The 1,122,156-nt window shown below is 43.2% G+C and overlaps 4 protein-coding genes across 4 annotated transcripts; 3 read left to right on the top strand and 1 right to left on the bottom strand.

Moving 5' to 3' along the window:
• Positions 1-152,842: 152,842 nt before the first annotated feature.
• LOC121002428 (mRNA decay activator protein ZFP36L2-like) lies at positions 152,843-161,312 on the bottom strand. The gene is made up of 2 exons (XM_040433884.1): positions 161,278-161,312; positions 152,843-153,616 (listed from the first exon to the last, which is right to left on the bottom strand). Exons 1-2 carry the CDS (start codon positions 161,302-161,304, stop codon positions 152,843-152,845), a joined length of 801 nt encoding a protein of 266 aa, XP_040289818.1. The 5' UTR covers positions 161,305-161,312.
• A 90,061-nt stretch (positions 161,313-251,373) lies between these two features.
• On the top strand, positions 251,374-253,634 carry LOC121001990 (transcription factor Sox-17-alpha-like). Its single transcript, XM_040433279.1, has 2 exons — positions 251,374-251,731; positions 252,410-253,634. Exons 1-2 carry the CDS (start codon positions 251,446-251,448, stop codon positions 253,273-253,275), a joined length of 1,152 nt encoding a protein of 383 aa, XP_040289213.1. The 5' UTR covers positions 251,374-251,445; the 3' UTR covers positions 253,276-253,634.
• A 21,244-nt stretch (positions 253,635-274,878) lies between these two features.
• On the top strand, positions 274,879-276,800 carry LOC121001304 (transcription factor Sox-17-alpha-like). The gene is given in 3 exon segments (XM_040432306.1): positions 274,879-275,001; positions 275,003-275,165; positions 275,927-276,800. Coding segments are annotated over 3 exon segments (1,107 nt in total). The 3' UTR covers positions 276,748-276,800.
• A 145,060-nt stretch (positions 276,801-421,860) lies between these two features.
• On the top strand, positions 421,861-1,017,329 carry RP1 (RP1 axonemal microtubule associated). The gene is made up of 59 exons (XM_040433131.1): positions 421,861-421,956; positions 475,568-476,225; positions 480,081-480,252; positions 514,096-514,259; positions 515,928-516,014; positions 521,183-521,315; positions 531,986-532,137; positions 532,922-533,000; positions 535,628-535,703; positions 546,571-546,647; positions 547,431-547,462; positions 547,552-547,681; positions 558,296-558,399; positions 567,710-567,886; positions 581,052-581,264; positions 582,041-582,218; positions 588,717-588,854; positions 599,854-600,053; positions 610,036-610,122; positions 658,903-659,035; positions 679,519-679,670; positions 684,325-684,479; positions 693,229-693,287; positions 714,459-714,503; positions 715,462-715,625; positions 725,472-725,691; positions 735,955-736,109; positions 736,413-736,491; positions 737,503-737,584; positions 752,906-752,961; positions 755,505-755,534; positions 795,630-795,796; positions 800,903-801,122; positions 804,097-804,251; positions 807,437-807,650; positions 812,329-812,510; positions 816,513-816,720; positions 816,809-816,963; positions 860,322-860,400; positions 864,839-864,967; positions 868,945-869,126; positions 873,819-873,905; positions 875,783-875,915; positions 878,711-878,862; positions 880,358-880,616; positions 903,589-903,827; positions 909,383-909,509; positions 910,755-910,897; positions 920,718-920,916; positions 922,861-922,920; positions 923,741-923,919; positions 939,176-939,398; positions 982,803-982,951; positions 987,639-987,714; positions 987,850-987,925; positions 991,140-991,434; positions 1,007,391-1,007,469; positions 1,015,073-1,015,148; positions 1,017,020-1,017,329. Exons 2-59 carry the CDS (start codon positions 475,581-475,583, stop codon positions 1,017,072-1,017,074), a joined length of 8,472 nt encoding a protein of 2,823 aa, XP_040289065.1. The 5' UTR covers positions 421,861-421,956; positions 475,568-475,580; the 3' UTR covers positions 1,017,075-1,017,329.
• The last annotated feature ends 104,827 nt before the right edge of the window (positions 1,017,330-1,122,156 follow it).

Genomic DNA, 1,122,156 nt, shown 5'->3' with positions numbered 1-1,122,156 from the left:
TCAGAATATTCCATTTGTAATCCATTACCTGGGATCAAGGGGGTAACATGAATGAGATCCAAAATGTCCAAGCAGCAATAGCAGGTGTTGGATCTGAGGAGCAGGTAGATCCATGTAGAAGCAACTGTGAAATATATAGAAAATGTTGAGGACTGGGGAAAACTGGCATTTTATGCTCTGATCTTTGTATTCTTCACAATGAGGTATTGTTAGGTATAAGATCTGTAAAACAATGAAGCTTTGATAGAACATAATACCTATTCAGGAGCTCAACTTTGCACATTTACTCTGAACACACACAAAACACAAACTAAATTTGCCTTTGCATGGCACACAATGAGCATCTGACATAATACTTTACTTAATGGCATTAAATCAACAAATGCAGGAAGGTGTGCTCACCTTTGGGCATTCCTTATGGATACTGTCCATATATAACTACAAATGATATATAGCCTTACCTAAACATCATGATAACTGGTTAATGCTCATTGCACACTTGTTCCTTAAGCTCTAAGGCTATATAATGTACATCATAAGCATTAAGGCCAGGGCCCCACAGGACGGAATATGCAGCTGAAAAACCCGCAGAGGCTTTTACTGTGTTTCCGCAGCAAAAAACGCACAAAACACCACAGCAAAATCGCACCTATGACGTGTGGTTTCTGCCGGCGGAAAAGCCAGCAGATTTCACCCTCTCAATTGAGAAGGGTGAACTCCGCAATTAAAATGTATAGCGTATAAAATATAACTGTTAATTGATATGCTGTGGATTTGAAAACCACAATACAGCAACTGTATAATGCTGCGGATTTGCCTCACAAAAATGTGCGTCGGCAAATTTACAGCTAATCAGTCACGCGTGACCCTGAGCCAAGGGATTTGTGGACCAGGCGCTGAGCTCGCTTCATACATGGTGGGTGCCGGCTGTATAATACAGCTGAAACCTGCTGGCAGTGACCGGGATTGACTTCATCGCCAGATCACCCACGTGGCGATTAGGGTAGCCATTCGTTCATTGTGAGATGCCTTTTGGGGACTATCAGGTCATTCACAGGTGTATTCCAATGTAGACCTGCATGTGGCTGCACTACATTTGTATATTCTAAATCTTCTATTTAGCAATCGACCGAATTACACTGGTAAATAGAAATGGCAATTTGATGGTCGCATGTTGTTAGGCCCTTGGGGGCCAAAAAAAAGTAAAGAAAAAGTAAAAAAAAAAGGTTTTAAAATATAAAATTTAAAGTATAACATATTGTCCTGCCTAAAATGAGCTCCCCACACAGCTCAATAGACATAACTATAAAAAATTATTGGAACACAAAAAAATATATATATAAATTTGATATTGTTGTAATTGTACTGACCCAGAGAATGAAGATAATTCATCATCTGTACCACATAGGGAAGGCCATAAAAACAAAATCCATAAAACTGTGGCAGAATTTTTATTTTTTTCCTTCAATACCGCCCCATATGGAATTTTCTTCAAGCTTACCATTACATTATATGTAATAGTAAATGGGATCATTAGAAAGTACAATTGTCTCGCAAAAAACAAGCCCTCATATGGTTTTGTTGAATGCTAAAATCAAAAAGTGTTATGACTCCGGGAAAGCAGGGAGTAAAAACGAAACCGCAAAAACGAAAAATCACAAGGTCCTGAAGGGGTTCAATACACATACACCTTAGGCCGAGCCAATGGGAGGGAGCTGGGAGGGAGATAGGAGAGATAGCCCAAAGCTGGCTGAACCACCACCAGTTTAGGGCTTTATGAAGACCGGGGTCTTAATAAATATGCCCCATACTGTTTGTTACACGTAGCAAGCAATCAATCACATTACAGCTTTAATTTTTGTGCATATCAACCAATCACAGCATAGCTTTCATTTTACTACAGCAAATCTCCCCACTGTCCTCCCAGCTGTTGCAAAACTACAACTCCCATCATGCCGACATCCTGCAGCTATCAGGGCATGATGGGAGTTGTGGTTTTGCAACAGCTTGAGAGCCAAAGGTCGGTAAGAATAGCTCGACAGTATTGTAAGAAGCGATGTAGCAAAATAAAGCTGTGCTATAATTGGTTGGTATGGGCAAAAATGAAAGCTGTGCTGTGACTGCTGGCTATAACATGAGAGGCAGAGTGTGAAGCAGTTACATTTATTATTATTATAATTACTAGTATATACATTTTAATCCATGCTGCATAAAAAAACCATTACTTTATTAGAACCTTCAGCTGGACTTGACAACACCCCAATATCTTAAGTTGGATCATGAAGAGCACCAAGTTTGGTTGAGGTCCATCAAGGTACAGAGGAGCCTACAGGGAGTGCAGAATTATTAGGCAAGTTGTATTTTTGAGGATTAATTTTATTATTGAACAACAACCATGTTCTCAATGAACCCAAAAAACTCATTAATATCAAAGCTGAATATTTTTGGAAGTAGTTTTTAGTTTGTTTTTAGTTTTAGCTATTTTAGGGGGATATCTGTGTGTGCAGGTGACTATTACTGTGCATAATTATTAGGCAACTTAACAAAAAACAAATATATACCCATTTCAATTATTTATTTTTACCAGTGAAACCAATATAACATCTCAACATTCACAAATATACATTTCTGACATTCAAAAACAAAACAAAAACAAATCAGTGACCAATATAGCCACCTTTCTTTGCAAGGACACTCAAAAGCCTGCCATCCATGGATTCTGTCAGTGTTTTGATCTGTTCACCATCAACATTGCGTGCAGCAGCAACCACAGCCTCCCAGACACTGTTCAGAGAGGTGTACTGTTTTCCCTCCTTGTAAATCTCACATTTGATGATGGACCACAGGTTCTCAATGGGGTTCAGATCAGGTGAACAAGGAGGCCATGTCATTAGATTTTCTTCTTTTATACCCTTTCTTGCCAGCCACGCTGTGGAGTACTTGGACGCGTGTGATGGAGCATTGTCCTGCATGAAAATCATGTTTTTCTTGAAGGATGCAGACTTCTTCCTGTACCACTGCTTGAAGAAGGTGTCTTCCAGAAACTGGCAGTAGGACTGGGAGTTGAGCTTGACTCCATCCTCAACCCGAAAAGGCCCCACAAGCTCATCTTTGATGATACCAGCCCAAACCAGTACTCCACCTCCACCTTGCTGGCGTCTGAGTCGGACTGGAGCTCTCTGCCCTTTACCAATCCAGCCACGGGCCCATCCATCTGGCCCATCAAGACTCACTCTCATTTCATCAGTCCATAAAACCTTAGAAAAATCAGTCTTGAGATATTTCTTGGCCCAGTTTTGACGTTTCAGCTTGTGTGTCTTGTTCAGTGGTGGTCGTCTTTCAGCCTTTCTTACCTTGGCCATGTCTCTGAGTATTGCACACCTTGTGCTTTTGGGCACTCCAGTGATGTTGCAGCTCTGAAATATGGCCAAACTGGTGGCAAGTGGCATCTTGGCAGTTGCACACTTGACTTTTCTCAGTTCATGGGCAGTTATTTTGAGCCTTGGTTTTTCCACACGCTTCTTGCGACTCTGTTGACTATTTTGAATGAAACGCTTGATTGTTCGATGATCACGCTTCAGAAGCTTTGCAATTTTAAGAGTGCTGCATCCCTCTGCAAGATATCTCACTATTTTTGACTTTTCTGAGCCTGTCAAGTCCTTCTTTTGACCCATTTTGCCAAAGGAAAGGAAGTTGCCTAATAATTATGCACACCTAATATAGGGTGTTGATGTCATTAGACCACACCCCTTCTCATTACAGAGATGCACATCACCTAATATGCTTAATTGGTAGTAGGCTTTCGAGCCTATACAGCTTGGAGTAAGACAACATGCATAAAGAGGATGATGTGGTCAAAATACTCATTTGCCTAATAATTCTGCACGCAGTGTATAAAGAACAAACATACAAACTTTCACCACCACTGGGACACCCACATATCCTGAGAATATGGCCCCCTTTTCTCCATTCTAATGGAGCAGTAAATTGTGCGTGCACCCTGCTGCCTCATTGATTCTCTATTGGACTGCCAGAAACCAGTGCTGGAAAGTGCTGTGCTATTTCAAGTCCCATAGAGAATGAATGGAGTCCATCTGTTGCTCCATCAGGGTGTGAGAATGAGACCCCAGTGATTAGTTACAGTGCTTTTAGAAAGTCTACAGACCCTTTTATGTGTCTTGTGCTAAAATTAAAAAAATAATCAAATTTTTCCCCATCATTCTGCACTGAATATCCCATAATGAGAAAGTGAAAACAGAATGTTCGAAATCTTTGCTAATTTATTGAACAGGAAGGACTAAAATCCTGCGCTGACATAAGTATTCAAACCCTTTACTCAGTACTTACTGGAAGCACCTTTGGCAGTGATTACAGCCTCCAGTCTTCTTGAGTATGATGCTACAAGGTTTGCACATTTGGATTTCGGGATTTTCTGTCATTCTTCTCTACAGAATCCCTCAAGCTCTTTCAGGCTGGATGGGGAGTGTCGAAGGTCAGTCCTTTTCAGGTTTCTCCTGAGTTGCTCGATTGGGTTCAAGTCAGGGCTCTGGCAGGGCCACTTAAGGACATTCGCAGAATTGTCCCTGAACCACTCATGTGTTGTCTTGGCTGTATACTTAGGGTCATGGTCTATTGGGACCTCAGCTCACCCAGTCTGAGGTCCAGAGCACTCTGGATCAGGTTTTCAATAAGAATATCTCTGTACTTTGCTCCATTCAACTTTCCCTCAATTGAGACCAGTCTCCCTGTCCCAGCTGCTAAAAAACACCCTCACAGCATGATGTTGCCACCACCATGCTTTACTGTTAGAATGGTATTGGGCAGTGCCTGGTTTTCTCAAAACATGACTCTTAGATTTAAGGCCAAAAAGTTTAATACCGCTTTTATGGTGATACCTCACAAAATAGTTTTAGTAATTTACATTTTCCATATGTCTACTTTATGTTGGCATCATTTTGTAAATGTCTTTTAATTTTTAGGACGTTAGAAGGCTTAGAATTTTAGAAGCAATTTTTTAAATTTTCAAGAAAATTTCCAAAACCATTTTTTTAAGCACCAATTCAGTTACAAAGTGATTTTGAGGGCTTACATAATGGAAACCATCATAAATGACCTCATTTTAGAAACTACACCCCTCAAATTTTTTCAAACTGATGTTACAAACTTTGTTAACCCTTGAGGTGTTCCACAAAAATTAAAGGAAAATGGAGGTGAAATTTCAAATATTCATTTTTTTTGTAGATTTTTCATGTTAATCAATTTTTTCTTGCAACACAGCAAGGGTTAACAGTAAAATGAACCTCAATAAACATTAATCTGATTCTGCAGTTTACAGAAATGCCTCATATGTGGTGGTAAACTGCTGTAGGGGCACATGGCAATAGTCAGAAGGAAAGGAGAGCCATATGGTTTTTGGAGGCAGATTTTGCTAGAATGGTTGTTGGGCACCATTTTGTATTTGAAGAGACCCTGACATACCCCTACAGTGGAAACCCTCAAAAAGTGATCCCATTTTGGAAACTACACCCCTTAAAGAATATACTAAGGGGTGTACTGAGCACTATGACCCCATAAGCATTTAACTGAATTTGGAAACCCTTTCTTCCAAGTTTCATTTCTTCCAATAAAATGTTACTTTAGCCCCAAATTTTTCATTTTGACAAGGGGTAACAGGAGAAAAAGCACCCCATAATTTGTTACCCATTTTCTCCTGAATACGGTAACACCCCATATGTAGTGGTAAACTGCTGTGGGGGCACTTGGCAGGATGGGGTGCCATATGGCTTTTGATGGATTGGTTTATGGGTGCCATTGTTTTTTTTTTTTTAGTGATTGTCTTATGTAGGGGATCATTTTTTGTGGGATGAGGTGATGTTTTCATTTGGTACCATTTTGGGGTATATATGACTTTTTGATCACTTAGTATTACACTTTAAGTGAGACAAGGTGACAAAAAATGGCTGTTTTTGCACAGTTTTTATTATTTATTTTTTTACAGCATTCAGCTGAGAGGGCATATCATGTGATATTTTTAGAAAGCAGGTTGCTACGGACGTGGTGATACCCAATGTGTCTATTATTTTAATACATTTTTACATAGTAAAAGCATTTTTGATTAGCATAAAATCTTGTTTTGCTATGTTCTGAGGGCCATATTTTTTTATTTTTCTGGCAATTGTCTTAGGTAGGATCTAATTTTTTTTTTGCAGGACAAAATGACTGTTTCATTGGTACCAAGTACGTAAGACTTTTTTGGCACAGTTTTTATTGTTATTTTTTTAACTCCTTAAGGACACAGCCATATTTCACCTTAAGGACCTGGCCATTTTTTGCAAATCTGACCAGTGTCACTTTAAGTGGTGATAACTTTAAAACGCTTTTACTTATCCAGGCCATTCTGAGGTTGTTTTTTCATCACATATTGTACTTCATGACACTGGTAAAATAAAGTTAAAAAAAATTCATTTTTATTTATAAAAAAAATACCAAATTTACTAAAAATTTAGAAAAAATAGCAAATTTTCAAGTTTCAATTTCTCTACTTCTATAATACATAGTAATACCTCCAAAAATAGTTATTACTTTACATTCCCCATATGTCTACTTCATGTTTGGATCATTTTGGGAATAACATTTTAGTTTTTGGGGACGTTACAAGGCATAGAAGTTTAGAAGCAAATCTTGAAATTTTTCAGACATTTTCAAAAACCGAATTTTTAGGGACCAGTTCAGGTCTGAAGTCACTTTGTGAGGCTTACATAATAGAAACCACCCAAAAATGACCCCATTCTAGAAACTACACCCCTCAAGGTATTCAAAACTGATTTTACAAACGTCGTTAACCCTTTAGGTGTTCCACAAGAGTTAATGGCAAATGGAGATAAAAAAATGTGTCAAATTTTACATTTTAATAAATTTTTTCCAGTAACAAAGCAAGGGTTAACAGCTAAACAAAATGCTATATTTATTGCCCCGATTCTGTAGTTTGCAGAAACACCCCATATGTGGTCATAAACTACTGTACGGGCACACGGTAGGGCGTAGAGGGAAAGGAATGCCGTATGGTTTTTGGAAGGCAGATTTTGCTGGACTGGTTTATTTACACCATGTCCCATTTGAAGCCCCCCTGATGCACCCCTAGAGTAGAAACTCCATAAAAGTGACCCCATCTAAGAAACTAAACCCCTCAAGGTATCTAAAACTGATTTTACAAACTTTGTTAACCCTTTAGGTATTGCATAAGAGTTATTGGCAAATGGAGATGAAATTTGAGAATTTCAATTTTTTGCAAATTTTCCATTTTAATCAATTTTTTCCAGTAAGAAATCAAGGGTTAACAGCCAAACAAAATGCTATATTTATTGCCCCGATTCTGTAGTTTGCAGAAACACCCCATATGTGGCCGTAAACTACTGTACGGGCACACAGTAGGGCATAGAGGGAAAGGTGCGCCGTGTGGTTTTTGGAAGGCAGATTTTGCTGGACTGGTTTATTTACACTATGTCCCATTTGAAGCCCCCCTGATGCACCCCTAGAGTAGAAACGCCAAGTGACCCCATTTTGGAAACTAGGGGATAAGGTGGCAGTTTTGTTGGGACTATTTTTAGGGTACATATGATTTTTGGTTTATCTATATTACATTTTTGTGAGGCAAGGGGACCAAAAATAGAAATTCTGAAATTTCATCTCCATTTGCCATAAACTGTTGAGGAACACCTAAAGGGTTAATAAAGTTTGCAAAATCAGTTTTGAATACCTTGAGGGGTGTAGTTTCTTAGATGATCGGGGCTTGTGTCACACTGAGTAGTGGTGTCCTTCCGTATCCCCCTCCTGTGACACACTCTGCACTTTTTTTTGGGTCCGTCCCTTCTTTCCAGTATGGGGGAACCACACCTGGAAAGTGTTGGCCAGGGACAATCCGGGCGCCTCCAGTTCCTGAGGTACTCCGGCCTGCTCCTTTCCGGTCAGAAAAGATCAGGACCTTGAGGACTGCGTCATAGAATTGAAGGAATGTCCCTGTGTTGCCAGTGCTCCGGAACAGCACAAAAGAGTTGTACAAGGCTACCTGTACCAAGTAGACCGCAACTTTTTTGTACCATGCCCGGGTTTTGCGCATGGCGTTATATGACTTGAGGACTTGATCAGAGAGATCAACTTCTCCCATATAACGATTGTAGTCGACAATACAATCGGGCTTGAGGAACGTTGCCGCGGTACCTCGCCCAGGGACAGGGGTGATGCCGTTACCATAAATTGTGGACAGTACAAGGACATCCCTCTTGTCCTTATATCTGACCAGCAACAGGTTTCCAGTGGTAAGGGCACGGGTCTCACCCCTGGGGATAGGTACCTGAAGGGGGTAGGTAGGGAGGCCGCGTTGATTTTTCCGCATGGTCCCACAAGCGGACGTGGATCTGGCGGCGAGGGACTGGAACAAGGGGATACTAGTATAAATGTTATCTACGTACAGGTGGTAACCCTTATCTAGCAGTGGGTGCATAAGGTTCCACAAAAGTTTACCACCCAGAGTGTCACACGCCTGGGGATAGGTACCTGGAGGGGGTAGGTAGGGAGGCCGCGTTGATTTTTCCGCACGGTCCCACAAGCGGACGCGTTGATTTTTCTGCACGGTCCCACAAGCGGACGTGGATCTGGCGGCGAGGGACTGGAACAAGAGGATACTAGTATAAATGTTATCCACGTACAGGTGGTAACCCTTATCTAGCAGTGGGTACACAAGGTCCCACACAAGTTTCCCGTTAACACCCAGAGGGTCGCACCCCTGGGGATAGGTACCTGGAGGGGGTAGGTAGGGAGGCCGCGATGATTTTTCCACATGGTCCCACAAGCGGACGTGGATCTGGCGGCGAGGGACTGGAACAAGGGGATACTAGTATAAATGTTATCCACGTACAGGTGGTAACCCATATCTAGCAGTGGGTGCATAAGGTCCCACACAAGTTTCCCGCTAACACCCAGAGTGGGGAGACATTCTGGGGGTTGAATACGGGAATCTCGCCCCTCGTACGCAAAAAACTTGTAAGTGTACCCTGAGGTACTCTCACAAAGTTTGTACAGCTTCACGCCATACCTCGCCCGCTTAGAGGGAACATACTGGCGGAAAAGAAATTTCCCCTTGAAAGCAATGAGAGACTCATCAACCGCGACCTCCCTTCTAGGTACATAGGCCTGTACAAATTTGGCCCCAAAGTGATCGATGACCAGCCTGATTTTGTACAGGCGGTCATAGGCAGGATCACCTTGGGGCGGACATGCTGCATTATCTGAATAATGCAGGCATTTCCGGGTGGCCTCAAACCGGGAGAGTGTCATGGCTGTACTGTAAAGTGGGGTCTGGTACAGGACGTCCCTAGTCCAGTAATGCCTGACACTAGGTTTCTTGACTAGGCCCATGTGCAGCACGAGGCCCCAAAATGTCCTCATCTCGGCTGCACTGACCGGAGTCCAGCCACCGGGCCTAGCCAAAAAGGAGCCCGGGTGTTGAGCAACAAACTGTTGGGCGTACAAGTTTGTTTGCTCCACCATTAGATTTACAAAGTGGTCACTGAAAAAAAGACTAAAGTAGTCATATTCAGTGAAGCCCACTGTGGAAATCTGGATTCCTGGTTGGCCTACAAAATCAGGAATCACAGGCTCATAACACTCTGGGGTATATCAGACAAGTTCACCGGCAGGGGGCTTCAGTGGACTTAACTGGTGGTCCGGAAAACTAGTACGAGCCCCAGAGCAGCTCGTACTAGGGTGGGCCACAGGGTCCCTAGCATGGCGATCCCCTTGCTCCACCTGGCGACGTCTCCGCCGCCTTGGGGGCTCATCATCATCACTAGATGATGAGGAGGATGTGGATGACAAAAGGAAAGTGGGGTCATCCTCATCCTCACTGGGACTCTCGGAGTCGGAGGCAAGCTGGGCGTATGCCTCCTCGTCCGAGAACATCCGGCGGGCCATAGGGGAATGTGTGTGTGCGTGTGTGTGTGCGTGATAAACTTTATTTGGTGTGCATGTGTGTGGGGGCACCGGTGTTCACAAACTTACCCTAAACCTAACAGATAAAAAAAAATATACTTTTCAAAATTGCTGATCAACCGTCCGAAGTTGATCAGCGGTGGGGTGTGCGATGAGTGCCGGCCACAGTCAGCGTACGCACACACAAAAAAAAAAAAAAACTGCTTGCACCCCAAAAAAGTTGTGGGGGGGGGGGGGGGGGGAGAGGGGCAGGGGGGCAAGCTGTGCTGTGGACCCCAGACACCCGATTTAGGGTGATGCAATCAGAAACAGGCTTTTTTTTTCTTCCACTAACTTTCCCTGAATATCCCTGCCTAACCTAATCTGACCCTAACCTTTCCCTAAATTCCTGGGTGGTGCTAGGGGTGCTGGGGCACAGATGGGGTGCTGGCTGACGATCCTGAGCTCTGAACAGATGGGGGTGCTGGCTGGAGATCCGATGCAGCGCTTCTCTCTCCTCAGCTCTCGGACTGGAAAGGAGGAGGAGAGGAGCGCTGATGTAATTTGAAATGCCCGCCCGCCCGGCCGACCAATGAGAGGCAATCCTGAGAGGTGATGTCACATCACCTCTCAGGATCGCAGGATGGTGATTGGTGGTGTATTATCAGTACCGGGACATCAGGGCATACCGGTACGCCCTATGTCCGGAACAAGTTAAAGCGTTCACCTGACAAGGTATATCATGTGATATTTTTATAAAGCAGGTTGTTACAGACGCGGCAATACCTAATATGTCAATATGTCTATTATTTTTATTTCTGTTAAGTTTCACACAGTAAAAGCATTTTTGACAAGAAAAGTACCTTGTTTTTGTGTTTCCATTTTCTGAGAGCCATTTTTTTAAATTTTTTGGGTGGGTAGGGTGTCATTTTTTGCGGCAGTTTGATTGGTACCATTTTGGGGTAGATATGCCTTTTTGATTGCTTAGTATTACACTTTTTGTGAGGCAAGGTGACCAGAAAATGGCATTTTTGGCACTGTTTTTATAAAAAAAAAATTACGGCATTCACCTGACGGGGTGGATCATGTGATATTTTTATAGAGCCGGTCGATACCTGTCTAGTTTTCTTTTTTTACCTATGTTTTACATTTTTTAATATCTTAATTTTGGGAAAAGGACGCTTTTTTTTTTGCTCGAAACTTTTAATTTTTTATTATGTAAAACAATTTTTTAAAACTTTTTTTACTTTCTTTTTTTGTCCCACTATGGGACTTCAACTTTTGGGGGTCTGATCCTTTCTACAATGCATTACAATACATCTGTATTGTAATGCATTGGCTGTAATTGTATTACACAGTGTAATACACTTACAGCCTGCTTAACTGTGAAACCCAGGGGGCTGGATCTCACAGGCTTACATGGAAGGAAGCGCAATGTCTATGGAAGGCATCGGGCTGCCTTCCCAGCCATCAGGTCCCCATCACCGCAGCGCAGGGACCCGATGGGGACGGGGACCCGACAAGGATATCCACGAGCTGCGGTCAGCGTTGACCATGGCACAGCTAGGGTTAATGCGCCGGCATCTGTGTTTTCACCGATGCCGGCACATACAGTAGGGGCCCGGCTATCAGCGTCTGCCAGACCCCTGCCACTGATCGGGAGACCATAGCTCCTGCACCCACCCGATCAGCCCGCCGTAGTTTTAGGGTGCTGGGATTTAAGGCACAGTCCGAGGCGGCGTACATCTACGGCGCTGGTATTTTACGGGTTAAAGGGGTTATTGCATGAGTAATGTAAAAATAAAAATCAGACATCATATAGTACATGACAGTCTAAAATCTTAGAACCAGCCTGTATCTCATGTGGATCCAGAGGTCTCCCCATTTATGGCTGCAATTGCTCTGCTTGATTTATTTCAAGCTGGCAGTTGGGGGGTACCCATTTTCTCAGGGGACGTCCTTTACTGCTGAATTTCACACAGGCGTTGCAGGAAAATGTGCGGGTGCGTTGCGGGAACACCCGCGATTTTTCCGCGCGAGTGCAAAACATTGTAATGCGTTTTGCACTCGCGTGAGAAAAATCGCACATGTTTGGTACCCAAACCCGAACTTCTTCACAGAAGTTCGGGCTTGGGATCGGTGTTCTGTAAATTGTATTATTTTCCCTTATAACATGGTTATAAGGGAAAATAATAGCATTCTGAATACAGAATGCATAGTAAAACAGCGCTTTAGTCCACTTGATCGCAGCCTGGCATCTCCTTCTGTCTCCTTTACTGAACAGGACCTGTGGTGAGCATTCATTATAGGTCAAGGACCTTTGATGACGTCACTCCGGTCATCACATGGTACGTCACATGATCTTTTACCATGGTGAATCACCATGGTAAAAGATCATGTGACGTACCATGTGATGACCGGAGTGACGTCATCAAAGGTCCTTGACCTATATAGGGAGTGCAGAATTATTAGGCAAATGAGTATTTTGACCACATCATCCTCTTTATGCATGTTGTCTTACTCCAAGCTGTATAGGCTCGAAAGCCTACTACCAATTAAGCATATTAGGTGATGTGCATCTCTGTAATGAGAAGGGATGTGGTCTAATGACATCAACACCCTATATCAGGTGTGCATAATTATTAGGCAACTTCCTTTCCTTTGGCAAAATGGGTCAAAAGAAGGACTTGACAGGCTCAGAAAAGTCAAAAATAGTGAGATATCTTGCAGAGGGATGCAGCACTCTTAAAATTGCAAAGCTTCTGAAGCGTGATCATCGAACAATCAAGCGTTTCATTCAAAATAGTCAACAGGGTCGCAAGAAGCGTGTGGAAAAACCAAGGCTCAAAATAACTGCCCATGAACTGAGAAAAGTCAAGCGTGCAGCTGCCAAGATGCCACTTGCCACCAGTTTGGCCATATTTTAGACATTTGCAACATCACTGGAGTGCCCAAAAGCACAAGGTGTGCAATACTCAGAGACATGGCCAAGGTAAGAAAGGCTGAAAGACGACCACCACTGAACAAGACACACAAGCTGAAACGTCAAGACTGGGCCAAGAAATATCTCAAGACTGATTTTTCTAAGGTTTTATGGACTGATGAAATGAGAGTGAGTCTTGATGGGCCAGATGGATGGGCCCGTGGCTGGATTGGTAAAGGGCAGAGAGCTCCAGTCCGACTCAGACGCCAGCAAGGTGGAGGTGGAGTACTGGTTTGGGCTGGTATCATCAAAGATGAGCTTGTGGGGCCTTTTTGGGTTGAGGATGGAGTCAAGCTCAACTCCCAGTCCTACTGCCAGTTTCTGGAAGACACCTTCTTCAAGCAGTGGTACAGGAAGAAGTCTGCATCCTTCAAGAAAAACATGATTTTCATGCAGGACAATGCTCCATCACACGCGTCCAAGTACTCCACAGCGTGGCTGGCAAGAAAGGGTGTAAAAGAAGAAAATCACCTTGTTCACCTGATCTGAACCCCATTGAGAACCTGTGGTCCATCATCAAATGTGAGATTTACAAGGAGGGAAAACAGTACACCTCTCTGAACAGTGTCTGGGAGGCTGTGGTTGCTGCTGCACGCAATGTTGATGGTGAACAAATCAAAACACTGACAGAATCCATGGATGGCAGGCTTTTGAGTGTCCTTGCAAAGAAAGGTGGCTATATTGGTCACTGATTTGTTTTTGGTTTTGTTTTTGAATGTCAGAAATGTATATTTGTGAATGTTGAGATGTTATATTGGTTTCACTGGTAAAAATAAATAATTGAAATGGGTATATATTTGTTTTTTGTTAAGTTGCCTAATAATTATGCACAGTAATAGTCACCTGCACACACAGATATCCCCCTAAAATAGCTAAAACTAAAAACAAACTAAAAACTACTTCCAAAAATATTCAGCTTTGATATTAATGAGTTTTTTGGGTTCATTGAGAACATAGTTGTTGTTCAATAATAAAATTAATCCTCAAAAAAACAACTTGCCTAATAATTCTGCACTCCCTGTAATGAATGCTCACCACAGGTCCTGTTCAGTAAAGGAGACAGACGAGAAGCCAGGCTACGCGATCAAGTGGACTAAGGTGAGTTAAATTATTATTATTATTATTTTTTTAACCCCTCCAGCACTGTTTTACTATGCATTCTGTATTCAGAATGCTATTATTTTCCCTTATAACCATGTTATAAGGGAAAATAATAATGATCGGGTCTCCATCCCGATCGTCTCCTAGCAACCGTGCGTGAAAATCGCACCGCATCTGCACTTGCTTGCGGATGCTTGCGATTTTCACGCAACCACATTCACTTTTATGGGGCCTGCGTTGCGTGAAAAATGCAGAATATAGAGCATGCTACGATTTTCACGCAACGCAAGAAGTGATGATTGAAAATCACCGCTCATGTGAACAGCCCCATAGAAATGAATGGGTCAGTATTCAGTGCGGGTGCAATGCGTTCACCTCACGCATCGCATCCGCGCGGAATACTCGCCCGTGTGTAAGGGGCCTAAGGGTGCATCAGGGGGTCTTCAAATGTGACATGGCAGCCTAAAATTATCCCAGTGAAATCTGCTTTGCAAAAACCATATGGCGTTTCTTTCCTTCTGTGCAATGCCGTGTGCCCTTACAGCAGTTTATGAGCACATATAGGGTGTTTCTGTAAACTACAGAATCAGGGCAATAAATATTGAGTTTTTTTGGCTGTTAACCCTTGCTTTGTTAGTGGAAATAAAATTATTAAAATGGAAAATTTGTCAAAAAAAGTGAAATTCTGAAATTTCATCTCCATTTTCCATTAATTCTTGTGGAACACCTAATGGGTTAACAAAGTTTGTAAAACCAGTTTTGAATACCTTGAGGGGTGTAGTTTCTAAAATGGGGTCATTTTTGGGTGGTTTCTATTATGTAAGCCTCACAAAGTGACTTCAGACCTGAACTGGTCCTTAAAAAGTGGGTTTTGAAAATTTTCAGAAAAATTTCAAGATTTGCATTCAAAATGGCATTCACAAAATTATCCAAAATTATCCAAACATGTAGTAGACATATGGGAAATGTAAAGTAATGACTATTTTTGGAGGTATTACTATCTATTATAAAAGTAGAGAAATAGAAATTTAGAAATTTGCTAATTTTTCAAAATTTTTTGTAAATTTGGTATTTTTTTTATAAATAAAATAAAAATTTTGACTCAATTTTACCACTGTAATGAAGTACAATATGTGACGAGAAAACAATCTCAGAATGGCCTGGATAAGTAAAAGCATTTTAAAGTTATAACCACATAAAGTGACACATGTCAGATTTGTAAAAAATTGCCTGGTCCTTAAAGGGAACCTGTCACCTAAGAAACGCCTCCCAAACCACCAGCATTACCTTAAAGTAGCCAGCAGTATGTTCCTAAAGATCCTTTTCTTCCTCCGGCTAGATACACCAAAATCTTGAAAAACGAACTTTAACCACCTCAGCCCCTATGGCTTAAACACCCTTAATGACCAGGCCACTTTTTACACTTCTGACCTACCCTACTTTCACCGTTTATTGCTCGGTCATGCAACTTACCACCCAAATGAATTTTACCTCCTTTTCTTCTCACTAATAGAGCTTTCATTTGGTGGTATTTCATTGCTGCTGACATTTTTACATTTTTTGTTATTAATCGAAATTTAACGATTTTTTTGCAAAAAAATGACATTTTTCACTTTCAGTTGTAAAATTTTGCAAAAAAAACGACATCCATATATAAATTTTGCTCTAAATTTATTGTTCTACATGTCTTTGATAAAAAAAAAAATGTTTGGGTAAAAAAAAAAATGGTTTGGGTAAAAGTTATAGCGTTTACAAACTATGGTACAAAAATGTGAATTTCCGCTTTTTGAAGCAGCTCTGACTTTCTGAGCACCTGTCATGTTTCCTGAGGTTCTACAATGCCCATACAGTACAAACACCCCACAAATGACCCCATTTCGGAAAGTAGACACCCTAAGGTATTCACTGATGGGCATAGTGAGTTCATAGAACTTTTAATTTTTTGTCACAAGTTAGCGGAAAATGATGATTTTTTTTATTTATTTTTTTCTTACAAAGTCTCATATTCCACTAACTTGTGACATAGTGAACTCACTATGCCCATCAGCGAATACCTTTGGGTGTCTTCTTTCCAAAATGGGGTCACTTGTGGGGTAGTTATACTGCCCTGGCATTCTAGGGGCCCAAATGTGTGGTAAGGAGTTTGAAATCAAATTCTGTAAAAAATGGCCGGTGAAATCCGAAAGGTGCTCTTTGGAATGTGGGTCCCTTTGCCCACCTAGGCTGTAAAAAAGTGTCACACATTTGTTATCGCCGTACTCAGGAGAAGTTGGGGAATGTGTTTTGGGGTGTCATTTTACATATACCCATGCTGGGTGAGAGAAATATCTTGGCAAAAGACAACTTTTCCCATTTTTTTATACAAAATTGCATGTAAAATGACACCCCAAAACACATTCCCCAACTTCTCCTGAATACGGAGATACCACATGTGTGACACTTTTTTGCAGCCTAGGTGGGCAAAGGGGCCCACATTCCAAAGAGCACCTTTCGGATTTCACAGGGCATTTTTTACAGAATTTGATTTCAAACTCCTTACCACACATTTGGGCCCCTAGAATGCCAGGGCAGTATAACTACCCCACAAGTGACCCCATTTTGGAAAGAAGACACCCCAAGGTATTTCGTGATGGGCATAGTGAGTTCATGGAAGTTTTTATTTTTTGTCACAAGTTAGTGGAATATGAGACTTTGTAAGAAAAAAAAAAAAAATAATCATAATTTTCCACTAACTTGTGACAAAAAATAAAAAATTCTAGGAACTCGCCATGCCCCTCACGGAATACCTTGGGGTGTCTTCTTTCCAAAATGGGGTCACTTGTGGGGTAGTTATACTGCCCTGGCATTTTCCAGGGGCCCTAATGTGTGGTAAGTAGGTAAATGACCTGTGAAATCCTAAAGGTGCTCTTGGGAATGTGGGCCCCTTTGCCCACCTAGGCTGCAAAAAAGTGTCACATATGTGGTATTGCCGTATTCAGGAGAAGTTGGGCAATGTGTTTTGGGGTGTCTTTTTACATATACTCATGCTGGGTGAGAGAAATATCTCGGCAAAAGACAACGTTTCCCATTTTTTTATACAAAGTTGGCATTTGACCAAGATATTTATCTCACCCAGCATGGGTATATGTAAAATGACACCCCAAAACACATTCCCCAACTACTCCTGAGTACGGCGATACCAGATGTGTGACACTTTTTTGCAGCCTAGATGCGCAAAGGGGCCCACATTCCTTTTATGAGGGCATTTTTAGACATTTGGATCCCAGACTTCTTCTTACGCTTTAGGGCCCCTAGAATGCCAGGGCAGTATAAATACCCCACATGTGACCCCATTTTGGAAAGAAGACACCCCAAGGTATTCAATGAGGGGCATGGCGAGTTCATAGAAATTTTTTTTTTTTGGCACAAGTTAGCGGAAATTGATTTTATTTATTTTTTTCTCACAAAGTCTCCCTTTCCGCTAACTTGGGACAAAAATTTCAATCTTTCATGGACTCAATATGCCCCTCACGGAATACCTGGGGGTGTCTTCTTTCCGAAATGGGGTCACATGTGGGGTATTTATACTGCCCTGGCATTCTAGGGGCCCTAAAGCGTGAGAAGAAGTCTGGAATATAAATGTCAAAAATTTTTTACGCATTTGGATTCCGTGAGGGGTATGGTGAGTTCATGTGAGATTTTATTTTTTGACACAAGTTAGTGGAATATGAGACTTTGTAAGAAAAAAAATAATAATTTCCGCTAACTTGGGCCAAAAAAATGTCTTAATGGAGCCTTACAGGGGGGTGATCAATGACAGGGGGGTGATCAGGGAGTCTATATGGGGTGATCACCCCCCTGTCATTGATCACCCCCCTATAAGGCTCCATTCAGATGTCCGTATGTGTTTTGCGGATCCGATCCATGTATCCGTGGATCCGTAAAAATCATACGGACATCTGAATGCAGCCTTACAGGGGGGTGATCAATGACAGGGGGGTGATCAATGACAGGGGGGTGATCAGGGAGTCTATATGGGGTGATCACCCCCCTGTAAGGCTCCATTCAGACATCCGTATGCGTTTTGCGGATCCGATCCATCTATCAGTGGATCCGTAAAAATCATGCGGCCGTCTGAATGGAGCTTTACAGGGGGGTGATCAATGACAGGGGGGTAATCAATGACAGGGGGGTGATCAGGGAGTCTATATGGGGTGATCACCACAGTCATTGATCACGCCCCTGTAAGGCTCCATTCAGACGTCCGTATGCGTTTTGCGGATCCGATCCATCTATCAGTGGATCCGTAAAAATCATGCGGACGTCTGAATGGAGCTTTACAGGGGGGTGATCAATGACAGGGGGGTAATCAATGACAGGGGGGTGATCAGGGAGTCTATATGGGGTGATCAGGCGTGATCAAGGGTGAATAAGGGGTTAATAAGTGACGGGGGGGTGTAGTGTAGTGGTGCTTGGTGCAACATATTACTGAGCTACCTGTGTCCTCTGGTGGTCGATCCAAACAAAGGGGACCACCAGATGACCAGGTAGCAGGTATATTAGACGCTGTTATCAAAACAGCGTCTAATATACCTGTTAGGGGTTAAAAAAATCACATCTCCAGCCTGCCAGCGAACGATCGCCGCTGGCAGGCTGGAGATCCACTCGCTTACCTTCCGTTCCTGTGAACGCGCGCGCCTGTGTGCGCGCGTTCACAGGAAATCTCGCATCTCGCGAGAGGACGCGCCGGCGCGTCCACTCGGAATGAATCAACCACCTCCAGGACGCGTCGCTGCGTTCGGCGGTCCGGAGGTGGTTAATCCCCTGCACGCTCTATGTAACAGAATAGTTTGAATTCAATGGGGCAGTGGCCTCCTCGCTTCAAGTCAAGATAACCACGCCCCTTTCCCTGCCCCTTCGCTTTTGATTGAAAGCCGATAGCTTTCGGCTGTTCAACGAAGCCGGCCAACTGTGAGTGTGCGTCAAATGTTCACGTGCGCGGCTGTCAATCAGAGGTGAAAGGGCAGGGAAAGGGGGCATGGTTATCTTGACTTGAAGCGAGTAGGCCGCTGCCCCTTGACCTCAAACTCTGCTGTTACATAGCGCGTGCAGGGGATTAAAGTTCGTTTTTCAAGATTTTGGTGCATCTGGCCGGAGGAAGAAAAGGATCTTTAGGAACATACTGCTGGCTACCTTAAGGTAATGCTGGTGGTTTGGGAGGCGTTTTTTAGGTGACAGGTTCCCTTTAAGGTGAAATATGGCAGGGTCCTTAAGGGGTTAAAGGAAATGTGTAGCAAAAAAATGTTAACTGCTAGTTAAAAGTAGTTAGCAACATATCTCCTTTTTTTCTCTTTTTATTTTCTGATTGCAGATTTTTTTTATTCTATTTCCTGAACATGATTATTGGAGCTACCATCTTGCCTGAGCTTTTCTTAACAACGTTTAGAAATCATTAAGAAAATTTCCTTACGAAAGCCACATGGGTCATAGACACAATGGTCAGGAGGGGACCTCATTGACTTCTATGGGAGAATTTTCTAGGCATGCTCTGTGACCTGTGCCGAGGTCATTGTATAAGAAAAGAATGCAGGGGTGTAGCTAAAGGCTCATGGGCCCTGGGCTTGCCCCCCCCCCCCCACCACTTCCCTTAGTGCTTTGTGGCCAGGAGCAGGGGTGTCAGACCAGACCTCCCTCCTTTAGACCTCCATGTCAGACCTTCTTAATATAAGACCAGACCCCCATTAGACCTCCAGACCCCCATATCAGACCTCAGACCATCCCCTCATTAGACCTCCAGACCCCCATATCAGACCGCAAACTAGACCCCCATTAGACCTCCAGATCCCCAATTAGACCCCCATTAGACTTCCAGACCCCATTAAACCTCCAACCTCCATATGAAACCCTCATTAGACCTCCAGACCGCCATTAGACCTCCAGACCCCCATATCAGACCTCAGACCAGACCCTCATTAGACCTCCAGACCCCCATATCAGACCGCAAACTAGACCCCCATTAGACCTCCAGATCCCCAATTAGACCCCCATTAGACTTCCAGACCCCATTAAACCTCCAACCTCCATATGAAACCCCCATTAGACTTCCAGACCCCCATTAGACCTCCAGACCCCTCTCCTGCTCTGCCGCCACTCTCCTGGTCCGGCAGTCTCCCCGCTCTCTTGTCTTCTCGGGGCCCGCGCTGCAGAGTCAACGGACTTTCTGCAGCGTCAGGTCACAGTGCGCTATGTACCTTCTGACGCTGTAGGCAGCCAGGACACACAGCCCCAAGAAGAGCAGGCAGGGAGGAGGGGTAAGTAGAATGCTTCTATTATGGAAGCGCTCACTAGGGAAAAATACAGCACCACTGGAAACTGCTATCGCTGTGACCCCTATAGCTGTAAAGTGATCTGTATTAGGCTTAGAGGCCTGTGTGATAACTGCAGATTTAATGTTTTTTTTGTTTACATAAAAATAATCACCAAAAATTATTTAAAAATACGGTAACCATAAAACATGATTTAAACAACAGGTCATTTTCTAATGACACATTTCCTTTAAAATTTGGTTAGCTGTATGCAGACCCTGTATGTTGAATAATGGTATATAATGATGACATACAGCCAAGTCATATACTGTAATTCACAAATCAATGTATTCTTTCTATTTTCATAACTCGTATAAGTAGAGTACCTTGAAAAGTTTTCAGTAACGAGGTCACATTCTGTTACTTTCCCCCAGATTCCTGGATGAGTAAAGCCTGAAATGGAATGTTAAAATAATTAAGCCGGATTCCCCAATTTAATCATCAGACATCTACACTGAACCGACCCAGCCTCTCAGGTCAGACAGGAAGAGAATTGACGTAGTTGGCACAGAGCACTGCGTAAGCGCTGCCGAAAAATGGCAGCCAAGTACACACAGTTGGGTAATCAGAGGCTAGGAAAAACAGACTGATGAACAGGTGAACTGAGATATTTTGGCACTTTTCTTAGAAATCTCCTATAGGCGTTCTTTAGATTGCTGTGACATGACATCTAAGCCATGACATCTATTTCTGAGTGTTAGCAAGATGTTTCCTTCATGGAGAAAATCAAGCAAACCACCAGGAATGAAAACTTGGCAGCTACAATCCACAAGAGACTAATCCTAGAAGGGATGTGTCGTACAAAGGAGAAACAGTCTACTAAAAAAGGGAAAACAAGCTCGCTGACCTGGGTGTAAAGGACACCCAAACTAACAGATCAAGGAAGAAATATGACATGTGTGCAGCTTTATAATGTTGTTCCAAGTAAACAATCAGAACAAGCACTTTACTGACACACGTCAGTCAGCAATATGATGTTCTTAGTTTGGACCCTCCGATTTTCCAATACAGATTCACAATGATGTCATCATAGGTGCATTTCCAAAGTCCCAAGCTGCACTGCATTGATCAGTGCTCATCAGAGGCCATGAGCAATGAGGATCAAGGGCCCCTTAATCCCCACAAGAAGTTTCTGTTTATTTAAAAAATGTTATGACTTATTTTTCCCCATACTCCGTTTTTATTTAAGGGGCTTTCACATATTTGTACAAATCTCCCCCACCTGTTATATACTTACCATCAAAATCCTTCGCTTATATCTTGCCCCCCCCCATCTTCCTATACAAAGACTGGGCTAAAATGATGATGAACCAGACGGCCACATTAACCAGTGGGTGCAGAAAATAAAATAGGAATGTTACTGTGGTGAATGTCATTGGACAATGCAGCAACATGAAATGATATCACTATGGACCCTAATTATTGGAAAGTAAGCAGACTAGTGCTAAAAAAAAAGTTTTTTCCCCCATCATTCTGTGCTCAACACCCCATAATGACGAAGTGTAAATAAAATGTAAAAAAAGTTAGCAAATTTATTAAAAATGAAAAACTACAGTTTTGCATGGACATAAGTGTTCAGACCCTTTGCTATGACACTTGAAATATAGCCTATTTTATTTGATCATCTTGTGATATTTCTACATCCGAATTCGAGTCCACCTGTGGTAAATACAGTTGATTAGACATGATTTGGAAAGACACACTCCTATCTATATAAGATCTCACAGCTGGCAATGCATATCAGAGCCAAAACCAAGCCATTAGGAGGAAAGAACTGCCTGTAGAACTCAGAGACAGGAGTGTGTGGAGGCACAAATCTGGAGAAGGATAGAGAAAAGCTTCTGCTGAACTGAAAGCTCCCAAGAGCACATTAGCCTCATCATTCTTAAGTGAAAGGTGTGTGGAACAACCAGGACTCTTACCAATCACCCTACCAATCTAAGTAACTTAGTTTAAAGGGTCTTGAGAAGAGAGGTGACCAAGAATCCAACAGTCATTCTGACTTGCTCCTGTATGCAGATAGGAGAATCTTCCAGAGGGTCAGCCATCACTGCAGCAATACACCAATCTGGGCTTTATGGCAGAATGGCCAAAAGCACCTAAAGGATTCTCAGACTATGAAAAACAAGATTCTCTTGCCTGATGAAACCAGGATTGAACTTTTTGGGCTCAATTCTAAGCATAATGTCTGGAGGAAACCAGGCACTACTCATCACCTGCCCAATACTATCCTTACAATGAAGCGTAGTGGTGGCAGCATCATGATGTGGGGGGGGGGGGTTCAGCAGCTGGGACAGGGAGACTGGTCAGGATTCATGGAAAGCTGAAGGAGCAGAGAACAGAGCTATTCTTATTGAAAACCTGATCCAGAGTGCTCTGGACCTCAGACTGGGCCTATGCCACCACTTCCTGGTGCAGTGACACATTAGTCTACAAAGGCACAGGCGCGGGATACAGGGGGATGTGATTAAAAGCAGAGGTGTGTCATAGTCAAGCACCAAGGGCATTGCTGGAGCGGTGATTGAACCACATAAGCCTACCTTCTGGTGCTCAAATGGCTCATTAAACAGTTAGCTAATCCCACTAAAATTGGTCAGTTCGACTTACTTATAAAGTGTGTGGCACATTAAAAGAAGAGGTCCAAGCAATATCTAGCAGCAGATTACCTTGCCCAGGTCCATAGAGATTAATACAGAAGATCTTCTGAATATGTATGTTTTGTCTAATGCAGGGATGGCCAACCTGAGGCTCTCCAGCTGTTGCTAAACTACAACTCCCAGTATGCCCACACTGCCTACAGCTAACAGCCTACAGCAGGGAATGGTGGGAGTTGTAGTTTTGCAACAGCTGGAGAGCCGCAGGTTGGCCATCCCTGGTCTAATGCTACAAAGCCTGACTTACATTAGGAGATGTATCAACTGAAATTACGGCAGGCAAGTTCTCACCCATTCTCAGACTATTGTTGTGCCATGATACCACAAGGGACTACTATACTATAACATAATTCCAACATTTTGGAGGGAAGATACTAAGATCAAGTTAATTTGCCCTCAAATTATTAGCAAATGCCTTTGACTAGCCTTCCTTTTTATAATTACATTCTAACTATTATTTTGTCATATATTGTATATATACCTTAAATAAAGGGTCAAAATTTTTACGTTATGATATCCTTCCTCAGTATGATTTTTGCTTTGGAGGAAGATAAAAATGGACATAACTCAAAGATATAAAAAGAAAGCATATGCCTCTATATCCAATAAAAGCTCATGCTAATGGAAGGTCTAGATTTACCCTTGATTGATATAATTTCTCTGTAGACTATAGTGGCATCTATGTCCAGCCTAGTAATTGCAATTCTATTTGTAGAGAATATTGATTATGTAATATCTGTGTAAAGTTTTGTCTTTGCTTTGCTATTAACCTAGTAATGTAGTGTGTACAATTTCTGATATCTTTGGATGGGTCAAGATATTTTGGCACCAGTGGCAATAGTTTCAAATTGCAGATTCTTAATATAATTGCTTGGTCTTATAGTTTATGTGTGCTCTGATGACTTTACAATGAATTAAAAGAATAACAAATTAACAGAATAGAAATTTATTCTTCTGATGTCTGTATGGATGTATATATGGAGTTCCACAGAAGTGAAGTCTCTCCAGGTCAAGCTTTTCCAAGAATACTCGGGTAGGCAAACATGGAGGCAGTGTCACAAATTCAGGGGAGGGACACAGAACGAGGCCTCAAGGCTAGGGAGAGGGAAAATGTCACCTCTTAGGAAGCCCCTAAACCTGGCCCTGACTCCTGTCAGTATGTATAGACCCTGAACGTGGGAAAATACATATGCCGGAATCTAGACCCTAGGAGCCCTGAAATGCCCTAGGTAGTGGCAGGGAATGAGACTACTAGTTCCTTCCCAGGTGAACGAACCAGCGTCTCCCTGAGGCCTAGTAACAACAAGCACAGGGAAACAACCAAATACAAAGAGCAGAACTACTCATCTTATAGAAAATGGATGACCAGGAACACAGGTAAGGTCCACACACCAACTCACTTCCAAATCCAAGCAGAGAATATCAACCGCATGGTATGAAGTGTGAGACTAAACTAAGTAGGGAATGCAGTAATGACCACGGGCTGCACCTGACAAGAAGTGTGGTCATTACCAAACCACAGCACTGAGAATCAAGAGACTGTCAGTTAACCTCACGCGCAGTCAGTCTCTCCGATCTTCTAACCTCTGTCACAGAAGGTACCGTGACAGGCAGATTAGTACACAGGATATATTGATACTTCAGAGTATAAAAGTTAATAGAAGAAAGTGAAATACTTTAGTAAAACACATAAAATAACCAATATGGTGAAACATAGACACTGAACTGCTGTGATTGTTGAAGTAGTAAGAGCAGAACATGGAGCTGAGGAGAGGAAGAACACAGACGGAAATTGCAGGTCTAGTTGGTTTACTAGAATGTGAGGTTTTTGAAAGATTGGCAGTTTGCATGGCTACTATATAGGTTCTCTTGGCCCATCAAAGAAGAAAGGGAAGTAGGTTAGGAGGTGACAGTAAGAAATGCACTGATGCAAAGTTTGTCCACTGGCTCCAGGTTTGTTGGACCCAAGAGTGCTCTTTCTGGAGCCATTGTAGTGCTACTTTAACATCTGCGCTTTCCCTTTCCGCTATTGAGATCTGTCATAGGATCTCAATAGCGGAGGAAAACACTACAGTTCTGTTTCATTGTATTTCCATGATGCACACAAAAGCGCTGCAAGCACTCTTGACTCACAATGTAAGTCAATGGAGACAGATTATTTTCTCTGACACAAAAGAAAACAGATCTGTCCCCCATTGACTTACAATGGTTTTAGAGACGGATCCGTCATGGCTTTTTTTAGAGATAATAACCAGATCCGTTCATAACAGATGCAAGTGGTTGTATTATCATGCAGGAAGCGTTTTTGCTGATCCTTGCCGGATCCAGCAAAAATGCAGATGTGAAAGTAGCCTAATATTGCTGATTCAAACAGTTTGTGATAGTTATGTTGTTTTTACCCTAAATGGGAATTAGCTCAATGAACAATAATGATGCTGTATTGGAAGCTTTAATTGATGACCATATGACTGTGTCCAATAATTTCTAGAGAGTTTTCACTATTTGACTTTAGTGCTAAACCACTGGCTGATTTTTATTGTGATGACTATACCAATCATCTGTAGCATTGGCAACTCAGAACATTGAATGAAGACTAGTTATGGAGACATTTTACCATTGTCCATCCACCTTTTACATCCTTATCTTGATCTATGTCATCCTTGAGCCAAAATGAATTGTGCACCTTAAAATACTCTCCGCTAACTCTTCCAACACATAGAGAGCTGGTCAGTGATGCCAACACCTATGATCAGCAATAAGTATGTGGAGAAAACTGAAACAGGGCTACAAAGTTTCTTGCCTATTGACTGGGCAGCAATCAATGCTACCATTTATGTCTAGCACTGACCTGTAACGTTGAAAGCATAAAACCTAAAATCATCTTCTCAACATTCATAAAATGTGTAATCAGAATATGGTATTCATGAGGGTATGACATCTTCTGATGTCACCATATGGGTGCTCTTTAGCATTTGCAGATTTTTACCCTTGAAATCTCAGGCCCATGGTTCGATGCAAAGTACCCATATTAGAGTATCCTGCCAGACAAGGAAACCGTTGACACAACACCCTTCACAACTAAAGGTGCCCATACACATAAGAGCAAAGTTAACTGAACCTGCAGATTTAAGCTCCTCTCGCCATTGAGAACACAAGCCGAGTGACCATGTGTCTGTATAGAGGAATAACTAAATGGGCATTTGGCGCAAAGCTATTGAAGGTGTATGGTCACCTTTAAGCTGGTCATACACATTATACTTTAGTCGGCCGAACCTGCCGAGAACAGCGGGTTTGGTTTACACGCTAATTTGTGCGGGAGGCTTTCGAATTTCCCTTGACAGATGATGTCGGGGAAAACAAGTATTGGGCGAAATTAATATTTTCACCCAATCCTTTTGTTCTCCGGGGAAATAAGCCACCACCAGAACAGTTTGACAGTGCCTTTCTCCACTCTGCCCATAGCACACACACATGTTCGGCCAAGTCTAATGTGTATAGGGAAGCCAGGAGGGAGACGGGAGAGATAGCTGCTGGACGAATGGTCAATCGGATGACAGCTATCAGATGTGCATGGTTAGCTAAACAGTGCATTCCCTATCATTGTAAGTACAATAGTTACTGCTTTTTCTGCATACTGTATAGATGTATCGCCATGAATAATCTGTATATAAAGAAGTCACAGATATTCATAGATTATCCAGTTAAGACACCAAGTAAATTATCACAAGTGTGATTTGTAGGCCTTCCTTTATTCAGCTGTTTGTGTAAAATGACGCTAGTGAAAGTAAAGAGGTAATCTTAGTTCTGGGTTTACAGCTCATCTTGTAAGGTTCCCCGATTCACTGCCATTGTACCCTTATCTGATTATCAGGGCTATCTGATGTGAGCAGCTTATTCCATTGTTGAAATATTACAGGAGTCTGTGAGACCTCAGGCTGACACAATGGCCTCGCTGTGTAATGTTAGCATTTCATTTCCATTCAATCTGGCTCTGTTTGGACATGCACAGCTTTGATTGTGATGTGCCAGATACCAAGAATGATGTAAATCAAATTACAGCAATTATTGCAAAATCTTCAGCTATGGGAAACTTCCTGATACGCAGATGCTCTTATTAATGTTTGGTAATATTGGGTCTCGTTCATAAATATTAAAGATTTCATACCAGCAGATTGCATTGGAACAACTTCTCAATTTGCGTCTATGGGCAAATGGTTCTGATACAACTGCAATAGTTTATGCATGAAGAGATGAGTATTGTATTAACAGAGATAAATGCTATTTATGGGCTTTAATGAACTATACAAAAAATTATTTGGCCAAGAAATTGGTCTTATGTGTAACAGACATGTAAACAAATGCTTTTTTTATTTTTTAAATTACATTTTTTTTTTTTTTACATTTTTATTGCTTATAAATCAATTTAAGCAAACACATACAAGAATACAATTTTGGTTGCAGATTCTGCATCAATTGAATGCGGCTCTTGGGACTACAGTGGATATGAGTCTACTGCTGTGTCTGTTTGGTTGTGTGATATTAAACACCCTGGTAAAGTATTAAAAGCAGTAAATAAACAGAGTTTATGGGTTTTTGCTAGAAATTTTGATTTGGGAATTTGGTTGCAGAAAATGAGGTTAACTGTGTTTTTGGAGAGATTATATTTTGGATATAAGAATAGAACAAATGTTATAATGATACATGGAAACAACTACAGATGATGCTAACAGGGGTGCAGCTAAAGGCTCATGGGCCCTGGTGCAACAGTTCAGCTTGGGCCCCCCTTCCCTCAGTACTTTGTGGCAAGAGGCAGGGGTGCACTTAGCCTTTCTGCTGCCTGAGGTGAAAATTGAAATGCCCCCCCCCCCCCCCACTCCCTGCCAAATTCTCAACCTAACTACTTCCCTCCAGCCCTACTGTTAAAGACATACTTGGAAAACATTACATACAGAGCTACAAACATACAGGAGAATACAGCGCCCATACCTCTTACATCCAGTGATGTCTTCTCTAATGTAGATATTCTCTTTCCTCATATTCTCCATTCAGACCAGACCACCATGATGATTTCTTTCAGCCATCTCATCCTCCCACCTCCTGAACACTCCATCCTGCCACCCCCAATACTGTGCCCGCTGTGCTCCCCAATACTATACTGCAGAAACAGCCCCCCTGAAAATACTAGTACCATACAGATAGTGCCTCCTTCAATATCTATTGGATCACATGTGCCCTAAAAATAATAAGTGCGCCCAGCAAATAGTGTAAACATAATGTTCCCCCAAAGTAATTGTGCTAAACTGATCCTGTGCCAGGGTGCCCACTACAGTAATAGTGCTCCCCAAAGTCCCTCCAATATAATTAATTATGTAAAAGAGTGCCTAGTGTTAACAGTGCCACCAATAGTAATAATGCCCCCATAATGCCCATATTAGTAAGTATGTTACCCATAGCCCCCAGTAGTAATAATTCTCCTTATAATGTGTGCCAGTAGAATAATACCCCTGTAATATACACAGTACAAAAACTACCCCTTATCATGTGTGTCAGTGCCAATACCCCCTTACCCTTCAGATTAGACCCCTATATCAGATCCTCAGACCCCAATATAAGATCCTCAGACCCCCATATCAGATCCTCAGATGAGACCCCCATCAGACCTTCATGTCAGACACCCATATCAGAACTCAGATCAGACCCCAGTTTCAGACATCAGATCACACCACCATTAGACCTCCATGTCAGACCCCCCAATATTAGACCTCAGATCAGACCCCCTTTAGGCCTCAATGTGAGACCCCATATCAGACCTCAGATTAGGACTCCATTTCCAACCCAATCCCCCATATCAGACCTCCATGTAAGATCCCCCATATCAGACCTCAGCTCAGACCCCCTTTAGACATCTATGTTAGACCACCCAAGTATCAGACCTCAGATCAGACTTTAAAATAAATAAGTTAACTTACCTCTCCTGCTCTGATTTTCTATGGGCCTGTCACCTGACTGACTGTGGCCACTATGTCCTGATGCTTTACCAGTCAGGATACAGCAACGCGGCCTGTAGGAGACCAGGGATGAGGGGTGAGTACAGCGCTAGCAGTGCTTCACTCCCCCCACCTTCTGCAGACTAGTGAGCGCTTCCCTGTGGTCCCACCTGGCTTAGGGGCCTGCTCGCAACTATGACCTCTGCGACCCCTATAGCTACGCCACTGGATGCTAAACATTATGTAGGGATTTTTATTTCTTTTCATCTTGCCTGTGGAGTTAGGGTTAGGATTAATAATGATCAAATTCTGCCTTTTACAGAAATAAATTATTCATACCTTCTATTTAACAAGGACAGTTTATTTTCTTTGTAATCTAATTTTCTGTACAAGCAATGTATGGATTATAATATACACCTGTCCTAAAAATACTGCCATTTAATCAAAATGCCATTTAGTCAAAATACGTTGGTATCTTGTGAACAGAATTAGCTTGGGTATGTAGTGCCCTGGAGCAGGGAGTACTTTGATATTTGGACATTTTTGGACGTTTGCCTATGCAAACTTAAAACTTCTTACTTTATTTCACCTAAAAGGGTTAACTTGCAATGTTTAATACTGTGCAACTGCATTTTATGTGTTGTGATATATATCCTGTTCATTATTACTGTATTTACATGGCTCTTTGGAAAGGGTTAATGAATACTGAGAGACTGTTAGGGCTTTGATTGAGAAACTGAAAATTTTCCACAGCTGCCATAGGGTTTAAAGAAGACCATGTTTTGTTGTTATGTCTGGAAACGTGTTTTTGTCTGGGAAACCTGTTGTGTCATTGCCATTGAGTATCATTGAAGCTCCTATGTAAGTCTATACCAGACGGGAGGTGAAACAATGTATCTGTTTTTGCTGAGTTTCTCCACTCCACCCCTCCCACTAGAAGGTTCTAGACTAGCAAAAACTGTATATAAGGAGAGCAGTCAGAGCCCCTAGTGTGCTGCAGTTAGGGACCAGTGATTGGAGAGGAGACTCATGCCAGCCTGCATGAGTGACCAGAAGAAGACGCTGAGACGGGAATACGCTGCAACAGACCCTGGATCACCAGCTTTGGACCAGGGTACCAGCCTTCTGAAGAAAAAGAGGGACAGCTAGCTCAGGCCTTTTCTCAGCATTAAACCCTTCTTCTACCAGGGAGGAGACTGGAGAAGCCAGTCCAATGCCTAGCCTGTATTGTTTTTTACCTGAATTTCTCCAATAAAGAAGCACCCTGGTTTACTGCAGACCATGACTCTCTGGACTTATTTCCCATTGGGGTGCACCACGCCTTACCATCCCTTCCGGAGAGCAGCAACATGTGGTGATACCTCAACGGTATCCAGCGTAGCGTTGGGGCCACCCCAAACCCGGTCACTGCAGGTATTACCCTTAACTATCCTGTTGCATTGTCTCTAGATGCATCCATATGCAAACCTGGGACATAAATTGCTCCCATGAGAGATTTATAGCATATTTGGAAAACAGTCCCATACATCTTTGTTCTAGAGGGGGCCCCAATGCCCTCTGTCCACCATTCTAGGTATTCATGAGGTCTAGAGTACAGCAATGAATAGTAAACCCCTGTATTGTATGTGGGGGTGCTATCAGCAGTGACTCAAAATGGTACTTATGTCATAAAGTTGGAGCCGTTTTCCCCTGCCGATCAGCGGTTTGAGAAGGCAGCAGCACTCCTGTGAGCACCGCGGCATTCTCTCCTTTACTAGGCTGAATGACGACATGTTCATCGTTCACGTGGCCTAGAAGCAGCTCACCCTCAAGTGATACCAGGCACAGCCACTATACAATGTACGGCGCTGTGCTTGGTAAGCTGCAAGAAGGCAGCAGCACTCACAGGAGCGTCACTTCCTTCTCAAAACAGCTAATCAGTGGGGTCCTGGGTGTCGGACCACCCACAGATCAGATACTGATGACCTATCCAGAGGTCCAAATCTCAGAAAACCCTTTTGCCACTAATAATTTATTACGGACATCTTTTTTAGTTGCCTAAAAGTATGGTACTGCTACAACAAATATGCCTCCATATGTCCCTTTACTAGCAAATGAGTAGCATTCAAAAAACTTTAATAAAGATGTTTATAAAAACAAAAACAAAAGAATAGCTTTTTATATTTTAAGGTAAGTGCACCCTTTACTCTTCTACGGCAAAGCACTTTAAAAATATGATCCCTTATGCCTGTAACATGTGCCCTTATGTCTGGAAGCAATGATATATTGAATTCCCTTCATAGAAGCATGAGACCTCATGCACATGGGGACAATATAGGCTCCATAATCTGTTGTCCAATGGAACATAATACTGTTTTTCTCTCTAGGATGTAAAAAACATACAACTCGGACTTTGTACACTGCCACAGTATGGATGTACGCCTGGGCAATACTCCCATAATTTTTATCCAGTTCAATTAATTAGTGCAATAGAAATAATATAGACATTACGCAGGCTTCATACTAATTGTAGTTGTACCTGCAAATTGCATCATTTAGTAGAAAAAAAAGAAGCTAATATTCAACGTCTAAGGCCAGTTTCACACTGGAGTTTATCTTTTCCGCAGGGGTTTATGTCCGGCCGCCTCTCGACAGCAGCCGGATCTCTAGCCGGTCCCCATTATAGTGAATGGGCGCAGGGTGGACTTCCAGCAGCACACATCTGTACACTGTAGTACAGATCCAGCATGCTGTTCCTCTGCCGGAACAGCCTCCTGGAAAAGATAAATGCCAGTGTGAAACTGGCCTAATCCCCTGCCGATTCAGCTCAGTCAGTCAACGGTTCTCCATTGGCTTGAGCTGTGACATTCTGTAAAGGCCCATGACTGCTCCAGCCAAATCCTTGCCACATTGATGACTTCAGTGAGTGTGGCATGTGGTCGTGGTGACCAGTGATTAGCTGGCTGGCATGGAATGTCATCGGTCCAGCCAATGTAAACAAGGAGCGACTGTAGACCATAGACCGGCAGTGCTAGGAATTAGAAGACGAGTAGTTGCTTTTTTTTTCACTAAATGATGCCATTTGCACAACAAATGTAAATTTTTATAAAGTCCAGAAAACACCTTTAATTAATAGAATTTGATTAGAAATGCAGCCTTCTCCAGCTTATCCCTTGTTAGTAATGGAGCAAGGCATATATTATTGTATGGTAAAATACTACTGCTTTTTGATAAGCACATGAAAGTCATTTGGAGTCTAGTGCCTTGTCTCAGGATGGTACAGTCTGTAACATCTTTTTAATTTACAAGAAAGGACGGCACAAGCATTGTCTCCAAGCAAGTGTAAATACAACATGTCTCTTTGATGGGGACATCAGAGGCTTCATTTATATACTGAATCTTCTGTTTATCTCACAGGACTTATTATCTTCATTTAATCATTACAGGGGAAGTTTGCCCCCACACCTTCATGGAATGCATTTGCTTGACTGGAAAAAAAAAACTTTCCCTTTCCTGGCATCTTATAAAAATTTAATTTCCCATAATAACAACCTGTAGCTACATATTTCTTGAGTCACTACAAGTCCCACGTGGCACCGAATGATGGAACACATTGCTCAGTTTCACTGCCGTAGCAGATGCAAACCTTGATTTTGGTCCAAATCAATGTGTGCAATTGTTGATCAAAAGCCTGTGGAAGATGGCAGGAAGTCTACTGTGTGTTTAGAAATATGCAGATATGTTAGCGGTGGTTCAAGGTATTTTGGCACCATAGACAAAAATTCCAACCATCAAGCTGCAGACATAAATGAAATTGCTTGTGGCTATGGCTTATGTTTGTTCTGGTGACCTTCTTATGACTTATACATGACCTAGTGTAGAACATGACTTGGGTATGACGCTATAAAAATTAATGTAGATCCCATTCCTTTGCCTGGATTAATTCACTGTATTTTAAATTGGATATATAGACAAAGAATATGACTTAAAAATGATATTGTTTTTGTTCTAGGTATAAAGACAAACACATTACTGTATTGTTGGCTGAACATGCCATTTTTGGAGGGACAGGCCAGCAATCTAATGTGTATAGTTTCCTCCTGACTAGTGTTGAGAGAAGAAAGCATTCGAAGTGGAATTTGCAATTAATATACATTTTCTCATGCTTTGTGGTAACGAATAAGGTTTTTCTAAAATGGCGGCTGCACGTGTTACAAAGCAAAACTAAGTGTAGAGGAGACAAGCCTGGGAACACAAGATCAGCCATAATTCCATGCAGCCAGCCAATCCACAGATAGCCATCCCCTGTGATCTCCGGAGTGGTCTCTGCCACTGTCCTGCAAGCTGAGCTCATGTGCTAGGTACAGTGTTGCTGAAAATGATTACTAGAAGAATATTGGAGAGGGAGACTGCAGGGAGAGTGCAGGGAGAGTGCAAGGAGACTTATTCTGTGTCAGTTTTATTTATTTATTCCTACATTTACTTATTCCTACATTAGAAATTAAAGCCTGTATTACACCGGCCGATTGAGCAAGCAATTGTCAAGAGGGAAGCGTTCCCTCACGGCAATCGCCTGCTCGCTAGTGGAGGAGACAGCTGCTATTCCATGCAGCAATTTCCTCCGCAGCAAGGGGAGGAGTGATTGCTATGCCATTGCTCCTCCCCATGCTGCCTAGTGGTTTGCCAGTGACAGATCGTAATTAGACAGCACAATCTGCCACCGGCAAACAATAATTTTTAAAAGTCATAAAAAATCACAATTGCCTGATAAATGAGCATTTACTCATTCATCAGCCAATCAGTATTACAGTGCAAGATGATCGCTAACGAGCGTTCATATAAACGCTTGTTAGCGATCATCTGCCGAAAAAATCCCCATGTGTAATACAGCCTTAAGAAATGTAATTCAGTACCAATAAGATGGAATCCTTTATTATTCCACTGCCAGTGTGCCAACTAATAACATCCAGTCTGCACCCCTTAGGGGGGCCAGGTCTTAATGATGACCATCCTCATCTTTTGCTGGCTTCACTTTTTCCAAATCATCCTTCAAAGTCTCCATGTCCTTGAAAAGTCAGCAAGATGCAGAGAGAGGAGGAGCTGGATGTTACTGATGACATATTCTCATCGATATTAGATGATGTGGAAAGGGAGGAAAAGCAGATGGCAGAAGAAGGGCTCCCACCTGTAGGGCAGGAGAGCGCTGAGGCTGGAGAAGTGGATAAAGCCCTGCTTAAAGATGCATTAAAGGTGCCGCACAGCCATTAACAATGAAGACTGACTATACAGTGCAGTCTTCATTATTAAATGAAAGGCAGCTGCAGGATAATTGGCCACGTGGTTCTTCACCACAGCATGGCCCCAACCCACGCGCAGCTTGGCCGCTCCATGTGGCCATATCCTAAGGTACAGTGGCCTGGGAATACCTGAGTTATAGCGATTTGTGACAAATTAATTCGTAACAAATCTAATTTCTTGCCAAACTTCCGTGAAGCTGCCGAATCGAATATTTCAAAACTTCAATCTCTACTCCTGACTCTCCTCCAAAAGATGATGTTAGTAGAGTGAAGGATCAGGTGAATCTGGAGCAATAACTCCAGACTGGCTATACTGAAACTTTTATTATGTCCTGATACCACTTACAGCCTTATCTTGATGTATATCAACCTTGAAACAAAAAAAAGGAAGGTGTTCCATAGAAAACTCTTGACCAGCTCTTCCAATTAAGCTAGTCAGGGATCCAAAGAGATAACCATGTCTTAATGTGCCCAAAGTCAGCTGAACATTTTGATTTTGGTGAGACTAGCCGATGATCTTATGTGGCGTTCCTGACTCTCACTGACAGATGATATCGGGGAGTGAGAGTTTAAGAATCAAGCATGTTGAATTTCAATGCTCAATCCTTTTGCTATTAGAGAAGATAAGCCGCTAGATTTTGTCAGCTGCTTACTTCTCTCTGCCCATTGAAAATACATGCATACTCTGCTGAGCCGAACATACATTTGTATGAACGTGTTGGGAGGAATAGCTGTCAGTTGACTGAGCATTCGTATGAAATATTAAAGGTATATAGGCACCATTATTGTCTATGACTTATGATTCCAACCTGGTCACCAATTCTGTATACAAAAAAAAAAAAAACTGAGAACCTATTTGGTATTGTCAGAGGTAGGGAGCCATCTGACTTCTGGTCAGCCATCTCATTTGGGCAATACGTTTCTACGGTGAGCTGTGTGGTCATCACCAGCCTACAAAAATGCACAGACTTTATATTTATAAGGGTTTATGAAATGTACATATATTCAGAAATACGAGGGGCACACAAATTAGCACTTTTATGTATGCAAAAAAAGTTTCTTCTAAAAACTATTTCATCAGAAAGTAGGAAGACACAAAGTTTCCTTTATCCATTTTAAATTGTAAGATTGGTTTGGTCCAACCCCTCTCCTTCGGTGAGTACCACGTCTAGAAGCCCACTACAAGGAATCTTTTGGTGCCCACTGTTCTCAGTAGATATTCTTAACGTCTTAGGCTGGGTTTAGACCTGAGCGTTTTACAGCGCGTTCCTACGCACTGTAAAACGCTCAACAGGCAAAAACCAATGTTTCCCTATGGGCATGGTTCTCACCTGAGCGTTTTTCAGCGCGTACGAACGCGCTGTAAAACGCCCTACGCCTCAAGAAGTAAAGGAGCTTAGTTGGGGCGTATTGTCGCGCGTTCCCACCCATAGACTTCAGCGGTAACTCTCCTAAATGGGCGTTTGCTTGTTTCTGCCCATTAAAAACGCCCGATACAAACGCCTGATAAAAACACCTGTAAAAAGCGCATATCGAATATGCTCAAGTCTGAACCCAGCCTTACGTTGAGAGTGGGCAGCATTATAGTCCTTTTGGATATGGCTCTCAGCTCTAGGTAATAGAGGGGGGACACAAATGGAAGATCCCATTCGATTATGTTAACATGTCCAAAATGGGCACTTGAAAAGGGCTTGTCCAAAAGTAGACAACTCCATTAAGCACAACACGATACTGTAGCAGTACTGGAAGTGATACTAAGTAATTGCATTACAAACATGCTAAATTGTATGTAGCTCAGTGGACCCTGATGTGATTAACTTCTGCATAGATATCAAGATCACATGAGGTCATTGTTAAATCAAATACCTATTAGTAACCGGATCACTTAATTGATGAAGTTAAGTTACAAATGTTATTTTAATTGTACCAAAATAACAGCACTTGAATTGCTGGCATCTTAAATTTAGCAAGTTGTGCCAAATGAAAACTTTGTGGTGCCCATTCATTGTTCAGGCTAATCTGACTGACAAACAGGTAGCCGGTTTAAAGACGTACAATTCATGCGGCAGAGCAGCAGCCAGTAGACCACATGGGTAGACCTAGCCTTACATTGCAGCTTATCACTGCAGGGGGTATTTGGCTTGTCTAATTGAAGTTCCTCAGCTTGCTCTTGTATCAGGCTGTCGATCTTAATTGGAGCAGGTGAGGAATGTCACTGCACCTCTCTAAATTGTATTCTGCACCTGCTACAATGGCTAGTATGGCAAGTGCACTTTGCCTCTGTCACCAATATAAAGCTGTCAATGCTGTATAATTCGCACCAGGAAATGAGGGCTTTTTTGCTCAGTTCCATAAGGGCAAAGCTATATTCTATGACTGCAGTTTTCCTACAATGCCTACAGGTAGTCTATGGTAGCCCGAGACACACCTCCTGTCTTATAACTGGTTCAGACTGCAGCAGACTGAACCAATGATGAAGCAGGAGGGGTGTCCCAGGCTACTCTAGACTTCTTGTAGAATTTGTAAGTACATTGGGATTCTGAATGATATCATAGTCTTTCCCTTTCCTATCTAGAGGCTGAACTGAGCCCTAAAAACTAAGTATTGGACCTTATGTCACATTACCATATTGCTAGCAGTTCATATAAAATAGCATAATGTACACAAATGACATACCTAACCCATGAAGACCCATTGGGTCTCAGATATTTGCATTCAATGTAGACGAGCCCAACCTGTCAATCATCAACATAAGAAGGTGACTTTGTGACAATGAGTAAAATGTTTCAAGGGCAAGAGCAATATTTCAAATGGTGTTATTAGCTATTTACTCTATATGACATCATTGATCATGGATATTGTACATCACTCTATTAAATTGTCTTCTGGACAGAGATTTTCCAATGTGTAACTTTTTATCACCCGTGTATTTTCCCAGTGCTCAAAGGTTTCTCCAGACATGTAAGGTGTCTGGAGCAGTGACACTTCTCAATAGGGTTTATGGTTTATAATTTTCTGCATAGTTACACAGCCTGGCTTCAGCTGTCCTCAGGTCTGTTCCATGTGATCCAGACTCTATTACATGATTAAGTTACAGGACTTCTGTAGCCACATCACATGGGATTATAGAACAGTATCACTTGTTTTTCATCCCAAGCATTATACAGTGCAAATAGGAAATAGAATATTATTATTGGCACTGAAGACCGTCAGGCCCTGTTTTCTACATGTACACAAATTGTTTCCATGTTTAATTAGCCTTCGAGAGTATTCTGTTTCTTTCCTCTCCATAGGGACAATAGAATAACCGTAGCATTGCTCTTTGCAACCATAAATACACCAAGGTAATCCAATCTGTTTGCACTGGGTTACTGGAGATTTTGTTGTGCTTTTTTGTAGTTATATTTTGAAAAATATATTTTACTATATATATACAGAGAAAAAGTATTACCTACTTTCAAATGTCCCTAAAATCACCCCGAAAAGGTTCTGATCTTCTGAATCTAGATCTTACCATGATGATGAAATAGCCACCTGGACATTTCTTGAAGAACAATATGCCAAAATCAAATTGAATTCCAAAAGCAATGTTGTTAAACTATCTGTCTGGAAAAGGTTGAAGCAATGTTTCTAAAGCTTTGAGATTCCCTCAAAACACAGTGAAAATTCCACTATGATAACTGTAGTCTCTCTTTCTAGGTGTACATCTAATATGTGCATGCCTGTCTAGCTCTATCTAGATTACTATTTTCCAAGAGTAACATCAATACTCATTCAATATTTCCACTAGTGAGCTGCAAAGTTGATGAATCTCTATATAAGCAATTTACTATTACTTTAGCCAAGGTAGCTCTAACACTGGAGGAACGCTTTAAGTTAAGTCAATTATAATGTGTCAAGCCTCTTTTTCTGTAAACTCCAACATGTATGTAAAACCACAATTTTATCTTACTATAACCTTTAAACCCGCCCCCCTTTGCCTCTCCATCTGAGAACTTTATGGTATTGTTTTTTTCCCGTGGGTATTACTCTAGGTGCAGAATAAATCAAAAATAAAACTGCAGCACTCGCCGGACTTCATGCGTGAACGCTGCCTATAGATCTGGGTCTCAGCAGCAAATTCTCTTTATACTATTACTTTGATCCCCCTCGATCTAAAACGGATCTTAATTACTGTATTGTACAATATCCTGAATGGTGTCCTCCTTTTGATAATGGTTAATACTATCTATTCGTCTGGGAGCCTATGAAAATTCTAAAGAGGGTTACTGCAGCGTTTAATATTGTTATATCTGCCACACTACGTTGGAGAATTCAGCACTGATGCGTTAATGTATTGCGCTGATCGTACATGCGCACTAGCGCTTCTTTGATATCACACTGGGGAGACGCAGTGACGAGCCGGACACGCAGAGTCTGCAGTATTCCAATACATGTGCACTCTGTTATCTTGAGCGCACTGTCTGCCATTTAGTGAAGCGATTGCTTGAGAGAATATGTCCACAGGAGCATCATGTCTGTAAGTTTATATTATGTACATTTATAATTATGTCCAGAGGAGCATCATATACGTTTAGATCCTGTATATTAAATTACCACTGATTGGGATATGGAATCACACTGAGGGTTAATATCATGTGCATTGTGTATCACCTGATGTATAGGTTAAAGGGTAATGATTGATCATGTGGCCATTGATCATGTGGTCACATTGATCATGTGACCATTTGCATGGTGATCATGTGACCAGTTTGCATAGTGGTCATGTGGCCGATTTGCATAATGATCATGTGACCATTGGTCATGTGATCACATTGAACATGTGACCATTTGCATGGGGATCATGTGGCCAATTTGCATAATGATCATGTGACCATTTAGGATGGTATATGTATTGATGTGTACACACACATTTGTACATATTGAGAAAGACCGAGAGGTCGAAACGTCGCAATTTTTGGTGAATAAACCAGCATGAATTGAAGACTGGCGAGTGCTGCAGTTTTATTTTTGATTTATACTGGATGATTTGGAGATGCTACAGATTAGTATCCAACACTGCGGGCACCACCACCATAGAGACTTTTTGCTATAGATTCGTAAGAGCTGCTACTTCTTTTTCTATTACTCTAGTTGGGTACAAGTTCTCTAAAAGTGATCCTGTAGGCATAAAGTGCTGTCTGCAATTTTTATAAACTATCTTGCTTGAGTTGTCTCTTCTCTCTTCATCCTTTAGAGTTTAAAATAGCAAGACTATGAGTCAAGCTACTCTGTAATTTATAGGACATGCAAAAGTTAGTAGTAATAAACTAAGACTAGGTTCAGACCGGCGTTTGAATTCCAGTATCTGCTCCGGCATAGAAACAGAATGCTGGAATTGTCAGTTCTGGCATATTCCAGACATCACCGGTACCCAACAGATCCCATTCACTATAATGATATTTGCCATGTTTCCGGCATGAATATTGGCATTCTGCTGGACAAAATACAGCTCTATAAAGCTGTATATTGTCCTATTTTGCCAAAATCTGCAATGGAGGCTTTTGCCAGAAACTCTGCTGCAAATGTGATCCTAGCCTTACCCACCAAGGCATTTATGAATAGGAATTGCATCTGTCTTTTTTTTCATGCCAATACAACCAGTGATATATCGCTACATTTCCTTTGTCACATTCACTCTAAAGAATATACGTATATATATATATATATATATATATATATATATATATACATATATATATATAAAAAGAATAATCAAAAATATATATATATATATACACTGCTCAAAAAAATAAAGGGAACACTTAAACAACACAATGTAACTCCAAGTCAATCACACTTCTGTGAAATCAAACTGTCCACTTAGGAAGCAACACTGAGTGACAATCAATTTCACATGCTGTTGTGCAAATGGGATAGACAACAGGTGGAAATTATAGGGAATTAGCAAGACACCCCCAATAAAGGAGTGGTTCTGCAGGTGGTGACCACAGACTACTTCTCAGTTCCTATGCTTCCTGGCTGATGTTTTGGTCACTTTTGAATGCTGGCGGTGCTTTCACTCTAGTGGTAGCATGAGACGGAGTCTACAACCCACACAAGTGGCTCAGGTAGTGCAGCTTATCCAGGATGGCACATCAATGCGAGCTGTGGCAAGAAGGTTTGCTGTGTCTGTAGTGTCCAGAGCATGGAGGCGCTACCAGGAGACAGGCCAGTACATCAGGAGACGTGGAGGAGGCCGTAGGAGGGCAACAACCCAGCAGCAGGACCGCTACCTCCGCCTTTGTGCAAGGAGGAACAGGAGGAGCACTGCCAGAGCCCTGCAAAATGACCTCCAGCAGGCCACAAATGTGCATGTGTCTGCTCAAACGGTCAGAAACAGACTCCATGAGGGTGATATGAGGGCCCGACGTCCACAGGTGGGGGTTGTGCTTACAGCCCAACACCGTGCAGGACGTTTGGCATTTGCCAGAGAACACCAAGATAGGCAAATTCGCCACTGGCGCCCTGTGCTCTTCACAGATGAAACCAGGTTCACACTGAGCAGATGTGACAGACGTGACAGTCTGTAGACGCCGTGGAGAACGTTCTGCTGCCTGCAACATCCTCCAGCATGACCGGTATGGCATTGGGTCAGTAATGGTGTGGGGTGGCATTTCTTTGGAGGTCCGCACAGCCCTCCATGTGCTCGCCAGAGGTAGCCTGACTGCCATTAGGTACCGAGATGAGATCCTCAGACCATATGAGACCATATGCTGGTGCGGTTGGCCCTGGGTTCCTCCTAATGCAAGACAATGCTAGACCTCATGTGGCTGGAGTGTGTCAGCAGTTCCTGCAAGACGAAGGCATTGATGCTATGGACTGGCCCGCCCGTTCCCCAGACCTGAATCCAATTGAGCACATCTTGGACATCATGTCTCTCTCTATCCACCAACGTCACGTTGCACCACAGACTGTCCAGGAGTTGGCAGATGCTTTAGTCCAGGTCTGGGAGGAGATCCCTCAGGAGACCGTCCGCCACCTCATCAGGAGCATGCACAGGCGTTGTAGGGAGGTCATACAGGCACGTGGAGGCCACACACACTACTGAGCCTCATTTTGACTTGTTTTAAGGACATTGCATCAAAGTTGGATCAGCCTGTAGTGTGTTTTTCCACTTTAATTTTGAGTGTGACTCCAAATCCAGACCTCCATGGTTGAACAATTTGATTTCCATTTTTTTTATTTTTGTGTGATTTTGTTGTCAGCACATTCAACTATGTAAAGAACAAAGTATTTCAGGAGAATATTTCATAAATTCAGATCTAGGATGTGTTATTTTTGTGTTCCCTTTATTTTTTTGAGCAGTGTATTTCTATAGAATCTCTATGGAAATAGCTCACCTCCTCACAACCACGGTCAGGTGCTCAGATCTAAATTGATTCACCCTTCAAATTAAGTAGATTGCGATGGAAGACTGGCACACTTGACACATGGAACAATGTCTGAATCACAGTGACGTTTAATATCAAACAAAATATGTTTAAATATATATATAAAAAAAGGTATGGCTGAAAACAAATAGCGCACAAATACAATATAAAATAGGCAAGTATAGTAGCTCAGAATAAGGTAACTATCATAATTCTTAAATCAGTTTGTTATGCATCCCGAAGCATGGAAAAAATGTCTGGAATGTCGATCAGATGTTCTTTATTGCAACAATATAGTCCAAAATGTCTCATTAGAGTGGTAAAAAAATTAATCTTTAGTGGCAAGCTATCTGAAGGTTGCCACTAAAGAAAGGGAAAGCTATCCCCAAAACGCGTCTGGATAAAGACTACGATTTAAACATATGTTCCACCCCGAAAGAATGAACTTTGTTGTGATTTAAAAAAGTGCACTGTAATTTTCGCAAGTAAACGATCATAGTCTATCATAACCGAGGACTTGATCTAGACACACCGGAAGATCCCTTCCTGCCTGCTTGAACGCCAGCTCCGTGAGTACCACCCACGTGGTGAACTGACTTCTGACCAAACGCGGGACGCCGACGGAGAAACAGCCGGGACGCCGGTCTGTAGTCGGCCTTAGGAGGTGCCACAGGAACCTACGAGCAGTCCGGGATAAATAAAGGTAAGCCCACATACGTGGGTTATCAGTATCAGCTTAGAAGGACTTCGCTAACCTGGCGTCTAGACTTGCGATCATATCTATCATAGATACAATATATCCAATTTGATTCAAACAGATTTGCCATATTTGCAACATACCGGTTTAATTTTTTTACCACTCTATATTGTTGCAATAAAGGACATCTGATCGACATTCCAGACTCACACTGCAATCAAAGCAGTAGACATATTTTGCCATGCTTCGGGATGCATAACAAAATGACTTAAGAATTTTGATAGTTACCTTATTCTGAGCTACTATACTTGCCTATTTTATATTGTATTTGTGCACTATTTGATTTCAGTCAATATTTTAGCCATACCCTTTTTTATATATATATTTAAACATATTTTGTTTGATATTAAACGTCACTGTGATTCAGACTTCGCCCACATTGTTCCATGTGTCAAGTGTGCCAGTCTTCCATCGCAATATATATATATATATATATGTATATATAATGAATATACTCCAGCAATACTAGTGAGTTGTGCCACTCACTATTGAGTTCCAAACTGACTCTGAAAGCAACATTAGCACAAGAACTGTGCATCCGGAGGGTAATGAAATGGGTTTTAATAGTCAGGCAGCTGCACACAAGCCTAAGATGACCATGTGTAATGCCAGATGTTGGCAGCAGCTTGATGGACATATTTGGGTTTCAGCTATTCAGATATTATCTTGAGAAATAAGACTGATTTTGCTGCCCATCTACGGTGTTCCTGAACTCATGATGCTGGCTTCCCCACAACTCCTTTCGGATCTGCACCTTTCTACCTGAGGAACCCCTCTTCAAAATTAGTCTAATTTCTAAAGCTTAAATCTGCTATGATCCTGTACACCACAGATATCCAGATATGACACATTTCTTCAAAAATGTGTTGTGGGACCAAGTTATAATTGGCATCCTATCAACCAACATAAAGTTCATAGCATCAAGGTAAATATACCATAACTTCATCAATGTCAATTCTTGTCACATTTACTAAAGGCACACTATTTGAATAAATATTTACATAAATATAGAGCTAACAAGCGAGATATCTTAGATCTTGTTTAGATTTGAAACTGAAGAGAACATTTCCAGGATGTAGCACCATCTTGTACTATCACAGCTGTGTTCAATAAACATTCAGAGACTTGAGTCACTGTCTCATATCACATTTATCTTTGTAATTATTAATTTCTACTTAGCTTTGTATTGATTGTGCAGTTCCAACTTGTGACCAAAGGTGGTATTGCACTGTCCGATCTTTGAGCAATGCGAGCACCAATGGATAATAACACATCCATCAGTGCTCGTTTGCACAGTCCTGACTACACAAGCCGATGCAAACTGAATGTGGGAGGAACTATTGCTACTGCAGTTGTTCTGTTCTATTCATTATTGGTGACACAACCCTGATTACACAGGTAGATGCGCTGCTGATAATCGAGCCTTTCATTCTGATGACAGATGCCCATCAGCCGATGAATGAGCGTTTGCACATTCATTGGCTGATCGACTGCTCGATTATAGGAGCCAATATGGGCTTGAGACTTTATCTATGACATGACACAAGTACAGGCAACTTGGGTATTCTCTGCTTGATGGTAAATCACTATTTGCCATGCATAGGACAATGCCAGTAGACAATGAACCCCAATTATAGAGGAACATTGGGACAAAGTTGGCTTGGCCAGCCAAAGCTCCTCAACCTCAACTCTCAGGCTCCTGATATTGATGACCTTATCCTCAGGATAGGTCATTAATATCTGATAGGTGAGGGTCTGACATCAGCTGTTCCCTGCAGCCTGTGGTGTTGGAAATTGGACTGTGAATGGAACCCTGCTTGGCCACTAGACTTTGAACAGAGCTGTGCTTCCAGTTCCATTGACAGGGCTAGTTCCAGTGCCAGAGGCTGCAGGGATCAGCTGATCGGTAGAGGTGTGGTGGGTTGGATCCTCACCTATCATATGCTAATGACCTATCATGAGGATAGGTCATCAACATCAAGAGCCTGGGAAACCACTCTAAGTTGCACACAATGTAATTTAATTGTTCCAGTTTCAAAATCATAATGATTTTGCTGGAATTATTTGCAATCTTTGTGTTGTTTTGGTGCTAAATATACAATGATTTTCTTAAGAGTCACATTTAGCTCTGGTAAGACAGTGTCAGAGCATCTAGGAACATGGCGTATTGACATAGGATTGGGAGTGGTAGCATTATTCCTATAGGTAATGGTAACGTCAATTTGTAAATTTATTCATAATCCAAGAAAAATGAAAAAGCTCTTAAAAAGAGTTTTTTAAGACAGTTCTTAAAAAAAAGTGTTTAAAATTATTATTTCATGTGGCATATAAAGACTTTACTAAAACACACATATTAGGGGAAGTGACAGATCCTTTTTCTGACCATCTAGCCCTAACATAAATGACACTGATTCTACTACATCATGATACTTTCTCTGTACCTTTTCTTGGTCGTGCTCTCCAATTTCTCAATGTTGGTGGGGAAGAACAGGTTGCAACAGTCTAAAGTGAATATACTTTAGGCCATCATACTAGTGGTCCCATTATTCTGTGTTAAGACATCCTGTTCAATTCCACCAATGTAGACTAGACACATTTTTTATGAGACTGCTTTCATACTTGAGGCTCACAATCTGATACCTGTATATCAAAGGTGCAAGCAAATTTCATATAAATTTACTATGGTTGCAGAACATTCAAGGAAACTGCAGTACACAGTGGAAGGGGGAGAACATATACACTTTATTCAGATGTTGAACCCAACACTAACCACGATTGTCTAGTTCAAAGCAATAAATTCCAATCCGCAAACCACTATGTCAACATTAAAGGGAATGTTTCATCAGAAAATGACCCATTGTTTAAATCACATTTTTAGGTTTACCATATTTTTAAAGAATTTTTGGTGGTTATTTTTTAATTATATTTAAACAAAAAACATAAATTCCTGCAGTTTATGTAGTGCTCACTTTCCTGCAGTTATATAACTGCCTGTAATACCACCTCTGTGTATAGATAAGACAGGAACCACCATTCACAATAGGTTATTGCCAAATCTTATCTTATCTTCGCTTGTACAATGACCTCTGCACAGGTCACAGAGCATGCCTAGAAAACTCTCCCATACAAGTCAATGAGGTCCCCTCCAGACAATTGTATAGCTTCGGACCGCTGATCAGCGAGTTTTAATATTTTTTTTTTTTTCCCACATTTTTGGGGCATTCATTTTTTTTAATTTTGTTTTATATTTTTTTCTGTTAGGTTTAGGGTGGGTTAGGGTAGGGTATAAGTGAACGTGAACACCCGTCCCACCCCACACACGCACACTAAATAAAGTTTTACACACAGGCACACAAACACGCACACACACACTCTCCTATGGCCCGCCGGACGTTCTCGGCCGAGGAGGTATACGCCCTGATTGTCTCAGAATCTGAGAGCACCAGTGAGGACGAGAATGACCCCACTTTCCTCTTGTCATCCGCGTCCTCCTCATCATATAGTGATGATAAGCCCCGAAGGCGGCGGAGACGCTGCCAGGCGGAGCCAGGGGTCCACCATGCCAGGGACCCTGTGGCCCACACTAGTATGAGCAGCCCTGGGGCTCGTACTAGTTTTCCGGCCCACCAGATAAGTCCACCTGAGCCCCCTACCGGTGAACTTGTCTGGTGTACCCCAGAAGTTTTTTGAGCCTGTGATTCCTGACTTTGTTGGCCAACCAGGAATTCAGATTCCCACAGTGGGTTTCACTGAATATGACTTTTCTTTTTTTTTTTTCAGTGACCACTTTGTGAATCTGATGGTGGAGCAAACTAACCTGTACGCCCAACAGTTCATTTCTCAACACCCGGGCTACTTTTTGGCTAGGTCCGGTGGCTGGACTCCGGTCAGTGCAGCCGAGATGAGAACGTTTTGCGGGCATGCTGGGAGTTGTAGTTTTGCAACAGCTGGAGGCACACTGGTTGGGAAACACTGGTTTAAAAAAGGATATTATAGTGTAAAACCTAAATAAATTTAAAAAAGTAGACATATTAGGTATTGCCACGTCCATAAGAATCTGATCTATAAAAATAACACATGACCTAACCCCTCAAATGAACACAGCTATTTTTTGCCATATTTTCCATTTTAATAATTGTTTCCGTTAACAAAGCAAGGGTTAACAGTCAAACAAAACTCTATATTTATTACCCTGATTCTGTAGTTTACAGAAACACCCCATATGTTATCGTAAAATGCTGTATGGCCAAATGGCAGGGCGGATAAGGAAATGAGCGCCATATGGTTTTTGGAAGGCAGATTTTGCTGCACAGTTTTTTTGACACCATGTCCCATTTAAAGCCCCCCTGATGCACCCCTAGAGTAGAAACTCCATAAAAGTGACCCCATCTAAGAAACTACACCCCTCAAGGTATTCAAAACTGATTTTACAAACTTTGTTAACCCTTTAGCTGTTCCACAAGAGTTATTGGCAAATAGAGATGAAATTTCAGAATTTCAATTTTTTTAACCTTGCCTCACAAAAATGTAATATAGAGCAACCAAAAATCATATGTACCCTAAAGATAGTCCCAACAAAATTGCCTCCTTATCCGGTAGTTTCCAAAATAGGGTCACTTTTTTGGAGTTTCTACTGTAGGGGTGCATCAGGGGGGCTTCAAATGGGAAATGGTGTAAATAAACCAGTCCAGCAAAATCTGCCTTCCAGAAACCATATGGTGTTCCTTTCCTTATCCGCCCTGCCATTTGGCCATACAGCATTTTTCGATAACATATGGGGTGTTTCTGTAAACTACATAATCAGGGTAATAAATATAGAGTTTTGTTTGACTGTTAACCCTTGCTTTGTTACTGGAAGAAATTGATTAAAATGGAAAATTTGCCCAAAAATTGAAATTCTGAAATTTCATCTCCATTTGCCAATAACTCTTGTAGAACACCTAAAGGGTTAACAAAGTTTGTAAAATCAGTTTTGAATACCTTGAGGGGTGTAGTTTCTAAAATGGGGTAATTTTTGGGTGGTTTCTATTATGTAAGCCTCACAAAGTGACTTTAGACCTGAACTGGTCCTTAAAAAGTGGGTTTTGGAAAATTTCTGAAAAATTTCAAGATTTGCTTCTAAACTTCTAAGCCTTGCAACGTCCCCAAAAAATAAAATGGCATTCCCAAAATGATCCAAACATGAAGTAGACATATGGGGAATGCAAATTAATAACTATTTTTGTAGGTATTACTATATATTATAGAAGTAGAGAAATTTAAACTTGGAAATTTGCTAATTTTTCCAAATTTTTGGGTAAATTGGGTATTTTTTTATAAATAAAAATGTTTTTTTTTTTTACTCCATTTTACCAGTGTCATGAAGTGCAATATGTGACGAAACTGTCTCAGAATGGCCTGGATACGTAAAAGCGTTTTAAAGTTATTCACACATAAAGTGACACTGGTCAGATTTGAAAAAAATGGCCTGGTCCTTAAGGTGAAAATGAGCCTGGTCCTTAAGGGGTTAAAGAGATAATACAGGAAAGAAACTGTCCATTTTGACTATTCATCTTGCCATTGCCTTAAATGAATATCACAGTGTCTTAAGCTGGCCACACATATTAGATGAATGTTGACTGAACCTGCAATTTGCAAATGTTGGTCTCTCTCCCTTGACTGAAGATGTTGGGGTGATCAGGAACAAGCAGTTTGAAGAGACAAGCCACTGCCTTAGATATCTAGCAGGTCTTCCTCCCCTCTCCCAGTTCAGGACACATGCACGCTCAACCAAGCTGGCCATGCATGTGTACGGCAATGTCGGGAGAGATAACTGCCCGAAGACCAAGTTTTTGGCAAACAGCTATCTAATCTATGTGGCCAGCTCAAAAGGGTTGTCCTCAGGCCAGTGATTGGCTGCATCTATCTACTGTATACTAGCATGTCCCCGTTGCAGTTTGTAAACCAGCAGTGACAGGAGGACCAGCCGGCACCAACTTAAACAGTGCTGGAGAAAATGGTGAATATAGGATGATTTTTTATTTTATTTTAGACTATTGCAAGGCTTGTCCAAGATTTGTAATTATGTTTGTCCAAGATTTGTAATTATCTTGGACAACCCCTTTAATTTAAACCAATAACTTCTGATGACAGCAGTACATTAAAGTTTTGTACTTTAAGTCCATTTCACTAATGGATGGTGAAAGAACTAGCCGTTTCTTTATCAGCAGCACTAAATTAAGGACCAACCATATTTAACTTCTGTGCTTTCTTTGCAAATTGTTGTGTCTTGAGTCTTTTCACAGCGAGATCGTAGTGGTAACTTATTGTGGCTAACAATATGATGCTGACCTTTTAAATAAGTCTCTGTGCCCAATCTATCTTTAATCTCTCCCTTCAGAGCTGTCTGGGGGGTTTTCTTCGGTGCGAGGCAGGGAACCAGCGTAGTTCCAATATCAGTCCTGCACAAGTGTTGTTATTTTTCCTGTCATGTTTGTTGCGGCGCTGATCTAGTTTATTTTTCTTACAAAAAGGCAGGAAGGCGAATTTGGAAAAAAAATTCTGCTTGCATGTCATCAGCACTTACTTGGCCGTGGTGCCCAGTATTGGCCTGCTGACAGTTTATAGGTAGGGAGTGGGTGAGGCGTTGCTACAGCCAGCAGCTAAAGAGCAGGGAAAATGAAAAAAAAAAGGGAGATCTTAATCTACTACAGTCTTCAGCTCACTTCCCACCTCCCCTTGTTCTCTTGTATTCCTCCCCAGGGAATACTGGATAATGCGTGCACAATTAGTTGTATATCACCCTCTATTCTCTAAATGCCATTCTATTCTATGGGCCCTGCTGCATTCTGTCCACCTTCTTCCTCCTACAGTGTATGTTGAGGAAACCACCCACCCTTAACAGCCTCAATCTCCCAGTTGAATACAATTCCCTTCCCGTCTTGTAGAATAGGTACAGTGTGCCCACACCATGTTCTGCACACGGCAAAGATTGTTTTGCAGATTATCGTACACATCTTAAAGTCTAATGGTGTTATTTATTACCCAGTACTTAGGATTTCTCCTTCCATCAACGTATTACAGTTGTAGGGTCATTACGCTTCTTAGACTTATTGTGTCTTTTTCTGTTCCTTAGTATTACTATAAGAAAATCAAAAGCACATTATGCTGAATGAAATACATAAGAAGGTCTGGCATCAGTTGACCTTGGAGCAACCACATGGTCAAGTGTTTAACCTATAGTAGCACATATAGATGAGCGAATCAATTTTAAACTAATTGAATTCAACCCAAATTTTTTTAACATTTTGGTCAAATCTGAATTTGGGGTGATTTGATTTGGATGAGTTTCTCAAATTGATGAAAGCCGTTTTTTCAGATCAGAAGACAGAAAAGATGAAGAAAAAAGATCACATAACCCCAGGAAGTATGTGGGCCAAAAAGCAAACGTTTTTCTGACAATTGAATTGTTTTTAAAGAGGTTGTTTGTCACCACCGGCTGCCATCCATCTACCCATAGCCATAGATGTAACTGTCACTTTAAGATTACTAATGGTGTCCTGGGATTAGGTCAAGGATGAAGAATCAGTAATGCAATTGTTCGTCCCCATACAGTTTTCATTTGTCCACGGCACGTCCCCATTTTACTCGGGATGATACACTGCTGACAAACAATGATGAAGGGTAGCATTGGGAACAAGCATTGTTTGTTCTAGATGATCTGCTCATGCAAGTGGGCTCTAATATGCTTGAGACCCCAGAGTGTCATCCAGACCACAGAGTGTCATCCACAACTTTTCAGGGCAATCGGAGCACTTTCGATTGAGGTAAAATTTATATGGATTCGGACAAATTGAATCGGAATCAAATTTCAAGAAATCCGCTCATCTACTAGTAGCGCAGCAGCAATATCAGTACAGATGCATTAGAGGTGAGTTTGTCATTCTGGGCAACTCCACAAGTCCTTTGTGTTATTAGTGCTTTTAGGTGGAATTTGTTTCTTTATGGAGTTAACATTGTGCGCAGTTCAGCAACAAATTCTGCACTGCTACATCTGTACATACTACGAAAGCCATTATTCACATACTTCAACATGATGCTGAGGTGTCAACTTTGCACACATTGGTTGCTCAATCTTTAAGGGAAATTACCTGACTGTCCACTAAAGAAGAATGACTGACTGTTTTCTAAACGTCAGCGTCATCTATTAAAATACTATGGTTCTAAAATGTAATTTTTCCTAATAATCTCATTTTCAGATTTAGGTTCATGACCATCGACATGACAAGTAATGGGAAGGTAAATTGCATGATTACTTATACTCATCCATATATGCAGAATACACCTACAGGTCTCAATGACCATGTTCCATCCATATCGATAAGGTTATGTTAACAAATTCCAAAACCAAGAGGCGCAATATAGAGTGTAAATGAATGAAGACTAATCATAACTAATTTGTATCGCATCATTCCTATTACATAAAATTATAGAAATTGCTCTTTTTGTGTTAAGCTGGCCAGAGGCAACAATCAGCCTCATCCATGGAATCATTTGTAGGAACAATTCCACCATCAACACGCCAGATTAAACTGGCCAACAAGGGAGTCCATTTTTTTAAAGATCTCCTTGTAAGGGTACTTTCACACTAGCATTAGAGGAATCCGGCAGTCCAGATGCGGATTCGTCTGACAAATGCTTTGAAATACCGGATCCGTCTCTCTGGTGCCATCTGGAAAAACTGATCCGGTATAAATCTTTCTCACATGCGCAGATCGGAAAACCGGATCCGTTTTTCCAGAACACTTGGTACCGGATCCAGCATTAATACATTTCAATGGAAATTAATGCTGGATCCGGCATTCCGGCAAGTGTTCCGGAACTTTGGCCTGAGAAAATCCTGCAGCGTGCTGCGCTATTTTATCCGGCCAAATACCGTAAGAGTGACTGAACTGAAGACATCCTGATGCATACCGAACGGAATGCTTTCCATTCAGAATGCATTAGGACAAAATTGAAGCATTTTTTTCCTGGTATTGAACCTCTAGGACGGAACTCAATACCGGAAAACTTTAACGCTAGTGTGAAAGTACCCAAAGTTGAGCACAATAGTAAAGATTGCATGGATTTGGCCAATCATGACATACACATATTGTTTTGGCTGAAGTTTTCCAACCTGGCTGATTATATATTATAGTTAGTAAAATGTCTGCCATCAGCCACTGTGAACAATTTTTAATGCCAATTTTTCAAACAATGACATGTAGATATCGGCCATTTAGGCCAACTTTAATGTGTTCGCCCAGCTTTCTGCATTGCAAAAAATCCATAGATACTGATACTAAACATAGTGACCAGCCAGTACCCTCAAAATGATAGCACTTGTTACAACAGATAACACAATGTGGTTTTATAAGTATTAAACATTTGAACTTGATGCTCTGTTTTTTTACATCAACCATGTAACTATGTAAGAAACTGGACATGGTTCACTTTGCTATAATCTAAGCAAGGATTGTGTGCCCATTAGGTACTATATGGGATACCAAGCTTGAGAGGACCATGGAAGGATAGAAAGAAATATATCAGATCTAAACTTATATCATATTGACCTTAATGGATCGGTAACATTGCGATCTTTGTTAAAAATACATGAAGACTAAAAACTTCTTGCTTTAGCAATTAGCAACAAATTGGTGAAAAACCTAACTTGCCACAAAGCTATAATTTAGATTATGCTCAAATTAAGGCACAAGCTTGAAGACCAAACCCAGTTTGAATAACCAGTATCTATAGTTCAAGGTTTCCATGAAAGATAGGGGCATACATGCGATATGATATGGTGTAGCTATAAGGTGTGCAGAGGCAGCAGTCACACATGGGTTTTGGTGCCCAAGGGGAAGCAATGGCACCTAGCTTAGGCTACTTTCACATCTGCGCTTTTGCTGGATCCATCATGGATCAGCAAAAATGATTCTGTCATGACAATACAACCATCTGTATACGTTATGAACGGATCTGGTCTTATTATCTCTAAAATAGCCATGATTGATCCGTCTCTAAAACCATTGTAAGTCGGTGGGGGACGGATCTGTTTTTTTTTTGTGTCAGTCAAAACGGATCCGTCTCCATTGACTTACATTGTGAGTCATGTCGGATCCGTTTTCCTCCCAGGACGCACTCAAAAATGCTGCTTGCAGGGCTTCTATGTGCAGCATGGAAATGCAACGAAACGAAACAGAATGCATTTTGGACCATTCCGTTGCCTTCAGTTCAGTTTTGTCCCTATTGACAATGAATGGGGACAAAACGGAAGAGTCAAACCCCCCCCCCCCCCCTATGACGGATCTCCTATGGGGTTTTCCTGGATCCTGATATGGATGACCTATCCTCACGATAGGTCATCAATTTCCAATCTGTGGGGGTCCAGCAACTGGCACCCCCACTGATCAGCTGTTCCCTGAAGCCTTCGGTGCTGGAAACACAACTATTTTCAAAGTGTACTGGCAGTGCCAGGGTACTGCAGCCCATCTGCCATTAAAGAGCTGAACCACATTAACCCAACAAGGCCACTACAATTTGAACGGAGATGTGCTTCTGGTTCCATTCAAGGTGCTAGTTTTGGTGCTAGGAGATGCAGGGAACAGCTGATCAGTGGGGGTTGAACCTTCACCAATTGGATATTGATCACCTATACTGAGGATAATCATCAATGTCAGAAGCCTGGAGAACCTCTTCAAGAAGATACGAATATTATAAAAGGTGAGGGGCCAATTACAGATTTTGCATTGTGGTCTAGAAGCTTCAGGTTACACCTCTGGTCATACATACTCATAATAAGATATGGAAATATATGCAGTGTTCACGTACTAGGAGCAAATGTTCATAACTTGTCATATTTGGATTGTAGTGATTATCCCCGTTAGAATTGGACATGTAAATACAACTATTAGACTAATGTGATATTATATAGCTTTTATGTGGACCAAAAACCTTTACAAGAAGTGGTAAATTGGGGAATGCATTGTGTGCCCTGTCAGAATGGTCTATAACAGGGGTCCGACATAAAGAAAACATAGATAACTCCTAAAATGAAACGGCTCAGTGGCAAGACTTCCAGAAAAAGTGAACTTGCGTTATCACACGGTTAGAATAATATGCATATCCTGCGTGATAATGAACATGTGCGCTGTGTATTTACAACTGTCCTGAAACAATTCGTTTTTGACATGTTAAATGGCTATCTAGGCAAGTGAATGTCTATTAATCCCTACAAAATATGTGACAACCTGTGTTTCCTGCTACTTTTATTGCACTGACTATACGGCCCAATATTTTGTGATGATTTCAGAGTTCATTTTTTCTAATAGAGATGTTCAAAATCCTACACATAAACAGGGTAGGTTATCCGATTTGGAAAAGAATTGTAAAAAAACAGGTGCAAATCTTATAAAATAAAAAAGAACCAGTACTCACCCTTGTTTTCCCCTGTGACCCAACACTGCCACACTGGTGGTACTCCCATTTTACATATGCCAGGCGGAAGGCAATCACTGGCCATAGCAGTCACATGCCATACTTTAATGGTTGCAATTTGATGCCAAGTAGAATGGCACCTGACTTTTTAATTTAAAAAAATGAATGTTAAAAAAATTTGATTAAAATATCAAAATTGGATGATATAATGATTTATGCCTGCAGCCACCACTAGGGGGAGCCAAGGAGTTTAGTGCATACTGATGTACAGCATTAAAACAAAGTTTAGGAACAAATCGACCTTGGATCTTGGATCCAAAGCTCGATTTGTTAACCCCTATTTATAATGTATAAATGTATGCAGCAAGCATCTAGGCTCATTCCAGAAGAGGCTGCAGGTGGACAAAATTTTACATCCATATTTTCTTCTCTATGCAGGTGATTTGAAGCATTTTATCATAAAAAAGATTTATGGCCCCTGTCTTTACTGACTTCCTGAATGGAGGTTAAATGTTTGATAAATCTAAAAATCAGTTTGACACACATGAATTGTGATTGCCACTGGGATTAAGTACACATAGTGATGTCCAGTAAAAGACTGGCTATAAATCTAGAAAAGTCTTACCAAAACTGATAGACAATAAGTCAAAATGAGCTCATGCAACTTAAACTGCCCATATACTTTTGCCAGGAGCTATTCTTCTCAATTCCCCCATATACATGCATGCTTGGCTAGGCCAAAAGTGCATGTGTTTTCAATGGGTAGCGGAGAATAAGCCATTGGTGGACTCCTCTGCAAGTAGCTTATTTTCCATGGGAAGAATGGATCTGGTCCTTCCTTGGCCATAATGTACTTTCTACGTTCCATCTCACCCCATCATTGGATTGGCACTTCTAATGACGTCAGTCTTAACCAACCACATAGCAGGGGCAGCATAAAGGGCAGAAATACTGTTGAACAAGAATTTTTTTAAATTAGTCTACACCCCAGTTCTCTTCTATAGGGGCAATTCCATTATACTGTCCTTTGGCCTTCCCAAAGGTTTCTAGAACATCATGGTTATCCTCCAAGAATATTCATTGTAAGGGTATGCAATGGTGACATTTTTGGGAATTTTGTGTTACGACCATTTTCTAACTTTAGTAAATTCTTTCGCATTCACCCCTTCTACTTTGCACTTTTCCAAATCAATTAAAAAAAGTAAAGAAAGACTTGTTTATCCTACATAGAGGAGAGGACAGGATGTTTCATTGCCTTTACATGCTATTGAATGTAAAATGCCTAAAGAGAAAAACTGTGAATTAGCAAATTAGGAACTTGCAGTATTGTGTCCTATCACAACCTTAGCAGCAGGGTTGCGCCAATGATTTCTAGCTCTTTCCAACCATACAATGAGGCGTTGTTTGTATTGTGCTAAATGCTTGACAGAGTTCCTCTCCAAACACCTCATAGGCCAGTTTAAGATTGCAGCATGATGGGAATGGCACCTAAGACAATACAAATCTGCATGATTTCCAATGGGAGGTCGTGTCGGGGACTTTCTACTGATCAAGGATAATACACAATAATTAAACACAGACCGCTTATATTAAATGACTTCTCCTTTCATCTTCTCAAGATGTTTATTTAGAGGGAGCCTAATGAGGAAATACAAGGAAATATTTATAGAACCATTGAAGATTTGATTGTCATCGAGGTTTCCCATGGATGAAGTTTCACTCTTGTTTTCTTCTGACAAAACACTCTCATCAGAGGAAAGATAATCATATTATAAGGAGCTGCCTTTCTGATATAGATTTCTTTTGTAGTTGACCTCATATCGTCCTGTGCAAACATGTAAATATGCCGCCGATCAGCCAATAAACATGCAAACACTCATTTGTCTGGTCATCGCATCTTTCACGATCATTTGTCAGCAGCACATTGTTCTGTGTATACAGGGAATGTGCTGGTGAAATATGAAAACTGAATGGAGAACGAATGATCGTACTAGCGATTGTTGTCCCCACATTCAGGGTACACCGGGTCATGTAAAACTGAACACAAATCGACTTATATAGGTGGATTGCTGCTTATCCAGGGCTGAAATTGCCCTGTGTAAAAGGACACTTAGGCTCTTCATATAGCTCTTGCAGTGCAGGTTTGGCATAAATGCTATTTGAAAATGTTACCCAGCATATGCAAAACATTTTTTTGATCTCTTGGTGGTAAAAGCCAAGATACATTTTTTAAAAATCCCCAAAAAAGTCAATTTTAAAAAGGTAGAAGTTAATGAGTAGTGTATGCAACGATATTGCAGTCTTCTATATTTTACAATTTATTTCAATACAACTAAGTGCCCCAATAAAAATTAGGCTGAAACATAACCCAGCTCTCCACCGACAGATGATGTTGAAGGAAATAAGGATCAGGCGTTTCTGGCAGCAGCTTTCTCCTCTCCCCATTGAAAATATATAGGGGGAACTCTACGAATCAAAATGCACCAGAATTCTGTAGCAGTTTGCACCAAAAAAAGTGGTATTTGTGCACTGCAACTACATTTTATGTTTTAGGCACTTTAAGACTCTTCTCGTGACTCACCAGACAAAGGGTATTGCTTAGCAGAAAAGGACTGGCTGCATTAAAAAATGTGCTGCAATTTTGGCATATTTTTTTGGAGTAAACTAAATAAACAAATAGGTGCTACAAAAGTTAGGCCTGTATTACACCAACAGATTATCTGACTAATATCTGTCCAATCAGACCAAAAGTTGGTGTGTATAACAAAAGATCTGTGTGTGTAATAAGCCATCTGACAATGATTGGTCAGATAATCTGTTGGTGTAATACAGGCTTTAGACTAGACAGTCTGTAGGTGTGCCAAAATTTATCATCCAGCTTCAGCCACTGTGATAAATCTGTTTAGGACAGTGTAGACTAAAGGTCCTATGATACCTGCAGAGAATCGTTAAGATCATTGCTAACAAGCGTTCAAACAATGATTCAGTATGGGGACCAGAGATGGCATTAGCAATCGCTCGCCCCCATACTAAGGAGGAGATCGTGCATTTAATAGCTACTGAGCAGGTGATTGCTGGGAAGGAACGCTTCCCTCCCGAGAATCGCCAGCAGAATCTGGAGGGGTATTAGGGCCCTGAAGCTGCCCATGCACATTCAAAACTGTTGGCCGAATGATCTTTCAGCTGACGGCTGTCTCTCCCGATTCTCTCCCGGCTTCCTCATACACATTTGGCTCAGCTGAATGTGTACGTTTATTCTATGGGGAGAGCAAAGAAAGCCACTGCCAAGGGTGGCTTATCTCCTGAAAGAACAAAATGATTGGGCAAAAATATTTGCTCGATCCTTGTCTTCCCTAATATCGTCTGTCGAGGGAAGAGTTCAGAGCTCCCCTCACACATTGTGTTGGCCAACATGGAAGGTTCGACCGACAAAACACTTTTAGACAGTATTAGTAAATGTGGGCCAAAATGCGGACCCATTTGCGGACGTGTGAATGGAGCCTTAGTCAGATTGGTTTGTTTGGTGGCAAATTCTGTGATATCTGTAATATGAAAGCTATAACCTACTATGGGCCCAAATTGCACCTCTGTGTACTTCTAAATCCATTATGGAAGGGGCTTTCCCATACAAGTGTTGCTTCTTGGAGTGAATATGGATGAGCACATGAGTGATACGGGTGGGTTTACTTTATGTACAATATATCTGAATTTCATTTAATGATCACTGCTCTTTGTAAATGACCTGTAGATGATGTATCAAGGTCTTAGGTCACACACATAGGACTGAATGTCCAACTTCGATCAGCCTAAAGAAGAACCAAACCCAACATTGCACACATCTACAGTATACAGCATGTCATAGCAGCCAGTAGTACTTTTTTCCATTGTGACTCAAGTAAAATTCAAAGAGAAACTTTCACAGAGGCACAAGTCACAGTAATCATACAGCATGGACCTCTGTGAATCAGGACCTGCTGCGCTTGCTAAGAATACAAGCTTGAGTCCAGGCCTGATGGTCCATTTGATCAGTTAATACTAAAGGTGGATTTACATGATCCAAGGAGAAGGCGATTATTGGAAAAGAAGCGTTCCTTCCCGACAACTGGCTGCTCGTTCAGTGTAGGAGACCACTGCATTTACATGCAGCGATCACCTCCACAGTATGAGTACAAGTCCTCCTACAAGTGCATTGTTTCTGGGCAGACGATCGCTGTTTAGACAGCACAATCTGCTGCCTAGAAACCATAATTTACTTGCCTGCACAAACAACTGTTTCACCCAATGAACAAGCATTTCGCTCATTCATCGGGTGATCATCTGCACCTTTAGACGGGCAGATTATCAGGAAAGAGCATTCGTAAGAATGTTGATCCCCGATAATCTGCCCGACAATCGGGCCGTGTAAACCTGCCATAAGCTATTATTGCCTGCACCACTGTGCTTGTCCAGGCAAAAACATTATGCATTGAACAGCAGTGAGCATGAGCAGTGAAAGTGGGCAGCATTTGCATAAATCCTTCAAAACTTTCAGTAGTGTATAGTTTGAACCTTAATGACAAATTTATTTTAGACCTCATGCATGCAGCCTTTATGACCTACAGTTTTGTATTATGGAACCATGAGATCTCCATGTTATACAGTGTGGTGCCTTCAGAGGGCACTGCATTCTCTTCTACAAGCAATGCTTTTAAAAAGGTTTTCTAGGGTCCTGATATTGATGACCTGTCTTTAGGATAGGTCATTAATATCTGATCTGTAAGGGTTTAACACACAGCACCCCACTAATCAGCTGTTCCCTCCATCCATGGTGGAGTTCTAGGCAGCAGGGAATAGCTGCCGGGTGGGGTACAGCGTGTCAGACCCTTACCGATCAGACATATCTTGAGGATAAGTCATCAATATCAGAAGCTTGAAAAACCCCTTTAAAGCAGAATAACTCCACAATACCACATATGATCCTTCATCTGGTGTCTCGTGTTAAGTGTTGTAGTATTCTATGTGTTTCTGGGAAAGGTTGTTCAGCATCAGCATGGCCTCTAGAAGTTGTCTTCTAGCTATCTATATAACTATAGTTATTAAGCAATATTGAAAGGAAGAAGTAAACCTGATTAAAGGGGTTGTATAGGCTTTTACTATTGATGACCTATCCTCAGGATAGGTCATCAATATCAGATTGGCGGGGGTCCGACACCCGACACCCCTGCCGATCAGCTGTATGAGGAGACAGCACGCGCAGTGTCTCTTCTTGTCCACTGCTGTTGTCTATGACAAAGACCATAGACAGCAGCAGCGGACAGGAAGAGAGAAGGTATTATGTCCAATAGGTCGGCACTGCAGGTAAGTTTTCGTGGTGTTCGCGTCCTAGGATTGGCATCCCATGAAATATCAGCGAAGAAGAGCCGGCACTCATTAGCAGTTATCTTCAATGATTCTGTTTATTGTCACATAGTCCTGTGACGCGTTTCGACACTCGCAGGAGTCTTTGTCAAACAGTAATGAACACATTAGAAACCACCCTTACATAACCAAATCCCTTATCAAGGTGTGCATATTACATGATCGTGATGTCATAAGACACCCCCCCAAACATATAGACACACAATTCAAACAATTGTTGCAAACATTAGTTCTCATCATGGACAAAATCTTCTCCTGTTTCATTCTTAGTATACAGTGTAATTTTGCATCATTTCACCTATAGAGAAACATATGAATATATCTCGAAAACCCGTCCATATTACCTACTCAAAAATGTGAATGAAATCTGAAAAAAATCGGTAAATTAAATCGAAAAAAACAAAACGGTTTAATTCGTAGTCACGGTTTAGACCCACAGGCTCCAAAGTTTGGAGTCTATGGATCCAATATGCCTCTCTTTTCCTCAATAGTAAATTCCTATCCCCTCCTCTCCTTAGTTGTGCTACACCCTCGATGATCTGAAATTGCAGCTGCAATATATTGTGTCTCTCTTGGTGGAAGTGGTGAGGTATCGGTAATAGCAGGTTCTCCTTCCTGATCGTAGATTTATGTTTACTGAACCTGTCTTTCATGCGTGTGGACGTTTCCCCTACATATAAAAGACCACATGGACACTTTAAAATATATATGACATAATTACTGTCACAAGTGAAGAAATCTCTTATAGGGATATGTTCCCCCGATCGTGGGTGAGTGATGTAGGGACCTTTAATGACACTGGAACAATGTACGCACCCGAGGCAGGGAAAAGTTCGGAAGAGAGAAGGGAGATGGCACATGTGCACTGCACGCGCCCTTTCCTCATATAGCTGATCGGCGGGGGTGCCGGTTGTCGGACCCGCGCCGATCTGATATTGATGACCTATCTTGAGGATAAGTCATTAATATTAAACGCCCGGACAACCCCTTTAACAAGATGGATGTTCCATTTGAGAAGCTATGAAAGCTGAGTGATAACTGCTGTGGTTGTCATAACAGTGACCATTACTGTTGTCACTCTGGTGTCCCAGAAACACATACAGCCAAATCTCCATACACGTTACATTAATGGCAGCCAGGTCCATCGACTTCAGTGGGATGGGCTGACCATTTAATATATATACAGTACAGACCAAAAGTTTGGACACACCTTCTCATTCAAAGAGTTTTCTTTATTTTCATGACTATAAAAAAATGTAGATTCACACTGAAGGCATCAAAACTATGAATTAACACATGTGGAATTATATACATAACAAACAAGTGTGAAACAACTGAAAATATGTCATATTCTAGGTTCTTCAAAGTAGCCACCTTTTGCTTTGATTACTGCTTTGCACACTCTTGGCATTCTCTTGATGAGCTTCAAGAGGTAGTCCCCTGAAATGGTTTTCACTTCACAGGTGTGCCCTGTCAGGTTTAATAAGTGCGATTTCTTGCCTTATAAATGGGGTTGGGACCATCAGTTGCGTTGAGGAGAAGTCAGGTGGATACACAGCTGATAGTCCTACTGAATAGACTGTTAGAATTTATATTATGGCAAGAAAAAAGCAGCTAAGTAAAGAAAAACGAGTGGCCATCATTACTTTAAGACATGAAGGTCAGTCAGTCAGCCGAAAAATTGGGAAAACTTTGAAAGTAAGGGCTATTTGACCATGAAGGAGAGTGATGGGGTGCTGCGCCAGATGACCTGGCCTCCACAGTCACCGGACCTGAACCCAATTGAGATGGTTTGGGGTGAGCTGGACCGCAGAGTGAAGGCAAAAGGGCCAACAAGTGCTAAGCATCTCTGGGAACTCCTTCAAGACTGTTGGAAGACCATTTCAGGGGACTACCTCTTGAAGCTCATCAAGAGAATGCCAAGAGTGTGCAAAGCAGTAATCAAAGCAAAAGGTGGCTACTTTGAAGAACCTAGAATATGACATATTTTCAGTTGTTTCACACTTGTTTGTTATGTGTATAATTCCACATGTGTTAATTCATAGTTTTGATGCCTTCATAGTCATGAAAATAAAGAAAACTCTTTGAATGAGAAGGTGTGTCCAAACTTTTGGTCTGTACTGTATATATATATATGGACCTTCCTATTTTCCACTGATCGCAGATGTCGGAGGAAGAGAAGGATTGGGCCATTGGATATTGACATGTCTTAGCTTATCTTCCTAAGAATAAAAGGATGTCACCAGAGGGGTTTGGCAGCGGCCCTCAATCCTCTCCTAGGTCAGAACACAAACATGTATGCTCAACTGATCCAAGCGTGGTTGGGGGTGTGGGGAGGCGTAGCTGTTTGCTGAACAAACTACCTAATATTTATGGCAGGCTTAAAGGGAACCTGTCACCAGTCTTATGGTGTCCTAACTAAGGGCAACATAAATAAGTGACTAATTCTCTTAGCAAAATGCTGGGTCACTTTCTTTAATTGACCCAGTCAATCTGCCAACATCTTGTATTGAAAATCTCCAGCTGATAATGATGAGTCATGTCTCTCCCCGCCCACCTGCTGCTGATTGACAGTTTTTTTCCATATGAATTAGCAGCAGGTAGGCAGGGGAGTGGCTATAGGTCTGAATTAAATATACGCTGGACTCACTGACATCACGCTGGACTCAAATCAGCTCATTAGCATGCGGCATCTTTGTGTGTATATTATGAGGCAACCATCTGTCACACCAGTAAGTGAATACATCTAAGGTACTTTTTAGTAGTTAATGATTGTATATAATTAGTTAGATTATAATCAAATATCCACATGACAGGTTCCCTTTAAGAAACTGCCAAATAGAATTTAATTTATATTTTGTCATAATTACTCTGGGAAATGTTTTGTAAGATAAGACATAGTTGAGTCTCACCCATAAATATATAATAATGAACTGATGGTCCGGTGTGATAACTGAAGAGAAGACGTAATGTCACGTACCCACTTGTGTGTGTTCTCCTCCCGTTCTCAGGTTAGTTTGGCATCTTCTCTTCCGTCTTTAGCTTCTCATGTAACAAAGTCAGTTTTATTGTATTATTCCAGACCACATTACTTTTTAATACAAGGAAGAAACAGTATATTGTTTCAGCTCCCCCTCTTTAATGAGCCTAATAGCTACTAGTTCCTCACACACACACAAATCCCCCATCAGACTCGCACTTGGCAACTTGGCACAGACATTGATTTGCTTACTATATCAAATAGCAGCAAAGATTCACTGTGTTTCCATTTCTTCTTTGTTTCGGAGGTGTAACCCATTGAGTGACCTACAAGTATACAAGTAAAACATCTGCTTCAAGGGTGAACCCTATTGTATAGGGCAATAAACTAGACATTGATAAATAGAGGAACCATATTTTTCACTTTAACAAAACTGCTCCTTAGAGTTATGACATGGGTAAAACTCTGATCTCCTTGTCTGCTAATTTTCCTTAAAGGGGTTGTTCAGAATTAGGAAAAAAAAAACATTCAAGTGGATAAAGCTGAGTTTCAATAACAGGCACAGCCCCATGGGCAAAGGTAGCACCATTTGTAGAAAAATGGAGACCCTATTTTCTAACCCTGGACAACCTCTTTAAAGGTAATGTGCCACCTTAATTTTTTCCTGCCAGTTAAAACCAAATAAGGACACATTTCCTTTTTTCGAATAATTTTTTTGATTATAGATGTAGTTATTCTATTTCTTTAACCTCTTAGGGACATAGGGCGTACAGGTACGCCCTGATGTCACGGTACTTATAGACACCTGTTCGCCTGGTGTATTTCCGATCACCGCCGCGCGGCGGGCGGTGATCGGAACAGAGTGCCTGCTGAAATCATTCAGCAGGCACTCTGTGACAATGCCGAGGGGGTCCTGTGACCCCCCGTATTGGCGATCGCAGCAAACCGCAGGTCAATTCAGACCTGTGGTTTGCTGCGTTTCTGGGTAATTCGGATCTCCGGTAACCCGATAACCCGGAATAGGATGGTGATCGGTGGTGTGATAATACACCACCAATCACCATCCTTAGATCCTGGGAGATGGCGGTGACATCACCTTCCAGGATCGCTTCCTATTGGCTGCACAGGCGGGGGTTAAACTTCCCCCAGCTCTGCTCTCCTCATCCTCTGTGGATCTGTGCCCAGCACCCCTCATCTGTGCCCAGCACCCTCCATCTGAGCCACCACAGTGCCATCTGGCACTAAACAGGTACTTAGGGACAGCTTAGATTAGGCAGGGAGAGTTTAGGGGAAAAAAAGTATTTTTTTTCAGCATCACCCTGATCGGGTGTCTAGGGTCCACAGCACACTCAGCTGTGTGACCCTAGAACCCCCAGGGGTGCTGCAGCTTGCCCCCCGCCCACCCACATTTTTTGGGGCGCAAGCATTATTATTATTTTTTTTTGTGTGCGTACGCTGACTGTGGCCAGCACTCTTAGCGTCCGGCCACTGTTAGCGTATCGCCCACCCCACCGCTGATCAGCTTCGGACCGCTGATTAGCGAGTTAAATCTTTTTTTTTTTTTGGGCTTTCATTTTTTTACGTTTTTTTCTGTTAGGTTTAGGGGTAAGTGTACGCAAGCACCCGTCTCCCCACACACACGCACACTAAATATAGTTTTCCACGCACACACACACTCCCTTATGGCCCGCCAGACATTCTTGGCCGAGGAGGCATACGCCCTGCTTGCCTCCGACTCCGAGAGCCCCAGTGAGGACGAGGATGACCCCACTTTGCTATTGTCATCCACGTCATCTACTGATGATGATGAGCCCCCAAGGCGGCGGAGCAAGGGGAACCCCATGCCAGGGACCCTGTGGCCCACACTAGTACGAGCAGCTCTGGGGCTCGTGCTAGTTTTCCGGCCCACCAGATAAGTCCACCTGAGCCCCCTACCGGTGAACTTGCATTGTGTACCCCAGAGGATTTTGAGCCTGTGATTCCTGATTTTGTTGGCCAACCAGGAATCCAGATTCCCACAGTGGGCTTCACAGAATATGACTATTTTAGGGTTTTTTTCAGTGACCACTTTGTGAATCTGATGGTGGAGCAAATGAACTTGTACGCCCAACAGGTCATTGCTCAATGGGCTCCTTTTTGGCTAGGTCTGGTGGCTGGACTCCGGTCAGTGCAGCCGAGATGAGTATGTTTGGGGCCTCGTGCTGCACATGGGCCTAGTCAAAAAAAACAGTGTCAGGCAGTACTGGAGTGGGGACGTCCTCTACCAGACCCCACTCTATAGTATGGCCATGACATGTTCCCGTTTTGAGTCCATTCGGAAAAGCCTGCATTATGCAGATAATGCAGCATGTCGTCGTCCCCAGGGCCAAATTTTTGGAGGCCTATGTACCTGGAAGGGAGGTCGCTGTTGATGAGTATCTCATTGCTTTCAAGGGGAGACTCATTTTCCGCCAGTATGTTCCCTCTAAGCGGGCGAGGTATGGCGTGAAGCTGTACAAACTTTGTGAGAGTACCTCAGGGTACACTTAGAAGTTTCGTGTGTACGAGGGGCGAGATTCCCGTATTGAACCCCCAGAATGTTCCCCCACTCTGGGAGTTAGCGGGAAACTTGTGTGGGACCTTATACACCCACTGCTAGATAAGGGTTACCACCTGTACGTGGATAACTTTTATACTAGTATCCCCTTGTTCCAGTCCCTCGCCGCCAGATCCACGTCTGCTTGTGGGACCGTGTGGAAAAATTAATGCGGACTCTCTACCCACCCCCTCCAGGTACCTATCCCCAGGGATGAGACCCTTGCCCTTACCAGTGGAAACCTGTTGCTGGTCAGATATAAGGACAAGAGGGATGTCCTTGTACTGTCCACAATTCACGATAACAGCATCACCCCTGTCCCTGTGCGAGGTGCCGCGGCAACAGTCCTCAAGTCCGATTGTATCGTTGACTACAATCGGTATATGGGAGGAGTTGATCTCTCTGATCAAGTCCTCAAGCCATATAACGCCATGTGCAAAACCCGAGTATGGTACAGAAAAGTTGCGGTCTACTTGGTACAGGTTGCCTTGTACAACTCTTTTGTGCTGTCCCAGAGCGCTGGCAACACAAATTCCTCAAGTTCTATGAGGCAGTCCTCAAGGCCCTGATCTTTCTGACCGGGAAAGAGCAAGCCGGAGTACCTCGGGAACTGGAGGCGCCCGGATCGTCCCTTGCCAACACTTTCCAGGTGTGGTCCCCCATACTGGAAAGAAGGGACGGTCCCCCAAAAAATGCAGAGTGTGTCACAGGAGGGGGATACGGAAGGACTCAGTGTGACACGTGCCCCGATCATCCGGACCTCTGCATTGACGGGAGTACCACACTTCCATGGAGTACTAAATTTATAATCCCCTTCCCCAATTTTAATTCTATTTAGCCACAGACAATCGCCCAGAAAGAAAAAAAATTATAAAAAACTATAGCTCTCCGACTTTGGAGACACTAAAACAAAATTTATTTATTTTTTAAAATGATATTATTTTGTAAAACTAAAATAAATAAAAAAGTAGACATATTAGGTATCACCGCGTCCATAAGAACCTGAACTATAAAAATACCCCATGACCTAACCCCTCAGATGAATACAGTCAAAAAAGCCTTTTTTTTTGTCACCTTACATCACAAAAAGTGTAATAGCAAGCAATCAAAAAGTCATATGCACCGAAAAAATAGTGGCAATAAAACTGTCCTCTCATTTCGCAAAAAATAAGTCCATACCGAAGACAATCGGCCAAAAAAATAAATAAAAACTTACTCAGACTATGGAGATAGTAAAATGTAAAACCTAAATAAATTTGAAAAAGTAGATATATTAGGTATTGACGCGTCCGTAAGAATCTGCTCTATAAAAATACCCCATGACCTAACCCCTCAAATGAACATAGTCCGAAAAATAAAATAAAAACGGTGCCATTTTTTTTGCAAATTTTCCATTTTAATCCATTTTTTCCAGTAACAAAGCAAGGGTTTACAGCCAAACAAAACTTAATATTTATTTACCTGATTCTGCAGTTTACAGAAACACCCCATATGTGGTCGTACACTGCTGTATGACCAAACGGCAGGGCGCAGAAGGAAAGGAACGCCATACGGTTTTTGGAAGGCAGATTTTGCTGGACTGGTTTATTTACACCATGTCCCATTTGAAGCCCCCCTGATGCACCCCTAGAGTAGAAACTCCATAAAAGTGACCCTATCTAAGAAACTAAGGTATTCAAAACTGATTTTACAAACTGTTTTAACCCTTTTGGTGTTCCACAAGAGTTATTGGCAAATGGAGATGAAATTTCAGAATTTCTATTTTTTGCAACCTTGCCTCACAAAAATGTAATATAGAGCAACCAAAAATCATATGTACCCTAAAGTACCCTAAAAATAGTCCCAACAAAACTGCGACTTTATCCCGTAGTTTCCAAAATGGGGTCACTTTTATGGAGTTTCTACTCTAGGGGTGCATCAGGGAGGCTTCAAATGGGACATGGTGTAAATAGACCAGTCTAGCAAAATCTGCCTTCCAAAAACCACATGGCGCTCCTTTCCTTCTACGCCCTGCCGTAGGCCCGTACAGTAGTTTACGACCACATATGGGGTGTTTCTATAAACTACAGAATCAGGGCAATAAATATTGAGTTTTGTTTGGCTGTTAACCCTTGCTTTGTTACTTGAAAAAATGGATAAAAATGGAGCATTTGCCAAAAAAATTGAAATTCTGAAATTTCATCTCCATTTGCCAATAACTCTTGTGGAAAAGTTTGTAAAATCAGTTTTGAATACCTTGAGGGGTGTAGTTTCTAGAATGGGGTCATTTTAGGATGGTTTCTATTATGTAAGCCTCACAAAGTAACTTCAGACCTGAACTGGTCCTTAAAAAGTGGGTTTTGGAAAATTTCTGACAAATTTCAAGATTTGCTTCTAAACTTCTAAGCCTTGTAATGTCCCCAAAAAATAAAATGGCATTCCCAAAATGATCCAAACATGAAGTAGACATATGGGGAATGTAAATTAATAACTATTTTTGGAGGTATTACTATGTATTATAGAAGTAGAGAAATTGAAACTTGGAAATTTGCTAATTTTTCCAAATTTTTGGTAAATTTGGTCTTTTTTTATAAATAAAAATGAAAATTTTTTACTCCATTTTACCAGTGTCATGAAATACAATATCTGAAGAAAAAACTATCTCAGAATGGCCTGGATAAGTAAAAGCGTTTTAAAGTTATTCACACGTAAAGTGACACTGGTCAGATTTGCAAAAAAATGGCCTGGTCCTTAAGGTGAAAATGAGCCCGGTCCTTAAGGTGAAAATGAGTCCGGTCCTTAAGGGGTTAAGATGATTATGGGGGCGGCCCTCTTGCCTGAGCTGTTCTTAACAGCATTTAGAAAGCATTAAGAAAATTGCTTTACGGCAGTCCCATGGTCCATAGACACAATGGTCAGGAGGGAATCTCATTGACGTCTATGGGAGAGTTTTCTGGGCATGCTCTCATTGTACAAGGAGGAGTAGATAAGATGTGACATTACCTATTGTGAATGGTGGATCCTGTCTTATCTATATAGGTGATAACTGGCATTGTAATCTTGCCTGTAATAATTTTGAGATGACTACTGAAAAGTGATCTGTACAGACCAAGAAGTGGCGCTTATTATTAGGCCTAGAAGCCAGTATTAAAACTGAAGGATTTTAGAGTTTTTTGAAAACATATAAAAAATTATAAAAATAAATATAAAATAATGCCACCAAGAATCTATAAAAATGTGTTTAACATAAAAACTTGAGGTCATTTTCTGATTTGCCCTTCACAGGAATTCATGGTCCACATTAGTGGCTAATATGTTATGAGTAGTAGGACAGTTTATGCAAAGTAGTTATCATGCAGGTGTTTTTGATGTCATATTTTATCTTAAAGAGCACGAACATGGTGTCTGAGCTGAAGGCAGCATGTTATAGAGCAGGAGGAGCTGACCAGGATTGATATATAGTTTTGTGGGAAAAGATTGAGTAAAACTTTATACCCATGCTCATTCTGGGCTTGAAGTCAAGGAGGTGGTCCTATCAGTGATTGACAGCCCTCCATCTGTGACTGTGTATACAGAGGTAGCTGTCAATCACTGATAGGATGGCCTCATTGACTTCAAAGCCCAGAAACAGCAGGAATTTAAATGATACAAGTTTTACTGAATCTTTTCCCATAAAACTATCTATCAATCTGTTCAGCTCCTCCTGCTCTATAACATGCGGCCTGCAGATTACTTCGTATTTTCATGGTGACAGGTTCCCTTTAAGGTGCCCAAACACCTTAAATAGCCGTCGGTTAAATGCTCATCCTGCTGAAAGCTATCTCTCCGGCCAAGAATATATGTGTTGTCAATGAAGAGGGTGAGGAAGCCACTGCCAGACATCTCTGGAGGCCATTTATCTCGTGGGAGAACATAAGTGTATGGGGTAAAAATCTAATTTGAACCATCATCTGTTGGGAATTGTCGGGAGCTCCCTAAACACATTATATTGTAACCCATTTGTGCCAAAAACAGGATCCTTTATTATGAAACATGATGAGTAAGCAATGTGACCTCATAAATGTTACTATTCAGCTACATATATAATAATAAAGCATATATAAATGATATATTACCTTCTAAGGAATATATTCCTACATTATCTGTTCAGTGTCCTGAAACCAACTCACGTGCACTTGGTAGGGTTCTCCACAGCTAAAATTAGAACCCTTGATTATGTAATAGATTATAAAGGAGTTGTCAAAAACCCATCCTCTCCCAGCGTCAGGGAATGGCTGTGGTGCCACTCGCTCTCCGGAGGTGCTGGCTGCCACCCTACTTTTCAGCCACTAAAACAAAACAAGGATAAACATATTACCCTCTCTATTTTGGATCCTTCCCTGCAAAGTGGTTTCACTAGTTTTCCTCACGTAGCAAACATTAAAACTTCTTTGATCTCTTCCTGCCATGTACGTGGTCACAGTTATGGGCGCTACTTAATCTCTTTTGTTCTCTTGTGCTATATATTTTCAGAAGTGATAGATTATTATGTTTATAATCTACATAAATGTCTCTTTTGCTGCCAACAATCAACTACTGCTTTTTCCTGTTAACGTTCACAGAAGGAAAAAAAATGCATCACATGGCGTATAATGAGTAAATAGTTCTGTGTGGTGTTCCATGCCACTCTTAAAGGGAATGTGCTGGAAGAAAATCAAGGTTTTATGTTAAACATATTTTTCTAGAATTTTTGTGGTGTTATTTAAAATTTTACATTACCTATTTATATTTTAAAATATCTTAAAATCCTATAGTTTTTGCATGGTAATGCTAATAATAGGATGACCATTCCTGTTCTGTAGAGATCATTTTTCAGCAGTCATCACATTTTCAACAGTCTGGACTACAATGACAGAAAACACCTGAATATATAGATAACACCGACCGATGAACGACCATTCACAATAGGTAATGGTCACAGCTTCCCTGCACAACGACCTCTGCACAGGTCACACAGCATATCTAGAAACCTCTATTATAGATATTAGTGGACATCTTATGTTCATTGTTGCCTATGTCCCATGTGGCTGTTGTAAAGCATATCTCTAAATGATATTAGCAGAAGCTCAGGCAAGATGGCCGACCCCATAATCTTGTTCATAAAATAAAATAAATCTACAATAAAAAAAAAATGCATCTCCTAAAAATCTCCCATTTATATAATATTTTTTTTCCAATTGCCTAGTAATGCAGTGATACATCTTTGGGTCCTAAATTCTATATTGCTTAAATACAATGCTGACATGAAAGGGGTAATCAACTATATATATATATATATATATATATATATATATATATATATAAAATCAGCTTATTTACCCCTTATAGATCAGCATTGTATTGAAGCAATTTAGAATATATATATATATTATTTTTTTATTATTATTTTTTTTATTTCTTTTTATGAAGGCTCAGAACAGTGTAAAGTAATATGTCATATTCACCTTACCAGTCTCCCACCACTCCCGTTCCAATGCTTTCTGGCCCCTCTCAACACACAGGAAATGAGGCAGGTCACCACTGTGGCTAGTGATTGAGCTGTGACTTCCTTTGTGTCAAGGGGAACCAGGAAATAGAAAAGGCGGGCAACTGGGAAGCAAAGAAACAGAAGAAGCAGAGGATCAGTAGGGTCAGTATGGCTTATTTACACCATTTTGTGTCTTTTTTAATTTCATCAGCCAGACAACCCATTGAACCCTGTATTGACCAGGCCTGAAAAGGTCTTGAAGGGTTTGTCTCACTTCAGCAAATGGCATTTACCATGTAGTTAATACAATTTACTTCCTAATGTATTGTGATTGTCCATATTGCCTCCTTTGTTGGCTTGATTCATTTTCCCACTGCCTTATACATTTCTCATTTCCATGGTTATGACCACCCTGCATTCCAGTAGCAGTGTCCATGCTTGCACACTATAGGAAAAAGTGTCGGCCTTTCCGGTAGCCACGACCACGGAAATGCGTGTAGGATAGCCCTTTTTCCTATTGTGTGCAAGCACGGCCACCGCTGCTGGATTGCAGGATGGTCGTAACCATGGAAACAAAAGGTATATACAGTGGGATGCGAAAGTTTGAGCAACCTTGTTAATCATCATGATTTTCCTGTATAAATCGTTGGTTGTTACGATAAAAAATGTCAGTTAAATATATCATATAGGAGACACACACAGTGATATTTGAGAAGTGAAATGAAGTTTATTGGATTTACAGAAAGTGTGCTATAATTGTTTAAACAAAATTAGGCAGGTGCATAAATTTGGGCACCACAAAAAAGAAATGAAATCAATATTTAGTAGATCCTCCTTTTGCAGAAATTACAGCCTCTAAACGCTTCCTGTAGGTTCCAATGAGAGTCTGGATTCTGGTTGAAGATATTTTGGACCATTCCTCTTTAAAAAACATCTTTAGTTCATTCAGGTTTGATGGCTTCCGAGCATGGACAGCTCTCTTTAAGTCACACCACAGATTTTCAATTATATTCAGGTCTGGGGACTGAGATGGCCATTCCAGAACGTTGTACTTGTTCCTCTATGGCAAAGGTTTTGGTTAGCATGGGTATTTTTCTTTTTTTTTCTTTCTGTTTTCTTAAAATTGCCTCCGCCGGAACTCCGCCCCCGCCCCCATTATAGTTAATGGGTACGGAGCGGCAGTGTGGAGGCACGCGGTCACTAGCGGCAGGACGGATCCGACAGGCTGTTCACCCAATGGAACAGCCTGCCGGAGGTCCGTGCCGCTAGTGTGAAAGTAGCCTAAAACTCACTTGTGATGTCACAGTAGCTTACCTACCCCTGTGCATCTGCATGTATAATTTGTGTGGAGGTGACCGTGGGCCCGACTGGCTATTAACAGGGAAGAAGACTATTAAAGATATGACTGGGTAACATGGCTATTACCCTAGTTGTTTTAACTACCAGTGATATGGAATTAAGCCTAGTGTCAAGTATTGGTAAGACTATAACTTACCTGGTTGCACAAGTGCTCAACAGAGTTAACATTTTCAACCAGTAGGGAGCCCAAAAGGCACATGTGGCTCCTTTGCTACTGGCTGGAGATTGCTGCTAAGGATACATAAGGTACTGGTTACAAGGACATTGCCGTTACACCTAGAGGCTCTGCTCTCTCTGCATCTGCCTTGTCCCCTGCACTTTGATTGACAGGATCAGGCAGTGCAATCGCCATCATGCCTAGCACTGTCAAAGTGCAGAGGGCACAGCAGTTGTAGAGAGTGTAACGGCAATGCCCTCGTTGCTCCTAGAGGCTCATTTGCATGTATTAAACATAATTTTTCTCAGCAATGCGGGCACATATTAACATGGGACAAACATAGATGCCTTCAGCGGCCAAGTGCACATCCAACAGGCCAACCAGTTTCACAGGTACAAATCTCATGAAAGACACACTTTAATGAGTTCAAAATCATTGCAATGCTTAGAACTTAAAGGGGTTGTCTCACTTCAGTAAGTGGCATTTATCATGTAGAGAAAGTTAATACAAGGCACTTACTAATATATTGTTATTATCCATATTGCTTCCTTTGCTGGCTGGATTAATTTTTCCATCACACTATACGCTGCTCGTTTCCATGGTTACAGACCACCCTGCAATCTATCAGTGCTGGTCGTGCTTGCACACTATAGGAGAAAGAGTCAGCCTCTCTGGTGGCTGGGACCATGGTAGTGCACATAGGCCGGTGCTTTTTCCTATATTGTGCAAGCACGACCACCACTGCTGGATTGCAGGGTGATCTGTAACCATGGAAACGAGCAGTGTATAATGTGATGGAAAAATTAATCTAGCCAGCAAAGGAAGCAATATGGATAATAATAATACATTAGTAAGTGGCTTGTATTAACTTTCTCTACATGATAAATGCCATTTACTGAAGTGAGACAACCCCTTTAAGGTGCCCATACACCTGCAATAATTATTGGCTGAACGCTTGTTCGACCGACCGCTGTCTCTCCCGACTCCCCCATACACACTCGATTTAGCTCTGGCGGCACTCTATCTTCCAGAAAAACAAAAGTATCAAGCATTTAAATTCAACATGCTTTACCTGCTCTTCCCCAAAATCATCTGTTGGGGAGAGTCTGGAGCTCCCCATGCATATTAGATTGTTAGCAGGTCCCACTGAAAACTGTGGGTTTAGCTGACACTGGTCTAATGTATACTGTATGGGGGGCTTGAGTGTGCAAATATGAAGATTGTAATATGGAGTCAAGCATGTGATAAGAGTGAGAATGCCAACTACAATGGACAGTTCCGTCCTTAGACCTCTGTCTTGAGATCTGAAGAAGCAGATTAATGATGAACCTGTCCTTTGGTATATCACAGAAGCAGCAGAGAACATTGCCAACATGAAAGACAGTTTCAGAGAGACTAAAGAAGAGTGTGATGACTTTTAGATTAACATCTATTGATCAGAAGCTGAATACATTCCAAACACATTCATGGTTTGCGCCATCACTAGTGTAAATAACATCTAACACACTCGAGCTGCTCTTGTGGGTAGGAGAATTCAGTCCACGTTAGGAGATCAATGGGAAAGGAAGAGCAGGGTCACGTCTCCTGCTACTGTTCTACCAGAATTTTTAATGTTCTGGGGTGAAGTTTTCTACCTTTTCCATTATGGTGCAATTTTTTGCTACTTGGTATTAGATTATTATTTTTTTATCTCCCTCACTCTAGCACATGTTTTTGGATATGTAACCAAAACATGACCTTCCCCCTCTTTGCCACCTGATTTTAAAATCCATGTACCCAAAGCTCTGATTTCAGAGTTTTAAATTAATCCTCAATCCTTATAACAGTAGTTTACTATGCTTATATAGAACATACAGCCAGGTCCATAAATATTGGGACATCTACACAATTCTAACATTTTTGGCTCTATATACCACCACAATAAATTTGAAATGAAACGAACAAGATGTGCTTTAACTGCAGACTGTCAGCTTTAATTTGAGGGTATTTACATCCAAATCAGATGAACGGTGTAGGAATTACAACAGTTTGCATATGTGCCTCCCACTTGTTAAAGGGCCGAAAGTAATGGGACAGAATAATAATCATAAATCAAACTTTAACTTTTTAATACTTGGTTGCAAATCCTTTGCAGTCAATTACAGCCTGAAATATGGAATGCATTGACATCACCAGACGCTGGGTTTCATCCCTAGTGATGTTCTGCCAGGCCTCTACTGCAACTGTCTTCAGTTCCTGCTTGTTCTTGGGGCATTTTCCCTTCAGTTTTGTCTTCAGCAAGTGAAATGCATGCTCAATCGGATTCAGGCCAGGTGATTGACTTGGCCATTGCATAACATTCCACTTCTTTCCCTTAAAAAATTCTTTGGTTGCTTTTGCAGTATGCTTTGGGTCACTGTCTATCTGCACTGTGAACCGCCGTCCAATGAGTTCTGAAGCATTTGGCTGAATATGAGCAGATAATTTTGCTCGAAACACTTCAGAATTCATCCTGTTGCTTTTGTCAGCAGTCACATCATCAATAAATACAAGAGAACCAGTTCCATTGGCAGCCATACATGCCCACGCCATGACACTACCACCACCATGCTTCACTGATGAGGTGGTATGCTTAGGATCATGTGCAGTTCCTTTGCTTCACCATACTCTTCTCTTCCCATCACTCTGGTACAAGTTGATCTTGGTCTCATCTGTCCATAGTATGTTGTTCCAGAACTGTTAGGATGTTGATCCAGAACTATGGAGGCTTTTTTAGATGTCGTTTGGCAAACTTTAATCTGGCCTTCCTGTTTTTGAGGCTCACCAATGGTTTACATCTTGTGGTGAACCCTCTGTATTCACTCTGGTGAAGTCTTCTCTTGATTGTGGACTTTGACACACACATACACCTACCTCCTGGAGAGTGTTCTTGATCTGACAAACGGTTGTGAAGGGTGTTTTCTTCACCAGGGAAAGAATTCTTCGGTCATCCACCACAGTTGTTTTCCATAGCCTTCCGTGTCTTTTGGTGTTGCTGAGCTCACCAGTGCGTTCCTTCTTTTTAAGAATGTTCCAAACAGTTGTTTTGGCCACGCCTAATGCTTTTGCTATCTCTCTAATGGGTTTGTTGTGTTTTTTCAGCCTAATGATGGCTTGCTTCACTGATAGTGACAGCTCTTTGGATCTCATCTTGAGAGTTGACAGCAACAGATTCCAAATGCAAATAGCACACGTGAAATGAACTCTGGACCTTTTATCTGCTCATTGAAATTGGGATAATGAAGGAATAACCCACACCTGGCCATAGAACAGCTGAGAAGCCAATTGTCCCATTACTTTTGGTCCCTTAACAAGTGGGAGGCACATATGCAAACTGTTGTAATTCCTACACCGTTCACCTGATTTGGATGTAAATACCCTCAAATTAAAGCTGACAGTCTGCAGTTAAAGCACATCTTGTTCGTTTTATTTCAAATCCATTGTGGTGGTGTATAGAGCCAAAAAAATTTGAATTGTGTCGATGTCCCAATATTTATGGACCTGACTGTATGTTAGTCATTCTAGAATTTTATATTATATATTGCATGTGTTTATTATTAGATTTACTACATGTTTTAGACCCTTGCTCTATTTAGGGTACTTTGGAAAATGTATGTAGCTTAAAGGGGTTATCTGCTTTTTACTATTGATTGACTATCTGATTGATAGGTCATTCATATCAGATCGGCAGAGGTCCGACACCCAGCACCCTGCTGATCAGCTGTTTGAAGGGAAGGCAGTGCTTGTACGACCCTATTCACTTATATGAGACGGCTTCGTCTTTTCAAGTGAAAAGCCATCCCATAGGAATGTTTGGCGACGCCATACTTGTAATTACACTGCTCACAGATGCCGTTGCTGTGTCAAAGCAGGTAAACAGAGCATAGAACGCAGCGCTTGTACAAGCGCTGCCTTCTCTTCAAACAGCTGATCAGCGGGGGTACCGGTTGTGTCGGACCCCCACCTATCTTATATTTATGACCTATCCAGAGGATAGATCAACAATAGTAAAAAGAGGACAACACCTTTAAAACAATATCTATAGTGTATTATGGTTGTCAGTATGAGCCCAGCAACGTATTGCAATGATAATTGTGAATTTAATGTCTGAATTGCAACTTCTAAAACTGTAACCTCTTCCTTTATTCAATGTGCTAATGGATGCTCAACAGTCAAATTTTTCTCTTTTTGGTGCCATCTTTCACTTAACAATGCATAGTATTGGTTTTATTTGCACTTTAATTCCTGTTAAAGGAGTTATATGAAGTTAGAAAAACATGGCTACTTTCATTCAGAAATGGCTCCACTCTTGCCATCAGCGTGTTTCTGGTATTGCAGCACAGTCCTACCAACTTGTTCTGAGCCTACCCAGTAGTGCTGAGCCACAATACCAAACACAACCCATTTAACATAGTAACGTCGTTTTATAACATGGTAAATAATGGATCATGGGGGTCCCTTTTGTCCCCACTCTGAATGCATGTTGGTCCACCACTCCAGTCACGTCTATGGGGCTGATGGAAAGCTATGTCAGTCCTATAGAAGTGAATTGTGTGGTATACCAACATTCTTACTACCACTATGTTCAGAGAGGGGACTCTGGGACCTCTCGTTTTCATGTTTGTAGGGTTATCAGCAGTTGGATCCTATCCCTATGTGATATGTTATTTATTACCTATCCTATGGATAGACGATAACACATTTCATTGGATAATCACTTTAAAGTGGTATTCTCATCTCAACATTTATGGTATACATTGACAGGATATACCATAAAGTTCTATATGTGTGGATTCCTCTTCTATGACCCACACCTATCTTAAGAATAAGAATCCCCCAAATCTCATCTAGTGGCGGCTCTGAATGCAAACGTGGATGTACATGTATGACTTCCTCCATTCACCTCAATCAGAGCTATGGAAATAGCCAAGTAAGCATGCTCAGCTTTCAGAACTCCCATAGAAGTGAATAGCGAGGACGGCGAGATATGTGTGGGTCCCACCACTCCTATGGATATGGCATAAATATCTGAGATGAGAATACCCTTTAAATAATTGGAGCTCTACCTATGTTATGTATCATCAAGAACTTTACTAAGGCTTTGTTTTTTTTTTGCTTTTTTAACAGCTAGACTAAAAAAATTAAGATTTCAGTCTTCCTTGATAAATATCTCCATCTAGTTCTCTTTTACTTCTTCGGAAACAGGTGACATTTGGAGATGGGCCATTATTAGCGAAGTCAACTCCATGTCAGATGTAACATAATGGATCACATTTAGTATTTCAAGCTATTTCCTCTGAACTGTGCAGGGTCAATTTGAATTGCTGCATACAATCTCCTTTTCATTGTGAGTGTCCACGCTCTGAGAAACGTTGTAAAAGAATACGGAAATTGCACAAATCAACTCCTATTTTGATAAAGTCATTGCGAGCACGGAGTTTAAAGCGCAAATGTTGAAGTTTGTTTGGTTTTAAAACTGTAAGAGCTTTTTTTTTTGGACGGAGAGTGAACACACGGGACCTGACCGCTCTTACGACTCTGCCCCCATAGTACTTCCTTCCTGACCTCTCTCAGCTTCCTGCTCATAGTCTTATCACTACAGAAAATGTGACACTGGACCGGCTGAAACATGCCAAACGCATTAAAATCCCATACATGGAAATTACCTCTCTTACTGGCAGATAATCCAGGACTCCCTAACAAGTCTTCAATCTGAAATCCAAATAGCACTCAGGAAAATGATCACATTTACTATAAATATAGCCTGTGTCTTGTACACTTTAAAGCAATTAGACTAATTTATATTAAATTTGTCAAGAAATGTATGTTTTACATTAATAACAGGGAAAGAGGTTGTCTGGTTTTGACTATATTTCAGATTGTAGATTCCCTTTTGATAAACTGATTTTCTCAGTATTTCATGGATAAGCCTATACACCTTATTAAGAAATTTTGACTTAATATCCTCCATTGAAGGCTCTTATCCCTTGGCCATATTGGAGACTGGTTACAAAGAGTGTCAGTCACTGTAGAGGACCTTCCTTCATTATATAAAAAGTTCACAGATTTGAATGGGCTCTGTGTAATGCTTCATATTCCTGTGGAGGCGCTGCAGAAAAATTGAACACATATTTGCTGAATGTATCTGATCAGCTAATTTTATCAAGGGACCCTTATAATTAGTAGGGAATGTCCAAAAATCAGAAAGTGACCTATTGTTTAAATCAAGTTTTTATATTAAACATATTTAAAAAGTTTGAGTAATGTTATTTTAAATTTTTCATGTCAATATCTATATTTAAAAAAAATGCTAAAATCCTGCAGTTTTGCACTTGCTACTCAGCCTAATAATGAGCACCTCTACTTGGTCTGTTTCACGTTTTAGCAGTCATCTTATTATCATCACAGGCAGGATTAGAGTGACAGATATAGCCTCTATGTAGATAAATAACACAGGATCCACCCTTCACAAAAGGTGATTGTCAAAGCTTATCTATTCTTTTCTTGTAGAATGACCCCTGCACAGGTCACAGAGCATGCCTAAAAGACTCTCCCATAGAAGTCAATGAGGTCCCCTGCCATGGCCATTGAAAGCTGCTGTAAAGCATATGTCTAAATGCTGTTAAAGAAGACCTTTCACCAGAATAAAGTATCTAAACTGACTATACAGAGGTGTAGAGCGGCGCCCAGGGATCCCCCTGCACTTACTGTTATCCCCGGGTGCCCTGCTCCGTTCTCCGGTTATAGCCTCCGGTATGTTCTATGCTGCGGTCTCCTTCTCCTATGCTGTAGCGCTGGCCAATCGCAGCGCTCAGCTCATAGCCTGGCTATGAGCTGAGCGCTGCGATTGGCCAGCGCTACAGCATAGGAGAAAGAGACGCCGGCAGGTTCCCCTGGGTGGAGCCTAACTATGAAGATACCGGAGGCTATAACCAGAGAACGGAGCGGCACCTGGGGATAACAGTAAGTGCAGGGGGATCCCTGGGCGCCGCTCTACACTTCTGTATAGTCAGTTTAGATACTTTACTCTGGTGAAAGGTCCTCTTTAACAGTAGCTCAGGCAAGATGGCTGCCTCCATAATTACATTCAGGAAATGATAAAAAAAATAAAAATCTACCATTAGAAAATAAAAACACATTCGAAAACAATATTTGACAATATCTGCTTTTAACTGGCAGAAAAAAAATTAAGTGACACACTCCCTTTAACTAAATATAAATGTAATGGTCATAACAATATTACCAAACGGATATTTCCCTACACCAAGTGATAACGAACTGGTACCAACATATTATATACAACCAAACATAGCATTTGCAATTTAGACCAAAAAGTTCAATATTGGTCTTATCTGACCAGAGCACCTTTTTCCACATGTTTGCGGTGTCCCCTAAATGGCTTGTGGCAAACTGCAAACAGGACTTCTCATGGCTTGTTTTCAAACACATAAAGGTCAGATTTGTGGAGTACATGACTAATAGTTGCCCTGTGGATAGATTCTCCCACCTGAGCTATGGATCTCTGCAGCTCCTCAAGAGTGACCATGGGCCTCTTGGCTACTTCTCTAATTAGTGTTCTCCTTGCCTGGTCTTTCAGTTTAGGTGAATGGTCATGTCTTGGTAGGTTTGCAGTTGTGCCATACTCCTAACATTTTCAGATGATGGATTAAACTGTGCTCCGTGAGATGTTCAGAGCTTGGGATATTTTCTTTGAGGCCTTCACACAACAGCTGTAGTTATACTGAGAAAAAGTTACACATAGGTGGACTCTATTTACTAATTAGGTGATTTCTAAAGGCATTTGGTCATCAGAGTATAGGGGGCTGAATACAAATGCAATCCACACTTTTCAGTTTTTTTTTTATTATATAAAATTTTGAAAACTATGTAACATTTTCTTTCACTTCACACATAATTGCTAATTTTTGTTGGTCCACCAATAAAATACATTTATTTTGTGGGTGTAATGTGAAAAAATTTGGAAAAGTTCAAGGGTTATGAATACTTTTACAAGACACTGTAAATGTATTTGTATATTTAATGAAAATAATACATAGAATTAATAAATGCAAAATGATAAAGAAAATATTCAAAAGTCATGAAGAAGCAGCAAAAAACTAAATTGCGTATAATAATCAGGAAGAATTTTTGGTTTATTATTGAACTTTCCCATTACTATAATATGGGCAGATATAATTTATAAAAATTTTATAAAAAAATAAAGCAAGCTTACTGCAAGCTACACCAGCAGCCTCGCTAGTAATACTGTGTCCAACAAGTTAACCATGTTTATGAAGCTGACATGCACTATTTCCATAGCCAAGCCTGGTAATAGGCTTCTACCTCCACTTTCTATATACAGATGACTTTATATTGATTTCCACATTTGCATGAATGGTTTTCACAGCAATGATGGATCTCACGATGACAATATACCACAGAACTTTCTAGACATTAGCATCATGGTTTGTGTCTCTCATTTCTTGATCCAATAGGTTTTGAGTACAATGTGTACATGAAATCACTGGAGGAGGTTTTCTGTCTCCTTGTTTGTAGACAGAAGTATTATATATATAAATATAAGGTAAGTACAAAGGACTGAATAAAAGCACATGTTTTTCTTCCAGGAATCTATATGATGTGAAATATGCAGAGTCAAAGGACAACTGAAGCGTGGCTCCAGCACAAGAATGTTCAAAATATAAATAAGGAAAGACTAATCCAAACACCATGACAGCTTGATAGGAGTTGAAGACATCTCATACACCACTCTGTAGAACTTCTTACTGTACCTATGGAGAGAGGATCCCATGAAGAAATATCTCAGGTGGGACTAGTTCTGGTATGTAGCAGCAAGCAGGTTAATAGTTTTAATTAGGAAAGAAAAAAACATGTTACTTGAGCGAAGGTCTTGAGAGAAATGTAGTCCGAACTTATGGAATAACCAACGCATTGTATGGGCGTACAGTCGTGGCCAAAAGTTTTGAGAATTACATAAATATTGGAAATTGGAAGAGTTGCTGCTTAAGTTTTTATAATAGCAATTTGCATATTCTCCAGAATGTTATGAAGAGTGATCGGATGAATTGCATAGTCCTTCTTTGCCATGAAAATTAACTTAATCCCAAAAAAAACTTTCCACTGCATTTTATTGCTGTCATTAAAGGAACTGCTGAGATAATTTCAGTAATCGTCTTGTTAACTCAGGTGAGAATGTTGACGAGCACAAGGATGGAGATCATTATGTCAGGCTGATTGGGTTAAAATGGCAGACTTGACATGTTAAAAGGAGGGTGATGCTTGAAATCATTGTTCTTCCATTGTTAACCATGGTGACCTGCAAAGAAACGCGTGCAGCCATCATTGCGTTGCATAAAAATGGCTTCACAGGCAAGGATATTGTGGCTACTAAGATTGCACCTCAATCAACAATTTATAGGATCATCAAGAACTTCAAGGAAAGAGGTTCAATTCTTGTTAAGAAGGCTTCAGGGCGTCCAAGAAAGTCCAGCAAGCGCCAGGATCGTCTCCTAAAGAGGATTCAGCTGCGGGATCGGAGTGCCACCAGTGCAGAGCTTGCTCAGGAATGGCAGCAGGCAGGTGTGTGCGCATCTGCACACACAGTGAGGCGAAGACTTTTGGAAGATGGCCTGGTGTCAAGAAGGGCAGCAAAGAAGCCACTTCTCTCCAAAAAAAACATCAGGGACAGATTGATCTTCTGCAGAAAGTATGGTGAATGGACTGCTGAGGACTGGGGCAAAGTCATATTCTCCGATGAAGCCTCTTTCCGATTGTTTGGGGCATCTGGAAAAAGGCTTGTCCGGAGATGAAAAGGTGAGCGCTATCATCAGTCCTGTGTCATGCCAACAGTAAAGCATCCTGAGACCATTCATGTGTGGGGTTGCTTCTCATCCAAGGGAGTGGGCTCACTCACAATTTTGCCCAAAAACACAGCCATGAATAAAGAATGGTACCAAAACACCCTCCAACAGCAACTTCTTCCAACAATCCAACAACAGTTTGGTGAAGAACAATGCATTTTCCAGCACGATGGAGCACCGTGCCATAAGGCAAAAGTGATAACTAAGTGGCTCGGGGACTAAAACGTTGACATTTTGGGTCCATGGCCTGGAAACTCCCCAGATCTTAATCCCATTGAGAACTTGTGGTCAATCCTCAAGAGGCGGGTGGACAAACAAAAACCCACTAATTCTGACAAACTCCAAGAAGTGATTATGAAAGAATGGGTTGCTATCAGTCAGGAATTGGCCCAGAAGTTGATTGAGAGCATGCCCAGTCGAATTGCAGAGGTCCTGAAAAAGAAGGGCCAACACTGCAAATACCGACTCTTTGCATAAATGTCATGTAATTGTCGATAAAAGCCTTTGAAACGTATGAAGTGCGTGTAATTATATTTCACTACATCACAGAAACAACTGAAACAAAGATCTAAAACCAGTTTAGCAGCAAACTTTGTGAAAACTAATATTTGTGTCATTCTCAAAACTTTTGGCCACGACTGTATATCTAGAGTTTGATATAAATAATGCACTTTAAATTTGGTCCACAAAATTGGTCATGCTTTGCTGCTGAAGTACTTAGGTTGGGGGCTATATCTCAAAGGCTTGTGGACATTATTATTGTATCCCATTCATAAAGCTGTTACATGATCCAAATGAATCACTGAAATTTTTTTAACAACTTTGCTGCCATTTTCTTAAATATGAGGCCTCCTCACATCAGACATGCCAGACATCAATGGTGCCCAACAGAGCCCACTAACTATAAAAATGGGTGTCTGCGGTGTCCGGCATATGCCAATTTCAGTATGCGAACCAAACCTAAAGGCTGCATTACACTGGCCGATATTTCGGCCAATAATCGCTAATGAGTGTTTGTATGAACACTCGTTAGCGATCATCTTGCAGTGTAATACTGCCGCCAAACGCTCGTTCATCTGGCAATTTTGATTTTTAAGCATGCTTAAAAATCAGTGCTTCCTGGCCGTAGATCGTGCTGTCTTAGGCTCCATTCACACGTCCGTGGTGTGTTGCGGACCCGCAAATTGCGAATCCGCAACACACCCGCCCGGCACCCCTATAGAAATGCCTATTCTTGTCCGCAAGCTGCGGACAAGAATAGGACATGTTCTATCTTTTGCGGAGCTGCGGACCTGAAGATCGGGGCCGCGCTCCGCAAATGCGGATGCTGACAGCACTCTAGAAAATGAATGGGTCTGCACACCCGTTCCGCAAAATTGCGGAACGAATGCGGACCCATTTGTGGACGTGTGAATGGAGCCTTATAGCGATCTGCCACCTGCAAACCAATAGACAGTATGGGGACGAGTGATGGCATGTAACAGCAGCGGCCTCCTCTGCTAGCTAGCAAGCGATTGCCAGGAGGGAAGGCATCTCTCCCGACAATTGCTTGCTGATCTGCCTGTCTAATATAAGCTTAACAGTGTTATATAACGTGTGTAACACATAAGTGTTGGCTGGGACCTGATGAAATCAACAAGATCTGTCCAAAGCTCCGTTGTCCTGCAGCATCTAATACCGTCAGTTTTAAATGTCAATACAATCTGCATAGCAAATATGTTTTATTGTTGAAGCCACACATGAAATAAAGAGTATCTGGAAAGGGTTGGAAAACTGATTAGTGGAGGCCCCTAAACAATTGTCCCATCTACCTTTTTTGTAACCTGTCACTGTCCAGAACTATTTTTGTTTTACCTATAAAAACAACTGGGATATACTAAACATAAAAGCATTCTACATGACATAGTTCTTGTGAAGTATGTCCTATACAATACGACTAATAATAGTAATAGTAATGACTTTCTCAAGCACATCGGTCTTTGACTGTCGTGAGATGCTTAGGAATTGGTAGAATGTCATTTGTAAACTTGTGAAAGGGAAGACAAGATATGTTAAGAGAAAGGCATTTGGTGCATATCCTGACACTGTGTCCCCTCTAGACAAGACATAAATAAGTCGAAGAGGCCGTCTGCAGTCCCCCTGTGACGTATAGTGCAGGCTAACAAAGCAGGGAAGTAGAGAACTACTTTATTTACAGTGACTACGTGACAGCCCTGACAGTGATAAAAGATTATTGCTTCTTTGTGTTAAGAACTGCGAATATCACTTTTTGGCTTTGGGGAGAATGGAATTTGCCAACTTGTGGATCAAATTTCAGGAACTTAATACATAAAAACCTACAAATGAAAGTACACTAAGAACTTTCTTGACTTCAAATATCAAATTAGTGACATAGTGAAATGTCGACCTGACCTGAACCAAATTAAGCTTACTAACCCCTTTAGTTTATTTTTAGGCTATTTTATCTTTATCGCTGGCACTTCAAGAATATCATGTGAATGTTTTGAACACCTTATGTGAATACTATACAGATGAACGTGCATTGGCCACAATGTATTGAGACAGAATGGAAGCTAAATAATAATCATCTAGTAAAATAAGAGGGGTGGATAAGTCTTTGGTGTATTTATTACTTGTCTGAATTTAGTGCAGAATTTAAAGGGCATCTATCAGCAGGCATCAGGCCCTGATAATTAAAGTGCAGAGGGCACAGCAGTTGCAGAGAGAACAGAGCCTCTAGGTGTAATGACAACGCCCCCATTGCTCCTACTGCTTATTACCATAAATTAAAACTTCATTTTTCTTAGCCACGCGGGCACATATGAACATGGGACCAACACAGATGCCGTCAGCTGCCAAGTGCACATGTAACAGGTCGGCCAGTTTTATAGGTACAAACCTGGTGACAGATGCCCTTTAAGATACAGTGACCAAATAACAGTTCCTCACATAATGCTATCTAATAATACAATTAAATTAATATGTGTGGTGGCCAGAAGCTTTGGATGCCAAGTTATCCGTTTGGTATCTGTGCGGTATGATCGCTATCTAATGTGTATCGTCAGCTTGAAAGGGTTTTTTGAGATCTTTTTACTGATGACCTATCCTCTGGATAGGTCATCAGTATCTGATCGGTGGGGCTCAGACACCCGGGACCCCAACTGATCATCAGTTTGAGAAGGCACTAGCGCAGACAGTAGTGTTGCGCATCAAGCACAGCGCTGTCCATGGCCTAGGGAAAGCTGTGAGAAGGCCGCTGCGATACTGCAAGCACTGGTGCCTTCTCAAACAGCTGATCGGTGGGGGTTATCAGTAAAAGGATAACAGAAAACCCCTTTAAGGCCAGTCTTGATGGTAATATAAGTTGATGTATCCTAATTAGTACTGTACTTGACATATGGGTCAAGTATGATTATTATAATTAGTAGTAGTCCTATTGATTTTATACTAGACAACACATCATTCAAGCTCAACATTTTCTGGCTGTTGGTGTTAAATGATACAATTGATATACAAATAGTAAATATATACATAAAGAAAAATATATGTGGGACCAGGGGCGTTGCTAGGGCCTCAAAAGATCTGGGGCCCAAGCCCCAATGAATATGGCCCAGTTATCTAAGTCCCCCCCCCCCACACACACACCACATTTTGCTGTACTTGCTATACAGCAGCACATACCTCTAACATCCAGGGCCTCCCAGGTGACGTCTCCACCGATGTAGATCTTCTCTGTCATCATCTTCTCCATTTGGTCTGGACAACTTCTTTTAGCTGCACCTCATCTCTGCAGAGTGTGACACACAGACATCTTAGCTTCCTCACATTTCTATTATCATCCCCCAACCTTGAGTCCCAACAGTGTTATCCTGCTGCTCGCTGTGCTCCCCAATACCCCCAAAAAACTATCCTGAACAAAACTGCGTGACCTCCATAGTAATAGCCCCACCAATAGTAATTCCCTTCTAGAATGCCCTCATTAGTAATACTGCCCCTGTGATAATGCTCCCCAAGAGTGTTCCCATTAGTAGAAGAGCCCTTCAGTATTAATAATACCCTCACAGAGCCCCTAGTAGAAATAATGCCCCCTATTGTTCCCCCAGTGGTAATAAAGCTCTCTACAAACCCCTTAGTAGTAATAAGGCCCCCCATAGTGCTCTTAGTAGAAATAAGGCAGATTTATAAGTCCCTTCTATGGAGCCCCCAGTCGGAATAAGAACACCTATAATGGCCTACTGGATTTATAATACCCCTACAGTGCCCCAGTATTTATTCTGCCCCTTAATGCTCACTCTAAAGTTCCCACAGTATTTATAATGCACCCTGCAGTGCCGCCTGTAGTTGTATTCCTCCCTCCACCATACAGTCCATTGTAAATAACATCACTCCATCTCTCCTGCCCCCTCCAAAATATAGTCCCATGTAAATAACATCATTCCCCTCCATTCAGCTCCTCCAATATATAGTCCCATGTAAATAACACTATTTCCCTCCCTCCGCCACAGAGTCCCATGTAAATAACATCACACCATCTCTCCAGCCCCCTCCAATATACAGTCCCATGTAAATAACATCCCTCTCTATCTACTGCCCCCTCCAAAATATAGTCCCATGTAAATAATATCACCTCCTCCTCAGTCGCCTTCAACATGCAATCCCATGTAAACATCACCCCTTTAACATTCAGTCCCATGTAAATAACATAATTCCCCCCCACCAGCCACCTTCAACATACAGTCCAATGTAAATAACATCGCCCCCCTCAGCATTCAGTCCCATGTAAATAATATCACTCCCTCCCTCAGACCCCTGTAACATTCAGTCCCATGTAAATAACATCACTTCCTCCCACAGCCGCCATCAACATACAGTCCCATGTAAATAACATCACTCCCTCCCTCAGCTGCCTCCAACATACAGTCAGATGTAAATAACATAATCCCCTCCCACAGCTGCCTTTAACATACAGTCCTATGTAAACAAAATCACCCTGCCCCAGCCCCCTCCAACATTCAGCCCCATGTAAACAACATCACTCCCTCTCACAGCCGCCATCAACATACAGTCCCATGTAAATAACATCACTCCCTCCCCCAGTCCCCTCCAACATACAGTCCCATGTAAATAACATCACTCCCTCCTACAGCCACCATCAGCATACAGTCCCATGTAAATAACATCATCCCCTCCCCAGCCACCTCCAACACACATTTCTATGTAAATAACATCCCTCCCTTCAGCCCTAACATACAGTCCCAGTTAAATAACCACAACTCCCAGCATTGCTATGCCTCTCCCTTCACTTACCTCTCCTCCTGTAGCAGACCTCACCACAGCTTTCCCCCCCAGGTCTTTTCCTATTCACTGCCATCCTCTCCTGCACTGGTCACATGATTGTGACATCATCACAGGTCCTTCTAAACCACTGCCTTTTATACTGATCACATGGATCACATGGACTGTGATGTCACCACAGGTCCTTCAGCTCTTCCAGTGCATTAGATTCAATTGTATTGCCATCCTGAGGACAGCAATACAGTTGTATCTAGCAGGCAGGCAGGACATTCGGGGCCTGGGACAAAACATCAGGGGCCCAGGGGGAATTTATCATGAGGGGAATATTTGAAGTCAGTTTTGCTTGAGTCTGGCGGTGTTGGCGTACTTTATGCCATATTTCACATGTCTGATAAATTTGTCTTATCCTCAAGCCTAATACTTTTGTCTACAAAAGCTACTCCACTTTCCTACTTCACCCTCCTCCTGGAGTGACATTGCGACTTTTAAAAAAAGTCTCAATGATAAATCTGGAATGAAAGTCATTAACATAGCTAACCACATCCACTTTCCCACCCACATTTAAAAACTGGAGTGAGTGGGGTAAAAATCCAAAAAGTTGCTAAATTATTGCATGAGTGCAAAAAGTCGCAAAAGACTCATTTTGTCACTTTTTCAAGGCAGAGAGAAGGCATGAAAAATCAGGGCCTTTGACTATGTTTTCACACATCAGTGGTATTCCACTGACCATGAGTCCGTGGTGCCACCATGGAAGCATACACCATTTTAGTTCATGATCACAGATCACTTATGCACATTATACTCTATGGGTCTGTGAAAACTAGTGACAAAACACAGACTCACAAACCATTGGTAGTAGGTGCTCTGGAAACTCATTTTCAGCCTAGCAGTGTCCATGGAATACGGATGATATAGATGACACACGGAAGGCAAAAAACGGACACAAGGATCAAAGTCAGATATTTCACTGACATCTTCAGGAATGAACCACTGACTATCTTGTTATGGATGTCATCACGGACACGGATGTGTGAAAGAGACTTTAAGAACCAATTTTTGTAATAGTAGCAAAGAAGGAAAGGGGGTTAAGTATCATAATGTAAGCAGGATGTAAGTATGTTTTGAACACAGTTGATAGTTTAGGGCAGTGATGGCTAACCTTGGCACTCCAGCTGTGGTAAAACTACAACTCCCAAGATGCCCCCCTTGCTTGGCTGCTCTCAGAACTGTATAGAAATAAATAGAGCATGTTGGGAGTCGTAGTTTCACCACAGCTGGAGTGCCAAGGTTAGCCATCACTGGTTTAGGGTATAATTACTGTATATAAGGCTCCTAGGTTGACATCATGTTAAAATTCAGCCCTGTCATTTTGTTGAAATCTAGTAGCCCATGTGATTGCTTGCAATGGTTTATCATATAAGAAGGATCCAGAGTCACAGTGGTGACTGTGTTTATGTAGTTGAGTAGAAAGCTTTGGCTAAAACGAACACACCAGAAATATCTTCCATCTCCACCGGCAAACAACGTAGAACCCAACCCTTCTCTGTCCATGCAAATTGTGCATGTGATGAATGAAGGTCTTGATGACCTGGCAAAGTAGCGAGTCTGTAGCTCGGTGATTGATTCATCCTTTGTTGAAAAGCCTGTAATTCAATTAATTTCACTGACGGTAATTACAGCAGGCAATATTTATGAAGGCCACAAAGTGAATTCAATGAACCGCATGTGAATGTCAGCATACCTACCATGGAATAAACTGTCCTAACCTTTTTATACTTACCTTCCTTGGCAGCTCTTCTGTAAAAGAAAAAAAAAACGGCCTTGTCATTTCAGAACAGAACACGCTAAAATATGTCAGCGCAAGTTATAGGACTGGATGCAGGTGCTTTGCCATCTCCATCATATCAGTTTTAGTTATACAATCTCAGGTAGGAGCCAGATCTTGCTGCTTGAATTTAAATCGCCAAGCCATCTACAGACCATAAGGCTCCTTTATGAAAGCTAGTGCAAAAACATGCTAGCGCACCCCATGGTAACCAATGAGTTCTCAGATTTCATTTCCTAACCTGTGAAATTAAAGTGGCAGCGGAATTGGATTGGTTACTATGAACATGAACTTCAAAAAAATTTCATAACTACAGTAAGACCCAATAGACCTCATGTAGAAAAACTGATACTGCTAAACATTAGAAGTTATACATAGTAAATAATCAGATCTAGCACTTGACACTAAAAACTGGAGAGCTATATAGAAATATACAGTACTGTGCAAAAGTTTTAGGCAGACGTGGAAAAATGCTGGAAGTAAGAATGCTTTCAAAATTAGTTTAAACTTAAATTTATTCTGCAGAAGGTCAAGGACCCCAAACGTACACCCAGGGTCATTAAGAACTATCTTCAGTGTAAAGGACAAGGAGTCATGAAAATGGTGATATGGCCCCACGGAGCCCTGATCTCAATATCATCGAGTCTGTATGGAATTACATGGAGAGAGAATAATTTAGCAAGCCTGTATCCACAAAGGATCTGTGGAAAGAAGTTGAGAACAACTTCCCTGCCGAGTTCCTTCAAAAACAATGTGCATGTGTACTTAGAAGAACTGATGATGTTTTGAAGGCAAAGGATAGTCACACCAAATATTGATGAGATTTAGATTTCTGTTTTGTTCATTCAATTTTTATTTTGTAAATTAATAAACAATTAACTCTTCTATTTTTGAAAGTGTTCTTACTTTTGCGCAATACTGCATATAGTGTCAATTATCTAGGATGATTTCCCAAGTGTTGATAGTGCACATTAGTATCAGATTCACGGTGGCCATAATGATTGTATTAATGTTGGCCGAACCTGCTGACCTCGGTGAGAGGTTGACCATCTAATCTCTATGGGGTGTCCTGACTGAAAGAAGGATCGGGCAGTTGGGTTTCCACACGCTAATTCCAATTGTTCCAAAAAATTATAAGTCACCACCAGAGGTGTCTTGCAGCACCTTTCTCCTCTCTCCCTATTCAGGACACATGCATGTTTAGAATCTGAGAAATAGTTGTCAAGCGAGCATGTGGCTGACAGCTATCTAAAGGGTATGGCCACCTTAAGTCTTAATAAGTGGTTTTGTTCATTATTTAAATTCTTTCTTTCTTATTTTACAGCATTAATGTGCCTATTAAAAGATCAGGAGTCACTATGGACCTCATAAGAGTCATGAGGGCTGTTTGGTGCATTCATTCTAATAGGTCAGAAGAGTGACTCAGTCAGGGGTGGATTGGGATCCTAAAGTGGCCCTGGAAAAAATACTTAAAAAGTGGCCCCATGTTGTAGGAGGGTCTAAATTGACAGGAGGCAGGGCAACAAAAGTAGAGGGGTCAGCAATTCCATAACGCAAAATACCATGTACTACAGTGCCGCTAAATATACTGCCCCAAAAGCTGTCCCTCTGAGTTGGCCATGAATAGAGGGTATATTTTCTCCTCCTCCTGTTGTCTCTGATTAAGATATGGAGAAGGGGGCTTAGGAGGTGAGATGTGGGACATAGTTGAATTCAGGAGGGTTTGTCGCTGGCCGGGTACAAGAGTACCTGATTCTCAAAGTGTTAATTACCACTTAGAGCTTATGGTGTATCCAGCCAATGGCAGTGATAGGGTTTGGGTGGCCCCCTGGGCATCGGCCTACCGGGAAATTTCCCAGTAAGGTCTATGGCCAATCTTTTCCTGGACTCAGTAAATGTAGAATATTAAAAATATACCAGTAGATGTGCAGTTAGATACTTCATGGAAAAGCTTATAAAAGACTGTAAGATTAATTAATACTGGGTAAATATACATATTACATAGAATCTATACATATTTGCCGGCAGAGCATGGGCAGATCTATAGATGTAATACTATACTACACAGAGGGCATTTTGATGATTGATGTAGACATTCTTATGTTAGTAAAATAATACAGAAGTTTATAGACTTCCCTAATCTTTTCTTCAATGGTGGGTTATCATTCTGTACTTTAAAACTATTTTGCCACGGACGTCTTGATTAGCCTGAGATAGACTTGTGTTTATACACTGCAGCCAATCAGAAGAGGCAGAACTACAGCGGGAGGGATGGACCAGCAGCAAAACGTGGATTTCAGACTACCCTTGTCTCCTGTAGCTAAGCTAAAGTCAGATATCACAGCTCTGCCCTAATGAATATTACCTAAAAGCAGCCAAGCAGCAAGCACTTAAATAATTAGCAATTCCATCTCATCTATAGGTACTGACTTACATATAATCAAGCTCATGTTGGTCACTAACTCTAAAGCTTTAATTGAAATTTAAATTCATGTTATTGAGGACTGGTCTAAGATGTGAAGATCCTCCAACAGTTAAAATAAGAAATGCCTAAAAATGATCTTGGTTATAACCAGAAGAATGATGCTGTTGGATTATACACATTCTTGGAAAGAAAGTGGGTTAGTGAAATTCTGTGCATGGGTATAAATTCAACATCTTTGAATGAATTCATTCAAAGTTTAGGCTAAACGGTTTGGTAAAAGTGAGCCTTTCTTTAGGTTGTGTACAGCAAGTTACCATTGATCAGAATTCATCGATGATGTCAAGACTTTGCTAGTTGATCGGAAAGGTCATAGATGAAAGGATTAAGAAAATGATCATTTGTAATCTAACTTGCACGGGGCAAGGGGCTTATGTTTGCACTCGTCCTTGAAGTTTGAAACAAAAGAAGTCTTTCATTGACGTCTACCCCGTCTTTTAAGTCAGTGAGGAAGGTTTACTCTTTTTCACCTCTGTAGATATTTACTTTAGAATTAGTCATATTAATCGATATTCATTTTCCAATTAACTGGAAAAACTTTCTACTTCTAGAACATATCTGCAAATATGGTGAGTGGATATAATTAAGAATGGGCAAATTGAAATTCTATACAAATACTTATAAACATTCATTTTTCATATTTAACTTCCAGTGCTGAACAGTAATGCCGTTTTATACACAGGTACACTGATTCATGCACTGGCAGTACTTTCAAAGGAAAGTACAACAATTAAGACCTGAATTCCCTGTGATTATAAGATCAACAATCTCTACCTGTGAAAGCTGGGTGACCACCAATCCAACTTTCTCAGATTTTCAGCAGATCTCAGATTAGACCCCCAATCTTCACCAGACCCTAAAAATATGCAAAGAATTGGCCAGAGGAAAACCGCTACGCGTCCATCCGATTCTCAGGATCTTTGCTGGGTTGCGGACAGATCTCAGCCGTTCCCCATTATAATGAATGGGGCTGGCGGGTGTCAGCTAGCATCCGGCATCACTGGATCCAGACATCTCCAGCAGGCTGCTCCCTGCCAGAACAGCCCACCTGAGATGCCTAACGCTAGTGTGAAATTAGCCTTAATTATTGTCCAATTCATGTCTCAAGGCTTCTTAAAGCGGTTGTCCGGGTTCAGAGCTGACATACCCATATTTTTTACCCAGGCAGCCCCTTTGATGTTTGCATCGGAGCAGTTCATGCTCCGATGCTCTCCTTTTCCTTGCACTGAATTGCACAAGGCAAAGGCTAGAGATGAGCGAATTTCAGGTTATGAAATTAGTTCACACTTCGATTACTGGTAAAGGTGAATTGCGTTATGGATTCCGTTACCACGGACCATAACGCAATTCTATAAAGGAATGCCTTTAGAGGCATTCCGTTATTCATTCCAGTCATAATAGAAGTCCATGGGCTGCAAAACAGATCCGTCCCGTTTCCGTTAGGCATCTTGCACACAAACGTTTTTTTCCCCATTTACGTTCCGTTTTTTGCGTTCCATATACGGAACCATTCATTTCAATAGATCCGCAAAAAAAAGGAAGGTACTCCGCATGCTTTCCGTTTCCGTATTTCCATTCAAAGATAGAACATGTATATAGAAATAGACCGGCATTCGAACATATGGGTTCACGTGAGAGACCAAGCAGATAAAGTGCAATTTATTACAATTAACACATAAAAACATACGTAGACATAAAAATGGCATAAACAAATTCCTAGATAGGATAATAAATACGCTATCTGATCAATAGAGTCCGCAATAACGCAGGTGATTGAATGATATCAAAAGTCCCGCTATATAGATAAGTCCCGCTAAGTGGGTAAGTCCCAGTATACTGGTAAATCCTCTTTGATATAGTTTGTGGCAATCAATCTTATAATACAACTTGTTGAGTACTCACTGTTTAGTAGTGCGCTTGCTTGTGGCGTCCCACGTATCAAGGCGCTTGCCTCAGGTATAGATGGCAAGATGTAGTTGCTTGCTGATAGCATAGATCGGAGCTCCGATGAATCGCTCCTATTCTCGCGAGACGAGCTGTTGCCTTTTATTTAGTATAATATGTAATACAGGCTCAAGAAATCGCAAGTTGAAAAATCTTCGATCTTTTTTCTGATACCCCCCTCAATTTTCATTAGATTTTTATTCGATATTCCATCTGATATTCCATCTGATAGCTCATCTGGGAATTCATCTGGAATTTCAGCTTATATTTAAAATCTAAAGCAAAGCGAATATTGTGCACTTAGCAATTTATTTTATATACTTATTTTATATATTTTACATATTTTATACATTTTATTATGTGTATTAGGTACGATTCGTATTTTATCAGTATATATATGATTGTATTTTTTAATTTAAAAGAGGAAAATGTTTTTTAACACATAGGCTGTTATTGTTACTATATTTAGCAATTATTTACCAAAAAACGCATATGTACTAGAAAAAACGCAGCAAAGACGCATTACTACCGCAATACTGCATTATAGAGAAAAAAGCTATGTAAGATTTACCATTTCACTCTTTACCCATGTTTTATGCATTTCCCTAATTTGATTGGATCCGCCCTAGCAATCAACAGACAGGTATATAAGAACTTGGACTCTCTAACATGAATAAACCCACTGAGGAAGAAATAGGGATCTATTTCGAAACGCGTCTGGAATCTACAGTTTATTCATAAAGAGTCCGAAACTTCAAGCATGGCCATGCACTGTTGAAAGACACCGATGAAAATATCATCTTGAAAGTATGAATGAAGATTTACAGGTGATCGAATTTGATATCGGCAATATCTGAAAGGAAGGCAAACTTCGAGTTCAGTGAAAAAAAGATCGAAGATTTATTGCAACTTCCAGCTTGCGATTTTTCAACTTGCGATTTCTTGAGCCTGTATTACATATTATACAAAATAAAAGGTAACAGCCCGTCTCGCGAGAATAGGAGCGATTCATCGGAGCTCCGATCTATTTTATCAGCAAGCAACTACATCTTGCCATCTATACCTGAGGTAAGCGCCTTGATACGTGGGACGCCACAAGCAAGCGCACAACTACTAAACAGTGAGTACTCAACAAGTTGTATTATAAGATTGATTGCCACGAACTACAGTCAGGTCCATAAATATTGGGACATCGACACAATTCTAACATTTTTGGCTCTATACACCACCACAATGGATTTGAAATGAAACGAACAAGATGTGCTTTAACTGCAGACTGTCAGCTTTAATTTTAGGGTACAGTCCTGATCAAAAGTTTAAGACCACTTGAAAAATTGCAAAAAATCATATTTTACATTGTTGGATCTTAACAAGGTTCCAAGTAGAGCTTCAACATGCAACAAGAAGAAATAAGAGTGAGACAAAACATTTTTTGAGCATTCAATTAATTGAAAATAACGATTAAACTGAAACAGGCTGTTTTTCAGCTGATCCAAATTTTAGGACCACATGCCTTTAAAAGGCCAAATCTGTGCAAAGATGTGGATTCATTGTCATTTTCTGTCAGGTAGTCACACGTTGTGGTGGCAAAGGCAAAAAAAACTCTCCCTTTTTGAACGTGGTCGGGTTGTTGAACTGCATAAGCAGGGTCTCTCACAGCGCGCCATCGCTGCTGAGGTGGGAAGCAGTAAGACAGTCATTTGGAATTTCTTAAATGATCCTGAGGGTTATGGAACAAAAAAGTCAAGTGGAAGACCCAAAAAAATTTCATCAGCACTGAGCCGGAGGATCCAATTGGCTGTCCGTCAAGACACTGGACGATCCTTGACCCAAATTAAGGACCTTACTCGTGTTGACTGCAGCCCCATAACCATCAGACGGCATCTGAGACTGAAGTGCTTCAAAAACAAAAAACGTCTTCAAAGACCTCGTCTCCTTGAACACCACAGAACTGCTCGTTTGGACTTTGCAAGAGAGCACCAAACATGGGACATTCAAAGGTGGAAGAAAGTTTTATTCTCTGATGAGAAAAAATTTAACCTTGATGGTCCTGATGGTTTCCAACGTTACTGGCATGACAAGCAGATCCCACCTGAGATGTTTTCTACGAGCCACAGTGGAGGGGGCGCCATAATGGTCTGGGGTGCTTTTTCCTTCAGTGGAACAATGGAGCTTCAGGAAGTGCAGGGGCGTCAAACGGCCACTGGCTATTTCCAGATGTTGCAGAGAGCATTCCTCATGACTGAGGGCCCTCGTCTGTGTGGTAACGACTGGGATTTTCAACAGGACAACGCTATAGTACACAATGCCCGCAGGACAAGGGACTTCTTCCAGGAGAATAACATCACTCTTTTGGCCCATCCTGCGTGTTCTCCTGATCTAAATTGAGAACCTTTGGGGATGGATGGCAAGGGAAGTTTACAAAAATGGACAACAGTTCCAGACAGTAGATGGCCTTCATGCGGGCGTCTTCACCACTTGGAGAAATGTTCCCACTCACCTCATGAAAAACGCTTGCATCAAGCATGCCAAAACTAATTTTGGAAGTGATAAACAATAACGGCGGAGCTACTCATTACGGAGTTCATGTTTGGAAGTTGGATTTCTATTTTGGGGGGGTTTAGTTTTTTTTTGGAGGTGTGGTCCTAAACTTTTGAACAGCTGAAAAACAGCCTATTTCAGTTTATTCGTTGTTTTCATTAAATTGAATGCTCAAAAAATGTTTTGTCTCACTCCCATTTCTTCTTGTTGCATGTTGAAGCTCTACCTGGAACCTTGTTAAGATCCAGCCATGCTAAATATGATTTTTTGCCATTTTTCAAGTGGTCTTAAACTTTTGATCACGACTGTATTTACATCCAAATCAGGTGAACGGTGTAGGAATTACAACAGTTTGCATATGTGCCTCCCACTTGTTAAGGGGCTAAAAGTAATGGGACATAATAATAATCTTAAATCAAACTGTCACTTTTTAATACTTGGTTGCAAATCCTTTGCAGTCAATTACAGCCTGAAGTCTGGAACGCATAGACATCACCAGACGCTGGGTTTCATCCCTGGTGATGCTCTACTGCAACTGTCTTCAGTTCCTGCTTGTTCTTGGGACATTTTCCCCTCAGTTTTGTCTTCAGCAAGTGAAATGCATGCTCAATCGGATTCAGGTCAGGTGATTGACTTGGCCATTGCATAACATTCCACTTCTTTCCCTTAAAAAACTCTTTGGTTGCTTTTGCAGTATGCTTTGGGTCATTGTCCATCTGCACTGTGAAGCGCTGTCCAATGAGTTCTGAAGCATTTGGCTAAATATGAGCAGATAATATTGCCCGAAACACTTCAGAATTCATCATGCTGCTTTTGTCAGCAGTCACATCATCAATAAATACAAGAGAACCAGTTCCATTGGCAGCCATACATGCCCACGCCATTACACTAGGATCATGAGCACTTCCTTTCCTTCTACATACTCTTCTCTTCCCATGACTCTGGTACAAGTTGATCTTGGTCTCATCTGTCCATAGGATGTTGTTCCAGAACTGTGAAGGCTTTATTAGATGTCGTTGAGCAAACTCTAATCTGGCCTTCCTGTTTTGGAGGCTCACCAATGGTTTACATCTTGTGGTGAACCCTCTGTATTCACTCTGGTGAAGTCTTCTCTTGATTGTTGACTTTGACATACATACACCTACCTCCTGGAGAGTGTTCTTGATTTGGCCAACTGTTTTCTTCACCAGGGAAAGAATTCTTCGGTCATCCACCACAGTTGTTTTCCGTGGTCTTCCGGGTCTTTTGGTGTTGCTGAGCTCACTGGTGCGTTCCTTCTTTTTAAGAATGTTCCAAACAGTTGTTTTGGCCACGCCTAATGTTTTTGCTATCTCTCTGATGGGTTTGTTTTGTTTTTTCAGCCTAATGATGGCTTGCTACACTGATAGTGACAGCTTTTTGGATCTCATCTTGAGAGTTGACAACAACAGATTCCAAATGCAAATAGCACACTTGAAATGAACTCTGGACCTTTTATCTGCTCATTGTAATTGGGATAATGAGGGAATAACACACACCTGGCCATGGAACAGCTGAGAAGCCAATTGTCCCATTACTTTTGGTCCCTTAACAAGTGGGAGGCACATATGCAAACTGTTGTAATTCCTACACCGTTCACCTGATTTGGATGTAAATACCCTCAAATTAAAGTTGACAGCCTGCAGTTAAAGCACATCTTGTTCATTTCATTTCAAATCCATTGTGGTGGTGTATAGAGCCAAAAATGTTAGAATTGTGTCGATGTCTCAATATTTATGGACCTGACTGTATATCAAAGAGGATTTACCAGTATACTGGGACTTACCCACTTAGCGGGACTTATCTGTAACGGGGTGCCGAAGGCGCACTCGATCTCCCATCAGCCGCAGACCTGCTGCTTAGCTTCGGAAGCGAGGATCTGTGTTTGACCTCGTTCCCAGGGCGGCTTTGCTAGCTGGGAGGCTCCCTGCTCCTAGGTATGCCTTGAGCGCCGAGCTGATCACTCGGTGCTCGACTGTCCGGTCTGTCGTCATGTGACGCTGGCCACGTCACATGACCCTCACTCCCCACTATAAATACAGGCAGCCTGCTGGCCACAGGTTGCCTGTTAATTAAGGTTCCTGCCGTTTGTTGGATACCTGTATACTTACCTGATCCTGTTCCCTGACGATCCTTTGCCTGCTCCTCCTGTACTGCGCATCCCTCTTGGTATTTTGAACTCGGCTTCCACCTGACTATTCTTTGCGGACTCCTTTGGTACTTCTCGACTCTCCTGGTATTTATGACCCCGGCTTCTCCTGACCATTCTTTGCTTATCCCTCTGTACTGCGTTGTCCTCTTGGTTTTGACCCGGTCCGTTCATTATCCGTTATTTGTCTTGTATGTCCTTCCCGCACGTATCCTAAGTTAGGGACTGCCGTCCAGTTGTTCCCTGTCATCAGGACTTGTGAGGCAAGTAGGCAGGGCCAGGGGTGAGGGTGGAGCGCAGTGGTCACTATCCTCCCCCCTGTGAGTGTGTGTACGTGACCGTTACAGATTAACAGGCCTAATAATCACTGTATAATGAATCCTCTGGTGACCCTGACTGACCATGTCTCTAATCTGACGCAGATGGTGCAGGAGCTTCGGGAAAAACTCTGTTCTTTTGAGTTAGGGCAAGGTTCTTCCACTCCTCAGGCCTTCAGTCCGCATTTTGAGCCCCAGATTAAGGTCCCAGAACCCTTTTCTGGAGACCGGAAGAAGTTTCTCTCTTTTAAGGAGAGTTGCAGATTTTTACTTCCGTTTGCGCCCCGTGTCCTCTGGCCCCGAGAGTCAACGCGTGGGCATTATCATTTCCCGACTACAGGGTGATCCCCAGGACTGGGCATTCTCTTTACTTGCTGGCGCCAGTTGTTTAACTTCTGTGGAGGGGTTCTTTCAGGCCCTGGGTACCCTCTATGATGAACCAGACAGGGTTCTGGTAGCCGAGACTGCTCTAAAGGCACTGGTTCAGGGCAATCTACCTGCGGAGGATTATTGCACCCAATTCAGAAGGTGGTGTGTCCCCTCAGGATGGAACGAACCAGCCCTGAAGAGTCAGTTCAGGTCAGGTCTGTCTGATAATTTAAAGGATCTTCTGGTCAGTTATCAACTTCCAGAGACCTTAGAGGAGATGATGACCCTTGTTGTCCGACTTGACCGACGGGTTAGAGAGAGACGACAGGAACGACAGTTCTCTTCCAAGATGGTGGTCCTGCCAGAGGCCTATCCCAGAAACAACGCTGAGGTCTCCACCGAGGAACCTATGCAGGTTGGCATGACCCGAGGGAATCTTCGCCGCAGACGTGGAGAATGCTTTTACTGTGGAGATCCTGACCATTGGATCAACCAGTGTCCTAAGAAGGTCCTCTCTGTCAAGTCTCCTAAGGCAAGGCAACCTAAAGACCAGGTACCCCCTGATTTTTCTAAATGTAAGCTGTTGGTACCCATTACGATTTCTCTGGGGGTAGATAAATGGCCGGGTAAGGCCTTTATTGATTCTGGCTCAGCGGCCAGCTTTATTGACTCTGAGTATGCTGTAAGATTGGGTAATCCAATGTTTGCTTTACCAACTCCTATCCATGTCATGGCTATTGATGCTACTCCTCTTATTGGTGGTACGGTGAGCTCATGTACCTCAGAGATTTCTCTAACCGTGGGTGTGTGCCACTCAGAGAGATGTTCCCTTTTAGTCCTGGAGAACCTACCTGTTGAGGTGGTACTAGGGTTGCCTTGGCTCCGACTACATAACCCCACTATAGATTGGTCCAAGGGGGAGTTGGTGAGATGGGGGCCTAAGTGTGACTCGTGCTTGTCCGTGGTACAGGCTGGGGTCTCAGTAAAGTCTGATACTTTACCCACTGTTGTCAGGGAATATTCTGATATATTCTCATCACCAACCCCGGAGGTTCTACCCCCCCCCCCCCCCCATAGACCTTATGATTGCACTATAGAGCTAGTAGAGGGGGCCAAGTTTCCTAAGGGGCGAATTTATAATCTTTCTAAGCCCGAACGCAAGGCCATGGAAGATTATATTAAGGAGAGCCTTGGTAACGGGCATATTAGACCTTCTGTCTCTCCTATGGGGGCGGGTTTTTTCTTTGTTAAGAAAAAAGATTGTGGTCTTAGGCCATGTATCGATTACCGGAGATTAAATAAAATCACTGTCCAGAATAGATACTCCCTCCCATTGATTCCGGATTTATTTAACCAGGTTCTGGGGGCAACCTGGTTTTCCAAGATTGACCTGAAAGGGGCATACAATCTAATCCGAATCAAGGAGGGAGACGAATGGAACACGGCGTTCAATACTCCGGCAGGACACTTTAAATATCAGGTGATGCCTTTTGGACTCAGCAATGCCCCAGCTGGGTTCCAAAACTTTATGAATGACATTCTTAGGGAGTTCTTAGGTAAATTTGTTATTGTCTATCTTGATGACATTTTGATATTCTCTCCTGACTTCGAATCCCATGTGTCTCATGTTAAACAAGTATTAGAGGTGTTGAGGGAGAATCAGCTATCCGCTAAGCAAGAGAAATGTGTCTTTGGTGTACAGGAGATTCTGTTTCTAGGACATGTTCTGACTCCTCACGCCTTCAAGATGGATCCTGGTAAGGTACTAGCAATTAAGGAATAGGTAAGACCTTCATCCTTAAAGGCCTTACAACGGTTCTTAGGTTTTGGCAATTACTATCGCAAATTTATTATGAATTTTTCTGTAATTGCTAAACCATTGACCAACCTTACTAAGAAAGGGGCGGATTTGGAGAATTGGTCTACTGAGGCCATTTCTTCATTTGAAAAATTAAAAAAGGCATTCAGTAGCGCTCCCATTCTGATCCAGCCTGATCAGGAGAGACCTTTTATTGTGTAGGTGGATGCGTCTGAGGACGGCGCAGAGCAGTCCTTTCACAAGGTCCTGCTAGCCTCACTAACCTAAGACCGTGTGCCTTCTTCTCCAGGAAATTCTCTCCTATGGAGAGAAACTACGACATAGGGAATAGGGAGCTGCTGGCCATTAAATGGGCATTTGAGGAGTGGAGGCATTTTCTGGAGGGGGCAAGCCATTGTGTAACTGTTGTCACTGACCATAAAAACTCGAGTCTGCTAAGAGGTTTAATCCCTGTCAAGCCAGATGGGCTCCGTTTTTTACTCGTTTTGATTTTCCCATTGCATTCAGGCCGGGAAGCAAAAATTTGAAGGCGGACGCATTATCTCGGAGCTTCCATGCTTTTCAACCTACTGAGGTACCACCTGAATCCATCCTACCAGCAAAAATCTGTATAGCAGCTCTAACCCAGGATATCTCGGCTCGCATTAGGTCTGAACAACATCTGGCACCGGTATCCACCCCAACAGATAAGTTGTTTGTTCCCGTACAATTTCGTCTCCAGCTGTTGGTTGAGTGTCACGATTCTGCCTTTTGTGGAACTCCAGGTGTTGAGGGCACTAAGGATCTGGTTTCTAGATCTTATTGGTGGCCCACTCTAACTAGGGATGTCAAGTCCTACGTGTCAGCCTGTGAGGTTTGTGCCAGGTCCAAGACACCTAGGACTCGCCCTGCTGGTAACCTACGACCCCTACCCATTCCCAGTAGACCCTGGTCCCATATCTCGATGGACTTTATAACTGACCTACCGCTGGCGGAGGGTAAGACTGTGGTTTGGGTAGTGGTCGATAGGTTTAGCAAGATGGTCCATTTCATTCCCCTGTCTAAACTCCCGAATGCCAAAACCCTGGCGTCTATTTTTGTGAAAGAAATTGTTCGATTGCATGGTATCCCAGAAAATATTGTTTCTGACAGGGGTGTGCAGTTTGTGTCCAAATTCTGGAGGGCCTTCTGTCAAAAATGTCAAATTTCATTGTCTTTTTCCTCTGCCTACCACCCTGAGACTAATGGGCAGACTGAACGCCTTAATTAGTCTGTGGAACAATTCTTGAGGTTGTATGTTGCTGATGAACAGCAATTATGGGTTTAATTTCTTCCATTGGCTGAATTTGCTTCGAATAACCGTGTCAATTCTTCTGCTGGGGTTTCACCTTTCTTTTGTAACCATGGTTTACATCCCCGTTTTCATTCTGGGTCATCCGTCTCCTCCTCTAACCCTGAGGCGGATAGGCTCTCCTCTGAACTGTGCACAGTTTGGGCCCGGGTTCAATCAAACTTAGAAAAGGCTGAAAGTTCTCAGAAACTCAAGGCCGATAGGAGACGTTCAAGGGGGGTGAATTTTCAGGTTAGGGATAAGGTATGGTTGTCCTCTAAGAATCTCTCTCAAGGTAGATTCTAAAAAGTTTGCTCCTCGTTTTATTGGACCATATAAGATCACGGAGGTGATTAACCCGGTATCATTTAGGTTGGAGCTGCCCGAGTTATTCCACATTCATAATGTGTTCCATAAATCTCTAATTAAAAAGTATTTTTAACCGGTAGTACCATGGAAAGCCTCGCCTCTGCCGGTTCTTGTTAATGATGGTGTCGAGTATGTGGTGTCTAAAATAGTGGATGTCAGGAAGGTGCGTAATTCCTTGCAGTACCTGATTCACTGGAAGGGGTATGGACCTGAAAAGAGATCTTGGGTACCTGCCAGGGAGGTTCATGCTCCTAGACTTGTTCGAAAATTTAATTTAGAACACCCTGAAAGGCCATCGGTGCGGTGGCCCCTCGTAAAAGGGGGGGTATTGTAACGGGGTGCCGTAGTCGCACTCGGTCTCCCATCAGCCGCAGACCTGCTGCTTAGCTTCGGGAGCGAGGATCTGTGTTTGACCTCGTTCCCAGGGAGACTTTGCTAGCTGGGAGGCTCCCTGCTCCTAGGTCTGCCTTGAGCGCCGAGCTGATCACTCGGTGCTCGACTGGTCGGTCTGTCGGTCATGTGACGCTGGCCACGTCACATGACCCTCACTAGCTATCATTATCTATATAGCGGGACTTTTGATATCATTTAATCACCTGCGTTATTGCGGACTCTATCAGATAGCGTATTTATTATCCTATCTAGGAATTTGTTTATCCCATTTTTTCGTTTACGTATGTTTTTATGTGTTAATTGTAATAAATTGCACTTTATCTGCTTGGTCTCTCATGTGAACCCATATGTTCGAGTGCCGGTCTATTTCTATATACATTATTCATTTACTTTGAAGGGGTGATTCAATATAGACCTCGGCACCTACCTGTGATTATAGAGGGTGAGCCGTCCTACCACTAAACTTCAAAGATAGAACATGTCCTATTATTGTCCGCATAACGGACAAGGATAGGACTGTTCTATCAGGGGCCAGCTGTTCAGTTCCGCAAAAAACGGAATGCACACGGACGTCATCCGTATTTTTTGCGGACCGCAAAATACTGAAAAAGCCATACGGTCGTGTGCAAGAGGCCTTATGCAGGAGAGGACTCTCCTGCATAACGGAAACGGGACAGATCCATTATGCAGCCCATAGACTTCTATTATGACGGAATGAATAACGGAATGCCTCTAAAGGCATTCCGTTATGTATTCCATCATAGAATTGTGTTATGGTTCGTGGTAATGGAATTCATAACGCAATCTGCTTTTACCAGTAAACGAAGCGTGAACTAATTTCAAAATATGAAATTTGCTCATTTCTAGCAAAGGCATTTTCAGGAGATCTGGTGACGTAACGGGCTCTCCATAGGGCTGTAAAACGGCTAGGGCAGTGCTAAAGCCCGCCTATCAGGTCGGTGACATCACCAAACACACTGCTGGGTGGAAGCCTCTGCCTAGCAGTGTGTTATTGTAAATAAAAAAGCCATTGCCAGGGCAAGGGAGAGCATGGGTGAAATTCTGGGTATGTCCGGGTTCAGCTCTGAACCCGGACAACCCCTTTAAAAGAATGAACATTGACTTATAGGATAGCTGCCTTACATTTGGTGTCATTAGAGGCAGAACATGTGAAGAGCTCATTTGCATACCTTCTTCCGAATTATGATATGTATGTGTGTGTATATATATATATATATATATATATATATATCTAAAAAAAAGAAAATAATGGCGGCACCGGAAGAATAACACAAGGAGGGTGCTATGTCCAGGGATGTAGCAGCTTACCCCGTCAATAGAAGATGAAAAAACGGACAGCACTCCAAGTAAAAGCTGGTGGTGTTTATTCACCCATGTGGATGGCAACGTTTCAGCTCATACAAGAGCCTTTGTCAAGCCTATATATATATATATACAGTACAGACCAAAAGTTTGGACACACCTTCTCATTCAAAGAGTTTTCTTTATTTTCATGACTATGACTATGAAAATTGTAGATTCACACTGAAGGCATCAAAACTATGAATTAACACATGTGGAATTATATACATAACAAAAAAGTATGAAACAACTGAAAATATGTCCTATTCTAGGTTCTTCAAAGTAGCCACCTTTTGCTTTGATTACTGCTTTGCACACTCTTGGCATTCTCTTGATGAGCTTCAAGAGGTAGTCACCTGAAATGGTTTTCACTTCACAGGTGTGCCCTGTCAGGTTTAATAAGTGGGATTTGTTGCCTTATAAATGGGGTTGGGACCATCAGTTGCGTTGAGGAGAAGTCAGGTGGATACACATCTGATAGTGCTACTGAATAGACTGTTAGAATTTGTATTATGGCAAGAAAAAAGCAGCTAAGTAAAGAAAAATGAGTGGCCATCATTACTTTAAGAAATGAAGGTCAGTCAGTCAGCCGAAAAATTAGGAAAACTTTGAAAGTAAGGGCTATTTGACCATGAAGGAGAGTGATGTGGTGCTGAGCCAGATGACCTGGCCTCCACAGTCTCCGGACCTGAACCCAATCGAGATGGTTTGGGGTGAGCTGGACCGCAGAGTGAAGGCAAAAGGGCCAACAAGTGCTAAGCATCTCTGGGAACTCCTTCAAGACTTTTGGAAGACCATTTCAGGTGACTACCTCTTGAAGCTCATCAAGAGAATGCCAAGAGTGTGCAAAGCAGTAATCAAAGCAAAAGGTGGCTACTTTGAAGAACCTAGAATAGGACATATTTTCAGTTGTTTCACACTTGTTTGTTATGTATATAATTCCACATGTGTTAATTCATAGTTTTGATGCCTTCATAGTCATGAAAATAAAGAAAACTCTTTGAATGAGAAGGTGTGTCCAAACTTTTGGTCTGTACTGTATATATATATATATATATATATATATATATATATACACAGTGCTGCCCATAATTATTCATACCCCTGGCAAATTTTTACTTAAAGTTACTTTTATTCAACCAGCAAGTCATTTTTTGACGGGAAATGACATAGGTGTCTCCCAAAAGATAATAAGACGATGTACAAGAGGCATTATTGTGGGGAAAAAAAACATTTCTCAGTTATTATTTACATTTGAGCAAAAAGTGTCCATTCCAAAACTATTCATACCCTTCTCAATAATCAATAGAAAAGCCCTTATTGGCTATTATAGCAATCAAATGCTTCCTCTAATTGCAGACCAGCTTTTTGAATGTCTCCACAGGTATTTTTGCCAATTCATCTTTAGCAATTAGCTCCAAATCTTTCAGGTTGGAGGGTCTTCTTGCCATCACCCTGATCTTTAGCTCCCTCCACAAATTCTCAATTGGATTCAAGTCTGGACTCTGGCTGGGCCACTCCAAAACGTTAATGTTGTCTGCTAACCATTTCTTCACAACTTTTGCTGTGTGTTTTAGGTCATTGTCATGCTGAAATGTCCACTGGTGCCCAAGGTCAAGTTTCTCTGCAGACTGCCGGATGTTGTCATTGAGAATACTCATGTATTGCTCTTTTTTTATGGTGCCGTTTACTGTGATTAGGTTCCCTGGTCCATTGGCTGAAAAACACCCCCAAAGCATTTGGTTCCCACCACCATGTTTGACAGTGAGGATGGTGTTCTTTGGGTTAAAGGCTTCTCCTTTTTTACGCCAAATGAAGGAAACATCATTGTGACCAAACAATTCAATTTTTGTTTCATCTGACCATAACACAGAAGACCAGAAGTCTTCTTCTTTGTCCAGATGAGCTTTTGCGAAGGCCAAGCGAGCTTTTGTGTGCAGCGTGCAGTGTCCGTTGGATTGTCCGCCTTGAGACATTGCCACCGGCAGACCCCAGATTCACCAGGATGGCCTTGGTGGTGATCCTTAGATTATTTTTCACCTCTCTAACTATCCTTCTGGCCAGCACAGGTGTCACTTTTGGCTTCCGACCACGTCCTCTGAGATTTTCCACAGTGCGGAACATCTTGTATTTTTTGCTCAAATGTAAATAAAATGTAAGAAATGTTTTTTTTCCCCCCACAATAATGCCTCTTGTACAGCGTCTTATCTTTTGGGAGACACCTATGTCATTTCCCGTCAAAAAATTACTTGCTGGTTGAATAAAAGTAACTTTAAGTCAAAATTTGCCAGGGGTATGAATAATTATGGACAGCACTGTACATATATATATATATATATATATATACACTCACCTAAAGAATTATTAGACACCTGTTCTATTTCTCATTAATGCAACTATCTAGTCAAACAATCACATGGCAGTTGCTTCAATGCATTTAGGGGTGTGGTCCTGGTCAAGACAATCTCCTGAACTCCAAACTGAATGTCAGAATCGGAAAGAAAGGTGATTTAAGCAATTTTGAGCGTGGCATGGTTGTTGGTGCCAGACGGGCCGGTCTGAGTATTTCACAATCTGCTCAGTTACTGGGATTTTCACGCACAACTATTTCTAGGGTTTACAAAGAATGGTGTGAAAAGGGAAAAACATCCAGTATGCGGCAGTCCTGTGGGCAAAAATGCCTTGTGGATGCTAGAGGTCAGAGGAGAATGGGACGACTGATTCAAGCTGATAGAAGAGCAACGTTGACTGAAATAACCACTCGTTACAACCGAGGTATGCAGCAAAGCATTTGTGAAGCCACAACACGCACAACCTTGAGGCGGATGGGCTACAACAGCAGAAGACCCCACCGGGTACCACTCATCTCCACTACAAATAGGAAAAAGAGGCTACAATTTGCATGAGCTAACCAAAATTGGACTGTTGAAGACTGGAAAAATGTTGCCTGGTCTGATGAGTCTCGTTTTCTGTTCAGACATTCAAATGGTAGAGTCCGAATTTGGCGTAAACAGAATGAGAACATGTATCCATCCTCTGATGGCTACTTCCAGTAGGATAATGCACCATGTCACAAAGCTCGAATCATTTCAAATTGGTTTCTTGAACATGACAATGAGTTCACTGTACTAAAATGGCCCCCACAGTCACCAGATCTCAACCCAATAGAGCATCTTTGGGATGTGGTGGAACGGGAGCTTCGTGCTCTGGATGTGCATCCCTCAAATCTCCATCAACTTCAAAGATGCTATCCTATCAATATGGGCCAACATTTCTAAAGAATGCTATCAGCACCTTGTTGAATCAATGCCACGTAGAATTAAGGCAGTTCGGAAGGCAAAGGGGGTCCAACACTGTATTAGTATGGTGTTCCTAATAATTCTTTAGGTGAGTGTATATATACACTGCTCAAAAAAATAAAGGGAACACTTAAACAACACAATGTAACTCCAAGTCAATCACACTTCTGTGAAATCAAACTGTCCAATTAGGAAGCAACACTGAGTGACAATCAATTTCACATGCTGTTGTGCAAATGGGATAGACAACAGGTGGAAATTATAGGCAATTAGCAAGACACCCCCAATAAAGGAGTGGTTCTGCAGGTGGTGACCACAGATCACTTCTCAGTTCCTATGCTTCCTGGCTGATGTTTTGGTCACTTTTGAATGCTGGCGGTGCTTTCACTCACTAGTGGTAGCATGAGACGGAGTCTACAACCCACACAAGTGGCTCAGGTAGTGCAGCTTATCCAGGATGGCACATCAATGCGAGCTGTGGCAAGAAGGTTTGCTGTGTCTGTCAGCGTAGTGTCCAGAGCATGGAGATGCTACCAGGAGACAGACCAGTACATCAGGAGACGTGGAGGAGGCCGTAGGAGGGCAACAACCCAGCAGCAGGACCGCTACCTCCGCCTTTGTGCAAGGAGGAACAGGAGGAGCACTGCCAGAGCCCTGCAAAATGACCTCCAGCAGGCCACAAATGTGCATGTGTCTGCTCAAATGGTCAGAAACAGACTCCATGAGGGTGATATACTGGCCAGACGTCCACAGGTGGGGGTTGTGCTTACAGCCCAACACCGTGCAGGACGTTTGTCATTTTCCAGAGAACACCAATATTGGCAAATTCGCCACTGGCGCCCTGTGCTCTTCACAGATGAAAGCAGGTTCACACTGAGCACATGTGACAGACGTGACAGAGTCTTGAGACGCCGTGGAGAACGTTCTGCTGCCTGCAACATCCTCCAGCATGACCGGTTTGGCATTGGGTCAGTAATGGTGTGGGGTGGAATTTCTTTGGAGGGCCGCACAGCCCTCCATGTGCTCGCCAGAGGTAGCCTGACTGCCATTAGGTACCGAGATAAGATCCTCAGACCCCTTGTGAGACCATATGCTGGTGCGGTTGGCCCTGGGTTCCTCCTAATGCAAGACAATGCTAGACCTCATGTGGCTGGAGTGTGTCAGCAGTTCCTGCAAGACGAAGGCATTGATGCTATGGACTGGCCCGCCCGTTCCCCAGACCTGAATCCAATTGAGCACATCTGGGACATCATGTCTCGCTCTATCCACCAACGTCACGTTGCACCACAGACTGTCCAGAAGTTGGCAGATGCTTTAGTCCAGGTCTGGGAAGAGATCCGTCAGGAGACCGTCCGCCACCTCATCAGGAGCATGCACAGGCGTTGTAGGGAGGTCATACAGGCACGTGGAGGCCACACACACTACTGAGCCTCATTTTGACTTGTTTTAAGGACATTACATCAAAGTTGGATGAGCCTGTAGTGTGTTTTTCCACTTTAATTTTGAGGGTGACTCCTAATCCAGACCTCCATGCAGGGCCGTCTTTAATATTGATTGGACCCTGGGCAAAAATTTACTTGGGCCCCCTGGATCCCGCCTTCCCACACCTTAGGCAATCACGCCCTACACCACAACACACACAAAAAAAATCCACACATCTGGTAGAGTACAGTGAATGACTGTAAATACTTCCAGTTCTGAAGACTCCAGCGGCTCAGGATCAGTGCTCTGGGCAGCTGGGCTCAGGCTGGAAGTGGGCACCGCTCTGCAGGAAGGAGACCGGGTCTCGGTTCACCCTAGTGTTACAGTGCACCCCAGCACCCCACAGTATGCAGTATAGCACCCCACACTATACAGTACCCCACAGTATTTAGTAGAGCAGTATAGCACCCCACACTATACAGTACCCCACAGTATATAGTAGAGCAGTAGAGCAGCCCACAGTATACCGCACCTCACAGTATACAACACCTCACTGTATACAGCACCCCAAACTATACACGATACAGCCCCCCACACTATACAGTACAGCAGTATAGCACTCCACACTATACCGCACCCACAGTATACAGTCTACAGACCCCCACAGTGTACAGTACAGCAGTATAGCCGCCCACACTATACAGCCCCCCCACACACTATACAGGCCCCCACACACTATACAGCCCCCACACACTATACAGCCCCCCACACTATACAGGCCCCCACACACTATACAGCCCCCACAGTATACAGCCCCCCACACTATACAGGCCCCCCACACTATACAGGCCCCCCACAGTATACAGCCCCCCACACTATACAGGCCCCCCACACTATACAGGCCCCCCACAGTATACAGCCCCCCCACACTATACAGGCCCCCCCACAGTATACAGCCCCCCACACAGTATACATCCCCCACACAGTATACAACCCCCACACAGTATACAGCCCACCACACAGTATACAGCCCCCCCACAGTATACAGCCCCCCCACAGTATACAGGCCCCCACAATATACAGTCCCACACAGTATACAGCCCACCACACAGTATACAGCCCCCCCCACAGTATACAGGCCCCCACACAGTATACAGACCACCACACAGTATACAGCCCACCACACAGTATACAGCCCCCCCCCCACAGTATACAGGCCCGCACACAGTATACAGGCCCGCACACAGTATACAGGCCCCCACACAGTATACAGCCCACCACACAGTATACAGGCCCCCACACAGTATACAGGTACAGGCCCCCACACAGTATACAGTCACACATAGTATACAGAGCCCACACAGTATACAGCCCCCCCACAGTATACAGGCCCCCACACAGTATACAGCCCACCACACAGTATACAGCCCACCACACAGTATACAGCCCCCCCCCCACAGTATACAGGCCCCCACACAGTATACAGCCCACCACACAGTATACAGCCCACCACACAGTATACAGCCCCCACACAGTATACAGGCCCCCCACAGTATACAGGCCCCCATACAGTATACAGCCCACCACACAGTATACAGCCCCCACACAGTATACAGGCCCCCCACAGTATACAGGCCCCCCACAGTATACAGGCCCCCACACAATATACAGGCCCCCCACAGTATACAGGCCCCCACTATACAGTAGTTTACAGTATATTAACATAACAGCCCCTGTCACCTTTTTCTGATGTAATGTTCACACAAAAAAGCTCCACAGATAAGGTAAACTTCTCCTGCAGCAACACTCCTGCTAGGACCTGTGATGACCTCATAGCCATGTGACCAGTAATTGCTAGGTTACTGGTCACATGGTGATGATGTCATTAAGGTCCTGATCAAAACTTTAACACAGTACGATCATGATGCCTGGACTTAGTGCCGGCAGGCATGGCAGCACCCCTGTGTAGCTGACAGCTTGACACCCGGGGCAGTGGCTAGCAGGGCTCAAGAGGCAGCTGCCTTGGGCCCCCCAGGAGCAACTGGGCCCGGGGCAGCTGCCCCTTTTGCCCCTTGGTAAAGACGGCCCTGCCTCCATGGGTTGAAAAATTTGATTTACATTTCTTTATTTTTGTGTGATTTTGTTGTCAGCACATTCAACTATGTAAAGAACAAAGTATTTCAGAAGAATATTTAATTAATTCAGATCTAGGATGTGTTATTTTTGTGTTCCCTTTATTTTTTTGAGCAGTGTATATACACACACATACATATATAATTTAGGAAATTCAAGCAGCACAAAGCCAAAACAACAAATTGAAGAAGTGTGCCAGCGTTATCAGACCCCGATGTGTGATCCATTGCATATAAAAAGAAGAAATCCGCAGCACTCCTGGATAATGAAGAAAGTATACTTTAATATATATATTTAGAGAGATACAGAGCATGGATTATATGTGGACACTCTCTATAAGGTCATATTGGCTGAAATTCATATTTGGGTATATGGACATTAAAGACAGACCTCATCAGTACTCCACCTTTAGGCCAGAGCAGACATTGACTAGGTTAGAGCAGTTTCTAATCCTATTCTGGGAGATTTGTCCTGTCACAGTTGGCCTGTCAATGAAATGTATGGCCAAATGAAGCGATAACAGTTGTTGGGACCCGTGGTGATCAGCAGTGTTGGACAGGGGTTCCTTGAGTCCACTAGAGGAAATTATTCTCGGGTCCAACCCCATACCATCAATAAAATCAAAGTCAAAGAAATAGACCCTAGTAGCAAATTATTGGCTCCAAATAGAGATGAGCGAATCGAATCCCACGAAGTGGAATTCGATCCGAATTTCAGGATAAATTTGTTTCGCCTAGAAGCCAAATTTCTTCGTGTAAGCGAATCGATTTAACCTGAAATAGTATAAAAAACAAAAAAATTCATTCTTGCCTTCTCCATTTGCTGGCGATGGGCCGCCAGCCGCCATCTTGATTGAAGATCTCAGTCGAAATCCCGTGTGTGGTGATATAAGACGTCACCACCTCGGCCGGCGTGATGACGTGATTTTGCACCAGATCTTCAAGCCAGATGTCAGTGGCCGGCCCGTCGCGAGCAAATGGAGGCAGTAAGTTTGATAACATTTTTTTTAATGTTAAAAACTGTGTAAAATTACACTCAGATGCTGCAATCATGTATGAACGCGGCATCTGAGAGGTACAATGATGGGGGGCGGCGCTATCGCAGTTTCTGGTCATTGCACCCACTACTTACAAAAAAATGCGCTTTGTGACAAAGTAATTCGTCACAAAGCAAATTTTTTTGTAAAGTTCGGCGAATCAGCCGAATCGAACTTTCGCCCATCCCTAGCTCCAAAGGCAACTCCAAATGTTTTTTTTTTGTTTGTCTGGACCCCTGGGACCAGTTGCGTAACTAGCGTGGAAGCGGCTGCTTCGGGGCCCAGGTTGACAAGGGGCCCGGTAACGTGTCAGTCAGTCTCAGATTATTTAATACAGCGGCGGCCCCTTCACATACAAGTTCTGACCTGAGGAGGAGGAGGGAGCGGCAGGTCGGAGAAACAGCGCGGCAGGCAAGAGGAGCGGCACGACAGCGGCACAGCAGCGCAGATCAGTCACTGGGCTTTTCAGGTATGTCTGTGCCCGCTGCCTATGTACCCCACTTGCCACTCCTTGGTTCTTTCTGCACATCCCTGGCCTGACCCTTATCTGCGCCCTTCTGGGCCTTGTCTGTGCCTGCCCTGGCCCTTATCTGTGCTTCTCTGGCCTTTGTCTGTGCCCCTGGCCGTGCCTCCCTGGCCCTGCCTCCCTGGCCCTAGTCTCTGCCCCCTCGGCCCGTGTGCGCCACCCTGGCCCTTTGTGTGCCCCCCCTGGCCTGTGCCCCCCCCCCCGGCCTCTGTCTGCGCCTCTGGCCCTTATCTGTGCCCTCCTGGCCCTTTTCTGCACTCCTAGCTCTTGTCTGTGCCCCCCTGGCCTTTGTCTGCACCCCTGTGTGCGCCACCCTGGCCCTTTCAGTGCAGCCCCTGGCCCTTATCTGAACCCCCACCCCACCAGGCCCTTGTCTGAGCCCCCATGTCTGCGCCTCCCTGCTTGCTGTTCTGCCATCTACTACTGCTTATTTTGTTACTCATATATGCAGAGGGTGTGTGCTTATATGTGCCATAATAAGCACTAGTACATGGCGGAACAGCGGGCAGAAAGGGGAGGCTGCCATGTACTGCAAGCTATAGACAGTATCACCCCCCCTTTCCAATGTTTTATATAAAGATAAATAAACAAAAAAAAAAAGTCTTCACTATTAAAATATAAAAATACTAAAAAACACGGTTTTGGTGACCAACTATCTCCCCCCAACACACACACACCAAACAAAAAATAATAATTGAATAAGGGCCCATGCACACGACCATATGCCCTCTGAGACATTCGGTCCTTGAGCGGGCCATATGTCCTGGAGCGGCATTGATTGTGGGGGTTGCATGGGAGGAGGGTTAAGACTTTTACAGGGCCCCCCACAACAGTATTATACAATGACACTACATGACAGACAGTGTGTGTGTGTATATATAGATATATTATATAGGAAAAGGATGGCGTGGCAGAATGGTTTGGTCTAAATCGTGACTAGCCAAAGGAGTGGTGTTTACACAGGAGAAGGGAGTTGCGAAGTGCGGGGGGGGGGGGGGGGGGGTGGCATACAAAAATTTGCTGTGGGGCCCAGTCACTTCTAGCTATGCCCCTGCCTGGGACCCACTATGGTATCAGAGCCTTCGCGACTGGAGGATCCTTTGGTACTCTGGTAGGCCTATCCAACAGTTGTCTTTACAGAAAGTCTCCATGAGGCCAGCACTGTACAATGAAAAACATTTATTTATTTATTTTATACACTTATATAGCGCTACTATATTCCGCAGCACTTTACAGACAATAGCATCACACTGTCCCCAATAAGGCTCACAATCTAAGGCTACTTTCACACTTGCGGCAGACTGATCCGTCAAACAGTTCCGGCGCCGGAATTGGCCACCGGATCCGACAAAACGCATACCGCCGCACAGTTTTACTGCAACGGATCCGTCCTTCCGTCGACTGTTAGAAAAGCCGGATCCGTCGTTCAGTTTCCTTCAGTCGTCAATTTTCGACGGATCCGTCCGTCGGATCCGTCTAAAAAGCTGATCCGTCTATTCCGTTTGCTTCCGTTTTTAGACGGAAAGACGGATCCGGCGTTTAAATTTAGAGATTAAGGATGCTATCTTTTTAAGCAAATATTAAAACTGTCTATAAAAGATAAGAGAAGGTCACAAAAAGATGCAATCTGTTAAAGCAAATACTACAACTGGCTATAAAAGACCAGCAAAGTTCACTTACCACTCAGAAGTTCCTTCAGCAGAGTGCAAAGATGATGCCGGACCATATTCGTTTTGGATTTCAGGCTTTAATTCTGGTTTCACGATGGAGAAGACGTCTTCAAGCCAGGCGACGTAAAACGCGTCGCTATTGGGTGCATCCAATAACCTCTGCAAGAGTAAGAAGGGGAGTTTTTGAAACTCTATTTCCTGAATTGAGGGATTATCCAGAAAAATTCTTTACCTATTTACGGATGACGGTAGAAAGTTTCGATGATCTTCTACAACGTGTGTCACCTCACATTCAAAGGCAAGACACCACTTTCCGTCGCTGTGTTTCCCCAGCAGAACGCCTATTGTTGACGATAAGGTAAAGTTTATACTTTATTACATATTATACCAATATTTGGTCTAAATTTTCAAAAGCTGCTGTTTGGTAGTGTGAAGCCATACATTTTTTAATCCAAATCTACTTTTTCTGGGATCACTGTACTTTCTGGGATCACTGTACAAAGTGTTTTGGGCCCAATTGATGCTCATCTATTTTTTTTGTAATTATACATCTTGTTTTGGAAAAGTTTGAATCAATATACTCGTCATTGAAGATTTATGAACTGTGATGAATATTGTTCGCCATGGAGAACAAACATTTATTGTTGAATTTTTTTAAAAATTACATTGGCCACAAAAAAAATCTTGACCAAACTAATATATGTAGGGGTGCACTAAAATTGCGTCCAATTGATATACTGTACCTTGTATATTATCTTGTTTATTAATAATTTTTATACACTTATTTTTTTCTTTTATATTTTAGGTTTTTGGCAAGTGGAGAAAGTTTCAGCTCACTCCATTTTCAATTTCGCCTTGGGATATCAACTGTTTCAATAATTGTAAAGGAGACATGCCGTGTTTTGTGGGAACAACTGCATGATGAATTCATCCCACATCCAACTCGACAGCATTGGAAAGAAATATCTGAAAGATTTTGGGATGTTTGTCAGTTTCCCAACTGCATAGGGGCTGTAGACGGTAAACATATTCGTATCATCAAGCCTCACGGAACCGGATCCGAGTTTTTCAATTATAAGAAATATTTTTCTATAATACTGATGGCCATCGCAGATGCTCAATATCGTTTTGTTGCAGTGGACGTAGGGGCCTATGGACGCGCAAACGATTCAATGGTGTTTAAAAATTCAAATATGGGCCGTAGTCTATATAATGGACAATTCGATTTTCCTCTCCCTCAACCACTGCCAGGTACTGATGGCCCACCCATGCCGTTTGTATTGGTTGGTGATGAGGCATTTCAAATGTGTGGAAATCTAATTAAACCATATTCCAGCCGCGGATTAGATTTAAAAAAACGCACATACAACTACCGCTTGACCAGGGCTCGAAGAATGGTAGAATGCACTTTTGGAATTTTGGTCGCAAAATGGAGGATTTTCACTAAACCTATTCACCTGAAGGTTGAATCAGTAGACGAGGTTGTCAAGTGTGCTGTGGTGTTACATAACTACCTCCTTCATAAAGAACCACTCAATTTGGAACAGGTGCCCGAGGACAGCGAGATCGCGAGCATTCAAAGTTGTCGACATCGGTCAACTGTAGCGGTTGCACGGATGAGAGACTCGTTTGCAGATTATTTTTGTACAGAAGCTGGAAGGGTGGACTGGCAGGACCAATTTTTATAAACTATTTTGGATTAATTTTCAAATAACCGTTAATTTATGTTTGTTGTCCCGTTGGTTGATGGTTACAGTGTGTTGTATTTGATTTCAATAGCATTTTAGGTTAAATAAATATTTTTTATACGTAATTGTGATTTTATTTTAATATATTAATTGTGATTTTATTTTAATATATTGATGTGCTCACGCTGGAGTAGCGACACATACTTGTGTCGCTCCAATCAGTCCTGTTAGGAGACTGTCTGCCTACGCTGGAGGATCGACAATCTGTTTTGTCGCTACGCCAGTGCTGGGAGATTTTAATTGTCTGGCCTATAAGACACCTAGCTTTACAATCTACCAACGCTGGAGGAGCGACAATCTGTTATGTCGCTCAGCCAGTGCTGGGAGATAATGTCTGGCCTATAAGACACCTAGCTTTCTTACCAATCTACCAACGCTGGAGGAGCGACAATCTGTTATGTCGCTCAGCCAGTGCTGGGAGATTATGTCTGGCCTATAAGACACCTAGCTTACCAATCTACCAACGCTGGAGGAGCGACAATCTGTTGTGTCGCTCCACCAGTGCTGGGAGATTATGTCTGGCCTATAAGACACCTAGCTTTCTTACAATCTACCAACGCTGGAGGAGCGACAATCTGTTGTGTCGCTCCGCCAGTGCTGGGAGATTATGTCTGGCCTATAAGACACCTAGCTTACCAATCTACCAACGCTGGAGGAGCGACAATCTGTTGTGTCGCTCCGCCAGTGCTGGGAGATTATGTCTGGCCTATAAGACACCTAGCTTTCTTACCAATCTACCAACGCTGGAGGAGCGACAATCTGTTGTGTCGCTCCACCAGTGCTGGGAGATTATGTCTGGCCTATAAGACACCTAGCTTTCTTACAATCTACCAACGCTGGAGGAGCGACAATCTGTTGTGTCGCTCCGCCAGTGCTGGGAGATTATGTCTGGCCTATAAGACACCTAGCTTTCTTACAATCTACCAACGCTGGAGGAGCGACAATCTGTTGTGTCGCTCCACCAGTGCTGGGAGATTATGTCTGGCCTATAAGACACCTAGCTTTCTTACAATCTACCAACGCTGGAGGAGCGACAATCTGTTGTGTCGCTCCGCCAGTGCTGGGAGATTATGTCTGGCCTATAAGACACCTAGCTTTCTTACCAATCTACCAACGCTGGAGGAGCGACAATCTGTTGTGTCGCTCCGCCAGTGCTGGGAGATAATGTCTGGCCTATAAGACACCTAGCTTTCAATCTACCAACGCTGGTGGAGCGACAATCTGTTGTGTCGCTACACCAGCGCTGGGAGATTTTAATTGTCAAAAAATTTAAAATATCTATCTTAATTTAAAAAAAAAACAAAAACAGTTCTTGGATTTTTTAAACCAAAAAATAACATTTATTATAAATAACAATAAAATAAATAAAACACAAAGTTACAAATTGAGGAAATGGTGGGGGGTGGAGGAAAGTGATTGGTTTGGGTCCACTCTCTCCTGTTGTTCTTCTGCCACTGTGGACAACAAAGTGCGTGTTGATGCAAGTGGCACAGAGGGAGTGTGAAGACTGGATTGGGCAGGAGAAGGAGTTTCCCGAGCAAGAGTAGAGGGAGTGGTGAAAGAGGAAGGAGCATAGTAAGAAGGAGGAGAAGAAAAGCTTTGAGAAAAGAGCTCGGGGGTTTGGGATGGGGGTGGGTTGTGGGGAGGGGGAGGGGGAGGGGGAGGGTGGGAATGCTGAGCCTGGTGGGGCTGTAAAGTTGGATAGGTGTGGGATGGGGGATAGGTGAAGGATGGGGGATAGGAGTAGGATGGGGGATAGGGCTGGGGTGGGGGAATGGTTGTGGGGCGGTGTGCCAGTTGCCACAAAACGCTGTCCATCTGTCTTCTGGCCTCATACTGCTGGTCGGGTGATAAGCGTTCCAGCGCAGGTAACAACGACACAAGATAGTGATGCATCGGACTCATTTGTGTCGTCAACACCGCCCCCTCCTGAAGACGACGCGAATGATCCTCCACAGATGCAACCCTATTTGTGATCCCCGCCAAGGACTCATACATGAGCCTTGTGAGGTCTTCGTAGTTAGCCTGGCGGCTCCTACCTGACCTCTGGCGACGCATGAGGGCCTCAAAAAGTGGTGCCATGGTTGCCATCGTTACGTCGCCAGAGGGCACAAGTAGGGGAACATGGTGTTCCTGACAAGCAGTAGGAGCAGGGCGAGAGGGACCCGCGGCGGCTTGCTCTTCAGGGACCGCCTCCTGAGGAACTTCGGGCGCAAGAGTGCTGCTTGATGTTCTGTGAAGCAAAGAAAAAAATAAATTTAGAATTTTTAATGGATGGGAGAAACAGTCGGATAGAGGTTTAGCAAAGAGACTTCTGAAACGACATAGGAGGTTACATTCCAAAAAATAGAGAAACATACTGTACATAAATAGAGGCCATGAATTAAATGATTTTTCAAGGAAGTGTCTATGTACAGTATAGCCTTTTTTTTGGAAAACAACTTCTAATGAAAAAATCGGAAGCACACATTGCTACTCTCTACTACACTAAATACAATGTGGATGTCGAAGACAAAGTGCCTAATGACAGTCTGTCTGGGCCATACACCTAGTTTGATATTTTTTTTTTTTTAGAGACACCAAATACCTTACCTTCGCATCTCCAGGGTCCTTCGTAGGAACCCCAAGGCGGCAGAATAGCGGTATACGTGTCTTGAGGCTCCTCCTGACCCACTCGGGCGCCGAAGTTCCTCATTAAAGGCCTTCTTGTAGCGGTCCCTGATTGAGCGCCACCGAACCATGATCGTGTCTCCTAGAAAGAAATAAATCAAATTAGGATCTATAAAATAAGTGATTTAATCAAAGTTGGTTTACAATTGTACTTTAAACAGCCACAATAAGAAAAAAAAATTTTTTAAAAAAAATTAAGTGGCGCTTATAATAAAATTATACTGTAAACCACTTTTGAAAAAAAATTTTTTTAACATGTATGTCTGCTATCTACAAATATATTTATACTTACGGCATTGGCCCTGTTGCCTTTCTCGGAGGTCATCCCAGTTGGGGACAATGGCCGCACAGATCTCGTTCCAGAGGAGCCGTGTAAGATGATGGTCTGCATGGCGGCGGTCGGTGTGGTCCCACAACGGTGTACGTTCCTCCACCATATGGATGAGGAGGTCATTGTCAATATAAAATCTTTCAACGTCCTCCTCATGCCTTCTGGTGGAGGTTTGGGATCCCTAAAAGAAGAAAAAAAAATAGAATAACATTTTTTTGCAATATTTAAAAAAAAAAAAATATAAAAATTAAAATAATTTACAATACTCACACGACCACGACCGCCACGTGCTCCACGGCGTCCTCTGGAAGATCTTTGATGACCTCTCTCACTGGCAACAGGACGAGATGGCTAAAAAAAAATAATAATAAATAAATGAATAAATATATATATATATATATATATATATATATATATACTCAACAAATGACGAGGCACAAAATTCCATCTTTTGTTGCCAGGGTAACGAGCCCAAAACTTTTTGCCCAGCAACGTATCGGCCAACTCAATGAGGCCTTTGTCAAGCTTGACAAAGGCCTCATTGAGTAGGCCGAAACATTGCTGCAAAAAATTTGTTGGGGTCATCAACCTGTCAACAAAAGCGGGAAGTGCTGCCTCGTCATTTGTTGAGTACGTATCGTGGGGAGAAGCCTACCTCTGTGAGGAATTTCAGCCAGTGCACGTGGTCTGATTGTGCTGCTGCGTTATTTGTGATTTTATATATATATATATATATTTTAAAAAAATACAGGCATAAAAAATTTTGAAAAATATAAACCAAAAATTAACAAACCGTTTCTCCTCCACCCCCAACTTCCTCCTCCCCTCTTCCTCTGGTTCTGGCTTGAGCAGGAGAACTCTCCTCCATAGAGTCTGACTGATAAACAAAGAAAAAAATAATTAATTTAATAATAAAATAAATATACAGTTTGGAATGCTAATGAACTTTACATACCACATCCTGGAGGTGTCGTGATCGTGGAGGAGAGCTCCCGGCCTCGCTCGCAGAAGAAGATGTGCCTTTAAAAAAAAAAAAAAAAAGGTGAATATTTGAACTTTAATAAACAGACATACCGACGAAAAAAATACTTACTGGTCATATTTTTTTTCTGCCTGGGTGGCTGGCTGGCTGGCTGGCTGGCTGGCAGGCTGCTAGCTGGCTGGCTATCTGGCTGGCTGGCTGGCTAGATAGCTGTCTGGCTGTCTGGCTGGCTGGCTGGCTGGCTGGATGGCTGGCTTGTTGGGTAGCTGGCTGATTTTTTTTTTTGATCAGTCAAAAAAAAAAATTGGACAGGTTGTCATATTGTCGAACGTAAAAATACTACTCCTATTATATTACCTGCAACCCCTATGCTACAGTACACTTAGGGGCATGCAGTTAATATAAGTACACAGTGTATGCTAGGAGTAGCAGCAGACAGGACTACTACTCCTAACATGCACTGGGTAGTTATATTACCTGCAACCCCTATGCTACAGTACATAGGGGTATGCAGTTAATATAAGTACACAGTGGATGCTAGGAGTAGCAGTAGGAAGGACTACTACTCCTAACATGCACTGGGTAGTTATATTACCTGCGACCCCTATGCTACAGTACATAGGGGTATGCAGTTAATATAAGTACACAGTGGATGCTAGGAGTAGCAGCAGACAGGACTACTACTCCTAACATGCACTGGGTAGTTATATTACCTGCAACCCCTATGCTACAGTACATAGGGGTATGCAGTTAATATAAGTACACAGTGGATGCTAGGAGTAGCAGCAGACAGGACTACTACTCCTAACATGCACTTGGTAGTTATATTACCTGCAACCCCTATGCTACAGTACATAGGGGTATGCAGTTAATATAAGTACACAGTGGATGCTAGGAGTAGCAGCAGACAGGACTACTACTCCTAACATGCACTTGGTAGTTATATTACCTGCAACCCCTATGCCACAGTACATAGGGGTATGCAGTTAATATAAGTACACAGTGGATGCTAGGAGTAGCAGCAGACAGGACTACTACTCCTAACATGCACTGGGTAGTTATATTACCTGCAACCCCTATGCTACAGTACATAGGGGTATGCAGTTAATATAAGTACACAGTGGATGCTAGGAGTAGCAGTAGGAAGGACTACTACTCCTAACATGCACTGGGTAGTTATATTACCTGCGACCCCTATGCCACAGTACATAGGGGTATGCAGTTAATATAAGTACACAGTGGATGCTAGGAGTAGCAGCAGACAGGACTACTACTCCTAACATGCACTGGGTAGTTATATTACCTGCAACCCCTATGCTACAGTACATAGGGGTATGCAGTTAATATAAGTACACAGTGGATGCTAGGAGTAGCAGCAGACAGGACTACTACTCCTAACATGCACTTGGTAGTTATATTACCTGCAACCCCTATGCTACAGTACATAGGGGTATGCAGTTAATATAAGTACACAGTGGATGCTAGGAGTAGCAGCAGACAGGACTACTACTCCTAACATGCACTTGGTAGTTATATTACCTGCAACCCCTATGCCACAGTACATAGGGGTATGCAGTTAATATAAGTACACAGTGGATGCTAGGAGTAGCAGCAGACAGGACTACTACTCCTAACATGCACTGGGTAGTTATATTACCTGCAACCCCTATGCTACAGTACATAGGGGTATGCAGTTAATATAAGTACACAGTGGATGCTAGGAGTAGCAGTAGGAAGGACTACTACTCCTAACATGCACTGGGTAGTTATATTACCTGCGACCCCTATGCTACAGTACATAGGGGTATGCAGTTAATATAAGTACACAGTGGATGCTAGGAGTAGCAGCAGACAGGACTACTACTCCTAACATGCACTGGGTAGTTATATTACCTGCAACCCCTATGCTACAGTACATAGGGGTATGCAGTTAATATAAGTACACAGTGGATGCTAGGAGTAGCAGTAGGAAGGACTACTACTCCTAACATGCACTGGGTAGTTATATTACCTGCGACCCCTATGCTACAGTACATAGGGGTATGCAGTTAATATAAGTACACAGTGGATGCTAGGAGTAGCAGTAGGAAGGACTACTACTCCTAACATGCACTGGGTAGTTATATTACCTGCGACCCCTATGCCACAGTACATAGGGGTATGCAGTTAATATAAGTACACAGTGGATGCTAGGAGTAGCAGCAGACAGGACTACTACTCCTAACATGCACTGGGTAGTTATATTACCTGCAACCCCTATGCTACAGTACATAGGGGTATGCAGTTAATATAAGTACACAGTGGATGCTAGGAGTAGCAGCAGACAGGACTACTACTCCTAACATGCACTTGGTAGTTATATTACCTGCAACCCCTATGCTACAGTACATAGGGGTATGCAGTTAATATAAGTACACAGTGGATGCTAGGAGTAGCAGCAGACAGGACTACTACTCCTAACATGCACTTGGTAGTTATATTACCTGCAACCCCTATGCCACAGTACATAGGGGTATGCAGTTAATATAAGTACACAGTGGATGCTAGGAGTAGCAGCAGACAGGACTACTACTCCTAACATGCACTTGGTAGTTATATTACCTGCAACCCCTATGCTACAGTACATAGGGGTATGCAGTTAATATAAGTACACAGTGGATGCTAGGAGTAGCAGTAGGAAGGACTACTACTCCTAACATGCACTGGGTAGTTATATTACCTGCAACCCCTATGCTACAGTACATAGGGGTATGCAGTTAATATAAGTACACAGTGGATGCTAGGAGTAGCAGTAGACAGGACTACTACTCCTAACATGCACTCAGTACTGACAGCTCCTATGTACTTATAGCTCCTATGAATAAGTACATAGGAGCTGTTTATATGAGTTATTTCTGTCATAATACAAGATATACTCACCTTCTATGGCTTGCACCCGACTCCCTCGCAGGCTGGATCCAGACAGGATGGCGCGAAACTTGCTCCTCCTCTATCCGACGCAGGCGCAGACAGGATATCCGGATCAGTCGATGCGTCATTCTCCGGAAGATTTAAAGTCGGATCCGTCCTTAATACAAATCAATGGGACTTAAGGACGGATCCGGCGTTACGGCTAATGATACGGCTTTTGAGACGGAGAAGAAAATTATGCATGCTACGGTTTTTCATTTCGACGGAAACGTCGAAAAGACTGAAGCGGAGCCATCCTGATGCATCCTGAAGGACGGACTCTCCATTCAGAATGCATGGGGATAAAACTGATCAGTTCTTTTCCGGATTTGAGCCCCTAGGACGGAACTCAACGCCGGAAAAGAAAAACGCAAGTGTGAAAGTACCCTTAGTTCCCCATCAGTATGTCTTTAGAGTATGGGAAGAAACCGGAGAACCCAGAGGAAACCCACGCAAACACCAGCAGAACATACAAACTCCATGGTGCCATGCAATCATCGTTTAGACCAGACCTTCCGCATGTCTAATTTTGTCCAGATTAGGCTACATGCACACGACTGTATGACATCCATATACCATCCGTTTTTTTTGCAGATCCATTGTAACAAGGCCTAAAACAGACAATAGGACATGTTCTATTTTTTTTGCGGGGCTACGGAACGGACATACGGATGTGGATAGCAGTCCGCAAAAAAACAACAGAACGGACACGAAAACAAAATACGTTCGTGTGCATTAGGCCTTAACTGTATGTCTCCTCAGGGCCCAGTCACCCCATAATGAGAAATTAACCTGTTACGGACACAGGGCGCACAGGTACACCCTGATGTCCTGGTACTTAACGACACAGGGCGTACCTGTATGCCCTGTGTATTTCCGATCACCGCCGCGCGGTGATCGGAACAAGGTGCCTGCTCAAATCATTGAGCAGGCACCTTGGGTCAATGCCCAGGGGGGTCGTCGGCGATCGCAGCAAACCACAGGTCAATTCAGACCTGCGGTTTGCTGCATTTCCGGGTTATTCGAGTCTCTGGTGACCCGATAACCCAGAATAGGACGGTGATCGGTGGTGTTATAATACACCACCAATCACAGTCCTGCGATCCTGAGAGGTGGCGGTCACGCCACCTCTCAGGATCGCTGCTGATTGGTCGGCTGGGCACGTGGGCAGGCGGAGCGGCAGTTTTGAATTGCCGGAGCTCCTCTCCCCGCTCATACCGATCTGTGGAGTGGCAGAGAGAGGAACCTGGCTGTTGTGTGAGGTTTTTTTTGTGCCATCAGGCACAAATCTGTGATTTTTGGTGAGGTAGATTAGGCAGGGATAGTGAGGGAAAGTTAGGGAAAGAAAAAAAATTAAGTTTTTTTACTGTGGTGTAGCACCAGATCGGGTGTCTGGGGTCCACAGCACTCAGCTGTGTGACCCTAGACCCCCCAGGGGTGCTGCAGCTTGCCTCCCCAAGTTTGCGCAAGGTTTTTTTTGCACTCTTAGCGTCCGGCCACTGTTAGCGCATCGCCCACCCCACCGGTGATCAGCACATTTGAATCTTTTATTATATATTTTTTTTTACACTTTTGGGGATTTTCATTTTTTTTTCTGTTTTTTCTCACCCACACATACTGAATAAAGTTTTCCACGTACACAGACACACTCCCCTATGGCCCGCCAGACGTTCTCGGCCGAGGAGGCATACGCCCTGCTTGCCTCCGACTCAGAGCCCCAGTGAGGACTAGGATGACTCCACTTTCTTTTTGTCATGCGCGTCCCTTCTGTCCAGTATGGGGGACCACACCTGGAAAGTGTTGTCCCAAAAAAAAGTGCAAAGTGTGTCACAGGAGAGGGATATGGAAGGACACCACCACTGTGACACGTGCCCCGATCATCCGGGCCTCTGCATTATTGGTTGATTCAGGGAGTACTAAACTTCCATGGAGTACTAAATTTATATTCCCCTTCCCCAATTTTAATTCCATTTAGCCACTGACAATCGGGAAAAAAAATATGGTTCTCAGACTTGAGACACTAAAACTTTAAAAAAAATATATATATTTTTATATTTTGTAAAATATATATTTTTTTAAAAGTAGACATATTAGGTATCACTGTGTCCGTAAGGATCTGCTCTATAAAAATACCCCATGACCTAACCCCTCAGATGAACACGGTCAAAAAAATTAAATAAAAACTGTGCCAAAATATTCAATTTTAATCCGTTTTTTCCAGTAACAAAGCAAGGGTTAACAGCCAAACAAAACTTTATATTTATTACCCTGATTCTGCAGTTTACAGAAACACCCCATATGTGGTAGTAAATTGCTGTATGACCAAACGGCAGGGCGCAGAAGGAAAGGAATGCCGTATGGTTTCTGGAAGGCAGATTTTGATGGTTTTTTTTTGGCACCATGTCCCATTTGAAGAACCCCTGATGCACCCCTAGAGTAGAAACTATAAAAGTGACCCCATATTAGAAACTACACCCCTGAAGGTATTCAAAACTGATTTTACAAACTTTATTAAGCCTTTAGGTGTTCAACAGTTTATGGCAAATGGAGATTAAATTTCAGAATTTCTATTTTTGGTAACCTTGCCTCACAAAAATGTAATATAGAGCAACCAAAAATCTTATGTACCCTAAAAATAGTCCCAACAAAACTGCCACCTGGGTAGATTCCAAAATGGGGTCACTTTTATGGAGTTTCTACTCTAGGGGTGCATCGGGAGGCTTCAATTGGGACATTGTGTAAATAAACTAGTCCAGCAAAATTTGCCTTCCACACGGCGCACCTTTCCCTCTATGCCCTTTCCTCTCCATTTGCCAATAACTCTTGTGGAACACCTAAAGGGTTAACAAAGTTTATAAAACCAGTTTTGAATACCTTGAGGGGTTTAGTTTCTTAGAAGGGGTCACTTTTATGGAGTTTCTACTCTAGGGGTGCATTATGGGGGCTTCAAATGGGACATGGTGCCAAAAAAAAAAAAATGGCCATCAAAATTTGCCTTCCAAAAACCACACAGCGCTCCTTTCCCTCTACGCCCTACCGTGTGCCTGTACAGTAGTTTACAGCCACATATGGGGTGTTTCTGCAAAGTATAGAATCAGGGCAATAAATATTGAGTTTTGTTTGGCTGTTAACCCTTGAGTTGTTACTGGAAAAAAAATGGATAAAAATGGAAAAATTTACAAAAAATAAATAAATAAAAATAAATCGATAGTCTGAAATTTTATCTCCATTTGCCATTAACTCTTGTGGAACACCTAAAGGGTTAACGACTTTTGTAAAATCAGTTTTGAATACCTCGAGGGGTGTAGTTTCTAGAATGGGGCCATTTTTGGGTGTTTTCTATTATGTAAGCCTCACAAAGTGACTTCATACCTGATCTGGTCCTTAAAAAGTGGGTTTTTGAAAATTTCTGAAAAATTTCAAGATTTGCTTCTAAACGTCTAAGCCTTCTAACGTCCCCAAAAAATAAAATGTCATTCCCAAAATGATCCAAACATGAAGTAGACATATGGGAAATGTAAAGTAATAACTATTTTTGTAGGTATTACTATGTATTATTGAAGTAGAGAAATTGAAACTTGGAAATTAGCAAATTTTTGGTAAATTTGGTATTTTTTTTATAAATAGAAATGAATTTTTTGACTCAATTTTACCAGTGTCATAAAGTACAATATGTGACAAAAAAAAAATAAAAAATCTCAGAATGGCTTGGATAAGTCAAAGAGTTTTAAAGTTATCACCACATAAAGTGACACTGGTCAGATTTGCAAAAAATGGCCTGGTCCTTAAGGTGAAAATGAGCCCGATCCTTAAGGAGTTAAAGACAAAAACTTTGCTGTTCTTGAACATGAAAAACTTGCCTGACCTTTGTTTCAATGCTTTGCATTTGACGCTGAAGAAAACCAGGTCGGGCAAGTCTACAAATACATTTTTAAATACTGTTGTGAAAGTTTGCATCTTGTAAGTAGAATAAAAAGTGTGATAACCTTGTAGCAATATTTCACTATTCATGTAATTTTTCTTTTGACTGGGCAAGTCACAGGTTCTGCAGTTTTCAAACCAGCTCCTGAATACTTTTGTAATTGCATAAAGTTTTGTGTAGCCACCGAGTTATCTAATAAAATGTATCTGTATAGCGCCACCTGCTGTTTATTCTTTGTATTTCTTGGTCCTGCTCACTGAGAAGGCCGCACGTGCTCAGATTCATCCTTCAGCTGCCTCCTAAACTGTGATAGGGAGAACATGGACACGCCTCCTGAGCTGTGATAGGGAGAGCATGGACATGCCCCCTGAGCTGTGATAGGGAGAGCATGGACACGCCCCTCCTGAGCTACAGCAGAAAAGACACTTGCCTTGAGCTGCCAGCTTGATATAAATCTATGGGGAGATCCCTGGATCCATGAAAAGTACAGGGTTTTGTTAGAAAGCTTGTCATGTACTCCGATTTTCATTTTTTTTGCATCATAGGATAACTCCTTTAAGTGCTGCTGACTCTGAGAAATAACACCAGGTATGACTGCTTGGAAAATGTAGTAGAAAAGGTAGCAGGCACAAGGAGAGCAGTGAAGATCGATGTCCCGGACGGAAACTGACAGCTTCCTCCAAGGAAAGAAAAAGATCTTATCCTGGGTAATTTTCTAGAAACTGGCGGTGCAGATCTGGTAATGCAAGTTATATGCCCATTAAATATTACATTATTTAACTCAAAGTGAAAAAGCTTATCCGGTATTAATATCAGGCCAGCTGGGGCTTCTTCCTAGGCCATGTGACATCACTATACAGTCAGGCACATGGCCTAGTTGCTTCTGCAATACCAACCACAGCCACTGTTCCATGTATCTCCATGTGCTTGGAGCGCGGCAGCTCATTGAAACAGCTGATTGGCAGGAGAGCTGCAACTACTGAGGATAAATTAACCTTTCCTGGATAACCCCTTTCATTTTTATAAATCAGTAAAATCAAAACTGATAAATTCAGCATCTCCATAATAGTTATGACCCACAGTGAACAGTACATGGTGAAAACAGCTCCAAGAGCCCAGATGAGACTACACAGCAGGCGATTTTCAGTAAGGAAGCATTCCTTCCTGGCAATCACCAGCAGAGGAGACGGCTGTATTTACATGCCGCGTTTCGCTTGTTCATCGGGTAATCGGCAGCACCTTTACACCGCCCGATAATTGCTAACAAGCATTCCTACGTAAACACTTATTAGCTATTATCTGGTGGATTCTCAGCCTGTGTAAAGGGCCCTTAACCCCTTCCCGCAAAATCACGTACATGTACAGTACGTGGGGGAAAATGTGGTGCCTTACCGTATTCCCACGTACATGTACGTGATGGGATCGGGCGTGTGCAGGAGCTGCACGCGCCCGATCCGCAGCACAGGCCCGGCTGTTACTGATTGCCGGGCCCCACCGGCATCTCTGTCTGCGGTGATGGCGGCAGATTAACCCTTACACATGCTGACCGCGGCACGTGCGGGGTTTACAGAGGGAGGGGGCTCTGCGCTGGCAGAGGGTTGATGGATGCCCTGATGCCTTACACAGGCATCGGAGCCTGCCAGCTACGGAAGCCCAGGAGATCCAGCCTGAGTGATGAGTCTCCTAGGCAACTGTCAGCTTCTTACTGTGCAAGACTGACAGTTCAATTCAATACATAATATAATTGTACTGAATTGAAACAGGGATCAAACCCTGAAAACGTGAAGTCCCACAGTGGGACAAAAAATTAAATTCAAAATAAAAAAATAAAAAGGAAAATAAGTAGACATTAGGTATCGCCACGTCCCTATCGACCGGCTCTATAAAAATGACACATGACCTAACCCCTCAGGTGAACAGTCAAAAAAATTACATTGTTATAAGGGCAAATAATAGCATTCTTAATAGAGAATGCTAAGTAAATTAGGGATGGAGGGGTTAAAAAAATAATAATTTAACTCCACTTGTTCGTGCAGTCCGGCTCATCTTCGAGGACCTGGGAGTAAAAATGGACCTTTGGTGATGTCACTGGGCTCATCACATGGTCCATGGTGATGGACCAAGTGATGAGCCCAGTGAAATCACTAAAGGTCCTTTTCCTCCCAGGTCCTCAAAGAAGAAGAAAGACGAGCCGGACTGCACGAACAAGTGGATGAGATGATTTTTATTTCCTTTTTTGTTATTATTTTTTTAACCCCTCCATTAAGAATGCTATTATTTTCCCTTATAACCATGTTATAAAGGGAAAATAATAAAATCTACACAACACCGATCCCAGACCTGAACTTCTGTGAAGTCCGGTTTCGGGTACCAAACATGCGGATTTTTCTCACGCGCGTGCAAAACGCATTAAAACACTTTGCAATCACGCATTTTCCCGCAATGCCCATGTGAAAGAGGCCTAAGACGATCACCCAAAAAATAAAAAAAACTATGGTTCAGACTATAGACACTAAAACCATAATTAGACTTACCGGTAATTTTGTTTCCTTGAATCCACCATGACGGCTACCATAGAGATATTGACCCTTGTCCTCTATAGGGGCAGGAACACAGAGAGTTTAAAAGACCACCACCCACTGTCACCCTCAGTGTTTATAAATTACCAAAGTGGGTGCAACCTAAGTGTCTATAAAATAAAGCTTATGTCAATAAGTATAGACCGATAGATAAATATATATGTACAATATATATATTTATTTAATTTTTTTGAGCGAGCAAAAACCTGAGTATTCCGTCATACTCAGATCTTAAATATATACAGGGTGGGAATATCCGAGCCGTCATGGTGGATTAAAGGAAACAAAATTACCAGTAAGTCTAATTACGGTTTTCCTTATCACCCACCATGACGGCTACCATAGAGAACTACCAGATTACTTGGTGGGGGGGGGGGGACAGAGCTACCATGGAGTAACAGCATGAGATAGTAGATTTAATCCAGCGCCCGATAGAGGCCTTGGAAACCTTTTTCCCTTTGTTCCTGGTCTCTGTGGAAGTTTGACACCACCTTGGGAAGGAAACCCGGATCTAATTTAAGTACTATTCTGTCTGGAAATACTGAAAGGTAGGGTTCTCGGCAGAATAGGGCCTGGATTTTCCCTAAGCGTCTGGCCAATGTAATGGCGATTAAAAATGCTGTCTTGTACGACAGGTGTTTGATAGAGATGCCTGACAAAGGCGTGAATGGGGGCTTCGTCAGACCTCTCAACACTACATTTAAGTCCCATTGTGGTACCCTCGGGGTAAGGGACGGTCTGATTCTGGATGCCGCTCGTATGAACCTCCTAATCCATCGGTGGCTGGATAGGTCAGAGTCATAGAAAGCTCCTGTAACGAACCCCGTAGTAGTAGCGTCTGGTTCGTCTGGTTTACCCGAACGGAAAAGCATGCAGTGAGTATAGCCCTCCGTTCGGTTGCTTGTTCGGTAGATTCCCAAGGTATAACATCCAGCAATCTCAGCGGTATCACTCCCACACACATCACAGGTCTCTCCCTTGGTTTGCCTGGAGACAATTAGTCCAGACACTGTATAACTTAACTGTCTCCAGACACTAAACCCACGGAAATTCCCCAATAGACAAATTACATGGTACCATTGCAGGCCACACAATACGCATATCTTCACACGGCTCCCCCTAAGTCCATGGGTCGGCATATCCGCCTAGACCCTGTCGGGTTGGCTCAGAGATGTCCGAAGAACGGAAGTTTTTATGTGTCTAAGTCCGGTTGACGGGACAATCCATCCGCATTCCCATGATGTTTGCCTGGCCTGTACTGCATAGTAAAATTGTACGGTTGTAAGGCCAGACTCCAGCGTAATAGTCTTGGATTGTCCCCTGAGACGCGGTTCAACCATACAAGCGGATTGTGGTCCGTCATCAACGTAAAGGGGCGACCATACAAATAGGGTTGGAGCCTCTTTAAGGCCCACACCAGAGCTAAGCATTCTTTTTCCACAGTGGCGTAGCTGACCTCCCGGGGTAAAAGTTTCCTGCTGAGATACGCTGGGTGCTCCAACCCATCTTCCCCCACCTGGCTCAGCACGGCTCCCAGCCCATACATGGAGGCATCTGTGTGCACAAGAAAGGTTTTGTTATAGTCTGGTGCTGCCAACACAGGTGCCTTGCTGAGGGCTAACTTTAGTTGCTGGAACGCTTCTGCGCATTCCGGAGACCAGGTTACGAGCTTGGGAAGGGCTTTTTTGGTTAGGTCAGTCAGGGGTTTGGCCAGGGCGCTATATTCTGGGACAAATTTCCGGTAATACCCCACTGTTCCTAAGAACGCTAATACTTGAGTCTTGGTAGTAGGACGGGGCCAATTAGCAATGGCCTCTACTTTGGCCGGTTCGGGACGCTGCTTACCTGACCCCACTCTATGCCCTAAATATTGAACCTCCGCCATTCCTAGATGGCATTTGTCCGGTTTCAACGTTAGTCCGGCGGTCTGGAGGCGCTCTAAGACCCTGGCTACGTGTTCTAGATGGGATTCCCATGTGCGACTACAAATGGCAATGTCATCCAAGTACGCACATGAGAAGTCCTGAAACCCCTCCAGAAGTCTGTCAGCCATTCTCTGAAAGGTAGCCGGCGCATTCTTCATTCCAAAGGGCATAACCTTGAATTGGTATAGCCCGAATGGAGTGACGAATGCCGACTTGGGAATGGCTGCTGGCTCCAGAGAGATTTGCCAGTAGCCTTTGCATAAATCTAGAGTGGTTAGGTAATGACCCCCAGCCATCTTATCCAGTAACTCGTCAATTCTAGGCATGGGGTATGCGTCGGTTATAGTGCGGTCGTTGAGCTTCCGGTAGTCTACGCAAAACCGAGTCGTACCGTCTCGCTTTGGCACCAGTACTACCGGAGAGGCCCAAGGACTTTGGGATGGCTCTATCACCCCTAGCTGCAGCATCTCTTGTATCTCCGCTAACATAGTATCTCGAACAGCTACAGGGATACGGTAAGGCTGCTGTCGCAGGGGGGTGTCTCCCTGAGTCTCTACTCGGTGGACTGCAGCAGAGGTATACCCCGGGACAGCAGAAAACATCTCCTTCTATCCCTGTAGTAATTGAGAGGCTGACTGTTTCTCCTCGGGGTTTAACCCCTCGCCTATTTGCACTTGGTCTATAGAGATAGGGTCAGTGGTGAGTAAATCTGGCAGGGGTAAGTTTTCACTATCTTCCCCTGCCGGCGCGCACACTACCGATATATCCTCTGCCCGTTTGTAATATGGTTTTAACATGTTCACATGAAAGGCACGTCTGAATCTCTCATCTGAACTCTTGCATACTATGTACGTAGTGTCGCTTAGCTTCTCTACTACTTTAAAAGGGCCTTGCCAAGAGGCCTGTAATTTGTCCTGCTTAACCGGCTTCAGAGCCCAGACTTGCTGACCTATGTCAAAGACCCTATCTCTGGCACCCCTATCGTACCATGTCTTTTGGCGTGTCTGAGCCGTCTGCAGGCGTTCCCGCACAGATTCGGTGAGCGCCTGCAACCGGTCCCGAAACTCCAGCACATAGTGGACGATAGGTACCCCCTCCTCTCCTGTATTGCCCTCCCAGTGCTCCCGTATGAGATCCAGGGGTCCTCGGACTCTTCTTCCGTAAAGAAGTTCGAAGGGGGAGAACCCTGTGGATGCCTGGGGCACATCCCGGTAAGCAAACATGAGTTGAGGTAGGAATCTTTCCCAGTGAGGACTGGACGCTGTGAAGGTTCGGAGCATCTGTTTCAGAGTGCCATTGAACCGTTCACAGAGTCCATTCGTCTGCGGGTGATAGGGTGTACTGAACAGGAGTTTCACGCCACAACTTTTCCATAATTGTTGGGTCAGATGGGACGTGAATTGAGTCCCTCTGTCCGATAGAATTTCTCTCGGGAATCCTACTCGGGTGAAGATCTTTACTAGGGCTTCTGCCACGGTTTCGGCCTCTATATTGGACAGAGCCACAGCCTCCGGATACCGAGTAGCAAAATCTACCACTGTGAGGATGTAGCTCTTTCCAGATGTGGCCGATTTGCGGAGCGGCCCTACTAAATCAATGGCTACCCTGCTAAAGGGTTCTTCAATAATAGGGAGGGGGTGAAGTTTAGCCCTCTGGCGATCCCCCCTCCTACCTGTCCGCTGACATATCTCACATGTCCTACAGTATAGTTTAATGTCTTGAGAAATTTTTGGCCAAAAGAAGGTCTGCGTTAACCTATTCTTCGTTTTGGTCACTCCTAAATGCCCAGCCAACGGAATATCGTGGCTAAGCTTTAGCAGTTCTGCCCTAAACTTCCGGGGTACTACTAGTTGCCATTTAACTACTTGGGTATCTCCCTTCCCGACTCCCCCCGTTATCCTATACAACAGCCCCTTTTCCCAACTAAACCGTTCTCCTCCCTGCTCTTCCATGGGTTTCTCTGCCTCCCTCCTGTAACCTGCTAAGGTGGAATCCCCCCTCTGAGCCTGCTCAAACCCTGCTGGGGTATCCCAAAAGGGAGTAGGGGTCAAGGGGGGCAATAGGGACGAATGTCCTACCTGAGGTTCCTCCGGGTGCGCAGGTTCTCCCCTCCGTGCTTGAGCCCTGGTAGTAACGGGTAACCCTTCCATTGGAGATTGGCCAGCCAAATGGGATGTAAGGCAACATCATTCCCCAACAATACTTCGGCCGGCAAAGTTTGCATAATGCCCACATCCATCTGTTTACTGCCGGTGCCCCAATTCAGAGACACCCTCGCTGTAGGAAGCTTGTGGATAGCTCCCCCTGCTACTCGAACTGCCACAGTGCAGTTGGTGCAGGCAGACGGACGAATTTTGTGCGGCTGAACGAGTGTAATTGTGGCCCCAGTGTCGCGTAGAGCTTCGGCCTTCTCCCCATCTACGGTAACCCACTGTCGGTGATGATTCCGGTTGTCAGTTTCCGCCTGTGCCGTATTGGACTCGTACAAAATGTTCCACTGTTCTTCACTGGACGCAGGGTTGACATTAGGCTCCTGCTGGTAACAGTGAGCGGTGGCCTTGTAAGGATGTGCAGCTGGTGAGCCCCCTCTGTTTCTGAGTGGACAATGGGGCTTAATGTGCCCAGGTTGGTTGCACAGAAAACACACTTTTGGTTGATGCCTGGGGTTTGTAGTTGCTTGGTAGGGTACAGGCTTTTGTATTGGGGAAAAAGGGAAAAACGGTTTGGAGCTGGCTCGTACCTCTTTGACTTCCGACCGTCTGGTGTCCTGATACTCATCCGCCAATTTTGCTGCTTCTTCTACTGTTTTGGGTTTTTTATCTCTCACCCAATGCCTGAGATCCTTCTCCAGATCTTCATAGAATTGTTCCAACGTGAGAAGCTGCAAAGCATCCTCCAACGTTGAAGCTTGGGATCCCTGCAGCCAGTTGTGTGCTGCCCTCTTTAACCTGCAGGACCATTCGGTGAAGGAGTCTTTCCCAGTCTTTTTTAATTCTCTGAATTTCAGGCGATACGCCTCTGGGGTGACGGAAAATCGGGACAACAGTACCTCCTTTATCTTTTGATAATTCCGAATGTCCTCGTCTGGTACTGCTCTATAAGCCTCTGCCGCCCGCCCAGTTAACTTGCTGCTGAGTACTGAGACCCAGCTTTCCTCCTCCATTCCCTCTAACATGCATTGGCGTTCAAAGTCTTTTAAAAAGCCGTCAATATCTGCTCCGTTGTCATCAAAATTTTTAAAAGCAGCATGATTTACCTTTTTAGGATGTCCATTTGTAAATCCAGGGGAATGTAGCTAGCCCCCTTGCATTGACCCGATTCTGGATTGCTGCGCTACATGTGCTTTGTAGGTGTCCACAATCAACTGTACCACAGCCCCTTCCGAGGGATTTGGTCCTAGCAGCCGAATAAACATCTGCAGTTTCTTTTCCAGCTCATCTGGTTCTGTATTTGCTCTCTCCATATTGCTGGCTCCGTCACTCTGCATTAGTTCGGCAATTAGTGTAGCTTTCGACTTGTTACTTGCCGCAATGCCTCGAGCTTCCAGCAGGTCTTTTAATGTGGTTCTCTTTAGTAGCTCGTACTGCTGAGCCATTCACTTATTCTCCTGTCCGGGACGTCCCTTCGGGATACGACATCCCTCCGCTTGCCACCAATTGTAACGAACCCCGTAGTAGTAGCGTCTGGTTCGTCTGGTTTACCCGAACGGAAAAGCATGCAGTGAGTATAGCCCTCCGTTCGGTTGCTTGTTCGGTAGATTCCCAAGGTATAACATCCAGCAATCTCAGCGGTATCACTCCCACACACATCACAGGTCTCTCCCTTGGTTTGCCTGGAGACAATTAGTCCAGACACTGTATAACTTAACTGTCTCCAGACACTAAACCCACGGAAATTCCCCAATAGACAAATTACATGGTACCATTGCAGGCCACACAATACGCATATCTTCACAGCTCCCAATGCGAAAATTTGTACTGTTAACATACTCGGTTTAAGTCCCATGTCCAGGCCCCTTTGGAGAAAATCTAAAATTTTCGGAATGCAAGGGGGAGATTTATTAGGAAGAGGCATGCCCTAGCCAGAAGCAGTATTTCTTCCATATTTTAAAATAAATAGCCGTGGTGACTTTTTTACGGCTAGATTTCAGAGTATTGATAACATTTCCTGAAAGGCCTTTGCTTTTTAACATTTCGCCCTCGGGATCCATGCTGATAGTCTGAACAGGCTGGGGTTCTGATGTATGATTGGACCTTGAGATAAAAGGTTCACTTGGGATGGAATTTCCCATGGATCCTCCATGGCCAGCTCCTTTAGGATGGAGAACCAGCTTCTCTTGGGCCAATATGGCACTACCAGTATTACTGTTACGGGATCCCTCGATATTTTTTGCAAGACTCTGGGAATTAGAGCCCAGGGAGGAAAAGCGTACGCTAGATCCCACGTCCACTTGACGGAGAAAGCGTCCATTGCCCAAGGATAGTTTCTGGGATTTAGAGAGCAGAAATGATCTACTTTTGCATTTTGTTTTGACGCGAACAGGTCTATTTGGGGGGGTTCCCCATTTCTTGCAGATCTTCAGAAAAGTTTCCTGGCACAGAGACCACTCCCCGGGGTCTAGAGTATTCCTGCTGAGGTAGTCGGCTTCTATATTTTCTGAACCTTTCAAATGGATGGCTGTAATGGAAAGAACATTTTCTTCTGCCCACCGGAAGATTTGTTCTGCAAGCTTCTTTAGACCTGGAGATTTCATGCCCCCCTGGTGTTTAAGGTAGGATACCGTTGTTGTGTTGTCTGAAAATACTTTCAGATGTTTTTTGGAGCAGTAAGTTGTAAGATACTTTTATGGTTTCCCACATGGCTCTCAACTCTTTGTAATTTGACGATCTGGTTTTTACTTAGTCTGACCATTTGCCTTGCCAGTTTGAGGAGTCCACTTTCGCACCCCATCCCTGGCCGCATGCGTCCGTTATGATTTGGACCTCTGGGACTGTCTCCGAGGTTACGCAATTTAATAGGTTCTTTCTTTCCTTCCACCAATTTAGGGCTAGTTTTACATGGTGAGGAATTGAAAGTTTTCTGTCTAAGGAGGATTTCTCTCCGTCCCAATTACGCAATATTCAGGTTTGTCGTTCTGGAGTGTGCTTGGGCCCAAGCTACGGTCGTAATGCATGAGGTCATTGACCCCAGTATGCTCATGGCTTCTCTTATCGAGCAATTTTTCTGAGCCTGGAATTTTTGTATCCTTTCCCTGAAAGCATCTAGCTTTTCTAGTGGGAGGGATGATGACTGGGAACCTGAGTCTAGCAATACTCCCAGAAATTTTATTTTCGTATCTGGTATTAAACAAGACTTTTTCGTGTTTATTAGCCAGCCCAGTTTTGACATTTCTTGTAGGACATAGTCGGTCAGTCTGGATGTTATCAACGAAGACTCTCCTACAATGAGGAAGTCGTCTAAATAAGGAAAAATGTTTAGACCCTTTAGTCTGAAATATGCTATAATTTCTATTATAATTTTCGTAAAAACCCTTGGTGCAGAAGAAATGCTGAAGGGCAACGCTGTGAATTGAAAATGATTTATGATGCCTTTCTGATCTTTTAGCGCGAATCTAAGGTAGGTTTGCGATTTTTGATGTATGGTGACATGATAGTAAGCATCCTTGAGGTCGATGGAAGTCATGTATGCTCCTTTTTTGATTAGGGGAATTATGGACGCAATCGTCTCCATCTTGAATTTTCGTTAGGTTATGTGCTTGTTTAATTCTTTGAGATTTATGATGGTATGAGAGGATCAGTCGGGTTTTTGGGACCAGGAATAGTCTTGAGTAAAACCCCCTCCCCCTTTCTGGCTTGGGGACCTCTGTTATGACGCCTGAAATTTTTAAGTCTGAGACTCCATGCCAGATCTTTTGTAACACGGTTGGGCTGTGGGATGTCACCTGAAATATTTTTGGGGGTTTTGAGGAAAATTATATGCAGCATCAGCTTTGGATTATATTTAGGGCCCAGGGATTTGGTGTCACCTTCTGCCATGGCGATAGAAAATTCCTCAATCTTCTCCCGACGCTGGCGTCATTGTTTATCGGACTGTTTATTTTGGGGATTGAGGAGGAAATCCCTGCCTTTGCCTCCTTTTGGATAACTCCATCGTCCCATCTTCACTTTACCTTTATAGGATTTTGACTGGGAAGAGTAGGGACGAAAAGATTTTCTCTTTTTCTCTTCTGGGAACCCCTTTTTTGTGTCCGCTGCCTTTTTTAAGATTGTGTCAAGAACAGGCCCGAACACATACTCTCCAGAGAAGGCAATAGAGCACAGTTTGGCTTTTGATGCTCTGTCGCCCCCCAGGACTTAACCCATAGCGCCCTTCTTGCAGCGTTTGATAGAGCTGCGTCCTTCGCAGTGAATCTGACGGATTCCGCAGAGGCGTCAGCTAAAAAGGCCGTGGCGGAACTAAGAAGGGGGATGGAACCTAGGATTTTTTCTCTGGGAGTCTTTTTAAGTGATTCTCAAGCTCATTAAGCCAGATATACATAGTTCTTGCAACAGATGTCGCAGCTATGTTGGTCTTAATACCCAGCATGGAAGTCTCCCACCATATTTGTACCAGAGAATCAGCTTCCCTCTCCATAGGGTCAGATAATTGTGAAAAGTCTTCAAATGGGAGGGAAGTCTTTTTTTACCACCTTTGCGACCTGAACGTCGATTTTTGGTGTCTCATTAAAGATTTTTGTTTCGGCCGGGTCAAACAACAATCTTTGTTTAAATTCTCTAGAGACCCCTAGTCTCTTTTCAGGATCACTCCATTCGTCTAGGACAGTGATGGCTAACCTTGGCACTCCAGCTGTGGTAAAACTACAACTCCCAAGATGCCCCGCTTGCTTGGCTGCTCTCAGAACTCTATAGAAATAAATGGAGCATGCTGGGAGTCGTAGTTTCACCACAGCTGGAGTGCCAAGGTTAGCCATCACTGGTCTAGGATCATGTCCCTTATGTTTTCATTTACAGGAAAGACTTTAGATTTCTTTGTTCTAAGTCCCCCAAACACTTTGTCCTGAACCGATTTGGGCTTTTGGAGATCCTCGATGCCCATAGTAGTCCGTACGGCTCCCAATAGATCGTCAATGTTTTCAGAAGAAAAGAGACTATTACTCTTACCGGTAATTGGATTTTCCAATAGCCTCCACAACGGCACTCCAGGAGGGTGTCCCCGCCTCCTCAGGACAGGAAACAACGTAGAAGCTCAGTTTTAAAAGGCCCCTTACCTGCTTCAGTTAATGATATAGGACTCGGTTAGTTAGTTCAAGAACTGTATTGATATAATAACATAACATAACACTCCCACAATAATTACACAACTTGGATAGGGAATCCAGTGCCGTTGTGGAGGCTATTGGAAAATCCAATTACCGGTAAGAGTAATAGTCTCTTTTCCCCAGCGCCTCTACAACGGCACTCCAGGAGGATTAATAGAGAAATAAACTCTAGGGTGGGACTACTGCAGATAAGACTTTTCTACCATACAATAAATCATGATTTTGGAGTACATCCAATTTATAATGTTTAAAGAAAGTACTTGGATTCTTCCACGTAGCTGTTCTGCATATTTGTTCTACTGAGGCAGAGGCATTTTCTGCCCATGAAGCCGACACGGCTCTGGTAGAGTGTGCTTTGATCCCTTTAGGGGGGGGGGTCAAGCCTCTCTGTAGGTAACAGAACTCGATGGTGTTTCGGATCCATCTGGAAATGGTGTTCTTGCTTGCCGCGGATCCCTTATGCTGGCCTTGATACTGAAGGAGGAGATGGTCCGATTTTCTGAACACTCCTGAGACTTCCAGGTAGGTTAACAGACATCTCCTGACATCCAGATTATGGTATTTTCTCTCCAACCTCCTGTTGGCGATGGAATTTCGAGGCCACCTTGGGTAGAAACATCGGGGTGTGTCTAAGGAGAATGCGGTCCTCTAATACTGTGAGATAGGGTGCTTTACAGGAAAAAGCCTGAATCTCACCTACCCTTCTGGCCGATGTTATTGCCAGTAGAAAGGCAGTCTTTAGGGTCAGAAGCTTAAGTGAGATCTCCTTTAAGGGTTCAAAGGGTGCCTCCTTTAAAACCTCTAATACTAAATTCAGGTCCCAAGGAGGAATAGTAGAATGAATAAATGGGCATTTTCTGAATGCTCCTTTAATGAATCGCTTTATTAATGGTAAATCTGCCAGTTTTACATCAAGGAAGCTACTTAATGCTGAGACCTGCACCTTTATGGTGTTAGGTTTGATACCTTTGTCAAGGCCTGCCTGCAAGAAATCCAGTATGAGTGGAATATTAGCTTCTTGATTGAGGTATAGTCTGTCTCCTGAAAACTCCAGGAATGTTTTCCATGTTCTTCTGTAGATCCGTGAGGTAGAGACCTTTTTACTACAAAGTAGGGTGGATATTACGGATTCAGATAGGCCTCTTTGTTGTAAGTGGACCCGTTCACTATCCATGCTGTTAAAAGAAGCCTTGCTACATCTGGATGGAGCACTGGGCCCTGGCGTAGTAGTCCCGGATACGACGGGAGAGACCAGAATTGACCTGCCGACAGATTGTAGAGGAGGGGAAACCAGACCTTTTTGGCCAGAATGGAGCAATCAATATCAATTGTGCTTCTTCCTCTATGATTTTTACTAGTACCTTCGGAATTATACTGTCAGGGGGGGGGGAGGCGTAAAGGAGATCTTTCGGCCATGGGCAGGATAGAGCATCCACCATTAGTGGGTGATCCCTGCTGGCGAGGGAACCGAATAACTCGAGTTGTTTGTTCTTTTGATTTGCAAAGAGATCCACTTTTGGTAACCCCCATTTCAGAGATATTTGCTTGAACATGTTGGGATCTAATGACCATTCTCCCACTCTTAGCACCTCTCTGCTGAGATAATCCGCTATTCTGTTTTCCTCGCCTTTCAGATGGACCGCTACCAGGAACTTTATATTCCTTTCTGCCCAACTGGAGATTTTCCATGACAACTGTTGTAATTCTTTGCTTCTGGTACCCCCTTGTCGATTTAAGTAGGCTACTCTGGTAGCGTTGTCGGACAGTATCTTTACGTGATGGGATTTTACATACGGAAGAAGATACGCAAGAACTTCCAGCACTGCCAACAGTTCCCTTATGTTTGAAGAGGTTGCTGACATCTCTGGGCTCCAGGTGCCCTGAACCACCCGATTCCCTGTATGGCCTCCCCATCCTTGGCTGCTGGCGTTGGGTGTGTTATAATGATCTGATTTGCCGGTCGCCAGAAAACTCCTCTTTGGAGATTTTTCTTTATCTTCCACCAGAAGAGAGACATTCTCACTCTTAATGGAACTTCTATTCTTTTGTTTAAGGAACTTTGATCTCCGTCCCAGGATTCCAGGAGAAATTTTTGTAATGTCCTTGTATGATGCTGGGCCCATCGCACTGCGGGGATGGTGGATGTTAGATGTCCTAACAGTATTTACCACATGTGGACTGGGTATATTTTAAAATATAACTTTTACTCTGATATCACTAAAAACATTGGTGGTTATAGTGGGACATAGACGTAATACATACACACATATATACACATATATTTCCACTATCCCGATTCGTCTATAAGATGTAAGATAATGGGTGGATCTTACCCCGTCCTGTAGGCGTATGACTCACTCGGTAGTGGATGGGGTGGTACTCTTGTGTGGTACGGGCACAGGTGGCCAAGATGCTTCAGATGATACAGTAATCTGGCCAAATTGCTTCAGATGATATGGCAATTATATTCTCCTATAATGCCCTGGTCTAGAGCCCTCCCTATATGGATGGTTAGGGGCTATACTCATAGACCTGCCTCAGCGACACGGAGTACCCGCCCCGACAGGGGCGACCCCATACGGAACCTGTCCCTAAATGGGGCCTATTCCCTTTAAATTCCCTCAGTATATTACCCTACATGCCATGTTTCGTTTCAATGATGATGAAACTCATCAGGGGCTTACTGAAGTCAGAGGGTTTCTAAAAAATAAAGTAAACGTGCAAAAAATCACAGTCACTGAATGTGCTTCAATTCCATACGTATCCGTATAGCATTCATAAAGTATATGTTTCTAACTTACTGCTTCAGCAGAGAGTTCCTTTCTTTGTAGATACAAAGTGGTGTAGACGGTCAGTGGTACACGTCCTCCGGGGTATAGGGAAGTGTCCCCAATAGTACCCTCGCCTTGCCTCACCACAAGATGCCAGTAGTGTGGAGACGCAGCATACACTGCTGTGTCTCCTTTTGAATTCAGCGCCTCCAGCTGTTTCCACCCTATTGTTCCGCCCACTCCCGGTGGAACGCATGTGGAACGCACGCCGTCAGCATGCGCTCCACTCCACCGGAAGTTGCGTCACACAGGCTGCCGGAAGTTGTGTCAGAGCGTCATCCGTCACCAGGTAACCGGACGACGCGCAGACACTTCACACTGATAGACGTCTCAGATGCCGGACGGTAACTTCACAGAATATAATAATTCGAATATGGATTTATTTGGCAGATTCTCCACCGCATCAGTATCAACACTTAGTTGGTTATACAGAATATGGGACAGTAAGGCACCTATAATCCTGCGCCAATGATATAACATCTGTTCTCTCATTAATATGTATTTCAATATGTAAGGTACACCGTACCTACAACACAATGATATAGGTACTGGTGCCCCCACCCTCCACATTGGAGTACACCCCACAGCTCAGCCATGGTACAACAGGCACCACAGCGCCCACGCTCCACGCCGGAGCGCAATAGAACAGCCACCATAGGAAATTACACACAAATGAATTGGCATCCATTAATGCACGCTGGGTGCCATAGTACCCTCATCATCAAATGAAACATGTGTAGCTCAATTGCTCATTAAGGCCATTGGGATGTACCGTCTTGAGATAGAATATCCATCTTGCCTCACACTGCAAGATTCGTTTATCCCAATCGCCGCCCCTTAGGGGTCGTTTCACTTTTTCTATGCCCATGAAGGTAAGGCACCCTGGGTCCCCGTCATGCTCAGAGCGTACATGGCGCGAGACTGTGGTGTCCCGGCAGTTGTGAATGTCGTTTATGTGTTCGCCAATTCTCCTTCTCAGCTCCCTTTTTGTTTTACCAATATACTCCTTCATGCAGGTGCATGTGATCTTATAAATAACCCCTATGGTTTTACAGTTTATCAGATCCCTGACAACATATGTTTTCTTTGTATTACTGCTCCTAAAGGTTTTTCCACACTGCATATATTTACAGGCTATGCAACCTCCACATCGGTAATTTCCATGTACCCCCCTATCCAGCCATGTTTTTTGTGCCGGCTCAGGGGAAAAATGACTATTCACCGTCCAATCACGTACGCTCTTCCCCCTTCTGTATGTAATATTGGGGTACTCTTTTATAGTGGTACACAGGTCAGGGTCCATTCTGAGTACATGCCAGTGTTTGGTGATAATTTCTCTTACACCTGCGGAGGCTTCATTAAATGTACTGATCAGACGTGTCTCATGTGTCTCTGTTGCAGACACATTGTCAATACTTTTTTCTTTTGGAGTGAGAAGGGAACTGCGAGTACGGGCTTTTGCGGCCTTATAGGCCGGTGTTAATGTGCCACTAGGGTAACCCCGGTCCATGAAGCGTTTTTTTAGATCTGTTGCCTGTTTTTGAAATTCTACCTCCTTGGAGCAATTTCTCCTTACTCGCAAGTACTGGCCCCGAGGAATTCCCCTCCTGAGGGGGAAAGGATGGCAACTATCCCACCTCAGGAGTGAATTCGTCGAGGTCGGCTTTCGGAATATTGTAGTCTCAAGACAACCGTCTTGATTTTTAATGATGAGGATATCTAAAAATGGTAGCTGTTTCGAATCGCACTCCGACGTGAAGCGCAGTCCTATCTGGTTCTTATTTAGGCCTGATGCCCATCCAGTAAACGACTTGGGACAGCCCTTCCAGACTACCAGCACGTCGTCAATGTAACGTGCCCATATCTGGACATTCTGGACCTCACAGATGGACTCATCACGGAAAACAATGGTATCCTCCCACCAGCCCAGGAGCAGATTTGCATACGACGGGGCACAGGAACACCCCATCGCAGTGCCCCTGAGCTGGTGGTAGAATTTACCATTGAACAGGAAATAATTTTTGCACAGGACAACCTGGAACACAATATTGTACCAAGGGGGCTAAGGATTACACTACTGCCAGCTAATAGATGCAGAAATGCATCATTAATGACGAAGTGGGAACAGGAAGCAACTGCAAGCTCCCTACGTTTCATGAAAATTTTGGTTGAACAGGAACGTATCACACTAGAAAACGCAGGTAAGAAGCTGAGGGAACAAATTGAGATTACCCAAACATTTGCACAGGAGACGGATTTTGGAACTAAAGAAAAACAGCTCCAGGTAGCGTTGGAGAAATTCCAATACCATTTAAAAGAAAGGAAGCATAAACAGTTTACACGAGATTTATCAGATTTTAAAGAAAATAAAGCCTATATACTTTTGAGCGAAAAAGGGAGAATAGAAAGGGACACCGATCTGTCCTCGACAGAAACGGATCAATCCGAATCTGATAGAGAACAACCTGGGAATAGAAGAAACGTGGCCAGAGGAAAGGGGCGTGGGAAGAAAAATTATAGAGGTAACCCCTATAATAAAAGCACACAAGGTTTTTTAGACCAAAATCTGTCCTACCCCTTAAGGAATCGCTCTCAGCAACAACCGATTGCATCACAGACCCAAAAATAATTAATCTGTCCTCCCACTGTCTAACGCAATCTGGAAACAGTATCCTGGAAAAGGGACTTTCATTTGTACCTACACCGAGGTTTAACCTCTTCAGGACAATAGTGGACATTAATTTGTTCATCAGAAAATTAAGGTGGTTTAAGCATTATCGTAACGTAGAGAGAAAACAGGGTCAGGAGTTAGGGGTCCCTCCAAGTATGGTGGCAGATGTAAGACTCCTTCAGAGTCTAGCGGCCCCCTCAGATACACTATCTGGGGAAGGACCCTTTACCCCATTAAAAAATAAGAGCACTAGAATGGCACCAACAACTGACACGAATTGCATTGATGTATTTTTAAATCTAGTGAGTAATGACCTGGAATCAACACACCTACATGTGGCCCCCCAAAATTGCACACAGGAAGAATCACAGTCACTTGAGAGTCTGGCGAAAAATAAGAATATAATTATAAAGCCCTCGGATAAGGGAGGGAATACTGTTATTATGAACACAGACAATTATAAACTAATGTGTGAGAAACTGCTGGCCTCACGTGACTGTTATGAGATCCTGAAGGGGGACCCCACGATCAAATATAGGCAGGAACTAAAAAGTATATTGGACACAGCAAAAAATAATAAACTAATTAGCCAGACTGAATATGACTTTCTTTTCCCACAGCACCCACAGATAGCAACATTCTATTGCTTGCCCAAGGTGCACAAAGGGTATGACCCACTTAAAGGCCGGCCGATAGTTTCGGGTATAAATAGCCTGAGTCAAAATGTGGGAATCTATATAGACAAAATACTATCACCCTTTGTGCAATCACTACCCTCATATGTTAGGGACACGGGAGATCTCCTAAAACAACTAGAGCGGATACACCTAGAGGAGGGGTGTATATTGGGGAGCATTGACGTGGAGGCCCTTTATTCATCTATCCCGCATGAATGGGGCCTACAAGCTGTAGCACATTTTTTGGGCACACGTGGATGCCAATTTGGGGCACACAATAATTTGATTCTCCAGCTCCTGGAATTTGTCCTGTGCAAAAATTATTTCCTGTTCAATGGTAAATTCTACCACCAGCTCAGGGGCACTGCGATGGGGTGTTCCTGTGCCCCGTCGTATGCAAATCTGCTCCTGGGCTGGTGGGAGGATACCATTGTTTTCCGTGATGAGTCCATCTGTGAGGTCCAGAATGTCCAGATATGGGCACGTTACATTGACGACGTGCTGGTAGTCTGGAAGGGCTGTCCCAAGTCGTTTACTGGATGGGCATCAGGCCTAAATAAGAACCAGATAGGACTGCGCTTCACGTCGGAGTGCGATTCGAAACAGCTACCATTTTTAGATATCCTCATCATTAAAAATCAAGACGGTTGTCTTGAGACTACAATATTCCGAAAGCCGACCTCGACGAATTCACTCCTGAGGTGGGATAGTTGCCATCCTTTCCCCCTCAGGAGGGGAATTCCTCGGGGCCAGTACTTGCGAGTAAGGAGAAATTGCTCCAAGGAGGTAGAATTTCAAAAACAGGCAACAGATCTAAAAAAACGCTTCATGGACCGGGGTTACCCTAGTGGCACATTAACACCGGCCTATAAGGCCGCAAAAGCCCGTACTCGCAGTTCCCTTCTCACTCCAAAAGAAAAAAGTATTGACAATGTGTCTGCAACAGAGACACATGAGACACGTCTGATCAGTACATTTAATGAAGCCTCCGCAGGTGTAAGAGAAATTATCACCAAACACTGGCATGTACTCAGAATGGACCCTGACCTGTGTACCACTATAAAAGAGTACCCCAATATTACATACAGAAGGGGGAAGAGCGTACGTGATTGGACGGTGAATAGTCATTTTTCCCCTGAGCCGGCACAAAAAACATGGCTGGATAGGGGGGTACATGGAAATTACCGATGTGGAGGTTGCATAGCCTGTAAATATATGCAGTGTGGAAAAACCTTTAGGAGCAGTAATACAAAGAAAACATATGTTGTCAGGGATCTGATAAACTGTAAAACCATAGGGGTTATTTATAAGATCACATGCACCTGCATGAAGGAGTATATTGGTAAAACAAAAAGGGAGCTGAGAAGGAGAATTGGCGAACACATAAACGACATTCACAACTGCCGGGACACCACAGTCTCGCGCCATGTACGCTCTGAGCATGACGGGGACCCAGGGTGCCTTACCTTCATGGGCATAGAAAAAGTGAAACGACCCCTAAGGGGCGGCGATTGGGATAAACGAATCTTGCAGTGTGAGGCAAGATGGATATTCTATCTCAAGACGGTACATCCCAATGGCCTTAATGAGCAATTGAGCTACACATGTTTCATTTGATGATGAGGGTACTATGGCACCCAGCGTGCATTAATGGATGCCAATTCATTTGTGTGTAATTTCCTATGGTGGCTGTTCTATTGCGCTCCGGCGTGGAGCGTGGGCGCTGTGGTGCCTGTTGTACCATGGCTGAGCTGTGGGGTGTACTCCAATGTGGAGGGAGGGGGCACCAGTACCTATATCATTGTGTTGTAGGTACGGTGTACCTTACATATTGAAATACATATTAATGAGAGAACAGATGTTATATCATTGGCGCAGGATTATAGGTGCCTTACTGTCCCATATTCTGTATAACCAACTAAGTGTTGATACTGATGCGGTGGAGAATCTGCCAAATAAATCCATATTCGAATTATTATATTCTGTGAAGTTACCGTCCGGCATCTGAGACGTCTATCAGTGTGAAGTGTCTGCGCGTCGTCCGGTTACCTGGTGACGGATGACGCTCTGACACAACTTCCGGCAGCCTGTGTGACTGTGTGACGCAACTTCCGGTGGAGTGGAGCGCATGCTGACGGCGTGCGTTCCACCGGGAGTGGGCGGAACAATAGGGTGGAAATAGCGGGAGGCGCTGAATTCAAAAGGAGACACAGCAGTGTATGCTGCGTCTCCACACTACTGGCATCTTGTGGTGAGGCAAGGCGAGGGTACTATTGGGGACACTTCCCTATACCCCGGAGGACGTGTACCACTGACCGTCTACACCACTTTGTATCTACAAAGAAAGGAACTCTCTGCTGAAGCAGTAAGTTAGAAACATATACTTTATGAATGCTATACGGATACGTATGGAATTGAAGCACATTCAGTGACTGTGATTTTTTGCACGTTTACTTTATTTTTTAGAAACCCTCTGACTTTAGTAAGCCCCTGATGAGTTTCATCATCATTGAAACGAAACATGGCATGTAGGGTAATATACTGAGGGAATTTAAAGGGAATAGGCCCCATTTAGGGACAGGTTCCGTATGGGGTCGCCCCTGTCGGGGCGGGTACTCCGTGTCGCTGAGGCAGGTCTATGAGTATAGCCCCTAACCATCCATATAGGGAGGGCTCTAGACCAGGGCATTATAGGAGAATATAATTGCCATATCATCTGAAGCAATTTGGCCAGATTACTGTATCATCTGAAGCATCTTGGCCACCTGTGCCCGTACCACACAAGAGTACCACCCCATCCACTACCGAGTGAGTCATACGCCTACAGGACGGGGTAAGATCCACCCATTATCTTACATCTTATAGACGAATCGGGATAGTGGAAATATATGTGTATATATGTGTGTATGTATTACGTCTATGTCCCACTATAACCGCCAATGTTTTTAGTGATATCAGAGTAAAAGTTATATTTTAAAATATACCCAGTCCACATGTGGTAAATACAATTATTGGAGGTGTGACCTATCTCTGCATATATATACCTGTTGCATAGAGATATATTTTGGTACATAAATGTCCTAACAGTATTATGATGTCCCTTATGGCCACTCTTTTGGCTTCGCAGAATTGGGAGATCTTTTGACTTATGATCATCTGTTTTTCTGGAGGTAAAAAGGACATGAGATTGTATGAATCTAACAAGATGACTGGGAACCAGGTCGGATTTCTGGGTATTTATTAGCCAGCCTAAGTCGGTCAGCTTTTCCTGCACAGTCTGCAGATGCCCCTGGAGAACCTGAAGAGATGAACCTGCTATCAAGAGGTCATCTAGGTATGGGACCACTATTATACCTTGAAGGTGTAGATATCTCGTCACCTCAGCCATGATTTTGGAGAATATTCTTGGGGCTGATGATATCCCGAAGGGAAGTGCCTGAAATTGGAAGTGGTACTCCTGACCTCCTAGGAGTAGAGCTATTCTGAAATATTTTTGGTATGCTCTGTGTATGAGAACATGGTAATATGCGTTCGAGAGATCTATAGTTACCATGTAACAATTGCGAGATAGGAGATTCACTGTGGATCTGATAGACTCCATTTTGAATCTCTTGTAGGTCATGTATTTTAGTTTTTTTTTAATTGATTATTAGTCTGAAGGATTTGTTTGGTTTTTGAACCAGGAATATTGGAGAATAAAATCCCCTCATTCCTGATCTTGCAGAACTGGAGCTATTATTCCCTTCTTTAAGAGAGATGATATCTCTAACTCTAAAGCCTGCTGTCTTTCTAGTTTTTTAACGGTCTGTTGATTGTGAAGTGTTCTGGAGGAGCCATATTGAACTCTAGTTTGTACCCCATGGATATGGTATTTATAATCCATGGGGCGGAAGAGATCTTTTCCCAGGCCCTGGAGAACATTCTTAACCTGCCCCCTACTTGATGCCTGGCGTCATAGACTGGGTTTAGAAGTGGATTCGGGGTTGAATAGGAACCCCTTCCCTCTCGAGGATTGCCATCTTCCGGTATTGTCTTTCCTCTTCGTCTGGTCTACTTCTCCTTTGTTTCTGACACTGCTGATAAAATTTTGATTCTGAAGGAAACCCTTTCTTTTTGTCTGATACTTTCTCTAGAATGTCCTCAAGGACTGACCTGAACAGCTTATCCCCTTCACACGGAATGGCACATAGCCGACTCTTTGAGCTGGTGTCACCGGACCAGGATCTAAGCCATATAGATCTGGGGATGCATCTGACAAGAAATTACAGGCCTGTTTTAGGGTAGGTATTGAGGCCAGGATCTCTTCCCTTGGGGTCCCTACCGCCAGGTGCTCTTCAAGCTGTGTTAGCCATACTGACTGGGATCTTGATGTGCAAGTAGCGGCTATACTGGGCCTAAGCATGGCTGTGTTGGTCTCCCATGCACGTTTTAATAGCCCCTCGCATTTCTTATCCATGGGATCTTTTAGCAGGCCCATGTCTTCAAAGGGAAGAGACGTCTTTTTAGATATTCTGGCGATGGGCGCATCAATCTTAGGCGTCTTGTCCCACAGAACTGAATCCTCCTCAGTAATGGATATTTCCTTTTAAAGGAGGCCGAGATTAAATTTCTCAGGATTTTTCCATTCCTTTTTAATCAATGTTTTAATGTTACTATGGACAGGAAAGACCTTCCTCCTCTTTTCTCCTAGCCCCTGGAACATTGTCCTGTACGGACTGAGGCTTTTTAGTCTCTTCTATTTTCATTGTGGCCCTAATGGTCCTTAATAGCCTTTCAGTATCTTCTGGGCTACAAAGGGGTCTCCCTGATTCCTCATCAGAGGAGTCAGTTTCCTCAAGGGATAATACTTCACCCTCCTCAGAGTCAGGCTCCGGTTGATGGTCCGACACCTGAGATCTTTGCGAGGTGGAGGGCTGAGGAGAACACGGAGGAAGTCTTGTATCAATTGCTGATTTAGGCTACGTCTACACTGCAACATTTGTAGCGCAACATTTTGTTGTGCTAATGTCACACGACAATTTTTATAATGGCAGTCTATGGTGTCACACTGCAACATGCTGCGATGCAACAGTCGCAGAGAAATCCATCTCGAATGGATTTTCTGCGACTTGCATCGCAGCATGTTGCAGTGCGACACCATAGACTGCCATTATAAAAATTGTCACGAGACATTAGCGCAACAAAATGTCACGTGACAAATGTCGTTGTGGAGATGTAGCCTTAACCTCTTCAATCATATCTCTGATTTTTTCGGGGAAAAGTAAAATTTCCTTGCATCCTCCACAATTTCACCCTCAGACAAGTTGTTGTTGTGATCAAACTGTCTGGAGTCAGAGGCACCCAAGTCCATGTCCTCATCGTCAGAAAAGGATGGAATAGATACTGTTTTTTGGGCGGAGGTAAGGAAACAGACGTAAGTGAGGCCAAGGAGGACTTAATTTCGCTCTGTATCATGGACTTAACCTCCATGAGGATAGACTGCTGTTCCTCTTACCAGATTAATACAAGGCTGACAGTTTTTTTTAGTATAGCCTTTTAGCACAAGTAGCACATCTTTCATTTCTGGCCTTGATCTTTTGCCCCCTATAAAAGAGGAGAGACTATGCATTAGACAATCAGAGGGCACACAGAAAGAAACAGTTTCTTATCCCCCACAGGGTAACTCACTGTTGGAGGGGCTGAGGGAGGGTCCACCGATTCCATGTGGCTTGCCTGGGTATCTGGAGCAAACATCTCCTGGAGCTGAATAGGACTCAGTGGAGGCAGGAATCATTCGAATATGCCGCTCTTACATGTGCCGAGCGGCATCTGACGTCATTTGTATTCACGTGCTCTCCACTGCTGCCTAGCTCTGCCCCCACCTGGAAATGGCATAGCACTGGACCTGCGGTAGGCAAGGATGCCAGCGTGCCGTGCTTATGGCGGTCTGCTTCCTCACCGGAGGGAAGCGAGACCCCAGGTCATGGAGGGAAAGCAGGCCCCCGATAACAGGGACAAAGTTCCCAGAAGTGCTACACCTCTGCCCAGTGTTGGAATGTACCGCAGGAGGGCAGAGGGAGATAGGAACGATACCTCACAATACATGTACCGAACATTTTCTTAAAGCAATACCTCCCACTGGAGGTGCTCCATAGGGACAACAAACACTGAAAGTGAGTGGGTGGTGGCCTTTTAAACTCTGTTCCTGCCCCTATAGAGGACAAGGGTCAATCTCTCTATGGTAGCAGTCAGGGTGGAAAAGGAAAACATGATTTTGTTCTGCCTTCCAAAAACCAGATGGCATTCCTTTCCTTCTGCGCCCTGCAGTGTGCCTGTACAGCAGTTTTACGACCACATATGGGGCGTTTCTGTAAACAACAGAATCAGGGTAATATTGAGTTTTGTTTGGCTGTTAACCTTTTTTTCCCGTAACAAAACCTGCCAAAAAAAGTGGAATTCTGAAACTTAATCTACATTTTCCTTTAATTCTTGTGGAACACCTAAAAGGGTTAAAGTTTGTAAAAATCAGTTTTGAATACCTTGAGGGGGTGTAGTTTCTAAAATAGGGTGGATTTTTGGGTGCTTTCTAATATACAAGCCCCAGAAAAAGACTTCAAAAACTGGTCAAAAAAAATAATATTTTGAAATTCTTACATTTTATGATTTACTTCTAAGTCTAACGTCCCAAAAAAATTAAGTCATTCAAAATTATCCAAACATGAAGTAGACATAAGGGAATGTAAAGTAATACCTCCAAAAATGGCTATTACTATCCATTATAAAAAGTAGAGAAATTGAAACTTGTAAATTTCCTAATCTTTAGTAAATTTTATAAATAAAAATAATTTGACTCAATTTTGCCACTGTCATAAAGTACAATATGGGACGAGAAAACAATCTCAGAATGGCCTGGATAAGTAAAAGCGTTCTAGAGTTATTACCACATAAAAGGACATGTCAGATTTGCAAAATTTGGATGCGTTCTGAAAGGTGAAAAATGGCTGTGTCCTGAAGGGGTTAAGAGCCATAGATATTCCAGGAAACCCCTTCCAGGTATACTCTGGGAGCTCCCACCAGGGGCGGGCTGGGATGGGGCAGGGAGGATTCAGAGGTGGGCGAGGACAGCAGGCCAGAGACCTGGGGAGGGAGGAAAGCGGAGGAGCTTCCTGGCTGTAGCCTGCTGTTTATTGTAGAATGTGAAGCATGCAGTGCAATCAGGACAGGCCTTCTCCTCCCCTCTCCGTATGATAGAGGCCTCAATAGAATTTCAGCTGTACAGTGTTTGTTGGGCGTGGCCTAGTATATGTAGGAGGGGCTTTTAATAATGGGCAGGGCTAAAAATGGGCCACTTGACTGGATTTGCCCCCCCAGGACTAAGGCTGCCAGCCCTTCCCTGGCTCCCACTATTATATGTCAGGCTAAGAGCACAGAATTAGTGCGCACTTAAGGGGTTCTTAAAAGGCTGCAAGCAGCCTGCCCTAGAACATAACCAGGACTGGTTGCCTCCACTTGCAGAGCTGCCTAGGAGGAGCAAGGGCCTCACTACACAGTATGCACTGGCACTGAAATATACTACATAGTGCTCCTGTCAGGCTGCTCAGCCATGAAGTCACATCATAGGCAGAATCATATTACCATCTATTATAGATCTGCGTAGTGATCTCTAGGTTGCTGAACCCTAGCCTTCAGCGCTCCAGCTGTTGTGAAACTACAATTCCCAGCATGCTCCAGAGTTCTAAGAGTAGAGGAAGTATGCATGCTGGGAGTTGTAGTTTTACAGCTGGAGGTTGCCTACCCCTGCAAGTGGAAGCAACCAGTCCTGCTTATATTCTAGGACAGATTAAATCCAGGAGAACCCCCTTCAACTTTAAACACTGTAGAAACACCGGGGAAAGGGGGGGGGGGGGTACATATACAAGTAATGTTCCACAGATTGCATATAAATAAAAAAAATTAAAAAAAACACACACAAGTGATGTAAAAGAAAAGCCTTAGTTTTAATTAGTGACATAAACACATCTTGTCGAATAAAAAAAAAAATCATTCAATAAAAAAGGTCCATTAGGAATATTAAAACTTACATAGCGTTAAACATTTATGTACATAAGAGCCATGGGGCTGTGGATAGAAGCAAGTCAGATCTTCCTCTCAATAAGATTGCAAGGAATACCAGACACCTCATACACAGTCCACTAGTCAAAAACTTTGCATTTCCTGGGAATTCTCATTGTCTGTTACATTCCGACCATTTACAGAGATGTCGTCTTCTCCCAGGATCTCTAGCTTCAGTGCGAGTGGCAAGAGCAGACTTGAAAAGTTAAAAGCATTGTTGGCGGAGGCCGCAGTGAAAAGGTCATTCCCAGTTTCAGCATCGGATTCTGATGGGGAAAGCGACCCACTTCCAGCATTACTTCCCGTTCCCCAACGGTCTGGAGGTGGGGTGTGCTTAAACAGACAGTGGACACCATATGGGCAAACGCCAAGTGCTGCATAGTGACGGCAGATGTCGCGAACAGCATGTGGGTGCTGAAAGAGGCAATTCGATCCGTAAGGACAGCCTGCAGGTGAGCGCCAAAGGCGGCATTGCTTTTTGCTGTAGAAAGGTAGTGGGCGCCGCTGTCTGAGACTGATTGTATCTGGTACTTCCCTCTTCTCGCTATGGCCATGTATGAATAGGCAGCGAGGACCATAAGTGCATGTGCCAAGGATGTGAAAAGAACGGCAGAGTTCAGTCTTGTACTTTGGGTGCTGGAATGGCGGGCGGAGATCGCTCAAGCCATGGGCAAATTGGCAGCGGTTTCTGTAAGCACAAAAGCCAGTCTCAGCATATCGGTTGCAAAGCTCAGTCTTGTATCGCAAGGAGGGTCCTGTGCCTTTAGGTGCAGGGAAGGGTGAATCAAGTTGTGTTTCACCTAGAGGTGGACTGATGGAAGAGAAGATGTCCATGCTGTTTGAGAGTTCCAGTAACATCTGCAAGACAAATAGAGTTCTTAGAAAATTTAACAAGTGTGCATCAAGATTGGGTTGTAGGAAACTCTACATTAACCCACTTTCATGCTGTGGAGTGGGCTACTTATTGGCGGCAGTGGTCACATTTATGCCAGAAGTGGAGCAGCTCTATTGCATCCAACACCCAAGTGTAATTATGCATCTTTTCCACCCCACAGAAATCTGGCCCATCAGTTCTAATACATGTAGAACTATTTAAAAGGGCATCTGTCAGCAGATTTGTACCTGGAAACTGGCTGACCTGTTACATGTGCTCTTGGCAGCCGAGTTGGTCCCATGTTCTTATGTGCCTGCATTGCTGAGAAATGACTTCAATATATGCAAGTGTAACGACCCGGAGTTCCATTACCACTTTTTTGGCTCCTTGCTACCATTTCCATGTGATAGTCTGTGTCACCCAATGTATTTCCTATAATGCGCATTTTTATTCTTGAAATGATTGTGTTAAAGTGTAATAACCTGGTCCACCAACAGATGGCAGCAGTAACATTAGCAGTATTCGCTTCCCTGTAGGTAGAGCAACCTTCAGGTTCCTCCCAACCCTCTGTAGCTAGAGGGGAGGAGTTTTAGTTAGTGAGAGGGAGTCTAGCTTAGCCCCTGCAAGGGGAAGGCAGAAGGCCTGGTCCTGTCTGGACAGGTTCTGTTAGGCCTACACCAACCTTATCACTGGAGGTTGTGCACTTCCAAGCTAAGCCGAAGTTTGGAGGTACTCTAAAGCCAGGGCAAGAAGTTCCTAGGACTTTAAAGAGGACCTTTCACCGATGACAATGTGAACTAAGTATACAGACATGGAGAGCGGCGCCGGGGGATCTCACTGCACTTATTATCCCTGGGCGCCGCTCCGTTCTCCCGTTATGCCCTCTGGTATCTTTGCTCAGTAAGTTATGGTAGGCGGAGTCTGCCCTTGTTCTGCTGTAGCGCTGGCCAATCACAGCGCAGAGCTCACAGCCTGGGAGGTTATTTTCTCCCAGGCTGTGAGCTCTGCAATGCGATTGGCCAGCGCTACAGCAGAAGGGCAGACTCCGCCTACCATAACTTACTGAGCGAAGATACCGGAGGGCATAACAGGAGAATGGAGCGGCGCCCAGGGATAATAGTAAGTGCAGCGAGATCCCTGGGCGCCACTCTACATGTCTGTATACTTAGTTCACATTGTCATCGGTGAAAGGTCCTCTTTAAGCAAGACTACAGCCAACTTAAATTCCAGCAGAAGAGGAAGAGTTCCTATTTGGTCAAACATAGCTGAGATAGCTGCAGAAAAGTATTTGCCTGCCAAAGTTAATGCCAATACCTGCTGATGACCAAGATACTGTTTGGATTACCCATTTATGCCAAGAGCAACTGGTCAACGTTACTACAAAGTCTTGACTTTACGCATCCACCCTCCAAGTTAAACTACCCCTTTTGCACTGCTTCAGACGACATCACGTCTGGGATCCATGGATATCCAGGTAGGAACACCGTGACGTGTACATAACATCCACAGAGCCTGTAGGCCACCATGCACCACTTTGGCATTCCTACCTCTGGGTACCAACATTACAATCTACAAAGGGACATATTTTGTAGAAACCTCCTAAGGGGCAAGGGATACCCCAGCAGTCAAAGGATCTCAATAGCGGAGGAAAACCAGAATGCATCCCGTTCCATTTCATTGCATTCCCATGATGCACACAAAAGAGCTGCAAGCAGCATTTCTGAGTGCGTCCTGGGATGTGGAGCAAGACAGATCTGTCATGATTCACAATGTAAGTCAATGGTGACTGATCCATTTTTTGACACAAGAAAACAGATCCGTCCCCCATTCACTTACAATGGTTTTAGTGCTGGATCCATCATGGCCATTTTTTAGATATAACACAACCAGATCTGTTCATAACGGATGCAGATGGTTGTATTATGACAAATGTTTTTGCTGATCCATGACGGATCCAGCAAAAACGCAGATGTGAAAAGTAGTCTAAGACATACTTGTGTTAATGTTCAGTGCTGTAATAAAGTTGCCACCTCTCACAACCTGTCTGCTTTAATAACTACTTTCATTCCCCATGTGTGTAAGCTCTAGAGGAGCAGAGAATGGGAGTGGGTCTGGCTGCAATGGATTATTCACTGTGGCAATCCTCACACCAATGCTCCCTATGGCCAGGACAATGAAAGGAGGGAGCACCCCCATCTCCCTTTAGGGCACACCCTGATGTTGGGGCTACTGCCTAGTGGGTTTGGTGTGGATGTAAGGCAGGAGATGTAGGTGCAGTGGTGAATGGTGTTGAAGTTCCTAACAAGGCTAGTTGTAGAAAATAAACATCTTTAGTGAAGGCAGGTTTACACTGGCAAAGGAGCGACCGATTGTCGGAAAGGAAGCATTCCGACAGTCAGCTGCTCGCTCAGTTTACATGTAGTGATCTCCTTCACAGTATTAAGCCGAGTGGTTGCTATAGCAGATTGCCATTTAGACAGCATGATAGTTACCAGCTAGTTAAGACTGGTGACAGCCTCTTAAGGGTATGTTCACATGGCTAACATCCACAGCAAAAAAGTCTGTAGCAACATTTTTGGTTGTGGTTTTAGATACGTTTTTAGAAGAATTAGTATAGTTTTATAACCCACAATTAAATCTGCTTCCAAGTAGTGACATGTCACTTGTCAAGCATAAAAATAAAAATAGTTTCTTCCAGAACCCATGACAGCACCATAGAGAGATGGATCCACCCCCACAACTGGACAGGAAGCCCCAGAACAATCAAGGGAACACCCACTTCCTCCCTCAGTGTTGATTCCAGAGTAGATCAGTAGGAGCCATACAAAATAGAATTCCTATAACCTCATTCTTCGTTTTACTTGAAAGACAAACAATTCTCAACCATAAGCACCAGGGAGGGAATTAGGGGTGCAGTCATGGGTTCTGTAAAATCCAATTACCTATAAGTAATTATCCCCCCCCCCCCCCCCCCCCCCCCCCCATTCACCCATGACCGCACCATAGAGATCGAATACCAGAGATAAAATAAAAACACCCCTTGGGAGGGATGTGCTTGAAAAGTAATCTTAAGCTATGAAGACCCCAAAAGCTAACAAGAGGTCTAAACTAAAGAAGTGGGAATAAACATCCTAACCTCCTAACCTAGAAATTGCAACATTATACCTTAAACCCACTATAATCTTATAAAATAAATCTTATATGGGTTTATCATCAAGTGTTAAATCATAACAGATTTAAGAAAACATCTTGAAGTACTTGACGCAGAATGATCAAACTGAAGATTATTGCTGAACACCAATTCCTTTGGTGCAGATTATATTCAGAGACTGATGTTTCTTCCTGCCTCACTAAAGGTTCACCAGGAGATGCCCTTCAAAGGCACACCACCTGCACTGTTGAATCTTCAGGGAGCGCGTAGCAGGGAACTCACCCGGCACGCTCCCCACCCAGTGATCCAAGATCCACTGGAGGAACAGAAGAACTTCAGATGCCAAAAGTTTTCTTGCAATCTGGCATCCATGATGGAGCTCATGGATCTGCTGCAAGAGGTCCAAAGAGCCCCCTGGACCCTTCAGATCTCCTAGGGTCCCCACCGCCAGAAACTATTGCACGAAGGAGCCCAGAAGACAACTGATGACCCTCCAGGGATTCCCTGGGAAGTTCTAGATCAGCAGAATTTATAGGGTTTTGCTGGCGAGCCATACCTCCTGTAGGCCATCCAGACTAAATGGACAAGCCCATCTTCTTACTCCCAACCAGGAGCCACATAGGGCTTTGTTGGTACACCATATGTCCTGTAAGCCTTCCAAACATGGTCCAGCCCATATCTTCACTCCCAACTAGGAGACTTATATGGCTCTAAACCATCTGATCCAGCCCATCTTTTCATTCTCCACTAGGAACATTATAAGGCTTTGTTGGTGTACTATGCCTATTGTAGATAATTAAACTACAAACTTTCAAATCCGGCATAGCCACAGAACCAGTTCACCATGCAGGCATAGCCATCAAGGTAGACCGCCACCAAGACATGGTTGCATCTCAGGCACAGCTGGTCACAGACACCCGCTCAGAGCCAGGTACAATCATCCAGATACTGTTGCAAGAACCGTCAGTTTTCAAAACATGGCAGAAAAAGCTGCCAGCCACAGAGACCAGAGCCGCCAACCATGCAGACACAGCCCATGCAAAGTAAGCAGCTGAACTAGATAAGCCCAGCAACAGAAGCAGCCAGCTACAATGCAAAACAATGCATAATGTTCAGCCAGACAGGCATAGCCACAAAGGCATACAGCCAAGCATGCACAGGGCATCAGAAGTCAATAAAAACCTACATAAGATCAAAGGCATTCAGCCTGAAGCCAATAGGCAACCAACCAGGCCCTAAAGCCATCAGGCCTACCCCCCTGAAGCCATTAGGCAGTCAGCCAGGCCCTGAAGCCTGACAAATATTCAAACCTATCAATCATGCTAAAGGCACCAAACAGATTAATACCAACCACACAAGACAAATATTTGCTTTATAACAAGTTCATAAGGTGTTCCTTGTGTCACAGCCCTGGAGGCTGCATGCTCCAGGCTCCTCTGTCCGGAGGACAGGAAGTGGGTGTTCCCTTTTTGATTGCTCTGGGGCTTCCTGTCCAGTTGTGGGGGCAGATCCATCCCTCTATGGTGCCGTCATGGGTGAAGGGAAAAACCAGTGGCAGATTTTAGCTTTGTGAACATACCCTAAAGGATTTTACCGTTGATGGCCTATCCCAGGGATAGGCCATCAGTATCTGATCAGCAGGGTCCGACCCCATGCACTCCACTGTGCAGAGGATGCCGCTGTTACTGCAACACTGCTCCCAGTGACGTGAATGAGAGTAGTATTGCAGTAACCAGCTGCATCCACTGTACAATAGACTAAAGCTGGCTATGCACACATATTGTGGCCACTTTTGTACGATCTGCGCTGCTCCATTTCCACACTAGTTCTGTCAATAAGGCCTCTTACACACAAATGTTTTTTTCTTCCGTTTACTTTCCAATTATTTCAATGGCTCAAAAAAAAAAAAAAAGGATAGCACGGAATGCACACGACGTCACCTGTATTTTTTGCAAGAGGCCTAAGGAGGAAAACCTGTGTGCGCAATTACCAACATCTCGCAGAAACCACCACTACATCACCGGCAAGAGGTTTCTGTGAGATGTACACAGATCACATCCGTGAATGTCAGTGTTACTTTTTTGCGGATCCATTGTAACAATGCCTGTCCTTGTCTGCAAGATGAACATTCTTTTTTGCGGAACAGACTTGCAGACATACACAGTTACAGAATGCACCCCGACCAATTTTTTTTTGCAGCCCCATTGAGTTTAATGGTTCATACAGGCTGAAAAAAAAAAAAAAAAAAAAAAACACACGACAACATGGATAAAAGATGCATTTGTGTGCATGAGCCCTTAGGCCCCTTTCACACGAGTGAGTTTAACATGGGAGCAATGCCTGATGCGAACGCATAGCAACCGCACTGAATCCTGACCCATTCATTTCAATGGGTCCGTGCACATGAGCGGTTTTTTCCCCCCCCATGCATCAGTTGTGCGTTGCGTAAAAAAAATAAAAAATTGCAGCATGTTCTTGTATTCCGCGTTTTTCATGCAGCCCTTGCCCCATAGAAGTGAATGGGGCTTCAGTGAAACACATTGCGTTCAGTTTTTCCTTGCGGGTGCAATCGCAGACAAAACTGAACTTGATTGCAAAATGGTGCGAGTTTCACTGAATGCATCCGGAGCCAATCCGTCACGCTCGTGTGAAAGAGGCCTAAGGAGGAGAATCTTTGTTCGCAGTGTGGAAATAGAGAGGGTCAGCACAGATCATACAAAGAAGCTTTCCATTTTGGGGAACGGACTGACCCTTTGATACAGCAGCACACAGGAACGAAAACCAATCATATTTTGGCCAGCTGACCCCGCCATTCTCTGCGTGAGGGGAGCTCCCAACAGATGACAGATTTGGCCGAGCTGAACGTGTATGGGGAAGCTATGCTAAAAAAAAAGCAGATCAGCGGAGGTTCAAGGATGTTAGACCCGTGTCAGATATCGATGGCCTATCCTGAGGCTAAGCCATCAATACTAAATTCCTGCATTTTTCTAGAGCGCCGTACAGTATTAGAATGTATTGGCTCTGATGAGCCAAAGTTATTACTTTGCAAAGTATCGCAAGACTTTGCGTAATAACTTCCTAAAGTTAATTTCTACTGTTAGACCTTTTACCAAACTCCGTTTTGGTTCCAAGTGGTATTGAGGGAGCAGTGCTCACACCAGCATCACAACCCTTCTAAACAGTTAGGCCTCATGCACACAACCGTTGTGTTCCGTTCCGCAAAATGGGGTTGCGTTATCCGTTTCCGTGTGTCTTCCTTTATTTCTGGAGGATCACCAGACAAAGGAATGTAAAAAAAAAAAAAAAAAAAAAAGTCAAATTTGCCATGCAAATGATAGGAAAAACCAACGGACGACAATCGTGTGCCTCCGCGTTTTTTCATGGTCCCATTGACTTGAATGGGTCCGCGAACCGTTATCCGTGAAAAAAAAAAAATAGGACAGGTTATATTTTTTGACGGACTAGAACCACAGATGGCAAACGGTGCATTAGCCGAGTTTTCAACGGACTCATTGAAAGTCAATGGGTCCGCAGAAAATCATGAGAAACGGAACAGACACGGAATAAAACAAACGGTCGTGTGCATGAGGCCTTAATCTGATATTGATGACCTATCCCAAGGAGGAGTCATCGTCAGGAAAGGAAATAAGTCATCAAAAAATTAACTGTTTAATCTACTTTTAAAGAATTTGAAATATTTTTCATTTTCTTGCAGTTTTCACACTGGCCACTAGGGTTAATAGGCAACACTATCTGTTTAGATCACCATTGCAGTTACCTGCTTATCTATACACAGATTATATCATTACAGGCAGGATTAGAATGGTAGATAAGACAGGATCCACCATTCACAATAGGTGATTGTCAAAGCTTATAGATCCTTTCCTTGTACAATCACCTCTGCACAGAAAACGCTCTCATAGAAGTCAATGAAGTCTCCTCCAGACCATTGTGTCTACGGACCCTGGAGCTGCCGTAAAACAGTTTTAACAGCTCAGGCAAGATGGCCACCCCATAATCATGTACAGGAGATAGAGGTAATGCAATCCAAAAATGACAGGTTAGCAAGAAAGGATGTGTTAATATCTGGCAGAAAAAAAAACGACATTTCCTTTAAAGCAGACAACCCCTAGAGTTGCGTTAAGCAGCAGCCCATGCGATCCAGTCTGTATGGCCGGGAAGCTCCACACCACTATGGCGGTGACTCGCTTAGAGGCTTTGTACATGAAGCACAGAGAGTGGATGCTTTGCTAGGACATACACAAAGGGGGAGATTTATCAAGACTGCTGTAAAGGCTCAGTTGTCCATAGGAACCAATAAGATTCACCCTTTCATTTTACAAAGGAGCTGTGGAAAATGAAAGGTGGAATCTGATTGGTTGCTATGGGCAACTAAGCCAGTTCTACTTCACACCAGTTTTGACAAATCTCCCCCAAAGCCTACACCACAGATGTGCCATTGTATACAAGTAGTACATAGGCCGCACAGCTCACCTTCACCATCTCCTCCTGCAGGTCCATGACTGAGCTTCTCATGTAACTTCACTCTTCCCATCCAGGTCCCACCAGCTATTTCATAGAAACGATCGGCCAATCAATGGAAAGGGTAGGGGTGTGATAGTGAAACTAACGAGTCGCTGATTGCCTGGAGTCAGGGCAGCAAATTTCATTTTCAACACCTGTGTGTGTGGCTGACACTGCAGGTACCTACTGTGGTCCTGATACTGTGCTGTATGGGGAGGTCAGTGGGCACTTACTGTATCATTGTGCTGCTCCAAAGAATAAAACGCAACCTATCTGTGGCACCATCAAATAGGTGGAAGCTGACACACATCCAAGCAGGACATAAACAATGGGGGAGATTTATCAAAACTGGAGTAAGGAAAAAGTGGCTTAGTTGGCCATAGCAGCCAATCAGATTCCACCTTTCATTTTTCAGAGCTCCTTTGGAAAATGAAAGGAGGAATCTGATTGGTTGCTATGGGCAACTAAGCTGTTTTTTCCTTTACACTGAAGCAGTAGCCATACACGTAGCCATTGAATGGGGCTAGCGTTGCCTTCACATGTGGCAGTCTGTGTTGCAGAAATTTTCTGCAACTACGGCTAGGGCTACACTGCAACATGTGTCGTGCGACATTTTATATAATGATAGTCTATGGTGTCGCACTGCGACAGGTGGCATGCTGCGACTGCCACACGACAGTAGCAAAAAATCCATCCAAGATGGATTTTTCTGCGACTGTCGTGTCTCAGTCACAGCATGTTGCATGTCGCAGTGCGACACCATAGACTATCATTATATAAAATTGTCCCGCGACATTGGTGCCCTATGTGTCGTGCAGCTTATTGTTGCGCGACACATGTCGTCATGTAGCCCTAGCCTAAGGCCTCTTGCACATAGCCGTTGCTCGGACGTTCCGTGCATTGGGGACCGCAATTTGCGGTCCCCAATGCACAGGCACCTTCCCTTCGGCTGCCGCGACGGATCCAAACCCATTCAGTCCATGATGCGGTGAGCACACGGCCGGTGCCCGCATGTTGCAGACCTGCTGTTTGCAGGCCGCAATATGAGCCACGGTGCACTTACCCGAATGGGACTTGGAGAAATCCACGTGCTTTGCCACTAAAACAACCCCATTGAGATGAATGAAACTGATTTTCAGTCGCAGAAATTTCTGCAACAAAATCTGCCATATTTGAAGGTGACCTAATCTGTAGGTGGAATCTACGGCAGTGTGAACTGCAGCAGAAATCTGCAATATGCGGGCACCAGCCATGTGCTCCCTGCATCACGGATGCGGACCCATTCACTTAAATGGGTCCACAATCCAGAGCTGCGGTGAGGAACGGAGGCACGGAAACACTACGGAGTGCTTCCGTGGTGTTTCTGTCCTTGACTCCGCACTGCAAAAAAATAGAACATGTTCTATTTATTTACGGTGCAAACGGATCACGGATCCATTCAAGTTCAATGGGTCTCGATCCGTCCAGGCCGCCGCACGGATGTTTTACCACCTCCCTTATCGACAGTGATTAAGGAGCTTGCTTGTGGGTCCAGAGGGAGGTGATTTGTGTTGTACAGGACAGCACCGATCACCTTCATGTTTATAGAAAGGCGTTGGTGGTGGTGCCACCCTCTGTGTGCTGCAATTGGTCGGTAAGTCGGTTAGGGGCTTCTAGAACAGTGACACTCTCACTGCACGTAATATTTTAGTTAGGAACACCAGGCAGTGAGGGTGTCAGCTCCTCATATACTCTGATCCGGGCATGCTGGTACATGTAGTGTACCAACAGTGTTGTCCCTGGCAACTGCTGAAGTGCGATCATTGTCACATTGCTGTGAACTTCACTTGCAGCAGTTCCAGGATCCACCTCTTAATTCCCAATCCCTGTCCCTATCCCTTTTATTTCTCTCTAGGTCATGATGGAAACAAGGTTGAAAGAAATCACAGGATACTGCCGGCATTCTGAGCTGTATATGCAATATCCTAGAATAGTGTCACTGGTTGATTGTTCCAATGTTGAATTGTTAAGTGAAATGTTGAGATTTATTGTATTTGTGTACTTAATAGTATTGTATGGATAGGTCAGGGTTAACAACCATGACTCAGTCCCTTTAAGGGTCCATTCACACGTCCGTTGTTTCTTTCCTGATCTGTTCCGTTTTTTGCGGAACAGATCTGGACCAGATCTGGACCCATTCATTTTCAATGGGTCCTGAAAAAAATCGGACAGCTCAATGTCAGATTTTTTTTCAGGACCCATTGAAAATGAATGGGTACAGAACTGGTCCAGATCTGTTCCGCAAAAAACGGAACAGATCAGGAAAGAAACAACGGACGTGTGAATGGACCCTTAGGTTGCTAGAAGATGTACCTGGGTTCACCCTTAGGGCCAGGGGCGTACATAGAAAGCACTGGGCCCCATAGCAAGAATCTAAATTGGGCCCCCATTCCCCTTTTATAGCCCCTCCCACTACCCATTCCAGGCCTCTCTTTGTTCCATGAACTATTCTTGCTGCTGCGTTTTTATATTTATGCCATCAGGGCCGGATTGGGATTACAAAACAGCCCTGGCACACAAAAGAGGTATAATAGATGTAGTGTGTACAGATGTATAGTGTATACAGCAGTGTACTGATATGTGAGGAACGTGGTATAATATATGCAGTGTGTACAGGTATATAGTATATACAGCAGTGTATTGATATGTGCAGTACAGGGTATATTATATGCAGTCTGTACAGATATATAGTATATACAGTAGTGTAATATGTGAGGTACGAGGTATAATAGATGCAGTGTGTACAGATATATTGTGTATATATAGCAGCTACTGACATGTAAGGTATGAGGTATAAATTACAGCTCGTACCTCACATATCAATCCACTGCTGTATATACAATATACCTGTACACACTTCATCTATTATACCTCGTACCTAACATATAAGTACACTGCTGTATATACTATATAGCTATACACACTGCATATATTATACCTCGTATCTCACATATCAGTACACTGCTGTATATACTATATATCTGTGCACACTGCATCTATTATACCTCGTACCTCACATATCAGTACACTGCTGTATATACTATATACAGTATCTGTACATATTGCATCTCTAATACTGTGTAATATATGCAGTGTGTATATATATATATATATATATATATATATTACACACAGAGCAGTGTATTGATGTGAGACATACAAGGTATAATACTGTAGATGCATTGTTTACAGAAATATGTGGTCAGTTATGCATTATAGTCACTGTGTGTGAGGTACATGAGGTAGTGGTCACTGTAACTGTCTGAAGTATTATACATGAGTGAGCAATGAGTAAAACAGGGCATGGGGGGGGGGGGGGTAAATGATGAAAAGTGGAGGACCTCCTCTTACCACTCCATTCCAGTCTGTATGGATCAATGCAGAGCTGATTGTGAACTTCTAATACTTGCTGTTAGGGGTTGAAGGACATGTGATGATGTCATCACAGGTCCTGGCAGATGTACCTTTCAAACCTAGGAACTACACCATCATTGGTGCAGTTCCTTTGCTAGATCCTGCAGGACCTGTGATGTTGAAGATGATGTAATCACAGGTCCTGGCAGATGCACTGTTCTAACCTGGGAACTACACTTTACACTGTGCATTTCCCTTACAGGACCTGTGATGACATCAAAGGTCCTTTAGCTTTAGAACGATAGACAGGAGAAATGAGGGGGCGGGGCCTTTCCTCCACTGCGGGCCCCTCTTCCTCACGGGCCCCATAGCAGCTGCGTGGTCTGCCTATATGGTAGGTACGCCACTGCTTAGGGCTCATGCGCACGAATGCACAGTGTTTTGCGGTCTGCAAATTGAAGATCTGCAAAACACGGATGCCGTCTGTGTGCTTTCCTCTATTTGCGGAACAGAACAGGCCGCCCATAATAGAAATGCCTATTCTTGTCCGCAAAACGGACAAGAATAGGACATGTTCTATTTTTTTTGCGGCCCCATGACACAGAGCAACAGATGCGGACAGTGCACCTCGGATGCGGAACCAAACCACGTTCGTGTGTATGAGCCCTTAGTCAGTAGAGTGAGTCTTGTCTAGCTGTGCTTCTGAGAGGGCAAGTCTGCTCAGTAGTAGACCTGAGTGCTAGAGAACCATCATCTCTGAGACAGTTAAAGTTATTTAGTGCTCCAGAGAGAAAGAGAAGTAAGATTAGAAGGTCCAGAATCTGCAAGGCCATACACTGGAGTCAGCAAGGTACTGTGCACGTTTATGGCACAGAGTCTATACCGCTGTGAGAGGGAATATTGTAAGCACACCTTTCCACATTTTGAGATGGTTTGGCCAGCCATATCTTAAAGGGGTTGTCCGGGTTCAGAGCTGGACCCAAACATATCCCCTTTATCACCCAGGCAGCCCCTCTGAGATAAGCCCCGGAGCATTTCATGCTCCGTTGCCCTCCCTTGGCCTGAGCTGAATCGCGCAGGGAAAGGCTTTTTCAGCAGGTCAGGTGATGTACTAGGTCTCTGTAAGACCGGCACTAATGGGCGGGTGCTGCCCTAGCCTCCGTCTAGCATAGTAAGTTTGTAAACAAAAAAAACTTGTGCCCTGTGCTATACAGCTCAGGACAATGGATAGCATCAAAGCATGAAATGCTCCTATGCACCACTCAGAGGGACTGCCTAGGTGTAGAAGGGTGCTCTGCTTGTCAGGGATTGTGATCCTGAATACACTATAATATGATCTTCAGCTGGAATGGAGTTCTTGAGGAGACATGAAGTACAAAGAGGACGGGCAGAGCAGCCTGTGGTAATGTGGGGCTGTGGTAATGGAAACTACAAGTGTTGCTGCTCATCAGCCTCATCCCTCTTCTCTGTACTTCATGTCTCCTCATGAACTCCATTCCTACAGAGATTCTGCTGAAGGTCTTATCAGCTGTATTCAGGATGTTTATCGCTGACAAGTAGGAGAGAAGAGGATGATGCAGCTCTTGAGTTCAGTGTTCTGAAGTAACTTGTCTTCTTGTGTGATTAGGACAGGTTTTGTGTGTACTAATAGGACAGCGGCCATTTTATTGCACCTGATGATTACTCCCCAGACAAAACGAGCCATTATAACTAATGAAAGGTATTTGGGAATATATTTATAACAAAGTAATATTTAAGTATTTACAGTAATATCATTTTCTTAATTCCCAGAGAACCCCTTTAAAGGTTGCTGCTATTGTATGTATTTTGTATTTCAGGTTCTATTTTGCACTTAGTAAAGAAGACTTTGTTGCATTTAAGGGCTCATTCACACGACCGTGTTTTGGTTCCGCATCCGAGACGCATTTTGTGCGGCTCGGCTGCGGACCCATTCACTTCAATGGGACCACAAAAGATGCTCTGTTGCTTCGTTCCGTGGCCCCGCAAAAATTATGAGTCCGTTTTGCGGACAAGAATAGGCATTTATATAAAGGGCCGTCCGTTCCACAAATAGCAGAAGGCACACGGGCGGCATCCGTGTTTTGCAGATCCGCAATTTGCGGACCGCAAAATACGGCACGTTCGTGTGAAAAAGCCCTAACTCTATCCTTATTCTTCAGTGCTATAATTCCACTGCACTGATCCTCAGGGAGCATTGGCCTATGGGAGTTTTCAGTAGTCAGTGGTGGATTATAACATGGGAAGTTTGAGTGGCTGTCTGGGACTCAAGGCCCATAACACATATGCAACTTTAAATCACCACAATTAATGTAGCATGTTTTGTGCAGTGATCCATGGCTTCAAGACTTAAAGTGGTTATCCTGGAAAAGATTATGATGACATCCTCAGGATAGGTAATCATTATCACAGCTGCGGGGCTCCCGACAGCATTCCAAGGACAGCGTTTAACATCTTATAGTGGTAGTGCTTGGTATTGCAGCTCAGCCCCATTGACTTCAATAAGGCTGAGCTCCAACTAGGCCATTTGACCGATGTACAGTGATGTCACTGGCCTAACAAGAGGCTTCAGCACGCAAGGCTTCTTCTAACTGCTGATCGACGTGGATCCCGGGTGTCGCACCCCCGCAGATCTGATACTGATGACCTATCCAGATGATAAGTCATAAATATCTCTTCCTGGATAACCCCTTTAAGGCTTATTGCACACGAACGTGTGCGCTCCGTGGCCGTATTGCGGACCGCATTTGCGGATCCGCAATACACGGGCACCGTTCAGTGTGCATTCCGCATCACGGATGCGGACCCATTCACTTCAATGGGTCTGCAAATCCGGAGATGCGGAACGGAAGCACGGAACGGAACCCTACGGAAGCACTACGGAGTGCTTCTGTGGGGTTTCATCCCATACTTCCGTTATGCAAAAAGATAGAACATGTCCTATCTTTTTGCGGAACGGCCGGATCGCGGACCCATTAAAGTGAATGGGTCCGCGATCCGCTGCGGGTGCCCCACGGTGGGTGTTTGTGCATTGCAAAGCACAGAGGCTTTTGCTGTGAATCATGGCAAACATGGAATCAAAACTTAATTGTGCAACTTTTTGCAAGACATGCTGAAGGGCCTTCAGATGATCATATGACCTCTGATGGTCTTGAAGCTACAGGAGAGACCAACAGTGAGGCAGAGGAGGAACTGCTGGGTATGTTTATGGGGTTTGGTGTCTGCTATTAGGGGTCTGCCCCAGGTCAATATTTTGTGGGTCTGAATACATTAAGGGGAAAGGGGGGTTCTGGTTTGGAAGTCTGTATTTATTTGGTTTGGGTCTGAGTTTAGAGGATCTATTTGGGGTTCTGTATTCACATCCACATTGGATATACAAGGCAACGTGGATAAGAATTAAACAACTCTCATCTACACGCGGCAGAAAAAAACCTGACCTATGTAATGCATCAGGTGAAATCCATGATAAATCCACAGCAAAATTAATGTGTGGATTTTGCAGTGGATTCATCATGGATCTTCTTGTAGATCCGTGTCATAATCCTAAAAGCACAGAAATGCAGTCTTTACTATAGTCACAACATAAAAAGGCAGTGGTGGGAAAGGAGGGCAAAGGTTTTGGAGATAGCCCAGGGCCTTTGGTCTACTTAATCTGCCAGTGAAAGTGGTCATAATCCTTGGATAACACCCTTTTCTGCAGAGGTGGCTAATGCCCCGTCATCCATTGCTGAAACTTAAATGTTTTTTTTTTGCTAAATACATTCTATACACTGCGTGCAGAATTATTAGGCAAATGAGTATTTTGACCACATCATCCTCTTTATGCATGTTGTCTTACTCCAAGCTGTATAGGCTCGAAAGCCTACTACCAATTAAGCATATTAGGTGATGTGCATCTCTGTAATGAGAAGGGGTGTGGTCTAATGACATCAACACCCTATATTAGGTGTGCATAATTATTAGGCAACTTCCTTTCCTTTGGCAAAATGGGTCAAAAGAAGGACTTGACAGGCTCAGAAAAGTCAAAAATAGTGAGATATCTTGCAGAGGGATGCAGCACTCTTAAAATTGCAAAGCTTCTGAAGCGTGATCATCGAACAATCAAGCGTTTCATTCAAAATAGTCAACAGGGTCGCAAGAAGCGTGTGGAAAAACCAAGGCGCAAAATAACTGCCCATGAACTGAGAAAAGTCAAGCGTGCAGCTGCCAAGATGCCACTTGCCACCAGTTTGGCCATATTTCAGAGCTGCAACATCACTGGAGTGCCCAAAAGCACAAGGTGTGCAATACTCAGAGACATGGCCAAGGTAAGAAAGGCTGAAAGACGACCACCACTGAACAAGACACACAAGCTGAAACGTCAAGACTGGGCCAAGAAATATCTCAAGACTGATTTTTCTAAGGTTTTATGGACTGATGCAATGAGAGTGAGTCTTGATGGGCCAGATGGATGGGCCCGTGGCTGGATTGGTAAAGGGCAGAGAGCTCCAGTCCGACTCAGACGCCAGCAAGGTGGAGGTTGAGTACTGGTTTGGGCTGGTATCATCAAAGATGAGCTTGTGGGGCCTTTTCGGGTTGAGGATGGAGTCAAGCTCAACTCCCAGTCCTACTGCCAGTTTCTGGAAGACACCTTCTTCAAGCAGTGGTACAGGAAGAAGTCTGCATCCTTCAAGAAAAACATGATTTTCATGCAGGACAATGCTCCATCACACGCGTCCAAGTACTCCACAGCGTGGCTGGCAAGAAAGGGTATAAAAGAAGAAAATCTAATGACATGGCCTCCTTGTTCACCTGATCTGAACCCCATTGAGAACATGTGGTCCATCATCAAATGTGAGATTTACAAGGAGGGAAAACAGTACACCTCTCTGAACAGTGTCTGGGAGGCTGTGGTTGCTGCTGCACGCAATGTTGATGGTGAACAGATCAAAACACTGACAGAATCCATGGATGGCAGGCTTTTGAGTGTCCTTGCAAAGAAAGGTGGCTATATTGGTCACTGATTGTTTTTGTTTTGTTTTTGAATGTCAGAAATGTATATTTGTGAATGTTGAGATGTTATATTGGTTTCACTGGTAAAAATAAATAATTGAAATGGGTATATATTTGTTTTTTGTTAATTTGCCTAATAATTATGCACAGTAATAGTCACCTGCACACACAGATATCCCCCTAAAATAGCTAAAACTAAAAACAAACTAAAAACTACTTACAAAAATATTCAGCTTTGATATTAATGAGTTTTTTGGGGTTCATTGAGAACATGGTTGTTGTTCAATAATAAAATTAATCCTCAAAAATACAACTTGCCTAATAATTCTGCACTCCCTGTATATTTCTCTTCTGAGGGTAGAGGTCTCCTTTAAGATGCATCAAAAGATTTTTTTTAACAGCATCTGTGCATGCTGATTCAGCAGATAAAGTTCCTGCCAGAGTAGGGAGCAATTCTCGGATGTCCTAAGGGCTGAGACCGGGTTAAATGCCCGCTGTGTGAGTCCTGATGAGTTCATAGCTCAATGTCATTGTTCGAAAGTTTATGGCTCACCAGTTAATAGCACAGGGCAGTGCATCAGGATCTTTTTTAGTGTTTCTCCCATCACTTATTATATGTCATTTTTCAATAGGTCCCAGTGAGACCTGTGAGAATGTCATCAGATGAAAGTGGGGGGAAAATAAACTGGACTTGTAAAGAAGAAGTCATAAAGTCTGGAGCCTTAGCCAGATTTCCTCTGCAAGGTGAGGTGTGGCTGTGCTGTGTGGAACTGCTTTGGAGGGGACACACGCCCTCCCCCCGGACTGGAGAACCTAAGACTGGCAAGGTTCCAAGAAGCCAGACGCCAGGCTCTGGGCTCTCAGCACTGGGAGAGGCGGCTCAGCCTGGTTATACAATGGTATTATCTCAGGCCAACCACTGCTGCAGAAACTCTCAGAGCTTCCTGTCCTCATGGTAGCTGTACAAACTGTCCAGTTTTCAGTCAGCATCTGAGACACTTACCAGCACTTGGTCGCCAGACTCCCTGTACAAACGTCTTAAACTCCCCTCTTGGGAGTCAGAGACATCATGTGCAACAAGCCATTGTGCTTCATCCCCAAGGTCACAAGCGTAATAGAGTCTCGGAGGAGAAAAATAATCGGGCTTCTTTTACTTTTTTTTTTAAAGCAAGAATTATTCTCCTGCCCTTAAATCTAGGGAATAAGAGGTAAAGAGTTATGGCATTACAGAGTTACCGTACATATTCTGGGAAGAGGGATTGTTCTGCAAACTAGAATCAAAAATGTTACAAAAAATAACCTGAAACAGCAGCAAAGAAGTTCAAGCCTGAGAGGTGAGCTAAACAAAGTAGCACAGGGGATTTCAGCGTTCTCGAAGTTACAGTCCAGACCTTTCTCACTGTCTCTGATTCTTACTGTCACGGAATTCTCTTAGTGAATAATTTCTGATCTTTAACCCGTTAAGAATCTAGCCAATTTTGGCTACAACTGGACAACTGATTCCACCATGGCAATCAGCTGATTACCTGACCTACAGCCATCCTGTGAATTCCTCTGCAGCAGTCACATATCAGTTGTTCTGCTTTTGAGAATATCAAATATCTATATATCAATTGCTGTCGTGTGTCATACATGTGTCTAAATGCTGGTATGTTTCTCTGTGTATTATTAACCCTTTTTAATCTATGATCTTTAAGTTGTCAATTTGATGGTTGATTACTTTTACTATGTAACACCCCTTTGGGCAGCCCTCGGTAGGCGGAGTGTTTGGTGGTTCCTTCTCACCTTACTATGACGCAGTGCCTCCAACCAAATCTTGCTTGGAGCTCTATAGGATAGCAGGAGGGTCTTCCTTCCTCTGCCAGGGACCCACTTGGGGGCTGCAGTATTCAGAAGCTTGGATGGCAATAGAGTCGGGGGCAAGGTCCTCCTGGGATGAAGGCTTGGCTGTAGGGGTAATGCAGCAGCTGAGCTTTCTCTTCTCACACTGGAAAAACTGGAGCTGTCTGGGCTGTGCTTAGGGTTGCCACCCTGCCAGTATCTCACTACACCATTATCATCTTCTATTTTAGTGCCCCTGATGGTGCTGGTCATTTTTTTCTACCTCTACCAGCAATATTAATTGCCGGTATTTTCCTGTACCAACTCTTAATAATGAGCACTTCCATTGTGGAGCACTCAGTATTACAGCCTTTACCTCCCCAGTTATGTTAAGAAAAAAAGAACTCACCTCATCCATTTGCTTGCGCCATGGTGAACACTCGCTGTTAACTGGAAGGTCAGAACAGGACCTGCGAGATGTTATCACGCTGGAGCGGAAGTCCTATCCTGGGCTTCCAGGCAGCAGTGAGTGTTCACAGCGGCGTGAGCAAATAGATGAGGTGAGAGAAGAGAAAGGGGCACTAATGGGGTCATTACTCTTACTGGGGGGCATTATAAATTTTTGGGTGCACTAATGGGAGCATTACTCTTACTGAGGGGTACTAATGGGGGCATTATTAATTCTGGGTGCACTAATAGGGGTATTACTATTACTGGGGGCACTAATGGGGGGTATTATTAATTCTAGGGCACACTAATGGAGGCATTACTATTTCTAGGGGCACTAATGGTGTTTATTATTAATTCTGAGGCGCACTGATGGAGGCATTACTATTACTGGGGGGCACTAATGTGGGGCATTGCTATTACTGGGGTGCACTAATGGGGGCATTACTATTACTGGGGGGCAATAATGGGGGCATTACTATTACTGGAGGCACTAATGAGGGCACTATTAATTCTGGAGGGGTTAATGTGGGCATTACTATTAATGAGGGTCATTAATGGGGGATTACTATTACTGGGGGACAGTAATGGGGGCAGTACTAATTTGGGGGTGCTAATGGGGGCATTAATATAATTAGGGGCAGTAATTGGTTTATTATTAATTCTGCAGGACACTAATGGAGGCATTACTATTACTGTGGGCACTAATGGGGGCACTATTAATTATGGGGGGCACTAATGGGGGCATACCTATTACTGTGGGCACTAATGGGGGCATTATTAATTCTGGGGGGCACTAATGGAGGCATTACTATTACTGGGGGCACTAATGGGTGCACTATTAATTCTGGGGGGCACTAATGGGGGCATACCTATTACTGTGGGTACTAATGGGGGCATTATTAATTCTGGGGGGCACTAATGGAGGCATTACTATTACTGGGGGCACTAATGGGGGCACTATTAATTCTGGGGGGCACTAATGGAGGCATTACTATTACTGGGGACACTAATGGGGGCACTATTAATTCTTGGGGCGCTAATGGGGCATTATTAATACTAGGGGCACTAATGGGGACATTATTAATTTTGGATGGCACTAATGGAGGCATTAATATTACTGGGAGCCACAGCATGACACCCTGTGTTAAGACATGCCCCCACAACCACACACCCTTTGGGGTGTGGCTTAACTTGGCTGGCAACCCTTGCTGTGCTGTAGGGTTAATGTAGCAGCTGTGCTTTCTTTTCTTATACAGGAGCTATCAGGACTGTGCTGTAATGTCTGCACAGAAGCAGGGAACACTTCTGTCTGTGGAGATCTCTGTCTCTCCATCTCCTGTCCGTGCTGCTGTCTCTAACATAGCTGCTCTTCCTCTTCCTTCCTTAGCTTTTCCCCTGATCCCCCTGCTTTTGGCTTAGGGAGGAGCAAGTGCTCATGGGATTTGTAGTCCACTCCAGCTGTTCTGAAACTACAACTCCCAGAAACCTCCTTTTACATCTATGGTAGTTACAAAAAAAGCCAAGTAAGTATGCATGCTGGGACTTGTAGTTTTACAACAGCTGGAGTGCCAAAGGTTCCTGACCCCTGCACTAGAGCAACTGCTTTCTCTGCAGGGGTTACAACTAGAACACTGCAGTTCTCCAGGATAGGTTCTCCTGCTGGCAGCTTGATCTTTCTAATGTGTCAATGAATGGAAATGATGATGTCTTTGTTATTAAAACGACAAAAGAGGACCACATTTCAGCACCCTGTTCCCAAAATCAAATGTAGATACAGTACTTATAAAAAAAACACCATAAACTAAAAAATAACCACAAAAATAACCATACCTCCTCACCTTCCAGTCCTATCTTGGCTCTATCTCCTCTTAAACATAAGCAGAGATATGTTGCACCATCCGGTTTTGTACGGTACCCATCACCCTTCTCCAATGTACAGATGCCATACAGGTGCCAGTGGTAAGAAAACCGTTTTTAAAGGGACACTGACAGGCCAAAACAGCATATATAGTTAGATATATCACATTACAGGTCTTATACAGTCTTTTAAAAGCATATAAATATCCCCCCTGTCCACCTTATAAAGAGCGAAATATAAAGTTTTATAACCTGCTTCTCCTGTCAGCAATCTGCCCAAGGGGCGGCGTTTCATGTGAAAATGCGCCCAGCCAGCCTTCCCAACTGCCGTTTGAAGCCCCGCCCAGCTCATCAATATTCACTTCGCTGGGCGGCGGCTAGAACTCTCCCCAGTCCCGATCCTGCGCCTGCGCAATTCAATCCTCCGGGCATCGTTCATGCCCAATCTTCTGCGCCTGCGCCCCGCCGTGCCCTTAGATCGCGCCTGCGTACACACACCAGCCTGCGTCTTCGAGGCAGCTGCAGCCTCAGCCATGCACTGTTCAGAGCAGCCCGGAGGATTGAATTGCGCAGGCGCAGGATCGGGACTGGGGAGAGTTCTAGCCGCCGCCCAGCGAAGTGAATATTGATGAGCTGGGCGGGGCTTCAAACGGCAGTTGGGAAGGCTGGCTGGGCGCATTTTCACATGAAACGCCGCCCCTTGGGCAGATTGCTGACAGGAGAAGCAGGTTATAAAACTTTATATTTCGCTCTTTATAAGGTGGACAGGGGGGATACTTATATGCTTTTAAAAGACTGTATAAGACCTGTAATGTCATATATCTAACTATATATGCTGTTTTGGCCTGTCAGTGTCCCTTTAAGAGGGAGGTTTGGCATTGTTATACTAAAGGATGAATAAAGGGATTATATTCTGTGGTAAATTGTATTAACTAAATATTGTATGAAGTCAAAGGACAGCTTAATTTTTAATTTTCCCTTTGTAATGCAAACAAATAGAAAATATAGTGATTCCTTTTTTATGATAAAAGAAAGGCTATTACATAAAAAAGACAAGAAATGTTGGCCAAACTTGCCGTTCTCTGTGGGTTCAGTTAACAATATACTAATGATTTCAGATTTTTTTTATTGACATGGAAAATTTTAAAAAAATATAAAAAATTCTAAAAATACATTTTACATAAAAACTTGATTTAAACAGTAGGTCATTTTCTGATGACACTTTCGCTTTAACAATGATAAGAGAGCCCCAGTGAGCTTCCAAAGGACCCAGGGCAGCCACCACATCCACATCCATTCCTGTGGATCTTGGCACTGGGCTGTCCAGTGAGAATTACAAACAAGGATGCCATACTTTGTTTTCCAGGGTTGTATATGGGCATGCACTCAATCTGACCACATGCAGAGCTTGGTGTGTGGTGCTGGGATTTAATTTGAAGTGTTGTTGTACGTGTATAGCATGGCTTTTAGACTCTGCAATCTAGCAGGAGCAGATCAGTTCTCTGACAGCCAAGGACTTTGAGGAAACAACAGAAGCCTTCACCTTTCCTGTGTACATAACGCTCAATGAGTACTATGTACTGAAAAGAGGAAGCAGCAATGCCGCTCCCTCTACTGGACCCAGCAATCACTTGATTGCCAGGTTTTCCCAGGTATAGCAGAACTGCTAGGTCTTAGGGCTCATGCACACGACTGTGTGCTGGCCGTTCCGTGCATTGGGGACCGCAATTTGCGGTCCCCAATGCACGGCAACATCAGTGCGGCTGCCGCAGACAGATCCAGATCTATTCAACTTGAATGGGTCCGTGATCTGTCCACACTGCAAAAAAGTAGTGCATGCACTACTTTTTTGTGATGCGGAGGCATGGACAGAAAATCTATGAAAGCACTCCGTAGTGCTTCCGTGGGCTTCCGTTCCATGCCTCCGTTTCGCAGCTCCCAGATTGCGGACCCATTGAAGTAAATGGGTCTGCGATCCGTGATGCTGGATGCACACGGCCGGTGTCCGTGTATTGCGGACCCGCCGTATGCGGGCTGCAATACGTCCACGGGCAGCACACGGTCGTGTGCATGAGCCCTTAGTTGAGCCTAGTGCTGTGGTTGGGTTTGAGGTTGCCCCCAAAGCTACACTGGGTTCCCCGGACACTGTCGAGATGTCCACATGTTTCTGCTATCTGAAGGGGATGGCGAGGCATGGTGCAACCCAATGGTAAATAAGCCCATAGATTTAGGGTTTGCAATAAACTAGTGTGCTTCTTTACTGGAGGAAGTCAAGTGCAAAACAATACAGTCAGTGCACTGAGCTGGCTTCTCCAGTCTCCCCTCTGATAACAGAAGGTTCTATGCAGAGGAAAGGCCTGAGCTAACTGTCTCTCTCTCCCTGGTCAACGGACCCAGTGTCTATGGCAGAGTATTCCCTTCTTAGCATCTTCTCCTTTTCACTGGTGTAGTCTGGCAGAGTCTCTCCTACTAAACACTTATCCCTTTCTGCAAACAACTAGGGGATCTGACTGCTCTGCTTTTATGCAGTTTTTAACTGATCTACAACCTCCTAGTGGGAGGGGTGAAGGTGGAGAAGCACAGCCTAACATAAACAATGTTGCAGTTCAAGGCTGCCATAGATGTGTATTGGACCTCAATACAAGTCAATGAGAATGACCAAGCAGTTTTCAGCCCTAAACAGCAGTCTGACCATAGGCTACTTTCACACCTGCATTTAGGTCGGATCCGTCTGGTATGTGCCCAGACGGATCCGCACCTATAATGCAAACGCTTAGATCCGTTCAGAACGGATCCGTTTGCATTACCATGACCAAAAGAAAAAAAACAAATTTTTTTTTTTTTTTTGTTTGTTCATGATAATGCAAACGGATCCGTTTTGACTTTACATTGAAAGTCAATGTGAGACGGATCAGTTTGAAAATTGAGCCATACTGTGTCAACTTCAAACGGATCCGTCCCCATTGACTTACATTGTTAGGCTACTTTCACACTAGCGTTCGGAGCGGATCCGTCTGATGTTTCATCAGACGGATCCGCTCCGATAATGCAGACGTTCGCATCCGTTCAGAACGGATGCGTCTGCATTAAAACTTAGAAAATTTTCTAAGTGTGAAAGTTGTCTGAGCGGATCCGTTCAGACTTTACATTGAAAGTCAATGGGGAACGGATCCGCTTGAAGATTGAGCCATATGGTGTCATCTTCAAGCGGATCCGTCCCCATTGACTTCCATTATAAGTCTGGACGGATCGGCTCGCCTCCGCACGGCCAGGCGGACACCCGAACGCTGCAAGCAGCGTTCAGGTGTCCGCTCACTGAGCGGAGCGGAGGCTGAACGCTGGCAGGCGGATGCATTCTCAGTGGATCCGCCTCCACTGAGAATGCATTGGGGCCAGACGGATGCGTTCGGGGTCGCTCGTGAGCCCCTTCAAACGGAGCGCACGAGCGGACACCCGAACGCTAGTGTGAAAGTAGCCTACGTCTGGATGGATTTGTTTGCCTCCGCACGGCCAGGCGGACACCTGAACGCTGCAAGCTGCGTTCAGGTGTCCGCCTGCTGAGCGGAGCGGAGGACAAACGGAGCCAGACTGATGCATTCTGAGCGGATCCGCATCCATTCAGAATGCATTAGGGCTGGACGGATCCGTTCAAACGGAACTCACAAGCGGAGCCCCGAATGCTAGTGTGAAAGTAGCCTAACCCAGTCAGAAGTTTACTATGTCTGGCTTTTCCCTCCAGAACTCAGCTCTGCACTGTCCTTTATGACAGCAGTAGAAAATTACTGGTTTCTAACTGCACAGGCTGGAAATTCTCAACGTCTCCTAGTATGAACCGGCTGTGCATTAACATAAAAAAAAATCACAAAAAGCCTTTTGGTAGCCCTACAAATAAAATAGGGCAGATAAACCACCATGAGCGCTAAATCACAAAACTGTGTCTAGTCAAAAAGGCCTTTTCTGCCTGGTTATTAAGAGGTTAATTCATAAAAGTGAATAAGGGAGCATAAAAAAAATAGGTTAATGTGCACATTTTGAGTTTTCAGTTACCAGCCTCTAGTTCACACCAAAACAGAGGAGCTTTCAATCAAAAACTGGTGGACAGGGGTGCTTACCAGATCATAAATAAGTTATACTCCCAGATTTGACCTGTTCTTCTTTTTAATTGTAAGATACATATTCCTATCCGGTGACCTTTCAACTATGACATAATGTCCACAATTAGGGAAACACATATGAGCTGATGAGTCTGGTTATGTAACTATTGTTAATAACATTTTTACATATATCAGTAGTACATGTGAATGCACGAAACTCTGTAATATAACATATTAAGATAAAGTGCCATCTTTCTCATCCTCTCGCTGCCTGTAGATACAGTTTCACTGCCTGCAGACTCTCTGTAAATGTTTAGAAATGTCCTATTCACCAAAAAATACATAAAGTAAAACAGTAATTGAAGAGAGAGAGGAGGAAGGGGATGCAGCTGCAGATTCTCATTCAGTGTTACACTGAGACAATGTGAGGGGGAGAGAAGACTGGAGCTGCAAGAGCGAGAAATCTAATTCACTCAGAGGCAGAACATACTGTACAATCTAGCATTTACATTCCAGCAGGGACAGCCTGCCACTCTGTAATTAGGTTCAGAGACCACATTATTAGTAGTGCTCCTTTTGAAGTGTTAAGTCAAGTGGCATTGTTGATCTGACAGTGGTGGCTCTGTCCCCTTAAGTGCCAGCTCAGAGAAGATTGAGAATGCTAGCCCAGCCTACCAATGACCAAGTGGTGATGCATCTAGGCAAAAGATCCAGTACATCAGTAGATAACAAGGCTGGTCCAGTGATGATGAGCAGGCATGCTTACAGAGGAGTGGAGGGGCCTAACCTGTAACCTAATGGCTCAACATTATTCCAAACTCTTATTGTACCCCTGGACTATAGATGTGTAATCATCAAATGTATATGCCCACTGCAAACACTACAAGAAAATTTAGACTAGCTGTCACGAGGGTGTCGAGGACCACGCCTGACTCCGTTATACCCGGGGTCAGGAAGTCGCAGCGGTTGGCTGCACGCTCTATACCCAAAAGTTGAAGGTTAGATTTCATGTCTAACTGCACTTCGTGTAATACACCCATCTATATCATGGAGAGGTAATCAGATATCTTTTACCCAATATAATAATATGGCACTGAGTAGCATTTTACTCTCTCCTTGTAGCTGGCCAGCTATGACCTGTCCTAGGTTGCTAATATAGCTTGTGTGTTTATACAGCTAGACCTGCCAATAACCATAATACAGTTCCTATGTTTGTGTGTTAAAGACAAAAGCAGAGTTATTTACAGTGACTTCATGTTTGGATGTCATATAACTGTTATATATTGTGTTCACAGAAGCAGAAAAGATAATATGCCTTTAAGTTTCATTATATGGATGTAAGGTAAGCTCAATGACACAGCAGAAACAACAGAAAGCATAGTTAAACTGCTGTTGCTGGGCAGGAGTCTTGACCAGTCACAGCCAGCCTCACACACAGCAGAAGTTTTGACCAATCACAGCCAGCCTCACACACAGTCTGTGTGGGAAATCCGCCTAGCAGGAGCTGCTAGAATCATTACACCAGAGGAGAGAAGCTGAACAGACATTCACTCAACTAAGAACTTTTTTTTATAGAAACAGAGAGGCCAAAATAGAACGGCGCTAGAGGAATTACAGAGTAATAGACAGTCTGGTTAGACTAAAAGTCAGAGATATCAAAATTCTTCTAATGCCACAGCGCAAAAGGCACTTCATAGTGCTGCGCCTGCCACACTCCTGCATCTACTGAACGTCTATTCAGATGGATCTTGTGTAAAGGAATTAGAAAACCAGGCAGTATGCAATCATACATACTCACAGGTCAGCAAATGACTATTAAATGAAGATGGAAGTGGAAGTGCTCACTCATGTAAATAAGAGTAGTCAAACTAAGCATAAAATAATATACTATAGTGCCCCCAATAGTTATAAAGCCCACATATTGTGTGCCAGTAGAAAAAATGCCCCTTTACAATGTGTGCCAGTAGACAAAAATCCTTCCTTCTAGTGTCCCCAATAGTACTACTGTGTGCCAGTAGAAGAAAATGCCCCTTTATAATGCCCCAGTATCTAATGCCCCTTTATAGTGCCCCAGTAGAAAAAAATGCCCCCTTAGAGTGCCCCCAGTAGTACCAATGTCCCATAGTGACCCCCAGTTATAATGACTCCCCTACAGTCGCCCAACAGTATGCTGCACCTGCCTAAACCATTATGTAGATAAAAAGAAGTACCGGTTTCCCTGCTAGCAATGGCATGTAGATGGCATACACAGGATAAGACAGCTTGGTGCTAGAAGAATGCTGGTGACAGATGAGTCTTTTAATTTTTTTAATCCCTACCTTAAGCCATATTAAAAACAGTTCCCAGTCTCAGAAAACCACATACAGTAAGTAATACAGTAAGTAATTAAGGTACAATATATACCGGTAAGTAATATTTACTGTTCCCAAAGACAAAACAAACTCATCTATCATCAGGACTAGTGATGAGCGAATAGAAGTCTACGAAGAGGATTTCAATCCGAATTCCAGGATAAATTCAATGCTCCACTAAGCCGAATTTCCTTGTGCTTTGAGGCAGCAATCGATTTAACCTGAAATAGTGTAAAAAAATAATAATAATCAGATCCATTTGCTTGCGAAAGGCCGGCCACCGCCATCTTGCTGGAAGTTCTTGGCCAAAACCCTGTGCGCGGTCCGGACCCTCAAGCAAGATGGCGGCACCCAGCCCATCGTGAGCGAATGGATCAGGTAAATAGTTTTATTTTATTTTATTTTTTATTTAACACCGGATTATTGCTATCAGATGCTGCGCTCATGTATGACACCCACTATTGGTGACAAAGTAATTTGTCATAAAGCAGATTTTTGGGGGAAAATCTCTAATCAGGACCTGAAGCTTTAGAATCAAAACATTAGGGCACATGCACAGGGATGTATTATGGCATATTAGTGCGTTGTACAACCTCTGTATACCATTCTTCTGTATGCCTTTAATTTCAGGATGGATTTCTTTCTCTTGGATTTGCTATGAATGTCCCTTGCTAGACATTGTCAGGGAACAGCTCCATTCTTTGGATGACACCAAGCATCTAGTCGATACTGTCGGGAGCAAAATGCCTATCCCTATCATCTACCTTTGTTAATAAAATGTTACTTGGACAGAAATCTAACAAATTTCTCTCTGTTTGGAGCTGTACTCACATACTAAGGCAGGGGTGCACAACGTTTTCTGGGTGGGGGCCACATTATCAGTCTGAACCAACGTTAAGGGCCAAAAATAACATTTAAAGGGGTATTAACAACTGAAATACTGTATTTATGGAATCTTGAACATACAGTATATACCATTAATGTCTAGTTACACTTCCAGGACTCCCATATAATGAGGGAATACATGAAAAATACATTTGAGCAGCCAAAAAACATAGACATACATGTCTGTTATCAGACGGTTGGGAGGCCCCACAGAATGGTATCAAAGGCCGCATGTGGCCCCGGGCTGCAGATTCTCTGCAGATTAATTGCATTTGGAAATTCTGCCATGTTTACAGTAGTAGCAAGGTGCATTAAATAAAAAAAAATCTCTTCCAAGTGCTTTGGAAAGTATCCGCAATAAAATCTGCCTCTAAATTGAAAATTGATAAAAAAAATATACTGTACAAAAATGTGAGTGCAGTTGACCATGTGTTCATTTTTCATATACATGCTAAATGATGTTATTTAATCGATGGGAACCAGTGACAAAGTCAGCATTTGCTTAGGTCATGTGAAAGGTTGCCCTGGGTTATATTCTGTGATTGAAACACTCCTGTCTGAAAAAGCGGAAGGGCAGATCTAGTTTAACATGAACTTGTCTAGTATTCAAAAATTGCCAAAAAAAAAATCTAACTTTACATGACCTTTTCTGTGACCATTATATCTACACTTCTCGAAAATGTTAGTCATCTGCATCAAAAATGAATTTTCTCAGACAATTGTTAGGACAAGAGCATGGTTGACAACAGATGGGAAATACAGGAAGAGGAAACAGATACCACTATGTCAGATGCTGGATACCAGTACAAGTAAATGTGCAATAAATTGCCAATTGCCAAGACAAATTGACTAAATTGTCTATATCATTTTAATGGACACATCTTGAAGGAGTTTTCCAGTTTTATTTTTTAATTTTCACTCCAAAAAATCCATACTCACTTGCTCTCTGACACTCCGTTCCAGCCCCCTGGCTCTCTTCACTGGTTTTCCGTTCCTAATCTGTAAACTTCCAGATAAACAGGGTGACATGTGCTGGTGTCTACCTCAGGCACCCGCACCTACAGTCAGGTCCATAAATATTGGGACATCGACACAATTCCAACATTTTTTACTCTTTACACCACCACAATGGATTTGAAATGAAACAAACAAAATGTGCTTTAACTGCAGACTGTCAGCTTTAATTTGAGGGTATTTACATTAAAATCAGGTGAACGGTGTAGGAATTACAACAGTTTGAAAATGTGCCTCCCACTTGTTAAGGGACCAAAAGTAATGGGTCAATTGGCTTCTCAGCTCTTCCATGGCCAGGTGTGTGTTATTCCCTCATTATCCCAATTACAATGAGCAGATACAAGGTTCAGAGTTCATTTCAAGTGTGCTATTTGCATTTGGAATCTGTTGCTGTCAGCTATCAAGATGAGATCCAAAGAGTTGTCACTATCAGTGAAGCAAGCCATCATTAGGCTGAAAAAACAAAACAAACCCATCAGAGAGATAGCAAAAACATTAGGCATGGCCAAAACAACTGTTTAGAACATTCTTAAAAAGAAGGAACGCATCGGTGAGCTCAGCAACACCAAAAGACCCGGAAGACCACGGAAAACAACTGTGGTGGATGACCGAAGAATTCTTTCCCTGGTGAAGAAAACACCCTTCACAACAGTTGGCCAGATCAAGAACACTCTCCAGGAGGTAGGTGTATGTTTGTCAAAGTCAACAATCAAGAGAAGACTTCACCAGAGTGAATACAGAGGGTTCACCACAAAATATAAACCATTGGTGAGCCTCAAAAACAGGAAGGCCAGATTAAAGTTTGCCAAACGACATCTAAAAAAGCCTTCAAAGCTCTGGAACAACATCCTATGGACAGATGAGACCAAGATCAACTTGAACCAGAGTGATGGGAAGAGAAGAGTATGGAGAAGGAAAGGAACTGCTCATGATCCTAAACATACCACCTCATCAGTGAAGCATGCTGGTGGTAGTGTCATGGCGTGGGCATGTATGGCTGCCAATGGAACTGGTTCTCTTGTATTTTATGATGATGTAACTGCTGACAAAATCAGCAGGATGAATTCTGAAGTGTTTCGGGCAATATTTTCTGCTCATATTCAGCCAAATGTTTCAGAACTCATTGGATGGCACTTCACAGTGCAGATGGGCAATGACCCAAAGCATACTGCAAAAGCAACCAAAGAGTTTTTTAAGGGAAAGAAGTGGAATGTTATGCAATGGCCAAGTCAATCACCTGACCTGAATCCGATTGAGCATGCATTTCACTTGCTGAAGACAAAACTAAAGGGAAAATGCCCCAAGAACAAGCAGGAACTGAAGACAGTTGCAGTAGAGGCCTGGCAGAGCATCACCAGGGATGAAACACAGCATCTGGTGATGTCTATGCGTTCCAGACTTCAGGCTATAATTGACTGCAAAGGATTTGCAACCAAGTATTAAAAAGTGAAAGTTTGATTTATGATTATTATTCTGTCCCATTACTTTTGGTCCCTTAACAAGTGGGAGGCACATATGCAAACTGTTGTAATTCCTACATCGCTCACCTGATTTGGATGTAAATACCCTCAAATTAAAGCTGACAGTCTGCAGTTAAAGCACATCTTGTTCGATTCATTTCAAATCCATTGTGGTGGTGTATAGAGTCAAAAATATTAGAATTGTGTAGATGTCCCAATATTTATGGACCTGACTGTATCTATAGAACGAGGCCTCAAAAGTAAATGAGGGCACACCACACAAGTGCGCCCACCCTCAATTGACTTCTATGGGATTGCCAAAAATAGATGAGTGCCATCTCTTTTAGATTTGATATTTACATCACTGGAGCTGTGTGAGGGCTCATTTTTTCCAGGGTGATGTGTATGTTTCATTGATACTATTTTGGGGTTTTATTACTTTTTGATCACTTTTTATTCAATTTTTGGGGGGAGTTGAAGCAACCAAAAACAGTAAACACCATATGGGATAAATACTTTTATATTTTAATGGTTTTGACATTTTGGGTTGTGGTGATAGAAATCATCTTCATTTTTTATTGTTTATTTTTATTTGTAAAATAGGGAAAGGGGGTTATTTGAATTTTTATTTGTTTTTGGGGTTTTTTATACTTTATTTTTTTATATTTTGGAACTTTAATATGTAACCATCTTATTGCTTAACCAATAGACAGTCTATGGCAGAATCACTAAATCCCAATCAAGCCCTGCCTTTGGCAGGACCTGATAGGAACCTCAATACGGCAGGCCTCAGAGCCTTCAAAAGGTCTGAGATTGCCACAGCAACTAAACAGCTCCTTCCATGTTGCCTCAGTGGGACTGTTAAGTCAGCGGGAACACAGCACCCCTGGTAATTGACCGCACAGATGCCTTGGACACAATTGACCACGGCATCTGACTGGTTAAATGTCTGTGATCAGACAGCAGTCACTCCTTGACCACCTTTAAAGATCTGATTTATGGAAGATGTCGAGAAGGGGTTCCATATAACTTTGACAGATAATTGAAGACCACATAAAAAGTGTGGGTAAAATGTTAACACTGTAAGAATTGTGTGCAAAATAATATCCTTTAGATGAAGAAAAACAGGGAAGCTCTTTTTATCTCATTGCTTTAAATTCTGTGTTTGCTGTGGAGCATAACTGATTTAGAAAATGATGGAAGGTATCTGACTGGATTTCCTTAGCAAACTTTCACTTTTTATTATGCTCTAGCCTCATTTGCGAATTTCATTCTGTCTGGAAATCACATGCACCCCTAATGTAAGGTCCAGTAGCATACACAAAACAAAAATAGTAAAAATGTGTGGATATGAGCATGAAACACAACCATGCAGTCAGTGATAAGTATTCTATATAAACAGGTCTTCAATATTACCCACATGCTCTTGAGTATGATAGATGTCTCATTCTTACAGCTATTTGCACAAAATTCTTATGTTAGGTACTACTCAGTCCTCAAAACAATGAATATGACAATTAGAGATGAGCAAATTGAAGTTGATTAAGTGGAATTTGATCCGAATTTCAGGAAAAATTCTATTTGCACCGAATCTGAATTTCCTCTTGCTTCATTAGAAGTGTAGGGAAAGGATAGGGACGAATTATTCCACACTATAAAAGGAGAACAGGGTCCAATAGTGGAGTGTACAGCCTGGGTAATAGATACAATCCTATTACACCTTGCTGCACTGACTGGGAATCCAAATTGCCATTATACTGCTGCTTTTAGGTTTGCAATAGATGATACCTCTAATTCCAGCAAATCGTTCTTTTTATTAGGGTGCAAGTGCTGTGTGATACAGCCAATAACAGGGTATAATAGGAAATATTTCTATGTCTTATTAGCCCTTGTGTGGTACAGTTATATGTTCTAAAGCCTTTTTTGGCGTGTATTAGTGTGAAAAACAAAAAGGGCTTATTAGCCGTTGTGTGGTGAAGTGAGAAAATTACAGCCCTTTTTGGGGTGTATTAGTGGCAAAAAAAAAGTATTATTTGCCGTTCAGTAGTGCAGTTATATGTTCTAAAGCTTTTTTGGCCGATCAGCGGTGCAGTTATATGTTCTAAAGCCTTTTTTGGCGTGTATTAGTGGGAAAAACAAAAAGGGCTTATTAGCCGTTGTGTGGTGAAGTGAGAAAATGACAGCCATTTGTGGTGTGTATTAGTGGCAAAAAAAAAGTATTATTTGCCGTTCAGCAGTGCAGTTATATGTTCTAAAGCTTTTTTGGCCGTTCAGCGGTTCAGTTATATGTTCTAAAGCTTTTCTGGCGTGTATTAGTGGCAAAAAAAGTATTATTTGCCGTTGTGTGGTGAAGTGAGAAAATTACAGCCCTTTTTGGTGTGTATTAGTGGCAAAAAAATTATTATTTGCTGTTGTGTGGTGAAGTGAGAAAATTACAGCCCTTTTTGGGGTGTATTAGTGGCAAAAAAAAGTATTATTTGCCGTTCAGCAGTGCAGTTATATATTCTAAAGGCTTTTCTTGGCGTGTATTAGTGGGAGAAAAAGGGCTTTTTAGCCGTTGTGGGGTGAAGTGACAAAATTACAGCCCTTTTTAGCATGTATTAGTGGCAAAAAAAGTATTATTTGCCGTTGTGTGGTGAAGTGACAAAAGTACAGCCTTTTTTGGGGTGTATTAATTTCCTTTTTATTTACTTATTTGATCTAACAGTATGTCAGAAAGAGAAGTGACATGCCGTGCACAGGGGAGGGGCACAGGACCAAATGTTTCTGGTGCAGGCACAGGTGGCAGAAAAGTAAGGGAGCGTGGCAGCGGGGGTCACTTCCAGAGGCCTAAGCTCCCAGTGTCAGCTAGCTGTCGCAACCCAGCGGTTCTTGAATGGTTGACTCGGTCATCCACTTCGTCCCAAGCCTTAGTTAGCATTGCCTGGGAGCAGGCCCTGTGCCCTCACCTGTCCTCAACCTACCTCTGTCCTTTTCTGTTCCTTCAGCCAGAGAAGTATTATATGCTGTGGGCTTAGCTCCACTATACAGCGAGGACGAGCTATTAGAGGACAGTCAGCAGCTACTGCCCAGCCAAGATCTGGAGGAGACATCCGCCGCTTCCTCCGGTAGGCGGGCAAGTAGTGATGAGGAGAGTGGCATGGGAGCTGGTGTTGCGAGCGGTCAGGCTCCTGGCTCAAAGACCGTTGAGGAGGACATCAGTGACATGCAGACAGTACTTGATGATGATGTAGTCGATCGCAATTTGGAGCCGGGTGACGAAGGGGCTTCATCATCATCGGGAGAAGAGGGTGGCAGCTTGTGTGTGAGGCAGTGGCGGAGCCAGCAAGTCGGTAGCATGGCCGGGAGTCAGCAGGGTGGCAGCATTGGGAGGTCGGAAGCCAAACATGCCCGAGGTAGACCACCCGCTTCGCAGGAGCCTACCTGCCCAGAAAGTAGTGGTGCAGGGGTTTACCGAGGCAGCGCGGGTAGCAGTCAGTCAGTGCGGAGTGTGGCAGTTTTACTTGGCGGTGTGGCAGTTTTTAGTTAAGCCATGGCCATTTGCCGAATCTGTGGACAGAAGGTGAAGCATTGCCATGGTGTCAACATATGCAGCGTCACCATAAAGTGGCCTGGGAGAACCGTGGCTCCAATGTGGTGGTCTAGCCTTCCGCAGCAACCTCTGCATAACCCAGTGGCATGCACCCGATTTAAGGCAGTCAAGGCTCCACTACCTCAGCCGAAGGGAGCTGTCTGTCCTTCCCATCATCTACTGGTCCTGATGCTCCTGCTCCTCGCCCTCCTACTCCTCGTCAGTCATTCCTTTAGCAATCGATCACAGAAGCGATTGCCAAGAGACAACAGCATGCATGTACTCATCCAACGGTGCAGAAGCTGAATGTGCTCCTGGCCAAGTTACTGGTGCTGCAGTCCCTTCCTTTCCAAGTGGTGGACTCTGCACCTTTCAGAGAACTGATGGCTTGTGCCAAGCCGAGGTGGAGAGTCCCAAGCCGTCGTTTCTTTGCCAAAAAGGCAGTACCAGCCCTGCACAAATATGTAGAACAGAAAGTGGGCCAGTCCTTGAGCCTGTCGATGTCTGCCAAAGTGTAGCGCCGACGTGTGGAGCTGTAACAACAGTCATGGACAATATATGTCCTTTACGGCCCACTGGGTAAATGTGGTTCCTGCCCAGCCAAACCAGCAACTTGGTCAGGTGATGCTGCTTCCGCCTCCACGTTCTAATGCTGTTGGTCCTGCAGCAATGTCCGCCTCTGCCTCCTCATCCTCCACCGTGTCCTAAGCCTACACTGCAGGGACAATTCACAGTGATCCTCCAGCATACCACATGTGAAGGGCACAGTGGTGTCACGCTGTTCTACACCTCGTTTTCCTGAGCGAACTGAGTTACACAGGGTTGGAACTGTTCTGTGTCCTTCATCAAAAAATCGAATTCTGGCTTTCTCCTCGACAACTCAAATTTGGAACCATGGTGACCGACAATGGGAAGAACATGGTGTCTGCGCTGCGTCAAGGAGGGCTGAGCCATGCGCCCTGCATGGCGCACGTGTTCAATCTGGTTGTCAAGCTGTTCCTAAAGTCTTCCACCCATCTGCAAGACATCCTAAAAATGGCCAGGAAACTTTGCATGCACTTCAGCCATTGGACACCGCCAAGCACACCCTCCTTGAGCTGCAGCAGCAGAACGGCATCCGCCAACATAGGCTGATATGCAATGTTTCTAACCGTTGGAATTCCACCCTCCATATGTTGGACCGACTATACGAACAGAGAAAGGCCATAAACTATTTCTTGATGATCCATTCGGACAGGAGTACTCCCCTGTGTAACTTCGATGTCAGCCAGTGGCAGCTCATGCGTGACACCGTCCTTTTGCTCAGGCCCTTTGAGGAAGCCATGTTATTTGTCAGTCACCAGGACTACGAGATGAACAACGTCATTCCACTGCTTCATATCCTGGAACCGATGCTACTAAATCTGGCTGTCAGGGGACTGGAGACATGGCGCATATATCTTATGGCCACATGAGCCCTGTGGGGGCTGAACTGGAGGAGGAGGAGGACATTGGAGCACAAGCAATGTGTAGTAAAATGGGTGGTTTTTCTACACAGGTGACAGGAGAGGAGGAGAAGGAGCAGATGGAGGAGCAAGAGGAAGATGAGGAAGACTGGCAGATGACCCAGGCACACCATGGCAGTATGCAGTGGAGATGGAGGCAGGGAGTCCCTCCAAGTCACTTGCGCAAATGGCCCGCTGCATGCTCACTTGCTTGGGTAGTGACAGCCGAATTGTCACCATTCGGCAGAAGGATGACTTCTGACTCTCCACCTTGTTAGACCCTCGCTACCGGTCCAACATGAGGGCCTTTTTTTTACACCCGCTGAGAGGGAGGACAAACTGAACTACTATAGAGAGATCCTATGTAGTCAGTTGGCCACTGCCTATCTGCGCCATCGTCCATCCACTCGCAGGTCTGACTGGGGGGCCCTCTGCACTCTTGTTCCACTGCCATGGCTGCTGTGGTGGGGTGGGGAGTAGTAGCAGTACCAGCTCCATCAGCAGCAGCTTGAGTCTAGAGAGGCTCGATTATGAGCAGCTTTCTTAAATGATAACTGTCATATTATTATTTTTTTTGCTAGTTTATTAGAGCTAGGCATGTATACCTGAGTTAGTATGTCAATGATTGCCAAAAGATCTGTAATTACCTTATAATAACAGCTTTCATTAATGTCTCCTGTCCCTTTCCACTGCTCCCTTAAAAGACCGTTGCTATGGCTAATCTGTCTCCAGCTAGCAAGAGTGAGGAGGCGTGTATATCAGTAATCCAATCCAATTGGCTGGCAGGAAGCTGCTGGCTACAGCAAGTTTGTATGTGACCTGAGGGAATGCAGTTTTGGCCTCAGAGAACTGGCAGAGGAGCCATCTTGAGAAGATCCTCATAATGTAGGATTCAAAACAGCCGTAACTAAGGGGAAAACTCAAGAAAAACAGTGGTAAGTGAAGAAACTAAAGATTGCTTTATGCATAATGCTGCTGCAGCAGTAACATATGCTAAAATTGATTTTTGATGAAAATATGACAGTTATCCTTTAACCCGCCTAGTGAAGAAACCACTCACCAGCAGCAGCAGCTAGACCTGGAGCAGAACCTGAACCAACAGGTGGTGGCATACTTGGACAGCACCCTGCTACCCCACATTGAAGATCCGCTGGACTACTGGGCAGCCAAACTGGATTTGTGGACGCAACTGGCCCTGGAAAAGCTGTCCTGCTCAGCCAGCAGTGTGACATCAGAGTATTTAGTGCGGCGGGGGCCACAGTTACCCCACTCGCCTGTCCAAAAATGTGGAGATACTGACCTTTGTCAAGATGAATCAGGCGTGGATCAGCCACGATTTCCACCCACCAATGCCTAATGCATCAGATTAGATCATCCATGCTGCCTCACCGAAACCTTGACAAAAGAGATCGGTTTCTTCTGGCTACCTGCCTCAGCTACTATTCTGATGCTGCCACCCACCTGATGCAACACATCTGATGCCAAGTGCTCCTTCTTACACCCACCATCGTCAGCAGTTACTGTTATTGCCACCCACCTCCCCACTCTGTCACTGGGTCACTCTGTGGTCTCCTGATTCTGCTGCCACCTCACCACTCAGGTCTCCTCATGCTGCTGCTGCCACCTCCACACTCTGTCATTGTGCCACTCTGTGGCCTCCTCATGCTGCTGCTAAATCAACACTATGTCACTGGGCCACTCTGTGGCCTGCTGATGCTGCCACCTCCACACTATGTCACCTTGCCAGTCTGTGACCTCCTCATGCTGCTGCTGCCACCTCCACACTATGTCACCTTGCCACTCTGTGGTCTCCTCATGCTGCTGCTAACTCAAAACTATGTTACTGGGCCACTCTGTAGCCTCCTCATGCTGCTGCCACCTCTCCACTATGTCACCTTGCCACTCTATGGGCTCCTCATGCTGCTGCTAACTCAACAATATGTCACTGGGTCACTCTGTGGCCTCCTCATGCTGGAGCTACTTCCACACTATGTCTCCTTGCCACTCTGTGGCCTGCTCATGCTGCTACTAAATCAACACTAAGTCACTGGGCCACTCTGTGGCCTCCTCATTCTGCTGATGCTGCCACATCCACACTATGTCACCTTTACAGTCTGTGGCCTCCTCATGCTGCTGCTGCCACCTCCACACTATGTCACCTTGCTACTCTGTGGGCTCCTCGTGCTGCTGCTAACTCAACAATATGTCACTGGGTCACTCTGTGGCCTCCTCATGCTGCTGCCACCTCCACACTCTGTCATTGTACCTGTGGCCTCCTCATGCTGCTGCTGCCACCTCAACACTATGTCACCTTGCCACTCTGTGGCCTCCTCATGCTGCTGCTAAATCAACACGATGTCACTGGGCCACTCTGTGGCTTCCTCATGCTGCTGCCACCTCAACACTATGTAAATGGGCCACTCTGTGGTCTCCTGATGCTGTTTCTGCCACCTCCCCACTATGTCACTGGGCCACTCTGTGGACTTCTCAAGATGTTCTCCCACCCTCCCCACTTCATGACTTTTCCTCCAAAATGTTTTCATACACCTTAGAATCCAGGCCCTGAGGAAGCAAAGCCTAACCAAACCATGATTCTCCCTCCACTTTGCATCACAGCTGGGACAAGGTTTTTGTTTCGGTGTGCATTTTTTCCCCTCCAAACATATCATTCTGCATTCACTTTTGTCTTATCGTTCATAGACTATTTTCCCAGAAGCATTGCAGAACATCCAAACGGTCTTGAGTAACTCTGAGATGTGCTGCATTGTTTTTGACAGCAGTGTCTTCCTTTGTGATGTCCTTCCATGAACACCATTCTTGGTCAGTGTTTTTGCAGTGAGCACATTCGTTTTTGCATTTTGTAGAGTCTTATGTAGGCTTTTGCAATAACTCTTGTTTTTTTCTCACCTCTTTCAGGATTGCCTGTTGTGCTCTTGGTGTGATATTAACAGTATTTCCACCCCTAGAAAGAGTAGCAAAAGACCTCCATTTGTAGATAGATTGTCTAACTGTGGATTGTATTACGCTCTTTCTTTACCTTTTTTTTTTTAGCATTTTCCTGTTCCCTGCATCTCTATTACGCATTTCTGTTGTCTTCTGAAAGTTGTTTGCAGTGGAGCATGGTTCACTCTAACCAGTCTTTCATGAGAAGAAAAGATTTGTCAGTAACCAGACTTTGTGTGCCTTTATTTATAGGGTAAGGCATTTGTGAAACCCACACTTCCAATCTTATCTCCTTAAGTGAATACCTATTTCCAATGACCTTTTGTAGAAAATTCTCCCTGCACTTTGGATGTTTAATCAATCTGCTCAATAAAAGGATGAACTGCATAACGATATATGTGTTATTTGTTTAGTTTGATTATGTTTGTCCATAATTGTGACTTTGATAACAATCACAAATACATTGTGTTACTAATCAATGCAGAAATGCAGGTAATTCCAAAAGGTTCAATTACCTTTTTCTTGCAGCTGTATATAATATAAATTTAAATTAACACTTTCACTGGCAATGAAAGTGTTAACAGACGTATACTAAGAGACATTAGGATACATGCAGTTTCCTTTCCTTTCCAGAACTGCAGGAGCCTACAAGACCATAGGGAAAAGTTCATAGGAACTATACTCTGTATGTGACTTGGGCTTCAGGAACCAAGAGAAAATGGACTGTAGGAAACATGTTTTAATTGGCCTTTTGTGCTACATTGAGTCTCAAAAGCGATGCTGGGAAAGTAAAACGCTATCCGTGTACAGCAATGAAGAGGACAACGAGCTGTAGCACACACATTATCTCTCAGTGATCTAGTCTAAGTCAGGTCTCCTGACTCTTTTTACTCTGTTGAATTTGGTAATTGTTTAGGGTGTAACCTCATGTCATGAGAGATAGGAAATCACTAATCTTGTGAATTCCAAGAGACCATCCAAATAGATATTTATAATGTTCCCCTTCAAACATAGATACTAAATTACTTTACTTTCCATGCCTTAAAGTATGTACATACCTTCTAACTTTTGGGAAGGACATATAGGGACATTTAAAGATAACCTGTTACCATGAAAAGCCAATCTAATCTGCAGTCAGCATGGCATAAATCAGGAAGAGCTGAGCAGATTGATATATACAGGGTGGGCCATTTATATACACCTTAATAAAATGGGAATGGTTGGTGATATTTGGTCCTGTTTGTGGCACATTAGTATATGTGAGGGGGAAACTTTTCAAGATGGGTGGTGACCATGGCGGCCATTTTGAAGTTGGCCATTTTGAATCCAACTTTTATTTTTTCAATAGGAAGAGGGTCATGTGACACATCAAACTTATTGGGAATTTCACACGAATAACAATGGTGTGCTTGGTTTTAACGTAACTTTATTCTTTCATGAGTTATTTACAAGTTTCTCTTTGTTTACAGCCATTGACATGTCGCCGAGGTTAACACGTGAGGAGCAGATAGAAATTGTGTTGATGTTTGGTGAACGCAGTAACCGGGTCATTGCAGCAGATTTCAATGCAAGACACCCTACGAGACCACCCATCTCCCATGCTACAGTTAGCAAACTGCTTGCTAAGTTTCATGAAACTGGTTCAGTGTTGGATTTGCCAAAATGTGGACGCATGAAATCTGTCTCTAATAAAGAAACATCAGTGGCTGTCCTAGCTTCATTCAGCAAGAGCCCACAGCGTAGCACTCGCCACATGTCACTGGAGAGTGGCATTAGTTGAACATCCCTTTGGCGGATATTAGCTACTCACAAATGGCACCCTTACAAACTCCAGCTACTGCAGCATCTCAACGAGAATGACCCAGATCGGCGCACTGAATTTGCAGAATGGGCAAAACAAAAATTGGAACAGGACCCTCAGTTTACGCAGAAGATTTTGTTCAGTGATGAGGCAAACTTTTATGTGAATGGTGAAGTTAACAAACAAAACCACCGCTATTGGTCTGACACTAACCCACATTGGATAGATCCCTCCAAGACTGTTGGAACAAAAAAATTGATGGTATGGTGTGGTATATGGGGTGTGAAGAGAGGGAGAAGAGGGTGAAGAGAGGGAGAAGAGGGTTGCATTGACAATCCAACACAATGGGCAGCACATTGAGCACATTTTATAAGTGGTCAGAAACCTGTAAATAACTCATGAAAGAATAAAGTTACCTTAAAACCAATCACACCATTGTTTTTCTTGTGAAATTCCTAATAAGTTTTATGTGTCACATGACCCTCTTCCTATTAAAAAAACTAAAGTTGGATTCAAAATGGCCGACTTCAAAATGGCCGCCATGGTCACCACCCATCTTGAAAAGTTTCCCCCCTCACATATACTAATGTGCCACAAACAGGAAGTTAATATCACCAACCATTCCCATTTTATTAAGGTGTATCCATATAAATGGCCCACCCTGTAGTTTATGGAAAAAGATTCAGCAAAACAAATCTCTGCTTGTTTTGAGCTCAGTGGCCATGTGGGCTACCCCACCAATGCTAAATCTTTACCCATAAAAGTAGATATCAGTCTGCTCAGTATCTCCTTTTCTATAATATGTTGCCTGCAGATTACACTTCATTTTCATTGTAACAGGTTCCCTTTAACCACTTATCACATAATCACATACATGTACAGTATCTCAAAAAAGTGAGTCCACCCCTCACTTTTTAGTAAATATTTTATTATATCTTTTAATGGGACAACACTGAAGATATGCCACTTTGATACAATGTAAAGTAGTCAGTGTACAGCTCAGTTTCAGGGTGTTGGCAGGCTTCTTATAGCCTAGGGCCATCTTTATGTAGAATAACAGTTCTTTTCTTCAGATCCTCAGAGAGTTCTTTGCCATGAGGAGCCATGTTGAACTTCCAGTGAACAATATGAGAGAGTGTGGGAGCAATAACACCAAATTTAACACACCTGATCTCTATTCACACCTAAGATCTTGTAACATTAATGAGTCACACGACACTAGGCAGGAAAAATTGCAAATTTTTTGCACAATTTGGCCATTTTCACTTAGGGGTGTACTCACTTTTGTTGCCGGTGGTTTAGACATTAATGGCTGTGTGTTGAGTTATTTTGAGGGTACACGAAATTTACACTATTATACAAGATGTACACTGACTACTTTACATTGTATCAAAGTGTCAGGTCTGCAGTGTTGTCCCATAAAAAGATATAATAAAATATTTACAAAAATACGAGGGATGTACTCACTTTTGTGAGACACTGTACTTGATCAGTGTTAAGGTTTGTATGGAGCAAGCTCACATACTGAGCTCATTCCATATATGGTGGGTGTCAGTTGTATAATAAAGCCAGCACCTAGCTTCAATGACGCTGAATCTGTTCATTCAACCCCTCAGATGCCACTGTCAATAGTGACCATGGCATTTGTGGGGTTAGGCAGCTGGAACTGGAACCCCTCTGACCATGACAGCCTGGGGCCTTGTGGAGGTTCCTAAGCCTGTCATGGCTAACTTCCTGAAAAGCCATGCCTGAAGGACTGGTGGTGTCTCAGAAGCGATCAGAAGATTGCATGCTCAAGTCCCCTAAGGTGACTAAAATTACTGTGTAAAAAGTTTTTAAAAAGTAAAAAAAAAAACATAAAAATATTACAAATTCAAACCACCCTTCCTTTATATATATATATATATATATATATATATATATATACTGTATATATATATATATATACATACAGTAAAGCAGTAATCAAAGCAAAAGGTGGCTACTTTGAAGAACCTAGAATATGACATATATACAGTAAAGCAGTAATCAAAGCAAAAGGTGGCTACTTTGAAGAACCTAGAATATGACATATTTTCAGTTGTTTCACACTTGTTTGTTATGTATATAATTCCACATGTGTTAATTCATAGTTTTGATGCCTTCAGTGTGAATCTACAATTTTCATAGTCATGAAAATAAAGAAAACTCTTTGAATGAGAAGGTGTGTCCAAACTTTTGGTCTGTACTATATATATATATATATATATATATATACAGTACAGACCAAAAGTTTGGACACACCTTCTCATTCAAAGAGTTCTTTATTTTCATGACTATGAAGGCATCAAAACTATGAATTAACACATGTGGAATTATATACATAACAAACAAGTGTGAAACAACTGAAAATATGTCATATTCTAGGTTCTTCAAAGTAGCCACCTTTTGCTTTGATTACTGCTTTGCACACTCTTGGCATTCTCTTGATGAGCTTCAAGAGGTAGTCCCCTGAAATGGTCTTCCAACAGTCTTGAAGGAGTTCCCAGAGATGCTTAGCACTTGTTGGCCCTTTTGCCTTCACTCTGCGGTCCAGCTCACCCCAAACCATCTCGATTGGGTTCAGGTCCGGTGACTGTGGAGGCCAGGTCATCTGGCGCAGCAGCCAATCACTCTCCTTCATGGTCAAATAGCCCTTACTTTCAAAGTTTTTCCCAATTTTTCGGCTGACTGACTGACCTTCATTTCTTAAAGTAATGATGGCCACTCGTTTTTCTTTACTTAGCTGCTTTTTTCTTGCCATAATACAAATTCTAACAGTCTATTCAGTAGGACTATCAGCTGTGTATCCACCTGACTTCTCCTCAACACAACTGATGGTCCCAACCCCATTTATAAGGCAAGAAATCCCACTTATTAAACCTGACAGGGCACACCTGTGAAGTGAAAACCATTTCAGGGGACTACCTCTTGAAGCTCATCAAGAGAATGCCAAGAGTGTGCAAAGCAGTAATCAAAGCAAAAGGTGGCTACTTTGAAGAACCTAGAATATGACATATTTTCAGTTGTTTCACACTTGTTTGTTATGTATATAATTCCACATGTGTTAATTCATAGTTTTGATGCCTTCAGTGTGAATCTACAATTTTCATAGTCATGAAAATAAAGAAAACTCTTTGAATGAGAAGGTGTGTCCAAACTTTTGGTCTGTACTGTATATATATGCAAAAAGAAGTTGAAAGAAATTCATGAAGAAGGGCTGGAATTGTCTCTGGTAGCCCGAAATGCGTAGACAAGACTGCTAATTTTTGTAATTCATGGATGAGTTTTTAACCGCAAGCACATTCCTTTATCCAAGTGGAGCTGGATTTCTTTCAACTTCTTTTTGCATTGCTGCCCGTACCTGACACGGGTTATCCGTGCTCACATCAAAGGAAGGGCAGGTGAGAGCTGCTAAACTTCTCTTTTCTTCATATATATATATATATATATATATATATAAAAAGAAGTGGCAACACCGTCTCTAGTGCAAACAAGGGGGTGCAGCTGGCCCAATATGGATATTAGCAAGTCCAATGCATAAAAGTAAAAAAGTGGGCAGCACTCCATAAGATAAAAAAGTACAAAAATCTTTATTTACCCAAACAGGACATGCAACATTTTGGCTCTATGCTGGAGCCTTTCTCAAGCAGTATATACAGACAAAGTGCTCAGTATATATAGCTGTGCGCTGCGATTGGCCAGTGCTACAGCCTAGGAGAAGGAGACGCCCACAGGACAAGGGAAGACCCGCCTACCATAACTTAAGGAGCAAAGGTACCGGAGGGCATAACGGGAGAACGGAGCGGCGCCCGGGGATAATAGTAAGTGCAGTGAGATCCCCGGGCGCCGCTCTACATGGCAGCATACTTAGTTCACATAGTTTTTACAAGTGAAAGGTCCTCTTTAAGGTGGATTTAGACGTGCCGATGAGCAGCAGTCAGTTGTCTCGTTAAGTGGAGCTGAAGAGCTGCATTTGTATTGATCAACTCCACAGTATGAGTGGGGGAGATGATATTGAGATGATATTATTTTGACTATTACATACTTGGTGCCACTAATGCATAATAATTCTAATGCAATATTTAGGGATGCCACCAAGTGGGGAGCCACAAGCAGTTGGGCCGTAGAGTTACATGTGGCTTTTGAGCCACTGGTTGAAGAACATTGCTTTGTATAATCACCCTTTTAAGCCCAATCTAAAATTCCCCACAGTTGACCTGTAGAGTTCTGCTGCTAATTGTAGAGGTAGTGACACTATGGTGATATGGTGATAAATGTTTTTTTTTTTAATGTGGCTCCAAAGGCATAATTATTTTAAATGTGATTTTTCATAAATCATGTCGATTTCCATGGATATCCATTCACTTTCCTTAATGCCTGGGAACAGAAGTGACCTTCCTATCCGTCTGATCAAACAAAAGGAGAAAGAATCAGGCTAACCTATATCTAAACATACATCCCATTACCTTACTTTTCCCCAAGAAAATATTTAAGATTTATTAGACAGTTTGTCTGCTAAATCTAGGGTGTGTTCTTTGTGGGGGCCCAGCTAAATCAACAAAGCTATAGATAGCACAACATGATTTACTTAGCAGCTGATACTAATGCCTCCATAGCTGTTCCACAGATGAGAAGCAAAGGAAACATTTAACTTCCTCATTCAACCGTTGTGAATCTTTGGATAAGCCATAATGATCTATCATGGAATGGAGAACTATTAATAAACACCTCAAGAAACTTTTCACTCGTTCTTGTGATAAGAGATTATTTTAGAGTGTGATCATTAATTTCATATTTTATCAGTGGCCTCAAAATCCTGCACACCGACAAGATTAAGAAAAACATTGCATCTGCACATCCTGGGAACACCCTCCTTGGTGTTTAAGATTAAACCCTTGTCATTGAGTAAAACTGACAAGAATATACATAAAGATACCGCTGTATATCACAATTGGAAGAGATATGATGGATAAATGAGCTAAGGTTAAATATATTTGGGTTATGACTGGAAGACATAATTACACTGGTTTGTATTTAACAGGGAATTAAAAAATAATAATATTGGGGATACCGCATACAAAGATTTTTGGGGGAATTTATCATCTTTGCATACATTCAAAAAGTAACAAGTAGGGGTCAATTTTGTAGACTTTTTGGCATCAATTTTGTAACTTTTTAAGCACTGTGCTTTCCAGTGCCACGTACAGATTTACAGTGAAAATGTGGACAGAATTTCAGAGTAGATCACTTTTGTGTGATATTCAAGAAATGAGACTTTTTATTTTAAAGTCACAAAGAAGTCACAACTCCACACCAGGCATCCCCCAGGCATACTTATACTGAAATAGGGGCAACCACATGGCACTTGTGCCAAATTTATTATTACTGTGTGCCATTTTAATAAATTTTGGCGTGAACGAGTATAGCAACACCCTTCTAAAAGCTAACCTCAGATACACCTACAATTATAAATTCCCCTGTGTTTTTTTTATCTTTTGGTAGAATATTGTTATATTTTAGGAACACAGTAACAAAATATTTAGGAACTATTCTCTTTTTTCCCTTACAACTAAAAATGTGAGAATGGATTCCACATGAATCATATTTATTGTGAATTTCCCCCAAACTTTTGTTTTTTGCGAATCTAAAGTTTTTATGATTTTTCCTACACAAATCACTCAAAATGTAGCCACCGGCATCGCTGTAAAAGCCGATGGTGGTGAATTAACCCCTTCTATGCCGCAGTCAGCACTGACCGTGACATAGAAGATATTTGCTGTGGGTAAGGGTTTCAACGGTTCCCCGTGCTGTGGTGACAGGGACCCAGTGGGTGAGAAGGCAGCCTGATGCCTTCCACAGGCATCGAGGCTTCCCTTATATGGAAGCCTAGGAGATCCAGCCCCTTAGGAAAAAAATGAGCCCCTATATAAGACAGTCGCCCCAAAAAAGTAAAAAATAAATATGGCTTTCAAAAAATGCTTTTATTGTGTAAAACTAAAATAAGTTTAAAAAAAGTAGACATATTAGGAATCACCACGTCCATAACAACCTGCTCTATAAAAATATAAGGTGAATGCCCTAAAAAGAAAATAAAAACTTTGCCAAAACAACCAATTTTCTGTCACCTTGCCACATAAAGTGTAATATTGAGTCATCAAAAAATAATATTTACCCAAAAATAGTACTAATAAAAATGTTAACCCTTCCTGCAAAAAACAAACCCCTACACAAGACGATTGGCAGAAAAAAAAAAAAAATATGGCTTTCAGAAAATGGGGACACAAAAACATGATTTAAAAAAATGCTTTAATATGTAAAACTGAAACAAAAAAAATAGACATATTTGATATTGTCACGTCCGTAACAACTTGCTCTATAATAATAGCATGTGATCTAACCTATCAGGTAAACATTGTAAAAAACAAAGTATAAAACTATGCCAAAGCAGCCATTTTTTGGTTACTTTGCCTCACAAAAACAGTAATATACACTCACCTAAAGAATTATTAGGAACACCTGTTCTATTTCTCATTAATGCAATTATCTAGTCAACCAATCACATGGCAGTTGCTTCAATGCATTTAGGGGTATGGTCCTGGTCAAGACAATCTCCTGAACTCCAAACTGAATGTCAGAATGGGAAAGAAAGGTGATTTAAGCAATTTTGAGCGTGGCATGGTTGTTGGTGCCAGAGGGGCCGGTCTGAGTATTTCACAATCTGCTCAGTTACTGGGATTTTCACACACAACCATTTCTAGGGTTTACAAAGAATGTTGTGAAAAGGGAAAACATCCAGTATGCGGCAGTCCTGTGGGCAAAAATGCCTTGTGGATACTAGAGGTCAGAGGAGAATGGGCCGACTGATTCAAGCTGATAGAAGAGCAACGTTGACTGAAATAACCACTCGTTACAACCGAGGTATGCAGCAAAGCATTTGTGAAGCCACAACATGCACAACCTTGAGGCGGATGGGCTACAACAGCAGAAGACCCCACCGGGTACCACTCATCTCCACTACAAATAGGAAATAGAGGCTACAATTTGCACGAGCTCACCAAAATTGGACTGTTGAAGACTGGAAAAATGTTGCTTGGTCTGATGAGTCTCGATTTCTGTTGAGACATTCAAATGTAGAGTCCGAATTTGGCGTAAACAGAATGAGAACATGTATCCATCCTCTGATGGCTACTTCCAGCAGGATAATGCACCATGTCACAAAGCTCGAATCATTTCAAATTGGTTTCTTGAACATGACAATGAGTTCACTGTACTAAAATGGCCCCCACAGTCACCAGATCTCAACCCAATAGAGCATCTTTGGGATGTGGTGGAACGGGAGCTTCGTGCCCTGGATGTGCATCCCTCAAATCTCCATCAACTGCAAGATGCTATCCTATCAATATAGGCCAACATTTCTAAAGAATGCTATCAGCACCTTGTTGAATCAATGCCACGTAGAATTAAGGCAGTTCTGAAGGCAAAAGGGGGTCCAACACCGTATTAGTATGGTGTTCCTAATAATTCTTTAGGTGAGTGTAGAGCGATCAAAAATCATATGTACCCAAAAATAGTACCAACAAAACTGTTACCTTATCCCATAGTTTCCAAAATGGGGTCACTTTTTGAGAATTAATACTGTAGGGGTGCATCAGGGGGTCATCAAATGTGACATGGTGCCTAAAAACCAGTACGGCTAAGGCTACTTTCACACTAGCGTTCGGAGCGGATCCGTCTGATGTTTCATCAGACGGATCCGCTCCGATAATGCAGACGTTTGCATCCGTTCAGAACGGATCCGTCTGCATTATTACTTAGAAAATTTTCTAAGTCTGAAAGTAGCCTGAGCGGATCCGTTCAGACTTTACATTGAAAGTCAATGGGGAACGGATCCGCTTGAAGATTGAGCCATATAGTGTTATCTTCAAGCGGATCCGTCCCCATTGACTTACATTGTAAGTGTGGACGGATCCGCTCGCCTCCGCACAGCCAGGCGGACACCCGAACGCTGCAAGCAGCGTTCAGGTGTCCGCTCACTGAGCGGAGCGGAGGCTGAACGCTGGCAGGCGGATGCATTCTCAGTGGATCCGCCTCCACTGAGAATGCATTGGGGCCAGACGGATGCGTTCGGGGTCGCTCGTGAGCCCCTTCAAACGGTGCGCACGAGCGGACACCCGAACGCTAGTGTGAAAGTAGCCTAAATCTGCCCTCCAAAAACCATATGGCACTCCTTTCCTTCTGCACCCTGCCGTGTGCCCATACAGCAGTTTACAACCACGTATGGTGAGTTTCTGTAAACTGCAGAATAAGGGTAATAGATTTAGAGTTTTGTTTGTCTGTTAACCTTGCTGTGTTATTGAAAAAAATGGATTAAAATCGAAAATCTGCCAAAAAAGTGAAATTTTTAAATTTCATCTCCATTTTCCTTTTTTTCTTGAGGACCACCTAAAAGGTCAACAAAGTTTATAAAATCTGTTTTGAATAACTTCAGGTTGTAGTTTCTAAAATTGGGTCATTTATGGGTGACTTCATAACTGAACTGATCCTTAAAGGGATTCTGTCATCAGAATTTAGGCCTATAACCTAAACATATGGCGAAGTCCCTACTAATACACAGAATCCTAAAGTGACCTTATCAAATGCGCCTGTGGCTCTATAATCATATAAAACAGGTTTATATAACCTGTCACTCACGTCAAAATGTGTCCAAGGGGACGTCTCACGATGCAGGGTGCCCGGCTGCAGCCATCTCCTTTCGGTGCCCAGCGCTGCCTTCTGAATTGAAATCTCCGCCCTCCCTTCCATTAGAGCCGCCTACCTCAGTTCATCGTTCACTCCTGGCAGCGGCCTCGTTATGCGAAGTGCGCATGCGCCGGCCGGCACACTTCGCTAGAACCTGCCTTGGCCCCCCGATTACAGCCTTCTAATGTCCTAAAAAAAAAAAAATTACATTTTCAAAATGATGCCAACATAAAGTAGATTACAAGTAATAACTATTTTATAAGGTATTACTATCTGTTTTAAAAGCAGAAACATTTAAATTTAGAAAATGTAGAACTTTTCCAGATTTTTGGTAAATGTTGGATTTTTTTTATAAATAAAGGTGAAATATATCGACTCAAATTTGCCACTGTCATGGAGTATGATGTATAACAAGAAAACAGTCTCAGAGTGACTTACATAAGTAAAAGTGAAAGTTATTACCACATAAAGGGACACATGTCAGAAAATGGCCTGGGCAGGAAGGCGAAAACTGGCCCGGGGTAGAAGGGGTTAAAGCTATACTACTCAATTTATTATCATTTGGAATTAGCCCAATCTTCATCACATAACTCACAGTAACAGATAGTCAGTCTGGCTCAGGGACTCCTGCAACCATGACATTAGTTAGAGTTGTAGCATTTAAAGCTATACAACTTAATTTATTATTATTGTGAATCACCAAAATCTTCATCACATGATTCACAATCACAACAAACCTTTTACAATATTATAATGTGAAATTATAAATAGTGTGCCGCCTGACGTATTGGTGTGTGTCACAGTTACTGAGCATATGTTGCCGTGGACTCTATCCAACTGACCTCAATATTTCAGAGTTTAGTGTCCCTGCGCATTTCCTGCCTTGTTAATTGTGTTCCACACTGTGCTGCTACTGCCGATAATACTGCCCCTACACAGCCGCACATCTCCTGCCTTGTCCATTATGTTCCATATGGTGTTGCTGCTGCCACTAATACTAGCCCTACACAGCCGCACATTTCCTGCCTTGTTCATTATGTTCCATAATGGGCTGCTGCCGCTAGGGCTACCTCTACGCACACACACATCTCCTGCCTTGTCCATTATGTTCCATAATGTGCTGCTGCCGATAATACTGCCCCTACACAGCCGCACATTTCCTGCCTTGTCCATCATGTTCCATAATGGGCTGCTGCTGCTAGGGCTACCTCTACGCACACACACATCTCCTGCCTTGTCCATCATTTCCATAATGGGCTGCTGCCGCTAGGGCTACCCCTACGCACACACACATCTCCTGCCTTGTCCATTATGTTCCATACTGTACTGCTGTTGTTTGGAACCCTATCCTGAACATCTGAATCCTGGTCAACTTTAAAATGGTTTATAAAGTCACATAACACCTTTAATAGGTGGATATGATAGAAACTTTTAAATACATAAAGGGAATCAACAAGGTAAAAGAGGAGAGAATATTTAAAAGAAGAAAAACTGCTACAAGAGGACATAGTTTTAAATTAGAGGGGCAAAGGTTTAAAAGTAATATCAGGAAGTATTACTTTACTGAGAGAGTAGTGGATGCATGGAATAGCCTTCCTGCAGAAGTGGTAGCTGCAAATACAGTGAAGGAGTTTAAGCATGCATGGGATAGGCATAAGGCCATCCTTCATATAAGATAGGGCCGGGGCTATTCATAGTATTCAGTATATTGGGCAGACTAGATGGGCCAAATGGGTCTCATCTGCCGACACATTCTATGTTTCTATAATAGTGTCTCTCCTTTTACGATTTATTCATGATTTTTGCTTATCAAAAACCTACAAGTGTACCCCTACCCTAATTAAGGAGAAAAAGATTTAACACACTTAGTACAGTTTTGGATGCTTAGGCAGTTGAATGGGTACTCCCATCATAGATTTTTATGGTGTAACCACTGTATTTGCCATAAATACGTGATTGGTGCAGGTCCCACCCATGTCCCAAACCCCACTGGGTTGATGAGGAGGCCCCCACACCAAGGCAAGGTATGAATGGAGATGTGGCTGCACATACAGCAACCTGCCAGGGTGTGCTGTTAGGAGCATGTAAGTGGTAGTTGTGGCACTGATAGAAGTAGTAGTGGTTCACGGGTGCTGTCCTTACTCTGGAACTCCCTGGGGCTGTGCAATGAATGGAGGGTCTCTTGGAGTCTCCCTCCTGGTGGTAGTTGGGATGCCCCTGGTGAATGGTTGGCAGTATGCAAGGCAGTAGGGTCAGTGAAGGGCCAGATAATGGCAGTAAGATGGATGACTCTGAGTCTCTCTTTTTATGGGATCCAAACTAATTTCCAAGTTGACCAAACAGGTGCACATTCATAATATTGTACTACAGTTCCCACAGAGGGTTGTAGATCTTCCAACAGGTAGCTAATCCATTGTAAAAAAAAAGTAGTGGGCATCTGAGGTGATGCCATTAGCAGTAAGGCCTAATGGCAAAAAAGAGCGCTTGCACTTACTGTGTGTCTTTTACAAGAAAATTTAGACTAGCACATCCAAAGTCACAGGTGCACAACCATAAAGCTAAAGCTTGTATTACACCTGCCGATTTTTCGCCAGATGATCAATATTGAGCGTTCGTATGAACGCTCCATAGCGATAATCTGGCAGTGTAATACTGCCGCCAATTGCCAAATGCTTGTTCATCAGGGAATCCAAATATTTTGACAGGTTAAAAAATCATAGTTTGCAGGAGGCAGATCGTGGTGTCTAATCACGATCTGCTGCCGGCAAACAATGATTCAGTATAGGGAAGAGCAATGGCATGATGATCGCTCCTCCCTATACTGAGGAGGAGATCCCTGCATGTAATAGCAGCTGTCTCCTCCACTGACGAGCAGACGATTGCCGGGAAGGAACGCATAACTCCCAACAATCGCCTGTTAAATGGGGCTGTGTAATACAACCTTAACATGCAGACAGCAAACAAAATATGTATACAACACAGTTATACATGCAAACAATAGAACTAGGGATTAGAGAGTTTTATGGATTACACTGGTACTATACCTACTATATATGAAAATTGGAAGCTCTTCACGCACATTTTTTATCAAGTGCGTGTTGGGCCCATCTACCAATGTCAAGGTGGTTTCTGCAGATGGGTTACTAATACTAAAAAGAACTGCTACTCCTGGGCCTAAGTTAAGCCTACAATGTTTAAGGCGGTGTAGGAACCAGCTATATTTATACTTTGTTTAGAAGCCCTGGGCAGATGGGCTGGGAGTGCTTAATCTAAAGGAGGCAGCTACCCTCCAAACATACTGCAAGAAAATTTAAACTAGCACATCCAACGTCACAGGTGCACATCCATAAAGCTAGCAATGCAGACAGAAAACAAAATATGTATGGCAGCACACTGTTATTCATACAAAAAAAGAACTAGGGGTTGGAGATTATTTTGGATTACAATGCTACTATACCAACTATACATGAAAAATAGAAGCTCTTTGCGAACATTTATGATCAAATGTGTATCTGGCCCATCTACCAACTTCAATGTGTCTTCTGCAGATGGGTATCTAATACTAACAGAACTGCTTCTCCTGGGCCTAACTACATTGCTACAGTGCAAGGAATCCATACTCCGTACACCACTCTTAGTAAAAAGGAAAAATCTGTTAATAAAATATTTTAGAAAAAGGATTTTTAGGGCAATTGGGACATTTTAGTTTTTTTTTTAAGTTAAATAAAAATATAGTTACTCTTTTAACATTTCACCAAGCTCAACTTTTTAAGGAGCTATTGCCCCTTTAACACATAATACTATATGAGTGTGGTATTGTGGTTGGTGATAGCCACTTATTTTCTGCACTATTATATTGTACTAGATGAATTATTCATACCAGAGACGATTATAAAATATATTACCAAAGTGTCTGGATAGCCTAAGACTACTTCCAACAATTGTAGCTATTTTCCGTAGGCTGCTTTGTGTTTTCTGACAAATAAAGTGCTTGTAATTGATTGTGGCTGACATTTATATGGTTCTTTTTGCATATTTTTTTCTGTGTTTAGTTAAATGAATTTTTCCCTAGATGACTGCTATATGCTAATACACTAAATTAAAAGCAGTGAGGTCAACTCTTACCTACCTTGCTTAGTTACTATTGGAATAGGAAATATAAAAAATCTCAAATAGACACAGAGAGAAAGTCAATGAGAAATGTGCCCTACTATGAACAACTCATGAAATGGCATCAAGAACTTTAAATTGGGCAATGTAGAGCCTGCATTAGAAACCATTCATGTGCTCCCTAAATTATGTTTTGTCTACATGAACATCAAAGTAGATTACAGGTATTTATAATAGATGGTTAGTGGTCATCTACCCATGGTCATCTCCAGTCTCATCTTTGAAGATCTGGATGCATTTGGCATCTATGGCTGAGCAGATAGCATGGGGTTGGAGGAATGACAGGAGTGAAGGATCATTTACATCTATGATCTGCATGTTGTAAATCATTTTCAAAGAATTATAGGTCCTTCTGATCATCAGGGCTTACATGGCCTAAAAATTACCAAACAGAATAATCCAGTTATGTGCTAAAGAAATGAGCATAATATTCCAATTCAATATTTAAAAACTTGATGAAAGAAAATACTTGAAGATCTTCATTCTTATTTTAAAGGGAATTTGTCATCAGAAAATGTAATAAACAGCGTTTTAGAATTCTTAGTGATTTTTTTTTTAAACATTTTACATGTACCCGTAGCTATATTTAAAAAAAAAATCCTAAAATTATAGTTTTAACACTGGCCACTATGCCTATAATATGTGAAGACTTCCTGTTCTTTGAGAGCAGCCACATGGCCCACAAACACAATAGACAGGAGGGGACAATACAGACTACTATGGGAGATTTCTCTAGACATGTTCTGTGACCTGTGAACAGGTCACGAGGGAGTAGATAAGTTGTGATATCGCCTATTGCAAATGGTGGACCATGTGTTATCTATACAGTGCTGCCCATAATTATACATACCCCTGGCAAATTTTGACTTAAAGTTACTTTTATTCAACCAGCAAGTAATTTTTTGACGGGAAATGACATAGGTGTCTCCCAAAAGATAAGACGATGTACAAGAGGCATTATTGTGGGGGGAAAAAAAACCTTTCTCAGCTTTTATTTACATTTGAAAAAAAAAGAGTCCAAAATTATTCATACCCTTCTCAATATTACAGCAATCAAACGCTTCTTATAATTGCAGACCAGCTTTTTGCATGTCTCCACAGGTATTATTGCCCATTCATCTTTAGCAATGAGCTCCAAATCTTTCAGGTTGGAGGGTCTTCTTGCCATCACCCTGATATTTAGCTCCCTCCCTGATCTCAATTGGATTCAAGTCTGGACTCTGGCTGGGCCACTCCAAAACGTTAATGTTGTTGTCTGCTAACCATTTCTTCACCACTTTTGCTGTGTGTTTTGGGTCATTGTCATGCTGAAATGTCCACTGGTGCTCAAGGCCAAGTTTCTCTGCAGACTGCCTTATGCTGTCATTGAGAATCCTCATGTATTGCTCTTTTTTCATGGTGCCGTTTACTGTGATTAGGTTCCCTGGTCCATTGGCCTAAATTCCCCCCCCCCAAGCATTAGGTTTGACAGTGGGGATGGTGTTCTTTGGGTTGAAGGCTTCTCCTTTTTTACGCTAAATGAAGGAAACATCATTATGACCAAACAATTACATTTTTGTTTCATCTGACCATAACACAGAAGACCAGAAGTCTTCTTCTTTGTCCAGATGAGCTTTTGCAAAGGCCAAGTGAGCTTTTGTGTGCCTTATCTGGAGAAGTGGCGTCCTCCTTGGTTTGCATTGTGCAGTGTCCGTTGGATTGTCTGCCTTGAGACATTGCCACCAGCAGAGCCCAGATTCACCATGATGGCCTTGGTGGTGATCATTGGATTCTTTTTCACCTCTCTAACTATCCTCCTGGCCAGCACAGGTGTCACTTTTGGCCTCCGACCACGTCCTCTGAGATTTTCCACAGTGCGGAACATCTTGTATTTTTTGCTCAAATGTAAATAAAAGCTGAGAAATGTTTTTTTCCCACAATAATGTCTCTTGTACATCGTCTTATTATCTTTTGGGAGACACCTATGTCATTTCCCGTCAAAAAATTACTTGCTGGTTGAATAAAAGTAACTTTAAGTCAAAATTTGCCAGGGGTATGAATAATTATGGGCAGCACTGTATATATCTATATATCTATGATATATGTAATTGTAATCCTGTCTATGATGATAATAAAATGGATACTCAAAAATAATCTGTACTGAACAGGAAGTTCTGTACAGGAAGCATATTATGTTTGCGCTATATAAATAAAGATTATTATTAGATCTAGTAGCCTGTGGAAAATATAGATGACATTTAAAAAAATCATCAAAAATTCTTTAAAAATGCCATTTAAATCATAGGTCAGTGTCTGAGGACACATTCCCATTAAAGTAAAATAATCTAAGTATTTTTGTGTATTTTGTGTATGTTGTGTTACTGTGTACATAGTTGCATGTATGTATTATTTCTTCATGGTTATGTGTATAGTATTGCTAGTGTGTAATAACTAGGGTATATTCATACACAGCAGACAAAAAAAATGTTACATATGTGCCATTCATTGAATTGAGGCTGACAGATTGGACTAGAACTGATTTTTCAGTCACATAAATTTCTGTAACAAACCTGCTGTATGAAAATACTGTTTGTAACAGATAAGTATATGGATAAATCTAGTTTACTGAATGTCTTGACTTGCATGTTATATCAATAATTTGTAAATTATATTTTGATTTCCTTTTATTTTTCCTTTGTGTTTGTTTTCCACAATTACATTGAATACTGAAGCCCTGAAGGGAAGTTTCATACAAAAACAAAACTTCCCTTCATTGTGTCCATCTAAGTGTATAGAGAGTTGCGATGGGCACAAGAGTTTCACAATATACTCTTTTATATACTTGTTTACACTTTTTATTACTTTCAGCTAAATGGCCTGCGGGAACCTCCATGTTTATGAATACTGGTAACATCTCAGCAATTACTCTGCAGTACAACAGAAGCATAAATATATCTCTATGTATATATACCTTTTTTTCCACTTTATAAGACGCACCTGATGATAAGACGCACCTAGATTTTTGAGGAGGAAAATAAGAAAATATATATTTTGCACCAAAAGGTGTGCTTTTGGTGGGTTTTGAACTAATGGTGGTCTGTGGATGACACTGTTTTGGGGGATCTGTGGATGACGCACTGTTATGGGGGGATCTGTGGATGACACTGTTATGGGGGATCTGTGGATGATGCACTGTTATGGGGATCTGTGGATGACACTGTTATGGGGTACAGGGCCGGCTCCAGGTTCATGTGGGCCCTTGTTCGATAAAGCCTCAGTGGGCTCCCTTGTGGCATTTTGCACAACATATGTGTAATGACCGGCTTCACGCACAGGGAGGGAAAAGGGAAAGCCCTGCCCAAGGGAGAGGGTAAGGTGGTGACCCCTGACTCATCTTGCGGCTGGCACCTGACTGCCCTGACGTCCCTAGACGGGTTCCTCACCCGTGCGGCGATCACGTGCCTAAACCCTGGCTTTCCCTAGAATGAGCCCTAGATAGTGAACGGGCCGGTGGGATCGCTAGTCCGCACCACTGACACTAAGAGGGAAACACCAGGGAGAGGACAGACAATACAGACAAACACATACACCCAGGTGGGCGACCACAGCAGACCACAAAGGTCCAACAGGGATCCGGAGGGTAACGTTCTGGACCAACTACCAGAGAACGCAGCAACACAGCTCCAGAGGGTCAGTATAGAAGTCCAGGCAGGAAGCTCTATATCTGGCAACCAGAGAAGTGTGAGAGGGGAATATAAGGAGGTTGGGAGTGCTGGACAAGGAACAGCTGAGGAGAAGGAGCTACGGATCCCTGAGTGAGCCAAAAGGGTTGCAAAGCAAACCCAGAAAGCTACCATAAGGAAACAGCCCTATCTTACATAGAGCGCGCAGCCAACCGCTGCGACTTCCTGACCCCGGGTATAACAGAGTCAGGCGTGGTTCTTGAAACCCTCGTGACAATATGAGGCAATAAAACTGCATGTATTATATATGGTACCAAATACAATAGACAGAACACGCCACAGCGTGGATATATGTGAATCAATCCTTATGTCCCTACTTTTTTTTTTATCTACCTAGTGTTTTAATCCCTCAGGTCTACTCATAGTATTCCGTATTTACTGTAAACCCTCTAAAGAAACATTTTATTGGGTACATATTTTTGGGTACATATGATTTTTTTTTATCATTCATTATTACACTTTATGGGGCAAGGTGACCAAAAAGTTTTTATTAGTTTTTTTTACAGCGTTCACCTGAGGGGTTAGGTCATGTGACATTTTTATAGAGAAGTTCGTTATCGCGAACCCATTATGTAAACTTTTTCTTATTTATTTAAGTTTTACACAATAATAGCATTTTTGAAACAAAAAAATGATGTTTTAGTGTCTCCATAGTCTGAGAGCCATAGCTTTTTTATTTTGTGACCGATTGTCTTAGTTAGGATCTCATTTTATGAGGGATGAGGTGACGGTTTGATTAGTACTATTTATGGGGGCATACGCCTTTTTGATCGATTGGTGTTGCAATTTTTGTGATGTAAGGTGACAAAAATGGCTTTTTTTGACACAGTTTTTAAAAAAAATTTATGGTGTTTATCGGACAGGGTGGATCATGTGATATATTTATAGAGCCAGTCGTTACGGACGCAGCGATACCTAATGTGTGTTTTTTTTATTGTATTTATTATAAAATCTGGGGAAAGGGGCTTTTTTTTCTTTTTTCACTTGAAACTTTCTTTTTTTTAAATTAAAAACACTTTTTTTTTTTTAACTTTATTTCTGCCCCACTCTGGGACTTTAACTTTTGGGGGTCTGATCCCCTCTGCAATGCATTACAATACAGATGTTAGTGTAATACATTTACAGTGATGCCGGCGGATATAGCAGGAACCCGGCTATCAGGGACTGCCGGATTCCTGCAATGATCGGGCGCGCACTGCTCTGGTGCCTGCCCGGTCACCATAACGTACTATTACGTCAAGATGCGGGAAGTCACTGACTTCCATGACGTAATAGTACGCCAGCATTTAAAAATTACTGTCCTTTGAAATGCTGTCATTCCGTCTGGTGGAGACAGAGAGTTTTAAAACCCTGATGCGGTGGCTGTCCCTCAGTACGTCGTTCCCAGCCGCCACTACTTTTCCAGGCGTGCCATCCCTTCCCTGGGGGACAAAATCAGTTGTGCATCTGGCAAGGTCCACCTAACTACGGATACGTGGACCAATAAGCACGGTGAGGGACGTCATATCGTCCTTACAGCACACTAGGTAAATGCAGTGGTGGCTGGGCCTGAGGCGGATAGCAGTTTGGCGCATGTCCTTCTACCACCGAAGATTGCAGGGCTCTTCCGTTTGCCTCCTGTTGCTTCCTCCTCCTACGCCGCTTCCTCATCCTCTACCGACTCCTCATCCGGTCAGCGTAACACCTTCACCACCAACTTCAGCACAGCCAGGGGTAAACGACAGCAGGCAGTTTTAAAACTTATCTGTTTGGGGGACAAACCCCACACCGTGCAGGAGCTGTGGATGGGCCTTGAAAAACAGACCGATGACTGGTTGGTGCCAGTGAGCCTCAAGCCCGGCCTGGTGGTGTGTGCGATAATGGGCAAAATCTTGTAGCAGCTCTGGGACTAGCCGGTTTGACGCACATCCCTTTCCTGGCGCATGTGCTGAACTTGGTGGTGCAGAGGTTCCTTAAAAATTACCCCGATATGTCAGAGCTGCTGCAGAAAGTGCGGGCAGTCTGTGAGCGCTTTCAGCGTTCTCACCCTGCTGCTGTTCCCCTTCAGTGCTGCAGCGTAACTTCGGCCTTCCAGCTCACCGCCTCATATGCAACGTGCCCACAAGGTGGAACTCCACCTTGCACATGCTGGCCAGACTGTGCGAGCAGCAGCAGGCGATAGTGGAGTTTCAGCTGCAGCACGCACGGGTGAGTCGCTCTGCGGAACAGCACCACTTCACCACCAATGACTAGGCCTCCATGCGAGACCTGTGTTCCTTGTTGTACTGTTTCGAGTACTCCACCAACATGGCCAGTGCCGATAACGCCGTTCTCAGCGTTACTATCCCACTTCTATGCCTCCTTGAAAAAACGCTTCTGGCAATGATGGAAGAGGATGTGGAAGAGGATGGAAGAACAGAAGGAGGAGGAGGAAGAGGGATCATTTCATAGGGTTTCCGGCCAGTCATTCACATGTGGCTCCGAAGGTGAGTTCCTACACCCACAAACACCAGGTACACAATTGTCCAGCCAGGGCACAGTTCTGGAGGATGACGAGGTGGAGGATGAGGAGGAGGAGATGGAGGAGAAGGAACCGTGTTCACAGCAGGATGGCGCCCAAACCAGCTCATGGCCATCACTGGTGCGTGGCTGGGGGGAATACAGAGGACACAGACGATACACCTCCCACAGAGAACAGCTTGTCGATGCCTCTGGGCAGCCTGGCACACATGAGCGATTACATGCTGCAAGTGTCTCCGCAACGACCACCGAGTTGCCCACATTCTAACTTGTGCTGATTACTGGGTGGCCACGCTACTGGATCCCCGTTACAAGGACAACGTACCGTCCTTAATTCCGTCACTGGAGCGTGATCATAAGATGTGCGAGTACAAGCGCACGCTGGTAGACCTGCTGCTGGTGGCATTCCCACCTGACAGCGGGGGCACAGTGGAAGCACAAGGCGAAGGCAGAGGAGAAGGTCTCCAATGCAGGGTTAGCACAAGGCGAAGGCAGAGGAGGAGGAAGAGGTCTGCAAGGCAGGGTTAGCATGGCCTAGTAGACAGGTAAAAAAAAATCACTAATTTGTCTCTTACTTTTTCGGGTGAAATTCACCAATTTTTGGCTGTGATATACCACTGCTATACCTAGTAGACAGGTAAAAAAAAAACACTAATTTGCCTGTTACATATTCGGGTGAAATTCACCAATTTTTGGGTGTGATATACCCCTGCACTACCTAGTAGACAGGTGAAAACATTTCACTAATTTGTCTGTTACTTATTTGGGTGAAATTCACCAATTTTTGGGTGTGATATACCCCTGCTCTACCTAGTAGACAGGTAAAAACATTTCATTAATTTGTATGTTACATTTTCGGGTGAAATTCACAAATTTTTGGGTGTGATATACCACTGCTATACCTATTAGACAGGTAAAAAAAATTCACTAATTTGTCTGTTACATTTTTGGGTGAAATTCACCAATTTTTGTGTGTGATATACCCCTGCTGTACCTAGTAGACAGGTAAAAAAAAAATCACTAATTTGTCTCTTACTTTTTCAGGTGAAATTCACAAATTTTTGGCTGTGATATACCACTGCTATACCTAGTAGACAGGTAAAAAAAAACACTAATTTGTCTGTTACATATTCGGGAGAAATTCACCAATTTTTGGCTGTGATATACCCCTGCTATACCTATTAGACAGTTAAAAAAATGTCACTAATTTGTCTGTTACATTTTCGGGTGAAATTCACCAATTTTTGGCTGTGATATACCCCTGCTATACCTAGTAGACAGGTAAACAAATTTCACTAATTTGTCTGTTACATTCTTGGGTGACATTTGACCATTTTTGCCGTGATTAAACCCCTGCTCTGCATAGTTGACAGGGACATAAATTTAAAAAAATCATCTGTTACATTTGAAGGTGACATTTTACCAATTTTGCCGTATACAAACCTCTGCTCTGCATAGGTGACAGGGAATAAAATTTCAAAAATTCTTCTTTAATTGACGCGCGCCACCTCCTTTCATTCAATGCTTAAACTTTAACAACTTGTCCCACATTTGCGCTTCAATAATTTGTCCCACTTTTCCGCTCGATCACATTTCATTTCAAACAATTAACCTCCCTTGGATGAGGTCTCCCTTTCTCACGCTCCCTCTCCGGCGTGGAACCCTGATTTCGCAGCTAACCGTGATCAACATGGTAGGCGCAGAAAAGAATATTGAAAGTTGATAGAGAAGATATCCAATTGGATCGTGAACATCATGGGGACGTGTGACATGGTGGAGCAGTAAGTGTGCACACGCCTACAAGTACTGACTGATGGGTCTGCCCCCTTCAACTTCTGGGTCTCCAAATTGGGCACATGGCCTGAGCTTGCCCTTTACGCCTTGGAGGTGCTGATCTGCCCTGCAGCCAGTGTATTGTCTGAACGTTTGTTTAGCACGACTGGAGGGTATCACAGGTTATATTTCCCAATGTTTTGGGGTGTACCCTAATTTTGAAATAAATATAAAAAATTAAAACCAAAAACCAGTGTAGGCTACCTCCTCCCCCTCCACCGCCGCTTCCACCTACACCACCACATCCACTTGCCATGCTCTTAACCACATTTTGCTGGCATTTGCAGCCCTCTAGCCCTTTCCATTAAATTTTTAGAGCCATTTTAGTGCTCAAAAGTTCGGGTCCCCATTGACCTCAATAGGGTTCGGGGTCAAGTTCGGGTTCCGAACTCAAACTTTTCTGTGAAGTTCGGCCGAACCCGTCAAACCTGAACATCCAGGTGTCCGCTCAACTCTAATAAGCAGCTAAAGCAGCCGCCCCCCCACTCCCCTTCAGTTTGGAGGAGGAGGGGGGGAGCAGTTGCAGAGAAAAATAATAAAAATATATAAAAATGTGGTATTATCATCATTGTACTGACCCACATAATAAAATTATGTTATTTTTACCACACAGTGAAAGCCGTAAATAAATTCCACAAAATAATGTAAAGATTGTAGGGTTTTTTCTTTCCCCAAAAAATAAAATAATAAAAGTTATTTACTATACTATATAAGCCCAAAAATGGTTCCTAAAAAAACTATAAATAATCCCACAAACTAAAGAAAAAATTTTGAAGAAAAAAATAAAAAGTTATGACTGCTAGAACACAAAGGGGGAAAATATTATTGGTCCTTAAGGCTAAAATTAATTCTGTCACTAAGAGGTTAAAAATGAAATAGTGTCCCCTGAGTTGTGCGCCAACAAGATTTACTGCAGACACATATTAAAAATCTACAGTAAAAAAAAGTGACATTTTTGGGAGGGTTTTTCCAATTTGAATGTGACTGTTAGGAGGTTAAAGTAGATAAAGATAACTAAATCAAACGAGCAAAGAATATTAGACCTGGTCATTTATTTGTTGAGGAAAATGATCCAATATGACATCTGTTAGTGGCGAATAATATGACCCTTTGCTTTCAGTATCTGGTGTGACCCCCTTTGTGCAGCAATAACTGCAACTAAATGTTTCTGGTAATTGATGATTAGTCCTGCACATCGGCTTGGAGGATTTTTAGCCACAAAACAGCTTCAATTCTGTTTAAGGGTCCATTCACACGACCATAAGTGTTTTGTGGATCTGCGTATCCTCAAAACACAGATACCGGCCATGTGCATTCTGCTTTTTGCGGACAGATGATAGAAATGCCTATTCTTTTTTTTGTATATTCTTTCTTTATTTTTTCCGCATTAACAAAGTAATAAGCAATACAATGCGTCATACAAAGATAATGCAAGTCACATGAAATAAACTATGCAGGTAGCTTATTTTAATCAAAGATATACCTTCTCAAGTTCCAGTGACTTGATGTAAAAAGCCTTGAGAGCAGTAGACTAAGCCCCTCTACAAAACATATTAAAAGAACTCGGAAAAGGACATGAAAAAAGGACATAGGAATGGGACATGTGACATGAGAACGGTCGGGGAACCACTACTGAAGTAGATAAGATGTTTATCGCCGAGATTCATATCATCAGGATTTTATGTAAGTCAGTGCTTCCGGTAAATTTCATCCATGGATCCCATATCCTGGAGTATTTGCCAACTGAAACAGCTGTGTGAGATCCCAACTCCTTCAATTTGGCTATCTAGCCCATCGTCCTTATCCAGTGTGATATGGGGGGAGTTTGTGTTTGTTTCCAGTATAATGGGATAATGCTTTTGGCCGCTAGTAACGTGTTTTCATAATATGCTGTTGAAGATGAGTGAAGAGACTGGCCTTAAGTTTAGGAATAGTAAAGGTGGTGTAATGACAGGGGATCCCGGGCACACTGTGTCCAGTACCACTTGCACTCTATTTCAGAAGGGTTTTATCAAAGGGCAGTCCCACCACAAGTGTAAATAGGTTCCAGTTTCCGAAAGCCATCTCCAACAGGATGAGGGAAAAAGGGGGTTCATAGCATGTAATACTGTTGGGGCTTTATACCACCTACTTACAACCTTGTAAGAAGTCTCCTGCATAGTGATGCACCTAGGCGGACCACAAGAATTCTTATATATATTCAAAGTGCCATCTTTGGATAGCTTGATGTTTAGTTCGCTTTCCCAAGTGGCGATGTATGAAGGTGCGGGACTATCTGGGGGGCCCATTAACATTTTATATGTTGTGGAGACCAATTTTGGGATGGGAGCTCTTTGGGCGGACAGTTTTTAAAACCAAAGGTGGTCTCTGTGTAACATGTCTGTGACCCCTTTGCCTTTATAATTGAATATAAGTTGGGAATAGATTAGGTGATCTATCTTAACCTGTGTGATCATAGATTGCAAGGTAGTTAGGTCTGGGAAGGTGCCTTCCACCAATATGTCCCCACTTTATATCTATTTAATATTCTCTGACTGCTAGTCCAAAGGGTAGAGAAAGGTCTATTTAGGCCCAGGAGATCACCCAGACCTAGAAGGGGCGATGGGCTACTCTACACATTCCACTAGCCCATATATATTTCAGAAAGATCTTGCGAAGCTGAGCAAAAAAGGAGTGTGGCAGAAATATAGGAAGAGTCTGGAATAAGTACAGTATTTTTGGTATTATCATCATTTTCAGGTTGATAGCCATGATATACACTCACCTAAAGAATTATTAGGAACACCATACTAATACGGTGTTGGACCCCCTTTTGCCTTCAGAACTGCCTTAATTCTACGTGGCATTGATTCAACAGGGTGCTGATAGCATTCTTTAGAAATGTTGGCCCATATTGATAGGATAGCATCTTGCAGTTGATGGAGATTTGAGGGATGCACATCCAGGGCACGAAACTCCCGTTCCACCACATCCCAAAGATGCTCTATTGGGTTGAGATCTGGTGACTGTGGGGGCCATTTTAGTACAGTGAACTCATTGTCATGTTCAAGAAACCAATTTGAAATGACTCGAACTTTGTGACATGGTGCATAATCCTGCTGGAAGTAGCCATCAGAGGATGGATACATGTTCTCATTCTGTTTACGCCAAATTCGGACTCGACCATTTGAATGTCTCAACAGAAATCGAGACTCATCAGACCAGGCAACATTTTTCCAGTCTTCAACAGTCCAATTTTGGTGAGCTCGTGCAAATTGTAGCCTCTTTTTCCTATTTGTAGTGGAGATGAGTGGTACCCGGTGGGGTCTTCTGCTGTTGTAGCCCATCCGCCTCAAGGTTGTGCGTGTTGTGGCTTCACAAATGCTTTGCTGCATAACGAGTGGTTATTTCAGTCAACGTTGCTCTTCTATCAGCTTGAATCAGTCGCCCATTCTCCTCTGACCACTAGCATCCACAAGGCATTTTTATCCACAGGACTGCCGCATACTGGATGGTTTTCCCTTTTCACACCATTCTTTGTAAACCCTAGAAATGGTTGTGCGTGAAAATCCCAGTAACTGAGCAGATTGTGAAATACTCAGACCGGCCCGTCTGGCACCAACAACCATGCCACGCTCAAAATTGCTTAAATGACCTTTCTTTCCCATTCTGACATTCAGTTTGGAGTTCAGGAGATTGTCTTGACCAGGACCACACACCTAAATGCATTGAAGCAACTGCCATGTGATTGGTTGACTAGATAATTGCATTAATGAGAAATAGAACAGGTGTTCCTAATAATTCTTTAGGTGAGTGTATATGGGATCTTCCAAGTTTCTATTATATTCTCTATTTGTCTAATCAGTGGGGCATAGTTTAGAGAGAACCAATTGTCAGGGTTAGGTGATAGCTGTAGACCTAATTATTTTATGTAGTTGCGTGACCATGGGAAACCAGCTTCACATTTTGCTCTATTAATCATGTTTGAAGGACAGGTAACATGCATAGCTGTCTACTTAGTTGGGTTAATCTTAAAGTTCGATAAATAGTGGAAATATTCAAACATCTTTGATAACAAGGGTAAAGATGTATCTGGGTTAGAGGTTATTATGAGTAAATCTGCATACGCTGCTGACTTGTGACACTGGTCTCTGACCGTCACTCCATTAATTTCTGTATGTTGTCTAATGCAGTGTTTCCCAACCAGTGTGCCTCCAGCTTTTGCAAAACTACAACTCCCAGCATACCCGGACAGCCTTTGGCTGTCGGAGCATGCTGGGAGGTGTAGTTTTGCAACAGCTGGAGGCACACTGGTTGGGAAACACTGGTCTAATGCGTTGTATAAGTGTCTTCATGGTGAGGACAAATAAGAGGGGCGAGAGTGGGCAGCCCTGTCTTGTTCCATTAGAGATCAGAAACCTAGGGGATAAGGTACCATTGATTTTAATTGAGGCGGTAGGGCAAGTGTAGAGTGCAAATATTGCAGTTATAAAGGTGTCAGGAAGTCCAAACCTTTTCAATGCCATCCACATATATAGCCAATCTATTCTATCAAACGCCTTTTCGGCATCAGTAGATAGAAACGCAATGGGTACCTGTTTGGCCTTAGCGTATAGTATTAACTGCTGAAACCTTACTGTATTATCTTTCCCCTCTCTGCCCTTAATGAATACAACTTGTTCCTGGTTGATCAAGGAGAGAAGTAGATGTTTAAGCTTGTTGGCGAGCATCTTAGCATACAGCTTGACCTCTACATTGAGTAGAGAGATTGGTCTATAGCTGCTGCATAATTTGGTGTCCTTTCCCTCCTTGGGCAAAACAGTAATGTGGGCCTCTAAAGAGAGAATGTTTTGTAGTAATTCACCGGGAGTCCATCTGGACCAGGGCTTTTCCCTACCGGTGTTTCTCTTAAAGCTAAATGAAGCTCCTGCATAGAGAAAGGGGTCAGCAGGTGTTTCTTCTGTGAGTCAAAGAGAAATGCCTGTTCTTGTCCGTGATTGCGGACAAGAATAGGACATGCTCTATCTTTTTTGCGGTACGGAAGTGCGGATGCGGACAGCACACGGTGTGCTGTCCGCATCTTTTGCGACCCCATTGAAATTAATAGGCTGCACCCATTACGTAAAATTGCAGAAAGGATGTGGACCCAGAACTATGGACGTGTGAATGGACCGATATTAGTGGGTTTACTCCCATAAACTATTCACTTCAGGTCATTTCACAACATTTCTACTGGATTAAGGTCAGGACTCTGACTTGGCCATTCCGAAATGTTAACTTTATTCTTCTTTAACCATTCTTTGGTTGAACGTTTTGTGTGCTTAGGATCGTTGTCTTGCTGAATGACCCACATTCTCTTGAGTTTCAGCTCACGGACAGATGTGCTGATATTTTACTTTAGAATATGCTGGTATCATTCAGAATTCATTGTTCCATCAATGGTGACAAGCCGTCCTGGCCCAGATGCAGGAAAACATGCCCAAATCATGATACAGCCACCCCCCTGTTTCACAGATAGGATGAGGTTTTTATGCTGGAATGCAGTTTTCCTTTCTCCAAACATAACTCTTCACATTAACGCTCATCAACCAATAACCTTCTGACTTGTCCAGGTAATGTGTAGCGAACTGAAGATGGACAGCAATGTTTTTTTTAGTTTTTTTTTAGAGCAGTGGCTTTTTCCTTGCAACCCTGCAATGCACACTATTGTTGTTCAGTGTTTTCCTGATGGTGGACTAATGAACATTAAAGGAGTGGGCCACTTTCTGGCTACTTGAGACCAATGTGTATGTAGGATGACTATATGGCACCCGCATTACTGAGAAAAGTGATTTTTAACATATGCAAATAAGCCTATAGGAGCAACAGGGGTGTTGCCGTTACACCTAGTGGCTCTGCTCTCTCTGCAAATGCCGCACCCTCTCTATTCTTATTGACATGGCCAGGCAGTGAAAACATAATCACGCCTGGTCCTGTCAATCAAAGTGGAGATTGTACGGCAGTTGCAGAGAGAGCAGAGCCTCCAGCTGTAACAGCAACGCCCCCGTTGCTCCTAGAGGCTCATTTGTATATAACAAAACATAATTTTTCTCAGCAATGCGGGCACATATGAACATGGGATCAACACAGATGTACTGAATTGAATTGAGATTACCAACACAGATGCCTTCAGCTGCCAAGCACACATGTAACAGGTCAGCCAGTTTCATAGGGACAAAACTGTTGCCCTTTAAAGAGAAATCATCAGTTTGTTAATTATCTAGGTTATCTGTGATGTATTTGAGTTTCAGCACCATATCAGAATCTCTGTGAGAGATGCCATCACTTTCCCAAATATTAGACTTTCCTCTTGCTTCTTGCAGTATCCTTTTTATGATTTTATTGGTAGTCTACCTCAATGTACTTTGCAAAGATCAATAAAACAATAGTGCTTGATTTAGCAATTTATCATTTCAACAATTTTACTACATTAATAGTAATTACATTAGTAACTACATTATTAGTAATTACTTTATTACAAAATAATATACAAATCTTAAATATGAGACTCATTAGCAGTAGTGGGGTTATGTCATAAGCAGATCTGGTGCATGCATCTCCGTAAGTGCTTTTATTTACATGGTGACAGTTTATTTGTTGACTGTGTGGGAATTACGCTGATAAATGTTCCCTATGGTAGCCTTGCTGTGACATTTTAACCCAGGTTCACAGCCTTGATTACACTTCAGAGCTTTGTAAAGAAACTTTGATGTTCGGGTCTTCATTCATCTTGTTATTTGTTGTTGTCCAAGGTGTTTGCCTTTTTCTATCTATAGGTATCTCTTAGACGGGCAATTGGAAAACTGCTTATTTGCTCCAGCATAGCTAGGTTGGACAAGAAGGGAGAACTCTAAGGAAGAACCTTATTTGGGAGTCAATACTCAGCATCTATGCAATGTATGCCAACAATCTAGTGGTGGTTCTTTATACAGGGTCAAAATAATTGCACAAACAATGCTCAGGTAGCACACAGGAGTTAGCATTTTTAATATGTATCATTATATTTACTTTTTGCATTCTTCTATCATTCTCCTCTTCCAACAAACATTTGATTTTGTCGGGGGAGATGCTCTCAGACGTTCATTCCCTAGAAAATCCATCTATATAATGCATGTCTTAACCTGTTCAGCCAGAGTAGAGCGACAGCTTGTTTGTGGCTCTTTTCTGACTTATAGAAAGGGGTACTGAGTGGGAAACCTCCTTAGTAAATTTAGTGTATCCTTTTATATTTGGGTGCCTAACGATCTGCCCTTTGATTGTAGATGTCGATAAAGATGGGGATTGCTCATGTTGGATTCTAAAATACTGATCCTTGGAAAATAAGCTGCTGCCAGAAGTGTCTGTGCCCCTCCATCCATTTAAATAAACACGCTAAGGGTACTTTCACACTAGCGTTTTTCTTTTCTGGCGCTGAGTTCCGTCCTAGGGGCTCAAATCCGGAAAAGAACTGATCAGTTTTATCCTAATGCATTCTGAATGGAGAGTAATCCGTTCAGGATGCATCAGGATGTCTTCAGTTCAGTCTTTTTGACTGATCAGGCTTTTCAGAAAACCGTAGCATGTTGTATGAACTTTGACTGAATGCCGGATCCGGTCTTTTTCCCATTGATTTGCATTAACGCCGGATCCGGCGCCGTGTGTTCAGTCAAACCGGATCCGGCTTTTGCATGTTAAACCTGAAAAATGTGAAAAAAAAGTTAAAGTCCATAAATGGCAGATCCGTTTTTTCCAATGCATTTTTTCATTGTTATCAAAATCCTGATCAGGATTCTAATGTAATCCGTTTTCACACGTTTTTCCGGATCCGGTGGGCAGTTCCGGTGTCGGAAATTGAACGCCGGATTTAAACAACGCTAGTGTGAAAGTAGCCTTAGTAGTGCTAATCATCTAATGTCTATGGACATCTAGTTCCTGATTTCTAGCTAAAATAAGCTATAAGAAAAAGGCATTACAGTTCTTTTTCATTTATCATAATTTTTTTCATAATTGGCTGTTTATGGCTTTATTAAAAATCACATCACATGTTCATGAACAGCTTAAAGGGATTTTCCAAGACCCCCAATAATTTGTGTGAGGGCAGGGAGTTCTATAAATAACAGAAGAAGCCTTACTCACCTGTCTTTCCAGTGTGGCCACTATAGTGCTCCCCACCCATCTGGTACTACAATGATGTCCCTGATTACCCCAAGTGACTGCTGCAGCCAACGACTGGTCACATGGGGCAGCGCCAGAAACAAATACTGCTGAGGAGGACTAGTGCTGGACAGGTGAGGGCGGTATCTTTGGTTTTTTAGCACTTTCTCTGCCTTTACATTTTTCTTGGACTCAGAAAACCCCTATAATGCTAAGTTGACACATCGTCGAAATCTACATAAAATTTGCTTTCAATTCTGCTTTTATGCAAGTGAATGAGGATTCCACAATGTCTTTCCCATACTGTGGAAAATATCTTCACAAATGTTTGTCCTCGCCTCTGTCTACGAGAATAATAAGGATATTCATTATTTTCACAGATTCTGCACTGAAAAGCCATGGATTCTCTTTTGAATACCAGTGAGTCTAGTCATCCTGCTGATCCATGGCAAAAATTCAACTCAGCCTTGGATTTTGGCCACGGATCCCCTAGTAAAAACAAAGGTTGGATTTGCTGTAGGCAAATCCTCTACGTGAACTAAGCCCAATCTTGATCATCTATTGAAGATCACCTCTGAATATATTCCAAGAGCCTCTCATGGATTTACTATAGGAATTCATAGTGCGCAAAACACTGATGCATTGAATTATGTGGTTTCATAATTTTTGGGATCGTTAAAGGGGTTGAGCCACTAATATAAATGTATCCCACCCAGCAGATATCTCTGTTATATCACTTTTCCCAAATACCAGCACTGATCAAAACCGCCTTTTTCAAAAGTTATTAGCCTACTGTTGCTCCCGGTGGCAAATCAATTTTGATTTTCAGTTGCTGTTGGTTACATCCTGCATTGGAGCCTTATAATATAGGACATGGGAAGCCTCAGTGGTAAGAACAAGAGCTGTGTTTGGCATCACATGATCTGATGATGTCAGGACATATCTCACTGTCACAGCAGTCACATGACAAACAAGGAAGTAGGATTCAAACATGGGGGATAAGAGAAAACTGCAAAAGAAAAAAATATTACATTAAATAAATAATCAAGGAGGAATGGGATCCGGAGTGATTTATAAAAATACATTTTAGAGTGAAAAGTAGTTTATGGCGCAACCTCTTTAAGTGTTACCTCTTTAGCCTGATTAACACCAAAAACTGACTAAAGTTTTTTCCACTTAAATTTCCTTCTTTACCAAATTACTTCAAGGTGGACAAAGACCTTCACTTTACTGCCCATGCCAATAGCTAATACAAGATAGCAAACAAGCTGAGATGCTGTTTATTTCCCCCCTCCATTAGTTTTCTTATCTCTGAATTTTAGGTTATTTGCAATTGTAAAGAATGTATATGTTTAATCGCCACGTCAAGGCGGCATCTATCTCTCCTCAAAGTCACTAGGACAATAAAATGTTTACTGCGTTGGTCATCAAACATAACCCCCTTATCATCATGCTTTCCCAGCATCCTGGCCACAGGTGAAGTTACACTTTTACTAGGCCAAGTTATATCTTGATTATGTTACTTTGTGGCAAATGTGATTTTTTCCCTCGCCTCTTGTGTTTGCGTAAGGCCTCATACACATGGCGGAGCCATGGGCAGGAGGATGTACAGTACACAGCAATATCTAGTATAGAGCTGTAGACTCTGTTCAGGCCACTGTGTGGTATTCCATATAGTGCCGTAGCATGAGGAGACTTTCCTCTTATAATACTTGTAGAAGAGAATACTTTCAGGATATGTCATTCAGTTGATGATGCCATGATATTTTTTTTGTTGAATTCACACACTACCAAAAAAACACATTCTATATGCGTCTGTATGAAATTTTGAAGGTATACAAAAGTGCAATAGGTTCCAATAAAGTGCAGTTGTATGGCTTCATACAATTGAATGTACATTATTTTAGAATTCTCAATCATTGTGTCAACTTAGTGTCACCGCCACTGTTTCAGATATGGACTGTCTAATACAAGTGGTCCATCAAGTTACAATGGCCTCAGGGTACAACATTTCCCCCCCACAAAAAAATGGACACTGCAAATTGGTGATATGCATAATTGACTGTAATAATACTGGAAAAGCACCTAAGGCACCTGTATTACTGAAGTGCATGTACTGAGTGGCTAGTGGTGCCACTCTACAGTGTGGTACTACATGGTCTTTGAACACCAGGTGATGGCGGCTACATGTTATTTTCTACTATATTTACTGTACAGGACCCTAAAAAGCTCTTGTTCTCTACATAGAAAAACATTTAAATCTTCCAGCTACTCTTTCTGACTGTTGTATGTAAGGACTTCCTTTATCTTCCTTAGTTGTCTGCTTATTTTTCATACATATTTATTTTGCATTATTTTAGGATAATGTTTTGTGCCTTCAGGACCAATTACTAGTTAGTTATGGCCTAAAGTTACAATAGTTTCAACTTTTACTGGTGATCCTGGAACCAGTTTAATACTGTAAGTTGAGAGACCATGTGTATGTGAAAATGGATTATAGAATCTGTCAAAAGTACTTCCAAATGAAAAAGGTAAAACTGTCTATATACTGGCGACAATACTACAATATTGACTGGTGGAAAACTGTTAGCCACTGATGGTCGCTTGGACGACAGCGATGTCTTCCCACTCCCTCCCAACTTCTCCATACACTCAGACATTCTGTTTGGCCAAGCGTGTATGGGTTGTAAGTAGGAAGAAAGGAGATATCTACTGCCAGACACTTCTGGCAGCAGCCTACATTTATACTTGTAGTCAATACCCCCTGCCTCATTCCTCATGGTGGGTACTGCTGCCAGAGCCCTCCTTTGATCTCTTGAGTGGTCCTGGGTTGCAGGCGTCTTGCTGCTTCCTCCTGTTGGTCCTGGATTCCTGGACAGTGCTGCACAGTTCTCTAAACTCAGGCTAAGGCCTGCCTTTTGCCTGCTTTGCCTTTCACTACCCATAGAGCACCCCCCCCCTGCTCTTAAAGGGCCAGTGCACACACCTAAATCTCCCCTAGCCTATGTTTGACCATCTCAGAGTATTTAAAGAGGACTTGTAACTTCTACTCACATGTCTATTTTATTTACTACTTGCATTCCCCATGTAATAAAAATTCTGGAGCATCTATTCTTATATGTTGTGCCATTCTTCTATTATTACTACTAGAAGTTTATGAATGAATTGCGAGCAGTCTGCAGTAAAGGTACAGCTGGATAATACCAGTTGGGCGTGTGTCCCTGTACAGTCTGTCATTGTCCAATCAGTGCTACCAGTTTCAGACTGTGCACACCCCTAATCAGAAACACCCAGCTGTACCTTTACTGCACACTGTTAGAAATTCATTCATATAAAATTCTGGTAGAAATAATAAAGAAACAGCACAGAGTCAAAAAAGATGTTCCAGAATTATTACATGGAGAATGTACATAGTTATTAAAACAGACATGTCAGGAGAAGTGGCATGTCTTCTTTAAGGCTCCCTCCCCTGTGGGAGGGTGCCTGAGCAATAGGTTCTAGCTGTTTAGTTTATTGCACAGGTGTGCTATTTGTCTTGTTCATTCTCCTGTGTACTGACTTCTGCCTGTCTCTGGATTTTACTCATCGCTGCCTGACCTAACTTTTGTCTGATCTCTATACTGACCCTAAGCTACCCACCATGACTCTCGGAGTGACTTTGGTTTGCATAAACTCTCCCTGTCCTGACCTCGACTTTTCTTTGACTACGGCTATGCCTGACCCCTTGGTCTTTAACACCTGTCTCTTGACCCCCGTTAGTCAGCAGTCTACAGAACAAAGACTACTCCAAGAGGTAGTGGTCTGGTGGTTCCCCTGCAATGGAGTACAGATCCCTGTATAGGGGATAAAGGGTGAAGACCTAGGGGAGCCACTTATATAATTCCCTTAGGAGTGGCCCCCAAGTCAGATCTGTTCAGTAGACACAGCAGATCCACAGGTGCTTTGTAAGACATCTCCAGGGATAACAAAAGTATTGGGCAAAAATGTTCACCTTACCTGAACCTTTACTCACCATAATCTGTTGGGGGAGAATTGGGAGCTCCCTATACACATTAGATTGTTGGATGAACTATACACTAAAGGCAGAATTACACGGCCCAATTTCCAGGCCGATTATCGGGGACGACTGGTCATATGAACTCTCGTTCCTGATAACTGCCCAGTGTAAAGGTGCCTCAGATCACCCGATGAACAAGCAAAACACTCATTCATTGTGTGAAATGATCTATGGAGTGGAACTTGCAGACACTTCAATCATTATTTCTGGGTGGTAGATTGTGTTGTTTGAATAGAACTCTGTTGCCCAGAAATGAGTCAAGGAAGGACAAGTGATGGCAGTAGCCATTGCTTGTACCCATAGAGATGAGCAGGCAGTTATAGGAAAGTAACGCTTCCATTCGGATAACTGTTTGCTGGTCAGCGCAGTGTAAATGTGCCTCAAGGTCCCTTTACACGGGACTATATTACAGCAGATAGTCGGGAAGGAAGCGTTCCTTCCTAACAATCTGCTGATCACTGGTGGAGGAGACCGCTGCATGTAAATTTCTCCAGAGTATGTAGAGGAGCGATCGCTAATGTCATCACTTCCCCATAAGGACTTGATGTTTGCCTGCAGAAGATCATGTTTACACGGCACAATCTGCTGCCGGTAAACAATCATTTTTGCATGCGCACAAATGACTAGATTACCAGCTGAAAGAGCGTTTCAATATAACAAAATAATAGCAAAGACAGGTGCACGCTGCGGTCTTACTAAACCCTCAAACTGATTTTAAAATTGAGAGATTAGCCTACATGTCCTACGGTGTAGGACATGTCTGAGCCCGAGCACCGCGCCAAGGTTTCTCAAGTAGCTCGGGACCTAACACTCACCTACCTGTGCCATGCTGGAGGTAACTGGTGAGTTGTTTGTGAGTCGGCCTCATGCTCCTGTAATTTGCCCACTGGCTCCTGGTATTGCCCACATAGGCACAGGTAGGTGAGTGTTAGGTCCCGAGCTACTTGAGAAACCTTGGCGCGGTGCTCGGGCTCAGACATGTCCTACACCGTAGGACATGTTGGCTAATCTCTCAATTTTAAAATCAGTTTAAGGGTTTAGTAAGACCGCAGAGTGCACCTGTCTTTGCTATTATTTTGTTATATTGTTACATTGATTATCACATCCACATAATTGCTATCTTATGTAGGATGTCTATTGTGGTACTTGTGGTTCGCTGTGGTCATCCTCCACTGTATGTATTTTTACTGGGGATCGTCATTAGCAATGGGCCACAAGTGCAGGATTTGCTCCCCTATATATATATATGCACGACTGCATGTGGGTTTGAGCACTTCCTGCTTGTTTAATACCACGCCATTCTTTTCAGTTTGTATATATGAAAGAGCGTTTCGCAGTACATTTACACTGCACGAACATCACTAACAAGCATTACTATGAATGCTCGTTAGCGATAATCTGTGTAATTCTCGGCCCCTGTAAAGGGCCCTCTAATGTGTATGGGGGCTTTAACAGTCTCTACTATTGATTAGAATACAGCCAGCACATGCGGTAAAATTTGTTGTTTGAGATTCAATAGCAAACAAAAGTTCAGTTTTCCTCTCTCGCTTTATATGCTATTGTCTAAATAAATGATATGGGAACTAATACAAGATCCTGTAATTCTAATACTATTTTCGGAAATTCATAACGCTGCAGACGAGAGACAAATGAGTTATTAAGGAAAAGTGTGGGAGGCACGAGTCGTCAAGGAAAGGTAGTGTGAATACAGTAAGGAAATGAAATCATTGCTTCTGGGACAGAGAGGCAGCCTTGAGTGCTGTGTATAGTGCAAATAGAGGCCACCCTATTCTATGACCTTCTTCAAAGTCCTTCGAGAAACTATCTGAACAAAGAAATGAGGTATTCCTTACCGTTGTAAAGCGGACCATAAACCTGACCATACACATTACAGCCATGTTGGGGGATTGTGACAACTCTAACAGGATATTTGACAAATCTAATGTGTATTGGGCTGTTCCCCAAAATCTGCTAGTGGTAGACACAACGAATAGACATTTAAGAAATTTTTTCAATTTTTTATTGTAACTTTTAGTCATCCTAGGGGACTTGTACATGCAACCTCCTGATTGCTTGTACCATAGACTATTCACAGAATACCACCCTAATTTAAAACGTAGCCTTTATTATAAGCACTAAAATTACCCAAAAGAATAATAATATCAAAATGAAAAAAAGAAATAATATATCAAGACAAATATGAAAAAATAGATATAGTGATAAATATTCCACAATACGGGATACGATAGTACTGTAGGCAAGGTTGCAGTGATAGAGATAGGGGCATTTTCCTGATTCTCACCCTATGCTGTGTAGCCCTGCCTACAGAACGGAATAGCCGCCCGATAGGTGCGATCCCGTGAACCTCACAGTTTCATCCATTGTGTAGTGGACCCCCCCACTGAAGTGAATGGGAGCAGCTTTGTAGTTACCAGCTCTATCCACTACACAATGGATGGAGCTGTATAGTTCCAATGCCAACTTCCAGTGCCAGAGCTAGTTTTAAATGGCTGATCGGCAGGGGTGCAGGGTGTTGGACCCACTGTCGATCAGATATTTATAGCATGTCCTATCCTGAGATTACACCATCAATACTAAAATCCTGGAAAGCCCTTTAAGACCTGTATGAATATTAAATATGATGATACCGTATAAGGAAGCTTTATTCCTATAAGAGGTAGCTCCAGATTGAAACTTTTACATAATATGTTGCCACATTAGAAACAGGAGCTTATTTCAGGGTTTTATTTAACGATCAATGTTACTGACCATTTAAAAGTAGGCATAGGAGCACCTCTGTCCAGTGACGTAACTAGAATTGATTGGGCCTCACAGTAAACTTTTGAAGGAGGCCCCGACCACCACAGGAACATTTTTGCAACCCTTTCCTTCCATGCAACCCCCACTTCTGTGACTAGTCAAGATTGCTCTTTCAGCCCAGTCAGGCAGATGCTCTGTCCGTTTTCTAGATGTATATACTGTATGTCATGTCCCTGTATATACTGTCACGGTATATAATGTCATTGTATAATACTATTGAGAGGGCCCTGACAATAAAATCTTTTAGTCCTCCTCCCAGAAGATCCCCTTCTGAGTGCCGGCCCCAAAGCAGCCGCTTCACCTATCGCTACACCCCTGCCTCGGTCTGTACTGTCTCTTGCAATCTGTTTTACATGGGCTGAGGATCAGGTCGATAATCGAGAATGAACATTCCTATGAACACTCATTATGAGAAGTGGCTGATAACTTGACAAGCAAGCAAAATGATCGTTTGTCGGATGACCTGACCATTCATGTAGCATGTAACATCCTTTTTTTGCTGCCAACACATTGTCCTGTGTAAGTAAGGATGTGCTGCCGACAAATAATGAATCTGTATGAAGATGAATGATCACAGTAACGATCGACTGAGGATCAGTAAAAATGAAGATAGTCACGGCACTCCAAAAGCTTCCTTAGTCAGTGTTCTTTATTCCACCAAAAGTACAGCAGCAACGTTTCGACAATAGTCTTTATCAAGCTACATAATTATTGTCGAAACGTTGCTGCTGTACTTTTGGTGGAATAAAGAACACTGACTAAGGAAGCTTTTGGAGTGCCGTGACTATCTTCATTTTTACTGGTAAACTCTGGGGGTCTCTGAGGCCGAGACCTGACGCCACGAGCACCGCCGCTAAGTATTTTTGAGCTTATAACAAGTAAGTGGTGCTGTCCTACTACGCATTTTTTTCTGTTCCGACTGAGGATCAGCCACTTGTCTTCAATTATGCAGGATTTATTCACCAACACAATGCGACGTTTCGACCGACATGGTCTTTCTCAAGCTTGAGAAAGACCATGTCGGTTGAAACGTCGCATTGTGTTGGTGAATAAATCCTGCATAATTGAAGACAAGTGAGTGCTGCGTTTTTTTTTATATATACGACGCATTGAAGGGGGATCTTCAGACTGGCTCCCAACACTGCCGGCACCACCACCAGGAAGGTTCAATTTTTTCGTTGTGCTACTATAAATTTTTCTTTTTTCTCTAAAGATCAGCCAGTTATCGGAAACAAATGTTCCTATAAACACTGATTCCCCCAGAATTGGCATGTGTAAATATAGCACCAATCGCCCAACAAAAGAGTAAAGAACATGTTTACTGGTGATCCAACCTGATGTACAGCACATTCAATCATCATTTGTCACCAGCACAAACAGTGAATCTGTATGGGATCAAGAATCACAGTGGTGATCATTCGTCCCCATACAGAGGGGATGATTGCTGCCCTTGGGTACTCTGTACTGATGAGGGTCAAGAACCAAAACATTGCTGCCAAACACGGTGATTATGAACTAAGTCTTGTATCTTGACTCCTGTGGCATCAAAGGTGGTGCCTCGGAAGCCTGAGTTGGATGATGGTGACCAAGTTTGATTGTTGCTTTCAGATATTTTGAGGTAAATCCCTTTACAGAGCTTATTAAGCAGTTAGAAGTTGATTTACTATGTCCGCTTGCTTGTCTTTCTCCAAAAGAGAATAAGATGGTCCTCATGGATCAGAAGGAAGAGGTTGCTCCTGGTTGATTTGTTATCCTGCTTTTGTTCCAGATCTATTCTGCTTGGAGCCGCATAAAATACAATAATTCATTTATGAGATGGTTTGGAGATACAGAAGGAAGCATGTTAAATATGGTCTGTCACCAGAAAGACTTCTTTATATAAGAACATATACACAAGACATCCTGACATCTTGTTAAGGCTGGAACAATGTAGAAACATACACCTGCTTCTTTTATTCAAAGTGACTCCATGTGGGGTAGACCAATGTGACTCTTGGGAACAAATAAAAGACACACCTGCACAGGAAGCTTATCCCAAGCACAGTCTTATCAGATCAATCTTGCTGATTGGAGTGATACATAGATGAACAGTACGTACAGTGTGCAGGCATACTGGCACAATGAGCTAGTCCCATGGGAACGTCCTCTTCTGTGAAAAGGAAGCCATGGTTCCTGCAGATTTCACTCATTTATTATGAATGTCTTGTAGGCCTGGAGAAAGACATGGCTAAAGCATCAACAATTGAAATGTGTATAAAGATATGATATAACGATAAATGTTAAGCATACTGATCCCTTCTTTGGTTTTACTAGTGAGAAACTCAACTTTGGTTCACCCTCTCCCATTCTTTGTCACTTGATCACTGTAGGAACCTAAACGGAACCTGTTGTTCATGAAGTCCCATCTGTAGACAGTATGTTATAGAGCAGAATGAGCTGTGCAAACTGATATATGGTTTATGGTAAAAGAATCAGTATAACATAATCTATTTATATTCTTTCTATGCTTAGGAGTCTAATGGGTGGGCGTATACAGTGACTGATAGCTACCTCTGTTGGAGCACGCGTACAGAAACCACTGTCAGTCACACAATAGGACTGCCCACTAGACTCCTAAGAATAGACAGAGCTGGTTATATTGACAAGTTTTGCTGAATCATTTCCCACAAAATTGACAAAAAAAATCAATGTACCCAGATAGAAATATCAACTGGTATTTTTAAATAGTATTGTTGGGTTGCACTCAATGTCCAATGTTGGTGAGGTGCAAAGTGGAGTGGCTTTTCCCCGCAGTGCCTCCATGCTGAGCCACGGGGCCTCCTCCATTTTTTCACCTCCTCCTATGTGACTCTGTGACCAAGGTCTTGGAATTGACCGAGACGTCAGACGCATTTGTCACATATACATTAAGGCATCTTGCTGGCAATTTATTTGGAGGATATTGGAAATAAAAAATATTTTACTTGCATCTAATTTTGAGTGTGCAGTGGTATTTCATTAACAACTGGTATTTTTAAGCAGGATAATGTTCACCCACACACAGCAAGGGTTTAACAGTTCCATGTGCCCTGGAGCAAGGGTACTTTGGAGTATGGACATTTGTCCCTACTGCTGCTATTCAATGCCATCAACTCCCTACTTTATTGCACTTTGAAGGGTTAACTTGCACTATGATGTATGTGGTTATTTACACTTACACTGAACTATATTGTTTAACTGCATGGATCTACAGGCCCAGCTGCAACATCTGTAGGCAAATGTACTGCAGGATACCATACGGAACCTGCATGCCTCCATGCCCAAATGTATCTCATCTTCTATCCAGGGTAGACGTGGCCCCACAGGGTAACTAGAGCCTCCTTTCAATTGTACAATTTTCTCCAATAAACTTATCCTTTTGCTAGAGATGAGCGAATTTCATTTTTTGAAATTCGTTCACGCTTCGGTTGGTGGTAAAAGCAGAATTGCGTTATGGATTCCGTTACCACGGACTATAACGCAATCCTATGATGGACTGGCCTTTAAAAGCATTCCGTTATTCATTCCATCATAATAGAAGTCTATGGGCTGCAAAACTGATCCGTCCCGTTTACGTTATGCAGGGGAGTCGCTCATCTCTACCTTTTGCTCTAATACTGTAATCACTTACATATATCATTATTACATTCACATATGGAAAGTTTCATTTCATTCCAACAACTACGTCTCTTTTTGTCAATCTTGCTATAATATGATGCATCAAGTGCAACATGGCAGGTTCCCTAAATATCCAAATTTCTAGAAATGTTCGTTTTTTTAGATTATAAAGTAACTTCTTGGATCCGAACTTGGCTTCAGTTCTGATTGGTGCCTCGGAACCAAAGCCGAGTTCGGATCCAAGTTTTAAAATGGTTTACAGTTCAAAAATCAAATACCGAAGTTATTCAACGAAGTCTCGCGAGACTTTGGGAATAACTCACTTCGCCTCGTCGGAGGCCGCACATTTTAATGCTGTACGGAGAAGGATCTCCATACAGCATTAAAGCAAAGTTTTGAGCGAAGTAACTTCGATCTAGCATCCGAAGCTCGCTTAGCTCATCACTATTTGAATCACATTAAATATATGCTGATCATGTCATGCTTATTACATACAGGAGGACATTTACTAAGCATGTTGTGTCAAAATTAAGGCGTAAAATGCACCAAAAAGAATAGTGTTTTCATTTGCGCCAAATATATTAACAGTTTTCTCCTGAATTTTAACCATAAGGCTAGTTTCACACTAGCGGCACGGACTTCCGGCAGGCTGTTCCGGTGGGTGAACAGCCTGTCGGATCGTGAATGCGTCGTACTTTTATTCCAGCGGCCTCTCGGCATGCACTACCGTGCTGCCGCCGGAACTCCGCCCCGCCCCAATTATAGTCAATGGGGCCGGAGCGGTAGTCCAGGGGCACGCGCTCACTAGCGGCAGGAACAGCCTGCCAGAGGTCCGTGCCGCTAGTGTGAAGGTACCCTAAAGAATGCATCACACCAGAAATTAGTTCTAAATGTTAAAGTGGGTGGGGCTTTCAAATTGGCGCATATTACACCTCATTTATCATCCTCTTATCAGCAGAAATGGCTCAAATTGTTGTGGACAATTAAGCCAGCTTATGTGGTGGTGTTTTGTGTAAAAAGTCGCATTTATGGCATAAAGATGCCACTTTTTGTCAAAAAGTCGCATTTATGAAAAGAAAACCGACTCGTCGTGGGAGCAATTGATAGGTAAGTATTAAAACAGAATGCATTTATTTTTATCTAATAGAAATGAGCTGAACAACAGGGTTTTGCCATCCAACAAAACAAAAATGTCCCGAGTCTGAGACAAAAGTCGCAATTTACCACTAGAAATGTCGCAAATATGCTTTAAAAGTTGCAGGTTTGGTCTGGCAGGGGGTGGCTGAAATGGCGCATTTTTATGATATTGGCCTTAAAATGTTGCAAATCAAGAGAAATAGGCGAAAAATCAAGTTCATATTTAAAACAGTCACATTTTAAAAAAGCCATGCAGCTTTTGATACATGATTTGAAACAAATCACTTTTGATTTGTAATGTTAGTATTTTTTTGGGCACAAATTACGCCATTATTGATAAATGTCCCCACAGTCTTTCCCTCTTTGACCAGCTATACTCTATTATTACCATTTAACATGAACAATATTACTATATTCAGTGGACAATGCACCTCGAGTAAATATGAATAATAGCAATGGCTTGGTAACCTTCTGCATTCCTTCATGCATAGTAGACAGCTGCAGACAGGAAAGTCCTCTTATCTTCAGAGTAAAAGGATGATTTGCCAATAATATCCTGTCCCCATTACCATTAAACCCAGTTTGGTGTACCTGTGTTCATTTCCAGTATACAATCTAAGTACAGGAAATTAGGAAAAAACTGTTTATTTTTAAAGTTCATTTTTACAGTAATATCATGTACTCACCCCATTCTCATAGACTACAATTGATACATCTATTGCAAACTCATTTAACCACTTCACATCCAGGCAGTTTGCCCCCTTCCTGACCAGGCCTAATTTTGCAACTCTGACATATGTCACTTTATGTGGTAATAGCTTTGGAACGCTTTTACGTATCCAAGCCATTCAGAGAATGTTTTCTCGTGACACATTGTACTTCATGATAGTCATAAATTTGAGTCAATATATTTCACCTTTATTTATGAAAAAATCCCAAATTTACCAAGGATTTAGAAAAATTCACAATTTTCTAAATTTCAATTTCTCTGCTTTTCTCTGCTTTTAAAACAGAAAGTCAAATATTTTTTTTACTTAACATTTCCCATATGTCTACTTTATGTTGGCATGATTTTGTAAATGTCATTTAATTTTTTTAGGACGTTAGAAGGCTTAGAAGTTTAGAAGCAATCCTTAAAATTTTTAAGAAAATTGCCAAAACCCACTTTTTAAGGACCAGTTCAGGTCTGAATTTACTTTGTGGGGCCTACATAGTGGATACCCCCATAAATGACCCCATTGTAGAAACTACACCCCTCAATTTACTTAAAACTGATTTTAAAAACGTTGTTAACCCTTTAGGTGTTCCACAAGAATTGAAGGAAAATGGAGATAACATTTTTAAATTTCACTTTTTGGGCAGATTTTCCATTTTAATCCATATTTTTCTTTAACACATCGAGGGTTAACAGCCAAACAAAACTCAATATTTATTACCCTGATTCTGCGTTTTACAGAAACACACCACATGTGGTGGTAAACTGATGTAAGGGCACACGGCAGGAAGCAGAAGAAAAGGAACGCCATATGATTTTTGGAAGGCAGATTTTGCTGAACTGGTTTTTAGATGCCATGTCTCATTTGAAGCCCCCCTGATGCACCCTTACAGTAGAAACTCCCAAAAAGTGATCCTATTTTGGAAACTAGGGGATAAGGTGCCAGTTTTATTGGTACTATTTTGGGGTACATATGATTTTTAATTGCTCTATATTACGTTTTTTGTGAGGCAAGGTAACCAAAAAATGGCTGTTTTGGCACTGTTTTTATTTTTTACAAAATTCATCTAACAGGGTAGATCATATGCTATTTTTATAGAGCAGGTTGTTACGGACGCAATGATATCAAATATGTCTACTTTCTATGTTTGTTTGTTTCAGTCATAATAAAGCATTTTTTTTATTTTATTATGTTTTTGTGTCTCCATTTTCAAAACGCCATATCTTATATTTTTTTCTGCCGATCGTCTTCTGCATGGGCTCGTTTTTTGCAGGAAGAGTTGACGTTTTTATTGGTACCATTTTTGGGTACATATGATTTTTTGATCATTCATTATAACACTTTATGGGGCAAGGTGACCAAAAAATTTGTTGTTTTAGCACAGTTTTTATTTATTTATTTTTACAGCGTTCACCTGAGGGGTTAGGTCATGTGACAGTTTTATAGAACAGATCGTTATGGATGTGACGATACCTAATATGTATGCTTTTTTTATTTATTTAAGTTTTACACAATAATAGCATTTTTTAAACCAAAAAAATTATGTTTTAGTGTCTCCATAGTCTGAGAGCCATAGTTTTTTATTTTTTGACCGATTATCTTGGTTAGGATCAAATTTTTTGCGGGATGAGGTGAAAGTTTGATTAGTACTATTTTCGGGGCCATACGCCTTTTTGATCGCTTGGTGTTGCACTTTATGTGATGTTAGGTGACAAAAATGGCTTTTTGGGCTTTTTTAAAAAATTTTTTATGGTGTTCACCCGAGGGGTTAGGTCATGTGATAATTTTATAGAGCTGGTTGTTACGAACGCGGCAATACCTAAAATTTATACTTTTTTAAATTTATTTCACTTTAACGCAATAATAGCATTTTTGAAACAAGAAAATGATGTTTTAATGTGTCCATATTCTGAGAGCTATCGTTTTTTTTATTTTTGGAGCGATTTTCTTATGTAGGGGCTCATTTTTTGCGGGATGAGATGACGGTTTTATTGGTATAATTTTGTGGGACATACGCCTTCGCCTTTTTGATCACTTGGGCCCCTTTCACACGGAAAATGTGCAGGTGCGTTGCGGGAACACCCGCGATTTTTCCGCGCGAGTGCAAAACATTGTAATGCGTTTTGCACTCACGTGAGAAAAATCGCACATGCTTGGTACCCAAACCCGAACTTCTTCACAGAAGTTCGGGCTTGGGATCGGTGTTCTGTAGATTGTATTATTTTCCCTTATATGTTATAAGGGAAAATAATAATGATCGGGTCTCCATCCCGATCGTCTCCTAGCAACCATGCGTGAAAATCGCACTGCATCCGCACTTGCTTGCGGATACTTGCGATTTTCACGCAACCCCATTCATTTCTATGGGGCTTGCGTTACGTGAAAAACGCACAAAGAGGAGCATGCTGCGATTTTCACGCAACGCACAAGTGATGCGTGAAAATCACCGCTCATGTGAACAGCCCCATAGAAATGAATGGGTCAGGATTCCATGCGGATGCAATGCGTTCACCTCCCGCAACGCATCCGCGCGGAAAACTCGCTCGTGTGAAAGGGGCCTTGGTGTTGCACTTTTTGTGATGTAAGGTGACAAAAATGGCCTTTTTTTACACCGTTTTTTTTTTATGGTGTTTATCGGACTGAGTGGATCATGTGATTTATTTATAGAGCCGACTGTCACGGACACGGCAATACCAAATATGTCTATTTTATTTTATTTATTCAATTTTTTACTTTTTTTTTTATTCCTTACTTGGGGAATTTTTTTTTTTTACATGTGAAACCTTTTTTTTCTTTTTTTCTTTTAACACTTTTTTTATGCTACACTTTGTGTCCCCCATAAGGTTATACAATACCTCTGGGGGACATTTAACTTCACTTCTTTTTTTTTCCCCCGCTATTGATTTCTCCTGTAACTGGGGCTGACATAGTAGCCCCAGTTACAGGGGAAATACACCGCTGTACAGCCTCAGTGCAGGGCTGATTGAGGTCTGTAGAAGACCCGACAGCTCCTGCACTCTCCCGGCCCCGGCGGTCACATGACAGCGGGCAACCCGCTCTGCAGCTGCACGATTAGCGTGCAGCTGACATCGTTAAATGGACGTTCAGAAACGTCCATTCAGAGATAGAGATCCACCTCCCGGGCGTTTATAGTCAACAGGCAGACAGGAGGTGGTTAAAGGGAATCTGTCGCCTATATTTTTTTTCTGCCAGCTAAAACCATATACAGACACATATTCTTTTATTCAAATCTGTTTTATTTTCTGATTGAGATTTTTTTATATTTTGTTTTCTGAACATGATTATGGGGTGGCAGCCATCTTGCCTCAGCTGTTATTAACAGCATAGCTATGCTTTACAACAGGCACCATGGGCCATAGACACAATGGACAGGGGCTCACTCACTAACTTCTCCGGGAGAGTTTTCTAGACATGATCTGTGACCTGTGCAGATGTCAGGAGGAAGTAGATAAGCTGTGATATCTCTCATTCTGATCCTGCCTGTAACAATAAGTTTAGAAAATTTTGATTTTGCAGCTTCGCCAAATTTTGTCAAGAAACTTGATTCATTATGAATCACTTTGTCATGAATAACTTTTTATTGTATAGAGCGGCGCAATGATGAGCTGCCCCTCCCCCCGTCATTTAACCCCTCAGATGCCGCGTTCAACACTAATCTCGGCATCTGAGATATACATTCAGGTACTCCAGGTTTAAAAAAAAAAATCGAACTCACCTCATACACTTGATCACAGAGAGGCTGTCCAGTCCTGTTTTGATTGAAGAAAATCCACCAAAGGACCTACAGTGAGCTTGAAGTCGTCAACACGTGATCAAGCTGATTTGTTGCCACGAAGAGTGAGGGAATTCTGATGCATAGTGAATTAAATTTTTCCTAAACTTCTAATCGAATTCGCTTTGATTCGCTCAACACTAGTCTCCATTAATCTTATCTTCACTTACCACACAGAAACTAGCCAAGAAGCTAGAAAGTATTCAAAATAAGCTTTAGATTGCTCAGTTAAACTCTTTATCTGGACTTTTTGTATTATATATGCGGTAATACCAACTAGTCATATTGACACCGGGCAGAGCAAACAATAGGAAAGGTGTGAAGATGTGAGTGTGAGTGAAACCATATGTGTGAAATCCAGAGAGAAGAAAGAAAGGTCCTTTTATTAAACTACTGGTGTGGACATGAATGTGAAAACAAAGTGGGGAGTGGACAGAGCTAAATGTAACACTTGTCCTTCAGGTTTCTAAGTTATCATTTTTATTCAAAATCAATTACTCATGTCTTCTGTCTCCCCAGTATACCGACTCATCTCCATAGACATTTAAATTACTTCTGCGGGTATGAGGGAGAAGGGGATGCCAGATTGATGCTTCCCCTGGCATGGGTCTAGCAAAGCCCATAGATATTGGATCATTAGAACACCTTTCCAAAGCAGGGAGCATTTACAAAAATTTTGCATCTATAGGCAGCTTGCAAATACAGTATATTAGCCCAAAAAATTATGTTTTCTTGTCTGTGTCTGATCTTTGCCATTTAACCTTTCAGACAATGCGATCAATACTGATTTATGATCATTTAACAGCATAAAAAAGTACTGCTTGATGCCTTGATAAAGTGATAGAAATGAATCCCTTCCCACCTCCAATTTGTAGATTTACATCTTAAATCTGACTATGTCCTGTGCAGCCAAGGTATAAGTCTAGGCCTCATGCACACGACAGTTGTTTTTTGCGTCCGCAAAAAAAAACTGATGCGGCTTCCGGTTTTTTTTTTGGGAGGATCCGTTTTTTTCCACAGATCCCTTGTAATAAATGCCTATCCTTGTCCGCAAATGTGAAAAATGTAGGACATGCACTATTTTTTTTGCTGAAGGGAAACACGGACAACGGACGCGGAACACAAACGGATGAACTATCAGCATTTTTTGACTGACCCATTGAAATGAATGGGTTCCCATCCTATCCGCAAAAAAAAATGAACGGAGGCCAAGAAAAACAACTGTCGTGTGCATGAGGCCTAAGTCTATACTTTAATGGCAGCTTGTGGTGCACATTAGGCCTACATCAGGGTTGCCCAACCTGCGGCCCTCCAGCTGTTGTAAAACTACAATTCCCACCATGCCCTGCTGTAGGCTTATAGTTGTAGGCTGTCTGGGCATGCTGGGAGTTGTAGTTTTGCAACAGCTGGAGAGCCGCGGGTTGGCCTGCCCTGGCCTACATAATATCAGCCACTTCTTCTGAGATGACAGAAGAAGCTGAAATATCCGTCTCCCTGCTACAAAAAAAATGTTAAAGGCTCATTTATACCGCGCTGATGACCTGACAATTATAAGGATGGAAGCATTCCTTCACGATAATTGGCTGCTCATCAGTTGGCGATCATATCTACGGCAAGCAGGCAATTATGGGGAATGTATTGTTTCTGGGCAGCAAAGTGCTTTCCAGAAACAATGATTGAGGTGTCCGCACCATAGATCATTTGTCCTGAGGAACAAGCGTTTTGCTCATTCATCGAGTGATATGTGGCACCTCGCAAATTAATATTAAAAAGAATGTTTGTTCTCCATAATTGGCCCAACATTTGGACAGTCTAAATGCAGTGGAAATGTATATATACTACTGGGATCCAAGTGCAGGAGCTTCCTTTGTTCTCGGCCATCCTAGCAGTTGTGTATGCTAAGCAAAGTACACGTAGTATCACTATATTTGGAAAAGTGAGATTATACTTTGCTATAAAATATTTCGGTTGTAGTAATTATATTAAAGTTTAAAAGGAAAAAAAATTGCAATTTTTTTCTAAATCAAACTAGAAAAATGAAAAACATGCGAGTTTAGTTTTTAGTACCATGTTAAAGCCCCACTTGTGCAACAAAAAAAAAACTATTTTACTAAATTATAAAACAAAAAATATTCAACCTTAGAATATGCCATTCCTAAAAGTAAAATTTTGCTGTGGGCATTCAGGTATCTGAGGACCTGGGTCCTGAAAAGTTTAAAAATTTACATATATGTACCCTGAAATGATGCCAAATGGAAGTTCAGCTTGTCCTGCCAAAACAAGGCCTCATACAGTTATCTAGACAGTATCACTATGATGACAATTCCTTCAGTATGATAATTTTCCAAAAAACAATCTGACACTGATTTATTACGCCTTAACTCCAGAATTCTGTCTCTTCGGTTTTGCAGCATGGATGGGAAAGTGGGTGTGGTTAGCTGTGTTAACAAGTTTCACTCCAGATTTATCACAGACTTTTTTTTAAAAAGTCACAAAAGAAGTCGCAATTCACTCCAGTAAACTGAAGTAGCGTTTCTAGACAAAAATTGTTAAGTTTAGGGCTCATGCACACTAGTTTATTTTTTTTTCTGTCTATTCCATAAATACATATGGTTGTGTGCATGAGCCCTTAAGGATGAGACAAATTTATCAAACAACATGAGACATTTGATAAATCTGGCATAAAGTATGCAGATTCAAGCAAAAGTGATTTAAAATATTAGCCTTATGAGAAAGTCTCCCCAATGTGTTTTTATCATAATAGCTTTTGTATGAGTAATATTTACATCAGTGGTTATTCTATGTTTGCGTGGGCGGCTCTATCCAAAAATATTTTACTTTATTTTATTACTTTAACCAAAATATAGCTGTGACCTAGGAAAGATGACCATCCACATGAAATAATTGTTCACTGGGATTTATCAGCTATCGTCTGTAAATCTCTTAACTCTCTCCCAATGGTAGTTGATGAGGGAAGAAGGATCACACAACATATCTGATCCTTTCTTCCCTCTCCCTATGTAAAAATACATGTAGTCTTGGCCAAAAGAGACAAGAGGAACAGCTGACGGGCAAACATGCATTCTGCCAACAGCTTCATGTTTTTTTTAAAGAGTATGGCCACTTTTAGTCCATGAAAAAATAATAAAGCTGTGCCACATATCACACTGACTGTGAACATGGCCATGTAGCATTGTGCTGATACAAGCATTTTTAAGTCAAACCAAGTATGATCTACTGCCTCAACCCCCTTCTGGAGGAGTCTGGCTGAAAATTATGATGACATTTTGGGGGTAAGGTTAACAAGCCAGACCACAATTTTTAGAAAAATGAAACTGTTCTTCTAAGGGAAAAACTAAGGCCCGAAAATTGGAGAATCCAGGAGTTATAGATTTCAAGTCTCAGCTGGAACCAAGGCACATTGTTGTCTGGATGTTTTTCTGGTGTTCATCTAGACTTAAGGAGGATTTTTTTACTTTTTTATTACCAATAGGACAAATTATTTTCCCTGTCAGCAGTAGCATGAAAGGATATCTATCACAAAATAATTTTGGTCAGTTTCACTTTGTGGGACACCATCTTGAAATATTGTCTAAACTCTATGCAGACATTGGTTGACTGTATTGAATTCATTGTAAATACAGACTGAAATTTAAAGCCTATGGACTGCATCTTTTTATTTAATCTATGCCTGGAGCCAGACAATGTGTCAGACAGCATGTGATACATAAAGAGATAAGAATAGGTTTAAAAACTAGGAGTGATAGTGAATTAACATAGTGGACCTCATTTGTGACCGTAGACATGAGATATATTGTCAGATCCTGACTAGTGATGGAGGAACATCGGCCGGGACAATTCACAAACGCGATCGCGTGAACGCGAGCAAATGTTCGCGAACCGCATTCACTTTAATGACAGGCGAACCTGAAAAATCTTCAGGTCATTATTGCAGCCACCAAATACTTACAAGAAGTGCACAAATCGTCCCACAACATGGACAGTGACATACCAGAGGGGGGTCAATGGCAAAAATTCCCACAAAAAATATGTATTTTAATCAGGGGCCGATTTTATGCATCTTAAAGGAAAACTGTCAAAAATGTGGCCTGCAGGAGCCTAGAAATTTTTTATTTTAGGCCACGGGAGTACAGGCCCCAAACATTAAGCATTCATTGGACAGAATACATCAAGTGATTATGTGGCTGGAGGTATATTAGATGGTCATTGGATATCAATTTTACTGCAGGCCAGTACAAATAAAAATCCAATACATATGTTTAAAAGAACTAAAAATATAAAAATGTATTAAAAAACATTGCTAACAAAATCCCCCCTCTTGAATAAACTCCAAATGATAATAGGTAAAGTTCGATAACACGTGGTCGCCACAGGTGTTGAATTCTTCCAAGGCCCCAACAATTAGGCATTCACGTACAGAAAAGATCAAGTGATTATGTGGCTGGAGGTATATTAGACGGTCAATGGATATCAATCTTATTGCAGGCCAGTGAACTACAGGCCCCAAAAATTATTCATTCAACGTACAGAATAGAACAATTGATAATGTGGCTGGAGGTACATTAGGAGGTCACCGTATAATAATTTTACTGTTGGCCAGTTAGAGTACAGGCCCCAAAATTATGCATTCACCGTACATAAAAGATAAAGTGATTATGTGGCTGGAGGTGTATTAGATGGTCAATGGATATCAATTTTACTGCAGGCCAGTGGACTACAGGCCCCAAAAATTATTCATTCAACGTACAGAAAAGAACAATTGATAATGTGGCTGGAGGTACATTAGGAGGTCACCGTATAATAATTTTACTGTTGGCCAGTTAGAGTACAGGCCCCAAAATTATGCATTCACCGTACATAAAAGATAAAGTGATTATGTGGCTGGAGGTGTATTAGATGGTCAATGGATATCAATTTTACTGCAGGCCAGTGGACTACAGGCCCCAAAAATTATTCATTCAACGTACAGAAAAGAACAATTGATAATGTGGCTGGAGGTACATTAGGCGGTTACCGTATAACAATTTTACTGTTGGCTAGTTAGATTACAGGCCCCAAAAATTATTCATTCACCGTACATAAAAGATCAAGTGATTATGTGGCTGGAGGTATATTAGACGGTCAATGGATATCAATTTTACTGCAGACCAGTGTATTACAGGCCCCAAAAATTATTCATTTACTGTACAGAAAAGAACAATTGATAATGTGGCTGGAGGTATATTAGACGGTCAATGGATATTAATTTTACTGCAGGCCAGTAAACTACAGGCCCCAAAAATTATTCATTCACCGGACAGAAAACATCAAGTGATTATGTGGCTGGAGGTATATTAGACAATCATTGGATATCAATTTTACTACAGGCCAGTAGAAATACATGTCAAATACATATGTTTAAAAGAACAAAAAATATAAAATTGGATTAAAAACATGGCTAACGAAATCCCCCCTCTTGAAAAAACCCAATTGATAGTTGAAATTTGATAACACGTGGTCGTCACAGGTGTTGAATTCCTTCGAGGTCCCAAATATTAGGCATTCACTGGACAGAAAAGTCCTTTGAAGCTGCTGTATTTACATAAGACAGGGACCATTATTTGTTCTGTGTGGTGGAGGATATGTGTGGGCTTAGTTGTTCCAATAGCGTTTGTCTCTCTGTATAGCTGCGGTATCTCAGCAGAACCACACACAAATGCTGCACAATACAAATGCACTATATAGAAAGTATATTTTAGGTATATAACACCCCTGCCTCAATCAGTTTTTTTTTTGGGGGGGGGCAACTGGTATATCACACCAGTTGCAATTAGCTGTTCCAATAGTGTTTGCCCCTCTGTATAGCTGCGGTATCGCAGCAGAACCGCACACAACTGCTGCACAATACAAATGCACTATAATATACTTTCTATGTTAGAAAGTATATAAGTATATCACACCCCTCAGTAAGTCACACCTATTGATAGCACACCTATACCAGTCCTTAAAAAAAAAATTGTGGCCCTATTAGCTAGCGTTTGGTGTCTCTAACAGTCTGTCCCTGCTCCACACAGCAACCTCTCCCTACACTGGCAAAAGACTGAATGTAAAATGGCGACCAGATCGGGTTTATTTATAGGGTAGGAGTTGTGTCCATGTGCTGAAACGTCTCAATTGGCTGTCCTGTCCCACCTGATGGATGTGTCATGGATCAAAGTTCGGCACAATGCAAAAGAATATGGCGCCGGCGGATATCGCCATATGTTCGCATGTTCAGCAAACCGCGAACGAGCAAAGTTCGCCGCAAAACGATCGTCGGGCGAACCGCAAGGCCATCTCTAATCCTGACGATTTTGATAAGTTATGTGACAATGTCAAGTCTGTGACGACAGTTCTATTGTCCCTGACTTCTCCACAAATTCCCTAAGGGTAAGGCCTCTTTCACACTACCGTATTGCTATTTCAGTGTTTTGCGGTACGTTTTTCACGGATCCGTTGTTCCGTTTTTCTGTTTCCGTTGTGCTTACGTTTCGGTTCCGTTTTTTCCGTTTCGTTTTTTCCGTATGGCATATACAGTATACAGTAATTACATAGAAAAAATTTGGCTGGGCATAACATTTTCAATAGATGGTTTCGCAAAAAACGGAGCAGATACGGAAGACTTACGGATGCATTTCCGTATGCATTCCGGGTTTTTTGCTGACCCATTGATAAGCGACACCAGAAGTGTCTGAGTTCTCCGCTCTCCCTAATGAATACACATAAACATTCAGCTGAGCCAAACGTGTATGTGACTGGGGGTCAGGTGTGATACCTGTCGGCCGAACAATCGACAGCTATTGAATGTTTATGCACAGCTTTAGAAACCAGTGTCTGCCCCTGCACCAGGTGTATCATCCAGCCTGAGCCCTGAGACACATCTGGGGCAGGACTAGACAGTCTGTCTGCATTCCCGCCATCTAGAGGGTTAGTAGAGTCAGGCCTCTGGGTACAGTTTTAGGGTTGTCATATTCTTTTAAAAATATACAACAAATGTATCGGAAGCCATTTCCTACTATACAGCTAATAAAAATATGTATTTCGGCTGAGAGCACCAGGAGAAGCGCTTGAGAACATGAAGGAAGGCTCTGCTTACCTCTGCGTTAGGGGCTCCATCATCATGTTCAAACGGTACTATATTCTTTCCATCAAAATGATGGACACCTTGGTGGAACCCGACAGACTCCATTAGTATATACAGAGGTTTGGCAGCACTACTGAACCCAAAAATAGGGACGACCATGAATAAATACCTTATAGGTAATGGTGGTGCAAGCAGATGGGGATCTTGGCAATTGGTCCCGACGTCAAATGAATGTGAAGAAATCTGCAGCACTCGCCAGTGTGAAAAAATCCAATTGTGGTTTTATTCCAAAAACATCAGGTAAATGCAAGACTCCATTAGTAGTGACTGAAGGCCACGGGTCACCGCTAGTGTGCGTCATACATGGACCTGGTACTGCAATCCAAACCACCCCATTACACCAGGCGTCTGATGTCACAGACTGCTTGTATTGGGTTATTACAGGAGGGCAGATTATTATTCTATAGAGTAGGGAGAACGTCATGATAGAGAGGGGGAAGGGCGAGAGGGTTATTAAACTGGGTGAGAGGAGAAGAGATTATTTACTGATAGAGGTAGAAAGGAACCAATTTATATGATATACGGGGAGAATGAGGGGATAGAAGGGGAGATATCATACAGGGGGAGGGGAACACGAGGATATAAGAGGGGGGATTATTATAGTATACAGAGAGAAGGGAAATATCACAGAGGATAAAGGGGAAAATATACAGGGAGAAGGGGGGATTATTATGTCATAGAGGGAGAAGGGGGGATTATTGGGGGAGGGGGGATTATTATGTCATAGAGGGAGAAGGGGAGAATATTGGGGGAGGGGGATTATTATGTCATAGAGGGAGAAGGGGGGATTATTGGGGGAGGGGGGATTATTATGTCATAGAGGGAGAAGGGGAGAATATTGGGGGAGGGGGATTATTATGTCATAGAGGGAGAAGGGGGGATTATTGGGGGAGGGGGGATTATTATGTCATAGAGGGAGAAGGGGAGAATATTGGGGAGAGGGGATTATTATGTCATAGAGGAAGAAGGGGGATTATTGGGGGAGGGGGAGATTATTATTTCATAGGGGAGAAGGGGAGATTATTATGTCATGGAGGGAGAAGGGGAGATTATTGGGGAGGGGGATTATTATGTCATAGAGGGAGAAGGGGAGATTATTGGGGAGGGGGATTATTATGTCATAGAGGGAGAAGGGGAGATTATTGGGGGAGGGGGATTATTATGTCATAGAGGGAGAAGGGGGATTTTTGGGGAGGGGGATTATTATGTCATAGACGGAGAAGGGGGGATTATTGGGGGGGGGGGTTATTATGTCATAGAGGGAGAAGGGGGATTATTGGGGAGGGGGAGATTATTATGTCATAGAGGGAGAAGGGGGAATTATTGGGGGAGGGGGAGAATATTATGTCATAGAGGGAGAAGGGGGGATTATTGGGGGAGGGGGAGATTATTATGTCATAGAGGGAGAAGGGGGGATTTTTGGGGGAGGGGGGATTATTATGTCATAGACAGAGAAGGGGGGATTATTGGGGGGGGGGGGGGGGGATTATTATGTCATAGAGGGAGAAGGGGGATTATTGGGGAGGGGGAGATTATTATGTCATAGAGGGAGAAGGGGAGATTATTGGGGGGATTATTATGTCATAGAGGGAGAAGGTCAGATTATTATGTCATAGACGGAGAAGGGGGGATTATTGGGGAGGGGGGATTATTATGTCATAGAGGGAGAAGGGGAGATTATTGGGGGGAGGGATTATTATGACACTGGGGTCAGGTGGATTGTTGCCATACAGGGAGGACGGGGGAGAATATAATGTTATATAGGGAGAAGGGGAAATAATATAATATCTACAGAAGGAGATTATTGCACCTAATGCACAGATACAGGACCCTGCTCTGGCTGCAGCGGTTACTTTCTCCGTTCACACCTAAAGTCCTGCCGCTGACACCTACCTCTGAGATCCACTTACCGCCCTGCACCGCAGCTAGCTGTGCGTCTACTCTCGGTCACTGTTCACACCCAGTGATGACAGCGGCCCCTGCAGCGTCGGCATTAACCCCATGTTTCATTGATGTAATACACATCCCTGTAATGATGTGTCACCTCCCGGTGCGAGCCTCTGCTCTGCCGACCCAGTCGCTGTGCAACAAGCGCCCCCTTAAGGCCAAACCCGTAATTACGGCTCTATCCTTATCCTATACACTGCATAGGAATTCCCTGGTGAGGAGCTGTAATCCAGAGCCAGGGCTTTCTGGAGACATGCTCCTTGTGTGAACGAGCTCTGATAGCAAGAATGACTATAAACCACTGCATAACATGCCCGGAAAAGAGTCATAGGCTTCTTGTATTATTACTAGATGAATTATCTAGTTAGCTAGCATCTATTATTATTTATTGTTTATTACAATTTATTATAACAGTAATATAATATTTTTATTATAATAATGTTATAATATTTATTAGATCAATTAATATTTATGTATAATTATTTGTATTTTTTTATTATTATGATTTTATATATTTTATTTTATATATATACATACACTAAGCAAAAAAAAAAAGCGGCAACAAAACACCTGTGTTCAGTAACTACAGTCATATCCATTGAAAGTTCTGAAATATAAGGGTAACCCTATCTAACTGTATGTACAGATATAAAACAATAATGAGTAGCTTTGTGCCCGAGCTGTAGGGGTTAAACCTAAGGTCCAGAAAGCAGTGAGCGGCGCAGGAAGCGGTGCGGATGCTGCGGCCTCTGCTGCGGTATTTGTGGCTGGCCCTGATAACAGGAGCTCAGTCTCCACTCAGGACTGAAATAGAAGCCGTCCAGTCCAGGACTTACTGTGCAGGTGGCAGTGCCAGGGGGCAGTGATACCATCTCACAGCTGGTACAGGAGCAGCATTAGTCTATACCATATTAGTCATCATGTATGAGACTACTACTAGTGAATGGGATCACTGGAGTAATGTGCCGACCAGTATGGCGCGGTCCGCCCAGTCCAGAGACGGCGGCTGCACTGGGATTGTATTTAAATTCTGTGCACTTAGCCAGGCTCCATAGGAAAACAAGATAAGGGAGCAGAGCCTTGTGATGTCTCATCCTACAAAAAATGTCTCATCCTCTATATAATGTTTTATCCTCTATATAATGTCTCATTTTTTTTATAAAATGTCTCATCCTCTATATAATGTCTCATCCTACATATAATGTTTTATCCTCTATATAATGTCTCATCTTTTATATAATGTCTCATTCTACATAAAATGTCTCATCCTACATATAATGTCTCATCCTACATATAATGTCTCATCCTACATATAATGTCTCATCTTTTATATAATGTCTCATCCTCTATATAATGTCTCATCCTACATATAATGTCTCATCCTCTATATAATGTCTCATCTTTTATATAATGTCTCATCTTTTATATAATGTCTCATCCTCTATATAATGTCTCATCCTACATATAATGTCTCATCCTCTATATAATGTCTCATCTTTTATATAATGTCTCATCTTTTATATAATGTCTCATCCTCTATATAATGTTTTATCCTACATATAATGTCTCATCCTCTATATAATGTCTCATTCTACATATAATGTCTCATCCTACATATAATGTCTCATCCTCTATATAATGTCTCATCTTTTATATAATGTCTCATCCTCTATATAATGTCTCATCTTTTATATAATGTCTCATCCTCTATATAATGTCTCATTCTACATATAATGTCTCATCCTCTATATAATGTCTCATCCTACATATAATGTCTCATCTTTTATATAATGTCTCATCTTTTATATAATGTCTCATCCTCTATATAATGTTTTATCCTCTATATAATGTCTCATCCTCTATATAATGTCTCATCTTTTATATAATGTCTCATCCTCTATATGTTTTATCCTCTATATAATGTCTCATCCTCTATATAATGTTTTATCCTCTATATAATGTCTCATCCTACATATAATGTCTCATCCTCTATATAATGTCTCATCTTTTATATAATGTCTCATCCTCTATATGTTTTATCCTCTATATAATGTCTCATCATATAAACTGTTCTCAATGAGAACAGGCAACACGGCACAGGAGAACTGCAGACACCAGATGCCACATTATACTACTACTATATTATTATTATTAATATTACACTTCTTCTATTACTACTACAATTAGTAATCATAGGTCTCCTGACATATATGAATAGTTCATACTAGGAAGACTGGGCAGAACCTTCTTCTGTACTGAATGTAAGAAATGAAGAAGAAATAATAACATTAGTAAAAATCATCATCATGAAATATGCCTGTAATTAAAATGATTCTCGGTTTAATGTATTCCTATGTGTGCGGGTAAATAGGGCAATAAGTGATATCGTGTGATACAATAAGGGACAGATCAGACCAGCGCTGTATCTGCATCTGATGGTTATTCTTTCTTATGTATCGTTTAATTATGGCTGAAGAAGAAGCATTGATTTATACAGACAGCAATATGTATGAGCACCATTACCGAAATAATAACTGCAATAATAATCATTTGTATTCTTATTTAAACACTATACATGAAGGTTGTCACATATCACATTCTACATTATTTGAATTCTGAATGTTACATATAATACATTACATATAATATACAATGTTACATATAATACACACATATATTACATATAATACATTACATATTAATACAATGTTCCATATAATACACACATACATTACATATAATACATTACATATAATACATTACATATTAATACAATGTTACATATAATACACACATACATTACATATAATACATTACATATAATACATTACATATAATACAATGTTACATATAATACATATGTGTGTATTTTATATTACTTGTGTGTACATGTCGTATATATACTGTAGATATAATTTCTCACTATCACGTTACATATGTATCAGTATCACATGACAGTATTTCGTCTGATTATTAATCCCTCGCACACATCTATCACACCTATATGCCAATGTCCTCCCGTCCACGTCAATCTGATCCTCTACATATCTGGATATCTAATCCTTCAGTTGATCTTTTACGATCTGTGCCAGTTTACAATAGGATAAAAAGCGACAGTGCAATATGAGGTGTGATGAACGACCACCCACATCGCAGAATGTATCTAAACAGCTTTGCTATTTACTAAAAGGAGGAGACAAGGCTGATCTGGGGAGTCTGAATACAATGCACTTGGGGGTAGCCGCTGTGTGGGGCTGTACTGTGCAGGAATAGCAGAGCTGTAGCTGGTAGGATTACTGCAGGTTCCGCACTGTTCCCCCTTCATCACACGGCACAGGTGCCGGGGCCGGGCGCAGAGTGGGCGTGGTCACCCCCCTCCTAGTAGCGGATAACTTCGCTCAGGCCCTGCCCCTAACACCTTTCTGCAGTATAACCCCGCCCCCGGGCTCTGATTGGCCGGCTCTGTGGTTATAGACGCCCGGTTATGTCCTCGGGGCAGACACAAGCCGCCACTAGTCCCAGTGTGACCAGAGCCCTGGACGTCACCGCGGACCCTGAGCTCTACTTCTCCTCTCCAGACATGAGCAGTCCTGATGGTGGATACTCCAGTGACGACCAGCTCCAGGGAAAGTGCTCCGTGCCAGTCATGATGCCCGGCCTGGGCCAGTGCCAGTGGGCGCCTGACACCATCACCTCTTCCATGGGGGAGACCAAGGGCAAGGGCGACGCTTCCAACCCCAGGAGTAAAGCCGAAGCGCGGATCCGCCGCCCTATGAACGCGTTTATGGTGTGGGCGAAAGATGAGCGCAAGAGACTGGCCCAGCAGAACCCGGACCTGCACAACGCCGAGCTCAGCAAGATGCTAGGTAAGAGGGCACCGGGGGCACTGCCAGGGCTGGGAAGACACCTGGGCAACCTTCACGCTGGAAGTGAAGTCGCTTCTATGTATTATTCTATATTTCTGATGTATTATTTGTAATATCGATTCTTCTTCTTCTTCTATATTTCTGATCTAATATTTGTATTATTCTATATTATTACATATTTCTGATCTAATATTTGTATTATTCTATATGATTACATATTTCTGATCTAATATTTGTATTATTCTATATGATTACATATTTCTGATCTAATATTTGTATTATTCTATATGATTACATATTTCTGATATTTGTAATAATTATTTCAGTGCCTGGCACGGTGTAATTTATAATACTGTGCCCGTGATTTCTGTGGGCAGCTGGCATTCTCTTTAGTATTTTCTGTATTTCTTTATGATTGCTGCCAATGCTGATAGAACTTGTAGCCGACAATTAGTAATGAGCTCTCTAACATATAGAAACATACGGATCATTAGTGTTTGTGCTGATGTGTATTTACGGTCTACACACGGACACTGCTGTGTATCTATGGACTTAGTCTATATGAGATTATTCTAGCATTGTCCATCAGGCTATTTTATTGATCTCAGAATATTCATTTACATTGATGATACGGTTCCGAACTTCAGATGATAATGCTATGTCTCTGGCCGTTCACAGGGAAGTCCTGGAAATCTCTGACATTGACTGAGAAGAGACCATTTGTGGAGGAAGCTGAGAGATTGAGGGTGCAGCACATGCAGGATCATCCCAACTACAAGTACAGACCCAGGAGGAGGAAGCAGGTGAAGAGGATGAAGAGGGCAGACAGTGGCTTCATGCACATGTCTGAGCAGCCTGACCACTCCATACTGGCCAGTGATGGCAGGATGTGTGTGGACAACTTCAGCCTTGGGTATCCAGAGCAGTCCTATCACCACAGCCAGCTGCCCCAGAGTGGTCATCATCATTACAGAGAAGCTCAAGTCCTAGGTGGCCACTATGAGAGCTACAGCTTGCCTACACCTGAAACATCACCTCTGGATATACCGGAGTCTGATCATGCCTTCTTCACACCTCCTGTCCAAGAAGAGTGTTCAGTGATGCCTTATGGTTACAACACACCATATGCTTCCCACCAGCAAAATTCTGGCACTACCATGCTTGGTAGGCACCTTCCACAGACTGAACAGATGGGGCAAGGAAGCCCTGTACAGGGTATGATGGGATGCCAGACCCCTCCACAGATGTTCTACAGCCAGATGTACATGTCCAGTGCTGGTAGACATCACCAAGTGCCACAAGTCAGTCAACCTTCTCCTCCACCTGAGTCCCAGCAGATGCCTAGAGCCGAACAAGTGCAGCCGAATGACATGTTGAGTGAGGTGGACAGGACTGAATTTGAGCAATATCTTAGTTACATGACCAAGTCAGATGTAGGAATGCATTACCATGGCCAGGAGCAAGCTGCAGAGAATGGCCTGATCTCCTCAGTACTGTCAGATGCCAGCACTACTGTCTACTACTGTGGTTACTCCAGTGTATGAGAGACTGCTCCTCTACTCCACCTCACCTATAGTGTTCTCCAGTGATTTCCAACTTTTGGGAATCAGATGTATTACTTTGAGTCGTTTCAGACTTAGATATGTGGGAAGAGCCTTCAACGTGTATGTACTGACTAATTTATGTAAATTATTACATATGAACTGGTAGGACTTCCCTCCTTGGACCATGCGACTTCCAAGATCAAGTCACATTTGCTCTCTAGTCTTCATTGGATGCAATGCAACTCCTTATGTGTACATGTACACGGCCTCTTTGTATAGTTATGAATTTTTTTAGAAAGCAAAGAAACTTTTTATAGTGATTTTATTTTGCACTTTTTTTTTTTAAATAAAGAGTCAATTTGAACCTGAATGTGATGGTGTCCTTCATTGCTTCTACATCAGTACACGATGAAACACAATCTATAGTAAGAGGACTGATATTATATTCTTCTGGGACAATGTGAGCACTTTATGACTTTTAATGGTAGGTGTTTATGCCCAATATACGGTATAATAGTGACCAGCAGTGGTAGGATGAAGCTGGGTATAGTGCTAGAGCTGTAACATGTCATTTCCAGGATCAGACCATACATGAAATGGTTCTTCAGGGTGGACTGCATCATATGCATGCACAGAAAGGACATTTTATCAAGGATCCCATGATCTTCTATACATTCATCCCATAGAAAGCTTAGGGTTCCTCAAAGCAAAGAAATGAGTCCTCCACATTGGGGTGGAACATACATGACCTCCATATGTATATAATACTTACGTATTATTTTCTTTTCTAATGCATCTTTGGGGTGAAATCAGATGGTCAAACCATATTTTACTCTAGAATCTGCTCTAGCTGAGAGCCGAAAATTAATTGTCATGGGAAATGCTGTTGAACTCTGTAAATGTCTGCAAGGTAAAAGGCTTCCTGTAGGGCCTACAACGTGATGGTGGTTTTTACCACTAAAATAATGCCAAAGACACCCCTTGTGTTTCTGCCATAATGCATCCTTTTGTGTGGCTTTTTAGCAGTGTTTATTTTTTTCTAGTTTTTTTTTACTGCCAGTTTTTCCCTATAAAGGAGATGAAATGCTGGAATAAAACAGCAAAGTCTTCAGCATTGCTATGTTTTTCAAAAAATGTGGGAGACCAAAAAGAGCCTCCAAATGTCAGTAACAAAAAACGCAGTGTGTCCTGCATTTTATACCTCCCATAGATTACCCACATCTGGAGCTGGAGTCTTTATGGCAAACAAACACACAAAAATCAGGTGTAAAAGATGCCAATAAAACAGCAAAACTGCACAAACACTCCAGTAAAAATCTATGTGTGAACCCACCTTAACAAACAATTTTTTTGTGTTTTTTTTTTTTTGCACATATTTAACACATCTGTTTTTTTTAGGGTGGGATTTCTTTTATTTGGAGACCTTTTAACATGTTAATTTTCAGAGAAGTCTATGGGAAACTGCCTAAAAACACCACTCCTAAAGCATGCTGTATAAAAAAAAATGCCATGGACCCCCTCCCAAAAAACAGAAATGCACCAATATTTCAATTTTCAGCAAACTAGAAGAAAATACAGGACACAAAAGACGCACCATTTTTAATAAAAAGCTATGCGCAAAACCAAAACTCTGTATATCATTTTTGCCCTCTGTAATATTACTTAATCTGTAGAGCTGTATGGGGGAAAAAAATAATTGGTACATTATCGTCTATGGGAGGAAATACCAGCCAATGAGGGAAAAACGTCAGACCAAGAGCATGCTGCGGTCAAAAAAAAACAAAAACCCAGGGACCCAAATAAAGCACGGCGAGAGTGAAAAACATCATTACAAAAAATGTATGTTTGTTTACTACTTTCCATAATCTTCCATTCAACATCCGAAGCTGGAGTGCAAAAACACCTCCAGAAAATGTATTCAAAACCCCATAAAATGTGTTCCATACATCTAAATAGAGTAGTTTCAGGAACAAGTGCATGGTTGCTTACCACCCTGCTTAGGTTTAGGGGGGTTGTGTCACCTCCAACATTGGTGGCATATCGTTAGGATATGGCACCAATGTCAGATAGGTGCGGGCCCCACCTTGGTCCCATAGAAATGAATGGAGGGCGATTGTGCATGTGAGGTGTGCTCTTGTTCATTTTGGGTGGGACCTGCACCTATCTGACATTGGTGGCATATCCCTGTGATATGCCACCAGTGTTGGAGGTGTGAAAACATCGGAGTAAGGGTCCATTCACACGTCTGCAACTAAGCTCCACATTTTGCGGAACGGAATTGCGGACCCATTCATTCACGTTACAGACGTCTGAATGGAGCCTAATATACAGATAATCAGACAGACTATTTTATGGGCAATAAATCTAATCTTTAAAAGGGTAAAAAGAGGGCTGCAGCCTTCTCGCAGCTTATCAAGCGCAGCTCTGTACATTGTATAGCGGCTGTGCTTGGTATCGCACCGCATGGGGCTGAAAGGCTCCTAGACCATGTGACCAAGGAACGTGTCCTCGCTGGCCTAGGAGAAGCTGAGAGAACGTTGTGGCGCTCCTGCTAGCTCTGCTGCCTTCTCAAACAGCTGATCGGTGGGGGTCCTGAGGATAGGTCATCAGTAAATAAATCTCAGAAAGAGTTAAGGCTACATGGTGATTTTGGGCGCAACACGTGTTGCGTGCCCTAAGTATTGCAGTGTAGCAGGGCTGCCATAGGAATGAATGGGGTTGCAACGTGACTCACATGTTTGCTGCGACCGCAACACACTAACCACATAAAATACAGCAGCATTCATGTGTCGCAGTTGCAGCAAACTTGCCACACTGCGACCCCATTCATTCCTATGGCAGCCCTGTTAGGGCTCATGCACACGACCATATGTATTCTGTAATCCACAAAACACGGATCCACAAAAAATGCGGATGATGTCTGTGTGCATTCCGTATTTTGCGGAATGGAACAGCTGGCCCCTAATAGAACAGTCCTATCCTTGTGTGGAGTAACTTCCGTTTTTTTTTTTGCGGACCCATTAAAATGAATGGTTCCGCATTAGGCTAACTTTCACACTGGCGTTTTGGCTTTCCTTTTGTGAGATCCATTCAGGGCTCTCACAAGCGGTCCAAAAACAGATCAGTTTTGCCCTAATGCATTCTGAATGGAAAAGGATCCGCTCAGAACGCATCAGTTTGCCTCCGTTCCGTCTCCATATTTCTTCTGGCACAATAGAAAACGGATCCGTCCTCCATTGACTTTCAAAGGTGTTCAAGACGGATCCGTCTTGGCTATGTTAAAGATAATACAAACTGATCCGTTCTGAACGGATGAAGACGGTTGTATTATCTGAACGGATCCGTCTGTGCAGATCCATGACGGATCCGCACCAAACGCGAGTGTGAAAGTAGCCTTGTAGGTCCACAAAAATAATGGTAGGACACAGAAAGAAAATACATTCGTGTGCGTGAGCCCTTACACTGCGATACGTGGTCGTGTGAGATGTGTCCTGCCCGAAATCGCTGTGTAGCCCTACCCTAAATCTGTGGATTTTTATAGGTCTGAACTGACTTAAACTCCTAAACCCTCATGATTTGTGGCATGAAAAATAGACGTCTATCTTATCAACCAAGAACTGCGTGGTCTGTGCCCAGCGTCAGAGTGGGGAATGTTGCTTCAAAATTGTGGAACCAGTTATGTGGAAGAATTCTGAAATCACTAAGGAAGATTGTTGTCAAACACAAACGGCAGGCACATTGTAATATCTCCGGAGTACGGGGAGCCTGCGGGCCTGCTTTATGTATACTCATCGCCTAGAAACATACAACGGACCAGTTAGTAAATCTAGGCCTCTCCTGACCAGTCAGACAGGTCCGTGGCGGGGGCATACACAAAGCAGGTGACACTACTGTCTTCCGTACTATCTGTCTACACCACATCACTCATTCTGTAGGGTCAGTATAAATCCACCTCTTGGACTCTGTTCACACTGGTGTTTTTAGATCAGCTGATTGCCCAGAAATAGGGATCACTTGACAGATCTCATTCATTTCCCTGGGACTAAGGTCTAATGTAGCATGGCTCCATATAAACTCTGCATTGTAAGGGCTCGTTCACACAAACGTGTAAAGCCCGTGCTGTGGACCGCAGATTGCGGTCCGCAATGCACGGGCACCGTCCGTGGGGCAGGCGCATTGGGGATCGCAGGCCCATTCACTTGAATGGGTCCGCGATCCTTCCTTTCCGCAAAAAAAGAAAGAGCGAGTTCTATCTTTTTGCGGTGCGGAAGCACGGAACGGAACCCCAGAAAGCACTCCGTAGTGTTCCGTTCTTCCGTTCCGCATCTCCGGATTTGCGGACCCATTGAAATGAATGGGTCCTGATTCGTGATGCGGAATGGCCACGGAACGGTGCCCGTGTATTGCGGATCTGCAAATGCGGTCCGCAATATGGCAATGGGCAGCACACATTCGTGTGAACGAGCCCTAAAACTCCTATGGGACCCTACTGTACCGCAGTATGCCTCCAGGCAGAGGTTTTTTTTATGCCATAATTCAAAAAGAAATGTGACATGGTCCATTGGATGCCCTAGAAGAATTGTCAATAAGCCTGTAATGCCACCATATTGGGGTATGACATTTGTATACGGCTGCTCTGTTTTAACCTCTAAATGGCTGGTTTTGATGTTAAAAGGGTTTTATCTTCAGCTCCCTGTATTTACGGCAGCTTAAGAAAAAAGCCCTGTACCGCGTATAGGTGTCTTGTGCTGCCGTGTAGACGGGAAAGGGGCTTGGCTGTCTATTGAATCTCTGATCTTGGTCTATAACTCTTTGATAAAAGGGAACGCCCCCCAATTAGGTCGCTGGGCTTCACGGCGACATGATTGAGGACGGCGGAAACCCTGTGCAATCAGCCTTGGGGGCCTAGGAAGGACCTCCAGGTTTTTGTTAGGAAAAAAGTGCTGCCTTAACAACAGCCTGTGTCACAGAGATGAATGAGCCTACTGGAAAATACTAATATATTACTGGGCAAATTCATCAAGACTGGTCTACAGGAAAACTGGCTTAGTTGCCCATAGCAACCTATCAAATTGATCTTTCCTTTCCCAAATGAGCTCTGAAATATGAAAGTTGGAATCTGATTGGTTGCTAGGGGCAACTAAGCCAGTTCTACTTTACACCAGTCTTGAGAAAACTGCCTCTGTATGTTTGAAACTTTGTAAAATAGTAACACCTTAATTTTCAATAACAAGGAGTAATAAACAATGTATGAAAAATTGGCAAAAATAAAAAAGATCGCTTAGTATAAAATACATTTTCTTACGCATCCTGTACATTACATAAGAAGAGAAAACCTGTCTGGTATCCACTGTCCACGTGACGATAATCACTGGTAGAATTGACTAAACATGTCATTCAGTTTGAAACATGATCAGTATAAAAAACTATTAAAAATCGTGCTGAAAATACTTTTTTCTGTATTCTAACCCCAAAAAAGTTCTACCATTTATATGTCCCCCGCAAACAGGGCCAAAAGATAATACAATTTCTCCCCCATAAAACAAGACCTCATGAAGCCACAAAAAACATGACTGCTGAAAGCCAGGAGGCAAAAGCTAAAATATTTCACTGGTCATTGAGGCCCAAGCAGATACCAAGATTCTAGTCTTGATTTATCCATCCACCAAACAAACGAAATCTCAGCCAATGTTTTGGTCCACTCCCTAAACCCTGTTCCCGGCCTGGAGGACAGGAGACTCGAGTGCATGAAGATCCCACCACTGGAGGAAGCGTACTCCCTAAGGCCTAGTTCACATGAACGTGTGTGATCCGTGGCCATATTGCGGCCCGCACATTGCGGGCCGCAATACACGGCCACAGTTCCGTGTGCATTCCGCATCACGGATGCGGACCCATTCACTTCAATGGATCCGCAAATCCGGAATTGCGGAACGGCCGCACGGAACGGGACCCCTCGGAAGCACTACGGAGTGCTTCCGTGGGGCTGCGTCCCGTACTTCCGTTCCGCAAAAAGATAGAACATGTCCTATCTTTTTGTGGAACGGGCGGATCGTGGACCCATTAAAGTGAATGGGTCCGCGATTCGATGCGGCTGACCTACGGCCGGCGATCGTGCATTCTAAACCCTGTTCACGGCCTGGAGGACAGGAGAGTCGAGTGCATGAAGATCCCACCACTGGAGGAAGCGTACTGCCTTACAGGCCTGGTCATTAAGTTGTTAAACAGATCACAATGTGCATCCGCCACGAAGAAAAAAAAAGGCACTAGTGTCATAATGATACATTTTTGAATTTTGAAAGTATATCTAGATCCACCACGGTGTGAGAAAAATCTCCACAAACACAGCGCTGTGCTGCGGAAGAAGTTGCGTACATTTGTTTGACAGACAATCGTGTCTGGATTCACAGTTGTAGGGGTTTTAGCTCTAACCATAACTATTATATAATTATATAATATAATTATAGATAATTATTAAAATGATGCTATGGTTGAAAGGCATCCGTGACCAAAGATGATGAGAGCAGTCCCCCCAAAAAAAAACGGAAGTTACTCCGTGTGCATTCCGTTTCCGTATGTCGGTTCCGCAAGAAAACAAACATGTCCTACTATTGTCTGCATTACGGACAAGGATAGGACTGTTCTATTAGGGGCCAGCTGTTCCGTTCCTCAAAATATGGAATGCACTCGGACGTCATCCGTTTCTTTGCGGATCTGTTTTTTGTGGGCTGCAAAATACATAAGGTCATGTGCATGAGCCCTTACTGCAAGGAAATTTTTCAAGTTTTTTTTGTAATCTCCATGGGGAGGCCAGCCATACACAGTACTCAGATGTCAGCCAAATGCTTTGTCAGCAAGAAGTTCTCTGATCCTCCCGTACACATGCGTACTTGGCTCAGCTGAGCGTGCTTATGTAGTGAATCGTGGAGAGAAAGCTACTGCCAAAAAAGAAAAAGGATTGGGCAGTTGAAATCCAATATGTCCAATCATTGTCTTCCCTGATATCAGCCATCAATGGAAAGTTAGAAGGAGTCCATACATATGGTTTACTGCTGAGGACAGTGGTTGGCTGCAGTGGTCACGTGTGCACCGACATGTCACCATTGCACCTTGTAAGCCTAGATTGACCCTAGCGCTGCTCCATGCCGGAGATCTCTAACGCTAGTGTGAAACTAGCCTATACAAGCAGCGGCAGGAGAACCGGACCAATATCACAGAGAAAGAGGTGTGTGTACCCTCATTTTTTATTTTAGTCAATTGCAGGGCTTTCTAAGATTTTTAATTACCTTTGACTTCCCCCATTTTGCATATTCACAGCTTCACCCTAATGAACTATGGTCCATAAATTCAGTCTTGTTTGACCAGATGTAAAGGGGTTGTCTCACTTCAGCAAATATCATGTAGAGACAGTTAATACAAGGCACTTACTAATGTAGTGTGATTATCCATATTGCTTCTTTTGCTGGCTAGATTCATTTTTCCATCACATTATACACTTCTCGTTTCCATGGTTACGACCACCCTGTAATCCAGCAGCGGACAAAGTGCAGACCTCTCTGGTGCCCAGGACCATGGGAGCTCACATACCCCAGTGCTGTTTTCTATAGTGTGTAAGCACGACCACCACTGATGGGTTGCAAGGTGGTCGTAACCATAGAAACGAGCAGGGTATCATGTAATGGAAAAATGAATCCAACCAGCAAAGGAAGCAATATGGACAATTACAATACATTAGTAAGTGCCTTGTATTCATTTTCTCTACATGCTAGATGCCATTTGCTGAAGTGACACAACCCCTAGAAGCTGTGGTTTAGCTCAGGTGGCAAGGACACCTTGAAGATCCGGTTTTTCTTATGGTCTGACATGGCTTGTCACAAGCTCAGCAGTTCTCCATGGAGGTGAATGGCAGCTATTTTGATTTTGCTTCATTCACATAGATGTAATGTCCTTTCCTGTGACATTTTTTCTTTTCATTCGGGAAGTATTTACCATCGTCTGATAGGAACTGGAAACAGGAAGGACCAGGATGGGGAATTCTGGTAAAACACAGAAATTGGAAGCAAAAAAAAAAACAGCTGCTGATATGAAAAATGTTCACACTTCAGAGAGATGAATAATTCAAAGACGGGAGGGAGGAGTGATGTCACTTCACACCCCTAATCCCTAAAGTACATAGTAATACGATACCGCCTATTTAAGAATGAAACATCATGTTTTTCTATAGGTAAGAGCCCTCCAAGGATCCAATCCACTCTGACCACATTGGGGCACCACACCCTACCCTCCTATTGTGGAACTTGGCTATAAAGGTGTTTTATTTCGCTGTCAATCTGACTGGACGTTGCAGCCCTCGTGTTGGAAAAGCTGCCGAAGAAAGTCGGGGAGATTTATGAAACTGTCTAAAAGGAAAACTAGCCGTTGCCCATAGCGACCAATCACAGCCCAGCTGTCATTCCAAATTCTGCTCATAGAAATTGAAAGCTGTGATGTGATTGGTTGCTATGGGCAGAGGCATGTGTCCCTCAGTCTTTTCTCATGTGCAATAAATCAGTTTTTGCAGTGAGGCCGGTGTCACATAGGTGTTCATGGGGTTTTTGCAGTTATTGGTGGATTTTTGGCTGCCATTTTTGCAGTGTTTTTAGTAAAAAAAAGAAAAAGAAGCCAACTCCAGACGTTACAGGGCAGTCTATGGGAAACATTAGACGCAGTACACACAAGCTTTTTGTGGTAGTGGTGTTTTTTTTTAAAACCTTTTTGGGCCAGTAAGGCTACTTTCACACTAGTGTTTTTGCTGGATCCGGCAGGGTTCAGAAAAAACGCTTCCGTTACTGTTAATACAACCATCGGCATCCGTTATGAACAGATCCGGTTGTATCTTTAACATAACCAAGACGGATCCGTCATTAACGCCATTAAAAGTCAATGGGGGACGGATCCATTTTCTATTGTGGCAGATTGTGGCAGAGAAAACAGATCCGTCCACAATGACTTGCATTGGGGGGTAACGCCGGATCCGTCTTGCTCCGCATCCCAGGACGGAAAGCAAACTACAACATGCTGCGGTTTGCTCTCCGGTATGGGAACACAACTAAACAGAACGGAATGCATTTTGGCGCACTCCGTTCTGTTCAGTTTTGACCCCATTGACAATGAATAGGGACAAAACTGAAGCGTTTTTTTCCAGTATTGAGCCCCTATGACGGATCTCAATACCGGAAAACTAAAACGCTAGTGTGAAAGTAGCCTAACATGTTATTGAAATAGCAGTAGGCTCTGGGTGTGGTGTTTTTTCCCTCATTTTCTGGTGTTTTTCTGCCATCGACATCCACTGTTTCGTTTTTTTTCCCTGCAGTATGTGTTGCATTTTTTTTAGTGGCTTTGTTTAGTGGCAATGTATCTTCTTCATATTGCTTTACGGAGAAAGCAACATTACAGACGTTACATACTTTCCTATAAAAAAAATTCCAAGGCATACAAAACACTATTAAAAACAGCAAGTGGTGAAACACACTATGATCAAAAAACGCCTAAAAGAACGCTATAAAAATTCTGAGCAAATCAGATGTTTTTTTTAAGGCTTTCTTTTTCCCCCTTGCAACACTAAACTTTTGTGACAGAACCCCTAGGACTCATGCACACGACCGTAGTTTTGGTCTGCATGTGATCCACATTTTTTTGCAGATGGGATGCAGACTGATTCAGCTCAATGGGTACGCAAAAGATGTGTCAGCATCCGTAAGTCTGTTCCGCATTTTTTAAAAATTATTTTTAATGCCTTTTTTGTAATATTTTATTTTGAAGTTCTTTCTGCCATTTTTTCAAGCTGTAATTCCATAAAATTATTATTATTTTTTTCAAAATGCAGCATGCTCTAGGTGGCGAATTCTTCTATAGGAACTGGAAAACCACATGCAAGTAAAATATGAATGAATAAAAAATGCTACGCAAAAATCGCTTGTAAAAAATGCAGAAGTTTTTCATAAGCCAAGAAACCAAAGACACAACAGTCATTTTTGGGATGTCCATGAAATATTAAAACGGATAACAACCATGAGGAAATATGTAAATCTAATGGGATCGCTGATTGAGATGCAAAAAAATCCAACTGTCTCACTCAGTGATCCCATTAATTTCTATGGGATTACCACTACTCTGCTATCCTGGCCGCCACACATAACATGGCGACCACTGTCACCATGTAACTTATCCTTAGGGCTCATGCACATGACCATTGAATGCTTTTGCGGTCCGCAAATTGTGGAACAGAACAGCCGGACCCTAATAGAACAGTCCTATCCTTGTCCATAATGTGGACAATAATAGGACATGTTCTAATTTTTGCAGAAAAGCCATGCTAACGTACAGACATGAAATACACACGGAGTCATTTCCGTTTTTTGCGGTCACATTGAAGTGAATGGTTCCGCATACGGACTGCAAAAAAAAATAAAATGAACGGACACGGAATAAAAATTAGTTTGTATGCATGAACTCTAAGGGCTTGTTCGCACGAACGTAAGGACTCCGTGCCCGTGCTGCGGGCCGCATACGGCATTTCCGCAATACACGGGTCACCAGCCGTGTGCATTCTGCATCACGAATGCGGACCCATTCACTTGAATGGGTCTGAAAATCCGGAGATGCGGTGCGGAACGGAAGCACGGAACGAAACCTCACGGAAGCACTACAGAGTGCTTCAGTGGTGTTCAACGGGCCACGGAAGGTGTGCTCTCCGCATCCGCAAGTCCGTTCCGCGGCCCCACAAAAAAAATAGAACATGTCGTATTCTTGTCCGTTTTGCAGACTAGAAAAAAAAGAAAGCAGTATGCACTCTGCCAGGATCTGTGTTTTGCGGATCCGTGATTTGCGGCAGGTAAAACACTTCCAGCTGTGTGCATGAGCCCTTAAACGCAGTTTCATCCTTTGTATTGGAAAGAGAGAAATCCGGGACGAAATCCACAGTATTGACATGCTGCACATTTAAAATCCGCACCACAGCTCCGTTTCTTCTGCAGATTTTTCTGCCATGTGTGACCGAGAATTGCTGAAAACTTGTACTGTATAAGGGCTCATTCACACGAACGTTTTTTTTTTGCGTTCCATATCCGTTCCGTTTTTGCGGAACCATCTATTGAAAATGTTATGCCCAGCCCAATTTTTTCTATGTAATTACTGTATACTGTATATGCCATACGGAAAAATGAAACGGAAAAACGGAATGGAACCGGAAACACTACTGAAACAGAAAACGGAAAAACTGATCCGTTAAAAAACGGCCCGCAAAACACTGAAAAAGCCATACAGTTGTGTGAACAAGCCCTAATGCTGCAAATTCTTTGCAGGAAAATCTATGACAGCAAATCTGCAAGTCATCGGTCACTTGTGAACCCAGCCTTACAAGGGGCAATTATCAGGAGCAATAGGAATTGGTAGGCAGGTTCATTTAGCTACGGTGGTTGCATGTGTAGATTTTTAGTTAAAAAAACGTTTATTTTTTAATTTTAGGAAGATGAAATCTATAGGACATATTATTGGCTTTGATTTCTCAGCTATTTCACTTTCTTGGAATAAACAATATAACAATTTATGTAGGAATGCTCAGTCCAGGAGAAAAGGGGTTAATTACGTTCTGTAATCCAGGGAATAAGGCAGGAGAGACGAGGTCATGTATGAGATGTAATATTGCTGTGAGGGGTGGTCAGATAATGAGAAGATGGGCGATGCTTCAATACCAGTCTCCAGGTAGTAATCTAGTGCTGAGTGCTCCTCTGGGAGAAATGACGCTGTAGGCTGTACAATACGGTAAGCTTATGGAAATGCGGGAGTGGACCGCTGGTTTCGGATGAATACGGCTCCGCGGACGGGACACGGCTCGGGCAGTTTCGGGTCTTGTGCCGGGTAATTGATCAATTAGCGCCGCTCATTACCGATCATTTCCATAAATGGATTAGCAGAGGATCCCAGACAATGGACTCAGGGCTGCCCGGTGTAATTCACTTATCCTGCCCAAGAGTTCACCAGTGATCACTGCTGCTAGCAATGCCATATTACTGCCACTATATACTACCACTATACCACCACTACACCTAGATTACTGCCATATTACTGCCACTATATACCACCACTAAACCTAGATTACTGCCATATTACTGCCACTATATACCACCACTACACCTAGATTACTGCCATATTACTGCCACTATATACCACCACTACACCTAGATTACTGCCATATTACTGCCACTATATACCACCACTACACCTAGTCTACTGCCATATTACTGCCACTATATACTACCACTACACCTAGATTACTGCCATATTACTGCCACTATATACCACCACTACACCTAGATTACTGCCATATTACTGCCACTATATACCACCACTACACCTAGTCTACTGCCATATTACTGCCACTATATACCACCACTACACCTAGTCTACTGCTATATTACTGCCACTATATACCACCACTACACCTAGTCTACTGCCATATTACTGCCACTATATACCACCACTACACCTAGTCTACTGCCATATTACTGCCACTATATACCACCACTACACCTAGATTACTGCCATATTACTGCCACAATATACTACCACTACACCTAGTCTACTGCCATATTACTGCCACTATATACCACCACTACACCTAGTCTACTGCCATATTACTGCCACTATATACCACCACTACACCTAGTCTACTGCCATATTACTGCCACTATATACCACCACTACACCTAGTCTACTGCTATATTACTGCCACTATATACCACCACTACACCTAGTCTACTGCCATATTACTGCCACTATATACCACCACTACACCTAGTCTACTGCCATATTACTGCCACTATATACTACCACTACACCTAGATTACTGCCATATTACTGCCACAATATACTACCACTACACCTAGTCTACTGCCATATTACTGCCACAATATACTACCACTACTCCTAGTCTACTGCCATATTACTGCCACTATATACCACCACTACACGTAGTCTACTGCCATATTACTGCCACTATATACCACCACTACACCTAGTCTACTGCTATATTACTGCCACTATATACCACCACTACACTTAGTCTACTGCCATATTACTGCCACTATATACCACCACTACACCTAGTCTACTGCCATATTACTGCCACTATATACCACCACTACACCTAGTCTACTGCCATATTACTGCCACTATATACCACCACTACACCTAGTCTACTGCCATATTACTGCCACTATATACCACCACTACACCTAGTCTACTGCCATATTACTGTCACAATATACCACCACTACACCTAGTCTACTGCCATATTACTGCCACTATATACCACCACTACACCTAGTCTACTGCTATATTACTGCCACTATATACCACCACTACACCTAGTCTACTGCCATATTACTGCCACTATATACCACCACTACACCTAGTCTACTGCCATATTACTGCCACTATATACCACCACTACACCTAGATTACTGCCATATTACTGCCACAATATACTACCACTACACCTAGTCTACTGCCATATTACTGCCACTATATACCACCACTACACCTAGTCTACTGCCATATTACTGCCACTATATACCACCACTACACCTAGTCTACTGCCATATTACTGCCACTATATACCACCACTACACCTAGTCTACTGCTATATTACTGCCACTATATACCACCACTACACCTAGTCTACTGCCATATTACTGCCACTATATACCACCACTACACCTAGTCTACTGCCCTATTACTGCCACTATATACTACCACTACACCTAGATTACTGCCATATTACTGCCACAATATACTACCACTACACCTAGTCTACTGCCATATTACTGCCACAATATACTACCACTACTCCTAGTCTACTGCCATATTACTGCCACTATATACCACCACTACACGTAGTCTACTGCCATATTACTGCCACTATATACCACCACTACACCTAGTCTACTGCTATATTACTGCCACTATATACCACCACTACACTTAGTCTACTGCCATATTACTGCCACTATATACCACCACTACACCTAGTCTACTGCCATATTACTGCCACTATATACCACCACTACACCTAGTCTACTGCCATATTACTGCCACTATATACCACCACTACACCTAGTCTACTGCCATATTACTGCCACTATATACCACCACTACACCTAGTCTACTGCCATATTACTGTCACAATATACCACCACTACACCTAGTCTACTGCCATATTACTGCCACTATATACTACCACTACACCTAGTCTACTGACATATTACAGCCACTATATACTACCACTACACCTAGTCTACTGACATATTACTGCCACTATATACCACCACTACACCTAGTCTACTGACATATTACTGCCACAATATACTACCACTACACCTAGTCTACTGCCATATTACTGCCACTATATACCACCACTACACCTAGATTACTGCCATATTACTGCCACAATATACTACCACTACACCTAGTCTACTGCCATATTACTGCCACTATATACCACCACTACACCTAGTCTACTGCCATATTACTGCCACTATATACCACCACTACACCTAGATTACTGCCATATTACTGCCACAATATACTACCACTACACCTAGTCCTACTGCCATATTACTGCCACTTATATACCACCACTACACCTAGTCTACTGCCATATTACTGCCACTATATACCACCACTACACCTAGTCTACTGCCATATTACTGCCACTATATACCACCACTACACCTAGTCTACTGCCATATTACTGCCACTATATACCACCACTACACCTAGTCTACTGCCATATTACTGCCACTATATACCACCACTACACCTAGTCTACTGCCATATTACTGCCACTATATACTACCACTACACCTAGATTACTGCCATATTACTGCCACAATATACTACCACTACACCTAGTCTACTGCCATATTACTGCCACAATATACTACCACTACTCCTAGTCTACTGCCATATTACTGCCACTATATACCACCACTACACCTAGTCTACTGCCATATTACTGCCACTATATACCACCACTACACCTAGTCTACTGCTATATTACTGCCACTATATACACCACTACACTTAGTCCTACTGCCATATTACTGCCACTATATACCACCACTACACCCTAGTCTACTGCCATATTACTGCCACTATATACCACCACTACACCTAGTCTACTGCCATATTACTGCCACTATATACCACCACTACACCTAGTCTACTGCCATATTACTGCCACTATATACCACCACTACACCTAGTCTACTGCCATATTACTGCCACTATATACCACCACTACACCTAGTCTACTGCCATATTACTGTCACAATATACTACCACTACACCTAGTCTACTGCCATATTACAGCCACTATATACTACCACTACACCTAGTCTACTGACATATTACTGCCACTATATACCACCACTACACCTAGTCTACTGACATATTACTGCCACTATATACTACCACTACACCTAGTCTACTGCCATATTACTGCCACTATATACCACCACTACACCTAGTCTACTGCCATATTACTGCCACTATATACTACCACTATAATACCACTACAACTAGACTACTGCCATATTACTGCCACTATATACTACCACTATAATACCACTACACCTAGATTACTGCCATATTACTGCCACTATATACTACCACTATAATACCACTACAACTAGACTACTGCCATATTACTGCCACTATTTACTACCACTGTACAATCACTACACCTAGACTACTGCCATATTACTGCCACTATATACTACCACTATAACACCACTACACCTAGACTACTTCCACTAAATACTACCACTACACCTAGACTACTGCCACTATATGCTACCACTATACCACCACTACACCTAGACTACTGCCACTATATACTACCACTATATCTAGACTACTGCCATATTACTGCCACTATATACTACCACTATAATACCACTACACCTAGACTACTGCCATATTACTGCCACTATATACTACCACTATAATACCACTACAACTAGACTACTGCCATATTACTGCCACTATATATTACCACTATAATACCACTACACCTAGACTACTGCCATATTACTGCCACTATATACTACCACTATACCACCACTACACCTAGACTACTTCCACTATATACTACCACTACACCTAGACTACTGCAACTATATGCTACCACTATACCACCACTATACCTAGACTACTGCCATACTACTGCCACTATATACTACCACTATACTACCACTACACCTAGACTACTGCCACTATATACTACCACTACACCTAGACTACTGCCACTATATACTACCACTATACCTAGACTACTGCCATATTCCTGCCATTATATACTACTACTATACCCCCACTACACCTAGACTACTGCCATATTACTGCCACTATACCACCACTCCACCTAGACTACTGTCACTATATACTACCACTATATCAGTATACTACATCTAGACTATGCTACTGCCATATTACTGACATTATAAACCCCCACTATATCTCCACTAGAGCATCAGTATATTACACTAAGACTACAGTACTGCCATATTACTACAGTACAGTTAAATACACCAGTGTGGTTTCTGAAAATAGTGGTTGTCTAGTACCTAGTATCAGTATACAGTACCATGCATCAATCAGTAGACAATACATAAACCAGTATATTATACATCATTTAGTAAACTGTAAACAAATCCCTATATATCACTATACTATACATTAATCACTGTACTATGCATACATCAGTACAGTATATCGCTCAGCAGACGCTGATGGCATCCACTGTAGTAATGGCAGACACACCTGATGGCAGTGTGACAACCAGTCGCCTGTAATCCCTTTATCACACAAAGTCCAAAGCCATAGAGAGATATAGGAGTAAATCTAATTCCTGGAGATGTCTGCCGGCTAATAATCCGCCTCTCCTCACGTATTGTCTGGATAATAACATTGTCCTATCTGGAGCAGCAGATCTCTTCTGGAGAGGAGATCCCGGGGTCTGCATTGAATGCGATCAGCAGTGATGTCCTACAGGGAACTAAAGCTGATCATCCAGGAGACCAGCAGGGCCCTCTGTTAGATGATGGACATACCTGGCCCAGGAGCAGATAATACAGAGATAGAGAGATACTGATAGATACAAGGTTACAAAACCCACCATTTCAGGCTTGCAGTTGGCTCTGGGGTCACTGTCAGACAGGATGATATACTGGTAATAGACGCTGTGGTATAGTAGACAGGGGTATATAGTGGTACAGTAGACAGGGGTATATAGTGGTACAGTAGACAGGGATACACTGTGGTTGTGTAGATGCTGTACCACAATGTATCCCTGTGTACTGTACCACAATGTATCCCTGTCTACTATACCACTATATATCCCTGACATGGTGTCATATCAGATAGGGATACATTATGTATCAGTTGGTAGGGAAACAAATATATTAAATCATCGAATTAAAAAGTGACATAGTGGACTGTGATCCAGTGACTGATAATACTATAGTGCACTGTGATCCAGTGACTGATAATACTATAGTGGACTGTGATCCAGTGACTGATAATACTATAGTGGACTGTGATCCAGTGACTGATAATACTATAGAGGACTGTGATCCAGTGACTGATAATCCTATAGAGGACTGTGATCCAGTGACTGATAATACTACAGTGCAGTGATCCAGTGACTGATAACCCTATAGAGGACTGTGATCCAGTGACTGATAATACTATAGTGCACTGTGATCCAGTGACTGATAATACTATAGTGGACTGTGATCCAGTGACTGATAATACTATAGAGGACTGTGATCCAGTGACTGATAATCCTATAGAGGACTGTGATCCAGTGACTGATAATACTACAGTGCAGTGATCCAGTGACTGATAAACCCTATAGAGGACTGTGATCCAGTGACTGATAATACTATAGTGCACTGTGATCCAGTGACTGATAATACTATAGTGGACTGTGATCCAGTGACTGATAATACTATAGTGGACTGTGATCCAGTGACTGATAATACTATAGTGGACTTTGATCCAGTGACTGATAATACTATAGTGCACTGTGATCCAGTGACTGATAATACTATAGTGGACTGTGATCCAGTGACTGATAATACTATAGTGGACTGTGATCCAGTGACTGATAATACTACAGTGCAGTGATCCAGTGACTGATAATACTATAGTGCACTGTGATCCAGTGACTGATAATACCATAGTGCACTGTGATCCAGTGACTGATAATACCATAGTGCACTGTGATCCAGTGACTGATAATACCATAGTGCACTGTGATCCAGTGACTGATAATACTACAGTGCAGTGATCCAGTGACTGATAACCCTATAGAGGACTGTGATCCTGTGACTGATAATACTACAGTGCAGTGATCCAGTGACTGATAATTCTATAGAGGACTGTGATCCAGTGACTGATAATCCTATAGAGGTCTGTGATCCAGTGACTGATAATACTATAGAGGACTGTGATCCAGTGACTGATAATACTATAGAGGACTGTGATCCAGTGACTGATAATACTATAGTGCACTGTGATCCAGTGACTGATAATACTATAGTGGACTGTGATCCAGTGACTGATAATACTATAGTGCACTGTGATCCAGTGACTGATAATACCATAGTGCACTGTGATCCAGTGACTGATAATACTATAGTGCACTGTGATCCAGTGACTGATAATACCATAGTGCACTGTGATCCAGTGACTGATAATACTACAGTGCAGTGATCCAGTGACTGATAATACTATAGTGCACTGTGATCCAGTGACTGATAATACCATAGTGCACTGTGATCCAGTGACTGATAATACTATAGTGGACTGTGATCCAGTGACTGATAATACTATAGAGGACTGTGATCCAGTGACTGATAATACTACAGTGCAGTGATCCAGTGACTGGTAATACTACAGTGCAGTGATCCAGTGACTGATAATCCTATAGAGGACTGTGATCCAGTGACTGATAATCCTATAGAGGTCTGTGATCCAGTGACTGATAATACTATAGAGGTCTGTGATCCAGTGACTGATACTACTATAGAGGACTGTGATCCAGTGACTGATAATACTACAGTGCAGTGATCCAGTGACTGATAATACTATAGAGGACTGTGATCCAGTGACTGATAATACTATAGAGGACTGTGATCCTGTGACTGATAATACTATAGTGGACTGCGATCCAGTGACTGATAATACTATAGTGGACTGCGATCCAGTGACGGATAATACCATAGTGCACTGTGATCCAGTGACTGATAATACTACAGTGCAGTGATCCAGTGACTGATAACCCTATAGAGGACTGTGATCCAGTGACTGATAATACTACAGTGCAGTGATCCAGTGACTGATAATACTACAGTGCAGTGATCCAGTGACTGATAATCCTATAGAGGACTGTGATCCAGTGACTGATAATCCTATAGAGGTCTGTGATCCAGTGACTGATAAAACTATAGAGGACTGTGATCCAGTGACTGATAATACTATAGAGGTCTGTGATCCAGTGACTGATAATACCATAGTGCACTGTGATCCAGTGACTGATAATACTACAGTGCAGTGATCCAGTGACTGATAACCCTATAGAGGACTGTGATCCAGTGACTGATAATACTACAGTGCAGTGATCCAGTGACTGATAATCCTATAGAGGACTGTGATCCAGTGACTGATAATCCTATAGAGGTCTGTGATCCAGTGACTGATAAAACTATAGAGGACTGTGATCCAGTGACTGATAATACTACAGTGCAGTGATCCAGTGACTGATAATCCTATAGAGGACTGTGATCCGTCAGCATTCAGTTGCATGCCACTGACCTGTCACCCATACAGTACATGATGATATACACCTCGCTGTACAGGGGGTGGCAGTGTCACTGCAGGGTCTGTGTCCTGAAAGCTAACACGGAGGCAGTGCCATGGGATGAGGGGCAGTGTCTAGTCACAGCACACAGGGGTATTATGGCAGGAGTGGATTGACGTGTCCGGGGCAGTTTCGGTTGACACTTGGCAGTTTGTGGATTGGAGCAGCGCCCCTCACAGGCCGGGGATGTGAGCGGCCAGAGAAAAGCCGGGCAGTGGGATTAGAGCTGCTAATGAGAATAATTATGCAGAGCGCCTCACCTCTGGAGGAAACAAGCCCTCCTCTGTTATTGTACGCTGTTCACACCTGACCGAGAGCAGACAGGCCCGGTATCGGTCTGCTCATTTACATCTCCCCGAGGTGATAGGAGAGGTGTCAGGGCCGCAGCCAGCAGAGCGCGTACAGGCGGCACCGCGGCCAGAAGGAGGGGAAGAAGGGTAGAGAATAATGACCCCCCTTCATGTATTTATTAATACTCAGCATCCAGAGTAACCCCACAAGTCTGCCCTCTACAGTACTCCCATCCCAGGGGGATATAATTATTATTAATACAAAAATGATAAAAAGCAATCTGTCTATCTCTGCTGTGTATCTCATATCTATCTGTCTATCATCTACCTATCTATCTATTATTTATCTGTCTATTATCTGTCTATATCTATCTATCTATCTATCTATCTATCTATCTATCTATCTATCTATCTATCTATATCTATCTATTTATCTATCTATCTATTATCTATCTATCTATCTATCTATCTATCTATCTATCTAATGTATCTATCTATCTATCTAATGTATCTATCTATCTATATCTATCTATCTATCTATCTATCTATCTATCTATCTAATGTATCTATCTATCACATATCTATCACAGATCTATCTATCTGTCTATCTCTGCTGTGTATCTCATATCTATCTGTCTATCATCTATCTATCTATTATTTATCTGTCTATTATCTGTCTATATCTATCTATCTATCTATCTATCTATCTATCTATCTATCTATCTATCTATTATCTATCTATCTATTATCTGTCTATATCTATCTATTATCTACCTATTTATCTATTATTTATCTGTCTATTATCTATCTATCTATTATCTATCTATCTATCTATCTATCTATCTATCTATCTATCTATCTATCTATCTATCTATCTATCTATCTATCTTACAGAGGTATAATGATGTCTTTGGAGATAATTAGGATACCAAGGAAGATGACACCAATGTCAACATTTAACAAGAGGAAATTGAATCTGCATGGAAACAATGATCAGTATATATTCTCCCATGTCATATCTGCCGCCTGTCATCTATGGAGCCGTTCACACACAGCGATGATTACTGCTATTACAGTACAGGATCGTCCACTCTACCTAGCCCAACCACGTGACCACCTGGATTCAGCCACGCCCTCATTTTACAGTGTAACCCTCTACCTGCTGCATGACCACACCCATCACACCTTTCTGCGGTATAACCCCGCCCCCGGGCTCTGATTGGCCGGCGCTGTGGTTATAGACGCCCGGTTATGTCCTCGGGGCAGACACAAGCCGCCACTAGTCCCAGTGTGACCAGAGCCCTGGACGTCACCGCGGACCCTGAGCTCTACTTCTCCTCTCCAGACATGAGCAGTCCTGATGGTGGATACTCCAGTGACGACCAGCTCCAGGGAAAGTGCTCCGTGCCAGTCATGATGCCCGGCCTGGGCCAGTGCCAGTGGGCGCCTGACACCATCACCTCTTCCATGGGGGGAGACCAAGGGCAAGGGCGACGCTTCCAACCCCAGGAGTAAAGCCGAAGCCCGGATCCGCCGCCCTATGAACGCGTTTATGGTGTGGGCGAAAGATGAGCGCAAGAGACTGGCCCAGCAGAACCCGGACCTGCACAACGCCGAGCTCAGCAAGATGCTAGGTAAGAGGGCACCGCGGGCACTGCCAGGGCAGAGGTGGCATAGTATAGGAGAAACTGGTACAATGGGAGTATTAGAATACTAGTAGTACACCAGTAATAATCATATTACTAATCTAGTGATATATCCGCAGTAATCATTAATATCATTATTTATTAATATGATTGAGTGGTTTACTGTATTAATGAAGGGTAGTAATAACAGTATAGTAGTACTAATACAGCGGTTATTACAGTAACATGGTATCAGACTGACTTTATTACTCCATCTTCATTGTAGTTCACCAGGTAGAAATGATGATAATAATAATTTGACATTTCCTAATATTTTTAAGGCTGTTATTCACATGAATAGTACTTGGTCACTGACGTAGCAATATTACTGGGATCCGATGTTATCTACAGTTTATGGATATCTGAATTGATATTGATATTTTCAGTAGTATTTGTATTTGATTATTTTCTACCCAAACGAATAATCACTGGACAGACAGGACATGGAGCTGTCAATATCAGGCCCTGGTCTATTATAACCTTCATGTGTGTACAGTACTATTATTATTATTATTATATCGGTATATTGGGTTAGATGTTGATGGTCATAAGGAGACCTTTCAGTGTGGTATGTGTGGATGTTTTTTTACTTAACATCTCAAATGTCTCTTAATGACCATCAACCTCCAACCTAATACTACCGATATAAATTATTATTAGTATCATTATCATCATTATTATTGACACTGACTTTATCTTGTGGTTTCCAGGGCAATCATGGAAGTCCCTGACTCTGGTTGAGAAGAGACCATTTGTGGAGGAAGCTGAGAGATTGAGGGTGCAGCACATGCAGGATCATCCCAACTACAAGTACAGACCACGGAGGAGGAAGCAGGTGAAGAGGATGAAGAGGGCAGATGGATGTCTCTACCCAGACACAGATCTCCCCACCTCTGCAGTGCTCAGCACCGGTGATGGACTCATGGCAATGGACAATTTCACCAGAGGTTACACTGAGCACAACCAAGTCTCCCAGAACAGCCATTACAAGGAGCATCAATCTGTGGGACACTATTACAAGCCCTACAACATGCCAACATCTCAGATGACCCCACTGCACTACTCCTCCTCCTCATCATCATCACCCACCCAAGAGGAGAACCATATGATGTCCTATACTTATGACACTTCCTATTCCATCCACTTTCAGCAGAGCAATCCAAGTTCAATGTATGGAAGACTAGTCCCTCAGGCAGAACAAAGTCCATTGGGGCATCATGAGGAGGTCTCTCCACATTTTTACTATTCCCAACCCTATGTGCCTTCCAGCAGAGCTCTGCAAGTGGCACAACTAGAACACCCATCACCTCCTCATGAGCCTGAACCCATCAGTAGAGAAGACCCCATTCACCAAAATCAACTTGTGGGAGACATTGATAAGAACGAGTTTGACCAATATCTTCTGTTTGATGTGAAGTTTGATACAGAGCTGAATTCTCATCCAGGTGGAGTTGATACCACCACCAGTTTGCTGCCATCTTTGATCTCAGAATCAAGTAATATTTGTTACTCCAATTACTGTAGTGTATGAAGCACTTTTCATTCCTTGATATACTGTGATGGCCAATGGGACATTGAAAGCAAATGTGCCTACTGTGCAATGCTAGAGATTTTTATGGAGTATTATTAATTATAGAGTAAATGAATTTGTACTTATTTTGTATTTTTATACTGTTGGAATACTGCAATAAATGAGCTATTTTTTTGGTACTGGTGTGTCAGCCCATTCCTTCTCTAATCTATGATTGTGCTAATTATTTACTAGTATGTGCGCGCTTATTACATTTCCTTAATAATTTTGGGAAAAATTGTAGCATATTAAGTACAGCTCTCTGGCATAAATATTATTAAGGATTGTTCCAAAACTGTTGTGGAAATGTATTAATTACATCAAGTGCAAAGGAAAGGTGAATAAAATAACTCATTATAATTAATTTACTCAATCATTTAAATTTTAACCATTTAAAAATTAATATCCCCTGTACACATTTTTCTTTGCTAGTACATACAATTAGAACATCCCAATAGATGCCATCTCCCTCGTTCACGATTCTGGTAATAGGTAACATCAATGAACAGTGCCACCAAGTGGCTATATTTGAAATTGAACATAATGTTTTATCAACTTGTCTAGGTAGTTTTGTCAGAGCAATGGAAGTAGTTTGAGCACATTGCGAATGATGCACTGAGGGCAAGCCGTGGAATATCTGATTTACTATTGGTGCCCTGCACTATTTTAGGGAATACTACTTCTGGGAAAGGAATCAAATCAGAATGTAGATATCTATACAGCATTAGTTTCTCTCAATCATATTTGAGTACATTCTCCCTGGGCTGTACTATGGACATATCAGACAGCCAGACACAAGGCAGATTATATAACGTCATATACTTCTTGAGATTCTCTGCCACCTTCTTTTTTGGCCCTTCTAACTGCATAATGTGTTATTGGACGGATTTATTTTATGATAAAAACACAATTTTGATTTGTTTCTTGGGGCTATCAACCTTTACCAACTGTGTTCATGTACTTTTAATACATTTTAATGCAAATCTGATTCAGCACACATCCTGTCTGCTATAAATGGTATTAGCTGCTTCGCAAAGATAAGAAATATATATATATTTTTTCTGACTAGCTTGACTTAAAGGGGTCCTAAAGATAGGTCATCAATATAGGTAACTGGCCAACCCCTTTAAAATGGAAGCTCAGCATGAGCATTAAGGCTAGGTCTACATGAAGACATTTGTCGCACCAATGTTGTGCGACAATTTTTATAATGTTGGTCTATGGTGTTGCACTGCGACATGCTGCGACTGCAACACGACAGTCGCAAAAAAAAACATTCAAGATGGATTGTTCTGCGACTGTCGCATCGCAGTCGCAGCATGTCACAGTTCGACACCATAGACTATCATTCTAAAAATCATTAATGTCGCGCAACACATGTTGCAGTGTAGTTGTGCCCTATGTGTTGCGCAACACATGTTGCGGTGTACTTGTGCCCTATGTGTTGCACGACACATGTTGCGGTGTACTTGTGCCCTAGTGTTGCGCGACACATGTTGCAGTGTACTTGTGCCCTATGTGCCACATGTCGTCGGTAGACCTAGCCTAACTATTGCGAGAGCGGTACCTTATTAAGGTGCCCTCACACATGGCAGATTTTTCTGCCAGAAACTCTGCAGGTGCAGATTCTTACAAAGTTATCGATTTTTTGGTGTGAATTATGGTGCAGATTTTGTTGCGGATTTCCTGTATTACAATCTCTCTGTTCAATTCAATGAGAAATTGATTCTGCAGTGGAAAACGCTGCAGAAAATTGTGCAACAAAATGCTCACGGTTTTCCACTGCAGTTTCAATTTCCCATTTAACTAAATGGAGAGATTCTCATAAAGAAATTCGCAACACGACATTATTTTGTCTGCGGAATGTAAATTCTGCAACGAAACACAAGGCAGACCATTTTCAGCATCATAGGATTAACATGGGGGATGTCTTGATGGTGTATGATTTTCTGGTGGAAAATTCCACCACATGTGAGAGCTAGTTCCATTCCTAGAGGCTGCAGGAAACAGCTGATTTCTGGGGGTGAGCGGTGTCGGACCCTCACTAATCACATATTAATGACCTAACCTTAAAGGGACACTGACAGGCCCAAAAAGCATATTTAGGTATATATATATATAATGACAGTACAGGTCTTATAAAGTGTATGAGAATCATCTAAGTATCCCCCCCTGTCCACCTTATAAATACAGTAAAATGAAGTTATATAACCTGCTTGAATCGTGTTCAATCTGCCCAAGGGGCGGTGTTTCATCTCAACTTGCGCCCAGCCAGCCTCGCCACAACTGCCGTTTGAAGCGCCGCCCAGCTCATCAATATTCACTTCGCTGGGGCGCTTCTAGTGTCCCCCGGCCATCTTCAGCGCATGCTCCCGGCACCCTCACGTGGCCGGGATTGCATCGCGCCTGCGCACAGTCTGATTCTCAGAGGCCGATGCAGCCTCTGCTTTATGCGCATGCGCCGTGCACAGTTCAGAGCAGCGCTTCAGAGTAGCCGCCCAGCGAAGTGAATATTGATGAGTCTGGGGCGGCGCTTCAAACGGCAGTTGTGGCGAGGCTGGCTGGGCGCAAGTTGAGATGAAACACCGCCCCTTGGCAGATTGAACACGATTCAAGCAGGTTATAAAACTTCATTTTACTGTATTTATAAGGTGGACAGGGGGGATACTTAGATGATTCTAATACACTTTATAAGACCTGTACTGTCATATATATATACCTAAATATGCTTTTTGGGCCTGTCAGTGTCCCTTTAAGGGTAGGTCAATGATATCAGGAGCCTGGAAATCTTTAGGATCTGGAGAGCTGTAGGCCACTGTACATTAACATGATGCATTCATTTTGTTGGTGAAAACTGATTCACATATAGGCTGTGGTCACATCACTCATTTGACTATGATATATTCCATGTGTGTTTGCCAAAAATCTGCATCAGAAATTCATAGAACTTGGATTTCAGATGTGCAGTGGATGTGCTAACAGATACATAAGGATTTTCTCCTTTCAATTGCAGTTGGTTGCTGAGTCCCATTCTAAAACTGTGGAGGTTGTCCCATGAAAACATATCCTTGTAGTAGGTCATGTAGACTTCATAGACGTGGGGGGAAGGAGGTACAAAGAGGAGGGCTGCTAATTAGCACTGGCTCTCATTCTGCCAGACTTTAGTGGTCTTGTTATATGGCAGCCATAAACCTGAATACCATCTATAAAACCTGCCTTTCCACTGCAGCAATTATAAGGGGAAGGTCTGGTCTTGCCTTGGTGTTCTCCCAGCAGAATTCCGTCTGTTGAAAACATGGCTACTCAGTTTGCTGCACTGGAAGGGAAGACATGGTTACTCAGCCTGGTACACTAGAAGGGTTGATATGGCTACTTAATTTGGTGCACTGGAAGGGAAGACATGGCTACTCAGTTTGTGCACTGGAAGGGAAGACATGGCTACTCAGCCTGGTACACTAGAAGGGAAGACATGGTTACTCAGCCTGGTACACTAGAAGGGTTGATATGGCTACTTAGTTTGGTGCACTGGAAGGGAAGACATGGCTACTCAGTTTGTTGCACTGGAAGGGAAGACATGGCTACTCAGCCTGGTACACTAGAAGGGAAGACATGGTTACTCAGCCTGGTACACTAGAAGGGTTGATATGGCTACTTAGTTTGGTGCACTGGAAGGGAAGACATGGCTACTCAGTTTGTTGCACTGGAAGGGAAGACATGGCTACTCAGCCTCGTGCACTGGAAGGGAAGACATGGTTACTCAGCCTGGTACACTAGAAGGGTTGATATGGCTACTCAGTTTGTTGCACTGGAAGGGAAGACATGGCTACTCAGCTTGTTGGACTGTAAGGAAAGACATGGCTACTCAGTTTGTTGCACTGGAAGGGAAGGACATGGCTACTCAGCCTCGTGCACTGGAAGGGAAGACATGGCTACTCAGCCTCGTGCACTGGAAGGGAAGACATGGCTACTCAGCCTCGTGCACTGGAAGGGAAGACATGGCTACTCAGCCTCGTGCACTGGAAGGGAAGACATGGCTACTCAGTCTGGCGCACTGGAAGACCTGGTGTACGCCTCTCCCACATAGCAAGTCCAGGATTATGCATCACTGCAAGAAGCCACTAGGGCCAGTTGTGGACTAAAAATTCCCAGCTTTTATGTGGCCCCAAGCTTCCCCGAGAATGTACAATGGCATCTGTACTGAATAAAATCATTGTTATACGCTTATAAGTCACCGTAATAACGTTCAACATGTCACACAATTTACATACAATGTAAAGGCAAACTACACCTACAATTTGACTGAATTGTGGCTACTTGTCAGTGAGATGATCTGAGCATAGAGAAGAGAGAATCCCTCAAAATTCGATTCTGGTTCGATTCGGCTGTTTTCAAGGCGTGAATCGATTCTTCCTAATCAAAAGACCTTCAATGGGGCCTAAAAATTGTGTATGACACTCTGAAGGCCTCCATGGATTTTTCTCTTGTCTCTCATTTTATTTTATTTTTTATATTATTTTTCTCTCTCTCTCTCCCAAAATTTGCCTGAATCGAATAACTAAATATGTGGATATGGATGTAAATCAAATTTTTATAAAATTCTATCTCCTTTAGAACCACTTTGCTCATCTCAGATTGTAAAGCATATATAACTATGATGTGCTAGACTTCGTGGAAAGGTGTGTAATATTTTAAGATCAGGTTCCAACCTTTTTGGATTTTGGTTGGTCAAATAGGACGTATAGATTGGTGAACATTTTTTGGTAGGGGTGTATCATTCAGGAGGGGAGGAGAGACATTCACTTCAAGGGTAATCCTCCTTTGTCTGCAGGGTCGGCTGTAGCAGTCAGTCCCCCTGCTCTTTCATTTTGCAGATCTGTCCATGCACTTGGCCCCCGTCCTGTGGTGTACATCAGTGTCAAACGAGGAGTGCATTAAAGGGACAGTTTATATTACTGGTTGCATCATGTGCTGAGAAAAGCCCATGTATGCATATAGAAAAGCGTATTATTAAAACTGATTGTGTAAATTTATATTTATATGCAGGTCCGCTCACCTGCTTCACTTCAAACGCAGCAACTGATGGAGGGTTCCGCCTATCAGTGGCCTCAATTCACTTACACTGAGCACAGACAGAGCAATGCACAGTCCATCCCCAGTGTAAGTGATTGGAACCCTCCATCAGCGGCCATGTTCGGAGAAGAAGCAACCCGGATAGCGGAGCAGCATGTATACAGTGCTGCCCATAATTATTCATACCCCTGCAAATTTTGACTAAAGTTACTTTTATTCAACACAGCAGTATTTTTTGACGGGAAATGACATAGATGCTCCCAAAAGATAATAATACGATGTACAAGAGGCATTATTGTGGAAAAAAAAACATTTCTCAGCTTTTATTTACATTTGAGGCAAAAAGGTCCAGTCCAAAATAATTCATACCCTTCTCAATAATCAAAAGAAAAGCCTTTATTGCTATTACAGCAATCAAACGCTTCCTAATAATTGCAGACCAGCTTTTAGCATGTCTCCACAGGTATTTTTGCCCATTTATCTTTAGCATGAGCTCCAAATCTTTCAGGTTGGAGGGTCTTCTTGCCATCACCCTGATCTTAGCTCCCTCCACAGATTCTCAATTGGATTCCAAGTCTGAACTCTGGCTGGGGGCCACTCCAAAACGTTAATGTTGTTGTCTGCTAACCATTTCTTCACCACTTTTGCTGTGAGTTTTAGGTCATTGTCATGCTGAAATGTCCACTGGTGCCCAAGGCCAAGTTCTTCCTGCAGACTGCCTGATGTTTGTCGTTGAGGATACTCATGTATTGCTCTTTTTCATGGTGCCGTTTTAGTGTGATTAGGTTCCCTGGTCCATTGGCTGAAAAACACCCCCCAAAGCATTAGGTTCCCACCAACCATGTTTGACAGTGGGGATGGAGTTCTTTGGGTTGAAGGCTTCTCCTTTTTTACGCCAAATGAAGAAACCATCATTGTGACCAAACAATTACAATTTTTGTTTCCTCTGACTCATAACACAGAAGACCAAAGTCTTCTTCTTTGTCCAGATGATCTTTTGCAAAGGCCAAGCGAGCTTTTGTGTGCCTTATTAACTTCTGGTTGAATAAAAGTAACTTAAGTCAAAATTTGCCAGGGGTATGAATAATTATGGGCAGCACTGTAATGTTTGAATGTGTTATTAAACAACCGGGCATCAGTGGCGATAGTTTTATAATGCCTTTTGATATCCTCATACAAGGGCTGTTCTCAACACATGTGGCAGCTAGTAATATAAACTGTGCCTACCCCTTTATTCTGTCTATATAGATGTTCATGTTCATAGCAGCATGATTGATGAACTCGAGGGACCTATTAAAATGATCTTGGAACAAATCAGAACAGACCCAAAAAAATCTGATTACTCATGATCACCAAATACAAATTTTATTTTATAAAAAAGAATTTTCAGCAAGGAGACAAAAATCATTGTTACGGAAATATACTTCCCAACAGCACATGAGCAGTAGTATTTTTTTTATACTAAGCTAACGTCTCTAAGGGCCCTTTACACTGACCACTGATCTGACAGCAGACGTTCCCGATCATTGTCAATCGTCAGAAGAGATGAGAACGGCATTTACATTCAGGCAAATCACCTCCGCTTATGGGGGACAAGCGAACAATATAGCAGTATTTTGTCCCATAGTAAATCCTTATTGTTATGCAGCAGATCAGTTTTTTACACCAGAATCTGCTGCGCCAGGAATGATTGTATTCGTGCTGCCTGAACAACATGAACACCTAAAGAATAAGTCTTGCTCTATGCGTTGGGTGATCGCCGACCACCTTTACAGTGCCAATTATCAGGAATGAGTCTTATACCAGTGCTCATCTCCAATAACCTGTCAGATCATTGGGTCTGTACACCTATATAAAGGGGGGGCTCAATACTCAAAACATAATGGCCAACTCCAATGGTTCCTGAAACCCCCAAATGCCATTTTGCAGCTGCTTCTTCTGATCCCCCGAAGATTGGGTTCAGGAGTCAGTGTGGTTGGTAATATCTTTGTATGTTTTCTTGGTTTATGTGCACATGTGCCCTTTTATTTGCCATGTTGTGGCATTTATAACCGGTGATGTGTGTGCTCATTGCTTCTTACTTTTGATATATCAAAGACCCTGATATGTCTCCATGTACTTGTGTGGTATGGATCTCTTTAACTTTAGTCTGTGCTTTTAATACGATATAATAAAGGATGATTAGTTTTACATTCCATATTACTGTGTGATGTTGTCATTTTTGGAGGGTTTAGATCATTGCTTTGTGTAAAACGACCCTAAATCTGACCAATGTCTGTCTATACATGCCCAATTATGCCAAGTCCCCCTCATAGTAGATATTCCTACTCAGTGGTCCCAAAGTATCCCTACACTGTAAACAGTGTTAACAGGGTTAATGGAAAAAGTAATAGTCACTTAGCCCTGTTCCTGTGTTCGAGAACATCATGTTCTCCCCAGGCGTGAGTCAGTGAGGTCATTGCGCCTGCCTGAGGCTGGGCATGAATCACACAGGCCGAGTACCCAGCTGAAAAATGAACCTCAGCCTATGCACTCTCTAGTCTCTCCTGCCTCCCGGCTTAGCTCAGCAGGCGCGACGATGTCACTGCATTGTGCCTGGTCGGGAGAGCTAATGGTTCCCCACTTCACCCTTGTAGTCAACTGTATCAGTGACCTTAGGGTGCACATACAGTTTAAATTGGGACCTATCTCAGCCGTCCCGGGACCACCGGATAGCTGGGACTGATCTGAGACAGTTGAGATGCATGATAGACATAATAAATTACAGTTTACATCCCAGTTCCCTGTTGTGCTGTTGACAGACACGATTAGATATCAGTAGCCAGATTAGGTTAGATTAGTTTACAATAATTAGTTAATAGTTTACCGGTAATTGACTTAGTTTAGGACTAATGAGGGTTATGTAATTCATTTACATTTATTTTTTTTTTGTTTATTTGTGATTTGTTATCACAAGTAGAAATAAACTCCAATTAAAAAAAGAGAAAAAAGTTACTTCAGACAGACCTGAACAACACACGAATACTTACAGGAGTGTTCAGACTGGATCACAAGTTAAAAATGTTAAATCACTGACCAAATCAAGACAATGGGCCGCAGATTTGCTAATGCCGTCTAATAGATAGACATTGTGAATTTAGGCCCCTTTTAAACTGATGTAGGAATGGGAAAATGATTAGGCCCATGTAAACATGTCGCCGATCACCCAACAAACAAGCATTCACAACGTGGCATCCAAAATCGTAAGGTGGCAGCACATTACCCTGTATAAATCTGGTGCACCTATAGAATGTCTAGTTTAAGAGGGTTGTCCCATCTAGGACATTGGGGGCTTATCACTCCCAATGCCTGATGGGTGCGGGTGTCTATTATCAACAGAGATGTCAACCACATATTACAAAGTCTTTTGCTATGGACATTTTTAAACAAACCAGTCTAGTCTACATTCTCACTACAGCCCTTGTCTTTTTAACAATTCAATGATAACAACCAGTGTCTGCCCCCACGTTCTAAGTGGATTCTGTTATCTGTCAATTATTTTACCGGAAAAAAAAATCTGAGTCCTATATCTGCAGTCAAAGTAAATCCATCACATACTCCCTTGAAAAATTGAACAAAAATAGACTGCAAGTAATTCCCGCTGTTACGCTGAGCGCTCCGGGTCTCCTGCTGGCCTCGGAGCGCTCACAGCGTATGCCCCCAGGCAGCACTCCAGCGTCTCGGCGTGGGCGTCCTCGCTCTCTAGGGCGCGCGCGCGCCGGGACTCTTAGATTCAAAGGACCAGTGCACCAGTGATTGGTGCCTGGTCCAAAGGGGTTATTAAGGGTTAAGGTTGTGAGAGGAAGTGCTGACTTAATTAGGCTGCACCTGTGCACTGCCCATTTATACCTTCTCCTCCCACAGCTTTCTGCCGGATCTTTGTGCCTTGTGCCTCAGAGAAAGCGTTCCCTACGATGTTAGTTTGCCTTACCTGTTGCCGTACCCGTTGCTACCGTCCACTCGCCTTTGAACCTTTGCCGCCTGCCCTGACCGCTGCTACGTCCGACTTTGCTCTTACCTTCTCCCTGTGTACCACGCCTTATCAGCTGCCAGAGAGGTTGAGTTGTTACTAGGGGACACGACCTGGTAGTTACCGCCGCGGCAAATCCACCCCGCCTTGCGGCGGGCTCTGGTGAAGACCAGTAACTGCTTAGAACCGGTCCTCTAGTACTAGATGTAGTTGGCAGCTGACCCATAGAGGTCAGAGACACTGGTGTGACGCACCAAAGGGTCAGGCAATACTTGTAGTCGGTAATCAGGCAGAGGTCAGGGCAGATAGAGATAAACAAATCTTAGGTCAGGACAGGCAGCAAAGGGTAAGTATGGTAGACAGGCTAAGGTCAGGGCATGAGGCGGACTAATGCTGTTGGTCAACTGGCAGATGTTCAGTAGACAGGCAGATAATCAGAATAGCACACTTTCACTGGTCAACTGGACAACTAGGAACCTAACTCTCAGGCAACCTCTTCCAGAGGAAGGTGCCCTAAATAGCTACAGGTGTCCAGCCATTGGCTTGCAGAGATTTGAAAAATTGGACACTGGCCCTTCTTAAAGTCGATAGGAAGAGGCCATTGTGGGACTCAGGAGTACAGCAGAGAAGGTCTAGTAAGATGGGCGATGCAGCACCTATGCCCAACTGGAGAGCAGGACAGCGGCAGGCAATGGAGCACCCCGTTACAATATGTAGTAATAACCAACAGTGTTTGAAGTAATGATAGGCTAATCTACAGCATTCAGTGCTTACCAAGGACATTTATTTTGCTGATTCTCTATCTATCTATCTATCTATCTATCTATCTATCTATCTATCTATCTATCTATCTATCTATCTATCTATCTATCCATCCCCTGGGCTGTGGCATGTCCAGGCATGCACACAACTGGGTTATTCTTTTACTCTCCGAATTTGCTCAATACATTTTCCATCTTGTTTAACTGGTTGTACAAGTTACAAACCAACATCGTACAAACACCATTATTATCATGCTGATTTTTCATCCTTTTTACTCTTTATTTTTCATTTTGAATGGGCAAATTTAGATTTAGTCATTGAAAAGGATAGAAAAGTAATTCAGTGATAGTATTGATATTACGTGTGTTACATTTTTAAATTGAATGTGCATTTTTCTCAAGGGCTCCTAAACTGTAGACCATAATATTCCTGTCTTCGTATCACCAGGACTCCCATTGTTCTGCACTATCTTTCATCTGCATGTAACTATAAAAAAACACCCATCTATAGGGCAGCCACTCCGTAAGAATATGTGTCTTTTGTTTTATAATTGGAGGTAAAGTCACTTTTTCCAAAACTGTTCTAAGATTAGAAAACATGGACTTATATTTATAGACCTGGACTATTAATTATAGATTTATATCTATAAGTAATATATCTAGGCTTTAGCCTCAGTAATGTACTGTATCTTTAGGACTCTTTATAAATTTGGCCCAAGCTATATGATCAAAGATGGCTGTTAAATTTGCCTCCATGCAGAACTGAATCCGAGTCCATGAGCAGAATTCCAATAACCTGCATCTGTTAGGGAATCACTATTTATGCTATTTCCTAATAAATCGGTCTACATGCATTAAATGTATACTAGTACCTCTACTTAAAGGGAACCTGCCATCTGAATATGCTACCCTATTAGCCAAAACCACAAAAAGGTGCCATATGGCTACAAAGAGCGATAAAAGAAGATAACAGACTCATAGTAATTGGGTGACTGCCCCCTCCGCAATGACTGACAGGCTGCTGGGTATGCATGGTACACACAGTGGGGAGCGCCCTCTTCATGAATACATCGGACTCAGGACTATGAGTCTGCTGTATTCATTTATTGCTCTTATTAGACAAACGGCACAACATTTTTTTCTGTTGGTTTGGCTAATAGGAGAAATTTGTTGCACTTACATAGGACAGCACATTCAGCTGACAGACCTCTCTCAGTGGCTCCAGCCAGGCACGGGATTCAGCCAGTTCCCTCAGGTTCTCCAGATCCAGTTGTTAAAATTACAGCGGCAGCTGGAGATGAGAGCTTCCATTCCATAGTTTAGCTCCTTAGGCATTTTAAAAGTTGGGTGGTATGTGTGTGTAGTGTATATATGGTGTATTTATGTATATGTACCACGTATATGGTGTATTTATGTATGTGTACCACGTATATGGTGTATTTATGTATATGTACCATGTATATGGTGTATTTATGTATGTGTACCATGTATATGGTGTATTTATGTATATGTACCACGTATATGGTGTATTTATGTATGTGTACCACGTATATGGTGTATTTATGTATATGTACCACGTATATGGTGTATTTATGTATGTGTACCATGTATATGGTGATTTATGTATATGTACCACGTATATGGTGGTATTTATGTATGTGTACCATGTATATGGTGTATTTATGTATATGTACCACGTATATGGTGTATTTATGTATGTGTACCACGTATATGGTGTATTTATGTATATGTACCACGTATATGGTGTATTTATGTATGGTGTACCATGTATATTGTGTATTTATGTATATGTACCACGTATATGGTGTATTTATGTATATGTAGCCTCGTAACTATGGTTGGTATTTATGTGTACCATGTATATGGTGTATTTATGTGTGTGTACCATGGTAGTATGGTGTTTTTATGTATGTTGTACCACGTATATGGTGTATTTATGTATGTGTACCACTTATATGGTGTATTTATTGTATGTTTACCATGTACAGTACAGACCAAAAGTTTGGACCACACCTTCTCATTCAAAGAGTTTTCTTTATTTTCATGACTATGAAGGCATCAAAACTATGAATTAACACATTTTGAATTATATACATAACAAACAAGTGTGAAAACAACTGAAAATATGTCAGATTCTAGTTCTACAAAGTAGCCACCTTTTGCTTTGATTACTGCTTTGCACACTCTTGGCATTCTCTTGATGAGCTTCAAGAGGTAGTCCCCTGAAATGGTTTTCCAACAGTCTTGAAGGAGTTCCCAGAGATGCTTAGCACTTGTTGGCCCTTTTGCCTTCACTCTGCGGTCCCAGCTCACCCTAACCACCTCGATTGGGTTCAGGTCCGGTGACTGTGGAGGCCAGGTCATCTGGCGCAGCACCCCATCACTCTCCCTTCATGGTCAAATAGCCCTTACTTTCAAAGTTTTACCCCAATTTTTCGGCTGACTGACTGACCTTCATTTCTTAAAGTAATGATGGCCAACTCGTCTTTCTTTACTTAGCTGCTTTTTTCTTGCCATAATAAAACAAATTCTAACAGTCTATTCAGTAGGACTATCAGCTGTGTATCCACCTGACTTCTCCTCAACGCAACTAATGGTCCCAACCCCATTTATAAGGCAAGAAATCCCACTTATTAAACCTGACAGGGCACACCTGTGAAGTGAAAACCATTTCAGGGGACTACCTCTTGAAGCTCATCAAGAGAATGCCAAGAGTGTGCAAAGCAGTAATCAAAGCAAAAGGTGGCTACTTTGAAGAACCTAGAATATGACATATTTTCAGTTGTTTCACACTCTGTTTGTTATGTATATAATTCCACATGTGTTAAGTTCATAGTTTTGATGCCTCAGTGTTAAATCTACAATTTTTCATAGTCATGAAAATAAAGGAAAACTCTTTGAATGAGAAGGTGTGTCCAAACTTTTGGTCTGTACTGTATATGGTGTATTTATGTATGTGTACCACGTATATGGTGTATATATGTATGTGTACCACGTATATGGTGTATTTATGTATGTGTACCACGTATATGGTGTATTTATGTATGTTGCATATATATATATGGTGTTTGTATATGTAAACAAGTGTCGTGACGCCGCGTGTCCGCCGTTGAATAGGGAACTTGTTGTTAAGAATTTGAATCCCACCTCTGACTCCCAGCTTTGCAGCCACGTTATGGAACCTTTGCTTGCAATACAATCCAGGTGCAACATATTGAATTTAATTCAACCTGTATGCTTACAGTAAACATTGGGTGCAGGGCTTGAATAATTTGGGGACTGCATATGGTGGCTTAGGACCCTTTCACACAGGCTGAGCATCATGACAATTATTGGGGACAAGCATTCGTACAAATGCTCGTTCCCAATCATTGCCTTGTAGAAAGGAGCAGCTGACCACCCGGCGAACGAACAACAGCTTGTTCATCGGATGATCAAATGTTTCATGTGACACCAAAAATCCTTGTTTGTCAGCAGCACATCACCTTGTGTAAACAGGAAAGTGCTGCTGACCAACGATGAATCTGTATGGGGATGAACAATCGTAGTAGCAGTTTTCGGGGCAGTGGTCTCTATCAATGCCCGCTCTTATGAGTTACTTTTACATGCAGTAATCATGCTTGCCAGATGATCAGCGGCACACATACATGGGGAAATGATCCAGCCTGAAGGTCCATTTATTGGGCCAATTATGAGGAACTAACATTCGTATGAATGCTCATTTCCAATAACTGCCCTGTGTAAATATGCCACTGATCACCTACAAACAAGCAAAACACTAATTGTTTGCAATGATGCAACAAACAATGAAACTGTATGAGGACAAATGATTGTAGTAACGATCATTCATCCGCATACATAAACAATGATCTGCTATATATAAATGTAGATCGGGGATTCAGTGTGTAAATGGGTCCATGAATAGATTTGGGTTTATGGCCCTATATATTCCTTATAAAAAAAGAAAACCGATACATTGTATATACAGTTTAAGTCATACACCTTAGCCACATTCATAATAACTCAGTTTTTCCAAATTTCTGACATTAATCCTAGGCCTGAAAATACTGATACAGGTACACCTCCAATTAACTCAAACGATGCTATGACATTGTTTTCTGGAATTTACAGGGGTTGTACACCTTTTAAACACTTTTGTACGGCCCCCCCCCGCCCCCCCCCGCCCACAAAAACAATTTGCCAGATCTTTGAAGGGAAGCAAAATTACCTGCTCCTCACTGCTCAGTTCTGTCTTTTTTGGTCTGTCATGCTCTGGTTCCCTGCTTGTCAACTTCTGGAGGGGATGGGGGTCATTTGTGCCACTGGAGCCAATAATTGGCCCCAGTGGTGACATGTCCCTCAAGTGACATATCACTGGGTCACAGCAGTTAACCGATAGGGAAGTGCAGGGTGATGGACCGAAGGAGCCAAGCGGTAGGGAGCAGGTAACTATGCTTCCCTCCATAGGTCCAGTGAGGAGGGAGGGGGCTGCCCAAAAGTCTTTCAGAGGTGGATAACTCCTTTAAATAGCTTGGAAATTTATAGAAAATGCTGTCATAACTTAGAAGCTTCCGATTGGCTAATTGGCATATTCTGAGTTAAGTGGAGGTATACATGTGCCGGTATTTTAAGGCTTGTCTTCATGGCCTAATTTCAGGGGCAGATTGGGGACTTAAAGTGGCCCTGGTAAAAAAAAAAACTAAAAGTGGCCACATATTGTAGGAGGGTCTAAATTGACAGGAGACAGGGCAACACAAGTAGGGGGGTCAGCAATACCATAGCGCAAAATACCATATACCATAGTGCAGCACAATCTATTTCCCCAAAAGCTGTCCCTTTGGGTTGGCCATCGATAGCTGCCAGTTTCTGTTCTCCTCCTTCTCCAGTTGTCTCTGATTAAGATATGGAGCAAGGAGGCTAAGGAGGTGAGATGCGGGCCATAGTTAAATTCAGGAGGGCATGTGCAGTCACTGGCTGGGTACATGAGTACCTGATTCTCACAGCATTAATTACCACTGAGAGCTCATAATGTACCTGGCCAGCGGCAGAGAAGGGGGCTTTGGCGGCCTCTTGGGCATCGGCCATCTGGAAATTTCCCTGTGAGTAGGGATGAGCAAACTTGTGTTTCAAGTTTGGCGTGCAAGGTTCTGGTTATCTAAGAATTCTGTTATGGATTCTGCTACCACGGAACATAACTTTTGGTTCATAGTAGCGGAATCCATAACGGAATTCGTAGATAACCCGAACCCAACCCTTGCACGCCGAACTTGAAACACAAGTTCGCTCATCCCTACCTGTAAGGTCTATGGCCAATACACCCCTGCCTACTTGTTTCTTTGCTTGACATCATCGGAAAATCAAAAGAAATCAAAACCTCAGTCAAAACATGTGGGCCTCCATAAGTCTGGTACATCAGTGGTAGAAATTTCAAGATACCTGAAGGTACCATGTTCATCTGTTCAAAAGATAATATACAATTTTAAACATCATGGAGCCATGCAGCATTATGTTGCTCAGGACAGAGACGCTTTCCGAGTCCTAGAGATGAATGTGTGAAAATACAAATCAATACAAGAACAACAGCAAACAACCCTGTGAAGATGCTAGAGGACACAGGTACAAAAGTGATTTGTATAGTATGGTGTGGCTCACACTGTGTGTATTGGAAAAAGGGGTGCACCATCAATTTGGGAACCCAACCCAAGAAAAGTAAAATACTGGTTGCAATTAATTGATGATAGGCACACCACTTTCTGGATTAAATGGAATAACTTTTTGGAGATGAATACAACAGATTTATTTAAATCAAATATACAAATATTTAAAAACTCAATAAATTCAATAAAAATCCATTGGAAAAAATATATTTACAGTCCATTCCTCCTGTCTTCCAGATTAGTCGCCAGAATTCATGGCTACTTTAAGAAGCTCATAAATTTTGACTAGTATCCGGATACTTTTAGATAGCTGTGTATACTAGAGATAAATACAAAAGAAGCATACTAGAGATAAATAGATGTTATTTCTTCCAGCACATACGGTACGTATCTTCTAATTATTGCAACAATATTTTTGAGACAGTATGGTATAGTCCCATTGTTAGTTGATATGATGAGCCAATCATGAAACATGGAGTCGCAGCATCAAGTCGTAGAGTGCATATCACAAAATAGTTGGCATTTTGAGGAAGGAAAATTATGTGGAGATTTTGAAGCAACATCTCAAGGCACCAACTAGGAAGTTAAAGAATATGCACACCTGGGTCTTCCAAATGGACAATGACCGCAGGATCATCCCTATTAAACCAGACATGCTGCCTGGAAGGGCTCATCATGCTGATTAAAACTATACCTTTCTTTTGTCTGTATGCTAAACAGCTGAGGAGAAATCAGTGTTTTATTAATATGCAAATGAGAATGTTCAAGCACCAGGGGGCGGGGCTGAATAATTTGAGCACTGCTTTGTAACATCCCCCTGTGCTCTGCACACTCCCCCTCCCCTTGATTGACAGGGCTAGACATGTTGAGGGCAGAGCTGTGATCTAGCATCTACATATCATATACACTATGTACTATAGCTTCACCATATTGAGATCTGCTCAGAAAGCTAATATATGGTACATATTAATGCTTTATCCACAGACAGAATATATGATTATAATATAAGACACCAGTAATATGTGTTAGCTTATAAACATAGAAAAAAACATGGTTCTTTATGTGGCAATGTTGTAGTTTTGTGGTAACCATTTGGTTTTACCTGTAGAGATCCCAGGTTTGAATCCTGGAAAAGACTTTAAGGTTTTTTCTTCAGATATTTTTTTTCTTCCACATTTAAGGCTGAGTTCATACAACAACATGTGTGAGCAAGAAGGCCTACAAACCTCACTCAGATACACCAGTTCTATGAGGAGGAATTGGCAACTTATTGTGGGAAGCTTGTGGAAGGCTACCCAAGTTGCACAATGCTACCAAATACTAAGCACCTGATGTAAGCTTCTGGATCATTGGGAATGTAATAAAAAAATAAAACTAAATCAATGTCTCTTGACAATTCACACTCTTAAAATACACTAGTGATCCTAACCGAAGAACTGAGTTTTAGAAACATAGTAACATATGGGGGTCATTTATTAAACTGGTGTAAAGTAGAACTGGCTTGGTTGCCCATAGCATCCAATCAGATGCCACCTTTCATTTTTCCAAAGGAGCTGTCAAAAATAAAAGGTGGAATCTGATTGGTTGCTATGGACAACTAAACCAGTTCTACTTTACACCAGTTTGATAAATGACCCGAATAATTTGTAAGGCCACATGTCCATCCAGTTCAACCCATTATCCTGCAAAGTTGATTAAAAGGAAGAAAAAAAAATCCCATGAGGTAGAAGAAAACTTCCCACATTTTAGAGGGGAAAGAAATTCCTTCCCGACTCCAATCAGGCAATCATAATAACTCCATGGATCAAGAGGGGTCCTCTCTAGTAGCTTGTAATATTATTATACTCCAGAAATACATCCAGGCCCCTCTTGAGCTATTTTAGTGAATTCACCATCAGCACCTCCTCAGGCAGAGAGTTCCATAGTCTCACTGCTCTTACCGTAAAGAATCCTCTTCTATGTTTGTGTACAAACCTTCTTTCCTCCAAACGCAGAGGATGTCCCCTCGTCACAGTTACAGTCCTGGGATAAATAGATGATGGGAGAGATGTCTGTACTGACCCCTGAAATATTTATACATGGTTATTAGATCTAAACACAGTTATTAGTTTAATAAATGTGGCTAAAATACATGTAGACTTATGACTTTAACTGTACATCTTCAGAGCAGGAATCTTTTCTGCTCCAAGTGTTTGGTCCGATGATGATTAGACCCCTGAGGTTGCTGTGACCAGTGTTATTTCAGCTGTTATACCCAGATAGCATTAAAAGTGTATGAAGTATGAGTGTGTACCAGGGTGCAGTTTGTGGTGACAGATTTAATCTGGTAACAAGGAAGTTCAGGAGGCCTCCTTCTTTCAGATTGCTGACCTTGAGCTTAAACAGATAAAAAAAAATCCTGTTTGTTCAAGTGGCAAAAAGGAAACATGCAGCGACTATGATTTCAGACCTTTCATGTGGAATATTCTGTAATAGCTTTGACCAAATGCAGTAAATATAGAGAAATCTAAACCACAATTCACAATCAAAGTCATAGTAAACATAAAATCAGAACATATTGATATTGATAAACAGAACGTACAGAAAAGTGCATAATAGTCTATATAAGTCACTCTATTCTATTTTTCACTTGCTTATACATTTAGTAGATGTAGAGGAGCCAATGTAGAGGACAGGAGTGGTAGTTGCCCTGATAAAGTGTTTTGTCACAGTGTAGAAGAACTTGAAATACAGACAGTAGCAGTAGGCTTTAAAGGGGTTGGCATACCCTTATTTCCACCCAGGCAGCCCCCCTGAGGCTAGCATCGGAGCATCTCCTGCTCTAATTCGCTCCCTTGCCCTGCGCTAAATTGCGTGGGGCACGGGCTCTTTTGTTTACAATAACACACTGCCGGGCGGAAACTTTCGTCCGGCAGTGTGTTTGGTGACGTCACCGGCTCGGATGGGCGGGCTTTAGCGCTGCCCTAGCCGTTTTACTCTTCCCAATAATTTGTAAGGCTACATGTCCATCCAGTTCAACCCATTATCCTGCAAAGTTGATTAAGAGGAAGAAAAAAAATCCCATGAGGTAGAAGAAAACTTCCCACATTTTAGGGGGAAAAAAAAATTCCTTCCCGACTCCAATCAGGCAATTATAATTACTCCCTGGTGCCCCATGGAGAGCCCCGGTACGTCACCAGATCTCCAAAAAATGCCTTTGCCCTGCGCGATTTAGCGCAGGGCAAAGGAGAGCATCGGAGCATGAACTGCTCCGATGCTCAAGTCAGGGGGGCTGCCTGGGTGAAAATGGAGGTATGTCCGGGTTCAGCTCTGAACCTGGACAACTCTTTTAAGTGCTAATCTTCTCCAGCATCAGCAAGGATGTGGTCAGGTTGGTGGCTATTTAGAAACAAGAAACAACTTGACCATCGTATCATGCAAAGGTACCTTTAGGTGATACTGGCCTAGTAGTTGTTTGGTGATGGGTGGTTGGCTGTATTCCCTCACCTTATAACAGTGTCTGTAGATACAGATGTAGCAGGTTACTCTGCCGTCTGGATCTCAAGGCTTTACTTGAGGACAATGTGGAGTAGTTCTCCCTGGAGAAATCTGTATCAGGAGCAGGAGCTCTGCAAGTTGCTTCCTCTCCTCCCTGTAGCTTCTCAGCAACAACCCCTCTTAGCAGGGAGCAGCACCGGCCCACTCCTACTGTAATACCCCAGAGTGGCATTACCATCTCTTTTGTGCCCCCACTATATTGGTTGGTGCAGCAAGTGTCATCTCCTATATTTATTATCATATCCTGCAATATGTGTGTATGTATTTCCTTGCAAATCTTATGTTAACATGTAATGTGCCTGGTTCACCAGCAGGTGGTAGCAACATTGGCAATGTTAGTTTCTCTGGAGAGAAACCTTCTAGTTCCCTTCAAGCCCTCTCTAGAGAGGAAGGAGTTAGTTAGTGGTCAGTCTAGTCTACCCCTTCCTAAGGGAAGGTTGTGTGTCGGCCAGCAGAGCACTGCCTACTCTGCTGGGCCTGCAGGTCCTACCTGCAAGTTCTACATGATTGCTTGTCCCTTCCTGGGCTCACACTGCCTTAACCCCAAGCTAAGTATGCTTGAAGCCAGGAAGAAGTTCTTAGGAATAAAGATAAAGATAAAGTAAGAGACAGACTACAGCTAAACTAAGTTCCAGCAGAAGAGGAAGAGTTCCCGTTTAACCCAGCTGACATAGCAGAGCTGAGAGAGCTATAGATATAGCAGAGCTGAGAAAGATACAGCATAGCAGAGCTGACATTGTTGCAGATGTGTTTGCCTGCCAAAGTTAAGCCAATACCTGCTGATGACCAAGATACTGTTTGGAAACTCTTTGGATTACCGTTTTATACCAAGTAAAGCTGTGTTCTGTATTACTACAAGTCTGAAATTAATTACTCCATCATCCAAGTTTTTCATCCCTTTTGCACTTGCTTCGGACTACACCACATCTGGGATCCAAGGATATCCAGGCAGGAGCACCATGACACATCCATACAACATCTACAGAGACATTGTAGGCCCCTCTACACCACTCTGGCAATCCTATCCTGGGTAGCAACACTACCATCTACAAAGGGGACTCCATGTTCTCATTGCTTAACCGTAACTGATGTCACGACTACTTGCTCTATAAGAGGGACATATTTCGTAGAAACCTCCTAAGGGGCAATAGGCCACTGCACTACCAAGAGGGGCGGCACAGGGTAGTTAACCCTGTTTTTGCTGACCCTTGCCATTCTTTCCTTGCTGGTAGTAACGACCAGGAAACAAACATTAAAACACCTGATACATAACTGTCACGGTCTGAGTCTGGTTCACAGTGTGATTCGCATAAAACTTCGTTCTAATACTATATGGAGCAGGAGCTCCGTACAGTATTAGAATGTATTGGCTCTGATGAGCCGAAGTTATTGCTTCGCCAAGTTTTGCGAGACTTTGCACTATAACTTCATAAATTAATTTGTAATACAAATACATTCTAATATTAGAACAAAGTTTTATCGGAATCAACGTCGAATGTTTTATCCCAAGTCGATTTGCTCATCCCTAGTTAGTTGTTCTCCAGCCCTTGTTTGATGCTGGAGCTATGCACCTTACCTGGGTTTCCTTCCACCCAGTCTGTGCGGCCACCTCGTAAGACATCAAGGTCTTTTTGTGTGCTGGTTCCTGTGTGTATTCTGTACTGTGTCCTGTGCGGTGTTCGGGTTCCACTACATGTGCCTGGGTCCCAGTCGTTGTTGGTGTGGACTGCTGGTGCCTTCTCCAACAGTCTCTGCAGGTAAGCGGCCAAGTGCATCAGGACCATCCTGGAGGTGCAACCAGTGAGCTTCGGCTAAGTTCATCTCTACAATCTGGGGCTCTGTGAAGAATGGAGCTCACTGGGTTTTTGTTCTCTGGGTTCGGCCCCAAGTAAAACCCAGTGCACTTGGTCCAGTGGTATTTCTTGCCACTGGTTCCTTAGTTGCTCATCCAGTTTCCAACTCTGTGTTATTTCTCTGTGTATGCTTACTTTGGTGTATTCTTTGTGGTGAGATGTTCTAGGGGTCAGTTGGACCCTCGCTAGAACATGACAATAACAATGTAAACTGTATATAATTTGTAGTATCCCAGGTCTGAGGTACTACAGAAGTACTGTATTTACATGCCGCAATCTCCTCAACTACTGCAATCAATTGTCCTCACACAGATTCATTGTTTCTGGGCAGCAGATCGCCGTTCACACAACACAATCTGTTGCCCAGAAATGATGACTGAGGTGTCCGCATGAAAGATCATCTCACCCAATGAACGAACGTTTTGATCATTCATTGGATAAGCGGCAGCACATTTACAAGGGCAGATTATTACCATTAGTGATGACATTCACTCCATATAATCTGCCCAACAAATCAGTGTAAATCTATGTTTAAGGGAACCTGTCACCTGGATTTTGGGTATAGAGCTGAGGACATGGGCTGCTAGATCGCCGCTAGCACATCCCTAATACCCAGTCCCCATAGCTCTGTGTGCTTTTATTGTGTAAAAAAAAAGAAGAATTTTATATATATGTAAATGAGGCAAGTAGGAAGCCCAAGGGGCTGTTACTAACATTTCAGGAGCCCAGCCACGCCCACTGTGAAGGAGCCCAGCACCGCCCCGCATACTCCGAATCTCCTCCTTGCTCCCCGACGTTACAAAGCTAGAGCACCGTAATCTCGCGATGCGCGAGCTAGCAGAGAACGCTGGACTCATCTCTCAAGCATGGAGGACACAGGACTCATCTAAGGTTCATTTACATATCTATAAAATCGTTTTTTGGACACAATAAAAGCACACAGAGCTATGGGGACTGGGTATTGCGGATGTGCTAGCGGCGATCTAGCAGCCCATGTCCTCAGCTCTATACACAAAATCCAGGTGACAGGTTCCCTTTAACTATCCAATATATTATCCACATATCTGCTGTGTTCCACATACAAAAGAATCAATGGGAAAAAACTGTTGGAGATTATTAGAAGCTTATGAATTTACAATATGGTGCCCTATATTTCTGTTGATGCTGGTCATGTGCACGTGGTCTTAAATTATTATATTTGATAAAGTGAAGATGTTTATCTGCAGACCATTAGCAGATTCAGATAAATTTGGCGATACACATTAGATCTATGTTCGCTGAACCCACCGATTTTGGCAGGATTTGCTGACCATCTGATGTGCACAGGGGCCTCCAATCTCACCAAATTCAAGTTGGCCATACGCATTAAATAGCTGTCGGGCCAATCATCCCATACATATGCATGCTCAGGTCTGCAGAGAGGAGAAAGCTGCCGCCAATACCTCTGGCACTGGCGTATCTGTAACACCCTAAAGTGTTACCACTATTGCACCCTGCTACTATCTCTAATGGGCTAACACAGTGTCATCTTATGTATTTTTGTCCAGGTCCTCCACATTGTGCATTCCTAATATTGTTATGTAACTGTTATAAATGTAATGTGCCTGGTTCACCAGCAGGTGGCAGCAAACATGGCAGAGCTATCTTAGAATGGAACTTACCAGTACATTCTAACCCCCCTCTGGAGAGAAGTGGGCTAGCCCTATTTCCTGAGGAAAGGGTGGGGACCAGTTAGAGTTAGGAGCAGTTTTACCCCTGCAAGGGGAAGGGTGTGCAGGGGCACGTCTCTGCTGGACGTGCCCACGCCAGCCAAAGCACCTTAAGCTCTGCTGGCCATGGAGGTAAAAGCTTAAAGCCTCAGGAGCCAGGAGGAAAGTTCCCTGGCATAACCTAGAGTCAGACTACAGAAAAGAAGTGCAGCATACAGAAGCGGAGTTATACAGCCAGCCAGTCAGTACAGCAGAGTCAAAGAGAAACAGAGATATAGCAGAGTTGAGTTTGCCTGCCAGTTTAATGCTAAAGCCTGCTGGAACCAAGACAAAGCCTGAAACTGTTTGGAGAAACATTTATTCAAGTAAAGCTGCCTTTGAACTTTATCTTAAGGTTTGGACTCAAGTTATTTCTTCAAATCCCTCTTCAAATTATTCCCCCTATTTATTGCTTCGGAGCCAAAGCCTGGGGTCCAGCAGTATCCAGGTAGGAGCACCGTGACACACATAGAGACATTTTAGGCCGCAACATACTACTCGGCATTCCTACACCTGGGACGCATTATAGGAGGGCCCTGGGGGGAAGCGCCCCTTGCATATCCCTCCGAGAAGAAAAGGATCTGGAACGCTGGATTTTAACTGAACGATTGGTGAGATCTTCTGATGTCTGTGGTAGATATTCCTGTCAGTACCTGCAGATAAATGTCTCATGTTTATGGCCAGTTTTTTTCTTTGACCTTAAAGGGGTTGTCTCACTTCAGTAAGTGGCATTTATCATGTAGAGAAAGTTAATACAAGGCACTTACTAATGTATTGCTATTACCCATATTGCTTCCTTTGCTGGCTGGATTCATTTTATTTATCACATTATACACTGCTCGTTTCCATGGTTACATACCACCCTACAATCCAGCATCGGTGGCCGTGCTTACACAATACAGGAAAAAGCACCGGCCTATGTGCGCTCCCATGGTTCGAGCCACCAGAGAGGCTGACGCTTTTTTCCTATAGTGTACAAGCATGACTACCACTGATGGATTTGATGGTGGTCTGTAACCATGGAAACGAGCAGTGTATAGTCTGACGGAAAAATGAATCCAGACAGCAAAGGAAGCAATATGGATAATAACAATACATTAGTAAGTGCCTTGTATTAACTTTCTCTACATGAGAAATGCCACTTGCTGAAGTGAGACAACCCCTTTAAAGGCGTTGTCCGCCCTCTCAACAGACTTCATAATTGGCCAGAATGTGTGCTCTATAAAATACATTTCTCACTTCTTCACAGTCAAACCAAGAAAGGTCTAGCATGCTGAATTTTAAGATGCTCAGTTCTTTGCTCACAAAGGAAATGAGCCGCCAACAGAGCTGTCTGGACTGGGCTTGGGGCAGAGGATCAGTCCAATTATCGGGAGCAAACGTGAGAATGATCATTCCTAATTCCTGGCCCGTGTAAAGGTGCCACTTATCACCCAACAGAAGATCCACAAGATTGTTTGTTGGATAATGGCATCTTTCCTGCACCTAAAGTCGTTGTTTGTAGGCAGCACATTGCACTGTAGTAAAGGGGGATTTGCCGCCAACAGTATGCAAAGTAAATGGGGTCAAATGATCATAGTAACAGACATTTATCCCCATTTAACTTTCCATAGGACCATCTGAAAGGCACTTCAAACGAGGACTGGTTGACTTTTATTTCATCAGTCAACACTCATTATTGGCCCAGTATCAGCCAGTGTAAGGCTATTTTCACACTTGTGTTGTTGTTTTCCGGTATTGAGATCCGTTCAGGATGCATCAGGTTGTCTTCTGTTCTGTCAGCATTCCGTTTTTTTGTGACCGGACACAAAACCACTGCAAGCTGCGGTTTTGTGTCCGGTCATAAAAACATAAAAAAACAAGATCCGGCACTGAAAACAATGTAAGTCAATGGTGACAGATCCATTTTTTATGGAGCCTAAAAAAACGAATCCGTCACCCATTGACTTTCAATGTATTTCTTGATGGATCCAGTTTTTTTTGTTTTGATTTCACACAACCACACCCTAACGGAACGGATGTATTCTGATGTGCAAAATCAAAACGGATCCGTTTAATTTCAGTATTGAGATCCTCTGCTGGATTTAAATACCAGAATTAACAACGCAAGTGTGAAAGTAGCCCAAGATGTGACTTATTTGTTCTTCCGATTGAGAACAAGTGCATGCTTGGATGAGCATTGCATATATGTGGGGGCATCAGGGGAATATCTGTCAGCTGAAAGAGCACGTTACCACAGAGGTTTAAGAAAAATTATGATTGCTTTATTAGAGGAGAACCTGAGGAAAAGTGGTCTTGATAGAATGAGGTTACACAGATTCCGAAAGATTTTAGGTGCATATTTTGCTTATTGTCTGTAGAAATACATAAGACAAAATTAGTTAGCACTTCCTGTACAATTAAAGGACCTTTCACCTCTCCTGACAGCTCTGTTTTAATAGCTTCATGCATTCCCCATGTAATAACAATTCTGGAACATCTATTCTTATGGCTCTATGTTGTGCCATTCCTTTATTATTTGCACTATACTGTAAGTTATGAATGAATTGCTAGCAGACTGCAGTAAGGGTACAGAGGGGAAGTAACCAGTTAGGGGGGGGGGGGGGGGGGACCTGCACAGAATGACTCTATCCAATCAGTGCTGCCATTTTCAGACTGTGCAGGTACACCCCCCCAACTAGTTACCTCCCCTCTGTACCCTTACTGCAGACTGCTAGCAATTCATTCATAACTTTTAGTAGAAATAATAAAGGAAAGGCACAACATAGAGACATAAGAATAGATTAGCATAAATAAAATTGCGAGGTGTGGATGTCTTCATATGGCAGCCAAGGGTCCAAAAAAGCCCCCAGGCCTGCCCTTAGTTTATTCCTATTAGGCGTGATTCACATGACTGCTCCTGGTCCGTGAAACAAGGCCCATGTATAGACCATATCTCCTGGACTGACTGGCACAAACTTACCGGATCATAGAGAGTTATAATGCAGTCAGTTCCTATTTGATCCGATCGCGGGATCAAATAGGGATCTATTGTACTGTACTCACATCATGGTGGAGTAGTTTATCCAGTAATAATAAGGCACAATTCCAAAGCATATGCAATTCTTCCCCAGTGGTAATGTATGGACATCAGCAATAAAAAGAGCTGTAATACTCTGTCTCTTTGTCTCTAAAGTCTCTCTGCAGAAATTTAGGCATGCAATGAAGTTCTTGGTAAGCCTCTGCAGTTACTGGACTGAGGGGTGCAGATATAAGATACGGTGGGCCAAACCGTCTTGAAGTATGGAAGGGTGTGTTAGCAATGTTCCCTCTCACAGCAGAAAAGTGTCTTAGCCAAAAACATGCACAATACCTTTCTTGTGGGTTCTAGACCTTCTATGTTCTTTCTCTTAGGAGCACTTTGGTGGTAAAGGTGCTTTCTTGTCTGTAGAAGTCTTATATATGAAGGTTCTCTGAGCTTGGTCCTAGCTTTGAGGAGCTTGCACATGTAGATCTTTACTGTAGCATAGTTAGAACTCAACAGCCCTAACTCCAACTAACCCGGGGACAGACCTAAGTCCATCTCATGGCAAACCAACACAATCAGCCAAGAAGAAAGTGTCCATACAGTGCATTAAGCATACAAATCACAAAATTTAACCTAACAATGGAACATCATAGCAATTAACCATTTGCAGTGACCACATTCTGGGGTACTGCACATCCACCTGGCTACACGAATTTAAAGGTAATACCTCCGCTAACCTGCATATTCGTGTGGCCATTGACTGTGGGTGGGAAGGTGCATCACAACAACAACCCTTGTCTAAACTAAATCTCCTAGTGTAAATTCACATATCATTGAAACAGCAACACGATGTATGAACATGTCACCTACATCCCAAATGTTCACGTGTTACTAGTATGAGTATAGTCTCTTCAATGGCCTGCCAACATTCATCATTTTCGCAGGATCCCAATATAACAATATCACAATCAATCAAATAAACCCCATAATCTAAATTTGTAAAAAGAGAACAGATAAGTGTTAAATATAAACGCTGTAGATATCTGGTACTTCCTTTCAGGAACAAGAAGCTGAGCAGCATTTTTAGGTTTAGCCAGGATGTGTTCAGACAGTAAAAAGTGACCTCTCCAGTAGACTAAACAAAGGCAGAAAGTTTTTTGTGAGTTTGTTTAGTCTACAGGAGAGGTTATGTTGTGCAGTAAACTCTTCCTGGTGCAGGGAGTGGCCTTGAAAACGTCAAGTTATTAGTATCCTGACATCAAATCTTAAGAGGGCTGAAACTATTTTACCATCATTAACTTGATTGGTAAATGTTACATGATGTATGTTGTAATCTCAAAAACATTCAGTATCAGACAGAGCTTTGGTTTAATTTAGTGTTTTTTTTTTATGTTTTAGATGTGACTTAGATTGCACTAGCAAATATTTAAAGTGGTTGATCCATCTGGGACATTGATGGTATATTGTTAGGTTATGCCAATACCTCTGGGCGGGATCCACACCTATCTGACATTGATTGCATATCCTAGCAATATACCGTCAATGTCCCAGACAGGCCAACCTCTTGAAGGTTGAAGTAAACCAAGATCCCCTTATCAATGAGTTTTCTATTTCAGAGCTGTATTGCCCATCTTCACAACGCAATTTTCAAATTGTTATAAAGTATCTAAAATGAAAATGGAAGCTGCTTTGCAAAAAGTCTATTAAAAATATCCTAGCACTTTATGTATACAAAATGTTTTGGGGTGTACTAGTTCAGATGAAGTACTGGCCTAGTCATGATCCAAGTTATGCTTCATGGCCTGTTTAAAAGGTTGAGCAATGACTTAGAAGATAGCTACCTTATATTTGGAGGTGTCAGAGGCTCCGCTTTCTTTCATTCTTTCGGTTTTCTTTTATGCTAGACCCTGCATCATGCTAGGCTTTAGCAGTGTGGAATGAGTGGTTGCAGGGCAGGAGCTCAGCACAGCACATTGCTCCTCTGCCTGTGCCCACTCTGCTAAAACTTGGCAAAGCATATCTACCAGCGCTGGTACAGACAGGAGCAGCAATGTGCTCTGGAGCTCCTGCCTGTACTGCACTCAGTGCGGCTGCAGGGGAATTTGCAATCCCACACACAGCAATGTATGGACTCCAAAGCACTATAGGCACCTGAACTTTAGGTGTCTATACCGCATGATAAACAGAAAATAAATAATTTATATTAGAAAAAATCATTTTAGGGCATTTACAGAAGGTATTAATAAACTTTATTTAGAAGTTTAGGTACACTTTAACTTTGTGCAGCATTTTCACTTATCATTGGGTTTTGTTTAGCTATTTAAGGGACACTATACTGTATCATCATTTTCTATTGTTGTATTTTTGCCTATTGGAGCCCCTGGAGAACTCGTTTGGGAGAAACACCTTGGAACAGTGTAGAGTAATTTATAGTGATTCTGAGTAGGTTTCTGGAGTAGAGTATATCCACCATCAGAGTACAACTCATCTACCTTATGCATTTGGGACCCTACCTCTGGTCACATTTTATTCATGTTTTTTTTGTCCTTTATTCTGAGCCCCATTTCCCTTTGTTTTTGGTAATTTTGTATTTGTCAATTTAAAATGTTATTGTATATGTTATTAAAAGTTAAGTTTTAGTTTCCATGCCTGCCTCAAGATATACCCTGCTGCAGAACACTAAATAAAGGGGGCTCCACCTTGGTTGTGTAATCATTGACCCAGGACCACTCTGATTTTTATACTTTGTCAATCTTAGCTCCATCAAATTAAATTGTGGTGTTTTTTTCCCCATTGTCTGCTAGTGTGTTTGTATTGTGGTTTCTGATGCTCCCCTGATGCCTTAAGGCCACAGAAAGGAGGTTGGGGCATGTTGGATTTGAACATGCCTAACTCTCAGTGGCGTCGCCGGGGGGGGGGGGCAGAGGGGGCCCCCCTACATCAAGCTGTGCCCCCCCATGTACCCCTCCCCAACTAAATTGTCCCCCATTCATTTTGGTGTGCAGTGTGGGCGGGGCTAAGCTCCATTCAAGTGAACAGAGCTTAGCCGCGCCCAGGCTAGTTGATACTAGTCGTGACGTCAGTGGGCCGGCGGTAAACAGTGAGAAGGCCGCGGTGCTGCTGGAGCGCCGCTGCCTTTTCAAACAGCTGATCGGTGGGGGTGCCAGGTGTCGGACCCCCACTGATGATTTATCCAGAGTATAGATCATCAGTTAAATGAAAGTGCAGAACCCCTTTAAAGTTACTGTCAGTGCAGCCTGGATGATTACAGTGTTTACTTTACCGATTAGAGAAATCATGTTCAAATGTGAGCGGTGGGGAGGGCGATCTGTGGATGTCATGAGTCATTACACTGTTATAGGGGGGGGAGGGATCTGTGGATGACACTGTTATAGTGTTATAGGGAGGAGGATCGGGGGTCTGTGGATGTAATGGCACTGTTACGGGGGGGGGGGGGGAATCTGTAGATGACACTGTTATAGGGAGGGGAATCTGTAGGTATTGGGTAAAGTATCGCAGCATTTCTAAGCATACTTGCGTAAATGTATCGTAGTTATAGCTGCCCCCCCCTACTTTTGTCCTGGCCCCCAGTGTGCCCCCCCAAAATTTGAAAGCTAGAGACGCCACTGCTAACTCTAGGAAAGGTAAGCCACTGCGAGAGCTTTTAAAGGGGTTATCCCATGACTAATGTAAAAAATGAAAATCAGGCATCATATAATACATGACAACCTCTTTCTAACAAAGCTAGATCCAGCCCTGTACCTCACATGGATCCAGAGATCTCCCCATTCATTGCTCTGCTAGATTTATATCAAGCTGACAGCTTAAGGGGAGTGTCTTTTTTGCTGTAGCTCAGGGGGCGTGTCCATGCTCTCCTTATCACAGCTCAGGGGGTGTGTCCATGCTCTCCCTATCACAGCTCAGAAGGCAGTTGGATGTAACTGAGCATGTGCGGCCATCTCAGTGAGCAGGACAAGGAAATAAGTAAAAGAACAAACAGCAGGTGGCGCGATACAGATACATTTTATTGAATAATTCAGTGGCTATGCTAAATTTTCAATTACATGATATTCAGATACAGGTGCTGGTTTGAGAACTGTAGAATATTTTTTGTGGGACAATCCCTTTAACTGAAATCTTTCTCAGAGATATGACCTGGGGCTGGGACAATGGGTAGGCGAGGGCAGCCACTCAGCCTAATAGGCCTAAAGCCTATGAGGCAGTAGAATGGTGCAAGTGGTTGCAATGACATCACCGTGACCTCCTCTGCCGGGTCCTGTGTGATCATGCCATCGCATGAGACCCAGTGCAGGAGGTTGCACTGATCATTGGGATCACCTGTGCTGGGATGCGCCAACATAGGCCACACATCGCAGACGGAAGAGGAACAGTAGTGAGGTAAGTGTTTTTCTTTTCTTTTTCTTTTTTACACTAAAGGTCACTGCTACTGGGGGCACCAAGAGAGAGAAGCATTACATATAGCTGGCACTGATGGGGTCATCATCTACTGGGGGAAGCATTCTATATAACTGGCAATACATTGCAGGGCACCAAGGGGGAGAGCATTATATATAACTGGCAGTGAGGGGATCATCTTCTACTGGGGGCACCAAGAGTGGGAAGCATTATATATAACTGGCACTGAGGGGGTCATCATCTACTGGGGGCATCAAGTAGGGAAGCATTATATATAACTGGTACTGAGGGGGTCATCATCTACTGGGGCACCAAGGAGGGGGAAAGCATTAGATATAACTGGCATTGAAGGGGTCATCATCTACTGGGGGAACTAAGGGGAGTGGGGCACCAAGGGGGGAGACCGTTATATATAACTGGCACTAAAGAGGGGCGGCATCCTCTACTGGGGGCATGAAGGTGGGATCATTATATATGTGGTATTAAAGAGGGGGGCACCATCTACTGGGGGCACCAAGGGGGCAGAAGCATTATATATAACTGGCACTGAGGGGATCATCATCTACAGGGGGCAACAAAGGGGGAGGAGGAAGCATATATAACTGGCAATACAGAGCGGGGCACCAAGGGGGGAGAGCATTATATATAACTAGCACTAAAGAGGGGGTCATCATCTGGGCATTATATACTGCCACTACGGAGGGGATCATTATGTTATTACAGGGGGAGCTATATATATATATATATATATAGCAGGCACTACGGGGGGGCATATATATACTGGCACTATGGACGAGGGAAGGTGGAGGAGCATTTTATACTGGAACTATGGGGGGGCATTATAGATATAAACATAAATTGGAACTACAAGGAGGCATTATAATACAGAGAGCACTACAGGGGAGTTATAATGGCAGGGGGACATTAGAACTACACAAGGGGCTTTATAAATACCGGGCCACCATGGTTATATTATTACTACTGGGGGTACTGTAGGTGCATTATTATTGGGTACATTATGGAGGGAATTGCTACTAATGGGGGCACTCTTGTGGAGTATTTTCACTATTTGGGCACTATTACTAATAAGGGTAGTCTGGGAGTACTATTACTATGGGTACACTGGGTGTATGGCATTGTTATTTTTGTCAGCTGGGGGAGCTCAGCTGGCACAGTATTGGGAGTAGCAACAGGATGACAGTGGCCTGTATACATTTGGGGGCTGATCTGGGGTCTGTATGAATTTGGGGGCTGATTTTAAAAATCTGTAACTGTCCTCCATGTACCATATGCCGTATAGTAATTCTGGTGTCTTCTTTTGTGGCAGGGGAGGCTGCACAGCCCTGACCAAAGACGTCTGCCTGTGATGGGTTCGTGTCTGGACCAAATGGAGAAGAAGTGAAGAACTGAAATCCGTGGAGAGGCATCACCTCTAAGTCACTGGATCTGTTCTTGACTGCTTCTTTTCAAATGTGTTTTAATATCTTTATTAGTAAGTAAGGTCACTTTAAATAGATTTTTTTGTTTAGGGGAGGGGGGGGGCACAATTTGCCTGCTCCGCCTAGGGTACCAGGATACATTGTCCCGTGCCTGTCTTTTACTTTATACCGATTTTATATAATGCTCAGGAGTTGGATGACATGACCCAAACTCCTCCTCAGTATAGCTGCATTGCATTGCTGGTAAGCATTGTCATCAATCCCATGAAATGTCTTCCAGCCAAAGCCTTGGAAATATGTTTAGAAATTAAAATTTTTTAAATAGACAATTAATGACCATGTGCATTTAATTCAATGTATAAATCGATCAAATGGAACCTACAACCTTCTGGCCGGCCCAGCTTTCAGTAAGCCTTTATTTACACCATTTACAGGTAATTAGATCCAACATATCTTTTAGATGAAGGTGCTAATGTGGTGTTTTCCAGACGGTGATAAGAAAATTATCAATATTTTTCGAACACATGGTAACATTTTCGTTGACATGCCTAACTAATGAGTGTACTTGCATTTAGCTTGAGGGGTTTACATCATTACGGAACGCGTTGTGCTAAGTGCCAGCCTGGGTGTACATGTAGTGAGGCCACTTAAATGCACAGATTTCAGGAACATTCCTAATCCCAAAATCGCACAGGTATCTGATAAAGCTCTGTCACCTCAGGCCACTAATTGGTGCGACCTAACAAATTTGTTGTTTTGTTTTGACAACTAATAGGTTTATTTTTGTTTTGTGGATTTCGCTTCATCTGTAACCAAATCTTAATTCTCAAGTGCTCTTCAGTGATTAGGAAATTCTTCATGTAAGTAAGTGTGCTGATTACTCCGGGAAAAGGCTCATGCATTCCGAGCCAAGCACTTCATACTTTAGGGATGAGTCTAGCTGAGAGCTACTTTTAGCCATGGGAAGCTCCAGTAATGGAGGGACAGTTCACCCCCTCCTGAGGCTTTTCCTTTGGCTGCAGCCTCTCTACAGGGAGTGCAGAATTATTAGGCAAGTTGTATTTTTGAGGATTAATTTTATTATTGAACAACAACCATGTTCTCAATGAACCCAAAAAACTCATTAATATCAAAGCTGAATATTTTTGGAAGTAGTTTTTAGTTTGTTTTTAGTTTTAGCTATTTTAGGGGGGTATCTGTGTGTGCAGGTGACTATTACTGTGCATAATTATTAGGCAACTTAACAAAAAACAAATATATACCCATTTCAATTATTTATTGTTACCAGTGAAACCAATATAACATCTCAACATTCACAAATATACATTTCTGACATTCAAAAACAAAACAAAAACAAATCAGTGACCAATATAGCCACCTTTCTTTGCAAGGATACTCAAAAGCCTGCCATCCATGGATTCTGTCAGTGTTTTGATCTGTTCACCATCAACATTGCGTGCAGCAGCAACCACAGTCTCCCAGACACTGTTCAGAGAGGTGTACTGTTTTCCCTCCTTGTAAATCTCACATTTGATGATGGACCACAGGTTCTCAATGGGGTTCAGATCAGGTGAACAAGGAGGCCATGTCATTAGATTTTCTTCTTTTATATCCTTTCTTGCCAGCCACGCTGTGGAGTACTTGGACGCGTGTGATGGAGCATTGTCCTGCATGAAAATCATGTTTTTCTTGAAGGATGCAGACTTCTTCCTGTACCACTGCTTGAAGAAGGTGTCTTCCAGAAACTGGCAGTAGGACTGGGAGTTGAGCTTGACTCCATCCTCAACCCGAAAAGGCCCCACAAGCTCATCTTTGATGATACCAGCCCAAACCAGTTCTCCACCTTCACCTTGCTGGCGTCTGAGTCGGACTGGAGCTCTCTGCCCTTTACCAATCCAGCCACGGGCCCATCCATCTGGCCCATCAAGACTCACTCTCATTTCATCAGTCCATAAAACCTTAGAAAAATCAGTCTTGAGATATTTCTTGGCCCAGTCTTGACGTTTCAGCTTGTGTGTCTTGTTCAGTGGTGGTCGTCTTTCAGCCTTTCTTACCTTGGCCATGTCTCTGAGTATTGCACACCTTGTGCTTTTGGGCACTCCAGTGATGTTGCAGCTCTGAAATATGGCCAAACTGGTGGCAAGTGGCATCTTGGCAGCTGCACGCTTGACTTTTCTCAGTTCATGGGCAGTTATTTTGCGCCTTGGTTTTTCCACACGCTTCTTGCGACCCTGTTGACTATTTTGAATGAAACGCTTGATTGTTCGATGATCACGCTTCAGAAGCTTTGCAATTTTAAGAGTGCTGCATCCCTCTGCAAGATATCTCACTATTTTTGACTTTTCTGAGCCTGTCAAGTCCTTCTTTTGACCCATTTTGCCAAAGGAAAGGAAGTTGCCTAATAATTATGCACACCTGATATAGGGTGTTGATGTCATTAGACCACACCCCTTCTCATTACAGAGATGCACATCACCTAATATGCTTAATTGGTAGTAGGCTTTCGAGCCTATACAGCTTGGAGTAAGACAACATGCATAAAGAGGATGATGTGGTCAAAATACTCATTTGCCTAATAATTCTGCACTCCCTGTAGTGTGGTCAGTGATACTGTATGTATATAGTAGATAGAAGGAAAATATACACTTCCGTGTTTCATTGGATGAAATATCTCTGCAATTCTCTGCAAAAAAGTAAATGTTTAAAGGGGTTTTCTAAGGTAAAAAAAAACTCCAGCAGCAGCAATAATTGTCATAAAATAACAGAAAATAGTCACCCAGGGATGTAACCATTGGCGCCCATAACAAAACTTGGAATGGGGCCCCATTCCACCATGAACACTTTCAGCAACATTTTAGAAAAGCTTGTGATTGGTCCCCATCATCCACAGGAATAAAGGATACATTGATGTTGTAGTACAGGGATAATGCACATAGTGATGTCACAGTCCTGGTGTACACAGTGATGGAATAATGGGCACAGCGGGCCAATCCCTGGCCCTGATTTACAGCATTACGTCTTCACTTCAGAATTCTGCAAAATTAGGCTTTTGTGACTTTTCGGCTTCACTTGCGAAATCAGTTTTGAAATCTAGGTGGGAAAGTGGATGTGGCTAGCTATGTTAACGAGTTTCACTCCACATTTATCATTGAGACATTTTTTAAAAAAAGTTGCAATCTCACTCCAGTAGAAGGGTGGAGTAGGAAAACTGGAGTAGCTTTTCTAGACAAAAGTGTTAGGTTTAAAGCAACACAGACTCAACAACCCCCCCCCCCCCCCCCCCCCTCATTGTATAGGGATATAGCACACATTAATATCTCAATATTGGAATTATACAATGACGTCACGTGAAAATATAATGCACATATGATGTCACAGTAGAGTTTTCCATGGACTGTGGTGACACCATGGTAGCACACCCTATTTTTGTTTGTTATTACGGATCCCTCACTTATAATAGTCTATGGGTCCATGATGCCATCCCTGTTTTGTCAGTGATTTTCACTGGACCATTGGCAGGAGATGTGTCAGAAACTAATTTCCAGCCTAGCAGTGCCCGTAGAATAAAGATGACACATGGAGGGCACACAGACCAAACACTGATCCTTCATGGACTTCTTCACGGATGAACCACTGACCATCTTAGCATCACGGACACAGATGTGTGAATGAGTCCTCACTTTTTTTGGTCATTTGTGAATAGTGGGGGAGATTTATTAAGACCGGCGTTTTGTACTAGAGCTATCCGCTAACCTGGTTAGATAATACACTTTCAGCAGTACTTCCCCTTCCAGCTGGGATGACACGACTGTCCGACTGGCTGTGAGTTCTTCCTCAGATGTTGCGACCAGAAATGCTTCTCAAAATGTAGATGCAACTGAACAGGAAGAGAGAGGACCACATCCAGTATATTCTCTCCACAGGTTAGCTGAAACCCATTAGGTACAGGCCCGATTCCCAAGAACCGCTTTAGTATATGCAAGGGATGTGCACCAGAAAAAAATACTACAAGCGCAGATGAATTCTAGGTGCAAGTACTGTCATATATGCGTCACTTTGTAACCTATACACAACTGTAGCAATCTGATAACCGAAAATAGAGTGGGTTATTAGATGCAATTTGTCACAGATCTCAGCTACATGTGTGAGCGTGATTTCCCGTTATAGAACATGTCCTTTTGGCCTCATGCACACGACCGTATGTATTTTACGGATGGCGTCCGTCTGCATTCTGTATTTTGCAGAACGGAACAGCCGGCTCCTAATAGAACAGTACTATCCTTGTCCGTAATGCGGACAATAATAGGACATGTTCTATTTCTTTGCGGAACGCAAATACGGACATACGGAAACGGAATGCACACGGAGTACCTTCCGTTTTTTTTGCGGACCCATTGAAATGAACGGTTCTGTATAAGGTCTGCAAAAAAAAACGGAAACTGACACGGAAAGAAAATACGTTCATGTGCATGAGCCCTTTCTTGTCCATTTTGCAGGCAAGGATAGGACATTTTTACAGAAGTTAAAAAAAATCGTGCCTTGCGCTTGGCTGGGATCCGTGTTTTGCAGATCCGTGATTTGTGGTCTGTGTACATGAGCCCTTATTCTGTCGAAGTAAAAGATCATGTAGAGACACACAGCATTATAAATCATTAGAATGCAAAATGAGCAATGTCCATAACGGGAAATCACACTTAGGCCTCTCTCACACGAACGTGTGTCGCCCGTGGGCGTGCTGCAAATTGTGGTCTGCAATGCACGGGCACCGACCGTGGGAAAGCCGCATGCGGATCGCAGACCTATTCACTTCAATGAGGTCCGCGATCCGTCCGTTCCGCAAAAAGATAGAACAAATTCTATCTCTTTGCGGAAAAAGAAGAACGGAACGAAACTCCACAGTAGCACTCCGTAGTGCTTACGTTCCGTGGTTCCATTCCGCACCGCATCTGCGGATTTGCGGACCCATTCAAGCGAATAGGTCCGCATCCGTGATGCAGAATGCACGCGGCCAGTGCCCCATGTATTGCGGACCAGCCATATGCGGGCCACAATACGGCCACGGAGGACACACGGCTGTGTGCAAAAGGCCTTAGGCCTCTTTTACATTTCCGTTTTTTAACTGACGTGTGCTGTCCACCTTTTCTGCGGACAGAACACGTACCCATTGATTTAAATGTGTCTGTTCACATTTCAGTATTTTTTTACTGACCGTGGGACAGTAAAAAAATCAACGGGACATGCACTACTTTGATCCGTAATGCAGACCAAGCACGCCCATTGAAGTCTAAGGCCCCTTTCACACGAGTTTTCCGTGCGGGTCCAATGCGTGACGTGAACGCATAGCACCCATACTGAATCCTGACCCATTTCTGCGTTGCATGAAAAACGCAGCATGTTCTATATTCTGCATTTTTCACGCAGCCCCGGCCCCATAGAGGTGAATGGGTCTTCAGTGAAAAAGGCATTGTATCCGCAAGCAAGTGATGTTGTTTGTAAACCTTCAGTTTTTTATCACGTGTGTGAAAAAGGCATCAAAACGCATTGCACCCGGAAAAACTGAACAACTGAACGCAATCGCAGACAAAACTGAATGAACTTGCTTGCAAAATGGTGCGAGTTTCACTGAGCGCACCCTGAACGTATCCGAAGCCAATCCGCCACGATCGTGTAAAAGAGGCCTAAGGGTCAGTGAAAATCACTGAAACACATTCGTGTTGTGTCCGTTTTTCACTGAAGACTGATAGGAGATTCTTTGGAAATTAATTTTCAGCTGAGCAACGTCAGTGAATTACGGATGACACACGGATGGTTAAAACGGACACACGGACCAACCACGGATCTTTCACGGACAGCTTTTTTCCACGGACGTGACACTGACACGGAAATGTGAATGAGGCCTTACATACGGAGTGTGATTTCCTAACTGCACATGCTTGTCTGAAAGAGGCCTTAAAGGGGCTGTCTCACTTCAGCAAATGGCGTTTATCATGTAGAGAAAGTTAATACAAGGCACTTACTAATGTATTGTGATTCTCCATATTGTTTTTTTTTTTGCTGGCTAGATTCATTTTTTCATCACTCCAGCCTTTGCGTGCTATCAGAGAGGCCAGTGCTTTTTTCCTATAGTGTGCAAGCACGGCCACCGCTGCTGGATTGCAGAGTGGTCGTAACCATGGAAACAAGCAGTGTAAAATGTGATGGAAAAATGAATCAAACCAGCAAAGGAGGCAATATGGACAATCACAATACATTAGGAAGTGCCTTGTATTAACTTTCTCTACATAATAAATGCCACTTACTGAAGTGACACAACCCACTTACTTGCCCAGAGTTCACAATGTTTCCTAACCATGTGCAATATGTTACTGCTAATAATAATTTTGATCTATATAATAAGAAATAATATAGATATATTAGTAAACAGAGGCAACATATTTGAACTGACTTGACCTGTAGCGTCTGTCAAATCAATGTCATTAGTTAACTACTTTCTGCTAATTCCAGGACCACCCGCTGTGCTTATTTGTCCTGCTGCTTGCACCTCCTTCCAGGTACATTTTTACCTAATCCTACCATAATACTTTACTTATCTATGCACGAAAACCAGCTCACCCTATCCCAGCAGGTGTAAATTGAGGGCCTGGTGACTGGGAATGATATAGCTCAAGGGCTGCAAGACTTTGGAGATGAAGACGATGTCACAGATGATAAGCAACAGGTTTGATGTGCATTTATTTTCACATTATTCGAGTTTCCACACTTACATCTGGAAAAGTCGTTTTTTCTCTCTCTTCGCATTTATTTTTTTGTCTTGTAAAAAGCATCATAAATGTTTTTGTTTTTTTGTAACCAGTTTTTGTGGCATTTTTATTCATACATTTTAAACACAGATTTTTTTCCTCTGGTGCATCAAATGGCGGGCGAGATTTCTGGGCGGGTGCAATGCGTGAGGTGAACGCATTGCACCCGCACTGAATACCGACCCATTCATTTCTATGGGGCTGTGCACATGAGCGGTGATTTTCACGCATCACTTGTGCGTTGCGTGAAAATCGCAGCATGTTCTATATTGTGCGTTTTTCACACAACGCAGGCCCCATAGAAGTGAATGGGGCTGCGTGAAAATCGCAAGCATCTGCAAGCAAGTGCGAATGCGGTGCAATTTTCACGCACGGTTGCTAGGAGACGATCGGGATGGGGACCCGATCTTTATTATTTTCCCTTATAACATGGTTATAAGGGAAAATAATAGCATTCTTAATACAGAATGCATAGTAAAATAGGGCTGGAGGGGGTTAGAAAAAATAAATAATAATTTAACTCACCTTAATCCACTTGTTCGCGCAGCCGGCATCTCTTCTTTCTTCTTCTTTGCTGTGCAGGAGGAAAAGGACCTGTGGTGATGCCACTGTGCTCATCACATGGTCGGTCACACGATCCATCATCATGGTGATGGATCATGTGATGGACCATGTGATGAGTGCAGTGATGTCATCAAAGGTCCTTTACCCAGGTCCTGAAGAAAGAAGACAGAAGAGAAGCCGGCTGCGCGAACAAGTGGATTAAGGTGAGTTAAATTATAATTATTTTTTTTTAACCCCTCCAGCCCTATTGTACTATGCATTCTGTATTAAGAATGCTATTATTTTCCCTTATAACCATGTTATAAGGGAAAATAATACAATCTACACAACACCGAACCCAAACCCGAACTTCTGTGAAGAAGTTCGGGTTTGGGTATCAAACATGCCGATTTTTCTCACGCGCATGCAAAACACATTAAAATGTTTTGCACTCGTGCGGAAAAAGCTCGCATTTTCCCGCGACGCACCCGCATCTTATCCGGCCCAAATCCATGACGCCCGTGTGAAAGAGGCTTAAGGCTACATGCACATGACCGTTGTGTGCTTTGCGGTCCGCAAATTGCGGATCTGCAAAACACGGATGGCGTCCGTGTGCGTTCCGCAATTTGTGGAAAGGCACGGACAGCCATTGATATAACTGCCTATTCTTGTCCGCAAAATGGACAAGAATAGGACAGGTTATATTTTTTTGCGGACCACGGAACAGAGCAATGGATGCTATGGACTGAGTGCTGTCTGCATCTTTTGCGGCTCATTGAAGTGAATGGGCCCACATCCAAGCCGCATAAACATCGGCTCGGATGTGGACCAAAACAACATTCGTGTGCATGAGGCCTAAAATGCTTTGTTTGTCGTGTGTTTTTTATATTTCCACATTTACTTTCAGCTAACATCTGATGACAGCAAAAAAAAAAAAAGAAAAAAAAAGGAAAATATCAGAAAAAAATAAAATAAAAAAAATTCCTTAAAACTTTAAGTGTGAAATTACCTTTAAAGGGGTTGTCTCACTTCAGCAAATGGCATTTATCATGTAGAGAAAGATAATATAAGGCACTTACTAATGTATTGTTATTGTCCATATTGCCTCCTTTGCTCGTTTGATGAATTTTTCCATCACATTATACACTGCTCGTTTCAAGGGGTTACGACTAGTGATGAGCGGCAGGGGCAATATTTGAATTTGAGATATTTTGCGAATATTTTGTAGAATATTAATCATACATTCGGGAATTCACTATTATTTTCTTGATTCCGAAAATCGGCAATGTAATATTCGCGTAATGCCCTGCAGCGGTGGCCGTGACCCCTGGAATTGAACAGTGTATAATGTGATGGAAAAATGAATCAAGCCAGCAAAGGAAGCAATATGGGTAATAACAATACATTAGTAAGTGCCTTGTATTAACGTTATCTGTCTCTAAGTGACGTTGTCATGTTTTTAATAAAGTTCAGCGTAAAAAAAAAAAACAGCACGCAGAGAGCTGCTTCTATAATAAAGGACTGTGAGAGTTCACAACGCAGATGTGAACCCGGCCTTACTACACTGCTCAAAAAAATAAAGGGAACACAAAAATAACACATCCTAGATCTGAATTAATTAAATATTCTTCTGAAATACTTTGTTCTTTACATAGTTGAATGTGCTGACAACAAAATCACACAAAAATAAAAAAAATGGAAATCAATTTTTTTAACCCATGGAGGTCTGGATTTGGAGTCACACTCAAAATTAAAGTGGAAAAACACACTACAGGCTGATCCAACTTTGATGTAATGTCCTTAAAACAAGTCAAAATGAGGCTCAGTAGTGTGTGTGGCCTCCACGTGCCTGTATGACCTCCCTACAACGCCTGTGCATGCTCCTGATGAGGTGGCGGACGGTCTCCTGAGGGATCTCCTCCCAGACCTGGACTAAAGCATCTGCCAACTCCTGGACAGTCTGTGGTGGATAGAGCGAGACATGATGTCCCAGATGTGCTCAATTGGATTCAGGTCTGGGGAACGGGCGGGCCAGTCCATAGCATCAATGCCTTCGTCTTGCAGGAACTGCTGACACACTTCAGCCACATGAGGTCTAGCATTGTCTTGCATTAGGAGGAACCCAGGGCCAACCGCACCAGCATATGGTCTCACAAGGGGTCTGAGGATCTCATCTCGGTACCTAATGGCAGTCAGGCTACCTCTGGCGAGCACATGGAGGGCTGTGCGGCCCTCCAAAGAAATGCCACCCCACACCATTACCGACCCAATGCCAAACCGGTCATGCTGGAGGATGTTGCAGGCAGCAGAACGTTCTCCACGGCGTCTCCAGACTCTGTCACGTCTGTCACATGTGCTCATTGTTAACCTGCTTTCATCTGTGAAGAGCACAGGGCGCCAGTGGCGAATTTGCCAATCTTGGTGTTCTCTGGCAAATGCCAAACGTCCTGCACGGTGTTGGGCTGTAAGCACAACCCAGAGGCGTACATAGAAATCACTGGGCCCCATAGCAAAAATCTGAATTGGGCCCCTTAACCCCACCCACTACCCACCATGGCCCCTCCCACTTCCTGACCTGGCTCCTCCCGTGCCACACCCCCATTAAATAAATTTATACATGACCTACAGAAACTGTTAGTGTCCATTCACACGTCGTCAAAATGGATCCGCATCCGTTCCGCAATTTTGCGGAACGGGTGCAGACCTATTCATTTTCAATGGGGCCGGAATGTGCTGTCCGCATCCACATTTGCGGATCCGCACTTCCGCATCCGTGCTTCCGTTTCCGTCAAAAAATAGAACATGTCCTATTCTTGTCCGCAATTGCGGACAAGAACAGGCATATTCTATTAGTGCCGGCAATGTACGGTCCGCAAAATGCGGAACGCACATTGTCGTTTTCAGTGTTTTGCGGATCCGTGGCTCTGTGTATCCGCAAAACACATTGCGGACGTGTGAATGGAGCCTAGGGGTTTCCTGGGGGTGACCTGTCACATGGGATATCTGCTGCAGCCTGCAGGTCTCCTTATTTGGGGTGCCCTGTTAAAGGGAATCTGTCACTAGCAATTTACCCCAAAATTTTTTTCTCATGCATCCATGTTTAACAGAGTACCTTTTTTCCATCTGTCTTGTTCTTTTGATTGTGAGTCTTGTCATTTCTTCAAAAAATCGATTTTTATGATATGTAAATGACGCTGTAAGGAGCCCAGAGGGGCGTTATTCTTTCTCCACGGTGCCCAGGAACGCCCCTCTGAAGTGCCGTGCCCGGCTAAATTTGAAAACTAATAACGCCTCCAAGACAAGTTCATCTAAATCGCCTCCCAGAGGCGCGGCTAAGTGCTCAACACCCCCCCTCCTCAGCGCCGCGCTCTGCGGCAAACACCCCGATCCTCCTTTCGCCGGCATCCCAAATCCCGCGCAAAATGTCTTGGAGGCGTTATTAGTTTTCAAATTTAGCCGGGCATGGCACTTTAGAGGGGCGTTCCTGGGCACCGTGGAGAAAGAAGAACGCCCCTCTGGGCTCCTTACAGCGTCATTTACATATCATAAGAATCGATTTTTTGAAGAAATGACAAGACTGACAATCAAAAGAACAAGACAGATGGAAAAAAGGTACTCTGTTAAACATAGATTCATGAAAAAAAAAAAAAATGGGTAAATTGCTAGTGACAGATTCCCTTTAATCGGGACATCTGCTAGATTTTTGGGACCTGTCACATGGGACATCAGCCATGATGGTTGGGGGCCGGGGCACTATTTCTGGGGTTCCATGAGTCAGTAGTGGTAAATATCTCTGTGTACATTGTGCTATAATATATTTGGAATTCGGACTAGTCGGCCGGGCCAGGCACTGCTGCAGGGAGTGGGACGAACGAACGGTACTTCACTTGACTGAGTCTGAGACGAGTGACTTACTTCAAGACTCAAGTTCAGGCCAGCCAGGGACACAACCGGTGCACTGCTCAGTGCTCACTCACAGTACTACTCACCACTGCTTCAGAGTTCAGAATCTTCCTCCGGACTCCCTCTCTCTCCTCAGCTCAGGGCAGGCACTGACTCGTCTCTGTTGAAGGGCCGGCCCGACGGCGAAGTTCGAGCCGATTCTCCCGCCCGCCCCCTTGCGCCACTGGCCAATCAGCAGCTGCCTCAACAGAGTTGCCTTGTGCTGATTGGCCAGCGGCACGAGCGCCACATGCAGGCTGGTGTTTGATCCTGATTCCGGCAGACGGTCAGGAGGAGGTCAGGTCAGGGGGGGGGTGCGGCGAGGCAAAGATGAGTTGATGTTGGGGCTGGGCCCTGGGGAGAAAAAAGCAATTAGCCGGCTGCAGCAGGTCATGAGTGGGCGGGGCCAAATAGTGTGGGCGGGGCCTTCTCTGCGCTACGGGCCCCCCAGTGCCGCGGGCCCCATAGCAGTGGCGTGGTCTGCCTCTATGGGCGGTACGCCACTGGCACAACCCCCACCTGTGGACGTTGGGCCCTGATATCACCCTCATGGAGTCTGTTTCTGACCGTTTCAGCAGACACATGCACATTTGTGGCCTGCTGGAGGTCATTTTGCAGGGCTCTGGCAGTGCTCTTCCTGTTCCTCCTTGCACAAAGGCGGAGGTAGCGGTCCTGCTGCTGGGTTGTTGCCCTCCTATGGCCTCCTCCACGTCTCCTGATGTACTGGCCTCTCTGAGTGAAAGCACCGCCAGCATTCAAAAGTGACCAAAACATCACCCAGGAAGCATAGGAACTGAGAAGTGGTCTGTGGTCACCACCTGCAGAACCACTTCTTTATTGGGGGTGTCTTGCTAATTGCCTATAATTTCCACCTGTTGTCTATCCCATTTGCACAACAGCATGTGAAATTGATTGTCACTCAGTGTTGCTTCCTGATTTCACAGAAGTGTGATTGACTTGGAGTTACATTGTGTTGTTTAAGTGTTCCCTTTATTTTTTTGAGCAGTGTATGTTATTAATGTGTGATCGGCAAGAGTCCAACCAGTTGCATCTATGGAGTTTAACCAGACACAGGGCGTGCACCGTGTTGTTTAGTTAAATGTTGGAGGCTCTCTGATCATATTGTGGGTCAGGGGCACATTCTTTGTTGCATTTTTGGATTTTTGATTGTTTTTAACTTATTGCTCGTGTAAGTCTGTTCTGACGGTGGATCGCTGGCGCCTCTACATAACTTTGACGTATCCACCACAAATTCTAAATATAAGACAGCTTCCTTGCTGTGCAGGGGTAGACAGTCTTGTCTAACTTTTTGCCAAATATTGGTTGGCTTATTTTGCAACAGAACAGTACTCCAGAATATTGCCACAAAACGACACCCCTTTCCCCTTAAGCCATGCCCCTTCTCTAGTAATCCACGCCCCCTTGATGAGTTAGGGTACTTTCACACTTGCCAGCAACCGATATCCATAGCAGTAATTGAACTAAACAGTTCACGCCCCCTGAAGAAGCGAGGCGAAACGCGCATCGGGTTGGAGCCATTATTCCCCCTCCACTCCGGGTCAGTATCTGCTTTTCTCATGCCTATCATTAACTATTGGCTATTCCTCCACTTAGGATTTTGCACACAATTTTAAAACATTGTGTTTTTTGTATGCATTTGGAGTATGCCTTTTGGAGACTCTATGTTTAGCTAATATTTAATGGTACTAAATGGGTATGGCAATATGATGTGGCATGAGGTCAGGATATGAGCTATACGAGCTATTTATATATTGTTATATGTGTTTTTTTAACAATATAACAAAATAATAGCAAAGACATGTGCACTCTGCGGTCTTACTAAACCCTCAAACTGATTTTAAAATTGAGAGTTTAGCCAACATGTCCTACGGTGTAGGACATGTCTGAGCCCGAGCACCGCGCCAAGGTTTCTCAAGTAGCTTGGGTATTGCCCACATGGCACAGGTAGGTGAGTGTTAGGTCCCGAGCTACTTGAGAAACCTTGGCGCGGTGCTCGGGCTCAGACATGTCCTACACCGTAGGCTAATCTCTCAATTTTAAAATCAGTTTGAGGGTTTAGTAAGACCGCAGAGTGCACCTGTCTTTGCTATTATTTTGTTATATTGTTACATTGATTATCACATCCACATAATTGCTTTCTTGTGTAGGATGTCTATTGTGGTACTTGTGGTTCGCTGCGGGCATCCTCCACTGTATGCATTTTTGCTGGGGATCGTCATTAGCAACGGGCCACAAGTGCAGGATTTGCTCCCCTGTATATATATGCACAACTGCATGTGGGTTTGAGCACTTCCTGCCTGTTTAATACCACGCCATTCTTTTCAGTTTGTATATATGTGTTTTTCACACAATAGCTGTATCAAGATTGTGGCTTATAATCTCCTATTTGACTGTGCAAAACTAATCATAGGAGTTATTGTTGTTGGGGGGATGGTGGACTTAGGCCCCTTTCACACGAGCGAGTATTCCGCGCGGATGCGATGCGGGAGGTGAACGCATTGCACCCGCACTGAATACTGACCATTAATTCATTTCTATAGGGCTGTGCACACGAGCGGTGATTTTCACGCATCACTTTTGCGTTGCGTGAAAATCGCAGCATGCTCCTCTTTGTGCGTTTTTCACGTAACGCAGGCCCCATAGAAATGAATGGGGTTGCGTGAAAATCGCAAGCATCCGCAAGCAAGTGCGGATGCGGTGCGATTTTCACGCACGGTTGCTAGGAGACGATCGGGATGGAGACCCGAACCTTATTATTTTCCCTTATAACATGGTTATAAGGGAAAATAATAGCATTCTGAATACAGAATGCTAAGTAAAACAGGGCTGGAGGGGTTAAAAAAAAATAAAAAATAATTTAACTCACCTTAATAAAGTTGCTTGCGATGCCCGGCATCTCTGTCTGACTCTTTTACTGTATAGGACCTGTGGAGAGCATTAACTATAGTTTAAGGACCTGGGATGACGTCACTCCGGTCATCACATGGTATGTCACATGATCTTTTACCATGGTGATTCACCATGGTAAAAGATTATGTGACGTACCATGTGATGACCAGAGTGACGTCATCCCAGGTCCTTAAACTATAGTTAATGCTCTCCACAGGTCCTATACAGTAAAAGAGTCAGACGGAGATACCGGGCATCGCGAGCAACTGGATTAAGGTGAGTTAAATGATTTTTTATTTTTTTTAACCCCTCCAGCGCTGTTTTACTATGCATTCTGTATTCAGAATGCTATTATTTTCCCTTATAACCATGTTATAAGGGAAAATAATACTATTTACAGAACACCGATCCCAAGCCCGAACTTCTGTGAAGAAGTTCGGGTTTGGGTATCAAACACGCGCGATTTTTCTCACGCGAGTGCAAAACGCATTACAATGTTTTGCACTCGCGCGGAAAAATCGCGGGTGTTCCCGCAACGCACCCGCACATTTTCGCGCAACGCCCGTGTGAAAGAGGCCTTATACTTGTCGCAGTACTGTCCTGCACTGCTACCACTGTATGTACTTTTGCTTTAATATTTATTGAATTTTTATTTTTAAACAATAAAGATTGAACTTATATTATACGTGTGTATCATTTTTGCTGATCTACTTTCACACTTGCGTTAAAGTTTTCCGGTATTGAGTTCCGTCCTAGGGGCTCAATACCGTAAAAAAACTGATCAGTTTTATCCTAATGCATTCTGAATGGAGAGCAATCCGTTCAGGATGCATCAGGATGTCTTCAGTTCAGTCACTGTTACGGTATTTGGCCAGAGAAAATACTGCAGCATGCTTGACGGAACTGCCGCAGCAACACTTGACGGAATGCCAGATCCGGCATTTAATTCCATTGAAATGCATTAATGCCGGATCCAGCACCAAGTTTGCCGGCAAATCAGATCCGGTTTCCCGGTCCGCGCATGCACAGACCTTTAAAAATGTGAAAAAAATAAATACCGGATCCGTTTTTCCGGATGACACCAGAGAGACGGATCCGGTATTGCAATGCATTTGTGAGATGGATCCGCATCCATCTACAAATACTATCGGTTTGCGCACGGATTTCCGATCCGGCAGGCTGTTCCGGCAACAGAATTGTCTGCCGGATCCTCACAAAGCAAGTGTGAAAGTACCCTTAGTAGTAGTGAATGAAAGACTGAATGAGCCAAATTAAAGGGTTATTCCGCTAGATACAAGTTATCCCCTATCCACAGGATCCCCTGCAGGCCCTTTGCTGCTCCCCTAAAATGACTGGAGCGGCCGGTCGCATATTAATTTCTATGGGAGTTCTGGAGATAGCCGAGCATTCTACTCAGGAATCTCCAGAATTCCCATAGAAATGAACGGAGCGTCAGCGCACATGTGCGACTGGCCGCTTCAGTCATTATAGGAGAGCACAAGGGGCCTGGAGAGGGTACGGTCACCCATTCTTGATCTAATAGTTATCCCCTATCCTGTGGATAGGGGATAACTTGTTTCTACCGGAATAACCCTTTAAAGGGCTTCTGTCACCCCACTAAACAGTTTTATTTTATTTTTTTGTACTTATAATCCCTATACTGTGATTTATCCATACATAATGTGATTAATCATTTTGGTTCAGTAGATTCTGCTAAAAACGTACTTTATAATATGTAAATTACCTGTCTACCAGCAAGTAGGGCGGCTACTTGCTGGTAGCAGTCGCATCCTCCTCTCATAATGACGCCCCCTCCGCATGTTGATTGACAGGGCCAGCGAACGGGATCTTTCTCTGGCTGGCCCTGTCTGCTATCAAGATCTCGCGCCTGCACCATAACGGTATTCAATCGGTGCAGGCGCACTGAGAGGCGGACGCTCGCTCGGCCGCCCCATCCTCAATGCGCCTGCGCCGATGACGTCACATCTACACCCGGCGCAGGCGCATTGAGGATGGAGCGGCCGAGCGAGCGTCCTCCTCTCAGTGCGCCTGCGCCGACTGAAGACAGGTACGGGGCAGGCGCCAGATTTTGATAGCAGACAGGGCCGCCCCCCAGGGCCAATCGTGTCCCAAGTTCTGTGTGTGACACAATAATCCTACTTGGATACCGTCGATCCCCAGGTCTAGGCTCCGAATTAATAAAGGGAAGAGTAATGGTGGAGGTGGAGAATAAGTCGAGTCCAGACTTCATAAAGTACAACAACTTTACTTGACTCACTTGCATCAGTACTAGGAGTGGTGTTTCTCTTGGTTCCATCCAGGGCCGGTGCAAGGATTTTTGCCAACACAAGCGAAGCTACATTTTGGCGCCCCCCCCCTCGCAGCTCACCTGGCCCTGGTCCCGTCTGCAGCAGCTGGCTTCTCCTCTGTGTGGTCCTGGTATCTTCTCTCTGCTTCAGACAATCACTAGTTTGAGGACCGTATTTTTCGCCCTCTAAGACACACCTAGGTTTTAGAGGAGGATAATAAGAAAAAAATATTTTCCATTACACCTCAGGTCAGACCAGCAATCAGACCCCCAATGCTAATCAGACCTCAGCTAACAGCCCCAATCAGACCCCCAATGTTAATCAGACCTCAGATCAGACCCCCATGTCAGACATCAGCCCCCATCAATCAGCCCCCCATGTCAGCCATCATGCTGCCATGTCAGCCATTAGCCCCCATGTCAGCCATCAGCCCCATCCATCAGCCCCCCATGTAAGACATCATGCCCCCATGTAAGCCATCATGCCTCCATGTCAGCCATCATGCCCCCATGTCACATTTCTCCCCCTCCATGTCAAATCACCCCCCTATGTCACATCAGCCCTCCATGTCACATCAGCCCTCCATGTCACATTTCTCCCCCTCCATGTCACATTTTTCCTCCCTCCCCCAGGGTGCGCCCTAAGGCAGCCGCTTGGTCTGCCTTATGGTAGCACCGGCCCTGGTTCCAGCAGGTTTTGGCATAAACTTGCAGGCAAACTTGAATATTCTGCTTTCTTTCCCTGCTGTGCTAAACTCGGCTTTAGTCTGGTCACAGAAACCTGACATTTTAACAGGGGTATGTAGACTTTTTATATCCACTGTATATATATTGTGAAACAGTGACAGGTCTCACACAGGTTAGAGGCAAGGAAGGATAGTGCGGTCCACACCCCTATTCTACCACAGGTGAGACCAGCTGAAGGTACTCAGGCTGGCATAAGGGTGTCAGTAAGGGGAGAGTGTGTTACCCGTGGACAGATATATATATATATACATATATACAGACAGACCTGGAGGCTCTGTGAACGTGGGACTACGAAGCTGGGAGACAGCCTGGACTGACTTTGTTACAGCCTGGAAGTGAGCTGGACTACTGGCTAAGAAAGCCGCATGTGATGAGCGTGTGTGAACGGTGCTTTAGGTGAGTCAGGGATATGACTGTGTTTAGGTTAAGCCTAGACGGGCAAGGTGTTTATTTATTATTGTTTTGTTGTTCTATTTTTTGCTGGGGCTATATATATATATATATATATATATATATATATATTAGGAAGGCGCAAGGATCCGTTGTTGACGGAAGGTATGTGTCACCGAGGTTCCTGGCTTCGGTGAAGTAAGAGCCAGTATTTTCAGGTGTTAGCGGCAGCTAATGCTGATTGACACTTTACTATTTTAGTATGGCTGTATAGCTGATCCGGGACGGCTCTTACTGGGAGTAGTCAAAGTGCTGGGTGGGTGACTACTCCCCATGTTTCAGGCCGGGTCTTGAGTGGCCTAAAAAAAAAAAAAAAAGCTGGCAATGTCAGCTGGGTTTTTTATAGGCCAGTCAAGAGCCGGCCTGGAACGTGGGGAGTAGTCACCCACCCAGCACTTTGACTACTCCCAGTAAGAGCCGTCCCGGATCAGCTATACAGCCATACTAAAATAGTAAAGTGTCAATCAGCATTAGCTGCCACTGACACCTGAAAATACTGGCTCTTACTTAACCAAAGCCAGGAACCTCGGCAACACATATCTTCCGTCAACGTCTGACCCTTGTGCCTTCCTACAATATATATATATATATAGTTTTCAGTTAGTGTGAATTTAGAATTTTGCACGAATGCACCATCTGTATGTGTGCATTTTGCAGAGCACTGTAGTGAATTTTTATCGATCAGTAGTGTGCTCATTTACATCTGCACATTGAGTTATATTTTTTAATTTTGTGTGAAAAAAGACCTGCAGTTAGTGGTAGTTATATATATTGTGGACTTTCGCTCTGTTAGATAGGGTAAGCGGACGCAGAACAGAGGCAAAATACAAGTTCTTAACTTAAAACGTCAGTGTTTATTCACACTTGAGGCAATTGTACAAAACAGCACGTAACTTTGCAGTCTTGGTGTTAATTCACACACAATGGAAAGTTCATATAACACAAGTCACCTTGCTGGCAGTTCTGCCTCCAGTAGTCCACAGCAGGCTTTAGGGGGCCTGTTTCCCCAGCATGTGGCTCTCAGCCCTCTAGCACGGCACAAAGCCTCAGATCCCAAAAACAGAGACATCTCTACTGAACCCAGCTGCCTATTTAAGGACAGCCAGGTGCTGCCAAGATCCGGATCGGCACTTAAACTCTGGTCCGGTATTTGACCTCACCTGGCTGGAAACCAGCCCAGCCGCACATGCTGGGAGGAAAATACCTGCCTTGCCAGACACAACCCCTCACTGTGTCACAATATATATATATAAATTTCAGTTAGTGTCAGTTTCGAATTTTATACCAAACCACCATCTACGTAGGTGCATTTTGCAACCACTGAGCACCGATCAGTAGTGTCCATTACTGATTTTGTCTGCTCAGTTTGCACTGCAAGTTTTTCTTTTGTGCAGTTATTTATTTTTTGCAGAAAATACTTTTTTTTACAATTTTTTTTCTCCTTTTGTTTCTTCTAAATTTAATTTCAAATTTATAACTAGCCCCTTCACGTGTGAAAACACAACATACACACCCTTCACACGAAATAAAGATTTACACATTTCACACATCACACCCCAATAAAATAAAAATGGCCCGTCCATCCCAACGAGTATACTCAGCTGAAGAGGCATACGCCATGCTTGCCTCCGATACTGAGTCTGCCAGTGAAGAAGAGAGAATTCCACTTTCCTCAAATCCTTTACTCCATCATCTTCATCATCATCCACTGATGAGGGACCCTCTAGAAGGCGCCCCAGGGTAGCAGCGGAGGAAGCCCCCCAGAGTAAACCCTTATGGAACCCAACCCCTGACGATTATCAGCCCCAAATTCTGGATTTTGCTTTCAGGTCCGTAATACAGATAGATAATGCGGGTTTCACTGAACTAGATTTTTTCAAAATCTTCTCTGAAGATTTTGTAAATTTAATGGTGGCCCAAACCAATTTATACGCCCAACAATTTATTGATCAGTACCCTACATCGGCATACGCTAGACCCCTAGGTTGGACCCCAGTTGATGCAGCAGAGATGATGAAGTTTTGGGGACTCGTGCTGTATATGGGCGTTGTAAAAAAAACAAAAACGTTAGACAATATTGGAGTTTGGACATTTTCTACCAGACTCCAATTTACAGTAAGACCATGACCCGGAAGCGATTTGAGTCAATTAGGAAATTCCTACACTACAACGACAATACACAGTGCCCACCCCAAACGACCCAACATTTGACCGTCTGTTCAAGGTTAGGTCTGTCATTGACCACTTTTTTTTTTTAATCAAATCTTTATTTTGATATTTTCAAATAATAGAAAAGTGTACAACAAGGGCAACCAGCCCCCGGGTCATAGCAGCATAAACATATATACTAAGGTACATAGTAGGCAAGCATTGTAACAATATTTAGATACTGAATATCACAATGTAGAAGTGATCATAGAAGCTAAAATTATTAAAATAAGAGTGGGGTGAACACATTATTAGATCATAGTGGGAGGAATTGCTATTATGATAAGGTGTGAGAATGGTGATCTCTACACCACTTAAACCAAGGTGGCCAAGTATTTGTCATGGGAAAGGCTCTCCCAACTGGACGATTCCTCCAATCTACTAATGTCTTGAGTTTTTTGGATCCACTCCGACAACGTGGGAGCACGCTCTGACAGCCAATTTAAGGGAATCAAAAGCTTTGCTGCTGCTATCAGATGGGAGACCAGAGAATGTTTATGTAGAGGATAGTGGCTATTTGAAAGATTAATGAGCACCAAGGAAGGGGTAATGGGAGCTCCTATAGAACAAATTTGCTGTATAGCTTTGGACACTGAACCCCAAAAAAGGCTTATATTCATACAAGTCCACCATATGTGGTAGGCCGTGTGTCATTGACCACTTTAACACCAGGTTTGCTGAGGTGCACAACCCAGATAAAAATGTCAGTGTAGATGAGTCCCCATTACTTTTCAAAGGGAGGATTAGATTCCGCCAGTACCTGCCTAGCAAACGGGCAAGGTATGGCATAAAAATATACAAACTTTGTGAGAGTAGCTCTGGGTACACCCACAATTTCCGTATTTACGAAGGGAAATATTCCCGGATAGAACCCCCAGAATGCCCCCCCATTATAGGAGTTAGTGGGAAGATTGTGTGGGACTTACTGCACCCACTGCTGGATAAGGATTACCACTAGTGTTGAGCGAGCATGCTTGGCCGAATACTAGTTCGGCTTGAGCATTTCGATGCTTGGTACATCGCGGTGTTCGGCCGAATACCGCGTGTGCTCGAGCGCGATGCTCGAGTCTCCTACCCGCACGTTTATTTTCTGCTACGCAGCCAATAAAAGTGCAGGTAAGTACTGCCACTCACTAATGCTGTAGCCATGTTGGTTACTGGCATTACAGTGATTGGCTGGGGGAAACACGTTATCGGGTGCTATAAAGCACCCGATGAAACGTGGTTCAGCTCAGTCTTAGGGCTCATGCACGACTGTTGTTTTGCGGTCCGTTTTTCACGGATCCGTTGTTCTATATCTGAGTTTTTTTTCCCTCTGATTTAAGTCCTCTTCCGTTCCGTTATTTCACAAAACATATCCGTATGGTTTCAGTATGCGATCCGTTTTTTTGCGGATCGGAAACGGAAATTAACTTATTAATCACCAAACACATGAGCAATATTGGCTGGGCATATCATTTCTACAGTATGGATCCACAAAATACGGATGAAATACGGATGACATACGGATGTGTTCCGTGTGCGTTCCGTATTTTTTGCGGACCCATTGACTTGAATGGGGCCTTGGACCGTGATTTGTGGACAATAATAGAACATGCACTACTTTTTTGCAGAATGGAAATACGGAAATGGAATGCACACGGAGTACCTTCCGTTGTTTTTGCAGACTCATTGAAGTGAATGGTTCCGCATATGGTCCGCAAAAAAAAACAGGAACGGAAGTGGAAAGAAAATACGTTCATGTGCATGAGCCCTTAGTCAGGGAGAGCTGTGCTGTAGAAGGGACAGATATGGAGTGTAGGGAATTGAATTAAAAATTTTTGGTAGGCAGGGTTGGTGTTAGAGACCCAAAAGTCCTTTTAAGGACTATTGTTGTGTCTGGCAGCAATATATATTTTTAGCGCAACCTGTGCTAAATAGCTTGCAATTGTTTGGCCGCTGCAGACAGCGACATTATCTGCGCTACATCTCCTGTGTAACGTGTGCGCAGCCTAAAAATATCTGTGACATCCAGTGTACTTTTTCCATAGACGGTGTCTGCTGCGGACAGCGACATTATTTGCGTTACATATCCTGTTTAACGTGTGCGCATACTAGAAGTATCTGTGACATCCAGTGTACTTTTTCCGTAGACGCTGCGGACAGTGACATTATCTGCGCTACATCTCCTGTTTAACGTGTGCGCATGCTAAAAAGAACTGTGACATCCAGTGTACTTTTTCCCTCAATGCTGCAGACAGTGACATTTTCTGCACTACATCTCCTGTATAACGTTTGCGCATACTAAAAATATCTGTGACATTCAGTGTACTTTTTCCGTAGACGGTGTCTGCTGCGGACAGCGACATTATTTGCGTTACATCTCCTGTTTAACGTGTGCGCATACTAGAAATATCTGTGACATCCAGTGTACTTTTTCCGTAGACGCTGCGGACAGTGACATTATCTGCGCTACATCTCCTGTTTAACGTGTGTGCATGCTAAAAAGAACTGTGACATCCAGTGTACTTTTTCCCTCGATGCTGCAGACAGTGACATTTTCTGCACTACATCTCCTGTATAACGTTTGCGCATACTAAAAATATCTGTGACATCCAGTGTACTTTTTACATAGACGCTGCGGACAGTGACATTACCTGCGCTACATCTCCTGTATAACGTTTCGGCATCCCAAATATCAGTGACATTGACTGTAATTTTTTCTTAGCTGCTGGTGACAGCGACATTATCTACGCTACATCTGCTGTTTAACGTGTGAACAGCTTAAAAATATCTGTGACATCCAGTGTACTTTTTCCGTAGATGCTGTGGACATTGACATTATCTGCGCTACATCTCCTGTTTAACATGTGCGCATGCTAAAAATATCTGTGACATCCAGTGTAATTTTTCCGTAGATGCTGTGGACAGTGACATTATCTGCCCTACATCTCCTGTTTAATGTGTGCGCATACTAAAAATATCTGTGACATCCAGTGTACTTTTTTCCGTAGACGGTGTCTGTTGCGGACAGCTACATTACCTGCACTACATCTCCTGTATAACTGTCACGGAGTAGAGTCGCGGGTATAAAGATAAAGCGGAGGTGCACCCCCTGAGCTGCCACCCGGTCCCCTGTCCCTGCCTACTTGCACCACCCGCCCTAGGTGATGGGGCGCAACTGGGCGACAGTCCCTCACCTGAGTAGGTGCAAGCAGAGAGATAGAGACAGCAGGGAAGCGGACAGCCAATGAGAGGTAGCACTAGAGTGGACAGAGAGGTGGAACAAGCAAGGTACCACCAAAAACTGAAGGGCGAGGCGGGTCAACTAGCCGGGGTCAGTCCAGGAGGTCACGTCAGTACAAGAGAAGAGGCAAAGACAAAATCCAAAAGCAAGCCGAGGTCAAAATCCGAGAGGTAGCGTCAAGGTTCAGGGAGCAGGCAGAAGAGGTATCAGGAAGCAGATCAAGGGTCAAATCCAAAGGTAAGCTAAATAACAATAATAATACACAGCCTAAGGGACCAAAATCACAGGCAACCTGTAGCCAGCAGGTTGCCTGTATTTATAGTGGGGAGTGAGGGTCATGTGACGTGGCCAGCGTCACATGACCGACAGACAAACAAGTTGAGCACCGAGTGATCAGCACGGCGCTCAAGGCAGACCTAGGAGCAGGGAGCCTCCCAGCTAGCAAAAGCCGCCCTGGGAACGAGGCTGAACACAGATCCTCGCTCCCAAAGCTAAGCAGCAGGTCTGCGGCTGATGGGAAACCGAGTGCGCCTTCGGCGCCCCGTTACAGTACCCCCCCTTTTACGAGGGACCACCGGACCCAAGCCTTTGGGTTCAAATCTCCCAGGATGCTCATCATGAAACTTCTTGATGAGCCTCGGGGCGTGGATCTTAGTAGTTGGGACCCAAAACCTCTCCTCGGGTCCATAGCCTTTCCAGTGGACCAGGTATTGAAAGGAGTTCCTAACCTTTCTAACATCAATAATTCTAGAGATGATGAATTCCTCCTGACCTTCAACCTCCACAGGTGGAGGATTTTTTTTTTTTACCGGAACCCCTGGTGACACATATCTCTTAAGCAACGACTTATGAAACATATCATTAATACGAAAGGAGTCGGGTAGCTTAAGTCTAAAGGACACTGGGTTAACAACTTCAATAATATTGTATGGTCCAATGAAACGTGGTGAGAATTTCCTAGAACACTGTTTCAAAGCAAGATTCTTAGTCGACAACCACACCTTATCGCCGAGTACAAAATTTACCCCCTTGGAACATCTCTTATTGGCATGTTTACACTGGGTTTCCTGGGCCTTTTCCAGGTTCGTTTGAACCTGTGCCCAGACTGTGCACAGTCTAGAGGTAAAAGAATCTGCCTGCGGAAGGAGTGAGGATACAGAGGGACTAGAACAAAAGTGAGGATGAAAACCACTGTTACAAAAAAAGAGAGACACCCCTGTGGAAGAATTAACTCGATTATTAATAGCGAATTCTGCCAACGGGAGGTATCTCACCCATAAGAGTTGGTTATGTGATACATAGCACCTTAGAAAAAGCTCCACTGCCTGATTTAACCGTTCCGTCTGCCCATTGGTCTGTGGATGGAAAGCAGACGAAAAGGATAAAGAGATGTCGCATCTTCGACAAAAAGCTCTCCAGAAACCAGAAACAAACTGAACGCCTCTATCAGAGACAATATTCTCAGGGACACCATGCAGACGTACAACATGTTCAATGAACAAGGATGCTAAGGTCTTCGCATCAGGGAGCTTACTTAAAGGAACAAAGTGCACCATCTTGCTAAAACGGTCAACCACTACCCACACCACTGATTTCCCCTCAGAAGGGGGCAAATCAGAAATAAAATCCATGGAAATGTGAGACCATGGCTTGCAGGGAATGGGTAGTGGTTGTAGTTCACCAGCGGGAAGTGTTCTCGGGGTCTTAGACCTGGCACAAACATTGCAAGCCAAAACATAAGACCGTACATCCTTAGACAAAGTGGGCCACCCGAAAGATCTCAGCAGCAATTCCTTAGTGGCAGCAATACCTGGATGACCAGAGAGCACGGAGTCATGACATTCACCCAATAATTGAAAACAAAAGCACTCAGGAACAAATAACTTATCTGCCTGTGTTTGTGGAGGAGCAAGTTGCTGAGCCCGTTGAATCTCAGAGGAAAGATCCGCAGAAATTGCTGCCACAAAGATGCTTGCCGGCAAGATGGGTTCCGGGGGGGTGTCAGGAGGTTGGACGGCATTAAAACTCTGGGATAAGGCATCTGCCTTAATATTTTTACTACCTGGTCTGAAAGTAACAGAAAAATTAAAACAAGTAAAAAACAGGGCCCATCTGGCTTGTCTAGGATAAAGGCGTTTGGCCGTCTCAAGAAACACTAAGTTATGATCTGTGAGGACCGTAATACGGTGTCTAGCCCCTTCTAAAAAATGCCTCCATTCCTCAAATGCCCATTTTATGGCCAGTAATTCGCAGTTTGAAATATCGTAATTTCTCTCCGAAGGAGAGAACTTACGAGAGAAGAAGGCGCATGGCCTTAAATTAGTGAGGTTAGAAGACCCCTGAGAAAGGATGGCCCCCACACCATCCTCTGAGGCATCAACCTCCACCACAAAAGGTTCCTCGGTATCGGGCTGAACCAAGACTGGAGCCATCTGAATTTTTTTTTAAGGGTATCAAATGCTCGACAGGCCTCCAATGACCAGTTAACCAGATCAGAACCTTTTTTAGTTAAGTCAGTAAGGGGCTTGGCAATAACAGAAAAATTCTTTACGAATTTACGGTAAAAATTGGCGAATCCTAAAAAGCGTTGGAGTGCCTTTAAGGAGGATGGTCTTACCCAGTCTTGGATAGCCTGAACCTTACAGGGATCCATTTTAAATGAATGAGGAGTAAGAATATAGCCGAGATAAGGAGTCTCTTGAACTCCAAACAAACATTTCTCTAATTTAACGGACAGATGATTTTCCCTGAGGATTTTAAGAACCAATCTGATGTGAGACACATGGGAATCCCAGTCAGGTGAAAAGACAAGAATATCATCGAGATAAACAATCATAACTTTGCTGATGAGTTCTCTAAAAATGTCGTTCATGAAATTCTGAAACACAGCTGGGGCATTGCAAAGACCGAATGGCATAACAAGATACTCAAAGTGTCCCTCTGGAGTATTAAAAGCAGTTTTCCACTCATCTCCCTCCTTAATACGAATTAGGTTATACGCTCCCCTCAAATCAAATTTAGAAAACCACGAAGCACCCAAAATCTGGTTAAACAAATCAGGAATCAACGGGATGGAATACTGATTCCTAATAGTGATTTTATTCAAATTTCTATAGTCAATGCAGGGCCTGAGACCACCGTCCTTTTTAACTAAAAAGAATCCTGCTCCCAGTGGAGAGGTGGAGGGCCTAATATGTCCCTTCTTGAGACTCTCCTGGATATAGTCTTTCATGGCCCTGCGCTCAGGACCGGAAAGATTATAAATCCGTCCTTTAGGAAATTTGGACTCGGGTACCAAGTCGATAACACAGTCATAAGACCTATGGGGAGGGAGAGTATCTGTCTCAGTGGTGGAAAAAACATCTGAATAATCAGAAATAAAATGAGGAATAATATCTGATGAAACCCCAGCTTGAACTACGGTTAAGCAAGAACTACAGTTAGGCCCCCATCTCTCTAACTCGCCCGAACTCCAGTTAATGACCGGATTGTGTTGCTGAAGCCAGGGCATACCAAGGACTACCTGAACAGGAAAATTCTCTAAAACAAAGAAAGAGCATTTCTCTGAGTGGCAGACCCCCACAGACAGGATAACCTCCGGAGTACTGAGTTTTACCGAATCGATGGCGACAACCTGGATCGGGGTGGACAATTCTAGTATAGGAATTCCCATTTGTTCAACAAATTTTTAATCAATAAAACTAAAAGCTGACCCTGAATCCACAAAGGCATTTCCTGACCCCTTTAAGACTCCAAAGGCAATAGAAACCGGCAACAATAATTTACTTCTTAGCACCTCCGGGAGTACCTTGTCCTTGGATCCTTCAGACTTGGATGACTTTGCAGAAGGCAGAGCTTTAGGACACAGACGGATCCAGTGGTCGGGATCCCCACAATAAAAACAAGAGCCCCGACGACGGCGTAGCTCTCTTCGCGTCATCCCGAGTTGCATGGGCTCGTCCGAGTGGGCCTAAATCTTGGGTTCAATGGGGGAAACCTCAGGTTGAAGAAGGGTATGAGGAGAAAGCAAATGCTCTCGCTGTCTCTCTCTGATCCGTCTATCTAGTCTGATGGCTAGCGTCATGGTCTCCTCTAAAGAGTCAGGACAGGGATAACAAACCAGCATGTCTTTTAACTTCTCAGTCAAGCCTGCCCTAAATTGACATTTGAGCACTGGTTCGTTCCAACCCGAGGGAACGCACCACTTGCGGAACTGCATACAATAATCCTCCATGGGACGATTCTCCTGAGTGAGGGCTTTAAGATTGGATTCTGCCACAGAGGCTCGGTCTGGTTCATCATAAAGAACCCCTAACACCTGGAAAAAGAGATCCACAGAATTAAGACAAGGGGAATCCGGAGGCAAAGAAAAGGCCCATTCCTGGGGGTCCCCTTGAAGCAGGGAGATTATAATACCAACCCTCTGTGGATCAGGACCAGAGGTGTGAGGACGTAGTCGAAAATAAAGTTTACAGCTTTCGTTGAAAGCTAAAAAAAACTTTGGCGGTCACCCGAAAACCGATTGGGTAATTTAATGTGAGGTTCTACCTGAACGGTGGCGGGAGCAAGAATGGGGGGAGTTCGGACGGTCTCCTGAACCTGTAGTCTCTCCCCAAGTTCCTGTACTATTTGAGCAAGACCCTGCACATGTTCGGTGAGGCTCTGTAGAGGGTCCATGCTAAATTAAGGCCTGTGATTCTGTCATGGGGTAGAGTCGCGGGTATAAAGATAGAGCGGAGGTGCACCCCCTGAGCTGCCACCCGGTGCCCTGTCCCTGCCTACTTGCACCACCCGCCCTAGGTGACGGTCCCTGACCTGAGTAAGTGCAAGCAGAGAGATAGAGACAGCAGGGAAGCGGACAGCCAATGAGAGGTAGCACTAGAGCGGACAGAGAGGTGAAACAAGCAAGGTACCACCAAAAACGGAAGGGCGAGGTGGGTCAACTAGCCAGGGTCAGTCCAGGAGGTCACGTCAGTACAAGAGAAGAGGCAAAGACAAAATCCAAAAGCAAGCCGAGGTCAAAATCAGAGACGTAGCGTCAAGGTTCAGGGAGCAGGCAGAAGAGGTGTCAGGAAGCAGATAAATAACAATAATAATACACAGCCTAAGGGACCAAAATCACAGGCAACCTGTAGCCAGCAGGTTCCCTGTATTTATAGTGGGGAGTGAGGGTCATGTGTTGTGGCCAGCGTCACATGACCGACAGACAAACAAGTCGAGCATCGAGTGATCAGCTCGGCGCTCAAGGCAGACCTAGGAGCAGGGAGCCTCCCAGCTAGAAAAATCCGCCCTGGGAACGAGGCTGAACACAGAACCTCGCTCCCGAAGCTAAGCAGCAGGTCTGCGGCTGATGGGAGACCGAGTGCGCCTTCGGCTCCCCGTTACAGTACCCCCCCTTTTATGAGGGGCCACCGGACCCAAGCCTTTGGGTACAAATATCCCAGGATGCTCATCATGAAACTTCTTGATGAGCCTCGGGGCGTGGATCTTAGTAGCTGGGACCCAAGACCTCTCCTCGGGTCCATAGCCTTTCCAGTGGACCAGGTATTGAAAGGAGTTCCTAACCTTTCTAACATCAATAATTCTAGAGATGATGAATTCCTAAAAATATCTGTGACATCCAGTGAACTTTTTCCGTAGACGCTGCGGACAGTGACATTACCTGCGCTACATCTCCTGTATAATATTTCCGCATCCCAAATATCAGTGACATTGACTGTAATTTTTTCTTAGCTGCTGGTGACAGCAGCGCCATTACCTGTGGTACCTCTCCTGTATAACGTTTCCGCATCCCAAATATCAGTGACATTGACTGTAATTTTTTCTTAGCCGCTGGTGACAGCAGCGCCATTACCTGTGGTATCTCTCCGGTATAACATTTCCGCATCCAAAATATCTATGACATTGACTGTCATTTTTTCTTAGCTGCTGTTGACAGCAGTGCCATTACATGTGGTACCTCTCCTGTATAACGTTTCCGCATCCCAAATATCTGTGACATTGACTGTAATTTATTTGCGCATAAACTTAAAAAAACTGCGCTACTATACATGTGACATACTTGCAAGCATACTGTATATACCATTTAATATGATGAAGGCGAGCAGTTAGGGACGGAGAAGTGGCCGTGCTGCTGATGGAGCATGCAGAGACCGTGGCCCTGGGCGCAGTGAAACTGTGCCTGCTGGCAGAGCAGAAGAAGCACACTCATATACGATACCTAGCTTCATGTCCCAGTTTGCAGGGCGGTGCAGGACACCACTCTCAAAGTCAGACCAGTGCGAGCAGTTGGTCGGTTGAATTGCTGCAGATAATGTTTCCAGTCGGTTAAGCACCACCCTGTCTTCCACAAAGTCCAGTCTCAGTAGCCAAAAGTCTGATCAACAGAATCCTCACCCTGATCCTCCTTCCTCCCACCATGGAGAGTCTTTGCAAACAAGTGATCCCACACTCGGATATTCCGAGGAGCTCTTTTCATTGCCATTTCTTAATTTGGGCCTGTCGCCAAGCCCGCTTGAAGAGGAACATGAGGAGATCTTGTGCCCGGATTCCCAAACTCTTGAGCATCCACAGTCTGAAGAAGATGGTGGTGGGGAATGGCAATTAGTGTTTCACGAGGTGGATTATGATGATGAGAAACAGTTGCCAATAAGTCAATGGCAATTAGTGTCTCAAGAGGTTGATGATGAGGATGAGACACAGTTGTCTATAAGTGAGGTTGTTGTTAGGTCAACAAGTCAGGAGGATGACAAGAGTGAGGAAGTGGAAGAGGAGGTGGTGGACGATGAAATCACTGACCCAACCTGGGAAGGTGGCAAGCCGAGCGAGGACAGCAGTACAGGCGGGGAGGGATCCGCAACACCGCAACAGGCTGGAAGAGGCAGTGGGGTGGCAAATGGGAGAAGGCGGGCCACACCAAACAGGCCCGCAACTGTTCCCCGGAGCACCCCCTTGTGGCAATCTGCCTTGCCAAGGGGTAGGTGTTCCGCAGTCTGGCGCTTTTTTGCTGAAAGTGCGGATGATAAAACTATTGTCATTTGCAACCTGTGTCGTACCAAAATTAGCAGGGGCGTGAACCTCACACCTCACCCCCACCAGCATGATCTCCCACATGACATCAAAGCCCCCTAATAGGTAGGCCGAACGACTGGGTCCACAATCAGTGTCTGCGGGTCACACCACTGCCTTCTCTTCCCCTGTGTTACGTGCTGGCCAATCCACTGTCCAAGACGCAGGCCCGGATGCCTCCTGCACCTGGACTTTCGCAAACGCCATCAGCTAGCACATCTACTTCTGTGTCCCAGCGCAGCGTACAGATGTCCATACCCCAGGTCTTTGAACGAAAGCGCAAATACCCAGGCACCCACCCACAGGCCATAGCACTGAATGCGCACCTTTCTAAATTGCTGGCCCTGGAAATGTGGCCATTTAGGCTTGTGGGCACTCAGATATGCTTTCTTGACCTCCTGATTCAGAAGAACACGGATGGGCAGATCCTAACAGAAATATTTCGAAAACCTACCTCGACCAATAGTCTTCTCCACTGGACGAGTTGGCATCCAGTGGCATTGAAAAGTGGAATACCAGTGGGGCAGTACTTAATGGCCAGAAGGAACTGCACCACGGAAGAGACTTTTAAGAAAGAGGCTGATGAGCTCTATAATCGATTTAGGAGCAGGGGTTACCCAAGCAAATGCCTTAAAAAGGCCTACAACCGTGTCAAGGGGAAAAATAGGGATGAATTAATATCTCCAAATTATGAAGCTAATTTGAGTCAAAAAGGAAAAGACAAAGGGACTAGGTGCATAGGGACTTTCGACTGTGGAAATCAACAGGTGATGAAGATATTAAAGAAACACTGGAAGGTACTTACCAGTGATGACCAACTGAGAGCTGTTCTGCCATCGTATCCCAGTGTCACTTACAGGAGAGGACCAAACCTTAGGGACAAGCTTGTCCACAGTTTCCTGCCTGAAAGAGAAATGATAAATACGAACTGGTTAAAATCCAGCATCACTGGCTCATTTCCCTGTGGAGGGTGCACCTTCTGCAAATACTTACCCAAGGTAAAAAAAATTAGAAACCCTATGGACGGACGTGACTATGTGATCAGAGAGTTCTTTAACTGTCGGAGCAGTGGTATTATTTACATCGCCTCATGTAATTGTCCCAAGTTATATGTGGGCAAAACCACACAGGAATTGAGGCGTAGAATCTCTGGTCACATCAGTGCCATAAATACGGGCAAAGACACGTCACTGTACAGACATATAACTTATGCACATGGTGGAAATCTTGAGGTCCTCAAATTTTGGGGACTTGTGAAAAAAACTTTGGGACCAAGGAGGGGCAATTTAGATACTAAACTCCTGCAGGAAGAGGCCAGATGGATACACCGACTACAGACCTTGAGTCCAGGTGGCCTAAATGAGGGATTCTCATATACGGCCTTTATTTAAATGCCATATAGCGCAACAGTGACAAGTATGAGAAATAATAAAGATAATTTAGCATATTAAAATAATATAACTATAGGAAACAACAATAATAGACCTTAGTTGGACTACAGAGAATTACCGCCGTATAACTATAGGATAGTCAAATCAATCCTCCTCCCTCCTACCCGCAATACCATAGGATGATGAAGACCACCCTATGTATACCCCCCCCACCCCTTCACTTCATTCCACCTCCCTCTATAGATAAAGTCGATTGTTATTTTGTTTAACATATGGTGAAGAAACCGAGTTTAGTGGTGTCATCAGTAAAATATAGAGCATGGTGGATGGTATATAACTTGATACTCTTGAGAAATAATAATTACAAATACTAATTAATAAATAAATAATAGAAATAAAAAATAGTAAGTAAATAATAACAACATAAAAGCTGTGTGACTGATTTCCAACTGTGCGATATATACCATTTCATGTTATAAAGCATGGTGGTATTAAGTATGGTGGACGTATCGCACACTGCCAACTTCCACATCAGTATAAAGCATGGTGGTATAAAGTATGGTGGACGTATCGCACACTGCCAATTCTCACATTAGGATAATAAATCCCTACCATGGGATAGTATTGAGCAGTGATATATACCACACATTAACAAAACTGATACCAAAGATAACATCAAGTAATTTCGACATATAAGACAGTAAACCAACTGAACAATGTTTGTCATTTCTTCCATATTGGGACTGACCTTAAATCCTCCCTTATGTATAGATAAATAACATATAATAACATCAAACCAGGATGGACGTATACAGCTAGGGAGAATAAAGTGGACCTAAATCCAATGGAGAATGAAGAATGATTGTTTATCAACAATGGGGGTGGAGACATCTTGCGGTTGAACCCACCCAGGTTAATCGCAAATGTCCTCCCATATGCCGTACGTACCAGAGAGTATAGATGACGAGGCGGCAGAGGAAGGCGCACAGGATGTGCGTCGGTGGAGTGACGTGGTCGGCATGCGGAGGATTGGATGGAGGAAGTGATTGTGATTGGCCATCGGTGATGGCTGTGACAGATGGGCGGGCACCCGTGGAGTATAAAGGAAGGTCTTATGAAGCGCGCCCGCTCATATACCCCGCATCCCCTGACGAAGCCACAACCAGTGGCGAAACATGTCGGGAGGGGTGGTATAGAGCGGCACATCTTTTAGCTCAGTGTACAGCGTTAGGGAGATTGTTATCAGCATGCGACGGCTATCAGCCGAGTAGATAAGGAGAGTGTGACAGCATAGGAATTTGACCACAGTGAAATTGATGCCTCTATGACACAGCAATAGAGGAAGGAGCGCAGTTTATAATCAGTGCAAGATAGGAGTCTGACAGTGACTAGGGAGACTGGTGACATTGTGTTAGTCCTGCGGCTGAGAGAAACAGCCACCCAATATAGGGGAATAGCAATTATGCTAGCTGATTGGTAACCCTAATTTAGGGACCAGATAGCAGTGAACATTGGCAGGAGAGACATACTCACCAGTGCCCCTGTAGTTGATCCACTGTCAGTATCTTTAACTAGTAACTGCCAGTGGTAATACCATCCCATACCTTTAGGGGGGAGGAGATATACCCTATCAAGGGATCCCATCAAATATACTGTGTATGTTATCACACCTTGCAACAGCAATCACACCACTCCGGTAAACCCCCACATATACGCTGCTACACTGATAATTTTAAAGTGAATTGTTTTTTTCTTTATAGTGTGTTTTGTCCATTAAACAATAAAGACAAAAATTTTAACATTTGTTAGGGACCCCTACAGGGATTTCAGGTCTTAATAGACCATTGCTACAATTATATAAATATCCCGAGGGTCTCTAAAAGGGACTTTGATTGAACACTGAGGCACACGCTACATTTCCCTGACGGCACACTGGGTGAACATTGTGGAGGCCGGGAGCGAGTTGTACCCTGGGATGGCACAGGTGCTACCGATGTCAAGTATTGTAGGCCCTACTTCCATCTGATTTCCGCCACCACCTACATTAGCGGCTGCAACCCCCCCTTCTCCTCCTCCACCTCCTTCTCCACTTCCACCTCTGAATTGTCATCTTGCAGCACCAGTCATCCATCAGTCAGTAGCTGGAAGCAGTGTAGCACTGCAGTGGGGAAGCGGCAACAGGCTGTACTGAAACTTATTTGCTTAGGTGACAAACAGCACACTGCCGCAGAGCTGTGGCAGGGTATAAGGGACCAGACTGAGCTGTGGCTCTCGCCACTCAACCTACAACTAGGCATGGTTGTGTCTGATAATGGCCGTAACATGGTGGCGGCTTTGGAGCTCAGCAAGCTCACACACATACCATGCCTAGCCCACGTGTTAAACTTAGTGGTTCAGCGGTTTCTCAAAACCTACCCCAATTTGCCTGAGCTACTGGTGAAGGTGCGCCGTGTGTGTGCCCATTTCCGAAAGTCATCTACAGCTGCCGCTGGTCTGGCAGCTCTGCAGCAGCGCTTTCAATTGCCAGCTCACCGACTGTTATGCGACATGAGCATGCGCTGGAACTCCACATTCCACATGTTAGCCAGGCTTTGTGAGCAGCAGAGGGCAGTAGTGGAATACCAGCTGCAACATGGTCGTTGCCTTTCCAGTAAGCTTCCGCTCTTCACAAGCGATGAGTGGGAACGGATGTCTGACCTCTGTGAGGTTTTACGCAACTTTGAGGAATCAACACAAATGGTGAGCGGTGATGCCGCTATTATCAGCGTAACCATCCCACTTCTGTGTCTACTGAAACGCTCGCTGCTCACAATGAAGTTGGACGCTTTGCATGTGGAAGAGGTGGAAATGGGGGAAGACAGTACACAGGGTGATAGCCAGACTACCCTCATTTTGTCTTCTCAGCACGAATTGGATGATGATGAGGAGGAGGAGGAGGAGCAGGAGATGGTTGCCTCCGCTACCCATAGCAGGTTTATTCCATCTGTTCAGTGTGGATGGGCAGAAGAGGAGTAAGAGGATGAGGAGATTGAGAGTCATTCTCCTGATGAGGACAGCGAAATCTTGTCTGTTGGGACTCTGGCACACATGGCTGACTTTATGTTATGCTGCATTTCCTGTGACCCTCGCGTTGTACGCATTTTGGCCTTCACCGATTACAGGTTGTTCACCCTTCTCGACCACCGCTACAAAGAGAACTTCTCATCTCTCATTCCTGTGGTGGAGAGGACTATCAAAATGGTGCAATGCCAGAATGTCCTTGTGGAAAAATTGCTCCAAAAATTTCCAGCTGACAATGCTGGCGGCAGAGTACGTACTGCCTTGGGCAACTGAAGAGGGGAGACGAGGGGAACACATAGCAGTTCCAACAGAGACAGGGCAACACTCTCCAAGGCCTGGGACAGTTTCACGACACCCCGCCAGCACCCTCACCCTGATGCGCGGCCTACTGTCACAAGGAGGGAACATTTTTGGAAGTTGGTGAAGGAGTACGTAGCAGACCGTGTCTGCGTCCTCAATGATCCCTCTGTGCCTTACAACTATTGGGTGTCCAAGCTGGACACGTCGCACGAACTGGCGCTCTACGCCTTGGAGGTGCTGACCTGCCCTGCCGCCAGCGTTTTGTCAGAGCGGGTATTTAGTGCTGCTGGGGACATAACTGATAAGTACAATCGCCTTTCAACTGAAAATGCTGACTGGTTAAATCTTATCAAAATGAAGGCCTGGATTTCCCCTGACTTCTCTACTCCACCAGAGGAAAGCGACTGAACATAAAGGCACTTTATATGTGGCTTTTATTGTCTATTGAATACACTGTATTCCCATGCACCCCTTCCACGACAAAAAAAGGGTATATGGTTCAATCTTCCTTTTCTTGTCCTCCTCCTCCTCCTCCATCATATCAATATGCTTATTAGGTTGCCCTCGCTCCTAATATTTTAGACGGTCAGCTCAGCAGCAGGCCCTCAACCATAATTTTTTCGATGGTCAGCTCAGCAGCAGGCACTCGCCCTAATATTTTAGAGAGTCAGCTCAGCAGCAGACCCTCACCCCTAATGTTTTAGATGGTCAGATCATCAGCAGGCCCTCGCCCCTAATGTTTTAGATGGTCAGCTCAGCAGCAGACCCTTACCCCTAATGTTTTAGAAGGTCAGATCAGCAGCAGACCCTCACCCCTAATGTTTTAGAAGGTCAGATCAGCAGCAGAACCTCACCCCTAATTTTTTAGATGGTCAGCTCAGCAGCAAACCCTCACCCCTAATTTTTCAGAAGGTCAGATCAGCAGCAGACCCTCACCCCTAATGTTTTAGAAGATCAGCTCAGCAGCAGACCCTCGCACCTAATGTTTTAGATGGTCAGCTCAGCAGCAGACCCTCACCCCTAATGTTTTTGAAGATCAGCTCAGCAGCAGACCCTCGCACCTAATGTTTTAGATGGTCAGATCAGCAGCAGACCCTCACCCCTAATGCTTTAGAAGGTCAGATCAGCAGCAGACCCTCACCCCTAATGTTTTAGAAGGTCAGATCAGCAGCAGAACCTCACCCCTAATTTTTTTAGATGGTCTGCTCAGCAGTAGTGATGAGCGGGAGGTGCCATATTCGATTTCGCGATATTTCGCGAATATTCGCATGAATATTCGTGTTATATTCGTCGAAATCGAATATTCGCAATTATTCCAATTATCGCGAAATTATTTTTTCGCATATTGCGAAAATTTATCTTGATAGTATAAGGCAACGTTCCTATGCTAATGACTATGGCTAGGCTAATATGTGTATTTTACGAAATTTCGTAATATTGCTCTAACTTCGTCTCTTAGAATATTACGAATATTCTAAAAGACGAAGTTAGAGCAATATTAAGAACATTTGCAAAAGTCGAAATTGCGATGCGAGTAATATAACACGAAATAGTCGCATGAAGATTTAAACTTAGCACTGCTATATTCCATATTCTAGCCTAATATGGAATATAGCTGTGCTAAGTTGAAATCTTCATGCGACTATTTCGTGTTATATTACTCGCATCGCAATTTTGACTTTTGCAAATGTTCTTAATATTGCTCTAACTTCGTCTTTTAGAATATTCGTAATATTCTAAAAGACGAAGTTAGAGCAATATTACAAAATTTCGTAAAATACACATAGATTGTATTTAAGCTAATATACTGCTATAGTAATAATTTTTAATAGTGTACATATTTTACAAAACTTAAGTTCAGAAGAGGCAAAAAAAAATTACAGGAAAAAAAAGGGATTATAGCACTATATTAGCTAAATTACAATCTATATGTGTATTTTACGAAATTTCGTAATATTGCTCTAACTTCGTCTTTTAGAATATTCGTAATATTCTAAGAGACGAAGTTAGAGCAATATTACGAAATTTCTAAAAGACGAAGTTAGAGCAATATTAAGAACATTTGAAAAAGTCGAAATTGCGATGCGACTAATATAACACGAAATATTCGCATGAAGATTTCAACTTAGCACTGCTATACTCCATATTCTAGCCTAATATGGAATATAGCAGTGCTAACTTAGCACAGCTATATTCCATATTAGGCTAGAATATGGAGTATAGCAGTGCTAAGTTGAAATCTTCATGCGAATATTTCGTGTTATATTACTCCCATCGCAATTGCGACTATTGCGAAATTTCGTAAAATACACATATAGATTAGATTGTAATTTAGCTAATATGGAATATAGCAGTAAGTTGAAAACGCCACTGACTGGAGCAGCCAGGAAGCCAGGAATCCAAAGGACAGGTAAGAACAACTTTAGGGAAGTGGGAAAGAAAAAAATATAATAAAAAAAAAATGAAAAAAAAACGAATATTCGATTTCGCGAATATATAGAACGATATTCTAAATATTTGCGAAATCTCGAAATTGCGATATTCGAGAAAAAAATTCGCAATTCGAATATTCGCGCTCAACACTACTCAGCAGCAGACTCTCACCCCTAATGTTTTAGATGGTCAGCTCAGCAGCAGACCCTCACCACTAATGTTTTAAAAGGTCAGCTCAGCAGCAGACCCTCACCCCTAATGTTTTAGAAGGTCAGATCAGCAGCAGACCCTCACCACTAATGTTTTACAGGGTCAGATCAGCAGCAGACCCTCACTCCTAATGTTTGAAATGGTCAGATCAGCAGCAGACCCTCACCACTAATGTTTAAAATGGTCAGCTCAGCAGCAGAGCCTCACCCCTAATGTTTTAGATGGTCAGATCAACAGCAGGCCCTTACCCCTAATGTTTTAGAAGGTCAGATCAGCAGCAGACCCTCACCCCTAATGTTTTAGAAGGTCAGATCAGCAGCAGAACCTCACCCCTAATTTTTTAGATGGTCAGCTCAGCAGCAGACCCTCACCCCTAATGTTTTAGATGGTCAGATCAGCAGCAGACCCTCACCCCTAATGTTTTAGATGGTCACCAGCAGGCCATCAATCATCATTTTTCAAGGGTGTGTATGATGCCCTCCTTTATGTGTAATAAAGGGTGTATTGGAGTGCCGGTTCCTTGTAATTTTTGGCAGCCCTTTCACTTAGTACATAGGCTTTATGAGTGTAGGAGTCCCACTACCTGAACAATTGTACCACAATGTGAATGAGGCCCTCCTTTATGTGATATACAGGTTATATTGGAGTACCTCTTCCTTGTAATTTTTGGCAGCACTTGCACTTTATATACAAGTAAATATGCAGGAAAGAATATTTACTAACAATTTTTCGTCTAAAATCGATTTTATCTTCAGGTTTGTGCGTATTATTGTCAGTCTGTAAAATTGGAGTACTTCTCGGACAACATCATTCCCAGCAGCGACCTAGCAGTCCAAGATGCATCCAGACATCCTCCCTATGCTGTTCCAGAACCATTTCAGTGGTGTTTCCATCAATTTCTGACCTTTTCATGTGAACCAGACACCCTCCCCTCTTCAGAGCAGGGAGTGCCTGGTTTAATGCTCGGGTTCTCCCATTGACTTCCATTGTGCTCGGGTGCTCGGTAGAGCACCCAAGCATCCCGAGGTGTTCTACACGAGCACCCAAGAACCCGAGCACTTTGGTGCTCGATTAACACTAGCTACCACCTCTATGTGGATAACTATTATACCTCCCTAGATCCCTGGTAGGGCAACCACTGAGAATGAGTGAAAGTAGGGCTCTCCTCCATGAGAACATGCTGGTGGTTAAGTACAAGGACAAGAGGGACGTCCTTGTACTGACCACCATTCACACTAACACCAGCTCCCCTGCTCCTGTACGAGGTACCACAGCCACTACCCCCAAACCAGTTTGTATCCTGGACTACAACAGGCACAAACAATTTCCATAGAGGGGGTTGTACAGCCATTATTAAACCACATGGCTGAAAAGCAACCTTTCATCATGGGAGAAGTCACACACGATGCAAGGCTACTTGTCGTCGATGTGCTGTGATAATGACTGTACACCCCCCTCTCTGGAAGTGGTTTTAGCCACAACAGGGAGATACAATGCCCTTCATCGCCGGATTAGGAGTGACAGGGGTGCTTGTGATAACAGAAGTATCTTCTATAGAAGGGCCAAGGACAGAATTGACTAAACCATTTGTTTAGCTCTAAATCTGAAAATGATTTGATTTTGCATTATAATAATTTGCAGACACACTTTGGGCTGTTAAATATCATTACAAATTTTATCTTAATTTTTTTTTAATTTTTTTATTGAATTTTGTACGGTATTATTTCTGTTGTATTTTCACAGTCCGCAAAAGCAACACATGGCCAGAGTGGGGATGGTGGGTCTAAGAAACGGCCATACCTATATACACGTCAGCTCCAATTTCTAAAGCCAATTCTGGATTTGAGGCCGTAAGAACATACTGTACTTTCTGTGTGTAGAATAGGAGTGCATCTTTTATGTTTGCAAAGGATGGGTTCAAGTACTAAAGGCGACTAGTCCCCCAAACTAGCAATGTATTCGCACAGCACAAATTTTTTACCTCTAGGATTACCTGGTGCATCTCTCTGTCTCTCTGTCTCTCTCTCTCTCTCTATATATATAAAAAAATAAAAATAAATAGCAGCACACTGCCTGTCCAAAACAAAAAGTCGCCACAAAAAAATAAGGTCACACACTCTAATATTACGTTGGACCACCTTTAGCTTTGATTACGGCATGCATTGGCTGTGGCATTGTTTAGATTAGCTTCTGCAATGTCACAAGATTTATTTCCATCCAGTGTTGCATTCATTTTTCACCAAGATCTTGCATTGATGATGGTAGAGTCTGACCGCTGCGCAAAGCCTTTTCCAGCACATCCCGAGGATTCTCAATGGGGTTACGGTCTGGACTCTGTGTTGGCCAATCCATGTGTGAAAATGATGTCTCATGGTCCCTGAACCACTCTTTCACAATTTGAGCCCTGGCATTGTCATCTTGGAATATGCCCGTGCCATCAGGGAAGAAAAAATCCATTGATGGAATAACCTGGTCATTCAGTATGTTCAGGTAGTCAGCTGACCTCATTCTTGGAGCACATACTGTTGCTGAACCTACAGTCGTGGACAAAAGTTTTGAGAATTACATAAATATTGGAAATTGGAAAAGTTGCTGCTTAAGTTTTTATAATAGCAATTTGCATATACTCCAGAATGTTATGAAGAGTGATCAGATGAATTGCATAGTCCTTCTTTGCCATGAAAATTAACTTAATCCCAAAAAAACCTTTCCACTGCATTTCATTGCTGTCATTAAAGGACCTGCTGAGATAATTTCAGTAATCGTCTTGTTAACTCAGGTGAGAATGTTGACGAGCACAAGGCTGGAGATCATTATGTCAGGCTGATTGGGTTAAAATGGCAGACTTGACATGTTAAAAGCAGGGTGATGCTTGAAATCATTGTTCTTCCATTGTTAACCATGGTGACCTGCAAAGAAACGCGTGCAGCCATCATTGCGTTGCATAAAAATGGCTTCACAGGCAAGGATATTGTGGCTACTAAGATTGCACCTCAATCAACAATTTATAGGATCATCAAGAACGTCAAGGAAAGAGGTTCAATTCTTGTTAAGAAGGCTTCAGGGCGTCCAAGAAAGTCCAGCAAGCGCCAGGATCGTCTCCTAAAGAGGATTCAGCTGCGGGATCGGAGTGCCACCAGTGCAGAGCTTGATCAGGAAGCGCATCTGAGCGCATCTGCATGCACAGTGAGGCGAAGACTTTTGGAAGATGGCCTGGTGTCAAGAAGGGCAGCAAAGAAGCCACTTCTCTCCAAAAAAAACATCAGGGACAGATTTATCTTCTGCAGAAAGTATGGTGAATGGACTGCTGAGGACTGGGGCAAAGTCATATTCTCCGATGAAGCCTCTTTCCGATTGTTTGAGGCATCTGGAAAAAGGCTTGTCCGGAGAAGAAAAGGTGAGCGCTACCATCAGTCCTGTGTCATGCCAACAGTAAAGCATCCTGAGACCATTCATGTGTGGGGTTGCTTTTCATCCAAGGGAGTGGGCTCACTCGCAATTTGGCCCAAAAACACAGCCATGAATAAAGAATGGTACCAAAACACCCTCCAACAGCAACTTCTTCCAACAATCCAACAACAGTTTGGTGAAGAACAATGCATTTTCCAGCACGATGGAGCATTTTCCAGCACAATAACTAAGTGGCTCGGGGACCAAAACGTTGACATTTTGGGTCCATGGCCTGGAAACTCCCCAGATCTTAATCCCATTGAGAACTTGTGGTCAATCCTCAAGAGGCGGGTGGACAAACAAAAACCCACTAATTCTGACAAACTCCAAGAAGTGATTATGAAAGAATAGGTTTCTATCAGTCAGGAATTGGCCCAGAAGTTGATTGAGAGCATGCCCAGTCGAATTTGCAAAGGTCCAGAAAAAGAAGGGCCAACACTGCAAATACTGACTCTTTGCATAAATGTCATGTAATTGTCGATAAAAGCCTTTGAAATGTATGAAGTGCGTGTAATTATATTTCACTACATCACAGAAACAACTGAAACAAAGATCTAAAAGCAGTTTAGCAGCAAACTTTGTGAAAACTAATATTTGTGTCATTCTCAAAACTTTTGGCCTCGACTGTAGACCTGACCAACGGCAGCACCCCCAGATCATAGCACTGCCCCCACAGGCTTGTACAGTAGGCACTAGGCATGATGGGTGCATCACTTCATCTGCATCTCTTCTTACCCTGATGCGCCCATCACTCTGGAACAGGGTACATCTGAACTCATCAGACCACTGTCACAAGCAGACAGCTGAGAAGCTCTGACAGGAGCCGTTCAGATCCTCCCCCTTGAGTTTCTTTGTTTTGGTTTCTGTTCCTCACCTCGTTAGGCTATCTCAGCTGTCATGCAGTCAGACTCATTACCTCCCTTTATATTCTCCCCCATAAGGTAGTTGGGTGTGGCTGATACAACTTCCTGGAATGAGTGTGCATGCTGTCTTCAGCTCCCAACTACCAGTTCTCAGTTCGTGTGCAGATAAGTGTTGTTTTAGTATTTATGATTTTCTGTTGTCTGGATCCAGGTGACCCTGACTCCCTCCGTGTCTGTGTAGGGAGCCGGTGGTCGTGTCCCCTCACTATTGTAGGGCCTTCAGGTTCAGATAGCCGAGGTACGTGGATATGCGCCCATTCACCTTTAGAGTGGTCGCATAGGCTGAGCAATAAGGGAGAGCGGCAGGTCGATTGCAGGGGTCTCCCTTTTTGTTCCTTAGTTGTGGATCCAGTGAGTCATCGTATGTTATTTGTATCATCTTGTTTCCTGTACACCATCCGTGACATTATCAGCCACCAAAACCGTCTAGCATGGATCCGGTTTCACTTTTGGCTGAACGCTTTCAGGGTCTTGCTTTGGAGGTAGCTGATCTCCGTAAGACTTTTTCTCAGTTTCAAGTGACCGGTTCAGCTTGCGTTCATGGAGTTTGTGCTGAGCCTAAGATTTCGCTCCCGGATACGTTTTCCGGGGGTAGTGAGAATTTTGTACGTTTTAGAGAGGCCTGCAAACTCCATTTTCGCCTTCTTCCCCATTCTTCCGGTGATGAAGAACGAAGGGTGGGCATCATTATATCGCTGCTCAGGGGTAATGCTCAGTCCTGGGCCTTTTCGCTGCCGGAGAGGGCACAACCCCTCCGTTCAGTGGATGAATTCTTTTTAGCCCTGGGTCAGATATATGATGATCCGGATCGTATTGCTCTGGCTGAGTCTAGACTACGTCTGTTATGCCAGGGTAAACAATCCGCAGAGATATACTGCTCAGAATTTCGGAGATGGGCAGCAGATACGGGTTGGAATGATGCTGCACTCCGAAGTCAATTTTGTTATGGTCTTTCTGAGGGATTGAAAGATGCATTTGCCTTTCATGAAAGACCTACCTCCTTGAATTCTGCTATGTCTCAGGCTGTTCGTATTGACAGGCGTCTTAGAGAAAGAGGAGAGATCTCTCCTTCTTATCATGCTCAGTCCCGGGACAGTGCAGCGGTGTCATTCTGTGCACAGGGGTCTCAGTCGCTGTCAGCCCCTTCTGAGCAGGAGCCCATGCAGCTGGGGTTGATTGCCTCTGACAATAGAGGATTCAGCCCGCAGGGGAGGGTTTGCTTTTGTTGTGGAGGTATAAATCATCTGGCAAATGTTTGTCCCTCTAGGAGATTCAGGCAGTTTTCTGGGAGTAATAAAGAGACAAAAAGGAAGAAATCTTTTAAGAATATTCCGTCTGTTACTATTGGCAGGGTTGAGGCGGAAATTGAAGAATTGTCTTTTGCTTGTAGTTCCCGTTTTGTCCTGCCTGCTAGGGTGGCGCTAGAGAGCAAGAACATTTTTTGTGAGATTTTTGTGGATAGTGGAGCAGCTGTCAACCTCATTGATAACCAATTTGCAATAACTCATGGTTTCCAGGTTTGCACTTTGCGAAAAAATATTCCTGTTTTTTCTATTGATTCAGCTCCACTTTCTCAGAAATCATTAAAGGGCATAGTTCACAATATCCGTTTAATGGTGAATGATACTCATGTTGAGGATGTGTCATGTTTCGTCCTTAGCGGTTTGCCTACTCCTCTAGTGTTGGGGCTACCCTGGCTCTCTAAACATAACCCCACCATTGATTGGCCAGCGAGGCAAATAAATGGTTGGAGTGACTTTTGCAGAGAGAATTGCCTCATAACATCTATTTCTGAGGTTTCTACTAAGACTGTACCACCTTTCCTCTCTGAATTTTTGGATGTTTTCTCTGAGAGTGGAGTTCAGGATTTGCCTCCGCACAGGGAGTATGATTGCCCTATTGATCTCATCCCAGGTGCCAAGCTGCCTAAATCTCGTTTATACAATCTTTCCCAACCTGAGAGGGTCGCGATGCGTGCTTATATCTCTGAGAGTCTGAGAAAAGGACACATACGACCCTCAAAGTCACCTGTTGCCGCTGGTTTTTTCTTTGTTAAGAAAAAAGATGGTTCTTTAAGACCTTGTCTGGATTTCAGGGAGCTGAACAGTATCACTATTCGTGATCCGTATCCGCTTCCTTTAATCCCAGATTTGTTTAACCAGGTTGTTGGGGCGAAAATCTTTTCCAAATTAGACCTAAGAGGGGCATACAACCTGGTTAGGGTCAGAGAAGGAGACGAATGGAAGACGGCTTTCAATACCCCTGAGGGCCATTTTGAGAATTTAGTTATGCCTTTTGGTTTGATGAATGCCCCAGCCGTTTTTCAGCATTTCGTCAACAGCATTTTTTATCATTTAATGGGAAAATTTGTATTAGTGTATTTGGATGACATTTTGATTTTTTCTCCTGATTTCAAAACTCATAAGGAACACTTATGTCAGGTCTTACTCATCCTGCGGGAGAATAAATTATACGCGAAACTGGAAAAATGTGTGTTTGCGGTTCCAGAGATCCAATTTCTGGGGTTTCTTGTCTCCGCTTCTGGTTTTCGCATGGACCCCGAGAAGGTCCGCGCTGTGCTTGAGTGGGAGCTTCCTGAGAATCAGAAGGCGCTGATGCGTTTTTTGGGCTTTGCTAATTATTACAGGAAATTTATTTTGAATTATTCCTCTGTTGTTAAACCACTCACGGATATGACCAGAAAGGGGGTAGATTTTTCTTCCTGGTCGGTAGAGGCGCGTAAGGCCTTTTCTGATATCAAGGAGAGTTTTGCTTCCGCTCCCATCCTAGTACAACCTGATGTTTCCTTACCCTTCATAGTTGAGGTTGATGCTTCTGAGGTAGGGGTGGGGGCGGTCTTGTCTCAGGGTTCCTCTCCTGCCAAATGGCAACCGTGTGCCTTTTTCTCAAAGAAGCTCTCCTCCGCAGAGAGAAATTATGATGTGGGAGATAGGGAATTGTTGGCCATCAAGTTGGCTTTTGAGGAATGGCGCCATTGGCTAGAGGGAGCCAGACACCCTATTACCGTGTTTACTGACCATAAAAATCTGGCCTACTTGGAGTCAGCCAAGCGTCTGAACCCGAGACAGGCCAGATGGTCTTTGTTCTTTTCAAGGTTTAATTTTGTTGTTACGTTCCGCCCTGGGGTTAAGAATGTGAAGGCAGATGCCCTGTCACGTTGTTTCCCGGGAGGTGGGAATTTTGAAGACCCGGGTCCCATTTTAGCTGAAGGTGTGGTGGTCTCTGCTCTTTTTCCTGAATTGGAGGCAGAGGTGCAGGCAGCCCAGTCAGAAGCTCCTGATCTTTGTCCTCCTGGGAGGTTGTTTGTGCCTCTCGCTTTGAGACACAAGATTTTTAAAGAACACCATGATACGGTCCTTGCTGGGCACCCGGGGACAAGAGCCACACTGGATCTCATTGCTCGGAGATTCTGGTGGCCTGCGCTTCGTAAGTCGGTTGAGGGTTTTGTGGCAGCTTGCGAGACTTGCGCTCGTGCCAAGGTCCCTCACTCACGGCCATCAGGTCCTCTCCTTCCTTTGCCCATTCCTTCCCGTCCTTGGACACATCTGTCCATGGACTTCATAACGGACTTGCCTCGTTCCTCGGGGAAGTCTGTGATTCTGGTGGTGGTGGACCGTTTTAGCAAAATGGTGCACTTTATCCCTTTTCCCGGTTTGCCCAATGCTAAGACGCTGGCGCAGGCATTTGTTGACCACATTGTCAAATTGCATGGAATTCCTTCTGACATAGTCTCTGATAGGGGCACGCAGTTTGTTTCCAGATTCTGGAAGGCTTTCTGTTCTCGCTTGGGGGTTCGCTTGTCATTCTCTTCTGCTTTCCATCCGCAGTCGAATGGCCAGACAGAGCGTGTCAATCAGAATCTGGAGACATATCTGCGCTGTTTTGTGGCGGAGAATCAGGAGGATTGGTGTTCGTTTTTGTCCCTTGCTGAGTTTGCTTTAAATAACCGTCGTCAGGAGTCCTCTGATAAGTCACCATTTTTTGGTGCATATGGGTTTCATCCGCAGTTTGGGACTTTCTCTGGAGAGGGCTCTTCTGGTTTGCCTGATGAGGACAGATTCTCCTCGTCTTTGTCATCTATTTGGCAAAATATTCAGGATAATCTAAAGAATATGAGTGAGAGATATAAGCGTGTGGCGGATAAGAGACGTATGCCTGGTCCGGACCTGAATGTTGGTGATTTGGTGTGGCTGTCTACCAAGGATATCAAATTGAAGGTTCCCTCCTGGAAGTTGGGTCCTAGGTTTATTGGGCCTTACAAGATCCTGTCTGTCATCAATCCTGTTGCCTACCGTCTTGATCTTCCTCAGACTTGGAAGATCCATAATGTTTTCCATAAGTCCTTATTGAAACCTTATGTTCAACCTATTGTACCCTCACCTTTGCCTCCTCCTCCGATTATGGTTGATGGGAATCTTGAATTTCAGGTTTCTAGGATTGTGGATTCTCGTCTTGTCCGCGGTTCCCTCCAGTACCTCGTTCATTGGGAGGGTTATGGTCCTGAGGAGAGGATGTGGCTCCCAGTGACGGACATTAAGGCCTCTCGCCTCATCAGGGCTTTCCATAGGTCCCATCCTGAGAAGGTGGGCCCTGAGTGTCCGGAGTCCACTCCTAGAGGGAGGGGTACTGTCACAAGCAGACAGCTGAGAAGCTCTGACAGGAGCCGTTCAGATCCTCCCCCTTGAGTTTCTTTGTTTTGGTTTCTGTTCCTCACCTCGTTAGGCTATCTCAGCTGTCATGCAGTCAGACTCATTACCTCCCTTTATATTCTCCCCCATAAGGTAGTTGGGTGTGGCTGATACAACTTCCTGGAATGAGTGTGCATGCTGTCTTCAGCTCCCAGCTCCCAACTACCAGTTCTCAGTTCGTGTGCAGATAAGTGTTGTTTTAGTATTTATGATTTTCTGTTGTCTGGATCCAGGTGACCCTGACTCCCTCCGTGTCTGTGTAGGGAGCCGGTGGTCGTGTCCCCTCACTATTGTAGGGCCTTCAGGTTCAGATAGCCGAGGTACGTGGATATGCGCCCATTCACCTTTAGAGTGGTCGCATAGGCTGAGCAATAAGGGAGAGCGGCAGGTCGATTGCAGGGGTCTCCCTTTTTGTTCCTTAGTTGTGGATCCAGTGAGTCATCGTATGTTATTTGTATCATCTTGTTTCCTGTACACCATCCGTGACAACCACATGACCTACTTCCATTGCTTCAGAGTCCAATCTTTATGCTTCCTAGCAAATTGAAGCCTTTTTTTCTGGTTTGCCTCACTGATTAGTGGTTTTCTTACGGCTACACAGCTGTTCAGTCCCAATCCCTTGAGTTCCCTTTGCATTGTGCGTGTGGAAATGCTCTTACTTTCACTATAAGGCCTCATGCACACGACCGTTGTTGTGTTCCGTGTCCGTTGTTCCGTTTTCCGTGATTTTCTGCGGACCCATTGACTTTCAATGGGTCTGTTGAAAACTCGGATAATGCACCGTTTGTCATCCGCGTCCGTGATCCGTGTTTCCAGTCCGTCAAAAAAATATGACCTGTCCTATTTTTTTCACGGACAACGGTTTGCGGACCCATTCAAGTCAATGGGTCCGTGAAAAAACACGGAGGCACACAAGATTGTCATCCGCGTCCGTGATCCGTGTCCGTTTTTTTCCTATCATTTGCAAGGCAAACTTGACTTAGATTTTTTTCTCACTTTTCATGTCTGGTGATCCTCCAAAAATCAAGGAAGACACACGGAAACAAAAACGGAAACGGGTCACGGAACAACGGAACCCCGTTTTGCGGACCGTGAAAAAATACTGTCGTGTGCATGAGGCCTTAAACATAGCCCTGAGTTCTACTGTTGTTTTTCTTCGATTTGATTTCACCAAACGTTTAAGTGATCGTCGATCACGATCATTCAGGATTTTTTTCCCGACACATTTCTTCCTCAAATACGATGGGTCCCCACTATCCTTCCAGTTTTTAATAATACGTTGGACAGTTCTTAACCCAATTTTAGTATTTTCTGCAATCTCCTTAGATGTTTTCTCTGCTTGATGCATGCCAATGATTTGACCCTTCTCAAACAGACAAACATCTTTTCCACGACCACAAGATGTGTCTTTCGACATGGTTGTTTAAGAAATGAGAAGCAACTCATTGCACCAGTTGGGGTTAAATAACTTATTGCCAGCTGAAAGATAATCGCTCATGCAGTAATTATCCAATAGGAGGCTTATTGCTATTTGCTTAGGTAAATACAGGTGGCGACTTTTTTTTTGGATAGGCAGTATATATATATATATATATACACAGTCAGGTCCATAAATATTGGGACATCGACACAATTCTAACATTTTTGGCTCTATACAACACCACAATAGATTTGAAATAAAACGAACAAGATGTGCTTTAACTGCAGACTGTCAGCTTTAATTTGAGGGTATTTAAATTCAAATTAGGTGAACGGTGCAGGAATTACAACAGTTTGCATATGTGCCTCCCACTTGTTACGGGACCAAAAGTAATGGGACAATTGGCTTCTCGGCGGTTCCACGGCCAGGTGTGTGTTATTCCCTCATTATCCCAATTACAATGAGCAGATAAAAGGTCCAGAGTTCATTTCAAGTGTGCTATTTGCATTTGGAATCTGTTGCTGTCAACTCTCAAGATGAGATCCAAAGAGCTGTCACTATCAGTGAAGCAAGTCATCATTAGGCTGAAAAAACAAAACAAACCCATCAGAGAGATAGCAAAAACATTAGGCCTGGCCAAAACAACTGTTTGGAACATTCTTAAAAAGAAGGAATTCACTGGTGAGCTCAGCAACAGCAAAAGATCCGGAAGACCACGGAAAACAACTGTGGTAGATGACCGAAGAATTCTTTCCCTGGTGAAGAAAACACCCTTCACAACAGTTGGCCAGATCAAGAACACTCTCCAGGAGGTAGGTGTATGTGTGTCAAAGTCAACAATCAAGAGAAGACTTGACCAGAGCGAATATTCGTAGCGTGGCCACGCTAATAATAACGGAGGTACTTCTTGCAGGTGTCCAGCCCAAGAAGTACCTTCGTTATTATTAGCGTGGCCACGCTACGAATATTGCAGCTGTAAGACAGAGCGAAGTCCATTGGAACAGATTAACACGGACCAAAGAGTTAGTTTCTGTATTCCAGCCGGAACGGTAACAGGCACGTACCAACTAAGTCCCGCTCCAACTCCCGCGATAGTTCGGGAGAGCCGGCGAGAGAAGCCGGAAGCGAGACGCTGAAACCAACCTGCACCGCTCGACTGTCGTTCGGATAAGAAGGAAGGTAAGAGCTAATCCTTCCCAAAAGCATTGACCCACCAACGAAGTGATAAATATCTACGGCTATTAAGCCTGATATCACGTTGGATACTCACTCCTTTGAATGGTCTTTTGAAAACTTTGTGGAAGAGACACATTTATTACCCCAATTATACTTTGGAGATTTACATGCTTGTGATACAGGATTTATATATGGGATAAAGCTATATCCATACTACACTTTTTCCAGTAGATCTGCGTTCAATCACCACCACCTTGGTGGTTTGCACTGCTGAGATATTGAAAGGACTATATATGCAAAGTGTTAAATCCTAATATAATTCATTGGCAACAGTATTTTTGATGTTTTATTTATCTTAATTGTTTCACAATCATACATGTATTAATTGATTTAATAAAATTTTAAAATAAGTCCAAGTGCTAGAGTGCTCACCCATATTTTACTATCCATTTACTACTGAAAAGTATTGCTTATAATTGTAGAACCTGGGACCCAGAGTGAGGCGGCTTCTTAACACGTATGTGTTTGCCATCCATTACCCCTAAGCAGTTAGGAAACTGTGCATCTAGATGAAATCCCACAGCAATTCAGATCCAATCCTCAGCCTTGGGCTCTGGTATCACTGTGTCCCGGAGTTGCTGCCAAATCACTTGACATGTTTGATGAACAATTCCAGAAATTGTTGATATGCCCAGCAGGAACTCAAAATGCAGCAATGCAAATGAATTCCCAGTTGCCAGAAATCTAAAAAACAGAAAAAGAACAAAAAACAATATTGTTAAAAAGCCTAGCACTGCTACATGTCATACATTTTAACTATACACACTAATATATCTATAATAAAATCAGGGCAGCAGTTCAGATGTACAGAAACATCAACCATTGCTAAAAAGACAAAAGAGACCACGGCCCTTTCATAAGGTGTAAAAATGTGTAGTCCTATTAGTCACCCGTGCGACGTTTCAGTTCACTTACTGGGACCGTTTTCAAGCTAGCAAACATTCCCAGTAAGTGGACTGATTTGTCACATGTGTGAATACAAGGACTACACATTTTGACACCTTATGAAACGGTCTCTTTTGTCTTTTTACATATACATGTATGTACAGGTGAAACTCGAAAAATTTGAATATCGTGCAAAAGTCCATTTATTTCAGTAATGCAAATTAAAAGTAATTGCATTAATGCAGCTTAAAATTAGAATTTTGTGAAAAGGTTCAATATTCTAGGCTCAAAGTGTCACACTCTAGTCAGCTAATTAATCCATACCCCTGAGCAAAGGGTACCTCAAAATTGTGACTTTGGGGTTTCATAAGCTGTAAGCCATAATCATCCAAATTATAACAAATAAGGGCTTGAAATATCTCGCTTTGCATGTAATGAGTCTATCTCATATGTTAGTTTCACCTTGCATTGCTGAAATAAATGAACTTTGCACAATATTCTAATTTTTCGAGTTTCACCTGTATATAACATTAACAATACTACATATATTTTACCACACAAAACATGAACAACAAAGACAACATTCAACTTACCTCAACGTCACAATGAGCCGTTCCTCTGGTGAAATGCTACGCCTCATATTTGTGTCCTGTTGTGTGAGGCCAGGACGCTGAGCCGCTAACAAAATGTCAAAGCTACTCACAGACATACGACAAAACCGATGAAATTTATCATGATGCTGTGACAGATCTATGTACAGCGTGTGGAAGTGGCCCTTCCTGCGGCGCTGAGATACAATTGGATGAATCCAATGCCTCCATCTCGGTTGCTCATCCAGCATAGTTGGCTGCTGTCATTGTCACCGAGAATGCAGCCAGCACAGGAGGTCCTCTTCCTCAGAGTCATCAGAGTGAGAAACCAATGCAAGAAAAACACCAGCTTTAAACCAAACTATCAAAGCTGCAAAAAGCTGTAGAAAATAGAGTGTGAAGTATCACATGACCATCATAACAGAAACACAACAGAACGCAAAAATGGACCAATGGATCCATGGAAAACGGACCGCAAAGCACATACGGCCGTGTGAACAAGCCCTTAGGGTCAATTTACACGTCCGTAATTTGGGTCCACATTCGTTCCGCAATTTGCAGACCCATTCACTTTCAATGGGGCTGGAACGGATGCAAATCCTCATTTTCGGGATTCGCATCCGCATTTTCGGGATCCATTTTTTCGGGATCCGCAATTCCGTTCCTGAAAAAAATAGAACATGTCCTATTCTTGTCCGCAATTGCGGACCAGAAAAGGCATTTTCTATTATAGTGTCTGTGATGTGCAGTCCGCAAATTGCGGATCGCACATTGCAGGTGTCCGTGTCCGGATCCGCAAAACACTTACGGACGTGTGAATGGACCCTTAGTCCGCATAGCTTACAGATCCACTTTTCGCCAACCACTACATATTCATTTCTGTGAAACACCTGTTAGGTCAAAAGTGCCCTTTTCACCCCTTAAAATGTTTGTACAGGGGTGCTCTTTCCAAAATGGGGTCACCTCTTGGGGGTTTTAATTTCTGGGGACCTCAGGAATTTTTTAAATGCGACATAGCACCTAAAATCCATGTCTGCCAATTCAGGCCTGTCAGCAAAATCCATATTTTGCTTTTTGCCTGCTGTGCGCCCATACAGCAGGCTACAAGCACATATGGGGTGTTTCCTGAATGGGGAGAAAATGGGGTGCCTTTTCTCCTTTAGCCCCTTGTGAAAGTGAAAAATTGGGGTCTGCTAGTAATTTTTCATTTTCACAAATGTGTGCTATGAAATCCAAGTGTTTTTGCCTTCTGTGAGACACCTGTTTGCTCAAAAGTACAATTTCTACCACTTAAAATGTTTGTATGGGGGTGCTCTTTTCACAATGGGGTCACTTTGGGGTTTTTAATTTCTGGGGACCTCAGGAATCTTTTAAATGCGGCATGGCATCTAAAATCAATGTCTGCCAATTCAGGTCAGCAAAATCTATATTTTGCTGTTTGACTCTAGAGCCCTGCTGTGCACCAATACATCAGTTTTCGAGCACACATGGGGTGTTGCTGTATTCAGGGGGGGGGAATGGGGAACAAAGTGTGGGGTGCATTTTGTCCTGCTACCCTTTGGGAAAGTGAAAAATGTGGGTGCAAAGCAACTTTTTTGTGAAAAAAATGCAATTTTTAATTTTGACTGCCAAGTGTTTTCTAATTCTAGGATCACCTTTGAGGTCAAAGTGCACACTACACACCTAGAAAGATTCCTTGAGGGGTGTAGTTTCCAAAATGGGGTAAATTTTTTGGGGTTTCCACTGTATGACCACTTCAGGGTGTCTTCATGTGCGACATAGCTCCCAATTACCATTCCAGCTAAATCCGCTCTCCAAAAGCCATATGGTGCTCCTTTCACTCTGAACCCTGCTATGCGCCCATACATCAGTTTTTGAGCACACATGGGGTGTTTCTGTAAAACTCCAGATTCAGGCTAATAGATTTTGAGTTTTGTTTGGCTGTTAACCCTTGATGCGTTGCAGAAAAAATTGATTAAAATTTAAAATCTCCCAAAAAAAAGTGAAATGTTGAAATTTTATTCCCATTTTCCTTTAATTCTCGTGGGGCAACTAAAGGGTCAACAAAGTTTGTAAAATCAGTTTTTTACAGCTTGAGGGGTGTAGTTTCTAAAATGGGGTGATTTGTGGGTGGTTTCTAATATGTAAGCCCCAGAAAGTGACTTCATAACTGAACTGGTCCTGAAAAAATTGGAGTTTGGAAATTTTCTTAAAAATGTTAAGATTTGCTTCTAAACTTCTAACGTCCCAGAAATATAAAAAGTCATTTTCAAAATAATCCAAACATGAAGTAGACATATGGGGAATGTAAGGTAATTACTATTTTTGGAGGTATTACTATCTATTATAAAAGTAGAGAAATAGAAATTTGAAGATTTGCTAAATTTGGGCTAAATTTGGCTTTTTTTTTTATAAATAAAAATGAAATATTTTGACTCAAATTTCCCACTGATATGTAGTACAATATGTGATGAGAAAACATTCTCAGAGTGGCCTGGATAAGTAAAAGCGGCCTGGTCCTTAAGGTGAAAAATGGCAGGGTCCTGAAGGGGTTAATGCACAGTGTAAGATGACATGGAATAAATACACAGATGACATTAGTGGTTAGCCCATTAGAGACAGCAGCAGGGTGTAGAAATGGTAGGGCCTCTCTGGAGTCCTAAATATGTCTTGGGTGAAATGTGAAAACCATAAGGCCTCATGCACAAGGCCATTGTTTGGGTTCGCATCCGAGCCGCAGTTTTGCCGGCTCGGATGCGGACCCATTCACTTCATCCTATTTAATAACTGTCTACTGCTCATCAGGTCTCTCCTAATACTGTAGAGATTATTGGCTTTTATGTTGAAGTACTAAATTCCAATGTAGGAAGGAAACTATTGAGAAGTGAAGCATTTTGTTAAAATAAGTTTGAAAGTAAATATATAACATTTAAAGATTTTATGCCCCATGATCGCTAAGGAGTGTTTGTAGGAACGCTCATTAGCGATCATCTTGAAGTGTAATACTGCCACCGATTGCCCAATAAACAAGAAACGCTCGTTCATTGGGTAATCCACATCTATCAGCATGCTGAAAGATCAGGATTTGCCGGCAGCAGATTGCACTGTCTAATTCCGATCTACCGCTGGCAAACCACTGTGCAGCATGGGGACGAGTGATGGCATACCATGCTGAAGAGATCACTGCATGTAATAGCAGCGGTCTCCTCTGCTAGCGAGTGGGCGATTGCCGGGAAGGAATGCTTCCCTCACGACAATCGTCTGCCTGATCGGGGTTTTTAATACACTCTTTATACTTTGGCAAGATAGACAGGTAGCAGTGTTTTTACATAATTTCCATAAATAACAATGTGATCACATCCATCTATTTTCCAGTGAAAGCATGTACATATTAAAACTAATATTTTATACCACTCTCTAATATTATTAAACATATTTCATTGATAACTATCATAATTGTAAAATGGGGTCTAGGAATAGATACCCAGTGGCACCTGTGTGTTTCCAATCTGTTGTCTTGTGAGATTATCGCACGACACATTTGGAGTCTCCATAAGATTGATGGAGTTCACAATGGGGGATTACTTTGTACTGAAAGCTCATGGTGCATCTAGAAATGCTTGCACGTGATCGTCTGCATACCCCTAACTCATGTTTAAATTGTCCTACATACATTGGGGATTCAATTCCTACGGATAGTACGCTTGGTGTCAAGATTGGATACACAGTGTGATCAGTGGGTGATTGTCCCGTTTTAGATGCCAATCTTCGTATAATATACAGACTGGTTTGATCCCTGGGTAAACTGTCCCTTTTACATAGCGAATACTTATGTTATTACATTCGAACATAATTTTACATCTAAACACAATATATTTTTTTGATTCAATGTGTGTGTGAACTGGACCGGCCCCATGTCTTTCTGTTATCATGGTGAGGCTTGCGGTCCACGACTCTTTTTCTTGTGGAACGCAGTTTGTAGCCCGCGGGGAGGGTTCACGTGTTCGGGAGTGCGATCACGTGGTCGGAGTTACGATCACGTGAGTCGACTCGCGATCACGTGACCTGAGTACCCGGAAGTACGATGTATCTCTTTGAATTACTTGAGATGTGCGCTTTGAGAAATACAACACGCCAGTATTCATGCGGTCCGGATCTCCGCCGGGTCTATGGCTGTCCTCTCCAATGATTTTATTATCTGCACCTGCACTAAGGTATTTTACTTATTTAATCACAGGTTCTTTTGTAGATTACAATTATGATAGTCATCAATGAAATATGATTAATAATATTAGAGAGTGGTATAAAATATTAGTTTTATTATGTACATGCTTTCACTGGAATATAGATGGATGTGATCACATTGTTATTTATAGAAATTATGTAAAAACACAAGTTGTACAGATATTTTTAGACAGTTTTAGATTTGATTCGATTAATTACATTGATTGATTATTAATTATGTATACCTCTATAAATATGCACATGGCACCACTGCACTTTGTTAATGCTTGAGTAAGGTTCCAGCAAGTGGACCGAAATGTCGCTGTCTGGTGAATAAAAGAAAACGACTTTGATTTTGCATAATGGTTTTATCACATTAATGTACTTATACACGATATTACAGATATGTATATGGTCGACAATGTATATTATACATAGTAGATAAGAGTATGAGTATGATCATCAATTACTATATATGCACTAGATATATTTACTCCCTCATTGCTTGAGAAAGGCCCAAGATAGCAGGCTGAAACTCTGCACCGGATACATGGGTGAAGACATTAACATATCTCACTCGATTTTTAAATAGATAGAATAGAAAGATAGATAGATGACAGATAGATACAGTGCATTCGGAAAGTATTCAGACTCAATCACATTTTTCACGTTTTGTTATGTTGTAGCCTTATGCTAAAATAAAGAAATGTAATTTTTTTTCCCTATTTAGCAAATGATTAGTTATGCAGATTCTTGTCATGTAACTGCATTGTTACTGTTTTGCTCCTAGTGGTGGAACAATCTTTTTCTTCTTGTATACTACAAATTACAACCTGTTCTCACATTTAAAGATGAGCGAATTTCTAAAAAATTTCATTCGGTCGGTTCGCCGAATTTTCCGAAAAGATTCAATCCGCATTAATTTGTGGCGAATCTCGTTAAAAAACAGCTATTTCCTGGCTGCAGAGAGTCTGTTTAGTGGTGTAGAACACTGTGCCTTGCAACAACACACATAGTGAGTCTGCTGTGGTAGTGAAACAATACTGTGAGCCAGTATGACACGCAGATGACAGGCGTCTGTCACGGACACTCCCGTGACAGGTGCCAGAAGATCAGCGAGACTGGCAACAAGTGGGTTAATCTAAATGGTTGCTTGTGGATCATTTGTGTCTGTGTTGTTTTGGCAATGACCATACCTCTGGCAGGTGTTGTTGGTTTGGTCATTTAACTTCCCCTATTTATTACTGCTTACCCCTTTTGTGGTTTATAGCTTCAGTTTCTGGACTCTGGGCTAGCTAGTTGTTGGATCTTGGTTGAGCTCCTGGCGCTACCTTTTCTCCACATGAAGTAAAGTGTCGTCTTCCCTATTTGTATTTTGTTTGTTGTATTTTCCTGTCTTTTGTTTCTAGGCCTGTGGGAGACTCCTATTCATCCTTCTGGTGGAAGAATAGGTTGTCTCAACTCCTATCACTATACCAGGTCCCTACAGGGTGTGTTAGGGCTCTAGGTTGCTGTGTATGAACTTTCCTACCATCGAGGTCAGTTCATACTGTCAGTTAGTCAGGACTTAGATTAGGGTTGTTCTAGGAAGTGACCTTCTCCTTTACCCTAGTTTCCCGGCCTAGTTCCTATCCCCTTTCCTCCTGTGCTCGGTGTGGAGTTTTCCACCCACACCGTATCCATGACAGCGTCGTTCTTAGAATCACTGCAAACTTCACTTCTTTGGGCAGTTACGGGGCCAAAACCGACCAAATAATTAAAGTGTGAACTCAGCCTTACAGGTCGATGTTAGCATCAGGTATAAAAAACTGTCCAGAGGCCCAAGATCCTACTATAGCATGAAAGAACGCACTTCTTTTACATCGTCGTCAGCTGATTCCACATAGATGTCTACAGAACCTGTTCTATTAAACACTTATACAAGTAGAGCCCCCCTGACAGAGTGGAGAGGGTATCAGCAGTAAGTTTGTGTTGACGTCACTGATTATTTTGCCCTCCCTTTGATCCGGCAAAACAATAACCCCCCAAAAAACGGATCCCTGCCTCCATCTCCACTGCATACTGCCACGGTGTGTCTGGGTTATCTGCCTCGTATTCCTCATCTCCCTCTTGCTCCTCCGGCTGCTCCTTCTCCTCCTCTCCTGTCACCTGTGTAGAAAAACCACCCATTTCGCTACACATTGCTTGTGCTCCAATGTCCTCCTTCTCCTCCTCCTCTTCTAGTTCAGCCCCCACAGGGCTCATGTGGCCGTGAAATGTAGGCGCCACGTCTCCAGTGCCCTGACCAGCCAGATTTACCAGCATCTTTTCCAGGATATGAATCAGTGGAATGACGTTGTTTATTCCGTAGTCCTGGCAACTGACAAATAAAGTGGCCTCCTCAAAGGGCACAAGCAAACGGAAGGTGTCACGCATGAGCTGCCACTGGCTAACATTGAAGTTACACAGGGGAGTACCACCTGTATTATCAAGAAATCGTTTATGGCCTTTCTCTGTTCGTACAGTCGGTCCAACATATGGAGGGTGGAAACGTCGCATATCAGCCTATGTTGGGGACGCTGTTCTGCCGCTGTAGCTCAATGAGGGTGTGTTTGGCGGTGTACGAGTGGCTGAAGTGCATGCAAAGTTTCCTGCCCATTTTTAGGATGTCTTGCAGATGGGTGGAAGACTTCAGGAAATGCTTGACAACCAGATTGAACACGTGCGCCTTGCAGGGCGCATGGCTAAGCCCTCCTTGACGCAGCACCGACACCATGTTCTTCCTGTTATCAGTCACCATGGTTCCGATTTTGAGTTGTTGCGGAGAAAGCCAGGATTCAATTTCTTGATGAAGGATGCGGAGCAGTTCCTCCCCTGTGTGACTCCATTCACCTAGGCAAACTAGGTGCAGAACAGCGTGACACCGCCGTGCCCTGCACATGTGGTATGCTGGTGGGGCACTGTGAATTGTCCCTGCAATGGAGGCTGAGAACACGGTGAAGGATGAGGAGGCAGAGGTGGACATTGTCTTAGGACCAACGGCGTGAGAACATGGAGGCAGAAGAGGCGTCACCTGGCCAAGTTGCTGGTTTGGCTGAGCAGAAACCACGTTTACCTAGTGGGCCATAAAGGGCATATATTGTCCTTGACCGTAGTTACAGCTCCACACATCAGTGCTGCCGTGCACTTTGGCAGACACAGACAGGCTCAAGGACTGGCCCACCTTCTGTTCTACATATGTGTGCAGGGCTGGCACTGCCTTTTTGGCAAAGGAATGAAGGCTTGGACTCTCCACCTTGGCTCGGCACAAGCCATCAGTTCTCTGAAAGGTGCAGAGTCCACCACTTGGAAAGGGAGGAACTTCAGGTTCTGCGCCGTTGGATGAGTGCGTGCAAACTGTTGTCACTTGGCAATCGCTTTGGTGAGCGATTGCTGATGGAATGAGGAGGAGTAGCAGCAGCAGCAGGACCAGCAGATGATGGGAAGGACAGACAACTTCCTTCTGCTGAGGTGGTGGAACCTTGACTGCCTGAAATCGGATGTGTGAGGTTGCTGCGGCAGGCTGGACCACCACATTGGAGCCACGGTTCTCCTAGGCCACTTTATGGTGACACTGCATATGTTGATGCAGGGCCGTGGTTCCAACATTGGCACCCTGGCCACGCTTTACCTTCTGCCCACAGATTCGAGAAATGGCCATGTTCACCTCCCCGGCGGCTTAACTAAAAACTAACTGCCACACTGCCAAGTAGGTGATTTTACCCCCAACACTCTGCACTGACTGACTGCTACCGCCACTGCCTCCATGAACCTTTTGCACCACTACTTTCCGGGCTGGTAGGCTCCTGCGAAGCAGCTGGTCTACCCCGGGCACGTTTGGCTCCCGACCTCCCACTGCTGCCACCCTGGTGACTCCTGGCCACGCTACCGACTTGCTGGCTCCACTGTTGCCACCCTCTTCTCCTGATGATGATGAAGCCCCTTAGTCACCCGGCTCCCAATTGCGATCGGCTACATCATCATCGAGTACTGTCTGCATGTCACTGATGTCCTCCTCAACAGTCTCTGAGCCAGGAGCATGACCGCTCGCAACACTAGCTCCCATGCCACTCACCTCATCACTGATTACTTGCCTACCGGAGGAAGCAGTGAATGTCTCCTCCGGATCTTGGCTGGGCAGTAACTGCTGACTGTCCTCTAGTAGCTGGTCCTCGCTGTATAGTGGAGCTGAGCCAACAGCATATAGTAATTCTCTGGCTGAGGGTACAGAAAAGGACAGAGACAGGTTGAGGACAGGTGAGGGCACAGGGCCTGCTCCTGGGCCATGCCAACTAAGGGTTGTGTCTGACGACCCCACCGACTCTTGTCTGGGGTGTCTGATGTCACCTGTGACAAAGTCAAAGATCGAGTTAACCATTCAAGAACCGCTGGGTTTCTGGTGAATATATTCAATATATTCGAAGACCATAGCACTCAATAGATAAGTTGCATAAACTTCTTGTATTTTATTTTGTTTAATCAGTGCTTTATACCATCATAGCCTCAATCCTCCTGTATGGCAGTGAAGTCTGTGGCCCAGACATATACCCACTGCTCAAAGTGGAACTCTGGGCCAACAGAAATATTCCACCTAGAATTCTGTAAGCACCTTCTCCATGTCCACAGGAGCACTTCTAACAGTGCCTGTCTAGCAGAGCTGGGCAGATTCCCACTTTACCTTGCTGTCCAGAAAACGGTCCTATCATTCATAGACCATCTGCATAGCAGCAGTCCCAAAAGCTGACAGTATACCATACCCTGCAGAAGGAGTACAAACTGGCCTCATATCTGGAGAAACTCCCCAACCCCAAAGACAGACATATCCTGAGACGACACAGATTGAGTGCCGACAGTCTGCTCATTGAATTCAGGCGGCACCGACAGAGGTACATGCCCAAAGAGAGCATTGCAACCAGGAGGCTATGGAGGATGAGGCTCACTTTCTGCTGCGGTGACCCAAATACTCAGCAGTGAAGAATGCTCACTTCAGGAGACTGTCTGATCTCTGCCCAGACCACCTCCATGGAGGAGGAGGCCTCCACTAACACGTGCGACTGAGATGCCACACGCACTCTCTCCCTTGGGTCTAAATACTGGGCAACAGTTAGAGCCACTAGATTGTTATATTATGGAGCCATATGCTCCTATCTAGGTTATAGCCCATTCACTATATACCTCTGACTATTTAAACCTTTGTACTTCGTGATAATTGGGAGAAGACATAAAGCACCTGATTGTTGGTGTATAAACTGAACAACCAGCCACTTATATGCCCTTATTCCCTGATGAGTCTTGGGCATTCAAAACTACAAGACGAAACACGGTATAATCTCCCTTCCTAGGGGTCCTTCACCTTAGAGCCTTCTAGGTAGGGACATCCAAGGCCTCCTATCTTTAGGGTAAGGTTCCGGATGGAGCCTCCCTTGTCAGGGCGATGACTCCATATTAGGAGGACATCAGGGTAAGCCAGATCAGACAGGGCGGTCTAGGGACAGCGTTCAACATCAGGACCCTGCCCGTCATATTCTACTAGAAGTGATATCTGATACGCTCTACGTTTGACTCCAGACGACTCCTACCCACTGGTAAGACTGTTCCTTTTTTCAATAGGAAAGCTTTACGTTTGAAGTTGGTAGGTGTTTTGTGGCTATGCCCTCATGATTTGATCATATAGAGGGTGGCACTTGTTTTGTGGGGCTTGTGGCACGTTTGTTGGCATGCACACACTTTGTCATATTTGGGTATGAATGTCCATCTTTTATGTATCTATTTTCAATAAATGTTAAGTTTTAATAAGTGACACTCCCCCCCCCCCCCCCTCCATTCTTCTTTTTTTCTGATTTAGTTGTGGTAGTCTTAGGAGGGATAATCAATTAGCTATCCCCCGTGGGCACCTCCCCCTTTTTTCTTATCCCCCAAATCTACCCTATACCCCCATCCTGGATGTGTCCCCATCCCTCAACCCTACCTAATTATTCCACACTCGCTTTGGCAATTCTAAAATGTACAGTTGCAAGAAAAATTATGTGAACCCTTTGGAATGATATGGATTTCTGCACAAATTGGTCATAAAATGTGATCTGATCTTTATCTAAGTCACAACAACAGACAATCACAATCTGCTTAAACTAATAACACACAAAGAATTAAATGTTACCATGTTTTTATTGAACACACCATGTAAACATTCACAGTGCAGGATGAAAAAGTATGTGAACCCTTGGATTTAATAACTGGTTGAACCTCCTTTGGCAGCAATAACTTCAACCAAACGTTTCCTGTAGTTGCAGATCAGACGTGCACAATGGTCAGGAGTAATTCTTGACCATTCCTCTTTACAGAACTGTTTCAGTTCAGCAATATTCTTGGGATGTTTGGTGTGAATCGCTTTCTTGAGGTCATGCCACAGCATCTCAATCGGGTTGAGGTCAGTACTCTGACTGGGCCACTCCAGAAGGCATATTTTCTTCTGTTTAAGCCATTCTGTTGTTGATTTACTTCTATGCTTTGGGTCGTTGTCCTGTTGCAACCCCCATCTTCTGTTGAGCTTCAGCTGGTGGACAGATGGCCTTAAGTTCTCCTGCAAAATGTCTTGATAAACTTGGGAATTCATTTTTTCTTCGATGATAGCAATTTGTCCAGGCCCTGACGCAGCAAAGCAGCCCCAAACCATGATGCCCCCACCACCATACTTTATAGTTGGGATGAGGTTTTGATGTTGGTGTGCTGTGCCTCTTTTTCTCCACACATAGTGTTATGTGTTTCTTCCAAACAACTCAACTTTGGTTTCATCTGTCCACAGAATATTTTGCCAGTACTGCTGTGGAACATCCATGTGCTCTTGTGCAAACTGTAAACGTGCAGCAATGTTTTTTTTGGACAGCAGTGGCTTCCTCTGTGGTATCCTCCCATGAAATCTATTCTTGTTTAGTGTTTTACGCATCATAGATTCGCTAACAGGGATGTTAGCATATGCCAGAGACTTTTGTAAGTCTTTAGCTGACACTCTAGGATTCTTCTTCACCTCATTGAGAAGTCTGCGTTGTGCTCTTGCAGTCATATTTTTAGGAAGGCCACTCCTAGGGAGAGTAGCAGCAGTGCTGAACTTTCTCTATTTATAGACAATTTATCTTACCGTGGACTGATGAACAGCAAGGCTTTTGGAGATACTTTCATAACCCTTTCCAGCTTTATGTAAGCCAACAATTATTAATCGTAGGTCTTCTGAGAGCTCTTTTGTGCGAGACATCATTCACATCAGGCAATGCTTCTTGTGAAAAGCAAACCCAGAACTGGTGTGTGTTTTTTATAGGGTAGGGCAGCTGTAACCAACACCTCCAATCTCATCTCATTGATTGGACTCCAGTTGGCTGACACCTCACTCCAATTAGCTCTATGGGTTCACATACTTTTTCATCCTGCACTGTGAATGTTTACATGGTGTGTTCAATAAAAACATGGTAACATTTAATTCTTTGTGTGTTATTAGTTTAAGCAGACTGTGATTGTCTGTTGTTGTGACTTAGATGAAGATCAGATCACATTTTATGACCAATTTGTGCAGAAATCCATATCATTCCAAAGGGTTCACATACTTTTTCTTGCAACTGTATTTATTCCTGCCAATAAAGCTGATTTGAATTTTACAAAGATAAATAGATTGGTAGGGATAGGTAGATAGATAGATAGATAATAAGATGATAGATAGATAGATAGATAGATAGATAATAGATAGATAGATACATAATAGATTGATAAGATGATAGAGATAGATAGATAGATAGACAAATAGAGAAAAATAGATGAATAGATAGAGGTAAATAAAAACACAAAAAAATACATTGGTAAGCATAGATATAATTTTAAAAAATATATTTTCTTTATCAAGAATGAATGGATCATTATCTGTAAGGCTCAGTCATCTGATATCATTATTAGGTTAAGAACTGTTCCCAGATGCCAGATTTTCAGGAACATTTAAGTCTTTCCTTAGTTGTAATATGTTTTTATGCAGCACGCTCTTTCCTTCCTCAGGGTGAGGAAACATCTTCAATGGCCCTTAACTGTAACATCTAAAAACATTCATTAGCCATATAAAGGTATCATACTCAAAACAAACGTGTTGTTTTTCTCCGCTGACTTGGCAAGTGATGACTTAGAACATTTTCAGTGTAATAGTTGCAGAATCATTACCGGGGAAAAAAGAAAAAGATACATAGTCTGACGTCCATTCTATTGTATCCTGAGGAAAAATAACTCATTACAGTATTTGATATTTGGTATGTTGCATTCACAGATCAATATTGTACTCTGTACTTTACATGTATCATTGGTATTAATCAATTCTTCTTCACCATCATTTTGTAATTCACTATTGTTTCAGCATATTTGTGTATGACATTAGTAAATTATTATTATTATTATTATTATATTATTATATTTAATTGTCTTTACTAGTTTTACTAGTTGGGGGTGTCTCAGGCCTGGTGGGCTGCACCGTTTAACACTTAATGTGTCATCAGAAAATGACCTATTGTTTAAATCCTGTTTTTATGTTTAACATATTTTTAAATAATTTTGAATGAGGTTATTTTTAATTTTCCATATCACTGTTTATATTTAAACCAAAAAACATAAAATCCTGCAGTTTTCACACTGGCCACTAAGCCTAATAATAGACACCACTTCTTTGTAAAGATCACTTTACTGCAGTTATCTGCTTATCTGTCACTGCAACATAATAAAAATGAATGCGGTCGTGCTGTGATCAGCAAGTTGCTGTGACCATGATGCACAGGTCGCCCAGAAATCCAGCCGGTTTGTCTTCCTGGCAACTTGCATGTTATGGGAAGGAAGCAGCAACTTGCAGGTTATAACTAGTGATGAATACCGTGTTAATAGCTGATTGCGGCATCTGACAGCAATAATATAGTGTAAAATAAAATAAAAATTATTAAATCATACTTACCTCATCCATTTGATCGTGAAGAGTTGGCCGCAGCCATCTTGATTAAAGATCCAGTGCGAAATCTCGCATGGCCGACGTTGGCTGGTGTGGTGACATCATATGTCACCGCGGATAGAATTTTGTGCGAGATCTTCAATCAAGATAGCGACTGGCTCTTTGCGCCCAAACGGATGAGGTAAGTATGATTTTTTAAAGTTTTTTACCGCCATTTAGCGAAAATCGATTCGCTACCACAAACCATGAGGAAATTTGGTTTTGCAGCTAATAGAATTTTCCCTTAAATTTGGATTGAATTACACTTAATCCGGATTTATTCACTCAAAACTAGTTATAATGCAACCACATTCATTTTCATATTGTTTCAATGTAGCATCACATTGCCGCCATTTTTGGCTGCATGGCCAAAATCCTCAACTAGCTGTAGTCTTAAAGAGAACATAACATCATTGGGCTTGTAAATACTTGCATATAGATCTTAGGCAGTCTGACATATTATGCACTGTATAAATGTATGACAAATATATAATACATACAGGTCCCTCCTCTGGTACTGTTCAACTGCTCAACTGTTTCTATAGAAACTCTCATAGAAGTGAATGGAGAAAGACATGGAGAACAACAACAGCCACTTCTCATTCATCCTCAGCATGAATGTGGTGGTGAGCGACCACCTCACCAGGAAGGTCAGGGGACCTTGTTCCACAAACATAATTATACTGTGGTGAAAGAGCGTAATTCACCCAAGTACTGAAAATATAAATTTAAAGCAAATTCGTCCTTTTACCGCCCAGTGGTTTTTATGCCCAATTTTCTGTGCTGATTCATTTCATAATTTATCTTCACAGTAGTTGGAGCTCCATTCCTTTGATACAGACCTCCAAATTCCCAGTATGGCAATATAGGTTAATGATTATATTTTCCACCACTAGGGGGTGATAAGGAGCTGGCAGTTTTATTATTGAAGTTCCTTAGCTCCCCTAGTGGTTGCAGCTATCAGTTACCTCTATGTATAGTATATTTGTAGAACAGAAAAATTAATCTCTATTTTTTATTCAGCGCAGAATATTAGACCTCTAAAAAAACTTCTTAAAAAAAAGACTTATTTGCACCCATTAAAACATCATTTTTCTCAGCAATGTGTGGACATAGGACCAAGACAGATGTCTTCAGCTGCCAAGTGCACATGTAACAGGATAGCCAGTGTCATAGGGACAAATCTGCTGACAGATGCGCTTTAAACCTAACACTTTTGTCTAGAAATGCTACTCCGGTTCTTTTCTTTTTTTTTTTATATCCCCCTCTACTGGGTGAGTTTGCAACGTTTTTGCAACTTGATAACTATGGCATGAAACTAATTGCCATAGCTAACCACAGTCACTTTCTCCATCCACTTTTCAAAATGGGTGTGAAATCCCTCCCCCCCCCAAAAAAATGCAAAAAAAGCCCCAAAAGTTGCATAAATCCTATTTTTGACTTTTTAAGGCCAGTTTATTAGTTAATTTGCATTCAATACACAGGCAGGACAGTAAATATAATAATTTGATATTAATATATATTTTAAAAACAAAAAAGGAGAGAAATGAGTGTAATGAAATTATTTAATCCAATATTTTTACTATATCGACAATTTCTTGTGAAAATTGAGTTCTTATCAAATGCTGATCATCATTCTATATTGGCAGTTGTTTCGGGCAAAAAATTTGCCATGTAAAAAGACTCTAATGAATTATAAGTGAGCGAATGTAAATGTATCATGAAGCCCACTGGGTAAGTGTATGACGCTATCAGGGTGGGCACCACTGGCCAAGATAACAGAGGTAATTCTTATTGTATTGCAATTTGTAATAAGCACATAATACACATTTCAATGACTGATTTAATGATTTCATGCTAAATCCTATTTACAGTGATGAACACGATTTAGAAAAACAGCCAACCCCTTGAGGTCTGAAAGTGCTTTCTAAGACCACCTGCTTGGTTTCCTTGCCTTCTGGCCTCTGTCTGCCCTGGAGTTGACAGATAAGCTGTGAACATCCTTTATGAAAGGAAACATGGATCTATGAAATTTGCCCAGGATTTTAGGTGTAGCTTTACAGCCAGGACATCCTAAAATAAAAAAATATATTCAAAAATAGCTCTTAAGGCGGAAACCATCACAAGAGAACATAAACAATCCGCTGGTCAATGAATTTTGTGAGACAGTGTTATCCTCAGATGCACAGGTGCAAACTAGCGCATCTGGGTAAAGATTCATATGTGAATCTCCTTAGTTAAACTTGGGGGAAAAAACAGGAAGACTAATTTTGCTATTTTTTTTTCTCTGTAACCATGAGATGCCATATTTTGCCGTAACAATTATATTTGTGTTTTCCGTTGTGTAAAAATATTTGTCACATTTTCCTTGATAACCCATTATTCCTATTGTAAGTTGCTTTGAAAATGTGACTTTTAACCTACTGCGATTAGGTCAGAGCAGGACACCTTCCATTTTATTTCCTCCAGACTACCGTTGTTTGGGAGGCCGGCCAAGTAAGGCATTACGATATTAAAGTAAAGGAACAGGTGGGGCATTTCTAGGTTAGGATTTTATATCGTATAATGTTTTCTTTGGCATTGATTCATTTTATTTTTAAATAACATACCTTTATAATTCCAAAGGACATCCTGTGACGTGCAGTATATAGGTTTCCCATAAGACCTATAGAGATGCTTTGCATGCAACATCAGGGTGGTTATTTACAGATACAACTTGGGAATGGAATCTGCTGTTTAAGTGCTAAATGCAAGTGGACTTGACCTCTCTGAACACTGCCCATGAGACATAACAATCAGGAAAAGATGTTTTCTATTGCTCAAAGGCTTACAAACTACTATAAAAAACAATAACTATACTTTTTGCTTTAAAGCGGTTTTCGGCGAGCTAAATATTGTGACCTAGCCTCAAGATAGCTCATCAATATCAGATAGGTGGAGGTCCAACTCCTGGCACCCCCAACAATTAGTTGTATGAAGAGGCCATGGTGCTTTGATGAGTGTTGTGGCCTCTTCTTAGGTCAGTGACGTCAAGACTATTGGTCACATGGCCTATGTGACCCAGTAAGAATAGGTCTGAGCTGCAATACCATGCACAGCTACTGCACAATGTACGGCGCTCTGCTTAGTATTCTGTTAGAAGGCCGCAGCCCTCGTCTAAGCGCTGTGTTCCTTTCAAACAGCTGGTCACTGTAGATTCTGGGAGTCTGAACCTTATCAATCACATACTGATGACCTATCCTCAGGATAGGTCATCAATATTGTACTCTCTGAAAACTCCTTTAAAGATAAGACAAACTTGCCACATGTACTGGTTGTTCCGAATTCAGGTTGCAGTAAGTAGAAGCATATGCAGAAGATTTTCTTACAGTGCTATAAATCCATGAAAATATCTATGCGGATTAGCCCCTGTGAATGACAAGCTAGAGATCCATGGCAGAAGTTCTGCTTCAGATTTCCTTCGCAGATACCATTGCACATACACATTAGATTTTTCTGACTTGTATTTTAAGTCATGTGAAATACACTTAGATGCTGCAGTCACTATTGACTGCGGCAGGCATTAATTGCCCTGTGCCATCCCATGGGCGTAAGTGTACATCCATTTGCAGGAACACATCTGAAAAGGGGACATACAGTTTCATCCATTTGCGCAAAGAACAAAACTGGGCTAAAATGGTCCACTCTGCTTTATCTAGGGCTTAAAGGGCAGTATATGACACAGGAATTCTTGTATTGTTTTTTTTAAATGTGCCCCTCTTTCAGGCTGCCCCCCACATGGTGACATGTCCCTCATGCCTCATGTCATGGGATGCATGGGGGACTGGACTTGTCACCACTGTACCCAGTCACTGGCTGCAGCAGACACATGACCCATGTCAAACTGGATGATGGCACGGGGAACCAGAACTGTGCAGCGGTAGAGTGAAGGAGCCAGAATGCAGCAGCAGGGAGAAAGTAAGTATGCTTCTCTTTGCAGTGATCTGGCATTGGTACTATCTGCCATTTTTACCAGCTTTCCTTTTTGCATGCTGTGTCTCTAGTTTTCAGTTCTCTCAGACCTGGTGAATGGAGACTAGCTTCTATACACTGCACAAAGAAAATAGAGAAAAATCTCTCTCACTCAGAAGCAGCACCAGAATCATGAAGGACATTACAGAGAAGTATTGACCTGCATGGATGTGAATACAGCACTTAGGCAGAGATAGAAACTGACCGTTTAGTTATGTAGTCTGTCTTGCTGTGCCTGTCTATTGTGTCTTCCTTAGTTCCTGCTCACTTCTCCCCCCTCCTCCACAGACTTGTATGGTATGATGTAATCTGGTCCTTCAGTGAGCAGCCATCCAAGATGGATTTCTCAAAATGATTTTAGAAAGGAGAGGGGGAAAAAACATTTGATAATTCAGAATATTTAATTCCCAGTAAACCTCTTTAAGGAATGTTTTATTTATTTATTATGAAGAGCATGTGGAGAAGGGATTCATGCGAAGAGCGCACAAGACCGCAGACCTAGACTTCACCTACAGCAATTGTCTTTCCGTTGTCCTAACTGTAGCTACTGTTACTAACATAACCCCAGGACTTACAGTATGGCTGAATTGCACAACCGGACAGTTGCAAAAACCACATAAATGAAGCACACACAATACTGGCAGAATACAAGACACTTAAAGAAAGTCATTGACGGGTGACAGGAACCGAATGGTCACAGAAGAAGATGATCCATCAATGAAGTGGATGGCAGATGTATGATATACAGTGAGGAACAGAAGTATCTGAACACCCTGCGAAGTTCTCCCATTTAGAAATCATGGAGGGGTCTGAAATTCACATTGTAGGTGCATTCCCACTCTGAGAGACAGAATAAAATAAAAAAAATTCAGGAGGAGGATGAGAGTGGCAGTGGCCCTGATGAGATTTTATGTCATGGTATACTCCTTTAGGCCATTCCTCCCTAGGGACCAGTGCAGTGGAAAAGGTAGTTTTGAAGAATGAGGCCAAAAAAGTATAAAATATAACTTCAGGTACATTCAATAGCAACTATTTCAAAGTGCAGTTTTGTGGCATCAGTAAGGAAGTATGGAGGCAGGTTGGTTGGCTGGAATTTAGCGCTTGTGTTGTAGTGGCCTAGTAGTATTCTGGGTGAGCCATAGCCCTCACCTCACACAGTGTATTTAATGCTGGTCTCAGCTGGTAGTGGTCACTCTGCTGTCTGATTCCTCTCAAGTATGTTCTTGAGAACATGATCTGCTATTCTCTCAGTAGAATCCTTCACAGGAGCAGTAGCTCAGATGTATGCCTCCTCTTCACTCTGTCTCCAGACAACATCTTTCCCTCCTGACAGGAACCAAGACCAGTGCAGTTTCTGGGTAAAATTTCTCTCAGGGCGAGTGCCAAAAAAACCCCCCCCCCCACATCAAAACTGCTGGATGAAATCATATCAGAAGAGTACTTTCAACCGTCTCACCATATATATATATTTTTTTATGCTTAACACAAGATTTATTAAGAGCAAAAGAAAATCATAAATTACTGCTTAAAGGGCTTCTGTCACCCCCAAAACCCTTTTTTTTTTTTTTTTTTAGCTTGTTAAAATCCTTTTATAACGACTATTCCCTACATAGGGCTCTTACCTTTGGCTGTGGCTTATTTTCCTTAAAAAACAATCTTTTAAAATATGCAAATCACTTCACTACAAGCAAGTAGGGCGTCTACTTGCTGGTAGCCGTCGCAAAAAACCGTCCCCTCGTCCTGTTGATTGACAGGGCCAGCGAGCGCTCTCCTTGTCCGGCTGGCCCTGTCAGCATTTCAAATCCCGCGCCTGTCTTCATTCGGCGCAGGCGCTCTGAGAGAAGGAGGCTCGCCTCCTCAGCACTCCCTCAGTGCGCCTGCGCCGATGACGTCTTCTCTTTCGGTGACGTCATCGGCGCAGGCGCACTGAGGGAGTGCTGAGGAGGCGAATGCAGGGAATGCTCCCAAACCGACTGAATTTTGAGAAACCAATGATGCACACCTCTTGCCTGATAAAGTGCTTTGTGATACAGGAGAATGGCATTAACCAACCAGATCCAGTGTTTCTCAGTCAGGACCAACAGCTGATTCCAGAATTCGGTATAGAGCTTTCATGCAATGTTTAGGGATACAAGGAGAAACACCCTAGTACTTTTGCTAGTGATAGTTTCAGGGATAATGTTTACAAGACAAATCTTGGGATTTTCATATCCCCCACAGTGGCCCCCATTTTCATGTCCCCCACAGTGGCACCCATTTTCATGTCCCCCACAGTGGCCCCTATTTTTATGTCCCCCGCATCGGCCCCCCCCATTGTAATTAATGCCCCCCCACAGTGTCTCCCCATTGTAAAAAATGTGTAACCACATTGCACAGTCACGGTGACGCACCCTCTGTCCAGGCCTGTCCCACAGACTCAGGCTCTCACAGCAGACTTCTTTCTCAGCACTGCTCCGGGCGGGCGGTAACAGGCAGGCAGTGCGGGGGGCGGTGCTCACTCACTTTACCTCACCAGTCACTCAGCTCCGGTACGTGCGAGGAGCAGGCGCGTGACGTCAGTGAGATACGGACACGGTAATTAAGAGAGGAGCGCAGGTTGCAGGGCAGGAGAGATCCGAAGGAGGGAGCCAGGGTGCAGGAGAGTCACAGAGGCAGCGATGGACTGGCCATCGGGAGTACCGGGAGAATCCCGGTGGGCCGATCGAATTATGGGCCGGCCAGGGCCGCCATCAGGGGGGTAAAGCCGATACCCCAGTAAGGGGCCCGGACCCCGGGGGGGCCCGGCCGGTCCCGAGCCATTTTAATTTTTCAGCTCCAGTAACAGCAGGCAGTGTGGGGGCGGCGCTCACTCACTGACGTCACACGCCTGCTCCTCCCACTAGGCGGCGCAGGCGCGTGACGTCAGTGAGTGAGCGCTGCCGTCCGCACTTGTTACTGGAGGCTGGAGGGAGCTGAATGTAAGGTAGTAAAGAGATGAGCGCTGTGTTAAAATTAAAGTTACTGTCTGCAGCCTGCAGGATACCGATTTATTAATGTATACTACTGTGAGTGGCGGGGAGGGGGATCTATGGATGACGGCACTGTTATAGGGAGGGGGATCCGTGGATGGCACTGTTATGGGGGGGGGGTCTGTCATGTGGATGACACTTATGGGGGGGGGGTCTGTGGATGACACTTATGGGGGGGATCTGTGGATGGCACCATTATGGAGGGGGATCTGTGGATGACACTGTTATGGAGGGGGATCTGTGGATGACACTTATGGAGGGGGATCTGTGGATGACACTGTTATGGAGGGGGATCTGTGGATGGCACCGTTATGGAAGGGGATCTGTGGATGGCACCGTTATGGAGGGGGATCTGTGGATGGCACCGTTATGGGGAATCTGTGGATGATACATACCGTATATAACATCTTATGCTATATGTGTCATCCACAGATCCACCCCATGACAATGTCATCCACAGATCCCCCTCCATAACAGTGTTCTGTGGATGACACTATTATGGGGGGGATCTGTGGATGACACTATTATGGGGGGGGATCTGTGGATGACACTGTTATGGGGGGGATCTGTGGATGACACTGTTATGGGGGGATCTGTGGATGACACTGTTATGGAGGGGATCTGTGGATGACACTGTTATGGAGGGGATCTGTGGATGACACTGTTATGGGGGGATCTGTGGATGACACTATTATGGGGGGATCTGTGGATGACTGTTATGGGGGGGATCTGTGGATGGCACTGTTATGGAGGGTATCTGTGAATGGCACTGTTATGGAGGGGTATCTGTGGATGACACATAGCATAAGATGCTATATACGGTATGTGTCATCCACAGATCCCCCTCTATAACAGTGCCATCCACAGATCCCCCCATAACAGTGCCATCCACAGATCCCCTCCATAACAGTGCCATCCACAGATCCTCTCCATAACAGTGCCATCCACAGATCCCCTCCATAACAGTGCCATCCACAGATCCCCTCCATAACAGTGCCATCCACAGATCCCCTCCATAACAGTGCCATCCACAGATCCCCTCCATAAAAGTGCCATTCACAGATCCCCTCCATAACAGTGCCATTCACAGATCCCCTCCATAACAGCGCCATTCACATGTTTTTTTTTGAGTGTGTTTGGGAAAAATAAAGTGGGCCGGTCTGGCTGAAGTCAAGGGCCACTTTATTGTCCCAGTCCATCCCTGCACAGAGGAACGGTGCCCCCAGCAACAAGAGGGCGCCCGGTCCAAGAAACGGCCCTGACCAAGACAAGTCCAGTCCTACCAAGAGGGGAGGAACAGGGTGGTTAGCCCTGTTCCTGCCAACCTTTGCCAACCATATCCTTAGTGGTAGTAATGGCCAACCATGAAAAATATATAACTATACAAAACTATTTACAATAAAATAAGAATTGCAGATATACCCAGGTCTTGGGTACTGCAAAGTATGGCTTGCAGATAGACTCACACTCAGCACTCCACCTTAATCGACCAGGCAAGGCTAGATGATAATCAAACCCTGGTTTAGATGCAAGCAGTTCCATGGCAACTGCCCAAATAAAGTAAATCGCTAGAAAAACCTGAAGCAACCCGAGACCATTGTTGCTTGTAACCTGAAATGTTTCTAGAATGCAATTCTGATTGCTTTGGTGCAGCAGTCTGCATGACATGATTCCTAAACCCATTGAACTTACCCAGAGGAGAAAAAAGGCCATTGATCGCGACTTACCATTCACCATGCTGATGACATAGATTGAGAGTTTTGTGGACTGGAAGCGGTTGCTGAATGTTGTCCAGTTGCCGGTGAAAATATGCCCGAAAGGAAACCAAGCCAAGTGCAAGTATGAATGCATGAAAACGCTGGGGGATCAACATTGGATTTATCCTAACATATCTTATTTAAAAACTCAGGTTTTATCACTCTTTGCATACAAAATAATGCAACTATTTTTATAAGTTTGTTATATTGAATAAAAGAAAGAAGATGGATTATATATTGTCATCCTGGGTATACACTGTGTTGGTGTGGAGAAGTGGAGCTCTTTGTGTATAAGGACTTTATTGGCAACATATTTTCTTATGAAGGACTTTTGTGGACTCAGCATTACCATTCTTGAGAATAAATCCCTTAAATGAGCATAGTCAAACTCATCTCTGAGGTCAGGGCAGCAAGCAGAAGATTAAATTTAGGGATACTTGAAATAGTCAGTCCAGACAGGTCACCTTGTTAACAGGGGTCAGGGGGGAAGACGCAGTCCTTCCCAAAATAGTCTCTTGACAGTCATTGTATATATAATATTATCACAATTCATTTGGACTTCCTGGTGATCAAAAAGGAAACTCTTTTAGTGCCTTATTTTTCAGAGATGAGTAATTTAGCAGATAGTATACGTGCTTCAAGGAACAGTAGGCGCTGTAACAAGCATGGATAAAACTAATCCTAAGGAAGTGTTAAAAAGAACAGGCTATAGCCGTAATCTAATAAGGACACTACTTGAAACTAAGCTTTACAATATTGCTAATCTTAATCTTTCTTGAATTTTTTAAAATCTTTGCCTATGAAATGAATCATAAATATCTGTCACTAACAAAGTGTCACTAACTTTTCCAAAAAGAGACATGTCAAAAGTTTTGATCGCTACGGGTTTGAGTGCTGAGCCCCACATGACCGTGGACACCTGGAGCAGCTCTTACAGGCAGGGACAGTACATGTCTTTCAAGGTCCACTGGGTTTTTTCCGGCAGCAGCGAAGAAGCAACCCGGCAATAAGGCCAGGTCCTTTTCACCCCCTCATGATTGTGTCGGTGTGGCTCGCACATCAGCCATTTATCTGCCTCCTCCTCTTTCATGGACACATTCCCGTCCCCAACAACAGAAGGTCACAGGGTCACTCGCACTACCCCTCCTTTCTATAACATGTGTCAAGTCAAGCATTGACATGCCGTGTTGCAGCGGATCGGTCTGGGCAAGAATAGCCACACCAGAGAGCAGTTGCTCAAGTATATAAAGCAGCAAACATCCTGCCAACTCCAACTGGGCAAGGTGGTCAGCGACAATAGGCGCAACATTCTGGCCGCCCTGAACATGGGTGAAATAACACATGCACCCTGCATAGTGAACATCATCAACCTAAGTAGAGCAAAGCTTTCTAAATACATAAAAGGAGAAAAAAAGGAAGAGAGGAGGCAGCGCCTTGTGTGTAGAACCTTACAGTACTTGGTTTTAGAGAATACACTGATTATGCTTACCGAATGGGGTTGTGATGGGTCACAACACCTCTGAATCGTTTTGCTGGATAATTACCCGTCCAGTTCACGGGAGGAAAGACTGCATCTGCTGCCCCTGGTCTGTGTCCCTTGCCGTAACAACGATTATCGGGACAGAGTACATATAATAAAACGGAAAAATTCAAACCATTCTAAGTGGCGCTGATGCAGAAGAGGCTCATTACTCCAATGGTACCAATAAAAGGTAATCTTTTATTCAAAAAGGTCTACGCATTTCAGGGGCAAGACATCCCCCTTCCTCAGGACAATAAAAATGATTACATTTAAACATGATTCTTCCAGTTGTTTTATGCACTCAGTTTGAGCGCAATGTGTGCGGGTCACATGGGTGGGAAGGGGGGGAGAGGTTGGGGGGTGAAGGTTTGAGAGGTCGCTAGGATACAGTCATTCCTCTCAAATTCAAGCAACCAATTGCTGTGCATTGTGGGCGGTGTTGCTGCCCTATGTCACTCCTCTCAGTGACGTGTCGTGGGCGGTAGTTTCTCTTATTGGTCCGGCCTCCAAATGACGTCAGTGGGGCGGTCTTAAGGTGACGTAATTTGGGTAGTGTTCTCTTTCATTCGACTAGCCTCCGGATGACGTTTATAGGGCGGGTACAGACTCTCTCTTCTAATTGGTCTTATATTTATCAGGGCGTGTGTTGAGTAGTGATGCCGTGTGGTCACATGATGTTTTCTTTTTTGGTCAGGTGACCGTCGCCACCTCATCTGTGTCCGGCTGTCATTAAAGGTAAACAGAAAAGGTATGTATATTGTATGTTCTCTATATGCTGGCCATATGGTACTTCTATCATGTAGTAGATAGTAAGTGGGGGTGTCAAGCAGATTTTTGAATTGTTTGTGTATCCTTAGACACAACATAACATATATCGGGTCGGGACAGGAGGGGGCAGCTTTGGATGAGAGGATCGCATTGGTGCGATATGTCGTGTCCAAAAAGTGCCGCATTTTAGTGTGGTAGGTGGTGCCTGATATTGATAGAATCAGTAAAAGTTCCTAAACTATCCTAAGCTTTCTAAATAAGTACACTGGTTTGCGAAAGGTTCTGGCAGAGTCCAGGAGACTGTCCAAGCATTTCAGCCATTTTTACGTGGTGAGGAATGCTCTCCTGGACTTTCAGTGACAGAATGGCCTGCTGCTACATTGCTTAATCCGTGATGTGCCACCTCACTGGAATTCAACATTGCACATGCTCGAGCATCTGTACGAGTAACAGAAAGAACTATTTTGTCATGCACCAGACAGCCTCAGCATCAGGGTGCATGTGTTGCTTCGAGTTCAGGCAGTGGCAGCCCATCCAAGACACCTATCAGGCAGGGGGCGGATTAGGTGCATGATAGGCCCGCGGCTGTCTACCCAACTTGGGCCCCTCCCTCCATTTTAGTTTTTTTTTTTTTATATGAAGAGGCTGCGGTGCTTTGTGAGCGCCACAGTCTCTTCCTAGGCTATACGACATCTTCAGACTAAAAAATATACCCCAAATTACCCCAAATTGGCTCCTAAACTGAAAAATTTAGAATACATATAATTAGAATAAAATAGACTTGCAGCACCACATACCTCTTACATCCAGGGACATCTCCTGTCATGTAGACCTTCTCTTTCCTCTTCTCCTTCGTTTGACCCAGACCGCCATGGCAAATTCTTTCAGCCACATCTCGTCTCTACAGAGTTTATAACACAGACACGTTAGATTTCTCAATTTTTCCATCAACCTCCCCAACCTGGTGTCCCAACAGTGTCCTCCTGCTGCCACTCCCAATACTGTGCCCGTTGTGCCCCACTTACTATACTGCTGAAAAAATAGTGACCCTGATAGACATAATTGGGCTCAAACTGGTGTAAAGTAGAACTGGATTTCCAAAAGAGCTGTCAAATATGAAAGGTGGAATCTGATTGGCTGCTATGGGCAACTAAGCCAGTTCTACTTTACACCAGTTTGATAAATTACCCCAAATGTTCCTATAGTGTCTACAGCAGTTATAATGTCCCATAGAGTGCCCCCAGTAATAATAACACCCTATATTGTGCTCCAGGCAATAATCCCTGTATAGTGTCCCCAAAAATAATAGAATTGCCCCTACAGTGCCTCCCCAATAGCAATGACCCCATATAGTAGTTTCCACCACACTACCCCACATAGTAATTTTCACCACACTGCCCCATATAGTAATTTTCACCACACTGCCCCATATAGTAATTTTTTCCACACTGCCTCATATAGTAATTTGCCCCCACATAGTAATTCCCCCACACTGCCCCACATAGTAATTTCCCCCCACATAGTAATCCCTCCCATAATAATTTTCCCCCACACAGCCCCCACATAGTAATCCTTCCATAATAATTTTCCCCTACATACCGGTAGTAATTTGCCCCCATACAGAAGCCCCAATATAGTAATTTCTCCCCGATGTACTCAATGTCTTTTCACTAATATGTCCTCCTGTGTGTCCCCACCCCCATGTCCCCCAAAGTAGGCACATAAAATAAAAATAAAAAAATATAAAAATAAATTAAAAGCTAATTACTCACCATATTTTCAGGACCTGGTGCTTGCTCGCAGAGGAAGGCGGGATGAGGCAGGCGCACACACAGTACAATGCTGCATCCCGGCACAGGCGCCTGAAGCCTAATTCGGTGATCGGCAGGCAGGGAAGGGAACTTTGCGCTCCCGAGCCCCGCCGCAGTATGTGGGCGTTCGGGTCAGCATTGGGCCCCCGAGCGGTGCTGGGCCCAGGGCTACTGACCCGACCGCCCCTTTTGTAATCCGCCATTGCTGTCAGCTAAAGCCCTTTGAAGAGGTCACAAAGTTTGTCAGCAGGGACAACTGCAGCATGAACAATGCCATCCCTCTCATGTTTAACTTAGAAGAGACACTGATGCTCATACAGCACGGGACGGCGGTGGAAGAAGAACAGCTAACGCGTCTTGCTGTCTGCCCGATAGCTGTTGGGGACACACAAAGGGAATCTGCCATGAAGGAGGAGGATAAGGAGATGGCACTGCAAGAGAAGGAGGAGGAGTCGGAGCAAGAGGATGATGATGAGGATAGCACCGTCCAACACACCCAATCGTCTGAATGGGGGCACAGCTGGAAAGAACTGGCTCCTCGGGCACGCTGGCCAAAAAGGTGAACTGTATGCTCGCTTGTTTACACAGTGACAGGCGTGTTGTTGACATCAAGCAGTCTGATGATTACTGGATAGCCATGCTTTTAGATCGTCGCTATCAAGGCAAAATGGTGGAATGTTTTCCTCTTGCAGAATAGGAAAACATTCTGTACGGCTGCTGCTGCCTCCTCCATCATGCCACCGTCACCATCATGCCACTGCAGTGCCCTGACTACCATCATGTTCTGTAAAGCTGCTGCTGCCTCCATCATGCCAATGCCACCGTCATGCCACTGCTGCTACCTACCAACCATCATCTTCTGTAAGGCTGCTGCCAGCTTGTCAACATTTACCATATGGCTTAAAGGCTATTTCCGTCTGCCCCATAGAAATGAATGGGAGCAGGGGCAATGCGTGCATGGTGCGCTCCCATTCACTTCTATGGGAGCAGCGGGGAGCAGCGATTTGTGGTGGACGGACCCCGGGAAATCCGGATTTCTCCATCCACAGCTCTCCCTGCTCCGTTTTCGTTGTAGGTGCGGGTCCCAGAGGTGGGACCCGCACCTATCAGACAATGGGGGCATATCCTAGCGATATTCCCCCATTGTTTGTGATGGGAAAACCCCTTTAACACAAAGCATCTGCTACTACTACCACTACTACTATTACTATTACTACTACTACCCATAGACAGCTGTTCTACTGCCTTGTATGTTCCATGCTATGCTGCTGCTGCCGCTACTATTGCGCCCACATGTCACTATCTGTACCCTTACCACATCCACACTGCAATGCTGCTGCTCCCAATTAAAATGGAGAAATGTTTTTCAGGCTTTTTGGTTTTTACTTCTGACAATCAACACTTGTCACACAGTGCATGTCATACAGGCAAGGCATTCTGACCCTGTCGAGGCATAATTTTTAGATGCTTGTTCCCCCAAGCCACATATATATATATTTTTTAATCTCATAACTCTTTGTGTGTTTAAACATCATCGGCCCCTGATAAGGGACAATTTTTGGAAGCTTTGGAAAATAAAAAAGCGTAACGCATGTGCCAGCGCAGTATGTTTTTAAAAATGCTGTTCGTTAACGCCGTCAAACGTTTGTTTACCCATAGCTATGTATGTCAGTGTCACTCAGACATCATTTACTATTACTGTCATTGTGTTCTGGAGCTTGGGGTGGGGAGGGGAAAAGAAATCATTAAAAATAAACGAAACAACATAACAAGTTCTCCTAAAAAATGTTAGGAGTCTAGAGGTAGTTATGTACCAATTTTCAGGCCAATTGGAGCAACTTCGAGTGGTTCGCTCATTTCTACTCCTTACTTCCAAAATGAACATTGTACTGTATTTTATACAAACAGCAATGGCAGTTTAGTAGAAGCCTGTTATGTCGAAATTCTTCCAGTAGGTGGCACAATTTGACTATGAAGATAGATCTAATAGTGATTATGAGTGTACAATAGAAATGTTCCTCATTATTGTTTATAGTCTACTTATATAAAACCATTATAGTGTACTTATACAATACCATTATATTGTAAATACCCTATTAGAGCAGAAACAGTGCTCATAGGCAGGGCAGGGCAAGGTATTTTGGTGCCCTAGGCAGACTAGACAAATTGTGCCCCACCTTGATCCTACTTTCTAATGGAGAGATTTAAACACATTTTAAAAGAAACAGTCATGGGCATAACACATGTAAATCCAGTGACTCACTGGTGACGTCTCCACTGATTTGAGTTGTTCACTTTCCTTTTCTTCTGGCGATGATCTCTCCTGCAGGCTGCAGACTGTGTTGGACCCCCACTGATCTGAGGATAAGCCCGGAGAACCCCTTTAAAATCCATGAGAAAGTTACAAAACAGATATATGGAGTACAGTAAAGCACTAGTCTTTTTTAGTATATATTATATGGACCATGATTCAAAGACATTACAAATAGAATATATATATATATATATATATATATATATATATATATTAGTCCATATAAAATACTAAGACTGGTGCTTTACTGCAGTCCATATATCTGTTTTGTAACTTTTTTAATGGTTTTTATATATGGGGAATTTGGTATTAGTTGCTCTGTTCAAGTTATAAAACTGCTCATTAATCTCCATCCCTACTCCCACCCCTATCCCTAAATGTAGACCTCAGACCAGACAAGAATAAAAAAAATAATTAATTACACAATTGGTTAAGCTTACCGGAGCCTCAAAAATGGAGCACAGTCCGCTCCCTACCACCAGAGCTTCTGACAAAGTCTACAGCATTAAATAACATATGACTGGCTCACATAAAATTATATATTTATTAGCTAGACATACTACACCTAATTCAACATGTCATATATACTCCAATGGTCTGTATAAGAATATAGCTATATTCCCCACATATCAACTAATAGACCTTCACTATAAATGCAATTATAACACACAAAAATGGTGCCCAAAAATATATAAAATATTAAAAATATATATAGATAGGTCTTGGTCCCACTTCCTCTATATCATGCGGAGCTCTCGCATGTATATGAATAAAATAAAATTGAGGATAAATACTGCTTTAAAATGGCAATGTAATTGTTCAGTGGCTCACCAATTTTGTATTATGGATAGAGGTGCTCTATCACCGGTTCACCCACAGACCGTTTTGTAAGAAGAATTTGGTATGTAAAAAATGTGATGGCACACTCACATTTGGTATAAAATGGAATTAAAAAGGAGTAGTTTTGGTTATAAAAAATATGTTTATTAATGACACAAAAACAAAAAGGATCTTCTATACTAATAGGAGTTAAAATAGCTTAAAAATGGTTTTTAAGGTATGCTATATGGTCACAGATGGAGGATTATCCTTTCTTTGTGTATACACAAAGAAAGGATAATCCTCCATCTGTGACCATATAGCATACCTTCAAAACCTTCCATTTTATACCAAATGTGAGCAGGGCCGGTGCAAGGATTTTTGCTAACACAAGCGAAGCTACATTTTGGCGTTCTCCTCTGTGTGGTCCTGGTATCTTCTCTCTGCTTCAGACAATCGCTGGTTTGAGGACCGTATTTTTCGCCCTCTAAGACGCACCTGCCCATAAGACGCACCTAGGTTTTAGAAGAGGATAATAAGAAAAAAATATTTTCCATTACACCTCAGGTCAGACCAGCAATCAGACCCCCAATGTTAATCAGACCTCAGCTCACAGCCCCAATCAGACCCCCAATGTTAATCAGACCTTTAGATTAAACCCCCATGTCAGACATCAGCCCCCATTCATCAGCCCCCCATGTCAGCCATCATGCCGCCATGTCAGCCATTAGCCCCCCATGCCAGCCATCAGCCCCCATCCATCATGCCCCCCATGTAAGCCATCATGCCCCCCATGTAAGCCATCATGCCCTCATGTAAGCCATCATACCCCCCATGTAAGCCATCATGCCCCCCATGTCACATTTCTCCCCCTCCATGTCAAATCACCCCCCTATGTCACATTTCTCCCCCTCCATGTCACATTTTTCCGCCCTCCCCCAGGGTGCGCCCTAAGGCAGCCGCTTGGTCTGCCTTATGGTAGCACCGGCCCTGAATGTGAGTGTACCATCACACTGCTTTAAAATGGTTGTTTCAGTTGTCTGTTAGTTTTTCTGTCATTATTTTTCGTATATCCGAGTTCTCACTTCCGGACTTTTTACAGAAGTCTTGTTGTGCTATATAGGGTGTCTATATTGTGTCCGTACACCTTATTTGTTAATGAGCATACAATCGCTTCCTTATACTATTGCGCTCATATGCATTCAGCGCTATAGCCACGGTATATCTTCAATGTCAGCACCCCTGAAGCCACCATAACGGGTCTATGGTGGCGATAGACAGGATGCTTCAGACACTCAATGTCCCCAGTTGTTAGTTAGTATCCGGGTTAGTAATAGATATGATGTATCTTACCGGTTCTTGATATGAAAAAGGACTTAGTACCTCTAAGAGGGAAAACGATGCCAAGACACCCTACTCAGCAAAATGGGTCACAGGATATCTCACTCTCATAAGAAACAGTAACTGAAGCTGATAGGAACCAGACAGAAGCCAGTGATTATCACAGCAGCAGAGAGATAAAGCAAAGTATTCAAGTTTACCTGCTAGTTTACCCTTAGCCTTCTGGAGCCAAGAGAAAGATCAAGTATTGTTTGGATGAAACAAGTTTATTACAAGTTTATTCAAGTAAAAACTTTTAAACACCATCTGGACTATACTTACTCCACCATCTACAACTCCTTTGTTGCTGTGGAGCCTAACCCTGGGGAGTGGCAGTATCCAGATAGGAGCACCAGTGGCGTAACTAGAGTGTTATAGGCCCCAATGCAAACTTTTGATTGGGTCCCCCCCCCCCCCAATTTATACAAAGGGGCGTACATTTTTTTTTACACTAAGCCCAATGCATGGCTACACTCACAAAGTCCTAACTAAAAAAATCTGGTCCTATCTCATCCAGGGTGTCGCTGGCGTTGGCGTGACGTCCACTGGATCCAGAACAAGGTGGTGATAGAGAAAAAAAGAATAATCACATAAGGAAGGGATGGTGACTTCCCCTGTGAAATTACCAGCAGGGGGCGCTGTGCTGGCCTGTAAGACTGAGCCATGCCAATGTATAGCAGATTAATCTAGAACATTTCCCCTAAGTGCTACCACACAGTACTAATACCCACATTGTGGCCCCTCACAGTAATGAAGTCCACCTTGTGGCCCCACAGCAGTTATGCCCACCTTTGTTACTGTCACAGTAGTTATGCCCACTTTTGTGCCTCCTCACTGTAGTTATGCCCAGATATGTGTCCCCTCACAGTAGTTATACAAGATATGTTCCCCCCTCACAGTAGTTATGGCCAGATATGTGCCCCTCGCACAGTAGATATGACCAGATATGTGCCCCCTCACAATAGTAATGCCCAGATATGTGCCCCCTCACAGTAGTTATGGCCAGATATGTGTCCCCTCACAGTGGTTATGGCCAGATATGTGCCCCCTCACAGTATTAATGCCCAGATATGTGCCCCCTAACAGTAGTTATGGCCAGATATGTGCCCCCCTCACAGTAGATATGCCAGATATGTGCCCCTCACAGTGGTTATGGCCAGATATGTGCCCCCTCACAGTATTAATGCCCAGATATGTGCCCCCTAACAGTAGTTATGGCCAGATATGTGCCCCCCTCACAGTAGATATGCCAGATATGTGCCCCTCACAGTGGTTATGGCCAGATATGTGCCCCCTCACAGTAGTTATGTCAGATTATGTGCCCCCTCACAGTAGTTATGCCAGATTATATTCTCCCTCATAGTAGTTATGCCCAGATATGTGTCCCCTTACAGTAGTTATGCCCAGTTATGTGCCCCCTCATAGTAGTTATGCCCACATATGTGCCTCCTCACAATAGTTATGCCCACATATGTGCCTCCTCACAATAGTTATGCCCACATATGTGCCCCCTCACAGTAGTTATGCCAGATTAGGTGCCCCCTCAAAGTAGTTATGGCAGATTAGGTGCCCCCTCAGTAAAAATACCCACTTTTGTGCCCCCTCACTCTTGTTATGGTCTCCAGTTTGCAGCTTTATGAAAAAAAAAAAATACATACTTACCTTCTTCCCTGATGACGCGCTCCCACACTCACATCGCATTGCTGGCTGTGCTTGAGGCCGATTCCCGGGCTTTCAGCGACCCTCCTACAGCCAGCAGCGCAATATGCGGCCTGCAGGGGGAGCGCCGGAGCTCAGAAGAAAAGTGAAGCAGGAAGCGTAGAGAGCTCCCTGCTTCACTCTGGAGACGACAGCCCGGCAGTGACAAGAACTGCCGGGTGAGTATGCGCCCCCCCGTCCCCCACTTGCCTCTGTGCCCCCTCTTGTCTGTTCACTCGGGGCGCGTAATATACATGTTTAAAGAGTGTTCTGACCGGGCCCAGCATTGTCACTGTACTTCATGCCAGGCCCCGTCAGAGCCCCGTCAGAGCCCCGTCAGAGCGCTCGCATTACATGTGAGCTCAGTGGGCCCCCTCCCCCTGCTGGGACCACGATCGTTACACCCCTGAGGAGCACCGTGGTACAAACTATTAAGGCCGCATCACCACTCAGCATTCCTAATACTGGGATGGACCTGATTGCCTCTGGGGGGGCTGCAATTGCAGGTCTCCTTGAATATTGAGGGCAGTACAACCAGTAATGTTGTAAGGGGCCCTGTATGCCCAATAATCATGCAGCTTTACATGACACATGTGTGCCTCTGTACATGGCCAGTATCCTGCATGCAGCACAGGTGGGCTTCTCTGTCACAGAGTACAGGCTGCTCACTGGAGGAGTCAGACTGACTGCACACAGAGGAGGAAGACCGTAGTATCCTGGTAAGCAGGATCCGTCATATAAATGTAGTCACAGTATTTTCTAAACCCAGAGATGGACTGGGAACTTCAACGGGTATTCCCATCTCAGACACTGATAGCATATCGCTAGGATCAGTGATGTACCTTCAATGGTGGCAGACCATGCAACTGATGTGGGGCACAGGGGGAGGAGGGCTGACTTTCTTTCTCTTCAGGATGTAAAAACATTGCATTTTCATGCTGCCACCACTAGAGGGACTTTAATGCACAGAGATTATTTCAGTTTCCAGTAAATTGTAGCTGCATAAATTTCTATGCACTGAACTCCCCCTAGTGGTGGATGCTGGCAGCCAGACAGCTTTATAATAGAAGGGGCAGGAGATTTGTCAATGTATTTTTGCCAGTTGTCTTGTGTAAATACACTGGAAAATATGGTGATCACAATAAGTGCAATATTTTTTAAGAATCTGTTCCACATTTTCCAACTTAGAAGTCAGGTAAAATGGGTGAAGTCAAGGCAGACTTCTTTTTAATAACGAGCAGTGGGTGTAGACCCACTGTACCCATGGCAGCAAAATGTGTCCCTGGGCAAAATCAAAAGTGGGGCCCCAAATCTCATAATAATGAACAACACAGTTACATTCTGTCGATTCTGGACCTCCATCACAGATTTACCCCCCTATAAAGCTCCTCACATAGTTCTTCACCCTCATGGCCCCAGAATATGCCACATGCCCCCTCCCGTCACAGCAATGAGTTCCCCTCATTCACGGCATCTGAGAGTGTTAGAAACCGGAAGCGTGGGCTTCCTCTTCAGGTGCGCTTTTCCCCAGCAGAGATCGGGGAAAGGATCCTGTTCTAAAATGAGCCACAGCCTGTACTAAGCTTCCAGGCTCATTGTTAGCATATCCCAGTTCAGGCCACTAAATGGCAGCACTGAACTGTGATATAGTAATTTCTATACAAAATAATGGAGCAATTTACATTATTCTGTACAAGTTGCAATCTGATGAGGGACCTAACAAAAAGGAAAAAAGTTTTGAAAATATAAAATAAAAACTTCTAAATTCTAATCCCCCCTGTTTCCCCCCCCCCCCCCAAAAAAAAAAAAAAAAAAGAACATTATGGGTATCGTTGCAAGCAAAAACGCCCGTACTATTAAAATATTTTTAAAAAAGTTAGCCCATATGGTGAATGGCGTAACAGAAAAAAATAAAAAAAAGGCTGATTCGACGTTTTTCCTCAATTTATCAATAAGTGATCAAGTCATACACACCCCAAAATGGTATTATCAAAAACTACAGATCGTCCTGCAAAAAATTAGCCCCCACACATCTCAGTAGACATAACTATAAAGAAAAGTTATGGGGGTCAGAATATAGTGATGAAAAGAAAAAAATAATTTTTTACTAAGTGTGTCCTGATGATGCTTACTGAGGCTGGGCTTGCTGCAGTGAGTGGGCCTATAGAGGACCTGAGCGGGGGTGCTGTTAGGGTTGCCACCTTTCCCAACAAAAAATACTGGTTACACAAGTTAAAAAGGTAGGCGTGGATTAACACAGGTGTTATTTGATCATATTTAAAGTTTTGCTCCAAATTTTTTCAATAAAATCAAACTTTTTACTGTTGGGGACACCCTGTGTATTTAAGTTTTAGTTAGCCTCTATTTTTTAAATGATTGTGGGGATTCAAACTCCCAACCATCTACATTAAAGGCAAGAACCTTAAAGGGAACCTGTCACCTGGATTTTGGGTATAGAGCTAAGGACATGGGTTGCTAGATGGCCGCTAGCACATCTGTAATACCCAGTCCCCATAGCTCTGTGTGCTTTTATTGTGTTAAAAAAATGATTTTATACATACGCAAATTGACCTTGAAAATATGACTCTTCTCTGGTCACACAAGTAATGCAGCACGCCAGACCTGCAGGGTATTGCGAAGTGAGGTCACGGTTATGGGCAATCGAGGGTTACTCACTGTATTGGAGAACCCTGGGCAGACATGCGGCAGTGAAAGAGAGGTAGACACAGTTCCTCTGGGGCACACTCGGTATGTAGGGACCAGGCCTGATGGTGGATGAGGTGCCCTGGATGTTACTGGTATTTTGAGTGCCTGGGGCAAGGTCCCTTTTGGATTCGTGACGCCAGTGCCTGTAACGGTGGCACACCGATTTATAGTTGGAATAAGTGAGGTACACAGGTGGTATAGTGAACCAAACGTTGCTTTACTTAAACAGTCCAACTTTGTACATCAAGATAGTTATACAGTCCTTTAGATCACAAGCTTCACAAGCAGGCTTATTCCACAAGATGGCAGGTATTGATCATGCAAGATACTCAGAGGGTAAATCCACAACACACTCAGAATCAGGTTGTACCTTTCCTCAGAAATAGCGTACACTGTTCTTTTAGAACTCCTGTCTGGTTTCAATCCCAAGGCCCGGATGCCTAAATGGTGGCTTAAATCCTTGGTAAAGTATATATCTTCCTCCCGTATAAATCCTTGCTTTGCCTTATAGTTCCTCTGCCTATTAATGTTACTTATCTTGGCTGGAAATATCCTCACTTGACTGGTGAAGGACTGCAAGTTTCTCCCAGGAGGTCCTGTCCTTCTACTCGGGTGTCTCAACTGAGCTAATCCTAGCCTCAGGAGCTTCAGGCAGACGAAGTAACTCCTCTAGTCCCCTGGAATGAACTAACTTCCCCTGTCTGGGCCTACCTATATATAACCAGGGCTCTCTGGCTCCCTCTAACGCCCGGGAGGCTAAACTGCACCCTGACAGGCCTGACACCAGTTAACACAGGGAAAATGCATACATATGACATTAAATGCAATTAAGACACATTAACCCCCTTTGTGCAGTGCCCACCTTTACCCAGTGGGACACTACAGTAAGATATGACTCTTTTATGTTAATTTGCATATGTATCAAATCGTTTTTTTTTACACAATAAAAGCACACAGAGCTATGGGAACTGGGTATTGCGGATGTGCTAGTGGTCATCTAGCAACCCATGTCCTCAGCTCTATACTCAAAATCAAAATCACCACTGAGCTATAGAGCTCCATGTTAGGCCTCATGCACACGACCGTTGTGTGCATTCGTGGCCGTTGTGCCGTTTTCTGTTTTTTTTCGCGGACCCATTGACTTTCAATGGGTCCGTGGATAAATCGGAAAATGCACCGTTTTGCAGCCGAGACCGTCATCCGTGTATCCTGTCCGTCAAAAAAATATGACCTGTCCTATTTTTTTGACGAACAACGGTTCACGGACCCATTCAAGTCAATGGGTCCGTGAAAGAACACGGATGCACACAAGATTGGCATCCGTGTCCATGATCCGTGGCTGTAGGTTACTTTCATGCAGACGGATCCGTCTGCATAAAAGCTTTTTCAGAGCTGAGTTTTCACTTCGTGAAAACTCAGATCCGACAGTATATTCTAACACAGAGGCGTTCCCATAGTGATGGGGACGCTTCTAGTTAGAATATACTAAAAGAACTGTGTACATGACAGCCCTCTGCTGCCTGGCAGCATCCGATCTCTTACAGGGGGCTGTGATCCGTACAATTAACCCCTCAGGTGCTGCACCTGAAGGGGTTAATTGTGCGTATCATAGCCCCCTGTAAGAGATCCGGGGCAGACCCCCCCTCCCCAGTTTGAATATCATTGGTGGCCAGTGTGCGGCCTCCCCCGGCCCCCCCTCCCTCTATTGCATTAATAACATTGGTGGCAGTGTGCGGCCTCCCCCCCCCCCCGATCATTGGTGGCAGCAGAGTTCCGATCGGAGCCTCAGCGATTAAACTGGGACTCCGATCGGAAGTCTATGCCAGCCTCAGTGCCTCATCACATCTCCTGCCACAGTGCGCCGTGATTTGCCAGCCACACTGCCTCAACACATTAGAAAACCATAATGCCCCCTGACTATACCAGCCATGATTCCTCATCAAATTTACAGCCACAGTGCCCCCTGACTTTGCTAGCCAGATTGCCTCATCACATTAGCAGCCATAATTCCCTCTCACTATGCCAGTCTCAATGCCACCTGGCAACCACAGTGTCTCATCACATTGCAAGCCACAGTGTTTAATCACAGTGCACGCTGACTACGCTAGCCACAGAGCACTATCATAAGTAGGGCCAGTTCACACCACTTATTCTCTCCCCCCCCCATCATTGGTGGCAGCGGAGTTCCGATCGGAGTCCCAGTTTAACCGCTGGGGCTCCGATCGGTAACCATGGCAACCGGGACGCTACTGCAGTTCTGGTTGCCATGGTTACTTAGCAATAGTAGAAGCATCATACTTACCTGCTGGCTGCTGCGATGTCTGTGTCCGGCCGGGAGCTCCTCCTACTGGTAAGTGACAGGTCTGTGCGGCGCATTGCTGTCACTTACCAGTAGGAGGAGCTCCACCAATGTTATTAATGCAATAGAGGGAGGGCGGGGGGCGCACACTGTGCCACCAATGTTATTAATGCAATAGAGGGAGGGTGGGGGGGGGGGCGCACACTGTGCCACCAATGTTATTAATGCAATAGAGGGAGGGTCGGGGGATCTCTTACTGGGGGCTATGATACGCACAATTAACCCCTTCAGGTGCGGCACCTGAGGGGTTAATTGTGCTGATCACGGCCCCCTGTAAGAGATCGGGTGCTGCCAGGCAGCAGGGGGCAGTCATGTACACAGTTTGTAGTATATTCTAACTAGAATCGTCCCCATCACCATGGGAACGCCTCTGTGTTAAAATATACTGTCGGATATGAGTTAGATCTAACTCATATCCGACAGTATATCCTAACATAGAGGCGTTCCCATGGTGATGGGGACGTTTCAAGTTAAAATATACCATCGGATTGGAGAAAACTCCGATCCGATGGTATAAAAGGGACTCCTGACTTTACATTGAAAGTCAATGGGGGACGGATCCGTTTGCAATTGCACCATATTGTGTCAACGTCAAACGGATCCGTCCCCATTGACTTGCATTGTAATTCAGGACGGATCCGTTTGGCTCCGCACGGCCAGGCGGACACCAAAACGACTTTTTTTTCATGTCCGTGGATCCTCCAAAAATCAAGGAAGGCCCACGGACGAAAAAACGGTCACGGATCACGGACCTACGGACCCCGTTTTTTGCGGACCGTAAAAAAAACGGTCGTGTGCATGAGGCCTTAAACTGCTAAAAATATATTATGGCTAAAAACCTCAGTAGTAGTATCCCATGTATTATGCATTCATAAATATATATCACAAATATCATTTTATATATTTTTTAACCTGTTCAGGACATAGGGCCTGATTTCCCGATCCTTAACACCTTAAGGACTCAGCCCTATTTCACCTTAAGGACCAGGCTATTTTTTGCAAATATGGCCAGTGTCACTTTAAGTGCTGATAACTTTAAAACACTTTGACTTACCCAGGCCGTTCTGAGATTGTTTTTTCGTCACATATTGTACTTCATGACACTGCTAAATTGGGTCAAAAAAGAAAATTTTTTTTGCATAAAAAAAACCATATTTGCCAAAAATTTGGAAAAATTTGCAAATTTCAAAGTTTCAGTTTCTCTACTTCTGTAATACATAGTAATACCCCCAAAAATTGTAATGACTTTACATTCCCCATATGTCTACTTCATGTTTTTAGCATTTTGGGAATGATATTTTATTTTTTGGGGATGTTACATAGCTTAGAAGTTTAGAAGCAAATTTTGAAATTTTTCAGAAATCTTCAAAATCCCACTTTTTATGGACCAGTTCAGGTTTGAAGTCACTTTGTGAGGCTTATATAATAGAAACCACCCCATTCTAGAAACTACACCCCTCAAGGTATTCAAAACTGTTTTTACAAACTTTGTTAACCCTTTAGGTCTTCCACAAGACTTCATGGCAAATGGACATAAATTTTAAGAATTTAGATTTTTTGGAAAATTTTCCAATATAATCAATTTTTTCCTGGAAAAAAACAAGGGTTAACTGCCAAACAAAACTCAAAATGGGTTGCCCTGATTCTGTAGTTTGCAGAAACACCCCATATGTGGTCGTAAACTACTGTTTGGCCAAACGGGAGGACATAGAAGGAGGGGAACACCATATGGGTTTTGCAAGGCAGATTTTGCAGGACTGGTTTTGTTTATACCATGTCCCATTTCAAGCCCCCCTTGCACCCCTAGAATAGAAATTCAAAAAAGTGACTCCATCTAAGAAAGTACAACCCCTCAAGGTATCTGGGTTTACAAACTTTGTTAACCCTTTAGGTGTTCCACAAGAGTTAATGGCAGATGGAGAAACAATTTAGAAATTTCTATTTTTTTTTAAATTTTCCATTTTAACCCATTTTTTCCAGCAATAAAGTAAGGGTTAACAGCCAAACAAAACTCAATATGGGTTGCCCTGATTCTGTAGTTTGCAAAAACACCCCATATGTGGTCGTAATCTACTGTTTGGCTAAACGGGAGCACATAGAAAGAGGGGAACGCCATATGGGTTTTGGAAGGCAGATTTTGCAGGACTGGTTTTGTTTATACCATGTCCCATTTGAAGCCCCCCGTTGCACCCCTAGAATAGAAATTTAAAAAAAGAGACTCCATCTAAGAAAGTACACCACTCAAGGTATTCAAAACTGGGTTTACAAACTTTGTTAACTCTTTAGGTGTTCCACAAGAGTTAATGGCAGATGGAGAAGCAATTTAGAAATTTCTAATTTTTGGGAAATTTTCCATTTTAACCCTTTTTTTCAGCAATAAAAGTAAGGGTTAACAGCCAAACAAAACTCAATATGGGTTGCCCTGATTCTGTAGTTTGCAAAAACACCCCATATGTGGTCGTAAACTACTGTTTGGCCAAACGGGAGCACATAGAAAGAGGGGAACGCCATATGGGTTTTGGAAGGCAGATTTTGTTTATACCATGTCCCATTTGAAGCCCCCCATTGCACCCCTAGAATAGAAATTTCAAAAAAGTTACTCCATCTAAGAAAGTACACCCCTCAAGGTATTCAAAAATGGGTTTACAAACTTTGTTAACCCTTTAGGTGTTCTACAAGAGTTAATGGCAGATGGAGAAACAATTTTGGAGTTTCTATTTTTTGGAAAATTTTCCATTTTAACCCTTACTTTATTACTGAAAAAAATGTGTTAACAGCCAAACAAAACTCAATATGGGTTGCCCTGATTCTGTAGTTTGCAGAAACACCCCATATGTGGTCGTAAACTACTATTTGGCTAAACGGCAGGACATAGAAGAAGGGGAACGCCATATGGTTTTTGGAACGCAGATTTTGCTAGACTGGTTTATTTACACCATGTACCCTTTCAAGCCCCCTGATGCACCCCTAGAGTAGAAACTCCATAAAAGTGACCCCATCTAGGAAACTACGGGATCAGGTGGTTGTTGTTTTGGGACTATTTTAGGGGTAAATATGATTTTTGGTTGCTCTATATTACACTTTTTTGAGGCAAGGTAACAAAAAATGTAAATTCTAAAATTGTTTCTACATTCGCTATTTAGTTTTGTGGAACACCTAAAGGGTTAACAAAGTTAGTAAAGTAACTTTGAATACCTTGAAGGGTTGTAGTTTCTTAGATGGGTCACTTTTTTGGAGTTTCTAGTCTAGGCTACATCAGGGGGGGGCTTCTAATGGGACAGGGTGTCAAAAAAAACTGTCCATCAAAATCTGCCTTCCAGAAACCATATAGAGTTCCCTTCGTTCTATGCCCTGCCGTGTGGCTATATAGCCATTTACGACCACATATTGGGTGTTTCTGCAAACTACAGAATCAGGGCCATAAATATTGAGTTTTGTTTGGCTGTTAACCCTTGATTTATTACCGGAAAAAAAGGATTCAAATGGAAATTTTGCCCAAAAATTGGTGTTTTGGCACCGTTTTAATTTTATATTTTTAACGCTGTTCATTCGAGGGGTTTGTTCAAATGTTATTTTTATAGGGCAGATTCTTACGAATGCGGCGATACCTAATATGTCTACATTTTAGAAGTTATTTAGATTTTACACTACATTATCATTATCATTTTAGGAACCAAAAAAAATTATTTTAGTATCTCCATACCCTGGGAGCAAAAAAATTTTTTTTGTTGGGCGACTATCTAATGTAGGGGCTCATTTTTTGCGGGATGAGATGGTGGTTTTATTGGCACTAATTGGGGGTGCATATGACATTTTGTTCGCTCGCTATTACACTTTTTTGTGATGTTAGGTGTCCAAAAATGGCATTTCTTTACACTTTTTTTCTTTTTTTTTAACGCTGTACATCCGGGGGGGGTTGGGTTACATGTTACTTTTATAGAGAAGATTTTTACGGACGCGATGCCCAATATGTATGGCTCTCAGACTTTGGAAACAATAAGCAGGCATCCTAAAACTGCGGCCCTCCAGATGTTGTAAAACTACAATTCCCACCATGCCCTGCTGATGGCTGTAGGTTGTCTGGGCATGCTGGGAGTTATAGTTTTACAACATTTGGAGGGCCGCAGTTTGAGGATGCCTGCACTAAAACTAATATTTTTTTGGGGAAATAAAATTGTTTCTGTGTCTCCAAAGTCTGAGAGACATAGTTTTTTATGTTCTCTAGGGGACTGTTGGGGATTATAAAAATGTAGTACTCCATGGAAGTGTGATACTCCCTGAAGCAATCGATAACGCAGAGGTCCGGATGATTGGGGCAAGTGTCACATTGAGTAGTGGTGTCCTTCCGTATCCCCCTCTTGTGACACACTCTGCATCTTTTTTGGGTTCGTCCCTTCTTTCCAGTATGGGGGACCACACCTGGAAAATGTTGGCCAGGGACGATCCGGGTGCCTCCAATTCCCGAGGTACTCCGGCCTGCTCTTTCCCGGTCCGAAAAGATCAGGTCTTTGAGGACTGCCTCATAGAATTGGAGGAATGTCCCTGTGCTGTCAGAGAGATCAACTCCTCCCATATACCGATTGTAGTCGACGATACAATCGAGCTTGAGGACCGTTGCCGCGGTACCTCGCACAGAGACGGGGTGGTGCTGTTACCGTGGATTGTGGATAGCATAAGGACATCCCTCTTGTCCTTATACCTGACCAGCAACAGGTTTCCACTGGTAAGGGCACGGGTCTCACCCCTGGGGATAGGTACCTGGAGGGGGTGGGCAGGGAGGCCGCGTTGATTTTTCCGCACGGTCCCACAAGCGAACGTGGATCTGGCGGCAAGGGACCTGAACAAGGGAATGCTGGTATAAAAGTTATCCAGATACAAGTGGTAACCCTTATCCAGCAGTGGGTACATAAGGTCCCACACGAGTTTCCCGGTAACACCCAGAGTGGGGGGACATTCTGGGGCTTGAATACGGGAATCTCGCCCCTCGTACACACAAAATTTGTAAGTGTACCCTGAGGTACTCTCACAAATTTTGTATAGCTTGGGGGGGGGGGGATTGCGGGGGGGGGCAAGTGGCAGGGGGGGTCTGGGGTCTGAAGCTTGAACAAAAAAGTTTAGAATAAATGTGCTTTTTTTCCCCCTAACTTTCCGTTCTATCCCTGCCTAACGGTGCCTCTCCCTCACTGACCCTAACCTACCTGGAGGGTGATTGGTGCAGGAGGGTGATGGATGGCGATTATGGGGACTCAGGAGCTGGTGCTGGACGGTGCTGCAGGGTGCTCGTGCAGAACAGGAAGAGGAGGGGAGAGAGGAACGCAGAGGAAGTTTGAATCTCGCGCCTCTCTCCCCTGCACACTCAGCACCCTGGACAGCTGCGTTCAGCACCAGGGCCAGCACCGCCTCTTCAAATCTTCGGACTGCGATAAGTAGTGTCTAATCACGCCACCGATCGCAGTCTTTTTACGGTTCATCGGGTCACCAGAAACCCGAATGGACCGGAAACGCAGCAAACCGCAGGTCTGAATTGACATGCGGTTTTCTGCGATCGCCGTACGGGGGGGGGGGGGTCAAATGACCCCCCCTGGCGTTGTTACAGGATGCTGGCCTGAATGATTTCAGCCGGCTAAATGATCTCAGCCGGCATCCCGTTCAGATTACCCCCGCAGCGCCGGCATCGCGATTTAAAGCCATGACGTACGGTACGTCATGTGGTGTCCTTAAGGACTCGGGAAACATGCCGTACCGGTACGTCATGTGTCCTTAAGGGGTTAAGGACACAGGGCGTACCGGTACGTCCTATGTATTTCCGATCACCGCCGCTCGGCGGGCGGTGATCGGAACCCGATGCCTGCTCAAATCATTGAGCAGGCACCTTGGCTAAATGCTAGGGGGGTCCTGTGATCCCCCCCGTGAAGGCGATCGCAGCAAACCGCAGGTCAATTCAGACCTGCGGTTTGATGCGTTTCTGGGTTATTCGGGTCTCTGGAGACCCGATAACCCGGAACAGGATGGTGATCGGTGGTGTGATAATACACCACCAATCACCATCCTGCGATCCTGAGAGGTGATGGTGACATCACCTCTCAGGATCGCTCTCATTGGTCGGCTGCAGGGGCGGGAGGTTCAAATCATCGCAGCGCGTCGTGTCTCAGACTAGCACCCCCCATCTGTGCAGAGATCAGATCCAGCCCCCCATCTGTGCCCCAGCACCCCAGGTATTAAGGGAAAGGCTAGGGACAAGTTAGATTAGGCAGGGATATTTAGAGAAAGTTAGTTAAAAAAAAAAAAAAAAAAAAAAAACTGTTACTAAATTGGATGTCTGGGGTCCACAGCACAGCTGTGTGACCCTAGACCCCCCAGGGGTGCTGCAGCGTGTCCCCCTCCCCCCCAAAACCTTTTTGGGGCGCAGGCAGTTTTTATATTTTTTCACTCTTAGCGTCCGGCCACTGTTAGCGCATCGCCACACACCACCGCTGATCAACTTCGGACGGTTGATCAGCGATTTAAAATGTTTTATTTTTTTCACATTTTTTCCCCTTGTTTTAGTTAGACTTTTCTTTTTGTCTGTTAGGTTTATGGCAGTGGCTTCTCAATTATTTTCTGTCATGCCCCCCCTAGGAAGAAGAAAACATTTTGCGCCCCCCGCGCGACTGTAAATAGTATCATTTGTCTATAAAATTGTTATAAGTACACCTCTGCATAACACTGTATCCTTATTAACGTATAAGAGATAAAAAAAGAAGAGAATGTGGATCGGACACACACTTATAAGGGGATCTGTGGATGACGGACACTTATGGGGGGTTCTGTGGATGACGGACACTTATGGGGGGATCTGTGGCTGATGGACACTTATGGTGGGATCTGTGGATGACGGACACTTATGGGGGGATCTGTGGCTGGCACTGTTACAGGGGGATCTGTGGCTGGCACTGTTATATATGTGCCGTCCACAGACCCCCCACCCCATAACAGTGCCATCCACAGTGCCCCCCCCAGCCGATAACAGTGCCATCCACAGACCCCCACCCCTTAACTGTGCCATCCACAGATTCCGTGTGCCTGCCGCCGCCGTTTAAAGTTATTAAACATGCCCCCCTCACTCCTAATAGTACCGTATATCCGAATTTCTTCTGTATAATGCCGGCAGGCGGGCCGGGCGGCCGGCGCGTCCCTCAGTGACGTCACTTGTCTGCGCCGCCTGCTTCATTCATAAAGCAGGCGGCGAAGGCACGTGAATCAACTGAGGGACGCGCCGGCCGGCCGCCCGGCCTGCCTGCCGCCGGCCTGCCTGCCGGCATATACAGAAGAAATTCGGATATACGGTACTATTAGGTAGTGAGGGGGGCATGTTTAATAACTTTTAATTCAATAATACATTTTATATTAGTATACCGGAGGGAGCGGTGGGGCGGGGCTATAGTGCAGTGACCGCACCGCCCCACTGCTATTGCCGGGCCCCCACCTCCTCCTCCCAGTCCCTCCCCCGACCCCGCTCCGTACATCGCGTCCAGCGCCTGCGCCGGCCTCTGATCAGACGGGAGATGACGCGCTTCCACAATGGAAGCGCTTCATCTTCCTGCCGCATATTACACTGCGAGCTGTCGGCCGCCCTAGCGCCCCTGTTGCTATGGCGCCCTGTGCGGCCGCACAGCCCGCACACCCCAAAGGCCGGCCCTGACGAGCCACTTTACGGAGCCTGGCGCCCCCCCTGGGGGGCGCGCCCACCCACTATTTGAGAAGCACTTGTTTAGGGTGAGTTCGCGAAACACCTGTGCCCCCACACACACGCACACCAAATAAAGTTTAGCACGCACACACACACGCAGACACACACTCCCTATGGCCCGCCGAAACTTTCTCGGCGAGGAGGCATACGCCCAGCTTGGCCCCGAGTCCGAGAGTCCCAGTGAGGACGAGGATGACCCCACTTTTCTTTTGTTCATCCGCGCCCCCTCCTCATCATCTAGCGATGATGATGAGCCCCCAAAGGCGGCGGAAACACCGCAAGGCGGAAGCAAGGGGTCCACCATGCTAGGGATCCCTGTGGCCCACCCTAGTACGAGCAGCTCTGGGGCTCGTACTAGTTTTCCGGCCCACCAGTTAAATCCACCGGAGCCCCCTGCCGGTGTGAACTTGTCTGGTGTACCCCAGAGCGTATATGAGCCCGTGATTCCTGATTTTGTAGGCCAATCAGGAATCCAGATTTCTACAGTGGGCTTCACTGAATACAACTTTTTTAGTCTTTATTTCAGTGACCACTTTGTAAATCTAATGGATGAGCAAACAACCTGTACGCCCAAACAGTTTGTTGCTCAACACCCAGGCTCCTTTTCTGGCTAGGCCCGGTGGCTGGACTTCGGTCAGTGCAGCCGAGATTAGGACATTTTGGGCCTCGTGCTGCATATGGGCCTAATCAAGAAACCTAGTGTCAGGCAGTACTGGAGTGGGGACGTCTTCTCTACCAGGTCCCACTTTACAGTATGTGCCATGACACGCTCCCGGTTTTGAGGCCATCCGGAAATGCCTGCATTATTCAGATTATGCAGCATGTCCCCCCAAGGTGATCCAGCCTATGATCGCCTGTACAAAATCAGGCTGGTCATCGATCACTTTGGGGCCAAGTTTGTACAGGCCTATGTACCTGGAAGGGAGGTCGCGGTTGATGAGTCTCTCATTGCGTTCAAGGGGAGACTCCTTTTCCGCCAGTATGTTCCCTCTAAGTGGGCGAGGTTATGGGCGGTGAAGCTGTACAAACTTTGTGAGAGTACCTCAGGGTACACTTACAAGTTTCGTGTGTCAAGGGGCGAGATTCCCGTATTCCCCCACTCTGGGTGTTAGCGGAAAACTTGTGTGGGACCTTATGCACCCCATGCTATATAAGGGTTACCACCTGTACGTGGATAACTTTTATACTAGTATCCCCTGTTCCAGTCCCTCGCCGCCAGATCCACATCCGCTTGTGGGACCGTGCGGAAAACCAACGCGGGCCTCCCTACCTACCGCCTCCAGGTACCTATCCCCCAGGGGTGAGACCCGTGCCCTTACCACTGGAAACCTGTTGCTGGTCAGATATAAGACAAGAGGGATGTCCTTGTACTGTCCACAATTCATGGTAACGGCATCACCCCTGTCCCTGGCGAGGTACCGCGGCAACGGTCTCAAGCACGATCGTATGGTCGACTACAATCGGTATATGGGAGGAGTTGATCTCTCTGATCAAAGCCTCAGCCATATAAGTCATGCGCAAAACCTGGGCATGGTACAAAAAAGTGCGGTCTACTTGGTAAAGGTTGCCTTGTACAACTCTTTTGTGCTGTCCCGGAGCGCTGGCAACACAGGGACATTCCTTCAGTTCTATGAGTCAGTCCTCAAGGCCCCGATCTTTTCTGACCGGGGAAAGAGGCAGGCCGGAGTACCTCGGGAACTGTAGGCGCCCGGATCGTCCCTGGCCAACACTTTCCAGGTGTGGTCCTCCATACTGGAAAGAAGGGACGGACCCCAAAAAAGTGCAGAGTGAGTCACAGGGGGGGATATGGAAGGACACCACTTCTCATTGTGACACGTGCCCTGATCATCTGGGCCTCTGCATTATTGGTTGCTTCAGGGAGTACCACACTTCCATGGAATACTAAATTTATATACCAATTTAGCCACTGACAATTGGATAAAGAACTGGTTCTCAGACTTGAGACACTAAAACAAAATATATTTTTTTAAAAATATTATTTAGTAAGACTAAAATAAATTAAAAAAGCTGACATATTAGGTATCACCGCGTCCGTAATAATCTGCTCTTTATAAATACCCCCCCAACCCATCAGATGAATACGGTCAAAAAAATAAAATAAAAACAGTCACCTTACATCACAAAAATTGTAATAGCAAGCGATCAAAAAGTCATATGACCCCCAAAATAGTGCCAATAAAACCGTCCTCTCATCCCGCAAAAAATGAGCCCCTACCTAAGATAAGCGGCTAAAAACAAAAAAAAAATTACTCTTAGACTATGGAGATACTAAAATGTTTTTTTTTTTGTTTATAAAAAGATAATATAGTGTAAAATATAAATAAATTTTAAAAAAAGTAGACATATTAGGTATCGCTGCGTCCGTAAGAATCTTCTCTATAAAAATACCCCCCCAACCCCTCAGATGAACACGGTAAAAAATAAAAACGGAGCCAAAAAAGCTATTTTTTGGCAAATTTTCCATTTTAATCAGTTTTTTTCCAATAACAAAGTAAGGGTTAACAGCCAAACAAAACTTAAAGAGGACCTTTGACTAGAATAGAAAATCTAAACTAAGTATACAGACATGGAGAGCGGCGTTCAGGGATCTCCCTGCACTTACTATTATCCCCGGGCGCCGCTCCGTTCTCCCGGTATAGCCTCCGGTATCTTCATATGTTCGGCTCCACCCAGTTGAGCCTGCCGGCGTCTCCTTCTCCCATGCTGTAGCGCTGGCCAATCGCAGCACTCAGCTCATAGCCTGAGAGTTTTTTTTTCTCTCAGGCTATGAGCTGAGCGCTGTGATTGGCCAGCGCTACAGCCTGGGAGAAAGAGACGCCGGCAGGCTCAACTGGGTGGAGCCGAACATATGAAGATACCGAGGTTATACCGGGAGAACGGAGCGGCGCCCAGGTATAACAGTAAGTGCAGGGAGATCCCTGGGCGCCGCTCTCCATGTCTGAATACTTAGTTTAGATTTTCTATTCTAGTGAAAGGTCCTCTTTAATATTTATTACCCTTATACTGCAGTTTACAGAAACACCCCATATGTGGTCGTAAACTGCTGTATGACCAAACGGCAGGGCACAGAAGGAAAGGAACGCCGTATGGTTTCTGGTAAGCAGATTTTGATGGCCTTTTTTTTTTGGCATCATGTCCCATTTGAAGCCCCCCTGATGCACCCCTAGAGTAAAAACTCTATAAAAGCGACCCCATCTAAGAAACTACACCCCTCAAGGTATCCAAAACTGATTTTACATACGGCGCACCTTTCCCTCTACGCCCTACTGTGTGCCCGTTCAGTAGTTTACGGACACATATGGGGTGTTTCTGCAAACTACAGAATCGGGGCAATAAATATAGCAATTTGTTTGGCTGTTAACCCTTGCTTTGTTGCTGGAAAAAATTTATTAAAATGGAAAATTTTGCCCCAAAAATTTAAATTCTCAAATTTTTTCTCCATTTTGCCATTAACTTTGTGGAACACCTAAAGGGTTTAACGACATTTGTAAAATCAGTTTTTGAATACTTGAGGGGTGTAGTTTTTAGAATGGAGTCATTTTTGTGTGGTTTCTATTATGTAAGCCTCACAAAGTGACTTCAGACCTGAACTGGACCTAAAATTGGGTTTTTTGAAAATTTCTGAAAAATTTCAAGATTTGCTTCTAAACTTCTAACCCTTGTAACCCTTGTAAAGTCCCCAAAAACTAAAATGTCATTCCCAAAATGATCCAAACATGAAGTAGACCATATGGTGAATGTAAAGTAATAACTATTTTTGGAGGTATTACCTATGTATTATAGAAGTAGAGAATTGAAACTTGGAAATTTGCAATTTTTTCCCAATTTTTGGTAAATTTGGTATTTTTTTTATAAATAAAAAGAATTTTTTTTTTACTTCATTTTACACTGTCATGAAGTACAATATGTGATGAAAAAACAATCTCAGAAAGGCCTGGATAAGTAAAAGCATTTTAAAGTTATCACACTTAAAGTGACACTGGTCGGATTTGCAAAAAATGGCCTGGTCCTTAAGGTGAAATAAGGCTGTGTCCTTAAGGGTTAGGTAACTAATTACATATTTTTTTTTGTGGCATACATTTTTTTACAATTACTAAAAAAATATAAAATTATACTTCTGCTGTATATGAATACGTAATGCATGACAATACAGTAGTACAACAATTAGCTCTATAGCTCAGTGGTTTATGGTTCTGTGATCAGAGAGCAGAAGCATTTCAGAAATAGAGGCTAAATAAGACTTAAATACACAGGGTGTCTGCAAGCACACTGACAATGCTTGGGGAGAACCCCTTCATGTTCATAGCACTGATTCCATATAGGGACACAGCCATATATGGAGTCAGAGCAGGGACTCCTAAGCCAGGAACCTCCTTTCTGGGACTAAAGCAGAGGGCCCCTTAGAGGATCAGGGCCCTGGATAATTGCTCAGTTTGCCCCATACTGGCGATCTCCTAGTTTACACCCTTTTGGGATTTTTTTTTCAGTTCTGGCGGATCCGTGCTGCCGCTAGTGCACACGTCCCCCCAGACTACAGCTCTGGCCCTATTGACTATAATGGGGGCGGGCCGGAGTTCCGGCAGCAGCAAGGCAAACTAAGACATTAAAGTCAATGGGGCCAGAGCGGTGGTCCGGGGGCACGCGTGCACTAGCGACAGCACGGATCCGACAGGCTGTTCACCCGCCGGAACAGCTTGCCGGAGTTCCTTGCCGCTAGTGTGAAACTAGCCTAAAGTGAGACTTTTAAACATTTACCTCTGGCCTGATTTTTCAAACCACAATATAAAAGAAATTAGTCACCAGTCCGCAACAATGCTGTGCTGCAGGTCCGAAAAGTGTTGTGGGATCAATCACGTTTAAACAGGTAAAAATATAGAGTTCGGACCGCGCATGTCATCAAGGTCAGTATGCAAACAATTTTTCTTTCTTCCTTCTCCCTTTTGACAGAGAACCAAGGGCTGAAAATACCTTTTTGTATGGATATCCTGCAACTAATAAAAGTTTAAAATAGTGTAAGTCCGTATGATTAGGTGACCTGCACTGCACAGATTATACTTACACAGCACTATGTCAACCAAGGCGTGTATATAATCCCTCCGTAGCTTGCTGTTCTTATTTTGGCGGAGATCCACGTTCTCATGCAATACCGCAGGATCTGCACACGGACTTAATTCAGATATACCCCAGGTGAATCTGCTGTTTTTTCTTTCGATTTCTTTTCCTAGAGGTTTCTGTGAATAAAAGTGGCTTCTGCAATAGTGAAGCTCCATTGGTGTTTGATTAAAAAAAAATTATTTGCCCATACTCACAAACACGCTCTTTAAAATTGCCATTTAAAAATCCCAGCGTCTTAAACTTTTGCCCGACCCGGGTTTCACTCCTTGAGCTTCGTCAGGGGCACACTTCATCTATCCCTCCCCCTTCTTTTTATTTGATAGGCTGGAGTTAATCAAGCATCAGATGTGCTACTCCAGACTACTTGCCTAGTGCTACTTTAAGCCTATACTTATATCACCTAATCCTCAGGAGAAAAAACGGATGCTATTAGGTCCCAATTCACATGGACATAATTATTCTATCAGTTTTCTATTCTAATTTAGCACAGCTTGCAGGTCAAAGTCTACATTCAGACCTCCTGGTTGTAATGTACCTAAGTTATATATCCACTTACTCTCTTTTTTGTTAATTTTTTCCAAAAAGCTTCCTCCCCTCCAGTGGTTTTGTACAGATTCTACCCCCATAAATTTTAGACCTTCTGGATTTTTTGGGTGATATTTTTTATAATGAGCCGATACACCATGACTTTCAAGTCCTTTTTTGATGTTTCTTATGTGCTCCTGCACACGGACTTTGAGAGGTCTAATTGTCCGTCCTACATACTGGAGGCCACAAGGACACTCCAGTACATATACAACCCCTTTACTGTGGCATGTCATCTCACCCACTAGTTCTAACTGTTTCTTTTTGCTGGTGCTCATGATTATAGTGCTCTTTTGTAACCTATCTATTCTTTTCCTGTTTTTGCAAGCAATACAAAAACCGCACCAGTTAAAACTGTTTTTTGTATTTTTATTTTTATTTTTATCTTCCAATCGGTTGGCACTGTGTACTAATTTATTTTGTAAATTGGGTGCTTTTTTATAGATGACTAATGGTTGTTCAGGAATCACCGGTCCCAGTATTGGGTCATTTTTTAAAATCGATCAGTTTTTTTTAATTGCGTTTTTCAATTCCCCAGGAGCACTGTGTGAACTGGGTTATAAATGAAAAAACGAAAATCCATGGTTCTTTTAGATGTTTTGTTATTAGGGGTTCCTCTTGTTGTTTGATTACATCTTTTATACATCTGTCTAAATTGTTTGTTCTCATAACCTTTTTCCAAAAACCGTTCTTTATTACATTACTCAGTTTTTGAAAATAGCTAGATCAGTGCAGTTTCAGTGGATTCTCTGGACCTGTCCTTTCGGTATATTATGCAACAAAGGGGCATAGTGACAGCTCGATAGATCTAATATACCCCGTTAACGTCTGTGGGTTTGAAAAAGGTCTTAGTTTTGAGCTGTCCCTCTTCGACATATATAGTAAGGTCCAAAAAAATCCACAGAGACCGCACTGACCGCACTAGTGAAACTCAGGTTCCATTCTTCATTATTCAATCCTGCAATAAAGGCCCTCAGCGGATTTTTTTCACCTCCCCTATCACCAAGCAATAGTCTATATTACCTTTTCCAGGTTTTTTAGAGTCCCCAGGGTTGAAATTTGCGCCAACTAAAAGTATAAATAAATTTGATGCCTTTGTGGACATCCATAAAATACATTTAGAAAGCTAATATAGCAAAAATGTTTGCAGGAAGGAACCAACTAATAACCAAAATAATGCAGAGCAGAAACAAGAGTAACGCATACGAAATTAAAAGATAAATCAAATTTTACCTAATAAACAAAAATAATGAGTGCATAGATGCGTTTAAAAGAAGTATCCTGAATGAATTGGAAAAAATAGAATTTAAAAGAAAGGTGGTAACTTAACCAAAAAGAAAGAGATGCATTAAAAATGTTACAGGATATTCAGGGTATAATAATAAAGCCTGCAGATAAAGGGGGGGGGGTAGGGGTAGTAGTTATGAATTAGAGGATTATGAAGCGGAGGTCCTGAGACAGCTGAGTGGACATCAAGATCTATGCTGTGTTAAAAAAAGACCCCCTCCCAGAATATAAAACAAACTACAAGCTTTGGTTTAGATATGGATGTGACAAAGGCATACTTACTTACCTGACATGACCAAGACGCAAGCTGACTTTATAGTACGCTGTGTTGAATTCCTGCTTAGAACAAAACTATTTTTGGTTTAAGGACCAATATTACCTACAGAAGGTTGGAACGGGCGATGGGGGCGAAATTCGCCACACCACCCAGTTTTGCGAATATTTTTATGACCAGTGGGGGAGAAGAACAGTATATTGACCCCGAGATTAAAAAATCCAAAAAAGTGGGACTCTAAAAACCTGGAAAAGGTATATAGACGATTGCTTGGTGATATGGGAAGGTGAAAAAAAAATCCGCTGGAGGCCTTTATTGCCGGATTGAATAATGAAGAATGGAACCGAGTTTCACTAGTACGGTCAGTGCGGTCTCTGTGGATTTTTTGGACCTCACTATATATGTCGAAGAGGGACAGCTCAAAACTAAGACCTTTTTCAAACCCACAGACGTTAACGGTTATATAGATCTAACGAGCTGCCACTATGCCCCTTGGTTGCATAATATACCGAAGGGACAGGTCCAGAGAATCCACCGAAACTGCACTGATCTAGCTATTTTCACTGAGTAATGTAATAAAAGAACGGTTTTTGGAAAAAGGTTATGAGAACGACAATTTAGACAGATGTATAAAAGATGTAATCAAACAACGAGAGGGAGCCCCTAATAAACCAAAAACATCTAAAAGAACCATGGATTTTCGTTTTTCATTTATAACCCAGTTCACACAGTGCTCTGGGGAATTGAAAAACGCAATTAAAAAAAACTGGTCGATTTTAAAAAATTACCCAATACTGGGACCGGTGATTCCTGAACAACCATTAGTCATCTATAAAAAAGCACCCAATTTACAAAATAAATTAGTACACAGTGCCAACCGATTGGAAGATAAAAATAAAAATAAAAATACAAAAAACAGTTTTAACTGGTGCGGTTTTTGTATTGCTTGCAAAAACAGGAAAAGAATAGATAGGTTACAAAAGAGCACTATAATCATGAGCACCAGCAAAAAGAAACAGTTAGAACTAGTGGGTGAGATGACATGCCACAGTAAAGGGGTTGTATATGTACTGGAGTGTCCTTGTGGCCTCCAGTATGTAGGACGGACAATTAGACCTCTCAAAGTCCGTGTGCAGGAGCACATAAGAAACATCAAAAAAGGACTTGAAAGTCATGGTGTATCGGCTCATTATAAAAAATATCACCAAAAAAATCCAGAAGGTCTAAAATTTATGGGGGTAGAATCTGTACAAAACCACTGGAGGGGAGGAAGCTTTTTGGAAAAAATTAACAAAAAAGAGAGTAAGTGGATATATAACTTAGGTACATTACAACCAGGAGGTCTGAATGTAGACTTTGACCTGCAAGCTGTGCTAAATTAGAATAGAAAACTGATAGAATAATTATGTCCATGTGAATTGGGACCTAATAGCATCCGTTTTTTCTCCTGAGGATTAGGTGATATAAGTATAGGCTTAAAGTAGCACTAGGCAAGTAGTCTGGAGTAGCACATCTGATGCTTGATTAACTCCAGCCTATCAAATAAAAAGATGGGGGAGGGATAGATGAAGTGTGCCCCTGACGAAGCTCAAGGAGTGAAACCCGGGTCGGGCAAAAGTTTAAGACGCTGGGATTTTTAAATGCCAATTTTAAAGAGCGTGTTTGTGAGTATGTGCAAATAATTTTTTTTTAATCAAACACCAACGGAGCTTCACTATTGCAGAAGCCACTTTTATTCACAGAAACCTCTAGGAAAAGAAATCGAAAGAAAAAACAGCAGATTCACCTGGGGTATATCTGAATTAAGTCCGTGTGCAGATCCTGCGGTATTGCATGAGAACGTGGATCTCCGCCAAAATAAGAACAGCAAGCTACGGAGGGATTATATACACGCCTTGGTTGACATAGTGCTGTGTAAGTATAATCTGTGCAGTGCAGGTCACCTAATCATACGGACTTACACTATTTTAAACTTTTATTAGTTGCAGGATATCCATACAAAAGGGTATTTTCAGCCCTTGGTTCTCTGTCAAAAGGGAGAAGGAAGAAAGAAAAATTGTTTGCATACTGACCTTGATGACATGCGCGGTCCGAACTCTATATTTTTACCTGATTTTTCAAACCACCTTCCCACTGCACTGATCCCCAGGGAGCAACGGCCTGAGAGAGTACACCGTGACACAACCTGTAATCAGGGCCACTACCACTCTAATCCTCTGCAACGCTGTACTGGCAAAAAAACATGATCATTCAATGAACAAGTGTTTCCTTGTTAACACATTTCTGTAAAATGACCTTGAAGGGGTATTCTGGTTGGTACAAGTTATACCCTATAAGATCATGGAGGTCCCAGCGGTAGGGGATAACGTTTAACAACCGGAATTCCATTTAATAAAGGTAATGAGGTGGAAAACATTAAAAGAAGCATACTTCAGCACATTTGGCTTAGGGTTACTTTTTGAGCAAGATCCTCACTTTCATCTGATCTCATGTGATCTGTCTGCTGCAGCAAAATACTGCACAAAAATACCGGAGTTTTACAGAGTGAACTCAATTTTAAAAAGGTTGCTTGGATATACCATCAATTTCTGGTTAGTGTTTCCTGAGGCGATGTGAGGTAATTCAACCAACTTTATTCCGACACAAACAATATAACAAAGGTTATAAACTGTCATATCTATATAGCCTACAGGTGGCAGTAAACAGGTTAACATGTATAACTCCTAACATCCTCCCTTTCTTGTGAAATCAAGTAATATATAACATAAGATGATTGGATACCACAATACATTCCAAAGGTGACAATGTTTTTTATAATGTATCTAGCATACAAACTCCTTATATCTTGTTGGTGTTCTAATAACCCTAGTTCTAGTACGTCTTGGTGTGGCAGGAGCTTCACATTGTTGCATATGATCATCCATCCCTGTTTCTTTGGGAGTTGTCTCATCTGGAGATGTACCTGGTGTAATCACTTCACTTATTTCCACGTCAGATTTGTCATCTGCAGTCCTCAGAAACGTCCTATTCCTTCTGTACAACTGTCCATCTGCTTCCACTTTATAAGATCGTGGAGCAACTTTCTCCAAACAAATACCTTGTCGCCAAATTTCATCTGTTGACGACGGCGATGGTTGTATTCGCACTGGCTGACCAATGCTTAGTTCGGGAAGTTCCTTGTCTCCTTTATCATAATATGCCTTTGCTTTTTTGCATCTTTCAGTTAGGTCCTGGTCCTTCTTGACATTAGCCGTTGTACAGGACTACTGCTGGTGCCTTCTGATGGGGTATTTCTCCAGTCAAGAACCGCTTTCCAGATATCCTTGTCATCTCGTTTAGCTTTCTCTATGAGTGTTTTTGCTATTTTTACAGTAGCTTCAGCTTTACCGTTGGACTGACTGTGATATGGGGATGATGTAAGATGTTCAAATTCCCACTCTCTACAAAATCGTGCAAACTCTGAGCTGACAAACTGTGGTCCGTTATCTGTAATTACAGAATCAGGGATTCCATGTCTGCTAAGGCTACTTTCACACTTGTGTTCGGGGTTCCGCTTGTGAGCTCCGTTTGAAGGCTCTCACAAGCGGCCCCGAACGGATCCGTACAGCCCCAATGCATTCTGAGTGGATGCGGATCCGCGCAGAATGCATCAGTTTGGCACCGTTTGGCCTCCGTTCCGCTCAGCAGGCGGACACCCGAACGCAGCTTGCAGCGTTTTTGTGTCCACCTGGCCGCGCAGAGGCAAACGGATCCGTCCAGACTTACAATGGAAGTCAATGGGGACGGATCCGTTTGACGTTGACACAATATGGTGCAATTTCAAATGGATCCGTCCCCCATTGTCTTTCAATGTAAAGTCAGGAGTCCCCTATTAATATACCATCAGATCGGAGTTTTCTCCAATCCGATGGTATATTTTAACTTGAAGCGTCCCCATCACCATGGGAACGCCTCTATGTTAGAATATACAATCGGATTTGAGTTAGATCGTGAAACTCAGATCCGACAGTATATTCTAACACAGAGGCGTTCCCATGGTGATGGGGACGCTTCAAGTTAGAATATACTGAGAACTGTGTACATGACTGCCCCCTGCTGCCTGGCAGATGTTGCCAGGCAGCAGGGGGCAGACCCCCCTCCCCCCCTGTATTTAACTCACTGGTGGCCAGTGCGGTCCCCCTCCCTCCCTCCCCAGTATTAAATGTGACCAGTGCGGCCCCCCTCCCTCTATATTTATTGGTGGCCAGTGCGGCCCCCCTCCCTCCCTCCCCAGTATTAAATGTGACCAGTGCGGCCCCCCCTCCCTCTATATTCATTGGTGGCCAGTGCGGCCCCCCCTCCCTCCCTCCCCAGTATTAAATGTGACCAGTGCGGCCCCCCTCCCTCTATATTCATTGGTGGCCAGTGCGGATTCCCAGTATTAAATGTGACCAGTGCGGCCTCCCCTCTCCCCCCCTAATTAAAATCACCCCCCCCATCATTGGTGGCAGCGGAGAGTTCCGATCGGAGTCCCAGTTTAATCGCTGGGGCTCCGATCGGTTACCATGGCAGCCAAGACGCTATTGCAGTCTTGGCTGCCATGGTTGCTTAGCAATAAATAGAAGCATTATACTTACCTGCGATCTGCGATGTCTGTGACCGGCCGGGCGCTCCTCCTACTGGTAAGTGACAGGTCTGTGCTATAGGCAATGCGCCGCACAGACCTTTCACTTACCAGTAGGAGGAGCTCCCGGCCGGTCACAGACATCGCAGCTCGCAGGTAAGTATAATGCTTCTATTTATTGCTAAGTAACCATGGCAGCCAAGACTGCAATAGCGTCTTGGCTGCCATGGTAACCGATCGGAGCCCCAGCGATTAAACTGGGACACTGATCGGAACTCTCCGCTGCCACCAATGATGGGGGGGGGGTGATTTTAATTAGGGGGGGGAAGGGGGGAGGCCGCACTGGTCACATTTAATACTGGGAATCCGCACTGGCCACCAATGAATATAGAGGGAGGGGGGCCGCACTGGTCACATTTAATACTGGGGAGGGAGGGAGGGGGCGCCGCACTGGCCACCAATGAATATAGAGGGAGGGGGGCCGCACTGGTCACAATTAATACTGGGGAGGGAGGTAGGGGGGGCCGCACTGGCCACCAATGAATATAGAGGGAGGGGGGCGGCACTGGTCACATTTAATACTGGGGAGGGAGGGAGGACGGCCGCACTGGCCACCAATGAATATAGAGGGAGGGGGCCGCACTGGTCACATTTAATACAGGGGAGGGAGGGAGTCTGCCCCCTCCTGCCTGGCAGCACCTGATCTCTTACAGGGGGCTATGATTCGCACAATAATTGTGCGGATCACAGCCCCCTGTAAGAGATCGGGTGCTGCCAGGCAGCAGGGGGCAGTCATGTACACAGTTCTTTTAGTATATTCTAACTTGAAGCGTCCCCATCACCATGGGAACGCCTCTGTGTTAGAATATACTGTCGGATCTGAGTTTTCACAAAGTGAAAAATCAGATCTGTAAAAACCAGTTATGCAGACGGATCCGTTCTGAACGGATGCAAGCGTTTGCATTATAGGAGCAGATCCGTCTGTGCAGACACCAGACGGATCCGCTCCAAACGCAAGTGTGAAAGTAGCCTAAAATGTGCTTTGCAACAATCTATAATTGTTTTAGAGGTGGTATCAGAAACTAAATCAATTTCCCAGAAATCTGAATAATAATCAACAATTATTAAGTAATCTTGTCCTGTTAAGGAAAATAAGTCCATGCCTAGTTTGCTCCAGGGTAGAGTGGGCAATTTGTGAGAGGTTCTTTTGTTTGTTTACGCATATACTCATTGCAAGTATTACAGTTCTTTATTGCCTCTATAATCTCTGGGCCCATGTGTGGCCAAAAGATGACATCCTTTGCGCAAATCAGACACTCTTAGATATTCTGCAAAGTTTATCTCTTCCAGTTCCATAGAAGAGGCATCCTCTGATTGCATCAAGAAAATCTCATAATCTGGGGTGTCCTTGTCCATTGTTTTGTGAGGTAATGCTGCTCTTGATAAGAAGTCTGCAATATACATTTCTGATCCTTTTTTGTAAACCACATTAAGGTTGTATTTTTGCAACTTTAGCATCATGCGCTGTAGATGTTTTGGTGCTACTAGGAGAGGTTTTTTTAAAAAGCTCTCTAGTGGCTTATGATCAGTCTCAATGTTAATAATATTTTTTCCATGTAAGTACTGATTAAACTTCTGGCATGCATATACAATGGCAAGACATTCCTTTTCAATCTGGGCATAGCTTTGTTCTGTTGAAGACAGTGTACGTGATGCAAACGTCACTGGCTGACCTCCTTGCAAAAGTGTTGCTCCAAGACCTTTTTCACTGGCATCACATTGGACTGTTACTTCTTCATTGACATTGTAGTATCTCAAAACTGGATGTTTAGTAACAATATCTTTTATTTGCTTGAGGGCTTCATCATGGCTGGATTGCCAGGCCCACAAGCTGTCTTTGTCTGTCAGTCTGCGTAGTGGTTCACATACATCCGAAAGATGTGGTAAGAATTTTGAAAGGTAGTTTACAAACCCTAGCAGTCTCTGAACTGCTTGTACATTGTCAGGCTTTGGTACCTCTAAAATGGCTCTGACTTTTTCTGGATCAGGACGCAGGCCTTCTGCTGTGAGTAAATGTCCCATGTATGGTACCGAAGATAGCCTCAATCTCAGCTTCTTTTTATTGAATTTTAGGTTCAGCTTTCGTGCTCTCTCTAAGAGTCCAATCAAATTCTTGTCATGATCCTTTGTGGCCTCCTCTGTAGTGTCACCACAGCCATACACCAATATATCATCTGCAATAACTTCCACTCCGGGCAGGTCTTCTACTGCTTCATGTTGTCAACGTTGATATTCTTCTGGGGCAGTAGCAATCCCAAAAGGCATGCGTAGCCATCGGTAACGCCCAAAGGGAGTCCAGAATGTAGTGAGATAACTGCTTTTAGTGGTTGTTTCCACAGTATCTACATCTGATGTCAGCACACTGTGTTTTTGTTTTTACTTTGCTTTCTTTCATGGGCTTTTTATATGTTTTAGCAGTATAATGTACAGCTTCAGTTTCACTTTTGCTTTCTTGCATTTGCATTTCTGTAAGTTCATAGCTTCTACACATATCAATGGCTCTCTGTAGGTTCAGGTCTGGTACTCTGAGCATTCTCTTTCTAGCATTAATGTCTTTTGATCCCAGAACTATTCTGTCTCTGATAAGTTCATCATGTAATACTACAAACTCACATGTAGCGGCAAGCTGCCTCAGTCTAGTCACATACTGATCTATAGTTTCCAATGGGCCTTGGTTTGTGGTATTTAATATGTACAGTACAGACCAAAAGTTTGGACACACCTTCTCATTCAAAGAGTTTTCTTTATTTTCATGACTATGAAAATTGTAGATTCACACTGAAGGCATCAAAACTATGAATTAACACATGTGGAATTATATACATAATAAACAAGTGTGAAACAACTGAAAATATGTCATATTCTAGGTTCTTCAAAGTAGCCACCTTTTGCTTTGATTACTGCTTTGCACACTCTTGGCATTCTCTTGATGAGCTTCAAGAGGTAGTCCCCTGAAATGGTTTTCACTTCACAGGTGTGCCCTGTCAGGTTTAATAAGTGGGATTTCTTGCCTTATAAATGGGGTTGGGACCATCAGTTGCGTTGAGGAGAAGTCAGGTGGATACACAGCTGATAGTCCTACTGAATAGACTGTTAGAATTTGTATTATGGCAAGAAAAAAGCAGCTAAGTAAAGAAAAACGAGTGGCCATCATTACTTTAAGAAATGAAGGTCAGTCAGTCAGCCGAAAAATTGGGAAAACTTTGAAAGTAAGGGCTATTTGACCATGAAGGAGAGTGATGGGGTGCTGTGCCAGATGACCTGGCCTCCACAGTCACCGGACCTGAACCCAATCGAGATGGTTTGGGGTGAGCTGGACTGCAGAGTGAAGGCAAAAGGGCCAACAAGTGCTAAGCATCTCTGGGAACTCCTTCAAGACTGTTGGAAGACCATTTCAGGGGACTACCTCTTGAAGCTCATCAAGAGAATGCCAAGAGTATGCAAAGCAGTAATCAAAGCAAAAGGTGGCTACTTTGAAGAACCTAGAATTTGACATATTTTAAATTGTTTCACACTTGTTTGTTATGTATATAATTCCACATGTGTTAATTCATAGTTTTGATGCCTTCATAGTCATAAAAATAAAGAAAACTCTTTGAATGAGAAGGTGTGTCCAAACTTTTGGTCTGTACTGTACCTCTCATAAATGATGTTACGTGAAGGCATAAAATGTAATGCATCCAGAGTTTTCTCTATGTCCTGCTTGTCGGCATCAGAGAGTGAGAGGTGCTGATAAATACGCAGACCGTCTCTCCCCATCACTGAGCGCAGTGTCGCTATCCTTACCTTGGAGTCTTTCTTATCAAGTTCAGTTGCCACCTCATAATCTTCCCACTGGGATTTGAAATATGTCCAGTTAACTGCCAGGTCCCCTTTACAGTCCATGGGAGACGGCTCATTTTCTGTAACACTGTGTGTCTCTTATTAATAAATTACCAGAGAAACAATTCTTGTTGATCTTTTGTTCTGATATTAGGACTTTAGTGGTTTCTAAAACACCAAAGCCCTCTCCACTTCTGACACCATGTTTCCTGAGGCGATGTGAGGTAATTCAACCAACTTTATTCCGACACAAACAATATAACAAAGGTTATAACCTGTCATATCTATATAGCCTACAGGTGGCAGTAAACATGTTAGGCTCCATTCACACTTCCGCAATGTGTTTTGCGGATACACGGAGACACGGATCCGCAAAACACGGAAAGCGGCAATGTGTGTTCCGCATTTTGCGGACCGCACATTGCCGACCTAATAGAATATGCCTGTTCTTGTCCACAATTGCGGACAAGAATAGGACATGTTCTATTTTTTTGCGGAAACGGAAGCACGGATGCGGAAGTGCGGATCCGCAAATGTGGATGCGGACAGCACATTCCGTCCCCATAGAGAATGAATGGGTCCGCACCCTTTCCGCAAAATTGCGGAAAGGATGCGGACACATTTTGCGGACGTGTGAATGGAGCCTTCACATGTATAACTCCTAACAGTTAGCAGGCAACCGACTTCTGGGACCGGGACCTGTGAGAATGGGATGTAGCACTAGTTCAGTGCTGTGGACCCGAATTTGCTGTGCACTAGATGCTGTTTGCAGATGAAAAGCTGTAGTGACCACGTTCCATTCATTCCCAGGATGGTAGGGTGAAGTCTGACCTCCATCAATGTTCTGGCGTACCCAGCCATTCATTACATGATGGGGATATCCAGAGCTGTGTTAAGCCTGGCCCAGGGATTCTCTCATTGGTGCTCCTCAAATCTTCACATCATCAACCTCCCCCCCTAAAACCCTTCAGTAAGCATAGCACATATGCATAAACTTATGGGACAATGGATCCAGTTACCATGGAAGGCTATGCCACGGACTAAGTGCAGAAACTTTATAGACCAATAAACTACAACTCCATGCATGCACACTTGCTCAGCTGTTCTTGTAACTCCCTTAGAAGTGAAAGGAGGATTCTGGGAGTTGTAGTTTCAGAACAGCTGGACTGCTGGACCTAGATGCTTTAAATTGTGCCAAACTCATATTGATAATAATACACTCATTAATGCACTCATATTATTACCTGTCACCTCTCCTAACTGTTTTAGTAACAGGGGCATCTGTCTGTAGTAGTTGTAGCAGTTGTTACCAGTTGGGGGAGTGCCCCTGCACAGTCTGACACTGGCTACACTGACTGTGCGGGGACACCCCCTCCAAGCTGTAAGAACCAGATGGACATTTACTGCAGACTGCTGGCCACTCATTTATAAACTTCTAGCAGTAATAATAGAGGAATGGCACAACATAGAGTCATAAGTATAGATGCTCCAAAACTGTTACTACATGGGAAATGCAAGTCGTTACTAAAACAGACAAAGCACTGCTTGTGCAGTCATGTCAGCAGTAATAAGACAGTGCACCCTTCATACTGTAAGTCGTTAATAATCATCTCGTTCTATCCACTATAAATATTGATAAGAGCTTATTCTGGACTTGAAGGTGGACAGTGATTAAATAGCTGCAGTGTCTGTATGTGAGTAACCAGTACACAGAGCGTCCCTGCAGTAAGCCATGGCTTAAGTGCGGCGGATTGCCTAGGTGCGGCCGGCCTTTATTTACTGTTGCTACAGTACAGTTCAATGGAGAACAAACAGACAGTTCTTTAATCAGATATGTTTTTCTGTATCAGCCGAGTGACGGGCGACACAGCAGCTACTGGCTTCTTGCTGCTAGCACATCTTTCCTTCTCTTGGGTGAATGAAGCCTGTGGATCCGTCTCAGTGAACGCAGGTACAGTCCAGCTCGCCGTAATCCTCATCATTGTCCCTGTCACTGATTATATTACCTGCCATTTCTGCTGCTCCCGTCTGTGGATCAGAAGCATCACCCCGGAAGATTAGTAAAGTTGCATGTAAGTGTAGTATGAAAGGGAGTCCATATCTGCTGAGAGTCATATTGTCATTCAGTGAAGATGATGACTACGCACCTGTCAGCTTCTAGTTATAGACATATTGTGGAGGGCTAGGATTTGGAGACTTGTATATAGGTTTCCCTCAGGAGTTGTACGGTTATTTACTGGATTCACGCTTTGGATGAAAACTAACTTTTTTATTTAGTGTCTGCTATAGAATTTCTGTTTAACCACCTCAGCCCCTATGGCTTAAACCCCCTTAATGACCAGACCACTTTTTACAATTCTGCACTACACTACATTCACAGTTTATTGCTCGGTCATACGACTTACCACCCAAATGAATTTTACCTCCTTTTCTTCTCACAAATACAGCTTTCTTTTGGTGGTATTTGATTGCTGCTAAGATTTTTCGTTTTTCCGATATTAATCAAAATAGGCCGCAATTTTCTCAAAAAAAGTGTATTTTTAACTTTCTCTGGTTAAATTGTTCAAATATAATTACATTTCTAAACAAGTTTGTGTCAGAATTTATTGTGCTACATGTCTTTGATGAAAAAAATCCAATAAGTGTATATTTATTGTTTTGCACAAAAGTTATAGCATTTACAAACTATAGTACAAAAATGTGAATTTCCGCATTTTGAAGCAGCTCTGACTTTCTGAGCACCTGTCCTGTTTCTTTAGGTGCTAGAATACCAGGATAGTATAAATACCCCCCAAATGACCCCATTTTAGAAAGAAGACACCCCAAAGTATTCGCGGAGGGGCATGGTGAGTTCATGTATGATTAAATTTTTTAAAGTTAGTGGAAAATGACACTTTCTGATAAAAAAAAAATATATATAAAGTTTCCATTTCTGCTAACTTCTGGCAAAAAAATAAAAAAAATCTCCCACGGACTCACTATCCCCCTCAGTGAATACCTTGGGGTGTCTACTTTCCGAAATAGGGTCATTTGTGGGGTGTATTTACTGTTCTGGCATTTTGGGCGGGGCTAAATTGTGAGCAACCCTGTAAAGCCTAAAGGTACTCGTTGGACTTTCAGCCCCTTTACGCACCTAGACTGCAAAAAAGTGTCACACATGTGGTATCGCCGTACTCAGGAGAAGTAGGGCAATGTGTTTTGGGGTGTATTTTTACATATACCCATGCTGGGTGAGAGAAATATCTGTGTAAATTGACAACTTTGTATAAAGTTTTTTTTTAAAAGTTGGCATTTACAGAGATATTTCTCACACACAGTATGGGTATATGTAAAAATACACCCCAAAACACATTGCCCTACTTCTCCTGAGTACGGCGATACCACATGTGTGACACTTTTTTGCAGCCTAGGTGCACAAAGAGGCCCAAATTCCAATGAGTACCTTTAGGATTTCACAGGGCATTTTTTATGCATTTGGATTCCAAACTACTTCTCACGCTTTAGGGCCCCTAAAATACATGGGCAGTATAAATACCCCACAAGTGACCCCATTTTGGAAAGAAGACACCCCAAGGTATTCCGTGAGTGGCATGGCGAGTTCCTAGAATATTATTAAGTTAGCGGAAAATGATTATTATTTTTTTTTTCTCTTACAAAGTCTCATATTCCACTAACTTGTGACAAAAAATAAAATTTTACATGAACTCGCCATACCCCTCACGAAATACCTTGGGGTGTCTTCTTTCCAAAATGGGGTCACTTGTGGGGTATTTATACTGCCCTGGTATTTTAGGGGCCCTAAAGCGTGAGAAGTAGTTTGGAATCCAAATGCGTAAAAAATACCCTGTGAAATCCTAAAAGTACTCATTGGAATTTGGGCCCCTTTGCGCACCTAGGCTGCAAAAAAGTGTCACACATGTGGTATCGCCGTACTCAGGAGAAGTAGGACAATGTGTTTTGGGGTGTATTTTTACATATACTCATGCTGGGTGAGAGAAATATCTCTTAAATGACAACTTTTCCCATTTTTTTATACAAAGTTGTCAATTTACAGAGATATTTCTCTCACCCAGCATGGGTATATGTAAAAAGACACCCCAAAACACATTGCCCTACTTCTCCTGAGTACGGCAATACCACATATGTGACACTTTTTTGCAGCCAAGATGCGCAAAGGGGCCAAAAGTCCAACGAGTACCTTTTAGGAGGGCATTTTTAGGCATTTGGATTCCAGACTACTTCTCACGCTTTAGGGCCCCTAAAATGTCAGGGCAGTATAAATACCTCACAAGTGACCCCATTTTGGAAAGAAGACACCCCAAGGTATTCCGTGAGGGGCATGGCGAGTTCATAGAAGATTTTTTTTTTTGGCACAAGTTAGTGGAAATAGATTTTTTTTTGTTTTTTCTTTTGTTTCTCCCTTTCTGCTAACTTGTGACAAAAAGTTCAATCTTTCATTGACTCAATATGCCCCTCAGCAAATACCTTGGGGTGTCAAAATGGGGTCATTTGTGGGGTGGTTGTACTGCCCTGGCACTTGAGGGTCTCCGCAATCATTACATGTATGGCCAGTATTAGGAGTTTCTGCTATTCTCCTTAGGCCTCATGCACACGACCGTTTGGGTCCGCATCCGAGCCGCCGTTTTGGCGGCTCGGCTGTGGACCCATTCATTTCAATGGGGCCGCAAAAGATGCAGACAGCACTCCTTGTGCTGTCCGCATCTGTGGCTCCGTTCCGCGGCCCCGCTAAAAAAATATAACATGTCCTATTCTTGTCCGCGCTTTGCGGACAAGAATAGGCATTTATATTGCCGGCGCCCGTTCCGTTCCGCAAATTGCGGAAGTCAACACGGGCGCCTTCTGTTTTTTGCGCATCCGCGGTTTGCGGACCGCAAAAAACGGCACGGTCGTGTGCATAAGGCCTTATATTGAGCATACAGGTAATGAGATTTTTTTTTTTCTTTCAGCCTCTGGGCTGAAAGAAAAAATGAACGGCACAGATTTCTTCATTTGCATCGATCAATGTGGATGAAAAAATCTCTGCCAGAAAATGTGCAAAAAAAAAAAGCTGCGATCGCTAATAAAGATCAAAAAAGCTCAAAAGTGATCTTTATAGCGCCGCAGCGATTTTACAGTGTTTTTGCAGTGATCATAAAAAAAACATTTCTGTCACTGCGGTGGGGCGGACTGAACGCAAGTGTGCGCACAAGATCAGGCCTGATCGGGCGAACACTGCGTTTTTTGTAGAGCCTAAGGTGACCCTAATGTACTGATATAGATCTGATTGCGATCAGTCTTGATCACTTACAGATACTATATAGTACTAGTGCTGATTAGCGACAGCGATGCCGACTAATGGCGACTAATCAGTGACTGCGGTGCGGTGGGCGCTAACTACCTAATAAGTGGCTAACTAACTGGCGGTGATAAGGGACCCTTAGGCCCCATTCACACGTCCGCAATTCTGTTCCGCATTTTGCGGAACGGAATTGCGGACCCATTAATTTCTATGGGGACAGACTTTGTCCCGCTCGGATCTGGAATTGCGGGTCCGCACTTCCGTTCCGCAAAAATATAGAACATGTCCTATTCTTGTCCGCAATTGCGGACAAGAAAAGGCATTTTCTATATAGTTCTGGCAATGTGCGGATCCGCAAAACACATACGGACGTCTGAATGGAGCCTTACAGGGGGGTGATCAATGACAGGGGGGTGATCAGGGAGTCTATATGGGGTGATTAGGGGGTTAATAAGGGGTTAATAAGTGACAGGGCGGGGGTGTAGTGTAGTGTGGTGATTGGTGCTACTTACAGAGCTGCCTGTGTCCTCTGGTGGTCGATCCAAGCAAAAGGGACCACCAGAGGACCAGGTAGTAGGTATATCAGACGCTGTTAACAAAACAGCGTCTAATATACCTTTCTGATGTTAAAAAAATCGCATCTACAGCCTGTCAGCGAATGATCGCCGCTGGCAGGCTGTAGATCAACTCGTTTACCTTGCGATCCTGTGAACGTGCGCTCCTGTGAGCGTGCGTTCACAGGAAATCTCGGCTCATGCGAGATGACGCGCTGATGCGTCAACGAAGAATAACCCGGCCGCCCGCAGGACGCATCCCTGCGTTAGGTGTTCGGGAGGTGGTTAAGGGGGTGTAGATGGTGTCTCCTTCAATACAGCAGCCGAGCAACAAATCTGCATCGGGGCTTGGTGTGACTGCTACATCTGTACACCCTATAGCTACGCTCCTAAAATTTTTATTTCATTAGATAGGTCATCAGTGTCTGATCGGTGGGGGTCTGAGACTCAGGACTCCGGCCGATCAGCTGATTGAGAAGGCATCGGTGCTCCTGTAAGAGCTGCAACCTTCTCTCAGGTCACTGAGCACAACACCGTACGTTGTATAGCGGCTGTGCTTGGTATAGCAGCTCAGCCCGATGCACTGGGATGGGGCTGAGCTGCGCCTAGACCACGTGACTGATGAGCGTGATGTCATTGGCCTTGGGAAAGCTGGCCCACTCAAGCAGCTGATAGGTGAGAGTCCCAGGATCAGATACTGATGACCTATCCAGAAAATAGGTAATCAATTAAAAAGTCTCGGAAAACCCCTTTAAGCCATGTTCATAGAAGAATGAATTAAATCTATGATTGTGAAACAGATTTAAAGAGCATTTGTCAGCATGATCAACCCTATTAAAACAGATATCCCTATTAAAACAGACATGGCAGAGTTGATCATGCTGAATAAAGTGATTCCTGCCTTTTGTCTCTACAGTAAACTACTGCTGAGATATATTGCTTTTTACATTTATGCAAATTACCTATTTCGAGCACAAAGGGGCTGGCCATAGCACTTGGAGCACCGCTAACTCTACAGCCCTGTGCTCTGTGAACTCCTCCCTCCACTCTGATTGACAGGGCATGACATCTCATCTAGCCCTCGCAGAGCCGAGTTGGCTTAGTGACTCGGTGCTTGCTCATTAGATCCACAAGCGCCGAGTCACTGAGCCGGCTCTGCACTGGCGTGAGAACACAAGACTAAGGAATAATTCAGATGACGGATCTGCAAAACATGGATACAGGCCACGTGCGTTCTGCATTTTGCGTAAAGCACAGGGCCAGCGCTATATAGAAACGCTTATTCTTAACCAGGATTGCGGACAAGAATATTATTTGCGGGGCCGCGGAACGGAACTACGGATGCGGACACCACACGATGTTTTGTGCGCATATTTTGTGGCCTGATTGAAATAAATGGGCCTGCACCTATTCCGCTAAATTGGGGAACAGATACAGACCCATACATAGGGCCATTTGAATGGACACTAAATGAGAGCTCTGGCCCTATCAATCAAAGTGGAGTAAACCGAGCACAGGGTCATTGCGTTAGCTACGGCCAGCCCCTTGGTAAGTAATATATCTCAGCAGCAGTTCACTGTAGAGACAAAAGACAGGTATCACTTTACTCAGCATGATCGACCCTACCGGGCATTATGCCTGGTTTAATAGGGATGATCATGCTGAAAGATGCTCTTAAATTATGAGGTAAGGTGTGCTAACAAACTTGTTCTCATCTTAGATCAGATCAGATAAAAGGAAATCTCAGTTTTGTATGAATATGGCCAGGTTCACATCATCGTTTAGGGTGGGTTCACATCTGCGTTTGGGATTCCGTTATGGCTTATAACGGAAAGTAACGGAATCCATAAGACGGAAGGACGGATCCGTTCTTCTGCCCATAGACTTGTATTATGACGGAATGCAAAACGGAAGTCTTTAAAAGGCATTCCGTTTGCTTTCCGTCCTAATAGAAGTCTATGGGAATCAAAACGGATCCGTCTGGGTCCCGTTATGCAAGGCGGAAAACAAAGTCCTGTCGACGGAATGCCTTTTAAAGACTCCCGTTTTGCATTCTTTCTGGGCATTCCGATATTTTCCGTTATAGCCATGTTATAATGGAAAGCCATAACAGAATCCCTAACGCTAGTGTGAACCCACCCTTAGTTTATCGTTCTTCTGATCCATCAGATGAACCGATAAAAACAGATCCCAGGAAGGTATGGCAGTGATCTAGTCATCTCATTTTAACCTCTTCCTCCCCTGCATTAAAATACTGCCACAAACAGCCCTAGTGAGCCAGTATTGCAATATTGTCCTCGTCTTAATTTCCCTTTCCACTGTCTACAGGGAGATATACAGAGGCGTAGCTAAAGGCTCATGGGCCCTGGTGCAAGAGTTCAGCTTGGACCCCCCCCCCCCACCTTCCCTCATTGCTTTATGACATGGGGCCGGGGTGCACCTAGCCTTTTATGCTGTCTGAGGCAAAAATAAAAACGTTTCCCCTCTATGCCAAATTATCAACCTAACCCATTCCCCTCCAGTCCTACTGTTAAAGGGGTCGTCCTCTTTTTACTACTGATGACCTAGCCTCATGACAGGTCATCAATATCAGAGTGGCAGGGGTCTCCGGCACCCCCGGCTGATCAGCTGGTTTGAGGAGAGGGCCCAGCGCTCATATGAGAGCTGCTTTCTCTGCTCTGTTTACCTGCTCGCTGAATCAATTGCAATGATGAGCAGGTAAACAGAGCAGAGAAGGCAGCGCTCGTACGAAAAAAAAAAGCGGACAACCCTTAAAGACATACTTGGAAAACTTTACATTACAGCGCAACAGAACCATACAGGGTAATACAGCGCCACATATGTACCTCTTACATCCAGTGGTGTCTCCTCTCTGATGTAGATATTCTCTTTCGCATCTTCTTCTCCTTTCAGACCAGACCGCCCATGGTGACTTCTTTCAGCCGCGTCTCGTCCTGCAGAGAGTTCAATAAACAGACATCTTACTTCTCCTACTTTTGCTTCATCCTCCTCCCTTCTCAACACCCCATCTGCCCCCCCCCCCCCCAATACTATACTGCATGCAGAAACAGTCCCCCTGAAAATACTGGTACCATACAGATAGTGTGCCAGTACTAAAAAATACCCCCCTTACCTTTCAGATCAGACCCCCATATCAAACAGCAGATGAGACCCACCCTCTCAAACCAGACCCCCTTTAGACCTCTAAACCCCCATTAGACCTCAGACCAAACCTCTAGACCCCCCATTAGACCTCCAAACCAAAATTTTCTGACCCCCATTAGACCTCCAGAACCCCCAATCATCTGATTAGACCTCCAGACCTCCAATCAGACCCCCTATTAGACCTCTCTAGACCCCCAGTCAGACCCCTAATCAGACCTTTCAAGACCCTGAATAAGACCTTCAGTACCCCAACCACACCTTTCAAGGCCCCCATATCATACCTCCAGTCCCCCCCATTAGACCCTTCAGACCCCATATCAGACCTCCATTCCCCCCATTAGACCCTTCAGACCCCCATATCATACCTCCAGTCCCCCCATTAGGACCCTTCAGACCCCCATATCAGACCTCTAGTCCCCCCATTAGACCCTCCAGACCCCCAGTCGTCCCCCCATTAGACCCTTCAGACCCCCATATCAGAACCTCAGATCAGACTAAAATAATAAAATAACTTACCTCTCCTGCCGCCAACTCTCTCTGTCCTGGTTCTCTTCTTAGGGCCCGCACTGCATCCACTGACTGCCTGCAGCGTTGGGTCAGAGTGCGCTCTGTACGTCCTGACGCTGCAAGGCAGCCAGGACAGAGCAGCATGGGACCTGAGAAGAGTGAGCAGGAGGAGGGGGTAAGTACGGCGCTCACAGCGCTTCTCTCCCTGCCTCCTGCATACTAGTGAGCACTTCCATAATGGAAGCGCTCACTAGGATTCTCTTTATAAGATGCAGTGTATCTTATAAAGGGAAAATACAGTGCACTGGCAAGGGGGGCCCTCTGGACCCCCCTGGCGTGGGGGCCCGGTCGCAACTGCGACCGCTGCGACCACTATAGCTACGCCACTGGAGATATAGCTATTCACTTCTATGATTTAGAATTATGAATGGTGTCGGACTGCTTCACCTGCTTCTCTATGAGATCACTATGTCAGCAGTAAGAGGAGGGGAAGGCATTCAGGGAAGCTACTGAGTATGTTTCATCCACCACTGAATGTGCAGCGGACCAGACCGCTCAGGTGTGAGTGTTGGTGGCCGGTTGGTTGTAGTAGTAGTTGAATTCATGGTTCTGATGCTCCCTTGGCCGGCGAAGCAGCGCTGGAAAGGGCACACCGTTTTCTTCCCTTCCCCTCTACTGGACTTTCACTACACCTCTCTCTCTTATATCTGGTCTGCTTTTGTACATGATCCAGCCCTGTCCTGGGTGGTACCAAGTCCAGGACGAGCTTGATTGTCAGCGCCAAACATTAGCTCCCTCTTAGTCTAGACTAGCTTATAAGACTCTACTAGAATGTTCCAACTCCTCTATTCATATATAGAGGGTGACACCAGCCCCATCTAGTGGTGGCTATGAATATGGCCTGTTATTAGCATGTGCACATTACAGGGCGTACAGTAAATGCCTACATTAGGACAGAAAGATATTTCCTTTGCAGTAGCCTGCCCTCTTGGAGCAAGATGCTGCAAATGCAGGAGGTCAAACAGAATTTTTGACACAGGAGAAACTACAGGGAGCGCTACCAGAGCAGAAAATGTAATGTACATTAAAAAAATCTTTTTTTGCATGTCTATTGCGATAATACTTCATTTAAGATGCTCTGTTCATTGCATAATGATACTTTTCAAGGGATAACCCCTTTAACTGTAGACGTGTTTTCTTGTGAGAGAGGTTATGGTCATCTTCAACCCTCTTACATGTTTACAAAACTTTTCTAAAACTGCTGTGAAAAACAGGTAGGTAAATTCCATAAACTTGCTTTCATGAACATTGCACAGATGACTGCAAGGGTTGGGTTCCTGCAAGTCCAGTCTGGCTCTGGAGTAAGCTGGAGCTGTCAGCCCCGGCCACAGTTCACCACTTTGTCTATAGGCATGTTCTGACCTGTAGGGTACAAGTACTCTACTCCCCCCCCCCCCCAATACCCATACTGACCACCCTGATCAGTGGCCCCAAGAGGACTGTAGCCTGTACCATTCCATTTCATGTGGGAACAACAAAGTGGCATGGTATAGCATCAAGTGGTTAAATGTATAGCAGCATTTTAGGTGCCATTTCTAGGGGCCCCCATTGAGCACTATTTGTATAGGCACTACTGTATAGGACTCTGATGGCTATGTATAGATATATCCCATGGGTTACTGTATGTACTGTACCTGGAGACTGGGGGCAATGTTGTATGCCAATATTTCTGCAGTCAATGTATAGGACTATTTCTAGACAAATGCCAATGACTGGTACTGTTTTGCAGTAATTGTGTGACTGTATTTCAGGGATACTGATTGAAATTATTTTGGGGGGCACTGTATGGCCCTAATTCTTGATGTATTTTAATGCTATATCTGAAGATACTACATGCACTATTTTTGGGACATTGGACATTTTATGGCACTAGTTTGGTGGCAATTAAGTATGACATTATTTCTGGAGCACTGCTTGGTGCAAAATTTGGGGCACTATAGGGCCCTAAGGCCTTATGCACACAACTGTATCCGTGCCGTGTGCATGCTACAATCTTTTTCAAACTTTTCCGCAAAAAGATTCTAAAAGATCAGAATATACTCTATCTTTTTTTGCGGGGCTGTGGAAAAAAAACATACGGATGCCTATAGCACACGGTGGTGCTGTTCGCATGATTTGCAGCCCCATTAAAATAAATGGGTCCGCATCCGATCTGCAAAAAATATGGACCAAAACTACATTCATGTACATGAGCCCTGCTTTGAAACAGTTTCTATTGTGCCATTTTTGGGACATTTTATGGCTCTATCTAGATCAGGGCTGGATTGGCCATAGACCTTACAGGGAAATTTCCCGGTGGGCTAATGCCCAGGGGGCCGATTGGGCTCTCCTCACGGCCGGCCAGTGGAAGTTTTTTGGGCAGGGCCGTCTTTAATATTGATTGGACCCTGGGCAAGAATTTACTTGGGCCCCCTGGATCCCGCTTTCCCACACCTTAGCATGCACTCACGCCCTCCACCACAACACACACACAATTTCAGTCAGTTTTGTCTGCGATTGCATTGCGTTGTTCAGTTTTTTTTTCCGCGTGTTTGCAAAGTGTTTTGCACGCGCGTGATAAAAAACTGAATGTTGGTACCCAGACCCGAACCCGGGACTTCTTCACTGAAGTTCGGGTTTGGATTCGGTTGTTCTGTAGATTTTGTTATTTTCCCTTATAACATGGTTATAATGGAAAATAATAGCATACTTTAATTCAGAATGCTCAGTAAAATGTCCATTGAGGGTTAAAAAAAATTAAGGATTAACTTATATTTGATGACTAGTTTTGCCTTATATGAAATTCTATAACAATGATTAGCTGCCTGAATAAATAGAACGCTTAAAATTTTATTAAATACTACTTGTGGCTCTCCACTAGATTTACAAAACCAGGCTCAATGTGAGAGGGCGGTGTTTGTCCACAAATTAGAAGACACAGCAACCATTTCACTGTTATCTCTCACACATTAGTATATAGTTGTCCACTGTGGGAGATGTGTGCCAATATTGTGGATTTACAGTGTCAGTGTATATCAACACACAATGTATCACAAAGTGGTGTCTATAAGATACAATGGGATGTAGGATGTGACCAGGGATCTAATAATGTATGGTGCTGGTGGCCAGATGTGGCACATAATACAATAGCGCTTGCATATGAATGAGTGATCCTGGGACAACATCCCATTGTATCTTATAGACACCACTTTGTGATGATACATTGTGTGTTGATATACACTGACACTGTAAATCCACAATATTGGCACACATCTCCCACAGTGGACAACTATATACTAATGTGTGAGAGATAACAGTGAAATGGTTGCTGTGTCTTATAATTTGTGGACAAACACCGCCCTCTCACATTGAGCCTGGTTGTGTAAATCTAGTGGAGAGCCACAAGTTTTTAATAAGTAGTATTTAATAAAATGGTATTTTAAGTGTTCTATTTATTCAGGCAGTTAATAAATGGTATTAAAAAATATTAAAATAATTACTCACCTCATCCGATTGATCGAGCCGCCGTTATCGTCTTCTTTCTTCTTCTTGCAGGACCTGCAAAATTACCTTCGATGACGTCATCGCAGGTCCTTTTGCAGGTCCTGCAAGAAGAAGAAAGAAGACGATAACGGCTGCGCAATCAAGCGGATGAGGTGAGTAATTATTTTATTATTTTTCAAACCCATAATGGACATTTTACTTAGCATTCTGTATTAAAGATTGCTATTAAACGATGTCATTGAATTTGTGGGCAGTGGCCAGCGGGGCTCAAGAGGCAGCTGCCTTGGGCCCCCCAGGAGCAAATGGGCCCGGGGCAGCTGCCCCTTTTGCCCCGCATTAAATACGGCCCTGTTTTTGGGGATGTATTTTGTGCTGCTGGGGCAGTATTTTGTGATGGACTGTGGTATTTGGCTCTGTTGGGGTGGTATAATGTGTCAGTATATGGTATGGCTGGTATTGCATTAATTTGGACTCGACTCCAAAACGGGGCAACTTTTAGTATTTTTTCCAGGGCCACTTTAAGTTCCCAATCCACCTCTGATTTAGATGAAACTATTTCTAGAGGCAGTGCATAGCAATTTTTTACTCAATTTTAGCAGAAATTTGATAAGAAGCCAAGCCTTATATACTGCATTCTAGCTGTTTCCAAAATATAACGGTACAAGGAGGATCATTTTGTTCTTATGTTTTAAATATGAGAGAATTATCTCACTTTACTAAGATCCTTGTACTGGTAAAACAGTCACAGAACCGCAGTAAACATGACGCCAGACGTTTGCCAGCAGGGTTTACACAGCAAGCCGCACATCCAGGCTTCAGTGTGAATTATTTATCCCTCGCACCATGGCAATCCCTGCCTCTGTTTGTATTTGCTTTACTCACCGATGACATTAACAAATCACAGCTAATATTACGCGTCCTTAGAAACGTCTTCTAGCAAAGTTCAGAAGTAAACACTACATTTGGCCGTACGTGCTTTAAGACTAAAGCTTGTCTTTCTGCATGCCGCTGATAACGCCCACACAGTCCTGGACACTTTAATCCCTGGTCCCAAGAGCTACCAGGAAATGTTCTCAAGTAAGACATAAAGGGAATCTGCAGTCCAGAAAAGACAAGTGTAAAGCAATGTATAAAAGTGTAAAATGCAGGTTTATATATGTTGGCGTAAAGCATCATTTAAGAAAAATGTATATTCTGCATGGACAATAAGGCTGTTTTAATTTTCTTCTCAACAGCGCTACGCCATTGAAAATTAAATACAAAGGGGGAAATTTATCTTTCCCTTTACGCCTGAAAAGTGGCGTTAGGCTAGTTTCACACTAGCGGCAATGGACTCCGGCAGGCTGTTCCGGTGGGTGAACAGCCTGTCGGATATCGTACTTTTATTCCAGCCGCCTCTCGGCATGCGCTGCCGTGCTGCCGCCAGAACTCCGCCCTGCCCCCATTATAGTCAATGGGGCCGGAGCGGTAGTCCAGGGGCACGTGTGCACTAACGGCAGCACGGATCCGACAGGCTGTTCACCCGCCGGAACAGCCTGCCGGAGTCCCTTGCCGCTAGTGTGAAACTAGCCTTAACCTCCTCAGGACCGCCGTATGCAGGATTGCGTCTTTGCGGCGGTCCTGTTACTCTGGGTGGATGCATATACGCGTCCTCTCGCGATAGCCGAGATTTCCTGTGAACGCGCGCACACAGGCGCGCGCGTTCACAGGAACGGAAGGTAAGCGAGTGGATCTCCAGCCTGCCAGCGGCGATCGTTCGCTGGCAGGCTGGAGATGTGATTTTTTTTAACCCCTAACAGGTATATTAGACACTGTTATGATAACAGCGTCTAATATACCTGCTACCTGGTCCTCTGGTGGTCCCTTTTGTTTGGATCGACCACCAGAGGACACAGGTAGCTCAGTAATATGTAGCACCAAGCACCACACTACACTACACCCCCCCCCCCGTCACTTATTAACCCCTTATTCACCCCTGATCACCCCTGATCACCCCAGATCACCCATATAGACTCCCTGATCACCCCCCTGTCATTGATCACCCCCCTGTCATTGATCACCCCCTGTAAGGCTCCATTCAGATGTCCGTATGATTTTTACGGATCCACTGATAGATGGATCGGATCCGCAAAACACATACGGACGTCTGAATGGAGCCTTACAGGGGAGTGATCAATGATGGAGGTGATCACCCCATATAGACTCCCTGATCACCCCCCCTGTCATTGATCACCCCCCTGTCATTGATCACCCCCCTGTCATTGATCACCCCCCTGTAAGGCTGCATTCAGATGTCCGTATGATTTTTACGGATCCACTGATACATGGATCGGATCCGCAAAACACATACGGACATCTGAATGGAGCCTTACAGGGGGTGATCACCCCATATAGACTCCCTGATCACCCCCCTGTCATTGATCCCCCATCTGTAAGGCTGCATTCAGATGTCCGTATGATTTTTACGGATCCACTGATACATGGATCGGATACGCAAAAACACATACGGACATCTGAATGGAGCCTTATAGGGGGGTGATCAATGACAGGGGGGTGATCACCCCATATAGACTCCCTGATCACCCCCCTGTCATTGATCACCCCCCCTGTCATTGATCACCCCCCCTGTAAGGCTCCATTCAGACATTTTTTTTGGCCCAAGTTAGCGGAAATTATTATTTTTTTCTTACAAAGTCTCATATTCCACTAACTTGTGTCAAAAAATAAAATCTCACATGATCTCACCATACCCCTCACGGAATCCAAATGCGTAAAATTTTTTAGACATTTATGTTCCAGACTTCTTCTCACGCTTTAGGGCCCCTAGAATGCCAGGGCAGTATAAATACCCCACATGTGACCCCATTTCGGAAAGAAGACACCCCAAGGTATTCCGTGAAGGGCATATTGAGTCCATGAAAGATTAAAATTTTTGTCCTAAGTTAGCGGAAAGGGAGACTTTGTGAGAAAAAAAATATATCAATTTCCGCTAACTTGTGCCAAAAAAAAAAAATTTCTATGAACTCGCCATGCCCCTCATTGAATACCTTGGGGTGTCCTCTTTCCAAAATGGGGTCACATGTGGGGTATTTATACTGCCCTGGCATTCTAGGGGCCCTAAAGCGTGAGAAGAAGTCTGGGATCCAAATGTCTAAAAATGCCCTCATAAAATGAATGTGGGCCCCTTTGCGCATCTAGGCTGCAAAAAAGTGTCACACATGTGGTATCGCCGTACTCAGGAGAAGTTGGGCAATGTGTTTTGGGGTGTCATTTTACATATACCCATGCTGGGTGAGATAAATATCTTGGTCAAATGCCAACTTTGTATAAAAAATGGGAAAAGTTGTCTTTTGCCGAGATATTTCTCTCACCCAGCATGAGTATATGTAAAAAGACACCCCAAAACACATTGCCCAACTTCTCCTGAATACGGCGATACCACATGTGTGACACTTTTTTTGCAGCTTAGGTGGGCAAAGGGGCCCACATTACAAAGAGCACCTTTAGGATTTCACAGGTCATTTACCTACTTACCACACATTAGGGCCCCTGGAAAATGCCAGGGCAGTATAACTACCCCACAAGTGACCCCATTTTGGAAAGAAGACACCCCAAGGTATTCCGTGAGGGGCATGGCGAGTTCATAGAATTTTTTATTTTTTGTCACAAAAAAGCTCACTATGCCCATCACGAAATACCTTGGGGTGTCTTCTTTCCAAAATGGGGTCACTTGTGGGGTAGTTATACTGCCCTGGCATTTTAGGGGCCGAATGCGTGAGAAGTGGTCTGAAATCAAAATCTGTAAAAAATGGCCGGTGAAATCTGAAAGGTGCTCTTTGGAATGTGGGCCCCTTTGCCCACCTAGGCTGCAAAAAAGTGTCACACATCTGGTATCCCCGTACTCAGGAGAAGTTGGGCAATGTGTTTTGGGGTGTCTTTTGTACATATACCCATGCTGGGTGAGAGAAATATCTTGGCAAAAGACAACTTTTCCCATTTTTGTATACAAAGTTGGCATTTGACCGAGATATTTATCTCACCCAGCATGGGTATATGTAAATGACACCCCAAAACACATTGCCCAACTTCTCCTGAGTACGGGGATACCAGATGTGTGACACTTTTTTGCAGCCTAGGTGGGCAAAGGGGCCCACATTCCAAAGAGCACCTTTCGGATTTCACCGGCCATTTTTTACAGATTTTGATTTCAACTACTTACCACACATTTGGGCCCCTAGAATGCCAGGGCAGTATAACTACCCCACAAGTGACCCCATTTTGGAAAGAAGACACCCCCAGGTATTTCGTGATGGGCATAATGAGTTCATGGAAGTTTTTATTTTTTGTCACAAGTTAGTGGAATATGAGACTTTGTAAGAAAAAAAAAAAAACATCTTTTTCCGCTAACTTGTGACAAAAAATAAAAAATTCTAGGAACTCGCCATGCCCCTCACGGAATACCTTGGGGTGTCTTCTTTCCAAAATGGGGTCACTTGTGGGGTAGTTATACTGCCCTGGCATTCTAGGGGCCCAAATGTGTGGTAAGTAGTTTGAAATCAAAATCTGTAAAAAATGGCCGGTGAAATCCGAAAGATGCTCTTTGGAATGTGGGCCCCTTTGCCCACCTAGGCTGCAAAAAAGTGTCACACATGTGGTATCGCTGTACTCAGGAGAAGTTGGGCAATGTGTTTTGGGGTGTCATTTTACATATACCCATGCTGGGTGAGAGAAATATCTTGGCAAAAGACAACTTTTCCCATTTTTTTTATACAAAGTTGGCATTTGACAAAGATATTTATCTCACCCAGCATGGGTATATGTAAAATGACACCCCAAAACACATTGCCCAACTTCTCCTGAGTACGGAGATACCACATGTGTGACACTTTTTTGCAGCCTAGGTGGGCAAAGGGGCCCACATTCCAAAGAGCACCTTTCGGATTTCACAGGTCATTTACCTACTTACCACACATTAGGGCCCCTGGAAAATGCCAGGGCAGTATAACTACACCACAAGTGACCCCATTTTGGAAAGAAGACACCCCAAGGTATTCGCTGATGGGCATAGTGAGTTCATAGAAGTTTTTATATTTTGTCACAAGTTAGTGGAATATGGGACTTTGTAAGAAAAAAAAAAAAAAAAAAAATCATCATTTTCCGCTGACTTGTGACAAAAAATAAAAAGTTCTATGAACTCACTATGCCCATCAGCGAATACCTTAGGGTGTCTACTTTCCGAAATGGGGTCATTTGTGGGGTGTTTGTACTGTCTGGCCATTGTAGAACCTCAGGAAACATGACAGGTGCTCAGAAAGTCAGAGCTGCTTCAAAAAGCGGAAATTCAAATTTTTGTACCATAGTTTGTAAACGCTATAACTGTTACCCAAACCATTTTTTTTTTTTACCCAAACATTTTTTTTTTATCAAAGACATGTAGAACAATGAATTTAGAGAAAAATTTATATGTGGATGTCGTTTTTTTTGCAAAATTTTACAACTGAAAGTGAAAAATGTCATTTTTTTGCAAAAAAATTGTTAACCCCTTAAGGACCGGGCTCATTTTCACCTTAAGGACCAGGCTCATTTTCACCTTAAGGACCAGGCCATTTTTTGCAAATCTGACCAGTGTCACTTTAAGTGCTCATAACTTTAAAACGCTTTGACTTACCCAGGCCGTTCTGAGATTGTTTTTTCGTCACATATTGTACTTCATGACACTGCTAAAATTGGGTCAAAAAAGTTAATTTTTTTGCATAAAAAAATACAATTTTTACCGTAAATTTTGAAAAATTAGCAAATTTCAAATTTTCAGTTTCTCTACCTCTGTAATACATAGTAATACCCCCAAAAATTGTGATGACTTTACATTCCCCATATGTCTACTTCATGCTTGAATTGTTTTGGGAATGATATTTTATTTTTTGGGGATGTTACAAGGCTTAGAAGTTTAGAAGCAAATTTTGAAATTTTCAGAAATCTTCAAAATCCCACTTTTTATGGACCAGTTCAGGTTTGAAGTCATATTGTGAGGCTTAGATAATAGAAACCTCCCAAAAATGACCCCATTCTAGAAACTACACCCCTCAAGGTATTCAAAACTGTTTTTTCAAACTTTGTTAACCCTTTAGGTGTTCCACAAGAGTTAATGGCAGATGGAGAAACAATTTTGAAATTTATATTTTTTGGAAAATTTTCCAATATAATCAATTTTTTCCAGGAGTAAAACAAGGGTTAACTGCCAAACAACACTCAAAATGGGTTGCCCTGATTCTGTAGTTTGCAAAAACACCCCATATGTGGTCGTAAACTACTGTTTGGCCGAACGGTAGCACATAGAAGGAGGGGAACACCATATGGGTTTTGGAAGGCAGATTTGGCAGGACTGGTTTTGTTTATACCATGTCCCATTTGAAGCCCCCTGTTGCACCCCTAGAATAGAAATTTCAAAAAAGTGACTCCATCTAAGAAAGTACACCCCTCAAGGTATTCAAAACTGGGTTTACAAACTTTGTTAACCCTTTAGGTGTTCCACAAGAGTTAATGGCAGATGGAGAAACAATTTTGAAATTTCTATTTTTTGGAAAATTTTCCAATATAATCAATTTTTTCCAGGAGTAAAACAAGGGTTAACTGCCAAACAACACTCAAAATGGGTTGCCCTGATTCTGTAGTTTGCAAAAAACACCCCATATGTGGTCGTAAACTACTGTTTGGCCGAACGGTAGCACATAGAAGGAGGGGAACACCATATGGGTTTTGGAAGGCAGATTTGGCAGGACTGGTTTTGTTTATACCATGTCCCATTTGAAGCCCCCTGTTGCACCCCTAGAATAGAAATTTCAAAAAAGTGACTCCATCTAAGAAAGTACACCCCTCAAGGTATTCAAAACTGGGTTTACAAACTTTGTTAACCCTTTAGGTGTTCCACAAGAGTTAATGGCAGATGGAGAAACAATTTTGAAATTTCTATTTTTTGGAAAATTTTCCAATATAATCAATTTTTTCCAGGAGTAAAACAAGGGTTAACTGCCAAACAACACTCAAAATGGGTTGCCCTGATTCTGTAGTTTGCAAAAACACCCCATATGTGGTCGTAAACTACTGTTTGGCCGAACGGTAGCACATAGAAGGAGGGGAACACCATATGGGTTTTGGAAGGCAGATTTGGCAGGACTGGTTTTGTTTATACCATGTCCCATTTGAAGCCCCCTGTTGCACCCCTAGAATAGAAATTTCAAAAAAGTGACTCCATCTAAGAAAGTACACCCCTCAAGGTATTCAAAACTGGGTTTACAAACTTTGTTAACCCTTTAGGTGTTCCACAAGAGTTAATGGCAGATGGAGAAACAATTTTGAAATTTCTATTTTTTGGAAAATTTTCCAATATAATCAATTTTTTCCAGGAGTAAAACAAGGGTTAACTGCCAAACAACACTCAAAATGGGTTGCCCTGATTCTGTAGTTTGCAAAAACACCCCATATGTGGTCGTAAACTACTGTTTGGCCGAACGGTAGCACATAGAAGGAGGGGAACACCATATGGGTTTTGGAAGGCAGATTTGGCAGGACTGGTTTTGTTTATACCATGTCCCATTTGAAGCCCCCTGTTGCACCCCTAGAATAGAAATTTCAAAAAAGTGACTCCATCTAAGAAAGTACACCCCTCAAGGTATTCAAAACTGGGTTTACAAACTTTGTTAACCCTTTAGGTGTTCCACAAGAGTTAATGGCAGATGGAGAAACAATTTTGAAATTTCTATTTTTTGGAAAATTTTCCAATATAATCAATTTTTTCCAGGAGTAAAACAAGGGTTAACTGCCAAACAACACTCAAAATGGGTTGCCCTGATTCTGTAGTTTGCAAAAACACCCCATATGTGGTCGTAAACTACTATTTGGCTAAACGGCAGGACATAGAAGAAGGGGAACGTCATTTTTGGAAGGCAGATTTTGCTGGACTGGTTTATTGACACCATGTACCCTTTCAAGCCCCCTGATGCACCCCTAGAGTAGAAACTCCATAAAAGTGACCCCATCTAGGAAACTACGGGATAAGGTGGTTGTTGTTTTGGGACTATTTTTGGGGTAAATTTGATTTTTGGTTGCTCTATATTAGTCTTTTTTGAGGCAATGTAACAAAAAAATGTAATTCTAAAATTGTTTCTACATTCACTATTTGGTTTTGTGGAACACCTAAAGGGTTAACATAGTTTGTAAAGTAACTTTTGAATACCTTGAGGGGTGTAGTTTCTTAGATGGGGTCACTTTTTTGGAGTTTCTAGTCTAGGCTACATCAGGGGGGGCTTCTAATGGGACATGGTGTCAAAAAAAAAACTGTCCATCAAAATCTGCCTTCCAGAAACCATATGGAGTTCCCTTCGTTCTATGCCCTGCCGTGCGGCTATATAGCCATTTACGACCACATATGGGGTGTTTCTGCAAACTACAGAATCGGGGCAATAAATATTTAGTTTTGTTTGGCTGTTAACCCTTGCTTTATTACCGGCAAAATGGATTCAAATTGAAATTTTGCCCAAAAATTGGTGTTTTGGCACAGTTTTTATTTTATATTTTTAACACCGTTCATCCGAGGCGTTTGGTCAAAAGTTATTTTTATAGCGACGACTTTTACGCACGCGACGATGCCCAATATGTATGGCTCTCAGACTTTGGAGACACTAAGCAGGCATCCTAAAACTGCGGCCCTCCAGATATTGTAAAACTACAATTCCCACCATGCCCTGCTGATGGCTGTAGGTTGTCTGGGCATGCTGGGAGTTATAGTTTTACAACATCTGGAGGGCCGCAGTTTGAGGATGCCTGCTCTAAAACTAATATTTTTTGGGGAAAGAAAAATTGTTTCCGTGTCTCCAAAGTCTGAGAGCCATAGTGTTTTATGTTCTCTAGTGGACTGTTGAGGATTATAAAAATTTAGTACTCCATGGAAGTGTGATACTCCCTGAAGCAATTGATAATGCAGAGGCCCGGATGATCGGGGCAAGTGTCACATTGAGTAGTGGTGTCCTTCCGTATCCCCCTCTTGTGACACACTCTGCACTTTTTTTGGGTTCGTCCCTTCTTTCCAGTATGGGGGACCACACCTGGAAAGTGTTGGCCAGGGACGATCCGGGCGACTCCAATTCCCGAGGTACTCCGGCCTGCTCTTTCCCGGTCCGAAAAGATCAGGTCTTTGAGGACTGCCTCATAGAACTGGAGGAATGTCCCTGTGCTGCCAGCGCTTCGGGATAGTACAAAAGAGTTGTACATGGCAACCTGTACCAAGTAGACCGCAACTTTTTTGTACCATGCCCGGGTTTTGCGCATGGCGTTATATGGCGTGAGGACTTGATCAGAGAGATCAACTCCTCCCATATACCGATTGTAGTCGACGATACAATCGGGCTTGAGGACCGTTGCCGCGGTACCTCGCACAGGGACAGGGGTGGTGCCGTTACCGTGGATTGTGGACAGCATAAGGACATCCCTCTTGTCCTTATACCTGACCAGCAACAGGTTTCCACTGGTAAGGGCACGGGTCTCACCCCTGGGGATAGGTACCTGGAGGGGGTAGGCAGGGAGGCCGCGTTGATTTTTCCGCACGGTCCCACAAGCGAACGTGGATCTGGCGGCAAGGGACCTGAACAAGGGAATGCTGGTATAAAAGTTATCCACGTACAAGTGGTAACCATTATCCAGCAGTGGGTACATAAGGTCCCACACGAGTTTCCCGCTAACACCCAGAGTGGGGGGACATTCTGGGGGTTCAATACGGGAATCTCGCCCCTCGTACACACGAAATTTGTAAGTGTACCCTGAGGCACTCTCACAAATTTTGTATAGCTTCACGCCATACCTCGCCCGCTTTGTGGGAATGTATTGGCGGAAACTGAGTCTCCCCTTGAACGCAACGAGAGACTCATCAACCGCGACCTCCCTTCCAGGTACGTAGGCCTGCTGAAATGTGGCCCCAAAGTGATCGATGACCGGCCGTATCTTATACAGCCGGTCATAGGCAGGATCACTTCGGGGGGGGACATGCTGCATTATCGGAATAATGCAGACATTTCCGGATGGCCTCAAACCGGTGACGTGTCATGACCATACTGTACAGTGGGGTCTGGTAGAGTATGTCCCCACTCCAGTATTGCAGGTGGGGGGGGGGGGGGGGAAGTGGCTGGTGGGGGGTGGGTGGGGGGGCAAGTGGCAGGAGGGGTCTGGGTTAGGGTTAGATGGAAGTTTGGAAGTTTGGAATAAAAGTACTTTTTTTTTTTTTTTTCTAACTTACTTTTCCCTTCTTTCCCTGCCTAACGGTGCCTCTCCCTCACTGACCCTAACCTACCTGGGTGGCGATGGGTGCAGGAGGGTGATGGATGCCGATTAGGGGGACACAGGAGCTCGTTCTGGACGGTGCTGCACGGTCAGGGTGCTGGACAGGAAGAGGAGGGGAGAGAGGAGCGCAGGAAGTTTGAATCTCGCGCCTCTCTCCCCTGCACCAATCAGCACCCTGGACAGCGGCATTCAGCACCAGGGCCAGCACCGCCTCTCCAAATCCTCGGACTGCGATAGGTGGTGTATAATTACGCCACCGATCGCAGTCTTTTTCCGGTTCATCGGGTCACAGGACACCCGAATGGACCGGAAACGCAGAAAACCGCAGGTCTGAATTGACCTGCGGTTTTCTGCGATCGCCGATACGGGGGGGTCAAATGACCCCCCCCTGCATTGTTACGGGATGCCGGCTGAATGATTTCAGCCGAAATCCCGTTCCGATTAACCCCTGCGGCGCCGGAGTTCCGATTTTAAGTCAGGACGTACCGGTACGTCCTCGGTCCTTAAGGACTCGGGAAATAGGGCGTACCGGTACGTCCTAGGTCCTTAAGGACTCGGGAAATAGGGCGTACCGGTACGTCCTAGGTCCTTAAGGGGTTAAATTTCGATTAATAACAAAAAAAGTAAAAATGTCAGCAGCAATGAAATACCAACAAATGAAAGCTCTATTAGTGAGAAGAAAAGGAGGTAAAATTCATTTGGGTGGTAAGTTGCATGACCGAGCAATAAACGGTGAAAGTAGGGTAGGTCAGAAGTGTAAAAAGTGGCCTGGTCATTAAAGGGGTTATCCGAGTTATGGGAAAAAAAATAAAACCTAACAAAATTAATCAGGATATACATATACATTAGTCAAGCTTGATTTTTTGAAAAAAGAACGATCCTTACACCTTTTCCAGGTTCTGTTATTGCTGTGTTTACATGCAGCAGTAACAACAATGACTCATCTCTCCCTCATGAATATTTGTGGGAGGGGTTGATCTGACCTTCTCCTTATTATAATAATTATACATTATTTACTTTTTTCTTCAAGTGGGCGGTCTTCACTGGAATGGAGCAGCCAGCCATACAAGTGCCGAATGAAGAGCTGCGGCAGTGGTGAGGATCGCGCATGCGCGATCAACTCACAGCCGCACGGACTGTAATGCAGAGAGGTGGGGGCGTGGCCAAGGCTGATGACGTTCCGTTTGCATGGCTTAGTCACTCCGACAAGCAGAGAGCTCCATGTCAACGGAACGTCACAGCTGATGACGTGGGCAGTCACATGACTGTTTAGTGTAGCAGAGAAACGGCACAAGATAGGTACAGTAATTGATTTTGGAAAGCTTAGGGATAGGAGAAATAAAGCCATAGAGATAAGGTTAAGTTAACTCGGATAACCCCTTTAAGGGTGTTTAAGCTATAGGGGCTGAGGTGGTTAAAAAGTCACTGGTGCAACTTTAATTTTTTTTTCCCGCATATCCCCTTTTTCGCTGTCCTCACCACTTTTATAAAGGGAAATTGGCAAGGGGGGGAAGGGGGCGTGGACAGCTGCAGTGACAAATTTATCTTCATTTACTGGCATAAATGAAGCATGAAATCTACGGCTTCTCTGAGCTGTCGTACATTTCTGGTTACGGACACGGACTGCAGGAAAATGCACCTAATTTATGAGGAGGTGTGTGCCCCATCATAAAGTAGACGCATCCGCAGCACAGGGGATATCAAGACAGGCACAGAAAGCTGTGTTATCTGCTGATAAAATAGTAGATGAGTAGAATTAGGATAACAGTATGGCAGCTCCATTGTTCTCTTGATAAAGATGCCTGCAGAAGAGCACTGCACTTATCATGCTGTAATTGAGTTACTCACCCCTCTTCCCTCTCTGGTCACTGTGAATGGTCTGAGAATGTCAAGTGAGGCTGTTTGCAAAGTATAACCCCTTTTTTAATGGAAAAATGTTTTTATTTTTTATGTGAAACATTTTTAATTAACTTTATTATACTTTATTTAAAGGGAATCTGCCGCTAGCTATATGTGGCTCTACCTGAGGGCAGTATAACGTAGTTACAGAAACCTTGATTCTGGTGCTGGATCACTTACTTTTTTCTTACCATTCTTTTCATAAACTCAATGTCTATCTACTGCAGCAGGAAGAGAGTCCTCTCGATCCCACAAATCCTATAGCTGGATCCCCACGATTTATTATTGAAGATTTATCCTGAGGACAACCCCTTTAAAGGACTACAATTTTATTCCATTCTTTTGACTGTGCTCTTCTTTTTCCGTGGCTTTTTTTTTCTGATTTCTCAGAAATGTTTGCAATGTACAGGAATGTACAGCTCCAATTCTTCTACTACCTTGGTAATATATTAAACCAAATACATGTAATTTCACTTTCTATGGTATTACTTGCTCTATTGTCAGCTTCAGTGCCCTTAGTGTTCAAGGAGGGTGTTCTTCCCATCCTGCTATTTCCTGGTGGTAACTGGTGTAAATATATGAGTGTGCAGAATTGCCATTTCTGTTGCTGCTTCAAGTGATTTGTTGTAGTCTCAGTAATGTCTTATCAGCTGAGATTGAGAGGTGTACATGTAATTCCTACCTAGTTCCTGTGAGCAGAGGTTTTATTGTCCTGTCATACTCCGCTTGAAGGATTGTTCGAGGTTGACCTTGGCTGTCGAATGCATTTTTGACAATCCTATCGAGTTCATTGTTCTTCTGTGTATAACGTGAATTCCTCCAGCAGGTTTGTATTCCTTAAGTCCATTTGTCTGCTTCTTTCATTACTCCAGAACGCAGCAGTTGAGAGGAGTTACTGCTGTTCTACATTATATCCAAGCCTGTAAACAAAACCCCATCAAATATGTATTGTGCCGCGAGGCTGCACTGAAGGCTATGACGAGATGGATCAGTAGCGTAATGAACAAAAACTCATTTACATGAATGCTTCCTCCAACCAAGAGCTTGGGTTTAACATTTTTCGTAATTGCAAACAGTATATGATTTATGAGCGAGCCTCCTGGACGATAATGAATGCACAAAGACAATCTCTTTTATGCGAATAAATCAGGTAAATATTGGGGAAAAAGCACTAAAATGAAGAAGAACTGCTCTATGTCACTGCTGAATACGCAGATTCAAAAACGAAATGTTTGTCGGATTTTGTAAAGTGGAACTATTTAGATAAAAGTAAATTATAGAGGGAATAAGGTGTGTAAACTCAGTGTAAAGCAGATGTAAGATTGCTAGAGGGCACCTTAACTTAACACTTCCTGCATCTTGAGTTAGGGATGCCAACCTGACAAGGACTCCCCAGAGTTGACCTCATTTGGCACAGTTCATGAACTAGCAATCATTGTCTGTGTGAATGTGATGGTAATCTGTGCATATGGCTAGAACTACAAGCTCCTATAACGAGCCACAAAGAAGGGGGACGTGAGCCACATGTGGCTCCAGAGCTACTGGATGTGAACATAGAAATTTCAAAAAACGTTAAAGTTTAAAGTTCTGTGTTCAGCACCAGGGACAACACAATGAACATTAGAGATGGCCTTGCGGTTCATCCGGGGGTCGTTTCGCGGCAAACTTTGCTAGTTCGCGATTCGTCGAACATATGGCGACATTCACACTCGCCCTTTTTTTTTTTTTTTGCATAGTGCCGAACTTTGACCCATGACACATCCATCAGGTGGGACAGAACAGCCAATTGAGACATTTCAGCACATGGACACATCCCCTACCCTATAAATAAACCTGATCTGGCAGCCATTTTACATTCAGTTTTTTGCTAGTGTAGGGAGAGGTTGCTGTGTGGATCAGGGACAGACTGTTAGCGACACCAAACGCTAGCTAATAGGGCCACAAAAGTCCTTTTAAGGACTGGTATAGGTATGCTATCGATAGGTGTGACATACTGATGGGTGTGATATACTTATAATATACTTTCTAACATAGAAAGTATATTATAGTGCATTTGTATTGTGCAGCAGTTGTGTGCGGTTCTGCTGAGATACCGCAGCTAGATAGAGGGACAAATGGTATTGGAATAACTAATTGCAACTGGTGTGATATACCTGTTGCCCCCCAAAAAAAACAGATTGAGGGTTGTGATATACCTATAATATACGTTCTAACATAGAACATATATTATAGTGCATTTGTGTTGTGCAGAAGTTGTGTGCGGTTCTGCTGACATACCGCAGCTAGATAGAGGGACAAACACTATTGGAATAACTAATTGCAACTGGTGTGATATACCTGTTGCCCCCAAAAAAACTGATAAAGGGGTGCGATATACCTGCTTCCACAAAATACTGATTAAGGGGTTTGATATACCTGCTTCCACAAAATACTGATTGAGGGGTGTGATACACCGGCTTCTACAAAATATTGATTGAGGGGTGTAATACACCGGCTTTTACAAAATATTGATTAAGGTGTTTGATATACCAGCTTCCAGCAAATACTAATTAAGCGGTTCTATATACCTGTTTCCACAAAATACTGATAGAGGGGATTGATATACTGGCTTCCACCAAATTTTGATTGAGGCCTGCGATTGTAATGACCGGCGTCACGCAGAGGGAGGGAAATGGGAAGGCCCTGTCCAAGGGAGAGGGAAAGGTGGTGACCCCTGACTCACCTTGTGGCTGGCACCTGACTGCCCTGACGTCCCTAGACGGGTTCCTCACCCGTACACCGATCACGTGCCTAAACCCTGGCTTTCCCTAAGATGAGCCCTGTGTAGTGAACGGGGCGGTGGGATCACTAGTCCGCACCACTGACACTAAAGGAAAACACCAAGGAGAGGACAAACAATACAGACAAAACATATAATCCCAGGTGGGCGACAACAGCAGACCACCAACTCCCACAGGGATCCGGAGGGTAACACTCTGGAACAACACCCAGGGAACACAGTTATACAGCTCCAGTGGGTCAGTATAGAAGTCCAGGCAGGAAGCTCTATATTTGGCAACCAGAGAAGTGTGAGAGGGGAATATAAGGAGGTTGGGAGTGCTGGACAAGAAACAGCTGAGGAGAAGGAGCTACGGATCCCTGAGTGAGCCAAAAAGGGTTGCAAGGCAAACCCAGAAAGCTACCATAAAGAAACAGCACTATGTTTCTACATAGAGCGCGCAGCCACCCGCTGCGACTTCCTGACCCCGGGTATAACGGAGTCAGACGTGGCTCTTGACACCCTCGTGACAGCGATACTCCGGCTTCCACCAAATATTGATTATGGGGTTTGATATACCAGCTTCCAGAAAATACTCATCAAGGGGTTCTATATACCTGTTTCCACAAAATACTGATAGAGGGGATTGATATACCGGCTTCCACCAAATATTGATTGAGGCCTGCAATATACCTGCTTCCACAAATACTGCTCTTCTATAGGGACTTTGTCACAGGGTCATTTTGAATATGACAGGCAGAGGAAGAGGCAGGCCATTCCGCAGGGGTGTAGGGGTTGGGCAGGTGCACCAGGCCGGAGCCTAAGTGGGAAGTTGGAGAAGGTGCGTGCAATTACGTCAAAGGACGCACCAGAGATGGTTGAGTGGCTCACTCAGCCTTCCGCTTCTGCACCCTCCTCATCCTCTGTATCTGCACCCTTCTCACTCACTGCTGTGTGCACCCCCAAAGACACCACCACCACCACCATAGCCCCTCCACTCGAGTCAGAGGAATTATTTTCCCATCCATTCCCAGACCATACCGATGCACAGCCATTTTTGGCATCGGATGAGGAAGAGGAGGTAGCAAAGACCGCCACCCAGCGGTCTGACGACAGTACCCAGATCAGCCCAAGGACGGAGGTCCCCACTGTTGCTGCCTACTCCGAGATCTCAAATGTCACTGGTGGTGAAGGTGACGATGATGACGTGTCGATGGATGTCACGTGGGTGCCCACAAGAGAGGAAGAGGAGGGGAGTTCAGAGGGAGAGACAGAGCAACAGATAGGGATTAGAAGGAGGAGAAGCAGGCAGAACTCGCAGTGCACAGGAATAAAAAAGCAGACTGCAAATGTATCTGGAGCGAGCCATCCACCATGCACGGTCACATCTAGCGCTCCCAAGACGCCGGCACATGGCTCCGCAGTGTGGGCTTTTTTTAACGTATCAGCTGCTGACAATAGTGTTGCCATCTGCAGCCTGTGCTGTAAAGCTCCTAGAACCTATTCGACGTGCCAGGTGAAACGATGCCATGCTGTGCTGCGGATGTTGTGCCTGGAAGCCAAGAGCCACATCAGTCCTGCACTGCTTTTAGCTCTGCGGTCACAGGCCGATCAGTGGCTAACCCTGCTCAATTTGACAGTTGGTAAAGTGGTGTGCGAAAACGGTGCCAATCTGCTGACCACGCTGAAACAGGGCAAAATGACACGTGCCGTGCAGGGCACACATCCTGAACTTAGTCGCTCAGCGATTCGTTGTCAAATACCCCGGGGTCCAGGACGTCTTGCAGCAGGCCAGTAAAATCTCTGGCCATTTTACAAGATCTTACATGGTCATGGCTCTCCTTGCTGACGTTCAGCGGTGACACCACCTGCCCGTCAGACTTGTTTTGTGACACTTGTTTTCTATCAGTATTTTGTGACAGCCCGACACACTGGAACTCTACCTTGTATATGCTTGATAGGCTGCTCCAGCAGCAACGTGCCATTAACAACTACCTGTACGAACTCTGCAGCAGGACAGGTTCTGGGGAGCTTGGTTTCTTTTCACCGTGCCAGTGGCTGCTCATGTGCGACACATGCAGACTTCTGCGGCCATTTGATGAGATCACCAAACTGGTCAGTCGCAGCCAGGGCAGCATCAGTGACATTGTGCCTTACGCCTTCTTTCTGGAGCGTGCATTGTGTCATGTCATTGATCAAGCCGTCGAGGAGCAGGAGCTGGAAGATGAGGAAGTCGCAATGCTGAATGAATTCCCAGGGGGGGCTACTCCATATGAGACAAGTCAGCAGGAGTCTGAAGAGGAGTCAGAGGAGGATGGTGCCTGGGGGGAGGAGAAGGAGGAGCAAGAAGAGCAGGCTGTAAACTTTTCGGGGATCCCTGCTGCTGTCCGTGGATTGGGAAGGGGGGGAGACAGAGGACGATATTCTCCTGGGCGATGAGCAGGAGCCAGGGCGCTCCACCGCTTCCAATTTAGTGCAAATGGAGGCCTTAATGCTCCAGTGTATGAAGAGGGACCCGTATAAAAAGCATAAAGGGCAAGGACCAGTACTGGGTGGCAACGTACTTAGACCCCCGGTACAAACACAAAATGGCGGACATGTTACCAGCATCACAGAGGGCTGTCAGAATGCAGCATTCCAGGCCTTGCTGCGAGAGATGCTGCATTCTGCTGTTGCGGGTACCAATCCTACCGCGCATGCAAGAAGAGGGCGGTTTGAAGATGTGTTGGTCACTTCGGATATGAGATCATTCTTGCAGCCAATTCATCGACAGCTGTCCTCCGGATCCAGCCTCAGGGAACGCCTAGACAGACAGGTGTCCGACTACATCAGGTTAACGGCCGATGTGGACGCTCTGAGAAGCGAGGAACACTGGACTACTGGGTGGGCAGGCTTGACCTGTGGCCAGAGCTGGCACAATTTGCCATGGAACTCTTGGCTTGCCCTCATCGAGTGTCCTGTCCGAAAGGACGTTCAGCGCAGCAGGGGGGATCATGACTGATAAGCGCACTTGCCTAGCTCACGACATTGTGGACTACCTCACATTTCTAAAAATGAATGAGGCATGGATCTTGGAGGAATTCAATATCTGTAAAGACCACGTTTAATTGAATTTCCTCATGCCAGCCCACACATATCCACCAACACCCAGAACAAACAATGGTCCCTGTCTTATGTAAATACAGTGGCATAAAAGGCCTTTCCTGTCCGGTGAATGCCTAATGTTTGGGGCCTGTACTCCACTGACCTGCAGTAAAATTGGTATCCAATGACCGTCTAATATACCTCCAGCCACATAATCACTTGATCTTTTCTGTACGGTGAATGCCTAATTGTTGGGGCCTCGGAGGAATTCAACACCTTTGATGACCACGTGTTATGGAATTTCACCTATTATCATTTGGGGTTTATTCAAGAGGGTGGATTTCGTTAGCCATGTTTTTAATCCAATTTTATATTTTTAGTTCTTTTAAACATATGTATTTGACATGTATTTGTACTGGCCTACTGTAAAATTGTTATCCAATGACCGTCTAATATACCTCCAGCCACATAATCACTTGATCTTTTCTGTACGGTGAATGACTAATGTCTGGGGCCTGTACGCCACTGGCCTACAGTAAAATTGATATCCAATGACCATCTAATATACCTCCAGCCATATAATCACTTGATGTTTTCTGTCCAGTGAATGCCTAATGTTTGGGGCCTGTACTCCACTGGCCTGCAGTAAAATTGGTATCCAATGACCGTCTAATATACCTCCAGCCACATAATCACTTGATCTTTTCTGAACGGTGAATGTCTAATTGTTGGGGCCTCTGAGAAATTCAACACCTGTCACGACCACGTGTTATGGAATTTCACCTATTATCATTTGGGGTTTATTCAAGAGGGGGGATTTTTAGCCATGTTTTTAATCCAAATTTATATTTTTATTTATTTTAAACATATGTATTTGACATGTATTTGTACTGGCCTGCAGTAAAATTGATATCCAATGACCGTCTAATATACCTCCAGCCACATAATCACTTGATCTTTTCTGTACGCTGAATGCCTAATGTTTGGGGCCTGTACTCTAGTGGGCTACAGTAAAATTGTTATTCAGTGACCGCATAATGTACCTCGAGCCACATAATCACAATTTCTTTTATGTCAGGTGAATGCCTAATTTTTAGGGTCCGTACTCCCGTGGCCTGAAATAAAAATTTTCTAGGCTCCAGCAGGGCACATTTTTTAGAGTTTCCCTTTAAGACGCATAAAAATGGCCCCTGATTAAAATACATATTTTTTGTGGGAATATTTGTCATTGATCCCTCTCTGGTATGTCACTGTCCATGTTGTGGGACTATTTGTGCACTTCTAGTAAGTATTTGGTGGCTGCAAATATGACCTGACGGTTTTTCAGGTTCGCCTGCCATTAAAGTGAATGGGACCTGCTGCGATCTTGCGGTTCGTGAACATTTGATCGCGTTTGAGAAACGTCCAGGCCGATGTTCGTCCATCACTAATGAACATGTCAATTAGCTGTGCATCACAGGGAACGCTCCTGGTTGTTGTTACAACTTTCTGTGTTGATAACTTTTGAAGTACAAGAGACATTGCAAATCTGATTATGACAATTAAAGATGAGCGAATCGAAGCTGACGAAGTCGAATTAATTTATAATTTCAGGAAAAATTGGATACGCAATGAATGCGAAATTCCTCACGCTTTGTGGTAACGAAGCGCATTTTTCAAAAAATGGTGGCTACACGTGTGAGGACTGAGGACATGGGGCAAGGAACTCTGGAAAGGCGGGATCACTCAGATTGACATGCCTGCATGCAACCAATCAGCAGCCAGCCAGCCCTGTGATGTCACAGCCCTATAAATATGTCGACCATCTTACAGTCAAACATTTTCCAGCGTTCAGAGTGCAGGGACAGACGTGTGAAAGCGCTAGGGACAGCTATTGGAAAAACGATTGTGGAAAAAAAATACAGAAAAAAACGATTTATAAGTGCAGGGAAAGGATAGGGAGGAATTGTTTCACAGCATCTTAGTGCAGGGAGAGGCGTCAGAAGGCGCTAGGGACATTGATAGGAAAGTGATTTACAAGTGCAGGGAACGATTATTTGGGGATCCAAATAGTCATTAGACAGCTCTGTCATTCAAGCTTTTTGTTATTGGGCTGCAAGTCTGATGCTAAAAAGCCTTTAGAGGCTTAAATCTTAGTATCTTATTCAGTACTACAAGAAAAATATATACGCATTTCATTTCTGTAGTTATTTCTGTTGAAAGCGTATAGGGGCGTATTTCAGTAACAAAGAAAAATATATACACACTGCACTGTTGCAGTTATTTCTGGTGAAAGCATATAGGGGCGTATTTCAGTAAAAAAAGACAAATATATACGCACTGCACTGTTGTAGTTATTGCTGGTGAAAGCGTATAGGGGCGTATTTCAGTACTACCAGAAAAATATATACGCATTTAACTATTTAATTGTTTTCTGGTTAAAGCGTATAGTGGCCTATTTAATTCCAACAAGAAATATATATTCTCAGGTCACTTCTGCAGTTATTTCTGGTGAAATCGTATAGGGGCGTATTACAGTAAAAAAAGAAAAATCTATTCTCAGTGCATTTCTGCAGTTAATTCTGGTGAAAGCGTGTAGGGGCCTAATACAGTAAAAAAAGAAAAATATATAAGCATTTCACTGGTGCACTTATTTGTGGCAAAAGTGTTCAGCGGCCTTCTTTAGTACAGAAAGTGCTCCGTTATATGTGGTAAAATCTTTATTGAAGTATTTTGGTGGAAAAATACATTTTATTCAGCTTTCAGAGCTGCACTTATATGAGTTAAAATCTTTTGTGAATTATTTCGGTGGAAAAACAAATTTCATTCAGCGTTCAGCACTACAGTTATATGTGGTAAAATCTTTTGTGACTTATTTCAGTGGGAAAAAAAATGTATTCAGCGTTAAGCGCTGCACTTATATGCGGTAAAATCTTTAGTGACTTATTTTGGTGGAAAAACAAATGTCATGCAGCGTTCAGCGCTGCAGTTATATGTGGTCAAATCTTTTGTGACTTATTTTGGTGGAAAAACAAATTTTCACCTCCTCCATTAACTTCCTTCTCTCTTCATTCTTATCCTCAACACACACACTGACTTGACACCCCCCTAGCTATATATATATGAGTGCTGCCAGCACCACCTAGGGGCGAATAAATGTAAATGACACTGCCAGCCTGTTAAAGGGAATTACAGCATGATACCATAATACATTTGAAATGACATTTAGCAACAGTTTAAATTGCCCACATATAGCACATGGTGGGACACTGCATCAAGATGAATCAGGCGTGGATCAGCCTGGATTTCCACAAACCAATGCCTGATGCATCAGACTAGATCATCCATAGTGCCACACCAACAATTTGACAAAAGAGACCGGTTTCTTCTGGCTACCTGCCTCAGCTACTATTCTGATGCTGTTACCTGCCTGATGCCACACATCTGATGCCAAGTGCTTCTTCTTTCACCCACCATCTTCAGGGGGTACTGGTATTGCCACTAACCTCCACAGTATGTCACCTTGCCACTCTGTTGTCTCCTGATGCTGCCGCCACCTCCAGGCTCTGTCATTGTGCTGCTCTGTGGCCTCCTCATACTGCTGCTGCCACCTCCAGACTCTGTCATTGTGCCACTCTGTGGCCTACTCATGCTGCTGCCACATCCACATTCTGTCGTTGTGCCACTCTGTGGCCTACTCCTGGTGCTGCTGCTGCCGCCACTCATGCTGCCGCTGTGAGATTGTGGAACAGCTCTTCCTGTATAATGCTCTGCACAGCTAAGTTACTGCTGGATTTAAATATGCAAAGTAGAGGATGACTCATGCTTCTGTTGCTGAAAGAAGAACCAGGAAGTAAGAGCTGACATAGTGGAAGGTCTGGATGTGTGAGACAGAATCAGGTTCCATCCTGGTGTCTGAGTATCCTGGAGTGATCGGGGACGCAGTGGAGGGGGACTAGTTGTTATCCCTCACCTAGATTCTGCCCTTTGGAGGAGGGATTGTTTTAGGAGGACTGCTACAGTGTTTAGACAGAAGTCTATCTACCAAGCAAGGCCGTGTGTGCGATTAGGGACTTGTGGCCATCTCGGTTAAGAGGCATTCTCTGACACAGAACGGACGCAGGTCAGTAAATCTGTTTACTCATCGCAGTATATTAGTGGCGCCATCAGAGAATAAGTCTAGGCCTGCAAATAGTTAGTTAGTTAGTTAAGACTTGTATGTTTGACAGGCTTTACAGAATTGTTCTGTGGCACAGTATTGACTTGCAGGCTCTGCTGTGTGCGCAATCGGCTAGGTTTGTTCTCTTTTGCGGCACAGCATCGACTTGCAGGCTCTGCTGTGCACGCCATCACGATAGGTCTGTCCAACCGTACAGGGACAGTGACTGTGGGCCTGGGGTATAAGATCTTTGGTGCACCTCCACATTGTTGTGTTTATATTACTGTTTTAGTAAAGTTTCTGTTTTGCACAAAGCTGTGTGTTGTCGCTTTCCTCGTCTGTGACTTCACTGTATCCTGGGGGTCCCTCCCTGGTTCACGGTCTGTCATTGTGCAGCTCTGTGGTCTCCTCATGCTGCTGCCATCTTCACACTATGTCACCTTGCCACTTTGTCATCTCCTCCTGCTGCTGCCATATCCACACTATGTCACCTTGCCACTCTGTGGTATCTTGCTGCTGCTATATCCACACAATGTCACCTTGCCACTCTGTGGTCTCCTCATGCTGCTGCCATCTCCACACTATGTCACCTTGCCACTCTGTGGTATCTGGATGCTGCAGCCACCTCCAAACTACCCCTTGAAAAAGCAGCACGTGAAACGCGCGCCAGGGAGTGGACTGGTGGTGCTTGTATTTTGTTGTGGACTATCTTGCCGTCAGTATTATTGTGTAGCACTGTTTGGCTTTTCAGTAAGTTCCACCAATTTTTGGTGATGCGCATTTACTTATATGGGCTTTTACTCGTTGATACTGTATAAGATGGTTGTATACTTATACACACAGGGGGGAGGATAGTGACCACTGCGCTCCACCCTCACCCCTGGCCCTGCCTACTTATCTCGCAAGTCCTAATGACAGGGGACAACTAGACGGCAGTCCCTAACTTAGGATACCTGCTGGGAAGACAGACAAGACAAATAACGGAACGCGAACGGACCGGGTCAATACCTAGAGAGCTACGCAGTACTAAGGAATGAGCAGAGAATACAGTAGTCAGGAAAAGCCGAGGTCAAATACCAGGAGAGAAACGAAGTACAACAGGAGTCCGCAAAGAATCGTCAGGTGGAAGCCGGGGTCAGGAGAGATGCGCAGTAAAGGAGGAGCAGGCAGAGAATCGTCAGGGAACACAGGATCAGGTAAATATGCAGGAACAAAACAATCACCAGATACCTAAAATTAACAGGCAACCTGTGCCCAGCAGGCTGCCTGTATTTATAGTGGGGAGTGAGGGTCATGTGACGTGGCCAGCATCACATGACCGACAGACCGACCAGTCGAGCACCGAGTGATCAGCTCGGCGCTCAAGGCAGACCTAGGAGCAGGGAGCCTCCCAACTAGCAAAGCTGCCCTGGGAACAAGGTCAAACACAGATCCTCGCTCCCAAGGCTAAGCAGCAGGTCTGCGGCTGATGGGAGACCGAGTGCGCCTTCGGCACCCCGTTACACTTATATTTTGATGTTTCCAGCGTGCCATAATAACGGTGCCAGATACATCCCTTGTTTTGCACACATTTATATTTACCTTTTATTCTGTGCAGCCTATCAATTTTGTTGCTGACTGCTACTGGTTACAGTGCTTATTTCTATCACTGACCGCATGTTTGCCCTTGCACTTTATCCAATAGTCCACCAATCATGCACCACCAGAGCCCTATTTTTTTAAATCTTTATTTTAATATTGCGTTTTGCCAATCATGTGAATCATAGTGATTACAATAAAATTATGTATTGATTGATTATACCTTGTTTTGATATATTATTTTATGTGACATAGTGAGGATCCATATATTTATTTTGGTGTTGGTATGTCACCTTGCCACTCAGTAGCCTCATCATGCTGCTGCCATCTACAGACTCTGTCATTGTGCCACTCTTTCAAAGTGGTTTTTTTTTCGGTAAAAATGATGGGTGACTGAAAAACTCCTTTTACTGTATGGACCGAATGACGTCGTGGGAGATCGTGTGACGTCTGAAAGTGTGAGGAAAATATATATTATGAAACAACAAATATACAAAAAGTACATGAAAACAATGACAACCTCCTGATGCTGCCGCCACCTCCAGACTCTGTCATTTGTGCCACTCGGTGGCCTCATCATACTGCTGCCATCTACAGAGTCTGTCATTGTGCCACTCTGTGGCTTTCTCCTGATGCCGCCACCTCCAGACTCAGTCATTGTGCCACTCAGTGGCCTCCTCATACTGCTGCCAACTCCAGACCCTGTCATTTGGCCACTCTGTGGTCTCCTCATGCTGCTTCCACCTCACTACTATGTCATAGGTCCACCCTGTGGACTACTCATGCTGTTTCCACCCTCCCCACTTCATGACTGGTCCACTACTTTGCCTTTTGGCCTGGCTGACATCATCATTTACTTGACCTTTCTTCTGATCTGTCAGAAGGAAGGAAAAATGAGACGCACAACGGAACCTGTCTGTGTAGAAGCTGTAGGCCTGTATGGTCCCATCAGAATTGGCTTATGATTTGGTAGCCAGAAGCAGCAGTGGGTACAAAACACAGAAGACATGCAAATATTCCATTCACGAGTCATCTCTGTTTTACATCCACTCCTGTTTTTTTTGGCTTTAGCAATACTGATGGATTACTGACCAAATGCTGACCGAGTGAAGGCGTATGCTCCACAGACATGATCCATTTTTTGTGGGTTATTGTTCTGACGGATCAGAGGAAGGGCAATTAATCAGTGACGTCAACACAAACTTACTGCTGACACCCTCTACACTCTGTCCGGGGGGCTCTACTTGTATAAGTGTATAATAGAACAGGTTCTGTAGACATCTATGTGGAATCAGCTGACGACGGTGTAAAAGGAGTGCGCTTCTTCTTGAAGCTAACATCTACCTGTAAGGCTGAGTTCATACTTGAGCTATTTGGTCAGTTTTGGCCCCGTGACTGCCCTAATAAGTGAAGTGTGCAGTGATTCTAAGTGCGACGCTTGTCATCTGCATGTCATATGGACTCACAGTATTATTTCACTACCAAAGCAGACTCCCTATGCGTGTTACTGCAAGGCACAGTGTTCTACACCACTATAAAGGCTCTCTGCAGCCAGGAAATAGCCGTTTTTTAACGCGATTCGCCGTGAATAAATTCGGATTGAAGCACATTTTTCTGAAAAATCTGTCGAACCGGCCGAATCAAATTTTTTAAAATTCGCTCATCTCTAATGACAATTGATTTCTGAGAAAATTCTGGTCTTCTTTGATATGCTACATGACCCCTTTCCAATTGGAAAATTTGCCCATGATCTGGACATAGCCTAAAAGTTAAGCTCCCTCACTAATTACTTGCTGGGGTATTCAGATATTTACTCTTTCGTTTCTGAAATAAAATTGTGTCCTGAGACTTTTGATTAACCCTGTAAATATATATATTATAAAACTGTGGAAGGCTGGGTTCACATCCATGCTTTTAAACTTAGGCAGTCTGTCCCAGTGGAGGAACAGCCTGCCGGAGTTCACCATATGTGGCACAGCTGGATACCACCACACAACGCCGGATCCCCATTCACTGTAATGGGATCCAGTGGAGATCCAGCTTTCCGGCATATATGCCCGCTTTCGGGTGGAGTATAGTATTTTTGTATAGTGTATAGTATTTTTTGTTCAGCCGAACACACTGCCTGAATGAAAAGCGCAGATGTGAACCCAGCCTTAGAAACACACAGACTACTATCTACTACGGCAAGGTAATAAGATCTCTACCAGCAGTTTGATTGTGCTACACTGCAATTAAATCTTCTGTAATCTGGCTTAAATACAAGCTTCTAATCTCATTATAGGTCTGGCTACAAGAAAGGGCAGCCATATGTGGACTTCATTGTAGAGATTAAGATGCACGAACAGCATCTGACAAGAGATATATGTAACCAATATGTCAGAGGAATCTTTCCAGCAGGCAAATTGTTTTAAATTGCAGAATAATGATGGTAATTTCCTCCAAACAGTCATCAATTTGGTTGGTTAAATATATAATTTCTACTGTGAGCATCTAGAAACTGACTCCATCTACTGAAGTTAAATTTAAATTCCTAATGACAATAGCATCGTCTACCACATTCCCATTCTCAGTTTGTAGTCAGTTAAAGAATTGATGCTCAGCTTTTTTTTACCTTATTTAAAGAGGCGCCTGCCTCTTAATAATTTTGTTGCTTCTGTGCCGATTACATAGTTAATACGGCTGAAAAAAGACAAACGTCCATCAAGTTCAACCAAGAGATAGGTGGGGATGCAAATCCCAAAAGGAATTGAGAGTCAGATTTCTACATGTTTTCATAAGGATTAATGTTTTTCACTTTTAAGAATTTGTCTAAACCCTTTTTGAAACTGTCCACTGTTCCTGCTGTGACCACGTCCTGAGGAAGTCTATTCCACAGCTTCACAGTTCTTACAGTAAAGAAGCTTTGACGCTTCCAGAGACTGAACTTTTTCCTCTCCAATCGGAGGCAGTGCCCCCTTGTCTTTTGAGCACATTTTACATGGAACAGCTTTTCACCGTATTTTTTGTATGGCCCATTTATATATTTGTATAGGTTAATCATGTCCCCCCTTAGACGTCTCTTCTCAAGACTAAATAAATTCAATTCTTTTAATCTTTCTTCATAACTAAGACCCTCCATGCCCCTTATCAGTTTAGTCGCTCTCCTCTGTCCTTTTTTCAGCTGCAGTGCATCCTTTCTATGTACTGGTGCCCAGAACTGAACTGCATATTCCGATAAGGCCGCACCAACGCTTTGTAAAGTGGTAATATTACATCCCTGCCCCGCGAGTCCATGCCTCATTTAATGCATGACAATATCCTGGTGGCCTTAGAAGCAGCTGATTGACATTGTATGCAGTAATTTCATCTACCATCCACAAGGAACCCCAAATCCTTCTCTATAAGTGACTCTCCCAGTGCTACATCACCTAGGACATATAAAGCACAGAGATTATTACTACAAAGATGCATAACTTTACATTTGTCCACATTGAACCTTATTTGCCAAGTTGATGCCCAATCACTCAGAGTGTTCAAGTCAGCTTGTAGTTTGTGGACATCTTCCATAGACTGTACAGTTCTACACAGCTTAGTGTCATCTGCAAAAATAGATTTTGTGCTATTAATCCCGTCCTCAATATCAATTATAAATAAATTAAATAACAAAGGGCCCAGCACTGAACCTTGGGGTACACCACTTATAACCTGGGACCATTCTGAATAGGAATCATTGACCACAACTCTCTGGACACGGTCCTTCAGCCAGTTTTCAATCCAATTACAAACTATACTTTCCAAGCCTATAGACCTTACTTTACCTATTAAGCGTCTATGAGGGACAGTATCAAAAGCCTTTGCAAAATCCAGAAACACTACATCCACAGACGCCCCTCTGTCCAAACTTCTACTCACATCCTCATAAAAACAAATCAGGTTAGTCTGCCAACTTCTGTCCTTGGTAAACCTATGCTGGTCACAGCGAGGGGACAGGGAAGAGGGCGTGAATACCGTGACTTGAAGCAAGGAGGCCGCTGCCTCCTTGACTTCAAGCATGTGTGGAGAAGCGCGCCGGGCAGGGGATAAAACAACGTTTTCAGTACTTTTGCTGCATTTGCCTTCAGGCAGAAAGGCATCATCAGAAACACGCTGCTGGCTACACGCAGGTATTGCTGGCGTCTTGGGATGGTTTTGGGTTTGGGGTGACAGATTCCCTTTAATATGCGATAAAAATGTTTTTGATAGAAGTGTCCCTTTAAGGTAAAGATTCAGTTTTTTTTAATACAGTTTTTAAGCCAAAACCAAGAGTGAGTTCAAAAAGTATTATCTTAGTATCTCTGCTTAATACTTTATCTGCTTTTATGATCCATCCTTGATTTTGGTCTAAAATAAAGTGCATCACAAATGTGCATGTGTGGCTATACCCTGAAGTCAGTTACTTTACTGATGAGTTGCACATTTTGTAAAGAATGGAGCACCCTGGACCATAGCAGCAACTTTGTTTGAGGACAGGTTATAAGGATAGGTCATCAATATCTGATTGATGGGTGTACAACTCCCGGTGCCCCCAACTGTTTGAAGAGGCTACTGGACTCCTCTTCCTAGGCCGTTGACTCCGCTTTCATCGGTCTCATGGCCTATTTGCATCAAGTGAATCGGCCTGGGCTAACCCACCAAGTACAGCCGCTATACAATGTACGACATTGTGCTTGGTATGCTTTGCAGAGACCGTGCCGCTCACAGGAGCGCAGTGGTCTCCTCAAGAAAAGCTCATGGGTGAGAGTTGGACCCCCACCAATCAGATACTGATGACCTATCCATCGATAATTTCTGCTATAACTGCTACAATACAGATTTTATACTGCTAAATACAAGTTCATAATAGGAATCTGTAGTTTTCTCTGATTCCACTTTAATGACTCCCCCAAAATAACTATAACACATGTGCTAATATGACAGTCACTGACCCTATGGATGGGAGATATAATTATAATAACTCTAGGAAACTAATACCATACCAATGTGTAGTAGATATTATCCAGCTCAGAATGCTGCTTGTGAAAGTATAACCAGAACTTTCTTCAGATATCAGATATCTTATGTGCAAGAGATTTCTTGACACACAATATAATCTACGAATGGCAGCTATAAGCCTAAGTTTCCTTAATTTGCCTCTAGTGATTAACTGTGAAATGGTATTAGGCAAATTGATAGTGACGTTCTGGGAGGGAGGTCTGCTCACTGGCTTCACGGATTGAAGCTTTTTACAACAGGAATGTACTGCTTTGACAGTCCCAGCTTTTAAATAAGAAAATTTTGTATTCACGACAAGCTATATGGCAGGTAAGTGCAGACAACGTTGAATGGTGTCTTTAAAATGCAGTGGAGAAATATTTTTGTATTAGGTCTTCAATTATCAAAAAATATATGGACATTTTTATTGAGTGTGACAATAGTTATAGGATGATGTGAAAAAAATATTCTCTCAAAACCAACTGCTTATGTTATTATATGCAGATTCATGTATATCGTCCATCTACCTACCTATCTGTCGTACTATCTATCTAGCTGTGTTCAAGGAGGGTGTGTATATAAAAATATAGGAATATATACATAGTTAGGACCCATCATATTCAACTGTGTATAGAGAGTACCTCTAAGACTTGGTTTACATTATTTTTGCACAGTATATGCTGGGAAGTTCTCCCAATGCATAAAGCTGACCATACACATGAAATACAATTTGTCTAAACCTGCAAATTACAGTAGCAATAGCTTACAATCAAATATATATGGAGGCCTCGTGACTGTCTGCCAATGGAGGATGTCAAGATCAGAACATGAGTAACATTTTAGGCTAGGTTCAAATGTGTGGCAGAGGTGCAGTGGCCAGGTTTGGGTTGGCTCCAACGCTACGCTGGTTCCCCCAGACACCGTCGAGGTGTCACCATGTATTGCTGCTCTCTAGAAGGGATAGTAAGGCGTGGTGCACCCCAATGGGAAATAAGTCCAGAGAGCCAGTAGACCAGTGTGCTTCCTTACTGGAGGAATTCAGGTGCAAAACAATACAGGTGAGGCATATGGCTGGCTTCTCCAGTATCCTCCCTGGCAGAAGAAGGGTTTGATGCTGAGGAAAGGCCTGATCTAGCTGTCCCTCTCTCTCTCAGAAGCCTGGTACCCTGGTCAAAGGCCCATGGTCTGTAGTTCAGTAGTCCAGTTGGCTCCTTGGTCACTGGGCTGGCGACCCATAGTCTAGGGCTCAGTGTCCCCATCTCAGCATTTTCTTCCAGTCACTCATGCAGTCTGGCATGAGTCTCCCCCTCCAAGCACTGGTCCCTAACTGCAGAACACTAGGGGCTTTTACTTCTCTACTTATATACCATTTCTAGCTAGACTGGAACCTTTTAGTGGGAGGGGTGGAGTGGAGAAGCTCAGTACACTTTTCATCTCTCATTGACTTATATTAGAGCTTCAATAACAGTCAATGGCAATGACACAGTAGTTTTTCCAGACAAAAACAAGCTTCCAGACATAACAACATAGCAAAAAACAGACATTCAAATGGTCAGTCTGTCTGCTTTTAGTGTTAAACAAGTCTGGCCTTTTCCCTCCAAAACATGCTCTTCTTTAAACTCTATGGCAGCTGTGGAAAATTACCAGCTTCTCATTCAAAGTCCTAACAGTCTCTCAGTATTCATTAACCCTTTCCACAGAGCCTTGCAAATACAGTGGTAATGAAGAGGATATATATCACAACATATAAAATGCAATTACATGGTATTAAACAGTGCAAGTTTGCATAGGGGAAATAGGCAAATGTCCTGCTCCCTGCTCCAGGGCACTAGAGAGGTTCCATCAATAGTGTCCATTATATATTCAAGTAAAAATACTAGATTTTTTTTTGGTGGTATGTTGGAATCCATAATGGAAACCGGCTGAATCCCACTATTGTCAACAGGATCTGGAGGGTGTTGTTGGTGTCCTGTGTATGTCAGAAAAACTGAACAGCGCTGCAGATGTGAACCCAGCCTTATGAAACGTGTTATAACGTGCCAGGCTGTAAGAGGGTCAGATAATTATGTAGCCAGGGGCGGATTGAGTGTATCATAGGCCCAGGGCTGTTTACCCATCTTGTGCCACCTTCCTCCATTTGTGCCGACCATCCCCCCTTTCGCGTTCCACTCCATTATTTTTTTCTGGCAAAATTTAAGAAAACTATACCCCACAGTCTACAGTATAAAGTATACGGCAGTATACAGTACCCTTATCACGGACATTCACCTCTGGCCTCTGCTGTTTGAAACAACAGAAACCCAGCGGCAATGGTGCCTGCTGCGCTCGCATGTGGACGCAATATTTAAAAAGATGACCAGTGCTGTACATTTACAGTGCTGGTAATGTAGGGGTTAAATAGAAGGTTAGTTAGGGTGGGTTCACATCACATTTTTGCCATCCGTTTAATGTATAAGTAGCACACTGTGCTTTTTTATCCTGCAGAGTTCTGTAAAAAAAACATATACAGTACAGACCAAAAGTTTGGACACACCTTCTCATTCAAAGAGTTTTCTTTATTTTCATGTCTATGAAAATTGTAGATTCACACTGAAGGCATCAAAACTATGAATTAACACATGTGGAATTATATACATAACAAACAAGTGTGAAACAACTGAAAATATGTCATATTCTAGGTTCTTCAAAGTAGCCACCTTTTGCTTTGATTACTGCTTTGAACACTCTTGGCATTCTCTTGATGAGCTTCAAGAGGTAGTCCCCTGAAATGGTTTTCACTTCACAGGTGTGCCCTGTCAGGTTTAATAAGTAGGATTTCTTGCCTTATAAATGGGGTTGGGACCATCAGTTGCATTGAGGAGAAGTCAGGTGGATACACAGCTGATAGTCCTACTGAATAGACTGTTAGAATTTGTATTATGGCAAGAAAAAAGCAGCTAAGTAAAGAAAAATGAGTGCCCATCATTATTTTAAGAAATGAAGGTCAGTCAGTCAGCCGAAAAATTGGGAAAACTTTGAAAGTAAGGGCTATTTGACCATGAAGGAGAGTGATAGGGTGCTGCGCCAGATGACCTGGCCTCCACAGTCACCGGACCTGAACCCAATCGAGATGGTTTGGGGTGAGCTGGACCGCAGAGTGAGGGCAAAAGGGCCAACAAGTGCTAAGGATCTCTGGGAACTCCTTCAAGACTGTAGGAAGACCATTTCAGGGGACTACCTCTTGAAGCTCATCAAGAGAATGCCAAGAGTGTGCAAAGCAGTAATCAAAGCAAAAGGTGGCTACTTTGAAGAACCTAGAATATGACATATTTTCAGTTGCTTCACACTTGTTTGTTCTGTACACTCACCTAAAGAATTATTAGGAACACCATACTAATACGGTGTTGGACCCCCTTTTGCCTTCAGAACTGCCTTAATTCTACGTGGCATTGATTCAACAAGGTGCTGATAGCAGAAATGTTGGCCCATATTGATAGGATAGCATCTTGCAGTTGATGGAGATTTGAGGGATGCACATCCAGGGCATGAAGCTCCCGTTCCACCACATCCCAAAGATGCTCTATTGGGTTGAGATCTGGTGACTGTGGGGCCATTTTAGTACAGTGAACTCATTGTCATGTTCAAGAAACCAATTTGAAATGATTCGAGCTTTGTGACATGGTGCATTATCCTGCTGGAAGTAGCCATTAGAGGATGGATACATGTTCTCATTCTGTTTACGCCAAATTCGGACTCTATCATTTGAATGTCTCAACAGAAATCGAGACTCATCAGACCAGGCAACATTTTTCCAGTCTTCAACAGTCCAATTTTGGTGAGCTCGTGCAAATTGTAGCCTCTTTTTCCTATTTGTAGTGGAGATGAGTGGTACCCGGTGGGGTCTTCTGCTGTTGTAGCCCATTCGCCTCAAGGTTGTGCGTGTTGTGGCTTCACAAATGCTTTGCTGCATACCTCGGTTGTAACGAGTGGTTATTTCAGTCAACGTTGCTCTGAATCAGTCGGCCCATTCTCCTCTGACCTCTAGCATCCACAAGGCATTTTCGCCCACAGGACTGCCGCATACTGGATGTTTTTCCCTTTTCACACCATTCTTTGTAAACCCTAGAAATGGTTGTGCGTGAAAATCCCAGTAACTGAGCAGATTGTGAAATACTCAGACCGGCCCGTCTGGCACCAACAACCATGCCACGCTCAAAATTGCTTAAATCACCTTTCTTTCCCATTCTGACATTCAGTTTGGAGTTCAGGAGATTGTCTTGACCAGGAACACCCCCCTAAATGCATTAAAGCAACTGCCATGTGATTGGTTGTCTAGATAATTGCATTAATGAGAAATAGAACAGGTGTTCCTAATAATTCTTTAGGTGAGTGTATATAATTCCACATGTGTTAATTCATAGTTTTGATGCCTTCATAGTCATGAAAATAAAGAAAACTCTTTGAATGAGAAGGTGTGTCCAAACTTTTGGTCTGTACTGTACGTTAGCAGGTCCACAGCAGTAGATCTCTATCTCACAGCTCAACTTCCCCCTTTGTTATTAAAAGGGTTCTCTGCTTTATTCATATTGATGACCTATCCTCAGAATAGGTCATCTATATCAGACTGGTGGGGGTTCAACACCCCTCGATCAGCTGGTTGAAGAGAAGGCAGAGCTCATGTAAGATCTGCCCTCCCTTCATTGTTTGTCTGCTCACTGTCGATATTGCAGCTGTGAGCAGGTGTAAGTACAAGAAGCCGTTCCATTCACATCAATGGGATGGCTCCTTCCTATACACTTAAATACTACAGAGCTGTCCCATTGAAGTGAATGGGATGGCTTGTAATTACACCTGCTCACTAGTGATGAGCAGCAGGGGTCATATTCGAATTCGCGATATTTCGCGAATATTTTGTAGAATATTCGTCGAATATTCGCGAATTTGAATATTCGTTAGGAGTAGTGTTAATTGCGAATTTTCGCAATGCGAATTTTCGTAATGAGAATTTTCACAATGCGAATTTTCGTAATGAGAATTTTTGCAAAGAGAATTTTCGTAATGAGAATTAATGAGATTGTGAAAACTCAGATCCGACGGTATATTATAACCCCCAGGCATTCCCATGGTGACGGGGACGCTTTTCGGGGAGGAGTGTGCCTAAGTGGAACAACTGTACAGATTTAAAAAAAAAGACGAATATTCTAAAAAACAAATATATTAGTTTTTTTTTATATTCGGAATATTCTAAAGCAAGAATATATAGCACTATAGCGAATATTAGAAAAAAAAAACGAATGTAGAACAATTTTGATAATATACCGTATATGCCTGCGTATAAGACGACTGGGCGTATAAGACGACCCCCAACTTTTACACTGAAAATATAGAGTTTGGGATATACTCGCCGTATAAGACTACCCCTTTTTCAACACACACCAAAGAAAAATTTAAAAAGCATTAGATCTGATTTCAATATGGTAATTTTAATTCAAATAAGTATGACATGCTGTTTGCATGCCATCCCTGCATCCCACCACCATCCCTACGTACCACCGCCATCCCATGGTATCACCACCATCCCTGCATCCCACCACCTTCCTTGTCCTCCCTCCCTGCCTCCCAGACCCTAAACATGTGCCACCTATACCCTAAACATGTTTTTGTTATGTTATTCTTCATATTCACATTCACATATGCACATCTGCGCCGCACTTAGATACGCCGCACGGAGATCTCGCACATGCGCAGGAGTGAGATGCGAGCGGCCGTGCGGATCCCGTGTATCCACGCTCGCAGCATGAAATCTTGCACATGCGTAGGAGCGAGATGCGAGCGGCCGGGAGTATGGCGGTACAAGGAGCATACAAGGTACAGAGCAGGGGGGAGGCATACAAGGTACAGAGCAGGGGGCGGTATACAAGGTACAGCGCAGGGGGGGCATATGCCGTGGGTTACATCGCAGCTCTCAGCTGCTGGGGATACAAGGCAATAGCCCGGGCTCTCTCTGTTGATAATTCGGGCGTCCCGGCACTGCAGCGCCCGCCATACCCGGCGTATAAGAGGACCCCCCACTCTAGAAAATATTTTCTAGGGCTCAAAAGTCGTCTTATACGCCGGTATATACGGTAGTGCTATAACCTTTTTTTTTATAGTTGTCATTTTTTTCCAATCTGAACTTCAGATGAGAAAAAAATTACAACTATTAGACAAAGAAGATTATAGCACTGTATTAGCTAAATTGCTCTATATCCGTTTTTTTTTTGCGAATATTCGCTATATTGCTATATATTCATTTTTTAGAATATTTGTAATATTCTAAAACAAGAATATATAGTGAATTATTATATTACGAAAACTCGCATTGCGAAAATTCGCAATCAACACTACTCCTAAAGTCAAAGATATTGCAGCCTTCTCTTTCGCCCACAAGCTAGAAGCAGGGAGGGATCATGTGTACTGATTTAAAAAAAATCTCGAATATTCGCTATAGTCTTGTTTTAGAATATTACGAATATTCTAAAAAACTAATATATAGCACTATATCGAATATATTTGTTTTTTAGAATATTCGTCTTTTTTTCCATCTGAAGTCATGATTCCTCCCTGCTTAACTTAAGCAGGGACGAATCATAACTTCAGATGGAAAAAAAGACAAATATTCTAAAAAAACTAATTTCTAAATTTCTAAATATTTGCGAATTCTCGAAGTGCCGATATTCGCAATAAAAATTCGCACTATAAAAGCATAACAGCATTTCAAAAATTCTCTGCCTTGTCAACAGATAGAAGGTACAAATTTCAATGTATTCATTTTGCTAACTTTGAAAATATGCAGGTGAAGTGACAATGATTTTATCACTATGAAGCATAATTCACTATGTAGCAAATGTACAGTGTTCATTTTAGGGCGAGGCAAGTGTCTAAACCACTGGGCTATAGCTACAGAGAGCAATGGAAGGATTCTCCTCATCCATGTGATTGAGCATATTAAAAGTACAATGAAGCTAAAATGCAATGCGATGCTGACTAGTGAGAAGAGAAAAGTCAGACATCAGGGTCACACATCACTTGAATTTGTCTCTTTTCTAGGGCTCAAAAAAAGTCTGCAACTTTTAAAGGCTGTTAGGTGTTTTCAATGAAGCTAAAAGTCAATGCGACGCTGACTAGTGAGAAGAGAAAAGTCACTAGGGCTCAATAAAATGTCAATTCTTTTTAAAGACTGATAGGGCTTTGAACCTAAGAACACTGCATGTGAGGCAAACATCTAAACCACTGAGCTATAGCTTCAGTGATGCATGATATATGATATATGATATATGATACTTTCTTTGGTTGTGTGATTTAGCATACAAGAACACAGTATATCTATAACTCATTCTCACTTTGACCCTGACCTATGAAGATGATAAGTCAAACTCAAATGTCAGAGTCAAATATCAAAGTCAGGGTCGGGGGTCAGGGTCAGGAGTCAGGTGTCAGTGTCAGGGTCAAGTGTCAGGGTCAGGTGTCACACTGGCATTATTCTGATACTTGACAAGGATATCTGACCATGTCCTAAAATGAACACTGTATTTGAGTTTGACTTATCATCTTCATAGGTCAGGGTCAAAGTGAGAATGAGTTATAGATATACTGTGTTCTTGTATGCTAAATCACACAACCAAAGAAAGTATACAGCTGAGCTTATAGCTCTGTGCCTGAACTGCTATAAGCTGACATATCATACATTACTCAAGCTATAGCTCAGTGGTTTAGACGCTTGCCTCGCATGAAGTCTGATTGGGTTCAAAACCCCTACTAGTCTTTAAATTTATTTTTTATTTTATTGAGCCCTAGAATAGAGAAAAATTCAAGTCATGTGTGACCCTGATGCTTTTCTCTTCTCACTAGTCAGCGTTGCATTGACTTTTAGCTTCAAAGTCAAAGTCAATGCGACACTGACTGGTGAGAAGAGAAAAGCATCAGGGTCACACATCACTTGAATTTGTCTCTTTTCTAGGGCTCAATAAAATGTCAATTTTTTTTAAAAGACTCATAGGGGGTTTGAACCCAAGAACACTGCATGTGAGACAAGCATTTAAACCACTGAGCTATAGCTTTAGCGATGTATGATATGTCAGCTTATAGCAGTTCATAATAATTATTTACAGTTGGTCACTGGGACCAGAAGTTGTCTTTAGGTTTACATGTGTTACTTTGTGCCTATATATAAAATGTAACGTTTATTTTTTGATAAAACTTCTCTACCTATGACTGACATTTAAAAATTATCAGCTGTGTCTGCAATTTCCGCTTGTTATTGCCTTGTTTTTTTGCAGTGGGGCTGCCTATGGGGCTCTTATTCCTTTCTGCCTAACAGATTCTTCTATTTTCCCATGGTATCTGCCGTGCTGTTATGGGCTCACACTGTTTTCTCACAGTGCATTGCTCCTCTAAGTCTGTGGGTTCCCTCTTATCGCTCCCTATTTGCTCATTCAGGCTGCATGTCTATTGCTTTTGCAGTCACTCACTGTTTAAAACACATGTAGCATTCACACTCTGCCCCCCGACATGTTTCGCCAAACACTTGGCGTCCTCAGGGGTTTTGGGCAGTCTAATCGTGAAGGGGGCGGAAGCAAGCTTTTGAAACCTCCCTGCCAGCGATGTCACAGTATCGCTGGCTACTGTGTGTCTCTTTTGTTACTATGTTAACTTCTCGACCTATCAGTGATGACTTCTTAGGGTTACTGCCTTTTAATCACTCCCATGTACACTGTTGTCCAATCCGTGCGCACCTTTACCTTGCGCATGCGTCAGGACTTATATTCCGTCAGATTATGTGACTTCCAATGCGCCTGTCAAAAGTCACATAATCTGATGGAATATAAATCCTGACGCATGCGCAAGTTAAAGGTGCGCACGGATTGGACAACAGTGTACATGGAAGTGATTAAAAGGCAGTAACCCTAAGAAGTCATCACTGATAGGTCGAGAAGTTAACATAGTAACAAAAGAGACACACAGTAGCCAGCGATACTGTGACATCGCTGGCAGGGAGGTTTCAAAAGCTTGGTTCCGCCCCCTTCACGATTAGACTGCCCAAAACCCCTGAGGACGCCAAGTGTTTGGCGAAACATGTCGGGGGTCAGAGTGTGAATGCTACATGTGTTTTAAACAGCGAGTGACTGCAAAGGCAATAGACATGCAGCCTGAATGAGCAAATAGGGAGTGATAAGAGGGAACCCACAGACTTAGAGGAGCAGTGCACTGTGAGAAAACAGTGTGAGCCCATAACAGCACGGCAGATACCATGGGAAAATAGAAGAATCTGTTAGGCAGAAAGGAATGAGAGCCTCATAGGCAGCCCCACTGCAAAAAAACAAGGCAATAACAAGCGGAAATTGCAGACACAGCTGATAATTTTTAAATGTCAGTCATAGGTAGGGAAGTTTTATCAAAAAATAAACGTTACATTTTATATATAGGCACAAAGTAACACATGTAAACCTAAAGACAACTTCTGGTCCCAGTGACCAACTTTAAATAATTATTATCGCCGTGTCTCAACATGTGGTAACGGGTCAAGTTTGAAAAATTAAGACTTATAGCAGTTCAGACACAGAGCTATAAGCTCAGCTGTAGACTTTCTTTGGTTGTGTGATTTAGCATACAAATACACAATTTATCTATAACTCATTCTCACTTTGACCCTGACCTATGAAAACAATAAGTCAAACTCAGATGTCAGAGTCAAATATCAGGGTCAGGTGTCAGAGTCAGGTGTCAGGATCAGGTGTCAGGTGTCGGTGTCATGTGTCAAACTGGCATTATTCTGATATTTGACAATGATATCTGACCATGTCCTAAAATGAACACTATCTGTAAAGAATAAATCAAGGCAACTGGACTTACTGTAGATTTCTTGAAAACGTTTCACTCATTCTTCCAACGAGCTTTCTCAATTTTGAGTGACTGTACAAGAATTCTCTGGGAATAAATATGTAACTGAATCAACATCTGGTAATTATACCCAGCATGGGGTCAGAGGTCATTATACCCAGCATGGGGTCAAAGGTGTAGATGCCATTATCCTAATTGGAGCCAGTAGGTGATAATAACCTCCCAGAAAAAGGTGTCAAGACAGCATTGTATGTGGCAGACAATAGATGTCTAACCCCCCCCCCCCCCCCCGCCTCTATTCAAGCTTGGCTTCTCCATTTTTACGTAGATGGCCTCCTTCACACCTCGTTTGTACTAATCGGCCTCCTTATCCAAAACACGTACTTGACTGTCTTCAAAGGTGTGACCTGTTTCTTTTAGATGTAAGTACACGGCTGAATCTTGACCAGAGGTTTTGGCTCTTCTATGCTGAGCCATACGCTGATGTAGTTGTTGTTTTGTTTCGCAGATATACAGTTCTGAGCATTCCTCATTGCACTGGACTGCGTACACAATGTTGTCCATCTTGTGTTTAGGCGTTGGGTCTTTTGGGTGAACCAGTTGTTGCCTCAGTGTGTTGCTGGGTTTAAAGCAGACAGGGATGTGATGTTTATTAAAAATCCTTTTGAGTTTCTCAGACACCCCAGCTACATATGGGATAACCATATTCTTGCGTCTGTCATGCTTCTCGCCCTCACTGGTAGTCTTGGTGCTCTTTCTTCTCCTTCCTTCTGTTTTGACAAGGGCCCAATCTGGATACCCACAAGTTTTAAGTGCCCCTCTGAGGTGTTTGAATTCCTTCGCCTTGGCCTCTGTGCTGGTGGGGATTTTCTCTGCCCGGTGGTGTAGAGTCTGGATGACTCCCAGTTTGTGGTCTAGAGGATGGTGGGAATCAAATAGCAGGTACTGGTCTGTGTGTGTTGGTTTTCGATAGACCTCTATTCCCAGCTTCCTTCCCTCTTCCACTGTTATAAGACAGTCCAGAAACGCCAGTTTGTTGTTCTGCATATCTTCCCGCGTGAAATTGATGTTATGATCCACTGAGTTGATGTGGTCGGTGAAAGCCTGTAACTCTTGTTTATGAATTTTAACCCAAGTGTCATCCATATATCTGAACCAATGACTCGGTGTAATTCCCATGAAAGTGGTCAGGGCTTTCCTTTCTACTTCCTCCATATACAGGTTCGCTACAATAGGTGAGAATGGCGATCCCATAGCACAGCCATGTTTTTGCTTGTAGAACTTGTCATTATACTTGAAGTAGGTGGTACTCAGACAAAGGTCCAGTAAGGCACACACTTGGTCTGGGCTAAGTTCTGTTCTGCAGCCTAAGGTGTTGTCTAGTAGCAACTTTTTCCTGACTGTTTCAATTGCCTCTGTAGTGGGTATGCAGGATCATAGGAGACCATTGTTTCTTCTGTCTTCTGTGCCCAATACCAAGTTCTGGATTTTGGTGGTGAAATCCTGAGAGTTCTGTATGTGATGTTGTGTGTTTCCAACCAAGGGCGCTAGGATTCTGGCTAAGTATTTTGACACATTGTAGGTCACAGAGTTGATGCTGCTGACAATTGGCCTGAGAGGAGTCCCATCCTTATGTATCTTAGGAAGTCAATAAATACATGGAGGGGCTTGCCCAGGGTAGAGGCGATGATACATGGCCCGATCAATGAGTTTGTCCTTCTCTAGTTGTTGTAGTAGTTATATAACCTTCTTTTTGTAGCCACTGGTTGGGTCTCGTCTTAGGGCCTCATATGTGTTGTTATCATCCAGGAGTGTGCTAACCCTGGCATCGTAGTCAGATGTATTAAGTACAACCGTGCATCTACCTTTATCCGCAGGCAGGATGGTGATGTTTGTGTCTTTCTTCAGAGATGTAACCGCCTTCCTTTCTTCTCTAGTCAAGTTTGAAGGAGGTGGTTTGGCACTGGCCAGAGCTGCAGACACTTTAAAGCGAAGTTGTTCAGCCTCACCCTGTGGTACTTTGTTGCTGTGGCTGAAATAATATCAACTATTGGTATGGTTCTTGGTGTGATTGCGAAATTCAACCCTTTAGCAAGGACATCCATCTCAGGCTGGGTGAGAACCCGGTCTGAAATATTCTGCACCCATTTCTCTTTGTTTTGCACTGTCCTTGTTTCCTCCTTTCGCCTCCATGTCAGTTCCTCACTGGTATGGCTGTTTGCAGTTCGGGATAACAAAATGCAGGGGGGTTAGACATCAATTGTCTGCCATATACAATGCTGTCTTGACACCTTTTTCTAGGAGGTCATTATCACCTACTGACTCCAATTAGGATAATGGAATCAACACCTTTGACCCATGCTGGGTATAATGACCTCTGACCCCATGCTGGGTATAATTACCAGATGTTGATTCAGTTACATATTTATTCCCAGAGAATTCTTGTACAGTCACTCAGAATTGAGAAAGCTCGTTGGAAGAACGAGTGAAACATTTTCAAGAAATCTACAGTAAGTCCAGTTGCCTTGATTTATTCTTTACAGATATACCAGGACCTGGATAAATGAGAACCTTCACAGACATAAAATGAACACTGTACTCAAATATCAGAGTCAAATATCAAAGTCAGGGTCAGGTGTCAGAGTCAGGTGTCAGGGTCAGGAGTCTGGTGTCAGGGTCGGGAGTCAGGTGTCACACTGGCATTATTCTGGTACTTAACAATGATATCTGACCATGTCCTAAAATTAACACTGTACAAATGAAATAGAGTCAACACCAAATGACAAGTCAGCTTTAACACCTAGTAGTAGTAGGTGGTGGAAATGCTGGACATCCTGTAAAAGTAGCTTCTTCTATATTTATATGCAGACTGATGTAATCGTTCCCTGGAGATGGCCTTTGTCACACTCATATGTTCTATCTGTTTAAACATGTATATATTGTAATTAGAAGCTGCACTGGTAATTGCTGGTATGTATTTAAATTAAATAAGCTCTACAGCTCAATGCATAGTAATGCAGGGGATTACAGATGACTTTAATATGCGTGACATGTTTACTGGCCGAACGCCTCTGCGGTTTATCATGAAGGCAGAGTGGGTAGGAGGGTTCAATTGCCTCTGATTTATCAAGGATCATTAAAATTTTAATATGAGGTTGTGTGAGCAGAAGCTGTCAATACTACCTAAGAATTCTACTTATTTATAACCTTTGGTTATACAGACACTACAACTCCAATCACACCAAGGATTGAAATATTCTTTGGCTAGGATACCTTTTTCTCTGCTCTAGACAAACGCATAGCTTTTCAGTCTAACTTAGTATACCTTGTGTAGTATGCAATTTTTTAAAAAATTAGATTCAGTGGCAGACATGTGTGCATAAGGCCTTATTTAAAAATCCATTACTTAAATGGGTTATCCCATAATTAATGTAAAAAATGAAATCTGATATCATATAGTACATGACAGTCTCTAACAAAGCTAGAACCAGCCCTGTACCTCACATGGACTCAGAGATCTCCCCACAACGGCACCTGAAGGGTTAAAAGTGCAAGGTATCTGCTCTTTAAAACAGCAGACACCCGACCGCCATGGTGCGTTTTTAAATGCCCATCGGAAAAAGGGTTAACTTCCAAGCCTTCACACTGAGATTGGGCTACCAAGTGAGAAGAATATGATTGGGCTGAGAAGCCTGGGTATACCTGGTTTATAGCGATTCGTTACAAATTAATTCGGAACTAATCGAACTCCTTTGCAAACTTCGGCTAGTCGGCCAAATCAAATTTTTCAAAACTTCGCTCATCTCTATTTATTATATATTACTGATATGTTATTCTATTATCATTCATTTATTTTAGAGTGCTGCCAAGGATGAGTGAAACTACATCGACCAACATCTCTGTTGCTCAAGCTAATTCAACAGACAGCATACAGGTTTCTTCCACACGATATTCACGAATGACAGATCCTAGTTTCACCAAGAGGATTTGTTTCTACAAAAGTGGAGACCCAAGGTTCAATGGAATCAAAATGGTTGTCTCCAACCGATCCTTTAAGACATTTGATGCTTTGCTAGACAGCCTCTCCAAGAAAGTTCCTCTACCTTTTGGAGTTAGAAATATAACAACGCCACGTGGAATACACCACATAACCACTCTAGAAGAACTAGCGGATGGTAAATCCTATATTTGCTCCCATCAAAGAAAGATAAAGCCTATTAACCTTGAGCGAGCCAGTAAGAAGCCATTGCTGTGGCAAAGTACCAGGCCAATCAGTGCTCGACGCCGGGTTAGACAGCTTACTCGACATAATGAAGTTGCACCATTTCAAAAAGAAAATACTGTTGTGCTTGGAAGCTCAAAGAACTTTGTGATTTTCAAAAATGGAGATAAAGAGTGCAAACACAGCTTAGTGCTGAACAAGAAGTATATACAAAACTTTGATGTCTTTCTGGATCAAATTTCTGATGTTATGCAATTTCCAGTATACAAACTCTACAGCACTGATGGAAGGAGAGTAAGTAACCTGCCAAGTATTACTTTGTCCCATCAAAGATAACAGCTTTAGATTACTTTCACATAGGATGTAATTTGTAGTAAAAATATCTTAGTTCATAGGGATTTGCTGCAGATTTCAAACTATGCATTGAAAAGGGTCAAATCTACAACATAAGTTGACAAGCTGTGGATTTAAATCTATGAGACAGGTCAATTTACACTGATGATTTTTTCCACAGTGTGTGGATGAGATTTTCTGGTACCACTTTGGTGGTACAAAATACTCTGAATTTACCAAACACAAATCCGTGACAGAAAAATCGACAGCAGAGCTGTCAGGTTCCCAAGTTCCCAGACAAAAAGTTTATTTTGTCAAGCCACGGCCAGCTACTTATGCAGCAAGCCCCTGAGGAGCTGGTGCATTGGATGGGAGTGGTAGTGGCCCTGATGAGGTATTGTGTCAGAGTGTACTCCCTTAGGCCATTGCTCCCTGGGGATTGGTGGTGTGGAAAGGTGGTTTAAAGAGTGAGGCCAGAAGTGAATGTATAAAAGTCTCTCTTTATTTAGTGGAAAATACAACATGTGACACACCCAGCAATGTTAAGCACAAAGTGCAGTTTTGGCACCAGATGAGGTATGGTGGCTGTTTGGATGTCAATTTAATGGCACTTGAAAGCACTTGTGGATATAGGTGTTCACTGTGAGATACAGGCTTGAAGTTATTATGGCCTGGTGGTTGTTCTAAGTGATCAGTGTCTGAGCCATAGTCCCTCAACTGCAGCAGGATCTGTAAAGCAGTTATTTTGCTAATCATTTTGCTGTCTAGGCACACTGAAGCTTCCAGGAAGCAGTGTTCTTGATTCTGATGATCTCTCTAGAGTGATGGTCTCATATAAGTCCCTAGAAGGAGGAGATCTGGCATTTGCTTCCTTCCTCTTTGCTGTCTGGACTCCAACTCCCCCTCATGGGAGAAAGTAGAGCCAGCCCACTTCAACTAAGAGGTAAGGAACAGGGTAGTTAGCTCTGTTCCTGCCAACCATTGCCGACCATTATCTCCTCTTGCTGGAGTGAATATTACAAAACATATAAAATATAATAAAACATTTGCAGATACCCCCGGCTCTGGGGCACTACACTTATTTACCCTTCTATAGATGTTACAGGGGAAATATAGTATCACATTAAATCATTAAAAGTAAAGGCCATTCATGATATACTGTATATTGATGGACTGGGGCTAGTTCTAAAGCTGCTGCTTGTAGAGCTAGGTTCATATTGGAATGTGCCCCACATCTTACACTTGTCATGATTTGCTTGTTTCTGAGTAGCATTATTGATATTTGATCAGTGTTAACAAAGATGATGATCAAAAAGAAAACAAATACACCACCATACTGTCACTGGATTACACTACTATACCATAACTAAATAACACCACCATAAGGTGACTAAATATCTCCATTATACAGTGAATAAATAACTTCACCATACAGTGACTATACCTTTGCAAAATAAAAAAAGACTACAGGAATATACCAACATTACTTCTATGCTGTAAATGAATACTGAGAATGTATACAGTGACCATATAGTAATCTCATAGCAGAGAATAAAAGCCAAGAGAGTAGCAAAGCAACCTCTGTCTCCGTAACTCAGGAGCTACAGAAAAAAACGGTCTGTTTCTGTAACTTCGCCCATCCATTTCGGAGGGTTATTCCAATAACATAAATAAATGCATCCACGCCATTCCAATAAAATGTTCTATTTGTATGTTTTGTCTCTCTTCTTGTTACATTGCAAATAACTGCAGGCATTGTGTTATATATCATGGATCAGCAGCCTCCGGCACTCCAGCTGTTCTGAAACTACAACTCCCAGAATCCTCCTTTCACTTCTATGGGAGTTACAAGAACACACAAGTACTGGTGCATGTTGGGAGTTATAATTTCACAGCAGCTGGAGTGACGATGGTTACTGATCCCTGTTATGTGGGCAAAGTGATAAAAAAAATCCCACATAACTTGTGATTTACCGATTGAAATCCCTACTCACCCTGGGATTAAGATTCCAGAGGGCAGACTGATTCATTCATTGACTGACAGCCTTCCCTGTATAAGCATATCTGGATGAGCTGTCAATCATTCAGTGCCTTGAATTCATAAGCATAGAATTGGTAGGTATTTAAAGGGGTTTCCCAGGACTTACATATAGATGGCCTGTTCTTGGGTTAGGTGATGGTCATCCATATTAAATAAGTGGGGTCGGCACTCCCGTCAATCTTCTGTTTGAAGGGGCTTCTGTGCTCAGATGAGCTCTGAAATAATTGCTTTGTATGCCAAGCACAGTGCCGTGCTTTGTATAGTGGTTGTGCTTTGTGAACTATAGCTTAGTCTTATTCATTTGTATGGTACTGAGTTGCACAAAGACTAAAGTTTGTGACCAATGTACATGACGTGACTGGCCAAGGAAGAGGCTGCAGCACTCTCCAGAGCACCATGGTCCCTTCCAACAGCTGATTGGTAGAGGTGCTGGGAGTCAGACACCCGCTAATCAGGTATTGATTACCTATCCAGAGCATAGACCATTGATATTTAAGTCCTGGAAACCCCCATTAGCAACCCTCAGGTTCAAGAAAAAACTCACACAAAGTGGAGAACGAACAGAACACTTACATGCAATGTCATAGCTAAAGGCTCATGGGCCCTGCTGCAAGAGTTCAGCACAGCCCCCTTGCCAAATTCTTGACCTAACCCCTTCCCTCAAACCAGAGGTGTAACTTGACCAGCATGCACTTTCTATCATACCGGTGTCTTCTAATGTGGCACAAGGGTCTTTTGGCCCCCTGAGACTCCGGGGCCCGCTGCACCCCCTATAGCTGGTGCTCTGCTTATATGGTGACCTCCTTTTCATCCTTTGAGCTGCAGATCTACTAATTCTCTGGATCCTCATCTCAAATCCAAGATGGACGCATAGGTTCTCAGGCTGTGATACACAGTCAGGAACATTTACTAAAGTGTTTACGCCCCTATTGTGGTGAAAATAAAAAAAATGCTAATTATGGCTCCTGGTATAATTGCACAATCATTTGAGACTTTTCATTTTTTCACTTTTTAAAAGTGGCGATAAAAGTGGGTGGGCTTAACGGGAGGGGACATGAACTCCTGCGGCCCACCTTATTTACTATTATTTATTCCAGAGACTGGTGTAAATAATAGATCAAACCTACGCCAGCTATGAGCTATAGATTTCAAATTTTGGAGCATAGACTACCTGGAAATGTGAGGCTTGTGCCCCTTAATAAATTTGGTGCATTCTGCGTTGACAGACTTTACACTAAGACTGAATTTTGTAATGCCAGTCTTAGTATATGTTCCCACCAATGGCCCAAGACACTTCCTACTTGTCCAGCCCGCCTCATGGGTTTGCCAGTCCTGTTCATGTGAGCAGTGCTGGCCAATACTAGGGCAGCAAAAAGTGTCCTAGGCTACCAAACACACCTTGTTTATCAGGCAGTCTGAGACGGGGTGAAGCCATCTTGGATGACAGAAGAGGGTCTTGGGAATCGAGTGATCTGCAGCTGGAGGAGGGCACCAGGTAAGTGTTCTGTTCGTTCCCCAGTTAATGTGAATTTTTTTTTCTTGAAGTTGAGGGTCAATTTAAATCAATAAATGACAAGTAATAATAACTAATTTCTCACTACACTGTATATATCAATCTGCCCAGCTCCTCCAGCTCTATGACATGTCTGCAGATATGGTAGAAGGTTCAGCATAAGAGATTCTTGTTAGTCATCCATCATGGTTTATAAGCTGTAATGATTCTAGACTTCTGCTCACTTTTCTAACAAGACTACTTTTTGGGCTTTAATCTTCAGATTCTTAGCACCCATGCTCTCCTGCTGAGTTCTGGTACAATAGTTGCAGCTGGACGGGAACCTTTTAAGCCAGGAAATTATGAATCTGAGAGGGAATTTCTACCTGCTAAATTACCTGGGATATCCCATCGCGTATTTCCTAAATCAAGATCAAAGCAAGAAATGAAAAGCCGTGAGTAAAATAAATCTAGCAAACCTCCCTAACCATTCACTATCAATTCTCATTTACTGTTTGACATCACTCACCTAATCAGATCAGATGAACTGGCTCTTTGGCAATTATACATAGCCGAGTACGTCTCTGTTATCAGATTGAAAGCGTACCAAGAAACTGTCAGGTAAACTGCTACAACAATGTAGAGGTACTGTAGCATAGCTGAGTTTGTCACTGCAGAAGAGTCCACTTGTTACTTAAAGGATTTTCCAGGCTCCTGACATTGATATCTGGTCGGTGAGGGTCCAACACCACCACCAATCAGCTGTTCCATTCAACCTCTGGTGGTGGAACTAGAACTTCGAATGGAGAAGGAAGCAGACAGCGCCATTCAAAATGTAGTGGCCATGTTGGGATACTGCAGCACAGCTCCCATTTAAGTGAATCGGAGCTCAGCTACAGTTATCTGACACGACAACTAAACTTCTACAATATCACAATATTTTTATGTTGTAAGGCATGTAAAGCCTACTAGGATGTGTCCAAAAGAAATATGTAACTCTAAAACACGTATGTTGCATCTATCATTTCTTTATGGATATGCTGAATGCTCAAACCACAGGCACCAATGAAAGCCTTGTTCTGTGCAAAATCACTTTATACACTCATATAGAAAGATATATTATTTTTAGGTTTAGTGGAATTCGATCAGCATTCCAGGATAAATTTGATTCGCCGCGAAGCCGAATTTCCTTGTGCTTTGTGGTAGCAAATCGATTTAATCTGAAATAGTGTAAAAAAAATAAAAATAAATCATACTTACCTGCTCCATTTGCTCGCGATGGATCGGGAGCCGCCATATTGATTGAAGATCTCGTCCGAAATCCCATGCATGACGACGTCATCTCAGGCCATGCGAGATTTTGCGCAAGAACTTCAAGCAAGATAATGGCGAGCAAATGGAGGTGGTAAGTATGATAAAAAAAAATTCTGTTAATTTTACACTGTACTGTTACTCTCAGATGCCGCAATCATGGATGAAAGAGTCATCTGAGCGGTACAATTATGGGGAGTGGCACTATTGCAGCTTCCTGTCATTGCATCCGCTACATACAAGTAATTCGGCACAAAGCGATTTTTTTGTAAAATTCAGCGAAGCAGCCGAATCTAATTCTCCAAAACTTTCTCTACTAAATATAAACACAAGGCTCGAACTCAGTAGGACACATGTAGTAATGCTCTAATCACAATTCTTTGCATAATTAATATTTTTTGCAAAGAAAAAAAACTAAAAAACTGCACATTCTGTAAAAGTGGCTGAGGCTTAGCGGAAGTCTTCATCAGCCAGACACATTTACATTAAGTAAATTGGCATAAATGGCATAACTAAATCTAGGCCAGCTCATAGCTTGTGTAGATTTCAGTTTGTGGTGTATGGACAGCACAAGATGCAACAAATTATTTAAAGGGCCACTAAACCCAAAATCCAAACAAAGAAAAAAGAACAACTGACAAAACTTTCTTTTATTTTCTTTTGTTTCCTAAGATATCACAGATGCAGACTATGAAAAATACTGTAGACATGCAGTGCGTTGTTGCATCCACTCTCCTTCCCTTTCCCCTTCTGATGCTAGTGCATGTGAGCCTAGAAGTTTAGAAGGAGGTGGCTGGGTTTAATCTGGATAACTTTTGTGTACACAGTGAGCATGGCCACTGTGCAGCACCACCATCTAGTGGTGCTGCAGGTTAATTACAGCTGGTGAATGGGATGGATCAGGTTTAATTACACTGCTCCACCACTGCAATGACTGCTAGCAGGTGAACAGTGAAGTGAATGTAGCACTCATATGAGCACCATGGTCTCTTCAAACAGCTGATCAGCGAGTATGCAGACCACTGCCTATCTGATATAGAAGACCTTCCTAGAGAATAGGTCATCAGTATGGGAAAACTGTACAATCCATTTAAGCCCTGCCTCTCTCCAGAACTTCCTGTTGGATGCATATGTATGTGCGTAACGTCATACACACGTATCTAGATGTTCTGTAGATGAATACTAAAGAGGACTGGGGGAAGGAAAAAGTTCTTTGTTTGCTTAAGGCATCAGTTTGGAGAGTACTTTGTAGACATAACTGTGCGCGCACTATGAATTAACTGTATTTGTTATTATTTATATTTTTTCAGGGTTTAGTATCCCTCTAACCCCTTAAGGACCCTGCCATATTTCACCTTAAAGACCCGGCCATTTTTTGCAAATCTGACATGTGTCACTTTGCGTGGTGATAACTTTTTGCGTGGTGATAACGCTTTTACTTATCCAGGCCATTCTGAAACTGTTTTCTCGTCACGTATTGTACTTCATGACAGTGGTAAAATTGAGTAAAAAAAATGTATTTTTATTTATAAAAAAATTCCAAATTTACCAAAAATGTGGAAAAATTTGCAAATTTCCAAATTTCAATTTCATACTTTTATAATAGATAGTAATACCTCTAAAAATAGTTATTACTTAACATTCCCCATATGTCTACTTCATGTTTGGATCATTTTGTGAATGCCATTTTATTTTTTGGGGACGTTAGAAGGCTTAGAAGTTTAGAAGCAAATCTTACAATTTTTCAGAAAATTTCTAAAACCCACTTTTCCAGGACCAGTTCCGGTCTGAAGTCACATTGTGAGGCTTACATAATCGAAACCACCCAAAAAATTACCCAATTTTACAAACTACACCTCTCAAAGTATTCAAAACTGATTTTAGAAACTTTGTTAACCCTTTAGGTGTTCCACAAGAATTAATGGAAAATAGAGATACATTTTAAAAATTTCACATTTGTGGCAGATTTCCCACCTGAATCAATTTTTTCCAGTTACAAAGCAAGGGTTAATAGCCAAACAAAACTCCATATTTATGGCCCTGATTCTGTAGTTTACAGAAACACCCCATATGTGGTCATAAACTGCTGTACGGGCACACGGCAGGGCGCAGAAGGAAAGGAATGCCATACGGTTTTTGGAAGGCAGATTTTGCTGGACTGTTTTTTTGACACCATATCCCATTTGAAGCCCCCCTGATGCGCCCCTAGAGTAGAAACTCCAAAAAAGTGACCCCATTTTAAAAACTACACCCCTCAAGGTATACAAAACAAATTTTACAAACTTTGTTAACCCTTTAGGTGTTCCACAAGAATTAATGGAAAATAGAGATGAAATTTCAGAATTTCACTTTTTTGGCAGATATTCCATTTTAATCCATTTTTTCAAGTTACAAAGCAAGGGTTAACAGCCAAACAAAACTCAAGATTTATGGCCCTGATTCTGTACTTTACAGAAAAACCCCATATGTGGTTGTAAACTGCTGTACGGGCACACGGCATTGCGCAGAAGGAAAGGAACGCCATATGGTTTTTTGGAAAGCAGATTTCACTGGGATAATTTTAAGCTGCCATGTCAAATTTGAAGACCCCCTGATGCACCCCTAGAGTAGAAACTCCAAAAAAGTTATGCCATTTTAGAAACTAGACCCCTCAAGGTATAAAACACTGATTTTACAAACTTTGTTAACCATTTAGGTGTTCCACAAGAATAATAGAAAATAGAGATGAAATTTCAGAATTTCACTTTTTTGGCAGATTTTCCATTTTAATAAATTTTTTTCAGTTACAAAGCAAGGGTTAACAGCAAAACAAAACTCAATATTTATGGCCCTTATTCTGTAGTTTACAGAAACACCCCATATGTGGTCATAAACTGCTGTACGGGCACACGGCATTGCGCAGAGGCAAAGGAACGCCATACGGTTTTTGGAAGGCAGATTTTGCTGGACTGGTTTTTTGACACCATGTCCCATTTGAAGCCCCCCTGATGCACCCCTAGAGTAGAAACTCCAAAAACTTTACCCCATTTTGGACACTACTGGATAAGGTGGCAGTTTTACTGGTACTATTTTAGGGTACATATGATTTTTGGCTGCTCTATATTACACTTTTTGTGAGGCAAGGTAACAAGAAATAGCTGTTTTGGCACCGTTTTTATTTTTAGTTATTTACAACATTCATCTGACAGGTTAGATCATGTGGTATTTTTATAGAGCAGGTTGTCACGGACGTGATAATACCAAATATGACTACTTTTTTGGTTGTTTGTTTTAGTTTTACATAACCAAGCATTATTGAAAAAACTGATTTTTTTGTGTCTCCACATTCTGAAAGCCGTAGTTTTATTTATTTATTGGGCGACTGTCTTGTGTAGGGGCTCATTTTTTTCGGGATGAGATGACGGTTTGATTGGTACTATTATAGGGTGCATATGGCTTTTTGATTGCTTGCCATTACACTTTTTGTGATGTAAGGTGACAAAAAATATGGCTTTTTTACAACGTTTTTATTTTTTATGGTATTTAGCTGAGGGGTTGGGTCATGTGATATTTTTAAAGGGCAGGTTATTACGGACGTGGTGATACCTAATATGTCTACTTTTTTTATTTACGTAAGTTTGACACAATGATTTCATTTTTGAAACAAAAAAAATCATGTTTTAGTGTCTCCATAGTCTGAGAGCCATAGTTTTTTCAGTTTTTGGGCGATTATCTTAGGTAGGGTAAGATTTTTGCGGGATGAGATGACTGTTTGATTGGCACTATTTTGGGGTGCGGATGACTTTTTGATCGCTTGCTATTACACTTCTTGTGATGTAAGATGACAAAAAATTGCTTTTTTTACACCATTCTTATTTTTATCTTTTTACGGTATTTACCTGACGGGTTAGGTCATGTAATATTCTTATAGAGCAGGCTATTATGGATGCGGCGATACCTAATATATCTACTTTTTTTTATTTATTTAAGTTTTACACAATAATATCATTTTTGAAACAAAAAAAAAATCATATTTTAGTGTCTCCATATTCTGAGAGCCATAGTCTTTTCAGTTTTTGGGCGATTATCTTAAGTAGGGTATGATTTTTGCGGGATGAGATGACGGTTTGATTGGCACTATTTTGGGGTGCATATGACTTTTTGATCACTTGCTATTACACTTTTTGTGATGTAAGGTGACAAAAAATTGCTTTTTTTTTACACAGTTTTCATATTATTTTTTTTACGGTGTTCATCTGAGGGGTTAGGTAATGTGATATTTTTTTAGAGCAGGTTCTTACAGACGCGGTGATACCTAATATGTATACTTTTTTTTACACAATAACAGCATTTTTAAAACCCAAAAAAATGATGTTTTAGTGTCTCCATATTCTGAGCCATAGATTTTTTCTTTTTTGGGCGATTGGCTTAGGTAGGAGCTCATTTTTGCGGGATAAGGTGACGGTTAGATTGGTACTATTTTGGCGGGCATACGCCTTTTTGATCGCTTGGTGTTGTACTTTTAGTGATGTAAGGTGACAAAAAAATTGTTTATTTGTGTGTTCATCTGAGCGGTTAGGTCATGTGATATGTTTATAGAGCCAGTCGATATGGATGCGGCGATACCTAATATGTCTACTTTTCTTTTTTTCCCTATTTTTTTACACTTTTTTTTTAACTTTATTTGCGGAAAAATTACTTTTTTTTTTTTTTACTTGAAACTTAAAAATTTTTTTGGGGGGGGGACTTTCTTTTTTTCACTTTTTTTTTTGTCCCACTTTGGGACTTCAACTTAATAATAAATCTACCCCAATGTACCTAACTAATCCTAGAACCTTATCCATAAAAAAAACTCTCCTAATACCTGGTTCAGCTACACTCCCTTTCAGCAGGCTTAATTTCTCACAATACTGCATCCTACTGAATTCCCCCCAGACTATCCAGTGCCACCAGCCATGAACATTTTCTATTTTATCCTACATACACCGCTTTCACTTTAAGTGTAACTGTTGTTTCAGTTTATTTTAATATAGTTTAGGGACAGGGATGTTAAACATTTTTGTAATATACTTCAATAAGGAAAGTTATTTATTTGTACTAGAAAACAGGGTGCAAAGATTCTTCTAAGCAAAGTTGTAATGGAGCATTGTTAAGGAGAGTCTGTCTTCAGTGTCCTACTATGCATTGAAAATGCCTGTGGTTAACAAGTCAAAATGGATGGGTGATGGGTAGTGATAGAGCACATGTACTGGGGTAGCGGCAAGAGGGAGGATGTAAGCCTCTGTATGTTACATACAGGTGTCTTCAGCACTTAGTAGAACTGGTAGGGAGTTCAAAGGTCACCTTCTGGACCACAGCTAGTGAACGCCCAAACTGCTACCCGTCTTCCAAAACCACTCAGGATAGTAAGAAACTAAGGGTGCCAGAGTCCCCCCGTGAGGCTGGACGGAGTTTGCTTCTAGGGGCCCTTACTAGTGGGCAATTACTGTAGGCACACTAATGGCAGACCTACAAAATGACCAGGGAGATACAAAGGTAAGTCAGAAAACAGGATGACAGCAGCCAAAGGTGCAGTAAACATTAAATCACACATATCCTTGAGGAAGTTCTCATGGCAATTATTCTCATAACATTACTCTGCAGTGAATGAGTCTAAAGGGTTAACTTGTGTCTGAATGAGTCTAAAGGCTGGAGTTGGACTCTAGTCTATCAGATGCAATGTAGCTGAAAATAGTGATGTCATGTGATTTACCAATCAGCTGCTAAATCCTGTCTTTTAAAAGGGCTGGACAAGGGCAGAATGTCTAATGAAAATCCATCAGCAGCTGCTCAATAAGATATATAGACAAATCCAGGACAACTGCAGGAGGGATGCAATTATAGCTAGTGTAGAAGTTGCAGTCACCCCCAGGTACCGGTGCCTGAGGAGCTCCAAAGGTCCCTTGGACACATAGGACAACAACAGATTATAAATGGCACATGGTAAGTGGGGTCCAGGAGCTTCAAGTTATGCTTCTGAGCTGCAGCTTAAGTTACTGCAAGAAAATATTAGCCATGTGGTACAGTCTATATAGTATATATCATAATCATATGATTTTATGATTGCTCCATTTTTTTATATATTAACATATCTTTAACATTTCTGATACCATAAATTTATATAGTATGAAATATCTTTTTGCTTGTTATCATTATTATGTCTTCAATTTCTCAGTAATGACAGTAGAATCTTTAGCATGAGCATATTTTCTCCATGCAGTTCTCTTTTAATTAGACTTATTTATACTTTGTTTCACTTAACCTGATTCTCATTTTTTTTCTTTTTTCTTTTCCTTTCCTGCCTGCTTCTACACACTGTCTTCACCTGGAAATACATACTCTACTCCTCATTTAACTACTCATCTATTCTTGCCTTCATGGATTTTATTTAAACATTACAAGTGAAAGCTAATGAATCTCTTTTCACAAGTCCTAATCATCAAGAGCATATTCATGAATCATCCAATGTTTGTACTACTGATGATAATTTTGTAGATTTTTCCCATATTCCTGACAATGAAATACATCTGACACAACAGTGGCCACAATCTGGAGAAGAACTTCCAGTAATTTCTCCCGGGGACAACATTGAAAAAACTGTTCATCTTAATTCTGATGGCACTATGACCGTAGAGATGAAGGTTTGCTTCAAAATAACAGAGGATGAAACAATTAATTGGTCGACTACAGTAAGTCGAGCTGAACTTTCTCATAACATGAAAACATTAAATCCAGAAGTTAAAGCAATAAGTGCTACAACTTCTCCTATAAGGGCAAGTAGCATAAACTGCAAATCCAGTGATGAAGGCATAAAGAGAATGGAAATTAAACAGCATAGTCATATTGAAAAACTCACCAATCAGCTACAAGATAATGATATTAATACTAACAAATGTAGAACATCTTCCACAAGAACGGAGAAGTCTACTTTCTACCGGCCTCCAACACCAGGGATTAGAAAAGGTCAAGAGAGAAAGTTATCAGTCAGAAGGGCATCGGAGGATACCCTCCAGGAAACTATGACACAAATATCCGTTTTCCATGAAATTGAAAATAGAACTAATGCACATGGAAATGAGTCAGAGGATAAGTGTAGTAAACAGGAACTGGCATTGACTGTAAATGCTGATTCCAAGTCAAGAGAAGCTAGCCTGAAACAAAATGAAATAGATCAATCAAATGAAGAAAACTTTGGGGTATTAGAGACAAATCACATGGAGCTGTTACACAAGAATACAATGTATGAAAAAGGGCTGAGGAAATGTGAAAAAAGTAATTATATGGCCTTTACAGGAACATCTAAGATAGACAGACCACATTCGGCAGGAAAACAAAAGTTCTATCAAGAGCAATTTAAATTTAAAGAAATCAAGAGGTCTATGAGTACCTCAATTGCTGTCTCTGAGCAATCTAAATTACAAGAGGAAATAAAACACACAAATATTAAATTTAGTCATGGACAATGTTTGGATATGATAACTCGAGAAAATGAAGTAGAACAAATTGTGGATGTTCCCAATGGAAGGTTTTCAAAGGATGTTCTTAGCACAATAGACTACACATCAACCATTTCCTCAGAGAAATCTGAAAAGAGTTCTGAAAATGACACTGGTATTAGCAATAATAACCATTCTACCACATCATTTTTGGGACCAAAGAAAAAAAATAGGAAGAATCTGAATAATCCAAGAAAACATTTACAGACCAATATTCAAAAATATGATACAGCCTGTGTGGATTCTCCTCAAGTAGAACAGGGAATATCCTGTGGAGAAGCAAGCGTTACAGCAAAAAATATTATGTTTGAAAATATATTTTCTTCTCACATTCATCCATGTCCAAATGAATCTGAATTAAGTACACCTCGAAAATTAAAGGGCAATAAGCAAATGGCAAAAGTGAAACCAAGATCTCTGAAAACAAATAATGAAGTTATACATAATAGTAATCAAAACACTGAAGATGGAGAAGACAAGAAATGTAATGTTGTTGAGCTTATTTCCAGAAAAAACACAGCAGACTACTATAGCAACACCATGACCTCAAATGAAACAGTAATTTATGACAATCCTGAAAAACAGTGTTCTTTAGCAGAAAGCAAACCTGTGCCAGAAGAAATAATGCCTAAAAATAATACAAGATCTAAAAGATCAAACAAAACATCAAAGAAGCAAAAAAGCCCAAAGAAGAAAAAAAGTAGTATAGCAAATGAAAGTAAAACCACAAATGGTTCAGATAGCGTAGTTTCGGAAACAAGTAACTCTCCTATTCTCCAGAATGCACTTGAAAGCTATGTTCAAAGCTGGTTAATGAATATATTTCCAAATCTTACCTTTCCTGTTCTTCAACCCCTTTTGTCTACCAAGTTAGAAGATGACATTACAAATTCTGTCAGTTTTAATAATGGCTCATGTACTCCGCCATATGTAGAAATCAAGAATACAGTAAAGGGTGAAATATGTGGAAATGCTAATGGTTTCCAGTGCCACAACAAACCTGGATGTGAAGGAGATCACATTGAGTATACAGGTTTAAGTAGCGAAAAAGAGATACCTGTCCAACAAGTCCAGCCTTTTGATGAAGATGTCTCATCATTAATGGAAAAAAGTAAACATTTGGCAGAATTATTTGCACAACAGTTTAATGATTTTGGATGCCATGCCTTTCCTGAAGTTAGTAAAAGTGAGGCGGTAACTATGGGTATGACAGGCTATGAGCCCCTAAAAAAAGCAAGTATTGATGCTGCAGTTCAGGTGGAAAATAATAACTCACAGTATATAAAATGTGGTTTCATGGAGGAAATATTAGCAGAACAATTTGGAATGTCCCCCAAAAACATTTCAATGCCTAAAACTAGAAGATTGGAAAAGTCTTTTAGTCTTCCAAATTCTCCATCCAGACCAGAGTCTTCATCATCTCTGATTCTGCTAGCTTGGTTGATAGTGTTACATATAAAGCAGAACATGTCCCATAGTGTAGAAAATGTACCCAATGAGTCTAACAACAGTTCAGCAATACTTACACTGCTTCAGTCTTTGAAAAAAATAGCTGTAACAGAAAAAGCAGATGACTTGAAGACTATTGTTCTACATTTACAAGAGTCAGCAATGAGATCACTGACAAGTGTACCATGTGTAAGAGAACCAACACCTATCCACAAATTCCCATTAATTCAACCAAATAGTACAGAAAGTACTACTGAATATATTAGTGAATATAATCATAACCTTTTAAGTATTAAGGAAACATGGGAAACATCTGATGCATTGAAAAGTGAAGTTCTGATTGATGACATAGATGACTTTCGGTTTTTTGCAACTCAACCTTACAGAGAGCTCTCTGGTGAATACAGTCAAAATGAAAATGATAAAAGGTTGGAAGAACATAGCCTCTCAGGATATCAACACACATTGCAAAATGCAGCTGCTTTTCTAGAAAGAGTAGAACAAATACCAAATAATAACCATAAGTTTGAGGAACATCCATTCGATCTGTCACCAAGCTATTTACCTTCATTGATGTCCAATTATAATGTTCATCACACTGTGCCAACAAACCCTGTTTCTTCCCCCAACATTTCAAGAGTAAAAATGATGGTGCAAGAAATGGAGCAAAAAAGATATTCTTCTCAAAATTGTGAACAAAAGTGTTTGCAAAGTCCAATTTCTTCTGATTGGTCAGATTACAGACAAGAGAGTGAAGAAAGTTTTGGTGATAACGTTAGAGCATCTAGTGAACTTATGACAGAGAGTGGGGAGGATCAGATACATGAGAAGCCTTTCAAAACAGGACGTGTAAAGCGAGCAATTGAGAGACTTTATGGCAAAGCAGATTCTAAAGTTCATCCTTCTAAAATTCCAACCAAGATATCCTCTTGCAACAATTCACAATGCAACACGTGCCCAAATAATGAAAACAATGAGTATTTGACATTCAGCAGTCAAGAACAACAATGTGCATCTAAGGAAACCATATCAAGGTCAATATCTAGTCCAAGTAATAAAAGCACAAAAGAGAGTAAATCAAGAAGCTTAAAGAGTGTCTTTCTACCACTGCTGGATGCCGCTGATGAAGATGATGGTTTAATTTGCAAGAAACCAGGGTCTTCCCAGAGTAATAAATCACGCAAGCATAAGGATAGTCATATGGAGTCATGTTCTCACAGACACATGAGTACAAACAATGGAGTACTCATAGATAAAGGGCGGTGGTTGCTAAAGGAGAACCATTTGCTAAGGAGGTCACCACCTGAAGCAACTGGAATGTATGGCAATCTTGATACAACATCTGGTGACACTTTACTTGACAATACTAGTGATGAAGTTCCATATATGCATTCTGCTTGCAAAGTAAGTCAACCAATGGCTGAAATGTCTTCTTCAGAAATTGAAGATATGGCTAAACCTCTGCATTACACCTGTAATTATTTCAACATGCCCCATGGCAGTGATTCAGAACCCTTTTGTGATAGCTTAAGTACGAGGTCAAAAGTCAGGCCCAAATCATCTGGTGCTTTAGTTAAAAGCAAAACACATGACTCTGTTTCATTAGAATCGTTAGAGAAATGCAGTGGAATAAGTGCAAGTTTGCCATCCTTTGCCACAGTAGATTTCCATGTGTCTAATAATAAAGTCCATCCCTTACCTTATTCTGATGTTGAGAAGACTAGAAAGAATCAATCTCCTGATACTGCTAGTGTGTCCCGAGGACAAATTAAAGAACAGGATTCACTGGACAAGCTTCATGTCATCTGTGGTCAGCACTGTCCAATCCTAAGTGCAATAATTATTCCTGTGGATGAAGGGAATAGAGGGTTTGCCTACTGCAGTCGGAATGATATAGAGAATCTTTTGTGGTCCACAAACACCTTAGACACTGCCTTGTTAAACAATTGTGCAATTAGAGATGAGAATAACAATATACAATACAAGATGAAAGGTCCTGTTAATAACTGCTGTGCCACTGAGAATATTTTCTTTGATGATGATGATCACAATGAGGATTTCAAGAGGTTAAACGCCTTCATCAACTTAAAGAAAAGAACTGACTGTTTATCAGAACTATATCCAAATATAGCAAATTCAATTGCCAGAATAATTAATTTGTACAAAGATATTCACACCAGCAAGTTGTTTCAAGACCTTACATGCATGAGAAATGATGAGAATAATAATATCCTGCATTTTTATACATAAAACATCCAAAAGCAAATTTAAACTGATCCTAAAAGCAAACAGAACATGCTAGTAATGTAAATAATTCAGATGCCCTTTAGATTGGAACCAAGTCACCATTTATAGACTGTTTTTTTGTAATTTTCTGTCTATCTATCCATCTACTAAAACTAAAAACACAGCACAGTCAATGAGAGTGTGGGTGCAGTTCCTCTGGGGCCCTGTTCCACTAGGATATCCAATAAACAAAAAATGAGGCAGCACTCCAAAAAACAGTGATCTCCTGCAAAGTTTCAACCCACCACAATGGGGCCTTTGTCAAGGCTTAACAAAGGCCCCATTGTGTTGGGCTGAAACGTTGCAAGGGAATAAATAGGTTCTGACACCCTCCTTCACTGTTTTTTGGTGTGCTGCCCCATTTTTTGTCTGTCTATCTATCTATCTATCTATCTATCTATCTAACTATCTATCATCTATGTATTTCTAATATTAGCTATCTATCCAGTGGAATACTACAATTTAAGCCAAATAATACTTCCACACACTGTCCATACATCAATGCCTAGTGTAGTAATATTAATACTGCCACTAAATGACTAAGTAATACCTTTTTAAGGTGTCTAAATTATACTACCATTCAGTGTCCACATATCACTGCCATGTATTACTCACAATCCTGCTATTTATGCCCAAATAAAACTACCATTTAGTGTCCGAATAATACATCTAAACAATGTCAAAATAGTGAAGAGGTAATAGTAAAGTTCCTGGTGGTGCAGGGCAATGAATGTTTACATGGCCCACTCTTAGGTTGCCCCTATGGGCCCTTGAAAATAGAGGCACTGGGAATTCGCCCAGTTTTCAAAAACCATCTCTGTTTCTAGACAGAATGAACTCTATAGAGTAGTGCTCAGATCATAGATGAGTACTACATATACTAGAATTGTCAAATGTTCCTCTATTCCATGAAAGATGAATTATATTAGTTATATTTTTCTTTTTCTATCCTGTGGTTTGGAAAAGTAAAATTCCTAGATAATTATGAAGTACTGTAGTAGTAAGCAGAGGTAAAGAAATCTCTTATTAGAGCATCTCTGCTAGATTATTAGTTACTGGTAAGGCTAAAAAAACAGAAAACCAGAAAATATTTTTCTTGCAATGGAGTTTGTATTTTCTTACAATGTAACTTTATTGATTGCACCCAGGTGTGATATGCATACATAACAATGTCTTATTCTTTTTTATGTTACAACCCTATGAACAGTTTTAAATCATTTTTGTATGATAATGTATTTGTATTATGCTGGGTACACACTCTGGTGCTATTTCTGAATATGATTTAAAGGCTATGAACACCGTTGCAACCTTTTTTTAGCACTCAATTGCATTAAAAAATAATTAGCAACTGTTTTTGTCTACAGTTCCATAGTTAAAGACTGCAACCCTGAAGTCAAACTGTCTTTCCATACTTCCATCCTAAAAAGACCAAATTTTTGTTAAAAGAGGTAGCTAAAATACTGGAGAGATGGACAGGATTATCACTACATATTTAGACTACACAGAGTTTGTTTGTAGTCTGTAATCATGGAGACATACAGTGGTGCTTGAAAGTTTGTGAACCCTTCAAAATGTATATTTCTGCATAAATTTTTCACACAAGAACTATAAGTAGATAAAGATAACCAAATCAAAAAAATGGGTCAAACATATTAGACTTGGTCACTTATTCAGAAAAATTATCCACAATCACATGTCTGTGAGTGTAAAACATATGTGAACCTTTAGGTTTAGCAGGTAATGTGAAGGTAAAATTAGAGTCAGGTGTTTTTAGTCAATGGGACAGTAAGGTGCAGCACTATTGATGGGGTCTGCATGGTAATGCATGTGTATTAATGTATTGTATTAGAGGTACCAAGTAAACTTCTTACACTTCAGTTGGAAATGCACCTTTAGCTCTTCTCAGAGCTAGCTACCTAAAGCTGTCCATAAGATTAGATTAAAAATGGTCACTTTAATCACAAATCACGTTAAGTGGAACTGGCCAATGACCTAAAGTACAGTAAATGAAAAAATAAGATACATTAGTTTGGATCAACCGTTTGGGCGAATAATCATAAGGAAGTACATCAAAATCGTGAAAATCTTCCTTTTTTATTTCTCCAGAAATTGAATCAGCCCAATTCTCTAAACATCTTATATTATTACAAATTACATTATATATTATTACATTATTACCTTAACATCTTATTTGGAGAAGGTTGATACAAGATCCTTCCAGTACATATTACAGTAGGGGAAGCATTGTACTATCTATGTTATCCACAACTAATACTGGATTTTATACCAAATCATTCTGATGCTAAGTAAATCTAAATTCAACAGAATTTGCTTTCTGTATATTGACTACAATGTTCTTACCGTTTGGTAGTTTTTATTGGGTTCTCCTTTTTGGTATACAGGAGGTAATTTTTGCTAATAAATATGAATTGAAATCTACATTGTCGTCCATGCTCTTTAAATATATTTTTGTTGTTTTCATACTACCAGTCAAGATTTAGGGTCATCTTATACAGTCTGATGCTTAGCCAATAAACAAGAGGTGATTGATGACATAGAAATGGATTAGTCCAGATGACTCTTAACTAGTTGTTTACTTACATAATACATCATGTTATAAATTCAGTTTACATTTCCAGCATCTGGGAGATTATACTGAGCACTTTTAGAATACCATTATTGTCCAATATTGCATAAATAAATTGACAGCTCTCGGCTCCTCAACCACCCGTGTTTGTCCATTGGGCCTGATGAACGGCTACATATAGCCCGAAACATTGCCTAAAGTTATGTCCAGCTGAATAAATCACATAATATTTCACCTGCAATTTTGGAGTGCTGTCAATTTGTTTATGCAACAAGAAGAAGGGCCCAGGTAGATTTAGGGACCTAGACAGACGAGCACCCTACGAAAAACCAGTAATTAGATGAGTGCTGTTATCAACCGCATTTGAAATATTACATTATAATTACATGGTAGTGGTTTAGGAGCCTAAATACTCTTGACAGGTTCCCTTTAAGCTGTGCTTCAGGCAGTTAACATTCCAGCAGCTGCTCAGTCTGTTCTTCTTGAGCATCTCTGTCTTCTTGTGCAACAGCAGCATTCACAATACAATGCTACAATCTCAATTTCCTCCCAATATTCACTGCCTACTGACTACCGATTTGTGCCTGGAAAGGTAGGATGTTGAGGCAATTCATATTATTGTTTTCATAGTCTGATTTTTTTTAGTAACCAAGAATGGAAGAGACAACACCATCCATCCTCCATTAAACTCCTTTCTTGATGCAATGTTTTGACCCTTTAAAATAGCTGGGTTTCATGCATGAGAAGGAACCATCTTTTTAATGGGTTAAATCACTGCATTTTCCCCTATGTTTTTGGATCAGAAAGAAATTTAGGGGATGATGGATGGTGTTGCCTCTTCTCCTTAAATTAACCACTTTGGTGTACATGTACAGTGATTTGTCCTATGCACTTATGTTACTTGTGTTTGCTCCTCTGAGATTAAGGTATGATAGCTTTTACAAAACAAAACACCCGACAAACATTTGTACATTTTCCTTGGTGTCTGGTATGTAGAGAGGCACTGCTGCCTAAAATAAACTTCCTTCCTACTATTAGATCACTGGGCAAATGAATTTCAAGGCTCACAATTATGATACATTATTAGATAGACATCACGTAGATACACTAAGAGACAAGCTGTGTCAAATCTAAGTCTACTGCATACATAAAATACCAAAGCTAATCTTAGAGGCTATGTATACCTTTGGGGGGGGATTATTTCATTATTGCTTTTTACAAATTTTGGGCTAAAAATCATTTTTTCAATTGATCTTTATTAAAAATGTTCAGTCGTTTCTGAGAAACAAAGGTTAAAAATCAGCCTGTTTGCAGTCTGTCACAGTCTGTTTTCTTTGAATCCTTTCCTCCGACGGCTTGTGTGTAGCTCTTATCTCTGATCTCCTTACTTCATAAACCATTATTTAACCCAAATTCTTATCAGTTTGATTTGAGCTACAATGAGTGTTTATGAGGTCAGGAGATCACAGATAACGCTTCACATGAGCCATCAGTGATTCAAAGGAAACAGATTGTGGCAGCTTGCAAACAGATTGATTTTTAACCCTTGTATCTCAGAAATGGCTGAACACTTTTAACAAGACAAACAAAAAAAATCTTTTAGCCCAAAATGAGTAAAATGCAAACATAGAAAATGCCCCCAAGGGTGTTCATAGCCTGCATGTTTAGTACATACAGTAGACTGGATACCATATCAAAGCTAAGAACTTACATACAGTGTCAAAATGGATGGATACAGTAACAAGACCAAGCTAGGGTGCATAGATCTGGCAACATAACAAAGTACAAGGCATGAATATGGTTACAGAGGACCTGCGACATCTTCTAGTAGTTTTGGTAACTACTTGCATTTCTCATGTAATAATTCTGGAGGATCTCTTCTTATGACTGTATATTATGCCATTATTCCTACTAGAGGTTTATGAATGAATTGCCAGCAGTCTGCAATAAAGGTCCATCTGAGTGCTTCCTCTAGGTGGAATGTATACTTCAGACAGAAAACGTATTGGGCCTGCCACTCACTGTTCCTTCTATATTTTGCTCATGTGCTGAAGATTTGCTGACATATTGGAAAATACCCCTTGTGACAACCCAACCGTTTGTTTCCAGAGAATAGGAAAACGAGCTTACTGTAGCGATGGCTCCATATAGGTAGTCCAAGTAAGGACAGATGTTTCCTGTGAGACATCTGCCTACTGATTTTGGAGCTTGTAGTAGTACAATATTTTTTTTAAAGTCCAGTCTTATTGATATACTTCTTGTAGTTCAGTGGCTGTGATGGAGATTCTCAGACAACAGTTACAATCTATAGAAACACACAATTGAGCTGTGAGCTACAAATATAGAAGACGCCTTAGTCAACTATTGTATCACAAAATATCAAGAAAGAAGACGCATTTCTGAAACAAAGTTGTACAGAAGTCGGATAAAAGTTGTATGCATGTTGTGTTACAGTTATTCAATGTTGAAATAGCATTACGGTTATGATGAAATACCATTGATGGCCTATCCTTCAATATCTGATCAACGTGGGTCTGATACCCTGCACCCTTCTGATGAGTTGTTCTGCAGTGGATCCAGTATTTGAAATCTGTGCCAGAACGAAACAGCTGCATCAAATGTATAGTGGACAATGCTGGTTACTGCAGCACTGCTCGCTTTGAAGTGAATGGGAGCAGCACTGCAGTTGCCAGCTCCATCCACTACACAGTAGATGGAGGTTTATAGCGCCAGCATCCTCTTCTGGCACCAGAGCCAATGGCCTGTCCTGAGGATAGAATGTCAATGGTAAAATCCAGGGAAAGCCACAGGGCCTCAGGTGACGTATCTAAGGTTTATAAACTGGGTTCTATAGAATTTCCAAAAACTATATCCACTATTGAAAAAGGGGATTTTGTGAGCCAACAATGAATGGTTCAGTTATGTTAAGTTTCCTTACAATTGGCAACAATTTTCTTGGACCAAATATCCAGTCCTTAAATGTGAATTGGCTGCTGGTGTAATAAAAAGCAGCAGAACATGGTTTATCTATGTCTGTACACCCAGCAAAAAGTCCTAAACCTTTATTATGTACCAATAAAAGAACTGTCATTTCATCCAGCTCACTAAACTCAGATTCATTTTCCAAAAACTCTCCATAGTGCAGGCAGTTCCCATAGATAATGTGAATTCTTTCTTTTATTATGATTTGTAAGTAATCGGGTGCAACCTATTCATTTTATATATGTACAGGGTGGGCCATTTATATGGATACACCTTAATAAAATGGGAATGGTTGGTGATCTTAACTTCCTGTTTGTGGCACATTAGTATATGTGAGGGGGGAAACTTTTCAAGATGGGTGGTGACCATGGCGGCCATTTTGAAGTCGGCCATTTTGAATCCAACTTTTGTTTTTTCAATAGGAAGAGGGTCATTTGACACATCAAACTTATTGGGAATTTCACAAGAAAAACAATGGTGTGCTTGGTTTTAACGTAACTTTATTCTTTCATGAGTTATTTACAAGTTTCTGACCACTTACAAAATGTGTTCAATGTGCTGCCCATTGTGTTGGATTGTCAATGCAACCCTTTTCTCCGACTCTTCACACACTGATAGCAACACCGCAGGAGAAATGCTAGCACAGGCTTCCAGTATCCCTAGTTTCAGGTGCTGCACATCTCGCATCATCTGAAGGCAATCGTCTATGCTGTGAAGATATGAGATGTGCAGCACCTGAAACTACGGATACTGGAAGCCTGTGCTAGCATTTCTCCTGCGGTGTTGCTATCAGTGTGTGAAGAGTGGGAGAAGAGGGTTGCATTGACAATCCAACACAATGGGCAGCACATTGAACACATTTTATAAGTGGTCAGAAACTTGTAAATAACTCATGAAAGAATAAAGTTACGTTAAAACCAAGCACACCATTGTTTTTCATGTGAAATTCCCAATAAGTTTGATGTGTCAAATGACCCTCTTCCTATTGAGAAAACAAAAGTTGGATTCAAAATGGCCGACTTCAAAATGGCCGCCATGGTCACCACCCATCTTGAAAAGTTTCCCCCCTCGCATATACTAATGTGCCACAAACAGGAAGTTAATATCACCAACCATTCCCATTTTATTAAGGTGTATCCATATAAATGGCCCACCCTGTACTATGAATGTTTTTGTGCCAGCAAATAAATGCTGTACAACACCAACTCATTTACCAACATTATTGCCACATTTTAGAATTGAGTCAATAATTTTTTTAAAAGTTTCGTTTCGAACCGAATTGGTTCAGGCCAAACCAAAGTTGCTCTAATTGCCCTAAAAGTTGGTATATAACCCCCTCTAGCCCCCTAGGAATCATAATTTTTAGGAAAACTTGTTATCTCTTTTCATTTATTTTTTTATGAATGTTTACTCTCCCCCCTCTCCAAGCTCTGGAACGCAATGACAGCAATAGTAAATGATGTCTAAGTGACTGACATGCACAGCTATTTGTTTTATACCGCATGTTTAAAAACACACCACACCAGCACATGTGTTACGCTTTTTCATATTCCAAAGCTCCAAAAATTGTCCTTCATCAGAGGCAGATGATGTTTAACCCTTTCAGGACCCTGCCATTTTTCACCTTAAGGATCAGGCCATTTTTTGCAAATCTGACGTGTCACTTTATGTGGTAAAAACTTTAAAACACTTTTACTTATCCAAGCCATTCTGAAATTATTTTCTTGTCACATTTTGTACTTCATGACAGTGGTAAATTTGAGTAAAAATGTTTTATTTTTATTTATAAAAAAAATACCAAATTTACCAAGAATTTGTAAAAATTTGCAATTTTCAAAATTTCAATTTCTCTGCTTTTAAAACAGATAGTGATACCTCATAAATAGTTATTACTTTACATTTACAATATGTCTACTTCATGTTTGGATCATTCTGTTACATTTTGTTACATTTTCTTTTTTTGGGACGTTAGAAGGCTTAGAAGTTTAGAAGCAAATCTTAAAATTTTTAAGAAAATTTCCAAAACCCAATTTTTAAGGACCAGTTCAGGTCTGAAGTCACTTTGTGGGGCTTACATAGTGGAAACCACCCATAAATGGCCCCATTTTAGAAACTACACCCTCAAGGTATTCAAAACTGATTTTGCAAACTTTATTAATTCCACAAGAATTAAAGGAAAATGTACATGAGATTTCAGAATTTCCCTTTTTTTCCACTAACAAAGCAAGGGTTAACAGCCAAACAAAACTCAATATTTATTATCCTGATTCTGTAGTTTACAGAAACACCCCATTTGTGATCGTAAACTGCTGAAAGGGCACACGGAAGGGCGCAGAAGGAAAGGAGTGCCATGTCGTTTTTGGAGGGCAGATTTCACTGGGATAATTTTAAGTTGCCATGTCACATTTGAAGACCCCCTGATGCACCCCTAGAGTAGAAACTCCAAAAAAGTGACCCCATTTTGGAAACTAGGGGATAAGGTGGCTGTCCTTTTGGTACTATTTTAGGGTACATATGATCTTTGGTTGCTCTATAGTACACATTTTGTGAGGTAAGGTAACAAAAAATAGCAGTTTTGGCACCGTTTTTATTTTTTGTTTTTTACAGTGTTCATCTGACAGGTTAGATCATTCGTGTGATATTTTTATAGAGTAGGTTGTTGCGGACGCGACAATATCGAATATGACTTTTTAGTGTCTCCATATTCTGAAAGCCATAGTTTACTTTTATTTTTTGGGTGACTGTCTTATGTAGGGGCTCATTTTTCTCAGTATGAGATGATGGTTTGATTGGTACTATTTTAGGGTGCGTATGACTTTTTGATCGCTTGGTATTACACTTTTTGTGATGTAAGGTGACAAAAATGGGTTTTTTTCGACAATTTTTTTTTTCCGGTGTTCACCTGAGGGGTTAGATCATGTGATATTTTTATACAGCTGGTTGTTACGGACAAGGCAGACAGACAGCAACAGTGGCAAGATGGGGCACCACCAGCAAGGCAATGTGTATTCATTGGAATGAAACTGAGCTGCGAGAAAATGTCAGTATTGGGGCAGTAATCACATACATATGCTGCTTAATGAAATTTAATACCACCCCCCCCCCCCCCCCAAAAAAAAGAGTTAAATTTCAACTAATGGAAACTGAATACACGTAAACTGATGATTGAGAGGCATTAGTAGCATGATGCAGGCCACAGCAGCAGCAGCCGTACAGAATGCGATGGTAGGCAGGTCGCAGCATTGCCATGATCCATGATGGTATTCAGACAGACAGCAACAGTGGCAAGATGGGACATCGTCAGGAAGGCGAGGGTTATTCATCGGAGTCAGCAGGAGGAGTGTGACAATCCTCCTGAATCCAGGCTTGGTTATATGCCTAATTAATTTCTGACTGTCCCTGAATGTTTTTTCACTCTCCCTAACTCCCTAAGATCGTTTTCCTGGAAGACACTGTAAAACCCATTCACCCTCATTCACAACGCAGCACAGAATGACATTCTGCTCATTCTGCTAGGGCACCTCCCTGCCTGCTGCAGCACTGATTGCTCATACAGGCTGTCTATCATCCTGGTAGCCAATCAGGACAAGACCCCCCCACACACACACTTCCTCTCAGGGTCATGTGAGAACCCTTCTTCTTCCTCCCAAGTGCTTTTTTCCTGCCATGGTGTAACGTAAAGTGAATTAAAAAGATTTGAGGATGAATTAGCTTATGCAGGCTACGGCTATGTAAATAAATATATTTACTAAGTGATTAAATATACGATAACACAAAGAAATCACACACAGAATAAAAAAAGTAAATAAATATCACTAGCCTAAATGGGGTGGAGACTCCATCGATCATGCTATATAACCCATGACTGTCTACCATGTTATAACACGTGACATACACGATGGATACTATCTCTAGCCCACTTCATTACAAGGGAAACTTATAAACTATTACAAAGTATTAAACAGAATTAAAGGGGAGAACAAATCAGTACTTAAAAATACCCTTACAATACACATGTGCTACTCGCCGATTTAGTAGGTTCCTCTGAAACAATCCTGAAAATATTCAGGATTGTCTGTTGTCTGAAAAATAGCAAAGTTCGGACTGACCGAACTGGTTTGCTCATCCTTACCACATATATTTTTTTCTTGTAATTTGGATATCATATACTTTTGTAATTTAATGTCAGCCCAGGCTGTTGCACAGAGAACAATGGAAGACAACGAAACATACTAAATATTTTAATAACCACAACTGGTGGTTAAATATTCATGTAATAAGCCATATCATACTGTGCTACAATACAGAGGAATGATACCAGAGGATTACAACTAGACATCAGCTATTTACCTGCTTCTCACAGCTGATGTTTAGAGCTGAGCGAACCCGAACTGTAAAGTTCGGGTTCGTACCAAACTTTAGGTTTTTCGGCACCCGGACCCGAACATTTACGTAAAAGTTCGGGTTCGGTGTTCGGCGCTTTCTTGTCGCTTTTTAAAAGGCAGCCAATCAACAAGCGTCATACTAATTGCCCCAAAAGGCCATCACAGCCATGGTATGGCATTGGCAAGGCTGTGATTGGCCAACTGCAGCATGTGACCCAGCCTCTATTTAAGCTGGAGTCACGTAGTGCCGCCCGTCACTGTGCTCGGATTAGTGTAGGGAGAGGCTGCAGCTGCTGTGAGGGAGAGATCAGGGAGAAATCTTATCAAGAACTGCTTTTTTTACTCAGCAATCTACCGCAAATGTGTTTTGTGGCTGCAGTGCACAATTTTTTTAAGCCTGCCCTGAGCCAACTACTTCTGAAAACGAACTTTTTTTACAATTTGTCAATATCAATACATAATCGGCAGCCATTTTATGCAACGATAGTGCACCAGCACAGGCTATCTGCATGTCTGCAAGTCCAGAAATACATCTTTTTGCTTACTGGGGTGAAAAAACCCTCTAATATACTGCACATCTGGGATAAGACATGCATAAGTGACTGTCACATTTAGGCCAGAAATACATCTTTTTGGTTACTGGGGTGAAAAAACCCTCTAAAACATACTGCACATCTGGGATTCGACGTGCATAAGTGACTGTCACATGTAGGCCAGAAATACGGCTTTTTGGATACTGGGGTGAAAAAATCCTCTAATATACTGCACATCTGGGATAAAACGTGCATAAGTGACTGTCACATTTAGGCCCGAAATACATCTTTTTCCTTACTGGGGTGAAAAAAACCCTCTAATATACTGCAAAATCTGGGATAAGACGTACATAAGTGACTGTCACATTTAGGCCAGAAATACATCTTTTTGGTTACTGGGGTGAAAAAACACTATAAAATATACTGCACATCTGGGATTAGACGTGCATAAGTGACTGCCACATGTAGGCCAGAAATACGGCTTTTTGGTTACTGGGGTGAAAAAACCCTCTGATATACTGCACATCTGGGATAAGACTTGCATAAGTGACTGTCACATTTAGGCCAGAAATACATCTTTTTGCTTACTGGGGTGAAAAAACCCTCTAATATACTGCACATCTGCGATTAGACGTACATAAGTGACTGTCACATTTAGGCCAGAAATACGTCTTTTTGGTTACTGGGGTGAAAAAACCCTCTGATATACTGCACATCTGGGATAAGACGTGCATAAGTGACTGTCACATTTAGGCCAGAAATACATCTTTTTGGTTACTGTAGTGAAAAAACCATCTAATATATACTGCACATCTGGGATAAGACGTGCATAAGTGACTGTCACATTTAGGCCAGAAATACGGGTTTTTGGTTACTGGGGTGAAAAAAAACTCTGATATACTGCACATCTGGGATAAGACGTGCATAAGTGACTGTCACATTTAGGCTAAAAATACATTTTTTTGCTTAGTGGGGTGAAAAACCCCTCTTATATATACTGCACATCTGGGATTAGACGTGCATAAGTGACTGTCACCTTTAGGCCAGAAATACGGCTTTTTGGTTAATGGGGTGAAAAAACCCTATAATATACTGCACATCTGGGATTAGACGTGCATAAGTGACTGTCACATTTAGGCCAGAAATACGGGTTTTTGGTTACTGGGGTGAAAAAACCCTCAGATATACTGCACATCTGAAATAAGACGTGCATAAGGGACTGTCACATTTAGGCCAGAAATACGGCTTTTTGGTTACTGGGGTGAAAAAACCCTCTGATATACTGCACATCTGGGATAAGACGTGCATAAGTGACTGTCACATTTAGGCCAGAAATACGGCTTTTTGACTACTGGGGTGAAAAAACCCTCTAATATACTGCACATCTGGGATTAGACGTGCATAAGTGACCATCACATTTAGGACAGAAATACGGCTTTTTGGTTAGTGGGGTGAAAAAACCCTCTGATATACTGCACATCTGGGATAAGACGTGCATAAGTGACTGTCACATTTAGGCCAGAAATACATCTTTTTGCTTACTGGGGTGAAAAAACCCTCTAATATATACTGCACATCTGGGATAAGACGTGCATAAGTGACTGTCACATTTACGCCAGAAATACGGCTTTTTGGTTAATGGGGTGAAAAAACCCTCTGATATACTGCACATCTGGGATAAGACGTGCATAAGTGACTGTCTTTTTTAGGCCAGAAATACGGCTTTTTGGTTACTGGGGTTAAAAAACCCTCTGATATACTGCACATCTGGGATTAGACGTGCATAAGTTACTGTGAAATTTAGGCCACAAATACCGCTGTCATATAGAGTTTTTTTTAAAAAATAATTGTGCAATACCCTACATCAGGCTTTTTATTGGCGGTTAATTATTTTTAACAGACTTAACCACTTTTTACTTTGCTTTGTGAACGCTAACTATGAGGCAAACATCTAATAAGGGACGCGGTCATGGTCGTGGTGGTGGTGTTGGTGGAGCCTCTGGTGCAAGGAGAGGACGTGGCCGTTCTGCCACAGCTACACGTCCTACTGAACCTACTGCCTCAGGTCCCAGTAGCCGCCAGAATTTACAGCGATATTTGGTCGTGCCTAATGCCGTTCTAAGGATGGTAAGGCCTGAGCAAGTACAGGTGCTAGTCAATTGGGTGGCCGACAGTGGATCCAGCACGTTCACATTAACTCCCACCCAGTCTTCTGCAGAAAGCGCACAGGTGGCGCCTGAAACCCATGCCCATCAGTCTGTCACATCACCCCCGTGCATATCGGGGAACCTGTCTGAGCCTCAAGTCATGCAGCAGTCTCTTATGCTGTTTGAAGACTCTGCTGGCAGGATTTCCCAAGGGCATCCACCTAGCCCTTCCCCAGGGGTGGAAGACATAGAATGCACTGATGCACAACCACTTATGTTTCCTGATGATGACATGGGAATACCACCTCAGCACGTCTCTGATGATGACGAAACACAGGTGCCAACTGCTGCGTCTTTCTGCAGTGTGCAGACCGAAAAGGAGGTCAGGGAGGAAGACTGGTTGGAAGACGATGCAGGGGTCGATGAGGTCCTAGACCCCACATGGAATGAAGGTCGTGACACTGACTTTCAGAGTTCGGAGGAAGAGGCAGTGGTGAGACCGAGCCAACAGCGTAGCAAAAGCGGGAGCAGGGTGCAAAAGCAGAGCAGCCATCGCCAAAACAGTTCGCCTGCTACTGGCCACCGTCACCAGGGACCGAGCACACCAAAGGAAGCTTCAAGGAATTCCTTGGCATGGCACTTCTTCACACAATGTGCTGACGACAAGACCCGAGTGGTTTGCACGCTGTGCCATCAGAGCCTGATGGAAGGCATTAACGTTCTGAACCTTAGCACAACCTTCATGGCCAGGCATCTACATGCGAGACACGGGCTGCAGTGGAGTAAGCACCTTCAAAACCAAGAAAGGGCTCAGGCCCGTCCTGCTCCCTCTTCTGCTGCTGCCTCGGCCTCTTCCTCCGCCTCTGGAGGAATGTTGGCACCTGCCGCCCAGCAAACAGAGGATGTGCCACCAACAACACCACCTCCGTCACCAAGCATCTCCACCATGTCACACGGAAGGGTTCAGCTCTCCATCTCACAAACCTTTGAGAAAAAGCGTAAATTCCCACCTAGCCACCCTCGATCCCTGGCCCTGAATGCCAGCATTTCTAAACTACTGGCCTTTGAAATGCTGTCATTCAGGCTGGTGGAGACTGACAGCTTCAAACATTTCATGTCGCTTGCTGTCCCACAGTACATCGTTCCCAGCCGCCACTACTTCTCCAGGAGAGCCGTGCCCTCCCTGCACAACCAAGTATCGGATAAAATCAAGTGTGCTCTGTGCAACGCCATCTGTGGCAAGGTCCACCTAACCACAGATACGTGGACCAGTAAGCACGGCCAGGGACACTATATCTCTCTAACTGCACACTCGGTAAATGTAGTGGCGGCTGGGCCCCAGGCGGAGAGCTGTTTGGCGCGTGTCCTTCTGCCGCCAAGGATCGTAGGGCATCATTCTTTGCCTCCTGTTGCCTCCTCTTCCTACTCGGCTTCCTCCTCCTCTTCTACCACCTCCTCATCCGGTCAGCGACAGACCTTCACCACCAACTTCAGCACAGCCAGGGGTAAACGTCAGCAGGCCGTTCTGAAACTGATGTGTTTGGGGGAAAGGCCCCACACCGCGCAGGAGTTGTGGCGGAGTATAGAACAACAGACAGACGAGTGGTTGCTGCCAGTGAGCCTCAAGCCCGGCCTGGGGGTGTGCGATAATGGGCGAAATCTCGTTGCAGCTCTGGGACTAGTCGGTTTTGATGCACATCCCTTGCCTGGCGCATGTGCTGAATTCGGTGGTGCAGAAATTCATTCACAACTACCCCGACATGTCAGAGCTGCTGCTTAAAGTGCGGGCCGTCTGTGCGCACTTCCGGCGTTCTCATCCTGCCGCCGCTCGGCTGTCTACTCTACAGCATAACTTCGGCCTTCCCGCTCACCCCCTCATATGCGACGTGCCCACCAGGTGGAACTCCACCTTGCATATGCTGGAGAGACTGTGCGAGCAGCAGCAGGCCATGGTGTAGTTTCAGCTGCAGCACGCACGGGTGAGTCGCACTGCGGAACAGCACCACTTCACCACCAATGACTGGGCCTCCATGCGAGACCTGTGTGCCCTGTTGCGCTGTTTCGAGTACTCCACCAACATGGCCAGTGGCGATGACGCCGTTATAAGCGTTACAATACCACTTCTATGTCTCCTTGAGAAAACACTTAGGGCGATGATGGAAGAGGATGTGGCCCAGGACGAGGAGGAGGAAGAGGGGTCATCTCTAACACTTTCAGGCCAGTCTTTTAGAAGTGGCTCAGAAAGAGGATTTTTGCAACAGCAGAGGCCAGGTACAAATTTGGCCAGCCAGTGCCCACTACTGGAGGACGAGGAGGATGAGGAGGAGGATGGGGATGAAGCATGTTCACAGCGGGGTGGCATCCAACGCAGCTTGGGCCCATCACTGGTGCGTGGCTGGGGGGATACGGAGGATGCAGATGATACACCTCCCACAGAGGACAGCTTGCCCTTACCTCTGGGCAGTCTGGCACACATGAGCGACTACATGCTGCAGTGCCTGCGCAACGACAGCAGAGTTGCCCACATTTTAACGTGTGCGGACTACTGGGTGGCCACCCTGCTGGATCCCCGTTACAAAGACAATGTGCCGTCCTTAATTCCCTCACTGGAGCGTGATCGGAAGATGCGTGACTACAGGCGCACGCTGGTAGACGCGCTCATGAGAGCATTCCCGACTGACGCCGGGGAACAAGTGGAAGCACAAGGCGAAGGCAGGGGAGGAGGAAGAGGTCGCCAATGCAGCTGTGTCAGCGCCAGCACCTCATAAGGCCGGGTTAGCATGGCCGACATGTGGAAAAGCTTTGTCACCTCGCCGCAACAACCGGCCCCAACTGCTGATATGGAGCGTGTTAGGAGGAGGCAGTATTTGAACAACATGGTGGAACAGTACCTGTGCACACGACTACATGTACTGACTGATGGTTCTGCCCCATTCAACTTCTGGGTCTCCAAATTGTCCACATGGCCAGAGCTTGCCCTGTATGCCTTGGAGGTGCTGGCCTGCCCTGCAGCCAGTGTACTCTCTGAACGTGTGTTTAGCACGGCAGGGGGTGTCATTACAGACAGACGCAGCCGCCTGTCCACAGCCAACATGGACAAGCTCACAATAATTAAAATGAACCAGGCTAGGATCTCTCAGGACTTGTCTGTACCTTGTGCAGAATAGACAGTTCTAACAGCCTCAACCATCCATCCTTGTACTGAAGTGCACTTATTTTTTTTTTTTTTTTATATGTCCCAATATTTTTGGGGATACCCCTATGTAAAAATGCTAATAACACACATCTGTGTTGGCTACCTATTCCTCCTTCACCGCCGCTTCCACCTAGACCGCCACGTGAGCCTACACGGCCACTTCTACCCATTCACCGCCTCCTCAACTTCTTCCTCCTACATCATTCCTAATTTTTATTTTTTTAAGGTTTGTTATGTTTTTTTATTCATTTCCCTATCCACATTTGTTTGCAGAGCATTTGCCATGCTCTTAAGCACATTTTGCTGCCCTCTAGCTCTTTCCAAGACATTTTTACAGCCATTTTAGTGCTCAAAAGTTCGGGTCCCCATTGACTTCAATGGGGTTCGGTTTCGGGGTCAAGTTCGGGTCAAGTTCGGATCCCGAACCCGAATTTTTTTTTCAAGTTCGGCCGAACCTGCCGAAACCGAACATCCAGGTGTCCGCTCAACTCTACTGATGTTCCATTTTCCTCTCCACTGCTGCACATGTATATACAAATTTCTGCCTTTTAAAAGGCGAGTGTACACCAAATTCAAATAGCACTCATGTGGACTGGGGGTTTAAAGGGGTTGTACGTAACGTAAAGTGTAATTTCTTTATCCAGGAACGGTGCTATTCTTGTCTTTGTGCTTTTTCTGGTATTGCATTTCATCCTGATTCAAATAAGCGGGGCTGAGTTGCTATTCTAGACATGAATTGTGGGTTTCTGGAAGAAAACAAACCTTTTTTCTAGTCCTTAAAGGCTCCCTCGAAGAAGAGAAAAGTTATTCCCTTAGACTCCACTCACTAGTCTATATAATTCCAAACCCACTGGCAGCTCAGTTGGTTCACTGCAAATCTACCTCTTCATCAATATTAATAATAAACGTAGGTTCATCTTTTGGTGTATATATATATATATATATATATATATATATATATATATATATAATTTTAAGCACTCCAGCAAAAATCCAGTAAATAACATGATGGTTTATTAGCCCATATCAGAGCACTTCATTGAAGCTCTAACTTGCTTACATGGGCCAACTGGAAGGAAGTGTTCCTTCCTGAAAGCCTGCTGCTCGTTCAGTGAAGAAGAAAGCCACATTTACATGCAGTGATCTCCTTCACTGTATGAGGATGGAGGATTGCTATAGTGATTCCTCGTCCTCATACAGAATCATGGTTTCTGAGGAGCAGATCGCTCTTTAGACCACACGATCTGCAGTTCAGAAGCCATGATGGGTGGTGCCTGCATGAACGACAGGGTCACCCAAAGAACAATGTATGGGCAATCTTCTTATCGCCAACAGTAACGCAAGGCTTGTTTAGTCTAATGCCTATGCTGTTACGGTTAGTTTCTGCACATAATTAATTGTTTCAAAATCAGAATCCAAACTTGGGTTAATTAATGACCATGGCACAAGCCTGGATTCTTATTTTGAAACATTAATGTATGTGCAGAAACTAACTGTAACGGCACAGGCACAAGACTACAAATGTTTTGCAAGTGAGCTGAAAAAGTCACAAAAGCCCTATTTTGTGACTTGAAGCCATACTTCTGGAGTGAAGGCATAATAAAGCAGGACCAATGTTTCCAATACAGATAGAATGTTGCTGATTCATGCCTTTTCCCCTTCTTTTGTTGAAATTTATGTGTAGCGATCTCCTTCACTGTATGAGGATAGAGGATTTGTATAGCGATCTCTCCTCCTTATACATAAACATGGCTTCTGATCAGCAGATCGCTGTTTAGACCACACGATCTGCTGCTCAGAAGCTATGATGGGTGGTGCCTGCATGAATGACAGGATCACCCAATGAACAAGTGTTTCGCTCGTTCATCTGGTGATCGGCTGCACATTTAGACGGCCAGATGATTGGAAACAACCTGTCACGGTCCCTCAGGTGACTGATGTCAGGAGATCAAGGAGACTGGCTGAGCGTGGAGGAATCTATCAGCCTCCTTGATTTCTCTTGATTCAGTATTGATAGGGTTAATGACCACTTCCCTTTTCTCAGCTGTTGCTCAGTGGTCATCAATTCTACCCTTTATAGTCTGACCCCACCCTTCTGACTATGCGGTAGATAGCTTTCATTTGGGTTTGGCTGAGGTTGTGTGAGGTCGTCTCTGGTGTTCCTGCTCATACATCTCTACATAAGTTAAGTGTCGCGTTTGTTTGTGTTTGTTATATTCCCTGTTGTTTGTATCTGGGCCTGAGACAGAGACTTCCTTTTGTCCATCTGTGGAGGAATGGGTTGTCTCTGGTCCTAACCTTATTCTAGAGCCTTATAGGGAATAAAGGGCCTAGGTATCCTGCATATGAATAGTCCTACCTTCAAGGTCTATTCATATGGATAGGTAGTTAGGATTAGGGTTGTTTAGGAGGTGTCCTGTTCCTTCCTTAGTTTCCAGGCCCAGTTACTGTTCCCCTTCCCTCCTGTGTTCAGTGTGAAAGTTGTCCCCCACACTGATCGAGACACAACCAATTCGCAGGAATGGTCTTTTCCAATAATCTGGACTATTATTGGTATATCTAAATCCACCTTAAACTCTAGCTGCCCAGCAGAAGCAATGTACAAACCCATTTAAGCATGGAGGCAGAACAGTGTGTCCCCTGAAAGTCTTCTAGATTAAATTAGAGTAAACTGCTCTAAAATGTACAGTAATTCCTAATATCCCTCTAAAATCTATTAGGTAGTAGCTTCAGTAGTAGAACATGGTTCTGTTTGTTGAAGTCTGGGACAAAATCAAAATCATTTGCAGAGCATTATAGACATTAGGGCGAACTTATCATGGGGGGAATATTTGAAATCAGTTTTGCTTGAGTTTGCATTGGCGCACTTTATGCCACATTTATCAAATGTCTCATGTTGCTTGTCACTAGTCTTAAACTAAGCCAGTTTGGACTATTCTGTCCAAACCCAATATGTTCCTAAATTTTGTTCATAATATGTGCTCTGTACAGCATTACAATGTATGAGCTCCGCTAAGGCAATCTTCTTATCGCCACCAGTAACACAAGACTTGTTTAGTCTCATGCCTGTGCCGTTAGTTTCTGCACATACATTAATGTTTCAAAATCGGAATCCGAACTTGGGTTTGTTAATTACCATGTGTGACACAAGCCACAAACCCAAGTTCGGATTCGGATTTTGAAACATTAATGTATGCGCAGAAACTAACTGTAACGGCACAGGCATGAGACTATTTTTATTTTTTTGCAAGTGAGCTGATAAAGTTGCAAAAGCCCTGATAAAGTGAAGGCATGATAAAGCAGGGCCAATGTTTCCAGTACAGTTTAAATGTTGCTGCTTCATGTCTTTTCCATTTGTCTTGTTGTAATTGTAACTAAATGATTAAGAACACTTTTGTGTCTCTTCACAATCTGCTGCATTGTCTTTTAAGACCTGGCATAAATTTTCCCTTGACGACATCCAGTAGTGGTCAGAGGAGCCTTGAGTTCAAATGAATAGAACATTTTATTACCAAACATAACATTATAAAGACACTGAGCTGTGTAATAAAATAGAATTACCACATATTGCCAAGTAGTAAAACTGGATAAGAATCCTTGTAGTTGATCAGAATTTACCTTCACCTGGAAATTTAAGCCCATGTAATGAACTAAAAAATCCAACGCATATTGAGGCATATTTCTAATGCTTACCTGGATACAGATGTCTATATTGTCCAGGAAGAATTAGAAGGGTTGTCTAAAAAGTAGTAATAGCTAGTTATAACATAGCAGGTGTGGACCCACTGTCACTGAACAGATTTGGTTTAGAGCTACTTTTATAGGTGTTATATAAGTGCCCTCCTGGTCGTCACCCAATGACTCCTATATATTGATCAGGTCTCTGCTACTACATCTTCATGTAGTCTCCATTCAGTGACAGTAACCCAGATGGGTCAAGAGACACTGGTGCATTGCACCAGTGGGGGGCCAGGCAGAATCTTAGTCATTGGACAAGCTGAGGTTAGGTCAGACAGAGCTCATTCAATCCAGTAAACAGGCCAAATTTGGGGTAAGTAGCACAGGGTCAACGGTGGAACAAGTACAATATGGTCAATGGGCAGAAGTCAGCCACAGAAGATCAGATGGTAGCAAACACCTTCTCAGTTCCTAGCAAGCTAGGGAATATCATTGCACAGGCACTCTACTACAAGGTAATGTGCCTAGTATACCCTGGCAAGTCTAGCCATTGGCTGGGGCACATTAGGACACACACACTATCCCTTTAAGAGACAGAGGGAGTTCATGTCCTACAGGCAGAGAGGAACAATGGTCAGGGAGAAAGATGCCACAGGTCCAGAATGGAGTGGGAAGGCCACTACTACAAAGGCCATGCCTGTCTGGAAGAAGTAGAGAGATCCCTGTGGACACGGGCCACTGGAGACCCTGAACACAGATTCTACTAGTGTACTTTCTTGCAGAAGGCCTTTGTTGTTTTATTAAGGTGTATTAATTCCAGAAAAGTATTGGGGCAAGTTTTATAGTAACATAACTATGGTTTATGTGAGAGAAGCTGATGATTTCTTATTTAAATGACCCATAAATTCCCAATGAAATGGTTGTCTCAAGAACTCATCCCTGATATCCCCTGATTTGGTCTCTCTTTAGCCATAACCTGCTGATCAGCTCTTATTGCTGGGAGGAGGCATGTGTACCCAGACATTTCCAGTCATTAAAGGGGTTTTCCACGCTTTTAATATTGATGACCTATCCTCAGGATAGGTTGGACACCCGCTGATCTGATATTGATGACCTGTTCTGAGGATAGGTCATCAATATTAAAGGCCTGGAAAACCCCTTTAATGGCTGTTCATGTAATACACAAAGCATTTTTTTCACCAGAGTGAGAGTTATGTAGTACCCTGGAGCAGGGGTACTTTGAAGTCTGGCTATCTGTGGACATTTGCCTGCGTCTCCTATGGAAAGTCATCAACTCCATACTTTATTTCACTTCAAATGGTAACTGCATTTTATATGTGTGCTATGATATATATATCCTGTTAATTTTCACTGTGTTTGCACAGCACTCTGGAAAGGGTTAATGAACACTGAGAGACTTTTAGGACTTTCTAGCTAACTATGAGAAGCTAGTAATTTTCCACAGCTACCATAAGGTTGAAAGAAGAGCATGTTCTGGAGGGAAAAAGCTAGACTTGTTTACCACCAAAACTAGACAGACTGACCTTTTGGATGTCTGGTTTAGCTATGTTGTTATGTCTGGAAACCTGTCTGTTTTTTGTCTGGAACAGGTGTACAGTCCAGTATTTTCTGAAACATGTTTGTCTGAAAGAAAAAAAAACACACCATCCAAAAACATATCCAAATTGTTTACTTTACAGGCCAAACTCGAAAAATTTGAATATCGTGCAAAGTTTATTTATTTCAGTAATGCAACTTAAAAGGTGAAACTAATATATGAGATAGACTCATTACATGCAAAGTGAGATATTTCAAGCCTTTATTTGTTATAATTTGGATGATTATGGCTTACCGCTTATGAAACCCCAAAGTCACAATCTCAGGTACCCTTTGCTCACGGGGTATGGATTAATTAGCTGACTAGAGTGTGATACTTTGAGCCTAGAATATTGAACCTTTTCACAATATTCAAATTTTAAGTTGCATTACTGAAATAAATTAACTTTTGCACGATATTCTAATTTTTTGAGTTTCACCTGTATATTCTATGATCACAAAACAGCTGAAATTTATAAATGAAAAGACAAATTGTTATCAATACTTGTAGCAATCCATTATATCAGACGTTCATGTTCATCTAGTTTTTAAAGGATAACACCACCTATAGTAGATGATTGTCTATCTCTTTCTATCAGACTATTCCCTTATATTTTATCTTTTGTCTATTCAGCTGGAAAATGGAAGGTGTCTGTTTTCACTAGTGAAATGCCATTAGCCGGGACCACATCTCAAGTTTACATCATATTCTATGGACATCTAAGAGCATCGGCGCCAGTCTTTCTTTACAGTAATGAAGAAGATATATTCCAGAGTGGCCATGAAGACACATTTGATGTATGTATAAAAGCATACCCATAGTCAGTTTTGCCATGGCCAACTGAGAACTTGATGTGAAGTTACATGTCTGTAGGTATCACTAGTGTATCATTTTGAAGTGAAAATATTAGCTGGACATAAGATGTAACTGAGGTAGTGTACTGTCTATTTTTCATATTTTACATTCATTTAGCTGCATTATTATGAATCCCAGACTTTTCTACTATGATTTTTACTGCTTTCATGGTAACGTCCCCATCCCCAAATTTAAAACAAGACCACTGTATGTGTTTCTTGCATACAGTGTAATTTTTTTTAAATACAATATATCTCTTCAGAGTTCTCCCGATATTTCTATATTTTTAGCCTTGCATATAGGTTATTATAGTCACAGGCCCAGATAAGTAAATTTCATATTAAAATATGGCATTTGAGAAAACTAGCATATAGCTGTACAGCCTCCATTGGGTGTTGTGTAGTGTTGAGCATGACTATTCGAAAAAGCAAATTTTTATCGCGAATATCGCCACTTCGAGAATTCGCGAATATTTAGAATATAGTGCTATATATTCGTTATATCGAATATCTGTCTTTTTTTGCCATCTGAACACATGATTCCTCTCTGCTTCTTGCTTGTGGGCTAATGAGAAGGAAGCAATGTCAAGTTCACAACAATACTTAGTGCACCAATCATTAATCTGTAGTCAGATCTGCTAAAATGTGAAGTTGCACGTAGTGCGAAAAAATATTCTAATCATTGCCGATTAGCGCACTTTCTACATTTTTCGCATTTAATAAAATAATCTCGAATTCTCGAAATTTGCGAATATATGACGAATATTCTACAAAATATTCGTGAAATATTGCGAATTTGAATATAGCCCCTGCCGCTCATCACTAGTGTTGTGTGGACATTACTTAGATATTCTTCTCTAGGTGCAATGCTTTTAGGGGTCAGATAGAACATGCTGGAATTGGTGTATGGAACATGGAACATGCTGAAACTGGTGAAAAGTAGAACTGGCTTAGTTGTCCATAGCAACCGATCTGATTCCACCTTTCATTTTCCAAAGGAGCTGTGAAAAATGAAAGGTGGAATCTAATTGGTTGCTATGGACTAAGTCAGTTCTACTTTACAATAGGTTGATAAATCTCCCCCAATGTCTTGTAAGGTTGCTTAGCTGAATGTAATGATACCTTTAGCGATCTGTAGCTTCATTTTGGAGAAAATGTCATTTTAATCCATATGCAAGGGAGGAGTTTATTGCACCGAGGGCTGGCCCAAGCCACTCTGTGCACCCATGCTCCTCCTGCTTCTTCTGCCAGCCACTCTCTCACCCTCTTGATTCACAGGGTCAGGTTCCTGCATAGTTATTCTGCATGACCTTGTCAATCAAGACAGAGTGGGAGCTGCTGGCAGAGGAAGCAGGAGCAGCAAAGTGGCATTGGCTCGCCCTTGATGCACTTATCTGCTCATTTTCATGGATCAAAAGTGTTTTTTTCTTCAGAATAAAGCAGATACCTATGTGAACGGCATCATTGCATTCAACTGTGTAAGTCCTGCAAGGCATTGTGCCTGGTCTAGCAGTGATTTTCCCGGTGCTAGGTGCCCTTTAAATCGGTTAATGGAATGGAACCCTTGATGTCTTTACTTCTTCATTTTCTTTTATATTTTCTTTTTCTCAGATTAGCATAGGAGACATTGGAGAAGTATATAAAATAAGAATTGGGCACACAAATTCTGGAGCTTCCCCAGGATGGCACTGTCAAGAGGTAATTTTTTACATTAAATGTGGTTGTCCAAATGAGCAACATTTTTGAAAAGGGCTGAGACTAGTGTTGAGCGAACACAAACTGCAAAGTTCGGGTCTGTACCGAACTTTGCAAGTTCAGGTACCCGGACCCGAACCCGAACTTTGCAGCAAAAGTTCGGGTTTGAGTTCGGTGTTCGGGCATTTAATAAAGCTTGTTGAAAGGCTGCAGGGCAGCCAATTAACAAGCTTTTAAGCTGTAGGCACTTAGAAGCCATCACAGCCATGCCTAGTAATGGCATGGCTGTGATTGGCTGGTGCATCATGTGACCCAGCCTCTATACAAGCTGTATCACGTGTAGCTCCGCCCATCAGCTTTGAGTAGTGCAAGGACAAGAAGCAGGCAGCTGAAGTGAGGGAGAGTGTTAGGAATCTCATCAAGTTATTTATTCTGTGGGTGACCTATAGTGATTTTTTTGTGGGTGCAATACACCAGCTTTGCACCCCTGACACAAAAATATAATAGTTAATTTGTCTGTTAGTTCGGTAGGTGACATATACCCATTTTTTGTGTGAGGTACACCTGCACTGCATCCGTGACAGGGAAATTAATATAGTTAATCCGTCTGATAGATCGGTGGGTGACATATACCCATTTTTGTGTGAGGTACACCTGTACTGAATCTGTGACAGGGAAGTTAATATAGTTAATCAGTCTGTTAGATCGGTGTGTGACATATACCCATTTTTGGTGTAAGGTACACCGGCACTGCATACGTGACAATAAGATTAATATAGTTAATCTGTCTGTTAGTTAAGTGGGGGACCTCAAAGAATAAGGAGAGCGTCAAATAAGGGACGTGGCCCTGGTCGTGGTGCTGCTGGTGTTGGTGGAGCTCCTGTTGCAGGGAGAGGATCTGTGCCAGCTACATGCCCAAATGAAACACCTTCCTCAGGTACACTTAGGCGACAGAACGTTCAGCATTATTTTGTAGGCCCGAATACTGGTGTGCAAATGGTGAGGCCAGAACAAGTAGAGGCGATAGTAGATTGGGTGGCTAATAGTGCCTCCAGTTCCTTCACATTGTCTCCCACCGGGTCCCCTGCTGAAAGCGCAGAGTTGGCACCTGCAGCCAATGGGCATCTGTCTTTCACCTCACCCCCTTGCAAATCAGCCAAGCAGTCTGAGCCTTAAGTCATGCAGCAGTCCCTTATGCTTTTTGATGACTCTGCTGGCGGGGTTTCCGTAGACAATCCACCTAGCCCTGCCCCAGAAGTGGAAAAGATGAGTGCACTGATGCCCAACCACTTATGTTTTAGAATGTGGACATGGGAGGACCACCACAGCAGATCTAACATACACACAATGTGTCTTTCTAAATCTTTCCCAGACTAGCTTCCTCCCTAAAACAGGGTGACAACAGACTAGTAGGGTTAAGATTCCCATACTTCATCCCTGCAACTTCTTCAACACTGTGTCCCATGGATTTATTCACTTACAACCAAGACAGAAGCAGGCCCCTCCTCCTTCACACTCCCAAGCAGAGCTCACCCCTATGCAGTATATATACTCTGGCTCCCACGTCTGGTCTGCCAGTCGGGACTAATCCACCTGCCGCCTCCAAAGGGGAGATCACTTAAGATGCTCCAGTCCAGGTCCTGCAGGTCTGCCGCCTCCTAACGGGAGATCTCGTAAGATGCCCAAGTCCAGGTCCTGCAGAAATTTACCGTAGTTCCCCTGGGCTACTCCCTCTGCCACCTCCTAAGGGGAGATCTGTAAAGATGCTCCAGTCCAGGTCCAGCAGAAATCAACTTGTTGTTGCCTCTGGGCAGCCTGGCACACATGAGCGACTACATGCTGCAGTGTCCGAGTTACCCACATTCTAACCAGTGCTGATAACTCGGTTGCCACCCTACTGGATCCCCGCTACAAGGAAAACATGGCGTCCTTAATTCCGTCACTGGAGCATGATCGAAAGATGCGTGAGTTCAAGTGCACGCTGGTAGACGCACTGCTGATGGCATTCCCACTTGACAGCGGGGGCTCAGTGGAAGCACAAGGCGAAGGCAGAGGAGGAGGCGGAAGTAGCCAACACAGCTGGGGCATTGCCAGCACCTCAGAAGGGAGGGTTAGCATGGCCGAAATGTGGAAAAGCTTTGTCAGCACGCCACAACAACATGTACCACCAGCTGATACAGAACAAGCATAAGGCAGCATTTCAGCAATATAGTGGAACAGTACATGTGCACGCCTACACATACTGACTGATGGGTCTGCCCCATTAAACTTCTAGGTCTCCAAATTGGGCATATGGCCTGAGCTTGCCATTTTCGCATTGGAGGTGCTGGCCTGCCCTGCGGCCAGTGTATTGTCCGAACGTGTGCTTAGCACAGTGGGAAGGGGGGGGGGGGTGATCACATACAAGCGCAGCCGCCTGTCCACAGCTAACCTGGACAAGCTCACGTTCATTAAAATGAACCAGGCATGGATCCCACAGGACTTGTCCGTACCTTGGCCAGAGCAGAGAGGCATACCAGCCGCACCCAGCCATTGTTATACTCCAGCGCACTTGCTCTTTGCGTTCTCTTTTCCATTTCCCAAAGTTTTGGAGACTTCCCAAATTTATAAAAAATAAAGAAAGAAAAAAAAAAAACTGTCTTGGCTATCTCCTCCTTCTCCACCGCCGCTTTCACCTACACCGCCACATCTACCGCTTCCTTAACCTCCTACTCCACTTTGACCTCCGCCTCCTAGTTCAAGATTATTATTTTTATATTTTTTTATATTCTATGTTATTTTAAGTCATTTCCCTATCCACATTTGCTTGCAGGGCAATTGTCCTACTCTTAGCCCCATTTTGCTTCCTTTTGCAGCCCTCTAGCCCTTACTATGACTATTTTACAGCCATTTTACGGCCGAACATTCACGGGTCCGCTCATCCCTAGCTTAGAGTAGGTTAAAATAGTGGTCTCTTCTTCAATGTCCCAGCTAGACAAAGGGAAACTGCCATCAAATACCTGCTCAGCCAATCACTGAGGAGGATCACCGCTGTGGCTAGTAATTGGTTAAGTAAGCATTTCCTTTAGGCATTTCCTGTGTTTGGAGATGGGGATCGGAAAGCCCAACAGGGTGTCACCAGCCGGCCCTGGGAGAGATCTTAGAAGTTCAAATAGACGGAAGACTCAGGAGTCTATCTGACAGATCTCTCTTGTTTTCATTGTTGCTGACAGGTTTTCACCCCTTCACAGATGCTGCTCATTATCAGTCAGGTGGCTCTTTATATGTTCCGCCTCTCACTTGCTTCCTTGCGGCTGATAGCTCTTCTGTGGAGTGCTCTGCTTGTGTGGTGGTTCTCCTGTTCCAGTTACATCTCAAGCTAAGTCCTTTCCCTTTTCTTGGTGTGTCTGTCCTGATTAGGTCTCAGGGAGACACTGGCTCCTTCAGTTTGGAAGGAACCGGTTGCCTCTTTCCCTGTTTCCTAAGCTGAGGGTTTGGTGCAGTGTTTCAGCAGTCTCAGGTTCCTGTGCATGTGCATTTCTACCATTGAGATTTGCACATGTTGTTAGCAGCTTAGGATGTGTTTCAGGGAATGCTAGGAGGTGACCTCTTTACTCCCTAGGTTTAGGGCCTAGTTTGTTGTTTTGTTGTGGTTCCCTTTGGTTGTCTTTCCTTCCCTGTACTTCCCGTGACAAAGGGATCTAGTAAGCATTGGAATGGAAGCAGCAGGAGTTGTATGAAGTGAGTATGTTTTCTATTTTTAAACTTACACTGGGCTTTTTTCAAAATAAATTTGCCCCTGTCTGAGGGTATAAACCTGTTATATAAATTATAACAAATATGTTTTCTCACATTTACCACTACTAGTATAGACATAGAGATACCAACCCAATACATACAGCATGTAGCGAAGAAGGATCGGCACTCACTTTCTTGATGATATGAAGAGACGTTTATTCAAGACATAATAGCATCATCAGTGACTAGTTTCGGCTCAAGCCTGAGCCGAAACTAGTCACTAATGATGCTATTATGTCTTGAATAAACGTCTCTTCCTATCATCAAGAAAGTGAGTGCCGGTCCTTCTTCGCTATATGCTAGTGAGACGCCTTCCCTGGACGCGTGAACCACGTGCAAACTGCAGTGAAGACCCATCTTCTTCAAATCCTTTATATAGCATGATCAGTGCATGTGACATTAAATTCTATAAAGTAAGGCATACTAGTTAAAGGGATTGTCTCTTGAAAAATATTTTACATTATAATAATTAAATCCAACCCATTATTATAAATATTTTTTTGTATTTACACTTATTGTAAAAAAGGCTTATATTCCAGGAATGATGTTAGAATAGCACCACCTGCTGTTTCTAATGAACAGCCTTTCTGTGTCCGTCTATGTGCCAAGGTGGACGCACATGATCAGTCTTTCTCCTTTGGGTATGTGGTGTAATGAGCAGGCCGCTCCTGGAGCTGCCGTATCGTCTCTGCTAAGAGGAAATACTGAGCAAGTTTTAAGTAACTGCGACAGTATTGTTTAATTGCTGAGGTGGATATAGAATAGCTGTTCAATGGAATCATCAGGAGGCGCTATTCTAATATTATTCCAGGAATATCTGGTGGTATAGGCATTTTGTAACTATTACCAATCTGTTTTTTGTGGGGCAAGAAATATGCTGTTTGACATTGGTTGTTGAAGCACTGTATTGTCCTCTAGTTGCAATGTTTCTAGGTAAGAATATCTGAGTATTGTGGGACAAAGCAGTATAGACGCCTAACAGACTAAGGCCTCATGCACACGGCCATTGCCCGGCTGTGCCTGTATTGTGCCCCATAAACAGCCCACCGCATCACAGATGCCGACTCATTCACTTGACTCTGGAAGGTGCAGTTCGGAAGGGAGGCACGGAACTCAATGGAAGCACTACGGAGTGCTTCCGTGGGATTTCTCTCCGTACATCTGCACTGCAAAAAAGTCGAACATGTTCTATTTTTTTGCGGTGCGGATGGATCATTAACCCATTCAAATTGAATGGGTCAGGATCCGTTACGGCAGCCCCACAGATGTTGCCTGTGCATTGGGTGCATTGGGGACCGCAAATTGCACAGAAGTGTGCATGAGGCCTAAGGGTGTCGTATTGGAATTCTGTAATTCACAAGCAATGACCCTAACAAATACAATTGACACGACAGGTGCAGCTGTTGAATATTTTTTCAAATGAACAATTCTGCATCAAAGTAAATCGCTGGCTTGCACGTGACAAGGAGGATGGGGAAATCTGCAGGGAGATTCCTCTGCTTAGACACAATCATTCCAAACTCCCAGGTAAAAATATTTTACTTACATTCTCTTATTCAGTAAGTGTTATGTGCACCACAGTAAGGCTACTTTTACACTTGTATTGTTTTCCGGTATTGAGATCCGGCAGAGGCTCTCAATACCGGAAGAACGTTTCCATTTAGTCCTCATGCATTCTGAATAAAAACAGATATGATGTCTTCCGTCCTGGCAGCATTCCGTTTTATGACCGGACACAAAACCTCTGCAATGCACTCGGCACTGAAAACAATGTAAGTCAATGATGACTGATCCGTTTCTTGTGGAGCTTAAAAAACGGAATTAAAAGGATCTGATTTTGATTTTGCACATCAGGATGCATCCATTCCGTTAAGAAAATAATTAATCCGTCACTAAATACATTGAAAGTCAATGGGTGACGAATCACTTTTTTCAGTTTTGATTTCACACAACCGCATAAACAAAACGGATCAGTTTAATTCCGGATCTAAATACAGGAATTAGCAATGCAAGTGTGAGAGTAGCCTAAGGGATGAGGGTAACAGGGACAACATCTAAAGGGGTACTTTGTTGGTATCTGTATAAAGTATCAAATCGTCTCTAGAGTAGGGGATACAGGTGACAGGGGATATCATCAATTTAAAGTATTTCCAGAATTAAATTCAGTTTTTCCACTAGGAAGAAGCCTTGACCGTTTACCTATTACATGGCCTACAAAATGACATTGAACAAGAGCCAATAGTTTTATTTACCATCTGTTATGCTTCTATAATAATAATAGCAGATAGTTAAGAAAACAAAGCATTATAGATGAGCAAATCAATTCTAAATTAATCAAATTAGTTACAAACTTCATAAAAAATCTCCTGTCACACAAATCTGAAATGTTTTGATTTATTTCGGACAAACTGTGTGAAAACAGCTGTACACTACTGTAAAAACTGGTGAAGTAAACAGGAGGAAGGACCACATGACACCGGAGGAAGTGGGGGAAGGACTTGCCCTCATTGGCTCAGAGGCTCACACCCTGATCAGCGAATCAGGTGGCAGTATGCAGGCATGTCTTTCTTCTCAGAAGGAAGAAAAACCATTTTGTTGCCAGCTAGACTTGTGAAAGGATGTCTTATGGCAGTTCCTGCCAAAAAACGATTGCAGACAAAGGCCAGTTACTAGGGGCACTATATGGAAAGAATATGTAGATATAATTGGGTAGCTCTTAGAGTTTTATCAGGGAAAGCTTAGCATAGAGAGTGAGTGACTGGTCGCTGTCCCAATTGTTTCATGCAGATTGCTGGCAAGTTCTACATTACAGAATCCTGCAAAGAAACTCATATTTTTCTGTATGAACAACCAGAAACCTTTTATTGTAAAAATGTTTTAACAGTTCTTAGGCTTAGCACACATTCTACTGAATATAATTATTGTTAACAGTTTCTATTTACTGTTTGCAATTGGGCATTTCAGTGCATCATACCCATGCAGGGGCGGACACAGACAGCAGAGGGCCCCTGTGCAAAGAATGTGCCTGGGCCCCCTCCCCTCCTCTCAAGCCAAATTCTCAACATAACCTATTCCGTCCGAACATTACTTATAGCAATACAAAACATTCAGGGTAAGGCTACTTTAACACCTGCAGCACTACGCTTCGGTCACCTGATCCGGCAGAGAATGCATGTAATTGGCCGGACACAAACTCAGGCATGCAGCGGTTTGTGTCCTGCTGATTCTCTGCATTTTTGCCAGATCGTGGCCGGATCTCTGCCAGACCCCATTATAGTTAATGTGGCCGGTGGACATTCTGTCTGCATTCAGCAGTGCTGGAGCATTCCAAGAGGCTGTTCTCTGCTGGAAGAGCCTGCCAGAATCACTAACACAGATGTGAAGGTAGCCTAATACAGGTCCACATACCTCTTACATCCAGGGACGTCTTCGTTGATGTAGATGTTCTCTGTCCTCATCTTGTTTCAGACCACATCGCCATGATGATTTCTTTCAGTCATCTCTTCTTTCTGCAGGGTTTGACAGACATACATCTTAGTTTCCTAGTTTTCCATCATCCTCCCACCTAATCAACACCACTCTAATACGGTGCCTGCTGTGCTCCCTATACTAGTTACACACAGATAGTTCCCCTTAAATAATTACTGGCACACAGTGTCCTAAAAAATAACTGCGCCCAGGAAACAGTGTCCCTGACACTAATAGTGTAAACATAATGTTCCCCAAAAATAAGTGTGCTAAGCTGATACCATGCCAGGGTGTCCACCAAAGTAATACTGCTCCCCAAAATCCCACCAATAGAAATAATTATCTACCAGACAACACGTAGTAGTAATAGTGCCCCTACAGTAATAATGACCCCACTGTGTCCCAGAAGTAATAATGCTCCCATACTGCTCATACTAGTATTCAAGTTCCTCATAGTCCCTTAACTGTAATAAAGCCCACCATAATGTCCCCAGTGGTAATAATTCTCTTTATAATGTGTAACAGTAGAAAAATGCCCCCTTATAATGTGCGCCAGTACATAAAAGTGCCCTGTTGTGTGGCAGTATAAAAAAATACCTCCTCTTAGTGCCCCCTGTAGAGTCACTAAGGACAGCGATACAGATGAATAGAGATGAGCGCTTCCACAATAAAAGCACTCATCTCCCCCTGCTCCCGGTAGGAAGGGGCCCCCTCCTACTCTGGGCCCCTGTGCAGCCGCACCGGCTGCACATGCGGTATGTCCGCCCCTGTACCCGTGTTACTGAACATCTTGTATATTACTGCAGGATACCATTCAGTCTTATAACAAAAAGCATTATACAGCGATAATGCCATTATAACACCCATGGTACTGAAAGCATGGTATATTACTGCAAGATACAATCCACTGTTCCAAAAAACACATTTTACCGCAATAACACCATTATTATACCTGTTTTAGTGGATGTGTTGTAATACTACAAGATACCGTTTAGTTACAGCAAATGCATTTTCCTGCAAAAACTGCATTACCATTGTAAATTGTCAATACCAGTGTGCAGTGTGTGTTTGTAAAATAGGAGGGACATTTAATTGTTCATCTGTTAATTACTGAAAAAACACTTGCAATTTTGCTAGTACCATTTTTTAATTATCTGTGTACCAAACCCATGACTTTACATTCATAAGCCTTATAATAAAGATTCTAGTAAATGGAAGAGAGGCAAAGGAAAGACCTATGTCTCATCGTCTGAGATACAGAATGTGGGTAGTAGTGCAAACAGCAGTAGCACCACCAGCCATCTGGCCAGTAGAAATATTAGTAGGCCACAGTTCTCCCTCGCCTCCAATATCGTGCCACATATTGTTGAGGACAAAGAGGATGAGATTATGGACTGGATTGCCCACTCCTCCACTAATAGGGTCATGTGGATGTTGCTTCTAAGTCTGACACCACGCCTTGGAGCCAAGGGTCAAAGTATTCCTTCTGCTCCTACCTTCTTGAAACTCCAGAGAAGCTTTTAATTTGCATCGTCTCTGTCTTCACTGCCTCCTTCTGGCGAGGTGCCTTCTTTTTTTATTAAGAAGAAGCAACAGAACACACCATGTGCTATGGAAGATATGCAAGATAGTCTACCAGTTGATAAGTTGTGTGAGAACAGTCAGTTTTTGGTCTGCCATGAGAAGGAAGTTCAGGCAGAGGTAGGAGACCCCATGCATAGCATTATTGGTGGTGGTGGTAGTAGTAGTAGTGCCACTTGTAGCCACAGTGGTGAAGGTGAGGAAGCGGTAGCGATAGTGGCACTTGGTCAAAATACAGAGTAATCAGGGGAAGAGAGCCCACAATGATATATCACAGTTTGATGAAAGTTACAGGAAGAATGAGGACTATGATCATGATTGTGTGTTGGACAGGACCTAGGAACTAGATAAGGGTGCTAAGGAGGAGGAGGAGATATCAGAGGAGGAGGGTGGTGGCCACAATGGCAATGTACCAAAACCTCCAAAAGAGCTTTCAGGGCCAGATCTGCTTCTATTGTGTTCAGCTCAGGAACTGGTGATGACACTGATACTGGGAGTGCAGGGTCAAAACATGCCAGAACTAGGCAAAGCTTGCCTGCCGCTAGCTCTGTACAAATATCTCTCGAATGGTGGTGATTCTCCACAAAGCTGGCACACAAAACCATAGCCACATGCAAGATCTGCAGGATTAAAATAAGATTTCAAACACAAACATAGGTACCAGGGCTCTATTGCACCACTTGAGGCGGCATCACCAGATCCTGTGGAAAAACATAACTGAATTAGAACAGGCCTGTCCTTCTTTTACCTGTCTTCTTTGTGGCAGCCAGGCTGCATCCCCAAGTAGTACTTGTCATCATCAGCTACTTTTTCTCCTGCTCAGACTCCTCCTACTCATTGTCCTCCCCTCCATCGTGAGACATCCATAATGAAATGTGTGGCCATAAGAAAACTATTCGATGTTCTCTGTGTCTCCTTGACTTGAATAGACTCATTCAGTATCGGACTGGGGTGCCTAGGGATCCCATCATACGGATACATTCAAATATTACCTGCTCACACAGCAGCAAGATGCTACCAGATGACTAAATATGGGGGTCCCTGCAGCAAGTTTGAGAATGTAGGTAGAATGTGGCTAGCTTTCCTCTATACCTAGAAGTCATCTCAGCTATCTGATTGTCTCTATAATAATAAACTGGGGAGTTTCTTTAATAATCTATCAAGTTTTTTCTATGAACATAGGCTGGTTGACGTGCTGTACATTGAATATATGTATATAATGCAGTAAGTCTACTGTGTTATGTGCCACTTGTGCAGGGGGTGGGAGACTAGTAGCCCACCTTGCTCAGAGGCCCTCCGGGGAATTCATCTGTAACCCTGTGGGCCAGTCTGAGCCTGGACTCCTTTCCATACAGCAGAAAGATGATTAAAAATGCATTTTTAGCACATTTATCATTTAAAATACCACAACCAAAACCCCATAAGCACATGAATAAGGTAATTTGGGCAGCTAAAATGTCATATCAGAGATGTCACGTTCCCTTTAAAGAGAAGGGAAAGGAGAGAAATAGCAAAACTTTGTTAAAAGAAAAAAAAATAAAGAAAATATATTTAAGTCCTAGGAGACCCCAGAGTGTTAGGCTAGGTCTACACGATGACATAGGGCACAACTACACTGTAACATGTGTCGCGCGACATTAATGTCGCGTGACAATTTTTATAATGGTAGTCTATGGTGTCGCACTGCGACATAAGACATGCTGTGACTGCGACGAGACAGTCGCATACAAATCTATCTTGAATAAGTATTTTGCGACTGTCGTGTCGCAGTCGCAGCATGTCTCATGTCACATTGCGACACCATAAACTACCATTATAAAAATTTTCGCGTGACATTGGTGCGACAAAATGTCATTGTGTAGACCTAGCCTAATATAGCAATTTGTAAGCCAATTAGGCCATATGTGATTTGCGTAGAATGGATTCAGAAACAAAAGAAATAGTTATTTTGGACCTGATGAAGCTGGTGTATTTACTTTAAAAATCCATGTCAACATGACTGCGTAATTATTTTTGAAAGCTTCTTGAGCATTTTAAGAGCCCAGCTACAGGGTGAGAGTGTTCATGAGTTCACTGTGTTCAGACAGTGTCGGGTAAGGACATCACCTTTATCAAGGGTAATTGTTATGCCCAGTTGTCAATTAATATATTTCCGCTAGAAATACATCTATTACAAATGACCACTGTAACGCCCCAGAGTGGCATTACCACTTCTTTTTGGACCCCCACTATCTGTAATGGTGTATCCTGTGTCATATCATGCAAATAATACCATGTCCTGCACAATGTGTAAATGTATTCATGATTTTACTTATGTTCAAATGTAATGTGCCTGCTTCAACAGCAGATGGCGGCATTTCTGGCAGAGATGAGTTAACTAGGATGGAACCCTCCTTCCATACTATTCCCTTCTCTAGAGAGGGAGGAGTTCAGTGCTAGTGAGGGCAATCTAGCCTTCCCCTCCTTGGGGAGAGGTTGTGAGTTGAGAGCAGCTCCTGTAAAGGGAAGGCTGTGTATCAGCCAGCAAGCACTGTCTGCTCAGCTGGGCCCAGAAGCCCCAGCTACAAGCCTCTGAAGCCAGGAGGAAAGCTTCCCTGGACAAGACAAAGACAAAGAGAAAGATAGAATCAGACAGAAAGAAAGAAGTTGCAGCAGAAAGCAGAAGGAAAAGTTCCTATCTAAGTCAACCAACATAGCAGAGCCAAAAGAGTTCAGATAAAGCAGAGCTGAGAGTGTTTGCTTGCCAGAACTTAAGCCAAATCCTGCTGGTAACCAAGATAAGGTTGGAAGATTGTTCTTTAAAGAAAGTTTATGCAAAGTAAAGCTGCGTTTAATTACTTCAATACAAGTCTGGACTTAATTCCTTTCTTCACCCACTTCATCCACAACCCTATTTCCACTGCTTCGGACTACAATGCTTGGGGTTCCGGATATCCAGGTAGGAGCACCGTGGCAAGTGCTAAAGCCACACCTAAGGGACACCATAGGCAGCCCTCATACCACTCTGGCATTCCTACATCTGGGTATCAACACCACTATACTTAAAGGGGACTGCATGTCCTTGTTGCTTCAATGCAACTGGCATCACGACAACTTGCTCTATCAGAGGGACATACAGTGAGGAACAAAAGTATTTGAACACCCAGCGATTTGCAAGTTCTCCCACTCAGAAATCATGGAGGGGTTTGAAATTCACATTGTAGGTGCATTCCCACTCTGAGAGACAGAATAAAAAAATAAAAAATTCAGGAAATCACATTGTATGATTTTTTAAGAATTTATTTGTCTTGCACTGCTGAACATCAGTATTTGAACACCTGAGAAACAGCAAGAATTCTGGCTCTCAAAGACCTGTTACTGTGCCCTTAAAAAGTCCACCTCTACTCCACTCATTAATCTAACTTAGTAGCATCTGTCTTAGCTCTTTAAAGACACCTGTCCGCCCACAGTCAGTCAGACACCAACCACTACCATGGGCAAGACCAAAGAGCTGTCAAAAGACACCAGAGACAAAATTGTGGACCTCCACAAGGCTGGAAAGGGCTATGGGGCAATTGCCAAGCAGCTTGGTGAAAATAGATCAACTGTTGGAGCAATTGTTAGAAAATGGAAGAGGCTAAAGACAACTGTCAGTCTCCCTCAGACTGGGGCTCCATGCAAGATCTCACCTCGTGGGGTATCACTGATGATAAGAAAGGTGAGGAATCAGCCCAGAACTACAAGAGATGAGCTGGTCAATGACATGAAAAGAGCTGGGACCACAGTTTCGAAGGTCCCCTGCTCAAGAAGGTTCCCCTGCTCAAGTCATCACATGTCCAGGCCCGTCTGAAGTTAGCCAATGACCATCTGGATGATCCATCTGGATGATCCAGAGGAGGCATGGGAGAAAGTCATGTTGTCAGATGAGACCAAAGTAGAACTTTTTGGTCTAAACTTCACTCGTCGTGTTTGGAGGAAAAAGAAGGATGAGTTGCATCCCAAGAACACCATCCCTACTGTGAAGCATGGGGGTGGTAACATCATGCTTTGGGGTGCTTTTTTGTGAAGGGGACAGGACGACTGCACTGTATTAAGGAGAGGATGAATGGGGCCATTTATTGTGAGATTTTGAGCAACAACCTTCTTCCCTCACTCAGAGCATTGAAGATGGGTTGTGGCTGGGTCTTCCAACATGACAACAACCCGAAGCACACAACCAGGATAACCAAGGAGTGGCTCTATAAGAAGCATATCAAGGTTCTGGAGTGGCTTAGCCAGTCTCCAGACCTAAATCCAATAGAACATCTTTGGAGGGAGCTGAAACTCTGTGTTGCTCAGCGACAGCCCCGAAACCTGACAGATCTAGAGGAGATCTGTGTGGAGGAGTGGGCCAAAATCCCTGTTGCAGTGTGTGCAAACCTGGTCAAGAACTACAGGAAACGTTTGACCTCTGTAATTGCAAACAAAGGCTTCTGTACCAAATATTAACACAGATTTTCTCAGGTGTTCAAATACATATGTTCAGCAGTGCAAGACAAATAAATTCTTTAAAAATCATACAATGTGATTTGCTGATTTTTTTTTTAATTCTGTCTCTCAGAGTGGGAATGGACCTACAATGTGAATTTCAGACCCCTCCATAATTTCTAAGTGGGAGAACTTGCAAAATCGCAGGGTGTTCAAATACCGTACTTCTGTTCCTCACGGTATATCGCAAAAACCTCTAAAGGGGCAAGGGATACCCCAAACCTTCCAGTAGTCTGTTGCACCACCAGATGACTTAAAACGTTCTGCAGGTCTGCATGAGTCGGCAAGAATGAATCTGAATGTCCTTGTGGAGTCTGCAGCTGCAAAGAAATCATTGAGATGCAGGTGCAGGGAGACTTTTGTTAGTGACAGCCAGCTCCATAAAGAGGGCACAGATGTTATTTACAGTGTCTCTTTTCCTAATTGATGTGTAAATCGTGCTCAATAAGTGTCATGTACACAGTTCCAAACGTGGCCCTAATGCTTCCTACTTCCGTCCCACTGATCAGGCGATTGCATAGTGGCAGGTAACTGTAGGAGCTATTGTTTCTTATCAGAACGAGATAAGCTTTTGCGACGTCCGACAGTGGCAAGGGGTCCCTTTAAGAAGAAATAAGTGTTCTGTGACGCCAGTTACAATGAAGCAACAACAGAACAGAGTTACTTTAAGAAATGGTGTTAGTGGTACCCAAGTGTAGGAATGCCAGAGTAATATAGGGTGTCCTACAATGTCCCTTAATGTTTTGTGCATGTGTCACGGTGCTCCTACATGGATACACTGGACCCTAGACGTTGTCGTCTGAAGCAGAATAAGGAGAAAAGTTAACTCGGGGATGATGAATAAATTGAGTTCAGACCTTGTGATGAAGTTCAATAACAGCTTTACTTGGCGTAAGCGTTTCTCCAAACAGTTTACAGACTTTATCTTGGTCCCAGCAGGCTTAAGCATGAACAAAACTGTAGCAGGCAAACTCTTCTTTGCTACATCTGTTGCTCTCTGACTCTGCTGTACTGACAGCCTGACTAAATAACTTTGCTTTAGCTGTCTGCTGCAACTTCTCTCTTTGTAGTCTGACTCTAGATTTGTCCAGGGAAAACTCCTCCTGGCATCAGAGGCTCCAAGCTGCGGCCTCCATATCCAGCAGAGCTGAAGGTCCTCTAGCTGGCTTAGGCAGGGCTTGGTGTGGGCACATCAAATGGTGATATCCCCACCCCTTGCTTCCTTCCCCTAGCAGGGGGTAAGATAGACTGACTTCTAACTAAGACCCTCCCCTCCTTAGAGGGAGAATTAGAATGGAAAGAAGGGTTCCATTCTCTCTAACTGTAGCTATGCAATGCTTGCTGACACCTTCTGGTGAACCAGGTAAATTACATGAACAATAACAGTTGCAAGGAATAGATATGCACAGTGTAGTGGACCTGAAATAAATACATAGGATGACATGAGGTTAACCAATAAAGACCGTAGCAGGGTGCAAAGGTAGTAATGCCACTCTGGGGCGTTACACTTTGCAGTGAGAATCCAGAGACTGTTCCCCCTGTATCTGTGTCTAATATGTCAACCCCAGTTGCAGGAAAAGGTCTTCTATGACCTTTACAAAAAATGTGAAAAAGGGACTTTTTCCCTTTTTTTAACATTTTCATAGGTATAAAAATTAAAAACAAAAAACTAAACTAAAATCCACATGAAAATAATGTCCCATGTATCACTGAAAAAAAGCATGCAAAGTTAACTGAACAGCATAAAACGTTATTTCTAGTGTTGGGTGAGCATGTTCGGCCGAACACTAGTTTGGCTCGAGCATCGCTATGCTCGGCACATCGCGGTGTTTGGCCAAATTTCCTGTGTGCTCGAGCGCGATGTAAATCTAATTTAGCCTCTATTTCTGAAAAGTTTCTGCTTGAATTTGAACTCGCAACCTCCGACATTACAGCCAAGAATGCTAACCACTACACTAAAAAAAAAAATAAAAAAATATGAGACTTCTGCTGTATAGTAATACTTACTATACAGCAGAAGTCTTATTTTTTTAGAAACTGGCCATGCAGCTCTATAGTGTAGCCATGTAGTGGATAAGATTATTGGCTGTAATGTAGAAGGTTGTGAGTTTCAATCCCACCAGAAACTTTTCAGAAATAGAGGCTAAATTAGATTTAAATACACTGGGTGTCCCAAAGCACTGACTCCATATATGGACATAGCTATATATGTAGTCAGAGCAGGGACTCCTAAGCCGAACTAGAGTCACCCTCCCCTCTTCAGAGCAGGGGGTGTCTGGTTTAATGCTCGGTTTCTCCCATTGACTTCCATTGTGCTCGGGTGCTCTGTCGAGCACACGAGCACTTTGGTGCTCGACCAACACTAGTTATTTCCTTTAAAACCATTAGTACTAAAAATATAAGAATAAATAAATAAAATATGAAAATATGTCATTATCTGTCCAAGGTTGTTGAATCTAAGTTGAACAGAAGCCTCTCAATAGTAGATCAGAACTGGTTTGGGGCTCTTTATATACTGTGCAAACACATTCTCAACGTCATTCTTGATATGGATGTCACTTCCTTTTTATTTTAAGTGAAGTTTATATTATGCACTATTTTAGGTGGAATATTAACAGATGTTGATATGTTTTTCATTTTAGTCACAAATTACAAAATTGAGGTGGAAACAGGTGATCTGTGGAATGCTGGAACGGAAGCCAATGTGTATATTGTACTGCAGGGGCAATATGGAGACACAGGCTCCAGGCATCTGCATAAATCAAATAAGCCAACTTCATTTGCTAAAGGACAGGTATGCTTCTTGCGACCCTCACAGTGATCAAATGTCAGGATTTTAACAATTCAAAAATTTAGATTGTATATTATTGTTTCATATCTCTCAGATCTTAGTTTGAGGCCTCATGCAAACAACCGCATTTTTGGTTCGCATCTGATCCGCATTTTTTGCGGATCAGATGCAGACCTATTCAGGGGCGTAGCTAAAAGCTCATGGGCCCTGGTCCAAGAGTTCAGCTTAGGCCCCCTTTCCCTCAGGGCTTGTTGGCAAGGGGCAGGGAAGCACATATCCTTCCTGCTGCCTGAGGCGAACATTGAAAGGGTACCCCCTCATGCCAAATTCTTAACCTAACCCCTTCCCTCCAGCCAGAGGTGTAAATTGACCAGTATGCACTTTCTATAATGCCAGTGTCTTATGTGGCACAAGGGTCTTTGGGCCCGCTCAGGCTCCTGGGCCTGGTAGCGACTGCTACCTCTACACCCCCTATAGCTACGCCCCTGGACCTATTCATTTCAATGGGGCAGCAGACGATCCGGACAGGACACCGTTTGCTGTCCGCATCCGTATATATATTCTGCTGCTTCTGTCTGTTTTGTGGACAAGAATAGAACATTTCTACAAGAGTTTGAAAAAAATGGCGGCATGCACTCAGCCAGAGTCCGTGTATTTCGGACAGCAGAATACATATGCTTTGTGTGCATGAGACCTAATGGAAATATAGATGGACAATGTTTGTAGTTGCTGCATTACCTAAAATAATGTCTTTTTAAAATTTGATTTTTTTATTTCATTTTTGTAGACAGATACCTTCTATCTGGAAGCTGTTCATCTTGGTGATTTGCGTACAGTCATCGTAGGCCATGATGGACTTGAATCAGGCAAGAAATATGAAATTCTTAGTCTTAGTCTCATAAAAGAGGATCTACTATTCATGAGTTCCTGCTGCTGCCGAGATAATTAAGATGTTTTTTTTTTGTGTCTTCTAATATTGTAGCCACTAATTTTGGTGCCCGATATAAGGCAGCGGTTTGCCAAGGGAGTGGCCTCCTACAGTGTCAGTGTTCTTCACTGCCATGGCACTGTCCAGTCAGTGCAGACATCCGAGTAGCCGTATACAAACGGATAGCTTTTTTTTCCGGATCCGTTAGACGGATCTAGTGATATACCGGATCCGTCTCATCTGGAATATCGGATCCGGTATTTAAATTTTTTCAAAGATCGAAAGCAGCTCCTCCTATATCCCGGCGCATACTCAGACCAGGTTTTTTTTAAATTTATGGGGACCTTAGGAAATTTATTTAATGAGACATGGCAGCTAAAATCCATGTCTGTATATTCAGGCCTGCAAAAACCATATTTTGCACTTTGCCTCTAGAGACCTGCTGTGCACCAATACAGCAGGCTTTAAGCACATATGGGGTGTTTGCAAAAAGGGGAGAAAATGGGGAACATATACTGGGGTGCACTGTTTGCTGAAAAGTACCCTTTCCACCACTTAAAATGTTCGTACGGGGGTTCTCTTTCCGAAATGGGGTCAATTGTTGGGGTTTTTCATTTCTGGTGACCTCAGGAAATATTTGAATGCGACATGACAGCTAAAATTCATGTTTGTTTATTCAGGCCTGAAAAAAACTGTTTTTGTACTTCGCCTCTAGAGCCCTGCTGTGTGCGTATACAGCAGGCTACAAGCACATATGGGTTGTTTCCTGAAAGGGGAGAAAATGAGGAACACATACTGGGGTGCATTTTCTCCTTTAACTCCTTGTGAAAATGAAAAATTGGGGTCTGCTAGTAATTTTTCATTTTTACAAATGTGTGTTTTGAAATTCTTTCACCAGTATTTCTGTCTTCTGTGAGACACCTGTTTGCTGAAAAGTACCCTTTCCACCACTTAAAATGTTTGCAAGGGGGTGCTCTTTCTGAAATGGGGTCACTTGTTGGGGTTTTTCATTTCTTGGGATCTCAGAAATGTATTTAATGCAATATGGCACCTAAAATACATGTCTGCCAATTCAGGTCAGCAAAATCCATATTTAGCTGTTTGAATCTAGAGCCCTGCCATGAGCCCATACATCATTTTTTGAGCACATATGGGGTGTTGGCATATTCAGGCGGAAATAGGGAACAAAATGTGGGGTGCATTTTGTCCTGTTTCCCCTTGTGAAAGTGAAAAATGTGGGTGTAAAGCAACTTTTTCTGGAAAACATTTAAATTTTTCATTTTCACAGCCAATCGTTTCCTAATTCTGTGAAACGCCTGATGGGTCAAAGTGCTCACTACATGTTTTGAAATATTCCTTGAGGGGTGTAGTTTCCGGAATGGGGTCACTTTTTGGGGGTTTCCACTGTAGGGCCACCTCAGGGTGTATTTATATGGTACATAGCTCCCATTTACCATTCCAGCTAAATCGGCTCTCCAAAAGCCATATGTTGCTCCTTCCACTCTGAAGCCTGCTGTGCCCCCATACATCAGTTTTTGAGCACACATGGCGTGTTTCTGTAAACTCCAGATTCAGGGTAATAGATTTTGATTTTTTTTTTGGCTGTTAACCCTTGATGTGTTGCAGAAAAAATTTATTCAAATTTAAAATCTGCAAAAAAAAAGTGAAATTTTGAAATTTCATTCCCATTTTCATTTAATTCTCGTGGGGCACCTAAAGGGTTAACAACGTTTGTAAAATCTGTTTTGAATAGCTTGAGGGGTGTCGTTTTTAAAATGGGGTGATTTATGGGTGGTTTCTAATATGTAAGCCCCAGAAAGTGACTTCATAACTGAACTGGTCCTGAAAAAATTGGGGTTTGGAAATGTTCTTAAAAATTTTAAGATTTGCTTCTAAACTTCTAAGCCTTCTAACGTCCCAAAAAATAAAATGTCAATTTCAAAATGATCCAAACATGAAGTACACATATGGGGAATGTAAGGTAATAGCTATTTTTTGGAGGTATTACTATCTATTATAAAAGTAGAAAAATGTAAATTTGTAAATGTGCTAATTTTTTCACATTTTTGGTAAATTGGGTATTTCTTATAAATAAAAATGAAATTTTTTGACTCAATTTTACCAGTGTCATGAAGTACAATATGAGGAGGATTGTGAGGTCCGCACACCCTTAGACAGTTAGGTGCTCGTGGAGGACTTCAGTCAGGTAATTCTATTAGATAATCCACGGCACACCAATATTGTTTTGCTTGCAAATTTATTTTGAACACAAAAATTTATAATGTCAATTGACATTATTAATTTGTGTTCAAAATAAATTTGCAAGCAAAACAATATTGGTGTGCCGTGGATTATCTAAATGAAGTACAATATGTGACGAGAAAACAATCTCAGACTGGTCTGGATAAGTAAAAGCGTTTTAAAGTTATTACCACATAAAGTGACATGTCAGATATGCTAAAAATGACCTGGGCAAAAAGGTGAAAAATGGCCCAGTCCTGAAAGGGTTAAATCCGATATTCTTTATTATGTTGTCTTGTAACAATGTATCACTCTTTTACTTAGGGAATGGCTGGTACCTGGAGAAAGTGATAGTCCATGATGAAGTAAAAGACAAAGAATATAAATTCCTCTGTCACAGGTACAAGTGTGATTTATGACTTCATTTTGTTGTAAAGGGTTAATGTCCATATTAAGTTGTACTAGAGCCTTACACCAAGAGCAATTTCCATGAGTTATAAAGCTAAATGACATAGTAGTGCCTTTTTGCCATATTACATCTACATCTAAAGGTGAGCCCTATGCCTTTAGCAAAATCTGGCAAAATTATCATCAGGATACTAATTTATCCACCAGTTCACTAGTGAGCTGGGCCACCAGGTTTTTAACAGGCTACAAACTAATAAATTATATCACTCTTGGAAGTAATAGAATAAACTTGAGTTACGCACATTAACCAGATTTTAGGGCTCTTTCACACGAGTGTGTCCCTTGCGGGAATCACGCTCCGCGTGAGAGAGGGGTCCTGCATTCTGGATTTACACAAGCGCAGGGCATTATCATGATTTAAAATGCTGTGTGACTCTGTAACAGTGGCTGCTGTGTGCCGCTGTTCCCCTGCTTACCGCTGCGGTCCCAGGCGCCGTGTTCAGCGGTGATCTGCTGCCAGTGTTTCCTTTCAGCCCTGGCCACAGCCTGCTTGCTTCTTTTTTCCTGCAGCATTTACTTAAAGGCCAGCGCGCGTCAATTCCTGTGTTTTATGGGTTGGATCATGTGAACTCGTCAACCAATCCTAGCCCTCCTGCACATATATAAGTGGCTCAGCCTCCTTCCCAGATGTCTCAGTGTCAAGGTCCTTCTTTCCTGCTAAGGTTTCTGATATCCGTTGTGTTCCTGACTTTTACTTGTGTTCCTGGACTCTGCTACCTGTTTGATCCCTGCCTGCTTGCCTTGACTCTCCTGCCTGTCTGACTTCGCCTTTGCCTCATCATTTGGTCCTGCACTGTTGCTCCTGGTATAAACTTAGCCTGCTGACAATGCCTGTACCTCTGGTGCCTTTCTCAGGTACCTCCTGGTCCACCTGGACCAGCTGCCTCATGTGCCTATCCTCCTCAAGAGGGAGCGACCCGGTGTTCCACTCGGGAAAGTCTATCCCCACCATGGGGGTACTGTGAAGTTCGAGGGGTTCACTTAGACAATGCTCTTAGAGGAGGACACGTGGTACAGTTGGTTTACACCTGCTGGTTCGTGACAGACTCTGCGTGACCTTTCTGTAACAGAATCATACTGACATAAAGCTGTTAGTATGATTCTGTAAAATAAAGGTCACGCAGAGGCACATGATAATGCCCTGCGCTTGTGTAAGGCCACAACGCAGGATCCCTCTCTCACACAGAATGTGATTCCTGCAAGGGACACACTAGTGTGAAAGAGCCCTTAGACCCAACTACTATTATTACACTGCTCAAAAAAATAAAGGGAATACAAAAATAACACATCCTAGATCTGAATTAATTAAATATTCTTCTGAAATACTTTGTTCTTTACATAGTTCAATGTGCTGACAACAAAATCACACAAAAATAAAAAAATGGATATCAAATTTTTCAACCCATGGAGGTCTGGATTTGGAGTCACACTCAAATTTAAAGTGGAAAAACACACTACAGGCTGATCCAACTTTGATGTAATGTCCTTAAAACAAGTGAAAATGAGGCTCAGTAGTGTGTGTGGCCTCCACGTGCCTGTATGACCTCCCTACAACGCCTGTGCATGCTCCTGATGAGGTGGCAGACGGTCTCCTGAGGGATCTCCTCCCAGACCTGGACTAAAGCATCTGCCAACTCCTGGACAGTCTGTTGGTGGATAGAGCGAGACATGATGTCCCAGATGTGCTCAATTGGATTCAGGTCTGGGGAACGGGCGGGCCAGTCCATAGCATCAATGCCTTCGTCTTGCAGGAACTGCTGACACACTCCAGCCACATGAGGTCTAGCATTGTCTTGTATTAGGAGGAACCCAGGGCCAACCGCACCAGCATATGGTCTCACAAGGGGTCTGAGGATCTCATCTTGGTACCCAATGGCAGTCAGGCTACCTCTGGCGAGCACATGGAGGGCTGTGCGGCCCTCCAAAGAAATTCCACCCCACACCATTACTGACCCAATGCCAAACCGGTCATGCTGGAGGATGTTGCAGAAGCAGAACGTTCTCCACAGCATCTCCAGACTGTCACATGTGCTCAGTGTGAACCTGCTTTCATCTGTGAAGAGCACAGGGCGCCAGTGGCGAATTTGCCAATCTTGGTGTTCTCTGGCAAATGCCAAACGTCCTGCACGGTGTTGGGCTGTAAGCACAACCCCCACCTGTGGACGTCGGGCCCTCATATCACCCTCATGGAGTCTGTTTCTGACCGTTTGAGCAGACACATGCACATTTGTGGCCTGCTGGAGGTCATTTTGCAGGGCTCTGGCAGTGCTCCTCCTGTTCCTCCTTGCACAAAGGCGGAGGAAGCAGTCCTGCTGCTGGGTTGTTGCCCTCCTACGGCCTCCTCCACGTCTCCTGATGTACTGGCCTGTCTCCTGGTAGCGCTTCCATGCTCTGGACACTACGCTGACAGACACAGCAAACCTTCTTGCCACAGCTCGCATTGATGTGCCATCCTGGATAAGCTGCACTACCTGAGCCACTTGTGTGGGTTGTAGACTCAGTCTCATGCTACGACTAGAGTGAAAGCACCGCCAGCATTCAAAAGTGACCAAAACATCAGCCAGGATGCATAGGAACTGAGAAGTGGCCTGTGGTCACCACCTGCAGAACCACTCCTTTATTGGGGGTGTCTTGCTAATTGCCTATAATTTCCACCTGTTGTCTATCCCATTTGCACAACAGCATGTGAAATTGATTGTCACTCAGTGTTGCTTCCTAAGTGGACCGTTTGATTTCACAGAAGTGTGATTGACTTGGAGTTACATTGTGTTGTTTAAGTGTTCCCTTTATTTTTTTGAGCAGTGTATTTTAAGCTCATATATAGGGATGAGCGAATCAACTTCGGATGAAACATTTGAAGTCGAATCGCATAAAACTTTGTTCTAATACTGTACGAAGCAAGATCTCCATACAATATTAGAATGTATTGGCTCCGATAAGCTGAAGTTATTGCTTTGCGAAGTCTTGAGAGACTTCGTGCAATAACTTCATATATTAATTTGTACTGTAAAAGAACATTTACTAAACTTGGGTTCGGTTCCAAGGTCATGCAACAGGACAATGATCCAAAGCACACCAGTAAATCTACAACAGAATGGCTGAAAAATAAAATAATCAAGTTGAAATGGCCCGGTCAAAGTCCAGACTTTAACACAATTGAAATGCTGTGGTTGACCCTTAACCCCTTAGTGACCAGCCATACGTGTTTTTACGGCGGTCACTAAGGGGCCTTAGGCTGGGCCGTGCAGTGGAGACCTGACTCTTACATGAGAGCTGCGGCCCTGCTCCAACAGCCAGGATCGGCAGGAGTGCCGATCCGGGCTGTTTAACACTTTACATGCCGCTGGCAATGGCGCCTGCCGCATGTAAAGCGATGACAGAGGGAGCGGACACCCTCTGTCTCCCATCGGCACCCCACAAATGTGCGATCGAGGGGGGCTGTTGTGTGTGAAGGCTGCCTGGGGTCTGATGTAGGCCCCAGACCAGCCTTCAGTAATTTCCAGCAGGCTGCACCTCTCTGTCGCAGCCTGCTGGTCAATGTTAGAATAGCATTGCCAATTAAATAAAATGCACTATAGAGATAGTGTATTGCATTTTAAAAGCAATCAAAAGCTGTCTGTTATAGTACCCTTATGGGACTATAAAGTGGAAAAAATTCCAATAAAAAATCCCAAAAAAACATAATAACAAGCGATCAAAAAGCGCCATTTACTCCAAAATGATACCAAAGAAAAATAAAAGTCGTCCCACAAAAATCAAGCCCTCACACAACTCCATAGAAAGAAAAATAAAAAAGTTATAGTTCTTGGGAAGCAGCAATGCAAAAAAAAGGGGTTTATTGCAAAAAAGTTGTAAAATGTAAAATAAATATGTATTTATTTATTATGTATATATAATATTATGTTATTTATACCGAAAAATGAACGCCGTAAAATTTATAATGTAAAAACACAGTGGAAGTATTACAGCTTAATCAGAAAGTGTACCCCAAAATGGCTCCATTAAAAACTACAACTTGTCCCGCAAAAAACAAGCCCTCATAAAGCTATATAGACGGAAAAATAAAAAAGGTAAAGCTCTTGAAACGCGACTATGAAAAAAGGAAAATAAACACTTGGTCAGTAAGACCCAAAACAGTCTGGTCACTGGGGTTAAGAGAGCTCTGCATAAACAAATGTCTACAAACCTCAATGAACTGAAGCAATGTTGTAAAAAAGAGCGAGCCAAACTTCCTCCAGAACAATGTGAGAGACTGATATAGTCATACAGAAAATCAAAGTATTGCTGCTAAAGGTGATTATACAAGCTTTTATCTACAATTTTTAGATTTTTTTTTATCTACAATATTCTACAATTCATGGGGTGCACCTAGTTTTTCACCCATGGCTTTTCCATGTTGGCTTAACTTTTCTTGAATAAATAATGAAATAGTAGAATCTGTTGTGTGCCATTCATCATAGGTTGGATTTATTTTTAAGACCTTCTATGAACCAGATGTTTTCTTTGTATGTCCTGATACATAAAACCATAAAATTGAAAGTGGCTGTAGAGCACTTTGTTTTTCTCATGACTGTATGGTCTACATTCCACTTTACATTGGTGACATCCTTCTACTTTATGGATCACCAGCAATAATGTTTGTAATAAAGTCTTGTTTTGAAGTATAGTGCTTGAAAACAGTTTTTTATTTCCCATAATCTCGCACATACATATTTCCTAATGTCAACAGACAATGATGAACAACATAAATGCAGTATGCTTGTAAACTTTTCATTAAGAGAACATTTGAAATGCAAAAATCTTTCACATGCCGGCACGACTGAGAGAACAGCTAATGAAATCTTGCTAAGGATTGTTGTTCCGCAGTTTAATATTATGAAATTATCTTTAAATCAGCGCGGCTTTATATCCTGGCATGCAACATAATTTGCTCAAATTGTTGACATGAAAAATAGCGTAATTATTTTGTATTCCCTGTATTTTTCTTTTCTCTGTTTCTCAACAATTTGTGAGAAATGTGTTTTATTTGAAACTGTTATATTGGCACAACTAAAAATCTATCTCCACTTAAATTCTACTTAAGCAGGGACACAGCCAGCATCTACATATAAATACAGCCATTGTGGAAATAGAAAAAATACCTGTAATTTATACTTTGTTGTTGAATCCACACATGTGTTAAGGAAAAGTGACTTAGTTGCCCAAAGCAACCTATGAGATTGATCCTTTCATTGTCCAAAGCAGCTATGATATATAAAATGTGGAAGGTTACTGTATGCAACTTAAAGGGGGTATCTCACTATAGCAAATGGCATTTATCATATAGATAAAGTTAATACAAATAAATTAGAATTATTATTTAGCTGGGGATTGTCACGACAGGTAGGTAAGCTAACCAAACACGGGAAAACAAACAGAACAAACGACTAAGCCCAAAAGCTCGGGAGAAAAGGGTCACCTCCTAGCGATCCCTAAAAGCTTTCCCTAAACTGCTGTGCCCATGTGCATACCCTAAGGGTGGATATGCACATGTCCTCGTGCCTAAGACCTAAACACCCTGGGCAAACCCTAAGCAGCAGGGAAAAGGGAAGAGGCTACCTGCTTCTTCAAACCAGGAGGAAACAAGCATCTCCCTAGAGGCCTAGATAAAACACACAAAGAGAAATGAAGGAGAGGACTTATCTTGAGCAGAGCTGGAGCAGACGATCCACCACAAACCAAGAGCTCTCAGGAAAGAACTATAACCCGCCCAGGCCACTGGGGGAAGTAGGGATAAATAGCCTCACTAACAATGAAACCCAGTACACCTGAGGGAAGGTGGATCCAGCTCAAACCCAAATCAAAACAAACAAAGAAGTCAGACATGTGCAGCCAGTCTGACAAATCTCCGCACATTCACAAGGCAAGGCGTGACAGGAATATAATCTTGTCAGCCAATATAGAAGCTTTGGGGGAGATTTACAAAAACTGATGCTAAGGAAAAGTAATTAAGGGTCCATTCACACGTCCGCAAATGGGTTCGCATCCGTTCCGCAATATCGGGAACTGGTGCGGACCCATTAATTCTCTATGGGACCAGAAGAGATGCAGAGAGCACACTATGTGCTCCGCAAAAAAATAGAACATGTCCTATCCTTGTCCACAATTTCTATTTCAGTTCTATGGGGGGGGTGTCGGCCGGGTGTATTGCAGATCCGCAATACACTACGGACGTGTGAATGGACCCTAAAGGGGTTGTTTCACTTCAGCAAATGGCATTTATCATGTAGAGAAAGTTAATGCAAGGCACTTACTAATGTATTGTGATTGTCCATATTGACTTTTTCCTATATTGTGCAAGCACGGCCACCACTGCTGGATTGCAGGGTGGCCGTAACCATGGAAATGAGCAGTGTATACTGTGATGGAAAAATGAATCAAGCCAGCAAAGAAGGCAATATGGACAATTGCAATACATTAATGAGTTGCTTGTATTAACTTTTTCTACATAAATGTCATTTGCTGAAGTGAGACAACCCCTTTAACCACTTTTCCTTAGCATCAGTTTTTGTAAATCTCTCCCACAGTTTCTATATTGGCTGATAAGATTGCATCTCCATCCAAATAATAATTCTAAAATAATTTACATGACTGAAACAGTATACAATTATTAGGATTATTCTTTACAGAATAATGATTAGTCTGAACAGCATGTCACTTTATTAGTAGTGTTTGGCGCGAATATTCGAATCACGAATATTAATCGCGAATATCGGCACTTCGAGAATTCACGAATATTTAGAATATAGTGATATATATTTGTATTTTCAATATTCTACAGGGTGGGCCATTTATATGGATACACCTTAATAAAATGGGAATGGTTGGTGATATTAACTTCCTGTTTGTGGCACATTAGTATATGTGAGGGGGGAAACTTTGCAAGATGGGTGGTGACCATGGCAGCCATTTTGAAGTCGGCCATTTTGAATCCAACTTTTGTTTTTTCAATAGGAAGAGGGTCATGTGACACATCAAACTTATTGGGAATTTCACAAGAAAATGGTGTGCTTGGTTTTAACGTAACTTTATTCTTTCATGAGTTATTTACAAGTTTCTGACCACTTATAAAATGTGTTCAATGTGCTGCCCATTGTGTTGGATTGTCAATGCAACCCTCTTCTCCCACTCTTCACACACTGATAGCAACACCGCAGGAGAAATGCTAGCACAGGCTTCCAGTATCCGTATTTTCAGGTGCTGCACATCTCGTATCTTCACAGCATAGACAATTGCCTTCAGATGACCCCAAAGATAAAAGTCTAAGGGGATCACTGGATATGCGAAATTGCTACATGATGATGTGTTTCCCTCTTTATGCACTGAAGCTGGCACGTTTCCTGAGTTTTTCCAACAAGATGGTGCACCCACCACCACATTATGGGTGTCAGGTCCGAGCATTCCTAGATGAACAGTTTCCTGGAAAGTGGATTGGTCGTCGTGGGCCAGTTGAATGGCCCCCAAGGTCTCCCGATCTGACCCCCTTAGACTTTTATCTTTGGGGTCATCCCATGAAATTCCCAATAAGTTTGATGTGTCACATGACCCTCTTCCTATTGAAAAAACTAAAGTTGGATTCAAAATGTCCAACTTCAAAATGGCCGCCACGGTCACCACCCATCTTGAAAAGTTTTCCCCCTCACATATACTAATGTGCCACAAACAGGAAGTTAATATCACCAACCATTCCCATTTTATTAAGGTGTATCCATATAAATGGCCCACCCTGTAGATTTTTTTTTTATCTGAACCCATGATCCCTCCTTGCTTCTTGCTTGTGGGCCAATGAGAAGACTGGAATGTCTTTGTCAGAGCTTAGCAACATCCCTAGCAACCAATAGGAAAGTTGCCTACCCCTTACTATATAAGAACCTCCCCAGCAGTCATTTCTACAATATTTTAAAGTTCTGAGACAGACAGCAGTGTCATTGCTGTGCTCTGTGCTTTCCACACTACATTAGATAGTTAGTTAGCTTATATATATATAATACAGATAGTTAGTGGGAGATAGTCAGTGTAGGTTATATCCTGATATAGTGTAGCTGTTGCAGTGCAGTGTGTTAGGTAGTGTGATAGGTTCTGCTGTCCATACATACATGCTACTGACATAGTGCTGTGATGTCACAACAATACTTAGTGCACCAATCAGTAATATGTAGTCAGACCTGCTAAAAAGTGAAGTTTAACGTATTGTGCCAAAATATTTGCATCATTAGTGCCGATTAGCACAATCGCAAATATATTGGAGCAATCTATCTGCATATAAAGCTATTGTAATGTTCTGCCGTGCCAACCATTTTCTCCAGTATCAGGAAACTTCTAGTAGCTTGGAAAATGTAGCAAAAGTGACCCACGCCTGTATTGCGCACGCATTACGCAAATATTACAATGCCGATTTTCACAATCAAGAAAATAATCTACAATTTCTACAAAATATTTGCGAAATATTGCAAATTCGAATATTGCCCCTGCCGCTCATCACTATTTGTTAGGGCACCAGTTTCATCTCCAGAGCTGCTATTCATAAAATCAATGGAAACAGACCATTTTAGACTGATTGAATTGGGGGGGGGGGGGCACATTTATTGTGAAATTTACACCATTATTGTGGTGTAAAAAAAAAAAATTGCAAGTTTTGGCACACGCCATATTTGGGTCAAAATTTTTAACTTTTCCCCCTTCTAGCTACTTTTCAGAAGTGTTGGAAAAACGAGATGTGGTGAAGGCGGTTGTGGATAGGAACCAGCAGGCCAAGCACATTTGTCTGCTTTCAAGCCAGTTTTCTGGTGTGAACTAAGACAGGAATCTACAGTAGGTTAGGAGGCACAGCCATCGGGAGGATACACCAAATCTATAAGTGGCCTGCACCTCTGCATAAATTTGGTGCGTCCTCGGGCTTTGCAGGGGGAATCAAGACCAGCGATGAAAAGCCCAGTCTTGATTAATGTTCCCCTGTGTCCTTATCAGTGTCTCACCTCACTGGAGCCTACTCCGCTCTCTCTCATCTCATCTTTATTCTTCCTCTCTCTCTAACTCTCTTCACATCATAGAAACATAGAAACATAGAATGTGTCGGCAGATAAGAACCACTTGGCCCATCTAGTCTGCCCAATATATCTGAATCCTATGAATAGCCCCCGGCCCTATCTTATATGAAGGATGGCCTTATGCCTATCCCATGCATGCTTAAACCCCTTCACTGTATTTGCAGCTACCACTTCTGCAGGAAGGCTATTCCATGCATCCACTACTCTCTCAGTAAAGTAATACTTCCTTATATTACTTTTAAACCTTTGCCCCTCTAATTTAAAACTGTGTCCTCTTGTGGTAGTTTTTCTTCTTTTAAATATGCTCTCCTCCTTTACCGAGTTGATTCCCTTTATGTATTTGAAAGTTTCTATCATATCCCCTCTGTCTCTTCTTTCTTCCAAGCTATACAGTACATATTAAGGTCCTTTAACCTTTCCTGGTAAGTTTTATCCTGCAATCCATGTCTGTCAATCTTATAGGTACACCTACACTTTAGATTAGAATGCCCACATGATACCCCCATTCATCCTGGTAGTTCTACAAAAACTCATCACCCAGAAGTTTATTTGCAGAAATCTATGCAAACAGTCCGATTCATCTGAAATCCATGCAAATGCTCCAGTGACAATCAATAGTTGAGTGAATGGAATGGTGCAGAAAGTTCTGAAAGTGCAGAAAATGCAGAAGGTGCATACATTTCTACAATGAATCTGCTGCATGTAAACATATACCCTTAGGCATCTTTCACACGGGCGTCATGGATTTGGGCCGGATAAGATGCGGGTGCGATTTTTCAGCGCAAGTGAAAAACATTTGAATGCGTTTTGTGCGCGCGTGAGAAAAATCGGCATGTTTGGTACCCAAACCCGAACTTCTTCACAGAAGTTCAGGTTTGGGTTAGGTGTTGTGTAGATTGTATTATTTTCCCTTAGAACATGGTTATAAGGGAAAATAATAGCATTCTTAATACAGAATGATTAGTAAAATAGGGCTGGACGGGTTAGAAAAAAAAATAATAATAATTTAACTCACCTTAATCCACTTGTTCGTGTGGTGATGGATCATGTGATGGACCATGTGATGAGTGCAGTGATCTCATCAAAGGTCCTTTACCTGGGTCCTGAAGAAAGAAGAAAGAAGAGAAACCATATTCTGTATTCAGAATGCTATTATTTTCCCTTATAACCATGTTATAAGGGGAAATTATAATGATCGGGTCCCCATCCCGATCATCTCCTAGCAACCATGTGTGAAAATCGCAGCGCCTCCGCACTTGCTTGCGGACGCTTGTGATTTTCACGCAGCCCCATTCACTTCTATGGGGCCTGCGTTGCGTGAAAAACGCACAAAATAGAGCATGCTGTGATTTTCACGCAACGCACAAGTGATGCGTGAAAATCACCGCTCATGTGCACAGCCCCATAGAAATGAATGGGTCCGGATTCAGTGCGGGTGCAATGTGTTCACCTCACGCATTGCACCCGCGCGGAAATCTCGCCCTTGTGCAAGAGGCCTTAAAGTTTTCATACCTTTCAATGTAAGTGACAGCCTAGGAGGAAATAATATGAACAGGAGACATTTCTATGTAAGAAATTCTGGAGAAATAACTGGAAATTCAATTCATATTACTCTAGTCAGTCTCACACCTCCGTAGTGGGTCATAGGTCTGACTTACGGACATTAGGAAGCTATTTTAAGATCAGTGACATTGACTTAAATTTTCTATCTAGGTGGCTAGATGAAGGAGAGGATGATGGAAAAATTGTGGGGAAGCTATCTGTCACAGATGAAGCTGATTTCCCAGCCAGTAAGTATATAAATCTGAAGCCAGCACCCCATCTTATCTTAAAGAGGATCTGTCATCTCTCCTAACATGTCTATATCAGGGCTCATGCACATGGCCGTTGCCAGGCCATGCCCGTATTGCGGCCAGCAAACAATATGCAGCCACCGGCCATGTACACCCCGCATCACAGATGCGGACCCATTCACTTGAATGGGTCGGCAATCCGGAAGGTCAGTGCGGAACGGAGACAAGGAACCCCACGGAGGCAATACAGAGTGCTTTCATGTGGTTTCTCCCGCACCGTAAAAAAGTAGTACATGCACTACTTTTTTTTGCGGTGTGGACAGTCCACGGACCCATTCAAGTTGCGGTCCCCAATGCACGGAATGGCCGTGTGCATGAGCCCTTAGTGACTACTTGTATTCTGTATATTAAACAGTTCTTATTTACTCTTTGATGTGCCATTCTGTTATTATTCCTGCTTGAAGTTATGGACGAATTGCTAGCAAGTTGCAGTGAAGGTCCAGATGGGGGATGTCCCAGCACAGTCTGACACTATCCAATCAGTGCTGCCAGTGTCAGACTGTGCAGGGACACCCCCTTACTAATAACACCCATCTGGACCTAGCGATTCATTCATAACTTCCAGCAGGAATAATAAAGGAATGGCACAACAATAGGTGCTCCAAAATGCTTATTACATGGGGGATGCAAGTAGTTACTAAAACAGACATGTCAGGAGAGGTGACAGGTCATCTTTAAGGTGAGTTTTATTTACGGTTACAATATTCTTACTTCAAACAGGGTACGAACTTGAAGCCAAGAAGAAGGAAATGGTAACTCACTCATGTTAATGTTAAGTATGTTAGTTCTGGAAGGCAATGGAAATGAAGATAACGTATTCTTTATAAACCTTTCTCATCAGTGGGCTGCTGAGAAGTGGAAGTATCAGAACAAGAACTGTCTGCAGCTGTACTGTAGAGCAACAGGGAAATTTATCCGACTTACCCCAGATGGCAAAGTGGATGCACTCGGAGACAAAAAGGATAAACATGGTACTTTTAGCCTTAAATGTACAAATATTCCTGTAATTCCTGTATTCCATGTAATATGAATAAAATGATGGGAGAGCATAACAAAATACAACAAGATAGGCCTTACCAAAATGAATATTCCCTCAATATACTTACCTTCTGCTCTGTCGAGTACCTTATAAATACTGCAGCCAGAGTTGTCAGGGTACATGTTTCCTGCTGTGCATAAAATGGTGTGATATTCACAGAGTTGCATCCCACAAAAAGCATTACTATGCAACAAATAGGGGATTTTAAGTAGAGCAATATTGCAATTAGAGTTGAGCAAAGTTTAGTAAAATTCGATTCGGCTGCTTCACAGAATTTTACAAAAAAATTTGCTTTGTGATGAATTACTTCGTCACGAAGTGCATTTCTTTGTAAGTAGTGGGTGCAATCACAGGGAGCGGCGATTGTGCCCTCCCCCCTGTCATTGTACCCTTTAGATGCCTCACTCATACATGATCGCAGCATCTGATATACATAAAAGAGTGTACATTTAAAAAATATATACTTACATAATCCAAGGGCCGGCCACCACATCTTGCTTGAAGGTCTGGTGTGAAATCTCGCACGGCCCAAGGTGACGTCATCATGCCGGCTGGCCCATCAAGCACGATGGCGGCCAGCGGCCCATTGCGAGCATATGGAGCAGGTATTTATTTTATTTTTTCTACCCTATTTCAGGTTAAATCGATTCCCTACCGCAAAGTACGAGAAAATTCGGCTTTGCAGTGAATTAAATTTATACATAAATTTGGATCAAAAACTTTGATTCGCTTATCCCTAATTGCAGTATACATTTTAAGGGATCGCTCTTTCTCTCAGGGGGTCGCAATTACAGACTTCTCCTCTGACAATGGGGTTCAAGTCCAAAAGGTGCTCTATTTTGGCACTTCAGAACCATCACACACATAAACATCAAAAATAAACACCTGCCCGTCTGGGCTCTACCTAATACATGTGTTGTCTCTACCTCACCTATAGAGCCCCATTCACACATGGAATTAGATCCAGCTTCCTCAGCCATATACGGTCCAGCAGCCTCCAGGCTGTGACCACACCAGCACCCTTGAGGAGGGGGGGGAGATGGTCCAGAAGTCCTCCCGACTTTTCCTCACTCTTTCCATAGGCGTCGCTGGGCCCCCCAAACTTCAGGCTTTACAAAGCCTTGTGGCCCCTCAGCCCTCCTGGCTGAGACCACACAGAGCCTCTCAGGCTTCCTCAGCCTTTTCCCCCCCAAGTCATACACAGAGGGTTGTTTTATCCCTCCTTTATTACAGCAGCAGGCCTCACCTGCAATCACCTCCGGTAAAAGACAATACATGTAGTGGAAGGGTGTGGACTGGCAGATCCCACTGCCAAACCTATTCCCCATTCCCCATTCCACATGAAATACAGCCCAGAAGAACATCTAGACAAAACTACACTTTGCTAAAACCACTGCAGCTTTCTGGATTTCAGTTATCTCACTCAGCTGAGGTATCTGGGTGGGATATACACGCCTCTCAGCACTTATACTGTACACATCCACATATCCCCCCTTCTTCTTCAGACCGGAGGTCTGAGCATTTTTCCACCGTGTCCTCCGGAAGATGTGACCAGTGTCACACTTTTCCCTTTATTCTGCCACACCCAAGCCAGCAGAGCTCAGTTTGTCACAAAAATCAGAGCTCAGTTTGTCAGTTTCGTACCCCACAACCAGTATTTTATGGGAGTCAGCCTTCGGTTCAGGTGCCTGACTGGCTGTTCACCCAGAGCAGACTTCGGGCCGTGAACCGACTCTTCTGCTTTCTCAGTGGGAATTGGTTGCGACACATTCTCAATCTTGCTATGTGTGGCCACAAATATTTCCGGTCTTTCCGGTACTCAATCCGGTTCACGTTATGATCCCACCCAGGCACTCCTTCATCAGCCTGGTTCACCTCGTGAACACTGCACATGAGTTCATAATCCATAGAACACTGTGGAAACTACTTATCTGCATCTGGTTCGTGTGGTACACCTTCTAGCACTACCACACTTTCCTGCACATTTACCACAGTGGGTTAGCTCAGCTGTGTGCTACCAACATTATCAATCAGCATTGTCAAATCACATAAATTTTTACCAGCAGAAGGAGCTTCTTCTCCGATCACAGCCTGCAAAGGAAAAGGGGTGTCATCATCATCATCATCATCATATATTTCACATAACTCCACATTTTAATTATGCATTTCAATTAACTTCACATTTTTATTCTGCACTTCATCTGAACCATTGTTTTCAATGGTCATTTCCCTTACACCATCATTTAAAGGGACAGGTACAGGTTCTACAAGAGTTTCATCACTTGCTGCAGAAGTGTCTCCTCTTCCCCACAACTCCCAAAACCAGGGGAAATCACAGCCCAACATTACATCATGCATGGGCTTTTTTGCAACACCAAGGTCATAAGTCCCAGTTCCCACTGGAGTCTCACACTCAGTAAGAGCCACAGGATAGTTCTTGCTATCCCCATGTATGTCCAGCACACTTTTGTCCAACACATAGTCCCCATCTAGCAAGCTGGCATGTACCAGGCTCACCTGGCTCCCTGCCTCCAATAATGCTTGGACTGCCATTTACCACAATGTCACACACTTTTGTCGCAGTCTCTAGTCCCGGTGTCTTAACACCTACCGACTCGGCACATAGCGACTGCCGCCGATTCACATCACGGTTCATGGCTTCTGAGGTAGTAGGGAACTGGTCAGTAACATGCCCAACCTCCAGAGCCTTGCTCACGATTTCATTTTCCGTCACACACACCATAACAGGAACGCTCTTACCCACAGATGTCACGGGTTCGGCTCTCCCAAGTGCTATACGCACATCTCCATAGCGGCCATCATCCTTCTCCTGGATGTTAGGAACCTCCAGCCCTTGGTTCCTGGTCACATGATCACATACAGGCACCTTAGTGCAGCCGTTGCCATGGGAAACACCTTGGCCTTGAATCCAGTCTTCCTTCTCAAGCCGACGAGTCACACACTCTGCTCAGATTCTCCAACCGTACAATTTGAAGCACTTTCTTCGCTCCAAAGCTGCCAAAACAACGGAACGTCTCTGACCACTATGAATTCTACTTCCAGGGTCTCACATTTCAAGAGCGCCCACTTTACAGAGCCATAGTCTGTTACAAAGGTCAGAGACACAGTGGTATCTGTCTCTGGCTCCCTCTTCAGAAAGTCCAGTACGTCGGGCATGACCCGAGCCACTTGTTGGCGGGAATCTAGAATGACCCCCAGCGGGACTCCCCCAATCACCAACCCGCAGGATCTCTCAAATGTGTTGTCAGATCTCCTGATTAAACAATCCTCCATTGCACATTCCTCCAGCTGGCAACACTCCCAGTAATACTTTGTTGCACCTTATGGGCTCCACCAAGCCGCAGAAACTTCCACATAGGATTTCATAGTGACCCCAAAAAAAAAAATTATCCACAGGTCAGTCTTTTTCACTTGGGCTTTCGGCCCTTTAAAATCACCACAAGATTTCCTTGCAACACAGCAAAAGTGTCCAGATTTGCAACAGCATCTTTATCCAGACATTGGCTTCCGGCCCTTTAAATTTCTCCAATACAATCTTCAGCAGCACATGTTCTTTTCTCATACCATCGCCCCTAGCGACACTTTGCCTTTTAACTTTCTGTTGCCCCTAACAACAACATTGTGCCATTTTAGCATGGACACATGCCCTTAGCAACCTGCTGTTGCCCTTTTAGCTTAGACATTGCCCGCATTCTCCACTAATTGTAAGGGATCGCTCTCTCTCAGGGGGTCGCAATCACAGACTTCTCCTCTGACAACAGGGTTCAAGTCCAAAAGGTGCTTTATTTCGGCACTTCAGAACCATCACATACATAAACATCGAAAATAAACACCTGCCCGTCTGGGCTCTACCTAATACACGTGTTGTCTCTACCTCACCTATAAAGCGCTGTTCACACACAGGATTAGATCCAGCTTCCTCAGCCATATACGGTCCAGCAGCCTCCAGGCTGTTACCACATCAGCACCTTTTGGGGGGAGATGGTCCAGAAGTCCTCCCGACTCTGACCGTGCGACCCTCTTTCCGTAGGCGTCGCTGCGCCCCCCAAACTTCAGGCTTTACAAAGTCTTGTGGCCCCTCAGCCCTCCTGGCTGAGACCACACAGAGCCTCTCAGGCTTCCTCAACCTTTCTCCCTCCAAATCATACACAGAGGGTTGTTTTATCCCTCCTTGATTACAGCAGCAGGCCTCACCTGCGATCACCTCCGGCAAAAGACAATACATGTAGTGGAAGGGTGTGGACTGGTAGATCCTACTACCAAACCTATCCCCCAGTCCACATGAAATACAGCCCAGAACAACATCTAGGCAAAACCGTCTCAGCAAACTACACTTTGCTGAAACCACAGCAGCTTTCTGGATTTCAGTTATCTCACCCATCTTAGGTATCTGGGTGGAATATACACACCTCCCAGCACTTATAATGTACATATCACCACAACATGCAATAAAAATATTGTCTGTTTTTATGTACATCACATTTTTCTCTCTGGTAGCGCCCTCTGCTCTTTATCCTTCGTGTCCATCTGCTCCTGTATTCAGAGGTGACCTACCATGCTCAGTAGCTTCCCTGCCACCTTCTCCTCATTGATAGTGGAGTGATCTCACAGTGACGTAGCCTGGACGCCTTTCATTCATTCATTCATTCATTCATTCATTCATTCATACCTACTAAATTAACAGAAATGTATAGCTATCTCTCTCAGCAACCTTCAGCACTCCAGGTGTTGTGAAACTGCAACTCCCAGCATGCTCTATTTACTTCTATGGGAATCCCAAGAACAGCCTGGCAAGTTAAAATGTTAGGAGTTGTAGTTTCACAACAGCTGGAGTGCTGAAGTTTGCTGACCCCTGCTCTAAAAAGTGAAGAAAGAAATTGTGGGGGCATTACATAATGTATATGTCTCTCTGGGACTATGGGTGAAGGACTATTTTATATGCAGGGGGGAAGGGGTTAACAAGAGCTAATTGCAATGATTCCTGGGAGATGCAGGTGCTTGATATACTGCTACCCACCTACAGAAAGTGAAGAAAGTCCTCCAGAAAATGTTATTAAAAACAGTTTTCACTTCATGGGCTAACCACTTTAAAGAGGACCTGTCCCCTCTCCGGACATGCCTATTTTAATAGCTACATGGATTCCCCACGTACTAACAATTCTGGAGCATCTATTCTTATGCCTCTATGTCGTGCCATTCCTTTATTATTTCTACTAGAAGTTATGAATGAATTGCTAGCAGTCTGCAGTAAGGGTACAGAGGGGAGGTGTAACGGATCTCCTGGCACCCCGACAGGGTACCTCCGTTGATAGATGCTCCTAGTGCTTCCTGAGGGCTCCAAGTACTCCACTCAACACTGTAACCACCACAGGAACAGGAACAGCTCTTACAACAGCTAAGAGTTATAGCCAGGGGAGTATACAGCGTATAGCAATCCCCACACACATGAGACAAGGCTCTATGTTGAATGTAAAACAGGAACTCACTTTATTGAAGATCAACTCAGTATATATATACAATTCAAGAAGTCTAACAACATAAATCAATGAACCATGAACAACATGCAAACAGACATCTTCACCCCCTCCATAATGAATGAATAGGGAGAGAGGAGACACATGTGATTGGATTATCTCCTGAGTGTATCATAGGGTGATCTACTCATCTAGGAGTCGGCTGCTCCTAGAGTCAGCTATTGTAATCCCATCACTAACACAATCAGTGGGAGTCTCAGTGCAGAGTTTACCCTTTGTGTGCTGCTGAATTCACACCCTGCACCTTTAATGGGCAATAGGAAATATGTGGCATATAAATTCCATACATAAATCAGGGTTCATAGTTCCTTGTAACCCCAAAAGGTCTAAGGGGGTCTCCATAGTTCTGGGTCCATAGTCCGTAGGAAGGAGGCTGGCCCTCAGGCTTCTCCAGCAGCCCCAGTGACGGTTCAGTCCGTCACAGGAGGTAACCAGTTGGTGCACAGACTGAAAATGGCAGCACTGATTGAATAGAGTGAGTCTGTGCAGGTACACACACCCAACTGGGTACCTCCCCTCTGTACCCTTACTGCAGACTGCTAGCAATTCATTCATAACTTATAGTAGAAAAAATAACGGAACAGCACAACATAGAGCAATAAGAATAGATGTTCCAGAATTGTTATTACATGGGGAACGCATGAAGCTATTAAAACAGGCATGTCAGGAGAGGCGACAGGTCCTCTTTAAGCTCCCTTATTCAGTACTGGAGCATTTATATAGGGTTCGCATCGCATTACAATTAATAATTCAATTACAATCACTGCTGATTGCAGGATTCTGAGTGCTGCCACAACATGCAATATGGAGCCTCGATGAGATAGAAAATGTCCTTCCAAGTATATTAAGGGAATGGATACATGCATTTTACTCCTGAACTGTTTTTCATGTTTGGATAATTTTGTTTTTGAAATATATCCAGTTAGAACAATAGAGGTTTATTACAATTAACCTTAAAGGGAAAGGGGTTGTCCACCATTTTCCAGACCTCTCAGAGTGGCCTGACCCGCAGTAGTAGTCATACTTACCTGCTCCCCGATGCTGGGTTCTGGCTCCATTGCTCCATTGCCAAATCTGCAGCTCCCGATGTGCTCGTGTCAACATCTTGTATGACATGACCGCTGCAGCCAATTGCTGGGAAATGATCACTTGAGGCAAGTGGAGCAAGTCACCAGCAATTAACTGCAGAGGCGTCAAACAGGATGCTTACAGGGAGCCAAGAGAAGCAGCCAAAGCCGAGAAGTGAAAGAGCTTGGACCCTGCCCCGGGAAGCAGGTAAGTATGCTTCCCTTTACAGATCTGCTCAAGGTGGGGAATTGCCGAAACCACCCAAAGGTTCACATCCCCATTAAAGTAAATGCCTACTGAATTCCATACATATTGATTTTATAGATAGGACTGCGGATAAGTATCTGATCAATCGGGGTCCAACCATTTGGGCCCTTACCGATCACGAGAATGGGAGACCTGTATTCCCCTGTTTGAATGGGCGGAGGTTACGTATTCACACTGCCGCTCTATTCAGCTCTGTAGGACTGCCAGACGTAGTCATCCGCTTGTACTCAGCTATCTCCAGCAGTCCCACAGGCATATTAAGAAATTAGTACAGACTTTTGAACAAAATAGGGTTTGGAGATATTCACTTTAGGCATTCTCTATTATTTTTCCTCTTCTGTAGTAAATAGAAAAATGAAAAATTTGGTGGGCAGAAGGTAGAAAATGGAATCTGTGCATGTAAATCTTGCTTTTCTGGGTTCTCCAGAAATTTCTTCTAATCTGCAGTTGTTACTTATCTGTGGAAGGAAGATATTTTACTTACTACTTAGGTACTATGTAAAACATCCTCCTTCCACAGCTTAGTAACAACTGCAGATTAGAAGAAATGACAGGAGAACAGTGGTGGATTATAATTGGGGCATTTGGGTCGGCAGCCCCCGGGCCCGGCATCGCTGAGGGGCCCAACCCAGACCCAAATGCCCACAAACTACAGCGGGGCACGGGAGCGCATAGTACCCTGCCCCGCCGCCTATCACCTCCATAGGCTTCAAGCCTAGTAGGCCTGAGGCCTATGTGGTGGTAGAAGCCCGGCGTGCGTGGTGACATCATCGCGCTTTGACGTACGCGCGCCTGCCTCACCATTCCGGACACAGGTAAGTATTAGCCTTTTTTTTTGCTTGTTTTTTGTGTGTGTGCCAACTTTGGGAGGCAAAGGAGGACATATTACTACAGGGACAGTGGGGGCAAATGTTTCCATGGGGGCAAATTACTTAATTGGGGGCAGTGTGGGGGCAAATAACTTAATGAAGGGCAGTGTGGGGGCAAATTACTTAATGAAGGGCAGTGTGGGGGCAAATTACTTAATTGGAGGCAGTGTGGGGGCACATTACTTAATAAAGGGCAGTGTGGGGGCAAATTACTTAATTGGGGGCAGTGTGGGGTCAAATTACTTAATTGTGGGCAGTGGGGGTCAAATTACTTAATTGGGGGCATTGTGGGGGCAAATTACTTAATGAAGGGAAGTGTGGGGTAAATTTCTTAATTGGGGGCATTTTGGGGGCAAATTACTTAATGAAGGGGAGTGTAGGGGGCAAATTACTTAATGAAGGGCAGTGTCGGGGCAAATTACTTAATGAGGGGCAGTGTGGGGGGTTATTACTTGATGGGGCAGTGTGGGGGCAAATTACTTTGTGGGGCAAACTACTACACGGGGAACAGTGTGGGGGGAATTACAAAATGGCAGGCAGTGTGGAAGAAATTACTATATGGAGCAGTGTGGGCGAAATTACTATATGGAGCAGTGTGGGGGAAATTACTGTATGGGACAGTGTAGGGGAAATTACTGTATGGGGCAGTGTGGGGGAAATTACTGTATGGGGCAGTGTGGGGGAAATTACTATATGGAGCAGTGTGGGGGAAATTACTGTATGGGACAGTGTAGGGGAAATTACTATATGGGGCAGTGTGGGGGAAATTACTAAATGGGGGCAGTGTGGGGGAAATTACTATATGGGGCAGAGTGGGGGAAATTACTATATGGAGCAGTGTGGGGGAAATTACTAAATGGGGGCAGTGTGGGGGAAATTACTAAAAGGGGGCAGTGTGGGGGAAATTACTATATGGGGCAGAGTGGGGGAAATTACGAAATGGGGGCAGTGTGGGGGCATTGCTATTAGGGGACATTATTTTTGGGGACACTATACAAGCATTATTACCTGGAGCACAGTATAGGGTGTGTTTATTACTGGGGGCACTCTAGGGGACATTATAATTGCTGTAGGCACTATAGGGACCTTTGGGGTAATTTATCAAACTGGTGTAAAGTAGAACTGGCATAGTTGCCCATAGCAACAGATTCCACATTTCATTTTTCACAGCTCCTTTGGAAAATGAAAGGTGTAATCTGATTGTTTACTATGGGCACCTAAGCCAGTTCTACTTTACACCAGTTTGATAAATGACCCCAATTATGAGAAATCTAACGTGTCTGTGTAACAAACTCTGTAGAGACGAAATGCGGCTGAAAGAATTTGTCATGGCGTTCTGTGTCAAATGGAGGAGAAGAGGAAAGAGAAGGTCTACATGACAGGAGATGTCACTGGATTTAATAGGTATGTGGTGCTGTATTCTGCTATATGTAGAGCTGGCTCACTACTGTGACCTGTGTCTCATCTTCTCCTCCAAGTCTTTTTTTATCATAATCATATGTACAGTATTTTAAATTTGGCAACTTATTTTAATAGTTCACTGTGTTATGTGGGGTGTTACATAGGACTGCAGGTAACATCTATGAAATCTGTACTCAGAGAGTTATGAGATGGTGGGGGTCATACTCCTGGCACCCCCACCAATCAGCTGTTTGAGGAGACCGACCGTGATGTCCCAGTGAGCGCCGCAGCCTCTTTGCTCCTTATCCTGTCCATTTGATAGCACTGCGCTTGGTATTGCAGCTCAGCCACAATCACTCAGATGGGACAGAGCTGCACCGAGACCATGTGAACCATGTCATATGGCCTAGGAAGAGACTGTGGCGCTTACGAAGCACCGCAGCCTCTTCATACAGAAAAAAAACTAAAACTAAAACTAAAATGGAGGGGGGGGGGGGCAAGTTGGGTAGACAGCCCCGGGCCTATCATGCACTTAATCCGCCCCTGCAGGAGAACCCCTTGAAGACATCTGGATACATGCATATGAATTTTTAGAGGAATGGACAATGGGATCTCTCAAATGGTGGAATGTGAAAAACAGATTACAGAGGTAGAGAAGAAAGGTTCACACACAGTGTAAAGGTTGTGTGAGTGAAGGCATTCTGAAGATTAGTGAGGGAATAGTCTGGAAAGAGCTTTTTTAGGTTAGTATTAGGAGTTTAAATTAAAGGATAGGTTAGGGAGGCGCTAAGCTGCCATTACTCATCAATCTTAGTCAGACGAAAGCTCCCAGCATGCCTTGTCAATCTTAAAGGGGTTCTGCAGTTTGTTTAAACTGATGATCTATCCTCTGGATAGATAATCAGCATCAGATCGGTGGGGTCCGACACCCAGGACTCCTGCTGATCAGCTGTTTGAGAAGGCAGTGCCGGAGTGGCACTCCAGGAGCGCCGCGGCCTTCTCGCTGTTTACCGCAGGCCCAGTGACATCACAACTAGTATCACTGGCCTGGGCGGGGCTAAGCTCCATTCAAGTGAACTGAGCTTATCCCCGCCCAGGCCATTATACTAGTCGTGACGTCACTGGGCCTGCGGTAAACAGTGAGAAGGCTGCGGCGCTCCTGGAGCGCCGCTGCCTTCTCAAACAACTGATCGGCGAGGGTCCCTGGTGTCGGACCCCCGCTGATCAGATGCTGATGACCTATCCAGAGGATAGATCATCAGTTTAAACAAACTGCAGAACCCATTTAAGATGTCTGTACCTTGATGCATCATTATATAATTGTAGGACAGAATGCCCATACACTTATTTATAATCCAGTTTGAACTTTTCTTTTTTTATATGTAGCTTTGTTTGACGTTCTGGTAAAGAGAGGAAAGGTGCGTGTCTTCAGAAGTCATCACCTCCGACATCTTGCATTGGCAATCGACAAGGGAGTAGTTGCTGCAATGGTATGAAGGACATATTTTCAATATAAATGTGTTTCTGATTTCCTTTAAGAATATTTTGCATTATAAATGTTCTGTACAGTCCCCATTGGGGGAAAAAAAATCTATATTCCACGGCATGGCATATTCATTAGTATTCATAATAAAGCTGACAGTACATGATGTCTCATGTATAAAATGTCTGTAAGCCTTTTTGCTGAGATGCCTTTTCACCTCTATATTAATAAATTATTTCAAGTACATTTTATTTAAACAAACTATACTTGGAAAATATGAAATATATACAGCATACATAACATACAATATATCAATCTGTAAAAAAAAAACTTACCCTAGATGAATTTAATATGGGCTTTATTAGCAGTGTGCATAAACTGTCCATACAGGCTCGACAGAAACCCTACTTAAGGCTATGTTTACATTTGCAAATAGCTGAATGCAATGATATTAGTCCCAAGAAAATGAACACCACTATGGGACCTCGATGGAGCCATTGCAAATCTATTAGGTACATTGGGTGACAAGCATCTTAACTCCCAGTATAAACAGAAACCAAGACACAGTTGTTAAGAGATCTTACATTCAGATTTGCACATCTGACCGAAACTTATGAAAGGATATTGCCATATTGGATATTTATGGTGTATCGCCAGGATACATGGGGCTTACTCCTGTTTCCAGAATGGAGCTCCAAAGTTAACAAAGAACAAGCCTCACACGTGTGACCACCCTCCATTCACCACTATGGGACTTCCAAAAATTGCTTAGCGCTGGCTCGGCTATTTTCAGAAGCCCCATAATGATGAATAGAAGGGTGGTCACACTTGCACTGCTTGCTCTCCATTCACTGCCATGTGACTTCCAAGGTTCCATAGTGGGGAATGCAGAGGATGCGGCACGTGCACAGTGTGCTCTCCTTTTTAACTTCTGGATCCTGTTCTAGATATAGGAGTAGGTCCCAGAGGTGGAACCTACACCTATCTGACACTTATAGCATAACCTATCGATATGCCACAAATGTCTAAGATGGGACTACCCCTAGTCCTCAATGCAAAATGTGAGCCCACTACTTCACATAATATATAGTTCTGGTCTCCTTTATTTTAGCCCAATTAAGATTTAAAGTCAGGGTTACACCCCCTGACTAAACCTGTGTTCTGCTAACAACACTTGGAGGGCAGGCAAGAGAATTTGAGTTTACACTTATTACCCTGTATGGTTACACATATAGCTTAGACCAGGGATGCCCAACCTGCTGCCCTCCAGCTGTTGCAAAACTACAACTCCCAGAATGCCATGATAGCTGTAGGCTGTCCAGGCATGATGGAACTTGTAGTTTTGCAACAGCTGGAGGGCCGCAGGGTGGGCATCCTGTCTTAGACTCATAAAAGGGTTAATTCAAGCAGTAGAGGTCTGTCGAGGAATGGTCAATAATGTATTAACATATAGATTCACCTGGTTACACAGTGGAGCTTGGAATTTTCTGATTATTAAAAAATTATTTAAAGTATGATGAAAAGTTATGCATCTAAAATTCACTTCTCATATTGCAACACCAAGAAGGAAAAGTCGTGGAATTATATCAATTACGGGATCAATAGACATGTTAATGATATGCAAATGATTAAAAAAAGGAAACTAAATATTCAAAACATCTCTATTTATTCAATATAGAATATGGACACTATGTGCAGAAATGCGTGCACTTACACACCTCGGCTTTTTAATGGTTGTCTGAGGAATATTCTGCTATGCTGAATGCACTTGCATATGCAAATCATCAAGGTCAGCTGCTGGCCCTTTGCAATGACATCCCAGATGTGCTCGATGGGAAACAAGTCTAGGGCATGGTAGCACGTTTAAGCCATGCAGGCTGCTAACAGTAGTACAACAGAATGATCACTTAACTGGAGTTGTAACCAGTCAAACCAAAGTAATGTATATGGCACCCATAAATATTGAAAGTGTAATTGAAAAGTGGGATTGCCTTAAAAGATAACTTTTAATAGTCAATGGTTAAAATAGTAGGCCCAATAGTTTAATTAGAGACTACATACATTAGTAGTCATACACCACCAAATGAAAAAGGTATAGAAGAGAAGCAGGTGTGAAATGTAAACACTTGCTAGGAGGGTGAGTTTACAAAACATAGGAATACAGATAAAGAGGAATACAGATGCTGGGTCTCTTCCCCTAGTATATCCCTAGGTTCTAACTCAAGATGATGCCCTCACTATATGTCCCTTAGTGTCCCTTGCAGGCAATAACAGTGACTGCCCAGCTTCGTCAGAATTGCAAAGGTATCACACATCCAAGGACATACAAATCATATAGTACCAAACAAAAACATAGGCCCGACGCGTTTCACTGGCAGTCAGCCAGGTCATCAGGGGACCTATATGCAAAACAAAACAGAATACACACATATACACAATTAGAGAAGTATCCAATCCACGGTGCTTCCAAGTGTGTTGGGGCCAGCCAGGGAAGGAACAGTATTGTGAAAAAAAATGGTACTTAGCTTCTCTATGTGCAGCGATTCAGGGTCCACTCCTCCTGCGTGATGGCAGTGAGTGCCCGTGCTGGCGTTCTTTTAAACCAGCGCGGGCCTAGAGGGGTTGCGTTGCCTGCCCCTTCATCATGAGGGGTAGGGATTTCTGCAGTAATGTAACAGGCAAAATGTATTCCATCAAGTGCTTTCTCAATTGTAGATCAAGGGGAGTCATCTACAAGGTAACATGTCACTGCGGCCTAGAATATATAGGCAAAACCACCCGGGAATTTCGAAGACGAGTGGGAGAACACCTAGGGGACATTAGAAACGGTAGGGACACCACACTGGCTAAACATGTAGAAGCTAGCCATAATGGCAAAAATGAGGGCATGACATTCATGGCCATTGAACTCGTTCCTCTGTTGAAAAGAGGAGGCAACTGGGACAGGAAAATACTGCAAAGGGAGACCTGGTGGATATTTGAATTGAAGACCTCACAACCAAATGGTTTAAATGAGCAACTTTCCTTTGGGTGCTACATTGGGGAGACCAGGTCATCCCGTTGACTAGTGGCAGCTGTCCAGTTGCCTCCTCTAAGAGGGTCAAAAAAGATTAGTTCATTAGATGAGTGATCATCAATTGGGGTATCTTTGATACCCAGAATGACCCTCACCGAGAGCCCCTATATGGAGTGGGGCAATCCACCCCGACCCCCTATGTGCTGAGGTCGGATGCCCGATCTGCACGATATGTTCATACTTCATATTACATATAGGGACCCATCTACTTGTCTAGCTTCTTTTAATGGGGCTTTATTAGGTCCCCCCAGTTTAATTTTCTGCCAATATGCTTATCCCGCTGAACCAGATACCATTGGGTAATTTATTCATCTATTTCTTTAAATCTAACCTGTCCAATGAACCTGCTACTTAAATACCTTGGTAGCGTTTTCTATGATTCTATAGGAATGACGCACCTTACATGGCTATTTATGCCACTATGTATGTATGGTTGATTGGGGGTGGCTGAGTTAGCCCATCTCTCATACCCCTCATCTCCATATCTCCGCCCCTTAACCATCTCCCGACCGCCTAACGCAGGGATGCGTCCTGCGGGCGGTCGGTTTGTTCCTCGTAGACGCATATACGCGTCATCTCGCGAGACGCGAGATTTCCTGTGAACGCGCGCACACAGGAGCGCGCGTTCACAGGAACGGAAGGTAAACGAGCTGATTTACAGCCTGCCAGCGGCGATTTTTTTTAACCCCTGAAAGGTATATCAGACGCTGTTTTGTTAACAGCGTCTGATATACCTGCTACCTGGTCCTCTGGTGGTCCCTTTTGCTTGGATCGACCACCAGAGGACACAGGCAGCTCTGTAAAGTAGCACCAATTACCACGCTACACTACACCCCCCCTGTCACTTATTAACCCCTTATTAACCCCTGATCACCCCATATAGACTCCCTGATCACCCCCCTGTCATTGATCACCCCCCCTGTAAGGCTCCATTCAGATGTCCGTATGTGTTTTGCGGATCCGCAAAACACGGACACCGCGGACCCGCAAAACACGGACACCGGCAATGTGCTTTCCGCATTTTGCGGATCTGCACATTGCCAGAACTATATAGAAAATGCCTTTTCTTGTTCGCAATTGCTCTACAAAAAACGCAGTTTTCAACCAGGCCTGATCTTGTGCGCACACTCGCGTTCAGTCTGCCCCACCGCAGTGACAGAATATATATTTTTCTGATCACTGCAGAAACACCGTAAAATCGCTTCGGCGCTATACACTGCGTGCAGAATTATTAGGCAAATGAGTATTTTGACCACATCATCCTCTTTATGCATGTTGTCTTACTCCAAGCTGTATAGGCTCGAAAGCCTACTACCAATTAAGCATATTAGGTGATGTGCATCTCTGTAATGAGAAGGGGTATGACATCAACACCCTATATCAGGTGTGCATAATTATTAGGCAACTTTTTTTCCTTTGGCAAAATGGGTCAAAAGAAGGTCTTGACAGGCTCAGAAAAGTCAAAAATAGTGAGATATCTTGCAGAGGGATGCAGCACTCTTAAAATTGCAAAGCTTCTGAAGCGTGATCATCGAACAATCAAGCGTTTCATTCAAAATAGTCAACAGGGTCGCAAGAAGCGTGTGGAAAAACCAAGGCGCAAAATAACTGCCCATGAACTGAGAAAAGTCAAGCGTGCAGCTGCCAAGATGCCACTTGCCACCAGTTTGGCCATATTTCAGAGCTGCAACATCACTGGAGTGCCCAAAAGCACAAGGTGTGCAATACTCAGAGACATGGCCAAGGTAAGAAAGGCTGAAAGACGACCACCACTGAACAAGACACACAAGCTGAAACGTCAAGACTGGGCCAAGAAATATCTCAAGACTGATTTTTCTAAGGTTTTATGGACTGATGAAATGAGAGTGAGTCTTGATGGGCCAGATGGATGGGCCCGTGGCTGGATTGGTAAAGGGCAGAGAGCTCCAGTCCGACTCAGACGCCAGCAAGGTGGAGGTGGAGTACTGGTTTGGGCTGGTATCATCAAAGATGAGCTTGTGGGGCCTTTTCTGGTTGAGGATGGAGTCAAGCTCAACTCCCAGTCCTACTGCCAGTTTCTGGAAGACACCTTCTTCAAGCAGTGGTACAGGAAGAAGTCTGCATCCTTCAAGAAAAACATGATTTTCATGCAGGACAATGCTCCATCACACGCGTCCAAGTACTCCACAGCGTGGCTGGCAAGAAAGGGTATAAAAGAAGAAAATCTAATGACATGGCCTCCTTGTTCACCTGATCTGAACCCCATTGAGAACCTGTGGTCCATCATCAAATGTGAGATTTACAAGGAGGGAAAACAGTACACCTCTCTGAACAGTGTCTGGGAGGCTGTGGTTGCTGCTGCACGCAATGTTGATGGTGAACAGATCAAAACACTGACAGAATCCATGGATGGCAGGCTTTTGAGTGTCCTTGCAAAGAAAGGTGGCTATATTGGTCACTGATTTGTTTTTGTTTTGTTTTTGAATGTCAGAAATGTATATTTGTGAATGTTGAGATGTTATATTGTTTTCACTGGTAAAAATAAATAATTGAAATGGGTATATATTTGTTTTTTGTTAAGTTGCCTAATAATTATGCACAGTAATAGTCACCTGCACACACAGATATCCCCCTAAAATAGCTAAAACTAAAAACAAACTAAAAACTACTTCCAAAAATATTCAGCTTTGATATTAATGAGATTTTTTGGTTCATTGAGAACATGTTGTTGTTCAATAATAAAATTAATCCTCAAAAATACAACTTGCCTAATAATTCTGCACTCCCTGTAAAGATCACTTTTGAGGGGCATGGCGAGTTCATAGAAGATTTTTTTTTTTTTGGCACAAGTTAGCGGAAATTGATATATATTTTTTTTTTCTTACAAAGTCTCATATTCTACTAAATTGTGACAAAAAATAAAATCTCACATAAACTCACCATACCCCTCACGGAATCCAAATGCTTAAATTTTTTAGACATTTATATTCCAGACTTCTTTTCACGATTTAGGGCCCCTAAAATGCCAGGGCAGTATAAAAACCCCACAAGTGACCCCATTTTGGAAATAAGACACCGCAAGGTATTTCGTGAGGAGCATGGTGAGTTCATGTAAAATAAAATTTTTTGTCACAAGTTAGTGGAATATGAGACTTTGTAAGAAAAAAATAAGAAAAAAAATCATTTTCCGCTAACTTGTGCCAAAAAAAAAATATTCTAGGAACTTTCCATGCCCCTCACGGAATACCTTGGGGTGTCTTCTTTCCAAAATGGGGTCACTTGTGGGGTATTTATACTGCCCTGGCATTTTAGGGGCCCTAAAGCGTGAGAAGTAGTTTGGAATCCAAATGCGCAAAAAATGCCCTGTGAAATTCTAAAGATTCTCATTGGAATTTGGGCCCCTTTACGCACCTAGGCTGCAAAAAAGTGTCACACATGTGGTATCGCCGTACTCAGGAGAAGTAGGGCAATGTGTTTTGGGGTGTATTTTTACATATACCAATACTGTGTGTGAGAAATATCTCTGTAAAATGAGAACTTTGTATAGAAAAATGGGAAAAGTTGTCTTTTACAGAGATATTTATCTCACCCAGCATGGGTATATGTAAAAAGACACCTCAAAACACATTGCCCTACTTCTTCTGAGTACGGCAATACCACATGTGTGACACTTTTTTGCAGCCTAGGTGCTCAAAGGGGCCCAAATTCCAATGAGAATCTTAACGATTTCACAGGGCATTTTTTACGCATTTGGATTCCAAACTACTTCTCACGCTTTAGGGCCCCTAAAATGCAATGGCAGTATAAATACCCCACAAGTGACCCCATTTTAGAAAGAAGACACCCCAAGGTATTCCGTGAGGGGTATGGTGAGTTCATGTAAAATTTTATTTTTTGTCACAAGTTAGTGGAATATGAGACTTTGTAAGAAAAAAATAAAAAAATCATTTTCCGCTAACTTGTGACAAAAAATAAAAACTTCCATGAAGTCACTATGCCCATCAGCGAATACCTTAGGGTGTCTACTTTCCGAAATGGGGTCATTTGTGGGGTCTTTCTACTGTCTGGGCATTGTAGAACCTCAGGAAACATGACAGGTGCTCAGAAAGTCAAAGTGCGTAAATTCACATTTTTGCACCATAGTTTCTAAACGCTATAACTTTTACCCAAACCAATAAATATACACTTATTGCATTTTTTTTTTTATCAAAGACATGTAGAACAATAAATTTAGAGAAAAATGTATATAGAAATGTAGTTATATTTGAAAAAATTTTACACCAGAAAGTGAAAAATGAAATTTTTTTGCAAAAATTTCGGTCAATTTCGATTAATATTAAAAAAAAGTTAAAATGTCAGCAGCAATAAAATACCACCGAATGAAAGCTCTATTAGTGAGAAGAAAAGGAGGTAAAATTCATTTGGGTGGTAAGTTGTATGACCGAGCAATAAACCGTGAAAGGAGTGTAGTGCAGAATTGTAAAAAGTGGTCTGGTCATTAAGGGGGTTTAAGCTAGGGGAGCTGAGGTGGTTAATGCTGTCCGAATCACCGCCACCTAATTGTAGGGGACGGACATGAGGCTACACGGACACACCTCTAGTCTGAGTCCCGATCATGTGACTCCTCTTCGTAACGCGGCGCACTCGTGACCAGTGACGTCACGACCCGCGTGATCGGAGCATGTGATTTTTTGGGGGGCGGATCTATCTAGGCCCGCGCTGGTTTAAAAGAACACCAGCACGGGCACTCACTGCCATCACTGCCATACGCAGGAGGAGTGGACCCTGAATCGCTGCACATAGAGAAGCTAAGTACCAGTTTTTTTCACAATACTGTTCCTTCCATGGCTGACCCCAACACACTTGGAAGCGCCGTGGATTGGATACTTCTCTAATTGTGTATATGTGTGTATTCTGTTTTGTTTTGCATATAGGTCCCCTGATGACCTGGCTGACTACCAGTGAAACGCATCGGGCCTATGTTTTTGTTTGGTACTATATGATTTGTATGTCCTTGGATGTGTGATACCTTTGCATTTCTGACGAAGCTGGGCAGTCACTGTTATTGCCTGGAAGGGACACTAAGGGACATATAGTGAGGGCATCATCCTGAGTTAGAACTTAGGGATATACTAGGGGAAGAGACCCAGCATCTGTCTACCTCTTTATCTGTATCCCTATGTTTCGTAAACTCACCCTCCTAGCAAGTGTTTACATTTCACACCTGCTTCTCTTCTCTACCTTTTTCATTTGGTGGTGTATGACTACTAATGTATGTAGTCTCTAATTAAACTATTAGGCCTACTATTTTAACCATTGACTATTAAAAGTTATCTTTTAAGGCAATCACACTTTTCAATTACACTAACAGTAGTACAACCAACATGCGGCCTGGCGTTGTCCTATTGAAAAACACCTACTGGACACTCTGGAGAAATAGCAGTACCACTAGTTTCATGACCAAATCAATGTAACGCCGAGCTCTTAGTGTAACTGAAATTAAGACTAGATGTCGGGCTACATTATGCCACCCCAAACCATAAACCCTGGAGTAGGACTGGTGTGACTCTACCTTGCGAAGGCCTCTTCATGGCATTGCCCATGTGGTCTCCAGACCAATCTCCGGCTATCATTGTGTCCGAGACTAAAACAGGACTTATCGCTGAAGAGGATAGGCCTCCATTCCAGCCTCCATTGCTATGTTTCTGGGAATCCATTGGACATCCAATTTCACTTGCAGTACAGAATGGATCACTACGCGCCAATCCGTCCGTGCATAGGTTCGCCTCTGTGCACCTCTTGCTGTCATTCCAGTTTGTTGTTGTTCTCCCAACAAGCAGGACACACAACCTTGAACAGCTTGAATTGCTGAGATCTTGATCCAATTTATTAGGTTTCATGTAGTTAAAAAAAACTTTGCTTTTAATCTGGCTTTTATACCCTTCCCACATGCCACAGATTGGAGCTAGGTGCTTGAAAATGTGATCATTTGCAGATCTTACACATGCTGCTTCCTTGATTTGCATAAACTTTATGGCTTGATCTTCTTGCTGTTTCCATTTCAATGTTGTTCCTTAATGTTTTCAGGATCTCTACTTGCTGTCAGTTAATAGGAAGTCTTCATTACATTCAAAGACTGAATATGTTTATTTATACAAAACAGTAGACTATAGTAAAAAACTATTACTGTGTATCTATCAATTTGTTATCACACAGTTGTGAAAGGTTTTCTTTTACTTCCTATGCTGTTTTTTTTCCCTAGGACAATAGCGGCATTCTGTGCGAGCTTCAGCTTCATATTCAGCCGAACCGGTGTGTTACTCTAGAATCTACCAGAATACCAGGGATGACTATTTCCTTTAACAGTGATGGTGAACCAGCTAGGGATGACACCAGAGGCTATGCAGACATTGCTAAAGAATTCTCCGTACATGTTAAGGTGCGTTATGCCCCCTCCCCTCTTCTCTAATGCTGTGTTAGTTTAGTTGGTCTTCAGTGGTGTTAATTCATATTAATTAATTTTAAGCTTCAGATCTAAATAAATGTGGCTACACAGGTTAAGACTTTTGTCATGACCCTAAGGTCTGAAAAAGGCTGGGTTCACATTCCACAGGGTTTTCTGTCCGGAATATGCATCAGAATACCCGAAAACCGTATTCAGACATATACCCCAATGGTTTCATTCACCTTTGGACTACATTTGACATGCGTTCCGTTTGCTTCCAGCTTTTTCTCTGGGTAGAATTGCTTGGTAGACTACTCTATTCTGTCTGGCAAAAAAGCCAGAAAGGTACGAAAATAGGTCAAATGGAGTCCAAAGATAAATTATTTGGACTCTGAAAAAACTATTAAACTGAATGTAACCAATGCGGTATATGTCTGAATACCGCTTTCATCTATTCTGATATACCCCATACAGAAAGCCTTGTGAAGGGCTAAAATGCAATGTGAACTCAGCCTTACAAATAGGTGTAATCAATGTTCCAGGGACTGACACAGACAACAGATGACCCACACGTGGGTCCCCTTAGTTTTCAATAGCTCATCACAGAGCGCCCCCTCATGTGTCTCTAACAATCCACCGGTAAGTGTGACCTATAGAATGCATTAGCCCATTTGCTGTGTTTTGGAGGGGCAGTGGGACCACATACCTATTGCAGCTGCCAGGGCAGACCGGTTATAAACCCTATGGGGAAATTTCCCGATGGGCTGATGCCCAGGGGGCCGCCTGAGCCCTCTTCATTGCTGCTGGCTGAGTACATAACAATCTGATGCTCTCAGCATTAATTAATGCTCAGAGCATTAGGTATTTTTGCCCCTGGCTGGCATTCACACTTGCCCTCCAAAATTCAACTATACCACCATCCTTAGAACAGCCATACAGTTGAATATGGTGACACGGGCATCAGTATTTTATGCTGGCATGGGGCCACTATTAAAGGCTATGTACACTTTTGGAGGCAATTTTTTTTAATGATTGTATGTTGCTCATTTTTGGCAAAAATTTATTTTTTCAATTGGCCTTTATTAAAAATATTAAGCAGTTCTGTCACACAGGGTTAACTGTTTTTTTTAACTGTGTGACTGGTACTTTCACTTTCACTTTGTGCCGGTCAGCTAATAAGCCTTATTTCTAAACTACTAAGAGGTCATAAACACTTACTTAAGCCACATTCTTTTCAGTAAGATAAGAACTGAGCTATAATGAGTGTTTAGGAGGTCAAAGAGCAGAGATAAGGAGCCCGTCTGCTCCTGGTCTGACGGAAAAGATAGAAAATCCAAAGGGTGCTACTAGAGCATGTCAGCTCTGTACAGAAAAAAGGAAGCCATATTTTTAATAAAGACCAAATTAAAAAATATATTTTTAGCCCCAAAGGTGAAGATGGCCACTTTAAGTTACCAGACCTCTTCTGGCAGCTGCACAGGTCACGCATATGGTATATGAACCTTTGCTTTAATCAGAAAGCATTAGTGCTGTGTGAAGTGAACTGGACCTTTAGTCCAATAGTGAATAGAAAAGAAAGAAACGTAGAAAGCCATGATTATAGTGAATTCAGATTATTTCTAGTTACTCTAAAACTAGACATATTGAGAATATAAAAAATTGTAAATGATGGATGTTTGAATCAGTAGTGGTAAGATTCTTAAATGCATTCTTGGAAAGAAAAAAAGCTTTAGATCATTTGCTCCATTTTAAAGAGTTGTATAGAAATTATATTTACAGCATGTGACTTGTTAAGATGATGCCACCATAGTATGTCAGTACAGTATTTATGGGTGACAGTATTTCATGATGACGTTACAATAGTTTGTATATCAATAGGTTATATTTATAGACAGTGTTTTATTGTGATGTCACAATTAGGGATTAACGAATCGACTTCGAATGAAACATCCGAAGTCTATTCGCATAAAACTTTGTTCTAATACTGTACGGAGCAAGCGCTCCGTACAGTATTAGAATGTATTGGCTCCGATGAGCCGAAGTTATTACTTCATGAAGTCTCAAGACAAGACATGGTGAATATTTTTTGCGGATCCTCAGCATATTATCTGTGGCAAAATCCCAATGAATTGCAAACAGTGAAATTAATGGAATTTCCTCAACAGTTTTAACAGATTGATAATAAAATCAATCAGACCACGCTGCTGTACACCAAAATGAACCTCCTCGTCGCTCACAACGGGCTATTTTTCTCTGGACATTGAAAACACCATCCAGCTCCCCAGGAAAGCGTCTCTCCTATTCCGGACACTCCTATAGGGATCAAGGATTCGCCACAATAGTGAAGTATTGTCCGACTCCGTGAATATTAAAAGGTTTTATTCTACTTACAAACGCATTCTTGTTAAAAGCATATCAAGTCATAAAAAACTCATGCACATCCACGCCCGACCCGGGTTTCGCTCACGCGTTTCTTCATGGGCGACTCTGCTCAGTCTATGTGATCAAATCTGATATAAGAGTTTAATCCTGATGTAAGAGTTTAAGAAGTGCGTGAGCGAAACCCCGGTTGGGCATGGATGTGCATGCAGTTTTATGACTTGATATGCTTTTAAGAATAATGCGTTTGTAAGTAGAATAAAACCTTTTAATATTCACGGAGTCTGACAATACTTCACTATTGCGGCCAATCCTTGATCCCTATAGGAGTGTCCGGAAGAGGAGAGACGCTTTCCTGGGGAGCTGGATGGTGTTTTCAATGTCCAGAGAAAAATAGCCCGTTGTGAGCAACGAGGAGATTCATATTGGTGTACAGCAGCGTAGTCTGATTGACTTTATTGCTTTTATAGTGTGAGACCTACCCACGTCACAGTTTGGACTGCAGCGCTGAAATATATAACGACGTATCATAGTTGCTTTGCATTTTTGACAGCATCAACAGATTGAAATGTGAATATGCATAGCATGATCTGAATTCCATGCAGGTTTTATTCTGTTATGTGTTATATGCAACGATTCGGCCACTACTAACTCGTAGTGTTGCCGCCTTAAAGGTATAGCACCAGACCAATGGTAATTAACACCATTAGCCTGGTGCCCATATTGATGATCTCCAATGCCGTCTGCCACATACCACTAGAGGGAGCTTTCTACATATCTTTTAACCTTTTTGCTGTGAGAAATGCCTGTTAGCAGCTGTGAAGAGCCTGGATTGTATCGTGTAGCTTTATGGCTATGTAAAGGTAAAGGATTTGGAACTCTGTGTATAATAATATGTTATACAAAGAATTAGTAGGGAATGTTTGATGTACAGTATTTAAATAAATACAATTATGGTGACATTTACCTCCTTTATTATCCTCATGATTAGGGATATGTGAATTATTAAAATTTGCTCTGTTATGTATGCTGTAATGTGATGATATCACAATACCGCTTGTTTATAGGTAAAGGCTTTATTCTATTGTGATATGTTACTGGTATGTATGTGTATTTGTGGTCTGTGTTCTCTTATGAAGATGTCACAATAGTATTTAGTTTTTTCTTGTTTGCTCTCTGTTGTGATAATGTTCCAATAGTGTGTGAACTAATAGGCTGTGCAGTATTGTGATGATTTCAAATTGTTCACTGTATTGAAATAAAGTCACAACAGTGTATGCATTTATAGGCTGTGTTCTATTGTGATCATGTCACTGTAGAGTCTCTTGTGTGTGTGGTTCCCCTCTCCTGTGATAATATCACAGTGGGATAATATGTGGGAATTTTAATGTTTTGCTTTTTTCTGATAATCCCCTAAAACTTGCATAGGAACATAGTGAGATGACTACAAAAAACCTAATATAAAAGTAATATGAAATAATATATACAGTACAGACCAAAAGTTTGGACACACCTTCTCATTCAAAGAGTTTTCTTTAGGTTCTCTAGGTTCTTCAAAGTAGCCACCTTTTGCTTTGATTACTGCTTTGCACACTCTTGGCATTCTCTTGATGAGCTTCAAGAGGTAGTCCCCTGAAATGGTTTTCACTTCCCAGGTGTGCCCTGTCAGGTTTAATAAGTGGGATTTCTTGCCTTATAAATGGGGTTGGGACCATCAGTTGCGTTGAGGAGAAGTCAGGTGGATACACAGCTGATAGTCCCACTGAATAGACTGTTAGAATTTGTATTATGGCAAGAAAAAAGCAGCTAAGTAAAGAAAAACGAGTGGCCATCATTACTTTAAGAAATGAAGGTCAGTCAGCCGAAAAATTGGGAAAACTTTGAAAGTAAGGGCTATTTGACCATGAAGGAGAGTGATGGGGTGCTGCGCCAGATGACCTGGCCTCCACAGTCACCGGACCTGAACCCAATCGAGATGGTTTGGGGTGAGCTGGACCGCAGAGTGAAGGCAAAAGGGCCAACAAGTGCTAAGCATCTCTGGGAACTCCTTCAAGACTGTTGGAAGACCATTTCAGGGGACTACCTCTTGAAGCTCATCAAGAGAATGCCAAGAGTGTACTAAGCAGTAATCAAAGCAAAAGGTGGCTGCTTTGAAGAACCTAGAATATGACATATTTTCAGTTGTTTCACACTTGTTTGTTATGTATATAATTCCACATGTGTTAATTCATAGTTTTGATGCCTTCATAGTCATGAAAATAAAGAAAACTCTTTGAATGAGAAGGTGTGTCCAAACTTTTGGTCTGTACTGTATATATATATATATATATATATATATATATTAACTTAGACTACTTTCACACTAGCGTTTTTGCTGGACCCGGCAGGTATCAGCAAAAACACTTCCGTTACTGATAATACAACCGTCTGCATCCGTTAAGAATGGATCCGGTTGTATTATCTTTAACATAGCAAGGACGGATCCATCATGAACACCATTGAAAGTCAATGTCGGACAGATCAGTTTTCTATTGTGTCTGAGAAAACGGATCCATCCCCATTGACGTCAGCGTTTTGCTCCACATCCCATGATGGAAAGAAAACCGCAGTCTTCTGCGGTTTGCTGTCCAGTATGGGAATACAACCAAACGGAACGAAATTAATTTTGGAGCATTTCGTTCTGTTCAGTTACGTTTTGTCCCTATTGACAATGAATGGGGACAAAACGGAAGCGTTTTTTTCTCCGCTAGTGTAAAAGTAGCTTTATACATATATCCATACATCAAATGCAGTACATAACAATGTTAACACTAACTATACTGAAAAACGTTCTAACGGTATAAACAGTAAGACAGGGGTTCTTGAAAGTTTCTGAACACTTCAGAAGTTTCTGCATACATTTGACCTAAAATTACATCAGATTTTCACATAAGTCCTAAAAGTAGATAACGAAAACCAAATCAAGCAAACATGTCAAAAATAATAGTCGTGGCCATTTATTTATTGAGAAAAATAATCCAATATCACATGTCTGTGAGTGAAAAAAGTACATGAACCTATACTTTCACTATGTGGTGTGACCATCTTGAATAGCAATAACTGCAAATAAACATTTCCAATAGTTGTTGATTAGTCCTGCACATTGTCTTGGGGGAATTTCAGCCCATTCCACTGTACAAAACAGCTGCAGCTTTGTTTTGTTAGTGGGTTTCCTCCCATGAACGGCTGATTTGAGGTTCTTCCACAACAATTTTATTGGATTAGGATCAGGACTTTTACTTGGCCATTCCAAAACTTTATTCTGCTTAAAAGTGGACCTTTCTTCTGTTTAACCCTAGTCTAATTAGGGTCTTACCTTATAGGATGGCCCCCACTTATGTCATCGCACTTTTTTTTCTTTTTTTCAAAGTTCGTCCACTGTTGTCCCCCGTTGATTTCGGCGCCTTATATTCTAATTAGCCGACTTGGTTATACTAGGCGGAGACTGGAGCGGTTCTCTTCTCCCTGGCTGTGAGCGCATCCAATCAGAGCTCATTCTCCCTGGCTATGAGCGGTGCGCTCTGGATGCACTCACAGGGGGGGGAGAAGAGAACCGCTCCAGTCTCCACCTAGTATAACTAAGTCGGCTAATTAGAATATAAGGCGCTGAAATCAACGGGGGACAACAGCGGACGAACTTTGAAAAAAATAGAAAGTGTGATGGCATCAGTGTGGGCCGCCCTATAAGGTAAAACCCTAATTAGACTAGGGCTAAACAGATGAAAGGTCCTCTTTAACTATTCTTTGGTAGAATGACTTGTTTGCTTAGAGTCTTTAGACGCCGGTCTTAATATTCGCTATAGCTGGCGGTGGATCCACTGGAGTTATGTAGAGGTGTAGATGAGCTGGCCTCTACATAACTTCAGAGCACCCACCGCCGCTTCTAAATGTAAGACAGCAAACCAGGCGTAGAAAATGGTAAGGACGGATTCTCATTGGCATTATGGAATTCAGTTATAGGTTCTGTTATAACAGAGTTATAACGAAATATAACAGAATTCTAGGACGGAATGCAAAACGGAAGCCTTTTAGAGGCATTCTGTTTTGCTCCGTCCTAATACATGTCTATGGGGACAAATAACAGTTTTGTTTGGTTCCTTTATACATGACAGAAAAAATAGCCCCTGTCATGTATAACGGAACCAAACGGAACCGTTATTTGTCCCCATAGACATGTATTAGGACGGAGCAATGTGGAAAGCCTCTTAAAGGCTTCCATTTTGCATGCCACCCTAGAATTCTGTTATAACTCTGTTATAACAGAACCTATAATGGAATTCCATAACGCCAATGGGAACCCGCTCTAAATGAGATGGACCTGCTGGCTCGTGCCCTTCCCTGCCCACACCACAACCACTTTTCTAGACTTGGTTAAAGCCGAGAAAAGTCACCAATTGCAGCGCAACGGATCTATGTGCTGTAATCTGCACCAGAATTACACCTAATATAGGAATATTTCCGGTTAGTAAATGACCCCCTTTGCATAACAGACATTCTCTTGAGATTCAGCTTCTGGACAGATACCCTGACATTTTTCTTTAGAATTTGCTGGTCTAATTTAGGATTCATTGTTCCATAAATGAATTCCAGCAAAACAGACCCAAACCATGATACTACCACCATTACGTTTTACAGATGGTATAGCTTTTATCCTGGAATGCAGTGTTTTCCTTTCTACAAACATAAAGCTTTTCATTAAAACCATATTTCTTTTTTTGGACTCATCAGTCTACATAACATTGTTCTAATAGCCTTCTGCTTGTCCAGCTGATCTTAAGCAAACTGCAAGAAATAGACAGAAAGGCAAAACGTGTTGAAAAACTGAAAAAAGTTTATTCCATTAGCAGCAATCCAGTAGATGCAACCTTTTGGCTAGACATAGTCTTCTTCAAGCATGCCTAAAGATGTGTAATGTCTAGCCAAAACATTGCATCTACTGGATTGCTGCTAATGGAATAAACATCTCACTTTTTTCATTTTTGCAAGACAAGTGCTGTATTTCTTTATATTTTTTTTGTTGTACAAGGAGTCAATTTGGACCAGACATCACAAAGGTTGTGCACCGAAATTATCTATACTTGGACTAGGGATGCTTTATTCCTTTTTTATTTTTATTTTAGCAAACTGCAGATGGGCAGCAATGATCATTTTGGAGAGCATCAGCTTTCTCTTTGCTATCCCCCCATGCACACCATTGTCCTCCTGAGGGAGGATTCATAAACAATAACATTAGCTAATGTGAGAAAGGGCTTTAGTTGCTTTGAGTTTACCTTGGGCTCCTTTGTGACCTTAAAGACTATTACACACCTTGCTTGGCATGATCTTTTCTGGTTGGCCTCTACTAAGGAGGGTAATAATGGTCTTGGATTTTCTCCATTTCTACACCATCTGTTTGACATTGGATTGGTGGAGTCCAAACTCTTTAGAGATGGTTTTATAACCTTTTTCAGCCTGATGAGCATCAACGACTCTTCTTCTGTGGTCCTCAGAAATCTCCTTTGTTCATGCCATGATACACTTGCATAAATGTGTTGTGAAGATTAGACTTTGATAGATCCCTGTTCTTTAAATAAAACAGGTTGCCCAGTTCCACCCGATTGTCAGCAAATTAATTGAAAACACCTGACTCTAATTTCACCTTCAAATTATTTGCTGATCGTAAAGGTTCACATACTTTTTCCACTCAAAGACATGAGATAGGCTACATGCACACGGCAGTGTTTTTTGCGGCCTCCGTTCTTTTTTTTGTGTGGATAGGATGGTTTCCCATTCATTTCTATGGATCCGTTAAAAATGCGGTGGACTCATCCATTTCTTTTCCGCGTCCGCTGTCCGTGTTTCCCGTCCGCAAAAAAAGTATTGCATGTCCTATTCTTGTCCACAATAAACGTTTTGCAAAAAAATGCGGATGATCAACGGAAGCCATCAATATGTCATCCGCATCCGTTTTTTTGCGGATGCTTGCTGGGAAACATGTATATATTAAATTTCAAGAATTACAGCCTTCAGGTTTTTTTTGCGGACCGCAAAAAAAAACTGAAGACACACCGAAACACAACCTACAAAATTTGCAGACAAACAGAACAGATGTAAGAAAAACAGGAACACGGATCCGCTATTTGCGGAACGCAAAAAACAACTGTTGTGTGCATGTAGCCATACTGGATCATTTTCCTCAATAAATAAATGACCAAGTTAAATATTTTTGACTTGTTTGATTTGGTTATCTTTATGTATGTTTATAGCGTGTGTGAAAATCTGATGTAGTTTTAGGTCAAATTTATGCAGAAATAAAGAAATTCTGAAGGGTTTGCAAACTGTACCACTGTATAATGAAGAACTTTCCTTATAGCACCAACACATTGCTTGATAATATATAAAATAAAACTTATTACCGACATTATTTTACTTTCTTTAGTCGTTTTGTTAATAATTAATAGTAAACTATTGTATGCTGTAAAACATGGAGAACAAAGTTCACTTGGAGGCCACTGTGTAACAGGAGATGAGTCTATACTGATCGTGCTTCAAGAAGTATCAGTCCTGAAATTAACAGTCTTTGGGCATTGTAGCCCTGTCTTACCATTAATAATTAAATACTAGCCTTTGCAGAAACATCGATATTAATGCTCTTTTGTTGGACGATTGGATCTTTTATGTGGGAAGAAAAATTATCTTTTGTCAACAGCACATCAAATAATACAATGATGCAAATGAACAGCCGTGTGAACTATTGTAACACAGAGAATGACGGTTCATGTGGCTGTACAATGGGGAAATGATCTGTCCACTTTAAATGTGTCGATCGAATTGCTGTATCATTGGGGCTTGTGATGGGTAAAAATCTGCCCATGTAAAAAGGACACTTGATTAGTTCGGAGATAAGCAGTGTCAATTTTTTTGTCTCTAAATTGATGTTAGCGCAGAGTCCTGATGCCCCATTATCTCCAGAGCAGATTCTTTAGATCTTATAACAAGACACACTGTTAAGCCTCATTCGCACGTCCCTGTCCGTGCTCAAATCAGTGAGATGGTGGTCAGTGATGCATCCATAAGGCTGTCTGTGAAGGATCCGTGTTGGGTCCGTGTGTCTGTTTCTTGCTGTCCGTGTTGCATCCGTGTTTCACTGACACTGAACAGCTGAAAAATAATTTTCAAAGAATCTCTACTTAGGTTACTTTCACACTAGCGTTTTTACTGGATCCAGCATGGTTCAGCAAAATCGCTTCCATTACTGATAATACAACCGTCTGCATCCGTTATGAACAGATCCTGTTGTATTATCTTTAACATACCCAGGGCCGCCATCAGGGGGGTAAATCCGATACCCCAGTAAGGGGCCCGGACCCAGGGTGGGCCCGGCCGTTTCTGAGCCTTTTTTTTGTCAGTGTGTTAACTTTAAATCAGCGCTCATATCTTTACTATCTTACACTGACTCAGCCCCGGTAACAGGCTCCTCCCACTAGGCGGCGCAGACGCATGACGTCATTGAGTGAGCGTTGCCGCCCGCACTGCCTGTTACTGGAGGTAGCTGAATGTAAGGTAGTAAAGAGATGAGCGCTGATTTAAAGTTACTGTCTGCAGGATACGGATTACAGTTTATAAATGTATACTACTGTGAGCGGCGGGGAGGGGGATCTATATGTTATGGGGGGAGTCTGTGGAGGACACTTATGGGGGGGATCTGTGGATAACACTTATGGGGGGGATCTGTGGATGACACTGTTATGGAGGGGGATCTGTGGATGACACATAGCATAAGATGCTATATACGGTATGTGTCATCCGCAGATCCCCCTTCATAACAGTGTCATCCATAGATCCCCCTCCATAACAGTGTCATCCACAGATCCCCCTCCATAACAGTGTCATCCACAGATACCCCCATAAGTGTCATCCACAGATCCCCCCCATAAGTGTCATCCACATATCCCCCCATAACAGTGCCATCCACAGATCCCCCATAACAGTGTCATCCACAGATCCCCCACAACAGTGTCATCCACAGATCCCCCATAATAGTGTCATCCACAGAACACTGTTATGGAGGGGGATCTGTGGATGACACATATAGCATAAGATGCTATATAAGGTATGTGTCATCCACAGATCCCCCATAACAGTTTCATCCACAGATCCCCCATAACAGTGTCATCCACAGATCCCCCTCCATAACAGTGCCATTCACAGATCCCCCTCCATAACAGTGCTATCCACAGATCCCCCTCCATAACAGTGTCATCCACAGATCCCCCTCCATAACAGTGTCATCCACAGATCCCCCTCCATAACAGTGTCATCCACAGATCCCCCTCCATAACAGTGCCATCCACAGATCCCCCTCCATAACAGTGCCATCCACAGACCGCCCTCCATAACAGTGCCATCCACAGATCCCCCTCCATAACAGTGCCATCCACAGATCCCCCTCCATAACAGTGCCATCCACAGATCCCCCATAACAGTGCCATCCATAGATCCCCCCATAACAGTGACTGGAGCAGACCTGCTGATAAACACACCTAGGCCACCACCAGTCAAGGTAAAAAATTTGCTTCTCTGTAAATATAAGTCATCTCAGCCACCTGATGAATCTATAATGATAAACTGGTAAGTTTGATAAATAACCCACCCCCAGTTTTATATGAACATATGCTGGTTGAGTTGCTGTATGATACTTACCTATATGTCGTGCAGTCAGTCTCCCGTATAATTGTGCAAGGGGTGGGGCACTAGAGGTGTACTGTGCTCAGGGGCCCACTAGAGGATTGGCCTCTTTCCCTGTCTGAGCCTGTATGGTGCTGATATTAATATCAAGTCTTAATGGGTCAAAAACATGTCTTATCATGTCATAATAATTTTTTTATGATGTCATACTTACATTTTATTATTTTACAATTAAGTCTTATGATGTCACAATGATGTTGTATATTGTCTTAACCATATCCTATTTTGCTACAATCATGTGTTATGATGCCATTATTAAATCTTATGATATCACAATCACTTTCAAAGACGTCATAATCGTTTTCCCGTGATGTCATAAGTAAGTGTTATGATTCCACAGTCATGTTATTATGATGTCAAATTAGATTATTATGTAATAATCAAAACCTAACAATATCACAATTATGCTTATAATGTCATATTAATTTCTTATGATCAAATAGTCGTGACTTATGATTTTAAAATAATGTCACAATTATTTGTTATGATGTCATATTAAAAATGTATGATGTCACAATCTTGTTTTGAGATTTTGAAGCTTTGAGATGTTTCAGTCGTGTCCATGGGCATAACTATAACTATAGGGGGTCCTATCAGGTACAAGTTCATTGTACGTTTTTGTGGTGAATAACAATATAGTGGCATACTGATATGGTGTGGGTTTTCTGATATATGGTGCTATTATAGATGCCTATAATTATTGCTATTATGCTGCTATTTTAATTCGCTTACGCTGGGTGGCGAAGGCCCAATCCTATTTTGCTACAGGGCCTTATGAATTATGGTTACGACTCTGGTCTTGTCCTATGATGTCCCAATCATGATTTCATGAACCTGTATTATGAAATCGGTTCATTCTAACATTTTTTTCAATTTCCTACGTCAGCATAATGACAATAATAAAAAAACATAAAGGTATATTGCATCTATGAGATAATCCTTTTTCAGGTTTTAGAACATTGTGTGCAATGAATGGAATATTCACATATAAAGAATTGATTGCATGTACATGTGCAACAAAGAAGCGCTCCGCTAGGGGTCCCTTTAAGATGAGATAAGTGTTTTGTGACGCCAGTTGCAATGAAGCAACAACGGGACAGAGTACCTTTAATAAATGGGGTTGGTACCCAGGTGTAGGAATGGGCGAGTGGTATAGGGTGGCCTATAATGTCCCTTAATGTTTTGTGCACGTGTCATGGTGCTCCTACCAGGATACGCTGGAAGCCCAGGCGTTGGCTATGAAGCAGACAAAGGGGGTAGTTTAATTGTGGGATGAAGAAAAAATTGAGTCCAGACCTTGTGATGAAGTTGAAAAGCAGCCTTACTTTCAATGAACGTTTCTCCAAACAGTTTACAAACTTTGTCTTGGCTCCCAGCAGGCTTTAGCATGAACAAAACTGTGGCAGGCAAACTTCTCTCTGCCACATCTGTCACTCTCTGGCTCTGCTGTTTGACAGGCTGGCTATATAACTTAGCTTTTGCTGTATGCTGCACTTTCCTTCTGCAGTCTGTCTCTTAAATTATACCAGGGAACTTTCTTCCTGGCTTCTGAAGGGCTTCAAGCTTCTGCCTGCTTAGGGTGCTCTGGCTGGCTTGGTTTGGGCTCAGGTACATCCCTAAGAGACGTGGCCCTGCACACCTTCACCTAGCTTGGGACCTCTAGCAAACTAGTCTCCACCCTTCCTTAGAGAGAGGATTAGAATGGAAAGAAGGGTTCCATTCTCTCTAACTGTATCTCTGCCATGCTTGCTGCCACCTACTGGTAAACCAGGTACATTACATGAACATATACAGTTGCATAGAAATAGGAAATGCACAAGGTAGAGGACTTGGAATAAATGCACAGATGAAATTATATTAGCATACACAGATAGAAGCAGAGTGTAGGAGTGGTAATGCCACTTGGGGGCATTACACATGTTTCATTAAATACAATAATGTCCCAGTATCTGCCAAATGACATAATATTATTATCATCATTATTATTTACCTTAATTATTACTTATTATTTCAGGGAATGTTCCACAGCGGTGCAGTAATCTTGCTAGCCACTAGTTGGAGCCAAGCCTTGTGTCTGAGATCTGATGGGTCCTGCAGCGGTGCTGGGAAACAGAAAGTGGAATCCTACTGGAGGGTACATAAGACAGGCCCTGCTGTGTGCATGTTTGAAAGTGTAACCTATCCTAGAGGGTTCCTGCAGATTAAAAATGGTAGTTGTAATGGAGAAGTAAGTATATTAAAGTTTCAATGCTTTTCAAAAGTTTTAATGTTTTGCAAAAACTCTTCTTCAGGATGCATTTACATGACTTTATCCATTTTGCAGTCCTTAAATCGCAGATCTGAAAAATATGGATGCGGTTTGTGTGTTTGCAGGCCCCATTGTAAAAAATGCCTATTCTTGCCACGAAACAGACACGAATAGGACATGTTCTATAAATTAGCTTTTTTGAAGCCCCATAGAAATGAATGGGTCCGAGTGTGATCCGCAAAGAAATGTGGATCGGACATGAACCAAAAATACAAGTCGTGTAAATGCATCCTTAGAGTTCCCTGTTTACTAGCTGTATAACACAAGTGGAAAAACCTAGAACCACATTGAAGTTTGAATACGTCCTTTGTTTCTCTGATTTTCAGGCCTGGCACACATCCAACTGTCACATTTTACTGAAATGGCCTCATGAGCCCTGTTGCGCTCACAATCCGAATGTTCAGGTTCTAAATGGAGTAAGGCCAGGTCCACATAGCACACTTTGGCGCCATTCTTCTATTTTCCCAAAGAGCGGAAAGGCTTATGCCTCTCCTTTTTTTGGGGGGAAAAAATCTTAGCATTGACTGAAAAAGATTGCTTCAAAACTTCATTGTGTGAACAAGGTCTTAAGTTGTAGTGATTGCTAACGTTCAGAAAGGAGACAAAAAAGGACATTTCTTGAAAAATGTCTAAAACATTTGAATTCCTGTTGTGATACGGTCGCCATAATTTGTCTTGTCTGTGTTCTATATCAGGGCACAGGAGATGAGTACTGCCAATTCAAAGTTGAGAAAAACTATGAAAATGGATCCGTGACACTAGAAAGCATAAGAAGTAAAGGAATATACATTGGGCTACTTCCCAATGGGTTTGCAAAGCCGATGATACACACAGGAGAGAAAAACATTGTTTTTTACCCACAAGTTATCAAATGTACGTATCATGTGATTACAGATCTTATTCTATGATTAAAGGGGTTCTCCGGGCTTTTCATATTGATGACCTATTCTTAGGATAGGTCATCAATATCAGATCGGCGGGGGTCCGACACCCAGCACCCCCGCCAATCAGCTGAGAAGGCGCGCGCAGTGCTCATGTGCCGTCTTCCTTCCTGTCCGCTGCTGCTGCCCCATAGACATACAGCGGAGAGCAGGAAGAGAGAAGGGAGACGGCATGCGCACACTGCACGCGCCGTCTTATGATACAGCTGGTCGGCGGGGGTCCTACACCCTGCGCTTTTACTGAGGATAGGTCATAAATATGAAAAAGAACCTCTTTAAGAGCAAACTGCTGTCATGATCATAAATGTGTAATGAATGTATGTGTGCATCATGAGTCAACATGAAGGTGTTTTAAATATAAAGTATTTGTCCCATAGTTTATTTAAGTTTGTCTTCACAAATGTGCTTTGTGTAAGGGTGTAGTCTCACTCAACCGTAATTCTGGGTCCGCATCAGTTCCGCAATTTTGCAGAATGGGTGCGGACTCATTCATTATAATGAAAAGATAGGTCATGTCCTATTTTTGTCCGCAAACAAGAATAGGCATTTCTATCAGGGCAGGACATGTGTGGTCCGCAAAATGCGTAACACACATGGCTGGTATCCGTGTTTTGCGGATCCGCAATTTGCACACATACGGTCGTGTTAATGTAGCCTAAAGGTAATGGTCTGCTTGTCACATTTATGAAAGTGGAACACAGCACTTGTTAATTCTAGCACAGGCAAGCGATCAGATCCTGACTTATTTTCACCTGCCACAGCTGTGGCAGGTCAGGAGTGGAGTGCAGTCGAGACAGTTTTTGGGGATTTTCCAAATGTCCCAATGATAAATAAGGACAAAAAACATACTCTATAGGAATGTCCATAAAACTGCTGGATTACTGGGCAGGCACAAAAAATAACTTTGGCCTGTCCCAGACTATTGATCCATGTGTCTATGGTAATTACACATTTGCGTTAAAATTTTCCGGTATTGAGTTCCATCCTAGGGGCTCAATACCGGAAAAAAACTGATCAGTTTTATCCTAATGCATTCTGAATGGAGAGCAATCCGTTCAATATGCATCAGGATGTCTTCAGTTCAGTTACTCTTACGGTATTTTCTCCGTCCCAAATTCGGGAACTCTTGCCTGATTATTTTCCATTAATATGTATTAATGCCGGATCCAGCACCAAGTGTTCCGGCAAAACGGATCCGGTTTTCTGGTCTGCGCATGCGCAGACCTTTAAAAATGCAAAAAATAAATAAATACCAGATCAGTTTTTCCGGATGACACCAGAGAGACGGATCCGGTGTTTCAGTGCATTTGTTAGACGGATCCTCATCCGGATCCGTCTACAAATGCTATCCGTTTGCACACGGATTTCCGGATCCGGCAGGCAGTTTCCGGTGACAGAACTGCCTGCCGGATCTTCACAACGCAAGTGTGAAAGTACCCTTACAATGAAAAGAACCGAAAAGTTGCAATTTACTACAAAAAAAAAGAAAAAACATTTCTATCTTAGATTATGCAAAACATAGGACATTTTCTGTCTGATTCATTAAAAAATGTGTAGATATTGTGTGTATGTGAACCGAGGGCAAGGCAAGTGGCTTGGGCTCCGCAACCAGAAAAGAACGCACACACAGTGGTCAAGTTCAAGAAAAATGCCTTTACTACAGGTTAATAACGGCAAGTTAAAGGTAAAAGAACAGGGAGAAGGACAAACAAAATACACAGTATAGTATGAACAATACAAGGCAGATTCTGCAATAGTTTCCACTTTTACTGCGTCTGCTTCTGCAGTACGGACACTGAATGAACAATATTCCCCAAACTATCCCTAACTAACCCTAACTTCACAGTTAGGTGCGCACCCCTTTTTTCCCAGTGGTCCAGGTAGGACCGCTTACAGTCCGTAGAAGCGTGCGGTGGGGCCCAATGACGTTCCTTTCTTTGATAGCGAAGCGTCCTCTCCTCACGGTTATCACAATATCCAAAGCAATGAAATCCTCCTCAGCAGGCAGGGAAACCAAATGGATGCAGTGGAGTCCAACAGCAGGTATCACTCAGCACACTGACAGTCCTGCAGAATCCATACACCGAGGGGTGATGTAAGCCGGGGTTTTGCAGTTACTGTCCGGTACTCAACAGCACTGCGAGTCTCTAACTTTGGGGGCAATATACAAAGCCACAATGTCAGTTTCACTGATTAGCCACTGGGCACAGTCCTTTCAGCGTGGCTCCACTAAGCGCACTGTCTCTTTATACTCCGTCCACCTCTAGACTGAAATCCATACAGCTTGGCTGCACTGGAAAGTCCTCTAATATCTCCACACACTCTCAATACAGCACAGACACCTGTCTTTTCTCTTGCCAAGATGGCTGCTGCTCCCTGTCTGGTCTCGTCCTGCTTCTCTTCTCACACTGTCTGCAAACAGGCAGGCTGACATCACTGGGGGCATGTCACTCCAGCATCATATTACAATTACAATACCTGCTGTCTTAAAGGACCAGAATCACAAAAACAAAGGAACACATACAGGTGAAAGTCGAAAAATGTGAATATCGTGTAAAAGTTCATTTTTTTCAGTAATGCAAATTAAAAGGTGAAACTAACATATGAGATAGACTCATTACATGCAAAGCGAGATATTTCAAGCCTTTATTTGTTATAATTTGGATGATTATGGCTTACAGCTTATGAAAACCCCAAATTCACAATCTTCGAAAAATTAGAATATTGTGAAAAGGTTCAATATTCTAGGCTCAAAGTATGACACTCTAGTAAGCTAATTTATCCATAACACCTGCAAAGGGTTCCTGAGCCTTTAAATTGTCTCTCAGTCTGGTTCAGTAGGAATCACAATCATGGGAAAGACTGCTGACCTGACAGTCGTGGAGGAAACCATCATTGACACCCTCCAGGGAAAGCCTCAAATGGTAATTGCAAAAAAAGTTGGATGTTCCCAAAGTGCTGTATCAAAGCACATTAATAGAAAGTTATGTGGAAGGGACAAGTGTGAAAGAAAAAGGTGCCCAAGCAGCAGGGATGACCGCAGCCTGGAGAGGATTGTCAGGAAAAGGCATTCAAAAGTGTTGGGGACTTTGACAAGGAGTGGACTGAGGATGGAGTTACAGTAGTGCATCAAGAGCCAACACACACAGACAGATCCTGGACATGGGCTTCAAATGTCGTATTCCTCTTGTCAAGCCTCTCAACAAACATCAAAAGTGTCTTACCTGGGCTAAAGAAAAAAAGAACCGGTCTGTTGCTCAGTGGTCCAAAGTCCTCTTTTCTGACGAGAGCAACTTTTGCATCTCATTTGGAAATCAAGGACCCAGAGTCTAGAGGAAGAATCGAGAGGCACACAATGCAAGATGCTTGAAGTCCAGTTTGAAGTTTCCACAGTCTGTGTTGATATGGGGAGCCATGTCATCTGCTGGTGTTGGTCCACTGTGCTTCATTAAGTCCAGAGTCAACGCAGCCATCTACCAGGAGATTTTGGGGCACTTCATGCTTCCTTCCGCAGACGAGCTTTATGGAGATGGTGACTTCATTTTCCAGCCGGACTTGGCACCTGCCCGCACTGAGAAAAGTAGCAAAACCTGGTTCAATGACCATGGGATTACTGTGCTTCATTGGCCAGCAAACTCGCCTGACCTGAACCCCATAGAGAATCTATGGGGCATTCCCAATAGAAAGATGAGAGACATGAGACTGAACAATGCAGAAGAGCTGAAGGCTGCTATTGAAGCATCCTGGTCTTCCATAACACCTCAGCAGTGCCATAGGCTGATAGCATCTATGCCACGCCGCATTGAGGGGCCCAAACCAAGTACTGAGTACATATGCATGAATATGCTTTTCAGAGGTCCTACATTTTTCTATTTAACATCCTTTTTTTATTGATGTCATGTAATATTCTAAGTTTCTGAGATTGTGACTTTGGGGTTTTATAAGCTGTAAGAAATAATCATTCAAATTATAACAAATAAAGGCTTGAAATATCTCGCTTTGCATGTAATGAGTCTATCACATACACTCACCTAAAGAATTATTAGGAACACCTGTTCTATTTCTCATTAATGCAATTATCTAGTCAACCAATCACATGGCAGTTGCTTCAATGCATTTAGGGGGGTGGTCCTGGTCAAGACAATCTCCTGAACTCCAAACTGAATGTCAGAATGGGAAAGAAAGGTGATTTAAGCAATTTTGAGCATGGCATGGTTGTTGGTGCCAGACGGGCCGGTCTGAGTATTTCACAATCTGCTCAGTTACTGGGATTTTCACGCACAACCATTTCTACGGTTTACAAAGAATGGTGTGAAAAGGGAAAAACATCCAGTATGCGGCAGTCCTGCGGGCAAAAATGCCTTGTGGATGCTAGAGGTCAGAGGAGAATGGGCCGACTGATTCAAGCTGATAGAAGAGCAACGTTGACTGAAATAACCACTCGTTACAACCGAGGTATACAGCAAAGCATTTGTGAAGCCACAACACGCACAACCTTGAAACGGATGGGCTACAACAGCAGAAGACCCCACCGGGTACCACTCATCTCCACTACAAATAGGAAAAAGAGGCTACAATTTGCACGAGCTCACCAAAATTGGACTGTTGAAGACTGGAAAAATGTTGCCTGGTCTGATGAGTCTCGATTTCTGTTGAAACATTCAAATGGTAGAGTCCGAATTTGGCGTAAAACAGAATGAGAACATGTATCCATCCTCTGATGGCTACTTCCGGCAGGATAATGCACCATGTCAAAAAGCTCGAATCATTTCAAATTGGTTTCTTGAACATGACAATGAGTTCACTGTACTAAAATGGCCCCCACAGTCACCAGATCTAAACCCAATAGAGCATCTTTGGGATGTGGTGGAACGGGAGCTTCGTGCCCTGGATGTGCATCCCTCAAATCTCCATCAACTGCAAGATGCTATCCTATCAATATGGGCCAACATTTCTAAAGAATGCTATCAGCACCTTGTTGAATCAATGCCACGTAGAATTAAGACAGTTCTGAAGGCAAAAGGGGGTCCAACACCGTATTAGTATGGTGTTCCAAATAATTCTTTAGGTGAGTGTATATTAGTTTCACCTTTTAAGTTGCATTACTGAAATAAATGAACTTTTGCACGATATTCAAATTTTTGGAGTTTCACCTGTACATTCAACTTTAACACAGTTTAAACAGACTAATGAATCTTGGGACATCGTTGGGCTGTTTCTTACATGTATATCTGTGTGTAGATATTGCATGTACATACTTGCTATGACACAGGAATCACATAGAACATATAGACATTAAGGGGATGGGGTTTCCTTATTTTGCACTTCCTTCTTTTAACCTGTGTAAAGCTGCCTCAAAGAACAGTTCTCCAACTAGAAGTGTGCCATTCCTTTATTATTCCTGTTATCACTAGCCGTTTGCAATGAAGGACCAGATGGATGTTACCAGTTGGGGGGTGTCTCTACACAGTCTGACACTGTCAACACTGATTGGATAATGTCAGACTGTGCAGGAACACACACCCAACTGGTAACACCCACCTGGACCTTCATTGCAAACTGCTAGTGATTCATTCATAACTTCTAGCAGGAATAATAAAGGAATCGTACAAAATAGAGTCATAATCAATACTCCGTAACTATCTTTACATTGGGAGCGCAAGTAGTCACTAAAAAGACATGTCAGGAGAGGCAACACCCTTAAAGGGGTGGTCCAGGTTCAGAGCTGAACACGGACAGATCCCCTTCTTCACCCAGGCAGCCCCTGTACAAACTTACAGTGCTAGGTGGAGGCTTCTGCCTAGCAGTGTTCCCAGTGACATCACCGACACAAATGGGCAGGCTTTAGCACTGTTTTACAGCTCTGCCTAGCAGAGACCTGGTACCTGCTTTCTAATGAAAAAGCCCTTGCCCTGCATGAAATGCTCCGATGCTCATCTCGGAGGGGCTGCCTGGGTGAAGAAGGGGATATGTCCGGGTTCAGCTCTGAACCTGGACAACTCATTTACCTGTTGTTAAAAGTGAGCAATCCATCCTTCTTATGCTTACAATTATGTCCATGGAAAAATCATTGCAGACCATAACAATTAATCAGCACAGGAGATTACACAGCAAATCAAAATAGGATAATAAAATACAAACTAGATATTAACTAAAGCAGGAAAATCACACAGACATTACATTCAATTTTTCAGTTATCTGCTCAAGAATGTCTAAAATGTTTTTTCGGCATTAGCCGCTCCTGACATTTTCTGCTGCTGTGCTCTGGATCAATACAGAGAAATATATCTAAAGAAGCAGTTAATATGCGACCCTTGTGTCCACCTTCCTTTCTGGGTCTTCTGAACATATTTTGCTTCAAAAATACGAGATACAAGATACAGAGAGAGGAACGCTCTCCTTACTCAATACATGTCCCTTTTTCTTTTAGTTGGCAGGGAAAAACCTATGGGGACATCTGCAACTCTCAGCCAGAAAACGGAAGAGCTTCTGCTCCAAGATGAAGTAATAGAAGAAACACTGCACCCTGTGGCTCAGAGCCCATCAGCGTCTCCCCCTTCAAGCAAAAGTGAGTTGTTGATCGAGAGCGGTCATGTTCAATATGAGCTCATACTGTGTGCATTACGAGACACCGGGGAGGAAAGGAAATGTGAGTGTTTAGGATATTACCTCACACTAAGTGACCACAGCCAGGTTGTCCTCTGCTCAGTGTAAAATGTCAGGATTTGTTTGGTACGTGATCAGACAACGTTCAATGGATCAGTTTTTTTATGCAGGAAAGTTTCTGTCACAAAAAGAATAAATCCACCATATTTGCTCTGTCATTGCACTAATAGGAAATATAAAGTAGATGAATAGTCATGTATTTCCAATTGACTAAGCAACAACTTGTTTTTTGCCTATGAGAATGTCATAGTAGCATCAGCAAACTTCTATGTCCAGACTGTCTCTACATAAAAACATATTAATGGATGCACATGCAGAGCCCTTCTAGGAGACAATTTATCCATGTATGCAGCACCCATATATATGATCTTATGAAATTTATGTAAAACAGTAGAGGCCGGGGCGGACTGGGAACTTAAAGTGGCCCTGGAAAAAATACTAAAAGTGGCCCCGTTTTGTAGTCTGGTCCAAATTGATGGAAGGCAGGGCCAGCAATACCATATTGTGGCACATTATACCACCTCAACAGAGACAAATACCGCAGTCCATCAAAAAATACTGCCAGAAGCACAAAATACATCCCTAAATACCTCCACTGGACGGCCGTGAGGAGGGCCCAGGCGGCCCCCTGGGTATTGGCCCGTCGGGAAATTTCCCTGTAAGGTCTATGGCCAATCCACCCCTGTATGTACCTCTATGCCCGCCCTATTACTACACTGTACAAAAGAGAGTGCTGCAAAAGTTAGGAGATCAGAAGAAGACCAGGGCGACCACCCTATTAGTGTTTTAGTACGTTATTATGCTCAATTTAAGATGAAAGAAGTTCCTTCTTGTACAGTATGTACTTTAATGGCTATGGACACATTATTGGCATTTTTTATAATTATTGCATTCTACTTATTTTGCGCCATTTTTTTCAACTGGTCTTTATTAAGTATTTTCCATAGTGTGTAGACTGTTTTTGCTTCTTAGTGAATCAGAGAGCTACTCTTAAGGCCACTTTACGCAGGCCAATTTTGCAGGCGATTGTCAGGAAGGAAGAATTCCTTCCCGACAAGCACCTGCCGTCAGCGGAGGAGACCGCTGCATTTACATGCAACGATCTCCTCCACAGTATGGGTAGGAGCAATCACTAATGCCATCGCTTGTCCCCATACAGACTCTTTGTTTGCCGGCAGCAGATGCTGTTTACACAGCACGATCTGCTACTGGAAAATGACGATTTTTGTGACGACATGAATGACGCAATTACCCAATGACCAAATTTTCACTCGTTGAAGACCTTTTATATTTTATTTTTATTTATATGCAAATTAGCAAATTGGAGCACAAGGGGGCTGACCAGAGCCCTTGGAGCACTGCTTTAGTAATGCCCCTGTGCTCTGCACACTCCTCTTTGAGTACAGCAGAGGAGTGTTACAAAAGCAGTGCTCCTGCCGGACCCTGGTGCTCACACTTGCTCATTTGCATATTTATTTATTTTACTCATGTATATAGAAATCTCTCATGTGAAAGAACCCTTAAAGGGAGTCTGTCATCAGGAAATTCACTGTTAAACTAGGCACAATGCCAATGATACCTTTCATTTAGCCATTCGTTACTTCATTCTGGAGAAAAAGTACTTTTAAATCTATATGCAATTGTGCAGTTAAGTGCACCAAGGGCAGACCCAAGGCACTCTTTGTACTCTTGTTCCTCCTTCTTCCTCTGCCAGCCCCTCCCTCTCTTTCTTCATTGACAAGGAAAGGTTCCTGCATAGTCATCTTACCTGACTCTGCCAATCAAGGAGAGGAAGGGGCTGGCAAATGAAACAGGTGGAGCAAGGGTACACAGAGTGGCTTGGATGCACTTAGGATGCCTCTGTTGGCATGATCAGCCCATGAAACCAGACATACTGCCTGGTAGGTTTGATCGTGCTAATTAAAATTACACTTTTCTTTTGTTTGTATGTTGAACTGCTGCAGAGATATCCGAGTTTTTATTTATATGCAAATTAGAAAATTGGAGCACCAGGGGGCTGTCCAGAGCCCTTGGAGCCCTACCTTTGTAATGCCCCTGTGCTCTGCACAATCCCCTCCTCTTTGTGCGTAGCACAGGAGCGTTACAAAAGCAGTGCTCCAGTCAGCCCCTGGTTCTCACACTTGCTCATGTATATAGAACTGACATATTCTACAGCGCTTTACAGTCATTATCATTGCTTCCTGTCCAAACCCTTGAGGACTTCACAGCAGTGGCGAAACATGTTGGGGGAGCGCTAGTTTGATTTTAGTGAACAATCAAGAGAGCCATACGGAAGACATCTCCCTAGAGTCCAGACAAAGCTATCTAATATAGGCGGAAGAGACATGAGATTCCTTTGATGAAAATAGACATAGCGGTAGGCTATTTCAGGGCCACTTAGGCTACTTTCACACTTGCTTCAGAGTGATCCGGCAAGCAGTTCTGTTGCCGGAACTCTGCATGGAAACAGACAGCATTTGTAGACGGATCCGGATGCGGATCCGTCTTACAAATGCATTGCAAGAACGGATCCGGGATGCGCAGACCGGCAATTCATCCGGAATTTTGGACAGAGATAATACCGCAGCATGCTGCGGTATTTCCTTCGTCCAAAACGCCATTCAGTGACTGAACTGAAGACATCCTGAACGGAATGCTCTCCATTCAGAATGCATGGGGATAAAACTGATCAGTTCTTTTCCGGTATTGAGCCCCTAGGACGGAATAACGCTATTGTGAAAGTGCCCTAAATTGTTAAATCTGGCAGTAAGGGACAGCTGAATTTTGCTATTTAGATCGTGGCAAACAATCTCTGATAACCTATAAGCAGAGCTCCTATGACAGATACAGCGGTTATTAACAAGGTGAACTTTGAGAACATAGTAAGCTAGTTTCTCCTTGATACCAGGTGGCAACATTTAATGTGTGAACTAAACAAGCAACATTAAAAGACATATTGATACTTAGTATATCAGAGCAAAGATAGTATGAAAAATAACACATTTATTGCTCCCACACAAAATTAAGTCCAAGCCCCGCTATTTATTATATACAGTAAAACAAAAAATAAAACACAAATGCTCTTTGATTGTTTTTAGAATCACGTAAGGCTTTTTTTTTAAATAAATAACTAAACATTTTTATTTTTGATTATTTTATTTTAAATAGGATAAAAATAAGAGTTATAATTGAATCAAAGAATAAATAGTCCAAAAACAAAACCTTATAACCCATGGCTATTGATTTAGTAATATTTATAAATATGTTCTGGGCCAAAAAGAGTCTTTGCTTCTAAATACTGTCCCTAAGGAATCACACAATCTAAGTTCCCTATCAGTATGTCTTTGGAGTGTGGCAGAAAACCCACACAAACTCCATACAGATGTTGTTCTTGGTTGGATTTGAACTTAATACCCCAGCACTGCAAGGCACCAGTGCTAACCACTGAGCCACCATGCTGCCCATTCACCCGTGAATAAAAGCACAGACATCTCTGCATCAGTTCAACATACAGACAAAAACAGGGTATTGTTTCAATCAGCATGATCAACCCTACCAGATAGTATGCCTGGCTTAATAGGGTAGTTCATGCTGACAGATGCTCTTTAACTGCTCATTTGCATAAGAATAAACAGTACTTTTACTCCAGAATGAAGCAAAGGATCGCTAAAGGAAAGGTATCATTACATTCAGCTCAGCTAGCTTTACAAGGCACTGTTCTTTGTTTAAGGGTACCCTCATACCTGGCTGAATTTTCCGCCAGAAAATCTGCAACATCAACACTTACACAATGTTAGAAATCATGCACACGACCTTTGTTTGGGTCCACATCTGAGCCACATTTTTTGTAGCTCCCTCGGATGTGGTCGCATTTATTTCAATGGGGCCGCAAAAGATGCGGACAGCACTCTTTGTGCTGTCTGCATTCGTTGCTCCGTTCCGTGGTTTAAAAAAAATAATAATAGAACATGTCCTATTCTTGTCTGTTTTGCGGACAAGAATAGACATTTCTATCATGGGCCGCCTGTTCCGGACCGCAAAACATGGCACAATCGTTTACATGAGCCCTTATCCTATGGGCTGAAAATTGTCTATCCTTGCATTGTGGTTCTTTGCAGAATTTACATTCCACAGCCTAAATAATGTTGTGGTTCAGATTTCCTGTATGAGAATCTCTCCATTCAATTCAATGGGAAATTGATTCTGCAGTGGAAAACACTGCCGAAAAATCTGCATGGAGAAATCTGCAACTAAATCTGTGCGGATTTTGTAGCATATTTTTCTGCAGATTTTTCCACTGCAGAGTCAATTTCGTATTGAATTGAATGGAGGGATTCTCATAAGGAAATCCACAACAACAAAAATCCACCCAAAAATTCTGCACCTGCGGATTTTCTGATGGAATCGCCATGTGTAAAGGTACTCTAGGTCCTCGGTCTAGGTGTAAAGGTACTCTAGGTCCTCTTTCACATAAGCAACAGATTGTGTCAGGATCTGTTCAGGGGAAAAAAATGATAGTTTTGCATGAACGTTCATTCAGTTTTGTCTTCAATTACGTTCAGTGTTTGCGGTTTTTTTCAATCCGGATTGTATGTTTTTTTCACGTGCATAAACAAAACTGAAGAATAACAATCTACATCTCCTAGCAACCATCAGTGAAAAACGCATTGTATCCGGATGCCTTCCGTTTTTCACACAACCCCAATTCACTTCTATGGAGCCATAGCTGGGTAAACAACACAATACAGAACATGCTGCAATTTTTCCTGAATGCAGAGATGATGTGTGAAAACCAAAGCTCATGTGCACAGACCCAGTGAAATTAATGGGTCAGGATTCAGTCCGGATGCTGTGTGTTCGCTACACGTATCGCATCCAGACAAAAAACTCATTCCAGTGATTTTCCTGGTGACAGATTCCTTTTAGGCTAGGGCTACACGTCGACATTTGTTGCACGACATTACAAAGACGAACTTCAGTCAGGTCCAGACCCCGATGAGGACGACGAGCTTACAGATGAGCTTCCCTGAGACGGTTTCTGACAGTTTGTGCAGAAATTCTTTTGTTATGCAAACCAATTGTTACTGCAGCTGTCCGCAGTGGCGTCGCCAGGGGGGGGCCAGAGGGGGCCACGGCCCCCCCTACATCATGCTGTGCCCCCCCATGTGCCCCCCCAACTAAAATGACCCCCCCACAAGTGAGCAGCCGCCGCCGGGCACAGGGAGATTTGCGCTTCCATTGCGCTCATCTCCATTGTAAACTGCCTATGCCAGCGGAGGTGCAGGGGAGGGAGAGGCGTGTCCCTTCCCTTTCCTCTGATAGGCTGCAGGCAGGCACCGAAGTGGAGGAGAGGCCCCGCCCCCTAATTACTCCTGTTTACCTTTCTAAAGCTAAAGGACCTTTGATGATGTCATCACAGGTCCTGTAAGGGAACTGCACAGTGTAAAGTGTAGTTCCCAGGTTAGAACAGTGCATCTGCCAGGACCTGTGATGACATCATCTTCAACATCACAGGTCCTGCAGAATCTAGCAAAGGAACTGCACCAAAAATGGTGTAGTTCCTAGGTTTCAAAAGTACATCTGCCAGGACCTGTGATGACATCATCACAGGTCCTTCAACCCCTAACAGCAAGTATTAAAAGTTCACAAGCAGCTCTGCATTGATCCATACAGACTGGAATGGAGAGGTAAGAGGAGGTCCTCCACTTTTCATCATTTACTTCCCCTCCATGCCCTGTTTTTACTCATTGCTCACTCATGTATACTACTTCAGACAGTTACCACTACCTCATGTACCTCACACACACAGTGACCATAATGTATAACTGACCACATATTTCTATAAACACTGCATCTACAGTATTATACCTTCTATGTGTCACATCAATACACTGCTCTGTATATATATATATATATATATATATATATATACACACACATACATGCACACACACTGCATATATTACACAGTATTATACATGCAATATGTACAGATATATAGTATATACCGCAGTGCACTGATATGTGAGGTACAAGGTATAATAGATGCTGTGTGTACAGATATCAGTACACTTCTGTATATACTATATATGTGAGGTACGAGGTATAATAGATGCAGTGTGTACAGATATATAGTATATACAGCGGTGTACTGATATCTGAGGCACGAGGTGTCAATACACTGCTGTATTTACTATATATCTGTACACACTGCATCTATTATACCTCGTACCTCACATATTACACTACTGTATATACTGTATACACTGCATATATTATACCCCGTACCTCACATATCAGTACACTGCTGTATATACTATATACCTGTACACACTGCATCTATTATACCCTGTACCTCACATATCAGAACACTAGGGAATATACTATATACCTGTACACACTGCATCTATTATACCGCGTACCTCACATAACTGTACACTGCTGTATATAATATACATCTGCATCTATTATACCTCTTTTGTGTGCCAGGGCTGTTTTGTAATCCCATTCCGGCCCTGATGGCATAAATTATAAAACGCAGCAGCAAGAATAGTTCATGGAACAAAGGGAGGGGCTATAAAAGGGGAATGGGGGCCCAATTTAGATTCCTGCTATGGGGCCCAGTGATTTTTATGTACGCCCCTGCCTGCAGGCACTAGGCCAGCAGCCTATCCGAGGCCGGCGCAATGACGTCATCGTGCCGCCTGAGCCTTACATTACAGCGTGGGACACAGGAAGAGGCTGCATCGCATCGCTGACACTTAGGTAAGTATAAGTGTTTTTTTTTGTTTGTTTTTTACAATAGTGTTACTGGCACATTGGGGGGGGCTTATTACAAAACTGGCACATGATGATGGGGGGGACTTTATACTGGCACATGATGATGGGGGGGACTTTATACTGGCACATGATGATGGGGGGGAACTTTATACTGGCACATGATGATGGGGGGGACTTTATACTGGCACATGATGATGGGGGGACTTTATACTGGCACATGATGATGGGGGGACTTAATACTAGCACATGATGATGGGGGGACTTAATACTGGCACATGATGATGGGGGGACTTAATACTGGCACATGATGGGGGGGACTTAATACTGGCACATGATGGGGGGGACTTAATACTGGCACATGATGGGGGGGACTTAATACTGGCACATGATGGGGGGACTTAATACTGGCACATGATGATGGGGGGGACTTAATACTGGCACATGATGATGGGGGGAGACTTAATACTGGCACATGATGATGGGGGGGGACTTAATACTGGCACATGATGATGGGGGACTTAATACTGGCACATGATGATGGGGGGACTTAATACTGGCACATGATGATGGGGGACTTAATACTGGCACATGATGATGGGTGGACTTAATACTCGCACATGATGATGGGGGGACTTAATACTGGAACATGGGGGGGCTTAATACTGGCACGTGATGGGGGGATTATTACTGGCACGTGATGGGGGGCTTATTACTGGCACGTGATGGGGGGCTTATTACTGGCACGTGATGGGGGGCTCATTACTGCCACGTGATGGGGGCTCTTGTTACTGCCACGTGATGGGGCTTATTACTGGCACATTGGGGGGCTCTTGTTACTGGCACGTTATTGAGGGCACTTATTACTGGCACATTATTGGTGGGCACTATAGGGGCATCTACTGAGGCCACAAAGAAGGGGTGTTTTATATGGGGGGCTCTGTACAGTAGCATTTTATACTGGGACACATTATGGTGGGTACTATGGAGAAGGGGAGAGAGGAGTACTATGGAGTCATCTACGGGGGGCACTAAGAAGGGGTATTTTATACTTGCAAATTATGGGGGACACTGAGGGCATCTACTGGGGCACGATATATGGGACATTTTATACTGGTACATTATGGGGGGCACTAGCAGGAAGGGGGGAGAGGAGCACTATGGAGGCATTTACTGGTGCACTATATAGGGGTATTTTATACTGGCACATTATGGGGGAAATTAGCTCAACTGGGGGCATAAGGGGGTATGTTTTGCACATTATAAGGAGAATTATTTCTACTGGGGGGCATTATGGTGGGTTTTATTACTCCCCCATGGTATGACCCCCTAGTAGCAGCACCAGCCTCTCCCTGCTCTGCTATCCCTCTGCCCCTTCTCCAAATCCTTATTATGAAATCTTTCTCATTAGGATAAAACACAACATCAGCTCCGCCGAGCCCCCGGCCAAGTGTTGAAGTGGTGTCCGAGATCCCCAAGGGCCAAGCCAAGTAACTGTACGTTTTCATGTGAAATATGTTTATTTTATATATGTACACTCCTGTGAGAGGCGGGGAGAGAGATCTGTGGATGACACTGTTATAGGGAGGGAGATCTGTGGATGACGCTGTTATGGAGGGGGAAATGGGGATGACACTGTCATGGGGTGGATCTGTGGATGACACATATAGCATAAGATGCTATATACGGTATGTGGCATCCACAGATCCCCCCCATAACAGTGTCATCCACAGATCCCCCTCTCTATAAAAGTGTCATCCACAGACAGCTGGACTTTTCTTCCCTGTTGCGGTTTTAGGTATTGGGTAAAGTATTGCAGCATTTCTAAGCGTACTTGTGTAAATGTATCGTTGTTATAGCTGCCCCCCCCTACTTTTGTCCTGGCCTCCAGTGTGCCCCCCCAAAATTTGAAAGCTAGAGACGCCACTGGCTGTCCGGGTGGCTGGTCTCAGACGATCATGGAGGTGAACATGCTGGATGCTGAGGTCCTGGGCTGGTGTGGTTACACGTGGTCTGCGGTTGTGAGGCCGGTTGGATGTACTGCCAAATTCTCTGAAACGACTTTGGAGACGGCTTATGGTAGAGAAATGAACATTCATTGCACGGGCAACAGCTCTGGTAGATATTCCTGCAGTCAGCATGCCAATTACACGCTCCCTCAAACATTGCAACATCTGTGGCATTGTGCTGTGTGATCAAACTGCACATTTCAGAGTGGCCTTTTAGTGTGGGCAGTCTGAGGCACACCTGTGCAATATTCATGCTGTCTAATCAGCACCTTGATATGCTACACCTGTGAGGTGGGATGGATTATCTCGGCAAAGGAGAAGTGCTCACTAACACAGATTTAGACAGATTTGTGAACAATATTTGAGAGTAATGGGTCTTTTGTGTATGTAGAAAATGTTTCAGATCTTTGAGTTCAGATCATGCAAAATGGGAGCAAAACCGAAAGTGTTGCGTTTATATTTTTGTTCAGCGTAATTAAGTTACCGGTACATTTCACCTACGTTTTCTATTAGAGACTGTGCATGGCTCTAAAGTCTCAGATCATTCTAGTTATTTTTTTTTCTTGAAGGACTGCCTTGGAGCATTTGCATTAAAGGGGTATTCTAGTAGGCAAAAGCATCCCCTATCCACAGAATAGGGTATAACTATCAGATTGGTGGGGGTCCTACCACTGGGACCTCCACAGATCAAGAGGACAGAGGCCCTATACTCCCTGCTGGCCTCCTGCTGCTTTCCTGAAATGAGCAGAGTGGCTGGTCACACATGTGCGCGGCTGCTCCATTCTTTCTATGGGAGATCCGGAGATAGCCGAGTAGAGCGCTCACCTATCTTCGGAACTCCCAAAGAAATGAATGGAGCGGCTGGGCATATGCGTGTAGCAGCAGGGGGTATGGGGTCCCGTTCTTGTGGGGGCTCCAGTGGCAGGACCCTCATCAATCTGATAGTTATCCCCTATCATGTGGATAGGGGATATCTTTTACCTACCGGAATACCCCTTTAACAGTGATTGTGTACATTTTATACTCCATATTTATTAATGTGCTTGTGAGTTTTTACGTTGCAGAAAGACTGGTGCATCAGATTCTCTATCTTTTTTAGAGCTCATGCACATGAATGTATTTTCTTTTCGTGTCTGTTCCGTTTTTTTTTTTGCAGACAGTATGTGTAACCATTCATTTCATTGGGTCCGCAAAAAAAATAAAAAAAATAAGTTACTCCGTGTGCATTCCGTTTCCGTATGTCCGTATTTCCGTTCTGAAAAAAAATAGAACATGTCCTATTTTTGTCCGCATTACGGACAGGGATAGTACTGTTCTATTAAGCCTCATTCACACATCAGTGTTTTGATCAGTGATTTCGATCAGTGACTGTGAGCCAAAACCAGGATTGGAGCCTCCACAGACATGAGGTATAAGGGAAAGATCTGCACCAGTTCTGTGTTTAGAGCTGCACCTGGTTTTGGCTCACAATCACTGATGGAAATCACTGACCGAACACTGACTGTGTGAATAAGGCCTCATGCACACGGCTGTTGTTTTGGTCCGCATCCGAGCCGCCGTTTTGGCGGCTCGGATGCGGACCCATTCACTTCAATGGGGTCGCAAAAGATGCGGACAGCACTCCGTGTGATGTCTGCATCCATTGCTCCGTTCTATAACATGTCCTATTCTTGTCCGCGCTTTGCGGACAAGAATAGGCATTTATATTGAAGGCTGTCCATGCCATTCCGCAAATTGCGTAACGTGCACGGATGCCATCCGTGTTTTGCGGATCCGCGATTTGCAGACCGCAAAACACATCATGGTCATGTGCATGAGGCCTTAGGCCTTAGGGGCCAGCTGTTCCATTTCGCAAAATACGGAATGCACACGTACATCGTCCGTATTTTTTGTGGATCTGTTTTTTGTGGACCGCATAATACATACGCTTATGTGCATGAGCCCTTATTGTTACACTAAAGCTTATTATTACATTTGAGTCAGTACATGCTGAGAGCATACATGGATAGACCGAAAACTCTACTGACATTCATCAGATCACTTTTGCTTCAAATTCCCATGTTAGTATTACTAGCAGGTGATATCTATAATAGCATCAATTTGATTTTGCACTAGGTGCTAGAAGACAGAGTAGCCATGAGATCCCTCCTTATACATCAAATGACTGGAAAGTGTCTGTATTGACTGGAACTTCTGGAACATCCGCCAATGTAACCCTGTGGGTGTATGGAAGCAAGGGGTCCACAGGTCCTATCTCTCTTGGAAAAGGCAATAAAGACCATCTCTTTCAACCTAGACAAGAAGATCAATTTAAGGTAACTACAGTCAACATAACAGAAAGCAGTGTAACTGACAATGTAGTTTCCCCTCTAGATTTGCTTTATGTGAATATTTTATTAGACTGGCATAAAAAACAAAATATTCTTCTCTAGTCTGCTTTAAAAACTCAGCACGGTTCCTAAACAAAAATCATCAGATTAAAAGGACAAGGTGAGGTGGATAAGCAGCATTTCAGGACATGACTCTGTGGGTGCTCATGTGACTTTTCATCTCATTAAAGGCAATTATGTGTCATGAGCAAATTACCCAATGTTCACGTTTTTAAATAATTTTATTTTATTTTTACATTTTTCATGTCGCTATCTACAGTGGGGAAAACAAGTATTTGATACACTGGCAATTTTGCAAGTTTTCCCACCTACAAAGAATGGAGGGGTGTGTAATTTTTATAGAAACAGAAACATAGAATGTGTCGGCAGATAAGAACCATTTGGCCCATCTAGTCTGCCCAATATACTGAATACTATGAATAGCCCCTGGCCCTATCTTATATGAAGGATGGCCTTATGCCTATCCCATGCATGCTTAAACTCCTTCACTGTATTTGCAGCTACCACTTCTGCAGGAAGGCTATTCCATGCATCCACTACTCTCTCAGTAAAGTAAGGCCTCTTTCATACGAGCGTGACGGATTAGGTCCGGATGCGTTCAGGGTGCGTTCAGTGAAACTCGCACTATTTTGCAAGCAAGTTCAGTCAGTTTTGTCTGCGATTGCGTTTAGTTGTTCAGTTTTCTCCGCGCGGGTGCAATGCGTTTTGATGCGTTTTTCACGCGCGTGATAAAAAACTGAAGGTCTACAAACAACATCTCTTAGCAACCATCAGTGAAAAATGCATTGCACCCGCACTTGCTTGCGGATGCGATGCGTTTTTCACGCAGCCCCATTCACTTCTATCAGGCCAGGGCTGCGTGAAAAACGCAGAATATAGAACATGCTGCGATTTTCACGCAACGCAGAACTGATGCATGAAAAACAACGCTCATGTACACAGACCCATTGACATGAATGGGTCCGGATTCAGTGCGGGTGCTATGCATTCACGTCACGCATTGCACCCGCGCGGAAAACTCGCTCGTGTAAAAGTGGCCTAATACTTCCTGATATTACTTTTAAACATTTGACCCTCTAATTTAAAACTATGTTCTCTTGTAGCAGTTTTTCTTCTTTTAAATATTCTTTCCTCTTTTACCTTGTTGATTCCCTTTATGTATTTAAAAGTTTCTGTCATATCCCCTCTGTCTCGTCTTTCTTCCAAGCTATACAGGTTAAGGTCCTTTAATCTTTCCTGGTAAGTTTTATCCTGCAATCCATGTAACAGTTTAGTAGCTCTTCTCTGAACTCTCTCCAAAGTATCAATATCCTTCTGGAGATATGGTCTCCAGTACTGAGCACAATACTCCAAATGAGGTCTCACTAGTGCTCTGTAGAGCGGCATGAGCACCTCCCTCTTTCTACTGGTAATGCCTCTCCCTATACACCCAAGCATTCTGCTAGCATTTCCTGCTGCTCTATGACATTGTCTGCCTACCTTTAAGTCTTCTGAAATAATGACTAGTGATGAGCGGCAGGGGTCATATTCGAATTTGCGATATTTCGCTAATATTTTGTAGAATATTCGTTGAATATTCGCGAATTCGAATATTCGTTAGGAATAGTGTTGATTGCGAATTTTCGTAATATGAATTTTCATAATGAGAATTTTCGTAATGAGAATCAATGAGATTGTGAAAACTCAGATCCGATGGTATATTCTAATCCCCAGGCGTTCCCATGGTGACGGGGATGCTTGTCGGGGAGGAGTATGCCAAACTACAGATAAAAAAAAAGACAAATATTATAGAAAATTAATATATTCGATATAGTGCTATATATTCATTTTTCAAATATTCGTAATATTCTAAAACAAGAATATATAGCAATAAAGCGAATATTCGAAAAAAACTAATGTAGAACAATTTAGCTAATAATGTTCTATAATCTTTTTTTTTAATAGTTGTAATTTTTTTACAATCTGAACTTCAGATGAGAGAAAAATTACAACTATTAAAGAAGATTATAGCACTATCTTAGCTAATTTGCACTATATTCGTTAGTTTTTTTTTTTTCGAATATTCGCTATATTGCTATATATTCTTGTTTTTGAATATTACGAATATTCTAAAACATGAATATATTAGTTTTTTAGAATATTCGTCTTTTTTTTATTTATCTGTACAGTTGTTCAACTTTGGCATACTTCTCCCTGACAAGAGTCCCCGTCACCATGGGAACGCCTGGGGGTTAGAATATACCATCGGATCTGAGTTTTCACGATCTCATTGATTCTCATTACGAAAATTCGCATTACGAAAATTAGCAATCAACAATGCTCCTAAAGTCAAAGAAATAGCAGCCTTCTCATTGGCCCACAAGCTAGAAGCAGGGAGGGATCATGTGTACTGATTAAAAAAAAATCTCGAATATTCGAAATTACGAATATATATCACTTTATATCACTTTGATGATTTTTTAGCCATCTCCCGTCTCTGCAGAGATTGACAAACAGACATTAGTTTCCCACATTTCCATCATCTTCACATCTTCTGAACACCCTTTCCTGCCACCCTTAATACTATACTTCAGAAACAGTCCCCCTGGAAATACTGCTACCACACAGATAGTGCCCCCTTCAATAATTATTGGCACACAGTGCTCTAAAAAATAACTGCGCCAGACACTAATAGTATAAAGATAATGTCCCCCAAAAATAATTGTGCTAAGCTGATACTGTGCCAGGGTGCCGCCCAAAGTAACAGTGCTCCCTAAAATCCCACCAATAGAAATAATTCTCTGCCAGAGCACACTTAGTAGTAATAAAGCCCCTATAGTGCCCATACTAGTAATCATATTCCTCATAGCCCCCCAGTAGTAGTAAAGCTCTGCATAATACCTCCTAGTAGTAATAATTCTCCCTATAATATGACAGTACATGAAATACGCCCTCTTAGTGCCCGCAGTTGAGCTAATGTCCCCATAATGTATGCCAGTATAAAATACCCCTATATAGTGCCCCAGTAAATGCCCTCATAGTGCTCCTCTCCCCCTTCCCGATAGTGTCCCCCATAATATGCCAGTAAAAAAATGCCCCTTCTTAGTGCCCCCAGCAGATGCTTCTATAGTGCTCCTCTCCCCCATATTGTGCCAGTAAAAATGCCCCTTCTTAGTGCCACCAGATGCCCCAATAGTGCTCCACTCCACCATAGTGCCCCCAAATAATGCCCCATAATGCTGCTCTCCCCTATAATGCCTCCCATAATGTGCCAGTAAAAAATGCCACCTTAGTGCCACCAGATGCCATAGTGCCTCCCAAAATGTGCCAATAAAAAAGGCCCCTTTAGAGCCCCCACTTCCCCATAGTGCCCCCAAATAATGCCCCATAGTGCCACTTTCCCCTATAATGCCTCCCATAATGTGCCAGTAAAAAATGTCACCTTAGTGCCACCAGATGCCATAGTGCCCCTCATAATGTGCCAATAAATAAAGGCCCCTTTAGAACCCCCCACTTCCCCATAGTGCCCCCAAATAATGCCCCTATAGTGTCAACAGATGCCCCATAGTGCCGCTCTCCCCTATAGTGCCCCCCATAATGTGCCAATAAAAAAAAGCCCCTTTAAAGCCCCCATAGTGGTCCTCTCCCACATGGTGCCCCCCATAATGTGCCAGTAAGAAATGCCCCCATAGTGTCCCCCCCAAAAAATTGGGCAATGCCCCCAGAATGCCACCCCAAAAAAAATGGGGCTGTAAGAAATGCCAGCTCCCCCCATAGTTTTAGTTCCCACCGCAAAGAAAAACAAAAACAAAAAAAAAACACTAATACTTACCTCCATCAGCAGCGATGCGATGCAGGCCTCTTCCAGCCTGTGTCCCCTGCTGTGTACTGCCCGGCTCAGGCGGCATGATGACGGCCTCTGATAGGCTGCAAGCATTAGTGCCTGCGGCCTATCAGAAGAACAGGGAAGGGAGACGCCTCTCCCTCCCCTGCCCTGCCGCAGCACAGGCATCTGTATTGCTGTCCTGAGGACACAGCGATACAGATGGATATGGAGATGAGCGCTTTCACAATGGAAGCGCTCATCTCTTACTGCCCGCCGCCACCACCGCCGCTGCAATTACATCCAGGGCTGGGCCGCCTGTGGTGATCGGCGGTGCAGCCCTGAGAAATTAAAAATAAATAAATAAATAATTTGTTAAAGACGGCCCAGCGGCAGTTTTTTAGGGCGGCCTGGGGGGCAATTGCCTCCCTGCCCCCCATCCCAGCCCGCCCCTGCACTAATCTAATTTTAGAAAAGTCAGTTTTTCTAAAATCTAAAACTTTTGTTTTTGTGTAGTGTGACTCAGTCACTGTACTTATAGTAAACCACGCTGACTGGTGATCACTAGATCCCAAGCTTTCCCCCACAGTAATATCAGATACCAAATTCACATTTGTGAATACTAAATCTAAAATGGCCTACTTCCGGGTTGGCTCCTCAACTACTTGCTGTAGAGATAATCCCAGTAGGGAATTTAGAATATCTGTACTCCTGGCAGAACTAGCTATTTTGGCTTTCCAGTTTACATCAGGAAGATTAAAGTCTCCCATAATGAAAACTTCCCCTTTCAATGTCATTTTAGCCATTTCCTCAAGTAGTAGATCATCTAATTCTTTGACTTGGCTAGGTGGTCTATATATCACACCTACACGAGTTACCTTATGATTATCAAGCTGCAACGTAACCCAAACTGACTCTAAATTGGTCTCGCTAACTTGTATTAGATTAGATTTTATGCTATCTTTCACATACAGGGCCACCCCTCTCCCTTTCTTGCCTTCTCTGTCTTTCCTATATAGAGAGAACCCTGGTATTGTTATATCCCAGTCATTACTCTCATTGAACCATGTCTCAGTCTATATTCTCAGATGCCATTATAGACTCAAGTTCATTGATCTTATTCCCTAAACTGCAAGCATTGGTAGACAAGACTCTGAGCTTGTCATTTCATAACCTATGTGCTACTGGCATCTTCTGGCATTGTTCCGGGGGGCAGTCAAACTGATGGATTCTCCTCTTTTGCCCGCCTTTCCTAGTTTAAATGCTCCTTAGCAAATACTTTGAACTGTTCACTGAGGATATTCGTTCCCTTGAGAGAAAGATGCAAACCATCTTTCTTGTACAGTTCTTTTCCATTCCAACTAGAGCTAACATGAGACACAAAGCCAAACTCTTGGTTCAGACACCATTCACCAAGCCATACATTGAATTCCTTAATGCACATCTTCCTGTCATGCTGAAGATTATGTGTAGGCAAAACTGCAGAGAATGAAACAGTCGATGCAACCTCCCGTATATCATTTCCAAGTGTGTGAAAAGCTTCCCTCACCTTTGAAACCTTATTGTAAGCCAGATCATTTGTCCCAAGATGGACAAGAACATCCACCTCTCTTTCCTGCTTTGCTTGCCTAACAATATTAAGGATACGTCATCTATCCCCGCTAGCGGTAGCACCAGGGAGACATCTCACAAAACCATTTTCCTCAAACTTCACACCTCTTATGATAGAATCGCCCACCAACAGCTGCTTACTATCAGTCCTCACCTTATCCTTTGTGTCTTTGGCTGCAGTCTTGCATACCTTAGGCATAGGAGATGATTGTTCCTCACCCACTGTGCCTGAGCAATCCTCCATGTAGCTCTTGCACTCTGAAAGTGCTGCAAATGAATTATGGAGATCCACAGACTGTGGCACATGTCTTGTATCAACAACCCTCAGTCTACCAGAACCTGCAGTAACCCATCTTCCATTTCTAGGGGGCCTCTGTGGCAGTGGCATTGCAACATTTCCAGCCTGAGTTTGTTTAACAGTTGGTTTACAAATCTCAGATTTAAAAAATGCAATTTCCTGCTGCACTATGGAGAGCTGTCTACAGATCACACAGCATCCAAATCTCCGAAGAGTGGAACATGAAATAAAAGCGCAACAATTCCTGCACTGAACCAGGTCTACCATTTTAAAGAGGGGAAAGATTTAAACAAACAAATCTTACTTTTTTTAGATTGTATTAAACCTCCAGATTACCTCCTGAATATCTCTAGTGCACTTAGAAATAATGCACTTTGAGAATGATGCAAGCTATAATTAGGCAAGCTAATACTATGTTGCTATATATACACACACTCCCACAAAAGCTCCTCCCCAACAACAAATTTAACACCTTAATGGCCCTATGCTCATTTGCAATCAGATAATAGCAAAAACCTGTCTAACAAATTCCTTAGCTGATTTGAAGCAGAGTGCCTGAGTAGCCGCCAAAAACACAGCTGAAGTTCTGCTGATTTGAAGCAGAGTGTCTGAGTAACCACCAAAAACACAGCTGAAGTTCTGCTACAGTGGAAAGCTCGAAGTTAGTCTCCTGAATATCTCTAGTGCACTTAGAAATGCTGCACTTTGAGAATGCTGCAAGTATCGTAGGTACACTTCAACTGTGAGAGACAGAATCTAAAAAAATCCAGAAAATTATATGTTTTTTAAAATAATTAATTTGCATTTTATTGCTTGAAATAAGTATTTGATCAGCTGCCAACCAGTAAGAATTCTGGCTCTCACAGACCTGTTAGTCTTTCTTTAAGAATCCCTCCTACTCTGCACTAGTGTTGAGCTCGAATATTCGAATAGCGAATTTTTATCGCAAATATCGCCACTTCTAGAATTTGTGAAAATTTAGAATATAGTGCTATATATTCGTTATATCGAATATTTAGCATTTTTTTTCCATCTAAACACATGATTCCTCTCTGTTTCTTGCTTGTGGGCCAATGAGAAGGAAGCAATGTCAAGTTCACAACAATACTTAGTGCACCAATCAGTAATCTGTAGTCAGACCTGCTAAAATGTGAAGTTGCACGTAGTGCAAAAAAATATTCTAATCACTGCCGATTAGCGCAATCGCGAATATATTGGAGCACTTGACTCTATCTGCATATAAAGCTATTGTAATGTTCTGCCGTGCCAACCATTTTCTCCAGTCTCAGGAGAAACTCATGAAACCTCTAGCAGCTTGAAAAATGTAGCCAAAGTGACCCACGCCTGTATTTTGCGTTACAAATTCGCATTACGTGATTTTTACATTGCTGATTTTTCGCATTCAATAAAATAATCTTGAATTCTCGAAATTCGCAAATATATAATGAATATTCTACAAAATATTCGTGAAATATCGCAAAATCGAATATAGCCCCTGCCGCTCATCACTACTCTGCACTCATAAAGACACGTTTTCTAAATTGCAAGAATTCTGGAGCGCCATTTGAAGTTATCATGTAGAGAAAGTTAATACAAGGCACTTTCTAATGTATTGCGATTGTCCTTATTGTCTTTGCTGGCTTTTCTATAACATTATACACTACTCATAATCAGGGGTTACGGCCACCACTGCAGCTCAAATTTGAGGTGGTTGGGACGGGATCTTCTGCGCATATGTGCTTATGTGCATTCTCACAGTCTGGGCCACCAAAGAGGCTGGCGCTTCATATAGTGTGAACGCACGACCACCACTGCTGGATTGCCAGGCGGTCGTAAACCCCTGGATATGAACAGTGTATAATATAATGGAAAAATTAATTAAACCAGCAAAGGAGGCAATATGGACAATCACAATACATTAGTAAGTGCATTGTATTCCATTTCTCTATATGATAAATGCCATTTGCTGTAGTGAGACAACCCCTTTAAGGCTACTTTCACACCTGCGTTAGGTGCGGATCCGTCTGGTATCTGCACAGACGGATCCGCACCTATAATGCAAACGCTTGTATCCGTTCAGAACGGATCCGTTTGCATTACCATGAACAAAAAAAAATATATATTTTTTTATTTTTTTTGTTCATGATAATGCAAACGGATCCGTTTTGACTTTACATTGAAAGTCAATGGGGGACGGATCCGTTTGAAAACTGAGCCATATTGTGTCAACTTCAAACGGATACGTCCCCATTGACTTACATTGTAAGTCTGGACGGATCCGTTTGCCTCCGCACGGCCAGGCGGACACCCGAACGCTGCAAGCTGCGTTCAGGGGTCCGCCTGCTGAGCGGAGGACAAACGGTGCCAAACTGATGCATTCTGAGCGGATCCGCATCCACTCAGAATGCATTAGGGCTGGACGGATCCGTTCATGGCCGCTTGTGAGAGCCTTCAAACGGAACTCACAAGCGGAGCCCCGAACGCTAGTGTGAAAGTAGCCTAAGACTTCCTGACAACGGACAGGAGCTGACCTCATTGACTTATATAAGAGAGTTTTCTAGGCATGATCTGTGACCTGTGCAGAGCGAGAATAACAGAGAGAATGACAAGGAGAATTAAAACAAACTCACCAAATATTTTTTTAAAATATGTTTAACGCTAAAACGTGACATAAAAGGTCATTTTCTGATGACACATTCCTTTTAAACATATTCTGTCCAGTGATGGTCCAACTAAGACTATTCACCACTCAAGGGATCACTTTGCAATTTAGATTAAAGGGAACCTGTCATGTTGAACAGTCTGAGCTGAAGACAGCATGTTATAAAGCAGGAGGAGCTGAGCACATTGTATTTCATTTATTTAAATTCCTGTTCTTTCTGCACCTTGAAGTCCAGGAGGCGGTCCTATCAGTGATTGACAGCTATTTCTGTATACACAGCCATAGAGTGAAGGCTGTCAATCACTGATAGAACCGCCTCCTGGACTTCAAAGCTCAAAATAAACTGGAATTTAAATGTATTTATGACAAGTTTTACTGAGTCTTTTACCACAAAACTATATATCAATCTGCTCTGCATCTTGAGCTCTGTAACCTGCTGCGTGTGGATTATTTTGCAGCAGGTTACATTCTGATTATACGTAAATCCTATAGTTGCATGCCTTAGGCTACTTTCACACCTGCGTTCGGTGCGGATCTGTCTTGTATCTGCACAGACATATCTGCACCGATAATGCAAACGCTTGTATCCGTTCAGAACGGATCCGTTTGCATTATTCTTTAAAAAAAGAGTCAGTCAAAACTGATCCGTCCTGACTTACATTAAAAGTCAATGGGGGACGGATGCGCTTTCAATTGCACCGTATTGGGTCAGTGAAAACGGATTCGTCCCCATTGACTTACATTGTAAGTCAGGACGGATCCGTTTGGCTATATATCGTCAGGTGGACATCAAAACGCTGCAAGCTGCGTTTTGGTGTCCGCCTCAAAAGCGGAACGGAGACCAAACGCAGCCAAACTGATGCATTCTAAACAGATCCTTATGCATTCAGAATGCATTGGGGCTGAACTGATCCGTTTTGGGTCGCTTGTGAGAGCTCTGAAACGGATCTCACAAGCGGACCCAGAAACACCAGTGTGAAAGTAGCTTTAAAGGGGTTTTCCCGGGATTTTTATACTGATGACCTATCCTGAGGATAGGCGCTGTGCTTGGTAAGCAAGTAGAAGGCCGCAGTAATCACAGGAATGGCGGTGCCTTCTCAAACAGCTGATAGGCAGAGGTCCCGAGTGTCGGATCCCACCAACCAGATATTGATGACCTATCCTGAGCATAGGTCATCAGTATAAAAATCCTGGAAAACCCCTCTAAGTCACTATGCAATTTCCATTCTTATTTCGTAGAGCAATATCTTAAAGTGTCTAAAAAGGATAATGCTATGAAAAATTGCAATGTATTATTTCATATTGGTCACAGAAAACACTTTCTCTCTAAATAAAATGTTATATTATTATAAGAAAACTAGTCATCAAATAACCTAAATTCTTCCCTGTAGGAGAAAACATGTACCTGCGACTCTTCCCCCCAATAGGGAAGCATTAAGGTCACCTGTAATTTTACAACAAACAGTACTTCTGTGTAAAGTAACCTGAATATTACTTTATCTTGAATATTATCTTCCATACTGTACCTTTCCAGGTGGAAATACCAAGTATTGGCAAAATTTACAAGATCAGGATAGGACAGGATGGAAGCGGAGATCATCATGAATGGGAGCTGAAACAAGTAAGTATTCACAAAGCAAAGATTCTCAAATGAAGTATACTATATTACAATAATACTGTAGAATATTACAATATTACTAATTATTTAAAGAGAAAACAAATGTCAAAGACTAGTCAGCTCCATGAGCTGTGCACTGAACAGGTGCTTGGAAAAGGGCAGCTCAGTTAATATAAAATCTTGATTCTTTATTCCAGTAACTTAAGGCTACTTTCACCCTCGCGTTTTGGGCGGATCTGTCATGGATCTGCAAAAAGTGATCCGTTACAATAATACAACTGCATGCATCCGTCATGAACGGATCCGTTTGTATTATCTGTAACATAACCAAGACGGATCCGTCATGATGAACTCCACTGAAAGTCAATGGGAGACAGATCAGTTTTCTATTGTGCCACATTGTGTCAGAGAAAATATTGTTTGGCTCCGCTTCGTCAGGCGGACAGCAGGCAGCGTTTTGGTGTCCGCCTCCAGAGCAGAATGAAGACTGATCGGAGGCAAACTGATGCATTCTGAGCAGATCCTTATCCATTCAGAATGCATTAGGGCAAAACTGATCAGTTTTGGACCGTTTGTGAGAGCCCTGAACGGATCTCACAAACGGAAAGCCAAAACGCCAGTGTGAAAGTAGCCTATTTATGGATATTTCCTTTTCTGTCAAGTATTTTTAAAAGTTTTTATTTCAGCTTTGATTACCAGTGGTGTATGCAGGATTTTGTGATGGGAGGGAGAGAGGGGATTCACAGACACACAGGAAGAGACAACAGACATAAAACTGGCAATGCTTATGCTTTTGCTTGAGTTTTGCTTAAAGGCTATTTACACCTTTGAATGCATTTTTTTTGTGTTATTGCATTGTACTAATTTTGGTCCTTATTAAAAAAATTTAACCCCTTTCTCTGTACAGTTTGGGGATTTTCTAGTAGCAGGCTCTGTATTTTCACTCTGTTCCATCAGACAGCTCAGCTGCCGGCTCCTTATCTCTGACATTATAAACACTCATTATAGCTCAATTCTTATCTTACTGATAAGAATGTGGCTTAAATAATTATGACTTTTTAGTTACTGTATAGAGATAAGGTTTAGCTAGACAAACAGTTATTTTTTTGTGATAGAATGGCTCAATATCTTTACTAAAGACCAATTGAAGAAATGATGTTTAGCCTAAAATCAGTAAAAAGAATGCTCCTGAAGGCGTACAGAGCCTTTAAGCTCTGCATTTTTGGGAGAAGTGAAATGACTGAATTCTGTGCAGATAAGCCACCATGTTATAAAGGAGAGATAGCATAGGTCCACAAATCTGCAGTTAGTCACACACCTACAATCTAGGAGGGTCTACTTAGTATTATAACTGGACATAGATACAGTAAGTCTGTTATAAGGTGCCAGCAGCCTCTTAAACGCACATATTAAATGATATAAAAAGTTGGGACACTGTGTAAAATAGAAATAAATGTCAATAAAAGCAAAATGCTATAATTTTCAAATCTCCTAGACCCATATTTTTATTCACTAGATCATAGAACACAAGTCAGATGTTGAAAGTGAGACCTTTTACCATTTCATGATAAAAAAATTAACTCATTTAAAACTTGATAGCAGCAACGTATGGGGCAGGGGAAACAAAAGGCTGGAACAGTAAGTGGTACTAATAAAGCAATTTGCTACTAAGTCACACAAGTATAAAAAGAGCATGTTAGAGAGGCAGAGTCTCTCAGATGCAAAAATGGGCAGAGGATCACCAATCTGAAAACAACTATATCTAAAAATTGTGGAATAATTTCAGATAAATGTTTCTCAACATAACATTGTAAAGACTTTGAATATCCCACCATCAAAATTTTTGGAGAATCTGGAGAAATCCATGAGCTCAAGGACAGGGCTGATGGTCAATATTGGATGGGCCCTCAGGAAGTACTGCATTCAAAAACAGGCATGATTCTGTACTGGAAATAACTGCATGGGCTCAGGAGAACTTCAGGAGAAATCATTGTCTGTGAACACAGTTTGCTGTGCAATCCACAAATGCAAGTTAAAGCTGTATCATGACAAAAAAGAGGCCGTAAGTCAACACGATCCAGAAATGCTGCCGTCTTCTCTGGGTGAAAGTTCATTTGAAATGGTCTAAGTCAGGGGTCTGCAACCTTTAAGACATAAAGAGCCACTTGGACCCGTTTCCGAAGGAAAAAAAAAACTGGGAGCCGCAAAACCATTGCGACATTTAAAACAAATATAACACTGCATATATTGTTTCTTACCTTAATGCTACATACAGGATCGTGCAGTCAGCTGTCAATCTGAAGAAAAAAAGGACTTTTTCACTTAACAATGTAAAATATATTTTTGCAAATTAATAGCTAATTCAAATATTTAAATTACCTGGTTAATGGGATTTTTGCTCCTGAACCTCAGGACCCCCTCAAGCTCCAGCCACCCCCCTCCCCTTCCTTTCCCTGCAACCTACTCCAACCAAAGAATGCAATTGAACAGCACATTACACAGCCAATAACAATGCCCCCAATGTGCCATAAAAAAACTAATTACTGCCCCAAAGTGCCAGAGAAAATGACCAATGCCCCCAAATGACCAATGCCCCAAAATGCCATAGAAAATTAATCAGGGCCCCAGTGTACCATAAATCATAATCAGTGCCTGATGTAAATAATAATTAATAATGAGGGCCCAATGTCATCCTCGTCATTATAAAAATAACTTGTCACTTTTTTTTTATTATTATTTCTTTGTTTGACCCCCTCAGAATTACTCCTCCTCATAGAAATAAACGTTAAATTAACAAGTTACCTTTTTTTTTGTGTGTGTGTGTTGTTCACTCCCGCGCAGTGCTGGCTCAGGCTGGCTCCGGCTCCGTCACTCCTCCCCTCGCACGCAGGCGGCCTGACGTCACCAGGCACTGTACTAGCGGCGAGGCGGAGCTGAGGAGCGGAGCTGATGGAGGCAGCCATGTTGTGTTACCTAGCAACGGCAACGCTATTGCCTGTCACCGGGCGGGCAGTGTGGAGCGGAGCGGCGACCTGTCAGCAGCGGCAACGCGCAGAGCAGGTAAGTGTCACAGTGCGCCTCCTCCCCTCGCTAGCATCCGCCCCGGAGCCGCGGCAAAGGATCAAAAGAGCCGCATGTGGCTCCGGAGCCACGGGTTGCCAACACCTGGTCTAAGTCAAAATGGAAAACTGTTCTATGGTCAGATGAATCAAATTTTGAACTTTGTTTTGGAAACCATGGAGTCTGTGTTCTGCGGACTCAAGAGGAGTGGGACCATGCAGCTTGTTATCAGTAAACAGTTCAAAAGCCTGCATCTCTGATGGTATGGGGATGCATTAGTGCCTATGGCATGGGCAGCGTGCACATCTGCTATGGCACAATTGCAGCGTACTCAAGTTGTGTGCAGTAGGTGTTTCTGGGTGATGTAGTGCAATATACACTAACCTGGTACAGCTGACTCTCTGCAAGGGCAGGTATAGGTAGAAATAGTTCGTGACGCCAGTGCCAAGTAAACGGTGGCACGCCGTTTGCGGATGCAGGAATAAATTGAGGAAACGTAGTGTTAAAACAGAACTCCAACTTTAGTAATTTTCAAGCAGAGACAATATTGGAATCGCAGTTCCTTGGCATACAGTCGATTTTGCAATTCGGTCGATGCAGGCAATTCAGTTACAGCAAGGTGATTACAGAGTGTTGAACACAGGACTTGCAGCACAGGAGCTTGCACTCTAATTCTGTCTGATCCTGGAATATAGCATATCTTCACCAAGGCCCATTAACCTAGTTCTGGCTTTATATCCTTGGCTATAGCTTTAATAAGTACCTCCTCTGTCTTTCTGAGTACCTCTTGCTTCTCTGATCTTTGCCTCTGTCTCTCTCAGCTTCTGGAAACTTCCTCAGGCTCTTGAGCTAACATATTCCTGTTTCTGCATATGGGAATTCAGGAGGGAATCTTCTCCTGGACAGCAGGCTTCAGGCCTGGACTTGTCTCAGACATTGTCTAATCTCCAACTGTAGATTACAGACACTAGACTCCGTCTGCCTTGCACTTCCCTGACTGGGCCTTATATAAACTAGGGCTCCCTAGCTCCCTCTAGCGACTAGAAGCTGGAATGACACCCCTACAGGCCTGTACATGCAAGTTTCAGTAACAGGAAAATACATACATTACATGACATTTTATAAAACTGACATATAACAACTTCCCCATAATTAGGAGGGATGACAGCACACCAAGTGACACTTTGGTAGTGACGGGTATTACAGTTCCCGTACACTACATACCCCACTGCTTTAAGCTGAGTACGACCTCGTACTCCATCATGGGTCGCCCAACTGGAATCTCTACCTGAAATAGAAAATAGAGACATGCAGGCATACATACATGTAGTTCATCTGCATTTACATTTACATCAGGTCCAATTGGCAAAGGTGAAGGGTAGTGACAAGGGGCGTCGTTCTCTTCTCTCAGGATAGTGAATGGAACGGGGGCGCTGACCTGGCACAGCGTAACATTATAACCAGGATAGTCCATGACAATGAATAAGTCCATGATAGAACAGCAAAATGGATAAAACAGTATAAAAGTTCTTGGAGGCTCAAAGAGCAAACATGAGTCCGTACCCAGGTTATTTCTTATTAATCACAGAGGCTCTCATGCGGTGGAGTCCATCTCTGGGCACATTACTTGTAAAAGAATAAGAATCTCAGAGGCTCAGGTACTTTTGAGTCTGTCTCCGGGCACGGTTCCTTAGTATGAAGTTGCACAATAAAAGGACAGCAAAGACAAGTGCTGTAATACCCCTGATCAACCTGAAAAGGGGGTGAAGGGTAAAAGGTGCAACTAAAGGAACAGGCACAACTTGGCGTGGGGTACAAAAGCAGGCAGGAGATCCTGGAAACAAACGTGGCCTTGCTGACTTTGTGATTTCAGTGGTCAACACCTACCACTGAGCCGTGGACAAACTGGCAGCCGCAACAAAGGATCAGAAACGTAGGACTCCTGTCCTGGAAGGGTTAACATCAAACTTCTGCAGTGAAGTAAATCAAAGGCCTAGCAGGCTGATTACAGTGACATATCATATCCACTCGGCTCCGCTGGCAGGTATCGTCTGTAGTATTCTTCTACAGGCGGGTGTGCCCACATAACAGTGTCAGGGGGCAGCTGTAGAGTAAAGGGGCCCCTAATAGGTATTGGCCCCATAGGCCTAGGGGTGAACCCTCTGGTGGACCGTGCCGATCCTTGCATGATCACTGCAGGGTGTAATGGGTTTGGCACCGCCGCAGCAAGCGGTCCGGTGCTCTGGGTGCAGCAGTTTACGGCAATCGCGGGTCCGGTCTGGGGCACTGACGGAGCGGTGGCAACAGAAAGTGGTCTACGGGTGGTGACAGGCACCCTTACCTCATCCTTCCTTGGCGGTGTCCGGATCCTGGCGGTGTGGATCTTGCGTAACTCCCGCAACTTCTCCTCCAGCCGGACGATCTGCTCACCGATGCTCTCTGTGTCGGAGTCACTGTCATCTGCTGGCGCCGCCGGCGCAGGTACAGTCACCGATGGTGCGGACTCGGCCTCTGCAGGTTCTGGCGATGCGTCTGGTCTCCGACCCCTCCGGATGTTTTCAAAGGTAGCACTAAGTCCTTTTAACTGTTCCAGCTCTGATATGGTCTTCTCCCGACGAGGCAGCTCGGGGGAAGGATAGGGGCTCACCCTTTTCTCCAACACGGTTGGCTGCCAGAAGACATTGGGCCCAATGAAGGAGCTCCGCTCCTGAAAGGCGTGATGGGCCGGCTCTGGAGAGCGTTCCGGTTCCCGCTCGCAGCCAGAGTAGTCTTCTCCTTCTTCTGCCTCCCAATCCTCAGATGCACGCTTGGGACGGGTCACAGCAATCGCATAAGGGCCTCGTAGGCTCTCGGCAGGGGTGTACTCCACTTCCTCTCCCTCGCGGAGGCTGTGCTGGTACGAAGGGAGGTAGTCTCTTTTGACAGACCTTCGATTCACATAGAGGTCTCTGCCAGTTAGATAGTCCTGTATGAACCCGTAGCCACGGGATTTGTCAAATGACAGCACCACTCCCTTTCTCCTTTCCAGGCGGGGTTGGGTGTGCGTATGCTTCTCATGTATTGTCTTAGTTAGTTCTTCATAGAGGATTTTAGTCTTTGTATTCCGCTTTATAGCGGCCTCTCGGATCTCTGCCATCAGGGAGGACCATTTGAAAGATGGTTGGAAAAAGTCCCTCCACGAGCCATAGCAGGGCTCGGGTTCTTTCTCCCTTGGGCGGCAGGCGGGTTGCTCCGGTCCCGGAGAGTAGGCCGGTGGAGCCCCTTCTGGCTCTACACCGATGTCAGTTATCTTTGCAATTTCAGGTGCGGACGCTGCAGTAACACTCTGCTCACTATCCAACATGCTCGATCCTTCTGAGGAGAGCGATAGGGTCGCGTCAATTAGAGTAGCCAGCTCCTCCCACTGCACTGGGAGGCCGCCCCCCAGGTATTCCAGTATATGGAAGGCGGTGTCCATGCTGGCAGACATGCAAATATCCAGATAAGCCGTGGCGCCTGACCTTGACCTTCTTCCCGCTTTTTCCTCAGAAAGGCGCCAATTTTTCCCGCCTTTTCGGGATGAAGGTGACGCAGCAGTAAATTCAGCAAGCCCGGCAGCCATCTTTGGGTATAAACGCTGTCTATTCACTGACAGCAAGCAGGATTGTAAAAAGTCCACAAAACCACACTCCAATGCGGCGATTTTCTTCCTCTTTGTAGCGCAACACTGCACAGCGCTTTTTAGAGTTTTTTGGTACACTTTGGGTATGATTTTCAGTCCACAAAGTCTACTTAAATACAACAGGCAAATTGTCACTTTGGTCACAGGGCAACTGTATAAGGCACAAAGTTCACGCTTCTTGCACTAGAAAGCGTGCGTATCCTGTTCGTGACGCCAAAAGAGAGGTGCAGCGTACTCAAGTTGTGTGCAGTAGGTGTTTCTGGGTGATGTAGTGCAATATACACTAACCTGGTACAGCTGACTCTCTGCAAGGGCAGGTATAGGTAGAAATAGTTCGTGACGCCAGTGCCAAGTAAACGGTGGCACGCCGTTTGCGGATGCAGGAATAAATTGAGGAAACGTAGTGTTAAAACAGAACTCCAACTTTAGTCATTTTCAAGCAGAGACAATATTGGAATCGCAGTTCCTTGGCATACAGTCGATTTTGCAATTCGGTCGATGCAGGCAATTCAGTTACAGCAAGGTGATTATAGAGTGTTGAACACAGGACTTGCAGCACAGGAGCTTGCACTCTAATTCTGTCTGATCCTGGAATATAGCATATCTTCACCAAGGCCCATTAACCTAGTTCTGGCTTTATATCCTTGGCTATAGCTTTAATAAGTACCTCCTCTGTCTTTCTGAGTACCTCTTGCTTCTCTGATCTTTGCCTCTGTCTCTCTCAGCTTCTGGAAACTTCCTCAGGCTCTTGAGCTAACATATTCCTGTTTCTGCATATGGGAATTCAGGAGGGAATCTTCTCCTGGACAGCAGGCTTCAGGCCTGGACTTGTCTCAGACATTGTCTAATCTCCAACTGTAGATTACAGACACTAGACTCCGTCTGCCTTGCACTTCCCTGACTGGGCCTTATATAAACTAGGGCTCCCTAGCTCCCTCTAGCGACTAGAAGCTGGAATGACACCCCTACAGGCCTGTACATGCAAGTTTCAGTAACAGGAAAATACATACATTACATGACATTTTATAAAACTGACATATAACAACTTCCCCATAATTAGGAGGGATGACAGCACACCAAGTGACACTTTGGTAGTGACGGGTATTACAGTTCCCGTACACTACACAATCAGTGCTGAACAGTAAATAGAGGTTTTAAAACAACCACATACTGCATCTATCATAACAGCATGGCTTCACAGAAGAAGAGTCCGGATGCTAAACTGGCCTGCAGTACAGACATTTCCCCAATAGAAAATATTTGGAGCATTATAAAACAAAAGAAAATACAGCAAAGGACTTTTTGAGCAGCTAGAATCCTACATCAGACAAGAAGGGGGTCAACATCCCTCTCTCAAAACTCGAGGAATTGGTCTCCTCATGTTCCAGACATTCACAGACTATTGTTAAAAGAAAAGGGGTGCTACATAATGGTAGACGTAGCCCACTCCCAACTTTCAGTCATTTTTTATGAAATGGTTAAAGGTCTCACTTTCAACATTTGAGATGTGTTATATCATCTATTGTGAATAGAAATATGGGTCTATGAAATTTTCAAATCATTGCATTCTGTTTTTATTTACATCTATTAACATTTTACACAACGTCCCAACTTTTTGGGAATTTATGTTGTAGTTACTCAATATATGCCCATATATATTATACCTTGATAAATAATACATACATTGCTTAGATAATTCCTCTCACTAACCTGATAGTGTCATTCAGTTCCAAGATACATAATAGTTCCTGGATAATACCATATAGTCACCAGGTAAATTGTGCATACAGTACCCCGATAGTACCATATATGAATAGTCGCAGTACCCAACAACAGCTAGCCCTAGGGCATTAAAGGGCTTCTGTCACCCCCAAAACCCTTTTTTTTTTTTGGGCTTGTTAAAATCGTTATTTAACGACTATTCCCTTTATAGGGCTCTTACCTTTCTCTGTGGCTTCTTTTCATTAAAAAATTATCTTTTAAAATATGCTAATCACTTCACTACCAGCAAGTAGGGTGTCTACTTGCTGGTAGCCGCCGCAAAAAACCGCCCCCTCCTCTTGTTGATTGACAGGGCCAGGGCGAGCCTCTTTCTCTCAGAGCACCTGCGCCGAATGAAGACAGGCGCAGGATTTTTGAAATGCTGACAGGGCCAGCCGGAGGAGGAGAGCACTGCTGGCCCTGTCAATCAACAAGAGGAGGGGGCGTTTTTTTGCGGCGGCTGCTGGTAGTGAAGTGATTAGCCTATTTTAAAAGATCGTTTTTTCATGAAAAGAAGCCACAGACAAAGGTAAGATCCCTATATAGGGAATAGTCGTTAAATAACTATTTTAACAAGCCCAAAAAACAGAAGCTCTTTAAGATGAAAGAAACCCTGGATGTCCTCCATGCCAGAATCCCTGGATGTCCTCCATACCAGAAACCCTGTATGTCCTCCATGCCAGACCATTGTTACAAGCACGATGAGAGAATTTTTCTTCTCCCCAAATCAGCATTCTAAACTGTACTCTTTACTAAGATTGGCTGGAGTGTGTGGGTAGGGTGTCTGAGACTGAACCATAAATGGGTCTTAGACACAAGTTCTGCTCTCCAGCATTGAATCTGAGTCTTATTTCAGGATAAATGTCACATTTCATTGGATTCATTTGACTCTGAGTAACTCATCTGTATACAATGTGTGCACAAAACCATTTTGATTTTGTATACATGTGAAGATTACATGAAGCATACAATGAATGAATAATAGTCCTCATGATCTTAGCTTGGTGACCTAATTTCTATAGGAAGTAAATTACTAAGTGTCAGTTCTTTAGGTGTTGAGGTCAATGAGAAAAAATTATAAAAGGAGGAGCATGCTTTTAATAGAAACCTACAATTATATACTTTGCCTTTCTACTTTCATGGAGGCAGACCACGCAAATGCTATGGGTAGGGGGCCAGGGCCATGCTCCCTCTTCTTTTCCCGCCAAAAAAACACAGCATTTTCATGCAGCTGCCATTAGGGGGAGCTCAATGCAAAGGAATTATTCCAGCTTCCATTCCAGTAAATGGTAACTGTATACATTCCTATGTGCTGAGCTGTCCTCTAGTGGTGGCTGCAGTCAGCCAGCTTTGTAATAGAAGGGAAGCAGATTTGTCAGTGTATACATCAAGAAATATGATGCGTAGAATGAGTGCCATACTTATGAAGCACCTATTCCACTTAGAAGCCGAATAAAGTGAATTAGGTGGAGGGCAACTTTTTTTATTACAATTTTTCATAATTAAAATGTTTTCCACTTAAAGGGGTATTCCTATCACAATGATCACTGTTAAATCTCTTAATGATTTGACAGTGATCATTTTTCTAAATACATTTTATTACCCAATTCCCACCCTTTATGAGAAAATAAGTCCCCTCTTACCTGATTGTTGTCTTTCGTCTCCCCTGGTTTCGGCCACCTCTCCTGATGACTTCTTCCTGGCCAGTATAGTACAGAGCCGCGAACGCGCACGTCGGCTCTGTACTACACAGGCCAGGAATAAGTCACCATGGCGCATGCGCGGCGGCGTGCTCGTTCAGGACATTGCGTGGCCCGGCCGGGAGAAAAACTTCAGTCTTCTGCGCAAGCGTGGCCTGGCCGGGACAAGACGTCAATCAACCCCCGCCGAATCCAGGAAGTGAACGTCGCGCTGGACGAAGGTAAGTATGAAAACTGAAGATGGGAATACCCCTTTAATAATAAAAAAGGTAAATTCATCAGAAATCTGGGACATTGTGCTTGTCATTGCCTTGGAGTGATTGCCCCACACATACTGGTTAACTGGGTGCATTACTAAGTTTTGTCCAAGACACATATGAGTAGATAATCACGAATGTCGGTCATGCAAAAATCTAAATCATATCACAGAAAGCATAAACCATTTAAAATACAACTTTTAATACATACTATATAAAAGGGCCCAGTTCGGGCTAACAATGTATACACCAACGTAACACTGCAATAATGATATTCAATAAGCAACTGGACTCCGAAGGCTAGTCTGGGGCTAGGTATCGGGAAGTCTGACCCTGTCAGATCCCTAAAAGCTGGCTCAGCCCAGAGGCACACCCTAATGGTGGATGCCCAATGTCAATAATCGGTGAGATAATTAGCTAATACTGATGCATATTAGTTGATGCTGCTATCCTGCTCAATGGAGACCCCTATACCCTGAGGAAGCTGTCGCATGTGAGTGGTCCATATGGACCTTTTTTCATTTCACCATCTTATTATAGCTAGGTTTTGCTATGGGACCCTATGAGTTCTGTGTATGCCAATGTCTATAAAACTCTGCCTTTCATGCTCAAATACCAGAGTTTTAAACCTGTGTAAATACAGTGCCTTGCAAAAGTATTCACCCCCTTAACTTTTTTCGTATTTTGGTGCCTCACAACCTGGAATTAACATGGATTGTTTGAGGATTTGCATAATTTAAGTTACAGAACATGCCCACAACTTTGAAGATGTTTGTTTTTATTTATTGTAAAGCAAACAACAAATACGACAAAATAACAGAAAAGGTAAATGTGCATAACTATTCACCCCCCTAAAGTCAATACTTTGTAGAGCCACCTTTTGCGGCAATCACAGCTCCAAGTCGCTTTGGATAAGTCTTTATGAGCTTGCCACATCTTACCACTGGGATTTTTGGCCATTCCTCCTTGCAAAACTGCTCCAGTTCCTTCAAATTGGATGTTTGCGCTTGTGAACAGCAATCTTTAAGTCAGACCCCAGATTTTCTATTGGATTGAGATCTGGGCTTTGACTAGGCCATTCCAACACATTTACATGTTTCCCCTTAAACCACTCAAGTGTTGCTTTAGCAGTGTGTTTGGGGTCATTGTCCTGCTGGAAGGTGAACCTCCGTCCTAGCCTCAAATCACGCACAGAGTGGGGACAGGTTTTGCTCAAGAATATCCCTGTATTTAGCACCATCCATCTTTCCCTCAACTCTGACCAGTTTCCTAGTCCCGGCTACTAAAAAAACATCCCTACAGCATGATGGTGTTCTTTGGGTTATGTGATGTGTTGTGTTTGCGCCAGACATAGCGTTTTCTTTGATGGTCGAAAAAGTTAAATTTTAGTCTCATCAGACCAGAGCACCTTTCTCCATACATTTTGGGAGTCTCCCACATGACTTTTCGCAAACTCACAAGCTGCCTTTTTGTTTTTTGCTGAAAGTAATGGCTTTCTTCTGGCCACTCTGCCATAAAGCCCAACTCTATGGAGCGTACTGCTTATTTTCGTCCTCTGCAGCTCCTCCAGGGTAAACTTAGGTCTCTGTGCTGCCTCTCTGATTAATGCCCTTCTTGCCCGGTCTGTGAGTTTTGGTGGGCAGCAGTCTCTTGGCAGGTTTGCTGTTGTGCCATGTTCTTTCCATTTGGTTATGATAGATTTGATGGTGCTCCTTAGGGTTCATCAAAGATTTGGATATTTTTTTTATAACCTAACCCTGACTTGTACTTCTCAACAACATTGTCCCTTACTTGTTTGGAGAGTTCCTTGGTCTTCATGGCAGTGTTTGGTTAGTGATGCCTCTTGCTTAGGTGTTGCAGCCTCTGGGGCCTTTAAAAAAAAGTGTGTATGTGTAATAACAGATCATGTGACACTTAGATTGCACACAGGTGGACATAATTTAACAAATTATGTGACTTCTGAAGGTAATTGGTTGCAACAGAGCTTTTTATGGGCTTCCTAACAAAGGGGGTGAATACATATGCACATGCCAATTTTCTGTTTTCTATTTCTAAACAATAGCTTTATTTATATATTTTTCTAATTTCACTTCACTAACTTTTGTGTTCTGATCCATCACATAAAATTCAGGTTAACAATACATTGAACTTAAGGCTATAATGTATCAAAATATGAAAAAAGTCAAGGGGGGGGTGAATACTTTTGCAAGGCACTGTATTCCTAGATAGACAAAGACTGGTTTCAGACATGCGAGTGTCACGCTCCGGACTCGGAGCGCAGCTCCCATCCTTTATTTTCAGCACTGCCGGGGTTGCATAGTGATTTATGATGCCATGTAACCCTTAGAGGTCTGGAATGTATTAGATAACACTAGCACAAAGTGTCAGTGTTATCCAATACATTCCAGAAGTCTAAGGGTTACATGGCATCATAAATCAATATAATTCTATGCGACTCCGGCAGTGCTGGAAGTTTAGGACGGGTGCTACGCTTCGAGTCCAGAGCGTGACACTCGCTCATCTGAAACCAGCCAAAGGGTTAAGAACCTAGATTGACTGAATTAGACACATCACTGGGACACTTTTTGAATTGAGATTTGGTGAGGCAACTGAGCTGTTCTGACAACCCTGAAAAATCGAGATCAATTACATTCTGTACTAGAAAACAGCAAAACAATTTTTCATGTGTTTTTCATTAGCTCATCTTGAGGAATGACATTTTTCTATGTAACCCATCTGCTTTGAGAAAGGTTTGGTATTATGTAGCTGAGTTCGGCTGAGTCTTTTGTTGGCAGAGCTAATGCAAGCAAAAGGCCATAATTCTCGGAGGAAGTTTAATCTCTGAGAATATGTCATATTTTGTCTTAGACGACCCTCTGACAAATACATAGGGCCTAGAAAGTCTGTGCTGCTCTTTTTTTATTGCTTATGTCTTCTGGCAGCCTGGATTACAGAACAATAGCAGCCTTATTGCCATGAAGGATTGGAGAGCTAGCACAGGGATAATAACATTGCACAGTCGTACTTCATATTCCCTCTTCCACATTGACTGCCTAAGCAGGTTAAGTCCTTTCTTGTCTGAAGAATAGAGGGAAAGTCAGCTTTGTGCTGTATTCCTGAAGGGGTATGCAGTCCCTGCATCTTAGCAATTTCTATCCTTATCGCATTCCCTTAAAATCACCAAATGAGTTATTCTAGCTGACAAGGTATAGTCGTCAACACACCAAAATATGCTAACAAAGCCTCAGTAAAATCCTATAAAAGTACTTCACATGGAGAGAATAAGAATGGCTCGTATACAACAAATAAGACAATGTAATTGTATACATTTAGCAAGACTAATAAAGAGTTCCCTTTCTGCTATTCTTCAACTCTCCCTTGTGACCTTAAATATCCCCAAACTGGTAGAAATGCACAATGCCAAATTGCTTGTAATTCATCTAAGGCAGGATTTCCCAATCCTTTGAAAGTTCAAACTAGAAATCTCTGGAGCGCTGATAGCTTTAAGGTGGATATCCAGCTGTGCAGTTAGAATCTAGAATAAGTCACTCAGTACCCATAGGTGATGATCACCTGCCATTTATTTTCCTCTGTACTTGCTGCTTGGATGTTTGTTTGCTCAACTACATTAGGGTAGAACTGTGCTCTGTGACTACATCTTAGCTACAGTGACTACAGGAAGTCTAAAGTAGTCTGAGAAACATGCCCTGTCTCGTCATTGGTTCAGGTGGCTACTCTGCCCCTCTCCCTACACATCTGCCTCTTCTGATTGGCTTTGTCGTATAAAAATAAGTCCAATAAAAGTTCACCAAAATTGAGGTAAATTAGCCTTTTTAAGCCTTTTTAAGAGGTGGGGTTCTGAATGATCTCTTTAAAGGTAATATATCTCAATCAAACTAGAGGATCCGCTCACTCTGTTACATTTTGCATGCCGCTCCCACACCACTTTGACTGACAGGCCCAGGCAGTGAAAGTGTAATCATGCCTGTCCACCAAGCCTTATGGTCAAGACGCAGTACGCAGTGCTTCTGTACTGAGTCTGCACTGAACATTGCAGTCAAATTGCAGGTGCAAGACTTAGGGACAAGGCTAATTTGCAGACCAACTACCATCCACTAATCACAGAAGGTAGAGGAGAATCTCCTTTCTGTCTCACAGTCACTCAGAAGCAGCCCAAAGAAATGGAAGACTTTACAGAGACGTACTGAGCTATATGGTTGTGAATGAAGCTCTTATGCTGAGCTATAACCTTCATATGTAGCTGTGCAGTCAGTCTTTGTCACTTCCTGAGTTTCTGCTCACTCCTACCCCCTCTCCATAGACTTGCAATGACATGTATAATATGATCCTCCTGCACAGATGATCCACCCTGGATGGGAAAAGGGCATTTTTTCAATTTGAAAAGCAATAAGCGGGGAAGGGGGGGAGGGCTAATAAGCAGCTGATAACAGGAGAACTAGACATTTGTCTCTGATAAGACATATTACAAAGTTTATTGTGGTCACTTGTACTATTGTGTAAAGTTGTGTAAAAAGTTAGTAACCATTTAAATGTGCCAAGAAATATTGCCTATTTATAGACTTGGGACTCCTCATTCTTATGATCAAGGAGGGCCTGACAGCTGGAATAGATGATTAATAATTTTCATGAGATAACCTCTTTAAATGATAACATGCTATATACAATCTACTAACATTAGGAAATATATTGAATTGTATAGTGAAATGGACCCACCAAGACAGGATTACATTGCTGTCCATGTAGAAGTAATAGTACTGCCTTCCTATAATTTTAAATGTGATTGGTTTGACTTTGGTCCCTAGGTATTGGGAAAAGTTGCTTGGTTAGTTATGCCAAAGTCAACCAGATTTGTGTAATGCAATTTCTTTCAGGACTAGATAAAAAGTAGTCTAATAACCACTGATTATATGTTTCTTTTACTTCCACTTGGAAACATTGCACAATCTTAACAAGAAGGAAAAAAGCAGTGCCATAAAATACAGTCCTAAAATGAGTTTGGCTTTTCTTGAGGTTTGTAGACTATTGAGGAGACTCATTTGATCTTGAAATGTGTCTCTAAAATAAAAATATATTCTTCTCAACATACAATATCTAATATCCTCTGTGATGATCTACATCTGGAGTGGTGTTGTGCTTCCATGTCTGTGCACACTTGGCTTAGTCCCTGACCAGTTCTTGACATATACAGTGGAAAGAATTTATTAAGCCTGCCTTTTCATGAGCCAGTCTGCATCAGAAATGAGCTGAAGTAAAATGTGTAGGCCTCCTAATAAGTTTGGCTCATCTTCTGGCAGTTCATCTACCGGAAAAGGAAATCTAAGCCAGTTCTACCGTCTTTTTTGAAAGTGGTGAGAGTGACATAATATTGAAACAAAAGGGTGCTAAATTTCCTTCAGTGTACTGATCACATCAGATCAAGAGGGGTAATTTATGAAATAGCCCTTTGTGCTGGCGGTGGATGTGCCGAAGTTATGTAGAGGCGCCTACCTCTACATAACTTTGGCGCATCCACCACCGGTCTTAATGTACGCCAGCTTTCTTGCTAGCGTAGATTTAGAACATTTTCTGTGCTTAAACAGACGTAGAAAATGATAAATGAGATGGGCCTGCTAGCCCGCCCCCTTCCCTGCCGATACCACTCCCCCTTTTTAAAGACTTTTTTGCACACACATACTCGGGCTCATTTACAAACTGATATATACCAGTTTCTGGTCTGCGACTTTACCTTCCATTGGCTGATCAGCAGGGGTGCCAGGTGTCGGACCCCCACCGATCAGGTATTGATGAGCTATCTTGAGGAAAAGACATCAATATCGAACCCCAGGGCAACCCATTTAATGTACTGCCGAAGAGATATATGGCACTTGTACTGGTCAATAGTAGAGTCACTTACAGACAGGAGGGAACTGGAAACTGAAAGTGGGCCTGGAAAAAATACTAAAAGTGGCCCCGTTTTGTAGTCTGGTCCAAAATGATGAAAGGCAGGCCCAGCAATACCATATTGTGGTACATTACACCACCCCAACAGAGCCAAATACTGCAGTCCATCACAAAATACTGCCAGCAGTACAAAATACAGCCCCAAAAAGTTCTACTGGCCAGCTGAGAGAAGGGCCCAGACGGCCCCCCAGGCATCGGCCCACCAGGAAATTTCCCTGTAAGGTCTATGGCCAATCCGCCCCTGCTTACAGAAACATTATGAGTGGCACAAATACACAGCAATTATGGGTCATCGTGGTATATAAAAGCTCCTGGCTGTATTGTGTTCTCGGGCTTGGTAGTCATCGCTGTGACGCCTGATACTTTGATACTTTGATGCAGGGGGTGTATGTAATAAGATACTATTAGTTGTTTTATAAATTGCTAAGGATCAGGCATTCAGCAAATATTTGTCTTCACTTGTTTACTTACCGACAAGAGTAACATCTCTGCAGCTTGATAGCGAGAATCACTTTGCATAACAAATGAAACCATCTGGTTGCTTTAAATCTGTGTACTTTAGGAATATCAAAATGGAATAGAACTTAAGTCATTTTAATTATGCCCACGTGATTTTTTTCGTGCCATATGTTCTATTGTATTTTCTACAGTCCATTTGATTACCACACGCCATAAATCTCCTATGATAATTTGAAGGGTGTCAATGAATTCCCTTTACTTGAGAAAGCAATTAGAAATAAAGAAAAAGAGCACTTCCCATTAACCAGATTTAATTTCTATATTCTTGACTCAAGAGGCTTGTGAAATGCTTAGCAGTATTGTCTTGAATTTTACTTTTGCTTTACAGACTACAAAGTACTTAAGAAGGAGAGAGAGCATATAGAGAGGGTTACTCCCAAAATGTGCGGTTTAAAGTGGTATTTTAGTGATGGTAGTATGGGTCCACCATAAGTAACAGGTTCTGGAGAAGTAGATCTGACAGTTTTTTAACCAGCTCCTGGATCTGAATACTTTTGTAATTGCATGTAATAAAAAATTTATTATAGCTACTGAGTTATTCAATAAAATGTATCTGTATAGCGCCACCTGCTGTTTGTTCTTTTTCTTTTTTTTTTATTCTGCTCACTGAGAAGGCCGCACATGCTCAGTTTCATCCTTCAACTGCCTCCTAAGCTGTGATAGGGAGAGCTTAGACACGCCCCTTAGCTGCAGCAGAAAAGACACTCCCCTTGATATAAATCTAGCAGAGCAATGAATGTGGAAATCTCTGGATCCATGTGAGGTACAGGGCTGGTTCTAGCTTTGTTAGAAAGATATTGTCATATACTACATGATGTCTAATTTTCTTTTTTTCCGTCAATCCTGGGATAACCCCTTTAAGTCTAATGATTGCAGTTCTTGAACACAAATTTACAATTATATATATATTAAAATTTGCAACAATTGCTAGTTTTCTTCAGACTCTCTTGACAAACTTGTAGACCCCTGGGAAGGTTGAATCTCCTCACATTCAATCAAGACTGTCTGTATCAGTTCTGTGCTAAGACTCTCTAAACTGCTCTCTCTCTAGCATGCAAACTACATATTTTTCACCCCGACCCATTCACTGGTCCTATCTTTCACCCCCTCAGCCAACTCTCTCCTTTGGACTGTGATGTGGTCCTCAATTCAGGCCACAACCTGGGCATCACAGATCAGCTGGCATCTTTACATCACACCTATTATTTATTTTACTCAATTATATAGCGCTGACACATTCTGCAGTGTTTTCAGACATCATTATCATTTGCTGTCCCGAATGGGGTTCACAATCAAAGTTCCCTATCCCACCAACTGTTTTACACAGTTGTCTAAACTTTTTATGTCTCACCCGGCAAGGGGGTATGGCTTTGCAGGAAAGAAGTATGGCTTTGTGAGAAAGCAGTATGGCCAGAATGTGCCTCCGTGCACCAAAAAAGCACCAAATTATAGGTTGGGTAAAGTTGGACTACACAGTTTTTTTTGGAGCATGGACAAAACTCTGGCCCACGGACAGAATTTTTGCATACATTTGGTGCAGTATTTAGGACATTCCAAATTTATACAGGTCCATCAGCCAGAATAGTAAGTTTGTAAGGCTGTGAGTCATATTCTTAGTGCAAAGTGAGACACCATTTGTAAATCTGCCAGCGAAGTATAAGAGCAAAACATCCACGTTATCAGTTTTTGGTAGGCTCGGTGCATTTACTTCCCCCACAAGCAAATTAATACTTAGTGTAGTTTTTGCTTTAAAGTGTTGTCCCTGCCCCTAACTCCTATGACGTCTATTTAGGTAGTGGTATCAGTCTCCTTGTACATTCTAAGGGCCCATTCACACGACCATAGTGTTTTGCGGATCAGCAAAACAGGGGTACCGGCCCACGCGTGTTCAACAATTTGCGGACCGCACATGGCCGCCACTATCATAGAAAATGCCTATTCTTGTCCTCAATTGCAGACAAGGATAGGACATGTTCTATATTTTTTGCGGGGCCGAGGAATGGAACTATGGATGCGGACAGCACATGGTAAGCTTTCTGCATCTTTTGTGGCCCCATTGAAATGAATGGGTCCGCACCTATTCCACAAAATTGCGGAACGGATGGTGACTCATTGATAAGGTCATGTGAATGAGCCCTAATGCACACAGTGTACACAACACTATTTGCATGGGCTTTACTTGCAGACAACTGTCTGGTCTTTACTTCTCACCTGGCCTCTCTACAGGTTCCATGGCTACCCCTCTCCATTACAGTGCTCAACTGCTTGACCCTTTGGTTGGTACCTCAACTTGTGAGCATCCCCAACCTCCACGTGCCAGATTAAATTTACATTATATTTTCAGCCATTAAAAAATGGCACTTTATATATAAAGTGCAGAAACCTCATGGATTTCTGAAATCCTCATTTAGATGCAAGTAGCAGAAGTGTCTGCAACAAACTCTGCCGCATTTGAAGGCCCCCTGAGAATATTATATCTGTAATTAATAGCAGATTTAGGAATGAGTACTCGCATTTATAAAACTGACCACTAGATGTCTCTGATGTTGGTGAAGGAGAATGAATCTGTAGAGATGAGCTCATCCGTGATTACAGAACACCTAACTGGTGAATTGTATGACCATGATTTAGTTCAGATATTGTCAAAATATGAGATGGTTAAGGATGCATTCACACAACGGTTTTGTAATCAGATGGCCATTTTCAGAACAGATTAAAGGGGTTCTCTCGGAATTAAGAAAATTAAAATACTTAAATATACTTAAACACTTCTAACTGTCCACGGTGCAATTCACCTGAGGCTGACCATCTCCGCATGTTTTGGGCATGTAAAAAATTAGAAGAATACCGGGGGAGCTAAATCTCGTTAATAAGATTAAAAGATATGAAAACATTCTATATAAACAGAGAAACTCTGAGGATAAATGGTTTAAGATATGGGGAGAATTCAATTGTTAAATCTTCCTGCCTTCTGCCTCCTTCCTTTTAACTGGGAGATGCATCGCAAAAGAGTGGCGGGGTTCGTAGGGAACTAGGGGGTAATGGGTAAAAAAAAGTTGCTTGATTGATGCTTGATTCTGTATGGAAATATTATGGTTTGTTTTCTGATTAATAAAATATTATAAAAAATTATTACTTTATTATAAATATATTCTCAAATATCTTTCATTATTTATAATGGTTAGTTTTGTCTGGGGAGCAATCATTAGGGGGAACAAAATGGCCGCTGTCCCCTTAGTTCACACAAAACCTGTCCTGATCACACATGAGGATAAGTTACTTTACAACACTGAGGTAAAGAGCTTCCTCCTCTCTACTTGTCAGGGATTATGATCCTGAATACAACTGATATGAACTTTAGCTGAATCTCTGTGGAATTTAGTTCATGAGGAGGCATAAAATATAGAGAGGACAGACAGGACAGACTGTGGTAATTTGGAGCTGTGGTAATGGAGACTGTAAAGTGCTGCTGCTCATTAGCCACACCTCACCCTCCTCTCATTTCACCTCATCATCTCCATTCCCACAGAGATTTACCTGTATTCAGGATCATGATTCCTGACAAGCAGAGCAGAGAGGAGGATGAGGCAGCACTATGGCTCATTGTGGTGAAATAACTTGTCCTCCTGTGTGATTAGGACAGACTTTGTGTGTACTGATAGGACAGCGGCCATTTTATTTCTCCTAATGATTGCTCCCTAGACAAAACAAGCCGTTATAACTAATGAAAGGTATTTGGAAATATATTTAATAGAAAATAATCTTTAAGTATTAAAAAAAAAAAATTCCTGGAGAACCCCTTTAAAGTCTATTAATATGCTGAGAGAATCGAGCTTCGGATCATTGATCCGAAGTCAATTCGTTGAAAACTTCGTTTGAATGCTGTATGGAGCTTTGTCTCTGTACAGAACTCAAATGTATGGGCTCCTGCGTGACTTCAGTTAATACCTTCAGTATTAGATTTTTCATCTTAAAAAACATTTTAAAACATGGATCCGAAGTCGGCTTTGGTACCGAGGTACCAACTGGTACTGAACCTGACTTCGGATGCATGTTCTAAAATGGTTTTAAAGTTTAAAAATCAATGGCCAAAGTTATTCATAGAAGTCATGTGTTCACCTCACCAGAGCCCAAACATTTTAATGCTTGATTTGTTACAAATTTCACAAAAATTCTTATGCCAAACAAGTCCGAAGTATAGGCGATTCACTTTGGATGAATCACGCAAAAACGGCACCAGTGCTATTTTACTGTGAAAATCTGCAGGGAAAAAGGACAGGAAGGAAGAAGATGGAGTATCCTATGATTGGCTCAGAGGCTGACACAGCTTCATCAGCCAATCAGGGGGAGGGTTTGTAGCATGTCCTTTTGCTCAGAAGGAAGAAACGCCATTCTGTGTGCAGCTTGTGATCTGAAAGCATGTGTTTTGGCTGTGGCAGCTAAAAAGCAATTGCAGACACAAGCCAGAATTAAAGGTGCGATAAAGAGAGAAAGGGGAGATTATCAGGAGACTATATGGATAGAATTCGGTAGATTTAGGGTTTTGTCAGGGATAGAAAGTGAAGCAAGGAAGGCATAAAGAGTGAGGAACTGGTTGTGTGTTTCAAAGTTTCATACAGCTGTTGGCAAGTTCTGCATTACAAAATCCTGCAAAAAACTCATTTTTTTCTATAAAAGGACCTTTTTTTAACCAGAATTTTCTAAAGTTCACAGGCTTATCACTAGAACCTCCCACCATCAATAGTAGAAATGAGCAAAGTTCTCAAAAATTTGATTTGGCTACTTCACCGAATTTTACAAAAAAATGTGCTTTGTGACTTCTTCGCAACACAGCCACTTCCCGTCATCAAAACCCCTAGATGCTGCAATCATTGCTGATCATGGCATCTGAAATCCATAGTAAAGCATTTTAGTGGTTGCTAAAAAAAAAAATAATACTTACCTCATACATTTGATCGCAAAGAGTCTGTCGTGACCATACTGCTTGAAGATCCAGAGTGAAATCTCGCGCTACATGTGATTTCGCACTGGATCTTCAAGCAAGATGGCCATGGCGGCCCCTCAAATGGATAAGGTAACTATGATTTATATTTTTGCCACCATTTCAGGGAAAATCGATTCATTACCACAGAGCATGAGAAAATTCAGCTTTATAGCGAATTACATTTTTCCTGACATTTGTATTGAAGTCTACATTGTGAACTTTAGTTCGCTTAACATTAATCAATAGCTTACATTCTGCTGCAAATGCTGAGCAATAAAAAAAAAATTCAAAAAAACAATGTATTCAATTCTTTATTGGGCACATTTTAGGAACGTGCTGTTATACTTTAAGATACTGTGCAGTTACAGCAAACCCATTTTACTGCAATAACTACATTAACCTGCCCCTTGTTAGTGAGAGTATTTTTGTCACTCTTTGGTGTGGGAGAGAAACACCACACCGAGCATAGGAGGGAAGGAAGGGGGGGGGGGGGGGGGGGGGGGACGGGGGGGGGGGGACAGGGAATCAGGTTTGAGAACTAGGGAAGGAAAATGGACACCTCCTAGTGAAAACCCTAACCAAAATCCTGACTACTAGTATGAACAGACTCCAAAGGTAGGTGAGTTCATACGCAGGAATAACTAGAGTCCTATCTAGCCCGTTAGGACCCTGGTGCTAATGGCAGGGACGAGACTACCTGTTCCTCCAAAAGGAAGAATGAACAGGAGGCTCCTACAGGTCTAATACAAACAATAGGGAAAAGCAACACAGAACCAAAACAAAATACAAAAGGGAACGGAAAGACTTAACTTCAAAGGAGCAATGGAAGCACCAGGAACTTAGCCGAGATCCAACCACAATCTATTCAAAGGTCCAAAAAGAAGCTATAAACTGCACAGCATTGTGGGAGAAGCAACTATAAATAGAGAAGGTTAAATGACCCTAATAGCCACACCTGGGGAAAGAAGGTGTGGCAAGCACCAGAAACGACACAGACGTCATTTGATCCAAACGGAAAACATGTCAGATAAAAAAACATGTTGCCAGTCTCACCGATCTCCTGCCACTTGTCGCAGGAATGTCCGTGACAATTATACTGCAATAGCTGCATTAGTATCCCCATGTTAGTGAACGCATTGTATTACTTCAAAATACCGAGCAGTTTCAGCAAACGCATTTTACTCCAATAACTGCATTAGTATACCCGCATTAGTGAATGTGTTGCATTGTTTCAAGATACCATGCAGTTTCAGCAAACATATTTTACTGCAGTAACTGCCTTAATGTAACCATGTTAGTGATCATAGTGTATTACTTATACTGTGCAATGGCCAGAATTGGCCTAGTTTGCTCTTGATATACTGTCTTGTCCAGCCTCCAATGTCATCTTAGAGAGGGGTTTCAGTGCTACAGGTGGCGTTGTCACACCCAAAGTTGACCTTTGCCAGTGTACACAACATCATTTTTTTCCAAATGAATGAGGCATGGATCTGTGAGGATTTTCAGACACCTCTGACTGAGTCCGATGAATAGATCTGCCATTGCTAATGGTGGCTATTTATCACCGACCCCATCGCTGCTGTCTGCCTGCCTACCATCATGATCCTTCTGTATGGCTGCTCCCGCCACCTCCGCAGCTGCTACTCCTCGCTGCTAATCTCCCTATTGCCACTTCCATTAACACTACTACTCTACTACCCCAACACAACTGCACTACATCTACCATATCTTTATATGTTAGTGTCGTTCTGACATTATTTGCTATTGCTGTTACTGAGTTCAAGAGATTAAAGGGGGAAGGGAGAACAACAAAAAAAAGAGAGAGAGAGAATGACAATACAGAAAAGAGTCCTTGGAGATCTCAGAGTTTCATATACTAATTTTTTGTCCAATTGGAGCACTTTTGATTCATGTAGAATAAATTCAGCCACAAATCGAATTTTTTTTCAGACACGAAGAAGTTCACTCATGTCCATGAGGGGCGTAACTACCATAGTGGCAGACCATGCGACTGCTATGGGGCCCAGGGCAAGAGGGGGCCCAGTCTTAGTTGGGATTATCTCCTCTTCTAGTAGAGGTGAAAACTTGGTCAGATCTCCTCCGTCTAAAGGAACAACTTTTAGCAAATGAAGCAGTGGAAAAATGTCCCAAGAGTCATTGAAAGGGGCTTAGGCAGAAACCCTTCTGTCCTGTGTGGGGGGCCTGGTTTGATTCCTGCTATGGGGCCCTTACTTCTCTATGTACACCACTGTTTATCACATTTATGGGGGCTGCGTGCATTTAATTCAACTTGGATAACCATTTAAGTTTTGGTCCCCCAGAGTCAGAAGGTGTCACTGAAGGGTAAATCTTTATTTCTATGATGTCTTTATGAGCACTAATACCAACAGGGGTTCTTCATAATTTAAGTCTATATGACTGCATTCTATGTGTGATCCCACCAATATGTTCTATATGGCAGAGCAGTAATTTAATACTACTAGGCCTTAATGCAAAATCGGCAACATGGTCCCTTGTCTTTCATGTGCTTTTTTTTTTTATGTATGTGGTTTCTATTTGGCAGAGGGACCATTACTATGGCTGCAGTCCCTTATAGCTATGCCTTTGGTATTTAGCGTAAAACCCTGGAATTTGGTATTGTCATGAGCAAATTCTGCTTGTAGATTTGCATTCTTTTACATTTTGAGCTGCCATTGGTTTCCTGATGGTTTGGTCACAGAGGGAAAGTACTATGAATATTAAATATCTTAGAAATGGGACTTAGAGCAATAGTTGTAATTTGTATGTCCTCCTATCCACAGTTCTCTAATCATCTGTGCCTTGAGATGTCTTATTTCAATCTGTCGGAGATACCAACAGTTTAAGTATAGGATTATATGAAGTACACAGACTGCATGGATTTATTGTGATTAGCTTAGATGAATGCTGTATGCATCGGCAGTAAAATTCCTTTAGGCTGGCAGTAACGATGCTCCTAGAGTGCCAGATATTATTATGAGTTTAGAGGAGTTGCTCCTTTCTTCCATACATTATCAGACTTTATGGATTATTAGATTCTGAATTGAAGGAGTTTAGTATGTGTACAGTAACTACTTAAAGAGGTTGTTGCTCTCCAGTGTACTTTTCATTTTTCTTCTCAATTTTTTTTTTTTTACGTATCTGTAACACAGTCCTCATTTTCTGGGCATGGCCATGTAATAAACTTACCTGTCTGGGTCACTCCCGGAGACACGCTTCGGTGTCCTTAGTTACAGGATGCAATGCTCTGCTTTCCATCTGCTCAATCACCTTTTAGGTTCGGTGTCTGACCTATGGAGAGTCAGGTCATCTAACTAATCAGCTTCTGGAGCGGGGATCTGGCTTTCTATTTAAATCCCCTATTGTCAGGTAACCATTGCCAGTGATACCTTTAAGGTTCACTAGCGTTGTTCTTGGTTCCTGTTCTTGGTATCTCATGCTCTGATCTCGGCTTGATCCTGACCTTATTTTTGTCTCACGTTTTGGTACTGCATAGTCCATCTGGTTGTGACTAGGGATGAGCGAACCCGAACTGTACATTTTCGTAAAAGTCCGGGTTCGGTGTTCGGCGCTTTCTTGGCGCTTTTTGAAAGGCTGCAAAGCAGCCAATCAACAAGCGTCATACTACTTGCCCCAAGAGGACATCACAGCCATGCCTACTATTGGCATGGCTGTGATTGGCCAGTGCAGCATGTGATCCAGCCTCTATTTAAGCTGGAGTCGTGTAGCGCCGCACGTCACTCTGCTCTGATCAGTGTAGGGATAGGATGCAGCTGCTGCTGTTAGGGCGAGATTAGGCAGGGATTTACTTACTGAAGTGATCGATGTACAGCTGTGTATCATACAACCTCTGCTATTCAATTGCTCACTGTTTTAAGGCTGCCCAGAGCGTTTTTCAGTCACTTTTTTCTGGGGTGATCGGCGGCCATTTTGTGTCTTGTGGTGCGCCAGCAAAGCTGCCACCAAGTCCATTTAACCATCAATAGTAATGTTATAATGTAATAATAGGAAACACTTGGCAACCAAATTGACATATGCAGAAAATATTTATTAAATCCCAATAAAATACAAATAATAAAATTTATAAGAACAATGTAACAATAATATACAACATTACAATCACATATATTGTGGTAGATATAATCGATACTGTATTCGATAAAAATATATTCGATAAAAATATTCGATAAATTGAATGGTAGAAAATTCAATGTTGAAATATTCGATAGAATATTCGATACCACTCAATAGTGTCGATAAATTCAATATTATATATCACACCAAAAAAACTTCAAATATATGCTGTTATTTGGGAAAGAGGGGGTATTTTCTTCTAGAGCTCTATCCCAATTTGGGAAACTGAATGTCACTGAAAATGTTGTAGGTATATTCACTGGGAGCGCAATATGTTCATAAAGTGTCCACAGGAATCCTGATAATATGAAAAGTCTCTTATAGCATATCCTTTTAAGGTCGATATAAACTTTAAATCGAAGAAGACTGAATCGATATTTGGCTTACCGTCTAGCATCTGCTGTGAAAAATGTGAAAAATGGAGGCAGAGCAGGCAGACACTCGACCACTGAGGAAGGGAGAGTGAATCTACCCGAAATGCGTATGGTGAAACAAGTGATGTACCTGCATTGAAAAGCCTATGATAATACTGTATGGCCATACAGAAGAAAATCTCTACAGTAAAGGATCAACTATTCTTATCGTCGAAAGCTACACCGAAGGAAATTGCGGAACAGAGTGGCAACTCCCGCGATCTTTGGAACTCCCGCGAAATTCAAACCAGCTTGCTGTATGGAGCGACTGAATAAGCCGGCAAACATTTAAAGCTCCATTGAAGCAATAGGGAGACAGCAGACGCTAGACGGTAAGCCAAATATCAATTCAAAGTCTTCTTCGATTTAAAGTTTATATCGACCTTAAAAGGATATGCTATAAGAGACTTTTCATATTATCAGGATTCCTGTGGACACTTTATGAACATATTGCGCTCCCAGTAAATACACCTACAACATTTTCAGTGACATTCAGTTTCCCAAATTGGGATAGAGCTCTAGAAGATAATACCCCCTCTTTCCCAAATAACAGCATATATTTGAAGTTTTTTGGTGTGATATATAATATTGAATTTATCGACACTATTGAGTGGTATCGAATATTCTATCGAATATTTCAACATTGAATTTTCTACCATTCAATTTATCGAATATTTTTATCGAATATATTTTTATCGAATACAGTATCGATTATATCTACCACAATATATGTGATTGTAATGTTGTATATTATTGTTACATTGTTCTTATAAATTTTATTATTTGTATTTTATGGGGATTTAATAAATATTTTCTGCATATGTCAATTTGGTTGCCAAGTGTATGAGTGCCCCGCTCATTTTCCTATTATTACATTTGCCTTTTAAGAGACGGTGGGGTGATTCCCTCTATATGAGCTTGCAGCACCATACCATAACTACTTGCTAGTGAGCCACCACAACCTACTACTAGTAATGTTATAATGTTTTTGTTTTTTTGCTATATCCTACATCAGGGGCTTGGCTGTGCTTGCTATTTTATTGAGGAGTAAAATACAATTGCCAAAATAGCAGTACCTTAAATCTGGTGTTTCAGCTGTGGCTAGCCAATTGTAATACTGTCTACTGTCTGCTGTCTGGCAAAGGATATATTTTGTTCTGGGTTGAAATACAATTCCCAACTTAGCAATTCCCTAAATAATTGTTTTCTGCTGTATCAGGCCAAGTTTAAATCTATCCATAAAAGGGTATATTAGATTGAAGGTGCGGATAGGGTCATTCTCAATAACTTCAAACGCTACCGTGCATCACCAAGTCTAATTCTGTCCGTAAACGTATACCTGTCATCCACCGCCTAAATACTAGGCCTACAATTTATATTCAGCTAAATCTGTGGTTACTGCTGTGACTGGCAAAGTTATTTAGTGTCTGCCAAAGCACAGTTTTTGTTCTGGGTTGAATACAATTCCCAACTTAGCAATTCTCTAAATAATTGTTTTCTGCTGTATCAGGCCAAGTTTAAATCTATCCATAAAAGGGTATATTAGATTGAAGGTGCGGATAGGGTCATTCTCAATAACTTCAAACGCTACCGTGCATCTCCAAGTCTAATTCTGTCCGTAAACGTATACCTGTCATCCACCGCCTAAATACTAGGCCTACAATTTATATTCAGCTAAATCTGTGGTTACTGCTGTGCCTGTATTAGTGTAATACGGTACCTAAGTAGATAGCCAGATAGTGTTAGGTGCCTGTAAAAAAAGGCCTGAATTTGAATTCAATACATTGGGCCAAATAATTTTTTTCTTATTGTGGTGAACGGTAACAATGAGGAAAACATCTAGTAAGGGACGCGGACATGGTCGTGGTGGTGTTAGTGGACCCTCTGGTGCTGGGAGAGGACGTGGCCGTTCTGCCAAAGCCACACGTCCTAGTGTACCAACTACCTCAGGTCCCAGTAGACGCCAGAATTTACTGCGATATTTGGTGGAACCCAATGCCGTTCTAAGGATGGTAAGGCCTGAGCAGGTACAGGCATTAGTCAATTGGGTCGCCGACAGTGGATCCAGCACGTTCACATTATCTCCCACCCAGACTTCTGCAGAAAGCGCACAGATGGCGCCTGAAAACCAAGCCCATCAGTCTGTCACATCAACCCCATGCATATCAGGGAAACTGTCTGAGCCTCAATTTATGCAGCAGTCTCTTATGCTGTTTGAATACTCTGCTGGCAGGGTTTCCCAAGGGCATCCACCTAGGCCTTCCCCAGCGGTGGAAGACATAGAATGCACTGACGCACATCTACTTATGTTTCCTGATGATGAGGACATGGGAATACCACCTCAGCACGTCTCTGATGATGAAACACCGGTGCCACCAGTGCTCAGACTGAACAGGAGGTCAGGGAGGAAGACTGGGTGGAAGAAGATGCAGGGGATGATGAGGTCCTAGACCCCACATGTAATGAAGCTCGTGCTACTGACTTTCAGAGTTCGGAGGAAGAGGCAGTGGTGAGACCGAGCCAACAGCGTAGCAAAAGAGGGAGCAGTGGGCAAAAGCAGAACACCCGCCGCCAAGAGAGTCCGCCTGCTACTGGCCACCGCCATCTGGGACCGAGACACCTTAAAAAGTAAACACCTTAAAAACAAGGAACTCACTCAGGCTCCCCCTGCTACCTCTTCTGCTGCTGCCTCGGCCTCTTCCTCCGCCTCTGGAGGAATGTTGGCACCTGCCGCCCAGCAAATAGAGGATGTAGCACCAACACCACCACCTCCGTCACCAAGCATCTCAACCATGTCACACGGCAGCGTTCAGCTCTCCATCTCACAAACATTTGAGAGAAAGCATAAATTCCCACCTAGCCACCCTCGATCCCTGGCCCTGAATGCCAGCATTTCTAAACTACTGGCCTATGAAATGCTGTCATTCAGGCTGGTGGACACAGACAGCTTCAAACAGCTCATGTCGCTTGCTGTCCCACAGTATGTTGTTCCCAGCCGCCACTACTTCTCCAAGAGAGCCGTGCCTTCCCTGCACAACCAAGTATCTGATAAAATCAAGTGTGCACTGCGGAACGCCATCTGTGGCAAGGTCCACCTAACCACAGATACGTGGACAAGTAAGCACGGCCAGGGACGCTATATCTCCCTAACTGCACACTGGGTAAATGTAGTGGCGGCTGGGCCCCAGGCGGAGAGCAGTTTGGCGCACGCCCTTCCGCCGCCAAGGATCGCAGGGCAACATTCTTTGCCTCCTGTAGCCTCCTCCTCATACTCGGCTTCCTCCTCCTCTTCTTCCACCTGCTCATCCAGTCAGCCACACACCTTCACCACCAACTTCAGCACAGCCCGGGGTAAACGTCAGCAGGCCATTCTGAAACTCATATGTTTGGGGGACAGGCCCCACACGGCGCAGGAGTTGTGGCGGGGTATTGAACAACAGACCGACGAGTGGTTGCTGCCGGTGAGCCTTAAGCCCGGCTTGGTGGTGTGCGATAATGGGCGAAGTCTCGTCACAGCTCTGGGACTAGCGGGTTTGACGCACATCCCTTGCCTGGCGCATGTGCTGAATTTGGTGGTGCAGAAGTTCATTCACAACTACCCCGACATGTCAGAGCTGCTGCATAAAGTGCGGTCCGTCTGTGCGCGCTTCCGGCGTTCACATCCTGCCGCTGTTCACCTGTCTGCGCTACAGCGTAACTTCGGCCTTCCCGCTCACCGCCTCATATGCGACGTGCCCACCAGGTGGAACTCCACCTTGCACATGCTGGACAGACTGTGCGAGCAGCAGCAGGCCATAGTGGAGTTTCAGCTGCAGCACGCACGGGTCAGTCGCACTGCGGAACAGCACCACTTCATCACCAATGACTGGGCCTCCATGCGAGACCTGTGTGCCCTGTTGCGCTGTTTCGAGTACTCCACCAACATGGCCAGTGGCGATGACGCCGTTATCAGCGTTACAATACCACTTCTATGTCTCCTTGAGAAAACACTTAGGGCGATGATGGAAGAGGAGGTGGCCCAGGAGGAGGAGGAGGAGGAAGAGGGGTCATTTTAGCACTTTCAGGCCAGTCTCTTAGAAGTGACTCAGAGGGAGGTTTTTTGCAACAGCAGAGGCCAGGTACAAATGTGGCCAGACAGGGCCCACTACTGGAGGACGAGGAGGATAAGGATGAGGAGGAGGTGGAGGAGGATGGGGATGAAGCATGTTCACAGCGGGGTGGCACCCAACGCAGCTCGGGACCATCACTGGTGCGTGGCTGGGGGGAAACGCAGGACGATGACGATACGCCTCTCACAGAGGACAGCTTGTCCTTACCTCTGGGCAGCCTGGCACACATGAGCGACTACATGCTGCAGTGCCTGCGCAACGACAGCAGAGTTGCCCACATTTTAACGTGTGCAGACTACTGGGTTGCCACCCTGCTGGATCCCCGGTACAAAGACAATGTGCCCACCTTACTTCCTGCACTGGAGCTTGATAGGAAGATGCACGAGTACAAGCGCACGTTGGTAGACGCGCTACTGAGAGCATTCCCAAATGTCACAGGCGAACAAGTGGAAGCCCAAGGCGAAGGCAGAGGAGGAGCAAGAGGTCGCCAACGCATCTGTGTCACGGCCAGCTCCTCTGAGGGCAGGGTTAGCATGGCAGAGATGTGGAAAAGTTTTGTCAACACGCCACAGCTAACTGCCCGACCACCTGATACGGAATGTGTTAGCAGGATGCAACATTTCACTAACATGGTGGAACAGTACGTGTGCACACCTCTCCACGTACTGACTGATGGTTCACCCCCATTCATATTCTGGGTCTAAAAAATTGTCCACGTGGCCAGAGCTAGCCTTTTATGCCTTGGAGGAGCGTTTTATCTGAACGTGTATTTAGCACGGCAGGAGGCGTCATTACAGACAAACGCAGCCGCCTGTCTACAGCCAATGTGGACAAGCTGACGTTCATAAAAATGAACCAGGCATGGATCCCATAGGACCTGTCCATCCCTTGTGCAGATTAGACATTTATAACTACCTCCCCTTAACCATATATTCTTGTACTCCAGGGCACTTCCTCATTCAATCCTCTTTTTTTAATTTTACCATTATATTGCGGGGCAACCCAAAGTTGAATGAACCTCTCCTCTGTCTGGGTCCTGGAGCCTAAAAATATCTGACAGTGGCCTGTTCCAGTGTTGGGTGACATGAAGCCTGATTCTCTGCTATGACATGAAGCCTGAATCTCTGCTATGGGACCTCTCTCCTCTGTCTGGGTGCCGGGGCCTAAAAATATCTGACAATGGCCTGTTCCAGTGGTGGGTGACATGAAGCCTGATTCTCTGCTATGACATGAAGCCTGATTCTCTGCTATGGGACCTCTCTCCTCTGTCTGGGTGCCGGGGCCTAAAAATATCTGACAATGGCCTGTTCCAGTGGTGGGTGACATGAAGCCTGATTCTCTGCTATGACATGAAGCCTGATTCTCTGCTATGGGACCTCTCTCCTCTGTCTGGGTGCCGGGGCCTAAAAATATCTGACAGTGGCCTGTTCCAGTGTTGGGTGACATGAAGCCTGATTCTCTGCTATGACATGAAGCCTGAATCTCTGCTATGGGACCTCTCTCCTCTGTCTGGGTGCCGGGGCCTAAAAATATCTGACAATGGCCTGTTCCAGTGGTGGGTGACATGAAGCATGATTCTCTGCTATGACATGAAGCCTGATTCTCTGCTATGGGACCTCTCTCCAATTGATATTGGTTAATTTTTATTTATTTTATTTTTATTTTTATTCATTTCCCCATCCACATTTGTTTGCAGGGGATTTACCTACATTTTGCGGCCTTTTGCAGCCCTCTAGCCCTTTCCTGGACTGTTTTACAGCCTTTTTAGTGCCGAAAAGTTTGGGTCCCCATGGGGTTCGGGACGAAGTTCGGGTCGAGTTCGGATCCCGAACCCGAACATTTCCGGGAAGTTCGGCCGAACTTCTCGAACCCGGACAACTTTGCTTTTGTCTTTGTCTGTTTGTGTGTTGTGTATCATCCTGCACATATATAGTCACATTTGACAATCAAGCACCTGAATCTCCCAGAAGTAGATTGCAGTCAGCTCTTTAGGCTTGGTCTCCCATATTGTTGAATGGATTAGGCAGTGGCTGAGGGACAGACAACAGAGGGTTGCAGTCAATGGAGTATATTCAGACCATGGTCTTGTTACCTGTGGGGTACCTCAGGGATCTGTTCTGGGACCCATATTGTTTAATATCTTTATTAGCGAAATTGCAGAAGGCCTCGATGGTAAGGTGTGTCTTTTTGCTGATGACACAAAGATTTGTAACAGGGTTGATGTTGCTGGAGGAATACACCAAATGGAAAAGGATTTAGGAAAACTAGAGGAATGGTCAAAAATCTGGCAACTAAGGGGGGCGTGGTCAGCCATGCAGGAGTGAGGACGTGTGTGCTGCGAGCTCCTCCACAGCACCGGAGTTAATCCACCGCCAGCAACCTTTTAAAGATGGGCAAAGTCCCTAAGAAAGGCAAGACCCGCTCTCTAGCCCCTCTGGCATCCTCACAGGGAGACATTCCCAGGCTCTTTGCCAGGCAACCTGCGACGCCGGGACCCGGTATGAATGAGCGCGCCAAGCGCTTCCAAGATGGCGCCGCCGGCCCTGAGGAAACTCCGCTCACAGAGACAGCCGAGCGGGGAAGCTGAAAATTTGAATCAGCGGTCGCACCCACCGGATCGACGGAGAGCCCGGTCTGCGTCGGTGCCGACCCTAAGCAGCAGCCCTGACCGAGCCCAGACGCCGCATGTCCAGGAAGGAGAGTACCCTGGAGCGCACGCTGAGCCGACATCCTCAGCCCAGGGGGGAGACCTGGCAGCTGCCATGATGTCTCCCTGCGACCCGGCGATACAGGTTAGTGAGGAGGAGTTCCCCCCGCTACAGAAGACTCCTCAGCTGACCCCTCACCCTGTTGTCTGGGGCCCTAGAACCCCCACCTCGCCCGCAGCTTCACTGAGCCCAGGGGTGGGATCTCCCGCTAGATCCCCCTGGTCAGATGCCCCAGCCAGCTTTATGGGGCACCCCCAGCCACAGAGGGATAATTCTCACTTGGGGCAACCTGAAGGGGTTAATGAGAAGGCCTCAAATTTACCACAGGCTGCGGCCTCCTCCCAGTACGTGCTGCGGGAGCTTTCTTCTATTCACTCTCCTGAGCCGTCCCCAGCAAACTCCCCACACTGGTCCACGGGCTCATCATGGGACGGATCCCACCCACGCCATGATGGTGGCGCCTCCTCAGGCACACAGGCCCTGGCTAACCCTGCAGCATCAGTCTTAGAAGGCTCTTTACCTTTGCCCCAGGGTTCTATGTCGCGCGCTCCTCCACCTGACGAGGACTCTCGGCCTCCTACCATGGCGGACTTGCGCAATCTGTATGTCGCTCACTTCCCACCAAGGCAGATCTTTCTAGTTTTGCAGCTAATATTTTACAAGAATGTAAAAAGGAATTCACACAAGTACGCTCTGAGATGGCCTTGATTGATACAAAGGTGGACACTGTTCAGCAGGAACATGATTCCTTGTCTGCAGATGTGCAGGTATTGAAGACAAACTACAATCCCACGATGCACAGATACACGCCTTGCAATACCATCTGGATGATGTCGAAAACAGGAGCCGTCGCAATAATATTCGGATTAGAGGCCTGCCTGAGGCAATAACGCAGGCGGCTCTTTTATCTACATTGTAAAAATCTTCAATGATCTTCTGGGACGTCCGCCAAGCTCCAGCATCGAGATTGACCGAGCTCATAGGCATTGAGGCCTCCAATCCTGACCCCTCAAAACCAAGGGACGTCATCTGCAGAGTCCACTTTTACGCCATCAAAGATCAGATCCTACTCAAGGCCCGACAGATGTCGTCTCTTTTCTTACGACGGTGTCCCCTTCATCTTGACTGCAGGACTTATCCCGCCACACCCTGGCCCAACGTGCTGCCTTACGCCCAGTGTTACACCTCCTCAAAGAGCGCAGCATCCCCTACCGTTGGGGCTTTTCTTTTGCCCTGCTTGCAGGCCCTAAAGAGCAAGTTGTCACTTTGCGGGACCCTACAGATCTTCCCCACTTTCTACAGCAGCTGGACTTGCCACGGTGTTGAATGGGGACCCTGGCCTACCCTCCTCCAGCCTACCTCTGAGGCGAGAGAGGGCGACAACGTCCATTGCATGCTGAAAAACCTCCCAATTCTTTGGCTCAGGCCTCAAGAGGACGGCGCCAGAAAGGATCGGAATACTCTGGTCGCAGATCCTCACCTCGCCTTACCACCTGAGGGACTCCCTGTTGTACCTGCCTGGGTCTACTAAAGCTCTAATATGCCGAATGTTTTTTTATTGGCTTTTAGCTGTTTGCCCATTCTCTTTATCTGTTTTTGTGCTTTAAACTTGCTGGTGCTTTTAAGTTCCCATCTGCATTCACTGGTGTTGTGGGGGGCCAGCTCCTGTCCGGCTGACACTTTTCCCCCCAAATAAGCAGAGACTTTCCCTTGGGGTCCCTTCCCCCCCAGGCGACAGCCTCTTTGGACCTTCGGGTCACTAAAACCACTCTATTCTCCCCTTTCTCAGGGTTACTCACCTGTTTGACTACTTCTAACTGTTGTTCTTCTATTTTTGTTTTTTTCTTGTTGTTGATTGTCTCCCCGTGCCTCCCTTGTGTTTTTCTCCTTCCCCCCACCTCCCACAGCAATGGGGTCTCTGAAGATTGCATCATTCAACGCGAAAGGCCTCAACACTCCCGAAAAAAGGGCCCAGGTACTTCATCACTTCCATCGTCAAAAGGTACATATTGTCTGTTTCCAAGAACGCATTTTAAGGAGGTAGCGCCCCGAACATACGACATCGACACTACACCACCTGGCACTTTGCAAACAATGCGGTGAATAAGACCAAAGGAGTTGCCCATAGCGATCCATAAGTCTTTACCCCACCAAGTGCTGGGTGTACTGCCGACCCAGATGCAAGATATTTGGCCCTCACATTACTTATTGGAGGCCAGGAATTAACCTTCCTTAATGTATATGCCCCTAATCAAAATCAAGCCTCCTTCATTGTAAACCTCATTGATAACGTCATACCGATACTTAGGGGGACAACTATCTTATGTGGTGACCTTAACTTGACACTTGACCCGACACTTGACAATTCGACTGGACGTGCCTCTCTTACATATCCCACCATTAAAAAGGTAAAACGGGCACTGCTCCAACTACAATTGCGAGATGCCTGGAGGATCCAGCACCCAGTTGACAAGGATTACACCTTTTATTCTGCCCCCCATGGCTTCATATAGTCGTATTGATCATATCCTTATCCAGCAGTCGGCCCTATCCTGGCTTGACTCCACACAAATAGGAAATATCCTCTGGTCGGACCACGCTCCCTATACTGCCTCCTTGAATTTGCCCCTTTCTCTCTAGGCAGGAATGGACATGGCGACTAAATCAGAGTCTCCTTCTTGACGCGGGGTGCGCTGCTTGACCTTGCTAGCAGTATAACAATTTTCTTATCAGATCATAAGGAAGATTCTTCCCTCAATTACGATCCGATGGGAGGGCCTTGAAGTGTGTTCTTCGAGGTGTACTCATTAAGCACGGCGCCCGTCTCAAGAAGGAGAAAGCTCATTCACTTAAACTTGCTCTGCAAAGAGTCACCTCCCTGGAACTTGCCCACAAACGAGCACTTACCCTGCAAACCCTACATGATCTCCAAAATGCACGTATGGAAGCTAAACGTCTCCTAGATGTATCCTACAAACGTATGGTACAAGTTTGCAGGAGTAAATTCTACGAATACGGGAATAAAAGTGGTCGTATGCTGGCAAGGGCTCTAAAGGGAAGACTAGCAGCCTCCCATATTCCCGCTATCAAAAATGCCCAAGATCGTATGATCCACACATCCGCTGATATTGCGACTACTTTCCACTCTTTTTACTCGAAGCTCTACAACCTGCCCCAGCCGTCCCCTCAAATGGTGGGCAAACACCCCGACCGACCTCTCTTGCTCCCCAAACTTTCTGCGCTTGATTCTGCCACTATGGAGGCCCCATTCATAGACACCGAACTCCATACGGTACTTAAGTCACTCCCGGGTGGCAAGAGCCCAGGCCCTGACGGGTTCACGGCTAGGTTTTACAAGGCCTTTTCCTCTAATCTATCCCCTATTATGCTCCAGGTTTTCAATGGAGTGTCTCCTGGGGTCCCCTTCCCGGCGCAGACCACGGAGGCGCATATTACGGTCATTCCGAAACCAGGAAAGGACCCGCACCTATGTGCCAGTTATCGTCCTATCTCCCTGTTAAACGTGGATCTCAAGATATTCGCCAAATTAATGGCGAACAGATTGAATGCTTATTTGCCTTCCCTGGTTTCTGCTGATCAGGTTGGGTTTGTGCCGGGGAGGGAGGCCCGGGACAACACTCTTAAATCCCTAGACATTATCCATTATGCTAAATCCAAAAAGACCCCCCTTATGGTGCTTTCCCTAGACGCAGAAAAGGCCTTTGATCGGATATCTTGGAATGCCATCCATGAGACCCTTTCACATATAGGTCTAGGCCCAACATTCCTGTCAAAAATCCTGACATTATACCAACATCCCACCGCTAGAGTCAAAGTAAATGGTACCCTTTCCCCCCCCTTCCCAATCCATAATGGGACACGGCAGGGATGCCCATTATCCCCCTTATTATACGTTCTGGTTATGGAACACCTGCTGGCTTCTATTCGTGCCAATCCAGATATAACAGGAATAAAGATCGGATCACGAGAATATAAATGTGCGGCATTTGCTGACGATCTCCTGCTCTACATAACCAATCCTCGTATCTCCTTACCGTCCTTACTTCGGGAGGTAGCTCAATTTGGTACCTGGTCCAATTTCAAGATTAATATGTCCAAGTCAGAGGCCCTAGACGTCACTTTACCGAGCGAACTGACCCCTGCTCTTAAGGCTTCTTTTCCCTTTGCCTGGCCATCTAAAGGCATAACGTATCTGGGGATTAAAATAACAGCAGACCTCTCACATCTTCATAAATTGAACTTTGCGCCCCTCCTAGTACAGTTTCAAAAAGATTTAGATGGATGGCGTAAACGAGAATTTTCCTGGTTTGGAAGGATTAGTATTATAAAGATGACCCTTTTACCAAAACTATCGTACCTTTTACAAACTATTCCCCTTCACATACCGTCCACTTTCTGGTCCCAGCTCCGTAGGTGCTTCACACAATTCGTATGGGCCCCTGGTCGACCGCGGATAAAATGGGAAATAATGACCCGCACCAAGGAAACGGGAGGAGTAGGTCTTCCAGATTGTAGACTATACTATCACTCTGCAGCATATGCCCGACTGTTGGACTTGACATGTACCGATTCCCCCAAGGCGTGGGTGCAAATTACAAAAGATACTTCTACGTGTGCGGTATCAACCCTCCCATGGCTAGTGGGCTCTCCACGCCAAACATTGTCACATTTGTCCTTCACTGCTCACCATTACCCTTGCAACTTTAGCATCCATTGGACGCCCATCCTCACTGATTGACCCTAGAAGGCCCTCTGGTGCCAGTCACGGATCATCCTAGATTCCCCCCAGGACACTCTTCTAAACCATTTTCTTCAAAGCTAAGATTCCGACCGATCAGGTTTTGCCAAGTTCTCTCTGGCCCTACACTACAAACCCCTATCCCAAAGATTTAGAGGCCTCCACTAACCCGCAACTCTTTGAACACATGCAGGCTTCAACACTTCTACGCCTCTCTAAGTAGAACTCATACTCTGAACAGAAAACTCACTGAGTTTGAGCGGATGTGTATCTCCTCCTCAGTGACTTCACACCCCATATCCTCATATACAAACTTCTGTATCTTCTGGATACACCATGCGATCCTCATGCCTTCCCCCATATTGCCCAGTGGAACAGATGCTTCCTTCTAACACACAAATCAACGGTTTCGGCCAAAGCTCAGGAAACGAGCTACAAAATTATATCCAGATGGTACCGAGTACCAGCACTACTCCATAAATGGTTCCCGACGGTGTCGAATCGTTGTTGGAGATGTCTGAATGAGGAAGGCACGATGATCCATATATGGTGGAACTGTAGCGGCTTAAGGCCCTTTTGGAACTTCGTTCATAGAATGATTAAAGAGATCACGGGTGTCCCTATCCAAAACTCTCCAGAAGCCCTTCTGTTATTCGACAGTGTCCTGAACGTCCCGGCATATAAAAAATCCCTTCTAAAATATATGGTTCAGGCAGCAAAGGCAGTGATTCCCAGACATTGGAAATCTTCTTCTCCCCCCTCACCTGAGGAGTGGTTTGACGAAATTGCCTTGTATCAGAGGTTGGAAGATCTCATTTGTATTACGCCCTCAGACACCACACGCTATGTACAGACTTGGGGCCCCTGGGAAGTCTTTCGTTCCTCAGACACATTTCGTGATGCGCAAGTTTAACCGCTTTAGCAGAAATTATACCCTTTCCCCTCCTTTCCTCCCCCCTAATCCCTTGTCTAATGTCTTGTCTGTCTATATGTTACTGAAATTTTACATGTCCATTTAGATACGTCTCACTCATATTCTTCCATGAGCTAAGCTATGTGATAACGGGTGTATACCCAACACAATTCTGTGGACATTATGTTTAAATTGATAACATTTTTTGAATGTGCATTTGTCTCTATTTTGGTTGTACCGGAAAAATCTCAATAAAACTTAAATTTGAAAAAAAAAAATCTGGCAACTAAAATTTAATGTTGATAAGTGCAAGATAATGCACCTGGGGCATAAAAACCCAAGAGCAGAATATAAAATCAGTGATACAGCCCTAACCTCAGTATCTGAGGAAAGGGATTTAGGGGTCATTATTTCAGAAGACTTAAAGGTAGGCAGACAATGTCATAGAGCAGCAGGAAATGCTAGCAGAATGCTTGGGTGTATAGGGAGAGGCATTACCAGTAGAAAGAGGAAAGTGCTCATGCCGCTTTACAGAGCACTAGTGAGACCTCATTTGGAGCATTGTGCTCAGTACTGGAGACCATATCTCCAGAAGGATATTGATACTTTGGAGAGAGTTCAGAGAAGAGCTACTAAACTAGTACATGGATTGCAGGATAAAACTTACCAGGAAAGATTAAAGGACCTTAACATGTATAGCTTGAAAGAAAGACGAGACAGAGGGGATATGATAGAAACTTTTAAATACATAAAGGGAATCAACAAGGTAAAAGAGGAGAAAATGTTTAAAAGAAGAAAAACTGCTACAAGAGGACATAGTTTTAAATTAGAGGGGCAAAGGTTTAAAAGTAATATCAGGAAGTATTACTTTACTGAGAGAGTAGTGGATGCATGGAATAGCCTTCCTGCAGAAGTGGTAGCTGCAAATACAGTGAAGGAGTTTAAGCATGCATGGGATAGGCATAAGGCTATCCTTCATATAAGATAGGGCCAGGGGCTATTCATAGTATTCAGTATATTGGGCAGACTAGATGGGCCAAATGGTTCTTATCTGCCGACACATTCTATGTTTCTATGTTTCTTGCAATGCCTTTCCTCCTCTGCATAGAACATAGTCCCTCACACAGTCCCAGTGATCCCACTAATAAATAGCACTATGGTATGCATTGCCCTCTCCGAATTTCCTTCTCCATCGTCTAGAGAGAGATATAACTATATATTTCTATGAATTTAGAAGTAGAGATGAATGAAAGGTGTCTGGGCACCTGCTTTACTAGGAGATCACCGGAACTGAGAGAAGGGAGGAGCAGGAAAGCTACTGAGCATGTTGGTCCACAAATAAATGCAGGGAAGGTGGACCAGCAGGATAAAGAGCAGAGGGATCTAGCAGAAAGGACAATATATGTTTATGCCATGTATATTGCAGTAGTACTTCATTTGAGATGCCCTTTTTAGAGAAATATATGTGCCAAGTCTCTTCCCTTTTGAATATTAAATCTCCAAGATGACTGGATTTCATGCCGAGGGTCTAGTTAATTTTGCAATGTAATTTTTATGCCTCTGAGGGAATTGTGTAAAAATAAAAGATTGTGATTGCAACAAAGTTTCAATTACAATTTTGTGATTTTGTTATACCAGTTCTGCAGTACATTATTGCAAGAAAAGGTATCCACTGGATTCTAAATGCAGAATTATTTACTGTAAGGGTACAACCACACAGTCAGATTTATAGTAATTATTATATATATATATATATATATTATAATATATTATATTATAAAAATTTGAATATTGTGCAAAAGTCTATTTATTTCAGTAATGCAAATTAAAAGGAATTGCATTAATGCAGCTTAAAATTAGAATATTGTGAAAAGGTTCAATATTCTAGGCTCAAAGTGTCACACTCTAGTCCGCTAATTAATCCATACCCCTGAGCAAAGGGTACCTGAGATTGGGACTTTGGGGTTTCTTAAGCTGTAAGCCATAATCATCCAAATTATAACAAATAAAGGCTTGAAATATCTCACATTGCATGTAATGAGTCTATCTCATATGTTAGTTTCACCTTTTAAGTAGCATTACTGAAATAAATGAACTTTGCACGATATTTTAATTTTTCGAGTTTCACCTGTATATAGTATCTCCTTTTATGTTCCACTCCTGATATTGGCTTCTAAAACTGCATGAGAAAACCTCACCTTGTGGCTGTACCCTAAATGTTTTCTTGTTTTTTTCTGGGTCCAGTACAAGCAGTTCATTCACTGAACATACCCCTGCGTTTCAGATAAAACTAAAAGTCCTCAACAAGGATTGGTACTACTATCCAGTTCAGATATAGGTTCCCTCTTCCGGTGCTGTCTGTGTGAAGTCCTTGTCTTTTGCAGCTGAACTGTTGTGACCAGATTTGATTTTGTATTGTATAGATTGTCTGTGGCCAACCCGAACTAGCTGATGATGTTACCACTAGAGATGAGCATACCGATTCCACATGAATTACATTTCTTAAAAATTTCCCATAAGATTCTAATTTTGCCAAATCTGAAACTTTTATGAATCATCTCACATGAATCTCTCAAAATGGTGGCCACCATTTTACTGGTCAGAAGAAGGCATTTTCCACCAAAGGGGGATGATTTTTGGACTTTTGTTTGTTACCACTGCCTACCATCCGTTTACCCATAGTCATATATGTCACTGTCACTTTGTCATTATTAATGCAGTCTTGTCATTAAAGAGCTTAAATGGTATTGGATGCAGTCCTAGAATCCCTCTGAGTGTTATACACAACTTTGAGCCTTTCGATCCAAGCTGAATTTATTTGAACCAAATTGAATTTCATCCCTGATTCAATGCATTTGTACCCGAAACGAATTTTTAGAAATTCGCTCATCTCTAGCTATGAACTAATTATAAGTGTATCTACGTTTACTGCCCATATTCCCCCCAAGATGACTGCACGTTCTGTTAGAAGATCTGATCTAAGCGTAGACATTTTCCATTAAGTAGCAAGAGATAGTTCAGAGGATACTTCAGCAGTCTGCTTTTACCTGGAGGTGATCCTAGTTGATTCTTGCCTGGCCATGGCCATTGCAGTAGAGATGTGTATGAAGTGCACGAGTCCTCACCAAGTGCTCTCAATGTAGAAAATGTCCTAAACTGTCAACCACTACTATGGAAGTGCTTAATGCAAATGTTTTGGGGTTATTTTTGCTAATCTTGAAAAAGAAAACTTCAGTTTCTATCCCAAAGGCATGCAATTTCAGGTTGAATTCTATTTACTATGGAAAGTACAAAAAAGAGAAGTTGCTATGTAATGTGGAACAGAATTCCCACGTTTTGAAAAGTTACTAAGGTTTTAACAAATAAATATCCATTTTTGCATAATGATGTGTTTTCCAATATGCTTTCCTGTATTAATTCATGATAGTTTTTAAGATCTCTGCTTGCTTGTGATTTAATAGAAAAACCTGTTTACTTTCAGTGATTCAAAATCTCTCCTGGACATACAGAAAATATTATACCAACAAAACCTTTATGTTCTGAAACCCATTGTATTCCTTTTATTACTGACGAGATTCAATGTGGCATGGATACGCTCTTTAAGGCTACTTTCACACTTGCATTCGGAGCGGATCCGTCTGGTGTCTGTACAGACGGATCCGCTCCTATAATGCAAATGCTTGCATCCATTCAGAACGGATCCATTTGCATAACAGTTTTTTTCAGATCTGATTTTTCACTTCGTGAAAACTCAGATCCGACAGTATATTCTAACACAGAGGCGTTCCCATGGTGATGGGGACGCTTCAAGTTACAATATACTAAAAAAACTGTGTACATGACTGCCCCCTGCTGCCTGGCAGGTGCTGCCAGGCAGCAGGGGGCAGACCCCTTCCTCTCTCCCTCCCCTGTATTTAACTCATTGGTGGCCAGTGCGGCCGGCCCCCCTCCCTCCCCCCCTGTTTTTAACTCATTGGTGGCCAGTGCGGCCGGCCCCCCCTCCCCCCTAATTAAAATGACCGATCCCCCATCATTGGTGGCAGCGGAGAGTTCCGATCGGAGTCCCAGTTTAATTGCTGGGACTCCGATCGGTAACCATGGCAACCAGGACGCTACTGCATTCCTGGCTGCCATGGTTACTTAGCAATTTTAGAAGCATTATACTTACCTGCGATGTCTGTGACCGGCCGGGCGCTCCTCCTACTGGTAAGTGAAAGGTCTGTGCTATAAGCAATGCGCCGCACAGACCTTTCACTTACCAGTAGGAGGAGCGCACGGCCGGTCACAGACATCGCAGGTAAGTATAATGCTTCTAAAATTGCTAAGTAACCATGGCAGCCAGGAATGCAGTAGCGTCCTGGTTGCCATGGTTACCGATCGGAGTCCCAGCAATTAAACTGGGACTCCGATCGGAACTCTCCGCTGCCACCAATAATGGGGGATCGTCATTTTAATTAGGGGGGGAGGGTGGGCCGGCCGCACTGGCCACCAATGAGTTAAAAACAGGGGGGGGAGGGAGGGGGGCCCAGCCGCACTGGCCACCAATGAGTTAAAAACAGGGGGGAGGGGGGGGCCAGCCGCACTGGCCACCAATGAGTTAAAAACAGGGGGGGAGGGGGGGGCCAGCCGCACTGGCCACCAATGAGTTAAAAACAGGGGGGGGAGGGGGGGCCGGCCGCACTGGCCATCAATGAGTTAAAAACAGGGGGGGTCTGCCCCCTGCTGCCTGGCAGCACCTGCCAGGCAGCAGGGGGCAGTCATGTACACAGTTCTTTTAGTATATTCTAACTTGAAGCGTCCCCATCACCATGGGAACGCCTCTGTGTTAGAATATACTGTCGGATCTGAGTTTCACGATCTAACTCAAATCCGATGGTATATTCTAACATAGAGGCGTTCCCATGGTGATGGGGACGCTTCAAGTTAAAATATACCATCGGATTGGAGAAAACTCCGATCCGATGGTATATTAATAGGGACTCCTGACTTTACATTGAAAGTCAATGGGGTACGGATCCGTTTGCAATTGCACCATATTGTGTCAACGTCAAACGGATCCGTCCCCATTGACTTGCATTGTAAGTCTGGACGGATCCGTTTGGCTCCGCACGGCCAGGCGGACACGAAAACGCTGCAAGCTGCGTTTGGGTGTCCACCTGCTGAGCGGAACGGAGGCCAAACGGTGCCAGACTGAGGCATTCTGAGCGGATCCGCATCCACTCAGAATGCATTGGGGCCGTACGGATCCGTTCGGGGCCGCTTGTGAGAGCCTTCAAACGGAAATCACAAGCGGAACCCCGAACGCAAGTGTGAAAGTAGCCTAATTACAACCCAACTGTATATACAAGGAGCCTCTAGAATTAGCATACTGATGAATGTATTTTCATTCGCAATATTTCCTTTTTCTAAGTGATTTTTCCTTTTTCTACTAGTAATTTTGTGTGCGTCTTAGTTATTTTGATATACTCTTAGGGTGCTATTATACATGCAGCTTGCGCCCAGGGTACTGCACATGTTTCTTGTGGCAAGTCCAAGATCAGCCTGGTATTTAAAGGTAACCCTGGTGTGGTACCCACAGCTCAAGACACCCCTTAGGGCAGGGCTCGACAAATCCCAGGCGCCAGGTCGCCATGGCGACCAGGAATTTAGTCCTGGCGCTTGGGTATTTGTCAGCCCGTTTTCAAAGGTGCCCGGGCGATGGGTGCGGAGCTGCCGTTCTGTCCGGAGGCAGCACCGTTTAAACAGCTCCGTCACAGCACATAATAGCAGAGACGCTAGCAGCAGGGAGGGGAGGGGCTCGGGAGGAGTGTAATCTGATCCTAGAGTGGAAGCTGCTTCTGCCAGCCCCTCCCCTCCCCGCCCACCAACCAATCAGAGCTGAGGCAAGGCAAGCACTAGCAGCTCTGAGTCACTGACACAAGTACAGGGAGAAAGAATCGAATGAGTCACAGGTTAGAATCTAAAGATCCTTAGAGACTCATTAGATTCTTTGAGTTAAAAGAACCGTCAGTCAGACTCTAGAACTGATGATTTTGCAGCAGTGATAAGATTAAGGGACAGGAGCAGAGAGATGAGAGAAGTGACAGGACAGAGTTTAGTATACAGTTTGAATTAACCCTTTAGGATCAAATTGGCTTCTCAAGGAGATATATATGTTAAAGGCATCCCTTCTTCTGTCTCATTCAGTAGCTATATAACTAAGGCTACTTTCACACTTGCGGCAGGACGGATCCGGCTGTTCACCCTGTCGGATCCGTCCTTCCGCTGTTTCGTCGGACTGCAGCTCTGTCCCCATTGACTATAATGGGGGCAGAGCTCTGGCGCAGTACGGCAGTGCATGGTGAAAGGCCGCCGGACTAAAAGTACTGCATGTCCAACTTTTTAGTCCGGTGGCCTTTCACCGCGAACTGCCATGCTGCGCCGGAGCTCAACCCCCGTCCCCATTATAGTCAATAGGGTCCGGGGACGGAGCGGCGGTATATGTAACATGGTATACAGCATTATTGGGGGGCTCTATGGAAAAGTGGGGGGGGGGAGCGCTATGGGGGCACCTACTGGGGGCTTTATGACGCGGCTCCGCCTGGCTCCTAACTTTTTTAGCTGGCTCCTAGATTCCAAGGAAATTTGTCAAGCCCTGCCTTAGGGTGCATTCACACAACAGTATGTATTTTGCGGTGCACAAAATGTGGATCCGCAAAGAATATGGATGACATTCGTATTGCATCCGTTTTTTGTGGGCCCATTGTAACTATGCCTATTTTTGTCTGCAAAATGGACAAGAATATGACATGTTCTATCTTTTTTGCTGGGCCACGGAACAGACATATGGATGCAGACAGCACATGGTTTTTACGGCCCCATTGAAATGAATGGGTCCATATGAATGGGTCTAAAAATATTGATTGAATGCGGAACAAAAATACGGTTGTGGGCCTTAATGAAGTTTTCTTACAATTAGCTTTTATGACGTATCAGCTAAGCAATTGATAAAAGTGTGATTGGTGGGTGGTCTCACTGCTGGGATGCCTATCTCCCCAACTATCCCCAGTTCCCTTTCTTGGTGAGGAGATGCAGGTCACTAGTGTTGTTCCCAGCTATATATAACTTTCAGCTTATTTAGCAAGTGTTAGTAATGAATCCATCTTCAATAGACTTCTGCATGTAACGCGTGGCATTCATCTTAGGCAGAGCTCTTCTTGCTGTCTCTGATAGAGGCTGCCAGAGCAATGAGTACTGTCACCATCGTCTTTAATGTGCTGATCACTGAAAGTACCTCCTCTCTACTCTCTTGTCTTTCCATTCACTGTCTGCAGCAGACATCCTAACAAAAGTTCTGCACTCGACAAGCTTTAATGTGTTATTTTGCATGTAACTCATACAATGGATATTCCTCTTCCTGGAAAAGATCTTAGAACTTTCATCTGAGATCCTTAGAATGATAGATGCTTGATACAGTCAGTCCCAAAGATAATAAATGTCAGACTTGATAAGTGTTAAAAATTGAAATTATTTTAAATTTGCATATTTATGAATTGCATGCAGCTCTTTATTCAGTAAAAAATGATCACCTAAGGCCTTCTGGTATTATATTTATGTTTGTATCAAGTGGCAGGAAAACATTGTACTCAGTAAAGTTCAGTAAATAAGATTTTTATTCCAGATTTGTTACAGGGAAAGCCTTCTAATTTTTAAACAAAATGTAACATTTACTCCTTAGAGACGTGTCTCCTCTCCTGACATGTTTTAGTACTTGCATTTGCCATGTAATAGCAATTCTGGAGCATCATTTCTTATAACTGTATGTTGTGGGATCCCTTTATTAATCCTGCTAGAATTTTATGAATGAAGGTACTTTCACACTAGCGTTGTTAGAATCCGGCAGGCAGTTCTGGATCCAGAAATCCATATGCTAACGGATATCTTTTTTTTCCGGATACGGATCCGTTAGACTTATTCATTGAAATACCAGATCCGTCTTTCCAGTATTATCCAGAATAACGTATCCGGTATTTAATTTTTTCAAAGCTAGAAAGAACTTTGCATGCGCAGAACGGAAAACCGAATCCAGCGATGCGGCAATTTCCGGAACACTTGGTACCAGATCCGGCATTGATACATTTCAATGGAAATTAATGCCGGATCCGGCAAGTGCGGTATTGTTCCTGAATTTTGGCCAGAAAAAATACTGCAGCAAGCTGCGGTATTTTGTCCGGTCAAATACCGTACAAGGGACAGAACGGTAGACATCCTGATGCATGCTGAACGGATTGCTTTTCATTCAGAATGCATTGGGACAAAATGGAATTGGTTTTTTTTCGATATTGAGACCCTTTACCGGATTTCAATACCGGAAAAGAATAACGCTAGTGTGAAAGTACCCTGAGTGTTACCAGTCCCTGCACTGTCTCACACTGGCAGCAATGATAGAATAGTATTAGACTGTGTGGGGACACCTCACAAACACTGGTTAAACATCTACAATAAGGGTTAGCGAACTTTCGATCCAAGATCCAAGATCTGAAGTCGATTCGTTCCCCAACTTCATTTTAATGCTGTATTGAGACCTGTCTCCGTACAGCATTAAAATGTATGCGCTGCATGGAGGCAAAATTCATTAAGTCCAAAGAGCTTCGGGCTTTGATTGTACAACTTTAGAAACATTTTAAAACAGCAACCCGCAATCAGGTCTCCGTACAGCATTAAAACAAAGTTGAGGAACGAATCGACTTCAGATCTTTGATCTGAAGCACAATTTGCTCTCCCCTAATCTACAAGACAGACTCTCTTTACACCTTTGGATGGATTAGCAACGTAACAGAAATGTTTTATCAGAAAATGATTATTTAAATCAAGCTTTTAAACATATTTTGTACAATATTTTGCATTTTTTTTTACATTTACATTTCACTATCTATATTTTTAAAAACAAAAATCGTGACCTACGGTAGTTTTCACTCTGGCCACTATAATAGTCTGACACTTCCTGTAGAGATCACTTCCCAGTAGTCATCTCATTATCAATATTTCGATACACATGGCAACAAACCATTCTCTCCCATTCATTTCCTCCTGGATCTGCCGAACAAGAACCCCGTTCCACCAGAGTCACATCCGCTGCTCTTCTATCTTTATCAGTCACTTTCTTATTGATTTGAATGGGTGGTCAGAAGGTGATGCCAGAATCCTTCCCTCAGCCATGTTGGGTCAGCAGAAGGAACTTCTTGTTTAGTGGACAGAGTCTTGTAACCAGCGTACTGATCTACAGATACAGACAACACGGGTACATAGACGATATTACAAACTGAAAAGGCTATACAAATTAAATTTAATGAATACTACTTACTGTGGCCAGAACAATCCCCTGAAATGGTTATCCCATTTTAGCCTTTGATAGCCCAGATGGGAATAACCCTTCCTGGTGAGGTGGAGATATGGACACGGCTGAGGCGCTGGTGATCCGTTGTTTCTGTAACTCCTATAGTAGTGAATTAGAGCTACAAAAACTACAGCAAGCTACACTGTTTCCATAACTGTGCTATGCTTTTCTACAGAGTAGCGCCAGATGTTTCCACAATGCCGGCCACCCTGGACCAACACATACTGTGGGTTATTCCCATCTCCTTCATGAAAGGCCAAGATAGGACAACCCCTTTAAGCAAAGATTTTCACCCTAAATATGGGTGCAGAACTGTGCCCCTATTAGATTCATGTGAAACCAGCCGTCATTGCCTCATGGCTCTATGATTTTCCTACCGTAATTAACCAAATAAAATAAAGGAAATGTTAAAAATTAGTCCTGTTAAAAATGTCTAATCTATCTTTCTAGATAATTCTACAGAAGATGAAAAATGGGAAAACGTTAAGTTTTGAAGCCAACAAGTGGTTGTCAAAAAATCATGGCAATGGGGATCTGATGTGTGAGCTTCCAGTGGTTGAAGACGGTGTCATAATTTATCCAGGTAAGTATTTTTGTAACTAAAAGGAGTTGTCCCACAAAAAAATATTCTAAATTTTTCAAACCAGCACCTGGGTCTGAATACTTTTATAATTGCATTTAATTAAAAATTTTGTATAGCCGCTCGGTTATTCACTGAAATCTATTTGTATACCGCTGCCTGATGTTTGCCCTTTTTCTAAATTCTCTGTCCAACTCACCAAGTTTGACATACATGGCTCAGTTCCATCTTACAACTATCACCAGCTGCAGCAGACCAGACACACCCCCTGAAAAAGTGCACGCCCCCTGAGCTGCCAGATTGAAATAAATGTAGCAGAGCAATAAATGGGGAGATCTCTGGTTCCATGTGAGGTACAGGGCTGGTTCTAAGTTTGTTAGAAAGAGACTGTCATGTACTATTTTTACATTGCTAATGGGATAACCCCTTGAATGCTATGAATGTACTAATACATAATGACAGAACCAGGAGGTCCTGTCTTTCCTCTCACAGTCTTAGCACAGAACGTCAGGAGCTGCTACCATTATGTATTCTCTACGTGCTTTGTCTTATGTTGTTCACTCAACCATAACAATTCCACTCCAATAAATACTGTGCTTTCCTTTTATATTCAATTTGCTTATTAAATACTCAGTGGTTGTTTATGAGCCTTATAAAAATTCCAGCTCACTCCAATTTCTAATCTTTTCCTAATGAGCAGAATTTAACTGTTCTCCGTCTTTACATTAACAGCGCAATAACTTTATATGTCCTGGCATTAAACAAAAGCCTGCCATTTTATTCTCATTTTGTATTTATCTGAATTTCCCTTTACTATAGAGTCAAACTATTGTTAGCAGAATGTACAAGTTGGTAACACTGAAGACAGAATATATTAAAATAAAAATGCAAACATATACAGTTACAGTTAACGTACGGTTTATGGTATTTTGCCTAGGGTACTATATTTATCTCATATTATTTGCGTAAATCAGTAAAATATCTATTTCTGAATGCATCAAACTTTATTATTTATGTTATTATGGGGAAGCAGCATTTGTCTAACCTTCTAGCAATCTCCAGTTCACCTTTCCTTGCAGGAACTTTGTAAATTACTACTAGACAGGGAGAAGGAGGGTAAAGGGGATACAGCTTTTAAGGTAGATAACTATTACTGTATTTACCCAATTATTGTGGGGAAAATAATATATCTAGAGATGAGCAAAGTTTAGAAAAATTTGATTTGGCTGCTTTGCCAAATTTTTCTTTGTCATGCAACGGATTTCTTTGTAAGTAGTGGGTGCAATGACAGGGAACGGTGATTGCACCGCTACCCGTCATTGTACCCTTCAGAAACCGCGTTCATAGCTGATCTGCAGCATCTGATAAAATAAAAAATTATAATAATACTTACCCAATCCATTTGCTTGAGACGTCACAGCGCACAGGATCTTCAAGCAAGATGTCTGCAGCCGGCCCATCACGAGCAAATGAATCAGGTGGGCGTCTTTTTCTTTTTGCTTTTTACACAATTTCAATTCAAATCGATTCGCTACCACGAAGAACTTGGAAATTCGCCTTCATGACAAATTGAATTTATCCTGTAATTTGTGGACTTCAATTCGCTCATCACTAAATATATCCTAAGATAAAATACAAAGGAAATAATAGAAGGGCAGACTAGATGAACCCTGTGATCTTTTTCTGCTCACACAATACTGTTTCCCCTTTATATTGTAAACCTACACATCTAATGCTATGCATTGATATTTTGCTTCTCAGCATAATTAATAAACTGTACGCAAGGCACTTGGTAAACTTTTTGAACTAAATGCAAAAGCCCACTCACCACATCTCAGTGGCCTCTTTCGAGTGGGTCACTACACCAAATTGGTGCAGCACCACATAGCAACCACTGCCGCTGCAGCACTGCAACAGTTTTATATTGGTTATTACTTCTGTTAATTAATCCTCACTTTTTGATTGCCCCTACTAAGCTGTATGCTTATGCTGCACCTTTGTGTGGATGGTGGCCAATGTACTATTGGGGTCATAGCTGAACACCGCTGGTGTTTCTGGTTACTAGAAAACATACTTCCCTGGCTGGCAGTTTGCATGAGGAAGAATCTGGCATCAGCATGAGTCCACATGGGGCTTCACACTAAATTCGGGGCGGTGAGATGGTGCAGAGCATTGCACCAAGGCATGGCAACATGGAGGGAGCCACCAGTAGGTTAGAGGCTGGAGAGCTTGTTGGGAGTCATTGCCTGTACAGCATGAGCTGCAAGACTACTAGCCCAGAGTTGGACTGAATACTGTGCAGAAACTGGCTTCTGAAGGACCTATTCCTTTAACCACCTCAGCCCCCAGTGCTTAAACACCCTGAAAGACCAGGCCACTTTTTACACTTCTGACCAAACACTACTTTCACCGTTTATTGCTCGGTCATGCAACTTACCACCCAAATGAATTTTACCTCCTTTTCTTCTCACTAATAGAGATTTCATTTGGTGGTATTTCATTGCTGCTGACATTTTTACTTTTTTTGTTATTAATCGAAATTTAACGATTTTTTGGCAAAAAAATGACATTTTTCACTTTCAGTTGTAAAATTTTGCAAAAAAAAACGATATCCATATATAAATTTTGCTCTAAATTTATTGTTCTACATGTCTTTGATAAAAAAAAAAATGTTTGGGTAAAAAAAAAAATGGTTTGGGTAAAAGTTATAGCGTTTACAAACTATGGTACAAAAATGTGAATTTCCGCTTTTTGAAGCAGCTCTGACTTTCTGAGCACCTGTCATGTTTCCTGAGGTTCTACAATGCCCAGACAGTACAAACACCCCACAAATAACCCCATTTCGGAAAGTAGACACCCTAAGGTATTCGCTGATGGGCATAGTGAGTTCATAGAACTTTTTATTTTTTGTCACAAGTTAGCGGAAAATTATGATTTTTTTTTTTTCTTACAAAGTCTCATATTCCACTAACTTGTGACAAAAAATAAAAAGTTCTATGAACTCACTATGCCCATCACGAAATACCTTGGGGTCTCTTCTTTCCAAAATGGGGTCCCTTGTGGGGTAGTTATACTGCCCTGGCATTCTAGGGGCCCAAATGTGTGGTAAGGAGTTTGAAATCAAATTCTGTAAAAAATGACCAGTGAAATCCGAAAGGTGCTCTTTGGAATATGGGCCCCTTTGCCCACCTAGGCTGCAAAAAAGTGTCACACATGTGGTATCTCTGTATTCAGGAGAAGTTGGGAATGTGTTTTTGGGTGTCTTTTTACATATACCCATGCTGGGTGAGATAAATATCTTGGTCAAATGCCAACTTTGTATAAAAAAATGGGAAAAGTTGTCTTTTGCCAAGATATTTCTCTCACCCAGCATGGGTATATGTAAAATGACACCCCAAAACACATTCCCCAACTTCTCCTGAATACGGAGATACCACATGTGTGACACTTTTTTGCAGCCTAGGTGGGCAAAGGGGCCCATATTCCAAAGAGCACCTTTCGGATTTCACTGGTCATTTTTTACAGAATTTGATTTCAAACTCCTTACCACACATTTGGGCCCCTAGAATGCCAGGGCAGTATAACTACCCCACAAATGACCCCATTTTGGAAAGAAGAGACCCCAAGGTATTCGCTGATGGGCATAGTGAGTTCATGGAAGTTTTTATTTTTTGTCACAAATTAGTGGAATATGAGACTTTGTATGAAAAAAATAAAAAATAAATAAATCATCATTTTCCACTAACTTGTGACAAAAAATAAAAAATTCTAGGAACTCGCCATGCCCCTCACGGAATACCTTGGGGTGTCTTCTTTCCAAAATGGGGTCACTTGTGGGGTAGTTATACTGCCCTGGCATTCTAGGGGCCCAAATGTGTGGTAAGGAGTTTGAAATCAAATTCTGTAATAAATGACGAGTGAAATCCGAAAGGTGCTCTTTGGAATATGGGCCCCTTTGCCCACCTAGGCTGCAAAAAAGTGTCACACATGTGGTATCTCCGTATTCAGGAGAAGTTGGGGAATGTGTTTTGGGGTGTCATTTTACATATACCCATGCTGGGTGAGAGAAATATTTTGGCAAAAGACAGCTTTTCCCATTTTTTTTATACAAAGTTGGCATTTGACCAAAATATTTATCTCACCCAGCATGGGTATATGTAAAAAGACACCCCAAAACACATTCCCCAACTTCTCCTGAATACAGAGATACCAGATGTGTGACACTTTTTTGCAGCCTAGGTGGGCAAAGGGGCCCATATTCCAAAGAGCACCTTTCGGATTTCACTGGTCAATTTTTACAGAATTTGATTTCAAACTCCTTACCACACATTTGGGCCCCTAGAATGCCAGGGCAGTATAACTACCCCACAAGTGACCCCATTTTGGAAAGAAGACACCCCAAGGTATTCGCTGATGGGCATAGTGAGTTCATAGAAGTTTTTATTTTTTGTCACAAGTTAGTGGAATATGAGACTTTGTATGGAAAAAAAATCAAAAAAAAAAATCATAATTTTCCACTAACTTGTGACAAAAAATAAAAAATTCTAGGAACTTGCCATGCCCCTCACGGAATACCTTAGGGTGTCTTCTTTCCAAAATGGGGTCACTTGTGGGGTAGTTATACTGCCCTGGCATTTTCCAGGGGCCCTAATGTGTGGTAATTAGGTAAATGACCTGTGAAATCCGAAAGGTGCTCTTTGGAATGTGGGCCCCTTTGCCCACCTAGGCTGCAAAAAAGTGTCACACATGTGGTATCTCCGTATTCAGGAGAAGTTGGGGAATGTGTTTTGTGGTGTCATTTTACATATACCCATGCTGGGTGAGAGAAATATCTTGGCAAAAGACAACTTTTCCCATTTTTTTAAACAAAGTTGGCATTTGACCAAGATATTTATCTCACCCAGCATGGGTATATGGAAAATGACACCCCAAAACACATTCCCCAACTTCTCCTGAATACGGAGATACCACATGTGTGACACTTTTTTGCAGCCTAGGTGGGCAAAGGTGCCCAAATTCCTTTTAGGAGGGCATTTTTAGACATTTGGATACCAGACTTCTTCTCACGCTTTGGGGCCCCTAAAATGCCAGGGCAGTATAAATACCCCACATGTGACCCCATTTTGGAAAGAAAACACCCCAAGGTATTCAATGAGGGGCATGGCGAGTTCATAGAAAAAAAATAATTTTGGCACAAGTTAGCGGAAATTGATTTTTTAGATTTTTTTCTCACAAAGTCTCCCTTTCCGCTAACTTGGGACAAAAATTTCAATCTTTCATGGACTCAATATGCCCCTCAGCGAATACCTTGGGGTGTCTTCTTTCCAAAATGGTGTTATTTGTGGGGTGTTTGTACTGCCCTGGCATTTGAGGATCTCCGCAATCATTACATGTATGCCCAGCATTAAGAGTTTCTGCTATTCTCCTTATATTGAGCATACAGGTAATGAGATTTTTTTTTTCCGTTCAGCCTCTGGGCTGAAAGAAAAAAATTAACGGCACAGATTTCTTCATTCGCATCGATCAATGTGGATGAAAAAATCTCTGCCAAAAAAAGAAAAAGGAGGGGAAAGGCGTCTGCCAGGACATAGGAGCTCCGCCCAACATCCATACCCACTTAGCTCGTATGCCCTGGCAAACCAGATTTCTCCATTCACATCAATCGATGTGGATGAATAAATCATTGCCGGGATTTTTTTTTTTATATATACAAAGTGTTTGCCAAAGTATATGAACACCGCCACCTCCTCAGCTCATATGCCTCGGCAAACGTATCTTTTACTGCAGAGGAGAAATCTCGTCTTGCAGCGCCGCATACACCGACTTGTGTGTAATCTGACAGCAGCGCAATGCTTCTGTCCGAATGCACATCAGTGCTGCAGCTAGTCGATCGGTTGGTCCACCTGGAAGGTAAAAAAAAAAAAAAAAAAAAAGAAAAAACCAGGCCGCAACGCAATAAATTTATTAAAGTTTTGAACAGAACATATTAAACTTTTTTGAACTTCTTTAACTGAACGTTAACTTTTTTACTTACCGGTATTTTTTTTTTTGTTTAGTTTTTTTTTACCTTTATAGAACAAACCTCTCCTTCCCCATGGGACAATGTGCAAAGCGCAAATCGCCCAAAGATGTGGCGAAGTACGTTATGCACTTTATCCCAGGTGAAAGGAGAGGTTTGCAGCAGCTGTGAGTAAAACGGCCCTAATAGCCCTGTGTGCCTGTCCTGTGAGATGCAATCCCTATGCTAGGTGTACCTGTGTGTGGTACTTCCGGAAACACTCACCAAAGCATAGGGCAGGGTGGTCAGGACAGTCAGGACAGAAATAGCGGGTGTCACGCCTTATTCCACTCCTGCTACAGACACGACATCTTTTTCGGGGTGACGGTTGGGTTGAGGTACCAGGAACGACACTGGGGAAATGTCGCTCGTGTAGACGGCTAACTACACTGGTGGATGGGGCCACGGAACCTCCTGGATACAGGAGGTTCTCGATGATCTCTTCCTGGAATTTGAGGAAGGATCGTGTTCTCCCAGCCTTACTGTAGAGAACAAAACTATTATACAGCGCCAATTGAATTAAATATACAGACACCTTCTTATACCAGCGTCTGGTTCTGCGGGAAACTAAATACGGAGACAACATCTGGTCATTGAAGTCCACCCCTCCCATGAGCGCATTATAGTCGTGGACACAGAGGGGCGTTTTTTAATGACACGGGTTGCTCGCTCAATTTGGATTGTCGTGTCTGCGTGAATGGAGGAGAGCATGTAAATGTCACGCTTGTCTCTCCATTTCACCGCGAGCAGTTCTTCGTTACACAAAGCAGCCCTCTCCCCCCTTGCAAGACGGGTGGTAACGAGCCGTTGGGGGAAGCCCACGCGACTAGTTCGCGCGGTGCCACAGGCGCAAATCCGTTCTAGAAACAAATGCCTAAAGAGGGCCACACTTGTGTAAAAATTGTCCACATAAAGATGGTACCCCTTGCCGAATAAGGGTGACACCAAGTCCCAGACTGTCTTCCCACTGCTCCCCAGGTAGTCAGGGCAACCGACTGGCTCCAGGGTCTGATCTTTTCCCTCATAGATCCGAAATTTGTGGGTATAGCCTGTGGCCCTTTCACAGAGCTTATACAATTTGACCCCATACCGGGCACGCTTGCTTGGGATGTATTGTTTGAAGCCAAGGCGCCCGGTAAAATGTATTACGCAGATGTTTTGCTCGGGGGTATACAAATCTGCAAATTTCTGGTTGAAATGGTCTATGAGGGGCCGAATTTTGTGGAGCCGGTCAAAAGCTGGGTGGCCTCTGGGACGGGAGGTGGTGTTGTCGCTAAAATGCAGGAAACGGAGGATGGCCTCAAATCGTGCCCTGGACATAGCAGCAGAGAACATGGGCATGTGATGAATCGGGTTCGTGGACCAATATGACCGCAATTCATGCTTTTTAGTTAGACCCATGTTGAGAAGAAGGCCCAAAAAAATTTTAAGTTCGGAAACTTGGACTGGTTTCCACCGGAAAGGCTGGGCATAAAAGCTTCCCGGGTTGGCGGATATAAATTGTGTGGCATACCCGTTTGTCTCTGCCACGACTAAGTCCAAGAGCTCCGCAGTCAAGAACAGCTCAAAAAATCCCAGGGCCGAACCGATTTGAGCCGTCTCAACCCGAACTCCAGACTGGGCGGTGAAAGGGGGAACTAATGGTGCGGCTGAAGTTGGTGACTGCCAATCAGGGTTTGCCAGCACCTCAGGGATTCTAGGGGCTCTACGGGCCTGTCTGTGCGGTGGCTGCGACGGGGTAACTACTGCACGTGCCACCGTACCAGCTTCAACTGCCCTTCTGGTGCTCGCCACGTCACCATGTTGTACGGCAGTGCTGGTACTAGGTCCAGGGAGGGCTGCGCTGCTGGTGTATGCCTCACCACGTGATCCGGCAGCGACAGCCCCACTCTGCTGCTCTTGAAGCGGATCCTGCATAACCTGTGGTCTAGCGACACGGGGCCTGGTACGCCTGGTGCTATCAGGGACCTCCACCTCCTCGTCCGAACTTTGGGTCAGAGAGCCACTGCTTTCCACAGGTTCATATTCTGACCCGCTAGATTCGTCAGATGAGGGTTCCCACTCCTCATCCGACTGGGTCAGAATCCTGTAGGCCTCTTCAGAAGAATACCCCCTGTTTGACATTTTGGACTACTAAATTTAGGGGTATTCCCTGAGACTACCCAAGAAAAAAAGCAAACCTGTCTTACAAAGGGGAGGCTAGCGAAGTACCGGAGGCCGCTGCGGTTGATAAAAAATATCAAAACTGATTTTTTTTTATCGCCGCAGTGCGTGTAAAATGAATGTGCAGTGATCAAAAAAATATATATTTTTTGTCACTGCGGTGGGGCGGGCGTGGGTGAACGCACGTGTGGGCGACCAATCAGGCCTGATCGGGCAAACACTGCGTTTTGGGTGGAGGGCGAGCTAAGGTGACACTAATACTATTATAGATCTGACCGTGATCAGTTTTGATCACTTACAGATACTATAAAAGTACAAATGCTGTTTAGCGATACGCTAAACAGCGAATAAGTGACTGCGGTGCGGTGGGCTGGGCGCTAACTCACGCTAAACTACCTAACCAAGGGGCCTAAACTATCCCTAAAACCTAACAGCCAATACTAGTGAAAAAAAAAAAGTGACAGTTTACACTGATCACTTTTTTTCCTTTCACTAGTGATTGACAGGGGCGATCAAAGGGGTGATCAAAGGGTTAATTGGGGTGCAGGGGGGTGATCTGGGGCTAAGGTGTAGTGTTTGGTGTACTCACAGTTCAGTCTGCTCCTCTGCTGGATCCAACCGACGAAAAGGACCAGCACAGGAGCAGACAAGCCATATAACAGATCATATTTACTAATATGATCTGTTATATGACTTGTGATTGGATTTTTTGAAAATCGCCAGCCTGCCAGCCAATGATCGTTGCTGGCAGGCTGGTGACGAACTTGTTCTTTAAATTTTGCGAGATGACGCGTATATGACTGTGCGCAGCGCTGCCACCTCCGGAACGCGAATCTGCGTTAGGCGGTCCGGAGGTGGTTAAACAAACAAAGTGAGTGGCCTGGTGGGGCAAAAGGACAATCAAAAAATTATTATTTCTGCTCCAGGGTATCAGACTGGAATATTCTAGAGTTGATACTGTGTTCTGCTAGTAGTCTAATGTTCTAGAAACATAGAAACATAGAATGTGTCGGCAGATAAAAACCATTTGGCCCATCTAGTCTGCCCAATATACTGAATACTATGAATAGCCCCTGGCCCTATCTTATATGAAGGATAGCCTTATGCCTATCCCATGCATGCTTAAACTCCTCCACTGTATTTGCAACTACCACTTCTGCAGGAAGGCTATTCCATGCATCCACTACTCTGTCAGTAAAGTAATACTTCCTGATATTACTTTTAAACCTTTGCCCCTCTAATTTAAAATGATGTCCTCTCGTAGCAGTTTTTCTTCTTTTAAACATTTTCTCCTCCTTTACCTTGTTGATTCCCTTTATGTATTTAAAAGTTTCTATCATATCCCCTCTGTCTCGTCTTTCTTCCAAGCTATACATGTTAAGGTCCTTTAATCTTTCCTGGTAAGTTTTATCCTGCAATCCATGTACCAGTTTAGTAGCTCTTCTCTGAACTCTCTCCAAAGTATCAATATCCTTCTGAAGATCTCCAGTACTGAGCACAATACTCCAAATGAGGTCTCACTAGTGCTCTGTAGAGCGGCATGAGCACCTCCCTCTTTCTACTGGTAATGCCTCTCCCTATACACCCAAGCATTCTGCTAGCATTTCCTGCTGCTCTATGACATTGTCTGCCTACCTTTAAGTCTTCTGAAATAATGACCCCTAAATCCCTTTCCTCAGATACTGAGGTTAGGACTGTATCACTGATTTTATATTCTGCTCTTGGGTTTTTACGCCCCAGGTGCATTATCTTGCACTTATCAACATTAAATTTTAGTTGCCAGATTTTTGACCATTCCTCTAGTTTTCCTAAATCCTTTTCCATTTGGTGTATCCCTCCAGCAACATCAACCCTGTTACAAATCTTTGTGTCATCAGCAAAAAGACACACCTTACCATCGAGGCCTTCTGCAATTTCTCTAATAAAGATATTAAGTATATGGGTCCCAGAACAGATCCCTGAGGTACCCCACTGGTAACAAGACCATGGTCTGAATATACTCCATTGACTACAACCCTCTGTTGTCTGTCCCTCAGCCACTGCCTAATCCATTCAACAATATGGGAGACCAAGCCTAAAGAGCTGACTGCAATCTACTTCTGGGAGATGCAGGTGCTTGATGGTCAAATGTGACTATATATGTGCAGGATGATACACAACACACAAACAGACAAAGACAAAAGCAAAGTTGTGCAAAATGGGTCACAACTAGAGTTGAGCGAACACCTGGATGTTCGGCCGAACTTCCTGGAAATGTTCGGGTTCAGGATCCAAACTCGACCCGAACTTCGTCCCGAACCTGAACCCCATTGAAGTCAATGGGGACCCGAACTTTTCGGCATTAAAAAGGCTGTAAAACAGCCCAGGAAAGGGCTAGAGGGCTGCAAAAGGCAGCAAAATGTAGGTAAATCCCCTGCAAACAAATGTGGATAGGGAAATGAATAAAAATAAAAATAAAATAAATAAAAATTGATTGGTTAAATAAATCTGTTAATGGTTTTGCTAGTTCACCGCTTTGCTAGTTCACCGCTTTGGGTGTATCCCATCAGGCCCCTGTGACTTATTTGTATTAATTCTAGACAGTTGACTTAGAACCTCTTCCTCTGTAAAGACACATGCATCAAAAGATTTATTAGTCTTCCTCCCTAACTGAGGTCCTTTTCCTTCATTTTCCTTTGTAAAAACTGAACAGAAGTATTCATTAAGGCAGTCAGCTAGTTCTTTATCTTCTTCCAAATACCTTCCTTCTTTTGTTTTTAATTTGGTAATTCCTTGTTTTAGTTTCCTTTTTTCATTTATGTATCTGAAGAATGTCTTATCACTTTTTTTCACTGACTGAGCTAATTTCTCTTCTGCCTGTGCTTTAGAAGCTCTTATAGCTTGCTTGGCCTCTCTCTGCCTAATACATTTCCCTCTCATCCTCTTTTTTTTTTTTTATAATTACTAAATGCTATCTTTTTGTTTTTAATGATTTTGGCCACTTCTGCTGAGTACCACAGTGGTCTCTTCCTTTTTTTGCTTTTACTGACTAGCCTAATGCAATTATCTGTTTCCTTCAATAGTGCCACTTTTAAGTAGTCCCATTTCTCCTGGACTCCATTGAAACTGTTCCAATCTGATAGGGACTCGTGTACCTCTAATCAAGTTTTAGAAAAGTCGGTTTTTCTAAAATCTAAAACTTTTGTCTTTGTGTGGTGTGACTCTGTCACTGTACTTATAGTAAACCACACTAACTGGTGATCACTAGATCCCAAGCTTTCCCCTACAGTAATATCAGATACCAAATTCGTATTTGTGAATACTAAATCTAAAATGCTGTAGAGATAATCCCCGTAGGAAATTTAGACTATCTGTACTCCTGGCAGAACTAGCTATTTTGGTTTTCCAGTTTACATCAGGAAGATTAAAGTCTCCCATAATGATAACTTCCCCTTTCAATGTCATTTTAGCTATTTCCTCAACTAGTAGATCATCTAATTCTTTGACTTGGCCAGGTGGTCTATATATTTTACACCTACTCGAGTTACCTTATGATTATCAAGCTGCAATGTAACCCAAACTGACTCTAAATTGGTCTTGCTAACTTGTATTAGATTAGATTTTATGCTATCTTTCACATACAGGGCCATCCCTCCCCCTTTCTTGCCTTCTCTGTCCTTCCTATATAGAGAGAACCCTGGTATTGTTATATCCCAGTCATTACTCCCATTGAACCATGTCTCAGTAACAGCCACTAAATCTATATTCTCAGATGCCATTATAGACTCAAGTTCATTATACTTATTCCCTAAACTGCGAGCATTTGTAGACAAGACTCTGAGCTTGTCATTTCTTAACCTATGTGCACGTCTAATACACTTTGGGTGCCAAGGCTGCATTTAATGATGCAGAATTCCAGAGCAACTTACAATTACAGTACATGAAGGGCTACTTTTCATGTAAAAGCAGCCCTCTGTGCTCTGGAGCTTTGCCAGCTGCTCTGGGAGTTTGTGAGGTCTTTTTATTTTTGTTCTGGGAGAGTTGGCAAGGATGTCTACACTCTGTATCAACAGTTAAGTGATTCCATCAAAGAGGTGCCCCTTTGTAAAATTACTCAACCTAGAACTGTGTTTGCAACCATGAGGCTTGGGGGTGCACTGCAGTGTTGCACAATGTATATGTGAGGTGCATGTTGCGTGCTTGCAGTAGAAGGGTAGTTAGGTTTCCATAAAAGTGGTCACCATGATCTGAGGCAGTAGCAGACACTTTGGTGCAACCTGTGAGCGTGAGATCTCTGGCAGAGGTTGAGGCCACTTATGCCGGTTGAAGGGTCACTTAGAAACAATATGCCACTGTTAAATACAAAAAGTTGTTTAATTGCAAGGTCAGTGTTGTTCCTATTAAAAGCTGCAATTTCTCAACCTCTATGTTGGGGAAGGGGGGGGGGGGGGTGGAGTTGCAGTCCAGTTAAGAATATCATGTGTAAAAGCTATTGCAGACAAGAACTTAAGGTGTTACCCATAATAACCAATATTGTTATTGCTTTAATTTTCAGACTAGCTTTGAATAAATAAAAGCAGAACTGGTCATTATAGGCATGACCTCATGCTCTCGTTTTCATACACCAGAACCAGAATTTTCTTCTTCTTTTCTTTTCCTTTTTTTTTTTTTTTTTTGTTATTGTGCGACTTTCGTATTGCACCATTAGTAGGAAGCTGTAAAAAAATTCTAGATGGGGCAGAATTGAAGAAAGATAAGAAATTCTGCCATTGTTTTATGGGTTTCATTTTAATGATGTTCCCTATGCTGTAAAAATTATGTTAATTTTATTCTGTCATTATGATTACAGCAATACCGCAATTTGTATATATATTTATGTCTACAGAGCTATGTAAGGGCACATTTTTTGTGTAGCAATTTGTATTTTTCACTGATCTCATTTTGGCGTGTATATGACATTTCGATCACTTTTATTAATTAAATGTTTGGAAAAGTGACCAAAAAATGTGAATCAGCCATTTTGATTTTATTTCCATTATGCTGTTCGCCGTACAGAATAAATACTTTTCTATTTTATAGTTTGGGCACTTTGGGAAACAGAATCACAGAATTTCTGTGGATGAGTAATCATACATGTACAGTATACCTCTTTACAAAGTGTTTTCCAAGATTTTGGCTTGGGAAACATATTGCAGAGCTTCACTGTTGCACACCCCCTTAAAAAAATAATAATATATATAGCTGAGTGTATGTATGTGTGTTTGTGTGTGTATGTATGTCCGCTAAAGGAATCCGCACTGTCACATTTACAATCATGAAATTTGACACACAGGTACATCAGATGTCCGGGAAGGTTTTAGACCAGGTCTCAGCTTTCTAGCACGTACCGTTCCTGAGATATTCCCAAAAAATTCAAATATGGCACATCACATAACCTACATAAGCCAATAGAAGCCTGCAGGTCTTTCCCTTCATATCCCAACTTCATATCCCAACTGCCATACACACGGTCACATGACCCTTATCAGCCAATAGAAGATCGAAGGTCCTTAGTCTCCACATTCACACAGTTTTACACCAAGTTTCCATAACCCAGCCATTTTTTTTCACTGCTGCAGATCAACTTTAAAGAGGCAGGGCACTGTGGATGACACTGTTAAGGCAGCGGAGGGCTGTGGAGGTCACAGTTCAGGGGGCAGGTAGGTTGGACATTAAGGCCACCCTCAAAAGACAGACTTAAAAACCCCACCTCCACGTCCAGCTAAGCCATGCCCCGATCTGGTTAGGCCATGCCCCCACGCCGACAGGGATTGGAAAAATGAAGTTAAAAATCAACTTCTGTCAGCTGCAGGGGTGGGAGGGACAGTGACTTTCTCCCTGCAGAACACGCTTAGACAGCACAGTGCTGCTGTCTGAGAGTGAGCTGCTCAAAAGGACATCCCTGCATAAGATATTCCCAAAAAATGCATTAGCCAATAGAAGGCTTATCACATAACCCTTATCAGCCAATAGAAGCTCGCAGGCCCTTAGTCTCCACACATCGTTTTACAACAAGTTTCCATAACAACCCAGCCATTTTATTTCACTGATGTAGGTCAGCTTTAAAGGGGCAGGGCGCTGTGGATGACACTGTTAAGGGAGCGGAGTGCTGTGGAGGTCACAGTTCAGGGGCAGGTAGGGTGGCCATTCAGGCCACCCCCAAAAGATGGACTTAAAAACCCCAACGTCAACTTAAAAAGCCATGTCCCCCCCCCACTCCTCAGCCGACAGGAATTAAAAAAATGAAGGTAAAAATCAACTTCTGTCAGCTGCATGGGTGGGAGGGAGGGTGACTTTCTCCCTGCAGCTCACGCTCAGACAGCACAGAGCTGCTGTCTGAGAGTGAGCTGTTCAAAAGAACATCCCTGTGTCCGTCCAGGCCCTGCGCCGGAGGGAGGACAGGGAGTCTGAAAGCCAGACTGTCTGGCCTAAAACCGGACCTCTGGCCACCCTAGGGGCAGGCTGCTGTGGAGGTCACAGTTAAGGGGACGTTCTGCTTTGGAGGTCAGTGTTAAGGTGAAGATTGCTGTAGAGGCCACTGTTAAGGGGGCGGGGTGTTTTGGAAAACACTGTTAAGGAGATGGGGTACTGTGGATGTCACTAATAAAGGGGAAGCCGCTGTTGAGGTCACTGTTAAAGGGGCGGGCACTGTGAAGGTCTCTGTTAAGGGGACGGTCTGCTATGGAGGTCAGTGGTAAGGGGCGGGGTGCTGTAGAGGTCACTGTTAAGGGGGTGGGGAGTTGTGGAAGTCACATTTTAAGGGAACAGAGCTCTGTGGAGGTCACTGTTAAAGGGGCAGGGTACAGTGGAGGTCTCTGTTAAGTGGGCCAGTAATGGTGGAGGTCAGTTAAGGAGACTGTAACCTATGGTCAGTTTTAAGGGGCGGGGTGCTTTAGAGGTCACTGTTAAGGGGGTGGGGTGTTGTGGAGGTCACTGTTAAGGGGGTGGGCTGCTGTGGAACTGACTGTTAAAGGGGCGGGCTACTGAAAAGGTCAAAGTTAAGGGGGTGGGCTGCTGTGGAGGTCCCATTTTAAGGAGAAGGGGCACTGTGGCGGGGTCAATGTTAAGGAGTGGGGGGCTTTGGATGTCACTGTTATAGTGGATACTGTCAATATCTTTTAACGACACATACAAACATTAAATGAAATAGATTAAATATACCTGTGCGAAGCCAGGTCCTTCAGCTATTTTATATATATATATATATATATATATATATATATATAGTCATGAAAAAACAAAGTACACATTCTTTGAATTCTATGGTTTTGATTATCAGGACATAATAAATAAAAAAAACTAGAAGGCCTTAAAATTACTTAAATCCAACCTCCGATGAAAAACAACGCACAACAGATTCCACCATTTCATTATCATTTATTTAACAAAAATGAAGCCAAAATGGAATAGCCATATGTGAAAGATTAAGTGCACCCCATGAATCAATAGCTTGCAGAACCACATTTAGCAGTAATAGCTGGAAGTAATATTTTTCTGTGTGACTTTATCAGATCCACATTGTTTTGGAGGAATTTTGGCCCACTCTTCTTTACAAGCTTCAGTTCATTGAGGTTTGTGGGGATTTGTTTATTCACAGGTCTGTTAAGATCCACTACAACATTTCAGTTGAGTTGAGGTCTGGACTGTGACTGGACCATTGTTACACCCTGATTTTTTCCTTTTTCAGACATGCTGTTGTAGATTTGCTGGTGTATTTGGCATAAATGTCTTTTAAATATCTTTTTGCATGAGTCAGTTTCAACTAAGCTTTAGTTGTTGGATAGATGGCCTCACATTTGTTTCTAAAATACTTTGGAATTCAAAGACATTTATGGTCGACTCAATAACTGCAAGGCAGCAAAACAAGCCAAAATCATCACCCCACCACCATCCTTGACAGTTGGTATGAGATGTTTGTGCTGATATGCTGTGTTCGTTTTTCACGAGATGTGTTGCTGTGCATTAGAAACAAACATCTGCCCTTTGGTGTGATCTGTCTAAAGAACATAGTTCCAGAAGTCTGGTGGTTTGTTCAGATGCAGTTTTGAAAACTTAAGCCATGCTGCCATGTTGTTTTTAGAAATAAGAAGCTTTCTCATGGCAACTCTTCCAAACAAGCCATACTTGTTTAGTCTTTTTCTGATTATACTGTCATGAACTTATATATTTAATATGCTAACTGAGTGAGGGCTGTACAGTCTTAGCTGTAGCGCTTGTTTTTTTAAAAGTTTTTCTGAGAATTGTACTGACTGTGGGATGAATTTGCCGGGTCATCCACTCCTTGAAAGACTGTCAACTGTCTTGAATGTTTTCCACAATATTCTTTCTCACTGTAGAATGATGGACCTCAGATTGTTTGGAAATGGCTTTATAACCCTTCTCAGATTGATGGGCAGCAATAATTGCATCTCTAACATCATTGCTTATGTCTTTCCTCTCTGGCATTGTGTTAACACACACGTGAATGCTCTAGACAAGCAAACTGTCAAAACTTCTGCTTTTATAGAGGTGGTCACACTTGCTCATGAACAATTAATCAAGGGCATTTGATTAGAATAACACTGGTGCTACTTACCCTCTTAAATCGGATCTTTCATGGTTTTTGCTTATTCTAGACAAATACCTTTACTTGCGGGGTACCCTCCACTGATGATAAATACCTTTACTTGCGGGGTACTGCTGATGCTGCCACCCTGCCTGTTTAGTTAAAATATTGCTCCTACGGCCCGCTGCGCCCCCCTGTATTTTTCCTGCTCAGTATGTTAATACTGAGTATTGGTACAGGGAGGAGGAGACACCAGGGTTTCTCAATGGGCGTCTCCTTCTCCCTGGCTGTGCCGCGATCCAATCACAGCGGAGAGCGGCACAGCCAGGGAGAAGGAGACGCCCATTGAGAAACCATGGTGTCTCCTCCTCCCTGTACCAATGCTCAGTATTAACATACTGAGCAGAAAAAATACAGGGGGGCGCAGCGGGCCATAGGAGCGATATTTTAACTAAACAGGCAGGGTGGCAGCATCAGCAGTACCCCGCAGGTAAAGGTATTTATCTAGAATTAACAAAAAAACATGAAAGGTCCGCTTTAAGTCCTGTGGAAGCATTAAGGGTGTAAGTCATTTTTAACACACAGCTTCTGCATTTTTGCCTAGATTTTGTTAAATAAATAATGCCAAGATATAATTTATCATGTGTTGTTCATCTTAGGTTATATTTACCTACTTTCAAGACTTTCTAGGGACCAGATGTTTGTTTCATTATGTCCTGTCACCTCCACCACCTCTCTGCACAATGACCTCTACACATGTCAAAGAGCATGCCTTCCATAAAAGTCATTGAACATCTCTAGTCTACAGGTTCCTGGGGTTCATCTCTGAATGCTGTTAACAGTACCTCAGGCAAGATGGACACCCATTATGCATGTACAAAAATACAAAAAAAAAATATTTGTCATCATAAAATAAAAGAACATTAGAAAAATGTGTCATTATCCGGGTTTAATTCATTAAAATATATAGGTGATACATTCCCGTTAAACTTCTTTTGTACTGCTCAGAGACTTCTGTTGGTGAATTTATGACACAACATTGTAAGAATACTGATATTGATTCAAATGGTCCTTTGCTTAGAAATTTGTGTCAGGTTTCCTGCAACAGAAATCTGGAAATTAATAAATATGATAATGGTACTGCAATGCTTTGAGGTGGAAGGTGTCATTAGAAAAGTTCAGGTTACAAAATCTAGGTAACATTCAACTATTCTTCAGTGGCCATGTCCACTATGCTCTCTGCATAAACAACAAATTCTACCTGACAAAAGCCACAGATTAAACCGAAACATTGTATGACTTAATCTGGATACACCTTTTATTGTAATATGCTGAACGGGATTCTGCGTAGAAATCTTGGAATTGCCATTAGACTTCAGCCACTCTGAAAATTACTCTGTTCTGAATATTAATTGTATCCTAAGATTCAGTAAAACTTGTAATTTATTTGTTATATGGTTATGGGATCCTAGTCCGTGTTTGGATTGGCAGGTGCATTCCCCAGACCACTTACTTTACTTAACTACTAGTGTTGGGCGCGAATATTCGAATTGCAAATTTTAATCGCGAATATCGCCACTTTGAGAATTTGCGAAAATTTCGAATATAGTGCTATATATTTGTATTCGCAAATATTCAAGATTTTTTTCATCTGAAGCCATGACCCCTTATTGCTTCTTGCTTGTGGGCCAATGAGAAGGCTGCAATGTGTTTGTCAGAGCTTAGCAACATCCCTAGCAACCAATAGGAAAGTTGCCTACCCCTTACTATATAAGAACCTCCCCAGCAGCCATTTTCTGCAGTTTTTTTTTGCAGTTCTGAGAGAGAGAGAGAGAGAGAGAGAGAGAGAGCTGTGACATTGCTGTGCTCGGTGCTTTCATCCGGATCCTATTCCTTATCCAATTACATTATATAGTTAGTTAGCTCATATATATAATACAGATAGTTAGTGGGAGATAGTCAGTGTAGGTTAGATAGTGATATAGTGTAGCTGATAGGTTCCAGAGCAGGGTGTTAGGTAGTGTGATAGGAATTACTGTTTCTCTGCTGTCCATACATACATGCTACAGACATAGTGCTGTGATGTCACAACAATACTTAGTGCACCAATCACTAATATGTAGTCAGACCTGCTAAAATGTGAAGTTGCACTTATTGCGCCAAAATATGCGCATCATTAATTGCGATGTACGCAATCGCGAATATATTGGAGCACTCTATCTGCATATAAAGCTATAGTAATGTTCTGCCGTGCCAACCATTTTCTCCAGTCTCGGGAAACTTCTAGCAGCTTGAAAAATGTAGCAAAAGTGACCCACGCCTGTATTGCGCGCGCAATACGCGCATATTACATTGCCAATTTTCGGAATCAAAAAAATAAAGTTGAATTCTCGAATTTGCGAATTTATGACGAATATTTGCCCAAATATTCGCAAAATATAGCGAATTCGAATATTGCCCCAGCCGCTCATCACTATTAACTACTTGTCTCAGTTCACTCTGGGGGCTTGTATAAAAGTGAGTAGTGGGTATTGTGCATTGGGGAGCACTCTTACTTTAAGTGTCTTTAACTGTGTTTTAGTGTCTTTTCGAACGGGAATGTTAGATAATATGACTAGTGTCAGTATTCATTTATATCACTTATGTTTCTTTTCTCTTAAAGGGGTAGTCCCAGATTGACAACTTTATTGCCTGGCCACAGAATAAGTGATGTGTCTAAACAGTAGTGCTCACGAGAATGTGGGACTCGTATCTTCCATTTGAATGGAGTAGCGGTCAAGCATGCACACTGCCACTCCATTCAGACTGCATGGGACTGCTGGAGATAGCAAAGAGATGTATATGGCTATTTTGACAATTCCATACAATTTTAATGGAGCTTGGCTATCTTTATCAGTCCCATAGAATGCCAACGATAGGCCGGCTGTAAGCACACTGTGGTCTTCAGAGTGCCTGATGAAGGGCGATTGTTAGCCCGAAACGTTGCAACTGATATACCACTTACTCCGGCTGAAATGATATGAAGTGAAATAAAACCATTAATTATCATCACTTAAGGAGTGCTGTCTAAATATTTGTGAGGCATTCAAATGGGAAACGCATGACTCCTGTTCATATGGGGGTCCCAGTGGTCAGATATCACCAATAACAACTTGGATGTCTGAGACAACTCCTTTGTGTACTGAGCACTTACTCATCTTTCTAGTAAATTCCCAAGTCACTGGGGGTCATTTACTGAAGACCAGCATTTCACGCTGCTCTTAGTAAACCCTGTTGGAGAAAGATCCAGCAAGTTTGCTAAGTGCACACCTCTTAATAAATTTGTCACATCTTCTGCTATCAGTGCGCCACCAAATAAATCTACTCCAGCCAGGAACTGGAGTAGATTTCTGGTGCAATGTGCACCAGTTTTCTGGCACACATGCTATAAGAGTCTTACCATGAGTTGCCCACCTTCTCTCATCCTCACCCTAGTCATTTCTTTGTGAAAAGTTAAAAAGTTGCAAATTTTGTTGCATAATGTCTCTTGAGACAAAATTTGCAATGCCAAAAAACTGGGGTAGAATGTGAGTACATTCCTCCCACTATCATCTCCTTCCTATGATTGCAGTCTTCAGTAGGAGCAGCTAAATGAGAACGTGGCAATATATGGAATATTTTGGATTGTATAATGATAACAGGTGTCTTATGTCTGTTTTCCAGTTGTGAAATACAAGATCAACATCTACACAGGACATTTAGAAGAAGCGGGAACTGAGGTTCCAGTTTATATCTGCTTGTATGGAGAGCGTGGAGACTCAGGAAGAAGAATCTTGTCTAGACCGGACTCGTTACGTCCTTTCCAACAAGGGCAGGTAAAACACCTTTGTGTACTTTTGACATCACTGGGACAGATTTATCTTTAGCTCAAGTCAGAATAATGGAGTGAAAAAGTCGAAATTTTTTGCGCATTCGCTAAAACTGCACAAGAATTTGCAACTTTTTTCTGCTCTGCACTATGCTCGCCAGCCTGATGCGCATGCGCACTTCGCTCAACGAAGCCGCTGCCAGGAGTCCGCGGCGCATCAGGCTGAGCCTAGTGCGCAGGCGTCGGATCTAGCAGAGGGACGGGGGGATTGCGGAGGCGGGGCTGAGGTGAGGAAGGCAGCGCTGGGCACCAGACGGCGAGGGGTGCGGGCGGGCACTCTGGGTTAACGTAAAACCCCTTGGGCACCTTAGGTAGGTGAGTGACAGCTTATAAAACCATTTTTTTGGGCTAACAGAGCCACAAGCAGGTTTAATAAGGGCAGTTTAGGATTCATGTTATTAGTATGGACCTGGCCATATGTTTAGCTTATAGGGCTCAAATCTCATGACAGAATCCCTTTAAAGGGCCGATCATAAATCTGACTTGGCTAAAACTGACTTTAGTCATATGTGAAAGTGGAGTGAGCTGTCAGAGTAATGATAAATCTGGCCCACTGAATCTATTACTTAGTTCCTTTTTACATATAAAATTCCTATATGTTAGAAATGGAAATAACAGATTTTAATAACATACGGGATGGAATGATTATAGTTCCCGGTGCTGGTATACTGCAGCTCAGTTCTTTTGCCCTTTAATGGTGCAAGGTATAGCCACTACACTGTGGATGGAGCATTCAGTTGCCCAAAAAAGCTAATTGTGGAGGCGCCGGTTGTTTGACCCACACCAATCTAATATTGATGATCTATCCTAAGTACAGGAAAACTATTATTATTTACTATTATAAGTTGTCTTCACAGGAGAGCTAATAGTGGCTGCAATATGAAAGTGGTTGTTTGAAAAAAGAAGTTCACTACTAGTGAAGATACAGCAATAAATTGTGCAAATAACCTATTAGTCCAATAAAACACATGTAGGCCTGCAGGGAATTTCAGATTAAATATTAATGAACTGAAAAATCTGTTCGTGACTGCATGTTGCCATTTACCGAAGTCAATACTCTAAGAATAGGGACAGGCTAGTTGTAAAACAGTCTGCACTCTTCTAACAAGTGTCACGGATCAGAGGGTGTGAACCCACTGTGCCACTGACTGGCTATAGTCTGGAGGGGAGTGTCTAAGCAACTACCTGGCTTTCACTAGAGGCTTAGATGGTGAGGATAGACTTGAGCCTTTAAAGTAGTTGCCAGGGGCTACTCCAGAGCAATCCTTGAGTCAGTGACAGCTGTTCCTGGTGGACCAGGAGATACCTGAGTAGGTACCTGAAGTACAGGGAGTGCAGAAATTTTAGGCAAGTTGTATTTTTGAGGATTAATTTTATTATTGAACAACAACCATGTTCTCAATGAACCCAAAAAACTCATTAATATCAAAGCTGAATATTTTTGGAAGTAGTTTTTAGTTTGTTTTTAGTTTTAGCTATTTTAGGGGGATATCTGTGTGTGCAGGTGACTATTACTGTGCATAATTATTAGGCAACTTAACAAAAAACAAATATATACCCATTTCAATTATTTATTTTTACCAGTGAAACCAATATAACATCTCAACATTCACAAATATACATTTCTGACATTCAAAAACAAAACAAAAACAAATCAGTGACCAATATAGCCACCTTTCTTTGCAAGGACACTCAAAAGCCTGCCATCCATGGATTCTGTCAGTGTTTTGATCTGTTCACCATCAACATTGCGTGCAGCAGCAACCACAGCCTCCCAGACACTGTTCAGAGAGGTGTACTGTTTTCCCTCCTTGTAAATCTCACATTTGATGATGGACCACAGGTTCTCAATGGGGCTCAGATCAGGTGAACAAGGAGGCCATGTCATTAGATTTTCTTCTTTTATACCCTTTCTTGCCAGCCACGCTGTGGAGTACTTGGACGCGTGTGATGGAGCATTGTCCTGCATGAAAATCATGTTTTTCTTGAAGGATGCAGACTTCTTCCTGTACCACTGCTTGAAGAAGGTGTCTTCCAGAAACTGGCAGTAGGACTGGGAGTTGAGCTTGACTCCATCCTCAACCCGAAAAGGCCCCACAAGCTCATCTTTGATGATACCAGCCCAAACCAGTACTCCACCTCCACCTTGCTGGCGTCTGAGTCGGACTGGAGCTCTCTGCCCTTTACCAATCCAGCCACGGGCCCATCCATCTGGCCCATCAAGACTCACTCTCATTTCATCAGTCCATAAAACCTTAGAAAAATCAGTTTTGAGATATATCTTGGCCCAGTCTTGACGTTTCAGCTTGTGTGTCTTGTTCAGTGGTGGTCGTCTTTCAGCCTTTCTTACCTTGGCCATGTCTCTGAGTATTGCACACCTTGTGCTTTTGGGCACTCCAGTGATGTTGCAGCTCTGAAATATGGCCAAACTGGTGGCAAGTGTCATCTTGGCAGCTGCACGCTTGACTTTTCTCAGTTCATGGGCAGTTATTTTGCGCCTTGGTTTTTCCACACGCTTCTTGCGACCCTGTTGACTATTTTGAATGAAACGCTTGATTGTTCGATGATCACGCTTCAGAAGCTTTGCAATTTTAAGAGTGCTGCATCCCTCTGCAAGATATCTCACTATTTTTGACTTTTCTGAGCCTGTCAAGTCCTTCTTTTGACCCATTTTGCCAAAGGAAAGGAAGTTGCCTAATAATTATGCACACCTAATATAGGGTGTTGATGTCATTAGACCACACCCCTTCTCATTACAGAGATGCACATCACCTAATATGCTTAATTGGTAGTAGGCTTTCGAGCCTATACAGCTTGGAGTAAGACAACATGCATAAAGAGGATGATGTGGTCAAAATACTCATTTGCCTAATAATTCTGCACGCAGTGTATAAGCGTAGTCAGGCAAGCAGAGACGTAACCAGGAGCAATGGTGCAGGACCAGAGACAAGGCAGAGACGTGTTAAGACAGGCAATAGGTCAGGGCAGGCGCAAAGGTACAGGTCAGGCAATCCAGAGTCGGCAACAGGAGAGTCAAAGCAAGCAGGCAGGGATCAGACGATAAGCAGAATCCAGGAACGAAGTATAGGTCAGGACTAACAAACGCAAGGACCTTGACACTGAGGCATTTGGGAAGAGGGCTGAGCCACTTTAGTACCTGCAGGAGAGCCAGGGTTGGTCAGCGAGGTCACCTGACCTAACCCCACAGAGCCCAGGGAGTGATGCGCTCCACCCTTAGAGTAGTGCAACATGAAACCAGCCAAACACAGGCTGTGACCACGGCTGAGTGGAAGCTATGGAGCGGAATCCTCAGAAGCAATAGTAGAAACAGAGCAGAGCCCAGGACTGCAGCGGTGAAATGGGAAGCACCCATGGAATCGCGGCAATAGGTGGGGGTACAGTGGCATACAGCAGCCACTGTTACAACAAGGAAGATGTGGGCATGCCCACTGTGTTGCCAGAAAGTGTCCATTCCCTAACTGGAGACATTACAATTGCTATTTACAGTAGGCATCGGTATGATGTCCTCACAAATAGATGCTAGTTGGTTCGACTCAACCCACCAAACAGCCCCTATTCCTTTTACTATGCGAGTGAAGTTTTATACGCCCATTATGTTAATGACATGGGCATAGCTGAATAATGGTTGGCAGTCCATGTACCACACTTGCTGGGCAGGGTTGCCAACCATCCAGAAAGTTCTGAACAGTCTGTAAAAATTGGCAACTTTTCTCCATGTCCATGATTTTTTTGAGGCTGGTGATACTTGACTAGATTATTTTGGTGGTAATTATCTTCATTTAACTGCCCTCTGTAAATGAGAGTAATGAGTTCTTATCAGTATATTGAGCTGTATTAATTATAATCTTTATCATTCATTAAGGTTTTCCAATTTGCCCATAATTTTTTTGGGCTGCCTGTGATTTTGGGATAAGTGGTCCAGAAAAAGAAAAATGCTGGTTGGCAACGCTGGGGCTGGTTGAAGTGAGTTGGCAACAAGCCAAGTCAGGTTAGATAGAGGGCTCTGGTGCAATGACCTTATTCTTTGCCCTGGGTGACAGAAAGTCTAAATACATCTATTCTACTGGAAATGGCAGTCAAAAGTGGAAAGAGGGTTAATAAGCTTGAATGGGAGTTGAGATGCAGTACACTGGCATGACCACCACTCAGCGGATGGAACCTTCTGCTTCCATCTATATACTGCTTTGTTTCTGCTGGCAGCGGCTGCTAGCTGATCTGTGGGGGTGCCAGGTGATGGACCCCCACCGATTTGATATTGATGAGCCTATCCTCAGGAAAGGTCATCAATATCAAGAGACTTGAAAACCTCTTTAAACTGGTCAACTCCAGGCAGGAGATAGTTAAAAAGGACTTAGCAAGCCATATGAATAGGAAGCAAGCCCAATAATTTAGTGATCTTACATAAAAGAAATAATATCTGAGTTTGATATTCCTCTTTTCACAAACAGACATGTAGAGAAATCGATTATCTCATAGAACGACAAAGCAGTATAATACAGCTGGCGATAGTAGTACAGAAAATGAGCAGTGGATGTATTATGCAGTCGTTCCTTACATTTGACTTTGCTCTTGTTCCTTAGGTTGACGTGTTTGAAATCGAAGCTGTGTCACTTGGGAAGCTACAGAGTGTGCTCCTAGGCTGCGAGGCCAATCACAAGTCACAGTACTGGTATTGTGAGAAAGTAATCATCAGGGAACAGGGCGAACTCTCAGAATATATCTTCAATTGTGAAAGGTAACATTATTCATACCATCACTATTCTACTTCGTGCATTTTTAAATGCTGTATATCTGTATCCCCTCAAGGATACTTATATGTTTGATGTCAGTTTTATGGAATTGGAGCTTCCAGAGCCTGTGTGCCACAATATGGGTTTTCAGTAATATTTGCACTTTCATTTCCCTAAGATCTTACTGCCTGTCACATGGGCATTTATTCTTTCAACACATTTATTTTTAAGTCTAAGAGTAAAACAAAAAATGTCAGTATTAACTCTTCCAAGGCCCACAATGTAATACATATTAAATAAACATCCACTATGAGGCATTGTAGATGTATACTAGTGGAAAATGCAAATTGAAAGTTAAAGGCCATGAACGCCTTCAAGGGCAATTTTTATGATTGCATTTTACTAATTTTGAGATAAAACATTTTTTCAGTAGATTTTTCTTAAAAACTTTCAACAGTTTTTGTTCTACAGGATTTAAGAGGACCGGTGACCGCACCTGACATGCCTGTTTTAATAGCTTCATGCGTTCCCCGTGTAATAACAATTCTGGAGCATCTATTCTTATGTCTCTATGTTGTGCCATTCCTTTATTATTTCTACTAGAAGCTATGAATGAATTGCTAGCAGTCTGCAGTAAGGGTACAGAGCGGAGGTAACCAGTGGGTCGGTGTACGTGCACATACTGAAAATGGCAGCACTGATTGGATAGAGTGAGTCTGTGCAGGTACACACCTGTCATGCCCCACTCTGACGATGTGCGGAGGTCGGCCAGGATTGCAGCACGAGTTTAGTGTTTGTTTTGGAGTCGTGCTGGATCCGCCCCTCATCAGGAGCACTGGGTGGAGTCATTAGTTTAAATAGCTCCTCTGCCCAGTGCCCTGAGCGGATTATACTCATCATTGTGATCTTGGAGGCTAGGAAGGAAGGTTGGCTGTCTGCTCCAGCTCAGGAAGATAAGTGTTGTTTCTAGTTGGTTGTTTTGTGTCATCTATCCCATCCAGGTTCTGTGCGAGCAGGCTGCTCCTATTTCCCACTTCACCATCTCAGGGAATTCAGGGTTTTTTCAGGCTAGGCACGGGGACATCTCAGATCTACCTTCAAGGTCTGTAGATGGGCTGAGCAGTGCAGAGAAAGAGGTCAGGGATTAGCTAGGAGGTGACCCTTCCCCTGTCTCTCGCCCAGAGCCTGGTTGGTTCGTTATCTGTTATACTGAGTGCACGCCCGCCGTGACAAGATGATTAACAGAATAATAACCTCAGTGTTACACAAGATATTTGAAAACTTTCATTGCTTGAGTTGGTGTGGTTGTCCACTAGGAATATCAAGTTGAGAATGCCATCTTGGAAACTGGGTCCAAGATTTGTTGGTCCATATAAGATTTCTTCTGTGATCAATCCTGTGGCATTTCGACTTGATCTGCTGCAGATTTGGAGGATCCACGATGTCTTCCACAAGTCTTTACTAAAAAAATATGTTAAACCAGTGGTACCATCGCCATTGCCTCCTCCTCCTGTTCTGGTCGAGGGAAACTTGGAGTTCAAGATCTCCAGGATTCTCGACTCGAGAGTTCTGCGGGGTTCCCTCCAGTACCTGGTTCACTGGAGGGGATACGGTCCTGAGGAGAGGATGTGGGTTTCGGCGTCAGATGTCAACGCCAGCCGTCTGGTGAGGGCCTTTCATAGGTCCCATCCGGATAAGGTTGGTCCAGGGTGTCGGGAGGTCACCCGTAGAAGGGGGGGTACTGTCATGCCCCACTCTGACGATGTGCGGAGGTCGGCCAGGATTGCAGCACGAGTTTAGTGTTTGTTTTGGAGTCGTGCTGGATCCGCCCCTCATCAGGTGCACTGGGTGGAGTCATTAGTTTAAATAGCTCCTCTGCCCAGTGCCCTGAGCGGATTATACTCATCATTGTGATCTTGGAGGCTAGGAAGGAAGGTTGGCTGTTTGCTCCAGCTCAGGAAGATAAGTGTTGTTTCTAGTTGGTTGTTTTGTGTCATCTATCCCATCCAGGTTCTGTGCGAGCAGGCTGCTCCTATTTCCCACTTCACCATCTCAGGGAATTCAGGGTTTTGTCAGCCTAGGCACCGGGACATCTCAGATCTACCTTCAAGGTCTGTAGATGGGCTGAGCAGTGCAGAGAAAGAGGTCAGGGATTAGCTAGGAGGTGACCCTTCCCCTGTCTCTCGCCCAGAGCCTAGTTGGTTCGTTATCTGTTATACTGAATGCACGCCCGCCGTGACAACACCCCCAACTGGTTACCTCCCCTCTGTACCCTTACTGCAGACTGCTAGCAATTCATTCATAACTTCTAGTAGAAATAATAAAGGAATGACACAACACAGATCCATAAAAATAGATGCTCCAGAATTGTTATTACATGGAAAATGCATGAAGCTACTAAACAGGCATATCAGGAGAGGTGAAAGGTTCTCTTTAAGTTTTAATCTATCTGCGGAGTAGTTTGATTTCAGTTTCACACATAATCCTTTTGGTTGCTACTCTGACAGCTTCATGTTTAGCCTTTATCTCTGAACTCCTGACAGCTCATAAACACTCATTTAAGCCATATTCTTATCAATTTGATAGGAATTTAGCAGTAATCAGTGGTTACGAGCTGTCAGGAGATAAGGGCTACAGACTGAGCCATCAGAGCGGCAAACAGATGGGTTCAGTGTGAAATTGCAAGCAAGATACTCTGCAGATAGACTGACACCTAAGCCTGTAGAACAAAAACTGCAATCGTAAGAAATTTTCCCCAAAGGTGTTCATAGCCTTTAATGCCATCTGTCCTGACCGACAGAGAGGAAAATGGAACATCCGCGCCTCGTCATCAGTGAGCGAAAATGTGGGTAGCTGTAGTTGTGCAAATAGCAGTAGCAGCACAGTAGGCACCATCCATCTGGTCAGTAGCAGTAGTAGCGGGCCACAGTTCTCCCTCTCTTTCGGTAGATGACAGATTATTGAAGACAAAGAGGATAACATTGTGGAGAGGATGGCTCACTCGTCCTCTCAGTCACAGCAGGATCATTTTGATGTCACCTCTAACACCATGCTTTTTATCCAGATACAGCGCATTTCTCCTGCTCCTCCTTCTTGTGGCCCCAGTGAAGCCTTTCACTTGTATTATCTTTGTCTTAACTGCCCCACCCCTAGGCCAAGCTCAGCTGCGGGTAGCTCTGTGCAAGTATCTAAGTATGGTAGTGTGCAAGATCTTCATGAGGAAAATAAGCAATGGGCCTTCAAACACAAACATAGGCACCACAGCTCTATTGCAGCAGATGAAATGGCATTACCAGATCCAGTTGGTATGTAAAGAGGTGGAATTGGCAAAATGGTTCCCTTTTTTGTGAGCTACCTCTTTGCATATTCGTTTCCCATGGAGCATTGCCATTAAGTCTCCATACCATGGAGTACTTCCAGTAAGTCTCCACACATGACTGGTCTTTTTAAGGAGATTCAGCACCCTGCCTAAGCCAGATCCAGTGGGAAAATAGAACTTTCTATAAATTGAAGCAAGACTGTCCACCTTCTCCAGGTCTTCTTTGTGGCAGCTAGACCGCATCCACAAGCAGTGCAGTGTCATTGTCATAATCAGTTACTGCTTCTCCCACTCAAACTCCTCCTCCACCACTCTGTTGACTGTCATCGATAACAGAATGTGTGGCCAGAAAACAACTATATATGCACCTAGAAATCCGATGATGTGCAAGCTGAACCTCCACCTGATAGAAGATTACTAGCTGCCATTATTTTTCCAAAAAAGCTATCCTTGTCTTGTGCTCTCACATGATGGAGAACGTGTGCCACTCTGTGCAATTATCTCTGTGTGGTAAAGTGCACGACATCGACGGCACCTGGAGCAGCTGCTATGAGCAGGGATAGTACATGTCTTCAAAAGACCACTGAGTCAATGTTTTGTTCTGCAGTGGTGATGTAGCACCACAGCAACAATGCCAGGCCCTTTTGGCACCTCCGCATTTCTGTTTGTCTGGCTCCCTCACCAGGCGTTTACCCACCTCCTCAATGTCCTTCTCAATAGATATCCTCTCATTCCTAACAGAAACAGGACAGGCTTTGTTCCACTCCTCCTACCTCCTATCATATGTGTAAACTGAAGCATTGCCATGGTGGATTAGAACTAATTAGCCTGGGCGAGAGGAAGCCACACAGCGGGTCAGTTGCTAAAATGCATCAAGCAGCTGTCTCCCCGCCAACTACAACTGGCAAGGTTTTCAGCAATAATGGCAGGAACATCATGACTGTGCTGCATTTGGGAGAAATGACATATGCTCCCTGCATGTTGCATGTGATAATGTGGTGTAATGCTTTTTGAAGAAGTATTGTGGCTTGCAGAAGGTGCTGGCCATGTCCAGGAGTGTGTCTGCCCATGAGAATGCCCTCCTGGACCTGCAGTGACAGAATGGTCTGCCATTGCATTTGCACCCCTTGATCCACACGTACCAACTTGCTGGATTTCCATCATGTACTGAATAGCGCCTGTATGAGCAGTGTAAATAAGCAAATGAATACATCATGCATGTGTTATTTTGTGCTCAGGCAGTGGCATCTCATTAAGGACATACTCAGGTCTTTTGAAGAGGCCACCAGATATGTCAGTAAGAACTGCAGCATCTACAATATCAACCCTCTAATATTTATTTTAGAGTAAATGCTCACACTGATTCAACAATGGATAGAGGAAGTAGAAACGCTGCCACATCTCGTTGGCCTCCCTGTTGCTATTGGTAACCCACTTGGGACAAAGTCTCATAGAGGAAGAAGTGAGGAGCTACCAATGGAAGAGAAGGAGGAGCAGGAGAGATTGGTGGTGCAAGGGGATGAAAAGTCAGAGAAAAAGATACAAAACATCCTGCACAACATAATAACTAAATATGTGGATGTACACGGCAACATTTATAAGGAAAAATCATGGAAAATAATGGACTAACACAATAGATGTAAACATTACAGAATATATGGACTAAGTCCTCATTCTGGTATGATAAAATCTGAGACTCTCAGCCAATATATTTTGATCAAAACACATCTGTGCCTTCCTACCCGTGCCAAGGTGGTCTCAGTCAGGCAGGCCCTACTCTAAACCTGCCTATGCCATTAGGCATCTATATACAGGAGAACACACCCTGAGGCTGATGATGACACTGGCCATGGTGACCAATCATTGCAGTGGGGGCGAATCTGGAAAGAACTAGTTCCTCAGGCACGCTGTTGAGCATGGCAAGCCACATACTTGCTTGCTTACATGCTGACAAGCATATCGTTAGCATCAGGCAAACTGATGACTACTGGATAGCCATGGTTTTAAACCCTCGCTATCAAAGTAAACTGGGGGAATTGTTTCCTGTTGCAGAAAGGGAGGCAAAATTGCTGTATTACCAGGATACACTGTGTAAACAGCTTGCCGCAGCTTTTAGTGAGCAAGAATCCTTCTGCCCACACGTCTGAGCAGGAGGCCCCTTCCTGTCCCCCACTGAGTCACCAACATCCTGCTGTCTATGCTACCACAAGTAGCAGAAGCCCCAGCAGCAGCCAATTCTGTCTGATGAATATTATGGAGCAATGTTTTTCATGTAATGCGGCAGACTGATGGAAATCAGCAAACAGATACAGTTCTATCTAGACTGGTTCAGTCCTATCTTGATTGTGACCTTTCTCTGGCACATTCCCTGCTCCCTGACCTCACAGACTTTTGGGCAGGCAGATTGGAGAACTGGCCAGAACTGGCCGAGTTTGCTTTCACTGTACTGTATCTTGTGCAGCCTCAAGTGTCATCTCAGCATGGGTTTTCAATTGTGCCAGGTAGCTTCTTTGCATCCAAATGGACAAGCTTGTCCTCCACAAGTGCAGAAAACATCACATGAGGAATTTCACACACCTCCAGCTAAGGCCAGTGAGTAGTTCACCTACCAACCATGCCACTGCCGCTGTCTGCCTGCCTACCATCCTGTTCCATATTGTATTGCTGCTCCCCCACCCTGCTATTACCAATACCCCTACACATCGGCACATTTACTGGCTTGCCATGGCTACTACCCATAAACATCCACACATTTACTGCCTTGTCAGCTAGGTTCCATGCTGTGATGCTACTGCTGCCGTTATTATTATTACCATACTATTACTGTCGCATTCTGTGGCCACAATTATCCCTACACAGCTTACCCCTTCCACATTCACATGTTACTGCTGCTGTTGCCAAAAAAGGGAGAATTATTGGACACTTATTCAAAACAAGCGACTGCTTCTTTCTATACTACAGTGTGTATTAACACGGGCAGGCATCTTTGGACTCTTGTTCAGAAAAAGGCTGTGTTTCTTATGACACTACCATGTGCATATAAACATAGGCAAGCATCTGCCCCAGTTAATGCATTTTCAGAACAAGCCACTGTTCCTTCCTACACAACCATTTGTCTGTATAAATATGAGAAAACATCTGCACCCATTAACACGTAATTTTTGGACCGATTGTTCAGAACAAGCTAGCGTTTTTTTTTTCTGATAACACCACTTTCGTTTAAACACCATGTACCCCACAATAAGGGACAAATTTTGTAAAAATTTTTATTTTAAAAAGCATAAATTGAATGTGTGCAGTGTGTTTATAGACAGTCTATTGACACCGTAAGCCATGCATTTAAGAATAGCTATAGATGTCCGTGTCACTCTGACATTAGTTACTATTGCTAATGTTGCATTAAAGAGCTTAAAGGGGGAAAGGTGAAGAGAGAGAAAAAAATGTGCAAAAAAAAAAAAAGAGAGACACAAGAGTAAAATATGAGTACCAGGAGACCCCAGAGCTGCTTTAAATTGATACAGACCCAAATTATTTTTTTTTACCTAATTGTTAGAATCACTCAGCTCTTCTTCACACACATTGGTGTGATATGTTTGAACCATTAGGCTTAGTACTGGGAAGGTTTACCTAAAGGCAGATGTTCACTATTGGACATAATAGCACAGAACAGAAAACCAGGAGTGGCTGAGGACTACATGCATGTATTACACATATATTTTTTGCACAGATTTGCATGTGGAAAAGCTGCAATGTAGTACAGTACCAGTTAAAGGGGTTCTGCAGTTTGTTTAAACTGATGATCTATCCTCTGGATAGATCATCAGCATCTGATCGGTGGGAGTCCGACACCCGGGACCCCCGCCAATCAGCTGTTTGAGAAGGCAGCGGCGCTGGCAGTAGTGCCGCGGCCTTCTCGCTGTTTACAGCAGGCCCAGTGAAGTCACGACTAGTATCAACTGGTCTGGGCGCGGCTAAGCTCCGTTCACTTGAATGGAGCTTAGCCGCGCCCAGGCCAGTTGATACTAGTCATGATGTCACTGGGCCCGCGGTAAACAGTGAGAAAGCCACGGCGCTCCTGGATAGCCACTGCCTTCTCAAACAGCTGATCGGCAGGGGTCCCGGGTGTCGGACCCTGCCGATCACCCGGGACCCTTTAAGTAGATTTTCAAAATTTTATCTACAGGGTACATATTTTCTGTGCGTAAAATTGACCTGCAGTGCGGATTTTGAGTGCAGATTTAACCCTTTGTAATGCAAATATGGGGCGAATCCATGTCAAAATCATGACAAAAGCCACATGTACCACATGCAGATTTTGGTGTAGTTTCAGTGCAGAAACTCAGTGAAATTTGCAAAAAAACATGTGAAAAATCAATATCAACAACGTGCACGTGCCACTAGAGTGCCTAGAGTCAGAGGCATGCTGATGGGGAGCATCCCACGCAAAACTAGTGCCAGAATGAGATTGGCTGACTCAGCAGGAGATTTGAACTCTACTGCAAGGGAATTTCTTGGTCACTACCCTGAGCCAGCTTCTAGAAGGAGGTGGCTGAGAAGAACATGGTAGGGAAAGCCAGGTCAGTAACATTTTAACAATCAGTTGAACTAGATCTGCAGACAAACATTAAGAATGTTGGAGCAGATTGGATGAAGAAACAGCAAGCAGAAGCAGAATGCAATAAAAAAAAAGATAGGAGAACAAACAGAGCTAAGGAAACATCAGTGAATCTGCTAAACTGAAAAGATATGCAATTACCTGCAGTAGGGGTACTGTTTTAAAGCCCTGATGATGTCATGCTATTGCGATTTGTCAACTATTAAGATGTCAGCCTCGCAGCGGTGTTGCTGTAACATTCATACATAGCCATAATACAGCACGCTTTCAAATGTTTTTGGGTACATTCATATATTCATATGCCTCCGATTTCATACAACACCTTTATAGCATTCTCCATGGGATGCCCTATTATGGAGCTGTTCTCTGTAATATCTCCAATATATGGTGCACATAGAGGTCCTATGGCCCCATTTTAGAAACTATAGGCATTCTGTGTGCTAACAAATTGCCTGTACATGAGTCCTTACAAATTTAATTTCTCATAGAGAAGCATAGAAAATGGAAGATAAAAACTGAAAAAACTAGTAAAAATTTCTGAACATAAGTATGATTTTACTATGTATCCCAATTATTGCGTTACACACTTTTCTGAGTCTTGTTACCATATGCAAAATCTATGTTATCGTCCGGGGCATAATTATAGATGTTGTAAAGTTATCATCCTTACTGGATCCAGGACCCCTCTGCCACATATGAAAACACCAGCATTATAGAAAGCACATGGTAGTTGGGGGTCCCTGATCAAGATTTTGCATTAGGGCCCAGGATCTTCAAGTTACTCCTCTCTTATCATCTTTTTGTTTTACACATTTTATAGGTGGCTTCCATATATGTCTCAAGGATATCTTCATTCAGAAATTGAATTACTAAAGCAAGGTACAAATGATTTACAGTTCCTGTTGTTTCAGCTGACTTTTCGAAATAAGCTGTCACATGTGTTTACATGAGGAATAGTTCTATAATAGACCATTACATGACATGTATTCTGCTTTCATTGCCAATCTCTCCCCCTTCACTGCCATCTCTCATTCTTAGTTTTACCTGAGCTAATGGGTGCAGACTAGCTGCTATAATGTCTACCATGTTTCCCTATTTCTCTGTAGCACAACCTCAGAAACTGCATCAGTACTGCATCAGCAGTACTAAGCAGTGTAGTTGTGAATCCAGCACTAGTGTGAGATAGAATACTTCCTAGAATCAGCAGAAGAATCATCTTTATGTGTCTTTGCTCTGTCTCCCTCCAGCTTCTCCCTCCTCTTCCTTCTGCCCCTTGTCTTTCCAAAGGCTTCTGTGGGCTGCATGTATGTTTCATCTCTCAAGATTGATGTTAGCTGTGTATTGACCGTGAATGATTAGTGCAGGAGGCGGGTAGGAAAAGTGAAGAAAGAGGCCCTTTTCTCTAAGAAGTAAAATTATACATTTTCTTACATAGAGTTGAGCGAACCCGAACTGTAAGGTTCGAGTTCGTACCGAACTTTAGGTTTTTCGGCACCCGGACCCAAACCCGAACATTTACGTAAAAGTTTGGGTTTGGGTTCGGTGTTCAGCGCTTTCTTGGTGCTTTTTGAAAGGCTGCACAGCAGCCAATCAACAAGCGTCATACTACTTGCCCCAAAAGGCCATCACAGCCATGCCTACTATTGGCATGGCTGTGATTGGCCAACTGCAGCATGTGACCCAGGCTCTATTTAAGCTGGAGTCACGTAGCGCCGCCCGTCACTCTGCTCGGATTAGTGTAGGGAGAGGATGCAGCTGCTGTGAGGGAGAGATCAGGGAGAAATCTTATCAAGAACTGCTTTTTTTACTCAGCGATCTACAGCAAATGTGTTTTGTGGGTGCAGTGAACAATTTTTTTAAGCCTGCCCTGAGCCAACTACTTCTGAAAACGAACTCTTTTTACTTCAGTTTGTCAATATCAATACATAATCGGCAGCCATTTTATGCAACGATAGTGCACCAGCACAGGCTATCTGCATGTCTGCAAGTCCAGAAATACATCTTTTTGCTTACTGCTGTGAAAAAACCCTCTAATATATTGCAAAATCTGGGATAAGACGTGCATAAGTGACTGTCACATTTAGACCATAAATACATCTTTTTGGTTACTGGGGTGAAAAACCCCTCTAATATACTGCACATCTGGGATTAGACGTGCATAAGTGACTGTCACATTTAGGCCAGAAATACGGCATTTTGGTTACTGGGGTGAAAAAAACCTCTAATATACTGCACATCTGGGATTAGACGTGCATAAGTGACTGTCACATTTAGGGCAGAAATACAGCTTTTTGGTTACTGGGGAGAAAAAAAACTCTGATATACTGCACATCTGGGATTAAACGTGCATAAGTTACTGTGAAATTTAGGCCACAAATACCGTATAGAGTTAAAAATAGAGTTAAAAAAATAATAATTTAGTGGACAACCCTACATCAGGGTTTTTATTGGCGTTTAATTGTTTTTAACCGACTTAACCACTTTTTACTTTGCTTTGTGAACGCTAACTATGAGGCAAACATCTAATAAGGGACGCGGTCATGGTCGTGGTGGTGGTGTTGGTGGAGCCCCTGGTGCAGAAAGAGGACGTGGCCGTTCTGCCACAGCTACACTTCCTACTGAACCTACTACCTCAGGTGCCAGTAGCCGCCAGAATCTACAGCGATATTTGGTCGGGCCTAATGCCGTTCTAAGGATGGTAAGGCCTGAGCAAGTACAGGTGCTAGTCAATTGGGTGTCCGACAGTGGATCCAGCACGTTCACATTATCTCCCACCCAGTCTTCTGCAGAAAGCGCACAGGTGGCGCCTGAAACCCATGCCCATCAGTCTGTTACATCACCCCCGTGCATATCGGGGAACCTGTGTGAGCCTCAAGTCATGCAGCAGTCTCTTATGTTGTTTGAAGACTCTGCTGGCAGGGTTTCCCAAGGGCATCCACCTAGCCCTTCCCCAGGGGTGGAAGATATAGAATGCACTGACGTACAACCACTTATGTTTCCTGATGAGGACATGGGAATACCACCTCAGCACGTCTCTGATGATGACGAAGCACAGGTGCCAACTGCTGCGTCTTTCTGCAGTGTGCAGACCGAAAAGGAGGTCAGGGAGGAAGACTGGGTGGAAGACGATGCAGGGGACGATGAGGTCCTAGACCCCACATGGAATGAAGGTCGTGCCACTGACTTTCAGAGTTCGGAGGAAGAGGCAGTGGTGAGACTGAGCCAGCAGCGTAGCAAAAGCGGGAGCAGGTTGCAAAAGCAGAGCAGCCGTCGCCAAAACAGTTCGCCTGCTACTGGCCACCGTCACCAGGGACCAAGCACACCAAAGGCAGCTTCAAGGAGTTCCCTGGCATGGCACTTCTTCACACAATGTGCTAAAGACAAGACCCGAGTGGTTTGCACGCTGTGCCATCAGAGCCTGAAGCGAGGTATTAACGTTCTGAACCTTAGCACAACCTGCTCCCTCTTCTGCTGCTGCCTTGGCCTCTTCCTCCGCCTCTGGAGGAACGTTAGCACCTGCCGCCCAGCAAACAGAGGATGTGCCACCAGCAACACCACCTCCGTCACCAAGCATCTCCACCATGTCACACGGAAGCGTTCAGCTCTCCATCTCACAAACCTTTGAGAGAAAGCATATATTCCCACCTAGCCACCCTCGATCCCTGGCCCTGAATGCCAGCATTTCTAAACTACTGGCCTTTGAAATGCTGTCATTCAGGCTGGTGGAGACAGACAGCTTTAAACAGCTCATGTCGCTTGCTGTCCCACAGTACGTCGTTCCCAGCCGCCACTACTTCTCCAGGAGAGCCGTGCCCTCCCTGCACAACCAAGTATCAGATAAAATCAAGTGTGCACTGCGCAACGCCATCTGTGGCAAGGTCCACCTAACCACAGATACGTGGACCAGTAAGCACGGCCAGGGACGCTATATCTCCCTAACTGTACACTGGGTAAATGTAGTGGTGGCTGGGCCCCAGGCGGAGAGCTGTTTGGCGCACGTCCTTCCGCCGCCAAGGATGGCAGGGCATCATTCTTTGCCTCCTGTTGCCTCCTCTTCCTACTCGGCTTCCTCCTCCTCTTCTACCACTTCCTCATCTGGTCAGCGACAGACGCTCACCACCAACTTCAGCACAGCCAGGGGTAAACGTCAGCAGGCCGTTCTGAAACTGATGTGTTTGGGGGACAGGCAAGTTGCGGCGGGTATAGAACAACAGACTGACAAGTGGTTGCTGCCAGTGAGCTCTGGGACTAGACGGTTTGACGCACATCCCTTGCCTGGCGCATTTTCTGAATTTGGTGGTGCAGAAATTCATTCACAACTACCCCGACATGTCAGAGCTGCTGCTTAAAGTGCGGGCCGTCTGTGCGCGCTTCCGGCGTTCTCATCCTGCCGCCGCTCGGCTGTCTGCTCTACAGCGTAACTTCGGCATTCCTGCTCACCGCCTCATATGCGACGTGCCCACTAGGTGGAACTCCACCTTGCACATGCTGGAGAGACTGTGCGAGCAGCAGCAGGCCATAGTGGAGTTTTAGCTGCAGCACGCACGGGTGAGTCGCACTGCGGAACAGCACCACTTCACCACCAATGACTGGGCCTCCATGCGAGACCTGTGTGCCCTGTTGCGCTGTTTCGAGTACTCCACCAACATGGCCAGTGGCGATGACGCCGTTATCAGCGTTACAATACCACTTCTATGTCTGCTTGAGAAAACACTTAGGGTGATGATGGAAGAGGATGTGGCCCAGGACGAGGAGGAGGAAGAGGGGTCATCTCTAACACTTTTAGGCCAGTCTTTTAGAAGTGGCTCAGAAAGAGGATTTTTGCAACAGCAGAGGCCATGTACAAATTTGGCCAGCCAGGGCCCACTACTGGAGGACGAGGAGGAGGAGGATGAGGAGGAGGAGGATGGGGATGAAGCATGTTCACAGCGGGGTGGCATTCAACGCAGCTCGGGCCCATCACTGGTGCGTGGCTGGGGGATACGGAGGACGCAGACGATACGCCTCCCACAGAGGACAGCTTGTCCTTACCTCTGGGCAGCCTGGCACACATGAGCGACTACATGCTGCAGTGCCTGCGCAACGACAGCAGAGTTGCCCAGATTTTAACGTGTGCTGACTACTGGGTGGCCACCCTGCTGGATCCTCGTTACAAAGACAATGTGCCGTCCTTAATTCCCTCACTGGAGCGTGATCGGAAGATGCGCGACTACAGGCGCACGCTGGTAGACGCGCTCCTGAGGGCATTCCCGACTGACGCTGGGGGACAAGTGGAAGCACAAGGCGAAGGCAGGGGAGGAGGAAGAGGTCGCCAACGCAGCTGTGTCAGCGCCAGCACCTCAGAAGGCAGGGTTAGCATGGCCGACATGTGGAAAAGCTTTGTCACCTCGCCGCAATTGGAAGCAGGCTCTGTCCATACCCAGACAGACATTATTATTTACTCACCATAATCGCACACGTCACTCTGAGAATACTAACCAGTCATGGCATTCTCGTTTGCCTGTTTTTGTCACTGCCTATAGTACACAATATTCGCAGATTTGCAACATAGTAAGAAAGCACTTACCTATATTGTCAACGGATGACCAATGGTGTAGCATCTTGAAAGGTGGCATTTTGTGCTCAGCCCGCAGAGCCCATGCTGGGTAATAGACTCTGCCCCTCTCTATTTACTGAGGGGGCACGAGCCTCTCAAGTTTGGTTGCGGTTTCTCAGCAGTTATAAATGCGGACAAAAGATCTGTACGTGTTGCTCCTATATGCGACCTGGCAAGAAAGTTTTTTCCTATGCCATGAATAAATGTTTTTCCATCAAACAATACATTAACTGTAACACCACTCATGTGGTGTATTGTATTTCATGCACTCTCTGTTCCTTCCAGTTCATTGGCTGCACCACCAATGGCCTTAAGGTTAGACTGTGCAGGCACATCTCTGACATTCCTCATTCACATGGCAGAAATGTGTCTGCAGTCAGCCTGCATTTTTCAGTGGTGCATGGTGGTGATACAGAGGGTTTAACTGTGCAAGGTCTGGAGAGGGTTACTCCACTATCAAGGGGTGGTAATTATAAAAAGAAGCTTTTGAATCGTGAGTCGTTCTGGATCTTCAAAATGGGGTCCACCATACCGAGTGGACTTAGTCGGAAACACGATTTGATGTTACATTACTGAATTTTTTGATCCATAAGTTATGTGTGTTCTTTTGTTTTAATTCACCATGCCTTTCAGCATGTGTTGTCAATTTCATTTAAAGGAGGAGCTTGTAGTTAGTGCGTCCACCTGTTTCTAGGTGGAGGCGTTATATATTCAACCTCCTCCTCAGTATGTGTATGTCATGAGGAAGGATCGCTATTGTCCTTGATCCGAAACATGTAGACTGGAGTGTAACTGGCTTTTAATCTGCACTGAAAAATAAAGGTAACATTTTAATCGAGCTGGACTTTTCTCTCTCCTTTACTTAAGTTACGCTGTGGTTCCCGGCATGGTCCGTGCTCGTTGCAACAGGGTTTGAGCACGCCTATATTTTTTCTTTTTGCTCACCTCGCCGCAACAACCGGCCCCAACTGCTGATATGGAGCGTGTTAGCAGGAGGCAGCATTTGAACAACATGGTGGAACAGTACCTGTGCACACGCCTACACGTACTGACTGATGGTTCTTCCCCATTCAACTTCTGGGTCTCCAAATTGTCCACATGGCCAGAGCTTGCCCTGTATGCCTTGGAGGTGCTGGCCTGCCCTGCAGCCAGTGTACTCTCTGAACGTGTATTTAGCACGACAGGAGGCGTCATTACAGACAGACGCAGCCACCTGTCCACAGCCAACGTGGACAAGCTCACGTTCATTAAAATGAACCAGGCTTGGATCCCACAAGACTTGTCTGTACCTTGTACAGAATAGACATTTATACCACCATCAAACATACATTTTTGTACTCAAGTCAAGTGCAATGATTCTTTGTTTTATTTTTTTTTATTTGTCCCAATATTTTGGGGGCTACCTACCCCAATAAAAAATATAAAAAAAACATTGTTGGCTACCTTCTCCTCCTCCATTGCTGCCTCCACCTACAACACCACATTCACCGCCTCCTCAACCTCCGACTCCATATCCACCTCCTTCTCTGAGTTGCAGGTTAATAATTTGTAATTTTTTGTTATTTTATTTCATTTTAAGTTATTTCCCTATCCACATTTGTTTGCAGAGCAGTTGCCATGCTCTTAAGCACATTTTACTGCCTTTTACATCCCTCTAGCCTTTTCAAAGACTATTTTAGAGCCATTTTAATGCAAAAAAGTGCAAATTTTAGTGCCCTAAATTGAAAAAAATCTTATTTTCAATTGTCGGGTGACATTTTACCATTTTTGGCGTATACAAACCTCTGCTGTGCCTGGGTGACAGGGGCCTAAATCTCTCAAAATCCTGTGTTCTATTGCTAGGTGACATGAACCCCCTTTTGCCGTGAATGAACCCCTGCTGTGCCTGGGTGACAGGGGCCTAAATCTCTCAAAATCCTCTGTTCTATTGCTGGGTGAGAAGAACCCCCTTTTGCCGTGAATTAACCCCTGCTGTGCCTGGGTGACAGGGGCCTAAATATCTCAAAATCTTCTGTTCTATTGCTGGGTGACATGAATCCCCTTTTGCCGTGAATGAACCTCTGCTCTGCATTGCTGACAGGGAACTAAATTTAGTGAAAACATCTGTTACTGATCGGAAGATGCACGACTACAAGCGCACGCTGCTGATGGCATTCCCACCTGACAGCGGGGGCACAGTGGAAGCAAAAGGCGAAGGCAGAGGAGGAGGAAGAGGTCGCCAACGCAGCTGGGGCACCGCCGACACCTGAGAAGGCAGGGTTAGCATGGCCCAAATGTGGAAAAGCTTTGTCAGCCTTGGAGGTGCTGACCTGCCCTGCAGCCATTGTGTAGTGTGAACGTGTGTTTAGCACGGCAGAGAGCATTATTACAGGCCACAGCCAATGTGGACAAGCTTACGTTTATTAAAATGAACCAGGCATGGATCCTACAGGACTTGTCCGTACCTTGTGCAGAATAGACATTTATACCAGCCTCAACCATCCATTCTTGTACTCAAGTGCACTTATTCTTTTAATACTGTGATAAATGTGGTTTGATGGTAGCCGTTTATCCTTCAGTAAGCGGCTTTACAAAAGTCGCACGTCTTTACGAAAAGTCGCATGTTCTATTAAAAAGTCGCATAAGATAAGCATGGTCCTCACTGGAATGAAATTGTGCAATTTTTTGCGACTTTTTAAATTGTCGCAATAGTAAATCTGTCTAAAGATTCATTTACATAAGAAAACACGCCAACTTCCAGAAAACTGGCGAGCATAGCGCAGAGCCAATAAAAGTCTCACATTTTTGTGCAGTTTTAGCGATTGCGCAAAAATTTTCGACTTTTTCACTAGATTATTTTGACTTGAGCTAATGATAAATCTGGCCCATAGTGTTTTGCATTTAGTCCAAAAAATTCAACTTTGGTCTCATCTGATCAGAACACCTTTTTCCACATGTTTGCTGTGTCCCCTACATGGCTTGTGACATACTGCAAACTGGACTTTTTATGGCCTGCTTTCAAGAATGCCTTTCTTCTAGCAACTCTTCCATAAAGGTCAGATTTGCGGAGTACGTGATTAATAGTTGTCATGTGCACAGATTCTCCCACCTGTGCTGTGAATCTCTGCAGCTCCTCAAGAGTGACCATGGGCCTCTTGGCTGTTTCTCTAATTAGTACTTTCCTTGCCTGGGCTGTCAGTTTAGGTGAACGGCCATGTCTTGGTAGGTTTGCAGTTCTGCCATACTCCTTCAATTTTCGGATGATGGATTGAACAGTGCTCCTTGGGATATTTTTCTCAACTTTATCCCTGACCTAACTGGTGTATATTCTTCCTGTTGGTGTTTGATCACTACCGTAATGTTTTCTAACAAACCTTTGAGGTCTCCACAGAACAGCTGTAGTTATGCTAAGAGTAAATTACAAATACGTAGACTCTATTCACCAATTAGGTGACTTCTAAATGCAATTGGTCACACTGGATTTTATCTAGGTGTGTCAAAGAACAAGGGACTTAATACAAATGCACGCCACACTTTTCAGATTTTTATTTATGAAAACTTTTGAAAACCTTGTATCATTTTCTTTTCACTTCCTACATACTTGCTACTTTGTGTTGTCCTATCACATACAATCCCAATAAAATACATTAAAGTTTGTGAGTGTAATGTGAAAAAATGTGGAAAAGTTCAAGGCACTGTATATTCGCTTGTACTGTTATTAGTTGAATTTTGATTTAAATATTTAAGGTCATTTTTAGCAGGAAATTGTCAATAACCAGGCCAACCGGATACTGAAGGACTTTTTCATGAATTCCATATCTGTCAACAAGAGACTTTAGTAGACAATATTGGATTTTTCTGAGAGATGAAGTTCCTCGCTATTTATTTTTAATAATTATAATGAGTAGGGATGAACGGACCCATTGATGTTCGGGTTCGCTGAAGTTCGGGTCAAAGTTCGGGTTCCGGACCCAAACTTGACCCGAACTTGAACCAGAACCCCATTGAAGTCAATGGGGACCTAAACTTTGGTGCACTAAAATGGCTGTAAAAAGTCGTAGTAAGGGCTAGAGGGCTGGAAAGGAAGCAAAATGGGGATAAGAGCAGTACAGTTTCCCTGCAAACAAATGTGGATAGGGAAATGACTTAAAATAACAGAAAAATAATAATAATAATAATCTTAAACTAAGAGACGGAGGTCAAAGTTGAGTAGAAGGTTGAGGAGGCGTTTTTTAATTTTTATTTTTTCCCTTTATTTATTTTTTTATTTTTATTTTTTATAAATTTGGGAAGACCCCAAAACTTTGGGAAATAGAAAAGAGAATGCAAAGAGAAAGTGCACTGGAGTATAACAATGGCTGGGTGCGGCCAGTGTACTTGTCTACTCAGCACAATGTACGGACAAGTCCTGTGGGATCCATGCCTGGTTCATTTTAATGAACATGAGCTTGTCGACGTTGGCTGTGGACAGGCGGCTGTGGTTGTCTGTGATTACCCCCCCGCCATGCTAGACAAACGTTCGGACAGTACACTTGCTGCAGGGCAGGCCAGCACCTCCAAGGCGAAAAAGGCAAGCTCAGGCCATGTGCTCAATTTGGAGACCCAGAAGTTGAATGGGGCAAACCCATCAGTCAGTATGTGTATGCGTGTGCACACATACTGCTGAAATGTTACCTCCTGCTAAGACGTTCCGTATCAGCTGGTGGTGCTAGTTGTTGTGGCGTGCTGACAAAGCTTTTCCACATTTCAGCCATGCTAACCCTCCCTTCTGAGGTGCTGGCGGTGCCCCAGCTACATTGGCGACTTTTTCCTCCTCCTCCTTTGCCTTCGCCTTGTGCTTAAACTGAGCCCCCGCTGTCATGTGTGAATGCCATCAGCAGCACGTCTACCAGCGTGCGCTTGTACTCACGCATCTTCCGATCACGCTCCAGTGATGGAAGTAAGGACAGCACGTTGTCCTTGTAGAAGGAAACCAGCAGGGTGGCCACCCAGTAATCAGCACTGGTTAGAATGTGGGCAACTCGGCAGTCATTGTGCAGGCACTGCAGCATGTAATCGCTAATGTGTGCCAGGCTGCCCAGAGGCAACACAAAGCTGTCCTCTATGGGAGGTGTATCGTCTGTGTCCTCTGTATCCCCCCAAGCCGCGCTCCATTGATGCCCATAAGCTGCTTTGGGTGCCACCCTGCTGTGAACACGGTTTCTCCTCCTCATCATCCTTCTCCCCCTCATCCTGCAGAACTGTGCCCTGGCTGGACAGTTGTGTACCTGGCCTCTGTTGGCGCAGGAACACACTCTCCGAGCTACTTGTGAATGACTGGCCTGATAACTGTGGAAATGATCCATCTTCCTCCTGTGCCACATCCTCTTCCATCATTGCCCGAAGTGTTTTTTCAAGGAGACATAGAAGTGGGATAGTAACGCTGAGGACTGCGTCATCAGCACTGGCCATGTTGGTGGAGTACTCGAAACAGCGCAACAAGGCACCACATCCCGCGTGGAGGCCCACTCATTGGTGGTGAAGTGGTGCTGTTCCGCAGAGCGACTCACCCGTGCGTGCTGCAGCTGAAACTCCACTATCGCCTGCTGCTGCTCGCACAGTCTGGCCAGCATGTGCAAGGTGGCATTCAGGGCCAGGCATCGCAGGTGGGTAGGGGGGTAATTCCTCTTTCTCTCCAGTGTTTGGGGGATGGACAGCTGAATGCCTCCATGAGACAGTGTGGACATGCTAGGTGACGGTGGTAGAGGTGGTGGTGTTGCTGCCACATCCTCTGTTTTTCGGGGTGGAAGGTGCCACTGTCACTCCAGAAGAGGAAAATAGTAGCAATGAGGAGAGAAAGGCACTAATAGGGTGACTATGCAAAGTAAACACTATATCTACAAATAGGGAGAAGTGGTTTGCTCACCTATTTGAGTTGCACCAAATTGGGCGCAACCACAGTGAAGGCCAAATGGGAATGGTTGAACTTGTCCAATCACCTAAGGCGGGAGCCACAACTCCAATCGGGTAAACAATAGTTTTTGAAGAGTGCCGGACCATAGGAGTCAAGCGTGTGGACAACAAGGGGAGCACATTCACAACCAGTTGTCAAACAAATTAAAATTTATTCAATGACGACGCTTTTGGGGTACCGCAGACCCCTTTATCAAGTCTGGGGACAGGTCAGCAGGATGGCCAGCACGGCCGCTGTTCGTCAGCACGAGGAGAACGCTGACTGTAAACAGCGTGCGCTGACCCCAGACTTGATAAAGGGGCCTGCTGTACCCCAAAACGCGTTGTCATTGAATAAATTGAAATTTGTTTGACAACTGGTTGTGAATGTGCGCCCCTTGTTGTCCACACGCTTGACTCCTATGGTCCGGCGCTCTTCCAGTACTCCAGAAGGGGAGGAAGAGGCCGAGACCGCAGCAGAAGAGGGAGCAAGAGGAGCCTGAGATCTTTTGTGGTTTTTCAGGTGTGTACTCCTCTGCAGCTCGTGCTTTGCATTTAGATGCCTGGTCATGCAGGTGGTGCTGAGGTTTAGAACATTTATGCCTCGCTTCAGACTCTGATTGCACAGCGTGCAAACCACTTGCATCTTGTCGTCAGCACATTGTCTGAAAAACTGCCATGCCAGGGAACTCCTTGGAGCTGGCTTTGGTGTGCTCAGTCCCTGGGTGCGGTGGGCAGTAGCAGGCAGACTGGCTAGGGGACGGCCACTCTGCTTTTGCACCCTGCTCCCTCTTTTGCTGTGCGACTAGCGCTGCGTGACCACCACCTCTTCCTCCGAACTGCACACGTCACTCGCATGACCTTGATTCTATGTGGGGTCTAGGACCTCATCATCCTCCACATCATCTTCCACCCACTCTTCACCCCTGCCCTCCTTGCCGGTCTGGACACGGCAGAAAGCCGCAGCAGTTGGCACCTGTGTTTCGTCATCATCATCAGAGACGTGCTGCGATGGTCCTCCCATGTCCACATCCTGAAACATAAGTGGTTGGGCATCAGTGCACTCAATCTCTTCCACTTCTGGGGCAGGGCTAGGTGGATGGCCCACGGAAACCCCGCCAGCAGAGTCATCAAAAAGCATAAGAGACTGCCGCATGACTTGGGGCTCAGACTGCTTGGCTGATTTGCAAGGGGGTGAGGTGAAAGATAGATGCCCATGGGCTGCAGGTGCCAACTCTGCGGTTTCAGCAGTGGACCAGGTGGGAGACAATGTGAAGGAACTGGAGGCACTATCAGCCATCCAATCTACTACTGCCTCTACTTGTTCTGGCCTCACCATTCGTACACCGGTATTCGGGCCTACAAAATGACGCTGAACATCCTGTCTCCTACGTGCACCTGAGGAAGGTGTTTCATTTGGGGCGTGTAGCTGGTGCAGTAAGCCGGATTGGAATAATGCACACTGACGCTATAATATAGAATGACTGGGTCAGGTGTAAATGATAGTTAAGAGTTTTTGTTTGTGACGCCAATAGCAGCGTGTGTAGGGTACAGTCTCAGGGCCCTTTAAGGTGTTGCAACTCACGTACCAGGTTAGGAATGCCAGAGTGGGGTAATGTCTCTGTGTAGTAGTAGGTATAGTGTCAACGGTGTCTCCTACCTTGGTACGGCTGGACTCCTGGATCCTGACTCACTTGCAATAAAATGAGTGTTGCTAGTAGGAGTAATTGAGGAACTTGGTAGAAATGAATGAGATCCAGACTTGAAATATAATTCAACTTGTCTTTACTGGAGGCAGCATTAATCCACATGAGATACAGCAATAGTCTTGGGTCCCAGTAGGTATTGGCAATATGTGGCAGGGATTACTTACTATCTCTTCTGCTTATATTATGTGCCTGGAAAATATGGCAGGAATCTATATCTTCTGCTCTGTCTATCTTCTGCTGTGTATGGGACTGACTAGCTGAGGAGGAATTTGGCTTCTCCTGGTCTCTGGATGGTACTCACAGTTATGCTCACAGGGAATGGTTCATCCTGGAGTTCTGGAGATGGCTGCTTGCTTGTCACCAGATGAGGCTGAAGGGCTGTAAGGGTCAGCCCCTAGAATACTGTTCTTTGCACAGATATCTACAATATGGTGCTACATAGACTGTAATGACTTATTTCAACCACTAGAGGCCACTGTGGCTCTGAGAAAGAGGAATCTGAACTGTTTCTGAGATACACAAGAGGTAGGAGGAGCCAGAAGTTCCCGGGGGTTTGAGTCCTAGCTAGAGGTGGGAGTGCCCTGAGAGCTGGGAGAGGATGGCTGCCATGTTAGGAGCCAGATAAAGGCTAGTGATGGGACATGGAGCCTGACTGATGGAGTCCTGAGAAGCTGGCTGTGCTGGAGACAGTCCAAGATAGACTCTGAACTGAAGTGCTGCAGCTGTGAACCAGAGAAAGAGGCTGCACAGTGTGTTACAGAGGAGTGGGACTGTGTATAGAGACCAGCCGGATCCTTCCTGCCAGAGCTGAAGATCTGCATCTGCTGTAACCAGAGAGAGAAAGACAGACAAGCAAGCAACCGGACCTGGAGCCAGACTGCATCTTATGGGATCCAGGAGAATCTGCAGAACTGTGAGTGGCACCGGTGCTGATCTGTGATAGGTTATAGAGTCAGGGACTTAGTCAGTGCGATGCGGAAGCGTCCCCTGGGTAGCAGTGCTAGATAGGAGTATACTAGCTGAGTGTAGCCTGGACTCTGATGTGTATACTGTGGAACGCATTTATTCTAACTCGTGTTCATGTAATCTGTGTAAACCTGTTTATACTGTTAATCCGATTTTCCGGCAGTTACATCTGGTTCTTTAATAAAGCCGGTTTTTGCTTCAGTCTCCTTGTCTGCAGTACTGTACTTGAATCCTGCTTTGCGGTCTCTCCCTCCTCTGACCGCTACAAGTGGCACTGCGAGCAGGGTACAGTCACAGAGATGGAGGCGGCTGAAGGCAATGTGCATAATGCTAATGTAAGCACCTCAGGCAATGGGGGAACCCCTGCAAGGGCCCTCCCTATGGGCACGTTGTTTAACTTGCTAGCCAAATTTGATGCCCAGAATATGTCACTGTCGGACTGGGTGATAAGGTTATGGAGCGCTGCTAGGATTTACAATGTCAGCCCAGAACTCCAGGTGGAAATTGCGTTGGCCGCCTTAGAGGTTGAGGCCCGGAAGACTGTTTTCCTACAACCAGAAGCCACTCGTAGAACGTTGGGAGAGATTGTGCAATTTCTAGAAGAAATATATGGTGAGACGACTAGTGCGGGGCACCTCCGGGCAACATTCTTTTACCAGGTTCAGCGAGAAGAGGAAGGGGTCTCACGATATGCGATGGCGTTACAGGGAATATTGGCCGAGATACAGAAAAAAGAGGCAGACGGAGTAACCGGCCTGGGGCCCGTAGACCATATACGGCGGGAACAATTCATTCTGGGACTCTACAGCACTCCCCTGAGACAGGCCCTGCGGGAACGAGTCAGGGTGGACCCTGCCCTAACCTTCCGACAAATATTGGCAGAGGCTGTGGCACGGAGTAAAGAGGAAAGTTATGTGTCCGGAGTGATACGTACCCAGACTGTCACAGCCCTCGGGGTTACAAAGAGCGAAGAGGTCCTAGTCAGAGTGGTACAAAACTTACAGAGCGCTCTGAGTGCTATACACGAAAAGTTGACGCCCCTGGAAAAACGGATGGAGTCGTGTTATCTCCCTAAAGCGGCCTGTCCGGCCCAACAACAAGCCTATCAGGCGACCCTGCAGGTTCCTACACCAGAACGTCCTCACCTTAAGTTGCCTCCCCACCAAGTTCTAGGGGCACCTCCCGCACGCAGGCGGAGATTGGGCCGTCGAAGGGTATAGTGTTGGCGGTATGGAAAAATAGGACATTTCGCCAGAGAGTGTTGGAGTAAGCCACCTGGACACCCAGAACTTCTGGATTATTGGGAGCAAGCCACTCCACACAAACCTACCCAGACAGCATTTCAACAGCGGATCTGATTTTGTGGGACCCGGAAGAGAGTCCCAGCACACCAATCTGTGGTAATTCCGCGAGAGAAACGTCCCAGAGGCGATTTGAGCGAGTGTTGGGAGGTACGGCCATACAAAGTGAGCAAGGGAGTGTATCCCGATGGTCCGGCTTACAAAGTGCAGGTTGAAAAGGAGGAGTTTGCCTCACGGACTCTACATAGGAATATGCCACGGCCATGCCGGTCCAAAGAACCCGCGACCACATCCAGATCTCCTGTCCAGGAAGAACCCAGGTTAACAGCTAGCAGTGGAGAAAGTCAGGTCCTAGCAGATAGTCAAGACCTCCAGAGATCCAGTAGGTCTACTGCAGGGGTTCTACCAAACAGGTACACTGCTGATGAGTTCATTTGGTATTCCTGTAGGTATGGTGGACAATGTTGTACTGCCATTTAAATGTTCCATTAACCCCTTTGTTTTCCATGGACTATATAGCGAGGCCGAGGACGGCCGCCTTTAAAGTGGGGGGGCATGTAAGGGTCAGCCCCACAGATATCTACAATATGGTGCTACATAGACTGTAATGACTTATTTCAACCACTAGTGGCCACTGTGGCTCTGAGAAAGAGGAAGCTGAACTGTTTCTGAGATACACAAGAGGTAGGAGGAGCCAGAAGTTCCCGGGGGTTTGAGTCCTGGACTCCTGGCTAGAGGTGGGAGTGCCCTGACAGCTGGGTGAGGATGGCTGCCATGTTAGGAGCCAAGTAAAGGCTAGTGATGGGACATGGAGCCTGACTGATGGAGTCCTGAGAAGCTGGCTGTGCTGGAGACAGTCCAAGATAGACTCTGAACTGAAGTGCTGCAGCTGTGACCCAGAGAAAGAGACTGCACAGTGTGTTACAGAGGAGTGGGCTGCATCTGCTGTAACCAGAGAGAGAAAGACAGACAAGCAAGCAACCGGACCTGGAGCCAGACTGCATCTTATGGGATCCAGGAGAATCTGCAGAACTGTGAGTGGCACCGGTGCTGATCTGTGATAGGTTATAGAGTCAGGGACTTAGTTCGCTGCGGAAGCGTCCCCTGGGTAGCAGTGCTAGATAGGAGTATACTAGCTGAGTGTAGCCTGGACTCTGATGTGTATACTGTGGAACGCATTTATTCTAACTCGTGTTCATGTAATCTGTGTAAACCTGTTTATACTGTTAATCCGATTTTCCGGCAGTTACATCTGGTTCTTTAAGAAAGCCGGTTTTTGCTTCAGTCTCCTTGTCTGCTGTACTGTACTTGAATCCTGCTTTGCGGTCTCTCCCTCCTCTGACCTCTACAGGGCTCAGACTGGGAATGGTGATCTTTGGTCTCAACCGAGACTAGATCCTGGTTTGGGATCCCTATTTCTGGGAGCTCCTACTTGCACAGCCTTCCCCTTGCAGGGAGAGCTGGAACACACCGGATCTAACCGGTTTTTCCCTCCCTTGCTGCAGGGCGTGGTAAACTCCACTTCCCTTAAGCAGGGGGGAACAGAATAGAACTGGAATGTTCCATTCTGAATAGCCATACCATAACTATTCTTCCAACGACGACGCCACCTGCTGGTAGACCTGAAACATTACAAAGAAAATATCACATTTACAATGGTTTCATCTGCACAGTGGTGAATGACATGAGGGAAATCACATCAAATGACCGCGTTGATGCCCTAGCAGATTGTAGCGGGGTAAAAGCGTTTAGTAACCCCACTCTGGGATGTTACACTGGCACAGATCGACCACATCCTCTCCCAGAAATAAGAGCACCAGCAGCTCATTCTTTGAGGTCACCCACCGAACTAACAGACGGATTAACTATATTAATTTCACTGTCACATATGCAGTGCACGTGTGTCTCACACCAAAAATGGGTATATGTCACTTGCCGAACTAGCAGTCAGATTAACTATATTAATTTCCCTGTCACATATAAACTGCACGTGTATCTCACGCCAAAAATGGGTATATGTCACCCACCGAACTAACAGACGGATTAACTATATTAATTTCCCTGTCACGGATGCAGTGCAGGTCTACCTCATACCAAAATTGGGTATATGTCACCCACTGAGCTAACAGACGGATTAACTATATTAATTTCCCTGTCACGGATGCAGTGCAGTGTATCTCACACCAAAAATGGGTATATGTCACCGGCTGAACTAACAGTCAGATTATGTCACGGCTGTGTCATGGTTTGGTGTAGTGGACCATGACACTTTTGCCGTGCATGCTTGTTGCTGGTGGCAACATGTTGTTTTGCATGTTTTGACACTTCCCTTTTAAGTTGTGTGTCCCTTCCCATTCTGGTGTGTTCGGGGTTAAGATTTGTCTTCCTTGGTGTGGAACTGGGTGTGTTCCTGGATTCCATCTGTCCAGTCTTAGGATCATCCTAGTTGAACATACTGTCACGGTGGAGAGTGGGGGAAACCACCTTGTTGGGCGTGGTCACTAGGTGCTTCATCTTACCTGTGGCTAGAGGCCAGGAGTCAGTGGTACTCCAGCCATGGTGTGTGTTGGAGTTATGCTCCTGGTCACGGTGGAGAGTGGGGGAAACCACCTTGTTGGGCGTGGTCACTAGGTGCTTCATCTTACCTGTGGCTAGAGGCCAGGAGTCAGTGGTACTCCAGCCATGGTGTGTGTTGGAGTTATGCTCCTGGTCTTCATGTTCCATCTCCCAGCGTGAGGGCCTCCTAGTGGGACTTCGAGGTCTCCAGCGATGTCTTCTCTCCTTTACATGTGTTGTATGTTTGGTGTGGGGTTATGATTTGGTGTATTGTAATGTCTAGCCTTGTGTTCCTTTTCTGGTATGTTAGTATTAGCTCTCTTTATATGGTGGGGAGTTTCCCCCACTCTCTACCGTGACAGTATTTTCAACTAGGATGGCCCTAAGACTGGACAGATGGAATCCAGGAACATCCACACTCTCAACACACACACCAAGGCTGGAGACAAAACAAGAAATCAGGTTTAAAACACAAGGATAAATAGAGCCTAGAGACCACACCCAGTTTCACACCAAGGAAGACAAATCTTAACCCCGAACACACCAGGATGGGAAGGGATACACAACTTAAAGGGGAAGTGTCAAAACATGCAAAACAACATGTTGCCACCAGCAACAAGCATGCACGGCAAAAGTGTCATGGTCCACTACACCAAACCATGACACAGCCGTGATAGATTAACTATATTAATTTCCCTGTCACATATGCAGTGCAAGTGTATCTCACACCAAACATGGGTATATGTCACTGGCTGAACTAACAGTCAGATTAACTATATTAATTTCCCTGTCACGTATAAAGTGCATGTGTATCTCACACCAAAAATGGGTATATGTCACCCATCAAACTAACAGACGGATTAACGATTATATTTTTGTGTCAGGGGTATAAAAATGGTGCATTGCACCCACAAAAAAATCTGTATAGGCCACCCACAGAATTAACAGCCAGATTAATTATTAAATTTCTGTGTCAGGGGTACAAAGATGGTGTATTGCACCCACAAAAAATCATTATAGGTCATCCACAAAACAAATAGCCTGCTTCCTGTCCCTGCGCTACTCAGAGCTGATGGGCGGTGCTACACGTGATCCAGCTTGTATAGAAGCTGGGTCACATGATGGACTGGCCAATCACAGCCATGCCATTACTAGGAATGGCTGTGATGGCTTCGAAGTGCCCACAGCTTAAAAGCTCGTTGATTGGCTGCCCTGCAGCCTTCATTAAATGCCCGAACACCAAACTCGAACCCGAACTTTTCCGGCAAAGTTCGGGTCCGGGTACCCAAACTCGCAAAGTTCGGTACAGACCCGAACTTTACAGTTCAAGTTCGCTCAACACTAATAATGAGCACACTGTAGACATTGACAGCAGTCTATTCATATACATACTGTGTTTCAAAAACAATAAAACGGGCAGTAGTAAAATGTAACTTTTAATGTTATACCTTTAAAATTTAAAAGGGCCACAATTCTATTCATAAACACCACCATTTAATGGGCCAGTAACACCAACAATTTCCTACTATGAAAGTGTGTTTGTACCTAAGAAGGGTAAACTAACATTCAAAAAGATATACACTTCTTACCAGAGAACGTGCACAGGCAGGGCCTTGCTTGAATCTCACCCAATCAGGTTGTTCCCATCCCCACAGATGAAAGGTGGGGATTCTGCTGTATTCCACCATCTGTGACCACACTGATTTCTCACTATCTGGTCCGTGTGTGTGTATAATGTTGCAGAAAGGGCAGAAGAGTAGAGTCCTACCACTAATAGTAAAAAATGCTAGGAAAGCTACACATAAGTGCTCAGATAAATAGATATATGTAGTGACATATGCACATTTTTGGTGTTTGATACATATGCACTTTATACGTGACAGGGAAAATAATATAGTTAATCTGACTGTTAGTTCGGCCAGTAACATATACCCATTTTTGGTGTGAGACACATGTGCACTGCATATGTGACAGGGAAGTTAATATAGTTAATCTGACTGTTATTTCGGCCAGTTACATATACCCATTTTTGGTGTGAGATACACGAGCACTGCATATGTGACAGTGAAATTAATATAGTTAATCTGTCTGTTAGTTCGGTGGGTGACCTCAAAGAATGAGGAGAGCATCAAATAAGGGACGTGGCCTTGGTCGTGGTGCTGCTGGTGGAGCTCCTGTTGCAGGGAGAGGACGTGGTTGATCTGTGCCAGCTACACGCCCAAATGAAACACCTTCCTCAGGTGCACGTAGGCGTCAAGATGTTCAGCGTAATTTTGTAGGCTCGAATACCGGTGTACGAATGGTGAGGCCAGAACAAGTAGAGTGGCGGTAGCAGATTGGATGGCTGACAGTGCCTCCAGTTCCTTCACATTGTCTCCCACCCGGTCCCCTGCTGAAACCGCAGAATTGGCACCTGCAGCCCATGGGCATCTATCTTTCACCTCACCCCCTTGCAAATCAGCCAAGCAGTCTGAGCCCCAAGTCATGCGGCAGTCTCTTATGCTTTTTGATGACTCTGCTGGCAGGGTTTCCGTGGGACATCCACCTAGCCCTGCCCCAGAAGTTAAAGAGATTGAGCGCACTGATGCCCAACCACTTATGTTTCAGGATGTGGACATGGGAGGACCATCGCAGCACGTCTCTGATGATGATGACGAAACACAGATGCCAACTGCTGCGGCTTTCTGCCGTGTGCAGACCGGCAAGGAGGGCAGGGGTGAAGAGTGGGTGGAAGATGATGTGGAGGATGATGAGGTCCTAGACCCCACATGAAATCAAGGTCATGCGAGTGACGTGTGCAGTTCGGAGGAAGAGGTGGTGGTCACACAGCGCCAGTCGCACAGCAAAAGAGGGAGCAGGGTGCAAAAGCAGAGTAGCCGTCCCCTAGCCAGTCTGCCTGCTACTGCCCATCGCACCCAAGGACTGAGCACACCAAAGCCAGCTCCAAGGAGTTCCCTGGCGTGACAGTTCTTCAGACAATGTGCTGACTACAAGATGCGAGTGGTTTGCATGCTGTGCAATCAGAGTCTGAAGCGAGGCATAAATGTTCTAAACCTCAGCACCACCTGCATGACCAGGCATCTAAATACAAAGCACGAGCAGCAGTGGAGTACACACCCGAAAAACCACAAAAGATCTCAGGCTCCTCTTGCTCCCTCTTCTGCTGCGGTCTCGGCCTCTTCCTCCCCTACTGGAGTGACAGTGGCACTTTCCACCCCGCAAACAGAGGATGTGGCAGCAACACCACCACCTCCCCCACCGTCAACCAGCATGTCCACACTGTCCCATGGAAGAGTTCAGTAAAAATAAAATAAAGGGAAAAAAACAAAAAACAACAAAAACAGTGTTGGTTACCTCCTCCTTCTCCACCGCCGCTTCCACCTACACCACCATGTCCACCTCCTCCTCAACCTCCACTTTGACCTCCGCCTCCTAGTTCAAGATTATTATTTTTTTATATTTTTTTCTGTTCTATGTTATTTTAAGTCATTTCCCTATCCACATTTGTTTGCAGGGCAACTGTCCAGCTCTCACCCCTATTTTGCTTCCTTTTGCAGCCCTCTAGCCCTTACTATGACTATTTTACAGCCATTTTAGTGCACCAAAGTTCAGGTCCCCCTTGACTTCAATGGAGTTCGGGTCAAGTTCAGGTCCCGAACCTTGACCCAAAGTTCAGTTGAACCCAAACATCCACGGGTCCGCTCATCCCTATCTATAACATATTATAGAAAAAGGGCATATTTAGTTGTTACCAAAGAAAATTACTAGTTGAAAGCTTTGCTCTATATGTAGCTATGTCCTCCAATTAGTGTTCTTTATTAATAATCTCTTCGTATTTGTCCTTTGTTTTACTGCACAGAGAAATGCAAGGCCAAAATATATAGTACTGTAAGTCAGCACTGAATTAACAACCTTTTACAATGCATATTCCACTAAATTACTAAAGTACAGATTTATTATACAAATAAATGCAGCGAAAATTATCATTTATGTATTTCACTTTAATTTGTAGAGACGGAGCTGTCTTCTGAAGTGGCACACGCTACCAAAGCCAACGGTAAGATCTTTGGCAGATGGTATAAGGGGTTTTCTAGGAGTTTAATATTGATGGTCTTCTATCCTCAGGATCGGTCATCAATATCTTACAGGTGGGAGCCTAACTCCTGGCATCCCCATCGATCAGCTGTTTGAAGAAGTGGTTGCACACCAATGTGTGCCTAGGCCAGTGCTTTCACAATTATCTGTCCCTAGGCACATCTCGGACCCACTCAAGTGAATGGGCCTGACTGCAATACATGGCAGTTATACAATGAATAGCACTGTGCCTGGTATGTTGTTAAGCACCGCAGTCTCTACAAACAGCTAATCGGCGGCGGTGCTAGGTGTTAGCACCCCACCAATCAGATATTGATGACCTATTCTGAGGCTAGGTCATCAGTATCAGACTACTTGAAAACCCCTTTTATTTCAATGCCAGTGAAAAGTCTTTCCTCATATGGCAGCTGGTAGTTAGCATAGGAGAACAATTCACTCTGCTTTGGCTAGAGTACTGATACAAGGCTAGGGCAGTGATCTGAATATTTTATGATCTTGGGACGAAGAATACATAATCTTGGGCCCCTCCCTCAAGATCAGCCAAATTTCCATCAGTGATGCTAGATCTGGGACTGGAGGATGAACCTGTTACTCCACTCCAGTTTCAGTTTGACTGACCAAGGGATGTTTATCTAAATCTTGCCCTTTGAGCGGAATAGGTGAAAAGTGAGTCTTCCTAATAATTGATTAAACATATGTAAAGACCATCAGGATTGTAAACCAACAGTCTACTGAACTTAGTACAATGAACACAGCAGTACAGATATCAAAATTCCCACCAGTCCAGGAACAGATTTATTAGTTTATTTGCAGAGAATCTTTCTCTACATTTCTAGTTTACAACTTTTCCTACTAATCTGAACTGAGCATGGACTGGAAACATTAGGTAAAAGATTGACACACTGTTCTTATCTTTACAGAAGGGGACTGGAAGATCACACTTGTGACTGGCAATTTTCCCAGTGCTGGCACCGATGCTACAGTATTCCTTCATGTTTATGGTACTGAAGCAAATTCTGGCCCCATAATGTTGGGATCAGGGAGTCATCAACTGTTTAATGTGAACAGTGCAGATACGTTCCAGGTATGAGGATAATGTGGTGTCCGTTTACAATGCTGTAATTACCAGATTTGCATAGACAGATGGTTATCATTCAGCTTGGATAAATGTGAAGAGATAATTATTAAAATTCTCTAACTTCAACAAACAGGCTTGAGGCTATGTGCACAGTGATGAGATCTATCCTCCTCTTGCAGCAAGCCGGAGGGGAGATGCAGGGCAGAGAGGATGGAAGTGGTGGTTGTGGTCTTGTGAGGGGTAGTAAGACTCACAGTTGACGGTGATGGCAGATGCAGGGGCCGGCAGAAGGATGGTGGAGTCAATAACCAGGCCCAGTTTAGTTGAAACAAAGAATAAGTCTCTTTACTGTGGATGATAGGTGATGCAGTACAAGAATAAATCACCAGCAACAGGCAAAGTTCTAAGGTATACTTCAGCGTAGTCTTCTTCCAATAGCTCTGTATAGGCAGCAACGATGGTAGGAGTAGTCCCTCTCACTCTAAACACTTTGCAACTTTCCAAGATGATCACAGGTGTGCAAAACTCTCACAATCAGTAGTTTCCAGGCTGAAGGGCGCAGGTTATCAAATGGGTGGCGAATCTGTTATATGTGTGGGTGACCTTAGCAATACCCTCTCCACAGCAGCAAAGTCTTTTACTATAAACGAGCATACCTTTGCTAACATGTGTGGTCTTGTGATCCTAGACAGTCTTTAGATATCTGTTCTCTTTCCCTCAGGGCTAGTCTCCTGACAAAATTGCTGTTATCTGGCGTCTTCCCACTTAACAAGAATTATGTATTTTTCCTGGAGAGAACTGCTGTTTCCTGACTTTAGCTTCACACAGGCTCTAGCCACACTCCCATACATCTGCTGGAGCCAGTATTCTTTGGCTGGCCAACTACATAGCATCTCCTTCAAAGAAGGAAGGGCTAGCCTCCCCTCTGATGAGTTAGGACATAATTAATTAAATAGTGCCTTAAAGAGTTATTCCCATTCAGACATTGTGGGCATATCGCTAAGATAAGCCCCCAATGTCTGATAGGTGTGCGACCTATGCTTAAAACGGAGCCTGCAAAGTCCTGGAGGGTGCACCACACATGCATGGCTGCCCTTCATTCATTTCTATGAGAACGCCGAAAATAGACAAGCGCTGGCTCGACTATTTTCACCAGCCCCATAGAACTGAATTGGTCGCTGGCCGTGCCTGCGCGGCTCACCTTCCATTCATTTCAGTTTGACTTCTGAAAATAGCTGAGCATGCCGAACACTGGTTAACGCTGTATGAGATATCTGGTGCATACCCAGATGCTTTTGTCTCAGTTTATGCCACCTATTGGTCATCTTACTTTTTTTGCAACATTTTGCATCAAAATTTTGGCACAAATTTGGAACATATTGTTGCATTTTTACCAGGCCCACTCTCGCCAATTGAGGAGCAGTGAATTATTATTTTAGCCACATTTTCTTTGCATATAGGTCTAAAAACTTGATGTGCTATAATATGCCAAGTTTTGGTGCATTTTGATTAAAATTGGATTATCCCAAGGTGGCTCTCCAGTTCACTGATATGGATGAGGTGCACTACCGTTATGATTCACCTAATCACCTTACATTAATATGAATCAATTCCAAAAGATAGGCACTCAACAACTGGAATACCTCTGAATACACAATTTATTCATAGACCACATTGTACATATCCCTTAAAAACAAAGTAAAATCCAATTAATACACCATATACTATAATGCTCGACCTATCAAAGCTGATTCATAAAAATAAAAAAATGGGAGATAAAAATACGAAAATTTATAACCACTCTCAATATTATTTTTGTATCTAGTGTGTGGACAGGCTTTCAGACGGCTTGTATAATATCCAGTTGTCCGTCAGCCGCACAGTACATACCAATACTCTAATAACCACCATGGTGGTAACGGAACCAACCAATAATAGTATTTCCTTAACCTCTATATATGTTCATTCATAGATGTTACATAGGCTTTCTCTTTAGTCCACTGTGATAGTTAGTAAGCGAAGCATGGTCAGTAATCCTGTGGTTAAAACACCTATAGAGTGTCTGGAATTAGTGATCAACCCCAGAATAACCGCAGAAATAAATGTCCAGGCGGTGGCTTAACTGAATACACTGTATAGGTTTTTGTGCAACAGTGTAATAATTGACGTCATATGTTTCAAAGAGGTATCCATTCTCAGTTAAATATTAGTGTCATTAGAACAGAGTGTCTACCTACCGCTATAACGTGACGGTAAGTTACAGGATATGTATTACCTCGTCTTTGAAGAAAGCGCTAGGTGCAACACCTTCTCTCCCGACTGTATAACTTGGGATCCTGCAGGTCCGTGCACGGCGTGCCACGTGGCTCAGGATTATGCGTTCAACATCGCGCTGGTCTTCTAAAATAGGTGAAACATCATTTTAGACTTTATCCATGGATTGTCGGCATGGGTCTTTGTGTATGCAAGTATAACATAAACCAATAAAACTCCTGAGCCACGTGGCACGCCGTGCACGGACCTCCAGGATCCCAGGTTATACAGTCGGGAGAGAAGGTATCGCACCTAGCGCTTTCTTCAAAGACGAGTCTGGAGGTGGGGGCAGCAGAAGCATCAGGAGAAGGTCACCGAGTGGCACAATGACAGAGTCTGGAGTTGGCAGCAGTATGAGGAGGCCACCGATTGGCACAATGACAGAGTTTGGATGTGGCAGCAGTATGAGGAGGCCACCGAGTAGCATAATGAAACAGTCTGGAGTTGGCAGCATCAGGAGAAGACCACCGAGTAGCACAATGACAGAGTCTGGAGATGGCCGCAATATGAGGAGGCCACCAAGTGGCATAATTACAGAGTCTTGAGGTGGCAGCAGTTTGAGGAGGCCACTAAGTGGCACAATGACAGAGTCTGGAGTTGGCAGCATCAGCAGAAGGCCACCGAGTAGCACAATGACAGAGTCTGGAGTTGGCAGCAGTATGAGGAGGCCACCGATTGGCACAATGACAGAGTTTGGAGGTGGCAGCAGTATGAGGAGCGTCATATAGAAGAAACCGCAGCACTCTCCTGTCTTCAATTCAGTGGAATTTATTTCACCAGCAAAACAAATGCATTTGTTTTGCTGGTGAAATAAATTCCACTGAATTGAAGACAGGAGAGTGCTGCGGTTTCTTCTATATGACGCATCCAAGGGGGAACTTCTGACTGGCTCCCAACACGGCTGGCACCACCACAAGATAAGACTTTAATTTTTCGTTGTGCTGCTATAAGCATTTTTTCCTATGATTTTTAGCAATATGAGGAGGCCACCGAGTGGCATAATTACAGAGTCTTGAGGTGGCAGCAGTTTGAGGAGGCCACTAAGTGGCAAAATGACAGAGTCTGGAGTTGGCAGCATCAGCAGAAGGCCACCCGAGTGGCACAATGACAGAGTCTGGAGGTGGCGGCAGCAGCATCAGGAGAAGGCCACCGAGTGGCACAATGACAGAGACTGGAGTTGGCAGCAGTATGAGGGGGCCACCGAGTGGCATAATTACAGAGTCTTGAGGTGGCAGCAGTTTGAGGAGGCCACTAAGTGGCACAATGACAGAGTCTGGAGTTGGCAGCATCAGCAGAAGGCCACCGAGTGGCACAATGACAGAGTCTGGAGGTGGCGGCAGCAGCATCAGGAGAAGGCCACCGAGTGGCACAATGACAGAGACTGGAGTTGGCAGCAGTATGAGGGGGCCACTGAGTGGCACAATGACAGAGCCTTGAGATGGCAGCAGTATGAGGAGGCCACCGAGTGGCATAATTACAGAGTCTTGAGGTGGAAGCAGTTTGAGGAGGCCACTGAGTGGCACAATGACAGAGTCTGGAGTTGGCTGCATCAGCAGAAGGCCACCGAGTGGCACAATGACAGTGTCTGGAGGGGGCGGCAGCCGCATCAGGAGAAGGCCACCGAGTGGCACAATGACAAAGTCTGGAGTTGGCAGCAGTATGAGGAGGCCACCGAGTGGCACAATGACAGAGCCTTGAGGTGGCAGCAGTATGAGGAGGCCACCGAGTGGCACAATGACACAGTCTGGAGTTGGCAGCATCAGCAGAAGGCCACCGAGTGGCACAATGACAGAGTCTGAAGGTGGCAGCAGTATGAGGAGGCCACCGAGTGCCACAATGACAGAGTCTGGAGGTGGCGGCAGTATGAGCAGGCCACCGAGTGGCACAATGACCAAGTCTGGAAGTGGCGGCATCATGAGGAGACCAAAGTGTGGCCCAATGACACATAAGTGTGGAGGTGGCGGCAGCAGCAGCATCAGGAGGAGGCCACAGAGTGGCAAGGTGACATAGTGTGGAGATGGCAGCAGCAGCATCAGGATACCACAGAGTGGCAAGGTTACATAGTGTGGAGATAGCAGCAATAGCAGGATACCACAGAGTGGCAATGTGACATAGTGTGGATATGGTAGCAGCAGCATCAGGAGACCACAGAGTGTGAAGGTGACATAGTGTGGTGATGGCAGCAGCAGCATCAAGAGACCACAAAGTGACCCGGTAACAGAGTGGGGAGGTGGGTGGCAATACCAGTACCCGCTGATGAAGGTAGGTGAAAGATGGAGCACTTGGCATCAGATGTGTGGCATCAGGCGGGTGGCAGCATCAGAGTAATAGCTGAGGCAAGTAGACAGAAGAAACCGGTCTCTTTTTTCAAGGTTTGGGTGAGGCGGCATAGTTACCACAAGGAAAACTCGCCTGTCCACCCAAAATGTGGAGAGACTGACCTTTGTCAAGATGCATCAGGCATTGGTGGGTGGAAATCCAGGCTGATCCACGCCTGATTGATCTTGACAAAGGTCAATCTCTCCCCATTTTGGGTGGACAGGCGAGTTCTCCTTGTGGTAACTATGGCCCCGCGGCACTAAACACCCACTCTTATGCCACACTTCTGGCCGGGCAGGACAGCTTTTCCAGGGCAAACTCTGCTAGTTGCGGCCACAAATCCAGTTTGGCTGCTCAGTAGCCCAGCGGATCTTCAATGTGGGTTGGCAGGGTGCGGTCCAAGTATGCCACCACCTGCTGGTTCAGATCCTACTCCAGGTCTACCTGCTGCTGGTGGTGAGTAGTTTCTTCACTATGCGGGTGAAGAAAGCTACTAATTATCGATTGTAGACTCAGGCTGCTGCTGATGGAGCTGGTACTCGTCCTGCCAACTCATCCCTCCCCAGCAGCCATGGCAGTGGAATGTGAGCGCAAAGGGCCCCCCGGTCAGACCTGCGAGAGGCTGGACGATAGCGCAGATAGGCAGCGGCAAACTGACTACATAGGATGTCTCTGTAGTAGTTCAGTTTGTCCTCCCTCTCAGTGGGTGTAAAAAAGGCCCCCATTTTGGACCGGTAGTGAGGGTCCAAAAAGGTGGAGAGCCAGAAGTCATTCCTCTGCCGAATGGTGACAATTCGGCTGTCACTACGCAAGCAAGTGAGCATGCATTGGGCCATTTGTGCAAGTGACTCGGAGGGACTCCCTGCCTCCATCTCCACTGCATACTGCCATGATGTGTCTGGGTCCTCTGTCTCATCTTCCTCATCGCCCTGTAGCTCCTCTGGCTGCTCCTCCTCTTCTGTCAGCTGAGTAGAAAAACAACCCATTTCGCTACACATTGCCTGTGCTCCAATGTCCTCCTCCCCCTTCTCCTCCTCTTCCTGTTCAGCCCCCACAGGGCTCATGTGGCCGTGAGATCTAGGAGATCTCCTGTCCTCTGACCAGCCATTGTTACCACTATCTGTTCCAGGACATAAGCAGTGGAATGACGTTGTTCATTCCGTAGTCCTGGCAACTGACAAATAACATGGCGCCCTCAAAGGGCCTGAGCAAACAGCAGGTGTCAAAGATGAGCTGCCACTGGCTGACATCGAAGTTACACAGGGGAGTACTCCTATCCGCTTGGATCATCAAGAAATCGTTGATGGCCTTTCTCTGTTCGTATAGTCAGTCCAACATATGGAGGGTGGAATTTTAACTGGAGGAAACGTCCCATATCAGCCTATGTTGGGGGATGCTGTTCTGCCGCTGCAGCTCCAAGAGGGTGTGCTTTGCGGTGCACGAGTGGCTGAAGTGCATGCAAAGTTTCCTGGCTATTTTTAGGATGTCTTGCAGATGGGTGGAAGACTTCAGGCACTGCTTGACAACCAGATTGAACACATTTGCCATGCAGGGCGCATGGCTCAGCCCTCCTTGACGCAGCACCGACACAATGTTCTTCCTGTTGTCGGTCACCATGGTTCCGATTTTGAGTTGTCGGGAAGAAAGCCAGGATTCTTTTTATTGCTAAAGGACATGGCGCAATTCCTCCACTGTGTGACTCTGTTCGCCCAAGCAAACGAGGTCAAGAACAACGTGACACCTCATGCCCTAAACATGTGGTATGCTGGAGGGGCACTGTGACTTGTCCCTGCAGTGGAGGCTAAGGACATGGTGGAGGATGAGGAGCCAGTGGCGGACATTGTTGCAGGGCCAACGGCGTAACAATGTGGATGCGGAAGCGGCGTGACCTGGCCAAGTTACTGGTGTGGCTGTGCATGTATTGCACAGCCACACCAAAAAAAAAAATATTCTGAATCAGAAAGAGACAAAAAAATTAGACAAAAAAAAAAAAGATTATAGCACTACATTAGTGAAATTTCAGTCTATATGTGTAATTTGCGAATATTCGCTATGTTGCTAAATATTCTTGTCTTACAATATGACGAATATTCTAAAAAATAAATATATAGCACTAAATATATAGCATATATTCGTTTTTTAGAATATTCATTTTTTTCCCCCCAATTAGTACAGTTATTGCCCTTCGGCATACTCCTCCCCGACAAGCGTCCCCGTCACCATGGGAATGCCTGGTGGTTAGAATATATCATCGGATCTGAGTTTTCACTATCTAACTCAGATCTGATGGTATATTCTAACCACCAGGGTTCCCATGGTGATGGGGACGTTTGAAATTAGAATATACCGCCAGGGCGCTTAACTCCTCAGGTGCGGGTTAATTGCGCGGATCACAGCACCCTGTGCGCCCTCCCCCCCACCTGCCCAGTATTAAAATAATTGGTGGCCAGTGCGCCCCCCCCTCCCCAGTATTAAAATAATTGGTGGCAAGTGCGCCCTAACCCCCCCTCCCCCCCAGTATTAAAATCATTGGTGGAAGTGGCCACAGGGTCCCCCTCCCCCCCCTGGCAGTGGCCACAGGGTCCCCCTTCCCCCCCCCGTCATTGGTGGCAGCAGGCAGTTCCGATCGAGTCCCAGCGTAATGGCCGGGCTTCGATCGGTTACCATGGCAGCCAGGATGCTACTGAAGTCCTGGCTGCCATGGTTAGTTAATCACTCAGCAGCATTTACTTACCTGCGGGTCTCTCCTCCTTCTGAGAACTCACAGGTCTATGCGGTGCATTGCTGAAGGCATATGTGGCGCATAGACCTGTGAGTTCTCAGAAGGAGGAGAGGCCCGCAGGTAAGTAAATGCTGCTGAGTGAAACTGCCTGCTGCCACCAATGACGGGGGGAGGAAGGGGGACCCTGTGGCCACTTCCAGCGGAAGAGGGGGACCCTGTGGCCACTGCCACCAATGATTTTAATACTGGGGGGGGGTTAGGGCACACTGGCCACAAATTATGTTAATACTGGGGGGGGCGCACTGGCCACCAATTATTTTAATAATGGGGAGGTGGGGGGGTGGTTTGGCGCACAGGGCACCTGAGGGGTTAATTGCGCGGATAACAGCGCCCTGGCGATATATATTCTGACTTCAAGCGTCCCCATCACCATGGGAACGCCTGGTGGTTAGAATATACCATCGGATCTGAGTTAGATCGTGAAAACTCAGATCCGATGGTATATTCTAACCACCAGGCGTTCCCATGGTGACAGGGACGCTTGTCGGGGAGGAGTATGCCAAAGGGCAATAACTGTACTAAATGGGGGAAAAAAAGAATATTCTATAAAACAAATATATGTGATATAGTGCTATATATTTGTTTTTTAGAATATTCGTCAATGACGAATATTCTAAAAAACGAATCTATTCGATATAGTGCTATATATTAGTTTTTTCGAATATTCGTCATTTTTTACCATCTAAACTCTTGATTCCTCCCTGCTTCTTGCTTGTGGGCCAATGAGTCATTGGCCCACAAGCATTTTAAGCAGGAAGAAGTCATGTGTTCAGATGGAGAAAATGACAAATATTCGATATAACGAATATATAGCACTATATTCGCAATATTCGCGAATTATCGAAGTTGCGATATTCGCGATTAATATTCGCTATGCGAATATTCGCACTCAACACTACTCCTTACATGCCTGTTTTAGAAGCTTCATGCATTGCCCATGTAATAACAATTCTGGAGCATCTATTCTTATGGCTCTATGTTGTGCCATTCCTTTATTATTTCTACTAGAGGTTATGAATTAATTGCTAGCAGTCCGCAGTAAGGGTACAGAGGAGTGGTAACCAGTTGGGGGGGGGGGGTGTACCTGCACAGTCTGACAATGGTAGGACCGATTGGATAGAGTGAGTCTGTGCAGGTACACACCCTCAACTGGTTACCACCCCTCTGTACCCTTACTGCAGACTGCTAGCGATTCATTCATAACTTCTAGTAAGAATAATAAAGTAATGGTACATCATAGAGACATAAGAATAGATGCTCCAGAATTGTTATTACATGGGGAATGCATATAGCTAGTAAAACAGGCATGTCAGGAGAGGTGACAGGTCCTCTTTAATACATTTCTATGGGCACAAATAACAGTTCTGTTTTTTTCCGTTAAGTCTTTCTTATTTGGCCTTACAGACATAGACTTATGAGTTGACATATAACTTGCTCATGGCATATTTTGCATTCTATGTAATACAGATAATAGATCTCTTGAAGCTCAGAACTAGATGATGACTTGGATCACTGTGTCAACTGTGTACATTGTCCCCAATTTTTTCATTGTATTAATTATGTATCATAATGTGCTATGTATCCTGACATTCATCTACAATGCAAGTGTAAGTTAAAAGTATGGACAATTGTAGGAGGTTTTTCTTTTCTAAAGACCGTTCTTCAGTTTCTATGTATTATATCTTGTCACCTAAAGGCATCATTTAATGCTATGCCAGATAATGCACTGGAATTCAGCGAGCTCCAGTATAAACCAAGATCAGATTTAACACGTTGCCTGAAAAGAGAAGACTGACTTTATTAAATGTACGCTGTCATTCCTATGTTCATCCTCAGCTATGGCTGCCAATGCAGTCACTCAGGACGTGATCCCCTTAGGAGGTTCTTTCTTTGTATTTTTGTTGCTGTCTCTATCACTGTTCATCATCCTTGAACCTTTAGTAGCTGTTTCCTTACTTTACATCTAGAAGGTAGGTGTTCAACTGCATGATTGGAATATACTGTACATCGTTTTCCTAGAGAATTCAAGTCTTAATAACTTTATATTCAAAAATCATATTATTATTAGTCTTAATAATAATAATAATAATGATAGTTACATAATAACTACATTAGAAATCAACAGTTAAAGGGGTTTTCCACTTTTTAGATCTTGTCATCAATATCCGACTGGCGGAGGTCCAATACCTGGCACTCCTCACTCGAATGGGGAGGGTTTGGTTTGGCTACTTCCGGTTCTGTCCATTGTTTCCAGTACCAGCAGCTGCTACTGTCCTCTATGTTAGGAACACTGTAGGAACACAGACACATTGTGTGATATAGAAGCCTCGCACTAGACTGTGTATCGGCTGTTCCTTGGAGAACTCCTTCAGGTATTTATATCTGAGGTACTGTTATAGATACTGAGAACCTTCACTGTGGTGTACATTTCTTTGCAGATTAATTTAAAGTCCTTGCACAAACCATATAAAATACGCATTGGGCATGACAATTCAGGAGACGATCCAGAGTGGTATCTAGAGGAGGTCAAACTACATAATTTGTCATCTAATCAAGAGCTCAACCTACCAGTTAATCGGTGGCTTGGAGAGAATCATGATGATGGAGACACATGGAGAGAACTTCTTCTAGGAACAGATGCAAGTGCTGCATTAGAGTGTATGTATCCTGCATAATACTAGTCTGCCAGCAATCCACCCCAAATCCATGTATCTTTGGTGAACCATTACAAAAGCACAAGATATGATACTTTCTGGAAGATGCAAGCATATTGATTACTTGTATGTTAATGGTAATGAGCATGAAATTACTTTCCTACTCTTCAGCAATTGATATGTGATAATTCATCATAGTCACTTGCTTGTGTCTTCATATTTACTCAGAACATCCATATGGACTAGTTAAATGCTTAGCAATTATTTGATTCATGCAGGTCCTTGCAATTTTCTACGATTGTTGGACTGGATTGGGTGCCATCATGGTACAGATGGATATAGACCGGATTTCCTTTCATTTTCCGAAAGTTTGTAGTCCTCCCAATACATATAACAATGTGCCCTTAAAGGGCTTGTGCCGTAAACTACTTTCACTCTAAAGTTTATTTTCATCAAGTACTCTACTCCCATTACTCCTTGGATTGTTTTTATCACATTACCTTATTTGCAGTTTTCTCTTATCCTCCATGCTTGAATCCTACCTCCTGGTTTGTCATGGGACTGCTGTCCCATCATGCCTTAGGGCAGTGAGATGTTTCCTGACATTAGCAGATCATGTGTCACCAACCATATGTAACACCCCAGAGTGGTGGTCTTTCACATGGTAGGCTACTAACTAGCAATTTTGTTAAACTGTATTTGAGCATGTTTCCCGAGTCTTTAACCACTTCCCATCTGGGCCCTTTGCCCCCTTCCTGACCAGGCCAAATTTTGCAAAACTGACATATCTCACTTTATGTGGTAATAACTTTGGAACGCCTTTATTTATCCAAGTCATTCAGAGATTGTTTTCTCGTGACACATTGTACTTCATGATAGTCATAAATTTGAGTCAAAATATTTCACCTTTATTTATGAAAAAATCCCAAATTTACCCCAAAATTTGAAAAATTCGCAATTTTCTAAATTTCAATTTCTCTGCTTTTAAAACAGAAAGTGATACCTCATAAAATATTTATTATTTAACATTCCCCATATGTCTACTTTATGTTGGCATCATTTTGGAAATGTCATTTTATTTTTTTAGGACGTTAGAAGGCTTAGAAGTTTAGAAGCAATTCTTCTAATTTTTAAGAAAATTGCCAAAACCCACTTTATAAGGACCAGTTCAGGTCTGAAGTCACTTTGTGGGGCCTACATAGTGGATACCCCCATAAATGACCCCATTGTAGAAACTACACCCCTCAAGGTATTCAAAACCGATTTTACAAACTTTCTTAACCCTTTAGGCGTTCCACAAGAATTAAAGGAAAATGGAGATCAAATTTTTAAATTTCACTTTTTTGGCAGATTTTCCATTTTAATCAATTTTTTTCTTTAACACATCGATGGTTAACAGCCAAACAAAACTCAATATTTATTACCCAGATTCTGCGGTTTACAGAAACACCCCACATGTGGTCGTAAACTGCTGTATGGGCACACGGCAGGGCGCAGAAGGAAAGGAACTCCACATGGTTTTTAGATGCCATGTCCCATTTGAAGCCCCCTGATGCACCCTTACAGTAGAAACTCCCAAGAAGTGACCCCATTTTGGAAACTAGGGGATAAGGTGCCAGTTTTATTAGTACTATTTTTGGGTACATATGATTTTTTGATCATTCATTATAACACTTGGTGACCAAAAAATTGGTTGTTTTAGCACAGTTTCTATTTATTTATTTTTACAGCGTTCACCTGAGGGGTTCAGTCAAGTGACATTTTTATAGAGCAGATTGTTACGGACGTGGCGATACCTAATATGTATACTTTTTCTCATTTATTAAAGTTTTACACAATAATAGCATTTTTGAAACCAAAAAATTATGTTTTAATGTGTCCATGTTCTGAGAGCTATAGTTTTTTTTATTTTTTGAGAGATTTTCTTATGTAGGGGCTCATTTTTTGCGGGATGAGGTGACGGTTTTATTGGTACCATTTTGTGGGACATACGCGTTTTTGATCACTTGGTGTTGCACCTTTTGTGATGCAAGGTGACAAAAATTGCTTGTTTTGACACAGTTTTTTTTTTTTTTTTTTTTACGGTGTTCACCCGAGGGGTAGGTCATGTGATATTTTTATAGAGCTGGTTTTTACGGACGCGGCAATACCTAATATGTATACTTTTTTTTATTTGTTTCACTTTAACACAATAATAGCATTTTTGAAACCAAAAAAATGATGTTTTAGTGTCTCCATGTTCTAAGAGCTATAGTTTTTTTATTTTTTGAGAGATTTTCTTATGTAGGGGCTCATTTTTTGCGGGATGAGGTGACGGTTTTATTGGTACCATTTTGTGGGACATACACGTTTTTATCACTTGGTGTTGCACCTTTTGTGATGCAAGGTGACAAAAATTGCTTGTTTTGACACAGTTTTTTTCATTTTTTTTTTACGGTGTTCACCCGAGGGGTTAGGTCATGTGATATTTTTATAGAGCTGGTTTTTACGGACGCGGCAATACTAAATATGTCTATTTTATTTTATTTTTTCTATTTTAAATTTTTTTTTTTATTCCTTACTTGGGATTTTTTTTTTTTTTACATGTGAAACTTTTTTTTATTTTATTTTTTCAACCCTTTATTTTATTTTTATTTTATTTTACACTTTTCGTCCCCCATAAGGTCATACAAGACCTCTGGGGGACATTTACTTCACTTTTTTTTTTTTTTTTACACTGTTGATTTCTCCTGTAACTGGGGCTGACATAGTAGCCCCAGTTACAGGACAAATGCACCCCTATAGAGGCTGTACAGCAGCAATCCTGCGCTGTACAGCCTCACAGCAGGGCTGATCGAGGTCTCTGAGAGACCTCACACAGCTCCTGCACTCTCCGGTCACGGCGGTCACATGACCGCCGGGCCGGAACAGGAACAGGAAGCGCACAGAACAGGAAGCGCACAGACATGTTCTACACCGTAGGACATGTTGACTAATCTCTCAATTTTAAAATCAGTTTGAGAATTAGTGAGACTGCAGAGTGCACCTATGTTTGTTATTGTTTTGTTATATTGTTATATTAATTATCACATCCGCACTTGTTACCTTGTGTAGGATGTCTATTGTGGTACTTGTGGTTCGCCGCGGGCATCCTCCATTGTATGCATTTTGCTGGGGATTGCCATTAGCAACGGGCCACAAGTGCAGGATTTGCTCCCCTATATATATGCACAACTGCATGTGGGTTTGAGCAGCTCCTGCTGATGCCAACCTGTCTTCTTAGTTTGTATAAATAAAAAAAAGTATACATATTAGGTATCGCCGCATCCGTGACAACCTGGTCTATAAAAATATCACATGATCTAACCTGTCAGATGAATGTTGTAAATAACAAAAAATAAAAAAAACGGTGCCAAAACAGCTATTTCTTGTTATCTTGCCTCACAAAAAGTGTAATATAGAGCAACCAAAAATCATATGTACCCTAAACTAGTACCAACAATACTGCCACCCTATCCCGTAGTTTCTAAAATGGGGCCACTTTTTTGGAGTTTCTACTCTAGGGGTGCATCAGTGGGGCTTCAAATGGGACATGGTGTCAAAAAAAACAGTCCAGCAAAATCTGCCTTCCAAAAACCATATGGCATTCCTTTCCTTCTGCACCCTGCCGTGTGCCATTACAGCTGTTTACGACCACATATGGGGTGTTTCTGTAAACTACAGAATCAGGGCCATAAATATTGAGTTTGGTTTGGCTGTTAACCCTTGCTTTGTAACTGGAAAAAAATTATAAAATTATTGTATCTCTATTTTCCATTAATTCTTGTGGAACACCTAAAGGGTTAACAACGTTTGTAAAATCAGTTTTGAATACCTTGAGGGGTGTAGTTTCTTAGATGGGGTCACTTTTATGGAGTTTCTACTCTAGGGGTGCATCAAGGGGCTTCAAATGGGACATGGGTGTAAAAAAAAACAGTCCAGCAAAACCTGCCTTCCAAAAACCGTATGGCATTCCTTTCCTTCTGCGCCCTGCCGTGTGCCCGTACAGCGGTTTATGACCACATATGGGGTGTTTATGTAAACTACAGAATCAGGGCCATAAATATTGAGTTTGGTTTGGCTGTTAACCCTTGCTTTGTAACTGGAAAAAAATTATAAAAATGGAAAATCTGCCAAAAAAGTGAAATTTTTAAATTGTATCTCTATTTTCCATTAATTCTTATGGAACACCTAAAGGGTTAACGACGTTTGTAAAATCAGTTTTGAATACCTTGAGGGGTGTAGTTTCTTAGATTGGGTCACTTTTATGGAGTTTCTACTCTAGGGGTGCATCAGGGGGCTTCAAATGGGACATGGTGTAAAAAAAAACAGTCCAGCAAAACCTGCCTTCCAAAAACTGTATGGCATTCCTTTCCTTCTGCGCCCTGCCGCACCTAAAGGGTTAACAAAGTTTGTAAAATCAGTTTTGAATACCTTGAGGGGTGTAGTTTATAGAATGGGGTCATTTTTGGGTGGTTTCTATTATGTAAGCCTCGCAAAGTGACTTCACACCTGAACTGGTCCCTAAAAATTGGGTTTTTGAAAATTTCTGAAAAATTTCAAGATTTGCTTCTAAACTTCTAAGCCTTGTAACATCCCAAAACAATAAAATATCATTCCAAAATGATCCAAACATGAAGTAAAAAACTATTTTTGGAGGTATTACTATGTATTAAAGAAGTAGAGAAATTGAAACTTGGAAATTTGCAATTTTTTAAAAATTTTTGGTAAATTTGGTATTTTTTTATAAATAAAAATGAATTTTTTATTACTTCATTTTACCAGTGCCATGAAGTACAATATGTGACGAAAAAACATTCTCAGAATGGCCTGGATAAGTCAAAGCGTTTTAAAGTTATCAGCACTTAAAGTGACACTGGTCAGATTTGCAAAAAATTGCCTGCTCCTTAAGGTGAAATAGGGCTGAGTCCTTAAGGGGTTAAGACTGCTTTTGGCTTATGTTTACTTCATGATCCCACGGTCTTTACTGTAATGAAAGATATGAAGAAATTTTCAATATACTTTTGACATCTAGTTACTAATTTAAATCTATGGTAACATCAGTGCATACAGTGAGAAATATTCCCTGTACATAGGGATTTTAATGACAAGCTATGGCATACATATGCGCCCACATACAAGTGTCCTGGCCTGACTGCAGTTCTATTAATCCCTATGATGCTGCAATTTTGAGTTAGGCTACTTTCACACTCTCGTTTTGTGCGGATCCGTCATGGACGGATTCGTTCAGATAATGCAACGTCTGCATCCGTTCAGAACGGATCAGTTTGTCAATGGAGGACGGATCCATTTTCTGTTGCGCCGTCAGTGATTCTGTCAGTGAAAACGGATCCGTCCCCATTGACTTACATTGTGTGCCAGGACGGATCTGTTTGGCTCAGTTTCGTCAGACGGACACCAAAACGCTGCAAGCAGCTTTTTGGTGTCCGTCTCCAAAGCGGAATGGAGACGGAACTGATGCAAACTGATGAAAACTGATGCATTCTGAGTGGATCCTTGGACCGCTTGTGAAATGCCCTGAATGGATCTCACAAACAGAAAGCCAAAACGCGAGTGTGAAAGTAGCCTTAGTAGACTGGTGGGCAGACCAGGACACATTTCTGTAATACAGATGCTTAAAAAATTACCCATAATATGAAACTGACCTTATGAAGCTGATAGGTGGGAGCAGTGTGTAGCAGCAGCAATTTGTTGAATTTATGACCTGTTAGGATAGCCCTTTGTGTCCATCAGGATGTCCCTTGTTACATTAAAATATGTGCCAAGAAGGGCTTTTACCCCTGCAGGTTGTGCATTAATTGTAAAATCCTGAGACACCAGATGAAACCAACATTCCAAATAGATACCCCACAGGACAAATTCATAATAAAGGACTACATTACCTGCCACACCAAGGGAGTCATTTATTACATCAAGTGCCCATGTGGTAAAATGTATGTGGGGCGAACTAAAAGAGAATTAAAAGTTAGAATAAGAGAACACATCAATAACATCAACAAAAAATCAGAGAATCACCCGCTATCCCGCCACTACACAGAATTTCACCAGGGAAAATTCTCAGGATCTTGCTTTGGGGGTATAGAAAGAGTGAAGCAAGATAGGAGGGGGGGCGACTACATTAAAATTATGTCCAGGACCGAGAGCAAATGGATCTTTAGATGCAACAGTCTAGCCCCCAATGGACTAAACCAGGAAATAGAACTGTTTGCCTTTCAATAATGAACAACCACCAACAAACATATAAACAATAAAGAATATATCGTTGGTGCTCTACAGTTTTGCATAAAAACTAAAAGAAACTGCAGCCGCTGCTTCTCACTATTTTTCAGTCACGAATATTGTATTAATAATCATATAAATAAACACACAATAGACTACTAACATAATCCATGAGGAAACCAATCGCACCTAGCATGTCCACTACAGAGTAATAAATCGGCACCTACTTCACTCCATGAACAGTGTTTATCCGTTGCCATGGGAAACCAGACGAGCTATTTAACCCTCCAACGCACAATAAGCAGACTAACCCTGACGAAGGAGCCCGTCTGGCTCTGAAACGCGTAGGTCACAGTCTTTTGTCCTACGGAGGCTACCATACTCGCACCAGGTGACGTCACCGCTAGTGGTTTCCCGGGTAACGGACCAAGCTCCCTCGCGACGCGCGTGCTTCCGGCCGGGGCCGCGCTGCTGCTGACAGGAGAGCAAGAAGAACGCCGCAACTCTGAAGGATACCAGCATCCCTACAGAAAGAACAAGACGAACCGAGAAGGATCAACACAGCAGAACATCGACATAAGGAACTTCAAACAAGGTACCAAGGATAGTGGGCATACCAGCATTTACCTTTCACTTACCGCTCCATTCCCAGTGATCATACACCGCCCGCTTACTTTCAGTCACTGATCACATATCCTGACTCATTACAGTATACACTTACACTTCGACAATACCTATTTGTGCAGCGTAATCACCCGGTTATTCACATTGGCACCAAACTTAGTGCCAACTCTTTGGGACTAGTTGAATTTGATTGTGTACCAGCGCTCATGTCCTATATCGCCTACGGGTGATATATCTATTCCATATACACTATACTAGGGAGAACAATAGCTCCCTTAAAGACATTAAGCAGCAGGATCTCCCCATACAGGTAGATTCACATATATCTATTCAATAGGAGCGCAGGGGGGTCTTTATTCTATCAATAAATAGGATAAAGTAACAGAAAAAGTCAATGTGCATAACTATTCACCCCCCTAAAGTCAATACTTCGTAGAGCCACCTTTTGCAGCAATCACAGCTCCAAGTCGCTTTGGATAAGTCTCTATGAGCTTGCCACATCTTACCGCTTGGATTTTTGCCCATTCCTCCTGGCAAAACTGCTCCAGCTCCTTCAAGTTGGATGGTTTGCACTTGTGAACAGCAATCTTTAAGTCTGACCACAGATTTTTTATTAGATTGAGATCTGGGCCTTGACTAGGCCATTCCCACACATTTACATGTTTCCCCTTAAACCACTCAAGTGTTGCTTTAGCAGTGTGTTTGGGGCCATTGTCCTGTTGGAAGGTGAACCTCCGTCCTAGCCTCAAATCACGCACAGAGTGGTACAGGTTTTTCTCAAGAACATCCCTATATTTAGCACCATCCATCTTTCCCTCAACTCTGACCAGTTTCCCAGTCCCATCCCCACAGCATGATGCTGCTGCCACCACCACCACCACCATGTTTCACTGTGGGGATTGTGTTCTTTGGGTGATGTGTTGGGTTTGTGCCAGACACAGCGTTTTCTTTGATGGTCGAAAAGTTAAATTTTAGTCTCATCAGACCAGAGCACCTTCCTTCATACATTTTGGGTGTCTCCCACATGCCTTTTTCACAAACTCACAACGCGCCTTTTTGCTGAAAGTAATGGCTTTCTTCTGGCCACTCTGCCATAAAGCCCAACTCTATGGAGCGTACGGATTATTGTCATCCTATGTACAGATACTCCAGTCTCTGCTGTGGAACTCTGCAACTCCTCCAGGGTACCTTAGGTCTCTGTGCTGCCTTTCTGATTAATGCCCTCCTTGCCCGGTCTGTGAGTTTTGGTGGGCGGCAGTCTCTTGGCAGGTTTGCTGTTGTGCCATGTTCTTTCCATTTGGTTATGATAGATTTGATGGTGCTCCTGGGGATCATCAAAGATTTGGACTTTTTGCATAACCTAACCCTGACTTGTACTTCTCAACAACATTGTCCCTTATTTGTTTGGAGAGTTCCTTGGTCTTCATGGCAGTGTTTGGTTAGTGATGCCTCTTGCTTAGGTCTTGCAGCCTTTGGGGCCTTTCAAAAAAGGTGTGTATATGTAATGACAAATCATGTGACACTTAGATTGCACACAGGTGGACATCATGTCACTAATTATGTGACTTCTGAAGGTAATAGGTTGCACCAGAGCTATTTATGGGCTTCCTAACAAAGGGGGTAAATACATACGCACATGACAATTTTCTGTTTTCTATTTCTAAACAATAGTTTTATTTATATATTTTTCTCATTTCACTTCAGCAACTTAGGCTACTTTCACACTGGCGTTTTGGCTTTCCGTTTGTGAGATCCGTTCAGGGCTCTCACAAGTGGTCCAAAACTAATCAGTTTTGCCCTAAAGCATTCTGAATGGAAAAGGATCCACTCAGAATGCATCAGTTTGCCTCCGATCCGTCTCCATTCCGGTCTGGAGGCGGACACCAAAATGCTGCCTGCAGTGTTTTGCTGTCCGCCTGACAAAGCGGAGCCAAACGGATCTGTCCTGGCACACAATGTAAGTCAATGCGGATGGATCCGTTTTCTCTGACACAATCTGGAAAAATAGAAAACGGATCTGTCCTCTATTGACTTTCAATGGTGTTCAAGACAAATCAGTCGTGGCTATAAAAGACATAATACAACCGGTTCCATTCATAATGGATGCATGCGGTTGTATTATTGTAACGGAAGCGTTTTTGCAGATCCATGACGGATCCGCAAAAAAATCTAATGTGAAAGTCGCCTTAGGGTACTTTCACACTTGCGTTTTTCTTTTCCGGCATAGAGTTCGGTCCTAGGGGCTCTATACCGGAAAAGAACTGATCAGTTTTATCCCCATGCATTCTGAATGGAGAGTAATCCATTCAGGATGCATCAGGATGTCTTCAGTTCAGTCGTTTTGACTCATCAGGCAAAAGAGAAAACCGCAGCATGCTACGGTTTTATCTCCGGCGAAAAAAACTGAAGACTTGCCTGAATGCCGGATCCGGCATTTTTTCCCATAGGAATGTATTAGTGCCGGATACGGCATTCAGAATACCGGAATGGTGGATCCAGACTTCCGGTCTGCGCATGCGCAGACTGAAAAAAAAGTGAAAAAAATAAATGCCGGATCCGTTTTTGCCGGATGACACCGGAAAGACAGATCCGGCATTTCAATGCATTTTTTCGACTGATCAGGCATTTTTAAGACTGATCAGGATCCTGATCAGTCTTACTAATGCCATCAGTTAGCATACGTTTTGCCTGATCCGGCAGGCAGTTCCGGCGACGGAACTGCTTGCCGGATCTCTCTGCCGCAAGTGTGAAAGCAGCCTTAGACTATTGTGTTCTGATCCATCACATAAAATTCAGATTAACAAAACATTGAACTTAAGGCTGTAATGTAACAAAACACGAAAAAATTCAAGGGGGGTGAATACTTTTGAAAGGCACTGTATATGTCAATCATCTATCTATACTTCTAGTTATCTATCATTAGTCTATCTTTAAGTCTATATATCTCTAGCTATCAGTCTATCTCTATCTATCTATCTATCTATCTATCTCTCTGTCTGTTTTCCCTGATACTCCTCAACTTTAAGAATTTCTACCTTGTATCATTTTGACTGGCAGACTAGATATTGGAAGAGCTTGTTATGCCACCAACCTTATGAACTTCGCCTGAAAGAATATAAGGCATATTCATGCATCTGATATGTAATATCTTCTAATATCTTGTAAGCTTTTCAAAATTACTCTCTATATGGATACATTAAACAATAGAATACCTTGTGATGCCTTGATTGGAAAGTTTTTTTGTTATTTTAGTTTTAATAAAAAGCATACCAGTGTATGATGATGTGTTCCACCAGTAAAATTGTTGAACTGATGGTGATCATATCATCGGCCCATATTGTTCATATAAATTATATTAAAAAGATATTCATCTGCTTGTTCTTAGTACTGGACTATGAAATCCAAGTTTACACAGGCGACATATCTGATGCTGATGCTGAATCCGCTGTTTATATCAATATCTTTGGTACCAGAGGGGATTCTGGGAAACGGAAATTACATAAATCCAAGTTCCAAACTGTGAAATTTCAGAAAGGACAGGTAAAATTATTTTAGCATCTTCTAAAAATAATAAGAACTTAAAGGCTATGCATTTAAATATCTAAGAAAGGAGCTATATATTGGCTCTTTATTCAGGGATAACGTCTGAGAAGTTTTTCCTACATCCTGTACAGATAATAGGGTGAGCTCTATGTTTAGCATTTAGCATCTCTCAGATACTGTGGGTTAATATGGTTTAATTTCGTAATGTCTGTAATATGCCAGATAAAACCACATCAAAAGTTATTAACTCATTTTGTATTTAAGAAAAATAATAAATCTCAAATATTAATCTCTTTCTAGGTTGATATTTTTTGTATTCAAGCAGTTTCATTGGGGACACTGGCGAAAATCCACATAACCTGTGACGGAAGCAAAAATGGTATGCAATGGTGCACATAGACCATGACCACTATGTAGAAAAAATCTAAACCTTATCATGGGAGGATAAAGGGCTTGTGCAGTGGCTTAATATTGATGACATGTTCACAGGACAGGTCATCGATATCAGAGCGGCAGGGGTCCAGCTCCCAACATCCCCACCGATCAGCTGTTTGGAGGGTTAGCGGCACTCATGCAATCGCTATGTCCTTTTCAAACCTACCTGTGTGCCATCTCCTTCGCAGCGGAGGTGCATTATAATTTTAACTTTTAATCCCATTCACTCTAATGGGATGGAGCTGTTGTAATTACACTGCACCTCCTCTACATTGTGCTTTGGTCCCAAAATGACCGCTGGTGGAGGGTCATGTGTTCAGTCTGTCCTGCAGTAGCCTCCATTGACTAACGATAAACTAAATACTAGCACACACACAGTGTTTTACACAGTAGTCAATAGAGGTCGCTAATAGCACTAGTCACATGACTCTCCATTAGAATGAACGCAATTTAAACCATCTGAAATCGGCGCCAATGGTTTAGTAACCAAGGAACTCTAAGTATTTTATGCACTGTTACTAACACGTGTTAAAATAAAAAAATAGGGTGTCAGTTACACAGACCGGCATAAATTGGGCACACCTTTAGCCAGCCACGTGTCTGGAGTAAAAACAATTCCAGCCCCTGACTGGAGTAGTTGTTACTGTTTCCAGATGTAAATGATTGTAAATTTGCCAGAGCCAAATTCCCGGCCCTGGCCCGGTGCCCACCATGCCCTTGTCACTCTCTTGCTCTTCCCGGTTGGCGAGGATGGCATAAAAATGCCTGTGCAGCAAAATATTGGCACACATGCTTAGTCTTGTGAAAAAACTGCCAAAATGGCAAAATGATCATAAATGCCTACCATTTTGACCAACTCCTTTAAGTTAGAATAAAAATAAACTTAAATTGCAGCATTCTGGCCCTGGGAATGGCAGCTATAAATTAACTGCATGTTTTACCGTCTGTAACCCAGGAAACGGTTGGTTCTTGGATAAAGTCACTATACAATATGAAGAAGACGGAAATAATCACAACGTTCTGTTTCCATGTAGCAGGTATGTAATAGAACACCACGATATAACAAAAATTGTTCTATAAATATGTAATAATCTTATTTAATCAGAAAATAATACAATATAACTTCACTATTCAAAGGAAACTTTTCCAGTGGAGATGAGTGAATTTCTTGAAATTAGTTTTGGGTCGGAATCCCAAAAATCCATCATCGGATTCAATTTATGTCCGACTAAATCCGGTTAGAATTTAAAGTGCCCCAATTAGTCTTCTAGGTCTGTATCCAACCGCAAGCTCTTCGCCATCAAGACAGCATTAGTAATGTCAGACTGACGGTGACATCTATGGCTATGGGTAAATGCATGGTGGCCGCTGGTAACAAACAGCCTTTTTAATAACACACTGCACTGTCAGATTATTATTTTTAAATTAAAAACAATCCAAACTTTACCCCTTTTTGGTTGCAGAAGCCTTCTTCTCTGTCTTTTGATCTGTAAAATGAGAGCTGTCATTTTGAGCGATTCTTCAAGCAATGCGTTAGACTCCAAAATTTAGAGGCATTTAGTAACGCATTCAATTTGTTTAGAATCTATTCATTCATCTCTGTTTGCCAGAAAAAATATCTAAGCATATTGGGGGTCATTTATTAGTCTAAAACACCGGTCTTAATAAGTCGTATAGCTGTCGGTTTGAAATTCCGAAGTTATCCAGAACCGGTCTAAATGTAAGCCAGCTTCCTTGACCATTCCTTAAACCATTTTCTACGGCGAAAACAGGCGTAGAAAATGATGAATGAGACGGGCCTGCTGTCCCCAGCCCACTCCACGCCCACTTTTTTAGACCTGGCGTGAGCGGAAAAAAGTCTCAGATTGCGGTGCAAATAACCTTTGCAATGCAATCTGCACCAGAAATACGCCTAATATAGGCGTATTTCTGATCGTAAATGACCCCCATAGATTCCAGCGCATTTCAGTGTCAAAGGGCAATCTGAAGAGTGCTCGTGTCCCTTTGGCCAGGATTGTAGTATAAAAACCCAAACATTTGTAAACGGCTCCTTGACAAAAGAAAGGACAAAATGATTAATTTGTTGGTCTCCAGGATATCCTGTGGATAATTACAGCCAGAATCGCCAGTTTTCGCCAATGTTTGTAAAAGACAAATCTGCTATCGATTCTAAGGGAGAACTGTAATTGAAACTTGGATTTCTGATGCCGATTTGCATGCGAAGTAGCTCCATAAGGGTGCGGCCACATGGTCAGGTTTCTTGATGTAGTTTTGGAACACCAAACCAGGAGTAACATAGTAACATAGTACATAAGGCCGAAAAAAGACATTTGTCCATCCAGTTCGGCCTGTCATCCTGCAAGTTGATCCAGAGGAAGGCAAAAAAAAAAACTGTGAGGTAGAAGCCAATTTTCCCCACTTTAGGGGAATAAAAAATTCCTTCCTGACTCCAATCAGGCAATCAGAATAACATAATAATATAATATAATGTCATCTTATGCATTGTTGTCCAGGTCCTATACACTGTGCCTTCCTAATCTGTTTGCAACTGTTATGTTCATGTAATATACCTAGTTCACCAGCAGGTGGCAGAAATATGACAGAGCTGTACTTAGATAAAATTAAACTTTCCATTCCATTCTACCCCCCTCTGTAGGGAAGTGGGCCAGTCCTACTTCCTGCAGGAAGGGTGGGGACCAGTTAGAGTCAGTCTGGTCTTCCCTAGACAGGGGAAGGGTGTGCAGGGGCACGTCTCTGCTTGACATGCCAGCCAGAGCACCCTAAGCACTGCTGGCCATGGAGGCCAAAGCTTGAAGCATCAGGAGCCAGGAGGCATAACCTAGAGTCAGACTACAGAGAAGAAGTGCAGCATACAGAAGAAGCTGAGTTATACAGCCAGCCTGTCAGTACAGCAGAGTCAGAGAGAAACAGAGATATAGCAGAGTTGAGTTTGCCTGCTAGTTTAGTGCCAAAGCCTGCTGGAACCAAGACAAAGCCTGTAAACTGTTTTGGAGAACTTCATCTCAAGGTCTGTACTCAAGTTATTACTCAATCCCTCAATTATTCCCCCTATTTATTGCATCAGAGCCAAAGCCTAGGGTCCAGCGGTATCCAGGTAGGAGCACCGTGACACACATAGGCATTTTGGGCCGCACTATACCATTCTGCATTTTCTACACCTGGGGCGCGATAGAGGGCCCTGGGGTGCGGCCGCCCATTTTACATACACAAGCCCCATATGTTTGTCCACTAGCCCCCACCAATACTGACAATCCTCACTAGAGATGAGCGAATTGAATCCAATGAAGTAATGCGAATCCAACGAAATAGTGTTAAAAAAAAATCATACTTACTACCTCTATTTGCTCGCGACGGGCCGACCGCCGTCATCTTGATTGAAGATCTTGGCCGAAATCCCGAGCATGGTGACATACAAGGTCACCACGCTGGCTGGCGTGATGACGTCATCTCAGGCCGTGTGAGTTTTCACACAAGATCTTCAAGCAAGATGGTGGCGGTAAGTATGATTTAATTCTTTTTAATGTAAATTTTACACTGTATTGTTACACTCAGATGCTGTGATCATGTATCTGAGGGGTACAATGATGGGGAGTGGCGCTATCGCAGCTCCCTGTCATTGAACCCGCTACTTACAAAAAAAATTCTTTGTGATGAAATAATTCGTAATGGAGCAAATTTCTTTGTTAGCAGCCGAATCGAAATTTCTAAAGCTTCGCTCATCTCTAATCCCCACTGCTGGTTTACTGCTTTGTCCTCTCTGATAAATTTTGACCTTGGTACAACACAGAAGGAGCAGGCATCAGCTCCTCTGCTCTCTATGATTAGACAGACATCAGCTTTCAGAGGCAATCCACTTGACCATTAGCACAGTTCTGCAAGCTATAAATGTTAATGTACAGTACAGGCTTAAAATAACAAACCTTTCCATGCACAAGGCTGTGTTCACAATTACGTTGAATGCAGGTTCCAGCAGATGTTACAGCAGCATACAGCGTTATTTTTACCATTAAAACAGCAGGACCCGATAGACCTCATTATAACCCACACACCAGTAGAATGGATCCAGCAGTGGTTTCCGTTATGAAATAGTAATATTAATTTTCCACCATCCCTGCACTTACAGACTGTTTGGTCCATTACCATTCTCGGTTGACAATGCTACACATACTGTACACAAAAATATATTCCAGGACCTCTAAACCTAAGGCAAGGGTAAGAAACTTTCTGTACTCTCAGTCACTGTAATATACACAAAAAGAAAATTAAAGTGCATCTGACTGAAAGTTTCATACCCTTGCCTTAAGCCGGCCATACACATTCAATAGCTGTTGGCTGAACATTTGTTCTCCCAACTCTCTCCCAACTCCCTCATACATATACTACTTCAGTTCAGCGTATGAGGATTCAGTGGGGAGTGTATCAGACAGTGGCTGTGGACTGTGCCAACTAACCAGTTTGACTTTGGGCTAGACATAAGGGTGTTAACCTGGCAGTTCCCTGGCATTAACTCTTTAATCCCTGTACAGGGATCTGGACTTTGCTGCAGGAAACTAACCAGGCCACTACCTCCTGAAGTAGTCCTGGTGTAGTTGACAGCTGACCCACAGGGTAGTAAGGGAAGGAGAAGAAAGTTGCTTCAGACACTTTTGGCGGTGGCTTATATCCTGGGAGAACAAAAGGATCAGGCAGAAAATTTAAGTTTGCCCAATTGTTCTCTTCTCTGACATCATCTGTTGGGGGAGGAGCTCCCCATATACTTTAGGCTGTTGGTCAAACCTGCTCACACTAATGTGTAATGTGTATGGGGGCCTTTAGGTTTAAAGCTATTTTTGTGCGTGTGGTTTTAAAATCAGGGTTTGTCAAGCTAACCATGTTAAAGGGGTTTTCCTAGCTTTTAACTCCTTAAGGACCGGGCTCATTTTCACCTTAAGGACCAGTTAATTTTTTGCAAATCTGACCAGTGTCACTTTATGTGGTGATAACTTTAAAACGCTTTGACTTATCAAGGCCATTCTGAGACTGTTTTTTCGTCACATATTGTAATTCATGACACTGGTAAAATGGAGTAAAAAAAAATCATTTTTATTTATAAAAAAAATACCAAATTTGCCAAAAATTTGGAAACATTTTCAAATTTCCAAGTTTCAATTTCTCTACTTCTGTAATACATAGTAATACCTACAAAAATAGTTATTACTTTACATTCCCCATATGTCTACTTCATGTTTGGATCATTTTGGGAATGACATTTTATTTTTTTGGGGATGTTACAAGGCTTAGAAGTTTAGAAGCAAATCTTGAAATATTTCAGAAATTTTCAAAAACCCACTTTTCAAGGACCAGTTCAGATCTGAAGTCACTTTGTGAGGCTTACATAATAGAAACCACCCAAAAATGACCCCATCCTAGAAACTACACCCCTCAAGGTATTCAAAACTGATTTTGCAAGCTTTGTTTACCCTTTAGGTGTTTCACAAGAATTAATGGAAAATAGAGATACAATTTCAAAATTTCACTTTTTCGGCAGATTTTCCATTTTAATAATTTTTTTCCAGTTACAAAGCAAGGATTAACAGCCAAACAAAACTCAATATTTATGGCTCTGATTCCGTAGTTTACAGAAACACCCCATATGTGGTCGTAAACTGCTGTATGGGCACACGGCAGGGTGCAGAAGGAAAGGAATGCAGTACGGTTTTTGGAAGGCAGATTTTGCTGGACTGGTTTTTTGACACCATGTCCCATTTAAAGCCCCCCTGATGCACCCCTAGAGTAGAAACTCCAAAAATGTGACCCCATTCTAGAAACTACACCCCTCAAGGAATTCAAAACTAATTTTATAAACTTTGCTAACCTTTTAGGTGTTCCACAAGAATTAATGGAAAATTGAGATACAATTTAAAAATTTCACTTTTTTGGCAGATTTTCCATTTTAATGATTTTTTTCCAGTTAAAAAGCAAGGGTTAACAGCCAAACAAAACTCAATATTTATGGCTGTGATTCTGAAGTTTACAGGGCGCAGAAGGAAAGAAATGCCATACGGTTTTTGGAAGGCAGAATTTGCTGGACTGTTTTTTTGACACCATGTCCCATTTGAAGCCCCCCTGATGCACTCCTAGAGTAGAAACTGCAAAAAAGTGACCCCATTTTAGAAACTACAGGATAGGGTGGCAGTTTTGTTGGTACTAGTTTAAGGTACATATGATTTTTGGTTGCTCTATATTATTAGATATTATATTACACTTTTGTGAGGCAAGGTAACAAGAAATAGCTGTTTTGGCACCGTTTTTATTTTTTGTTGTTTACAACATTCATCTGACAGGTTTTTGAAACAAAAAAATATCATGTTTTAGAGTTTACATAGTCTGAGAGCCATAGTTTTTTCAGTTTTTGGGCGATTATCTTGGGTCGGGTATGATTTTTGCAGCATGAGATGGCGGTTTGATTGGCACTATTTTGGGGTGCGTATGACTTTTTGATCGCTTGCTATTACACTTTTTGTGATGTAAGGTGACAATTTTTATTTTATTTATCACAGTTTTTATTTTAAATTTTTTACGGTGTTCATCTGAAGAGTTAGGTCATGTGATATTTTTATAGAGCCGGTCGATACGGACGCGGCGATACCTAATATGTATACTTATTTTTTTATTTATGTAAGTTTTACACAATAATATAATTTTTTAAACAAAAAAAAATCATGTTTTAGTATCTCCATAGTCTGAGAGCAATAGTTTTTTCAGTTTTTGGGCGATTATCTTAGTTAGGGTCTCATTTTTTGCGGGATGAGATGACGGTTTGATTGGCACTATTTTGGGGTGCATATGACTTTTTGATCGCTTGCTATTACACTTTTTGTGATGTAAGGTGACAAAAATGGTTTATTTAGCACAGTTTTTATTTTTCATTTTTTACAGTGTTCATCTGAGGGGTTAAGTCATGTGATATTTTTATAGAGCCGGTTGATACGTACGCGGCGATACCTAATATGTATACTTTTTTTATTTATGTAAGTTTTACACAATAATAGCTTTTTTAAAACAAAAAAAATATGTTTTAGTGTCTCCATATTCTGAGCCATATATATATATATTTTTTTTTGGGCGATTGTCTCAACTAGGGGCTCATTTTTTGCGGGATGAGGTGACGGTTATATTGGTATTATTTTGGTGGGCATACGCCTTTTTGATCGCTTGCTGTTGTACTTTTTGTGATGTAAGGTGACCAAAAAAATGGTTTATTTAGCACAGTTTTTATTTTTTATTTTTTACGGTGTTCATCTGAGGGGTTAGGTCATGTGATATGTTTATAGAGCCTGTCGATACGGACGCGGCGATACCTAATATGCTAACTTTTTCCCCCCTATTTTTCACCAATTTTTTTTAACTTTATTTGGAGAAAATGACGTTTTTGTTTATTTTTACTTGAAACTTTTAATTGTTTGGGGAAAACTTTATTTTTTCAACTTAATTTTTTCAACTTTTTTTTGTCCCACTTTGGGACTTCAACTTTTGGTAGTCTAATCCTTTACAATGCATTCCAATACTTCTGTATTGGAATGCATTGGCTGTATGAGTAATACAGTGTGTATTACTTATACAGCTTCCTATAGAAATAAGAGGGGCACTCTCTACATATGGGACCACACACAAGATAGATATGGTAATTTTACATTTAATATCCTCACTACAGATAGCAATAACAATACATTTTCCCTAAAAATACAAAGTGAATGAATAAAAAGGATAAAAATACACTCCCTCAAAATAAAATACATCAATTAATCATGCAGTATAATGCTAGAATCTGCCACTGTATGGAGAAAGAAGGAAATGTATCCACTATATATATAGCTGCTCCTTGTGGTCAAAAGTGACTAGTCCTTGAATTCAAATATAGCAATATAGCAATGTATTTCTCCAGGTAGGCTATTCAGTGTTCTAGTTCCGTTCAAAGTGCGATAGTACAGTTCTCATTCAAAGGTCAGTAGTGTAGTTAAATAGTATGAGCAGTCCATGCAGCTTTTGTATATCTTAATCCAATTGTAATCCGATATCACTATGCAGTCAGTTCAGCCTTACATATAACAGGCTATGCTGCTTTATTTCACTGCGGTAAATGTATCAGCCTGGCGGCTGCATAGTGCGCTGTTCTGTCCGGAACTAAAAGTGAATGTCTCTTACCAGACTCTCGATGTGCCACTCGCCCGCCTCCCAGTAGTCTGCGTCTCTTACCGGCCTCCCGATTCACGGCGTCCTCCGCTGCCCTGCTCCTCACCCTTCATGCGGTGTGCCACGTGGTGACGCAAGCGTCGGCACGGCGCCTCACGTGACGCGGAAGAGGCGTTCCTTATGTTTGCTGGAGGTCCTAGCTGGGCTGGAGCAATTCCTAGACAGGCCTGTCGTTATTAATTTGCGTGCACATCAGTTAGTTAAGCTCACTTGCTGGGACCATACGCGTTTCGGGGACAACCCCTTCCTCATACAGCTTCCTGCCTGTGAGATCCAGGGGGCTGGATCTCACAGGCTCGTCACAGGAAGGCAGCGCCAATGCCTAAGGAAGGCATCGCGCTGCCTTCCATGCTATCGGGTCCCCCTTACAGCCGCACGGGGACCCGATGGCACAGCCGCCGCACCATAAAAAGCCGCAAACCGCAGGTCTGAATTGACACTGAACCCCATCCTCCCGCGCATTGACCCAAGGTGCCTGCTCAATGATTTGAGCAGGCACCTTGTTCCGATCACCGCCCGCCAGGCGGCGGTGATCGGAAATACACATGACATACCGGTACGTCATGTGTCTATAAGTACCGGGACAACATGCCGTACCGCTACGTCATGTGTCCGGAAGAGGTTAATATTGTTGACCTATCCTCAGGTTAGGTCATCAAAATCAGATCAGTGGGGGTCCAACACCCGACACCCCTGCCGATCATTGTATGAAAAGAAGGCACTGTCTCTCTTCCTGCTCACTGCTGTTATGTCTATGGCAAGCAGGAAGAGAGACAGAAGACGGCACACGTGCACGTGTCTTCTCTTCATACAGCTGATTGGCGGGGGCCTGATGATAGGTCATCAATATTAAAAGCCTGGAAAGCCCCTTAAATTCTGTGGCGCCCCATTGGATTTTTTTAGATGGTTGTTGGCTTCACTACATTTCTATGCGTATTCTACGTATTAGTAGTTAACCATTATTGTGGCTACCATAAGACTGTTATCTGGTCACCCTTGAGATACATAGTGAAGGGGGCTACACGAATTTACATGCCCTTTAGGTCTTAGTCTTTCCCATGTAGCTGCACCTAATTCTTTCAATTTCAGTTCAGTTACATGAAATATCTTCTCTTCTCTCTATCTTCTTTTTCTTCCTGACTTTGGTACTTTGTTATTTGCAGATAATGCCTTTTACCAAGACTATTACTAATGTCAGCACAAGGTTACCCAAGTTTCTTGGAGAACATAGACGCTCTCAACCTTTAATGTAAATAAAAGGAAATATTTTTCATCAGAGGCGACGGGATTGTCAGTTTAATATCACTATTTCTTTACTGCGTGAGGCAGAGACAAAGCAGCGAATCCACTTATTTTGACATTTGTACCATTTTCCTACAAGAGTGTCATATGTCTGCAAGAATTACAATTTTATTCCAGCGCCTGATATAACGCAGTTCTGGATGTCTTGCTGTTTTAGATGAATGCTTAGATTTCTACTCAGGGTAAAAAAAAAAATATAAAAAAATGATTGTAATAGCATCACTATATGTATGATTGTTCAAACCTCCTCACGAAGTGTGGGAATGAGCGGGTTATATTTAGATGTTAAATGGACATTTGAAGGGGGTTGTTTATCTGCTGTCAGAGTTTGTAAGATGCATCACAAGAGATGTAAACCTAATGAAGTCAGTGGCGTCCAATGTAAAACTTGTTGTCGGAAGGAATTTGTTCACCACTAACTGAAGACTTTAATTCTAGGACAGAAAATTGCATCATTTTTGCCTCCAGCAAGTAGCGGGACTATGACAGATTGGGGATGAATTACATAGAACAACACGTGGGCGCATATTTCTAGGAAAGAAGTGCTGAATAATTTTAAAGGGAACCTGTCAGCAGCAAAAACCACCCCAAACCGCCAGCAGTACCTTCAAGTAGCCGGCAGTGTGTTTCTAATGATGATTTTCTTCCTGCAGTCAGATGCTGTAAAAGCAGGAAAAAACTTTCTTTTATTCCTCGTCCGTGCTATTTTCGAGTCACTCTTGAAGTCAAGCGGGCAGCGGCCTCCTTGCTTTAAGTCAAGGTAACCATGCCTCCTTCCCTGCCCCTTTACCTGTGACTGACAGCGCTTGTGCCCGACAGCCGGCTGTCAGTCACAGAAGAAGGGGCAGTGAAGGGGGCACGGTTACCTTGACTTAAAGCAAGGCTTCTTTTTTAACTTTATTTTTTGTCTCACTCTGGAATTTCAACTTTTGGGGGTCTGATCCCCTTTACAATGCATTACAATTAGAGGTGGGACGAATCAAATTTTTTTCGAATCCGAAAAAGGTTCTCGAATCTATCGAATCTTTCGAATCTCGCATCCTACGAATCCTGTACATAAGAATTGTGTGAACGGTGTAAGAAACAAAGTGATCCAAACACTTATTGGGGTGATCTGTGGATGACACTGGTATGGGGGGATCTGTGGATGGCACTGTTATGGGGGGATCTGTGGATGGCACTGTGATTCGGGATCTGTGGATGGCACTGTGATTCGGGATCTGTGGATGGCACTGTTATGGGGGATCTGTGGATGGCACTTTTATGGGGGCTCTGTGGATGGCACTGTTATGGGGGATCTCTGGATGGCACTGTTATGGGGGTTTTCTGGATGGCACTGTTATGGGGGATCTCTGGATGGCACTGTTATGGTGGGATCTCTGGATGGCACTGTTATGGGGGATCTGTGGATGGCACTGTTATGGGGATCTCTGGGTGGCACTGTTATGGGGGATCTCTGGATGGCACTGTTATGGGGGATCTGTGGATGGCACTGTTATGGGGATCTCTGGGTGGCACTGTTATGGGGGCTCTCTGGATGGCACTGTTATGGGGGATCTCTGGATGGCACTGTTATGGGGGATCTCTGAATGGCACTGTGATGGGGGGGGGGATCTGTGGATGACACATATATAGAATCTTATGCTATGTGCCATCCACAGATCCCCCCCATAACAGTGTCCCTGCAGTGTGAATGACCCCCAATATAGGGGCTGGGGGCCGGCATCTGGATTAGGAATGACAGCAGGGACCGTTGCAGTCCCTGTATTCAAATGCACCGGCCCCGCTCACTGTAGTATACTCTTATGATCTAACCTGCATTGTTAAGATATAATAATCCATCTGTATTACTTACATTACAACATTAAGTTCCATAGCAGAGAGGAGGGAGGAGGCAGGCCGAGAGGATGGGCAGGCGGTGCGTCACTCACTATGTCACTCGCCTGTGCCGCCTGCTTCATTCAGAAAGTGGGCGGTGCAGGCACGTGACGTAGTGAGTGACACGCCGCACGCCCGTCCTCCCGGCCTGCCTCCTTTCTGCTACGGAACTTAATGTTGTAATGTAAGTAATACAGATGGATTATTATATCTTAACAATGCAGGTTAGATCATAAAATTATACTACAGAGAGCGGGGCCGGTTCATTAGAATACAGGGACTGCACCGGTCCCCGCTCTCGTGGATTCGTCGGATTCGAATTTAGTAAATGAGGTCGGGATTCGAGTCCACGAATCCCTCGAATCCAACAAGATTCGTCGTCCCACCTCTAATTACAATACTTCTATATTGTAATGCATTGGCTGTAAGTGTATTACTCATTGTACGGATGTAGCAGGGTTAACACTCATGCTTTATGAGACATGTTATCTAAACTAAATGCAACTAAATGCGTTAAGCAATAGCTTTTCAGTGGCTTTTGTTTCAAGATAACGCGATGAGTTAAGAAATTTGAGTTAATAGTGTGGGTGTTACCCCTGCTACATCTGTAATACACTTCAGCCTGCTTCCAGGGGGCTGGATCTCACAGGCTCACACGGATGGCAGCCACGATGCCTAAGGAAGGCATTGGGCTGCCGTCCAAGCCATCAGGTCCCCGTCACAGCAGCGCGCAGGATACCGCATGTGCCGCGGTCAGCGCTGATCACGGCAGTGCAAGGGTTAATGCGCCGGCATCGGTGTTTTCACCGATGCCGGCGCATACAGCCGGGGTCCAGCTATCATTGACTGCTGGACCCCTGCAGCTGATCGGGCAGGCGCAGCTCCTGCACTCGCCCGATCAGAGTGCCGTAGCTGTACGGCGCTGGGATTTGTGACCCTGTTTCCAGCGCCGTACATGTACCGCGCTTCTATTCTACGAGTTAATATGAATAATTCATAATGAAAACTATGTTTTAATAGATTCCAGCAGTTATCAGGGAATTATTTTGGACTTATGGTTGTAGTCTATGGTTGGAGATTAATTCACTGTTAGGGCTCGTTCACACCAGCGCGTGAAGCCCGTGCCCGTGCTGTGGACAGCAAATTGTAGTCCGCAATGCACGGGTTCCATGATGGTTGCTGGATAGATGTCTAGACTACTGTGGATGCAACTCACAACTATGGATAAAGTCCGTTATTGCACTGAATAGTGGTCTACTGAGAGCACCTTGAAATCCGTTTTGGAGAAGGAACACCCTAAGGGCTCATGCACACGACCGTTGTTTTTGCGGTCCGTTTTTCACGGATCCGTTGTTCAGTATCTGAGTTTTTTTTTCCTCTGATTTAAGTCCATTCAGTTCCATTATTCCACAAAACATATCCGCATGGTTTTCGTATGCGATCCGTTTTTTGCGGATCGGAAACAGTAACTTATTAATCACCACCACACACATGAGCAATATGGGCTGGGCATAGCATTTCTACAGTATATATCTGCAAAATACGGATGAAATACGGATGACATACGGATCTGTTCAGTGTGCGTTCCGTATTTTTTGCGGACCCATTGACTTGAATGGGGCCTTGGACCGTGATTTGCGGACAATAATAGGACATGCACTTTTTTTTGCGGAACGGAAATATGGAAACAGAATGCAGACGGAGTACCTTCCATTGTTTTTGCAGACCCATTGAAGTGAATGGTTCCGCATACGGTCTGCAAAAAAAAGTAGGATGGGAGTAGTGGTTATGACTCCTTATGGCCATGCAGTAACTAGAGGGTGTAGACTTTCTTCCCTCAGGGCACACTCTGCTGTTGGGGATCATGCCTGGTGGTAGTTTAGGCACACTTGACATTAGGTGTTGGTCTCAGGTTGAGTGGTGCAGTTAAAGGGTACAGTTTGCCAAACCATCTCCAGTTGCGGAAGGGTGCGTTAGTAATATTCCCTCCCACAGCAGCAAAGTCTCTCAGCCATAAACGTGCACACCTTGCTGACTGACTCCAATGCACGTCTTGTAGATTATGGACCTTCTGATTTCCTTCTCTCTGGAGCACTTTTGATGATAAAGTAACTTCCTTGGCTGCAGAAGTCTCAGAGGTGAGGGTTCTCTGAGCTTGGGCCTTGCAAATATTGATCTTTACTGTAGCACAGTTAAGGGCAGACTCCCCACTGACTAACCAGGCAAGGGACCTAACAGTATGAGCAAAGGTTTTAACCCTCAATTGTCCATATATAGTGCTAATAGGTACACAAATATCAATATATCAAATAAATTGCAACATTTAATTTAACAATATAACATTACATCAGTTAACTCTTTGCAGTCACTCTGTTTTGGGGTACTGCAAAAATGTATCTACTGCTAGCTGCAAAGAAGCATTTTCCAAGGAACCATCTTACTAGTGGTGCCACCTTGTGAAAGTTTCTCCCTATGAGTAAAAAAATTACTTTTTAACATTCTTCAGGGTTCTTGTCCCTCATCAGTATGGAGTAGGATTATGACTGGCTCGGTTCGATGCCTTGGATATAGCTTAGGTAGGGTACTGGCTCCCCTTAACAAGACCAGCCCTGTAGGGAGACTTACTGGAAGTACTTCATGTTATGGAGACTCTTTGGCAATGCTCCATGGAAAAACAATATGCAAAGAGGTAATTCCCAAGGAAAGAGAACCATCTTGGTAGTGCCACCTTTTAGAAGTGGTTCTCTGAGTCAAAATCCAATTTTTTAAACAAGCCTTAGGACATGACAAGGGAAAATAGCCAAGACAAATATCCATGCGTAAAAGCAGCTGTTTCAGGGTGCTTGCCCCTCATCAGTACAGAGTAGGTTTCCCATGGAGTATTGCCAATACACCTTCATACCATGGCGCACAGGTCTCTTTAAGGAAAGCCAATACCCTACTTAATCTACTGCTAGCTGAAAGCCATTAGCAAGTTACTGTTGTTTTTTTGCTACTGCATAGCTCCTTTTAGTATTTCATGTATTACAAGGTCATGTTGTAAATGGGCTGTTGGTCTGAATAACCCCTTCAAAACCCCTCCACCAGTTTTTAATGAACTATATTACATGTTCAGACGTGTTGAAGAGTGTTACACGTCTAAAAAAAAGAAACACCAGCCATACTGTGTTACTTGATGATGGTTTCCATGTAGCAAACCATTTCTTCTATGTAGCACAAAGTAGCAATGGACTAAAGTGTAAAACGGCAGAACAGAGACCTTAGAAATATCACAGATTTTGCATTTGCTGAACATATAGCCAAGGATAGGTAAATGTAGAACTTCACTAAGGGACACTAAGCCTAGAATTGAATTGCATTGTTCTTGAACAGCCTTGTAGAAATGCTATCGAGAATACAGGGGTTCATTCCCATCTGATTTCTTTTGCTGGAAGCTTTTTTCCGAGAGGGCAGGGCTTGGCCAAGAGGCATCTATTGTCCCCAATAACTGACATAGCAGTGGGAGAAGGTGAAGATCGGGTACATGATTTTCCCCTGGGTCATCTACAGGAGAATTTGCTATACTGTATATTTTTTTACTTTTGATTGTGCAGCATCAGAGACCTGAGGGTATCTGCAACTGTTATGTATTATTTTGCCATGTTATATTATGCACACCAGGTAGTAATGATAAGGTATGGATGATATGGCTGGCAGGGATAGGGTTAATTATCCTGTTCCTTCTCTCTTGGTAGGAGTGGCCTGGTACTACTTCTTACCAGCAGGGGGAGTTTTATCTAGGACAGCATGGACTGTGAAAGCATGTCCAATTGCTCTTATTCCTAGGGTTTTAGGGACCAGCAAGATAACCCATTCTCCCTTGAGATCATGAGATCACTATGCTAGAGAGACTGCAAGAGTACAAGTATAATGGAAAAGCTATAGCATTGAAAGTCAGCAAAGTGACCAGAAGCCCACAGCTTGACAGACCCTGCTGCAGGTGAGGGATGACGGTTCAAACACCCATCACCTAAATAGCATCCTGGCCAGACCAACATAAAGCCTGCATTACACATTGGACACTAATATTCACAAGTTCTGTTAGCCAGAAGTTCAAGAGAGAGTCATCAGCATGATATCACACCAGAGCTGCTAATTATTGCCACTTATCCAGCCACCATACCTCATCATCTGGGGACAGAAATTGTACTTTGTACAAACTACTGCTGGATGTACTGCAAGTTATCTTTTACACTGAGTAAAGAGAGAGTTTATTCTTTTAGTCTTTAAATCCCCTTTCCTATTTTACATTAGTCATATTTTTTTTCCATTGGGATTTTTTACAAGTTGTGTTTCATATATATCATAAAAATGTAATGTAAAATGATGGACTTCTAACTTTACTGTTTGACCTTATCTAAAAGATACCTGGTGGCACCATAAATGCCTTAGTAAAGAGTCAAGACTCCAGTCAGAAGGAAAGAGAATGGAAATATAGGTAGCTGTAATTAAAGTTTAGTGCTGAATTTTACTGCTGTCACAAGGGCCCAGAAAGCATTTGCCAGGCTTCTTACTTCTGAGTGGGAGGATCTGAAAATGAAAATGTGTTGCAGGACAAGACTCTGAAATAGCAGAATTATTCACGTTAAGAGCTGTTGGCTCTGTTAGGATTGTATAAGCACTATGAAATGACATGGTTAATCTGGAAATTGGGTGAAATGTAGCAAGTAATTAGTGCTTTCTACAAGAATTTCCATAAATGCCATTAAAATCAATAGTGCTGATAGCCTGCTTGGAAGAAATAGAAGATTACTTATATTTTTAAAACTCACTTATAGCTACCAATATTTTTAGCAATGATTTATATCATCTTTTTACATATTTTAATTACATTTTATATCTGGATAATGTCTGTCATTTATTATTTAACTATACCATTTATTTAGATGGTTTGATGAAAAGCAGGACGATGGGAGAACGGAGAGAGAACTCTTTGCCTTAGGTAAGTGGGATTATTACTATGGACGCACTTGAAACAAATGTCCTCAAAGTCTCATGCACACGGCTGTATCCGTATTGCGGTTCACAAGCCACGCATCTGCAAAATACAGATACTGTCCATGTACATTCTTACATTTTTTCACTCCTATCAGAAATAGGACAAGAATTGGACATGTTCTACTAATTGCAGAACTTCCTCAAGGATGTGGACTGCATGAGGATGACATCCGTCTGCTGTCCGTTTTTTCTGCAGACCCCATAGAAGTGAAAGGGAAGAGTATCTGACCTGCAAAAAATGCAGATTGGACACATATCGCAAAGGCAGTCATGTGCATGAGGCTGTCCACCTTTCAATATCATGATGTTTTAGGTCCAGGGTTCTGTGTTTATTCATTCTTTTCATATTTTTTTTATTTCTGACACAGAACTCCATGTTCCCTCTATAGACCTGTGGTAAATTATATTATTATACTACTAGAGGAAGCTCAGGAGCTTACTGTATACAGCAATAGTGATAAGTTCAATGTATAATCCGTATCCAGTAAGGCCCATTGCTTCCTCTAGTGGTGGCTGCCCGGATGCTACCTTTGTTAAGCTATGTGCATGCAGGGAATTTGGAGATCTGTATCAGAAAATGGAGCACCAAACTCAACTTATTTTAAAAGTTTTATCAAAGGGGTATTCCATCTCATGTTATGCAGTGGCCAGAGGTGTCCAGGGTTATGGAAACAGCTTAGCAGCTCTGCTACACTTTTTCTGTAACTCCCAGAGAAGTGAATAGGAGCTACAGAAACATCATAGTACAGTCAGCTAGGCTGTTTCCATAATCCCATACTTCTGGCCACCACATTTTTCGATTTCGGCGATGAACCATTATACTTTGACTTAGGCATAAATCAGTTTAGAAGTTCATTTAGGATACGGATGTAGCGAAGTTAACACACACACTTGGTGAGTTATCACATCTACTGTAGTTAACGCATTATGACTTTGACTGTTAACTCTACTGCATCTGTAGGTCAGACCAAGGCAGGAGACTGCGTTGTCAGATAGCCAGTTGAATGGATTTATCACAAAATTGATTTTCTTCAGCTACTCTGTACTGTGAAACATTGAAGCTGCAGAAGCCAAATGGTGCAAACATTTTTAATAAAAATGTATTGCAAATATTTTTTGTAAGCCCAAAATACATGTAACTCAATAATAAAAATGGCTTTGAAGATGTCCTTAGCCTATAAGTAGAGAATTTCTTAAAATTCAATTTGAGGCCAATTCCACCAAATCTGCCAGCTGATTCGGGCCTGAATACATTTAATATGGATTGAAAATTGTATGGACAAGTCTCTCTCTCTTACCTGATTCTCCTAAATTGAAATCACACAAAATTCATATTAGAATCAGAATTGTTTTTAAAAATCCAGGTTCAATTTCCAGATTTTTGAATCAATTTGCTAAACTCTACATATACAGTAGTTCAGTTAGTAAGAGCAAACATTTGTCGGTTGCATGTTGGAAGAGCAGTTATCAGTCATGCAGCTGCAGTATTGAAGCCGTGTGATTGACAGGGCATGCTATCAGACTAATAAGGACTGGAGAGATGAGGACCAAGTAGTGGACAAGCATCAGAAAGGAATTACACTGTATAATAGATCTAATAATGGGGGCCGGAGACCATGGGCCTTCTTGGCTGGTTGAAGTTTAACACTAGTATTGCACTGGCTTAGTAGTATTCTTGTGGATGGGTGTCTTAGCCGTAGTCCCTCACCTCACAGCAGAGCCTTTAAATGCTGGTCTCAGATGGTCACTCTGCTGTCTGTCTTCTAAAGCATTTACTTGTGGAAAAATTTTGGTTGTTCTCTTTGGAAAATCCTTCTTAGAAGCAGGAGCCCACCAGTGTGCTTTCTCTCTAGTTTCACAAGAACTCTTCCTCCTGGCAGAAGGCAGGACCAGCCCTGTTCCTTGCCAACCTTTACCATCCATTCCCTAATGGTAGATACGGCTAAGCAAACAAAAATAGTGCATAACATAACAATACATTACATAATAAACTATAGACAATGGCAGTACCACCAGGTCCGGGGTACTACACCAGGGCCTGGGTGCGACTAATATATCTTAAATCCCCATATATACAGTTTTTTAATTTGGTGTTAGTGGGTCAATAACTTTTAGACTATTCTCAAAAATGGACGAGTTTGGGCAGTAAGAAGTCATTTATCCGTTAAAAGAAGCCAGTCCAGTCATGGCTGGAAACTTCCACATATTGTGTATGGTCAGAATGAGCAGTTAAACACATTAGTGAAAGCAACATGACACAAATCTGAAATTGAATGTGAGAAAAATACAGATCTCCTGATTAGTGTTTCATAGAAATTGCTCAACTACAAGGGGACAAATTGATGTTTCATTGAAAGCTCCAAAGAGAAAGTGGTTTGATGATTCAGCTCTCTAATGATAATGTAAAGTGCTATGAATTCTCCGCTCATTACCATCTTATTATTCGTTTGGAGAATTGATGATTAACTTCATCTATTTAATTTGCAGAAAGAGAAAATCCAGAAGAAGACATTGAAGGTAAGAAATTCAGCACCCAGATTAGATAACCAAATAGTGTAAATTGGCACATGCAAAGTCATATAGAAGTAAAGAATAAAACTAACACATCAATACTGATAAGAGGGACATAAACACGATTCTGGGATGTGCTTGAAATACAGTATTTAGGTGTGAAGCTTATGCTCCACTTAAAGGGAATTCAGCTAAAGGACTTTTTTTTACTAATTAAAGCGAGATAGGAATATATATTCTCTTTCCTAATTTTTTATTTTCTGTTTGTAGATTTTTTTTATTCTGTGTTCTGTACATCACTATGGAGTCAGCCATCTTACCTGAGCTCCTGCTAACAGCATTTAGGAATATACTTTACAGCTGTTCTCTTATTGCTGTGCAACCTGTGCAGAGGTCACTGTGCAGGGATGGGGAGTATATAAACTGACACCATCACCTATTGTAAATTGTGAATTATGTGTTATCAAAATATAGGTGCTACCTTACATTGTAACACTGCTGTAATGATTATGAGATGAAACTGCTAAGTGATCGCAATAGAACTGGATATCTTTAGATATAGATAGTGACATAGAAAACTTTAAAAAAAAATCACAAAAAATTCCTTTAAAATGTGGAACCTAAAAACTTGATTTAAACAATAGGTCATTTCCCATTAAAGTCATTTCCAGCTTGGCGACCGCTTTTTTATTTATTAAATGTATCTTAAAGGGAACCTGTCACCATGAAAATACAGTTCAATCTACAGGTCACATGTTTTAGAGCAGGAGCAGCCTGATCCTTTGGTGCCTCACAACAGTGTCTCTGAACCCCGTGGGTCAGCTGACAACTACACCAGGACTATTCCAGGATTTAGTAGTGTGGTTGGTTCTCTGCAGCAAAGTCCACATCCTTGTACAGAGGTTAAAGGGTGAATGCCAGTGGACTGCCAGGGCAATGCCCTTAGGTCTAGGGCTAAGTCAAGTCTGTTACACCTGATCAGTGTTTGTTTAGTGATTTCCATCAGTGATTGTAATTAGAAATGAGCGAATTTTAAAAGAATTAGAATCTCCGGTTTGCCAAATTTTTCCGGAAAAATTTGATTTGATCCAAAAATATTTGCGGTGAATTACGTTAAAAAAAACGCCTATTTTTCTGGCTGCTAAGAGCCTTTAGTGTAGAACACTGTGCCTTGTAGTAACACGCATAGGGAGTCTGCTTTGGTAGTGGAATAATACTGTGAGTCCGTATGACATGCAGATGACAGACATCGCTCAAAGAATCACTGCACACTTCACTTATTAGGGCAAAACTGACAAAATAACTGAAGTATGAACTCAACCTTACAGGTCAATGTTAGTGTCAAAAAAAGCGCACTCCTTTTACACCGTCGTCAGCAGATTCCACATAGATGTTATCAGAACCTGTTTTATTAAACGCTTATACAACTAGAGCCCCCCGACAGAGTGGAGAGGGTGTCAGCAGTAAGTTTGTGTTGATGTCACTAATTAATTTGCCCTTCCTCTGATCCCTCTGAACAATAACCCACAAAAAACTGATCCTTTCTGTGGAGCATATGCCTTCACTCGGTCAGCATTTGCTCAATAATCCATCAGTATTGCTAATGCCAAAAAAAACAGGACTGGATCTAAAACAGAAATGACACGTGAATGGAATATTTGCATTTCTTCTGTGTTTTGTACCCATTCCTGCTTTTGGCTACTAAATCATACGCCAATTCTGATGAGACCATACAGGCCTTACAGCTGCTACACAGACAGGATTAGTTGTGCATCTCATTTTTCCTTCCTTCTGACAGATCAGAAGAAGAGTCAAATAAATGATGATGTCAGCCAGGCCCAAAAGGCAAAATAGTGGACCAGTCATGAAGTGGGGAGGTTGGGAACAGCATAAGAAGTTCACAGAGTGGACCTATGACATAGTGGTGAGGTGGAAGCAGCATGAGGAGACCACAGAGTGGCCCAATATCAGAGTGTGGAGGTGGCAGCAGTATGAGGATGCCACCTAGTGGCACAATGACCGAGTGTGGAGGTGACAGCAGCATGAGGAAGTCACAGAGTGGCACAATGACAAAGTGTAGAGGTGGCAGCAACATGAGGAGGCCACCGAGTGGCACAATGAAAGAGTCTGTAGTTGGAAGCAGTATGAGGAGTCCACCGAGTGGCACAATGACCAACTGTGGAGGTGGCAGCAGTATGATGAAGTCACAGAGTGGCACAATGACAGAGTGTTGAGGTGGCAGCAATATGAGGAGACCACCGAGTGGCACAATGACCGAGTGTGGAGGTGGCAGCAGCATGAGGAAGTCACAGAGTGGCACAATGACAGAATGTTGAGGTGGCAGCAATATAAGGAGGCCACCGAGTGGTGCAATGACCGAGTGTGGAAGTGGCAGCAGTAGCAGCATCAGGAGAAGGCCACTGAGTGGCACAATGACAGAGTGTGGAGGTGGCAGCAGTATGAGGAGGCCACAGAGTAGCACAATGACCGAGTGTGGAGGTGGCAGCAGTATGAGGAGGCCACTGAGTGGCACAATGACAGAGTCTGGAGGTGGCGGTAGCAGCAGCATCAGTAGGAGGCCACAGAGTGGCACAATGACAGAGCGTGGAAGTGGCTGTGGCAGCAGCATCAGGAGGAGGCCACAAGGTGGCACAATGACCAAGTCTGGAGGTGGCGGCAGCATCAGGAGACCACAGAGTGGCAAGGTGACATATTGTGGAGATGGCGGGAGCATCAAGAGGCCACAGAGGGGCAAGGTGACATAGGGTGGAGGTGGCAGCAGCATGAGGGGGCCACAGAGTGGCTCGACGACGAGAGATTGTGGAGTTGGCAGCAGCATGAGGAGGTCACAGAGTGGCCGCTTCGTATATTCATTTATAGGGAATATGGGACAGAACAGAAGGTTAAAATTTCTCAACTTTAAAGAGTGTTGATTAAATCACGCTTTTATAATACAAGTTCTCCGGCACAAAAGGCTTGGCAAATTAATTGTCTGTGAATTTCCCTCGAAGATTGGGATAAGATATTGCCGAATTTAAGTTTACTTTCTTATCATTTTAATCAAGTTTTGGTTCAATTTAATATTCAATATTTAATAAATTTAATAATAAAAATGAAGTGTTGCCTAAGACAGGAGAGAATCCGTTAGTCTTCAGTTTATTCGACAACGTGGTTACGACGAAGAAAGCATTCCAAAAAACTATTTCTCTCCACCTGGAGACGAATCCTGTCAAGATTGATGCAAGTGTGGTATCGGCTGCTCATCGAGCGAGATACTTCTGAGGGAACCTGCCTGGCATGAACATGCCTCTAGTAGCTACAGACAATGAGAAGACAAAGCTTTAAGATAGCTTTGATCCTCGGAAGAGTCACGAAGTTCATCAAGATACGTCACTAAAGATTTTACCGCATATAACCGCAGCGCTGACCGCTGAATACATTTTGTTTTTCGACTGAAAAACTTCAATAAAGGTTTTACCACATATAACCGCAGAGCTGACCGTTGAATAGATTTTGTTTTTTGACCTAAATAGTTCAATAAAGACTTTCCCGCATATAACCGCAGCGCTGACCGCTGAATAAATTTAGTTTCTCGGCCGAAATATGTCACAAAACGTTTTGCCACATATAACTGCAGCGCTGAACGCTGAATAATTTTATTTTTTTTACTGAAATCTCAATAAATACTTTACCACATATAACTGCAGCGCTGAACTCTCATTAAAATTAGTTTTTTGACCGGAATACGTCAATAAAGATTTTACCAGATATAACTGCAGCACTGAACACTGAATAAAATAAGTTTGTCGTCCGAAATACGTCACAAAAGGTTTTACCACATATAACTGCAGCGCTGAAAGCTGAAAAAAAAAATTTTTGCTATCGAAACACGACACTAAAGATTTGGGACTCTCCACCTCTGCTCGCCACAAGCCATCAGTTCTCTGAAAGGTGCAGAGTCCACCACTTGGAAAGGGAGGGACTGCAGCACCAGCAACTTGGAAAGCAGCACGTTCAGCTTCTGCGCCGTTGGATGCGTGCACGCATACTGTTGTCTCTTGGCAATCGCTTTGATGATCGATTGCTGACGGAATGACTGACGAGGAGTAGGAGGAGCAGGAGCATCAGGACCAGCAGACGATTGGAAACGACAGAGGTGCTGGAGCCTTGACTGCCTGAAATCGGGTGCGGCGTGCCACTGGGTGATGCAGAGGTTGCTGCAGCAGGCTGGACCACCGCATCGGAGCCACGGTTCTCCCAGGCCACTTTATGGCACACTGGACACGCTTCACCTTCTGCCCACAGATTCTACATATGGCCATGTTCACCCCCCCTCGGAGGCTGTACCAAAACCGCCACACCACAGAGTAGATGATTTTATCGACAACACTATGCACTGACTGACTGCTACCGCCGTTGCTTCCGTGAACCCGTGGAGAATACATTTTTAGTTTTCTACTGAAATACGCAACTAAAGGTTTTACCACAAATATGACTGCAGTGCTGAACGCTCAATATATTTTGTTTTTCGACCGAAATATGTCACTAAAAGGTTTTGCCACATATAACTGCAACAGTGAACGCTGAATATATTTAGTTTTTGTACAGAAATAATAATAACTGCAGAAGTGAAATGCGTATATATATTTTTCATTTTGTACTGAAATAGGCCACTAAACTCTTTCAACACAAATAAATGCAACAGTGAAGTGCGTATTTTTTTACTTTTTTGTACTGAAATAGGGCGCTGAATGCTTTCACCACATATAACTGCAGAAGTGAAATGCGTATATACATTTTTCCCTATTGTACTTAACAATGAGATCCCTCTGATGCTTTGGAAGCTCTCTGTGGACCATGGCTTTTGCTGTGGGATGCGACTAAGAAAATTTCAGGAAAGACCAACTAGAGCAGCTGAACTTTATTTGGGGTTAATCAGAGGCACTTTAAATGATGGCAGGTGTATGCTGACTCCTATTTAACATGATTTTGAATGTGATTGCTTAATTCTGAACACAGCTACATCCCCAGTTATAAGAGGGTGTGCACACTTATGCAACCACATTATTTTAGTTTTATATTTTTTCTTCCCTCCACCTAAAAGATTTCGGTTTGTTTTCAATTGAGTTTTACAGTTTACAGGTCACATTAAAGGTGGTGTGTACACTTTTTATATCCACTGTATGTGTGGTTAGTCACACTGGAGGGAACTGGGAGCTGTTTGCTGTGAGTCGGACCTCATGCTGCTGTAATTTGCCCACTGTCTCCTGGTACTACCCATACGGTACAGGTAGGTTTTGCCTTAGGTCCCGTGCCACCTTGGCGTGTTGCGCGGGCTCAGGTATGTCCTTAATATAAGGATATACTGGATAAAATCAGTGTGAGGGTTTAGTCAGATGTTACTGTTTGCATTCACCACAGTAGTGCACCTATTCTTGTAACAATTTTTTTATTTATCATTCCACATCGACACATTTTACTCTCTGGTGTAGGATGTCTCTGTGGCGCTTGTGGTCTGCTGCGGGTATCCTCCACTCTATGCATTTTTTGCTGGGGATCGCCCTTAGCAACAGACCACAAGCACAGTATCTGCTCCCCCGAGCATAAATGCACAACTGCATTTGGGGTTGAGCATTTCCTGCCTTTTGAGACCACGTATTTTAGTCATTTAAACACTAAAGTCTTTTACCACAAATAAATGCAACAGGGAAGTGCGTATATTTTTTTCCTTTTTATACTGAAGTAGGATACTGAACCAGAGGCGTAGCTAGAACTGACTGGGCCCCACAGCAAATTTTTGTACGGGCCCTCCACACACACTTACGCACTTATTCACAAACCCCCTCCTCCTGTGGAAACCCCTCTCATATGGCTATTTTGTGACTTTTTATTTGCTGTATTTATTTTTTTGCCTGTCATTTTTAGCACATCTTTATTGTTTTTTATCATTCACAGTTGCTGACGGAGTTTATATTCAACTCAAACCCTTTAAAACCCGCGCTGCAATTGTAATAGACCCGTCTGATTTACCTCTATATATCCACAAGTATTTTAGCCTCTGTACCTTTCATACTGCAGCCATGGACGCGGTCATACACGCACTCTCCACGTACATGGACGCATCATACACGCACTCTCCACGTACATGGACGCATCATACACGCACTCTCCACGTACATGGACGCATCATACACGCACTCTCCATGTACATGGATGCAGTCATACACGCACTCTCCACATACATGGACGCAGTCATACACGCACTCTCCACATACATGGACGCACTCTCCACATACATGGACGCACTCTCCACATACATGGACGCACTCTCCACATACATGGACGCAGTCATACACGCACTCTCCACATACATGGACGCAGTCATACACGCACTCTCCACATACATGGACGCAGTCATACACGCACTCTCCACATACATGGACGCACTCTCCACATACATGGACGCACTCTCCACATACATGGACGCAGTCATACACGCACTCTCCACATACATGGACGCAGTCATACACGCACTCTCCACATACATGGACGCAGTCATACACGCACTCTCCACATACATGGACGCAGTCATACACGCACTCTCAACATACATGAACGCACTCTCCACATACATGGACGCAGTCATACACGCACTCTCCACATACATGGATGCAGTCATACGCGCACTCTCCACATACATGGACGCACTCTCCACATATATGGATGCAGCCATACACACACTCTCCACATACATGGACGCACTCTCCACATACATGGACGCAATGATACACGCACTCTCCACATACATGGACGCACTCTCCACATACATGGAGGCAGTCATACACACACTCTCCACATACATGGACGCACTCTCCACATACATGGACGCAGTCATACACACACTCTCCACATACATGGACGCAGTCATACACGCATTCTCCACATATATGGACGCACTCTCCACATACATGGATGCACTCTCCACATACATGTGCTCACCATATACATAGATGCACTCATATACACTGGACGCACTCATACATGTGCTCACCATATACATAGACGCACTCATACACACACACTCTCCACATACATGGGCGCACTCATATACACTGGACACACTCATACATGTGCTCACCATATACATGGGTGCACTCATACACGCACTCTCCACATACATGGACGCACTCATACATGTGCTCACCATATACATAGTAGATGCACTCATATACACTGGACGCACTCATACATGCGCTCACCACATACATAGACACACTCATACACAAACTCTCCACATACATAGACACACTCATACGCACACTCACTACATACATGGGCGTACTCATACACACACTCTCCACACACATGGATGCATTCATACACACAGTCACCACATACATGGACGCACACATATACAATACACATATATAGACACCCAGCTTTCCTACTGTGCCTCTCCCCCATACTCTAATGCCTCTGCACTTGTGCCATGCAGGATAGAAGGGAAGCTGGATGACATCTCATGATATAATTCACCCAGCTTTCCTACTGTACTGCAGGTCACATGTGCACAGTCTGGGAAAGCTGAATATAACCGCAGTTCCTCTGCTACTCACATCACTGGCGCAGTTCAGCATGCTGGGCATGGAAGGTTCAGGCTTCAGGAATTGTGGGTAGGAAAGGGGGCGGGGCTGTTCTAGCTCCACCCACATCGGACCGCCCTGATGCTGGTCACTTGTCCATCATCAGAACTGAGGAGAGGGAGAGGCGGAGCAATGTCACTGATGTCAGGTCAGTGACAGAGGTGCAAGTGCAGGACTCTGGACCCGGTACAGGAGAAGTCAGCTGCTCTGACAGGGGCCCGGGGTGACGAAGTACAGTGACTGCTCCCGGGCCCCTTCTGAGCTCAGGCCCTGAAGTAGCTGCTTCCCCTGCTTCCCTGATAGCTACGCCACTGCACTGAACGCTTTCACCACATACTGTATAACTGCAGAAGTGAAATGCATATATATTTTTCTTTTTCCACAGATATAAGCCACTAAAGGCTTTTCAGAATAGCACTTGCACCCCAATAACAAGAAAAGATTGCTGGAATGACAGAGCTGTATAATGGCTATTTGGATCCCCAAATAATGTTTCCCTGCACTTGTAAATCGCTTTTTTTTTTTTCTCAATGAGGTTTTTCTAGCACTGTCCCTACCGCCTTCTGATGTCTTTCCCTGCACTAAGATGATGTGAAATGATTCCTCCCTATCCTTTCCCTGCACACTGGAAAATGTCTGACTCTAAGATGGTTGCCGTTTTTATAGGGCCGTGACATCACAGGGCTGGCTAGCTGCATGCATTGCATTATGGGTCAGCCCGCCTTCCCAGAGATCCTTGCCCCATGTCCTCACACGTGTAGCCGCCATTTTAGGAAAAATTGTGATTCGCTACCACGAAGCGCGAGGATATTCGCATTTGTTGCGAATATAATTTTTCCTGAAATTTGGATCGAATTCCACTTCGTCTGATTCGATTCGCTCATCTCTAATTGCGATTCAAAACCAGGTGTTGCTCAAAAACAAAACAAATGCAAATATTTCCATTATACATTATCTTTTTGCAGGCTTCACTTAAGGTTTTGCCTGATGATCGCTGATGAAAATCGCTGACTGAAAAATGACCAAAACACTAACGTGTTAATCAGGCCTTATACTGACTTTCTCTGGGTATTTAAGGGAGGCTGCCTCAGCAATTGGTTCTCTGGCTTTCTAGTTCCTGTGAAGATACACTATTTATCCATTCTGATTTTCTGTGTTAGACCTCTGCTGCCTGACCTGACTTCTGCAGGACTTCCATATTGACCATGAGCTGTCTGCCCTGGCTTATTGCCTGTGTACCAGATTGAGAAAACTCTGAATGCCCTGACCTCTGCCTTTCCACTGTCTAAGCTCTAGCCTGTCCCCTTGGTGCCACACATCAGTGTCTCTTGTCCTGCCTGGGTCAGAAGTCCCTGAACAGAGACTACTTCAAGGTGGCAGCTTGATGGTTGCCCTGCAGTGGAGTCCGGATACCTGTACAAGGGTTAAAGGGTTAGGACCGGCGATACACTAAAGGGCATCTATCAGCAGATTTGTCCCTATGACACTGGATGACCTGTTACATGTGCTCTTGGCAGCTAAAGGCATCTGTGTTCATCCCCTGTTCATATGTGTCCACATTACTGAGAAAAATTATGTTTAAATATATGCAAATGACCCACGAGGAGCAACAAGGGCATTGATGTTACACCTAAAAGCTCTGCTCTCTCTTCAACTTCCTTGCCATCTCTACTTTGATTGACATGGCCACGAGTGCAGAGGACTTGGCAGTTGCAGAGAGAGCAGGGCCTCTAGGTGTAACATCAATCCCCTCCTTGCTCCTAGAGGCTCAATTGATTTCATTTAAACATAATTTCTCTCAGCTATGAGGGCACATACAGTATGAACATGGGACCAACACAGGTGCCTTTAGCTGCCAGGTGCACATGCAACAGTTTCATAGGTAAGACTCTGCTGATAGATACCCTTTAAAGTATCCCCAAGCCAAATTCATTCAGTGACACAGTGGGTCCACACCAGCTTCGTGACACTTTGGGTTTGCAGAGGGCTCCCTGGGGTGGTTAGCCAGCTGTTTCTGAAGCTGCAATGTATTTTCTGTTTCTCAGAGGAGAAACTGATCAAGTAATAACAGATTAAAAAAGTGTTAAGGTGGCCACACACATTCAGTGGCCATCGGCTGTACAGTCATTTGGCTATCTTTCCTGGCTTCCTTTCCTCCATGTTCTGTTTGGCCAAACGTGTATGTGTATTCAATAGGGGGAGTGCAGAAGGCAACCACCTAATGTGTCTTATCTTCAGGAAGAACAAACGAATCGGGCAAAAAAAATCATTTCACCCTACCCTTCTTTTCCCAACATCATCTGTCCAGGAATATTGTGAGCTCCCCATGTACATTATACTGATGGCCAAACCCGCTTTTTTTAGTGGGTTCAGTTGACAATACACTAATGTTTGTGGTTGACACCTGGAAAATTTGCTCTTCAAGTGGGAAGTTATATTGTAATGCCTGTTTTTGATCTTTCAATGTATATATTGTTATTTTATCTTATTGCATTAAAGAAGACACAGACTGGTTACTAATGTCTGTTTGCTCAGGGCCCCACCATCGGGCCACCCCCAGATCACAAGACAGGAGTCAAATATTTAAATGGTGTGGCGGTCAAGCAAGCGCAATGCTAATCTATTCAAAGTCCATGGGACTGACAAAGATAGCTGTGTATTATACTTGCCTATTTCTGTCAGTCCCGTAGACTTTCAATGGAGCTGCAGGATGTAAGCCCAACCACTGCTCCTTTCATATACAAGACTCATGTTCTTGTGATGGTGGGTGTCCCATCAGTGGGAACCATAGCGATCAGACACTTATCACCTATAGTGTTGATCGCAAATATTCTAATTGCTAATTTTTATCGCGAATATTGGCACTTCGAGAATTCGCGAATATCTAGAATATAGTGCTATATCTTTGTAATCGTGAATATTCTAGATTTCTTTTCATCAGTACCCATGATCCCTCACTGCTACTTGCTTGTGGGCCAATGAGAAGGCTGCAGTTTCTTTGACGAGTTTATTTATTTTTTATAGGGGGGTACATATGTATTACAGAAAGAATATACTTGCGTATAGATTTGATGGTAAACTGACCTTAAACTGTTTTGAATGAGCCTATAAGATGGGAAATGTCAAATCTGAAAGTGAAAATTATTTTTTACCATCCATGTTCTAATCATAGACTCCTCTTGTGCTAGATAAAAAAAAAAAAAAGAAAATGAAAAAAAAAAATGCATGTTGAGGGCAGATATTACATAAAGTTTTTTTTAAAGAACCTTTTGGTGGCCTCTAATGAATAGCCTCCAGATTTACAATATGGCCTACATCACTTCCATTCAATATAATTCATTGTTCAGGTGATTATACTTAATGGCAGTAATGTATTCATTACTTAGCTGAAGAGACTGAATTAGCTTATATATATGCTTTGAATGCATATTGCTGCCAAAACTTGTAAATTTACATTATTTCTTAATTAGTTACTCCAATGTAATTTAATTAATTAGGTACTTGCTATTTTCCTTGGCTTTTCACTACAGGAATGTTTGTATTTTTTGCTTTGTCTTGGTTTTGATGCAGTTGAATATATATGTCTGTTGTAAAGTTTTTTAAACACAGTTAATTGTATATAATGTATTATTACAGATACAATAAATGCATTTCTATTTATTAAATCTGTCAGTAGGTTTGTCCCTATGACACTGGCTGACCTGTTACATGTGCGCTTGGCAGCTGAAGGCATCTGTGTTGGTCCCATGTTCCTATGTGCCTACATTGCTGAGAAAAATGATGTTTTATATATGCAAACGAGCCTTTAAGAGCAACAGGGGCGTTATTGTTACACCTAGAGGCTCTGGCTCCTGGAGAGCAACACCCCCGTTGCTCCTAGAGGCTCATTTGCATATATTAAAACCTTTTTTTTCTCAGCAGTGTGGGCACATATGAATTTTGGACCAACACAGATGCCTTTAGCTGCCAAGCGCACATGTAACAGGTCAGACAGTGTCATAAGTACAAATCTACTGACAGATGCCCTTTAAATTGTACATTTTTAATTTCTGCTACTATGCTACTATTTTTAACTGGTAAAAAAAAACCTGGGCTGCAAGATTGTATTCCTACTTTTAATCCCTATCTGATCCCAACATTGCCTGAAAATTCTTGACATCATGCAGATCAGTCTCAGAAACCCACTAATCACTTGAAATACTAAGGTGCATTCACACTGCAGGTAAATGTCAGAAGTATACAAGATGATTTCCCAAAAGTACTGTACCTATGACAGATGCCTCCTATGTACCCTCTGCATAGGCATACAGGAACATACATTGCCTAAAAGGACCCATGATAAAAAAAAAACAATATACTTCCTGGAATTATATTTTACTGGTTGCCTCTTTATAGAATAGTATAGTTGACTATTCTACTGTATACAGAAAAAAAAGATATAGCAACATATAATGGCCCATGAGAAGGCATAATAATAGACATACATGTACCACTTTTTGGAGGACTACATCTAAAGTCCTGATCCTCCTACTACTCCTACTGCTAATAAATCCCCCACAGGTAGCCACCTAACACTGCTGCACAAGCCCACCTAATACCACCGAACACAACCCACATAAAAGTTACACACCACGTTTGTGATCAATTCTAAACTTTCCCCTAGGTCACTTTTCTCAAAATGATTTTATATGCAGAATTCAACACTGGATTATTAGTGCCACATACTACACATCCCTACCCATTGGATTGATAGCTCTACATAGTGCCATTGAGCAGTAATTTTGTTTTAAACCTTTGCAAATAAACATTACTGTTTTTGGATGTTTCCAATTTTACCAGTTTGGGGCATTTTGGACTGTACATAGTGTGGTTCACAAATGTAGATGGATAATATGCAGTGTACAGTTTATTTTGTCCAATAATCTTATATAACTCTTGATTTACCCTACCATTATATGCATACCATGCAATACATCCCCATCAAATGTAGAAACTGAGCACGGGTGAATAGGAACAATAATTGTGCACAATGGCCCTTTTTATAATGGCTTTTCATACCTGAAAAATGAGCACAGCAGATCGCTTGATTTATATCATCCATATAATTGATATTTGCTGATTTATTTTCTGATTATATTTTTATGAGCAGAAATACCTGAATTCCTACTTGGAAATGTCTTAGTAAATCATTATGCTACATTTCATTTCACTACTGTACAACTTATTACAATGTTCCAAGAACATAATCCTTGGAATCAAGTGTACGTATGGTTGCTCAACATTTCAATAGAAGCAAGTCAAAGCAAGGCATTTTTTTTTCCCCAAAAGCAGATGCATGTGTTGATTTAATCGGAAAAACAAACATTTCTGTACAGTCTGTCTGTAATATTGCCAATGGCTAATTTATTAGTATTTCAGTATTTTATAGCAGCTTTGTGCTCAGATGTATTCCCACTTGAACATGCATAAACTTTGAAATTTAAGGTTTTCTTGATTTATCTTCTTCCAGTGCAATGGACCCTTCTTGTTCAAACAAATGGAAAGATGCAACAGCACCCTGTGGGCACTGAGATATGAAATATTTTATTATTTTAAATTGCATTTTTGATATATGCAGTATAGTTATAAATCTGATGTTCTTAGCACATATATGTGAGCCCACCTGCCATGACAAGGCAACTTTACTCAGATGGCTTACTACACTAAACAGTATACCTATACAGCAGGAGAATTACCTATCGCTCTTGGGGCATGTTATGTAGGAACCAGCTAGTTACAAACAGCCTTGGGCAGGTGAGAGAAGAGCCCGAATAAGGCTAGTTTCACATATGCATCAAAGAAATCCAGCAGGTTGTTCCGGCAGAGAACAGCCTGCTGGATTTCTCTGGATATGGCATAGCCAGATAGGGCTGCATGCCCAATGGAACCCATTTACCATAATGGGATGTGACAGGGATATAGTAACCCCCCGGCCGGCCAAAAACCGTTGCATGGAGCCACTTTTGTCTGGACGAATCCCAGCTGATATGTCAGGAAATTTCAGGACCCCCGCTACATCCCATTATAATTAATGGGGTCCATCAGGCACGAAGTGCTTTCCGGCTATGTTGGATCCAGAGAATTCTAGAAGGCTTTTCCCTACCAGAACAGACTTCTGGATATCTTTGACATATGTGTAAAAGTAGCCTACACATGGACAATGCAAAAAATAAAGGATTGTCTTCACCTTCTAACAGGGCCGTTTCTAGGGAATTTTACCAACAGGGCAAACATTAAAAAAGCCCCCCTCCCTTAAACCCTTAGGGACGCAAGACATACCGGTATGGCATGATTCCCGAGTCCTTAAGGACCCCTTAAGGACCGGTACGTCATGTGTTGTTTCCGATCACGCTGCCAGCTCAAATCATTAAGCAGGCACCACGGCTAAATGCGCGGGGGGGTCCTGTGACCCCCCCCCCCCCGTGTCGGCTTAATTCAGACCTGCGGTTTGCGGCTTTTACCTGGTGCGGCGGTGGTGCCATCGGGTCCCCATGGGGCTGTGGGGGGGACCTGATGGCATGGATGGCAGAGCGATGCCTTCCTGAGGCATCTGCGCTGCCTTCCAGTGAAGAGCCTGTGAGATCCAGCCCCCTGGATCTCACAGGCCCCGGAAGCTGTATGAGAAATACACACAGTATTACTCATACAGCCAATGCATTCCAATACAGAAGTATTGGAATGCATTGTAAAGGAAAATACCCCCAAAAGTTCAAGTCCCAAAGTGGGACAAAAAAGAAAGTGAAAGAAAAAGTAAAAAAAAACAAAAACGCCATTTTCCCCAAATAAAGTGAAAAAAAATTGGTAAAATATAGGGGGGGGGGGGGGGTATACATATTAGATATCGCTGCGTCCATATTGACCGGCTCTATAAACATATCACATGACCTAACCCCTCAGATGAACACCATTCTCCCCCACCCCAGTACCTTCAGCTCCACTCCTCCAGTACCATCAGCTATCTCCCACCCCAGTGCCATAAGCTCTCCCCCACCCCAGTGCCATAAGCTCTCCCCCACCCCAGTGCCATAAGCTCTCCCCCACCCCAGTACCTACAGCTCTCCTCACCCAGTGCCATCAGCTCTCCCCCACCCCAGTGCCATCATCTCCACTCCCCCAGTGCCTTCAGCTCTCCCCACCCAGTGCCATCACCTCTCCCCCACCCAGTGCCATCAGCTCCACTCCCCCAGTTCCTTCAGCTCTCCCTCACCCCAGTGCATTCAGCTCTCCCCACCCAGTGCCATCAAATCCACTTCCCCAGTGCCTTCAGTTCTCCTCACTCAGTGCCTTCAGCTCTCCCCCACCCCAGTGCCATCAGCTCTCCCTCTCCCCAGAGCCATCAGCTTTTCCCCACCCCAGTGCATTCAGCTCTTCCCCACCCCGGTACCTTCAGCTCTCCTCACCCAGTGCCATCGGCTTCACTCCCACTTATGCCATCATCTCTCCCCCCTTGTGCCATTGTCTCTACTCCCCTTGTGCCATCTCTCCCCTAAGACCGGGCCACACTTCAGTTAAACCACGGATGCACGGTCCATGAAAGCCCAGCTCTGCTATGTCTGCCTTGTTCACAGGAGCCCAGAACTGTACACAATACTCCATGTTGGGTCTGACTAGTGATTTGGAAAGTGGCAGGACTACAGTATGTTCTCATCACGGGCATCTATGCCCCTTTTGATGCAACCCATTATCTTATTGGCCTTGGCATCAGCTGCCTGACAGTTTCTACAGCTTAATTTGCTGTTCACTAAAATTCCTCGGTCCTTTTCCATGTCAGTGTTACCCAGTGTTTTACCATTTAGTATGTACGGATGACTTGCATTATTCCTTCCCAAGTGCATAACCTTACAGTTGTCAGTGTTAAACCTCATCTGCCACTTATCTGCCCAGCCTCCAATCTATCCAGATCCCTCTGTAGCAGTATACTGTCCTCTTCCATGTTAATTACTTTACACAATTTAGTGTCATCTGAATTTTTTTTTATTTTACAGTGCAAGCCTTCTACAAGATCATTAATAAATATATTGAATAGAATAGAGCCCAATACTGATCCTTGAGGTACTCCACTAGTGACAGTGACCGAATCTGAATGTGTACTATTAACCCCTTAAGGACTTAGGGCGTACCGGTATGCCCTATTTCCAGAATCCTTAAGGACTCAGGGCGTGCCGGTACGTCCTAAGTTTAAATCGCGATTGCGGCGCCGCGGGGGTTAATCCGAACAGGATGCTGGCTTAAATCATTCAGCCGGCATCCTGTCACAATGCCAGGGGGGGTCATGTGACCCCTCCCCCCCCTTATCGGGGATCGCCACAAACCGCAGGTCCCTGACCGCGGGGATCAGAAACTTTAACATGCCCAAAATATAGATTTCCACCCCCCCTGCACCCCTGAGTGATTTTATGGTGGCGGGTGGTTCAAGGGGGGGTTGCGGGCGGTGCGGGAGGCGGGCATTGCGGCAGGCGGGATCGCGATCCCCCGCCCGCCTCCTCTTGAATAATCATTGGTGTACAGTGGTTATACCAGAGTGTCCGCACATTGCTGACACTCTATTATAAACAGCTGACATCTGTGCAGATGTCAGCCGTTTAACCCTTTCCATACCGCAGTCCGTACGGACCGCTGTATGGAAAAGGTTAACAGTCAGGGTCAGGGAGTTCCCTCCCTCTCCCATCGGGGGGCTGCTGTGCCTTTGCAGCCCCCAGACAGGATGGGGTGACAGAGGGAGGGAGCCCCCCTCCTTACCCTTCCCCGTCTGCTCAGTTGTGGCCACAACCGAGCAGACGGGGAAGGTTCCCATGGCAACAGGACGCCTTCTCAGGCATCCTGCTGTCCATGGTGCTGAACAGATCTGTGCTAAAGGCATAGATCTGTTCAGACAAAGTGTAAGTAAAATACAGTACAATACACTATATAGTGTACTGTACTGTATTATACAGACATCAGACCCACTGGATCTTCAAGAACCAAGTGGGTCTGGGTCAAAAAAATATAAAAAAAAGTGAAAAAAGTAAAGATTAAAAAAAATACATTTATCACTGAATAAAAATTAAAAAAATAAAATACACTACACATATTAGGTATTGCCGCGTCCATAACGACCTGATCTATAAAACGGTCATGTTACTTATCCCGCACGGTGAACGCCATAAAAATAAAAAAATAAAAACTATGAGAAAATTGAAATTTTGCCCACCTTACTTCCCAAAAAAGGTAATAAAAGTGATCAAAAAAGTCGCATGTACGCCAAAATAGTACCAATCAAACCGTCATCTCATGTCGCAAAAATCATACCCTACCCAAGATAATCGCCCAAAAACTGAAAAAACTATGGCTCTTGGAAACACTAAAACATGATTTTTTTTGTTTCAAAAATGAAATCATTGTGTAAAACGTACATAAATAAAAAAATTTTTTATACATATTAGGTATCGCCGCATCCGTATCGACCGGCTCTATAAAAATATCACATGACCTAACCCCTCAGGTGACCACCGTAAAAAAATAAAAATAAAAACGGTGTAAAAAATGCAATTTTTTGTCATCTTATGTCACAAAAGGTGTAATAGCAAGCGATCAAAAAGTCATATGCACCCCAAAATAGTGCCAATCAAACCATCATCTCATCCCACAAAAAATGAAACCCTACCTAAGATAATCGCCCAAAAACTCAAAAAACTATGGCTCTCAGACTATGGAGACACTAAAACATTATTTTTTTTGTTTCAAAAATGAAATCATTGTGTAAAACTTACATAAATAAAGAAATTGTATACATATTAGGTATCGCCACGTCCGTGACAACCTGCTCTATAAAAATACCACATGATCTAACCTGTCAGATGAATGTTGTAAATAACAAAAAAAAAAACGGTGCCAAAAAAGCTATTTCTTGTTATCTTGCCTCACAAAAAGTGTAATATAGAGCAACCAAAAATCATATGTACCCTAAACTAGTACCAACAAAACTGCCACCCTATCCCGTAGTTTCTAAAATGGGGTCACTTTTTTGGAGCTTCTACTCTAGGGGTGCATCAGGGGGGCTTCAAATGGGACATGGTGTCAAAAAAACCAGTCCAGCAAAATCTGCCTTCCAAAAACCGTATGGCATTCCTTTCCTTCTGCGCCCTGCCGTGTGCCCGTACAGCAGTTTACGACCACATATGGGGTGTTTCTGTAAACTACAGAATCAGGGCCATAAATATAGCATTTTGTTTGGCTGTTAACCCTTGCTTTGTTACTGGAAAAAATGTATTAAAATAGAAAATTTGCCAAAAAATCTAAATTCTGAAATTTTAACACCATTTTCCATTAACTCTTGTGGAACACCTAAAGTGTTAACAAAGTTTGTAAAATCAGTTTTGAGGGGTGTAGTTTATAGAATGTGGTTATTTTTGGGTGGTTTCTATTATGTAAGCCTTGCAAAGTGACTTCAGACCTGAACTGGTCCCTAAAAATTGGGTTTTTGAAAAATTCTGAAAAATTTCAAGATTTTCTTCTAAACTTCTAAGCCTTGTAACATCCCCAAAAAATAAAATATTCCCAAAATGATCCAAACATGAAGTAGACATATGGGGAATGTAAAGTAATAACTATTTTTGGAGGTATTACTATGTATTATAGAAGTAGAGAAATTTAAACTTGGAAATTTGCATTTTTTTTTACAAATTTTTGGTAAATTTGGTATTTTTTTATAAATAAAAAAGAATTTTTTTACTTCATTTTACCAGTGTCATGAAGTACAATATGTGACGAAAAAACAGTCTCAGAATGGCCTGGAAAAGTCAAAGCGTTTTAAAGTTATCAGCACTTAAAGTGACACTGGTCAGATTTGCAAAAAATGCCCAAGTCCTTAAGGTGAATAAGGGCTGAGTCCTTAAGGGGTTAATAACCACCCTCTGTTTTCTATTACTGAGCTAGTTACTTACCCACATACAGACATTTTCTCCCAGTCCAAGCATTCTCATTTTATATACTAACCTTTCATGCGGTACAGTGTCAAATGCTTTGGAGAAGTTCGATATACGACATCCATTGAGTCACTGCTGCCAAGTCTAGAACTTACCTCCTCATAGAAACTGATTAAATTAGTTTGATATGACCAATCCCTCATGAAGCCATATGGCGTTATTTGCTTATTTTCATTGAGGTACTCCAAGATAGCATCTCTTAGAAAACCTTCAAACAGTTTACCCACGACAGATGTTAAACTTACCGGCCTATAGTTTCCGGGCTCTGTTTTTGGACCCTTTTTCAACATTGGCACGACATTTGCTATGCGCCAATCCTATAGAACACTACTTGTCAGTATAGAGCCCTTAAATATCAGAAATAAGGGTCTGGCTATGACATTACTTAATTCTCTTAGGATACTGGGGTGTATGTCATCTGGTCCTGGCGATTTGTCTATTTTAATCTTTTTAAGACGCCGCTGTACTTCTTTCTGGGTCAGACAGAGCACTTTTAATGGGGAATTTATTTTTACATTCTGCATTTCATCTGACAGTTTATTTTCCTCAGAGAATACAGTGGAGAAAAAAATATTTTATAGCTTTGCTTTCTCCTCATCGCTCTCTGCAACTCCCCCGTCATTACTCTGTAGACGGCCGACACCTTCAGATTTATACCTTTTACCATTTATATAATTGAAGAACATTTTAGGGTTAGTTTTTGCTCTCTTTGGCAATTAATCTCTTGGTCTCTAGTTTGGCTGCTTTTACTTGTTTTCTACATATTTCATTTTTTTCCTTATAGTTTTTCAGTGCTTCCATGCTACCCTCCTGTTTTAGTGATTTAAATACTTTCTTTTTGTATTTATTGCTTTCTTTGCAGTTCTATTTATCCACATTGTTTTTTTCCTGTTCTTTAACCTTTTCTTCCCATAAGGTATGTACCTCTCACAATTAGATTTCAGGATGTTTTTAAAAATATCCAATTTTGTGGTTGTATTTTTATTTTTGAGGACTTAGTCCCAGTTAGTTAAGCCTATGGCTAGAGTTGAGCGAACACCTGGATGTTCGGGTTCGAGAAGTTCGGCTGAACTTCCCGGAAATGTTCGGGTTCGGGATCCGAACCCGATCCGAACTTCGTCTCGAACCCGAACCCCATTGAAGTCAATGGGGACCCGAACTTTTGGGCACTAAAAAGGCTGTAAAACAGCCCAGGAAAGAGCTAGAGGGCTGCAAAAGGCAGCAACATGTAGGTAAATCCCCTGCAAACAAATGTGGATAGGGAAATGAATTAAAATTAAAATAAAAAAAATAAAAATGAACCAATATCAATTGGACAGAGGTCCCATAGCAGAGAATCTGGCCTGATGTCAGCACAGAATCTGTCTTCATGTCATAGCAGAGAATCAGGCTTCACGTCACCCACCACTGGAACAGGCCACTGTCACACATTTAGGCCCAGGCACCCAGGCAGAGGAGAGAGGTCCCGTAACAGAGAATCTGGCCTTATGTCAGCGCAGAATCTGTCTTCATGTCATAGCAGAGAATCAGGCTTCACGTCACCCACCACTGGAACAGGCCACTGTCACACATTTAGGCCCCGGCACCCAGACAGAGGAGAACGGTCCCGTAACAGAGAATCTGGCCTTATGTCAGCGCAGAATCTGTATTCATGTCATAGCAGAGAATCAGGCTTCACGTCACCCACCACTGGAACAGGCCACTGTCACACATTTAGGCCCAGGCACCCAGGCAGAGGAGAGAGGTCCCGTAACAGAGAATCTGGCCTTATGTCAGCGCATAATCTGTCTTCATGTCATAGCAGAGAATCAGACTTCACGTCACCCACCACTGGAACAGGCCACTGTCACACATTTAGGCCCAGGCACCCAGGCAGAGGAGAGAGGTCCCGTAACAGAGAATCTGGCCTTATGTCAGCGCAGAATCTGTATTCATGTCATAGCAGAGAATCAGGCTTCACGTCACCCACCACTGGAACAGGCCACTGTCAAACATTTAGGTCCAGGCACCCAGGCAGAGGAGAGAGGTCCCGTAACAGAGAATCTGGCCTTATGTCAGCGCAGAATCTGTCTTCATGTCATAGCAGAGAATCAGGCTTCACGTCACCCACCACTGGAACAGGCCACTGTCACACATTTAGGCCCAGGCACCCAGGCAGAGGAGAGAGGTCCCGTAACAGAGAATCTGGCCTTATGTCAGCGCAGAATCTGTCTTCATGTCATAGCAGAGAATCAGGCTTCACGTCACCCACCACTGGAACAGGCCACTGTCACACATTTAGGCCCCGGCACCCAGACAGAGGAGAGCGGTCCTGTAACAGAGAATCTGGCCTTATGTCAGCGCAGAATCTGTCTTCATGTCATAGCAGAGAATCAGGCTTCAGGTCACCCACCACTAGAACAGGCCACTGTCACACATTTAGGCCCAGGCACCCAGGCAGAGGAGAGAGGTCCCGTAACAGAGAATCTGGCCTTATGTCAGCGCAGAATCTGTATTCATGTCATAGCAGAGAATCAGGCTTCACGTCACCCACCACTGGAACAGGCCACTGTCACACATTTAGGCCCCGGCACCCAGACAGAGGAGAGCGGTCCCGTAACAGAGAATCTGGCCTTATGTCAGCGCAGAATCTGTCTTCATGTTATAGCAGAGAATCAGGCTTCATGTCACCCACCACTGGAACAGGCCACTGTCACACATTTAGGCCCAGGCACCCAGGCAGAGGAGAGAGGTCCCGTAACAGAGAATCTGGCCTTATGTCAGCGCAGAATCTGTCTTCATGTCATAGCAGAGAATCAGGCTTCACGTCACCCACCACTGGAACAGGCCACTGTCACACATTTAGGCCCCGGCACCCAGACAGAGGAGAGCGGTCCTGTAACAGAGAATCTGGCCTTATGTCAGCGCAGAATCTGTCTTCATGTCATAGCAGAGAATCAGGCTTCAGGTCACCCACCACGGGAACAGGCCACTGTCACACATTTAGGCCCAGGCACCCAGGCAGAGGAGAGAGGTCCCGTAACAGAGAATCTGGCCTTATGTCAGCGCAGAATCTGTATTCATGTCATAGCAGAGAATCAGGCTTCACGTCACCCACCACTGGAACAGGCCACTGTCACACATTTAGGCCCCGGCACCCAGACAGAGGAGAGCGGTCCCGTAACAGAGAATCTGGCCTTATGTCAGCGCAGAATCTGTCTTCATGTTATAGCAGAGAATCAGGCTTCATGTCACCCACCACTGGAACAGGCCACTGTCACACATTTAGGCCCAGGCACCCAGGCAGAGGAGAGAGGGCCCGTAACAGAGAATCTGGCCTTATGTCAGCGCAGAATCTGTCTTCATGTCATAGCAGAGAATCAGGCTTCACGTCACCCACCACTGGAACAGGCCACTGTCAAACATTTAGGCCCAGGCACCCAGGCAGAGGAGAGAGGTCCCGTAACAGAGAATCTGGCCTTATGTCAGCGCAGAATCTGTCTTCATGTTATAGCAGAGAATCAGGCTTCATGTCACCCACCACTGGAACAGGCCACTGTCACACATTTAGGCCCAGGCACCCAGGCAGAGGAGAGAGGTCCCGTAACAGAGAATCTGGCCTTATGTCAGCGCAGAATCTGTCTTCATGTCATAGCAGAGAATCAGGCTTCACGTCACCCACCACTGGAACAGGCCACTGTCACACATTTAGGCCCCGGCACCCAGACAGAGGAGAGCGGTCCCGTAACAGAGAATCTGGCCTTATGTCAGCGCAGAATCTGTATTCATGTCATAGCAGAGAATCAGGCTTCACGTCACCCACCACTGGAACAGGCCACTGTCACACATTTAGGCCCCGGCACCCAGACAGAGGAGAGCGGTCCTGTAACAGAGAATCTGGCCTTATGTCAGCGCAGAATCTGTCTTCATGTCATAGCAGAGAATCAGGCTTCAGGTCACCCACCACTAGAACAGGCCACTGTCACACATTTAGGCCCAGGCACCCAGGCAGAGGAGAGAGGTCCCGTAACAGAGAATCTGGCCTTATGTCAGCGCAGAATCTGTATTCATGTCATAGCAGAGAATCAGGCTTCACGTCACCCACCACTGGAACAGGCCACTGTCACACATTTAGGCCCCGGCACCCAGACAGAGGAGAGCGGTCCCGTAACAGAGAATCTGGCCTTATGTCAGCGCAGAATCTGTCTTCATGTTATAGCAGAGAATCAGGCTTCATGTCACCCACCACTGGAACAGGCCACTGTCACACATTTAGGCCCAGGCACCCAGGCAGAGGAGAGAGGTCCCGTAACAGAGAATCTGGCCTTATGTCAGCGCAGAATCTGTCTTCATGTCATAGCAGAGAATCAGGCTTCACGTCACCCACCACTGGAACAGGCCACTGTCACACATTTAGGCCCCGGCACCCAGACAGAGGAGAGCGGTCCTGTAACAGAGAATCTAGCCTTATGTCAGCGCAGAATCTGTCTTCATGTCATAGCAGAGAATCAGGCTTCAGGTCACCCACCACTGGAACAGGCCACTGTCACACATTTAGGCCCAGGCACCCAGGCAGAGGAGAGAGGTCCCGTAACAGAGAATCGGGCCTTATGTCAGCGCAGAATCTGTATTCATGTCATAGCAGAGAATCAGGCTTCACGTCACCCACCACTGGAACAGGCCACTGTCACACATTTAGGCCCCGGCACCCAGACAGAGGAGAGCGGTCCCGTAACAGAGAATCTGGCCTTATGTCAGCGCAGAATCTGTCTTCATGTTATAGCAGAGAATCAGGCTTCATGTCACCCACCACTGGAACAGGCCACTGTCACACATTTAGGCCCAGGCACCCAGGCAGAGGAGAGAGGTCCCGTAACAGAGAATCTGGCCTTATGTCAGCGCAGAATCTGTCTTCATGTCATAGCAGAGAATCAGGCTTCACGTCACCCACCACTGGAACAGGCCACTGTCAAACATTTAGGCCCAGGCACCCAGGCAGAGGAGAGAGGTCCCGTAACAGAGAATCTGGCCTTATGTCAGCGCAGAATCTGTCTTCATGTTATAGCAGAGAATCAGGCTTCATGTCACCCACCACTGGAACAGGCCACTGTCACACATTTAGGCCCAGGCACCCAGGCAGAGGAGAGAGGTCCCGCAACAGAGAATCTGGCCTTATGTCAGCGCAGAATCTGTCTTCATGTCATAGCAGAGAATCAGGCTTCACGTCACCCACCACTGGAACAGGCCACTGTCACACATTTAGGCCCCGGCACCCAGACAGAGGAGAGCGGTCCCGTAACAGAGAATCTGGCCTTATGTCAGCGCAGAATCTGTATTCATGTCATAGCAGAGAATCAGGCTTCACGTCACCCACCACTGGAACAGGCCACTGTCACACATTTAGGCCCCGGCACCCAGGCAGAGGAGAGAGGTCCCGTAACAGAGAATCTGGCCTTATGTCAGCGCAGAATCTGTATTCATGTCATAGCAGAGAATCAGGCTTCACGTCACCCACCACTGGAACAGGCCACTGTCAAACATTTAGGTCCAGGCACCCAGGCAGAGGAGAGAGGTCCCGTAACAGAGAATCTGGCCTTATGTCAGCGCAGAATCTGTCTTCATGTCATAGCAGAGAATCAGGCTTCACGTCACCCACCACTGGAACAGGCCACTGTCACACATTTAGGCCCAGGCACCCAGGCAGAGGAGAGAGGTCCCGTAACAGAGAATCTGGCCTTATGTCAGCGCAGAATCTGTCTTCATGTCATAGCAGAGAATCAGGCTTCACGTCACCCACCACTGGAACAGGCCACTGTCACACATTTAGGCCCCGGCACCCAGACAGAGGAGAGCGGTCCTGTAACAGAGAATCTGGCCTTATGTCAGCGCAGAATCTGTCTTCATGTCATAGCAGAGAATCAGGCTTCAGGTCACCCACCACTAGAACAGGCCACTGTCACACATTTAGGCCCAGGCACCCAGGCAGAGGAGAGAGGTCCCGTAACAGAGAATCTGGCCTTATGTCAGCGCAGAATCTGTATTCATGTCATAGCAGAGAATCAGGCTTCACGTCACCCACCACTGGAACAGGCCACTGTCACACATTTAGGCCCCGGCACCCAGACAGAGGAGAGCGGTCCCGTAACAGAGAATCTGGCCTTATGTCAGCGCAGAATCTGTCTTCATGTTATAGCAGAGAATCAGGCTTCATGTCACCCACCACTGGAACAGGCCACTGTCACACATTTAGGCCCAGGCACCCAGGCAGAGGAGAGAGGTCCCGTAACAGAGAATCTGGCCTTATGTCAGCGCAGAATCTGTCTTCATGTCATAGCAGAGAATCAGGCTTCACGTCACCCACCACTGGAACAGGCCACTGTCACACATTTAGGCCCCGGCACCCAGACAGAGGAGAGCGGTCCTGTAACAGAGAATCTGGCCTTATGTCAGCGCAGAATCTGTCTTCATGTCATAGCAGAGAATCAGGCTTCAGGTCACCCACCACTGGAACAGGCCACTGTCACACATTTAGGCCCAGGCACCCAGGCAGAGGAGAGAGGTCCCGTAACAGAGAATCTGGCCTTATGTCAGCGCAGAATCTGTATTCATGTCATAGCAGAGAATCAGGCTTCACGTCACCCACCACTGGAACAGGCCACTGTCACACATTTAGGCCCCGGCACCCAGACAGAGGAGAGCGGTCCCGTAACAGAGAATCTGGCCTTATGTCAGCGCAGAATCTGTCTTCATGTTATAGCAGAGAATCAGGCTTCATGTCACCCACCACTGGAACAGGCCACTGTCACACATTTAGGCCCAGGCACCCAGGCAGAGGAGAGAGGTCCCGCAACAGAGAATCTGGCCTTATGTCAGCGCAGAATCTGTCTTCATGTCATAGCAGAGAATCAGGCTTCACGTCACCCACCACTGGAACAGGCCACTGTCAAACATTTAGGCCCAGGCACCCAGGCAGAGGAGAGAGGTCCCGTAACAGAGAATCTGGCCTTATGTCAGCGCAGAATCTGTCTTCATGTTATAGCAGAGAATCAGGCTTCATGTCACCCACCACTGGAACAGGCCACTGTCACACATTTAGGCCCAGGCACCCAGGCAGAGGAGAGAGGTCCCGTAACAGAGAATCTGGCCTTATGTCAGCGCAGAATCTGTCTTCATGTCATAGCAGAGAATCAGGCTTCACGTCACCCACCACTGGAACAGGCCACTGTCACACATTTAGGCCCCGGCACCCAGACAGAGGAGAGCGGTCCCGTAACAGAGAATCTGGCCTTATGTCAGCGCAGAATCTGTATTCATGTCATAGCAGAGAATCAGGCTTCACGTCACCCACCACTGGAACAGGCCACTGTCACACATTTAGGCCCCGGCACCCAGGCAGAGGAGAGAGGTCCCGTAACAGAGAATCTGACCTTATGTCAGCGCAGAATCTGTATTCATGTCATAGCAGAGAATCAGGCTTCACGTCACCCACCACTGGAACAGGCCACTGTCACACATTTAGGCCCCGGCACCCAGACAGAGGAGAGCGGTCCCGTAACAGAGAATCTGGCCTTATGTCAGCGCAGAATCTGTCTTCATGTCATAGCAGAGAATCAGGCTTCACGTCACCCACCACTGGAACAGGCCACTGTCAAACATTTAGGCCCAGGCACCCAGGCAGAGGAGAGAGGTCCCGTAACAGAGAATCTGGCCTTATGTCAGCGCAGAATCTGTCTTCATGTCATAGCAGAGAATCAGGCTTCACGTCACCCACCACTGGAACAGGCCACTGTCACACATTTAGGCCCCGGCACCCAGACAGAGGAGAGGTTCATTCAACTTTGGGTTGCCCCGCAATATAATGGTAAAATGAAATTAAAAATAGTATTGAATGAGGAAGTGCCCTGGAGTAGAATAATATATTGTTAAGGGGAGGTAGTTAATATCTAATCTGCACAAGGGATGGACAGGTCCTGTGGGATCCATGCCTCGTTCATTTTTATGAACGTCAGCTTGTCCACATTGGCTGTAGACAGGCGGCTGCGTTTGTCTGTAATGACGCCCCCTGCCGTGCTGAATACACGTTCAGACAAAACGCTGGCCGCCGGGCAGGCCAGCACCTCCAAGGCATAAAAGGCTAGCTCTGGCCACGTGGACAATTTGGAGACCCAGAAGTTGAATGGGGCCGAACCATCAGTCAGTACGTGGAGGGGTGTGCACAGGTACTGTTCCACCATGTTAGTGAAATGTTGCCTCCTGCTAACACGTTCCGTATCAGTTGGTGGTGCAGTTAGCTGTGGCGTGGTGACAAAACTTTTCCACATCTCTGCCATGCTAACCCTGCCCTCAGAGGAGCTGGCCGTGACACAGCTGCGTTGGCGACCTCTTGCTCCTCCTCTGCCTTCGCCTTGGGCTTCCACTGGTTCCCCTGTGACATTTGGAAATGCTCTCAGTAGCGCGTCTACCAACGTGCCCTTGTAGTCGCACATCTTCCTATCATGCTCCAGTGTGGGAAGTAAGGTGGGCACATTGTCTTTGTACCGGGGATCCAGCAGGGTGGCAACCCAGTAGTCCGCACACATTAAAATGTGGGCAACTCTGCTGTCGTTGCGCAGGCACTGCAGCATGTAGTCGCTCATGTGTGCCAGGCTGCCCAGAGGTAAGCACAAGCTGTCCTCTGTGGGAGGCGTATCGTCATCGTCCTGTGTTTCCCCCCAGCCACGCACCAGTGATGGGCCCGACCTGCTTTGGGTGCCACCCCGCTGTGAACATGCTTCATCCTCATCCTCCTCCACCTCCTCCTCATCCTCGTCCTCCTCGTCCTCCAGTAGTGGGCCCTGTCTGGCCACATTTGTACCTGGCCTCTGGTGTTGCAAAAAACCTCCCTCTGAGTCACTTCGAAGAGACTGGCCTGAAAGTGCTAAAAATGACCCCTCTTCCTCCTCTTCCTCCTGGGCCACCTCCTCTTCCATCATCGCCCTAAGTGTTTTCTCAAGGAGACATAGAAGTGGTATTGTAACGCTGATAACGGCGTCATCGCCACTGGCCATGTTGGTGGAGTACTCGAAACAGAGCAACAGGGCACACAGGTCTCGCATGGAGGCCCAGTCATTGGTGGTGAAGTGTGTCTGATCCGCAGTGCGACTGACCCGTGCGTGCTGCAGCTGAAACTCCACTATGGCCTGCTGCTGCTCGCACAGTCTGTCCAGCATATGCAAGGTGGAGTTCCACCTGGTGGGTACGTCGCATATGTGGCGGTGAGCGGGAAGGCCGAAGTTACGCTGTAGCGCAGACAGGCGAGCGGCGGCAGGGTGTGAACGCCGGAAGCGCGAACAGACGGCACGCACTTTATGCAGCAGCTCTGACATGTCGGGGTAGTTGCGAATGAACTTCTGCACCACCAAATTCAGCACATGCGCCAGGCAAGGGTTGTGCGTCAAACCGGCTAGTCCCAGAGCTGCAACGAGATTTCGCCCATTATCGCACACCACCAGGCCAGGCTTGAGGCTCACCGGCAGCAACCACTCGTCGGTCTGTTGCTCTATACCCCGCCACAACTCCTGTGCGGTGTGGGGCCTGTCCCCCAAACATATGAGTTTCAGAAAGGCCTGCTGACGTTTACCCCGTGCTGTGCTGAAGTTGGTGGTGAAGGTGTGTGGCTGACTGGATGAGCAGGTGGAGGTGGAAGAAGAGGAGGAGGAAGCTGAGTAGGAGGAGGAGGAGACAGGAGGCAAAGAATGTTGCCCTGCGATCCTTGGCGGCGGAAGGATGTGCGCCAAACAGCTCTCCGCCTGGGGCCCAGCCGCCACTACATTTACCCAGTGTGCAGTTAGGGAGATATAGCGTCCCTGGCCGTGCTTACTGGTCCACGTATCTGTGGTTAGGTGGACCTTGCCACAGATGGCGTTGCGCAGTGCACACTTGATTTTATCGGACACTTGGTTGTGCAGGGAAGGCACGGCTCTCTTGGAGAAGTAGTGCCGGCTGGGAACAACATACTGTGGGACAGCAAGCGACATGAGCTGTTTGAAGCTGTGTGTGTCCACCAGCCTAAATGACAGCATTTCATAGGCCAGTAGTTTAGAAATGCTGGCATTCAGGGCCAGGGATCGAGGGTGGCTAGGTGGGAATTTACGCTTTCTCTCAAATGTTTGTGAGATGGAGAGCTGAACGCTGCCGTGTGACATGGTTGAGATGCTTGGTGACGCAGGTGGTGGTGTTGGTGGTACATCCCATGTTTGCTGGGCGGCAGGTGCCAACGTTCCTCCAGAGGCAGAGGAAGAGGCTGAGGCGGCGGCAGCAGCAGCAGAAGAGGCCGAGGCGGCGGCAGCAGCAGAAGAGGCCGAGGCGGCAGCAGCAGAATAGGCAGCAGGGGGAGCCTGAGTGACTTCCTTGTTTTTAAGGTGTTTACTCCACTGCAGTTCATGCTTTGCATGCAGGTGCCTGGTCATGCAGGTTGTGATAAGGTTCAGAACGTTAATGCCTCGCTTCAGGCTCTGATGGCACAGCGTGCAAACCACTCGGGTCTTGTCGTCAGCACATTGTTTGAAGAAGTGCCATGCCAGGGAACTCCTTGAAGCTGCCTTTGGGGTGCTCGGTCCCAGATGGCGGCGGTCAGTAGCAGGCGGAGTCTCTTGGCGGCGGGTGTTCTGATTTTGCCCACTGTGACTGTATGTTTTTTAGCAGCCTTTAAACCCTGCAGCACATGCTAGGCTGAGTAGATGATGTACAGTTAGAGAGCCATGTGTTCTTCCTAAAATGGCTGCAAGACATGCTGTATTCCAGGTCACCCTGCTGCAATATCTTTGTAAATGATTTTCTCTTGTTCATTTTTCTGTATGCTTTGTTATATCCTGTAACATGTATGTGGGAATGTAATATAATGACTGCCTGTTATGATATAGGTGGGCTGGTGACCTGGCTGTATACCACATAGTGGCAGTGTTTCCCTGTTGTATTACAGGTATGTTGCTGTTATCTTCATATACTTGTTCAATGTAAAATCCACTATACGATCACTGTTTTATAATATATTTAGAGTGCAGACATTTACTGTGAAGGAGGTGGGCTGGTGACCTGGCTGTATACCACATAGTGGCAGTGTTTCCCTGTTGTATTACAGGCTCCAGCCAAGTGCACTCCACCTCAATAAAGCTTTAAACCACAGAAGACCTGAGTGTCGTCCCTTAGAGTCCACTTAGAGTTTATGCCTGGAGGAGCTGGTGACCGAATGAGTGTGAAAGCTGGAGGTGTCGCAGATGGTGCAAGGAAAAGAGGGTTACATTTGGTGCCGTGACTCGGATGTCATCATTCTGCTCAAAGTGACCAGTGAAGATACCTAAAGTCACCAGTGTGCGAGTTCTGAGGTGATTGTGCTACGGCGGAGCTGCTAGGCGGCAGATTGACCTTATTAGCGGTTTATATCCTCTCAGGAATAGAAGATGACTGGACGAGCCAGAGCCCGCGGAAGAGCACGTGCCAGGGGGCAGCCCAGCCAAGGACAGCCTGGAGAGGAGCAAGAGGCTCAAGAACCTAGACGCATTGAAAGACCCCAGCAGCCACCAGCCGAGCCTTTGCTTGTGGGAAGAGGGCACTAGAGAGGCCCGCCAGTAGTGGAGAGACCGCCGACTGATGTTCTGCAGCTTTCAGCTGGATTTCAGGACATATCCCTCGGAGAACGGGGTGGCCGCAGGCGTGACTTCCATGACCTTGGAGTGAACACCCGGCAGACCATTGAATAGAGATGTGAGGCCTGTGTTTTTTTGCGCTGTGTGACAGGTATAGGTTTAATCACAGAATCAGACTTCTATCTGCACGGTAGCGTGTGTCTTAGGTTTTTCTGAATGACACTATCAGTACCTTCAATGTAAGATATTCTTTTTGGGATAGATTTCAAGTAGGCCTCAAATACCAGAAACTAGTTATTTTGAGAATGGCAAATTTGGGAATGGTTTTTCAACCCAGAAAAAAAAGTGTGCTTTTACGGTCACTACAAATAACTTGACCAGCTAAAACAGTACAGATTTGGTTAAATAGAGATGTGAGGCCTGTTTTTTTTTGCGCTGTGTGACAGGTATAGGTTTAATCACAGAATCAGACTTCTATCAGCACGCTAGCGTGTGTCTTAGGTTTTTCTGAATGACACTATCAGTACCTTCAATGTAAGATATCCTTTTTGGGATAGATTTCAAGTAGGCCTCAAATACCAGAAACTAGTTATTTTGAGAATGGCAAATTTGGGAATGGTTTTTCAACCCAGAACAAAAAGTGTGCTTTAACGGTCACTACAAATAACTTGACCAGCTAAAACAGTACAGATTTGGTTAAATAGAGATGTGAGGCCTGTTTTTTTTTGCGCTGTGTGACAGGTATAGGTTTAATCACAGAATCAGACTTCTATCTGCACGGTAGCGTGTGTCTTAGGTTTTTCTGAATGACACTATCAGTACCTTCAATGTAAGATATCCTTTTTGGGATAGATTTCAAGTAGGCCTCAAATACCAGAAACTAGTTATTTTGAGAATGGCAAATTTGGGAATGGTTTTTCAACCCAGAAAAAAAAGTGTGCTTTTACGGTCACTACAAATAACTTGACCAGCTAAAACAGTACAGATTTGGTTAAATAGAGATGTGAGGCCTGTTTTTTTTTGCGCTGTGTGACAGGTATAGGTTTAATCACAGAATCAGACTTCTATCAGCACGCTAGCGTGTGTCTTAGGTTTTTCTGAATGACACTATCAGTACCTTCAATGTAAGATATTCTTTTTGGGATAGATTTCAAGTTGGCCTCAAATACCAGAAACTAGTTATTTTGAGAATGGCAAATTTGGGAATAGTTTTTCAACCCAGAAAAAAAAGTGTGCTTTTACGGTCACTACAAATAACTTGACCAGCTAAAACAGTACAGATTTGGTTAAATAGAGATGTGAGGCCTGTTTTTTTTTGCGCTGTGTGACAGGTATAGGTTTAATCACAGAATCAGACTTTTATCTGCACGGTAGCGTGTGTCTTAGGTTTTTCTGAATGACACTATCAGTACCTTCAATGTAAGATATCCTTTTTGGGATAGATTTCAAGTAGGCCTCAAATACCAGAAACTAGTTATTTTGAGAATGGCAAATTTGGGAATGGTTTTTCAACCCAGAACAAAAAGTGTGCTTTTACGGTCACTACAAATAACTTGACCAGCTAAAACAGTGCAGATTTGATTGAATAGAGATGTGAGACCTGTTTTTTTTTTGCGCTGTGTGACAGGTATAGGTTTAATCACAGAATCAGACTTCTATCAGCACGCTAGCGTGTGTCTTAGGTTTTTCTGAATGACACTATCAGTACCTTCAATGTAAGATATTCTTTTTGGGATAGATTTCAAGTAGGCCTCAAATACCAGAAACTAGTTATTTTGAGAATGGCAAATTTGGGAATGGTTTTTCAACCCAGAAAAAAAAGTGTGCTTTTACGGTCACTTTAAATAACTTGACCAGCTAAAACAGTACAGATTTGGTTAAATAGAGATGTGAGGCCTGTTTTTTTTGCGCTGTGTGACAGGTATAGGTTTAATCACAGAATCAGACTTCTATCTGCACGGTAGCGTGTGTCTTAGGTTTTTCTGAATGACACTATCAGCACCTTCAATGTAAGATATCCTTTTTGGGATAGATTTCAAGTAGGCCTCAAATACCAGAAACTAGTTATTTTGAGAATGGCAAATTTGGGAATAGTTTTTCAACCCAGAAAAAAAAGTGTGCTTTTACGGTCACTACAAATAACTTGACCAGCTAAAACAGTACAGATTTGGTTGAATAGAAATGTCAGGTCTATTTTTTAGGCGCTGGGTGACAGGCTCAACTTGCCCCTGATGTAATATATGGCCAAAAAATAACCACACTGTTGATGGTTAAATGCACTTGGGTGACACAGGCTCAGCCTGCACCAGATGTAGTTTATGGCCAAAAAATAATCAGACTGTTGATGGTTAAATGCACTTGGGTGACACAGGCTCAGCCTGCAGCTGATGTAGTATATGGCCAAAAAATAATCAGACTGTTGATGGTTAAATGCACTTGGGTGACACAGGCTCAGCCTGCACCAGATGTAGTTTATGGCCAAAAAATAATCAGACTGTTGATGGTTAAATGCACTTCGGTGACACAGGCTCAGCCTGCAGCTGATGTAGGATATAGCACATAATAACCACACTATTGATGGTTAAATACACTTGGTGATAGCTTGTGCTTGCGCACCACAAGTCACAAAATGGCCGCCGATCACCCCAGAAAAAAAGTGATCTAAAAACGCTCTGGGCAGCCTCAAAAAAGCGAGAAAGTCAATAATAGCACTTCAATGATCCACAGCTGCAGATCGATCACAGAATGAAGTCTTTTGGAGGAGTTAATCTGCCTAATCTCGCCCTAACGTCGCAGCTGCAACCTCTCCCTACACTGATCATAGCAGAGTGACGTGCGGCGCTACGTGACTCCACCTTAAATAGAGGCTGGGTCACATGCTGCACTGGCCAATCACAGCCATGCCAATAGTAGGCATGGCTGTGATGGCCTCTTGGGCCAAGTAGTATGACGCTTGTTGATTGGCAGTGCAAGGCGGTGTCACTCTGTTTTGCACCTCGTTTGCTTGCGCAGACGGAGTCACAGAGGGGAGAAACTGTTCCGTGTCCTTCATCAAGAAATCGAATCCTGGCTTTCTCTGCGACAATTCAAAATCGGAACTGTAACGGACCGTATCAGCAGACAAGGGGTTAAAATCCGTTTAGGCGATATGCCCCTTTTCTGAGAGACAGGCCCAGCTACTGCAGAACACCAATGTCCCGAACTGGATACAAAATAGCACTCCAAACTGGAACCTCACGAATAGCTGCTAGCAGACGAACAGGAATCAGCTTACACTCCTGGCAATCAGTCTCTAACAGCATACAGCGGATCCCCCCAATAACGAGACAAGGCTCCGTGTTGAGGGTCAAGCAGTGGTCTGAGGTGCTGGCACACCCAGCCTGGTTTTTATTACAGTTGTTTGCAAATACAGGTCCGCCGACAGGGAGGTATAAAACAACCAAGCCCATCTGGTGTACACGCCCCTAGGGGACCAGAATGAAGACTGTGACATAGGACAGATATGCAGCACTGTAGGATACACAGAGACAATACATCCCCACAATGCATCATGGTTTCCTCCTCTCTGCCCTGGAGACACCCGAGGCGTAATCCAATTATCTCTCAAGACAAAGAGAAATCACCAATACACATGTGGATATAACAGGACAGACATCACCATTTAAACACACAATGGGACAATGGCACAATAGAAACACACCCAGCATATTCCTCCCAAGCTGACAAGTTACACTTATTATAAATTGTTACAACTTTGTGAGTTTACATTGGCCATACATATAACTTACATCAATTTAAACAGTATAACTTGGGGACAAACCTATCCAAAATTCACTTGAATAGGTTCAGGGGTTTAAAAGTTAGTATGGGCCATAATCCTGAGGCAAGAGGCTGATAAACAGGCCTCTCCAAAACCCAGTGGCGAGGTTGGTTTCGCCACAGGAACCATGGTGACCAACAATGGGAAGAACATGGTGTCAGCACTGCGTCAAGGAGGGCTGAGCAATGCGCCCTGCATGGCACACATGTTCAATCTGGTTGTCAAGTGGTTTCTGAAGTCTTCCACCCATCTCCAAGACATCCTAAAAATGGCCAGGAAACCTTGCATGCAGCCACTAGTACACCGCAAAGCACACTCTCCTTGAGCTGCAGCGGCAGAACAGCATCCCCCAACATAGGCTGATTTGCGACGTTTCCACCCATTGAAATTCCACCCTCCATATGTTGGACCGCCTATACGAACAGAGAAAGGCCACAAATGATTTCTTGATGATCCAAGCGAACAGGAGTACTCCCCTGTGTAACTTCGATGTCAGCCAGTGGCAGCTCATGCGTGACACCTGCCGCTTGCTCAGGCCCTTTTAGGAGGCCATGTTATTTGTCAGTCGCCGGGATGAACAACGTCATTCCACTGCTTCATGTCCTGGAACAGATGCTGGTAATTCTGGCTGGTCAGGGGACTGGAGACATGGCGCCTAGATCTCACAGCCACATGAGCCATGTGGGGGCAGAACTGGAGGAGGAGGAGGACATTGGAGCACAAGCAATGTGTAGCAAAATGGGTGGTTTTTCTACACAGGTGACAGGAGATGAGGAGCAGGAGCAGCCAGAGGAGCTACAGGGTGATGAGGAAGATGAGGTAGAGGACCCAGACACACCATGGCAGTATGCAGTGGAGATGGAGGCAGGGAGTCCCTCCAAGTCACTTGCACAAATGGCCCGATGCATGCTCACTTGATTGCGTAGTGACAGCTGAATTGTCACCATTCGGCAGAGGGATGACTTCTGGCTCTCCACCTTGTTGGATCCTCGCTACTGGTCCAAAATGGGGGCTTTTTTTACACTCGCTGAGAGGGAGGACAAATTTACCAACTATAGAGACATCCTATGTAGTCAGTTGGCCGCTGCCTATGTGCGCCATTGTCCATCCTCTCACAGGTCTGACCGGGGGGCCCTCCACGCTCACGTTCCTCTGCCATGGCTAATGTGGCAGTGTGGGCTGGTAGGAGCAGTTCCAGCATCATCATCAGCAACTTGAGTCTAGAGTCGCTAATGAGCAGCTTTCTTCACCTGCCTAGTGAAGAAACTTCTCACCAGCAGCAGCAACTAGACCTGGAGCAGGACCTGAACCAGCAGGTGGTGGCATACTTGGACAGCACCATGCCACCCTACATTAAAGATCTGCTGGACTACTGGGCAGCCAAACTGGATTTTTGGCCGCAACTGGCAGAGTTTGCCCTGGAGAAGCTGTCCTGCCTAGCCAGTAGTATGGCATCAGAGTGTGTGTTTAGTGCGGCGGCCATGGTTACCCCAAGAAAAACTCGCCTGTCCACCCAAATTGTGGAGAGACTGACCTTTGTCAAGATGAATCAGGTAGGGATCAGCCAGGATTTCCACCCACCAATGCCTGATGCATCAGACTAGATCATCCATGGTGCCACACTAACACTTTGACAAAAGAGACCGGTTTATTTTGGCTACCTGCCTCAGCTACTATTCTGATGCTGCCACCCACCTGATGCCACACATCTAATGCCAAGTTCTCCTTCTTTCACCCACCATCTTCAGGTGGTACTGGTATTGCCACCCTCCTCCCCACTCTGTCACCGGGTCACTCTGTGGTCTCCAGATGCTGCTGCCACCTCCACACTCTGTCACCTTGCCACTCTGTGGTCTCCTGATGCTGCTGCCACATCCACACTATGTCACGTTGTGCTACCTCAACACAATGTCACCTTGCCACTTTGAGGCCTCCTGATGCTGCTACTGCCACCTCCACACTGTCATTGTGCCACCCTGTGGCCTCCTCCTGATGCTGCTGCCACCACCTCCACACTCTGTCATTGTGCCACTCTGTGGTTTCCTTATGTTGCTGCTTCCACCTCTACACTGTAATTGTGCCACCCTGTGGCCTCCTCCTCATGCTGATGCTGCCACCTCCACACTCAGTCATTGTGCCACTCTGTGGCCTCCTGGTGCTGCCACCACCTCCACACTGTCATTGTGCCACCCTGTGGCCTCCTTCTGGTGCTGCTGCTGCTGCCACCTCCACACTCTGACATTGTGCCACCCTGTGGCCTCCTCCTGATGCTGCTGCCACCTCCACACTCTCATTGTGCCATCCCGTGGCCTCCTCCTTATGCTGCTGCCGCCCCCTCCACATTCTGTCATTGTGCCACTCTGTGGCCTCCTGATGCTGCTGCTACCTCCACACTGTCATCATGCCACCCTTTGGCCTCCTCCGGATGCTGCTGCTGCTGCCACCTCCACACTGTTATTGGACCACTCTGTGGTCTCTTCATGCAGCTTCCACCTCACCACTATGTCATGCTGTTCCCACCCTCCCCACTTCATTACTAGGACACTATTTTGCCTTTCAGCCTGGCTGACATCATCATTTATTTGACCCTTCTTCTGATCTGAAAAAAAAAATAAACAAATAAAAAGGGGGTCAGTCAGCACATACCAAACCGCAGAAGCACATTGCTAAGGCAGGGAACAACATTGAAAGACAGAAACATGCAATGCGACAATAAACTGCAATATAGAGTACAAAATTGCATAATAATAACAAGTGCTACACTATAAGTGCGAGATACTTGGCAAATCGTTTTGTACAAAATTATTTGAGCCCGTCTGCCGAGCGTCAAGGCGATCTCTGTTAGACGGGTTCCTACGCTAAATTCTACCTGTTAGGCGCCATAACGGCTACCATACACTTCAGGGAGTGAGGTTCCACATACCTACGATAATTTTACCTGTCATGGCACCTAACAGGTAAAATTATCGTAGGTATGTGGAACCTCACTCCCTGAAGTGTATGGTAGCCGCTATGGCGCCTAACAGGTAGAATTTAGCGTAGGAACCCGTCTAACAGAGATCGCCTTGACGCTCGGCAGACGGGCTCAAATAATTTTGTACAAAACGATTTGCCAAGTATCTCGCACTTATAGTGTAGCACTTGTTATTATTATGCAATTTTGTACTCTATATTGCAGTTTATTGTCGCATTGCATGTTTCTGTCTTTCAATGTTGTTCCCTGCCTTAGCAATGTGCTTCTGCGGTTTGGTATGTGCTGACTGACCCCCTTTTTAGGTTTTTCTTTGCAGTTTGTACTGGAGGTGTGGCTGCCTCCTCAGTCATGCACTCCTAACCACCCTGTCTGCCCTATTGGCTGATTTTAATTAGTGTTAGTACATAGTCAGGCCTGCTCCCCTTCACTCACTGAAGCCATGGCACCAGGAGTGGGATAGTTTGTGGACTCTCACTGCAGTCCTTGGTAGCCATTTGGCGCCGGTGATGTCGTGGAGTGGACCTGCTGTGTAACCTACACTCCCTGAAGTGTATGGTAGCTGTCATGGCACCTAACAGGTAAAATTATCGTAGGTATGTGGAACCTCACTCCCTGAAGTGTATGGTAGCCGTTATGGCGCCTAACAGGTAGAATTTAGCATAGGAACCCGTCTAACAGAGATCGCCTTGACGCTCGGCAGACGGGCTCAAATAATTTTGTACAAAACGATTTGCCAAGTATCTCGCACTTATAGTGTAGCACTTGTTATTATTATGCAATTTTGTACTCTATATTGCAGTTTGTCGCATTGCATGTTTCTGTCTTTCAACCTTCTTCTGATCTGTCAGAAGGAAGGAAAAATGAGATGCACAACGGATCCTGTCTATGTAACAAGGCCTGCATGACATGGTCCCTATTTTGCATTAGAATTTCCTTATGATTTGGTAGCCAAAAGCAGGAGTGGGTACAAAACACAGAAGACATGCAAATATTCCATTCACGTGTCATCTCTGTTTTAGATCCACTCCCGTTTTTTGGGGGTTATTGTTCTGATGGATGAGAGGAAGGGTAAAATAATCTGTGATGTCAACACAAACTTACTGCTGACACCCTCCCCACTCTGTCGGGGAGGGGGCTCTACTTGTATAATCATTTAAAAGAACAGGTTTTGTAGACATCTATGTGGAATCAGCTGCTGATGGTGTAAAAGGAGTGCGCTTCTTCTTGACACTAACCTGTAAAGCTGAGTTCACACTTGAATTATTTGGTCAGTTTTGGCCCCGAAACTGCCCATATTAGTGGTGTGCAGTGATTCTAAGATCATCTGCATGTCATACTGACTCTCAGTATTGTTTCACTACCACAGCAGACTCCCTATGTGTGTTAATGCAAGGCACAGTGTTCTACACCACTATAAAGGTTCTCTGCAGCCAGGAAATGGCCGTTTTTTAACCCAGGCCAAATCCAATTTTTAGAAATTCGCTCATCTCTAGTTTTCAGGATATCATTTTTTTGAAGTTACTCTATGTATTGAACCCGCTGAATTGTAAAGCATTGCTGAATATGGTGGCACTATATAAATAAGATTATTATTATTCTCAGTCAGATCACTAGAGAGACCAACCTGTGGTTACTCAGTTACTGTATCACCGTCCTGAGGATACAGGGCAGAGTAAAAATGCTTATCTTAGTATTTTTGAGGAATATTTTCAGCCAAAGAGGAGTACAATGTAAGATGCTTTTTTTTCTCACCATAACTTTTTTATTTTTATGTTGAGGTTTGTATGAGGTTTTTTTTTTCAAGGGTTAATATGTATTTTTAGTGGATTGTTTTGGAGTGGTAATGAGAAACAAAGCAGTTCTGCCATTGTTTATTGCCCTTTAGAATTATGACTTTCACTGTAAGGCATAACTAGCGTGTTACTGTTATTCTATGGGTCAATATGATTATGGTGATATCAAATATGTATAGTTTTATGTGTTTTTCACTACTTTTGCACAGTAATAGCACGTCTCTTTATGTAGCCTTATTGCAAGAGTCAGAACTTATTCATTTTTGCACTGATGTAGCTGTTTGAGGATTTGTTTTCTGGGTTTGTTTTCTTTCATTGGTACCATTTGTTGGGGTACATGGGACTGATCATTGATTAAAATGTATTACTTTTATAATGCCCTGATGACAAGTTGTCTATTAAATGGCGGAGCCTGTGGCTCAGACTAATGGCCAGACAGTCATGTTAGACTCCCAACTGGTATGGCAACACATCAGCACACCATGATTGCATTTGAGGGCTCAGTTGTAGTCCCCCGACTGCGTAGATGCTGTGGTTGCTATAGATTGTGGCGACTAGAGAGTTAAGCGTCTGACATTGGAGTTATCTCCGATCCTGGCCATTACAGCAGGAACCCAGCTTCCATCAGTGCTGGGCTCCGGTGGTGAGGTGATCCAGAGTGCTCTATCAGTGCAGCCTGGGTGAGGCCTGTTCAGTTCACGCCTCCCATGCCAGGATTAATGGTACGGGCAGCAGGAACTGAACAGACTACACAGGCTGCGCTGATACAGAGCTCCAGGCCAAAAAAAAGTCTCATACGCATGAGACGTTTTGTAAAGCATAAAATTGATGCTTGTACGAGTGTCGCTGCTATATCTGAATTAAGATTAGTCTGATAAAAAAAACAGGCAAAATAGTTCACTTGCTCTTTAAATAGAATCTGATGAATTGCCATCATTTTGCAACCTTTTTGTGTTATCCAGGTCACAAATGTGGTAAGCACCTAGCCTAAGTTTATCTTGGTGTGATCCATTCACATTATTAGTAACAATATACACATTTTTTTGCAACATTTCCAAAAACCAAAATGAGTTGTATTTGGCATTGAAACTCAGCCCTATTCACTTCAATGGAGCTGCAGTACCAGACATAACCTGTGGACAGATATGGCGCTGCTTTTTAGCCATATTTTTGTAATCCTAGAAAACCTATTGTAAAATTAGCATTATTGACATTACTACTATATAGTATTTTTAATGTATCACATCCAATTCTTTTGGTTCCAGGAAAACTTTGGAATATACAAATAACCACAGCAAATGATTCCTTACTGAGCGATGAGATGAAAGTTAATGTAATTATTTATGGATCACATGGGAAAACAAATGACATTTTCCTACTGCAAAATTCTGACAGACGGTATTTCTTTCCTGGCTCTAAAGATGAGTTTTTGGTAAGTACATCTGCATGGAGTTTGTATGTTCTGCTGGTGTTTGCGTGGGTTTCCTCTGAGTTCTCCAGTTTCCTCCCTCACTCCAAAGACATATTGATGGGGAACTCAGATTGTGAGCCCCATTGGGGACAGTGTGGTGCCAATGTCTAAAGTTCTGCGGAATATGTCAGCGCTATATAAGTGCAATAAATAAATAAATAAAAATAAATAAGTACATAAAGATCAGAGAGCCAAACGATTGTGGCCCTTCAGTGGACCCAAGGTATACATGCATGACTATATTGACTTACAGCAAATGTCACTTTATGCTAATGAGTCTTTTTGTACTTTGAGAAAAAAATGTGGAGGGGAATGTATCAAAACGGGTTCAAAGGAAAAATGGAGTAGTTGCCCATCGCATCCAATTTAGTCAGACTTTTTGGAATCCATATAACTAGTGATGAGCGAAGTATTTAAAAATTTGATTCGGCTGCTTCGTCGAATTTTACAAAAAAATCTGCTTTGTGACGAATTACTTCATCATGAAGAGCATTTCTTTGTAAGTAGTGAGTGCAATGACAGGAAGCGGCGATTACACCCCTCAATGCCGTGTTCATACATGATTTCGACATCTGATATTAAGAACAGAGTGTAATATAAAAAAAGAAAAAGAAAAGAAAATAATAGTTACCTGATCCATTTGCTTGCGATGGACCGGCCACCTCCATCTTGCTTGAAGGTCTGTAGTGAAATCTCACGCAGCCTGAGATGACGTCATCATACATGACTGCACACAGGATTTTGGCCAAGATCTCCAAGCAAGATGGTGGTAGCAGACCTGTCGCGAGAAAATGGATCAGGTAAATGTTATTTTTTTCATTTTTTACAGTATTTTAGGTTAAATCAATTCGCTACCGAATTTTACCAATTCGCTTCCAAAATTTGGATTGAAGTCCACTTTGTGGACTTTGATTCGCTCATCACTACATATAACTAGGAATGAGCTAATCGACTTCGGATGAAACATAAAACTTCGGTCCAAGCGCTCGTTCCATACAGTATTAGAATCTATTGGCTCAGATGAGCCAAAGTTATTACTTCGCGAAGTCTCGTGTGACTTTGCGTAATAACTTCATAGATTCATTTTTAATGTAAAAAAACATTTCCCGAAATCGGGTTCGGTTCCAAGGTACCACTTGGAACCGAACCCGAGTTTGCAAAATGTTTTTTTACAGTAAAAATTTATCTATGAAGTTATTACGCAAAGTCACGCAAGACTTCATGAAGTAATACCTTCGACTCATCTGAGCCAAAACATTCTAATACTGTACGGAGCGCTCGCTCCGTACAGTATTAGAACAAAGTTTTATGCGAATCGACTTCGGATGTTCCATCCGAAGTTGATTTGCTCTTCCCTACATATAACCTTTACAACATATACAGTAAAATTAATACTTTATTTATGTTGATGAATTAAATTTTTGTTTTTTTTTCTGCATTTTTCCTATAAAAAGTTATAAAAAATATTAATTAAACCCTAAGAACAACTCATGTTGTGAAATACATAATGTCATATAGCTATGATGACACAAAATTAACAAAGTAGTTGGAATGAAACCAGTTACAGGAAATCCTCTATCTTTAGTAATACATCACAATTTGTTATTTTCTTACTGCTGCTCTGTTTTAAGATAATGGAGAGGACTCATGTGCGCATGCACAACAGTCCGTACAATGTATTTTAACACAGCTCTGGGGGCTGACAGTGGGGGAACAAGAGCCAGTAGAAATTGGGATGACAGATTCCCTTTAAAAATAAAAAAGGAATTCTTCTGATTATCTGACTCTCTCCCCTTAAGGCGGCATTCACACGACCGTGGTGTGTTGCGGACCCGCAAATTGCAGATCCGCAACACACCCGCCCGGCACCCCTATAGAAATGCCTATTCTTGTTCGCAAGCTGCGGACAAGAATAGGACATGTTCTATCTTTTGCGGAGCTGCGGACCGGAAGATCGGGGCCGCACTCCGCAAATGTGGATGCGGACAGCACACTGTGTGTTGTCCGCATCCATTCCGTCCTTATAGAAAATAAATGGGTCCGCACCCGTTCCGCAAAATTGCGGAACGGATGCGGACCCATTTGCGGTCGTGTGAATGTACCCTAAAGGGGTTGTCCATGGTCCTCAGTATAGGCCATATCTGATTGGCAAGGGTATGACATTCCCAATTGATCAGCTGTACTGCAGTAGATCCAACACCAGAAGTCAGCACTTGAACTACACAGCTCCGTCCATTATGTAGTGAAGTAGCCGGCTATTGCAATGAATGGAAGCAGCACTGCAGCTCTGTGGAGCTGTGCAGTTCAGACGTCATCTTATGGAGCAGGACCTGATTAGCGAGGGTGTGAGGTGTTAAACCCTCCGCCCATCAGGCATTGATAGCCTATACTGATGATGGACCATCACTTGTACAATCCTGGACAAAACCTGGAAGGGTATAAATATATTCCTGCATTGTCATAAAATAAAAGTGTGAAAACTATAGAAGAAACACTACATGTGAACATACCCTTAGTGCCGTTGGTGACATTATTTGTGTACAGTATATTGGAGGGGAGTTGAGGCATAAGAGAGCATACTTTGATTCTGTCACTTAAGTGCCCATATAATTCTGGAATCCTGCTTAGTATACTATCAGTACATAAAAGAACTATACTGTACTGTAAATACTGTATACTCGTCAGTATCTATGTGACTGTTCTAAAAACATAAAGCCATAAACTAAGCTGGCACACGCATCAAAATGAAAAATTAGATGGCGCGAAATGTATGAACATTCAATAGTCCCTGTACAAAATACCATAGTTTCACATAATATGTTACTGGCCTTTTAATAGCATTATGGTGTCTATTGATCGTACACACATTGATTTGCTGTAGTATAAGTTACCGCATAGTGCTTGCCTTTGGTTTCCGAATGTTCTCCAGTTGCATTACATTAATCCTTTTGCTTGACGTGGGCATGTTCCATACAACAGATTGTTTAACTGAATGTTTCCTTAGTGTGTTTGGTATCTTGCAGGAGAAAGCAGAGCCTATTATATCAGTAACATTATAGTAATAAGAGCAGTATTAGTCTAATAAAGTCTCAAATGTGTCTGGCTGAAAGGAATAGTTTTATATGATAGAATCTATAAATTAGCTGCAGGTATCATGTGTTTTTATTGAATCATTAAAGGGTAACTGTCATATTTTTTTTATTTGCTAGCTTAGTAGAGCTAGGCATGTATACCTGAGTTAGTCTGTCAATGATTGCCAAAAGATATGTAATTACCTTTTAATAACAGCTTTCATTAATATCCCCTGTCCCTTTCCACTGCTCCCTTAAAAGACCGTTGCTATGGCTCATCTGTCTCCAGCTAGGAAGACAGAGGGGCGGTCCTTCACACTGCATGCCTGCATTAGGCTTCAGAGTGAGGAGGCGTGTCTCTCAGTAATCCAATCTGATTGGCTGGTAGGAAGATGCTGGCTACAGCAAGTTTGTATGTGACCTGAGGGGATGCAGTTTTGGCCTCAGAGAACTGGCAGAGGAGCCATCTTGAGAAGATCCTCATAATGTAGGATTCAAAACAGCCGTAACTAAGGGGAAAACTCAAGGAAAATAGTGGTAAATGAAGAAATTAAAGATTGCTTTATGCATAATGCTACTGCAGCAGCAACATATGCTAAAATAGATTTTTTTTAAATGAAAATATGACAGTTATCCTTTAAGCAGCTTTTTTTCACAGCAGACTATTCCTGAGCTAAATTCTCATATACCTCTCACTGTAAACATGAAAGGTGTTTGCATCCAGCTCAGTACTGGGCTGATAGAGAAAAGGTGAAGAACCTTGTTCTGATCAGATTGCAACACTCCCAAGGACCAAATAAACCTTACGTTCAAGACAATTATGACATAAAGACTATACATGGCATAAAAGTCTGATAGGTGAGAGTTTCACTTCTGGGTGCACCCTGCTCCCCTGTGTGGCTCTCTAGAGATTGGGGTACCGTGCATGTGTATGGCTCTTTCCATTGTAGTTTATGGGAGAATACTGATTCACAGATCCCATTAACTACACTGGAAAGAGCCGTATGTATGGACAGCCACCTCTCCACCTTGTTTTCTTCAAGTTCACCCCTGCTGTGGAGCAACACGGCTCAGAGATGTGATGTGTTGTCAGAAAAACTATAGTCACCATCCAGAACACTCAGCAAATTCAGAAACTGCTACCAGTCTTTCTTAACAACTCCGTTTGGTAGAAAGCTAAGGCTGCCCCTAGAGCCCGACACAAGGCAAGATGGAATTATGTCTGCAGAGTTAGGAAGTAGAGCTTGCTAGAAACAGACCTACCAGAATGACCGGGTGGAGTAGTAGAGAAGCAAGGTCGGAACCAGGAGAAACACAGTGCCAAAACAGCAAACAATGGGTTAATCCAGAAACAAGCCATGCTCAGAGTACCATAAGTTCAGATGCAGAAATAATAAGTAGCATATAGCGCAGGAACCAGAGCAACAAAATCACAGGCAATTGCAATCATTGAGTACCAGACTTAAGTCCCTTGATTAGCTCTGGGCTTGGACACTGAGGCAGGACCTGATTGACTCGCCTGGAAGCCTCACTGATAGGTCGACCAGTTGGCACTTGACTGGTCTGTATGGCAACCCTCCCAGCACAACCATGCACAGTATCTTGGCTGGGTAAATTCCTAACCCATGTCTTATTTCCATATCCAAGACTGTTGTCAGCTTCTGGCAAAGATGCAAGAGACTACCAGGCTTGGAAGGGTCTACACTAATTCGGGTCAACATTCTATATGTTGTTCAAGCCAAGGGTGAGGTAAACAGACACCCACTGTGACTCTCACATGCAGCTTGAATCAGGCAGGAGAACCAAAGGACCAAAAGAGAAACAAAATAAATATATATGTATTTTGTTGTGCACCCCATCCTAAAGACTATTCTTGACTGGTAGTGTATAAAGCATTACCAGTAGTGTTCTGAGAATCCTGATAGTTCTGCATTTCTACAGTTTTAACCTGAATTCTTTTTACTCAGTTTCAACTCATTTTATGCAAATTAAACAGGTAAAGATCAAAGATATTGGAGAGATATATAAGATCCGCATTGTCTGTGATCACGTACCTTCTGCGCCAGGATGGCATTTGACAAGTATTGATATGGTAGAACAAGAAACCAGGCAAGAGATGCAATTTGACAGTGACTGCTGGCTCTTTGTGGATGCTGAAGAGGCAGAAGTAATAAAAGAATTTCCGGTCTTGAGTAATCAACAAGAACTTATACCTGGTAAATATAAGACTCCATTAAATGTTTGAATATTACCTGAATTATACTCAAAATGTAAATTAAATATATGTATAAACACATAAAATACATGATAAACAGAATGTAAGCTCCTAAGGTTACTTTCACACTAGCGTTAATATTTTCTGGTATTGAGATCCGTCATAGGGGCTCAATACCGGAAGAAAACGCTTCAGTTTTGTCCCCATTCATTGTCAATGGGGACAAGACTTAACTCAACAGAACGCATTCCTTTCTGTTTGGTTGCGTTCTCATACTAGAGATTAAACCGCAACATACTGCGCTTTGCTTTCCGTCATCGGATGCAGGCAAGACGGATCTGTCATGACCCACAATGCAAGTCAATGGGGATGGATTTCTCTGATACAATAGAAAACGTATCCGTCCACCATTGACTTTTAATGGAGTTAATGACGGATCCGTCTTGGCAATGTTAAAGACAATACAACCAGATCCGTTCATAACAAGCCACACTTTCCTGATTTTTATTTATTAAAAAAAATTAGAAAACCATGTCTCATTTTATTGTCACTTCACACATACTTGTTACTTTGTGTTGGTCTATCACATATAATCCCAATACAAATATAATTTGTGGGTGTAACGTGAAAAAAGTTCAAGGGGTTTGAATACATTTTCAAAGCACTGTAGATATATGATAGATACATATGAGATAGATCAATAGATATTAGCGTTGAGCGAGCATGCTCGGCCGAATACCAGTTAGGCTAGAGCATCGCTATGCTTGGCACATGGAGGTACTCGGCCGAGTAACACATGTGCTTGAGCGCAATGCTTCAGTTTCGCGGCTGCTAAGCAGCCAATAAACGTGCAGGTAAGTACTGCCCTGACTGTAATGTCAGTAGCCATGTTGGGTACTGGCATTACAGTGATTGGCTGGCCGGAACGCGTCATTGGGTGCTATATAGGAAGGGACAGGCAGTGTAGGGAGTGTTATTGAATATTATTTCTGTACAAAAACTTTTCAGAGACCCAAAAGTCCTTTTAAGGACTATTGTGAGTGACAGCAGCAATATATGTTTGTAGCGCGTCCTGCGCAAAATACCATGTAATAAGCCGCTGCGGACAGTTAAATTTCCCCTGCCACATCTCCTATTTAAAGTGTGCGCATCCCTAAAATATCAGCGACATCCAGTGCACTTTTTCCATAGACGGTGTCCGCTGCGGACAGTTATTATCCGCGCCACATCTCCTGTTTAAAGTGTGCGCATTTCTAAAATATCAGTGACATCCAGTGCACTTTTTCCATAGACAGTGTCCGCTTCTGACACTGACCTGACCAGGCCCACATCTGCTGTGTAATGTGTGCGCTTCTAAAATTTTTCTGTGACATAAAATAAAAATTTTCAATAGACGGTGTCCTCTTCTGTCAGTCGGAAGTGTGTAATTTGCGCGCCCCCCGCTTGCCTTCATTGGATGTGGTAGCCGTTTCTCAGGCTCCCTCTCCGGAATCGAACACTGATTCCCTGTTATCCGTGGTCACCATGTTAGGCGCATAAAAGAACATCAAAAGTTGATAGTGCAGACATCCAAATGGATCATCGACGTCACAGGACGTGCAATCAGGCAGAAGTTATCTAGAGTCAACAAAGCGGCAGCAGGCCTTCGCCCATAATGTTTGCGATGGTCAGCTCACCTGCAGGCCCTCAGCTATAATTTTTTTCGATGGTCAGCTAAGCAGCAGGCACTCTCCCATAAGAGTCTGGTCAACACAATCCTCACTGCCGGGGGTCACATAACTAATTAGCACGGAGGAGTCTCGTTGGTCGGAATTAACCAGACAAATTGCTCCACCAACTCAGAACGGCCATGCACCACCACCCACAGAATCAAGAAAGAGCTATTAATCTGTCAATCCTTTCCGTGTCCGGGCCGGGTGAGTTTTGCCGTGTTGAGTCAAATTAAGCTGCAGGCTCCACTCCTGGTGGTGCCCCTCCGTCAATTAGTTTAAGTTTCCGCTTTGCAACCATACTCCCCCTGGAACCCAAAGACTTTGGTTTCCTGGAAGCTGCTCGGCAGGTCATCGGAATTAGGCCACCGGATCGCCTGTCAGATCGCCTCCGATTTTCGTTGTTGATTAATGAAAACATTCTTGGCAAATGCTTTCACTGTGGTTCATCTTGCGCCAGTCCACAAATTTCACCTCTAGCGGCGCAATACGGATGCCACCGGCCGTCCCTCTTAATCATGGCCCCAGTTCCGAAAATCAACAACATTTTTGTCTGAACTTGCACTTTATATACAAGTAAATATACAGGAAATAATGTTTCCTAACAATTTTTCCTCTAAAATCTATTTCATCTTCGGTTTTGTGCATATTATTGTCAGTCTGTAAAAGTGGCGTACTAATCGGACAACATCGTTCCCAGCATCGACCTGGGAGTCAAAGATGCATCCAGACATCCTCCCCATGCTGTTTTGAACCATTTCGGTGGTGTTTCCATCAATTTCTGACATTTTCCTATGAACCAGGCACCCTCCCCTCTTCAGAGCAGGGGGTACCTGGTTGAATGCTCGGGTTCTCCCATTGACTTCCATTATACTTGGGTGCTCGGTCGAGCACCCGAACATCCAGATGTGTTCGGCCTGAGCACTACGGTGCTCGATCAACACTAGTAGATATGAGATAGATAGATAGATAGATAGATAGATAGATAGATAGATAGATAGATAGAGAAATACTGTCATACATGAAAAGAAAAGTACTATCAAATTTTTAAAGTTAAATAGTTTAAATTAAAAGCTTAAATTTTAAGAATGTGATTTTTCCATTTTGCATTTTTCCGCTTTTCATGTTGATAAATCTTGATGGGATCATGTGTTGACAAAATCATCTTCTGGTGAGGAGGAACTTTATACTTTACCATCTCTATATTAGGAGTTGATTGAGTCTGGTGAATGCTTTATTCTGACTGCCTTAATAATTTCCTTTCAGTTAATCAGTACATTGTGTCTGTGCACATTGGTGATCACTGGGGAGCAGAGACATTTGCTAATGTATATATAACTCTCTATGGAGAGAGAGGAGACTCAGGTGCAAGACAACTGTATAAATCATCCATCCCCGGAGACAAATTTACACGAAACAAGGTAAACTCAGGATTCAATACACAATGGGTTTTTTGGTTGTATGTATAGAACAAAGTACTGAGTGACTTTATTATTATATTAATCAGCATGTAAGGGTACTTTCACACTAGCGTTTTTCTTTTCCGGCACTGAGTTCCGTTCTAGGGGCTCCATACCGGAAAATAACTGATCAGGCATATCCCCATGCATTCTGAATCGAGAGTAATCCGTTCAGGATGCATCAGGATGTCTTCAGTTCAGTTGTTTTGACTGATCAGGCAAAAGATAAAACCGTAGCATGCTACGGTTTTATCTCCGGCGAAAAAAACTGAACACTTGCCTGAATGCCGAATGATCCGGGATTTTTCCCCATAGGAATGTATGAGTGCCGGATGCGGCATTCAAAATACCGTAATGCCGGATCTGTCCTTCCGGCCTGCGCATGCGCAGAACGGTAAAAATATGAAAAAAGATACAAGACTGATCCGTCTGTCCGCATGACAAGCGGAGAGACGGATCCGTTCTTGCAATGCATTTGTGAGACAGATCCGGATGCGTCTCAAAAATGCTTTCAGTCACATGCAGATCGGCGGATCCGGCGGACAGTTCCGACGACGGAACTGCCCGCCGGATCACACTGCCACAAGTGTGAAAGTAGCCTAATAACAAAATGTTCATAGAAACCTCTCCATGTCATAAGGGTTGGTAGAGATGTGTGAGCTGGAACTCCAACCAATCTCTTGAAAAAACACAACTCTGGCAATATGAGCATGGTGTGTCGCTTCAGTTTTTAGCCCAAAGATCTCTAGATCTTGGATCTATGGTGCTGCCAGCTTCAAATAGACTTAATTGTGATTGTAATGCCTAGATCCATTACATTCCCATTTAGACTCATTCCAAGCTAAGGCAGGCCTGCCAAGATTTGCTCCAAGATTTGAAGATTAAAGATTAAAAGGGTTTTCCAAGCTGGAAATGTTTTAAAGATTGGTGAGGGTCCGACCCATACCAACGTACTGCAACTCAGTTCCCATTCAAATTAATGGGAGGTGTTTATGATTAATGGGGGAACTGCGGTTGGCATGTTGTTCTGTGGTCAACTGTGGCATCTATAGCTGGGCTGGCACACTGCAGAATCATTTGTTTATTTTAGTCAACTTTAGGTTCAGTCAAAAGGGGATTATGAAAACTTTGCCTCCAACATCCAACCTCCTCCATGGCCATTTGGAGGTTCTATATAGCTGAGAAGTATACAGGTGGTCATGTACGCATGTTGCTCTCTCAATGTTTTTGACTGACCATACATATGAGATACTTGTTGGCCTCACACTCATTAAGCAAACAGCTAATTCATTAAAATTCGCTGATTGTGCATGTGTTGTCAGTGGAGAAAAGAGAGTAAGCTGCTGCTAGACACCTCAGGTGGTGGCCTATGTCCCTGAGAACGAAAGAATTGTCATGTAGAAATCCTACTTTATTAAAGGGGTTGTTTCATCTGGACATTTATGGCATAAGAATAGAGTAGATGCAGGTCCAACCTCTGGGACCTGCTGTTATCTCAAGAACAGAGCCCCACCATGAATGGAGAGCATGCTGCACATGTAGGGTGCCCTGTCTTTTCATTGCTATGGGACCTCCAATAATAGACAAGCAAATACGCTTGGCTATTTTGGAAAGTCCTATAGCACTGAAAGGAGAAAGCTTACATGTCCATTCACGGTGGGGTCCTATTCTTGAGAAAGTAGTAAGTCCCAGAGGGGGGACACGAACCTGTTAGACATTTTTGGCATATCCAATTGATATTACAAAAAAGTCACAGATGGCAATACCTACAAGATATTTTAAAATTAGTTTTATAAAAAAAAACTCTCCTAATAACAAGAATATTACAATTAAAACAAGTTAAAATCTGTCATAAGCACTTTGCTTATCCCCTTTGAAAAAGGCTTTCTTTTTTCTAACAGATAGTAATTAAAAGTTTTACTTAACACTACCACTGAATATTTAAGGCACGTATTTCTCACTATTAGTCATAATTTATAAACGGACAAGGAAACACAGAATATAACAGTCGATAAATAGTTTCTGGGATGATTCAGTCTAGATCATAGTTCATTAATGTTAGGTCAGTCGCACATTATATTTAATATCTGATGGCAGTAAAGTTACAGATAATTTAATCTAATGCTTCAAACTGCTCCAGTGAATTTTGAAGGTGAGTATTAATGGGTAGTTTCCCTTTTCAACATCCTCTAACATTTTAAATCTAAATTTAAAGGGGTTCTCCACGATTGTGATACAGATTTATTGTCGCTTCACCTCCCAAAAATATTTAATAAATAGTGATCAAAAAGTCATGCACACTCGAATGTAGAGATCGCCCCATAGAAAAAATTTGCCCTCACACAGCTCTGTAGAGGGTCAGGATATGGCAATGAAAAGAAACACTTTTTTTCCCAAAGTTAGAAGTATTAAAACACAAGAAAAACTATACAAATTGGTATTGTTGTAATTGTACTGACCCAGAGAATGCAGGGCATGGGTGAGTTTTACCGCATAGGTAACTGTGACAGAATTGCATTTTGTTTTTTTGATTCCTCCACACTTGCAATTTTGGTACATTTGCTCATCTCTACCAAAGTGTAGTAAATTTATTTAAAACATAGTATGTTGTAGCAACAACTACATGCAACATACAAAACACTACATGCAGATTTTATGATGTTTTCATAAGTGGCAACACCAGACCACATTAATGTGTCAAAGGCGCCTTAGGTTGCATCAAAGGTTATGAAGCTTAATACAGTTAACAAGTTTTATGTACGATGTATAGTAAATTTAGTTACATCTTTCCATGCCATGTAATTGTTGGACCCATGTCAAATTCACATATTTCCATTAACCATCTAAACCTCACTTTCTGCCCTCTGTAAGGTTGCTGCCACATGATCAGATTTTTTATGCAGTTTTTAAAGCCAAAATCAGGAGTCATAAAAGGTGAAAAAGTATTACGGTCAGATACTTCTCCTCTTTTTCAAATACCTGGTTTTGGCTTCAAAAACTGCATCAAAGAATCTGAGTATATATTTGTATTTATCACTCAGAAGAAAAACTATAAACTGCTTAATCTTTAAAGAAGTGAATTGAAATTCTGATACACCATGATACACCATCATATGAATGGTGGTTTTGACTTCTCTGTCTTACAGATTGACACTTTTGAACTGGAAGCTGTGTCTCTGGGTCAGCTAAGGAAAGTCATCCTTGGACATGACAGAGAAGGGTATGGAGCAGGAATGCATCTGAAGATGGTCACAATTAAAGAATCTCAAGACTCTCTTACTGAATGGGTCTTTCCATTTTGGAACTGGTTGGATAGCCACCTGGCTTTATATCAGACAGTCTGTAAACTGTACACAGCAGGTACATAGGTTATCGTGTGTATTTTAATTGTATTATTGCCAAACAGAACATGGACGCATGTGAACGATGTTTGATGCAGTAAATCCTATCTCTTCTGTGTATAAGGCCTCTTTCACACGAGCTTCATGGATTAGGTCCGGATGCGTTCAGGGTGCGTTCAGTGAAACTCGCACCATTTTGCAAGCAAGTTCAGTCAGTTTTGTCTGCGATTGCGTTCAGTTGCTCCGTTTTTTCCATGCGGGTGCAATGCGTTTTGATGCGTTTTTCACGAGCGTGATAAAAAACTGAAGGTTTACAAACAACCATCAGTGAAAAACGCATTGCATCTGCACCTGCTTCCGGATACAATGCGTTTTTCACTGAAGTCCCATTCACTTCTATGGGGCCAGGGCTACGTGAAAACCGCAGAATATAGAACATGCTGCATTTTTCACGCAACGCAGAAGTGATGCGTGAAAAAAAAACGCTCATGTACACAGACCCATTGAAATTAATAGGTCAGGATTCAGTGCGGGTGCTATGCGTTCACGTCACGCATTGCACCCGCGAGGAAAAGTCGCTCGTGCGAAAAGGGGCCTAACTCTGGCAGTCAAGAGAGGTGCTGAAGTGACTAAACAGGCCTTAAAACAGAACTTGGATAATACAAGTTCACATACGTGGACAAGATTGTTGGTACCCTTCCATTAAAAAAAGTAAAACCCACAATGGTCACTGAAATAACTTGAAACTGACAAAAAACATTTACCGAAAAACAACTAATGAAAATCAGACATTGCTTTTGAATTACGGCTCAACAGAATAATTTATAAAACAAACTAATGAAACTGGCCTGGACAAAAATGATGGTACTGGACAAAAACTTAGTATTTTGTTACACAACCTTTTGAGACAATCACTGCAATCAAGCAATTTCTGTAACATTCAATGAGACTGTCTCAGATTTAAAGGGTGCCTTCCCCAGACTGCATGTTTCAGCTTCTTCCACATATGTTTAATAGGCTCATAGAAGGCCACTTCAGAACAGTCCATTACTTTGCGCTTAGGCTCTGTACACACCACCATTGCCTGAGGTTTGTAAGGTTCCATCTGGCCCAATTCACTATAATGGGGACTGGTGGAGATCCAGCCACATTTCGGCAAATATGTTGAGAATCGGCTGGAAAAGAACCACTGCATGCAGCAGTTTTCTTCATGCCGATTCTCTGTATTATTTGTCAGAATGTGACCAGATCCCTGCCGGTCCCCATTATAATGAATAGAGCCTGCCTTACAAACCTCCAGCAAAGCTGGAGTGTGCAGAGATACAGCATACTGTTCCCTGCTGGAACAGCCAGCCAGATCTCTAATGCTATTGTGCAACTAGCCTTAGCCATTTTTGGATGTTTTTAGCTGTGTGTTTTGGGTCATTATCCTTTTGGAGGACCCATGACCTGCAACTGAGCGAAGCACTGGGCAGCACATTTCGCTCCAGAATACCTTGATAGTCTTGAGATTTCATTGTACCCTGCACAGATTTAAGACACCCTGCGCCAGATGCAGGAAAGCAGCCCCAAAACATAACTGAGCCTCCTCCATGTTTCACTGTAGGTACATTGTTATTTTCTTTGTATGCTTCTGTGTCTGTGAACATAGAGATGATGTAACTTGCCACAAAGCTCCAGAACATTCTCCCTAAAGCTTTGTGGCTTGGTAGTATGCATTTTGGCAAATTCCAGTCTTGCTTTTTCATTATTTGCTTTCAACAGTGGTTTCCTCTTTGGTCGTCTTCGATTAAGTCCACTTTGGCTAAGACAGTGACGCATGGTGCAATCTGACACTGATATACCTAGACCTTTGAGTTCACCTCTAATCTTTTTTGGATATTGTTCTGGGCTCTTTGGTTAACATTCTTATTATCCATCTCTTAAATATGTCATCAATTTTCATCTGGCTACAGTTCCGTAGACCTTAAACTTATGTGCAACTGGAACATCAAACTGTTTGGAGATGGTCTATTAGCCTTTGCCTTTAACATGTTTTCTATCATTTACTTTCTAATCTCCTGAGACAACTCTCTTCTTACCTTTCATTGGTCCATGTTTGGTACCCTCCATGATACCAAACACCTCTTTTCACTCTAAGAATAAGCAAAATGACAGATTACAAGAATGAAGACACCTGTGATGCTAATTACAGAACGCAGCTTATTTTAACATGTCCCTATGGTCAAATTATTTTCAGTCTTTTCTTTTAAGTTTTTTTTTTCTTCAATTATTCTGTTTTCTTCAATTATTCTGTATTCTGCTGATTTTCAATAGCTGATTTTCAGTAAATTTGTATTTATTATTACTTTTGTCAGTTTCAAGTTATTTCAGTAACCATTGTGGGTTTTTCTTTCTTTAAAGGGGTTCCCTGAGAATGAAGAAAATGAAACTATACCAAAATATTACTTTATCTAATATATAAAGCTGAGTGTATGTGTGTGTATGTGTGTGTGTGTATGTCCGCTAAAGGAATCCGCACCGTCGCATTTACAATCACAAAATTTGGCAGACAGGTAAATCAGGTGTCCGGGAAGGTTTTAGACCAGGTCTCAGCTCTCTAGGACGTACTGTTCCTGAGATATTCCCTAAAAAAAGCATTAGCCAATAGAAGCTTGGTCACATGACCCTTATCAGCCAATAAAAGCTCGCAGGTCCTCCAACCTCCACATACACAGTTTTACTCCAGGTTTCCATAACAACCCAGCCATTTTTCTTCACTGCTGTAGGAGAGCTTTGAAGGAAATCTGTCACAAGAATAATCGCTATTGAAGTAAAGCCATGGCCTAATAGCACTTAGTACCTTATTTCAAGATGTGCCTTTGTTCCAGCAATAGATGTTTTTATCCTCTAAAAATCCAGTTTATTTGGTATGCAAATGAGCCAGTAAGGTGCCCAGAGGGGCGTCACTCTTGCAGGAAGGAGCCCAGACACGTCCCCTGCCACAATGTGTCCCCCCTCAAAATACTTAAAACCCTGCCTCCAGGCCCCGCTAAATCACGCCCCTTATCTGGTTAGACCACGCCCCCTCTACTCCTCAGTCAACAGGGATTGAAAAAAATGAAGGTAAAAATCAATTTCTGTCAGCTGCAGGGGTGGGAGGGAGGGTGACTTTCTCCTTGCAGCTCACACTCAGACATTACAGTGCTGCTGTCTTATAGTGAGCTGTTCAAAAGGACACGTCCCGATCCAGTAAAGGCCACTTTTAATGGGGCGGGCCCCTGTGGAGGTCACTGTCAAAGGGGTGGTATGCTGTGAAAGTCACTGTTAAAGGGGAAGGCTGCTCTAAAGGTCAAAGTTAAGGGGGTGGGCTGCTGTGCAGGTCCAATTTTAAGGGACGGGGCACTGTGGGATGGTCAGTGTTAAGGGGTGGGGGCTGTGGCATCACTGTTTCGGGGGCGGGGTGCTGTAGATGTCACTGTTATAGTGGATAGTGTTTATATCTTTTAACAACACACACACACAAACATTAAATTAAATAGATTAAATATACCCGAGCAAAGCCGGGTCCTTCAGCTAGTTATAAATATATTCCCAAATATCTTTCATTAGTTATAATGACTCATTTTGTCTGGGGAGCAATCAATAGGAGAAATAAAATGGCTGCCATCCTACTAGTACACATAGCAGGACACAGCCACATCCTCACCTCCTCTCTGTACTTCATGTCTCCTCATGAACTTCATTCCTACAGAGATTCAGCTGAAGATCATATTAAACTGTATTTAGGACCATAAGCCCTGACAAGCAGAGCAGACAGGAGGATGAAGCAGCTCTTTACTTCAGTGCTCTGAAGTAACTTGTCCCCTTGTGTGATTAAGATAGGTTTTGTGTGTACTAATAGGATGGCGGACATTTTATTTCTCCTAATGATTGCTCCCCAGAGAAAATGAGCCATCATAACTAATGAAAGGTATTTGGGAATTTATTTGTAATAAATATTTACATATTACATATTACATATTTTACATTTTATTAATTCCTGGAGAACCCCTTTAACAGAAGGGTACCAATAATTTTGTCCACATGTGTCCACATGTGTATGATCAGTGGGGCCACCACTGATCATGAGTACAAAGATCCTGTGTCCCACATTTTAGTTGAATGGTGATCAGAAATGCAGACTACTGCTCTATTCAGACAGCAGACACAGGATCCCCATTACCATGATTGATGAGGGTCCCAATGGTCGATTCCTATTGATCAGACACTTATCACCTATCCTATGGATAGGTCATAAGTTTTCATACTGGGAATACTACTTTTAGGTACAGGCCACATGCAGACCCTAGATATAGAGCTGGAGTGTAAATGCGTTTCCCTGCATAAAACTGGGATTTATGGAGATTTCAGCTTGTAAACATTTTTTCTGCCAGCAGTTCTACTCTCCCTATTTGCTTCTGCTGAACTACTCGACGGGAATAATTTTCCATGAAAGTACAAATATTCCTTTCCTTGATATACAAAGTTGTCACTGTGTACCTCACAATGCTGAACTAAAAAGAATTGATTTGTCTAGGACAGTTTTCAAGAACTGTTGCCATGGTTACTATTAGTGCAAGACGTCTTAACCTGTAATACGTCAAATAAATATTCCATGATTTTTTTACTCATTTTCTGTTCTTATTTTTCTATTTTTCTGCTTTCTCATATATAAGGCAAGAGATTATCAACAAGCCCCATACCTATCACTCAGCTTGGTGGCGTATGGATAATTAATATTACCGGCTCTGGATTTGAGAATGCTGAGAATCTGAACAGTTTTTCTCTTTCATTTTATGGTAATGAGGGTAAAGTACAAGTGGAAACAACAATTAGTGGCGACGAACTGCAGGTCAAGGTAGTTATGCTTCACAAACAATTTGCATTCCGTTATATCATATTATAAAGCAAACGTCTTTCGTATTACATTTAATCATCTTGGGTAAGTGAATAACTTGTAAATATACATATTGATCTAGGATGTAAGAACCAATAGTTACTTAATAACTAATAGCCTATCACATTATTGTGATTTGTAAAATATTACAGTTGAAAGAGGTGTCTGATATCATAGGCATTTGATACTATAAGATAATTTTATGGGTGCTTTAAAACCGCTCTGTACAAATTGCAGGTTATAGTGCGAGTTTTTAAACTGCAACATTATTTAGCCCTTTTGGTTTTCTGCAATATTTTGGGGAATTTACTTCAGTGAGGAAAAGTGGGACAATTGCACTCTATAGAAATACACCAATAAATGACTCACAGAAGTGAGTACCCGTGCCAAGCCTGCACGTGAAGTAAGACACCAAAAAAGGGAAATGGGCCTAGCACAAATAGTAGTAAATATAAGCTTTATTATAGTCTCTACACGAGACTACAAAATACGATAAAATACAGATGAAAGACAATATCCTGGTGGATGAAAAACACACTGGACGGCATGGGACACCACTAATCACTCAACATATCGAGGCTGGAAATGTCACATAGTATATACAGTACAGACCAAAAGTTTAGACACACCTTCTCATTCAAAGAGTTGTCCTTATTTTCATGACTATGAAAATTGTAGATTCACACTGAAGGCATCAAAACTATGAATTAACACATGTGGAATTATATACATAACAAACAAGTGTGACACATCAGAAAATATGTCATATTCTAGGTTCTTCAAAGTAGCCACCTTTTGCTTTGATTACTGCTTTTCACACTCTTGGCATTCTCTTGATGAGCTTCAAGAGGTAGTCCCCTGAAATGGTTTTCACTTCACAGGTGTGCCCTGTCAGGTTTAATAAGTGGGATTTCTTGCCTTATAAATGGGGTTGGGACCATCAGTTGCGTTGAGGAGAAGTCAGGTGGATACACAGCTGATAGTCCTACTGAATAGACTGTTAGAATTTGTATTATGGCAAGAAAAAAGCAGCTAAGTAAAGAAAAACGAGTGGCCATCATTACTTTAAGAAATGAAGGTCGGTCAGTCAGCCGAAGAATTGGGAAAACTTTGAAAGTAAGGGCTATTTGACCATGAAGGAGAGTCATGGGGTGCTGCGCCAGATGACCTGGCCTCCACAGTCACCGGACCTGAACCCAATCGAGATGGTTTGGGGTGAGCTGGACCGCAGAGTGAAGGCAAAAGGACCAACAAGTGCTAATCATCTCTGGGAACTCATTCAAAACTGTTGGAAGACCATTTCAGGTGACTACCTCTTGAAGCTCATCAAGAGAATGCCAAGAGTGTGCAAAGCAGTAATCAAAGCAAAAGGTGGCTACTTTGAAGAACCTAGAATATGACATATTTTAAGTTGTTTCACACTTGTTTGTTATGTATATAATTCCACATGTGTTAATTCATAGTTTTGATGCCTTCATAGTCATGAAAATAAAGAAAACTCTTTGAATGAGAAGGTGTGTCCAAACGTTTGGTCTGTACTGTACTGTAAGCTTCTTCAGGGGGAAGGAGTGTGTGGCACACTCCTTCCCCCTGAAGAAGCTTATGTGAAACGTGCGTTGGGGTTTTTCTGGTTCACCACTCAGGTATTTACTTCATGGCTCTTTAGTGGACAGTTTAGTATAATAGACCTATGTACTCTGTTAGATTTGCATTATGCACTTTATACTTCTTTGTACTGTATCTGATTTGTACTCTGTTCTTATAGCTTGGGCTGGTTATATGTACTAGACACCTATCTGGGGTTATGTATATACTATGTGACATTTCCAGCCTCGATATGTTGAGTGATTAGTGGTGTCCCATGCCGTCCAGTGTGTTTTTCATCCACCACGATATTGTCTTTTATCTGTATTTTATCGTATTTTGTCTCGTGCAGAGACTATAATAAAGCTTATATTTACTACTATATGTGCTAGCACCATTTCCCTTTTTTGGTGTCTTACTTGCACTCTATAGAAGTAGAATGCTGCAAAAACTGCAAAACAGATGCATGTATATATGAGAGAGGCTCAATTGTGGAGCCGAAACGTCGCTGCTACACCATAGGTGAATAAACTTTTTGTATTTTATTTTATCCTGCGTTGGAGTGCTGCTCTTTTTTGCACATTATATTTTGGGTAAGCTTTATTCCCTTTAGCGTGCACCCGGCCATTTCAAACCTTGATCGGCGCTGCCTCCTATTTTGTCTTTATTATATAAATATATATATATATTTATTTATTTATGTGTTATGGTATTTGCAGTATAAAAGTGGTGTGGAGTTCTATCATTCCACTTCTAGTAACCATAAAACAGGTGCAAACTCTCACCTAGCAGAACTATCAGATGCAAATGAGTAGCTGGAGAGAAGTCAAGTCAGAGTCTAAGCCAGGAAAGTCAGTTTGAGTCAAATCAGTACACGAGGGGTTAATCCAGAGATAAGCCAAAGTCAGTCCAATGCAAACACCAATGTAGTATAAAGTTAGCACTGCTAGGCTCACGGACACTCTCATTGCAATCCTCTTAAGCTCCTGTAACCAACCTCGCTGCTTAATAGACAATAGTTCAAGCCTTACACATAATCCAAACAGAGTGAAAGTCATGGCACTTACCAATTTGGAAATAAAGCTCTTTATTGAGGCATGATCACAGGATTTGGAGGATCCTTCACATCATGTGACCATGCCACATTAAAGACGCTTATTTCCACATTGGTGAGTGCCACAACTTTCCCTCTGTTTGAAGTCCAACATCGGCTCACCAGGGGTGCTAGGCAACAGTTGAAAGTAGCACAATGCACAGATGAAGTAAAAAGAGCCTGGACAAATACATATCACAGGCAAGCAACAAATGCCAATTGTAAATTCCCGTCTCGTTCCGGAATTGGATGCCAAGCCAGGATACTGATGGCTCAAAATCCAGACTCACTGATAGGTCAACCAGCCGGGGATTTGCTGGTCAGCATGGCAACTCTTCTAGAACAGATATGCGTTGGATCGTGGGTGGGTAGGTTCCTGACAGATAAGTTGACTATACATTCTATGTGTATAGGGAAATTTGTACTGTGAACTGCAGAGTTACCATTTTATGTTAGGCTTTTTACAAACCAAATGTTTTAAAAATGTGGGCAACATATGGAAAAGTAGGCGATTTTGGCATTTGGCATAAACACTGAATCACCAGAAGCATACTTTTTTAGCATAGGCAACCATGCAGGGCTTTACTCTATTGTTCCCTCTAAAAATGTAAATGTCATCTTTAATGTAATGCGTTGGGAGGTGATTTTTTTTTTCTATATAAATTTGGCCGTGTCCGATTAGTAGGCAGTTGTGGAGACAATTCTTATCAACTTTGAAGGTTAGGACACGAATTGAAACTAGATGCTTTTTGATGCTTATTTAGCGACTTCTCTACAATCCCTGGTAATACTATAATAATTAGAATAATAGTTTTTTTCTTGTGAGATTATTAATTGCCAGGAAGTGGATGTGATCAAACGGACCATCTTATCAAGCATTACTCAAACTATCTAGGCAGCTGTATAAATATGAGAGCATGAATAATTCCCTGATAATTGAGCCTAAGAAAAAAATATCTTGAGTTATGGTGAACCTTGTTTTTGTGATACTTTTTTTTCTTTCCTCTCTTGGTTGTAGTTGTATTATTATGATATGTTATTTTGTAAAATAAAATGAATTTTAAAAATGTCAATGTTAAGTGTACTGGTAGTAAAGTAGTTACAAAAACTGATAGTTTATTGTAATAATGCAACTTATATTGCAGTTTAGAATTTCAAGTCACCGTGATTTACAACCAATATGCATATATTGTGAGCTGTGGAATGAAATGTTGCGAAAGTCAGAACTTTTATTGCTCTTTGTTCTGGTATTATCGTAACCATTTGCTTTCATGTTGTAATCTCAGGATGAACTACAAGTGGGCACCATCTTTAAGGTTCAGATTTCCTGGTCGCATATACAGGTGTTCAAGTCATGGTATTTATCCTCAGTACACATGAAACACACAGTGACGAATCAGGAGATGTGGCTCAGTTTTCAGTGCTGGATGATGCCTAATGAAGATAGATGTATTGAAATCCCTGCACTGTATCCACATAAAGATCCCCTCCCGGGTGAATATTGGCTTTTTCATTTTTCTATTACACATCCATTCAGTGTGAAATTGTGTTTAATGAAAATATGCATGATTATTATTTTCAGTGGTGGAATACACAATTTCTATACATACTGGAGATCAAATGGCTGGAAGGAGCACCGGCCGAATGTACATCTGCATAGAAGGAGAACATGGAGATACAGGAAATCGAGTTCTAAATGTGTCTGACGTTGATATAATTTCTTTTACCAAAGGACAGGTAAATGGTCGGGGACAGCATTATTTGGATCTGCTCTGTAATATTATAATTAGTTGATGTAGAGGGGTGTCCTCCACTCTTGATACCCCACTATGATCCAGAGCAGAGTCATTGCTGATAACTGACCCTTGTTGTGGTTGACACGTCCTATCTGTTACATTACTTTATTTCTCAGTAGCTCATGAGATGGACCTTCAGGGACCTCACATTACACATATTATACTTCAGAATGTGAACACTGCCTGTGCTTTAAAGACTATGGACACCTTTTTGAGGCATTTTTTATAATTTTATGCTATTCATTTTGGACTACAAATCTTTTCTTCAATTGGTTTTCCTTAAAAAAGTTTTTCTTCTACAGCTTTCACTTTTAGTGCATCTGCAGACTCTTGCATTCTGCTTCACAGTAAATCCATCAGAATGTGTAGCCCTTATCTCCAGCTTCCTGCCAGCTCATAAACTCTTCTTAAAGGCTATGTTCACATCTGTGCTTTGGTTTCCAGTTTTGAGATCCAGCAGAGGATCTCAAAACCAGACCAAAACGGTTCAGTTTGATTTAACACATCAGGATGCATCCGTTCTGTTAGGATGCAGTTGTGTTAAATTGAAATGGAACAAAGTCAATAGGTAACGGATCTTTTTTAGGATCCAAAAAAAAACTGATCCAGCACCATTGACTTACATTGTTTTCAGTGACAAATCTGGTTTGTTCTGTTTCGATAACCGGACACAAAACCGCAGCTTACAACGGTTTAGTGTCCGGTCATAAAACAAAATGCTACAGGAACGGAATGCATACTGATGCATCCTGAAAGGAGCATGCCCTATTCCCAATACATTGGCCTTAAACTGAACTGTTTTGGCCCGGTTTTGAGATCCTCTGCCAGATCTCGAAACCGGAATGCCAAAACGCTAATGTGAAGGTAGCCTAAGGTAAAATCTTAGCAAATTAGAAGAATTTAGCTATAATGAGTGTTATATAAGGAAAGTACACGTAAAGGCTATGAGATATTTAAAGAGGATCTTTCCTAAGACTATACTGCCCTATGTAAGAGCAGCAGGATATGAGGTCAGGTTTGTTCTGGTGCAAAAATTTAGACATTTGTCTAATAGGAGTGATCACATTTTTCATAGTTCTATTTCAGCTAAAAGAAGAGCAGACCTGTCCATATGGCATATGCCATGCTGGCCTTACATAAGGCAATATAGTCTGATGACAGTTACACTCTAAAGGGGATCTTTCATCTCTGGCAAGCACTGTTTGGTACAGTAATACATGAAAAGTACAGTACTGCTGCGATCCCTAATTTGGATGACCATCCTCATCCACGTTCTCCCACTTTACTCCCGCAAACCAACCCTGGAATACATTGAGAGGACTACCATAGGCACAAACATAATTGAGAAGATGCTGGAATGAGTTTTCTCAATGTATTCCAGAACTGGTTTGCAGATGCTCAGCTGGAGAGCAAGAGTGGCGGACATTACCACCACACAAACCAAGTAATTGCTTAGGGCCCCAGAGATTGGGGCCCCCTGCTGGCTACAAGTGGCTGGCTGAAAAAAAATTATTAAAGAGGGGGACATACCGCCTGTTCAGCTGCTCCTGAGGGAATAGTGTTCTTCCCATCTGCAGAGCAGTAGCCCAGGCTACACTGCTAAGCTGAGAGTGAAGTTTAGTGGGCCAAGGGTGAATAGCTTAGCAATGTGACAGGGCCCCCAGACATAACTTTGCTTGGGGCCCAAGAAACGCCAAGTCGGCTTCCATGTATGACATACAACTTAGAGATCTGAGGTCTTTAATAGGGGTTGTTGGACCATTAATAACACACTAGGTACAAAAAACACACCTATGACATGCACAATACAATACTAAGAAGAAACAGAACACTTGTCCATATATTTACCATCATTTTAATTGTACAAAAAAAAAAATGTAAACTGTTCTTATCATGTAGTCAGTGCTATCCTCTTGAAATAAAGCTATGCTACTCTTGAATCTAATATTATATATCTATGTTCCAAGTCACGTCTTGGACCACATCAAGGAGTATAACTTGGGATATATGGTATTTCCATTTAGTGAGTGCTGGCGTCCTGTGAAAATGACAAAAATGACATTGCTTATAAGCCGATACATAGTAAAGAAGTAGATTCTTCTCATATTAATCTCACAGGTTTACATTAGACTCAGGACAAGAAATGCGCACAGGGCTACTATTTATTGAGCCACAGGCAAAGCAGCGGTGCTGGTGACTCCTTAGGGGCTGATTACTAGTAATAACATGGACACACATGGATATGAACTGCTAGGTTGTACTTCAACCTTCACATAAAGACTATATAAGGTCTGCAGGAATTCTGGAGAGCTGCTGGAAGGTTTGAACATGGTATTTTGTGTAAAGTCCAACAGCCTTGTGTATGATGTGATATTCTAACATTCATAAGCCCAACAGGGAAGAGAATCCTACTTTTTAGCTGTTATATGAAATAAAAATAGTGTAGCTAAAAATAAGCACCACATATTGGGACACTAATGGTCACTGGTTCATTAAAGGACAGCTGCAGCCAAACCTGTAAATGCAAACTAGACCGCAGTTAAAGGGTAGTCCAGTCAGTAATATTTATTTCTATTTTATTTTTTATTTTTTAAAAGATCTGAATGGCATAAATAACAAAATAAGTGATACCTCACCGATCCCGCACCTCTCCTGTTCAGGCACTTGCCAGGGTCCCACTGGTCTCTACTTCCTGGTCCCAGTTGACACTCAAGAAATGGCTGTTCAGCCAGTCACTGTCCACACCTCAGACAGTGGTTAACTGAGCAGTGATTTCATGGTTGTCGAGGAGGACCAAGAAGTAGAGACTAGCATGGACCCCAGAAGTGTCAGAGTCACTGTTTTAAGAGGAGTTTATACATAAAATGAATGATGAGGAAATGTATGGTTACAAGTGACCTCCCAGATGAGCAGATCAACCAAAGCTTTATTCCTGTGTTAGATGAGAGGAGGAAAACCTGTAACAAATAAGTCAGTTTAGACAGAATATTTAAGATAATGCAGGATTTCTAAGATGTGTTAAAGGGTTTTTCCAGCAGTATCTGATCGGTGGGGGTCCAAAACCCAGGACCCCTGCTGATCCGCTGATTGAGAAGGCAGCGGCGCTTGCAGTAGCGCCACAGCCTTCTCTCAGCAAACCAAGCACAGTGCCGGACATTATATAGCGTCTGAGCTTGGTATGGCAGCTCAGCCCTATTCACTTCTATGGAGCTGAAATGCGCCTAGGCCACGTGATGGATGAACGTGTCATCACATGACCTGGGCAAATCTGGAAAAGGCCGCAGCACTACTGTGAGTGCCAGTGCCTTCTCAAACAGCTGATCGGTGGGGGTCCCAGGTGTCAGACCCCCACCGATCAGATGATGACCTATACAGAGGATAGATCTTCAATTTAAAACTCCCGGGAAAACCCCTTTAAGACTATGTTTAATGGAAGGTACAATGCTCTGCCAGATCCGTCATATGAAATACCACTGATCCAACAGACGACATTGCCATGACTTTTCCCCAACAGACGAGAAAATCAGTGTCTCATGCAACTGCCATTCATTCTTCTTGTCAAATAAGACGGAATCCACAAATAAAGCCTCCAGCACAAATGCGAACACAGCCTTTTTGAAAATGTATGTTTCAATAACCCAAGGGTTAATTATTGGAAGTCAACATTGTATCATTGCTGCATGAAGATAAATACATTAACTAATTATAACCGATTGATCTGCCTTTTTAAAGCACTAGATTCTACAGGCATCTTGTATTAGTCACCTGCAGAGCCTGCAGCAGGGTTCCAAGCAACTGGGCTACCTAAAGCCTCATTCACACGTCAGTGTTCGGTCAGTGATTTCCATCAGTGACTGTGAGCCAAAACCAGGAGTGTAGACTACCCAGACATGAGGTATAAAGGAAAGATCTGCACCTGTTCTGTGTTTAGAACCGCACCTGGTTTTGGCTCAAAATCACTGATGGAAATCACTGAAGTGTGAATGAGGCATAAGACTGTATTGGTTTGACCCCTTATATAACTTTATTAAAGATGATTAAAGGGGCTTTCCTATAAAGAAAATCCACCAAAAGAAAATACACATAGGGCCATAATGTGCATTAAAAACATTTTTAATATCGTACATATATGCTCAGAGATAAAACTGATAAAACTGCAGGGTCTCGGTGACAACATTTCTAAAATACTTGTTAGGCTAGTTTCACACTAGCGCTAAACAGTTCAGAGTGGCTGTTCCAGTAGAACTACAGCCTGCCGGAGTTCATTGCATCCGGCACAGCTGGAAACTCCGACAGCACTGCCGGCCCCCATTGACTATAATGGGACCCAGTGGGGATCCGGACAGTTTCTGACATTTGTGCCGAGATTCGGCCAGAAAAATACTACTGCAAGCAATTCAGTATGCATCAGTATGTCTTCCGTTCCGTCCCTTTTACTGTATTTTGCCAGAGAAAGATGATGATTACTCTTACTGGTAATTGGATTTTCCGTATAGCCTCCACAACGGCACTTCAGCAGGAGGGTACCCCGCCCCCAGGGACAGGAAACGACGTAGAAAGCAGAAGTTTAAATGCCTCCTCCCCATTACCTTCTCCAGTAAGTGGTAAGTTTCCACTGGACTTGGAGGTCGAGTGGAAGGATCTACGATAGGCGCAAAAAAGCAACCAGAGTTTTGCAAACCAATAGGTTTTTATTGTTAATGTGACAACGCGTTTTGGGGTTCAGCTCACCCCTTTTTCAAGTCTAAAAAAACATATACATACAATTATAAGAAATAATATGATAATCATAACACCCTGGAGAGTGTAATAGTTCCAGATGAGAGAGATGATAATAGTAATAAAAATGGTGATATGACCACCAGGAGGTGGTCCTCCTGGTGGTCATATCACCATTTTTATTACTTCCACTCGACCTCCAAGTCCAGTGGAAACTTACCACATACAGTGACCCAGATGGCGGCTTGGCCCTCGCCAGAGGTGAACATGGACGAAATCGGCAGCACCAACCAGCTAAACTCAATCACTCTTACCCGCCTCCATTACAGTTGCACCGAATCTTAGGTGTAACAATAACAGGTGAGCAGAACCACTTTTCCTGTATTTGGAGGCTTGTTTCTGAACTTACTCACCATATGAGCGCCTTTTTCTTCCGTTTGCCAAACTTTGCTTCTCCAGTAAGTACCAAAGGAACCAGGATGATGCTGAAGAAGTAACCTTTTATTTGTAGGGAGATATGAATCAAGTTATAATAGACAAAAGAATACAAGAAAACAATGGGTGGGAAAAACCCAGTGCCGTTGTGGAGGCTATACGGAAAATTCAATTACCGGAAAGAGTAATTATCATCTTTTCCGTACGCCTCCCACAACGGCACTTCAGCAGGAGGAATAACAAAGGAATCCATTAGGGGGGGGGACTGCCGCTGACAGGACTTTTCGTCTGAACGACAAATCCGAATTGGACTGAACATCCAACCTATAGTGGTTGAAAAAAGTGGAAGGATGACCATGTAGCGGCTTGGCAGATCTGAGACAAGGAGGCAGATTCTGCCCAAGAGGTGGAAATCGCTCTGGTTGAATGGGCTTTTAAACCCTCTGGAGGAGTAAGACCCTTAACTGTATAGGCCATTGCAATGGTCATTCTTATCCAGTGAGATATAGTAATTTTTGATGCTGCCTGCCCCCTATTTTGGCCTGCATACTGGACCAGAAGACGGTCAGATTTTCGCAGTCCTTTTGTGGCTTCCAGATAGGCAAGTATGCATCTGCGTACATCCAGATGGTGGAAACGTCTTTCTTTTGAAGATTTTGCCCGTGCGCAGAAGGTGGGTAAGGAAATCTCCTGTTGGCAGTGGAATTTTGAGAATACCTTTGGTAAGAAGGAGGGTTCATGTCTCAATATAATCAAGGATGGATAGGTATGGAGGTCTGCATGAAAGAGCCTGGATCTCTCCCACTCTTCTAGCTGAGGTGATAGCTATGATAAAAGCGGATTTAAAGGACAACAACCTTAGGGGGATTAACTCAAGAGGTTCAAAGGGATGGTCCATAAGGACGGAAAGGACCAAATTAAGGTCCCAAGGCGGAACCATAGATCTAATAACTGGGTGAAGTCTGCTGGCTCCCTTTATGAACCTCTTGACCACATCCAAATCCGCAAATCTCATATCCAAGAAGGCAATAAGGGCTGAAATCTGGACCTTGATGGTACTGACACGAAGACCTTTATCTAGCCCCTTCTGAAGGAAGTCTAGGATTACCCTCATATCTGGGGGAAGAGTCGGATTCCAGGATTCCTTGGCAAATGAAAGGAAGGTTTTCCAAGTTCTCCAGTAGATATTGGAAGTTACTTGCTTTTTGCTAGAGAGCAGGGTGGAGATAACTGCATCAGAGAAGCCCTTGGACTTCAAAATGGAGCGCTCAAATTCCACACTGTCAATTATAGTCGGCAGATTGCCGGATGCCAAGCTGGGCCCTGATGGAGGAGGTCCGGAGACTGTGGAAGAGTCCAGAAGTCCCCCTTGGAGAGGTTCAGAAGGAGGGAGAACCAAGGCCTTTTGGGCCAGTATGGTGCCACTAGGATGATATGGGCTCGTTCCTCTATTATCTTTGCCAGAACCTTTGGTATGAGCTAGAAAGGGGGGAACGCATAGAGCAGACCCAACGGCCATGGACTCGCTAAGGCATCCACTCTCACCGGATGGTCCTTCACCGAGAGGGAATAGAAAAGGTCCACCTGTTTGCTCTTTTGGGAAGCAAAAAAGTCTATTATTGGGACTCCCCATTTTCTGCAGATGTTCTGGAATACCGCTTTTTTGAGGCCCCACTCCCCTGGCCAAATTCTCTTCCTGCTCAGGAAGTCCGCCGGTGTGTTCTTGTCCCCCTTTAGATGGACAGCGGTTATGGACTGGATGTTTGACTCTGCCCAAGAAAAGATCCGAGATGCTATCTGACAAAGGTAACTGCTTCTTGTGCCCCCTTGCTTGTTGAGATATACCACCATGGTGGAGTTGTTGGACAGGATTTTTAAGTTTTGTCCTCGGATGACTGGAGCCAGGGCTTTTAGGGCCATATACACGGTCAGAAACTCTTTGGCGTTTGAAGAAAGGGGAAAGGTCTCTGCATCCCAGGACCCCTGTAACAGCTGACCCTGACAATGGGCTCCCCAGCCTGCCCCGCTTGCGTCTGTTGTTACCACTATCTGATTGGAGAGCTTCCAAGGGACCCCCTTGACTAAGTTTCTTTCGTTCAGCCACCACCCCAAGGAGAGTTTGACCCTTGGAGGTAAGATAACAGCCTTTCCAGGGAGAAGATGCTTTTGTTCCACTGTTTTAGCAGGAATTCCTGTAGTGGTCTCCCGTGAGCCTGGGCCCATCTCACCGCAGGAATCGTCAAAGTCATGAGTCCCAGAAATCTACGTTTCACCATTTTCAGGGGAGAGCGTCTTCTCCATCTCCAGTTTCAGGTGTTACCTTTTGCCCTGGCCTCAGCACCCAGAGTATTCACAAAGATTATTGCAGAAATCTCAGCTTTTTTCCACCAGAAGGGGATAAACTTCATACCTTATTTGGATGATTTTCTCATTACAGCAGCCTCCCAGACTCAATTTCAGTTACACGTGAAGTTTGTCTTGGAGACCTTAAAGGGAACCTGTCACCTCTACTATGCTACCCTCACTGAGCATTTCTAAATGTTCATTGTGTTACCCTAAACATATAAATTACACTTTTAATTACATTTGCAGACGAATTCAATAAGTATTATGCATTTTTGTACTTCCCGCCTTTTATGCAAATTAACATAAAAGAGTCATATCTTACTTGTGTGACCAGAGAAGAGTCATATTTTCAAGCTCTGACTCAGCTCAGGGTAATTAGCATATGGATCAAATAGTTTTTTTTACACAATAAAAGCACACAGAGCTATGGGAACTGGGTATTGCGGATGTGCTAGCGGCCATCTAGCAACCCATGTCCTCAGCTCTATACACAAAATCCAGATGACAGGTTCCCTTTAAGATCCCTAGGTTGGAAACTAAATCTGGAAAAATCTAATTTATCACCCAGCCGAAAGATGACCTTTCTAGGTATTCTTCTGGATTCCAGCCAGATGACCTCTTTTCTTCCAGACAGTGGCGTAGCGTAGGTTGCCAGCACCCGGGGCAAGCCAAGTATTGCGCCCCCAACCTGTGACCACGCCCCTTTTTACAAATAATGCAGTAGATGTCATCTGCAGTCCTATGTAACACCACAGATAAAACAGTGATAACTCCCTGAGTACAGATAATGTAGTAGATGGGTGTGAGGCCCCAGAATTCAGAACACACACAGTGTGACCTGAAGTCTGGGGCGCCTGAAGTCTGGGGCCACGCGTCGGCAGTGTGGCCCAAATTCTATATCCACCCCCCCAAACAGATATTTGTATGGACATAACATACATTGCTATGAAAAATACAGGAGAATACCGCACCATACCTGTTACATCCAGTGACCTCTCCTGTGATGTAGACTTTCCTCAGCATCTTCATTCGGAGATAGGAACGTCATGACACCTTCTTTCAGCCGCGTCTCGTCTCTGTAGAGTTTCACAGAAAATGTTTGGGATTTCTCACTTTACTATCATCCTCAGATAACAGATCTCCCCCGTAGTGCCCATAACTATAATGCCCTCTGTATAATTATAATATATACTGGCCCCTCTATATTATTATTATTTCCTCCTCTGTATTATTATTATTAATATTATAATGGCCCCCTCTGTAGTATTATAGTAATAATTATGCCCCCCCTTCAGCATACAGTCCCATGTAAGATACAACCTTCCCCCTGCCTTCAGCCCCTCCAGCATACAGTCAAATGTAAGACACATCACTCTCCTGCCTTTAGACCTTCCAACATACAGTCCTATGTAAATAATATCACACTCCCTCTCTTTGCCATCTGCCTTCAGCCCCTCCAGCATACAGTCCCATGTAAGATACATCACACCCCTGCCTTCCAGCCCTTCTTGCACAGTCCCATGTTAGGCTACTTTCACACCTGCGTTCGGGTGTCCGCTTGTGAGTTCCGTTTGAAGGGTCTCACAAGCGGCCCCGAACGGATCCGTACTGCCCTAATGCATTCTGACTGGATGCGGATCCGCTCAGAATGCATCAGTCTGGCAGCGTTCAGCCTCCGCTCCGCTCAGCAGGCGGACACCTGAACGCTGCTTGCAACATTCGGGTGTCCGCCTGGCCGTGCGGAGGCAAACGGATCCATCCAGACTTACAATGTAAGTCAATGGGGACGGATCCGTTTGAATTTGACACAATATGGCTCAATCTTCAAACGGATCCGTCCCCCATTGACTTTCAATGTAAAGTCTGGACGGATCCGTCTGAAGCTACTTTCACACTTAGAATTTTTTCTACAATATAATGCAGACGGATCTGTTCTGAACAGATCCCAAGTCTGCATTATATGAGCGGATCCGTCTGGGCAGACCCCAGAAGGATCCGCTCTGAACGGTAGTGTGAAAGTAGCCTAAAATGCATCACTCCCCCTGCCTTCAGCCCCTCCAGCATACAGTCCCATGTAAGATACAACCCCCCCTCTGCCTTCAGCCCCTCCAGCATACAGTCCCATGTAAGATACAACCCCCCCTCTGCCTTCAGCCCCTCCAGCATACAGTCCCATGTAAGACACTTCCCTGCCTTAGCCCCCTCCAGCATACAGCCCCATGTAAAATAATATCACCCCCCTGCCTTCAGCCTCTCCAGCATACAGTCCCATGTAAATAATATCCCCCCCAACCTTCAGCCTCTCCAGCATACAGTCCCATGTAAATAATATCCCCCCCCTACCTTCTCTTCAGACCCCACTAACATACAGTCTCCAATACAAAGAGGATTCCTTCTCCCTTTAGCCCCTGCAAAAAGCCCCCCCAAGTAAAAATAGCAGTCACTATTCTCTTCCACATACTTACCTTCACACTCTGCTCCTGCTCTGTAGAATCTCCCGCACATCGTTAGGCCACGCCCCCTGGATGACGAACACTGACCCCAAGCCCGAACTTCTGTGAAGAAGTTCGGGTTTGGGTACCAAACACGCACGATTTTTCTCACGCGAGTGCAAAACGCATTACAATGTTTTGCACTCGCGCGGAAAAATCGCGGGTGAGGCCTAAGTGAAGTAGAATCGCCTTTGTGGTGTGTAGCAAAGTGACGGGATACACTATGGGTGCCAATCTTTCATTTAATATTTGATCTGTGCTCATTCATGCGCTCACAGAGGTTTGAGTTGTGCGACCGACGTAATACAGATTACACGGACATTGCAATGAATATATAACATTTGAAGTGCGGCAATTCATATCGTGTCTCAATAAAATCGGATCCTTGAATAGTGGTAGTAGTATCTCTTTTTTGCCGTGAGTGATCATCTCACAACATTTGCATCTCCTTATACCACACTGTTCTGACTTATTTTGACAAGGGACATGTAATGCTGCAGAACCCGAAGCAACCAGGCAAAGATCTGAACAAACGTGTATTTATTGAAAACACAGCAGTAAAGCCAGAAATCATACAGAAGTAACGTAGTCCAAATAATAACCTCTGTGGGAAAACGTCAGAGAAAAGCCAGACCAGGCTAAAGTTCATACAGAAGAGTCTGTGAAACCAAATACCTAAGGATGAGACGGTGAAGTATCCAAGGTCCAATCCGAGGCCACACACGGTGCAACTGTAGAGCAGAGACGAGGTTTCCAGAGGCATTCACTAGATGGAGACACACAGAGTTCATGCATGGAACAAACTTAGTGAATCTGAACCAGCATACTCCCAGGTTGTAGAGACAACAGTGAGCACTGATCAGCCAGGGAGATCACTTTTTAAACACCTGCTGGCCAATCACAGAGTGCTGCTTGTCAGAACCTCATAGGTCATCCTATGATCCTACTCATTAGCACCTGTGCAGCAAATCCCTAATCAACTTTGAATTTGTGCACAGATGCTTTATCTGCCAGTGGCCGACGTAGCACATAAGATGCACGCACACTCGGCCGCGCATTCCTTTGCAAATCACCCCTCGGGCGTGCACGCGGATGCCCAACAGACTCGGCACGGGCACGGAATTGTGCCAGCATGGACGCCGGAACGGAACCCGCAGGAGACACCGGAGGCAGGACCGGCAGCGACGTATTGCCATCAGCCCTGCAATTCTGCCTCAGAGATCCCCGCGGCCCTCCCCTCCGGCGCCCATGCGGACGACCCACCGTATCTGCCCACAAGGGAACCAAAACCGCAGACTCCCTTACATTACCTCCCCCTCGAGGAGGCGGCTCAGAAGACTTACCCAGATTCTCACAGAGGAAAGTAGCTACTAATTCCTCCGCATGAACCTGGCGGGCAGGTACCCAACATATCTCTTCTGGACCAAATCCCTTCCAGTCCACTAAATACTGGAGAGATCTCTGGACAAAGCGGGAATCCAAAATCTTATTGACCTCAAATTCCGGCTCCCCTTGAACCTCCACCGGAGGCTGACTCGGCCGTCGATTTGAGCAGTGAAACATGAAAGGTGTTCACTCCTCGAATCGACAGAGGAAGAGCAACCTTGTAAGTCACCCAGTTAATTTTTTGTATAACCGGGTATGGACCAATGAATCTAGGCCCCAGTTTGGCAGATGGTTGACGCAACGGGATGTTTCGGGTGGATACCCACACTGGATCTCCTACCTTAAACTCTTGCTCCGTAGTGCGATGGCGGTCAGCGAATTCTTTCTGTTGTGTCACCGCCTTATGAAGATTCCGCTGCGTCAACAACCAAATGGGCTGTCTATCCTGGAACCATTGATTCACCACTGGACAGTCAGTGGAGGCCCCTGCCAGAGAGGAGAGTCTTGGATCCCTGCCCACCACGCACATAAACAGAGACATCTTGGTAGAGGCATGTTCGGAGTTGTTATAAGCCACCTCTGCAAAGGGGAGGTGAGCTGCCCATTCCTCCTGGCAGTCTGACACGAAACACCGGAGATACTGTTCCAGGGTCTGGTTCCTTCTTTCTGTCTGCCCGTTAGTCTCTGGGTGAAAACCAGATGAAAATTACAGCCTAATCCCTAGACAGGAGCAGAAGGAACGCCAGAAACGGGAAATAAACTGAACACCCCTATCTGAAACAATATCCTCCGGTGCCCCGTGTAATCGGAAGACATGTTTCACAAACAGATCTGCCAGCTCTCCAGCCGACGGCAATCCAGGAAGTGGAATAAAATGAGCCATTTTACTAAAACGATCCACCACTACCCAAATTACCGTACAGCCGGAAGACCTAGGCAGATCCGTTATGAAATCCATAGACACGTGGGTCCACGGGGCCGAAGGAATGGACAGAGGAAGCAAAGTACCAGAAGGGGCGGACCGAGATGATTTACAGCGAGCACAGACACTACATGCTTGGACATAGGCTTTGAGATCAGAAAGCATCTTGGGCCACCAGACATGACGTTTACAAAGGGATATGGTTTTCTTTATCCCCGGGTGCCCGGCCGACTTAGAATTATGCAATTGTTGCAAAACCCTGAGTCTGAAATTTAAAGGCACAAACAGCCGACCTTTCGGTTTGTTAGGAGGGCTCTCCGCCTGTAAAGGTAAGAGCAGTGAAGACAGATCCTCCATTATCCCTGAGGTGTCCAAGGCGGCTACGAAACACCTTGCAGGGATAATGGGTTCTGGCTCAGTGTCATGTCCAGAAGGGGCTTCAGGGAAACAACGGGAAAGAGCATCCGCTTTGACATTCTTGGTTCCTGGTTTATAGGTTAAGCGGAAATTAAAGCGGGTAAAAAAACAATGCCCAGCGGGCTTGGCGAGAATTTAATCTCTTAGCTCCTTCGATATACTCGAGGTTCTTGTGGTCGGTGTAAACCGTAATGGGATGTTCCGCACTCTCTAGCCAATATCTCCACTCTTGAAAGGCCAACTTAACCCCCAAAAGCTCTCTATTACCGATATCATAGTTACGCTCGGCTGGAGAGAGCTTCTGAGAGAAAAAGGCACAAGGATGAAGCCTCTCAGGATCTCCAGAGTACTGAGACAGAACCGCCCCCACTCCGACCTCAGAGGCGTTAACCTCGAAGAAAAAAGGTTGAGAAGTGTCTGGATTAGTGAGGATTGGAGCTGAGCAAAAGGCTCTTTCGTCCACTCAGAAGGGTTCATCCCCTTCTTAGTGAGGTTAGTGAGAGGCAGCACTACCGCAGAAAATTTCTTAATAAATTTGCGATAGAAATTGGCGAAACCTAGGAAACGCTGTAATCCCTTCAGATCTCTAGGCTGAGGCCAGTCCAGGACAGCTGAGAGTTTGGAGGTTTCCATCGCCAATCCTCGTCCAGAGACTATATACCCTAGAAAAGGCAATTCTCTCACTTCAAACAAGCATTTCTCGAGCTTGGCGTACAAGTGATTCTCTCTCAGCCTCTGGAAAACCTGACAAACATGATCCCGGTGAGTCTGCAAGTCTGATGAGTAGATTAGTATGTCATCTAAATAGACAACCACGAATCTACCCAAGAAATCCCGGTGGACATCATTGATGAACTCCTGGAAGACTGCGGGAGCATTACAGAGACCAAAAGGCATCACAAGATACTCATAATGCCCGTCTCTAGTATTAAATGCAGTCTTCCATTCGTCACCCTTACGAATACGTACTAAGTTGTATGCACCACTCAAATCGAGTTTGGTAAAAATCCGGGCCCCTGCCACTTGAGCAAACAAATCTTCAATAAGTGGAAGGGGTACCGATTCTTCACCGTAATTCGATTGAGGGCGCGAAAATCAATGCAGGGTCTCAATCCGCCGTCTTTCTTCTCCATGAAAAAGAATCCTGCCCCTGCTGAAGAAGTGGACGGTCGGATGAAACCCTTATCGAGATTCTCCTTTATATATTCTCGCTGGGCCTGAATTTCAGGCCCAGTGAGATTATACAGATGCCCTCTGGGTGGCATGGTACCTGGCAACAAATCAATAGGACAATCATATGGCCTATGAGGAGGTAACACATCAGCCCCTTCTGGGCTAAACACGTCTTGGAAGTGATGATAGCATTTGGGTAACGCACTCAGCACTCGGCAACACTGGGCAAATGCACCTGGTGAAGCAGTCAGAACTCCACTTGCAAATTTGTCCGGAACGCCAGTCCACAACTGGATTATGAAGTCTCAACCAGGGAAGGCCCAAAATCACAGGAGTGGATGGCATGCCCAGGGTTAAAAGGTTTAAGACTTCCCGGTGACCAGCCCTTACCGTTACCTGCAACCCAGGTGTCATCCACAACGACCGGCCTACTTGAAGGCCAGACCCATCCACAGCGGGGACGAAATGGCTTCTCCCGGTTTGAAGACTGGGATCTGTAGTCGTTGGACCAGAAAAGAGTCAATGAAGTTACTGGCAGCTCCCGAGTCGAGTAAGGCGGAGATAGGATGTTTCTTCCCTTGCCACTCAATAGTAATAGGTATGAGAAGACGACTTCTTTTAAGAGGAGGCAGCAGAGTACCTAGTGGATTCTCCTCAATCTCCATTAGGCTTTGTCATTTCCTGACAATAGTAAAGGACATTTCTTTAGTCGGTGCCCAACTCCTCCACAATATAAGCAAAGACCCTCATTCTGGCAACGAGCCCTCTCTGTAGGGATAAGATGCGAAGACCCCAGTTCTATGGGTTCCTCAGCCGGTTTACTGTGTCGTGGAGATGGGGTGGAAGAAACTGAATGAGAAGCCCACTCCAGACGACGTTCTCGAATGCGACGATCAACGTTGATTGCTTGTTGGATTGCCACATCTAGAGATGATGGAGATGGTAGAGATAATAGTAGATCTCTGACAGGGTCGGAGAGTCCCAACCGGAACCGGTGGCGAAGAGCAGCATCCCCCCAGTTGGTAAAGGTGGCCCAGCGACGGAACTCTGCAGCAAATTCTTCCGCTGTGCGTTGTCCTTGTTGGAGGTGTTCCAGTTGAGTCTCAGCAGTTCGAGTGCGATCTGGGTCGTCATACAAAACCCCCATAGCATGAAAGAAGGCCTCTACTGAGTCAAATGCGGGATCCCCTGTCTGGAGGTTAAAAGCCCAGCGTTGCGGGTCCTTCCTCAATAGAGACATCACTATGCCAATCCTTTGTTTGGTATCACTTGATGATACAGGGCGCAGTAGTTGAGAAACTCCTGCCTATTACCTGAAAAAACCTCAGGTAGGGGTATCTTGGGTTCCACTGGGCGTTCTGCTGAAGTCGGGTAGGGCAAACCCTGGCCTCCCTGGAGAAGGATTTTAAGCTCGTCCCCGACTGTTGCCAGTTGTGCATGGATCTTATTAATATTCACAGCAGAGATGTTTATCCTGTGTTGGACCAAGAGGTTCGCTGCTCCGGTCGATTCCACTAGCTGCTGTTGGATACGATCCATGATAACTGGAAGTTGGGGCTCACTGTTCTGTAATGCTGCAGAACCTCTGTGGGAAAATGTCAGAGAAAAGCCAGACCAGGCTAAAGTTCATACAGACGAGTCCGTGAAACCAAATACCTAAGGATGAGACGGTGAAGTATCCAAGGTCCGATCCGAGGCCACACACGGTGCAACTGTGGAGCAGAGACAAGGTTTCCAGAGGCATTCACTAAATGGAGACACACAGAGTTCATGCATGGAACAAACTTATTGAATCTGAACCAGCATACTCCCAGGTTGTATAGACAACAGTGAGCACTGATCAGCCAGGGAGATCACCTTTTAAATACCTGCTGGCCAATCACAGAGTGCTGCTTGTCAGAACCTCATAGGTCATGCGATGATCCTACTCATTAGCACCTGTGCAGCAAATCCCTAATCAACTTTGAATTTGTGCACAGATGCTTTACCTGCCAGTGGCCGACGTAGCGCATAAGACGCACGCACACTCGGCCGCGCATTCCTTTGCGAATCACCCCTCGGGTGTGCACGCGGACACCCAACAGACTCGGCACGGGCACGGGATTGTGCCAGCATGGACGCCGGAACGGAACCCGCAGGAGACACCAGAGGCAGGACCGGCCGCAACGTATTGCCATCAGCCCGGCAATTCTGCCTCAGAGATCTCCGCGGCCCTCCCCTCCGGCGCCTATACCCCACCGCATCTGCCCGCAAGGGAACCAAAACCGCAGACTCCCTTACAGGACATCTGGCTATTCAGATTTTTTCCTATTTTGGGATAGGAAGGTGCTAACTAGTGATGAGCGGCAGGGGCAATATTCGAATTCGTGATATTTCGCGAATATGTTGTAGAATATTCATCATATATTCACAAATATTCGTATTCGAGATTAAATCTGCAATGTAATATAGAATATAGTGCTATAGAATATAGTGCTATATATTAGTTTTTTCCATCTGAAGTGAACAGTCATTGGCCCACAAGCAACTTAAGCAGAGAGGAATCATAACTTCAGATGGAAAATTTGATAAATATTCGATATAGCGAATATGAAGCACTATATTCGAAATATTTGCAAATTCTCGGAGTTGCGATATTCGCAATAAATATTCGTAATTTGAATATTCGCACTCAACACTAGTGCTAGCATATTTTTAAGTGGGCCTTTCGAAAGGTTAGAACTGTGAGTTTTGGAATATTTTGTCTTATAATAGGATTTTCTGCAAGACTATCCAATGTTTTGTTAATATTTTCCTTATTTCCATGTGTTTTGCATTATACCGTGTAATGTGAGACTAAATTGTGAATGTTTTGAGTTATCTTGTTTACTTATTTTGCTTTTCAAACTATCTTTCTAATTTTCTGCGCGGATTCTTTTCTTCGATACGTCAATCAATTTCGTGGGGTAACCTTTATGCTTAAATCTTTTTCTAAGTGTGTCTATCTGTTCCTTCATGACTGTGACTGTGTCATCAGAGCAATTTCTTCTAATCCTCCTCATTTGACTATAAGGGATATTGTTTTTCCATCTATGATGGTGACAACTACTAATGTTAAGATAACTGTTAGTGTCAACATTTTTAAAATGTGTTCTGGTTGACATTTTATTGTTTATGATGCTCAAGTGTAGATCTAAAAAAATAGCTTCTCTGGGATGATGTTCCAGAGTGAGTGTTAAATTCCAATCGTCCTCATTTATTCCTTTGACAAAAGTCAGCAACCCATCGGCTTCTCCATCCCAAACTAATATGAGATCATCGATATATCTCTTGTAGAATTTAATGTTTGGATGTGTTAGAAAGCCTAATTAGTAGTGATGATTGAGCATGCTCGGCCGAACACCTGTTCGGCTCGAGCATCTCGATGCTCGGCACATGGCTGTACTTGGCCGAATACCGCATGTGCTCGAGTGCCATGCTCGAGTCGCCTTCCCACACGTTTCTTGGATGCTACGCAGCCAATAAACGTGCAGGTAAGTACTGCTCTCACTGTAATGCCAGTAGCCATGTTGGCTACTGGCATTACAGTGATTGGCTGGCCGGAACGCGTTTTCGGGTGCTATATAGCACCCGATGACGCATGTTCGGCTCATTCGTAGTCAGAGAGAGCTGAGCATAGGAAGGATTTTTTTTGTGCGAAAACGTTTCAGAGACCCAAAAGTCCTTGCAAGGACTATTGTGTGTGACAGCAGCAATATATGTTTGTAGCACAACCTGCGCTAAATTGCTCATTGTTAGGTAGAGCTGAGCATAGGAAGGGACAGACAGTGTAAGGAGTGTAATAGGAAGATTTTTTTACAAAAAACTTTTCAGAGACCCAAAATTTCTTTAAAGGACTATTGTGTGTGACAGCAGCAATATATATTTTTAGCGCATCCTTCTCTAAATACCGTGTAATAGGCTGCTGTGGACAGTTAAATTATTCACGCCACATCTCCTGTTTAAAGTGTGCGCATCCAAAAAATATCCAGGGCCACATCTGCAGTGTAACGCGTGCGCTTAAATTTTTTTTCGGTGACATACATTGAACTTTTTCCATAGACGGTGTCAGCTTCTGACAGTGACCTTACCAGGGCAATATCTGAAGTGTAATGTTTGTGCTTCAAAACATTTTCTGTGACATAAATTGTACTTTTTCTGTAGACGTTGTCCGCTTCTGACAGTGACCTTACCAGGGCCACATCTGCAGCGTAATGTGTGCGCTTCAAAAATGTATCTGTGACATACATTGTAATTTTTCCGCATACGGTGTCCGCTTCTGACAGTGACCTTACCAGGGCCACATCTGTAGTGTAACGTGTGCGCTTCAAAAATTTATCTGTGACATTCAATGTAATTTTTCCATAGACGGTGTCCACTTCTGACAGTGACCATACCAGGGCCACATCTGCAGTGTAACGTGTGCGCTTCAAAAATTTATCTGTGACATACACATACAGATTGAACCATATACCCTTTTTTGTGGTGGAAGGGGTGCATGGGAACACAGTGTATTCAATACACCATAAAAGCCACATTAAAAGTGCCTTTATGTTCAACCGCTTTCCTCTGGTGGAGTCGAAAAGTCAGGGGCAAATCAGGCCTTGTTAATTTTGACAGTGACCATAAAAGGGCCATAACTGCAGTGTAACGTGTGCACTTCAAAATTTATCTGTGACATACATTGTAATTTTTCTGTAGACGGTGTCCGCTTCTGACAGTGACCTTACCAGGACCGCATCTGCAGCGTAAAGTGTGCGCTTAAAAAATTTATCTGTGACATACATTGTAATTTTTCCATAGACGGTGTCCGCTTCTGATAGTGACCATACCAGGGCCACATCGGCAGTGTAATGTGTACGCTTAAAAAATGTGTCTGTGACATACACATACGCATTTTGAGTTGACAGGTGGATGCGCTTATCAGTTATTATGTCCCCAGCAGCACTAAATATCCGCTCTGACAAAACGCTGGTGGCAGGGCAGGCCAGCACCTCCAAGACGTAGAGCGCCAGTTCGTGCCATGTGCCCAGCTTGGACACCCAATCAGGGGCGTACCTAGAGCATTTGGCACCCGGGGCGAACCCTTCGTTTGACCCCCCCCCCCCCCCCCCCACCCCAAGAAAGTTAAGAAAACATGCACAAACTTTTTTCAATGTTTTCAATAATATTTATAAATAAAAATAAAACCCCTTAATAAAATAAACCTCTGCACACACCCTTAACGAAATAAACCCATTAACCCCCCTTAATAAAACCCATTAACCACCCCTTAATAGACCCCTTAACCCTTCCTTAATAAAATAAAAACCTGCACCCCCTTAAACCCCAGTATAATAAACATTGGTGACGCAGTGCGCCCCCCCTCCCTAGTATAATAAACATATAAACATTGGTGGTGTAGTGCGCCCCCCCAACACCCTAGTATAATAAACATTGGTGGCGCAGTGTGCCCCCCCAACATAATAAACATTGGTGGGCAGTGCGCCCCCCCTCCCTAGCATAATAAACATATAAACATTGGTGGTGCAGTGCGCCCCCCCCCCCAACACCCCAGTATAATAAACATTGGTGGCGCAGTGTGCCCCCCCAACATAATAAACATTGGTGGCGCAGTGTGCCCCCCCAACATAATAAACATTGGTGGGCAGTGCGCCCCCCCTCCCTAGCATAATAAACATATAAACATTGGTGGTGCAGTGCCCCCCCCCCAACACCCCAGTATAATAAACATTGGTGGCATAGTGCGCCCCCCCCCCCAACATAATAAACATTGGTGGGCAGTGCCAATGAGGGTTAAAAAAATAAATAAAAATTAACTCACCACCTCCAATTGATCACGTAGCAGCCGGTCTCATGTACTTTCTTCAGGACGCAGGACCTGTGGTGATGTCACTGAGCTCATCACATGATACATCACATGATCCATCACCATGGTAATGGACCATGTGATAGAGGCTGGAGCTCAGTGACGTCACCACAGGTCCTGAAGAAATTACAAGGAGACCGGCAGCAGCTACGCGATCAATTGGAGGAGGTGAGTTAATTTTTTATTTTTTAACCCTCATTGCCACTGCCCACTGCCCACCAATGTTTATTATACTGGGGGGGGGGCGCACTCAATGTTTATTATACTGGGGGGGGGGGGCGCCGCAATCAATGTTTATTATACTGGGGGGGGGGGCGCCGCCCCCAATGTTTATTATACTGGGGGGGGGCGCCGCAATCAATGTTTATTATACTGGGGGGGGGGCGCACTCAATGTTTATTATACCTGGGGGGGGCACTCTGAAGATAACTGAGCTGTTAATACAAATACAGGAGGCGGGTGCTGGAATCACATAGCCTGCACCCGACCTCTATGACAGGGAGCGGCACCTGAGCGGTTAACTGCAGCTGATCGCAGCTCCCTGTCACAGAGGTCGGGTGCAGGCTATGTGATTCCAGCACCCGCCTCCTGTATTTGTATTAACAGCTCAGTTATCTTCATTGGTGGCGCAGTGGCCACAGCCCCTCCCCCGGCCCTGTCCCTCTTCTTATTGGCCGCGGCGGCAGCAGCACAGGGGGAGGGAGAGACCATCTGGAGCCCTGCCCCTATCACAGCGCCACGCCTGGGCCGGCCCACTCGCCACATTTTTTTTTTTTTTTTTTTATCCTCAGTCGCGGCTGGCACCCCCCTTGTGAGTGGCACCCGGGGCGGGCCGCCCCCCCCCCCCGCCCCCCCCTTGGTACGCCACTGCACCCAATAGTTGTAAGGCACAGAGGGATCATTGAGGACGCTGACACGGTCTGCTACGTACTCCTTCATCATCTTCCAAATCTTTTCCCTCCTTGTGACATTAGGCTGCGCATCAGGGTGAGGGTGCTGGCGGGGTGTCATGAAACTGTCCCAGGCCTTAACTCCTTAAGGACACAGCCTTATTTCACCTTAAGGCCTAGTTCACAAGAACGTATGGCTTTTATAGTTTTTTGCAGCCTGTTTTTCACGGATCCGTTGTTCAGTTTTTGAGTTCCATTGTGTTTCCGTTTCCTTCCCGTTTTTCCGTTCCGTTTTTCCGTATGACATATACAGTATACAGTAATTACATAGAAAAAATTGGGCTGGGCATAACATTTTCAATAGATGGTTCAGCAAAAACGTAACAGATACGGAAGACATACGGATGCATTTCCGTATGTGTTCCGTTTTTTTTGCGGAACCATTGACTTTAATGGAGCCACGGAACGTGATTTGCGGACAAATATAGGACATGTTCTATCTTTCAACGGAACGGAAAAATGGAAATACGGAAACGGAATGCATACGGAACACATTCCGTTTTTTTTTGCGGAACCATTGAAATAAATGGTTCCGTATACGGAACACAAAAAAACGGCTCGTACACTCGCAAAAAAAACGTTTGTGTGAACTAGGCCTAAGGACCAGGCCATTTTTTGCAAATCTGACCAGTGTCACTTTAAGTGGTGATAACTTTAAAACGCTTTTACTTATTCAGGCCATTCTGAGATCGTTTTTTCGTCACATATTGTACTTCATGACAATGGTAAAATGGAGTCAAAAAAATTCATTTTTATTTATAAAAAATTACAAAATTTTCCCAAAATTTTGAAAAATTAGCAAATTTCCAAGTTTCAATTTCTCTACTTCTATAATACATAGTAATACCTATAAAAATAGTTATTACTTTACATTCCCCATATATCTACTTCATGTTAGGATAATTTTGGGAATGACATTTTATTCTTGGGTGACGTTACAAGGCTTAGAAGTTTAGAAGTAAATCTTGAAATTTCTCAGAAATTTTCAAAAACCAGCTTTTTAAGGACCAGTTCAGGTCTGAAGTCACTTTGTGAGGCTTACATAATATAAACCACCCAAAAATGACCCCATTCTAGAAACTACGCCCCTCAAGGTATTCAAAACTGATTTTACAAATGTTGTTAACCCTTTAGGTGTTCCACAAGAATGAATGGAAAATAGAGATACAATTAAAAAATTTGACTTTTTTGGCAGATTTTCCATTTTAATATTTTTTTCCAGTTACAAAGCAAGGGTTAACAGCTAAATAAAACTCAATATTTATGGCCCTGATTCTGTAGTTTACAGAAACAACCCATATATGGTCGTAAATTGCTGTACGGGCACACGGCAGGGCACAGAAGGAAAGGAATGCCATACGGTTTTTGGAAGGCAGATTTTGCTGGACTGTTTTTTTTTTACACCATGTCCCATTTGAAGCCCCCCTGATGCACCCCTAGAGTAGAAACTCCAAAAACGTGACCCTATTTTAGAAACTACGGGATGGGGTGGAAGTTTTGTTGGTACTAGTTTAGGGTACATATGATTTTTGGTTGCTCTCTATTACTCTTTTTGTGAGGCAAGGTAACAAGAAATAGCTGTTTTGGCACCGTTTTTTTTTTTGTTTTTTACAACATTCATCTGACAGGTTAGATCATGTGGTATTTTTATAGGGCAGGTTGTCACGGACGCGGCGATACCTAATATGTATAAACATTTTTTATTTATGTAAGTGTTACACAATGATTTAATTTTTGAAACAAAAAAATCATGTTTTAGTGTCTCCATAGTCTGAGAGCCATAGTTTTTTCAGTTTTTGGGCGATTATCTTAGGTAGTGACTCATTTTTTGCAGTATGAGATGACGGTTTGATTGGCACTATTTTGGGGTGCATATGAATTTTTGATTGTTTGCTATTACACTTTTTGTGATGTAAGATGACAAAAAATGGCTTTTTGAACACGTTTTTTTTTCTTTTTTTTTACGGTGTTCATCTGAGGGGTTAGGTCATGTGATATTTTTATAGAAACAGTCAATACGGACGTGGCGATACCTAATATGTATACTTTTTCTTATTTATGTAAGTTTTACACAATGACTTCATTTTTTAAACAAAAAAATCATGTTTTAGTGTCTCCATAGTCTGAGAGCCATAGTTTTTTTTCAGTTTTTGGGCAATTATCTTAGGTAGGGTATGATTTTTGCATGATGAGATGACGGTTTGATTGGCACTATTTTGGGGTGCATATGACTTTTTGATCGCTTGCTATTAAACTTTTTGTGATGTAAGATGAGAAAAAATGGCTTTTTTTACACCGTTTTTTTTTCTTTTTTTTACGGTGTTCATCTGAGGGGTTAGGTCATGTGATATTTTTATAGAGCCGGTCGATATGGACTCGGTGATACCTAATATGTATACTTTTTTTTATTTATGTAAGTTTTGCACAATGATTTCATTTTTTAAACAAAAAAATCATGTTTTAGTGTCTCCATAGTCTGAGAGTCATAGTTTTTTCAGTTTTTGGGTGATTATCTTGGGTAGGGTATGATTTTTGCGGGATGAGATGACAGTTTGATTGGCACTATTTTGGGGTGCGTTTTACTTTTTGATCGCTTGCTATTACACTTTTTGTGATGTAAGATAACAAAAAAATTGCTTTTTTTTACAAAGTTTTTATTTTTATTTTTACGGTGTTCACCTGAGGGGTTAGGTCCTGGGATATTTTTTTAGAGCCGGTCGATACGGACGCGGTGATACCTAATATGTATACTTTTTTTTAATTTACTTAAGTTTTACACAATAACAAGCTTTTTTAAAACAAAAAAAAATTATGTTTTAGTGTCTCCATATTCTGAGCCATAGTTTTTTTATTTTTTGGGTGATTGTCTTAGGTAGGATCTCATTTTTTGCGGGTGGAGGTGACGGTTAGATTGGTACTATTTTGGTGGGCATACGCCTTTTTTGATCGCTTACTGTTGTACTTTTTGTGATGTAAGGTGACAAAAAAAATGAGTTTATTTAGCACAGTTTTTTTTTGTTTTTTTTTTTACGGTGTTCCTCTGAGGGGTTAGGTCATGTGATATGTTTATAGATCCGGTCGATACGGACGCAGCGATACGTAATATGTCAACTTTTTTTTTCTCCCTATTTTTTACCAATTTTTTTAAAACTTTTTTTGGGGAAAATTACGTTTTTGTTTATTTTTACTTGAAACTTTTCATTTTTTGGGGGGAAAACTTTATTTTTTAAACTTTTTTTTTACTTTATTTTTTGTCCCACTTTGGGACTTTAACTTTTGGGGGTCTAATCCCTTTTACAATGCATTCCAATACATCTGTATTGGAATGCATTGGCTGTATGAGTAATACTGTGTATATTACTCATACAGCTTCCGGCCTGTGAGATCCAGGGGGCTGCCTTCCATGCCATCGGGTTTCCACTACAGCCGCATGGGGACCCGATGGCACCTCCGATCCCCGCCGCTGCATAAGGTAAAAGCCGCAAACCGCAGGTCTGAATTGACCTGCGGTTTGAGGCGATTGCCGTCACGGGACCCCCCCTCGCATTTAGCCAAGGTGCCTGCTCAATGATTTGGAAATACACAGGGCGTACAGGTACGTCCTTAAGTACCAGGACATCAGGACCTGTCTGTAACAGGTTAAAGAGTGTTGACCTGCCTCTGTTGGAACTGCTGTATGTTACCCTTGTCTCTCCTCCTCAGTTGACCAAGGAACTACGTACTCTGCCGCCAGCGTAGTCAGCTGGAAATTTGCACATCCCTAAAATATCAGTGACATCCAGTGTACTTTTTCCGTAGATGGTGTCCGCTGCGGACAGTTAAATTATCCGCGCCACATCTCCTATGTAAAGTGTGCGCATCCAAAAAATATCTGTGACATCCAGTGTACTTTTTCCGTAGATGGTGTCTCTGCTGCAGACAGTTAAATTATCCACGCCACATCTCCTGTGTAAAGTGTGCACATCCCCAAAATATCAGTGACATCCAGTGTACTTTTTCAGTAGACGGTGTCCGCTGCGGACAGTTAAATTATCCGTGCCACATCTCCTGTGTAAAGTGTGCGCAGTACTTTTTCTGTAGACGGTGTCCGCTTCTGACAGTGACCTTACCAGGCCCACATCTGCAGTGTAATGTGTGCGCTTCAAAAATTTATCTGTGACATACATATACAGATTAAACCATATACCCTTTTTTTGTGGTGGAAGGTGTGCATGGGAATACAGAGTATTCAATACACCATAAAAGCCACATTTAGGCTCCATTCACACATCCGCAATTCCATTCCGCATTTTGCTGAACGGAATTGCGGACCCATACATTTCTATGGGGCTGCACAACGTGCGGCCCCGATCCGGGTCCGCAATTCCGATCCTGACAAAAATAGAACATGTCCTATTCTTGTCCGAATAGGCATATTCTCTTAGTGCCGGCAATGTGTGGTCCGCAAAATGCGAAACGCACATTGCCGCTGTCCGTGTTTTGTGGATCTGTGGATCCGCAAAACACACACGGATGTGTGAATGGAACCTTAAAGTGCCTTTATGTTCGACCGCTTTCCTCTGGTGGAGTAGAAAAGTCAGGGGCAGTCCAGGCCTTGTTCATTTTTACGTTATACAGGAGATGTAGCGCAGGTAATGTCGCTGTCACCAGCGGCTAAGAAAAAATTACACTGAATGTCACAGATATTTAAGATGTGCAATTGTTATACAGGAGATGTAGCGAAGGTAATGTCGCTGTCACCAGCGGTTAATAAAAAATGACACTGAATGACACAGATATTTAGGATGTGCAAATGATATACAGGAGATGTAGTGCAGTTAATGTCGCTGTGACCAGCGGCTAAGAAAAAATTACAGAGAATGTCACAGATATTTAGGATGTGCAAACGTTATACAGGAGATGTAGCGCAGGTAATGTCGCTGTCACCAGCGGCTAATAAAAAATTACACCGAATGTCACAGATATTTAGGATGTGCTAATGTAACACAACAGATGTAGCAGAGGTTGTGTCACTGTCAGCAGCGGACAAACAATTGCACGCAATTTAGTGCAGGTTGCGCTAATAATATATATTGCAGACAGATAAAACAATAGTCCTTAAAAAGACTTTTGGGCTCTAACACCTTTTAACAGTAAACCCTGCCAAAAAATTTAAAAACAATTCCTGTCCCTACACTATCTGTCCCTTCTACAGCACAGCTCTCCCTGACTAAGACTGAGCCGAACTACGTGTCATCGAGTGCAATATAGCACCCGATGACGCGTTTCGGACAGCCAATTACTGTAAAGCCAGTAACCAATATGGCTACGACATTACTGTGAGTGCCAGTAATAAACCACACGTTTATTGGCTGCAAACAAACGTGTGGGGAGGAGACTCGAGCATCGCGTTTGAGCACACGTGGTGTTTGGCATAGCACAGCAATCTGCCGAGCATCGCGATGCTTGAGTCAAAATGGTGTTCGGCCGAGCATGCTCGCCGATCACTAAAAAAGAGTTCTCTGTTAGATTTGTAGGTAGGGCTAAAAAATGTTACGAATTGGCTGGAGATAGAGAATAGGAGGATATGTTCAGTATATCTTCTGGTGTGAAAGGTGAATCAATATTTAGAGTGGGAGCTTCATTTTGGGTGTAATGAATTTCAAAATCACAGCATCCTGGAGCTTTTGGTGTTTTTGAGGTGTTTTGGCATCACCTTAATTATAGGAGAAAAAAGTGGCACAAATAAAACGCTAGTGTGCAGATACTGTTAATGCGGAGCTTTATCTGTCATTTTGTTACTGGTAAGGCCTCTTTCCCATGGGCGTGTGTGCCCTGTGGTCGTGCTGTGGCCCGCAAAATGCGGGTCGCAATACACGAGCACAGTCGGTGGATCGCGGACCCATTCACTTGAATGGGTTCGCGGTCCGGCCGTTCTGCAAAAAGATAGGACATGTTCTATCTTTTTGTAGAACGAAAGTACGGGACGAAACCCCACGGAAGCACTCCGTAGCGCTTCCGTAGGGTTCCGTTCCGTGCTTCCGTTCCGCACCATTCTGCATCTGTGGATTTGCGGACCCATTGAAGTGAATGGGTCCGCATCCGTGATGCGGAATGCCCACGGAACAGCACCCGTGTATTGCGGATCCGCAAATGTGGTCCGCAATACGTCAACGGGGTGCACATGCCTGTGGGAAAGAGGCCTAAAAAGAAGCCAGACAAAATTAATGTGTGAGGACGCTTAAAGGAGCATTTTCTCAATGCAACATTGATAGCCTATCAGTAGGATATGCCATAACTGTCAGATAGGTGCAGTTCCCAAGGCCCACTCCTATCTCCAGAACGGGACCCCCAAAGTGAACAGATAGCAGTCGCACATGCGCAGCCAGCCTCTGTTCACCGCTATGGGCATTTCCTTCAGTCCCACTAAGATGAATTGAGTGTGCAGCGTTTTCTCAGTTCACCGCTCGGAACTTCCCTAGCGATGTGCACACTCCTTCACTTCGCTCTCTAGACAGGAGCTGGTTCTAGAGTTGGGACCCACACCTATCTGACATGGCATAACCTAGCGATATGCCATCAATGTCTCAGAATGGTCAACCCCCTTTAAAGATTGCTGATTGACAGGCTACAGATATTTAAAAGGGTTAACATTTGCATTTTGTAAATCTAAACAGTATTATTTTACGTGGGCTTCGCACATTGCTGAAAACGGCTCGTCGTGAAGCCTACAGCATCCGCTTTCAGTAAACAGAGCTAATTTGACAGCATTCACAAAACACAGGCTCTTATGAAAAAATAAAAGCAGTGTAGTCTCATGGGGACAGTTTATCCCTCTGTCTGAAAGATCTGTTAATTAGGAATGAATAACCGCTGATGCCCATAAACCTGAGGACTTTATCAGTAATCTGCAAATCCGCTGGCAGCATACTGTATAAATGTTTTAAAGGAATAGTAAAGCATTTACCACCAGCCAAGCCAAGCTCCTATTAATGGGAAAATCATTACCGCTAGGCCCTTACCACACACGAAGGAAGGCAAATTTTATCCAATCTCCACATCAGCTTTTACTATATCACAGTGTTTTTCACCCATTTTTCATATACTGTCACATCATTTCATAGCTTAGTCCTGTTTCACACTTGCGCTGTTAATTCCGGTATTGAGACCTGCCAGAGGATTTCAAAACCGTAATTAATGGGATCCGTTTTGATTTTGCACATCAGGATACATCCGTTCCGTTAGAATGCGGTTGTGTGAAATCAAAACGGAACAAACCGTATAGGACTCTAAAAAAAACGGATCCGTCACCATTTGACTTACCTTGTTTTTAGTGATGGATCTGTTTTTTTTTTCCTTTTCGATGACCGGACACAAAACTGCACCATGCAGCGATTTTGTGTCCGGTCACAAACCGGAATGCTGATGAAACGGAAGACATCCTGATTAGGGTTGAGCAAACCCGAACTGTCAAGTTCGGGTTCGTACCGAACAGTATGATTTTTGGACCCCGGACCCGAACATTTCAGTAAAAGTTCGGGTTCGGTGTTCGGTGCTTTCTTGGCGCTTTTTGAAAGGCTGCAAAGCAGCCAATCAACAAGCGTCATACTACTTGCCCCAAGAGGCCATCACAGCCATGCCTACTAATGGCATGGCTGTGATTGGCCAGAGCAGCATGTGACCCAGCCTCTATATAAGCTTGGGTCATGTAGCGCTACACGTCACTCTGCTGTTACAAGTGTAGGGAGAGGATGCTGCTGGACTTGTTATTTCAGGGAGAGAATAGGAGAGAATCTAACTCAGCAATCTGCATAGAAATAGTTGTGTGGGTGCAGGACACAATCGTTTTACCCTGCCCTGAGGCCATTGACCAAAAAAAAAAAACTTTTATAATTCTGTTAGTTAGGTGGGTGGCGGCGGCGGCCATTTTATGCAAGCTCAGTGCACCAGCACTGCATGTGAGCTTTTGGGACATTGCAAATCACCATTTTTTGGGGGCAAACTACTGCCTCTGGACCGCCTAACGCAGGATCGCGTTCCGGAGGCGGCCGCCCTGCGCAGAGTCACGCATATACGCGTCATCTCGCAGATTTCCTGTGAACGCACGCACACAGGCGCGCGCGTTCCCAGGATCGGAAGGTAAGCGAGTGGATCTCCAGCCTGCCAGCGGCGATCGTTCGCTGGCAGGCTGGAGATGCAATTTTTTTAACCCCTAACAGGTATATTAGACGCTGTTTTGATAACAGCGTCTAATATACCTGCTACCTGGTCCTCTGGTGGTCCCTTTTGTTTGGATCGACCACCAGAGGACACAGGCAGCTCAGTAATAAGTAGCACCAAACACCACTACACTACACCCATCCCTGTCACTTATTAACCCCTTATTAACCCCTGATCACCCCACATAGACTCCCTGATCACCCCCCTGTCATTGATCACCCCCCTGTCATTGATCACCCCCCTGTAAGGCTCCATTCAGACGTCTGTATGTTTTTTACGGATCCACGAATACATGGATCGGATCCGCAAAACACATAGACGTCTGAATGGAGCCTTACAGGGGGGTGATCACCCCATATGGACTCCCTGATCACCCCCCTGTCATTGATCACCCCCCCCCCCTGTCATTGATCACCCCCCTGTAAGGCTCCATTCAGACGTTTGTATGTTTTTTACGGATCCACGGATACATGGATCCGATCCGCAAAACACATACGGACATCTGAATGGAGCCTTATAGGGGCGTGATCAATGACAGGGGGGTGATCACCCCATATAGACTCCGTGATCACCCCCCTGTCATTAATCACCCCCCTGTCATTGATCACCCCCCTGTCATTGATCACCCCCCTGTAAGGCTCCATTCAGACATCCGGATGTGTTTTGCGGATCCGATCCATGTATCCGTGGATCTGTAAAAAACATACGGACGTCTGAATGGAGCCTTACAGGGGGGTGATCAATGACAGGGGGGTGATCACCCCATATAGACTCCCTGATCACCCCCCTGTCATTGATCACCCCCCTGTCATTGATCACCCCCCTGTAAGGCTCCATTTAGACGTCCGTATGTTTTTTACAGATCAAAGGCTCCATTCAGACATTTTTTTGGCCCAAGTTAGCGGAAATTTTTCTTTATTTTTTTTTCTTACAAAGTCTCATATTCCACCAACTTGTGTCAAAAAATAAAATCTCACATGAACTCACCATACCCCTCACGGAATCCAAATGCGTAAAATTTTTTAGACATTTATTTCCAGACTTCTCACGCTTTAGGGCCCCTAAAATGCCAGGGCAGTATAAATACCCCACATGTGACCCCATTTTGGAAAGAAGACACCCCAAGGTATTCCATGAGGGGCATATTGAGTCCATGAAAGATTGAAATTTTTGTCCCAAGTATGCGGAAAGGGAGACTTTGTGAGAGAAAACAAAATAAAATCAATTTCCGCTAACTTGTGCAAAAAAATAAAAATTTCTATGAACTCGCCATGCCCCTCATTGAATACCTTGGGGTGTTCCAAAATGGGGTCACATGTGGGGTATTTATACTGCCCTGGCATTTTAGGGGCCCTAAAGCGTGAGAAGAAGTCTGGGATCCAAATGTCTAAAAATGCCCTCATAAAAGGAATGTGGGCCCCTTTGCGCATCTAGGCTGCAAAAAAGTGTCACACATGTGGTATTGCCGTACTCAGGAGAAGTTGGGCAATGTGTTTTGGGGTGTCATTTTACATATACCCATGCTGGGTGAGATAAATATCTTGGTCAAATGCCAACTTTGTATAAAAAAATGGGAAAAGTTGTCTTTTGCCAAGATATTTCTCTCACCCAGCATGGGTATATGTAAAATGACACCCCAAAACACATTGCCCAACTTCTCCTGAGTACGGCAATACCACATGTGTGACACTTTTTTGCAGCCTAGGTGGGCAAAGGGGGCCCACATTCCAAAGAGCACCTTTCAGATTTCACCGGCCATTTTTTACAGATTTTGATTTCAAACTACTTTGCACGCATTTGGGCCCCTAAAATGCCAGGGCAGTATAACTACCCCACAAGTGACCACATTTTGGAAAGAAGACACCCCAAGGTATTTCGTGATGGGCATAGTGAGTTCATGGAAGTTTTTATTTTTTGTCACAAGTTAGTGGATAGTGGAATATGAGACTTTGTAAGAAAAAAAAAAAGAAAGAAAATCATCATTTTCCGCTAACTTGTGACAAAAAATAAAAAGTTCTATGAACTCACTATGCCCATCAGCGAATACCTTAGGGTGTCTACTTTCCCAAATGGGGTCATTTGTGGGGTGTTTGTACTGTCTGGCCATTGTAGAACCTCAGGAAACATGACAGGTGCTCAGAAAGTCAGAGCTGCTTCAAAAAGCGGGAATTCACATTTTTGTACCATAAATTGTAAACGCTATAACTTTTACCCAAACCATTTTTTTTTTTACCCAAACATATTTTTTTTTATCAAAGACATGTAGAACAATAAATTTAGAGAAACATTTATATATGGATGTGGTTTTTTTTGCAAAATTTTACAACTGAAAATGAAAAATGTCATTTTTTTGCAAAAAAATCGTTAAATTTTGATTAATAACAAAAAAAGTAAAAATGTCAGCAGCAATGAAATACCACCGAATGAAAGCTCTATTAGTGAGAAGAAAAGGAGGTAAAATTCATTTGGGTGGTAAGTTGCATGATCGAGCAATAAACGGTGAAAGTAGTGTAGTGCAGAAGTGTAAAAAGTGGCCTGGTCATTAAGGGTGTTTAAGCTAAGGGGGCGGAAGTGCTTAAGGTAGAAATACACCCATCATTTTCTGGGGTTTGAAAAACACACTTTTCTTTTTCCAATTTTTTTTTTTCCAGATCTACAAGTGTTAAATTCAAGTTTAATATATACAGCTTTTATATTCTGTTAGCAAAAAAATACTTTTTTGGCAATCTAAAACATCTGTATTAGTCAGTGTGCAATTTAAGGTAGAAATACACCCACCATTTTCTGGGGTTTGAAAAAAACACATTTTTTTTTCAAAAAACACTTTTTTCCAGATCTGCAAGTGTTAAATTCAAGTTTAATATATACAGCTTTCATATTCTGTTAGCAAAAAAATACTTTTTTTGCAATCTACAACATCTGTATTAGTCAGTGTGCAATTTAAGGTAGAAATACACCCATCATTTTCTAGTGTTTGAAAAACACACTTTTAAAAAAAAAACTAAAAACAGTATTTTCCAGATCTGCAAGTGTTAAATTCAAGTTTAATATATACAGCTTTCATATTCTGTTAGCAAAAAAAAACTTTTTGGTCAATTTACAACATCTGTATTAGGCCCCCTGCACACAAACGTGTTCTTCCCGTTGCCGTATTGCGGAACGCATTTGCAGATCCGCAATACACGGGTGCCGTTCCGTGGGCATTCCGCATCACGGATGCGGACACATTCACTTGAATGGGTCCGCAAATCCGGAGATGCGGAATGGTACGGAACGGAAGCACGGAACGGAACCCTACGGAAGCACTACGGCGGAGTGCTTCCGTGGGGTTTTGTACCGTACTTCCATTCCGCAAAAAGATAGAATGAGTCCTATCTTTTTGCGGAACGGCCGGATCGCGGACCTATTCAAGTGAATGGTCCGCGATCCGCTGCGGCTGCCCCACGGACTGTGCTCGTGCATTGTGGCCCAGCATTTTGCGGGCCGCACTACGACCACAGGGCACACACGTTCGTGTGCAGAGGGCCTTAGTCAGTGTGCAATTTAAGGTAGAAATACACCCATCATTTTCTGGGGTTTGAAAAACACACATATTTTTTTCAAAAAACAGTATTTTCCAAATCTGCAAGTGTTAAATTCAAGTTTAATATATACAGCTTTCATATTCTGTTACCAAAAAAATACTTTTTGGGCAATCTACAACATCTGTATTAGTCAGTGTGCAATTTAAGGTAGAAATACACTAATCATTTTCTGGGGTTTGAAAAACACACTTTTTTTTTAAAGAAAAAGTATTTTCCTGTTCTGCAAGTGTTAAATTCAAGTTTAATATATACAGCTTTCATATTTCTGTTACCAAAAATACAAAATTTGGGCAATCTACAACATCTTGATTAGTCAGTGTGCAATTTAAGAAAAACACCCATCATTTTCTGGGGTTTGAAAAACACACTTTTTTGACAAAAAACACTATTTTCAGGCCTTGCAGCATCAGCACGTGTGAAATTACAGGCTTATATACTGCTGTCAAATTCAGTTGTTAAACAAACACTCGTTTGGGCACAAAAAATTTCGTTGGCAGCCTTTGATGCAGATGTCATTGTGAGATACACCCTTAATACATTTGTGTCACGGATGGTGTTGCAGGAAACAATAAGTAACAAATAAAGATCCGACTGACTTGATCCAAAACTAAGGAACAAAAGGGTGAACCCTATTAAAGCCCTAGAGCTCTTCCTCACTGCTCAGCCCATGCAAAGATCTCAATGATAGAAAGTTGCATGTCCACGTACCTTAGACTGAGTGACACCTGCAAACCCTATAATAGTGAGGGGACACGACCACCGGCTCCCTGCACTTAATACGGAGGGAGTCAGGGTCACCTAGAATCAAGTCAACCAGCAGTAGAAACTTCAAGCAGTGAAACCAATCCAGGAAGTAGTATAAACCGCAAAGTGAGGCAGTATGGGAGGAGATATATAGGGGGGCAATCACTGCTAATAGATGACAGCTGGGAGAGGGAGAACAGATGTCAAAGCGAAAGCAAAACAAAAGAACATCATGCAGAAGGTACTGAAGAACGTCTGTCAGAACTTCTCAAAGATCTGGCGGTGACAATTTGGGTTACATTCAGAGATTTTAAATACCGCCATTTGGTGCACCAATATTGAATTCAGGCCTATACTGGTTCAGGCCCTGTGAGATACACCCTCTACATACAGGGGTTTGAATCAGGCATTTGAAATACAGCCATTTGAAATTCAGCCATTTTGTGCAAAGATATATTTACTTCAGGCCTACACTGATTCAGGGCGTGTGAGATCCCCCCGATACATACAGGGGTTTGATTTAGCCATTTGAAATACAGCCATTTGAAATACAGCCATTTTGTGCAAAGATATATTTACTTCAGGCCTACACTGGTTCAGACCGTGTGAGATACCCCCCTACATACAGGGGTTTGAATCAGGCCTTTGAAATACAGCCATTTGAAATACAGCCATTTGAAGTACAGCCATATTGTGCAAAGATATATTTACTTCAGGCTTACACTGGTTCAGACCGTGTGAGATACCCCCCTACATACAGGGGCTTGAATCAGACATTTGAAATACAGCCATTTGAAATACAGCCATTTTGTGCAAAGATATATTTACTTCAGGCCTACACTGATTCAGGTCGTGTGTGATCCCCCTATACATACAGGGGTTTGAATCAGGCATTTGAAATACAGCCATTTGAAATACAGCCATTTTGTGCAAAGATATTTTTACTTCAGGCCTACACTGGTTCAGACCGTGTGAGATACCCCCCTACATACAGGGGTTTGAATCAGGCATTTGAAATACAGGCATTTGAAATACAGCCATTTTGTGCAAAGATATATTTACTTCAGGCCTACACTGATTCAGGGCGTGTGAGATCCCCCCGATACATACAGGGGTTTGATTTAGCCATTTGAAATACAGTCATTTTGTGCAAAGATATATTTACTTCAGGCCTACACTGGTTCAGACAGTGTGAGATACCCCCCTACATACAGGGGTTTGAATCAGGCATTTGAAATACAGCAATTTGAAATACAGCTATTTTGTGCTAAGATATATTTACTTCAGGCCTACACTGATTCAGGACGTGTGAGATCCCCCCTATACATACAGGGGTTTGATTCAGCCATTTGAAATACAGCCATTTGAAATACTGCCATTTTGTGCAAAGATATATTTACTTCAGGCCTACACTGGTTCAGACCGTGTGAGATACCCCCCTACATGCAGGGGTTTGAATCAGGCCTTTGAAATACAGTCATTTGAAATACAGCCATTTGAAGTACAGCCATTTTGTGCAAAGATATATTTACTTCAGGCCTACACTGGTTCAGAACGTGTGAGATACCCCCCTACATACAGGGGTTTGAATCAGACATTTTAAATACAGCCATTTGAAATACCGCCATTTTGTGCAAAGATATATTTACTTCAGGCCTACACTGATTCAGGTCGTGTGTGATCCCCCTATACATACAGGGGTTTAAATCAGGCATTAGAAATACAGCCATTTGAAATACAGCCATTTTGTGCAAAGATATTTTTACTTCAGGCCTACACTGGTTCAGACCGTGTGAGATACCCCCCTACATACAGGGGTTTGAATCAGGCATTTAAAATACAGCCATTTGAAATACAGCCATTTTGTGCAAAGATATATTTACTTCAGGCCTACACTGATTCAGGGCGTGTGTGATCCCCCCTATACATACAGGGGTTTGAATCAGGCATTTGAAATACAGCCATTTGAAATACAGCCATTTTGTGCAAAGATATATTTACTTCAGGCATACACTGGTTCAGACTGTGTGAGATACCCCCCTACATACAGGGGTTTGAATCAGGCCTTTTAAATACAGCCATTTGAAATACAGCCATTTGAAGTACAGCCATTTTGTGCAAAGATATATTTACTTCAGGCCTACACTGGTTCAGACCGTGTGAGATACCCCCCCTACATGCAGGGGTTTGAATCAGACATTTGAAATACAGCCATTTGAAATACAACCATTTTGTGCAAAGATATATTTACTTCAGGCCTACACTGATTCAGGTCGTGTGTGATCCCCCTATACATACAGGGGTTTGAATCAGGCATTTGAAATACAGCCATTTGAAATACAGCCATTTTGTGCTAAGATATATTTACTTCAGGCCTACACTGATTCAGGGCGTGTGAGATCCCCCCGATACATACAGGGGTTTGATTTAGCCATTTGAAATATAGCCATTTGAAATACAGTCATTTTGTGCAAAGATATATTTACTTCAGGCCTACACTGGTTCAGACAGTGTGAGATACCCCCCTACATACAGGGGTTTGAATCAGGCATTTGAAATACAGCAATTTGAAATACAGCCATTTTGTGCTAAGATATATTTACTTCAGGCCTACACTGATTCAGGACGTGTGAGATCCCCCCGATACATACAGGGGTTTGATTTAGCCATTTGAAATAAAGCCATTTGAAATACAGTCATTTTGTGCAAAGATATTTTTACTTCAGGCCTACACTGGTTCAGACAGTGTGAGATACCCCCCTACATACAGGGGTTTGAATCAGGCATTTGAAATACAGCAATTTGAAATACAGCCATTTTGTGCTAAGATATATTTACTTCAGGCCTACACAGATTCAGGACATGTGAGATCCCCCCTATACATACAGGGGTTTGATTCAGCCATTTGAAATACAGCTATTTGAAATACAGCCATTTTGTGCAAAGATATATTTACTTCCGGCCTACACTGGTTCAGACCGTGTGAGATACCCCCCTACATACAGGGGTTTGAATCAGGCCTTTGAAATACAGCCATTTGAAATACAGCCATTTGAAGTACAGCCATTTTGTGCAAAGATATATTTACTTCAGGCCTACACTGGTTCAGAACGTGTGAGATACCCCCCTACATACAGGGGTTTGAATCAGACATTTGAAATACAGCCATTTTGTGCAAAGATATATTTACTTCAGGCCTACAATGATTCAGGTCGTGTGTGATCCCCCTATACATACAGGGGTTTGAATCAGGCATTAGAAATACAGCCATTTGAAATACAGCCATTTTGTGCAAAGATATATTTACTTCAGGCATACACTGGTTCAGACTGTGTGAGATACCCCCCTACATACAGGGGTTTGAATCAGGCATTTGAAATACAGCCATTTGAAATACAGCCATTTTGTGCAAAGATATATTGACTTCAGGCCTACACTGGTTAAGGGCGTGTGAGATCCCCCCTATACATACAGGGGTTTGATTCAACTATTTGAAATACAGCCATTTGAAAGACAGCCAATTTGTGCAAAGATATATTTACTTTAGGCCTACACTGGTTCAGACTGTGTGAGATACCCCCCTACATACAGGGGTTTGAATCAGGCATTTGAAATACAGCCATTTGAAATACAGCCATTTTGTGCAAAGATATATTGACTTCAGGCCTACACTGGTTAAGGGCGTGTGAGATCCCCCCTATACATACAGGGGTTTGATTCAGCTATTTGAAATACAGCCATTTGAAAGACAGCCAATTTGTGCAAAGATATATTTACTTTAGGCCTACACTGGTTCAGACCGTGTGAGATACCCCCTTACATACAGGGGTTTGAATCAGGCATTTGAAATACAGCCATTTGAAATACAGCCATTTTGTGCAAAGATATATTTACTTCAGGCCTACACTGATTCAGGGCGTGTGAGATCCCCCTATACATACAGGGGTTTGATTCAGCCATTTGAAATACAGCCATTTGAAATACGGCAATTTTGTGCAAAGAAATCTTTAATTCAGGCCTACACTGATTCAGGGCGTGTAAGATCCCCCCTATACATACAGGGGTTTGATTCAGCCATTTGAAATACAGCCATTTTGTGCAAATAAATCTTTAATTTAGGCCTAGTCTGGTTCAGGCCGTGTGAGATACACCCTTTACATACTGTGGTTCTTTTCTACTATTAATTAAACACCCATTTAGGGCAAGAGTCACGGCCTATGGTGTGCACTGTGACATTTTCCCTTCACTTGCGGTTGCCTGCGGCAACGTGTTGTTTGTGTGCATGTGGTGGCAGTGTCTCGGTCTTCTGGCTTATTCCCAGGACATGGTTGCCACGCATGCCGTTGCCAGCGGTAACAGGTGAAGAGTGATGTTTATGGGTGTTTTTCCCTTTAAGTGGTTTCCGTTCCATGCCTGGTGTAGGAAGGGTTAACTCCCTTCTTTGTGTGTGAACACTGGGTGTGTCTGTGTGTGGGTGTGGCTACTTGGGTGATTTAGTCTCTGCTGGATCCCTGTAGCTGATGGGTACTTCAGCCATGCCTTGCTGGAGTCATCCTCCTGCTCTTATATACTATCTGTCCAGTGAGGGCCACCCTTGTGGTCATAAAACTATATGTCTGATGTTAGAAGATGTTTTTATGGTCTATCTGTTTATTGCAGCTATGGATGTCCTGGTTACCTGTGTGATATGTGTTGTGTGCTGTGTCCCTTAGTGTTGTGTGGACATCAGTAGTCATGCACGGGTTCCAGTCAGCGTGTCTGTGGCAGGTAGGTTTGGAACTCCTTTAGTTCACCTGCCATATCCATATGTTGTATTTGTTCCCGTTTCCTTGCAGCTTGGCCAGTGAGACTCCTGTTCGTCCGCATCTAGGAGGAACAGGTAGTCTTACCCTTCTCCTAGTCCAGGGCTACCCTGAGGGCTAGTAGCGACCCTAGGTTACGGAGTATGAGCCCTCCTACCATCAGGGTTGGCTCATACAGCTAGGAGTCAGGGTCAGAATTAGGGATGTCATAGGAGGTGACCTGCTTCCTGATTCCTGTCCTGGCCTAGCAGCGACCAATATCTTCTGTCATCGCACGGCTGAGGGCTTCCCCCATCCTCAGCCGTGACAGCAAGATCCTAAATTCAAAAAATATGAGGAGAACGTCAAATAAGGGACATGGCCCAGGTCATGGTGCTGCTGGTGGAGCTCCTGTTGCAGAGAGAGGACGTGGTCGATCTGTGCCAGCTACACTCACAAGTGAAACCCCTTCCTCAGGTGCGAGTAGGAGACAAAACCTGCAGCGGTATTTGGTCGGGCCTAATGCTGCTCAACGAATGGTGAGGCCTGAACAAGTACAGGCGATAGTAGATTGGGTTGCTGACAGTGGATCCAGTTCCTTCACATTGTCTCCCACCCAGTCTCCTGCTGAAAGAACACAGTTGGCACCTGCACCGATGTCCATCAGTCTTTCACCTCACCCCCTTGCAAATCAGCCAAGCAGTCTGAGCCCCAAGTCATGCAGCAGTCTCTTCTGCTTTTTGATGACTCTGTTAGCAGGGTTTCCCAGGGCCATCCACCTAGCCCTGCCCCAAAAGTGGAAGAGATTGAGTGCACCTATGCCCAACCACTTATTTTTCAAGATGAGTACATGGGAGGACCATCGCAGCACGTCTCGGATGATGACGAAACACAGGTGCCAACTGCTGGGGCTTTCGAAAGTCTGCAGACCGACAAGGAAGTCAGGGGTGAAGACTGGGTGGAAGATGATGTGGAGGACGATGAGGTCCTCGACCCCACATGGAATCAAGGTCATGCGAGTAAACGATGTAGTTCGGAGGAAGAGGCGGTGGTCGCACAGAGCCACCAGCACAGCAGAAGAGGGAGCAGGGTGCAAAAGCGGAGCGGCCGTCCTCTAGACAGTACGCCTCCTACTGCCCACCGCAGCAAGAGACCGAGCACACCAAAGCCAGATCCAAAGAGTTTCCTGGCGTGGAAGTTCTTCAGACAATGTGCTGACGACAAGACACGAGTGGTTTGCACGCTGTGCAATCAGAGCCTGAAGCGAGGCATAAATGTTCTCAACCTGAGCACAACCTGCATGACCAGTAGACATCTCAAAAACCAAGAAAGGTCTCTGGCTTCTCCTGCTTCCTCTTCTGCTGCAGTCGTGGCCTCTTCATCTACCTCTGGAGTGACAGTGCCACCTGGCACCCCACAAACAGAGGATCTGCCAGCAACACCAACACCTGGGTCACCAAGCATCTCCACAATGTCCCACGGAAGCATTCAGCTCTCCATATCCCAAACGCTGGAGAGGAAGAGGAAGTACCCCCCTACCCACCTGCGATCCCTAGCCCTGAATGCCAGCATTTCTAAATTACTTGCCTTTGAAATGCTGTCATTCCGTCTGGTGGAGACGGATAGTTTTAAAGGCCTTATGGCGGTGGCTGTCCCACAGTACGTCGTGCCCAGCCACCACTACTTTTCAAGGCGAGCCATCCCTTCCCTTCACAACCAAGTAGGGGACAAAATCAGGTGTGCACTGCGCAACGCCATCTGTGGCAAGGTGCACCTGACTACGGATACGTGGACCAGTAAGCACGGTCAGGGCTGTTATATCTCCATAACATCACACTGGGTAAATGCAGTGGCGGCTGGGCCTGAGGCGGATAGCAGTTTGGCGCATGTCCTTCCACCACCGAGGATTGCAGGGCGCTTCAGTTTGCCTCCTTTTGCTTCCTCTTCCTACTCTGCTTCCTCATTCTCTACCACCTCCTCATCCGGTCAGCGTAACACCTTCACCACCAACTTCAGCACAGCCAGGGGTAAACGACAGCAGGCAGTTTTAAAACTTATCTGTTTGGGGGACAAACCCCACACCGCGCAGGAGCTGTGGACGGGCCTTGAACAACAGACCGAGGAGTGGTTTGTGCCAGTCAGCCTCAAGCCCGGCCTGGTGGTGTGCGATAATGGTGAAATCTCGTAGCAGCTCTGGGACTAGCCGGTTTGACGCACATCCCTTGCCTGGCACATGTGCTGAATTTGGTGGTGCAGAGATTCCTTAAAAATTACCCCGACATGTCAGAGCTTCTGCATAAAGTGCGGGCCGTCTGTGCGCGCTTTCGGCGTTCTCACCCTGCTGCTGCTCGCCTGTCAGCGCTGCAGCGTAACTTCGGCCTTCCCGCTCACCGCCTCATATGCGCCGTGCCCACAAGATGGAACTCCACCTTGCACATGCTGGCCAGACTATGCGAGCAGCAGCAGGCGATAGTGGAGTTTCAGCTGCAGCACGCACGGGTGAGTCGCTCGGCAGAACAGCACCACTTCACCACCAATGACTGGGCCTCCATGCGAGACCTGTGTTCCTTGTTGCGCTGTTTCGAGTACTCCACCAACATGGCCAGTGCCGATAATGCCGTTCTCAGCGTTACTATCCCACTTCTATGCCTCCTTGAAAAAAACGCTCCTGGCGATGATGGAAGAGGATGTGGCACAGGAGGAGGAGGAGGAAGAGGGATCATTTCATAGGGTTTCCGGCCAGTCATTCCAAGTGGCTCCGAGGGTGGGTTCCTGCACCCACAAACCCAAGGTACACAATTGTCCAGCCAGGCCACAGTTCTGGAGGATGAGGAGGTGGAGGATGAGGAGATGGAGGAGGAGGAACCATGTTCACAGCAGGGTGGCACCCAGACCAGCTCATGGCCATCACTGGTGCGTGGATGGGGGGATACAGAGGACACAGACGATACACCTCCCACAGAGGACAGCTTTTCGTTGCCTCTGGGCAGCCTGGCACACATGAGCGATTACATGCTGCAGTGTCTCCGCAATGAACGCCGAGTTGCCCACATTCTAACTTGTGCTGATTACTGGGTGGCCACGCTGGTGGATCCCCGTTACAAGGACAACGTACCGTCCTTAATTCCGTCACTGGAGCGTGATCGTAAGATGCGCGAGTACAAGCGCACGCTGGTAGACGCACTGCTGGTGGCATTCCCACCTGACAGCGGGGGCACAGTGGAAGCACAAGGCGAAGGCAGAGGACGAGGAAGAGGTTGCCAACGCAGCTGGGGCACCGCCAGCACCTCAGAAGGCAGGGTTAGCATGGCCGAAATGTGGAAAAGCTTTGTCAGCACGCCACAACAACCAGCACCACCAGCTGATATGGAACGTCTTAGCAGGAGGCAGCATTTAACCAACATGGTGGAGCAGTATGTGTGCACACGCCTACACGTACTGAATGACGGGTCTGCCCCATTCAACTTCTGGGTCTCCAAATTGGGCACATGGCCTGAGCTTGCCCTTTACGCCTTGGAGGTGCTGGCCTGCCCTGCAGCCAGTGTATTATCTGAACATGTGTTTAGCACGGCAGGGAGCGTCATCACAGACAAGCGCAGCCGCCTGTCCACAGCCAATGTCGACAAGCTCACGTTCATTAAAATGAACCAGGCATGGATCCCACAGGACTTGTCCGTACCTTGTGCAGAATAGACATGTATACCGGCACTAACCAGCTATTGTTATACTGCAGCGCAATTGCTCATGTTTGTATTTTGGATATTTCACACTCTTTTGGAGTGTACCTTAATTTTACAAAATTAAATTAAAACCAAAAACCTGTGTTGGCTATCTCGTCCTCCTGCACCGCCACTTCCACCTACTCCGCTACGTCCACCGCCTCCTCAAACTCCTACTCCATATGGAACTCCACCTTATAAATCCATTTTATTTTTTTTGTATGTGTTTTATTTTAGATTATTTCACTACTCTGTCATTTACATTTTCGGGTGAAATTCACCAATTTTTGGGTGTATAGTACCACTGCTTTACCTAGTAGACCGGTAAAAAAAATAAAAATAATTGTCAGTTACATTTTCTTGCGAAAGAAATTTTTTTTTTGGGTGTATAGTACCACTGCTATACCTAGTAGACAGGTTAAACAAAGAAAAAAAATTGTCATTTACTTTTTGGGGTTAAATTAACAAATTTTTGGGTGTATAGTACCACTGCTATACCTAGTGGACCGGTAAAAAAAAATAAAAAAAATTGTCAGTTACATTTTATGGTGAAATTAACAAATTTTTGGGTGTATAGTACCACTGCTATACCTAGTAGACAGGTTAAACAAAAATAATAAATTGTCATTTACTTTTTCGGGTGAAATTAACAAATTTTAGTGTGTATAGTACCACTGCTATACCTAGTGGAACGGTAAAAAAATAAAATAATAATTGTCAGTTACATGTTCTGCCGAAATAAACAAATTTTTGGGTGTATAGTAACACTGCTATACGAGCTTGCCCTTTACCCCTTGGAGGTGCTGGCCTGCCCTGCAGCCAGTGTATTGTCTGAACGTGTGTGACTGGAGGGGGTTATCACAGGTTATATTTCCCAATGTTTTGGGGTGTACCCTAATTTTTTAAATAAAATTTAAAACCAAAAACTAGTGTAGGCTACCTCCTCCTCCACCGCCGCTTCCACCTACACCGCCACATCCACCGCCTCCTCAACCTCCTACTCCATATGGACCTGGTCCTCCTAGATCAAGATTATAATTTTTTATTTTTACGTATTTTATGTTATTTAAAGTCATTTCCCTATCCACATTTGTTTGCAGAGCACTTCTTAACCACATTTTGACGCCATTTGCAGCCCTCTAGCCCTTTCCATGACATTTTTACAGCCATTTTAGTGCTCAAAAGTTCTTGTCCCTATTGACTTCAATGGGGTTCTGGTTCGGGGTCAAGTTTGGGTCAAGTTCGGGTCCCGAACTCGAACTTTTTTTCCGAAGTTCGGCCGAACCCGAACATCCAGGTGTCCGCTCAACTCTAATCCTGATGCATCCTGAACGGATCTCTTTCCATTCATAATGCATGAGGACTAAACGGAAACGTTTTTTACCGGTTTTGATATCCTCTGTCGGATCTCAATACCGGAAAACAACAACGCAAGTGTGAAACAGGCCCAGATTTATCCTCTTGAGTAACTGCAAATACGTTGGTCAATTTTCTTTTCACAGATCTCAGTTTTACGGTGCCCATGATTGTATATTTCTGTCTTAGGTGGATCTTTTTACAATTAAAGCGGTATATCTTGGACAACTCCAGAAAATGACTCTTGGCTTCAACAACTTGGAATCAGGTAAGTGTCACGTCACAAAGCATCCACTATTTAGAGGTACCCTTCCTTTCCTAAAATAAAGTAAAGCAATATACAATGTGTGATTAGTACAGTGATGCATTTCATGTCACATCGGATTCGGAGTGCATATTAAAGTGGATGTCCATTTATAGGTTTAAAATTTGAAATTAGATTTAATTCACTACTTTTAAGTTATACTTTATTTTTTTTAGCTCAGTTCTGCTAGGGAAGAGCTACGTTATGATGGATGAAAAAAGCTTAGTTACAAGGTCTACAAGGAATCTAAAGTGTGGCATTTACCTCCCTTGTTAATAGAGATCCGGACCATCCATGCTTTACACTGCAGCTCTGCAGGTTCAGTTTCGCTGCTGTGTATAAGCACAAGCCCATCATAAACTTACTGGATTGGAGAGTGGATGTGCTGTCTTCCAAAACAGCAAGGGTATTAATGATTGTAATGGGAATGTAGGCAACCCACAGGTGAGAAGAGCAAATCGTCAAGTGACTGCCACGTTACACTGAAGTAGAACCGCCTCGGTAAAGGGGGATTCTGGAGATTCTCTTTACATGCACCAAAAAACTAACCAGTCAACTTGCAATGCAGTTGTGCTTTTACTATTTCCCCAGAAGTTGACTGTACAAGTAATTCAACGTGAAAATCACCGCTCATCTGCTCAGCCCCATTGAAGTGAATGGGTCCGGATTCAGTGAGGGTGCAATGCGTTCACCTCACGCATTGCACCCGTGCGTTTGAAAGGGGCCTAATAATAAGGCAGAGTTGATAAAGCTCATGGACAAGAATGGTGTAGTTTCTTGAGAAAAAAGACTAAGGGCTCTTTCCCGCGAGCGGATCCCGTGTGGGTAATCTGCTGCGTGAAAGAGAGACAAGCTCCGTTCCGGACAGCAGAAACACGGAGCAGTAACATTAATGATAATGCTCCGTGCCTCTCTGTGACCTTTTTACTACAAAATCACGGTGACAACTTTATCCCACTGTGATTTTGTAGTAAAAAGGTCACAGAGAGGCACAGAGTATTATCAATCATGTTACTGCTCCGTGTCTCTGCTGTCTGGAACGGGGCTTGGCACTCTTTAACGCAGCAGATTACCCGCACGGGATCCGCTCGTGTGAAAGAGCCTAAGGGGCACATTTATTAAGAATGGCATTTTAGATGTTGTCTTAATAAACCCCTAAGCTGGTGGTGGTTCTGCCGAAGTAATGAAGAGGTGTCGGCCTTTCCATAACTTTGGCGCATCCAGCGCCAATTCTAAATGTAAGACAGCTTCTGAGCTATCTTACATTTAGACCTTTTTCTATGCCGGAAACAGGCATAGAAAATGGTAAATCAGACGGACCTACCGTCCCACCCACTTATTTAGACCTGGAGAGAGCGGGGGAAAGTCGCAGGTTGCGGCACAACTAGCTGCTGCGCCGCAATCTGTGCCTGAAATACATCCAATAGAGGCGTATTTCAGCATCATAAATGACCCCCTTGTTTTTCTATGAGTTAGGGTTGGGTTCACATCATGTTTTATGCCTCCACTTGACATATGCATTACAAAAAAAGATACAAAAACGCAGCACACCACGTTCTTGTATCCTGCACAGTCCAGTAAAAAAGAAAGACATACTTTTTTTTACAATAGTTAAAAAAGTATACTTTTCTTTTTTTTCTTTTTTTTTTACAATGGAACTCTATGGTGAACAGATGCCAATGTGTGGCATCCGTTTAACGTATACGTTTTTTGTATGCGTTAAAAGGATGGGAAAAAACGTGATGTGAACCCAGCCTTAAGGTAAAGGTTTGTGAGTAGACTTAATTCATGATAGCAATTTTCTAGAGCTACATACTGTAATGCTTTGAGCCTCGCTATATTGCATGAATGTCAATGTAATGGTTAGAATTCTATCTGCTTTTTGTAGCATGTCAAGACCTAGCTACCCCCGATTATATCATGCCACAGTCCTCTATTATAACAGGCTTAACCTCTTTTTAATAGTTCATGCCCTCAATCTGTTGAATAGTAAGATGATTATCAAGTATGAATATGAATAAGAAATATGATGAAGAATTTGACTGAAAGGCAAAGGAGGTCCCCATTTGATTTAATTTTACAGCAGTTTGTGCAATGGACATATCCGCTGGTTGACTTCATAGCCGCATGATGTACAAGAAAATATTGCGCACGCTGTACAATAAAACTCTATAGTAATACTGTGTACGTACTGGGGCAGCATAGAAGTGGCTGCGCATACCTGGTAATCTGGGATTTGTGTACATGGCTGAATTGATCTTGTACAAAATTAAATAAAATGTGTATATATTAAAACGTAATTTTAGAGATATTTTATAGTTATTTGGTAGTCTGAGAGGAACAGTCATCTAGGGAATGCTTTTCTCCTGAGGGATATATTTCTAATGATTATTTAGAGCCACAAGCAGAGCTCTTGTAGCACTCAGTGGATATTTTCCTGGAGTAGGGTTCCCACCCCTTTTAACAATAAGTACAAAAACTCCAGTTAGACCGTATTGGATGCAACTTGTTTATTTTTGTTCAAAGTCGGTTGCTGCGGCGAGGTAACGTTTCGGCAACTCTGTGCCTTCATCAGACTAATGCCGCTTGTAGGAGAAGAAGCCACGAGGGAGTAGACGCAGTAGGCGCTCCTATCTTCTAGCGGTACAACCGCATGTTTTCTTCATCACTGCGTCTACTCCCTCGTGGCTTCTTCTCCTACAAGCGACATTAGTCTGATGAAGGCACAGAGTTGCCGAAACGTTACCTCGCCGCAGCAACCGACTTTGAACAAAAATAAACAAGTTGCATCCAATACGGTCTAACTGGAGTTTTTGATTATTTAGAGCCTAAATTATTAAAGTGACCTCTGGATAAACCTGAAAATATTGCTTTTACTCAGAGGTAGGACACCCACTTCAGGCCCAAAGTTATAGTCCACAAGGGTCATTCAGATGGCTCCTGTACAAGTGCCGCTACCTCTTCAAACAGCTCATGGGTGGGGGTGCCATTAGTCAGATAGGTCATCCTGAGAGTATGTCATCAATATCCTTGCAACGCACATCTCCTTTTAAAGTGGATCTATTGCCACTCTGTCTATCTGTCTATTTATCTATCTATATTATACACCAATAGCTGCTATATACTGTATTTGCTCTAGACGGCGCTCTTTTTGCCCGAGACTTAAGACTAACTAACGAGATCTCATGGCTCTGACCCTGTATGACTCTGGGGGCTAGTGTCACCAGGAACTTTAAACCCGACTCCTGCAGAGAGTTAGATCATTTTTGAAATGTCTTATTTTTCTGAAGCTGTGCAGCTGTGTGACCATCACTTTTCAGATTTTGACCTCTAAATGTAAAAAGAAATGTAGAGTTCATGAAAATGGTGAAGAATTTGAAAGCAGCCAGCAGCCATATGAGAAACTTATATTGAATAAGCTTTATTTCCATAAAAATTGAAAATTCCTTTCCAGTAAGAAGTTCATATTTACTATGATTTTTTATATAATCTTGCAAAACTTCATTTGAAAATCCTTTAATGCATTTTTTTGTATACAGATCAAATAAAAAACAGTATAGTAAAAATGACAGTACATTAAGATATGTTATTCCTATTGTACATTGTAATACTAAGGGGTTCTCCAAGATTCTGTTATTGATGAACTATCGCAAGGATAGATCATCACTATCAGGTCAACGGGAGTCCTGCCGAAAAGCTGTTTGAGGAGGGTTCAGCATTCTGGTGAGCGCCCTGGCTTCCTAGCAGCTTACCAAGCACAGCACCATTCATTGGATAACAGCTTAGCATGGTATAGCAGCTCAGCCCCATTCACTTGCGCCTAGGTCATGTGAGCTTCAAATGGCTGAGCGGCGGGGTGGCAGGAGTTGGTCCCCCACCACTCTGATATTGATGACCTGAGTATAAGCCATCTGATATCAGAATCTTGGAAACCCCCTTAAATACAAGTGATTACTAATTTCTGAAAATACAAATGTGATAGCACTCTGCATCCAGCATTCTGCCCTGCCTCCATGCTGGATGAGGCATTGGTGTACATTTTGGCCAAAGCGTAATAAGCCACTCACCACGTCAAGGTCGCCTCTATTGAGTGGTCCCTAACACTAGTTCCTACCTGTTTATGGGCCACATTTTGGCCAGGTAGGAACTAGTGTTAGGGACCACTCAATAGAGGCGACCTTGATGTGGTGAGTGGCTTATTACGCTTTGGCCAAAATGTACACCAATGCCTCATCCAGCATGGAGGCAGGGCAGAATGCTGGATGCAGTGCTATCACATTTGTATTTTCCGTTTGTATATGTATTTCGCCATAGTGATGTGCACCTACATACAGGTTGTGCTGACCCAATCCCCCACACGATTACTAATTTCTATTTGGCATTTTTGTACTGTTTTGTTCAGATTCATGGTTCCTGGGAAAAATCGTTGTCAAAGAAGATTACACTTGTTCCAGGCACACATTTCATTACAATGACTGGATCACAAGCCTTTCTGAGCAAGAATTTACTGAATCTGTAATTATGATGACAGGTAAGGCCATGGATGGGGCTCAAATTATGAGAATTAAAGGTGGCCGTGCATGGCCATGCTTTTGTGGTAGGACGCCCACCTCATGCCCAAAGTTATGGTCCCATAGATCCACTAGGGTCATTCAGATGGCTCCTTTGGCAGGTCTGTAGGTTCGGGTTGTGGGCACTGTGGTGTTTATGACCTGCCTGGGGACTAGTATAGGTAATAAACCTATGCACAATTGACTTATGGAAAATCTGAGGGCTCTGATTAAATGAAGCACAATTAGTGCTTATTTTTTTAATTTTAATCTGTGTGCTTTTTCATAATCAGTATATTATCTCATCATTACTGATAAGCGAAATGTTTTGCTGGGGTTGCCTATGGCAAATCAGAAAACTGAGCAGCTGATCAGGAGCGGCGTGCCGTATTTTGTTAAGTATCTCTCCATCCCTTTCTGTGCAGCTGGTCCCAAATTTCAGAATGGAGAGTGACCTGAAAATAGCTCAAAAGTACAGTGGTAATGTGCCACCACCATAGACAATGTGATTGCTACTGTTAGCTTCCTTACCTATACTGGAGATTCTTTACTGGTATTTTACCCTGAATCTGTGAGAGAAGCAGCATAAATAAGGGTAGAGGAGAGTTCTCCATGACAGGGAATTCCCAGGTCAGTGTTTCATCTGAGCAACTCCCCATCTTTTCCAATCACTGTATAGCTCAGGGTAACATAGGGATATAACATAGATTTTTGGACAGGGACATAAAGTTGTTTTGAGAAAGATTATATAGACTGACCAAAGGGGCTATGGAAAAGAGGAGGTCAAGGCCATCCGCCTTTGGGTTGCTCATTGAAGAACAACACTTTGGAGAGGAGGTACTTTTAGAACAATTACTTATTGAACGGTTTGAGCATACAAACCACATTTTACAAGCGCATGATCTTTAAGACAAACACAACTTACTCGGGTCACAACTGACGATTTCCATCCCCCTTTTTCAAGATATAGTCCAAGAAACCAACTCATTTACATATGGATAGCTCATGGATGCTAGATAGGTCAGAATCTGACTGTTAAGATCCGTACCAATCACTAGAAAGAGGGACCTCAATCTCTTGTTCCCCAAGTTTGCATGACTGTGGCTAGAAGGACTGTCAATAGTGTAGTGGAAGAGCATGTGCCGCTGCAAGATCTACTGCTAACGTGTTCTTGCCAGATACTACAGGGCACTTTCAGAAGTCTTGTGGAGTCCATGCCTTGATCGGTCAGAGCTGTTTTACTGGCACAAGGAGGATCTACACAATATCAGGCTGTTATTAATCTTATGGATGATAGATGTGTATATTTTGCATCCTGATTTCTTTCTTTACTTCATTATCTATTATTAAAAAATGTCTCCACCAAATAAAAAATGGCTAAAAGGACAGGAGAGATTCATTTTCTACTAAGAGATGAGAATTATAACTGAGAATTTGCTAATATGGTATCTGAAATGGGTTTTCTAAGCTAAACCCTTTAAAAGGGGTTGTCTCACTCCAGTAAGTTGCATTCATCATGTAGACAAAGTTAATACAAGACACTTACTAATGTATTGTGATTGGCCATATTGCCTATTTTGCTGGCTTAATTCATTTTTCCATTGCATTATACTCTGCTCATTATGGCCTCTGCTGCAGTGAATATATGAGGTGGCCGGGAAATGCTGCGCATATGTGCCTATGTGTGCTGCCACGGTCCTGGCCACCAGAGAGGCTAGCGCTTTTTCCTATAGTGTGCAAGCACATCCACCGCTGCTGGATTACAGGGTGGTCGTAACTCCTGGATACAAGCAGTGCATAATGTGAGGGAAAAATGAATCAAGCCAGCAAAGGAAGCAATATGGACAATCACAATACATTAGTAAGTGGCTTGTATTAACTTTCTCTACACGATAAATGCCATTCGATGAAGTAAGACAACCCCTTTAAGTGCCCCATTTTACTCTTGTAGTCATGAAAGAGTGCAGGAAGGGCTCCTCACAGCATTGACTAACATAGGTATGGCTGCATTTCCACTATTTGAATACATAAAATGAGGTCTTGCAAGTGGATAAATAAACATAGATCCTGCAAAAGATAAGTAATGATAATTATACTGTGTATGATCATAATTTCTGGAGCAGCAGAAAATCACTCCTATACAGCCTCTGAATACGTTGCTGCATTTTCAGTCTCATATTGATTTTCATTGTAGAACCTAGATGAGCAGATCACCTGCTGTGCACAATTCATTGTCAGCCATTTGCCGTTTTGAAATTTCCAGTCTCACATCTATACTAGTGATTTCATGAATATCTGTGGAACCATATTTACTGCGTTTTCAGTGAATACATTTGACTGACAATACTGCAGCCAACGATACTAATGTGTTACTAGTCGCTCAAAGAGTTAGTTACAGAGTGTCGTCTGTGACTGCTCCTATGCAAATTGGATGTCGCACTGACACTTGGCATCAATCTAATTATTGCTGAAAGGGTTTTCATTGCAACAATATCAAGGGGATGTCCAATTTAAAAACATCACAAAAAATCCCTGCGTATCATTGAATGTTAGGTTAACGATTGGTGGAAATTAAAAATAAAAGAATCCCCTAATATTATTGTAATCCTTCAAGCAAGACTGCGATGAACTCCAAATTTCGCGCTATTGTCCTTCAACAAGGCTCCACATAGTATCAATGTAGACCATGCGACTCTAATGGGACCCTTGGAAAGAGCCTGGCCCTGGTTGGGCCCGTCTTCTTTGCTGCTGGATAGTAAGAACCTTAACAACCAGAGAGCTGGAGGGTGGCCTAAGGATCAAGGAGTACAGGGAGAAAAAACATCAGGATCTTTTATCCTGAGTGGCAAAACATGGCACCTTAAGGGGGGAGTCATTGTGATCTATTGCTATGGTGGTGCCTCTCATATACATACATCAGGGCTCTACCAATATATCAGCGTAATGGGACACAGACAAGTGTTGATGATATTATATAATTGGCTCTCAGGATGATAAGGGCACCTGAACCTGTAGGACTTTGGCAGTTTTAACTGACAGTGGTTGGTATATTGCAGTATGAGTGGGAAATGCTCAGAAATATCAATTCTATAAATTCTGAAGGAGGACTAAACTTATCACAGTGTTTAAAGGGGTATTCTGTTAATTTCAAGTTTCCTCCAATCCACAGGGCAAGGCAACTAGCCATTGCTTTGTGTTGTCCAGCATTAGAGATGGGCAAAATGCCGAAAATTTGCTTTTCTGATGAACCCCTCTCCTATTTTTGAGCCATGTATGTCACATAAAAGATAACAGAGGCTGAAATTATAAATCTAGTGCTACAGTATATTTCAGCATCTATTGGTAGTAGAGCTACTGTGTTACAGGAAATTCACTGGCAAAGCCAATTCTACATGTTTTGCTCATCTCAATGTACAATATCATGGGACAATAAAGCACATCAATGTACTATGAATGTATTGTTCTGGAAAAAACATAATTTAGATAATTGTTTCTACAGATTTAGGGTATGATTACCTCCCTTTCCAGTTTTAATGAATGGCACAATTAGTATTATGCCACCAGAGTACAGGAGGTAACCGACTGGTCACTGCCTTACTTCCTATTCACTCATCTTCTGAGATACAGTACATGTGTCTTCGCCCTGATGTATATACAGCGCTGCCAAAGAGAAGTTTGCATTCCTTTAATATATTCCATCAAACTGGAATATTTATCTTCAGTACTTGGTTAAAACTAATACCCTGAAGCCTATACAGTCCTCAAATCATTCCTTTTACACATAGACTGTTGTGCACTGCTAATACAACCTGCTGTAATATCCAATAACAAGGTACAAGTGTGCGTCACTTGCTGTATCGCAGATCTGACTCCTGTGTTAATATATTATTCATAAACTAAACAAATCTGTGCGTGCCTTTGAAAATCATGTCAAAACCCTGCATTCCTTACTCTTTAGAAACCACTGTGGAACTGAGTAAGCTAAATCCATTCAATACACCAACTAATGGAAAATGGCAACTACGAGTACTGGGTACGCCGACCTTAGAGGAGGACATGGATCTGTCCGTTGTTGTATTTGGCAAAAATGGGAAATCTTCACAGCAAAGTGTGACAAACCTTAACTGGGATCCTTTTCTGGTGAGAACTAACTTAATGTTATGTAATATACTATGATGTGGTATATGATGTAGAACATGCTGTTCTCTAGCAAGCTAGAATGAGGCAGGATTATCACATATTTTCTTTGGAAGAACTTCAGTTCCACCTCCTCAGCTGAAGTCTGGAATACTCTAAATCAGTGATCTTCAACCACCTCTCAGGGCCCACCTGCCGGTCATGATTTGAGAATGAATATCCCCCAAAATGAATACCTGTGGTAAGTCCTGTTGCATTGACACTAAATATATCACCTTCTCAATACTAAGGAAATCTTGAAAACATGACCGGTAGGTGGGACCTGAGGACTGGAGTTGAGGAACACTGCTCTAAATGACTGGACCATGCCCTATTGTTCACCATCCCTTTCCTTAAGTGTCAAGTATATTGTGGCTATAAAGATCAGGACTATATAAACACAGACCAATAAAAAAATATTTAAAACTTGAAAATTCAGATGTGACTGCAGTTCATTCTAATATATTGCTTGACAGAAAGACTATGTAAGACCAGTAAGACAAAAGCTGTTGTTCTAGAACAATTTTTTGGGCTACTTTATAACAGGCAACATAACTAGAGACATAAACCAAAAACCTGCATTTTTCCATAAGAAAAAAAACATACATTCACAGACAGCTGTTGTGGGGTTCTTGCTCCTTTTCAGTGCAAAGCGGGAGTTGGTTGGTTGGTTGGGTGGGAGACTCATGATGTAGGTCTAGAATAACCCTTGTGGAGAGCACCATTTGGAGCAGGGAGACTTATAGACCTGGCAATGCTCTCTGGAAAAAAAAAAGGGTATGTATATAAGCTTTTATCCAGGAGGATGACAAACGAGATATGAGTTGTTGCTTGGTTGTTTCCTTGGTGATACAGTGTTGTTAGCATGGAAGTGAAAAAGTGTAATATCAAACATTTATATATTAAACACCTGAGCCAAAAATGGTCGAATAGAACCAAGAATATATTTCACCAGCAAACTATTCATATGCCGTAAAATATCTAGAGTATCCGCTTTACGTCCGCCCATAGGATATAAACGTCCCTATGGGTGGACGTCTATTTCTGAAAGCACGTTTTAAAACATCTTTTCAGAAATAGCAGCTGCACGCTAATCGTGCAGCTGCTGATCGGGTTGCCCGCTGTCAGTGACAGCAGGGCAACCCTAAGACAAGGCAGGGACAGTGCCCAGGTGTCCCTGCCTTCCGGATCGCTGCAGACACAGCGCTCACCGAGCGCTGTGTCTGCAGAGAAGGAAGCGCTGTGCGCTTCCTGTTCCGGCCCGGCGGTCACGAAAAGTGTAAAATAAAAAAAATAAAAATAAAAGGTTGAAAATAAAAAAAGTTTCACATGTAAAAAAAAAGTCCCCAAGTAAGGAATGAAAAAAAAAAGTTAAAAATAGAACAAATAAAAAAAGTATACATATTAGGTATTGCCGCGTCCGTAAAAACCGGCCCGCAAAAAATGAGCCCCTACATAAGAAAATCTCTCAAAAAATAAAAAAAACTATAGCTCTCAGAACATGGACACATTAAAACATAATTTTTTTGTTTCAAAAATGCTATTATTGTGTAAAACTTTAATAAATGAGAAAAAGTATACATCTTAGGTATCGCCACATCCGTAACAATCTGCTCTATAAAAATGTCACTTGACTGAACCCCTCAGGTGAACGCTGTAAAAATAAATAAATAGAAACTGTGCTAAAACAACCAATTTTTTGGTCACCTTGCCCCATAAAGTGTTATAATGAATGATCAAAAAATCATATGTACCCAAAAATTTTACTAATAAAACTGGCACCTTATCCCCTAGTTTCCAAAATGGGGTCACTTCTTGGGAGTTTCTACTGTAAGGGTGCATCAGGGGGCTTCAAATGGGACATGGCATCTAAAAACCATGTGGAGTTCCTTTTCTTCTGCGCCCTGCCATGTGCCCATACAGCAGTTTATGACCACATGTGGGGTGTTTCTGTAAACCGCAGAATCTGGGTAATAAATATTGAGTTTTGTTTGGCTGTTAACCATCGATGTGATCTCCATTTTCCTTTAATTCTTGTGGAACGCCTAAAGGGTTAACAAAGTTTGTAAAATCGGTTTTGAATACCTTGAGGGGTGTAGTTTCTACAATGGGGTCATTTATGGGGGTATCCACTATGTAGGCCCCACAAAGTGACTTCAGACCTGAACTGGTCCTTAAAAAGTGGGTTTTGGCAATTTTCTTAAAAATTTGAAGAATTGCTTCTAAACTTCTAAGCCTTCACATATGCAAACTGTTGTAATTCCTACACCGTTCACCTGATTTGGATGTAAATACCCTCACATTAAAGCTGACAGTCTGCAGTTAAAGCACATCTTGTTTGTTTCATTTCAAATCCATTGTGGTGGTGTATAGAGCCAAAAATGTTAGAATTGTGTCGATGTCCCAATATTTATGGACCTGACTGTATATAGTTTTGTAAGAAAAGATTCAGTAAAACTTTTACACATTTATAAACTTTTTCTCTGAGCTCAAACTGCCCTTTTGGCTATTATCAGTGATAGCATTCTCTGTGTTAGTGTATATGCCGATAGCTGTTAGTCACTGATGGCCCCGTGTACAACTGAGCTCAGAAAAAGCTGAAGTATAAATGTATAAATGACACGTTTTACTGAATCTTTCCCCAGCAAACTATATATCAGTTCAGCATATCAGTATATGTCTGTTCAGCAAATCCTGATCTATGACATGCTGCCTGGATATTGCCCTGTATTTCATGTTGACAGGTCCCTTTTAAATAAATCTATTTCAAAACCGTGAACTGTGAAGTGTAAAAAGTGTCTAAAACAGATAATAAATTTGGCGCACTGCACCTACACCTGTTAGTATTGCCACAGTTTGGTACAGAATTCTGGCACTTAAAGAAAAAGGCTATAGCAAAACTCAGAACCAGGAGGGGTCCAGGATCCAACTATGCAGACAGGGGCGTAACTACCATAGCGGCAGACCATGTGACTGCTATGGGGCCTGTGGCAAGAGGGGGTGAAAACTTGGTCAGGACTCTACCCTCTAAAGGAACAACTGTTAGCAAATGAGGCAGGGTCATTGAAAAGGGTTTAGGCAGAAATCCTTCTGTCTTGTGTGGGGCCCTGGTTTGATCCTTGCTACGGGGCCCTTACTTCTCTATGTACACCACTGTATGCAAAACATGTACTCGTCCACTTTTAATTTGATCTTTGTAGTTATTATTGCACATGCAAGACATATCAGTAGTAGGTTGTAAAAGTTGTTTGTGAACAGGGGCAGACTGGGAACTTAAAGTGGCCCTGGAAAAAATACTAAAAGTGGCCCCGTTTGGTAGTTGGGTCCAAATTGATGGAAGGCATGGCCAGCAATACCATATTGTGGCACATTATACCACCCCAACAGAGCTAAATATCACAGTTCATCACAAAATACATCCCCAAAAACTTCCCTGCCCGGCCATGAGGAGGGCTCAGACAGCCCCCTGGGCATCAGCCCACTGGGAAATTTCCCTGTAAGGTCTATGGCCAATCTTCCCCTGTTTGTGAAGCAGCATATTAGAAATATGGGGTTGTCTTCTGCTAGACCATTATTGTGCCAGAGTCTGGAACAATCAGAGGATCCTCTAGTGCACAGGTTGGTCAGACTACAGAATTACACAGAAAGTCAAACTCTAGCAGATGTAAGCTTATCTAAATTTCCGTTTGTTACGTTTTTGGTGGGACTTACTATTTTGAATACCTTTCCAGTTACTTCTAGAAGTTGGTATGCAGATGTATTTATCCCTGATATGATCACATGAATGATGAGCGAAGTTTTCAAAAATTCGATTCGACAGCTTCATCGAACTTCATCAAGTAATTCGATTCCTTAGGAATTACTTTGTCATGAATTGCCTTCCATTGTATGGAGTGGGTGCAATGACAGGGAATATCGATTGCGCTGCCCACGTCATTTAACCCCTCAGATGCCGCATTTAACACTTAAGCAGCATCTGAGACTCACAGTCAGATGCCCATGGGTTAATTCAGAGTTTGAAAAAAATTATACTTAACTCATCCACTTGATGGCGGAGAGGCCTGTCCGCTTTCGTCTTGAATGAAGAAAACCCAGCAAAGGACCTGCAGCAAGCATGATGATTTCACCACGTGCGGCGAGCGTGATCACGTGGTGACGTCTTCATGCTCACAGCAGTTCCTTTGGCGGCTTTTCTTCAATCAAGACATCAAGTGGATGAGGTGAGTATAATTTTTTTTACTTTTAGCCACCATTTTAGGAAAAACTGATTCGTAACCACGAAGAGTGAGGGAATTCTGGTATGTGGCAAATCTAATTTTTCCTGAAATTCTGATCAAAGTCCACTTCGGATACTTTGATTCCCTCAACGCTAATCACATACCACAATATGGATTCAGTAACCATGACATGAAATGTATCCATATGCTAATTCTATGTATAAAATGACCCCTATATACTCATTTTTCTCACAGACATGCTGTAAGTATTGTGTCATAATGTTTGTAATACATTAGATGGCCCTGGACAAATTTTTCCAGAGGCTTGAAAAAATTTCCATTATTTGTAAATTCAATAATTTGCATGAGTATTTGAGCCTAGGTTTATTCCTAAATATGCTGATTTAGAAGTAATTTTGTCTATGATCACTTCTGACAGCTGAGTGTTGGAAATATCGGGAATATAATAAAGGCTTCGTTCCTGTCCACGGGTATGAGCTCTGAGAGGAGACTCCACTTACAGAAGGTACATGTCATGTTAATTGATTGTGATTGCTTGATAGAAATTCTGCACTGGCTCTCACCGGTAATTTTCTAGAATCTTTAAAGTCATATGCATTGCAGTGAACAAATGCCCTCAGAATAATTTCCAGCCTGGTTAATACATAACAAATGAGCTTTAACTATGCACAAGATGTTCTTTTATGTCTTCCTATCATGCAGTATTCATATGAAATACCACAGTGCAGAGAATAGAGCCTTTATTCATGTCCATGTAATGGACACACTTTCTCCTTAACAATGAACTTGTTCTTATATTTACATGCAAATGCAGAAAAATACTATGCAAACCATGATATTCTATTCGGAAGAGAATTCTACACTTGTTAAGTATGGTCTAATTATGTCTAAGCTACAATGTACTAAATGCCCCAGGAAGACCTAGCATTTGAACATATATGGGACATTGCACTTGATGCAGATGAAAAACTGTGTTTCCCTTTAAATAAGACTTCTTTGCCTCTTACATTTGTATTGTATTTGTTCCTTAAAGGGGTTGGCCACATTTTGTTGACTTGTGACCAATGTGTAGGTAAGATGACTATATATGGTACTTACTAATATAGTTTTGTTGATATGCTGTGCTATTTGCAATATTTCATAAGCCATGCATCCTTGTTGGGCAAATCTTCTGTGCTGTCCACATGGAGGTCCTGTCCATAAGATGGCCGCTGATGGAGGGTCATGTGACACGGAGGTGAATTTCCTGGTCACATGACCCTCCATCAGCAGCCATTTTATGGACAAGACCTCTGTGTGGACAGCACAAAAGACTTGGCAAACAAGGGGGTAAATTTAATGAAATATAGAAAGAGGCACAGAATTTCAACAAAGGCTATATGAGTAAGTGCCTTATAGTCATCTTGCATTCACATAGGTCAACAGTAACCAACCCCTTTAGCTTTGACCTAATTAATAATGTCTAATATTCTATTTTTTAAAGCAAAATGCTCCCCCCCTTACTGGTTTTATAGTGTTTTTCTATTAGTGGTGTCATTGCTTGCAATGTATGGTACACATCAGGTGTCTGCCCCATGGATTATCACCATTGAATGGGGCTAAAGCTGTTGGTGGATCCACTGCACACAAAATGCAAGTCTGTGGCAGAAACCCAAGGGTCAGTCTCAAATTTGTGCCATGGATTCGGTGACAGATTTTTCTGGTGGTAACATAGCCGAAGACTCTCCTGACTTACACTACCCTAGATAGACTACCATGCAGGCAAACCACAGACACCAATAGGAGAAAATAAGTATTAGCATTAGTTGTGGAGTAGTACCTGCAAAGTGATTTTTCATACATCGACGTGGCTCTGGCAGATTTCCTATGTTACTATATTTGAATTAGCCTTTCCAAGAGATAGGCGCAACATATGGTAAGTAAGTCTCAGGCAGTACCCCAAAGATGAAAATTCCCCAATTGGAGGCTCACCGTGTACAGTTGTGCTAGAGATAGGCACATCTGTATTGTAGGCTTATCAGAAGAGAAACCTAGTTGTCAGGTCTACAGATGCAGTATAGGTGCCCAGTATAGGTGCTTTGTATAGGTAATGTTTCACAGATTACTGCTCGGCGCAAGGAACCATCACAACATGAAGAGTGTTTAGGCACCTCTTCATACCTGAAACGTGTTGTTTTGCATGTTATGAAATATAAGAAGATTCCTAATTCATCTTCATGTTGCGATGGTTCCTTGCGCCAGACGAGTAGTAATCGTGGAAACATTATTTGAATTAGTGACAGGGCTGGAATTTTGATTAAACAAAATTAAATACTCCATTGGACAATCTCCTTTATTTCTATTTTTTTTTTTTTAATCTCTGCAATATATTTCTCTATTAAGATTCGTATGAGAGATGTGGATACCAAACAAGAAATAGGTTTTTATCCAGATAAAGTGTACCTACCTGGTGAAGACTGCTCTGAAAATGTGGCTGAAGTAGCAGCCGTCCTTCCCAATCAACCACCATTGGATGGTAAGGTTTTAAAAGTAAAAGAGTTCACCACTTTGCATAAGCCTTGTCCAAATGCTGTTTTAGATGATCATGTCCTCCCATGATCTCCATCTGTTTTATTGTAGTGCAGCTGCAAACAACAATTCTCATCCTGGTGAAACAGATGGCCATTCAGACATCTCCTACTTACAGGATCCATTCTGTAATTCACCATTCACTTGTTTTACTACATTATTTCACTACTGGGCACGTAAAAAACCTCTAGTTGTGTGGTGAAATGCATTGGACCTTGATGTGTATATTGCATTAGGGTTTACACATGGATAAAGCACCCTGTGTGGGGTCACCCTTATAAAGGCAATGGCCTTATTTCTTTACAACATCACCAAAGCTACATATTATACATACAGTATGTTTTAATATCCAGCTTGATTTTCAGTAATATTGATTCAGTGCATTTTCCCCTGTAAAATTGTCCACTTGGCCAGTTTTCCCCAACAACAACAGCTAATCTCTGGAAGTCCCACTAATAAGAATATTTTCACCGCCAGATGGACTTAGTTGCTTTTGAGCAAACTGGACAACTCATTTCAGATAGCACTCTGTTTATAAGAAATAAAAGTTTTTTAATTGAAAACCCTTTATCAGAAATCAGTCATCATAAAAATAATACAATATACTGCGAGTTAATGCAGGTTTTGAAGCATCACTTAAAAGTTGCATAAATCATACATAACATGACACCACAACATACAGAAGCGGTTTCCTCATTGTATAAATCACATCACATGCTATGCTAACATTCTTTATTACTGAAATACAACACGTGAGCATTAAAGAGAAACTGTTTAGAGATTTATGCTGCCTGAACCACTTGCAGCATGAAATGCTTACACTCTCCTTGGTTACAAACAGCTATTGTTTTTACTCTCAAACACTGCAACATTTCTAAGAAAACATAGTTTAAAAATGAGCCGGGAACTGGGTAAAGAGTCATCAGGGAGGTGCCCTTTTGGCTTCTTCCTGCCTGCCTTGACTGGATTGATATTTGTGTATAGGGACGGACATGTCAATCAAACCAGGTCAAGCATGACAAGCTGGCAGGGAGACCCTCAGATGACTTTTGTAAAACATATCTGTTTGTAACATGCTGCTTATAATTTGCTGACAGGTTCCCTTTGAAGCATTACAACGATGATGGTTGGGAAGTGGGAAGTAGAAAGTGCAAGAGGAAATAGCAGCGATCAAGCCATTTATTGAGACAGGCACATACATGGGAGAGGGAAGGAGAGAGATGTTAGTCCTCTTCTTCATCAATGTGCAGATTGTCCAAGATTGAGTAGTCAATTGGCAGGTTATAAAGCAGCCTGCAGCAGTCCAAGCAGTCATGCTCTCCCATCTCAAGAAGAAGCAATTTGTGGTTAGCCATATAGTGTTCTTGAAATACTTCATAAGGTGCCAGCAGATGTTCATGATAGATCGTTGCTGTGCACAGAGTCTTTGGGTTCATGTTGTAGGACTTCCAACAAGCTTTGCTTCAACATTGTTCTGAGGCTGTTCGTTAGGATTGGACAGTGTGAGAGCAATACGGTAGACACTACCCACAGAGAAGATAGCTGGTTTTTGTTCCCATGGACCTTAGATGCTGATTAGCATATATGGTACTAAAGTGGAGCAGGGACCATATCTAAAAAAACAGGGGGATCTACAAAGAAAAAAACACCACTGCAATCTAGGAAACGAAAGGGGATAATGGCAGGTAAACCATAGGCATTTTAAAACACATTACAGGGCTCCTTACTGAGTTTTAAACAGTTTGCTTGCATGTATGAAGAATCTCAAAGGGAAGCTCCTTAAACAGCAAAGCAATAAAACAACAGATTAAGTATGAATGGTTCAGCAGATGAACTATATGAACGTGTCAATATATTACACTGACTGTTGACAATGAGTCTAAGGCACCGTATGTCTATCTATCATTGAACAGATTCATTATTAATGGTGCCACAGATTAATTAGGTACACATACCTACATATTAGACCGGCTATTGAGACTTAGTCTGATGCACAGTCAGTCTCTGTATAACAGATCAGATTAAGAATGAATGGCACAGCAGTAGAACAAGATGCATAGGAAGATTACACAGAGCCTGCACTGTCCCTGCACTGTCCAAGCAGTGTTCCTATGCTCTCCCTACACTGTCCCTGCACTGTCCCTATGATCTCCCTACACTGTCCCTGCACTGTCCCTATCCAATATTCTACAATTCAAAGATTGCTAAAACACTATCTCTAGCACTTGCCACGTCTCTCCCTATGCTCTGTTCACAGTAAATAGTATGGTGGAGACCGGGCAAGATATGGCTTTTTATAGGGCATCACAGGGGATGTCTATCTACTGATTGGCTGGCTGCACCGCATTATGCGTCATATCACGTTCCCGGGCTTCTTACTTTCACTTTGTAACACGTGTAGCCGACATTTTTGGGAAAAAAACAATTTGTTACTACGAATCGTGAGGAAATTCAGATTTGTGGCGAATCAATCAAAGTTTTCCTGAATTTTGGATCAAAGTCAATTAGTTTCACTTCAGTTCGCTCAACACTATTGAATACGTACCGTATCATTTTAGACCCTTTTAGGTTTTATTATCCTATACAGTATACAGGTCAAAACTACCACTTGGTATACAAACCTTGGTGTTTTATAATTGCTTTTGAAATGTTTATTTACTGTACACAATAAAAACTGATATTTCTATAACTCTTAGTTTATATTCTTTTTTTCTGTGTTCATTTTTATCTCTTTATATCTAGAAGCGACATATTCAGTTTATATAAGGACTGGAGATTTCCCTGCATCTAGTACAGCCGCAGATGTTTTTATCACAATATATGGAGAAAATGGAGATTCATGCAAAAGAAGACTAATAAACACCCTAACACCTAAAGTATTTGGCAAGGGAAAGGTCTGTATGTTTGATATGTATGGACAAAACCAAATAAAAAGCAGGGACTTGTTGTGTTTAGTATCAATGAAGTGACTTTAGAACAGAGTTCTCCAACCTTATTCTAGCTGAAGACCCACATATAATCATTAGTGATGAGAGTTTAGAAAAAATCATTTCGGCTCGGCTACTTCACCGAATTTCACACAGAAATTAGCTTTGTGATAAATTACTTCGTCAAGAAGTGCATTTGTTTGTAAGTAGCGGTCGCAATGACGGGGAACGGCAATTGCACTGCCCTCCGTCATTGAACCCCTCAGATGCCGCACTCATCGCTGATCCCAGCATCTGAAAACAATAGTGAGGGCTTTCAGGAGTTAATCGGTTGGAGAGAAAAAATACTTTCCTTTTGCAAACTCTGGCATCACACAGTGCACGAGATTTCACGCAGGATCTTCAAATGGCTTCTTCACGCTCAAGTGGATAAGGTATGATTTTTTTTATTTTACCACCATTTCAGAGAAAATTGATTAATTACAACAAAACACAAAGATATCCGGCTTCGCGGCTAATCGAATTTTCACCGAAATTCAGATTGAAGTCCACTTTGAATACTTTGATTCGCTCAAATCTGGACATTTATGGCATATCAGTGTATTCTCAAAATGAATGGCCAATCATGTTATATATGGACAGGCTGGTTCCACAAGACGTGCTCTTATTTTGTGTCTCTCTGCTGTGTGGCCCCATGCAATGACCATTTTTTTGGCAGTGTCTGATCCACATTTTTTGTAGATCGCACATGGACTGATTCATTTCTATGGGACAAGATGTCCGCGGCCGGGCTGTGTATTATAGAACCTGTCCTATACTTGTCTGTTATGCAGACAAGAATAGGCTTTTTTACAGAGGATCCCACAAACATTGCAGAATGCACATGGACTGCATCCGTATTTTGTACAATTTGCAGACCACAAAACGGATATGGTCATGTGCAGGAGCCCTAAAGCAGTGTTTATTCACATTAGGGATCCTCTTCTAGGACATCCATATGCCCTAATAAAGCAAATAGATGAAGGTTGTCTTGATGAGGCAACCTCTTCAATAAATAAAGCGTTAAAAAAAAAATAAAAACATGACTTGATGAGTACCAGTAATTGCTATTTTGCAAAAAAAAAAATTTTTTTAAATGCCTTTAAGGAAGCAAACAATAAGATGTGTGGTATATTATGGAAATTAAAACATTTAAAGGGGTTGTCCAGGATTTAAAAAAAAAAAATAGATTTATTTTTTGATTTTGATTGCCATCAACATCAAAATCCCAGACAGCCCCTTAAACTCTCACATGGCACAATAATCGAGCATGTATCAGGCACTGTGTTTAGGATATCTGTGTGAAAATGATAATGAATTTAATTTTAAACCAATTTTTTTTTTACTTTAACAAATTTTCTTTGTTTCATACTATGAACATAAATAACCTTTATTCCAAGTTTGTATTCTTCATTTATTGTAGATAAACTTTTTCAAAGTAAAGGCTGTGGACCTCGGCATGCTCTCTAGAGTACATATCGAGCATGATGCTGTTGGTTATGGAGCCGGATGGTATCTAGATCAAATTACCATCCAGAAGTCAGATAAGGCGGATATTAAATACCTGTTTCCATGCCGACGATGGTTAGACACTGCAATAAATGACAAACAAACTGACTGTGAGTTAAAGCTCCTTGGGAAATTCAGCAGAACTAATGAAAAACTACTTACATCCACTGAAGGTAAATGTTATCATTTAGATTAACACAATCAGACCTCTAATTTAATCTACAGTGTGTTCTGCTCTTCTGACAGCAGCCACTTTACCTTACACCGTCAGCACATCACTGCATAATCTATAGACGGGGGTTACCTATAAAAATGATATCACAAAGGCCTGACATAAGAAAAGTGTACAGAGGTATCTAGCAGTAACTGCCATAGAGCTAAAAGAATGAAAAAATCCACTATACTCAAGCTGGGTACCTTTGTAGAGCATTTCCCTTAGGCCTCATGCACACGACTGTATGTATTTTGCAAAAACGGATCCGCAAAAAATATGGATGACGTCCGTGTGCATTCCGTATCTTGCGGAACAGAACAGCTGGCCCCTAATAGAACAGTACTATCCTTGTCCGTAATGCGGACAATAATAGGACATGTTCTATTTTTTTGCGGAATGGAAATACGGACATAAGGAATCGGAATGCACACGGAGTACCTTCCGTTTTTTTTGCGGACCCATTGAAATAAATGGTTCCGTATATGGTCCGCAAAAAAAACCGGAACAGACGCGGAAAGAAAATGCGCTCGTGTGCATGAGGCCTTAAAGGAATTGTGTCACCAAAAATTTTATCTCCCAGTTAAAACTTGATAGCAACACATATCCTTTTCTTATAATCTGATTTTACTTTCTGATTGCTGATTTTTTTATTTTATTTTCTGAACATGATTATAGGGGCGGCCATCTTGCCTGAGCTGTTCTTAACAACATTTAGAAAGCATTAAGAAAATTGTTTTACGGCAGCCCCATGGTCCATGGAGACATTGGTCAGGAGGGGACCTCATTGACTTCTATGGGAGAGTCTTCCAGGCATGTTTTGTGACCCGTGCAGAGGTCATTGTACAAGCGAAGAATAGATAAGCTTTGACAATCACCTATTGTGAATGGTGGATCCTGTCTTATCTCTACACAGAGGTGATATCAATTCAGAGAGGATTAGAATGACAGATAAGCAGATAACTGCAGTAAAGTGATCTGCACAGACCAAGAAGTGGAGCCTATTAGTAGGATTAGTGGCTAGTGTGAAAACTGCAGGATTTTAGGGTTTTTGTTTAAATATATATATATTAACATACAAAATTAAAAATAACATCACCTAAAGTTCTTTAAAAATATCTTAAACATAAAAACGTGATTTAAACAATAGATCACTTTCTGATGATACTGTACATTCCCTTTAAAACTCAGCTGTTTGTGCTGCAGACGACTCTTTCCTAATTTCCTCTTTCCTAATTTACAGAACAAGAAGTTATTATAAGTGTCTGCCATGTCAGGGTGGGTTCAAATCAGGGTTATGGATTCTATTTTTGTTTTCCGTTAAAACATGGCGGAAAATAACGGAAAATAACGGAATCCATAAGACAGAAGTCAAAGCAGAAGCCTTTAAGAGGCATTCTGTTTTGATCCGTCATAATAGAAGTTTAAGGGAATCATAACGGATCTGTCTGGTTCCCGTTATGCAAGACAGAAACACAAGACTTTGTTTTCGTTCTGCATAACGGGAACCAGATGATTCCCATAGACTTCTATTATGACGGATCAAAATGGAATGCCGCTTAACCTGTTTAGGACATAGGGCGTACCGGTACGCCCTGATGTCCTGGTACTTAAGGACACAGGGCGTAACGGTATGTCCTATGTATTTCCGATCACCGCCGCTGGGCGGGCGGTGATCGTAACCCGATGCCTGCTCAAATCATTGAGCAGGCACCTTGAGTAAATGAGCGTGGGGGTCCCGTGTCGGCGATCGCCACAAACCGCAGGTCAATTCAGACCTGCAGTTTGCAGCTTTTACATGCGGTTGCGGGTAGCGCTGCCATCGGGTCCCCGTGAGTTTTGTTTGGCTGTTAACCCTTGCTTTGTAACTGGAAAAAAAATATTAAAATGGAAAATCTGCCAAATAAGTGAAATTTTGAAATTGTATCTCTATTTTCCATTAATTCTTGTGGAACACCTAAAGGGTTAATAACGTTTGTAAAATCAGTTTTGAATACCTTTAGGGGCGTCGTTTCTAAAATGGGGTCACTTTTTTGGAGTTTCTACTCTAGGGGTGCATCAGGGGGGCTTCAAATTGGACATGATTGTCAAAAAAACAGTCCAGCAAAATCTGCCCTCCAAAAACCGTATGGCATTACTTTCCTTCTGCGCCCTGCCGTGTGACCGTACAGCGGTTTACGACCACATATGGGGTGTTTCTGTAAACTACAGAATCAGAGCCATAAATATTAAGTTTTCTTTGGCTGTTAACCCTTGCTTTGTAACTGGAAAAAAATTATTAAAATGGAAAATCTGCCAAAAAAGTGAAATTTTGAAATTGTATCTCTATTTTCCATAAATTCTTGTGGAACACCTAAAAGGTTAATGACGTTTGTAAAATCAGTTTTGAATACCTTGAGGGGTGTAGTTTTTGGGTGTTTTCTATTATGTAAGTCTTGCAAAGTGACTTCAGACCTGAACTGGTCCTTAAAAAGTTGGTTTTTGAAAATTTCTGAGAAATTTCAAGATTTACTTCTAAACTTCTAAGCCTTGTAACGTCCCCCAAAAATAAAATGTCATTCCCAAAATGATCCTAACATGAAGTAGACATATGGGGAATGTAAAGTAATAACTATTTTTTGCAGGTATTACTATGTATTATAGAAGTAGAGAAATTGAAACTTGGAAATTTGCAAATTGGGTATATTTTTATAAATAAAAAAGATATTTTTTTTACTCCATTTTACCAGTGTCATGAAGTACAATATGTGACGAAAAAACTATCTCAGAATGGCCTGTATAAGTCAAAGCGTTTTAAAGTTATCACCACATAAAGTGACACTGGTCAAATTTGCAAAAAATGGCCTGGTCCTTAGGCCTCCTGCACATGAACGTATTTTTTTGCGGTCCGCAAAAACGGGTCCCGTTTTTCCGTGATCCATGACCGTTTTTTCATCCGTGGGTCTTCCTTGATTTTTGGAGGATCCACGGACATGAAAAAAAAGTCGTTTTGGTGTCCGCCTGGCCGTGCGGAGCCAAACGGATCCGTCCTGAATTACAATGCAAGTCAATGGGGACGGATCCGTTTGACGTTGACACAATATGGTGCCATTTCAAACGGATCCGTCCCCATTGACTTTCAATGTAAAGTCTGGAGTCCCTTTTATACTATCGGATCAGAGTTTTCTCCAATCCGATGGTATATTTTAACTTGAAGCGTCCCCATCACCATGGGAACGCTCTATGTTAGAATATACTGTCGGATATGAGTTAGATCGTGAAACCTCATTTCCGACAGTATATTCTAACACAGAGGCGTTCCCATGGTGATGGGGACGCTTCTAGTTAGAATATACTACAAACTGTGTACATGACTGCCCCCTGCTACCTAGCAGCATCCGATCTCTTACAGGGGGCTGTGATCAGCACAATTAACCCTTCAGGTGCCGCACCTGAAGGGGTTAATTGTGCTATCATATCCCCCTGTAAGAGATCAGGGCTGCCAGGCAGCAGGGGGCAGACCCCCCCCCTCCCCCCTCCCCAGTTTGAATATCATTGGTGGCCAGTGCAGCCCCCCCCCCTTCCTCCCTCTATTGTAATAATTCCTTGGTGGCACAGTGTGCGCCCCCCGCCCCCCCCCCCTTCCTCCCTCTATTGTAATAAATCGTTGGTGGCACAGTGTGCGCCCCCCCCCCTTCCTCCCTCTATTGTAATAATTCATTGGTGGCACAGTGTGCGCCCCCCCCCCTTCCTCCCTCTATTGTAATCGTTGGTGGCACAGTGTGCGCCCCCCATTGGCCCCCCCTCCCTCTATAGCATTAACAACATTGGTGGCCAGTGTGCGGCCTCCCATCTACCCCCCCCCCGATCATTGGTGGCAGCGGGTTACTAGCAATAGTACAATAGTAAAAGATTCATACTTACCTGGGAGCTGCGATGTCTGCTTCCGGCCGGGAGCTCCTCCTACTGGTAAGTGACAGTTCATTTAGCAATGACACTTACCAGTAGGTGGAGCTCCCGGCCGGACACGAACATCGCAGCAGCCGGTAAGTATGAATCTTCTACTATTGTACTATTGCTAAGTAACCATGGCAACCAGGACTGTAGTAGCGTCCTGGTTGCCATGGTTACCGATCGGAGCCCCAGCGATTAAACTGGGACTCCGATCGGAACTCCGCTGCCACCAATGATGGGGGGGGGAGATGGGAGGCCGCACACTGGCCACCAATGTTGTTAATGCTATAGAGGGAGGGGGGGCCGATGGGGGGCGCACACTGTGCCACCAACGAATTATTACAATAGAGGTAGGGAGGGGGGGCGCACACTGTGCCACCAACGAATTATTACAATAGAGGGAGGGGGGGGCCGCACTGGCCACCAACCTATTATTACAATAGAGGGGGGGGCCGCACTGGCCACCAATGATATTCAAACTGGGGAGGGGGGGGAGGGTCTGCTGCCCCCTGCTGCCTGGCAGCCCTGATCTCTTACAGGGGGCCGTGATCAGCACAATTAACTCCTTGTTACGGCCCCCTGTAAGAGATCGGGTGCTGCCAGGCAGCAGGGGGCAGTCTTGTACACAGTTTGTAGTGTATTCTAACTAGAAGCGTCCCCATCACCATGGGAACGCTTCTGTGTTAGAATATACTGTCGGTTCTGAGTTTTCACGAAGTGAAAACTCAGCTTTGAAAAAGCTTTTATACAGACGGATCTTCGGCTCCGTCTGTATAAAAACTAACCTACGGCCACGGATCACGGACACGGATGCCAATCTTGTGTGCATCCGTGTTCTTTCACTGACCCATTGACTTGAATGGGTCCGTGAACCGTTGGCCGTGAAAAAAATAGGACAGGTCATATTTTTTTCACGGCCAGGAAACACGGATCACGGATGCGGCTGCAAAACGGTGCATTTTCCGATTTTTCCACGGACCCATTGAAAGTCAATGGGTCCGCGAAAAAAAACGGAAAACGGCACAACGGCCACGGGTGCACACAACGGTCGTGTGCAGGAGGCCTTAAGGTGAAAATGAGCCCGGTCTCTAAGGGGTTAAAGGCTTCAGTTTTGCATTCCATCATAATACAAGTCTATGGGCTGGACTCCTGCATAATGGAAACCAGGACAGATCCGTCCTGCTGCCCATAGACTTGTATCATGAAGGATCAAAATGCAATGCCTCTTCTTAAAGGATTCCGTTTTGACTTCCATCTTATGGACTCCATTATTTTCCCTTATAACCATGTTATAACAGAAAACAAAAACAGAATCCATAACGGTGATGTGAACCTGTTTAAGCTAAGTAGTATGCATCCATAACTGCACTGTGTAAATCTGGCCTAAGGCTACAGTCACACCTTGCACTTTGAGGCAGCATTTGCAAACAGCCAAATTCTGGGTGTACAAATATAGGGGCACATTTAATTAGACCGGCGTTTTAAATGCTGGTTTAAATAAGCCGCTGCGCTGGATCGCCTGAACTTATGTCCTCTACATAACTTCGGCGCATCCAGCGCCAATTCTAAATGTAAGACAGCTTTCTTGCTGTCTTACATTTAGACCATTTTCTACGCCTAAGCCAGGCGTAGAAAATGATGGAGACCGGCCTACCGGCCTTCCCCCTTCCCGCCCCCTCTTTTAGACCTGGCTTGAGCGAGGAAGATATCTCAGATTCTGCCGCAACATGGCGTGTGACAAAGTGGTGTATATCTGTTCGTAAATTACCCCCATAATCCTTTTTGTGCCATTTTAAAACAGCTGCAGTTAGAAAACTTTTATGGAGTTTTAAAAATTTTTACCATTTTATACAGTTTTTCCTGCCATTTTTGAAATTCCCATAAAATAAGGGTGCTAAATGTGTGCCAAAACCAGCCTTAGGCCCCTTGCAGTCGAGCGTTCCTCCTGCAGCGAGTCCGCATCGCAGCTCCCGGCCTGACCCCCCAGCGCTGCCGTGGGTCACCTAGCATTATATTGATTTATGATGCTATGTAACCCTTACGGTTCTGGAATGTATTGGATAACACTGTCGTGGCAGAAATCTGTGTGTAAAAATCATAGGGATTGCTACAGTCACAGTTTTCTGTGTTTTCGATGTTGAAGTTCTGCCCATTGAAGTCAATGGAAAAATATTTGACAGAATTCATCAACAAAAGTCAGATGTTTTTGCTACATTGTGTCAGTGTGATATTTGAAACGTTGTTTGCAACAATTTAACTGTAAATTACGTTGTTGGCCTATATATAGTGCATGATAACATATCCTCTATTTAGGCTCAGCCTTTGCCAAAGTAAAAAAAAAAAGTTAAAACTACCTGAAAATTGCAAAAGTTAAACTTGGCCTAAATGCAAAATAAACTACTTCTAGTCGGTAAATACCTCGGAGTAGAAAAGGATTATCATTTAGTAAACACACATTATGTATTAGTCTTGGTTCAGTGAACAGCGTAAAAAAGGAGAAACTAACATGGGAAGGCAATTTGTGACATAAATATCTTAAAACTGCAGTATTTAGTGACTTGTTACAGGGCCCAATGGACTTGTGTCACACTGAAATATACAAACAGTTTGCAATAATGCTCCATAAAACACATTCAATAATGCACCGCAAACGCACAAACTTTTGATATACGTGAATAAATTTGCTGATAATAGTTCCCTATCCGTTTTGTGATGACAAATCACCACAGCTGTGGAAATACAGCTCCAAAATTATCCCAATTGTAGCGCTGAAGTTTCTACATACGTTGTGCCATCAACCTGATCTAATTCAGTTTACCCCATTTTAAAATTTGCTAGCAACATAAATATGGAAATCCCAAAATCATGTGATACAAAAGAAATGTATTTCTGCAAAATACAATACAAAACTACGGTATATTAAAAGGGTTTTCCGATATTTTACTACTGATGACCTATCCTCAGGATAGGTTGTCAGTAGAGATGAGCGGTTTTGAAAAATTTGATTCTGCAGCTTCGCCGAAGTTCTGCAAGAAATTCAATTAATTACAAATTAGGCTACTTTCACACTGGCGTTTTGGATTTCCGTTTGTGAGATCCGTTCAGGGCTCTCACAAGCGGTCCAAAACTAATCCGTTTTGCCCTAATGCATTCTGAATGGAAAAGGATCTGCTCAGAATGCATCAGTTTGCCTCCGTTCCGTCTCCATTCCGCTTATGACACAATCTGGCACAATAGAAAACGGATCCGTCCTCTATTGACTTTCAATGGTGTTCAAGACAGATCCGTCTTGGCTATGTTACAGATAATACAAACGGATCCGTTCTGAAAGGATGCAGATGGTTGTATTATCTGAACGGATCTGTCTGTGCAGATCCATGACGGATCTGCACCAAACACTAGTGTGAAAGTAGCCTTAGGCGTTTTGGCTTTCCGTTTGTGAGATCCGTTTCAGGGCTCTCAGAAGCGTTCCAAAACGGATCAGTTTTGCCCTAATGCATTCTGAATGGATAAGGATCCGCTCAGAATGCATCAGTTTGTCTCCAATCAGTCTCCATTCCGCTCTGGAGGAGGACACCAAAACGCTGCCTGCAGCATTTTGCTGTCCGCCTGATGAAGCGGAGCCAAACGGATCGGTCCTGACACACAATGTATGTGAATGGGAATGGATCCGTTTTCTCTGACACAGTAGAAAACTGATTTGTCCCCCATTGCTTTTAATGGTGTTCATGACGGATCTGTCATGGCTATAGAAGACATCCATTCATGACGGATGCATGCAGTCATATTATTGTAACGGAAGCGTTTTTGCAGATCCATGACGGATCTGCAAAAAAATGCTAATGTGAAAGTAGCCTTAATTTGTCACGAATCACTATAAATCAGGTATACCCAGGCCACTTTGCATGAGGGTACGGCCACACGGAGCAGCTGTGCTACCGGCGGGTTACGGTCATGCTGCCATGAAGAACCACGTGGCCAATTAGCCCATATCTGCCTTTGATTTAATAATGAAGACCACACTGTATACTCCCTCTTCATTGTTAACCCTTTAAGGACCATCGTGTCTTTAAGCCTGCGCCATTGCCACTGGGATTCTGTTGTTTAAAACAGCAGACACCCGCAGCACATCTGATCGCATAAATTTTCCCCCTCAGATGCCGTGGTTAAATGTGACCATGGCATCTAATCAGTTCGGAAGCGAAAACCGCGCGATCCCGCTCCCTTAACAGCGTTCCCCGGCTGAGATCAGGGAACCTGTTACAGTACACTGATAGACCAAAGCCTCAAGCAGGCTTCGGAAGCTATTAGATGAATATACTAATACAGGCTACTAGGTGGCAGCACTGTATTGTTATATTGAAAATCAAGTCTTCGATGCTGAATATATAGCCATCAATGAACACAATGGGCAATCTAATAATTGCCAGTTATAGTCAACCCAAAAAAAAGTTTTAAAAAAGTTTTTTTAAAAATAACAAAAATATAAAAGTTCAAATCACTCCCATTTCCTTAAAATAAAAAAAAATTAACCAATAAAAAAAATAAACATTATGGGCATCGCTGCCTTTGAAAATGCACATACAATTAAAATATAACAATATTAATGTCATACGGCAAATGGCGTAACAGGGAAAAAAATAAAAACAGCCAATTCGCCATTTTGTGTTACTTTAACTCCCCAAGAGTCTTTTATAAAAAGTGATCAAAAAGTCTCACACACTTCAAAATGAAATCACTGAAAAGTACAGATCACCACACAAAAAACTAGTCCTTTCACAGCTCAGTACACATAACTACAAAAATGTTATAGGGGTCAAAATATGGAGTTTAAAAAAAAGAAAATTCTAAAGGCTTTTAATTTTTTTTCAGTATTAAAATTATACAAGTATAGTATCGTTGTAACCGTACTGACCTGGAGAATGAAGTTAACAGGTCAATTTTATGGCATAGTGAATGGTGTAAAAAAAAATAAAAAATAACAAACCTCTGTCAGAATTGTGTTTTTTCCCAATTCCACCCCATTTGGAATTTGTTTCACGCTTCCCACTACATTGCATGCAACTGTGAATCGTGCCATTAGAAAGTACAACTTGGCCTGCAAAAATAAGCCCTCATATGGCTATGTGAACATAAAAAAAAAAAAGTTAGGACTATGGGAAGACGGGGAGTGAAAAACGCAAATCTTCCTTCAATCAGTTAGTTGAAGACATATAATACTCTGTCCATCATTCTGCTTAAGGCAACACAACATAATTATTTTGTTAACTCTCGTGACTAATGATATTATAAATTAGGATTTTGCGCAGTCTCAAAAATTCCTTTATTATGGACTAGTGTATGGTGCAACCTGTTGGTAAATCACCAAAACACAAACTGGGCTGTCAATATCCCAATAATGTACCTACTGAACAATATTACAAATCAATCTCCTATACAAATACTCACAGCTTTTAAAAGTTTACATATAATAAAAACAATAAAAAAAATGGTGAATCACAGACAGCGACAAGAGAGGACCTCCCACTGCATGTAATTAGTAGTAGAAATTACAGGTGTATAGATAATTATGAACCATCTGCATCCGTTCAGAACGGATCCGTTTGTATTATCTTTAACATAGCCAAGACGGATCCGTCTTGAAAACCATTGAAAGTCAATGGAGGACGGATCGGTTTTCTATTGTGCCAGATTGTGTCATAGAAAACGGATCCGTCCCCATTGACTTACATTGTGTGTCAGAACGGATCCGTTTGGCTCAGTTTCGTCAGACGTGGATGCAAGCAGCGTTTTGGTGTCCGCCTCCAGAGCGGAATGGAGACAGAACGGAGGCAAACTGATACATTCTGAGCGGATCCTTTTCCATTTAGAATGCATTAGGGCAAAACTGATCTGTTTTTGGACCACTTGTGAGAGCCCTGAACGGATCTCACAAACGGAAAGCCAAAACACCAGTGTGAAAGTAGCCTAAGTTGAACATATAACAAAGTGGCCAACCCCTTTAAGTACCCAGTTTTGCATTTTTGTTTTTTCCTCCCTATGTTCCTATTGCCATTATTTTTTATTTTTCCATTCACATAGCCATATGAGGGCTTATTTTTTGATGATGCATTTTTAAACAGCACCATTTACTTTAATTGAGAGAAAAAATATATAATTCCACCAAAGTTTGACATAATGTCCTTATTCTGTGGCTTAGTACGAATCCAGTGATACCAAACTTGTATAGTTTTTTTTTACTACTTTTAAAAAGATAAAAACCATTGCAAAATCAAACTTTCTTTGCATTGGGATTTATTGACAGGCATAACTTTTTAATATTTCTGTCCACAGAGCTGTATTAGGGCTTGTTTTTTGTGTCACAAACTGTAGTTTTTATTGGTACCATTTTTGTGGTACTTACGACTTTTTGATCATCGTTATTCAATTGAGGCCTTTTGCTTCACTAGTTTCCAGGGATAGCATTTGTCCTCTACATTTGTTTCAAGAGTCGTAGTATCCTGTTCTAGTATTCTATTATGTTGTGTCAATGTATCCTGAAATTTGCCATCCAAAGTCTTTTCAATGCTGACAGCACTGAAGTGTTTATTATTTCCCTGTGATTCTGTTATTGCCTGTTAGCTGAGTTGTGTTTTGATTTGTATTGGCTGTCTTGCTAGATTGTATTTCAGATCAGGGTCAGTTTAGTGTAACTTTATTTCTATTCACTATCATTCATCTACTCACAACCTGCAAGCCATTACCATTAGAGATGAGCACATTTTTTAAAAATTCAATCCGGACGGTTCACCAAATTTCTAAAAAAAGATTTGCTTTGTTCTGAATACTTAAGTGTGTTAAATCAGCTATATCCCGGCCTGAAGGGAGAGTGTATCTCGGTGTACATCACTGCGCATTGCATCACTATGCATAGCAAGTCCTTTCTGGTAGTGAAACTGTTATTTTGCGTTAGTATGACAGGGAGGTCTCATACAGTATATGTACATGTGCATCATCGTGCAGGCCACCAACAGTCCTAGCTAATCCTTAGCTAAACAAAAAAAAAAGCATTCAGCAGCTTTTAGTAAAGGGGAAAAATAGTGCGCCCCTGCAGGAGCTGTCTCCCAATGACTCTTTAGTAGAACAAAAGAAGGACATAGAGACAGTGGAGAAAAAAAAGGTTCTTTTAATGCGGCAGTGCAAGCACATGCTTTTGAATCACTTCTGTTAGCTGTAGAATGACTGTGCATCACTATTAGGTTCAGTTCACACTTCACTTATTTGGTCAGTTACAGGTCAAAAACACAGAAGAGGTGAAGATCTTTTCATGATATCTTGTCTGAGAGTAAGATTGGCTGTATTACCATACAGTAACTGCTGGAATTAAGTGACCAAATAACTGAATTGTAAAATCATCCTTACAGGTGAATGTTAGTGTCAGTGACTAAGTGACTAAGATTCTAATATATTGGGGAAGAGCTGTCTCATTTCACTGTTTGTGGGATGTCCACATTGATTGATAGATAACCTGTTCTGATTCTACTATAGTGGGAAAGAGCTGTCTCATTTTACACCATCTGCTGTTTCCACATAAACTGATAGATAACCTCTTTTGTTAACCACTGGTACAAGTAGTAGCCACAGAGTGGGAAGGGTGTCAGCATAAGTTTGTGTTTACGTCACTGTCTTATTCCTCCATCCTTCTGATCCGTCAGAAGAACAACCCCCCAAAAAAAACAGATCCTGTTTTTTGAGCACCTGCCTCCACACAGTCAGTATTTGCTCAGTAAATGTATCAGTATTGGTAAGGCAAAAACAGGAGTGGGTCCAAAACAGAGATGACATGCGATAGAAATATTTGCATGTTTTCTATGTTTTTGACCCACTCTTGCTTTTGGCTTGCAAATCATGATGGAATCCTGATGCAAAATACTGACCATGGGATTGAGGCTTCATGGATGCTCCAAAGACAGAATACATAGTGTTTTTCATTTTTCGGTCCTTCTCACAGATCAGTAAAATAAATGGTGGTGTCAACAAGGCCAAACAGGGACACTAGTGGCCCCAGAACAGAGTGGTGAGGGTGGCAACAGCATGAGTGGTCAACATAGTGGCCAGTCACAGAGTAGCGAGGGTGGCAACAGCATGAGGAGTCAACATAGTGGCCATTACCTGCTGGTTCAGGTTCTGCTCAATGACCTGCTGCTGCTGGCTGGTTCAGGTTCTGCTCAATGACCTGCTGATGTAATGACCGGCGTCACGCAAAGGGAGGGAAATGGGAAGGCCCTGTCCAAGGGAGAGGGAAAGATGGTGACTCCTGACTCACCTTGCGGCTGGCAGCTGACTGCCCTGGCGTCCCTAGACGGGTTCCTCACCCGTACGCCGATCACGTGCCTAAACCCTGGCTTTCCCTAAGATGAGCCCTATGTAGTGAACGGGGCGGTGGGATCACTAGTCCGCACCACTGACACTAAGAGGAAAACACCAAGGAGAGGACAGACAATACAGACAAACATATAATCCCAGGTGGGCGACAACAGCAGACCACCAAGGCCCAACAGGGATCCGGAGGGTAACGTTCTGGAACAACAACCAGGGAACACAGCCACACAGCTCCAGTGGGTCAGTATAGAAGTCCAGGCGGGAAGCTCTATATCTGGCAACCAGAGAAGTGAGAGATGGGAATATAAGGAGGTTGGGATTGCTGGACAAGAAACAGCTGAGGAGGAGAAGCTACGGATCCCTGAGTGAGCCAAAAAAGGATTGCAAGGCAAACCCAGAAAGCTACCATTAATAAACAGCACTGTCTTTAGACATAGAGCGCGCAGCCACCCACTGCGACTTCCTGACCCCGGGTATAACGGAGTCAGGCGTGGCTCTTGACACCCTTGTGACAGCTGATGGCTAGTTTCTTCAGTTCGCGGGTGAAGAAACATGCTCATCAGAGACTTGAGACTCAAGTTACTGCTGGCAGAGCTACTGCTGCTTCTGCCCCTCCATCCTCTAGCATTCATGGCAGTGGAGCATGAGTGCAGAGGGTCCCCCTGGTCAGACCTTTATGAGGATGGGCGATAGCGCTTATAGGCAGCGACCAACAGACTACATAGGATGTCTTGATAGTTGTTGAGTTTATCATCCCTCTCTTCAGGTATAAAAAAGGTCCCCATTTTGGCCAGGTAGCAAGGGTCTAACATTGTGGAGAGCCAGCAGTCGCCCCACTGCCGAATGATAATAATGCGGCTATCACTACGCAGGCATCTGGCTATTTGGGCAACGGACTTGGAGGGACTTCCTGCCTCCATCTCCACTGCAAACTGCCATGGTCTGTTGGGGTCATCTGCCTAGTCTTCCTCATCACCCTTCAGCTCCTCATGCTCCTCCTGTTCCTCTACTGTCGCTTGGGCACATAAACCAACCACTTATTTCTGTATACAATTCCTGGGTGTTAATGTAATCCTCTTCCTCCTATTTGGCCAGTTCAGCCCCCACAGGGCTTAGGTGGCTGTGAGATGTAGGCACCACACCTCCTTTACCCTGGCCAGTCAGATTTATCAGCGTCTGCTCCAGGACGTGAAGAAGTGGAATTTCATCATTCATCCAGTAGTCCTGGCGACTGAGAAATAAAGTGGCCTCCTTAAAGGGTCAGAGAAAACAGCAGGTGTCATGCATGAGCTGCCACTGGATAACATCAAAGTTACACCTTTCTCTGCTCATATAGTCAATTCAACATTTGGAAGGTGGAGTTCCAATGTGTGGAAAGTCACATATGAGGCGGTGTTGGGGAACAGCATTCTGCCTTTGCAGCTCAAGGAGGGCGTGTTTTGCACAGTAAGAGTGGCTGAAGTGCATGCACAGTTTCCTGGCCATTTGCAAAAAGTCTTGCAGTTGGGTGGAAGACTTCTGGAACCGGATTACAATCAGATTAAAGACATGCGCCATGCAGGGCGCATGAATAAGCCTTCCTTTACGCAGCACCGAAAGAATGTTCTTCCCATTATATGTGACCATGGTTCAGATTTTCAGTTGGCAAGGAGACAGCCAGGATTCAATTTCTTAATGAAGGACACATAACAGTTCCTCCACAGAGTGACTCCATTCACCCAGGCTGGCCAGGTGCAGAACAGTGTGACACTGTTGTGCTCTGCATAGACGTTATGCTGGAGGACCACTTAGAACTGTGTCTGCTGAGGACAAAGTGGAGGATGTGGAGGCAGAAGAGGACATTGGCGTCGGAATCACAGGATGAGAACGCTTAAGTGGCATTGCCATCACCTGGCCAAGTATCTGGTGTGCCTGGGCAGGAACCACATTTACCCAGTGGGTCATAAAGGACATAGTTACAGCTCCACAGCCGTGAACTGAACCAGACACCAACAGGCTCAAGGACTAGCCCATCTTCTGCTGTACGTACGTATGCAGGGCTGATATAGTTTTTTTAGAGAAGTAGTGACAGCTTACTCTCCACCTTGGCTCGGAACAAGCCATCAGTTCCAACCACATGGAAAGGTAGGGACTGTAGTACCAGCAACTTGGCCAGGAGCACGTTCAACCTTTGCACCATTGGATGAGTGCACGCATACTGTTGTTTCTTTGCAATTGACTCGGTGATCAATAGCTGGTGAAACGCATGACAAGGAGGGGGGAGAGGAGCATCAGGACCAGTAGACGATTGGAAGGAAACACAGCTCCCTTCTGCTGAGGTGGTGGAGCCTTGACTGCTGGAGAAAGGGTACGGGCCACTGGGAAATGCATCAGGCTGTACCATTGCACTAGTGCCACAGGTTTCCCAGGCCACTTTAGGGTGATGCTCCATGTGTTGGCGCAGGACCATGGTGCCAAAATTTTCACCCTGGCCACGCATCACCTTCAACTCACAGATCCTACATGCGGCCACGCTGACATCCCCCAGCGACTAGATGAAAAATTCCCACATTATGGCCTTTTACTCCATGATGAACGCCTGCCGTTGCATTTATGAACCCGTGCAGCACTATTCATTTCCAGACAGGTAGTCTCCTGAGTAGCAGACAGTCTACCCAGTCACACTGCTGCCACCCTGCTGGCTCACGTCCATGCTGCCACCTGCCACTGTCTCATGGGCAAGCTGCCACCCTCACCCCCTGATGATGATGAAGTCCCCTCTTCACTTAGCTCCCATATGTGATTGACTACATCATCATCCACTACTGTCTGCTCGTCACTTATGTTACCCTAACCAGTCTCATGGCCGCATCGCTTACTGCTCTCAACACCTGCTCCCATTCGACTGTCATCATCACTACTTGCATGACACAGGAGGAAGCAGCAGCTCTCCTTCAAATCTGGGATGGCCAGTAGCTGCTGACTGTTCTCTATAAGCTTGTTCTTACTGAAAAGCGGAGAAGAGCTGGCGGCATTCGTTACTTGTCTGGCAGAAGGATCAGCAAAGGAAAGAGGCAGGTTCAGGACAGGTGAGGGTACAGCACTTGTTCCTGAGCCATGACAACTAAGTGTGGTGTAGAAACCCATTTACTCCTGGCTGTGTGTGTCTGATGTCAGTTGAGATGATGTTGACCGAGTCAACCATTCGGGAACAGCAGAATTGGTCATCAAAACACGACCCCAGGATGATAGTGGCAGCTCTGGACTGTTGATGCAGCAGCTGCTACCACCACCTTCTTCTGCTGCAACTTTTGCCGGCTACAGCGTTCCTTTAGAGGGCCCTGGTAACTAACTGTCTGTTGTATATACTGTACAGTAACACTTACTGTATATGTAAAATAAGTTATTCAATGTCAGTGTGGAGACACCAAAGTAGAACAAGACAGGTTATTCACAGAATTGCTTATCTATTAACCCTTTCAACCCCGGGCCAGTTTTGACCTTCCTGCCCAGACGTGTCACTTTATGTGGTAATAACTTTAAAACGCTTTTACTTATCCAGGCCATTCTGAGATTGTTTTCGTCACATATTGTACTTCATGACACTGGTAAAATTGAGTCCATTCTCAAATGTACCAAAAATTTGGAAAAATTAGCAAATTTCCAAATTTCAATTTCTCTACTTTTATAATAGATAGTAATAACTCCAAAAATAGTTATTACTTTACATTCCCCATATGTCTACTTCATGTTTGGATCATTTTGTGAATGCCATTTTATTTTTGGGGGACGTTAGAAGGCTTAGAAGTTTAAAAGCAAATCTTCTAATTTTTAAGAAAATTTCCAAAACACACTTTTTAAGGACCAGCTCAGATCTTACATGACAGAAACCACCCAAAAATGACCCCATTTTAAAAACGATTTCAACACACAGCCTAACCAGACTAATAACCTCTCTTATATACAGGGAGTGCAGAATTATTAGGCAAGTTGTATTTTTGAGGATTAATTTTATTATTGAACAACAACCATGTTCTTAATGAACCCAAAAAACTCATTAATATCAAAGCTGAATATTTTTGGAAGTAGTTTTTAGTTTGTTTTTAGTTTTAGCTATTTTAGGGGGATATCTGTGTGTGCAGGTGACTATTACTGTGCATAATTATTAGGCAACTTAACAAAAAACAAATATATACCCATTTCAATTATTTATTTTTACCAGTGAAACCAATATAACATCTCAACATTCACAAATATACATTTCTGACATTCAAAAACAAAACAAAAACAAATCAGTGACCAATATAGCCACCTTTCTTTGCAAGGACACTCAAAAGCCTGCCATCCATGGATTCTGTCAGTGTTTTGATCTGTTCACCATCAACATTGCGTGCAGCAGCAACCACAGCCTCCCAGACACTGTTCAGAGAGTTGTACTGTTTTCCCTCCTTGTAAATCTCACATTTGATGATGGACCACAGGTTCTCAATGGGGTTCAGATCAGGTGAACAAGGAGGCCATGTCATTAGATTTTCTTCTTTTATACCCTTTCTTGCCAGCCACGCTGTGGAGTACTTGGACGCGTGTGATGGAGGATGCAGACTTCTTCCTGTACCACTGCTTGAAGAAGGTGTCTTCCAGAAACTGGCAGTAGGACTGGGAGTTGAGCTTAAATCCATCCTCAACCCGAAAAGGCCCCACAAGCTCATCTTTGATGATACCAGCCCAAACCAGTACTCCACCTCCACCTTGCTGGCGTCTGAGTCGGACTGGAGCTCTCTGCCCTTTACCAATCCAGCCACGGGCCCATCCATCTGGCCCATCAAGACTCACTCTCATTTCATCAGTCCATAAAACCTTAGAAAAATCAGTCTTGAGATATTTCTTGGCCCAGTCTTGACGTTTCAGCTTGTGTGTCTTGTTCAGTGGTGGTCATCTTTCAGCCTTTCTTACCTTGGCCATGTCTCTGAGTATTGCGCACCTTGTGCTTTTGGGCACTCCAGTGATGTTGCAGCTCTGAAATATGGCCAAACTGGTGGCAAGTGGCATCTTGACAGCTGCACGCTTGACTTTTCTCAGTTCATGGGCAGTTGTTTTGCGCCTTGGTTTTTCCACACGCTTCTTGCGACTCTGTTGACTATTTTGAATGAAACGTTTGATTGTTCGATGATCACGCTTCAGAAGCTTTGCAATTTTAAGAGTGCTGCATCCCTCTGCAAGATATCTCACTATTTTTGACTTTTCTGAGCCTGTCAAGTCCTTCTTTTGACCCATTTTGCCAAAAGAAAGGAAGTTGCCTAATAATTATGCACACCTAATATAGGGTGTTGATGTCATTAGACCACACCCCTTCTCATTACAGAGATGCACATCACCTAATATGCTTAATTGGTAGTAGGCTTTCGAGCCTATACAGCTTGGAGTAAGACAACATGCATAAAGAGGATGATGTGGTCAAAATACTCATTTGCCTAATAATTCTGCACGCAGTGTATAGGGAAGAAGTGGATTGGTCACTCTTATATGGAAATACAGGATGTTTTATTTGACATATATATTAAAATAAATGGATAAAAATAAAAAGGTGATAAAACATACAATAAAATCTTCTATAGACTATTCAGCACAATATCAAATGCTTATTCTCTGTCAAAGTGTCATAAATTCATTTCATAGAGAAAAGCAACAGCATTGGAATAGGTACTGATAGTGCCAAATGTCTCTCTCTCTCTATATTTCCACCTAGACTAATGCGGTCTTGGGTGTGGTAGATTGGCTGGTTTTGGTTGGAGAGACAATTGGTGCAGGCAGTATCTATCTGATACAATGACAGAATGTATCAAATTAATAAAATTGGCATTACATCCAATATTTGGTTTTAAAATTGAGTTAGACTACGGTGGACCAGTCTCTGGATATAAAAGCTTTTCTTATATCTACACAAATTTATCCAAGCGTCTGTGTCAGAAAATGGATTCCAACTCTTTGCAAACAGGTAATGGATTATGTCAGCTTTCCAGCTACTATTTGTCCCAGTACTTTAGCATACAGCTAAATTGCAGCAGAGATCCTTCGCTTAAGTGGCCGGTGCAGTTTGTTTGTATCAAAACGTCTGTATCAGAAAGAGCACTTCAGCCGTCACAAGCTGATACTAAATTGCGTCCAGTTGCTGACTGTTGCAGTACATTCGTATGTAACTTCAATAAGGATTACTCGCTTAAGTAGCCGAAACAGTTCATTCAAATTGTTATTGTTATACCCACTGTTGTGGGCTTACCTTTACTTGCGCCGTCGGTTAAGTCGGGACTTAATTTCGAGCCCTTGCTCCGTTGAGTCGGCCGACGTCCCGGCTATGGAGCCGCTCGCGTCCCACGTGTCTCTCACAGATGATGTAGGTTCAATGTGAGGATCACGGACTTGGTAGAAAATGGGGTATTCGTCCAAATGTTTGACGCCAGACGCGTTTCGAGGAGACGCTTCCCCTTCCTCAGTGGCACTGAGGAATGGGAAGCGTCTCCCCGAAACGCGTCTGGCGTCAAACATTTGGACGAATACCCCATTTTCTACCAAGTGCACTACAAAGAAAAGGAACTTTTGGATCCAGCAATAGAAGACCGCAACACGTCATTCAGTAGCGCCAATAGAGAAAGGTCCGTGATCCTCACATTGAACCTACATTGACCCTTTGACAGAGAATAAGCATTTGATATTGTGCTGAATAGTCTATAGAAGATTTTATTGTATGTTTTATCACCTTTTTATTTTTATCCATTTATTTTAATATATATGTCAAATAAAACATCCTGTATTTCCATATAAGAGTGACCAATCCACTTCTTTCCTATATATATCTGAAATTTTGAGGGGTGACTCAAATTTTGGATTGGAGCACCTACCCTGAGAGAATAGGGGTGAGCGGATCCCTTTTTTCTATAAACCACTAATAACCTCTCTTGTCCCAGACATTAAAACATTTTTACTGGGTTTATTAAAAATAGGCAATTGAAAAAAGTGTGAGCAAACTAAAGGGTCAAAACTATCTGATACTCTGTGAGTGCTATAGCATGATAATGTACCCGCAAAAGTGCAGGCGTGGGTGCACTTTCCTGCACTGCCTTTCTTAGGAGACACTCACTGTCCTCACTGGTGTGTTAACAGTACACTACTACATCCAACCACATGCTGCTGTGGAGTAATTCCATGAGGCAAACACTGTCCTCACTGAAGATGTACACAATTTAGTACCGTATTACAACTTGTACAATTGCTAGCACTGACAGTGATATTAAGAGTCTAAAAACTAACAACTGCCCCCCCAACATGTTTCACCAGCTAATCTGGCTTCATCAGGGGTAACGGACTAGTCTGCCAGTTACCCCTGATGAAGCCAGATTAGCTGGCGAAACATTTTGGGGGCAGTTGTTAGTTTTTAGACTCTGAATATCACTGTCAGTGCTAGCAATCGTACAAGTTGTAATACAGTACTTCGTTGTGTGCGTCTTCAGTGAGGACAGTGTTTGCCTCATGGAATTACTCCACAGCAGCATGTGGTTAGATGTAGTAGTGTACTATTTAACCTGATGAAGCGGAACTACCTATCCCCCGAAAGGCGGCATTGTTGTAATGTACACATGCGTTTTTCTTAAATAAAGAAGGAATTTTTATTTGATGATCCTGACTGCCTCCACCAATGTCCTTGCGCCTAGTGAGGACAGTGAGTGTCTCCTAAAAAAGAAAGTGCGGGGAAGTGCACCCCCGCCTGCACTTTTGTGGGTACATTATCATGCTACAGCACTCACAGGATATCAGATATTTTGGCTATTTTTAATAAACGCAGTAAAAGTTATGTTTTAATGTCTGGGACAAGAGAGGTTGTTAGCCTGGTTAGGCTGTGTGTTGATATATATTGAAAACCTTCCCAGACAGTGCCCCCTTTTTTTGTAGTTATTTTAGAAAGGTGTTCCACAAGAAATAATGGAAAATGGAGATGAAATTTCAGAATTTCACTTTTTTGGCAGATTTTCCATTTTAATAATTTTTTTACAGTAACAAAGCAAGGGTTAACAGCCAAACACAACTCAATATTTACTGCCCTGATTCTGTAGTTTACAGAAACACCCCATATGTGTTCTTTTGTTGCTTTATATTGCAAGGTAACAAAAAATAGCTGTTTTGGCACCATTAAAATTTTTTGTTATTTACAATGTTCATCTGACAGGTTAGATCATGTGGTATTTTTATAGAGCAGGTTGTTACAGACGCGAAAATACCAAATATGACTACTTTTTGTTGTTGTTTGATTCAGTTTTACATAATAAAGCATTTTTGAAAAATAATATTTTTTAGTGTCTCCATATTCTAAAACCCATAGTTCTTTATATTTTTTGGGCGACTGTTTTATGTAGGGGCTTATTTTTTTCGGTATGAGATGATGGTTTGATTGGTACTATTTTATGGTGCGTATGACTTTTTGATCGCTTGGTATTACTATTTTTCTGATGTAAGGTGACAAAAAATGGCTTTATTGACACACTTTTTGCTTTTCTTTTTACAGTGTTCACCTGAGGGCTTAGTTCATATGATATTTTTATACAGTAGGTTATTACGGACACGTCGATACCTAATATGTATACTTTATATATTTGTTTATTTATGTTTTACACAATAACAGCATTTTTGAATTTAAAAAATCATGTTTTAGTGTCTCCATATTCTGAGAGCCATATTTTTTTAAATTTTTTGGGAGATTATTTTAGGTAGGGTCACATTTTTTGTGGGATGAGATGGCAGTTTGAATGATACTATTTTGGGGTGCGTATGACTTTTTGATCGCTTGCTATTACACTTTTTGTGATGTAAGGTGATAAAAAATTGCTTTTTTGACACTTTTTTTATTTTATCTTTTTTACTGTGTTCACCTGAGGGGTTAGTTCATGTGGTATTTTTATAGAGCAGATTGTTACGGACTCGACAATACCTAATATGTCAACTCTTTTTTTTTTTTTCTACATTTAACACAATAAAAGCATTTTTCAAACAAAAACAAATCATGTTTTAGTGTCTTCATAGTCTGAGAGTCATAGTTCTTTTATTTTTTGGGCGATTGTCTTGGATAGGGGCTAATTTTTTGAGGGATGAGATGGCGGTTAGATTGGAGACAGGTTATTCACCCCAATTTTAGAATCAAGGCACAATAGAATTGTATCTATTAAACAAGGTGGACACCCCAATAACAGTTGAAGGGGACAGGTTATTCACCCCAGTTTGAGAATCAAGGCGTAATAGAATTGTTTATCTATTAAATAATGTGGACACCCCAATAACAGTAGAACAAGACAGGTTATTCACCTCAATTTGAAAATCAAGGCCTAATAGAATTTTTTATCTATTAAAGTGCAGGAAATGGGGTTTTGTAAATGGTTGTGATTAGAGATGAGCGAAGCGACTTCGGATGCTACATCTGAAGTCGCTTTGCTAAAAACTTTGTTCTAATACTGTACGGAGATTCGTCTCTGTACAGTATTAGAATGTATGGCTCTGATGAGCCAAAGTAAATTATTCACGAAGCCGCGTGCGACTTGGTTGAATAACTTTGGTAATTGATTATTACTGTGAAAACCCTTGGAACCGAACTCGGCTTCGGTTCCAAGGTACCACTCGGATCCGAAGCTGAGTTCGGTTCCAAGTTTTGAAGTGTTTTTTTACTTTAATAATCAATTACCAAAGTTATTCAACGAAGTCTCTCGCGACTACGTGAATAACTTACTTCGGCTCATTGGAGCCCATACATTGTAATATTTGTGCGGAGACGAATCTCCGTACAGTATTATAACAAATGTTTTAGCGAATCTGCTTTGGATGTAGTATCGCTCATCTCTAGTTGTGACATCAACGGGGCTGGCTAGCTGCGGATTGTCTGTCTGCAAGGCATTATGGGTGACCTCCTGGGTTTCTTACTTTCACTTTGTAACATTTGTTGCTAATCGAATTTTTCCAAAACTTTGGTTCGAATTCCACTTCAGATTCTTCGCTTCACTCAAAACTAATTACCATCTTCTGTCTACTCCATTGTCAGACTTTCATCTCCACCATTCATGGCCATACTCATCATTCTTGTCGGCAAGTTTATTTGAGTACATTGTTGTCTGATAGTGTTTATGCATGCTTCATATATGCTTCTTGCTACTGCCCGATTGTTGTGCAGTTCAGTCCTACTGTAAATCCTGGGAATAGCGGAGAACCAAGAGACACCTATAGTACTTAGGAAAGGCTACCATACTTTTGCCCTTTGTACCTGTTGGCTTATAGTTCAATAGATTGCCATATAACTTTTGACACTTTCTCATTAGAACAATTAGCTATTGTGTGCTGTATTTACTAGTTGCCTTTTCTTTTTCTTTTACTTTATTTTAGTTTACTAGTTGCCATGACTCCGTGGTAATCTGTTACCATTGAATATATGGTAATCCCGTGGCACATGAAATTATGTACTCTTTTGCTCTTATAGCTCTCTCCCTGGTGAGGTCACCCCTTTTCCATTTATAATGGAACTCAAATTTTTTAATGTATACAATGGTTTATTGTTGTAATAAGCTCTTAGAATATTACGACTTGTGTTTTTAATTAATAAAACATGACTCTCATGCTTAATGTTTATGCAGGGATAATTAATATCATTGTGATGACAGATGATATTCCCAATACTGGAACCAATTCTACTGTGTATTTAACAATTTGTTGTGACCAGGGAAGTTATGAACCAGTTGCGTTTGACAAAGGAGCACTAAAAAAGGGAAAATCCATACAAACAGTAGAATTTAATGGTAGTCTTGGATCTATCCAAAAAGTACGTCTTGAAATGGAAGACGATGAAAAAGATAATAGCTGGTTTTGCAAAATGGTAAGTAACCCTAATGGTGGACCTAAATACAATTTTACTGCCTGCATTAGATTATGGAGTTATTACTGTGATGTTACTGATGTGCTGACATTTTGCACTAACAGGTAAAAGTGAGGAACTCTATATCTAATGAATCAGAGAAGGTTAACCTCATTCATCATTGTACATTTTAAGCAGTTTAATGTTACCTCCAGCAGTATAGACCTCCAAAAGGGGACTGAGAAACAGGAATGGATGCCTGCAATACAGGCATTATAAAGAACAGTTCTTTGGGACACGGTATAAAAAATATATTTACAGTATCAGAGGCAAGTCTTTGTGCTTGCAGCTTTAAATATGACCATTCAGAGATGGAAGGGGGTTGTGCTTTTTAATTATGTTGTATGATAATTTCAGCTGTACTAAGTTAAAGTGCCACTGTCATGATATAGCGACTCTTTAAAAATAGAAATTCATATGATTAGGACATAGTGCGAACACACATTAGGGTCACTTTAATAGGGAACCAATTAATCAGCCAGTATATTTTTGAAAAGTGGGAGAAAAGTAGAGAATTCACACAAACACTGGGAGATTATGCAAATGTTGTTCTTGGCCAGATATTAAAATTTTAATCCATTACCCGAAAGCTGAAAGATAACAATGCACTCTTAAAAGGGTTTGCATCAACATCCTTTAAAGTAATCATTTATGATCGTAGCTTGTGCTTTTTTTTTTACCTTTATTGTTTCTATCCTTGGTTCTGGGCTGTGATCACATGACCATGTCCATGCTGCTCTTTCATATTGCCTGTGATGTTATGTCCATGGGCGGAGCATTGATAGCATAGTGTCTATGTAACTAGCTGGGTGGGAGGAGCTATATCCTAGCAGAGCATTGTTAGGGGTTGTGCTGGACCTGTGGTTCAGAAAGGAGAAGTGCATTATGGGTTTGGTTGGATACAGCAATAGGAAGTGCTATATACAGGATGATTTGTTTACACTGTGGAAATGGATCAGGCATGGGGAAGATGTATGCAACTGTATACTCGATAAAATTAAGCCATAGAAATCCTTGAAAACCCCTTTAAGCACTTTCAAAATAAAATATACAATGTATCCGAGTTGCTCACCACTTTCAAAATAACTTTGTATGAGCATAAACTTGTGGAATAGATCTGCATCTATACTCCATTGACCATATGTTGGCCATAAAGGCATTTATGTCTATTGCTTGTCGAGAGTTTCAAGCCCCCTCTAGACATCATTCATCAAAAGGAAACTGGGTTTCTGAAAGCTCTTTAAATAAGAGTTGTTTCAGGGCAAACACAATCAGCACTAGATTACTACAACCAATTTAATACACATTTGCGATGAGTTTCTTGCCGTTATTGGATGCTTAATTCCTCAGGACGCAAAATGAGTAAGAGATACTTCAGAAGAAAATAAAGGAAAATTTAAAAGTCTTCTCCCACTCAGCTTGGCGGATGCCATGTGCCGCTACTCTCCTAGTTGCATGACTGTGGCCACACACTTAGGGTAGCGTTCCCTAATTGCGGTATTATATACCATTATTCTATTAGACCTTCACCATGATGAAACGCTTTTTAACAAACATTTTACAAACCTCCAGGGTGTACTTAAAACAAAAAAATCTCACTCTGAAGGTAGAACCGTTTTTTTCTAGACAGTGCGGCTTACATTACTAAAGCTTATCACCGTAGGGAAGGTATTTTCCAGCAGAGATCACACATCCAGTAATGGGCAAACTGTTAGTAATGAAGTCAAATTGAAAGAAATAAGAGCAGAATTGATAGTGTTTATACTGCCACCCCTGGCATGTTCCTTTTGTGATGTTATATATAATAAGAGCAATAAGTGCAGCTGCTAAGAGCTCACAAATGTTTATGTGTTCTCCAATAAAAGAATTCGCAGAGGTCGACGGAATAAACCCGTCGGGATGGGAGTCTCTAGGAGCATTATGAAGTGAGATTTTTTTCTATATATGCTAGTAAATTACAGAATACATTTATCACTGTCTATCAAAATGGACCCTGTATGGGTACGGTCACATATACCAGTAATTGTGAGGCAGAAGCCTGCGTCACTACCCCCATTGAAGACATAGAATATAAGGTCAATTCATACAGTTGTAGCACCACATGTTTTTTTACCAAGTCTTCTTTATTATGTTTTTGCACATAAACAAAAGTATTGTCTTGGCCAAAGGTTTTGACTGACACAAATTTTGGTTATCACAATGTTTGCTACTTCAGTTTTATGGTGGTGATTTACATTAAAGGGAATCTGTCACCAGCGAGCTCCCTATCAAACTACACTGCTCAAAAAAATAAAGGGAACACAAAAATAACACATCCTAGATCTGAATTAATTAAATATTTTTCTGAAATACTTTGTTCTTTACATAGTTGAATGTGCTGACAACAAAATCACACAAAAATAAAAAAATGGAAATCAAATTTTTGAACCCATGGAGGTCTGGATTTGGAGTCACACTCAAAATTAAAGTGGAAAAACACACTATAGGCTGATCCAACTTTGATGTAATGTCCTTAAAACAAGTCAAAATGAGGCTCAGTAGTGTGTGTGGCCTCCACGTGCCTGTATGACCTCCCTACAATGCCTGTGCATGCTCCTGATGAGGTGGCGGACTGTCTCCTGAGGGATCTCCTCCCAGACCTGGACTAAAGCATCTGCCAACTCTTGGACAGTCTGTGGTGCAACGTGACATTGGTGGATAGAGCAAGACATGATGTCCCAGATGTGCTCAATTGGATTCAGGTCTGGGGAACGGGCGGGCCAGTCCATAGCATCAATGCCTTCGTCTTGCAGGAACTGCTGACACACTCCAGCCACATGAGGTCTAGCATTGTCTTGCATTAGGAGGAACCCAGGGCCAACCGCACCAGCATATGGTCTCACAAGGGGTCTGAGGATCTCATCTCGGTACCTAATGGCAGTCAGGCTACCTCTGGCGAGCACATGGAGGGCTGTGCGGCCCTCCAAAGAAATGCCACCCCACACCATTACTGACCCAATGCCAAACCGGTCATGCTGAAGGATTTTGCAGGCAGCAGAACGTTCTCCACAGCGTCTCCAGACTCTGTCGCATCTGTCACATGTGCTCAGTGTGAACCTGCTTTCATCTGTGAAGAGCACAGAGCGCCAGTGGCGAATTTGCCAATCTTGGTGTTCTCTGGCAAATGCCAAACGTCCTGCACGGTGTTGGGCTGTAAGCACAACCCCCACCTGTGGACGTCGGGCCCTCATATCACCCTCATGGAGTCTGTTTCTGACCATTTGAGCAGACACATGCACATTTGTGGCCTGCTGGAGGTCATTTTGCAGGGCTCTGGCAGTGCTCCTCCTGTTCCTGCTTGCACAAAGGCGGAGGTAGCGGTCCTGCTGCTGGGTTGTTGCCCTCCTACGGCCTCCTCCACGTCTCCTGATGTACTGGCCTGTCTCCTGGTAGCGCCTCCATGCTCTGGACACTATGCTGACAGACACAGCAAACCTTCTTGCCACAGCTCGCATTGATGTGCCATCCTGGATAAGCTGCACTACCTGAGCCACTTGTGTGGGTTGTAGACTCCGTCTCATGCTACCACTAGAGTGAAAGCACCGCCAGCATTCAATAGTGACCAAAACATCAGCCAGGAAGCATAGGAACTGAGAAGTGGTCTGTGGTTACCACCTGCAGAACCACTCCTTTATTGGGAGTGTCTTGCTAATTGCCTATAATTTCCACCTGTTGTCTATCCCATTTGCACAACAGCATGTGAAATTGATTGTCACTCAGTGTTGCTTCCTAAGTGGACAGTTTGATTTCACAGAAGTGTGATTGACTTGGAGTTACATTGTGTTGTTTAAGTGTTCCCTTTATTTTTTTGAGCAGTGTATTTGCGTAGTTGTGGTTTACATGACTACAACGCTGTTTTACTTGTATTAATCTGAGTTAGGATACTTTTTTCTAAATAAGCAAATTGGGCCTTTGGTGCAATGAGGTTGTCACCATTGCTTATGTTGCACCCAAGCTTTGCTCCTTTCTGTGGCCAGCACCTATCTTACTGCTTTAATTGACAGGGCCAGCCAGTGGCAAAGCAACGAGGGAGGCCTAGTTTTCTGAGGAGTTAGCACATGTAGCTCCTCTCTCTTTCTCAGCTAGACTCAAAACTGACTAAACTAGGGGTAGACCTAAGTACATCTCCTAGCCTCCTAAAAGGGCTGAATTAGGGTTGTTAAAGGGCTTGTCCGGGCTTTTTCTATTGATGACCTATCCTCAGGATAGGTCATCAATATCAAATAGGCCGGGGTCTGACACCCATTGCCTCGCCGATCAGCTGTTTGAGGAGACGGCGCGTGCAGTGTGCACATGCCGTCTCCCTTCTCTCTTCCTGTTCACCGCTGCTGTCTATGATCTTTGCCAAAAAGAGAGAAGGGAGACGGCACTTGCGCACTGCACGTGCCGTCTTCTCATACAGCTAATCGGCAAGGAAGCCGTGTGTCGGACCCCCGCCGATCTGATATTGATGACCGACCTATCCTGAGAAAAGTTCATCAATATTAAAATCCCGGACAACCTCTTTAACCCTGACCTATCTATTCAAAACTATCAAGTGCACAATGCAGTAACTAAGAATGTAATATTAGTCCAATTAACACAATAACAATAAACGTTTTGCAAGTACTACATTCTAGGTTATTGAATCTGAGGTAGGTAGTCAAGACACATCAGGATTGTTTCTATACAAATAGGGATAAAAGAAAGAACTAAAGAGGAAGGAAAAGAAAGGAAAGGACAAAGACATACACCATTTTAAACAAGATGGGGAGATGAAAGATCATCAAGATAGGGCATTGATACAGAAAATTAAGAGGGTTGTTTGACCTCAAAAACAGTTTTAGTTAGGGCTGAGAAAGTGGTTAACATAAAGAAAAAAGGCATTCACCTATTCACTGCTTCTCTGTTTCAGCGTAATGGCTCCCGTCCCTGCTCCCCAATGTATTTAAAAATGTGATGTTCTGTCCATACACACTGGTCTCAGTGGTAGCATGTCCTTAAAGTGGCATGTGACTGCTGAGCCTTTGTGTTATGTACTACTTGGAGACATATCACTGCAGGGGCCAGTGAATGGCTGCAGATGTGCATGTGACAATGGATGGTCACTCTTTTGGTCTACATCAACATTAAAAGAAATGAACACTTTTAATAGATCACTCTGTGTGTAATGAATCTATATGATACGAGTTTCACTTTTTAAATTGAATTACTGAAATAAATTAACTTTTTGATGATATTCTAATATATTGAGAAACCCCTGTATTTCTTTCCAAAGCAGACAGGAACAAGAGTTACAGTCTCTTGGGAGGTAATTACTTTTCAGATGGGTGTCATACTGCCATTTAATTAAACACATGGTAATGATGATGGTATCTGAAAGATGGTAAAAACTTCACATTACTGAATCAAGAACATTAACTCCAAGTTCTGGTGTTGGATATGTTATTATTGTTCACAATTTTGACTGTATCTTTGTCCCTCTATTTATTGTGTAGGTGCAGCTGCAGCATGTACAAAGTGGAGACATTCTAGAATTTCCATTTCTTCAGACCTTTGGTAGTAAAGAAAATAATTTAGCAGCTGAATTACCAGTTTTGAAACCTTCTGGACCTTTTCTAACAGGTTGTTATTAATATTACAACCAAGATATATCTAGAATACACAATAAAAGTTATACTACTACCAGTTCAAGCCATTACATATTAAATTGCCGTACAATTAGGGCCCATTCACATGACCGTATATTTGTGTCTGGATTCATTTCAATGTCCAGATGAAGAGAGAGGTTGTGCTCACTTGTGTCCCGCCTTTGGAGGCAATGGATCTCGTCCGGATCAGGCATATAACAAAATCCAAAAAAGAGAGAGAAGATCCATCAATCATAAAAAGCGTTCAAAATTTATTTTTCAATAATCCACAAGATCCAAATATGACACAGTGCAGACAATTTAGCATTAATATCTACGCGTATTGGATATCAGAATATGATCCTTACTCATGACCATTGTTTGCACTGTGTGTTCTGTCTTCATACACGTTCACACAGTGTGCAGTCTGACATTCAGCATAAACCATCCCTGTCTTCCAAATAAGAGGACTGTTCTTTGTAGTCTAACTTGTTTATTGGTCAACAGGTCGTACATATGTGATCGATTATATATGATTGATTGATTAATTGATTGATTGGTAAAACTGAATTGTTTGGTAAAACTACAAGAATACAAATAACATGTACAAGTATTAAGCATGGATAGCATATACTATAACATTTGCATTGACAGTAAAAGCACATGGTAAAATGGCTGCCTATACATAGGATCAGGGCCGTTTCTAGAGGCGGGCGAGGGGTGCGACCGCCCGGGGCGCATCCCTCAGGACAGAAGATGGGGGGCGCCGTCAGCAGGGGGGCCCTTTCTGTCCGCAGGCAGCAGGAGTGGAGATGAGCGCTTCCATAGAAAAAGGCTGGCCCTATAGCAAATTATTGAATGCCCCCGCCCCACCATTAACTTCCCCCAACCCTCCTCCCACGGCTAATCAAGACCACACACTCACCGTACTCCCCCACCCACCCTCTTTGTCATGTCAAAAATTACACATTTACTAGTGCTGTACAGAAGAAGGAGTCAACAGTTTACTTTACGGTATGCCACACAGGCCCTGTATGCTCCTTGGAGCCCCGTGCAGTAGTCCTTTAGTGCCTCCTTCACAGTAGTGATGGCCCCTTAGTGCCCCCACACAGTAAGATGCTCCCTTAGTGCTCTGTTCACAGTACTGATGCCCCCCAAGTGCCCTCACACAGTACAGTGCCTCCTTAGTGCCCAGAACAATCAATAATTATAAAAATTAATATTTTTTTTATTTCCACAGTAAAAACCTATTACATTTCTATCAGCATTCATCAGGCTCCAAAGCCAAATACAGACACAGATTTGTTTATCACCTTGTCCGGAACCATGGGCAACACTGGAAGAAGAAGGGTTACATGCAAGCGGAAAGCCTTGTCTTCTAAGGTATGGTGTTTTAATTAAAACTATAATGCTAAGTTCTTATTTGCATTCTGGGCCTCAGTAGCAGATTCCATTAAAAACAAAGGACATAAAAGTCCTATATGCAAAACTGTTTTGTCTGCTAAATGCCGAACTCCCTAACAAAAACTATAAGAGTCAATGTGGTATGTCTGGCACTGTTAGTTTCAGTTATGATCCAGCATGTCGAGGTGTCAACATGTGTTGCTGCTCTCTGGATGTGGTGGTAAGGCGTGGTGCACCCCAATGGGAAATAAGTCCAGAGAGTCAGGGTCTGCAGTAAACCAGTGCACTTCTTTACTGGAGGAATTCAGGTTCAAAACAATACAGGTCAATGCACTGCTTCTTCAGTCTCCTCTCTAGTAGCAGAAGGTTCAGTGCTAAGGAAAGGCCTGAGCTAACTGTCCACCTCTCAGAAGGCTGGCAGAGTCTCTCCTACTAAACACTGCTCCTATCTGCAGACCTTTAGAGGCTCTAACTGCTCTATTTTTATACAGTTTCCAACTGATCCAGAAACTTCTAGGAGAGAGGGGAAGTTGAAGAAGCACACAAAGAATAATGCAGATCACAGTTGCCATAGACTTGTATTGTGCCTCAATATAAGGGCTCATTCACATGTTTTTCGGCTCGGATGCGGACCCAATAACTTCAATGGGGCCGCAAAAGATGCGGACAGAACATCCGTTGCTCCATCCCGTGGCGTTGCAAAAAAAAAGAGCATGTCCTATTCTTGTCCGTTTTGCGGTCAAGAATAGGCATTTTAAACATCAGCTGCCCGTTACGTTCTGCAAATTGCGGAACGCACACAACCGCCATCTGTGTTTTGCGGATATGCAATGAGCCCTAAGTCAATGGAAAAGACTAAGCAGTTTCCAGACGTAAACAATTGTCTGACAGAGCTGAACCAGACAGTCAAAAGTTCAGTGTCTGTTTGCTTTTCCCCTCTAAAACTCACTTCTTCATAGTCTCTCATGGTAGCTGAGGGAAACTGCTAGCTTCTCAGTACAGGCTGGAGCATCCCAAAGACTCTCAGTATTAGCTGGCAGTGCATTAACCCTTTCCAGAATTTAGTGCAAATACAGTTCAATAATAGTGCAAATGAACATATAAAATGCAGTTCAATAATATAAAAGAGTATATATGTAAAAAAAAACTGTTTAAATCATAGTGCAAGTTAACCCTTCAAAGTACAGTATAGTAGTGAGTTGATGCCTTTGCATAGTAGCATTAGTGGCAAATGTCTACAAAAGTCCAGATACAAAAGTACCCTAACTCCAGGGCACTACACCTACTACTTAAAAAAAACGGTAAATATTTAAAGCAAATCATATATTAAAAGGGTTGTCCATTTTATGCTAGCTTTTAGAAATGTGCTTAAGACAGCATTATAATCAACTTTCTAATAGGTTGTAACAAGATCGCCTATCTTGCTGTCCCTTCTGTGCTGCACTGGCATTTTGTGATGACAGCCGCCTCTTCTATATGCATAACAATCCTGCCCCAAACATGGCCACTGATGGAGGTGCTCATGACTAGGCTCATCCATTGATGGATTCCATTGAGGAACATTGGTCATGGTACTGCACATGTTCTAGTTACTCATATTGTGCTCAGTGTTATGAGTGTGATCATTACACCAGTGGGCACATTAAAGAGGACCTTTCACTAGAATAAAAAATCTAAACTAAGCATACAGACATGAAGAGCGGCGCCCAGGGATCTCCCTGCACTTACTATTATACCTGGGCGCCGCTCCGTTCTCCCGGTATAGGCTCCGGTATCTTCATATTTTCGGCTCAACTGGGTGGAGCCTGCCGGCGTCTCCTTCTCCCAGGCTGTAGCGATGGCCAATCGCAGCGCTCAGCTCATAGCCTGAGAGGTTTTTTTTTCTCTCAGGCTATGAGCTGAGCGCTGCGATTGGCCATCGCTACAGCCTGGGAGAAGGAGACGCCGGCAGGCTCCACCAAGTTGAGCCAAAAATATGAAGATACCGGAGCCTATACCGGGAGAACGGAGCGGCGCCCAGGGATAATAGTAAGTGCAGGGAGATCCCTGGGCGCCGCTCTCCATGTCTGTATGCTTAGTTTAGATTTTTTATTCTAGTGAAAGGTCCTCTTTAATGTCACAGTACAAAGGTATTGTTCACAGTAATGTCACAGTACAGGAATAATCAACCCCATGACATTATAGCACAATAACAATGATGTCACATGGAGGTATAATGCACACATGATGTACCAATGCAAAAAAAAGTAAATGCCTCAGAGAATAAAGCACACTAAGATTGCCATGGGGCTCTACAGTAAAACTTGGAATGAATTTGCATTCAAATTTCCATCATCCTTAGTCATCACTAACTGCTTCTTATGTTTGAATTGAAATGGATCCGCTAAGCTCGGTCCCTATAAGGACTGATTCAGATGACTAGGATCGGCCAGGGAAACACGCCGCACCTCCCGGCCCGACTGCAGCTTCAATTACTCAAATTGACTCTATCATAGTGATCTATTGTATTGTACTGACATGATGATACAGTCAGTTGGGTTTAGGGGAAACACGGTTGCCCAAGAGATGCGGCCATACACACGGACCATGTTTCCGGGGCATATCATGGTCGTGTGAATTAACCCTTATGCAAGTGAACCTGGTAGTTTACGCCATGGATACTTTATATATTTTGCTTACTGAAGGCAGTCCCCAATGACAGTAACCCTAAGAAGAGACTTATGGACAGCTCTAGTGTCTAAGGTCAGAATTGATAGAATGTTTTATTTAGCTTACATTTATTTTAGTAAAATTTTATATTTTGTTCTCTGAACACTGAAATACAAATAAGCAGCTGCAACATCTTCAGCCAAGGACTTCAGGAATAGAAAGTGCTGATGTTTTGTAATCAGCCACGCTGTAGAATGGTGGAGTGATGTTAATTAGTAATTTTGCTCTCTAAAGTAAATACTACAAGTTTAACTCACATCATGATGCTTAAGCAATACTCTTTGACTCTGCCAACTTGGCAATCTCTTCTTGCTTGCAATAACAGCCAACCTGTCAGGATATCTTCTCCTCTCCTACTGTCACGAACCGGCAGGACAGGTAGTGAATCCTCTGGACCAGAGAGGCGACGATGGCGCGGGTTGTACTAGAGGACTGGTTCTAAGTAGTTACTGGTCTTCACCAGAGCCCGCCGCAAGGCGGGATGGATTTGCAGCAGCGGTAACTACCAGGTCGTTTCCCCTAGTAACAACTCGACCTCTCTGGCAGCTGATAAGGCGTGGTACACAGGGAGAAGGTAAGAGCGTAGTCGGACGTAGCAGCGGTCAGGGCAGGCGGCAAAGGTTCAAAGGCGAGTGGACGGTAGCAACGGGTATGGCAACAGGAAAGGCAAACTAACATCGTAGGGAACGCTTTCTCTGAGGCACAAGGCACAAAGATCCGGCAGAAGGCTGTGGGAGGAGAAGGTATAAATGGGCAGTGCACAGGTGCAGCCTAATTAAGTCAGCACTGCCTCTCACAACCTTAACCCTTAATAACCCCTTTGGACCAGGCACCAATCACTGGTGCACTGGTCCTTTGAATCTAAGAGTCCCGGCGCGCGCGCCCTAGAGAGCGAGGACGCACACGCCGAGACGCTGGAGTGCTGCCTGGGGGCATACGCTGTGACACCTCATTTGGCTTCGGGATTAGTACAATAGGGCTTGACCACTCACTGGTAGACTCCTCTAATTCGAGCATGCGCCTAACCTCAGAGGATACAGAGTTTCTGCGTGCTTCTGGTATCCTTTATGGCTTTAGATTCACCTTACTGTGGGGTTCAGTTCTCACGTGATGTTTGATCAGGTGGGTACGGCCTGAAGAAGCCTTTTTACTTCTTGTTTCTGGTGCACTGACAGTGCCTCACAAATTTTTAGCAGGGGAATTGGTTGCGACATCTCCTTAATCATGGTCTGTGCGGCCCCCGAGGATTCCCGATCTTTCCACGGCTTGATCAGATTTACGTGGTAAATCTGGAAGGGTTTTCTCCTACCTGGTTGGTGCACCTTATGATTCATCTCACCCACTTTTTCCACAACCCTTATAGGGACCCTGACACTTTGACAGAAACTTACTTTCTACCATGGGAAAAATCAGGACCCTGACCCCGGGATTAAAGTCCCTTACCCTGGCAGATCTGTTATAAATTATGCTTTGAGCCTCCTGAGCTCTTTGCAGATGCTCTTCAACTATGGGCATCATGGTCACCATCCGGTCTTGTATTTGAGCCACATGCTCGATGACGCTTTTATAGGGAGTAGCCTCAGTCTCCCAGGTCTCTTTGACCACATTTAGTAAACCCCTTGGGTGACGGCCATATACTAACTCAAACGGTGATAACCCTGTAGAATTCTGGGGCACCTCTTTGATCAAAAACATAAGGTAGGGTAGGAGGCAGTCCCAGTCCCGACCATCCTTTTCTACCACTTTTTTCAACATCTGCTTCAGGGTCTTGTTAAATCTCTCGACCAAGCCATCTGCCTGGGGGTGATACACAGATATACAAATGTGGGCGATTTTGAATAATTTGCATAGTTCCTTCATCACCTTAAACATAAAGGGTGTACCCTGGCCAGTAAGAATCTCCTTAGGTATCCCTGTGCGGGAAAACATGTGAAACAATTCCCGGGCAATATTTTTGGTCGCAATATTTCGTAGGGGCACCGCTTCCGGGTACCGAGTGGCATAGTCCAATACGACCAAAATGTATTGGTGTCCCCTAGTCGACTTGACAATGGGACCGACCAAATCCATAGCAATTCTTTCGAATGGCACCTCAATGACGGGAAGAGGTACCAAGGGACTACGGAAGTGTGATGCTGGGGCACTTATCTGATAGGTGGGGCACGACTCGCAGTATGATTTTACTTCCTCATACACTCCAGGCCAGAAAAACCTTTGTAGTACCGTCTGCTCTGCTGTGTTTTGCTAGTCCCCAAATGACCCCCAAGTACATGGTTATGTGCTAGATCTAGTACCATACGTCAGTAGGGCTTTGGTACCAGAAGCTGCTCCACCATTTCGTTGTTGCATTTGGTAACTCGGTACACTAGGTTTCTATTCATGGCAAAATGCAGAAATTTCTGTTCAGCTTCTGGTTCCTGTGGTACACCATCTAACATGGTAACGTTTCCTCGAGCATTCACGAGAGTGGGGTCCCTCAATTGTTCAGTATCGAAGTTACCCAACACATTTTGCCCAGATGGGGAAACTTCTTCCTCCCCAGCTAACACCTGCAACGGAAAAGTGTCATCATCATCATCATGCATTTTACATAACCCTACATTTTCACTATGTATTTAATTTGAACCATTGATTTCAATGGGCAGTTCACTGAAATGACCATTTAAAGGGGAAGGCACAGATTCTGCAGCAGTTTCGTCACTGGTTGCAGAAGAGGTTTTCTTCTCCCATAATTTCCAAAACAATGGGAAGTCCCGGCCCAATATTACATCATGCACAAGTCTTTTGACCACCCCAACTTTATATGTCACAGTTCCAGCCAGAGTCACCAACTTAACCCAAGCCACAAGGTAAGACTTGACATCCTCGTGGATGCACAGCACATTTATGCTTTTATCCGGCACATAGTTACCAGCCACGAAGCTGGCATGCACTAAGGTGACCAGACTACCAGAGTCCAAAAGAGCCCAGACGGAGCAGTCATTTAACACCATGGTACATATCTGCAGCTCAGTCTCTAGTCCTGGAGAGGCCACACAAACCGGCACCGCATACAGAGACTGTCTCCGGATAGCCTCACACTCCATGGGCTCTGAGCTAAGAGGGCAATGGGGAGCAATGTGTCCACACTCATGGCACCTTCAGCACTGGAGCATCCCGGGTCTCCTAAGTGGGAGGACCTCTCCAGGACCCGACTGCCCCTGGGACTCATAACCAGACTTTTACTTGCGCCCAACCTCTAGAGCCTTGCTCCCTCTTGCACCCTTCCACACACCCCCAAAAGCCGGAACTCTCTTACCCTCAGATGACACAGGTCTGATACTCCGGAGAGGTGTTGGTGTGGCAGGGACATCACGGAGGTAGTCCTCAGTTGCCAGGTTGACAAGCTGATCAGCAGTTTTGAGATCTCCATGTCCGACCCACCATTGTAGCTCCGCTGGGAGGGCTCTGAAATAATAATCCCCCACCACTTTCTCCACGATCTGGGCCAGTGTAGAGGACTTAGGTTCCAGTCACTTCCGAGATCGATGAGGTCAGACATCTAAGATCGGGCAGGCTTGTCCATGGTGTAGCTCCACGTGTGGACCCTCCGGGCACGAAGCGCCGGTGTAATGCCCAGGCGAGCAAGGACCTCCATTTTAAATTTGCTCCCTAAGGTCATAGTAGGCCTTTTGTGGTTCACCGGACAGAAAGGACGCAAGGACCTCTGCCCACTCTGCTACTGGCAGTCTCTCCGCCAGTCTCATAAACACGATGAGGTAGGCCTCGATGTCGTCATCGGGCGTCAGCTTTTGCAAGGTCTGCTGCACAGCCCTCCTCACATTAAAAGTCTCTGGGGGGCTTACCTCCACTTGTTGGGCTGGAGCTACAACAGTCTCTCTCAATGCAGCTATCTGCTCCAACAGCAAATGGTTGGTTTCCTGCTGCCGGGCCTGGGCCTCCACCTGAGCCTGCCGTTGTGCATGTAAGGCCTCTTCATGCCTCTTTTTATCCTCAAGGTTGGCCTGCAAAAACAGCTTCATCATTTCTTCCAGGGTCCTTAATGAGCTTTTCATAGTAGCCGCAGCTTTAACCCAGGACATAAAGCACCAAACTGTCACACCGTTGCCCTTAGCAACTTGCTTGTGCCCGCATCCTCCACCAATTGTAAGAGATCGCTCTCTCAAGCAGGGCGGTGATGACAGATTCCTTCTCAGACAGAATTCGTAAATCTGGCAAGGGATTTACGATACACTAAATTTATAAAGGTCCCTGTACATGAATGGTAAACTTGTCTAATATTAAAACTAGGATTGGTATTGTTAGGCAGTGCAAAGTTCGACAGTATTGGTAAATTTGCCCCTAATGAACAGATGTAAAAAATATGGAAATTTGTTTGTCTTTTTCATATTCTTCATAGAAAAATTAATCTGTTTAGCTCCATGTGATGTTATCTTTGATTCTGCCCTATATTTAGATACACCTAGTGATGATGGTACCATAGCAACTGTAGCCTCAAAGGGAAATATTAGGAAACTTGATCTTTGCTTTTCTAGTTTATTGCTTCTCATTATTTCTATAAATGCTGAAAGTGTTTGTTTCTCTTCTAATCATTAGGAAGCTTTTAGTCCTTCAAGTGATCTTAAATCATATTTTTATGGTGAAGACAAATGATCGAAAGTATAACTGAAGTTTTGATGAAGACAAATCATGTTAAGGAAACACAGTACCTTAACAATATTCATCAGATCCATCTTACAAAAGCAGAATATGTCCTAAACTCAAGTATATTTCCAGAAATTGCTCTACATAAAACTATTTAGATCAAGTGGGTTTGGGCCTTTTCTAATTGTGGTGCATGTACCCCAGGGTGTACATGCAATGGCTCTAGGAAGTTCTCACACTTTCCTTTTGCTATGCTTGTAATGTGCGACACAATGTATGATTGTGTTCATCTCAGGGTTCTCTATTTATTTGAATAGGGAATAAATTCCTAATGGTGAACATTGAAAATTTGCAAAAAAAAATGGATAGATAGATAGATAGACCTTTCTTTTAATCCTCTTTTGTCTCACATTGCAATCAAAACTGTAAAATATTCTCTATGTTTGCTAGAAATATTGTCTATTGGTTAGCCATTTTCTCCTTTTCCTCTCAATCTTGCGCCTGGCTGAACGACAACTGGCTGCAGCAGGAGCCTCCCTCTTTTACCCTTTGTCAAGTTGGGCACAAAAAGTTTTTAAAGGGAATATGTCATTAGAAAATGACCATTTGTTTAAACATATATTGTTTAACATATTTTTTTTTTTTTTGAATCGTTGAGTTTTTTTTATTTTTTTCATGTCATTATCTATATAAAAAACTTATATAAAGCCCACCCATTAGTGCCGGTGACGTAACCCGGCTCACTGCTAGGAGGAAGCCTCCGCCTAGCATTCCCAGAGTGAGACCCTATACGTCACCGGATCTGCTGAAAATGCCCTTGCCCTGAGCGTTGCAGTGCAGTGCAAGGGAGAGCATCAGAGCATTAAATGTAATGTGTGATGCTCTAATTGAGTCACTCATCCCCTTCTGTCTCTGCTCACTGTAAAGGCTGTAATACACAGCCCGATGTGGCAGACGATTGTCGGGAATAGTGTTGAGCACGAATATTCGAAAAGCAAATTTTTATCACGAATATCGGCACTTCGAGAATTCGCCAATATTTAGAATATAGTGCTATATATTCGTAATGACGAATATTCGTTTTTTGTTTTTTTTAACACAGTACACATCAGGTGATCATCCCTCCCTTCTTCTAGCTTGTGGGCTTTGTCACAGCTTAGCAACATCCCTAGCAACCAATAGAAAAGTTGCCTGCCCCTTACTATACAAGTTGCACGTATTGCAAAAAAAATGTGCATCATTAATTGCCAAAAATACACAAATATATTGGAGCACTCTATCTGCATATAAAGCTATTCTTATGTTCTGCCGTGTCAACCATTTTCTCCAGCCTCAGGAAACTTATACCAGCTCGAAAAATGTAGCATAAGTGACCCACGCCGGTATTTCGCATGCATTACGCGAATAATACATTGCTGATTTTCGCAATCAAGAGTATAATCTCGAATTCATGAATATACGACGACTATTCTACAAAATATTCGCGAAATATTGCGAATTCGAATATTGCCCCTGCTCATCACTAGTCGGGAAGGAAGCGTTCCCTCCTGGCAATCATCTGCTTGCTAACGGAGGGGACAGCTGCTATTACATGCAGCGATATCCTCTGCAGCATGGGAATGAGCCATCACTATGCCATTACACACCATGATCTGCAGCCTACAAACGATAATTGTTTAATATGTCAAAAGATTTGGATTGCCCAATGAATGAGCGTTTGCTCATTCATCGGGCAATCGGTGGCAGTATTACACTGCCAGATCATCGCTAACGAGCGTTCATGTGAACGCTCGATAGCGATCATCTGCCGAAAAATTGGCAGGTGTCATACAGGCTTTAGTGAGGCGTTCTGTCGTGCTAAAAGTCCAAACAAAGGAGGAGGTTAATGAGCCTGGACAGGAAGTAGAATAATACATGGAGTGACTTCCAAAAATTAGATCCAGAAATCCATCCACCCATTATATGCGTGTACAGATAATATTCACATATAGACTGTTAATATGTGATAACTATGATTGTAGTGTCCTTTTAAGTAACAGAGTTAACTTCATACATCTCTGCTCATGACGAAGAACAAGTTGGAATAAGGGACATTTAAATTTCACGTCATGTCATAGAATCTAGCAGTGTGCCACTAATTGATGAAATCTGCATTCCTAAATGTTGTGATCTTTTGTCCTTTGCGTGCCAATCAATAAAGTGTGACTGATGCTGGGGTGATTCTTACCAGTGGCGCCATATCTGAATTCGAATTTTACACAATGCTAGACCATGCGTTTGCCATGAATGTAGATGCACCGTATTAATGTCATTTAATTTATATCATTCATGTATATGCTAAGTGAGAGGAGCAGTAGATTGATTAGTAATGAGGGAGAGGACTACTAAGTGTCCTACTACAGAGTGCAATTCATGAACACTATGTTCCCATGCTTTTATTGATCAGACGGTTGGATTTCAATTGAAAACTGTTGACGTTGGTGTAATACACAAGCTGCTCATAGAGAAAGGAAAGCAAACTAATTTACAGCTGGAGAAAGCCGTGGTGGAGGAAGGATCATTCATCAAGAACAAATACATCTTTGTAGCCCAGCCATGGAAGAAAGAAAAAACAAATATGATATCCATGACTCTTCAAGTGACAGGTCAGAGAAATGTGAAAAATAAATGCTGAAAGGAAAAGTTTTTCTTTCTTTTTATTCTTTTAAAAATATTTTTAGTTTTTTACACAATGTTGTATTTTTTTATGTTTATTTGTTGTCTCTGTCTCATGTATTTAATAAGGCATGTTCCTTATATCATGTACTGATGGACAAAGAACTATAAAAATGGGACCACTCCACACCATGAGCTCCGCCATTTTTATTAAAGTAGATCTCCGCCATACCATTTTTAGCTCTAAAAGTTTGTGCTGGTTAATTCAATTAAACAGTGTAAGAAGATGTATAGATACATATTACATTGCATGATTTCAAATGCCGTAGGATGCTGACCTGACAAATGATAAGTGACAGGTCAGCCTTAGTTGACCCTGAGATATAATAAGTACATGGTGATTCAAAAACAATGATGCAAAATTATACCCTCAGTATTCATAACTGAGAGAACATAACACAAATTTATTAACATGAAAAGACACACTATCTATCCAAGTTTTATCCATAGAATACAAATGTTCAATGTGAGCTCCATTGGTGACATAGCAGATGTCTAGGAGGTAGGCCAGTTCTGTCCAGACGTGTGCCAACATACCCTCGGATATGGACTCCACTTTTTCCGTGATGTATCATTTCAGGTTGTTCAGATCCTGTGGCTGGACAGACAGATACACTGTGCTCTGGATATAACCCCACAGAAGAAAGTTGTAGGGTCTTTGATCTAGAGATCGGAGAGGCCAACAAAACATTGGTGAAATGTTTATTGTGGTGTGGCTGATCCAAGGGTCTGGTAGAATTTAATTCTGGCATCTTTAGATATCCAGCTGGAAACGAGGAGCGTGCTGCTGATAGACTACATTTGGCAGATCTTACTCTATCTGTGTCAAAAGACATTCTCTTAAGATTTCCAAGTATGAGTAGTCAGTGGCAATATTATTTGCAAAAAATAGAAGGCATCTCCGACTTTGCGCCCGCTCATTGCACAGAAAACCTTTATTTTGAGTTAGTCCCGCAAGTGCTTGATAAGGCACATGGATAAGGCACTGTCACAAGAGACCACATTCTTGCAAATTTCAAAACTCAAAGAAGCCTTTTTATTGCTATGATGTCACCATCTTAAACGTGCCCCTTTGTGTGCAGGTTTAAACTAACCTAAAGTGACAGATACATGAAAACTATAGAAAAGAAAACTTTGTTTTGACTTTGTTTACTTTAGTTACAGGCATTTATATTTGCACCATTCTTTTTGAATCACCTTATATAATTATATAATCAATTATCACAGTCAACTGTTAGGCCTCTTTCACATGTCAGTAAATAATCGTTGTGTGCGGTCCTTGGTCTCCATGAACAACACACACACCCAATGACTTTAAGGTGTGTACTGATATATCAGTGGTTTTACACTGACCGTGAGTCCATGGTAACACTACTCAAGCATGCCCTATGTTATCTGTGATTATAGATCCTCCATGAACATTGTAGTCTATGGGTCCGTGAAGACCACAAACACAACACATATGCTATCATATTTGGTCTCTGGTTTTCATGGACCATTGGTAGATGTTCTGACAATTCATTTTCAGCCTAGCAGTGTCTGTGTCCATCTTCATGGATGAGAACCACTGAGCATCTTGTCATGGATGTCATCAAGGGTACGGACGTGTGAATGAAGCCTTGTTTGTAATCATTTCTGTGAATCTGATTTTACTGTGCTGTCGGATTGTGACATTTGCTGAAATTTCTCATTATACTAATCTGACTTGATAACGAAGAATATTTTTGTACATTGAGTACCTTTTTTGATAGCTTAGTAGCTTACCCTGTATAACTTTAATTTAGATCTGAAATAATGAGTCGATGCAAACATTTTTTGTGAAATGTTCGTACATTCACTTTAATCAAAAGTGTTGTGTTATTTTATTAAAACAGAAATTAAGAATGGGAGCAGCTCTGGTGCTCTTCTCAATGAGAATCATTCTATGACCTCAGGTAAGAGAAACAAGTAATATAGGATTGAATAATATTTATTTCTAAGCCTCTGTTCACATCTGGCAGGAGGCTCTGTGTTCAGTCTGTCATATTTGATGCAGTACTATTTTTCATAATAAAATGATAAATAATAAACACCTTCAAGGAATCCTAAGGACTCCATTCTAAGTCTATGGGGTCTGTCAGGTGCAGTTGGTGTCCGACATTTGATGGATCTATCACAACTTGAAACCTGTTTTTCTGTTCCTGTGACGGAACAGAAAAAAAGGAACTCAAATCAAAGATGTACAGCACTTCTACTCGCAGTTCTGATAATCTTTAGTAATCCATCTGTTATAACCCTACAAACTACAAGTTTTTACGCTTTCTGCAAAAAAAAATAATGAAAAAAGGTAAGAACTGTTCTGACCAATGCAGTAGTACAGTATATTGTAGCAGCCAAATATTACTTTATATTGAACATGGATTTTAAAATATTTTACACATGCACCCGAAAGGGAGTGAAAACCATACACAGAAGCTACATTTCCACAATGGTGTCCTGTAGAAGCTGTTGTAGTTACACGTGATATCCTGACACTTTCTCCCAATCATAGAAAAATGGTACATGTGTGTACCTGGTATCTCTGTATAGCCCAGGTTTAGGTTCTATCCCAAGGCAAAAATGCACTTTATAAATGTATTTCACAGCAAGTGTAATTGTTTTGGGGGATCTAGTGAGTCTATGAGAACTAGCCCTCATAGAAATTAGTATGGTTTGGAATATGCTGAATGGGTTCACATTTGTAAAATTAATATTACTGCAATGTCTCTAATACAGATGGGGAATGGAAAATTTATTTATTTAGCTCCAGTGAAGAAATACAAATTTCAGAAATTCTACAAAATAATCTGCAGTGGAGTATTGTGTTCTATGGAGACAAAGGCAGGTCAAACCCACTGAGACTAGAAGAGCAAAACTTAGATCAGTGGAAGTGGCAGGACCGGCTGACCTACAAGGTATTCTATTAGAAAATTATTTAAAAAAGATTATTGATTGAATTGTCTTTTAAGTGCCAGTGATATGCAGTATTTTGCTTTCTAAAGATGGACATAATATACCTGTGCTTAATAGTCCAGTATCGACTTGCATACCCCCTGAGTAGCTCTACCGAATCAAACTTACAGCACCATACAGCTGAATGTGGGGATCATTAAATTACACAGGGCCTGGGTACTTAAGCTGAAATAAGGATTGTAATACAAGGATATAAAATACCTATCTATTTGCAATCTTGCTAACACTATAATATACCACTACTGATTTATAGAAGCTATCAGAATTGTTGGCCACTGCTATTATGGAGTACTGGATTTCACAGGTAGCAGTGCTAAAGGTTGTTGCAGCTCCTCTAACTCATTGTGTGCATTAAGCAAATACTTGTAAAGACTTGGAAATATCTTTTTTATCATACCCCAATTCTTAAAGGTAGCTTCAAAATGCAACAAGCTCGATTAAAGTTTGCATTGTTGGAAGCAACGGACATCTTTGACAAGGGTACCAATAGCAAATACTAATACTAGTGGGTACCCTCAGTTAAAAAAAGTTGCACTACATTTTGGACTCCAATTTCCATGCTTTTATTTATTTTCAGACTGCCTTATATGCATTTTATAGCTTGCTTCTGTGGGCATATCTATCTCAGTAAGACCTGATTCACATAACAGTATTTTCCATCTGTTTGTTATTCATGTGTGCAATGGACAGAACAAAGACAATACATGGACCCATTAACATCAGTAGTGCAGTTCACACATCAGAGAAATTCACATAGTATGCATGTTTTTTTTCTATTTTTTGTTAAATTTTCATTCATTCAAGTGTGTTGGTGCAGGAAAAACAAAAAAACGGATGCAGCATTCTTGGAGTGATTTATCCTTTTAATTCAAATGCAGTTTATGTGCTTTCTGTATTCCACCCTGCAGACTCTGGGTTCTTTTCTCCCTAAAACAGATTGGCTCACTGTACTGTGTACCCCTTCAGTGAGCCTCTGAGAAGTGAGAGCAGAGGATGGGAGTGGTAGTGGTCCTAATGATAATGTGTCACGATATTCTCCCTCAGGCCGTCACTCCCTGAGAATGGTGCAGTGAACAAGGGGTACCCTGTAGCTGGGGGTCTCCTTGCAGACTCTAAGTGCTTTTCGCCCTAATACAGCTTGGCTTACTTTGCTGTGTACATCGGCAGCAAGCCCCTGAACAGTCAGATGAGAGGATGAGAGTGGTAGTGGCCCTGATGATGATCTGCCATGGTGTACTCCCTCAGGCTGTTGCTCCCTGGGGTTGGTGCCATGAAACACAGGCACCCTGTGTCCCCTCGGGGCACTCCCTGTAGCTATGATTCTCCTTGCCTAATGGTAGTTTTGGGGTGACCTTGATGTTAAAGAGGACCTTTCATCGGTCCAAACATTGTGAACTAAGTGTCATGATCTGTACAGCGGCGCCCAGGGATCTCACTGCACTTACTATTATCTCTGGGCACCGCTCCATTCTCCTGCTATGCCCTCTAGTATGTTCCGTCACTTGGTTATAGTAGGCGGAGACTTAGGGGACTTGGTTATAGTAGGAGGAGACTGCCCTTGTTCTCCTGGGTGTCTCCTTCTCCCAGGCTGTAGTGCTGGCCAATCGCAGCACAGAGCTCACAGCCTAGGAGGTTTTCTTCTCCCAGGCTGTGAGCTCTGCACTGCGATTGGCCAGCGCTACAGCCTGGGAGAAGGAGACGCCCAGGAGAACCTGGCAGTCTCCTCCTACTATAACTAAGTGACCGAACATACTGGAGGGCATAGAAGGAGAGCGGAGCGGCGCCCAGGTATAATAGTAAGTGCAGTGAGATCCCTGGGCGCCGCTGTACAGATCATGATACTTAGTTCACAATGTTTGGACCGATGAAAGGTCCTCATAGGTGCAAGCAGGGCTTGAAATGGAAATGCAATGGTCAGCGTGTGGTGTTAGGGGAATCAGTAAAGAGGTCAGATTGAGCTTAACAAAAGTCTGTCTTTACTGTGCACCAGTAGTACATCCAGCAATTATCTGTACAGAGTGCAAATTCCACCCAGATGTCCAACCATGAGCTAAGTAAGTAGTTTTCAGCATTGGCCCTCTGATTACTCTTTCTCTTGCTACAGTCTCTAATACTGGGATCTCTGACTAGCAACCATAATATATAAAAATGTCCACAATTCACATGGAGGCATGCGGTTCCATTAGTACGACTGGTAAAATTATACCTGAAGTGTTCATGGTGTCTGAACTCATTATCCCTTCACTGCAGCAGGGCCTGAGAATCACCTTGCTGACTAAAATATTGTAGCCCTAATGTTAAATCCACTAATCTGGGGTAGCCTCGGGTGTCTTAATTTGTTTCCCAATGCAGCAGCAAAGTCTGTAATACTCCATACTGGTTACCTTGCTGACTGACATTATAACCATAAAAATTCTTCCAAATCTAGTCTCTCTCTATGATGGACAAACGGGGATCTGTTAGTCTCCAAAAGCATTGCTGAATACCTGAGAAAATACTGTCTGATCCCGCTTCCTCCAGGCCCATTTTCACACTCCCTAGCACAACTAGAATCTTCTCCTGGAACTAGAGGGAGGGACCAGCCAACACTCTCAGCTCCAGAGAGGGCTAGGCCAGGATAGTTAACTCTGGCCATGCTTGTCTCATGCTTACGCAAACTGGGTGTGTCGCATTACATAGCAGTATTTAACATAACATTACAGTACAGTGTGGCGGAACCCGCCTCGCCACTGGGCATTGGAGAGGCTTGGCTGCCCGCCTCCTACCTGCTGACTATGGCCCCTAGTGAATTGGTACGTTTGAATGCAATATTTGGGCATGTGGTATTTTATATTGCTGCTACTGGCCCTTTAATGGCCATCCGTGGACATGTTGTGACTTTTAGGAACAATGCCCCTTTAAGACTGTGTAGCAGATTGCATTCAGGCTGTCTTAAATACTATGTATGTTATTATGTGTTCGGTTAAATTGTATATGTGTATGCCAGGGTTCAAGTTAGTCCATTACGTTTGGTAATTGTATTTTGTGGATTGCGTCTGAGACAATGCTTATTGTGTTGGTTAATTACATCTCAGACAATGCTCATTGTGTTTTGTTTATTGCGTTACAGACAGAGGCAGAGGGAAAGGGATTTTGTGTACAGTTGCTGGGAAGGTTTGAATACTGTGGATACATGTGATTGGCTGTTTTTGCAGAGCCCTGTGGGTGGTACCTTGTTGGAAGATGTGTATAAATCAATGCTTGTGTTAAAATAAAGTGAGTTCCTGTTTTAACCCTCAAGGTGAAGTGTCGTCTCATTCTTGGGGGAGGATTTATTGCATGCTGCCCCAGTTTGACTGCTAGGAGTGAAAACCTATTCGTATGGTTCCTATTCAACTGCCTACAGCATTCATATGCTTGGGAGAGGATTTCTATGCTTCTTCGGTTCGGTGATTGTGGTGTCTGCCAGAGTGCTTGGAACCCTCAGGAAAACGCTAGGCGCATCCGTAAACGGAGGTACTCAGTCGGGGTGCCAGGTGATCCGTTACATACAGTATATTACCAAACAATTGCAGATGCCCCTGTCCACTGGGTAGTATACACCCCTACTTGGGTTGGTACTTGGATCCATCTGTGGTAGTACAGCGCATACTCCCAAAGACACAGATCTCCGCTGGCTCTCTCAACTAGCTATGTTGTGGAGAGAAAGAGAGTCAAGGGCATATGCACAGTATTCAGTAGGAACAGTAATGTCTAAGCCTTGTCTAACTACCAGAGTGGCATCAAATTAAGGCTCCAAGTGATGGTCCAGGACATAGCAGTGTTACCTATCTAACTAGCTAATATATATAGAAAAGTCAATTTAAAGTGTAAATAAGAACAAGTCCTGGATTGGTGGCTCTGTTGATGCAAGAGTCCCAGAAATACAATACCAAGTCACACATTGCCCTTCAGATGAACAGGTCTCTAGGAGTTTATGTGACATTTGAGTCCATTCCTTGGATACCTGACTTAGAAGGTTTCATAACTGTATCTCAGGTGGTTTGATTTAACCTGAACATTAAAGGTGGAGCCCTTTAAAGTTGGAGACACTAAGGTGCACATAGTAGGGCCAAGAGCACACATAACACAAACAAGGACCAATTTGTCTCTCCCTTAGATGACTTTTCTCCAATGTCTCTTTTAAGCAACACAAAGAGCTCCAGGCCGGGTCTGAACGCATGTCCTCTTTCTTGTCAGCATTCAGATTCTCAGAGCTCCCTATCGTGCTCTCTGCAGCTGTAACTCCTCTGAAGACCTCCTGTGGTGGGAACAGGAACTGCAGGTCGAGTTTCTAGCATGGGTTCTTGCAGCCCATCTTCGTCTTTAGCCCACTGCACAACCGCAGCCCAGCTGGAAAGGGAGGCCCGATAAGACACCTCCTGGGCCAGATGTCAGAGAAAAAGCCACAGCTGAGACCACTGCCTCAGCAGGTACAGATCGTGGTGATGCAGTGATGTGCCTGTGTGATTTAATGGCCACCCGAAGCTACTCCATCGAATGCAGAAACACTGGGTTATTGCCCCAGTTCATGGCTGACCAGTTTGGCCTTGGATACCCTCCACCATTCCTGGATATCTGGCTGGGGAGTTACACGAAAGTCTTCTCCTGGGACAGAAGTCAACTTGCAGTACTTGGGCTTATCTTCCCGGTCTTAGTCTTGCTCAGTTCTCCTGAGGAAGCACCCTGTAGGCGAAGTCCTTGTTCTCTCCTTCCACTCATAACATTAAGCATAGCATCATAGTCACTGTAATGTTAACAAGTCAGGGAAAAACAGCAGAGACTCACACAATGCTTCTTATGCATGGTGTGGGAAGGATGGAGGTGTCAGAACTTCTGTGTCCTATACAGAGGCATAATGGCATAGACTAGTAGTGGTCATGTTAGTCTTTGCTCTATGTCTTCTCCTGCTCAAAGGGCACTCTTGCACTGGTCTACCACCAGACAAAATGTCTAAACAGGGATCTTATTGAGCTGTGTAATATTAGTTGCAATGATCCCAACATTTTGAGGCACTCTAATTAAAACCTGAGAACAATTTACCGTATATTTCTAATGTGCAAAATATACTTTCATAAACCCACAGGTTTTTTATGGGCAACCCATTCTCAAAATGGGTTATCTAGAAAACATTTGCTAATATCTTATCATGCTTCACAATTTTTTATTTTTTTTTCCACACTTGTATAGTGCTGTTGTATTCCACAGTGCTTTACAGACATTAGTATCAATCTGTCCCCAATGGGGATCACAATCTAAGAAAACCGGAGTACCCAGAGGAAACCCACGCAAACATGGGGATAACATAGAGACTCCATAAAGATGTTGTCCTTGGTTGAATTCAAATCAGATCAATTTAGCAACTGTTTGCTTTTACATGCAATGCATTCTAAACACCTTCAGACCCTTTCACTTTTTTCACATTTTGTTATGTTGTGTGGCCTTGTTTTTAAATTAAAATAAAATTCAGGTTTTCCTCTAATAGTCAGCAGTCAATATCCCATAATGAAAAAGTGAAAACAGAATTCTAGAAATTATTGCAAATTTATTAAAAAGGAACACTAACAGTTTGCATGGACATAAGTATTCAGACCCTTTGCTATGACACTTGAAACTGGGGGCCTCCAATTTCTCTTGATCATCTTTCAGATGTTTCTACACCTTGATTGGAGTCCAGCTGTGGTAAGTTTAGTTGATTGGACATGATTTGGGAAGACATACCCCTGTCTATATACGGTCGCACAGCTGACAATGCATATCAGAGCAAAAACCAAGCCATGATGAGAAAAGAACTGCCTGTAGAAGATTGTGTGGAGGCACAGATCTGGAGAGTGCAAAAAATATCTGCTTCACTGAAAGTTCTCAAGAGCACAAAGACCTCCGTAATTCTTAAAAAGAAGGTTGGAATAACCAGGATGTTGAAAATCAGCCGCAGCAACACAAAACTTCTTGAAGCAAATTATTTTTTAAAAAAGATTCTTTCGTTTATTCAGAGACAGCATTGAAATAAATATAAAAAGTCAGGCAGATTATGGCATGAAGTTGAAAGTGTGAAGCAGTAGGGGTAAAAGACAGTACCTGCTTAAAACCCCCAGAGACAGTTTATTATACCACAGAGATCAAAGGAATATATAGTATTATAATTCTGGTTTTCCACAGTGTGCTGCAGTCGTTAAGCTTCAATGTCACTCTCACAGATTACGTCATTAATATACATAACCACTGATCTACATAGATCAAACCTACAACAACTTTTAATTGGACAAAAGTTTCTTATCATGACTACTTCATGCGGAAATAATTAGTTCCTTGGACCTACCATTAATCCAGTCTAATATTAGTACCAATTTCCATTTTTCTTTCCAAGGAGCCATATGGGACATAAAACCAAAAGTTGGTCCATTAATTTATCACCTATCCAACACCATGAATCGAACATGATCTTATACATGCTAATAGCTTACTTCAGTTTCAATAGACAAGTACATTTATCCTAGCCCAACATTACATCATGACCCTTTTAATCAATTACTTAAGAATCTCGATTTTATTAGCCAAAGTACATCAATATAATTCCCTAACCAAGATATTTCTTCACTTTAACTCTTTACTAACCTCCTTTCTGAGATAAGAAAACACAATGCCTGCTAACACCATGGCAGACCATCAGATCTAATCCGGATTCTCCAACACAGGACATGTCATAGAGCTCACCACCCCACCAAACTCAGGGGAAAGGGCCTTGGTCACTCTGGATGAGCTCCAAAGATCTTATGTGCAGATGGGAGAAACTTCCAGAAGGTCAACCATCACTGTAGCACTCCGCCAATCTGGGCTTTATGTCAGAGTGTCCAGAAAGAAGCCTCTCCTCAGTAAAATATACACAGAGTTTGCAAAAAAAAGCATCTAAATGACTCTAACAACTGTGAGAAACAAAATTCTCTTGTCTGATTGAACTTTTTGCTCTCAGTTCTAAGTGTCATGTCTGGAGAAAACTATCCACTGCTCATTACCTGCTCAACATCATCTCTACAGTGAAGTATGGTGGTGGCAACTTCATGCTGTGGGGGTGTTTTTCAGTGGCTGGGACAGGGAGACTGGTCAGCGTTGATGTAAGGCTAAAAGGAGCAAAGTACAGAGTTATTCTTAATAAAGACTGGCCCTCAGACTGGGCTGAAGGTTTACCTTCCAAAATAACAATGACAGCACACAGCCAAGAAAACACAGAAGTGGCTTAAGGACAACTCTGTGAATGTGTGTGAATGGCCCAGCCAGAGCCCCGACTTAAATCAAACATCTCTGTAGAGACCTCAAAATGGCTGTCCCCAGCCAACCTGAAAGGATCTGCAGAGAAGAATGGCAGAAAATCCCCAAATCCAGGTGTGCAAACCTTGTGGCATCATACCCAAGAGGACTGGAGGCTGTAATTGTTTCCAAAGGTTCTTCAGCTAAGTAATGAGTATAGGATCTGAATACTGTAGGAAGGTACAAGGGGTCGTCATTGATGCAAGGTATCTGTCACCGAGATTCCTGGCCTCAGTGAAGTAACAGCCGGTATTTTCATGTGTCAACGGCAGCTAATGCTGATTGACACTTTTGATATTTAATAGGGCTGTAAATAACTGATCCGGGACAACTCTTATTGGGAGTAGTCAAAGTGCTGGGTGGGTGACTACTCCCCACATTCCAGGCTGGGTTTTGACAGCACCTGGCTATCCTTAAACAGGCAGCTGGGCTCAGCAGCAGAGAATGCCCCATGTGTTGTGATCTGAGCCCTGTGCTGGGCTTAAAAGCTGAGACCCGTGTATTGGGAGAGCAGGCCACCTAAAGCCTCCATTTAGACTGCTGGAGACAGAACCACCGACATGGTGATGTTTTTTGTTATGCATGAACTTTCTACTCTGTGTGAACAAACACCAACCCTGCAGAGTGTTTTTTGTTTGACCTTATGTGTGAATAAACACAGACATTTGAATTACAAACTTGTACTTTTCCTCTGTACTGCACTCGCTTATCCCAACTACCAGAGCGAATCCCCACAATTGGTGGAGGATGCGGGCAAGTGCAGTGAGGCTGGCGTGAAGACCAAAATATTTTTGTTTTTCCGGGCTCGGTTGTATGTCTTACATAAAACCAGCAAGATTACAACTCGTGTCTCTCGACAAAATGGAAGCTGTTGTGAAAGCCCTCGTGGAGGCTAACTTTCAACAGCGGGAGGCTAATAAGCAGCAGCAAGAAACCAAACAGCGGTTATTGCAACATGTGATGGCTTTACAAGCGGCAGGAGCATCCCAGAGCGTCCACGATGCCCGAAAAGCGGTCCGTGTGGTGATCCCTAAGATGACCCCCTTGGACGACGTCGAGACCTATCTGGCGGTGTTCAAAAAGGTGGCCGTGAGGGAGAAACTACCCCGAGATCAGTGGGCTGAGGTCGTCACTCTGTTCCTGGCATCCGGACCCCAGCAGGTGTTTTTCGACTTACCAGATGATCAAGCGACCGATTACACAACAGTAAAACGGGAGATTGTGGCAAGACTGGGGGTGAATGTGTTGGTCCGGGCCTAGCGGGTGCAACAGTGGGAGTTTAACCCGGCTGAACCCGCGAGATCTCAGTATTATGATCTGTTACACTGGTTTCAAAAATGGCTGCAGCCTGAGGTGCTGAGTTCCACTGCTATGCTGGACCGTCTGTTGGCTGATGTATTATGGAGGGCTTTGCCGTACCTTCTCCAGCACTGGATCGGCCAGGTGTCTCCTGGTAATGCCCTTGAGATGGTCGACCTGGTGGAGTGCTATGAGGCTACCAGGACTTTTTCCCCAGACCCAGTGACTGGTGCCAGCAAAACTCGCCCGGGATATACCCCCTACAGACCTAGCTCCGATAGTCTGCTGGCGGTGTCAGGAGCCTGGCCACATAAGGGCCGACTGTCCCCATCGGTGCGAACCCATGGATATTAACTATGGCTACTGCCACTCCTTGTATGCCAGGAAGCTGTGTGCAACAGGTACCCCAGAGACTATAGACAATAGCCACCTGTGCCAGGTGGAAGTGGGAGACACTCTGGCGGTAGCTCTGCTGGACTCTCTGGTGTCCAGCAGAGTCTGGTGTCCCTGGTAAGAGCTTCCCTGGTGCAGCCCGCCAAGTATACTGGCCGAAAAGTCGGGGTCGTGTGCATCCATGGAAACTTAAAGGACTATCCCGCCACCCTGGTGTCTCTGTCCACAGAGGCTGGCAGGTGGACCCACGAGGTGGCCGTCGCTACCAATTTACATTATGAACTTATAATTGGGAGAGACTTCCCGGGTTTCCCAGCACTGTGGCCTGATACGAAAGTTACCGATACCCTTGAGAGCGGCGTAACCCCAGTAGAGTGGCCTTGCTCAGGGGGGAGGCCAGAACCCTGGGAACCTGAGACTGAAGGGCTAGCGGTAGGGGTGGCTGCCACTTTGGTGGAAGAGGGGGAGACAACCCCGCTGAGTGTAATGGTGGGAGATGTGGAGGATTTTCTGCCGGGTCCTGAGTTGGCAGACCTCAACGTCTCCGGGGAAAGTTTCGGTACAGCACAGCACCGGGACCCAACACTATCTCAGGCCTGGGAAAATGTTGTAATAGTTGATGGTGAACCACAACAATCGGGCCGAATCGATGTTTACCTGTTTTGTGGTTCATCAAAAGATGCTGTATCGAGTAAACCAACTACGGGATGAGCATGTTGAACAGCTGGTGGTGCATGGCAAGCTCGTGTTGGAGCTAGCCCACCAACACGTTCTTGGGGGACACCTGGGATGGCAGAAAACGCAGGATCGGATACTACAGCGGTTTTACTGGCCCAGTGTGTCCAGAGAGATGGAAGAATTTTGTAAGTCTTGCCCAACCATTTCCGTAGTCCCCTGGTACCTCTCCCGATTATTGAGGTTCCGTTCGAGCGAAACGCTATGGATCTCATAGGCCCAGTACCGAAGTCCGCTAGAGGGCACCAACACATCTTGGTAGTCCTAGACTATGCCACTCGGTACCCGGAGGCGGTGCCCCTGCGACATACATCGGCCAAACTCATAGCTAAGGAGTTAATAGAAATATAGAATGTGTCGGCAGATAAGAACCATTTGGCCCATCTAGTCTGCCCAATATACTGAATACTATGAATAGCCCCTGGCCCTATCTTATATGAAGGATAGCCTTATGCCTATCCCATGCATGCTTAAACTCCTTCACTGTATTTGCAGCTACCACTTCTGCAGGAAGGCTAGTCCATGCATCCACTACTCTCTCAGTAAAGTAATACTTCCCGATATTACTTTTAAACCTTTGCGCCTCTAATTTAAAACTATGTCCTCTTGTAGCAGTTTTTCTTTTTTTAAATATTCTCTCCTCTTCTACCTTGAGATGTTTTAATGGAGATGTTATTCTGAGTGGGGCTACCTAAAGATGTTCTGACCAACCAAGGGACCCCTTTTATGTCAAAGGTCATGAGGGAACTCTGTAAATTACTGCACATAAAACAGCTACGGACGTACGTTTATCATCCGCAAACGGACGGCCTGGTAGAAAGGTTTAATCAAACATTAAAAAACATGTTAAAAAGAGTGGTGTCCAAGGATGGGAGGGATTGGGACCTTCTTCTGCCCTATCTCATGTTCGCAGTGTGAGAGGTGCCCCAGGCTTCTACTGGGTTCTCGCCCTTCAAACTGCTATATAGCCGACATCCTTGCGGTCTGTTGGACATAGCCAAAGAGGCGTGGGAACAGCAACCCACACCATATAAAAGTGTAATTGAATATGTCACCCAGATGCAAGAGCGGATAGTAACAGTGTTGCCGCTTGTTAGGGAACATATAGAGGCAGCCCAGCAAGCCCAGACTAGGATCTATAACCGGATCTTTAACCCGGGAGATCGGGTTTTGGTTCTGGTACCGACGGTCGACAGTAAACTCCCGGCTAGGTGGCAGGGACCCTATGAAGTACTCAAAAAAGTTGGTGAGGTAACCTACAAGGTACACCAGCCAGGGCGGCGAAAGCCGGAGCAGGTGTACCATGTGAATTTACTCAAACCTTGGAAAGGTAGGGAGACGAGTACAGATGACAGCCCGCAGCTGGGTTTTCTAGGGGAAGAGGTTCCAGCCCCACGGTCTGATACAAAGGAAGCAGTTGCCACAGTGAAGATTGCTGACAGCCTTTTCTATAAACAGACTCAGGAGGCCAGGGAGTTCGTCAGCAGGAACATGGACGTGTTCTTGGACCTCGCACTTCTATCATCCAACAGGACATTGTCACTGAGCCTCGGGCCAGAGTCCGGTTGAAACTATACCGGGTACTCGAGGCTCGGCGACAAGCCATCTCGGAAGAAGTGCAGCTAATGCTACAACTAGAAGTCATTGAGTAGTCCAAAAGTGAATGGGCTAGTCCAATAGTCTTGATTCCCAAGCCAGACGGGATGTTATGGTTCTGTAGCGATTTCCGCAACCAAATTTGATGCGTATCCCTTGCCTCGGGTGGATGAGCTTATTGAGAGGTTAGGCCAAGCCCGGTATTTTTCTGTTTTAGAGCTCACTAAAGGGTACTGGCAGGTACCCTTAACGGAGGCTGCCAAAGAAAAAACTGCCTTCATCACACCATAGGGGCTGTATTAGTATAAGGCAGTGATGGTGAACCTTTTAGAGACCGAGTGCCCAAACTGAAACCCAAAGCCCACTTATTTATCGCCAAGTGCCAACACGGCAATTTAACCTGAATAGCAATATAGTATATCTTCCATGTATCATTTAGCTATAAGCATATTAGTACACCAAAGGCATATTAGAACGCCAAAGACTTTTTCAAGGGTGCGGGTGCCCACAGAGAGGGCTCGTGCCATAGGTTCGCCAACACTGGTATAAGGTGTTACCCTTTGGTCTGCACGGCGCCCCCGCCACCTTTCAATGGCTCATGGACATTGTGCTGCGTCCACACAGTCGGTACGCTTCGGCTTACCTGGACGATATTGTCATCCACAGTACCGACTGGGAAAGTCACCTACCCAAGGTACAGGCTGTAGTGGACTCCCTTTGAAAGGCTGGACTAACAGCTAACCCCAAAAAATGTGCGATTGGGTTAGATGAGATGAAATACCTGGGGTATGTCATTGGACGTGGAGTCATCAAACCCCAAGTGAACAAAATAGAGGCGATACGGAGTTGGCCCCGACCTGTCACTACTAGGCAAGTAAAGTCGTTCCTGGGAATGGTGGGATATTATATGAGGTTTGTCCCCCACTTTGCTATGGTGGCCACACCCTTGACAGGGCTCTTGAAGGGACGCAAATCAGTAACTGTTCACTGGGATGATCAGGCGGAAAACGCTTTCTCCGCTTTGAAGTCGGCCTTGTGTGGGTCCCCGGTTTTGGTGACGTCCGACTTCAAAAGGGAGTTTATAGTACAGACCGATGCCTCCGAAGTAGGCCTCAGTGCTGTACTGTCTCAGGAAGTCAACGGGGAGGAGCATCCCGTTGTCTTCCTCTGCCGTAAGCTTACTGCAGCCGAGACCAGGTACAGTATAGTGGAGAGAGAGTGCCTGGTTATCAAGTAGGCATTAGAATCTCTCCGCTACTATTTGTTGGGGAGAAAATTCCGCCTGGTGACTGACCACTCCCCTCTCAAATGGATGAGCCAGGCCAAGGACAGAAATGCCCGGGTCACCCGGTGGTTTCTCTCTTTACAGAACATTAAGTTTTTGGTGGAACGCAGGGCAGGCCGGTTACAGGGAAATGCCCTGTCGCGGGTATACTGTCTAGAGTGTGTTCACCCCCTCAGGGTTAAACAAAGGGGGGAGGTATGTAGGAAGGTACAAGGGGTCGTTATTGATGGTAGGTATGTGTCACCAATGTTCCTGGCCTCGGTGAAGTAAGAGCCAGTATTTTCATGTGTCAGTGGCAGCTAATGCTGATTGACACTTTTGCTATTTAGTATAGCTGTAAATAGCTGACGGGATGGCTCTTATTGGGAGTAGTCAAAGTGCTGGGTGGGTGACTACTCCCCACTTTCCAGGCCGGGTTTTGACAGCACCTGGCTATGCTTAAACAGGCAGCTGGGATCAGCAGCAGAGAATGCCCTGTGTGTTGTGATCTGAGCCCTGTGCTGGCTGAAAAGCTGAGACCCATGTGTTGGGAGAGCAGGCCACCTAAAGCCTGCATTTCGACTGCTGGAGGCAGAACCGCCGACAAGGTGACGTTTTTTGTTATACATGAACTTTCTACTCAGTGTGAACAAACACCAACCCTGCAAAGAGCGTTTTTTGTTTGATCTTATGTGTGAATAAACACAGACATTTGAATTACGAATTTGTACTTTGCCTCTGTACTGCACCCGCTTATCCCAGCTACCAGAGCGAATCCCCACAATACTTAAAGGGGTATTCCGGTTACCATAAATATAACTTATGTTTTAGACTAATTCATCATCAATACTTACCTAATATAATGTAAGTTTCACATATTTGCCATTCAGTAGTTATAAAAGAAGTTTTTTTTCCTCTGCTACCCACTGTGTTTGCTCATAAATTACCATGGCATCGACCTGTAGTTCTGAGCCTTTGTTAGGTCGAGCATGCTCAGTGTGTTGCTATCAATTCTCTAGCAAAACCTCTTGTGGAACAAAGGGAGTGTTAGTGTGCTGGTGATTACTGAGAAGAGGGGGCGTGACTGGGCTGTATATCAGGCAGACAATCAATAAACATCAACACTCACAGCAGGAAACCTAGGGATCCTGGAGATTGTAGTTTTGTGAGGGAAGATCAGGCGCCATGATACTCTCACACAGGAGCTAGACAAATGGATTGCAAGGTAAATTGAAACTCTGGTTATATGTGTAGGTATGGGTTCTAGTTGGGTCACAGCTTGTAGCCTTAATGCAGTTTTTCTAAAATTAAATAACCCTTTAAGCAGGGGCGTTGCTAGGGTCTGAAAACATCTGGGGCACAAGCCTACTGTATCACGCCCCCGTGAAGCCACGCTTCCACCCAATCAAGCCACGTCCCCATCACCTGGGGGGCGGGGGGCTTCACAGTAGTTATTAACCCCTTTCAGAAGTCCTCCCTTCACAGTAGTTATTAACCCCTTTCAGCAGTCCCCACTTGTGAATGGAGGACTGCTGAAAGGGGTTAATAACTACTGGGCGCCCCAACAGATCATCCCCTCAGAAATCCGTATCCTGCAGTAACTGAACTTTAAATCTTACACACTCAGCTCCAGAAACATGCAGTGCGGGCGGCGCTCGCTCACTGACGTCACACGCCTGCGTTGCCTAGTGGGAGGAGCAGGTGCGTGACGTCAGTGAGCGAGCACCGCCCGCACTGCATGTTTCCGGAGCTGAGTGTGTAAGATGGTAATGAGATGAATGCTGATTTAAAGTTCAGTTACTGCAGGATACGGATTAGGATTACAGTTTATAAATGTATTCTCCTGTCCTGTGAGCGGCGGGGCTGGTGTAGAGTAGCGCAGGAGAGTCCTGCCAGCATAACATTCGGGGCACTGGTCAAAACATCCGGGGCTCAAGCATGTTTTGACCTAACGACGCCCCTGCCTTTAAGTCAGTCAGTGTAATATTTTAGTTTTTCCTTTTCAATAAATTAGCAAAGATTTTGAACATTCTGTTTCCACTTTTTCATTGTGAGGCACTGTAAGTGCAGAATGATGGGGAAAAACTTCAATTTTTTTAAATTCTAGCACAATGTCGAGATTCCTGTGTGGCTCTTTTTACGGAGAGGAAAAAAATATGTAAAGCGGATCTGAATGTACATGATATATATCTTGTTTTCATGGCCACATTTCTCAAACAACTGTTTCTCTGTTCTCAATGCTCTGGCAAAATGCTCATTGTACAGGAGTGCTTCCGCTCAATCGAAGTCCTCCACCCAATCCAGCTGCTGGTTGATGTTTTAGAAAGCTGCATGCGTCCATAGCTCCTGATCAAACGCAATATCACAAAATCAAACGGTATTCACAAAAAAAGGGTTATTATTACCTAGCACTAGGAGCACTGCCGACCTGAACCATTATTAATGCTATAATTGGCATCACAGTGTCGGCAAAGTTGTTTCACCATATCAGTAGACTGTAGGTCAGGCACGACATGGTAATGATATCAATTTGTGTTATCAGCTACACACCAGCACTAACAGAAACATTTACCTTTTTGTTTTTCTAGGTAAATCTTTCACATGATCTAGGAGAGTTATTTAAAGTGAGGCTGGGCACTGTGAACTGGCATGAAGATCTGGGCCGGTTATCTTTGCACCACTTAAATATGCAGAATACAAGAACCTTGGATACGTTTAACCAGTCAATAAATAAAACACTTCCTCTTTCATTAAGTGGAGACAAATGGATTGAAGTCCCCGTAGAATGGCCTCTAAGAGCCTCCCTTTCTGGTATGTTCAGAGTAAACTATTATGTGCTTCATTCTAGGCTTACCTAAAGTAGCTCATGTAAAGAATGAGGAAGAAGCAGGAAAAGTACTCCTATCATAACGTTTGTGGTAATCTACCTAACATTTATGTAAAACACATAAAAATAGATAATACTGTATGTGTAAAGTCTTTTTTTTTTTTTCTAGAATGGGTTTTAGTGGCCACAATTTAATAGAAGTTATATTGCCAAAAATGAAAGCTAATGTATCTTCAATTATAAACAGTTATAGTACCAGCAACAATAAGAAACTTTGTAACATTAGATAAAAATGCCTCTTTCTTCATTTATGAGGCCCCCACCTCCATAAAGGGGTTGTCTCACTTCAGAAAGTGGCATTCATCGTTTAGAGGAAGTTAATGCAAGCCACTTACTAATGTATTGTGATTGTCCATATTGCTTCCTTTTCTGGCTAGATTCATTTTTTCATAACATTATGCACTGCTCGTTTCCATGGTTACGACCACCCTGCATTCCATCAGTGATTGGCTGGCCGGAACTCGTTATCGGGTGCTATATAGCACCCGATGACGCATGTTCGGCTCATTCATAGTCAGAGAGAGCTGAGCATAGGAAGGGACAAAGAGTGTAGGGATTGTAATTGAATATTTTTTTTGTGCGAAAAAACTTTTCAGAGACCCAAAAGTCCTTGCAAGGACTAATGTGTGTGACAGCAGCAATATATGTTTGCAGCACAACCTGCGCTAAATTGCTCATTGTTAGTTTCTGTGAATTTTATTTATAGTTGATGATAGTTTTAATATACTACATGTGCCACAAGTCCCAGAGGATTTGAAGTGGAGGATGATAGTGGTAGTGGCTCTGGATGTAATAATTGTTCACAGCGGCAATCCTCACACCTATACTCTCTAAGGCCAGGGTAGTGATAAGTGGGCGCACGCTCTCTTCCTTCAGGGCACGCTCTGATGTTTGGGACTCCTGCCTGACGATAGTTGGGGTGCCCTTGGCGTTGTGAGTGTTGTACAGGTTGTAGGCGCTGCTGTGCCTGGTGAATAGTGTTGAAGCGCTGGAGTCAGTGACCAGACCGATTGTAGAAAATGTAGACAAATGGCAGCAATGATAATAATAGTAGTATTCCTTGAGCTCCTTCTATATTCTTTAAAACCTTTACAAGATGATCACAGGTGTGAAAAAGTATCAAAAATAAGTATTGCAGCTTGCACCACAGCAGGATGCAAATACTACAAACGGTCAGCCAAGTGGTTGTGCAACCTGTTTATATTGCTGATCTATCTGATCGGCAGGTCTCACACACCTGGCATCCCCGCCGATCAGCTGAAGAGGAGGGCGAAGCTCTGCTTCCTCTTCATTACACTATGCATCGTCTCCCATGCTGCGGTGGCACAGTGTAATTACAAGTACTCATTTCATTCAAGAGAATGGAGTGAGTACTTGTAATAACACTGCACCTCCAAACAGAGGCGGACTAGGAACTGAAAGTGGCCCTGGAAAAAATACTAAAAGTGGCCCTGTTTTGTAGTTGGGTCCAAATTGATGGAAGGCAGGGCCAGTAATATCATATTGTGGCACATTATACCACTCCAACACAGCCAAATACCACAGTCCATCACAAAATACTGCTAGCAGCACAAAATACAGTACATCCCCAAAAACTTCCACTGGCTGGCCGTGAGAAGGGCCCAGACGGCCCCCTGGGCATCGGCCGACCTGGAAATTTCCCTGTAAGCTCTATGGCCAATCTGACCCTGCTTCCAAGATGAAGCGCAGTGTAATGAAGAGGAAGTAGTGATCGCATGGTGCGCTGCCTGCTCTTCAAACAGCTGATCAGCGGGCATGCCTGATCTTGGACCCTCATCGATCAGATATTGATGATCTGTCATGAATATAAGTCATCAATACAACCCCTTTAACTGCAAATCCTTCCACAAGCAGCAAAGTCTACAGGGAGTGCAGAATTATTAGGCAAGTTGTATTTTTGAGGATTAATTTTATTATTGAACAACAACCATGTTCTCAATGAACCCAAAAAACTCATTAATATCAAAGCTGAATATTTTTGGAAGTAGTTTTTAGTTTGTTTTTAGTTTTAGCTATTTTAGGGGGATATCTGTGTGTGCAGGTGACTATTACTGTGCATAATTATTAGGCAACTTAACAAAAAACAAATATATACCCATTTCAATTATTTATTTTTACCAGTGAAACCAATATAACACCTCAACATTCACAAATATACATTTCTGACATTCAAAAACAAAACAAAAACAAATCAGTGACCAATATAGCCACCTTTCTTTGCAAGGACACTCAAAAGCCTGCCATCCATGGATTCTGTCAGTGTTTTGATCTGTTCACCATCAACATTGCGTGCAGCAGCAACCACAGCCTCCCAGACACTGTTCAGAGAGTTGTACTGTTTTCCCTCCTTGTAAATCTCACATTTGATGATGGACCACAGGTTCTCAATGGGGTTCAGATCAGGTGAACAAGGAGGCCATGTCATTAGATTTTCTTCTTTTATACCCTTTCTTGCCAGCCACGCTGTGGAGTACTTGGACGCGTGTGATGGAGCATTGTCCTGCATGAAAATCATGTTTTTCTTGAAGGATGCAGACTTCTTCCTGTACCACTGCTTGAAGAAGGTGTCTTCCAGAAACTGGCAGTAGGACTGGGAGTTGAGCTTGACTCCATCCTCAACCCGAAAAGGCCCCACAAGCTCATCTTTGATGATACCAGCCCAAACCAGTACTCCACCTCCACCTTGCTGGCGTCTGAGTCGGACTGGAGCTCTCTGCCCTTTACCAATCCAGCCACGGGCCCATCCATCTGGCCCATCAAGACTCACTCTCATTTGATCAGTCCATAAAACCTTAGAAAAATCAGTCTTGAGATATTTCTTGGCCCAGTCTTGACGTTTCAGCTTGTGTGCCTTGTTCAGTGGTGGTCGTCTTTCAGCCTTTCTTACCTTGGCCATGTCTCTGAGTATTGCACACCTTGTGCTTTTGGGCACTCCAGTGATGTTGCAGCTCTGAAATATGGCCAAACTGGTGGCAAGTGGCATCTTGGCAGCTGCACGCTTGACTTTTCTCAGTTCATGGGCAGTTATTTTGTGCCTTGGTTTTTCCACACGCTTCTTGCGACCCTGTTGACTATTTTGAATGAAACGCTTGATTGTTCGATGATCACGCTTCAGAAGCTTTGCAATTTTAAGAGTGCTGCATCCCTCTGCAAGATATCTCACTATTTTTGACTTTTCTGAGCCTGTCAAGTCCTTCTTTTGACCCATTTTGCCAAAGGAAAGGAAGTTGCCTAATAATTATGCACACCTAATATAGGGTGTGGATGTCATTAGACCACACCCCTTCTCATTACAGAGATGCACATCACCTAATATGCTTAATTGGTAGTAGGCTTTCGAGCCTATACAGCTTGGAGTAAGACAACATGCATAAAGAGGATGATGTGGTCAAAATACTAATTTGCCTAATAATTCTGCACGCAGTGTATAACCATAATGAGCAAAGACCTTGCTAACACGCACAGCCTTGTGATCCTAGACATTCTATGAATGTCTTCTCCAGCTTTCCCTCAGGATTTGTTCTCTTAACAGGAATGATGTTTCTCCTGGAGCTAAACTGAACTAGTATGTGCCGTAACAGCAGGCAGTGCTAAACTCTGCAGTGGCTGATGCAATACTACCTAGAAAGGGGAAGCCAATTCCATCTGCTGAGTCAGGATATAATTAACTAAACGGTGACACCTACAGACAGCTTTTGGGAATACATACAAAGCATAATAGAGAGAATGAACATATTAAACAGCATTGAATCAAGAACAGCTTTCAAGTACTCTGTTCTAGGGTTTTGCACATGGCTATTGCACATTACTTAAAACCAAATACCTCATTAAATCCTCCTGTTAAAATCCCTTTATCCTAAATCACAAATAGCTAAAGTCGTTGTCATCAAGAGGAAAGTGCCCAGTAATACAGCGGAATTGATTATTAAACAACATCCTTTAAACGAGCGCTCGATTGGTATCTACAGATATTACATCAAAACAATAAGCAAACAAAAGCTAAGCTCACAATGCAAATCAATGCATGTGGCTGAAACTTTTAATGGAAAACTGTCATTGCTCAGACTATGAAACTTTCATAAACCCTGAGATCAAGTGATTGAAATGAGTGGCAGCTCTGTGCTTTGATGAACAATATTGATTTGATGTCCATGAAAAAGACATGAAAGTCACTGGGTCTCAAGAGTGTTTGTCTTAGGCAGATAGACTCACCTGTCAGAGAGTCTCCACAATATACCAGGATTGTACAGACAATGGCCGTGGACAGTTTCAGACAATTATTTCTTACTTGTCAGCCATCCTGATATCCAATTAAGATTGGCCCTTGGACGCATTACTGACCGACTTCACACGGTCAACTTCTATTTATTGTTTATGTCCTGTACATATCTTCGAGGATTCAATATAATGGTTTCTCTTCTGAGAAGACATACACTGTTGATATGCAGTGTGTTCTCCTCTTATTCCAATACTGCCTCTGATTTCTGTTTATAGATATCGTATTCTTATACAATATTTGCACTGCAGTGCTATTGTATATTATGCTTTTTAACAAAGTGTCAAAGGAGAACTTCTACAAGGGTTTGGCTACATGCAGCAGTCATGCTGTGGTTAGCGTATCAGGCATGGCCAGCCTGTGGCTCTCCAGCTGTTGTAAAACTACAATTCCCACCATGTCCTGCTGTAAGCTGATAGCTGTAGGCAGACTGGGCATACTGAGAGTTGTAGTTTTGCAACAGCTGGAAAGCCTCAGGTTGGTCATTCCTGGCATATAGCCACCTGCAGCTGAGTACCACGCAGACACAACTGCATCATGTTAACAAATTATAACCGCATTGTTTATTCTAACACCTTTGCTAATAGCAATGCAGCTTAGCAGGTTACCTCGTCTTTCTTATGCACACATGTGCGGTAAGGATGTGAACATCGGTGTGGTTGATGTGGTTAATGATCTGCACTAGCCTGACAAGTCTTAGGCTCAGGCTTAGAGTACATACTGCAGATCTGCATATGCATGTGGATAGGTTTTTTAAAACCCCATCCACATGTAGGAAAGAAAACATATGTGGAAATCCTCCTGACTGGCCGGTGAGTCAGGAACCAGCCAGTTGGCATCAATAAATAAGTCTCTCTTTACTAAAGTGCAGAATATGAATAGTAGTACATCCAACAGTAGCAAGGCATAATTCCAAGTACGGTAGATGACAGTGCAATTCTTCCCCAGTAGCAACATATGGACTTTGATGGGGGTTGTAGTACTCCTTCTCTCTGTCTCACTGCAGAAATTTAGGCATGCAATTTTATTCCTTGTAAATATTTTGGTAATGCCAAGGGTGAGGATACAGATTTAAGATATGGCTGGCCAGACCATCTCAAACTGTGGAAAGGTGCATTAACAATGTTCCCCCTAGCAGCAGCAAAGTTTCTCTCTGCTATAAACCTGCACAATACCGTGCTGACTGACTTCAATACACGGCCTTGCAGATTTTAAATCTTCTAACTTCATCTCTTTCTCTCTCAAGCACTTTTATGAAGTAGCCTCCTTGGCTGTAGATTGTCTCAGAGAAGAAGGTTTTCTGAGCTCGGGCCTACCTCTGAGGAGCATGCACATGTAGGTCCTCACTGTAGCACAGCTAGATTATCTAGTCACTAACCAGCGTCCGGATTCCAGGTCCATCTCTTGCAAGCTAAGGGGATGAACCAAAGTGTTAACCCTTGCTTGTCCATACAGTACTTTTAGGTATACAAATACAGTAAGTTAGAAAACTTCACTTAGCAACACATTACAGCAATTTACCCGTTGCATTAACCCTGTTCTGGAGTATTGTACCAGTAGTAGGTCTAATAACCCAGGTATATAGGCACTGTTGGGACACATATGCAGTGTGTCTGCATGCAGCTGTCCAGGACTGGAATGAAACGTTCTTGCTCCAAGTTGATGTTTTTGACCTGTGTGAGGCCTGGAACCTGAGTTGGAGTAGAGCACCACACCGTCAGTCCCCGTGCTATGCTCCTCGGTACAGAATCATTCTTTGTGGTGCTCTTCATGGTCACATGACCCTGATGCTAACAGTGCTGTCATGTGACCATGAAGACTGCTAAGGAAGCTGGCCTATCAGGGCCTGTGTTGCTTTATAGGCCACGGACACCAGCAGAACATTTTAAAAAATTTAAGGGAATCCATTGCACTAGGGGTTTAATTTAAGAACACTTTTTTGAGCCCTGGCTGCACACTCATGACTTTATTTAAAAGATTATGTAGCCGGCCGGATATTTAGCATCAGTACTTCAGAAAAGCATACAGGCAGTATTTGAATTGATATATTCCTTGTAATCTATTCCTCAATTTATCCATAGTAACCCATAACCTTTCTAGCAGCAGCCCCTTTACCTCTAGCAATAAATTCACCCCATTAACCAGTAGTTACACGTTTTGTCGCCGTTCCTCTGTAACTCATTCCTCTCACATCTGTATTAAATCTGCCGGCACCTTTTTAGCAGCAGGCTAGCAGCAAAACTGTGTAAATCTCTTTCAGCCTGATTCACTAGCAGCCTGAGGACTTCCAAAATTCATCAGAGAACTCCGGCTGACAGCAAGTGAATCGGAGTGAATAAAACTTACTTACACTTCGACAGAAATATTGTAGTATATATTTCTGTCCCAGCATCCTTCAAATCACCACAAAAACACGCTTCTAAACTGGAAAGTGTGACGGCTGAATTCTAGTAAGTGGCTGCTAGTGAATTGCTTCAGGAAGATCATAATATCAACTCGTGATGAGCAAATCAAAGTTAACAATTTGAAATTCGATCTGAATTTCAGGAAAAATCTGATTCGCCACGAATCCAAATTTACTGGCGCTTCGTGGTAACGAAAAAAAAATAGGGTTAAATGACGGGGGTCGGCACGATTGCCGTTTCCCATCATTGCGCCAACTCCATACAATGGAATGTGATTCATTACAAAATAATTCGTAACAAATCAAATTTCATGTCCAAGTTCGCCAAAGCAGGCGAATTGAATTTTTGAAAACTTCACTCATCTCTAAGTGTCAACCACATACCGTATTTCATATGTTCTTTGCTTTGTATCTTGTATGCAGACTGGATGAGTGGAATCTATGCTTCCATGATTTATAGACAGTCTCCCTACTGCCAGCAGTCTACAATAAAATTCCAACTGGGCGTCACTTGTAGGGGTGTGTCCCTGCACAGTCTGACACTGGCACCTCTGATTGCATAGTGCCAGACTGGGCAAGCACACAACCCCAACTGGTAACAGCCAGATGAACCTTTATTCCAGACTGCTGATAATTCATTCATACATTTCTTGTAGGAATAATAGAGGAATGACACACCAAAGTGTTATATGAAAAGATGCTCCAGAATTGTTATTACGTGGGGGATACAAGTAATTGCTACAAAAGAAACGTCAGGAGAGGCGACAGGTCCTCTTTAAAGGGAATCTGTCACCAGCGACCTCCCTATCCAACTGTTTGTATAGACACATAGCTGCGGTTCATCTTATTAAAGCATTGTTTTTCCTTTGTTGATCCGAGGCCCGGTCCTGAGTTATGATACTTTTTCCCAATATGTAAATTAGGCCTTTGGCGCAATAAAGGCACCACTGTTGCTCTTGTTGCACCCAAGCTCCGCTCCTTTCTTTGGCCTGCCCCTCCCTTACTGCTATGGCAGTCCCTGGCCCTGTCCATCAAAGCAGCCTCATACACATTATACAGACGTCCCAAGTGTCCCTCTTTTGGAGGGGCAGTCTCTCTTTTGTACCCAGGTCCCTCTGTCCCCTTTGTTCCACAAGTGTCCCTCTTTTTGATCTAAGGCAGGGATGCCCAACCTGCGGCCCTCCAGCTGTTGCAAAACTACAACTCCCTGCATGTTTTGACAGCCTACAGCTATTAGGGCATGCTGGGAGTTGCAGTTTTGCAACAGCTGGAGGGCCACAGGTTGAGTATCCCTGATCTAAGGGATAGATTTTCATTATTGAATTTACAATATTGACCTAAAAAGGGTTTCTCTGGTTCCTCTCTGTATATTAGAGCCTTGTATATTATTTCATCATTTGATGCTATTTTAATTTCAGAAATGTCTATATTCAGATCCGGCATTAATGCATTTCAATGGGTAAAAATGTCGGATCCAGCATTCCGGCAAGTGTTCCGGAATTTTGGACAGAGATAAAACTGTAGCATGCTGCGGTATTATCTCCGTCCTGAAAAGGCAAAAAGACTGAACTGAAGACATCCTGATGCATCCTGAACGGATTACTCTCCATTCAGAATGCATTAGGATAAAACTGATCAGTTCTTTTCCGGTAGGACTGAACTCAATGCCGGAAAAGAATAACGCTAGTGTGAAAGTACCCTTACACACAAAGGGCAAAAAATGGACCAAACACGAATCTTCCAACCACTGACCATCATGGACGTGTGAAAGACGTCTAACTCTTCTCCATGAGCCGCGGTTTATGTCCCGGCACCCTTGTTTGATAAAGCTGAAGGGTAGTGCAGTGATTCCTGGACATGTAAGGATCCCTGCACTGACAATAAGGTGACACGCTAATTATATTTCGCTAATTGCATGTTTAATTACAAGCCTGTATTGTGTGATTCTTTATGGGACATGGTGTTAGAACATGAAGGGCTCTGCTCTTTTTGTGTGCCAGCTACAACTATGCCCCCCTGGCATATAAATATATATAACCATATCATGGGTCACCAGAACAGCAATGAGGTTAACTGCAGTGATATAGGCCACAAGGGACCGCGTAGCTTCAGTTGAATTCTGGAAATAAAAAGATTAACAATAAAGTAATGAAATCAGTTGCTCTCCTATAATATTATTACGCTGCCCCCTGAGACCCGCTGCTGGATCATGACCAGCATTTTATGAAAATTATGGTTGCAATTTATGTGATCCACATTCACGATCAGCACAGAAAATATTATGTAAAGCTTGTTACAAATAGTTTTCTCCTGTATCTGACACCGAAAGCATCTAGCAATAGTAGTCTGATGTGCATGTTCCATTATAAAGTTGTTAAATTATTAAAAATAATACAAATAGTGTTCATTCCAGCAATACATTTTTTGAGAAAAATATATTCTGAATTATCAGGATGAAATATTTAGTTCTATATTATATATTGAAATGTATACATCAGCAAAGAGCATAAAAAGGCTTATAGAGCTCTGGCTTTTATGGAACAATAGAACAGCTATCCACCAGACATTACAGTATTTATAACGACATAACTATAGGGGATGCAGAGGTGGCGGTTGCATCTCGAGATGCTTGAGATAGATCAAAAGCTCCTCTGCCACATAAGAGGACTCAAGTATTATAAATGGCCAATTGTAGTTTGGGACTCTCTTGTTATTTTTGTATTGTAAGCCTAATGGCTTTCTCTTTTAGGTAATATGAGAATCATAGAGGGGATGGGGCCCCTCTCTACGTGCAAGAACAGAGAGCAACCTCCTTTATTGTGAAATCCAGTCATGTTTTCTATTACACGGACAGCCATTTTTCTGAGGGGCCATTACGTGATACTACATTTCTTGGGTGGCTGTTGCTTTCCCTTCCAAAGTCAGCTGTTTGCCAGGGGTGCCAGGAGAGGCACTTTGGTTGTCAACTGATCACACCTTCAGCTTAGGCCTCATGCACACGACCGTTGTTGTGTTCCGTGTCCGTTGTTCCGTTTTCCGTGATTTTCTGCGGACCCATTGACTTTCAATGGGTCCGTCGAAAACTCGGATGATGCACCGTTTGTCATCCGCGTCCGTGATCCGTGTTTACAGTCCGTCAAAAAAATAGGACCTGTCCTATTTTTTTTTGCGGACAACGGTTCGCGGACCCATTTAAGTCAATGGGTCCCTGAAAAAACACGGAGACACAGAAGATTGTCATCCGCGTCCGTGATCCGTGTCCGTTTTTTTCCTATCATTTGCAAGGCAAACTTGACTTAGATTTTTTTTATTTACTTTTCATGAATGGTGATCCTCCAAAAATCAAGGAAGACACACGGAAACAAAAACGGAAACGGATCACGGAACCCCGTTTTGCGGACCGTGAAAAAATACTGTCGTGTGCATGAGGCCTTATTCTGAGACAGTGCCTTTCAGAATTTGGCCAGGATCAGTTACAGTCATGTGAAAAAATTAGGACACCCTTTGAAAGCATGTGGTTTTTTGTAACATTTTTAATAAATGGTTATTTCATCTCCGTTTCAACAATACAGAGAGATTAAAGTAATCCGACTAAACATAGAAAACTGAAGAAAAGTCTTTTCAAGATCTTCTGTAAATGTCATTCTACAAAAATGCCTATTCTAACTGAGGAAAAAGATAGGACACCCTTGCCCCTAATAGCGAGTGTTACCTCCTTTGGCTGAAATAACTGCAGTGAGACGGTTCTTGTAGCCATCTACCAGTCTTCGACATCGGTCTGAGGAAATTTTACCCCACTCCTCAATGCAGAACTTTTTCAGCTGTGAGATGTTTGAGGGGTTTCTTGCACGTACAGCCCTTTTCAAGTCACCCCACAGCATCTCAATGGGATTCAAATCTGGACTTTGACTTGGCCATTCCAGGACTCTCCATTTCTTCTTTTTCAGCCAATCTTTGGTTGATTTACTAGTATGTTTTGGGTCATTGTCATGTTGCATGGTCCAGTTCCGCTTCAGCTTTAATTTTCTAACTGATGGTCTCACATGTTCTTCAAGCACCTTCTGATACACAGTAGAATTCATCGTGGATTCTATGATGGTGAGCTGACCAGGTCCTGCTGCAGCAAAGCAGCCCCAAACCATGACACTTCCACCTCCATGCTTCACAGTTGGTATGAGGTTCTTTTCTTGGAATGCTGTGTTTGGTTTACGCCAAACATGTCCTCTGCTGTTGTGTCCAAATAATTCAATTTTGGACTCATCTGTCCAAAGAACATTATTCCAGAAGTCCTGGTCTTTGTCAACTTTATCTCTGGCAAATGTCAGTCTGGCCTCGATGTTTCTCTTGGAAAGCAAAGGTTTCCTCCTTGCACACCTCCCATGCAAGTTAAACTTGTACAGTCTCTTTCTGATTGTAGAGGCATGTACTTCTACATCAACAGTAGCCAGAGCCTGCTGTAGTTCTCGAGATGACACTTTAGGGTTTTTGGAGACCTCTTTTAGCATCTTGCGGTCTGCTCTTGGGGTGAACTTGCTGGGGCGACCAGTCCTGGGCATGTTGGCAGTTGTTTTGAAAGCCCTCCACTTGTAGACTATCTTCCGGACAGTGGAATGGCTGATTTCAAAATCTTTTGAGATCTTTTTAAATCCCTTCCCAGACTCATAGGCTGCTACAATCTTTTTTCTGAAGTCCTCTGACAGCTCTTTTGCTCTCACCATGGTGCTCACTCTCACTTCAACAGTCAGGAGCACACCAAACTAAATGTCTGAGGTTTAAATAGGGCAAGCCTCATTCAACATGCAGAGTAATGATCTACTAATTATGTGCACCTGGTGTGATATACCTGTGTGAGATCTGAGCCAATTTAAGAGGGAATACATGTGAGGGTGTCCTATCTTTTTCCTCAGTTAGAATAGGCATTTTTGTAGAATGACATTTACAGAAGATCTTGAAAAGATTTTTCTTCAGTTTTCTTTGTTTAGTTGGATTACTTTAATCTCTCTGTATTGTTGAAACGGAGATGAAATAACCATTTATTAAAAATGTTACAAAAAACCACATGCTTTCAAAGGGTGTCCTAATTTTTTCACATGACTGTATGTGGAATGATATCCACTTGCTATTTGGAGTTGGGAAATTATAGCCCCTGAACTGAATCACGTTTGTGTAGCTGCTGCTCTCCCTTAAATATAGATGCCCTCAGTACTTTATCCGGTATTGGCAAATGAAGACAAAGTAAGGTTTTAGAGACCATGATGTCTCAAATGTTTCCAATGGGATTAACATTAATGAAGTGGGCTGGACCCATATTTACCATATCAGTTAGCATTCGGAACTTGTTTTTTATTGCACTGTAATATTGCACTGTAATATTGCACTGTAAGTATTGCACTGTAATATCATTATTTTGGTGTTTTTTTTTTGTTTTTTTTATTATTCATCTAAGCTTCTTTTATTCCTGTGAACGTGATCTTAGTGTTTACCCGTCACAATTTACAAACACAGCTGCTATGTAAATGAAAGATTCCGCAGGTATCCTAGCAAGGACAAGAATCCAATTAAGGTTGACACTTAAAGAAACACTAAAAAGAGAAAATGGTAGAAAAAATATATCCCATCTTTTTCTTCATCACCTCTTTTATTTGATTCTACTTTGTTTTATGCTGCAATTAAAAAAGATAGCTTAAAGAAATCTTCTCTTTGTGTCCCAGGCGATCATTCATGTCCCCCATCCTCCTCCTCGCTGTCCTGTGTCTGACTGTAAGCCAGCTGGCTGGGGCAGGAGCCTCCACACTGTGCCCTGTCTGCAGTAGGACAAAAAGTGTGTTAAGCCCCAACACTATGCTAAACCTTTCCCACTCAGACATCCACCAGCCGCAGATAGAAAAGACCAACAGGAGATTAAACCCTGTGTCCTCTGCTGGATATCTACAAAATCCTGTATATCCTGAATATGTAGAAAATCCTCCAGATTGATAAATAGTGCAGACAAGATGATCACCCGTTTAGGCCCCCTGCACATGAACGTGTGCTTCCCATTGCCGTATTGTGGATCCGCAATACACGGGTGCCTTTCTGTGGGCATTTCGCATCACGAATGCGAACCCATTCACTTGAATGGGTCCGCAAATCCAGAGATGCGGAATGGTGCGGAACGGAAGCAAGGAACGGAACCCTACGGAAGCACTACGGACTGCTTCCGTGAGGTTTTGTCCCGTACTTCCGTTCCGCAAAAAGATAGAACATGTCCTATCTTTTTTGCGGAACGGCCAGATCGCTGACCCATTAAAGTGAACGGGTCCGCGATCCGCTGCGGCTGCCCCACGGACTGTTTTCGTGCATTGCGGCCCGCATTTTGCGGGCCACAACACGACCATGGGGTGCAAACATTCGTGTGCAGGGGGCCTTAGGCTACATGCACACGACCGTGCCGTTTTTTGTGGTCCGAAAACCGCAATTTGCGGAACAGGCTGCCCATTGTAGACATGCCTATTCTTGTCCGCAAAACGGACAAGAATAGGACATGCTATATTTTTTTTGCCGGGCCTCGGAACGGAGCAACGGATGCGGACAGCACGCAGAGTGCTGTCTGCCTCTTTTGCGGCCCCATTGAAGTGAATGGGTCCGCACCCGAGACGCAGAAACTGCGGCTTGTATGCGGACCCGAAAAACGGTCGTGTGCATGAGGCCTTAGGCTGAGTTCACACTTCAGTTATTTGGTCAGTTATTTTCATCAGATTTTGTGAGCCAAATTCAGCAGCCAAGCCTACTGTCAGATTAGGTATTATGCATAGATCTACACCTTTTCTGTGGGTTTGACCTGCACCTGCTATTGGCTGATAATAACTGATGAGAATAACTGAGCAAGTAACTGAAGTGTGAACTCACATCAACGTTACGGAAAATAAAGGAATTTGTAAGATGGATTTCAAAACGGAAACCTTTAGAGGCATTCCGTTTTGATCCGTCATAATCGAGGTGTATGGGCAAGCAGAACGGATCTGTCTGACTTTCTTTTCCGTCCTGGATAACGGATCCGTTCTGCTTGCCCATAGACCTCTATTATGACGGATCAAAACGGAATGCCTCTAAAGGTTTCCATTTTGAAATCCATCTTACAAATTCCGTTATTTTCCATTATAACCATATTATAACAGAAAACAATAACAGAGTTTGTAACGTTGATGTGAACCCAGCCTTACATGTGTCTCGTGCTAGAGATCCACCAGACTGAAGCAATTTGGAACAGATTTGTAAGATACTCAGTGCATTTCTATGGACAGCAATATCACAGTGATGTATTTTTGTAGTGAGGCATAAAAATCTATGTGTAGTCCTAGCCTAAGGGTGCGTATCAGTACTTTTTTCACACTGGCCAATGAAAAGTGAAAAGGGAACAGGTGTTAATACAATCATTCATCCCCTTTCTGTTTGCATACTGTCGGCAGCACATCCCCAGCTTACACATGCACTGCCGATGAGTGAGAATTTTAACAAACAAGAGCCTGCTCGTTTGACAGCTGATCTGTGAAGGGTTTAGATGGGCGATAATCAGTTGTGAAAAAAGGGCCTTAAAGGGGTTGTCTCACTTCAGCAAATAGTGCTTATCATGTAAATAAAATGAATCCAGCCAGCGAAGGGCCCAATATGGACAATACAATACATTAGTAAGTAACTTGTATCAACTTTATCTACATCATAAATGCTATTTGATGAAGGGAGACAACCCCTTTAAGAATTACATTCCTAATTATAATTGTAAACGTCTCCCCTTCGGCATATTTCATACTAGTAGAATGATAAAGAGTAAATAGTGGAGGAAAGAGCCCCTTTCTCCATCTATTAACTCACCAATGAACTTGAGACATTTCTGCAATTGCTTGGATTCCTCATTTTAGTAGGCAAGCACTAGGAACAAGATATGCAAATGTGCTCTTAACAAGCTCTGCCTCTAACACCACCAGATGTAAGGCAGCTATCCTATAAGTCAATGTTTGACCTTTTAAACAGACCTTGAGACATGACTTGGATAATAATTAAGCCAGCATCTCATCTGCAGACAGCTGTTTCGGGGTGATTGCCCCCCATCAGTGCAAGTCATGTCTCAAGGCCTGTTTGAAAGGTTGCAAAATCCATAATAGCACCCCATATGTCCCTCCGCCCTCAGCTATATGACATTTATAATACTGGTATCTTCTTATATGGCAGAGGTGTCCTTGAGCCCCCTCAAGCACCGGAGCCTAAGTACACTGTAACCTCTGTTTCTAATTTAAAGTATTGCAATCAGAGGTGTAAATGAGTATACAACACAGGGGGTATGTTCACTACTAAGAACGACATTGTGACTCACAGATGTAGGGCGCATTTATTAAGACTGGAGTTTTAGACGCCAGTCTTAATAAAGCCCCGCAGCTGGCGGAGGATCCGCTGAAATTCTGAAGAGGTGTAGGCCTCTCCATAACTTCGGCCCATCCAGCGCTAGTTCTAAATGGAAGACCGCTTCCAAGCTGGCTTAAATTAAGACCATTTTCTATGCCTAAAACAGGCGTAGAAAATGATGAATGAGACGGGCCTGCTGGCCAGTCCACTCCATGCCCACTCTATGCCCACAATTTTAGACCTGGCGTCAGCGGGGAGAAGTAATATAGGCCTATTTCAGTATAATAATTGACCCCAGTAATGTCTAGATTTTAGCACTGTTCTAGAGAAGAACATCAGTAAAGCTACAGATGTAGTAGAGTTAACACACACGCTTTATGAGATGTGTTATCTAAACTAAATGCGTTAAGCAAACACCTTCAATTGCTTTTCAATGGCTTAAGAAATGAGTTAAGAGTTAAGAGTTTGAGTGTTAACCCTGCTACATCTGTAGAAGAATGTTTTATCTTACGTGTATTTAGAAGTGAAATGATACCTACGTACTTTCTGTGCTTGTTTACTCCAGTAAGATTGACTTCAGTGATTAGGTGCACCACACACATACAGTTCAGCACTCGGCTGAACAGATCTAAAATTATAATTTAAAGTAATATTACCACCGTGCTCCCACTTTATGACACCTTGTGCAGTCGTAGGGGTTGCATTATACAAAAAGTCATTATTTTATAGACAGTTTGGTTATACATGAGCCACAATGGTATAAAACAGATGGAGATCATCAGTGTGACACATTTTGAGCTGGGCTCTATCTATCGTGCTGAACAATACACTAGAAAAAAAAAAGAAGACAAATATTTCCCTATACTATGAGATGTGGCAGAGATTCTGTGATTTATGCGCCAGAATACTAATGTGACTACAATAATGTTTTTAAATTACAGAAGTCAGCAAGTTTCCAGACTGATTTTTAGAGTTGTGTAGTGCGAAAACTTAAATTGTGCGAATATGAAGTTGGCATAATTTGCAAAATGTATTTAAGAAGTCTGAATATCTTTTAGGTCGTTAGAAGTAATGCAATTCTTTCGATTATACAGTAAAGTTATTTTATTATGGCATCAGTGTGATTTGATCTATACTGGATTATCAGACAGTCCACAGTATAGGTGATCAGTATGTGATCACTGGAGGTCAGAATGCTGGGACCCCCTGCAGATCTATTCATTGTCTGTGAGGCTGTACTTGGCCATCTCTGAAAGTCCCATAATGGGGAGGCAGCACATGTGCATCCTGTTCTCATGATCTGTTGGGGCCACTGATCAGATTCTTATCACTTATCCTGTGGTTAGGTAATATGTTCTCTAGCCTTTCGAGGGGGTGGTCATATTGGAAGCACACAATTCCTTCCTGTACTTCCTTACTTTATGGCAGCTGAAAAGGGGGTTACTGCAAATTTACCCTAAAGTGGGTGGCTTGTGGGTGTTTCCTGCCATTTTGGGGGAGTTACAGGGGCAAATATTCCAAATTTTGTAGACAACAATATCACATAAAAATTAAAATGTGCATAATATAATAAAAACCTGATGCTACAAAGTAAAGATTGAGATTGAGACAAAATCCTGGCACACATGCCTTACATGTTTTTTAAGGATTTTAGACACTTTTTAGTGGAGTCTATTTTATGAATTTTAGATACTCTAGTGGTCACTTTAGTGGACATGGTTTAAGATGTGACCATGTGCGCCAAAGTAGCCTACCAAGATTAAAGGGGTTGTGCAGACAGTATATAGTAATGATCTATCCTCAGGATATATCATCGATATCTGATCTGTGGGGGTCTGACACCCGGCACCCCCGCTGATCAGCTATTTGAGTAGGAGGTGGCGCTCCATGTGAGCACTGCTTCCTCTTCATTACGCTGACCCTCGTCTCCCTTGCAGCAGAAGCGCAGTGTGATTACAAGTACTCGCTCCTTTCAAGTAAATGGAACAAGCACTTGTAATTACAATGCACCGCAGAGACTTCCAAGTCGACAGGCAGTGTGATGAAGAGGAAGTAGTGCTCGCACAGAGTACTGCTTACACTTCAAACAGCTGATCACCGGGGGTTCCAGGTGTTTGAGTCCCGCAGATCAAATATTGATGACTTATCCTGAGGATAGGTCATCACTGTATACTGCCTGCACAACTCCAAAGGGGTTCTCCTGGAATTAAGAAAAATAAGAAAATGAAAATATGTAAATATTACTTTATTATAAATATATTCCCAAATACCTTTCCTTAGTTATAATGGCTTGTTTTCTTTTGGGAGCAATCATTAGGAGAAATTAAATGGCTGCCGTCCTATTAGTATACACAAAACCTGTCCTAATCACACAGCAGGACAAGTTACTTCATAACACTGAGGTAAATAGCTGCCTCAGCCTCCTCTCTGCTCTACAGGTCAGGGATTATGATCCTGAATGCAGATGATAAGCTCTTCAGCTGAGTCTCTGTAGGAATGTAGTCCATGAGGAGACATAAAGTACAGAGAGGACGGACAGGACAGACTGTGGTAATGGAGACTGCATACAAGTGCTGCACCTTCCTCTCTGTACTCCATGTCTTCTCATGAACTCCATTCCTACAGAGATTCAGATGAAGATCTTATTGTCATGCCCTGCTCAGACTATGTGCGGAGGTCTGCCAGATTAGCAGCACGTGTCTAGTCATTTGTTTGTTTTGGAGTCGTGCTAGATCCGCCTCCCTTCAGGTGCACTGGGTGGGGTCGTGGGTTTAAATTACTCTCACTCCCAGTGTACCTTGCGGGTTATAACTTCTGTCAGGCTGTGGAAGCAAGCAAGGAGGAATTGGCTGTTCCTGCTCAGATAAGATAAGTTGGTTTCGGATTTCTTTGGTTTACTGTCTAGGCTGTTTGAGTGTCGTCTGTCCCCTCCAGGTTCTGAGGGAGCAGGCTGCCCCTTTTCCCCTTTCACCATCTCAGGGATTCTAGGGTATTTTCAGCCCAGGCACGAGGACACATTATTCCCACCTTCAGGGTCTGAATGTGGGCTTAGCAGAATAGGGAAAGCTGTTAGGGATTTGCTAGGAGGTGACCTTATCCCCAGCTTCTCGCCTAGAAACTTGTTTGTTTTGTTATCTGTGTATCTTATATCCTGTCCGCCGTGACATTTATCAGCTGTATATAGGATCATACTCCCTGACAAGTAGAGCAGAGATGAGGATGAGGCAGCTCTTTAGCTCAGAGTTGTGAAGTAACTTGTCCTGCTGTGTGATCAGGGCAGGTTTTGTGTGTATTAATAGGACTGCGGCCATTTTATTTTTCCTAATGAATGCTCCCCAGACAAAATGAGCCATTATAACTAATGAAAGGTAATTCAGAATATATTTATAATAAAGTAATATTTAAGTATTTTAATTTTCTTAATTCCCGGGGAACCCCTTTAAGCCAACTAATTGGGAGTAAACTTGGGGAGTAATGTATTAGGGTACTTTCACACTTGCGTCAAAGTTTTCTGGTATTGAGTTCCGTCCTAGGGGCTCAATACCGGAAAAAAGCTGATCAGTTTTATCTTAATGCATTCTGAATGGAAAGCAATCCGTTCAGGATGCATCAGGATGTCTTCAGTTCAGTCCTTTTACGGTATTTGGATGGAGAAAAAACTGCAGCATGCTGCATTTTTCTCTCCCGCCACAAATCCTGAACACTTGCCGGAATGCCAGATTCAGCATTTTTTTCCATTGGAATGTATTAGTGCCGGATCCGGTCTTCTGGTCTGCGCATGTGCAGACCTTTAAAAATGTAAAAAAATAAATAATACCTGATCCATTTTTCCGGATGACACCGGAGAGACGGATCCGGTATTGCAATGCATTTATGAGATGGATCCGCATCCGTCTACAAATGGTATCCGTTTACATACAGATTGCCGGATCCGGCAGGCAGTTCCAGCGACGGAACTGCCTGCTGGAATCCAGCAACGCAAGTGTCAAAGTACCCTTAAATGCACTGCTCCAGAAAAGCCAAGTGTTTTGTCAGTATAAGTATTTCCACCATTTTTAAGGTGGTTTGTGCAATGCCCATCAGTTTACATTTATTAAGGGGATGTTTTTTGGGTGGAGCTACATTTCTTTCCAGATTTATCGTTGAGACCTTTTGTGAAAAAATTCACACAAAATTGTAAATTTGTCAGAGAAAAAGTGGTTTCATACCAAGGAGACACTCCAAAAAAAATTAAAAAAAGTCACACTTTGATACACCACCCCCTTAGATCAGACCAGTGGTTCTCAACCTGCGGTATGCATATCCCACTGGGTGTGCACTACAGGTTGATTGGGTACACGGGACTGTCCTAGCAGCCAGCAATGTTTCTTTGCTGGTCACTAGGGCCTCTCGATATTCAACTGTCAACTGTATCTCCGTCCTGAGGACTTCAATACAGTTGACTGCTGCACATGTCTCCCTGCCATTCACTCTGATAGGCTACAGACACTAAGCCTGAAGCCTATCCAAGGCTGGAGCAGGCAGCGTAATGATTATGATGAGCCAGGCTGCAAGCAGCTCAGGCAGACTGGATGAGGCCTGAGGTATTTATGCTTGTTATTTTTCTTCGGCAACATGCTGTTGGGCCACTTAGGTGGAGGGGGGGTTCATTATTGAAACTGGGGAGCGTTATGAGGAGATTGGTACTACCGGGAGCACTATAAGGGGGCAATTTTTTACTGGCACACATTATAAGGCGGAATTAGTGCTATTGGGGGTGCTATAAGAAGGCATTTTTTTCTACTGATACACATTATGGGGGCTTTATTACTACTGGTGGCATGATAGTAGACATTATTACTTCTGGTGCATAATATGGGGTGCTATTACTACTGGGTAGCACTATGGTGCGCATCATTACCAACTGATGAGGAACTTCAGGGGGCAGTAGTACTAGTGGGAGCACTATAAGGGGACATATTTACTACTAGGGCCCACTTTGAGGGCTTTAATACTACTGGGGACATTATGGTGGCTTTATAACTATTAAAGGGCATTGCGGTTGGCATTATAGATTATATATATTATAGGTGGCATTAGTAAAACTGGGGAACCCTTGGTGGCATTAGTACTACTGGGGGCGCTATAGACAGACATTATTACTTATGATGGGCTTTATTACTACTGGAGGACTATGGGGAACATTCTTACTTCTGGGGCACTATTACTACTAAGGGCACTCTGGGAGAGAATTATTGTTTAGGAATTTTGGGAGCACTATTACTGTGGGTGCACCATGGCACAGTATTAGCTTAGCACAATTTTTTTTTGGGGACACTATGTTTATGGCACTGTTTTCTGGGTGCAATTATTTTTGAGGGCACGGTGTGTCAATAATTATTGAAGGGGGATACTGTCTGTGTGGTACTAGTATTTTCATGGGGACTCTCTCTTTCTGCAGTATAAGGTGCAAGCGCAGAGGCAGTAGGACAATTTTAGTCTCACTTTAGTTTGATAGCTGGGAGGCACAAAACTCCACCAGGATGCGCGTAAACTGAACAGAAGATTTTTCTTCCAAGCTCATGCAGCTGGAGGAGCGCAATGTGGTAGGAAGCACTCAGAACACGTACAGCATCTGCATACGCCGTGTTCTCAGCATAACCTGCCAATTGCGCTCCTCCAGCTGCATGCACTCGAAAAAAACATCTTCTGTTCAGTTTACCAGCATCCTGGTCATGTTTTGTGCCTCCCAGCTATCGAACTAAAGTAAGAAGAAAGTAGTCTTTCTGCCTCTGCGCGTGTACCTCATACAATCCACTGGCGGACTGGCTCCTGCCTCTGGTGTTCAGATAGCACCGGCTGCACCGACCTCCTGTCTCTACTACACGCCTACAGGTGAGCACAAATATACCCCACTGAGGGAAACTGCACTTGACATACTCCCCTATGGCCACTTTGTACTCTTTCTGCAGTATAGTATTGGGTAGCACAGCGGGCATAGTATTAGGGGTGGCAGGATGGGGTGTTCAAGGGGTGCAGAGGATGATGGAAAACTAGGAACCTAAGATGTCTTTGGCAAACTCTGCAGAGATGAGACGGCTGAATGAAGTCATTATGGCAGTCTAGTCCAAATGGAGAAAATGAGGAAAGGGAACATCCTGTATCAGAGGAGACATCACAGGATGTAACAGGTATGTACAAAATGTAATTGAAAAAGTAAAAGTCATCCATCATGGATCCTAATGTGGTGTCTGTCAATTTGACAGGAAGATTAGTGCTGCATGCTGCGCTATTCTTTCTGTCAAATCTAAAGAAACTGCTGACAGATGCTTAGAACAGAGCCTATGACAGCAGTATTACAATGGCCTTATTTTATTAACATTTGTCACTGCTCGCTTCCTTGCAGTAATCAGTTGGAACTTCTAGTCACTAGGGGGTACTTGTCGTGGAAAAGGTTGAGAACCACTGAACTAGACAGTTTAACGGTGCGCCAGAATTATTATCTAGCACCAGCCACTATGATACATCTGAGTTGAGAATGGTGGACTGTCAGCTGCAAAAGGACCACATCAACTGTCATGCGATAAATGGATTCTTTTTATTGCGAAAAATGACCCGTTTCTTAGACATAATTCTCCTTCTTCAGGTTTACATCATGAAAAAGAAGAATTATATCTATGAAACGGGTTGTTTTTCGCAATAAAAAGAATCCATTAATAGCATGACAGTTGATGTGGTCCTTTTGCGCCTGGCAGTCCACCATTCTTAACTCTACTTATCTCCTTGGAAGACTGGGTACCTGTCCTTGAAGCTCATGTCACTGCGGCTGCATCCCATACAACTTTTGCGATCCTGAAGCGCATACATTAGAGTTGTGCCTAATCGAGCACAACCTACTGTATACAGGTGAGCCTCCAATTTACGGGGGTCTGAAGATACAAGGTCCTGACGTACTCACTAGTGTTGATCGAGCAAGCTCGGCCGAACACCAGTTCGGCTCGAGCATCTCGGTGCTCGGCACATCGCAGTGTTCGGCTGAATACCGCGTGTGCTCAAGCGCGATGCTCGAGTCTCCTCCCCACACGTTTGTTGGCTGCTACGCAGCCAATAAACGTGCAGGTAAGTACTGCCACTAACTGTAATGCTGTAGCCATGTTGGTTACTGGCATTACAGTGATTGGCTGGCTGGAACGTGTCATCGAGTGCTATAAAGCACCCGATGACACGTGGTTCGGCCGGTCTTAGTCAGGGAGAGCTGTGCTGTAGAAGGGACAGATAGTGTAGGGAATAGAATTTAATTTTTTTTGTTATACAGGGTTGGTGTTAGAGACCCAAAAGTGCTTTTAAGGACTATTGTTGTATCAGGCAGCAATACATATTTTTAGCGCAATCTGCTGTAAATTGCGTACAATTGTTTGGCCACTGGGATACCGCCACGACATTACCTGGTCTACATCTCCAGTATAACGTTAGCGCGTCCAAAATATCAGTGATATTCAGTGTCATTTTTTTGTCGCTGGTGACGGCGACATTACCTGCGTTTCATCTCTTGTAAAACGTTAGCGCATCCGAAATATCAGTGACATTCAGTGTAATTTTTTCGCCGCTGGTGACAGCGACATTAACCGCGCTACATCTCCAGTAAAACGTTAGCGCATCCGAAATATCTGTGACATTCAGTGTAATTTTGTCGCCGCTGGTGACAGCGACATTAACTGCACTACATCTCCATTATAACGTTAGCGCATCCGAAATATCAGTGACATTCAGTGTAATTTTTTCGCCGCTGGTGGCAGCGACATTACCTGCGCTACATCTCCTGTATAACTTTAGCGCATATGAAATATCAGTGACATTCAGTCAAATTTTTTCGCTGCTGGTGACAGCGATATTTCCTGCGCTACATCTATTGTATAAAGTTTGCCCATCCTAAATATCAGTAATATTCAGTCAAATTTTTTCGTTGCTGGTTGCAGCGACATTACCTGCACTACATCTCCAGTATAACGTTAGCGCATCCGAAATATCAGTGATATTCAGTGTAATTTTTTCACTGCTGGTGACAGCGACATTACCTGCACTACATCTCCAGTATAACGTTTGCCCATCCTAAATATCAGTGACATTCAGTTTAATTTATTTGCGCATACACTTACAAAACCTGCGCTACTGTACGTGTGACATACTTGCAAGCATATATACCATTTAATATGCGGAAGGCGAGCAGTAAGGGACAGGGAAGTGGCCGTGCTGCTGATGGTGCACGCAGAGGCCGTGGCCCTGAGCGCGGTGAAACTGTGCCTGCTGCCAGAGCACAAGAAACACACTCATCCACAATACCTAGCTTCCTGTCCCAGTTTGCAGGGCGGTGCAGGACACCACTCTAGAAGTCACACCAGTGTGACCTGTTGGTCGGTTGGATTGCAGCAGATAATGCTTCCAGTCGGTTAAGCACCACCCTGTTTTCCACAAAGTCCAGTCTCAGTAGACAAGAGTCTGGTGAACAGAATCCTCGCCCTGATCCTCCTTCCTCCCACCATGCAGAGTCTTTGCAAACAAGTGATCCCACACTCGGATATTCCGAGGAGCTCTTTTCATCGCCATTCCTTAATTTTGGCCTCTCACCAAGCCCGCTTGAAGAGGGACATGAGGAGATCTTGTGCCCAAACTCTTGAGCATCCACAGTCAAAAGAAGATGGCGGTGGGGAACGGCAATTAGTGTTTCACGTGGTGGATGATGAGACACAGTTGCCACAGTAGTGTTGGACGAGCACCAAAGTACTCGGGTGCTCGAGTAGAACACCTCGGGATGCTCGGGTGCTCTACCGAGCACCTGAGCACAATAGAAGTCAATGGGAGAACCAGAGCATTAAACCAGTAAGAGGTCAGAAATTGATGGAAACACCACTGAAATGGTTCGGGAACAGCATGGGGAGGATGTCTGGATGCATCTTGGACTCCCAGGTTACTGCTGGGATCGATGTTGTCCGAGTAGTACGCCACTTTTACAGACTGATAATAATACGCACAAAACTGAAGATAAAATTGATTTTAGAGGAAAAATTGTTAGGAAACATTCTTTCCTGTATAATTACTTGTATATAAAGTGCAAGTGCTGCCAACCAAGAGGCACTCTGATACAACCTGTATATCACATAATGGAGGGCCTCATTCACATTGTGGTACAATTGTTCAGGTAGTGGGACTCCTACACTCATAAAGCCTATGCACTAAGGGAAAGGACTGCCAAAAATTACAAGAAACCTCTAAAATTGCAAGGAATTGAAAACATTAGGGTGAGGGTCTGCTGCTGATGAGCTGACCATCTAAAACATTAGGGGTGATGGCCTGCTGCCGAGCTCACCATATAAAAAATTGTGTGGGCGAGGAACTAAGTACTCTAAAGCCAGCATTGTTAGCTGGAAATTTTTGGAGCAATTTTTCCACAAGGACCTTCTGGTATTGCACCATTTTGCTCGTCCTCTCCACCACAGGAATAAGAGATGAGAAGTTCTCTTTGTAGGGGGGGTCGATAAGGGTGAACAACCAGTAATCTGTGTTGGCCAAAATTTGTACAACGAGAAGGCAGCCTAACATAAAGTCAGCCATGTGTGCCAGAGTCCCAACAGACAAGACTTCGCTGTCCTCATGAGGAGGATGACTCTCAATCTCCTCATCCTCTTCCTGTTCATTCTCTCGCGGAACAGATGGAATAAAACTTCCATGGGTACTACCCTCTGTAGCGGAGGCAACCGTCTCCTGCTCCTCCTCCTCATCATCATCTAATTTGCGCAGAGAAGACGAACTGAGGGTGGTCTGGCCATCACCCTGTGAAATTTCTTCCCCCGTTTCCACCTCTTCCACATGCAAAGCGTCCACCTTCATTGTGAGCAGCGAGCGTTTGAGTAGACACAGAAGTGGAATGGTTACTCTGATAATAGAGTTATCGCCGCTCACCATCTGTGTTGATTTTTTAATGCTGCGTAAAACCCCTAAGATGTCAGACATCAATGCCCACTTGTCGCTTGTGAAGAGCGGAAGCTGACTGGAAAGGCGATGACCATGTTGCAGCTTGTATTCCACTACTGCCCTCTGCTGCTCACAAAGCCTGGCCAACATGTGGAACGTGGAGTTCCAGCGCGTGCTCACGTCACACAACATTCGGTGAGCTGGCAATTGCAAGTGCTGCAGGAGCGTTGCCAGACTGGCGGAAGCTGTCGATGACTTGCGGAAATGGGCACACACACGGCGCACCTTCACCAGTAGCTCAGGCAAATTGGGGAAGGTTTTCAGAAATCGCTGAAACACTAGGTTGAACACGTGGGCATGGTATGTGTGTGAGCTTGCCGAGCTCCAAAGCCGCCACCAAGTTACGGCCATTATCAGACACAACCATGCCTGGTTGTAGGCTGAGTGGCGAGAGCCACAGCTCAGTCTGGTCCTTTATCCCCTGTCACAGCTCTGCGGCAGTGTGCTGTTTGTCACCTAAGCAGATCAGTTTAAGCACGGCCTGTTGCCGCTTCCCCACTGCAGTGCTACACTGCTTCAAGCTACTGACTGGTGCTTCAAGATGATAATTCAGAGGTGGAAGTAGGACCCGCATTCCCTGGCGTCGGTAGCACCTGTGCCATCCCAGGGTACGATTCGCTCCCAGCCTCCACAGCGTTAACCCAGTGTGCCATCAGGAAAATGTAGCATCCCTGGCCACAAGCACTTGTCCATGTGTCAGTCGTTATGTGGACCTTCCCAATAACTGCATTGGTCAGGGCACGGGTGATGTTATGGGACACATGCTGGTGTAAGGCTGGGACTGCACACCGTCATAAATATTGTCAGCTGGGGACAGAGTACTACGGGACAGCCGCCGCCATCAGGCTGCAGAAAGCATCAGTGTCCACAAGCCTAAATGGCAACATTTCCAGGGCCAGCAATTCGAAAAGGTACGCATTTAGTGCTATTGTCTGTGCGTGGGTGGCTGGGTATTTTCGCTTTTGTTCAAATGCTTGGGGTATAGACATCTGTATGCTGTGCTGGGACACAGAAGTGGATGTGCTAGCTGATGGTGCTTGCGAAGGTCTAGGTGCATGGCGGGAGGCATCCGGGCCTGCCTCATGGATTGGCCAGCATGTAACACAGGGGAAGAGGAGGCAGTGGTGTGACCCGCAGGCACTGGTTGTAGACCCAGGCATTCAGCCCACATATTAGGGTGCTTTGATGCCATGTGGTGGATCATGCTGGTGGTGGTGAGGTTGCTAGTGTTCACGCCCCTGCTCATTTTTGTAGTACGGCACAGGTTGCAAATGATAATTCTTTTATCGTCTGTACTTTCCTGAAAAAAGCGCCAGACCGGGGAACAGTTGTGGGCCTGTTTGGTGTGGCCCGCCTTCTCCATTTTGCCGCCCCACTGCCTCTTCCACCCTGTTGCGGTGCTGCGGATCCCCCCACCTCTGTACTGCTGTCCTCGCTCAGCTTGCCACCTTCCCAGGTTGGGTCAGTGATTTCATCGTCCACCTCCTCTTCCACTTCCTCACTCTGGTCATCCTCCTGACTTGTTGACCTAACAACAACCTCACTTATTGCCAACTGTGTCTCTGTGTTCCGCAGTCTGGGGCTTTTTGGATGAAAGCGTGGATGATAGAAGAATTGTCATTTGCAACCTGTGCCATACCAAAATGAGCAGGGGCGTGAACACTAGCAACCTCACCACCACCAGCATGATCCGCCACATGGCATTAAAGCATCCTAGTAGGTGGGTCGAATGCCTAGGTCCACAATCAGTGTCTGCGGGTCATACTACTGCCTCTTCTTCCCCTGTGTTATGTGCTAGCCAATCCCCTGTCCAAGACGCAGGCCCGGATGCCTCCCGCCATGCACCTAGACTTTCGCAAGCACCATCAGCTAGCACATCCACTTCTTTGTCCCAGCACAGCGTACAGATGTCCATACACCAGGCCTTTGAACGAAATCGCAAATACCCAGCCACAGGCCATAGCACTAAATGCGCACCTTTCCAAATTCTGGCCCTGGAAATGTTGCCATTTAGGCTTGTGGACACTGAGGCTTTCCACTACCTTATGGCAGCGCCCGCCCCTCGTTACTCTGTCCCCAGCCGCCACTATTTTGCCCGGTGTGCCGTCCCCGCCTTACACAAACATGCGTCCCATAACATCACCCGTGCCCTTACCAACGCAGTTATTGGGAAGGTCCACTTAATGACTGACACATGGACAAGTGCTTCTGGCCAGGGACACTACATTTTCCTGACGGCACACTGGGTGAGCGTTGTGGAGGCTGGGATCGAGTCATACCCTGGGATGGCAGAGGTTCTACCGACACCAAGGATTGCGGGCCCTACTGTCAGAATATTTATACTGCTCTGGATAACAGTCTATATTCTTTAATTATGTAAATAAATTAGAATCTGTAAGGGAAGGGATTCTAACTTATTATCATAAATACCAAACCAATAAGAGCTCGTGATCTGCCCTAAGTTCAACGACAAAAAGAAGGCAGTGGTAAATCAAAATATATATTTATTAAAATAATAATAATACAGTGCAAATTAATCAAATATAAAATCGGTTACAATAAAATTATGAAAATTAATTAATGATATGCAACTTTTTAAGCAAGCCAAAATAACCTATAACAGTGATGGCGAACCTATGGCACGGGTGCCGGAGGCGGCACTCAGAGCCCTCTCTGTGGGCACCCGCACCTTGGAAAAAGTCTATGGCGTACCAATATGCTTTAGACTTTTCCTGCCATTCATCAGTACAGGACGCACTATGAACAGCACAGGCAGCACACTAAATGTAGGCTATTAAGCTATTATAGCTAAATTATAAAGTACATGGAAGATATACTATATTGGTATTCAGGTTAAATTGCAGTGTTGGCACTTTGTGATAAATAAGTAGGTATTTGGTTGCAGTTTGGGCACTCGGTCTCTAAAAGGTTCACCATCACTGACCTATAAGATATACATATATACCTTACAATTCCTTATTGTGATAATACCCTCCAATATATTTTAAATTAATTTGATACCTGATTTCTCTCAGCCGACAGATGTCTCAGATTAAACTCAAATCAGATTTATATCTTTTGTAGGGGATCGTCTCTTATCCGGGGGTCATTCTCACAGACTTTGCTACAGACACCAGATTGAAGTCCAAACAATGCTTTATTTTCAAGCCCATGAGCACAAAACAGCAACCAAAACATAAATCAAAAACATAAATCCTCAGCCGTCTGGCCACTGAATAAACAGTCTTTCCCTCTCTATCGGGATCTGGGTCTACCACCCAGCTCCCCAAAACACATCACCAGTGCTTACCCCACACACACAGGGTTAGAGGGTCCTGGCTCCCACAGGCCTCGACACAGCCTGCTCCTTTCCCAGACATGGAGCCACACCCAAGTCCAGCAACAGGATTAAATAGCATCCCTGGACATGGGCATATTCCAAAATCCTGGACTGGAGTTTGGGGAACAGGCACCCACCCTGCACATTGCCTGTTCCCAGTAAAAGCCCGCCCCGGACTAGCTGTAGCCAGCTAAGCTAACTATCTTGGTGTCCACCAACTAACTTAGTGGCCACCTTGGTGACACGCTCCTGGTGCAAACAACACCCCTTTTTCAGGCTTCCCCAGGACTTTACTACACCCATCACTATTCACATTGCCACACATTATTTATATACAGTTAGGTCCATAAATATTGGGACATTGACACAATTCTAACATTTTTGGCTCTATACACCACCACAATGGATTTGAAATGAAACGAGCAAGATGTGTTTCAACTGCAGACTGTCAGCTTTAATTTGAGGGTATTTACATCCAAATCAGGTGAACGGTGTAGGAATTACAACAGTTTGCATATGTGCCTCCCACTTGTTAAGGAACCAAAAGTAATGGGACAGAATAATAATCATAAATCAAACTTTCACTTATTAATACTTGGTTGCAAATCCTTTGCAGTCAATTACAGCCTGAAGTCTGGAACGCATAGACATCACCAGACGCTGGGTTTCATCCCTGGTGATACATTGCCAGGCTTCTACTGCAACTGTCTTCAGTTCCTGCTTGTTGTTGGGGCATTTTCCCTTCAGTTTTGTCTTCAGCAAGTGAAATGCATGCTCAATCAGATTCAGGTTAGGTGATTGACTTGGCCATTGCATAACATTCCAATTCTTTCCCATAAATAACTCTTTGGTTGCTTTTGCAGTATGCTTTGGGTCATTGTCCATGTGCACTGTGAAGCGCCATCCAATAAGTTCTGAAGCATTTGGCTGAAAATGAGCAGATAATATTGCCCGAAACGCTTCAGAATTCATCCTGCTGCTTTTGTCAGCAGTCACATCATCAATAAATACAAGACAACCAGTTCCATTGGCAGCCATACATGCCCACGCCATGACACTACCACCACCATGCTTCACTGATGAGGTGGTATGCTTAGAATCATGAGCAGTTCCTTTCCTTCTCCATACTCTTCTCTTTCCATCACTCTGGTACAAGTTGATCTTGGTCTCATCTGTCCATAGGATGTTGTTCCAGAACTGTGAAGGCTTTTTTAGATGTTGTTTGGCAAACTCTAATCTGACCTTCCTGTTTTTGAGGCTCACTAATGATATACATCTTGTGGTGAACCCTCTGTATTCACTCTGGTGAAGTCTTCTCTTGATTGTTGACTTTGACACACATACACCTACATCCTGGTGAGTGTTCTTGATCTGGCCAACTATTGTGAAGGGTGTTTTCTTCACCAGGGAAAGAATTCTGCGGTCATCCACCACAGTTTTTTTCCGTGGTCTTCTGGGTCTTTTGGTGTTGCTGAGCTCACTGGTGCGTTCCTTCTTTTTAAGAATGTTCCAAACAGTTGTTTTGGCTACGCTAAATGTATTTGCTATCTCTCTGATGGGTTTGTTTTGTTTTTTCAGCCTAATGATGGCTTGCTTCACTGATAGTGAAGCTCTTTGGCTCTCATCTTGAGAGTTGACAGCAACAGATTCCAAATGCAAATAGCACACTTGAAATTAACTTTGATCTGCTCATTGTAATTGGGATAATGAGGGAATAACACACACCTGGCCATGGAACAGCTGAGAAGCCAATTGTCCCATTACTTTTGGTTCCTTAACAAGTGGGAGGCACATATGCAAACTGTTGTAATTCCTACACCGTTCACCTGATTTGGATGTAAATACTCTCAAATTAAAGCTGACAGTCTGCAGTTGAAGCACATCTTGTTAGTTTCATTTCAAATCCATTGTGGTGGTGTACAGAGCCAAAAATGTTACAATTGTGTTGATGTCCCAATATTTATGGACCTGACTGTATACACTGCTCAAAAAAATAAAGGGAACACAAAAATATCACATTCTAGATCTGAGTTAATTAAATATTCTTCTGAAATACTTTGTTCTTTACATAGTTGAATGTGCTGACAACAAAATCACACAAAAATAAAAAAATGGAAATCAAATTTTTTCAACCCATGGAGGTCTGGATTTGGAGTCACACTCAAAATTAATGTGGAAAAACACACTACAGGCTGATCCAACTTTGATGTAATGTCCTTAAAACAAGTCAAAAAGAGGCTCAGTAGTGTGTGGCCTCCACGTGCCTGTATGACCTCCCTACAATGCCTGTGCATGCTCCTGATGAGGTGGCGGACGGTCTCCTGAGGGATCTCCTCCCAGACCTGGACTAAAGCATCTGCCAACTCCTGGACAGTCTGTGGTGCAACGTGACGTTAGTGGATAGAGCGAGACATGATGTCCCAGATGTGCTCAGTTGGATTCAGGTCTGGAGAACGGGCGGGCCAGTCCATAGCATCAATGCCTTCATCTTGCAGGAACTGCTGACACACTCCAGCCACATGAGGTCTAGCATTGTCTTGCATTAGGAGGAACCCAGGGCCAACCGCACCAGCATATGGTCTCACAAGGGGTCTGAGGATCTCATCTCGGTACCTAATGGCAGTCAGGCTACCTCTGGCGAGCACATGGAGGGCTGTGCAGCCCTCCAAAGAAATGCCACCCCACACCATTACTGACCCAATGCCAAACCGGTCATGCTAGAGGATGTTGCAGGCAGTAGAACGTTCTCCACGGCCTCTCCAGACTCTGTCACGTCTGTCACATGTGCTCAGTGTGAACCTGCTTTCATCTGTGAAGAGCACAGGGCGCCAGTGGCGAATTTGCCAATTTTGGTGTTCTCTGGCAAATGCCAAACGTCCTGAACGGTGTTGGGCTGTAAGCACAACCCCCACTTGTGGACGTCGGGCCCTCATATCACCCTCATGGAGTCTGTTTCTGACCATTTGAGCAGACACATGCACATTTGTGGCCTGCTGGAGGTCCTTTTGAAGGGCCCTGGCAGTACTCCTCCTGTTCCTCCTTGCACAAAGGCGGAGGTAGCGGTCCTGCTGCTGGGTTTTTGCCCTCCTACGGCCTCCTCCACGTCTCCTGATGTACTGGCCTGTCTCCTGGAGGCGCCTCCATGCCTCCATGCTCTGGACACTACGCTGACAGACACAGCAAACCTTCTTGCCAAAGCTCGCATTGATGTGCCCTCCTGGATAAGATGCACTACCTGAGCCACTTGTGTGGGTTGTAGACTCCGTCTCATGCTACCACTAGAGTGGTTACATTGTGTTGTTTAAGTGTTCCCTTTATTTTTTTGAGCAGTGTATATATATAATCAACCATACATGCATAGAACTGAACTCAGTTCCTCGGAGATGATGCACTGATATAGGAATCATTTTCAACAGTATATATAAATCTCCCTGGATTGGAAAAAGTTAGAATGATACTGCAGTTACAATGGTTAAAGAGGTGCGAGGAAGAGATGGTGTCTGCTCGGGTTGGTACCACCAGCTCACCAAATCTACTCGCAGCAAAAAGAAAAAGGAAAAAAGGGGTTTGTGAGCGCCAAACCTCCGATGATATATAGAGATGAAATGTTGGTATCTATATTAGAGGCGGTTGAAGCATAGACTAACAGCGAAATAGACGATACTTAGTTGAAAATAAGAGTGGTGGTGAAGTAGAGAAGTGGTATATAAACCAAAAAGATCACTAAGATCAAGTAATAAAATCAATGCTCATAAAAACAATAATAACCATAAAATGGAATTTTAAAATAGTGACAAATATATATGCACTCACTTTCCTGGGGGGTAGTCATCAGGATAAGCACATAGCACCTGTGACGTAGAACCCCGCTGGCCAGGATCGAATGTAAGTTATCAGTGATGGATGGCAGCACACTTCAAGAGCTTCAGATCAATCACTTTATTAAGACAGACAAGGCTCAACACGTTTCGGGAACCAGTATTCACCTTCCTCAGGAGCAGGTGCAGAGATAACAAATATATAGTGCCAACATGTATATATACACACTGTAAATGGAGAGAAAAAGACATGCTTCCGGGTGTAGCGGTACGCGCCTCCTAAGTTGGAACCGGAAGTGTTCCTACATCACATCCGCTCGGCTGTGGAACGCATGGTGCGTTCCACAGTGGCCGGATGTGTAGGAATGGCCCAAAGTATTAGGAGCGGTACTGCAAGTGGAGCGCAAGCTGCGCTCCACCATGGTAGAGGGAGTCTAGCAATATTTAGGAGCGTGCTGAGCAGGTGGTGTGCTCCAATACAGGAAAGAAAGCCAATGTATATTAATAAATAGGGACAGGGAGACATGATATCATTAAAAATAAGAAGAGGAATACTCTAAGATCACTTTTGCACAGATCACTAATCTCTCAGATAGTCTTTGAGAGCTTTACCTCACCTTAACCTTTTAAAACTAGACATATTGAGACAGGCCTTTTCAATACGTATATTTTTATGCTCAATAATTCTGACACTACTTCCATCAGGATTTCCGCCACCACCTACATTAGCGGCTGCAACCCCGCCCCTTCTCCATCTCCACCTCCTCCTCCACTGAATTGTCATCCTGCAGCACCAGTCAGCCATCAGTCAGTAGTGATGAGCGGCATAGGCAATATTCGAATTCATAGAAACATAGAATGTGTCGGCAGATAAGAACCATTTGGCCCATCTAGTCTGCCCAATATACTAAATACTATGGATAGCCCCTGGCCCTATGTTATATGAAGGATGGCCTTATGCCTATCCCATGCATGCTTAAACTCCTTCACTGTATTTGCAGCTACCACTTCTGCAGGAAGGCTATTCCATGCATCCACTACTCTCTCAGTAAAGTAATACTTCCTGATATTACTTTTAAACCTTTGCCCCTCTAATTTAAAACTGTGTCCTCTTGTAGCAGTTTTTCTTCTTTTAAATATTCTCTCCTTTTTTACCTTGTTGATTCCCTTTATGTGTTTAAAAGTTTCTGTCATATCCCCTTTGTCTCGTCTTTCTTCCAAGCTATACATGTTAAGGTCCTTTAACCTTTCCTGGTAAGTTTTGTCTTGCAATCCATGTACCAGTTTAGTAGCTCTTCTCTGAACTCTCTCCAAAGTATCAATATCCTTCTGGAGATATGGTCTCCAGTACTGCGCACAATACTCCAAATGAGGTCTCCCTAGTGCTCTGTAGAGTGGCATGAGCACCTCCCTCTTTCTACTGGTAATGCCTCTCCCTATACACCCAAGCATTCTGCTAGCATTTCCTGCTGCTCTATGACATTGTCTGCCTACCTTTAAGTTTTCTGAAATAATGAGCCCTAAATCCCTTTCCTCAGATACTGAGGTTAGGACTGTATCACTGATTTTATATTCTGCTCTTGGGTTATTACGTCCCAGGTGCATTATCTTGCACTTATCAACATTAAATTTTAGTTGCCAGATTTCTGACCATTCCTCTAGTCTTCCTAAATCCTTTTCCAATTGGTGTATCCCCCCAGGAACATCAACCCTGTTACAAATCTTTGTGTCATCAGTAGGGATGAGCGAACCCGAACTGTATAGTTCGGGTTCGTACCGAATTTTGGGGTGTCCGTGACACGGACCCGAACCCGAACATTTTCGTAAAAGTCCGGGTTCGGGTTCGGTGTTCGGCGCTTTCTTGGCGCTTTTTGAAAGGCTGCAAAGCAGCCAATCAACAAGCATCATACTACTTGCCCCAAGAGGCCATCACAGCCTTGCCTACTATTGGCATGGCTGTGATTGGCCAGTGCAGCATGTGACCCAGCCTCTATATAAGCTTGGGTCACGTAGCGCTGCACGTCATTCTGCTGATTCAAGCATAGGGAGAGGTTGCAGCTGCGACGTTAGGGCGAGATTAGGCAGATTAACTCCTCCAAAAGACTTCATTCTGTGATCGATCTGCAGCTGTGGATCATTGAAGTGCTATTATTGACTTGCTCACTTTTTTGAGGCTGCGTTTTTAGATCACTTTTTTTCTGGGGTGATCGGCAGCCATTTTGTGACTTGTGGTGCGCCAGCACGAGCTATTACCAAGTGTATTTAACCATTGATAGTGTGGTTATTTTGTGCTATATCCTACATCAGCTGCAGGCTGAGCCTGTGTCACCGAAGTGCATTTAACCATCAACAGTCTGGTTATTTTTTGGCCATATACTACATCAGCTGCAGGCTGAGCCTGTTTCACCCAAGTGCATTTAACCATCAACAGTCTGATTATTTTTTGGCCATATACTACATCAGCTGCAGGCTGAGCCTGTGTCACCCAAGTGCATTTAACCATCAACAGTGTGGTTATTTTTTGGCCATATATTACATCAGGGGCAAGTTGAGCCTGTCACCCAGCGCCTAAAAAATAGACCTGACATTTCTATTCAACCAAATCTGCACAGTTTCAACCAAATCTGCACAGTCTGGTCAAGTTATTTGTAGTGACCGTAAAAGCAGACTTTTTGTTCTGGGTTGAAAAAGCATTCCAAAATTTGCCATTCTGAAAATAACTAGTTTGTGGTATTTGAGGCCTACTTGAAATCCATCCCAAAAAGAAAATCTTACATTGAAGTTATTGATAGTGTCATTCAGAAAAACCTAAGACACACGCTAGCGTGCTGATAGAAGTGTCATTCTGTGATTAAACCTATAACTGTCACACAGCGCAAAAAAAAACAGGTCTCACATCTCTATTCAACCAAATCTGCACAGTTTTAGCTGGTCAAGTTATTTGTAGTGACCGTCAAAGCAGACTTTTTGTTCTGGGTTGAAAAAGCATTCCCAAATTTGCCATTCTGAAAATAACTAGTTTGTGGTATTTGAGGCCTACTTGAAATCTATCCCAAAAAGGATATCTTACATTGAAGGTACTGATAGTGTCATTCAGAAAAACCTAAGACACACGCTACCGTGCAGATAGAAGTTTGATTCTGTGATTAAACCTTAACCTGTCAAACAGTGCAAAAAAAAAACAGGTCTCACATTTCTATTCAATGGTCTGCCGGGTGTTCACTCCAAGGTCATGGAAGTCACGCCTGCGGCCACCCCGTTCTCCGAGGGATATGTCCTGAAATCCAGCTGAAAGCTGCAGAACATCAGTCGGAGGTCTCTCCACTACTGGCGGGCCTCTCTGGCGCCCTCTTCCCACAAGCAAAGGCTCGGCTGGTGGCTGCTGGGGTCTTTCAATGCGTCTAGGTTCTTGAGCCTCTTGCTCCTGTCCAGGCTGTCCTTGGCTGGGCTGCCCCCTGGCACGTGCTCTTCCGCGGGCTCTGGCTCGTCCACTCATCTTCTATTCCTGAGAGGATATAAACCGCTAATAAGGTCAATCTGCCGCCTAGCAGCTCCGCCGTGGCACAATCACCTCAGAACTCGCACACTGGTGACTTTAGGTATCTTCACTGGTCACTTTGAGCAGAATGATGACATCCGAGTCACGGCACCAAATGTAACCCTCTTTTCCTTGCACCATCTGCGACACCTCCAGCTTTCACACTCACTCGGTCACCAGCTCCTCCAGGCATAAACTCTAATTGGACTCTAAGGGACGACACTCAGGTCTTCTGTGGTTTAAAGCTTTATTGAGGTGTAGTGCACTTGGCTGGAGCCTGTAATACAACAGGGAAACACTGCCACTATGTGGTATACAGCCAGGTCACCAGCCCACCTATATCATAACAGGCAGTCATTATATTACATTCCCACATACATGTTACAGGATATAACAAAGCATACAGAAAAATGAACAAGAGAAAATCATTTACAAAGATATTGCAGCAGGGTGACCTGGAATACAGCATGTCTTGCAGCCATTTTAGGAAGAACACATGTCTCTTTAACTGTACATCATCTACTCAGCCTAGCATGTGCTGCAGGGTTTAAAGGCTGCTAAAAAACATACAGTCACCTCTTTACATTCTACAGAACTATTATGGGTATATATTATAACTTTTTACAATAGATAAATGAACTTTAGCTTTAGAGAACTTAGACAGAGATCCTACCTCCTTCACAGTAAATGTCTGCACTGAGGAGACCAAACCAAGTAGCAGAATACACAGGGGGCTTTCTGGAAGAGTCCACTGTAAAGACTCTGTCTGTTAAAACTTTCCTCAGTTATCTAATAGCACATTTGAAGAGGTTTATTTAGCATGTCCTGACTCTCTGCTAACAGCTTATGAATATATGGAACTATATTTAACAAGTGATCATTGCTGCAGCTCCTGTATATTGGTATGACCCTATTGCAAACCTGCAGACTGGATATTTGGTGAAACTTCATGTGGTTCATATCGACTGTACTACACCACTGACTTGGTGCCTGGGCCTAAATGTGTGACAGTGGCCTGTTCCAGTGGTGGGTGACGTGAAGCCTGATTCTCTGCTATGACATGAAGACAGATTCTGCGCTGACATAAGGCCAGATTCTCTGTTACGGGACCTCTCTCCTCTGCCTGGGCCTAAATGTGTGACAGTGGCCTGTTCCAGTGGTGGGTGACGTGAAGCCTGATTCTCTGCTATGACATGAAGACAGATTCTGCGCTGACATAAGGCCAGATTCTCTGTTATGGGACCTCTCTCCTCTGCCTGGGCCTAAATGTGTGACAGTGGCCTGTTCCAGTGGTGGGTGACGTGAAGCCTGATTCTCTGCTATGACATGAAGACAGATTCTGCGCTGACATAAGGCCAGATTCTCTGTTACGGGACCGCTCTCCTCTGTCTGGGTGCCGGGGCCTAAATGTGTGACAGTGGCCTGTTCCAGTGGTGGGTGATGTGAAGCCTGATTCTCTGCTATGACATGAAGACTGATTCTGCGCTGACATGAAGCCAGATTCTCTGCTATGGCATGAAGAGACTGATTCTCTGCTGACATGAAGCCAGATTCTTTGCTATGGCATGAAGAGACTGATTCTCTGCTGACGTGAAGCCAGATTCTCTGCTATGGGACCTCTGTCCAATTGATATTGGTTCATTTTTATTTTTTTTATTTTAATTTTAATTCATTTCCCTATCCACATTTGTTTGCAGGGGATTTACCTACATGTTGCTGCCTTTTGCAGCCCTCTAGCTCTTTCCTGGGCTGTTTTACAGCCTTTTTAGTGCCCAAAAGTTCGGGTCCCCATTGACTTCAATGGGGTTCGGGACGAAGTTCGGATCGGGTTCGGATCCCGAACCCGAACATTTCCGGGAAGTTCGGCCGAACTTCTCGAACCCGAACATCCAGGTGTTCGCTCAACTCTAGTCATCAGCAAAAAGACACACCTTACCATGGAGGCCTTCTGCAATTTCGCTGTTAAAGATATTAAGCAATATGGGTCCCAGAACAGATCCCTGAGGTACCCCACTGGTAACAAGACCATGGTCTGAATATGCTCCATTAACTAGTACCCACTGTTGTCTGTCCCTCAGCCACTGCCTAATCCATTCAACAATATGGGAGTCCAAGCCCACAGACTGCAACTTATTGATAAGCCTTCTATGTGGGACACTATCAAAAGCCTTACTAAAGTCTAGATAAGCGATGTCTAGTGCACCTCCGCCATCTAATATTTTAGTCACCCAATCAAAAAAATCAATAAGATTAGTTTGACATGATCTCCCTGAAGTAAACCCATGCTGTTTTTCCTCTTTCAATCCATGGGATTTTAGATGTTCCACAATCCTCTCCTTAAGTATGGTTTCCATTAATTTCCCCACTATTGATGGCAGGCTTACTGGCCTATAGTTGCCCGATTCCTCCCTATTACCTTTCTTGTGAATGGGCACAATATTTGCTAATTTCCAATCTTTTGGGACGATTCCTGTTACCAGTGATTGGTTGAATAAATCTGTTAATGGTTTTGCTAGAACACCGCTAAGCTCTTTTAATAGCTTTGGGTGTATCCCATCAGGCCCCTGTGACTTATTTGTATTAAGTTTAGACAGCTGACTTAGAACTTCTTCCTCTGTAAAGACACATGCATCATTAGTCTTCTTTCCTAACTGAGGTCCTTTTCCTTCATTTTCCTTTGTAAAAACTGAACAGAAGTATTCATTGAGGCAGTCAGCTAGTTCTTTATCTTCTTCCATATACCTTCCTTCTTTTGTTTTTAATTTGGTAATTCCTTGTTTTAATTTCCTTTTTTCATTTATGTATCTGAAGAATCTCTTATCACCTTTTTTCACTGACTGAGCTAATTTCTCTTCTGCTTGTGCTTTAGAAGCTCTTATAATTTGCTTGGCCTCTCTCTGCCTAATCTTTTAAAATTCCCTGTCATCCTAGTTGTTTTTTTTTATAATTACTAAATGCAATTTTTTTTTTTATGATTTTGGCCACAGTGGTCTCTTCCTATTTTTTTCTTTTACCGACAAGCCTAATGCAATTATCTGTTGCCTTCAATAGTGCCACTTTTAAGTAGTCCCATTTCTCCTGGACTCCATTGAAACTGTTCCAGTCTGATAGGGACTCGTATACCACTAATCTAATTTTAGAAAAGTCAGTTTTTCTAAAATCTAAAACTTTTGTTTTTGTGTGGTGTGACTCAGTCACTGTACTTATAGTAAACCACACTGACTAGTGATCACTAGATCCTAAGCTTCCCCCCGCAGTAATATCAGATACCAAATTCGAGAATTTTGGCCGAATATTCGCCATAAATTCGCAAATTTGTGAAATCATGATCTCCAGTAATTTTCTTGATTGCGAAAATCATCAATGTAATATATTTGCGATAAAAATTTGCGATTAGAATATTTGCGATCAACACTAAAGGGTAGGCAACTTTCCTATTGGTTGCTAGGGATGTTGCTAAGTGGCGATATTCACGATAAATTTGCGATTAGTATATTCGCGATCAACGCTATTCGCGAATACGAATATATAGCACTATATTCTAAATATTCACGAATTTTCAAAGTGGCGATATTCACGATTAAAATTCGCGATTCGAATATTCGCGCTCAACACTATCACTCAGTAGCTTGAAGCAGTGTAGCACTGCAGTGGGGAATCGGCAACAGGCCACGCAGAAACTTATTTGCTTAGGTGACAAACAGCACACCGCCGCAGAGCTTTGGCAGGGTATAAGGGACCAGACTGAGCTGTGGCTCTCGCCACTCAACCTACAACCAGGCATGGTTGTGTCTGATAATAGCCGTAACTTGGTGGCGGCTTGGGAGCTCGGCAAGCTCACACACATACCATGCCTAGCCCACATGTTAAACTTAGTGGTTCAGCGGTTTCTTAAAACCTACCCCAATTTGCCTGAGCTACTGGTGAAGGTGCGCTGCGTGTGTGCCCATTTCCAAAAGTCATCTACAACTTCAGCCGGTCTGGCAGCGCTGCAGCAGTACTTGCAATTGCCAGCTCACCGACTGTTGTGCGACGTGAGCACGTGCTGGAACTCCACGTTCCACATGTTAGCCAGGCTTTGTGAGCAGCAGAGGGCAATAGTGGAATACCAGCTTCAACATGGTCGGTGCCTTTCCAGTCAGCTCCCGCTCTTCACAAGCGCCGAGTGGGCATGTTTACACAACTTTGAGAAATCAACACAGATGGTGAGCGGCGATGCCGCTATTATCAGCGTAACCATCCCACTTCTGTGTCTACTCAAACGCTCGATGCTCACAATGAAGGCGGACGCTTTGCCTGTGGAAGAGGTGGATATAGGGGAAGACAGTACACAGGGTGATAGCCAGACCACCCTCAGTTCGTTTTCTCAGCGCAAATTGGATGATGATGATGAGGAGGAGGAGCAGGAGACGGTTGCCTCCGCTACAGAGGGTAGTACCCATGGAAGTTTTATTCCATCTGTTCAGAGTGGATAGGTAGAAGAGGAGGAAGAGGATGAGGAGATTGAGAGTCATCCTCCTCATGAGGACAACAAAGTCTTTTCTGTTGGAACTCTGGCACAAAATGGCTGACTTTATGTTAGGCTGCCTTTCCCATGACCCTCGCGTTGTACGCATTTTGGACAACACCAATTACTGGTTGTTTACCCTTCTCGACCCCCGCTACAAAGAGAACTTCTCATCTCTCATTCCTGTGGTGGAGAGGACTAGCAAAATGGTGCAATACCAGAAGGTCCTTGTGGAAAAATTGCTCAACAAAATTTCCAGCTGACAATGCTGGCGGCAGAGTACGTAGTTCCTTGGGCAACCGAGGAGGGGAGATGAGGGGAACACACAGCAGTTCCAACCGAGGCAGGGCAAAACTCTCCAAGGCCTGGGACAGTTTCATGACACCCCGCCAGCACCCTCACCTTGATGTGTGGCCTACTGTCACAAGGAGGGAAAAATTTTGGAAGATAGTAAAGGAGTACGTAGCAGACCGTGTCTGTGTCTTCAATGATCCCTCTGTGCCTTACAACTATTGAGTGTCCAAGCTGGACACGTGGCACGAACTGGCACTCTACGCCTTGGAGGTGCTGGCCTGCCCTGCCGCCAGCGTTTTGTCAGAGCTTGTATTTAGTGCTACTGGGGGCATAATAACTGATAAGCGCATCCACCTGTCAACTGAAAATGCTAACCGGTTCACTCTTATAAAAATGAACAAGGCCTGGATTGCCCCTGACTTCTCTACTCCACCAGAGTAAAGCGGCTGAACATAAAGGCACTTTAAATGTGGCTTTTGTGGTGTATTGAATACACTGTATTCCCATGCACCCCTTCCACCACAAATAAGGGTATATGGTTCAATCTTCCTTTTTTCGTACTCCTGCTCCTCCATATCAACATGTTTATTAAGCTGCCCTTGCTCCTAATGTTTTAGAGGGTTAGCTCAGCAGCAGGCCCTCAACCATAATTTTTTCGAAAGTCAGCTCAGCAGCAGGCCCTCACCCATAATTTTTTCTATGGTCAGATCAGCAGCAGGTACTCGCCCCTAATGTTTTAGAGAGTCAGCTCAGCAGCAGAGCCTCAACCATAATTTTTTCGATGGTCAGCTCAGCAGCAGGCACTGGCCCCTAATGTTTTAGAGAGTCAGCTCGGCAGCAGACCCTCACCCCTAATGTTTTAGATGGTCAGCTCAGCAGCAGGCCCTCGCCCATAATTTTTTCCATGGTCAGATCAGCAGCCGGAACTTAGCCCTAATGTTTTAGAGAGTCAGCTCGGCAGCAGGCCCTCGCCCATAATTTATTCCATGGTCAGATCAGCAGTAGGCCCTCACCCCTAATGTTTTAGAAGGTCAGATCAGCAGCAGACCCTCACCCCTATTTTTTTTTAGATGGTCAGCTCAGCAGCAGGCCCTCGCCCCTAATGTTTGAGGGTCACTAGCAGGCCCTTGCTCCTAATGTTTTTGAGGCCATCAATCACAATTTTTGAAGGGTGTGTATGATGCCCTCCTTTATGTGTAATAAAGGGTGTATTGGAGTTCCGGTTCCTTGTAATTTTTGGCAGCCCTTTCACTTTGTGCACAGGCTTTATGAGTGTAGGAGTCCACTACTTGAAAAATTGTACCACAATGTGAATGAGGCCCTCCTTTATGTGATATACAGGTTGTATCGGAGTGCCTCTTCCTTGTAATTTTTGGCAGCACTTGCACTTTATATACAAGTAAATATACAGGAAATAATGTTTCCTAACAATTTTTCCTTTTAAAATCGATTTTTTTATCTCCGGTTTTGTGCGTATTATTGTCAGTCTGTAAAAGTGGCGTACTACCTCTTCGGACACATCGTTCCCAGTAGCGACCTGAGAGTCCAAGATGCATTCAGACATCCTCTCCATGCTGTTCCTGAACCATTTTAGTGTTGTTTCCATCAATTTCTGACCTTTTACTATGAACCAGACACCCTCCCCTCTTCAGAGCAGGGGGTGCCTGGTTTAATGCTCGGGTTCCTCCATTGACTTCCATTGTGCTCTGTAGAGCACCCTAGCATCCTGAGGTGTTCTACTCGAGTACTCGAGCACTTTGGTGCTTGATCAACACTAGTACTATGGTGTGCTGCTTATTTCTTTTCTAACCCTAACAGATACTTCTTGCCTTCCGTTTGTGAACTATGATAAATCTGGCACATCTTTAGACTGCCTGTTAAAGGGAGTAGTGTATTAACATAACGTTTTGCTCTTATTTTTTTGTTTCTGTCATGGATTGTGCATATTTTTTTAAACAAATTTACAAAATGTCACAAGCCATTTGTTAAAATTGTCACATGAAATTCCTATTGAATATGTATTAGACAAAAGTTCCTTAGTAGATGCAAATTGCAAGCATGGAGCAAACCACCCTAAAAATAGTACAAATACTATATACATTTATTACAAATGCTTACTCCACCCACAAAACAGGCCAGATTATTCCACTTTTCTGGCACAGCATATTTGCTACATTATCCCTTATTTTACACTGTGTAGAACTTAGCATTAGTGAACCTATTCCACTGTTTGCAGTGCATTTTACATTTTACTTTTGCCTTTCACCAAGCATCTAGCTACATTGTGTACTATAAAAACTGTAAAAATTATGTTCAAAGGGAATTTATGGTGAGGTTACTAATTATGCTAGAGAGATTCTTTACATGTGCGTTGGAAGAATCTACAGTATCACTTGTGATTTTCTTAATATTGTTTTTGCTGTACTTTTTAACAATTTTTGTCAAGCCGTTGCTACAATACACAAAAACACAGCACATGTGAATACCACTTCAAACAAAATTGCTCTGCAGGATTTTTCTTACTCCAAATAGTTTCCCATATCTCAACTTCCTGGGCCCATATAAAAATAGAGAGTTATATACAATATAGGTTTGAGCTGAATATGTCTAAAACTAATTTTTCATAGTCTTTCTTTATCTTTATATTTTTGTGATTGCTGATTTCATTTTAACTTGATAAAAAAAAAGGTTACCCTTGCCTGTCATTCTCAGTATACTGTATTTGTAATATCTTGTTTTACAGCTGTTACATATTCCGTGATTGTTTTTGTCTCTGACACGTCGGAGCAGAAAAAGAAATTAAGTATTGGTGTTTGTTTACATGGGAAACATGGAGACACAGGACATAGATATATAAATTGGCAGCATGTGATCAATGGAGAAGAAGATGAGGTAAGGCAAGACATGGTTTATTTCATTTTCAGCCCAAAAATAAGGTATAATGCATAATATGGATGTGCAGTCGTGAGATCTGCTAACTACTGGAATATTTAGGAAGCCTTCACACGTGGAGGACAAATCCAGCAGAAAATACGCAGCATTTTTATTTCGCCCATTTCATCCTTTGGGGAAGACAATTGTCAAGCTCTGCGTTCCGCTGTGGAATAACATTTTGCTGCATAAATAATAAATAATAAATAAAGTAAATAATGAATAAATATATTTTCTAAATGACTCTATTCATTTCAAAGGGGGATGCTATCTGTGCAGAAATCTGCAACAAAATCCGTAAAAAAAATCCACACCTGCGTATTTTCTTGCAGATTTTACCACCATGTTTTAAAGCACCCTTAGGATCTGGCTCATTAGAACATACTTATTATCAGAGAGTTGAACAGTTGCAGTGTTTCTTGAATTACTTGGCATAAAATTTTATTCCCTTATTAAAGATTCAGGCCTCTTGTCCTTCCCCATCTTGTACACTTCAGCTCTGCTTGTTCAGATTGACCCCTGTGTATAAGCTCAAGCCCAGACCAAACTCATAACTACACAGCACCACCATGTTTTATAATGTCTCCGGAAACAACACCAGCAATAAGAATTCATCCTAAGGCACAAATGACTAGCATTTTCTAGTAGCATTTGCTGAATGTTATAGTATTTTCTGCCCATACAACTGTGCCAATCTGATAATCACTCAAATAATATTGTCCCTGCACAGTGTTGTGACATTGCATATTGTCCCTACTGTACAAATATGTATAAATGATTTGTAAATATTAGTAATTAAACTATAAGACCACAGACCCTAGTATACTGGTCCTTAGTAATTCTGTGGACCATCCAGTACTCTTCAAGGAGAGTCTGTCAGCAGTATTGACCATGTTAAACTTCTGACAGCACCAGCTGGGTGCTGGGGAGAGCAATACAAACATACATGTTGTTTTCTCATCAGGAGTAGTGAGAATATTAACTTTTATTCTGCCAGGTTCTGCTCCTTTAAGTGCCCAGAAGGTGGAACTTCACTGTGAAGTGCTCTTTGCATTCGGGTGCTTCACAACCCTGCCTCTCTGCTCTGAGTGACAGTGCTGGCATCCAATCAGGAGAACAGAATAGTTGTCTCTTGGAGCAGGTGGAGGGGGAATTCTGAAGAATCTCAATGCAGAGAGCACTTTATAATGAAGCCTTTCCTTGGGCACTTGAGACTTGAGAATTTGTCAGAATAAATGTGTCATATTTTTATTAGTTCTGATAATAGAAGCTCCACAAAAGTTATGCTTGTATTGCCCTCCCCAGCCCCTACAGAAGGCAGTTGGAAGTTTAGCATGGTCAAAACTGCTGACAGACACCCTTTAAACTTTTTCAGACTGAGGACTCAACCCTGACCCTCTGCCAGATGATTAGTTGTACACTGCCATTACTTTAATGCTAGCAGAAGAAAGCTTTAGAGGCTACCCCTCCTTTGTGTCCTTAAGACTAGATGCCCTTTCATTTACCAAGCAGATAAACAGTCTTCTGTGTGTCTCATAAGCAAGCTAGTTTGGCAAATGGAAGAATATAATGCCTTTAATACGGATTTAGAGCACTTTCTGGAATGACTGACTGTGGTCCAGGCTTTAGACCACTCCAGGTAATTTAGACTACATTTGTTTCATTAATAAACTTTTTACCCATGGAAGCAAATGCTTAGGCACAGTCAAGGTCTAACGCATAAAATCTTCAAAAATAAGTTGCTCATGAACTGTCACTGACCTTTCAAAAAAGAAGAAACAATCATATTTGTTGTGGCATAAGTCCTCCAATGTATTTTTAACCCCTTAATGGCTGAGTCTGTGGGCCGTAAGTTTTTTTTTCAAGTTTTGTTTACTGATGACCTGTCCTCTGGATAGGTAATTAGTATCTGATCGGTGAGTGTCCCACTTGAGACCCCCTCCGAAGAGCTGTTTTAAGGGGCACTGGTGCTCAGTAGCACCCCAGCCTTCTCTCAGCTCATTAATCTCCCTGCTGTTCACACTATAGCAGCTGTGCTTGGTATTGTAGCTCAGCCCCATCAAGTACAATGGGGCTTAGCTGTGCCTAAGCCATGTGACCAATAAGTGTGACATCACATGGCCTAGGCACAGCTGTGGCACTACTCCCATCGCTATTGCCTTCTCAAACAGTTGATCGGTGAGGGTCCCAGATGTCAGATCCCCCACCAACCAGATACTGATGACCTATGCCGAGGATAGGTAATCAGTAGAAAAGTCTCAGAAAACCCCTTGAAGGGGAATCTCTCAGCAGTTTTGACCAGACTTAACTACTGAAATCTCTAGGTAGGGCTGGGGAGAGCAGCATAAACATACCTTATGTGGAGCCTTTATCACCAGGGGTAGTGTGACTATGAACTTTTATTCTCCCAGATTTTGCTCCAGCCAGTGCACAGGGTGGGGCTTGACTATGAAGATATTAACTGCCCAATCCTTTTGTTCTTAATGAGATAAGCCAATGGCAGAGGTCTCTGGCAGTGGTTCTCACCCCTGTCCTTGTTGAGGACTCATGCATGATTACCCATTTTTAACATGCATGTGTAAGGAGGAGTTGTGAGAGATAGCTGTGGACTGAATAAGCATTTGCCCAACAATTATCTAATGTGTATGGCCAGCCAAAATGTTTTTGTCTTTGCTCTCTACATTTCAGCGAAACATAACTTTTTATAGTTATTTTGTCATAGTTGGATGAGATGTTATGCAGGAAAAAGTGTAATTTTTGGGGGACTGTTTGGGGGTATATGTAAATTACTGCCTAATTTATATAATTACAAAACTTGCAAACGGCAGTGTTAAAGCCCAGAAATAGAGGGAAGAAGATTGGGAGGTACTATGAAACCACTGGTTGTAACTTAGGTGAGTGAGTCATGGTACATGTTTAGCTCTAAAGTGCATTTCCTGTTGAAAAGCTATTCCTACCTGGTTCTTCAGTAAAAACCTACAATTTGGCTCCTCTTTGTTGGTGCATTCAGACCCTTCACATTGTAAGAGCAGATGATTGTTTCAGTCACGGTCACTAGAAAATAAAGGTAGCATATAAGCGACATAAATGCCCAGATTGAACTCTTCTTGAATCCCATCAACTGGTCCACAGTGTACCACAGATATCAATTTAGGTAGAATAAAGGGAGGGGGGAAAGGAAGGGGGAGGGAAATGATAGGAAAACAAGGTGGGACCATAACCAGGAACAAGCAATAAAACTTGCTCAGCATACAGAACACTAAGCAAAAAACATGTGCATGAGAAAGGAAAAAAATGGAACTTAAAGCAAAGACAATGAAATAAAGTATAGGTGTGTAACCACCATTGGTCGTGGGGGGAGGAACCTTCCATCCACATGGCCTAAGGCCTCATCCTGGGCCTGCTATGTCAGTAGCTTCTTGGACCCGAATAAAGTCTCATAATAGAAAGTCCAAAATACAACCTATGAGACAGGAATAGTATTCCTGAAAAGAAAACAAGGCAGTAAAAAACAAAAATAGCTGACATAAAAATACGGCAAAAGGAAAAATAGATCACTGGATCACAGCGCCTCCAATTGGGATTACATAGTGGTCTGCAGTCAGCTTGTTAGGAGTGGGTCTTGCTCGATGAGGTCTTAAAGAGGACACAGGCGTCCAGGGGGCGAGCAACAGCAGTGACGGTAGAGACAAAATATTCTGGGCGAGGTTCCAATCTGGAATGTCCAGGGCACCAATGTCCAAGGCCTCATAAATGCGCTGGAGTTCAGCATAGGCTCTAATCACCACCTTCCTGCCAGGTGTGTTTATCAACAGCCCAGAAGGGTGCAGCCACCGATAGGTACTTTTCCTGTACTTCAGGATCTCTAGCAAGGGCCGCATAAGGTTATGTTTACGTAAGGTCATAGGGGATAAGTCCTGAGAAATGGAGATAGTCGACCCCTCATTCTCCAAAGCAGAGGTAGCACAGGCTACTCTAATAGCTGACCATCTGGCAAAAAAACATCCCAGGGTGTCTTATGTAGTTTCGGGGGTGTGGCAGCACTCTGTGAGCATGACCCATGGTAAGATCACAAGGCAGTCCAAGTAACTATATACTGTATAGGGCCTTGTGGACGCATTTGAATCATGAATTGAAAAATGTCCCCCTATGGAAAAACCAGGTGGCAAGCCATCTAACAACAGTAACAGACAATCAGATTGGGTCAAAAACATTGAGGTTGTGAAGTGGTCATGGAAATCCTGCAATTTTACTGTGACTTTCACGCAACCAAATATTGCCAATGAAACCCTACGTTGCTATGGGCTATGCCAATCTACTGAGAACCTCCCCTTGTTACTATACCACCAAAGATATATATATATATATATACACGCACACATATATTAGCAAACTGTTCTACATAGATTTTTTTTTTCACATAGCTTTTATCACAAAATATTTCTTTGGAAAAATGCAAGAAAATCTGTGCAAGAAGAAAGCATCTTGAGTGTGACACTGTGAGATTAAATGTGTGACAAATGCATTACATTCAATTACTTGCATCTATAGGTGGACTTAATTAAAATGTTGTGATGTGAGCCAGACATGCACATGTTCCTCTTGGTATTTAAGCCTTCACAATAAACAGACTGCTGTTTCTTCACAGTCATTTACAGCTATATTAGATGCGGTTGAACTTGGGGAAGTACATCAGGCTGACATTTCAATGAGCAGCAGTGACGGTACGTTTCACTTAATTTTCATGTGAAATACAAAATAAAGTATCAAGTAATTCTTTTGGAAATAAAATTCATACAGCAGTCTTATCCATGCTGCAAGCCACTTACAGAAAAATATCTGTGTTCAAATCTATTCAGATTGCAAGCTGCATATCAAAAGGATTCATGTAAAGGAGTCTTCAAGGAACGAGCTCTATGTATTTAATGTGAATGAGTAAGTTAAATCTTCAAACGCTTATGTTGATCCTGTTTTGTAACTGGTATTATCGTAGAAGTTAATGAGGATTCACTGCTACCTGATAGCAGCAATATTGAAAGTGATGTAAATTGTACTGTCCGGGTAAAATAAATATATTTACATTTGACTTATTTGGGGCTAAAAAAAATCTTCAAAAATTTCTTGTCTTTATTAAAATTTTAACAGTCTTTTCCAGCTTTTAGTTCCACTGCATCTGCAGACTGTCTCTTCTCCTTCTAAGTGAATCCGTCTGTCGGCTCGATCTGTAGTCCCTTCTCTATATCTCCCTGCCAGCTCATACACGCTCATTTGAGGTAAATTCTTATCAATCTGATAAGAATATGCCATAAGAAACAGTCTCTGAAAAAAATAAAAGCTGGAGAGAAAAACTGTTGAAAATGTTTAATAAAGACCAATTGATGACATACATTTTCAGGCAAAATAAGTAAATTTCAATGATTTAAAACTAAAAAATGCTCTCAAAGTGCCTATAGTAAAGATCTGGAGAGTGGTCACCATTAAAACTAAACATTTATTAGATATTCATAAAAAATATAAAATATCATGCCCCAAACAAAAAATAGTGTAGTTTGGTTAATAGAATTCCATAGGAGAGAGGAGGGAGTACTATCCCTGTATACTCTCTCTGAATTCTGTTTGGCCCTACTTCAATTCCCTCGGTTAACCCTGACAAAAGAAGTTACCACCACCAAAGAGATAAAGAAGATAGTGATTGTCACTTAATCCACTCTCTGATCACAGTCAAAGTCAGTATAATGATCAGACCACAATGTTAATATATAATAGTCCACATTGATAGATATACCTCTCCGAAGTACTGTACAACAAGATGTTACCAAATAAAGATGCAGACCCTGTCCTGACGCGTTTCCATGTGGCAAGAATGTAACAGTTCCTCAGGGGACCAATCAAGGAGCAATGTCCTTAAAATGATGTCACTTAGAGAGGGTATGAGTGAGCATTAAGAGATCCCCTACCTCAGTAGTCCATTAGATATAAGTATGGCTTTAGTAGGATAATCACAATATAAGAAAAATATCACCATAGATGAACCTCAGACGAAGGTGTATAATGTATCACTTCTTCCTAAATGACAGCCTACAACATGTAGAATAGGTAGCAATGAACACTAAGACCAGTGATGGCTAACCTCCGGAACTCCAGCTGTGGTGAAACTACGACTCCCAGCATGCTCCATTCATTTCTATGGAGTTCTGAGAACAGCCAAGCAAGTGTTCATCTTGGGAGTTGTAGTTTTACCACAGCTGGAGTTCCGCAGTTTAGCCATCACAGACCTAAAAACTGTCCTACACAAAGAGAATAAGGGCCTAGAAGTGACCAGGATAGTCACCTATAAATGGAGACCAGTGATAATCTACATGAAGTTCCCCTATAAACTATCACATATGAGTATATTGCTCACTGCTGCATTACACCCAAAAACACGTCTGCTAGAGATAAGTTTAAGAGGTCACCATGTACAATATATCAAAGATGTGGACCCATATCTGCCCCATTGGTCAGGGAACAGGTACTTGCGTGTCCCATATGGCACTGTATTCTGTAGCCGCCTGGATGTGGTCAGTCACGTGACACTAGCGTTTTTCAGAGGGCGCAGCGTCCTGTGGTCATTGGGAGTATGCTCAATCCCTCAGCTCACCTCCACTAGTTTGTCTACTACTTAGCGCAGATTAAGGGCTCATGCACACAACCGCGCCATTTTTTGCGGTCCGCAAATTGCGGATCCGCAAAAAAAGGATGCCGCCCGTGTGCTTTCTGCAATTTGCGGAACGGAACAGGGGGCCTATTATAGAAATGCCTATTCTTGTCCGCAAAACGGACAAGAATAGGACATGCCTCATAGTTTTTGCAGGGCCACGGAACGGAGCAACTAATGCGGACAGCACACAGAGTGCTGTCCGCATCTTTTGTGGACCCATTGAAATGAATAATTACGTATATATGGACCGTATACGGAATCAAAATACAGCCCGTATGCGGAACTCAAAAAACATTTGTGTGCATGAGCCCTAAGGATTCTTCAACCTGAAATGATAGAGGTGCTTGTCAGGTCAGATAAATGGTGTTTGAAATGACATTCAGATAAAGACTTCAATAATTATGATTGAGATGAAGATGGTAATGTATTTGCATTGTGTATAAACCCAGTATTTGCAGGCCATAAAACTAAAAACTTCTCCTCCAAAATGATGACTATTCTAGTCAGAATGTCTTCCTGATAACGAGCCAAGGAAAAATAATAGGAAGGTTAGACTGAAATTACGGGGTTTCAGGATGTTTTATTATTAATATTATTATTATTATTATTATTATTATTATTATTATTACTGCATGTCTTCATTTTTTGTTACATTTCTTGAACAATCCCTTTAACTATAAAACTATTTTTTATGTAACAACTTCTTTAAGTTGTTGGGCAAAAAACTAAAGCCGCCCATGTGTCTTCCGCAATTTGCGGAACGGAACGGGCGGCCCATTATAGACATGCCTATTCTTGTCCGCAAAACGGACAAGAATAGGACATGCTATATTTTTTTTGCGGGACCACGGAACGGTGCAACGGATGCGGACCAAAACAACGGTCGTGTGCATGAGGCCTAAGGCTACTTTCACACTGGCATTTCTGGGTCCGCCTGTGAGATCCGTTTCAGGGCTCTCACAAGCGGCCCAAAACGGATCAGTTTAGCCCCAATGCATTCTGAATGGATAAGGATCCGCTCAGAATGCATCAGTTTGGCTCCGTTCAGCCTCCATTCCGCTCTGGAGGCGGACACCAAAACTCTGCTTGCAGCGTTTTGATGTCCGCCTGACGATGCGGAGCCAAACGGATCCGTCCTGACTTACCATGTAAGTCAATGGGGACGGATCCGTTTTCACTGACACAATATGGTGCAATTGAAATTATTATTAATTTTTTTGTTCATGGTAATGCAAACGGATCCGTTCTGAACGTTCCGACCTAACGCAGGTGTGAAAGTAGCCAAATTCATATTTCAACATTGTAGTACCATTATTGTACACATCATGAAAAAAAGATCTTAAAAGTAAATTCCGGAAGTCAATAATTAAACTGATTGCATTTTTTAGTTAACCAACGTGCTGTACTTGTTTCCTTTTATAACTCTTCCTTCTGGATTTATTTGCTTAGGAGCTTTTCAATTCAGAGAGAAAAACCTGAGACAAGAATAGAAGTTGTCATTTCTCAAGTTGTCCGTGACCAGCAAGGAGAAACTGATAATGGCTTACTATTAACCTCCAATCCTACAGGAACTGTGGAGGAAAATTTAGTGCAGCACAAGATCATAGTATACACGGGTGATGTAAGAGGAGCAGGCACCGATGCCAATGTTTATATCATCTTGTTTTATGGTAATGGATTCTCGATTGGACCCGTCTGGCTAAAGGAGCCACAGGAAGAAAGCAAACCCTTTCAAAATGGGAAGGTAATGTCTTACACAGAAATTGTACATGTGTGTGAAAGTTATGTACACTAAGAATTACACTCAAGAATAAGGAGTTGCCACGCTCCTGCAAATGCGATCGCAGGGTGCCGATGTGTGTAAAGGCTGGCTGGGGTCTGATATAGGCCCCAAACCAGCCTTGAGTATTTTCCAGCAGGCTGTGCCTCTCTGGCGCAGCCTGCTGGTCAATGTCAGTAAAGCACTGACATTAAAATGCAATGACCTATAGGGATAGTGCATTCTATTTTAAAAGCAATCAAAATGTTGTCTGTTATAGTCCCCCTGCAGGACTATTTAGTGGTAAAAAAAAAAAAAAACATTTATTAAATTTTAAAAAAAGCCTTTTTTCCATTGAAAATGCACTTTTCAATAAAAATAATAGCAAAAAAAAAAATCTCCCCATATGTTTGGTATTGCCCATCTGCAACAACCCGCACTACATAAATATTATGGAAATTATCCCCTACGGTGAACGCCCGTAAAAAAAAAAAAAAAAATTTATAACAGAATTGCTCATTTATTCTTAGTTGCCACGGAAAAAATGTAATAACAAGCAATCAAAAGGCGTAATTTACTTCAAAATGACAGCAATGAAAACTACAAGTCGTCCCACAAAAGTCAAGCCCTCACACAACTCCATAGAAAGGAAAATAAAAAAAGTTATGGGTCTTGGGAAGTGGCGATGCAAAAAGATTTTCTTGGCTGTGGTCACATGACCAGGCCCATGCAGCGCCTTCTTTTTTTCTGTGATGTTATGTCCATGGACATGTCAAAGCAGCAACAAGGGCAGTGATAGGGGAGTGACTATGTAGCTAGCTTGGTGGGAGGAGCTAGACACTAGTTGGGTGTGATTAGGGGCGGTGCTGGAGCTAAGGGCAGAGAAAGGAGAAGTGCATCATGGGTTTGGTTGGATACAGCAACAGGATGTGCTACATACCAGATCTAATAAACCAGAGAGATATCTGTGCATGGTGAAATAAAAAGTAAAAAAAAACACAGCATGGGAAATATGTACATGAGGTAACCAACTACATAAGCTATTAAAAAACTAATTTAATCCCAGAACATTCCTTTAAGGATTTAGTGTAATGTTTGAATTGTATATTCATATTCAATATTCATATTTGAAAGCATGATTTAAAAAAATCTGGGAAATGCAGAACATGTTCCAGCAAGTAGAATCAAATAGCATCCAGATCTTTTACTCCAACCAGATCCTTACAAGCGACTGACTGACTGACTTCCCGAGCACAGACTGTGTAGATGCAGACAACATATTTTGGCTAGCATTTCCATAGACTGTACTCTCTAATTAAATTCTATTATTTGGAGTGGATTTAACAAACACAAGAAGTTTAATAGAGAAATCACACATGCAGTGAAATTATTTGTATTTGCATTTTGTAATGCTCTTTCCATTCAGCAGATTTTGAGTTTACAGTTCACAGTTGGTAAAATTTATCATTAATTTGCCCATTAAAAGTACTTCTCAATCCTTCTCAACAGTTACTTGGGTTAGAATATAATAAGCAAATCAGGATAAAATCTGTATGATTGTGAGGACAAAAAATGATGTTTGCCACTGGCTGTTTTGTTTTTTGTTTTTGTTGACATTTTTTCATGAAATAAGTTGGCTCATGGAAAGAATGTTTCAGAATTACTGAATACCCCATTTATTTTGATTGCCGCATTTTTTTTTAATAGGTCACATTCAGACTTTTCATTGCAAACTCACCATGGAAGATCTCTAAGGAAGTACAGTGTAATTCATGAGAATGGAATTTCCAAAGCCCCAATTCATAAGTAGATAATTCATCGCCTGCAGATTTGAGGGTTGTTGCAAATTGCTCTGTAGCAAAAGCCACAACATATCTGTAGTTTAAAGGGGTTCTGCACTTTCATTTAACTAATGATCTATCCTCTGGATAGATCATCAGCTTCTGATCGGCTGTGGTCCGACACCCGGGACCCCCGCCTATCAGCTGTTTGAGAAGGCAGCGGCGCTCCAGCGGCGCTCCAGCAGCGCCGCGGCCTTCTCACTGTTTACCGCCGGGCCGCCGGCCCACTGACGTCACGACTAGTATCAACTAGTGTAGGCGCGGCTAAGCTTTATTCAAGTGAACAGAGCTTAGCCGCACCCACGCTAGTTGATACTAGTCGTGACTCGTGACGTCAGTGGGCCGGCGGCCCGGCAGTAAAAAGTAAAAAGGCCGCGGCGCTGCTGGAGCGCCGCTGCCTTCTCAAACAGCTGATCGGTGGGGGTCCCGGGTGTCGGACCCCCACCGATCAGAAGCTGATGATCTATCCAGAGGATAGATCATTAGTTAAATGAAAGTGCAGAACCCCTTTAATCCACATGTAACATGAAATCTGCAACATAATCCAAGGCAAGTTTCTCCCGCCATACTGGAACCTACCCTTCACAATTTCCAAAAAAACTAATGTATACCCCTTCTTAATATCTATCTATATATACAGTACAGACCAAAAGTTTGGACACACCTTCTCATTCAAAGAGTTTTCTTTATTTTCATGACTATGAAGGCATCAAAACTATGAATTAACACATGTGGAATTATATACATAACAAACAAGTGTGAAACAACTGAAAATATGTCATATTCTAGGACCGGTTCTTCAAAGTAGCCACCTTTTGCTTTGATTACTGCTTTGCACACTCTTGGCATTTTCTTGATGAGCTTCAAGAGGTAGTCCCCTGAAATGGTTTTCACTTCAAAGGTGTGCCCTGTCAGGTTTAATAAGTGGGATTTCTTGCCTTATAAATGGGGTTGGGACCATCAGTTGCGTTGAGGAGAAGTCAGGTGGATACACAGCTGATAGTCCTACTGAATAGACTGTTAGAATTTGTATTATGGCAAGAAAAAAGCAGCTAAGTAAAGAAAAACGAGTGGCCATCATTACTTTAAGAAATGAAGGTCAGTCAGTCAGCCGAAAAATTGGGAAAACTTTGAAAGTAAGGGCTATTTGACCATGAAGGAGAGTGATGGGGTGCTGCGCCAGATGATCTGGCCTCCACAGTCACCGGACCTGAACCCAATCGAGATTGTTTGGGGTGAGCTGGACCGCAGAGTGAAGGCAAAAGGGCCAACAAGTGCTAAGCATCTCTGGGAACTCCTTTAAGACTGTTGGAAGACCATTTCAGGGGACTACCTCTTGAAGCTCATCAAGAGAATGTCAAAAGTGTGCAAAGCAGTAATCAAAGCAAAAGGTGGCTACTTTGAAGAACCTAGAATATGACATATTTTCAGTTGTTTCACACTTGTTTATGTATATAATTCCACATGTGTTAATTCATAGTTTTGATGCCTTCATAGTCATGAAAATAAAGAAAACTCTTTGAATGAGAAGGTGTGTCCAAACTTTTGGTCTGTACTGTATATATATATACAGGGTGGGCCATTTATATGGATACACCTTAATAAAATGGGAATGGTTGGTGATATTAACTTCTATGTTATTCATTGGAGTGTAAAACGTCCCATGCCTAGCTTCCCTAGTTCCAATAAATATACAGGGTGGGCCATTTATATGGATACACCTTAATAAAATGGGAATGGTTGGTGATATTAACTTCCTGTTTGTGGCACATTAGTATATGTGAAAGGGGAGATTTTTCAAGATGGGTGGTGACCATGGCGGCCATTTTGAAGTCGGAAATTTTGAATCCAACTTTTGTTTTTTCAATAGGAAGAGGGTCATGTGACACATCAAACTTATTGGGAATTTCACAAGAAAAACAATGGTGTGCTTGGTTTTAACGTAACTTTATTCTTTCATTAGTTATTTACAAGTTTCTGACCACTTATAAAATGTGTTCAATGTGCTGCCCATTGTGTTGGATTGTCAATGCAACCCTCTTCTCCCACTCTTCACACACTGATAGCAACACCACAGGAGAAATGCTAGCACAGGCTTCCAGTATCCGTAGTTTCAGGTGCTGCACATCTCGTATCATCTGAAGGCAATCATCTATGCTGTGAAGATACGAAATGTGCAGCACCTGAAACTACGGATACTGGAAGCCTGTGCTAGCATTTCTCCTGCGGTGTTGCTATCAGTGTGTGAAGAGTGGGAGAAGAGGGTTGCATTGACAATCCAACACAATGGGTAGCACATTGAACACATTTTATAAGTGGTCAGAAACTTGTAAATAACTCATGAAAGAATAAAGTTACGTTAAAACCAAGCACACCATTGTTTTTCTTGTGAAATTCCCAATAAGTTTGATGTGTCACATGACCCTCTTCCTATTGAAAAAACAAAAGTTGGATTCAAAATGTCCGACTTCAAAATGGCCGCCATGGTCACCACCCATCTTGAAAAATCTCCCCTTTCACATATACTAATGTGCCACAAACAGGAAGTTAATATCACCAACCATTCCCATTTTATTAAGGTGTATCCATATAAATGGCCCACCCTGTATATTTATTGGAACTAGGGAAGCTAGGCTTGGGACGTTTTACACTCCAATGAATAACATAGAAGGTATATGGTAATAATACATGTTCGATGTGTTTGGTATAACGTAAAGCACAATAGAGTGTTCATCAAGTCATAATATTAATTTGTTCAAGAACGATTGCTGTAACTTGCAAACATTTTAACTTGAGAAAAGAAGTCTATTGAAAACTAGTAGTAATAATTAGTGATGAGCAGCTATGGCAATATTTGTTTTCGCAAATTTTTGGCCTAATAATCGCCATAAATTCACAAATTATAGAATTCGTGATCTCCAGTCATCATTTTCTTGATTGCGAAAATCAGCAATGTAATATGCACGTATTGCGTGCGCAATACAGGTGTGGCTCACTTTTGCTACATTTTTCAAGCTGCTAGAAGTTTCCTGAGACTGGAGAAAATGCACAGTACATTAATTCCTATCACACTACCTAACACCCTGCACTGGAACCTATCAGCTACACTATATCACTATCTAACCTACACTGACTATCTCACACTAACTATCTGTATTATATATATGAGCTAACTAACTATCTAATGTAATTGGATAAGGAATAGGATCCAGATGAAAGCACAGAGCACAGCAATGTCACTGCTCTCTCTCTCTCTCTCAGAACTGCAAAAAAACTGCAGAAAATGACTGCTGGGGAGTTTCTTATATAGTAAGGGGTAGGCAACTTTCCTATAGGTTGCTAGGGATGTTGCTAAGCTCAGACAAAGATATTGCAGCCGGCAAGCAAGAATGGAGGTTACTGATGAAAAAAAATCTAGAATATTCGCGATTACGAAGATATAGCACTATATTCTAGATCTTTGCGAATTCTCGAAGTGCTGATATTCGCGATAAAAATTCTCGATTAGAATTAAAACTAAATTACATTAAAACTAAAGATAAAATAAAAATAAGCAAATGGCTAATACAGATAGAACAAATCCTTACGTATGGAAGTCAGAAACAGTAGATAGAATCTGGCGGTTAGCATACTGTACATTAGCCAATTCTTGTTAATTTGTTCAAGAGTGATTATTGTAACTTGAGACCTGCAGATCATTCATTAACTGCAGGACCACAGGTGTTGTTTATTTAGCAACATGTGAGTGTGGTCTGCAGTATGTGGGTAAGACCATATGGGAGCTGAGGCGAAGAATTGGGGAACATCTCAATGAAATCAAAAACAAGAAAGATACCCTATTGCCAAACACATTGGGGAGAAGGATTCAGGTGACACTAATGTACTCAAATTTCAAGGCATCAAGCATGACTTGGATTGGAGGCTCCTTAAAAAGGAACCTAGGTGGATTTTTCATCTTAATACCAAAACACCCGACAGACTAAATGAAAGAAGCAGCTATACCTGCTTCATTGAACAAATTTAGTCCCTTTTGTATTCGCTCCTCTATATTGTCATCTGCTGGACTATAAGGACACTTGGCTTAGTGCACCGACAAGCTCGGTTAGATACCATGATTATAATCCAGTCTCCTCATTTTTAAGAACTCCTATGGTTTGAAATGCACCTGTTTCATTTGTCCAATATTTCCCCACATAATACAAACTGAGAGGGGGACTACTGCAGGTCATTCTGCAACCTAGGATGATCTCTGGAAATGTACCCTTCCAGTGTCAATATGGAGATAATGAACAACCAGATATTTAATCTGTCTCTCAGTGGATATTTTTGAGACACTTATCCACAGTCAGAATCCATATTTGGTTTACAATTCTTTTTGTACTTGAGTTACCTCTGCCGTTAGTGGAGGCATTACTGATGCCAACTACTGATTACCTTTTCCCAAAGAGCTGTGACATTCCTTAAAATAAAAAAATTATGCTAATAGCCGCTTAGATTCCTCACTGTAACCCATGAGCAGGTGGGTACATACGTATTCTGCTCAAGTATGATGTGTGACCAGGGCCATCAGAAGGGGGGTGCCGACAAGGCACAGAAGGAGATGAGCACTGCTGCCGGCATTTACGAATCCAAGGTATAGTCATTTGTATTGCCGACCTCAGGAGAGGGTAAGATGTGTCTGGGATTCGAACCCATGACCTTCAGTATCAGAGGCAAAGCATTTACCCACACAGCCATAAGAGCTGCCTTGCTGCTGACTGAAAAAATATGAGACTTCTACTGTTATAGCTGGCTAAGTGTACATCTATACACATGACAGCTGCCCCAACACACCCAGCACTGCTATATCTCTATATGACAGCTGTGCCAGCACACTTAGCTTTGCTATATCTCTATATCTGCCCCAACACACCCAGCACTGCTATATCTCTATATGACAGCTGTCCCAGCACACTCAGCTCTGCTATATCTCTATATATGATAGCTGCCCCAGCACACCCAGCTCTGCTACATCTAATACACATGACAGCTGCACCAGCACACTCAGCTCTACTATATCTCTATATATGACAGCTGCCCCAGCAAACCCAGCTCTGCTACATCTATACACATGACAGCTGCCCAAAGACACCCAGCTCTGCTACATCTATACACATGACAGCTGCCCCAGCACACTGAGCTCTGCTATATCTCTCTCTCTATATATATCTACTGTATAGCAATACTTAGAGATATATAGATGTAGCAGGGCTGGGTGTGCTGGGGAAGCTGCGGACAAGAATAGGCATTTCTATAGGGGTGCCGGGCGGGTGTGTTGTGGACCCGCAATTTACATTAAAAAAAAAATATATATATATATATGGTGAGACGGTTGCAAGTACTCTTCTGATATGATTTTATCGAGCAGTTTTTTTGGGGGGGGGGAGTTTTTTTGACACTCGCCCTGAGAGAAATTTTACCTAGAAACTGCACTGTGTGTGACATCGGAACCCGGAGCGCTCCTCTCTGCTAAGGAGACGCCCCTCTCCAGGGTCACACTGGTGAGCTCCTACCTCCCGCCTCCTTTTCACCCCAATATAATATATGAGCGGGAACGGGCAGGCGCGTACGGCCATACAACGGCCGGTTAGGCTGCACACCATACGTGCAGCGGTACCGCTCCTACTTACAGTTAGGTAGATTTACTTGCTTCAGAGCCAGGCTATAGCTCCTGATGAGGTGTCTGTAACATGGACACATAAAACGCGTCGAGTGAGTTAGGCTACTGACATCTTATAAGGAGATCCTACTTTAGAAGCGGTGACAATGTCTTGATTCCCCCTGCAGCAGTGCGATACACTCATCAGACAAACCATAACAGGATTGAGTGTTTCAGCTACAGAATATACTGTATATTGCAGAGCCTAGGTGGAAGGTTACTTTGTTATCTCTGGCATCATATCATAGTTAAGGTTCACAGTAGTCCGCTGGTGTAAGAATCCATATTTTGCAACAAATGTTGCTTGTAATACGGTGTCGAGTATAACACTACCATTCCTGCGCAAAGGGAGTTATTATGCAAATCTCCCTAACAGTTTACAGGGGAACATCTGTCTGAATATTTTGGGACTAGGTCCGTTCAACACAGACTGTGGCAGTACTTTGACCACATTGGAGGGTCTCGCACAAAAATATCCATATCGTGTAGCTTCCCTCCTTTCCAAATGGACCCCTGTGCCTGACGGGATATCGGTGATGTTCACATTCCACTGATATCTCTTTGGCCATAGGTTCCATCTGCCTGTTTATATATTGAGGCAGGGGTGAAATGATTACCTATATTTTATTTCGTTTTTGAATAAAACCTTCCTTTTTTTTTATAACCGTCTAAGACAGGCAGTAAGAAATAACTTGAGAGACCAGAACTCTATTGAAAACTAGTAGTAATAAGTAAAACTAAAGATAAAAGAAAAAGAAGCAGATGGCTGATATAGAAGTCAGACACTGTTGCTGGAAGCTGGTGCTTAGCAATTAGCTGGCGGTTAGCAATTCTTATTAATTTGTTCAAGGGTGACTATTGTAACTTGAGACCAGAACTCTATTGAAAACTACTAGTAATAAGTAAAACTAAAGACCAGGGAAAAAGAAGCAGATGGCTAATACAGGTAGAGCAGGTCTTTACATATAAAAGTCAGAAACAGTTGCTGGAAGCTGGTGGATAATTTTATATGTTGAGCTTCTTTGGGGGTATGATACACACATAGGCCCTCATTTACTCATGTGAGTACATTTGGCAGAATTTGGTAAATTTTTGCAGTTTAGCACAACTTGTTTTAGAAAATTATCTGCCCCTAGATTGACAATAAGGTGTTATTTACTGGGAGGCAGTGGCTTAGCAGGAAAGGGGCATGGCCAAAAATGCAACGTTTAGCACCAAATTTGTGCCAAATTTCTGTCGCAAACTAAGCCAACCAATCGTTGGTGTAAAATTGGACAACAGTGTCTAGCCACTTACTATATTTATCATCCATCCTGAGCCACTGTGATAAATCTGGTGCAGGTCTAGACTGCCTAAGTTTATGCCATCTATAGGATTAGTAAATCCATGTAATATAGGTAGATCATAGTACAGTACATTTAGGACGTTGAAATAATAGTATAGTCCATGTAGCATAGCACTGTACTGCATAGAGTTGCTACTAGACAGGCAGTAATACAATGTCTACTGATTGAATCTACTTGTTTCCAATGTTGATTGGCTTTTTATTGTGGCCAATCAGAGGTCTTTTACCAGTGAAATGAAGATACCGATTGATTGGGTCTTCTAGCCAATAGCTTGTGTCATGGATTGGCAGTGTCTGTGGTGTTAGACGGATGTGGTTGCAATTAACAATGGTCCAAGGAGACCACTGTATGTTGAAAATTCTGTATAAACTGGTAGAGCACAGTAAATTAACCCCTTATTGAATCTGTTGCCATACATTTACATTGCGTTGAACTACTGTATCTAGTTAGCATCATGCACCATAAATGTACAGTGCAGTCACTGCAGCAGCACCCTCCACAGCTCCACACTCTGCTGCAATGGATGGAATAAAAAATACTCCAGACAGGCCATTTAACCCTATTGATATGATAGTCAATAAATACCATGGCATCTAAGCATTTAGACACAGAGAGTGGACTTCCTCTATGACTCTATCAGTGCCCCTAAAATACAATTGCAGGATGCTGATGAGTTCACATGGCAGCCTCAGCCCTAGTGATTGGCCCCAAATTTGCCATCTTTGGGCTCCTATTAGGCCCTGCCAGAGACAGGACTTAATAGAATGACTTTCTGTAAGGGGGTGATCTGCAAGCACCCATATTTACCCCCTTAAAAAGTTATGTTTTGTTATAATGCACAATTAAAAAGTGTTAATGTGCCTTTAATTGAGATGCTATTGTAGATCTGAGACTGTATTACATTGCTTAGGTCACATGCATGCCGTGGTGAGCTGAACCATTGCTTCAGAAGTCTCTATTCCTGTGTTATTTGATGACTCCTGGAACAGTGTTCCTGGACCATCATCCAGTAGGAGGAGGCGTCATTCAGAGCAGAGGTGCTATTATTGGTGCCCTGTATATGACTTGATGGCTGATATTGCAGCACTAGTAGTGCTCCACTGCGATGCCTGTAGGTGGGGATTGAGGTACGTGCATAAAAATGTGCATGTTTGCCAACTCTGGTGACTCTGAGCACAGTGAGTGTAATTAAGTCAATGAGAGCTGCTGTGAGATTGGGCTGTGGTCTGGACCTATGGAGCTACTCTACCAAGGATGCAGGTGGGTTGTGGAAGTGAGGCGGAAGTGTGACTGGCACTGGACGAAGGGTGCGAGACAGTGAGAGTGAGAGAGAAACAGTTCTTAGAAAAGCCCTCAGAAGTAACACTCACAAATAGAGAATTGTAGAGGCTGGTGAGTGTGAGAGAACTAATGCAAGAGAGCTGATGGCTACATACTGTCTGAAGCATTATAATAGGCTATAGCCTCAACTACAAACCGGATTCCAAAAAAGTTGGGACACTATACAAATCGTGAATAAAAACTGAATGCAATGATGTGGAGGTGCCAACTTCTAATATTTTATTCAGAATAGAACATAAATCACGGAACAAAAGTTTAAACTGAGAAAATGTACCATTTTAAGGGAAAAATATGTTGAATCAGAATTTCATGGTGTCAACAAATCACAAAAAAGTTGGGACAAGGCCATTTTCACCACTGTGTGGCATCTCCCCTTCTTCTTACAACACTCAACAGACGTCTGGGGACCGAGGAGACCAGTTTCTCAAGTTTAGAAATAGGAACGATCTCCCATTCTTGTCTAATACAGGCCTCTAACTGTTCAATCGTCTTGGGCCTTCTTTGTTGCACCTTCCTCTTTATGATGCGCCAAATGTTCTCTATAGGGGAAAGATCTGGACTGCAGACTGGCCATTTCAGTACCCGGATCCTTCTCCTACGCAGCCATGATGTTGTGATTGATGCAGAATGTGGTCTGGCATTATCTTGTTGAAAAATGCAGGGTCTTCCCTGAAAGAGATGACGTCTGGATGGGAGCATATGTTGTTCTAGAACCTGAATATATTTTTCTGCATTGATGGTGCCTTTCCAGACATGCAAGCTGCCCATGCCACACGCACTCATGCAACCCCATACCATCAGAGATGCAGGCTTCTGAACTGAGCGTTAACAACTTGGGTTGTCCTTGTCCTCTTTGGTCCGGATGACATGGCGTCCCAGATTTCCAAAAAGAACTTTGAATCGTGACTCATCTGACCACAGAACAGTCTTCCGTTTTGCCACACTCCATTTTAAATTATCCCTGGCCCAGTGAAAACGCCTGAGCTTGTGGATCTTGCTTAGAAATGGCTTCTTCTTTGCACTGTAGAGTTTCAGCTGGCAACGGCGGATGGCACGGTGGATTGTGTTCACTGACAATGGTTTCTGGAAGTATTCCTGAGCCCATTCTGTGATTTCCTTTACAGTAGCGTTCCTGTTTGTGGTGCAGTGTCGTTTAAGGGCCCGGAGATCACGGGCATCCAGTATGGTTTTACGGCCTTGACCCTTACGCACAGAGATTGTTCCAGATTCTCTGAATCTTCGGATGATGTTATGCACAGTTGATGATGATAGATGCAAAGTCTTTGCAATTTTTCGCTGGATAACACCTTTCTGATATTGCTCCACTATCTTTCTGCGCAACATTGTGGGAATTGGTGATCCTCTACCCATCTTGGCTTCTGAGAGACACTGCCACTCTGAGAAGCTCTTTTTATACCCAATCATGTTGCCAATTGACCTAATTAGTGTTAATTGGTCTTCCATCTCTTCGTTATGCTCAAATGTACTTTTTCCAGCCTCTTATTGCTACTTGTCCCAACTTTTTGGGGATTTGTTGACACCGTGAAATTTTGAATCAACGTATTTTTCCTTTAAAATGATACATTTACTCGGATTAAACGTTTGATCTGTCATCTACGTTCTATTACAAATAAAATATTGACATTTGCCATCTCCACATCATTGCATTCAGTTTTTTTTCACAATTTGTTTAATGTCCAAAATTTTTTGGAATCCGGTTTGTATTTACCCATGGCCTGGACAAAGACCATTAGAAACTCTGAGATTGTGTACTGTAAGTGAAGGAAGGGATCATGTCTAATTACGGTCAAGTTAACCATTGTGCTGTTAACCTAGTTAAAACACTAGATACTGAGGACGAACTGTGTTGAGGAAGGATGCTCTCTGGAATAGTCACAAGTGTGATTGGCATGTAAGTAATGTGAACAAAGCTGGGTTGGAAGGTCACTCTGGAAACAACTACTGATGTAGTTGTAGACACCCTGGAGGCGCTGGGCATTGTAAACCAGTGGCTGTGTACCATGGTGTGGTAGTGGAGTAGCCTTCCTTGGAAGCATACTGTAGCAGCATCGAAGGTTTGACAAAGAAACTTGAGCCATCATGGACGCTACCTGCTGACAAGGCCTCACCAGGGACTGTAAGTGTTCCGCATCTGTATCCACCCAGAGTGCACTAAGATTTGTACAACAGCTAGAGATTCTAACCATTATACTTGCCTACTAATTTAAATGATTGTAACCACTAAGAATAGCATAAGCCCTAAAAACTGTCATTCCAGCGACCCTTTTAATGTCTATTTTACACTGAGAGGAATACTACATTTCAATACAAAATATTGCAGTGTAGTATAAAAGCGATCAGACGATCACATGGTCAAATTCCCTAGTAGAACTAAAAACATTAAAAAAATAGTTAAAAGTGTAAAAAATATATATATTTTCCATTACAAAGTGCTTAAGTATGTCAAAATACTGTATGTAAAAGTATTTTAAAAATGTCATAATTGGTATCACTACAACCACAACAAACCTTACTAGAAAGCTAAAGCAATACTTATCTCTTTGGGTGAAAAAAAAAAAACAATGTCAAAATTACTGTTTGCTGCCTCTCAAAAAATAGGATAAAATGTGATCAAAAATCATAAGAACTGTAAAATGGTACCAATAAAAGCTACGACACGCACTGCCAAAAAAAAAAGTCGTAATACAGGTCCATTCGTGTAAAAATAAAAAGTGACTGCTCTCAGAATATGATACACAAGCTATTGTCAACCTTGGTTACCCCAAAAATGTTTTTCAAAACTGTATACCCCAAAATGGTGCAATATAATATACAACCTGTTCTGCAACAAAACAAAAATAATACAAGCCCTCATACAGTTACGTTGATGGGAAAATTAAAATGTTATAGGGAGTATGGGGATGAGGGTCATATATGAGCTTTGCTGTTACCTCCACAATTTGTGTTTTATAGTTTTTTATTTATTTATATGTGGCAGGGATCAAAACCTGACTAACATGTAAAGATATGAGACTGATTAGACAGGCTATGGAGTCCATCAAGTCAGCTCATTCTGAACCCTATAATAGCTGGGTCCCAGCTAGAAAACAGAGACAAATACTGGACATGGTAGATTTAGGGTACTTTCTCACTTGCGTTAACCTTTTCCGGTATTGAGTTCCGTCCTAGGGGCTTAATACCGGAAAAAAACTGATCAGTTTTATCCTGATGCATTCTGAATGGAGAGCAATCCGTTCAGTATGCATCAGGATGTCTTCAGTTCAGTCACTGTACAGTTTTTGGACGGAGAAAATACCGCAGCATGCTGCGGTATTTTCTCCGTCCAAAATTCCGGAACACTTGCCGGAATGCCGGATCCAGCATTATTTTACATTGAAATGCATTAATGCTGGATCTGGAACTAAGTGTTCCGGAAAAACAGATCCGGTTTTGCGGTCTGTGCATGCACAGAACTTTAAAAATGTTAAAAAGATAAATACCGGATCCGTCTCAATGCATTTGTGAGACGGATCCGCATTCGGATCCGTTTACAAATGGTATCCGTTTGCATACAGATTGCCGGATCCGGCAGGCAGTTCCGGCGACTGAACTGCCTACCAGAATCCAGCAACGCAAGTGTGAAAGTACCCTAAGACATCAAGACATGCCTTCTGCCAGTTCTTTACTGTCCATCTGTGTTGACATTATTATTGTTATTTTATTTTATCAGCAAAACTTTAGACAGTTGTATAATGTATCTATGACTTCTGTGGAGATGCTTTAATACAGTGATGCCCAACCTACGGCCCGCGTGCCAAATGCGGCCCGCAAAGCTGTGTCATGCGGCCCGCGCAGTAACAGGACTTTATCAGCGCATAGCGCGCTGCGAACGGCACAGGCAGCAAAGCGATGCTGCCTGTGCCCACAATCTCCCCGCCCAGCGCCGCCTCCTAACTAATTTATTCACTGCACTTGCCTCTGTGAAATTGAAGAGAAGCGCCGTAATCTCGCACAGGCGCATTGGCAGAGGCATCGAAGTGCGCATGCACCGTCTTCCTGGCCTCTGCCAGTGCGCCTGTGCGAGATTACGGCGCTTCTCTTCAATTATACAGAGGCAAGTGCAGTGAATAAATTAGCTAGGAACCGGCTCTGGGTGGGGAGGAGATCTGTGGATGACACTGAGGGGGATATCTGTGGATGACACTGAGGGGGATATCTGTGGATGACACTGAGGGGGATATCTGTGGATGACACTGAGGGGGATATCTGTGGATGACACTGAGGGGGATATCTGTGGATGACACTGAGGGGGATATCTGTGGATAACACTGAGGGGGATATCTGTGGATGACACTGAGGGGGATATCTGTGGATGACACTGAGGGGGATATCTGTGGATGACACTGAGGGGGATATCTGTGGATGACACTGAGGGGGATATCTGTGGATGACACTGAGGGGGGATCTGTGGATGACACTGAGGGGGGATCTGTGGATGACACTGGGGGGGGATCTGTGGATGACACTGAAGGGGATCTAGGGAGGGGTGTGGGGATGTTGGGGTGGGAGGTCCTGGAGGGGTGTTTGGGTGGGAGCTCTGGAAGGGGTGGGAGGTCCGATAGGTATGTGGGGGTGGGAGATCCGGGAGGGGGGGCCCATACATTTTTTTGCTATGGGGCCCAGTCATTTCTAGCTACGCCCCTGATTGGTAAGATTGGGCTGGCACTGGAGCGATATAGCACCCTGCTGTAGGAGAAGCCAGTGGGAGATGAAAGGAGGAGGGGCCAGCTCCTGGTGGCGTCGGGCACACAGCGCAAGCATGGCTGTGGAGGATCTGACTGAAGCCTAAAGACCAGACATCAAGGTAGACCTGCAGAAGAAGGTGACAGCGCAGTATGTGATGTATACATGTGTGTAATGTATGTAGTGCAGTGTGTGATAATCACATACTGCACTACATACATTACACACATGTATACATCACATGCCCCCTCACAGTAATAATGCCAAGATATGTGCCCTCTTCACAGTAGTAATGCTCACACATGCCCCCTCACAGTAGTTATGCCCAGATATGTGCCCCCTCACAGTAGTTATGCCCAGATATGTTCCCCCTCACAGTAGTTATGCCCAGATATGTGACCCCTCACAGTAGTTATGCCCAGATATGTGCCCTCTTCACAGTAGTTATGCCCTGATATGTGACCCCTTCACAGTAGTTATGCCCAGATATGTGCCCCCTCACAGTAGTTATGCCAAGATATGTGCCCCCTCACAGTAGTTATGCCGAAGTATGTGCCCCCTCACAGTAGTTATGCCCTGATATGTGCCCTCTTCACAGTAGTTATGCCCTGATATGTGCCCTCCTCACAGTAGTTATACCCTGATATGTGCCCCCTCACAGTAGTTATGCCCAGATATGTGCCCCCTCACAGTAGTTATGCCCAGATATGTGCCCTCTTCACAGTATTAATGCTCACACGTGCCCCCTCACAGCATTTGCATTTCTTTCTGGCAAAGCTACCTGGTTCCGGCCCGTGAAATTTATACCAAGTCTAGTGCGGCCCTCAGACGAAAAATGTTTGGGCACCACTGCTTTAATATATGACAAGGGTACTTCAAAAAACGTCAGTGTGAAGATAAATTGTTTTAAATCTAACATTATATATCCATCTGTGTATCACTTATTTTACATTGTTCATTTTCTGTAATCAGGTTGATACATTTATAATCGCAACAAAGACTATCGGAAGATTCTCACATATTGAAATAGGCCATGATGGGAAAGGATTGGGTGAGTTTCCATTGTGTTGTAAAGCATTTACAGAATACTGCAACACCACTATAACATATTTCAATGCCGCCACTTCCATACTTATGTGAATATACTACGGCGAAGGCTGTATAACCTTAATTTGTAATGTTACAAGCTGCAATGAATAAACTATTCAACTGTTGAAAACACACACTGAATCTTCTTTGCAAACTAGTTGCATCCTCTGTTGAGATACTTGTGTAGGGTTGGGTTCACTCATTGAAGTATTTGTAACTTTCCATCCAAAAATAGTCATTCTTTTATACATTTACTTTACTTTTCAATATTCACTAAAATGAAGAAAAAAACCACATCAAAACCTGCACCAAACTGCTCTCTGTGATCCTGGCCTACGCAGTACACCAAGGGATCAAATTCCTGGTAGTAAAAGATGCATTCCGCTACTGTCACATAAAAACAACATAGAAAATAGAACTCCAGCAACAGTCCTTGTGTCCTTCAAAATCTTCCTTATTTGGCATCCATATTAAAAGCAGATAAAAGCGTGCTGCATACTGCTGACATGTTTCTGGCCCAACGTGGCCCTTAAAGGGGTTATCCGTGAAATGATAATGATGACCTATCCTCAGGATAGGTCATCATTATCACATCGGCGGGGGTCCAAGTCCCATGAGCCTCACTGTCCAGCTGTTTCCAGTAGCCGCTCTGCTCACCGGAGCCCTGGTGAGCGATGCAGGCTCCGTGCAGCTTTCCAAGAACAGTGCCAGACATTGTATAGTGTCAGTGCTTGGTATTGCAGTTTACCCCCCACTGATTTGAATGAGGCTGAGCTGCAACTAGGCCATGTGACCAATGTACAGTGATGTCACTGGCCTAGGAAGAGGCTGCGGTGCTCAATGCCTCTTCTAACAGCGGATTGGAGGGGGTCCCGGGTGCCGCACCACCCCAGCGTATAAGTCATAAATATATTTTCCTGGATAACCCCTTTAATCATAACCAAACATAACCTTGACCAGAACCATGAACACATGAGATCAGGACCATAGACAGCTACAATTTTGCAATGGACTTCAATTGCCCCTATTCAGTAACACACTTCATTCACTCACATAGCAAGTTTATCAATGTTTTTACTACGGGTCTTTGCACATACTGTTGTGTTCTAGCTTTCCATCGGAGGTATATGGTAGGAAAATTTCCAGACATATATACAGTACAACGTCCATTGGTCAAAATTTTAAATAAGATGTATCTTCTTTTTGTGATGGCTCACCATAAAGAACATGTCAATATATACTGGCCAGACAGAGGCCTAAACTATACTCTTGGCCTCCGTCGGGTATATGGTGCCCTATAGATTGTTTCCAGCACATATGCCACATCTAGGGCTCAGACACAGTATGAACCTAAACCTCCTATATCAATAACACATGGCCTGGCTGATGAGAAGTCTCTGTCATAATATTATAAAACAAATGACAATGATACATCCAGCCATTCACCACATATCCACAGGAATAAAGAAGGGAACATTATATATGACTACAACTGCTTCCTGGTACATCATCAGAAATTGAGTTACTCTGATGCAGATTTAATCATTTCTAAAATGTTATTTGGACCAGATGAGTCAATGATAATGTCTTATTGGATTACTTGGTTGGCAGATTGGTTGAAAGGAGGGGAAAAAACTCAGTGTCTATAGCCCAGTGTATTATTCATGTTGTGACTTCAGGTAGCCACAGACAAACGGATGCCTCATCCTTACTCCATTTCCATGAGAGTCTATACAATCAGGTTTGACCCTTTCTAGGGGACTTGCTATATGGGATCCAAAGACACGATTATTATAAATTCGCCATGAGAGGCCTGTTATTAATTTTGTACTGGGCTCAGAACCTTACATTTTTGCTTTGACCAGTTTATACAGTGTCTATGAGTAAATACAGGTTGGTAGAAATGTAGAATGTAGAACCAGCTAGAGTATTCCTCGAATGGCAGGATAACCTAATGTGAACTCACCTTCTACTGAAAAAAGGATAGAATGCATTGTAACTTCCTACATTATTAATGCTCAGTGTCACAAAAGGTGAACTGCACATACAAAACTCTGGTGAGGCCTGGACAAATAGGTGAACTTACAAAGGAAATCATTTTCCTAATCAGCTTTGGAGGTAGTGATCCCTCAGGCACAAGCAGTAGAGAGCAGCCAAGCGAGCAATGCTATTTACTGGGACAGAAAATTAACCCAATCAAACAAAGCTTTGCCAGGAATAACTGAGAACCTGTTAAATCTGTTTAGAAGTGAGTAACATTGCACGAGGATATCCAAGGCAAACATTAGGAAAAAGTAATGTTATAAAAAGATTATTGCTATTCTTTGTATTCACTCTCAGTCCTGAATGCCCATTTGCTCTTGATATACAGTCGTACTTGAAAGTTTACAAACCCTTTAGAATTTTCAATATTTCTGCATAAATTTGATCTAAACCTACATCAGATTTTCACTAAAAAGTAGATACAAACAACCAAATCAAACGAATGAGTCAAACATATTAGATTTGGTATGTATTTATTGAGGAAAATAATCCAATATAGTCTCTGTTAACGGCACAAGTATATTGTGAAACTTTAGAATTACCAGAAAATCAGAAGGTGAGATTAGAGTCAGTGGTTTTTAATCAATGGAATGATTATCAGGTGTGAGTGGGCGACCTGTTTATTTGACCCCTTTTGCACATTATGACGTACAGATACGTCATAACGCCTCTGTGGATGTATGGAGTGGGCCTCTGCAGCGGGCCTACGATCGCGCCGCCCCTGTCATGTCACCCTTAGCTGTTGCGTTCTCCATATTGAGGTATAACTCAGAATGGAGACTGTAAAAATCCTATTCACCCTAATAGAGATTTATTAGGGTGAATAGGAGAGGGGATCAAAAGATCTCATGTACTAGGCCCCTATGGAGGCTAATAGTTATAAAAAAGTGAAAAAAGTAAATAAAAATACAAAAAACACCAATATATTAAAAGTTTAAATCACCCCCCTTTCCCACTTTTACATATTAAAATATATAAACAATAAAAAAAAAACATTAGGTATAGCCGCGTCCAAAAATGTCTGAAATATAAAAAAATTCCTGTACAGTGAACGTCATAACGGAAAAAAATTTAAAATGCACAGTTCGACATTTTTTTTGTCATCTTGTCCCCCCAAAAAATTAAATAACAGTGATAAAAAAAAGTACATACCACAAAAATTGTACCAATAAAAAGTACAGTTCATTACGCAAAAAAAAAAAGCCCTCTTACAGCTCTGTAGACCAAAATATTCAAAAGTTATGGCTGTCAGAATATGGCAATGCAAAGAAAATTTTTTTTCAAAGGTTTTTAATTTTTTAAAACAGCAGTGAATGCTGTGATGTCAAAACCCCCAAAACCTTGGCGGAATTCTGTTTTATTTTTTTCAATTTTGCCACACAAAGAATTTTTTTTTTTTACAGTTTTTCAATGCAGGATATGGTAAATTAAATAATGGCATAAAAATGCATCTTGTCCCACAAAAAATAAGCCCTCATATAGCTATGTAAATGAAAAAATAAAAAAGTTATGGTTATTGGGACGTGGGGAGGAAAAATCCAAAATGCAAAAATGAAAATATGCCTTGACGCCAAAGGGTTAAAGAACAGGAATCTATCAAAGTCTGAAAATCACAGCACATTTTGTGGAAGTGTATTATGGCACAAACAAAGGACATTTCTGAGGACCTCAGAAGAGTTGTTGATGCTCATCAGGCTGGGTGTAATGGGGCGCCGAAGACACACTCGGTCTCCCATCAGCCGCAAACCTGCTGCTTAGCTTCGGGAGCGAGGATCTGTGTTTGACCTCATTTCCAGAGTGGCTTTGCTAGCTGGGAGGCTCCCTGCTCCTAGGTCTGCCTTGAGCGCCGAGCTGATCACTCGGTGCTCGACTTGTCTGGCTGTCGGCCAGCGTCACATGACCCTCGCTCCCCACTATAAATACAGGCGGCCTGCTGGCTACAGGTTGCCTGTGATTTTCATCCTATAGGCTGTGTACTTTATTGTTATTAAGCTACCTCTGGAATTGAACCTCGATCCGCCTCTTGACACCTCTTCTGCCTGCTCCCTGTACCTTGACGCTACCTCTCGGATTTTGACCTCGGCTTGTTAACGGATTTGTCTTTGCCTCTTCCCTTGTTCTGACGTGACCTCCTGGACTGACCTCGTCTAGTTGACCCGCCTCGCCTTCCGTTTTTGTTCTACCTCTTGTCCGCTTATTGTAACTTCTCAGTGGCTGTCCTCTTCCCTGCTGTCTCTTTCTCTCTGCTTGCACTTAGTAGGTTAGGGACTGTCGCCCAGTTGCGCTCCGTCACCTAGGGCGGGTGGTGCAAGTAGGCAGGGACCGGGTGGCAGCTCAGGGGGTGCACCTCCGCTCTATCTTGATACCCGTGACTCTACCCGTGACACTAGGAAAGGATGCAAAACCATCTCTAAAAAGTTTGGACTCCACCAATCCAGTCAGATTGTGTACAAATGGAGAAAATTCAAGACAGTTATTACCCTCCCCAGGAGTGGTGGACCAACAAAGATCACGCCAAGAGCAAGATGTGTAATGGTTTGTAAGTTCACAAAGGAACCCAAGGTAACCTCTAAGTAACTCAATTTCTTTATCCCATTAGCAAATATTAATGTTAATGATCATGAGACCACCAGCAGGATAACACTGAACAACACAAGTATGTGTGGCCGGATTACAAGGGGAAAGACATGCTTTCCTAAAAGAACTTTGCTGCCATCTGCAGTTGCCAAAGATCACCTGGACAAGACAGAAGGATATTGGAAAAATATTTTGTGGATGGATGAGACCAAAATAAAACCTTTTGGTTTAAATGAGAAGCATTGTGTTTGGAGAAAGAAAAATACTGCATTCCAGCATACAAGCCTCATCCCATCAGTGAAACATAGTGGTGGCAATATCATGGTTTGTGCATTTTTTTGCTGCATCTGGGCCTGGACAACTTGCCATCTTTGATAGAGCAACACATTCATAATTATACCAGCAAATTTTAAAGGAAAATGTCAGTGATCTGACTGTCAAGAGAATGTGGGCTAAGCAGTAAGACAACAACCCTCAGCACACATGTCGTTCTACGAAAAAAAAGGTTAAAGAGCAAATTTAAAGTTTTGGAATGGCCAAGTCAAAGTTCTGACCTTAATCCATTAGAAATATTGTGGAAGGACCTGAAGTGAGAAGTTCATGGGAGGAATCCAACCAATATAACAGAGTTGAAGCCATTTTGTTTAAAGGAATGGGGTAAAATTCCTCCAAACCGATGAGCAGGGTTAAACAACAACTACTGGAAAAGTTTATTTGCAGTTATTGCTGTAAAAGGGGTCACACCAGATTGTGAATACTGGATCACTTGCCTCAATAAATAAATGAACAAGTCTAATATTTGTCATTCATTTATTCTAACTTGGTTATCTCTATCTAGTTTTAGGACTTGTGTGAAAATCTAATGTGGTTTTAAATGAAATGTATGCAGAAAATTCTGAAAGGTTCACGAACTTTCAAGCAAAACTGTATTACTTGTCCTTTAAAATAAGTATAGGCTCATATTGAACATTTAAAAATCCAAAGTTATACATCACTGTCACTATTAGGCATCACTGCAGATGCAATTGCCTTTTGTTGCATAGAAAGGTAATGGAGGACATTACTAGTGCAAAGGAAAAGAAAGAAATTTCTTGGACAACCAGTTTGCAGCTTCCAGTGGTGAACATTTTGTAAACTTCAAGAGGAATTGAATTAACCCTCAGAATTCAAGGTCCTCCTTAAAGGGAACCTGTCACTATTAATATGCAGTCCGATCTACAGGCAGCATGTTATAGAGCAGGAGGAGCTGAGCACATTGATATTGTTGAATGGATTAGGCAGTGGCTGAGGGACAGACAACAGATGGTTGTAGTCAATGGAGTATATTCAGACCATGGTCTTGTTACCAGTGGGGTACCTCAGGGATCTGTTCTGGGACCCATATTGTTTAATGTCTTTATCAGCAAATTGCAGAAGGCCTCGATGGTAAGGTCTTTTTGCTGATGACACAAAGATTTGTAACAGGGTTGATGTTCCTGGAGGGATACACCAAATGGAAAAGGATTTAGGAAAACTAGAGGAATGGTCAAAAATCTGGCAACTAAAATTTTATGTTGATAAGTGCAAGATAATGCACCTTGGGCGTAAAAACCCAAGAGCAGAATATAAAATCAGTGATACAGTCCTAACCTCAGTATCTGAGGAAAGGGATTTAGGGGTCATTATTTTAGAAGACTTAAAAGGTAGGCAGACAATGTCATAGAGCAGCAGGAAATGCTAGCAGAATGCTTGGGTGTATAGGGAGAGGCATTACCAGTAGAAAGAGGGAGGTGCTCATGCCGCTCTACAGAGCACTAGTGAGACCTCATTTGGAGTATTGTGCTCAGTACTGGAGACCATATCTCCAGAAGGATATTGATACTTTGGAGAGAGTTCAGAGAAGAGCTACTAAACTGGTACATGGATTGCAGGATAAAACTTACCAGGAAAGGTTAAAGGGCCTTAACATGTATAGCTTGGAAGAAAGACGAGACAGAGGGGATCCGATAGAAACTTTTAAATACATAAAGGGAATCAACAAGGTAAAAGAGGAGAGAATATTTAAAAGAAGAAAAACTGCTACAAGAGGACATAGTTTTAAATTAGAGGGGCAAAGGTTGAAAAGTAATATCAGGAAGTATTACTTTACTGAGAGAGTAGTGGATGCATGGAATAGCCTTCCTGCAGAAGTGGTCGCTGCAAATACAGTGAAAGAGTTTAAGCATGCATGGGATAGGCATAAGGCCATCCTTCATATAAGATAGGGCCAGGGGCTATTCATAGTATTCAGTATATTGGGCAGACACATTCTATGTTTCTATGATATATAGTTTTGTGGGAACAGATTCAGAAAAACGTGTAATTTATACATTATATTCTCTGTTCTTTTTATGCTTAGGACTCATGTGAGTGGTCCTACTCAGTGACTGACATCCTTCCCTGTAAAACAGAGATTTTTATGTATAAATTACAGATTTTACTGAATCTTTTCCCACAAAATTATATATCAATCTGGTCAGCTCCTCTTGCTCTATAATATGCTGCCTGCTGACTGCACTGGCTTCTCATGGTGACAGATTCCCTATCAGGAGGACCTTGAATTCCCGGGGTTATTTCAAGTTCTCCTGAAATGTATACAACGTTGACTGGGTGTTACCATTCCACATACTCTAAAACTGTCCAGTCAGTACTGAGATCCTCAATCTGTTGTCAATTGGAATGGTAACTATAGTAAAGTACTCCAGAATTGTCATTTTCAAATAGAAATGTATCAGAAAAGCTGGTTTTCGTAAAAGGGGCTTTAAAACATGAAGAAATTGATCAGTGGCTATGGGCAACTGCGCCACTTTTCCATTTGCACTTGATCAATTCTCTTCATTGTGTTAGCCTTCCAGTAGTAGGAGCCATAAGGCCATGGATTTTTAATTCTTTCTACTGTTAAATAATTATATCATTTTGATGAGCAGGTAACGGCTGGTTCCTGGAAAAGGTGGAGATTGTTACAGAATTTACAAATGAAAAAGCGCTCTTCTCCTGCAACAGGTACAGAGTATTTCTTGTTTTCTTTTGATGAATATGGTGAAGTATAGAATGACCATGAAACAGAGATGATTAAAGTACCCAAAATTAGTTTGGGGTCCATTTCTGGCGAATCGACTGTAAGATTTGATTTGGTCTAAATAAATTTGACCCAAATAAAAAGTGTCACAATAACCTTGAAAAGTTGTGTATGAAACTCTGGGGACTCTTAGGACTGTATCCAAACCCTTTGCCAAGACAGCATTAGTAATGTCAAGGTGAGAGCAACATAAATGGCTATGGGTAAACGGATGGTAACTGGTGGTAACAAACACTCTGTCTAATACCACACTGCACAGTTGGGGAATTCATGCAGAATTGATTTGCTCATCACTAACATTAAAGCAATCCTTCTATCTATCATATAGTGTAGAAGTACACGCAATCCCATCCCTGGGAAAGGAAGTTACAGGCTACATAATTACATTTGAAAGTAATATCTATACAGTTTCTACCATAAGCAATGTTCTCAGTATGCCAAAGGGTTTATTTGGAAAATTCTAAATATGCTCCTGGGCAACATACAGAATGGTAATATCCACCCAAGGCCACTTTCAGATGGCAGTAATGTAAGTACACTTTAGCACCCACAGTACAAACACAAAAACCAGTCTCCCCACAGTACCAGGTCATTATGGACTTCTATGGTGTGATAAGTTTGCTTCTGTAGAATCACTGGTATTGTGTCCGTTATACAGAAGCTAAAATGCATTACAGACATGTAAAAGTGGTCTAATTTGGATGTGTTTGTTAGTGTGATAACACTAATGCAGTAGATAACTTACAGCATGGTGACAACTCCAAGAGATACGTGGTGTCATGTCAAACTCAACTTGTCTACATCAATATATTAATCAACAAAGAGAACTGGTACCACGAAATACCCAAATATCAAATGGGTATTTCGTGGTACCAGTTCTCTTTGTTGATTTATATTTAGGAGGTACACCCGTGTATGCACTGATGGTGTTGATCCAGTTGAATGGTACATCAATATATTGTCTACTCAACGGAGGTATAGCTATAGGGGTGGTAAGGTAGTAGTTGCAGCATGGCCCCAGAGGCTGAGGCGGCCCAGAAGACCCTCTACCACGTAAGAAGAAAGATGTAAATGTCAAATTTGAACATGGCCTTAAACGCTGTATACACCTTTTTGAGCATTTTATTATGATTGCATTTTACTCATTTTGGGCTAAAAATCTTTTTTTTTAATTGGTCTTTATGAAAAATGCTCAGCCATTTCTGAGTTACAGGGGTTAAAAATAAGTCTATTTGCAAGCTGTCATTTTATGTTTTCTTTGGAATCCTGTCATCTCATGGTTCATGTCTAGCTCTTATCTCTGATCTCTGGACCTCATGGACACTTATTTAAGCCACATTCTTGTCAGTTTGATAAGAATTGAGCTATATTGAGCATTTAGGAGATCAGGAGATCAGAGATAAGAGCTACACATGAATCGTCAGATGACGGGATTCCAAAGAAAACAGAAAGTGACAGCTTGAAAATAGACAGATTTTTAACCCCTGTCTCTCAGATACTGAACATTTTTAATAAAGACTAATTGAAAAAAAGATTTAGCCCAAATTAGCAGAATGCAATCATACAAACATTGCCCCGAAGATGTCCATAGCCTTTAAATTGTAAACTGCTGCATGTACATATTTGACTTTACTGTATGTAGGTTCACTTTCAAAGCTGTATGCAGAAAAGAGTTATATAAGAAATGGTTGATTAGTGTTACATGGTTCAGTCTATTCAGAAATGGGATATTATTATTGTACTCACGGTTATATTGTGCTCTCTCATCTGACCATCTTTATCTTCATTATTTAAGGTGGCTGGCTGAAGATGAAGATGATGGACGCACAGTCATACAGCTTTACTGTTAACTAGGAATTATCAAAAGACTGTTCTATTTATTTCTACCAGAATTCATCTGATAATTCTCTGATGATTTTCTTGTAATCACCTTCTCTTCATTCATTTGGACTGAAGACTATGGATCAGAAGTAATATTTAGTACCTACCTAGGCAATTTTCATCAGTGCTTTTGTCATTCTACTATACTTAGTTCTCAAATGTGCTCAAGTCTCCTAGTTAGTGTTGGATTAGCTGATTGCCTCCATAATCTAATGATTGCATGTACTGCACCTACAGAACATGTATGAGAAATCTGACACTACGATAACAAAAGACAGCAGGATGACCAAGGTGCAGCATCCTTTGATGTCAAGGACAGGATAACCCAGGCTATGCTAAAGCGTCGGGACCCCATCAAGACCGATTCACATCCCTTATGGTTTTCAGAGATCTCTGAGATACAAGCTTGTGAATAGCTACTATAGATGACATACATTATATGAGTATATACAATGTAAAGTGATGTGATGTTTGGTTAAGATAGCATCTACGCAAACACAATGCATTACTCAGAATATTTTATTTTGTATGGTCCACACTGGTCCATGTACTCATTTAAACTTTCATCAGAAGTCCACAAAGTAAGACATTTTCTTTTTATTTGTCCTATTGGAGGTAATCATGAATATTGATTATGCCACTCATTAACCTAGTAATGGTAATATCATATAATAACGTAATATATGGCTCGCTGATACACACTAACCTCCCCTACAATCTCCATGTTCATCTGAGCTTCCATTTGATGAGCACTAACACTCTTTTATTCTAGTTCCTATGAGCCATATAAAAGTTACTGTCTTCTTGTGGTGTGACCTAGTAGTGGAAGGCATTTCAACTGTCTACGATCTAGTAACAGCACTAAGATATGGTGAACACTGTTCCTCATGTCTTATCATAAAACAACCAATTGTTAATTGGGTTAAAAAAAAAAAACACAACAAATTATGGGGTGTTTTTTTGTTATTTTTTCATGTCACAGTTTTCCCATTTTTCAGTAAGCCTGACACATCTGTACTTTTCAGTATCTATCTCATCATCACAGGCAGGATTACGGTGAAAGGTAACACCTCTGTATAGATTACACAGGAGCACACGATTCACAATAGATGATGATCACGGCTTACCTCCTCCCCCTCCCTGCACAATGGCCTGTGAACAAGTCAAAAAGCATGTCTTAGAAAGTTGTCTCACAGACATCAATGAGTCAATCTCCACACTCCAGGTTCCTATGGTCCTTGTGGCTGCTGTACCATAATTATGTACAGAAAATAATTTTTAATTTTTTTTACGGGACGTGAATTCACGTGATGTCCTCCTCCTGGATGGGCCCCTTCTGAGTTCGGGCCCAAAAGCAGCCGCTTCCCCTGCTTCCCCTATAGCCACGCCCCTGGACATACTAATTAATTACTAATCTCAGACAGTGGTATAACTAAAGTGGCTGCAGGGGTGGCAATATCACTGGGTCTTAACACTTTGAGTCCACAGCCAGTCCATGCACATAAAAAGTGGGGCTATCAAAAGGTAATATAATGTTGTAACGCTATAGGGATCAAATGAACTATACAAATGACCGTATTTTATAATGTACAGATCACCATGAAGTAGGGCGGTATGTGAAGTTATACAAGCTTCACCTCTGTCAATCATACTTTTAGATGGAGTCAAGGCAGTAAAGTAGCTTCATTTCAATTTCCTTTCAAATCCCTTCATCAAATTCAATTACATTTGATTTCTTCATATTATGTAAGATTTGGAATGAGGATTACATAAGACGAGTCCTGCGTGTCTCCAGTGCACGTCAGCTTAGAATCCATCCTCTGTTTAGAAGCTTTCATTAACAGGGAGAATTTATGATTAATGTGCCAAGAACTATGTATCCTGTTAGACTGCAGAGCATGAATGTGTTGACGTACACGTATCGCCTTGTTCCTGACATTTGGTTTGGACAAAACTATACACTAGAATAAAGGTTTTATTGTGATGTCGATTGCTATGTATGACTGTAATAAACTCTGCTTGTTGTGATATAAATAACTTCCAAACGTCATCTAATAGGAATCCTAAACATGAAACCATATATATGACAAATTGTCCATGAAGAATATGCCATGGCTTTTCTGCAGAGCTTAAAGGGGTTTTCCAGGATTATGGCCCTTTTTAACCTGCCCCCGAAGCATGTGGTACCTAATAAAAAAAATCATACTTACCCACTCCCCACCACTCCATTCTGGCACCCTGGCTCATTTCGGCAATCTTTTGGTCCCCTGTATGTTTGCTTCTGGCTAAGTCAATGACAGGGTCACAAGCACCACTGCATCCAATGACTGACCTCAGCAATGACGTGTCCTCAAGCAGCAGTGGGAAGCAGGTGAGTATGATTTTTTTCCATTAGGGGGCTAGTTAAAAGGGCCAAAACATTTTTAAAAAACTCTAAAATGAATCAGAATTACAATGTTGAAGGGAACCTGTCACATTGAAAATGCAATACAATCTGCTGGGAGCATGGTGTACAGCAGGAGGGTCTGAGCAGATTGATATGTAGTTTTGTTGGAAAAGATTCAGTATAATTTGTTGTTCATGGATCTGCGTTTACCCAATCAGCGGCAGGGGCCCGGCAGTCACTGACAGCTGAGCCCCTGCTGTATACTCGTGCGCTTTAACGCTCTGTATGTCACGCTCAATGCTGACCGCGACATGTACAGGGTTTGTGGAGGGAAGGGGCTCCCTCCCTGTCCCCATTGGTTTCCTGTGCTGCAGTGATGGGGACCTGATGGTTGGGAAGTCTTCCACAGGCATTGTGGCTTGCCTCCTACAGAATCCTGTGAAACCCAGCCCCCTGGGTCTCACAGGCAAGCAGACTGTCAGTGTATTACACTGGTAATACACTGACAGCTAGTGCATTAAAATACACATGTATTGTAATGCATTGTACAGGGGATCAGACCCCCCAAAGTTGGAGTCCCACAGTGAAGAAAAAAAAAAAAATGTAAAAAAAAAATTGTTTTACATAAAAAAATAATAACGCTGTAAAAAAAAAAAAAAATTGTGCCAGAACAGTCATTTTTTGTCACTTCACCTTATAAAATGCGTAATATCAAGTGATCAAAAAGTCAAATGTAGCCCAAAATGCTAAGAATTAAAATGTCACCTCATTCTGCCAAAAATGAGCCCCCACATAAGACAATCACCTAAAATATTAAAACCAATGGTGTCCGTAAACCAATCCATCAAAATCTGTGCTGCAAAAGCCATATGGCATTTTCTTCCCTTCTGAGTCCTGCCATGTGCCCCCACAGCAGTTGACCACCACATATGGGGTGTTGCCGTATTCAGAAGAAAATGGGTAACAAATTTTTTATTTTTTTTTCTCCTGCCACCCCTTGTAAAAAATGAAAAATTTGGGGCTAAAGCAACATTTTATTGGAATAAATTAAACTTTGTATTTTCACAGCCAAGTGTTTCTAAATTCCATAAAATGCCTATGGGGTCAACGTGCTTAGTACACCCTTTAATAATTTCTTTGAGGGGTGTAGTTTCCAAAATGGCATCACTTTTTGAGGGTTTCTACTGTAGGGGTACGTCAGGGTCTCTTCTAATACGAAATAGTGCTCAAAAATCATTCTAGCAAAATCTGCTTTCAAAAACTATATGGCGCTCCTTTCCTTCTGACCACTGCTATGTGCCCCTACAGCAGTTTACTACCACATATCTTGACAATTTGAAAAATTCTAAACCTTCTAATGTCCTAAAAATTTTTTTATACCATTTATAAAGTGATGCCAACATAAAGTAGACATATAGAATGTTGATTGATTATTATGAGGTATTACTATGTGTCTAAAAAGTAGAGAAATTAAAATGTAGAAAGTTGTATATTTTTCAACATCTTTGGTAAATTTTTGATTTTTTTTATAAATAAATAGATTTCCACAGTTTTGATTGCAATGTCAGGATTAAATCAAAGAACATTTTAAAAGAGAAATAACTGGGATTTTTGTGCACCTTTAAAAGTTTTTTCTATTTTCTGATACCCCCTCCTCAGGAGAACTTGACGGACACAGCCATGCAGATTAAGTACTATTCCAAAAAATTGTCATCTAATAAAATTAAAAAAATGTAAATTTTGCAAATAAAATAAAGAAAAAAAAGTCAGTTCAGCACTTGGTCCAGGACAACATTACGCCAACTACTTTGATCTGTACACATCCACTATTCCCTCCAAAAAAAAACCCTCTAGATTTCATTCGATATTTTTGTGCTAAAATAGTGTTTGCTGAGCGCCAGCATCAGACTCCCTTTTTCTGCTAATCACAAAAACCTTTACTAGAACGGTTCATTCATATCCCCAATGCCGTGTCTTGCATTTCAGGAAATACAATCATGTTCATTGAAATATCTATGCATGCCACTAATACCATATAATTATTGACATAAAGTAATTGCTTTTGTGCGCTGAAATGTCAGTCAATATCCTATACAAGACTAAATAGTTATGTGACTGGGATTACCGCTGCGCTCATTACTATGATTTAGTTATTTAAGGCCATTGTTACAGGAAGATTGAGTTAAAGAATAAAAGGTGAACTATACAAAACCACTGATGTAAAGTTAATATCCAAGGAGTACTGTGTACAGCAAAAGTGACTTAACTTCTGGGTCCCAGAAGACTGCAGTTATTTACTGGCCTTTCTATCTTGGGTGGAAGAACTTATTACCATCATGGGTGGCCCTTGTTGAACAGAATGTGGCTATAAATCATTTCAGAATTATAAAAAATAAATAAATCACTGAGGGCAACTTCTTAAAACTTAACTTTTATTAAATATCCAATAAAACAGGTCCCAACAGGCCCAATATACTCGCAGTACAACAACCAAAGAGCAATCAATTGAGGACGGCTAGAGGCAAAACTGGGTAGCATCAATGAGAGATCAAAACTCTCCCTAGGCTAACCCTAATCAAAATTTGCTTAGCCCAGAGATACACCTTGATGGTAGGAGTACTCTGTCCACGTACCTTGGCTAGCCTGTCCCTACGCAGCCCTATCACTTATCTGATACACATCTGATACATCTGATACACAAATTAATCGAGAATCCTAATTTGGTAAAAGATACACAATCCCATACACAGACCCGACGCGTTTCCCCTTGTAATGCACAAGGTTCATCAGGGGACAATAAAATACCAAGAATAAACAAAAATGCCTGATATAAATCAGCATACACAAGATAAGTAAGAAAGCTGGAGCGCCCCAGACCTGCAGTGGTCTGTGATGAGATCAATAGACAATAATCAGATCATAATACAGACGCACAATGAAATGCTGAAAGATACAACTTATCTGATAAAGATGGACATCATTCTCTCACAGACCCGCATGCAGTGGCGTAGCATGTGTTGCCAGCACCCGGGGCAAGCCCAAAAATGTGCCCCCCCCCCTACCCTGGGCACGCCCCTTTTAACAGATACTGTAGTAGATCACTAGCAGTCCTATGTAACAACACAGATAACACAGTGATAACTCTCTGAGTACAGATAATGTAGTAGATGGGTGTGAGGCCCCAGAATTCAGAACACACACAGTGTGACCTGAAGTCTGGGGCCGGATGCGGCAGGGTGGGCCAAATTCTCAATCTCCTCCCCCAACCCTACCGTGAAACAGATATGTGCATGGACATTATTATTACAGTAGAATACCGCACCATACCTGTTACATCCAGTGATGTCTCCTGTGATGTAGACTTTCCTCAACGTCTTCATTCAGAGATAAGACCGCCATGATACCTTCTTTCAGCCGCTTCTCGTCTCTGCAGAGTTTCACAGAAAAAAATGTAGGTTCCTCACCTTAAAGTATTGGATTGTGGTGATTAATATCTCCTTGGTGGCCCTATTTCAACTTTTCACTGTGTATTCAATTACCCCTTAATTCCACATTTTTGTTCCCTGTACTGCCTACTTTTACCTGTGCTTAAAATAGAGTTGCTAGGCATGGTCCGTCCTTCATAGAAGGACGGAGGATGCTGCATGCAAGGTCAGATTACTGACAGCCAGGGACTGTAAGTAAATGATTAAAGCCAGGTCCTCCCCAGCAGCTGATAACAGTGCCTGGGCTGTGTGCACTTCTCCCTGTCCCTGCGCTTGGCAGACGCTCCCTCACTCAGCAGAGCTGGAGAATGCAGAGTTGGAGCAGCGCAGACCAGGGAAGGGTGATCTGCCGTCTGCTCAGTGTATAAATGAAAGCAACATGTGGTAAGAGGACCCCTTTGTGCTGCAGGAGATTAACCCTTTAGGGGGAGGGCTCTGGTTACTGACACTTTTGGGGGGCTATTGTTACTGGCTAGTGAGGGCAGGCGGGATTAGCCTCAGGGTGAGGGCAGTGGCGGCCATCTTAACTGAATAGTGAGATTGCAGTTTTATGCAGACTGGTTGCTAATGGCTGAATCTTATTAAATATGGGGTAAGTCAGTCTAATAGTAACTGATTCTGGAATATCATGTTATTAGTAACTGCATATATGAAAATTGAAATTAAGGTCTAAGTGTGTAAGTTATCCTTTAAGATCATCCTCTCCTTCCTGGTGTCTCAACAACTCATCCTCCTGCCCCCCACTACTGTGGTAGAGCCATACAGATAGTCCCCCATTCCCCATAATATTATTCCCCCTGTTTATTATAATGGCCCCCTCTTTATTATTAATGTGATGGCCCCTCTTTAATAACAAAGAGGGGGCCATTACATTAATAATAAAGAGGGGGCCATTATATTATTAATAAAGAGGGGGACATTATATTAATAATAAAGAGGGGGACATTATATTAATAATAATGTATTGGCCCCCTCTTTATTATTAATGTAATGGCCCCCTCTTTGTTATTAATATAATGGCCGCCTGTCCACTCTTATTACTATGCCATTCAGTACTCCTACTCTTTCTGCTCCAGTCCTCCCCCACCCCCATAGTGCCCCCAGTGCCTCTGCAATTAGGTGTTAGGGTACATAAAAAAATAAAATAAAAATACTTACCTGTCTCCATCACAGCTTGTGGCATTCCGGCGCAGGCGGTCACGAACACCTCACTGTGTATTACCGCGCCGCATCATCTTGCGAGATCCGACGCAGGAGGTCACAGTGAGGTAATCGTGACCGAGTCCTGCGTCGCTCTACAGCCTTATAGGCTTCAGGCCTAGTGGCCTGAAGCCTATGAGGCATAACGGAGGGGACGGGAGCCATAGGCCCTCATTGAAATTTCAGCTGCCTGGCGCCCCCTGCAATTTGGCGCCCAGGGCAACGCCCCCCACGCTATGCTCCTGCCCGCATGCATGGCTGGAGGGCTTCAGGGGGCCTAAGAAACAGCTAAGATACAGGGAGTATCAGATGACAGGCTAGCCAAGGTACGTGGACAGAGTACTCCTACCATAAAGGTGTATCTCTGGGCTGATCAGATTTTGATTAGGGTTAGCCTAGGGAGAGTATTGATCTCTCATTGATGCTACCCGATTTTGCCTCTAGCCGTCCCCAATTGATTGCTCTTTGGCTGTTGTACTGCGAGTATATTGGTCCTGTTGGGACCTGTTTTATTGGATATTTAATAAAAGTGAACTTTTAAGAAGTTGCCCTCAGTGATTTTGTTGTTGGTATTGTAACTGTCTTTCTAGATATTATTTTCAGTGACTGTGCATTTCAGAATTATACTCAAAGTTGCAATGTGAAATCCCTGGAAAAAGTCTGTCCTGGCCTCATCTGTGGTGCTATGGAGAAGAACCTGAAGATGAAGGAACCTGTACACATACCTCCAAGATTTGATGTACCGCTACAAGGAAAACCCCTTGTGGTGAGGGATCTAAGACATGGGATCGCTTCCAGATGTGTATCCACAAGCGTCTAATTGATCTTCAGAGTCCCTCAGAGATCATTAGGCAAATGAATATTGTCTGGTGTTGAAGTCACCATAGCTGATGAATAAATGCCATGTTATTTCAAAAACTGTTTTGATTTTTTTTTTTTTTTTAATGATAAAAAGAAAATTGTCATATAAACGTGAAGCACATATATGACAGGTTAGTTATCATGAGTGATATGATATTTTAATAAATATATGGAAGACCGACATCACATTCATGAATTGAGGAGAGCCTGTCTATGTGGTATTATCTATACATCTGCCCCCCTTTTTTTGTTGCAATTTTTGAAATATGTCATACAAGTTTAACATTTGACAGTCAGGCACATATCACAGTGTATGAGACATGTGGAGATATGATCTCAATAAAAAGTAAATACAGACATATTGAAAAAATGAAAACATTGAACATAATAAAATAAAAGAACAATATAAGCACAATCAGGATGTGTTTCATTCCAGCGCCCTTATCCCCACCTCACCTCTACAAAGAGCCTGATTCAGTCCCCCAGGGTCTCCTTTATCCCTTCAGGAGATAACACTGAGTGTCCATACCCCCCGGTTCCCTGCCCAAGTACTCCATCTTCCACTGACCTAAGGTATTCCTCAGATTCTTAATTTGCCTAATGATCCTTGAATATCAGTCTGGCAGTACCATTCCGTATACAGTTGCAAGAAAAAGCATGTGAACCCTTTGGAATGATATGGATTTCTGCACAAATTGGTCATAAAATGTGATCTGATCTTCATCTAAGTCACAACACTAGACAATCACAGTCTGCTTAAACTAATGGTCAAGAATTACTCCTGATTGTTGTGCACATCTGATCTGCAACTTTTGGTTGAAGTTATTGCTGCCAAAGGAGGTTCAACCAGTTATTAAATCCAAGGGTTCACATACTTTTTCCACCTGCACTGTGAATGCTTACATTGTGTGTTCAATAAAAAACATGGTAACATTTAATTCTTTGTGTGTTATTAGTTTAAGCAGACTGTGATTGTCTATTGTTATGACTTAGGCCTCATGCACACGACCGTTTTTTTTTACGGTCCGCAAAAACGGGGTCCGTTGGTCCGTGATCCGTGACCGTTTTTTCGTCCGTGGGTCTTCCTTGATTTTTGGAGGATCCACGGACATGAAAAAACAGTCGTTTTGGTGTCTGCCTGGCCGTGCGGAGCCAAACGGATCCGTCCTGAATTACAATGCAAGTCAATGGGGACGGATCCGTTTGACGTTGACACAATATGGTGCAATTTCAAACGGATCCGTCCCCATTGACTTTCAATGTAAAATCAGGAGTTAATATACCATAGGATCGGAGTTTTCTCCAATCCGATGGTATATTTTAACTTGAAGCGTCCCCATTACCATGGGAACGCCTCTATGTTAGACTATACTGTCAGATATGAGGTTACATCGTGAAACTCATATCCGACAGTATATTCTAACACAGAGGCGTTCCCATAGTGATGGGGACGCTTCTAGTTAGAATATACTACAAACTGTGTACATGACTGCCCCCTGCTGCCTGGCAGCACCCGATCTCTTACAGGGGGCTGTGATCCGCACAATTAACCCTTCAGGTGCCGCACCTGAAGGGGTTAATTGTGCGTATCATAGCCCCCTGTAAGAGATCAGGGGCTGCCAGGCAGCAGGGGGCAGACCCCCCTCCCTCCCCAGTTTGAATATCATTGGTGGCCAGTGTGCGGCCACCCCTCCGTCGGCCCCCCTCCCCCCCTCTATTGTAATTTCATTGGTGGCCAGTGTGCGGCATCCCCTCTCCCCCCCCCCCCCCTGCCCGATCATTGGTGGCAGCGGAGATTCCGATCGGAGTCCCAGTTTAATCGCTCTGGGGCTCCGATCGGTAACCATGGCAACCAGGACGCTACTGCAGGCCTGGTTGCCATGGTTACTTAGCAATATTACAATATTAGAAGCATTACACTTACCTGCTGGGCGGCTGCTGCGATGTCTGTCTCCGGCCGGGAGCTCCTCCTACTGGTAAGTGACAGATCAATGCACCGCACAGGCCGCACACTGGCCACCAATGATATTAATACAATAGAGGGGGGCGGGGGGGGGGCCGCACACTGGCCACCAATGATATTCAAACTGGGGAGGGAGGGGGGCAGCCCCTGATCTCTTATAGGGGGCTATGATATGCACAATCATGTACACAGTTCTCAGTATATTCTAACTAGAAGCGTCCCCATCACTATGGGAACGCCTCTGTGATAGAATATACTGTCGGATTTGAGTTTTCACGAAGTGAAAACTCATCTCTGAAAAAGCTTTTATGCAGACAGATCTTCGTATCCGTCTGTATAAAAAGTAACCTACGGCCACGGATCACGGACGCGGATGCCAATCTTGTGTGCATCCGTGTTCTTTCACGGACCCATTGACTTGAATGGGTCCGTGAACCGTTGTCCGTCAAAAAAATAGGACAGGTCTTATTTTTTTGACGGACAGGAAACACGGATCACGGATGCGGCTGCAAAACGGTGCATTTTCCGATTTTTCCACGGACCCATTGAAAGTCAATGGGTCAGCAGAAAAAAACGGAAAACGGCACGACGGCCACAGATGCACACAACGGTCGTGTGCATGAGGCCTTAGATGAAGATCAGATCACATTTTATGACCCATTTGTGCAGAAATCCATATCATTCCAAAGGGTTCACATACTTTTTCTTGCAACTGTATCTAAGGCAGTCATCAGATCCCGTATTTTCGCCTCTGTGTTGTGTGATTCAATAAAGGTTTTCCACTTAAGAAGGAAATATTTTGTTTTTCTTAATGTGTTTCCGCCTCTGTACGGTCTATTGTAAGTACAGTAGCTTTCTCATTTGGGCAATGACCTCATGTCTGTCTGGCGGAGTGGTATAGAAGCTCCCTTTTATGAATTCCACTGCATCTGGTTTGTTTAGTTTCAGGACCTGGGATAGCAGCAGTAACAGAAAAAGAGAAGTGAGAAACAAAGTTAAAGAAAGAGGAAGTAGCAGATGTGTGAGGGCCCTGCTTCATAACCAACAATAGCTCTTTTTCTTCCTTCTTCTTCTTAATAATAATAATAATAATAATAATATTATTATTATTAAAGGAGTGGTCTGCTTTTGTAATATTGATGACCTAGCCTCAGGGTAGGTTATTAATATCAGAGTGGCAGGGGGCCAACTGCCAGCAACCCTGCCGAACAACTGTTTGAAGAGAGCGTAGCGCTCGTATGAGTGCTGTGTTCTCTTCACTGTTTACCTGCTCCCCGATGACATTGCAGTGGTGAGCAGGTGTAATTACAGCTCCACAGTGCCCATTCACTTCAATGGGATGGCTCCTTAATATTCAAGTAAATAGGAAGGAACCATCCAATGGAGTGAATGGGTACAGTATATATAATGTGCCCCCCCCCCCAGTATATATAATGCTCCCCCCTACATAGTGCCCCCAGTAGTGCAAGCATATATAGAAAGAAATATAAAAATGCCTGACTCCTGCTCCTCACATGAGTTGCTATGTTGCAGCATAAGGCAGTTGTGATGACATCATTGTGACCTCCTTCATCAGGTGTCAGGTGGTGCTATGAAGTGATCACAAACAGCCAGGATGTAGGCTTTGTTACCATGTCATCGTGCAGCCTGAGTCCCGGCGCAGAAGGTCACGATAATGTCATTGCAACCGCCTGTGTTGTTCTTCTGTTTTCTGGCCTTATAGTCTACTGCCTACTAGGTGTAACAGTAGGGATAAGAGAGCCTCAGGCCCCACTGTAGAGTAGAGTATAGAATTGGTGTATAGAGTATAGTATATTCTATTGAATTGGGGATGCCCCCCTGTCAAGTTTAGCCCTGACAGGTAAAAGGTTCTCAGATACAACCAGGGCATCTGTCAGTAGATTTGTACGTTTTCACAGTCTGGTCCTGTCAATCAAAGTGCAGACGACACTGCAGATGCAGAGAGAGCAGAGCCTCTAGGTGTAACGGCAACGCCCCCGTTGCTCCTGGAGGCTCAGTTACATATATTAAAACATCGTTTTTCTCAGCAATGAGGGTACATATGAACATGGGACCAACACAGATGGCTTCAGCTGCCAAGAGCACAAGCAACAGGTCAGCCAGTTTCATAGGTACAAATCGGCTTTTCTATAAGACTTCAAAATCCACAGTAATAGTACTGTTACTACCAATAAGTTTTCAATAGTACTACTGTTTTACTTAGGGTAACCAGGGACAGATGTAGGATTTTTACCTAGAATGGGTGGAAAAATAGCCTAATTTGTTCACATTGTGCCCCCTCGTCCCTACCTTATACTGTATATGTATACAATATGATCAACAGTAACATAGTAACATAGTACATAAGGCCGAAAAAAGACATTTGTCCATCCAGTTCGGCCTGTTATCCTGCAAGTTGATCCAGAGGAAGGCAAAAAAAAAAACTGTGAGGTAGAAGCCAATTTTCCCCACTTTAGGGGAACAGAAGAAGGAAAATAAAAGGGGAACATAGAAACACCTAACCATATAGTCAGGGACAAGTGTACCAGTATAACCAATAATACCACCATACACACACTCCATGGAGTATTATTACTCTACAAACTATAAAAGAGAATACAGCACTGATCAGACACAGAACAGTTAGAGGACGTCACCTCTCCTGACGTGTCTGTTTTACTAAATACTAGTACAGTATTCCCCCTAATGCACAGGTATCTTAATGCACAGTAGGGACATCAGTATATGTGTAATATATGTACAGGGTGGGCCATTTATATGGATACACCTTAATAAAATGGGAATGGTTGGTGATATTAACTTCCTGTTTGTGGCACATTAGTATATGTGAGGGGGGGGGACTTTTCAAGATGGGTGGTCACCATTTTGAAGTCGGCCATTTTGAATCCAACTTTTGTTTTTTCAATAGGAAGAGGGTCATGTGACACATCAAACTTATTGGGAATTTCACACGAAAAACAATGGTGTGCTTGGTTTTAACGTAACTTTATTCTTTCATGAGTTATTTACAAGTTTCTGACCACTTATAAAATGTGTTCAATGTGCTGCCCATTGTGTTGGATTGTCAATGCAACCCTCTTCTCCCACTCTTCACACACTGATAGCAACACCGCAGGAGAAATGCTAGCACAGGCTTCCAGTATCCGTAGTTTCAGGTGCTGCACATCTCGTATCTTCACAGCATAGACAATTGCCTTCAGATGACCCCAAAGATAAAAGTCTAAGGGGGTCAGATCGGGAGACCTTGGGGGCCATTCAACTGGCCCACGACGACCAATCCACTTTCCAGGAAACTGTTCATCTAGGAATGCTCGGACCTGACACCCATAATGTGATGGTGCACCATCTTGCTGGAAAAACTCAGGGAACGTGCCAGCTTCAGTGCATAAAGAGGGAAACACATCATCATGTAGCAATTTTGCATATCCAGTGCCCTTGAGGTTTCCATTGATGAAGAATGGCCCCACTATCTTTGTACCCCATATACCACACCATACCATCAATTTTTTTGTTCCAACAGTCTTGGAGGGATCTATCCAATGTGGGTTAGTGTCAGACCAATAGCGGTGGTTTTGTTTGTTAACTTCACCATTCACATAAAAGTTTGCCTCATCACTGAACAAAATCTTCTGCGTAAACTGAGGGTCCTGTTCCAATTTTTGTTTTGCCCATTCTGCAAATTCAGTGCGCCGATCTGGGTCATCCTCGTTGAGATGCTGCAGTAGCTGGAGTTTGTAAGGGTGCTATTTGTGAGTAGCTAATATCCGCCGAAGGAATGTTCGACTAATGCCACTGTGTTGTCTTCACTATTGCATAGTCTGTTCATTTGTGTGCCTTCAGCACCATCTAGTGACTTTTATCTGTAAGTGCATCTTTTGCCTTGTTAAGTTATGCATATTCATTAGGTCACCTGACTTCCTGCTCACAGTGCTTTCTGGGAAAGGAGACAGGCTCCTGCTTCCTTTTCTCTTCACCTCATGGAAGGAGCAGCTACTCATTGTGTGTCTCTTGCTAAAGCATCGTCGGTAAGGGATTATTTCATGTTTTTGTATTAGTTTTGTGTACACTGTACCGTATACTCAGTTCTTGTATGTTCATTTTCCTATAGTTTACCTTATCTACTGCCGGTTAATAAAAACCACAGACTACAGAAACAAGTCTCATCTTATTAACTAGTAGAATGGTGATATCTGCCTGTTGAACTGCATACAGACCCCGGGGGTACATGTTGTGAGAACAGGACAGTAAACGACGACTTCTAGCGAGAGAGACGCACCTGACTACACAGAAGTCTGTTACGGTCCACGCAATATCTGCAAACGGACACCACAGCGACTTCTATACAGTCCAGTGCTGCAAGAGGATAGCCGCTTCAAGCAATGTAGACACATTTGATTGCATACTGTGACCGCTCTCTAAGCGCAGCGACCGGCATTCCACAGCTCAGTAGTCTACACGCAGTTAAGTGTCTTCACCAACACCATGTCGCGTAGCACAGTATCAAGCTACAAGACAAGATCAAGGAAGGATGGTTCCACTAAGTCGTCTTCCGTTAGCAATGCGGCTGCCATTGCCCGCGCAAAGGCAGAAGCCGCGAAGGTCAAAGCATCCTTTGCTGAACAAGAAATGAAGATGAAAGAAGAAAAGGCACAGCTGGAAATGACGATGAAAGAAGAAAAGGCACAGCTACAGGCTTCAATAGACATGCAAAAGGTCCTCTTAGATGCAAAGCTAGAGGCTGAGAAAGCAAAGCAACAGGCTTCAATAGACATGCAAAAGGTCCTCTTAGATGCAAAGCTAGAGAAACTCGCCGTAGAGAAAGAAACGGCAGCCGCCATAGCTGAAGCAGAGTTCTTGGAAGCAATGGAATACCCGAAAACCGGAAGTCACCGCAGTGTGCTTAGCCCAGAACTCGGCCAGCAAGATCCTGTACAACGCACTTCAGAGTACGTCCGTCAACACTCTAGACCAAACAGCAATGCTGATCCATTCCCAGGAACCGAAGACGTCACCTATGCCACAGAAGAATCATACCGTCCAAAAGAAAGAGTCACGCTCGGAACCCAGTCTTACAAACAAGAGAGCCCAGAGCCACGTGACAAAACTCCAGCTAACTTCCCTGCACACCAAGGAAGCCAGCTTCCAGTCCAGCCTGCAGAGCCACCTTATCCCACAAGACGGTATGATATGGGCTGGCCTAAGTCAGAGACTCCATACAGGTATGATCGCCCACCACACTCTCACTGTGACTTTCCACCTCCAACCAACCTTGGTAGTAACCATAGCACAATAGACTTTGCCAGGTTCTTTACTAAACGTGAGCTAGTTACAAAGGGACTGGCGAAGTTCAGTGATCGCCCTGAAAACTATAGAGCATGGCGGGCCTCCTTTTATAACATTACAAAAGACTTGGGTCTGTCACACAGTGAGGAGATAGACTTCCTTTTAGATCGGCTTGGAAAAGACTCTGTAGAACATGCCAAGAGAATCAGGGATATTAATATAAACTACCCAGAGATTGGCCTAAAAATGATCTGGGATAGACTTGATGAATGTTATGGTTCTGCAGAGGTCATAGAGGACGCGTTGTTTAAAAGAATTGACAAATTCCCTAAAATATCTAGCAAAGGGTTCCAGAAACTTAGGGATTTAAGTGACCTACTCATGGAATTACAGGTTGCCAAAGCTGAAGGGGATTTACCGGGGCTTGCTTTCCTCGACACTGCCAGAGGTGTCAAGCCTATTGTATTAAAGCTTCCCCACAACCTGCAGGAGAAATGGGTCTCCCACGGGTCAAGGTACAAACATATCCACAATGTGCCATTCCCTCCCTTCAGTGTGTTTGTTGACTTTGTAAGGCTAGAGGCCAATATTCGTAATGACCCTAGCTTTGATCTATCACAGTCTTGTGCCACTCCCTATGACCACAGACCACACAAAGGATCAGTGGCAGTGCACAAAACTAACATTTCACCTGCAGATTCTTACAGGCATTACAGCTCCGCCAGCCACGAAACAGTCAAAGATCCTGGTAAGCAGTGCCCTCTACACAAGAAGCCACACCCTCTTCTGAAGTGCAGAGCCTTTAGAGAAATGTCCATAGGAGATCGCAAAGCCTTCCTCAAGGAGAACCGCATCTGCTACAAGTGCTGCTCATCAACATCACATATTGCCAAAGACTGTCAGGTTAGTGTAAAATGCACTGAATGCAACAACTCAGATCACAACACGGCCTTACATCCTGGGCCTTTCCCATGGACCTCATCACAGAGTAACAGTGCCAGAGAGCATGGCGGGGAGGAAAGTAACTCTGAAGCTAACCCACCAGCAGTTACTTCACAATGCACTGAAGTCTGTAAAGGACTCATAGGCGGCAGGTCCTGCTCAAAAATCTGCCTAACAAAAGTATACCCAAAGGGCTGCAGAGACAAAGCCATCAATGTGTACGCTATCCTAGATGACCAAAGTAATGCGTCCCTAGCCAAATCTACTTTCTTTGACATTTTCAACATCAAAGGGCCTAACACTCCTTATTCTCTAAAGACTTGAGCGGGTACTGTAGAAACAGCGGGGAGGAGAACTAGTGGCTACCTAATTGAATCCATAGATGGTAAAACGTGTCTTTCCTTACCAACTATTACTGAATGTAACCAAATCCCTGATAATAGACACGAGATCCCTACACCAGAGGTAGCCATACATCACCCCCATTTACAGCGTATAGCCCATCTCTTACCAAAACTCGATCCTAACGCTCAGATAATCCTACTCCTAGGGAGAGATATCTTACAAGTTCATAAAACTAGAGAACAGATTAATGGCCCACATCATGCTCCTTATGCCCAAAGGCATGACCTAGGATGGGTCATAGTAGGAGATGTCTGCTTAGGAAGCATACACAAACCAACCTCCATTAATAGCATGCTCACAAGCACATTAGATAATGGACGTCCCTCTATTTTCCAACCATGTAAAAACAACTTCCTCATAAAGGAACTGCCACATAGTACTCAACTACCTTGTTCTTTCATAGACTCTGTAGACCACGACATAGCTTGTGACAGTGACGAAGACCACTTAGGTTGCTCAGTGTTCCAAAGGACCAAGGAGGACAATCAGGTAGCAATGTCCCACGAAGACAGATTGTTTTTAGAAACCATGCAAAAGGAAATCACTAAGGATGAAACAAATAGTTGGGTCGCACCCCTTCCCTTCAGACCTCAAAGACAACGTTTGCCTAACAACAGAGAGCAAGTCTACAGACGTTTTGTTTCTCTAAGACGTAGCTTCCACAAGAAGCCAGAAATGAAAGATCACTTCTTTACTTTCATGAGGAAAATATTTGAGAATGGTCATGCTGAGGTAGCTCCCACCCTTAAAAACTCAGAAGAATGTTGGTATTTACCCATATTCGGGGTTTACCACCCAAAGAAACCAGGTCAAATTAGAGTAGTGTTTGACTCTAGTGCTAAATATGAAGGCGTCTCCCTAAACGACGTCCTGCTCTCAGGTCCAGATCTTAACAACAAGCTCCTAGGAGTACTGCTTCGTTTTCGTAAAGACTCTGTTGCCTTCATGGCGGACATTCAGCAGATGTTTCATTGCTTTCTCGTTAAAGAGGAACACAGAAACTTCTTAAGATTTCTTTGGTTTATTGATAATGACCCCACAAAAGATATCGAGGAGTACCTCATGCGGGTACATATCTTTGGTAACAGCCCCTCTCCTGCAGTTGCAACTTATGGTCTCAGACACTCTGCTCAGGAAGGCGAACTAGAATATGGGTCAGACGTCAGACAATTCGTAGAAAGAGACTTTTATGTAGATGACTGTCTAAAATCACTACCAACTGTTGATTGCGCAGTAAGTCTCCTTAAGAGAGCTCAAGAAATGCTCGCATGCTCAAACCTGAGACTCCACAAAATAGCCTCCAATAGTAAGCAGCTGATAGAAGCATTTCCCTCTCAAGACCACTCAAACGACCTACAGAGCTTAGACTTAGGGACTGACTCCCTTCCTACACAACGTAGCCTTGGTCTCCTCTGGGATCTAAAATCAGACACGTTTACCTTCCAAGTCAGCCAGGAAGAGAAGCCCTTTACCCGTAGAGGTGTCATGTCTGCCATAAACAGTCTTTATGATCCCTTGGGATTCACGGCCCCTGTTACAATCCAGGGCAAATCACTACTTAGAGACTTAACTCAGGAGACATTGGATTGGGATCACCCACTTTCCCCTGAAAAAAGAAACATATGGATAGAGTGGAGAAACTCCCTAAAGACTTTATCTAACCTGCATGTTCCACGTTCTTACGCTCCTGTGCCATCCACAGAAGTAAAAACACAAAGACTTTAAGTATTCTCTGACGCGTCCGTCAAAGCAATTGCCGCTGTAGCTTATCTTAAAACTATAGACAACAAAGGTCAGTGCCACACAGGGTTTGTCATGGGCAAAGCAAAACTCGCACCACTTCTCGAACATACAATCCCCAGGTTAGAACTCTGTGCCGCTGTACTAGCTGTTGAACTAGCTGAATTAATTACATCAGAGATAAACCTAGAGATTCGAGACACCGAGTTTTATACAGACAGTAAAGTGGTCCTGGGCTACATTTACAACCAAACTAGGCGTTTCTATGTCTACGTTAACAACCGAGTGTTAAGAATCAGGAGGTCCACTTTCCCAAAGCAATGGCACTTTGTACCTACTGACCATAACCCAGCAGACTTAGCAACCAGGTCAGTTGCTGCCAGTCACCTTAAGGACACAGTTTGGTTCAGGGGTCCTGCTTTTCTATACAACTCAGAAAATTCTTCTGCCTGTGACTCATATGAGTTGTTAGATGCAGATTCTGACAAAGAAATCCGCCCTCAGGTATCTGTGCTACTTACTGTAAATTCGTACAATCAGCTCAGTAGCCACCGTTTCATCAGATTTTCCACCTGGAAGTCACTCGTGCGAGCTATCACCTGTTTAGCACACGTAGCCCGTTCCTTCAAGCATGCCCCATTTGTTATGGAATGTAACTGCAAAGGTTGGCACCATTGTAAGAATGGATACTCAGTAAGTGAGCTAGAACAATCAAAAAATCTAATTATTTGTTCCATGCAACAAGAGACATTCGCCAAGGAACTCTACTGCATCAACAACAAAAAACCTGTGTCAAAAGACAGTGTGTTAGTGAAGCTCGATTCAGTCCTTGACGAGAATGGTCTGCTAAGAGTGGGAGGGCGGCTTAAAGAGGCCAAATTAGGGTTTAATGAGAAACATCCTATCATAATACCTGGTCATCATCATTTAGCTTCCTTGCTTGTAGAGCACTACCACAGTAAGATAAAACACCAGGGCCGACTATTCACCGAAGGAGCATTACGAGCTGCTGGGCTGTGGGTCGTTGGTGCAAAAAGGTGTATTAACAAATGTATATTCAAATGTATCACTTGCCGCAAGCTACGCGGGGGTTTACAAACGCAAAAAATGGCCAATCTCCCATCCGACAGAGTTAGCATGGACCCTCCATTTACTAATGTGGGCCTTGACGTGTTTGGTCCCTGGTCCGTTATCACACGCCAAACAAGAAGTTGCCACGCTAGCTCCAAGCGATGGGCAGTTATTTTCAGTTGTATGTCAATTCGAGCCGTCCACATTGAAGTTATTGAGTCTATGGACACTTCTAGCTTCATAAATGCCCTCAGGCGCTTTATAGCAATCAGAGGTCCTGTAAAACAAATCCGCTCTGACAGAGGCACAAACTTTGTTGGAGCTGCTAATGAGCTAAAGATTCTTTCCAACTTGGATAATAACAGTGTAAAAAGATTCCTTAGTGAGCAAGGATGCACTTGGATTTTCAATTTCCCTCATTCTTCTCACATGGGAGGAGCCTGGGAAAGAATGATTGGCATAGCCCGCAGAATCTTGAACTCTATCTTCCTAGAAGTGGGCAATGCTAGACTCTCTCATGAATGCCTTACAACCTTTATGGCCGAAGTCTCTGCCATCATCAATTCCAGACCCCTGGCTCCAATATCAAATGACCCAGGAGATCCAATACTGCTTACGCCTGCCTCTCTACTTACCCAAAAGACTGGTATGGTGAGTGCCCCTTCTGGAGAGTTCGGCACCAAGGATCTCTACAAACGACAATGGAGACAAGTGCAAGGCCTTGCCGATACTTTCTGGAATAGGTGGAAGAAGCAATATCTTCCCACCTTACAGACAAGAACCAAATGGCACACAGTTAAGCCCAACCTAAAACCTGATGACATTGTTCTTGTTAAAGACTCTCAGGCTCAAAGAAATCATTGGCCTTTGGGCCTCATTACTAAAGTGTTTCCAAGTGAAGACGGACATGTCCGTAAAGTTGAGGTCAAGATTTTCAAACAAAATGAGACCAAACTGTTTATCAGACCTACTTCCGAACTAATCCTACTGTTATCTGTTGAGGACTCTAATAGTGACATCGGCTGATGTCAAGCGGGGAGTGTGTTGTCTTCACTATTGCATAGTCTGTTCATTTGTGTGCCTTCAGCACCATCTAGTGACTTTTATCTGTAAGTGCATCTTTTGCCTTGTTAAGTTATGCATATTCATTAGGTCACCTGACTTCCTGCTCACAGTGCTTTTTGGGAAAGAGACAGGCTCCTGCTTCCTTTTCTCTTCACCTCATGGAAGGAGCAGCTACTCATTGTGTGTCTCTTGCTAAAGCATCGTCGGTAAGGGATTATTTCATGTTTTTGTATTAGTTTTGTGTACACTGTACCGTATACTCAGTTCTTGTATGTTCATTTTCCTATAGTTTACCTTATCTACTGCCGGTTAATAAAAACCACAGACTACAGAAACAAGTCTCATCTTATTAACTAGTAGAATGGTGATATCTGCCTGTTGAACTGCATACAGACCCCGGGGGTACATGTTGTGAGAACAGGACAGCCACTCTCCAGTGACATGCGGCGAGTGCTACGCTGTGGGCTCTTGCTGAAGGAAGCTAGGACATGTTTCTTCATTAGAGACAGATTTCATGCGTCCATATTTTGGCAAATCCAACACTGAACCAGTTTCACGCAACTTAGCAAGCAGTTTGCTAACTGTAGCATGGGAGATGGGTGGTCTCGTAGGGTGTCTTGCATTGAAATCTGCTGCAATGACCCGGTTACTGCGTTCACCAGACATCAACACAATTTCTATTCGCTCCTCACGTGTTAACCTCGGCGACATGTCAATGGCTGTAAACAAAGAGAAACTTGTAAATAACTCATGAAAGAATAAAGTTACGTTAAAACCAAGCACACCATTGTTTTTCGTGTGAAATTACCAATAAGTTTGATGTGTCACATGACCCTCTTCCTATTTAAAAAACAAAAGTTGGATTCAAAATGGCTGCCATGGTCACCACCCATCTTGAAAAGTTTCCCCCCTTACATATACTAATGTGCCAAAACAGGAAGTTAATATCACCAACCATTCCCATTTTATTAAGGTGTATCCATATAAATGGCCCACCCTGTACATTCAATTATAAGTGTAATACAGAGGTCTCCTAATACACAGTAAGGACTTTTCTACACGTATAATACATGTACAATAACGTGTGTAGTTTCATGGCCCCTTCAGTGTGTTGATCGGTGAGAGCACCGGAGTTTGGACCCCCACTGATCAAACCTTCATGAACTAAATTTCAACAGGAATTGGTAAGCTGTGCAGGAAGCAAGCTAATAAGTTACGGGACACGGTCATGTTGAGGAAGTGGAGGAAGGGGGAGATGTAACCTGCAGTCCTATGTAACACCACAGATAACATAGTGATATCTCTCAGAGTACAGATAAAGTAGTACATGTCACCTACAGTCCTATGTAACACCACAGATAACACAGTGATAACTCTCTGAGTACAGGTAATACAGTTGCATGTTACATGTTACCTGTAATACCCAGGGATGGACTGGGAACTTAACCCTTAGAGGATTTTCCATTTTTGCTTTTTCATTTTTTACTCTCTGCCTTCCCATAGTCCTAACTTTTTAATTTTCCATTTACATAGCCTTATGAGGGCTTATTTTTTGCGGGACAAGTTGCACTTTCTAATAGCGCCATTTACGTTTTTTTACACCGTGCACTATGCGGTAAAATTGACCTGTTAACTTCATTCTCCAGGTAATTGCGGTTACAACGATACCACACTTGTATAATTTTTCTTGCGTTTTCATACTGAAAAAAAAATAAAAACCCTCGAGAAAAAATAAATACATTTTATCACTATATTCTGACTCCTTGAACTTTTTTGTAAATATGTCAACAGGGCTGTGTGAGGGCTCATTTTTTTGCAGGTCGATCCTTATTTTTCAGTAATACCAATTTTAAGTCTGTGAGACTTTTTGATCACTTTTTATAAAAATATTATTGGGGAGTTGAAGTGAGAAAAAATGGCGAATTGGCTGTTTTTATTTTTTTTCCTGTTACGCCATTTGCCGTATGCCATTAATATTGTTATATTTTATTTGTATGGGCATTTTTGCACATGGTGATGCCCATGATGTTTATTTTTTTATTGGTTAAGTATTTTTATTTTATTTTAAGGAAAAGGGGTGTGATTTGAACTTTTATATTTTTTTATTTTTTTATATTTGTAAAAACTTTTTAAACTTTTTTTAAGTCACCCTGGGTGCCAATAGATTGCCCATTGTGTTTATTGATAGCTATATTGGCTATATAGCCATAATTGAACACTTAATTTTCAATATAACAATACAGTGCTGCCACCTAGTGGCCTGTATTGGTATATTACTCTAATAGACTCCAAAGCCTGTTTGAGGCTTTGGGCTATTAGAGTACTGTAACAGATTCCACAATATCAGCCGGGGAATGCTGTTACAGGAGCGGAAGTGCGAGGCTTCTACTTCCGGACTGCTCTGATGCTGTGGTCACATGTGCATGTGCCGTAGGTCTATGCTATTTTAAACAGCGGAAACCCAGCAGCTATGGTGCCCACTGCACGTGCAATTGGGTGCCATGTTTAAAGACCGGTCATGAAGGGGTTAAAGTGGCCCCATGTTGTAAGTGGGTCCAAATTCACAGAAGTTGGGTCAACACAAGTAGAAAGGGTCAGCGTAAACAGGCAGTCACAATAGAAAAAGGTAGGGCCAGCAATATTGTAGTGCAGTACAAAATACCACCCCTGCTGAACCAAATACCACAGTACAGAACAGACTATTGCCTCAGCAGCTACAGTGCCTTGCAAAAGTATTCACCCCCCTTGACTTTTCTCGGATTTTGGTGCCTCACAACCTGGAATTAACATGCATTGTTTGAGGATTTGCATCATTTAATTTACAGAACATGCCCACAACTTTAAGAGTTTTTTAAAAAAAAATTATTGTGAAGCAAACAACAAATACGACAAAATAACAAAAAAGGTCAATGTGCATAACTATTCACCCCCCTAAAGTCAATACTTTGTAGAGCCACCTTTTGCGGCAATCTCAGCTCCCAGTCGCTTTGGATAAGTCTCTATGAGCTTGCCAAATCTTACCACTGGGATTTTTGCCCATTCCTCCTGGCAAAACTGCTCCAGCTCCTTCAAGTTGGATGTTTGCGCTTGTGAACAGCAATCTTTAAGTCTGACCACAGATGTTCTATTGGATTGAGATCTGGGCTTTCACTAGGCCATTCCAACACATTTACATGTTTCCCCTTAAACCACTCAAGTGTTGCTTTAGCAGTGTGTTTGGGGTCATTGTCCTGCTGGGAGGTGAACCTTCGCCCTAGCCTTAAATCACGCACAGAGTGGGGACAGGTTTTGCTCAAGAATATCCCTGCATTTAGCACCCTCCATCTTTTCCTCAACTCTGACCAGTTTCCCAGTCCCGGCTGCTGAAAAACATGGGATGGTGTTCTTTAGGTGATGTGATGTGTTGGGTTTGCGCCAGACAGTGTTTTCTTTGATGGCCGAAAAGTTCAATTTTAGTCTCATCAGACCAGAGCACCTTCCTCCATACATTTTGGAAGTCTCCCACATGCCTTTGTGCAAACTCACAACGTGCCTTTTTGTTTTTTGCTGAGAGTAATGGCTTTCTTCTGGCCCCTCTGCCATAAAGCCCATCTCTATGGCGCGTACGTCTTGTTGTCGTCCTATGTACAGATACTCCAGTCTCTGCTGTGGAACTCTGCAGCTCCTCCAGGGTTACCTTAGGTCTCTGTGCTGCCTCTCTGATTAATGCCCTCCTTGCCTGGTCCGTGAGTTTTGGTGGGCGGCCGTATCTTGGCAGGTTTGCTGTTGTGCCATGTTCTTTCCATTTAGTTATGATAGATTTGATGTTGCTCCTGGGGATCATCAAAGATTTGGATTTTTTTTATAACCTAACACTGACTTGTAATTCTCAACAACATTGTCTGTTACTTGTTTGGAGAGTTCCTTGGTCTTCATGGCAGTTAGTTGCAAAAAAGAAAAGTCAGTCCTGTGTCCCAACACGGACAATTACTTGCGCTGCTGCTGGTCCCGGAGTAGTGTGGTAGGTCGTGCACACTGATAGGTACAATATGAAGGGTTGTGGAACCGCGCTGCTCTGGACTGTGTCTCCCGATAAAAGTGGATGGCATAGGGTGAGCCCCTTTTCCCAGCACCCAAAGGATCCAATCCTCCACAGATCTCCTCTTCTAAGGGTTCAAATGGGATAGGCAGAATAGTGAAGCACCCTTTGCAATCTTTTGTTAAAAGGTTTTATTATACTCACAAGAGTTGGTAGACAAAAAGCATGTAATACAAATATCAGAACGTCAGGTTCCTGCCCGACCCGGGTTTCGCTGCCTCGCTTCTTCAGGGGCACTAACTGCGCATGCTTACACTCAGGCCCTTAAATAGCCCAGCTGATCTCAATCAATAAGCCGGTGTGATTCCGGACCGTGCAGCAGTTTACAAAACACAATTATCTATCTTACATTTTCAGTTTATCATTAACAATCCTTTATGTATTCACATCCGCATTAAATATACAAAATAAATAAAAAGGGGGAAATGACTCCCTCTATTACAAAATCATCCACATATATATCCTTTTGGTTACCGCAATATTGCACATTATATTTCAGCCTTATTACACATTAAAACTATACCATCAAATACCCAAAATTTAGACCTACCACACTACTCCGGGACCAGCAGCAGCGCAAGTAATTGTCCGTGTTGGGACACAGGACTGACTTTTCTTTTTTGCAATTTACCTGTATTTGTAGGCCGTCGAGTCTTGTTAACAACATGGACATTTTTGATTTTAGAGCTAATTTTAAGTGTAACCTTGATGTGTTTAGTGAAACTCCGAATGAGATTGATATAGGGCAGGATGACATGCGAATATTATTTGTGAAATTGGAAAGAGAGTTCACTAGGGAAATCAGAACCACCTGGGACATTGCCTCCTTGGAGCGATTCCTAATGGAAGGCAGGATCCCAGAGGGTCTGAGATGGCAACTCCCTTTGGTGACTGAGGAGGAGGAAGACCTAGTGGGCTGGGAGAAAGTAATGAACGAATGTGCCTGGAAAGCTATGCAATATATTATTATGGTTCGAAAGAACAAATTAAGGAAGATTAATAAGGCCATTGATGATTTACAAGAGGTGATTAAACCAATAATAAGTGCAAATAGAGAGATATATGAAAAATGTAGTAAGCAATGTCAAGAATCCGTGCTCAAATCTGAAAAAGAAATTAGGAGTAAAAAACAAAAGAAATATGCCAAAATCAGTAATGACTATAAAACAGATATGGTATATAAATGGAAAAATAAGCAAAAGAACACGGAGGGGATTGTGTCAGAAACGGCATTTGTGGATGAATACAGTGATAGTAATCCGAATACTGGAGACTACACTGGAGGTTTTATGAAACTAGAGAATGGGGCGGGGAAGCAAAAAGTTTTTAAAAATAATTATAACCAACAAGCTAATGAGTACATACCGCAGCAGAACCATGGGTATTACAATCGAAACCATGAGAATAATTACCTGTCGAATAGGGAAAATACATATGCATACGAGCCGCATTTGGGGAAAGGGAACAATCACAGGTATCCACATACCTATATATACCAGCATAACCATGGAGGCCGACAAGGGGGTGGTTGGGGTCCTAACCAGGGTTATAGAGGAGGACAATACAATGGTAATTACGGGCATAATAACGGATATAGGGGGCAGCAATACAGACCATCATACAGACAGCCGTATCAGGGAGGAGGATATAGGGGAAAACCGAAATGGAGACCACATGAAAATTACAATGAAAACTATAATATAAGTTACTATGGAAAAGGAGCCTATTACGAAGGAAACAGCTACGGAGAAGAACCAAAAAGGGATACTGGCGAGGGAGACAGACTGAGTTTCAGGCCACAGGGTGAGCAAAATTTTCCCCACCAGAGCATAAAAGGAGTACAGAGGGAAGGAGAAACAAGAGAACAGGCAGTGAGGACACCACAAAAAAGAAGCCTGGTAGAGGAAAACGGGGAAAAGGGAAAAATAAGCCCAAAAATGAAAAGGAGCAAGGAGACTTAGGCTGGGTTCACACGAGCGTGTCCGGATTAGGTCCGGATGCGTCCCGGTGTGTTGCGGCAAAACCGCGCGAGTAGGAATGCAATTGCAGTCAGTTTTGACTGCAATTGCGTTCCGATGTTCAGTTTTTATCGCGCGGGTGCAATGTTTTTTGCACGCGCGTGATAAAAAACCGACACTGGTACCCAGACCCGAACTTCTTCACAGAAGTTCAGGTTTGGGTTAGTTGTAGTGTAGATTGTATTACTTTCCCTTATAACATGGTTATAAGGGAAAATAATAGCATTCTGAATACAGAATGCATAGTACAATAGGGCTGGAGGGGTTTAAAAAAATAAACTCATTAACTCACCTTCTCCTCTTGATCTCGAAGTTCCCGGTCTCTTCTTTACTTGAGTTGTGGGCTAAAGGACCTTTGAGTTGAGTTTACTGATGAGTTGTGGGCTAAAGGACCTTTGGTGACGTCAGATCTCATGCTCCAATCACATGGTCCTCCCCCGGGGAGGCCAATTATTTCGGGGCTTAACTCGCTGACGTGTAGGATCACGGAATACATTGACTTTTATCTGCAGGGATATGTGCTACAGAACCCTTCGCATTTGAAAGACACTGGATCTGTGTTACACCTCATTAAAGAACTTAGTCCTCCAACTGTGAATACATGGATGGCCACAATTGATGTGGCATCCCTGTACACAGTTATCCCAAAGAAATTAGGAATGGAGGCGGTAGAAAGCAGGATTAGGAATGATGAAAGAATAGGGGATCAACAAAGAAATTTTATTTTAGGGTGCCTCAGTTACTGCCTTGACTACAATTATTTTTGGTTTAAAGACTCGCACTACGTACAGTGCATTGGCACGGCGATGGGGGCGAAATTCGCCCCCCAGTTTTGCTAATATTTTTATGGGTGCCTGGGAGGAGAGTGCCATCCTTCCCACACTAGGAGCGGACACCCCAGGAGGAAAATTGACCTTCTGGAGGAGGTATATCGATGACTGTCTCCTAGTGTGGGAAGGAGGAAGAGAGGGACTTGAGTTGTTTATTGGCCAGCTGAACAACAATGATTGGAACCTGCGATTTGTGGGGGACATCAGTAATGTGAGTGTCAACTTTTTAGACCTGTGTATACGGATAGAAGATGGCCGTTTCATGACTAAGTCATACTTTAAAGAAACAAATGTGAACTCCTACATCGATACAAAGAGCTGTCACTACGGCCCATGGCTCAAGAACATACCGAAAGGTCAGTTCAAGAGGATGGCCCGTAATTGCACAGTGACGAGTGACTATAGGACACAATGCGGGGTATTAAAGGATAGGTTTTTGGAAAGAGGTTACGATGAGGCTAGTCTGGATGAGTGTATACAGAATGTGGAGTTAGGAAAAGGGGGAGGAAAGGAACATATGAAAGGGATAAGCAAAAAGGTGGATAGGGACTACAGATTCTCCTTTGTAACTAAATTCTGTTCTATGTCCGATAACATTAAGAAAATGGTAAAAAAGAACTGGGGAATATTAAAGAATGATCCGATACTAGGAAAAACGATACCTACGAATCCCTCTTTTATTTTTAAGAAAGCAGCAAGCATTAGAACAAAACTTGTACATAGTGCCATCCCCCCAATAAATATAAAGACGCATAAAGAAGGAGGAAAATTTACCTATTGCGGATTTTGCGCAGGGTGTAAGAATCGGAATTTGAAAGAACGGCAGAGATACACTAATTCCGTAACATCCAAAAAGAATGGGGCTGATTTTCGCATAAGAGGAGATTGCTCATGTGAAAAAGAGGGCATTGTATACGTGCTGGAGTGCCCTTGTGGGCTCCAGTACGTGGGCAGGACGGTCAGGAAGCTGAAAGTCAGAATACAAGAGCATCTGCGTAACATAAGAAAAGGCCTGATGACCCATAGTGTATCAGCTCATTTTAAATTAAAGCACGAAAAAAATCCGCGGGGCTTAAAATTTGTCGGAGTAGAAAGCGTTAAACAACATTGGCGAGGAGGGGATGCTTTGGCAAAGATTAATAGAAAAGAGGTAGAGTGGATCTATCAACTAGGAACCCTACAACCAGGCGGGCTAAACATTGAATTTGACTTGAAATCATGTATACTGTAATTTGTTCTTACCATTAGCGTCGCCTGACTTTCCTCTACCTGGCCTCCTAAGGAATTGTGGGTGACGTCATGGGGGCTGGGCGGTGATGCCCCATGATGCGCACGTCGGGGGAGGGAGGCGGGGTCGAGGATACCCGGATGACGTTATAGGAGCAGGTGGAGATTATTTGATTTAAGATCCAGGAGTGGGCAGTATAAGGGACGGCAATATATTATATGCTATAGAAGTTTGTCCTTACCGTAGCGGCATCTGGCTTTCCTTTACCTGGCCTCTTAAGGACCTGTGGGTGACGTCATGGTGGCCGGACCGTTTAATTGGACGGTGTTGCCACATGCTGTGCACGACAGAGGAGGGAGGCGGGGTCAAGGATACCCGGATGACGTTATAGGAGTGGGTGGAGGACACCGGTACTATGCTTTAGGAGTGGGTGGAGCATAAGGGACGGCAATATAGATACTGTATGCTGGAGGAAATTTTGGGTATTTGATGGTATCGTTTTAATGTGTAATAAGGCTGAAATATAATGTGCAATATTGCGGTAACCAAAAGGATATATATGTGGATGATTTTGTAATAGAGGGAGTCATTTCCCCCTTTTTATTTATTTTGTATATTTAATGCGGATGTGAATACATAAAGGATTGTTAATGATAAACTGAAAATGTAAGATAGATAATTGTGTTTTGTAAACTGCTGCATGGTCCGGAATCACACCGGCTTATTGATTGAGATCAGCTGGGCTATTTAAGGGCCTGAGTGTAAGCATGCGCAGTTAGTGCCCCTGAAGAAGCGAGGCAGCGAAACCCGGGTCGGGCAGGAACCTGACGTTCTGATATTTGTATTACATGCTTTTTGTCTACCAACTCTTGTGAGTATAATAAAACCTTTTAACAAAAGATTGCAAAGGGTGCTTCACTATTCTGCCTATCCCATTTGAACCCTTAGAAGAGGAGATCTGTGGAGGATTGGATCCTTTGGGTGCTGGGAAAAGGGGCTCACCCTATGCCATCCACTTTTATCGGGAGACACAGTCCAGAGCAGCGCGGTTCCACAACCCTTCATATGGCAGTTAGTGATGCCTCTTGCTTAGGTGTTGCAGCCTCTGGGGCCTTTCAAAAAAGGTGTTTATATAATGACAGATCATGTGACACTTAGATTGCACACAGTTGGACATCATTTCACTTATTATGTGACTTCTGAAGGTAATAGGTTGCACCAGAGCATTTTAAGGGCTTCCTAACAAAGGGGGTGAATACATACGCACATGACAATTTTCTGTTTTCTATTTCTAAACAATAGTTTTATTTATATATTTTTCTCATTTCACTTCACCAACTTAGACAATTGTGTTCTGATCCATCACATAGAATTCAGATTAGCAAAACATTGAAATTAAGGCTGTAATGTAAAAAAACACAAAAAAAAGTCAAGGGGGGTGAATACGTTTGCAAGGCACTGTACAAATACCATAGTGCTCCACTAAAGACTGTCACCCTCACCATGGTATTCAACTGTATGACTGTCCAGAGGATGGTGATACAGTGAATGCAGTAGGACATCCACGGCCGTTGGCCTGGTGCATAAGTACCCGATGGTCCTACATTAATGCTGAGAGCATTACACCATTACTTACCCAGCCGGTGGCCATGAGGAGGGTTCAGGTGGCCCTCATGGCATTGGCCCACTAGGAAATGTTCCTGTAGGGTCTATGGCTAGTCCGCTCCTGATAGCACCACAGATTGCACTACAAGAACGCTAAATACATATAATGTACTAAATGTTACCTGCAGTCCTGTGTAAAACCACCGATAACACACATTGATAAGTGACTACAGATAGTATAGTAGATATCTCCTGCCGTCCTGTGTAAAACCACAGATAACACTCAGTGATAAGTGACTACAGATAATACAGTAGATGTCACCTGCAGTCCTGTGTAAAACCACAGATAACACTCAGTGATAAGTGACTACAGATAATACAGTAGATGTCACCTGCAGTCCTGTTTAAAACCACAGATAATTAACATCCAGTGATAAGTGACTACAGATAATACAGTAGATGTCTCCTGCAGTCCTGTGTAAAACCACAGATAATTAACACTCAGTGATAAGTGACTACAGATAATACAGTAGATGTCTCCTGCAGTCCTGTGTAAAACCACAGATAACACACATTGATAAGTGACTACAGATAATACGGTAGATGTTACCTGCAGTCCTGTGTAAAACCACAGATAACACCTAGTGATAAGTGACTACAGATAATACGGTAGATGTTACCTGCAGTCCTGTGTAAAACCACAGATAACACACATTGATAAGTGACTACAGATATTACGGTAGATGTCACCTGCAGTCCTGTGTAAAACTACAGATAACACCCTGTGATAAGTGACTACAGATAATACATTAGATGTCACCTTCAGTCCTGTGTAAAACCACAGATAACACCCTGTGATAAGTGACTACAGATAATATGGTAGATGTCACTTGCAGTCCTGTGTAAAACCACAGATAACACCCAGTGATAAGTGACTACAGATAATACGGTAGATGTCACCTGCAGTCCTGTGTAAAACCACAGATAACACCCTGTGATAAGTGACTAACTACAGATAATACATTAGATGTCACCTGCAGTCCTATGTAAAACCACAGATAACACCCTGTGATAAGTGACTACAGATAATACATTAGATGTCACCTGCAGTCCTGTGTAAAACCACAGATAACACCCTGTGATAAGTGACTAACTACAGATAATACATTAGATGTCACCTGCAGTCCTGTGTAAAACCACAGATAAAACCCTGTGATAAGTGACTAACTACAGATAAATACATTAGATGTCACCTGCAGTCCTGTGTAAAAACACAGATAACACTCAGTGATAAGTGACTACAGATAATACAGTAGATGTCACCTGCAGTCCTGTTTAAAACCACAGATAATTAACATCCAGTGATAAGTGACTACAGATAATACAGTAGATGTCTCCTGCAGTCCTGTGTAAAACCACAGATAATTAACACTCAGTGATAAGTGACTACAGATAATACAGTAGATGTCTCCTGCAGTCCTGTGTAAAACCACAGATAACACACATTGATAAGTGACTACAGATAATACGGTAGATGTTACCTGCAGTCCTGTGTAAAACCACAGATAACACCTAGTGATAAGTGACTACAGATAATACGGTAGATGTTACCTGCAGTCCTGTGTAAAACCACAGATAACACACATTGATAAGTGACTACAGATATTACGGTAGATGTCACCTGCAGTCCTGTGTAAAACTACAGATAACACCCTGTGATAAGTGACTACAGATAATACATTAGATGTCACCTTCAGTCCTGTGTAAAACCACAGATAACACCCTGTGATAAGTGACTACAGATAATATGGTAGATGTCACTTGCAGTCCTGTGTAAAACCACAGATAACACCCAGTGATAAGTGACTACAGATAATACGGTAGATGTCACCTGCAGTCCTGTGTAAAACCACAGATAACACCCTGTGATAAGTGACTAACTACAGATAATACATTAGATGTCACCTGCAGTCCTATGTAAAACCACAGATAACACCCTGTGATAAGTGACTACAGATAATACATTAGATGTCACCTGCAGTCCTGTGTAAAACCACAGATAACACCCTGTGATAAGTGACTAACTACAGATAATACATTAGATGTCACCTGCAGTCCTGTGTAAAACCACAGATAAAACCCTGTGATAAGTGACTAACTACAGATAAATACATTAGATGTCACCTGCAGTCCTGTGTAAAAACACAGATAACACCCTGTGATAAGTGACTACATACAATATCAAAACTGCTGCTGAGTTACAGTTTCCATTTGCTAATAATGGTAAAGGAATAGTAGATGGCGGCCGACAGCCCCCGCTCCACTTACCTAGGTGAAAATAAAATGTCATAAATTACTGATATTGTGATATCCTTATTCTTTCCGGTAAAATGACATATATGGCAATGACACATTCAGCCTTGAACGCCCTATCTCCAGCTTCCTGCTGCAGGAGATCTCACCACCACCTGTAACGGTCACGTCCACACACACAGGGGGAAGGGTAGTGACCACTGCGCTCCACCCTCACCCCTGGCCCTGCCTACTTGCCTCACGAGTCCTGATGACAGGGGACAACTGGACGGCAGTCCCTAACTTAGGATATGTGCAGGGAAGACAGACAAGACAAAATACGGAACATGAACGGACCGGGTCAGAACCAAGAGAGCTACGCAGTACAACGGGTTAAGCAAAGAATGGTCAGGAGAAGCCGGGGTCAAATACCAGGAGAGTAACGAAGTACAAGAGGAGTCCTAAGAGAGTAGTCAGGTGGGAGCCGAGGTCACAATACCAGGATGTATGCGCAGTACAGGAGGAGCAGGCAGAGGATCGTCAGGGAACAGGATCAGGTAAATATTCAGTAGTCCAACAAATAGCCAGGAACCTAGAAATTAACAGGCAACCTGTGGCCAGCAGGCTGCCTGTATTTATAGTGGGGAGTGAGGGTCATGTGACGTGGCCAGCGTCACATGACCGACAGGCCAACCAGTCGAGAACCGAGTGATCAGCTCGGCACTCAAGGCAGACTAGGAGCAGGGAGCCACCCAGTCAGCAAAGCTGCCCTGGGAATGAGGTCAAGCACAAATCCTCATTCCCAAAGCTAAGCAACAGGTCTGCGGGCGATGGGGGACCGAGTGCACCTTCGGAACCCCGTGACAGTACCCCCCCTTTTACGAGGGGCCACCGGACCCAAGACTTCAGGCGATGGCTTTTCAGGGTGTTCTAAATGAAATTTACGAACAAGTCTAGGAGCATGAACCTCCCTAGCAGGTACCCAAGATCTCTCTTCAGGTCCATACCCCTTCCAGTGAATCAGGTACTGCAAGGCATTACGCACCTTCCTGACATCCACTATTTTAGACACCACATACTCGACAGAATCATTAATAAGAACCGGCGGAGGCGAGGCTTTTGATGGTACTACCGGTTCAAAATATTTTTTAAGCAGAGATTTATGGAACACATTATGAATGTGGAATGACTCGGGCAGCTCCAACCTAAAAGATACCGGGTTAATCACCTCCGTGATCTAATATGGTCCAATAAAACGTGGAGCAAATTTACTAGAAGCTACCTTGAGAGATAGATTCTTGGAGGACAACCATACTTTATCCCCAACCTGAAAGTTCACCCCCCTTGAACGTCTCCTATCGGCCTTGAGTTTTTGAGAACTTTGAGCCTTTTCTAGGTACCCTTTGCAAACCCGGGCCCAAACTGTGCACAGTTCGGAGGAGAGTTTATCAGCTTCAGGGTTAGAGGAGGAGACGGACGACCCAGAATGAAAATGGGGATGAAAACCATGGTTACAAAAGAAAGGGGAGACCCCAGCAGAAGAATTGACACGGTTATTCAGAGCAAATTCAGCCAACGGAAGGAATTTGACCCATAATTGCTGGTCATCAGCAACATACAACCTCAGGAATTGTTCCACAGACTGATTAAGGCGTTCAGTCTGCCCATTACTCTCAGGATGGTAGGCGGAAGAAAAAGACAACGAAATTTTACATTAAATTTTACATAAATTTGACAGAAGGCCCTCCAGAATTTGGACACAAACTGCACACCCCTGTCCGAAACAATATTTTCCGGGATGCCATGTAAACGAACAATCTCTCTCACAAAAATAGACGTCAGGGTTTTAGCATTCGGAAGTTTAGACAGGGGAATGAAATGAACCATCTTGCTAAACCTATCGACCACTACCCAAACCACAGTCTTACCCTCCGCCAGCGGTAGGTCAGTTATAAAGTCCATCGAGATATGGGACCAGGGTCTACTGGGAATGGGTAGGGGTCGAAGGTTACCAGCAGGGCGAGTCCTAGGTGTCTTAGACCTGGCACAAACCTCACAGGCTGACACGTAGGACTTGACATCCCTGGTCAGAGTGGGCCACCAATAAGATCTAGAAACCAGATCCTTAGTGCCCTCAATACCCGGATGTCCACAAAAGGCAGAATCGTGACACTCACCCAACAGCTGGAGACGAAATTGTACGGGAACAAACAACTTATCTGTTGGGGTGGATGCCGGTGCCAGATGTTGTTCAGCCTTAATGCGAGCCGAGATATCCTGGGTTAGAGCCGCTAAGAAGATGTTTGCTGGTAGGATGGATTCAGGCGGCGTCTCAGTGGGTTGAAAAGCATGGAAGCTCCGAGATAATGCGTCTGCCTTCACATTTTTACTTCCCGGCCTGAACGGAATGGAGAAATCAAAACGGGTAAAAAACAGAGCCCATCGGGCTTGTCGGGGATTCAACCTCTTAGCGGACTCGAGAAACATTAGGTTTTTATGGTCAGTGACAACAGTTACTCGATGCCTTGCCCCCTCCAAAAAATGTCTCCACTCCTCAAATGCCCATTTAATGGCCAACAGCTCCCTATTCCCTATGTCGTAGTTTCTCTCCGTGGGAGAGAATTTCCTAGAGAAGAAGGCACACGGTCTCAGGTTAGTGAGGCTAGCAGGACCTTGTGAAAGGACTGCTCCTGCGCCGTCCTCGGACGCATCCACCTCCACAATAAAGGGTCTCTCCTGATCAGGCTGGATCAGAATGGGAGCGCTACTAAATGCCTTTTTTAATGTTTCAAATGAAGAAATGGCCTTGGTAGACCAATTCTCCAAATCCGCTCCTTTCTTAGTAAGGTCGGTCAATGGCTTAGCAATTACAGAAAAATTCATGATAAATTTACGGTAGTAATTAGCGAAACCCAAAAACCGTTGTAAAGCCTTTAAGGATGAAGGCCTTATCCATTCCTTAATTGCTAAAACCTTACCAGGATCCATCTTAAAGGCGTGAGGAGTCAAAACATGCCCTAGAAACAGTATCTCCTGTACACCAAAGACACATTTCTCTTGCTTAGGGGATAGCTGGTTCTCCCTCAACACCTCTAATACTTGTTTGACATGGGACACATGAGATTCGAAATCAGGAGAGAATATCAAAATGTCGTCAAGATAGACAATAATAAATTTACCTAAGAACTCCCTATGAATATCGTTCATTAAGTTTTGGAACACAGCTGGGGCATTGCTGAGTCCAAAAGGCATCACCTGATATTCAAAGTGTCCTATCGGAGTATTGAACGCTGTCTTCCATTCGTCTCCCTCCTTGATTCGGATTAGATTGTATGCCCCTTTCAGGTCAATCTTGGAAAACCAGGTTGCCCCCAAAACCTGGTTAAATAAATCCGGAATCAATGGGAGAGAGTATCTATTTTGGACAGTGATTTTATTTAATCTCCGGTAATCAATACAAGGCCTAAGACCACCATCCTTCTTTTTAACAAAGAAAAACCCTGCTCCCATAGGAGAGACTGAAGGTCTAATATGACCTTTAGCAAGGCTCTCCTTAATATAATCTTCCATAGCCTTGCGTTCGGGCCCTGAAAGATTATAAATTCGACCTTTAGGAAATTCGGCACCCTCAATTAGCTCTATGGCGCAATCATAAGGTCTATGGGGGGGTAGAACCTCTGGAGTAAGGGATGAGAACACATCAGAATATTCCTTAATAACAGAGGGTAATGTATTAGACCTTACTGAAACCCCAGCCTGGACCACGGACAAGCATGAGTCACACTTAGGTCCCCATTTCACCAACTCTCCTTTGGACCAATCAATTGTTGGGTTATGTAAATGGAGCCAAGGCAACCCTAGTACCACCTCAACCGGTAGGTTCTCCAGGACTAGAAGAGAACATCTCTCAGAGTGGCACACACCCACGGACAGAGAAATTTCAGAGATACATGACCTCACCGTACCACCAATCAGGGGAGTAGCATCAATAGCCATGACATGGTGGATAGGTGTAGGTAACGCAAACATTGGAATACCCAATTTACAAGCAAACTCAAAGTCAATAAAGCTGGCCGCTGAACCGGAGTCAATAAAGGCCTTACCCGGCCACTTATTAACCCCCAGAGAAATTGTTATGGGTACCAAAAGCTTACCTTTAGAAAAATCAGGGTGTACCTGGTCTTTAGGTTGTCTTGCCTTAGAAGACTTGTCAGAGAGGTCCCTCTTAGGACACTTGTTGATCCAATGGCCAGGATCTCCACAGTAAAAGCACTCTCCGCGTCTGCGACGAAGATTACCCCGGGTCATACCAACCTGCATGGGTTCCTCGGTGGAGACCTCAGTGTTGTCCCTGGAAAAGGCCTCTGGCTGGACCACCATCTGAGAACAGAACTGTCGTTCTTGTCGTCTCTCTCCAACTCGTCTGTCAAGTCGGACAACTAGGGTCATCATCTCCTCTAAGGTCTCAGGAATTTGGTAATTGACCAATAGATCTTTTAAATTATCAGATAGACAAGACCTAAACTGACTCTTCAGGGCTGGTTCATTCCATCCTGAGGGGACACACCACCGTCTGAATTGGGTGCAATACTCCTCCGCAGGGAGATGGCCCTGAACCAGTGCCCTAAGAGCTGTCTCGGCTACCAGGGCCCTGTCTGGTTCGTCATAGAGGGTACCCAGGGCCTGAAAAAAACCCTCCACAGAAGTTAGACAACTGGCCCCAGGAGGTAACGAAAATGCCCAGTCCTGGGGATCACCCTGTAGTAGAGAAATGATAATCCCCACGCGTTGGCTCTCGGGACCGGAGGACACGGGGCGCAAACGGAAGTAGAGTTTGCAATTCTCCTTAAAGGAGAGAAACCTCTTCCGGTCTCCAGAAAAGGGTTCTGGGAGCTTGATCTGGGGTTCAAAATATGGACTGGAGGACAGAGGAGTGGAAGAACCTTGCCCTAACTCACAAGAACGGAGTTTCTCTCCTAGCTCCTGCACCCTCTGTGTCAAGTTAGAGACATGGTCAGTCAGGGTAGTAAGAGGATTCATGATACAGTGTTTATTGGGCCTGTTAATCTGTAACGGTCACGTCCACACACACAGGGGGAAGGGTAGTGACCACTGCGCTCCACCCTCACCCCTGGCCCTGCCTACTTGCCTCACGAGTCCTGATGACAGGGGACAACTGGACGGCAGTCCCTAACTTAGGATATGTGCAGGGAAGACAGACAAGACAAAATACGGAACATGAACGGACCGGGTCAGAACCAAAAGAGCTACGCAGTACAACGGATTAAGCAAAGAATGGTCAGGAGAAGCCGGGGTCAAATACCAGGAGAGTAGCGAAGTACAAGAGGAGTCCTAAGAGAGTAGTCAGGTGGGAGCCGAGGTCACAATACCAGGATGTATGCGCAGTACAGGAGGAGCAGGCAGAGGATCGTCAGGGAACAGGATCAGGTAAATATTCAGTAGTCCAACAAATAGCCAGGAACCTAGAAATTAACAGGCAACCTGTGGCTAGCAGGCTGCCTGTATTTATAGTGGGGAGTGAGGGTCATGTGACGTGGCCAGCGTCACATGACCGACAGGCCAACCAGTCGAGCACCGAGTGATCAGCTCGGCACTCAAGGCAGACTAGGAGCAGGGAGCCACCCAGTCAGCAAAGCCGCCCTGGGAATGAGGTCAAGCACAAATCCTCATTCCCAAAGCTAAGCAACAGGTCTGCGGGCGATGGGGGACCGAGTGCACCTTCGGAACCCCGTGACACCACCTAGCTAAACCGGCGGTTTCATATGGAAAAGGGAAGCTACGAAGCTACGGCTCACATAGCGATAAAACACTCATCAAGACTTCAAGCTTGTTTCACTTAATAGTGAAAAAGGAATTCCCTATGACTTATGTTGTGATTAACCCTATACTGCACCTATTAAAGGGAGTCTGTCATCAGGAGCAACTGTAATAAACCAGGGGCAGATAGGCTTAGCTCACCTAATGCAAGTGCAAATCCGACACCTCTATTGTAGTGAAATAATAATTTTAACGATTATGCAAATTAATATTTCTATGCACTGAGGTCTTCTTGCGCAAGCGCAATACGATTACACATCAGTGCACGATCATTCCCTTGGATAAAGCTAAGGTGAAACGTACGTCAGGGAGTCGTCCTCTCTCTCCCTCCCCATGGATACCAGGGTCTGTATGCTATATGTCTGTGTTTGGTAATATTTGCTTATACTGATACCACTTTGATTGCCATCAGAGATATTCATTGGGATATCCCCAAGTTGGAGCCATATTGTTTGGACTATATTGGGGACCCCTATATGTGATTTGGCAATTTGTGAGATAAGTATGAGATTTATATAATTTTCTACTACTGACTGGTCATTAACGATTGTACTGTATTCTATATCACTAGCAGTTTATTATGCGTTACCTTGTTGGTGTGCATATATAATTATCTTTATCTATATGCAATTTTGCACATGTAATACAGGCTGACAGTATCTGTGTGGGGGGAGATGTTGGCTCTACAGTTCTCACCCGCTGATTTTATGATGTGTCTTCGTGATATTTTGTCTTGATATGATTATGTGTAATAAAGCTTATTTTTCTATATTACATGTGTGGTTTAGTTGGGTTGTTATACAGAGCTATTATGGTTCCACACATGATATACTTGCTTAGGTTCATAGCTGTCGTTATTTGGTGTTCTATCAGTGCACGATCAGTAGACTTGTTTTTGGCACGGCAGAAACTCTGATGCACATGTGCCACTGTATTCACACTGCACTTGTGCAAGAAGACGGGGCCAGACAAGATGCGGTGTGTAATACATTGTCCTGTCAGTGAAAATTTGGAAGGAGGGTCTGGGTGTCCTGCACCCAGGACAGTGGAATCACCCTCAGTATATGGAACTATTAATTTGCATAACCGATAAAAGTGTTATTTCAGCACAATAGGAGAATTGATTTACAAAGTGAAGACAGTACGTCAGGAGATCACCCAGTCGCATCACTATGCAGGACTGTGTTGGAAGGGTTACCAGGGTTGGGCCTGTGATTATGTAAGATACACTATGGTCTCTCACCATCCAAAACCACAGCCAGCAAACTCATAAACTGCTACCAGTTCTCCTTAACCACTTTGGTTGATAGGAAGCTAAGGCTAGTCCTTGGTGTTCACCTGAGCTCGCTGCAAGGAAGAATGAACTTGGCTGCTAGGGACCCAGGTTACGTCCACACAGTAAGTAGTGGATACTGAGCGAGCTCACTAGAAGAAGACCAGAAGAATGACCAGGGATGCAAAGAGTAGTTTATAAACAGGGTCAAAACCAGGAGACTTGATCTATGCAGTACATGAGAGGCTAATCCAAAGACAAGCCAATATACACAAGAACAGCAGCCACAGGGTAAATCCAAAAAAGCAAGCCAGAAGTCAGTCCACCAGAGAGGTCAGTACTAAGTCGCACAGGATAGAGCCCTAAAAACCACTTACAATCAAAGGCAAGGTTGAGAGGAATTAGCTGTTTTTAATGCCCCTCCTAGCCCTGGGATTGGACACAGATTGGAGTCAGAAACCTGATTGACTCGGTTTCCAGTCACAGTGACAGGTCCAGCAGCTGGGACATTGCCTGTGAGCATGGAAACCCTTCCAGCATAGCCCTGCACAGTGATGCAATGGGGTGAACTCCTGACACAGTGTTTGCTTCAGGTCAGTCAAGTCTACTTGTTAATGCGCTTGGTCTTTTAGACCTTCTCCTGTTGACATAATCCCTTTAAAGGGGTTGTCTCATTTTTCCATTACTAAGGTGAGGTAAGACTAAGCACGGAACACCATGTGCTCGGGAAACAGTGTAGCTGGTGTGCTGTTTCCATAATTCCCATGCACTGCAATGGGAGCTACTAAAATTCCAAGGCACTGGCCTGCTCAACTGGTTTCCATGCACTTAGTCTCATCTTGCCTTAGTAAGGGCCAGATAAGACAACACCTTTAACTTTTCCATTGTGTGTGTATACAAATGCTTCCTGTCGAGATCTTCTAGACTGCAGCTGTGTAAACTACAGTAGAAGGGACAACTGCCCTGACCGCTCCCCTAAACCCACCCCTGGTGGTAAGTGTAGTATTCAGGCTTTCAGTTGCTTGTATATGATGTTTATATAATTGTATATTGTCACTATATAAATTGTTATTGTGATTCTGATGTTTAAGATATTATGTTCAGTGCACCCACAGCTCTTACAGGTAAGTAGACATTTGCTCTTTTGCCTAACTTTTCCTTTCTTTCGAGTCATTGTGCAGAGACTAGGGATGAGCGAACCCGAACTGTATAGTTCGGGTTCGTACCGAATTTTGGGGTGTCCGTGACACGGACCCGAACCCGAACATTTTCGTAAAAGTCCGGGTTCGGGTTCGGTGTTCGGCGCTTTCTTGGCGCTTTTTGAAAGGCTGCAAAGCAGCCAATCAACAAGCGTCATACTACTTGCCCCAAGAGGCCATCACAGCCTTGCCTACTATTGGCATGGCTGTGATTGGCCAGTGCAGCATGTGACCCAGCCTCTATATAAGCTTGGGTCACGTAGCGCTGCACGTCACTCTGCTGATTCAAGCATAGGGAGAGGTTGCTGCTGCGACGTTAGGGCGAGATTAGGCAGATTAACTCCTCCAAAAGACTTCATTCTGTGATCGATCTGCAGCTGTGGATCATTGAAGTGCTAATATCGACTTGCTCAGTTTTTTGAGGCTGCCCAGAGCGTTTTTAGATCACTTTTTTCTGGGGTGATCGGCGGCCATTTTGTGGCTTGTGGTGCGCCAGCACAAGCTATCACCAAGTGTATTTAACCATCAATAGTGTGGTTATTTTTTGCTATATCCTACATCAGCTGCAGGCTGAGCCTGTGTCACCAAAGTGCATTTAACCATCAACAGTCTGGTTATTTTTTGGCCATATACTACATCAGCTGCAGGCTGAGCCTGTGTCACCGAAGTACATTTAACCATCAACAGTCTGGTTATTTTTTGGCCATATACTACATCTGGTGCAGGCTGAGCCTGTGTCACCCAAGTGCATTTAACCATCAATAGTGTGGTTATTTTTTGGCCATATACTACATCAGGGGCAAGTTGAGCCTGTCACCCAGCGCCTAAAAAATAGACCTGACATTTCTATTCAACCAAATTTGTACTGTTTTAGCTGGTCAAGTTATTTGTAGTGACCGTAAAAGCACACTTTTTGTTCTGGGTTGAAAAACTATTCCCAAATTTGCCATTCTCAAAATAACTAGTTTCTGCTATATGAGGCCTACTTGAAATCTATCCCAAAAAGGATATCTTACATTGAAGGTGCTGATAGTGTCATTCAGAAAAACTTAACACACACGCTACCGTGCAGATACAAGTCTAATTCTGTGATTAAACCTATACCTGTCACACAGCGCAAAAAAAAACAGGCCTCACATTTCTATTCAACCAAATCTGTACTGTTTTAGCTGGTCAAGTTATTTGTAGTGACCGTAAAAGCACATTTTTTGTTCTGGGTTGAAAAACTATTCCCAAATTTGCCATTCTCAAAATAACTAGTTTCTGCTATATGAGGCCTACTTGAAATCTATCCCAAAAAGGATATCTTACATTGAAGGTGCTGATAGTGTCATTCAGAAAAATTTAACACACATGCTACCGTGCAGATACAAGTCTAATTCTGTGATTAAACCTATACCTGTCACACAGCGCAAAAAAAAACAGGCCTCACATTTCTATTCAACCAAATCTGTACTGTTTTAGCTGGTCAAGTTATTTGTAGTGACCGTAAAAGCACACTTTTTGTTCTGGGTTGAAAAACTATTCCCAAATTTGCCATTCTCAAAATAACTAGTTTCTGCTATATGAGGCCTACTTGAAATCTATCCCAAAAAGGATATCTTACATTGAAAGTGCTGATAGTGTCATTCAGAAAAACCTAACACACACGCTACCGTGCAGATATAAGTCTAATTCTGTGATTAAACCTATACTTGTCACACAGCGCAAAAAAAACAGGCCTCACATTTCTATTCAACCAAATCTGTACTGTTTTAGCTGGTCAAGTTATTTGTAGTGACCGTAAAAGCACATTTTTTGTTCTGGGTTGAAAAACTATTCACAAATTTGCCATTCTCAAAATAACTAGTTTCTGCTATATGAGGCCTACTTGAAATCTATCCCAAAAAGGATATCTTACATTGAAGGTGCTGATAGTGTCATTCAGAAAAATTTAACACACACGCTACCGTGCAGATACAAGTCTAATTCTGTGATTAAACCTATACCTGTCACACAGCGCAAAAAAAAAACAGGCCTCACATTTCTATTCAACCAAATCTGTACTGTTTTAGCTGGTCAAGTTATTTGTAGTGACCGTAAAAGCACACTTTTTGTTCTGGGTTGAAAAACTATTCCCAAATTTGCCATTCTCAAAATAACTAGTTTCTGCTATATGAGGCCTACTTGAAATCTATCCCAAAAAGGATATCTTACATTGAAGGTGCTGATAGTGTCATTCAGAAAAATTTAACACACACGCTACCGTGCAGATACAAGTCTAATTCTGTGATTAAACCTATACCTGTCACACAGCGCAAAAAAAAACAGGCCTCACATTTCTATTCAACCAAATCTGTACTGTTTTAGCTGGTCAAGTTATTTGTAGTGACCGTAAGAGCACACTTTTTGTTCTGGGTTGAAAAACTATTCCCAAATTTGCCATTCTCAAAATAACTAGTTTCTGCTATATGAGGCCTACTTGAAATCTATCCCAAAAAGGATATCTTACATTGAAGGTGCTGATAGTGTCATTCAGAAAAATTTAACACACACGCTACCGTGCAGATACAAGTCTAATTCTGTGATTAAACCTATACCTGTCACACAGCGCAAAAAAAAACAGGCCTCACATTTCTATTCAACCAAATCTGTACTGTTTTAGCTGGTCAAGTTATTTGTAGTGACCGTAAAAGCACACTTTTTGTTCTGGGTTGAAAAACTATTCCCAAATTTGCCATTCTCAAAATAACTAGTTTCTGCTATATGAGGCCTACTTGAAATCTATCCCAAAAAGGATATCTTACATTGAAAGTGCTGATAGTGTCATTCAGAAAAACCTAACACACACGCTACCGTGCAGATACAAGTCTAATTCTGTGATTAAACCTATACTTGTCACACAGCGCAAAAAAAACAGGCCTCACATTTCTATTCAACCAAATCTGTACTATTTTAGCTGGTCAAGTTATTTGTAGTGACCGTAAAAGCACATTTTTTGTTCTGGGTTGAAAAACTATTCCCAAATTTGCCATTCTCAAAATAACTAGTTTCTGCTATATGAGGCCTACTTGAAATCTATCCCAAAAAGGATATCTTACATTGAAGGTGCTGATAGTGTCATTCAGAAAAATTTAACACACACGCTACCGTGCAGATACAAGTCTAATTCTGTGATTAAACCTATACCTGTCACACAGCGCAAAAAAAAACAGGCCTCACATTTCTATTCAACCAAATCTGTACTGTTTTATCTGGTCAAGTTATTTGTAGTGACCGTAAGAGCACACTTTTTGTTCTGGGTTGAAAAACTATTCCCAAATTTGCCATTCTCAAAATAACTAGTTTCTGCTATATGAGGCCTACTTGAAATCTATCCCAAAAAGGATATCTTACATTGAAGGTGCTGATAGTGTCATTCAGAAAAATTTAACACACACGCTACCGTGCAGATACAAGTCTAATTCTGTGATTAAACCTATACCTGTCACACAGCGCAAAAAAAAACAGGCCTCACATTTCTATTCAACCAAATCTGTACTGTTTTAGCTGGTCAAGTTATTTGTAGTGACCGTAAGAGCACACTTTTTGTTCTGGGTTGAAAAACTATTCCCAAATTTGCCATTCTCAAAATAACTAGTTTCTGCTATATGAGGCCTACTTGAAATCTATCCCAAAAAGGATATCTTACATTGAAGGTGCTGATAGTGTCATTCAGAAAAATTTAACACACACGCTACCGTGCAGATACAAGTCTAATTCTGTGATTAAACCTATACCTGTCACACAGCGCAAAAAAAAACAGGCCTCACATTTCTATTCAACCAAATCTGTACTGTTTTAGCTGGTCAAGTTATTTGTAGTAACCGTAAGAGCACACTTTTTGTTCTGGGTTGAAAAACTATTCCCAAATTTGCCATTCTCAAAATAACTAGTTTCTGCTATATGAGGCCTACTTGAAATCTATCCCAAAAAGGATATCTTACATTGAAGGTGCTGATAGTGTCATTCAGAAAAATTTAACACACACGCTACCGTGCAGATACAAGTCTAATTCTGTGATTAAACCTATACCTGTCACACAGCGCAAAAAAAAACAGGCCTCACATTTCTATTCAACCAAATCTGTACTGTTTTAGCTGGTCAAGTTATTTGTAGTGACCGTAAGAGCACACTTTTTGTTCTGGGTTGAAAAACTATTCCCAAATTTGCCATTCTCAAAATAACTAGTTTCTGCTATATGAGGCCTACTTGAAATCTATCCCAAAAAGGATATCTTACATTGAAGGTGCTGATAGTGTCATTCAGAAAAACCTAACACACACGCTACCGTGCAGATACAAGTCTAATTCTGTGATTAAACCTATACCTGTCACACAGCGCAAAAAAAAACAGGCCTCACATTTCTATTCAACCAAATCTGTACTGTTTCAGCTGGTCAAGTTATTTGTAGTGACCGTAAAAGCACACTTTTTGTTCTGGGTTGAAAAACTATTCCCAAATTTGCCATTCTCAAAATTGTGGTTAACGGGAACAATGAGGAAAACATCTAATAAGGGACGCGGACGCGGAGGTGGACATGGTCGTGGTGGTGTTAGTGGACCCTCTGGTGCTGGGAGAGGACGTGGCCGTTCTGCCACAGCCACACGTTCTAGTGAACCAACTACCTCAGGTCCCAGTAGCCAGCAGAATTTACAGCGATATTTGGTGGGGCCCAATGCCGTTCTAAGGATGGTAAGGCCTGAGCAGGTACAGGCATTAGTCAATTGGGTGGCCGACAGTGGATCCAGCATGTTCACATTATCTCCCACCCAGTCTTCTGCAGAAAGCGCACAGATGGCGCATGAAAACCAAGCCCATCGGTCTGTCACATCACCCCCATGCATATCAGGGAAACTGTCTGAGCCTCAAGTTATGCAGCAGTCTCTTATGCTGTTTGAAGACTCTGCTGCCAGGGTTTCCCAAGGGCATCCACCTAGCCCTTCCCCAGGGGTGGAAGAGATAGAATGCACTAACGCACAACCACTTATTTTTCCTGATGATGAGGACATGGGAATACCACCTCAGCACGTCTCTGATGATGACAAAACACAGGTGCCAACTGCTGCGTCTTTCTGCAGTGTGCAGACTGAACAGGAGGTCAGGGATCAAGACTGGGTGGAAGACGATGCAGGGGACGATGAGGTCCTAGACCCCGCATGGAATGAAGGTCGTGCCACTGACTTTCAGAGTTCGGAGGAAGAGGCAGTGGTGAGACCGAGCCAACAGCGTAGCAAAAGAGGGAGCAGTGGACAAAATCAGAACACCCGCCGCCAAGAGACTCCGCCTGCTACTGACCGCCGCCATCTGGGACCGAGCACCCCAAAGGCAGCTTCAAGGAGTTCCCTGGCATGGCACTTCTTCAAACAATGTGCTGACGACAAGACCCGAGTGCTTTGCACGCTGTGCCATCAGAGCCTGAAGCGAGGCATTAACGTTCTGAACCTTAGCACAACCTGCATGACCAGGCACCTGCATGCAAAGCATGAACGGCAGTGGAGTAAACACCTTAAAAACAAGGAACTCACTCAGGCTCCCCCTGCTACCTCTTCTGCTGCTGCCGCCGCCTCGGCCTCTTCCTCCGCCTCTGGAGGAACGTTGGCACCTGCCGCCCAGCAAACATGGGATGTACCACCAACACCACCACCTGCGTCACCAAGCATCTCAACCATGTCACACGGCAGCGTTCAGCTCTCCATCTCACAAACATATGAGAGAAAGCGTAAATTCCCACCTAGCCACCCTCGATCCCTGGCCCTGAATTCCAGCATTTCTAAACTACTGGCCTATGAAATGCTGTCATTTAGGCTGGTGGACACACACAGCTTCAAACAGCTCATGTCGCTTGCTGTCCCACAGTATGTTGTTCCCAGCCGCCACTACTTCTCCAAGAGAGCCGTGCCTTCCCTGCACAACCAAGTGTCCGATAAAATCAAGTGTGCACTGCGCAACGCCATCTGTGGCAAGGTCCACCTAACCACAGATACGTGGACCAGTAAGCACGGCCAGGGACGCTATATCTCCCTAACTGCACACTGGGTAAATGTAGTGGCGGCTGGGCCCCAGGCGGAGAGCTGTTTGGCGCACGTCCTTCCGCCGCCAAGGATCGCAGGGCAACATTCTTTGCCTCCTGTCTCCTCCTCCTCCTACTCAGCTTCCTCCTCCTCTTCTTCCACCTGCTCATCCAGTCAGCCACACACCTTCACCACCAACTTCAGCACAGCCCGGGGTAAACGTCAGCAGGCCGTTCTGAAACTCATATGTTTGGGGGACAGGCCCCACACCGCACAGGAGTTGTGGCGGGGTATAGAACAACAGGCCAAAGAGTGGTTGCTGCCGGTGAGCCTCAAGCCCGGCCTGGTGGTGTGCGATAATGGGCGAAATCTCGTTGCAGCTCTGGGACTAGCCGGTTTCACGCACATCCCTTGCCTGGCGCATGTGCTGAATTTGGTGGTGCAGAAGTACATTCGCAACTACCCCGACATGTCAGAGCTGCTGCATAAAGTGCGGGCCGTCTGTTCGCGCTTCCGGCGTTCACACCCTGCCGCTGCTCGCCTGTCTGCGCTACAGCATAACTTCGGCCTTCCCGCTCACCGCCTCATATGCGACGTGCCCACCAGGTGGAACTCCACCTTGCATATGCTGGACAGACTGTGCGAGCAGCAGCAGGCCATAGTGGAGTTTCAGCTGCAGCACGCACGGGTCAGTCGCACTGCGGATCAGACCCACTTCACCACCAATGACTGGGCCTCCATGCGAGACCTGTGTGCCCTGTTGCGCTGTTTCGAGTACTCCACCAACATGGCCAGTGGCGATGACGCCGTTATCAGCGTTACAATACCACTTCTATGTCTCCTTGAGAAAACACTTAGGGCGATGATGGAAGAGGATGTGGCCCAGGAGGAAGAGGAGGAAGAGGGGTCATTTTTAGCACTTTCAGGCCAGTCTCTTCGAAGTGACTCAGAGGGAGGTTTTTTGCAACACCAGAGGCCAGGTACAAATGTGGCCAGACAGGGCCCACTACTGGAGGACGAGGAGGACGAGGATGAGGAGGAGGTGGCGGAGGATGAGGATGAAGCATGTTCACAGCGGGGTGGCACCCAAAGCAGCTCGGGCCCATCACTGGTGCGTGGCTGGGGGGAAACACAGGACGATGACGATATGCCTCCCACAGAGGACAGCTTGTCCTTACCTCTGGGCAGCCTGGCACACATGAGCGACTACATGCTGCAGTGCCTGCGCAACGACAGCAGAGTTGCCCACATTTTAACGTGTGCGGACTACTGGGTTGCCACCCTGCTGGATTCCCGGTACAAAGACAATGTGCCCACCTTACTTCCTACACTGGAGCGTGATAGGAAGATGCGCGAGTACAAGCGCACGTTGGTAGACGCGCTACTGAGAGCATTCCCAAATGTCACAGGGGAACCAGTGGAAGCCCAAGGCGAAGGCAGAGGAGGAGCAAGAGGTCGCCAACGCAGCTGTGTCACGGCCAGCTCCTCTGAGGCAGGGTTAGCATGGCAGAGATGTGGAAAAGTTTTGTCACCACGCCACAGCTAACTGCACCACCACTTGATACGGAACGTGTTAGCAGGAGGCAACATTTCACTAACATGGTGGAACAGTACCTGTGCACACCCCTCCACGTACTGACTGATGGTTCGGCCCCATTCAACTTCTGGGTCTCCAAATTGTCGACGTGGCCAGAGCTAGCCTTTTATGCCTTGGAGGTGCTGGCCTGCCCGGCGGCCATCGTTTTGTCTGAACGTGTATTCAGCACGGCAGGGGGCGTCATTACAGACAAACGCAGCCGCCTGTCTACAGCCAATGTGGACAAGCTGACGTTCATAAAAATGAACCAGGCATGGATCCCACAGGACCTGTCCATCCCTTGTGCAGATTAGATATTAACTACCTCCCCTTAACAATATATTATTCTACTCCAGGGCACTTCCTCATTCAATACTATTTTTATTTTCATTTTACCATTATATTGCGGGGCAACCCAAAGTTGAATGAACCTCTCCTCTGTCTGGGTACCGGGGCCTAAATGTGTGACAGTGGCCTGTTCCAGTGGTGGGTGATGTGAAGCCTGATTCTCTGCTATGACATGAAGACAGATTCTGTGCTGACATAAGGCCAGATTCTCTGTTACGGGACCTCTCTCCTCTGCCTGGGCCTAAATATGTGACAGTGGCCTGTTCCAGTGGTGGGTGACGTGAAGCCTGATTCTCTGCTATGACATGAAGACTGATTCTGTGCTGACATAAGGCCAGATTCTCTGTTACGGGACCTCTCTCCTCTGCCTGGGTGCCTGGGCCTAAATATGTGACAGTGGCCTGTTCCAGTGGTGGGTGACGTGAAGCCTGATCTCTGCTATGACATGAAGACAGATTCTGTGCTGACATAAGGCCAGATTCTCTGTTACGGGACCTCTCTCCTCTGCCTGGGCCTAAATATGTGACAGTGGCCTGTTCCAGTGGTGGGTGACGTGAAGCCTGATTCTCTGCTATGACATGAAGACTGATTCTGTGCTGACATAAGGCCAGATTCTCTGTTACAGGACCTCTCTCCTCTGCCTGGGTGCCTGGGCCTAAATATGTGACAGTGGCCTGTTCCAGTGGTGGGTGACGTGAAGCCTGATCTCTGCTATGACATGAAGACAGATTCTGTGCTGATATAAGGCCAGATTCTCTGTTACGGGACCTCTCTCCTCTGTCTGGGTGCCGGGGCCTAAATATGTGACAGTGGCCTGTTCCAGTGGTGGGTGACGTGAAGCCTGATTCTCTGCTATGACATGAAGACAGATTCTGTGCTGACATAAGGCCAGATTCTCTGTTACGGGACCTCTCTCCTCTGCCTGGGTGCCTGGGCCTAAATATGTGACAGTGGCCTGTTCCAGTGGTGGGTGACGTGAAGCCTGATTCTCTGCTATGACATGAAGACTGATTCTGCGCTGACATAAGGCCAGATTCTCTGTTACGGGACCTCTCTCCTTTGTCTGGGTGCCGGGGCCTAAATATGTGACAGTGGCCTGTTCCAGTGGTGGGTGACGTAAAGCCTGATTCTCTGCTATGACATGAAGACTGATTCTGTGCTGACATAAGGCCAGATTCTCTGTTACGGGACCTCTCTCCTCTGCCTGGGTGCCTGGGCCTAAATATGTGACAGTGGCCTGTTCCAGTGGTGGGTGACGTGAAGCCTGATTCTCTGCTATGACATGAAGACTGATTCTGCGCTGACATAAGGCCAGATTCTCTGTTACGGGACCTCTCTCCTCTGCCTGGGTGCCTGGGCCTAAATATGTGACAGTGGCCTGTTCCAGTGGTGGGTGACGTGAAGCCTGATTCTCTGCTATGACATGAAGACTGATTCTGCGCTGACATAAGGCCAGATTCTCTGTTACGGGACCTCTCTCCTCTGCCTGGGTGCCTGGGCCTAAATATGTGACAGTGGCCTGTTCCAGTGGTGGGTGACGTGAAGCCTGATTCTCTGCTATGACATGAAGACTGATTCTGCGCTGACATAAGGCCAGATTCTCTGTTACGGGACCTCTCTCCTCTGCCTGGGTGCCGGGGCCTAAATATGTGACAGTGGCCTGTTCCAGTGGTGGGTGACGTGAAGCCTGATTCTCTGCTATGACATGAAGACTGATTCTGCGCTGACATAAGGCCAGATTCTCTGTTACGGGACCTCTCTCCTCTGCCTGGGTGCCTGGGCCTAAATATGTGACAGTGGCCTGTTCCAGTGGTGGGTGACGTAAAGCCTGATTCTCTGCTATGACATGAAGACTGATTCTGCGCTGACATAAGGCCAGATTCTCTGTTACGGGACCTCTCTCCTTTGTCTGGGTGCCGGGGCCTAAATATGTGACAGTGGCCTGTTCCAGTGGTGGGTGACGTAAAGCCTGATTCTCTGCTATGACATGAAGACTGATTCTGTGCTGAAATAAGGCCAGATTCTCTGTTACGGGACCTCTCTCCTCTGCCTGGGTGCCGGGGCCTAAATATGTGACAGTGGCCTGTTCCAGTGGTGGGTGACGTGAAGCCTGATTCTCTGCTATGACATGAAGACTGATTCTGCGCTGACATAAGGCCAGATTCTCTGTTACGGGACCTCTCTCCTCTGCCTGGGTGCCTGGGCCTAAATATGTGACAGTGGCCTGTTCCAGTGGTGGGTGACGTGAAGCCTGATTCTCTGCTATGACATGAAGACTGATTCTGCGCTGACATGAAGCCAGATTCTCTGCTATGGCATGAAGAGACTGATTCTCTGCTGACATGAAGCCAGATTCTTTGCTATGGCATGAAGAGACTGATTCTCTGCTGACGTGAAGCCAGATTCTCTGCTATGGGACCTCTGTCCAATTGATATTGGTTAATTTTTATTTTTTTTATTTTTATTTTAATTCATTTCCCTATCCACATTTGTTTGCAGGGGATTTACCTACATGTTGCTGCCTTTTGCAGCCCTCTAGCTCTTTCCTGGGCTGTTTTACAGCCTTTTTAGTGTCGAAAAGTTCGGGTCCCCATTGACTTCAATGGGGTTCGGGTTCGGGACGAAGTTCGGGTCGGGTTCGGATCCCGAACCCGAACATTTCCGGGAAGTTCGGCCGAACTTCTCGAACCCGAACATCCAGGTGTTCGCTCAACTCTAGCAGAGACCTATAAGTGTGCAACCATGCACGATCAAGTTTTCTGGTGCAGTTTTGGAAGCCAAAATCAGGAGTTTATTAAAAATAAAAGAGATGTTGTATCAGTCCTTTATACTTTCTCTCCTTTCATGATACACTCCTGATTTTGACTACATCAGGAAACCTTACCATGTGGCCTTACCCTAAGACTGTTCAGTCTGTCCATATAGCATCCATTTGTTGGTTATTAGTGTTGATCATGAATATTCGAATTGCGAATTTTTATCGCGAATATAGGTACTTCGAAAATTTGCGAATATTTAGAATATAGTGATATTCGTAATTTTGAATATTCAAGATTTTTTTATTGCGAATTTTCGTAATGCAAATTTTTATCGCAAATTTTTCAAACATGATTCCTCCCTGCTTCTTGCTTGTGGGCCAATGACTCATTGGCCCACAAGCAGGAAGCAGGGAGGAATCATGACTTTAAATGGGAAAAATTATGAATATTAAAAAAAAAACAAATATATAGCACTATATCGAATATATTTGTTTTTTCAAATATTTGTAATATTCTAAAACAAGAATATATAGCAATATAGCGAATATTCGAAAAAAACTAATATAGAGCAAATTAGCTAATATAGTGCTATAATCTTTGTCTAATAGTTGTAATTTTTTTCTCATCTGAGGTTTAGATTGGAAAAAAATTTCAACTATTAAAAAAAGAAAATTATAGCACTATATTAGCTAAATTGCTCTACATTTGTTTATTTCGAATATTCTCTATATTGCTATATATTCTTGTTTTAGAATATTACGAATATTTGAAAAAACAAATATATTCGGTATAGTGCTATGACTCATTGGCCCACAAGCAAGAAGCAGGGAGGAATCATGTTTTTGCTCGGCAATTCAAAAATCCGCGCTAAAAATTAGCATAACGAAAATTTGCATATTATGCGATCATTACCTTGTTGATTTTTCGAGTAAAAAAAAAATCGTAGAATATAACGAATAATCGTAGAATATAACGAATATTCAAAATATCGCAAATTCGAATATGACCCCTGCCGCTATTGGTTATATTATCATCTGTGGCTTCTAGCTGATAGAATATGAGATGATACACAGGCTCGGTTGACAATAAAAGAATGTCGGGATGAAAAATATGACTTTATATGAAAAAGAGTGATCTGACCCTGAAGTAATGGTTCCTAGAAAACACATAAAAGCAGAAGTGCCGCATATAAAATCCTGACTGCATTGTGTCCACTATAATATATGAGCATCAGAACGCAAACACGTTTCATACAGGTAAGACAAGAGATTTTACGTGACCTGGGAATAAATGTGGTATATCTTTGCACAATGGGACACGTCAAACATATCCAACAGAATCTATTATTTGTCAAATCAATGACATACCTTTCATGAAGGCAGAATATACGACTGCTGGGACCAGGGTGAGGTGGGCTGGTACTGAACTGTTTCTTCTATTCTCAGCACAAACATACTGCATTTTCATGTAACCACCACCAGAGGACGCTCAATGCAAAGAGATTATTATGAATTCCATTTCAGTCAATGGTAACTGTATAAATTCCAATGCACTGTGCTCCCTCTTGTGGTGGCTACAGACAGCTGGCAGTGATTTAGACCTGTATGGGGGAGCACTGCCTGCATTTGGTTTTTATGACAATAGGGCCAAGCTTCCTAGTGCCGGAAGTGTCAGCCAATCAGAGGTGGCAGAGACACGTTTGGCACTCTGACATCACCAGGCACGTGATGCCAGACGTGTCACGTGACCAGGAAGAGCAAACAGGTCACAGGTTGCCTGTGATCGTTTTCTGGGATTCCTCACCTTTCTCATTTCTCATCTTATTCTGACTCTCCTGCTACTCTGACCTTGCTTGGACCTTGATCTCTGATTCTTGGCTGACGATTTGGATCCTGATGTGCCCTTCTAGTTCTGACTTCTAGCTTGGTATTGTTTGTGATTCTGGTTTACTGATTGCCATTTTGGTTTTGACTTCTGCATCCCTTTTTTTACTCTTAACTTTTGGTTCTGATTCTTATATTATTCTCTCCTGGTTTGATCTCGCTAGTTTGTTCGTCCAATTTCTTAGCGTGGTCGTCTATCTGTCACTTGATTCTTCCTTGTTTATAGGCCTCACTTATCTAGGAAGGGACTGTCAACCAGTTGTGGCCCGCTGCCTAGGGCGGATCATGCATTTACCTAGGGACAGTGGGACATTGTTCCCCACCTTTCAGGAGAAGTGTGTAATGCTAGGGACTTATGTGGCAGAGGGACATGTAGGCCACTTATGACTGCTACCTCTACGCCCCCCACCACTGAAGTCCTAAAGTACTCCAGGACCTGTATTTACAAGATGATTCCTGTATTTTATAGGAGACTGGACCCCAACCTTACCTTTCTTACCGTCCCTTTCAGTGAAAGCATCATTGTTAATATGACATTACTTTCCTTTGTGACAAGTCTTATACCATGCAGTTTTCCAGATATGAAGCTTAAATGTTAACCCAGTAAAATTCCTATATTTGGCATGTATGGGACCAGATGTGCCAAATTATCAGATATTATGGATTACTGGACTGGCCGAATGGGCATGACCATGCATTACATGTGTTTGAATGGGAGCCTTGTGATACATTTGCCTTGCTCTACGTTTCAGCATCCAGAACCGCAGGCAATCAGCTGATCCCCTATACAACTTTCATATAAAAAGATAATGTCCAGATGGGACAATCCTAGACTGAACTGGTAGCTGTAACTAAGCAAGCACTTCATGAGAAAAGCCTGACTGTCTGAACGTAGGTAGCTGACAGAAGAGTGGCTCGCCTTATGCATTCGCTCACTATGGGTGAACAGGTTGTCAGACTAGCCAACTAGCAACGACTGATCTGATCTGCTAATGGCCTCATTCACACTTCAGTGATTCACAGACGTGGACTGTCCATGTTCTCTATGTGCAGCAAACGTACCCATTCATTTTAATGTGTGTATTCACACATCGGTTTTTTTACCACAATCCATGGGTCCGTGATTTTAGCACAGAAGCATGCCCTTGCCCCATTTTGTCCGTGTTTATGGATGCGTCATGTCCATTATAGTCTATGGGTGTATGAAACACACATGCCATCTGTGTTTCATCTGCCTCTCACAGATCATTAAGAGGAAATGCTCTGTAAATTCATTTTCAGCTGTGCAGTGTCTGTGGAACACGGATGACACACGGAGAGCAAAAAACAGACACTCGGACCAAACATGGATTCTCCATAGAAATCTTCATAGATTTCATCACGGACATGTGAATGAGGCCTGAATCGTCAACTACTGATCCCTAAGGGTTACATCCACATGTAGTAAGAATTGGATAGAAAAAATGTGTTAGAATTTGCTTCAAAATCCACTGCAAAATCTACCTGTTTGACATGTGGATTTTGGCATGGATTTGTCGTGGAAAGGGTAAAATCCAGGGTTAAAAATTCCCAGAAAGAGTTGGCAAGATGAGGATTTAGAATTCATGTCAATTTCCGCATTTATATTTTGTGCATGAATGAGATTTGTTAACCAGACTGGGCCATTTACTCTTTACCCCTTCCCCTCCCTCTCCTGACCATGCACATTTTCAGTTTTTTTAGTACATGAGCCTTTGAAAGCTGTTCTGTTAGTAATTTTTGCACCATTATTTTTTGCTGATACATGGGGCTTTATTTTTCTGTTATTTTTATTTTAGTGTTTTTTTTGTATTCTTTGAAAAAAAGAAAAACAAAGAAAAGAGGGGGTGAAACAGTCAGTTTTTAATATACACTCACCTAAAGAATTATTAGGAACACCTGTTCTATTTCTCATTAATGCAATTATCTAGTCAACCAATCACATGGCAGTTGCTTCAATGCATTTAGGGGTGTGGTCCTGGTCAAGACAATCTCCTGAACTCCAAACTGAATGTCAGAATGGTAAAGAAAGAAAGGTGATTTAAGCAATTTTGAGCGTGGCATGGTTGTTGGTGCCAGACGGGCCGGTCTGAGTATTTCACAATCTGCTCAGTTACTGGGATTTTCACGCACAACCATTTCTAGGGTTTACAAAGAATGGTGTGAAAAGGGAAAAACATCCAGTATGCGGCAGTCCTGTGGGCAAAAATGCCTTGTGGATGCTAGAGGTCAGAGGAGAATGGGCCGACTTATTCAAGCTGATAGAAGAGCAACGTTGACTGAAATAACCACTCGTTACAACCGAGGTATGCAGCAAAGCATTTGTGAAGCCACAACACGCACAACCTTGAGGCGGATGGGCTACAACAGCAGAAGACCCCACCATCTCCACTACAAATAGGAAAAAGAGGCTACAATTTGCACGAGCTCACCAAAATTGGACTGTTGAAGACTGGAAAAATGTTGCCTGGTCTGATGAGTCTTGATTTCTGTTGAGACATTCAAATGGTAGAGTACGAATGTGGCGTAAACAGAATGAGAACATGTATCCATCCTCTGATGGCTACTTCCAGCAGGATAATGCACCATGTCACAAAGCTCGAATCATTTCACATTGGTTTCTTGAACATGACAATGAGTTCACTGTACTAAAATGGCCCCCACAGTCACCAGATCTCAACCCAATAGAGCATCTTTGGGATGTGGTGGAACGGGAGCTTCGTGCTCTGGATGTGCATCCCTCAAATCTCCATCAACTGCAAGATGCTATCCTATCAATATGGGCCAACATTTCTAAAGAATGCTATCAGCACCTTGTTGAATCAATGCCACGTAGAATTAAGGCAGTTCTGAAGGCAAAAGGGGGTCCAACACCGTATTAGTATGGTGTTCCTAATAATTCTTTAGGTGAGTGTATATATATATATATATCCAAGAAATATGGCGGCACTGGCTAAGGAGGAAAAAATCGGGTGCACGTTCCAGGGGAATGGACTTCTTACCCCAACCAATGGATCCAGAAAATGAACGGCACTCCGGTAAGAACACCATGTTTAGAACACCACAACACTTGGCTAAAATATTTTTTGGGTTATGTGCCCTTTACATAATAGTCATTTTGATATATGGAATATATTGGTTATGGTTGCTGGGGGTGGGAATGTGAGATTGTGAAACAGCTCTTATTATATGAACACTGTTTTTGCTGTTTGGCCACAAGAGGCCGCTGTTTCCCCACACAGCTAAAGAGACTGCTCAGATTTAAATATTCATTGGAGGTGGAGCTGGCATCCATCTTAGTTTCAGACTGGAAAAGTGTGTGAGAGAAGAAATCCATTAACATCCTAGCGTGGAATCACCCTTTTGCGAACAGGACTGCAGCCAAGTGAAGCTGATCGTGTCAAGGACCCGGATCCTGTCCAGGAGAAGGAGTACAGCTGCTAGGATCACTGATGAGAGCTGAAGAGCAAAGCAACGGACCCTGGAGTACTGCACGTGTGTTGGATTAGCCTTTGTTCAGTTTGCAGTCACCAGAGGAGGCAGAGCAGACCCAGGTCGGTAAGACAGAGCATGCACGCACCTCAATATATTTTGCGCCAAAATACTAGAGACTGAGATCAAACCTGCCGGAAGTTAGTTAGTGTTGCTGAGTGGCAGGCTACCAAGAATTGCTGTTTGTTTATCACAAAGACTTAACAGTTAAAGTTTTGTTTCGCTCCGGATAACAGAGAGGACTTCACAATAATCTCCAGTTACCCCAGCGTGTTTATCGGGAGTGATATATATTAGGCACGTGCCACATTAACAGTTTTGAGGAAAAGGGAGGGGGAAATCACTGTATAGGCCGGTGTAAGGGGTTACACTTTCAGGCAGGGCGGCGATGACAGATTCTCGTGCACACCACAGGGTAAGGGTCCATTTATGCGGATCCATTGACTTGAATGGACAACGGACCCGAAAAACGGACAGAAAGTAGGACAAGCTTAATTTTTTTTCAGTATCCGCATACTCGAAAATAGGAAAACGGAACGGATTCCGTGATTCGGACAGCACTATGATTGGTGTCCGCATTTTTGCAGAGGCAATTGAAATTAATGGATCCGAAAAAACGTTCCGATTTAAATCGGAACGGAAACGGAGTGTTATAACGGACGTGTGAATGGACCCTTAAAGTCCAAGCGTTGCTTTATTCTTTTATAACACTCCGGCAATACAGGCAAACCCAGTTATAACTCTCTGGGTAAGGTGAAGGTCCAGCGCCACAAAACATAAACCAAACCAAAATAAACACCTGCCCGTGTGGGCTCTGGCTAATACAGTGAAGATCCTAGCTCACCTATTGAACACAGATTACACAGAGAATTCGGCTTACAGGGCAGCCATCTTCCCAGACTTTCTCCAGGCATTACTCACCCCAGACTGACAGCCTGGACTGTGCTTTATTTCCCCTTAACTATCCCAGTTGGCTTCAGCTGGGGATCCCTCAGGCTAGAGGAAAACCTGCCCCGGAATGGGGTGGACTGGGGAGGTCCCTCTACCAAGCCTACCTTCTCCCAGTCCAATAAAATCCAGCCCATAAACTTAACAAAACTGTCTCAGCAACCTACATATTGCTGAGACCATTTTAACCTTCAGGATTTTATTTACCTTACCAAGTTGAGGAAGCTGGGTGGGATATACACCCCTTCCAGGACTTTACCATACACTTTTCTGTTCACCTTACCACACCGGTAAGATTGTAAGCTGCTGTGTCGCACCATGGGCTAGCCTGTATCTCACAAGTCACACACACCCGATTGGTCCTGTTCTTCAGGGTAATGACAGGTATGGCGAGGCAGAGTTAGCTCTGCTCGCAGTAGGCAAATTGCGCAAGTGTTTTCTGGCTACCATCGTAGGGAGCCATGCTGTGCGACACAGGGGTCTCAGCCTCTGGGCTGAGTGTATGTAATCTGATTTCATGTTCTCTGCATTTGGGAGTGTGTTTGATATCCTGTAACAGTAAAAACAAAGTCTGTTCTACAAGAGCTGGTGTCAGAGTCGTTTTCCTTGTTCGTGACTTCGCTGTATCCTGGGGAGCCCACGCCGGTACAATGCTTACATCTTGGCGTAGTCGGCAGGATACAGCGACCGTTATGGATGGGTACGAGGCGGGTGACCTTTCCTCTGCGCCAATGGCACCAGATCAGGACCCAGCTCAGGGTGTGCCTGCGCAAGGCCAGCTTACCCCCAACGCCATGTCCGCCCCAGTAGGATGCATCCTCGTGGGGGTGCTGTTGCGTCATCTGCCAAAATTTGACGGTAAAACCATGACGTTGATGGACTGGACTGAAAGGGTGCGAAGTGCGGTTAGAATGTGTAACCTGACCCCCGAACTGCAGGCAGAGGTTGCATTGGGGGCTCTAGAGGGCGACGTCAGACGGACAGTGATGATAAGGCCCGAATCCGAGAGAGAACCTAGAGAATATATTCTCCCTGCTGGAGATAGCCCAGGGGGGCGTGCTAAAGTAGTGCAGTTGCGGAGCCACTTTTTCAACCGACCACAGCGAGAGCAGGTCACCTCCTATGCTTCCCTAATCCTCACCCTGGTGACAGTATGTTCCACAAAGGCCTCTCTTTGTCTAGGCCTTCGGAAGAGGGTTCAGCATGTGTCGCTGTCGCGGATGGTGTTGCAGAAAACAAGAAGTAACAAATAAAGATCCGACTCACTTGATCCCAAACTAAAGAACAAAAGGGTGAGCCCTATTAAAGCCCTAGAACTCTCCCTGGCTGCTCAGCCCATGCAAAGATCTCAATGATAGAAAGTTGCATGTCCACGTACCTCGACTGTGTGACACCTGAACACCCTATAATAGTGAGGGGACACGACCACCGGCTCCCTACACTTAATACAGAGGGAGTCAGGGTCACCTAGGATCAAGCCAACAGGAAAACACAAATAAAGAAATAGACTTATCTGAGGAGCCAGCAATAGCAACTTCAAGCAGTGAACAGAATCCAGGAAGTAGTATAAACCGCAAAGTGAAGCAGTATGGGAGGAGATATATAGGGAGGCAATCACTGCTAATAGATGACCCTGGGAGAGGTAGAAGAGATGTCAAAGCGAAACCAAAACAAAAGAACATCATGCAGGAGGTACTGAAGAACGTCTATCAGAACTTCTCAGAGATCTGGCAGTGACAGTACCGCTCCCTCTACGAGTGGACTCCGACACTCAGAGCCCATCTTCTCAGGATGGGACCTATGGAATGCCCTGAGAAGACGAGTGGCCTTAATGTCCGCCACTGGAACCCACATTCTCTCCTCAGGACCATAACCCTCCCAATGAACGAGGTACTGAAGAGAACCACGGACAATACGAGAGTCCACAATCCTAGAGACCTGAAATTCACGATTACCATCAACCACAATCAGAGGAGGAGGCAAAGAGGAGGGTACAATGGGTTGGACATAAGGTTTTAATAGGGACTTGTGAAAAACATTATGGATCTTCCAAGTCTGAGGAAGATCAAGTCAGTAGGCAACGGGATTGATGACGGACAAGATTTTGTAAGGCCCGATAAACTTAGGACCCAACTTCAAGGAGGGAACCTTCAATTTGATATTCTTAGTAGACAACCACACCAGATCACCAACATTCAGGTCCGGACCAGGCACACATCTCTTATCCGCCACACGCTTATATCTCTCATTCATGCTCTTTAGATTATCCTGAATCTTTTGCCAAATAGATGACAAAGACGAGGAGAATCTCTCCTCATCAGGTAAACAAGAAGCCCCCTCTCCAGAGAATGTCCCAAACTGCGGATGAAACCCATATGCACCAAAAAATGGTGACTTATCAGAGGACTCCTGACGACGGTTATTTAAAGCAAACTCAGCAAGGATGAGAAAAGAACACCAATCCTCCTGATTCTCTGCCACAAAACAGCGCAGATATGTCTCCAGATTCTGATTGATGCGCTCTGTCTGGCCATCGACTGCGGGTGGAAAGCAGAAGAGAATGACAACCAAACCCCCAAGCGAGAACAGAAAGCCTTCCAGAATCTGGAAACAAACTGCGTGCCCCTATCAGAGACTATGTCTGAAGGAATACCATGCAATTTGACAATGTGATCAATAAATGCCTGCGCCAGCGTTTTAGCATTGGGCAACCCAGGAAAAGGAATAAAATGCGCCATTTTGCTAAAACATCCACCACCCCCAGAATCACAGTCTTCCCTGAAGAACGAGGCAGGTCCGTAATGAAATCCATGGACAGATGTGTCCAAGGACGGGAAGGAATGGGTAACGGAAGGAGAGAACCTGATGGCCGTGAATGAGGGACTTTGGCACGAGCGCAGGTCTCGCAGGCTGCCACAAAACCCTCAACTGACTTACGAAGAGCCGGCCACCAGAATCTCCGAGCAATGAGATCCACTGTGGCTCTACCCCCTGGGTGCCCAGCAAGGACAGTATCGTGGTGCTCCTTAAAAACCTTGTGTTGTAAAGCGAGAGGCACAAACAACCTCCCAGGGGCTCTCAGAAGTGTCCACCTTAACAATGAAGGGCAGAGAGATATCAGATTGTACCAAGATGGGAGCGGAAGCAAAACTCTCTTTGATACTAGAAAAGGCCTTACGCGCCTCTACCGACCAAGAGGAAAAATCTACCCCCTTTCTAGTCATATCAGTCAGTGGCTTAACAACAGAGGAATAATTCAAAATGAACTTCCTGTAATAATTGGCAAAACCTAAAAAGCGCATCAGCGCCTTCTGATTCTCAGGAAGCTCCCAATCAAGCACAGCGCGGACCTTCTCGGGGTCCATGCGAAAACCAGAAGCGGAGAGAAGAAAATCCAGAAATTGAACTTCTGGAACCGCAAACACACATGTCTCCAGTTTAGTGTACAATTTATTCTCCCGCAGAATGAGCAAGACCTGATGTAGGTGGTCCCTATGAGTTTTGAAATCAGGAGAAAAAAATCTAAATGTCATCTAGATACAATAGTACAAATCTCCCCCATTAAATGATAAAAAATTCTGTTCACAAAATGTTGGAAGACGGCTGGAGCATTCATCAAACCAAAAGGCATAGCCAAATTCTCAAAATGGCCCTCAGGGGTATTGAAGGCCGTCTTCCATTCGTCCCCTTCTCTGACCCTGACCAGGTTATATGCCCCTCTTAAATCCAACTTGGAAAAAACTTTAGCCCCAACAATCTGGTTAAACAGGTCCGAGATCAGAGGAAGCGGATAAGGGTCACAAATTGTGATACTGTTCAGCTCCCTGAAATCCAGACATGGTCTTAAAGAACCATCTTTTTTCTTAACAAAAAAGAAACCAGCGGCAACAGGTGACTTCGAGGGTCGTATGTGTCCCTTTCTCAGGCTCTCAGAGATATAAGAACGCATAGCGACCCTTTCAGGTTGGGAGAGATTGTATAAACGAGATTTAGGCAGCTTGGCGCCTGGGATGAGATTAATAGGGCAATCGTACTCCCGGTGAGGGCGGAGCTCCTGAACACCAGTCTCAGAAAACACATCTGAAAATTCTGAAAGAAAAGATGGTACAGTCTTAGTAGAAACCTCTGAAAGAGACGTCGAGAGGTAATTCTCTCTGCAAAAGTCACACCAACCATTTATTTGCCTCGCTTGCCAATAAATGGTGGGGTTATGTTTAGTGAGCCAGGGTAGCCCCAACACTAGAGGAGTAGGTAACCCGCCTAGGACGAAACATGACACATCCTCAACATGAGCATCACCCACAGTCAAACGGATATTGTGAACTATGCCCTTTAATGATTTTTGAGAAAGTGGAGTGGAATCAATAGCAAAAACAGAGAAAAAAAAGGAGGTCAGTCAGCACATCCCAAAGCGCAGGGGCACGTTGCTATGGCTGAGAACAAGACTGTTAAACAAAACAAGCAATGCAACAGCTCACTGCAAACCAAATAAAGTACAAAATTGCATCATAATTGCAAATGCTGAACTAATAAGTTAGAAATACTTGGCAAATCGTTTTGTACGAAATTATTTGAGCCCGTCTGCCGCACGTCAAGGCAATCTCTAGTTAGACGGGTTCCTAACACTAAATATACCTGTTGCCGTAGCGGCTATCATATAATTCAGAAAGTGCAGGTTCCACTTACATGCTGGATCCGCCTGAATTTCTGTCATTTTCGGTGCCAAAATGGCCTCCATTATATCCAGGGAAAGCAGTTACCAGAATGCACGCCGGGCATAAATCAATAGCAAAAACAGGTATGTCCTTTCCCAAAGTGCATACCTGGAAGCCATGTTGATTATCAATGAGATTGACAGCTGCTCCACTATCTACAAAAATCTCACAAACAATGTTCTTGCTCTCTAGCGCCACCCTGGCAGGTAGGACAAAACGGGAACTACAAGCAAACGGAAAACCTTCAATTTCCGCATCAACCTTGCCAATAGTAACAGATGGAATGTTTTTAGAGGACTTTTTTCTTTTTGTTTCTTTATTATTCTCTAAAAACTCCCTGAATCTCCTAGAGGGACAAACATTTGCCAAATGATTTATACCTCCACAACAGAAACAAACCCTCCTCTGAGAGCTGAATCTATTGTTAGAGGCAAGCAAACCAAGCTGCATGGGCTCCGGCTCAGAGAGGATTGAGAGAGACTGAGGCTCCTGCGCACTGAATGAGACCACCCCACTGCCCTTGGACTGAGTATGACAGGAAGGAGTGATCTCTCCTCTCTCTCTAAGACGCTTGTCAATACGAACAGCCCGAGACATGGCAGACTCCAAAGAGGTAGGTCTCTCATGAAAGGCAAATGCATCTTTCAATCCCTCTGAAAGACCATGGCAAAATTGACTTTGGAGTGCAGCATCATTCCAACCAGTATCAGCTGCCCATCTCCGAAATTCTGAACAGTATATCTCTGTGGACTGTTTACCCTGGCACAAAAGACGCAGTTTAGACTCAGCCAGAGCAATACGAACCGGATCATCATATATCTGACCCAGGGCTACAAAAAATTCATCCACTGAACGGAGGGGCCGTGCCTCCACCGGCAGCGAAAAGGCCCAGGACTGAGCGTTATCCCTGAGCAGCGAGATGATGATCCCCACCCTCCGCTCCTCATCACCAGAGGAATGGGGAAGTAGGCGAAAACTGAGTTTGCAAGCCTTTCTAAAACGAACAAAATTCTCACTACCCCCGGAGAACATTTCCAGAAGCGAGATTTAAGGCTCCGAACAAATTACATGAACGCAAGCAGAAACAGTCACCTGAAACTGATAGACAGTTTTACGGAGATTTGCTACCTCCAGTGAAAGACCCTGCATGTGGTCAATCAAGGCTGAAACCGGATTCATGCTTAAGACGGTTTTGGCGGTTTATAATGTCACGGATGGTGTTGCAGAAAACAAGAAGTAACAAATAAAGATCTGACTCACTTGATCCCAAACTAAGGAACAAAAGGCCTATTAAAGCCCTAGAGCTCTCCCTGGCTGCTCAGCCCATGCAAAGATCTCAATGATAGAAAGTTGCATGTCCACGTACCTCGACTGTGTGACACCTGAACACCCTATAATAGTGAGGGGACATGACCACCGGCTCCCTACACTTAATACAGAGGGAGTCAGGGTCACCTAGGATCAAGCCAACAGGAAAACACAAATAAAGAAATAGACTTATCTGAGGAACCAGCAATAGCAACTTCAAGCAGTGAACAGAATCCAGGAAGTAGTATAAACCGCAAAGTGAAGCAGTATGGGAGGAGATATATAGGGAGGCAATCACTGCTAATAGATGACAGCTGGGAGAGGGAGAAGAGATGTCGAAGCGAAACCAAAACAAAAGAACATCATGCAGGAGGTACTGAAGAACATCTATCAGAACTTCTCAGAGATCTGGCAGTGACAGTCGCCTGCCTGTTTCTGGCACGCATGCTTGTTCTCCGGAAGGGGGTAACAGGGTTCCCTGAAGGGGAACCACATGTCAGTATGCAGCTCTGCCGGGGGCCGCATGCATCCTGTCCGCATGGGGGTCCGGTCGTCGTTGTTGCCGCGGCAGGTAAGTGCGTGTTGTTTCTGGGCTCTTACCTTCCGATTCAGTAGCTGTTCACTACCTGTCCCTTTCTTTGACGCTAGGCTGTGGAGACTCCTGTTCATCCATGTCTGGGATGAACAGGTCGTCTCAGACCTTTCCCTGTTTGAGGGGTTATCAGGGCGAGTCAGGGTCCTAGGTTCCTGGGTATGAGCTGTCAGGGCGAGAATTAGGGAAGCAAAGGAGGTGACCTGCTCTATTATCCTGGTCCCTGGCCTAGTTGCTCCCTATTTTCCCCATGGTGTACGGTGGGGAGTTTCCCCCGCTCCCCATAGTGACACAAACAACCGGTCGGGGTCTGAAGAATCCGAGTACCTAAAGGATGTGGTACAGGTCCTGCAGACAGAATTAAGAGGACTTCAACTAGAAGTGTCCCAGATGAAGGCGGAAACATCCCGGTCTCTGGAAATGACCCAAGCATCCCGCGCCACTCCACCCAGGAGGACCCAAGTGCAGGGGCACGTCAAAAGAGGGCCCCTCTGTTGGGCTTGTCGACAGTATGGCCATATGGCCAGATAGTGCCCCGAACGGAGGGAGTCCGAGCCGACGTTAAACTTCCGACCGCCGTAGTAGCTGGGGGTCCTGCGGTGGTGCACCAGAAGCTAAGGCCTATGCGTGAGGAACACAGCCTGTATGCCAGCAGCCCTGTTATGGAAGCCGAGTTGGAAGGCCAGAAGGTACGCTACCTAGTTGATACAGGGTCGGAGTGCACCCTTATGCCTCTGCAGTTCTTCGAAAGACACTTTAGACATATGATGGAGCCAGAAGACGGGAGCATCATCAGGCTGACGGCCGCCAGTAACAGAGAGATGGATATCCGACGGATAGTCTGGATGCGGGTCTGTTTGGACAAGACATCGGCAAGAAGGGGGTCATGCTGGTGGACCATCCGTCCCGGAAAAGAATGGACGTGACCCTAGGTATGAATGTACTGAGAGACCTAGACCATCAATATGCCAAGGAAGGGCTGAAGTATTGGCAAAAGGCCATCACACACCGCCGGACCCAGAAGGTTTTACAACAGATGCCGATGTCGGAGGCCCCGACAGCGGAGCGGAATGGTCAAGTGATCATGGCCCAGATGGGGGTGGACTGCAAGACTCTGACTCCCGGGCAACAGAAGTTGCTGGAAGACACCCTCTGGGAATTTCAAGAGGCATTCTCGCGACATGATGAGGACTTCGGGTGTGCTTCCACCATTGAACACGAAATCCCTACCTGCGATGCTGCACCGATTAGGGAACGTTACCGGTAGTGTTGGGCGAGCATGCTTGGCCGAACACTAGTTCGGCTCGAGCATCGCGATGCTCGGCACATCGCGGTGTTCGGCCGAATACCGCATGTGCTCGAGCGCGATGCTCGAGTCTCCTCCCCGCACGTTTGTTGGCTGCTACCCAGCCAATAAACGTGCAGGTAAGTACTGCCATTCACTGTAATGCCGTAGCCATGTTGGCTGCTGGCATTACAGTGATTGGCTGGCCGAAATGCGTCATCGGGTGCTATATAGCACCCGATGACACGTGTTTGGCTCAGTATTAGTCAGGGAGAGCTGCAGAGCAGAAGGGAAAGATAGTGTAGGGATTGAAATAGCAATATTTTAGTTTTTATACTTATATACAGTGGGGGAAATAATTATTTGACCCCTCACTGATTTTGTAAGTTTGTCCAATGACAAAGAAATTAAAAGTCTCAGAACAGTATCATTTCAATGGTAGGTTTATTGTAACAGTGGCAGATAGCACATCAAAAGGAAAATCGAAAAAAAAACTTTAAATAAAAGAGAGCAACTGATTTGCATTTCATTGAGTGAAATAAGTATTTGAACCCCTACCAACCATTAAGAGTTCTGGCTCCCACAGAGTGGTTAGACACTTCTACTCAATTAGTCACCCTCATTAAGGACACCTGTCTTAACTAGTCACCTGTATAAAAGACACCTGTCCACAGAATCAATCAATCAAGCAGACTCCAAACTCTCCAACATGGGAAAGACCAAAGAGCTGTCCAAGGATGTCAGAGACAAAATTGTAGACCTGCACAAGGCTGGAATGGGCTACAAAACCATTAGCAAGAAGCTGGGAGAGAAGGTGACAACTGTTGGTGCGATTGTTCGAAAATGGAAGGAGCACAAAATGACCATAAATCGACCTCGCTCTGGGGCTCCACGCAAGATCTCACCTCGTGGGGTGTCAATGGTTCTGAGAAAGGTGAAAAAGCATCCTAGAACTACACCGGAGGAGTTAGTTAATGACCTCAAATTAGCAGGGACCACAGTCACCAATAAAACCATTGGAAACACATTACACCGCAATGGATTAAAATCCTGCAGGGCTCGCAAGGTCCCCCTGCTCAGGAAGGCACATGTGCAGGCCCATCTGAAGTTTGCCAATGAACACCTGAATGATTCAGAGAGTGACTGGGAGAAGGTGCTGTGGTCTGATGAGACCAAAATAGAGCTCTTTGGCATTAACTCAACTCGCTGTGTTTGGAGGAAGAAAAATGCTGCCTATGACCCCCAAAACACCGTCCCCACCGTCAAGCATGGGGGTGGAAACATTTTGCTTTGGGGGTGTTTTTCTGCTAAGGGCACAGGACAACTTATTCGCATAAACGGGAAAATGGACGGAGCCATGTATCGTGAAATCCTGAGCGACAACCTCCTTCCCTCTGCCAGGAAACTGAAAATGGGTCGTGGATGGGTGTTCCAGCACGACAATGACCCAAAACATACAGCAAAGGCAACAAAGGAGTGGCTCAAGAAGAAGCACATTAAGGTCATGGAGTGGCCTAGTCAGTCTCCGGACCTTAATCCAATCGAAAACCTATGGAGGGAGCTCAAGCTCAGAGTTGCACAGAGACAGCCTCGAAACCTTAGGGATTTAGAGATGATCTGCAAAGAGGAGTGGACCAACATTCCTCCTAAAATGTGCGCAAACTTGGTCATCAATTACAAGAAACGTTTGACCTCTGTGCTTGCAAACAAGGGTTTTTCCACCAAGTATTAAGTCTTTTTTTGTTAGAGGGTTCAAATACTTATTTCACTCAATGAAATGCAAATCAGTTGCTATCTTTTATTTAAAGTTATTTTTTCGATTTTCCTTTTGATGTGCTATCTGCCACTGTTACAATAAACCTACCATTGAAATGATACTGTTCTGAGACTTTTCATTTCTTTGTCATTGGACAAACTTACAAAATCAGTGAGGGGTCAAATAATTATTTCCCCCACTGTAGACCCAAAAGTCCTTTTAAGGACTATTGTGTGTGGCAGCAATATATATTTTTAGTGCAACCTGCACTAAATTGCTAAAACTTGTTAGAGACCCAAAAGTTCTTTTAAGGACTATAGTTGTATCTGGCAACAACATATATTTTTAGCGCAACCTGCGATCAATAGCTTGCAATTGTTTGGCCGCTGCAGACAGCGACATTATCGGCGCTACATCTCCTGACTAATGTGTGCACAGCCTAAAAATATCTGTGACATCCAGTGTAATTTTTCCATAGACGGTGTCTGCTGCGGACAGTTACATTACCTGCGCTACATCTCTTGTATAACGTTTGCGTATCCGAAATATCAGTGACATTCAGTCAAACATTTTTGCTGCTGGTGGAAGCAACATTACCTGCGCTACATATCCTGTATAACGTTTGCCCATCTTAAATATCAGTGACTTTAATTCAGTGTAATTTTTTATTAGCCTCTGGTGACAGCAACATTACTTGCGCTATACCTCCTTTAATTCAGTGTAATTTTTTATTAGCCTCTGGTGACAGCAACATTACTTGCGCTATACCTCCTTTAATTCAGTGTAATTTTTTATTAGCCTCTGGTGACAGCAACATTACTTGCGCTATACCTATCTGTGACATTCTGTGTACTTTATTTGGGCATACACTTACAAAACTTGCGCTACTGTATGTGTGACATACTTGCAAGCATATATACCATTTAATATGCGCAAGGCGAGCAGTAAGGGACGGGGAAGTGGCCATGCTGCTGATGGTGCACGCAGAGGCCGTGGCCCTGGGCGTGGTGAAACTGTGCCTGCTGCCAGAGCACAAAAAACACACTCATCCACGATACCTAGCTTCATGTCCCAGTTTGCAGGGTGGCGCAGGACACCACTCTCAAAGTCAGACCAGTGCGACCAGGTGGTCGGTCGGATTGCAGCAGATAATGCTTTCTGTCGGTTAAGCACCACCCTGTCTTCCACAAAGTCCAGTCTCAGTAACCAAGAGTCTGGTCAACAGAATCTTCACCCTGATACTCCTTCCACGCACCATGGAGAGTCTTGGCAAACAAGTGATCCCACACTCGGATATCCAGAGGAGCTGTTTTCATCGCCATTCCTTAATTTGAGCCTCTCGCCAAGCCTGCTTGAAGAGGGACATGAGGAGATCTTGTGCCCTGATTCCCAAACTCTTGAGCATCCACAGTCAGAAGAAGATGATTGTGGGGAATGGCAATTAGTGTTTCACGAGGTGGATGATGATGATGACACATAGTTGCCAATAAGTCAACCGCAATTAGTGTCTCAAGAGGTTCATGATGAGGATGAGACACAGTTGTCATTAACTGAGGTTGTTGTTAGGTCAACAAGTCAGGAGGATGACCAGAGTGAGGAAGTGGAAGAGGAGGTGCTGGACGATGAAGTCACTGACCCAACCTGGGAAGGTGGCAAGCCGAGCGAGGATAGCAGTACAGAGGGGGGGGGATCCGCAGCACCGCAACAGGCTGGAAGAGGCAGTGGGGTGGCAAAAGGGAGAAGGCGGGCCACACCAAACTGGCCCGCAACTGTTCCCTGGAGCACCTCCTTGTGGCAATCTCTCTTGCCAAGGGGTGGGTGTTCTGCAGTCTGACATTTTTTTGAGGAAAGTGCGGACGATAAAAGTCATTCTCATTTTCAACCTGTGCTGTACCAAAAAAATGAGCAGGGGTGTGAACACTAGTAACCTCACCACCACCAGCATGATCCACCACATGGCATCAAAGCATCCTAATAGGTGGGCCGAAAGCCTGGGTCCACAACCAGTGTCTGTGGTTCACACCACTGCCTCCTCTTCCCCTGTGTTACATGCTGGCCAAACCCCTGTCCAAGACGCAGGCCTGGATGCCTCCCGCCATGCACCTGGACCTTCGCAAGCACCATCAGCTAGCACATCCACTTCTGTGTCTCAGCGCAGCGTACAGATGTCTATACCCCAGGCCTTTGAACGAAAGCGCAAATACCCAGCTACCCACCCACAGTCTATAGCACTAAATGCGCACCTTTCCAAATTGCTGGCCCTGGAAATGTTTCCATTAAGGCTTGTGGAAACTGAGGCTTTCCGCAGCCTGATGGTGACGGCTGTCCCGCGGTACTCTGTCCCCAGCCACCAATATTTTTCATGGTGTGCAGTCCCAACCTTACACCAGCATGTGTCCCGTTACATCACCCGAGCCCTGACCAACGCAATTATTGGGAAGGTCCACTTAACGACTGACACATGGACAAGTGCTTTTGGCCATGGATGCTACATTTCCCTGACGGCACACTGGGTGAACGTTGTGGAGGCCGGGAGTGAGTCGTACCCTGGGATGGCACAGGTGCTACCGACACCAAGGATTGCGGGCCCTACTTCCATTAGGGTTTCCGTCACCACCTATGTTAGTGGCTGCAACCACCCCTACTCCTCCTCTGCCTCCTCCTCCACATCCACCTCTGAATTATCATCTTGCAGCACCAGTCAGACATCAGTCAGTAGCTGGAAGCAGTGTAGCACTGCAGTGGGGAAGCGGCAACAGGCCGTGCTTAAACTGATCTGCTTAGGTAACAAACAGCACACCGCCGCATAGCTGTGGCAGGGTATAAAGGAACAGACTGAGCTGTGGAGCTCACCACTCAACCTAGAACCAGGCATGGTTGTGTCTGATAAAGTGGTGCTAGGATCCCCCCTGATGGACATTGATTTTCCGTGCTAAAGTATCACAGATACCCGGATTAACTGTGTCTCACTGCAGACCTTATGCGCACTCCAAAAGGACTTTTCTGAGGAGTATCATACCCTCATCCACAAATCAAATCCAGCGCAGAAAAAGGAGCCTGCAATATCCATCGAGCGCCGGCTCTTCTACTGATAGAGCGGCGCCTACGAGACAGAGAGGGGAACGAAACTCATATGTGATATCCCTGAACTCAAAGTACCGGCATAGCAGCGGAATAAAGCATTTCAACTGAACAGTGAGTAATAGCGGGACGCCGCACAACTAAATCACTGTATTGAAAAACTGAGATTTCATTTCATTTGTGGAGGAGAAGTTATATTTGGGCTATCAATACCCTAAAGAATATTTCTACAGTATACCCAAACTCAAAGTTGGAGGAACATTTATTTACAAAGACTTTTTATCCCCGAACAATCAGAGGCGATCTTATTCCTATATATATTTTTAGACTATTAGGAATCTAGTTTTATATCTATATTTTAGTATATTTATCCAGATTTTATGTTATGGTGTTTTAATGGTATTAAATGAACTGTCTATATGTTTATATGTCTTATTGATAATAAATTGTGAGGTTCCCTGTATTCTAGAGAGTGCCCAGTATCTTTTTTCATTTGCACATTTTATCAAAGGAAGGGTGATTCCTTTTTACTGAGAGCACCTCTACCATAATCTGCTCCAGATCCAGTGCGTCACCTCTCTTTATCTGTGTCTGATAATGGCCGTAACTTAGTGGCGGCTTTGGAGCTCAGCAAGCTCACAAACATACCATGCCTAGCCCACATGTTCAACCTAGTGGTTCAGCGGTTTCTCAAAACCTACCCCAATTTGCCTGAACTACTGGTGAAGGTGCACCGCATGTGTGCCCATTTCATCAACAGCTTCCGCCGGTCTGGCAACGCTGCAGAAGCGCTTGCAATTGCCAGCTCACCGACTGTTGTGCGACATGAGCACGTGCTGGAACTCCACGTTCCACATGTTGGCCAGGCTTTGTGAGCATCATAGGGCAGCAGTGGAATACCAGCTGCAACATGGTCGTCGCCTTTCCAGTCAGCTTCTGCTCTTCACAAGCGATGAGTGGGCATTCATGTCTTACCTCTGTGAGGTTTTACCCAACATTGAGGAATCAACACAGATGGTGAGCGGTGATAATGCTATTATCAGCGTAACCATCCTACTTCTGTGTCTACTCAAAACTCTCTGCTCTCAATGAAGGCGGACGCTTTGCATGTCGAAGAGGTGGAAATGGGGGAAGAAAGTACACAGGGTGATAGCCAGACCACCTTCAGTTCATCTTCTCAGCGTGAATTGGATAATGAGGAGGAGCAGGAGATGGTTGCCTCCGCTACAGAGGGTAGTACCTATGGAAGTTTTATTCCATCTGTTCAGCGTGGATGGGTAGAAGAGAAGGAAGGGAATGAGGAGATTAAGAGTCATCCTCCTGATGAGGACAGCAAAGTCTTGTCTGTTGGGACTCTGGCACACATAGCTGACTTTATGTTAGGCTGCCTTTCCCGTGACCCTCGCGTTGTACACATTTTGGCCAACACCGATTACTGGTTGTTCACCCTTCTTGACCCCCGCTACAAAGAGAACTTCTCATCTTTCATTCCTGTGGTGGAGAGGACAAGCAAAATTGTGCAATACCAGAAGGTCCTTGTGGAAAAATCGCTCCAAAAATTTCCAGCTGACAATGCTGGCTGCAGAGTACGTAGCTCCTTGGCTAACCGAGGAGGGGAGACGAGTGGAACACACAGCACTTCCAAAAGAGGCTGGGCAACACTCTCCAAAGCCTGGGAGAGTTTTATGCACCCCCGCCAGCACTCTCAACCTGATGCGCGGCCTAGTGTCACAAGGAGGAAAAAACTTTAGAAGATGGTGAAGGAGTGCGTAGTAGACCATGTCAGCGTCCTCAGTGATCCCTGTGTGCCTTACAACTATTGGGTGTCCAAGCTGGACACGTGGAATGAACTGGCACTCTAAGCCTTGGAGGTGCTGGCCTGCTCTGCCGCCAGCATTTTATCAGATCGTGTATTTAGTGCTGCTGGGGGCATAATAACTGAGCGCATCCGCCTGTTAACTGAAAATGCTGACCGGTTGACTCTAATAAAAATGAACAAGGCCTGGATTGCCCCTGACTTCTCTACTCCACCAGAGGAAAGCAGCTGAACATAAAGGCACTCTAAATGTAGCTTTTATGGTGTATTAAATACACTGTATTCCCACGCACCCCTTCCACCACTAAAAAGGTATATGGTTCAATCTCCCTTTTCTCGTCCTCCTCCTCCTCCTCCATCATATTAGCATGCTTATTAGGCTGCCCTTGCTCCTGTTTTAGAGGGTCAGCTCAGCAGCGGGCCCTCACCCATAATGTTTTAGAGGGTCACCAGCAGGCCCTCACCCATAATGTTTTGAGGGTCACCAGCAGGCCCTCAACCATAATGTTTTATAGGGTCAGCTCAGCAGCAGACCCTCACCCCTAAATTTTTAGATGGTCAGCTCGGCAGCAGGCCCTCGCCCACAACATTTTTTAGATGGTCAGCTCAGCATCAGGCCCTCGTTCACAACATCTTTTAGATGGTCAGCCCGGCAGCAGGCCCTCGCCCATAATGTTTTAGATGGTCAGCTCGGCAGCAGGCCCTCGCCCACAACATTTTTTAGATGGGCAGCTCGGCGGCAGGCCCTTGCTCTTAATGTTTTTGAGTGTCACCAGCAGGCCAGCAATCATAATTTTTCAAGGGTGTGTATGATGCCCCCCTTATGTGTAATAAAGGTTGTATTGGAGGGCCAGTTCCTTGTAATTTTTGGCAGCCCTTTCCCTTAGTGCATAGGCTTTATGAGTGTAGGAGTCCCACTACCTGAACAATTGTACCACAATGTGAATAAGGCCCTCCTTTATGTGATATACAGGTTGTATCAGAGTGCCTCTTCCTTGTAATTTTTGGCAGCACTTGCACTTTATATACAAGTAAATATACAGGAAAGAATGTTTCCTAACAATTCTTCCTTTAAAATCGATTTTATCTTCGGTTTGGTGCGTATTATTGTCAGTCTCTAAAAGTGGCGTACTACTCGGACAACATCTTTCCCAGCAGCGACCTGGGAGTCCCAGATGCATCCATACATTCTCCCCATGCTGTTCCCAAACCATTTCAGTGGTGTTTCCATCAATTTCTGACCTTTTACTATGAACCAGACACCCTCCCCTCTTCAGAGCAGGGGGTGCCTTGTTTAATGCTCGGGTTCTCCCATTGACTTCCATTGTGCTCGGGTCGAGCATCCGGTGGTGTTCTACTCGAGCACCCGAGCACTTGGGCACTCGACCAACACTAGTTACCGGCAAATCCCACCTAAAATGTACCAGGAGGTGAAGGATATGGTAGCCAGCATGTTGGAAAACCGGGTAATCCAGAAGAGTCCAGTAGTTTTGGTGTGGAAGAAAGATGGGAGTCTCCGGTTCTGCGTGGACTATTGGAAACTGAATGCCCAGAACGTCCGGAAGACCTATCTCCTCCCGCGGATTGAGGAAATGTTGTCAGCCCTGAGCCAGGCGAAGTTCATCTTGACTGTTGACCTGGCCAGTGGGTATTGGCAGGTACCAGTGGCCAAAAAGGACAAAGCGAAGACGGCTTTCCTTCTACCTATGGGACTTTAAGAGTTCAACCGGATGCCATTCGGTCTCTCCAATGCCCCGGAAACATTCTAGCGGTTGATCGAGCACTGTCTGGGGGATCTCATCTTCGAGTCAGTATTAATATACCTGGATGACATAGTAGTGTTTGGAGCCTCCTTTGAAGATCACCTCCAGAAGCTGCGACAGGTCCTAGCATGGCTACGAGACCATGGGCTCAAGATCAAGCCCAAGAAGTGCCAACTGTTTCGACAGCAGATAGAGTATTTAGGACATGTGGTCACCCCAGAGGGGGTAAAACCGGCCCCCAGCAAGGTGGAAACTGTCCAGAAGTGGCCCCAGTCGAGTACACTACAAGAGGTGCGGGCGTTCGTGGGACTGGCTGGCTACTACAGGAGGTTTATACCCAAATTTTCAGATTTGGTGAGCTCGTTAAATGAGTTATTGAGGGGCACTGAGGCCAGAAGAATCGTCCAATCGACAGGGTACCCTGGCAACAAGAGGCCTTTGAGGCAGTCAAGGAGGCGCTGACCAGTGCCCCGATTCTGGCTTATGCACAGTTCGACACCCCATTCCTGCTGTACACTGACGGATGTCTACATGGTCCGGGGGCCGTGTTATCCCAAGTCCAGTATGGACGTGAGAGAGTCATTGCCTATGGCAGGCGGTCTCTGAAGGAGTCAGAGCGCAACCCTGACAACTATAGCTCCTTTAAATTGGAACTACTAGCGCTGGTGTGGGCCATGACCGAAAGGTTCGTGGAGTACTTGTCAGGTGCAGAGGTGACCGTGATGACGGACAACAACCCGTTAGCACATCTGGAGAATGCAAAGCTCGGTGCTCTTGAGTAGAGGTGGTTGGCTGGTCCTTTCTAAGTTCCGATATTGTATCAAGTTCCGGTTAGGTAGGGAGAACGGCAACACCAATGCACTCTCCCGAGTCTCTGTAAGGGTGCCGACTCAGAGAGCCGATGAGGGGCTAGAGGATATTGAAAATCCTGACCTTGTTCGATTACCCATGTTCCAGGACGTGGCACATTCAAGTGGGGTGGGGTCCGGGATGTCAATGGTATTGGGAAAGACGTTGGCTGATTGGGAGAGAGTCCCAAATTGAGAGAATGGGTTCGGACCAAGACTTGGCTTCAGCCGGGAGAGCGGGCCCGTCTGACTCCAGAGGGCCAAAAGTTGTTGAGGCAGTGGGATAAGCTGACTGTTACCCAGGACCTCCTGTGTCGGACCATATACTTACTGTCAGAGATGCAGTATCGGCAACAGATTGTCATCCCCAGGTCATTGGGACCGGAGGCCGCCCGGGAAGCCCATGAGAGGGGCGCCCATTTCGGGAGCGACAAAACGTTTAAGTGGCTCAAATGGCTGGTATACTGTCCAGATCTGGCAGACATGGCGGCTGAGGCCTGTCTTAACTGTTGGCCCTGCGGGCTGAGCAAGAGTACTGAACAGTGGGCTCCTGTCCAGGCCATCTGGACTTCAGCATCACTAGAGCTTCTTATGATCGATTATGTGCAGATTGGATATTCTACCTTGTGACCCTCGTCCTGTCTAGTCATGACAAACCATTTCACAAAGTATGCGGTGGCTGTACCCACCAGAGACTAGACAGAAGAGTCGGCCGCCGAAGCGGTCTGCAAGCACTTTATACAGGTGTTTGGGTGTCCACTGAGAATATATTCAGACCAGGGGCATGTTTCCAGGGTGTTCTAATGAACGAACTGTAACAGCTGTATGGGATCAAATGCTCCCGCACACCACCCTGTATTACCCCCAAGGAAACGGGGCGTGCGAACGCTTCAACCGCACTTTGCTACAGATGCTGCGGACTCTGGAGATAGCCAAAAGGCTCGGTGGCCCAAATACCTACCTGAACTGATTTGGGCCTATAACAGGGTACACAGTACCACCAGATACTTCCCACATATGCTCATGTTTGGGAGAGCCGGACGGGAGATGGAAGACCTCTACATGCCCGACCCGATGGAAGCACCAATGAGAAGTACCACCACATGGGTGCAAGAGCCAAGACCAGTGGAGAGGGATGGGTATGCCCCGGGTGATAGAGTGATGGTCAAAGCAAAACGGTCATCTGGGAAGTTGGATGGGAGGTGGGAGGCGGTCCCATACACATGAAGAGGAGGGTAGACCGTGCCATCCAGGTCTATGAGGTAGAGCCAGTAGAGACTGGGGGACCCTCACGAAACCTACACCGTAACATGTTGAGATGTAATTTTTACAAGCCAGTCTGCGTGGAGGAGATCCCTCCTCATGCTCAGGGTACAGAGGAAATCCCCTTAGAGGAGGAAGAGGAAGAATGGTGGGTTGTCCCTGCCCCAGTACCCGCCGAGGCGCCAACCGTGGCAAGTTTGCCGCCCAGAGAAAATGCTGAACAATTAATAGCTCCATTCCTGGCAGATGTGCCTGACATCCCCAGCGCTTATGAGCCTCTCACTCTGCAAAGGTCAACCAGGGCCAACGCTGGAGTGCCCTACAGCGCTATACACAGGATGAGTTTGAGTGGGGAGGGTTGCCTAGGACTACAACCTCTACTGGGGTGACATGTGAGATTGTGAAACAGCTCTTATTGCATGAACACTGTTATTTTGCTGTTTGGCTACAAGAGACTGCTGTTTCCCCACACAGCTAAACAGACTGCTCAGATTTAAATATTCATAGGAGGTGGAGCTGTGTGTCTAGTGGAAGGAAGTTGGCGTCCATTTTAGTTGCAGACTGGAAAAGTGTGTGAGAGAAGAAATCCATTAACATCCTAGCGTGGAATCACCCTTTTGCGAACAGGACTGCAGCTAGGTGAAGCTTATCATGTCAAGGACCCGAATCCCGTACAGGGGAAGGAGTACAGCTGCCAGGATCGCTGATGAGAACTGAATTGGTCACCCGATTGGTCCTGTTCTTCAGGGTAATAACAAGTATGGAGAGGCAGAGTTAGCTCTGCTCGCAGTAGGCAAATTGCACAAGTGTTTTCTGGCTACCATCGTAGGGAGCCGTGCTGTGCGACACAGGGGTCTCAGCCTCTGGGCTGAGTGTATGTAATCTGATTTTATAGTCACTGCATTTGGGAGTGTGTTTGATATCCTGTAACAGTAAAACAAAGTCTGTTCTACAAGAGCTGGTGTCTGGTGTTCGTGACTTCGCTGTATCCAGGGGAGCCCACCATGGTACATGGCTTACAGTGCGAGAAGCTGTGATGCCACATGTGGTGGTGCTGTTTTTTTATTTTTTTTATTTTTTATTAATTTGGATTTTATTTCTTATTTTTTTACTTTTTACACTTTGGCCCCGCCATAAAGTCATACAAGTACAACCTCTACAACCTCACTGTACAACCTCACTGCAGAGCTGATCTGGGTCTGCTAAGACCCAGCAGCTTGCGCAAATTCCCAGCCCCCAGTAATGTTTAAGTTGAAAAGTCAATGGGGGAATTTTATCAAGACTGGTGTTTTGTACGTCGGTCTTCATCTGTGCAGCGCTTGCGTGAGGGGCGTGTCAATTATTAAGAGGCACAAACTGTCATCTCAGGCTACCTGAAACCTATTCCAACCAGGATCTGGAGTAGATTTAATTGTGTAATGTGCGTCAGTTTTCTAGCAAACATGTTAAAAGTATTGGTCCGAGTAGTTTATGTCTGTGGCCTACTCCCTCCCGTCCACACCTCACCCACTTTTTCCAAGGTAAAAGTTTTTGGGATGGGGGAAGGTAGAAGTAAATTTTGGCTCAAATCGGGATTTGCACCAAAATCTTAGACTTTTTGTAAGCTATAAAAGTAGCATAGAAGATTAAAGTGGATAGGTCATCAGGATAGGTCATCAATAGCTGGTCGGTGGACACTGCACACTTTGGCCTCCTAACAGTTTACCAAGCACAGTGCCGTCCATTGTATAGCAACAGTGCTTGGTATCGCAGCTTAGGCCCATTCACTTGAATGGGACTAAGCTGCGCCTAGGTCATGTGACCAATGAACGTGACATCTCTGTTCAGCCAGCCCTGGAAGAGCAGCTGCAGATGATGGGAGAGGTAGTGGTCCTGATGAAGTATTGTGTCATGGTGTACTTCCTTGGGTCGTTGTTCCTTAGGGATCAGTGCAGTGGAAATGTGGTGTTGAAGAATGAGGCCAGGATTAAACGTAACAAATTCTTTTTGCACAACTTCAAATACATTCAGACGCAACAGATTTTAAGCGCAAATCTTCTCTGGCAACAGTAATGATTATGGAGGCAGGTTGGATGGTAACGATTTAGCACTTAGGTGGTTCTGGCCTAGTAACGGTCTGGGCGATGGGTGTGTTAGCCGTAGTCCTTCACCTTTCAGTAGTGTCTTTAATGCTGGTTGTAGCAGTTCACTTTGCTGTCTAGCATCTCAAAACTTTACTTGAGGCTTGGAGTAAGTAGATGTTTCTTGAGAATCCTATTTGGGAGCAGGAGCTCTACAGTAAGCTTCCTTTCTCCTGTTTCTGCACAGGAACTCCCCCTCCTGGCAGGAAGCAGGACCAGCCCATTCCTACCAAGAGGGGGCTAATCACCTTGTTCCTTCCCAAACTTTGCTATCCAAATACTTACTCAGGGGTGTAGCTAAAACTGACTGGGCCCCACAGAAAATTTTTGTACGGGGCCCTCCCCCATGACCCTCCTGGCATTGCATTTGTGCAAATGTAAGGGTGGGTTCACATCACATTTTTGCCATCGATTTGACGTATACATTGGAAAAAAAAGGGATATAAAAAATAACATACAACACTTTTGTATCCTGGAGAGTCCATTAAAAAAGGTATATGTTAACATATACATATTTTCTTACAATGGAACTCTATGGTAAACGGATGCCACTGTATGCCATCAGTCTGAGGCATTAGTTAACATATACGTGTTTTGTATACGTTAAATGGCAAAAACCTGATGTGCACCCAGCTTTAGTGTGCCAACATAAGCACTAGTACGCAGTGGGGCAGAGAGGGGAGGCTGCCATGTACTGTATGCTATAGTACAGAAGGCTGACAGAGCACATAGTCTGATCCTGGTGGTCAGTGGTGTGGACTGTGTTCCCCAAGGCTCTATTGGGAAATACAGGGCACTCTACATGGTGCCATATGAGCAATTACTTAACTAGAACAAATATTCTCTAAAGCTTAACGTAACTAAAATAAAACACCAAACCAAATTGTGGTGGAAAATTGGCCATGGTCCTTTATTAAGGGTTACATAATATAATACTGCTGATAATAATAACCATAAATAGTTAAATAACCAATCAATAAATACTCATTAAATATTCATTAAGTCCACAATTGTCCCCCCAGCAAAGCTGGGTGACTAACCCCCCTCTAATCAAGGACCACGACTTCTTAAAAAGGGGGAGGGCGGGCGGGCGGGACGACGTCCTCTTCCAGGCTCCGCGGTGGACAAGCTCCGGACCTGATGAGACCGTCGTTAAATACTCAAATTTACCGCCCTAGAACATTATTCACCAATCAGCCACTGGCAGAAAACAGGTACCTCAGCAACAGGTAGGCAACCAGGTACCAATCAGAATCATTTGTCAGAATTACCTCAGAAACACTGAAAAAGAACACACGTTAATATGGAAAAAGGAGAGAAAAAGGTAGGGGGGGAAATGGAAAATAAACCAAACTACTACTCCCATTATGCTCAATGCCACCATGGTGGGCCTTCAGTATACACTTCCGTGCCCACTATCATGGTGCCATATGAGCAATTACTTAACTAGAACAAATATTCTCTAAAGCTTAACGTAACAAAAATAAAACACCAAACCAAATTGTGGTGGAAAATTGGCCGTGGTCCTTTATTAAGGGTTACATAATATAATACTGCTGATAATAATACCCATAAATAATTAAATAACCAATCAATAAATACTCATTAAATATTCATTAAGTCCACAATTGTCCCCCCAGCAAAGCTGGGTGACTAACCCACCATACATGAGGGAATTAACCCGCATGTTCCCCCCTAAAAACAACGGCCTTCTCAATCATATCCTGCAAACCACAGTTAAATATGTCCAGACCTATATCTGACAAATAGACCAAATCATTTCGATAAAGGCCCACTATAAATCCCTCTAGCTCAGTGTGTCTTATTGACCATCCATTTAATTTAGGAAGATATTTCTCTAAACTTCTATTAATTCTCTTTTTCCATAAAACCAAACTGATCACCCCTCCAAAATAATCTTGGAATAATTTCAGAGAAAATTAAAGTTACTTCCGGGAGTAACGATTTAATATAATCAAGATCCGATTTCATATGATCTAATAAATCTAACTTTCTAATTTTCCCCAAGTCATTACCCCCAGCATAGATAATTAAAACATCCGACTGTGGTAATGACCTCAACTCACCTTTCAGGATCGGAATAATCTGATACCATTTCAAACCTCTAAAACCTAACCAAAAAATAGAAACAAATAAAGAACCCATACAAATTTTCTGAGAATAATTACGCTCCGCAGCCCTTCTTTCCGCCCAAAACACGAAAGAATGACCCAGAATCCAGACGACCATTTGCTCTGGACCTAAAAAAGATTAAATAAAATTACAGCACCAAATTAGGTCTAACATACAACTTATATCTGTTAGATTCCCAGCGACCGATTTTTTAAATTATTGCCTCATTTAATCCTAAACTAGCTGCAACTGTGGCAGCGCCAATTCGAAAAGAATGAGAAGAATAATTCTCCGTAGATAAGTTCAATAACAATAAACACTTTTTAAGAATTGCATTGAATTGATAAATTGTCAACACTGAACCATCTTCATGAATTAAAATTAAAAACAAACCATCCTCTCTGAGGCCTAACATCAAAAAATTCTCTAACCGTCTTGACTGGGCACAATGGTGATTCAGCTAACATTGCTAACTTAATCCATATCCCTTTTGCAAGCTGATCCGTTTTTGATTTCTTAATTAAAAAAAAACACTGCATTACTATATAATTTAACATCACTGACCTACAGTGGTGACAATGACTTTTTATTGGCCGCAGCTAACTCTCCTATCCGAAATGCCCCATAAAATGTTATAACAAAAGCTACTTTAAAAAGAATTGCTTCAAATTTTGAATATGTACACTTCTCCAACACTGACACTAGAGAACCGAGCAACTCAAACGTGATTGGTCGTCTAACGTCTACACTCTTCAACGATCTCCTAACCCCTTTCAAAAATTGTTTCACTACAAATTGGTTTGAAAATGATTGACAACCAGCTAATTTATAAAAGAATGAAACACCTGAAACGGTCAAGTGTAAAACTGAATGACCAAAACCTTCCTCTAATAACGAACAAAGAAATTGAAAAAATACGTCTAAATCAAACAAAAAACACGAAACATTCCTAACTATACAAAATTCCACCTCCTCCAAGCCAGTGAGTATCCTTCCCATGTTCGAGGCGCTAATGACTTCTGAATGAACTTGCTGATCATATCCGGATAAGATCCCAAACCCGTTCCGGACACGGAATTCCCACTCTCTCTGCTTGCGGCACTAGAGAAAAGAATCTTTCCCACTGTGCGCGGGAAAGCGAATCAGCTATCTCATTTTCTTTACTAGGAATATATTTAGCTTTAAGCCAAACGTTCAATTCTAAACAACAATGAACTAAATAGCGCAACAATCTAACAACTACTTCTGAATGTGATGATAAACAATTAATTGCAAATAACACTCCTTTGTTATACGAAAAAATTAATACTCTCTTATTCTTAAAAATCTTACCCCAAATAACTAAGGCAACCACTATAGGAAATAACTCTAATAATACTAAATTCTTATTAAGGCCTAACTTAATCCACCACTCCGGCCATGGTTCAGCAGACCACTGTCCATTTAAAAAGGCACCATAACCCCATGACCCTGAAGCGTCTGTAAATAAACCTATGGAACCTGCTTCTTTAAATTCCTCTTGCCAAGGACAGCGACCATTGAAATGAGTTAAAAAAATCTTCCCAAACTGCTAAATCATCCTTGAGAACCTTTGTAATTCTAACATGTGCATAAGGAGATTTCAACCCTTTCGTTGCCATATATAAACTTCTAGAAAAAACACGACCAACAGGAATGACCCTTGACGCAAAAGCTAAAACACCTAATAAACTCCGGTCTTCGGCGTCCCACGTGGATGTGACGTCACATCCACGTGGGACGCTGAAGACCGGGAACAGCCATCACGGAGCGCAGTAAGGATGCTCCAGCAGCCGGGACATTCGTACCTTACAAAGAAGGTAAACCACAGTCAGGGTGCAGCCCTTCTCAGTGTGTGGGACGCCACACCAGGTGCAGCACCCGACTGGTATATTACCCCCATCTTTTTGTTCTTTTTTCATCTTTTTATTGTGACCATCAACAGTGTCCGGCCAACAATCCCTAAACAGGGAAACATTGCATTTTTGCCTCAGCAATATTTTATATATTTTATAAACATTTTCTATTGCGAACTGCTCACAAGGGACATTCACCCACCAGGGTGCCAATTAACTATTGAAGGTGGGAACCACCATCATACGACCACCGTATTGTTAAAGTTTTGCACCCACCACCTCTGCAATTCGCCATTTTGCACCCCCACCTCTGCAATTTGCAATTTTTATTTTTATTTCTACTTTTATTATTATTATTATTATTATTATTATTACCCTTTTAATCAACCCCCCCTATATTATTGATATAGATAATCAATAAATACATATTTTTACCACCCTATCTGTGTACATTGCTCTTTAAGCTTTACCGCCAGATGTAGAGTGCCGGTTTTCATTATACACTTAGATTGTGATAAATGAAACCCCAAAGGAGAGCCGTCACAAGTCATAGCCTCCTTTAGGCAAGTTTCACTTATACCAACCCCATTATCCAATGCTACTGTATTCAATGATTTGTTCAAACTTACATTATCAGCTCCTGCAGCAGCTGGAATATATCTCCACACTGCTGCAGGCTGATCTACTGAAGCAGGCACAGTAGCTGTAGCCCATTCAGAAAATAATTTGGCTAAGCTAAGCAACAACCTATTCTCATTTGTCCCTATGTTGGTAGGCAAAGACAAGCTCTGCCCACATGTCTCCTCACCAATCTCCGGTCCTGGTTCCGTGCTGGAGGCCGGCTGCGGTGCTCGACTCAAAACCCCAGGCTGCGATACCGCACACTGCCACCTTTCTTGTTCCTTGCCTCCGATTGGGAATACGCCCTCCTTGGCCTCTTGATCCTCTTGGACACCCGGGCTTCAGCGCTATGGGAAGCACTTCCTGATGCCATCGCCGATGCATCTTCTGTGATGTCACTACGCCGAGCGACGTCACGTGATCCCGCCTCTTCCTCTTCAGCTGACAAGCCGTCAGCCAAGCATCGCTGAAGCCACGCCTCCCCTCCTCTTGACTCGGCGCGATGAATCAATATCTTCAGGAGCTCTTCCATGTGAATGGTAAGTTCTTCTTAACCGCACTGTAACTTCAGCCCCTTCTGCCAGGAACTCTCCCGCTCTTCCGACTTCGGCAGCCCGAACCTCCGGAACTCAGCGCCGCTTTATTCTTCACAGCAGCGCTGCCACTCTGTTCCCACGCCGCCGCTTCTTCGCTGTCGCCGATTTAACTACTGCCTAGTAATGCCGGCGCAGCACAATAGCTCTTTTGCAGCTACGCCGGCAATTCACCAGGGCTTCAGACGATGTCCTCTTCTTCCAGGCTCCGCGGCGGACAAGCTCTGGACCTGATGAGACCGTCGTTAAATACTCAAATTTCCCGCCCTAGAACATTATTCACCAATCAGCCACTGGCAGAAAACAGGTACCTCAGCAACAGGTAGGCAACCAGGTACCAATCAGAATCATTTGTCAGAATTACCTCAGAAACACTGAAAAAGAACAGACGTTAATATGGAAAAAGGAGAGAAAAAGGTAGGGGGGGAAATGGAAAATAAACCAAACTACTACTCCTGTTATGCTCAATGCCACCATGGTGGGCCTTCAGTGTACACTTCCGTGCCCACTATCAGTATCATATACCAGAATATACAGTATATCCTGCAAATATATTATCTGTACCCCTGAATAATAATACATTTAGTGACTATATTACCAAAAGACAGAGACTAAATAATACCGCCATACTGGTTAATAGCTTGTACCTTGACTGGATAACAAACACTGTAACGTTATAGCTCCGTACCATGATTGGATAACACGGCCATACAGTGACTGAATAATTATTATACAATGACTGCATAACACCGCCATACAGTGACTGGATAATGCCACTATACAGTGACTGGATAACGCTGCCATACAGTGACTGGATAACACCACCATACAGTGACTGGATAACACTGCCATACAGTGAGGCACAGTATAGGGTGTAAGGGGGCATAGTAGAGGTTAGGAAGCACAGTAAAAGGGTATCCCCTTATAACCCTGTACTGTGCCTCCTACAGGGTATAATAATGGGGCATAGTCCAATGTATAAAGTGGCACAGTACAGAGTAGGGGGACACAGTACAGGGTATTAGGCTCACTAATGTGGGCCATGCTGGCAGGGAGTCTGAAGCAGGCAGTCGGTGGCACTTTCTGGCAGGCAGGCAGAAGCAGTGCTCAGAGGATGACAGGCGAGGGCTGAGACATAGCTGCCTAGGGTCTCTCCTGCTTCTTCTTGGCTGTCTGTCAGAGCCGGAGGTCAGTGGCATTATGAGCGAGGTGGGCGGGTGGGTGTCCAGGCAAGAGAGGCGGGTTGGCTGGAGCATCCAGGGAGCTCTGAGTGTTTCCTCTTGGAGGAAGTGTGACTGAAGTGACACTAAAGTGTTACTGAACCGATCGGTAGAGCAGCAGCTTCTTCCTACTGCTGCTCCATCAATCAGCTAACGCAGTGCAGTAGTGCAGAGGAGAGGTAGAAGAATCCCTCTCCTCTTATTTCAATATGGGCTGCAGTGTTACAGTGCCTCCCGACCCCCCGCAGGGAGAGAGGGGAAAGAATTGACATACTGGTGTTGCCCCCCTGCTGGGCCCCGAACTAGGCACATGCCCTTGAGTGCAGAAATACGGCCCTGCTGGCCACACGCCTGCTACTGCTCTCGGGTCCCTTCTGAGATCAGGCCTTGAAGCAGCCGCTTCCCCTGCTTCCCTGATAGCAATGCCACTGTATTTACTGGTAACAACAGCTAAATACATAAAAACAACATATAACATTATAAAACAAAACTATTTACAGTTGTAGTAGCCCCAGGTCTGGGGTACAGCTGGCCTAGGAAGAGGCCGCTGCCCTCACAGGAGCACCCCAGCTTCTTCAGACATCTGATCAGCAGGGGTGAAGGGAGGCAGACAACACCCTTAATAAATCCCCCCCATATGATCATATGGGTGCGGGACAATAGCCCCGCGGGCGGCCCGACGTCCACAGCATCATTGTAATCTATGATGCTGTGCGCTCCCGTGCGCACGATCAATGTCGCTCCAGGACATATGGCCCGCTCACGGATGGCTATATCTCGGAGGGCATACGGTCGTGTGCAAGACTACTACGAGATCAGAACATCAATCTGAGATACTTTGCCGTGGTAATCAGGAATATACACCTTCATCGTGTTACCATTGCTCATGAAAATATCAATTTTAAATTGAATAAAATTTCTCTCCAGTTGCAGAAAATGAGCCTATTTCTTCAGATTTATACTTATTTAAAAAAAATAACAGTTTCGACATGTAATGTAATGGACGGAAATGTGAATGGCTGAGACGCGTGTGGGCTGATGACATCTTGTTTTCTGCCCACGCAGCTCTACCTTGTGAACATGAAGCCCTTTCCTTCATAACCAGCATGCTGAGGTGCTGATCTGTGAGTAATTATTGACATTAAACTGATTAGTGATCTGGTGAAGCACAGAATGGTCCTTCCCGCACATTACAAGGACTTGGTGTAGTAATAACAAGGCACTGATCAAATAAATGCTCTCATAAGACTGAAGGCAGACAAACATCACTGCACGAGAGCATTCATCTCATTAACCAGCCCGTCACTGCTGACCCGCTGCTCTTTAGTCACCATATTGTGAGATATTCTACATGATTTCATAAAAAGTAACCCTCCATTCTGATATTATTAAATGGGGTTAAGCCACAAATGTAAAACTCTTTTGGGGTCATTTATCAGACTGGCGTAAAGTAGAACTGGCTTAGTTGCCCATAGCAACCAATCAGATTCCACCTTTCATTTCCCAAAGGAGCTGTAAAAAATGAAAGGTGGAATCTGATTGGTTGCTATGGGCAACTAAGCCAGTTCTACTTTAAATGACCCCATTTGTGTCCTCCCTTATCTGGAGGACCTTCTTCTCTTTCAGTGGGTGGGAAGCAGTTCTTCACTTGAGACACTTCTTAACCAAGGCTTTTAACCTTTACAATGACAAGGCTGAAAGTAAAGAAAAACTACATGCTATGATTTCTGAGGCTCATTTTGGGAATTTTTCGCAGTGGTGGATTTTAACCAGATGTAATGATGCCATTCTCTGGTGCTCAGTGTTAAAGGGGTTCTCTTGGATTTACAAATTGATGACCCATCCTCACGATAAGTCATCAATATGAATTCAGCGGGGCTCCGACGGTCGGCCGTTCCATGCATTGGGGACCACAGTTTGTGGTCCCCAATGCACAGGCAACTTCCGTGTGGATTCCGCAGATGGATCCAGACCACATGTTCTATTTTTTTGCAGTGCGGAGGCACGGACAGAAACCCCACAGAAGCACTCCGTGAATGGGTCCGCATCCGTGATGCAGAGTATGCACGGCCTTTGCCCTCTTATTGCAGACTCGCTGTTTGCAGGCCACAGTACGGGCACGACCTGGCTACGGCCGTGTCCATGAGCCCTTAGGCTTCTTCCTAGTCCATGTGACATCACGTTTATCAGTCACATGGTCTAGGTGCAGCTCAACTCCATTCAAGTGAGCTGCAATACTGAGCATAGCCTCCTCAAACATCAGATCGACAAGGGTGCCAGTAGTGAGACCCCCGCTGATTTCATGTTGATGACATCCTGAGGATAGGTAACCGATATATAAATCACAGAGAACCCCTTTAAGGACAACATTAAAAGTCATCACCCAATACTCGATTAGAGATGCTTTCAATGCCTTGCATCTATTGGTTAGAGATTATGTTCAGCATGTGGTAAGTGGTGGTGGATGCAATATTCAACATCCAGCACTTGGTGGTCAGTGGTTTATTTATTACATAATCGGTCTGTGCCTCATGGTAAATGTATGATTCCTGGAGGTCACATTTCTAGTGCTTATCAGCATCTTCCATCCCTAATCTACGGTGGTCATGTAATATTCATACCACTGCCTGTTACTTTTTCTGCAGATGGTTGGGACCCACCAAGCCTTGGGATAATGTTACTGATCTCAGTGAAGATCAAGATTTGGTGCCCACACTGGTTTTATTGCATCAGACCCAGGGCCTGAGGGTAAAATCAAGAAGTCATTGGCAACCTACAGCCATTTGGGTTCTTCACCACTAGGGAAGTCAACATATATAATAAGACTATTTAATTAATTGGAAAATGTAATTTTTATATTGTCTTCAGTAGTAGTGACTTGTTAGGCATCAGTAGGCACTTTACCAGCTTGCTCACCCGCCAGCTTCCAGAAGGTAACTTTCACTGATGTAGAATCAAATTCATTTACTAATACTAGTTAACTCTGGGTTTCAAAGTTCAGGTCTTCTGATGTATTTTTTGGAGCCAAAACCAGGAGTGGATAAAGAAAATAAGTGAAGTAGTATCTGTACTTTATACTTACTCTCCCTGTATGGTCCACATCTGTTTTTTGCTTCAAAAACTGCATCAGAAAACCAGAATGATGAAAACCCAACCTAACAGGTAGACTTGGTTTGGCCTTCTGGGGAATACTCAATGGCCAGAAGCCATAAACGGTGGTCTGCAGTTCTGCCATATGTGAGATTGGTGTGTTAGATACGCTGTACGTGTTCTGTAATTACTCATTAACTACATGAAATCAAGGAAATAGATACAAATGTCCTGCTAACATCACTAATCAATTAACGTTTCTGAAGTAGCACGTGAAGAAGATCTCATTTTCTCCATTTGTGGGATCAGCTGGGCTTGCAGAATGTGATAAGGTCTATTACACATGACAGCTGACAAATACTCACGGATGAAAATGCATTTCATTGGGCGCAGGTTTCGGCTAAACAACGGGATTAATTGCTTCAGTCAGTCCTCACCTGGCTGGCGCTTTTTTGCTCAGCTGTATAATTACGGAGGAGCTTGGAGTGTGCTCTTCATAAATCAACTCTGGAAATGGCTTGATGACAGTGTTTCTACCCCAGAAGTGGACTCGTTTTGAAATAAACATATTTATTTCAAGGGTTTGAGCACTTTTATGGTTTTGCACTATTATGGTGACACTGTTATGCCTTTTCAGTCCCTGAGCAGGGATTTCGCCCTGTAGAGATGCTGAGGCAGATTTACTAATCCTCTCTCATATTTAGGCTACATGCACACGAAAGTTGTTTGTTTCCGTGTCTGTTCCGTTTTTTTTGCAGATAGGATGCGGACCCTTTCATTTCAATGGGTCCGCAAAAAATGCGGACAGTACACCGTGTGCTGTCCGCATCAGTATGTCCATTCCGTAGCCCTGCAAAAAAAAAAAATAGAACATGTCCTATTCTTGTCCGTTTTAGGCATTGTTACAATGGATCCGCAAAAAAAACAGATGGCATAAGGATGTCATCCGTATTTTTTTTTGGCGGATCCGCAATTTGCGGACCGCAAAACACATGCATGTAGCTCCTGAGTGGGCACCATATTTAAAGCCTGACATCCACTGTACATGTAGGCTGGATGTGGATAAGGGGTTAAATAATAAAAATCTGTCTGCCACTAGAGGGTTCTTAGGAATCTATCGCATACTCAGTTCCAGACGGGGAAATCTTGGGCCCACCAGAGTGCCCACTATCAATTTACATAGAACACATGCCTGTCCAATTTTCACTTAAAAATTTTGAATTCTAGCTTTTCCGAAATTTGTATATTGATTGCCTATCCGCAGGATAGGTCATCGATATCAGATTGGTGGGGGTCTGACACCCAACACCCCCACTGATCAGCTGCTTGAGGAGCGCTCTGGTGAGCACCGTGGCCTTCTTGCAGCTTACCAAGCATTGTATAGTGGCTTTGTTTGGTATCGCTGCTCAGCCCCTTTCACTTCTATGGGACCGAGCTGCAACTAGGCCACCACCCGATGTGCCAGCCTCTCCCACAGTGCAGCTAGCATTTGTATTTTGTCATCATATATATTTAGGAATGGTACACATCCAATATAGGTATACAATTGTCCTGTATGGGCTAATAGTTGCCTCATATATATGAAAAAAAATGGTGCAAGAGCAAAATCAACCATGTCAAGGTCCCTAAGGCTTTAAGAAAGTACGGTATATATTGTTTACCCTGAAGATAAGTGGAGCCTGGCAGCTGCTGATCTCCCTCAGCTTTTGGGGGTAGCTATCAGCAGTAGATCGGTGAGAAGTTTCCCTGGCATTTACTGTACATAGGTGAAGCATATTCTGCTTCATTCATACCATTCATTCATTTGTCATTATCACACGCAGTTTTGGGGGCAGATTCTTTTTTTCTTTTTGTCAAATATTTCTCGTCTCTGATGGATCAACTTCTGTGTCTGGCTGCCCAAACTATAACAAAGCTACCCCAAAATCTGCGTGTGTGATTCCAGCCTAACAGTATATCACTTCTTAGGGGAACAGTTTGTGTGGGAGAAATCCTCCCCTGGTGGCAGCTATGATTCATTATAGAAATCCACAGGACTGTGCCATATAGGACGTGTCATACCGACGACCACGTGGAAAGCTGTAATACAGAGGACACAGAGTGCCATATACTGTACAGAGGCTGAATGCTATAGGGCAGGGATGCCCAACCTGCAACCTTCCAGTTGTTGTAAAACAACAACTCCCACAATACCCTGCTATAGGCTGATAGCTGTAGGCTGTCTGGGCATGATGGGAGTTGTAGTTTTGCAACAACTGGAGGGTTGCAGGTAGGGCATCCCTGCTATAGGGGATGCAGAGGGTCGCCCAGGATACTAAGGTCACATAGATAATACAAATAGCAAAAACTGAGCGCCACATGGTGGACAATGACTGATATAGGGAATGTTGTGTCACATATAGTGCCCTATAGAGATTGTGCCACATACTATGTATAATACAGAGGATAGTGAATATAATGGGGATTTAAAGATATATACAGTGAGGAACAGAAGTATTTGAACACCCTGTGATTTTGCAAGCTCCCACTTAGAAATCATGGAGGGTTCTGAAATTCACATTGAAGGTGCATTCCCACTCCGAGAGACAGAATAAAAAAATTCTAAAAATCAGGAAATCACATTGTATAATTTTTAAAGAATTTATTTGTCTAGCACTGCTGAACATAAGTATCTGAACACCTGAGAAACAGCAATTCTGGTTCTCAAAGAGCTGTTACTGTTCCTTTAAAAAGTCCACCTCTACTCCACTCAATAATCTAAGTAGTACCTGTCAGAGCTCTTTAAAGACCCCTGTCCACCCCACAGTCAGTCAAATGCAAACTACCATGGGTGCTTTTCTGCGAAGGGGACAGGACGACTGCACTGTATTAGGAGAGGATGAATGGGGCCATTTATTGTGAGATTTTGAGCAACAATCTCCTTCCCTCAGTCAGAGCATTGAAGATGGGTCGTTGCTGGGTCTTCCAACATGACAACGACCCGAAGCACACCGCCAGGATAACCAAGGAGTGGATCCGTAAGAAGCATATCAAGGTTCTAGAGTGGCCTAGCCAGTCTCCAAACCTAAATCCAATAGAACATCTTTGGAGGGAGCTGAAACTCTGTGTTGCTCAGCGACAGCCCCGAAACCTGACAGATCTAGAGGAGATCTTTAAAAATCATACAATATGATTTCCAGATTTTTTTTTTTTTATTCTGTCTCTCAGAGTGGGAATGCACCTACAATGTGAATTTCAGACCCCTCCATGATTTCTAAGTGGGAGAACTTGCAAAATCGCAGGGTGTTTAAATACTTCTGTTCCTCACTGTATATATATATATACACTGCTCAAAAAAATAAAGGGAACACAAAAATAACACATCCTAGATTGGAATTAATTAAATATTCTTCTGAAATACTTCTTTACTTCTTTACATAGTTGAATGTGCTTACAACAAAATCACACAAAAATAAAAAAATGGAAATCAAATTTTTCAACCCATGGAGGTCTGGATTTGGAGTCACACTCAAAATTAAAGTGGAAAAACAAACTATAGGCTGATCCAGCTTTGATGTAATGTCCTTAAAACAAGTCAAAATGAGGCTCAGTAGTGTGTGTGGCCTCCACGTGCCTGTATGACCTCCCTACAACGCCTGTGCATGCTTCTGATGAGGTGGAAGACGGTCTCCTGAGGGATTTTCTCCCAGACCTGGACTAAAGCATCTGCCAACTCCTGGACAGTCTGTGGTGCAACGTGACTTTGGTGGATAGAGCGAGACATGATAGCCCAGATGTGCTCAATTGGATTCAGGTCTGGGGAACGGGCGGGCCAGTCCATAGCATCAATGACTTCGTCTTGCAGGAACTGCTGACACACTCCAGCCACATGGGGTCTAGCATTGTCTTGGATTAGGAGGAACCCAGGGCCAACTGCACCAGCATATGGTCTCACAAGGGGTCTGAGGATCTCATCTCGGTACCTAATGGCAGTCAGGCTACCTCTGGCGAGCACATGGAGGGCTGTGCGGCCCTCCAAAGAAATGCCACCCCACACCATTACTGACCCAATGGAAAACCGGTCATGCTGGAGGATGTTGCAGGCAGCAGAACGTTCTCCACATCGTCTCCAGACTCTGTCACGTCTGTCACATGTGCTCAGTGTGAACCTGCTTTCATCTGTGAAGAGCACAGGGCGCCAAAGGCGAATTTGCCAATCTTGGTTTTCTCTGGCAAATGCCAAACGTCCTGCATGGTGTTGGGCTGTAAGCACAACCCCCACCTGTGGACGTCGGGCCCTCATATCACCCTCATGGAGTCTGTTTCTGACCGTTTGAGCAGACACATGCACATTTGTGGCCTGCTGGAGGTCATTTTGCAGGGCTCTGGCAGTGCTCCTCCTGTTCCTCCTTGCACAAAGGCGGAGGTAGCAGTCCTGCTGCTGGGTTGTTGCCCTCCTACGGCCTCCTCCACGTCTCCTGATGTACTGGCCTGTCTCCTGGTAGCGCCTCCATGCTCTGGACACTACGCTGACAGACACAGCAAACCTTCTTGCCACAGCTCGCATTGATGTGCCATCCTGGATAAGCTGCACTACCTGAGCCACTTGTGTGGGTTGTAGACTCTGTCTCATGCTACCACTAGAGTGAAAGCCCCGCCAGCATTCAAAAGTGACCAAAACATCAGCCAGGAAGCATAGGAACTGAGAAGTGGTCTGTGGTCACCACCTGCAGAACCACTCCTTTATTGGGGGTGTCTTGCTAATTGCCTATAATTTCCACCTGTTGTCTATCCCATTTGCACAACAGCATGTGAAATTGATCGTCACTCAGTGTTGCTTCCTAAGTGGACAGTTTGATTTCACAGAAGTGTGATTGACTTGGAGTTACATTGTGTTGTTTAAGTGTTCCCTTTATTTTTTTGAGCAGTGTATATATATATATATATATATATATATACACCATATATAGTGTCATATATATACTGTATATAGCATGACACAGGATATTATATGGGTTATGCTCAGTGTCACATGGTGGAAGCTGGGTGCCATTAAAGGGGTTTTCCGTTTTGCATCAACATCCTAAAAAATTGTATTTTATGAAAGAAGCTGTAAAACTTTAAAGGGGTTATCAAGTTTCATCAACATCCTCTAAAATGATTTAATGTATTTTTGTACCTTTATTGCTCCTGTCTCCCGTTCTGGGCTGTGGTCACTTGACCAGGTCCTTGCAGCTCTTTCTTATTTCCTGTGATGTTATGTCCATGGGCGGGGCAGTGAAAGGGGAGTGTCTATGTAAATAACTGGGTGGGAGGAGTTAATGAAGTGCATCATGGGTTTGGTTGGATACAGCAACAGGAAGTGCTACATACAGGATGGAATAAACCAGAAGGATCTGTTTACATGGGGAAAACATGTCAGGAAAGTCTAAATTAAAAAAAGCATGGGAAAGATGTACATGAAGTAAGAAAGTTCCATGTAGTACTCCAGACATAGGGGTACTACAATTTGTGCATAGTTTTACAATTTGTATACAGTTTGCATTGTTTTGTATTTTTTATTGTTTTATTGTTATCTGGATGTTTGTTCCATCAGGAAATGAATGGCAAAGGGTTAACAAGGAACAAGGCTAACCACCCTGTTCCTCCCCTTTTGGTGGGAGATGGCTGGTCCTGCTTCCTGCCAGGTGGGGAAGTTCCTGTCCGGAGATAGAAGGGAGAGGAATCCCACTGCAGTGCTCCTGCTCCTGTTAAAGATTCTCCAGAGAGAACTACACAAGGTAGGTGCCTTGAGTGAAGTCTTGAGGTGCGAGACGGCAGAGTGGCCTGCTACAATCAGCAGTAAAGACACTGTTGCATGGTGAGGGATTACAGCTAAGACACCCATCACCCAGAACATTACATTACCAGGCCATCACCACCTGTGCTAAACGCCAATATTCAACCTGCTTCTATAATCCTTGCTGGTGCCAGAAAAGATTTGTACTTAAAGTCAGCTGCTACTGAATGTATTTGAAGTTCTACGTTGCACTTAGTAAAAAGACTTTGTTACGTTTAATTCGGGAATCATTCTTTAATACTACATTTCCACTGCACCGATCACCAGGAAGCAACTGCCTGAGGGAATACACCATGACACAAGACTTCATCAGAGCCACTCCCATCCTCTGCATCGGCTCCTTGGGGTATATAAATCATAGTAATCCTGGAAAACCCCTTTAAGGGTCACAACTGTCATAAATAGATGCTGTCAGATGGAAGATGTGAACTACAGTTGTGGTTGATCAGTGCTATACGAGGGACACAATAGAGGATGCTGAGCATTATAGTAGCGGATTAGTGTTGTATATGGGATTCTTTGTCATAGACAGGATGCTGTATTGGGACTCCTCCTGTCATGTAAGTGGTGTTTTGTATCCTGTGTGGGAGGCTAAGTGCGCCATGCTGGATGATGACATAAATGCCCTACAGGGGGTGCATTGTTTCTTATATAGGATGCTGAGCATCATATACTGGATAAAGAACTTCCTATAAGGGATGCTGAATATCATAGTGGATAATGAGTGTCCTGTAGGGGATGTTTAATGTCATAGTGGATGATGAGTGTCCTCTAGGGATGTTAAATGTCATAGTGGATGATGAGTGTCCTGTAGGGGATGTTGAATATCATAGTGGATGATGAGTATCCTGTAGGGGATGTTGACTATCATAGTGGATGATGAGTGTCCTGTAGGGGATGTTGAATATTATAGTGGATGATGAGTGTCCGGTAGGGGATTTTGAATATCATAGTGGATGATGAGTATCCTGTAGGGGATGTTGAATGTCATAGTGTATGATGAGTGTCCTGTAGGGGATGTTGAATATCATAGTGGATGATGAGTATCCTGTAGGGGATGTTGAATGTCATAGTGTATGATGAGTGTCCTGTAGGGGATGTTGAATATCATAGTGGATGATGAGTATCCTGTAGGGGATGTTGAATGTCATAGTGGATGATGAGTGTCCTGTAGGGGATGTTGAATGTCATAGTGGATGATGAGTGTCCTGTAGGGGATGTTGAATATCATAGTGGATGATGAGTATCCTGTAGGGGATGTTCAATATCATAGTGGATGATGAGTATCCTGTAGGGGATGTTGAATATCATAGTGGATGATAAGTATCCTGTAGGAGATGTTAAATGTCATAGTGGATGATGAGTGTCCTGTAGGGGATGTTGAATATCATAGTGGATGATAAGTATCCTGTAGGGGATGTTGAATGTCATAGTGGATGATGAGTGTCCTATAGGGGATGCTGAATGCCAAACAGGTGATCCAAGGAGTATACAAATGAAGTTGTAGAGCAGCACAAACGGACCTCATCGACCAATCCCGGAATGCACCAGCCGCGACAGGACCACAGATCCACAGCAGTCCAAGGAACAGTAGAGAAGAAAGGGATCACAGCAGCATATCCGGTGTATCTTTTATTGGAAGCCTTGAGTGCGCACAAAAGCAAAATACGACGTTTTGGCTACGCAGTAGCCTTTATCAAGCATATATACAATAGAAATATCAACCTTAAATACTCATAAATAACCCCTCCTACATCGCAATGGAGACAATCACCTACAAGCTCCACCTCCAAAACACATGTGCATAATTAAAAGCAGCCCAAAAAGTGATCAGACTGTCTGTGACTCATTATTATCAAATGTGCACCTTATATGTATTAAAGCGAACGTTTCACCTGGATTTCACTTACTAAACTATCAAAAGTACCTTATAGATCATCCTCATTGTGTTAGCACACGGTCTTGTCCCGCTTTTCTGTGATGTATATGCATGGAAAAATCGCTTTATAAAGTACTCTTCTACTGTGACTTGTGGAGCTGGAGAAGTCAAGCGGGTAGCCCTTCCCTCACTCCAGGCTGTAACTCCCCTGCCCTAACCCCGCCTCTCTGCAGTCTAACTGACACCCGGCTCAGTCGCCGGGACCGCGCTTGTACAGGCGGCGCATGCGCCGTCGGACTCCAGCGCGATCCTGTAACTGAATCGCGCATGCGCTGTCCCCGATGCCTGCCTGTCTTCTCTTCCTCACGCGCGATTCAGTTACAGGATCGCGCTTGAGTCCGACGGCGCATGCGCTGCCTGTACAAGCGCGGTCCCGGCGACTGAGCCGGGTGTCAGTTAGACTGCAGAGAGGCGGGGTTAGGACAGGGGAATTACAGCCTGGAGTGAGGGAAGGGCTACCCGCTTGACTTCTCCAGCTCCACAAGTCACAGTAGAAGAGTACTTTATAAAGCGATTTTTCCATGCATATACATCACAGAAAAGCGGGACAAGACCGTGTGCTAACACAATGAGGATGATCTATAAGGTACTTTTGATAGTTTAGTAAGTGAAATCCAGGTGAAAGGTTCACTTTAAATAGCGTCCGGTCGTGCCGCGTGTGTTAGCGCTCCATGTCGGCGTCCCACTGACTGTACTGCGCATGTCAATGACGTCACCGCGCTGCCATCACAACGCAACGACGTCAGAGGAATGCACGTACGTCTCCTACTCTACTGTGCGGGAACCCGCCCCTTGACGGAGGTTGTACATAGTGTACGTCACCAAGCCAACCCCCGATCACATGACCATCACATGACAAAAACAAGGTCCTGCAAGTGTCATGCAAATATGGTCATCTATTAAAGCATATATATAGGAACCACCAGTAGCCGTATATGCACAAATTGGGACAAAACAATGTCTCACCTACAATGTTGCACCATAGGGCCAGGTGCACAAGTCACCACAATGGTCATCAAGGGGCGGGTTCCCGCACAGTAGAATCGGAGACGTACGTACATTCCTCTGGCGTCAGACGGCGGCGCGCTGCGATGGCAGCGTGGTGACGTCATTGACATGCGCAGTACAGTTAGTGGGACGCCGACATAATGCGCTAACACACGCGGCACGGCGGTGGAGCTTGTAGGTGATTGCTCCATTGCGATGTAGGAGTGGTTATTTATGAGTATTTAAGGTTGCTATTTCTATTGTATATAGGCTTGATAAAGGCTACTGCGTAGCCGAAACGTCGTATTTTGCTTTTGTGCGCACTCAAGGCTTCCAATAAAAGATACACCGGATATGCTGCTGTGATCCCTCTTTCTTCTCTACTGTTCCTTGGACTGCTGTGGATCTGTGGTCCTGTCGCGGCTGGTGCATTCCGGGATTGGTCGATGAGGTCCGTTTTCTGCTGCTCTACAATTTCATTTGTATACTCCTTGGATCCTAGGAACGGGCACTGGGGAAACGGTAAATATACCTGATGGATGTATCCCCTGGACCGGGTAAGACTAATGAGATTGCCATCCTGAGTGCGTACTTATATACTGAAGAGGACATTCACAGGTTAATTAACGAGGATGTCAGTGATGTTACTCAGTACTCCTTCTATTGACCTGTTGAAAAGAAAGTTTGAACAAGAGTCTAAGAGACTCACTACCATTGAATTACACCTCAGTACATTGAGGGAGTATTACAAAGCACAGCGAGTTCCCTGGGGATTGAGATCCCACCTCCGCCCAAACCTCTTCCCCAACAATGAGGAATTTTGCAAGAAGTTTGAATCAGTAAATAACAAATATTCTTTCGAACTGATGTTACTGAGGCCTCTTTCACACTTGCGTTGTTGGGATCCGGCATGCACTTCCGTTGCCGGAGGTGCCTGCCGGATCCGTAACAACGCAAGTGTACTGAAAGCATTTGAAGACGGAACTGTCTTCCAAATGCTTTCAGTGTTACTATGGCACCCAGGACGCTATTAAAGTCCTGGTTGCCATAGTAGGAGCGGGGAGCGGGGGAGCGGTATACTTACAGTCCGTGCGGCTCCCCGGGCGCTCCAGAATGACGTCAGAGCGCCCCATGCGCATGGATGACGTGATCCATGTGATCACGTGATCCATGCGCTTGGGGCGCCCTGACGTCACTCTGGAGCGCCCGGGGAGCCGCACGGACGGTAAGTATGCTGCTCCCCGCTACACTTACCATGGCTGTCAGGACTTTAGCGTCCCGGCAGCCATGGTAACCACTCTGAAAAAGCTAAATGTCGGGTCCGGCAATGCGCCGAAACGACGTTTAGCTTAAGGCCGGGTCCGGATCAATGCCTTTCAATGGGCATTGATCCCGGATCCGGCCTTGCGGCAAGTCTTCAGGATTTTTGGCCGGAGCAAAAAGCGCAGCATGCTGCGGTATTTTCTCCGGCCAAAAAACGTTCCGTACCGGAACTGAAGACATCCTGATGCATCCTGAACGGATTTCTCTCCATTCAGAATGCATTAGGATAATCCTGATCAGTATTCTTCCGGCATAGAGTCCCGACGACGGAACTCTATGCCGGAAGACAATAACGCAGGTGTGAAAGAGCCCTTGACCAGCTCCCGACCGCCTAACGCAGGGATGCGTCCTGCGGGCGGCCGGGTTATTCCTCCTTGACGCATCGGCGCGTCATCTCGCGAGACGCGAGATTACGCGCATATTCGGCCCACACATGCACAGTGCGGGTCGGGAAAAGTTGCAGAAGGAGTTGGTCACCAGCCTGCCAGCCAATGATCAGCGCTGGCAGGCTGGTGACTTTTAAATAAACAAACCAAAAGCCATATAACACAATATATTTATAAATATAATGTGTTAAATGGCTTCTGTGCTCTCTGCTGGGTCCTTTTCGTCGGTTGGTCCCAGCAGAGAGCACAGATCACAGTGAGTACACCAAACACTACAGATTTAGCCCCAGATCACCCCCCCCCCCATCACCCCAATTAACCCATTGATCACCCCTGTCAATCACTAGTGAAAGGGAAAAAAGTGATCAGTGTAAACTGTCACTTTTTTTTTTTCACCAGTATTGACTGTTAGGTTTTAGGATAGTTTAGGCCCCATTTGGTAGGTAGGTAGCTTCAGTTAGCGCCCAGCCCACCGCACCGCAGTCACTGATTCGCGTATCGCTAATCAGCATTGGTACTTTTATAGTATCTGTAAGTGATCAGAACTGATCACAGTTAGATCTATAATTGTATTAGTGTCAGCTTAGTTCGCCCTCCACCCAAAACGCAGTGTTTGCCCGATCAGGCCTGATCGGTCGCCCACACGTGCGTTCACCCACGCCCGCCCCGCCGCAGTGACAAAATTTTTTTATTTTTTTTTATCACTACACAAGCGCCGCGGCGATAAAAAAAAAAATCTGTTTTGATATTTTTTTATCAATAGCAGCGGCTTCCTGTACTTCGCTAGCCTCCCATTTGTAAGACAGGCTTGCTTTTTTTCTTGGGTAGTCTCAGGGAATACCCCCTAAATTTAGTTGACCAAATGGCAAGGAAGGGGTATTCTTCTGAAGAGGCCTACAGGCTTCTGACCCAGTCGGATGAGGAATGGGAACCCTCATCTGACGAATCCAGTGGGTCAGAATACGAACCTGTAGAAAGCAGTGGCAGTCTGACCCAAAGTTCGGATGATGAGGTTGAGGTCCCTGATACCACCAGGCGTACCCGGCCCCGTGTTGCTAGACCACAGGTTGCGCATGATCCGCTTCAAGGGCAGCAGAGTGTGGCTGGCGCTGTCGGATTACGTGGTGAGGCATACACCAGCAGCGCAGCCCATCCTGGACCTAGTACCAGCACTGCCGTAGAACATGGTGAAGTGGCGAGCACCAGAAGGGCAGTAGAAGCTGGTACAGTGGCATGTGCAGTAGTTCCCCCGTCGCAGCCACCGCACAGACAGTCCCGTAAAGCCCCTAGAGTCCGTGAGGTGCTGGCAAACCCTGATTGGCAGCCCCCATCTTCAGCTGCACCAGTAGTTCCCCCTTTCACCGCCCAGTGTGGGTCGGGTTGAGACAGCTCAGATCGGAACGGCACTGGGGTTTTTTCAGCTGTTCTTCACTGCGGAGCTCTTTGACTTAGTCGTGGCAGAAACAAACCGGTATGCCACTCAATTTATAGCCGCCAACCCGGGAAGCTTTTATGCCCAGTCTTTCCGGTGGAAACCCGTCCAAGTTTCCGAACTTAAGACTTTTCTGGGCCTTCTCCTGAACATGGGTCTAACCAAAAAGCATGAATTGCGGTCATATTGGTCCACAAACCCAATTCATCACATGCCCATGTTCTCTGCTGCCATGTCCAGGACACGATTTGAGACCATCCTGCGTTTCCTGCACTTTAGTGATAACAGCACCTCAGAGGCCACCCAGCTTTTGACCGGCTCCACAAAATATGGCCCCTCATAGACCACTTTAACACCAAATTTGCAGATTTGTATAACCCTAAGCAAAACATCTGCATAGACGAGTCCCTGATACATTTTACCGGACGCCTTGGCTTCAAACAATACATCCCAAGCAAGCGCGCCCGGTATGGGGTCAAATTGTATAAGCTCTGTGAAAGGGCCACAGGCTATACGCACAAATTTAGAGTCTATGAGGGTAAAGATCAGACCCTGGAGCCGGTCGGTTGCCCTGACTACCTGGGGAGCAGTGGGAAGACAGTCTGGGACTTGGTGTCACCCTTATTTGGCAAGGGGTACCATCTTTATGTGGACAATTTCTACACAAGTGTGCCCCTCTTCAGGCATTTGTTTCTAGAACAGATTGGCTGCTGTGGCACGGCGCGACCTAGTCACCGGGGCTTCCCCCAACGGCTCGTTACCACCCGTCTTGCAAGGGGGGAGAGGGCTGCCTTGTGTAACGAAGAACTGCTCGCAGTGAAATGGAGAGACAAGCGTTACGTTTACATGCTCTCCTCCATTCACGCAGACACGACAATCCAAATTGAACGGGCAACCAGTGCCATTGAAAAGCCCCTCTCGGTCCATGACTATAATTTGCTCATGGGAGGGGTGGACTTCAATGACCAGATGTTGGCTCTTTATTTACTCTCCCGCAGGACCAGACGCTGGTATAAGAAGGTGTCTGTATACCTAGTTCAATTGGCTATGTACAATAGTTTTGTTCTCTACAGTAAGGCTGGGAGAACAAGATCCTTCCTCAAATTTCAGGATAAGATCATCGAGAACCTTCTGTATCCAGGAGGTTCCGTGGCCCCAACCACCAGTGTAGTGAGCCGTCTACACGAGCGACATTTCCCCAATGTCGTTGCTGGTACCTCAAACCAAGCGTCACCCCGAAAAAGATGTTGTGTCTGTAGCAGGAGTGGAATAAGGCGTGACACCAGCTATTTCTGTCCTGACTGCCCTGACCACCCTGTCCTATGCTTAGGGGAGTGTTTCCGGAAGTACCACACACAGGTACACTTAGTATAGGGATTGCGTGACACAGGACAGGCACACAGGGGTCTTAGGGCTCTTTCACACAGAGCTGCTGCAAACCTCTCCTTTCACCTGGGACAAAGTGCATAATGTACTTCGCCACATCTCTGGGCAATTTGCGCTTCGCACATTGTCCCATGGGGAAGGAGAGGTTTGTCCTATAAAGGTAAAAAAACTAAAAACTAAAAAAAAATCACAGGTAAGCAAAAAAGTTAATGTTCCAAAAGTTCAATAAAGTTTATAAAAGTTAATGTTCTGTTCAAATGTTATATAAAGTTAATGTTAATAAATTTATTTCGTTGCGGCCTGTTTTTTTTTTTTTTTTTTACCTTCTAGGTGGACCAAGCGATCAACCAGCTGCAGCACTGATGTGCATTCTGACAGAAGCATTGCGCTGCTGTCAGATTACACAAAGTTGGTGTATGCGGCGCTGCAAGACGAGATTTCTCCTCTGCAGTAAAAAAGATACGTTTGCCGAGGCTTATGAGCTGAGGGGCGGTGTTCATATGCTTTGGCAAACATTTTTTATATATAAAAAAAAATAATTCTGGCAATGATTTATTCATCCACATCGATTGATGTGAATAGAGAAATTGGGTTTGCCAGGGCATACGAGCTGAGTGGGTTTGGATGTTGGGCGGAGCTCCTATGTCCTGGCAGACGCCTTTCCCCTCTTTTTTTTTTTTGCACATTTTTTGGCAGAGATTTTTTCATCCACATTGATCGATGCGAATGAAGAAATCTGTGCCGTATGCTCAATATAAGGAGAATAGCAGAAACTCCTAATGCTGGCCATACATGTAATGATTGCGGAGACCCTCAAATGCCAGGGCAGTACAAACACCCCACAAATTACCCCATTTTGGAAAGAAGACACCCCAAGGTATTCGCTGATGGGCATATTGAGTCCATGAAAGATTGAACTTTTTGTCCCAAGTTAGCGGAAAGGGAGACTTTGTGAGAAAAAACTAAAAAATATCAATTTCCGCTAACTTGTGCCAAAAAAAAATCTTCTATGAACTCGCCATGCCCCTCACGGAATACCTTGGGGTGTCTTCTTTCCAAAATTGGTTCACATGTTGGGTATTTATACTGCCCTGGCATTTTAGGGGCCCTAAAGCGTGAGAAGAAGTCTGGAATCCAAATGTCTAAAAATGCCCTCCTAAAAGGTACTCATTGGAATTTGGGCCACTTTGTGCAGCTAGGCTGCAAAAAAGTGTCACACATGTGGTATCGCCGTACTCAGGAGAAGTAGGGCAATGTGTTTTGGGGTGTATTTTTACATATACCCATGCTGGGTGAGAGAAATATCTCTGTAAAATGACAACTTTGTATAACAAAATGGGAAAAGTTGTCTTTTACAGAGATATTTGCTGATCAGGTCAATGTCTTGGGACATGGACTGTCCTTTTGCCCTACGGCTGATACTGACTGGTTTGAGATCGAACTTGATCTACAACGTTTTTTTAGGTGACTCAGATTAACAGCTTTCTTTAGCACCACCGGTGAGAATAAGGGTGCACCTATTAAAGATGTGGTTGAATTACCTTTAGCTAAATGTGAGCTGAGCAACAAGAGTCATTTTGTACCCCCACAGAATAATCATATTATTGAATCTTATATCCAGATCGTCACTAAACAGATCAGAACCTTACAAAAACGTAGCAGACAGTTACATTATAAACCTAATATGACACGCTGCGAGAAGGAAGCATTGAAAATATTGGTACAAAATAGGGATATCACTATCAAACTAGCGGACAAGGGGTGAGCTGTGGTTGTCATGGACACAGATAAGTATATTGGGGAGATACGTAAGCAGTTGGGTGATGATGAGGTGTACGTAATATTGAGACAAGACCCTAAATGGGACATTGCCATGGCGGTGTACGATCTAGTAGATACAACCCAGGCACGGGGCATTATAGATCAGGATTTATGTCAATTTCTCAAACTACAGTACCCCATCACTCCCCTGATATATGTTCTCCCTAAGATTCATAAGCGCCTGATTGACCCCCCCGGGCAGACCCATTGTGTCTGGCAAGGGGTCTATCTTTAACACCATGGCCATCTTTTTGGACAGGCTACTTCGTGTCCATACAACCACAGCTCCCTCCTATATTAGAGATACTGGACATTTTTTGACCAAATTATGTGATATTACTTTACCTGCTGAGTTCTATTTGGTCAGCTTTGATGTGGTATCGTTGTATACGCCAATTACACACGAGTATGGATTAAATGTCGCTGATTTGACCCTAGCCGGCACGGGACTCACCGGTTTGTCCTCCACCTCCTAGAGTTGGCCCTAAAGAGGAATTACTTCCTCTTTGGAAACACCTTTTACCAACAAATACGTGGTGTGGCCATGGGTTCTAACGTGGCACCAACTTATGCCAATATTTTTATGGCTGAGGTGGAGGACAGACTGGTACATTCATCTCCTTTCATGGAGTAGGTCCTGTGCTGGTGGCGCTACATCGACGACATTTTTATGATTTGGAGTGGCTCCATTGACTCTTTAAATGATTTCCACCAACATCTTAATAGTGGTTTACCCGGTCTTCAATTTACTTGACCCCTTCTCGTGAGGAGTTACAGTTCCTTGATGTTAGGGTATATACATAGGAGGATAAGTTGAAAACAGATTTATACCAGAAGCCTACCGACAGAAACAATCTTTTGAGGCATGACAGTAGTCATCCACGCCGGATGCTTGATTCCTTGCCTGGGAGTCAGATGCTGCGTGTTAGGCGAGTGGTATCAGAAAATGATGTATTTGTCAATCGGATTGATGAAATGTGCAATACATTTTCCAACAGGAGGTTCCCCGGTAGATTGTTGCAGAACACTAGAAAGAAGATCTCCTTGGTTGACAGAGTGACCACATTCCAGGCTTCCCCAAAGAAGAGGAGTTTAGGACGCCTTTCGTTTGTATCCACCTATGGCGGCCATAGTGCCGATATAGCATAAGTTTTGAGAAAATAATGGCACATTCTGCATAGAGGCCTACCCACAGTATGTGAATTTGGTAGTCCCTCATTGATGGCATACAAGCGGGGCACTAATTTACATGACAAATTGATCAAAACAGATATAGGAGATGGGGGCAGAGGTGGCCAGAGTTACTTGAAACCCAGAAAGACAGGGAATTTCCAATGTCTGGGTTGTTGTAATTGTGGGAACATGCTTAAAGGCAACACCTTTGTTCACCCATACAGTGGCAAAAAATACAATATTTCTGAATTTTACACATGCCGGTCTAAATTTGTCATTTACATGATTGTATGCCCCTGTAGCCTGGTCTATGTGGGAGAAACGACCATGGAAATCAGGGAGTGCATTAACAAACACAAAAGCACCATAAGGAAAAAACTGATGGACAAACCGGTGGCCAAGCATTTCAATGATTGTGGTCACTCTGTTAACCAATTGAGATTCCGGGTCATAGATTCTGTTGATATTCCTAGGAGGGGTGGTGACAGGGAACGTATGTTGAGAAAAAAAGAGCTTAAATGGATTTTTACATTACAATCTCTACAACCCCAGGGTCTCAATATCGAATTTACGTGAATAGTATAGATAGGTAGAATACTATATGAGCTTCTGTCTGATTCAGTATAATTGCTGGTTTTATATGTTATTTTATGGCAAGTAATTATTTTTATTGTCATTCACTCCACACATTTATATGTATCTTTATTTTTGCATTTTAGCTTCTTTGGAGTCCAGCTGGGTAGTGCTCCATGTCGGTGCCCACTGATAGATAGGTAATATGTCATCCCTCTCCCTATTATATATTATATGGATGACCATTGTGGTGACTGGTGCACCTGGCCCTATGGTGCAACATTGTAGGTGAGACA

The sequence above is a fragment of the Bufo bufo genome, chromosome 5 (assembly GCF_905171765.1).
Source record: "Bufo bufo chromosome 5, aBufBuf1.1, whole genome shotgun sequence".
In the NCBI taxonomy this organism is placed as follows: Eukaryota; Metazoa; Chordata; class Amphibia; order Anura; family Bufonidae; genus Bufo; species Bufo bufo.
This window is presented reverse-complemented; position numbering and strand designations above follow the sequence as displayed.

What these genes read in the sequence shown, in the direction of transcription:
- RP1 (XM_040433131.1), top strand. Translation starts at nt 475,581, where the DNA reads ATGAGTGAAACTACATCGACCAACATCTCTGTTGCTCAAGCTAATTCA. An exon ending in ATGAATGGGAGCTGAAACAA is followed by an intron (nt 610,123 to 658,902) that starts GTAAGTATTCAC and finishes CTATCTTTCTAG; the next exon opens with ATAATTCTACAGAAGATGAA. An exon ending in TCCAGAAGAAGACATTGAAG is followed by an intron (nt 755,535 to 795,629) that starts GTAAGAAATTCA and finishes TTTTGGTTCCAG; the next exon opens with GAAAACTTTGGAATATACAA.
- LOC121001990 (XM_040433279.1), top strand. Translation starts at nt 251,446, where the DNA reads ATGAGCAGTCCTGATGGTGGATACTCCAGTGACGACCAGCTCCAGGGA. An exon ending in CGAGCTCAGCAAGATGCTAG is followed by an intron (nt 251,732 to 252,409) that starts GTAAGAGGGCAC and finishes GGCCGTTCACAG; the next exon opens with GGAAGTCCTGGAAATCTCTG.
- LOC121002428 (XM_040433884.1), bottom strand. Translation starts at nt 161,304, where the DNA reads ATGGACCTGCAGGAGGAGATGGTGAAG. An exon ending in TGCAGGAGGAGATGGTGAAG is followed by an intron (nt 153,617 to 161,277) that starts GTGAGCTGTGCG and finishes TTTGTCTTGCAG; the next exon opens with ATGTTACTGGAACTCTCAAA.